The sequence below is a fragment of the Mesoplodon densirostris genome, chromosome 4, assembly GCF_025265405.1.
Source record: "Mesoplodon densirostris isolate mMesDen1 chromosome 4, mMesDen1 primary haplotype, whole genome shotgun sequence".
Classification (NCBI taxonomy): Eukaryota; Metazoa; Chordata; class Mammalia; order Artiodactyla; family Ziphiidae; genus Mesoplodon; species Mesoplodon densirostris.
The window spans coordinates 122285042-123438474 of record NC_082664.1 but is presented as its reverse complement, the minus strand read 5'-3'; the positions used below and the strand labels follow the sequence as shown (position 1 = coordinate 123438474).

Here is a 1153433-nt window from a genome sequence, read left to right as displayed (position 1 = left end):
ACTGGCTGGCATGGCATGTGATTTGAAGATTCAAAGACACAAAGGGCAGGGAAGAAAATGATGGGAGTTGCGTTATCTTGGGCATTTTGCATTTAAGTTCCTAGAAAATAATAAAGAAAGAAGGAGAGGAAAGAAAGGGTGGGAGGAAGTTCTCCTGCAGACCCAGATGAAAGCCGCTTCAGCACAAGAAGCAAGAACGGAGAGGCCACTTTTCCCTGGGGCTCCTGCAGGTTGAAATGCCCTGGAAGATTCAGGGAGCCTGCGTTTCTGGGAAGGCTGAATTGCTTGGCTTTCGCAAGCGCAGACATAATTAAAGCCGAGGTTGGGATGGGCGCGTCAGATGAGCTTGGAAAGCAGGCTTGAAGCATCAGCTAATGCCTGTGTGCCTGGGGGAAGGCACCCGGGGACCCCCACCACCTGCCCACAGCTCACCCTGACACTGTCAGAGCATCATCCCTTCAGCTTCCAGAAGCAAGGTGGCACTCAAATAGCCCTGAGTCTGAACCCCAGCTGAATATCCTTGACCCAACTTCTCCTCTCTGAGCCTCAGTGTCTTCATCTGCAAAGTGGGTTAATAGTATCTATCTCACAGCATCTTGGTAAGGATGCAGCATGGCATTTGGGCATTGCTGAACCCTGAATCCAGGCACTATTAGGGCAAGTGATACTCCCACCCACGTTCTCAGTATTTTTGATATCCATTGATAATGCCCAGATACTTTTATTTTGAAAGAGAGAGAGTAAAGGAGATGTTGGATTGGGGACTTGGTCTGAGGAGAGAGCAGAGAAAGAGAGATGATATGGGACTTCTCATCCAGCCCCTGGGACTGGGTTGAGTTCTAGGATCTAGAAGCTGGAGAGTCAGAAGTCGAAAGGTCCTGTAAGACTGTGGGCAGAAACAGAGCTGCCCTGGGGCCCATGGAGGTGGAGAGGTGCACCCTCCTCTCCTCTGCCTGGAAGGTCTGTGTACCAGTGTTCAGTGCCCTGGTGGAGGAAGGCGGCCCCCTCACAGACCAGGGGTCATGCTGCGTAGCGGCAGTGGGCACAGACATGGGGATTCAAGCGGGAGAGGAAGGGTGGGGTAGACACCGAGAGTGACGAGGCCCCCAGATACCCAGGGAACACTCAGATTGAGCAGTGGGGGCCAATGCAAGCAAATGCGCCAAGATTTTCTAGGCACAGGCTGGGAGTGCTGGGACACCTGGAATACATCTCTGAAATGCCTGTCATTAGGCCAGGCATACAGTAGGTGTCAATACACGTCAGCTCCCTTCCCACTCCCCTTCGTCCTGTCTTGTGCATTTATCGGGTGTTTATCTTTTCCCTTATCCAGTCTCCAGGGGAGTCAGGAGTTAGGGTTCTGTACTTTAAACCCCAAAGAGAACCAGGACTAATCCTAACACACCGACCAACACTTATGAAAACACCAGCTAACACTGAACTCTGCATATTCCTGTTAGTAGTTGAGTCAGTGTTTTCACTTCTAATTCCCTTGAGCCTCAACAATCACCTTGTAAAGTAATATCCCCACTTTACAGTAAGGGAAACTGAGGCCCAAGGAAAGTGACTTAAGGCCATGCAGCTTGTAAACAAACCACAGAGCGGGGATTTAGCATGTGGTGCTCTGACGGTGTCGAGAGGGTCAGGCTGAGCTAGGGCTAAATCCCAGCCCAAACTCTTAACGGTGGCCATCGCTGGCATGGGGTAAGCCCTTACTGAGTGCTGTGCACTGTGCTAAAAGCTTTGCAAGCATCACCTGTACATCTTCACAAAAGCCCTATCATGGAAACACTCCTGTTATCCCTGCGTGTAGAGAGAACACTGCTTTGGAAAAGCTGTTTCCTTTCCTCTAGTCTAGTGAGTAGAAAGTCAGGATTCCAGCAGCTCAGGCCAGAGGCCATGCCTCTAACTACGAGCCATACTGCCTCTCACTTAACAAATTCTGCTTCCCCATCTGTAGAACAGAACTGATGACACTGAACGTGCAGAGCTGCTGCACGGACCAAAGTGGGCCACAGCGCCCTTAGCACAGAGTGAGCTCTCAAAGGACGCGTGTTCCCCTGCCCAGGCCACATGGCTTCCCAGACCCAAGCTGGGCCCAGAGGATGGAAATGAAAAGACAGACCCAAGATGGGTGACTGAACAAGGAGTCCTCCGCTCCCCGGTGGGACGGGTGCCGGCCTCAGAGTTTGGTACCTGCCCAGGACCTGGGCATCTGCCTCAGCCCTGCCCTGGCTCTCTCTGCCTAGCGAGGGGTAAAAAGCACAGCTGGTCCTTTTTTCAATGATTTCCACTTTTGCTGCAATCAGTTAATGCCCGTATCCCGTTCTCTCTGCCGTGTGCTGTTTATTTTGCTATTTCTACCAGTAAAGGACACGGCTTAGTTGAAAGAATGGTGGCTGTAGCATGCAAACGGCCTGCATTCGAACCCTGTGGGGCCTTGGGCAGGTTACCATGCCTCTGGGCATGCCGGGTTCCTGCCTGGCAATGAACGGCTCCCTTACCCAAGGTTACGGCTAGCTGCGCGTCGGGGCCGTGCCTCATTGCCATGGCATCGCTGCGTCTCCAGTGACTGCCCTGGATGGAGCCTCAAAGGCAGCACAATGGAACAGAAAGGTCCCGTTTGCCGTGGGAATATGTCTAAAAAAAGGGGGGACACCTGCTCCAACTTTTTTTAGTAGTTTATTTTTCTCAGGTATTAGCCTTCCTAATTGCCTTTGAAAACTCTTCCAAATTGCAACACAATAAAAAAAGTTTCTTAAATAAAAATGTAATTAATGTTTATTAAAGACAGTATATTAGTTTAGGTTGAATTTACGATACAGGAGGACATTATATTATCCATCTTTAGATTTTATAGCAAACGGGGGCTCCTCTTGTAATCACAGTATGAAGTCAACATGGATGTCCACTGTATAGGACTTGAAGAATAGTTTTATATTTTATAATACAATAGAAGTTTACAGGTGTTACCTCTTTTATGGCACACTTTTGGTCACTGCTTTGATTTAGCCGTCATTGGGACGTTTGTTGGGGATGTCATCGTCAATGAGTGCATGGCACAGTATAGTTGCTAAGAACAAATTGTTAAGAGAGCAGGGTATTCCTGAATCCCACTTGTTTTGTGTTGGGCTTGGGAGGAAAAATCCCGTTTATTCAGAAATTGCTTTCACCCTGAGTCAAGAATTCCACTTGGAGGACGGGAATAGCTGAGCCACACACTGGCTTCAGTACTGTCCTCTCTTCCTTTCTGGGTCCCCTCTCTGTCCCCAGGTGAGTACCTCTGAGGCCCCTGAAATTGTATGTAAACCAACATGTATCTTTTTCTGAGAAAGTATAAAACAGCAAGAACCAGACTCTTGCTCGTCCTGGCTGTGGCTGTCCTCAGCCCCAAACTCCCACATCATGATCCCGCCCTCAGCCTTCTGGTCCCCTTCCTCCTCTCGGCCCAAGAGCTCAGCTCACGGTTGGGCTGGGAGTCTGGCCAGACCTGATCCCTAGCTCCCCATACCACGGGGCCCTAAGCAAGTCTCCTTGTTTCCTCATCTGTAAGACAGGAATGAGATATCTACCCCTGGGGATGAGGGGACACCGCTATACGATGTTGAAGGTGACAGTGATTTGTCAACTGTAAAGAGCCATTGGTTATTATCATTATTCTGTCTCAACTAGATGGTCAGCAGACACTCATCTAATTGGGTTCATTTCTCCTAAAATAGCCGTAATCTAAATGGAAGGAGGAGCACTTGGGTTTCAAAAGATGAAGTTGTAGGGCTTCCCTGGTGGCGCAGTGGTTGAGTCCGCCTGCTGATGCGGGGGACGCGGGTTCGTGCCCCGGTCCGGGAAGATCCCACATGGCACGGAGCGGCTGGGCCCGTGAGCCATGGCCGCGGAGCCTGCGTGTCCGGAGCCTGTGCTCCGCAACGGGAGAGGCCACAACAGTGAGAGGCCCGTGTACCGCAAAAAAAAAAAATAGATGAAGCTGTAGGGGAAGGAACTTCTCCCCTCCTCCCCATTCCCACCTGCTTGCAGAGAATGGGATGCCTCTCCTCCCCCGCTTAGAGGTGAGCTGGGGAGGGGGCTTCCTGAGGGCATGCTGATCGGAGTGGTGAGCCCACCAGTCCTGGGTTGGATCTTGGCTGGGCAGGGACACAGCAACCATGAGCCATTCCCTGCCTTTCACTTCCTGTGCTCGAGTGTGAGGGCCCCATGCTCCCTGCTCCCAAGGATGCCGGGTGCTCACCTGGCCTGTAACGTGCTGAGACTGGGCCTTCTTGGAACCGTGGCCCAGGGGTGCAAGCCACCCAGGTCAGACCCTGGAAGGAAAAAGGGGCAACGGGCTCCTGAACTCCTAAATGCTTCTTGCTGCGCCTACTATATCTCAAGTAGTAGAATGTCAGACCCTGATTATTTATTTGTTCAATAAACATGTCCTAAGCAGTTACTACAAAGCAGTTTCTCTCACAGTCACTGGGAATAGGGAGATCAGAGGAGGAAGAGAAGGAAAATCTAGACTAATGGTCTCATTTTCTCTCTCACATAAATTCTTCTCTGTTTGTGTCACACTGGGTTTCTGTTTCTCCCCAGCACACACACATTGTCTCTCTCTATACACACACACACATGCACGCACGCACACACATCTCACCCTCTGCTCTCCTGAGAGGCCCCTTGGCTGAGGCTGCTTTCTGGAAGCCAGAGGGAGCTCAGTGGGAAGAATAGGTTCAGCGGGCACAGCATCCTCCCCTTCCCCAGCCCCCTCCCCTCCCCCCCTCCCCCCTCGGGCCTGCTCTGAGTTCCTCCCTGTGCTGGACCAGCCTCAGTGGCTCACCCAAGCCTTGTTCTGCCGCACTTCAGTTTCTGAGATTCAGGAGAAGAAAAAGACAGAAAGGGAAGCGTGGGAAGCCCAGCTTGGGGCTGGGTAGGGGGGGCGGCGGCGGGCAGAGGGGAAGGGGCCCCCCGGCTCGGCTGAGAGCAGAAGTTGCTGATGCGCTGTGGTCGCCTTGCGGTTCAGGCCCAGAGGCTCATGCAGGCGGCTGTGGGGAGCGTGATAACCGGCTAGCTGATTCGCAGAACCTCTCAAGGTTTTGTAATAAAAGGTGAGAGCACAAAGCCAGAGATGGCAAGGTGCAGCAGTGACAGGGGAGGGCAGGCCCGAAACCCGCTGCTCTCTGGCACAGGAGTGCAAGTGGGACCACCTCAGAGCAGAGACCATGGATCCGCTTGGAGGAATTCACTCGTCCTTCGCTGGGGTGAGGCTGTGACAAGAACAGAGATGAGCTCAGGCGGTCCCTTCCTGGAGGTCCACACATGTCTTGGGCCGCAGGGGTCTCCTCCCGTGCTTGCCATCTCAGTGTAGACATGACCCTGGCCTGAGCAGCAGCAGGACTGGTAAACGCACAGGGAATGGATGCCTGGGAGGGAGGGCCCGGCAGGAGGCAAGGCCTGGTGCCTCAAACACCCTCAAAGTGCAGACAGAGCCACTGAGGCAGGGACCCACTGATGCTCCATGGCCGTGGGACCGTGTCCTTGTTCCTTACCATGGCATTCAAGGTTGTCTCACTCTGGGCCAGCCTACCTTTCCAGCACCATCTCCTTCCACTTGCCCCATGGACGTGGTTGTCCTCCCAGACCGTTTGCCTGGCACACCACATACCTAGCTCTTTGATGCCTCAGTGCCTTTGCACCTGCCAGTTCCTTTGCCCATAATGCTCTTCCCTCTCCTTCCTGCCTGGATGATCCCTCAGGAAACTGCTCAAGTGTTTTCTCCCCTGTGAAGACTGTCTTTGCCCCCCAGGGAAGAACTCACCCAGCCCCCCTACCAGGCGTGCCTATGCAGCTGTCTACTTTGCACACCCCTCCACCAAGACCCTGGTAGGGCAAGTACTTCAGAGCCCACTACCTCCAACTGAGGGCCATCCTAGGACCTGTACTCAGGCTAGAGGCCTGGGGTCCTCTTTCTGCCAGAAAGCCCTCTCCTCATACTTGTCACACTCTCATGCCTTGAATCCCAAGTAAGTGCTTGAGCCCTGCAAAGTGGTTTGAATTCCAAAGCCTTAGAGGGCACCCTGGGAACCCAGCTTTCCCCTTGGAAATTCCCCAGAGGATGGCAGGCGCTTCCCCTCGGCATGTCCCAGCCTGCTCTGCGCAACAAAGGAGGACGGGAGGGTTGATCAGCCGCAGGTCGGTGCCATTACTCACCCCCACCCAGGCCTGGCTACTGACTGCTGTGTCCCTCCCTCCCACACCCCTTAGAGTCCCCCTGCCCAGGACTGGAATCCTCAGGGCCCCTCCCATGCCTTTGAGTGACCTCAGTGTCCAGCCCCAGCAAGAGGCTTCACCCCCAGAAGCATGAGCCTCTCAGAACAGACACCAGCCTTGCCCAGAGCAGATGGGCAGGGCCAGGAGGTGGGCAAAGGCCCACTACAACTGGTTTAAACCAGACTTGGCCGGTTTTGCTCGTCTGAGCAGTAGAAGAAGTGAGTGGTTCACACCTGGTGAGTTGGAGCGGCTAGCGGTGTCTGGAAGCATTTTCTACAGCTGGATCTACTGCTGAGCACAGGGGAGACATGGCCTACACCCTGTGGCCCCTCACAGGACAGGGCCCACCACCAGCCCACAAGAGACACTCCAAAAGGCGGCTATGACTTCCTGTCTCCTCAGCCCAGACCTGGACCAACCTTGTTTGACGGGGACCTTCAGAGGAGTGAGGGAGCTCTATCAACTTTCCTGCCCTGGACACACAAGGGTTTCCAGAGAACTCTGTCCACCTCTGTGCCCTTTCTCTCGAGTCCTTCAGAGAACTATTTATGCTCCTGGCTTGTGCACAGCCAGACTTGTGGTGGGTGTCCTCCCTTCTGGAATCTTCCATCTCCACCCTCCTCCATGAGCACCAAAGCCAGGCTGCTGCACCTCCAAGAAGGAGGTGCCCACGGCAGCCGGGGCCATCAAGTCCTTGCCTGGTTTGCTCTGGGAGGCTCACGCTGCAAAGACACAGCCAGGTCTCTGCTGGGCTGCCCACACAGGCCACCTCTCAGCCCTGACTATTTTCCTAGACAGAAACAGGCCTTTCCTGCTCCTCTAACCCCATGAAGCTGAAATGCTCCTCAAAGAAGCAAATGAGGGGCTTCCCTGGTGGCGCAGTGGTTGAGAGTCCGCCTGCCGATGCAGGGTACACGGGTTCATGCCCCGGTCCGGGAAGATCCCACATGCCGCGGAGCGGCTGGGCCTGTGAGCCATGGCTGCTGGGCCTGCGTGTCCAGAGCCTGTGCTCTGCAACTGGAGAGGCTACAACAGTGAGAGGCCCGCGTATCACAAGGAAAAAAAAAAAAAAAGAAGCAAATGAAAGGGGAAACCCACACCAAAGACACCTACAGGGAGCCTCAGCTCTGGGGAGAAGGAGCTCAGCAGTGGACTTGAGTCCTGACCTCCTGTTTCCTGGCTGTGCCGTGTTTGGGCAAGTCCCTTCTCTGAACCTCAGTTCCCTCCCCTGTAAGATGGTCATGAGCACAGAAAGCCTGTGCACACGGTCTTTTGGAAGCCGTTGGTGAGATTTGGATTCTGAGCTTAGGAGGGACGGCACATAGTAGGTGTTCAACAGACAACAGTCCCCTTCCTGTCCCTTCATTGCCCACGTGGGTTTAGGGTCTCCACCGGGAGCACTCAGGCCCTGGGAGCCCACCCAGTGCTGAATCCCGGCTGGTTACGCCTTGGGAACTAACCTAGCCTGTGTGACCCTCCCTCTCCTTTCGGTGATGTCGACCCATTCACAGCTGTCACATTGGAGGGCCATCAGGGAGCTGCACGAGAGGACACAACCAAAGCACTTAGTGCAGTGACTGGTATATAGTAAGTGCTCAACGAACGCTGGCGGCTCTGTGGTAATTTTTTCCCCACACACCCAAACCCAAGCACACGGCTCTCCTCCTTGAGGCTAGAGTCACAGACACCATGGCCCCTGGGGCCCAGGAAGAGCCAGGGGGGTGTGCTGCCCTAGCCCAAGCCCTCAGAAGCTGCTTCATCAACCACCTCTCCCCACTGAATCAACATAACCTGTGGGTCAGGAACATCACCCCTCCGGGGGTCAGGTCAGGAAAGGTGCCAGTGAGTTCCCAGAACTGGAGAACACTTCCCTGCAAGCTCCCCACCTGGGCCCAGGTGCACTGGGAAGTGTGTGGAGAGGCAAGCCTGCTCCGTGCGGCTGGCCCGTGGCCAGCATACCTGGTGGGAAAGCAAAGGCTTGGAGCAGCAGCGGTGGAGCTGGGGGAAACCCAGAGACTGTTTCACAGCAGAAACCCAGGTTCAAGAGGGAAGTGAATGCACCAGTTCACTTGACTGCCAACGCTAGCTCACATCACCTGACTCTTGTCACTGCTTTTGCCACCTTACCACGGGCCAGGACTCCAAGAGATCTTCCTCCATACTCAGACATTGTACAATTTTAATCGCTTTTGAAAAGGCTCGTTTTTATAGCTGACTTCTGACCATTTTGTTCCTCAACTTTCTGTTGTGATCAACTCTTTCGAGGTGAAATTCACACAACATACCATTAGCCATTTTAAAGCGTGCAATTCAGTGGTATTAGGTGCATTCACCATGCTGTGCAGCCACCAGCTCTCTCTACCTTCAAAACTTTTCATCACCCCATAAAACGCCCCGTACCCATTAGATAATCCCTCTCCGTTCCTGCCCTCTCCTCCAATCCCCTGGTAACCTCTCATCTGCTTTGTCTCTCTATGGATCTGCTATTCTGGATACATCATATAAAAGGAATCATACAACATGTGGTCTTTGGTGTCTGGCTTCTTGCACTTAGTATAATGTTTTCCAGGTTCATCCACTTACAATATGCATCAACACTTCATTCCTTTTATGGCTAAATCATATTCCATTGTATAGAGATACTATTCCTCCACGGATGGACCTTTGGATAGGTCCATCATTTCTGAACATACAGGAAGATTGAAAGAATAACTAATGAGCACCCATTTTCCCACATCCCTGACTCAGCAACAGGGTCTGGACTAGGGCGAGGCCAGTGAGGTGTTTTGGCATGACATTGAAGGAGGGGCTTGCTTCCGAGGTCTGCAGCTGAAGGGTGGACACTGAGAGGGATGACTCCCTCAAGGTTGCACCTGAGGCATCTCGCCAGCCTCATCCTAGTCTTGGCCCTGTTGGACCATTTTAATCTGTTGCCATCCTTGCTTTATCCCGCTCTCTAAACAGTGGTTTTTGCTGAAAACTTTGAAGATGGGTTATAGACCACATGACACTTCACCCCTCAGCTGCTCTGCTCACATCTGCTCCCAAGGATGTTGTGGGTAATAACAGATCCACTTCCCGCTGCGATTCCATGTCGCCTCCATCCCCCATCCATAGTCACATTTCCCAACTGCCACAAGTACGTCTTTAACAGATTTTTTGTTTGGTTGGTTGTTCGGTTTGTTTGTAGCAGGATCTGATGAAGCTTCCCACATGGGTGTCTTTCACACTAAAATGGCCTGGGTTTCCCCCTCCACCCCACTGCATTGGCCATTTGAAGAGTCCAAACATTATAGTCTTTTAGATGGCTCCATAGGTGAGGTGTATTCTGCACACCACCTCACATCGGGAGGCCTGTGATGCCAGGTTGTCCTACTACGAATGGATCATGCTAAGTTTGATCAGTTGGATAAACATGTGGCCACCATAGCTCTCTGTTGTAATGGTCATTTTCCCTTTTTAATTACTAAGTAAGCCAGGGGGACTCTTAGCAGCTGCACAAATATCCTGTTCCCCAACAACCCTTCTTCACCCACTGGTTTTTAGCACCTATTAATGGTCCCTGCCCAAATCAAGAATGACACTGGACGTTGTGAAATGGTGACTTTCTAGCTTTATCATTCCTTCTGCAGTTCTCAGCTGGCATTCTTTTGTAAAGAAGAGCTTCCCTCTTCCCCCCACCTTCCCTCTTTCTCTTATACACACATACACACTGGATTCGTGGATTTTTCTATCTGTTTCATGTGAAATTTTAAGCAAATTTTATACTTGTTTAATTAATGATAGCCATTATTCTTTTTGATGCTCAGAAGCCCCAAATTTCACCAAAGGGGTCCCTTCACGTCTACTTCTTCTTTTTGACCCGACCCCACTGGTTTATAAGCACATCCTTGCTTCCTGGAACAATAAGATATTCGAGACTTACCCTGTACTTTCCTTTCCTCAGATCTGGAATCAGCCATTTCTCCAGAAAGGTTGAGTTCCTTTTGGTGGGCAGTGGTCTTAGAAATCAAGACTGGTGGACACTGGGTGGTCTCATTACTCCTGGGGTTCTTGCTTCTATGCTCCTTCAGTGGACAGAGGTGGGAAAACTGAAATCCGTTTATAATATTACCAGTTCAAATTTAACAGTCTTTTTTTTCTTGACTCTTTTGTTGTTAATTTAATATTTGAATCTCTTTTCTCTTACACAGAAAATTTTGGTTTCTACTAGCATTAATATATGTACTTATTTGCTTTATTTTACGAGGTACATAAAACACTTGCAAAATTACCATACCATCGTTACTATTAACAATAAATGTACTAAGTAAACTTAAGACTTCTTTGTAGTTTTATTTGTCCTTAGAATATATCCCACCACAGATGTATGGTCAAGGTGTATTTTTCAAGTTACTTGAAACAATTCTTTTGCTGTATGGTTAGGCTCTCAAATTAATTTACAGTCAGGTTTGTTTATTTATGTTTGTGAACAATTTGGGAGTTTTCTTTTTCTCTGTATTTTAATTTGATTTAATTTTTTGAATATACAAACCATGTACATGGTTAAAAACACAAAACTATATTAAAAACCATGTTTGGAGCAGTTTCACTCCCACACCAATGTTCTCCACGCTGTTCCCACCCCCCCCATTAGTTTCTGGTTTATTCTTCTTGTGTTTTTTTATGTATGTGTGAGTGTACGTGTTCATATATACATATTGTTATTTTCCCTTCTTTCCTACAGAATTTATGTTAGGATGCAGATGAGAGTCCATAGAGTTCTGGGAGAGAAAACAATTTTAAAGGAGACAAATTTGCTTTTGAATCTCAGATCCACTCCCTGCTAGCTGTGTGGCTTGAGCTAGTCACATAACCTCTCTGAGCCTGTCTCCTTGTCTGTGAAATGGAATAACAATCCCTTCCTTGTATGGTTTGGGCTAGGATTAAGATCTTTGTCATATCACATTAAAAATTAAATTCTAGATAGAATAAGGAGTAAAATGTCAAAGACAAACTAAAATAACATTTTACAAGTATATATTTTTTAATATTACACCTTTCTGTGCAGGACACAAGCCCCAGAATACATAGAAGACTGAGGTTGCTTTATAAAGATGCAAAACAACTCAATGGCAAAGAACACCCTAACCAATGTTAAAACACAAGTAACAGACAAGGTGAAAGTGTTTGCAATATATTTAAAACACATCAGGTACAACCACTTTGAAAAACTGCTAGGCAATTTCTAATAGAGCTTAAACATACACCTACCCTGTGACCCAGTTATTCCATTCCTAGGTATTTACCCAAGAGAAATGAGAACATATGTCCACACAAGGACCTGTGTAAAAACATTCACAGCAACTTTATTCATAATCGATCCAAACTGGAGGTGACCCTTATGTCCATCACCAGGACAATGGGTGACCAATGTGACAATGAGACACCACTCAGCAATTAACAGGAACCAACTACAGATACATGTAACAACATGGATGAAGCTCAAAAACAGTATGTGAAGCAAAAGAAGCCAGGCATGAAAGTGTTTATTTGTATGGTTCCATTAGTCAAATCTAACAGCCCATGATAGAAATCAGAACAACAGTTGCCCCTGGGGGTACTGACCAGGAAGGGGCCTGAGGGAACTTTCAGAAGCAAGGAGATGTTCTGCACCATGATGTGGGTGATGACTACATGCATGTGTACCTTTGTCAGAACTCTTCAAAGTCTACCCTTAAAATATACATATTTTACTGTGTGTAAAATATACCTCGATTAAAAAGACAGTAGATTAAATAGAGCATATATAAAGAGCTCCTAAAACTCACTAAGAAAAGGATAAGTACTATAGAAATATGGGCAAAGATTATAAACAAACAGCTCATTATTAAAGAAATATTTATGTTCAGCTGACAAATGAAGAAGAGACACTCAGCTTCGCAAGGAAGCTAGGAAATACATGTTACAACAAGATTATATTTTTGTCCATCAGGCTGACAGAAGTTAAAACGATTAATAATATCAAATGTTGGCAAGAAAAGAAATCAGGGAAACAATCACTCTTATGAACGATGAATTGGTGAAAGTTATTAAAAGACAACTGGGTAGTACCTACCAAAATTTAAAACATACATGCCCTTCAACCTAGCACTACAACTTCTGGAAATCTATACAAAAGAGGAATTATTTTAAATCACAACATTTCTGTACCATGGAGTGAAGTAGTTCTATGCGTACCAATATGAAAGAACATATAACTAAATGAACAAAAGCACAATGCAGAATATAGAGTATAGCATGATCCCATTTATACAAAAAACACCAAAGTGTATTGTATACATGCATATATATATATATATATATATATATATATATATATATATATGTACAGAGAGGGCATAGGAAATATTTGCTTTAAGTGCTGACAGGGTTATTTCTGGGGAAGGGTATCAGGGGTATTTGGTAAAGGAGAAGTTTCCCATATTGCACCAAATGTTTTTAGTACCATTTTTATAATAAAAGTGTATTTCTTTACTCTTGGTGCCATTGTGAAAACAAACATAAACTCTCTGATGCTAACTAAGGACTTATGAAGGAATCAATGAATATATATACTTAGCCCTCTATAGATGTACAGCATCGTCCAAGGGGTGAAAGGACCCCACAGAAACGTATCCCATTCAAATCTCTGTACATTCACCTGTGATGATCACGAGATGCTAATCATGTAAATACAGTCCCTACTGTCATCCAACAGGCACTGGAAAACATCCGACAACTGAAGTGTGTGTGTTCAAATGTATTCTTACAGGGGTGGTGGGAGTGAGGGCAGGGGTAGGGGGAATCCTTTCCCTGAACTTAATCACATAGGTTACCAACGCCTTACAGGACCCCGGCAGCCATGTGTGTTTTGAAGATCAAATGTGACGATTTTAGTCAGTGCTAGTGTACAGAGTCTGCTTGTTGTATAGTACTCCTGGCAGAGTCTGAGGCAGCGCCTTATGGTCAAACGCAAAACATGTCTGCAGCAAAATGCATGAATATTCATACCGAATATGAAGACCAGATAGCCACAGGTCAGTCCAAGTCAGATTATGCTGTCAAATGATTTTGTGCTAACTTGAAAAAATCAACTTGTGGTGTTTGAGATCTGTCTGGATTTTGGAATTGTGGATAAGGGACTGTACTGCAAGTTGATCTCTAACTAAATCTTACTTTTTTTTAAAAATTGAAGTGTAGTTGATTTAGTAAGCCTTTTAAAAGGCTTACTAAAGGCTTACTAAAGGCTTACTTCTGACAACATAATGTCAGTGTGATGCGCCTGTATTTTTTTTTCTTTTTTTGGCCATGCTACGCGGCATGCCGGATCTTAGTTCCCTGACCAGGGATCAAACCCGCGCCCCCTGCATTGGAAGTGTGGGGTCTGAACCACTGGACCTCCAGGGAAGTCCCCCCTTTTTTTTTTTCCACACCTGTATTTTAATATCGTTCGTCCTCTCATAACTCAATGGACACCATCAAGTTAAGGGATTGTTGGCGCCCCTGTGGCTGGCCTTAGTCACACCAAATAATTTCCATGTCTGGCCCAACTGTATTAAGATTAGGGAACCTACTGTTCCTACAGTAGCTTTTGCATTTTTTCATTTTCTACTCACTTCTAGGAAATGATATAGGACAAAATCCTATAGCATAGTCACATTCACACACATGACACAGGGTGGACTGAACAGAAACACTGCTCAAACCACACTCTTCCGTGTCCAGGCTCAGATCTTCATTTGTTAGTTGATGTGGGGAAATCCAAAGTCAGTACATGAATGTCAGCTCCAGCTCAGCTGGGTCTAACACAGAAGATTTCATATTGCCAGTTCTCACGGGAGTCAGGGCTTTGAATCTATGCTACCCATGTGATGCGAGCTCCCAAGCCAGAAAACAGAAGTGGTCCCAGGTTGGTAGTGCCCCCTGGTGGCTGGAAGAAGCAAATACAAATCCTCTCTGGAGTAAAGTGTTCTCACTCAGATTTTCCAGAGAAAAACTACCAAAAAAACGCCTCCGCACTCAAAGCAATGAGTCACCATAAGCAAGAGTCAGCAGAGACAACAAGCGACAGATTTCAACCAGAGTTTCTCAACCTTAGAGCTACTGACATTTGGGACCAGATAATTCTTTTCTGTAAGGTGCTACCCTGTGCATGTTTAGTAGAATACCTAGCCTCTACCCACTAGATGCCAATAGTGTGGGCGCACTCACTCACACACACACACACACACACACACACACACACCTGTTTTGACAACCAAAAACGTCTCCAGACATGTCCAAATATCCCAAGGAAAAAATACTGCCCTCACTTGAAAATCACTGATTTAGATCCTCAAAGGCTTAAAATATTAGAATAATAAGATAGATCATAAAATAACTGTGTCTGACATACTTAAAGACTTAAAAGATGGAACAGAGAAAAATGATCAAGGAATCAGAAACTACCAGAATTTACAGGCAGATGTTTCTAAAGGCTCAAATAGAGCTTCTGGAAATGAAAAAATATAATCTTTGAAATTAAAAAATTCAATATCAGATACAGATAAAGAATTAATGGATTAGAATAGAGATTGAAAGAAATTACCCGAACTGCATCAGAAGAGGAAAAAAGAACTGGAAAATGTGACAGAGAGGATAAAAGATAAGGAAACTATGATACAGAGGTTAAGCTACAACTAGCTGGAACTCACTCCAGAAGGAAAGAATAAAGGGAATGAGAGAGAGGCATTATTTGCAGAGATAAAGCCTGAGATTTTTTTCTGGGTACTTATATGCAGGAAGTCCTGAATATACCAAGCTGGATGAAAACGCAAGTTGTTATGAGCTGGATGTAGGAAAGCTGAGGACTGAGCTTCAAGGGCTCATCGTTGAAACTGGGGTACCACTCAAAGCCAAGGGTCCAGAGGAGGGTCATACTGGCATCAGTGGCATGAATGTGGGAGTCCTGCAAAGGGAGTAATCCTGTGGACAGTGACCTGAGCTTGGCCTTGAAAGATGTTCATCCAATGTTGAATCAAGAGACTTTGATCTGAGCCCTTTATTTTACAGGACAGCCTGGGAGATTAACCGGAGGTGGGATGTAGAAGGGCAGAGAGGCAATAGGAAAGCAGGGGAAAGAGCATAAGCAAAGGTTCAGAGGCAAGACTAAACACTTCATGAGCAAAGGACCAAAAGGAGTACTGTCTGATGGACTGGGGATATTTAAGAGAGGAATTACAAAACTGATTGGACAGACACAGTGAAACTAGCCTGGGGAAGTCCCTTGAGAGCTAAGTATCTGTGTTTAGACTTGAAACTGTAGGCCAGGGGTTGGCCAACTACAGCCTGTGGGCAAAGTCTGGCCCACTGCCTGTTTCTGTAAATAAAGTTTTATTGGAACACAAGCACACCAGTTCATTTACCTATCGTCTCTGGCTGTTTTTGTACTACAACAGCCGACATGAGTAGTTGCCACCCCATATGGCCTGCAAAGGCTAAAATATTTACTCTCTGGCTCTTAACAGAAAAAGTTTGCCGATCCCTGATCTAGGCAGGGGCAGCCAGGCAGTGAGGCCTTTCAGCCAATAACCAAGATTAAGAGGATAAACCTGGAAGTGGCTGAAGGACTATGATTTTGTAAGAAGAGGAGGGAGAAATGTCCCAACTTTTATCGAGTTCCTACTGAATGCCATCCCTCCTCCCACATTATTATTATTGCTTCTCGTAACCACCCTGCCTAGAAGCTGTTACTTTTTTTTTTTTTTTCAGAGATGAGGAAAATGGGACCCAGAGAGGTTAAGTGATTTACCCAAGGTCAGCCGGTCTTTCAGGCAGAGCTGAGATTTAATTTCAGGTTGGTCAGATTCCAAAGCTGATGCCTTTCCTACCACACCTCACTACCTTTCCAGGCACTGTGCAGCCCAGAAGGGAGGGGACGGCCCCAGGCCAATGAACTGGCTACTGTGTGTCATACCCAGCAACAGTTCAAACTTGGATGGTGGTGGTAAATGTTTACCTCCTCTCTTGAAAACAGATCCAGGGGCCTACTCTGACCTGGGGTCGGGGGGTGCCTCTGGCCCAGGGCTCCTCCAACAATTGCTCTCAACTTGTCCAAACATTGGCTCCACCCTGACCCCCTCCATCCCATGCCTCCAGAGCCAATAGGCCAAGAATGCCTGTTGTACAACTTCCCTCCAGCCTCATCTCACAGCACGATGCTAAAGGCAGTTGGGCCCTATGATAGCATCTCCATACCTATGAAAAAGCACGAGGGTTGGCGGCCCTGTGCAGTGCCACCCACAAGAGATGGCCCAGTTGATTTGCAGTGAAATTGCAACACAGCCTCTGCTCCTGCCCCAGCTGGATCCCAGGCCCTGGAGCAGGCCATCGGGGCTTGCTTCCACCCCCAGCCTGGCTCCTGCTTCTCCCATGACTAATTTGGATCCTCATCTGACAGCTACCATGACCATTCTGTCCAGATAGGGCCTAACAGAACTGCTTTTCGGTTTTGCGGTCAAGCTGGTTCTTGAAATTTCCCCAGAGTTCCAGCACGGTTGAGTCTGTCTGTGGGGAACTGTAACTGGCTGCCCCTTGGAGTTGAGCTTGAGGTTGAGGATTTGAGAAGCCAAGAGAAAGAGGTTAGGAAAGTATGAATTCTACCTAAGGCCTTGGCTATCTATATTGTTGTGAGACATAATGGAAGTCCCCGCACTGGATCCCAGTGGATGGGTCCGTTCTTTGTCAGTTATCCCTTGGCCAGATGCCATGCCACATAATCTCAAACCCCCAGTGTGTCCATGAGGAAATGGGTGTAAACATAGTCAGACAACCTCCCCAGAGAACATGGGAGGAACCCTGTGACCCCAGGCCTACTGACAGCCTCCAATGGGCAACTGCTACACCTTCCTACTCTCCTGTCTTGAGAAACAGAGATTTATGTCACCTCCAGGGACACTGGGCCCACACCTGCTTGTATGCTGAATTGCTGGCTGTCCCAGATGCAGAGGGACAGTGGGAAGTGAGAGACACCGGCCCAGGCTTATCCGGCCAGCCTTCCACAAACACGGCCTGTTGACCCCTTTGCTGTTAGCCACAATGTGTGCCCACAGGGGGTGCTAGAAGGAAAGGGATGGGGGAGCCAGGAGAGGACAAGCGAGAAGAGGTTTAATGAGCATTTATTATGTGCCAAGCTCAGCACCGGGCACATCCAGCATCATTACATTTATTCCTTATGTGGTGAAGCAGACATGATTTATTAGACTATACACGTGCACCCCTGAGACATAGCACAGCATAAATGTTAAGGACTGTGGAGGTAGGTCCTCCTGGATCCCAGCTCTGCCACTAACTGCCTGTGTGATCTCAGTTAACTCACCTAAAACATAGGGGTTAAAAAATGTGAATCACTGCGTATGGTTGTTACAGTGATTAAATGAGATAATGTACATAAAGTACTTAGAATAATGCCCAATACACAGACAGTAAAATAGTTGTGTTAATTAACTGTGATGTTTTTTAAAATCATTATTCTTATTTTACTGTTGAGGAAATTGAGGCTCAGAGAGGAGCCGTGACCTGCCCAAGGTCACACAGCTAAAGAATGACAAATGCTGGGGTTCACCTGCAGGTCTATCTGATGCCACTACCCCCCACTCGAAGATTCTGAGTCCATGAGGGTTGAGATATAAAGAGAAACTTGGGCGCCCTTGAGCCTCAGGGCAAGATGGTTACAAAGGCACCTGCCAGGGGCTGTGGCTGTCCTCAGGAAGGGAGTGAGTCAACCTCACAAGGTCATGGGGTGAGGTCCCCTGGGAGGGGCTCAAGGCTGCTCAGCACCCCCGGGGCCCAAAGGGAACCCAGGTGGGGAAATGGCTCTGGGTGACAGGAGTCTGCCCATCCCTGAAGGCCAACGAATGATTATGCAGAAAGAGTGGAGAAGACAGCTCAGCCTACCGGAGGGCGGGGCCGGTGATGGTGAAAGAGCCCCTGGCAACAGATAAACAGGAAGGCCTGTTGCCCACTACCAGACAGATGCACAGATGCACAAGCAGCCCTCACACGTGAATGGTGGTACCGAAGCATCGCACAGCGGCTCAAGAAGAAAGCAGCAAAAGCCCCTTCAGTGGAGCATCCCTCCTCAACCAGTCCACGCCCAGCCACAAAGTGGGCCAGGCTTCTGGAACCTGGAGGTACACAGCCTTCCTGGGCACCCATTTTTCCAGCCATGAAATGCAGGTGATCAGACCCAGCTCCCAGGGCAGTTCTAAGGACTGAGGTTAGATTACAGTGTGAGTAACCTTCCCCAGTACACAGCTCATGACCCCCTGCTCCCCACTGCACCCCTGATGCTCCTGCCCAAACTGTCTCCCACTCTCTCAAAGAGCTGGACTCAGATGGGTTTCTACTGAGCTTCTCAGACCAAGGTTCCTGGAGGGCAGAACTGTGCTTTTTCATATTTAAAGCATCCCCACCCTCTCCCTAGCACTGTGTGTTGGCCCACGCCTGATGGAGAAAAATAGTTCAACTTAAATATCTCTGGACAGGTACAGCCACTAGCCTTGTCCCCAATGTCCCTGGGGCCAATGAATAGTCTGAGCTACCTCAACAGAACATCAATGGGTGCCTCTAAAGGTCCTGCGCTCTGCATCCTCTGTGGTTAGAGAGGCCAGCACCACTTGCAGGGGAGGTTGCAAAAGGGATTCAGTCACTGACTAGGAGGCAGATCTGTGGCCTTTGAAAGCCTCACGGGCCAGCCAGAGCCTCTGATTCTGCGTTGTTGGACTTCTGCCTGCTTTACAGGCAGAGCCCAAAGCCTCCTTAATAAAATGTGCTATCTGCCTAATGAATGTATTTCTAGGGCATTCAAGTTCAAAGCCAGTACAATACTGGCAGGCAGGCAGGAGAAAAGAATGGGGAGACAGGATGGGAGCTGGGGACCCCCTGAGCCCAGCAGATGTTTTTACCAAAAAAGCCTCCTCATCCTGGGATCCCTGAGACCCAGCCCTACTGCCCAAGCAGGCTGGGCTGTGATCACATCCAGCCCCTTCCTGAGGCCCGAGGCACACGGGGTGCGGGGCACAGGGCTACATCACGTGCACTCTTTGGATTCCATAATTGTTGCTCTGAAAATCTGTCAGAGGCTCTGAGGGGCACCAAGGCAGTTCTTTGGAAAACAAGCAGACGGCGGTGAAGGAAACCAAAGCCTCAATTACACTGGGGACAGAATCCTTTGAAAAGAGATGGTTTAATGAAAAGGTGCTGTCAAGGGCTAACCGTGTGGAGGGCAGACTGTCCTCAGCTGCTTTTCTCCCTGTCCCCACCCTCCCCACCTAGTCAGGAGCCAGCACTGCAGGCCCCAGGATTTCAGGGCCTGAGGATTAACCTCTGCAGGGCTGGGAAGGAAGGAGCTGCAGGGCCAGGTGCACAGGCCAGCTTCCTGAGGGCCTGCTTGTTGCCTGGAGTCTGTCCCCTTACCCAGCCCGTGACCTGGGCGCTGGACCTGTGGTCCCCACTGATCAGACTGGGTGGTGACCCGGGCTTGGAGAAGACAATGCAGCCACAGTATTTTTCTACAGCCTCACTCATTGTTTGACCGAGGGGACTTTCAGTATATATTTAATCTTTATTGAGTAGTTACCTTGACAAGTAATTTCTAATTTAATCTTCAGACAATCCTTTGAGTTGCTTACTATATGATTCCCATTTTACAGATGGAGCAACTGAGGCACGGGGAGGGGAAGCAACTTCTCCTCAGTCACACAGCTAGTAAGCAACAGAGCAAGGATTTGAACCAGGCAGTCCGGCTTTAGAGCCACCCTCTCGCACTTTCCTCCTAGTTTAGCCCTCTCTAGTGCTGATACACTGTCTTGATCAGCCTTCCAGACTGATTCCTGACCCCACCTGTCACCCCCAGGTGCAGTCACGCCTGCTCCCGGGCTCTGCCTCTCTGTCTGCAACCCACTCTCCCCAACCAACGCTGATCTTCTTCCTGGATCCGGGACCTGCTGCCACCTACAGGCCTTGTGTGCCAAGACGCTTGAGCTCTTAGAGGATCTCCGGGCAGAAGGGTGGCCTGGGGGCCCCGTGCCCGCTGTGCTCTACCGCGTGGCTAAGCGATGGCAGAGGGCTGAGAGCTTTAGTTCTGGAGAGTTTTGCATCTGGCCCCTTCTGCAATGACAATCTGGACCCCACAAGGAAAAGAAAGGGTGGTGGGCTCTACGGAGAGACATGCACAGTGGTGGGAGATGAGCCCCCAGAGAAGCCTTTACCATCTGGGATGAGTCAGCCTCCTGGTGCAGTCCCGCCTAAAGACAGGAATTAATTGAGCTCAGAAAGAATATTTCCCATTTCTGTACTACCTTCCTTTTCCAGCTTGCTAAAGACTTTAATGACAGCACCATAATCCAGCCGGAGGAAATCCATGAAGCCGTGAATGCCCCTGTGCTTTACAACTATGACGGACTCTTCTTTTCCAAGTAATCGGTAGGGTCTACATGGATTAGGGAGGGATCAAGAGAGCCAAGATCTTTGGGGACAAACAGATTTAGAATCTGCAGCCAAAATTTAGACTGAGCAGCAAAGCCAGGCATTGTCTGCCAAGGGACCGGTCTAGTCCGGGAGGTTTTATTTCTAGACATGCCACTGGCTTGCTGTGCCAGCTGCAGAAGCCACCTCCCTGGGCCTCAGTGCTGATGTTGTATGTGAAGAGAGGAAGTGGGGAGGGGAAAGAGAATGGTGGTCAACTTTGCACCTACTGAGAGGTAGGCACTGTGCAAGGTGCCTTACATCAGATACCTCCCAAGCCCCCAGGTGGCAAATATTATATCCCTGTTTTAAAAAGGAGGAAATGGACTCAGAAAGATAAACCCAATGTCACACAGCTGGACTGCAAAGCAATGACAGCAATGGTAACAATAATACCAGTATGACAATAATAATCAATGTTGGGCCTCCCTGGTGGCGCAAGTGGTTAAGAGTCCGCCTGCCGATGCAGGGGATACGGGTTCGTGCCCCGGTCTGGGAGGATCCCATATGCCGCGGAGCGGCTGGGCCCGTGAGCCATGGCCGCTGGGCCTGCGCATCCGGAGCCTGTGCTCCGCAACGGGAGAGGCCACAACAGTGAGAGGCCCACATACCGCAAAAAGAAAAAAAAAAAAAAAAATAATAATAATAATAATAATCAATGTTTATATAGTGTATGCTGTGTTCTGGGCAATATATTAACTTGTTTAGACCTCACTAAAAACCATTAGGTAGGTATTGTTATCCCCATTTTACAGGTGAGGAAACTGAGAAAAGATCTGTAACTCCCACCAAGTGCCAGCAGCACCACCGTCCTTCCTCTTCGTGTCACAGAACTGCCATGAGGACCAGCGGTATCAGGGAGCAGAAACCATGTTCCTCCAGAAGAAAGGGGTCCCTGGGCCTGCCTTTGCTTCCTTCCTAGAGCGGGTCCCCCTCTGGCCATGACAGTCACTTAACCTCTATTGATGAGTTGAAAGCCCAGGGGCTCACGCATGGTTATTATTATTTTTCCTGTGTCCCCAGAAAGCTGGAGTGGGTGGTCTCAGAGGTACAGAGCACAGCTGGGAAAAATCTTGGAAGAGGGGCATGGAGAATAGATTTTTCCATGAATGAGGAATGGATAAGTGAGTGGGAGAATAAATCTGCGATGGACGGTTGAGAATAGAAGGGTAGGAGAGGGAGGGAAAGACTCCTTAGCCAGGACCCAGGAGCTGGTCAGGGAACCCTCCAGTGCCTGAACACCTGTGCCTACCTCCCCAGGCCATGACCCTTCTCTCTGATCCCCTAAGAACTGGGATCTACAGGCCCGAGGTCAGGTTGGGCATAGCAGACACCTGAGGTGGGAGTAGGCAGACTGAATTTTGAGACCCACCTCTTCTACTCACTGTGTGGCCCTGGATGGTTACATAACCTCTCTGAGCCTTAACCTCTTTCCTCACCTGTAAAAGGGAGATTACATCCTTGCCTTACAGAGATGATGTGTGAATTAAGCACAGTAACGTCCAGACAGTCCTAAGCACAGCAGTGACCAGCTCCCAGCAGAGCTCAGTAAGCTTTGGCTACAATTATAAGCTGTTATAAAAGCACTTGGCATGGAGTAAATACTCCACAAATAAGCATCATACAAGTGTAAATAATTATTAATTATTATGATGACTAATCATCATTATTGTTGATGATGAACGTGAGAACTGCTATCCAAATGCCAGCTCCCTCACTCAATCTGTCTGCAGAGAGTTTTCACTCCTCAACAACAAAGAAATGTTCTTGGACCCAGAACGATTGCCAGTCCCAAGCAGGCTGACAGGGAGCACTGTCCCTTCACAGCCCCTGAGCAGCACAGCAGGGGCCGGTCTCACCCAGGCAGGTGATGTTCATCCAAACGCACCCCATCTGTTAAGGTTGCTTATGATTTGCATCTACTTAGCTCCTCTGCCTCTGGGTTGTTAAATATTTTGGATAGCACCTAAACAGAGGACTCCTTTCTGATTCCTTGAGTCCTGGCTCATGTGCAACTAGGCAGACATGCATACAGAAAGTGACCCGAGGAAGTCCTGGTCAAGTTCCCAGAACTCTGCCTCTGGGACAAGACAGGTAGGCAAGGAGCAGGCTCTCCTGAGCATACAAATCTCACCAGCGTCCTGAAAAATGAATCGGAGCAAGGCCTGCAGAGGTACCGAGGGCCTAAGTCAGCACCCAGCATAGCAGAAACTCAATACATGGATGGTTGGATGGTTAAATGGATGGATGGATAGACAGATGGATGGGTGGATGGATGGATGGATGGATGGATGGATGGATGGATGGATGGGAGGGAGTATATTAATCATGCCTTTTTACTTTCTGTCTTTCTGATGCTTTGACATCTGGGATTTTGCTGATCCTGGAAAGTCTGCAACCCCCAAGGCTAGTCAGTTCTTGGAGATGGTCAACACACCTTCCATATGCAAAACAACCAATCCTGAGGGCTTATCCCACCCCACCCCCCCTTACCCTGCCCCCCAGCCACCTCCTTTATCAGGCTGTCACTCTTTGGGCCACTATCTACCTTCCCTCTTCACCCCCCACCCCCCACCCCGCTCCCGGCCCGGGGCCATGTACCCGATAATTAGGGACAGTCCTTATGCCCCAGAGCACTGTTGAAATCATTCAAACTAACCAATCCTGAACCTGCTTACCTTGCCTCAACTGTTCCTTCCCTTGGAAACCACAGTAAAGACTCTAGCCCACGTTTTTCCCTCACTCCTTCTGCCTCTGGACCAACACGGGTGCTTCCCTATATAGCCCCTTGTGGCATGGCATGCCCCTCCTCTGGGGGACTCTGAGTAATAAACTACCTTACCATACCTGAATAATAATAAAACCTACATTTTAGAACAGGGAGGGGGAAGGATATAAGGAAGGAAGGAAGGAAGGAAGAAATTAACCTGGGCCTCAAGTTTCTGTAGGAACGATCTGATCCATAACTCTGTTCTATGCTTTGAAAGAAGCCGCTTCCCCCAGCAGACTCTGGATGTGTTTGGGAGAATATCCCTCCATAGTGCCATAGGCCAGCAGTTCTGATAACACACTACCTTTGGGGACAGACTTGGATTTGAATCATGACCCTGCCTTCACCGGCTGTGAGACCTTGGATAACTGACTTAACCTCTCTTGACTCATTTCCTCAACTATTACATATACATAAAAATATATACATATTATAACATGCATCATCTCACTCTAGCATCAAAGAATTTGGAAGGCAGGTACCTTGTGGTATCTTCCGGTAGATAGGTGCCTTCCAATACCCAGTACCCAGCTCCGAGCATGCATTCCATAAATAATGAATATTATCACTTGGCTATTCTGCAGTCCTGCACCCCGAGTGCCATCTGATAGCAAGATTGTGTGACTTCTTTACCCAGAAGCCCCTATTTGGGTCTCTTGGTCTCAGCATCCCAGAAGGTGTCTTAACCTCCCTGCCCAGTCCTTGGCCCAGAGTTTGGGTTCATCAGGCAGAAGGCTTGCTGTGCTGTGTGAAGGAACTAGAGGGGCCCTGTACCCCACCACATGCTTGGATTTTCATGACCCTGGACTTATGCTGACCGCCTTCCTGCAGAGATGCTGTTTGGCTTCCCCTGCTGATTTTAAAGTGAGGAGCGGGAGGACCTTTAAACTGGAATAGCATTTCCATTTCCCCATCTCCCCCGTACACCATCACTCAGTAAAGATAGCTAATTTTAAAATGGCTGCTCTTATGATGGACGAGATTAATGGATTTTGAAGAGCAGCCAGCATACCAACTGCTCCTGCAGCCACGATGAAAGCTAATAATGTAGAAAATTCTGCCAATTCCTTTAATTCATGAATATTTAAGCCTGTGAAAAATCTGTCAGATTATATCATTTTTTTCTGGTGATTTTCTGCCTAAGTACATTCGTGGCAGCCTGCCAGTTGCTCAAGAAACTTCAGCGGGAGGAAAATCATTTTTGTTGTTGTTGTTACTAGGGGTTGCGTCTTCCTGCTGAAATTATCCCCCCTCCCCGTCCCAGGATAGAGTCAGGTTCACTTGACCCAGCCAAAGGCAACCCCTGGGATTTTAACTCAGCAGGCATAGATTCTTCTAACCCAAAGGCTGGCAGGGACTTTTGAGATCAGAGCCCATGGTTTTCAAATTGTGTTCCACAGTACCCAAGGGTTACTCCAAGGGTCCCAGGGGATCCCTGGGAGGGGTTGGGCTAGAAATGCTGGGTGGATGGAGCTGTGGGATGCAATCCCCACTTCCATCCAGCACTTCTGCTTTCTGCATTGAGGTTCCATGTAATACTTCCCTGGGAAGAAATGTAAAAGGGGTATGGAAACCACCGTTTAGCCCACCCCACCCCTCAAATAACCGATGTTGAAACTGAACCCTCCACAAGAGTAAGTAGTTTGTCCATGTCACCGAGAACATGAGCCGTGGCACCTGAACTGCAGCCAGGGTCCCCAGCTCCAAGCCAGCTCGCTCTCCTTTCCAGCACCTTCTGGCCGACCTCTTGACTGCCCAGGGCAGCCTATGTGGGGGAAGCAGGAAGCCCTGCTCAGATGGGATGGCCGCAGCTCCCCGGCCACCGTGGATGGGGCTCTCGGAAGCCAAGATGTTTCCTCGCAGAGACCAGAGAAAGACAATGAGCTGGGTTAGCAGCTTGGGAGGGAGGGGCAGGTCACTTCAGAGATGATTATCATTCAGGGACTTGGCTGGAGGAAGGAGCGAGCTGCTTTTTATAGGGACTCCAGTTCCTCGTTTTGTTCCCCTCGGGTGATTCTCCAAAGAAAGCCAGCTCGAGTCAGCTGGCAGCAGGGTGAGGCCAAGGCGGCGGGGCTGCGATGGCCCCGGTTCAGCGCTTGCCCCAGCTGGTCACGTCCTCACCGGGGCAGCCCACACCCTGCCAGAAGCCCAGGTCAGCCTCTATCCAAAATCAACAAGTCTTTTGTGCTTCTCCTTTAGACACGGTGTAATTACAGCAAACATGCATTGGCGGCGAGCAGCGATCATGAGGCAACTTTTGAAGGATCTCAGATGCACTTGGCGGCAGGTCCTGGAGAGCAGCGCGAGGAACCGCAGCCCTACTTGACCTGTGCCGGCCCCCAAAACAAGGGATTTTCAGAAGTCGTGAGTGGTGTGTTGGCACGGCATCCATGCCATGTCGTTCATCAGCTATTTCCTTGATAGCGGGTTGTGTTTTACCACCAAGACAACCGACTGACTCATGAGCCTGTTACTTAAAAAATAAATAAATACTTGAGGCTGGCTGTGCCCGCCGAGCAAAACACGTCAGGCTGCAGACAAAATGGGCCCCTGCTGCTTTCCCTGGTGGTTTCATTTTTTTCCTCTTTTTGTCTTCTTGTTTGAAAACTATGAAAGTGAAACCACACACCTCCCCTTGCGAGCTGCTCTGTTCCCAGGGCGGCCGGAGGAGATGGGTGGGGATGAGGTTTCACTGCAGCATCAGCATTGCCCCTCAGCAGGTCCCTGGGTCCATCCACCGGGCTGGAACCCAGGCCCCGCTGTGCCCGGCTCTGAGCGAGGCCCTGCGCAGGGAGGTGGCCGAAACCTGACGTTAGGTGACCACGGCACGCGGCCCGGAACTCACTCAGGTGTGTCTGGCTTCATCCTCTCAACAGATTTAGGAGGAATATAGCGCTATCCTCAATTTATAGGTGAGGAAATAAAGGCTTCTCAGTTTAAGATCCATGCTCTGGTCTCATACTTAGTAAGGAGCAGAATTGGGGTTCAAACCCAGATTTGTCAGATTCCAATGTTTTTTACCTTCCCAGACTCATCGTATCACGAATATCTAACATTTTGAGGGAGGTCTGTGGGCTTGTTTCTAGTGTGATTAACACTGACATAGCCCTTTGCCCTCTACCAAAGCTGATATTTAAGCTTGGGAGGCACAGAGTCAAGGATGAATTAGACAATTGATGGTTTCACTGCACTTGTGGTTAACACCCTCAAGCAGAAGTATGGGGTGTTTATAGCAGGGGACAGAGGGCCTGGCTTGGCCTAGCCTGAGAGGCCTGAGGGATGAGTAGGAGTTAAGTGGGCAAAGCATTCCTGGCAGAGGGAACGGAAAGAGCAAAGGCCCTGAGGCCAGGATGACAGTGTGCTGGGTGCTGATGGAAGGCCAGGGACCCTGAAGCACACAGAGTATGGAGGCCTTAAGGGTGGAAAACTTAGCAGGGCCCTTGAAGACCAAGGAAATAATTAGAGGCTTTATCCTAACAGCAAGGGGCAGCCATTGATGGGTTAAGTAGCGGCATAAATAGATCTGAGGTTTTTTGAAAGGATCCCCTTTGTTGTTTTATAAACAATAGGCTGAGGGGCAGGAGTGGGTGTGGGGAGAGTTACTGAGAGACCAGAGATGCTGGTGGGTCTGGCCGAGGGCACAGGCTGCTTCTCTCCCCATCACCTCACCTCACTGTGCCTCAAAGATGCTCGTAGGGCTCAATCAGCTAATAAAGGTCATCTCATGATCGGGGACTAATTTTATAGACGTGAAAGTGAGGCTCAAAAGGGCGGAATGACGACCGCGGCCTGGCAGCCAACGAATGGCCCTCTGTTCTCTCAATCCCGTGCTCCTACCCTTCTCAGCACCTCTCTGGCCTGGGAAGAGTCAGCTCCAGCTAGGGTTGGGGTGACTGCAAAAGCAGCACCTCCTTTCCTCTTCTCCCTCCTGTCTCCACACTAAGTCGTTTCTTTTGTTTTCTTTTTTTTTTTTTTTTTATTTGCGGTACGAGGGCCTCTCACCACTGCGGCCTCTCCCGTTGCAGAGCGCAGGCTCAGTGGCCATGGCTCACGGGCCCAGCCGCTCCGCGGCATGTGGGCTCTTCCCAGACTGGAGCACAAACCCACGTCCCCTGCATCGGCAGGCAGACTCTCAACCACTGCGCCAGCAGGGAAGCCCTAAGTCGTTCTTTTGAGCAGTCCCCTGTGTCCTCTTCAATAGGCTTTTGAAATCTGCTTAGTCAGTTTTCATCAGTATTGAAAACTCTACTCTGGTTCAGGCCTCCCTGCCTTAGGCTAGCAGTTCCCTCCTCCAGGAGGGCCTCTCCGGGTCCTGCCTTACCCAGCTGGTGATTTGTTGCCCAGTGGAGACCCAGTTTTGAGGAGGGCTCAGGAATCCTTCCCTACCCTCTGCCTTCCCCTACTCTGCTCACCCCGTCCTCCTTCCCGAGGATGGATGAGTCCAGGGCAAAGGGAGAGCTGCTGGCGCTCCTCCCCCTCCCTTGGTAGCTGGGCCAGACCCTCTGTCCTGGCCTAGAAGGCCTCAGGCTGGCTGGGCCTCTAGGTTTGGGGGCAAGTGCCCTCTCCTGCCCTCTGTCTGGCCCTCCCTCGACTGTTCCCACTCCCCTTACAGGACAGAGTAAGATTCAGATCTGGGCCCTAGTGTGGGTGAAAGGATTCCCAGAGCCCCATACTGTGCCCGGGCACCAAGGTGCCAACTCTGTAACATGTCCCTTTGGCTGTCCTGCTCCTTTGCCATGAAGAGCCCTCGGGGCACTCGTGAGGAAGGGCAACATTTTGACCTAACACCATCCTCAGAGCACCGTAATCCTGCCACAATTTCGAACCCCCATCCTATAGATGGGGAAGTAGAGGTTCAGAGGGGTTAAGTAGCTCATTTGCTGCTAATCGGAAATCAGCAGATGAAACCAAGCCTGTTCCTTACAGGCTTCCTGGCTGGGTGAGGAGGAGGGAGAGAGGAACCCTGAGGGGCTCTGTCCCCATCAGCCGGCCTGTGGTGACCCCTCCAGGACCTTAGCACACACCAGACCTACAGAGGCCTGGCATCACATCCTAACAGCCAGCATGGGGCCAGGGTCTGGAGACTGGAGGGTGCATCATCGAGGTTCCCGCAGAGAGCCACCGTCAAGCCCCAGCAGTGGGTCACGTCCCCCAGCTCAGGGTCCTCAAGTCCCAATACCCCAGAGGGCATCAGTGTGAGAAGATGATGTGTGACTAGCGTTTAGTTACTCCACTCTCCTTGGCAGGGTTTTCAGAATCTTTCCCATCAGCTCCGGACAGGAGCACCCCTGGCCCCCTTCCCTGCGGTCACCCCCTCCCCAGTCTCCCTCCCACCCCGGCACCCGAGCACCACTCAGAGAAGGCCTCTCTCTACCTCCCGATATCTGGGCAAACTTACTTACAAGACCGTGGTGGGAGGGGCCACGAGCGGGATTTATGCACCAGCAGAGCTCTGGCAGGGTAGCTGCCTCGCTCACCGAACACACATCATGAAAACTTATTGCTCAGAAAACATCGTGAGCGCCGCTAACTCATAAATAGGTAATGCCCCCATCGCGGGGCAGCAGGGGTTCCTGCGAGGCAGTTAATTGCCTCCAGTACAAGGAGGCCAGGGTCTCCCTGGGGCCAGGAGGCCTCTCACTCATCCCTGCTTCTCAGCCCACGTCCCCACCCTCACCCAAGCGCTGGGCGGGGGCTTTCACTTCCTGGCTCTGCTGGCTGAGGATGAAGAAGCTTCTAAACGTCTTTAAACGTCACAGCATAGGCCCTATCCTCTCTTCCTACCTTACCTCCCGGACGTCTTCCTTAATTCGTTTTATACTCCAGTCATACTGAGTTAGTTGCCGTTCCCTAAATAGGCCGAGTTCTCTTACCCCGCTTCACCCTTGCACATACAATGTCCTCCATCCCACCCCACTCCCAACCTTGTCGACCAGGGACACTTCTTAAGTGCCAGCTGGAGGGTTCTCTCCATGTCATGCGTGTTTCTAATGAAGCGTGTTTCTAATGATGCACCACATGGGATGGCATCTGTCCACTGACATGATGGCGACCCCCACCAGACCAAGTTCCTTGAGGGCAGAACCATGCCTTTTCGTATTTAGAAGCATCCCAGCTCTCTCTCTCTAGCTCTGTCTGCTGGCCCCAGTGGGTGCCCAGTAAAGATGAAAAGAAGGAAGGAAGCAAATGGAGGAAAAGGGGGCTCACACTCCTCACCTGGAAGACGGAATAAGTGCCTCTTTGTCAAGATTAGGGTAAAACTGAGACAACATATGCAAAGCACAGTGCCTAGGACACAGCAGACACTTTGTAAATATTTGTGGACAAAATTAAGGCACGAAGGAGGCGGTGCATGGTGTCCACAGGAAGAAGAAATTGGAGAGGAGGAAAACTGGAGGCAGAAGGGGAGAAAACAAATTCTTAATGGACACCAATCACATACCAGGCACTGTTCCAGGCCCTAGGTATACTCAGTGGTGAAAAAAAAAAACAAACAACAGCCATATTGCTGTACCCATGAACTTACAATCTAAAGGGAGAGAGAGCACCATCTTAGCCCCAGTGTGGGATGTGGGCGCTGCCATTCTAAGACTTTATTTACTTCCCATGGCCTCCAAGATCCAGGCCAATCCCCTGAGCCTGCATTTGTACAGTCAGGATAGACAGACTACGCTATGTAACAAACAGCTCCCAAAATGTCAGTGGCTTACACAAGTTTATTTGTCATTCACGCAAATCCACGCGGGTCCAGGCACGATCTCGCCCGTGTGGACCTTGTGTTTTGGGCTGCTCTGCCCCAGTAGCACCTCCATGTGTCACTGCCCATTTCTCTTCTGCTCAAGTTGGTAAGGTTGAAACCCCAACCTATACCAGAGCCCTTGACACCCGCTCCCATTCTTGTCCAACTGGCAGATACTGGTGGATCCTGCGATTCTGACATACTGAGCTAAGCTGTGCTGTAACGTTCGGGGAGAGAGGAGGGAAGCAAGGTGCTTGCCAAGTTTCCTTCAGGACTCATCCTCTCCACCTGAAAAATGGACAGAATTGTTCTTGCTGCCTTGGACGGGGAGAAGGATGTCTCTTTCTGCCTCTGGAAAGAATCCACCAGCTAGAATCTTCACTCTCCCTGAAGACCAAGGGCAGCTGTAGGCTGTGAAACAGAGAGTGGGAAGAAATTGGTCTTGAGGTTGGAAGCCCTCAGCCCATGGCCACAACATGTCAGCTGAAGGGGAAGCAAGCCATGGAGTTCAACATAAAAAAGAGGAAACGAAACCAACTCATCTCCCTGGTTCCCCCCATGCCACTGTAAGTGCATTAGAGGATAAATCAGCTTGTGCTCTTCATTTCTTTTCCTCTTGGAGGTAGTGGTAGGGCTGGGAGTGAGTAAGCCATATGGTTCCCCAGTGTGGTCATGGTCAAGGTTACTGGACACTTGGTTCAGCCCCCTCCCTGGCCCGTGAGAATGAGTTCCGCATCCTCTCACACCTACCGCATCCCACCCCTGGCAATCCCCTCTTGGCTTTTGCTTCCCTCTCCCAAATTCAAGTCAAAGCCTGGTCGGCCCCTGCCCCCACCCCGCTGGCCCAGCCAGCCCCTAAGCAGAGCACAGGGTACGGTCCAAAACCACATCTTGCAACGCGATACGCTCCATCTGTGGAAAGACTGATGCAATTGTGGGTGAGAAGTCATTTCTGCTGATGAGAAAACCACAGCCACCCACTGGAGGTGAGAGGGCAATCCGTCAGGGCCCTCAGGACCCACCCTGAGGAAGGGCACAACAGAGAGCCCTCAGGCGTCCCAGAGCAACCCAGCCACACCATGGCCGTGGGCCAGAGAACAGAACCCCAGTGCACGGCTGCCCACTTGCTGAGATGCAGCAGGTCCGGAGCCAGGAGGGAGACAGGGCTGCTGGGAAGGGTGGGGCAGGTTCAAAGACACCAACTCTTCCGGGGACCCCCGGGTGATCCATCTTTCTCCTTGTACAATATAGAGGTGGATGTGTGAAGTTCTTGGAGGAGGCCAGGCAGCCGTGATAGGAAAAGTCTTCTCTGGGTACTGGGTCTGGTGCCTGGACCAAAGATTGGAGCCACCTTGCTTCTCACCACACTGCACTGGAAGCATCTGTGTCTGCCTCTAGTGAATAAGCTCCTCTGAGCAGGTACCCAGAAACATACTGAGCTGAATCTGAAGTCCCAGGGACCAACAGCCTGCACGCTGCCGTCTGGCTCCTCTGGCATGCCTGCTTTGGGTGCCTGACCTACTGCCCATTTCCAAGGGCCACAGTGCCCAGCTCAGCCACCTGCCCCGTGAACTCTGCCTGAGCTTGTCCCCCTGGCTATGAGGGATCAAGCCAGAGACTTCCTCTCTTTGGGCTGTAGCACCCAGTCCATCCTCACAACTTGGTGCTTGCTTCCAGGAGTTGGCAAGGGATCATGCAGTGCCTCGTGACAGTCTCGAACTGGGTTCTTTTCCTATATTTTCATCATGTCTCCACCTTCAACATAAGCCCTTCTAGATAGGGGCTAGAGATGTTAGCCCAGCCCGAAAGCAACACCTCACTTCACCAGATCTTGACATACCCCTGAAAGGGAGGCATTATTACCCCATTCTACTGGAGAAAAAACCGAGGCTCAGAAGACAATATAACCCACAAGGACACTAGTAATTTGGGGGGAGGATGCAAACTCTCTTCAAACTCTCTGCTCAGAATTCTCTCCAGACCCCAGCCTACCTAACTCAACTTCCATCATGGGGTCTCTTGATGAGAACCAAAGAGATGAGGAGCCCTCTAGGAAGTGCCAAGCAAAATGTAAAAGGACAGAGCAGAGCAGTTCACCTTCCAGACCTGCAGGTCACAGACCCACAGTGCCAGGAGCCAAGTAAAACAAGTGCCACTGCCCCATCCTTACTGCCCCTACCCCCCAGGCTGGAGGGCCCCTCCAGCACCATAAAAGGCAGAGCTCAGCCATCAGTATGCAAGCCTGACCCCTGGTGACCATAACCTTGAACTGCATGGCCGGCCAAGAAGGCCCAAGAGATCAAGGGGCTTGGCACTCACAGTCAAGCCACATTGGGCCAAGTGCTGAGCCACAGAGCTTACGGATCTGGCTACACCTCTCAACCCTCTAGTCGGGGTGACTCTGGAGCCCCAGGTGGCAGGGCCTTGGTAACTAAACTCCTCACATGGCCAGCTCTTGGGATGTGCTCATGAGTCATGAATCTCTCAGTGACCTGGGAGGCAGATAGAGTCTTAGCCCCTTTCTACAGATGAATAAACTGAGGCCACAGCAGTAAAAGAAACTCCCTAACTCCAGTCAGGGAACCAATGACAAATCCTACACTTGAACCTAGATTTTCTTTTCTTTCCTTCTTTCTTTCTTTCCTTTTTCTTTCCTTCTTTCTTTCTTTTTCTTTCTTTCTTTTCTTTTTGGCTGTGTTGGGTTTTTGTTGCTGCCCACAGGCTTTCTCTACTTGGGGCGAGCGGGGGCTACTCTTCATTGCAGTGCCCAGGCTTCTCATTGCGGTGGCTTCTCTTGCTGCAGAGCACAGGCTCTAGGCACAAGGTCTTCACACGGACTCAGTAGTTGTGACGCACTGGCTTAGTTGCTCTGCAGCATGTGGGATCTTCCCGGACCAGGGCTCAAACCCGTGTTCCCTGCATTGGCAGGCAGATTCTAAATGACTGCGCCATAAGGGAAGTCCCTGAACCCAGATTTTCTGATTTAAAAGGCCACCCCCTCCAATTTTCCTAAAATCTCCACCCTTTGGGTCACTAAATGCAGGAAAGAGATGGGGGAACATGGCCTCTAGGACACCCACAGACACCAAATAGATTTATTTAAGATAAAATAAATGTATTTAAAATAAATGCCTTTATTCAAAATTAAAGAATTTATTTAAAATAAATGTACTTGAACACATTCATGTAAAATAAAATACCTGCAAGATAGCTTTCCACCTTCTCCTAATAGGCCATGAACTAGGACAGTTGATCTGATAAACTTCGGGTCTAGTGGAGGTGGACAAGACTAGGGTTGCCAGATTTAGCAAGTAAAAATATGGGATGCGTAGTTACATTTGGACTTCAGATAAACAATGAATGCACTATACGGGACATATTTATGCTAAAAAAAGTATTTGTTGTTTATCTGAAATTCAAATTTAACTGTATGTCCTCTATTTTATCTGGCGGTCCTAGACTAGGTGCTATTTGGGGTTGGGAGAGAATGACAACTAGTTTGGGTGTTCCGGGAACAGCCTGGAGGCCTGTTAGCGGGGAAGGGTGAGGAGGGGAGAGAAGGCAGTGAAGCTGGAGACCCGGGCAGGAAGATGGGAGCCGCTCCAGGCTTTGAGCTGGGGAGTGACATGGTGATGCCTTTCTTTTCTTAAGGATTATTCTGACACCCATGTGGCATATAAGAAGGGGGAGCAGTAGGTCAGGGAGGGCTGCCAGGGATGCGGTTCACAGGGGCTTACATGGCAGGTGGAGGCTGTGGTAGTAGTAGGTTCTGGACATATTCTGAAGCTTCAGCCCGCTGGAACCCCACACTCAGACTCTGATCCCTTTGAGTCTGGTTTCTTCTCATCTTAGCTGTTCCCAATTCTGCCCCCTCAACCACGCGCCCCTGACTTTCCAGCCTCAGTCCTGACTTATGCTGTTTTCCTCCCCACGCTGTGTCCTTCTCACCCTGGTGTCACCTGATCGGGGTGTCCCTGCTCCTCGTTGGCAGGCAGGTCCACAGAGGGAAGAGGAAGGGAAGTCACTTTGTTGTTTTTCGTTCCCACTTCAAGGCCTCTGTGCCCCCCAGAGGACCCAGCCAAGTGGCCAATGTCCAGCTTTCCTGAGAGAAGCCTGTCCCTCTGCACACGACCGAGAACCTAAGCAAGAAACGCCCCTGCCAGCCCTCCCCTGGAAGCAGGAGGCCCAAGGACCCCTGAAGAGGCTGTTGTCCACCCCTCATGTCTCAGGCAGGGTGAAGATACCAGCACTCCAGGCCCCCAACACTGCGCCTACCGACCCCACTAAGTGCAGAACAACCCCCAGCTGCACTGCACACCTTTTCCCCTGAATTGAACCTCAGAAGGAGACGGAAGAAGACGGTCTTATGGCTCGAGGCCAGTGGTTTTCAAACTTATTCCCGAATGAGACCTTTGTGGAGGGGAAGGAGGGGCATCTCCAGGAACCGTCCCCCACGTCAGCCACATTCGTTCCATTGATACATGTTTTGTAAACTGGGGCTCCTGGTAAAATTCTTTTTTTAAGGGATCCCCTGATGAAAATATTCACCTATATGCATCTGAAACCCGTGGATGGTTCCACGTGGTGAGGCTTTGTTCTCTTGTATAAAGGCTTCCTGGGTTCAGCTTTCTCAGCACCATATCACCTGAGCCCTGCTCCCTTAGCTTTTATTCCCATCCTGTCATTCTCACTGAGACTTTAAGTCCTGGTACTGCCTGACTCTCTCTCTGTTGGTCTCTGTATCAGAATCCCTACCGCAGTCCCCTAACACCACCTTGGCTGCGGATTACATAGCCCATTTTACAGATGACATCACTGAGGCCCAGAGGCAGCAGAACCTGAACGGCATGCTGGGAGTCTGATTTTGGATGCTGCGGCCCCAACCCCAGCTCCCTGCCAGGATCCCCATCCAGGGCACAAGAGCCCCAAGTCTTTGGATGGCCTGACTTCTGCTGGAAGAGTTTGCCTCGGAGCTGGGAGCTCCCTGGGGGCCATGCTCTAATCAGAGCAGCCCAGACTGGCCCATGGGGAGAAGAATGAGGTTTCTGGGGTCTTGGCCCTGGAGACCAAACATGTGTGACCTCCTCTCTGCAGCACCCAGGGGCCTGTTACATGGCAGGAGAGACATGCTGGGGGCCAGCTTCCAGCTGAGAGGGATGCTCAGTCAATGCCAAGAGGAGACGTAAAGCCCTACGGACAGCAGCCTGTTGAGAACCCATGCACGTGTCCTGTGCTTCAACCACCAGGGACCCCACCCCACCACCCTGTGACCACCTTTCACTGGGCATCAGAATCAAAACCACAGATGCTCAGACGGCACCTGCTGAAGTTCAGTTGACACAGGGTGAGCCCTGGGCCTTGGGATTGTTTGAAAGCTGCCCAGGTGATTTTCTGGACAGCCAGGGTTGAGAACCACCAGCTGGTCCAACTTCTCCCTTGGACCAGAGGGAGACAGAGGAGGAAACGGAGGCCCAGAGGGAAGAGCTGGTGACAACTTAGGACTAGGACCCAGGACCTAGGACTAGAACCCTGGAGCCAGGAGTCTTTGCACCCCCAAACCAGTGTACCCCACAGTATTCAGGCCCGGGTTGTGACATGTGCAAAGGAGCAGGGAGATTGCACATCCTGGTTACTGGCCCCGGCAGGAAACTCTGGCCTTCCCTCCCACCCTCGTGCCAAGTCTTCCCTCTTGGATTCTTCTCTGTGAGTCAGACAGTGGGAAGGTGACCCTGGGTAGGCAAGCACAGCCGTTTCAGCCTCAGTTAGCAGTTTTGAGCACTTACTGTATGCAGACACTCTTGCTAAATACTTTGCTGGCATTCTCATCTAGAACAGAGGTCCCCAACATTTTGGGCCCCAGGAACCTGTTTCATGGAAGGCAATTTTTCCAAGGACCAGCGGGGAGGGGGGATGGTTCAGGTGATAATGCAAGCGATGGGGAGCCACGGGGAGCGACAAATGAAGCTTCGCTGGCTCTCCTGCCACTCACCTCCTACTGTGCGGCCCGGTTCCTAACAGGCCGCGAGACCGGTACTGATCTGTGGCCCAGGGGTTGGGGACCCCTGGTCTAGAAGATCTGCAGGCTTCTGTCCAGAACTGTTCCACTTTCCCCAAGAGAAAAATGCAAGCTAGTGTCCGTTGTTGGATGAATTGGATAAAGAACCTGTGGTTTATGTATATAATGGAATATTATTCAGCCACAAGAAAGGACATCCCGCCATTTGCAATGACATGGATGGATCTTGAGAGCATTACGCTAAGTGAAATAACTCGGATGGAGAAAGACAAATGCTGTATTATCTCGCTTACATGTGAAACCTAAAAACAACAAACTCACAGAAACAGAGAGTAGATTGATGGTTACCAGGGCCTGAAGGGTGGGGTAAATAGGAAGAACTGGTCAACAGGTACAAACTTTCAGTCATAAGATGAATAAGTTCCAGGGTTGTAATGCACAACATGGTGACCACAGTCAATAATACTGTACTGTGTACTTGAAAGTTGCTAAGAGAGCAGATTTTAAATATTCTCACTGTAACAACGACAGTGACAAAATGGTAGTTATGGGAGGGGAAAGATGTGTTAACTAACCTTATTGCGGTAAGCACCTTATAATATATACATGTATCAAATCATCATATTGTACACTTGAAACTTACACAATATTATACGTCAGTTATATCTCAGTAAAGCAAGGGGGGAAAATGTAAGCTGGGTTTGCCCTACTTTAGTAGCCATGTCCTGCTTAACAAAATCCAAAAAGGCCTTGCTTGGAATTTCTGTCTGATCAGCAAAGAGCTTCCGTCCTTACTCAAGGCAGGCAGCTCCTGGTCCTACTCCAAGCCCGGCCCCGCCTGGCCTGAGCTCTGGAAAGCACGAAGCACAGAGCTGAGAGTCAGGACATCTGAACTCTAGACCAAGCTCTGCCATCAAGTGCCCGTAGGGCAAGCCATTCTCCTTCTCTGGGCCTCAGTTTCACCATTCATAAAATGGGCGGGGTATCCATCCAGGATATTCAAATTTGTTTTGTGCAAGCCAACACTTTCTTCATGTAAAACTGCGCGTGGGACACATAGATTATCACGAACCCAGCAAAAGCAGCAACCGGGCTCTCAGAATAGACACATGTAGCCCTCCCTCCCCACTCACTCCCTGAGGAAGCTCTCTGGAACTCCCCAAAGCTTCACTCTGCGTGACCAATAAGGTCGCCTTTGGTTCTGTCACCTGGGATTGATGGGGCACGGGGGTCAGGGGGACATGGGGGTGGTGGTTAGGCATCTGAACAGCAGGGACCTCTGAACAGCGGCGTTCCTCTTTCCCAGAACAACCAGGGAAAGAAGTTTCTTATCCATTTGGCATGACTCTTAGTAGCTAAGGAGGTAGCATGACAGTGCAGGCCAGTGGCACTAGGGTAAGGGGAGGGGACATCAGGGGGCAGGTGGGGCCTGGCAGCACCCTCAATTCACATTCAAAAGATTTCCCTTTCTCTGCAGTATGTGGGCCAGGGTGCCCCGCCCATAGATCCCCATGAATACGTTGGCTGTTTCCTAATCTGTGAAATGGGCACATCAGGGCTGTTAGGAGGATTGTAGAAAGCAGGCAGAGGGCTCAGAGCAGGGCCTAGCACATCTCCAGCAGTTACTACTCGTTGCTGTGGGTTTCCGTGTTGCTATTTTGCTCCCTTGTGGTTTGTATGCTCCTTTGATTGGGTGGCGGCAGGGGAGAGTCATCGAATTCTTAGAGCTGGTGGAAACCTCATTTTAGAGATAAAGAAAGAAAGTGAGGCTCGGTGAAAGAAAAGGCCTTGCCCAAGCTCACGCGGTGAGTTAGAACCAAGCTGGGGCTCGGACCAAGGACTCCAGACTCAGGGGAGCCCTCCCCGCCGGCAGAGCACACACAGCCAGTTTCCTCCTTGGCTCAGCCCAGCTGGCCTGTGTGGACTCGTCCTCCCACAGGCTCTCTGCCCATCAGCCGGTGGTGAAACCGCTGACCCCTGGGGCGGCCTCGGGTTCCCGAGGCCCCATTCGGCCTCCCCCTCGGAGCATATACTCCCTTCCCTGCAGGACCAGGGCCTGTAATTGCACTAACTGCCCCCTGGGGAAGGGGAGCCTGGGCTTCATCCACGCGAGCCAGGTTTCCAGGGCAGAAACCTCAGGCAGAGCCACATCGAACAGCCTCAGCCTCGTCACCGCTCCCCACAAACCACTTCCTGCCCCTTTCCTGGCACCAGCAGCCTGAGGCTCGTGGCAGCTGCACGGCCTTGGTCTCTGCTGCTTCACTGGTCCCAGCCCACTGCAAACCCAGCCAACCTCCCACCCACAGGCAGGGGCAGGAATCTACCTGTCCAGGTGGAGGGGCCATGGGCTGGGTCACGGAGGCAGTGGGAAGTCCCACCGGGATAAGCCAAGCCCTGGCTGGTCATGAATCCTCAGTCACTGTCTGTAATTTGATTGCCCAAGCATCCTCCATGTCTCCCACCACAGAGGGAGGACCAGAGATGCTGGGCTGGCCGCCCCCTGCCCGCTCCAACCAGGGGCCCAGCTATGCCCATTTCTCCACAGGAGGTTGTAGGAAGAACAGAAAGAGCACAGGCTTTGGAGGCGGACAGATCTGAGTTTGAACTCCAGCTTCATCATTGCCTGACTGTGACTTGATCAGGGGCTTCACCTTTCTTAGCCTATGTTTTCCCACCTGTAAAATGGAGAGCCTAGTATCACGTCTTCCAGATGTGTCAGGAGGAGTGACTGAGCTAATACACACAGAAGCCTACAGAGTACCCAGTACATGGTAGATGCTCAATAAATACCGGTGTCCTTCCTCCACCACAGTGGTGCTGGTGAAACGATGACAGGAGGCACGGTGTTAGGAAGAGCCTCCAGTAGGAATCAAGGAACTGGATCCCATCCTGTGCTGCCTCTGACTTGCTGTGTGACCTTAGGCCAGCTGGACAAGCTTTCTGTTCCTCAGTTTTCTTGGGCATAAGTGTGGGGATGGGCCAGATGGTTGCTGAGGTCTCTCCCAGCTCTGACACACTTGGGGGCTTGGTTATGATAGGACAGTGACACAGGGCTGGGGACGCAAGCTCGCTCCGATGGGCACAGGAGGTGGCCCCCCAGGGACACAAGCACTAGGTGGGGAGATCAGCCTGTACTCAGGACAGGTGGGCTCTGAGCACTTCCCTCCACCTGCCGCTCTCTGGAGTCAGACCCAGTGGGTGGGGCACTGAGGATTCCAAGAAAAACTAAGGCTTGTCTCTGCCCTTAGGGAGCTCTGCTGGGCAAGGACAGGCTTCCAGGAGATTTTGCTAGGGAGGACAGACTTCTCGATGCATGATCAATAGCAGTGTTAACAATTCTAAAAAGACATCATGACATTTATTCACTGCTCACCCCAGGTCACGCCCTGTGTTAAGCCCTTAATGGGCATCAGCTCATGTAATCCTCCTGACAACCCCAGTGAGGTCATTATTACCTTTCTTTCTGCTCTGCAGTTGAGGGAAACAAAACGCAAAGAGATTATGCTCCAGGGCTCTGGGCTAAGCCGTGGAATGAGGATTACCAGCAGGCTCAGGGTTAGGGCCTCCCACAGGGCAGAGGTGTGAACAAGGTGCCAAGGGGACCCAGAGGAGAGGAGCCCTCTTTCTGCTGAGGGTTGGGAAACGTGGCCCAGAGGTGGGGCATCTGAGTCGGGTGATATTCCAAGCTCCCCTGTATCAGGCATTTGCCAACATCATGCACTTCTCAGGCTTCAGGTGAGATTCCTATTCAGTCCACACTGCCCACCCATGTGCCAGGTACTACTTTTATTCCTGGTAGACAGAGGCGCAGAGAGCTCAAGGCCTTCCCTAGGGCAGTGGGGAACAGGGGCCAAACAGAGGGAGCCGCTTAGAACAAACATGCTCAGGAAAGAACAGGTGTGGCTAAAGCCTTAGGTGCTGGGAACAGAGGCTAGACAGGTAGGCAAGGCCAGGTCCTAAGCCTCCATCCCCCGCCCCCTCCACACACACCCGGGCAAGAGGGGGCCCAGGTACTCACCTCACACTAGAACTTGATGTTCGAGCTTCGGGGCCTCTGCCTCCTGCCGTTCCCAAGGGGGTGGCCATTACTCATCCTCTCTGTGACTTAACACACATAGACTCTGAGTAAGCAAACAGATCATGGGGCCCCTAATCCCCTCACACCCAGAAAGCTGGGGAGAGGCTGGGGTGAGGGGTCTGGAATCTGTGCCCTCTGGGAAAGATGGGGAAACCTCATTCCACCCTCCTTCCCAAACCAGTAGAGCAAAATGCCAGTGTGATTCATAATTTGAAGACGCAGAGTAAACAAGGCCAGGGAAGAGATTAGGTCTTTGTTCCCTGGGACGAAAGACAGTTGGAAAAGCAGGGCTGAAAATGCTGAAACCCAGGGTTGGCAAACAGAAAATTAGTGGCAGATTAATTTCATTGCCTCACTGGGGAGTGGAATCTTGTACATTAAGTACAAGATTAAAGGGAGATTAATTTCCCATCTCACCAGGCCTGGAGGGAATTCACAGGAGTTCTGTGCCTTTGGGGAGCAGGGAGATCAGTTCCAGTGGAGGAGCAGCCAGTTTTCCCCGGGGGGGTTGCGGGGTAGGGCAGGGCAGGCTGTAGGTCCCAGGCCCCTGACAACCGAGAGGGAAGCACTAACCCTTCAGAAAACTGGAGCCACTACAGTCATGACCCCTCTAGGTACCATTCCAGTCCTGCAAAGTTATGTTCAGATCCATTCCATCCTATTCACAAGCCCTCTGTGTATCCCTTCTGTCCTTCCTTCCCTATAATAATTAATCTTTATAAAGTGATTACTAAGGGCGAGCACTTTGCTTAGAATCAGTTGGTTTATCCTTGCAATAAGCCCAAGGGGAATTGCTATTATTATCATCCCCATTTTACAGATAAGAAAACTGAGGCAGAGAGCTGCAAAGTGGTAGCGCTGGTAAGTAAGCAGAGCCAGGATTTGACTCCAGGCCGTCTGGAAACCAAGTCTGTGCCCTCACTCCTGCCTCTGCAAACAGGGTTTGCTTTAATGGAGCATGCCTGAACTACGTGGTGCTGTCTGGGCTATTCCTGGTCCCTGCCGCAGTGGCCAGTCTCAGAGTGAGCCCCGCCCTGCCCACATCCCTCACTCACACATGCACCACGAGATTCTGGCCAAATTGGAATCATCTCGGGCAAGGAAGGTTGTCGCTGGGCCTGATGCGGTGGCCCTGGGTTGCAGCTGCTACAGGTGGAGAGCAAGCCAGACCCAGCAGAGGGACCCACCCACCCACAGAGTCAAACCTGGCCAGGGGTGGGTGGTGCTGCTGCCCTCGCTGTGGGGTGGGTGGGGTGGGCCAGCCAAACCACAAATGGCAGGCTGCTCCAGCTGCTTCCTAGACCTGCGGTTAGGACATGGACCCAGAGAAGGCTGGTCTAAAGGAAGGAAAGACTACGGCCTGCCAGCTCACTGCAGCCCAAACCACAGTGTGGCGAAGACAGGAAAGGTTTGATAAGGCTCCCAGCTGGGAGCAGGGATGTATGAGTAGGTTCTGGAAGGACCTGTCTCTCAGCAATGGCAAATAGCCTTCAACTTACAAGTCAATGGCAGTCAGTTGGTAGTGGCTGCCTCGAATTCACCCATGATGCCAAAGTCATACCCTGGCTCAGCAAGGAAGAGGTCTGTGATTGATTAGCAATGTCTGCTATGGGTGCAGCATCAGAGAGTGGCAGCATGACTGCAGCATATTAACCATCCTTGTTAGCGCCATCATATGGCACTCAGAACCCTTCCCAAACAGCTTCCTCTCCCATCCTTTTCACCTCTAGCCACTCCCAAGTGGTTAGGGTTGTCTGACCACATCCTTGAAAACAATACATTATTACACACTCAGGCAGCCTTTGTACATCATGTTCCCACCGCCTCCATCCTCACCTGCCTGATGAGCTAATTTTCATCCTTCGAATCTCTGTCCTGGCATTACTGCCCTAATCTCTACATTCAGGGAGTTCATCACTTTCTCTTCTGTACATCACAATCCACAGAACTAACATTGCTGAATGATTCCCAGGTCCAGCATGGGGCCAAATTCATTCCATGCATCATCCTCACAACTCTTTAGACACTCTGCATTATGTCCTAAAACGATCCCATTTTACAGATGAGGATCTGACACTGAATGGTGTTAGGAACTTTCCCCAGGTCCCCCACCTGGGCTGTGATGGAACCAAGATCTGAACCCAGCTTATCCAAATCCGGAGCCCAGGCTTTAATCATCATGCTGTGATCTGGCTATTGCCTTCTCTCACTATATCACACCAAGGTGTAATCTTTTATTCACACATCTGTCTCCCTTTCTAAACAGTTCCTTCTTAGATGGCAGAGGCCATTTCTCTCTCCCATATCCTCGGCAGCTGGCCCAGGGCCCAGCACACAGGAGGCGCTCTATAAATGTTGGTTGAACTGGATCTGACAAAGTGGTGGAGGGCTTACTTATCCTGTCCCCTGCCTTGTGTCTGCCTCAATCTGCCTCCCTGGACTTGCCTCAGCCCTGCCTGTCTGATCCAGGCAGTGGGTGTTTAGTAGAGCCTAAGCGGGGGCAGAGCCGCTGTGGGCTCTGCCAGGCTGGGCAGAAGCCCGAGTCTTTTTGATGTGGGTGATTTATCTCTCCAGAGAGATTATAAGCTCACAGTGGAAAAGGACAATGTATACATCTTCCCTTTTCTTTTCTTTTATTTTCTTCCTATTTTTTGCTTCTTATTTATTGAGTGCTTCCATTGTATCAAGCTGGGGCTGGGTCCAAGGGAACACGTCCCCCTCTGGATGCAGTGTTATCAAAGTGGGCTCTGTGGACAATCCACTGGTTTAAAACACAGATTCCCTGACTCCCCCCAGCCCTCCACATTCTGATTCTATAGGACCGGGGTAAAGCTCTGCACTGCCCAGCTTTGACAAGACATTTCTTTCTTTCTTTTTCTAAAACTAAATTTATTTGTTTATTTATGTTTGGCTGCATTGGGTCTTCGTTGCTGCGTGTGGGCTTTCTCTAGTTGCGGCGAGCGGAGGCTAATCTTCGTTGCCGTGCGCAGGCTTCTCATTGCGGTGGCTTCTCTTGTTGCGGAGCACGGGCTCTAGGTGCGCGGGCTTCAGTAGTTGTGGCACGCGGGCTCAGTAGTTGTGCACGGGCTTAATTGCTCCACGGCATGTGGGATCTTTCCGGACCAGGGCTCGAACCCGTGTCCCCTGCATTGGCAGGCAGATTCTTAACCACTGCGCCACCAGGGAAGTTCTCTACAAGACATTTCTGATGCAGGGCCATCAGCAGCCACCGTGCTGTAGAAATCCCCGAGTTGTCATCCTAGCCATCAATGGTGCTGGCAGCCCAGTGATGAACTGAAGGTCTGGCTGTGCAGGGAAGGAGGTTCATTGGGTATCCTGGTCTCCCCACTGCCTACAAGAGGACTGAGGGTCCTAATTCCAGCTATTCCTCTTTCAGACAATTTAAACATCTCTTCCCTGGGGAATGCTCTCTGGTTCCTCAGGCTGGGTTCAATGCATCCTCACTTCTCCAATCATAGATGTGTCTCACTGTGATTGCCTGGTTATTTGTCTCACCCACCCTAGACTATGAGATTTTTGAGGGGAAAAGATTCTTCTTAACTGATTTTGTCTACCCAGAGTTCGTTGACTCATCACTGGTTTTTCCAGTCTTATGACTGAGAGATGATTCTGACTGGTGATTTAATTAGCAAGCATGCCTACCACCAACCATGTTCAGAACTCCAAGGAATGGTGACAGTGACGCAGGCCTTGGAGCCAGCTACTTCTGGGTTCCCCTCTAGGGTCTTGCTATTAGCGGTGTGACTTGGGATGCATACTATGCCTCTCTGAGCCTCATTGCCCTCACCTGTAAGATGGAAGTAACTACATCTGTACCTCCCAAGGCTGTGGGGAGGAATAAATGATAAAGCAACTCTAGGGGGCCTGGGAATCCTCCTGCCCTGCCCTGCCCTGCCATGACTGAGTCCCACCTCTTTTCCTGGGACCCTCCCAACTGGCCACGTGCCTGCCTGAATGTTCTCTTCCAGCAGGCTGTTCCTTGACGAGGCCAACCTGCCCCTGCCGGGCCCCAGTTAAGGCAGAGATTTTCTGTCCATGCTCTTAGATGAATCATCATTTCCTTAAGGCTGAAACATGTCTTTTCTAAGTTGTGGGCAGCACAGGACATGATTCCCCAAGAGGTCCCAAGCTTGATAGGCAGGCACTGGGCTTAGTGACACCTCTGCAACCTGGTCACATCCCCTCCCAGTGGGCCTCAGGAGAAGGGTGTTCTCTTCTTAGTATTTCCAGGTTCCCCTGGAAGAAGCACAGAGCCTTTATGCTAGGGAGCTTCCCAGGGCAACTGACACCCTGGGGTGTGGAGGCACCTTCCACTGCTGATTCACATGCATTTGATGAGTGGTGTGGGCTCCTCCCAGGCATGGACACAGCAAAGGGAGACCCTGTCCCCCACCAGCAAGGGCAGACGTTCCCCTTCCTTCCACAGAGCTGTGGCGGGCATAGCAGACAGTACAGCAAAGTGAGATGCACAGAATTCAGAGGAGCGTCGCTCTGGACAGAACTTATAGACAGGAACTAACATGTTGTGAGTACCTCCCGTGTGCCAGGCACGGGGCTGAGGCTGTTCATACACACCATTGTCTCCTTGACCCTTGGGCTGATCCTAAAAGGTAGCCTCGTTTTACAAATAAGGACACTGAGGTGTAGAGAATATAAGTGGCTTGAACCTGGCACGTGAAAAGTTAGCAAACATCCAAGATCCAAACCCCTCCAAATTTGACTCCAGAGCCTTCTTCCCCCAAAGCACAGGGAAGGGTCTCAGTTCTCATGGGCTGGAATGTGGTCTTCCAGCTTCTTCCCAGACAAGCTCCATCCCACCCTCCCCTGAGTGGGTCTCACCCAGATCCAAGTGAGGAAAGTCTGAGTCCCCAAGCTAGCAGGCCAGGAGCCAGCATGTTCCAAACCTGACCCTGTCACCCAAAGGCTGTTAGCAACTGCCACTCCTGCAGGAAGCCACGTAACAAGGCACTCACAGCCCAGGCCTTAGTGGCACAGGGACTCAGGTTTGAGTCCCAGCTCCTCCAGCCTCCAGCTGTGTGACTTTAGGTAAGTTACTTTCCCTCTCTGAGCATCAGTTTCCCCACTTGTGAAACTGGGAAAAGAATCTTTAGTTCAGAGGGTTGTACAAATTAAATCAAATAAAGACTATACAAAGTATCTGGCACATAGGTAGGGCTCAATCAATGCTGGTTATTCTCATGAGTTCCTCGGAAGGTAACACGTCCTCAACAGAATGAAGCATCTCCCCCTTCAGCTGCTTCTGTTTTCCTCCAGTACCTTATCTCCCACCAGGAAAAGAGATAACTAAATATCTGCAGGCAGGAGAGAGAAAATAACTAAGTAGGAGCTGGCTGCCTCTGCACAGTAGTTTAAATTTTTATGAAATGAGGAAATTCTCTCACCCAGTTCCAAGTTCCTGGGTTTAATGAGCCCAGTCAGAAGGAAAACATTCACTGCTACCCTCGGGTGGGCACGTGGGCAGGAAAAGCAGGTAGTCCCTGGTGCCCGCCAGTCTCAGGCTCGCCTAAGGAGAAGAGGGCATTTCCTCTGTGATGCCAGGGGTCAGAGGTGAAAATATATTGAATCTTCTTACAACAGGGTTCACACTTAAATGGACTTCTAGGCTCTAGGAACAGTCGGGATTTGAAAAGCCAATGTAGAGAGCAATTCTATCAGGAGATCACACGGTATCAGCAATTCAAGGGCGAGGACCCGAGAGCATGCGTATAAATGCTTGAAAAATCCCTGGAAGTCAGAGGCACCGGCAGCCTGCTTTAAATATCCTTGTGACCATTCGTTAGGCCAGGTCTTGACAATGTGCATCAGAGTGTCTTGAATCTCACAGATCCTGCCTCTGCAGACATGGCTTCTAAGATCAAACAAACGGCCTTTTACAAAAACTTGCGAAAAACAGTTCCTTGTCTGGGGGCAGCAGACGAATAGAGGCACTCGATGCCTGCAACTGAGAGGCTGGCCAGCTCCTGCATTTCAGGCCCTCTTTGCCAAGATCTCACTCCTCCCCTGGTCAGCCAATAAAGTCATCAAAATGACCAGGTGTGTCTAGGGGTTGGGGTGCGGGCAGGTCGAGGAGAAGGAGCCCTGCCCCCTGCTGCTACTTCAAGAGCTCGAGGCTCCCACAGACAAACAGCCCAGAGTTACCCCAAGCCCTCGTAATGGAATCAGACTGACTTCAGATTCGAGCTCTGCCGCAAGCTGTGTGGCCTCAAGCAAGTCACTCAACCTCTCTGAGCCTCTGTTTCCTTCTCAGTGAAAAGAGGAATATACAGCTACCTCACTAGTCATCGACTGGATTAAATAATAATGAATGTGCCTGAGATATTGTTTGAGATCATGATCTGAAATCTATTATTATTTATAATAGCCCTTCTCACCAAGGAGAAGGGGTTGGGCTGCCCATCCACTTCCTCCCCAAAGACCCACAGTTGCTGTCAGTGTACCCTCTAGGGGCTCTTCCCTCGTCACGACAGTCCTGTCCCCAATATCCACCTCAACTGGATGCCACCTGCATCCTCTGTCATCCCTTGGCCTCACCTCACCTTCAGAAAGCAAGTGAAACGTCCCAGCACCAGCTGGGTGTGCGGGAGGGAAGACTCGGACCTCTGTGGAAAAGACCAAAGCGGGCTTTGGGAGGAGTTACAGCTAAGCTGGAAGAGACTCAGGATCTGGGGAAGAGGAGACCTTGGAAGTCAGGGCACAGCTGACTGGGGAGCAGCTGGGAAGTTCCAGTCCCAGCTCTGCCTAGACCCTGGGTAGAGTAAGGAGGAAGCAGTCAGTTAAGCTGCTGAACGAAGGAAGGAAAGAAAAAGCCTCGGAGGTGGGGAGGGCAGGTCAAAAGGAGAAAGAAGAAAAACTGGCAAGCAAGAAGGGGGCGTGTCTAGAACAGGAAAGGAGATGAAAGGAGGGGGTGCAGGTTCCCACGGCGCCCACATGCCGGCCTGCATACCAACTTCGTGGAGGGCTGGCTAACCTGGAGGCCAGGAGGGGCTACTTTCCCTGGCCCGTCGTTCCAGCATCTTCTGCTCTGAATATTTGATGGCCTCACAGGAAGGGTAGTGCTTCCCAGGTCGGAAGCAGGGAGAGGTGGACGCGGAGCCAGTAATGATTCCCCCTGGGTCCTGTCATGCAATAGCCGTGCCTGCATCTGCAAACCAGCTGGGCTCTCCCTCCTCGCCACGGCCCTCTCCATCCAAGCACTGCTGTGAATTCCAACTGAAGCCCACAACATAAGAGCCGTGGGTCTCACACGGCTAATGGCAGAGCTGGGGTGCCCTGCTGGATGGCCTGGCCTCCATCCCACCTGGGCTCCTGCCAGACCCTCAGCCTCCTACTGAGTTCACCCAGCATTTTCCTCTGGGCAGAACAAGCTTCTGGAGAGGTCACAATGCTCACTCGTGCCAGGTGCTGGCATCTGACACCTCCGTCATCTGGGAGACAGGTAGTCAGACCCATTTTACAGGTGAGGAAAATGAGGTTCAGAGATAGCAGCTTGCCCAAATCCACACAGCTACTTGGGGTAGAAGCAACACTTGAGCCCGTGATTCCAAAACCAGTGCTCTTTCCCACAATACCAACCACTTCATATCAGTTGTGTGATATCAGTCTGTCATTTGTTTGCACCACAAGGTGAAGAAAGGAAAAAAAGCCAGAACAAGGAACAGGCTAGCAGTCTGGAAACATGGATCCTCCCAATGTCAAGTCCAAGGAGAGAATGGGCTATTTACTTGTCCCCACTTCCTATCCTTCAGGGTGGGCCACCTATATCCTCAGATGAGGAAACTGAGGCTCAAGGAGGTTAAAGAATTTGCCCCAAGCTTCGACGCAGCAGCCTGTCCACAAGACACGCTCATTAGATTCCCTACCTGTCTCCTAGGCTTCACAGAGCACCACTGGGGATCCCACTGCTGTGCTCTTTGCTGAGAGGACACCAGAGGGAAAGATCTTGAGGCTCCTGACCTTGAAAAGCCGGCGGTATTAAGGAGGGGATAGAATAATGTCACTCCCTGCAGGGAAGTTTCCTGATTCTCCCAGCCTGGGCCAGGACTCAGTTACACACTCTCTTTGTCCCCTGTACTTTCCCTTCATGGCCTGAATCACAGGCCTCATGAGATGTTGGTGGGATTCTCCATTTGAAGTCTCTGTCCCTCTTCTAGAGCGTGCAGGGCCCAGGTCCACCTGGCCCAGAACAGAGCCTGGCACATGGAGCTGCCCATAAACACTTAATCAAGGAATGAGTGCATGGATGGATGGATAGATGGATGGATGGATGGATGGACAGACAAGCGACTGTTGAAGCAGGCAGTGAAACGGGAGGTCAGAGAATAGAGAGAGGGGAGTACAAACTCAGAAGCCCAGGGGAAGGTGTAAAAGAGAAAGGTTTCTTGTATGTGTGGGTAGGGGAAAGCAGCAAAGCAGCAGCCAGTACCTAGAGCAGAGTTTACTGGAAAGAGGCAAGCGCGGGGCCACACGGAGAGAACAGTCAGGAGACCAGGGTCAGTTTCCACTGTGTTTCCAACTTGCTGGCAACCTTGCTCGTGGTCCTGATCCCTCTGGGCCTCAGGCGTTTCTGCTGTAAACCGAGAGGCGGGGGTTGACCTCACTGAGGTTCGAGGTCCCTTCTATTCCCAAAACCCCATGACTAGGCCCAGCAAGCAGCTCTCAGAGCTTTCTCCCTCAGGCCAAAAGCCCCAGCACCCAGGGGCCCTGAAACCCTGCTGGGACTGACCCTGAAGTGGCCACGTGTCTGCAGAAACCTATGATTTCCCCTAAATTACCCCAAGCCTACTTGAGGTCGCCAGGCTCAGCTGTGTCTGACTCACAGCCACAAAGCCTGACTCTTGACTCTGAGACTTTGGGCAAGTCACTGTGCGCCTCGGGGTCCCCATCTGTGACACGGGACAGGAGCTCTGTACCATCTCCCATCACCCACCCCCACGCCCAAGTACGTTGAGCTCGAGGAGAATGAGATTTGTGCAAGAACTTCAGCTCAGTGAAGCTCTGGCTGCAAAGGTCTGACATTAGCATGGAGAAAGTTGTCTGAGCTGTCCTCCCCTCCCCGGGCCTCTCGTGCTCCCCTAAATGTCCTGTGCGCTGGGAGCCCCATCCCCTTCAATGATCCTAGTGTCAGTGATAGCAGGTCCAGTGTTACTTCTTTCCTTGGGTGTGTTAACGGAGGGAAATCCTCTGACAGCCAAATCCGGGCTCTCTAATGGGACAGTTTCCTGCCAGGAATGAAGGGAGCTGGCAGGACAAGAAGCCATTCAGAAACCGTCATTCAGCCGCCCACTGGGCCTGCTCCTGAGAAAGGCCCTGGGTCCAAATGTCCCCCCAGCAGGAGCATCTCCCCAAACACCAGCATCTGAACCTTAGCAGGGCTGTGCTGGGTGGTAGGAGAAGCAGAGCTAAGACGCCCCAGTGTTCCTTGGGACGCCCCTCATCCACCCCTCACCCACCCCTCACCGCACACACAGAGTCTCCCGAGGGGTGGATGAGAGTCAGTCCCGAGCCCCTGACTCTTAACTGCACGTGCTGTCTTCCCAGCTGTTCCCTAGGTCACAGTGACGTGACTGTGGCAGAGGTGAGCAGCCCCGCTGCAGCATGGGGGCATCTGAGGGGCTACGGGGCTAAGAACCTGACCAGGCCCCCAGCCCGCCCTGGGGGGCGGTTCGGGATGCCACGCCTCCATCAGGAGGGCTCAGATTTGGGAGCCCAATTCAAGCTGTCTTCTATCTGGCTGCAGAACACCCCCATCCCTAATGAAGTGTCAGCCCCTTCACTTTCCAGCTCTCAGATTCTCCCCCCAAACCCAGAAACCACCCCCTAGTTTGGCCTTGGATGCCAAAAGAGCACCCCCTGCTGGTGGCCAGCTGTTTGCATCGTCAGGCTCCGACATTCAGACACCTTAGGGCCATCTGGGCAGCAAGATGGGCAGTGGGCACAGACAGAGGAAACTGGATGACCATCTATCCCTCACCCAGGTGGCAAAGTCCCAGAGGGAGACCCCTGGGTCCCAGTCTTCAGGGGCCCTCCGGAAGTCCCCTAGACCTGCCCTCCCCAGAGCACTTTCATCTGCTCTAATGAGGCCTCCAATGCCAAGGGCAGTTCTTTTCCCATCCTTACACTCATGCTCATTGACGTGAAGCTGAGTGATTCTGAAAGGCAGAGACCACTCAGGGCTTCATGAGTAATCTAGGTCTTCACTCTACTTCAATCAAAATCCCCTTCCCGGGCTTCCCTGGTGGCGCAGTGGTTGAGAGTCCGCCTGCTGATGCAGGGGACATGGGTTCGTGCCCTGGTCCGGGAAGATCCCACGTGCTGCGGAGCGGCTGGGCCCGTGAGTCATGGCCGCTGAGCCTGCGCGTCTGGAGCCTGTGCTCTGCAGCGGGAGAGGCCACAAGAGTGAGAGGCCCCCCCTACCGCAAAAAAAAAAAAAAATCCCCTTCCCTTGGGGACGGTAAGGGGGAGAACAATCTGATTAAGTCATGCACACTCAGGTGTGGCTGACTATTAGTACTGCTGAGGGGGTGAGGAGAGGTGGGGAGGATTACTTTTCAGGTATCTTGCCGACCCCAAATAGAGGGAGAAATCTGAGGCAGTTCACCAACCCATGAAACCAGACCGGAAGGCAGTTAAAGGGAAGGGACAGGGGATTTGCAGGAGTTCCCCGACATCCCTGCCAGGGTAAGGACCTCCACAATCCATTACGCATTTGGAAGGTTAATCCTAGAATTACAGACCCTCAGAGTGGGAAGGACCTTACAGGCCAGGGGGACCCTTGGGGTATGTGAATGCACGTACACCGACACGCATTCACCACTTTGGATGCACCCTGCCGAGGGAAATCTGGGGAGCAGGGCTAGGCTGATGGAGAGCCCTGTGTCAGCCAACCATCTCCTTCTGGAAATGCCCAAAGGGGCCTTGGAGAAACTCCAGAGAGTGCAGAGGGGTTGGCCTGCTGGACTCAGCCTTGGTGGGCGAGCTGTTCCATCTCAGCCAACAGAAAAATGTCAGGAGAAGGAAATGGCAGCTGCTGGAGCCCACAAAGAGGTGTGTGTACAGCAGCCCATAGCGGAGTCTGAACCCATGTGTTGTAATAAAGGATGAATCATGAGAAGATGATAAGCACATTACAGGCGCAGAGCCACAAAACAAGTCGCCCTCTCTGCCCACTCCGTAACGGTCCTGCAACTCTGAGGCCAGGCAGAGCGGCTAGTCGGGGGTGAAAGACTGACATTCCGCCACACGCAAATGTCCGCTGCCACCACCCCCCTCGGCCTATTGATGAGCGGCGCTGTGGGCCAGGCACCTGTGCTGGGCATCGCAGGGCACCCAGCTATGACTCAGGTGGGGTCTCCCCCGCAGAAGGGGCTGTCGGAGCCACATGCACAACCCTAAGTCAGCTCAGAACTCAAACGCATGCCTTGGGATGCCAAGGACAGCCAAGGCAATGCAGGTTGGTTATCCTCTAGTGTTTGTGCAGACAGCACGAAGCTACTGCTATCAGACCTCCAGGCAGGGCCCGCCCACGGCGCGGCACTCACGTTGTAAAAACCTGCCTGGCCAGGCTCTGAGAGGTGGATTTGAACAGAGGGGTAGGAGGATTGGTTTTTACTGAACATGTAGCATGAGTCAGGCCCAGTAAATAAGGTATCTCGTTTACTCACAATGGCCTGAGGAGGAAGGTATTAGCATCTCCAATTTACTATTGAAGAACTAAGATTCAGAAAGGTTAAATGACTCACCAAAGCCACACAGCTAGAAACTGGTGTGACCTCAAAGCCCTTGGAGAAGGGAGGGGGCGTGGAGGGAGCTGAGGTTAGAGTGGGTGGTGTCTGGGAGGCGGACTTCTAGCTGCCCCGCCCCCAGCCTCGTGCTGGCCCCTCCCACTCACAGCTTTTGCGCGCTCTCTCACCGCTCCCACCCAGCACACGCGTTTAGGGGCACAGAGCGCAGCCGGGCCCCACCAGGCGTGGGGCACGTTTGAATTCTCCCCCCACCAAGAGGCAAAGGAGGGAGAATCTGGCCCTTGGAGGCGCCTCCCCAACTCCTCCCTCACCTCCCCCAGTCTGCTGCAACTTCCACCTCCCCAGGGTCATAGGCATCAAAGATTCATCAAAGCTGAGGCTCGGCAAAGTGTGTGCTTCACATGTCTAAATGTGCTTCTTCCCAGTGAAAAATTCAGTGGAAGACGCAGGGAGTTAAAGGGAGGGAAACAGGTTCAGGAAGGAAGCAGGGAGGGAAGGAAAAGAAAAGAGAGCTACCTCTGAATTGTGGTTCTGCTGAGTCCACCCACGTTTACTGAGCATCTGCCTCAAGAAGGACCCCGAGCCAGGCACAAAGTCAGGGCTGTGGAATACAGTCGTACAGGCTGTGCACTGCACAGCTCCAGGGGATTCATTCCCAGAGGCAACAGAGGTGGTTCTGAAGAGGAAGCCGGCTGGCTCCTGTCCAGATGGTTTGGGAGTCGGGAGGCCTGGCTTCTGTTCTGCCACTCATTAGTCGTCTAACATTCTCATGTCCAAACGGGGGGTTACAGTACTCACCCTTCCCACCTCCCAGTGTCCCAAGGAAGACATGCACTTTGTAAACTGTTGTGATAAAGAGAGAGAAAGCAGATAACTCATCCTACAGAAAGTCCCAAACAATGGATTCGGGAATAAAGAGGAAGATGGGACCGCTTCCAGTTGGGGAGACTGGAAGAGTTGATATTTCATCCAGGTTGTAAAGAATGAGGAGGGGTTCTATAGGCAAAGCCAGTGGGATAAACCAGCAGCCCCAGCAGGGCCAGGCAGAGGGATGGTGTGGGCCAAGGCCTGGAGGTGGGGACGAACAGCTTGGGCAGAGGAAGGAAAGGTCTGGTTTGGCCTAGGATGAGCTGGCACAGGGAGTAGGGAGGGGGTGGCATGGATTTAGTCTCCAACAAGATGGCCAAAGACCCCAGGGCCACTGCAGGGAAGGCCTTGGGTGGCCCACAAGTGTGGTGAGGCGTCAGGAGCTTGTTCCCCTCTGCCCCTCACCGATTTTATCACCTTAGATGAGTCACAGCCTCCCTCAAGCCTCAGTTTCCTCATCTATAAAATGAGGATTTCAGACAGTGATCTACAAGTTCCCCTTGTGGCTGATTTGGTCTGTACTTCCAGTTCTAAGAAGATGTTTCTGTTGACCACGAGATGTCACAGGAGACTTAGATTGACAAGACATGCGCCTGGCTTTCCCATTTCCCAGAGGGCATCCTTACCCCACACCCCCATTTCAAAATAGTCTCCTGTTACTGTGCTCCATACACATGAGCCTTTCTGGAGTGATGCTATGCCTTCCTCCTCGCTGGAGACCAGGCTCAGCACGATTCCTGCTCCCCGCTGCAGACAAGCCGGGGGTCCCCACAGCCAGAACGGACCCTGAGCCAGCAAACAGCCTTCACAGGCCTGATGTCATTGGCTCAGAACCAGGAACCCCCAGGGAGAGCAGCTGCACCCCACACACCACACACCCTGCACACCAGCATCCCCAGGCAGATCAGACCTAAAGTCTCCACTTCCTGGTCAGGCCTGATGGCCCTCTGTGAAAACCAGAGCAACCCCTATGAAATGGCAGTTCCGTAACAGCTGACACCTGGGCAGGGCTAGTGGGCTTCCTGCTGCCGGGGCAAAACCCTCCCCTCCTCCATGGGGACTATGATGCTTTCTCAGCTCGACCCTGGGGGCAACACAGAGAAGTAGTGGCTTGTGGCTTGGGCTTTGGGGTCAGTGGTGTGAGTTGAGATTCTCAGTTCCACTCCTGGCTAGCTGGATGATCTTGACCTTGAGCGACTTCCCTATCCTTTCTAAGTCTCCGTTTGCTCCCTCCCATAAAATAGGAATAATATCGATAACATCTCTCTTCTAGGGTGATTGTGAAGATGAAATGTAATCATCTTTTTTTTTTTTTTTTTTTTTTTTTTTTTTTGCGGTACGGGGGCCTCTTACTGTTGTGACCTCTCCCTTTGCGGAGCACAGGCTCCGGACACGCAGGCTCAGCGGCCATGGCTCACGGGCCCAGCCGCTCCACGGCACGTGGGATCTTCCCAGACCGGGATGCGAACCCGCTCCCCCTGCATCAGCAGGCGGACTCTCAACCACTGCGCCACCAGGGAAGCCCGTAATCATCTTTTTAAGGTACCCTACCCAGGTGCCTTAAGGCCCTGAACATAATAAGGGTTGAATGGTAGAAGATGGTGGAATTTGCTGGTGGGGTGTTCTTGGACCAAGTGGAGGGTTTGCAACATACCAAGTGGATCTCCAAGGTGAATCCTTCAAGGTGTGACTGGCGGGGGCCGGAAGTTACAGTGCTCTGTGCTTGGCTCCACAGCGCCCTCTTCCTACCAAGCAAGGCCACTACCACGGCCAGTGCAGCCCACAGACTTGAGCGCCCCCCAGTGGCCGCTCCTCTGCCCTCCTGGCACTGCAGCTTAGTTCCTGCAGCGCTCTGAAGACTTCGGACAGCAGCAGGTGCCCTTTGTCCGGCCACAGAAAGATACAGCAGCCCAATTGCAATACCTCTCAGGCTTCTCAAGATTATAGTCCCCCCAAATTAAAAGAGATCAGTTTTCTACCATGGGCATATGAATTATGTTAGAAAATATGAAGAAACCAGATAAATGATTTTTTTAAAAAAACCCACAATGGAGATGGAGGGTGGGGGAAGTTTGGGTGGAGAAAGAAAAAAGTAAAGTCTATTTTCCACAAGCTGCATTGCAGGAATGAAGTGAAGTGGAGAACAGGGAAATTTCAGTTCCTAGATCCACTCCTGCAGACTTTGTCTAAAGAAAGAAGAAAGTCCTGCTGGGACAGGGAACTTCAAGCCATGGGGGGAATGCAGCCTGGCTGGCATGTTTGTGAGCAGAGGGGGCCCCAGGGAGGAATGCAGCTCATCCAGCCCTTCCTCTCAGGGATGGGCACCCACACCATCCCCCGCCCCTGGGATCTTAGCTGCCCTTTGTCACTTGGCTGAAACTGGCTCAGGGCACTCCCTTTAGCAATGTCAGCAAGTGCCTTTAAAGTCAGGATTTTAGAGCAACCCCCAAATGCTCGGGTGAGAATGACTGAGTGTTCCCTGAATTGAGGACAGGCAGATGCCCACTCTATCTAAGTGTTCCGACAAGTAACCCATATGCTTCCATCCTCCAGATTTCTAGGGTCATCTTTCCTTTAATAACCCCATAGCAGCAGTCCAAGCATCCATCTCCTGTGGCAGCGGGGGGCGCTGGGGGGTGGGAGACAGTATTTCCTGGGATTCTTCTCCATGGATTTCTAAGCCTCCCCGTGGAATACGAACATGTTCCTAGGACACTCTGGTTGTTTCTTATTATTTGACCTCCCTGCCCCAGACACAGCTCCACTACAAGGGGGTCACTGCCTACCATCTCATAATTTGATTCTCCAGGCCACTGCACCCGCCATTCCCCTTGCTGTGTCCTCTCAGTCCTGGACACAATCCAGCATCTCCACCCTTGAATTCACCTAAGACGGAGCTGATATTTTAACACAATTTTACTGAAGGCTTAGGAGTAAGATCTGTACAACATGGAGACTAATTACAGCTGCTACCAGAAGTTGTTAATCTTAAAGCTCATAATCAAAACCTGGCCTACAGTCTGCCAGGCTCCTAGCAGGATTCCATGCAGAGGGGAACAGCCCTGTCTCCAGAAGCCCCGGGAATCTCCAGGAGTCTGCAGACCTCGCAGTCCACTCGTTTTGGCCACAGAGAGAGGAGAAAATCCTTCCCTCCCCAGTGCGAGGCCTGTGTCCTTTGCTGCCCCAGGACATTCCTTTCCTCCTAGAGAGATCCCAGGCCCTGCAGGTGTGGTCTGAACACCAGGGTCCAGACGTGACAATCAAAATGACTCCCGGTTTTCGGTGTCACCCTGTTTGGTGAGGGAAGTACACGGCAGCTCAAGTCCAGTTCCACACACAGTCACCCCTACCCCACCCCGATCTGCGGGCAAGAGGGTATGCGGCTCCCACATCCATCTTGGCCTGATTCTTGGCTCCAGATATCTCAGGAGAAAATGTAAGAAGAGAGGACATGAACCCACTGTGAGACTATTGTAAATCTAGGTGTTGGATGGGGGAGTGGGGTGCAGGTAGGACCCTAACTCCACGGGACCAGACTCTCCTAACATTCCAGGTACATGCTAAACAAAACACTGCACATCTCAGCCTGCAGACTCTGCCTCTGTTGCACTTCCCTCATGTTTCAGAGATTCCCCAAGGAAAATGGACAGGTACTTGCTGCCCCAAGCAAAAGGCCACAACAAAGAAGTCATTCCCGGAAATGCCCAAGAGATGAATTCCAATCTCCACCTTAGACTGCTTCAAATGTTTACAGGTTCCCAGTACAGCACTCACCCCTTCTCTTCCTATCACTTCCACAGACTTTAGTCAACTTCCGGAACTAGGATGATTTGCTTTCCTTCAAAGTGCACCTTCTGCAAAATGTCGATTTCTTCTTCTTTATTTGCATCACTTTATTAAATTTAGAATTTTTCATTTTTAAAAATTTGAAAAATACAAAAAAAATACTCACTAGAAAAGAATAGTGTCCCATTCCCAACACCCAGAATTAAAAACACTGTTAACTTTTTGGCATAACTATGTTCAGGGTTTTCTACAACAATAAACAGAAGAAAAAATCATTGTATAGTTTTTATTTTTAAAAATATACATATGTTCATTATGAAGAACTTAAGCAATGCAGAAAAGTACAAAGTCAAAGTTAACTATCACCCAGAAATAACCATTATTAACATTAGGTAAACATCATTGCAGATAACTTTCTCTGCATTATATAAAGAGAAAGCCAAATAATTGGATATATATGTAGAGAGAAAGTCAGAAATACTTTAATTAAAATGGGATAATACCATATATGCTATTTTAATTAAAAGTATTAAATTTAATTTTACATGAATTTATCAGCAGAAAAAGAAACTGAAATGAAACAGAAGAAATTGTTGAGCTTCGAATAAATGTTCTTTATCACAAAAAAATTTTTTTTAAGATTCCTGTAAGGTTAACTAAAGAGATTACGAAAAAAGCATTATATATTGTAATCAATATTTTCTTAAACTACATGTTTGTATGGTAAACAATATCAACCAATTCCCCACTCTGTATTTTTATATCTCCTTTGATTTTTCTATTTTTATTATATTATTTTAATAAGGTTTATGATTTCATGTTTGATAACCATAACTCCCATAGTTGGTTGAAATTTTATTTTTAAATACACTTCTGGTCACCATCAGTCTTTCTTAATTCCTGAATCCTTTGCTTTTATTCATAACTTATTTGGCTGGATTTCCTTATCAAGTAGAGCCCACTAAGGGCTCACATCTGTTATGCTCACAAGTTCTCTTACGTTTGAGAACGTGTGTCTGCCTGGTCTTTGTACTTAAATGATAGCATACCTGTGTATTATATTCTTAGATGACTCTCTATTCCTCCCAGAGTGTTAGAGACATTATTTTATGGTCTTCGGGGATTGATGATTACGTTGCAGAGAGCTCACAGTCAGCCTGATTTCCTCACCCCCCACCTCCCCCCATCATCTCACAACCCTTGTAGGTGATTTGCTTTTGCTTTCCTGATATCCAAAGATACTGTTTTCTTTATCCTGGAAGTTCAACAGCCCACCTAAGCTATGTTCAGCAATGAGTATTTATAATCACATCTTCCTGGAACATCCTATGCTGTTTTGATCTGCAGGATTATTCCTTTCTTTATCACAGGGACGTTGTCTGGGCCATCTTTTTTTTTTTTTTTTTTTTTTTTGCGGTACGCCGGACTCTCGCTGTTGTGGCCTCCCCCATTGTGGAGCACAGGCTCCGGACGCACAGGCTCAGCGGCCATGGCTCACGGGCCTAGCCGCTCCGCGGCATGTGGGATCTTCCTGGACCGGGGCACGAACCCGTGTCCCCTGCATCAGCAGGCAGACTCTCAACCACTGCGCCACCAGGGAAGCCCTGTCTGGTCCATCTTTGAGGACATTCTCTTTATCCTTCATTGGGTTCTTGAATTCAGGCAACACCTGTTAAGTTCATATTGGAGCATCTCCCATCTCAGTTGATATCTAGTAACTCCACTCTAATTGCTATAATCTCTTTCTCTTTTTCTTCTACCTCATTAAGCCCATTCTCTGTGTCAGTTATCTCAATTTTGTCTATGTTCAACTGTGTCAGTTCCTTGCTGGCTCTTTTTATCTTATTTAGTATATGTGAAGATTTGGGTCCTCTATTTATTTCTGTAGCTTTGCAATCTCTATCCCATTCTGTTATGCTCTCTTGTACCTTAGAGTTAGAATTTATGGATTTACGAAGCTGTTCTATATATGAAGCATTAGTGGAGAATCCCCTTCTGTTTCATGAGTATCTTTTCCCCTAAGTTGGGTACTTTCCTCTCTTGGCTATAGCACGTTTGTGTAGTTGCTGTGTTTTCTGTTTATTTTCTTTCCTTTGGAGAGTCCTGGACTTCTTGTTTGCACTGATATAGTGACGGTGCTTCTCAGCACTTTTTGCCACACCTGAGACCCGTTGGTTTGGTCTCCTGACTGAGGCTTGGTAAAAGCATTTCTGGCTACTTTTCGGAATCCTGAGGGATGGTGGAGGGTGCGAGGTGAGGGGGAGCTGAACTCTGGCAAGACACACTCTTGGTTAGAGTAGCTGGGTTCTGCTTTCTCTTCCAAAGTTTGCTAAGTGGCCTGGTCCAGGGTTTTCTCCATCTGCTTTGAGGATGTGCTCCATCACCATGGGGAAGAGCCTGAGACATGGATCTCCCCTGTAATTAGGAACGTAGCCCTGAAGCCTTCATTTCTGTTGGAGGTGGGTCACCTCCCTCTCTACTGTCTCCCATTTCACATCCCTGAAGCTTTCCCACTATTCCCAAGATGGAAAAGGAAAAGGGGAAGGAAGCCCAGTCAATTTGCATCTCCCCAGATTGGGGGTCTTCTTGGGGAAAAAAAATCTAGATTTTTATCTACTTTAAGAGGAGCCCCACTGTGCTGCATCTCTCCATCCCACTCCAGAATCTTCTTTTCTTAGCCATCAATATTAACATTCATGAGACCGGGACATGTCTTTCCTCATGTAGTTGCTGTCAATGATTGCTTGCTTATTGGAGTTTACAATTTTTAATTCATTTTTTAAGTATTGCTGGAGGGAAATTCTGAGATTTGGCTTGCATTTCCCATATTCCCCAATCCCTCTAACAGTTTTTGTAGCTTTCCTAGTTTTTAATAATAATAATTAACATGCACCAAGTGTCTGTCATGTTCTAGACCCTAGACTAAGCTCTTTGTTATTCACTACCTCACCAAATTCTCCCAACAGTGCTTTAAGGAAAATATCATCAATTAGTCCCATTTTAAAGATGAGAAAACTAAGCCTTAAAAAGTTTAAATAATTTACCCAAAGTCACCAGCTAGTAGGTAAAGGCTGGACTAGCTAGCCATCAAACAGCAGGGAGGTTAAAAGAATCCCCTTTATTTTGATCTCTCTATGTCTGCACTGGGATGGCAAGAGACATTGCAGGAAGCCCGGGCTTTTATGTAAGAAAAAGAATAACGTTCAGGCTGATTATGACCTGGAATGACCCCCACCTTTTTTCTGAGTGACAGGAGAGCCTGTGATTCCTTGACACTTCCTGTGTCACAGTAAAATGTCCCCTGGGATGTAGCAGCTGGAGGGTTACTGAATCATGGCCTCAGGCTGCGTGTATGTCTCCTCCTTCTTGATTTTTCTGGCTGGAATTTGGAAGCTTAGAGGCACAGCAATAGCTCAGCTTTGTCCTGAGAGCGGTTCCAAGTTTCAGAAGAGAAATTGGAATCTAAAAGTCTATAGCTGGGGTTATATCCCAGTGGTCCCACATCTAACCCAGAGTTACCTGGACTTTTCCACGAAAGTCAGTCTTGGGTGGAAATGAGTGGGTACTTTCAGAGGCTGCAGTATAACTGAAGGTTATATATATATATATATATATATATATATATACATATATATATATATATATAACTGCAGTATTCCTTCTAACTGTGAAAAACTCCCAGATTTTCATCTAAAAAAATTCATGGGGGGCTTCCCTGGTGGCGCATTGGTTGAGAGTCTGCCTGCCGATGCAAGGGACACGGGTTCGTGCCCCGGTCCGGGAAGATCCCACATGCCATGGAGCAGCTGGGCCCATGAGCCATGGCTACTGAGCCTGCATGTGCGGAGCCTGTGCTCCGCAACGGGAGAGGCCACAACAGTGAGAGGCCCACGTACCGCAAAAAAAAAAAAAAAAAAAAAAAAAGGGAGAGATAGATTAAATAGATTAAAAAGGGAGATACAAGGGGATGGCTGGGACAGAGGGAAGATTCACCAGCTGGAGGCTGCAGGTCACAGGAGCAGCCTGGCTCTGCCCTCCTCAAGCAACTCGCCTCTGACTTCTGGAATGCCCCAGGTGTCTTCCAATGAAGTTTCTCATTTTGCTTCAGTCCACTAAAATTGGTTTCTGTTGCTTGCAATAAAAATAACCACAGTTGATACAGAGGGGAGGTGGGCAATTTTCTCATTGAGCATCCACGAATGCGAGGAAAATTAACCACATCATCTGTCTTCATCCTCTCAATAACCACGTGTGGGTAGGTACTATTATTCCTATTTTACAGATGAAGAAACAGGCTGGGCTCCCAAAGCCACTGTATAACGTGCCCAGGTGCAGCCTGGGAAGGAGTGCAGTTGATGACAACCCAACCCTGGTCTCTCTGATTGCAAAGGCTATTCTCTTTCCATTCTTCCACACTTCCTCGTGTATCCCCACATCCATAAACCCAGGCCTGATGTTGATATTATCTTGAGGTCAAACCCAGCTCCCTTTGGAGAAACCAATATCTTTTTTATTGTTATATTGGGGTAAAATATGCATAAAATTGATCATTATTGTTACGTAGCACATTCACACTGTGGTACAACCACCATCAGTCTCTAGTTCCAGAACATTTTCATCATGCCAAAAGGAAACTCTATACCCACTGAGTAGTCACTCCCCATGCCTCCCTTCCCCCACCCCACCCTGGTAACCACTCATCTACTTTCTGTCTCTAAGGATTTGCTGACTCTGGACATTTCATGTAAATGGAATCATACAATACGTGGCATTTGTGTCTGGCTTTTTTTTTTTTTTTTTTTTTTTAGTATTTATCTATTTATTTTGGCTGTACCGGGTCTCAGTTTTGGCACTTGGGATCTTCATCGCAGCATGTGGGCTCTTAGTTGTGGCATGTGAGCTTCTTAGTTGTGGTATTCGGACTCTTAGTTGTGGCATGCATGTGGGATCTAGTTCCCCAACCAGGGATTGAACCCAGACCCCCATGTTGGGAGCACAGAGTCTTACCCACTGGACCACCAGGGAAGTCCCTTGTGTCTGGCTTTTTTTGCTTAGAATTAGGTTTTCAAGGTTTATCCACATTGTAGTGTGTTTCATTACTTCATTCCTTTTCATGGCTGAATAATATTCCATTTCCTAGATATACCTCATGTTATTTATCCATTCATCAGGTGATGGACATTTGGGCTGTCTCCACCTGTTGGCTATTGTGAATAATGCTGCTCTGAACATTCACTTATCGGTTTTTGTTCGAACATCTGTTTTCGATTCTTTGGAGTCTATACCAGAAGTGGAATTGCTGGGTCCTATGGTAATTCTATGTTTAACTTAATGGGAAACCAATATAGTTTTATGTCTTTCTTCTCTTGAAAACTTCCACAGCTTTCTCCCCAACATCAAGGCACCATGGCAAAGGACAAATAAAAGCAATATTCAGAGACAAGAAAGAAGCTTCCTGTAAAATTTTGAAAAACAAAGAACCATTTCTATGACTGGCTGAAGGTTTACCAAGGGAAGGCACAACGCTGAGTACTTTATGCAACTTTCTTGAATGCCCAGGACCTACAGGAGGAGAGTAAACTGTGTTATCCCAACCTGGGACCTGGAAGGGGCTGGGAGGGTCCTCTGGCCAGGGACACACAGCATCAATATTCATCTGGGTTCTCACCACCCTAGCAGAGCAGGAGCAGGAGGGGAGTGAGGGTAACGGCAAATTTGCATTTCAATTCCCAAATACAAATTAAACCCAAAGTTGTCATCAAAGAAAAGATGAAGATGAGGATCAAAGTAATTCCACACTCCCGGAAACGGAGAGATTACAGAAAGTGAATTGAACACAATTTTAAAGAGGTTTTGAAAGGTGTTAATGTAGGCTAATGCAGTTAATGAAGGTTAAAAAAATAAGTGTGGCTCAATTAGCATTTTCAGCTAGAAAAAGGAGAGCTTTTTGCACCTTCCCTTATATCAAAGTCTGGATTCTTCCTCTTATGAAAAGACAGCCTCCATTATTTTAAAAGGAAGAAGAGATTAAAAATAGATTTATGATAATTGCTTCATCTATAATAGTAACAATTTATTTTTCTACTTCTAAACTCAGCCTCATAACATATGGTATATTCGGCTGCCCCCAAGCAGTCTTTGAAACAGCATTGTGAGAGGGTGAGGGTGAGCTTTGTAGAGCCGATGATTAAGATCAAGTTTCCAACTTTCAGCTGGACTCTCCTCTTCTCTGGACATGATGGGAAGAAAAACGACCACAGACAGACCCAGAAAGTCCTGGGTTTGATATTTTGTCCAGTTTCCACTGCTGAATATCAATGTATGTGTAATAAATAAGAACCAAGCAATCGGCCCTCCAGCATCACTGGTGGTCAGGGAGTCTGCAAGGTGGTTTCCAGGGAGAGGCAAGGGCTGTAAGGACATGGGTGGTCTCCTGGCAGTTTCTCTGAAGACAAAATAAAGTCTGAGGAAGTAAAAGGCAGCAGCATGCACCAAGTGGGTGGTTTTTTCCTGGAAGGGAGAGATGGGGGCATGGAGGTATGGTCACCCAGGAATACCAGGTGCTTAGGGGTGGAACCGGATGCCGGTAACAAAGGGCAGTGGGCCAGGCAGGAGGCAGAGGCCGGATCACACACAGTGGAGTCAGGGAGGTGCCCAAGCGGTGTTCCAGTGTTATCAAAAGTGGGTCCAGCTGCTCGCTGCTCTAAAGCCAATAAAGAGCAAGATTGGAAGAAAGGAAAGTTTGCTTTATTTTGGAGGTCAGCAACTGGGGGTTGCGGGGGGGAGGAGGGCAGATTCATGTATTTATATTAATTTGTCCCATTCTTTCCCATCCAGAAACTTCCACCTGTAGGACAAAATTATGTTTTTCACTTTTTCTGTTTCATATTCTTTTTTAAAATTGAAGTTATAGTTGATTTACAATATTATATTAGTTTCACGTGTACAGCATAGTGATTCAGTATTTTTACAGATTATGCTCCATTACAAGTTATTAAAAGATAATGGCTATAATTCTCTGTACTGTACAATATATTCTTGTTGCTTATCTATTTTATGTATAGTAGTTTGTATCTGCTAATCCCATACTCCTAATTTGTCCCTCTCCACTTCCCTCTCTTCATTTGCAGCCACTAGTTTTCTATGTCTGTGAGTCTGTTTCAGTTTCACATATACATTCATTTGTATTATTTTTTAAATTTCATCTATAAGGGATATCATACAGAATTTGTCTTTCTCTATCTGACTTATTTCACTAAACAAAATATTCTCTAGGCCCATCCACTTTTCTACAAATGGCAGAATTTCATTCTTTTTATGGCTGAGTAATATTCCATATATATCACATCTTCTTTATCCACTTGTGTAGGAAAAAATTATTACCATCATTTTTTCTCAACAAAAATATCTCCATTCTTTATACTTTCTCTCACTGACAACACATATCCTACTTGCTTTACTTACTGAAATGCTTTCCTTATCATTGTTACATATTACAATGTTTAACCCCTAAAAGCCTTAACAAAACCAAGAAACTGAACTATTACATCAGCATTTTCTGATTGGCAAACTTAAGAACATAATCCATAACCTCTAAAAACATACATTTTTTATAGCATAATTTCTCTTTAATGTGGTACAAGATGTGTGTTTAAATAAATCCAAGCCCTCTTTCATCTTTTTTCCCCCCTTGGGTTGAAATTTTACTAATTAACCCAAGGCTGAAGTCTCAGGCAAAGTGGGCTGTGTCTGTATTTCAAGGACATGATAAGAGTTAACTTCAAGCTTTCTCCTAGTCATATTTTTATTTTCTCAGGGTCAGAATTCTGAAGAAAGTATTTTATCAAGCCCACTTTCTCTAACTACACATACAAAAAGAGCCAGTTTTGGAGTTTCAAATGAGTTTCATCTTAACCAATTTTTTCCAGAGTCTAAAGAATACTGTTGCCATACAGTGTTTTAAAAAAATCATCTTTATTTTTCTTTAGTCATGGTTTCATAGTTTAAATTTTTCTAATGCAATGAACCTGAGTTGCCCATTTTACAAAAGGCAACAAGAATACCAATCATACAAATGGAATATGCACTCATACACCAGAAGACAGAACTGCCACAAATCCTCATAGAGGATGATCGGTAGAGTCCCAAACAAACACTTCCCCAACATAAATGGTCCTCAATGGCAGATAGAATCAGTTGGCAAAATGCCCAAGAAGCATTGCTCAAAAGAGAAGTTTGCCCAGGTGCACACTGGTGGACTTAATCTTGGAGCTCATCAGCTCATCCAGGTGCATCTTTCCATTCCACCAAGGGAAAGTGGAAGTTGGCAATCAGTGCTGAGCAGGAGAGAAACAGGGAGGAACCCCGAAACAAATGGTTTCTGCAGCTGCTAGGAACATCCCCCCAAATCCCCTTCTCGGGGCCAACTAGCCACGAGCAGCGGGCTCATCGCAGCCATCCCGGCCTGTTGTCATGGCCAGTGGCTCTACTCTCTAAAACCCAGGCGAACCGGATGCCGTAAGAGCGCAGCAGTCCCATGTTGGGCGCAAAAACTTGTTATCGAAAGTGGGGTTCTAGCTGCTCACCGCTCAAAGACAATAAAGAGGAACGGTTGGTGGAAAGGAAAATTTGCTTTATTCTGGAGGTCGGCAACTGGGGAGGACGGCAGACACATGTCCAAAGACTGACTTCCCCCCACTGACAATCAGTGGGCAAGAGCTTTTATAGACAGAGGGAGGGGGTCACATGCAGAGCACAGTCAGCTCTGACAGTCATCTTGAAACCGGTCATTCAGTGGTCTGATCAGCATCATCTTGCTTGTTCTAAGTACAGTTAATCTTCAGTTCCAGAGTCGGTTTGTTTCCATGTTTTTGAGGCCATTTCTCAGAATTGTGGCAGCTGATGTGATGACTACAGTCTGGTCATCATGTAGTTAACTTCTTCCACCTGGTGGCGGTTTCAGTATCTACAAAACAGCTCAAAGGACATGGCTCAGAATATTACCTGTAGCCCTTGAGGAGGAACTAAAGGCCCTTGATTTTAATGACTAAACTATTATCATTTTGTCCTCTTTGACTGTTTTTCTTTGTTTCTGTTTTTTTTTTTTTTTTTTTTTTTTTTACTTCTCTGATTGAACTTATTCTTTGACTAAAGTTTTTCCACAGACAAAAGACAGGTGGGGGACATGGTGGGGAGGGGAGGATCATAGGGTCCTGCTCCATTTCACCAGCAGACAGGGACACCAGGGGCAGGTAGCATGCTGAGATCCCAGGAGACAGCACAGAGGAAGTGAAATAGCAGGTGATGGGGCCCCAGGCAGGGTACCAGTCCCTGCAGGTGAGAGCCCAGGAGCCAGGCAGGTCCTGGTCTCAGGGGAGCTCAGATACCAAGCAGGCAGCCCAAGGGAGTGACACGGAGTCCTTTTCTTCATCATCGTTATCTCTTTCATCATAAACATTATCATTATTGTCATCATCATCGGAGTAGCTAACACTGAACACACCTCACCATCATATGTGCACCCATGAGGCTATGAGCCACTCAAGGGCAGGCCTGGTCCCAACTGTCTTTGTTCCCCCAGCACCTAACACATCAAGGTGCCACGGGAATGTGTTTGTTGAATGGATACATGCATCAATATTTAGTGGATTACAAATGAAAATAACACTTACCTTACCCCTCCACTGTGGTTTGACTGTGAAGAAAACTGAAGGCCAGAGAGGGTAAGTGACTTGCACAAGGCCAAACGGTCCCTGGATCCCTTACTCCTGGTCCAGAGTTGTTCTGCAAAGCATCAAGTCTGATACCTAGACTACAGGATAAACTCAATCCATTCTAATCTCCCCACCTGTGCCCCTTTGCCTGTGTGGTTTGGCAACAGAGTTGAGGCTAATTCCCTCTTTTGCTGGTACTCCTACACTTGAGGAGTTTACGTCAAGAACCTGTCTCTTAGGGCATCTGTCCCATCTGCAAACAGAAGTCAGCACTCAGGCCTTCTATTTTGTTATCACGAGTGGATGGCCGAGCTATGCTTAAGGCATCAGTGGCTGAAGGAAATCAGTGAATGCAGGAGCATGTTCCCGTACACCTCCAGTGGTGGGAAACTCCGTTCCATTTTTGGATAAGGCTAATGTTGACCTTTCTCCAACTCGTTCTGCATATCCCCTCATCTCATGGGTCCTGGTGGAGCCTCTGCAACCTCAGAGAACCCACGAGATCCCCCTGCCCACATGGCTCCCCCCAGTTTGAAGACCACCACTTTCACTGCAGCCAGAGTCCTGCAGAAGACCGTATTCTTTCTGTTATTATCAGAGGCACTCTGGCTGGAAATGCTTTGGATGGTGGAGGGAAGACATGTTTATGTTCTTTATTCATCTCCCAGGTTGGACTCGGAGCCCTCACTTTACGTCAAGGCCAAGTCTCTTTTCGGTTTCGGGTTCCCTGGGGCTGAGGGCTCTGCCTTCCCCTTAATGAAGTCCATAGAGCATCCAGGCCTCCATGGGGCCTGGCGCAGAGCTGGCCCCAGGCCCAGGGCGCAGGCAGGGCAGCAGAGGAGTGTCTCAGGTTGGGGGCAGGCCGCCTCCCCCTGTGCCATCCAGACTTTGCAAATCACCCAAATAACTCTCTGCATCCAGGAGCCATGTCTTCGCTGGGGGAAGGGAGGTTTAAATTGGTAGCTTCCGAACATAAACTCAAGACCAGACAAAGGCTGCGGAACAGCCCCCGTGGGAACCAGCGGTTTTACTATTATCCAATGAGTCATCGGCAACGTGTTTTCATTTTGAGGCTGCTGGACAAATAGGCTCTCATTGGAGCCACTCTTAATCCATTATTTATGCCCACTCTTTGTCCTCTCCAGCACAGCTCTGCAGACAGGAGCCTCACTCTCCACCAGACGCGTTTGCTGGCCTAATGCATATCCTTCATTTCAAGTGAAGCCTGTGGCGCTTAGAAATAGCAAACTAGGCAAACACTCCGATTATGAAATTTCTAGCTGATATTTCCCTTGCCTTTCATTAGGGAGAAAACTAGCATTAAGCGAACCCACAAGTCCAATGGGTAGAAATTGAGAACGCTGTGTTTATGACTTCTGCTCAGAACTGTTTCCCAGGAAGCTTATGTTGGTACTGGAACAACTGGGATCGACTATTTGAATCTATCTGTTGTGCCTAAAAATTGCTTTGCTAAAGCCCAGGAAGGAGGAACAGTTAGCTAATTAGTAAATCATCCTCAGGTTTGCACTTATATTGTAAGAACAAATCACTTCGGAGTTTTCAGAATTGGCCTATATGTTTTGTGCTATGGGAAATAAAATATAATGTTTATGAAATTTAAAGTGACTCATTGAATCAAAATTTGCTTTATGTTATTGGCCACTAATGACCCGTCATCTTGGCTAAACAAGGAAATGCTTTATTTTCTAAGCAGGAGGACAACTGGTGTCTAATTGTTCTGCTGCTGCTTGTGTGGCCACTCAGAGGGCTGTGTCACCTGGATCAGGCAGAAGTCTGGCACCCTGGGGGAGGCAACTTGGAAACCCCTTGTCAGGTAACTACACAGGCCTGGAGGGGGATTGAGTGATGGGTGGAAATGTGAGTGGCCGGCTGGTAACAAGAAAAGGTTCAGGAGGCAGGGCAGCGGATGGCGAAAAGGAAGCACATTCTAGGTCCAGTTGGATTCTCCCTGGAGTTTGAAGCTGGACTAGAGCAACAAAAAGACTAAAAGTCATTGGCTCTCATTTGCACCAGCAGTAGTAGCAGCAATGGCAGCCTTTCAAGAACTGTCCTTTTATCAGTTCCTCCTGTTTCTGAGACCCATATGCCACCCCGTACATTGTCCTGGTTCCAGGCCCTCTGGGCTGGCTCTCCAGCCCTCCCTTCAATTCCATGAGCTCAACCACATCTTTCCAATAAACTTCTTATGCTGACATTAGCCAAAGTGCTTTCTGTTGCTTGCACCCAAAACTCCCTGACAGATAAGAGCTAAAAAATGAAAGCAAGAGAAGAACAAATACCAAGATCAAAGGCCCAATGATCCAGGGGGAGAGTTGAATCAGAGAAAGAGACACCAACCCAGGGCCCAGGGCATGTGAAATCAGAGGGAGCACTCAAAGGACGGGTTACTGCATGCCTAGAAGCCCAGACATCATTCTGTCAGGCAGATGATACTGTTGCCAACATCTCAGACCCATGGATGGTAAACTGTGTGTCACTCCCAACCTTGAGTCTGAAAGGTGCCACATACAGAGTGACAGCTCTTAATCCACAAAGTGCTTATTCTAATTTTGACCAATGGTGGGAGGTCAGGTTAGAAAGATAAATATGCTTTCTGCCTAGGATGATTTGAGTGTCATTGGAAGACAACAGGGTGTTGGATTTGAATTATGTATTTATTCATTAAACAAACATTTATTGAGCTCCAATTCCCTGCAAATATCTGCTCTGGACACTGGGGACACCAAGGCGACTAAGTCACAGGTCCTGCTTATGAGCTTGAGGAAGAACAGTGTACACACAGCACTATACAGTAGTGTGTGATACGTGCCAAGAGAACAGAACACACACGGAGTTCAGAAGAGACGGATCCTTTGAGTTGAGAGGAGTGAGGAAAATGACGGGAGAAGCTGGCATTGAAGCTGCTCCTTGAAGGAGAAGGAAGGTCTTGCTAACAGCAATTCCAGACACAGGGGCATGCACAAAAATGACAAGTGGGCTAATTTGGCTGGTGCACCTTCAGTCCTGCCTGGCAGGATGGGGAAAGTAGGCTGACATCAGATTGTGGAAGGCCAGGCTGGGAAGTCTGGATTTTACCTATACTCCACAGGGAGCCAATAAGGGCTTAGAGCCAGAGAGGAACATGATCAAAGCAGTGATCTGCAGAGAATCTCCCGGCAACAACCTGCAGAGCAGACAGGAGATGGGGAGAATCTGAGCATAGCTCAACCTGCTTGGGGACTATTACAGTAGTCCAAGCAGGACCCTTCACCTGAGACTAACAGCGGGAATAGAGAGGAAGACAGAGATGAAAACCCCTGACAATGGAAGGGTTCGAGAGGCCTGGCATTGGAGAGCAGGCGGGTGTGGAGGGAGAGGTTGAGCCAAGGGGACCCACAGGGTTCTGACCAAGATAGCTGCCCAGTTCCATTCAAAACCCATACATTTCCTGAGCACCTGCTATGTGCACAGCCTGGATTGGGGGTAGGAAGGGATGGTGAGGCATTAGTGTGGGAAAGGAAATGATGGGAAGGCCCAGGTCCTGGAGGGCCTGTGATACCATGCTAAGGAGCTGGGGCTGCTTCCTTAAGACCAGGGATTAACAAACTGTGCTCTGTGCATCCGAATCTCCCCTTTAGCAGCAGTGAGGGGACACTGTGCCTCTCAGTCCCCCCACTGCCAGTTTGCTTGAGTGAAGCCTTGGGGGTAAGAGAAGGGAATGGCAGCCAGAGGAAAATGTATGACTGTTACTAGAAGTGGCTACGCCTGAAACCCTTAAGCCTTAAAAAGACAGTTCTTAAGCAGTGTAAACCCAACAGTTGACAGTGCCAAGCTATATTTGCTTCAGAGCAAAATGTGCACCCTAACAGGTTTTACTCCAGATAAGACATTCATAAGTGTGTACAGTCCAAGGTCCCAAATCACACCCAGGTAACACCGCTCACGAGGGGCCAGCAACCCAGTCAAGGCTGGGTTGTCCCTTTCACCATCTGCAGTGTGAAGGGTCAAAGCCAGGCCCACGTGTCCCTTTGGCGGTCTTCACTTCCTGACTCCTGGGAGCAAAAGCTCAGACAAGAACAGACAGACACACAGACACACACAAGCACCACCAAACACATCCCTAGGAGAAATAATAATATACAAGTGGGGAACACAGTCTCTCCAAATTTAGAGGGAGCAGTTTTCTTTAACTCCATAGGGAAGCAGTTGGGTCCCTTATAGCCAAGCAGAGTACAAAACAGAACATTTAATACCAGCTTGAAACATCCTGTGATCGGGGCTTCCAGCAGAATGCTGAGTGCCAGTGCTCTTGGCTTTCAGCAGCCTCTCCCAGACTCCGCCGTAGGAGACAACCACTGAGAGCCTGTAGAGTGGTGGTTCTTCTAGCTTGGAAGAGTTTCCATGCACTTCCCATTGGTCACCTTGTAATAGAAGGTAAAGGTATTGAGTCTCAAAAAACGTGGAATAACCAAAACATCAAACACCAAAAGCAGGGCTGCGATTCAAACTCATTCTCTCAACCAGTGGGCATTCGGCCTTCCTGGTGAAGTGCTGACTGGCACACGGTGAGTTGTTGAACATTGAAGATGACCTTGATCTTGGGCGAGCGAGACATGTCTAATGTGAGATGCTCAATCAGTAATGAGATTACACAGGTAGAAACATGTTTCTGCCTAATACTTGGGACTTGGTGTCTAAGTCTTTCAGATTCAGTATGTGGTCAACATTGGGTCTTGCAGCAGCTGGGCCTGGCTCCCTTGACCTTGTATGAGCCAGCCCAAATGAAACAGGCAAGCTTATTCAGGGTTGAGTGCCAACTCCAGTGTGATGACCAGCATCAGAGATCCATATTAGCTCTCTCAAGCATATTTCCCTTGGCTTTATGTTGGAGGGAAATTCAGAACTGAGATCTTGAGTAGAAATGTGATTCCCCCTCACCATCTCAAAAAAAAAATTGTGGGAGAAAAGAGAAGCAATCGTTTTTCATTTCATTTTCTCTGGTTATGGAGAAAGTGGGAGGGGAGGAGTCTGTGGACAAGAAAGGCCGGTTGATTGGCAGGATAGTTTGTTTCATTTCCAGGCTATAAACTCACTGAGGCCCAGATAGGTCAAGTGACTTGTCCAAGGTCACACAATTTGTGGGACCAGAATCCGGACCAGAATCCTGCTGCCTGACACTCAATAAATGATTCTTGCCTCCTTTCCACTTCCTGCATTATTATCTTGAAGACCACACATGCACACGCACATGCGCACACACACACACACACACAGCCTCCAAGAACAAATTAAGTAGACTCTGGGGTGACTTGTCATAGCATCAGTCACATCATCACAGGTGGGGTGTTCTTGAAAGGTTGTTAGCAAACTAATGAATTCTATAATGGCTGCTCAATAATTCCCAGGGTTAAGGTGAGCTCCTGGAACACACATTTTTCGCTTGAAGAAGATTGAATTAAAACCATGTGTGTGGTGCCCTTGACAAGCTGTGAGCACTGCCCTTTTTTCTGAGAACATTTTCATTAGGAAGAACTCATTGAGATGGAAGGCCAAGGTTACGTGGGGAAGCAGACCTGGGGAAAACACCTGAATCAGGTGATTAAAGGGTGAGCGCCATCTCCAATTTGGCACTAAGTCCCCACCATCGCCAGGCCCACCACCATGGTCCTAGGCAGTCAATAACAAGCTCTGAGTATCCACTGTGTGCAGGGCTCAGTCTTGCATACTGAGAGAGGAAACAAAATTAGAAATATGGTGCCTGGACACAAGAAGCTCTTGCTTTGGTTGGGTGACACGGTCCCTGTTTTGGGACACCTCCCGGGGAAGACAACGTTCCCTACCTTGGGAAGCTCTCAAATTCATTGAAGACACATGAACTTTTGAAGCTCCTGGTTGGGTGGAGAAGACAAGGACTGTGCCCTTGGGAAGACCAACCCATGTGTTTGGAATGGAGGGAAAGGAAAAAGACAGCGCTTGCCCTTGGGGACCCTTCAGACTGATGGGAAGGATAGAGTTTCTGCTCTGATCAGGGAGAGGAGTGGCCCTTGGTCTCAGGGGGAGATAACATCACTGGGGTCCCCTTCTCTAATAGGGAGCTGGGTCTTAGAAAGTGATGCCCACACGTGTGCATCTGCCTGGTAGCATCTTGCCTGGAATAATCTCTTATATGGATGGCTATTACTATTAACAATTTTCTTCAAAATTCATAACCCAACTCAGAATACCACATTTAGCCTGGTCCCCACCGGTACTTGGCACCTGATTTATCCCAGCCCCATGAAGACTTCATCCATCAGTCCATGGAGAAACCAGCCTCTGGAGGGCAGGATGCTGGGGCCTCATTCTCAGACATGCCACAAACTCTTTCATCCCAGGCAAGTGGCCCTAGTGCCTGGCAAGTCCAGGAGAGGATGGGCCATGATGAATTTTTCAGAGGCAGCAATGGAGATGGCTGTCCAGCCCTAGTCTCAAGAGGCCCAGAGCAGACAGGGGGAGAAGTCAAGGGGACTGTTAAAATTCACTTCTGTATTTTCACACTTTTTCTCTTGTGACTCTTGCTTCCCAGGTCCTATCAGCCTTGGGGACCAGCGGTGATTTGAGTGAGAATCGTAGAGGTTTCTGGATTTGAGCTCCACCCAGTTCCCTTCCTGGGTTCCAGGTCCCAGGTCCTGCCTTCCCCATAGGCCCAGGGGCCTGTTGCCACCCATGACGTGACACATTTCTGTTTCTCCAGCTCACAGCTCCTCTGCTACTGCCCTCACAAGTAGATGTGCCTCTTTCCACCAACCTTGACTAGTTGCTTCTACTGACTACAGCTCATTTCCAGGGCCCATGCTCAGCTTCCCAGGCCACTTTCCCTAGGAACTTAGAACAAGGCCCTCAAGGAGACTCAAAGGGCCCTTTGAGAAACACACTCACTGGCCAGTGTCAAACCTGAACTGGGCACCGACCCAGGGTGTCATGGACTTTGATTTTCTCCTATTTCAAGTTCAAGTCCCAGCTTTCAGGGGACCTGGTAACCTCCTCCTGGCCCCCAGGACATAGTGGAAAATTTCCCTTTTGTTTGAAAGTCTCAGTTCCATGTAGACACAGCTGCTCCTGTGTTCCAGCATTTCTGAGAGGAGGTTTGCCAATTATACCCCGCATCATGACCACACTAGTTTATTTACTTTATTAAGAAATTTACTTTATTAAGAACTACCACCTGGAAAAAAAAATCAATAAACAATTCAATAAGTCAGACAACGTAGCCTAACCACTGTGAGTTAAGGTTTATTGGGGGAAGAAAGTCGTTCTGACTTGTTGGATAATCTAAATTCTGGAACAGTTTTAAGTAAATACTGATTGGTAGCTCATGAGCAAATCCCACCCATCTCCGCTAACACAACAACACACCAGGGTCTTCCTGGGCCAGCTTCCGTGGAGAGCACACAGTTTCATTTTGCCCTTTTGGACTCAAATGCACAGCGACCACTGATTTGAACTGGACTTTCTGAGTAGTGGGAGCAGGTTAAAGGTCTCTGGGATTTCAGAAAGATGGAAGAGGAAAAAAAGACTGAACTGGGAGTCGGAGGATTTGATGTCAAGCTGTGCATCTCCAAGGAAGTCATTTAATCTCTCAGTTTCTTCATCGATAAAACGAGGGAAATGATAATCATCTTGTGGATTATTCTAAGGTTTGTGAAAAGAGACATAAAAGGGTCAAACCAAAAGAGATGTCAGATGGAGCATAGCCACGTCTTTCTCCTCCTGACAAAGTGTCTGTGATCACTGAAGTGATACATTTGGGGGAAGAAGAAGGAGGAGAAGGAATGGAAGAGGAGATAAAGAGGAGGCAGAGGGGGCTTCCCTGGTGGCGCAGTGGTTGAGAGTCCACCTGCTGATGCAGGGGACATGGGTTCGTGCCCCAGTCCGGGAAGATCCCACATGCCGTGGAGCGGCTAGGCCCGTGAGCCACAGCTGCTGAACCTGCACGTCTGGAGCCTGTGCTCCGCAACGGGAGAGGCCACAACAGTGAGAGGCCCGCGTACCGCAAAAAAAAAAAAAAAAAAAAAGAGGAGGCAGAGGAGGTCTATCTCTACCAACACTGAAAATATGACGGAAGGAGAGGAGGGAGGGAGAGAAGGAAGGAAGGAAGGAGGGAGGGAGGGAGGGTGGGTGGAGCTGGCAGACCAGAAATGTTGAGGAATTCCTGGAAAAGAGTAAGCAGAAGGGACTAAGTTAACAGAGGAACGAGTGCAGAGAAAAATCACAGTCCAAGAGATGAGGAGTCTCTTAAGAAACAAATAGAGATTCTTACGTGCAAATGTGAAGAGACAGCCAAGAACCACTGAACATCTGAGGAAAACCCACACTATAAAATAGAGGCCCTGAGCTCACAAAGAGGAATTGCATCTATAGAAGAAACAGAAGACAAATTTAGAATAATAACTAATATGTTCAGAAAGAGTCAAGATGATGACACTCATATACAGAATAAAAAGTTAAAAAAAAAAATCCTTCCATTAGGGGCTTCCCTGGTGGCGCAGTGGTTGAGAGTCCGCCTGCCGATGCAGGGGACACAGGTTCGTGCCCCGGTCCAGGAAGATCCCACATGCTGCGGAGCGGCTGGGCCTGTGAGCCATGGCCGCTGAGCCTGTGCGCTCGGAGCCTGTGCTCCGCAACGGGAGAGGCCACAACAGTGAGAGGCCCGTGTACAGGAAAAAAAAAAAAAAAAAAAGTTGCAATGAAAAGCAGCAATTCTTGAACATGAAAAACATGAATATAAAAATTAAAATCAATTAATAATTCCAATTAATAAGTTGGATGGTGGAGTTGGAGAAGTCTCCCAGACACAAAGGGAATGGCCTGAGATGACTGGGGGCAGTGGGGTCCTTGGGGAGGGGTGTTCTGTCAATGCTGGGGGAACCTGAGAGGTGTTGTGGGAGGGGCACCCTGGCATTATGGAAATGATTCTTCCATCATCACACCAACACTACTTGTGAGAAGTCAAGCCCATTTCTGTGTGAATTATGCAAGTGTAGCCTTCAGCCTAGTCCAAGTCAAAAAAATTACATGTTCAGAGTCAATGGGATCTGAGTTAACCACGTCTGAGTGCACAGAGCTCTCCAAGGACACACACACACACACACACACACACACACACACACACACACACTTACTTGGCCAAACTCCTGAGCTTGCTGAGTGGAAGGCTTTCCTTCTGTGGATCCTAGAGCCCAATGCTCTCTTTGCACAGATGAGGAAACTGAGGCTCAGAGGGGCAGAACTGGCCTCTCTTGGCTCCCTCTCCACCCTCATACCTCAGTCCGTCCTTTCAGAAGGCTCCTTGGAGTCCAAGTTCACAGGGCTGTGCGCGTGCATCTCCCTGGAGTCTGCCCTGCCACAGCTTCTCCTTCCCTTTGGGTTGGGGCAAGCCCTGGGACCTCAGGCAGCAGTCTGGCCCAGTCGGCAGCTCTGGAGAGGAGGAGTCCTGAGAGCTGCCTTTACGTTTGGGCAGCAAAGGAAGATGGAGACCAGCTGCTCCTCGTGTCAGCTCTTCTCACGGGCCCCAGATAAGGGCTCTGCTTGTCTGTCAGGTGGCATCTGGACCCAGCTGGCTCTTTTCATCCCTGACCCTGACTTCTTCAGTAGGTACACTTGCCCTTCAGATTCTAGTCCCCCTAGAGCATCATCCAAGGCCCACTGTCTGATTGCTCCTCCCTTATTCTGTGGGTTCTTCCAAAGGAAGGAAGGAATCTAACATCTATAAACCCCTCCTATGTGCCAGACCCTCTGCGGGGCATTTGACATACACCTTTTATTTTCTTCTTCTTTTTATTGTGGTAAAATATATATAACAAAAGTTACCATCCTAACCATTTTTAAGTGCACCACTCATTGGTATTAAATATACTCACATTGTTAGGCAGCCATCACCACCATCCATCCCCATGACTCTTCATCTTGTAAAACTGAAACTCTAGACCTATGAAACAGTAACTCCCCATTCTCTACTTCCCTCAGCCCCTGGCAACCACCATGACACTTTCCGTCTTTTTTATTTTAGCTGCTTTACATACCTCATGCAACTGGAATCATACGGTATTTGTCTTTTTATGATCTGCTTATTTCACTTAATATAATGTCCTCAAGGTTCATCCATGTTGTAGCATATTGCAGAATTTCCTTCCTTTTTAAGACTGAATAATATTCCATTGCATGGATGTAACACATTTTGTTTATCCATTCATCCATTGTTGGACAATGAGATTGTTTCCACCTTTTGCCTATTGTGGATAATGCTGCTATGAACATGGGTGTACAAATATCTCTGAGACTCTGCTTCCAGTTCCTTTAGGTATATATCTAGAAGTGGAATTGCTGAATCATAGGGTAATTTTATCTTTAATTTTTCGGAGGAAACATCATACTCTTTTCCACAGTGGCTGTACAATTTTACAATCCCATCAACAGTTCACAAGGGTTTCCTTTTCTCTACATCCTCACCAGCACTTGTTTTCTGGGTTTTGATCATACTCAGAGCAACTATGTGATATAAGCATTCTTCCTCATTTTTATACATGAGAGAATGAGTTCAGAGAGGTTAAGTAAGAGATAGAAAGCCACACAGCCAACAGATGGGGAAGCCAGGATTAAAACCATGCCTCTCTGACTCCTTGTTCCTCCTGTCCTCAGGCCAGGGGTCTTCCAGTGAACTTTGAGTCTCATATGACTTTTCTGGGAAAGAGCATTTTAATTGGGGTGACAAGTCACACAAATTTGGGACTTGGATTATCTAACTCCAGGTAGCAGGTAACTAATGGCCAAGTGGGGGCCTTGCCATGAGATTCAAAGCCACTTGATCAGGGAAGCTTCATGGAGAAGGCAGACTCAGCTTATTCCTAAAGGGCAGGCAGGCAGAATTTGGAGAGCCAGAGAGAAGGAAGGAAGACTATTCCAGGCTTCCCAGGCAAGATTTTAAATTGCTTTAAAAAGTAAAAGACGGTATCTCCATCTGCCTTTAAAGAGGGCCAGGGGTGTAGAATAATTTGTATCAGGGAAAGATTACATCGTGGCCTGGATCCCTTTACTGACGGAGTCTGGTGGTGGAGCGGGAGCCACATGGAAAAACTGATCACGGTGAAGGGAAACTGACATGTGAGAGCTTCTGCTGGTTCCTGCTGATGCTTTTGATTTACAGAAATGGGTCCCAGCTCAAGTAGAGGGTGGAGGGTCGAACACTGCTCTTCTTAATAGAGGAAAGGAATCCTGAACTTCTGGGGGCAGCCCAAGGGAGAGGAGTGGAAAGGGGAAGAGAACAAAAAGAGGGAGAGATGTGGGGAGGTCCCAAGGGAGTGAGCAGCCGGGAATCCAGGGGCAGATGGAGGGCCTGGGGGAGGGGACGGTGGGGGAGGAGCGGCCTCGGACCTTCAGAGCAGCCATGAGCGACATCCAAGTTGAAGTTCACTGTGCTATGTGGCGACACAAATACACACCCATGATCCACAATGGAACAGGCAACAGCCTAAAGTTGGATTGCTGTAGGGATTCCAGGTGGAAGGGACCACACCACAGTTCTCCCATTATTCATGAAATGGGGACCTGCAGCAGTGTAATCTAAATAGCAAAAGCAGACCCCATACATGGGGGAGTTTGGGGACAGTCAAATGGCTCACATACAGATTACAAAAGCAGAGAGAACAGTGGAGACAAACGGTATGAATGAGGTTGATGGCTTTCATTCACAGGCAGAGCCTTACCCTCATCCAGCCGTGGTGGCTATTTTCATCTAATTTTCTTCAGTAGGTCTGCGGCACCATTCCTGTGGCCTGGCAGCTGTCACAGTCGCTTTTGAATAGCAGCTGAAGCTTGTACATTGACAGTGCTGTCTGGCAGCACTGTTCTGAGCACTTCAAGCATCAGCTTAATCCTTGCCACCTCCCAATGACATAGCTTACTATGCTTTTCCCCATTGTGCAGAGGAAGAAACTGAGGCACAGAGAGGTTGAGTTACCTGCCGTGATTACGTAATAAGGGGCATAGTTGAGATTCCACCCTTGATGGTCTGGCTCCAGCGACTCACTCTTAATCACTTCATTATCTGCTTCTCTGCAGCTCTCCAGCTCCAGCCGTTGCCGCCTCTTTCCTTTGCTACTAGATGGAGGGTCTAACTACTTGGAGAGTAACAGTGGAAAACCCACAGACCCTCGTGATCCATAAAGATTTAAATGTGCCATCAATCCAAAGGATAATATCAGGATAAGTGAGTGCAAGAACCAAGGAAAAAGGTTCCAGCTCAGTAGAAGGATGACCTTGCTAGCATCCTGAGCCATCCAAATGAATGCACAGTCTCAAGAGGTAGTAAGCTCCCTGTCATCAGAGGGATGCAGGTGAGACTTCCCAACAGCTTGATGTGGATGCACACTTAGCTATGGGAGCTGTTCAGTTTCTCTCCAACTTGAGATTCTATGACTGCAGGAAATTTTCCTGATCTAGAAGAAATCTCTCAAAAGGGTCAGATGCCAGGGATCACAAGAATCCACAGGCTTCGAGTTACCCAGGGTTTGTTTTATTGTCCATTCCTGAAATCTCCTTCCTCTCTCCTTATCTGCTTGGTTAACTCCTACTCATCCTTTAGGTCCCAACGTGAATGACACCTCCTCCAGGAAGCCTTCCCTCCTCATTCCATTCCTACTAGGCATAGGGGTCACCCAGGCTCTCGCCACTCTCTGCTTCTTCAATTACCACGTCTTTCTGATTATAGGTCAGTCTCCCCCTGTAGACAATGAGCACCCAAGGGCAGAAACCAACCCCTATTTATGTCTCTAAATCCACAGCTCTCATCTTGGGGAATGTGGTCAGCAGGATCAAGCCAATTCAGCAAATATGTCTTTACTACCAGTCTATTCTGTTCCACTCTGCTTATCTGTGTTTACAGACAAGCCATCTCCCTAGCACCGCCTCACTTCCCCCTTGAACACCAAGCTCCACTTTCTCCTGCTATCTGACCTGTGCACATTCTGTAAATGATTCATGGATGGATAATGTCAGGGGCTCCCTCTTGGCTTAATTCTCCTGGGTCCACACGAGGTGAGAGGTGGCCAGATTCCCAACATTGGAGCTCTTCAGCATCCCACAACCGTGAGGGCCAGGAGCACCTTACTCATCTCATGCCTGTGGTGGATGCTACTCATCTCATGCCTGTGGTGGATGCTTGGATGCAGATTCCCCCTTAATGAAGGTCTTGCTGGGAGGGCTGTGGCAGGCAGGCTTCGGCAGCCAGAGGACAGCTGCACCAAGGTCACACCTCTTCCCCGGAGGACCATATCTGATGACTGATTTAAGTGGAGAAATGTGCATTAAAGAGTTATCGTAAACACCTCTGGCTGCCCTCCTTCAAAGGCCTGCTGGCAAGGCAGGCCCTGGGCTGGTATCTAGGAACTTGGGTTTTGGAGGGTCCCCACCAATCCCTGATAAGAGTGGCTCCAAAACAATATGCTTCATGCTGAACACCCGTCTTCCTCCTGCGAGTTGGGAATCTGGTACGGGGCAGGCAGAGAGGCCTGTGCGGCCGGCCCTCCCCCCTCCTCCTGACAAAAGCCGTGGGCACTGAGTCTCCAATGAGCCTGCCTGGTTGGCAACACGTCACACGTGTTGTCACAGTTTGCCGCTGGAGGAATTAGTGCATCCTGTGCGACTCCACCAGGAGAGGGCTCTCAGAAGCTTGTGCCCGGTTTCCTCTGGACTTCCTCTGTATGCTGTTCCGGGCTGGTTTTGCTTTGCATCCTTTCGCTGTAATAAATCATTGCTGTGAGTACCACTGTATGCTGAGTCCTGGGAGTCCTCCCTGTGAGTCATCGAATGTGGGCACCTCCAGCACAGGGTGTAAAAGGCCATTTTGGTTTCAGAGCTCTGTGAGAGTTGGACACACTCTCCCTCTGCTGCTTCTATCCCTCTCCTTCCAAGGATGTTAATCCCCAGGGCACTCCTAATTAATATCCTGACTGCTAAACTCTGTCTCAGAGCTTGCTTCCCTGGGAACCCAATCTTCAACAGATACAAATGCAGCATTTCAGGGCCTACAAGTCACCAGGAATTTTGTTGTGTGTTAATTTCATCATCCCAACAACCCTATCAGGTTTTTCCAGAGGAGGAAATGGGAGCTGAGAGACGTAAGTGACTTGTCCAAGGTCACACAGCCAGTGAGCATTAGAGCTGGGATGGATCCCGGTCAGGATGTTTCTGAAGTCTGTGGCCTCTCCTGAACTAGGCTGCCTTTTACCTGTGGCTCTGAAGGTCCAGGATTCTTCCAGGCTCAAGGACCAGTGAGCAAGCATTCTCCAGTAAGATACTCCAAGAGGCATCTGGGAACCAGATCTGGGCAGTCCTGAGTGGGAGAGAATTCCAGTCCCAGGAAAGGGAGCAGAATGCTTTCTCTCTCCCAGAAGGACTGAGGAAAGGATGAGTAAACAGAACTCCTGAAAGAGGGATAACTGGAATGCTCACACCCACCTGCCCGCACACCTGCACCCTCTGGCCAGGACCTCAGACCTCCTGGGCCTCAGAGCCTAGCCCTGGAGTCTGTGCAGAGGACACGAGTCACACGGGGTCTCATCACCCATCGCAGCAGCCACGGGAACAGCCCAGAGAGTGACAGCGCTGAGAGGAACTTGGCTTCAGGCAGTAGAGGGGCTGCCACTCCGCAGAGGCAGCCAGGCCAGCTGTCGACTCCAGAGAAGATGAGGCTGCAGGGAGACGTGACAGACGGAGTCCCGGGGAGCTCGTGAACCCCATCTGTCCACGGCGGGTGGGGGCGAGCCGCCCCCCCCAAGTGAGACATGGGTTACAAAACCAACCCTTCTCAAGCCACACAGGGGCTCTGATGCCCAACTCCATTCCACAGAGGTCGGAGGCCCGAGGAGGCGTTTTGGGGTGCCACCCTCCTCCCTCTTCCCTACACAGAGAGCGGCTCCATCTCTGTGCCTCGTGCTCTGTGTTACCGACAGGCCTGCCGGATGGTGGGGATTTCTCAGTCCCCCGGTGGAACAGCACATGGAGCCAGGAGCTGCCCCAGGTCTGAGAAAGCTTTCACCCCCAGGGTCTTCCCTGCGCCGGCCTCCTGCTTTCAGGCCTCCATCCCCATTTCACACTGAGTCAACGGGAACACCACAGGTAGCCCCTTTCCCCTGTTCCACAAAATACATAAGTACATAAGCAAACATGCTTGCCCAGTTAGTCAGATGCCCAGTTGAATTTACTGAAGACCCTGGGGGAGTCCCACATCGCAGGCCTTACTGTCAGCAACTTAAAAAGCCCTCCTCCCTTTCCTGTCTCCTGGGATCCTGAAATTCACATGCAAATGTAAGGGACCCAGAAAAGCCAAGACTATCTTAAAAAAGAAGAAACAAAGTGAAGGACTTAACACTTTTTTAGATCTGATTTCAAAACTTATAGGGTGAAGGAAATGGGGAGATATGAGTCAAAGGACAAACTTCCAGTTATAAGATGAACAAGTTCTGGGCATCTAATGTACAGTATAGTTAACAATACTGGATTGTATAACTGAAAGTTGCTGAAAGATTAGATCTCAAATGTTTTCACCACACACACACTCACAAAAAGGTGATGGAGGCGTTAACTAAGCCCTACTGTGGTAATCATTTCACTATATATATATATATATATATATATATATATATATATATATATATATATATGTATCAAATCATCACGTTGTACACCTTAAACTTACACAAAGTTATATGTTGATTGTGTATCAATAAAGCTGGAAACAATTATTTTAATTTTTAAGAAACTTATTACAAACCCACAGTAATCAGGACAGTTAGGTACCAGCATAAGGATAGACATATAGATCAATGGAACAGAATTGAGAGTCCAAAAATAAACCCATACATCTATGGCCCATTAATTTCAACTAGGAAGCCAAGATGCGTCTATGAAGAAAGAAAAGTCATTTCCACACATGATGCTGGAATACCTGTATACCCACGTGCAAAAGAATGAATTTGGACCTTTACACCATATGCGAAAGTTAACTCAAAGATCTAAATGTAAGAGCTAAAAACTATAAAATTCATGGGTATAATCTTTGTGATCTTGAATTAAGAGACAGTTTCTTAGATGTGATAACTGAAGTACAAACAACAAAAGAAAAAACAGATAAATTGGACTTCCTCAAAATTAAAACCTTTTTTTGTGTCAAAGGACAGTATTAAAAGTGAAAAGACAATCCACAGAGTGGGAAGAAATATTTGCAAATTATATATCTGATAAGGATTTCCTCTCCAGTATATACAAAGAACTCTTATAACTCAACAATAAAAGACAACCCAATTAAAAATGGGCTAAGAATATGAATAGACATTTCTCTAGAGAAGATATACAGACGATCATTAAGCACAGGAAAAGATGCTCAAGATCATTAGTCATAAGAGAAATGCAAACTAAAACCACAATGAGATACCACCTCACAGCCACCAGCATGGCCATTTTCAAAAAGATGGATAGTGCTGATGAGGATGTGGAGAAATTAGAACCCTTACACATTGTTGCTGGGGATCTAAAATGGTACAGCCCCTGTGGAAAAGAGTTTGGCACTTCCTCAAAATGTTAAATATAGAGTTATCACATTTAATATTTCTTCATAAGCAGGAATGTTCTTGGGATCAATAACTGGGGATGTGATTGGGATGAAGCAGAAGTCATAGGAAGAAGTAAAGCTGTGATGCTGGCCAGTGACAGGCCCTGGGCTGACCCTGTGGGAGCTCTGGAGCCGAAAGGACCCATCAGAGTTGTCCTGCGTTGGACCAAAATAACCGATCCTTATACTCCCTCATTGATCAGTCATCAGATGGGGCATCCCCTCCAGAAGGGCATGACTGTGGGCGAGGCAGCCCTCCACAGCTAAGACAGCCCCCAAAGGTGGCCTGCCTACCACCCTCCCAGCAGCCGAGGTAAAGCCTTCGTTGATGGGGGTCTGGGTGGCATGTCTCCCTGACCACCCTGCTGGGGGTGGAGGGATCCGTTGTTGTGGAACAGAAGCACCCAAAGCCCAGTGGAAGGGTGTGGGGTTTGGGAGGTGAGGGGGTCGGTGCGGGGGAAAGGTATAAGCAGTAAGGGAACGAAGACACAGCAATGACAGATGCCTGGAGACCTGCCCTGTGGAGGTGGTGCTGGGACACAGGGATGGAAGGCAAGCTGCTAACCTTGCTCCCACCTCCTCTCTGGGAGGCCTAAAGGGCCTCTGCTGTGAGTGGGTCAGCTGGTGCAGGGTTGGCACCTAAAAAAGGCTGGTGGGAGCTCTGGCTGGCGGGGGCTGGAGCTTCTGTGGTCACAGCATTGTGCACTCAGTGATCCCCAGTGCCGCAGTGAGGCTGCCAGGTGTGCTGCTTGGGAGTGTGTTGGGGGAGAGGGGAGTGGGTCCTGCCTCTTTGGATGGAGTTGGTTAATCCATTCAGGGATGATCTGAGCTATTTCCTGAGTAAATAACTCTTGGGCACTTATGTACCTAAAAGCAGGCCAAGTACGGGAGTGAACACAGTTTCAGAGGCGCTGTAGCAGCACGTCTCCCAGGGAATGCTGGCAAAGCAAGGAGAAGCCCAGAGCACCGCAGGTGGGAAATGAATGCTTGGGCTGCAGCCCAGGTGGTGCCAGTGATTAACTGTGTGACTTGGGGCAAGTTCCCTGACTTATTTGGCCTTAGTCCTACCCACGGTTTAATGAGAAGGAAAAACCTAGATAGCCTCTCAGGTACATCCAGAGTTAATCCACAGGACTCATCACCCAGGACTCATCACCCAGCAGGAAACCAATCAGGAAGGTTCTAAGGCTTGTGCTCCCCTCCACCCAAAGGCCCCAAAGGGCAATCCAGGGCTGCCCAGGGTGCTCACCATGCCTGGGCCCTCACACACCACTGTGCCCACTCTCTCGGGCTCTAGCTGCAAATTGGTTCACATGAGGAACACGAGCCGCCCAAATCACTCATAGGATGGCTCGAGAAAAAGCAATTAAATGCTTTCTTAATTGCAGGATGGCAAGAGGTTAATGAGTTACTATAAAAACCAGTCCCCGCCATCTGGTGGCTGTCACCAAAGCCCACATGCAGGGAGCGATCCCAATTTGTAAGACAGGACGACGGGATCACTCCAAGTCAGGAGAAGGGGTGGAACCGTGGGTGCCAAGGCTGGGGGCCCTGAGCTGCAGAGCCCAACGCGGCCCAGCCGGCCTCCAGCCGTCCCAGGGCTGCACAGAGCTTCAAAATCATGCTGGAGGGAAATCAGACGGGGAGCCAAAATCACTCATCAGCTCCTGCACTGGTTTTCTCTGGGATTCGGCTCTAGCGAGGGACGGCCGACAGCCACTTGCTCAGCGCTAGCCAGGAGAGGAGAGAAAAGCGACAGCTGAGAGAGAAGCCGGCCAAGGCGGAGGGAGGGACAGACAGAGGCAGGGATGCAGACCCTGCAAAGACAAAGAGATGCAAACAAGCCTGGACAGACGGAGAGACAAAAGAGAAAGGATGAGCGCTGAGATGCCAGGAGGTGGAAAATGACAGTGACACAGACAGGCCGTGAATGTGAGAAGTGGATGAAAGGGCAGGTAATTTTCTAGAATCAGAGATAGGAAAGAACCTTTGAAGGTTTTGCTTTGTTCTGGGCAAACGTGTTCTCTCCAATATTCTGCAGCTCCCAGGAGTCAAGGAGAATGGCCCTTCTCCCTTGGAGGATGTGAGGAGGAGGCATTCAGGGGGACCAGCCTCCACTCTGCCCCTGACTAAAACACACACACACATTTATATATGTGCACGCACGCGCGCACACACACACACACACACACACACACTGATACACACCATTCCAGGCACAGCCAGTTCTCACTGGTCAGGAGCCACTTCTCCCCGTGTTGAGGAGGCCACGGGTCTCAGGCTGTCTCTCCTCTTAGCTCTGGTCACAGAGGTTCCATTTGCAGCCCCAAGCCTGGCGGAAGCAGGTCTGGTTTTCTGGTACAAAGAAGAAGGAAGCCAGAGAGCCTACGTATCCCAAAGGCTGCAAAGCCTGTGATTTCCACGAGGCTAAGCTCACTGCTGGCCCTCTCTGTCATCTTCTAGAAGTTGGCTGAGAAATAGAGAGATCACCCGTCACCTGTTCTTCTAGGGTCAGACTATTCTTCCAGGATGAGACCTTGAGACACTCACTTCCCAGGATTTTAGAAGTTTCCCCTCCCAGAGCGGGTTCTAACTGGCCACAGTAACAATATAGCAACCTGCTTGCAGTGAGAGGGTGGGACTCCTCTTCTGGATGTCACCCACTCCACCATCACTGCCCCCCGCTTTTGAGGACCACAGGAGCTTGCTCCTGAAGGCCAAGGTCTCAGCTTAAAACAAAGCCCCATAGCCCAAAGCAAAAACAAACAAATGGGGATCTACAGCTGGAAAATTCCAGTATCTCCATTTTTCACAGTATCTTTTGTCCTTGATTTTCCCTTCTCCTCTCTCCCACTCCAGTGCCATTTGGCCGACACATTTTCCAGAAGACTCTGTACCCAATGAACTAGAGACCCAAGGAAGGTCTCGCTAATCCATCCATCTTACTAGAGGTTAGAGATTGCCCTAACATCTCTGGGGGAATCTAGGGAAGGGATTGTTGGTGTTCCAGGGTAAAATTAGAGTTTGAAATTCCTTGTCTACACATGGCATCCAACCAGCACAAGGGTTGACCATCATTGTCTCTTTTATTTCAGCCATAAACCAGAATCCCAAAGCTGTCTCTAGCTGACCCCACCTAGCCAGCTGGTGGGTCCTTTGAGGACTCATGTCACCCCTAAGTCTCCCTGCAGCGGTCTGCCAGGTCTATGAATCAGGTCTCCCTGATTCTGGTCTGGGCAGCAACCTGGGTCCACCAGCTGTACGGCCGCAGTGCCACTGGGTGACACCCAGGAGCCAGCAGGGCATCAGCAGTAGTTCTGGGGAGTGATTTTGCTTGTGGTTCTTCCTTTTGTCCCTGTGCCTTTAGAAGGTCCAAGTGTTCTTCTTCCTCGGGATTCTGTGAGCCACTCAATTGCTTTCCTGTTTCCAAAGGAAAAGAGTGGTCAGGCAGACACACGAGAGAGACAGAGACACAAAGACAGTGACACAGAGACAAAGAGACAGAAAGAAACAAAGAATGAAAATACTCTAATCCTTGGAACTGCCATTAAACCACAGGCACTGGTCTCTGTCCCTCTTCTGCTCCCTCTGGACTGAGCTTTCTGTCCTCAGCCACGCTCCTGGAGGCCCCATGAGTTCAGAGCCCAGTTTTGTCCCGTGGCTTCAAACCTTACCCCTCAGGCTGGAACAAATACGCAGTCCCTGCTCTTTATCAAGCCACCCTCCTTCTATCCGCTGCTCCCCTGACACAGAGAAACGTACACACACGTGTACACACCCCACACCCACCTCACACACAACTACTTTGGCTCGTGTTCCACTCTGCATTTTCCAAAAGGCATTGCTAGAAGGGGACACATTCCATCCTCCAGCTTCTGGTCTGCTCGTGTTCAGCCCCCCTCAGGACTGCAGGGCCTCGGGCAGGGGAGCCAGGAGGGAGCAGAGGTGGTCGGCATCCAGAGTCTGGGCTGTTACATGGAGACAAATCGAATGCAGCTCACGTCTATTCCATGATCTTAAACTATGGAAAATCAGCACCCCAAACATTGGACCCAAAGGTTTTTCTTTAACTTGCTACTCTGGAGGGGTAATTTTCACCCAGGTGTGGCATGTGAACAGCCAGGGAGCACCTGCCAAGTCATCTGATGCCCCTGAATTCCTTTTGAGCCAACACCTAACTTTCTTCTTCTGGGCAAGCTGGGGTTGCTTAGTTAAGAAGGGTAACTCAATGTCACTTTGAATGAATGAATGAATGATTCAGAGGAAAGAGCTCAGGTTAGAGGACTGATGGTGAACATTTCAGGGAATTTTAATAAGCTCAGCCCTGTGAGAAAACAAACAACCAACCACCAGAGGATAACTGTAAAACAAAATACAAGCAAATATAAGGTTGAGGGAACATTCTGTGCACACTCAGAATGTCAAGGAGCTCAGAGGAAAGGACAGACTGCTGTTGGAAGGTGACATCGAGATGTGTGTGTCCCCCAGGGCCGACCGCTATGGTGACTTGCTCTGGGTAGCGGCCACTCCCTCCCTTACAACATCGTCCCAATCAGCCGATCACAACTGCCTGGTCCATCTTAAAGCCTGTCAGCTATCCAGCACTGGCTGCTATTGACATGACTCACTCCCTGAGATTCTCTGGGGTAGTAGTTGAGAACTTGGGCCCTGGAGGAAAGAGCCTTGCGGTTTGAATCCTGGCTTCACTGCTTGCTGGCACTGCTTGCCTTCTCTGGGCTCCAGTTTAAAATGGGAATAACAACAATAAACTCTAACAGTGCTCTTGCGAGGATTAGATAAATTGATCCATATGAAGGTGTATTAGTCCGGCTTCAGCCAAAGAAATAAAACCAGTAGGAGATATACACTAAGCAGTTTGTTGCAAGGAATTGGCTTATGTGATTGTGGGGCTGGCTGGGTGAGTCTGAAATCCACTTGGAGGCCGTCAGGAAGGGCCGGCTGGAACTGAGACACCGGCTGAAGCTGCAGGTCCCAGGCGGAATTCCTTCTCCTTCAGGGAAGCCTCAGCTCTGCTCTTAAGACCTTTGAACTGATTGAATCAGGCCCACCCAGCTTGCCTAGGATCATCCCCTTTACTTAAAGTCGCTGGTTTGGGACTTTAAGGACATCTACCTTCACAGCAACACCTAAGTTAGCATTTGGTTGAATAGCTGGAAACTCAGGCCTAGGCAAAGTGACATATAAAACTGCCCATCACAGGGCTTCCCTGGTGGCACAGCGGTTGAGAGTCCGCCTGCCGATACAGGGGACACGGGTTCGTGCTCCGCTCCAGGAAGATCCCACATGCCGCAGAGCGGCTGGGCCTGTGAGCCACGGCCGCTAAGCCTGCGCATCCGGAGCCTGTGCTCCGCATGGCCTCTCCACAACGGGAGAGGCCACAGCAGTGAGAGGCCCGCGTACCGCAAAAAAAAAAAAAAAACCTGCCCATCGCAGAAGGGTGAGCTCCGTGGCTGGCTCCTGGTAACCCATCACTCAATAACATTCAGCTATTATTTTTTTTAGGATTCAAAAGCATCTACTATGAAGTTGACATAGTGAGTCAAGCTTCCCCCTCCATCTTACCTGACCCATCGCTTTCTCTTCCTCACTTCCAAATCTTCTTCCAAAGAGGGCTGAAGACTCACCCCAAGGAGTCAAAAGGAAGGTGACCCTCTTTCATTCATCCTCTCGGCAAACACTGCCTGGGCACGCTCTGTGCCAGCTCAGGTCCAGGAGCTATACATGCAGATGCGGGTACGAGTTAGTCCCTGCCCTCTTGAAGGCCTGGACGCAGCGACCCACCCTCCGTGGTTCCTCTTGTCTGGTCACACACGCCCTGCCCGGCCTGTGGACCTCCTCTACAGCTGTCCTCCATCAGCACCTGACTAAAGGGGTAGACATCAAGCCCAAGCTCTGAACTATGCACCCACCCAGAGGGGCACTTTTTCTAAATTACTCAAAGGAGCCAAGAAGCTAGTGCATTAAACCACAGACATCAACAGAAGGGAGATGCTCCCCAGGGAGTCACATGCTGTTTAACACAGGACACCCCATTTCCCCGTCACAGGGCACACACGTGATGCAGTGAAGAGCACCTCTCAGCCCCTCAGGGTATTTTCACTCCTATTCGGGTCTGCAGGCCCTTCTAAGCACCCACCTTGGTGGCCTCTGCCCTCTGTTGATCATTTCCAGTTCCCCGCACCCTACCTCCTCCAATTCCCAGAGAGGCCATGCTCTGTCCAGTGGCCACTGTGATCCCACTCCTTCATCCCAGCCTGAAGCTGCCCTGCTCCATGGCATGGTGATGGTGTCCACTAATCCAGGACAAACCTGTCCCAGGGCCATGGTTCTCCTGCCAGTCTACACTTGTCCAGTTCTCATCCGCCCTTGCAGAACCCATGATGGCCCAGAGAGCTCCCCCCACTCTTTCCAGGAGCTCAGCTTTCTAGTTACATGAGCTTGGCGGAGTTAATTAACCTCTCTGAGCTTGAATTCCTCCTCTAAAAAATAGATATGATCATAAAACCCATTTCAAGGGGTTATCATGAGAAGCAAGTGAAATAACATATGTGAAGTGCCTGACACATGGAACCCTGTCCATCTCCCGAATGCCCAGCCTCCCTGGCCAGCCCTTGCTGCCCACCCTCCCTCCAAGCTTATATGATGTGGATCGGGTACAGGAAGCCCACACTTAACCCACCTGATGTCATGGCATCCTAGCTCCAGCTCACCAGTCTCCAGGATACCACAGCATGGGGAGTAAGAATTGGAGTAAAAATGGACAGATACATGTAAAACAATGAAATTAGATCACTCCCTAACACCATACACAAAAATTAGCTCAAAATGGATTAAAGACCTAAATGTAAGGCCAGACACTATCAAACTCCTAGAGGAAAACATAGGCAGAACACTCTATGACATAAATCACAGCAAGATCCTTTTTGACCCATCTCCTAGAGAAATGGAAATAAAGACAAAAATAAACACATGGGACCTAATGAAACTTCAAAGCTTTTGCACAGCAAAGGAAACCATAAACAAGACCAAAAGACAACCCTCAGAATGGGAGAAAATATTTGCAAATGAAGCAACTGACAAAGGATTAATCTCCAAAATTTATAAGCAGCTCATGCAGCTCAATAGCAAAAAAACAAACAACCCAATCCAAAAATGGGCAGAAGACCTAAATAGACATTTCTCCACAGAAGATATACAGACAGCCAACAAACACATGAAAGGATGCTCAACATCTTTACTCATTAGAGAAATGCAAATCAAAACTACAATGAGATATCATCTCACACCAGTCAGAATGGCCATCATCAAAAAATCTAGAAACAATAAATGCTGGAGAGGGTGTGGAAAAACAGGGAACACTCTTGCACTGCTGGTGGGAATGTGAATTGGTACAGCCACTATGGAGAACAGTATGGAGGTTCCTTAAAAAACTACAAATAGAACTACCATATGACCCAGCAATCCCACTACTGGGCATATACCCTGAGAAAACCATAATTCAAACAGAGACATGTACCAAAATGTTCATAGCAGCCCTATTTACGATAGCCCGGAGATGGAAACAACCTAAGTGTCCATCATCGGATGAATGGATAAAGAAGATGTGGCACATATATACAATGGAATATTACTCAGCCATAAAAAGAAATGAAATTGAGCTATTTGTAATGAGGTGGATGGACCTAGAGTCTGTCATACAGAGTGAAGTAAGTCAGAAAGAGAAAGACAAATACTGTATGCTGACACATATATATGGAATTAAAAAAAAAATGTCATCAAGAACATAGGGGTAAGACAGGAATAAAGACACAGACCTACTAGAGCATGGACTTGAGGATATGGGGAGGGGGAAGGGTAAGCTGTGACAAAGTGAAAGAGCGGCATGGACATATATACACTACCAAACATAAGGTAGATAGCTAGTGGGAAGCAGCCGCATAGCACAGGGAGATCAGCTCGGTTCTTTGTGACCGCCTGGAGGGGTGGGATAGGGAGGGTGGGAGGGAGACGCAAAAGGGAGGGGATATGGGAACATATGTATATGTATAACTGATTAAATTTGTAAAATAAAAAAAATAAAAAAAATAAAAAAATAAAAAAATTTTTAGGTGGTCCAATACACCAAATTTTTCTTTTTTGACTTCTGGATTTGGTGCCAGACTTAGAAAGGCCTTCCCCACCCCAAGACATAGAGATATAAGGATCGAGATTGAGATATATGACATATGCCTTCTACCTGGACTTATAAGACTATATACGTGAGATTATCTGTAAAACTATATTAGAAAAGGATGACAGCTCAGATTATAGGTAAAACTAAACAATCTTACATATACATAGTCCTATATTGCCTTTTAATTTCTTCGTACTGTATATTTAATGCACAAATCTTTAATCCATCTGGAATTTTTTACTGTAGTATGACGTAGGTACCTAATTTTATCCTCTTGCAAATGACTAGTGATTTGTGCTATGGTTCAAAGTGTCTTTGCCCTCCAAGTGGCTCACCAGAAGGACTAAGGGTCTCTGAACCTGAGTCAGTCTGGCCTGGAAGAAAAGGGGCTGGGAAAGGAGTGGTCTTCCCTCCCCTCTGCCCGTCCTCCCTCTACATATATCACCTCGCTCGGCAACAGCAGGTGTCACTGAGGCTCTTGCACTCAGAGAGCAGGGCCAGGCAGGAGGGCTGCCAAGGGGGCCATGAACACTCCATCACTGAACACGGCATTAAGGGAATAGTCAGAGCCTGAGCTATGGTTACCCCGGGACCCTAGTAACTTATGTGCCCAGAGAAATCATTTTCCTGGATGTTGCATTTTAGGCAGCAAGGAGGCTCCAGTGACCCTTATATCATCTGTTCCCAGGTTTCTGTGAATTTACACAGGCTGGCTCCCCACAGTAGAAAGAAATCTAATTACTGGTGGAATAACTTACAGGTAAGGGGACCTCCAGTGTGTGCCCACCCTGGCTGTAAATCCTCAGAGCTAGATTCCAAGGAAAGTGAACTGGTGCTCAGACCAGGATGCCTCGCAGGGCAGGCATCCTTCCTAACCTGGGTGTGGGCAGGAAAGCAGGTGGGCTTTAGAAGAACGGCGGGTTACCAGGGCCCAGCGAATGGAAGGAACACTAAAATGCCTGGGTTCTTCCTTCTACTAACCACCAGGATGACTTCAGCCTCTTGTTTAACGTCTTTCTTCCGTTTCGCTGTCCAAAAACATGGGTTAACATGTATTAAGCCACATCCAAGGGACCGTGCTATGAGTTTTAAATACAAGCCTCCAGTTTTCACAACAAGGCTGAAAAGTGAGAATGAGTGTTCCCATCTTACACATGTTGAAACAAGATCAAAGAGGTTCAGGAAATTTGCCCTTCTGGAGTTCCCTCTCCAGAAGATGGCAGAGCTAAAACTGAAACCCCTCGCCAGGCCCGCAGCTTGAGTGCCTTCCCAGCATCCATGCTCCCAGCTCAGTAGACACCGGAGGGTGTGCATAGCAAAAGCTTTTCCAGGTCTCCCACGGGGGCCATCTGGGGAGGTTCCCGGGGCTCTTCCCTCCCTTGGCTTTGGTGTGACCTTGGTCCTGGGGACACTCACACACTGAGTCAACTGTGGCCTGGTCCACACAGCTGCTGGGCACTCACTGCACACCAGAACCCAGGTCCTTCTAGCGCTGTGTGTAAAGAAAGGAGGAAGCAGGCCTGCCCGAACCTGAGGGCTACACGTCACGTGTCTACATGGGCAAAAGTTAAATCACAAGCCAAATGTTACATCAGATATGATGCTCTATGCCCTCTCTACCTCAACAAAAATATCCTCAGCATAACAAGACATAAAAAGTTAATGAAGTTGTGGCTTCTATATGACTGAAAGTCTTCCACCGAAGACAAATGAACTTAATTATCACTGTGTGCATCTGGCTGTTCCATTAATGGGCTGGTGATATTTGGATAAGTATGAAAATAAGGAGAGAATACAAATATTTTAACCAAAGGTACTCAAATAAAGCTGAAACTTTTTAATTTCTTGAGAATTTAGATACTAAATATTTTTTTAAAATCATCATTCAGTAAATGCTATTACACTGTGAAATATTACGTTTTAATCTCTTTTTCAATAGAAAGGTTTTCTAAGGAAATGACTTGGAGCCTTCCACATTTATCAGACGCCTTTTCATTATTCTTTTCCATTTTTGCAATTCTGGATCCAAATTGCATGGCCCGTTTCGGCAGAAGAGCAGAGGTTGTTAGACCAAGTTCCACTGCCGCAAGACGCAAAATTAGTTTTTCACCAATTCCACGGGATAAAGTCAAGTTTGCCTTTTCCCAAACCGGTAGGGAATTTAGAAAGGAGACAACATTTTCATCCCGGAAAGGAAATCTTGCTTCTTTTCCATGATCACCAATAACTCTGTCATCACGACCAAGATTTCTAGAAGAAATTCGACCCAGTTCCATCGCGATTTCCTTATTCAGTCCTTCCAGCCCGTGTGTCTGGAAGCGGACACGATCACGAGAATAACCTGCGAGCTGCTCATCTGCACCAATTCCAGTAAGAACTACCTTTGCACTACTCTGGTATGGTTTTGCTTCATCTTGGGTCACTAACCAACCAGCTCCTCCAGAAGCAAACCAGACTGCACAGCCAATGCTGTCATCCAACACTGTATCCAAGGGCTGAATTAAGTGGGATATTCGAGTTCGTCTTAATCTTTGCAGTTCTTCCAGAGAAACATTAATTTCCACAAAATTCCAAATCCGGGAAGGGTTGGCAGCTTGTAGTTCCTTTAGCCCTGCTCTTCCTGTGATTCGATCTGGTACATTGAATTGTTCACCAGGATTAGTGGCAGCAGCAGCAGTGACATTTTTAGAGGATTCTTCAGAGCGTTTTTCACAATTATTTTTCTCTTTTCTCCCTTTTTTGTTAAAACCAGCTGGTATGGTCTTTTCTTTAGTCATGAAAGCCACATTAAGAAGATCAATTGGTTCATCTAAAGGAATATGACGGTCAGCAAGTGCTGTGATAACCATGGAATCAATTCCCCCAGAAAATAGGATTGCAACATTTGCTTTCCTGTTACTAGTATTCAAAACTTCACTTTGTGTCAGGTTTTCAGCCCTAGGTAAACACAAGACACGTCTCTTGACTGCGATACTCAGGACATCAATGAACTGCTGGACTACTTCCTTCATGTGTCCATCAGTAAGAAAGACCTGAAGGGTCTCTCTTGACGGTGGGATGCTGGAAATGCTACTGCAATGGATCTCAAATGCGGCTTCTGGCAAAATCATATTTAAAGGGACAACAGGTTCTTTCAGATTCAGTTTGGCTTCATTTGCTGCCACTGATACAAATGTTGGCAAATCTGCTGAAATTTGAGTTAGGCTATTAACACATTCTTTGATAACATCCTCCCTAGAGTTGTATTTCCAAGGATACCATTTTAAAACAACAGCTTTGGAAATGGAAGCAGACTTGAGATCAATTCTGAAAATTCCAGATGCTGGAACTTCTTGCCACTGATTGGCCACTCCAGATGTTTGGGCGCCAATCGAAGAGAGGCAGAAACTCTTGCCCAAACTACTAAAATGCCAAAGCAAGCTACGACGACCAAAAAAATCCCTACCAAACCACAAAGAATGACTAGATGCTTGATAATATATAAAAGACCAAGGACCTTGGACTTCTGAGAAGAGTGACAAAATATCAGATTCATTCTTACAAGAGGAAAGATAATTAAACATTATTTGGGTATCATTCTCTTCAGCTTCAACCTTTATTCCACTAAAGACTTCTCCATTCCACAGGAATACATTGCCTCTTTCATCTTCAACAGGCTGGGCAGTCAACACACCTCTTAAGTGAAGGACATGACCAGAAAATAAACACTGGTAGTTAACATTAGACTTTAACAACTGTTTACTACTGTTGGGTCCCCGCCGTTTAAGATTACACAGTAAATCCTCTTTCAAATCTTTGTTGAAATGCTCAACAGAAAAGCTTACTGCACAACAAATGCCACACATTGCTGTGTAAAATCAAGTTGACTATTTCTTGATTTTGGTCTTCTCTGAGTTTTCTATTTCTTGGTATTCTTTCCTCAGCTCATCCAATGTATTTTTGCTTTCAGAAAGCATTTCTGTTCGGTCTGCAAGAAAGAATATGTCGCTGTTCTGCTGCTGCCTATATACTTTCCTGTTCTTCTTCAGGTTAGAAAGTTCATCCACAACAATTTTTTGTTCTTTAATCTTGCTGCTGAGATCTTCCTTGTGCTGGGTCGAGTTGTCGGTAGGGACCAGCCCGGAGCCGTCCTCGGGTCGCGCACCTCGGCTGGGCATCTCCACGGAGCGTCAAATATGCAGGATGCGCAGCCCGGAGAGCGTTCTAGCGGCTTCCAGTCCACAGCCCCAGAATGTCTGAGCTCCCAGCGGCTCCATCCCCCACCCTTTCCCTTTTCCGTGAGTCCTGATATTAAATATTTTTATAAAAATAGAACAATTTGCAATTCTATGATTCAGTGTCCAGCTAGTTATCAGTGTAAGGACCTAATGTCATGCTTCACACATACTATGTCTGGAACTGCATATATATACAAATTTAAGAGTCATATGAATTGCTTACTGTAGTAAAATATGCTTCAGTATCCATGTGCAAATGTTGTGAACACTGTGTTAATTCTTATCTACAGAACCAGGAATTGGAACATGAAGAGAAACTAGAAAATGAATGTTTGGCATGCCGAGAAAAAATAATTTTTTATACAAGAATCTACTACATTCAAGCTGAGAGGAAGGATTTGACAAGTTAATTAATTTGCCTTTCTCTTACCCAAGCACTTCTCCTGCTCAGATTCTCCTGCTCTCTGAGGTGGTGCCTGCCTCTGACATTGTTGGAAGTGTATGGCACACCACCTTCATGGGATTTGATGCGTTTTCCAGGACATAAGGCAAGAGATGTGCAGAAGGATTTCCCGTGGGCCTGAATGGTGATAGTTATAAGGGCTGGTCTTTTAGGGTTACAGATTGCTGGGCCAGCCCTGAGCTCCAGATTCCAAGTATCAGAGGTGTGTGTGTATGTGTGTGTGTGTGAGAGAGAGAGAGAGAGAAAGAGAGATTCAGTGGCCTCCAACGTATAAAGCCAGAGCCAAGGCCCCTCTATTCAGGTTTCAGGGTGGTGCAGGAAAAAAAAAGGTTTGGAGGAGTCTCAGGATCCCAAAGACCTGTCCCAGGAAGACTCACAGGACTCAACACTCAGTCATATTCATGGCTATGATTTATACCTGCAAAAAGATACAATGAAAAATCAGCAAAGACAAAGGTGCATGGGGCAACATCCAGATGCAAAGCAGGCCCAGCTTCCAACAGTCTTCCCCCAGTGAAGTCACACAGGACACACTTCACTCCCCAGCAATGAGCTGTCATGACACATGTGAAATGCTGTTTCCTAGGGAAGCTCATCAGAGACTCAGTGCCCGTGATTTTTATTGGGGGAAGGAGGGAGGGAGTGCTGCCCACATAGGCACGTCTGTCTGCCATGTACCAAAATTCTGACTCCCGGGAGGAAGGCAGGCGTTCAGCATGAATCATACTGTTTGGACAGTTTAGGCCGAGTGAGCTACTCTTCCCAGGGAATGGTGAGAACCCTTCCCTAACTCAAGTTTCCCATTGCCGGCCAAGGGACAACTTTGCAAGCAGGCCTTCTAAGGACAGCAGCCTCCGGCAGCTCTAACTCTTTTCTCCACAGGAAGTAATTGAGGTGTGAAAGGTGGAGGAAGGGGAATCCTTTTCATTTCACCCACCCTTAAATTCCACTTAACGTGAAAGCTGGGACTGGCCTGAGCAGAGTGAGAGTTACTTCACAAGGTTAATCCAAGTAGCCACATGCAGTCTGAACGTGCTCATTTTCACTTGAAATAACACCCCCTTGCATACGCACACCATAATTGATTATCCAGTCTCCCTAGAAGATACTGACAGTATGACAGCATTTTTAAAAAGCTCATATTCAAGCATATCTAAATAATATAATGTTCAGGAAATTCACAGGTGGTTAAACTATTTTTAAATGTAAAGGAATTCAAGACAATTTTTACCCGAGGAGGGGAGGAGAGGGAGGCAGGGATGGGAATCAGAGAGGAAGGCACACTCATTAGTAATGTTCTTAAGATGGGAGTAGGTTCATTTTATAATTATGGTTCATAATGTCACATGAAATAAGTGACGAATACATATATTCTTTCACAGGTACCAAAAAATACATATGAAAACATTTTAATTTTTCAGATTTACCATCTGGGGACTTCCCTGGTGGCGCAGTGGTTAAGAATCCGCCTGCCAATGCAGGGGACACAGGTTCGAGCCCTGGTCTGGGAAGATCCCACATGATGCGGAGCAACTAAGCCCGTGAGCCACAACTACTGAGACTGCACTCTAGAGCCTGTGAGCCACAAATGCTGCAACTCACGCACCTAGAGCCCGTGCTCCGCAACAAGAGAAGCCACTGCAACAAGAGAAGCCCGCGCACCGCAACGAAGAGTAGCCCCCGCTCGCCACAACTAGAGAAAGTCCGCCTGCAGCAACGAAGATCCAACGCAGCCAAAAATAAATAAAAATTCTATCTTTAAAATTTACCATCTAGGCAATGGTAAGGTCTCCTTTCTGACCATGGACGACGCATGTGAGGTGGAATTTTTAGTGCTGATCACTCTCAAAACTAAAAGACATTGTAATTTAACTGACATAGAAGCACATGATCATATTAAATCAAATGACGTTACGCTTAATATTCTCTTATTACTGACTGGTCGTAAGCCATTCTGTTTTTCTCACTGAGGATCTTGTTTTTGTGAATCAGCTAGATTTTGTGAATCAATTTGATTTTTATTACTCTGCATTTCCTTGTTTATTTCCATTTTGGGGTAAATAATTGTTTGGTTTTCAGTATATTTATTTTTACAGTTACATTCTATTTATGATACATGATATTGGTTTTCTATTTATGGTAATGATGCAGTGTTTCCTTTTAAAATAAGTTTATACAAGCTAACATTTGAGATAAATTAAATACAAATGTTAATCAAATGACAGAATGAGTGGTATAGGGGTGTAACAAAGGTCATCTAAGAGGTGAGTGAATGACACAGCTTGGAAAGCATGGTACAGTTAATCGATATCCAAGTATCTATCACCCAAGTTCTACTTTGTTAGGTTCTATGGGAGGCCAGAGAGTTACAAGGATGTGTGTGTGTGTGTGTGTGTGTGTGTGTGTGTGTGTGTGTGTGTGTGATGATGATCTTTATTCTTAGATTCTTTTCCACCTGGAAAAGCAACACACACTGCAGTAGCTAAGGAAACAGTTATCGGTGAGGTTTTTTTTGTTTTTTTTTTTTGCGGTACGAGGGCCTCTCACTGCTGCGGCCTATCTCATTGTGGAGCACAGGCTCCGGACGTGCAGGCTCAGCGGCCATGGCTTACAGGCCCAGCGGCTCTGTGGCACGTGGGATCCTCCCGGACCGGGGCACGAACCCATGTCCCCTGCATCAGCAGGTGGACTCTCAACCACTGAGCCACCAGGGAAGCCCATCGGTGAGGTTTTAATGCCAGTGCCTGCGGGGGCCACAGAGAAAACTGAAATGGGGAAGGCCCAAGGTTTTAAGACAGTAAGTGTGAAGTTATGAGTCACACTGCCTTTTAAAATGCTTTCTAGACATTAGGCTACAACCATGCCCCTTACTTCCAAGGGCTGTGTACAAATCCATGGGCCTCCAGTTGGCACCACTGGTTTATTGCCCTAGATACACTTTTGCTTTCCTAAGGCAGGGAAATAGGGATCAACTTTAAAATCAGAAACCAACAGTACAAGGCAGTACCTAATAGGGTCTGTCCCACTTCTATATTATGTCAGGACTTGTGGAAAAAGGCCCTACCGAGAGGATTTGTCTCACCTGCCAATGGAAGCAGAGAGTACTGTTTTACCAGATCTGAACTGATTGTGCTGTCCTACCGGAGGTAGTAGATGTAGACGGGCCATGCTTGGATGACACCAAGAAGAAACACCCTCAGGAAATGTGACCCACGAGTGATGCAGACCGCAGTCTTCTAACGTTCTCACTTCCCCTATCCCACATCCCCCTCAAAGCCAATGGGCAGTAGAAATGACTGATGGAAAGCATTAAATAAATAACTGTATATAACACTGCTGGGGACCAGGCAAAGAGAATGATAGATGCCCTCAGCAGCTACATCCCATCACCCAGACCCAAGGAGATGACCACCGAGAAGGTCAGACCCTAAACACAGAATTCTGAGGCAGACTGTATTATTGGAGCCATCTTAGTATCCAAGCAAATTAGAAATATATTTAGGAAGAATGAAGGGAAGCAATAAGAGACTTGTTCATTGATTTAACCAACCTTCACCGAGTCCCATCTAGCCCTAAATACCGGTATAAGTAAGTTAGCTTCAACTTAAGGGGCTCATAGAAATGGAAGAGGACAGGTATATAACAGTTACCAGTGTGATACAATGTGATGATCGCGCTATGTAATAATACCACATTCCAGGAGGGAAAGAGCCCAGATAAGGGTAGTTCACCCTGCAGGAGAATGGGTCTGAAAAGGATCATTAGTCTTAATGACTCTTGTTGCCTAGAACAGAATCCAGCACATAATAGATGCTCAATAAATATTTGTTGAAGTGTTGACTAGATAAGAAGCCTGTGATAGGCTAGATAATGGGCTCCCAAAATATCCACATCCTAATCCCTGGAACCCGTGAATATCACCTTACTTGGTAAAAGGGATTTTGCAGAGATGATAAAGTTAAGGATTTTGAGGTGGGGAGATTATTCTGGATTATCCAGATGTGCCCTAAGTAAATCACAAGTGTCCCTGTAAGGGGGAGATCTGACACACAGACAGACCTGGGGAAGACAATGTGACCACAGAGGCAAAAAGATTGATCACAGAGGCAGAGGAGTGATATGGCCACAGGCTAAGAATGTCAGCAGCCACCAGGAGCTGGAAGAGGCAAGGAAAAGAATTCTCCCCTGGAGTCTCCCAAGGAAGCACAGTCCCACTGACACTTTGATTTAGGCCCATAAGACTCAATTCAGATTTCTGGTCTCCAAAACTGTAAGAGGACAACTTTCTGTGGTTTTAAACCACCAACTTTGTGGTAATTTGTTACAGCAGCCACAGGTAACTAATACAGCCACTGCTCCAAGAAGAAATTAAGGCAGAGGGAGCTGCAAAACTGTCTGGGCAATGCCAAGTACTTTGGAGAGCCTGGGGAATTTGAGCTGAGGCATCCTAAGATGCAAAAGGAGCTGGAGAAAGATGAGTCTGGCTTGGCTGTGCAGGATGGATGGAAGACGGAGAGACCAGAGGCAGGGAACTCTGCCAAGAGGTTCTGGAGGCAGCTCAGCGTGCAAAGGAGATGAGAGCCAGGCCTCGGAGATTAGCAGTGGGGACGAGAGAAGGGGCGGGTACAAAAGAAATTTCAAAGGCAAAATTGATGGAGCTTAGTGAAAGACTGAATATAGCAGATGAAGGAGAAATTTCTTCCAGCTGTTAGAGCCAAGACTGGCAGAGAGGAGGAAATTGGAGCATAGGGGAGACATTTCTAAATGTTTCTAACAATAGCCAGTTCATCTCAAAACTATCCCAGTGCCATGATTTGAGCTACTCGTCCAGTCAAAGAAACAGCTAGGGGATCAACGCTCTTCATGGCTGGCCACCAGTGGCTGGAGGAGCATGCTATTGCCAGAGCTGCTTGTTATAAAATATGGAAGAATTCCTTCCAGCCGACCTCCTGATCTCCCCTCAACCTAATGCCTCCCAACCCTAGATTTTCAGAGTGGGGATGGGCAGGGGAACGGGATGGAAGGGAAGGAGGGAGGAGGAGAGAAGTGGAGGTGGAAGGGAGAAGTAGAGGAGATGACAAGAGCTCAGGTCAAGCACACCACAGACATAATCCAGCTGCTGTCTTGCCAGGGGCACTGACTAGGGTCCAAACAAGCCATCAGAATGAGTTTTAAGCCCTCACAGCTCCATCAACAGGGCCCTGGTTCTCACTTGCTGCTCCTTCCATCCCTGAGGACCCTTGAAGTAAAAAACCTTTTCACCAGAAATACAAGTGGATTCTGACACACTGGGAGGCTGCAGAGTATGGAGAAGCTGGTGGAGGGAGCCGGCCCTGGCTGGAGGAGAACATCTGATAGAGAAGGTCCTCTCAAACCGGAACTACCCAGAGCAGCGAGCGGGGCTCAGAAAAGGCAGTGAACCCAAGAAGCTCATCTCCAGAGATCGTGACTACAGCCAGGGAGGATATGAATAATAGCAGAGCTATTATAATAATGGCAGTGCCCCAAGCACTCAGAACCCACTCCCACCCTGTGATCCCCTGACTCCCACTGGGCAATTCTGCAGGTGCATCAGCTACCTGTCTGGGTCAATTCTCCACGCAAGAAGGCCACGGCTCTCAAGTACCACTTTGTACAGAAGCCGTCAAGGCTCAGTGTTCATCTTGGCTTTGGGGGTGGGGATGGGGGAGGTGGAGAGAGAAAAGAGAGAGAGATTCCTGCATTTACTTCTATCTTAATTATTGAGCATCTCCTGTGTGTCAGACACCTGTTAGATGCTTAGAATATTCAGTGAATAAAACAGGCCAAGGCCCTGTCCCCATGATGCTTATAAATATTACCAAAAACCCTTTGAAAATAAGCCTGAGCAGAAACTTGAATCAGAACCAAATCTCCATATTTTCCAAAAGGATTGAACCGGCGAACGTGCATATGTTCTCTGGACCAAACCAAGATTTCTTTCCATTTGAGTCTTTCTTCTCTTTGGGGGCTCAAGCAACCTACTGGATCACAGAAACTCACATGGCATGTCTCTTCCGACAAAGTCCCCAGAGGAAGTGCTGCCATTACCGGGAAGCCGATTTAAGCACACCACTCTCCAGCAGTATTACTTTTTCCTTGCCCAAGCCTCTTCACGGGTTCATTCACTCATTCGACAATGATTTATCGAGGGCCCAGCACGTGCCAGGCGTGGACAAAGGGCTGGTAGTCCAGCAGGTGCACACCATCCATTAGCTCTCACTCCCTGCCTTGGCCACTGGGCAGGGCAGGAATGGCAGCCCTGGTCAGACAGACAGAAAGCTGAAGGTCAGCCCACAGTAGGAACTGGCTCCAAAACCCAGGCTTGGCAAGCGGCAGAGCTGGAAAATAGCCCCAGACCCCTGGTTCCTATTCTAACAGCTTCTCCCAGTTCCATCACTGAGAACCTGCCCATCAGGCTTTTTCACTCCCATTTTACAGACAAAAAATGGAGGCATAAGAAATCTCAGGGTTTCCCTGGTGGTGCAGTGGTTGAGAGTACACCTGCCGATGCAGGGGACACGGGTTCGTGCCCCGGTCCGGGAAGATCCCACATGCCGCGGAGCAGCTGGGCCCAAGAAATGTCAGAATTTGTCCCAAGCTACACAGCTTGCCAGATCGAGGCATGCGTCCTGATCTCATGACTCCAACATTTTCTTTTCTCTTAATGTTGAACTGCTTCTCTTTGTTCCTGGTATCTTGTCCCCCGCCTCCAAAAAAATCACACACACACACAGACACACACACACACAACCAAAAAATAATAATAATTAAGTTAAATTAAAAACAGAAATGTCTTTTCTGCTCTCTGGAATCGGGCAGCAGGCAACAGCCAAGCCTCCCGAGAACACTTAGTGATTTCCAGGGGAAATCTGACCATCAATAACATCCAAAGATACTGCAATGTTTTCAATTAGGGGGCTGAGTGCTCTGGCTTCGGGGGCGAGGGAACAATGCAGAGTGCTCCGGGAGAGGAGGACTGACCTCTCTCAGAACCCGCTCTGTTCCCGGCTAATATGTCAATAGCCTCTTAAATGGAACGTTATGTGTCTGGGATTTTACTGTCAGACTCATCCTTTTTGGGTAGGGTTCAGGGTGGTTTTTTTTTTTTTTAATCTAAAGTTGATTGCCTCTCTCATTATCAAAGCCACCATCCATCTGTTTCCACTTTCTTAAGGGCTGCAGCAAGGAATTGAGCTGGAAATGTGTTTTTACTTGAGGTTTTAGGATTCCCCTCCTCCCGCCTTGTTGAGGGTTGTTCAAGTTTTAATGTTGTCACTGCAATATGATCTTCCAGTAGTGGGTGGCCCGGCTGCGCCATTTGAAACTAATTTACAGCTTCATCTGGGACTATCGTCACTTTAAATTAATTAACCAAAAAGTACCAAAAAATTATATGATGGGGGGAGGAGGGAAGGAAGGAGATGGGGGAGAGTTGAAAACAGTGAGAAAGGGCTCCTAAGCTTGGCTGGATACTGCCCTTGGGTACAAAGGGCAATCTTTACTTTCCTTCCAGCCCACCTTCTGAAACTAAAACACACACATACACCATAAAAAATCCAGTGTGTTGTCTTTTGAAAGGTTTCTTTGGGAAGATAAGAACTCTGTGTTGGTTTCCACAAAGCCAACACAAGGCTGTTACGAGGAAGAAAGGTAGGTAGGCCCGCCACCAGCTGATGGAAACTTCTGCAGCACACAAGGAACGCTGGAGATGAAATGATGGTGGGAGTTGTGGACATGGGGTGGGGAGGGGTAGTCTTCAGGGGAAGGGGACAGGGCAGGGAGGGGGCATTCACCTCACCGCTCCCCAGGAGCAGTTCCTTCCCCTTCTGTAGGAGAAGGTCAGTCGTTCCTCTCACATTTGATAAGTCTGTATTAACCCCTTATTATGTGGCAAGCACTGTGGGGAAGGAAGAGACTTCAAAAGGCTTATAGGATTCATTAAAGTGACAGCCAACATCTGTACGGCTCCTAGAAGTCTCACACGTTCTCACTTCATCCTCACCACAGCCCCGTGAAGCACGCAGCATTATCAGTCCCTTTGATAAGGGAAAGAACCAAGGCTCAGAGAGGTCAAGAGGCTCGCCCCTGACCACACAGCTATGATGTGACAGAGCAAGAATCCAAACCAAGGTCTGTCGCGAACACCTATGGTTGGGGATCATAAACGCAAAACAACGAGGACAGAAGGGACATTACATCTTTGGGTGCCTCCATACGAATAGGATCTGGAGTCAACGGGCTCCTTATTTTTCTGCAGTCAAGCGTTCTGGCCCCCCTGCCATCTTGAGACTTGAGCTGATGATGTGTCCAAACAAGGCGGCTCTTTGACCAGCTCTAGGGAGTTCTGTGCCCTCAACACCGCGTGAATCTGTTGATGACAAAACCAAGCACTTCATCTCTGGGCTCCATTTGACTTTCCAAAGCTGTGTTTGAGTGTTTGAGCAGCAACAGATTATAATCTATCTGCTCTTCCAGGGCAACAAGTATCTGAAAGCAATTTGAGAGCCATTAACTGATGCTTGCATAATGCCTGGCTCACACCAAATACCCAAGAAAACACTGGCTAGGATTGCTACTCCCCACATCCTCCCTCTTCCCCACCTCGAATCTCAGAGTTGGACAGACGAGACCTAAGATACAAAGGTTAGTCCTCAATCCCAACAAAAGTATGGATAGCCATTACAGAATTAAGTAACCTATAGAAACACTTAGCACTTAGTGTATAGTAAGGGCTGTTGCAGTACTTTAAGTGAAGGAAGTCTCAACACAGCCCTGTGAGGTTTTTGATTACCCCATTTGATGGACAGGGAATCTGAAGTAAGGATGGGGGAGACATCCTTTTGCCCAAGCAATATCCAAACCCAGGCAGCTTGCCTCGCAGCAAGGCCTCTTAGCCATGATGCTATTTATCCTGCCCAAGTCCTCCCTACCTTCCCGAGCAAGTGGTTAACTAGCCTTTCCTTGAACACCTCTGTGATGGGGTGCTCACTACCTCCAGAGACAGCCTCTTGTTGCCTTTGAGGACAGTTCTGTTGGATAGAAATTACATCCTGATGTTGAGATGAAATTTCACTTCCTGCCATTTCTACCCATTGTTCCTGATTCTGACCAGATCCCCCCCAGAATAACTTTAAACTCTCTCCTCAAACTTCATAGGCACAGGGGACTTATTAAAATGCAGATCTGTGGCTTCCCCGGTGGCGCAGTGGTTGAGAGTCCGCCTGCCAATGCAGGGGACACGGGTTCGTGCCCCGGTCCGGGAGGATCCCACATGCCGTGGCGTGGCTGGGCCCGTGAACCATGGCCGCTGAGCCTGCGCGTCCGGAGCCTGGGCTCCACGACGGGAGAGGCCACAACAGTGAGAGGCCTGCGTATCATAAAAAAAAATAAAGTAAAATAAAAAATAAAATGCAGATCTGTCTCTAGAGATCTGGGGTGGGGCCTGAGGTTCTGTGTTACTCACAAGGTCCCAAGTGATGGTGATACTGCTAGTCCAAGGATCCTACTTTGAGGATACAGGTCCTAGATGAAGAGCAGGGTCAAAACCAGCCTGCCACCTTTCTCTATAAACAACATTTGACTGCAGTACATCCACGCCCATCTGTTTACATATTGTCTCCAGCTGCCTCTGTGCTACAGCAGAGCTGAGCAATTGCGACAGAAACCGTAAGGCCCACAAAGCCTAAAATAGTTAGCCCTTTACATAAAAAGTGTGCCCGTCCCTGCTCTAGATGACCACCCTGCAAACCTGGAGGAGCACTGCCCTGCCCTCTTCCCAGCTCATCTCGGGCCTCAAGTCCCCTCAGCATCCTGGTGTCTAACTCCCGAGCACACTCAGGTTTGTCGGAAGCCCACTTAAAGGAGAAACATCACCCCAAATGCTGATTGGCAGGAGTGGGCCGGGACCATTCACTCCCCGTTCCTGAGGTTCTATTCTCTGTGTGGGAGGGACAGCACTCGAACCTTCTGCCCAGTGCCCACGCCACTGCCATCCCCTCTTCCTCCCCAGCACTGTCTCCCTCCCCCTCCCCTTCCACACTCTCCACTGCTCCACAGACTCTCCTTGGGCTTTCTGCTTAATAATTGATACCAATTGCTGCAGAATGTCGACTCTCCAGTGCATTAGGAATTCTGCACCCGGGCCGATGCAGATGCAGAACAGGCCTCCCCTTCCTGCGGGCAGTGGAGGGTAGCTGTGAGTGGCCAGAGATATCTGGCCATCCAGAGATGCATCTCAGAGCCAGAGGGCAGGGACCCAGGCCTGGGAGGTGACCAGGGGCCTGTTCATTACCCCCAGGACCACTGCTCCCGTGACCTCAAGGCCTGTGCTCACTGCAGGGGCATCTCTGGTGACTGGGAATGGCTCAGAGGGGTCTCCTTTCAGCTCAACAAGGAAGCCTTAAAGACATGGCTCTTAGCAAGAACCCCTAAACGGGGCTGATTCAGGACTGAAGAAAGTTCCCGCTATACCTCACACCTGCTTTTTAAAAATGCCTTTCCTTCTCTCAGCATTGTCCAAGAGAACTTTCTGTGATGATGGAAATCTATCCATGCAGGCCAGTATAGTCACTGTTAGCCACGCGTGAAATATGGCTACTATAACTGAGGAACTATATTTTAATTTTAATTAATTTAAATAGCCACACACAGCTAGTGCCTACTGTACTGGACAGTACAGGGTCCAGTTCATGTATCAAATTCCTTAGAATTTTGTCCTTTCAACTCTCTAGGGCCTAGTCAAAAATTTCCCTAGGGAGAAATTACATTTTGGAACCAGTAACTGGTTCCTCTGTATGAATCCGGGCACTGAGAATACTGGCTAATTTGGGGAAGCCGGAGAAAGGGGAGCTGGAGGTCACCAGGACCCAGAGAGGGAAGAGAAAGGGCAAGATCAGGCCAGTTAGAGACCAAAAAATACCCCAACTTTGCCAACTTGGGGCCCAGCTGGGACCTTGAAGGTGACCAAGTTTCTACTGACAAACGTTATACTTGATAAATGGAAGAAAGGAAGGAAAGATGAGAAGGAAAGAAGAAGAGATGGTGGACAGAGAACTGATTCATCGTGTCCTTAGCTGTCCTGGAAGCTAGTTTAAGAAATAAAATCATAGGGACTCCCCTGGTGGCACAGTGGTTAAGAATCCGCCTGCCAATGCAGGGGACACGGGTTCAAGCCCTGGTCCGGGAAGATCCCACATGCCGTGGAGCAACTAAGTCTGTGGGTCACAACTACTGAGCCTGCGCTCTAGCGCTCGCGAGCCACAACTACTGAGCCCGTGTGCCTAGAGCCCGTGCTCCGCAACAAGAGAAGCCACCGCAATGAGAAGCCTGCGCACCTCAACGAAGAGTAGCTGCCGCTCACTGCAACTAGAGAAAGCCTGCACACAGCAATGAAGACCCAATGCAGCCAAAAATAAATGAATAAATAAAAAAATTTTTAAAAATGGAAAGAAATATAATCATAACAGCTGAGACAACTGGAAAGCAATGAGGTCTTCATTTATGGCCGTGCTGTTTTTGTTTTTTTTTTTTTCCTTTTGTGCCGTGCTGCTTGCGGGATCTTAGTCCCCAGACCACGGATTGAACCCGGGCCATGGCGGTGAAAGTGCCAAGTCCTAACCACTGAACCACCAGGGAACTCCTCAGTGCTTCTGAATAAAACATAAATTCCAGTGGGGGGCTGAAGAAATCTTGGGAGGAGTGAGAGTCGGCTCAGGCCAGGCAACGGGTAGATTTAGTTTTGACTAAAGGAAAAGAAAAGGCACCCTGGGCAGGAGGATGACTTGAGCAGATGGGCAAAAGCAGGCTTTGAAAGCAGCCTGGTTAAGCGGGCAACAGACCCCAGCCACCTGGGCAGGGTGACGGGCCAGCGGCAGGGAAAGGACTAAGGAGGGATGGCGGCCGTGGAGCCAGACTTGGGGGCCTGGACAGCTCCAAGGCAGGAGTTTGGGCTTCCGTCGTTTTCTTGCTTTCTGAGAAAGGAGGAGGAGTGGTCCAGGGTTCCTGCAGAGGTGTCTGAAAAGGCCACAGAAGCAATGCCAAGGGTCAAGGGTGGGAAGGAGCCAGTAGCTGGGCACAGTAGGTACTGGTACCATTCATGCAGGATGCGGGCTGTAACCGGCAAATGACACCTTCTCAGAGCTGCCCTGCGGTCTGAGACACTTCCTGTCCAATCCCTGGTCCTGCCCTCTCTCCTTTCACAGGTGTCACACCCCTGCCTACTCCTCGTCCCTCATCCTCCACAGGTGTTTCCCCCAGTAAACTGTTTGCACATCTAATTCTATCTTGGGGTCTGCTTCTCGTAGGACCTGAAACAACAGAGTAAGAGATAGAGAATCCTATTCTCTCCTAAGAGACTATACTCGCCTTGAAGGTTGAAGCATCCCGCTAACCAAACAGCCCCTGACAATGTGTCTGGGACATAGGAAGTGCTCAGGACACACTTACAGCATGAATATGCACAGGCCGCGGGGAAGGGGTCAGGCTGCCAGAAGCTGGGGCACGGGAGAGCACGTCACAGCGCCCAATGTCCGCCCCATCCCGTTCTCATCCCGCTCCCTTCTGGTAGTGACCCCCAAAGTTATGAGCAGTGTGAACACTCCTACATCAGAGTCCCTGGGGGAAGTGAGCCAAGCATGCTCACATCTGAGACCCAGCCGATTCACTTTTCTCAAATATGGGCACCAAATGTTTCAAACTTTTGATCCTGGAGCAATAACAGAACTGTGAGGAATGGGGAGAAGGGGAGGGAAACCGCAGAGAGGGGCCGAGTCCCTGGTAATGTTTTCCAGGGTTGGGGAAAGAGTGGGGGAGTAGAAAGGGCATCTGTCACCTCTAGTCCCTCCCCTGCCACAGCCTGCGTTGTTAGGAGTCAAGGCCGGCACAGGAGGCACGTCCACACACGTCATTTACTCCCCGGGTTCACCCATTGCATCATTTAAATCTGGGCTTTTCAGCCTTGGCACTAACAACGTTTGGGGCCTGTTCATTTCTTGTTGGGGTTGGTGGGGCTGTCTTGTGCACGGTAGGGTGTTTAGCAGCATCCCTGGTCTCTCCCCACCAGGTGCCAGGACCGCTCCCCACCCCCCAGCTGTGAGAGCCAAAAATGTCCCCAGATATTGTCAAATATCCCTTGAGGATCAAAATTATCCTGGTTGAGAACCACCGATTTAAATCATCAGCAGAAATCCCACTTTAGACAGAATAAAATAAATTCGAGTCCTATGGACTGTTTTTCTCCCCGTCAATCTCCCCACAGTAAGTGCTGTTTTCAGATCTTATCGGGTCTCTGCTAACCTGAAACTCCCAAAACGGCCCTTTCCCTTTCCCGGTCCAGGAAGTCCCCAGCCCCTACCCCAGACTCCAGGACCGTCTCTGTGTGTCCAGCCCCATCTTATCAAATCCCATTGGCCTGGCAGCCCAGCCGAGCCCAGCAGACAGCCACAGTGGGGCTGCCTGGCTACAGAGTCTTCAGATTGTCTTAGTTACGTACGCCAGTGCTTTCTGGTGTGACTCAATAATGTAGCTGTGCTTCCCCTCACTGCATTTAAAGGGAACTAATCCTAGCAGAGATTATGTTTGCTGCCCATCGCCAAACATCTCTTGATTTATTTATTCATTCAACAAATAGTTATTGAGTTCCTTCTAGATGGCAGGCACTGCGTTAGGAGCTAGGGATATAATCGTGAATCAGACAGATACAGCCCTGCCCTTCCCAGTGCGGGGAGGTGTGGGCTCTGAATTCAGACCTCTGGGGTGTGAGTCCTGGCTCCACCATCTACTAACTGGCCGACTGTGGCACATTTTTGATGTAGGGCTCAATTCCTCCTCCAAGATGGAGATAATGATGGTTCCCACCTCAAAGGGAGGTGAAAATTAGATGGTGGGAGGCACAGAAAATGCTTAGCATGGCGCCTGTGTTAAGGTAAGAAAGAGCTCACTCTGTTGTAGGCGTTGTCATTGTGATTATTCAAGACATTATATTCATGACATTAGAGTCTGGTGGGAGAGACAGACAAATTTAAGCTACAATTACACAGAGTGTGAGAAGCGGCCTGAGAGAAAGATGCAGAGAACTCAGGTGGGAGGGTCAGGTTCAGGGATGCTTCTGCCAGGAAGAAGTGCTGCCTAAGTTAAGACCTCAAGCTTAAGTAGAAATGAGTCAGGGAGAATGAGGAAGCATTGGCTGGAGGAGTGACCGCAGGAATGGGAGGAGGTGGATGGGTTCCAAGTCCACAGAGCAGCACACTTTGTGATTAGTACAGCTCCAAGCACATGGTAGATGACCCATAAATACGTGAAGGACAAGTGAGTGAACAGGGTGCAATAATCAGGTCTTTGGGGGATCATGCTGAGCCCAGAAGGGCCCCCAGAAATTCCTGTAACATACAGCCCAGGGGCAGCTTCAGGAAGCAGATTAGAAACAAAACTGAAAACGCCTTCCTCCCTGCCTAGTCCTCTCCCACTGGCAGCCACGAACTGTGCCGATGAAGAGAGAAGGGGCAGAGACAGAGAGAGAAAGGGAATGATTGTCAGGGCAGCCAGAGAAGAACAACAAAACACGGCCCGGCTACAGGGGCTGCCATCTGTGGAGACGCTGAAGAAATTAGGTCCAGAGTCTGGAAGGGCAGGAGCTGAGAGGAACCAGATCAAAGGCTCCAGAGATCGGGCTGCAGGCACCCAGGGCTGGCTGATGACACATGAGCTCACACAGGTAAAGCGCCTGGTATGCAAGGTGTTCTGCACGTGTTTGGGTTTCCAGGATGGAAAGCCCACAAGCCCGCTCCCCGCGGTGCAAAATGCCAGCTGGGAGCTTAAAACAGGTAGTCTGCAGCCACCACCAGAGAGAGCAAAGTTTTTTAACTATTTTATTTTTATTTATTTTTTTTTATTTTTTTTTTTTTTGGTATGTGGGCCTCTCACTGCTGTGGCCTCTCCCGTTGCGGAGCACAGGCTCCGGACGCGCAGGCTCAGCAGCCATGGCTCACGGGCCCAGCCGCTCCGCGGCATGTGGGATCCCCTCCCGGACCGGGGCACGAACCCGTGTCCCCTGCATCGGCAGGCGGACTCTCAACCACTGCGCCACCAGGGAAGCCCTAAATATCAATTTTTAATTAGACAACTAATTCTCATAAAACTTTAAAACATTACAGATAAGGCCAAAGTCCCTGTGCACCAACCTCCGTTCTACCTCCTCCCTCCCCTCTCCCCAAAGACACCACCCCTCATCTTCCTGAGAATGCATCCTAGCCTCTTTCTATTTATTTACACGTCCACATAATGTGCCCAAAACAAGCTCATAATATTGCTTTGGAGGGAGTTTTATTTCCTTGCTTACTGTTGTGGCTGTGAGTAGCTGTATCCTCCACGTACAATTTGCTTTTCTCATTCACAACATGTCTGGAGACCTGCCCAGGTGGGTCCCCGGAATCTGCCTCACCCTTCCTAATGGGAGCACTGTATGTATTATATATTATACTTGGTGGATTTGGCCTGTGGACACTTTAAACAAGGGTAGAAAATCCAAAATACCTCATCTTTTAAGGATAGTATGGGCTAAAACCAAGAATATCTGTTTTTTAGGACCTACTGTATAGCACAGAGAACTATAGTCCATATGTTATAATAACCTATAATGGAAAACAATATGAAAAATATATATATATATACATATAAAACTGAATCACTTTGCTGTATACCTGAAACTAACACAACACTGTAAATTAACTACACTTCAATTTTTTAATTATTAAAAAAAAAAGTAGTATTAATAGCGCCTGTGACTAGCACCAATAGAAATCAGATTATTTTCATGTCATGTGATAGTTGTTAGAAATATCTCAAAACATAGTTTATATTCGTATCTAAAATTTACCATAGTTATTAGCCTGTCATGAAAGCTTGTTATTTAATTTAATAAACATACATTTTTATATAATTTTTTTAAAAGATTAAATCCCAAACAAACTATCTTCAAAAAACTCAGGTCAAGACCCAGAATAGTAGAGTCAGGAGGGGTCTTGAAGCTTAGAAGGAGCTGGGGCAAGTGTCCACCCTCCACAGTGAGAACCACATTTGGGGAACAGTTCAAATGGATGATTGAAAAGAGTTGCCATGGGTGAGAAGCTGGGCAGAGAAATTGCTTCCAGCCTTGTGTATGCTCGGCTTAACTGATACCACACCCAGCTGAGGTCTTAAAAGAAGATTCTCTCAGCCTTTCCTTGGGGTGGAATTCCAACCCTACACTGGGGCCCAACCTGATTTCTGAGCTCAAGCACAGGGACCTCCTTCTAACGCGCTGGCAGTAGGGAAGATGAGGTGACCAGAAGTCAGTCGTTTCTGCAAATGTCTTCATCAGGCCACGCTGACCTGGCTTCTCACCCACAAGCACACATCCCACTCGCTTCTTGGAGAGGGAGGGGTCTTAGATTATTGTGGCTTCTATACTGGGTCCCTTCAGATCACACCTGAGTTTGGAGGACAGCCCAGGCTAGATTCCGTAAGACACGTCAGGTCAGAGGGTAAAACCAATGCAAGGCCATGGATGCTGAGGTGAAGCCGCAGGGGCTCTTGATTGGCCCTACACACAGACAGCGTGGATAGTCGGCGCACTCTCACCTTGATGATGCCTGACGTTCCACACTACAGTTCCAGGGCTTGCTAGAGGCTCTCTCCTTCATCTTCTTTTTCAAAACTAAACTGTCCTCCAACCCCACTAGCCTGAAATTCAACCACCTGGGTTGAACACCCAACACACCCATGTGGATGAGCTGGGCAGGATGAAGACCCACAGAGAGAGACCCAAGGAGATGCCGGGCCTGGGCTGCCACCTTGGCTTCAGGTCACTGACTTTGATACCTACAGTGGGTTGCAGGCTCACAGGTGCACACTTTTCCCATTACATAAACGGGAGCCCAACAGTGCCCTGCCGACTTCCCAGGGCTACTGCCAGCTCAACATGAGCTCTAGGTGTGCTGTCCAGATGCACATGGGATGGGGGAGCTGGTAACATAACTCTGCACTAAGCCTGTTTTCTTATCCACAAAATGGAATAACAAGAGCCTCTACCTACCTCATAGATGGTTATGAAGACTGATGTAGATGCTGCAGGAAGCACCCAATAAAAGGGAGGTGCTACTAATCATAATTGAAATAATAATGATGTATAATGAAGATTATGAGCATCAGAGTCTGAGGATTTAGCCTCCAAGCAGACAGAAGCTCACTGCCCCTGAAGATGCCAGGTTCTTGAGCTCTTCTGATAAGAGGGAAGCCCCACCCTGCTGCCGGCCCTCCAAGCCTCCACTGTCCCAACTTTATCTCAGTCCTCCCGAAGTCTCCTGACCTTGTGTGACCTGGGCGCTGCCATGACCAAGCTCAGCTCTAACTCACTGGACCTCAGGGTGGGCAAGAAACTGCAGAGTGTGAGTGATAGGATGGCCCCTCCCACCTGGTTAGTGCTCAGCATTTACTACAACAATGGGGTGACTGTCCCAAGGAGGCTCAGGGGCTTGCAGCTGGGGGTCCCCCAGAAACCTCAGGATGGTGGGCCAAGCAAGAGGGTAGAGCCTTTACGGCCCCTCCTTCGGTTGTTTTTAATTCTGTTGGTCCCCAGCCAGCACCCACCATGCCATATTCCCCTTTCCTCCTCCCTGAGGTCCCGCACCGCACCAGATGTCTGAATTTTATCTTGTCCCCGCTAAATCCTGACATTGGAGCCTCTCTACCGCCCTTATGCTAAACTGGAATAACTTCCAGAAAAACTCACAAGTGACCCCAATCTCCTGCTGAAACGAGTGGCCTGATCTCAATTGTGTGGCGAAGGTGGGGTTGTGAACAAGTCGCCCCCAGAAGTTCAGAAGGTTGGAGCTCAAAGGCCAAGCCCTAGCCCTTCACTTACCAGATGAGAAAGCTGAGTCCCTAGAGAGCTAGCGAGGGACCACGTGTCTTTTGACCCTCACCCCCCCCCCCCCCCGAGCAAAATAAACTCCATCTGGATACCTGCAGCATGCTTTTCAGCAAAACATGGCTATAAACCCGTTCGCAAGTCTTTCTTAGGTGGTATCCCTTGTGGCTGTGGCCTTTGATGAGAGTCATCTGGGCAGATTCCGCGTGAAACGTGGCCTTGGGGGGTCGGGTCAGCGGGAGGTGGCGCCTGGCAGAGCCCTGCGCTCCCCACCACACACCCGGAAAAGCGGGTGGGGGGGCGGTGGTCCGGGATGGAGGGGCGGGAGCTCCACGCGCCCACAGACCCCAGCGGCCCCCTCTTCCTGCCGAGGTGCCCAGGTCTGCACTTCCGGCCATGAACGCGCTCGCCGGTCCTCGCTGCTCTGGAAATTCTGGGAAATTCCTTTGAAGTCTGGGAGCCCTTTCATTCCGGCGCCCTCTCCTCTAATTCCTGCCTAAGCGCTGCGGTTGGCCGAGCGGCTCTCCGGCCGAGGAGAGAGTCCCACCCCCAGGCCCCGCAGGCCGCGCTGCGTCTTTGCTCGGGTGCGCAGCGCCACCTGCGGACAGATCGCCGGTCCCTTTCTAGCCGAGGGTCCGGTCGATCAGCGGGCATCAGAGGCCCAACCGGCTTGGTGAGGACTCAAGACAGCAGCTGGTCTCACAAGCACAGGGTTCAAGGGGTTCTGGGTTCGAGGCCAGCTGGACAACTTGAACTTAGGTCACCTGTGAGCGCCACTCCGTGCACAGATGAAGGACTCACCCAACCTCCTGAGCTGCTGGGAGGACCACAAGCAATTGAGGTTAGGTCTTTGGCAGTGCCTCGCTTCCTCTCCCCCAGTCTCGCCACACCCCTCTTCCATGCCCACCACTCCCCCTCCCGAGACACCTCTGCTTCCCTGCAACCTCCCTCAGCCCTTACCAGTGCAGCCAAATCTAATTGCTGCTAAGCCTCAAAGCCCCCTCGGCAATCCTGAATGCCATCTCCCCAGGACAAGGACTCCCCTTCCTTCTAAGGTGACAGTCAAGCCAACACGACGGACAGAAAGGCACAGTCCGTGAGCTGAGCGAGCACTGACGTAGGAGTCAGGAAACTGGAGTTCAGTAAACAGTCCTGTCACCTTGGATAATTCACTTACCCCTCTCAGGGCAATTTCCTCAACTTTGAAAAAGGGGAGGTTCTGTTTATATCTAAGCATCTTGATTAAAGTTCTCTTTCCAGGGGCTTCCCTGGTGGCACAGTGGGTAAGAATCCCCCTGCCAATGCAGGTGACACGGGTTCAAGCCCTAGTCTGGGGAGATTCCACATGCCGCAGAGCAACTAAGCCCACGTGCCACAACTATTGAGCCCGCGAGCCACAACTACTGAGCCCGCGTGCCACAACTACTGAAGCCCACGCGCCTAGAGCCGGTGTTCCGCAACAAGAGAAGCCACCGCAATGAGAAGCCCGCACACCGCAACAAAGAGTAGCCCCGAGTCATCGGGGTAGGCTCGGCGGCGCCGGCAGGGCTTCGTGGAGCGGTCGGCGGTGGCCCTAGGGAGGCCGCGGCGCCATGGCGGGGCGGTAGACGTGCTCAGGCCGGCGAGGCGAGAGGCGGCGGTGTTCATCCGGTCCGCAGCACCCTTCGGCAGGGGCCTGGGGTGGGGAGGACCGGGGCGGGGGTCGTCGCGGGCAACGCGGGGCCGCGGGGCGGGGCTCGCAGGCCGTCGGGGTGCAGGAGGCCTGGGCCGCCGCGAGGAGCCGCCGCAGGCCGCTGGGCTCCGCCGCCGGGCCGCTTGACGACGACGCTCCCGCGGGGGCCCCGCCTGAGCAGGACGCGGCCGCGGCGGCTGCGAGGCCACGGGAGGCCGCGGAGGATGGAGGAGCGGAAGGAGGAGGGCGAGGCCGAGATCCAGGAGCACGGGCCCGAGCACTGGTTCTCGAAGTGGGAGCGGCAGTGCCTGGCCGAGGCCGAGCAGGACGAGCAGTTGCCCCCTGAGCTGCAGGAGGAGGCGGCGGCGGCCGCGCAGCCCGAGCACAAGCAGCAGAAGCTGTGGCACCTCTTCCAGAACTCGGCCACCGCCGTGGCCCAGCTCTACAAAGACCGAGTGTGTCAGCAGCCAGGACTTTCTCTCTGGGTTCCCTTCCAAAATGCAGCCACTGCCGTCACCAACCTTTACAAAGAAAGCGTGGATACCCATCAGCGAAGTTTTGATATTGGAATTCAAATTGGCTATCAGCGACGCAATAAGGATGTGTTGGCTTGGGTTAAAAAGCGCAGAAGAACTATTCGTAGAGAAGATTTGATCAGCTTCCTGTGTGGAAAAGTTCCTCCACCGCGAAACTCTAGAGCTCCCCCAAGACTGACTGTAGTGTCCCCTAACCGAGCTACTTCAACGGAAACTAGCTCATCTGTAGAGACTGATTTGCAACCCTTCCGGGAAGCCATAGCTCTGCATGGTCTTAGTGGTGCAATGGCTAGTATAAGCGTGCGTTCGAGTACCCCAGGCTCTCCTACACATGTAAGCAGTGGATCGAATGCTAGTCGAAGGAGAAATGGACTCCATGATGTCGATTTGAACACTTTCATATCAGAAGAAATGGCACTCCACTTGGACAATGGTGGAACTAGAAAGCGTACCTCAGCCCAGTGTGGCGATGTCATTACAGACTCACCAACCCATAAACGCAACAGAATGATCTAAACTGCAAACATTTTCACACCCACCATGCTGCTTGAAAGCCACTTGATCCTCAACATATACTATTATTGCAAAGGAAACATGAGGCCATCTTCCCTTGTTCACTGTTTTAAGACAAGTGAATTCTATAGTGGTTGCCATAAAAGGAAGTTCTAGGTATTAACAGTAGATGACTCTTGTAACTATGGCTTTCTTAAAACTATAGTCCTAGCAGAGGACATCAGATATCGTGTAGTCGTTAGCAAGATCATCATAGGCAAACATATATCCGTTTCAAGGCTAAAAGTGACCTTAACTGTATTTATTCTCAAAGGGAAAGGAAGTATCAGAAAAAAAAAAAAAAAAAAAAAGAGTAGCCCCATCCCACTCCCTGACCCTCCTCCTGGGTTGGATTAGTACAGGGCACCACCACAAACTCATCCCCCGGACAACAGACCTGGGGAGGGGCAGCATGGGCTCTACCCCTACATCTGAGAGTTTTCAGAGACCACCTCTACTCTCCATCCCTCCCACTGCACAGCCCTCCTTTCCCCCTTCATCCTGCCTACTTCTCTGCCTTCTGCTTGAGCAACCTGCCCGCCACAATGTGGCTGCTAGAATGGTCATCCAAAACACAGTTCTGACCAGGTCACTGCCCTGTGCAACACTCCAGTAGCTTCCAAGAGCCTTGAGGATGCGGGCAAAGATCCACACCCTAGCAGAGAGAGCCCTTGACGGTCTGATCCTGCTGCCGTCTCCAATTTCAGTCCTGTCCCTTCCCACCTTAGACTTGAGAGTCCCCTATATGAACCTGCCTGTGACTCCCCCCACCACCAGGACTCCGCATCCCTCCGCTTCACTTACAGGGACCCCTTTGCCAAAGAGGCCCCTTCCCTCTCCATAGCCATGTGACTAACTTCTGCTCTGGGCCTTCTCCCCCTCCCCAGCTAAGCTATCTTGTCTCTGTGCTCAGAGCCCCCTGTGCTCACTTCTACCACCTCCCCTAACCATGTGATGTTAAAATGTCATTCAGTGTTCTTGTTGTTCCAGTTAGGTGTCTATCTTCCTCCTCTAAATCGTGAACTCCTCAAAGGCTGTCTTATTCATCTCCAAATAATCTAGGTGGCTCCTGGGATCTCCCAGCCCATTTAGCTCTAGTTTAGATGAGCCTTGTGGGGGACACAGCTAATTGCCTACCCAATAGCCATTTTCTGAGCCCTCCTTAATGACAAAACCCTGATTTTGTTCAGGGAGGCAATATGCCCCACTGAAATAGTCTCCTTCCCAGACTCTCTTGCAGCTAAGCGTGACCATGTGACACACCCCAGGCAGAAGTCACTGGATGGGGCTTCTAGGACAGCTTTTCAAAAGAGGACAGATTCATGCATCTGACCTTTTTTCCTTCCCTTTTTCCTTTCCTGGAACATGGGCAAGATGTCTGCAGGAGATCAGCTACCACGCAACCATGAGGACCGAAGCCACACAAGTAGAGCAGTAAGATAGAAGGAACCTGGGTCCTCCATGATAACCTTGAGACACTGTACCAACACCTTGTTTAAACCCCTCTTTGGAGGGTTTTCTCTAACTTGCAGCTGAATGCAATCATGACTGATACAAACAATTTCCTCACCCAAGAGAATGGGCTCACATTCTCATCATCACCACTGAAATTCAGCTCCTACTCATTTTTCTTTTTCATTCTGGAGCCTGAAGTGACAAGCCACAGCCTTCCATTTTCACAATTTCACAGTGGGAATTAGGTTAAGTGAAAATATTTTCAGTAAAGACACAGACATGATACATTGTAGCATCTCACATTTATTCAGACTAAAGAGTAGCAAGCCTCATTCTTAGAAATCCTTCAGCCACTCCGCACCCCTAGGGAACATATTCTGATCACATCCATTCGTGTAGTCCCCAGCTTCACACCCTCTTGCCTCCTCTCCCCTCTTTCCCTCTCCTCTGATCTTCTCTCCCCAGCCCTCAAATGAGCAAAACCCGAATTCTCCCACGTTCTCACTCACAGCAACTTAACTGTCACCTCTGTGGCTTGGACTCCTATGAGCACCCTCACCTTCTTTCCCAGTGGCTTACCAAGCTATTATTCCAAAGCTATTATTCCTCTCTAAGCTGAATTCTGTTAGTAGAGGTTAAGAGCACTAATTTTTCACTCTCACTACATTTATTTTTCAATCATGTTTCACACCATGTAGGGGCTCCATAGTGGGTTGAATTGATTGAAGGGAACCCTGAGATACACACGCTGCAATACTCAACCACCTATTTTAAGAGGTGCCATGGCCTCTAACTCAAAGGAATAATTCTCCTGTGAAAAACGTCAGGCCACATAAAAGAAAAGATTGGTGCTAAGATCAGACAGGTAAAAGGCAGATGGCAGAGAGGCCCATCAACTCTCTGTCCCTGTGCAAGTCACACTCAGTCTCTGGGCTCAGGTTTCCCATGAAGAACTTAGAATGAAGTTAGAAGGAACTTTAAATCTCATCTTTAAAAAACTAAGAATGATATGAGACCCCTTTAAATATTGGGGATATTTTTCCATTCCTTAGACTGTGCCCTTTTTTCTTGATGGATCTTGACAAATGTTTATTAATCTTTTCAAAACACTTATTTGGGGGATTTAAAAAAATTACCTCCAGTTTATGTTTCTTTTCTCTTTCTTTGCTTATCTTTATTATCACTTTCCTATACTTTCTGCGTTTATTCTAACTTCTTAAGTTTGATGCTTGCCTCATTAATTTTTAGGCTTTCTTCATTTCTAGTATAAGTATTTTTAAGGCTATAATCTTCCCTATACATATTGCTTTGGCTGCATCATCATGTTTTGATATGTAATATTTTCATTAGTGTTCAATTTTAAGTATTTTCTAATTTATGATTTCTTTAACCCATGAGTTATGGAGAAGGGTTTCTTTTTTTTTTTTTTTTTTTCGGTACGCGGGCCTCTCACTGTTGTGGCCTCTCCCGTTGCGGAGCACAGGCTCCGGACGCGCAGGCTCAGCGGCCATGGCTCACAGGCCCAGCCGCTCCGCGGCATGTGGGATCTTCCCAGACTGGGGCACGAACCCGCGTCCCCTGCATCGTCAGGCGGACTCTCAACCACTGCGCCACCAGGGAAGCCCAGGGTTTCTTTTTTCAACTTCCAAAATAATGGGGGGGGGTTGTAGTTTCTTGCCATTATGATTGTTGATTTAATACTTAATTACATTGTGATTAGATAATGTAGTTTGTATGACAATAATCCTTTTGAAATTTATGAGGCTTACTCCATGGCCTTTCTTATAATTAATTTTCATAAATGTTCTATGTGTATTTGAAAAGAATGTGTGCTCTCTTTTTGTGTGCAAAAGTCAGTACTTTTCTATTAGGTCAAAATTTGTGTTGTTCAAATATTCTATATCTTTGTTAATTTTTTATCTACTAGAAAAATCAGTTAATAATAGAGGGATGTTAAAATCTACTTTGGTCATAGATTTGTGGATTTATCCTTACAGTTCTGTCAATTTTTGCCTTATATATTTTAAGCCTATTTTTTTGGGTGGGGGGTGGTTCATGTCACTTGGAATTGTTACATGTTTCTGGTGAAGAATGTTCTATCATTATGTGATACTCTGCTTCTGTGAGTTACACTGTTTTCCTTAAATACTATTTTGTCTGACAGTAATATCACCACACCCTTTCTTTTCTTTGGTTTAGTATTTTCCATGCTTTTACATTCAGCTTCTGTGTATCCTTATGTTTTAGGTATGTCTCTTGTAGATGGCACATAAACTGAATTTTGCATATTTAAGAAATAACTCTAAAAATCTTTGTCTTTTACCAAGAGATTTTAAGCTACTTTATATTTATTGTGATATTTGACATATTTAAATTCATTTTACCTATCTTATTTTGTACTCTACAAATGTACCACTCTGGTGTGGGCTATTGATTGTGGGGGAAGCTATGTGTGTGCTGGGGGTAGGTGTAGAGGATATCTGGGAACTATCTGTACTTTCTGCTCAGTTTTACTGTGACTCCAAAACTTCTCTAAAAATTAAAGTCTATTTTTTAAAAGAAAAGGAAGGGAAAGAAAATGACAGGCCCAGATCAGTTAGCAATCAACTCAAGGTTCACTGTGAAAGTCACTGTGAGGGTCTCTGTGGAGACCCTCATCTCTTTTACCCACAAGGAAGGACTCCTGGGCTAAAACTCAAGTCCCAGATCTAATGGTAAATGTGGCAATGCTACCAAGAGGACAATTTTCCCATATCAAAGTCAAAGCCTTCATAGCAAGAGTGGGACCCTGAGATATGGAAGAGATGACATTGGGTGAACAAGCCTGAGAATGTTGAACCCCAGATGCCCTAAGTCCTCAGGGCAGAAGAAGCTCCCTTCTCTTTGCTAGAGAAGAGTGGCCTCCCCAGGCCTGAAGACCATGGATAAACCTTACCTGAGACAGACATCTCCCAAAATGATTCTTGGCTTTCTCAAGATCTTCCCGTACCATTACTTGTTGCCTCAGGCCAATAACCAGGGTCAGGATTCAGCACAGCCCAAGAAGAGAAACAGTCCCTCCTCTGGGAGGAAACTGCTTACGCATTGGAGGATTGGCAGCACCTGGCTGCTGAACACCTGAAAGAATCATGAGACCATGTGTGGGAGTGGATCTTGAGAGTTTGGGCTCCCTGTGGTTAGCTAAAGATAAGGTTGAATATCTTTTCTATTTATTGACATGGGAACATGTCATAACTCAGAGTGAGTGTCTTGGCAAGAGCTTTGGAGCCAGCCCTAAGATACTGCTGAGGCCTTATTCAAGGCTGGACTCATTGATGGCCTATGGCCCAGGAGGTGGAGATGCTGGAATGTTTGGCGTGATATTGAGGAAGGGGTAGAATTCTCAGGAAGGTGGGCATGTTAGAATGGATGTATTATAGGAAAGCACAGAGTTCACTTTGTTTCCTCGAAGCAACCAGAACCTCCCCTCATTATAAGGCAATAAAGATGGCACTGGAAAGGGGTTCTCCAGCATCTTTTAGAAGCTCGGTGGTGGTGGGGGCAATTCTCTGCAGGACAGGGTTGAAAGTAGCAGATGCTGCCATGGACCTGGGATCCCTAGAATCCTTGTGGAGATGACAGGATTCCAGACAGGCTGATGCTAAGGAGAGCATTCAATCAGCAGCAGCAAGGTGGATATAATTACTATAATAGGCAGCAAGGCTGGAGTGGCAATCAAGCCACCTTGACCTGTGGGGATCTTGGTGACTGCTAATTGGTCATGCTGTTCTGAGGGGCACGATAGATAGACAGTGAACTAGGGTGTTATTTGACATGTATAACAACAACAACAAAAAAACCCTGAAAAACAAAATACTAAGAGCTAGCAAGCAGAAGCTGCCACACTGGAATGCAGTGGTTCTGCATACAGTTTCCAGATCTAAGTCAGCTCACAGACCTGCGGCCCATGGATTGAAGAGGAGGCCAGATCTCCTTGAGAAAGGACCCAGTCCTATGATCCCAAATATATATGATAAACCATTTTCTGATCCCTTCCCAAAGAGTCCTGCAGTCAGTTCCTATGGTAACTGTGCAGGGAAAAGACTTTTCAAGGAATCTTGGACACAGGATCCGAGCTGACACTGAGACTAGGGGAGCTGAAGTGCCTCTGTGGTCGCCCAGGTAGAGTGGGGACTTATGTAAGGCAGGAACCACAGGATGGTGGTAGGGGTGGACCCTCTCAGATCACATCCTTGGTCTCTTCTACAAAGTGGTGATCATGACAGCACCGGCCGTAGAACTGGGAGATCTAAATGACACGCTCACAAGTCCACATAATCATCTTGGACAGTGATAACTGCCCATTTATTTTACAGCTTAATAATAAGAAAACTGGTCCCTAAACCAATCACGGAAAAGCAGAAAAATTAAAATTTAAAAATTTATAAAAAATAAACACAGTCTTCTCACCTGACCAGTCTTGGGTACTCCCCGATACTGCAAGTTCCCCATGGAAAGGGGCCGTGCCTTCTCCTCAACCTTTCCCAGTTTCTCCCAGTATCTCTGCTCTCCAGTTTAAGAGATTATTTTCCCATGGCATCAATGTGGAATGGAGCACACTTGACTAGGAATTAGGAGCCAGGGTCCTAACCCTGGTTCTTCCCCAGCCAGCAATGCGACCTTGGGAAAGTCCCTCACCCCATTCAAGCTCCCAGTGTAAAACAAGCAGGTGAATTGGATGCCCACCAAGGCCTTTTGTTCATCTCCAGGACCCATAGACTTATCAAGACCAAATTCCAATGCATACATCTTTGGGGCCTCAGCAGTTCAAGGAAACTAAATTTAGTTACAATGGTCTCCTCACAGAGACCTTCGAGTGGCTACCTAACACAAATGACCAACTTGTTTCTGCTGGTAGGTACCCTTCCAAGTTCCCAGGTACACTCAGCACAGAGCTAAGGGGCCAATGTGACTTTTGCCTTGTGACAATCCATGAAGAATCTGTTTCCCACTCTCACCCGCACCCTCGGGCATGCCACTCTTCTGCCATCCAGTCTCTGCTTTCTGCCATCTTTGAATTCTTCGTGACCCCGAACCTGCCATTTGTATCCTCTTTGTGATGCTGTTTGCTGCCCAGGCAGGAGAGGAGATGGGAGGGAAGCAGGAAGCAGGATGGAGGCCCCGCGAGTCAGGCTCTCAATCGAGCCCGTGGGCTCCCTTTAATCAGAGACAGGCCAAAGCCTGTTAGCCCAACAATGCATACCTTAGGCAGATGTCTGCCTGCTGCTTCTAGAAAACTTTTACAGCAGCACTTTCTCCTCTCAGACTTTTGGCAGAGCTCTCACCATTTCTTCATATTAATAATGAAAAAAGAAAAACCCTCAACGAATGTGCAGTGAAATGAATCTGCAATTAATTTTAAATAAGCTTAAAATTCCATTGAAATGCCCTCCCTTAGTATTTTTATGGGAAATGGTTTTTGCTAGATATGCACACCATAAAGATCCTGAAACATACGATAGACAAAATCCTCTTAGGCATGCTAAAGGATAATTTGGTTTTTCTCAAAGCAACATTAAAAAAATAATAAATAAGGGATAGAAATAATCCAGCTTTTAAGGAAATATTAACCACTAAACTATAAACTATCCCAAAAAGCAATCTCTCTACTCAGGAAATTTAGCATATGGTTCTCTCCCAGTTTAACCCTTTTGCTTTTTCACATCTTTATGCATCTCTCACTTAAGCCAAATCACGTAAAATTCCTCATCTCAAGAGGCCTAAGAAGGTCTTTTCTCGTGCATCCAAAATCAGCAACGACCCTAAGGCCAGAGGCTCCATCTTTCGGCAGGTTGGTCTGGCTGCAGGTCAGCCCCACCCCAGCCAGGAGGGACAGCCGCTCCAAGGCTCTGGGAAGCTTTCTTTTCCCCGGCCTCCGGGACATTTTCCAGATCCATTTCCCAGACCCCTCACGCCTATCTGATCCCAGGCCAAAACTTGGCTCCAGTAATAACAAAGAGGCCCAGAAGATGAAAAGCTGAAGTCCTTTTCCCCTCCAGTTGAAACCAGGTGTGATGTTGGCAGGGAGAGGTTCCAAGCTCCAGAGAGCCAGATGAAGGCGCGCTAAGGCAATAACCTGAAAACGAGCCCCATGTGGGGCAAGATGCCCAGACCTTTCACTTATTTTGCTATAAATGAGTTTCCTGGGGCAAAACAATTTCTTCCTTCAAAGAAAATCATAGTCAAAGGCCGAAGAAAAGGATGGGGAGAGTGGGGAAAGTGAAAGGGGAGGAGAGAGAGGCAGGAGGGAGGAGCCTCTGGGTGGATGGCCCAGGTCTTCCCAGAGAGCTCAACCAGGCCCCTACGAATTCTCTGGCTTGTAAACTCCCCCCTTGATATTTGCCACGGGAGCCGCTCTAGGAGCTTTGTCCAGCCTTTGGGCTGATTCTGTGTCCCTCAGCAGGGAGACAAGCCATTGTGGTGGTTTGCCAGCCTCCCAGAGGGCTGAACCTCCTAGTGCAGGCTCCCAAGGGAGGTGTCAAAATCCCAGAGTAAGGCCTGGGGGTGTGTGCAGACCGCAGGCTGAATTAGAAGGCTGCTCTCACCTTCTGCCTTAGTGGTCACTCAGATGCAGGGACTTAAGAAGGCAGCCTTCAGGCCTGCCTGCCAGGAAACCTTTGATCTTCTTTTATAATCTCAGGGTCACATATATTTGGAGCTTTTGGACTTGACCACAAAATGAAAGCCAGAGAGCATGCCAAGCTGCTTCCACCAGATCATTTAGAGTGGACAGCATTACAGGTTGAGCCGGAGCTGGTAGCCATCAGCCCAGGAAGGGATGTCTTGTGCAGTGACCAGAAATGGAGACACGGAGGATGGCAAAGGATCTTTACTGCCTTTGGTAACAGCTCATTCAGGTAGGGAAATATGGTCTGGCTGGAGGCTGCCACACTTCCCAAGATCTCAGCAGTCTCCTGGATCTTGAACCACCATGTGGAACCCAGCACACTCAATGCCAGACCAACCACCATATCCCTCTGGTCAGTTTTCCCTTTAATTGCAACTTGGAGAAGGCTGAATCCTCACTCCATCACATCTGTCCTACCAAGATGAAGGGAGGGGTTGAGGGATTCATTTGTCAACAGGTATTTATTGAGCACCTACTGTGTACCTAGTATTGTTGCAAGCACTGGGGATATAACTGAGAAAGAAAAGATTCTTTTCTCCAAGGAGTTGCTGCTTGGGGTACCAGAGTATGAATCCGCAGGCTTCAGAAATCATCCAACCTAACAACTCCCTTTGCCAAGGGGCTCCAAAGCCCAGAGAGTGGCAGGGTCTGCTTAGAGCTACCCAAAGCATGAACTGGGTCTCCTGCTCTCTAGAACAGTGTTCATTCTGCCACCCCACACTCTTACTCATGAATCTCACAAATCTTTATGGATCATCTACTGTGAGCCCAACCTGAGGACCCAGAAGATCCAAAGGTAAGGCAGGAAGTGGGCTTCAGGACTTGAATCTCATATCTGTCATTTAATATGTGACCCTGTGTGAGTCATTTAACTTCCTGGGCCTCCTCTATCAAGTGGGATCTGACAGCAACTAGCTTGTACTAGTGAAATTGTTATAAGACTTAGGGAGAAGGTTTGTCTACCTCCCATGGCTCAAGAACAGCTATGTAAATGCTGGACGCTATTACTAGGTCGTGGCGACTGCCCTGCCCTCAAGGAGTAGAGAGTCTAGATGAAAAGATAGAACATGGGCAACGTGGTTAGAATGCTGACACCCAGATGCGTGCCATGTGTCAAATGACTGGCGCAGAGGAGGGAAAGAGAATCCCATCCTTGACTTCCTGAAGGTGATAGGGCTTGGCCTGAGCACTAATGAATGGGTAAGATTTGGATCATTCTGAGCAGGCTGACTATTTGAGACTGGAAGGGGCCTTCGTGATCATGTCCTCATTCATTTATTCTTTCACTTGTTCATCTGACAAATTTTTATTGAGCAAGAATTATGCGCCAGGCCCTGCTCTAAACATTAGACGGATAATGGGAAATAACATAGGTGATGTCCCTGCCTCCATGAAGTTTATATTCTAGAAGGGGAAACAGTCAACAAATTAGTAAACATATAAATTAAAAAGAGAATTTAAGGGCTTCCCTGGTGGCGCAGTGGTTGAGAGTCCACCTGCCGATGCAGGGGACACGGCTTCATGTCCCAGTCTGGGAAGATCCCACATGCCGCGGAGCGGCTAGGCCCGTGAGCCATGGCCACTGAGCCTGCGCGTCTGGAGCCTGTGCTCCGCAACAGGAGAGGCCACAACAGTGAGAGGCCCACGTACCGCAAAAAAAAAAAAAAAGAGAGGGACAATTTAAGGAGTAGGTTGATATAACAGAGAAAAATGGGTAGGGAGGAGGCTTCTTTAGATAGGGAAGCCAGGGAAAGTCTCTGGGATGCAGTGGGGTTTTTTTGGAGGATGCAGTGACATCACTTGCTCAGGATCTACCACGGAGAGGAAAAGAAAACAAGGTATCCAGATGTCTCCTGGGTTTTTGGTTAAAGCAGTAGGATGATGATACTGTGTTTTACTGAGATCCTGGGTTCTGTTTGGAGCATGCTCTGTTTGATATGCTTCTTATATATTCAGGTCAAGAAGGACACAGGGCTGGAGACACACAAATGGGACTCATCAAAATGGGAGATTAAAAGTTATGGGGCTGGGGGGCTTCCCTGGTGGTGCAGTAGTTGAGAATCTGCCTGCCAATGCAGGGGACACGGGTTCGAGCCCTGATCTGGGAAGATCCCACATGCCACGGAGCAACTAGGCCCGTGAGCCACAACTACTGAGCCTGTGCGTCTGGAGCTCATGCTCTGCAACAGGAGAGGCCACGACAGTGAGAGGCCCGCGCATCGTGATGAAGAGTGGCCCCCGCCCGCCGCAACCAGAGAAAGCCCTCGCACAGAAACGAAGACCCAACACAGCCAAAAATAAATAATCAATCAATTATTTTTTTAAAAAAAAAAACTATGGGGCTTGGAGAGATCACTAGGGAGAGGATAGAGAAAGAGCAGAGGACCCAGAATCAAGCTCTGAAGCCCTTTGATATATAGAGGTCAGTTGAACAGAGAGACTGAGAAATATTGGACTCTGTGGAAGGATGAAAATTAGAAGAAGGTGGTATCAGAGAAGCTGTAGCTCATTCAGTTTCATTCCCACAGAGAAGCTGTGGCTCATTCAGTTTCATTCCCACCTCCTTGCAATGAGCCTTCCTGCCCACGAAGAGGATGGGAAGCCAAAGAATATCATACCCATGGCTCCCCTCCAGCTCGGATCTGCATGTGACCTAGCTTTCTCCAAGCAGGTACACTAACTCACAGTTTGGAATATGGGACATAGCATGTATCTGTTGCACCTCCTGGCAAGCATGGCTATGGGGGCATTTGGTTTTTTGGAACAGTTGTAGCAGAGCGTCCTGGGAGTCCCTAACTTTGTGAGTGTTGAGAGGCAGGTATGGAGCATTCCTTCAGTTGGCATGGACTACAGCAGGGGCAAAATGGACTAGTTGCAGCATCCCAGCCATGGCAGAGGCAGCAGCTCCTGTGACAGGCCAGTTCTTCAGTGTCCTTCTCAGAGATGTTTCTGCTGGATCAGATGTGGAGGGTGACAGTCTCCAGCTGCCTCTCCAACCTTTCCAATGCTTTTATAAGCACTGGACTCTCCCTATTAAATCTCTTTCTGCCTAAGCTAGCTAGGGTGGATTCTGTCATCTGCAGTTGACCCTCAGATGAGTCAGAAGTAAAGGGAAAAAGTATTTAATAAAGAAGGGAGTAGTCCACTATGCCAAACACTGCAGGGAGTTTAAGGTGAGAGTAGGAAAGCTTTTGGATTTGTTGGCATGAAAGTTATTGGTGACCTTGATGTGAACAATTTCAGTAGGAGGCAGAAGAATGAATGGGAAGTGTTGCATTGGAAAACACTCTTTTGAGAAGTCTGGCTGATAAGAGGAGCAGAGATATGATGCAATCACTGGAGGGAAATGCAGGCTCAAGGAGGAGTTTTTAAAGACCGGAGACCTTAGAGCATTTCACCTGCTGAAGAGATACTGTAGAAAGAGAGGAGATTAATCACACAGGGAAAAGAAAGGATAGTCCTTGAAGGTAAGGAAATAGGATCCAGAGTGTGTGGAAAGGCTGGCCTTGGAAAAGATGAAAGAATCTTCCTCGATTATAACAACCTCTTGGCATTCAAAAGATGGAGGGCAGACCAACTTGGCCCCAGAGTTTGTGCAGGGATCTGAAAGGGATAAAATAAGAGGAAGCTAAATTGTATAGAGCCTTGAATGCCAACCCTTGAATTTAGACTTCCTCCTGCAGACACTGGGTTTTGGGGCCAAATACTTCCAGCCAGAGAAAATATCCGAGGAAGACCCAAATCAAGTCCACTGAAAGGAAAACCATTATCAGCCTAACTAACTGGGTACATTGCCAGTTGTTGGGCTGGCATCAGAACTGAGGTAGTGTTTTGAGCTAAGAGCAGTATGATGGATAGAGCACCGATTTTAGGTTCAGATGGATCTGGGTTAGAATCCTACCCCTTAATAGATGTGACTTTGGGGAAGCTATTCAACTTTTCTGAGCTGCCTCTGTAAAATCGGAAGAATAATCATCCCCCTTGGAATGGATACTGTAAAGATTAGATGCTATTACATACCTTGCCTAGTACCTAGAAAGTGCTTAATGAATAGTAGCTGCTGAATCAGAATTCCTGGAAGAGGGGCCTGGAATCTGCATTTTTAATAAGTTCTGGGAGGTTATTCAAGTGTTGGTTCCTGGGGTCTTCAAAAAAGCTTGTCTTGGGCTTTTCCTATGACCTGGAAGATAGTAGGAGCTCAATAAGTATTTTTTTGAATGATTAGATAGATAGATAGGGGAGAAGGAAAAGAAGGAGAAGAAAGATGATGTCTTAGTCTGTTTAGGCTGCTATAACAAAATACCACTTATAAACAACAGAAATTTATTTCTCACAGTTTTGGAGGCTGCAAAGTCCAAGATCAAGGCACCAACATGGTCTGGTGAGGGCCCTTTCCTGGTTCATAGCCGGTGCCATTTTACTGTTTGAAAGGTGGAAGGAGCTAGGGATGTCTCTGGACCCTCTTTTATGGAGCACTAATCCCATTCATGAGGGCTCCACCCTCAAGACTTAAGCCCCTCCCAAAGGCCCCACCTCCTAATATCATCATCCTTGGAGGTTAGGATTTCAAAATATGAATGTGGTGGTGACACAAACATTTAGACCATGATAGGTAAGTAGTTGAGTAAGTAGATAGATAGATAGATAGATAGATAGATAGATAGATAGATAGATAGACAGATAGGGATGACAGAACAAACATAGATAGGTAAATAGAACTGGCTGCAAAAATTTACCATCTCAGTTTGAAACATTAACATTTAGAACCTTCTTTATGAGATCTTGCCACTCTCCTGTAAATAACGAGGCCACAGTACATGAGTCATTTCCCTCTTTAGAGAAAAAACCCAAGGGAGGACCCCATAATCACACAAAGTCCAACACCAGGCAAAGCCAAATGAGCCACAGACTAACTGCACACAGACTTGTTATCTCCTAATAGGACAGTCGGGGTTTTCAGTGACATCCTTGCAAAGCTGATCTGTTTGAAACAAACATTTCATCTGGAAGCAGAAAAGTTCTGTTGGACCTAATTACATTGAATCCACTTCAGGATGGGATTTCACCTCTCCATCCCCAAATATGCCAGAATGCAGAGCATACTCCCATGACCCGAGAGATTCTCTACCATGATCCCAGACCCCACCAAAGCCAGTGCTGACTCAGGCAGGAAGAATCACTTTAAAATTGGCCCCTTTGCAGGTTTTCACCAATGCCTTATCATTCACCTAATTTATTAGTGTCTGAAAACCAAGGCTTTGGAACTGTCCTAATTTCACTTCTTCCAGCCTGGCTGGCAACTCTCCTGAAGTTTAAATAAGCCAAAATTTAAGTGTGTGTGGGTGGATTGTGGGAGGGGGGCCGGAGATGATGAGGAAAGAAAGTCCAAGAAAAAAAACCTGCCTGTCTGACATTTTCTTTCAGGAGAATCGTTTGTTATTCCATTAAAGCTCCCTCCCTCATCATTCTTGGTGAATGTCAGTTTGAATATTCAGCTTTTCATCAACCTTGATCTCTCGTTGATGCCTCTTCCTCCCTGCAGAGCAGGAATTTTGAAAGGTTAGAGGCAAAGAGCCCCAAAATCGTAGCCTATTAAAGGTTTGGAAGCCAGACTGCATTTCCTCCAGCTTCATTTCTTCAGGCTATTGGTAAGTGTCCCTGGCAGCTGAGCCTCGCTCTGTAAGAGCTCCAGTGGCTACAATGGACTGTTTTGGGGTTTTTTTTCTATTTTTCAGTGAACATGACATTTTGAACCTGAAGCTGCGGTATTAATAAAGTCTGCATATGGAATGGAGATCTGAATGACCTGAAATTTACAGATTCAATTTGGGGCAGTAATTGCTCCTGCAGCTATTTTCTGCTGACTGCGTCAGAATGCCAAAGCATCTTAAGAAGGGTGGGGGACATCTTTAGGACAAGCTCAGACAAACTAGCTGGAGCCCTGTTGAGGCCTGGTATAAAGCTTCAGAATATTTTTCAGTTTTTGTTTGAGCGTGGCAGCCCAGTGTGGTAGGAATTCCACCTGGGGTTGGAATCCTGGCATGCTCATGAAATGCCTGTGTGACCTCGGGCCAGCTGCTTTAATCCCTCTGGACCTCAGTGTTTTTATCTGTAAGCTGGGTGGGAACGATGCCTGCTTCATGAGGGGAAGTGTGAGAAATACAAACCAGACCTCATAGAATGCCTAGCCCAGGGCCCTGACACGTGGTTTCAGCTCAGTCCAAGTTCACTTCTCCCTCTCACCCTGGCCTAGGTCTCAGGGGGACGGGGCGGGGGGTGGGGGGGACGGGAACTGGAACCGGTTTTTCTCAGACATGCTCACTGCTCAGAGAGTTCTCTTCCCAAGGTTTTGTCCCGGCATAAATTCAACAAGCAAAGACTCCTTTGATGCTAGACAGAGGATACTCTGCGTCCTCACCCTTGGTTATAGCAAGTTCAATATCAGTCCCTTACTTTACATCAAGAGAGACAAAGGCATTGGAATTTAAATTCCTTTGAGTGCTACAAGATAACAATCAACACCTGCAAAAAGAACTGATACATTAATCTTTTAAAACTTGAGGGATTTTTTTTTTCTACACAGTAAATGAACACTGATCTATTTTTCTTCCCTGAAAAGACCTTCACATACACTGCTAAGACCTTGCTAGCATCCATCTAAACAGTGGGTATTTATTTTTAGGACATCATTATACATTTTGCTTAAGAAAAAGAAGCTCTAGAATTTCTGAAAATCTTTTTTAGGCCATGCATAAAATTTCATGTGTGCTGCACCATGGGTTTCCCACTACCATCATACAAAAATATCCCCCCATTAGACTGTCCTCTGCCTAAAATTCCACCACTATGGATCCAGTCCTTTGGGGTTAAGCATTATCTTTCCATTTGGCTCCTGGGGAGTTAGGGAACCTAACAGCTGCTAATGACAGTATAGCAGGAGTAAAGCTCTGCTCATAAACTTAAACATGCAAAAATATAATTACATTTATTTTCCTCAACTCAAACTAATTCCAGACCCCTGAGTCCTGAATCTTCCCACAGGATCCCCTGCCACCTGCCCATTCTCCTGTTTCTGGCCCCTCTCTCCAGGTCTTTCAGAAGTTCTGGCTTCTGATTCTAATAGGGCTTGGGTAGGAAGTGGACCCCGACTAGTAGGTGTCTACCTCATTTGCCTGATCCAATCCCCTGGGGATAGGCCCTAGGTGGCTTCACATCCTCCCTAAGATAAGCAATGCTATGGTGACCATCTCAGTCCCAGTGAGGTTCTCTGGCATTTGAGAGCAGGTGGCTAGATGCTAGGGTACACGTATGCCCAGTTTCGTTCTGCACTGCCAGCTTGCCCTTTAAGACCTCTAGACTATAGAGATCATGGTTTCTGGTTCCCCACGGCCTCCTCAACATTTGGCATAACCTGGCTTTCTTATTTTTGTCAACTTGATGTGTGTAATGTGTATCTCATTTTGGCTTTATTTTTTCCTTTCTGTGATTACCAATGATTCAGACGCTTCAATAAATATTTCAGTGTAAATCTCCTACGAACAAGGACATTCTCCTACATAAGCCATAATAAAGTTCCCCCACTCAATAAATTTAACATTTATACACTACTAATGTCTGATTTAGGGTTCATATTCAACATTCCCCATTTGTCCCAATAATTTTTGACATCATAAAAAACACCTCCCAATCTGTCATCTATTTATTAACATCACCTATGAAGATCATTTAACAAAATCTTTAATATTGATATCATCAAATGCGTTAATTGTTCTCCCTAAGAAGAAACGTTTGGAGGGTTCCATTTAAGAAGTTTTCGGCTATCAAGTTGCAAAGATGTGTTTCAACAATTTCTCCTGTTAACTTTATAGCTTCACCTTTCAAATGTAGCTCTTAAATCTAAGTGGGGTTTACCTTCGTATAGGACAAGAAATAGGCATTCAACTTTTCTTTTTCATAGAGTGAGTAAGTTTTTCCCATGCCATCTAAAAAACAGTCTTTTCTTCCCCCAGGTGTTTGGGGCACTCTGTTGCACACCAGGCTCCCATGTCCAGGGGTCTGCTCCCAGGGTCCCTCTTCTTTCCATATATATCTATTTGCCCATTCCTGCACAGGAACTACCCATGGCTTTGCCATATGTTATCATATCTTTCTGTCTGATAAATTGTGTTCTCTCTTTTTGCTCTTATTTTTCAAACTTGACAGCTATTTGGGGACTTTTATTCTTCTACATCAATCTTAGATTATATTTTGTAAGTTCCACAAACATTCTGCCCATAGCCAGCCACTGTAAAAACCTTGATACACAGCTGCCCTGATACTGAGTGGCAAAGTTACAAATGAAGGTTCTATCTCTGAAAAGTCATTTCATGTCATACCACAAAATGCCAACATGTATCTTGAAAGTAGACAAATAAAAGCAAATGTTTGTGAAGTGTTTGTGAATCCCAATTCACAAGTACGAATGTACAAGGAAGGACACTTTTTCTAACATTCTCAAAACTGGCCTGAATTTCTCTTTGGAGCTCTGCTGGGGTAGTATAAACTTAATTTCAGTTAATTAATTTCATCCCACTTTCTCTGGGGTGGTATTTGAGTTCCAAAGGACTTACAGAGAACCAAGGCTTCAAAGAGCGGGGAGATCTATTACATCATCAATATCATTAAGTCAGGGAAGCATCATTAAATGTCTATTGTCCCTCTACTCCTCAGTCAATGGTCTCCAAACGTCCCTCTCTCCTCCTCTCTCGAGCTCCTGGCAGTCATCCTGTGGTTGCACGATCCCACAAATCTATCTGTTAGGGTCTCAGCAAGGTTCATTCTCCTCTCCCTGGGACTGCCAACAGTTGCTTTTGTATTAGGATTCTCCAGAGAAATAGAACCAACAGGATGTGTGTATGTATATAAAGAAAAATTTATTATAAGGAATTGGCTCACATAATTTTGGAGGCTGGCAAGTCCAAAATCTGCAGGCTGGGCTGGCAGGCTGGAGACCCAGGAGGGCAGATATTCTAGTTCAGGTCTGAAGGCTGTCTGCTGTAGAACTGGGAAGAGATTGGCAGATGAAGTCCAAAGGCAGTGTGCTGGAGAATTCTCTCTTGCTTGGGGAAGACTTGTCTTTTTATTCTGCGCAGGCCTTCACCCGACTGGTTGAGCCTACCCACATTTTGGTGGGCAACCTATTTTACTCCAAGTCCACCGATTTAAATGTTAATCTCATCCAAAACACCTCTACAGAATCACTCAGAATAACGCTTGACCACAGATCTGGGTACTGTGGCCCAGCCAAGTTGACACATAAAATTAGACACCACACTCTCCTTGATTAATGCTATATTGATCAGTTTCCAGTCAGGTAATTCAACATAAAGAATTTATAATATTAATGAGGTATAATTCACATATCATAAAATTCCCCCTTTTAAAGTGTACAATTCAGTGGTTTTTAGTATATTCACAAGGTTGTGCAACCATCACCACTATCTAATTCCAGAAAATTTTCATCCCCCCAAAGAGAAAACCCATACGTATTAGCAGCCAATGAGAGGATTTAATATAGGGAATTGGCTGGACGGCTATCGAAGGACTGAAAAGGCAGAAAAAGAACACTGATGTCATGCAAACATGTAACTGCAGGAAACAGCTACCACTCTTAGGACTGGGAGAACAAAGGGAAGAGATCAGAACCCAGCACCCTGGAAGAGGGGTCTCACAGAGCTGGGACTCAAATCTCTGAGGAGGGGGCATGAACTAATGCCACTGAACCACAAGAGCCCAGAGGGAAGGTCTAAGTTACCTCTGATGGGGTGTGATGGGTCGATCGTGGGATCATAGAGAAACACTGGAAACTGGACCCAACTCTGCTGCCAGGGTAATGCTGACGGTAACAGCAAAACCACAGGGGTATGACCCTTCTCCATCCTCCTGTCTTCTGGTCTCTCTTTAGTGTTCCTTATTAGCAGGACCTGGCAGGGAGCTGTTGGCAACAAGGAAACTGAGTTGCAAAGTTACACCTTCACCGTCATAAAGCAGAGTATAGAAGAGCTTTTAGGAGTGGAGAGATGACAGCTTATAACACCACATCTCTCAACTCTGCATAACCCCAGCCTAGGGAGGGGAAAGAAGGCTTATCTGGAGTTTGGAGGACAGGGATGGCAGAAGTCTTGCTCTTGCCCATGATATTTTCTTCCTGTTGCAATGACTTTGGCACTATGTCCTCTCCCTGGTCCTAGGGCTTGTTAGCATGATTCCCAGAGACACCTGGGCATGGAGACTGGGCTGTTGTGATGTGGGGAGGTGAAGGATGGCAAAAGAGAGCACATTTGTGCCCAAGTGGACTGGATTATACCATATTCCTTTGAGCCACATAGCACATAGTGCCACCTGAGACTGAAGAGAGCTTCTGGGTCAGGTGATGTGGTCCTGGCACATAATCACACTCACCCATATGCAGAACTGCACAAGTTTTAAACCTGGCATTACCTTCCTCGATGAAGTAGAGAAAGACAACAGCACCAGTCTTAGTAGATAGAACTGCACTTCTCTTCAGTACACAAAGCTGGCACAAATGGGGGCAGTCAAGCTTCAAAAAGGTCTGCTGTGACCCTCGCTCAGACATTATACACAAGTGTGAGCCTATTGCGTGGTAACCTCTGCCTGTCCCAAATAATGTTGCTGGTCTCTCCACTCTGTGTCCTGACTTCATGGCCTCCATCTGTTTACTTTAGATAAATAAACACTGTTTGATTTACCCACGTAATGCCTGTGTCTGGGTTTTCCTTTAATCCAAGTCCACTATTGACATTTGTCTATACAGTATAGTGGTTGTGCAATTTTCCATTACCTGAAGAGCTTAAGTTTTGAAATGCAAAATGTCAGGGGGAAAAGTCTATTTTTTCTTTGCATTTTCACTATCATCTCCTCTCCAGAAAGAATCAACACAGAATGGCCTAGTTGCTTCAAAGTAGGTGGTAGAGTGGGAAACAGACGTGTCACAGTTGCTTTTTTTTTAAAATTTGATTTTGTAATATTACATACATTCAGTTCACAAAACAAAAATGTACAGCTACAGAGTGAGCATCCATGTAGCCATAACCCAGGGCAAGAAATGTCACAAGCCCCCCAGAAGTCCCCATGTGCCCCCTCGATGACACTAGCATCAACCTGCCCTGCAGGTCATTGCTCTGCTGATTTCAGGGTTTGGAACGTGCCAGCTCAGCTAAACCGAAATTAGGCTTCCCAGAATCCCTGAGTTACCTGTAGAATAAGACAGTTACAGTTGTCCGCCTCTCCTAACCCCCAATTTTTTCTTATATAGATTTGGAAGGTAGAAGTGAAACAGCAGCTATGACTTTCTGAAGGTCATCATGGTTAGATATGGTGGCAGACATATGCAGGGGTCCCTCTGGACCCCAGCTTGTCCTCACTTTTCCCTGCCTGCTGAACCAAGAGCGACCCCTGCTGCAAACTCTCAGACCTGGCAGCCACACAGGGGCACTAGACTTCTGGATTCAATTTGCTAAAATTTTGTTAAGAACTTTTGTATCTACGTTCATAAGGTGTATTTATCTAATTTTATTTTACTTTATTTTTGCAATACCTTGCATAGATTTTTGGTATTAGGGTTATGCTTACTTCAAAAATTTAGTCAGATAGTGGTCCCACATTCTTTATTTTCTAAGAGATTTCATATAATATTGGTATTATTTTATTTCATCCTTAATTTTTTTATGGAATTTACCAGTAAAGACATTAGAGTCCAGAGTTTTATTTCTGGGAAGTTTTGTTGTTGTTGTTGTTGTTGTGTTAACAACAAATCAATTTTATCTAATAGATACAGGGCTATTCTGAGTTTCTGTTTCATTTTGTGACATTTCCTGTCAACTGTATTTTTCAAGTTATGTGTCCATTTCATCTATGGCATTGAATTTTTTTGGTATAAAGTTATTTATAACACCCCCTTACTAACTTTTTAATGTCTATGGTAATAATGCTTTATTTATTCTTGATATTAGTCATTCGTCTTCTCTCTGTATTTTCATGATCACCGTAGCTAGGGATTGATTTACCAATTTTGTTAATTTTTTCAAGGAAACAACTTTTGACCTTGTTAATTTTTTGTGTTATTTGATCTTTTCTATATTAATCTGTGCATTTATCTTTTTTTAATTCTAATTACTTTGGGTTTACTTTGCCTCTCTTTTTTTGTTTCCCCTTAGCTTTTAAAGGATAAACTTGGGCATTTGTTTTGGACCTTTCATCTTTTCTAATATAAGCATTTAAAGCTATACATTTCCCTCTAAACACTGGTTTAACTAAATCCACAAATTTAGTTATTGTATTTTCATTTTCATGCAGTTGGAAACACTTTTTAATTTCCTTGGGATTTCTTCTTTGACCCAGGGATTATATAGAACCACATTGTTTAATTTTGAATACATAGGTGTTTTTCTAGATATCTTATTATTATTGATTTCTCATTTAATTCAATGTTGGTCAGAGAACATACTCTGAGAGCCCCAAATTCTGAATTTAGCTCTCATAAATTCTGTTCTTCCTTAATACTCTTCACCATTATGTTAGCTGACTCAAGTCTTTGAGCAGATTTTTAAAAATAATATTGTGTCTGGCTTTTCTTACTGTGCTAAGTGGGAGAGCTAATCCAAATTACCTAGTCCTTCATTACCAGGCATCACCATAGTTGCTTTTACAGACATGTATCATTCAGACTAAGTCAATCATTTAGCGTCAAACCTATGCCATAAATGCTTTTTGGTGGAATTTTTCTGCATGGAATAGACCAGCTCTTGAAATATGAGTCAAATAAAGTTTGGGCCAAAGGTATTTTCTCCCTCTCCTAGTACAGCCTTCAGAATCAAACTGGGGCGATCTTTTTATTAGGACTTCCAACAGGTGTCCCAAATTGGGGTCCTCTGTCTCAACCAACTTTCACTGCCTATTCAGTTTACAAGAATGTCTCTGACATTTATTAGGTGGTAATTTCTAAGGAGGAAGAAATTTCATTTCCCCTCTTCTTCTTCTATGCCTTGATCCCTGTTTAATCAACCTAAAAGTCTCATTCTGGACTGCTCTCCACATCGACAATTAAAAACAATATTTTCTAGAAAATTCTACAATGTTCTAGCTAGTCTTCCGTTTTCCTCAAACTCCAATGTCATTGTTTGGCGGCGAGGGTGGGAGGTGCAGGGGGGAGCTTATTCACCCCTCATGTCTCATTCTGCATGGAGGGGCACCATCCTTTGTAACACTTTTGGCCTCACTCAGATTGGAGCATTAGAAGAAAGAAAGTGGGCATGTGCAGTCCAGCCTCTTCTGCACTTTCTCTTGGGCACAGGTTGCCCTAAGGAAGCACATCTTCTGTTATACTCCTCCAAGAGCGAAAATTCCCAAGCCAATATTTCAGGTGGGTACATCTATCCAAATACGAGGTTAGAAAGCCCAAATATCAAGTTCAATCATAAAGGAGCTATTTTGGTGTTTATATGCCTTATTCTCTTGCTGTATTTCTCAGGACATTCGGAAACTAGTGTAGGGTAGGAAGGTGCTACTTCCGAGGCTCTCCTGAACTCAGTAGATATGCTAACCAGTTCTCTTCCTAAAGTGATCAGCCCATCCTTTGTTTAAAAAAGACAACATTCTCATGTTCTCAAACCTTCCATAGAGAGACTGTGGCTCTCCTGAAATGGTTCCTTGGTGCAGAGGCACTTGGATGTAACACATCCATGGGAAAGTTTTTCCACCTCGTGAATCATCTCATCATATTGGTTTGTCACCACAGATTGTCTGGACTATCAAAAACTTCACATGGCCCTTGAATCCATCAGAGAGTTTTAACTAAAGGAGTCTTCATTGTAACAGAGAAGAAAGGTCAAAAGTGGGGAGGGACGGCGGTGAAAATATGGGTAAGTTTCTCTAATGAAAGAAAAACAGTGCTCTTGAGTCTCCAGTGTGATGTGATGGAACAGAACTGAGCTCAAATTCCCGTTCTGTGACTTTGAGCAGATACTTGGCCTCTCTGAGTCCCAGTCCCCTCCCTTAGGAAAACAGACAAATAATGTCCATTTAGAGGGCTGTTAAATGAGGTAACATATTGGAAAGCTTGAAATGGAATGAGTACTCAATAATGGCAGTTGCTTTTTCCTTCCAAAAAAACCAACTGGATCAAATTTTCTTGATTATCTTAGAATGTCTTGGGGAAGATTCACAATAATACTGAAAACCAGAGGAATAGGAAGATGGGTAAAAGCAAAACAGACAAAACAAAACAACAGAGTTCAGAGAAGAAATGATTCAGTAAGGCAGCTTACATTTGTACAACTTAATACTTTGCCAAAGGGCTCCCCTAACTGTTATTTGATTTGAGCCTCACAATAGCTCTATGAAATTGATGGGGCAAATACTACTGGGTCCATTTGAAACATGAGGATCTAAAGTTAAGAAATCATATGTGATTGCTCATGGCTCTTCAATGTCCAATCTAGCATGTCTCTCCCATGGTACCCTCTACGTGTCATGGTTACTCTGAAATAAAGACCATATGATGCCACCCGTCTGCACATATGCACCTCTCAGAGTGCAAATCTCACATTCATTTTCTCATTTTTTCCTCACAACAAGGATTTCTGGATGTTTCACAGATGAGGAGCCCCAAGCTTCAGAGAAGCCAAGAAGCCAGCCCCAAGTCACACAGCTAACGCAGAGGCTGAACTCAGGCCTTCTGACATGGCCAGGGCTTCTGTGCTCATGGATTTTAATCACACGAGGGATATCAAGGGCAATGGAGAGGTGGATTCATGTCTGGGGTGAAAGCAGAGCAAGTGTTCTTCAGTCCGGGAGGAGGATCTTGCACAAGTGGCCCTGGCCCTCATGGTCACAGAGACTGGCACAGCCAGCATTCTGCCCAGGTCGTTTAATATAATCTGCAGCAATGTTGTGATTTATTGATGGCTTTCATTTCCCACTGGGACGGCATGAAAATAATCAGATGAATAATGAGCTCGTGAAGATGGATGCAGTCTGAGCCAGCTCCCACAGAAGGGAAATATATGCTGGGGTTCTGCCTGGAGCAGCGCAGGACGATGAATGTTTCTGCACAAAGCTGGGTCTCATTTGCTCCTTTGGCAGTGAGGCACTGCTCTCTACAGACACAGAGAAGCTTAAGAGGTAATAACACTGGCATTTCCCTGTTCCAGGAGTGGAGATGAGATGAGCAGTGATGGGCTCCAGGATGACAAAACAGCCTGAGCCTCATCCTTGGGGGATAAAAGCTGCATTTAACCCTGTGGTAGCTGGCAGGCAGGCCAGTCCCTCCGAGGTTTTCTAATGCATGGGTGCCTGCCCTACTTGATCATGAGCCATGGGCCTTTCCTGCTGGTGCAGCCATGCAGCTTTACTCATCTGTTGCTGATCACAAGCCACCCCAAAACTTAGGGGCTTCACGTAACAATCATTTTATTACTCACAATTCTGTGAGTCAGAATTTGGGTGGCTCGGGGGAACGCTTACCTCTGCTCCCTGTTGTGTTGGCTGGAGTGGCCCACCTGGGGCTAGAGGATCCAAGGTGAGCCCACTCACATGTCTGGGGTCATGCTGTCTGCTGTCGGCTGGGGGCCTCAGTTCTCCTCCGCACAGCCTTCCTCCAACAGGACAGCCTGGACTTTTTACGTGGCAGCTGGGTTCCAAAAGCAAAAGTGAAACTTGCAAGTCCACTTGAGCCTGGACTTTGGAGTCCCAGAAAGTCACTTCTACACATTCTCCTTGTCAAAGCAAGACAAGACTTGAGGCCAGCTCAGATTCAAGGGGTGGAGAAATAGACTTCATCTCTGTATGTCACTGCAAAGGGGTGTGGACACAAGAGGTATGATTCCTTGGGGGTCATTGGGAACCAGACTCTGAGTTGGAGTTTAGTAAGTGAGAAGGATATTTAGGGCCTCTCCTCCAAGGAGAGCCCTTGGGATGGTCACCTGTGGAAGGGAGGGGAAAGGACCTGGAGGGGGCAGAGGGAGATGCTGACCAGCAATCAGGTCCAAAGGGAGCCCCAGCCTATGCCACAGAAGCACTGAAGGTAAAATGGCCCTTCAGAGCTGTCCTGAGGTGGGAACGGTGGCCAGGAGTTCATACACCAAAATCAAAGGATGTGGGTGCCTTGGAAAGGGGCATGACCTTGGGCAAGGCAGTCCCTAAAGGAGCTGACCCCTGGAGGCTGCCTGCCCACAGCACTCCCTGTATCTGGGAACAGGCCCTACACTGAAGGGGCACCAGGACAGCCTTCGCGGTGCCCACTGACGTTCCACCAGGCTTGCCTTCCCCAAGAATCTATTTTCCTCCCAGCTTCCCACCACCCAAAGGACAAGGCAAGACACCTTGGACTCCCCTGGACCTCCCTCTCCCAATCTACCACCTCAGCCTTCCCCTCCCCATTGTCCAGCATCTCCCTCCCTGCCCTACATGGTGCCACTCTTACCTGGATGACTGAGACAACCTCCTACCAGGTTTCCTCCCTTCTGCCCTCTCCCCTTCAAAACCAATGTTTCTGCAGCAGCCAGAGTTGTCTTTCTAAGACAGAAATCGATCCCTAAGACTCTCCTGCTTAAAGCTCTTCCGAGATCCACACAACCTCAAGACCAAACCCTGGCTTCTCGACATGGCTTCCCAAGCCCAGCACATGGTCTGGCCATGGCTCCGGCCACTTCTCCCTTCACATTCCCCTGGACCCTCAGGAGCCCTGAGCCCTCTCTTGTCTCTCTTCCATCTGCCTGTACACTCAGTCCTGTGTATCCCCCTTTCCTGCCTCCCTCATTCCCCCTCAGCCCACCCTTGGCTCACTCTTCAGCTAGCCATTTGGGCTGGCAGCCTTCCCAAGGTCCCAAGCCCACCCCAAGTGTGTCAGGCGGCCTTCCTCACATTTCTGTGGCACTTCCGCTTCCCCATTTCAGCACTCTGCACACGGGTGCAGGTGTAGGTGCCCGTGAAGTCTGCCTGTCTACCCCTAGATGGTGAGCCCACCAGGGTCAGCCCCGTGTTCACTGCACCCCAATGAGGAGAGCATGTCATCATGCCGAGCTATATGCTCAGCACATCACAGGGGCTCAGTCACGTGTTCTCTGGGTTACTTGTGATCTGATAGCTGGAGGGGTGACAAGAGGAAGGAAAAAGAAGGCTGCACCTGAGGTCCTGAATTAGACCAACCTCAGGAGATGAATGCCCTCGGGGGAGGAGGGAGACCTGTTCTGGAAAACGAGCCCGACCTACATCCTGTGCCTGGCCAGCCTCAGCCTGGCATGGTGAGAGCCCCATCTGAGATGCGAGGTTGACCCAGGGCCATGGGAGCCTGAAGGATGCCAGAGGGCACCACTTCCCTTTAAGACAATCTCCACATCTCTACTCCCAACTGGGCTTTTCCACACTGGCAAAGCCCTCAACATTTCCTCACAGTCTATCTTCCTCCCGCCCCAGAGAAATGCTGCCAACCCAGTGCAAGAGAACTGTCCATCATTTCTTGAGCTCTTACACTGTCCAGTACACTCTACAGGGATTACTATCCTTGTTTTTCAGGTTAGGTAACGGAGGCTCAGAGAACTTAAGTGACTCACCCAAAGTCCCTGCAATTAGTACATGGCAAATCTGGGATTTGAAACCAAGTCCTGTGTCCTCTGAACACCTGAGATTTTGCATGAGGCCCACAACCTGGAAGACACAGAGCTAACACCTCAGCAGGTACCCACAACCAAAGAGGGATGGGGCCTTGGCAAACAGATCACAAAGTTCATAGTTCTAACTTCTGTGACCCACACTACCGTTCACAAACACAGGACTGGAAGGGACCTTGAAGACTATCTTGCCTAACTACTCCATTTGTATTTAATGTTATTTTGTGAGCCCTCAGGGCTACGGTTTTAAGATCCATCCATGTTTCTAAGTGAACATCTGGCCCGTTGCTTTTAAGTGCTTCCAATGCTGCATCAACGCTGGTTTACTGCCCACCACTGCGGGGATGGACAGTCAGATTACAGCTCACTCCACAGATTCCGCCACCCTCACCCACAGTCATGGCTCTGTCTTAAAGGAGAGAAATCCAGGGCCACGGAATGGGGAGCGGCTGGCAGACATATTCACCTGTCACAGTCATGTCTAGTTAGCCCCCTGGCAACCCCCAGGGGAAAGGCATTTTTCTCTCCTAATTTGTGCACGTCCATTCTGGAAAGGGCTCTGAGTGACCTTGCTTGCATGTTCATACACATGAGAATCCTGGGGCTGGGGCATTCTGATAGGCTGAGCCTGGTCATGAGACCATCCTGGTTTGGGGTGGGTGAAGCCATTCCTTACCTCCCAACAGGGGACATATATGATGGGGAAGGGACACTTAATTCTTCAAAGAGAAGAGCCGTCTTGGCAGAGAAAAACAGCAAGCGTCCACATAGGGCCTCACGGTCCCTGCCAGGCTAGGACACCAGTGCTGGTCAGAGGGGCAGGGTCCTCTGTGAGGGTGGGGCACAGTGCACTTCTCCTAAGACACAGGGGTGAGTGCATGGCCCTAGGCTGCCCACTGAGAGGGGTGCATCTCCTGTGGTGTGCTGCCACACAGGGCAAAGAAGCCCGATCCAATGCCCCTGAGGTCCCTCTGAGGTGCTGAGCAGGGAGAAGCAGGACCCCCTGTTTACCACACACCCCTCTCCCCACCTTGGTCCCAGCCAGAGCATGGAGATGGCGAACCTTGGCTGACACCCTCACCGAATTTGCACAGCAGCAGGCTCGGGGTGAAGAGAATCTCCAGACCCATAACGGAGATCCATTCTCCACTAAATGTGGAGTTCAGGCCCTGTTGACAATGTAATCTCTCAGAACACAGAGGAAGGAGAGCGACTCCTTAATTCTGGTCCCCCAGAGACTGGCTGTTGAAATGGACAAGAAAGGAAATTGAGGACATATGGTCAACCCAGAACATGGCTGAAGACTAGGTCTGTGCCCACATCCCACAGTCTTTCCTGTGACCTGGGAGCACCTGAGTCTTGGCATGAAGCACAGGCAGGGCAAGCCACAGAGACAGAGCTAATGCCTCGGAAAGTGCCCACAAACACCGAGGATGGGGATTTGGCGAATCGACCGCCAGCCTCCTTTCCCTTCTGTGGGGCAGCTCTGAGGCCGCTCTCCTGGGCCTCCCAGGGCTCCCACTGGGATTAAGCTTTCCTTGCCCACAGTGGAAACGCGGGCATAACACACATTCCATGAGCTCCCTTCCTTTCTTGCCTCACTTCTCCACTCCCTTGACCATGTCTCCTGGGATCACTTTTCAAAAACTGACCTACACCCAAATCCTTCTCGCAGGTCTGTATCTAGAGGGGCTCAAACTAAGATAATGTAATAACCGGGAAAGTAAATATGGAAACCTGGAGATGTAGTAGTAATAGAGTGGATAATCCTACTCTGGGTTTGGAGTCATATGTTCTGTGTTTAATCTGTCTCTACCAGTATATAAATATTTAATATTAAAATGAGTGTTTATAGACTTTAGGAAGGAGATTTCAGGACAAGCAGAGCTGGAAACTCTAGAAACAGGAAGATGACTCAAGAAAGATGGGAGCCTTTTACAAATTCTGAGAATACACAAATAATTCATTCCTCAGAGGCAAAAAGGGCAAAGGGCAAAAGAAGCACCGTGGCAGGCAGCAAAGGAGGCTCCACCCCCAGCCTGTAAACTGGGTGTTGGGAGAATGTGCTTAGGCTTGCGAATATCCCCAGGACAATAGAAGGGGCTTTGGTTAAGTAGTTTCACATGCATACGAAGAGGAAGGGACAAGCAGGTGCTTGTGGCAGAGTGGGCGGTTCACAGGTGACAGTGAGAAAGCAGAACTGCCAAACTCCCATTTTACTCCTGTCTTTCCTACCAAGGCAAAGGTTTTGGAACTTAAAAGGTGAAGACAGACTGAGTTCAGAGAAATCAACACACAACTAAAGTCCAGGCAGGCGCTGGGGCTTGACAGGGTTCCAGGGCTGGTAGACCTGGTGAGGCTGAGCTTGGACTCCCCAGCCGACCAATCTCCATTCCGAGGGCAGCTGGCAAGTGGTAACTGCGGGTGGGCTGCAGGGCTCTCTCCTTAGTCCCAGCATGTTTTCCACAAACATAATGATGCTCCTAGCACAGTGCTTGTCACAGAGAAGGCTCTAAACCAGCGGTTCTCTCCCCAGGACATTTGCAAGGTCTAGAGACCCCATTAGGTTGTCACAACTGGGTGTGTGTGGTGCTACTGACATGCAGTGGTCAGAGGCCAGGGATGAGGGTAAGCCAGGGTCAGAGGCTTAACTTCCTACAATGTGCAGGGCAGCCCTCACCACAAAGAATTATCTGTTCCAACATGGCAATGGTGCCAAGGTTGGGAAACCCAGCTCCAGATGGATGATTGTTGAATGAATGAGGAGCTAGTGAGCACCCACTTCATGCCCTGTGGATGTACAGATGACTAAGACACAGTCTCTCCCCTCAAGAGTTTATACTCCAGTACAAGAGACAGAGGCAGGTGGCTGTATAACACAGTGAAATGTGCTTTAATGGAGGGGATGGGAGAATAGAGATAAAAGAATCACCAATCCCACTAAGCAAAGGTGCCATGTGAGCTGGGCTTTGAAAGATGAAGCTTGGTCAGGACACAAGGTGGAGATAAAGGGTGAACAGAGGCATTACACGTGCCTGGTGTGTTGGGGACACCACAAGTAATCCAGTGTGACTGGAGTGCATGGTTCTTAGGGAGGAACACTGGAGACCGGTGCCATGGGAGGGTGCCGATGCCATGGTGAGGTCCCTTGACTCTGTGTTACAGGCACAGGGTTAAGAAAGTTTTTAGGCAGATGGTAACATGGTCAGAACGATCTCGTTAAAATAAGAATATATTCATTATCTCTATGGTTAAAAAAATCTTCTCTCATGTAAAGAATTAGTATAACGTTAATCTCATTCATAAAGCCACTTGGATGATCTCACAAAAACCACAGTGGAATATTTTGGATCCTTCTAGAGGACACCAGAACCCTCTGTCCCGTCCACCCTCATGAATCCCTCCCTTTGCCCTGCACATGTGCCAGATTTTTTTAAGTGTACAATTCAATAATTCTCAGTAAATTTACAGAGTTGTGTAACCATTACCGTAATCCAGTTTTAGGACATTTGTTACCTCAAAGAGTCCCACGTGGGCATTTGTAGTCAATCCCCATTCTTAACCCTGGCCCCAGGCAACCACTAATCTGCTTTATGTCTCTATACGTTTGCTATTTCTAGATACTTCATATAAATGGAATCACACAATGTGCGGTCTTTTGCCTCTGGTTCCATTCGCTCAGCATCATGTTTCCAGGTTCATCACATGGCAGCATGAATCAGCAGTGTGTTCTTTTTTATTGCTGAATGATACTCCAGTTGGACGCCTGTTTCAAAGACGATGGTTCTAGAATGTAAGATGGGTAGGAGGAGGAAGAAAGAGAAGCCAGGGGACCAGCTAGGAGACCATGGTGGTTGTTCAGGCTGGAGACAAAGGAGGCCTGAGGTGGTGGAGTGGCAGTGGGCATGGAGAGAGGAAGGGATGGAGGTTACAGGGCCTGAAGACAATCTGCTCACAGGGGGCTGGATGGGGAACATGAGAAGCCTGGGGGAGGTCTGGATTCCCACAGGGCTAAGGAAGGGGCAAGGGAGCCGACAGCACCTCTGGGCAGATCCCTACCTGGCTGATGGGGCGGAGTGTTCACAGACCCAGTCAGCCCCGAGGACCCTCCTGGTGGCCTGCTGAGAGGCTGCCTCCTTGGGCCACTGGGATGAAGACATTGAGAACATGTCTGTCACTGTGCTGATGACACAAAGCTGTGAGAAACAGCAAATTTGGGATGACTCAATTCAAAAAAATCTTGGCAGGCTCAAATGATGGGCCATGGCAGAATCTGGGCAGCTCTATGGTGGTTAAGACCTAAAACTACCAGTGGACTATGGTTTTCTGGATACATATCTGTCTTCCTGGCATGCTGTGAGCTTTGTAAGAACAAAGACAGTGCCTGGGGGTACAAGGAGGATCACGTGAAAATGACCCCAGTAGCCGGCTATGGGGCTATGGTTTTTGGGGCCTCCTCTTCTCAGCTTCCTATGGGACCAGAAGCTCCTTTGCTCCAGCAAGAGGGCCTGTCCTGCCTGAAACTCCCACAGGTCCCCAGGTCCCCATGTGAAAGGTGATTGCTTTCTTGGACCACTCCTCTAGTGTCCCTCCATCGGACTAACAAGCCCAGCATGCCTCTCCATGGGATGTTGAAAAGATGGGGACGTCATGTCTCTTCTTGCTCATCTTTACTTTGTGTGTTTCTCCCAATAAAGTGTGCTCCTTAACCCCTACTGTGTATTGTGCAAGAATTTATGATACTATTTATCATAATTGCAACTAACAACACAATAGGGGTTTCTTCACCTTTGTATCCATGCATGCCAACAGAGTGGCTGGCCCACGCTAAGTGTTTGGTAAATAGCTAATGGATACCTGCCTTAAGAGCAATAGGTTCAGAATTCCAGGTGTTAAGCAAGGATCCTATCACTGTACTCTACTCATTGTGCCCCAATTCTTGGAAACCGGAGATTCTGATAACATTTACTGTAATTTCTAATTTAAAAAGTAGCATATGCTCTCTGAGGCAGATTTTGAAACTATAAGCAATGTTAACTTTTTGACTGACTTCTGTCTCTCGATACAGAAGGAATGTTCAGAATATTTATTCATTCATACATATATATAGGATACATACACACACACCACAGATCTTTACTACATAATTGGTATCCACAGGAGGATTTAAGCTTCAACTGAAAAACATCTTTCTGCCATTAAAACTCTTTGGAAACACCCTTTTTAATCAGGGCAGAATATTCCGTCACATGTGGGTTACATGATTTATTTGCCCATTTCCCTCTCGCTGCCCCTTTTGGTTGTTGTTGTGTCTGGGGGCCGGCTTTGGTGATCCCTAAGTCTGCATGTCCCGCATGGGGCTCAGGAGTCCTTCTGCAGGCACATGATTCTGCTTCCCCCCTTTAGCCCACCTCTCTCAGTACCTGCAAACTCTCCTCTTCTGGTTAACTTGCTCTGGGTTTACGTGCATCCTCACCCCTCCCCCTGCTCCTCACCCCAGGGGCCAGTTCTGCCCCAGTTCCCCATTTGCCCCCCACCAGCTAGCGTCTAGGCCTCCACAGCCTCACGGTCCTGGAGGCCGCAGTGGTGGTCGTTCCTGGCTCTCTCCTGCCATCTCCTGCCCACTTGCAACATCTCTGGTACTCTAGCTTAATTCCTACAATGCTGGGCCAATGGGGAAAGGCCAGGCCTAAACCAACATGACAACATTTAATAGGTTTAATTGTAAAGTTCCTTACTTATTTGTTCTCAGTTATCTGCATAATAACACTATGAGGCCTGATTTAATTGTATCTGAAAATAGTCCTAGAGGCTTTACTTGGTAATAAGCCTCACAAGAATCAGTAATGGAATGTGGCTGTCAAAAAAAAAAAGAAAGGTAATGCCATTTTCTAGTCACCTTTATAGACTGTTTTTAGGCTCAGGATCACTAGGGGGATGTCTTGGGAAGGCAGATTTCGTTAAAATAAGGAAAAGCTTTTGTAACAGGAGCTGTCCTCCAATGAAATGAACTGGCAGTGACTGTTCATGTTCAAGAAAAGATGGGATCCCTTATGCCTCCAAGACTTCATTGCTACCCGCACAAACTCATTACGCACTCTTCTTAAGTGACTGTGGAGAGACTGAACACCCACACCAGCAGTAGGAGGTGTGAGCTCTGGGTTTACACGTGAACCTTCATTGTGCACCTTGCTCCGTGGAGTTACTGAGAGGCCTTCAAAGGCTATGTGAGGTGTGTGGTAGCTCCCTGAGGTGGGTCCTGGCCAGGCCCCAAGGCCAGCTTTTCACTGCTGCTGGGCCATGGCACAGCGAGGCAGCATCCGGTCTCATGAAGTGGGGGGAGGAAGTGTCCTCCACTCTCCCTGACCACAGGCCCCATCCTGCCTTCCCATTGGCCCTGGGACGCTCTGCTGCTGTCACTGCACTGTCTGCACTCAAATAAGCCAGGGCAGCTCCAACAGACACTTGCCTGATACTCATTCAACTCACGTTTCCGTCCTCTAGGCCTGTTGGGTAGATGGGTCTGCAGGGGTGGGTGCTTAACGATCCATTTCCCCTGGGGAGAGGGAGCAAGAGAGGAAAGTCTTAAAGGGCCAACGCAGAGGACACATGAAAGGATGTGTCTGGCGGACAAGAGCAAGTGCAAAAGCAGGGGAGGCAGAGCGGCTTGGGATGGGGGTTGGAGACGAAAGCATTCAACACGGCAAGTAACTTAGCCTGGCTGGGGCTGAGGTGCTGCAAAAAAGGGTGGGTGAGATGTGAAGCTAGAGAGGTAGGCGAGGCTCCAAATAAGAACGACCATACTAAGGAATCTGGATTTCAAACTGAAGGCCATGGGAAGCCATCATCAGAGAACAGTACGAAAAGCCTGAGAATTCAAGGACTATGGGGTGGGCGGTTCCTTCCAAGAGCAATGACCAGCTGAAAGAAAGACTGAAAAGCTCGGATCCCTAAGTTCTTGATCTCACGGGCTCAGCTGGCCAGTAGTGACTGACCTAGGCTTCATACAGCACTCTGTGGAGAGGGTGGTGCTTTGTCCTTACTGAAACACATTTGGATTTGTTTAGCACGCCCATCACACTTCTGCCAGCACAACCGTCTGTGGACCCACCTTCTACACAGACTTGGTATCAAAGACCACCTTGCTCCTAAGGAACCCATTTTTCTGCAAAATTAGGAAGTTGGTTGATAGACCTTATTCAAAGTTTTTACCATGTACCAAATCACTCAGGGGCAACTGGCTTTATAGAAGGGTGTAATCACCTATGGAAAACTCAAGTTATAGCGCCACTGGAGAGACAACATCTTTGAGGTTAGTACATTGATCTACAGTACATGATATATTCCTTGAACCAGCAACCAGTACCCAGGGCCAGGAACCAAACAGCGGATGTGGAGGTGCTTGCTTGTCACTTTCAGAACTAATGACTCACAAAATTTCTGCTTCCCATCCCTATAATTCTGTGCTCTGTTGGTTTACAGATTCTAATCTTGAGAGAAGAATGTTTCAGTCAGGAGACAAAAACAAAGGTTTCAAAGACTTGGCTAATTTACCTCCTCATACTACTGTGATATTGTAACATAGCTACTACATAATTCAGGAAGAGAAAAGAATAGATGCACCCTAGAAGATCCCCTGGGACTTCTCTTGACACTGCAGTGACCAGTGGTAAAAATGAATGAAAACTATAATCGGTGACACTGAATTGTAGTGTTTGCCAATTTCCTTAAAAACTCCTACTGTGGCCAATTTCAAGCTATCAATGTGACATTACTACATTATGAACATGCAGTTAGGATAAAATGAACAGTAGCACACCATTATATGGTTTTTCTACCATACATACAAAAGACAGAAATAATCGCAAAAGGATGGATAATAGCAAAATAATTAGAAAGTGATGAGTTTGGAGTATTTATCACATTGTTTTTAATATAATTTATTTAATCGTGAGTTTATATAATTTAATTTTTAATAATGGCTTCTGTTTAACAAGTGGCCCAAAACATTGCTGAAAGTTTATTAACCTCCTCTCAGGAGCCAGTACAAGATAGATCTAGCACACCACTGAGACGCGACTCCCTAGAAAAAGTGTCATCAAGGGCTCAGATCCCTCAGAAATGAAGGTTTGGGTCACCTTTCCTGGTTAAATAATCCAGTTGAGGTTCTGGCTGAAGGCAAAGGGAACCTTAAATATTGCAGGCGAGGGAAGTCACAAACACCAATTCTGGCCTTGGGCCTACTTGCAAAAACTAAGACCTGAGCATCTATCCATATTTTCTTCCATTCCATTTATACATTTTTGAGTTTTCAATCATTTTTCTTGTCTTTCCTATCATCACCCCAATTGGTGACTGCTTCAGTCCTCTGCCCAGCTCTGTTCTCAAAAAGAGGCAGGCTTAATTTGTTATTTTCTACTTCTGCAGCAGGAGTGAGGAATATGGAAGGAGGATGAAGCTAAGCAGGAAAACAGCAGGCAACCATGTACAGTAAAGTAGAGAGATGGACAGTGTACTCCTACATCACTGGTTTTCTCCCCAGGTCAGGACAATTAGATGAGAACCAACTAAGTAGGAGAGTTTCAGAATCACTGTAACTGTTCTGGAATCCCTGCCTGATGCAGAATCCAGAATCATTCTCTTGATACTTAAGCTGGAGCTGACAGCTGCCCCAAACGGTACCATATGGCAGCTGGGACTTGGCCCTAATTGAATCAAGCAGTGGGACTCTCAGAACTGCCATCCAGCTGGTTCTGCTGTCTCACCCAGTTATTTAGTTTATTTCACATTAACACATTCCACATTTTACAAGAGTTGAATTTTGGGGGAATTTACTCATAACTTTGCAACAGTGTTTTACAGTATTGGACACCAGAGGGAAGTTAGTGGATATTTGTATTTTGTTGGTTTGATTTTTGGCTTCCCAGAATTTGAAACCATTTCTATAACTGGGAAACTCCCCCTGCATGCGTCTTAGTATGACGTGGTGCTGATGATGCCCCAAACTCACTTACCCAGCCCCCCTCACAATTAGCACAATTAGGGGCAGCTAGGATGCAGACCTGCCTCGGATCTGGCTCTGAGGAATAGTAACAGTGGCTTCTCCACTGAACCAATTCTGCAACATGGTTTGGCTGCATAGCCTTCAAATTTTGTCTTTCCATCTTTCCAGTGATTCCATGAGCTTCCTAACACTTTTTTCAGTAAATTACCTTTCTTCTTAAACCAGACAACTGTTCTTGTAACTAAAACCCTTGGTTGACATAATATAAATAATTTCTAAGGGGAAGTAGCAGAGTCTCATTCTAACTTTTGGACTAATGACACAGGAAGTAGGGCCACTCGCTAACAGAGTTCTGTGCACGTGGTGGGTTGAAATGAAATGATGAGCCACTTTGAGCAATTCTGGAATCCTTTTTGAATGAGTCTACTTCCAGCATCAACTTGCTACTTCTTTGGTGAGCTCTTTGAATTCTCTGCCTTTAATCTCTCCTTTCATACGGCTTGTCTTCTAGTCACCACTGTAGAGGCTGGAGGGGAGCTCTTATAACCAAAGTGGCTTGATTCTCCCCTGTATTATTTTCTCTCTGTTAATATACATAAGCAAGGACTGACTCCTTAACACCAGTGGTGAGGGGTTTGTAGACATGCATGCAAGCACACATACATCACAACCAAAATTAGTGTCAGAAAAAACAACTCTGAAGTTCATAATTCAGAGAAAGCAGTAAGAACATAATTTGGTCCAAGTGCCAAGACAAACCAACAATCATCCTAGAAGTAGAATTTTATAAAACTTTTGTGCCAAGAAGTACTTCTGTAATAATCAAAGCACCCCTCTTTCAATTCAGGTCTAGATACTAAGGTTAAGTTACTGATCTGCAGTCACAGCCAATAATCAAGGGCATACTCAGGACCCAGAACGAAATTTTGCTCACATCTGTACATTTCACAAAACTTCATAAATTCTCATCATTAAATACATCCCGGGAGGGCCCACATATAATATCTAATGTGATTATATACATACACATACAGAGTATCCAGTAAGACGAAAAGACTTTCTATAGAAAGGCAAGTCCCAACTTCCAGCTGAGCCCACTAATTTCTAAAAAACACCCCTCACTTGATTTAAAGCTAATTTCTCTCCTCAAGACATTAACCTCTTCTACACAGTGCCATTTTAGAAGGATCTCAGCAGACTTTGCACTTTGGAAATTCTACTGTGCTCGTTTTTCCATCATGCACCCTGGCTTTTCCTGCTGACCATCACAGCCAAGGCGTAAATTGGGCAGACCAAGCTCTAGAATACACCCCCATCCAAATGCAGAAGAGAAAGGATATGGGCTGCTGCTCAATGTTTTCATTGTAACACAAAACAACAGAAAAACTCTTTGATTCACTCAGGTTCTAAAGGTGCTGTCCTCTAGATTAGAGAAGGTGTAGCTCAAGGGAAAACACAGAAAACCCTAACAGATCGACGTTTTTCTTTGGACTTTAGGAAGCTCATGAGCCGATTTTGCAGCCCAAGTTTAATTGTGATATGAGGACATTACCCCCACCTTTTGCTTAACCCTCAATTTCCTAATGTAACTACTTTTACTTTGCCATATAAATTTCTTATTTTTCTGAGGAACAAGGTGAATTTATTTTTACCATTTTAAAATTTTAAATAATTATAGAGTCACTGAAAATGTTAAAGATATTAGAGAGCTCTTGCTTTTCATTTACCTAGTTTCCTCCAATGGTTACACTTCACATAAATATAGTAAAGCATCAAAACGAGGAATTTGATATCAGTGCAATATGTGTGTAAAATTCTAGGTCATGTTCACATGTTCATCACATTTGTGTAACTCTGTAACCTTCACTGCAGTCAAGATACAGAAGCATTCCATCACCAAAGATCTCCTTTGTCTATCCCTTTATAGCCACATTCACTCCCCTCCCTCCACTAGCCCTAACCCCTGGCGACCACTAATGTGTTCTCCATCGCTATAATATTGTCATTTTGAAAATGTTATATAATCCACTATGCCCAACGCCTGGAAACCACTGATTTGTTCCCATTGCTATAATTTTGTCATTTTGGAAATGTTATATAAATGGGTTATGTAGTAAGCAAAGGCGAATATATTTTTGAAGTACAGTTATTTGTTCACTCATCTCTTTTTCTCTAGGTTATTTTAATTTTCTATTTTATTCATACATTCACTTATTCAAGTGGAAGACTCTGGGCTGGGGCAGCCACCGCTGGAGAGAGTTTTTTGAGCACCTCTACTGTCCAGTAGCTTATGAATGGTTTAGGAGATAAAAACCAATAAAACTGATTTTGAACTTCTGGCTTCCAGAACTGTGAGAGGATAAATTCCTGTTGTTTTAAGCCACTGCTTATGGTAACTTGTTACAGCAGCCCTAGGAAACTAATATACTCCCCAACACTAGGGCAGTGCCTTTCTGGCAAGTACTCAAGAAATGTTTGATGAACTTCTCTGAGTTCAGAATAAAAGGAAAAACTCTTCCAAAAGGTGATTCCTGGAAGCCTTCATGGAAGTAGGATTTGAGTTATTCCTTGAAGAACTCGGTGAATTATAATGGGAAGAAATGGAGTGAGAGATCATTTTAAGAGGTGGGAATAAGATGGGCAAAGCAAGGAGGCAGGCAAGCCTAGGACCATGAGGGCAATGACATTGGCCCAGTATGGCTGGGATAGAAGAAGGCCCTTATGGGGAAAGCTGGGGAAGCACTGCAGTACAAATGCCCTGGTTCCCTCATTTATCAGTCTATGCGTGGGTTTTCATTGGCTTTCCTCCAATACAACCAATCTTAAAAATGTGGGGAACTTTTACAGATTATCCTTCTAAGACCTGAGCATAAGAAGTGGTATTCTGTGGTGTGCTGTCAAAATCCAAATGGGTTCTCTTGGATCCCCTGCCAGAAAGCTATTTGGAGCCTAGTAGGATAGAAAGAACATTTTCCCTCCCCTGGGAAATGGCTCCATGGATTACTGACCAACTGTTTACCATTGTCTTAGTTACCATTTTGTAATAGTTCTAGCTCACAAAGTCCATTCATCAGCTTAGTATAGATGTGGTAACTCACATAGCAAACTGATGGGCTTGCCATCTGTCTCCAAGGACCCTAACACTCACTTCACTCCCAGCATTCCGAAAGCAAATACAGTCAGCTCTGCTGTATCCAGTATTCTGATCAGGCTCTGTTAATGAGCACATCAGCGCATCTGGAGCATAATGATAATTAGTATTTGTGGTGTTGCTGATGATCCTGAGATACAATCAGGTGTTAACAGGCCCTATGAATTCTCAAAGGCCAGCCAAATTACTTCAATACACTTGCTTCTTTACCAAAATTCTATATTAACCAGAGCATTCCATTCCCTGCCCACATTAAAGAACAGAGTTTTCCATAATGGCATTCCTAATTAATAGGTTCCCCTAAATCCCTGCCTATCTATCCAATATTATCTTTTATTTTTTGAAGAGTAATTGCAGGAAGATTTGGAACTTGAGAGAATATACAGACTTTTGAAGTGGAGGTAAGAGATAGGTAGGCCAATGGAACATAATGAAGATTTAAAAAATAGACCCAAATAGGAATTTAATACATTTTTGAGTGGAAAAAAATGTTATTGCATTGAAGAAAAAAAGATAATTGAATTAATTAGACAAACTGGATAGAAATATGGATAATACTTAAAGTGAATCTGTACCTCATGTGATAGCATTAAAAAAGTTCCAAATGGATTATGTAATACAAACAATATAATTAAAGAACTAGATAAAATATAGATCCATATGTTCAGAAAGAATGTTTAAGGTATGATATATCAATGCCAGAAACCACAAAAGATTGACAAATTTGAATACAAAATTTAAACTGGTGAATGAGAGAAAAAAACAAAGTTAAAGGGAAAAATAAAATGAGAAGGAAAAAAACTGCAACCAATTTGGCAAAGAATTAACATCCTTTTGTAGGTGATTCTTAAATTTAATTGTAATTTAAATGTAATCTTAAATTAAAGGATTAAAAGAAATTCTTGTCCACAAAGTCCAATTCAATCAACCACTCTTAACCTCAGGCTCTTAAAACAAGGGTAGGAAGCCTATTTGTTGGATTCCCTGGACAGAGAAGGAAGTAGCCCCCAAATTCTGTACTGTTATTGCTTTACAGGATAGTCTTCTTTGGAATGGACACATACAAGAGTACTGAAAAAGACACAACAAAGCATTAACTATGGTTATATTTAGGTTTGGAGGGGGTTGGAGGGGTGAATTATTTTTTTCTTTTTTCTGTCTGTATTTTCTAAAAGTTTTCAAATTGAATATACTTTGCTTTGGAAATAAGGGGAAATTTTTTTTTAAAATCAGCCCTGGGGCCTCCCTGGTGGCGCAAGTGGTTGAGAGTCCGCCTGCCGATGCAGGGGATACGGGTTCGTGCCCCGGTCTGGGAGGATCCCATATGCCGCGGAGCGGCTGGGCCCGTGAGCCATGGCCGCTGAGCCTGCGCGTCCGGAGCCTGCGCGTCCGGAGCCTGTGCTCCGCAACGGGGGAGGCCACAACAGTGAGAGGCCCGCATACCGCAAAAAAAAAAAAAAAAAAAAAAAAAAAAAAAAAAAAAAAATCAGCCCTGGTTCTTAATTGCAAGCAATAAAACCCAATTCTGGCTGTTTTAAGTAAATAGGGGACTTATTAAGAATGCACTGGATTAAATTTTTTTAAAATAATAATAAAACAATGCACTGGGTATAGTTCAATGAATTATAGAGAAGGTGAAAAACCAGGCTCAGGCCTGAGTGGACAGAAAAATCTTCCAAATCACACTCCAAAGTCTGTCTGAGGAGAAAACAGCAGTTGTCCCATCAAGCATTAGATGCTAATCTTTGGGCCACTTCTACCTCTGCACCAGGAACTTGATCTGGGAGCAAACCCAACTGTCCCTGCAACCAGAAAGAGAGACCAGTGCCACCTCTGCCTCTTACTGTCACTTAGTCCCCTAGTCAAAGTCAAGGGCACAGTTGGCAAAATGACCTGCCCTGGGTCATGTGCCTGCATCCCAGGACACCAGGGAAAAGCAAACACTTGACATTTTCAGCCTCTGTAGTGGGTGGGTGTCTCTTCATCTCATGAAGACTCATAAGGCAGAGAATCCCCTAGACATAGAAAAGTGGTTCATATGCTGGTGGTCAAGAGAACAGTAATTGGCTACTACATAATACCTTTTAGAGATTTTCATCAAAAATATAGAGGGAGGTAGGAATCTGAAAAGCAGAAGTAGTTTAAAGGGAATTGTGATGGGGTGAGCATAACTCAGGCAGCCGTGATGCCTCCACATGTGGCAAATTATCTTCCTCTTCCTTAAAATAGGACTTTTCCCCTTAATTTTATTATTATCTCTAAGATTATCTGCTAATTAATACATTATTGGGGGTTAAGCATATCTTTTCATAGTAAAAATTCACTTACAGTAGTTAACATGTTATCAGTAATTTACAAATGAATTCATTTGGTCATACTGCTTTTATAATCCCTGCCTCAGAAAGCTCCGCCATTTCCTATCTTGGAATAGAGGTGAGGGAGATTAAGGAAAATAGGAGTCTATGGTAGGCCTGTATAAGGGGGTGCAAAAGTGGAGGATTTAGGGTGAGTGCATAGGAGGCCTGAAGGGACACAGGTAATGAATGCACAAAGAGAGCAGAAAGGAAGGCAAAAAATACCAGAGACAGACATCTACTTTAGAAATTTGTTTGAAATATCTGTTAACCAAGAATAAGGTGAGAGCCACCTGCCAGAATGGCCATCATCAAAGATTGTACAAATAACAAATGTTAGAGAGGGTGTGGAGAAAAGGGCACCCTCCTACATTGTTGGTGGGAATGTAAATTGGTGCAGCCCCTATGGAAAACATTACAGAGATCCCTTAAAAAACTAAAAATAGAACTACCATATGATCCAGCAATCCCACTCCTGGGCATATATCAAGAAAAGATAAAAACTCTAATTCAAAAAGATACATGCACCCCAATGTTCATAATAGCACTATTTACAATAGTCAAGACATGGAAGGAACCCAAGTGCCCAACAGATGATTGGATTACTTTAAGATGTGGTATATATATATATACGTGTGTGTGTGTGTGTGTGTGTGTGTATATATATGTATATACATGTATATACATATATATACACACACACACACACATATACAGTATGCTTAATGAAATAGGTCAAACAGAGAAAGACAAATATTCGATATCACTTGTACATGGAATCTAGAAAATAATACAAATGAAGCTATATACAAAAGAGAAACAGACTTACAGACACAGAAAACAAACTTGTGGTTACCAAAAGGGGGGAAAAATTAGGGGCGTGGGATTAACAGATACAAACTACTATGTATTAAATAGATAAGCAACAAGGATTTACTGTATAGCACAGGGAATTATACCCAATATCACATAATAATCTATAAAGGAATATAATCTGCAAAAATACTGAATCACTATGTTATTCACCTGAAACTAACAAAAGACTGTAAATCAACTGTACTACAATAAAAAAAAATAAGGTGAAAGAAAAAAGTGAATTCTTCCTCATGGACCCAAATAGACCCAAAATGTGGACTATTCTTACTCTTAGTCACTGCATATTAGTCACTGCATTATTCCAAAATTTAAAAGTTATTTACAAAATAGCTTATGTTTCTTACCATCAAGTCCGATGGAAGCACTTAGGAAGATGCACCCTGTTTATCTCATGGCATGTGCCCCAACGGGAGTTTTTACTCCGGTTTGAAATGATGTGCTGGACCCATGGGGGAAAGGCTGGCCGGCTTCAGAACCAGGAATAACTGTGTTCTTCCTAATGGATGCTGTGCCTCACATATGTGATGTTCACTTCTTTGCATTGGCTGGTAGAAAGTTGAGTCAAATTGAGGCCAGTTTCAGAAAAGTAAGCAGAATATTACAGTATTCATGGCATGTTTTCTGGATCCCAAGCTGTTGCTTGCTTTTCCTATCTTTTTAGTATTTACCATTCCCCTTTCCCTCACCCATATTAAGAAGAAAATTGCGAGCCACCTTAAAATCTTTTTTGTAATGAGGTAGGGCAAAAATAATAAATATGCATATTGACATCTCCTTGGGAACCTAAAATGGAAATTCAAGGCACTAGCTCCTTATTCTGGTTAGACACCAGATCACAATTAAATCTTTCTCAAATTCTCTGTTGTCCTGGTAACTGCTCTCCACTTAGAGAACACAGAGGGTGAGATTGCCCAAAAGGGTCTGGAAGGAGAGCAAGAGCATATTAAGGAATTCTCTCTGATGTTCATAACCACACAACAAGCTGTGCCAGAATGGGAGCACAGAGCTGGAGACAAGCCCTCCTCAGGTTACTCCAGTTGCTGTGATGTATTCAGGCTTTGCTGCAGTTAAGTGGCTATGCACATTATAATAACAAGATTGGCTATGGCACACCAAAAATATTGACAATGAGTAGTATTTTGGATAATCACAGATTGCAAATCCTCTTAAATGCATTCGACTCTAACAGTTATATTTAGACTTAGATGAACAGTAGCTGGGGGAATTTCTTAAAGTGTCAATTGGTGTGAATGAATAAAGATGGCTTTAAAGGAGCTATACTGCTTAGGGATTAAGGCCAACTGGAAAAATTCACTTTCACAAAACAAGCCTCCAAGCTCAAGAGAGCAGCCCCTCTTTATTTGATTGAGGCGTATACACTTCAATCCTTAGGACTTGTGCTGGCAACCCTGTGATTGTTCATCTCTCTCCATTTGTACAAAGAAGAGTTTTTAATTGTGCATAAGTGGGAACTTGCAACTCCTGTGAGACAATCTTTGTAGCAACAACAAAGAGGGGAAAAATTTTAAGTAGCAGTCATTTTTATTTTGGCTTAACAGATTTTAGCAGGAAGACTCTGAATATGAATCGGCTTCATTTTTAAACCCTAAAGAGAATTTCTGAAACAGCCCATAAGGTGCCACTTTAGTTGAAGGCAATTAAAAAAATCCTAGAATAGCAAGAAAGAAAATCACAAAATTTGTTTGGACATTGTAGGGGAAAAAGTTACAAATTACATTAACTCCTTTCCTCCATCCTCCCTGAGTCTATTTGTTCTTAAACTCCTACATATAATTCTTCCCCAGTTTTTGGAGGTGGGAATGGGACAGAAGGTACGATGCAAATAGTAAGAAAAGTTTATATTATTTAAGATATCGCTTGTCATGATTTAACTGCAACAATGTCAAGTGTTATACGCACTTAATAAAAGGGATGGTGCAGACTTTTGGATGGTGCAGAATTTCTCCCCCTAGGTGAGTGGTTCTTCTCAAGAGTCAAATTCCAGTCCTTGTTTGACAATGTGGCATCACTAGAAAAAGGTAGACGCTTATTAGAAGTCACTTCTCTCTAGGTCTTTTGTTTTCATAGTCCTTAAGGACCACTGCAGAAGGCACTTTCAAACTTAAATTCTTTACAATGTTGAGCTACCTGGAAACTATTAGAAATGTGGTTCCTCAAAGTGAAATGTCAACAGAGGGTACCCAGCTACTTGGATTTCCTGCAGGCACCACTTTTAAAGTGGCCTTCACCGTATTCTTCCAGCCTGTAAGAAAGCTACTTAATGATGCATAAAACTAATTATTATAAAAAAAGATTGAATCTGAATGGTAGGTGTTCACAATGTGGAAAATCACACTTTTTCATGGCCTATTTTCTTTTAAAATGTATGCCCTTTTCCCATCCTTAGTGTGTTCTGTACATGTAAAAATAAATACTCTTCACAGCAGGACCTGGGCTCGGAGGCCTTAAAACCCAATAAAAGTGTCCTGTAGTTTAATGGTCCTTAAATGCTCGACATCTTTTTCACTTAATGGAAAATCCATCTGATCTAATAGCCATGACTGAATTACAGATATATAATTTTTTTCTATTAAATGTTAATCTTCTGACTTGGCAGAGCAATAGCAGCTCTAAATTATTAAGAAGGCAATAACCTCTCTAAACTCTTTCCTGAATTCAGAATATTCTGTTATCTTGAAAAAAAAATTGCAAACCTGTTTAAAATATAAAATAAAAATTGGGCTCATTAAGTACAATTTGATGCCAAATGTCAATTATAAGGGGCATTGTTTTTATCAATGTCTCTTCTATTATTTCACTATATATATATGCATGTGTATATATGTGTATATACACACACACTTATAACTGGAGAAGCAACCCTCACAAATCTTGGCTTTTTAAAATTTACATATGACATTTTTGTAACCTTCTCTTTTTGGTTGAATTCATTCATCATCAATGTTTGCTCATGCAGGCACAGATAATGAAAATGCCCTCTAATGCATAAATGATGCCACATGCTCTATTATGCTAAATACAAGCACTCTCACTGCCCAGGGAGTCTTATTGGAATGCCATCTTTGCTGCAGTTTCTTCTTTATTTTTTTCTTTAAATCTCTACATTCATGACTCTCGTGAGCCAAAGGTCCATATATACTGTAAGAAACAGAAGCCACATTAAGAAGCAGGTTAGTATTTACCTGGAGAGGCTAGTATAGACCGTCTTGTTTCAAACAGCCAAGACCAAAACACAGGGAAGAATTTAATTTCCAACAACAAAGTCTTAAATCCAGTTTAGTTAGAGACATCACTGAATGAAATGGGAGCTGAAATATGTATTTTCCATTTTCCATTTTGTGCACGATATATTTTATGGCGCCATTTGTTTTTCTCTTTCTGAAAATTACTCATAATAATTGTTTCTTTCCTCTCCGAAATTTATTCACAACATTTAGCAGCCAGGAATAAGGTCCAGGTTCTTCTTTCCCTGCCAGACATGTGCAACCACATTTTGCATGATTATCACAGGCAATTCTCTTTTAATCCTTATTTTGGCACCAGAGGTACTGCCATTACTTTGATGCACAGAACTTGTAAGATGAAAAAGGATCACCACAAGGTTGCAGAATCCAGTGATGAAGAAAATAAAGAGGCATCAAGAAATAGTTTTCTTCCATCGTGGTGAAGCAGATGTCAAAAGCAGCTTGTAACCACTACTATTTCCCACTTGGCATTAGTGTAAGCAGGCACTGATGTATCTAGTCATCATGGACACCAAAAATTAATTTGAAACTCTTCCCTTTTCTTCTTTGAAACAAGTGGACTGAAAACATGAACCACGTTCTCAGTAGATAAGAAGCTCGTGTATGAGAACAATATTTAGGTCCTTGTTAGAAGAAAACTGGTTAACACTGGGGGGAAAAAGTGCTCATGTTCTAAAGCTACAAGATTTTTAAAGCAGCAATTATCCAATGCATTTAGAATAATAGAAAAATTTAAACTGTATAATGTTGGTTAGGGTCAAGAGGAAAGGTTTAAATAAAAAACAAGCTATAAGAAAGATTAAGCTAAATTCATCCAGAATTTTAGAATAGCACAGGTGTAGCGAGTGATTAGAGTCACTGTATTATTAAATTTTAAGATGTTCATTGCATGAATATTTTATTTTATTTTTTTATTTTTATTTTTTTTAATTTTATTCATTCATTCATTCATTCATTTATTCATGGCTGTGTTGGGTCTTCGTTTCTGTGCGTGGGCTTTCTCCAGTTGCGGCGAGCGGGGGCCACTCTTCATCGCGGTGCGCGGGCCTCTCACTATCGCGGCCTCTCTTGTTGCGGAGCACAAGCTCCAGACGCGCAGGTTCAGTAGTTGTGGCACACGGCCCTAGTTGCTCCAAGGCATGTGGGATCTTCCCAGACCAGGGCACGAACCCATGTCCCCTGCATTGGCAGGCAGACTCTCAACCACTGCGCCACCAGGGAAGCCCTGATTTTATTTTAATAGTTCTTTATAACACTGACCCTCTCTCAAAAGGAATGAGATTTTCTGATGAAGCGGAAGTGATAAGAAAAAAAAAAACCAGCAACGAATAGTAATAAAGCTTTCAACAAAGGACTGCGCTCCAAAAGGAATTCAGTGATTCTTTCAGACAGCACTCACAGCTTAGACAACTGATTTTCCTCTTGGCCTAAGTTCAGACTTCATAGTCTTCCTGAATACAGAATAGCAAAGAGGGCTTCCTTGGTGGCGCAGTGGTTGAGAGTCTGCCTGCCAATGCAGTGGACAGGGGTTCGAGCCCTGGTCTGGGAGGATCCCACATGCCGCGGAGCAACTGGGCCCGTGAGCCACAATTACTGAGCCTGCGCGTCTGGAGCCTGTGCTCCGCAACAAGAGAGGCCGCGATAGTGAGAGGCCCGCGCACCGCGATGAAGAGTGGCCCCCGCTTGCCACAACTAGAGAAAGCTCTCGCACAGAAACGAAGACCCAACACAGCAAAAAGAAATTAATTAATTAATAAACTAAAAAAAAAAAAAAAAAAGAATAGCAAAGAGACCAGCATCACCCATTGTGCATGTTCCACTTGTTAACTATCTAAGAAGCTTTCGCCTTCAGTGTTGTACATGAAAGCTCTGCCTTTGACCCAAAGGTGAGTGAATGAGAAAATGGGATTAATTCAAGGTTACTTGATATTGCATTCTACATAGCTAACTGAAAATGGGTGTCATCATCTATACTTTGCATTCTATCATTCTCTCCCCCAAATTCTCCAAAAATAGCAAATGGACTGGTTTACAGTGTTAAATCTCTTACAAGATGTTCAAAACAATATTTCACAGAAAACATTTTATTGATGGTTGAAGACAAAATAAAACATATATAAACCCATATAAGGGTTCCCTTACCTCCCCTAATAAGGAAAATATAACACTGAAATATAAGTATTCAGTTAAGAACTTCTCTACTCTAGAGCTTCGATAGGTGACCTAAAACTCATGACACAGAACTCATGCTGAAGGACAACATTAAATATAAAAACTAAAGAATCCAAATATTGCTTATTGTATATACCTACCTAAAGAATTCAAAATAAATCCGTTTCTGACTTTTCACTTTTGTTTCCATACTGAAGAAACACAATGGCTTATTCTTTGGTGGAGTAAGTTATTGATATTTTGATGGTCCTTTGTCCTTGTTATTACACAAAAATGGGATCAAAAATCTGGTTCAGGATGCTCAAAGATTATTGCTAAGGCACATTTTGCAATTTAAAAAGCTTGGCTGCAATGATCCATTTGTTTAGTTTATTTGCTAACAGTCAAATTAGTCATTTTCAATCTGAATTGTAAATAAAATATTAATAAAATAACAAAACATATAAACTTTCCTTATTGAGATGTAGTTAATAAAAATGGTTGGTTATAATATTTACTATAAACATGTCCAATTTCATTATTTTCTTGTTATCTATATTCTTACAGTTTAAAATGTTATTGCACTTTTGTCTAAAACCTTAAAGACCTGTCTTCTAAAATCAATTTTCTAATGCTAATTTTGCAAAAAAACTGCATTTCACATTATTAATCTCATTAGTGCAATTTTCCTATAAATAAGTACAAAACATTTGGAGGACGCATATATAATGAGTGCTTTGTTACTACAGTAGGAAATGTCAGAGTAATTACTAAAAAAAGTCTAACATTTTTGACACTTTGAAACATCTAGTATACCATTTATCATAGTTCTCTTCATACTGTAAAAAGAAAAGTCATTACAAGTGAAAATTAAGATACCGTTGCGGAGATATGAGGAAATTTTATTATAAATTCCTGATATATTCCACCCTTGCCTGTTCTTAGTCTAAATGTAATTTAGCACTGCAAACCATTTGTGAAAAGAAATTTATTTTAAAAGGCATAAAACTTACTAGTGTAAAAAGAAAAAAAATCTGTACCTCCAAAAGAAGTCAAAAGCACTCATTAGGTTACTTCAATAAAAATGGAACTTGGCCAGCCAAGTTACTATGCATTCCTTGAAACTGCCTTAGGTCTCATGGCTTGACTGAACATCTGAATGATCTCTTGATCCACTTAAAAGTGGCTACCAACCCAATTAATTTCTCTGGAAGAAAACTTTAATAATTATTTCAGCCTAATCCCTCTTCAAATGGACCCACTCAGATGACTCATGTTTTATTAAGTACTCAATCAATTAAAAATAAGTAGCCAATCCAAGGCAAAGTGTTACGTTGTTTGTCTAATTGTAAAATTAACATATAAAGAATATAAGCTTTGAACTGATATTGAAAAACTCAGTAACATATTTGTCTAATTTAAAAACCTACAGATGGATCAAAATATACTTTATTTTAATTATACTAGCACAGTGAGGCCCAGAAAGGCCATGGAGTTGCACACAGAACGCTCAGCACCAGCAGGGAAAGCCACCATCGGCTGGTGGATGCTGATGCTAGCACACAAGCCCTTGCCGCATCTGTATGATCTGGAGTAAGGCCGCCTGCACATCTTCATCCATGTGACCCTTGGGAGAAAGAAGAAAGGGGAGATATATTTTATGTCATCTTCATTTACACACAAATTCTAAAGACAAGGGCTTTATAATAGAACCTCGTTGGTTGTGATTCACCAAATGCTAAATCCTCACCATTGTGGTGATATGCTAAAGGTTTTATTGGAAAACAGAGTAGAGCTCTATCATAGAAATAAAGAAAATCAATTTAAAAGTAGTGCACACCAGTTGCTCTTAACATCTATTATCAGAGAAGAGGTGGACAAACCTCTTTCTTTTTTTTACATAATGGCTCAGATGATAGGGGTAGCATAAGTTACAGATGAGCAAAGTAAACTACAAGGAAAATTTTTTTTGCCTCTGCTGAGCTGTTTTTTTTTTTAATTAGAAAAGTAGCTAATGAAAAATCCCCATATTTATCTTTTTTACATAAATAGGATCATATATATTATTTTGCAACTTGCCTTTTCACCTAGTTATTGCCTTAATTATTTTATTGATTGATTGGACACACTGCGCAGCTTGTGGGATCCTAGTTCCCCAACCAGGGATCGAACCCAGGTCCACGGCAGTGAAAGCTTGAGTCTTAACCACTGGACAGCCAGGGAATTCCCTGCCTTAATTATTTTAAATTACTGTGTAATATTCCACTGTATGGATGTATCATAATTTCTTTATTCATTCTCCTAATGATGGGCACTTATGGGGTTTCCAATCTTTATGGGCAGATTCCTAGGGAAGAAATTGCTAGGTAAAAAAAGCAGGCTCAATTTTTAAATTTTGCTAAGTACTACAAATATCCCTCTATAGAGATAATAACAATTTACACTCCCACCAGCAAGGTATAAATGCCCATTTCCCACAATGCCCTGGCCAATGCTACAGACTATTATCTTGTTTAAAATTTGCCCATCCCAGAATTGAAAAATGGTACCTCCTTGTTTATTTGCATTTTCCCCTTTACTGGTTAGGTTGAGACCTTTTTACGTGAATGTTATCCACTTAAGTTTAGAAAGAGACACTTTAAAGTTAAAAAGATGGCAAGAGGTTGATTAAATGCAAGTCAGTATGGTGGGCTTAAAACACTCCCCCTTCCCTTTTTCTTTACTTGAGCACTTGAATGGGCTTCAGCATAACACTTCCTATTAATATAAAAAGTTTTGCTTCCAAAATCTGTTTCTATAACAGCAGGATGTTTAAATTCCAAACATTAGCCATAGTTGACTAAACTGAATTTCTTAGTTAACTTTATGATGCCAGAAGGCAAGACTATTTCAGATGCCAATTGCTTTTGTTATGTTTCATTAGGAGTCAGTGGAAAATAATTTTGAATTTCAGAAGCATACATGAAAAAAAGTTGAAAGGCTTGTCAGTTTGCGGTCTTTCAGCACGAGTATGCTGTTCCCCCTTTGGCCAGTATCAGAGCCAAGTGAGTTCCTCACCCTCACTAACACAGATCTTCTACACTTTTCTACTGTTTTCCCTCCAAAGAACTCCCCATCCTGCTGCCCGTCAATAGTCTCGAATAATTGCAATAATAATATATTTTCAAACCGCAGCTTATTGTCTATCTACTAAAAAGAAAGTAGCCAAAGATGCTTTATCATATCATTCATTCTTTTACATTGGTTTCCCCCTCATCTCCCATAGAAAAGGCAGGCTTTTTTATTTCAAGAATTTGATATCGCAAAATCTTTTCCTTTTTATTATTTAACCTAGTTTTTTCTTTTTTTTTTTTTAATGATATTCTCTGAAGCTTTCTCTCAACACCTTCTTTTTTTTCAGTGTGGACACTTCAAATCCTAGACAATTTCTATTACATCTCACTTGCCATTCTAACATTGCCTCGACTGTCTTCCCCCCAGAATCCGAGAATTTTGGAGATGCTGATCACAGGGTTTCTACAGAGCATTAAGTATAAAATCCTTCATATGTTAAACATGTTTCTTAGTGTGATTTTTTTAAAATAGCTTTCTCATTACACCCCCCAAAGAAGGCAATTCGTAGTCTTCTGCTTCACTGAGATTAAGGCTCAACAAATAAATATTATTGATATTCTAACAGAACCACTTTTTTCTTAAATTATTAAAATTCTGTGCACATTTTACTTGTCATTTTTGCACTTTTTTGGTATTCTCTACCTTTCAAAGAAACACTCCTGAGCTACCAAGAAACAGTGAAGTCCTTCCCATTCTCCTCTTTTAGCTAACAGACATGTGTGGATGTCAAGGCATTATCTCCAGCTAGCAATACCATTAACGTGTGCTGCCATCACATGTTGCCAAACTGTCTATAAAATGAATGACAAGCAGATGGAGACAACACTAAATTTAAGATGCTGTGTTGCCATACAGCTTTGTAACTTTCTCTGGGAGATAATGCAAGCCATGATTAAAAGAAACAATTTTAAAATAAGCATATGGGGGTTCAACTACTTTAAACATCAATGACTTTCACATAAATTTACTGGAAAATAAAAAATTATTTTCTCTGAAACAATATCCTAGCCAAAAGAGTAGTTCTTCTTTACCTGTGCAGCACTAAGAAGGTGTGTCCGATAAATTGCAATTACTTCTTGGTGCTGTCTGTCAGCATCCTACAAGTGTGGAAAGATGGACAGATCAGAATATCAGCATTCACATTTTCAAACACATGGAGGCTTGTGACAATGCTGTCCTCAGGCTTGATGCTTCTACACGGTAGTATTTTTTTTTTTTTTTTTTTTTTGCGGTATGCGGGCCTCTCACTGTTGTGGCCTCTCCCATTGCAGAGCACAGGCTCCGGACGTGCAGGCTCAGCGGTCATGGCTCATGGGCCTAGCTGCTCCGTGGCATGTGGGATCTTCCCGGATCGGGGCACGAACCCATGTCCCCTGCAACGGCAGGCGGACTCTCAACCACTGCGCCACCAGGGAAGCCCTACACAGTAGTATTATTAAAGTGCTCCTGCTATTTCTTATAACAAACCACCTTGGACCCACCAGATGCAAAATTCCATTGCATAATAATAGTATAAACTTTTCTAAAGAATGTGTGGGAACATTCACAGTGAAAGCAATGCACTTACCCTAGGTAACATGAAATTATTGCCTGAGTTCATATCTAATGCCAGGAAATTACCCAGACACTTATCAACTTATGCTTTGGATTATTGCAAAAACTTCCCATCTCATCCCCTGTCTCTAGACTTTATTCCTCTTCATGCTTCCAAGACTGAGGTAGCTCTTTCCTCACATCACTTTTGACTCAAAAACCTTGGGTGACACCTCATTAGATATAAGAGAGAAATCAAACTCATCAGCTTGATTCTCAACAGTCTCTACAACTTGACCTCAAATACAGCTCCCATGCCTAGCCAGGCTGAGCAGCCTTTTACTACCCCTGGGGCATGCATGCCACTTGATTCCACCTCCATGCCTTCCTTCACACTATTTCCTTTGCCAGGGAGAGTCTCTATTTTCCTTCCACCTACCCGAATACCATCTATCTACAAGTTCCGGCCATGTACTCCACTCCCTTCTTCTTTGAAACCAGCTCCCACCACATCAGTAATCTTTCCTTCCTGGGAATTCATATCACTTAGAATCTGGGACCATATTCTTAGTTCTATATTTGATATTTTTTGTCTCATTATTTTAATTTTCATGGATCTATATTTTGCCTAACTACCCAGAACTCCTTGGGGACAGGAACTGTACACTCTCTTTATCCCTGACAGTACTTAGCATAGTGCCATGAACATAAAAAACATATTTCTGAATACTGAAGAGACTACCATATCCTTTTGATAAGATCCAAATCAGTAATACATCATCATTAATCTGTAGGGCAACGGTGTCATAAAATGAACACTTTAAAAAATAACTTTCTTCTATTCAAAAACAACTCATGACAAATTCCTATAGAATAGGAAAATATTACCCAAAATTTACATTTGATTGGGCTATGTTTTACTTAGCCCCATAGCTCATCCAATTAAAAAAGGAAACAAACAAACAATCAGTTCATATTATCCTATTTTTATGGATGAGGAAGCCAAGGGTTAAGGGGAATGTTCCATGTCACTCTCTTTTAAGTGGCAAGGCTTAGAACTGAGATCCCAACTTCAGCTTCTTAATCCAGATGCTTTCTTTTAATATATAAAGGAGATACATATCCATATAGGTATCTATATGAATATACACAGATGTTTTCTTTTAATATGTAAGGATATAATGTATAAAACCATAGGAATGCCTACCTTCATTCATAAGGATAAAAGACTATTAAAAAAACTTCCTTCAGTTTAGTGGACCAATATTTTAGAGAGTGTGCTACAGCTGGAAAGCTATCAGATTTGGAGTCAGCAAGTCCCAGGATTAAATCCTAGCTGTATGACCCCAGGCATATTTTCATCTTTGTTTCCTTAAGAATTAAATAGGGGGGATAAAACCTTGTAGGATTGTGAAGAAGATCAAGTTTAAAGATCAAGTATGTAAAATGTTTAGTGTAGTGCCTGGTATACAGTGAGCACACAAAAAATGATATTATATCATTAGTATAAGTAACTTTTAGCAAAAATGATTACATTTTTGGATCTGAACATAGCCAAAGATCAATCTGGTTTCTAAATGAGATTTTACCAACAAACAAACGAGACCCTGCACAGATCAGCACGAAGCCCTGCAGGCCCTGGTTACTCACCACCAGCTGCTGCTGCAGGGACTTGACCTGGTGCTGCAGACTGCCAATCAGCTGACTCTGCCTCTTACTGGGACTCCCGCTCATGCAGGTAAGCTGGGAAAGGCCACTGAGTGCTTGTTTTAGTCTTTCCACATCGCTGAGCAGTTCAGTTATCTTATAAAAACAAAGGAGTTGTGGGAGAAACATGTATTAGTCACTTATTCACTTACAATGAACATCTTTACACAGAACTCATTCCTTGAGACACAAAATTTATCTTTATATACCAGAAAGTTGAGGAATGAACGCTGTCAAGATCGTTATCAACAGTATGTGCAACATATAATTTCCTCTCAGTAAGGGGAAAACCTTTCATAGTTAAGAAAATTAAATGAAATCATAAACACATGTTTGGTATGTAGTATATGCTTAATAAATAGCGACAATTGTAAGTAGATATTGATAACTTGCTATAATAATTATACATTATATTCATAACTGACTTCCAAACAAGCTGAGAGCACTAAAATTCTGGGTCATATGAGCAGACATGTCAGAAAGTCAGTACTTGTATCTGTCCACTGAGGAGGGCTGGGGCTGTGTCTGCTTTCACTTGTCTCTATATCCCCAGCATTAAGCATAGTACTTTGCAGGTAGAAGGCACTTAATAATTATTTGTTGAATGGGTAAAACTGAACTCAATCTCCCTGATTTCTCATCTTCATAGTACATACTTTATTCAACTACCAGTTTTGAAAATATTATTGAGCACCTATTCTGTAAATTGTACCATGAGAATGAATGCTAAGATGGAAACATAAGTTATGAACCTGCTCTTAAAAACTAGTTGGAAAGGGCTTCCCTGGTGGTGCAGTGGTTGAGAGTCCGCCTGCCAATGCAGAGGACACAGGTTCATGTCCCGGTCCGGGAAGATCCCACATGCTGCGGAGCAGCTGGGCCCATGAGCCATGGCTGCTGAGCCTGTGTGTCCGGAGCCTGTGCTCCACAGTGGGAGAGGCCACAACAGTGAGAGGCCCGTGTACCGCAAAAAAAAAAAAAAAAAAAAAAAAAAAAAAAACCTAGTTGGAAAGACTAACCACATCCTTCTTTCTTTTTTTTTTTTTTTAATATTTATTTATTTGGCAGTGCCGAGTCTTAGTTGCGGCACACAGGTGGGATCTTTAGTTGTGGCATGTGGGATCTAGTTCTCTGATAAGGGACTGAACCCGGGCCCCTTGCATTGGGAGCGTGGAGTGTTAACCACTGGACCACCAGGGAAGTCCCAACCACATCATTCTAACACGGTAATATATATGTTGTAAATGGATGGCAAAACCAAAATACAACATGCATTTTGGAAGAGGAACAGTTTACTGTAGGATAGATTGGCCAATGAAGGCCTTAGGAAGGTGGGTTAAGTGATGAAGTGGGCATTAAGGAATGTAGAGGATTTAAGTAGGTAGAAAGGAGGGGCAAGATATTCTGTCTGTAGGAAGATATGGGGAAAGAATGTACAATGAGTTGGAGGGCTCAATTTACTGGTATGGGTGAGTGCCAAGATCAAGTCTGGTGAGCTCTGCAGCATCCTTAGTTTCTCATAGCCCAGAAACACAGTATTTTTTCCTCCTCTCCCTCACCATTCTTTAGGTACCTTAAAACCCACTGGGTTTTGACCATTCATTTTTGAGGCAAGTGAATCTTGAGTTTCCCCATCTTACCTCAATTCTTGGCTGTACCAGCTGAGGAAACAAAAGGAAAACTGCTTTTGATTTTTGTTTGTGTGACTTTACCTTTTTCTCAACTCCAATCTTTTTTTTTTTTTTTTTTTGCGTACTTGTAGTCAAACTAAAAAGGTGGCATTTAATGGTCACTTTGTTAATGCTTTTGTAAATTTGTCTTGTGGAGTGCTAAGGTAAAGAGTCCTATTCTACTCTGGCAGTTCTGCTCTGGGGTTTCCAATACCAAGCCATGCTTACCTAAAGTATTATTATTACCTTATTATCTTTAGCTTCGATTTGTTTGGCAGATTCCTGTATTCTTCTCTGTAACTCTGTGATTGTTGTTAAGGACTTATCACATCGTTCCTGCTGATCCTTGATTTCTTGCTCAATGCTGAAATGGAGCAATTCCTTCTCATCTTTTGAAGACAGTTCCTTCTTTTTGGCATGCAAAACCTCCTCACATACTTCCTCATACTTCCTGTTCAGATTGGCCAATTTTTCATTTAAGTTGGAAATCTGTGTCTCCAAATCACTTTTCGTTGCTTTATATTTAGACAAATCAACCACCTCCCTAGTCTCTAATTTTTTTAATGCTTGTTTAGTATTCTGAATCTCAGACTGGAGTTTGGAGACCTCTTTGGTTTTGTTTTGGCTTTCTTCTTCCTTTTCTCTCAAGCTAGCTTTTATGATTCCAACTTCTTTCTCAAATGCTTCCTTAATCTGCAAATGCTCTGCCAGGGGCACAGAGGAGTTCTTTTGATTCTCCAGCATCTGCCGCAGTTGGGTCACTGTCTGCTCCTCTTTCTCATAACACCTTTGCTTACTCTTCAGTTCTTCCTTAAGCATCTCAATTGTGCCATTAAGAGACTTTTTCAGGGCCTCAACCTGTTCCAGTGGAACATGCTGTTTCTGCAAAAGAGTTTGTGCTGCAAGGATCTCAGAAGTCTGTTTGGCATTTTCCTCCACCAGCTTCTCTTTCTCGTTTTTTACCTCCATGTATTTCTGCAACAGGTCTTTTAACTGTCTGTTCAGCTCCTCTGTTTTTCTGCTTAATGCTCCGTCCATTTCATGAGAATTCTCAACAAGAACATTTTTATCCTTTAGATCCTTCTGAAGAGTGAGGATCTCCTTCTTTAACTTGTCATTTTCTTGCTTGCACTTCTTGGCCTCTTCTTCGCTGATGTGATACTTCTGTGTCTGCTCGGATAACTGTTCTTTTAGTTCTTTCTCGGTAGCTTTAAATTTTCTCTCACACTCTTCAAAGCTGATAATTGGAGCATATTTTAGCTTGATGCATTCTTGTATTGTGTCAAGTTCCCTTTTCTGGGCCTCGATCTCGGCATGCAGTGTTACAATCTCCTCCTGGCCTTTTTTGTAGTTAGCCAGTATTTCGGCACTGTTGTCCTGGACCTTCTTCATGCTCTTCCTTACAGCACTCATCTTTTCCTCATGCTCTCTTAGGCTTATGTACTCAGCTTTTATTTGGTTCTGAGTGTTCTCCAGGTTTCTTTTTAATATTTCATTCTCATCTTTTATTTTCACAAATTCTTGATTTGTATCTTCACACTTCTTCTTCATGTCTACTAATTCTCTGCTGGTTTTATCCAATGTGCTACTCAAGGCAGTTTTAATCTCTTCGTGGGTTTTCACTGGCACATACTGATTACTCATTATCTTTTTCAAGTCAGTGTTTTCAGATGTGAGCGAATATATTTTCTCTTGGTCGTCACCACATTTTTTATTAAGTTCAGATAGCTGCTTCTTAAGTTCAACGATATTGGATTTCAGAGCCATTATCTCTTTTTCGTGTTTCTCTGGAGGTATGAACACAGTTTCCAGGCGGCTAACGTTCTTACTTAAACTGGCGTTTTCCATCAGCAATTTCTCCATTTCCAACTTCTTTTCTGTATATTTGTGTGTCATATCTGAAAGCTTTTTATTCAAATCATCAACAATTACATCACGTGACTTTTTCATTTCTTCACTTACTTTTAAAGGGACGTAATGATTTTTCATTTCAGTTGTTAAGTTATGTACTTGTTGGTTGAGGAGCTTATTATCCAGATAGACCTTTTCGATTTCCTTTTGTAATGTCTGATTTTTCGATGTTAACTCACTGATTCTCTTCCCAAGTTCTCCTGACTTTTGCTCTAATCTGCTCTTGAGCTGCTCATGTTCTTCTGGTTTGACCTGCTGAGCCAGTTTGGCCTTCAAATTCTCAAGTTCTCTCTTTAACGGTCTAATTTCGCTAAGTGATCTTTCATATTCTCTTTCCATCTCTATTAATTTTTTTGCCTTCTCGTTTACTTCATTTGACAACAAGCCCTTCATGTTTTCAAATTTCTCTGCCGGAATGGAAAGGGCCAGCTTGGATGACAAGTCCTTTAACTGGCCTTCCATCTCGGTGACCTTTCTCCCTCTCTTCTCTCGTTCCAGTTCACACATGCTCAATTCCTTCTGCAGTCGCTTATTCTCTTCCATTAGCTTGCCTTCATCCCTCTTAAACTCTTCGACTAACATCTCATTTTGTTTGATTTGGTTTCTTAATTTCCCCACTTCTGCAGACGCGCCTTCATATTTCACTTTCATGTCTTTCAACTGATCCTTCAGTTCCTCTGTCAGTCTGTGGTTCCCAGTAGCTGCGTCGCTTGTTAGGTGCTCTTTCAGGGCAAGAAAATGTGTCTGCATTTGTTTCACTTTACCTTCTGACTCATACATTCTCTTCTGAACATCTTTCAAGGCGTCTTCTAGTTGCTTTATCTGCTCATCTGAATCCTCTTTGACCCTTTCACATTCCAATGCTAAGGCTTTGCACTCTGCCACCTTGTGAGCCAGTTCATTTTGGAGCTTGAGTCTGTCTTGTTTTGCAGAATCACAGAAAGTTCTCATTGCTTCTAATTCTTTCTTTAAAATTTCATTTTCTGAATATGAGGTTTGATTAGGTAAGGCCAGCTCTAGTGGTCTTAACATAGATCTGCTTTGCATATGGGCTGGCATACCTGTGGAAGTACACTGCAAAAATAATAATAATAAAATAAAACATCAATTCCAAAAGCCTAAAGAAGACAATTACTTATTTACCAAACTTATTTACCAAACTTACCATTGGTAATACCTACCCACACATGAATATCAACTTTATCAACATATATTTGCTATTTCTATGTTTTATGGCACATAATGTGCTTAGAACTTCAAATTCTGAAGAAAGTCATCAGAACCCTTGAGTAAAAACAAGGCTTTCACAATTTTAAATCTGCAAATAATTCCATAGAATATTATTTTCTAATAACATATATTGACTTCTAAGTTCCCTCAATGTTAACTCCAGTGTAATGTTGTTTAAATTATAAAAATACTACCAAAATAAACCTAGCTAGTATAAGAATTGTCAAGAGAATGATGTTAAGCAACTCACAAAATAGAAACACATTTTCTTCCCTCAAAAAGAAAGATAAATTAGAACTTAGCATACGATCTTACTACAAAACTGGATTGACATCTTGTTTCCTCTATTAAATGCTAACAACAAGAAGTACAATTTAAGTTCTCATTGAAATATTTCATAAGTATCAGAACATATAACCATGAAAGATTAACTATTTCTGTTTTTCCCCATCCATGCTATTACAATAAGGGCTCTTTTAAAGTCATGTGCTATGAGTAAAAAAGCCATGTGCTATGAGTACAACCCACTATTTTAATATGCAGGTTTTACTGTTGTTTATTTCAATCCATGCTGCCTTCCCATGGATGAAGAAGAAAATTAACAACATGGAATAATTTCTCAGCCTCAGTCTGCTTCTAATTATCTTTCAACTTACCAGTTATCTTTAGACTAAGACTACTATCATCTACCAACAAACTACTTACACAGCTTCACAATTTCCATACTTATTTTATTACAATCAAATATTTATCTTATGTTCTTAAATATTATTCAGTTGATTGACAACCAGTCTCTCAACTTAGAATCTTAGAAGTTTCCAGCTTAGAGTGACCTTAGACATCATATAGGCTAATTCACTCTTCTACAGACGAAAGTATGTAAAAAAACCTTTAAAAGCCCAAATATTTATCAGTTCTGCAGTTCATAGAAGGTACTAAAAATGCAAACCTTGTATTTACTGGAAACTAAAAGTGAGAAGCAGTTAAACAAGTAAGAAAATCAGATAACACTCCGTATTGGAAGCTTTATTTTGTGGTGAATTTCTAAAATATAGAATATATATTTGAATGCAAGGAACAATACATTTAAAAGTCAAGACAAATGCCTTTTGAATTATTCATACCTGTCTCCCCCTTTAATGGGCAAATATGAAGAGGTGACCAACTGCTGTTAAAGAATAGAGGGCTACTGTCAAAAACAATGAAATTGTAATTCAAATCTCTTATTTAAGTCACTGTCACCAAAAATACTCTGGAGGGCACTAGACACAGCAATATCTGCTTTTATTAAACTCAAGACCACAAGGCCAACTTTTCTTTGATAATGCAAACCTTATTCAATGTGCATATAGATGATAAATATACAATGCTCTTTCCCTCTTTTTAAAAAGGCACAATTAGTTTTATAAATATATTTTAAAATAAAATATTACCTGTGAGTCTGTCATGTACACTTGACCTTGTTTAAGAAGCATATCTTCTTTTCCTAAATAAGTCCAAATAAATGGTATCTTAAATATCCATATCAAAGAAGACTAAGCATTAATTTGGTGTTATCTCCCTTATTATTCAAATAAAAAAGAAGCATGAGTTACAACATAAAATTATCCTTGTTCTAAAATATCCATATTTTCCCTTATTATTCCTATATACATAAGGAAAGGATGAATATTCTTTTGAATAGATACTAAGTTGGTTTTTATATTTTATTTATTTATTTTTGGCTGTGTCAGGTCTTAGTTGCAGCACGCGGGCTCTTCACTGCAGTGCACGGGCCCAGTAGTTGCGGCGCACGGGCTCCAGAGCGTGGGGGCTCTGTAGTTTGCAGCATGCAAGCTCTCTAGTTGAGGCGCGTGGGCTCAGTAGTTGCAGTGCATGGACTTAGTTGCCTCACGGCGTGTGGGATCTTAGTTCCCCAACCAGGGATCGAACCCACATCCCCTGCATTAGAAGGCGGATTCTTAACCACTGGACCACCAGGGAAGTCCCACTAAGTTAGTTTTTTGAATTATGCAAAATTGTTAGACTAAATAAGTTAAATGATTATTATGAAATATGTATATTACAGTCAAAATAAAAATGGTATTCTTTGCAACTTATAGGATAAATATTATGACTGTACTTAGCTAACGGATAATTTAATATTCAACAGGAAGTAAAAAATTAGATTTTTCTAGAGAAATTGTTTAAAATTGGAGAATAAACCAAAGTGAAAATTATGTATAGTCTTAAAATAATATATATTTATGGAACATCTAATTTTAAAATGCTTACCTGCATTGAGACTATATCCAAAGATTTCTCCAAATCAGAAAACTATGTTTACGTCTCTTTCCATAAAAAGCAGGCACCAAATATCACAAGATAAATGTCTAACATGCGACAAGGCAAATTTGGTAATGCGTACAATATACAATTTAAAAATCTAGGTCCTAAGGAAAATCAGAGCCTCAGTAATTACCAGATTTTACATTAAGAGACTACAGGAGTCATTTTAATCTCTTCCTAGTTCCATGTTGAGGTATAACACACAAGTAGTTGGATGAAGTTTTGCAGCAGGAATATCATATACAGTTAGACAAAATAAAGAGGCATAAACATTCTTTTTTTTGCTTGAACTGTGTGAACTGTAATGATAATCTATACTTTTATACTTACTGTTACTGAAATGACTTGCCGATCCTAAATGATTGCTCTGAAATCAGAAAGATACATTAAAACATTTTAGGTGAATACTGCTTCATTTTGTTAAATTCTGTATCTATTTTAGCACTAAATGATCCAGTCATTAAAACCACATTTTCAACATTCCTTGTTTCTCCTGGGTATTATTCTACTCGAACTCACAGAAAGGCAGAACACAGAGAGATCGGTTGGGAATAAACTACTTCACTCAGCATTTTAATAAAAGCAGCCAAGTATTTCAAGGAAAAACTTGACTGCTCAAAAGAAGACGAAAAATAAACAAGCTCCAAATGAAATGAAACAACCTTGAATGCATACTCTCTGCTGTTTCTTTACTTCAAAAGGAAGGAAATGCCACATTCGCCTCTATAAATCAATTTACTTTACCACCGTTGGGGAGCACGAACCCTGTTTCGCCTGTGAAACATTAGCCTAACCCCCTCTTTCAGAATTTATGGAACACCAATTACCTTTGAAGGTAAAAGGAGACAGAGAGCAGGAAATGAAACTGAGGCAAAGAGCTACATATAGTTCCTAATAAATCCATCAATACATCAGTTAGGAAAAGGAGAATAATAGAGAAATTTTAGATACTCTGAGTTAAAATATATTTGGATTGCTCCTTATCCCAAGTAAGCCAGACACAAAGAACGTAACATAAATTAAAATACTATACTTTTGAGAGTAAAGATATGCAGATGTACTTCATGTTTGTGTATCTGTCTATATTAGTACTAATAGCTATGTGTCAGACTCTGATAGGTGACCATGATAAAAATGGCCCACAGTTCCGTAACTAAACTAATGTTCCATTAATACTTATTGCCCCAAGGGTATGGAAAAATATCTGTAAACTTAGGTAAGCTCTTTGTTCTAAGTAATATTTAATACTAGAGCCTGTAATAGGTAGTAAATGGGCTTATACATGAATGGGTAAGGGGAGGCCAAGGCACATAAGGAGTTCAAAAAACTTAGTTTGGTTTATTACCTTGACTTGATGACTCAAATGAAAACAAATGCATGAGTTACAACATAAAATTAGCCTTGTTCTAAAATATCCATGTTTTCCCAAACCTGCTCTATAAGGAAAATGCCTACATATTAAGTATTACACGTAACACAGCAATTCTGTTGGCAGTTTATGAAGAGTTTTAAGTATGTGAGATGATATAGTAGTGGATATTCAACATTTATAAATTATGATTCCTTAGTTTTTAAGGACTGCTTTCATAAATACTGGGTCACATGTAAAATGGACCTTGTAATTCTCTTTTTGAAGGTTATAAATCATTTCTTGTATAAAAATTCATCTGACTGGGGAAAATGCCCCCATTATATTGAGTGCAAAAACTTACAAAACAGGATGAATAATAAGACTACCTGTTGAATTATGTATATAACACAAGCTATGTACAAAGAAAGGTCTGAAAGGATGTCAGGTGCTAAGAGTGCTGGGCTTATAGGTGTGTTTATTTTCTACTTTTAGTTTAACTATATTTTTAAATTTTTCTGAAATAAATATATGTTGTTTTATAAGAAACAGTAAGTATTTTCCTATAGTTTATATTAACCTCATTCAAAGTTATAGACTTGTCTGAAGCTACAGAAAACCATCTATTCTTAAGACATGGGAGTCTACTCTTAGGAGAAAAATAACACAAAAATAGTACCCAATTATAGGTGTCAAACTTTGATGAATACTTCAAAGGCCCACATACACTTCTGTATTTTCTCCAGCTGAGTGTAAAACTAGTATTGTAGTTAGGGGCACAAACTGCCTGAGCTCAGGTTCTGGCTCTGACACTTACTATTATTTATAAAACCCCGCATGGGTAAACTGCTCTTTGCCTCAGTCTCTTCACTTATGAAGTGGAGATAAAAAGAAAACATACCATACCAAGTTGATGTGTTTACTAAATGCATGTAAAGTGCACAAAGCAATTTCTGGCACATGGTTGGGGTCATGAACTTGTTAGCTATCACTAGTTTCACTACTAACCTTAAAAAGTCTTCAAATGTGAAAAGAGATAGAAGGCCCTATACTAGACTGTTCTTTAGCTTATAAAACTGTTTCTAAATAATTTCAGAATTCAGTCTATAAATATAAACACAGGCTCTTGGTTTTATTTTTTTAATGTATCAAGGCATAACTCACCTGCAATAAAGTACACAAGTATACAGTGCAATGAATTTTTGCCTATGTATATACTTTGTGTAATTACAACTCAGATCAAGACATAGAACCTGTCTAGCATGCCCAGAAGTTTCTTCATGCCCTGTCCTGGTCAGTAACCGGCCACCAAAGGGTGGCCTCTATTCTGACCTGTATTAGCATAGATTAGCTTTGTCTAGTTCTGCACTTCACAAAAAAGGAGTCAGGCAGTATGTGCTCTTTATGTCTGATTTCTTTCATGCAACATTATGTTTTGAGATTCATCCATGTCTTTACATTCTTTTTCATAGCTACACCCATATTTTTAAATTTACACACCAAAAATTTACTTTTGTTATGTGCTTTGGAGTTATATTCCACAATAAAGATAAAAGACCCACATTGAATCAGCCACTCTCTTCAGTGACCCCCAATGATGAACAACATTTATAAAATATATATTTTGGTCTTGCAGAACAAATCTATGCAGGTAAAAGTCTGGAGAGTGGTCACCTTTGGTGCAGGGAGCAAGCGTGAGGAGGCTTCTGGGTACTAGTTATGTGCGGTTTCCTGATCTGGGATGTCAGATTTGTGAAAATTCTTCAACTTATTCACTTTAACATGTTCTTTTTAACGTGTATTGTATTCTGATTAAAAGTTTTTAAAAAACATAGTCTTGGAAAAACTAAGAGCTAATTGAGCCAACAAAAGATAGGTATATGATCTGAGCCTTATTAACACACTACTCTACCAAACAAATCCATATATGCACAAGGTCCTTTCTGAGATAATCCTGGGATTACCGCTTTTCACTTAAATGATGCTTTTTATTAACACAATCATAATCATTGTAATTTTACAGGTAAAAGTATAATGTCTTGAAAAGGTAAAGATGACAAAGAGGAAGGCTGGGGAAGAGAAACTGGAACTGAATTAAATGTCAGTTTAGTCAATTTCAATGATCTCATTTAACCTTTAAAACAACTCTGTGGAAAAAAAGGACAATCACCCCAATTTTGCCAAAGCAGCCCAAAGCTCAGAGACTTTAAATAAATTGCCCGAGGTCACACTATAAAGAAGAGAGTGATAATTCAAATTCAAGCCTGACTTCAAGCCCTTTTCCACTGCCCACTATGAGTTACATGAAATAATTTATTTAAGCTTTCTATACCTCAAAATACTTGAATCTATTTTTCAGAGCCTCAATAGTTCTTAGGCTTTCTTCATGTTGCTTTTCTTTAGCTGCCAAAAGGGACTTCAGCTTTTCTTTCTGAAATGGAAAGGAATAAATACAGAGCAAAATCACCCTGTGCTTGAAATTGTGTTAAAAATGTGTTTTAGAAAATGTGAATTAGAATTACTTTGAGGACTATAGTTAATGAATTCTCTAACCTGGTCAATTTTTTTTTTTTAATGGAACTTTTTTTTTTTTTTTTGGCTGTGTTGGGTCTTTGTTGCTGTGCGTGAGCTTTCTCTAGCTGTGGTGAGCGGGGGCTACTCTTCCTTGCGGTGTGCAGGCTTCTCATTGTAGTGGTTTCTCTTGTTGCGGAGCATGGGCTCTAGGTGCACAGGCTTCAGTAGTTGTGGCTCGCGGGCTCTAGAGCGCAGGCTCAGTAGTTGTGGCGCACGGGCTTAGTTGCTCCGTGGCACATGGGATCTTCCCAGGCCAGGGATTGAACCCGTGTCCCCTGCATTGGCAGGCCGATTCTTAACCACTGTGCCACCAGGGAAGCCCTAACCTGGTCAATTTTTAACTATTAGTAGAGTTCAAAATTTGTAGAACTATACTAATAATATACAATATACACAAACAATATTATGAAAAATTCAAATTTCTGTGGTTTGTTTGAAATCTTATTATTTTCAGACATTTTCTCTATAATGCTTAGAATTTTATATCTTTTCATGAAAAGTTTCATAGAAAATGAGCCATTCAGAGGCTCATTTCAGTAACAAGAAAATGCCTACAATAACCCACGCCACTATACTCAAAACATAATTTTACAGTCACACATAGGTTTTGTTTTTTCCTTTGAGCAATAACCAAAAAGAGAATTCTGTCTCCATGTCAGTTCAGGACTTAAACCTCTACTGCAGTGTTATCTTCAATTTACACAACAATTAACAGCTTTAAAGTAAAACTTATCATCTTACCTCACTTTCCAGATCATCAGCAACCATTACTTCCTAAATTTAAAAAGAAGAAGAAATGTATTTTCACTCTTGAAAGTTTATTTTAAAAAGCATGAGCTTGGCAAGTATCTTTTAAAAAGACTGGCACATGTCATTAAGATTGGGGATGAGGCTCTGAGAAGAAAATGCCTATGTGCTACTACTTCTGTGCTCCGCGCTGTCATTCATGCTTCTCACTAACCAGGTTCAGAAGCACTTTCGATTCTTCTGAGACCCCATCGGTTACTTACAACTCTTACCTGCTCTTCCTCCTCACGTGTTCTGTCTACTTCTTCCTCTCTAATCCCACAACTCCAATCACATTCAGTCCTTTGTCATCACCACAGACCAACAGTGTTCTCTGTTCTTAGATCCGACCTTGTTTCATGTAAAGGTCCTAATAAGATATGACTTTCCACAGGGCAATGACCTGATTTTACCTCCTTTAGCACCTGGCACCATGACTTGCTGTGATGGGCCGTCATTAACAATTTGTTACCGATGATAATGACTCGTAGTAAAACAGTTCTGGATTTTTCTGGTATGATGCAGATTAGTTACCTCATTCAGCTGAAGTTGTAAACCATTGACTTTGTCCAATAATATTCTCTGTTCCTGCTGAATTTTTCTCAACCTCTCTTTCAGATCTTCATTTTCAATCTCCAGATCCTTAAATAGCAAAGATAACAGGTGCTAGACCAACTTTAAAGGAGCAATTCTTATGGAAGATTTTTCTAAAAGCAGTTCACTATCATAAACAGATATATACATATATAAAACAGCTTTAAGTATAAAGATATAATAATTTCAATGACATTCAAATAATTTAAAATCTATACATGAGAAATAATGCAGAAAATTATAGTCCTATGATAACTAATAAATACAACTATATACAAAGACAGCAAACCATCATGATTCTAATAAATAAGAAATAAAAGCATCATCTGGAAATAGAAAATAGCAGAAGAATATGTCATTTTAACTTTTGCCAAACACCTCTCAAATTTATGAGTTTAACAAAGCATAAGAATATCAATACTTCAGTGCTCTGATAAAACATTTAAGCCTCCAATTGAAGGCTACAGTTCACTTTCTTAACACTACATAGTAAACTACAAAAACCCAAATAAAATGCTTTTGTTTTATCATATGGAAAAGGCTATTCAATTTATATTTTAATGGTATTTCAGTCATAAAATAAACCATTTAATTATGGCTCTTCTTCCAATGCAATCCAAATAATAATTATTTTTTGAACACTTTGACGAACATAAAAGGTAAAAAGTGCTGTGTGGTTAATGAAATTATTTTCTTAATCAAAATAAAAAATACTTTAAGAAAAAGTTCAGATTTTGTTTATTTACATTGATAACCATCATTTTTATCATTATAATTAATTTTCTAAAAGGAATACAAATTTATGATTTATGGCCCAAAACAGATATATTTAAATGAACAAAAACTTACAGAAAGTTATTAAATAATTTACTTCCTAATATATATTAAAACAATACTTCCTGTAAGATAATACTGACCCAAACATTCATATCAAAAGTTAATTCTTTTAGAAGGAATTGGGCCAGAAAGTAGAATCACAAAACATAACAAGCTGCCCTTCCATCCCCTACTCAGTTCCCCCGCATTTTTGCTTCCTTTCTTTTCCCCAACCCCACTACAAACAATGCTGGAATTCTTTGCAAAGGAAGATACCAATTTTTTTTTCTTTTTACCTGAATGTTTTGATGCTCCCTCTGATCTGATTTCATATTTACTTCATCTAGCATATGCGTCAAATTTCGCTTTGGTAAAACATAAGAAAACACAGGTTAGCAAGCATGAGAATATAGAAAAGTGCATTTTCCTCAATAGGCAATACACCCAATTAGTGATTTTCAATTTATCCAAGTTTAAATTTTGCTGTACAAAACACAAGGTGGCAGTGTTTCCACTTAAAACTCCAAATGGAAAGAATCTTTAAGGATATAGGTTTTAAATAAATCAAGTATAATCTAGTTTTTAAATACTAAAAAAATAACAGAATTTAAAACCCCTACTGCTAAGTATTTATCTTAACCAAAGTCACCAAATTTTAAAAAGGAGAATTTGTACTAGAGGCAAAACTCACGTTGTACTATAAAGCATCAGCTACCATTCCCAAAAGAAGAATTTGGTGTTTAAAAAGAGGAGGCGGGGGGAGTTACATTAATGTTGAGAGAAAATATGGAAATTACTTCTTTGAGTACTGATGAAATAAAATATCAAAGGGTGTGATAAGAAAGAAATAGACAATCCACTGACTAAAGCTATATAAAAGATTTCTAAATGACTTGGTTGGGTACATGATCTGTTTTTGTACACTTACTGCTTTGAAACTTTATTCCAGCTTAGAGATTTGCTTTAATAAAAACACAATACAATCATTAAACAAGAGATAAAATAATCTTTTTTTTGACCAAATTGATCTTTAAATCTACACAATAATTTAGAAAGCTATTTCTTTCTTCCTTTTTGAGAGCTAAAAAACCAAACAAACAAAACGTGAATGCTTTAATTTTCCAAGATAATTTTATGTTCCACATTATTTGTTGACTCATGTGTTTAAACTATCGTCCTAATGAGCTTGGATTTAGAATTAGAGGAACAAGTTCCCATTAAGACAATGCTCTGTATCCACGATTTGGCCCAAACTACATGTCTAGCCTCATTCCTTCTACCAAAGGGCCATTCTTCACGTGGAATCTGACCAGTCTCATCATACCACTTTCAGACCCCGTATTCCCTTCTGGTCTCTGGTTCCTGTCACTCTGCCCCTCTACTGCCCCACGGGCATGTTAAACATGCTCCTTCATCAGGGGCTTGGTACTTGCCCTTCCCTCTGCCCTTGAGGCTTCACCTACAGAGCCGCTGGCTCCCTCCTCACTTCCTTCAGACCTCTGCTCGAATGTCAGTCACTTCCTGACCACACCATCTAAAATAGCTTCCCGCCCTCTCCCTCTTCATTCCCTAACCCTGTTCTGTTTGTTTTCAAAGCAACTGCCATGGTACTAAATACCCATGTGCTTACTGTTCATCTCTCTCACTGGGCTGGGAGCTCCATGAGGGCAAGGAACTTGAACGCTGATATCCCCAGCACTTAGAACAGTAATGGGCATATAGTAAGTAACTGAATACATCTTATTTTTAAAACTATACTGTAGGCTTCTTGATAACAAGGATTATATGTCCCTTAGTATACAAACAAATCCTATTTACAGCAGGTATTTTAAAATGTATTTAATTAACAACTGAAACAATGAGTTTTACTGTCCTTAGCAGAATATTAACTCCATGAATTCATTTAGATAATTCCTATTCATTTAGATACCATACCCATATTAACATTCAATAATTCTTTCTTTTAAATACATGTATATTTCAGAAATAGTTTTTCTCTTAATATGTGTGAGATGGCTGGTATTGATATAAGAGGGCACATTTTATTTCCCTCTACACCCATTTAGCTTATCTGAGGAATGGGAGAAAAGGCTGAAACAGCTGATCCAGATGGGAAAGAAAAGTGACAGCAGATATGACCCATGGAGGGACGAATTACTTAACTGTGATGGACTGAAAGGGAAGCATGCTTTCATACAGCTTTCAAATTTAGGTACGAGCTACAGAAATGATATAGAATGATAACAGGATGGCTCAGAAAGTACCTGATTACCTCTCTTCAGGGTTTGGAAGTGCTCAGGTCCCTCTCACTAGAGAAAAGCTGAAAGCCTGGAAGGGGACAGTCAGCAGAAGAGGAGAGCTGCCTACACTAGCTTTGGGTGAGATGGTTTAAGAGTGCACAAAGCAACCCCACTCACTTTAACTCAAAGAGATTAGGGGAAATGATTAGACATCTACTGAGACTGAGACACAAAACCAGGGTTAAATAGTGATTTGATAATAAACTTAGTGCAAGGTATGAATTATTTCACGTAGTGTGTTTTTTTAAAGTCAAGTCCTCATTAAATTAAATACACACAGCAAAAAAAGAAAAAGAAAAAGAAAAAGAAATAAAAATGTTAACAGTGGCATTGAAATCACATATATAATCAGTTTTGAATTCTGTTTTCTTCATTTCTTATTGCTTGGAAGAATTTTCCCACATCAGGGGATATTCGACTCTGTTACTAAGGGAGAATAGGAGAAAAAGTCTACCAAGCTAATATTCATCATCAAAGAAACTCAACAGGGTGCAATATTCCACACTTGAAAAGGCTGGATGTTCAAGCCCAGCAATCAGGGGTCTACTTATTTCCCACTGGATACATTCATTGTAATTAAGACCCACTGTCTCAAGCTGAGTGACAGTATCTGGGTAAAGCCTCAGGATCTCATGACCTAGGTTCTACCTGGGCATGATTAACTGGGAAGAGAGAACAGCATGCAGTTAAACTCAAAACAGTTATATATAACCATTACCCAGGTTTACTCAACACTTTACTTAAACTGCACAATATACATAATTTTTTAACCTGTTGTAAAGATGGTCCTTTCTTCCAAAGTTCTCTCCCTGAAGATTTAAAGAGAGAGAAAGGGAGGAGAAAGAGGAACAGTGAAACAGCAGGTTAACTTGGGTAGATTTGCATTCCCCAATTATATAATTAAGTCAATATTAAAGAAATAAATTTTTAAGTTTTTTTTGAAGTTTACCACCTTACAGTTAAAACAACAATGAAATATCACTTTTGCCTATCTAATCGGCAAAGTATTTTTTTTTTGCTATGACAACATCCCTGTAGATGATATTCAATGCCAGGGAGGGGAGGCAGGTGAAAAATACAAAATTTAAAACATCCTAAATTAGAAGGCAACTTGTCGATATATATTAAAAGCTTAAAAAAATGTGCATAACCTGAAACCTCTTAATTCAATTTCTAGGAAGTGATCCTAAGGGTATAATAAAAATATGCTAAAATATTTATGCATAAGGACAGTCACTAAATGGTTATTTATATTAGTAAAAACTGTATAAACAACTTAAATGACACCTATAGAAAATTGCTTAATTAAATTAAACTGAGATGGAATTTTATGCATCAATAAAAATCATACTGTAGAAAAAATATTTATTTATGAGGGAAAAGTCTTCGAACTATATTACACAAAAAGTAATCTACAGCTCACTACAGGTGACCTCAATTTTATGCACAGAGAGAAGACTGGAAGGATATTTCTCAAAATGTTAGTAGAGGCTCCTCAGTGGTAGAATGAGTGGTTGATTTTACTTGCTGTGCTTTTCTGTGCTTTCCAATTTCTCTTTAATAAGCATAGGAAAATACTTGGCACAAGTATTCAATAAATCTTAGTTGAATATTTTAAATACATGTTTAAACAATGATTCTTTCTTTAAAACTTTTTAAGTACAAGAGCTTAAGCACTTCACCCTTCCTCATCAAAAAATATATATTAGGGCCTCCCTGGTGGCGCAAGTGGTTGAGAGTCCGCCTGCCGATGCAGGGGATACGGGTTCGTGCCCCGGTCTGGGAGGATCCCATATGCCGTGGAGCGGCTGGGCCCGTGAGCCATGGCCGCTGAGCCTGCGCGTCCGGAGCCTGCGCATCCGGAGCCTGTGCTCCGCAACGGGGGAGGCCACAACAGTGAGAGGCCCGCATACCGCAAAAAAAAAAAATATATATATATATATATATTAGTAAAACACTTTATTTGGCTCTTTCTTTTCAGTTCTTAAATTACTCCACAGTAGAGTAGGGCTGACTGGATAAACTGGACAATAAATGTAACACACACTGCCTCGAAACAAGTGACTATAATGAAAATGCCCCCCGCACAGCTGGGGCAGAGAGGGAGATGAAACAATACTGCTTACTGTAAGGAGCGTTTTGCCTCTTACAAACTGTAGCTCTACCATCTAAATCTTTAAAACTTGCTCTTTATTAACTAGCACTTCTCTAGTGACAGAAAACTGCTGGTACCTTTGTTGGTATTTTCTGATGCAGTCTTCAGTAAGGTTAGAATGTCCAGATTGTCACCAATTCTTGCATAGTAAGAACTATCATGGCCAAGGGCATCCAGCAAGGTTACATCAGCACCATTTCTGATTAAGACTTCTACTGCATCTTTGCAACCATACTCGCAACCTAGCATGAGAGCAGTCCTAGAAGGTAAGACGGAAGAATAAGACCTTGAGAAGGATCCAAAAAAATATTTCAGAAATCTCTTTCAGAGGTCCCCTTCTTAAAGAACAGATATTACTTTAAAAAGCCACGTTGTTATAGACACAGATTTGACTTCATATTTTCATCTTACATTTGAACTCCATTGCATTTATAAAAACATTTGTTTTGTGTCTTAGTTTGCGGAGCTAACATTTTACATCTACCTACACACATTTGTTACTTCTACTACCAAATTAACCTCCTTTATTCCAGTCCTTCTATGTACTACAAGTTAATTGCCACAAAGATCTTCCACAACTGATACTGTCACCTTATCTGTGCAAAACCTACAACGATAAACCCAAGCTATTTAAATCACTTTGCAGGCCTTTCCACGTCCCTCGCGGCGGACGGCGGGACAGAGTGGCACAGTCCTTTCCGAGGGTTCTCGGCCAAGGGCTTCATCACGGGCGCTGCTGCCGCCAACCCCACTCCTCGTTGGAGAGAAGATGGAGGGCCGAACAGTGCCAACTCCGCTGGTGGGTGCGGGGCCCTTTTCATCGGGTACTGCATTTACTTTGACCCCAAGAGACGGAGTGACCCTAACTTCAAGAACAGGCTGAGAGAACGAAGAAAGAAACAGAAGCTTGCCAAGGAGAGAATTGGACTTTCCAAGTTACCTGACCTTAAAGATGCTGAAGCCGTTCAGAAATTCTTCCTCAAAGAAATACAGCTTGCAAGAGTTACTAACTCAAGGTGAATATGAGAAGGGTGTTGACCATCTGAAAAATGCAACTGCTGTGTGTGGACGGCCACAGCAGTTACTGCAAGTGTTGCAGCAAACTCTTCCACCACCAGTGTTCCAGATGCTTCTGACTAAGCTCCCAACAACTAGAGAACTGTAAGTGCCCAGAGCTTGGCTGAAGATGATGTGGAATGAGAAACAAATGTCAACATAATAATCTCAATTAAAAAATATTTTAAAAATCTTAACTTGGAAGATGATCAGCTCTGGGGGAATAAGGGCAAATAAGCTTGTTATAGACTGTCCTACACTGAAATCTACCAAAGTTAATTTTTACTTTGTGTAGATCCATTTGTCCATTTTATTTATTTTCCCAGTGAAAAGTGTATTTTGTTAGAGAGGTTTTCATTTTATAAATACACTATCAGTTACTGAAAAAAATAAATCACTTCGTGAACTGAACCACATCATGCAAACGTCACCAGTGAACCCCTTCTATTCCAAAACAAGAATCAGATTCCTGTTCCTGATTTCTCTCTTTAGAAGAGCCTTTCTTCTCCTACACATCTCCTTCACATTTTCACACTTAATGTTAAAATTTGCCTTCTCAAATAAACCTTCTTTGATTAACCCCATTATCATGGACCACTGGTTTATTCTGCCATGATAGAATCGTCAGCACTTAAACATTTAACAGTATAATTAGCAGATCATAATAATGCAACAATTAAATCATCATGGAAATTTATAAGTACTCTAGAAATTCTCTATTTTTACTGCTGAGGCAACCAACACTTAATGAAATGAAGTGACTTATCCTATATATGATTCTGTCTTCAATTGTGAATATTGAATTTCATACGGAAACTGATTTTTGCCTTTATTTGATGTCTGTTCTATTCCTCTTTTATACTCCCCGGTAGTTGCTGGAATGCAGTTTTACATAAAACAGGCATTAACAAATTTTTTGTTATAAGGGAAAAAATGTTATAGGTAAGACAGGAAGAAAGAAAAGAAACTTGAATACAGAGTGTCACAAACAGATTTTAATTTGCCTTTAAAACCATTTGCTGTGTAGTCTAAATATAATACACATTGCCCTATCGCATTGGTTTTTTTTGTGAAGTTCCAATGAAAAAACACAGACAGACAAACATACTTGGAAAAATATAAGAGAAAGCATTGTATACGTGGATCAGCCAGATCACCCCTTTCTGGTCCTAAAATTTATTTTTCAATCAAATTTTCTTAAACATGCTTGGAGCCAGATCATAGTATCACAAAAACAAAGTAATATAAAAAAAGCCACTTTCTTAAAAATCACATTAATGATTTAATTGCTTAAGAATTTCCTCCTTTGAGATGCCTGAACAATGAAAACAATCAGAGCTATAAAATCTGACATCCAAAGACTATTTATACTTATCTACTTCCAGTGAAGTACAAACAACAGAATATGTGTTTAGAAGAATAAAAGTAACTGAAAAGAAACCAACAATTTTACCAGTAATCATCTATAAAATCTCAGAAACTTGTCATAAGTTACTGTAATGCTTCAACTGGTGGAAGGGATGTATTTCAGATACTTTGTTGTCAGAAACTCCGTGACTATAAACATCAGAATTATAATATAGCAAGCAGCATGATACACTAGACCCAGAAAAGAGGACAGAGAGAATTACAGATAGAAATTGTTAGTGCACACCAGCTAAAATAACATCAAATACAGGTGCAGAAATAAATTAATGAAATCTGTATTGGGGTATGGAAATGAACTCAGTTTCAGAGAAGGAGGTGGCATTGTGCCCAGCAGAAAGGAGAGAAAACACCTTGAGAAAATCTACACTGAAACATGTCAAGCTCCAGGACACGCAAGAACTCCTTTACTCTCAAAAGATTCACTAATGAAGAAGTAGAGACTGTAAATGTAATTTTTTATTCTTCTTCCTTATTTGAGCCCATTTCATTAAAGATTATTTTATAAGCTCAAAATAACTAGGATATAATTACTCTTTTCTTCAGGTCTTTGACCTGAACACAGGCCATAATCACTGCCTGTATTTCGAGTTTACCCAGTCATCATCCCCTATTTCCCTCTCCCTCCTTCTTCAGCCAACTCTGAAGAGTAATAAGAAGTGAGTGCTAATTCCAAGGAAGGGAGAACCACAGAGGATAGAAAGGCCAAGTCACAGCAGCAGAGCTTCAGGATCACTGTGTATCGAGCTGGTGTCTGGGGAGCCGTGATAAAAGAATTACCTGTTTTGTTTGTCTCTGGAATTAATATCCGCTCCTCTATCTATCAGCAGTTGACATATTGCTGGCCTACACATCTGAGTAGCCAGAACAAGTGGCGTCCGCCCATCCTAAGCAACAAGAAAAATAAGACAGCATTCAGACAACAAGTCTCCCAAAACATGAAAGTCAGAATACATGAGTTGAAATGAGAATAAACATAAACTGACTTACTACATCTTTGGTATTCACTGAGGCCCCATGGTCGCAGAGCAGCTGTATGCTAGAAGGACAGTCTGCCATAGCTTTGAGGAACAAAGGAAAATGATAAATGGTGAACATCTGTTGGTAACACGTGGTGTTTTGCTAGACCCGTATAAGGCCTAAATTCTTCAGTCTCTAAAGTACTAAGCTTCACATCCTTCACTCTCAGTTTAGCATTATAAGCATTGATTTTTCTATCTGAAAATGGATTAGACAAGATCATTTTGTAAATTTTGTATAATTTATTAGGACCAAGGAACAGTGTCACTCTTGCAGAGGACAAGAATATACTGCTGTTCTAAGGGTAAACACTGATAATGAAAATCACACTTAAACTTTCTATTTATAGTATATTTTAAAATATGGCTATAACTTACTGAATCCTTGAAGTGTTAGTGCAGTTTTTTAAAAAGAATCATATACTTTTTTCTTTATAGAAGACCCACAGTAAATGAAGTATGATTCATACAATTCATATTTCCTTTTCAAAGCAGAAACTGCAATGTCTGCCCTTGATGCAAAAGCAGGGTCATTTTGCTAAAAATTATATTATAAAATCACATGATGCCTCTTCTCTGATCAACACTAGAGTTCATATTTGTATCAGGAAAAAAGTGGTCAAATTCATAAAGTACGATTGTGTTTATACTTCCCACGAGTTTTTATAAAAGTTTTATAAGTTGATACTAGTTTATTTGCACAAAAAAGTACTAAGTCAGCATTCTTTTTTTTTTTGGTGCAATTCAATAAAGTAAAACCAAACATACATTAAAAAATCAAGTAAATTTTTCATTTCTGACATCTTTAATCCAGCAAATCTTTTATATAAAATATATAATCAATCTTAAAAAAAAGATAAATTGAAACTGAATACATTAATTCAGGAATTATAAAATAACAACCATTCGGGCCCAATTAAAAATAAGAATGAAAAAATGTAAAGCATAAAAAATTCCAGAGTTATACTATACTGAACAAATCAAGTCAGTATTAAAGGTGCAATGATGCAGAATGCCAGCTGTTCATCCTTGTTCCATGGTAATAAAACTGTGTTGGGCACAGGGTGGCTCACCTAGACCACAGTTTCCAGTCTCCTTTGCATGCAGGCATGACCACATGAGTTAGATCATGCCAATGGAGTCTGACATGAGGGACATGTGCTACCTTCTGAGTCTAGGGCTTTAAAAAGTGGTTATACATTCTTCCATAATCTTTCTCCTTCCTGCTAGCAGGATAACAGGTACCTATTATCAGCTTCAGCTTTAAAGATGAGGACAACACCCCAGGCAATGGTAGAACTGCAAAACAGAAGAAATCTGGGTCCCTGAATGACTATATGAAGCAGAGGTACAAGCCAGTCTGATCATTAGGGCTGTGACATGAAAGAAATAAATTCTGTGTGTGTGTGTGTGTTTGTGTTTTTTAAAGCAAATTTTATTTTATTTTGTCACAGCAGTATAATCTTATCCCTAACCAAGACAAAAATTGCTATCAGGAGTCAGGTGCTGTTGTAACAGATACCTAAATTATACAGCACTGGTTTAGTGGTTGGGTACTAGGTGGTCAGTAAACATATTTCAGGCTAGAAACCTTGTGATTTTTCTCATACTGTGGCAAAACATTTGATAGATCTATCATCTGTGCTAATTTACAAGGTACACTGTGTGACTATGGAGCCTTTCTAGGTGAAGCAATAGAGAAGAGCCAAAATTTTAGGGCATATTGGCAGCTGCTTACTGCTTTTAGTAAGAAAGAGATGAGGTCAACAAGAAAGAGATGAGGTCAAGCAAGAATTAGTTATGAACACAGATGGAAGGGAATAGAGTTTCTAGATATTTGGGACCTCACAGGTATAGAGAAGCCAATTGTTTCTCTATACCAAACAGCAAGATATAAAACTATTGTTGGTCACAACTTTTCTCAAAGACAGCCCAATAAGGAAAAATGAAAAAAAAACAAAAACAAAAAAACCAGATCCAGTCCTGGAATAAAGATCAGATTGAAGATACTATATTCCCATCCAAGACTATTATTTCAGATGACTTTGAGGTGGCAGTATTAAAATGAACAAATGAACTTATTTACAAAACAGAAGTAGAGTCATGGAAGTAGAAGTAGAAAACAAACTTATGGTTACCAGGGGATAGGGTTGGGGGGGATAAATTGGGGGATTGGGATTGACATACACACACTACTATATATAAACTAGATAACTAATAAGGACCTACTGTATAGCACAGGGAACTCTATTCAATACTCTGTAATGGCATATATGGAAAAAGAATCTAAAAAAGGAGTAGGTATATGTATATGTATAAGTGATTCACTTCATTGTACACCTGAAACTAATGCAACATTGTAAATCAACTATATTCCAATAAAATTTTAAAAAAACCTCTGTAAATTAACCTAATGTTCTACACAGTACTGAACATTTTATAAATAAATTTTCTAAATTTTGGTTAAAAAATAAAATAAAATGAGGTAGAGAATCATGAGTCCAGAAATAAAAACAAGAAATAAAGGAGGGTTAAGAACTTTATGTCCAGAAAATAAATGGTTCCTGACATATGGAAGTGGCTGGCAACAAATAGGCCAGAAACCTACCAAGGTTTTGAGGGAATGCACTACCCCAAAATCCAAAAGCCCAGTCAGCTAAAACTAATAACTCTTCCTGTGCTTAAGCTGCCTATATAGAGGGCATACTTTCCAACATCCAGTTTACCTGTGATCTTGGAGGATAATGGACAAGAACCTCCCAGAAGGCAGAGCTAGGGCCCACAGAGGACAATAAGGGATTTCTCCTAGGAAACAAACCAGGGGGCACCTGAAGGAGCTAACCAAGAAATTTACTCCAAGATCTCAGTTGAAAGCCTTTGCAAGTTTTGCTCATCAGTATTTGATACCTGCTGTTGACTAGTGACTGCTGTGTATTTCCCAGTTCTCCTGTTTCCAAAAGGGAGTCTTTATTTTACTTATCCTGTTCTTGCTGCATCACTATATTGTAAGGAGCAGATCTCTTTTCTTTGAGTTTACAAACTGTTGGACCATGAAGAGCCATTTCAGAGCCAAAAATACACAAGTGCACATCACACAGAAATCCCACTTTGAGGTGGCTTCAGTGACTGAATTGGTTATGTATCCTCTCCCTTGGGGTGGGGATAATGTTCTATGTGTGGGAAGTAGGGGCTGCAGGAATATCTGGAAGGTCAGAGGGCTGGACTGTGGCAATTGTTACCAAAATTTGTTCTCCCCTTCTTCTACAGTGTAGCAACTCGGCCATGACTAGTTATCTTGAGATTACATTTCTGGGCCTCCTTTACAGATAAATACAACCAACTGACTTTGCTCTTGTTGATGGATTATGAGTAGAGGGCTATTTACCACTTCCAAATCTGGGCCTTAGACTGTGGGCATGCGCTCCTCCTATTCTCCTTCCCTTTCCTGCCAGCTGGAATGCAGATATGGCTACAACCCTGCTGCAATGACATTGCTGAGGAAGATACCAGAGGAAAGTGGAGCAACAAGATGGAAAGAATTCAGTTCATGAATGACCTCAAGCCACCTGCCAACCTATACCACTCCATTTTTTTTTATAAGCAACTGATATTGGAGTTCTTTTACTACATCGACTTGGTCTTCATTTAACTTCACCTGTATACCTACTGAACAAATATTAAAATTTCACTCTGTTAAGTTGTACCAGTTTAAAAAACAGGGATAATAAAATCTATAATATACAAAAAAATTACACATATTTACTGTACATATTTTGATGAGTTTGGACAAATGCATACACTGTAATACCCTCACCACAATCAAGGTACTAAACATATGGATCACCTCCACAAATTTCCTGTGTCCTTTTGTGTGTCTGTGTGTTTTGGGGGGTTTGTTTTTTGGGGTTTTTTTTGGTAAGAATACTAAGTACTCTATCCTCTTAATATATTTTAAAGTACACAATACCATATTATTAATTATGTGCAATATATTATATTACATTATACAATCAATATATACAATTTTTGTATAATAATTATACCTCAATTAAGCAGTAAAAAAAATAAAAACAACGAGGAAAAGTTGAAGATTGAGTAAATGATATTAAAAACATTTTCAAAGGCATTAGGTGTAATAATGGTATTACACTTAGGTTACAAAATAAAATCATTATCTTTCAGAGATAAAAACTGAATTGTTTATGGATAAAATTATATGATGTCTTGGATTTGATTTAAAATATGCCAAGTAGAGGAGAATAATGGGTGGTGGTATAAATGAATCAAGATTAGCCATATGATGACAACTGTCTAAGCTGGATGAAGGGTATAAGGTATTTTAATATGATAGTCTAACTTTATGTTTGAAATTTTCCATAATAAAACATTTTTAATAATTTTTAAAACATGATTATTAATAAGGTTGGATGGATTAAAAAACAACTACTAGAAGGTGGTAGGAGAATAGAAATATCATGTGACACATATTTATACTTCACTAAGCAGCAAAATCATTTTAAAATTTCCATCAAATACAATAAATTAATGCTACAGAAATGAATTATATTTTCTTATGATTTTAAGTTTAATTTATAAATTTGTTTTGATGATTCCATAACTACACAAGCTTGGTAAGTATATCACATACAAATCTAGGTCTATGTTTTTATTTATTTTTAAATTATTTAATTATTTTTATTTACTTAAGTAGTAATACAAAATTATCATAAAAATATAAAATATAAAATAAAACTATAGAAACTCACAGGAGTCATTGTGAGGCTTAAATGATAATGTATGTAAAAATGTTCTGCAAGGCTTCCCTGGTGGCGCAGTGGTTGAGAGTCCACCTGCTGATGCAGGGGACACGGGTTTGTGCCCCGGTCCGGGAAGATCCCATATCCGCGGCTAAGCCCGTGAGCCATGGCCGCTGAGCCTGTGCGTCTGAAGACTGTGCTCCGCAATGGGAGAGGCCACAACAGTGAGAGGGCCGCGTACCGCACACACACACACACACACAAAAAAAGTTCTGCAAATAATAGTACTCTATACCAAAATTTAAAAAAATGCATTGTGTGAGAGATTAAACTATCATAAAAATACATAAAATATTTTTAAAAAGGAAGAAAATCAAAAGTATAAAAGTTTGAAGGAAAATTGAAGTATAATACATTTTTAACAGAGACTACTCTAATCCTCTAATCTACCAAGGATATTCCATATACATGAAAGGAAACAGTAGGGTTTTTTTTGTTTTGTTTTGTTTTTCCTTTGAACGCCTAGTTAACTAGGAATTTCAGTCTTAGAGGAGTCTGCCCAGGGGTCAGACTATCTTACATTCCAAAAATCCTTAAATATTTAACTTTTTTCTAATCACTTTCTTTAAGACACCTAAAGAATAATGCAGATAAATTTTGATATACAGTATGGTTAATAAAATCTTTGAAATTACTAATATAAATCTCTTTTAAAATACAGCAAATTACAATGATATGTAATTCAGCACTGACACCTCTAAATCAAAACAAGCACCATCACCATTAATTAAGAAGTTACTACATGCCAGGCACTATTCATGATTCAGTTATAACCACTACTGCAGTAGTATTAGTAACTTCATTTTGCAGATGAGGAAAATGAGGTTCAGACATGTTAATGAGGTAAATACAGTTTTTAAGAAAGAGAAAAGTCTTCCTCATTCCCATTTCTCCTACCAGTTCCCAAGCAAACACATGGTACTTACAGCTCCTTGAGAGCAGGATTATGGTTTATTCATCTTTGGACTTTCAGTATCTAGCAACCTGGCCTGTAAATATTGGCTGAATGATTCTTTTTAAGCCGTACAATCCAATAAATTTCAAATCTGAATAAATAAAAAATTCATAACATTCTGTTTCTCCATGAATTATACAAATATATTCATGTTAAAACTTTGAAATTAATTTAAATGCCCAGCCATTTTAACAAAGATTTGTTTATGTCCAAGTGAAACCTTTGCTTATTACCTGCATCGTGAAGTGCGGTTCTTCCCTGCAGGTCTACACGTTCAGTGGGGCAACTGTACTGTTAAAACACAGAAATTTAGTAATCTAAGAAAGTTTTATTTTCAAGATAAATATCAAGACTCAAATGAACAGCTGTTATTTAATCTTAAAAATATTGCATTTATCAAAAACTCTAAAGAGTACTAGACATGCCATAAATATTTTGACATGCGACAAATATAATAACATTATACTGTAAATTTAACAGTATTCCAGTAAACAGGAAAACATATGGTACATTACAATAGCATGAAATATAGAAACTGTTATTGCTTGGGTTTTTTTCCAGCAAGAATTAAAACTTGAACAATTGAATCAGTAAAAACAAATGAGTTCTGCTGTGAAACTTAGTGGCAAACATGTTTAAGGAAATGTGTGACTAGACCTTTCAACTGAAAACGTAATTTAGCCCACTAGTTCACAGAATTTTGTGGTTGCCTGATTATAAGCTTAACTAATGATGTTATTATATAGTCTGAGTTATTGATGTTTATACAGAAATATATAGATCCTATGCTGTATCACTTCATCTCAAGTCATATACCAGATGACAGAAAATTCCTATCTCCAGCTAATGTCAACAGGAAGGTCAAGTCTTTGTTGTTTATTTTTAATACACTGAGTTATGCAATTCACTTCCCTCAGAGTTTTTGCTCTTTATTGTTCACATTCTTTCACAAATGATGGAAAAAATATTATGTAAGCTAATAGTCAAAGCTAGCCTACTATTTTCTTTGATCTCAAGTTCCAAAAACACATCTGTTATTTGCAGTCAAAATAATAAAGTCAAAGTATTAACCACTTTTACTACCTGTAGAAGTTTTTGTAGACACAGTGCATGTCCATACTTTGCAGCCAGATGAAGAGCATTCCTCCCTAGAAAAGAAATAATTTTAAATATATGATAAGGGTTATTTTCTTCACATGTGAATTCTCCTTAGAAATGTGCTTCAGTTTTCCAAAATCAGTTGACAGACTACTTCATTTGTAGGCATGCTTTAAGTTTCTAAGATGTCTCACCCAGTTTCATATTTTAATTAGAGATAATGTACACACCAAAACAATGAAGGTGGGAAGAAAAAATAAACACACAAACTCATTACAGAGCAAGAATTTTGTCTTATTCACCACTGTATCTCCAATACCTGGAGCAGTTCCTGAAACAGAGTAAGTAATTAAATATTGCCATAGGAGAGAAGGAGAGAAAGAGAAAGAGAAAAAAAAAAGGAATGGGGATAGGAGGGAGAGAAAGATAACTAGATTTCACATAACATTTCTCAATAGGCAGTGTGGATACTAAAATGGAGAAAGGTTAAGAGATGTGAGTCAAAGAAAGGGTATTCTCTAACTAATTTTTATGCTTCAACTAAAATTCAAAGTTTACAAAGAGATTCTGTCTTTAAAAATCAGAAAATTTGTTCAAATATGTGATTAAAATGTACAAATTTAAAAGAAATGATGAGGGGAGCAGGGAAGAGGTCACCAGATAATCTGGAAGGTTAACTCTGAATACTGAAAAAGGTAATTTGCAGAGAACATTCTACCTCCAAACACTATTTCTCCTAATTGTACTTCTTTACACAAATATCCTTCTTGGATGGTGAAAACTACAAGGGTTTCACCAGACTATTCCATCTTCCAATCTTTAATGCTCTTAATTTCCCTCTAACTTCACAAACTTCTCCAAACATAATTGTACTTCACAAGTAGACCTTTCTGCTAGAAAGGTAATGTGTGCTCTGTTCATCCTGGCTGAAGGAATAAATTGACTTTCAACTCTCATTCACTTTTATATGCATGTAGATAGGTGAATAAGTTTTGCTGGGTCTGATCATTTCTGTGTAGCTAACAGGTTCTAGAGCAAAAGGCAGTGAGTCCAGACCTTTAACAGATAACATATTCAACCACTCCTAAACATCCTCTACAATTAAGTCAGATGTAACAATTTCAAATTTCAATTTGCTACTGGTCATGGACAAACTTTCTAGAAACATTTCACATCCTGAAAAGTGACTAGAATAACTGGCACTTACATGAGAAGTAAGAGAGAGAATGGAGTGGATAGTGAGGATAGACACAGTGGCAACTGTCCCTGGTGTTTACCAAAACGCCACAGAAACTTGGTCACATTAAAATGTCAGGTCAGGGCTAAGGGAATACCAAATCCAGCCACTTGAGATAGTACAGCAAAAAATCATGGAAATATGACATCTAAAGCATATCACCCTGAATTACACCAAAGGCGCGTACCTGGCAAGACCTGGGTCACAAATACCTCAAAACCACACTAACTTGAAATCTGGTTATTTTCAATCTACTTTTATATTGCTAGCAAATAAAGGAGTTAAGATAAAATACATAAAGATTGTTTAATCAAATTTTTATCAAATATCCACATCTGGATTATAACAGACAATATAACAGCAAATGAGACAAGGTCCTTGTTCTCAGGAAAGGACAACTCCTCTAAAGACAAACATAATTAAACCCATCAATAAAAACATGACTAAACAACAGCAAAAACAAAAGATAAAATGGGTAAAGCAAGGTATGCCGGAATGCAGTATATGAAAAGACGTCATCTGCTGAGCTTGGGAAAGCATTTGAGCTTCATCTGCACTGAAGGAGGGAGGGCAAAAGTCACTTAGATTGGCCATTAGGCCGAAATGTCCAGAGCAGAAAGAACACAGACAAAAACAAGAAAGACACGTGTTTGAATTGGAATCAGCACAATAAATAAAGTCTTATGAATTCTGAAATGGTATGGTTAATCCAAAATTTCTAAAAATAAATATTCTTCTGCATCAGTGGAAAACATATATATAAGTAATAACAGTTTTCTGTTCATTCAAAGGTGGCAAATAAATTGAGTTTAGTCTTCAATTAAGGTAACTTTAGGTAAAGATTTTCCTCACTAACTCATTTGTGATCTCTCCCTCTCTCCCTCTCCCCCCTTGTCTTCCATTTCCAAACACAATGCTGGTTAACAGTAATGTATTTATTTTTCCATACATGGAGTCATAGGATAAAACATTAAAGTTGTTAAGGACATTCTCTGCTCTAGGTCAGCTCCCGTATTTAACTGAATAATAAAGTAGAAGTGCAGAGAAATAAGGTGCCACAGGTCTCAGAGAACTGAGAATGATTGTCCGGATGAACAGAAAACTAAAACACTGAAGAAAAGCAATAGCTATACTCAAATACTTAAAATGTATCTTGTGATGTGCAGACAAACTTATGCTGTAATATTTTTAAAGATAGACATAGCATGACTAAGTTTAAGCAGAAGGCCTGATAAGAGACAGACAAACTATTAGAAATAATTTTTATAAATATAGCTAGCTAAACACAGACCAGGTCTCCTCATGAGGCATAATGGTTAAAAACACAAACTCTGACTGCGACTCATCCACTGAAAGACCCTGGGCAAGTCACTTAACAGCGCAGTGCCTTGCAGCCTCATTGGCTTGATGTGAGGATAAAATGAGTTAGTACATGTAAAGCGCTTAGCAGAGTAGCTAAATCTATGTTAAATAAGTGTCACCTCTTCTTGTTATGATCACTACTGGTGATGTTGTTATTATGAGACAGTTAGTTCCTTAACACAAGAAATGTCCAACCAAAAACCAAATGACCTCAGGACAGCGAGAATTCATATACTGAATAATATATGAGTATAAACTAAATGGCCCCTAAAGGTTCTTCAAAGTCTGATATTTTAGAATCCTGTAGCACTACCAAGACCAGCCCTAGACCTCAGGTCTCCAGCTGCTCATCCGTTCGGTCATCCTTTCTGCTACATCCCCAGTACTTGCCCTCTCCCCCAGAGCAATACCTCAGCTAATTAGAAACAGAAAGTTAAGGACTTCTCTTTGTAAATCACATTTAGGTCTGATTTAGAGCATTGGCAGTGGACGATGCTTGTCTTCTCTGTTTGTAACTGACTATGGAGGCAAACGTACCTGCGGTGTCACTGGTTGTAATATCAACTCCATGTATGAGGATGGCATTCAAACACTCAAGATTCCCCTTTGAGGCTACAACATGAAAGCTAAACAAAAAGAAAATACTTGTTATGCCATGGAAACTACTCAAGGTCAACTTAAATGTTACATAAATGTCACCTTATATTCAATACTCACACATACACACACACACGTGTGAACATGCATTTTAAAGGCTACATTGGAACACCTATATATTTAATACAAGAAAAAAGAAACCTATCTCATATTACTGAAAAACTCATTTTAATCCAAATTTACATTATTACCTCTATAGTTTATCATTTCAATAACAAAGGCACTGGTGTTTGGACCTTAATAAATGCACTGAAAAGTTTCTATCAGATTATTTTGCTTAGTTTCAAATATACTGAAACCACCAAAACAAATGAAGTTACCACGGAATGCTAAGGCCAAAGACAGATCAAAACACTTATCCATCTCTTTAGAATTATCATATTAAACCTGGCATAGAAAAGTCTTCAAAACAAGCTAAGCTACACTTGAAAGCCACAAAAGATCTGGCATCATCTTCTTCCTGAAGTACTACCACATTATTCTTCCTTTTACTCAGAGACCTGTATGACTGGTTCAAATTTCACACAAACAGACAGAGTTGAACACGAAATAACTTTAAGCCATCAAGTACTCAAGGTACATGATAAAATATCCCATTGTTTCTTTGATCATCTAATACTTTCTTAATCAATAAACATTTACAGAAATATTTTGTGTGCATTAAGAACTGACACTGTAAGTAAATACTGTAGGACTTGTTGGCAAAGGACATTGAACTCAGGTCCTAAACGAGTACCGTGCCCATGGTGAAGATGCCAGGAGGTAAAGGCTCAGCAAGGTGCCTGGATACAGACACACTTGGCACCACACTCCCTGTCGGGGTCTTCCCTAACCATACCATTTGAAATGTTTACATTTCCCCATCCGCTGCAACCTTAGTACTCCTAGCTCCCCCATCCTGGCCTTCATTATTCTAAATAGAATTACACATTTTCTAATACTATACATAAATTCAAGATTTATTTTCTTTATGGTCTATTAATCTTTTCCTACTCAACTAACTAGATGAAAGCGGGAATTCTTGTCTGTTCTGCTTCCTATTATATTCCCAGAACCAATGAAAGTACCAGACAGATGATGCACCCTCAAATATCTGAATAACTGAATGCTTAGAGACAAAATCTGGAGATAGCTAGCAAATTCATCTCCAGATATTACAACACTAGTTATGCCTCTATTAGTATTACAAGGGATATAAATGCAAACTAGAGACTGAGCACTACTAAGTAAAGTAAACCAGGTTTGTGTAAAGTTTGAATTAGAGAGAAAGAGATGTTTCTGATAAAAGGAATATAGTGTTCTTAAAAGTCAGATAAGTTCTCCTTAAATTGCTATAAGGCTGAGGGTATCAATCTCTTTGCAACACTGAAGTGGGGGATTATACTATGCAATGCACCATGAGAACCTTTTGAGGAATGGTAATTTCCGTCAAGCAAAGGTTTTTAGTCTTCCAACAATCTTGGGGATCTCATTTTTTGTCTGCTTGTTTTCATTTCTTAGCTCACAGAATCTGAAAGGCTTCTTTCTTCAAAATAACTCAACATTATACTGATGATGCACTTAAAAGGGCAGAAATCACAGCAAATCTACAATGCATTATTAATACTGTTGTGCTATAAATAGTAGATGTGCTTCAGAAAGAAGATATATCAATCATTAAATTGTATACAGAGTTGCAAAGGAAATTTGGAAAACTGCTTTATAGAAATACTCTTTTTCAATTAAAAAAAATCAACTTTAAGTTTTCGTTTTTAAACAAGACAAGTACTTTTACTTCTATAATAGGAGATCCAGGTAATATGGACAGTCCCCACCTCTGAGGACAACTAGAAGAGCTTCATAAAAGATAATACATCTGCTTGAAGGTATCAGTAGGCTAACAAGATAGTGAAAAATTACTAGGCCAGTATGCAGGGAAGGACAGAGGCCCAGAGAGGTGAGCTTGGTATTTGGGGCTACTTTTTGTCTAGGAGCATTTGCTGATTCCAGAGAAAACAGCTGGGAGGCTGAACAGTACTTTTGACAGCCTGAGGGGATGGGGAGACAGGAATTGGAATCCATGGCTCTCCAAGTGGCAGTGAAGCTTCTTGGTGAACCTGCCCCATTTTGCCTGGGCAAAGGGCTACACCCTAGGAAAGAGGCGAACAGGAAGAAAACAGATCCTTGCAGTGACTATGGCTAGGCCTCAAATATTTCATTTTTGAAATTGGATAGAGGTCAAGAAGGACATGTTACTTTTGTCTTAAATTTCAAAAATTAAAAACAAAAAAACTCATTCAAAATAACATTATTTTTATAATTACAGAAAATATATTTGTAATATGTCCTATACTTGACTAAACATAAAATGCTTTAATTAAGAAAGAATATAGTTTGTGTGTGAATAACAAAAGGAAAATATTTTATCCTATGAATCCCAGAAAGAATTCTACTTCCTACAGTGAAAACCTCAGAAACTAATACTACTCAAATATTTCACAAACTAAAGTTTACAGTTAATCAAATTACACCAGATTTTCATAATTCTGACCATTAATACAAATAATTTCCCTCAAAATTGAACCCTAGATCAAAAAAATCTGAACAAAAACTCAAGTAATCATTCATTTAAAACATTCAAAGCATGGACGGACAGAACTGAAGAAATTAGGTTTCACTGAAGATTTTCATCCCAAAGAAGATCCTTTTATCTTTTAACATCTTGGCATTTTGGGAAAAAAAAAAGAAAAACAGTCAGTTTTAGATATTAAATTTTCACTATTTATACTGTGAGCCCTATAAATGGTTTAAAAATTAGCAAAAATAGAAGCAGGACTCAAAAATAACCAGTTTCTGTAGCTATCAAATTGCCTACTTGATAAAACTGAAACAGTATAAAAAAATTGGAACTTCTCAAACTTTATTGCTCTTATGAACAACTTAAAGTCGCGCTTTGCTATTTTTCACTATACTTAAATATCTAAGCATTCTAAGGTAGTGACCTACATCAAACATTAACTATCCACTTCCTAATATTCATTTCTATATTTAGTATCTGGTTTCCAGTTATAATAGTCTAAAAAAAACCTTACACAAGTATAAGGCGGAGAGGAATTTTAGGAAACGAGACTTTTCACCTCTAACTTTGGAAGGTTTCCCAGATAAGGTTTTAACTGCTATATTTATAGAGGGTAGTAACAGAAGCTAGATCTACCCTTTAACCCAACTGCTCCCCATCCTCAACAGGAAGAGAAATGATAAAGACTGGGGAGGGGTGAGAGAAAAGATGCCTGGTTCATAAGCATGTAAAGTGCTCAGTAACACAAAAGAGAAAGGGTAGGATCACTACCTGTATCTCCCTAAGTCACACTAGTCATTCTGCCTCCCTACTGCCTTAAACATTCTCATTTAAATTAATTACCCAAATATAAAAATGGATTGGGGGGTAAGAGGAAAAGGCAGTGTAATTTACAGAACTCTTCCAAGACAGAAAACTTGGGTTTACATCACAGACCTGTGACATTTTTTTTTTTTTTTTTTTGGCTGCATTGGGTCTTCCTTGCTGCATGTGGGCTCTCTCTAGTTGTGGTGAGCAGGCTTCTCATTGCAGTGGCTTCTCTTGTTGTGGAGCATGGGCTCTAGGTGCGCAGGCTTCAGTAGTTATAGCACGCGGGCTCAGTAGTTGTGGCTCGCGGGCTCTAGAGCTCAGGCTCAGTAGTTGTGGCTCACGGGCTTAGTTGCTCCGCGGCATATGGGATCTTCCCGGACCAGGGCTTGAACCCGTGTCCCCTGCTTTGGCAGGTGGATTCTTAACCACTGCACCATGAGGGAAGCCCAGACCTGTGACTTTTAATGAGACTAGACCAAGTTATTTAACCTCTGTAAACTTTTTCCTACTTTTTTCAAAGGGCCACTGCGAGGATCAAATATGATAAGGAGTATGAAAAAGCTTATAAACAAAATTGCACCAAATAAAAATGCACCAAATAACCCAGGCTATGGTTTGCCACTGCATCCAAACAACTAGACCACTGGGTAGTATTTTAGTATTCTTTCTCTCACTTGAAAATCGTTCATATTGAGAACAATTATTAGTCAAAATTGTTTGAAAGTGATGTTGAAAGGTTTTATAGTGTGGGTTTTGATAAAGGTTTTTTTAAATTAAATGTTGATAACCATAATTCACAAATTTCATTTGTATCCCAAGGGTCTACCCAAATTCCCTTCAGGGAATTATCGTCAGTAATACTCACGCAGATCTGCCTTCCACATCTAGTTTGCCTGGATTGACCCCCTTTTTAGCAAGGATTGAGGACACTTTTTCTACATCTCCCCTTTCTGCTGCTTTCATCAATCGGTCATCATATTTGTTCCAATCTGCTGCTTGCTACAAAAAAGAAAAAAAGAATGTAAACATGGCATACTATATATATTAGTAAGACTTTCCAAAGAAGGGGAGAAAAAAAAGAGAAGGGAAAGCAGTAATGTATAATACATCACTCAGTTACCAGCTGCACCCCAAATTTCCTTGTCCCTGTTGTTCCAACATCACAAAAAGAACCTTTCCAAAACACCTGATGTACAAGAAATATTTTAATTATACTTTTGAGAAAAAGGATGTCTCTCCTGTTTTCTGCCCTGTTTTCTTTGCCTTCAGAGCAGAGAAAGGAGATGAGTAACTGTTGAACACCTACCCTGTTCCAGGCATGAATGACTTGAACAACCCTAGTAAACTAGAATTATCATCCCCAATTAACAGATGAGAAAAATCAAGGCTCCAGGGACATTAAATGACTCAAGCAGCCAAGCCCAATCAAGATTTCTCATGACTTCCAAAATCAGTGTGCTCTTTTTTTTCCTATTCTGTAACTCATGCTTTCAGATTTGGCTCTGATTATCTCCCAAGACCCTTAGATACAGTGGAATTCTGCACATCTTTTAAGAACCCCACCACCACTACTCGTTTAAAAGGCACTGTTCGAAATATAATTATGGAGACAAATTACACACACATACACTCAAGAGAAAAAGCAATCCATTGTGCTTATATATTAGGATAAAAAGAAACTTCTACATAGAATAAAATGAAAAATAAAAGACTCTAAGTATTAACTACTTAAAAATCCTAAAATTATAGGATCACAGATGACTTTCATTTTCTTCCTTCTTTACATTCAACATATATTGTTTTTGTTAAAAAAGATTTTTTATTTCAACGAAACTTAGTGCATGTGTATTTAAAAGGAAGCTCAAAGGCAATGTTTTAAAATAGGAGAATGTATCACATGATGTATATTTTAATTATATCAAGGTTATCTTTAGCTTTGATTGGAGAAAATATATTCAAGACATTCTGAAGCCAATAACTTCAACCTTTTCTTAGTAAGTAGAAATGTAGAACCCAGCACTAAAATATACATTATTTAAACAAGTAAGGTTTTAGCCTTTTAAAATTCTATACAGTAAACTTGTTGCTAAATTCTTTTCTAAGTCCAGCATCACTTCTAGAACAAAAAAAGATGTACATATTTTTCACTTAACTTACAAAGCAATTCCTATATCCACAAATACCATAACAAATTTCTGGGGGTGGGGGGTAATGAATCACTTAAATGAAGCATATCCTCTAAATGTTTGATCAGTATGATTATTTTATATCTACTATCCCCTCTAAACCAGAAAAAATAAAGCAACTGATTTTCTAGCTAAATAAGCAATGTATTCATTAAATACTTGAAGTGAAAAATATAAAAACTGAATATGAAAAAAGATAAATACATTAAAATTTTAACCCACCTCTGAAATCTGATTCAGGTACCTACACAGACTTCAGAATTGTTGGCTCTAGTCAAATTTGGAGATGAATTCACTTCTTTCTAACCTGAAAAGTTCAGACTACCAACTATGAGTAGTGGCTAAGCCCTACTCACTGGCTGAAAGTCTAAACTACATTTTAGGCATCCCCTTTCTTTAGCTTTAAAACAAAACAATCAGTTTCTGACTCTAAACTGGGGAGTGGTAGTAGACGTAGGCTTTGTGTTTTCAAATGCCTAAGGGATTAAGTCATGTTTAGCACACAAACACTTGCTCTAAATTGATCAGTTTATCCTTGCAGTTAGAACAACTCAACTTTATTTCCAGGTAAAGTCCTGGTGGAGAAAAGAGCTATTTAAAACACTAAAACAATTGTAAAATCCAAAAGTAAGGCTCTTTAAAAGATAATTAAATGAGATTAAGGTCTCATATTATCCTGTGATTCTCAATTCTACTCCACTAAGCATTGTTTTCCATTTTGGTCCACTGTCAGTTAACAGAAATACTGCTCAATTATTAAGATTCTATTATATGCTTTTTAAACACAGAAAAAGAAACAAGAACTTTTGTTTTCTATCACTAACCCCAATCTGCTAATCAAATAAAGCAGAGAGAATATAATAAGACAAAGAAACCAAAATTAATAAAACAGTACATTTTAAAAGAATACAGTTCAAAAAGCCTAGCCAAGACTCTTGTTACACTGGACTACAGGGATACCTACTCCGTTTTTAGGAGCACAAGAAAACCAACAGTTCATCATAGACAGGATTTAGTTTCTTGTTGCTAACAGCAAACTACTTCGCATTAAGTTACAAATCTCTGTAGCTCACAAAGCAAGCCCTCAGAGAAACGCCTAACAAGTGACTCGGTCCTTCTCGTTACAACTCTTCCTGTTCTGCAGTCTTCATGCTGGGCTACACTTAGCTTGGATCTCTAACGATATTTTCTTCGTCTTCAGAATCCTTCTCCGCCTTCATAACGCTTGAAAATTATCTTCCCTGCTGTGCAGCACTTGAGTAAGAGCAGCCCCAAATCAGGTACTGTAACTCCTCCTATTTGTTATTCTTTAGAAGCTGTCTTTCAAAGCTGTCCCTTTTCAGGGACTCCACTGGAAAACTTCAACTCTGCATCCTGCCGCCTGAACACTGCAACACAGACCAGCGTCTGTGCACGATAAAGCTGTCCACATCCGAATCATCCCGTAAGCAGTGTGTAGGCTGTCTCCCATTGGTCAGGATCTATTTTAGATTCCATAGGCCTTGACAGCTGAGTGATAGATAGAGAAGGGCAGCTAAGAATATACTGTAAATTCATGCTTCTCCTCTGAGTAATAAACTTGAGGTCTGCTAGGGAAAAATGACTCAAACACATTGTAAAACATGCTTATTATATCAAAGCAACTCGCGTGACACCACGACAAAATTGTTAAGAGACAAATTTGGTTATTCCACAAAACAATATTTAAAACGAATCTCAGTCTCAGGATCCTCTATCATGAAGTTATAATAACCTTGATAAACAGAATATAAAATTCTATTTTAAGCAAATGTGTCACACTTTAATTTAAGGAAACACACACACACAGAAACATTTTCAGATTTTCTCCATTTTCCTTGTACCCCTATCAGTCTCGTTCTGCATACAACCAGGTTTCAGCTTACAACTGCTGCCAGTCTGTCTCCTAACACGTTAAATGAGAAGAGCCAGAGGCACTGCCAAGACATTAAATAGTCTGCATTATGATGAATACTTTTCAACAGATTTTAAATTTAACTCAGTACTCTTAATTTCCAAGTTTAGCACCCTGCCTAATATAACAAGTAAATATTTTATCAGTGGAATCAAATTATCTAGATTCAGGGATTTTAACAAACAAATAAAATGACTGAATACTAGAGGAGACAAATGCATAAATCACTGAGCAAGACTGTAAATAAAATTGCATTTGGGGACAAAGCAAACAACCTCTCCACATTCTCCATGATGCTTAACATGCTTGTACCACAACATTCCTTACATTATCAAGGATGGTGACAAACGTCTACAAGCTCCAGGGTGTTCTGTACCTTCTAGTTCCCACAGGAGCACGAGAGTAATTTACACTTCCTCCAAAAAGGCAGATTTGGGAAATCATTTCACGGGAATGCTAAACATCCTAACACAACTGTTTATAGGAAGGAGGTAACTCTATACTATAGATCATGCTGCCAGTTAAAAGTTCTGTTACGGATTTCATCAAGAAATCTATTTCCTACTATTTAAATTTAAAATATTAGGTACATATTCTAATTATAAAATATATAAGATCATATACCATAATGTTTTATGTTTGAAACAATGATTTTTTTTTCCCCCAAATCACATTAGACATCACAATGGATTCTTGGCTGGACCCAGTGACTCCACCCACTCCATTTCAGCCCTCTTCAGAGGAAATCTGGGTGGGATAGAACTCAGGCCCTGTCCTTTGGTTAACAAAGCAAGCACATTCTTTCTATACATAGGACAGCAAAGGCAAAGGAAATAAAAAGACAGGGGGAGATCTGTAATGAGTAATAAAAGCCATATATGGAGCTGTCTGTGCTAATAACTAAGGCTCAGGAGATGGGATTTATATGCCCTCCTATTCTGCGGATATCCAGAACCTCCCCAGCCTCTGTGACTTACTCTCTTGTTCCTACTCTCGTTCCCCCCTTCCAGGTATTTCCCAAGAGCTCTAAGCAAATTCCCACCTCTGCTGTCCCCTGTGCCTGTAAGGTTCTTCCCTCACCTTCATTCTGGTTCTTCTTAAATATCACTGCGTTAGAGGGCTTCTCAAACCTCTGTATCTAACCAGTACCAGCTCCATCCTACCCTTGCCACTCTTTATCTTTCTGCCCTGTTTCACTTATCTTCATAATAGTTATCAGTATCTGCCCTTATTTCATATGTTTACCTGTTTATCAGCTTAATGCCTGTTTCTGGTATTTACTTCAAAAGTAATCAGAATAATCAGGGGGACAGATTGAATTCAACAGCACATTAAAAGGATTATACACCATGGTTAAGTGGGATTTATTCTTGGAAAGCAAGGACGGTTTATCACATGAAAATTGATCAATGTAATACACCACATTAACTGACTTAAGGACAAAAGTCCATGATCATCTCAACTAATGTAGAAATATCATTAAATAAGATTTTTAATCTTTCATGATAAAAACACTCAAAAAACTGGAAATAGAAGGAAATTACCTCAACATAATAATGGTAATATATGGGGGCTTCCTTGTAGCACAGTGGTTGAGAATCTGCCTGCTAATGCAGGGGACATGGGTTCGAGCCCTGGTCTGGGAGGATCCCACATGCCGTGGAGCAATTAGGCCCGTGAGCCACAACTACTGAGCCTGCGCGTCTGGAGCCTGTGCTCCACAACAAGAGAGGTCGCGATAGTGAGAGGCCCGCGCACCACAATGAAGAGTGGCCCCCACTTGCCACAACTAGAGAAAGCCCTTGCACAGAAACGAAGACCCAACACAGCAAAAATTAATTAATTAATTAATAAACTCCTACCCCCAACATCTTCTTTTAAAAAGAAGAATAATAATAATGGTAATATATGAAAAGCACATAGCCAACATCATATTCAATGGTGAAACACTTATCCTCTAAGACCAGGAACAAGATAAGGATTCTCACTCTCACCATTTTTATTCAACTTAGTATTAGAAGTCCTACCCAGAACAATTAGACAAGAAAATGAAATAAAAGGTATCCAAATTGGAAAGGAAGAGGTACAATTATCTCTGTTTGCAGATGCCATGATGTTATACATAGAAAACCCTAAAAATTCCACAAGAAAAAGAAACTGTTAGAACTAATAAATGAATTCAGCACAGTTACAGGATACAAAATCAACACACAATAATCAATTGTGCTTCTATATATACTAACAATGAGCAATCCAGAAATAAAATTAAGAAAACAATTCCACTTACAATAGCATCAAAAATAATACAATGGGGATATATGTATACTTGTAGCTGATTCACTTTGTTATACAGCAGAAACTAACACAACATTATAAAGCAATTATACTCCAATAAAGATGTTAAAAACAAAACAAAAACACTAACTTGAAAATAATAATAATAATACAATAACTAGGAATAAACCTAACCAAGGAAGTGAAAGACCTGTATACCAAAAACTATAAAACATTACTGAAAGAAATTAGAGAAGACACAAATAATAGAAAGACAGTTTGTGTTCAGCTTGGAAGACTTACTATTGTTAAATGTCAATACTACTTGAAGCAATCCATAGATTCAATACAATCTCTATCAAAATTCCAAAGGCATTTTTTTCAGAAATAGAAAAATCCAGCCTAAAATTCATACTGACTTTCAGGGGAAACCAAATAGCCAAATGATCTTGAAAAAGAAAAACAAAGTTGGAGGTCTCACACTTCCTGATTTCAAAACATATTACAAAGCTACAGTAATCAAAACAGTATTGGGGGGGTGCTTCCCTGGTGGCACAGTGGTTGACAGTCTGCCTGCCGATGCAGGGGACACGGGTTCATGCCCTGGTCTGGGAGGATGCCACATGCCACAGAGCGGCTGGGCCCGTGAGCCATGGTCGCTTAGCCTGCGTGTCCAGAGCCTGTGCTCCACAACGGGAGAAGCCACAACAGTGAGAGGCCCACGTACCGCAAAAAAAAAAAAAAAAAAAAAAAAAAAGGTTAAGATGGTAAACTGCGTTTCTTTACCACAATTAAAAGTAAAAATAATAAAACAAAAGAAATGCAATCTCTCACAATATCATTAGCATGATTCATATCAATTAATAAACTTTTTAAAAACAAAATTAAGAGGGTGAGGATATACATGAAACAAGATTGGCCATAGGTTAATAATAGTTAAAGCTGAGTTATAGGTTCATTGGGGTTCATTATACTAAACTATTCTCTCAAGTTCTGTATATTTCATGCACTTTTGATACATGGTCCAATAAATCTGATGTATAAACTTTTAAACTATATTACATGCTTATTACCAAGACCCTTCACTGATTCATTAATATGGCAGGAAACGCAGTATATATCCTTTCCACTCAGTCTTCTCTGGATTACAATGAAGCTATTGTCATTCACAGCCATATGCTTACAAGATGAGCCCTGTGCCATCGAATGAAAGCATTCTAAAAAGAAGCAGTAAGTTTTTTAAAAAAGCATTAATGTTTACCACATATTATAATAAATATATTTCTATACTTCAGTACTGTACTGGTTTGAAAAGAAGATATTCATCAAACTCAGAATGCAGCAAGCCAACACATCTATGGTAAAAGTCAAAATACAGCTATTTCTAGACAATAAATATAACATTCTAACACACAGCAGTTATTTCACTAGGTAGATCTAAATGGATGATAGTGTTAAACTCTAGATCACCATAAAGGAAATCACTTAAAAGTCCTGACAGTGACTCCCTCATATTAGCATCAACTGCAAATTTGTAACTTTTTCAGAAATTAAATGATATTTAAAAATTTTTTAAGTAATTCATCTTCAATGTAGAAAATATATATTTAATTTTACATATAGAAATGACCTATAATTCCACCATGCAGAAAAAAATTACTAAAAATTTTGTATATTAAGCTCAAATTTCTTCTCTGTTAAAAGGTTTAATCAATTATTTTTAAACTTAAATAAGTCCAACAGTTGTTTCATTTATGCAATATTTAGGATAGAAGGTCTCCTGAGAAGAACTTTAAGGATGCAAATAAACAAGTAGACTTTAAAATATATGCAAATTCATATAAAGTACTTACATATTTAAGGGATGGACTCAACAGACCACAGCTAATATGATTTGAAGAACAGTTTTAGACTCAGGGCAATTTTGGGTACATTATCCAAAAGAGAAATATACAGGATTACCACAAAACTTTCATAGAAAACTGCTTAAAACCAAGAAAAGTCATGCTAAAGAAAAGTATCTAATTCACAGATCTTCATCATTCTGGTGTCATAGACCCCATTAAGATCTGATTAAAGCAATGGACCCTCTTTTAAAAATTATACATAAGCACAGAATCAGAAAAATTTACATTTATTTTCAGGGGGTTCATTGACCCCCTCTCTACAAATATGGAGTCCATGAGCCCCAAGATCAAAAACCCCTAGTATAGATAAGGAGAAGCAGCAAAAGGGTTTTGTCTTTTATATAATGTTTATAAAATAAGTACTGAATAACTGCCAAAAGATGTAATATTTGTTCAGTAAAAATTTACTGAGCATCTATGTGTAAAGGGATATGAATACTTGACTCAACATTCAAATATACATGATCATTCGATATGTGCTACACCACACGTTAGGTGCTGGATATACCACAGGGAACAAAACACACATGAGACCTGGCCTCAGGCAATTCACAGGAATAAAACCCAGTCACTTTCTTTAACTGATCTCACAATATGAAAAAGACACAGATATATATGTAAACATGCACATAATCATAATACACTGCTATAATACCACATTAATTACATGTAAGCTATAGAAGTAGTTCAAAAGAGGTAAATCAGAAAAAAATTTGTAGAAAAAAATGACTAAACTATCTACTAAAAGATGAGTAGGGAGACGAGACCAGAGGCTGAACTCTGGATCTGACAAGATGGCTGGGCTACCCCTCAGGATTATCAAGGAAACCCAGCGTTTGCTGTCAGAACCAGTTCCCGGCATTAAAGCAGAACCAGATGAGAGCAACACCCGTTATTTTCATGTGGTCATTGCTGAGCCTCAGGATTCCCCTTTTGAGGAAGGGACTTTTAAACTTGAACTATTCCTTCCAGAAGAATACCCAATGGCAGCCTCTAAAGTAGGTTTCATGACCAAAATTCATCATCCTAATGTAGACAATTTGGGAAGAATATGTTTAGATATTTTGAAAGATAAGTGGTCCCCAGCACTGTAGATCTGTACAGATCCAGGCTTTGTTAAGTGCTCCCAATCCAGATGATCCATTAGCAAATGATGTAGCGAAGCAGTGGAAGACCAATGAAGCCCAAGCCATAGAAACAGCTAGAGCATGGACTAGGCTATATGCCATGAATAATATTTAAATCAATCCGATCGTCAAGTGTGCATCACTTCTCCAGTTCTGCCAAGACTTCTTCCTTTTTTGTTTGCATTTAATGGACCCAGTTTTAGAAACATTACAGAATAAAAGCCCAGACATCTTCAGTCCTTTGATGATTAAATGCCCATTAGCAAATATGTCTTGTCCTGGTTCGCTGTTGTAAAGCATGAGCAGAGGTTAGAAGTATCATCTGGATTGCTGCGAAACATTTAAAAGCAATGGCTCCTTTCTGCTTTTACTCATTTCCCCCATCATGGTTTAAGTAGAAAGCACTGTGAATGAAGGTAGTTGTCAGGGTTAGCTGCCGGGGGATAGGTGTTTTTCTTTATTTTCTTTATTTTTTTTGGTGAGGGGGAGGAAGTTAGTTTTATTTTAATATTATGGGCTCCTTTCCCCCTTTTTTTGATGATCTAATTGCAGTGGTTAAAAGCAGCTAGCCAGTTCTTTAGAATATGCTCTCTAGCCAAGTCTAGCTTTATTTAGATGCTGTAGATGGACAAGCTTGATTGTTTGAACCAAAATGGGAACATTAAACAAACATCACAACCCTCATTAATAACACTGTGACTTTGCTGTCAAGTGTAGAGTCCTCCCTTCAAGAAAAAGCTTGTAACCATTTTGTATGGCTTGTCTGGAAACTTCTGTAAATCTTATGTTTTAGTAAAATATTTTGCGTTATTCTAAAAATAAAAAATAAATCAAAAATAGTATAAAAATAAAAGATGAGTAGAGAAATCACCAGGTTTGAAATAGCACCACAAATTAGGAAACTAAACACAACTGTAGCCCTTTATGGTTTATGAAGCACTTCATATTCATGATATATCAATTTAAAAATCTATTCACATATGACTCCCATACACATTTGCAACCCAGGCTTCCTATCTCCAGGCCCATGTATTCAAATATCTTCTTGACAATTCTTCTTCAGTGTCTTAAAAGTGCCTCCATGTCCCAAACTATAAACATGTTCTTCCTCCCAAAATCTGATCCTATTCCAAGTTTCACTAACACAGTAAATGATACCATGATCCATCTAGTTGTACAAGACAGAAACCTAGAAATGAGTCTTGACACCTGACTCACCAAATCCCGGTGAGTTTACCTCCCCATTATTACTCAAATCCACCAGCTCATCTCCAGGTCCATCGACATTACCCTACTTCAAGTTAGCACCATTCCTTACCAGGATGACTGCATTAATCTCCTAAACAGTCTGTCTATATTCATTCCAGCCCCTTCCCTTGTATTCTCCACACTGTAGCCAGAGTGATTTTCAAAATGAAAACCTAATCATACCACCACCACTACACCACTCCCTTCCAAATACCCTCTCCCACCTCACTTAAAATCCTTCAGTAGTTTTCTGTTCTTGTAGAAGACAGACAAATTCCTTTATGATGTCTACAAATCCCTGAATGGTGTTACCCCTACTACCTCCCTCAGCCCCATCATATGAAATACTAACAGTGTTTCTCATATTATACATGCAGAAATTGAGTCACTAGGAGATTACGGGATTTCGTATAAGGCAATTGCAGTTAGTTGCAGGATGATTAGAGATCCTATTGTTATGACTTGTTGTCCAGTCCTTTCCACTAATTAAGCTATTTCCATTTTTCAAATCATCTGAAAATAAATCTTTGATGTAAAAATGCAAGTATCTTTAAAAATTTAAACATCATAAAACTTAGATGTCCTTTACAGCAAAAAAAAAGGACAAAAATTTCCACATTTGCATATGCAAACTTTAATGACGCACCTACTACATGTCATGCATGGCACTAGGGATATAGAAGTGAGTAAAACAGCCAAAGTCTCTCTCCTTTTTTAAACTACTTTATTAAAGTATAATTGACATGTAAAAAGCAGTACACATTTAATGTATACAACTCAATGAATTTGAGAATAAGTCTATTCCAGTGAAACCACCACCACCATCAAGGCCATAAACATATCAAAGTCTCTCTTCTAATGGAATTTGATGTTCTAAAGGAACAAAATAGGGTTAAACAACTAAGAAAAAAAAAACTATCAGATGAGAATTGGGAAGGAGATGCGTTGGAATGCTGGGGATAGATTATCGGGTTGGGTAACCCAGAAACTTCTGAGAAGGCGATATTGAAGATGGGATCTGAGTGAAAAGGAAGAGCCAGCCTGAGAGAATTTACATTTCAGAAGAGAACAAGCAATGAAGTGAGTTTGGCATGGTTGAAAGAAGGCCAGTTTAGCTGACTAATAAAGAGTAAGAGGGATCACGGGATGAGGAGGGGGAGGGGGGCAGGCACTACCAGATCTAAAATGTGCGTTTCCCCAGTTTTGTCATCAAAATTTTTCAAAAGGGACTTCTTCAGGAACTAAAGCAACTCTTCTTCATAAGGTTCTTTTGGCCACCTTAGAATCAAGTCTAAAAAAATAATTCATCCTAAAGTGCTACTTTTTTTCACTTCCAAGCATTTATATTGAACAATATACAGCTAAGTCTTAACTTGCCTTGAAATGTTTTTAAGATTAATCAATTATCTTAATATAATAAATATCATAGTGTACCTCACCCACCTCAGACCTGGAAACCTAAACAAACTTTGCAATGAACTACACTAAAAAAAACACCATAAAAGAGAAATAGCACCCCAGAAAACAGAATTTCACAATCACATCCTCAAGATAAGGCTCTTCAAGAAAAAGAACATAGAGGCAACTAAATAAAGTCTTCTCCGAGGGGAAAAAAATCCTAAATAAAAGCTAAACAACACATACATTTAGGCAACCCCCTAAATATCTAATTGAAACAAAGTACAACAGGCTTCCACAGTATCCCACAATTACCACCATTCCTGTTACTAAACCCAAGACAAGCTCTGCCACAACTGAAAATGGAGCAAACAGCAGAAAGCAAAGCTCATGAAGCATAAACATTCCTTGAAGATTAGGCTGCACAATTAAAAGTTGTTCTACAGTTCACTGGATTGATGACAGAAATATTTCCCCCATTCCATTTAGTCCAAAGATTATTTACTCTTCTTTCTTATATAACAGCAAATTAGAGCTTACATAATAGAAAAAGGAAAAAAAGAATGTTAAAATAAACCAGGAAAACAAAAGCTGCGCATCCACTGTCTTCTTCCCAGACCCCGGACTCTCTTCCCTTTCTGATTTTTCCTTATCCTTATTTAATTAGGCCCCATCTTATCCTCTCAAGCCTTCCACTGTGTGATCTGAAAGTACTATATAGTCAAGGCTCAATGGAACAAATAGAGGAAAGGGAAAATTATACCCCATCAATCATTTTTCTGATTAAGATGTTAACAGGCTTAATCCTGCTTTACTGGATTTCTCTACATAAAAATGTCAAGCACAAAAAAGACAACAATAATAATAACTATTATTATTACTTAATAAATCTAACATCTTAAGGACTGAAGGTGTTATGAAATCTAAAAAAACTTTCAACAACTGGAGTCAAAAATACTCAGTACTGCTTTGATAAGATTTCCTAACCACCCGGTTTGATTCTATTCTAGTCTGTTGTATAAATACCAGACTGTCTACCCCTAACTATTGCAGGTATTTGTTCCTTTATTAGAACTGTCTAGGGACCCAAAAGAGGTTATTTAAAATAGACAGGAAATTGCCTCTCCAATTTTAATAAGCATCATTTGTTTCATAATATTACTTATTTCACCCTTCCTCACCAGAAGAAGCATTAAATTCTAAAGTAAATATATATATAGATCTTAAACACAAAAAATTATAAATGTATATCATACAAGAATATAGCTCTCAGGCTGGATAAATAAGATTTTGTTTAAGATTCCCTTTAAAATGTTAAGCAATTGGTTATTTGGGAGAAATAAATATAAACTTTTTCCCTAGAAAATTTTAGAAAAAGTGTATTCAAATTAGAATTCTTTAAATGCCTAAATGTCATGATTGAAATTTTTTCAATATTAAAGGTAAAAACAGAGAAGGGTCTATTATGCCTCTTACCCCACCTTACATACACCAATGAACAGAGTAATACCTCTGACTAGTTTTAACAAACATTTTGGCTAATGTTTGATATATATATCTCAAAACAGGAGGAAGCATTCTATGTTTATTCTTGATAAAGTAAAAAGTAGAACAGATACACTTAAAAAAAAGCCTCTGATGGGGTTTGACCACAGTGAAAAATAAGAGATATTTTTGTTTCTTTGGCTTTCTATTTTTTCTTGGCTTTGCAAAGAAACATTAGCTAAACAAAAATATGTTTGCTAGAACTCAAAAGACCCTTCAAGAATTGAACTAATAATAAATCTTACCCTACTAACCAGTATTTTTAAAATTAAAAGTGGGAAATATAAAGATACATACAAACCCTTCCCACACAGCTTTTTAAGCAGGATTTCCTTCCAGTGAGTCTTAATATATTTCTCCCATATTAAAAATATATGACCAAATTAATAATGAGAAAGAATGAATACTCTCATGATATTTAGGTATATAACAAGAAAACACAGCATTTAAAATAAAGATTCAGTTTCAAAATTCTTTAAGAAATACTTGTTACACTATAAGAAGAACTCTCTAAGTCATATTGTTATTTCTACTTTCCAAATGGGGCATAAAGAAACTAAGCAATTTACAGTGTTGGACTGTGCAGCTACTATTAATTCCTTTCACTCCTGTAAGCCCACCCTTTGCTCTATGACTTTGCCATGATTCCCATCAAAAGATGGCATTTATTTCCTCATCCCATAAATCTGGGCTGGACTTGTAACTTATTTTGACAAATAGAATGTGGCAGAAGTGACCCTGTAGAACTTTGAATCTAAGTCTCAAGAGACCTTACAGCTTCCCCTCTTGGGATGCTGCTGACACAGCGTAAACAAGTTAGTGACCCAGATCATGAGAGAGCTTAAGAGAGAAAGAGCCCAGCCACCCAGTCATGCAATCTAGCATAAAGTGCCAGACACATCAGCGTGGCCAATTTAGACCACCCAGCACTACAAGCGCTACCAGATGACTTGGCAACCACATGAGTGACCCCAGACAAGACCAGTGGAACAACCATGCAGCAGAGCCCAGCCCAAATTGCTGACCTATGAAGTCAGCAGCAAGTAAAATAGCTGTTGTTTTAAAACACTACATTTAAACCTAGGACTGTCTGAATCCAGGGCCTAGACTCTCTCTACTAACAAAAGCTACAATTTACTATTTGGTTGGGAAACAAATACATCTTGTACTCTAACTCAATTTTACAGATACAAGAGCAATCAAATTAAAAAATAATAGTTTACTTTTTTTTAACCCATTACCTAAAAAAAGGGGATGAGCTGGGCACAGAAATATCTTTTTAACCATCTTAAAAGAAGGAAAATAGATACATACAATGAATTCTGCAATTGTAATAATATGAAGTTGATCAAATTTTATAGAAAAAATACTTTCTCTTCATTCCCAAAGATACACAAATATTCATTTAAAAACTAACAGCATTCATATATATTTTATCCATAAAAACTGAAATCAGCATGTGATCTAAAAAATCTGAATGGCTGTGCAATGAAACAATTAAGAAAGTATTAAATTTTATGAATCTAGTAAAATATGTGGCTTTCAACAATAAAACATTGCTACTGTAATGTTTAATAAGTATACATTCCTACTTGAATGGAAATACTGAACTAGGAGTGGACCATAACAGAGCAAGGACCGCAAGCACCATTTCTATGTATTCTTTAAGGGTTGGCAAACATTTTCTGTAAAGGGCTAGATGGTAAGTATTTTAGGACTTGCAAGCCATGCAGTCTCTGTTGTAACTATTCAACTCTGCCACTGTAGAATGAAAACAGCCACAGATAATATACAAAAAAAAAAACAAAAAAACAAAACCCAGCATTGCTGTGTTACAATAAAGCTTTATTTATTAAAAAAAACAAAACAAAACAGGCAGCGGGCCACAGTTTGCCAACCCCTGTTTTAGATGCTCAAATATCTTCAGCCAAAATACATCTAGTTTATTAGTTGTGATCAAGCTAGTTTGTTTGCTGCCTTACCACGAGACCTATTAGAAAGTACTCTCTGTATTCATACTCTACTCTCTGCAAAATACCATTAGGTACATATGAGGGTAAATTTTATATGACAACTTGGCTCTGCTATGATGACCAGTTGTTTGGTCAAACAGGAGTCTAGATGCTGCTATGAAGGTATTTTGTAGATGTGATTAATAACTGAAATCAGCAGACCTGAAGTAAAGGAGATAACCCTTGATAATTTGGGGTAGGCCTCATCCAATTACTTGAAGACCTAAAGAGCAAAATCTAAAAATTCCCAGAGAAGAAGCAATCCTGCCTCATGACTGTAACACAGAAATCCTCCCTGAGTTCCTAGCCTGCTGGCCTGCCTTACACATTTCAGATTTTTCAGCCCCAGGCTCATGTAAGCCAATTCCTTAAAGTAAATAAATCTCTCTCTTAGATATAGATATCTATGAGATACAAATATATAGATATCTCCTATTAGTTCTATTTCTCTGGAGAACCCTGATTGATACAATATATTAAGGTAATATGACCTTAAATTTTGAAAAGGATATACTCTGATTTTTGTGCATTATCCAAAACTACGTGAGAAAGTTGTGGTAGACAGTATTATTATTTGAGATTATTCAATCCCCTACTTCCTTGCAAGATGATTATATAATACATCCACATGTAGATGTGTGACTTGTGCATATCTCATAGGGAAAGAATAGACATCCCTGGGTTATTGATTTGGGGACTGCCCATGTCATATGTTTTGGCCAACAGAATGTGAACAGATGTGATGTACATCACATCTAAGCAAAAACTTGAAGCAGCAACACGAATTTGGGCCAGCCTTCTTGCTTCAGTACTTTGTCAAGAGATTTCATATAACAGTTGCTCCTTCAGCCTTGGTTCTGGAGGGGAGTCACAGGCTATTTCTACAGAGCTGACTCACAGTCTACAACATAAAGTCAGTAGGAAATATAAGTTTGTTATTTTGAGAAACCACTGAAATGCGGAGGTAATTACTACAACAAAGCTGAACACTGTAGAAATTGGTACCAGAAGTAGGGTGCTACTTTCATCACCACCACCACCAAAAATAATAAAAGTATGTGATGTAGGCGTTGAGGCCAGGCGGCAGACAGCAAGGAAACTGTAATGGCAAACCACATAGTGTAGTGGTAAATAAAACTGTTAGGTATAAAATATTAGACAACTTGGTGAAATGATTGGACTTGTGATTGGCATCTAAAGTGGGAGAGAGGCAGTCTTGCAGGACTGAGCCCTTAACCTGTAAGGTCTGAGTTAAGTCTGGGTAGTGGCAGAATTGAGTTACCTTATAGGACACCCAGTCGGTGCCCACAGAGGATTGGAGAATTGCTTGGTGTGGAAAAACCCACACATACTTGGGAGTGCAAAAGTATTCAGTGAGTTGTGAGTAAAGGAAACAAATGTTTTCCTTTCACCCAGTAAACCCTTTCAGTGGAACAAAATGGCTTGGAGGGGAACTCCCCACAGGAAGAGACAAAGGATGTGGTCCCACAGAAGCCTGATCAGTTCAAGATAATTGTATTGATGTCTAGAGAAAAATGCATATCTCAAAGAATTGAGGATATAGCTAGCGCATGGCACATGGATCTGACTAAAATCAAATAGATAAAGAAGACAAAAGACAACTTCCAAAACAATCCACAGACTGAGTTAAGAGTCTTTTACTCTTCTAGACCATCTTTGGGTCCCCAAATTTCTGTAGACAAGAATCAGGCCAGGAAAGCTGCTCAACACTTACCTCAGTCACCAGCTAAGAAGGGTATACCCTCCAATACTCTGTTCCAATATGGATGAACATGGTATATTAAAGGAAATACCTCACAGAGGGCATAGCCAATGGCCACGGAAAACAGCGGACTAGAGCGCCTCACACAGGACCAAAACCAGGGCCTAATCAAGGAACATCCCCTGGTGCCAAGAAAAGGAGGCCTCACTATATTTACCCAAGAAAAATTCTTACAATTGCCAAGGACAATTGTAGTGTGATTGCTCTGTGCCTCCATTCTTCCCCTTTCTTAACAGGAGGGTTTACTGTGGATAGCCTAGCCCTGCTCCAACATTGTATGTTGGAGAGATGGAGGGTGGAAGATAACTGGTCTCTGAGTCAAGAAAATCTACATACAGAAATGATGTAGAAATTCTAACGACTGAAAGAAATTCTTGGGGTATTTTTCTCGAGGAAGGGATAAATAAATCTAATATGTAGAAGGGAAGAAAGTTAATATTTGTAATCAAGAGGACAGATTGTGGTAGATTATATTATTGTTCACGCTTTACCATGCCCATCCTTGGAAGAGGCTATACAGCCCTGCCCATTGATTTATAACTTGTCTATACCTCCAATGGGAACAATATTTGTCCCTGTGCCTCACTGACTTTGAGCCTAGCCACGTGACATGCTTTGGCAGTCATGAAGCACTCCACACCTGAACAAAAGCTTTAAGAGGTATCACAAGTTTCAGCCAGCCCTCTGAGTTCTCAGGACCACGTAAATGGCAGGTCCAGACAGAGGCTGCTCCTTCAGTCTGGGTGTTAGAATGAAAACATGTGGAGTAGAGCCACTCTGCACAGGCAGCCCGGAGTCTATGTGTAATGTAATGTGGGTATAAGCCACCAAAATTGGGAGGTTATTTCTTGCTGTAGCAAAGTTGATTAATACAGAAATCAAATGAAGCAAAAGGTAAAAGGGGGAGGGGGCTTCCCTGGTGGCGCAGTGGTTGAGAGTCCGCCTGCCGATGCAGGGGACACGGGCTCGTGCCCCGATCCGGCGAGATCCCACATGCTGTGGAGCGGCTGGGCCCGTGAGCCATGGCCGCTGAGCCTGCGCGTCCGGAGCCTGTGCTCCACAACGGGAGAGCCCACAACAGTGAGAGGCCCGTGTACCGGAAAAAAAAAAAAAAAGGTGGGGGAGGGATTCTGCGATGCATAGCTATTATTTTGGTAGCTGAATATAGTGCAAGATGCCTGTGGTTACAGACTAGTACAGTTACTGAAGGATCTATATTTCTGTAGTAGCTAGGGGTATGAGTAAATACAGATTACTAAAAGGATAAATAAGTTTAGTTTAGTTGTTGGAAGTGAGGTTGTGGCAAAAATAAAAATAAGGTTGCAAACCTGATAAATTAACATTTATTATTAATAATAAGCACTTCATATACACTTTACACAGTCCTCAACTATAAGCAAAAAAGACTGTTATTACCATCTTCATTTTCCGTATAAAGAGAAACTTAGAGAAATTTACTGACTTGCCAACGCTAAACGGCTACCAAGTGACACAGTAAAAATTCAAATTCAAGACTATCTAATTCTAAACTTCAATTTTTTTCTATACCATGCTGGCACAAAAAAGGGTACAGATTATTTAATAATCGTTCCATAGAAGGGTTACCTTGGTTTTATACTTTTTACCAATTCTATAAAATGGATGCAAGAGAAAGCCGATACCATGAACTCAGTTCTAAGTCTGAATCCTATTAAATAAATATATTATTCATATGCATTTCTTCTTTTATACTCTAAGATGTTCTTATTAATGTGACAACCAAGATTCCAAAATAATACATCTTTTATTTCTACTGAATACATTTTCTTAAATTCAGACTACAGTAATTCAGAAATTTGAAGATTCAGCTTAAGTGATGGCCTAAATTTACCTTGCTGATATGAAAAGGATTTCTCAAGCAAATCAATAATGCATTAAAATGATCGGTGATGCATTTTAGATTAAAGGAATATTTTAAACACTTCATAAACCATTTAATAGCCCTTACCTCACCCATATAAACAAAAAATAAGAGTTTTTAAATTATATAACACAAACTCATGGTAGAAAAATTATACAAGACTAATACATATTCAAAACAAAAGCAGCAAAGACAACCTAGCAAAACCATCATTAAGGGATAATAACAACTTTATATTTTGTTACACATGCTTCCTCATTTTCAATACCTAGATATATATTTACTTTTAAATCAAAATACACACATTTCATTTAAATGGTTATTCTTAATATGCGTTCAATAGAATTGCTTACGAATGAATATTCCTAACTTGGAGAATTCCAAAGTGTATTCAAATAACAGTCTTTCTGGCTCCCCCTGCTGGACACTAAGAGAAGCTTTTTATTATTATTATTCAATTCGTTTAAACACTCAATCTCAGAGAAGCACTAATTTATCATTATTAAAAACATCTTTGGGAACTTGTCTGAACGTACAGTTTGGCCAGAAAGAGTACAATGGTCTATTGTTGAGGGCACTCGCTCCTACTAGCCAACAGGGATTTGGCATCAGAAAATCCGGGACTAAGTTCCCAGTGAGTTCCCAGCTTGATTACTTATTTGCTAACGACCTTGGTCAAATTATTTATTCCTTCGGAGCTTCAGTTTCCTCATCTGTCAAATGAAGGTAATATCAACCTCCTCATTAGTCGTAAGGATTAGAGTTAACAGAACAAGTGCAAAATAAGTGGCAGTTAAGTATTACTGCCGCCGCCACCACCACCAAGGAGCTGAGTTGTGGTTACACAGCATAACTCCTTAAGAATCACTACACAGCAATCAAATGCAAAGGGATTAACTTTTACAATGTAAACTTACTGTACTTACACTCTTTTAATAACTTCCCGTTGCTCTCAAAACCAAATCCTTAACATGACCTCTAAGATTCTTCACGGTCTGGTCCCTACTGACCTCCGAAGTGTAATCTTGAAGCTAGATACTCTTCTCCCAGCCCTCTAATCTCTTTTCATAGTGAAGTTCTTCACAAGTACCAGGTTCCCTCACAGGGTACCTGATAACAGCATTTCCTTCCTCTATGCTACTTAACAATAACTCATTTTTTTAGATCTCAGCTCAGCTTTTGCAGAGACACTTTCTCTGACTTCCCAGACCAAGTCAGACCTTCACTATTATGTATATTATGGTATACCTCTCCTTCACAGAGCTTATTACGCAGTGCTGTAGCTTTATATTTAAATGTGTTAGCACTGTAATACTGTCTCCCCCCCTTGTCTGTCTACAAGTTCCTCAAGATCAGGGAGTAGCACTCCGTATCCTCACAACCTAGCCACTTGACTGCATAGAGCAGGCACTTAAGTATCTGTTGAGTGACTGAATAAACTTAAATTAACAGATAACTGAAATCAAAGAATTCTTTCTAAACCTGACTACTTCACATACAAAGGTAGCCATATAAATATTAAGCAACATTATGAATATTTTCCTTTGTATTACTTCTCAGGCAAGCTGCTCATAAAGTCTGTTCATAAAATCTGATAGACAATAATACACAGAAATATCTTTAACACATATACTCAAAGAAAATGTTGTGCCTTTCAAAGAGAAGAATTTTTAAGAGCACAGAAACCTAAACATATGATAGTCCTTTAACACTATTTGATTTAAATTTTTTTAAAAAATTAATGTCTGTGACTTGCTTTTGTAACAAATATTCAGCTGAAAATCTGTCTGAAACTGAGTGTTTTACACTGTACTACAGAGTTTTACTTTTCAAGGGAATCTGTGGTTGCAAAATAGTAGAGCTAGCAATAACCAGCTAAAAGGTGTGCTTCGTGGCTTCTTTCACAAGTATGCATACTGTACTATTTTAAACCAACACATACCTCCAATTGCCTTAAAGAGTGAGAACTTTTTATAGATTTAACTCCTTCCTTACATAGTAAGCATTCCCAAGTATATAGTAAATTTTGGCCCCAAATGGCTTTTCCTCTATTCATTTATACCAAAGCCAGAAAACAAGGAAAGCTCCAACCAAAAAAAGCAACAAGGTTTGCAACACATCTCCTAGACTCAAATCTTATTTGATAGAATATTTGATAAATTTATTTGATAGATGTATTAGATAGATTTTTGTCTTTATTTGATGATTTTAGCAAATCCTATGACTGCAAAATAGCAATTGTTATTTTTATCCCCACAAACCTTTTCAAAATGCTGGTACATCTAAGATGTGGGGGTGAGGGGAATGAAAAATATAAAGGATGATAAAAACTATACTTTGTTATAAATCCTATAAACCATGGTTTCTCAACCTTGGCACTATTCAAATTTTGCACCAGGTAAGTTTTTGTTGTGGAGGGTGTGTCCTATGCATTGCAGGACGTTTAGCAGCATCCCTGGCATCTACCCACTAGATGCCAGTAGTACGCCCCCAAGTTGTAGCAACAAAAAGGCCTCCAGATATTGCCAAATGTCTCTCAGGGAACAAAAGTCACTTGTAGTTGCGAACCACTGCTACAAAGGAATGACTTAAGGTAAAGACAACTTGGTCTTATTCTTGCCAATATAACCTAATTTTACTTTAAAAGGCCATTCAAATGATTCTAAAATGCAAACTTTACGTACGGACATGTAAGATGTATACCAAATTCTTAACAGTTTACATATTAAAAATTCAAAACTTCATTGACAATACTTAGATTCCTGCTAATTTAACCAAAAATATTACCAGATTTTTGAAGTCAATATGAAAGACATTAATTGTCAGAAGTTCAACTAAACTAACAGTACTGGCTCTAGGATTTGGCGTGGTACATAAATAAACCCCAGACTGGTCTATTATTTCTATTTTTATAACAAATAAAAATAGAAATAAAAGAAATGGTGGTGTTTCTCTCCCAACCTCCAAATATAAAACTCTGTCTCAAAACTACAGTTCATGTCCAATCCTCCTCTCTTCCCATTTCAAGGCAATGGCAATATACCTCCCAATTCCACCTCTGACTCTAGCACCGATTACAAATGTGAAACACGCCAAGAAAATCTGCGTAATAAATTACAGGAGTAGAAAGTCTCAATAAAAGAAGGAAGAAAACAACAAATCAGAACATTCCCTGGGCATATTGAAAACCTAGTAGTCATAGTCATGAAATATTTATTTATTGATCTAAACTGTTTTCACAATACATATGTTCATAAAATGCTATATACAAACCAAACTGCCTCAGATGCATAAACTAAATATTCTCTAACTTACATTCATGTACAAATCTGTGATAGCTCTGGCCATGTGAAGTCATATATACAAGAACCAATTTAAAGACACTTTCTGGATTCTCTGGGTGAAAAAATAATAGTCTCTCCTTCAGAGAAAAGAAAAGAAAATGGGATAACTTGCTAACCCAGTGATGCACCAATGAGCAGGGCTGGGACCAGGGTAAGGGGAGTGAAGTGCTTAGGGCACCAAATTTAAGGAAGGGCTCACTGTAAGGGGCAGGCAATGAGCCAAAACATGAGGCAAGCACCTGCTGTTTTACTCTCACCTCCAGTCCATCAGGAATTGCACTTAACAGCAGAAACAGCACCCTGATTTCTGCATCCCCAAGGTCTGTCCTATACTAAACCTTGGCACTTACACCTTACTCATCATCTCTGTGACCCCTCAAAGAACCACAGGGCCTGCCTAACCTGCTAGTCTGATGGTACCAAACAAGGAACCGGGGAACCCAGCAGAAAGAGTCACCCACACGTATACAATTGGAACACTTAAGTTTTGAAATTATGAAGGCTGGAAAAAAGAGGCATTCCAGGAGCTCCAAGACTCTGCTCTTTATAAAGTTGGCCTTGCGTTTAAAAGTGGTTTATAATTTTTAAGTATGCGTATTCACACTTTCAATGGAAATGTTATCATTTTCAACATCTTTTCCCAATTATTGCTATTTAACTGAATCAATGTCATCACCCAGGAACGCTGAAAAGCAATAGTATACCTTGTGGTTAACAATGTTGGTTTTAATAAAGCAGTCTCATACAAAAAATAACTATAGGATAGGGTTTCATCTCCATGATGCAATGCTGTTCTTTTCCTACTTATGGTCCTCTTCAATGCTACCGAAGAGCAGACACAGGAAGTTTATCTTATAAGTTAGAATCAACAATAACCCTACATGATCACCTCACTGCATAAAACGAGACACTTCATTTGTCTTAGGAGTACACCCAAACACACCACCACACCCAGCAGTGTTTGTCAAGGGTCCTAAGTGGAGTTCCTTCCTCTTGTGACTCACCCTTTCCCACACTATGGAAACAGTTCAACAGCAGGAATGCAATTAGATCTAAGCAATGAGGAAAACTGCTGCCCATCTCCTCAATTGTGCATAGAAAGAGCTCTGATTAGTAGAGCTTAACTTGTACGACCCCTTGCAATAAAGCTCCTTATTAAGGCTAAATCACTTCAAGTGGCTTGAAGACAAGTAATATTTGGAACAAGGCCTTTCACATCTTTATTTTAAAAGCCATAAATAAGCAATTTAAATCTACCTTTCCAATGGCCACGTCTTGACCTCTACAAGGAATCTCTTTTCCCAAACTGTGCAGGCCTGTGCGTTCCTATCAACACAAGACAGCAAAAGCTATTTCCTCAGCAAATCAGTGATGTGGTGAATGTTAAGGAACATAGGGTTTTAAGTTTATTACCAACAGGTTCTTTCTACCAATGATCTTAATTACATATATTTAATAATTAAGCCAAGGGAAAACACTAAGAAGCTTTTCACGTGTAACACTTGCTGGTAAGGGCCTTTCAGGGCTATGAACTTGCATGTTTTCAGTAATAAATTTCCAAATAAAATTAAGTTCATAGCTTTACATAAATAAGTATATTAAAATTATATTAATATAAATATGTTTTAATTATAAAAATTAAAATCATAAGCAAGAAATGGAAAATAAAAATTTCATAATCGATAACGATGATCATCTTTGTATATCCCCCGCTGGTCTTTTCCCATGTGAATTTTTACATGACTATTATCAGGTTGTACCTATATTTTTTATTCTGATTTTTTTCACTTATAAGATTTTCATTTCTTCCATAGAATTTCTTCATATAGCAGTACAGACTATGGCAAAACAGTCCTGCATTTTCTACTGCCGTGTAAAAATTACTACAAACTTAGAGGCTTAAAAACACTTATTTATGAGTTCACAGGTCAGAAGTTCAAGTGGGGTTGACCGGGTTCTTTGCTTAGGGTCTCTCAAGGCCAAAATCAAGGTGCCAGCCAGGCTGGTTTCTCATCTGGGAATAATTCGCTTCCAGGCTCATTCAGGTTATTGGTAGAATTCCGTTCCCTGCAGCTATAGGTCTGAGGTCCCTGTTTCCTTCGTGGCTGTCAGCCCAGAGCCTCTCTCTCAGCTCCTCAAGGCCTCTCGCATTCCTTCTCACATGGCCCCATCCATCCTCAAGCCAGCAACAACATAGCAAGTCCCTCCTGTCCTTCAAATCTCTCTGCCTTCCAATTCTGCTGCAACCCAGAGAAAAGTCTGTTTTTTAATTCTCATATGATTAGAATAGGTCCACCTGGATAATTTCCCTTTTGTCTAACTTGAATTCCAGTGGTTAGTAACCTTAAATTACATCTGCAAAATCTCATTTACCATGTAATATAACATAACCATGGGCACCGGATCTCATCAAATTCGAAGTCCTGGAGATTAAGGTGGGAAATCAGGGAAGGCCATTTTTAGAATTCTGCCTACCATATCTCTGTCACAATAGAAAATGTATTTCTAACTGTGGATTATATAGTCAAAAGCTTAAAGGTTATCTAGCCACTGGGCTAGAAAACTTTAACATCCTTTCGAATCCTAAAATGCTAAAAAATCTAATATTTAAACATGTTAAAGAAATAAAGTGTAAGGTTATTTTAGTAAAGAAAATAAAATTATATGAATTTAAAAATTAGTTAAATTGAAAAAGGAGCTGAATTTTCCCCTAGTTTAAAAAAAAAGACATATTTTTGCTAAATTGTCACCTTTTGGAGCCAATTTTCTAGTTATACCAAAAGGCGAAGCATGAATGTGGAAACAAAGGTTAGCACCAAATCATAATGCCTGGGTGAACCAGAAGCAAAGAACTCTGAAACCAGTGACAATTTCTATAGTACAAAACTCTAGGTTGATTCTTGCTATAAAGAATAGAGGAGGGGACTTCCTGGTGGCACACTAGTTAAGAATCTGCGTGCCAAGGCAGGGGACACGGGTTTGAGCCTTGGTCTGGGAAGACCCCACATGTCGCGGAGCAATTAAGCCTGTGCGCCAGAACTACTGAGCCCACGTGCCACAACTACTGAAGCCCACATGCCTAGAGCCTGTGCTCCTCAACAAGAGAAGCCATCGCAATGAGAAGCCTGGGCACCACCACAAAGAGTAGCCCCCGCTCACTGCAACTAGTGAAAGCCCGCGGGCAGCAACGAAGACCCAACGCAGCCAAAAATAAAAATTAATTAATTAATTAAAAAGAAAAAAAAGAGCAGAGGAAGTAAATGGGCCAAATGAAAACCTAGCTCATAGACTGGCTATTCTACCCAAGGTTCATTATGAAAAACTAAGACTAAGGATACAACCCTGGGATCAGGCTGGCAAGGCATTTCAGAGTGATTCGGCCAGCTGAGTTTGGTATGAGATAGTCCCCATGCCCACCACATAAATCTAGCTTAAGAAAAGGGGGGAGGGAAGGGGAGGGAAAGGAAGGAAGGAAGGAAGGAAGGAAGGAAGGAAGGAAGGAAGGAAGGAAGGAACCAAACCAAACTGAACCAAATCTGGCATATAGAAGGTGTTAAATCAATTTCTGTTGAATGAAAGTAGAATGTAATAGACCATAAATGTTTGTTAGCCTTCAGGAACTGGCCCCTCTGGACAGAAAAGAGAACTCTTTCTAAATCTCAGCTACTAATGGGCTAAACACTACTAATAGCCTGCCAATAGGCTGACACTGGGTCCAAGGTGGGGCAATCTTCAAGGGGACTGGATAGCAGTTCCTGGGAGCGAAAGAAGAAAATGAGGGCAGACAATAAAAGTGTTAAGACCAAAAATAAAGTCTGAGAAATATGAGTGGAAGTGAAATTTTTAGTCTCAGAGTAACTGTAATTTATACAATGGCAAATATACAAGTAGATAGAATGTCCCTCAGCAGAATTCCAAAGACTTGTTCCCAGCAAAATAAGTGAGATTCTGCTTATTTGTATTAACCAGTGGAAAGAGTATATTGATAGCTATGAATGATACCACAGAATGAGAAGCTCATACAGTTGTAAATATAAAACACTAACTATAGCTCCAACTCTATCAAATGCACACATAACATCTTCCTCAGGTGGCAAAACACTCTAAATCGAGGGTTCTTATTCACCTGTGCTTATCATGATTATTAGCATAGCAAGTTAAGCTTTCAAAAGTATTTTTCAAACAACATCATCAGAACTTTGAGCTATTCATCCAAATTGACTATGAATCAGTGTACTTTAAAACGAGGCTAAGTTGCTACCATAGGAAGATGGAGACAGTGTTCTCCCCGTGCCCCTTGTGAGTTATTACCTCCAGTCTGGGACTGTACCTTCCCCACGCTGCATCAGGTGCAGGGGACTTAGTGGGACTTGCTCAAGGCTAGCAGGTAAGGGCTCTGACCACTTGTCTGTTGACTGTGTGGCTGGCAAGTCACAACTTCTCTGGGTCTCAGGTGACCTATGTTACTCTAATGTATGCCTCTTCTCCATCCCTTCCAGCATTGTTATGAGTCAGGCCCTCACTAATCCTTGCCTATACTACGGTAGCACACTCATAAACAATCTGCCCACCTCAAATCCATCCTGAACAGAGCTACCACAGTAATCCATCTAATAAAACACTTTTGATCATATGATTCGCCACTTCGGCATACACAGGACAAAGTCGAACACTTACAGTGTGACATATTTTAAGCCATTCCAAGATTTAACCCCAACCTCCCCTCCTGCCTACCTCCCCTTCAATCCCCTTGCCTATTATTTTGGTGGCAAAAAGGTAAGCTGACGATCCAATTGCCCCTTTCCCCAACTCTGACATTTCTCCTCTCCATGCCTCTGCTCTTGCTGTTCCCTCTGAAAGGAATTTCTTCCTTTCCTGGATCACTCCTACCCACTTCTTTTAAGTTTCAGATTAAGAGCCTCATCCTGCAGACTGGTGGTTGCCAGGGGGCAGGGGAGTTGGGAAGCAACTGCTTAATGCATACAGGGTTTTCTTCTGGAGTAATAAAAAAGTTTTGGAACCAGACAGAGATGGTGCTTACACAATACTGTTAATATACTATATGCCACTGAATTGTTCACTTTAAAATGATTACTTTTATGTTATATGAATCTCACCTCAATTTAAAAAAAAAAAAAAAAGCTGCAGCAGCAGTTCCCCCTGCAAAAAAACCTTCACCAACTCCTCAGCCCCAGATTGGATCAGCACATTGTACATTCCTCTATCACAGCAGTTATTACTTTATATTATCCATTTATAGAGCTCCCATATAGTATTTTGAGCCTCTTTATCTTCCTCATCTTCTCATCCCCCAGTGCTTAGCCTAGGCCCTCAAGAAATATTTATTTTAATAAATAAAAAAATAGAGATACCATTTACCTCCCTTGGGGTAAAAGGCTAGGGCAGATGATCTTTTGAAGATCTAGGTTATATAAAAGCCTATGAGAGGGCTTCCCTGGTGGCGAAGTGGTTAAGAATCCGCCTGCTCATGAAGGGGACACAGGTTTGAGCCCTGCTCTGGGAAGATCCCACATGCTGCGGAGCAACTAAGCCCATGCACCACAACTACTGAGCCTGCGCTCTAGAGCCCGCGAAGCCCGCGCACCACAACAAAGAGTAGCCCCTGCTCGCCACAATTAGAGAAAAGCCCACTTGCAGCAACGAAGACCCAACACAGCCAAAAACAAAATAAATAAAATAAATTTTTTTAAAAAGCCTATGAGAGCATGTATTGATTGGAAAGAAAAAGATCAGGAAAGACTGCTATTCATCTGGTTATAAAGGATAAAAATGGAATGACCTCTGGTGAGATTTTTTCAGTGAGTAATAGTAAGAACTAACATTTATTGAGCTAACTGCAATTATTAACCCCATTTTCCAAATAAGGAAACATATATTTAAGTAACTTGCCCAAGGTCATAAAGCTGGTTACTGGGAGCAGCAAGATTCAAGTCCAAGTCGTCCAGACTGCAGACCTTGACCCTTTAACAGTAACACACCAACCTGCCCCTTCACACTGCTTCAGGCATAGTTTCAAGAGCTATGAACGGACAGTCTTTGGCCCACAGTGTGCCTTTTCTAAGGCTGAGAAAACACTCCATTTTCCATTTATCTACTTATCCATTGCCATGAATGTTGTTTATATTTCATAGTGTTTTTAAAATACAAAATGTTAATTTTTTAAAAGAATCCAACAGTCAAAAAAAATATAGGTAAATCATAAAGTAGATCTCCCATTAAAAAGACCTCTCAGGGCTTCCCTAGTGGCGCAGTGGTTGAGAGTCCGCCTGCCGATGCAGGGGACACGGGTTCGTGTCCCGGTCCGGGAGGATCCCACACGACGCGGAGCGGCTGGGCCCGTGAGCCATGGCCACTGAGCCTGCGCGTCCGGAACCTGTGCTCCGCAACGGGAGAGGCCACAACAGTGAGAGGCCCGCGTACCGCAAAAAAAAAAAAAAAAAAAAAAAAAAGACCTCTCACGTGTCAATCAGCAAGTGTTTATGGGCTATTCCTCATGTACACAGCAGAAAAGATCAGAGTATGCCAGCCTAACTAGAACCACACACACAAAGACTTCCCCACTGGAGACTCATTTTCATGGTACCCCAACCTCTGCACAGGGTAAGTATCTTGTGGATAAGAAAACCATGGGATAACAAAAAACAGCTAGAAGAAAAATTACACGTTCACTTTTTTAGTTGAGAAAGCATGATTGTTTTATGTCCTTCCCCCCCACCTTTAATAATGCCACAATCTGGTAAGAAAAAAATTAACCAAAAGTCAATGAGATTTAAAAATATATATTTGTGCATCTGAAAGGGAAAACTTTACTACGGAAAACTTTACTACAGAGGTAATGTCAAGCCTTGACAACATATCAATAAGGTCAATATTAAAAATATATCATTTCCCCCACCCCTTTTAGACACACATGTATACACGCACACACACACGCGCACGCACACACACACCCCTCTCCAGAGAGTAAGCCAACAATTTTTAGTTCTACTGGATTCTCAGGACTTACTTTACCCATACATTCTCCATCTAATGCTAAAACCAAGGATGATAGGATAATATACTGGGTGAACATACAAATATACACAACAACAAAAGGCGAAAGGGATACAATATGACAGTATTAATATCAAACAATGTAGAATTCAAGACAAAAGTTATAATGGGACAAATTACAGATTTTTAAAATCACTAGTTATACTTTAAAAGAATATAAAGTAGCCAGGAAACTTAATGTATCAATTATCACAAAATTAAGTACATAAAGGAAAAACTGAAATATACAGGTGAGAGGACAGAAACACAACTATAGTGAAAGACATACTACTCTCATAGCTACAATAGGCCAAAAAATAGCAAAAATAAAGATATAAAGCTCTTAAAGATCAATATGAACAAGGCATCAACAGAAAAAATGGTCAAATAACACGAATAGACAATTCTTAAAACAAGAAGTGAAAGTGCCAATAAGCATAAAAATATCACACTCCCTAGAAATTAAAAACACAGATTAAAGCAATAAATTTTTGGTTCATAAATATGTTTTAAATAATAGCATCCATTACTGGAAGAGTATGTGGAATGCAACAATTTTATACACTGCTGGATGGAACACAAATTGGTTTTGAGACTTACCAGAAAAGGCCTTCCTTTTGCCCAAACACCTCACCGCACAATTTTTTTGGTCTTTGGCTTAAGGTACAAATCCCATAGCTTTAAATTTTAAATCATATCAGTTCACAATGGTTAAGGACACGGGTTCCAGAGTCAAGCCACCTGGCTCTCCACTTATTAGCGATAGCACCTTGGGCAAGTCAATTATTTAACTGCCATCTATAAAATGATGGCAATAGTACCCACTTCTTAGGGTTGCTGTGAGGATTATGTGAGTTCATGTAGAGCACTTAGAACAATGCCTGGGACATACATGCTCAAAAAATATTGGCTATTGGCACTTGGACTTCTTATAAGTTATTTCTATTTAAGTAAATTCACTAGCATTTACTGAGTTCTCCTAATGGGACATTTGTATCTGCTCAAGTCATTTCAAGTTACTTGTAATTTTAAGTACAAAGTTTCTTAGAATCAAATATGATTCAAAAAGACATACGTATCATTACTGCAGCATTAAGGTAATTAAATGCTGACTAAATAACAAAGAGGCACTATGAAATCTTTAAAAATAGCCTAACCTGTGGTTTATAATCTGGCAAATAGAATTACAATTGACTTGTTTTGTTCTTTATCTTCAACTATATTTTGTTTTCTACAATGAGCATGTATGACTTTTATGGGGGAAAAATATTTTTAAAAACAACAGATAGCCATTTATCCTCATTGGTTCAGTCAGGCATCTACTCTCTCTCAAGGGCACTTGCCAGTCTGATTCAATTATATAAACACAGTTCATCAAATCCCATCCTTGGTCAGAGCTTTAGTCACTCAACTGTATCGGTTCGTGTTTTACACTTCATTTTGGAGACTATATTATGTGGAAATAAATTAGTCCACATCGATAATATTCAGGATTCCTGAGAATAAAAAAAGTCCAACAGACAAAACTGTTTTTATAACTATAAACAAGTGAGTTTATTCTTGTGTTTTTGTGCTATATTTTTAAACCTGGAAGAGCTATTACTCTTTCTAACTATATAAAAGCTATATAAAGCTTTTAATTGTTTTATGATTTAGGAAAAGGCAATATGCATGTAATAGCCTATCATTCTGCTTATAATTTCAGGAAGTACATTTCAACTATCTATTTTTAGGCAAATTGCCTACAGAAATCAATTTGACTTCTCTTGCATAGATAATCTCATGCAGGTGGAAATTTTCAACAATCTGTTATATCCCTTATGTGAGGTTAGACAAATGCTTGCATAATCTGTAACAGGACAGTAAAGGTTTCCATATGATAGAGATGAAACAGAGAATACGTGAGTTATGTTTAAATCTAATATTCTGGGATCTAGATTTCTTCACCAAGGCTACAACCATAAGTTAAACAGAGTTAATGAGAACAAAATTTTGCTGGCTAATTTAGCTAATTCTAGGGGGGGAGGGAAAATGAACTTGTTAAGTTATTAACAGGATAATTTCTGAAGATGAAACTTTACTAACGCCAGTCAGAGATCTCTCTAAATGACAGTTTAAATTTGTCAAGGAATTCAAAGTTTTAATTCAAGGTAAAAAACAAAAAGGAAAGAAAAATCTTCCTTTGACTATCCCCCCAAGCTGTCACCCTATAATTCCTTACTTTCACTGAAATTCTTGTCAATAACTCATCTGCACCATTCCTTACAAGAACACCAAAGTTTGTTTTCAAACCCGATGCTCCCACAATAGGCAATATCATTTCACAGCTCCACATCACTGTGCTCACTTCTCTTTTGCCTGCAATACCCTTCGAACTGTCTGTCTGGCCCAGGTTCAAGCTTCTCCTTTCTACCTTTATCCCTGACCCTACCCTACACATCTGTGCTCTCACAGCAATTTATACACACCTATTGATATATTATGGCTCTTAACATACTGTAGTATTGTTATTTTATGTCTAGCTCTCTAAAATTCATGAAGGCCATGACTTGATCTTTCTTATTATAGAAACTTTAGAACATATACAAAATAATATCACAAAAGTAAATACAGTAGTATCATTACCCAACCAGCTACAATAATTATTAACTCACAACTAATCCTATTTCAACTATACCCCCCACTTACTTCTCCCACCTACCCACAGATTATTTTGAAGCAAATTCCAGACTTCACATCATTTCACCTGTAAATAGTATACTTTTAAATGTTTCCCTGAAAGACAGACCTCTTTATAAACATAACCCCATTACTACCATTGTCACACTTACATCTTTTAAAATAATAATCCCATAATATCAACACAAATCCAGCTGGCATTTACATTTCCTCAATTGTCTTATAAACTTTTATTTTTACAATTATTTAATCAGGGTCAAATGAAGTCTACCATTGTGATTAGTTAATATGTCTCCTAAATCTCTCTTAATATCTAGATTTTTCCTCCATTTTTTTCTTCTTCTTAAAATATATTTTTGAAAAAACTAGGCCATTTGTTCTAGAGTTTCCCATGATTAGAATTTTGCTCATTGCATCCCCATGTTTCTCTGTCCTCTGTATTTTCTGTAAAATGGTGGTTAGCTCTACAGGCCTATCATATTCAGGTTTGGCTTTTTTGGCAAGACTATTACTTAGTAGAAATGAATATTTCCATCAGGAGATAAATTATGTCCAACTGTCTTTTTTTTGAGACATTAGTAGCTACTCATAAATGACTGTCTGGATTCTATAGCCATTAATTCATGGGGAGCTGTAAAATTGTGATATACTAATTCTATTGTCCCTTCTTCATCTATTAGCTGGGGTAAAATACCTGTTATAAAAAAGAAACTTCCCCTTATTGAGTATTTGGTTACCCTGAGAAAAAGCCCACATTTCATTCTTTCTCTTTATTTTCTGGATCTTAAAAGCACACATCAGTTCTTTATTATGAACTCAAAGATTTATTAAAGAATTCAGTCCACTGCCATATTATCCTTATTGATGATCAAACAGTCCCCATCACTGGTCACCTCTTCAAGTTGGCTCCCTCTTGAGTCCTGATCTTTGATAACTTCTTTGCCTTCTAGTGTGACAAAGGATGCCATGCTCATCTTGCACATTTTCTGCTCCCAACTTGGAATTATCCATTTCTTCAAAGATGACCTAATTATTAATTCAGTCTTGAGCATAGTTCATGTGTGCCATAAATGTTTCCCAAACTAAACAAGGCTACTGCCTTATTATGAAACTAATGATTTTAAATTTGAAAAATGTGTATGATGCACAATAAATAAATGCATAATCATTACTCCACTCTTATTAAAAGAAGTAATTAAAATGCTTAACTACTCATCATTTAAGTTTTTGGACTCAATATGTACTAAAAGACATACCAAAGCAACTCAACCCTTCTGCTTTGGTATTATAATAAAGTTCAGCAATTAAAGTCAGCGTGATGACCTGGGCAAAACTGCTGCTGGGCTGAAATCCAGAAGTATAAAAAGAGGGCTTCTTTATTGTGATCTTCCTTCAAGAACCACAAGAAATACAACGCAGGGGTAACCCTAGGAAACTGAATAAAGCTTTAATTAAGGTAAACATTTTTAATTAAAGGTTGGCATCTTTAACGAAAATGAGTAAACACTGCTTAATTAAGTATCATGAGTTTAAACTAAACATAACTATTTGTGATCTTAATTTTCACATTACCACAAAATCATCAATATAAGAATAACATTAACATCCTTTCAAACACGCCCATATCCCTGAGTAGAAAACACAAATGCTTCATTCTCGAAATCACAACTAAAACAAATTCATATTTAATCCTTTAATGCTTTCTAAATAATCTCAAACTTCTACTCTTGGTGGGAACCAAAAGAAGTTTTTTAAAGATTCTTCAGTTGCTATATTTGTAACTCTAAATTCTTTTAGAAATGCCGAAATGTTTTCAGGGTACTGAGACATTACAAAGATGAATTAGAACATATTTGGTTGCTGATTTATAAAATTCATTGCCCCATCTTAACAGAAGCCTAAAGAAAGGGCAGCAAAAATAATCACTGCAGAACCTCCCAGGTCAGAGATTACCAGTATAGGTACAATTTAAAGTGGAACCCCCCTTCCAAAATGTCTCCTTGCAATACTGCTTTGCAGTTTAATTACTACTCAAATTTCCTAATCTGAACTAGGTGAAAATGAAACAAGTCTATTCTCACTGTACATATAACTGTACACATAACTGACTGTATATATAATTGACTATATCTGAAATAGCACTTTCAGTCATTTTTTTTTAAATTACCACTCTTACTTTTTTTTTTTTTTTTTTTTTTTGGCTGTGTTTGGGTCTCCGTTGCTGTGCACGGGCTTCCTCTAGTTGTGGCGAGTGGGGGCTACTCTTCATTGCGGTGTGCGGGCTTCTCATTGCAGTAGCTTCTCTTGTTGCAGAGCACGGGTTCTAGGCACACAGACTTCAGTATGTGCAGTATGCGGGCTCAGTAGCTGCAGCTCACAGGCTCTAGAGCACAGGCTCAGTAGTTGTGGCGCTCAGGCTTAGTTGCTCTGCGGCATGTGGGATTTTCACGGACCAGGGATCGAACCCGTGACCCCTGCATTGGCAGGAGGATTCTCAACCACTGCGCCACCAAGGAAGTCCCTACAGTCATTTAATTATCCCTCTCAGAAACCCGAAGCTCCAATTTAGTAATTAAAAATAAATCTAACAACAAAAATTGTCTTATTTTATGATCAAAAGCTGCAGCTATCTCCAGATTTAGCTAGTAAAGGACTCTCAAATGTATTCTATGCACAACTTATAATTGTGAACTATATTTATTTATATGTGTATAAACACACTCCCATTTAGTGAACTCTAAACTCACTGACGTATTTATAACCGTGGTACTACTCAGAATATTTGAAATGCCTTATATAACATATAATTATAATTTAGCATGTTAAGCTAATATGCTATATTTCACATATGATAATATCATAAAATATTTACATACCTCAGTCTATTTCTAATGTGTCTCCAGATAAGCTTAAATAAATACATGAAGAAAACTATTTATGAAATACACATTTTAAAATTTTTTCTCAAAGTTGTACAAATCGGGGCTTCCCTGGTGGCGCAGTGGTTGAGAGTCCGCCTGCCGATGCAGGGGACACGAGTTCGTGCCCCGGTCCGGGAGGATCCCACATGCCGCGGAGCGGCTGGGCCCGTGAGCCATGGCCGCTGAGCCTGCGCGTCCGGAGCCTGTGCTCCGCAACGGGAGAGGCCACAACAGTGAGAGGCCCGCGTACAGCAAAAAAAAAAAAAAAAAAAAGTTGTACAAATCGTAATCATTTCCCTGATGATTAAATGAATGCTTTAAGATTCAAAATAGGTAGCCATGAGAGGAAAGTGGAAGAGAAAGAAGAAAGCAAGATGTATACTTCTTACCTTACACCAGAATAAATTCTATATGGATTAGAGAGTTAAATGTAAAAATGAAACAACGAACAAAAAACTAGATGAAACCAGGGAGATTTTTCTTTTTTTTTTTTTTGCTTAATATTGCAGAGTGGAAAGGCCAAGATATAACATAAACTTAAAAAGTCACAAAATAAAAGGTTGATAAATTTAATTGTACAAAAATAACTACACTCTGCATAGCAAAAGCCACCATAAACAAAGTCATACGACAAACAACCAATTAAGAAAAAACATTCATATTAAAAAGGCTAGGGCTTCCCTCGTGGCACAGTAGTTAAGAATCTGCCTGCCAATGCAGGGGACACGGGTTCGAGCCCTGGTCCAGAAAGATCCCATATGCCGCGGAGCAACTAAGCCTGTGCACAACTACTGAGCTTGCGCTATGGAGCCCATACGCCACACAACTACTGAGCTCGCATGCCTAGAGCCTGTACTCTGCAACATGAGAAGCCCACGCACTGCAACAAAGAGTAGCTCCCGCTCACCACAACTAGAGAAAGCTCGTGTGCAGCAACAAAGACCCAATGCAGCCAAAAATAAATTAATTAATTAAAAAAATAAAATAAAAGGTTAATTTCCGATATAAAGTACATACAAATGAATAGGAAAGAAATCAACAACCAAATAGAAAAATGGAAAGGGTAAACTGTTCACAGAAAAGAACATGGAAGGAGCTTTTAAAAATATGAAAAGATACTCAACTTCACCCATAATAAAAGAAATACAAATTCAAACTATCCTGAGATACTGTATTTACCTATCAGGCTGGCAAAACTTAAAAATCTGAGCAAAGTGATAATTGCTCACACATTGGGTACATGATGCACAGAGGAAATTTAACAACATTCTTTAAAATTACATATGCACATATCCTTTAACCCACCAATCCCACTTTTAGGAACTGATCCTACAAGTATATATACACACACACACACACACTTGAAATATATACAGGTTTATTCATCATAGCATTTTTTATTATAGGAAAAGGTTCAAATGGGGATGCTCTGAAAGGGCCTAAATACTGGAGTTTAAAAAAATATATGGAACAGCGGGTACAATGTGTTACCATTTCTATAAAGGGTGAATACTTGTATTAATATTTGCTTGTATATGCTAAACTCTCTCTGGAGGGATATGCAAGCAATTGATAACACCATTGGCCTCTGAGGAATGGTGGGGGGCAGGCAGAAAATCTGAAGGACACAGGTGGGAGAGGGGCTTTTTGCTGTAAATTATTTTGTTCCTTTTAAATATTAAGCCATGTGCTATGTTACCTATTCAAAAGCAAATAAATAAAATTTAAATATTTTTGAAGGCACAAAGATTTAAAAAACGATGCTCAGTCATAACAATACATACACATGTGACCAAACAGGACATTAGAGATTATGGTTTATAGACTGAAAAGCAGAAGGAATCTATTTCCCTTGTACATGTATTGTACTCTATCAATGCTTGGTTTGGTTTTATTAGTCATCACACTCATTTATTTTCATTTGAATATTTTACAAGATTTATTTGAATATTTAACTAATACTGAGAGATGTTCATTTTTTTAAGCAGGTAGATTCTATTTTTTTTATATACCATATATTTCTCTTTATTTTTATGCTGTTATTTTAAGAAAAATAACAGAATGCTCAGTGTAACAAATGCTGAAGATTTAAGCTCAGAGAGATGCGCTTCACGTGCCAAATGTATAAAGTGCAAACTGGCATGCTGATAATACCAATAACAACTAAATACTCTGCATTTCTAGAAGAGAAAACAGGCTAAAATTAAGGTGTACAAACCTAGAAATGGGATGTGGATCGTTGTGCAAACCAAATGGGTATAATACTGTGAATAATCCTAGCAAAGTGTATCTTTAAAGCTGAAAACAACCTGCACTACAAAGAAGTTGAATCTTTAACTCAACTACCTATAGTGACCTCTGATATCACTAAATGACGTTTCTGCCAATTATTTTATTTTAAAAAATAACGTGAAAGTAATCATTCCTTCTATGGGCTAATTAAACAATTTCATGCTTTATTAAACAATATCAAATCATCAAATATCATGCCATCTGAAGCTATTCCTTTTTGTTTGTTTTTTTCAGTTGGGAATTAGAGTCAAGTTTCGCCACAATTTCCTTTAAGTCCAAGTAAAATCATCCTAGAAATAGTCAGGTGGGGAGAAAGGCACAGTTCTGAATTCACTCAAAGGCCAAAGCAGGTTAATTAGTATTCTCATAAAAAGTATATAATCATTGGGTAAAACCTATGTAAACTTATTAAGGTCCGTTTTAATTACTCCAAATGGGCAACCAGGCATTTTGAGCATTACATCTCGTTTACGTGTCTGACTCTTCCAAGACTTTTAAAATAACGTTTATTCTAATAATACAGAATGTTGGTGATATGGCCAACTCTTCTAACTTGCCAAATTATCTAAATCCCAACATCTGCAGTCAGGCTGTTTCTCAAGATTTCTGTTCTCCTGCCAACTTAAAGAGAGGCCTTGAGAACTTCTTAGCGTGCACACTGAGGCCGGGCTGCAGATCTGCGCCGAATGGAGGTCTACACGGGTCTGTCCCACAGGTGAGACTTACACGGTCCCACAGGACAACCACCTTCACTTCCAGGGTCACCACCCATTGGGGGCGTTGTCTTTACAACTACGCCCGATTCCATCTGCCTCACTCAGAAATCAAACTTTCCCAGGGACCTCGCGACAGCGTCCAGAACACGACTTCCACCCAGCCCGGCAGCGCTCACCCACGGAAGGTCCGGAGTCCGGGCGGGGCGGCGCCAGGTCCACTGCCCTGCCCACCTGGACGGCGGGGCGCCAAGCCCCCGCCCGGCCCGCAGCTCCGGGGACAGAGGGGCGCCCGCCTGGGCCCCGCGGAATCACGCCGAGTCAGAGCGCGCGTGGGATGCGGGGGCCAGCCCGGGATAAGGGAGGGGCTGGGGTCGCCGGGGAAGGGCCGGGGTGGGGGACAACCCCGAAAACCGAATTGAGGAGGAGGGTGCGATCCAATCCCGAAGACCAGGAGCTGGGAGACCCCGGGATGAGGGGCGGGAAAGGGATCCGTCGAGGCCCGGGGGCGGCGGTGGGCAGGGTCCCCCGGGTCTCCGGGCCGACGCGGAGCCCTGGACAGAAGAGGGAGGAGGAGGCGCCGGGGCCGACCCAGCGGGACTCTCTGAGGCAAAGCCGAGCAGAGGAGGACTCCGCGGCTCGCGGGAGGGCAGCTCCGGGAGTCTGGGGCGCCCACGGGCCGCGGGACTCACCGCGCTGGCGGCAGCGGTGGCGCCGGACGACGCGGGGCCGGACGCGTCCTGCCTCCTCAGGCGGGACTTGAGGCTCTTCATGGCCAAGTCGGGGCAGTCCCTCTCCCGCTGAGCGCGGCGCGTCTGATCCTCGCGGGAACCTTAGAGTCTGAGGGCTGCAAGCGCGCAGAGGAGACGGCAGCGCTGGCGGTCCGGGCCCCACCTGCCTGCCACCTGGGGGCCCCCGGCAGCTGTCGGCCCCTGGCGGCGGTCGGCCCAGAGCCTGCGGCGCGGCTCCCCTCCCACAGCCAATCCGCCTGCGACCCTGGCGGGATGGGGCCGGCCCCGACCAGTAGGAATCCGGGAAGGGGGAGGGACTTCCCTTTCAAACTTAATAACACCCTTCCTCTCCCTGCTGGAGAAAAAGTTTGGAACTTCTGATGGAGGAGTGGCAGGGGTGGGCGGCCAGCGGTCTGGAGAGACGCAAGAGGCAGCCTCCAGACCATCGGCGCCCGCCTACCTGGGTGATGGAGCCTCAGGTCTAGAGAGAGCATGGGGTCCAGACTACACCAGCTCTCATCTTCCCAGACTCCCTTCCTCTTCCCAGCCACGTGCTCTTTCCCAAGTAGAGTTCCCTTCCTTCCCTCTGATCCCAGAAAGCACTCCTGGTCACCTGCACGCACACCGGCTTTCAAGAGCAACTTCCCTTACATCTGCTGATGTTTTACTACACAGTTCCCAGTATCTGGAAACAACCACGCACATCAGAAACTACAGAAAAAAAAAAAACAGCTTCTAAAGAATAAGGTGCTGGTTGTACAGAAATACAAATAGTTAAGAACAGACTTTGAAAGATGTTATAGAAAAATCAAAGCACATGTCAGGTGCTCAATAATTATTTGTGGAGTCCATAAACCACTACTTTGGAGCGAAAGAGATGGAAAATGGAGGGGGAGAGCTTTAATTAAACAATGGCCAAAGTGATATAAAAAGCTGTAAAAGAAAAAAATACTGTTCTTTCTTCAAAAAAAAATTTTGTTTCCTGTAGAAACACATTACTGGTAAAAGCATACAGTGAAATTAATTCATCCTACCCAGTAATCTGGATTATTGAGAATTATTTAAGGGAAGGATGGGTAAACAGGCAAGTGAGCAACACCCAATAATTTGTTGTTACAGTGACATCTTCAAAAGTCTTCCTTGGAGTCAGTTTTTCCCAGCAAAATGTTTATTCTAGCATTCACCAATTTGAAAAGACAAACAATCCACATTTCCGACTAGCAAAGTACTCTTTTTGTCTGAAAGGTCAGTTGCTTCTTTGGAGTTTCCTTAGAATAACTCAAGGTTTTATTCAAATAGTGTAAGAAAGTTTTCAGAACTCTTTTGGAGAGACAGTATTTAAAGACCGTGTTAACCCTTAACAAAATAGTAAGTAACAATGCAGTACTTGAGAAAATTAATAAATTTTCTCTTGATTAGTTCTATGGAAGGAAATTTTCTTTGACTCCTCCTCCTTCCTCAAGATCCACAGCCGTTCAGTTTTGTTGGCTCTTCATAGTATCTGTGGATGGCTAGTTCCTCTGTCCTCAGCTGCCACTGCAGATCCAAAATTATCTCATACCTGGGTATTATAGAAGCTTTCCAACCGGTCACCCGATATCTAGTCTCACCTCTCCTGTTACCAATAAACTACCAACCATCATCAAAAAATCTTACAAAATATTCCTCTCTTGCTAAAAAATCTTCATCAGCTAATGAATAAAATTTACCTCCTTTACTTGGCATTTAAGGCTCAACAACATGAACCCAACCCTGTTCTCCAGCTGACACTCCAAGCAAATAACTCTTCAGCCCATTCCTCAAACATGGGTCTTGCCTTTTAATTTCCATACCTTTATGCATGTTGATCCCTCCTCCAGTAACTTTCTCTCTGTCTACATTCATCTAACAAAATCCTATTCCCCACCCCAAGAATGATGGAAGAGAGCACAAAGGGAGCTTCTAGAGTATTGCACTACTCTATCTGATTATATAACTAGTGTGCTGGCTACATAACTAATGTGTTCAGTTTGTGAAAATTCAGTTAGCCTGTAGTCTTTATGATATGTACACTTTTGTGTGTGTTATACTTTAATAAAAAAGTTTTTTAAAATCATACATCCATTCCAAGTGCCCACCTCTCTAGTAGAGCCTTCTCTGATCACTCAACTGAAAGTGATCTCTCCATCCTCAGAATGATTACTTTGAACTTCTCAGATGATACTAATACATATGTTCTGAACAAGCATTATTTCACTACTAGACTTCAAACTTCTTAAAACTAGGGAATAACTGATATATGTTTGAATTCCCTAGAGTACTCAGCATGTACTAGGTGCTCAAGAAATATTTCTGAATAGATTGATGCATTCTTTTTGGTTATTAGAGTGAATTATAATTTGTTGTGTGTATTCATGTAACACAGGATTGGTACTTTCCCTGTGGTGAATACTGGGTATCTCCTGTAGCATCCAAGTTCTCATAGTCCTGGCCTCTTTTCATTGTTACTGGATAAAGCAAAGGAAGCAGACAGAGCCACAGTACAGCTTGCATCAGTTTCCAAAAATGTTTGGGCAAGTTATTTTTATGAACTGTCTGCACAATGTCCCCATGGTGTCTTGTGTTCAGTGGCCTTTGTGGATTTTTTCCAGGCTAGAAACTTGATAGCTGATGTCTGCTTATTCCCATTTGAGAGCTGCTAAGTAAATAGCACTGGTTTGTATGTGCAGTACCTCTTTTTTATATTGATCTGGAAGCTCCCCACATGAAGTAAAGTCACTATTATTAGCATTCAGCCAGACAGGTTTTGTTTTTTAACTATTACCACTATTATTTATTTTTATCTTCCCTTCAGAGCAAAAGGCACTTATCAAATCTGGAAGGAATGTATTTGGTATCATGCTGAATCTATATGGATATTTTTGTTAGTTTTGCTTCTTGTGTTTTATAAGATATGAAACCTGGAAGGGAAATGCATCTTTAAAAATTATTTTAATAGGTTACACATGCACAAGGTAAAGATTCTCAAATAATACAGAAGGGGAAAAGTGGGTCTCCTCACCGCCTCTATTCTTTGTCCCTGGCTGTCAAGGAACTTGTGTTCTAGACTGGGGGACAAAGCTAACATACACCGCTTAACTGGAAAGCAACTACTTACTGAGCTGTATGGTAGATTGCAGATGTGGGTGGTATTCAGGGAAGGAAAGATCAGGAAATTAGTCTGCGTGAAGGGAGGGTACCCAAGGTTGGGAGGAGCTTCAGTGAGTGCACTGAGAAGGGACACCAAGATGACAAAGGATTCCCGGGGGACCGGCCCTAGCAGATAAGAAAGCACCGTTGGGAGCTGCTCACTGATAATGATGTGCTGATAATGGCAACAAGACGACAAAGACAAGATGAATTAGACACACAGAATCAAAAATTTACACTTAAAACGATCCCCTTTCAAGCAGGAAGATCTCCTTCAGACAATCTTCAGTTATGAATTTTATATCCAACGACTTCCCTCTTCATTTTCAGAGCTTCCTGTCAGTCCTGGTAGCCCCAGGGAACCCAGCCAACAAAGTCAGTCAGTAATTCCATGGAGGATCCCAGAACATCAGTCATTCTCTGCCAGATACCAAAGCAGATAGGTGGCAGAACCACATGTGGCCACGGGGTCCTGAGGAAAGACACCTCCACCTACAACTCATATGGCAGCCCCAGGAATGAAAGAGCTGAGGCTGTTCTCACACCTTCTTCTGTTGCCACAGTCAAAACTAAAACACAGTGCAGGGCTTCCCTGGTGGCGCAGTGGTTGAGAGTCCGCCTGTCAATGCCGGGGAAACAGGTTCGTGCCCTGGTCTGGGAAGATCCCACATGCCGCAGAGCGGCTGGGCCGTGAGCCGTGGCCACTGAGCCTGTGTGTCCAGAACCTGTGCCCCACAATGGGAGAGGCCACAACAGTGAGAGGCCTGCCTACCGTAAAAAAAAAAAAAAAAAAAAAAAAAAACAATGCATAAGAGAGTTTTAAAAAAATAAATAGGTGATCTTTGGCACTAATTTTAAAACCATCTGCATTTCTAGTAAGCTCTCCAATGACTGCATCCTGGAAAACTAGGGTGGGAGGAAGAAAAGTGGGAAGAAGAGATAGCTGCTTCCCTCTTACAGAAACTTCTTTAATCTCCCCTGCTGACGGTTGTTTTGTGCTCTGCTATAGCAATCTTGAGCCTACCAATTACCTCCTGAAGAGGGCTGCTTTCCATCTAACTCTCTGTCCTCCTTGGCATTTACAGACTGTCATTCACCTATGACACATCAAGTGTGTCATTAGCTTCAGTACTGAAAGAGGGAGAAGAAAAGCAGGGAGGGGCATGGCCAGGAACAAAACCAGATTTCCCTGACATAATTGAGCTTACACCTAAAAGCTGCCGAGATACCCACAATTATTTCTCTGAATTCAGTTTTAATGTCAGAGAATCCAACCCATTTCATTTCGTGAAAATTAATCTTTGTTGTCAAGTCTTGATTACACAAAGTTCCAGAAATACCGTTGGCCTCACTTTATGAGATTGACGGCCCTCAGTGCTCATGGCAGAAGCTCTTGATTGCTCCTTTTAAAACAGGCTACTCATCCTGGAACCCAGATAAATGCACAGCATTTGCTTCAGGAATCAGTAACCATCTGACTTCCATAATGAACTTTCCAGGATTTCAGACCTTGGATTTTTCTTATCTTGGCCAGCACACCAGGATATGCACAAACAATGAGGCAAAAGACTTTCGAGCCTTCAGCACTGTCGAAGTGGAATAGAAAAGTTTCTTGCTTTTGAATTGAAAATATGGCAAATAAAGACTATCTCTATGGATTTTAAATGATAGTTTATGTGTCCTCTTTATAATTTTTCCCGTCCAAATCTCCAGGGTTCTTTTAAAATTCTGGCAAGGTATTATTAATACTCCTGAATGAATAATTACTAGTAAATTATGTGACTGGTATACCTTCAGTTGCTCCATACCGATCTTTGCTACTCATCCTAATGAAAGGACATTCCAGACAGAATAAGTCAATCTCACTTTCAAATATGCTTGGTAAATGCCCCAAACTTTATGATACATATTTAACAGTGATCTTACGGTAGCTTAAATTAAAATTACCATTGACTATAGTGGTTTAAGTTATGCTGAAAAGAAGATCATAGGCAAAATATTAGATAAATAGATGTTCTAATAAAGTTATATGTAAACACAGCTTATTATATATATTAGATATTATATTATTATATTTTACATCATACAAGATTATATTATATTATTATTTATAAGTACTATTTATACTTATATTATTACTTATAAGTACTATGGAATTCTTTCATAAAATATCTTCACAAATTAATCTTCACAAATTAATAAATCTTTATGTAAGTCCTAATTTTCATATAAAAAAAATTGAACCCACATTAGTGTGGGTAAACCTGTATTGCAACAGATTAATCTTAAAAATCAATGTCGTACAGGATTTATGTATGTATGTATGTACGCTTGGATTTGGTTACCAAAAGACTCAAACTTTTGCTTCCTGGATGAGAATAGCTTGCAAAAAATTTTCCTCTATGCCCCTTCTTCAAAATTATTTGTACCAGGGCTTCCCTGGTGGCACAGTGGTTGAGAGTCCGCCTGCCGATGCAGGGGACGGGGGTTCGTGCCCCGGTCCGGGAGGATCCCACATGCCGCGGAGCGGCTGGGCCCGTGAGCCATGGCCGCTGAGCCTGCGCGTCCGGAGCCTGTGCTCCGCAACGGGAGAGGCCACAACAGTGAGAGGCCCGTGTACCACAAAAAAAAAAAAAAATTATTTGTACCAATGTTTAAATTACTATCAAAAATTAAAATTTAATTTTGTATCAAATTTCTCAGTAATACTTAATTACAATGCTTATTTGAGAGAAAATTTTAAATTAAGGTACAATTCTTGTATACAGTGGCATTATTCCACACTGCATATAAGCCATGAGGGCTGTTTTAAAAGCATACTTTAACTATTCAAAGAGATTTGTCCACTATGATGTCCTCATGAATTAGCCATGTATATATTCTTTACACCATCAACATCGATTTAATACAAGCATCAAGACATTCAATAATAATGGATTGATGTATGCTTTCCCTGTTGCTATTTTATGAATGCTATTGCTACAAGCAAAATATATAAAATAACTAATCAATTAAAATACCAACACATTCTGGACTTCAAAAGAGTTACATTTTAATTTTGTCATATTAGGGAGAAGCATTACCTATTATGCTCCATAAACTTCAGAACCATCCCCAGACCGAAACAACAATTAAGAACAGTTCCTCTGAAACTTGGGAGGGTGTGGTTCATGAATTAGCCTAAGATCAAGGCATAGCATTTTAAGCCTAAACTAAAAGGCATCTTTCTTCCGCTCCTGAGACAGGAAGAGAATAACAAACTCTCAAGATGCAGCAGCTTTTCGGCTCATAACTCGGAAGTGACACTTGTCAAATCAACAAATACAAATAAGTCTGACAATCCAGAGGGTTGGGCTCTGATAGCCAAGTAAGTCCTAATTAAAGTAACCTTAGGGAATCCACAAATATGAATCACAGCAAACCCCTAACGACACAAAGCTCACACTACCACATGAACCCTTATGGCCAGAAAGCCCCCATCCAATATCACATTGCTCCAAGTCAACACTAGATGTCAACCCTTTCAATGTTTTCATTTAAATCATACTTCTCTCCAAAAAGAAACGGAGGTGACATAACAAATCTCACTACCATACTTCCCATAACAAAAGTAGGAAATAAACTGGAGGAAGGGACTGTTAGAACAACTACTATTGCTGTCCTGGGTTTGAAATTTGGCTTTCCACTTCCTAACAGCCAAGGCAAATCAAAAATGGAAACCATTAGTGACAGCTCTAATATGGGGAAAGGAAGAGGCACAGCAGGTTCTCCAGAGAAGTAAGTTTTCCTGATGCTGCATTCTAGAATACATTTCTCATATGGGTGTGGCATTACATACAGGACAGTGAGCAGTGTAGCAGTCAATTTCTCACCTACATTTACCCTTGTAGTATTTAGAAATACCTTGTTCAGTGTCCAGAATGGTCATGCATTCACTCAGCAATTGTTGGTTAGTCACAGGTGATGTGTGAGGCAGTGCAGGGGAAACAAGGGAACAAGGTAGATGAGGGGCTTTGCTGTCATGGAGCTTAATTCTCACAAGCATGGTGGAAGGGAGGAGAAAATGTAAACACACAAATAAGTGACCAAGATAAATTCAAATAGTGGTATGTGAGGAAAACAGAAAGAGTCACGTGTTAGAGAACAAGAGAGGAGAGGCTACTGTAGAATGGGTGGTCAAGGAAGTTCTCTTGGAGAAGTGACTTTGAACTCAAGTCTGGAGGACTGAAAGGAGCCTGCCAAGTGTCTATGTGGAGACAGAACACTACAGGCAGAGGAAACAGCAAATGCAAAGGCCCTAAGTGGAGGTCCAACCTAGCAAGTTGAAGGAGCACATTGAAGACCAGCGTCACTGCAGCGTAATGGCAGAAGTATAGGAGCAAGATGAGTTTGGAGAGGCAGGCTGGGGCCAACACAGTCTTGTGGGTCAAAGTAAGGATTTTGGATTGTTTTCTAACAGGAAGCTAGTTAAGGTTCTAATAGGAAGCTAATTAAGCAGGGGATGTTGGGATCTTATTTATATACCCCAAAGAAATTTCTGTTTCTGTGGAAAAAACTGATCATAAATGACCAAGAGGGAAAGCAGAAGGGTACAAAGAGGATTGGGTTATAGCCTAGGGATAGAACTGACTTACTAGTAGATTGGATACAGAGAGGATAATACCTTAGACAACTAGGTGGATCGTGGTGCCATTTACTGAGTGGGAATGACTACAGGAGCTGTGTTTCAAAGGGGAAGTTAAGAGTTTTATTTTGATCATGCTGGTTTGAACTTCCCACTGGGCGTCCAAGTGGGGATATATTAAGTAGACAGCCTAAACAGCAACAGTGAAACTCATTGGAGAGGTGGGGCTGGAGACACAGATTTGGGAATCAAGGGCAAAGAAATGGATTTTAAGGCCATGGGACTAGATGAGCTCTGTTATGGAAGAAGAGGGCCAAAGGCCAAGACATGGATACTGCAACATTTAGAAAACAAGCAGAGGAGAGGCAAGGAGGAGGAGACTAAGAAGGAATGGCTAGAGAGCAGGCAGAAAACCAGAGGGTGGTGATGCAGCAGCCAAGAGAGGATGGTTTTTCAAAGTTCAGCCCTGCCAAGTAGCACTGAAAGTTGGAGAAGCATGAAGACAGATGAGAGACCACTGGGTTTGGCATCATGGATGGTACTAATAGCCTTGACAAACAGTTTCCATCAGTTTTGGCTAAAGTAGGTTAAAGACAGAATGGAAGGTAATGGGGTGGAGACTATAATCAATGTGGTGTGAAGGGGAGCAGAGAAATGGGGATAGTAGCTGGAGGGTGACAAGAGGTCAGTAGAAGTCTTTGTAAGGTGGGAGCTACTAAAACATTTTTGTAAGCTGGGAGGAGAAGGATCCAGTAGAGGGGGAAGGACTGACGAAACAGAGAAGGGGGGTATTCGTACAGATTAAGTCCTTGAGAAAGTGAAAAAGGGGTCTGATTCCTCACATAGAAACTTGAACCCATCACCTGTAGTAACAGGAAGGAAGGCAGAAAATACAGGTACAGATATGTATAGGTTGGTATATTTAGCAGAAAGAAAAGAAGAAGGTCTTAACTGGGTTGCTTCTATTTTCTCATGAATCATGATCATCAGTTAAAGGAAAGATGGGCAGTGAGGAAACAGGGCTTTCGGAAGTTTGAGGAGAAAGGAGAAAGTATGAAATAGCCAATATCTTTCAGTCTTACAACTCCAAAATATCAACTTGATCTTCCTGATCTAAGAGATTCTCAATGCTATTCTGGGAGTATGAAGATAACTACTCAACTAATCTCTTTCTACCAGCAAAGGGCTCCACTCAGACAGGGACCACCAATATCTAAACTATCAAGCAGCAAATATTGGTTAATTTGTGTTCCTGAGCTGTATAGGGATTGGTCAAAATACTTGTCCACCAAAATACCACATCTCACCTTTTTGTGTGTACGTACCTCACAGCACAAAGTGCTACTACTACTGTTACTACATGATAACTAAAATTTACTGAGATACTACCATGTACCAAGCACTGTGCTAAGTTCTTTACATGTGTTATTTCTTTAATACTCCCAACAACTAAGTGAGCAGCATGTACTATTATTATCTCCGTTTTATAAGTGATGAATCTGAAGTTTACAAAGGCTAAATTATGTCAGTATGAGAGACCATGAAGTTGTCCATGAGGTGGGAAGGACAGAGAGTCAGCAATTATTAATCATGCCATGTAATTAGAAAAAAAGTTTGTAAATAAATGTAAAACCAAATCCTAATCAGTTATTCATGCTTGTTAATAATTTGCCCATAGAGAAAAAAAAATCTATAAAACCCAAACTGAAATCAAAGACCTATACCTGTAGATGGATAGGATTCACTATAGAAAGTTAAAATACTTCAGAAAGTCCAACACTGAAAAATGGGAATTTAGAAACCCCTGTTGACTCAGCAAAGTCTGTCAAAGAGACTGAAAGACTGAACCAGTGGTGTAGTATTGGTAATTTAACAGCTGACATTTTTTTTGGCGGGGGGAATCCTGGTTGGCAGTAATTGCCAGTCTCCATGGTATAAATACTCCCATCTTGGAGTTCAAGCTAACATAGAGTTCAACCAGCTCATAAAAATTCCTTAAAATTTACAAATCAGCTGTTATAGGTTAGCTCCAGCACATCACTGGAAAAAACTAGTATGAGCCCTTCTGGCACCACCAGACCTCATGCTTCCTTGGGTATGTCTAGCAATGATAATTTTGAGATCTCAGAATTTCAATTGGTCTGACATTATAGGCCCTCTTCTATGGGCCAAATGAATGAATTAAAAAGAAAACTCTAGCCATGAAGAATACTGATTCTAATGTATTTTTGATATTATGGTTAGGAATGGGTGCAAGAGACCATCTTGTTCCAGTGTTTGTCTTTTGTTCATATTTTCTCTCTTTTTTCCAAAATATTGAAATAATGAAGTGAATAAGATATAATCACATATAGAGATTCAGAGTGGTCACTTCCTGTGTTTCAACATCCCTGTGTAGTTCCAGGCCTAGGTTCTTAAAGCAGTAGTTATACGGCTTCCTCAAGTAAGTGCTGAGAAGTTGGTGTTGACTTACTGGATAATGTAAATGACTGAGTTTTCTGTATGAAAACAATTCACACACAGAGATTTAGCTTAATATCACCTTAAACAAAGGATTCATTGACCTTCTAGTTTCAGGTTTAAGACTATGAATATTCACCAGAGTGGTGCATTTATAAAGTCATGGGTGATTGTTATGTGAACTTTCAAAAGTATGTCTTCCCAGTTTCATTCCTAGTTCATGTCAGAACAAGTATGGTTTACACTCCAGGGCTGAAACAAGACTCTAGGGTGGAATCAAGTTTTCTTTCAGACATGTTCCCCAGATTTTTTTTTTTTTTTTGCCAATGTTCCTGATTTTGTAGGAGCACTGCATTCTCTTGTCCACTTTAAACAAAAATCTAGTCAACGCTGTCCAAAATTGAGATGCTAAATACATATTTCAAAAAAATATTGAAATAGCAAATAGCATCATTAAAAACAGGAAAAATTAAGCAACATGAGAATTTGTGATTGAGAAAATTAATTAATTAATTCAATACTACCTTTTTTAAAAGATTTTTTTGATGTGGACTATTGCTTTTTTACAAATTTATTTATTTGGCTGCATTGGGTCTTCATTCTGCTCGTGGACTTTCTCTAGCTGTGGGGAGTGGGGGCTACACTTTGTCACGGAGCTCAGGCTTCTCCTTGCGGTGGCTTCTCTTTGTGGAGCTTGGGCTCTAGGCACATGGGCTTCAGTAGGTGTGGCTCACAGGCTTAGTTGCTCCGCGGCATGTGGGATCTTCCTGGACCAGGGCTCGAACCCGTGTCCCCTGCATTGGAGGTGAATTCTTAACCACTGCACCACCAGGGAAGTCCTTGATGTGGACCTTTTTTTTTTTTTTTTTTCTTTTTGCGGTATGCGGGCCTCTCACTGTTGTGGCCTCTCCCGTTGCGGAGCACAGGCTCCGGACGCACAGGCCCAGCGGCCATGGCTCACGGGCCCAGCCGCTCCGCGGCATATGGGATCCTCCCAGACCGGGGCACGAACCCGTATCCCCTGCATCAGCAGGCGGACTCTTAACCACTGCGCCACCAGGGAGGCCCCGATGTGGACCATTTTTAAAGTCTTTATTGAATTTGTTACAATATCGCTTCTGTTTTATGTTTTGGTTTTTTGGCTGCGAGTCACATGGGATCTTATCTCCCTGACCAAGGATCGTAACTGCACCCCCGGCATTTGGAAGGTGAAGTCTTAACCACTGGACTGCCAGGGAAGTCCCTTATTGAGTACCTTTCAAGTGCCAGGCACTGTTCAGACTCCTTGAGATTAATCATTGTTCCTGAAGGACAAAGAACAGAAAGTGAGCAGTGCCCATGTGGCTGGAACAGAATGAAAAAGGGCAAGAGATGGATATGAACTGAGAGATGTAAGGTGGAGTGGAAAACTACATCATGTTGTTCCCAGTAGGATATTATAAAGGCTCCAGACTTTTCTCTGAGGGACATGGGAAACCACATCGGGGCTTTGCAGTAATCCAAGTGAGAGGCAGTAGTGACCAGACCAGGGTAGTAGCAGTAGAGAAGTGATCAGATTCTGGATATACTTTGAAGATTAAGCTGATAAAAATTTCTGATGAATTGATAGGAAAGATGAGAGAGAGCCAATTAGGAATTGGAGCACCTAGAAGTTGTCATCCCTAAGGTGAGGAAGGCTGTGGGTGGGCCAGGTTGTGGCACAGGGACTAGAGTGGGGTGAAAGCCAGGAGGTGGATTTAAGAGATTTTGGAGAAAGAATTAATAGCCTTTGAGGACTGACTTGGATGTAGTGGGTGGAAGAGTGGAAAGTTAATGATGACTTCCTGGTTGTTAACTTGCACACCTGGGTGAAATAATGTTACATTTTATTTTATTTATTTATTTGTTTGTTTGTTTGTTTTGCGGTACGCAGGCCTCTCACTGTTGTGGCCTCCCCTGTTGCAGAGCACAGGCACCAGGCACGCAGGCTCAGCGGCCATGGCTTACGGGCCTAGCCGCGGATACGGGATCTTCCTAGACCGGGGCACGAACCCATGTCCCCTGCATCGGCAGGCAGACTCTCAACCACTGCGCCACCAGGGAAGCCCTGTTACATTTTATTGAAAGGGCACAGCAGGAGCAGCAACAAGTTTGTGGGGTAAGACAGTTTGCTCAGCTTGGGATATGTTGAGCTAGAGTTGCCTGTACCGCATCCTTATCTAGTAGCACGGAGGCTATTCGGGTCTGGAGCTAAAGATAAAATCTCAGATGTTGTCAGCAAATATAAATGGTAATCTGAGCCATAGGAATAGATAAGAAGTCCCAGGAAGGGTGTAGAGTAAGCCAAGCCTAGGACAGAGCCTAAGGAATGGCAGCTTTTAGAGGATGGATGGAGAAACCTAGACCAGCAAACTCTAGGGTCACAGAGGCCAAATGTCAGTAAATATTAAGTGCAAGTGATATAGACAGAAGCCAATAGCCACTTTCCTTCTGACATCCTCACACAGAGCACAGCTTGTCGAACACTCAGAACACTTCTGAGCCACACCTCTGCCCAATCTTCACTCAGGAGAGAGCAAATAAACCTGAGGGGCCGGACACAGCAAGGCTGCTTGCACCATTGATCACAATTATTTGGGACATTTATTTGCTTTTATATCTTGGTATTTCAATGAAACGAGGTGCAGAGAAGTTGATTATTATAGCAGTAAATCCTCTATACTAGCAAATGCTCAACCCACTGATATGAGAACCATGGGTTTAGCTACATGATGGGGAAGGTCTGTATAATGATGTTTCCACAAAGAGCTCACATGAGATCCAGTGACTCTTAGAGGTCCTGCATGCTGATCTCCATGGCGTCTGTACTACATGCATGACATATCTGTTGGCAACCGAATGGCTCAGTTCAAAGCTGAGGCTAGCAAATTTGGGGTCTAGGGATCATTAGTCTGCTTCTCATCTGTAGCCACATCTTGGACTATTCCCTTTGCACTTAATGTACAACTTCTGTCCATGGTTCAACACTCTTCTCAAATCTGGCTGCCATCACAAATCCTTCCTTCCTTGACCGTTTCAGCCTATGGATCTTTTTCCTTCCTATGAACTTTTATCACAGTTTCTTTGTTCATCTGGTTCTTGATGATATCTGGTTTGAGATTAACTTTACTCTTGATCTTATTTCACCTCTGAGTTATTTGCTGTCATTAGGAAGAATATGGAAGGCCTTGACATCTTCTATTCATTCCCCGGGAAGCTCACATCCACCTCTGTCCTTGGCATAGGTAATAACTAATTACCCATTATATATATAATATAGACATATATCTAATCATATATAAATATGATTGTGTCATGTTTATAGTGTTAAGGTCAAAAGTCATCCTACTCAGGACCAGTTACAGTCTGAAGCAATTCGTTAATTATTGAGGAAGGCATTGAAAAATAAGCTAAGGGCTTCCCTGGTGACGCAGTGGTTGAGAGTCTGCCTGCCGATGCAGGGGACATGGGTTTGTGCCCCAGTCCAGGAAGATCCCACGTGCCGCGGAGCGGTTAGGCCCATGAGCCATGGCCGCTGAGCCTGCGCGTCCAGAGCCTGTGCTCTGCAACGGGAGAGGCCACAACAGTGAGAGGCCTGCGTACCGCAAAAAAAAAAAAAGCTAAGATCATGTCTAGGCTAGGTACAATACAACTGATTCATTTATTTCTTACATTTTAATGTAAAAATTCAACAAATCAAAGAATCACACATTACATAATGATGTTGCGCCAGTTATTGATTTATTGCTTCTCATCTCCAAATCTACCCTTCATTGCCCAGCAAACCAGACGCTGTAAACATTTCTCTTTACCTGATGGCATGATGTTAAGCTTTGTCAGTAGAGGGTTCTGGAGGGATACTGCAAAAAAGCAGGAGAAAGGGACTTCCTTTCCTGGTTCTGGTGTGCTTTCTTTTCTTCTTACTCTTGTGGCTTTCCTGTGGCAGGGGAAGAGGGGCACAGTTGGTGGAGGCATTCTCACCTCAAGCCAGTTTCCGTGGCACCCTACAGGCACTTCTGTGGAGTTCCACGAGCACCTTAGCTGACTTTCCAGTGAGACCTGCAGCACTCCCATGGGCAGCTCCTCAACAAGTTTTTCAAGTGCTGCCAGCCCCAGCCTATAATACCTCAATGAATTTCTGTGCCATTCACTGGGTTACAGCTATAAGGTCTTTATCTCAGCCTTGGGAGTGGGGACTCTCCAAATCTGTCCCTTCCTTGGGTACTCTGCCTCAGCCCTGGAGTAGGTCCTAGGCTGCTCCCTGTATCTGCTGTTCCAGTATTCTTCAAAGTTTGCTCTACCCCTGCGTTGCTAGTTCTCTGTTATGAGTTAATAGTTCTTTATATTAAACCTCCCCTGTTCCTAGTACCATGTGGTTTCTGTCTCCTACCCTGAATGACAAAGGTAGAAAGAGAGAGGGTCCTTTCACACAACTCCCTCACTTTATAGGTAAGGAGATTAGACCAGAGGGACCAGAAAAGTAAATGCCTTGCCCAAGTCACACAGCTAGTGAGCACTCGAGTCAGAGGAAGTGACATCACCTAATAGTCCTTCACTCGACTAAACAGGCATAATGGATACATTGAGTGAGTGGATTAATGAATTAAGGCTCTGAGAACAAGGCTTTGTTGGGGCAGATCAGGAAAGAGAAAGTATAAAGGCCCAGGAGTCTTTGATAGTAATGAAGAAAATTATCACTGAAACAAGAAAAGTACACAGTTAAGAGAGGCCAAGACCTCTTAGCAAAGAATTTGCTAATTGCTTCACAATGGAACAGGCTAAACCAATAGCTTGACTTCAGGCCACAGATGGCCAGGGGGTTGGCGGCAGTTTCTTTTTTTTTTTCACATCTTTATTTGAGTATAATTGCTTTATAATGCTGTGTTAGTTTCTGCTGTACAACAAAGTGAATCAGCTATACGTATACATATATCCCCATATCCCCTCCCTCTTGAGCCTCCCTCCCACCCTCCGTATCCCATCCCTCTAGGTCGTCACAAAGCATGAGTTGATCTCCTTGTGCTATGCAGCAGCTTCCCACTAGCCATCCATTTTACATTTGGTAGGGTGTATATGTCCATGCCACTCTCTCACTTCGTCCCAGCTTCCCCTTCCCCCTCCCCGCCCCCTGTGCCCTCAAGTGGGTTCTCTGCCTGCGTCTTTATTCCTGCCCTGCCACTAGGTTCATCAGTACCACTTTTTAAAATTCCATATATATGCATTAGCATACAGTATTTGTTTTTCTCTTTCTGGCTTACTTTACTTTGTATGACAGATTCTAGGTCCATCCACCTCACTACAAATAACTCAGTTTCGTTCCTTTTTATGTGAGTAATATTCCATTGTATATATATGCCACATATTCCTTATCCATTCATCTGTAGATGGACATTTAGGTTGCTTCCATGTCCTGGCTATTGTAAATAGTGCTGCAATGAACATTGTGGTACATGTGTCTTTTTTTTTTTTTTTTTTTTTTTTGCGGTACACGGGCCTCTCACTGTTGTGGCCTCTCCCGTTGCGGAGCACAGGCTCCAGACGTGCAGGCTCAGCGGCCATGGCTCACGGGCCCAGCCGCTCCGCAGCATGTGGGATCTTCCCGGACCGGGGCACGAACCCGTGTCCCCTGCATCAGCAGGCGGACTCTTAACCACTGCGCCACCAGGGAAACCCCATGTGTCTTTTTGAATTATGGTTTTCTCAAGTTATATGCCCAGTAGTGGGATTGCTGGGTCATATGGTACTTCTATTTTCAGTTTTTTGGAACTTCCATACCATTCTCCATAGTAACTGTATCAATTTACATTCCAACCAACAGTGCAGGAGGGTTCCCTTTTCACCACACCCTCTCCAGCATTTATTGTTTCTAGATTTTTTGATGATGGCCATTCTGACTGGGGTGAGGTGATACCTCATTGTGGTTTTGACTTGCATTTCTCTAATGATTAGTGATGTTGAGCACCTTTTCACGTATTTGTTGGCCATCTGTATGTGTTCTTTGGAGAAGTGTCTATTTAGGTCTTCTGCCCATTTTGGGATTGGGTTGTTTGTTTTTTTGATATTGAGCTGCATGAGCTGCTTGTATATTTTGGAGGTTAATCCTTTGTCAGTTGCTTCGTTTGCAAATATTTTCTCCCATTCTGAGGGTTGTCTTTTCATCTTGTTTATGGTTTCCTTTGCTGTGCAAAAGCTTTTAAGTTTCATTAGGTCCCATTTGTTTATTTTTGTTTTTATTTCCCTTACTCTAGGAGGTGGGTCAAAAAGGATCTTGCTGTGATTTATGTCATAGAGTGTTCTGCCTATGTTTTCCTCTAAGAGTTTTATAGTGTCTGGCATTACATGTAGGTCTTTAATCCATTTTGAGTTTAATTTTGTGTATGGTGTTAGGGTGTGTTCTAATTTCATTGTTTTACATGTATCTGTCCATTTTTCCCAACACCACTTATTGAAGAGGCTGTCTTTTCTCAATTGTATATTCTTGCCTCCTTTATCAAAGGTAAGGTGACCATATTGTGTGGGTTTATCTCTGGGCTTTCTATCCTGTTCCATTGATCTATATTTCTGTTTTTGTGCCAATACCGTATTGTCTTGATTACTGTTGCTTTGTAATCTAGTCTGAAGTCGGGGACCTTGATTCCTCCAGCTCCATTTTCTTTCTTAAGTTTGTTTTGGATATTTGGGATATTTTGTGTTACCATACAAATTGTAACATTTCTTGTTCCAATTCTGTGAAAAATGCCATTGGTAATTTGATAGGGATTGCACTGAACCTGTAGATTGCTTTGGGTAGTATAGTCATTTTCACAATATTGATTCTTCCAATCCAGGAGCATGGTATATATCTCCATTTGTTTATGTTATCTTTGATTTCTTTCATCAGTGTTTTATAGTTTTTTGAGTATAGGTTTTTTGCCTCCTTAGGTAGGTTTATTCCTAGGTATTTTGTTCTTTTTGTTGTGGTGGTAAATGGGATTATTTCCTTAATTTTTCTTTCTGATCTTTCATTGTTAGTGTGTGTATAGGAATGCAAGAGATTTCTGTGCATTAGTTTTGTATCCTGCAACCTTACCAAATTCATTGATTAGTTCTAGTAGTTTTCTGGTGGCATCATTAAGATTTTCTACGTATAGTATCATGTCATTGGCAAACAGTGACAGTTTTACTTCTTCTTTTCCACTTTGTATTCTTTTTCTTTCTTTTTCTTCTCTGATTTCTGTGGCTAGGACTTCCAATACTATGCTGAATAATAGTGGTGAGGGTGGACATCCTTGTCTTATTGCTGATCTTAGAGGAAATGCATTCAGTTTTTCACCATTGAGAATGATGTTTGTTGTGGGTTTGTCATATATGGCTTTTATTATGTTGAGGTAGGTTCCCTCTATGCCCACTTTCTGGAGAGCTATTATCATAAATGGGTGTTGAATTTTGTCAAAAACTTTTTCTGCATCTCTTGAGATGATCATATGGGTTTTATTCTTTAATTTGTTAATATGGTGTATCACATTGATTGTTTTGCTTATATTGAAGAATCCTTGCATCCCTGGGATAATCCCACTTGATCATGGTGTGTGATCTTTTTAATCTGTTGTTGGATTCTTTTTGCTAGTATTTTGTTGAGGATTTTTAGGTCTATGTTCATCAGTGATATTGGTCTATAATTTTTTGTGTGTGATATCTTTGTCTGGTTTTGGTATCAGGGTGATGGTGGTCTCATAGAACGAGCTTGGGAATGTTCCTCCCTTTGCAATTTTTTGGAAGAATTTGAGAATAATAGGTGTTAGCTCTTCTCCAAATGTTTGATAGAATTCACCTGTGAAGCCATCTGGCCCTGGACTTTTGTTTGTTGGAAGATTTTAATTACAGTTTCAATTTCATTACCTGTGATTGGTCTGTTTATATTATCTAATTCTTCCTGGTTCAATCTTGGAAAGTTGCACTTTCCAAGAATTTGTCCATTTCTTCCAGGTTGTCCATTTTATTGGCATAGAGTTGCCTGTAGTAGTCTCTTATGATCTTTTTTATTTCTGTGGTTTCAGTTGTAATCTCTCCTTTTGCATTTCTAATTTTATTAATTTGAGTCCTCTCTCTTTATTTCATGGTGAGTCTGGCTAAAGGTTTATCAATTTTGTTTATCTTCTCAAAGAACCAGCTTTTAGTTTTATTGATCTTTGCTACTGTTTTCTTCATTTCTATTTCTTTTATTTCTGCTCTGATCTTTATGATTTCTTTCCTTCTACTAACTTTGGGTTTTCTTCGTTCTTCTTTTTCTAGTTGCTTTAGGTGTAAGGTTAGATTGTTTAGTTGATATTTTTCTTGTTTCTTGAGGTGTGCTTGAATTGCTATGAACTTCCCTCCTAGAACTGCTTTTGCTGTGTCCCATAGGTTTTGGATCATTGTGCTTTCATTGTCATTTGTTTCTAGGTATATTTTAATTTCTTCTTTGATTTCTTCAGTGATCTCTTGGTTATTTAGCAATGCACTGTTTAGCCGCCATGTATTTGTGTTTTTTACATTTGTTTTCCTGTAATTGATTTCTAATCTCATAGCGTTGTGGTCAGAAAAGATGCTTGATGTGATTTTAATTTTCTTAAATTTTCCAAGGCTTGATCTGTGACCCAAGATGTGATCTATTCTGGAGAACATTCTGTGTGCACTTGAGAAGAAAGTGTATCCTTCTGCTTTTGGGTGGCATGTCCTAAAAATATCTATTAAGTGTATATGGTCTATTGTGTCATTTAAAGCTTGTGTTTCCTTATTTATTTTCTGTCTGGATGATCTGGCTATTGGTGTAGGTGTGATGTTAAAGTCCCCCACTATTATTATGTTACTGGATGGTTGTTAGCATTTGCCTTATGTATTGAGGTGCTCCTCTGTTGGATGCATAAATATTTATAATTGTTATGTTTTCTTCTTGGATTGATCCCTTGATCATTACGTAGTGTCCTTCCTTATCTTTTGTAACAGTCTTTATTTTAAAATCTATTTGATCTCGGGCCTCCCTGGTGGCGCAAGTGGTTGAGAGTCCGCCTGCCGATGCAGGGGATACGGGTTCGTGCCCCGGTCTGGGAGGATCCCATATGCCGCGGAGCAGCTGGGCCCGTGAGCCATGGCCGCTGAGCCTGCGCGTCCGGAGCCTGCGCGTCCGGAGCCTGTGCTCCGCAACGGGGGAGGCCACAGCAGTGAGAGGCCCGCATACCGAAAAAAAAAAAAAAAAAAAATCTATTTGATCTTATATGAGTATTGCTCCTCCAGTTTTCTTGTGATTTCCATTTGCATGGAATATCTTTTTCCATCCCCTCCCTTTCAGTCTGTGTGTGTCCCTAAGTCTGAAGTGGGTTTCTTGTAGACAGCATATATAAGGGTCCTGTTTTTGTATCCATTTAGCCAGTCTGTATCCTTTGGTTGGAGAATTTAATCCATTTACCTTCAAGGTGATTTTTGATATATATGTTCCTATTATCATTTTCTTAATTGATTTGGGTTTGTTTTTGTGGGTCTTTTTTGTCACTTGTGTTTCTCACTTAGAGAAGTTCCTTTACCATTTGTTGTAAAGTTGGTTTGGTGGTGTGAGTTCTCGTACCTTTTGCTTGTCTGTAAAGCTTTTGATTTCTCTGTTGAATCTGAATGAGATTCTTCCTGGGTAGAGTAATCTTGGTTGTACGTTTTTTCCCTTTCTTCACTTTAAATATGTCCTGCCACTCCCTTCTGGCTTGCAGGGTTTCTGCTGAAAGATCAGCTGTTAACCTTATGGGGATTCCCTTGTATGTTATTTGTTGCTTTTCCCTTGATGCTTTTAATATTTTTCTTTGTATTTAATTTTTGATAGTTTGTTTAATATATGTCTCGGCATGTTTCTCTTTGGGTTTACCCTATATGGCACTCTCTGAGCTTCCTGAACTTGATTGACTATTTCCTTTCCCATGTTAGGGAAGTTTTCGACTATAATCTCTTCAAATATTTTCTCAGATCCTTTCTTTTTCTCTTCTTCTCCTGAGATTGCTATAATTCAAATGTTGGTGCATTTAACATTGTCCCAGAAGTCTCTGAGACTGTCCTCAATTCTTTTCAGTGTTTTTTCTTAATTCTGCTCCCCAGCAGTTATTTCCACCATTTTATCTTCCAGTTCACTTATCTGTTCTTCTGCCTCAGTTATTCTGCTATTGATTCCTTCTAGAGTATTTTTAATTTCATTATTGTGTTGTTCATCACTGTTTGTTTGCTCTTTAGTTCTTTGAGATCCTTGTTAAACATTTCTTGTATTTTCTCCATTCTGTTGCTGAGATTTTGGATCATCTTTACTCTCATTACTCTGAATTCTTTTTCAGGTAGGTTACCTATTTCATCTTCATTTATTTGGTCTTGCTCCTTCATCTGTAACATATTTTTTGTTGTTTCAATTTTTTTTTGATGGGTGGGGCTGTATTCCTGTCTTACTGGTTGTTTAGCCTGAGGCATCCAGCACTGGAGTTTACAGGCAGTTGGGTGGAGCCAGGTCTTTGTGCTGAGATGAGGACCTCCAGGAGGCCTCACACAGATTAATAATCCCTGGGGTCTGAGGTTCTCTGTTAGTCCAGCACTTTGGACTCGGGGGTCCCACCACAGGAGCTTGGGCCCGACCTCTGGCCTAGGAACCAAATCCCAGAAGCCAAGTGGTGTGGTAGAAAAAAAAGAAAAAGAAAAAAGAAAAGAAACGAAAAGAAAAGAAACAAAGGAGCAGTACAATAACATAGAATACAAAATAAAATAAAATTAAAATTAGAAAGATAAAAAATATATTATGAAAAATAAAAATATAACTGAAACAACTGCAATAAGGTAAAACAAAACCACAACAGAATAAAGAGAAAAATAAAGGAGGGGGAGAAAGCCAAAAGGAGCAGAACAAGAACAAAGTATAAAGAATAAAATAAAATTAGAAAAATAAAAGATTTATTAGAAAAAAATAAAAATATAAATGAATCAACAACAACAAGGTAAAACAGAACCCCAACCTAAAAGAAAAAAAAAAAAAAGTGCTGGGGCTATGGTGGGCGGAGTTTAGGTGGGGGGTGGGACTTAGGCAGGGGTGGGGTTTGGAGTGGGGTGGGACCTATGTGGGGCTGGGGTGGTGGGGTGTGGTAGGGTGATGTTTAACTGTGGGGCGGGGCCTCTGCTTAGGACCTGCATCTAAGGGGAGAGGCAGCACATGCAAAGGGGTGCTTCCGGAGTGTGGAGTTCCGGAGTTTGGCGGTAGGGCTCTGGGTGAGGGTGTGTGGGTGGGGTTCAGGCCAGCGCAGTTGGAGGGAGGGGGTCTCCGAGTGTAGAGGTGGGGCCCTGGGTGGGGGTGTAGGGGCTGGGCTTGGGGTCTGCATGGCAGGAGGGAGGCTCCGAGGGCCCGGGAGCCTGTTGGGACCTAAGTGGACAGGGAAAGTGCTGGCTGCATTCCCTTCCGTTCCTCTGCCCACCTCCCCCAGGGTCTCCCGCGACGCCAATGGACCCCTATCCGTGGGTGGGTCCTCCTGGATGTAGGAATTCCTCCCCTCCCCCAGCTGCCCCTTAGGGGTGCCGGTCCTGTAGGTCTGGCATTTACTTTTGCTCCCCCTTCCCTCCCTCCCACTCCCTCAGGATCCAGGTGGCTGGAGGGGGGTCTCAGTGGGCAGAGGATCAGGCCCGGGATCTCAGCAGGCTCCCCGGGGGCCCAGGTGGGCAGGGGAAATGGTGGCCATGCTCCCTTTTGATCCTCTGCCCTCCCAATGGTGCCCCCCTTCCCCCTATGGGAGTAGCATCCCTTCCCCTCCCCCAGCCTCCCCTCAGGGGCGACAGTCCTGTTCTGCCTCCACTTCTCCTCCCCCCTCACTTTCCCCCATGCCCCATGTCCTACCCAGTTGCTGGGGGTTCCTCCCGTCCCCTTAGGTGTCCATGGTCCCCCAACGGTGCATGGTAGGTGCCCCAGTTGTGCAGAGACGCGAATTTCGTGTCCGCCTAGTCTGCCATCTTGACTCTGCCCCTGGAGGTAATTTCTTAAGGGCATTTACCTTCCAGGTTCCTGAGCCTGGAGCATCCTTGGCCAAAAGTCATGTCTCTGTATCCCATTGCCCACCCACTGTCTTTTCAGATCACCCAGGCTGTCTGAATATTCACCCGATGGTGACAGCTTCCTGGAAGGGTCCCAACCTAATTGGTTTGTGGTATCCTAGAGAAGGCAGCTCTCTATTGTGGGTGAAACCTAATGGTACTGGAGAGGGGCCCTCCAGAACCACTCCCATCTCCCACTGACACTCATGAGATCCCCACAATCCACAAAGCAATGGTTTGGATTTTGTAATTAATAGTTTGTCTTTTATAAGATGGTTTTGGCATAGGGGGTACCAATACACAGTCTCTTTGAAGCATTGGCCGGGGTCCAGGAGTTGCTTCTAGTTTCTAATTAGGGCATGTTTGGATAGCAAGAAAAGAAAGGCCTGTCTAGCATTGTGATTGGAATAAGAAGGCGGTAGGAAGGATTAGCCTCAGGGAAACTTATTTTATACAAGTTGTTTTGGCAAGTTCAGTAAAAGGGAGGGAATTCCAGGGGTAACAGGATAGAGTGGAAAGTACACTAGCCTTGAAGTCCAGCTCCCACATGCCAAGTCCTGGCTCTGCTACTAACTGGTTGTATGATCCTGAGCAAGTCACTTCACCATGGGAGCCTCAATATTCTCCACTATGAAAGGTTGAACAAAATGATTTCTGGACCCCAGCAACAACGTTCTACGAGACTATGGGATTCAGAGGCTCCTGGAAGGAAATAGGAAAGACCCCCTCCTCTTCATCCACTGCTCCTTTCAAGAAGTTGACTACTGTGTGTTGCAGAGTGAATGTTATTCTTTAAAAGAATGAGGGTTTCACTTGTATCTATCTAGGAACAAATGGCCCAAAATGCTTTTTGTGCCCATTCATTCATTAAATTATTCTCTGAGCACCTTCCGGGGCTGAGGGAAGCCGGCAAGTCCAAATCATCTTTCAGGTTCACACTCAAAGCTCTCCTCTACAAAGCTTTCCTGCTCACTGGCACACTTTCCTTCTTTTCTGTAGTCATAGCATTTAGCATCTGTTCAACTCATTTCATAATTCATCCTATAACCCATACAGTTTACCAATTAAATTGTTACTTTATGTATCTCAAGCCTTGCTCTCACAACCTTATTTCATTAATTCATTCATCCATTTATAGAGACATTTGTCATGTCTCTATAACTAGACTGTGAGAGCTCAAGGGTAGGAACTGGATCTTATGCTTTGTATCTCCCACAGAGTCAAGTTTAGTGTCCTGTACACTGTTGATGCTCAATTAATGATCCTTAACTGATTGGTTCATTAGCACTGTGGATGTACAAAGGCATGTAAGAGGAAGCTCTTGTCCTCAGGAAGGATTCAGTCTAAATGAAGGATACAGTCCGACCTGAAGAGTTACATGACAATGCAAGCAATATCCCTTAGCCTGTGATTCATTGTAAATAAATGCAATAGGCCAGTGATTCCCAAACTTTGGACCTTGAATCCCTTATAATTTATGGGTTGAACTGAGCATCAAAAATCCATATAAGATGGGCTTCCCTGGTGGCACAGTGGTTGAGAGTCCGCCTGCTGATGCAGGGGACACGGGTTCATGCCCTGGTCTGGGAAGATCCCACATCCCACGAAGCGGCTAGGCCCGTGAGCTATGGCCGCTGAGCCTGCGCGTCCAGAGCCTGTGCTCCGCAACGGGAGAGGCCACAACAGTGAGAGGCCCACGTACCGCCAAAACAAAAAAAAAATCCATATAAGATGACTCAGACACATCTCAGAAGGTCCATATATTTGCTGTTCAAATATATATTATGATTGGCGAAATATATAGCTACTTAAAAGCCTGGGATTCTATGCTATCCTTTAGTCATCATGAATTTTAAAATAGGTTCTAAAAGAACAATTATTGTCATGTGGGTTATGAGAACATTTTGTTGAAGTTAAAAAAGAGAAATTATCATACCCAAATAGGGTTGTTCAAACCACTGGCCTAGACAGCCAAAAATTAGAAAAGAAAATGAACACATTAGCCTAGGTGGGTCAAAGGATGTTTTTGTCTTTTTCCTGAAAGGGATGGGATTTGAATTGATCCTTGAATAATGATTAAGTTTTTAACAGCAAGGGCATATCTGAGGTTCAACTCATTTCACGTGTCCCAATGTATGTAAAAGAAGAAAGGCCACAAGACTCATACCTACATGCTACAGTTCTCTCCATGACAGGTCATGATACTTCAAGAGCAGAAAGTACAGAGATGAATTGGAGCATAGGTGGATGTAGACCTCACGTTAATTAACTTAAAGAACATCCAGAAAATTAGCAAAGACACGAGAAACCATTCACCTTAGCAATGTATGCCAATCAGACTTTAAAACTTACTTGTTTCCGTTATTTTTTAAGTGCATCTTCTAAGCACTGTAGACAACTGTGCACATCCTCAAAAGTCAATGAGGCAAACGTGTACAAGGAATTATGTATACAGGATTGTACTGAAGTACAATGGCTTTTATTTGTCATCAAAAGTGGATGGAGAAATGGGTATTAGTCCAAGATTTTCCAACAAACTAGCTGTGAATCACTTCTTGGGCACAAGTCACATCATTTTTCTAGGCTTTGATCTGACATAACGAGGGGTTGGACCAAAGAATCTTTCAGGTCTCTTCCTTTTGGCACGCTTCTGCCTTTTGGATGGTGACTGTGGTAGGAAGAACCATCTGTCTGCAGGGGAGATGGCTGGTGCCACTGCTCAGGCCTCTGTCCTAGGAGAAGTGGACAAGGGAGTTACCCAAAATGGTGAGCAGAGGAAAAGCAGATGACTTTCCCAACACATCTGCAAAAAGTCCCGAGAGGCTCTCATTCCTACAGTAACCCTTTTGTGAAAGTTGTTCTCTTTGCAAGAGGTAACACTTCACACTCTCCCTTTCTGACTTTTTCCTTTAGGTTAAAATTTGCCAGGGAGCCCGATTTCTTTCTTTCTTTCTTTGAACTTGGTTTCACTCACATCAAAATGCTGCTTGTTCACTCCCCTGCACTCTGGGAGGAGATCACATAAATTGACCTAGGTCTTTTGGAAAACTTTTCTGCATGAAGGATCACAAGCTTGAAAATATTCATAGCCCTTTATCTTATAATCCTAAGATAGCAATCTTAAGGAAGTAATTCTATAATAAATGTCATTAAACATTCAGGCATAAAGATGTTCATCATCAAGTTGTATAATTTATAATTGTAAAATATTAGAAGCAACCTCAGAAGAGGGGGATGATTAAGTAGTAGATTATTGAAGCAATGAAATATGTGTTGACAAATGGTCTTAAAGAGTTTGAAATAAAAACTTGGAGACTGCTTATTTTCCAAAGTGATAAGTGGAGAGAGTGGGAGACAAAATTGATTGTATGCTATGATTTTAACTCTGTAAACCAAAAAAATGAATAAAAAATATCCACAAAAAAATCAAAATGTTAGCAGTGGTATTTCTGGAGGCTGGGATTCTTTCTGGCTCATATTCATCTATTTTTTTTATCAATAAGCTTTTATTATTATCAGAATAAAAATATGATTCAAATATAAAGAAACAAAACTGGACAAAATATTAACAATGAAACCTCCTAGTGAAGGGAATACAATTGTTATTTATTTTCTTCTTAATAGTTTTCTGCATTTTCCCAGTTATATATTATTTATATAATCACAGAAAAAAAATTTAAGACAGCCCATGGTGCAGGAGACCCTCCCAGGATGATTCTCATGGGCCTCCCACACCAATTCCCCACCTCCACGGTGGCCCTGATGAGATGGTGGAGTACAGCTCATCAGCAGCTCAATGGCCTGCCAAAGCGACCCAGGCCAGAAGGTGCTCCACTGTGCTTGTCTCTAAATTTAGACTACAGGTGGCAGGAAGGACACAGGAGGAAGTATAAAGATCCAAGGGGGTGGCTGCTTAGCAAGTCTCAGAAACTTAAATCTGGGCTGTGCTGTTGAATGGAATCGGCACTTCCAAACATCTTGGCCAACCAGTGCTGCTTGTTTATCCTGAGAACTGGAGGTGGACTCACCAGTCCACATGAATGCCCAGCCCATGTACCACCAGCAAGAGTCAGCCGAGGCCAGTTGCCAGCTGGACAGGTGACTCCATTAGGGATGTAGGAGTGTGCTCTGCCCCTTCCCTCTGCTGCTCTAAAGACAGGCAGACTCCAGCTGCTGGGACGTCAGATTCCCAGCCGATTCCAGGCTGGACAAAACCCGGGAAACACCCAGGAGCTCTGCCCTTCGTCGCAAACATCTGGCTCTGCAGTGGGAGTCACATTTGTCTTCCAGCTCCTCCACTAACTAGCTGGGGTACCTTGGACAAGTGGCATGATTTGTGCCTCCGTTTCCCCAGTTAACCTCGAGATGGGATCTGGCATATAGCTGATGCTTGATAAATGATGATAAAGGGTAAGATAGGGTGGGTCTCATCAAGCAGGCCCCTGGGGAAGGCTCACGTCGGCTTCTCCTCCTTGAGAAGAGACATATGGTACGGCATTCCCTTGCCCTACCACACCCATACCCCACTTACCTCAGACCAGTTCTCTTCTGTGCAAGGAGGCACTTTTCTGGCTTTCCTCTTGGTAGGCAGGCACAAAATGGACAACCCAGCCTACAATTAGGCATTACTCAGTCTTGTCTCCAGTGTCACCAGCCTAACTTCATTCAATACCTGTTCAAACACATGTTAAAGAAATAGACAATAAGCAGAGCTGGAAACGTATATGAAAGACCCAGTACTTGCCCTTACCAAGCTCACTGCTCAGCCAGAGGAGAGAGAACTAGTTATGATTGAAAGTGCTACGTATAAAGCAGAAGCCTGTACCAAGAGCTCCCTGGGGGCCTCGGATTGAGGGGGGGGGGGATGGGAAGGGTGAGACAAATCTTCACCTTTATTTTTTATTTATTTATTTTTTTTGCGGTACGAGGGCGTCTCACTGTTGTGGCCTCTCCCGTTGCAGAGCACAGGCTCCGGACGCGCAGGCTCAGCGGCCATGGCTCACGGGCCCAGCCGCTCCGCGGCATGTGGGATCTTCCCGGACCGGGGCACGAACCCGCATCCCCTGCATCGGCAGGCGGACTCTCAACTACTGCGCCACCAGGGAAGCCCCAAATCTTCACCTTTGAACGGATGCTGGAGGAGGAGCAATCTGCCTGACAAATGGTTCACAGTTGAATGAGAACTAAAGGAAGAGGACCTGGTGCCGAGAAAGGGAAAATTTGCCTGTTCCAGGGATAGAGTGAAGAAAGCCGGGAGCAGGGAGTGGAGACCCTAAATGTCAGCAAGAGAGTGTGTGCTGTCGGGGAGAGGGGCTGGAGCACCTGTCCGGGGGGCCAGGCATGGGAGATGGTGCAGAGATGCTGTTAGGAAACCAGTGGAGGCTGAGGTGAGCCTCTGAGTTGTCATGGGGTTAAACAGACACACTGCAAGAAAGGTGCAGGGAGCAGAGGAATCCTGGGAAATAAGCCCCAGGACTCTTAAGGAATCCCAGGGAGAGCTTTGTTGTCACAGGTCGGGGGCTGGGGGGCTGGTCAAGAGCTAAGCTGGCAGGAGCACGCCTAATGGCAGGGTTGGGGACAGCAGAGCTTCCACCACTGGTGGGCAGGGTAGCGGGAGCTGCTTTTCTCCATCTGGCTCACAATCTTGCTTCCTCTAACATATTTCTGTCCGCCTCGTAAGCGTGATGTTATTACATTATATTTAAAGATCTGGAAAGGCCCCCACCCCCATTTCCCACCAGCCCTACCCTGCTACACTGCCTCTGGTCACACACAGTGGAGTCCAGGCTTGAGCCAAGTGTAACCAGCCCACAACAGCCAAGGGGACCCCAGGGGATCTTAAACATAAAAGGAAAAATGACAGCACATCAAGGCATTCCCAAGGGGCCAGCCAAGTGAATGTTGAACCCATGCACATTTCTCAAAGCATGCCAAGAAGGATAGGAGAGCTCCCCTTGGGTGGGCCTGAGGGAAAAGATAAACAGAAAAGACAATCAGCATTCAGGCGAGACAAATGCAGGGAAAATGTCAGAGCGCCCTGTGAGATGGAATAGTGTACCCACAGCTCTCTGTCACTCTGGATCCAAGGCTACAAGTGTCCCTGGTACCACAGGGGCTTCCTTTCAACCAGTGGAGTAGAGACGGGGGCATGTCAGGAGCCAGACCTGGTGACCAGTCCACCCTGGGAATTCAAGCAGAGGAGGGCGCATGTCGTCAACTGATGCCTGGGTTTTGTGGATGCAGAGGGCGAGTGTGTGTGTGTGTGTGTGTGTGTGTGTGTGTTTAAAATGGAGTTTGCCCACCTGCTGATCAGACCCACCAGTAACAACTGCTCCAGCAGTTGGGGATTTGGGGGCTTCCTCTGAGCCCTGTGTAGCTTATTTAAGTCATCTGTCTGCTGGAACCTAGTTACAATGAAGGTTTAGTAGGATTCTTCCTGTGGCTGCTGTGGTTAAACAGAGATTCCTTTTAAATGAAATCTGAAGAGTAAGTCAAAATAAGGCCGGAAAACTAGGGATGAGTAACTCCAGGATGGAGCATGAGCTGGGCGGAGAGGATATCTATGTGGAGCACACAGGCCAGAGTCAAGGAGGTGGTGGCTTCCTCAGCCGGGAGCCAGGGTGTGGCATCCTGCCCTCTCCCCATCCCACCACTGTTCTATAGGGAGTGTGTCTTCTTTACAGAATTCTTGAGCATGATTGAACTTCAGTAATCATAGTCAAGCCCCCTTTTTTGTCAAAATACAATTTTTTTATTGCTTTCTTTTTCAAAACACCACTGCTCATTAGAGAAAAGTTAGAAAATATAGACAAGTGAAAAGAAGAAATGGTAAAATATCCATAATCTCACCTACTTTTAACAATCACCAATAACACCATGTTAGATAAGTAAAATATCCCCCAGATAAATAAAGATTTTTTTTTACAATTTGTATAACATTTTACACCATTAACACCATGTTTGATAATTAGAATACCCTCCTCAGGAAATATATATATGTATATATGTTATTATAAGAAATATATATTGTACTATATATAATATATAAGGTACTATATATATTATGTATAATATAATTATATATACACACACAAATGTACCTTTTTAAAGCAAAAATGGGTTCATCCTCTCTATACTGTTTTTGTGATTTTTTTCCCCCGTCTTTTACCTAACATTTTCTGTGGCTGTAGATACATTTCTCAACATCATTTTAATGCCTGCATACATTTCTATTACCTGAAGTACTAAGTTTATTTAACCAGTCCCCCGTTGCTAAACACTTAGGTTATTCCAACTTTTTCTCTATTAATAACAGTGTTGTAACGAACATTCATGCAGCTAAATATTTGCATAAATTCTTAATGCTTTTTTGGAATCCATTCCCAGAAGTCAAATTGCTTGCAGCTTCTTGATTTCCATATGTTAGGAAAATGAAATCCAGAGACTGGCCAGAAGTACTACAGAAAGAATAAAAGGTGGTGGGGTGGCAGAACAGACAGCCCAGGACCAGAGCCCAGGCCTACCAGCTCTTTGCACTGTATGAGATGAGGAAGGGACTCACCAGATTCCTCTGACAGTTGGTGTCAGAGGATGGGGGCCAACTGTGCAAATGGGGGACACAAATGTACTACAACTTCTTGTAAAAGCAAAGGCTCTGAATTCAGAGTCATCTATGGGAGTTACTCATCTCCTAGAGACCCAGGTCTGGGGTACTCTTGGGATGTGTACTACATGTATCAGCCCTGTCAGTATTTACCTCCTTGGATGTTGCATCTCCATACCTTCTTTCTCTCATGCTGGCCACCGGCAGGATGAATTGGGATATAAATGTTTTTTGAAGTTTTATAGGAATTTCCTTGCCTATTACACAGTGGCTACTTCTCACTTAACGTCTCTGCCCTGAAGGTATGTGGAGGACAATTCAAAGGCCTCAGAACAGAAAAACAAATTATCATATTTGTTAGAAAGCAGGGTAAGATTCCTCCCATCCATCCCCCCACCCCACCTTCCTAGTACAATTTAAACTGAGCCACCTAGTGACTAAATCTGTAAACGAATGATCTTCCCCACTGAGGAAGGAAGTGGCTGGGTAGGGAAGGGGTGCTGGGTCAGGCAATAGAGGAATACATGGGGGGCGTGTAGAAGAAAGGAGAGGGCATGCAGTGAGTCACAGAGGGTTAGCCTGGGAGCGAGCAGACTGGGCTCCAGCTCTGCCAGTGCTGTGTGGCTTTGAAGAAGTTGCTTTCCTACTCTGGTCCTGTTTCCTCATCAATTAACCAGGGGCACCAGACCAGATGAGTTCTAGTGTCCCTTTCTGCTTTAGCTGCTCTGCTGTTTCCCTCCCTCATTTGATAAAATGTGTTTAGTAACATGGTTTAGAGCATTCCTTTTGTGACTTCTGACAATCTTTTGTGTTTTCTGAATCTTATAGATTAGTATTGATCCTGCACTAATGCCATGGAAAGACTCCAAGGCAAACTTTGATGTTCTGATGCCGGTGTCAAAGTCCTTCAGGCACCTCTCCTGTAGCAACAAGCTCTCGTTTCTAGTTGGCCATGCCCCCTGTATTTAAAACCTAGCACGTGGGGGCCCCTAGGAGCGAGGAATGTTTGCCTCACACATACTTGGATACGTCCCCACTTCTTCCTCCTTTCTGCAATGCCTTTGGGTCACCGGGGACTACAGAGTTGGCAGGGAGATTTCATCCAGCATGGCAGCCTAATCAAGGGTTATACTGAAAAGAGCTCTAAGCCCCTCCCATTCTCAACCAGAAAGATCACCATGTCCTCTCTGAGGAAGGAATGTGGGAAGCCGTGGCACCACCATTTCTCACCCTCCCCGACCTTCTCTATGAAAGTCAGCATGTTTGCTCCAGTTCCAGCTTTCTGAAGGGTTCCTGTGCTCCACGATGGAGACACAGAAAACCAGCTCTCTCAAGGAAGATGAGCTGAGGGGGAAGGAGGGGTTGTAAAAGCAGGGCTGCATGGCACCCGAAGCCTGCTCACAGCTTGGAGGCAAGTTGTCTCCTATCACCTGTACACTTGACTTCCTCAAATTGTTTTCTCCTCTTAGGTGGTGGCTTATCCTCTCCAAGCCTTCTCTTGATGTTCATTTAAAATTTTCTCCTGTATCACATTTTGCTTTGAGGAGGTAGGGTGGGTACTCACAGAGCAATTGGCTCCAGGCCTCTGTTTTTCCATCAGGAGGATGCTGGCTGGATCATTTATGGCCCGGAAATTGGAACTTCAAAGAGAATCCACTATCTTCTGGCAACAAAAGATTTAGAAGCTGGCACACAGGGAAATGTTTGATATTTCCCCTCATTCTTTCCATGGGAATGCAAAGTAAAGCAAGTTTAAAATGGCTATTAGTGGAACTGTAAGATGTGGAGTAGAAAACCCCAGCAGGGTTTTAAAGCAGACTTCCGAGACCTGGAAGGAGCATGCAGCTCAGGTCGTGGCTGTGTGAGTATCGGACACGCCAAGATCTAGAATTGGGAAGCTGGAGCTATACTTTCAGCCTTGTCACTCACTGAGAAAGTCACTTGCCCTCTCTGGGCCTCAGCTTCCCCATCTGTTATCTGCCCTGCCCACCTCAAAGGGTCTTGGGGATGATCTAATGAGAGAAAGGATGTGAACATGCATTGGAAAGAAGGCTCAAGAGCTATATAAACGGAGGGAATGATTGTTTGTTTTCGTAAGCGCAGTTGTCTCTTTGCCATCACCGCTGGAGAGCTGTTTGGACCATAAGTATTTGGCCTCTGAACTTTCCCTCTAGACCGGAGCAGCTGTGGGTGGCAGGAATGTGGGGAGGGAGGAAGTATCAGAGTTAGCAAGCATGGGCCTCAGTCTAAGACTTGGCCAGGTTTCTAGGGGAAAAAAAAAAGTCTCAAGTAGCTCTTTGTGGTCATGAAGAACACACTTATGTGATTGTTTTGAATGTTTTAGAGTCTGAAGAAAATCTTTAAGGGACATATCATAATGGACAACAATAAAGTTACTCATCCAACCAAGGCTGCACAAAACCACACAAGATGGGGAATAGAAGAAATTATCTAAACAATTCAACCCTCCTCATCCTTCTAACATGTACACACACGCAGGTGCAGAGATTATTTCATCCACCATGATTCAAATAGCCGTTTGAATTCTTCCCTCTTTGCACCTACTCAGAGCCTTTCCAGTCTTCAAAGTTCTTCCCAATTTCTTTGTCACTTTATACTCTGTGCCAAGCACAGTATCTGGCACTCAGTAAGTTTCTGATCAATGAAGTACCAACCAGTCTGGCGTATATGGTTACAGAAATGGCCCCCAATGAATCATGCCTCTCTGAATCCATGTCCTTGTGTAGGCTCTTCTACATTGACTCTGGGCTTGGCCACATGATTTACTTTGGCACCGACAGGACCTTAGCAAACATGATACAAACAGGGGCTTGAAAAACACATCAGAACACGCACACCATATGAAGTAGCCTGTGCCAGGCTGCTGGAGACGCATGGCCAGTCAACAGCCAGCTCCAACTACCATTCATGTGAATGAGGCCGTTTTAGACCCTCCGTTCCCTAACATGCCACCAGATGGCTGCAGCCAAAGTCAGCAGAATGCTTGCCCAGGTGAGCTCAGCCCAAGTTGCTGACCCATAGAATCATAAGAAAATATAACTGTAGTTTTAAGCCACTGAATTTTAGTGTTGGCATGTTATACAGTAACAGATAATTGAGATACTACTTCTTTGTAAAAAAAACATATAGACACGGGCTTCCCTGGTGGCACAGTGGTTGAGAGTCCGCCTGCCGATGCAGGGGACACGGGTTCGTGCCCCAGTCCAGGAAGATCCCACATGCCGCAGAGCGGCTGGGTCTGTGAGCCCTGGCTGCTGAGCCTGTGCGTCCGGAGCCTGTGCTCCGCAACGGGAGAGGCCACAACAGTGAGAGGCCCGTGTACCGCAAAAAAAGTAAATAAATAAATAAATATATATATATATAGAGAGAGAGAGAGAGAGAGAGAGAGACCTTTAGATTAGGAATGATAAATAGGTTACATCTCATCTATTAACTTTCTTGATTCGTAGTGTTTCCTGGAAGGCTGTGTTGAGAAGAATTTGAGGACAACTTAACGGAAAAGAAAGCCAAGATTCCAGTAACGTGTACAGAGAACATGGGCGGGAATAGTGGCAATACATCTGGTTAGATTTGCCATCCTTGTTCCATATTATCAATCAGAGATCAATGAATAACGAAAGCAGGATAACCAAAGTTAAATGTTAAGTTTAACTTGGAAAGGGGATTTTCCAATGAATTAGGTAACATCTCCCTGGAACAGTGATGAACTCAACCAGATATTATTGACATCACCAGCGAACACAGTTCTGTGACTAAGGAACCCCACAACGTGGGACTCCAGCTGGTGACCCAGGTTTCCCTGGGGCAGTCACAAGTGGCTTTATTATGGCCACAGATCTCTTCAGCAGCTTCATAGGCCCAGAAACTCAGTCTTGCTAGTGCATCTGGAGCTGACTGGGCTCTTGGGAAGAGATCTACAAGAACCACATTCATGGGATACTGACAGCAAAATAAAATGTGAGGACATTCCAAGGGTACAACAAAGCTTATCTGCTCCCCAGACTAAATTAGTCATCAAAAAGGCTCAGTCCCATGAAGAGGATGGAATGAGAGGAAAGGAAGTGGGAAGGTTCAGAGCTAATATTTCACATGAGTCAGGAAAGGCGGATAAAATATCTCTGTCTGACAACAGTGCCCTCTCCCCAGCAGTGGGAAAACCTCAGACCCTCAGGTCCAGTGCCTGTCTCCCTTGAGAATAACTGGAGGCACACTGGCCACTTGTAGACATTGATTTCCTCTTGCAACATCTCTGCAGATCCCATTCCTTCTGAGAGACATGCTTCCCCAGACAAGTTAATATAATTGACTAAGCCATTGCTCCTTTTCTATTCAGAAGCACCTTCTGGGGATTCAACCTTAATTAGAGTTTGTTTTCCCAAGTTCCTAACTATCCATGGCCAACTTGATTTATAAGGCAGCTTGCCCCTTCAAAGATTTCTATGTAATGCATTGATTTTGTCTGTCCATCCAACCATCCATCCATCCATCCATCCATCCATCCAACCAACCATCCATCCATCGTTTCACCGATTAATTCTGTAAATACTTAATATACACTCAGGTGCTGGGAGACACAAAGAGGAACAAGGCATGGGCCCTTCAAGGAGTCACAAAGGTGAGAAAGGAGACAGGAATCCAGGTGGGAGACCAGTCTTAGACAAGTCCAGGGAAGACATGAAGATACTCTGACCAAGGCTGAGCGGAGGTGATAGGGAAGATGGGGCAGATATCAGAGGAAGAGAGTGTTAAAGAGAGAAAGTGGTGGGTGACTGCCTAGTGGGCAGGTAGTGAGGAGACCAGGGTAATAAAAATGATGGTTAACTACTAAGTATTATTAGTGTCATCATTATTATTATTAATGGCCGTTGTTTATTGAGCACAGGAACCATGCCAGGTACTATTCTAAGCCCTTTATATTCACGAATTCACTTAATACTCACAATCCAGAAAGACAGGAGCTGTCATGATGTCCATATTTCAGGTGAGGAGGTGGAGGCACAGAAAAATAAGTAACTTGTCCAAGGTGACACAGCTAGTAAGTGTCAGGGGTAGGATGACCCTCAGGCGACCAGTTCAGTGTCCACAAAGATAGGAAATATCGGAGGAAGATACACAGAAAAGTTTTAGAAATGTGCAATTTAGGAGGCCTGGGACCATCCCAGTGGAGGCTCCCGTAGGGAGGTGTGTGTACAGGACAGAGGCCAAGGAGAGCGTCTGTGCTGGAAACATGAACTTAGACACCATCAGCGTCCACAAGCAGTGGTGGAAGCCATAGGTGTGTTGTGGAATGTCAAGGACAGGGCTGAGGTCAGTACCTGGGAGAGGCCCCAAGAGTGAGGGGGCATTTGGAGAAAGACGAGCCTGGTGGGGAGTATGGGAAAAAATGATTAAAGAGTTAGGATATGAACCAGGAACAGGGGGCATCATAGAGCGTGAGGGAGTGAAGAGTTTCATAAAAGAGGCAATGCTCCCCTGAGTCCCAAGCCAGCAGGGAGCATATGAAGAGGCCTGAAAGCAGCCAGTAGATCGGACATTCAGGAGGTGTGACAACTAGCGACCTTGACAAGCACAGTTTCAGTGGCATGAACTCCAGCTCCCAAAGCACCCGGGTCAGTGGTTCTCAAACGCTGGTGCAAAAAAAACCTCCCGGTAGTTTATTAAAATGCAGATTCCTGGGAAATACCCCCAGAGAGTTGGATTCAAAAAGCTTGAATTTGGGCTCCAGAGTCTGAATATTTAACAAGTCCCATCTCCCGACCTCTTTTCCCAGGTGATTCTGATATGGTTGATTCACAAGCTCTGTTTTGATAAGCACTGCCCTGAAGACACAAGCATTTCTTTTCCCACCTGCCCCAGGTTCTGGCTTCCCATTCAATGGGCCACAGTCTCCTGTGAGAGATCAACGTTGTGAGTGACCAACCTTTTCAGTTCACACCTTCCCACAGGGGCCTTGCCCCACAGGCCCTTTGGCATAAATCATATTTCAACACTATAATTAGCAAAACGTTCATACATACTACAGACACACACACACACACACACACATTCATGTGCACACACAGAATAGGAGAAAGAGTAATGTTTATCTCAGAGACTTATAAGCAAATAAATACACAGGACTAATTCAATGAAGGAGAGGAGGAAACTAGAACAATAGAAAAAGGCAATGCTCAAATGAATCAAATACCACCAAAGAGAGCATATAAATGAAGTTGTGGAAATTTATATTTACTCTTATAATACATTTATACTTACTCTTAGGAAAAAAGAGCCAAAGGAACACAGAGGAAGGGGTAACAAATTCAGCTTGGAGGACTTGGTTAAGGCAGCCTTGAGAAAGTGACATTTGAGTTAGGCTTTGAAGGGTGAATAAGAGTTCCCAAGGAAGAAAGGGAACAGATTCCAGGCAGAGGAACAGCAGGTGTGAAAGTAGGGAGGTAGGAAGGAGCACTGTGTTTCCAGGAAAGATAAGAAGATTAGCGTGGTTGGAATAGAGGAAATAGGGTGGAGGGAAGGAAAAGCTGATGGAGTAACAGTGAACTAGGGTGGAAAGCTACCCTGGGCCACCCACCCTTTGGAGGCTCTCTGATGCATGCTAAGGAATTTGTACTTGATCTTGGAAGAAATGGAGAGTCCGTGTGGTTTTGAAGCAGGGGCTCTGTCTTTTGTTTCCTGGAGCTGCGAATATCACAGTGGGGAAGCTGGCAGATCTCGTCCCTTCTGCCTACTACAGCGTCCAATAGAGGGGAGATCTCTGGTAGAGACAGAATCCTGAATTCACATGGTACTTGCAGACAGAGCTTTTGAAGTTGCGTCTCCTGAACTGTGGAACCTGAAGACTATCATTTGGGAAATAAACCATGGGGAATGAGGAGGGAGAAACAGAGTGGGGAGAAAGTACCCTCGACTCCAATTCCCCAAATGGAAAAAAAAGAGAAGTATAACATCTCCTTGGCTAAACATGGATTTAAAATAATCACAGAAAATAAAGTTTCATTTTTGCAGGATGGGCTAGGGGAGGAGAACTAAAAATGATCAAAGAACAACAAAGTAGAAAAAACAAGCAGAGGAGGAAAGAATATAAAAACAGGAAGTCAGCAGGCAGTAGTCCTCCATGAGGTCATTAGCACAGGCCCCAGGGGCTGATTCTCTGGAGGTCATGGGGTGGGGTGGGGGGAGAGAAAGCTGGGGTACAGCCCTTTTCTCATAGCTGTGGGCACTAGAACAGGCCAGACATGGGATCAACGCCAGACACACCTGGGAAATTCCACAAAAGAATTATTTCTAAGTGGGCTAGGGGAGGAGTAATCTCAAAGCTGCCCACTGGGCCTTGGGGTGAAGTAGGAGGCAGCAGCTGAATTCAGGTTGGAAACTGAGCCCCATGTCTGGGCCTCTGTGACTCTGGGCAAGGGCCTCTGCCTCTGTAGGCCTGTTTCCTCATCTGGGATTTAATGTGATTGGCCAAGCCTCCATGCATGGTGGCTAAAAGGCACATTAAAATCCAGCTGTACACTTTGGGGTGAGCTGCGACCAGGAAAAGAGTGTTTTACTTTTCTAATTTACACTCAGACGTCGTTCTGCCAGCCAAAGCCAGAGCCATAGGGCTGTGACCACCCAGAGTGGTACCATTTTCTCATTCATATGTAGGTGCATCATGGGCTGATGGTGGCCCTGAACAGGGGTGTGAATGGAGGTGCAGTGGGCTAGCTTGGAAAAATCGGCTAAGGCCTCCCCGTGGAGGGTCTTGGATGCCATGCTAAGGAACCTGGACTTAGTATTAAAGGAAATGGAAAGCGAATGTGCTTGAGCCCACTGGCCTCCCACCAAGCTCTTTTCCTGGCCCTGCTCAATGGAGAGGCTCTACTGAGGCTGCCACCCACCTCCTAACAGAGCAGGCTGCCTCAGCCACCGTGGAGTGAGACCTGGGTTTGGGCATGACCTTTATTATGTCCCCTGTGATGGGAGGAGCTGAAACAGCCCCCGGACCCATGTCCACCCTGACCTGGACCCACTGAATTTGGCCCCATAGCTGCCCAGAGGGCCCAGCTACACAACCCGTAAGTACAAGAGAGTTAATGCCCCACAGGGTGAATTTTGACCAGAGAGAGACCCACAACAGGGAGGAAGCAACCGAGAGACTCCTAACTCTTCTCCCCAACAGACCGTTCCACAGGGCCGTGGTTTCACGTGGTCTCCTGGAAACGTCCAGCGTGGCTGAACCATCCTCTTCATTCCTGTGGTGCCATAGCCAGATCAATAATGGACCACTTTGCATTTATTCTGCTCTTTGTCTGCCCCACTTCCTCTTTCTCTCAGTCTCAGCCGTGGGATTAACTCCCCTCCCCATAGAGCTTTACAACATAAGCTTTGCCTCTTGTTTTTTTAGAGAAAATGGGCTAAGACCAGGGCTGGTATCGGCCCTCTTGCTGACCCTGGCCAGTGAGACCTTGCCAATTAGCATATGACTCTTCTTGCCCCTGAGTTGTTGGAACAAACTCATACTTGTTACAGCCATTTGGGCCGTAGAATCAAGAGGGCATGGAGTCAAACAGACTGGGGCTCAAATTCTGGCTTCATCGCTCACTAGTTCCGTACATAAACTTGGGTGATGACTTCTTTAAGTCTTAGTGTCCTCTTGTGTGAGATGGAGATAATACAACTTCATGGAGTTGGGGATAATTAAATGAACTGAGATAAGGTATGCAGAATATTTAGCATATTGCTGGGCACATAGGATGAGCTCAGACAATGCTGTTTTTGTTGTAATGATTGGGACAATTGAAGAGTCGGCCACCAGGAGGCCTTTGAGTCAGCGCTCAGCAACAGCATCTGCAAGAGAGGGACATACTCAGCCCGAGGGAGGGGCGTGACTGTGACACGGAGGCCTGTCTGGAAGACTTCCCAGACTGGACTCTGAGCATGGGGGTTCTCTGCTCTTTGAACGTGGAGGGTGACATGAACATTAGTCCAAGTACCCCCTTGCAATGTTTCCTCCACAGGCTGCACGTGCCCATTGGCTGCCCACTCTGACCTCGGCCCGGAGCATGTCCACTCCTCAGTGCTATTTCTGCTGCCGCTCCTGCCTCCATCTGATCCTCAGACAGGACAGGCTTCTTGCCTGGCTTGTGTCCACTCTGGCCGTGGTCTTGGAGACAGATGGCACGATTTGGAGGGAGGTGAGGCCCAGGGCAACCTAGGACAGGGCCTCACTGCGCATGGTCCCGGCAGCCTGCAGAAGCTTCTGATGCCAGCTCGGATGTCAGCAGCTGAGCCTCAAGGTCACTGCCACTTTTGCACAGCAGGGCTGCTGCTGGGGTCCTGCGTCTACTTTCACTGCTCCACTGCTGAGTGGTAACAGACCACTGGTAGGGTGGGGAGAAGAGGGGAAGGGGCTTCCCCTCCTCGCTCACCCGGCTGTGTCTCTACACCTGCCCCATGTCTGAAGCTGAGCACTTAGGTGTGAGGGAATGGAGACTGGCTGGAGGATGGGCTACTACAGGTTTGGTTTTGTTCTGTTTCATTTTTTGATGATGGGGGAGCTTGAACATGGAAAGAGCCAGAAAGACAGAGAGACATGAAAGTTGGTGGAGCAAAGACCCAGAGAACGGGAGGGGTCGAAGGCTCTGGAATCAGGACACAGGTGAAGAGATTCTGGTCTCCATACGAGTGGGACACCTCTGCTCTCCGACGTCGGTGGGGGGATGTAGGTGTGCAGACATAAACACATCTGTAGGACGGAAGCTGGAAGTTGAGGAATTTCATGCTGCACGATCTCAATTTTCTCTGGGAACCAGGAGGCAAAGCCATCTACTGACAGGGGAGTTGAAGTAAGGGTGGAATTAGAGAGTAGTGGTGAAGGTCTGGAATAGCCATCGCAGGGAAGGGACAGGATACTTTCTAGAGACATGTCAAAGGATGGCCCCAATGCCCTGAAGACTGTGCATTTACCATTTCCTCTTCAGCAGTATCCAGCAGTAGAGGCCATCCAGCAGTACAAAGATTTTAGTGGTCAGCAGGCCATCCCCGTGTGCTGTCTGCCTCCTCTCCCCTCCAGGGTCAAGTGACTGGCTTTATGGACAGCGTGGGTACTGCCGGAGCAGATGGCCAGGTAGGGAGCCCTGCCTCTCTGGCAGTGATTGATTGCCTGGAGCCCAGTGTCCCAGGAGGCAGCACACAGCCAAGGCAGGGTGGAGCCACCCGTCTCCTGGAGTATACCTGCTCTTTAAACACTAGGACCTAGATCTCAGCCTGTCAATCAAACACTGCTCATGAGATGCCACTCCACTGCCTCTCCGAGGACCAGCACGTAGACAAGAAATCCCACCAACCTTCCCTGGTGCCAAGGCCAGCTTGATTAAAAGGCGCTTGTCCAGAGGTTGTATTAATTGATGTATAACTGATTGTATCTGTTTCCGCAGATTAGTTGTTTCCCTGAAACTCCCCAGGTGGGTGGGTGAGGAGAGCTAGGGACAAGGGTGACTTAGAAACATGTTTCCTGGAAAAGGATTTATTGGCAGAGCAACCGAACTGGGGCCACTTACTGACCTTATACATAAAGTAGCTTAGTGCTCAGCCCTGGCCTACCCTCCCGAGATGCCACGAGCACACAGATGTCAAGCAAGGAGTTCAGCCTCTTAGGAGAGAGATGAGTCCTGTGAATTCATTGCGTTCTCACCTTTTTTAAACCACCTTGAATTTTGTTGATCCGCTTACCTAAAAGGATAAAGAACCAAAAACAAAAGCCACCGCCCCCCTCCCTCCCACACACCCATATACCCACACCTATGCTCCGTTTTTTATCTCTAGGTTCTGCTATTCATCCCTTTCTGTTTTGGCAGAGTTGAAACATTGTTCTACAGTGATCTTTCGTAGGTCGCCATCTCGTGGTAGAAGAGGGTAACTGCCCATTTATGCTCTGTTGAAATAACGAGTTATTTCAACAAGTACTGTATTTGTTGAGAGTCCACTCTCTATGAGGCGCTGTATGGTAACTGCAGTCATCTCTTTACATTAAAAATAAGAGTCTGCATATGTGGTGGGAAACTTCCACTGGGGTGGATGATAACAGTCATTCCAGACCCTCCGTAACAGCTGCATCGTAGGAACCCGGTATCTCACTCGCCACTCTATTTGAAATTTCACTGAGAATCTTGGATGCCGAAAGGAGCCTGATGGAACAAGGCTGCCTGGGGCTGCAGAATTCATTTCAGGCACAACAAAACGTGACCTTTTCCAGCTGTGATAATTTCCCATCCCTACACATCAGTGGTTCTCAGCCCTGCTGCACATCAGAATCACCTACAGGCTTTGACAAACAGTGATACCCGGATCTCATTCCCAGAGATGCTGATTTAATAGCTCAGAGGTGAGGCATTGGTATTTTTAAAGCTCTCCAGGTGATTCTAATGTGCAGTCAGGATTGAGAGATGCTATAAAAATTGGTAAGCACGGGTCAGGCATCACCCTTTTTATTGCTATTATAACTGGGAGAATTTCTCCCTTACATACACATGCCTTCCTCATTGCCCCCAGCTCAGAGAGGAATTGGGAGCAGCAGGGCTCCATCATCTAAGAGTTTCATCTGTCTCTCATGTTACAAGGAATATTTCCCAAGTTTCTAGGGGCAATCTTTGAGAAGCTCCACAAGCTACTATTAAAAGGTGTATGACCAATAGGCCCCTTTTCTTATTCTTGGCCAGACTAAGGGAGTACAATTTGAAAGAAGAATGGGTGGGGGAAGAGTTGAGCATAGAAGCATATTCTGGTCCCCAAAAGAATGTAAAGTAAAATTTCAAGGGGGCAGCCTTGCAAAGTACAGGAAGTTAGGGGAAAACAAGTTTTTCTTTTCTCCTTATGGGTCTAAAGTTACTCTGTGCTATCCTGTGAATTAATGTTTGTCATTGGGAGGGGTGTGTGTGTGCACCAACTCTTAGTCCACGGGTATTTGAAAAATAAAGAGGTCCATTTTCTTTTTTCTTCTCTTTTTAATTTTTAAAAATTTATTAAAAAAATAAAACATAATGGTACAAAAAGGTTGAAAGTAAAAGAATTTGAAAAAATATACTGTGCAAATATAAACCCAAAGGAAATTATATAATAACAGATACAGTAGACTTGAAAGCAAAAGCATTACTGGAAATAAACAAGGGCACTTCATATCAACAAGTCCAATTTACCAGGAAGTTTTAAATTTGTATGCACTTAACTTCAACTTACATAGAGCAACAGAGCTACGAGGAAAAAATAGACAAATTCACTCTCATAATAGGAGATTTAACGTACTGCTGTCGTTCACTGATGGAGGGTAAGGAGGTCCATTTTCAGGCCACGTTTTGGTGGAAGACCTTACATAGGACCAGGTATGGGGTTCCCACATACCCCACAGCTTACCTGGCTCTGGAGGACTTGCAGAGCCCACGTACAGCTTGGACGATTTGGCTGAGCCATTCTGGATGGAATAACTAAGTCTTGGCTTAAATGAACTCCTGGGGAGTTGGTTTGGGGTGGATATCCTTGTGTGACAGACCAGTCCCTACAGGTGGGAGGTGGTATTTCTTAAACATGGGAAGGGATGCACACCCCAGCGTGGGGAGGTTTGCAGAGGGAGGCTGTCTCTTCGAAAGGAAGGCAGACATAAGATCAGGGGAGCAAACTTGGGTTCTGGAGAGCCCGCATGGAGAGAGTTTCCTCCTATGAGACATTTAATTTCTTGGATTCTTTTCCAAGAAAAGTGGTATTGATGGCTGCTTAAAATTGTCTCTCTTATTTGTTGTAACTTTAGTATTTCCAACCTTTAGGAAAGCCTGAAACACTTATTTATTCCTGTTTGTGTGATAACATTGTGAAGAGAAAAGAGACGCATTCATCTGCCTTCCCCTGCACGTAGGCCGTTATTCAGGAAGCAGCAGGATGCGGGGGGCGCCTGCCCAGTGTTGACCTGAGTTGTGACCCACACAGAACTCAGAGTCACCAGGAAGAGAGCCAGACTCAGAGGGACAGAGGCCAGGGAAACTCAGATGTGGGAGAAGGGAGACAACCCTTACTTCTCTCCCAAATATAGAGGGAGGAAGGGGATGCTTAAGAAGGAAACCTATCATTTAGGTTGTACCATAAATTCCTTCATCACTGAGATAAAGGGGGAGAGAAGGATGGTTGACTGAGAGGGCTGATCCAGAGATGTGATTTTAACTTAATTGGTTTGGGGTAATAGCAGGACATTCCAGTAGAGACTTCCCACAGACATGAGGACATATATGGTAAATAGAAGGTGAAAAATTTAAGACCAAAAATAAAAATTGGACAGTTTAAGAAGTATGGAAATGTTCCAGGTATAAGAGGTTTTGGAGATATAGACCAAGTCGTAGACCTTTATTTTCCACCTGAGGAAACTGAGACCCCAGGAGGGGCAAGGCTCACTGACATCTCCAAAGCTACAGTTATTTGACCTGAGATCCATGCCATGGACCCACCTCTCCTGACTCCCAGTTCACATCTTGTTTTTGTTTGTTATTTTCCCAGGTGTCATCTTGGTCCTGGTCATTTTAACATCGATGCTGATGAACACATGAAAGGCAATGCGTTGGATGCTCTGGGGAACTCACTGACCAATTCTCCTTCATTGGGTCTTCTGGTGTTAATTAAAGGAAATTTTTATTTTCAGTTTTTTTAGTCTATTTTTGCCTTGTTTTGTTTTTAGTAATTACCAATGTTTGTGTAGGCAGAGAATTAAATCCCTTAGTCAGAGTCTCCCCTTTGTTTTCAGTATACACAAAGACTAGGATTGCGTGGGCAAAGTGTATCCAATGGTCCCATTTAAAAGGGAATTTGGAATTGAGCCACAGAGCTTGGCTGTGGTCCTCATGCTAAGTGATTTCAAGAGGAGACATTCGCCTGTGACCAAGGTGACCAGGGCTTTGAAGAGGAGAATGAAGGCAGGAAAGAGGTGCAGAAACAACCCAGGAAACAGATGAAATGCCTCCTTTGAATAGGAATTGGCTACCTTGGGGTGGCAGAAAGGGAGTCAGTGATTCTCAGAGCTCAGGCTTAAACCTCTCTCTCACACACAGGATTAAGGTCTGTATAGCCATTTTGTTGGCATTTGGGTTGGCATTTCTGCTGCCAGCCAGAGTCCAGCGAATAGACACCTCTGTTGGTGCTCAAGTATCATCTCTTTTCTGTGTTAAAAGAGAAGGCATTTCAAGTAGTGACTCATGGGCCTCAGTAGCCTCATTTTCCAGTGTTTTCTGAGGCCAGAGGTGCTAGCCCTTCCCGTGATGCACTGTGCTCCATGGTTGAGCCTCACTTGTCCATGAAGAGTCGAGATGGCATGAAAACAAGTTCCAGGAGGTGTTCAAACTTGCCCCGAGTGGTGTGTTTATAGCAACAGGACCCAAGCGGTAAGCTGGCCATAAAGCTTCTGTGGTCTGGATCGGGTCACCCTGTACCTGGGACCCTCAAGAAAGCTTGGAGACACCATGTTTGTTTATTCTGAGGCAGAAAGCCAAGAAAACACATTGGAAGGAGCCCTGACCCTTTGTCATCAGAGTTAGTCAGACATGGAAATTCTCTCTAACCACAGGAAAAAACCACATTTTAAAATGCAAACTGTTTTCTTGTCCCACCCAGTCCTCAGTCTCAGTTCAATGTTCCAATTATTTGGAACTCTCTTCTCAAAGAATGATTACTTTCCTCTTTAATTAATCTTCCTTTTTTTAAAAATGAAAAATCCCTTTTTCCATTATTCACTGTTACAGATCCATTTTCCACCTAGCAGCCAGAACAGATTCCTTTCCAACTCTTTCTATGGCTCTACATGGGCTGGCCCTGTCCTTCTCTCTGACTTCACTGTATCTCCTCCCAGCCCTTAGCTCCAGCCACACTGGCCTTTGTTTATTTACTAAGCACTTCAGGTTTGTGGGACTCATAAGGATGGATTAGTTGGCATAGACACCTGAAACCATGCATCATTTTCATTACTTTTTTAAAACTTACATACAGTAAACTCCATTTTTGCTGTTGTTTAGTCCTATGAGGTTTTACACATACACAGATTTTTGTAATCACCACCACAAACAGGATACCAAGCAATGCCTACACCCAAAAGAATTCCCTCATGCTGCCCCCTTGTAGTCAGTTTCTGTCCCCACCCCATGGCAACCACTCATCCGTTCTTATACTTTTGCCTTTTCCAGACTGTGACATGAAGTGCATCATGCAGTATATTATCTTTTTTTTTTTTTTTTTTTTCTGTACGCGGGCCTCTCACCGTTGCGGCCCCTGCCACTGCAGAGCACAGGCTCCAGACGCACAGGCTCAATGGCCATAGCCCCAGTATATTATCTTTTGAGGCTGGCCTCTTTCACCTAGCGTGATGCATTTGAGAGTCATGCACGTTGTTGTGTTGTAGCAATAGCCCATTCCTTTTTTTTTTTTTTTTTTTTGTGAGTAGCATTCCATTCATGGATGTATCACAGTTTTTTTTTTAATCCATTTACTCATTGGAGAATATCTGAGTAGTTTCCAGTTTGGGGCAATTATGAATAATGTTGCTATTAATGCTGCTATTAAAAATTAATGTACAGGGCTTCCCTGATGGCGCAGTGGTTGAGAGTCAGCCTGCCGATGCAGGGGACACGGGTTCGTGCCCTGGTTCAGGAAGATCCCACATGCCGCGGAGCGGCTGGGCCCCTGAGCCATGGTTGCTGAGCCTGCGCGTCCGGAGCCTGTGCTCCGCAATGGGAGAGGCCACAGCAGTGAGAGGCCCGCGTACAGCAAAAATAAATAAATAAATAAATAAATAAATAAAAATTAATGTACAGGTTTTTGTGTGCATATAAGTTTTCACTTCTCTATAAAAAATAAATACCTACAGAGGAGATTGCTCAGTCAAAAGGTAAATATGTTTAATTTTTAAAGTATATTTTTAACTTTGTAAGAACATATCAAACTGTTATCTAGAGTGTCTGTCCTGTATCATATTGCATTCTCATCAGCCATGTATGAGAGTTCCATTTGCTCCATATCCTTGTCAGCATTTTGTATTATCAGACTTTTTATATTAGCCATTCTAATAGGTATGTAATGGTATTTCACTGTGGTTTTTAATTTACATTTCCCTGATGACTACTGATGTGAATAGCTGTTCATATATTTATTTGCCATCTGTATATCTTCTTTGGTGAGGTACATGTTCATCCTTTTGTCTGTTTTAAAAAATTGGGTTGTTTGCTTTCTGACTGTTGAGTTTTGAGAGTTCTTTGTATACTGTGGATACCAGTCCCTCTTAATGTGATGCACAAGGGATGAACAATCAGTTATGAAGTATTCTTGACAAAAAATTGAACCTGAGACTGACCAAGCCTCTAGCCGGAGCTGATACTAGAGGATGCCAAAAAAGTCAATGATCAAGATAAACATTTTAATGCAATGTTTTTAAAAATAGAAATTAATGCAAAACATTTATGAACAAAATATCAAAAATTTACATAAAGACAGAATCAGAATTACTGGTTTTTCCTTTGCCCCAGGTTCCATTACGGCTCAGCTGTATTACTGATCTTGACCCTGGTCTAGAGGGTGGATCTAATGACCGTCTTACAGAAAACATGGGAATAGAAGAAAGGTTGAATGAATTTGGTATGTGGGAAACAATAGGATGATGATAAGTTTATTCAATAAATAAACTGCAAAACAAACAAACAAAACTCCTGGAGTGCCAGAGTGGTAGTTACACAGATGTGTTCACTTGAGGACACTTCAGCAAACTATAACCTTATGATATGTGTACTTTTCAACAGTCTGTTATATTACAGTAAAAATCTTTTTTAAAAGATGGAAGAAAAAGCACCTAAATTCAAACAGTTACTAAGTTTGGGTGATTAGATGATGGTTATTTATATATATATATATATATATATATATATATATATATATATATATATATATATATTTAATTCAAGTATAGTTAATTTACAATGTTGTGTTAGTTTCAGGTGCACAGCAAAGTGAATCAGTTATACATATACATATATCTATTCTTTTTTAGATGCTTTTCCCATATAGATTATTACAGAGTATTGAGCAGAGTTCCCTGTGCTATACAGTAGGTCCTTATTAGTTATCTATATAATTTTATTTTTAATGTTGTTTTATAATGTTTAGTAATTGTTTTATAATAGTATGTTATATAATTTATATAACTATAATTACTATTAAAATATCAGGTTATGTTGTCATCTCATATATTTATAATTTTATAATTTACACAATTTTTATGAATTATAACTTTACTTCAACAAAAGTTTAAAAAACCTTACCTAGCTCTGAATTACTAGAGATGCATCCTGAAGTATGTAGGGGTGAAGTGAATGAAATCTGGAATTTGTTTTAAAATATTTCAGAAAAAAAAGAGAAGAAAGGAAAAGGGCCAAATGAAATAAATGTGGGAAAAAGTGATAATTGTTGAATCTGGGGAATGTATTAGAATCATTACACTCTACTTTTGTATTTGCTTGAAATGTTTTCATTATAAAAAAAAATAACCTTGCTTTTCACCCTTAGTTGTTGTCATTTTCTACTCCATTACATTGTTTTATTTTTTCTAAACTATTACCTGAAAGTATCTTGTTTATTGGTGTATTGTCTCCCTCTACCGAGAAGAATACAAGCACCATGAAAACAAGATGTACCTGAGCCATGTTCACTCCTTTACTCCCAGCAACTAAAACAGTTAAAAACAATGAACTTTACCAGCATCTTACTTCTAATATCATTTCTCAAATTGGTGATGCATTGTAGTTGATGGGTATTTTATTTTTGATATTATTTAAAGAATAAGATCTCAGGATAGCCTCATTTTTTGTCTCAAAGGGATCCCAGCTCTTCACATACATGTCCCAGCTCTTTTCTCCTTGGATAGCGGGCAAGATTTTGATGATGCAGAGACTACATCCCCTCCAGGAGTTCTTCACAATAATTTCATGGCCCCCAAATCTGGTTATTTGCCAATATGTAAAGGCTACAAACCCCAGCACTTTAATTTCACCTACTGTTACATTCCCTTGTGAAGTTGTTAAGATAAAAAATGTTGGGGTTTTATAGGTTCCATCTTCCTTACATTATTTTAAGGCTATAAACGAAGAACAGATGGTACACTCTATAACTCTTGCAATTACCAGCTTCTAATCAGTTCTCAAGGTCAAAGTCAGCTTCCCCATCTTGTGAAGGGGCTATGCAACTCAGAAAAAGTATGTTTCTCTTCCAAAATTTAGGTCCTTAAAAGTGAAAACACAGTTGACGTTTCTCTCATACTTTTTGTGCTTAAGACTAATCTATTTGTTGGTCTCATTTGTTTTCTCTTCTGGGTTGTGTGTTTGTGGACTTGCGGTATTAGAAGAATCACTTTTGGATAAAGAAAATATGCATGTTCCTAACAGTTACTGTCTGTTCTCTCTGAAGTCTGCCCAAGATGACATTTAAAGATGCAAGTACATTTGTATAATTGAATTCATCTGGGTGCTTTTAATTGGGTTGGCCCTTCAGAGTGTACTCCAGGTCATTCAGGGTAGGACCATCACCCTCATTTTACATTCAAGGGAGGCAGCTTGGGTAGTCTCTTTGTCCTGACTTCCAAAATCTCTACTCCATCATTCCTAAATTTTTCCACATTCGTCCTAGGTACTCCTGCTCCTTTTCAGATTCCTTGGTGGTTCAGAGCTCAGAAGTCCCCATTCTAGACTTAATCTTGCAAAATATGCTTTTCCATACTTTATGATGGGACGTATGGACACTCCAAGGTGGATTCCAGGGCCAGAGAATTTCAGGACAAGGTGAAGTTGTCAAACAGTGCTGAATTATAGAGCCCTTAGAATCTATATGGCCTACTTGGATATTTGGAAACACTAAATTTATATTACAATGTACACTATTTTTAAGACTGAGGAAAATAAGTTTTTATTCAGTATCCATTCAACAATTATTTCCTGAGTTCCAGCCATGGGCAGATGCTATAAGAAGTGTTGAGATAGTAGTTCTTACCTCCTGGTTCATAATCCAGCAAAGAAATGGTGCATAAACAATCACTATAATGCAAACTGATTAGTACTATAAATAAGCCTTTCCCATCCTTCTTTGAATGAGTTTATGGCCGGGAGTTATAATGACGATGTATTTTGGGGAGCTATTTCCTTATGCTGGAGTACCTTCCATGTATTACAGTGTCCCCTTTAATCCTCACAAGAACACTGATGTTGTAGGTATTATCATTCTCATTTTACAGGTGAGGAAACTGAAGCTTAGAGAGATGAGACAGGCCTCACAGTCTGACAGGTGGCAAGTCTGGTATTTAGGGTCGTTCTTAATATTTCCCAACCATGGGAACATAAGCTGGACTCTGCAGGTACCAGGTTATGTTCCCTTTAGACAGGGCTGTGCCCCAATTTGGACACTAGGGGGCACTAAGAGAGTAAAGTAAGGAGAAGAATTTGCCTCTGGGCAACCTCTCTGAAGAGCCACAACAAACTGACCTCCCCAAATTCATCTTTGAAGGTGGATTAACTATAATTGCAATGGTGAGAAGGCAGATCTGAACCTACTGCACATTCCAGTTACAGAAAAGGGCAAGGATCACTTTGTAGTCATCTTTCATCCAAAGCCTTTCAGCCCGCTGCTCCTTTTACCCATAATGGGGAACGTCTGTGGAATTTATTGATGTCTGTGTACAGTCACAACACACAACTCACTTGCTTCTGCTCATCCTATAGCTGATTCCAAACCAGGGCTGCTGTGCAAACAGCCGCTCAACTAGAAACTGGTCCAAGGGAAAGTAGCACGGTTCACCAGTCGGCTGCATACACACTCCTGACCCCCCCCCCCCCACGACCCCGTTTATTCCAGCTCCCAGAGCGGTGAGTGGCTGGTATATGGCCCTCACTCCACTGGCTCCACTGGCAGCAATGCAAAGGACTGACCCATCTGCATGACCATCCTCCTGAAAGATGCTTCATGAGGAGGAAGTTCTCAGGCTGTCACGGACAGGACTACCTCTTCACCAAGGGAAGGAGCACTCAGCAGCATCAGATGGCTTTGGAAACAAGAAGTCAACACCCCCTGCTGTTTCAATCCTTTCCTCCTTAGAGTTCTGCCATTAGTTTCTAGGTAGTTTTCCAGCATGTTTTACAACTCATAGGGAATAGAATATGTCGCTGAAAACTACTGGAAAAAACCAATTCACATTTTAGGGAAAGTATTTAAAAATAATCACTGACCTATGTGTCTTCAAAAAGTACTTTCTCATGTAGTTCAGTCCCACATGAGACTAACCATGTTTGGTTAAACCCAAACAGAGCCTTTTCCACCCGGCCACACCCTGGGGTGATGCAATAGTAAACAAGATACAGGCACGGACAGGCTTCTGGACGTGAAACTGGCCTGAAGCTCAGGCCACCCTACGGTCCAACAGACGGTGGATCAACCGAGCTCATGTTCAGAGAGACTTCCCTCCAAGGTGCACTGCACGGCAGGAATTTGAGGCAGCTTGGCCCTTATTCTGTGTTTAGGAAAGGGGCAGCCAGCAATTTTTTTTTAAAGTTAGGGAAGTTATGCAAACAGAACTCTGCTTTAGTAAGATGGGTTTGGTGGCATGATGGGGGATAGATTAAAGACGAGGATTGAAGACAGGGAGGAGGGTGTATGGACGTAAGTAAGCACGTGGGGAGGAAAAGAACATGTAAGGAACATTTCAGGGCTGGAACTAACAGCTCTGAGTTGTTGATTGAATGTGGGGAAAAAAGGAAGAAGGTATAAATATGACAACCTCACATTCTTTGAGCTAAATTTACTATCTTCAGGTTAGCAAGCAGCTTACAAAAATTAACTCATTTAACTCTGACAAATTGGGGGTAGGAATTATCATCATCCACCTTTCCTGGGACAGGAAACTGAGGCACAGAGAGGCTAAGTCACTTGTCAGAGGTCACTAGGATATGAACCCAGAGGGTCAAAGTCTAGAACCTCCATTCGTCACATATGCTACAAGGTCTCTCCTCCAGTCCGGGGGACGTGGAGGACGGTGACGTCACTGGCTGAGATGGGAAGTCAGGAGCAGCAGGTGTGTGTTTGGGGGGGGTCGGTGGGGGTGGGGGGGCAGACAAGGTGGTGTTTTGGATGTGTGTGGAATGTGGATGTTCTACCAGCACCACAAGTGGAGATGTACAGCAGGCTTCCGGTCCCCACATGGAGAGGGAGTTGGTTTTCATTAAAAATAATGAAACATCTGTAAAAAGGCTGTTGGCTAACTTTCCCCATCAAACTATTCTAGAAAGTCCTGCTATGCTCACGAACAGGAATCCCATGCCCCAGCTAAAGGTTTGGCCAGAGATTTAGGAAGATCAGGTTCATCAGCAAGGTGCTCAGGGTCTCTGGGCCGCACCGAGGTCTACAAAGGAGACCACACCCCAGCCTTGAATAAGGAGGAGGGATTGGTGTCTCTGAGACTCCCTCAATTTATCCCAAGTGCCCTCCTCATTCCAAGGAATCAGTGCTTCTCAACACTGCCCACTCATCAGAATCACCCAAGGAGCTTCAAAAACCACCAATGCCCAGGCCACACCCCAGAACCAATTAAATCAGACTATGTCAGGGTGAGCATAGGCAGTTTTGAAAAGCTCTCTAGGTGACTCCCATGTGAGGCCCTAGTTAAGCACCAGAGCACAGAAGGAGGATTTGTCTTTGGAGATGATCAGAGAGCAGGGTAATGACTAACATCTATAGAGTACTTTTCATTTTATAAGGCACTTTCACATACATGGCCTTATGGCCTTATTTAAGGAGCATCTTACCATTATTCACTGGTTGGAAGGGGAAACCATGACTCACAAAGAGAAATGACTTGCTCAAGGCCAAACAGTTACTTACCAGAAAAGCCACAACTAGAATCCGGATCTGCTGACCTCAAGTTCAGGGTTCTTTCATAAGGTCACATGGGGCAGTGCCACGGACGGAAGGCCAAGCTCATCTGTATTCACATAGAAAGGTGAGAGTGTAGGTACTTTTTAAAGTAATTATGATCCACAGGAGAGGATCTTAAAATAGAGCTTCAGCTGTGTGCCAGGGTGTAAAGGAGTGGAACACCTGGAATGTAGCCAGGCCAGTAAGAGCTGGTGAAGCCCAGGTGTCCCATTGGCAGGTGGCTGTGGGAGGGACCAGGCAGGGGGTGAGTGGGACTGAGGGTAAGAGAGGGAGGCCCAGGGCAGGACCTCGAGTGGCACTGCCCAGGGTCAGAAGGCCTGGGCTCCAGATATAAGCCTTTGGGTCACCTACAGTTGTAGTGGTGGAAACAGCAAATCTGAGTAATTCCTGAAGGCTTTTACCAGTTAATAGGAATTCTTCAGGGACTTTAGGGACACACTATCTTACTAACCAGATAACAATCTCCTGCTAATTTGTACAGAGCTGTATGATTAAAAATACACTCTCTTCACAGGGAGATCAGCTCGGTGCTTTGTGACCGCCTGGAGGGGTGGGAGGGAGGGAGATGCATGAGGGAAGGGATGTGGAAACAGATGTATATGTATGACTGATTCACTTTGTTATAAAGCAGAAACTAATAAAAAAATTACAAAAAAAAGAGAATTATTAGTGATTTTAACATTTCAACCATTATCCTTTATAACTTCATAATCTTAATAAACATAATCTTAAACAACAACAACAACAAAAAATACACTCTCTTTTCCCGTTTTCACAATGGCCTGAGGTATTATCCTACCTCAGCAGCTTCATGAGTAAAACTGGTACAATAATACCTCACAGGGACACTAAGAGGATAAATGAAAGGATGTGTCTAGCCAAATGCCTAGCACATAGAAGGTGCTGAATAAATATTAATGCCATTTGGGGTTTCTTCTTTTTGGAATGTGGATGGTGAGGTTCCACATTCTGAGACCCATCTGGTGTTCAGAGTGTGGGATCCAGAGTCAGACTGCTAGGTTCAAGCTCCACCAATCATGTAGCTCGTAAACCTTGGACAACTTAGTTACCCACACAAAGCTTCTGTTTCTTCCAGTGTGAAACAGAAATAAGATGTGAACCTTTCTTATGTGGTGGTTGGGAGGATTAAATGAGATAATGCATGGAAAACTCTTAGCATAGTCCCTGGCATCCAATCACTGTTCAATAGTTATTAACGAATCCCATTAAACGTGATTTGCCTAAAATCCCCCAAGGTTCAAGTGGATAAGTGAACCCTGGAATCTAGGCCAGTACCCCTTCTGCTCCACCCAGGCAGCTTCCACTGAAAAGGAGCTAACAACACTGATGGAGGGCCAGCTGCATCTAAGAAACAGATGTCAAGGCAAAGCATTTCACAGGGATACGACGAGGCCAAGGGGGTGCGGGTAACTCTCTTAAGGTCACAGAACTAGTAAGATGGGGATATGGGAGTCAAACTGTCTGACCTCAAGTCCCACAACCATTGTCCATACCAGTGGCTCTCAGATTCTAGAGTGCATCAGAATCACCTGGAGGGCTTGCTAAAATCCAGATTCCAGGCCCTTCTCCCATAGTTTTTGACTCAGTCAGCTGATGTAGGGCCTGAGAATTTGCATTCCTAACAAGTTCCCAGATGGTGTCAATGCTGCTGGTCCGGGGACCACATCTAGAGAACTTGGTCTATACTAAGCTGCCTTTGTTTGGTACAATTCATTGTGATGAAAGACTGTGGTGCTCTAACATCTGCACAAGCTCTGCTGACCTCTCAGGCTGCCAGGAGCCCCAAGGAGAGCCCTGGGGCACACTCAAGAAATGTGTCCCTGTTAAGCTCCTCAGAGCCTCATGACACCACCCACAGCCTTGTCAGATGCACAGAGATTTTGTCAGGCACAGTCTATGGGTTCAGAGCCAGCACTCCCAGTTAGGTGTTTTATTATTTATTCACTTGACAGGAAACATACATTTGGTCATATAAAACACCATGCTACTGGCTTAACTAGTTGCTGTCATACAACAGAACTCCTCTGGGCTTTCAAGAAGCCCGTGCATGGCCAACTGAGGATGGCTCGGTCACTGGAGAGAAGAACCCTGCCACGAAGAACAGACCCACTGCCAGGCCCTCTCTGGGCAGCCTCTGTCCCACAGCCCTCCAGAGCCATTCACACACGTTGGGCATCATCAAAATAATGGTCATGCTGGGAGGAATGGGTGCTCTGAACTAGAAGAGGGTCTTAAAACCAGAGCATACCAGGCAATTCATATATATTACAAACATATAAATTAAGAGGTCTACACGTATACAAAATCTTTCAATGGGACTTAATTTCACTCTATGTCATGCCAGGTATTTGTCAGAACCTTGAAAACAGAGGTTTTCAATGGAGCTGGTATTAAAAATAGAAGGTATTTATACACAGGCCCTGCTCCTCTCGTGTCCACTGTGGAATCCTCTGGTGTTGTCAGGGCCTCTGGGCAACCTCAGCACCCCCACAGGTAGCCTATCTGCAGTCTGCATCTTCCGAGAGAGCAGGGGACTCGCTCTGGGGCTCTTCTCCTGCGTCCCCATCTCAGCCTGGCGGCGCCTCCGAACCCAGGGGCTGCCAGAGGGAGTGACGCTGCTGTCCGAGGAATAATCCATGCACTTGCGAAAGGTCTCAGGACTGGCGCTGGAGTTCGGCCTACCTTCTTCGGCCAGTGGGGATTTTCTGGAAACGCCTTTTCGTTGAGCCAAGGGGCTGCTCCAAGGACTTGAGCACGGGGAGGCATTCGGGCTCAGAAAGAGATTCTGGTGGCCAGAAGGGCTGAGCTTGTTGGTGACTGCATGGCGCCGGCCAGCCATAGGGGACGTGGGATTGCTCTCGGGGTCGGAGGAGCTGTTGGCGGAAGACTCATCCCCCACGTACTGAAGCTCCTCAACTCTCCTGTTTAGGGACTTGTTCAGGTGGATGCTCGAAGTGGGTTCTTCTTCCTGGTTCTTCTCTTTGGATGGTTTCTTTTTGGGTGGCTTCATACCAATCAGGACAGCTTTCATGCTCTCCCGGCCCTGAGATTCTGTGCTCATGAACTCATGGGCTTTGATGGCCGCTTCCACCTCCTCGAACTCCACAATGGCGCACTCTTGGGTCCCCACCTGGCTGTACCGGTTGCTGATCCTCCGGATATCAGGGGGCAGCTCTCTCCCGGGTTTGAGGATTCGCACTGATGAGATGACTCCAAAGGTCCCGAAGAGCTTGAGCAGGTGTTCCATCACCTTCTCCTGCACCCTTCCATTCTTCTGGGGGGTGGCCAGGGCCCAGAGCTTGGGGGACAGGTAGAGGTCATAGACCAGGAGCATCTTGCTGGGGAGGTTCTCGCTGGGGAAGAGTGGGACAGGGGTGGTCCTCCTCACCTTCCGGTGGTCCTCATTCAACTCGAGGGTCACAGAGTACTTCAAGGCATGTGCTGTGGTTCTCCAGTCCCGTGTAAGGTGTTTCACCTGAAGAACACAGAGCAAATCAGAGATGGTTACCTATTGTCCTTGTCCTCCTGGCGTCCTCTACAATCTCCCTCCCTCCTTTCCTTACCCCTGGAACATCAGTAACTAGAATTGTACCTGGTGTGTGCAGGCACTCAGAAACCTAGTGAGTGAACGAATACACTTTCTACAGTTACAAACAAGGCAGCACGGTTTAGAACAGTGCTGTCCAACAGATCTTTCCGAGGTATGGAAATATTCTATTCTGTGCAAGTTTAAAGGTTAAACCTGCAGGTTCTGGAACAAGGCTGTTGGAAACACAAATCCAGAGGCCACCTCTAACTGACAGTAAGACCTGAAGAGTTATTCAGTCCCTCAGTCCCTCAGCTTCCTCATCTGTAAAATGAAGACATTAATAGTGTCTACCTCATAGAACTATCATGAGGACTAAATGAATAAAGAAATACATACATATCTACCCCCAGACACACATTTTACATATATAAAACTTAGGACAGTGTCCAGCTCACAGTGAGTACTCAACAAATACTATGTGCTATCATTATTTCAAATATTACATGCTACCATTTTGACAGGATCTGGAGATTTTAACATTCAAATCCTTCTCTGAAGTGGTGCTTCCACCTTTCTGCATTCAAGACACAGAAGGTGCCAAAAGATCTTTCAATATCTCCTGAAGATGATGCGGGCTGTTTCAACTTGGAATTAAATGTAACTTGGGTGTCAAGGAGAATGATCAAACGGTCCCTCACTCCTCCTCCTTTAGTGGAAATTGTGCGTATCAATGTTGCAGCGCATGGAAGCTATATTTATACCGTAAAACAGTAATTTTCAAGAGGCCCACTTCTGGTGAAGGGAATGCCATGGAGAATGAGTCATCCCGAAGAAATGGTGGACGTGGGTGGGTGCGTAACCTGAGCCAGGAATGGCGAGATTACCCGGAGCCAGTGCAGCTGCTCTGCAGAGGCACCCTGACCCAAACAGGAACTTGCTGGAACTCAGAAGGGAGGGCTCCCAAACAGGGCGGGGTGGGGGGAGCCCTGGCAGAGCTCTGAGTAGTACCAGCAGGCTCCTGGAGAGAGGGCACTCTCCACTCTAGCCTGTGGCCTCTGGGTGAAACAGCCCAGACTGGGGCTTAGGGTATGGGAATCACAAGTCACCTACACACAGAATCAATGGGCTGATTGCCGTGGCATGAGCCAAGGGCAGAGAGAAGCAGGTCCAGGCAAAGAGTTGGACTGCAGGCGGACAGGGTCAATGAGAGATCCAGAAAGGGTGAAGAAGATGACCACAGGACAATGGCTCTGTGGGGGTGAAACATGGGGGGGTCTTCTCCATTGCCAGTCAGGGAGGGAGCACTCAGGAGAGGAGGGGAAGACTGGGCAAGGAGTGCTTGGGGGAAGGCCAGGGCGGCCTTACTCAGAGGGCCAGAGAAGCTGCTGGAAGGCCATGGCCAATCCAGAGAGAAGCAGGACCCAGTACCCCCCGCCCAGAGCCAGGAGTCAGGGCTACTGGGAATCTCTGTTAGGTCTGAGCATCCCAGGCCTGGGTCTGTGAGCCTGGGGAAGGAGTGTCCAGGCACCACCAAGGAATAGGAACCAGAGAGCTGCCATCTTTGTGCAATTACTAGAACTTGGTAAGATTTTCCAAAACTTTGTGATGGCCCTGGTCATATATGTTTCCTATTATGATTAGCAGGAAACGCTTTAGAATGACAAGGGTCTTTGCTGTCATTTTGGAGGTGTTGGGGAGTCTGCATCTACTCTGCAGCCAGTTTTCAATAGAGAACTCTCCTAAATAGATCCCGTAAGTGGCAACTTAAAAAGGGAAGAATATTAGGCTCACTTTTAGGGGCCCTGGGGAGGAATAAAGGAATGTACAGGATGATTGCACTGGCTGCTCCGTTTTGGGTTCCCCCACCAGCACTTTCATGTGAGGGCTTGCTCACTGTTCTCTGGACATGTGTGATACTGTGATTTATACTAAGAAATATATATATTTGGTCTTCATCCCGGTTACTGGCACTGAGTTCCTAAAATGTTTGTAAGTTCCTGAGCGACAGAGCACAAGGAGCATCTTCTGCTCTAATGAGGCGACTCTGGGTGGGGCTCCTGGATGGGACCAGCCATGATTTGAAGCTTGGAACTTTTAGCCCTGACATTCTCCAGAAAGGGGAGAGGGGCAGGAAAGGGATATAACAGTATCCATATATATTTTTTTTTTTTTTTTTTTTTGCGGTACACGGGCCTCTCACTGCTGTCCGCTCCAGACGCGCAGGCTCAGCGGCCATGGCTCACGGGCCCAGCCGCTCCACGGCATGTGGGATCTTCCCGGACCGGGGCACGAACCCGCGTCCCCTGCATCGGCAGGCAGACTCTCAACCACTGCGCCACCAGGGAAGCCCCATATTTTTATTATAATATAATAAGATAATTATTATAATAATTATTATAACAATAATTGATCATTCTACATGACAAAGACTCCATAAAAATCCCAAAAGTTCAGGGTTCGAAGAGCTTCTAGGTTGGTGAACACATCCTAAGGAAGGTGTCACACCCCAACTTCATGGGGACAGAAGCTCCCGCACTTGGGACTCTCCCAGACCTTGCCCTGTGCATCTCTGCATCTGGTGGTTCCTCTGTACCCTTTATCATATCCTTTAATAAACTGGTAAATCTAATTAAGTCTTTTCCTGAGTTCTGTGAACAGCTGTAGCAAATAATCTAATCCAAGGGGGCGGAGGTCATGGGAACCTCTGATTTGTAGCCAAGTCAGACAGAAGCTGTGGATCCCTGGGGACGTACTACTTGTGATTGGCATCTAAAGTGTGGTGCAGAACCCTTAACCTGTAGGGATCTGATGCTATCCCCAGGTAGACAGTGTCAGAATTGGGTTAAACTGTAGGACACCCAGCTGAGTGTCACAGAATTGCTTGGTATGGGCAAAAACCTCCCTCACATCTGGTGGCAGAAGTATTGTGAGGAAGAAGAGTAGGTTTTTCCTCTACAACATGAAATGCCCTTCTCCTGTACCTTGAAAACTCCTACTCATCCTTCCAGATCCTATTTCAATGTCACTGCTTCTGGGAAGACTTCTCAATTCTCCAGGCAGGGTTAGTTGCTCTGATCAATTAGCTCCAAACAGTACTTTGTTCTTTCTATTGCAGTACTGTTGATGGTCATATTGTGATCCTTCACTGGTCTGTGTCCCTTACTGGACTTTGCCAGGGCAGGGCGGAATGCCATGTTCATTTTGTATATCCTGTGCCTAACACAGCACTCAGCATATGTTTGATGAACGAATAAAGGAAAGAAATCAAGAGAAGAGGGCAGAGTATTCCAGCGGGCGAGGCAGAGAAGAGCTCCGGGAGGAAAGTTCTCCTCCAGCGCTCTCTGACAAAGCACACAGGCAACTTGGCTGGGACCCACTCGTTACACATCCTGTTATGCAACAGGCCACGTGGGCCTTTCCATTCTAGTAAATACACTTTCCCCAAGGGAGACACAGAGTTCTTATTCCAACCGTCCTGTTAACTCTTCAAGAAGCAGGCAATTCACAACCCAGTTGCTGGATCTATACAGCAGAGACATGCGGTAGATATCCTACATCTCCATCCTATGGATGAGGATGTTGGCATTACACAGCAAAGGCGGCTGGTGTCTTGGAGGAGGCTCATCTCCCAGAGCTCCTTCCTCCTCTTATTTATTCAAGTTGGCAAATGAAAAGCTTAGATTTCAGATAATTCTAGGCCGGGTAGGTGTCTCTCAAGGTCACTCAGCCCCCTGTCCTGGCACAGCATCCTCCTGGCCACCCACTTGTCCGGCAAGAGTGCCTGAACTTTGCTAAGAAAAAGTAATGTCATTTCATAACTGCCACCAGCTGAGACTTGTCCCAACACCCAGGACCCTTTTAATAGAGTGGGAGGATATTCTTAATAATGATCCTAAATCCCTTCTCTTGATCATTTTTCCCCTTTTTCAGGGCTTGGAGGAAATAAAAAGTTGTTAGTCATCAGGTTTCAAGGGGGTAAAAAATATTGAGAACCACAACCCAAAGCACCTCTGAAATCCTCAAAGCGGCTTCTGAGAACGAAGCCTCACCTTTTTGAAGGATGTGAGTAGCTTGACACTCACATACCCCAGCTTGTTCCTCCTCACGTGCTTTAGCAGGAAGGCGTCCTTCTCCAGGTTTTCATCAGAAAAGTAGAATTCGATCTGATCCACCAGTTTCTTGATTAACTCCTCGTCCGGGGGCTGCCACTCCTGCTCCAGGTCCTCATGCTCGTTCTCGCCCCCACTTGTCGTGGTGCCACTGAGACCAGAAGGGGACACGAGGTGTTAGGGGTTGAACCGTAGCCCCCAAGTTTCATATGTTGAAGTCCCGCCCCGCCTCCCATATGTCAGAGTGTGATGGTATTTGGAAAAAAGGTCTTGCAAATGTCATTAGTTAAAGTATTTGGAAAAAAGGTCTTGCAAATGTCATTAGTTAAAGATGAAGTCACCCCAGAGTAGGGTGGGCCCTAATCCATGAGCACACAGGGAGAACACCATGTGAAGATGAAGGCAGAGGTCGGGGTGATGCAGCAGAGGTCAAGGAATGTCTAAGATTGCCAGCCGGCAAACCATCAGAAGTTAGGGGACAGGTCTGGAACAGACCCTTCCCTAGCACCTCAAGAGGGTGCAAGCCCCTGCTGACATCCTGATCTTGGACTTCCAGCCTCCAGAACTGTGAAGCAATAAATTTCTGTTGTTCTAAGCCACCCAGTTTGTGGCACTTTGTTACAGCAGCCCTAGGAAACTGTAATGGGTCACAACTGAACTGGGCTCCTCAGAAGTGAGAATCACATGGCCACAAGGGGAGAGATTTTTGCCCCCAACTAGCTAAGAAATCAAGTTTTCATTTTTTAAAATTTATTTATTTTTTTATACAGTAGGTTCTTATTAGTCATCCATTTTATACACATCAGTGTATACATGTCAATCCCAATCTCCCAATTCATCACACCACCACCACCACCCCCCGCCGCTGCTTTCCCCCCTTGGTGTCCATATGTTTGTTCTCTTCATCTGTGTCTCTATTTCTGCCCTGCAAACCAGATCATCTGTACCATTTTTCTAGGCTCCACATATATGCATTAATATACGATATTTGTTTTTCTCTTTCTGACTTACTTCACTCTGTATGACAGTCTCTAGATCTATCCGTGTCTCTACAAATGACCCAATTTCGTTTCTTTTTATGGCTGAGTAATATTCCATTGTATATATGTACCACTTCTTCTTTGTCCATTCGTCTGTCAATGGGTCAAGCTTTCATTTTTAACAAGAACAGAAGATCATTAAAAAAGAAAAACAACACCCTCTATTAACATTTATGTTGCTCTGCCATTGACAAGATGCTTTTCACACATACTCCTATTCTCCCCTCCCCACAAATCCCGGTTTCTAGAAGATAGTTTAGCAGAGTAACTAAGAGTCCTGGTTCTAGAGTTAGGCTGCCTGGGTTTGAATCCTGACACCACCATTTATTAGCTCAGTCAACTTAGGCAAGGAACTTCACTGCCATACTTCAGTTCCATTAGCTATCAATTGGGACTCATGATAGTCACTTTCTTGATAGACTTGTGTGAAGATTAGTTAATTCATGGAAATATCTAGAAGAGTACCTGACATACCCTCAGGGCTCAGTAAGTGATAGACACACTCATTTGTTCAGTCATAAGGGGCAGATATAGGTTTCAAACTCAAATTTTCTGTCTCCAAAGTCAGCACACATGATACCTTCCACATTTTGTTGGGACACTGCCGGAAATCTGGAAACAATCTCATTCACTGGGGCCTTTCTAAATGAACCCCCCTGCCCCCCAGCAGGACATACTTCCTCTCCCTCTCTCCGAGAATATTAGGACATGAGAACAATGCAAAGAAATCCTGGGCAAAGCTTCTTTAGGAAGGTCAATCTTTCATGAAGAGATTATAAAATCGTCAAAACCACAAATATTTAAGGAATTTGTGATTATCCACATCATAGTTGACACCATTATTAGAAGTTATCAAAGGTGAGTTCCCTTTTGTATATTTAATTACCAAATTATGTATTATATAAATACTATATTTATTATTCAATAAAAAGTATTGGTTAAAAATTACTTCCAGAGAAAAGAAAAAGAACTACTTTCCTTGTGGCAGTTTGATGTCTAATAACATTGACTATCAGACCCAGAGCCTCCATCAACATGTTCCAAGCAGAAAGAGCATCTCTTGGGACAGATGCAAAAACCTAATCCCCCTAAAGCATCCTAGTCTTCCTAAAGCATCCAAGGTACTTCCACTGTGTTGGGAGAACTTGCCAGGCTTCCAAAAGGGCTCAGAGAGTTCATATAAATAACCAATTAAAAAAAAAAAGGGCTCATAAAGTCAAATAACCTATGAATGTGACAGTTTAAAGCCGGAAAAGGCACATACATTTACGTTCTTCAACTCCAGCAAAATTTTCACTGGCTCACAACCTTAAAAAAAAAAAAAAGAAAGCAATTGTATAAGAGTCCAAATGAGAAAAAAAAACCCGAATATTCTGGCAGGAGAAAAAAAACCTAAATCTATCTCACAATTTTTCAATTTCAGAAATTATATTTAGCATAAAATACAGGCACTTGTAGATTTTTAAAATGAAGAGTTTTAGTTATTTGCCTGTAGAGAGTATGGAAATGGTTTTTAAAATACCTTACTGATGTCACAAGACAAATGTGTATGTACTAAAGGAAAAAAAAAACAGTCTGAGAGACTAACTTTAAAAGTATGTTTCTTCAAAAGGCTTTTTAAAAATGGGATGATAAACTAAGGGAATATGTTAAGGCAGCTCATTAGATATAACAGGTCAAGTGCAACTTAAATAGTAGATAAGCTGAATATTTTAAAAGTCCCTAAAAGGTAGCTGTGGCAGACACCAGTCTGACTCACCCAACATCTAATAGCAAACTCTTTCTCACTTGCCCTCCTTTACTATGGAGGTTATAAAAACTAAATGCTCACTTTCCCAGTCTCTCTTAGAGGTGGTAGCCATTTGTCGTGTTATGGCCAATAACATACAAGTGAAAATCTCTTGGCCTTGGCCTTAACTCCTTCCCCTTTTATCTGTTTTGAGTGTGGATGTAATGGTTGGAGCTGTAGCAGCTATTTTACTACCACAAGGAAAAGGTCAGGAGAATCAGCTTGGCCTAATTTATTGACATTATTGGTTCTGATATTACTGAGTTGCTGAACCAACTACTATAACTACATACTTGCATAATTATGATTATTACATGAGAAAGATAAAATCCTAATTGTTTAATTCACTGTTAGTTGGGTTTTCTACTACTTACAGTCAAATACTAGGATAGTAACACTACACTGAGAAGAGAGGTGCTCAAAACACGCCGAAGGAAAAGTGTCAGTGGGAAAATCAATGAAATGAAAAAGAAAATGCCAGATGGAAAGTACAAATTTTCACTTTATTACAGAAAGTGTACACCCTAGATAGTAGTTAAAATGGATAGGTTGAATATACCAGATGAAACAACTAAGAATGCATAGGAAGTTCTGGGCCCAGCTGACAAGGATGACAATAAATAGCAGGGGATGGGGTGAGGTGTGTGATAACGACCAGTGAAGAGTTTTGGGTGGACTCAGAGGCATAAGCAAAATGGCCCAACTTACTACAAATGGCTAGTGTATCACAGGTGACCAGACCATTAAAGGGACCCACAGGCCAATAAGTCCTATTTCCTAACCAGAGCAGTTGATGCCATCACTAAAAGTAAACTTACACACAAATAAAACATAATGGAAGGAAGATGATGCAATTTCTCACTTTCTCCAGTGCCTATATTAGACCCTCCCATTCTTCCCAAGGTCAGCCACAGGAAGACTTTACTCCCTGCAGATGATTCTACCTCAGACTTGATTAAGAAAATCAAGTTCATCCAATCAGACTTGCCCAGACCTTCCTCAGACTTGTTCTGTGTGTCTGGACATCCACCAGAGAATTCATTTGCTGTATCTGGGTGCCTTTTCTCCATCTTGGTCTCTTGCCCCTGGCTGCAGGATGGGACACAGTTGATCACCTTCTTCTTGATATTCTCCCCCTGGGCTTACATGAGTTGTTCTTTTCTGGGTTTTCTTCCCATCTGACTGCCCTTTCAGGATCTTCGTCCTCCTCCCATTTTGAAATGTAGGTATTTGCCAAGGATCTTTCCTTGGTTCTTTATCCCCTGGCAACCTCTACACTTCAGCCACTGGTTGGCTCATCTGATTCAAGTCTGCCTCTCCTCCTACCCCTCCATCCTGCTCTCACTCCTGAGTCCAGTCCTCAATTCCTAACTGCCTGCCTGATGTTTCCAAGTGGATAGCCTGATACTGCTTCAATATGTCCAGAATCAAGCTGTCACCTTCTGCAGAACTCAGCCTCAGGTAGGACCAAAGCCTGGGCCTGTTTACCAACAGACATTCTACCTGGGAAGCTCATCTCCTTTTCACACAATTGCTCAGTAAATAATCCATAATATGTTGGGAGGTGACTCTGTGTCAGTATTTGCACCTGGTGAGCAAATAACCAGAAATTCCAGAACAGGTGGGTAGTACTGGGAGGTGATAGAAAACCTCTGTGTGAGTGCAGAGGTGAGCTTCTTGCACCCAGAGGACCCCTCCCTCTGCATGGGTGCTGTCAGCAGCAACTGTGCATCTCCCAAGGGGAATCTTGGAAGATCAGGAAAGCCTGTTTTATAGAGGGGAGACTGCTGCACTGTTTCCTGGTTCTTGTAACAGCCTTTGAACACAAAAGACCATGTATCCTTCACAAACATTAAAGAAGTTTATATTCTTTATATATGAACATTGACAACTTTTTGTCAATTACAACTATCCTATAATAACCACATTATCTTCCCTCCCATACTGTCCGACAAATGACTTTCCCTACACTCTCTTTGTGCTTAGACTCAAAACCTAAGATGCATTTTTCAGCCTTCTCTTTGCCCCCACATTGCGTCAGTTATCAAGTGCTGATTTTATTCTGCAGTGTCTCCCATCTGTTCTCTCGTTTCCATTCCAACTGTTCTCATTACTTCTCCCTCGGACCCTATTAATAGCTCATCAAAAAATAATGCTTAAAAATTAAAGTAATACATATACATAGAACCAACGGAAATTAAATAGTAGAAAACTTATAAAGAGAGCAACAATCCCCCTCTCCACTCCTCTTTCTTAGATGCAACCTCTATTCAACCATTTAATTCCTATGAGAGTTGCTGTATAGGTCTATAAAATAAGTTCATAGCTCTATGCATCACTTGCCAATTTCTGAAATTCTTTGTTGATGTCCTATTATACAAAAGAAGGATTTGGGGTCACTGAAAAGCCTCTTCTTTCAACTTTTAAATTTTTATATTATTTTTGGTTTTTCTATTAGCCTTCTCTATGTGTTTTAAATAACATACTTAAAATTCTTTCTTATTCCACCAACATTAAAAAATATTTCCCAATTCCTCACAACATATGATGTGCATATTATTACCCCTCCTTTTCCTTCATCTCTCCTTACATTTTCAACTTCCCAAATTTTTTCAGATGTGCCTTTATTTCATTTTGTCATGGTTCATAATATTTACAGTCTATTCTGGAACTACTATTTCATGCTTTGTCTATAGATAGATACTAAACTCTGAAAGTCAATCAGTTGTAGGTCATTATTATTACTATATAAACATTGGTCACTGCAGGGAGAAGGCATTTGCTAATTTTGCAGTTCTCTTCTTAAAATACTGTCAGTTGACTGACCACTTGGACTGATCCTCTATGTCTATCATTTTCTATCACATTGTCTGTCTGTGCCTTTGTCTTTGATTTATATGCGAAGAGATTTCCTTGACATTATCTTCCAACCTTTTCCAGTGAGTTTTAAAAATTTCAGTAATTATTTAGTCTTTAAACATTCTTTTATGTCTTCAGATCGTTCTTTTTTTTTTTTTTCTGTACGCGGGCCTCTCACTGCTGTGGCCTCTCCCGTTGCGGAGCACAGGCTCCGGACGCGCAGGCTCAGCGGCCATGGCTCACGGGCCCAGCCGCTCTGCGGCACGCGGCATGTGGGATCTTCCCGGACTGGGGCACGAACCTGCGTCCTCTGCATCTGCAGGCAGACTCTCAACCACTGCGCCACCAGGGAAGCCCCAGATCGTTCCTTTTTAAGAGCATCCTGTTCTTATTTTGTGGATACACTATCTTAAATTCTCTCAGGGTACTAACTGGAGTATATATAATTTTTAACAGTCTCTTCTGTTTCCAACAGTGTTGCCTTTGTATCCTCTGGGGTCAGTTTTTCCATTTAATTTTCATGTCACTGATTTTCTTCATGTGGCTGGTAAACAGTTGTCTTTTTCTTTTTAAAAATATTTTTTAAATAAACTTATTTTATAATAGTTTTAGATTTACAGAAAAAATGTGAAAATAGCATAGAGTTCCCATATATCCCACACCAGAATTCTTCTATTATTAATAGCTTGCATTAGTATGGCACACTTAATGAACTAGTATTAATACATTATTATTAGCTAAAGTCCATACTTTATTCAAATTTCCTTAGCTTTTACCTGATAGCCTTTTTCTGTTTCAGGATCCCATCCCACGTTATATTTATTCATTGTGTCTCTTTAGGTTCCTCTTTTCTCTCGGCTATGACACTTTCTCAGACTTTCCTTGTTTTTGATGACCTTGACAATGTTGAGGAGTACTGGTCAGGTATATTGTAGAATGTCCTTCAATTGGGATTTGTCTGATATTTTTTTCATGATTAGACTGGGGATATGAGTTTTTGGGAAGAGGACCACTGATGTAAATTTCCATTCTCATCACATCATATAAAGGGCCCATACTATCCAATGACTGATAATTGTGGATGTTGACCCTGATCACCTGACTGAGGTAGTGTTTGTCATACGACTCCACTGTAAAGTGACTCCTTTTTCCCCCTTTCCATTCGGGACCCTTGGAAGGAAGCCCACACATTAGGAGTAGGGAACTATGGCTCCATAGTTATTCATTCTGAAGAATGAAGTCTGGGTTGCTTTTTCTTGGTGGTTTGTGAGGGCTCCCTAGGAATATGTACACTCCTATTGTTCTTCTTCCTTAGGTGGCTCTATATACATGGGTGGGGCATGCCAATTGGCAGGCTTCACTTCAGAGTGAACTGGAAGGGAACCATTAAGTAGGAGCCCTATATCAGGTACCAGCTCTACCTTAGCAGCCCTAGATCACCACTTAGTTCACTCAATTCCTTTAGGAAATAATCTTGTTTCTTTTTTCCCCTGGGAAGTAAAGGGTATATTGTCTACTACCTTTCATTGGCAGGTAGAGAGGTTGGGCAATTGTTCTAAAGGAAGAATTTAAATTACCTCTCAGATATTAGCATCCCTTTTCACTCTTGCCTCCTTTGCATATTTCCCAACCACAGCCTTTCTAGGGTTCTTTCTTCCCACCTCCTGTCACTTCCTGTTGTATTTTGGGCTACAGTCTCTTCCGTTCTGTGCCTTATTACACGTTTTCAGGAACAGCTATAAAATGCCACTGCTCTGCTTTGATACTAATAATGTTTCCTATTTCTTATTAAATAAAATCCAAAATCCTCAGCTCTTTATCCAGATTCACTTAGAATCTGGCTGTAATCAGCTTCCAAATGCATTTCTATTTCCTTGCAGATCCTTTGCTCCAAGCAAATAAAAGACATATAGTTCCCCATATCACAAGGTTTCTGGACTCTATGCCTTTGTGCATGCTGTTCCCATCTCCTTGAATGCCTTGCCCCTCTCTCTCAGGTCCGAATCCTAGTCACACATCAAGGCCCATCTCAAACGTAACTCTCCCAGGAAGGAAATCATTTCAACTTCTCCTAATACTTGCCTCTATTTGTATCAGAGCTACTTGTGTGCATATCTTATTAGTGTCCTGAACTCTAAGTTCTGGGAGGGTAGGATTCATATTGGTTTCTTTCATTCTACCCAGAGCCTTGCATGTAGTAGGAATTTAAAAAGCATCACCAAGGTAAAGTGAATTGTTTCTGTATGGGCAAATCACACCTATCAGAATTATTTTAGGGAGAAAGTATGGTTCCTGGTGTATATGTTGCTAGTGGCCTTTCAAGAGGACTGTGAAAAAGTTTTACATTTGCGTTACTGTTTTGCTTTAAATAAAGTATTATAAATTGGGAGTGATGATGAGTTCTTTTGTTATGACTGTAAACTTGCTAGAAATGGAAACAAAGCATAGAAATAAGGGGTACATTTCGAAACAGCTAATTGGGCTCCACAGACCAGTGTTGAAATATCTATTATATTTGTAAATGATTTGGAGAAATAAGGGCAGGATAAGATCTCCAAGGCTGCTTTTCTCATAAAATTTCAAGCTACTTTGGCTGTTAATTGAGTGGTTAATCAGATGATACCTTATGAAGGAAAATACCCAAACTAAAATGGTGGAGTAATGAGCTCCTCACTAAGACTTTCAGTACAGAAAAATTTTTGGACTCATCATCTATCCTTGCCAATGGTCTAATATATGTTGGTTGGGTCACCAAGGCCAGGAAAATGATGGACAGCAACATGGAGGATAGTGAACACAAAGGAGAAAATAACATTTATGAAAAACACTAGGGTCCAGTACCATTGTGTGAAGTTCCTTTTGACTCGTCTCTAGAAAAAGATAATGAATCTGAAAAGGTTCAGAAAGGCAACCAAATTGATAATGCAATATAAAAACATGAGAGAAGATTCAAAAAATAAAGGTTCAGGAGGACAGGTCGAAAACACATATAGGTATGTACCAACTCTGGAAAAGGTATCACGGGAACAACTACATTTTGGATGCTACTAGCAGAGGCCTATGCTATGTTTGGTTGGTCCATGGCTTCCTACATATTTATTACAGAGATCATGACCTTCCTCTCTAATCCTGTCTTCTGCCATACTGTTCTGGCATATTTCCTAGGGCCTAGGAAAAGTACAACTAGTGGATGTCTCTCCAGGTCTATATAATGGTTTGTGGTGTGGAGCAGAGATAATATATACAAGGTACTTAGTTCCACATACGGCACATAAATGGCATTAGTAAATGACAGCTTACATTATCATCATCCAGAACAGGGAAAAGATAGCCTTGGGCAATGGCTCTGTAAAATCACGAAGAGAAAGAAACCTAGATGTTTTTGTTTGTTAAATGAAGAGGAGATGTGCTCAGTGGTTTTATCATTCATACTAATATTTAGTATTATAGTTTTAAATCATTTTTACACACTGTAAGACAAAGCAAATAAGTAAATGTGTTATTGTTATTAGGAATCAAGATTTTCAGTATAAAAATAAAAGAAATAAGGCAAAACCCCTGAAATGTTAAATCTGAATTGGAATTATCAACATAAACTTATTTTTAAAAAATATATTTCTTAGTTCTGTCTATTGAAAGGGCCTGAAGAAATGATGCCCCAGCAGAAATTAGCACTTTTAATTCCAGGTCTTGGTTTCTAAATACCTTCCACCTAGCATTTGAAAAATCAGGGATTCCTGTGGGAATGGAGGGATTCCATGACAAAAGTACAAATTAAGCCTAGAATATCTAGTATCAGAAAGCAAAGAAGACATACAGATGGCCAACAGGCACATGAAAAGATGCTCAACATCTCTAATCAGCAGGGAAATGCAAATCAAAACCACAGTAAGATATTACCTAACAGCTGTCATTACAGCTATTGTCAAAAAGACAACACAGGGCTTGCCTGGTGGTGCAGTGGTTGAGAGTCCGCCTGCCGATGCAGGGGACACGGGTTCGTGTCCCGGTCCGGGAGGATTCCACATGCTGCGGAGCGGCTGGGCTCGTGAGCCATGGCCGCTGAGCCTGTGCGTCCGGAGCCTGTGCTCCACAACGGGAGAGGCCACAACAGTAAGAGGCCCGAGTATCGCAAAAAAAAAAAAAACAACCAACAACACATAACAAGTGTTGGCAAAGATGTGGAGTAAAGGGAACCCCCATGCACCACTGATGGGAATGTGAGTTGGTGCAGCCACTATGGAAAACAGTATAGAGATTCCTTAAAAATTAAAAATAGAACTACCATATAATCTAGCAATTCTCTCCTGGGTATTTATTCAAAGAAAATGAAAATATTAATTAGAAAAGATGTATCCACCCCTATGTTCACCACAGCATAATTTACAGCAGCCAAGATGTGGAAGCAACCTAAGTATCCATAAACAGATGGATGAATGGATAAAGAAGCTGTGGTGTGTGTGCGTGTATGTATATATATATATATATATATATATATATATATATATATATATATATACACGCACACACATACATATACACACAATGGAATATTACTCAGCCATAAAAAAGAATGAAATCTTCTCATCTGCAACAACATGAATGGACCTAGAGGGTATTACGCTAAATGAAATAAGTCAGACAGAGAATGACATATACTGTATGATTTCACTTATATGTGGAATCTAAAAAACAAATGAACAAACATAATAAAACAGCAACAGAGAACAAACTGGTGGTTGCAGGGAAGTAGAGGGAGGAGACAAATGGATGAGGGAGATTAAGAGGCACAAACTTCCAGCTGCAAAATAAATGAGTCATGGGTATGAAATGTCCAGTGTGGGGAATAAAGTCAATAATTATGTAATATCTTTGTATGGTGAGAGATGGTAACTGGACTTATCGTGGTGATCATTTTGAAGTGTATAGAAGTATCGAATCACTATGTTGTGTAACAGGAACTAACATAGTGTTGGAGGTTAATTATACTTCAAAAACAAACAAACAAAGTCAGAAAAAGAAATCAGATTTGTGGTTACCAGAGGTGGAGGATGGGGGAGAGGAGGACGAATTGGATGAAGGCGGTCAAAAGGTACAAACTTCCAGTTATAAGATAAATAAGTACTAGGGAAATAATGTGCAACATGATAAATATAATTAATACTGCTGTATGTTATATGAAAGATGTTAAGAGAGTAAAGCCTTAGAGTTCTCATCACAAGGAAAAAAACTTGTTTTCTATTTCTTTAATTTTGTGTCTATATGAGATGATGGATGTTCACCAAACATACTGCGATAATCATTTCATGATGCATGTAAGTCAAATCATTATTTTGTCCAACTTACACTTATATAGTGCTGTAGTCAATTATATCTCAATAAAACTGGAAGAAAATAAAAATAAACTGAGGGGGAAAAATAAACTGAGGGGGAGAAGGCAAGGAAGTGCTCATTTCTGTTTGCCTCTTTATGAGGGACTCTTGTTCCATCCCAGATGATCAGGGAAAGCTCTATTTTACATACGAATGTCAGCTAATAAATGTACAAAGAATGATAAAATGAGAAAATCACCAATATGTAATCCCCAATGAACTGACTCAAGCAAAGATCATCAGTGGATGCTAACACCGTTAGGTGAAACATCGTTGGTGAAAGAATATTCACAAGAAGACCAGATGTTACTTGTTAATCACAATGGAGGGTTCACCTTAACCAAGAAGTCAAGTTTAGCATCACTAATGGTGGATGCTGCCTGACGTGATGCAATAAGTTTATGGTACTGCCCAAAGAGTCTTCTTGCCAAAATGTTTAACTGAATCTAATCAAGCCTTCTGCGCTAACTTGAGTTTACGGGAAACACATGGTACAAAGGAGCAAGTTAAGCTAGACGATGAGAACATAACCAGACCAGTTCAAACTGTGAAACATTCAACAAGACATCTGGGCTCTTATCTAAAACAGGAAAGCATTAAAAAAAAAAAGTGGGGATGCTCTAGATTAAAAGATTCTAAAGAGATATAATAGACAACTGTCTTGATCTGCGGTTCTGGTTTGAGGTGAAAAAGAAACAGCTGTAAAATACAGTGTGGGACAATTGGGGGAAACATGAATGTGGAACTTGACTATTAGATGATTTTAGGGATTATATTAGGGAATTATTGTTAATTTTCTTAGTTGCAGTAGTAGTATTATGATTTTATAGGAGAATGTCATTATTAAGAGCTACAAAATGAAGTACTTAGGGTATAAGTCTTGTGTACAACATACTTTCAAATAGTTCAGGGGAAACCACACACATTATATATCCATCAAACAAATATGGCAAAATACTAACAATTGTTTAGTCTAGATGGCAGGTATACAAATGCTCAGGTTACTACTCTTTCACATTTTATGTCTGAAATTTTTATGTTAAAAAGGTGAGAATAAAAGAAAAGACATCTTTTTAGTGAGCAAGATGGAGGTAAGACTAGAGAGATGGTGCTAGGTATTGGAGATATGGAGAAGATTAAGACAAGGTCTCTGCCTTCAAAGATCTCACTGTCTAGAAGAGGAGAAACACACAAATATTTCAACCTGATGGAGTGAGTGCTATGATAGAGACACACATTCATTCAACACATATTTATAGAACACCCACTACGTGGCAGGTGCCATGCTGGGCACTGAGGATGCAATGAAAACAAGGTAAGCACGGTCCCTGAAGTCATGGAGCTCATATTCTTATGAGGGAGACAAAACTATAGAATTACATTTGTGGTGTGTACAGAGTACTACAGCAACACGAAGAAGAGAAAACAAACTTGGCTTTGGGGTAGGGACTGAGGATGGTGGGGAAGAGGCAGCAAAGTTTTAAGGCTACTAGAAATTAATCAGAGGGATCTGAGGTGGGAGCACAAAGACATGTGGACACAAAACAGCACCCTGTGTTCAGGGACCTAGTGGGGGTCAGCACTGGGGGAGCACGAATTGTTAAAACAGGCAGGGAAGGAAGCAATGGGCTGAGGGATGATGCGGGTGGATACCCATCTCAACCAGTGGGTTTGGGAACCTGGGCTTTCTCCTGCAGGCTCTGGGAGCCCAGAAGTGTCCACACAGGGTGGTGGCCGCTGCTGTGCCAGGCTGGCTCAAGCAGGGGACGGCGTGGTTCCTGTTCTTGGCTGCACTCTCCTTGTGCTCTGGATGTTTGCCCGCTGGGCTCTGTCAGCTCCACCACCCTGAAGAACCCCAGGGATTTTTCTGGGGTCAACTCTATGCCAGTGGGCAGCAGGAAAGGCTTCAGACTGAACGCTCCATGAGACTCCAGCCCTTGGAGCTGGGAGAGAAGGGTGGCTCTGGGGTAAGAACCACCCCACACCTGAAGAAAGGATCGTGTTCTTCTAGATCTCCATAGGGGTTCCCAAGAAATAAGTAGGGCTTTAATCCCTGCTAATGGTACAATCTCAAAATGTAGTCCCCGGGATAGGGGACAGCTCTTTGCCACAGTTACAGGCAAATAAATTCAGCAGAATAAGCCACTCTGGACTATTTTACATGACCTCTGAAATGATTTGACTAAGCAGCTGCCTTCTCAAGATTGTGAGATGTCAGTGACTCATTATTTTTATACTTTCAATACTCAGCACACAGGTGAGTGAATGAATGAATCAGACTTTACAGTAAAGTGCTGATATTATGTCCTAATCTCTCATGTCATCTGCTGTGGCCCAGCTTTCCTGCACTAAACCACTGGGCTGGACTTTCCTGCTCGAATACCTCTATCTGAATGCCCTGAAACTCTGGGTCCTTAAATCTAGACCTCTTCCACTGGGGAAGGGTCAGGCAGTGAAGGGGAATGGCTCTAGCCCCAGGATCCTCATGCCCTTGAGTTGAGTGTTCTCCTGATGAAATAAATATACGCCTGCCAGGGAATAATCCTGCAGAGCTCTGGCAGCTCAAAGCATGTGCCAAGAGGACTCTTAATAGATGCCTCTTGGGATCTCCCATTATTTGCAAGTTCTGTCACTGCCCTACTCTTATTGCTATGGATGCTCCATACTGCATCTCCTTTCAACAGCAGGAAAAAAATCACAGTCCTGAAAGGCCTGGGTGTTAGTGGACACAAGAGTAAGGTCTCTCTCTGGCTGATAATAAAGCTCAGGACCCAGAGGTGAGGTTAGACAGGTGGTTTCTTGTGCTAGACTACCCATTACCCAGGAACTCAACGCCAAGGCAGCAAGATGATGATGCAAGCTTAGAAGTCAGATGGAGAAGAAGCATGAAAATGGGAATCCCCCAGTAGGGGAGGATGAAGCAGCAAGCCCTGAACTGATCCCAAATGGGGCAAATGAACTCTCTACACGGTGAAATCACTCCTCCTTGGATCCCCCAGCAGCAAGTGTCAGCTGTGCCTGGCCGGCCCCCCAACCCCACTTGGACTGATAAGCAGACAGGGAAATGATGGCAGTGAAGGCTAGGTGGGCCTGCTTCGGAAGTGAAGACTGGGCTGGGCTAGGCTTTTTGGAGGGTCTTTGGGTGAGCTCAGACAAGGAGAGTCTCCCTCTGGGAAGGAGATGGCGAGGATGGTCCAGGAAGGACTTCCCCCTGGGTCCCAGAGCATGCCCACGTCCAGGCCCCTCAGATCCCCGCCGCCAGTTCCGAGAGCCTTGGTGGGGTTAAAGGCTACGGACCCGGGCACCAGCAACCGCCAAAAGCCAGTTCTGACTCCGTGGGACGGCCCAGAGCAGCGTCCTGGGGCGGGTGGGTGTGTGTGTGACGACCCGCTGTGCCCGCGGAGTTGTGCTCCCCCAACTCGGGTTCGGCCGGGACTCGGGGTCGGCGGCTCCCACCTGGGCCAGGGCCCTGCCGCCGCGCTTACCTGTGCCCGCGGCTCGGCTCCTCCTCGCTGGCGCTGCCCCAGCCTGGGCTGAGGTACCGAGAGGGGTCCCCCGAACCCCGCGCCTCCGCCCCCTCCTCCTCCTCGTCCTCCAGCTCCTCCACGTCCTCGGCCTCCTGGATGGCGACGCGGATCTGCACCGCGGTCTCGAGCCCGGACAGCGCCTCCTCGCCGGGCTGGGCCATGGCTCGCGGGCCGGCCGGGTCTGCGGCGCCGCCGGCTCCCCGCGCCGCGAAGCCGAGCCAGCCGGGCGAGGACTACGGCGACGAGGGGGCGGAGGCGACGCGAGCGGCTCTGCCCCGGAAGGACGGGGATCGCGGCGCCCCGCCCCGCGCCGCCGTCGCCACCAGCCAGACCGCCTACCGAGCACCAGCGCAGACGGGGTCGCGTAGGGGGAAGGTGCCTTCCTCTGCTCTCCTCCCGCAGAGGCCTGTCCGGGACTGATTCCCCGAACCCCCGGTCCTAACAGTGCGCGCCCGCTGCTCACACGGCCCAAGCCCGAGTGATGTGCCAGGGCTCCCTCCTCCCGCCTGCTCCTTTCCAGGCGACCCCGAGGAGAGGAGGGGCGCGGCACATCTGACTTCACAGTTTGTGGATGACTCTGGGGGTGGCAGGCACAGACAGCAGCGTAAGGGGCTTCTGTGCCCCCTGCGCGTCTCCCCTTCTGACTTGCACAGACGACCGAAATCTCCACCGTAGGTCTCTATGGCATGAGCACCCTACACTGTGCGTCTAGTGACGTCAGGGACTTAGCTCTTGCCGTGCCTCATTCTAGTGGTTCCCAGAGTGTGGTCCCCAGACCAACAGCACCAGCTTTACCTGCGAACTTGTTAGAATTGCACATTCTCAGGGCCCACCCAGACCTCCTGATTAAGAAGCTATGATTCAGAACTTTGTGCTTTACCAAGCCCTCCAAGCAATGCTGAAGTTCACTAAAGTTTGAAATCCACTGCCCTCTATGCCTCTTAGAATATGCCCTGCACATAGTAAGCATCCAAATATTTGTTGAATGAATAAAGGGAGCTACTGAAATGCCAGTCTGTTTGAAACCCTGCCACCTTTTCACATTTAGCTTTATACTGAGTTCCATGTCAGCCCTTCAAATGTGACCCAGAAACTAGTGACAGGGGCATAGAAATGAATAAAACTTCCATCTGCTTTCATGAAGCTCTTGATTTAGCGCCTTACACGTAATCTGTTGTGTTAATTTGCCACAGTAGGGCTTCAAAAGAATGGAAACCTGGACCAACACCTTTTGGCTCAAGAAATGGGGTCTTGGAAATCAGCATTCTTGTAAAAGAACACCATGCACAGGGCTCTGGGCACCTGAGCTGGGCCAAGAGAGACCCAAGGGGGCAGTAAGGACAGCCCCTCTTTTTTTTTTTTTTTTTTTTTTTGCAGTACATGGGCCTCTCATTGTTGTGGCCTCTCCCGTTGCGGAGCACAGGCTCCAGACGCGCAGGCTCAGCAGCCATGGCTCCCGGGCCCAGCCACTCCGCGGCATGTGGGATCTTCCCGGACCGGGGCACGAACCTGTGTCCCCTGCATCGAGAGGCAGACTCTCAACCAGTGCTCCACCAGGGAAGCCCCACAGCCCCTCTTTTTAAGGTTTGACTGGAATCTGCATCCCTTTCTTTTTCAGATCTCTCTTTTGAAAGAAGAGGTCCTAGAATGAGTAAGGGAAGGAAGAGGCAGACCCTTGGTGTTCTGCCCTAGAACAGCTCACAGCCTGGAGTCTGAGCTACTAGGAGGAATAGGCAAGAAGTCAAGAGGATCTGTGCCTCCCTCCAGGGTTACAGTGGTTATAGGACCTCTACACACCTGGTCCACCACTGCAATGAAGATCAAGAGGAGAGAGATTTGTAAGCCCCTCCACGCCTCCTGATCTGGTAACTTTAGTCCCTAAATTCACAAAACAATATGCGTCATCTCATTTAAACTGTTCTGTGTGGCAAAAACTACAGGGATTATTATCCCTACCCAGGACAATGGCTCCATTGGTACCAGGTTTTAATTTACGTAGAATTCATGCATACCTTATATCAGGGTTTCCAACTGCCTGACCTTAAGAGTCCCCTGGGGACTGTTCTGAAAATATAGATTCCTAGTCCCCTATAGTTTGAAAACTGGCAGTTGGTGGGTGAATCTGATCTGCAGAGGTGTTTTATTTGGTTGGAGTTTTGAAAAAATAAATTCAATTTGTATGCCCTTAGATCCAAATATTTCTACCTATGCTGATTCTGGTATTATTTATTTCTGACTCTGTATAAAGGAATTTTGGATCTAGAAAGGATGTTATACAGCACCCAGCCCTGAGTTCCTCCTGTTCTGGATTGGGTACCCTCAAGAGTACAAACCTTTCTGCCAGGGCCCCACTGAGAGAATCAAATGCAAAATGTTCATGAAATTTTTAAGGCAACTTCACATTTGATTTGATTAGTTCTACCCACACACCTCATCATTTGTGTCACTGATGAAGGAACCAGGCCTTTTAAAGGGCCCCTTCTGGTTTCCAGCTCCTTCCTACACTGCGCTGTGGCCAGGGAATGAGGCCGCTTCCACCCAGGCCTGTGTTTAGCATCATTGCAGGGAGTTTGCATCAGTATGGAGATAATTAGCAAAGCCTCTTTCAACAGAATCATGACCTCAGCCCACAGTTGGCCTCGTTTGCTTTCCCTGGAATCTTGAGAGCTCATTTTTATAGTAAACTCAAACTGGGACATGGCTTTTTTTCCATAGTTTCTGAGTATAAAACAAAAGGAAAAACATTGACAAGGCATCAGGATGGCCTACGGTTAAGTTAAAGCAAAAACTCAACCCTGGAGACCGCTCCAATAACTGTAGGTGAAGGAGGCATTTTATTTACTCATTTAATCATTTGTTTAAGTACGTAACAAATACCAGGCCCTGTGCTGGCCTCAGTTTTGTAAAGTGACTAAGACATGATCCATGAATAGCAGGAGATGGAGGGAGCCTGGAAAAGAGCGGCTTCAATAATGAGAATGTGTCCACTGCAATAAATGTTGTAGCAGAAATCTGAACAAAGAGGCACAGCCTGTAAAAACATCACCAAGGATGTCTTGACACTTATTAGAATAGCTTCCACCTAAGTAGCAGAGTATAGCAGAAAAAGCACCTGCTCTGGTATCAGATAGACCTGGAGTCACACACCAGCCTTGCCACATCTTAGCTCCATAACCTCCTGCTGTTGTTTTCTTACCTGTAAAATGGTCTGAATGATCCTTACCTCATCAAGCTGGAGACGTGGATCAAATTAGATAGTTTGTGGAAAATGTCTAGTACAGCACTTGGCCTAGATTAGATGCTTGGTGTATGCTGGTATACACTGTGATGTGGACTTCTAAGTACTTTCATACCAGGAAAGGCTTAGCCTGTGTGGGGAACACAAACACTCTAGCTGCTGCATATGTATCTTCCTCCATCGTAAATCAAGAAATTGGTTTTTTTTTTTTTTGCCTAAATGCAAAAAACTTTATAAATTGAGGTAGCCTTTCAGAGCCAGCTTAATTCTGCATGCACTGACAAAACAGAACCTCTCTGGGCAGGAAATCAGCATCTTTCTACAGTTCATTTTTAGCTTCAATAAGAATCAAGATATCCATCCATAGATATGAGGTGTTTTATGAGGTTGTCCATTAATATACATTCTCCCTTGTTGAATAATATCAATCCCCAATAGCCACCTAACCAGAAACACATTTCCCAGAATGCTTTGCATATTGTTCTAATCGTGTGACTACATTCTGGCCAATAAGATGGGAGCAAAATGTTTTCTCCCACTTCTGGGTTGTGCTTCTAGAGATGCAGATGTGCTTCCCTGGACTTTTTCCTTTGCCCATTCGCAGGAGCAACCATGTTGGCCCCAAAGATGGAAGCCACATGTTAAAGATAGCAGAGAGAAACCCTGGACTTGTTTAGTGAACCATAATCTGGATCATCATTTGAGAAAAAAAGAAACTCACACCTTGCTTAACCCTCTATTTTGAGATATCTTCGTTACAGCAGCTTAGCCTGTATCCTAACCAATACGTGAGGATTTACTAATATTGGATGAAATAATGTATGGAAGCAACTAGCTCAGGGCTCAGGACACAGTAGCCACTCAATAAATTGGTGCTAAGTTTTAACTTAAAAAATTTGGTAGTATATATAAGTCCATGCCACTCTCTCACTTTGTTCCAGCTTACCCCAAATGTAAAACAGATAGCTAGTGGGAAGCAGCCGCACAGCACAGGGAGATCAGCTCGGTGATTTGTGACCATCTAGACGGGTGGGATAGGGAGGATGGGAGGGAGACACAAGAGGGAAGAGATATGGGTATAAATGTATATGTGTAGCTGATTCACTTTGTTATAAAGCAGAAACAAACACACCATTGTAAAGCAATTATACTCCGATAAAGTTGTTTAAAAAAAATCTGGCAACTCAATAACATTTATTGCATGACAAAAGTATACAAATTATGTGGTAAGAATGAAGCAGAATTCAAAAAGGGATAGAATATGGTCTCTCTTTCTAGGAACTCACCTTCTAATGGGGGACTTGAATCCTTTATTCCTTCTCCTAAGCCCTTTGCAAGAATAGCATCACCAGCATTAGTAGTGGAAGTCCAGCCATTTTTGCAAGTGGCAAAAACAGTGGGGGCTTCCAAAAGGCTCTCAGCTACTGTCTCCTGCTCCCTTAAGTATGAGGTTCCCTCTCTCCAAAAAAGCAACATCCCAAGTTTGGGTCCCACCATTTAAAAATAACACCTTGCTGTTCTAACATTAATTTCTTTGTGGCATATTATCAAATTGTTTTGGCACATATTTCAGAGAGTGTTTAAGCTTTGCCTGCCATTTATGCCTTGTAGAAGACTAGTTTATCAAACTGATGGGGAGTGCAACACATTAAAAATCGATGGATTTTACTTGGGGGGAGGGAAGTGAGAGGAGGGCTAGTTCTAGGAGAGTGTTCAGAAATTTCAGGGGTAAAGGTGATTGGCAGAAGTGCCAAGAAGCATAAGTAGAGGCACTCATTGAAGGAAAGCGTGAAGAACTTGCACAATGCTGGACCACACAGAGCAAGAGAGCCAGTTGCATTCTCTGGTCAGAGAGGTGAGAGCACCCCTGGTCCTCCAATTCTTAGGAAGACATACAGCAGCCAAAGCTTCAACCTGGTCGGGGTGGGAGTTCTATTAGGTCTGAGATTCTGTACACTAGTCTCACCTAGGGAGCTCTTAAAAAGTCTGATGTCCAGGCTGCACCCCCCTCAATTAAGTTCTGGGGGTGAGACCCAGGCATCAAAATCTTCCAAAGCTCCCACTGATTCTGATATGTGGCAAAGGATAAGAACCTCTGTGTTAGATCTTTCAGGTTCATGTTCCCCAGACCCCCTCTGGAGACTGGCTACTGGCTCACCTTATCTCCAGGTGCAAGTAAAGAGCCCAATTCAATCCCAGCAGTTTCCTAGAGTTAACTGAAAGACTAGGTGACACGAAGGTGAATTTCTCAAGTGATTTCTCAGCAAAAGCAGACTTCTGACCAGGTTGCTGCAAACAGTTGTGCAGGTTGTACATAGTACAAGGTTGCTTGGTAAAAGGGAGGAGGGGACTGAAACAACAGCCTAAACTCTGCTCACCAAGCTGTCACCCTGGCCTTGAACTTGATGCAAACTGAAGGAGAAGAGGTGCCTATTTCTAATTCTCACGAAGGAGCTAAAGGGCTAATAGTGTCTCTGTTTCAGGCCTGCTTGAGGTGGAGACAAAGGGAGATTTAAGAACCATCTGCATTGGAATTACCTTGGATCCTACTAAAACACAGGTTCCTGGACCCTCATTCCAGATCTAATGAATTAGATCTCTGGGAAGGGGCTTAGAAATCTGTCTTTTAACAATATTCCAAGTGGTTTCTGTCAAGCTAAAGTTGGTGACCACTGGCCTAGTGTATGGGATGGTCTTTCAATAAAAATAAATTGAGCACCTCCTACATGCCAAGGATACAAGTGCAAATAAGATCCCGTCCCCTCCTCAAGCATCCTGATCCTGTGGGAGACACAAAGTGTGGGTCCCAGGAGGAGCCCAAGCTATGAGCTCTGCTGGGGTTCAGATAGGTCTGGCACATTCAGAGAACCAGTGAGCAGACCCAGAAATCTCTATGAGAGGAAGCTCCTCCCAGGAGAATAGTCATCCCAGGGACAGAGGAGCCAGGCACCACAAGCCTGACCCACTAACAAAGCCTCCACTGTCCAAAAGGAGGAGTGATTTGGAGGACCACTTAGTGTCTGATGTATGTTTGCTCATGGCCCAAGGCCCTGTTACCCAACCCCTGTTTCCGCCCTGTGGTTATATATCTGAGTTCCATGGAAAGCTGGGAACCTGTGCATTAAAACTGAAAGAGCTGTTTTTCTATAACCAATATAAACCATTTGGACAGAAGGAAAATGACTTTGGGACCCTAGTGATTGAACATACTCACAAAGGGGGAGGTGTTCTTTGCCACTGAGCAGAACAACATCTCACAGCTTTGGCAGCTCCTGTGCCCATCCTCAGCTGCAGGACGGAGACTGTGGTGCCTGGTGTACACAGCTGGGCCCAAGGGAGAGGGCACTGTCTAGCTGAGAAGTGCTGGGGCAGCAGAGAAGGGATGACCTACAGACACCAGGTGATGACTGACTAGCTAGACTTGTCTGTGAACACATGTGAGACCTCTCTGCCTAGAGAGTTCCCACAGATACTTGGGGAGTCTTTGGGGGGGTGGGTGTGAGGATCATGTATTAATGGCATTAGTGGGCAAGAAGGGACAGGTGGCAGGAGATTCAAAAGATTGGCCTTTCCTTCATTATCATCCCCTTTGCAGAAGGAGCTTAGTGTCCAGTCAGAGTGACTTCTAATCTGTAGCCCAAACCAAGCACTCCAAGGACCCTGAGGCATGGGCGCTGGCATGGGGCAGGGGTGTTGAGAGAGAAGGACGGGCCCTGGGGTTCTGGAGGTGGGGAAGGTGTGCGTCATTTCCTTTGCCCAGTTTGGAAGGTCTACCACATCCTGGCCCCTGCCCACTTTCCTACCCTTATCTCATGTCACCCTGGCCCTAGGTCTCTGCTCCAACCATGTGGAACTTCTCTCAGTTGATTCCAAGGCACCAACACACTCTTTAGCTTCTGGTGCTTGAAGTACTAATTCTCACCTCTTTCACAGGCCAACTCCTACTAATCTGTCAGCCAAAATGTCACTCACTCAGGTGGACCTTTCTGGAGTCACCAGTTTAGTGTCTAGGGCATTCAATGCAGCCCACAGACTCAGATGTGGAGAATATGTAGCTCTTTGGGGTGATGGAAATTGAATCTCAGTTTTAGTTTGCACTCTTCCCATAGAAGACTTTTCGATCAAAATTCCACACTGTCAACTGGTCACCAGTCATCTGTTTTCCCAGGAATCTATCTACCAAAATGTCTATATCATCAGTCAGGGGCTCTCTTGGCTGTCTCAGTGCCAAGCTTGCTGCTTCAAGGCCAAGACTAGAGCATGGGCAACTTTGCTGGGATGGTCTGCATTAGATCTTGCCATGATACTGTGGGCCTAGAATCAACACCACTGACACACAACCATTTTCCTCCTTTTTCCTCTTGCTTCCATTCTAGAGGAATCCTTTTCTGGTTCCCGGAGAAGCTACTCCCATCTCAAACCTTATTCTGCTCAATGGTTGTTAACTTCTTTCCCAAAACTTTTTATTATTTTCATAGATACAGAAAGGTTGAAAGAATAATAAAATGATCATCCTCATAAATTCTACTGGATTAAAAGATTGTTAATATTTTGCCATCATTGCTTCCTCACCTCTAAGTACTCCAGACTGTGTCTTCTAAAAATAAAGGCATACGCCTACATAACCACAACACCTTGGTCACACCTAACAAAATTATCAGTATTTCCACAAAATCATCTAAAATCTAGCTCATATTCGATTCCCCCCAAATGTTCCATTCCAATCATTTTTTATGCTTAAAAACAAAAACCAGCATCCAATTGAGTCACACATTGCATTTTCTCTTCATACCCTTCTAGAATATAGTTTAAATCTAGAATACTTTCTCTGCCTTTCTATGTTGTTGCTGTTGTTGCTTCATGAAATTGACTTTTTTAAAGGATTCACGTCAGTTAACCTGAAAGACTAAGGCTTTTGTAAACAAAAGTCAAAGAACTCAGCTCCAAACTTTCCCTAAGGCAAGAAGTGAAAACAACCGTCCTGGTTTGCTCAGGATTGAGGGTTTTCTCTGACCATGGAATTTTGTGCCAAACCAAGAAAGTCCTGGACAAACCAGGATGAGCTGATCACCCTAGAGGCAAGGAGGCACAGAATTGGATATGTTTTAATGGTTGCAAGGTGCAGGATAAAACACTAAAAATAATAATAACCCAATGTTATGCAGCCACACTTGATTGATAAAGGGTTTCATAAGCATCCTATGGTTATACTTTTGCAACACTCATCATATGTTTGACTCTGTTTCATGTCTAATCTTTCAGTAGATAGTAAACTCCATGAAGGCAGGGACATGTATGTCTTTCTCATTACTCTAATCTCATTGTATCCCCATAGTCCTGATACATAACAAGTGTTTATTAACTATTTGTTGAATGAGGAAATAATTTAATGATGTCAAGGTACTTCACAATTGAATATATAAAGTAGAATTTAGCATATATTTTATGAATGCCCAGTGAAGACAACTTTAAAGAGTAAGATTGCAGCCCCGGTTGGTAATCTCCATACCCCTAATCACCTAATAGTGTCAGGTTATGTTGCCTGGTGGAGATCTTAACAAGCATCCTGTGCAATTCCGGGTAAGACTCTGGAAGTTTAAATAATCTTCAACATCAGATTCAGACCTTAGCTTCTAAGTCCTCAGAGGCTTCATGCAGTGAGGGTACAGATAAAAGTAGGGGGTATCTGGGAATCTGGAGATACTTAACCCAATAATAAGCAGCACTGGCCCAAGTACTAGGGTCCTAAGGAAATCAATTACACTGCAAGACAATTAAGTTAAATCAAGTAGAAATTAAAATAATAGTTCTACTCAGTCTTCGTCCCTTTCTCCAGAGTTGAACCCCTCAGGACCATTAAATGATTGGTCTCTGAGAGACCAAGAAGGAGGGGTTAGGGTTGGGAGGGCAGTTGAAATACAGTATAATTCTGGACCTGGCCTGAACTTCTGGTGGACTCAAGGTCATGTCTGGCCTTTGGGGAGTCTTCTGGCCTGGAGATTTGGTGACAGACTTGAAGTAGCACTGGATCAGTTGGAGGCTGATCTGAAGTAGAATCTTGAAGGCCCAGCACCCTTGGACTGGCAAGTCCAAACGGAAGACACCACAGCTCAATGCATGCTCTCTCACTCCTTTCTCCCTCTCCAGAGGAAGGTCTGGTTGGGACCCAGGCTAACTCATAAAGGGATGACTTAGTGGCAAGAATCCTTAGTTTAGATGCTCACCAGAGAAAGAGGTGTGAGGGATGCTATGAAGTATCAACTAAAGACTGACAGACAAGAGTACTTAGAAAAGAACTTCCTAACTGTGAAGGAACTGTGAAGTGCATGATGAGATTTGTTTTTTTAAGCACCAGCAGAGTACTTTTCATGTGTCCCTCACACTAAAGTGGGGGACAGAAGTACTGAGAAGACACCAAAGTACAGTAAGGGAAATAAAGGGAATGACCATTTAAGGAGCAAATACTGTGTACTGTGCACATGACCTCCCTTACTCCTGGTAGCGATCCCAATGAGGTGCTTCTCAGGGAAACTGAGGTTTAGCAAACTTAAGTGACTTTCTAAAGGTTACATGGCTGCGATGTGGCAGACGTCAGGAGTTATACCTGTACTGCCTGACTTCAAATCTACACCTTCCCCACTGTACTACCCTGCATTCTTCTGGAGATGCAATGGGACTAAGGCCTAAACAGTCTTAGAAATGGGGGAATTACTAAATCTGGGTGAAGAACACTCCCTACGGGGTATGCATCCAAACACGTGTAATAATGAGTTATTACACTGTTATAGCTTACATTTCAAGGTGAACATTTTTCTATATCGTTTAGCCCAAATGTGACACTGGAGGGAAGTTTTAAGCTAAGTTACCCCAGATGCCATATTCTATTTGAAGGGCACTGGAAAGACTTTTTCCCCCGCAACTTTCTCTACCACTCTTACCACACTGCCTGAAATCTTGGCATGCATTGTTTTGAGATGAATACTGGGGTCATGGTGCTCAAAGACATTCTAAATGAACTAGTCTGATCCATAGGTCATAGCGCAAGGTGCTCTGTATTCCTCCTCTCTGTCACCTCTATTCTGATACGTTCCAGATGCTCCAGCAGCTCCATTTCTCAATATTAGCTGTGAACTTGAGAGCACTGTGTTCTCCCTTCTCTTTGGTGTGATTGTCCTTCGCCCTTCGGGGAGGGGGAGGGGTGCTAATAGCCTGGAGGGTGGCCAGATTATTCCATTTTGCAATCTCCAGCCACAGCTGCTAGAGAAAACTTATATTGTGTTTTCATTCAGTGGGGAAAACATGTTTTGTTTTGCACTCTTGCGTAACCATGAAACATCGGGGGTAACTTAGCTAAAAACTTCCCTCCAGTGTCATGTTTGGGCTAAATGATATGGAAAAATGTTCACCTTGAAATGTAAGCTATAACAGTGTAATAAGGTGACTGGACCTGAATAGACACTTGACCCAAGGTGAACCTGTCAGAGGCTCCAACACAGAACTGGACTACCAAACCCAGAAACTGTGGTTAGGTAGCTGAGGGATATATATATGTTAACTTAGGACTGGTGACCATCTCAGGTTGTGTGCAGGTAGAAGAGGCTGGTGCAGAGCTGTAGCTCTATTGTTTATTACCATCTAAAAGTTCAGAAGCTAAGCAGCACATGCACGCACACACAAATCCTCTTTAAAAAGCATGGGTGGGGAAAAGTTGTAAATATTAAACTGTAACACTTTTGTCCCTGTTACATTTCCAACAATTTCCCTTTTTTGCCTTGAGCTAATCAGATAGGGTCTTAAATTAACAGGTGACTTTTGTTCATTCATGCGTATTTGTTTTTCTTCATCTCCACACTCAATGTATTGTTGCTTTTATTAACAGGAAACTATTATTAAAATTAAAACACTGAGCTGCAGCTGGAAAAAAATTATTTACTGGAATGTTTCCTAGTTGAGTACTCGCCCTCACCCCTAAACCTTCCTATTTTTGACATGCTGAGCTTCAGAAACAGAGAGGCTTTCTTTGGTTTCTTTCACTTTGGTTCAAAATCCAGGGGACAGTTTAAGTTTGGAATGTGTCCATGCAAAATTCTTGTCCTGTGCAGAGCGAAGCCCTGTCATTTCCCCCAGCAACTCTCTGAGGATTCCAACAGCAAAGAGTGATGCTGAATCAAAGATGCAGAGCATGGTTTCCCCCAATGATTTATAGACTCAAAGAATGGAAGGGGTGAGTCATCGGCCAATTGAATTGGGAGGCATTGTTGCAGAGCAGCCCACACTTTGTCATAAAAATCCTGCTTCAATATCACCCTAGCTCCACTGTGGTTTTTCATTTTTAGAAATATGAGTGAATGCCATATAGTTAGTTACCGCTTTTTCATGACACGCCAGATTCATGTGAAGTTGCATCAACCCCAAAGGGTAAAACAGTTGAGGACAGAACTATTTGGAATAAGCCTATTAGGTAATTCTTATCCCTCTCAAGGTCATCATCTCATCCTCTTCCCCACTGGAAATCAAATTCTAACTAAAACATGATTGGAATTGGTTTTAAGAATTTTTAGATTGCCATAAAGTCTTTAAGGGGAGGACTACTTCTGTCATGTTTGATTTTATCCTCAATTTGTTGTAATGAGTGAAAAAACATTCATATAGTGCTAGGAGATGAACCTAGGGGATGAGTACTCAGAAGTAACTTCCTGAGTGGTCTGGTTTGGGGATCTAGAATTGTGGTTTAGAAGCCTGGGAAGACGCTGGGGATCAAGTTGTGATACAATTTAGGGTTTCCCAAAGTGTGTATATTCTACAAGGATGAGAAAATTTTCAAGAAGGAGAAAACTATTGCCACTTTAATAAAAGAGGAAATTTAGACCAGAGAAGTTCCATAAGCAGAATCCAAGAAAGATGTTGTGTTCATGAGGAGAGTAATTCTGATCTGAAACCATGGAGTGGATCTATGCTTAGAGAGAAAGGGGACCTTATTTCCCAAGAGATTCCAAGGCCTGAGAGAGAAACAACTCTTAACGATGGATTGCCAAGAAGAGGTAACCTAAGTCTAAACCTGCAGTTGACCCAATTTTAATACCAACTGCACTCGCTATTCCCTCACTTGAACCTTCCCTGTACGTGAGGTTAAACATCATGTACAGTCAAAATAGCTAACTAAACCTATGATGATAGAATAGGAGGATGAGGGTTAAGATGAGGAGGAAGAAGAAAATACTGATAGCCTTTTCCTTAGGGAACCTTTACCAGGATATATACATCAGGTTGTGTTTGTTGTGTAACATACTACCCCACAATGTAATGACTTAAAAATACAACCAATAATTTAGCTCACAATTCCATGGGTTGGCTGGGAAGTGCTTCTGTTGGGACAGTCTTGACTGATTCTACTGGACTTACTCAAGCTTCTCCAGTCAGCTGTCATGTTGGCAGTGGCTGGATGATCTAGGGTGGCCTCACTCAGGTGTTTGGCATTTACAAGGCTCTTGGTAAGGGTCTGGTTTCTCCCGCACATGGCCTCTCATCCTATAGCAGGCTAGCCTGGGCTCATTCACACAGTAATGTTAAGGTTCCAAGCACAGCAAGAGGACACGCCCAATACTCAAGTGCTTTCAAAGCCTCAGCTTGCAACACTTTTGCTAATGTCCCATTGGTGAAAGTGAGGCATATGGCCAAGCCAGATTCAAGGAGTGGACAAATACATTTTACCTCTTGATGAGAGTAGAAGAATTTATGGTCACTTAAAAAAATCTACCACAACTAGGGAGTAGGGTTGGTAAAGAAATAAAACAATCAGCCCTTAGAACTTATAGAGAAAGTGTTGGGATATCAAGGAAAGAGTTATTGGATATAGAAAATTTTCCATTTCCTGGGTGGTATTAGTAAAACAGTACCTGAATGTCATTTAGTCCAGCTAGGGAACACTCCGTTTAGGGATTACCCTGGGTTATGTCATCACAGAGCCCAACATAACTTTTGCGGCTCTGAATAGAACTACAAAACACCATCTTAGAACAGCCCTGGAGGTGTCCTAGATGTCTGCAATCTGTCTGTTCTGAAACTAACGAGGCAGGGACAACCTCCTTGGAATATCTGAAGACCCATCCCTACTCATTCAGGTGCGAAAGAGGACCTACTGTTTCTTTGCAAGGGCAGGGATTAAGAGCTAGGAGGTGCAAAGGGTAGATGGGTGAGTAGCAATGATAGGGTAGGTTAGTCGTTTGAATGGAATCAGGAAAAGAAAGGATATGAATGGCAAGCCTGCTCCCAGAGGGAAGCAATCAAAAAAATTTTTTTTCAAAATTAATAATAAGCTGGAGTCTATGACCTAGAGGAAAGGTGAAGGAACATTTAAAGAACAGGTGCAAGAAATCTGATAGTCTCTTGAAGCAGCTGAATTTTTTTTAAGATGATGAGTTAGGTAAGATTCTAATCTCAGCTTTGCCACTAACCAGTTAGTTATATGACCATGGACAAATCACCTTATTTGGTTTTCTCATTGACAAAATGAGTGATTTTGGCTGGATAATTTTTCCAAAGTTCTTTCCAGCTCTAACATCTTCATGGAAGCTAGACAAAGAAGGAATGACATATATGTCAAGGGAATGAGGCTGTGTCGGAGGAATCCGCTTCAGAGAGTATTGGAACAGGTATTGAGGAAGATCTGAGATCTCTAGAGCTTTAAAAACAGGATAGATTCCTATCATTCATTCAACAAATATGAACTGAGGATCTACTATATGCCAGACAGAGCAGTCAGTGAATGACAGCAGCTTGGTCCCACCCCTGTGGGAGCTTACAGAATCACTTGGGCTTGATCAAATTATTTAAGAGAAAAAGTAGGATTTGTAAACACATCCAGCTTCATTATTCAATCATTTCTGATGAAGAATGGGATGGGGTTTGCCAGAAATGGGGAGACTGGATTGCTGAGACAATTGCAGGCAGGGATTACATCAGATAACTACTCTGATCTTTAATTTCTTCATCTGCAAAATAGAAAGGGCAGACTGGATCATCCCTAAGGTCTCATTCAGCTCCAAAATTCTGATTTGGCTGCCCAGCCATTCTTAGGTGCTTTAGCTCAGCAACCCCACCTAGTGTCACTGTGTGGAGTTAGTAGAAAACCTCCAATAGTCCTATTGACTGATGAGAGGCCACTAAAGAGACTGGACATAACTGAAGACGGGCTTGAGAATCAAGATGTAAGAGTAAAGGGTTGATGGTGATTACAAGTCGTTGCCTATGACTGGGGCAGGGAGGACACTACCCGCAAAGGGGCAGAAGGAAGTTTGTGGGCTATGCAAGCGTTATATATCCTGATGTGATGAAAGTTACATTGGTACACACAGCTGTAGTTGTGTAAATCATACCTTTGTAAAGTTGACGAAAGAAAAAGGCAATACAGCTAATTACCAAATGACTAACACAAGCAATAAATTCTGTAGTTGTTGTTGTTTTTGTTTTTGTTTTTTGTGGTACGCGGGCCTCTCACTGTTGTGGCCCCTCCCGTTGCGGAGCACAGGCTCTGGACGCGCAGGCTCAGCGGCCATGGCTCACGGGCCCAGCCGCTCCGTGGCATGTGGGATCTTCCCGGACCGGGACACGAACCCATGTCCCCTGCATCGGCAGGCAGACTCTCAACCACTGCGCCACTAGGGAAGCCCCAGACAGGCCTTTTCTGATTACCCTCCCTAAAAGAGCACACGCTCTCCCCCCCACCCCAATTATGCTCTAACATCTTACTCTGCTTATTTTGTTCAAAAGAATCACTATCTGAGATTATTCATTCATTTCCTTATTTTTTGTCTGGCTCCCCACTAAAAGGTAAGCACCAAGAGGGCAGAATCTTTGTCTGTCTTGTTCACCAATGTATCCTTAGTGCCTAGGACAGTTGTCTGGCACAGAGTATGTTTAGTAAGTATCTATTAAATAAATAAATGAAGAATAACATGGGAGACCCCACCACCACTAAACTCATCTGGCAACAAAAGAAATTCAGATAAACAAAAATATGTATGCAAAAAGTAAACAGTAATGTATAAACTATAAGTTCCCTATATTCAATTTAAAATTACCACAGCTTTGGCACAGCAAAGGAAACTATCAACAAAACTAAAAGGCTGCCTACTTAATGGGAGAAGAGACTGGCAAATGATATATCTGATACGGGGTTAATATCTAAAATATAAAAAGAACACATATAACTCAGCAACATCAAAAAATAAACAACCTGATTGAAAAATGGGCCAAGGATCTGAACAGACATTTTTCCAAAGACATATAGATGGCCAATAGGCACATGAAAAGATACTCAACATCACTAATCAACAGGGAAATGCATATCAAAACTACAATGAGATATCACCTCACACCTGTCATCATGGTTATTACCAAAAAGACAACAAATAACAAATATTGGTGAGGATGTGGAGAAAAGGGAACCTTCATGCACTGTTGATGGGAATGTAAATTGGTGCAGCCACTATGGAAAACAATATGGGGATTCCTCAAAAGATTAAAAATAGAACTAGCATATGATCCAGCAATTCTACTCCTGGCTATTTATCTGAAGAAAACAAAAACACTAATTACAAAAGATATATGCACGCCTACATTCATCGCAGCACTATCCATTAATAGATGAATGGATGAAGAAAATGTGGTATACACACACACACACACACACACACACACACAATGGATATGCTCAGCCATAAAGAAGAATGAAATCTTGCCATTTTCAGCAACATGGATAGACCTAGAGGGTATTATGCTAAGTGCAATAAATTAAACAGAGAAAGACAAATACTGTATGATTTCACTTATATGTGGAATCTAAAAATAAAACAAATGAACAAACGTAACAAAACAGAAACAGAATTATAGATACAGAGAACAAACAGGTGGTTGCCAGAGGGGAGAATGTGGTGGGGGAAGGAGAGAATTGGGTGAGGGAGATTAAGAGGAACAAACTCCCAGTTGCAAAATAAGTCAAGGGTATGAAATGTATGGTGTGGGGAATATAGTCAATAATTACGTAATATCTTCGTTTGGTGAGAGATGGTAACTAGACTTATCCTGGTGATCATTTTGAAATACAGCAAAGTATGGAATCACTATGTTGTGTAATAGGAACTAACATAGTGTTGGGAGGTCAATTATACTTCAACAACAAACAAAAAACACAGAAGAGACCAGATTTGTGGTTATTGGAGGAGCCGGGCCAGGGGAGGGGGAATTGGATGCAGGTGGTCAAAAGGTACAAACTTTCACTTACCAGATAAATAAGTACTAGGGATACAGTGTACAACATGATAAATATAATTAGCACTGCTGTATGTTATATATGAAAGTTGTTAAGAGAGTAAATCCTAAGAATTCTCATCACAAGGAAAAAATTTTTTCTATTTCTTTAATTTTATATCTATATGAGCTGATGGATAGTCACTAAACTTACTGTGGTAAACATTTCATGATATATATGTCAAACATTATGCTTTACACCTTAAACTTATACAGTGCTATATGCCAATTATATCTCAATAAAACTGGGAAAAAAGCATTGACATGTTAAAAAAATAGATAAAATGAAATAAAGCCAGTATTTCATTTTACTTTAGGGCAGTGAAACATTACACAATTCATTATAAAATCATCTGAATCAACCAACCAAATATAAATTTTCAGTTGATAGGAAAAATAAAATTAACTTATTAGTAAAAAAAGAACACAAATTGCTGTTATGGCTGTCAAAGTTGTTTAACATATAGAAATGAAGTAAACCCATGGCAGTGAAATTTGGGGATGAATGGGCACATAACATTCATTATGATTTGAATTAAGGAGATACACTGTTTCAAAGCTCAAGGGAAAACAGGTACCCCCCCCCACCCCGCCAATAATATTTAGTTCCAGAAGATTTATATGCTTAATTTTAAAATATAACATTCTCTTAAAACATCAAATAGTTATCTTAAATTCAAGCCAAACCAGCAATAATAATAATAATAACAATAATAATGCTATGTGTTTACATAATCATTGTTCAGGCTTACAATTTCTATTAATACTTTATTTTATTGTTTTTTTAATTAAAATTATACTGTTCAAATTAAGTCAGACATGAAATTAGCTTTGCAAGAAAATCACTTTGGTGTATTATTTAAACCTTTGAGGATAAAATGCATGTAAGTTCTTCCAATCATGCAGAACTAACAGGACATCTGAGATGTAAAAGGGACATTTATTTTTATTATTTTCAATACAAGATCAGAGTTACAATAAGTTTCTCAGAAACTATTGTAATAAATTACTTCATGGTACAAAACTGCCATAGAAATTTTCCTGGTGAATGGCAGATGGGGCAGCTAAGTTTCACATGCTTATTTCCCAAAGTGGTATTGGTAGAGGAAAACCTAATTTCTAAAATGGGGATATGTTAGAAATGTAATACTTCTTTTTGCATGATGTTAATCATTTCTATTAACCAAACTAATTAATTTGATGTAATAGGAACTGATGCAAACGGATTTCATTATCAAGGTAATCTAAGTATATGAAATTCTATCTCTATTTAAATTGATTCCCTTTGAAATTTTTCTGTAAATAACACAGCTTCACCAGAAATGTTCACAGGGACTGATTCATAGATGTAATAGTATTACAACTGGACAGACTAAAAAATAAATAACATAGAAAAAAATAATCAAGGGTAAATGTCCTGGCTCTACCCTCAAATCATTTAGTAGTATCAGAACTAGCTGTGCTCACTGTTATGCTCTTCACCTTCAAATTATTTAGAACAGTGACATTCTAATTCGTGAGTGTCAAGTAAGTCCCATATGAGCGTTGCTTCTGAACTAAGCTTAAATATTCAATGCTTAATCTTGATCTGGCAATGCTGCTACTGTGGTTGTTTTATGACTTGATCTGCACCAAAAGTATAAAAAGAAAAAAGGTGAAAGTGGGGGGTGCGGAGGCGTGGGCGGGACTACCTTTATTATCTTGGCAGACAGGCAAATTTTTCCCTTAGAGCTAAACAAATTCTGCATACTCAACTGTCAAGTTATCTTGAGGTGAAAGATTTACAGGAGCGAAGAGACAATTATGTGAGCAAAGATTTGAAAACCTAGAGCACATGAAATCATTTGATGTCGCGTTATCAGGTCTCTTCTTTTACCTGTACAGCTATGTAAGACAAATCACTCTGTTCACTCTTGATATCCCAGTCCTCATCTGTTTCTGAGTCACTGGAGTAAGTGTCAAAGAGAGAGGACGCTCTAGACCACAATTCATCAGTCTGAGTAGTTGCATTACATAGTCGTGTTCCAAACACTTTCACTTTGGCCTGAATACCTGAAGGAGAATAAACACAATTACCTATGAGTTAGAATTTGCTTTTCATATACAAAAGACCAATTCAATTCATCAATCAACTGAAAAGTCAAAACTTACCCACACTGTAGTGAGGGGGTCTCTTCAGAGATATTTGTGTACTTTTGTGCACTGGGCCTTCCTCACAGTGAGTAGGTACTGAAGTGACATCATTAGATAGATTATCAGCATGGACTTGTGTTTGTAAAACTTGATTTTCATGTGCAATCTAAAAATATAAATCAGAGGAGAATTATACTGAAGGTAAGGCCTTCTTTATATGGTTTTATCTCCTAAAAGTTACAAACAGTGGGCCTCCCTGGTGGCGCAAGTGGTTGAGAGTCCGCCTGCCGATGCAGGGGATGCGGGTTCGTGCCCCGGTCTGGGAGGATCCCATATGCCGCGGAGCGGCTGGGCCCGTGAGCCATGGCCGCGGAGCCTGCGCGTCCGGAGCCTGTGCTCCGCAACGGGGGAGGCCACAACCGTGAGAGGCCCGCATACCGCAAAAAAAAAAAAAAAAAAAAGTTACAAACAGTGAAAGAGTATAGATAATACTTTTCAAGGTCACATATTAGGAAGGCTGGAATTTGAACCCAGGCAAGCTGGCTCCATAGTCCAAGTTCATAAGAAGTCTGCCATACTGTCCTTTACTATTTCTAAGTCTATTTCTAAGCATTGTGGTCAAGCAGAAATCTATATGCTATTAAGCTATTTGCTGACAACCCATTAAATTTTCCCTAAACCAACAGCTGGAAGAGATAATACTAGTAGTATTAAATGATTATAATAGTATTAGGTATATCATCACAAAGCAGTAGCATCGTTCTAGAAAACCTAATCATCAGTCCTTTATACATGACAGAGAAATAATTTAAGATAATATGCTTTAATGTTTTTATGCTTTCCTGAGAAAAGTTACAATGTGAAATGGAAATTTTGATTTATGGGAGAAGTAAGAGGTAGAAAGGAGGAGAATTTGGATATTCAGAAGGTAATGTAAGACTGAGTACCTGGAAATTATGTGGAAGAGGCTAAGAAAAGATATCTGGAAAACGTAAGAGGGCCTGTGGGAAGAAAAAAATAAGTGATAGAGAAATGAAAAAAAGTACTTTGTAATTTTACCTAGACCATTGAAAAAAAATTTTAGCAAGCATCCTTTGTTGCTGTAACACAGGCTATGAATGCCCAAGTTAAAGAAACTTTATGAAGAAACTTTTGTGAAGAGTCCCTTTGTAACATGAAGAATTACACCTAATATTTTTGAGGATTTAAATAAAAATTGAAGTCTTTATCTTTGTGTTTATAGTTATGGCTAATTTGACAGCTAATCTACTTCTACTTTTAAGCCAAGCATTATAAAGGTCTAGAATAAGTATATATTTCTTTACAAAACAGATGTACTCCTGATAAAATGGAGTTTTAGGAATTTATTCAGGCTTTAAAAAATAACTTTTGTTCCCTTTATAACAGTAATACATTGTATCACTGAGGAAAATTTGCACCATACAGAGAAGCAAAAAGAAAAAAAAATTAGTCATAATCCCATCATTCATAGCTAACAACTTCATATTTTGGTATTATTTTTGTCTTTTTCTATGTATTTTTTAAAATTGGGAACATATGTTTTATAATCTTGTTTTCCTCTTTAATACATCATGTTTCTATGTTATTAAATATTCTACATATAATTTTTATGGCTGCATACAATCTATTGTACAGATATACTGTAATTTATTAAAACAATCCATAATATTAGAAACCTTTGAACAAAAATTTTTGTGTACATACACAATTACTTCTTTATATTAAAAATTTAAGAAACAGAATTTCCAGATATGTATTAATCAACTGGAACAAGAAAATTTTAGAATGAGGCAGAGAAAGACAAAAGGATGAAGGCTATAGAAAAGGTCATAAGAGATAAAGCAGAAAAGATGAAAAAGCATAATGTATAATATCAGTTGTAGTCCCAAAGGAAAAGAAAGAAAATGGGACAGAAACAATATTTGAACAAATAACATCTGAGAATTTACCAAAATGAATACAAGGCATTAAGACATGGTTTCACAAAAGTACTAAATGTATTCACTAAAATAAAAACAAAGGAAACCATATCTTTGCATATTACAGTAAAACTGGAAAACAAAGAGAAAAACTTAGGAGCCAGAGGAAAAAACATACATTGTCTTCAAAGGGGCAACCATAAGACACAGTAAGGCTTAAACTCTTAAGGATACACAGAGACTGAAATAAAAGGGTGTAAAAAAGATCTAATATGCTAACACTAACCTACAGAAAGCTGGTGCTGCTATATTGGTGCTATATAATAACACAGCTTCAAAATATATAACACAAAAATTGTTAGAAGACTAAATATGTAAATTAAAAACCGAGGTGGAAGATTTTTAACACACCTCTCTCAGTAACTAATAGGCAGGCAAAGATTCCATAGGGATATAAGAAATTTAAACAACATGATTAATAGACATATATGGAGAATTGTACCCAACTGCAGAACACACATTCACCTCAAGTACATATGGAACATTTATAAAAACTAACCTACGTTAGGCCTAATACAGTTTCAATAAATTTCAAAAGATTAAATCCATATGCTGTATATTCTCTGGCCACAGTGTAACTGACCTAGAAGTCTATAACAAAAATATAACTACAAAGTACCTGCATGTTTGGAAATTTTTAAATATACTTCTAAGTAACCCATGATAAAATTACAGTGGAAATTAGAAGATATTTTACACTAAATAATAATAAAAATATTCAAAGTCTAAAATGTGTGGGATTCAGTTAATGTCACACTTAGAAGGGCATTTATAGTCTTAATGTACATAATAGTATAGAAAAAATTAATTAGTCTTAATTTAGACTGCAATATTAACACCATTCAAAAAATTATTTCACAAAATATTTCTAACGTATCTTCAATTCAGGAGTTTTCCCTCAAACAGTAAACTCTACTGAATTCTACATTTGGGAAATAAGCGTCAAACTTAGCTGTCCCATCTGCCATTCACTATGAAAATTCTGGAAATCAATGATCCAATTTAATGCTCAAGAAGTTAAAGAAAGAATGGTAAATAAAAATTGAAAAAGTACAGAGATGAGAGAGTGAACTGTAATGTAAATGATGGACTTCGAGTTATATAATGGTGTGTCAGTGTAGGCTCATCAACTGTAACAAATGTACACTCTGGTGGGGGATGTTGATAATGGAGAAGGCTATGAATGTGGGGGGGCAGGGGGTAACTGGGTAATCCATCTTCCCCTCAATTTCTCTGCAAACCTAAAACTTTTCTAAAAAAATAAAGCCTTAAAAAAATTAAAGAAAAATACTGGAAATCTTTTAATATGCAGCTCAATGTTCACAGCAGCATTATTTAAAATAGCTAAGACATGGAAGCAACCTAAGGGTCCATCAACGGATAAGGAAGATGTGGCATATAAATATATAACATTACTCAGCCATAAAAAAGAATGAAATCTTGCTATTTGCAACAACATGCATGACCCTGAGGGTATTATTCTTAGGGAAATAAGTTAGAGAGAGAAAGACAAACACTGCATATTTTCATTTATATGTGGAACCTAAAAAATAAAACAAATGAAGGAATATAACAAAACTGAAACAGACTTGCAGATACAGAGAGCAGACTAGCAGTTACCAATGGGGAGAGAGGTGGAGGGAGGGGCAAAATAGGGAAAGAGGATTAAGAGGTACAAACTATTGGGAACAAAATAAATAAGATAAAGAGGGCAGACAGCAGAAGCAAGAAGAACTACAATCCTGCAGACTGTGGAACAAAAACCACATTCACAGAAAGACAGACAAGATGAAAAGGCAGAGGGCTATGTACCAGATGAAGGAACAAGATAAAACCCCAGAAAAACAACTAATGAAGTGGAGATGGGCAACCTTCCAGAAAAAGAATTCAGAATAATGATAGTAAAGATGATCCAGGACCTCAGAAAAAGAATTGAGGCAAAGATCGAGAAGGTGCAAGAAATATTTAACAAAGATCTAGAAGAATTAAAGAACAAACAAACAGAGATGAACAACACAATAACTGAAATGAAAACTACACTAGAAGGAATCAATAGCAGAATAAGTGAGGCAGAAGAACGGATAAGTGACCTGGAAGACAGAATGGTGGAATTCACTGCTGTGAAACAGAATAAAGAAAAAAGAATGAAAAGAAATGAAGACAGCCTAAGAGACCTCTGGGACAACATTAAATGCAACAACATTCACATTATAGGGGTCCCAGAAGGAGAAGAGAGAGAGAATGGACCCGAGAAAATATTTGAAGAGATTATAGTCAAAAACTTCCCTAACACGGGAAAGGAAATAGCCACCCAAGTCCAGGAAGCACAGCGAGTCCCATACAGGATAAACCCAAGCAGAAACACACTGAGACACATAGTAATCAAATTGGCAAAAATTAAAGACAAAGAAAACTTATTGAAAGCAGCAAGGGAAAAATGACAAATAACATACAAGGGAACTCCCATAAGGTTAACAGCTGATTTCTCAGCAGAAACTCTACAAGCCAGAAGAGAGTGGCATGACATATTTAAAGTGATGAAAGGGAAGAACCTACAACCAAGATTACTCTACCCGGCAAGGATCTCATTCAGATTCGATGGAGAAACCAAAAGCTTTACAGACAAGCAAAAGCTAAGAGATTTCAGCACCACCAAACCAGCTCTACAACAAATACTAAAGGAATTTCTCTAAGTGGGAAACACAAGAGAAGAAAAGGACCTACAAAAACAAACCCCAAACAATTAAGAAAATGGTAATAAGAACATACATGTCGATAATTACCTTGAACGTGAATGGATTAAACGCTCCAACCAAAAGACACAGGCTTGCTGAATGGATACAAAAACAAAACCCATATATATGTTGTCTACAAGAGACCCACTACAGACCTAGGGACACATAAAGACTGAAAGTGAGGGGATGGAAAAAGATGTTCCATGCAAATGGAAACCAAAAGAAAGCTGGAGTAGCTATACTCATATCAGATAAAATAGACTTTAAAATAAAGAGTGTTGGGCCTCCCTGGTGGCGCAAGTGGTTGAGAGTCCGCCTGCCGATGCAGGGGATGCGGGTTCGTGCCCCGGTCTGGGAGGATCCCATGTGCCGTGGAGCGGCTGGGCCCGTGGGCCATGGCCGCTGAGCCTGCGCGTCCGGAGCCTGCGCGTCCGGAGCCTGTGCTCCGCAACGGGGGAGGCCGCAACAGTGAGAGGCCCGCATACCGCAAAAAAATAAAAAAAAATAAAAAAAAATAAAAAAGAGTGTTACAAGAGACAAGGAAGGACACTACATAATGATCAACGGATCAATCCAAGAAAAGATATAACAATTATAAATATTTATGCACCCAACATAGGAGCACCTCAATACATAAGGCACCTGCTAACAACTATAAAAGAGGAAATCAACGGTAACACAGTAATAGTGGGAGACTTTAACACCTCACTTACACCAGTGGACAGATCATCCAAACAGAAAATTAATAAGGAAACACAGCATTAAATGACACAATAGACCAGATGGATTTAATTGATATTTATAGGACATTCCATCCAAAAACAGCGGATTACACTTTCGTCTCAAGTGCGCATGGAACATTCTCCAGGACAGATCACAACCTGGGTCACAAATCAAGCCTCACTAAATTTAAGAAAAGTGAAATCATATCAAGCACCTTTTCTGACTGCAACACTATGGGATTAGAAATCAATTACAGGGGAAAAAACGTAAAAAACACAAACACATGGAGGCTAAACAATACGGTACTAAATAAACAAGACATCACTGAAGAAATCAAAGAGGAAATCAAAAAATACCTAGAGACAAATGACAATGAAAACACGATGTTCCAAAATCCATGGGATGTGGCAAAAGCAGTTCGAAGAGGCAAGTTTAGAGCTATACAAGCCTACCTCAAGAAATAAGAAAAATCTCAAATAAACAATCTAATCTTACACCTGAAGGAACTAGAGAAAGAAGAACAAACAAAACCCAAAGTTAGCAGAAGGAAAGAAATCATAAAGATCAGAGCCGGAATAAATGAAATAGAAACAAAGAAAACAATAGCAAAGATCAATAAAACTAAAAGCTGGTTCTTTGAGAAGATAAACAAAAGTGATAAACCACTAGCCAGACGCATCACGAAAAAGAGGGAGAGGACTCAAATCAATAAAATTAGAAATGAAACAGTTGAAGTTAAAACAGACACCGCAGAAATACAAAGCATCCTAAGAGACTACTACAAGCAACTCTATGCCAATAAAGTGGACAACCTGGAAGAAATGGACAAATTTTAGAAAGTTATTACCTTCCAAGACTGAACCAGGAAGAAATAGAAAATATGAACAGACCAATCACAAGTAGTGAAATTGAAACTGTGATTAAAAATCTTCCAACAAACAAAGTCCAGGACCAGATGGCTTCAAAGGTGAATTCTATCAAACACTTAGAGAAGAGCTAACACCCATCCTTCTCAAATGCTTCCAAAAAATTGCAGAGGAAGGAACACTCCCAAACTCATTCTATGAGGCCACCATCACCCTGATACCAAAACCAGACAAAGATACTACAAAAAAAGAAAATTACAGACCAATATCACTGATGACTATAGATGCAAAAATCCTCAACAAAATACTAGCAAACAGAATCCAACAACACATTAAAAGGATCATACACCATGATCAAGTGGGATTTATCCCAGGGATGCAAGGATTCTTCAATATATGCAATTCAATCAATGTGATATACCATATTAACAAATTGAAGAAGAAAAACCACATGATCATCTCAATAGAAGCAGAAAAAGCTTTTGACAAAATTCAACACTCATTTATGATAAAAACTCTCCAGAAAGTGGGCATAGAGGGAACCTACCTCAACATAATAAAGGCCATATACGACAAACCCGCAGAAAACATCATTCTCAATGGTGAAAACCTGAAAGCATTTCCTCTAAAATCAGGAACAAGACAAGGATGTCCACTTTCACCACTATTATTCAACATAGTTTTGGAAGTCCTAGCCATGGCAATCAGAGAAGAAAAAGAAATAAAAGGAATACAAATTGGAAAAGAAGAACTAAAACTGTCACTGTTTGCAGATGACATGACACTATACATAGAGAATCCTAGAGATGCCACCAGAAAACTACTAGAGCTAATCAATGAATTTGGTAAAGTTGCAGGATACAAAATTAATGCACAGAAATCTCTTGCATTCCTATACACTAATGATGAAACATCTGAAAGAGAAATTAAGGAAACACTCCCATTTACCACTGCAACAAAAAGAATAAAATACCTAGGAATAAACCTACCTCGGGAGACAAAAGACCTGTATGCAGAAAACTATAAGACCCTGATGAAAGAAATGAAAGATGATACCAACAGATGGAGAGATATACCATGTTCTTGGATTGGAAGAATCAATATTGTGAAAATGACTATACCACCCAAATCAATCTACAGATTCAATGCAATCCCTATTAAATTACCAATGGCATTTTTTTTTATAGAACTAGAACAAAAAATCTTAAAATTTGTATGGAGACACAAAAGACCCCAAATAGCCAAAGCAGTCTTGAGGGAAAGAAACTGAGCTGGAGGAATCAGACTCCCTGACTTCAGACTATTCTACAAAGCTACAGTAATCAAGACAATATGGTATTGGCACAAAAACAGAAATATAGATGAGTGGAACATGATAGAAAGCCCAGAGATAAACCCACGCACCTATGGTCAACTAATCTATGACTGAGGAGGCAAGGATATACAATGGAGAAAAGACATTCTCTTCAGTAAGTGGTGCTGGGAAAACTGGACAGCTACATGTAAAAGAATGAAATTAGAACACACCCTAACACCATACACAAAAATAAACTCCAAATGGATTAAAGACCTAAACTATAAAATCTTAGAGGAAAACATGGGACAAACACTCTTTGACATAAATCACAGCAAGATCTTTTTTGATCCACCTCCTTAAGTAATGGAAATAAAAACAAAAATAAGCAAATGGGACCTAATAAAACTTTTGCTTTTGCACGGCAAAGCAAACTATAAACAAGACGAAAAGACAACCCTCAGAATGGGAGAAAATATTTGCAAACGAATCACGGATAAAGAATTAATCTCAAAAATATATAAACATGGGCTTCCCTGGTGGCGCAGTGGTTGAGAGTCCACCTGCCGATGCAGGGGACACGGGTTCGTACCCTGGTCCGGGAAGATCCCACATGCCGCGGAGCAGCTAGGCCCACGAGCCATGGCCGCTGAGCCTGCGCGTCCGGAGCCTGGGATCCGCGACGGGAGAGGCCACAACAGTGAGAGGCCCGCGTACTGCCAAAATATATATATATATATATATATATATATATATATATATATATATATATAGGTGTATATATATGTGTGTGTGTGTATATATATATATATATATATATATATATATAAACAGCTCATGCAGCTCAATATTAAAAAAACAAACAATCCAATGAAAAAATGGACAGAAGACCTAAATAGAGATTTCTCCAAAGAAGACCTACAGATGGCCAAGAGGCACATGAAAAGCTGCTCAATTTCACTAATTATTAGAGAAATGTAAATCAAAACTGCAATGAGGTATCACCTTACACCAGTTAGAATGGGCATCATCAGAAAATCTACAAACAATAAATGCTGGAGAGGGTGTGGGGAAAAGTGAACCCTCTTGTACTGTTGGTGGGAATGTAAATTGATACAGCCACTATGGAGAACAGTATGGAGGTTCCTTAAAAAACTAAAAATAGAATTAACATATGACCCAGCAATCCCACTACTGGGCATAAACCCAGAGAAAACTATAATTCAAAAAAACATATGCAGGCCAATATTCACTGCAGCACTATTTACAATAGCCAGGTTATGGAAACAACCTAAATGCCCATCAAATGGATAAAGAAGATGTGGTACATATATACAATGGAATATTACTCAGCCATAAAAAGGAAAAAAATTGGGTCATTTGTAGAGACGTGGATGGATCTAGAGACTGTCATACAGGGTGAAGTAAGTCAGAAAGAGAAAAACAAATATATGTGGATATATGTGGAACAGATAAACCAGTTTGCAGGGCAGAAATAGAGACACAGATGTAGAGAACAAATGTATGGACACCAAGCGGGGAAAGCCGTGGTGGGGGGTGGTGGTGGTGTGATGAATTGGGAGATTGGGATTGACGTGTATAAAATGGATGACTAATAAGAACCTGCTGTAAAAAAACCCAAATAAAATAAAATTCAAAAATAAATAAATAAATAAGATACAAGGATGTAATGTACAGCACAGGCAATGCAGCCAATACTTCATAATAACTTTGTATGGAGTCTCATCTATAAAAATATCGACTATGTTGTACACCTAAAACTAATATAATATTGTAAGTCAACTGTACTTCAATTAAAAAGAATACTAGAAGTCTGTTAAGAAATGTAAGCAGTTGGGAAAAATTTGAAATATTTGGTAATTGAATATCTTGTCTTCACAAAAGCAAGTTAGTTATCCTTAAGGTCTCCTTTGTTTGAAATACTACATCTGAATATGTAAAGATATCCTAGTGTTTAAGTGAAGTTTTCACATTTTAGCAAGTTTGTTTAATGTTAAAACATATAGGAAAAGGTCTATGTTAATCATTTTAGCTCAGTAATGTATAAATCTAGTGTATCAATTAAAAATCAAAGCTGAACAAAATAATTTGAGGGGAAGAAGTAATAATAGAAATAAAAAGAAAACAATATCAGAGAGAAGATCAAAAGGCAGAGTTCACTCTTTGAAAAGACTAATAAAAATCAATAAAAAGAATGAAAAAGCAAAAATTACTAACAGATCATAAAGAATTTTAAAAGATAGAGTATCATGAACACTTTTGTGTCAATATGTTTAAAAATTTAGATTAAACTGACAAATTTTTCGAAAAATACAACTTATCAAAATGGATATAGAAACAGAAAAACTCTGAATAGCCCCATAACTATTAAAGAAATTGAATCCATCATTTAAAAATCTTCTCATAAGGAAAACTCCAGGACTAGTTATCTTTTTCAGTGAATGCCACAAAATATTAATATCAAATTTATTAGTGGACATATAATGCCAATTTATATAAACTTTTCCAGAGAATGATGAAAGAGGGGACAACTCCAAACTGGTCAGCATAATCTTGAAACCAAAACCTGAAAAAGGCATTTCAAGAAAGAACAGGTATAGACCAGTTTTGCCTATGAACACATATGCAAAAATTCTAAATAGAATGTTAACAAATCAAATTAAACAATACCTAAAAGAATAATACACCTTGGCCAAATTGGGTTTGCTTCAGCCATGCAAGTTTGACTCTATATTTCAAAACCAGCCAATAAAGTTCACCACATTAACAGAATAATAAGCAAAATATGTGATCATTAATAGGTTCAGAAAAAGCAACTGAAAAAATTCAACATCATTTATGATTTAAGTCTGCACCCAAAACTTGGAATAGAGGGGAACATTTCTTTTTATGGTAAGAGCAGTTACCAAAAGAACTATAGCAAAAATCATATCAAATGGTGAAATATTAATGCTTTTCCTTTGGAAATAGGAATGAGAAAAGGATTCCCCATCACTTCTTCTGTTTCCCATGCTGTACTGGAAGTTCTAGCTAGTGCAATAGGAAGAATAAGAAATAAAAGCATAAACATCAAAAACTATATGCATATATTTTTTATACATGTAGAAAATCCAAAAGTATCTGCAAATTACCAGAATAAATGAGTTTAACAAGGTTTCTGGTTACAAGGTCAAGAAAAATCAATCTATCCACATACATTTATAGAAAATAAAATTTTAGATAATACTATTTATAATAGCAAAATCAAATAGGAACAAATCTAATGAAATATGTACAAGACCTCTATATAGAATGCCTTAATGTTTTTAAGAGAAATGTAAAAACCCAAATAAATGGAGGGATACATTATGTTCATGGACTGGAAGAATCAGTATTGTCAATATGCTCTTTCTCCCTACATTCATTTAAAAATTCAATGCACCCTCAGTCAAAATCCCAACAGATAATTTGTGGAAATTGATGAACTAATCCTAAAATATATATGGAAATTTAAAGAGCCCAAAATAGCCAAGACATCCATGAAGATGAACAAGGTAAGAGGAATTAATCAACTGGATATTAATTTTTGGGGGGGGGGGCGTACAATGACCATTTGCTTTATTTCTTCTGCTCTGTGATTTTTAATTTCCATAGTAACTTCCATATAAAGTAAAACGACTTGATTACCTCAACTTTGGTTTAGATTAAGGTCTCATAAAGAATTTTAGCAAGTACATTTAAACGAATACCATAAAACACAATCATTATTGAAAATAAGCATTTGTCAGAAACATATGCCAACTGGATATTAATTCTTAACATAAGCTACAGTACTGTGATAATGGTGTAAGGACAGGTAAACATAAATGGAACAGAATTTTAAAGTGTCCAAACAGACTAATGTGTATATGAAAACTTGATTTATGACAAAGCTGACGCTGCAGGACAATGAGGAAACGCTAGCCTTTTCAATAAAAGATGCTGAGTCAACTGGGTATCTATATGAGGAAAAAATGAAACAAACTCCACTTCATACACAAAAATCAATTCTGAATGGGTTGTAGATATGAATGTAAAGACTAAAAACAGTAAGTTTATGGGAAACAGCAAAGTAGCATGCTTTAAGCATTAAGCATACAGAAAAAGATGGTTAGGTTGGCCTACATTGAAATTAAGAACTAAGTACACAGGAAAAAAAAAAAAAAAAAGCTCAGTACATCAAAAGACACGATTAAGAGTGAAGAGGAGAAGGTAGTTAAAGCATATTTAACTGATAAAGGACTTGAAGACAGAATTTATTAAGAACTCTATATCAACAAGAAAAAGACAATCCAACAGAAAAATCGGCATATCGCCAAAGAGGCTATCCGAATGTTCAATTAACATTTGAAAAGTTGTTCCCTTCCTAATGTCATTTATGAAATGAGAAAGCAAAGTAAACCACGATTACACACCCTTCAAAAAGACTCAATGTGAAAGACCGACAATCCAAGTGTAGGCAAGAATGTGAAACAACATAAACTCTCATTACGCTTCTAGTAGTGTAGATTAGTACAACTATTTTAGAAAATTATCTGGTATTATTTACTGAAGTTTAATATAATATTATGTCCCAGAAATTCTAGGTATACAGCATCAGAAACGTGTGCACATATGAAAAAGACATGTAGAAGGATGTTTACAGTAGGATTACTTCTAATAGCCCCAAAATGATAACAACCCAAATGTCCAACAACAGAAGAGACAAAAAAATTTTTTGGTATATTCGTACAATAAACTGCTATATAGTAATGCAAACATATTACTGCTATATGCAACAATATGGATGAATCTTACAAATATAATGTTGAACAAAAAAGCCAGGTGCAAGAAATGACTACAGTACGATTCTACTTACATCAAATTCAAAAGAAAGCAAACTTGGTTGCTTTGAGGATGGAGGAGGAGCTAGTCTTGGGCTCTTGAGTTGCTAGTAATGTTCTAATTCTTTGACCTATAGTAGTTACACATGTTCAGTTTCTGATAATTTAATGATTTAATAAGCACTTTCCTGTATTTTGCTATATTTGAATTAAAGTTTAAAAAATACAGTTGGGTTAGAAGAACAAGGATACAAAATTAACAGTTAAGGAGAGACAATAATTCTAGCTATATGAAGCAAAATATCAGTGTATGGTGCTCATCAGAGAACCCCCTTTCTTCCTTGGAGGTGGCCCCTAATCTTTCCTCCAACTCCCTAAAGATAGGCTACATTCATACTTCTATTTATCTACATACAGCACAAAACACCCAAAACAGTGTTTACAATAGCTCCTCAATAAATATTGCAGAGTGACTGGAAATTTGCTGTTTAGTCAGTTGGTCTTGGACAGAAAAACAGTGATTTGGGGAAGGAGTTAAAGGTGGACCAAGTAAACTTTCTTAGAGATGCTATTGGGGTTCTCAATCCAGACCGGCTAAAAATTTATTGCTATCAAGTCTAAATAAACTTTTTAAACTTTATATAAAGTACTATTATTAAAACCTACACATAGTTTCCTAATAACTCAGCATGTATATTAATGTAATATGGATTGTTAGAAGTGTTGGCTGGATATATTTACTAATTGGAAAACAGAGTTGGTTATCTATTCTAGATTTCTCAATAGTTAGCCTTTGTTGTATTATAAGATCTTTGGTTGTTTTATTAGCCTGGCTTTTCTTCTAGCAATTTTTGATTAGATGGTAGAATTATGAGTAAGAAAAATGGTGTAAGGGTGTGTGTGGCACATGTTTAATATTTACCTCTTTTACTAAATATTTATATATATCTATATATAGATGTACATATATGGGCTTGGGGAAAGGTTAGCTAGGCATGGTGGATAGATGGTTCAAGGAAGAGGCAGATGTCTTGACTGGTATACAGCTTGGTGAGAAGGGAAACTGGCAGAGAACTGAAATTCTATTGTACTAAAAAAACTGTTCTCATAGTCACATAATCATTCCACAAATATTTATTGAATTCCTTAAATTTGCAAAATATTGTTCTAGGTGCTGGCAATACAATAGTGAATAAATCAGTTAAGATCCCTACTCTCACAGAGCTTACATTCTAATGTGAGGACAAACATTAAGCAAATTATACAATTATTTCATGACAACTGTGATGAGTGCAACTGAAGTATATGTGCTAATGAAGTGTATGAAGAATGAGAATATATAATTAGGGAAGCAAAAGGGAAGGATGTTTGAGCAGATTTCTAAAGTAAAAGGACTCAATTGATGATGATGGGAAATGGCAAGGGCATAATTCCAGGGCAGTACATGAAATAATGGAGAAAAGGCTTATTGGTAGCAAAGAATACAGTATGTTCAAAAATTGAAAAGATCAGCATGACTGGTACACAGCGAGCAACAAGGATGGTGGACTGGGATAGGATTGGTGTGGTAGGCAGGGGCAAATAGTATGCGGAGACTTGTAGATTGTGTTAATGTTATTCTTCATCCTAACAATTGCAGGGTGTCATTAAAGGGTCTTAACCATCCACCCCAATGTAGGAAGCAGGTTGGTATGGCAGAAGAGTTTCTGTCTGGCAATTAGACCTAGAGAAAAGGCTCTTGAGGAAATTAACCTCCTGGACTGGCTTTCTTGTGAATATTGAGTCTGAACTAGATGAGCACTTAGGTTTCCTTCAGCTCTAAAATTCAACGAATACCTCTATATATTCAAAGCCAAAATGTCAGTTACAAGTCACCTGACTTCTTGGTGAATTCTTCCTATCTCTAAAACTGAACACATTTTAGATCCAATTAAGAGTCATAATTTAATCTATGTTATGGTGATACGGCTGAAGTTTCACTAACTCAAAGAAGACTAAGTCTTCTTTAAGATGGGAAGTGGGCAAGAAGGCAGTAGTGACCAGATGCAAAATAAGTGTAATCGATGCTTATGAGTATCGAGGAAGTAGGCAGAAGAGAGCAAGATAGGAAAATTCAGCTCATTGGAACGATTTAATTTAAAGGCAGTCAGTCAAGAGGTAGTTTAGGAGTGGGAAGGGATCGTTTATCAGCAAGCCCCATCTTCATCAGCATCTCGTATCCCCCTTCCCCCGCCATTTTGACAGAATAGTTGATAATTCCTCAAGCTTATGTAATACGGTATGCAGAAACAGTTTCAAGCACCCCATTCCTTGAGATTTGCTCAAATTAAACACTTTCTATTTAAAAACTCAGGAGCGGAGAGTGAAGGCGACTATAATCTGAAGAACGAGAGAGAGAGACAGAGAGACAAGAGAGAGACAGAGAGAGACAGAGAGAGAGAATGAGTGTGTTTTGGGGAAGAGGAGGTAGAAGAAACTATAATTCCAGAGTGTTAATGCTAAATAGGCTCTTGGAGATCACTGAGTAAACAGAAACCTTCGAGGTGAGGTGACTTTCCCAAGACGACACTAAGTGGAGGAGCCTAGCCACAGACCCGGGGTCCTCCAACGACCCTTGGGGGACTCCTGGGTGGTCCTTTACCTGTGAAGCCGCAGCCCTCTTCCTGGCCCGGAGGAGTGTACAGCAGGCTGGCCCCGGGGCAGCCTCGGGCTGCCTGACTGCCTGGGGCTCTCCTCCCTTCTCGGGGCCGCCCGCTCCGTCTCCCTCTTCTTGCCCCTTAGATGCCGGGGAGGACACCCGGTGCAGGGTGGGCACGGCGACCGCCACGAGCCTCAGGCGCAGGTTCTTCTGGATAACCGAAGAGACGTCAAAACAGGCGGGAGCAAAGTGGTCGGAGCAGATGACCGACCTGTCATTGCTCTCGTACCAGTCGGCGCGGCGGCCCCGCACGAAGCGGTCCCACAGCAGCCGCACGGCCCGGTCCTTGGGAAAGCGGAACAGCGACTTCCCGGACGTGGTGGTGTTGCCGCAGTGCGCGGCCACGCAGCGGGCAGGCATGGCAGCTGACTCCGGGTTGGGAAATGAGGGCCCTCCGCACGGCCGCGCACTCCCTGAGAACTCACCTGCCGGATTCCGCGTACGCCTTGTCTCCTTCCCCCACCTCCGGCCGGCGGAAGTGCCGAACTGCGGCCCCACCTGGGAAAGTAACCGGCTCTCGGAGATCCTCCTCATCTCTGCAGCTTCCCCTGAGAGCAGGTGGCCACCGGCAGTGGGATACAAATTTCGCGCGGGCCCAGCTGAGGTGGGCCGTAAAGAGGGACGGACCGGAAGTGCTGGTTGTCATAGCTACCGAGGTGGCCGGCCTCTTCCCCGTCTTATCCTCCTCTCCACACTCCCGCTCTGTTTTTATGAGGCCAGGAAAATAGAACTAGGAAGTGCTGACGTTTTGGGACCCCCAAATATAACCAGAGGCTCTAACGAGGGCATCGGCCAGTGATTTGGTGGAGGACCAGACCGGAAATGGTAGTTTCCATGGTAACTCCTGAGCGGGTTGCCTGGGAGATGACCCCTTTCGCTCTCTCTGAATCTGTGCTGTAGCGTCACTTCTAAGGCAGATCTAACTGATCTTCTTGGACTGTCTCCTGCCATGATTCCCGGGAAATACCGCTCTGTTTCTGGCCGGGCTGCGAGCAACGTAGGTTGGGTCTCCTACTATTTCTTCCCATTAGTAGCGTCCTTTCTGACTGGCGTCTTTGTCCTAGGTGATGGGCTGTATTATTGGGACCAGCACCCCTGAATCTACGCAAGCTATTGTTTGACCGAGCCTTGAGATTCCTGGACTGGACCAAGGCACTTGGAGGGTATTTAATATTGTGTGATGGGTATTCAAAGTCTTGTCCAGGATCTGGGCTTCCCAGAAGGTGGAGCTGGTCTGCTGTGAAAGGCTAAGCTTCATTTAAATTCCTTTAACCGGTCAATTCCTTTTTTTTTTTTTTTTTAATTAAGAAAATATTAACTGGCACCGCCACCTCCTTCACCTGTCTCACTGAGCTATTTACTTAGACCTGAAATAGCAAGTGTCCAAAGCTTTAGGTGCTAAGTAGAGGGTTAAATTGCTGCAGACATTTTGGAAGATAAATCACAGTGAAACCTTTTAATTCTTAGTTGTGATTTTATTGTTTTCAGCAGATCCCCAGAACACGATAATTTACCAGAAACAAGCAAAAAGCGAACATTCTGTTTTTATTCTATTTTTTTGTTATATCTTTGTGTACTATTTTGGGGAGGTATGTGTGTGTGTATAAGTTAAGAGCATATTTTATGGTTTAATTTTTACATTGTAGGTGAACTGTGGGCTTCATCTGGTAATTCAAACATCATCGCTTCCTGAAAAAAACAAAGTAAGATTTAAGCAGATTTGTATTTAAATTGAATATAACTTGTTTTATATTCTGCAAAATAGCATGATTTAAAGAGCAGAGTCTAAATTGGAAAATTTAAGTATATTTACTTTGGTCACTAATCTAAAGGTAATTTTTATTTTCTGCCTACACATAGCCAACTAGTGGTTACCAAAGAAGAGAAGGAAGGGGGAGGGGGAAATTAGGGGTATAGGATTAAAAGATACAAACTACTATGTATAAAATAGATAAGCAAGAAGGATATATTGTATACCTCAGGGAATTATAACCACTGTTTTGTTATAACTTTTAATGGAGTATAATCTGTAAAAACACTGAATTGCAATGTCGTACACTTGAAACTAATATAATATTGTAAATCAACTATACATCAATTAAAAAAATCAAACAAACAAAGCCAAAAAAAAACCCCACCTCTTTTAAAAACTGAATCTTATTTAATCCATTAAGAGGTAAGGTGGGGGGTTTTTTTGACATCTAAACATTTCTTAAATCACGACCCTTCTTAAAACTGATGGCACATCATTGTTTAATTGGGAAAGTTTTTCCTTCTTAGTAGGGGGTAAAATGATGGCATGTCTTACTACTGATGGAATCTTATAATAGATAAAATGTAATAATTTGGGGGCACATATCTAACATTCCTGAAAAAAAACTGATTAGCAGTGGAAATATATTAGGCCAAATGCTATTTAGAAGTTAAGATTTGAACATGAGGTTCTTTTCCCCAGTTTGCCCATATTCTCCCTGGCATTTCCATAACTTCTGGCTTTTGACTTGATCTCTGAGATACTCATGTTCTCCCCCCAGCCCCAACCTCAGCTCTCAGATACACTCACCCACCTCCCACACAACTGTGTTTCAAGACACAACACAAATTTTCCTTCTTTGACCAATTTGGACACCTCCAACTGGCACAACTCAGGTTTTTCCCAAAAAGTTGTTAAATAGGTGTCACTGAAGGAACTCTAAAGTGAAGGGCAGAATTTACAGATAAAAACCTGAGAAGGCTAAGGAGGGGCATGAGGAAGGTGGATGGAAGGACGCCATTGGTCAAGGAGGCAGCTGTGGATTACATTATGTATCTGGAAATAAACACTTGGAAAATAGGCCATTTGATTATCTTGAATAAATAGTAGTTAGTTAGATTAATTGAAAATATTCTTTATTGTAATTGGACCTAATGGATTTCTTCCAAAGCTTTGCTGATTGATTTCACTGGACAAATCTTATTCCACTATTATACATAGTATGTTTCTGGGAACTATGTGCCTCATCCTGATTCTTTCCAAACCATTCATTTTCTCTTGTGTGGACATGTATTCTGAGAAAATACCTTAGCTCATATAATGTATAAGGATATAATGTAAATGCTATTAGAATTTTTATAGTAGCATGAGAAACATCATAATTCTTTTATGATATGTATTTAGGGGTTTTGGTAGCTAATCATGAGAGGTTGTTTTGGTTTTGTTTTTCTCAGTCCTCCTATCAAATAATTTAAAATAAATTTAGAGAAAACCCTTCTTAGAAGGTTTAGATATATAATTTTATTATGTTATAATTGGACTGTTAAAGAGTTCTAATGATAAGAACATTGTGATATTTTTTAACAGAATTTAGTTTCTATTGTATGATTTTTGCTTTTCCTTTTGAGAAAATGATTCTTGTAATCACTGAATTGTGGTGAGAGTATGGAGGAATTGCAAGTGGCTCAGACTGGAGCCTGGTTTCATCTGACCTCATGAGGACTGACTCCGATTTGTGTGTGTGTGTGTGTGTGTGTGTGTGAGTGTGTGTGTGGTAAAATACACATCACATAAAATTTACCACTGTAACCATTTTAAATTGTACAAATCAGTGGTATTAAATACATTCACAATGTTGTGCAACCATCACCACTCTCTAGTTTCAGTTTTTATCACCCAAAAGGGAGTCCCTATACCATTAAGCAGTCTCTCCCCATTCCGCCTTCCCAACCCTCTTGGAAGCCACAAATCTGCCTTCTGTCTCTATAGACTTTTCTATTCACAATATTTCATAAATGGAATCATATAATATGTAACATTTTGTGCCTGGCTTTCTTCGCTTAGCATGATGTTTTCAAGGTTCATCTATGTTGTAACATATATTGGTTATTTTATGTTATTTTATAATTATATTCATTACTTACTCCAAAAAAATTTTTTTTCTTAAATAATGTTTTTTAGGTTGAATTCAAGCTAAATAAAGAAACGCCATCATTCCCTGGTCGACTCTTACAACATGATCTTGAAAGAAACTACTCAAGTAGGCAAGGTATTGTCAGAGAGTAGAGATCAGATATGGTTTATCTTCTTTAAGTAATATTGTTTAATAATGTTGAATTTCTAGATCCAAAGAGACTTGAATTAAAAATGACATCATTCATTGGTTACCAAATTGATTGGGAATTTGTTTAAATCAGAATTGATTTTATATACACAGCATAGTAGATTATTTCTAATACAGGAAAAGCTGTTGTGTTTTAGTTTGGGGTGGGCTCTGCACAAGAGAATGGGAAGGAATCTTCCAAATAATGTCTTAGAACTAGGAAAATAGCTAATTAGTGAGGGTAAGAGTATGGGAACACAGATCTTTAGGGAATAAGGAAACAGTGGAAAGAATGGAAAGTCAGGAGTAGAAAAGAAGCTATCTCTTTCCCTTACTAGCACATATAATTGTAGATATTTTATATCAAAGGCCTTAAACTTTTGTGTGCATTCCCCAAGATCTTGTTAGAAATGCAGATTCTTAGTGCTTCCCTTCCCTTGTGCCCGTCCCCAGTCTGATTTTGTAGGCCTTGGGTGGGATTTGGAAATGTGCGTTTTAGTAATGCCTCAAGTGATTCTGATGGATGTGGTTCATGGACCACCTTTTGAAACACAGCCTCATATGATCTGGTTATATTTCTGAAATGTATTTTTCAATTCAAGGAGAAATTTTCTTTGGAACATTTGAGGTGTTACTTGGTTGCCAACAACTGTTAGCTATCTGTAATGTGCTAGTGTTAAGCACTACAGAATCCTTACATACAGCACTGTCCCCATCTCCTAGGAGTTTATATGAGAGGGCTGATCAGTATAGGCCTCTCTAGATTGTTTATCTCGCTACTGCATGAACATGTGGCGATTTTGAATATTTTATTAGTTTTCTTTTTTTTTTTTTTTGGAACTTCTGGACTTTCCTCTTGGGCCCATCTAATCTGACATGACTTTTCTCTTTCCTATATCCTACACTCTTGTCTTGGTCAATTGCTGGACATGACATCAACCTAACTGCTGTTCCACAGTGTAGGAAGCATGTGTCTTGCCTTTTTTGGTTCAATTCAGTACGTATCTACTGAGTGTGTACTGTGTGCCAGACACTGTATTAGGCACAGAGCTATAGATGTGAACCTGAAAATTCTCAAGTAGGAATTTTTTTAATGTTTGCATTGTGAATTTCCTTCACATTTTTGATAATAAATCTTGAATTTGTTTTCTAAAACTTAAATACTTTTCCCAAGGTATTCTTGAGTTAGAGGAGGAAGTTGGTAGACAGATTTGTGTATGTCTGGCTAGGTAAGTTTATTTAAGTGTTAAAGTATTGCTAGATATTTGCTAATGAGGAAATAGTATGGCGGCACTGAATTTTGTGAACCTGAAAGATAAATAAACTCTTGTACATAAGTAATGACCCATAAAATACAGATTAATTCTTTAGGGAAAAATAAACCTATTCTTTACATTAAAAGATTTTATTCAAACTCTTTCTCTGTGACATTTGTACCTGATTGTTTCCAAATGTGCCTCCTTCATAGTTCCAGTCAGTTTCATGCAAGGAAGGCCACACAGTGTGTAGCTGTTTTCTTGACTTTTGTACTCACTGTTCTTCTTCCAAAGGCACAAAACTTTGGAAAAATTATAAGTAGCAGTTTATCAGGAAAAGTTGAGGAATCTCTATCTAATAGACTGCATCCTGATACCCAATTATTATAATTAATTTCACCTCATTCTTATTTTTTCTATTTTTCAAAATTAATTGGACATATATAATCGCCTGTCACCATAAATTAACCAGTGGTACTCTCAGTCCAAAGTAAAGAAACTCTATGTTTTAGTTAGGCTACTTAGTCTAAAACTTGGTATGTGATTTTTTTAGGATTTTTATATTAATGTTAAGAGTTAACACCTGTATCCTTGAGATTTTGTAAGAGCCAGGGACTGCTATACAGTAAAATCTCAGTTAACCAGAACTTAGTTGATTAAATCCCTTAATTAAAAATTCTAAAATATGTATATAGAGAGGAAGAGGCAGTGCTTGACTCTTAAGGTCATGATAAATCATGAAAAATACAGACACAGGATTTTGGTTACTAAAACAATCTCAAAGGTAAGGCTGAGTGGACACATATATGACTGTGTACTGTATGATCCATCCAGCCAGCCAGCCATCTGTCCATCCCACTGCCCATCTCTCCATCCATCTTTCCGTCCATCCACTCACCCATCCATCCATCCATGCATCTAGGGTGCCGTGCAGTGAAGACTCTTACCAAACATAGACCATAATGCCTCTAAACACTTTGAGATCCTAATTATGAAAGAATTCATTCAGCATTTTTATACTAAAATGCAAGAATATATGATTTTCTTTTTTAACAGAAATAATATATGTAAAATGGATTTCTGATGTACTCTTAATATGGAAAATCAGTTAGTTAATTTAGTGATTGCCTAGTGAATTTAGATTCTACAAAGAATATAAAGAATGTAAAATGAGCTCCATTTCTCAAGGAGCTTATAAATTTAATTGGGAAGACAAAAGCTACATATCTGGTGAATTAAATAGTGATATATGAAATCACCAATAACAGGAAATGCTTCAATTAAAATTTTGCCACATAGTAGTGCTGTTTATATGCAGGATGAAACATTCCACATATAATGTGGGTGTTTGATACACACATATTTGTATATATATGTGGGTGTTTATATATCCACATAAATATGTGAATGTTTCAATTGCAGGTCACTCTGGTTCCCAGTCATTTAGAGCAGCGCTCCCTAACCTTTTTGGCACCAGGGACCAGTTTTGTGGAAGACAGTTTTTCCACAGCCGGGGTCAGGGGTGGGGGCATGATTCAGGTGGTAACGGAAGCAGTGGTTCACATGGTAATGCAAGCTTTGCTCTCTTGCCCACTGCTCACCTCCTGCTGTGCGGCCCAGTTCCTAACAGTTGAGGGGTGGGGACCCCTGATTTAGAGTATCTTGTTTGTGGATTTTAAGGCCTTTCTATCTGATCATTCTCATATCCTGCTATTTATTGTATGATGTATGTCATACTGATCGTGACTGTAAGCTCATCATGCAGATAGTGATTTTGACTTCTGTGTATGATAAGAGCTGAAAAGTGTGAGGATGAAATTCCTTTATTCACTGAAGTAAGTGAAATTTACTCCTTGATTATTGCCTCTATATCCCAAGTCTTATTAAATTTAAATCTGCCTGCTAAATTGAGGAATGGCTTGAAGCCTTAACAAAATAATTTTAAAAACCTAATTCTGATGCTAACAAGGGAAATCAAGGTTGTCTATTGTTTGAAGTTTTTCCTTTATCATACTTAGCTGACCAGTTAATCCGTAACCAGTTAATCCTTACACTGGTTTTTGTTCTTTTAACCATCCAATTTTTGATTTCCAAATCCGTTTACTGACTCCTGGTTGCTTGGGTACCTTGCTAGCAACTGGTCATGTCACAAGACCAGTTCATTTATGAACATGATCTCAATTCTGAATGCTTGTACTCTAGAACATCATTATTAGTTACCTGATATTTCATGATATTCAGAAAAGTGGGATGTGAGCACTGATTATTTTGTTCAAGAAGTGAGGTATGTGATACTTTGGTTTATATCTTGCATACCTGGAGAAGTTAGCAAATACCACTGCTTTACAGTTCTTTAGTATGATATATATGGAACTTGATTTTAAGATGGCTTCCCAAAGAATATGTTAGCTTCCTATATTTGGGTTCATCTTTTTGCTTTATTGGTCAGTTTAAGCAGTAGAATTCTGTGGTACCTTAAGTTCTATTTTATTGCTTATTACTCCCATCAGCATCGATTGCTGCTTTTAGGAAATTTTCTCTTTGTAGAAGGAAATAGAGTTGATTTCTTCTGGTGTTCAAACTGGTACCTTTGACCCATTGCTCAAGTCTTACTTCATTTCTGGAACTTCCCAGCATCTTTTATTAACTATTCTACATTCTTCTAGGTCTTTAGAATATATCTTAATATCCACCTCCCCCAAAACTCATCTGTGACCATCTTCTTTAAGTAAAAAATAACCAGACACATTTATGTGTGAAATTATAAATTGATATTTTTTTATTCTGCATTTTGTGTATGTTGTTCTGTACAGTTTATTAATTTCGTATGTGTTTATCCACTAGATTGAAAGCTACTTAATGGCAGGGACAACATCTATCCAACAACCTATAAACCTCATAGGGGTGTCACATACCTTGTGGGCCCTAACTACAAGCCTAACTACAAGTGTACAAGATTTATTGACGTCCACTTTGGTCTCTGCAATATTCTCTACCAATAGTAGCTGAACATACAAAGAAAAACGGATGATGCGAGGTTTCCATTTGTTATCCAAAACTACTTTCTCTGTATTTCCTGTAGCAAAGTCATGTATTGTATAGCTTTGTGATAAATTTTTTGATATTTTGAAGGAGATGGAAGAGTAATAAGCCCTTCACCTCGTAATAAATCATCCTGCATCTCATCCACAACAAATGTGACAGAATTATGTGGGCTGGAAGTGAAAACTACCATGAGCTCCTTATCAGCATTTGGAAATTCTTCCACTAAGACACCTTCAAAGTCCAGAATCCGGCCGGGCTCTCATAGTGCTGGCCCAAACGTATCTGGTAATGAGGGACTATCATCTCAGTTATAAGAGAGTTAAAATTTATTATTAGGAGTCAGGATTATAAAGGGATAAAGGTAGCACTAGCGTAGTTCTATACTTTCAACCAATCTATAAGGCAAGGGAAAAATTATTTGGTATACACAGAACACATAGTTTTCGTTTAAAGAGGAAAGAAACGAGCTCAAGTTTAGTAACTAATTTCAAATATGGAGAGCTATGGAGGCTATATTTTCTAGAAAGGATATTTGTAGGTGCCAGAGTTCTCCAAATATGAGGTGACTTTAGTTTCAAGATTTTAAAGGTTTTTCTTAATCAAGTAATTTGTATATCATTTTCAATAGGTGATCATATTAATTTGGTGAGCTCATCAATGCCATCATTTCCCATTCTCCAACGTTCTTCTGAAGAGAAAATTCTTTACTCAGACAGGTTGACCCTAGAAAGGTGAGGACAACTTACTTTTTTGACTAGATAATTTATAGACACGGTACAAGATTTGAAAGGTACAAAAGTCTCTCTCCCTCCTCTTATTTTCCTGCTATTTATTTCTCCTACCTAGGTATAATCACTGTTACCAGTTTTTAAATTTATCCTTCCAAGGGTATGTGGAGAAATTTTATATCTATATAACGTAAAAGAGCTTGACTATACTCTAAAACAGTACTATAGATAAAACGTCAAAATATAGTCCTCACATGGGCTCTTCTGCCCTGTCCAGTTGAGTTCCCTTTTACCTCATTGGCTCACAGCCTCCTAATCTCTCCTCCGCTCACCCTGCTACAGCCATACCTGCCTCCTTGTTGCTCCTTGAATACACCAAGCATGCTTAAACCTCAGACCTTTTGCATTTGCTGTTCTCTCTGCCTGGAATGCTGTTCCACCACATATCTGTAGACTCACTGTCTTTACCTCCTTCAGATCTTTACTCAAGTGTCATCACCTAGGGATAGCCTTCCCTGGCCACACTCTCCAAAGCTGTAACTCCTTCGACCCTGACTGTCCCCAGCCCCTTTCTCTGCTTTATTTTTCTTCTTACCACTTATCACCTTCTAACATATTAAATATTTAACTTATTAAGTTTATTGTTTGTCTCCTCCCACTAGAATATAAGCTCCACAGACACTGGGAGTTTTGTTTAGTTCTGTATTTCAGGCACCTAGAACAGAACCTGGGACAAAATAAACTCTCAAAAAATTCTGAATGCAGGGCTTCCATGGTGGCGCAGTGGTTGAGAGTCCGCCTGCCGATGCAGGGGACACGGGTTCGTGCCCCGATCCCGGAAGATCCCACATGCCGCGGAGCGGCTGGGCCCGCGAGCCATGGCCGCGGAGCCTGTGTGTCCGGAGCCTGTGCTCCGCAACGGGAGAGGCCACAGCAGTGAGAGGCCCGCGTACAGCAAAAAAAAAAAAAAAAAAAAAAAAAAAATTCTGAATGCATAAGTATGTTTAGGACTTGATCCCCATCTTTAAATCTAGGAAAGTATCAGCAGTAGAATGGTGGATGAAGGATTTCAACCTTACCTTAGCACTATAACCAGCAGGGAAACTACCTCTGCTGTGCACACCTTTAGCTTAGCAGTGTATATCTAACAGCAAATGGTTAAGCAAACTTCCTAGCTTAGCAATGCCTGAGCAGTGGATTGATGGCAAATGCACTTCTCTGGTTATGTGACATGGTTCTTTGAATTATCTCAACCTCTATTGCAGAAGGCAATTACATTGAGTATTTTATGATGTTAAGTTAATTTTATGTGAAATAATTAATGTTGGAGTTTTTTAAAATGCAATTAGAGCTAGACTTAATTTTAATAATTACCCTGGCCAAAGTATATTGGCTTTTATATGAGTGAATTACACTTAGATCTAGAATGCTTAGTTCATGGAGGCAAGAAGTAGTTCTATTTATCTTTTTCTCCTCACAGCATGGGAGCATGAAGATACTACTATTAATATTTGTAAAAGGAGGCGGAGCACTAAATCAGAACCTTATTAACTTTAAAAAATGTTTTCTAGGCAAAAGCTGACTGTATGTCCTATCATCGATGGGGAAGAACACCTTCGTCTGTTGAACTTTCAACACAATTTTATAACTCGGATCCAAAATATTTCTAATCTGCAGAGGCTAATATTCTTGGATTTATATGATAACCAGATTGAAGAAATTAGTGGGCTTTCTACTCTGAGATCCCTCCGTGTCCTTCTGTTGGGGAAAAACAGGTAATCTTTGCAGATCAGTTTTTGTTTGTTATACTTAGGACTAACGTTGAATCCTATGGTGTTTAGATGGCAACTCAAAATTGAATAATACTTAAGAAACTAATAGACTAAAATTTTTGAAAGATTATTTAAATGGATTAAGATTCAGTCATAATTTGTTTTATGAGATTCAGTCTGACAATTATTCAAACCAAGTAACATTTTTTAAGTGCATATTTTATTATTTCTGTTGCTTTCCAGTGCCATATCTTATGCGGAAGTAAATAGCAGACTTTGGCCTTTATGTTTTTTTAAATTAATTATTTTATTTATTTATTATTTTTGGCTGCGTGGGGTCTTTTGTTGCTGCGCATGGGCTTTCTCTAGTTGTGGTGAGCGGGGGCTGCTCTTCACTGCAGTGCGTGGGCTTCTCATTGCAGTGGCTTCTCTTGTTGCAGAGCACGGGCTCTACAGGCTTCAGAAGTTAGTGGCACGGGCCTTTATGTTATATTAGGTTATATTTTAAACGTGTATTCACATTAGGATTATGTGTTTCATTTGTGATTCTTCTCAGTGCTTGACTGAGGGTAGACATTTGATACTTTGTGATTGTCGAATTATAGTCAGTCATCTGTATCCAGTTTCTCATCCACGGATTCAACCGAGGATCGAAAATACTTGAAAAAAATATTCCAGAAAGTTCCAAAAAGCAAAGCTTGAATTTGCCACGCTCCTGGAAACTACTTATATAGCATTTACACTGTAGTACATATTATGAGTAGTCTAGAGATAATTTAAAGCCTGCATATACTCTGACATTTCACATAGGGGACTTGAGCATCTGCAGATTTTGATATCCATGGGGATACAAGACCCAATACCCTGCTGATACCCAGTGACAACTATACTGATTGATTGTTGTTCAGATGATATTCTCAGTATGTATTTGATATTACATCCTATATCAACTTCCTCAGTTCCTTTTATAAGGCTCTATTGTGTAGTGCAGCTACGTAACTCCTCACTAATTTCTTTGGGATTTGTTCAAGACTTTTCTTTCCATTCTTTTTTACTAGATAGCTTTTGCAATGCCTACAAAGAAAAGCTGTTTAGCAAAATCCAAGAATGATTTTTATATTATCATGAAGTTTAGATATAGCATTATACCTAAACTTGGTTCTTTTCCTCCCTATTTCCCCTGCAACAGCATGGACCTTGAAATACCTCTTTATTATTGCTGGCCAATGGTAATATAAGATACTTTTTCCAAGATCATGTCCCAGCGTTCTAGGCTCTTGTCTCTTTTCTGCAGCTTCCTGAAAGTTCCCATCAGTGTAGTTTATCATCTATAGTTGGTTCAAGTGTTAAACTAAGCATTATGGTAGCATGAGGGAATTTAGAGTAATTTTAGGATCATTGAGTATTAGAGTTTGGAGTGACCTCAGAGATCAGCTCTCTTATTTACTGCTGAAGAAATGGAGATGTAAATTGACTTTTGCGAGGTTAGATATGTCCAAACTATACACACTAGGAATATGCCACCAGAGCATTCACTCAGTAAAGTGAGGAGTAAACTTTTCATACAATTAAGGCATTTCCTTCTAGGTGCTCCCGCTCATCTCTCCCGGAGACTTCTTTACTAGTTTCTGATCCTTGGAGTTTCTGATTTGTTTGTCTAGCTTCCATTCATTCTTTAGTATCATGGCTTTTAGGTCCTTCTTTTAGTCCTTGAGTAAGTAGTTTTTTGTTTGTTTTTGTCTTCTTCCAGTTTTCTTGAGATATAATTGACATATAGCACTGTATAAGTTTAAAGTATACAGCATAATTATTTGACTTACATACATCATGAAATGATTATCACAATAAGTTTAGTTGAATATCACCATCTCATATAGTTACAAAATTAAACAGAGAAAAAAAATTTTTTTTCTTGTGATGAGAACTCTTAGGATTTACTTTCTTAAGAACTTTCATATATAACATACAGCAGTGTTCATTATATATATCATGTTGTACATTACATCCCTAGGATTTATTTATCTCATAACTGGAGTTTTGTATCTTTTGACTGCCTTCATCCAATTCCCCTTCCTCTCACCCATCCCCTGCCTCTGGTAGCCACAAATTTGATTTCTTTCTCTGACTTTGTTTTTGAAGTATAATCAACCTCCAACACTATGTTAGTTCCTGTTATACAACATAGTGATTCGATACTTCTGTACGTTTCAAAGTGATCACCATGATGATAAGTCTAGTTACCATCTCTCATCATACAAAGATATTACATAATTATTGACTATATTCCTCACGCTGTATATTTCATATCCATGACTCATTTATTTTGCAACTGGAAGTTTTTGCCTCTTAATCTCCCTCATCTATTGCTTTCCTCCCTACCCCCGTCCCCTCTGCCAACCACCTGTTTGTTCTCTATATCTATAAATGTTTCTGTTTTGTTGTGTTTTTTATTTTCCACATACAAGTGAAATCATACAGTATTTCGTCTTTCTCTGTCTGATGTATTTCACTTAGCATAATACCCTCTAGGTCCATCCATGGTGTTGCAAATGGTAAGATTTCACTCTTTATTATGGCTGAGTAATATTTATATGTATACAACAACATCTTTATCCATTCATCTATTGATGGTCACTTGGGTTGCTCCATATTGTGGCTGTTGTAAATAATGCTGCAATAAACATAGGGGTGCACATATCTTTTCTAATTAGTGTTTTTCTTTTCTTCAGATATATACCCAGGAATGGAACTGCTAGATCATATGGTAGTTCCATTTTTAATTTTTTGAGGAGTTTCCATAATGTTTTCCATAGTGGCTGCACTAATTTACAGTCCCATCAACAGTGCATGAGGGTTCCCTTTTCTCCCCATTCCTGCTTCTTCTTTTCAGCTTCTCTGTCTTCTTGGAAATAATGTTTTAAGTTTGTTTTTGTTTTGTTTTGTTTTTTAGTAATGTGTGCCTTGAAGACACCAGTCTTCCTTTTTCTACTCCTCCATCTTTTTTAAAATTTAATTTAATTTAATTTTTAATTTTTATTTATTTATTTATTTTTGTGGCTATGTCACACAGCTTGTGGGATCTTAGTTCCCCAGCCAGGGATTGAACCCGGGTCCTCAGCAGTGAAAGCACAGAGTCCTAATCACTGGACTGCCAGGGAATTCCCCTCTTTTTGTTTGTTTGCTTTTCACTCACATTTTATTTTATTTTTTACATGAAGAAAATAGCTTTTATTTTTTACATGAAGAAAATAGCTGTTTTATTTTATTTTTTACATAAAGAAAATAGAACTGTTAGTGTTCTTGAATAAAAAAGAAAATTAGTCAGAAGACTACTTTCCACACTGTCCCAAATTGCATATTTCTGAAGTATCAGTACAATACAAATCTGATCCCTAAAACATGTGCCTACTGCTCTCTAGCCAGCTGACTTTGTCACAGCAAGGGGCCTGTGAGTCTTGAAGATGCAAATCTATAGTAAGGCAGTACTTTAGTGAATATTAGGCAAACCTGGCTGAGGAATGCTAGAGGAATGCTAGAATGTTTGTCTTGGATGACTTGTTGCCCCTGACTGGTTAAATCCAGAAAGCACTGTAGTCTTTTAGTCCAAGGCAATGGAACCACATATGAAAATCCAATGCAACAATATGCCTTTAAATTCAAGCAGATCCAACAAAGATTTCTTCTCAGAAGCTAGAAAGATCCTGCTCAGATTCCGTATGTGAAGTTTACATTGCTAACAAAGAACTCCCAACCCCTCTGTACCACTTTGCTGTTGAAGTTCTTACCATCTAACTCTTCTGTTTTCTGTATCCCCTGTTTATCCTTGTGAGATCTTCTGGTACCCTGATCATCACAGGCTAATGAATAGAACTTCTCTGGATTTTCTTCTGATCACCCGGGACTATAGATAACAGAATTCTCCACCAGACTCTGGGATTCCATATTCCCTTCCTTTTGATTTCTTGAAGGTTCCCACTTAAGGATTTGTCTTTGACACCTGAAAAGCCAGGCCCTGTATAGATCCTGTAGTGGGGTCCTTATTCTGGCATCAATCACATAATGTGGCCTGCAGAGACAAGCTGTGATATACCCCTAGATGTCTGTATCTGCTGAGTGATGAGTGAGACTTGTCTTTTTCTAGTTCAGTTCTGTTTAATGGGGGAACTTTTAAAATTTAAAACCTTTCAGGTCACATTGGTATCAATGTAAAAATCTTAAGCTATTTAGGAACTGACTAGGATTCTGCAAATTCCTCACATCAATAATTAATCTGACCAGTAACCTCCTAGGTCAACTGATGCCTTCATCTGCCTCTGAATTCCTTAGAATTAGGTTTGTTTTTATATTACCTCAGGTACTGGGGGGTAGGGAGAGAATCTATGGCAAAGGCAGTTCATGAGAACAAGAGAGCAAGGTATTTGGCTGGTCTTGGGTTTAACCGACTGAGCAACTTGTCTATTTTTCTTCCTATTCACCTGGGCAATCAGAATCAAAAGTGAGAGTCATAAAGCCACTATGTGTCAAAGCTAAGAGAATGCTTGAAGTCACAACAGATAGTGACTGTTTTACTGGATAGCTTAACAGTATGTGTGGCCCTGGTGGAATGCTTTGAGAAGACATATTACACATGAAGTTTTCTGTGATTGAAGTGCCTTAAATGTGCCCAGAGTTTCTGATAAATAAACAGATTACATTCATCCTCCAAATCAGAGAAACTTGGACTGAGACAATCTCCATATCTTATGTATAATTTTCAAAATATTAAAACTATAGTTCTCAGACCAGTAGCTGGTAACTACAGGCCAAAGTTTTAATTAACTCAATAGTGAGGGAGCCAGTGGGATGACAAAGCTGGTTCAGAGGAGGATACGAGACACTGATATACAGTCAATGAAAAATAAATAATGCTGGGATAAGATTAAGTTATTGAACAGGTTAATATCCTACAAAGCACTAAACTCATAACACTATGGGTTATCTTTTCTATTAGACAGAGCACCTACATTCCTACTTGGCAAAAATTATCATTACATCTTATTAGTTTTCCACAATTTAGTATGTAATGTTACAGAGTTTGGGCTCTAGTTAGTTGTGAACACTCAGATGATCCTTAGGTAGGTTTGTTGACAGTGCATTGAAAGGACATGCAGTCATCCCTTTGCCTTATTTCCAAGTTTTGGTTATCAACACTTGAGTACACCCTTCATTCTATAATCACGTATCACAGTTTTACAAAACTGGTTTTTATACTATGTGTTTTTTACTTGAATATATTTTATTATTTACTTCTCATGTCATTAAGGGTTCTTTGAAAATATAATTTTTTTTTTTTTTTTTTTTTTTTGCGGTACGTGGGCCTCTCACTGTTGTGGCCTCTCCCGTTGAGGAGCACAGGCTCCGGACGCGCAGGCTCAGCGGCCATGGCTCACGGGCCCAGCCGCTCCGCGGCATGTGGGATCTTCCCAGACCTGGGCACGAACCTGGGTCCCCTGCATCGGCAGGCAGACTCTCAACCACTGCGCCACCAGGGAAGCCCTGAAAATATAATTTTTAAGAGCTACATAATATATATGGATATATATAATAATTTACTTAATAGTTCCCTTTTGTTAGACTTACATTGTGTCCTTTGTGTATGTGTGTGTGTATGTGTGTTGTGATGAATATCCTTGTCTATAAATCTTTGTCTGCACCTCTGATTGTTTCCCTAAGGAATTCTAAGATAGGCTTTAGTAGATGAGTTCACCCTCATAAAGCTTATATGAGGGGGGAATTGAGATTTGATGAGGAAAAAAGTCTATATTTTAGGGTAAAAATCTATATTTTAGGGTGTGGCTCACAGTGTGATTCCAGGACCAGCAGCATCAACACCACCCAAGAACCTGTTAGAAATGCAAATTTTTAGATGCTATCCCAGAAACTCTGGAGGTAGGACTCAGCAATTTGTGTTTTTAGCAAGCCCTCCAGATGATTCTGATACACATAAAAGTTTGAGAACCACTGTTTTAGGGAACGTGAGCTTGGGAGTATAAAAGAATTGAATAAAAGTCTTCTCTAATAATACCTGTGAGGTCAAATTACTGTTAGAAAGCATCACTCTGTCCTAAGCCACATTTTTAGGGTACTGTAATTTTCTCCAGCCATTCTAGGTATTTCAAGAGCAAAGCAGACAGAGGAATAATTTTGTTCAAAGTTTTGTCTGTTTTCCCATCTGGTTTAGCTGCTGTTATTATTATTATTATTATTATTATTATTATTATTATTCACTATTATTATTAGATTTAAGTGTAAGGTGAGATAATCTTAAATGCCTGAACGCCTGACTCTGGATGAAGGTTAATGAAGGATTCCCATGAGTCCAGAAGGATATTAATGGTTTGGATGAACTGACGTAGGGGTGTTCAGGGGTAGAGTGCTTTCTGGGAAAGGAGCAGATTCTGCCAGTGTTGTGGTGTGAGAAAGGGGACTGATGAAGGGGTTGTGGTCATAAGGGAGTGTGGGGTGTGTGTGTGTGTGTGTGTGTGTGTGTGTGTGTGTGTATGAATTAGAGAGAGAGAGAGAGATAAGGGAGAGAGGAAGAACTATAGTCGCTCTGTGATAGAACATAATAGGTGTAGATAAATATTTTTATGAATTAAATTGGATTGGATTGGTTGTGGTAATATAAGTCTGGATTTGGCTATGATATAAGATGCTGAGGTTAAATGGAGATAGAAATTCATGACGTTTAAGTGTGCATTATCTTTACATAGTGATCAGCATATATGAAGCTTCAAGGTATGATCCAGGTTCTGGAAATATTTAAGAAGGTAGAAACGGTTCTTTGAGGCAATAAACAATGACAACAGAAATAAATAGTGATAGACAGATGATGATAAAGATGGATTGTATGACCTTCATTTTACCCTTTCTTTGCCATTGCTCCTTTCCCTCTACTGAATAATGGTAGTAGAAAGTAGGATCTGTAGGAGGGAGAACAATAAAAGGGAAGTGGTTTTTGCTTTGTTTTTTTGTTAGAGGAGAGTCCAGTTGGAGGCAGTTGGACAGGTAAGGTAGCCATCGAAGATAGGAATGAGGGAGACAGTGGGTAGGCCCTAACCATTAGGGAACTTAAGAGTGGGTGTTTTATTTTATTTTATTATTTTTTCAATATTTATTTATTTGGTTGCACTGAGTCTTAGTTTCATCTGGTGGGCTCCTTAGTTGCAGCCCCAGGGCTCCTTAATTGCAGCTCGTGGGCTTCTTAGTTGCGGCTTGTGTGATCCTTAGTTGTGGCATGCAGACTACTAGTTGTGGCATGCATGTGGGATCTAGTTCCCTGACCAGGGATTGAAAACGGTCCCCCTGCATTGGGAGTGCAGAGTCTTATCCACTGCACCACCAGGGAAATCCCAAGGGGACATTTTAGAGATAAAAATTCTGGGTTTTTAAATATATAGCAACACTTCAGCTTTCACAAGATGGCCAATCAAAAATTCCAAATAAATATTCACAAATGGAGCAAGTCTAGTAGAAAGCATTTAGGTGGTATCCAATTTTTCTCAGTGATAAATAACCCTGTCATGAATGCCCTTGTACATAAAACTCATCTATTTAGTCAGTATGGGCATTCATTGATTAAAAGAATATTTATTGGGTGCCTACTCAGTGCCAGGCATTATCATGAGTGCTGAGGATACAGCAGAGGGCATATCAAAGTTTCTGTCCTCTTGAAGATCACATTTTGGTTTGAGGAAGGAGATATAAAAATGTGTACAATACATAATATAATTTTAGGCAAGGATAAATGCAATGAAGTCCATTAAAACAGGGAAAGGAGAGAATGATGGAGACAGGAAGGGAGAGCTCTTTTTTTTTTTAACATCTTTGTTGGAGTATAACTACTTTACAATTGTGTGTTAGTTTCTGCTTTATAACACAGTGAATCAGCTATACATATACATATATCCCATATCCCCTCCCTCTTGCGTCTCCCTCCCACCCTCCCTATCCCACCCCTCTAGGTGGTCACAAAGCACGGAGCTGATCTCCCTGTGCTATGTGGCTGCTTCCCACTATCTATCTATTTTACATTTGGTATTGTATATATGTCCGTGCCACTTTCTCACTTCATCCCAGCTTACCCTTCCCCCTCCCCGTGTGCTCAAGTCCATTCTCTGTGTCTGCATCTTTATTCCTGTCCTGCCCCTAGGTTTTTCAGAACCATTTTTTTTCTTTAGATTCCATATATATGTGTTAGCATACGGTATTTGTTTTTCTCTTTCTGACTTACTTAACTCTGTACGACAAACTCTAGGTCCATCCACCTCACTACAAATAACTCAATTTCGTTTCTTTTTATGGCTGAGTAATATTCCATTTATATATGTGCCACATCTTCTTTATCCATTCATCTGTCAGTGGACACTTACATTGCTTCCATGTCCTGGCTATTGTAAATAGAGCTGCAATGAACATTGTGGTACATGACTCTTTTTGAAATATGGTTTTCTCAGGGTATATGCCCAGTAGTGGGATTGCTGGGTTGTATGGTAGTTCTATTTTTAGTTTTTAAAGGACCACCCATACTGTTCTCCATAGAGAACTGTGGCTGTATCAATTTACATTCCCACCAACAGTGCAAGAGGATGCCCTTTCCTCCACACCCTCTCTGGCATTTATTGTTTGTAGATTTTTTTGATGATGGCCATTCTGACTGGTGTGAGTTGACCTCATTTTAGTTTTGATTTGTATTTCTCTAATGATTGGTGATGTTGAACATCCTTTCATGTGTTTGTTGGCAATCTTCTTTGGAGAAATGTCTATTTAGGTCTTGCACCCATTTTTGGATTGGGTTGTTTGTTTTTTTGATATTGAGCTGCAGGAGCTGTTCGTAAATATTAGAGATTAATCCTTTGTCAGTTGCTTCATTTGCAAATATTTTCTCCTATTCTGAGGGTTATCTTTTCGTCTTGTTTATGTTCTCCTTTGCTGCGCAAAAGCTTTTAAGTTTCATTAGGTCCCATTTGTTTATTTTTGCTTTTATTTCCATTTCTCTAGGAGGTGGGTCAAAAAGGATCTTGCTGTGATGTATGTCATAGAGTGTTCTGCCTATGTTTTCCTCTAAGAGTTTTATAGTATCTGGCCTTACATTTAGGTCTTCAATTGTATGGTGTTAGGGAGTGTTCTAATTTCATTCTTTTACATGTAGCTGTCCAGTTTTCCCAGCACCACTTATTGAAGAGGCTGTCTTTTCTCCATTGTATATTCTTGCCTCCTTTATCAAAGATAGGGTGACCATATGTGCTAGGGTTTATCTCTGGGCTTTCTATCCTGTTCCATTGATCTATATTTCTGTTTTTGTGCCAGTACCATACTGTCTTGATTACTGCAGCTTTGTAGTATAGTCTGAAGTCTGGTAGCCTGATTCCTCCAGCTCCATTTTTCTTTCTCAAGATTGCTTTGGCTATTCGGGGTATTTTGTTTTTCCATACAAATTGTGAAATTTCTTGTTCTAGTTCTGTGAGAAATGCCACTGATAGTTTGATAGGGATTGCATTGAATCTGTAGATTGCTTTGGGTAGTATAGTCATTTTCACAATGTTGATTCTTCCAATCCAAGAACATGGCATATCTCTCCATCTGTTGGTATCATCTTTAATTTCTTTCATCAGTGTCTTATAGTTTTCTGCATACAGGTCTTTTGTCTCCCTAAGTAGGTTTATTCCTAGGTATTTTATTCCTTTTGTTGCAGTGGTAAATGGGAGTGTTTCCTTAATTTCTCTTTAAGATGTTTCATCATTAGTGTATAGGAATGCAAGAGATTTCTGTGCATTACTTTTGTATGCTGCTACTTTACCAGATTCATTGATTAGCTCTAGTAGTTTTCTGGTAGCATCTTTAGGATTCTCTATGTATAGTGTCATGTCATCTGCAAACAGTGACAGTTTTACTTCTTCTTTTCTGATTTGGATTCCATTTATTTCTTTTTCTTCTCTGATTGCTGTGGCTAAAGCTTCCAAAACTATGTTGAATAATAGTGCTGAGACTGGACAACCTTGTCTTGTCCCTGATCTTAGTGGAAATGGTTTCAGTTTTTCACCATTGAGAACGATGTTGGCTGTGGGTTTGTCCTATATGGCCTTTATTATGTTGACGTAAGTACCCTCTATGCCTACTTTCTGGAGGGTTTTTGTCATAAATGGGTGTTGAATTTTGTCAAAAGCTTCCTCTGCATCTATTGAGATGGTCATATGGTTTTTCTCTTTCAATTTGTTAATATGGTGTATCACATTGATTGATTTGCATATATTGAAGAATCCTTGCATTCCTGGGATAAACCCCACTTGATCATGCTGTATGATCCTCTTAATGTGCTGTTGGATTCTGTTTGCTAGTGTTTTGTTGAGGATTTTTGCATCTATGTTCATCAGTGATATTGGCCTGTAGTTTTCTTTGAGACATCTTTGTCTGGTTTTGGAATCAGGGTGATGGTGGCCTTGTAGAGTGAATTTGGGAGTGTTCGTCCCTCTGCTGTATTTTGGAAGAGTTTGAGAAGCATAGGTGTTAGCTCTTCTCTAAATGTTTGATAGAATTTGCCTGTGAAGCCATCTGGCCCTGGGCTTTTGTTTGTTGGAAGATTATTAATCACAGTCTCAATTTCAGTTCTTGTGATTGGTATGTTCATATTTTCTATTTCTTCCTGGTTCAATCTCGGAAGGTTGTGCTTTTCTAAGAATTTGTCCATTTCTTCCAGGTTGTCCACTTTATTAGCATATAGTTGCTTGTAGTACTCTCTCATGATCCTTTGTTTTTCTGCAGTGTCTGTTGTTACTTCTCCTTTTTCATTTCTTATTCTATTGATTTGAGTCATCTCACTTTTTTTCTTGATGAGTCTGGCTAATGTTTTATAAGTTTTGTTTATCTTCTCAAAGAACAAGCTTTTAGTTTTATTGATCTTTGCTATTGTTTCCTTCATTTCTTTTTCATTTATTTCTGATCTGATCTTTATGATTTCCTTTCTTCTGCTAACTTTGGAGTTATTTTGTTCTTCTTTCTCTAATTGTTTTAAGTGTAAGGTTAGGTTGTTTATTTGAGATGTTTCTTGTTTCTTGAGGTAGGATTGTGTTGCTATAAACTTCCCTCTTAGAACTGCTTTTACTCCATCCCATAGGTTTTAGGTCATCGTGTTTTCATTGTCATTTGTTTCCAGATATTTTTTGATTTCCTGCTTGATTTCTTCAGTGATCTCTTGGTTATTTAGTAGTATATTGTTTAGCCTCCGTGTGTTTGTATTTTTTACAGATTTTTTCCTGTAATTGATATCTAGTCTCATAGCATTGTGGTCAGAAGAGATACTTGATGTGATTTCAATTTTCTTAAATTTACCAAGGCTTGATTTGTGACCCATGATATGATCTATCCTGGAGAATGTTCCATGAGCAGTTGAGAAGAAAGTGTATTCTGTTGTTTTTGGATGGAATGTCCTATAAATGTCGATTAAGTCCATCTTGTTTAATGTGTCATTTTAAAGCTTTTGTTTCCTTATTTATTTTTGTTTTGGTTGATCTGTCCATTGGTGAAAGTGGAGTGTTAAAGTCCCCTACTATGATTGTGTTACTGTCGACTTCCCCTTTTATGGCTGTCAACATTTGCCTTACATATTGAGGTGCTCCTATGTTGGGTGCATAAACATTTACAATTGTTATATCTTCTTCTTGGATAGATCCCTTGATCATTATGTAGTGTCCTTCTTTGTCTCTTCTAATAGTCTTTATTTTAAAGTCTATTTTGTCTGATATGAGAATTGCTACTCCAGCTATCTTTTGATTTCCATTTGCATGGAATATCTTTTTCCATCCCCTCACTTTCAGTCTGTATGTGTCCCTAGGTCTGAAGTGGGTCTCTTGTAGACAGCATATATACGGGTCTTGGTTTTGTATCCATGCAACCAATCGGTGTCTCGGTGGGACCATTTAATCCATTTACATTTAAGGTAATTAACGATATGTATGTTCCTATTCCCATTTTCTTAATTGTTTTGGGTTTGTTATTGTAGGTCTTTTCCTTCTCTTGTGTTTCCTGCCTATAGCAGTTCCTTTAGCATTTGTTGTAAAGCTGCTTTAGTGGTGCTGAATTCTCTTAGCTTTTGCTTATCTGTAAAGCTTTTAATTTTCTGCTGAATCTGAATGAGATTCTTGCTGGGTAGAGGAATCTTGTTTGTAGGTTTTTCCCTTTCATCAAATATGTCCTGCCACTCCCTTTTGGCTTGCAGAGTTTCTGCTGAAAGTTCAGCTGTTAACCTTATGGGGATTCCCTTGTATGTTATTTGTTGTTTTTCCCTTGCTGCTTTTAATATTTTTTCTTTGTATTTAATTTTTGATAGTTTGATTAATATGTGTTTTGGCGTGTTTCTCCTTGGATTTATCCTGTATGGGACTCTCTGCACTGCCTGGAGTTGATTGACTATTTCCTTTCCCATATTAGGGAAATTTTCAACTCTCATCTCTTCAATTATTTTCTCAGTCCCTTTCTTTTTCTCATCTTCTTCTGGGACCTCTATAATTCATATGTTGGTGCGTTTAATGTTGTCCCAGAGGTCTCTGAGACTGTCCTCAATTCTTTTCATTCTTTTTTCTTTATTTTGCTCTGCAGCAGTTATTTCCACTATTTTATCTTCCAAGTCACTTATCCGTTCTTCTGCCTCAGTTATTCTGCTACTGATTTCTTCTAAAGAATTTTTAATTTAATTTATTGTGTTGTTCATCATTGTTTGTTTGCTCTTTAGTTCTTCTAGGTCCTTGTTAAACGTTTCTTGTATTTTCTCCATTCTGTTTCCAAGATTTTGGATCATCTTTACTATCATTACTCTGATTTCCTTTTCAGGTAGACTGCCTCCTTCCTCTTCATTTGTTTGGTCTGGTGGGTTTTTACCTTGCTCCTTCATCTGCTGTGTGTTTCTCTGTCTTCTCATTTTGCTTTACCCACTGTGTTTGGGAGCTCCTTTTCCCAGGTTGCATGTTCGTAGTTCCCGTTGTTTTTGTTGTCTGCCCCCAGTGGCTAAGGTTGGTTCAGTGGGTGATGTAGGCTGCCTGGTGGAGGGGACTGGTGCCTGTGTTCTGGTGGATGAAGCTGGATATTGTCTTTCTGGTGGGCAGGACCACGTCTGGTACTGTGTTTCGGGGTGTCTGTGACCTTATTATGATTTTAGGCAGCCCCTGTGCTAATGGGTGGGTTTGTGTTCCTGTCTTGCTAGTTGTTTGGCATAGGGTGTCCAGCACTGTAGCTTGCTGGTCGTTGAGTGGAGCTGGGTCTTAGCGTTGAGATGGAGATCTCTGGGAGAGCTTTTGCCATTTGATATTACATGGAACTGGGAGGTCTCTGGTGGACCAGTGTCGTGAACTCGGCTCTCCCATCTCAGAGTCACAGGCCTGACACCCGGCCAGAGCACCAAGACCCTGTAAGAAAGAAAGAAAGAAAGACAGAGAGAGAGGGAGGGAGGGAGGTAAGGAGGGAGGAAGGAAGGAAGCAAGGAAGAAAGAAAGGAAGGAAGGAAGGAAGAAAGAAGGAAGGAAGGAAATAAAGTTATTAAAATAAAAAAATAATTTTAAAATTATTACAAATTAAAAAATTAAAGTAATAATAAAAAGAAAGAAAGAAGAGGGCAACCAAACCAAGAAACATATCCACCAATGATAACCAGTGCTAAAAACTATACTAATAAAAAAAAAAATGGACTGACAGAACCCTAGGACAAATGGTAAAGCAAAGCTATACATATAAAATCTCAAAAAGAAGTATACTCATACACACTCACAAAAAGAGAAAAAGGAAAAAATATATATATCAATATATAAAAATAAAAGGAAGAGAGCAACCAAATCAATAAACAAGTCTACCAATGATAATAAACTGTAAATACTAAACTAAGATAAATGTAAAACCAGAAACAAATTAGATGCAGAAAGCAAACCCCAAGTCTACAGTTGCTCCCATTGTCCACAGCCTTAATTTTAGGATGATTCGTTGTCTATTCAGGTATTCCAGAGATGCAAGGTACATCAAGTTGATTGTGTAGATTTAATCCACTGTTCCTGAGGCTGCTGGGAGAGATTTCCCTTTCTCTTCTTTGTTCGCACAGCTCCTGGGGTTCAGCTTTGGACTTGGACCTACCTTTGCGTGTAGGTCGCCTGAGGCCATCTGCTCTTTGCTCAGACAGCATGGAGTTAACGTAGCGGCTGATTAGGGGGCTCTGGTTCACTCAGGCCATGGGGAGGGAGGGGTATGGAATGCGGGGTGAGCCTGTGGTGGCAGAGGCCAATGTGGCGTTGCAACAGCCTGAGGCGTGCTGTGTGTTCTCCCGGGGAAGTTGTCCCTGGATCACGGGACCCTGGCCATGGTAGGCTGCACAAGCTCCCAGGAGGGGAGGTTGCCTAGTGACCTGTGCTTGCACCCAGGCTCATTGGTGGCTGCAGCAGCAGCCTTAGTGTTTCATGCCCGTCTCTGGTGTCCGAGCTGATAGCTGCGCCTTGTGCCCGTCTCTGGAGTTCGTCTAGGCGGTGCTCTGAATCCCCTCTCCTCGTGCACACAGAAACAATGGTCTCTTGCCTCTTAGGCAGTTCCAGACTTTTTCTCGGACTCCCTCCCACCTAGCTGTGGGCACTAGATCCCCTTCTGGGATCTGACCTCTGAAGCCCAAGCCTCAACTCCCATCCCCACCTGTCCCGGCGGGTGAGCAGACAAGCCTCTCTGGCTGGTGAGTGCTGGTTGGCACCAATCCACTGTGTGGGAATCTCTCTGCTTTGCCCTCTGCACCCCTGTTGCTGTGCTCTCCTCCATGGCTCCGAGGCTTCCCCCCACCACCCCCCATCTCCACCAGTGAAGGGGCTTCCTAGTGTGTGGAAACTTTTCCTCCTTCACAGCTCCCTCCCACTGGTGCAGGTCCCGTCCCTATTCTTTTGTCTCTGTTTATTCTTTTTCCTTTTGCCCTACCCAGGTACATGGGGATTTTCTTGCATTTTGGGAAGTCTGAGGTCTTCTGCCAGCATTCAGTAGGTGTTCTGTAGGAGTTGTTCCACATGTAGATATATTTCTGATGTATTTGTGGGGAGGAAGGTGATCTCTACATCTTACTCCTCCACCATCTTGAAGGTCTCCTCAAGAGCTCTTTTTGATAGGGTCATCTGAAAAGGCTGCTCTGAGAAGATATTTGAGCCAAGACTTGAATAACATGAAGGAGTGAACCAACCATGTGAAGTTCTGGGGGAAGAACATTAAGGAAGAAGGAACAGCAAGGGTAAACACCCCAGGCAGAAATGAATTTGTCAAGTTAGAGATGGCAAGAAAGCTCCTGTGGCTGGAGCAGAGTGACTGGGTGCACTGGAGTCTTGGTAGGAGATAAGCTGGAGGAAGAGTCAGTAGTCAGAGAATTTAGGGCCTTGAGGACTGAGGTAAGGAATTTAGGCTGTATTCTCAGGTGAAAGGAATTGCCTTGAATAAGTGCTAAAGTTCCTAGAAGTAGAATTGTTCTTTCCTAAAGATAGGACTTTCAAGCTGACTTTGGGACATTTCCCCAATGGGACTGCATCTTTAACATTATAATTAAAATCAATGAAAAAAAGGTTTTAGTATACAATTTTATATAATTTCTCTCTATATATATTTCTATGTCTGTCTGTCTGTCTATCTGCCTGCCTATCTACCTATCTAGAGAGAATAAATGAAAATGAGTTATGCCTTAGAGTTTTTGATTTACAATAGATGTGGTACATCTGTATTTCTACTCTACTTACTCTGATTTTCAGAATCAAGAAAATCTCAAATCTGGAGAATCTAAAAAGCTTAGATGTCTTGGACCTTCATGGAAATCAGGTATTGTTAAAGCCCTTTCATTTCTTTCTTATTTGAAAAAGGTCTAGGAAATTTCATATAAAAGTTTTAAGAATTATACTTGTGTGGAATTTTTCCAGAGTTACTTTATTGATTCACTGAAATTAGCTATGGTATTAAGGTATTAAGCTCATTTATATAAGGTTTGGTAATTCCTCAGTGGTAAGTGACAGATTAAACTTATAAAACATTTAGAATTCTTATAGTTATGACAATTTTGATTCTTATTTAGTCTTTTATTAACTTATAGCCAACCCCAACCCAAGAACTAGAATATTACTAATGATTTTCTTCTACTTAAGTGTTCCTTCTTTATTCCAAGACAACACTATTCTGGATTGCACATTTATCATTCTTTTACTGGTGTTTTTAGTTGGTTTTATCACATATATGTGTTTAAATAATATATTGTTTAGTAGTATTGTCTTTTAATTTTAAAAAAAGGTGTCAAACTATATATTGTCATCCACTGTTTGCTTTTTGGATACAACATTATGTTACTGAGGTTCACCTATTTTGACTACATAGCTGTAGTTTATCTTTATTGTTGTATGTTCCATGGTTTGATTACACAAAAACCTTTTTCTCCGTTTTATTATTGATAGACATTTGGGTTGATTCCTTTTTGTTTGTTTGGTTTTTTTTTGTTTCCTATTAGGATAGTACTTCTAAGAACATTCTTGTACATGTTTCTTCCATACATCATATGTACTCTAGGGTATATATCTAGGAGTGAAACTGATGGGTCACAGGTTATTTAAATGTGTAACTTTAAACGTTAATGCCAAATTGTCTTCCAAAGTGATTGTACCAGTTTATACTCCCACCAGTAACACATAATAGATCCTGTTGCTTCACATCCTTTTCAACATTTGGAATTTTCAGACTTCTTAATTTTTGCCAATTGAATTGGTATAAAGTGGTGTCCCCTTATGATTTTGATTTATAATTCCCTGATTACTATATAACCTGGGATCATTATTCCATTCGATTAGTTTGTCTACCCATACATTTGTCTGTCTTAATTTCTCTGTCTGGTTTGTTATGTTCCCTCTCCTTATTCTTCTCTTGCAGAGCATCTTGGCTGTTTTTTAACCCTTTGCTCTTACATTTAAATTTTAGTCTTTGCAATATGAGTACTTATTTATAAATAGCTACATGAGCTACATACTCATGCAGAAGGTAAAACCTCTCCTGAGGTGGTAAGTGTACATGGTGGGGTGATCTGGGAGTCCCTGCCTGTTGAGAACAAATCTCCCACTTGCAGTTGGTCAGGTGTAAACCTCAGTGTGATCTCTTTAGGCCTTCTAATAGCTGTTATTCCTAATCATTTTGTTGAAAAGCTAATATAATTAATAAAACCTTGATAGATGTATTAGATAGGCCACATCTGCTAGGTTCTAATCTCATCCCAGCCCCATCTATATGTCTGCCTGTGTGTGCACTCAGAGGGAGGAATGTTGATGCCTGGGAATTATCCAGCTCTGCAGGCTGGTTAGTATCACTTTAGTAGAGGGAAAGTTACCCAGTTAGTTAGATGGTGGTGGAAGAGGAAGAAGAATTAGAGTCTTGTCAGTAAGAGAGCATCATATATAAAGGCACTGAGACTAAAAACAACATGATAAGTATGTTTTACTGCTGGAGAATTTAGCACATGTTGAGGGATGGTGAGAGATGAGGCAAGAGAGATAGGTTTAAGGCCAGACTGTGGAAGGCTTTATATGCCATAATAAGGAATTGCTATTTTATCTTTCTGTAACCCACTATTTTAAATGCTATTCATCAGTATAAGTGAAACATTTTATGGTAGCAATATTTTTATTAAGTTTATTTTAAAGTGTATATATGAAAAATAAGCATTTATGCGGTTTTTATATTATAATATATATATACCTTTAAGAATTCACAGGCATTACCCAAGATCTATAAGAGCAACTGGTAAATGGATAATGTATCACTTGGTCTAAATATTAGACCAAGTCACCTTGTTACCTTGTTAGCTGACCTGTGTTATGTGTTATGTGTTAAATGAAAATCTGAGTCTTGTTTCAAATATTTAAATCCAATAAACAAAAATTTGGAGTATTTCAAAGCAAAGACAGTCTTGGTGACTAAAAAGTCAGGAGATACACTATTCAAGTTGAAACAACGTGCAACTCTAAAAAAATAGCATCAGGTAGTTAAAAAACTAAAAGAAAATTAAATGACTACTCTTTGTGTTTTGAATTTACTTCCATTGGAAATAAGAATGATACGTGATGTACATTGTGAAATGAAATATAATTGGTTTATGGATGTGAAAACATTGATAGGAATAGTGATAGTGTTCAAGAAACAGATTGGGGAATGTAAAGAGCTGAGGGGAGGTGAAACTGGAAACAGAGAACAGCTGAGAGACTAATTCAGTAATCTTGGTGAGAAGTGATGGCAACTTAAAGTTGTAGCGATAGGGCTATAACAAGGGGGCAGATTGGATAAATATTTAAAAAGTAAAAGCATTAAGATTTAACAATTGATTGTATGTGAGTAGTAAAGAATACAGAGGAATATGAGAGGTTGACTCTCAGTTTATGACCTAGATTTTTTTTTGTCTACCAGAAAATGTTCTCTTGGTAAACGCTTGCTTTAACATGGACACAAATGTGCTTCAAAAAGAATCTTTTCTTTCAGTGACATCTTTTCCTTCAGGGAGAGCTGGCTCTTTCTGTGGTTGCTTGCCTGAAAGCAGATGTCTTTCCTATTGCTGAGTAGGAAGGTTGTCTTTATCCAGATAGAGCAGTCTGGGTTACTAGTAAACACATACATAAGACTGGAGTATCCAGCTTTCCTAGACGTACTAAAAAGCTCTGCTGTCTACCTTGAGACTCTCTCTTATCAGTGTGACCCAAGATTAGGCTTTTGAACATTCCTATCATCTCTTCTTCTGGCTGTGAAATTTATTAACTGATCAAGAACTCTGCTCTCACCCTACACCACCTTTTTTCTGAAATTTCTGTCATTTTCTCTATGCCTGTGACTTTGTCCATGGCTGCAACACGTAACAGACTATTCCATCAGAGATGCTGCACAAAATTCTGACCTGATTGCAAACCAAGAAGCTGAACAATATCCCCAGTGACTTTTTTAAAATTACAGATTGATACCTATATATAAGAGTTAACAACGTTTCTTTTCAGAGTGACCAAACTAAAATGTAGGCATTCTAATTATATGTCCCACCAGGACCAAATAGCATTGGAGAAAGGTCGTTTTCTAAAAGAAATGTCCCAGAATTATTAGCAGAAGGAAGACTATACCATATACAGGTTATGTACCCTTTCATTCTGTATATTTATCTTTCTTGAGTTCAGAAAACTTTATGTATATGTATAAATTTATGTATATATTTACATATTGCTTTTCCATATACCTATCTCTATTTTTTTAGTATTTTAGTAGAATTTCTCAAGCTTATGCTGTTATTATTGATTTTCTACAGTGTCTATTTTACTTTTTGCTGATTCTATACAATTTAAATTCTATCACCTATTTAGTTTTGAAATGTTTTTGTCTATGTCTTACTGTCCAGTTCTGTAATCTGCAAATACTGATAAACTTGTTTCTTCTTTTACAGATTTTATTTTCATTTTACATTAGTTACACCAAAAATCTCAGGACAAATTTTAAAGCATGGTCATATATTATCTTTATATATTATTGAATTTGCGATAAATATACTTAGGTTTCTCCTCTTGAATGTAGGTGAAATCTAGATGGTATTTCTTGACTATAAGAGAAGGTCCAAACAATATCATAGAAAACTGGATTATAAATCTTAAAAAAAGGCTATTTTAGCCAATATCTGCTTTGAAGTGTTAAATAGAAAATTTCAAATAATATTGTGATGGCAATACAGATGAGAAAATTAATCTTCAGTGATTGTGAAATTTGTTTTAATGTTCAGAAGAAAAGTGTTGTATATAACTCATTGTTATTACTCATTGTAATGTACTTAAGTACATTACATTAAAAGGTTGAAGGCCTCTGCAAGAAGCCCTATTTCTGGGTCATGTAGAAACTCATCCCCTTGTGCTACGCTTGCTGTATTACAGTAGTGGGGCTGAAAATCATGTTGAGCTCTCATCATTTCATAGGCTATACCCTTTAACTTATCCTTACTTGTGCAACTCAAATTCCTCTGCTGCAGTTCAGTGCTTATATGCATGTGTATATTCCATAATTCAAGTCCACCATATTGTACCCTGCCTAAACATTATCTATCTCCTCTCTTAAGCAGTTTCACTAATAAAGAATATCCATCCTCACCCTCTACTGGGGATCCTAGTTCCTTGAATCTTTTCCATTCAGTCTCTTGATTGCTCTCAGGATCCTGCAGTATAAATGGACAATTAACAAGGGGAACTTGGTATCATTCCTTTTCCTTGCCTTTTCTCTCAAAAGGTAGTCTTGTTTTATCAAAACATTGTGAGCTTATGCCTTGGGCTCACAGTTTCTATTTCACAGCTAGTACGTATATTTCTCTTCACCTTCATGGGACCTGGCACAGTGTTAGGCACTTAGAGATGCCCAAGCAATGGACTTACTGATTATTTGGTAAAATATACTTACCATGGTCAAATTATAAAACATGTTCTGTTAGTTAATCTTCACAAGTTAAGTAACTTCATAATATCTACAACAGAGGAAACTGGAAATAGATTTTGAAATGTCTTCATATAAACTTGTCACTGAATTCAATGACTATGTCTTTTATTTTTATAACATGCACATCTGAGATTTATGCCTGCTAATCATCCCTTCCTCATTTTTTAACAGATTACCAAAATTGAAAATGTCAATCATTTGTGTGATTTGAGAGTTTTAAATCTTGCCAGGAACCTTTTAAGTCATGTTGATAATCTTAACGGGCTGGATTCACTAACTGAGCTTAACCTGCGACACAATCAAATCACTTTTGTGGTGAGTATTAAAATGGAATCAATATGTGATTTCTGGCTTTTCTTTCTTTTTTTTTTTTTTTTTTGCGGTATGCGGGCCTCTCACTGTTGTGGCCTCTCCTGTTGTGGAGCACAGGCTCTGCACGCGCAGGCTCAGTGGCCATGGCTCATGGGCCTAGCCGCTCCGCGGCATGTGGGATCTTCCCGGACCGGGGCACGAACCCGTGTCCCCTGCATCGTGAGGCAGACTCTCAACCACTGTGCCACCAGGGAAGCCCTCTGGCTTTTCTTTTAAGGGAATGAAATAAATGTTATAGCATCGCTTTCTGCAAAGTAAGAATCTAAAGTAATTTAGTTTTTTTCTGAATTTAAATTGCGTATATAATTGTTAAGCTTTATAATATTTTGATTTGGGAAATGTGGTGTTTTCCATTCTAAAAGATAAATGTAAAATTAGGAGCACAAGTGTTATCAGTAAATGAATACTGAATCCTTTCCTGTGTTGTTATAGGAATAGAATTAATAAGAAAGAAGGTTATTGTTGACTGAAAGTTGATAACTTGTTGCACCGAGAGGGAAAAGGCACAGAGAGAAGTGGTTGAGGGCTTTGAAGGCAAGCATAAATGTCATATTCTTTGCAGTTTTTCAAAGGCAGCTTGGTATGGTGGAAAAAGCATTGTTACATAGGACATGAGAGGCCAAGTGCAGGTCTGCTTCAGCTCTCATTATCTGTGTGACCTTGGGTAAATCACTTTAACTCTGTAAACCTCAGTTTACTTTTCTCCAAAATGAGGACATTGGGCTAGATCACCTCTAGTGTCCTTTTTGGCTTGCTGGCTCTGAAAAAAGATATAAATATGGTAGAAAGCTGGCATGTGAGCAGGAGGAAGAGCTGGCATTGTGGGGACAAAACTATAGAAAGGCTACTCTGGAACTCTGAGGATGAACTTCATTAGATTTATAGTTTTATTCAAGTTTAGCAACTAAATAACAGCTTGATGCTCGGGTATTTTGAACTTGTGCATATATGAAGAGCTCTAGAAATACGACTTTCAGCTGTATGACATGACACAGGCCAAGAAGACATCTGAGGATTTATAAAAACATTTGTTCTTTTAACAAGTTTCCTTTGTTTACATGCAATAGAAAAACTACATTAGGTTTTCTTTAGGTATTATTTAAGCACTTTTAAAGGTGAGATCTGATTTTTAACTTTTTCAAGACATTGAGTTCCTTAGTAAATAGTTAAATGTACTGTAAGTGATACACTGGAAAAAGCTGGGAGACAGATGATGCCTTATCTCTAGACCTCATTTTACAGATTGGTTTCATTTTGAAATTTTCCCAGAAAGTCTGAGCCAAGTAATGGTCATATCTTCTAGGAGGTTGGGATAATTTCAGAACCTTCTCTAAGACATGGATTTATCCCAGAACCTCTAAATTCTGCCAGCTCTTCCCCCAGATTGGATTTAAATATTGGAAACGGCTTGTTTATTTTAAATGACACCCATATTAATCTGTTACATTGCTGTCTCTAGAACTGTTCAGACTGGACTTAATCTGTCCTAGGGACATTGGGTATGATAAGAATCCAAAAAGCTTTGGTAGAGTGGAGTACAGAAATCTATTGGCCTTAGCATATTCCTGTCTCTGTTTTGTCTTTCATTTGGAAAATGTATAATACACATCCAGGAATTTGCTTACTGAATTTCCTATTGAGTATTATGTCTAATCATTACTGTTTATAGATTAGGCAGCAGTAAAAATCTTATGGAAAAGGAAATTGTCTTAGTTTCTAAAAGTGAAAAAGATTTATTAAGTATTATGCATATGGTATAATTATCATGATAATAAGTATCATGCATATTAATTGATTGGATATTGTTAATATATGTGTAAGAAAAGATCAGAAACTTTTCCAGCTCTATTTCTTTTTCTTTTTTTTCTTTTTTTTTTTTTTTTTTTTTGCGGTACGAGGGCCTCTCACTGTTGTGGCCTCTCCCGTTGAGGAGCACAGGCTCCAGACGCGCAGGCTCAGCGGCCATGGCTCACGGGCCTAGCCGCTCTGCGGCATGTGAGATCTTCCCGGACCGGGGCACAAACCCGTGTCCCCTGCATCGGCAGGTGGACTCTGAACCACTGCACCACCAGGGAAGCCCTCTATTTCTTTTTTGACGCATCCTTTTCCTAAAAGAGCCAAGAGACTTTTAAATTTGAGGATTCTTTTTTTTTTTTAACTGTCTCTTTTTTTTTTCCAGGATCAATTATCATACTAATTCTTTTTGCTTTTTTTTCTCTTATGGTTTTGATTTTCCTCAATAGCTGGTAATCCTTAAATGAAGTACTATGTTAAGGAGTGGCTGGCTCTCCTGTGCAGCTGAATAGGTCTTTTTAACCATAAAATCTCTCCCTAGAATGATCACTAGATTTGTGTAAGTTGTTGAATCCCACACATTGGCAGACTTCCCTTTAGCGTGAGTGGAAGGGAATAGGCAGCCTCACTGTGTAACTGCCAAAATAAGAAAAACTACTTTGTGTATGTGTGTGGGTGTGGGTAAGAAGGACTTCAGTAACTTTTGTGCCAGCTGAAATTGCCATTCCTTTTCCCCCTCTGGTTCTACTGTAGCAGTTATTAACCATCTCCATAGATAAAATACCCATGCTGTCCATCCCTCCTTGATACTGTTTTGTTAGAGAACAGATCCTGAGGCTCTAGCTGAGGTTTTCTTCAGCCAGCTGCTCTGTACCCGGTTGCGTGTGTGCATGGCAGGGGTGGGAGTGGGCTGGGGGTGGGTTGGGTTTGCTGGTGTTCCAGGAATGACTGTTGAGTAGATAGATCTTTAATAACACATCTACTTGATTAGCCACAGTTACCCATAGTCCACGCCTGTTCTTTGTATGTACTGACTTTGAGTGTGGAAGATGGCATTCTTTTGGAAGGAATTGCTGCATTTGCAGTGCAGCATCTCTCCTGCCAGTTCTGAGCTGCAGTTTTCTCTGTTCAGGGTTATCTCCAATAAGATCCTATCTGCTTTCCACCTTCCTGAAATTCATCAAAAATGTTGATCTATTAATAGCTCTCTTGTTATTATCATTTCCATGGATTCACTCATTTTGTGTATTTTTTGTTTGTTTCACCCACTGAATCTTGGGAAGGAGATGAAACAAAGACATTACCTACTTTACCATCTTATCAGAAACCTTCTTCACTGGTATTTTCGATATAAAAAAGTCATTGCTTATTGTATTAAATTCACTAATCTTTTTCTTGGAAATTTTATAAATTTCTAACCAAATGTCTTTTAAGTTTATATGGTATCTTTCCTTTTTAAAAAACTATGAAACATTTCAGACATTCCCAAAGAATAGGAAATAATATTACAAACATTTGTATGTCCACCAATGAATTTAATAAATAAAAACCTTTTAAATATAGTTGAGGCCTACTATGTAACCCTCCTCCAGCACATTCCCTCCCTCCATTGCAGAGGTAACCACAGTTATGAATTTGGTGTTTATTCCTATGCATGTCTTTCTCCTTTTCCTGTATATATCCCTAAACAATCCCATATATGTACCCCTAAACAATGAAGTAATTATTTTGCATGCTTTTAAGTGTTCTGTAAATGATATCATCAAACTGTACATATCTTCTGTAAGTTACTTTTATTATGCTTTGAGATTTATCTATGTTGATACCTGTAGCTCCAGTTCACTAACTTCCATTGTTATATAGTATCCCACTGGGTGATTGTAACTAAATATTTATTCTTCTCTTCATGGACATTATTTCTAATTTTTTGTCATTAAGAAGAAATAACATTTTTGTACATGTCTTTTTGTGCATAATTATAACAATTTCTCCAGGACAGTGGCTTTCAGACATTTTTTAGCCATAATCTATGGTAATAAATAAAATTTACATTGAAACCCAGTAATTAAATACATATTTATATTAGTGCATTATAAATAATGGAAACAAGGATTTCATGACTATACCTACCCTTACTGCAATCCATTCTGGTATATCCTAGTCTATTCTATCTCATTAAAAAATGTTGGTCTCAAAAAAAGTTAGTCTCAATCTACTGAATTGATTTCTTGACGAATGAAAAATTGGTTGCAACCTGCATTTGAAAAATAATGCTCAGTGGTGGATACTTGGGAGAAGCATTGCTGGGTGCCAGGATTATGCACATCATTTCATTTTATCAGCTAGCACCACGTTTTTCTCAAAGTGGTTGTACCAAATTACATTCCCATCAGCATTACCCGAGGGTTCCTTTAACCTCACAACCTTAGTGACACTTGATGTTGTCAGACCTTTTCATTTCTGCCAGTCTTGTAACTATGAAATTGTATATATTATATTGAGATTTTAATTTTAATTTCCAGTGAGATTGAATGCCTTTCATCTTTTTTTCATTTTTGATATTGAGATTGCCTCTTCTGCAAATAGCCTTATCCTTTGCCCACTGTAATAACATTTTTTTTCTTTTTCATATTGATCTGTAGTATTTCTTTTGTTTCTGCTGTCTTTTCAGAAACAGAAGTAAAAAATCATCAATAGTTTCCTTTATTGTTTCTTCTTTTTGTTTGAAAAATCCTTTCTTATGGGCTGAGGACATAAAGATATTTTTCTGTGTTGTCTAACAAGAGTTTTAAAGTTATTCTTCACATAGAGGTGTTTCATCTATTTGGAATTGACTTTTGCTTGTGATGTGCAGTTGAAATCCAGTTTCTTTTTTTTCTTTTCTCATGGATTACCAATTGTCCCAGCACGTTTTATTGAAAAGTGAATTCTTTTTGTTCTTCCCTCTCCCCTTGGCAGTATCTTCCTTTAGCAAATTAAATATCCACACATGCATGGGTCTGTGCCTGGCCTCTCTGGTCTGTTTATTTGGTCTCTATCCATGTTCCAATATAACACTGTCGTAATAACTATAACTTTCTATTATGTTCTAAGAGCTAGTAGAATGAGGTCCCCAATCTTCCTTTCCCTTTCCTTCCTTTCCCAGCCTTCCTTCCTTTTAAAAAAAAAAATTATCTTGGTCTTTTCTTTTTCTGTATACATTCTAAAAATAGCATGTTAAGTTTCACGAATAACCTTACTGGTCTGTTTGATTGGACTATCTTTTAAATTGAAGACAGCTGACGTTTTTATGACATTGCAGGCTCAATATCATAATGTGAACATGGTATATTAATATGAATGGCGTAGTATGACTAGAGCACATTTCTCAATTCATATGTCTCATTTGATGATTTTTATGCTTTTCTCCATAGATCACTTATTTGTTTTTGTTAGATATCTTCCATATATCTTATACTTTTTTGTTGTCATTGTAAGTTTTTTTGGTCAGAAATAGATTTCTTACTGTTATTAGTATATGGAACCACAGTTGATTTTGGTTCATTGACCTTAAATCCAGAAACCTTGCTCAGACACTTAACAATTCTAATAACGTGTCTGTAGATTATCTTAGATTTTCTGGTTAGACAATTATAATTTTTTTCCAACAATGATAGTTTTTCTTTAATCATTATATATTTGGTTTCTACTTATTTGCCTGAGCTAGACTGAAGTTTTATTTAACCTCTAGTACAAAGTTGAATAAAGAAACAAAAGTGGTCATCCTTGCCTTATTCCTGATTTTAAAGGAAATGCATCACTGTCTATGTTTGCTAAATGCCATTTATCAGTCTGAAGAAATTATCCTCTATTTTTAGTTTGCTTAGAGTTTATATTATGAGTGGTTGTTGGATTTTATTCAATAATTTTTCTACAATCCTTAGACTGATCATATGGATTCTTCTTTAATCTTAATTTTGAAAATTATATTACAAGATATTTGTAATAATAAGTCATTCTAGCATTTTGGGTTGTTATGTATGTTATGGGCTATATATCATACACATTCCTTTTTTGTTTGCTAATATTTGATTCACAATATTCACAACTATAATGTGAATAAATGATAATAATGATAATAAATGATAATAAATGATATTGGCCTGTAATTTCTTTTTATTGTTCTTTTCTGCTATCAAGGTCATACTAGCCTCATAAAATAAGTTGAAGAGTGCTTCCTATTTTAATATTCTGTGATTCCCTATTTTGATTTCCTGTTTGGTATAAATCTCAGCTTATATGAGATAAAGATGATCTGTTCCTTGAATATTTTGGTAGAATTTTTCTTGTAAAATAGTCTGCATAGTTTTAAACTGTTGACTCAGTGTAATAGTGGACCTCAGTTTTGATACATTGTAGTTTCTTTTCATCTAAATTCTTTTTTTATTTCATTTTTTGGCTGCTCTATCTATAATCTTGTTCCTCTTGTCACTTCTTTTTTTTTTTTTTTTTTTGCGGTACGCGGGCTTCTCACTGCTGTGGCCTCTCCCGTTGCGGAGCACAGGCTCTGGATGCGCAGGCTCAGCGGCCATGGCGCACGGACCCAGCCGCTCCGTGGCATGTGGGATCTTCCCAGACCGGGGAACGAACCCGTGTCCCCTACATCGGCAGGCGGACTCTCAACCACTGCGCCACCAGGGAAGGGAAGCCCCCTCTTGTCACTTCTAATAATGCTTATTTATACTTTCTTTTTTCTTGATCAGTATTGTCTGAGGTTTGTTTATCTTATTAGTAGTTTCAAAGAACCAGCTTTTAGCTTTCTTGAACCCCTCTTACAGCTTTTAAAAATATTATTTTATTGACTTTTGTTCTTATCTTTCTTATTTCCTCTATTTAAAAATTTTTCTCTCTAAAGTTTTGTGTTAGGTATTTGATACATTGGTTTTCAGTCTTTTTTATTTTTTGATGTAAGCATATAAGGCTATAAATTTCCCTCTAGCTGCCACTTCAGCTTCTTCAAAGTTGTTTTGAAATTTAGTATTTTTATTATTATTTAGTTCTAAATATTTTCTAAGTTCCATTATTTCTTCTTTGATCCAGGTGCATATTTAAAAGTGTATTTAAACTTTTTGATATGTATGGATTTATTACTCGTTTTTTGTCATTCTTTTCTAATTTAATTGCATTGTGGCCAGTGAATGTTGATTATATGTAATTGGTTTGTTAAGGTTTGCTTTATTGCCTAGTGTGCAGTTACTATTTATAGTCAATACTTACTATCAATATATTTGCCTAGTATGTGGTCAATATTGAAAGCTATGTTTCTAGGTGCTTACAAGATTTAAATTGATGTATCTTCCTGGTAAATTGTTTCTTTTATAATTATGTATTAACTGCCTTTACTACTAACTCCTTCATTTTGTAAGTATTTTATCAGCGTGGGCTACATGCCAAGCACTGTTCTAAGTATGTAGTTATATATCATGAAGCTAACAATACTTCTTGCCTTAACATTTATTTAGTCTAATGTTAATATCAGCTTTCTTTTGGTTGTTTTTTATAATTATCAAAATCAAGAAATTAACATTGATCTGATACTAATATCTAATCTATAGTTCCCATTCAGATTTTCCCAATTATCTCAGTAGTGTCCTTTATAGCAAAAGAAAATCCAAGATCATACATTGCATTCAGTTTTTCTGTTGTTGTTGTTGTTTTTGCGGTACGCAGGCCTCTCACTGTTGTGGCCTTTCCCGTTGTGGAGCACAGCCTATGGACGCGCAGGCTCAGCAGCCATGGCTCATGGGCCCAGCTGCTCTGTGGCATGTGGGATTTTCCCGGACTGAGGCACGAACCCGTGTCCTCTGCATTGGCAGGCAGACTCCCAACAGCTGCACCACCAGGGAAGCCCCTGCATTCAGTTTTTATGTCTCCCTAGTCATCTTTTTTTTTTTTTTTCCTTTTTGCGGTATGTGGGCCTCTCACTGTTGTGGCCTCTCCCGTTGCGGAGCACAGGCTCCGGATGCGCAGGCCCAGCGGCCATGGCTCACGGGCCCAGCCGCTCCGCGGCATATGGGATCTTCCCAGACCGGGGCACAAACCCGTATCCCCTGCATCGGCAGGCAGACTCTCAACCACTGCGCCACCAGGGAGGCCCTCCCTAGTCATCTTTAATCTGGGATGATACCTGAGTCTTTCTTTGTATTTCCTGACATTGACATTTTTGAAGAATATCAGTTTATTATTTTGTAGAATGTTACTCAGTTTGGACTTGTCTAATTGTTTCCTAATGATTAGATTCATGTTATGTACTTTGGGCAGGAATATTAACAGTAGTGTTGTTGAGTTCTTCTCAGTGAATCATATTAAGTGTTCTTTAACTTTCAGCCTTTTTCTTATAAAGAGTGCACACTCCTTTTTTTGTGTGTGTGGTACGCGGGCCTCTCACTGTTGTGGCCTCTCCCGTTGCGGAACACAGGCTCCGGACGCGCAGACTCAGCGGCCATGGCTCACGGGCCTAGCCGCTCTGCGGCATGTGGGATCTTCCCGGACTGGGGCACAAACCCGTGTCCCCTGCATCGGCAGGCGGACTCTCAACCACTGCGCCACCAGGGAAGCCCCTGCACACTCCTTTTTAAATTTACAATCTGAGGATCTGTCTTCTGACCAGAGACTTTTGTCTGTTACTAATTGTGATTACTGATATATTTACATTTATCACTTTGATGTTATTTCACACTTTCTATTTGTCCTGCTTTTCCTGTGCTGTTTTTTTTTTCTTCTGTCTTATTTCGAGTTGATGGAATTTTCTCTATTCTTCTTCACTTTAATGGTTAGTCTTACCATTTTAAAATACACACTTGTCTTAAGTTATAGTGTTAATACACATCCCTACCCTCTTCTCAAATAAGGACCTTAGAATCATTTAATCCAGTAAAGTCCTCCCATGTGGCATGCTTTTGTTGTCTAGTATTTCCTTTTTATTTTTTTACTACCCAATTTAGGTATTTTAATTCCTATGTTTTCAGTCAATGATTATTTGGATTCATCCACATGCTTGTTTGGGTTCACTACTCCTCCCCAAATACATAATTTAGATAAAGTTCCTATGGCTCTGGTGGTAGTAAGCTCTCTCAGTTTGTTTGTCTAATAATTTATTTCATTTTTACTCATGACTGTTTGATTTGGTTGAATCAAACCAAATTGTTTGGTGTTTTTGTTGTTGTTTTTCTCCCAGATGTTTGAAGCTCATATTCCATTGTCTTTGGCTTTCTATTATTATAATTAAACTGTCTACTATTATTTTTTGTAGGCAGTCTTTTTCTTCCTCTATTTTAAGATTATAAGATTTCTTTTTGAAGTCCTTCAGACTCACTATGATGTGTTTAGATGTGGAACTACCATATTTGACCAATTTGAGACATGCATTTTTCTGTATGTCAGCAACTCTCAAATCTGAATATGTCTTACAATCTACATATGGCATCTTAAAATCACTATTGGACAGGCTGCAGCAATTTCACTGCTATATATATGTGAACTTGGTTATAACTGTTTATATTATTGTCATTTCAATTGTTGGTATTACATGTGTTGAGTTTACTCTTCAAAATGTATTTTAAAAGATTATACAATGATTTGGAATTGAAGTGAAATATTACTCTATTCAAAAAGGCATGGAAATAGAACAGCAAAGACCTAAATTTAGTATTAGTGAAACATACATTGGAGGAATGACTGCAATTCCACATTTTTTGCTAATTAACAATCAAATACTTTAACAGGAAGATAACCACATTTGACAAAGCTGTGTTACATTTTGCTACTGAGATAGGTTCAGAGAAGTTGCTTATCACATGCCAAACAATATAACTGAAGGCAGGAGAAATTGAGCAAACTCCTTGGAATAGGTGAAAGAAACTTCAAATCAACAGGAAGCTGCATGGATAATTAATGCTTGTGTCTTAGTCCATTTGGGCTGCTATAACAAGATAGCCCAGACTGGGTAGCTTATAAGCAACACAAATTTATTTCTCACGGTTCTGGAGTCTAGAAAATCCAAGATCAAGGTGCCAGCATGGTTACATTCTGGTGAGAGCTTTCTTCCTGGTCCATAGCTGTCACTTTCTCTCTGTGTCCTCACATGATGGAAGAGGCTAGAGCTCTCTGTGGGGTCTCTTTTATAAGGCACTAATCCTATTCATGAGGGCTCCACCCTCATGACTTCAACACCTCACAAAGGTTGTACCTCCTAATACCACCATTCTTGGTGGTTAGGATTTCAACATGTGAATTTAGAGGAGACACAAACATTCAGACCATAGCACTAGTGTTTCTTTACCTTAACAATATCAAAACATAAGAATGGTTGTCAGCAGCTTGGAAGAAGATCCTGTAGATGATAATAGAGCACACTTTAGGATATATTGCATCACCAATGTTCTTGATGGCACAGAAGACAATATTGTGTGAAAAGCATGGACATTATTAGTTACATAGGGATTCAGAAGTTGAACTCTAAATATGAAAACTTTCCCTCCATACTTTATTGAAGTATAATTAGATACAGTAAAATACACAAATCTTAACTGTACAGTTAAAAAAATAATTTTTTTATATAAGTGTACTTTCATTTGCCTACCACCCAGGTTAAGAGAGAAAACATTTCTATCACTCCAGAAAGTTCCTTTTGCCCCTTTCCAATCAATGCCTTTCCCTGCCCCAGAGGTTTCCTGACTTTTATCCCTATGGATTAATTTTGCTTGTTTTTGAAATTTTTATTTTATATATATATATATATATATATATAAAGTATGTACACTTTTGTGTACTAAACATAATGTTTTGATATTCCTCCATTTTGCTGTGTGTATCAGTAGTTCTTTTTACTTGTTGAGTGTAATTATTGTGTAAATACAGTTTGCATTTTCATTCTTCTGCTCACAAGCATCTTTGGTATCTCCAATTTGGGGCTCTTACAAATAAAGCTGCTATGAATATTCTTGTGGTCTTTTATTTATATACTTACTTTGGTGGACATATACTCTTATTTCTCTTACATAAATATGTAGGTGTATCATTACTGAGCCATGAGGTAGGTGGGTGTCGAAATTTATTAGAGACTGCTAAACAGTTTTATAAGGTGATTATACCATTTTACACTCCCACCAGCAATAAGTGAGAATTCTAATTGCTTCACATCCTTGCCAACATTTGACATTGACAGTCTTTATAAGTTTATTGATACTATGATTTTCATTGTAGTTTTAATTTGCAGTTACTTAGTGACTAATGATATTGAGCATCTCTCCAATTACTTATTGGCCATCCTGGCATATCCCTTTGTGAAGTATCAGTTCAAATCTTTTGCCCATTTATCATTAGTGCCTTTTTTGTCTTGTCTAAAAGGTCTTTGCTTATCCCAATATCGTAAATATGTTGTCCTCTGTTTTTTTCCAGAAGACATATAGTTTTACCTTCATTTTATGTCTGTCATCCACCTTTAATTATATTTTGTGTATGGTGTGAGATGTAGAGGTCATGATTCATTTTTCTCAAATAGGGATGTCTATTTGCTCCATTGCCTTTTATTCAAAAGACCTTGCTTTCCCCATCGAATTAAATTGGTTTCTTTTTCAAAATTGAGTTATAATCAAATGTCTTTTTTCTGAACCTTCTATTCTATTACATCTATTTGTCTACCATTATGCCAAGACTATACTGTCTAATAACTCTAGCTTTATAATACATGGAGATATTTGGGGAGATCATTAATTTAATGAATTTAATTTGCTTAGATTTTATGTGTGAATAAGAATGATATTTGGTTAAAAGTATGGTTAAGTAAATCTAAAAGAGCTCTTTCAGTAATAATGAAATAAAAATTCAAAGTGATATTTTATTATTGGTTAATCATAAGTTTATTTTCACCAGTGTTACATAAAATAATTGTGAGATGGTATCTTAGATTTGATTAAATATGGTAATTTTATTAGCATACCTGATATTTGTGTTTTATGAATCTTCAGATTCATTTCTTTCACTAATTATGGGAACATTCTGAGCCTTTATATTTTCAGATATTGCCTTCTCCCACTTTCTCTTTTTCTACTTCTTACACACCTGCTAGACATGGTATGGACCTTCTTGTTCTAGTTTTGTTTCTTAAAATTTCCATCATTCTTATTTTTCTCTGCTACATTTCTGCATGAGTTTTACTTCTTTAATGCTATCTTTCAGTTCACTAACTTTCTCCTCAGTTTTGTCTAATCTGATTTTCAGTCCATCCTTGAGTTTTTAATAATGACCATAATTTTTTGTTTCTAGAAGTTCTGCATGGATTTAAAAAAAATAAATGCCCAGATACCTTTATTTATAGCATCTTTTTTCCCTCATGATTTGATTCATTTATTTCTCTAATAATTTTAAACATAGATATTCCATAGTCTTTATCAAGTTATTATATTTTCTTAAGTTTTTGGTAATTCTACATTTGTTGCCTAAAATTTATGCTTACTCTTGCTCACAGTAATTTTTTTCCCATAACTTGATCATTTGGGATCGTCCAAATGCCATAAAGTCTGAATTGAGTTTGTGTCTTTCCAGTGAGTTTTGCCAGGAGTGGTGGGGGCAAGAATGCTGGGGACCCTTTTTATGAGGAGTCTTGTTAGATCATGCATGTGATGTAAATTTGAACTACAAATTCAGATGTGGAAAGGCCTATGATTTTGAAATTGAGACTTTTTCTATTTTTCCTCATAGCTGTTATATCTAGCTCTCTTAGATTATAAAGACTGGAAATCTCTTAGAGCATCAGTGCGTGTTTATTAATCTGGTTTTTATTTCCTTTTTATATGGGGGGAATTACAACAGTGTATAGAAGAAAATCAGACTGAAAGAGTAGCTTGCAGCTAGATTGACTGATATCCATTGTCATGTAATGAGTAGTAAATAAATATAAAAAGTAGATACACATATTAATGCCTTTGGATAATAGAGGCAGATAATGGACTTTTTTCATGGCAAATAAAAGTATGATGAGTAGGGCTTCCCTGGTGGCGTAGTGGTTGAGAGTCCGCCTGCTGATGCAGGGGACACGGGTTCGTGCCCTGGTCTGGGAAGATCCCACATGCCGTGGAGCGGCTGGGCCTGTGAGCCATGGCCGCGGAGCCTGTGTGTCCGGAGCCTGTACTCCGCAACGGGAGAGGCCACAACAGTGAGAGGCCCGCGTACCGCAAAAAAAAAAAAAAAAAAGTATGATGAGTTGTTGATATGACGGCTTACACATATTATTCCTCATATAATATGTGTCTGTGTTACAAAGTGATGGCTATAGCAAGTAGTTATTTTGGAATTAATTTTATAAAGCTTTTTATAGAAAAGAATACTTTTTTCTTTGTTTTTTTTCAAACTTATTCAGTGCTTTGTTAATAAATCTGTTTTTACTTCTCAAAATTAAAATAATTACCCATACATATTTTAACTCTGACTTTTTGGTATAACAGAATAGATAACAAAATGAGAGTAGCCGTGGTTTTATTATAGTCATCTTTGTGCTCCTTGATGCATGCCAAAGCCTCTATCTCTTCACCCTTCTTCTTCCTTATTCCTCTTCAGGAGGCTGCTCTAAAAATAGCTCCAGTAATAGATGTTCTACAAATAGTCAGATTGCTGAATCATTTAGTTCTTTTGTGAAGTTTAGGAATATGGAAAACTCTCTGAGTTGAGTAGGACAAGCATGTTTCTAAAACAGCAGGTCATTATTCTTTTGAAAAATAAAGAATTATAATCCTCTCATAATCTTGTAGTAAGTAATTTTTAAGGTCTATTTTTAAAAGATTATATTTTTTAAATATATAAAATGGTTTTGAGTCTTACTTTAAAACATTTTGAATGTGATTCTGGAATCGTGTTTTGTTAAATATAATAAATTTGACACTAAGAGAAGGTTAACAGAGGAGCTATAAATATTCCCCTATATGTAAATATTTTATTTCATCTTCTTTTTCTTATCTTAGGTATGTTATTGCCTCTTTGCAATAGTTTCACTGCCTGTGAAATAGTTACCTCCAGCAAAGAATTTCTGGTAGTGTTTGACACTTGACAGTGAAATAAATGTGCTGACTTTTTCTCAAAGTTATGAGGATTTAGCTTTCTTAACTTATCTTTAACCCCTTATTTCTCCTTTCCCCATTATTCCAAAATAATTGTATATATTTTTGATAAGCAGATTGTTGAGTGCTGGCTTCCCCAAAGTGGCACCAGAATAACCTGCTGATAAAGAAAAACTGAGATTATTACTTATTGGCAAGAAGAGCACATTTCCCTGACATAGTCTTAGTCATGTCTTTAAGGGCTAAGGCAAGATATTTATTTTTGAGATTTCTTGGGGGTCTGGTTTAAGGTGGGTCTTTCAGTGCAGTGGCTTCAAATTGATGAATTTATGATATAATAGATTAGGATTGTCTGGCACAGCAAGATGAGCTTTTCAAAGTGAATATTGGACCATTATGTTGAACTTTTGTTTTCTCTGGCATTAATAACTGTCTCACTTCTCCCATTAATTGAAGGTTCTATTTAAGTACCATTAATTAATGTCCAAACTCCCCAAGAGAACTCTAAAATTCTTCTCTGTATTGGCAAAGATCTCAAGTAATCTATGTTTCAATTTCTGTCTTCAAAGATACCCCTTCTGGAGTCTTCTGTCCTCTGTCTCTAATGTAGACTGGTTGCCCTTAGGCCTACTATGGAGATGACATCCTTGGATTTCTCTTGCCTCCCTCCAATAGTGAATCAAATTCCTGGATCTTATGCTTCTACATCTTTGGTTTACTCTCATATTAGAGCAACCATCTTCTAGTAGCTTTCAGCAATCTTTTTTTTTTTCTGTAAATAACTCATGCATAGATAATTGATACGATAAATAGGATGCTCTCTTTTTGTCTATTGTAATGCTAGAAATTCATTACAAAGTATATCTTAGAATTGCTAGAAAAATTAAAGTTACAGTTTTCTTATAGGAATGAAATTTGGAACAACAAAACTTACTGTGGGTAATTATTTTGCTTTTTAAAGTTCTGGAAAGGCCATCTACTAAAATGATTTTTGGGGTATGTGTAGTTGAATTCTGATTTTTAGTTTTTCAACTTGTGAATATTTTTTATAGCTCTATCAGGTAATGAGAGTTAATAATTTTGAAAATTTGATAAAAATTTCTGGTAAAATTTTGTTTCTTAAATGAAGATAAGTACAAAACACTATAATCAAATAAACTTAAAAACCCTTTTCTCACAATTTATACCTGATGTAATTTGAGTTTATATTTTAATAGCAAAAAAATTATGTCTTGAAAGGTATCTGTGTGTCTGTAGTCTTTGAAAGTGGTAGGCTGGGGCTCAAAGAGACAAGTGTATTTTTTTTTAAGGTGCCTTGATTCAAAGGAGATTCCAGCTACTGCTTCTCAGTTTCAACCAGTTAGATGTCAGCAAACAATGTTTATGCCCAGAAATATCTCACGTAGGTTCCAGGAAGAATTTAGGAGAAGAGGGATTCCTCAAACAGAGAAGGCTTTCAATCTGGCTGTGACTCTAAATTTCTAGAGACCAGATAGGAAGCAAGCTACCCTTTCCTTTGGAAATTAGGGCCCTGGAACAAAAAGAGGTAATCCAGCTCTCCTCCCCTCCCCCACTCTACTCTCATTTCTGGGAATATCAGAGAGAGGTAGCTGGTGGAGATGATTCAAGAAGTTTGCCAATATAGAGAGCCTATCACCCAGTGAGACAAATTTGATTGTCTTTCTGTTTTCTGAAGACTTATTCTTTGACCATGGTTGGAAAACTCTCAAAATCACTAACTCATATCTGTGGAACAGGCTTTTCAGGGGTGGGCCTGAGAATGGTAATGCCAAGTGAATGGTATACATAGCCAGTGTTTTGATCACTGGTAGTTGTATTCCTTTTACATGGATTAGGGTCTAAGGGGTTGAGAAAAGGTTGAAGAATGGTACACAAGGGAAGCTATGTGGGAGAATGTCTTAAGCCAGATTCATTTCTCCTATGTCCTCTCAAAAATCAGTGAGACGTGGCTCTGCCACAATTCTATCACTATTATGTTTTCTTGGTATAACAAGCTTTTAAAAATAAATCAATGAACTGTTTTTGGAAAAGCTAATCTTGTCTGTAATTTTAATGCATTGCCTAAATTTTTACTGGGTCTTGGAAATAATGGTAGTTTTAAAAGGGAGGAAGAAAAGGAGGGAGGAAAAAAGATGATGACTTATGCAAACAGTAAAACAAGTTTTGATTGGGTTTAAATATTGGTCACAATAATATTTAAAATGTACATACTTTTATTAGCACCATTCAATCTCATATAACTAGGAATTATTTTAAACAATATTGCCCTTAAAAATGAAAAACATTTAATATGAAAGTAGCACTGTGTGTAGTATTTTAAAGAGCAGAGCATTGGAAGTCAGGATAACTGGAATCTTATCCTTTCTTGGCTTCTGTATGTATGACAGTATGTGTCCTGGGTCACCTTTCCACCCCTCTCCCACGCTGTCCCTGCGACAACCTCAACTGTTTACTTTTTCTCATGTGAATAATATAGGTAATTACTAAGCTTCCTCTAAAGATTCTGGTATTCCAGAATATGTCATACTTTTCAGAAGGTTTGTGTCTTTTTGCTTAATAAAATTAGTAAGAAATCATTTGAGCCCAAACATTTCAATATTTGCTAAAGGTAACTATGTTTAAACAGCAGTGTTTTGCTCAGGGGTGCTGAACCTAAACAGAACAGCATAGATTTCCAATTGTAAGAGTCTCTGATTCTTGCTTAGATTGGAATTTGTCCTTAATGATGCCCTCTGTTGTCACTTATTATGATCTACTTTTAGTGTTACAGGGGAATTGTCAGTGTACTGGTTCATTTGTAACTGAGTGGTATATTTCTGTGGGTTTGAGAATAGTCAGGTAAGTAGCTTTGAAATTCTCAGTACTGTTTGGAAAGCTGATTGCATAAATCTAAAATTTAAAGCATTTGAGCAGCTTCTTTTTAGAAGTGATGCTTAACAAATGTTTGATCATATTGTATTTGTGCTACAGTTGAAATGCTGAAGTAGCATTTTGGCTCCTTTCCCAAAAGCATGCTTGAAGAGGCTAGCAGCAGCAGCATCTCCCTCTGTTCTCTTCAGTGCTTTTTACCTTGTGAGTGGTGCAGCTTGTTCTGCGGATGTACTGAAACCCTCCCATTTAATCTGCAGTGTAGAAGAATGGAGCTCCATCTCCAGTAGAAATCAGTGGTCTAGCAAGGTTGCAGTAAATAGAAATGACTATATATTTCAACAGCTAAGCAAGAAGACATTTTTTAATATTTTTCTTCTTTCAGCTGGTAAATTTTTACTTTCTGTTTCCTTCTAGAGAGATGTGGATAATTTGCCCTGCCTCCAACGTCTGTTTCTCAGCTTCAACAATATATCTACGTAAGTGGAAACTCCCAACTTGTCATTTGTTAATAACTTGATTGTGTGGGTTCTAGTGCTTTAAATTAAGATTGTAAATACCTTGGAGTAATTTATTGGCATGTAAGATTTTAAGTTGGAAAATGATAGGGCTGTCTGTGACAGAGTTCTTTGTGGAAAAACAAAGCTCTTGTGTATATTAGTGACTCTGATGCTAAAATGATGAAATTAGTATAACATGTGTTTTTTATAATTATACTTTAGAGTTGTTCCTTTGTAAAACATGTACGTGGAAATTTCAACATGTATTTTGCTGTCCTTTGTTTGACGCTTAACTGCACTAGTCAGTTGAATTAGAATTTCTTTCATAAATTATCATCTACAATCTGTGTAGCTACAATTTTGACATAGCAATTTTGACATAGCAGGCTATGTTTGTCACTAAGCCACTTGCATATTAGGCCATAACTTCTAACTTGGTATCCCTACTTAGAGAACTAATGCAGCTAGAAGACTGTATATTAGAATATATAAAGGTATACGTTTTGTTTTCTAAAGATTTGAAGCATATCATCCTTTCTATTGTGATGACACATCATTCAGTGTCAATATGGAAGATTTCAGAACTGGAGCTGAGATGGGCAGTCAGACTTTTCAGTGCAGAAGGAGTAGCTACCCTTCCCTAATTCTCTCCTTCTTCTCCTTCCCCTTTGCCCCTCAGTTCTTTAGTTGCACTTCAAGACTGTTCTCTGAACCTACTTTTATAGGAGGGTCAGAACTAAGTATAAAAGTGTTGAGAGCACATCTTTTCCTGAGATCTAGGTCTATGTTTCTGATTACGAAAAACCAGTTGAGCTTTTGCACATTTTCTGTTTGCATCTTTTTCCTATGTTAACCCCACATCCCTGTACTATATCTCTAAAAGGTAGAGATTAAGTATGGATGGTGAATTTTGCATATAGGCGTTGTTTCAAAGGAAATACCCATAATTATTCTCTTATTACTCTTCTAAAGTTTTCTGAAAAACTTTTAATATTCTCTTCAGTTTAGGTTGAAGGCTGTTCCAGGGCTTTCATTTTCTTACTGATTGCTTTCTTTGTGTTTCTACATAGGCTTAGCCCTTTACCCTCCTGTAGTGCTTCCAGGTGATCTGCTTCTGAGGTCAAGTACACTTTCTGCTCTGTTCCTGTTGATGCCTATGGCCCAGGAGATGGTATAGAGAATATATTGGATCTGGGAGGAGAGTGCAAGCCTTGAAAACATTTCCATGAGCTTTAACTTAAGGCATAAATATCTCAGATAGCTGGGAAAGTAGATGATTTGTAGTGATAATTATGGTATCCTCATGTCCCGAGTGTCCTGCTATAGTCCTGGCAGGATACAGCTGCCTAATTTTACAGTTCAGTGACCCAGGAATAACATACAAGAAGAGTAGAAATAGCAGTATATAAAGGTAAAAGTACCTTTTAGGACTTTCTCTGGATAACTCTCAAATATCATCCAGCAAATGAAAATATCCAACAGTATATCCATTTTGGGGGAGACAAAAATGTATTGACTGTTACATAGTAGGGCTTTTTTGGTTTTGACCAAGTTGTTGGATTCTTAGAGGTCCATTTGCATAAACTATTACCTGGTGGAAATTCAGAAAGTTCCAAAATGTGATGGCACCCTACTGCATTCAGAGAGCTTCAACTTGGGATAAATAGGTACCTATATTTAATGGTACGTTGACCATGGCCTTGGTGGAGAGAACCATTTTTGTATGTTTTCCTGCAGATATTAGAACAGTGCATTTAGTTCTGCTAGTAGGCATGCAAGATATATTTAGAGAATGAATGACACATATCCACGTCTATGTATCTGAATAGAACCAGTGCCTCTGGTCAAAATATCCCTCAGAACGTGAGGAAGACAGAGACATGAATAGGTAATTATAATACAGTGAGTTAAACTTAGTCGTGGTAATACGCAGAGATACTAGAAAATGTAAATCACTGTGGGGAAGGGAAGTAAAGGAAGCTTTCCTAGAAGGAGATGGTCCCTGGGCTGAGCTCTAAAGCTCACTTTACCTTTAGTAAAGTGAAGGGCACTTGGACATTCCAGGTAAGGGCACAACCTGGGCAAAGTAGATGCAGAAGGCTCAGAGTGGACTCACTAGGTCCACCCTCTGGGCACCTGCAGTGAGATGCTTGCCCTTCTGCTCCCCTACCCCTGTACTAGCCTCAGGTCTTCCTCTAGCTCATGGAATGCTGGAGGGACCTGCCAAAGTACATTTTATAATGACTACCCTGAGAGAAATATTCTGTGGCTAATCAAGAGGATTGGTTATATCTAATTCATTCTTCAGATATGTTCATTTCATTATTCAGCTCTTCTGAGGTGCTGTTGTCTGCTTGATTTGTTTTGTTTTTCTTGGCTCTCATGATCTTAATTTCCAAGTAGTCTGCATTTTTTTCTCTAACGGCTTATTCTTGTTTTATGAATGAGATAAAGTTTTTTTTTTTAATTTCTAGAATTTATTTTTTTCCCCTGTTACCTGTATTTGTTCTTTAAACTAAACAAAACAAAAATGCTTTCTTTCTTTTGTTCATTTGTTCTATGTTTATTTGGATGGCAGTTCTTATTTATAAATGAGAATCTGGATGAATTTGTTTCCTCAACATAGGTGAGAAATATCACTGTGAATGCAAATTATAAGGTCTCTGTCTGCAGAGGATATAGGAGGGAGGAGGAAGGATATACACCCAGTTGGACTTTCCTTTATGATGTCCACAAGAAACTTGCCTTCTGGGAATGGGTGCTCCTTTTATGTCTCGGCCCAGATGCACTTACCCAAACCACTGCCCTTCTTCTCTCACCATTTTCAACCTGGAGACAATTCAGGAGTCAGCTGCTTTGAGGGTGAGAGGCTGGCAAATTGTTACCAAACCCTCCGATAATTACTGGACAACTGACCCATATCTGCTGGCAACATTTTCTGCCTCTGGTCCTAGGGAATATTCTGAGGTTCTGCTGGCAACATTTACTTAACAATGATCCTGTTCATTTCAGGTTTTACTGATTCCATCTGCTTTATATCTTCCAGAAATTCCTTAGTGTTCTGGTCTCCTGATGGAACTCTTCCTGGTTTTCTAGTATTGCTAAGGATATTTTCATACTTTTATGTTCAGTCATTTCAAAGAGATTTTGAGAGGGTGGAGAAAGGTAAGAGCATGTGCTCAGGCAGCCATTCTCATAACTGTCCTTACTTTGGTGATTTCCCCAAAAAGGCTACACATAAAAATATCCTTGGAAGCTTTAAAAGCAGATAGTCCTTGGTTCACTGCTGGGTAACCTGCTCCAGTAGATTTGGAGTGGGGCCAGAGAGCTGTATTTTTTTAAGGCTTCTCAGAGAATTCTGATGTGCAGCTTGATGCTAGATTTGGGAACCACTGAGTTATGGCACCCCAAAATAAGAATATTTGTTAACTTAAAGATTACTATTTTATGTAAAATTTCCTTTCACAAGGAAAAGTTTTTAGACAAAAATATTTTTCAGGGATAAATATGTACTACCCTCAGGAGGTAGTTTATGATCTGTAGCCAAAACCCAGGGTTTTTCATCTCTTTTCCACAGAGGCAATGCAGAGTTCTGGTCTTCATTACTAGGTTAAGTTGTAATTGATTCTTCTTTCCTGTCTCTCTTTTCTTTCATTCTCCAACGCAGAAAGTTTTTATGAGCTTTTTTTAAAAAAAACAAAGGAAGATGCATTTATAATTCTAGTGCCTTCCTTGCCTAAAAGGGAATGGTTACTATTGCTTCCAGAACTGAGGGGATGTTAGTATCATTGGGAAAGGAGTCAAATACTAGCCAAGGTCAAGTATCAGCTCAGGACTCTTAGTCTCATATATTCTTTTTTTGAATTGTGGTAAAATACTCATAAAAGTACCATCTTAACCATTTAAAAGTATACAGTGCGGTGGTTTTAAATACATTTACATCCTTGTGCAGCCAATCTTCTGTTGTGCAGAACTCTTTTCATCTTGCAAAACTGAAATGTAATACCCATTAAACAATAATTCTCCATCCCTCCCTCCCCAAGCCCCTGGCAACCACCATTCTACATTCTGTCTCTATGAATTTGACTACTCTAGGTACCTCACATAAGTGGAATCATGCAGTATTTGTCTTTTTGTGACTGGCTCATGCCACTTAGCATGATGTCCTCAAAGTTCATCCATGTTATAGCATGTGTAAAAATTTCCTTCCTTTTTAAGGATGAATACTCATGTATGATCCTTGAGGTGGCATGGAACTAACTAGAAGAGGGAGCTGGCAGGATGAACCATGACTACCTCTTCATCCTCATTGTCTTCCCATAGTGCCCTATGAACTTGCCCTGTTCCACTGAACTTCCTTAAACATCATGCTCCCCCTTGCCCACTCAGTCTTTGCATCTACTGTGGCTTCTGACAATAACATTTTTTCTATCCTCTGTCTGTCTGAATAACACCTGAGGATCCTTTATTTTTTATTATTATTATTTTTTTGCGGTATGTGGGCCTCTCACTGTTGTGGCCTCTCCCGCTGCGAAGCACAGGCTCCGGACTCGCAGGCCCAGCAGCCACAGCTCACGGGCCCAGCCGCTCTGCGGCATGTGGGATCCTCCCAGACCGGGGCACAAACCCGTGTCCCCCGCATCAGCAGGCGGACTCTCAACCACTGCGCCACCAGGGAAGCCCCTGAGGATCCTTTAGATCTCAGGTTAAATGGCACCAAGGGTTCTCAAGCTTTAATATGCCTAAGGATCATCTGGAGAGCCTGCTAAAATGCCGTGCTCAGGAACCCATCTTCCATGGATTCTAATTCAGTAGTTTTAGATGGGGCTCAGGAATTTGTATCTTTAGCAAGTCGTGCAGCTGACTTAAAAATACCGTTGGTCTGTGTTTTTCAGACTTTGAGTCAGAACCCATACAAGGATCCTAAAGTCAATTTTAGTTCAAGACCAGAAAAATAAAAACAGAATAGAGAATATAAGTTTGTTACGCATTGTAAGGGTGAACACTGTCTCATGAAAAAGTTACAGTTTTAATATACGTGGGTGTATCTCTGCATGCATGTGTGTATGTGTGTGTGTGTGTGTGTGTGCGTGCATTATTTTACTGTAGATATTTGGGAACTGGGTTACATTGTAAATATATTTCTCACTATAGATTTGGTTTAAAAAGTTTAAAAAATACTGTGGGGTCTTGCTACATGCTTTCATAGCTTCCTATATTTCTACTACTATTGCAGTGTTCATAATTAATTGTACCATTATTTTAAATTATTCACCCTGCTAGATTGTAAACTTGACGAAGGCAGAGGAATGTCTGCTTTGCTCACTACAGTCTCTCCAGCATCTAGCACGTATGTGCTCTTAGTTGAAAATTTGTAACAAGAATTTAATCCCTCAAATAGAAAGATTTTTCTGTGTGGTTTTGTTTTGGAGGGCCCTCTTTCTTATCATTACTAAGTCTTTTGGACTGCTTAATGTCTGGGCATGTGAGGTTTAAAGGCTTAAGCAGTCAAAATTATTTTGGTAGTTGTTTCTGGCTTCCAGGTCAATATACTGATTTGCCAGTAAGGATCTTGCCAAGAACTTCTAGATACGAGACAAATCTATAGAAACTAAACCTTCCTGTTAGACAGTGGTGTATTAAGAGTAGGGTTGTTGATATGGTTTGTCCCAGGGTACGGGCAATATGGAGGTGCAGCATCTGCAGCAGTAGAGCATTTATATGGTCATTTATACTTCAAAGACAAATAGACAAACAAACCCATAGGAAAAGAGATCAGATTGGTGCTTAGCAGAGGCAGGGGGTAGAAGGAGGAGGAATTGGAGGAAGGCAGTCAAAGGTACAAACTTCCAGTTATGAGATAAATAAGTACTAGGGATGTAATGTACAACAGTCTAATGAACACTGCTGTATGTTATATATGAAAGTTGTCAAGAGAGTAAATCCTAAGGGTTCTCATCACAAGGAAAATGTATATATATATTTCTATTTCTTTATTTTTGTATCAATATGAGATGATGGAAGTTCACTAAACATCATTGCTTCTTCTTACCACTATGCGCTGGAAATTTTAAACAGTACTCCTTCCTGCCAGTGTAGACCTCTCATACGTCCTTCTTCCCCTAGTAAGACAATGGTATTTGGACTCTGCTTTTTTTTTTTTTTTTTTTTTTTTTTTTTTTTTTGCTGTACGCGGGCCTCTCACTGCTGTGGCCCCTCCCGTTGCGGAGCACAGGCTCCGGACACACAGGCTCCGCGGCCATGGCTCGCGGGCCCAGCCGCTCCGCGGCATGTGGGATCCTCCGGGATCGGGGCACGAACCCGTGTCCCCTGCATCGGCAGGCGGACTCTCAACCACTGCGCCACCAGGGAGGCCCCTGGACTCTGCTTTTTGAAGAGGTTTATTGAAGTTATAGGGCATGGGTGGTAGATAGTAAAAAGGAAAGAAAGGGGGGAATAGGTACGAGGCTATGGGGAAACTGGGGATCCTCTATCATATTTGTTTTATTCCTTTTATGTTATCTTTGAAGGAAAGAAAGGCAGGAAAAATCTATTGGGTAGCAGTTACTTTTTATTGTTATTACAAGCCTATTTTATTATCTTTCTATCAGTATCTGTCGTCATGTAAAACATTAATTCTGTAGGTACAATAATTCATACAAGTGCTGTTATGGATTTTATTTATATCATTATGAAGGAACTTCACAGGAAGTTTTCTGGATATTCTTATTATAATCATAAAGTTTCCTTTTCATTTATGTAAGGGTAATTTATTTGTGTGTGTATGTGTGAGGTTTTCTAAAAGGGAGGATTCTTGAACTAAAATTAAACTAAGACCCTGTGAGCAGGCTGTTTGCACACATAGGCTCATATTGGGTTCACACATACATAGTTGAGAGGCTGATAGCTATTCATGGCAGTAAATTAACATTTTAAGGCACTGATGTGTCACAGTCCCTTTTGGGTTTTACTAATGTGAAGGTTCTAGAAGTTGCAGATATTTTTGGTACATATTACTAAGGGGGAATTTTGAGTCTTAAAATTACTCATGATTATATGTTATATTGGGAGATTGTTTCTAGGTGTTCAGAAACACAATTATGGTAAATTGAGACCAATGTGTGTTTTATGATTTCCTTTTTGTTTTGTTCTACAAATTCAAGGTATAAGTAGATTAAATCCAAAATGCATTTAGAAATAAACTTAACGTATATAGGTAACTTCCACTGGTGCTCTTCCTTGTACTTGTAGAAAATACTTCCAAAAGGGGTTTGAAGTATTTTGCAATAAAAGTCTCAAATACAGTGAACATAAACATTTAAAACAAAGGTAAGTGACTGTAATATTCCCTTCTTGTCTTTGTCTTGTTATGTTATGTTTTGTTTTCATTGCAGTATAGTTGATTTACAATGTTAGTTTCAGGTATACAGCAAAGTGATTCGGTTCTCATGAAAATAGAAATTCTAAAAAAAAATGTCTACATATCTATTATGGGTTAATTTACATCCATTCCACTTCCCAACTCCCCCACCCCAACCCAAATTCCTGTGTTGATCTCTTAACCCCCAGTACCTCAGAATGTGACCTTATTTGAAGATATGGTCTTTACAGAGGTAATCAAGTTAATAGGAAGACATTAGGGTGGACCCTAATCTAATAAGACTGATATCCTTATAAAAAGGGGAAATTTGGAGACAAGTATACAGGAAGAGTGCCATGTGAACATAAAAATGGCTATCTACAAGTCAAAGAGAAAGGCCTAGAATAGATCCTTCCCTCACAGCCCTCAGAGAGAAGCAATCCTGCCAAAACCTTGATTTCAGACTTCTAGCCTATAGAACTGTGAGATAATAAATTTCTGTTGTTTAAAAAAATAAAAATAAAAAATAAAACAAAGATAAGTGAACAGATACTGAAAGGACTGAATAAACTGGTTAGTTAATTTCAGGAAATAAACAAGGTTAAAATCAATCACGCCAAAACCCCAAGTATGTACTGCTAACCACAAAACTTTCAAATTTGATCTACTGGAGAAACTTTTGTTCATCCTTTATAAATCAGTTCAAACACTAAACAAGGAGAATTATTTTCTTTTTCTATTATCTCTACCATACCTCTTAGAGTACTATATATAATATCTGTTTTGATGTATATCCAGTTACAACTTAATCATAGTATCTGTCATATTTGGCACATAGTAGGCATGTAATTATTATTCTTTTAATTAATGAATAAATAAGACCAAAGTTTAAAGCTGATGTTTTTCAATATTTATAGATAATTTTTAATAGCCCTTTTCAGCATGTTATCTTATTTAATTGTCTGAGGATTCAGTTTGCAGCTAATTCAGCATGGCTGTCCCCTAGGATATAAAATGCTAAGAAGTAAATAAAACAAGGAAGCTAAATTAAAATGATTTTATGGTAGAGTTGGGTTATTAGAAACAACTGTCACAAGATCTTCCAGACTGAAAGCTTTCCTCAGTGATTTAAGATTTCATTGGGTTACTTTTTGAATATTTGAGTAGATTCAACGTTGTTCTTGGAGAAGAGCTGAGACTGTGCTTCAGGTAGTTTCTAAATTATCTGATGCAAAGATAAGATAGCCCTCTTATATATAAATATAAATATATGCCATTTTAAAGTCCTTGTCTACTAATTCCAACATTCCAACATCTGTCATATCTGAGACTTTTATAGTGACCTGTTTTTCCTCTTTGATATATGTATTAAGTTTTCTTGCTTTCTCATGTGTCTGGCAATTTTTTATTACATTCTTGGCATTGTGGATATTATGTTGTTGAGACTCTGTGTTTTGTTGTCTTAATTTAAAGATTGTTGAGTTTTGTTCTGTAAAGTATTTAAACTACTGGAGAATCAGGTTGATGCTGTTGAGGTTTATTTTTAGGGCAGGTCTAAAGTAATCTTATTCTACAAGTAGAGAAATAAGCTTTATATCTATGTTTATTTTTTCCTAACAGTAAACACAAGGTTTCTACATCAAAGGCAGACTGATTAACACCTGCAGAATATCTTTTCACTGGTTTCCCATGCTCCTTTTTTCCCCAAAGGGTTATGTGATGGGGCAGATGTCACATATATGTACAGAGTGAGGAGTTTCTAGCACATCAGAGGAACCCAAAATTATTAGTTTTGGAGCTTATATAGGAGATGCTGGCACAGCTTCACCTCCTCCCCTCTGGAGAAGGAGAGAGAGACAGAGACACACAGAGAGAGAGATGGGGAAGGCTTCTTGGTCAAATACCCTTTAGAATGTAACTGCTTAGTTCTGGGAGATAAAGTTCTATGTCATTCCAGAGGTCTCTACCTATGCAATCACTTTTAACCCAGGTGCCAATTTTCTTTGCTCAGAAAGCCCTGCCCATGCAGAAATATGAACATCTTAACATTGCCCAATATAGAGCAGCCCAACAGCTAAGGCATAGCATTTCTGGGACCTCAACTGTATTCACTGTGTGTTCACTGTGGTCTCTTTACTGTGTCTGGTTGGAACTCCAGTGTCTCCCAGCTCTGTGTGGCCTATAGGTACACTTTTCATTTCATGGCCCCTTAATAGTTGTATTTTGGTAGGCTTCCCGGAGCCACCCTGTGTTAGTACATCTTAATATTCAGCCAAATACTTGAAAGACTTCTATGCAGATTTCTGGAGTTTCTTCTCTACACAACTCCTTATTCTCCACTACCCCCACCTCAAATTCCAGCAGCCCCAGCGGACCCAAACTCTGACCTCTGTTTCATCCACCCAGTGAGACCTCTGTTCCTTTTTGACTCCCCATCTCTGTGCTGTGATATGGAAAGTACCTCCAGGCAGAAAGCAAGACTAAAGTGGCCTTCATGTGTTTCTCTTCTCCACTGATCACAGCTCTAACCTGTTGTTCAATGCTTGCGTCTAATATTTTGTCCAGTTTCATAGTTGTTTACATTAGAAAATTGAGTCTGATACCATCATAGCCAAAACTGCAAGTTCCTTCTACTATATTTTCAAATTATCATGTTGTATACCATCTTTGCAATCTACCTGTCTGGTATTTAAAGGATATGAATTCCCTTTAAATTAACAATACTGTATTCCTGTATCTAAGAACCAGTGACTTAATCTAATCCTGAATTGGTAAATGTTCAGTTTCTGTCAAAAGCTTTCCTGATATTTAAAATAAACAATTAAGAAATGAGCTAAAAATCTATTGTAAAAATCTACTCCAATATCATGTTATTTGTCCAGAAACCTCCATGCTCTGTCTTTATTACTTTATCTCCCTATAGAAATTCCTTCAAAATTTAACATATTCTAATATTTTTAAAAGAGATTGAGGAAAGAACTAGTTAAACTAGAAAATTCTGGCTAGTGAAAGATACTACAATGGAGCACCAATTTTGTTATGGGTTAAAGTGAAAAGGGAACACTATGAATGTATGATTAAATTATTGGGATACTTTTTCATATGCCCACTCATTAAATATGTCTACATATAGTCATTCCTGAGTCCATGTCTGAGATTACAGGATCATGTCATTCTCAAAAGAAAAATACTTTTTCCTATTTGTGATAGAAAAATACATGTTATCTAAAAGCTGTGTTAAATTATTTAGGAATACATTTATAAGAATTGTATGTTTCTATAAAACCTGCTGACTTTTGATGTTTGAAGGGTGATAATCATACCCTTTCTCTTCTGCTCTAAGTTTTGAATCAATTGAAAGATATAGGAATCAGACAAATGGAGTATGAAATAGCAGAATGCAGTTTAGATATGCACCTACAATCAGGCTTCCTAATATATCTCTCCTGGATTGGATCTTCAACTCACTGGCAGAGGAATTGGAAAACTGAGATCTCCCTCTCTGGGAGGAGTAGAGCTAAAGAGAACACTCCCATCCTGGAGACTGGGTGGCCTGAAAGAAAAATAAGAGAATACTATTATGGTATTCTGGTACTATGTATGCACTTCTCCTTTTGAGAGTTTACCTCCTAGGAATTGTGTGTGTGTGTGTGTGTGTGTGTGTGTGTGTGTGTGTGTGTGTGTGTGTGTGTGAATAGGTTATCAGATGGGGTAAATTAGTTGCTTTCTCCATATTAGTTTTTAATATTAAAGATGACTTTTATGAAGGGCTGAAACTTAGCTTGGTCAGGAAGGTAAATTATTGCCTGATCTTGATAGTCACTGAACTTGCAGTCAGTCCTTGGTTAAAGAACAGGGCATTTTCCCCTTTAAAAAAATTTTTGCTTATATCCAAGTAAGGGAGTTGGGGTTCTCTATAAATAGGGAGGATATTTCTGGATTCTTGCCTTGAAGGGAGGTGAGTCAGTTAGGCTTGTTTTTCCTGGGCACCTAAAAAGATATCACAGTGGCTTAATTATATACTCCAAGATACCTTAATGGGTAGTTCAGAACTGTTGACTAGCATCTGGGAATTGTTTTTTGACAAAACGTCCTTCTTATGGTTTAAAAAGAAGTTGACAATGTCATTTGTAGACCCCGTGTTAGAGACCATAGTTTTTAGTTTAGGAATCTCCTGGGAAGCACTGAATAATGTAAGCCAAATTAATAATATTTTTCTGCTAGTTCCTTTCGTCTTGTCTTTGGGGTTTGCTTTTTTTCACTTCTGGGGTATTGGCTTGTGATTCTCCAAAATAACCCACTTGAGGGATTATGAGAGTGTTTTTCATAGCTGCATGGGATTAGGATGTAGGACTACCTTAGAGATATCAAGAGGATGGTAGCTAATAATTGATCCTCATCCTTCACATCCTCTACCATTTCATTAAAATGGCTTCATCTCTTTCATTTAAAGAATTCAAAATTTCTTCCCAGTTGGTTTCTGAAGAACGTTGTTGATACATTTCTCTACGTAAAACACCAAATAAGGCATTGTGGGGAGTGACAGAGGATAAATATACGGCTTCTTTTTTCTATGAGTGTATAATCTAATGACAGAGAACACACAAAGACACAAACGTAGAACAAACCACCACTGCTGCCTATAGAAAAGCCAACAGCCCCAGAATCATAGTCTATCAGCTTAGAAGCTCTGATGTAAAGAGCACTTCTTCCCTGATAACTCTGGCAAAAAGGTTTTTTGGGGGGGTTTGTTTTTTTATTGAAATATAGTGTTATTGAAGTATGTCGTGTTAGTTTCTGGTGTACAGCAAAGTGATTCAGTTATACATATTTTTTTTTCATATGCTTTTCCATTATGATTTATTACAGGATATGGAATATAGTTCCCTGTGCCATACAGTAAGACCCTGCTGTTAATCTATTTTATATATAGTAATTTGTATCTGCTAATCCCAAACTCCTACTTTATCCCTCCCCCACTCCCTTTCCCCTTTGGTAACCATAAGTATGTTTTCTATGTCTGTGAGTCTTTTTCTGTTTTGTAAATAAGTTCATTTATATCATATTTTAGATTCTACATATAAGTGATATCATATGTTATTTGTCTTTCTCTGTCTGACTTACTTCACTTAGTATGATGATCTCTGGGTCCATCCATGTTGCTGCAAATGGCATTATTTCATTCTTTTTTATGACTGAGTAATATTCCATCATATATATATATATATATATATATATATATATGTATATATATATATATATGTATATATATCACATCTTCTTTATTCATTCATCATCAGTGGACATTTATGTTGCTTCCATGTCTTGGACATTGTAAATAGTGCTACTATGAACATTGGGGTGCATGTATCTTTTTGAATTAGAGTTTTCTCCATATACATGGCAAAAAGTTTTTGAAGAGCCCTAAAGTTCAAAAATGTGGTCCTGGACCAGTAGTATCAGCATCACTGGGAGCTTATGAGGAATCCAGAATCTCAAGTCCTACCCTAGACCTACTAGATCAGAATCATCATTTTTAAAAGATCCCTGGGTAATTCAAATGTGCATTATAGTCTGGGAAGCAATGTTACAGAGGATTCTGATTGTGCTTGTTTGTTATTTAGGTCAAGTGCTCAGTTGGAACTAATCACTGTGGCCACAGGCATATAGGACATACTGAATGCTCAAGGCTGGGACATATGTTCTCTATTCCCTAGCACAATATGCGTGGGATCAGTTTGTGGATTGGGTTTGCTACAGAAAAGAAGTGTTCTGTTACCAGGGGAAGCAGGGAGATAAGAGATATCCGACAAACTTATTTCCTCTTTCAGATCTTAGCTTACATTAATGTTAGGGCCATCTGTTTACTAGCCTGTTCACTTTGGGTCATTTCATCCCATTTCCTCTGTGTGTGTGTGTGCGTGCATGCGTGCGCGTGTGCGTGCATGCACAGGCACGTGTGCTACTTCCAATCTCCCTCACCTCACAGTACCATCTGTCTGGCTGACCTAGATATCACAGATTCTTGCTTCTTCCACAGCATGGTTCTTCTATCACCTCTCACCGTCATATTTATCAAATACATATGAATACTTTAGGATAAGCACACGTAGACCTGTGCCTAAGTCTGAATTCACTTCCTTGTAGTCTTGGTAAGCATGTATCCCTCACTTACTGTCTTTCATCTTGCCACTAAGGAATTAAACCTTGGAGTCATGTCTTTGCAAGCTATGAATTTTTAAAATGCATTTATATTTACTAGAGGGAGTCATACTTTTACCCCTCAGGAATTATAACACCTAGTGACTAACTTACAGAAAGTTTTATAACAGGGAAAGAGAAGGTTTGAGATGATAGAAAGGAAGGTAAAGGAGGTCTTTGGAAATTGGATGGTGAAGGTGAAAATGGGCAAAGGGGCAAAAAGGGAAAATGTAGAGGCTTACTATTGTTATTTACAGTTGACCCTTGAACAATGCAGGGGTTAATCTGCTGATAATTTATAGTCAGCTCTCCTTATCTGAGGTTCCTCTATATCCTCGGATTCAATCAACTACACAGTACTACTGTGTAGTACTGAAGTATTTACTACTGAAAAATATCTGCTTATAAGTGCACAGTTCAAACTCACATTGTTCAAAGATCAACTATATTTTGATGTTCATATTTTCTTGGATTTGTTAAGCTGTCTCTTATTATCTTTTGATATGTCCTCATTCTTTGAGCACTTTCTTACTTTCTGGCACAACTAGATGTTACAGGCTCATCTTTTACAGGGGTTCTGATTCCTTTTAGTGGAAAACGGTATTTAGACATCAAGATTTGAGTGCCAGGTATGTTCATGGTTACTGGGATATCATTGCTTCTAGGCCTCCTCAGTGGATAGAATTAGGAAATATGTGTGTGTGTGTGTGTTTCTGTGAGTTATATACGTTTATCTATTTGTCTATCTGTATACATTTAAAACTATGGCTTTATAGTGATACCTTCATGAACTCAATAATGAAACTTTCAATTACAATTCAATTCCACAGGGCTTATGTTAGCTTATGTTAAGTTTTTCTATACCTTGATACTTGAAGGACAGTTTGTCTAAATATAAAATTCTTGGTTCATTCATTCTTTCTGTGAGTTTTTAAAAAAATATATTGCTGTTGTTACTTTGCATTGTAAGTTGTGTTTAGGGCATCTGGTGCCAGTCTGATTTTAATTGTCATCTTTATGCTTAGAGGTCTTGAGGATTAAAAAAAGTTTTTTTTTAAGTCTAACAGTTTTATTAGGATATGTTTTCAAATTGATCATCCTGGTTCAGTTTTCCCAGGTACCTGTTCAATATGTACATTTTGGTCTTTTCTTATTTCCAGAAAGTTTCCTTGGGTTATACTTTTAAGTATTAGTTCTGTTCAACTGTTTTGTTTTTATCTTCAGGATCTCCTATGACACATACTTGTTTTCTTCTTTGGTTTTCTTCTGTTTCAACCACTTTACTTCTAATTCATTTTATTTCTTTGCCTTGTTTTCATTCTCTTGGTTGTTTTTTCTGGCTTTCTTCAATGTCCCTTAGTAAAATTTTATTTGGATCCAGTCTCCCCTGGGGACTTTGTAATTTAATCTTTGATTCTGCAATGATTTTGTCTTTTCCTTTCATTTCTTTCCTAAATTCAATCAACTCTATTTTTATTTCTTCCTGTTATTGTCCATTTCTGCTTTTAATTTTTGAATTTTATATTCAAGGTGGTTTTTCATACCTCCAAATGCTTATTTGAGGATAATTAATTCAGTGTGGAATATCATATTATAGCTTTCTTGTTCTGCATATTTCTTTTCGAGGTGGGAGGGAACTTTCATCAGCTTAAGTGGGTTTGATTTTGTATTCTTAAAATACTTGGTATAGATTTAGTCTGTTTTTGCCAGCTTATTTTGTGAGTTTGGGTGATTTATAAGAATCTTAAGTCAAGGGTATCTTCTCTCAGTGTAGCAAAAGTACAGTGTGTGTGTGTGTGTGTGCACATTGGGGAGAAGGGGTTGTGTATCTTCTTTCTAATCTTTATTTTTGGGGTTCTCTTTTGTCTTGCAAGCCTCTACATTTTCCCCTTTTGCCCCTTTGCCCATTTTCACCTTCACCATCCAATTTCCAAAGACCTCCTTTACCTTTCTTTCTATCATCTCAAGAGCAATGAATTTTTGAAGACTGCCACAGCTAATCATGTACTCTTAAAAGTCCATTCCATGTAGTACATGCTCTGATCTAATGGCACTCTCCAATATTTTTGCACCTAGTGTGGACTTTCTCTTTCTTGGGTGATTGTAAATTAGTCTTAGTCCCACTACTAGTTCCCCTTTTCTCTCTTGGACAGAGTTTTTTTCCAAAGTGTCCTTCTATATTACCTACTTATAGGTAATTTGATACTTGGGCATTCTCTGTCTTTTTGTTATGTTATGGGCATTGGTTTTATGTGATTTGTCTGTTGTTCTTGTAGTTCTTATATTGTTTTTTGGAAGATGGACTGGGACATTCAGTTTATGCCCCTGCATTTACCTCACATATATGTGTATACATGCATGTAGGCGTGTATATACTTATCTCTCCTATCAGAATGTAATTTCCTTAAGAGTAGAAATTCAATTTTACTCATCCTTCTGTCCTTAGCAATAATCCCAGTGCCTATCATACACAATGCCCTTTAAACCTTTCTTTTCCATATTAACAATTAAAACAAAATTGTAGTACAATGTGTTACTCTGTTAATAAATTATCTATCCCTTTCCCAAAGGCTGCAGATAGCTAAAGGTTTGTAATATGAAGTGAAAACTCTTCTAACTATGCAACTATGCCCATGTGGGCTAGGAAACCAGCACTGGGAGTTATTATTTGAGAACCTGAATATATAGAAATTGTCATATTCCTCATGAGTGAAGGAATATGATTTATATAGTACTATTAAGATGATTCTATTCAGTTTAGAGGAGAGCCCCATGGTTCCTGAATGAATACATTATTGTTATTATTCTTGTGACTTGACTATAAAATGAAATGAGAGATTTCAGGAATCTTTTGTTCAAATGAAGAGATAAGTAGCAGTGTTACATTATGCTACTGTAGTTTAAATTGGTTGGGAAAGTGAAAAGTGCTACAATGAATATTTAATGTTCTGATGAAATCTTAAGGGAAATGGTGCCGTATTCACAAATACCAGTTTCACACTGAACTCTTCCTTACAGTCATTCTGTCTGGATCATGTAGCAAATGAAATTTAATGTAACTGCCATTTGAATAAAAGATAGATACTTTTGGCAGTTCATGATTCAGAAAGAGAAGTAAGTGATGGATGGGGATATAGGGATCAAACCTAAGAATATGCATAAAGACTTATATATATGAGTGCTATGGGCTGAAGCGTGTTCTCCCCCACCACCACCACCACCATGCATATGTTGAAGTCCTAATCCCTGGTAACTCAGAATATGACCTTATTTGGAGACAGGACATTTAAAGAAGTAATTAAGGTAAAATGAGGTCATATGGGTGGGTCCTAATTCTGATAAGAATAGGACACCTCTACACACACACACACACACTGAAGAAAACCCATGTGTGTGAAGACGGAGATAAGATATGGCCATCTACAAGCCAAAGAGAGAGGCCTCAGAAAAAATAAACCCAGCTGACACCTTGATCTTGGACTTCTATCCTCCAGAACTATGAGAAAATGAATTTCTATTGTTTAAGCTACCCAGTTTGTGGTACTTTGTTGCTAACCCTACCAAACTAGTGCTACAAGGATACTCATTACAGAATTTTTTAATAGCAGTTCAAAATGGAAACAACATAGGTATCCAAGAGTGGAGGCACAGATCTATTCTTATCCAAGTTTACCTATCCTACCCCCTCTGGCAGTCTCTTTGATGGCAGCAAAAGACAGTAAGAAAAGTCAAGGATGCAGGCTGCCACCATCATAAGTAACCCAAGCCAACTCATGAGAATTACCAGTAGAATGAGCACCACTATCTTTCAGTCTATGGTTTCCTCTATGCAGTGGATAGTGTAGCAAGGCCCCATGGATTAAAACATTAGTTTTATTTATGCTGATCATGAACATGCCAGAGAGAAAAAGAAGACAGGTACCATGCCTGGAAATTCTAAGCACACAGGCTCAGTATATCACTTTTTGTGTGTGTGTGTGTGTGTTATGCAGGCCTCTCATTGTTGTGGCCTCTCCCGTTGCGGAGCACAGGCTCCGGACGCGCAGACTTAGCAGCCATGGCTCACGGGCCAAGCCGCTCCGCGGCATGTGGGATCTTCCCAGACCGGGGCATGAACCCGTGTCCCCTGCATCGGCAGGCGGACTCTCAACCACTGTGCCACCAGGGAAGCCCAGTGTATCACTTTTTACCAAAATGATTTCATTATTTGTTTTCTATACACATTTCTTCCAGAACCTCCACCGAATTAAGATTTAAACTGCTCAGTTTATTCTTGTTTATTATCCCTAATCTCAAATTACTATGCCAAGACCAAAATATATTTGCTTATATCTGATTAAATATTTCTGTTTTTTGCCAACTAAACCTTACAATATAGTCCCCAAGATTCATTACCACAAACAAAAATCTTTCAAGGTTTATTTCTCGTATATATTATTTCTTGTAATTTCTCTCCATTTTAATATAGCAGATTTGTTCCATAGATGACTAGAATTCAGCAGGCTAAAAAAATTATGATATTCTAAAAACATTGAAATACTATGCATTCATTAAAATAATAATTTTAAAATAATGAGATGCAAAAGTGTTAGTAGAATATTAAGGAAGCAGTATACAAAGCTATTTCATATAAAATGCTCTACATTTTGTATATCTATCTATCTATCTATCTATCTATCTATCTATCTTTATATATATATCTCTAGGAGGAAAGATTTCACATGGTTTTGTTTTTTTTCCAAATTTTGTTTTTATACTTTTCCAAATTTACTCACAGATTATGTATTACTTTTATAAGCAGAATAAAAGGAAGGCAGAAAGGAACAGATATGGAGAAGACTGCTGATTTAATCTCATTCCACACTTTAGATTTTTTGTTGCATAACTATGGAGTGAAGTGAGGTTTTTAAAACAAATTTTTTTTAATGCATGGACACTGATTCGGTCAGAATAGGTGCTAAACTGGATCTTGAGGCCCCTGCTATGTCAAAGGTTAATCTTTTTGCTGCCAAAATAATAGGAGGTACAAGGGCACCTCAGGGCTGAGAGTGGAGCAGTGAGGAGGGGCATTTAGGTATTTTGAGAGCAGTGGTCTTTATCACCTGGCATGGAAGTATTTCAGAATTTTAACTAAGGCAGTTAGTTATACAAAGTGTATATCAGCCCTGCATGTACATCTCATTCTCTTTAACGGCTATATTTAATTTCATTGAATGGATTAATCTTAATTTATTTAATGAGTCCCTTATTGATGGTCATTTAGATAGTTTGCCATTTTTTGACATATTATATTTGTGAACATGGGCCAGTATATCACAGTGTGACTTTGGAGAAGTCATCTTTCTCCTTAGAATTGTGAATCCTTTCTTAATATTAGCAAGGAATTGTGAAGTTCACATTAGAAATCTGTAGTTTTAAGGGGAAATTGAAGTTTACCTCAGTGGTCTCAAACTTTGACTTTGCATTAGAATCACCTATAGAACTATTAGGAATTATTCATCTATGACCCTACTCCTAGAGATTCTGATTTAGATCTGGATGGGTTCTAAGTATTTGGATTTTTCAATAAGCTGCTCCACAAATGATTCTGTTGCCCAGCCAGTATTAGCAGCTACTGAAATATAGACAAATTAATATTTTAAAAGAAGACAAGATTGTACGATTTGTCAATGTCTAATGTATTATAAGAAGCATTGGCGAAGATGTGGAGCTACTGAAGCTCTCATACCTGCTAGTGGGAGTGTAAATAGGTAGAATCATTTTGTAAAACTCTGGCAGTATCTATTAAGTTGAACTTAATAGGATACTTTATACTCAGCAGTTCTACTCCTAGGTTTATAATCCAGAGAAAAGCTTAATATTCTTAGTTTCACTATTTATAATAACACCAGACTGCAAACAATTGTCCACTAATAGTAGAATAGAGGAAGTAAATTGAATGCTTTTTTTATGTAATGGAATACTACCCAGCAATGTGAAATCATCAAACTACAGCTACATACAATACGGATGAATCTCAAAAAAACAAAACATGTAGCAAGAGAAGCCAGATTCAAACAAATGCATCTATACAATTTTATCTAAAACAGGCAAATCTGTATCTATAGTGTTAGAATTGGGAGAGTGGTTACCTTTGGGAGGTGTAATGGCTGTAAGGGGACACAGAGGGAGGCATCAGGGTGTGGGTAATATTTTGATATGGGTACTAGTTACATGGGTATGTTCAGTTTGCGCAGAATCATCAAGTTGTGTACTTGTGAGTTGTAGTCTTTCTATGTATTACATGTTGATAAAAAGTTCAAAAATATTGTAAAACCAACATTAGGAGGAAGTTCCTCCAAATAACAAAATTTTTTCATGATAGAATAATAGCTGTCCTTCCATTAACTGTAAAAGAGGAATTGGGTCTGCATTGGTGTGCTGAGGCCAGCTTGTACTGGCTCACTAGGCCAATTTAGGTGCATCTCCTCACCTCAGCAACATCATCTTCATAGCTTAAAACTGGCCATGTTGGAAATATTTACACCATGGAATTGGCAAATGCTACATCAGGTTGTTGTTTTCCCAGAGAGCTGCTTACCTACTCAGTACTGAGTTTACATCTCTTTGTATGTGGGGATATTATTTAACCTGCTTTATAGCTCATGGAATTAGTAAACAATATAAAGGTCTAAAGTGGCTAAAATGATCATGCCTTTTAGAATTATCATTATCATATTTGAGACTGCAAAGAATCCTTTTTTTCTTCTGTAATTCACATATCAATCCAGTAAGAGGAAATATGTCATTAAGAACTTCCTTTGTCATTTTAAATTTGGTTTCAGTGTCACAAATTAGCATTACAAGAACATTATCAGGTCCTGAAATCTACCCTCAGTAATCAGAGTCATTGTGAATCACCTGAGACTGAAGCTATGTTGGTTTTTTTTCCATCTTACTGCTAGAAAATGATCATTGTAGCCTGGAGAAAGCTAATAGAATTGTCATCTGCAATTGAGACACTCAACTCTGTGCTGGTGACTTCTGTCAACCAGATGCATGCAGACATAATAGATATTCTCCTTATTGAATTGTTGTCATGGCATTGTTGTAACAAAAGATATGTAAAGAGAGAGTTTAACATTTTTCTCTATTACTTCTGTTCAGCTCTTTAGGTCTCCTTTTCACTTTCTTTTTGATTCTATCTATATCCACAGTCTTCTCTTTATTTCTCTCTGTTGTCACTTTAGCTTCTCAAATATTAAAATCTTTTAAATATTGTGATGAATGGGTTAAACTACTAATAGTTTCCCCAAGGGAAATTTGGAGTTCTTTTTCATACAGTGTGAAAATTTTTTTCCAGCATATTTTTGCTTTGTGACAAAAACGTAATGACTTATTATTAGAAGGTATCTTGAGATTCTTTAGAACCATTCATTTCTAAGAACCCCCTACTACCATCATGTACTAAAAAGAATTCTAGTGACTAATATTAATTAACATGTATCAAACACAGATGGTTACTTGTTATGGAGCGCCAAAAGAAACAGGAAAGTGAAAGAAAATGTATATGGAGAAAAAATATATATATGTATATACCTATACATATATATTGGGTTGGGCAAAAAGTTCGTTTGGCCAACCCAATACATACATATATATATATGAAAAAATGCATGTTATTTTTGCTTACTATAATGCTAAAACTGATTATGGGGTTCAACAGTTGTTAGCCTATTCCATTTTTAATAAAGTTCCCCATCATCTTTTCACCTAAGTATTTTAGTAGTTACTGATGATTGTTGTCTGAATCCATTACTTATTTGGGGGTTACAAATGGTGATATTCTATCATTCTTCATTTTTTAAGCTATATTTCTTCTATAAAGAAAACTTTAACTAGCTTTTTGGTTTGTGCAAGGAAAATAGGGTAAGTGCTTGATTCCCTTTATCTCCATCCACGGCCTTTGACTTTTTTACTTTAATTAAAAATTTTTTTTTTGATCTCTAGAAGTTCTGTGCCTTTTCAGATCTTCTTGGAGTTTACTCACATTTTTAAACCTGTTTTTATTTCTTGGAATATATTATAATTTTTATATTCTGTTTGATGATCCCATTATGTGAAGAAGTCATAGCCAGTTTGACAGTGTCACCTGTTGTTTCTGCTGGCTGTTAGAGTGTTTTATTTCCTTTTGAACTGTGAACTGTGTATTTATCTTGGTACCTATCTTTGGGAATTCTTGGGGTCTTGTATAAAGGTAGGTTTCTCCATGGAGGGGTTTCATTTGTTTCTGTCAGATGCCTATGGACGTAAGAAGCCTTCGACCTCTTCAAAATATCAATTCTCCTCTTGAAACATTTTAGACCACCCATTTAGTGTGGATTCAGGTTGCAAATTGTGGTTTGTGGTTACAAGTAACCAGGGAAGAATTTTCCTCCAGTTCTTAGCCCCAGGTTTTGAGATAGGCAATATTCCTGGGGTAGTAGGTAGAAAAGTTTATAACTCACCCTATATTGAGACCCTAGCCCTTGGGGTCGCAGGGTTATGGACAGGTCTCCAGTAGGCTCTCCAACTTGGCTGGCCACTGGGATTTGTCTTCTGTCCTCCAGCTTTGAAGATCATGTAAACCAGAGCTCAGGTTCATTGGGTTCAATAAGTACCCTCACAACAAAAAGGTCAGTTTCAACATTCTGCTTACCTCTCTGGCTTCCCACCTTTACTTTTATTTTTGGCTTGCATATTTCTTTTTTTTTTTTTTTTTTTTTTTCCGGTACGCGGGCCTCTCACAGCTGTGGCCTCTCCCGTTGCGGAGCACAGGCTCCGGACGCGCAGGCCCAGTGGCCATGGCTCATGGGCCCAGCCGCTTCACGGCATGGGGGATCTTCCCGGACTGGGGCACGAACCCTTGCCTCCTGCATTGGCTGGCAGACTCCCAACCACTGTGCCACCAGGGAAGCCCTTTTTTTTTTTTTTTTTTTTTAACAGGTTATGGATGCATTTGAGAGGATTTTTAAAATATATTTTATGCAGCATTTTTAGTTGTTTTTAGCAAGAGCCTCAGTCCACAAACTTAGTTCATCATTTTATCAGAAATACAAACACTGTCATTATATGCTCTTTTCTTTAACTGTGATTCATTCTTTAAGACTTAGATATTATCTTATTGATCTTTCTAGTTATTTTATGTTTATTAATTGTATATATTTCAGTCCTTGTGAGCACACTTGATTTATTTTACTGTTCCATTTCAGTTTAGCCTACTAGACACATAGTAACTATTCAGTAAAATTCTCACTTACCAGTATAAAATAAGTGAGCTTTTCATTAAGATTATTCTAGAGTACTTGATACTTCATTGGTATGAAAGAGTAAAACCCTTTTTACTTGAGTACCTATCTTACTTTTGGGGAGAACTTTCTAATTGGAGAAATTTGACTGGTATTTGGGAATTCTTAATTAAATATCTATGTGGTATACATGCATATATGGGAATTTTATATTTTCTCAGTATTTTATTAAGTAAGCATAAAACGGACTGAAATAGTTCATTTTCCTTTTGAGATGAAAGTTTTGATCAGTAGGGACAGATTGTTCCTCTATAGGTTCTTTAGCAGATAGGAAGCAGATGTGGCATTGGAAGGAGACTGCTAGGGGAAGAACAAAAGTATGAGTAATCTGGAAAACGATTAAAGTCAAATTATGAGTTAAATGTCAGCCTTTGGACCAAAACTTTTCCATGCTCGGAACTTTGAAGAGACAAGCAACTGAGTGTTCTTAATAAAGGAGAGACTGTATTTAAAAGCCAGTACTACCCCACTATATTTAGTGTTGTATTTACAAGTGTTTTTGTTTTTTAACAATCTGATTTAGACTTTCTTTGGTTAGGTAGGATATAACCCTTCATTAGCCTGTATTTGTACTTAAGGAGTCTGGTTTTATTTGATTAGAGAATGTCTTTAAAATCATATGCACTTTGTACATTTCTAGGAATGTCTGGCATGTTTACTGGTCACATGCCTTGCAGATGGAAATGAAATTTTGTGAGGAATCTTCTGGATCAAATACGAATCTATTTTTACTTTAATAAAACTATTCAAAGCATAAAGACTTCAGTCTGGGTGTAAATGCTAGCTGCTGATCTGGAAAGGGTTGCCAGGAAAGTACCTGCTAAGGATTGAAATGATTTTCCCATTCCTAGTGCCTCTTTTTTGGTTGTGCTTGAATTACAGACATAAACCAGATGGGCGTGAACAGGTCTTCTAGATCTCTGAAGTGCTTCATGATGAGTACATTCACTAGGCATAATGTTTTCTCCTATATTCACTAATGTGCTTTACAGTATTTGAATTCAGTGAAGATACTGTTTAGTTTTGTGTTTAACAGCACCCATTTAGAAATTATTAGACTAATTCCATTCTCCAGGGGAATACTTGAGAGGTAGAGCTGGGGACAGTTATAATCATTTCAATTTAAAATTATACCGGCAATAAGAAATAAATCATAGGCTCTCTGCAGTCCAGTTTGTAAAAAAATAGTAAATAACAATAAAATTAGAATATATCTACAATGAATGAAGTTTTCCAGCTTCTCTGTGCTTCTGGACATATTTTTCCACTTTTTATTGCATCTACCTAATTAGTGACAGATATCAGGTCATAGTGGTCTTACCTGGTCATAGCTTACAGTTTAATTCTGTTCAGATGTGTTGGGCCACTGAAGAAAAATGCTCTTCAACATAGAAGAGCTATGTTGCCTCTGCTTCTCACATTAGTTAATATCTTAATGTTGAAATTAAGTTATCCCATCCTGTGGTAGTTGGAGGAAAACGTAATGAAAGCCTTTTGGAAACATGTGCTAATAGCCACTGGCCACCAGTGTAGCATAGTGTTCCTCATAAAGGAGAGCTGATAGAGGAAAAGGTGATCTGTCAAACATGTATTTTTTAATACTTTAAGTTTCTTTGTAAATCAATTTATTGAGATATAATTTACATGTAATAAAATGCACCCATTTTATGTGTAAAGCTCAGTGAATCTTGACAAACTATACACCCTTGTAATCACCACCTCAATCATTAACCCGAGAGAGAAACCTGAATGTTTTTCCAGACTCCTCTCTTCCTCACACCCAAATAATGACTAATTTCTGTTCATACTACTCTCTGAATTTCTGTAGAACCTATTCCCTCCTCTTTACTCTCATAGCTACTACCGTAGATATGCTTGACCCTTACTTTTTTCACCTCTGTTACTTACTGCAATCTACTTTGTAACTGTTTTTTTACTCTGTAACTCTTTTTTTTTCCTTTATGCCTTCCGTAATGTTACTAAGTTATGATTATTCTAATCACATTAGCCCCCACCTTGCTTAAAATCCCGTGATGACCCTTCACAGTTCCCATTCTCAGTCATCAATTTCTAAGTAAGAGACTGGCTCATAGTGGCAACTGCCTTGATGACTTAATCAGTTATGGAATGTGCATGGAGAAGCAGATTTGTGAAGGGAAGGTGATGAGTTAGTTCACTTAACAATGTGAAGGAGTAAAAGTTTGCCTTGTGTCTCAGTTTTAAAGTTATCAGAAGCATTTTATTTTATTCTAGCTTTACATAAAAAACTATGAGGGAAGGAGAGAAGCATCTTTCAAACGTTCATCTAAAACACCATAAGCTGTTCTGAGATATTTTATATTGATGAAAAAAAGAATTTTATCAGTGCTAAGTAGGAAAAATTGCCATGTTTGTTCTCGTTTATTTATACTCAAAGCGATTATTAAGTCTAAATGCATGAACACTCATTTTATTTGCATATACTAGCCTTTTAAATAGTGCCTTCCCTAATTCTCAACCACGTCTCAAAAACCATAATGTGTATATGAATTATGAGGTTTACCTTTTAGATTGGTAAAGATAAGCTCTGAGGTAAAATAATTGATAGCAGAGTATCTCTACCTTGAATGGGAGGAAAACATAGAAGAAATACTTAAATATGACAATAAAAAAGCATAATGAACTTTATTTTTGCTACAGATATCATCTCAACCTTAATTGTCAAGCATATAGGTTATTTTCTATACCATAAATATTCTATATCCTCTAGTTTTTCTTAACACAGAAAGATATTTAGTATAGTTCCTAAATATAAGTAAAGTAGTCCTAAAGTACTTTTAGGCCTGTTTACATTAGTTATTTGAATAGTCATTAAAGAGAGTGATTCTAATTTAAATGAGTTGTATCAGTCTGCTCTGGGGTATTATTTAGAAAAGTGATTATTCCCTTCTTTAAAAAATGAAAGTCCTTAAAAATTAAAAATAAAACTACCATGTGATCCAGCAGTTCTTCTTCTGGGTATTTATCTGGAGCAAATGAAAACAGTAACTCAAAAAGATACAGGCACCCCCATGTTCATTGCAGCATTATTTATAGTAGCCAAGATATGGAAACAACCTAAGTGTCCATTGATGGATAAATGGATAAAGAGAATGTGACACACACACACACACACACACACATGCACAATGGAGTAATATTCAGCCATAAGAAAGAATGAGATCTTGCCATTTGCAACTGCATGGATGGACCTTGAGGGCATTATGCTAAGTGAAATAAGTCAGAGAAAGACAAATACCATATGATCTCACTTATATGTGAAATCTAAAATAAATAAATAAAATGAAATACCAAGCTCATATATATATAAAACAGATTAGGTAAGGGGTGGGTTAAATGGGTGAAGGGTGTTAAAAGTACAAACTTCCACTTATAGAATAAATAAGTCATGGGGATGTAATGTACAGCGTGTCAACTGTAGTTAATACTGTATTTCATATTTGAAGATTGCTAAGAGAATAGATCTTAAAAGTTCTCATCACAAGAAAAAATATTCTGTAACTATGTATGGTAATGGATGTTAACTGACTTAATCATGGTGAACATTTTGCAGTATATACCTATATTGAATCATGTGTATACCTGAAATTAATACAGTGTTGTATGTCACCTGTACCTCAATAAAGAAATGAAAGTCCTGATCAAAATCCCAGCAAGCAAATATTGACAAATGGATTCTAAAGTTTATATGGAAAAGCTAAGACCTAGAATAGCAACATGATACTGAAGGAGAACAAAGTTGGAGGACTGACACTAACCTATTTCAAGACTTACTATAAAGGTTCAGTAATCAAGGCAGCATGGTATTGGTGAAAGGATGGACACATATATCAACGGAGAAGAATAGAGGGTCCCAAAATAGACCTACACAAATATAGTCAAGTGATCTTTGACAAAGGAGCAAAGGCAATTCAATAGAGAAAGAATAGTCTTTTCAATAAATGGCACTGTAACAATTGGATATTCATATAAAATTGAATCTAGGCATAGACCTTATACCTGTTGCAAAATTAACTCAAAATGGATCATACCTAAATATAAGACACAAAACTATAGAACTTCTAGAAGAAAACTTAAGAGAAAATCTAGGCAATGTTGGGTTTGGCAAGTTTTTAGATACAACACCAAAAGCATGATCCATGAAAAAGAAAATTGATAAGCTGGACATAGTTAAAATAAAAAACTTCTGCCCTGTGAAGGATGCAATTAAGAAAATGAAAAGGCAAGTCAGACTGGGAGAAATATTTGCAAAACATATATCTGATAAAAGACATATTCATGATATGACAAAAAAAACTCTTAAAACTCAACAATAAAGAAACAAAGAACCCAATTAAAAATGGCCCCAAGAGCTGAAAATGCAGAGAAGGTATACCAGTAGCAAATATGCATATGAAAAAATGCTCAACATCTTTGTCATTTGGGAGTTGCCTATTAAAACAATGAGACCACTACAGACCTATTGGAATGAATAAAATTTTTTTAAAAACTGACAAATATGAGATGCTGATAAGAATGTAGAGCCAGTAGGAATGCAAGATGGCACAGCCACTTTGGAAGACAGTTTGGTGTTTTCTTAGAAAGCTAAACATAGTCTTACTGTACAATCCAGCAATTGCACTACTGAGTGCAATTCAATACCCAACTGAGATGAAAATTTATGTTCACACAAAAACCTGCATATGAATATTTAAGCCACTTTATTCATATCACTGAAAACCGGAAGCAACCAAGATGTCTTCAATAGGTGAATGGACAAACTGTGGTACATACAGACAATGGAATATTATTACTCAGTGATTTTTTTAAAAATAGAAGCTATGAAGCCACGGAAAGGTACAGATGAACCTTAACTGCATACTGCTAAGTGAAAGAAGTCAATCTGAGAAGGCTACAAGCTATAATATATGATTCCAACTATATGAAGTTCTGGAAAAAACAAAGCTATATCGACAGTGAAAAGATCAGTGGCTGCCAGAGATTCAGGGAGAGAGGAGGATGGTTAAATAGGGGATTTTTTAAGGCAATGAAACTATTTTGTATGATACTTTCTTGGTGGATACATGACATTATGCATTTGTCAAAACCCATAGTACTTTACAGCACAAAGAGTGAACTTTAATGTATGCGTATTAAAAAAATAATTTAGGAGGTTGGAGGATCCCAGGAAGAAATGAATATAGACTATGACAGGAGATTGTAACTGTATTTCAATTGTATGGAACAACCTTCTTGAAGGTATGATGAGCAGGGAAGAGTGGGAGGGGAAGGTGCTGACCTAAGTAACTTTGGAAATGAGTCTGTAAGACTAGATGCAAAAGGAATTACACATTATCATTATGCTTTTGTTAATAAAGTTATTTCCCATGGGGGTACAAATTGAAAATTCTGATACCACTATACATATATCCTGGAATTAATAATTAACTAAATGGATGAGAGATGGTGGGAGCCAGATTTCTCCTTGTTGGAGTAGGAATTTACAGATAAGTAAGGGAAAGAAGCTAGAATGATCCCTTTGGTAATAGATTAGAGTTGGAGACATCAGTTTGAACTCGTGGTTAGCTTAATGTAGGCACAGATGGTTTCATAGAGAAATATCGATATACGTATACACACAGGTTGGTATACACACATATATTTCCTTGCTCTGTCATCAGAGGGCCTAAAAGAAATGACACCTAGTAGTAAATAGTACACCTAGCCACTAGATCTTTGTTTCTAATGCCATTCCCCAATAAAGGGAATCATGGCTTCTTGAAGAAATGGCTGATTCTAGGACTGGGGTAGGAAATATATGAGTCTAGAGTATCTTATAATGCTAGAAAGTAAGGAAGTGCCTACAAAAACAAAAAATCCATGTATTTAATAGGGGTATGTCAAATGGACATAGGAGCCAGCTGAAAGAGGTCCAATGGCCAAAGCTGGAACAATTTGAACAATAAAATAAGTAAACTAGTACTGGATTATAACCCAAAGAATGAAATGAAATGTCCATGAATCAAAACTGATATAAATAAATACACAGGGAAAAGACAAACTCCCTGGGAAGAAGAATTCCAAATAAATTATGTAGATACTGTGCCCTCAATGAGAGGAAACTGAACTTCCACTCCTTAAGTATGGGCTGCACATAATGACCACCTTCCAAAGAATTCAGTATGGAAAGAAGGGGAGGGAAGAATAACTTTACGTTGGAGAAACCTGACAAACACTGTTTCAGTTAGGTAATCAAGGTCAACTTCAACAGTGATAAATCATATTAGTTAATGGTATGTACCATAACCCTAATCTCATCATGAAAAAAAAATCAGACAAATTTCAGTAGAGGGGCAGCCTGCAGAATAACTGATCAGTACTCCTCAAAACTGTCAAGATGATCAAAAATAAGGAAAGTCTAAGAAAATGTCACAGCCAAGAGGAGCCTAAGGAGACATCACAACTAAATGTAATGTGGTATCCTGGATGGGATCTTGGAACAGAAAAAGGACATTGTGTAAAACTAAAGAAATCTGGATAAAATATTGACTTGAGTTAGTAAGAATATATCAATATTAGTTCATTAATTGTAAAAAATGTACTATACTAATACAAGATGTTAATAATCGGGGAAACTTGGTGTGGAGCATGTGGGAAGTCTGTACTATCTTCTCAATTTTACTGTAAATCTAAAACTGTTCTAAAAAAAATGTGTATGAAACAAAACAAAGTACTCTCTGAAGGTCTCACAGTAATCCAGTGGTTTCTGTCTTTCCTGCAGTTTTGAGAGTGTTTGCTGCCTTGCTGATTCTACTTCTCTCTCAGACATCACTTTTGATGGCAATCCAATAGCTCAAGAGTCATGGTACAAGCACACTGTCCTTCAGAATATGATGCAGCTGCGCCAGCTAGATATGAAGAGAATCACGGTGAGTGAGAACTCTTCTAAACTGCTCACCATATTGTTTTAGTTAGCATGGGTTAGAACATTGGGTTGCATATTCTTTGCTTGAAATGCTTCTTATTTTTAATGAACTATGGATTATCATGACTATATACTTCATAATTATAATGACAAGTTTTTTACCTCCTATCTGTATTCCCAATTTCATTGAATTAAATTCCTAGCCTTCTTTTAAAGTTAGACATCATGCTTGTTTTTCATTCTTGCTTAATATCCAGCTAATAATTTACTTTGAAATAAATGAATAAGAATTTCGTTGATAAGTTATATAGTGTAATGGTTAAGAACAGGGATGCTGGAGCCAGACTGCTTGAGTCTGCATCCTGGCTTGACCATTTTCTAGTCATATGACCTTCGACAATTTACTTAACCTTTCTATCTAATTTTCCTCAAGGTAAAATGGGGATCATAATTATATTATGTCATAGGGTTGTTGTCAAGATAAAATGAAGCACTAAACCTTAGAACAATGTGAGGCTCCCAGGAAGCATAATAGGGAGCTATCATTATTATTATTATTATTATTATTATTATTACTATTGATGCTATACCTCTCAAAGTAGCTATCTCTTTTTTTATTCATTCTGTCTCCATGGTAGACATTTTCTACACTTAGAAGTTTCGATATGGCTCCTGATCTAAGTGAAATGCCGCATGTAATAATACCCCTCCTTTTAGGTGTACAATGCACATTAGCATACTTTAGGGTCCAAGAAGTTCTGTAATAAACAAACTTGCCTTAATTTGTTTCATTGCATCCCAAATTTATTTGAACATTTTATTATCTCAGAAAATATCTGTTAATGATCTCATTTTGATAATCTCTGACCTAGAAAAATATCCTAAACCTCCACTGTTTTCTTACTTCTAGACTCTGCTAATTTTGATGTGGATTCTTTTTTTTTTTTTTTGGCACACCTCACGGCTTGTGGGATCTTAGCTCCCCGACCAGGGACTGAGCTTGTACCCTTGGCAGTGAAAGCTCGTAGTCCTAACTACTGCCAGGGAATTCCCTGATATGGATTCTGAGTGATCAGCTAGGTTTATTCAATTGCCAGTTGACTCATTGCCTGTCCACTGGTTTCACACTGTGGGCCATTCACATTTCTACCTCAGCAATATTATGGACATCTAAGGTGTCTAACAGACAAAGTGTCGGTGAATTTGTAAATACCAGCAGTCTTCTGGGGTTCTACCTCTCTCTGTTCCAGTGTAGAGGAAAGGTTCTTTGTCCTCTCAGTTTGTTTGGATCTATACTGGCAACTCTTTCTTGTACTTTTACCCTTATTTCCAGGTCTTTCTTAATTAAGCATCTTTGGTACTTCTAATTGATCTCCTGATGAGGTTGCAAGGAACAGGGTGAGAAAAGAAGCTAACCAATTAAATAAATTAGTAATTATATAGTATGTTTCTCATGTGAATTTATGCCAGTCTTGTCTACTCAACTAATGTACATCGTCCTTGAGGGCAGAAGCCATTCTTTGTCTTCCTAGCTTGATACATGCAGATGTTCTATACATGTTTATTTCCTTTCCTTCTCTATCACACAATGCTGAGAATGTAGTAAAGTTCAGTAAAGCCTTGTTTGTTGAGTAAAGTTTACCTACTTCCATGCCTTAAATAAAGGAGAACAATACTGTCTATAATTACTGTCCTTGTACATTCCCTAGGATGTGTTTGCTTGGTAAGGAAATGAGGAAAATCACCTGGGATGGGAACAGGGCCAGCTCTTCTGCTAATACAGAGCAGTAATCCTTGCACATCTGCTCTTCCACTGTTTAATTTTAGAAATTAAAAAAAATTTTAATGGAAATAATCTCAAAGTTACAGAAAAGTTATAAGTACAGGACAAAGGACTTTTGTTTCTGAACCATTTGAGAGTAAGCTGCTGACTCAATTCCCCAACCACCCTGAACACTTCAGTATGTATTTCTTGCGAGCAAAGACATTCTCTCATGTAAACACAATATAACCAACAAAATCAGGAAATAAACATTGAATAATTGCTCATGTCTAATCCTTACACCACATTCAAATTTTACCAGTTATATTAATAATGTTCTGTGGGGCAAAATGATCCAGTTTGGAATTATACGTTGCACAGAGGTACATTTTATTGTCATGTATCTATTGTCACCATTTTTCAGGAACAGTTCCCTAGTCTTTCCTTGACTTTCATGACTTTGACATTTATGAAGATTATAGGTCAGTTATTTTGTAGAATTACCCTTAATTCGGGTTTTATTTGATGTTTCCCTACTGTTAATTATTTGTTATAGATTTCTGGCATAAATATCACAAGTGATTTTGCATTCCTCTCACTGCATCCTGTCGAGTGATACGTAATTTATATTTATCTCTTTATTGATGTTGTTCACTTTAAGATGTTGTCTGCCAGGCTTCTGCACGTGCAGTTATTCTTGTTCCCTTTTCTTTTGGTGTTCTGAGACTCAATTTCCAACGGGGTGGAGGCAGGGTTCCCCACAGCTCCAGTGAGAAATTCTCAGAACACCATCTCAGTGTCTAAGAATTCAATTCAATTCTGACACTGTCTACCTGGGAGATAGCACCAGATTCCACAGGTTGAGGACTCAGTCCTATAAGACTACACACACACCCTTCTCCACCCACCTCCCCACCACCAGACGCCAGTAACAAGTCCAGGTTGTTAACTGTACTTCCGACCCCCTGGCTATAAATCAGATGTTCCCCAAACCCCCCTCCTCAGGTTCGATTAATTTGCAAGAGAGGCTTACAGAACTCAGAAACATTTTACTTACTAGGTCACCAGTTTATTGTAAAAGGATATAACTCAGGAACAGCCAGATGGAAAAGATGCATAGGGCAAGGTATGTGGGAAGGGACACGGAGCTTCTAAGCACACCACTCTCCCCAAATCTCTAGGTTTCACCAGCCCCAAAGCTCTCTGAACCTGTCCCTTTGGAGTTTTTGTGGAGGCTTCATTACATAGTCATGATTGATTATATCATCGGTCATTGGCAATGTCTTTTTTTAATATAAATTTATTTATTTATTTTTGGCTGCATTGGGTCTTTGTTGCTGTGCGTGGGCTTTCTCTAGTTGTGGCGAGCAGAGGCTACTCTTCATTGCGGTGCGTGGGCTTCTCATTGCGGCAGCTTCTCTTGTTGCGGAGCACGGGCTCTAGGCACGCGGGCTTCAGTAGTTGTGGCACGTGGGCTCAGTAGTTGTGGCTCACGGGCTCTAGAGTTGTGGTGCATGGGCTTAGTTGTTCCGTGGCACGTGGGATCTTCCCAGACCAGGGCTCGAACCCATATCCCCTGCATTGGCAGGCGGATTCTTAACCACTGCGCCACCAGGGAAGCCCAGCCATTGGCAGTCGATTCAACCTCCAACTCCTCTTCTCTCCGTGGAGGTCTGGGAGTGGGATGGAAAGTTCCAACCCTCTAATTGCCTGGTTGGTTCTCCTGGCAACCAGCCTCCATCCTTAGATGGGGTCCAAAGTCACCTCGTTAACAAAACAAAAGACACCTTTATCACTCTCCACACTTAGGAAATTCCTAGGGTTTTGGGAGCTGTGAACCAGAAACTGGGATGAAGACCAAATATATATTTCTTATAATAAGTCACAAAATTCCATACCTCATAAAAATTTCAATTTATTAACTTATTCATATTGGTATAGACTCATGGTGTTCTGTCTCACCTTTTGTTTATACCTTTTTAGAAACTTTAGTTTGGAAAGAATATACCTTTTAAAAGACTTTCTATTAATTTGCCAACATGGGCTAGTGTTGACAAACACTAGCCCATGAGCAGGCCACCTGTTTTTGTAAATAAAGTTGTGTTAGAACACAGTCATATCGATACATTTATATATTATTTATATCTGCTTTGATGCTACAGTGGCAGAATTGAACAGTTGTTAAAGAAACTATATGGCCTACAACCCTAAAATATTTACCACCTGGCTGGCAAATTTTGCTGATACCAGTTCTATAACTATTTTCTCTTTAAAGATATCTTTTGATTAAGTTTTATGTAATTTACCATATGGACATTCTAGCTGGGGTGGATTACACAAATATTTAATGAACTTCTATGCACTGGGGCTATGGTTCCCCAAACGGCATGCCAAGGATACTGCAATGAACTCAGAGGGGCACTGTGGAATATTTATAATTTTCAAGCAAAACACAATGATATTTTATATCTGTGAGACACTGAGAAAATTACTAGCTTAAGGTAGTTTACCATTTCAACATTAGGTCACAGTATATTTCTCTCTATGGCATTATATCCTGGCAAAGCTGACCTTCCAGTGGTTGCGATAAAAGCAAATACCATGCCAAAATCAGTATAGAGCAGGAAATGAAGGTGACAGTGTCCAATCTAATTCTAGTGTTTGAGAACTTGTGTAATGCCTTACAGACACACACATTTCATTAGTAAGTAATTGTGGTTATTCAAGAATGGTATTTTTTTCTTTAATTTAAAAGTATTATTTTTTCAAATGGCTACTAAGTTGCTAGAACATGAATACTTATTAAGTTGTTTACTAACTACTTAGTAAACAGAGCTGTAACATATTTCTTTTGACCTAAAGTCACCATGAAAAAATTCCTGAGACATTCTTAGGCACCTTGAACTGAAGTTTCTGCACTGGGATATGTATTAGACTCTAGAGATGACAAGATCAGAATCATAATTCAGACCCTCAAGTTACTTACAGTCAAGTACAGAGGCAGGCATGCAGCCAGATTATAATGCAAAATGACAAGCTAGTTAGATGAGCTCGATCAATAGATATGTATATGTTTATACACACACACACACACACACACGCACACACGGCACGATGATATCAAAGAGCAAAGCCCACCTATGTCTACTGGAGAAACAGGAAAAGTTCCAAAGGAGAAAATACTTGACCTGAGACTTGACGAGGGGCAAAGAAGAAGGAGGATGTATCAGTGGAAAGTGTTCCAGGGAGAGAGAAGGCGAGCAAAATGCAGACGGGTGTGAGAATACAGCAACTGATAGCAGTTCAACATGGCTGAGCACTGACTGTACATGGGGGAGAAGAGCAAGAGGAAAAGGATGTATGACCAGCAAGGGCTGAGTCATGAAGGGCATTTTATGCCATAGGAAAGAGTTTAGATTTTTGTGTTGAACATAGGAAATCCTTAAAGAGTTTTAAGATACTTAAATTGGATTAGTCTATTGAAAAGTTTATCTGAGTAGCAACCCAGAGGATGAATCGTGGAGGATAGGATGGGTGATAAAGTGAGAAGCAGGGAGGTTAGTCAGGGTAAGAGCTTCTGGGGGTCTGATCCAGAGGAATGGCAAGAGATAATATGGTATCAAAAGATAATGTGGCTTCCTGGCCTCAATTCCTATTTTGCTTTTGTTATCTCTGTTAAGAAGAATGGCTTTTAGTCAGTAAAGAGAAGAAATAAATATTAATAAAGTGAAAGTAAAGCCTAGGATAGGTGAATAAAAAGTTTGAGTCCAGACCCATTTAGATCAGGGGCTGGCAAACTTTATCTGTAAAGGGCCTGTTAGTAAATATTTTAGGGTTTTGGGGCTATACAGTCTCTGTTGAAAACTATTCAACTCTCTCATTGTGATGTGAAAGCAGGCATGGCCAATACATAAATGAGTGAGCATGGATCTGTTCCAATAAAACTTTTTTTACAAAAAAAAAAGGTGGCATACTGGATTTGGCCTGTGGGGTAGAATTTGCCAATCTTCGATCTAGAGCAATGGATAAGTGTAGTGAATAAATTGCTGGGCCTTTGAAAGTTATATCTGGGAAGCGGTATAGGATAGTAGAGTAGCTGAAAGATAAGATGAACTCATCTGTCTTTTTATCATGGAAAGAAAAAATATTGTGACGGTAAACTTAAATGTAGATTATGAAAGAAATCTAAATTGGATTATTAGAAGATGGGTTGTGAGTACTTAAGGAATTGATCAGCAGGAGGCAGCATTAGTTCACAAAACACAATTTGTGCCGGTTACTATTTTAAATATTATAAACAGAACCTCTCAGAAGAGTGCTGTAGAGAGACAGTGTTTTGTTATTTAAGCAAAACATTGGACAGAGTCTTTTATGATAGTGCGTTGAGTAAGTTGTATGACAACATGGTTAATTGGATTTGCGATTCAGGTATACCTACGGAACAGAAAGTAATGGATTAACGCCAGCCTGCAGAGAAATCTGTACTGGCGTGCTGTGAGGCTTCTTCCTCAAGCTTATTCTCTTCAACATTTTTGAATGTTGACTAGTTGAGAACATTTATATTATTCTGATAAAATACGTAAATGACAACCTGGAAAAGGTAGAGATCCTGATGTACTGGTTGATCAAATCAGAATCCAAAAGTAGCTCAATAATCTAAATCAAGGTTTGGCAAACTACAGTCTGTGGGCCAAATCCATCCCACAGCCTGTTTTTTTCTTTTTACAGCCCTCAAGCTATGAATGGTTTTTATATTTGTGAAGCATTGTGAAAAAAGGAAAAGAGTATGCAATGGGGATTTTATATGGATCACAAAGCTTAAAATATTTACCATCTGGCCCTTTACAGAAAAAGTTTGCCGACTTCTAGTCTATAAATATAAGCAGAATTTAGCAAGATAAAAAGAGAGAAATAGAAAATTCTGGGCTTTACTTCACAACAACAAACATAACAATTCTCAGCCAAATGCAGTATTTTGGGAAATGAGACTTAGCATATTTGAAAAAGACTTGCATTGGAATCGATACGTTCAAATTGAGTTAATTATGAGATATGATTGTTAGAAGTTAATATGGTTTTAAACAATATTCATTTATAGAAATGGAGAATTCAGAAAACTGGACAATAGTCCCCTTTTTTTCTTTAATGGTCAAATTACACCTGAACTATTAGTTTTAGAAGGGTGATCACAAACTGGAGGTATTTCCAGAGAACCTGGCACAATTCGTTGACAAAGGAGAAGATATTACAGTAGTCTTCAAATATTTTTACAACTGTCCAGAAAAGGAGAGAATAGACACATTTGGAGGGGCTAGAAGAAGGACCATTGTATAGAAAATTCCGCCTCCCAGAATTTTTTATTTCCAAGGCAGTATTTTGTGAATGCAGGTGCTATTCTCACAGTTCTGAAATGGACACAGTGTCTAAAGTTTTCACCTCAAACTCACATTTAGTTGGCTTCATATGAACTTGTTTACAATTTGCCCTCCAAAAAATGCAGTAGCCTATCTGAGATAGAGGTGAGTTTCCTGTTGTGGTAGCCATTACTAAGGCTCACCGATGCGTTCTGGTTCTCCTCCTCTTTTTAACAGGTGGAAAGATGATATTTCCCATTCCCTTGGAGTTAAACGTGGTCATGCAGCTTGCTTTGGCCAATGAAATGTGAGCAGAAGCAAGGTACATAATTTTCAGACAGAAGCATTTAAAAGCTAAAGTGAGATTTTCCATGCTTTTCTCCCATGCAGTGGTCATTGTGGAATCATACATTGAGTCGAACATGCCATCAGGTCATAGTACCCAGGAATACTTAGCCACTACATAGAGAACAGTTGCAATGTTCTTTGCATGATCGAGAAATAACATTTTCTTATTGTAAGCTAGTATGAGTTTTAAAGTTGTTATGACAGTATAACCTAGCCTGTTCTGGCTCCCCTCCCCACCAAAGTATAATATAGCTATTATCCATGGGCCAGGAGAACTCAGGTGACATGTCTTCTAATCTTCACTCTGACATTAACTATGACCCTGGGAAATCAGTTTTCTCTGTAAAAAAAAAAAAAGATTGAATGAAAAATATGGGCCATTCTCTTCTAGACAAAACTCTGTAATTTTAGATGTTTTAATATTTAGTGTAGTCAAGGAAAACAATGTTTTGTATAACTATTCTAAAGTATATGGTTAAGACCTCACATTGCCATTGTTTTTAAAATTCCACATAATAAATTGCTGCCTATATTAGGACTGCTACTATTTATTTGCAGCAAAATGTCTTCTCATATAATATATGCATTGTTTTAGAGCCTCAATAAGCTGCTAACAATATATTCTAAGTTATTAAACACCTATTAAATCACTGCACTTCCTAATTAATTAGAAATCATTTCTGTATTGGGTCTTCACGACAAACTGAAGTAAGGAAAAAAGTGTATGTATATTTTTAGTCCCAGATAGATCCGTTTCTTTTGTTACATAAAGGATATGGCTTTTGTCCCAGAAGTTGGACTAATTATCATGAAGATGCCAGAATTTTACAATTTTTTTCCTTCTTACCAACAGATTTATAGCTTATCTTTACAATTAGAGGTTTATTTTTGTTTCTAAGTTTAGTTACTCTATAATTATTTGGGCTGAAATATAGTCATCAGATATATAAGTTTTTTAAAACACTCAATATTTGAATAGATTTGGCATATATACAGTTTTCCTAGGTTTAGCTTTTCTTTTAAAGTCGTACTGCCTTTAATAGAAGCTCAAATTCTTTTTGAAAATCTGATGAAATTGTCTCTTAAGTATGTTTAGTACGTGATCCATACAGTTTCTAGTACTGTTTAAAATTGCTCTTTGAATAACCAATCTGTTTCTAGTTCACATTCAATACATGAGTCAACAATTGAACATCAATATATTTTGTTCTTTTAAAAAGTTTTTTTCTGAAACAGGTTATACTTAATAGGTACTAAATCAACATCGACTGAGCAAGAGTTTAATAGGCTTATTAATCCAGCTATTTTATAAAGCTAGTAATCAAGGTTCTGAATTTCATTTTTAGTTTATTTTTCCACATGACCTCTATTCAGCCTTTAAATATTAAGAATAACTATTTTCCAGATTGTAAAATATACTTTATTTATTTAGTTAAAATCTTTAGTGCAGTATAATTACTTTACAATGGTGTGTTCATTTCTGCTTTATAATAAAGTGAATCAGCTATACATATACATATATCCCCATATCTCCTCCCTCTTGCATCTCCCTCCCACCCTCCCTATCCCACCCCTCTAGGTGGTCACAAAGCACCAAGCTGATCTCCCTGTGCTATGTGGCTGCTTCCCACTAGCTATCTATTTTACATTTCGTAGTATTTATAAGTCTATGCCACTCTCTCACTTTGTCCCAGCGTACCCTTACACCCCCCCATTGTCCTGAAGTCCATTCTCTACATCTGCATCTTTATTCCTGTCCTACCCCAAGTTTCTTCAGAACCTTTTTTTTTTTTTTACATTCCATATATATGTGTTAGCATACGGTACTGGTTTTTCTCTTTCTGGCTTACTTCACTCTGTATGACAGACTCTAGGTCCATCCACCTCACTACAAATAACTCAATTTCATTTCATTTTATGGCTGAGTAATATTCTTGTATATAGGTGCCACATCTTCTTTATCCATTCATCTGTCGATGGACACTTAGGTTGCTTCCATATCCTGGCTATTGTAACTAGAGCTGCAATGAACATTGTAGTACATGACTCTTTTTGAATTATGGTTTTCTCAGGGTATATGCCCAGTAGTGGGATTGCTGGGTCATATGGTAGTTCTATTTGTAGTTTTTTAAGGAACCTCCATACTTTTCTCCATAGTGGCTGTACCAGTTCACATTCCCACCAGCAGTGCAAGAGTGTTCCCTTTTCTCCACACCCTCTCCAGCATTTATTGTTTGTAAATTTTTTGATGGCCATTCTGACTGGTGTGAGATGATATCTCATTGTAGTTTTGATTTGCATTTCTCTAATGATTAAAGATGTTGAGCATTCTTTCATGTGTTTGTTGGCAGTCTGTATATCTTCTGTGGAGAACTGTCTATTTAGATCTCCTGCCCATTTTTGGATTGGGTTATTTGTTTTTTTGTTATTGAGCTGCATGAGCTGCTTATAAATTTTGGAGATTAATCCTTTGTCAGTTGCTTCATTTGCAAATATTTTCTCCCATTCTGAGGGTTGTCTTTTGGTCTTGTTTATGGTTTCCTTTGCTGTGCAAAAGCTTTGAAGTTTCATTAGGTCCCATGTGTTTATTTTTGTCTCTATTTCCATTTCTCTAGGAGGTGGGTCAAAAAGGATCTTGCTGTGATTTATGTCATAGAGTGTTCTGCCTATGTTTTCCTCTAAGAGTTTGATGGTTTCTGGGCTTACATTTAGGTCTTTAATCCATTTTGAGCTTATTTTTGTGTATGGTGTTAGGGAGTGATCTAATCTCATACTTTTACATGTCCCTGTCCAGTTTTCCCAGCACCACTTATTGAAGAGGCTGTCTTTTCTCCACTGTACATTCCTGCCTCCTTTATCAAAGATAAGGTGATCATATGTGTGTGGGTTTATCTCTGGGCTTTCTATCCTGTTCCATTGATCTATCTTTCTGTTTTTGTGCCAGTACCATACTGTCTTGATTACTGTAGCTTTGTAGTATAGTCTGAAGTCAGGGAGCCTGATTCCCCCAGCTCCATTTTTCGTTCTCAAGATTGCTTTGGCTATTCAGGGTCTTTTGTGTTTCCATACAAATTGTGCACTTTCTTGTTCTAGTTCTGTGAGAAATGCCACTGGTAGTTTGATAGGGATTGCATTGAATCTGTAGATTGCTTTGGGTAGTGTAGTCATTTTCACAATGTTGATTCTTCCAATCCAAGAACATGGTATATCTCTCCATCTGTTTGTATCATCTTTAATTTCTTTCATCAGTGTCTTGTAGTTTTCTGCATACAGGTCTTTTGTCTCCCTAGGTAGGTTTATTCCTAGGTATTTTATTCTTTTTGTTGCAATGGTAAATGGGAGTGTTTCCTTAATTTCTCTTTAAGATTTTTCATTGTTAGTGTATAGGAATGCTAGAGATTTCTGTGCATTACTTTTGTATCTTGCTACTTTACCAGATTCATTGATTAGCTCTAGTAGTTTTCTGGTAGCATCTTTAGGATTCTCTATGTATAGTGTCATGTCATCTGCTAACAGTGACAACTTTACTTCTTTTTTTCCGATTTGGATTCCTTTTATTTCTTTTTCTTCTCTGATTGCTGTGGCTAAAACTTCCAAAACTATGTTGAATAATAGTGCTGAGACTGGACAGCCTTGTTTGTTCCTGATCTTAGAGGAAATGGTTTCAGTTTTTCACCACTGAGTACTATGTTGGCTGTGGGGTTGTCCCACATGGCCTTTATTATGTTGAGGTAAGTTCCCTCTATGCCTACTTTCTGCAGAGTTTTTATCATAAATGGGTGTTGAATTTTGTTGAAAGCTTTCTCTGCATCTATTGAGATCATGATACGATTTTTCTCCTTCAGTTTGTTAATATGGTGTATCACATTGATTAATATGTGTATATTGAAGAATCCTTGCATTCCTAGGATAAACGCCACTTGATCATGGTGTATGATCCTTTTAATGTGCTGTTGGATTCTCTTTGCTAGTATTTAGTTGAGGATTTTGCATATATGTTCATCAGTAATATTGGCCTGTAGTTTTCTTTTGAGACATCTTTGTCTGGTTTTGGTATCAAGGTGATGGTGGCCTCATAGAATGAATTTGGGAGTTTTTCTCCCTCTGCTATATTTTGGAAGAGGTTGAGAAGCATAGGTGTGAGCTCGTCTCTAAATGTTTGATAGAATTCACCTGTGAAGCCATCTGGCCCTGGGCTTTTGTTTGTTGGAAGATTATTAATCACCGTCTCAATTTCAGTGCTTGTGATTGGTCTGTTTATATTTTCTCTTTCTTCCTGGTTCAGTCTCGGAAGGTTGTGCTTCTCTGAGAATTTGTTCATTTCTTCCAGGTTGTCCACTTTATTAGCATATAGTTGCTTGTAGTCATCTCTCATGATCCTTTGTTTTTCTGCAGTGTCTGTTGTTACTTCTCCTTTTTCATTTCTACTTCTATTGATTTGAGTCTTCTCCCTTTTTTTCCTGATGAGTCTGGCTAATGCTTTATCAATTTTGTTTATCTTCTCAAAGAACAAGCTTTTAGTTTTATTGATCTTTGTTATTGTTTCCTTCATTTCTTTTTCATTTATTTCTGATGTGATCTTTATTATTTCCTTCCTTCTGCTAACTTTGGGGTTATTTTGTTCTCCTTTCTCTAATTGCTTTAGGTGTAAGTTTAGGTTGTTTATTTGAGATGTTTCTTGTATCCTGAGGTAGGATTGTATTGCTATAAACTTCCCTCTTAGAACTGCTTTTGCTGCATCCCATAGGTTTTGGGTCGTCGTGTTGTCATTGTCAATTTTTTCCAGATATGTTTTGATTTCCTCTTTGATTTCTTCAGTGATCTCTTGGTTATTTAGTAGTGTATTGTTTAGCCTACATGTGTTTATATTTTTTTGATTTTTTCCTGTAATGGATATCTACTCTCATAGTGTTGTGGTTGGAAAAGATGCTTGATACGATTTCAATTTTCTTAAATTTCCCAAGGCTTGGTTTGTGACCCAAGATATGATCTATCCTGGAGAACGTTCCATGAGCACTTGAGAAGAAAGTGTATTCTGTTGTTTTTGGATGGAATGTCCTATAAATATCGATTAAGTTCATCTTGTTTAATGTATCATTTAAAGCTTGTGTTTCCTTATTTATTTTCATTTTGGATGATCTGTCCATTGGTGAAAGTGGGGTGTTAAAATCCCCTACTATGATTGTGTTACTGTCGACTTCCTCTCTTATGGCTGTCAACATTTGCCTTACATATTGAGGTGCTCCTATGTTGGGTGCATAAACATTTACAATTGTTATATCTTCTTCTTGGATTGACCCCTTGATCATTATGTAGTGTTCTTCTTTGTCTCTTGGAATAGTCTTTATTTTAAAGTCTGTTTTTGTCTGACATGAGAATTGCTACTCCAGCTATCTTTTGATTTCCATTTGCATGGAACATCTTTTTCCATCCCCTACTTTCAGTCTGTATGTGTCACTAGGTCTGAAGTGGGTCGTGTGTAGACAGCATATATACGGGTCTTCTTTCTGTATCCATTCAGTCAGTCTATGTCTTGGTGGGAGCATTTAATCCATTTACATTTAAGGTAATTATCGATATGTATGTTCCTATTACCATTTTGTTAATTGTTTTGGATTTGTTATTGTAGGTCTTTTCCTTCTTTTGTGTTTCCTGCCTAGAGAAGTTACTTTAGCATTTGTTGTAAAGCTGCTTTAGTGGTGCTGAATTCTCTTAGCTTTTGCTTGTCTGTAAAGCTTTTAATTTTCTGCCGAATCTAAATGAGATTCTTGCTGGGTAGAGGAATCTTGGTTGTAGGTTTTTCCCTTTCATCAAATATGTCCTGCCACTCCCTTTTGGCTTGCAGAGTTTCTGCTGAAAGATCAGCTGTTAACCTTATGGGGATTCCCTTGTATGTTATTTGTTGTCTTTCCCTTGCTGCTTTTAATATTTTTCTTTGTATTTAATTTTTGATAGTTTGATTAATATGTGTCTTGGCATGTTTCTCCCTGGATTTTTCCTGTATGGGACTCTCTGCACTGCCTGGAGTTGATCGACTATTTCCTTTCCCATATTAGGGATGTTTTCGACTCTAATCTCTTCAGTTATTTTCTCAGTCCCTTTCTTTTTCTCCTCTTCTTCTGGGACCTCTATAATTCATATGTTGGTGCGTTTAATGTTGTCCCAGAGGTCTCTGAGACTCTTCTCAGTTCTTTTCTTTCTTTTTTTCTTTATTCTGCTCTGTGGTAATTATTTCCAGTTTTTTATCTTCCAGGTCACTTATCTGTTCTTCTGCCTCAGTTATTCTGCTATTGATTCCTTCTTGAGAATTTTTAATTTCATTTATTGTGTTGTTCATCATTGTTTGTTTGCTCTTTAGTTGTTATAGGTCCTTGTTACATGTTTCTTTTATTTTCTCCATTTTATTTCCAAGATTTTGGATCATCTTTACTATTATTACTCTGAATTCTTTTTCAGGTAGACTGCCTATTTCCTCTTCATTTGTGTGATCTGTTGGGTTTTTACCTTGCTCCTTCATCTGCTGTGTGTTTCTCTGTCTTCTCATTTTGCTTAACTTACTGTGTTTGGTGTCTCCTTGTTGCAGGCTGCATGTTCATAGTTCCCATCGTTTTTGGTGTCTACCCCCAGTGGCTAAGGTTGGTTCAGTGGTTTGTGTGGGCTTCCTGGTGGAGGGGACTGGTGCCTATGTTCTGGTGGATGAGGCTGGATTTTGTCTTTCTGGTGAGCAGGACTACGTCCGGTGCTGTGTTTTGGGGTGTCTGTGACTTTATTTTTATTTTAGGCAGCCTCTGTGCTAATGGGTGGGGTTGTGTTCCTGTCTTGCCAGTTGTTTGGCACAGGGTGTCCAGCACTGTAACTTGCTGGTTGTTGAGTGGAGCTGGGTCTTAGCATTGAGATGGAGATCTCTGTGAGAGCAGTCGCCATTTGATATTTTGTGGAGCCAGGAGGTCTCTGGTGGACCAATGACCTGAACTCGGCTCTCCCACTTCAGAGGCACAGGCCTGACACCCAGCTGGAGCCCCAAAACCCTGTCAGCCACACAGCTCAGAAAAGAAGGGAGAAAATAAGAAAGAAAGAAAGAAAAAATAAAATAAAGTTATTAAAATAAAAAGTAATTATTAAAAATAAAAGAAAAATTAAAAAGTAATAAAAAAGAGAAAAGAAAGAAGGAAAGAAGAGAGCAACCAAAGCAGAAAACAAAAGCAAATCCACCAGTGATAGCAAGCACTAACAAGTATACTAATAAAAAAAAGAAGAAAAAAAAATGGACAGATAGAACCCTAGGACAAATGGTAAAAGCAGAGCTATACAGACAAAAATCACACAAAGAAGCATATACATACACACTGACAAAAAGAGAAAAAGCAAATATATATATATATGTACATATATATATTTAAAAAAGAGGAAGAGAGCAACCAAATCAATAAACAAATATACCAGTGATAATAAACTCTATATACTAAACTAAGAAAAACATAAAACCAAAAACAAATTAGATATAGAAGGCAAACCCCAAGTCTACAGTTGCTCCCAACATCCACCCCCTCAATTATAGGATGATTCGTTTTCTATTCAGGTATTCCACAGATTCAGGGTACATCAAGTTGATTGTGGAGATTTAATCTGCTGCTCCTGAGGCTGTTGGGAGAAATTTCCCTTTCTCTTTGTTTGCACAGCTCCTGGGGTTCAGCTTTGGTTTTGACCCCGCCTCTGTGTGTAGGTCACCTGAGGGCATCTGTTCTTCTTTCAGACAGGATGGGGTTAAAGTAGCAGCTGATGAGGGGCTCTGGCTCACTCAGGCCAGGGGGTGGTCGGGGAACGGAATGCGGGGCGAGCCTGTTGTGGCGGAGGCCGGCGTGACATTGCAACAGCCTGAGGCATGCCATGTGTTCTCCCGCGGAGGCTGTCCCTGGATCACAGGACCCTGGCAGTGGCAGGCTGCACCGGCTCCCGGGAGGGGAGGTGTGGATAGTGACCTGTGCTTGCACACAGGCTTCTTGGTGGCTGCAGCAGCAGCCTTAGCATTTCATGCCCGTCTCTGGTGTCCGCGCTGATAGCCACGCCTTGCTCCCATCTCCGGAGCTCGTTTAGGTGGTGCTCTGAATCCCCTCTCCTAGCGCACCCTGAAACAATCGTCTCTTGACTCTTGGGCAGTTCCAGACTTTTTCCCGGAGTCCCTCTTGGCTAGCTGTCATGCACTAGCACCCTTCAGGCTGTGTTCATGCAGGCAACCCCTGTCCTCTCCCTAGGATCTGACCTCCGAAGCTGTAGCCTCAGCTCCCAGCCCCCACCCACCCCAGCGGGTGAGCAGACAAGCCCCTGAGGCTGGTGAGTGCTGGTTGGCACCGATCCTCTGTGCGGGAATCTCTCCGCTTTGCCCTCCGCACCCCTGTTGCTGTGCTCTACTCCATGGCTCCAAAGCTTCCCCTCAGCCACCCCCGGTCTCCGCCAGTGAAGGGGCTTTCCAGTGTGTGGAAACTTTTCCTCCTTCACAGCTCCCTCCCAGAGGTGCAGGTCTTGTCCCTATTCTTTTGTCTCTGTTTTTTCTTTGTTCTTTTGCCCTACCCAGGTACTTGGGGAGTTTCTTGCCTTTTGGGAAGTCTGAGGTCTTCTGCCAGCATCAGTAAGTGTTCTGTAGGAGTTGTTCCACATGTAGTTGTATTTCTGATGTATCTGTGGGAAGGAAGGTGATCTCCATGTCTTACTCCTCCACCATCTTGAAGGTCTCCGTCCATAAAATATACTTTAAATTCATCAAAAATCACATAAATTTTCATTCCCTTTAAAGCAACTAAATCATATGACAGATTGCTACTAAATTTTGACCTCACTTTTTCCATCTCTGTAAAATCAGTAAGACACATTTAAATATATCCTTATTATAAAAATACAAACTGCATTTCTCACAAATCATTTCTTGTCCTGATCCTGGCTTTGTCACTAGCTGTGTGACCTTGTATAATTTACTAAACTTCTCAGAGTATTCATTTCCTCATTTCTAAAATTAGAGTTTTACAGGAGATGCATTCTACTTTCCTTTTTAAGTCCATGATAGTTTCTCTTTATGCATTTTTTATTTACTTCTTTAGTCTAGGTCCTTCCTTTGTTTTCAGAAGCATTTGTAATGGCTCACACCCTAGAATAGATATTTGTGATCTCTTTGACCTTCCTTAATTCTAATATAATGTATATACTGTATATACTGTATATACTGATCAGAATAGGCTAGATTATATTACAGTAACAACTTCTCTAACCTCAGTGGATTAAATCCACAAAATTTATTTCATGCTCATACTGTCAGTCTGCCCATAGTATGTGATCTGGGAACTTTACTCTGTGTTGTCCTCATTCCAGGACCAAGGCCTTCAAAGTACCCAACCTCTGGAGCTTTGCAAATTCTACAGTAGAGGTGAGAGAGAGAATAGCTATGTCATCATTGTCTGAAATGTTCCACCCAAAAGTAAACACATGTCACTTTTGTTCATATGACATTGGCCAAAGCAAGTCACATGACCTCACCTAACTTCAAAAGGGCATGAAGTGCTATCTCACAATGTGGCCAGGATGTGGGAAGACACAGGAATATTTGGCGAACAACTCTTATGACTATCCATTATATTTTAATCAAATGTTAGCTTCTGGTAGAAGTGTCAATTAGTACTACATGTATGGAGGGCAATTTGCAAACATATCAAAAGGCCTAGAAATATGTCTACCACTTGATTTAGTAGTTTCAGTTTTAGGAAATTATTGAATAGATGTATAGAGATGTACATTCAATAATTCATTCCTTGAATATATGTTTATTGAATATCTACAGTGTAATGGGGAGCTGACATGGTCCATACCTTCATGGAGCTATTTGCAGGAAAGGGGAGAGATAGTACCAGAAATAATTTAAATGAAACAGGTTAAGTGCTGTGATTGGCAAGTATAGGCTAGTATGAAAGCATACAGGAAAATTTCTTCTGACCTGTTTTCCAGTTGACTGATTCTCTCTTCAGCTGTGTAAAATCTGCTCTTCAACCCACCTCCATTAAATTTTTCATATCAGTTTTTGTAATTTTTTATTTCTTAAAAAGTTCTCCTTCAAATGTACTGAATTACTTTTTAAATTTTCTATCACTGAAGATATTTTCAAGTTTGTCTTTTTTGAAGAAATTGTTTTCTCAAATTGTGACATCATTTTGAATGCCTACAAATCTTTTGGTAATAAAAATTAAAACTTACATGGTTATAATTTACTTTATTAAAATTTGCCAATCTTCAGAGGGAAAAAAACATGATCCAGATTGTGTATACAGATTGCCACATTTAAAAATTTGCTCATAGCGAGTATTGTAAGGTGATACAGAAATGATAATATTTGAGTTAGGGTGTTAGGATTATGACTGATTTAAAATTTTTTTTTCTAAACTGTAATGTTATTACAGTAATATTATTTCATAGTTTTTAGAATGGAAGAAATTAGACTGGCCAAATCAACTTTAAAACAAAGTAAAAGTAATGATATTAATGGAGAATAATTTATTAATATCAATGGAGAGTTTTTAAAAGCTTTCACAGCTGTTTTGTCATTTAAAAAACCCTCTGATTTGCAACCATAAATTAAATAAAGATTGTTAGGAGTATAATTTTTATCCTTTTTATCTTCATGTTAGCAAGTTTGTTAAGTCTCTCCATGTGGAACTACAGTACAAAGAAAATTATACAAACCTGCTTCCCCTTTCTTTTTTCTCTTCTCATTCTTTTTTCTTTCTTGTATTAGTTAGGTTTATCTCACATCAAGAGTGCGGAGCAGAGTTAAGAATGTACAGGTTTCTTTTAGAATTAAGACGGAAGAAGAAAATAAAGAGGAACATACTAACTTTTTCTTTGAGGGCATATTTTCTATTAGCAAGTAGTATGTCTCTCACAAAGAAAATCAGACTTGGAGAACTGAAGATATTTAGCATAAAAAAGGTTAAAAACTTAATAGTACTTTTTTACATTTTTCTTTTAGGAAGAAGAAAGGCGTATGGCATCTGTTGTAGCCAAAAAAGAGGAAGAGAAGAAGCGAGAAAGTCAAAAGCAATCTTTGCTTAAGGTATTTTCTGTGATGTCTACATTCATATATGTGCACATGCACTCACACACACTGAAGCTAGCTAGCTAATCAGCTAGAAAAGTAGTTTCCAAACTGTAAATTTTTCATTCCTATCAATAGTGTTTTTAATAAACAAACACCCTTAAAACTTTTATAAGTTACTACCTATAAACAAACTTGTACTTCTGAAATACAATATAATGTACATTATAAAACACATGCAAAAGATAGAAATTGTAAGGCTTCCCTGGTGGCGCAGTGGTTGAGAGTCCGCCTGCCGATGCAGGGGACACGGATTCGTGCCCCGGTCCGGGAGGATCCCACATGCCGTGGAGCGGCTGGGCCCGTGAAGCCATGGCCGCTGAGCCTGCGCATCCGGAGCCTGTGCTCCACAGCGGGAGAGGCCACAGCAGCGAGAGGCCCGTGTACCACAAAAAAAAAAAAAAAAAAAAAAGATAGAAATTGTAAAAGAGATTTAAAATAAATATAACAAGTTATAATTTTTTCCACACCAGTACATCACCATGTGTATCCTCATGGCATGTGCATTTCGTTTTGGAAACCGCTGTAGTAGACTGTCATCTTTAATGATATATTTTAATGAGCTCTGCTACATGGGTTTTTTTTTAATGATGGCTTTTTGCATTTAAAAAATTTCTCCATTAGCTTTTCTGATATAGAGGTGGTAAAGGTGTTTAGGAGTATAGGAATTAAAGGTTTTTTTAAACTGGTTTTAAATTATTTAACATATCAGATGTTAATTACCTTAAAATGTTTTCTTTAAAAATATTTTATATTAACATAAGTATAATAAATAAAGACAGCTTAAAGTTTATAGTTCTTATTATGATTCTACTATGTTCTGAAACTAAGGATATCACCCCGATTACCATTACTCATTCTTGTCTTGTGTAGGTGCTTTTCTTTTTAAAATTAAAATGGCATTCAGAATTTTAAAAAATGACTAATAGGGATACAAAGTTGTATCTTAGGGAACTTACTGGGGTGATGGAAATGTTATGAGTTAACAGATATACCCATTTGTCAAAACTGATCAAAGAGTACGCTTGAACCTGTGTGTTTTACTCTATGAAAACTACTCCAAAATTAACAAACAAAACAAAACAAAACAAACTTGGTCCCAAGCCCTCTCAGCTCCAGGCTGCTACTTCAAAAGTAATTAGAACTGTTACTCAGTATGCTAAAATTTTCTCACTTGCTGTTACTGGTGACTTAACTCTAAGGCTTCCAGTGTAAGTAGAACCTAGTATAGGCAACAAATCGCACTTGACTCCATCTTTGAACTGAACATTTTTTGTTTTATACCCAATTCAGCTGCTTGTAACCATCAGTATTTTTGGAAATATGCCATTAAATTTTTAGCTAACATGTTTTTTAGATGTTTGGAAAATTTTTATGAAAACTTCAAAAAATACCTAATGCTTCTATTGAAGTTGCTAAATAGGACTCTTTAATTATGAGGGTTATTTAGTTTTAAAATTTTTTAGTAAGAGGAAAAGTATAGGAAATCAGGAATTCTAGCTCTAGCTCAGATTCAGGGTCATGATATCAAAGACCCTCAGCATTTACTGGAGATTGTTTCATGTGACAACACATATTGATCATTAAGAAAATGGGATGGGTGGTTATAGAGGGACAGGAAGAGTGTATGTACCTATATCTTCAGCCTTATCGCTTTTCTTTCTTGCTATTTTTTTTTCAAACTTGGAAATGAATGGAAGTGATAATTATGGGATATACTGGTGTGGTATTGCTTGGACTATAAAGACTAGACTCAAGTGGCAGAAACTGAAAGTTGGCATCTTCTAAAATAATTGTCACTTTAACACAGACTTGGCAAATTGCCGTCTAACTATAGTCATGATTGTACTAATATATGCCAAATGCATCCATGATCTTTGAGCATGAAATTTTTGGGGTGTACCCCCGTTTTCCTTACAGAATCTCTAGGCTTTCTTTTGCTCCTCTTCTTTTTGCTCCACAGACACCTAGAGCCCTTGTTTGGCCCCTGGCCAACCAGCAATCCCCACCTGACCCCAGACTGCACTCTTGTTTTAAAATATGACTTCCCTTTTCTTGGCCTCAATGAAAATATCCATTTTCTTAGTCAACCTGGTGTTGATCTGATTTTAATAACCCAATTAAAGAAAGCTTAACTTTGGGATTGGTGTAGGAAAGTGTTTGCATTTTCAGAGTTTCTTGTTATAAATTCGTTAGCATACTCAATGGTGTAAACTTTTGTGCCTTTTTTCTAAGCATCGCTATATCTACCTCATTTAGAATATTTATTTTTGCCGACTCTAAGTCAGCCAGAAAACCAAATGCATGGAGCCAGAATGATAGCCATCCTCCATTTACTCACTGCCCCTGCCTCTTTCAAAGTAGCCTTAGTACTGAGTAAAAATAGTGGTATTGCTTAGATTAAGAATTGGTTTGTCCCAGTCATCTGCAAATAACTGAAATAGAATTCTTTAAGGTAAGGTGCCTTTTTATCATAGATTTGGGGGAGAAATTTATAGTAGAATGGCAGATTCCTACTTGCTTTAGATAAGAAGGACATACATAAAATGTCAAAAAGGTTCAGAAGTATATACATATTAAGTATAACCCATTTAATTATATAAACAAATTTGAAATTCCAAGCAATAGAAAAAAGAACCCATGCTAAAAACATTTTTAAATGCAGAAATAGAACTTTTAAAATGTTTAGTTTTAATTAAGCTTTGTCACCACTTTTCATTCCTATCCAATGCCATTTCTACATCTAAAATTTTAGACAGGCAAAGAGGTGGAACTAAACATAAGTATTCTGCATGTGTGGATGCACTGAGGGAATGGGCAAAGAATCTTCCTAACAGCCTTCACTGGCTCCAAAGAGAGCAGGTGAATCAGTATCCACAGATGATTTTTCACTGGATGATTGTTCTCTTAGTAAAGAGAAAAGGGTAAGTGTCCATTTTTAGCACTCTGATTTAATCAATATGCCATTTAAAAATGTTAGCTTTTGATAATGGATAATCTAGGATGCTACTAGTTATCTAGAAATATTTCAACCTAGTACAATTTCATTTAATAGTCTATGTATGATTATTAATTTTCAGACATTGTAATTTATGCTGTGAAGCTTGGAACATTGATCAGTCTCTCTCCTTCCTCCCTTCCCCCCCAATGTATTCCATAATATTTGCCATAATTATTGAGTAGGAAAATTAAAATATCATTAGTTTTTTTCTTGCTGTGTTTAAACGAAAAGGCATAATTTTCTGTCTAATTAAAACTTCACATATTGCTTGAATATATAAATTTCTGTGGAATTAAACGTTCAAATAGTGAATTTTCTTATCTCCAATGGAAGTAATTATTGTTTGTATATAATTTGTTAAGGATGATAGAGCATCGTTAAGATGGTTGATTGCATAGGTTAAATAAAGGCCACTTATACTGTGTTTTAGAATACATATTTGGTAGCTACTTTTAAGTAACAGACTCCTTTTAAAGGTGTGATAAGTAGTACAAACAATATGCTCCTTGGACTCTCCTGCTACAAAAATTGCATCATGTAATTCTTGTCCCAATGAACTTTTTCATAGGAGAAGAAAAGGTTAACAATTAACAACGTAGCTCGGAAGTGGGACTTGCAACAACATCGAATTACCAATGCTGCTACAAACCAAGATAGAAAAGATTCAGACTCTCAGGACCACTGTCAGAACGATGGAAGCACCATCTCTGCATTTCCAGAGGAAACAGGGTATGCAATGGTATTCTTTCCAGATACTAGTATCTCTGGAGAACTGAATCTGGAGCAGAAACAGGAAAACATTTGACATATAGTTATTTTAAGATAGTTTTCTTAAAAAAACCTACTGAAATTAGCAGTAGGTTTTAAAAGTTAAGATGGAAATATTGAAAATATAAGCTGACCCCTAATTTAAAAACCCTTCAGTAGTTTCTTATTCTTCATAGGAATAAATCTAGATTACTTAATATAGCCTATGAGACCCTCTACTCACCTCACCTATTGTATCCCACACCATCAGCCACTTTATTCTTGTGCTGCAGCCTCAGTGGTTTCAAGTTCAGTTACTTCCTGCTTCAGAACGCTTCTCTTACAAACAGTTGTATTCTCCCCTGCCCTACTTCCCTCACCCTACCCTGGCTAACTACAACTCAGCCTGGAGGTCTTAAATTTAAACCTCACTTCCCCTGAAAAGCCTTCCCTAACGAGTTCCCGGAGACTAGGCTAGATCAGATACCTTTTTTTCTCCCAGTACTCTGCTCTTGCCCTTGTTAGCACTTATCATGACCATAATTAAATAAATAGTGGGTAATTCATTGTTTCATAACTGTCTTCCCCACTAGAATGTAAGCTTCTCAAGGAAAAGAATCTTCTGTTGTTTCCCCAGTAGCTATCACAAATCCTTACTCCTTAACTAGTAGTATTAAGCAATTCGGCATAAAATCTGAATAGTTACTCCAGTTGTGTTCTATAATATCTGTCTATTCCAGTGGCTCACAGCCTCTTTCTTCTATGACACATTGGTCAGATAACACATATCCCTTGATTTATGAGCAAATCTGAGGACGCTTTCTAGACTTCACATGTTTCTTTTCCTCTCAAGAAGGCATACTAGAATCAAGTAAATAAGAGGAATATAAAGCATATATATCTTCATATTTTATTTATAATTTAAAAACACATATATATAATTTAAAAATAAAACCTAAAAATCAAAGGTAGAATGCACTGCAATTTTGTTTCACTTGATGCACAGGTATCTAATGACCAAACCAAATTCTGAAACACATTTCAAACTAAATATAATATAGCTTTTATTTCAAGTTTTCAGCCAGTATTCTTTAAGCTTTCCATATGTGAAGAATGCAATAAAGTCATTTAAGAGGAATTAGAATAATATGTTGGAAGTTTACTGGAGTTAAAGAGTTTGACATATATTTTAAAGACAAATATACTTTTACAATTTTAGTTATAAGATTAATTTATATTGATCAATGTACCTCCTTCAGCTCGCTTGGGTATCCACATGGTAGAGTTTCTCAGATCTTTTAGCTAGAAAAATAAGGAAACAGGAATTAAAATTCTAATTAAGTGATGATTTGTATAACAGATATATCACTTATATTGCCCTGAAGCTTTATTTAATATTATTTAAATGTCAAAATATAATTTTACTTGGCTAGAACTATATAAAATTAAAACTATATCATTGGGCTTTAGATTTATGGCTTTCTCCCTTCAGTTCTGTCAGTTTTTACTTCATATATTTTAGGTGTTAAGTGCATATATGTGTATAATTTTTATGTGTTCTTGATGAATTGACCCTTTTATCAATATAAAATGTCCTTCTATGTCTCTTGCATGTCTCCTGTGACAATTTCTTGTATAACATCTCTTTTGGTTACCATTTGCTTTGAATATCTTTTTCCTTCCTTTCAATTTCAATCTATTTATATCTTTTAATTTTGTAGAAAACATATAGTTGAATCATTTTCTTAAAATCCATTCTGCTAATATCTGCCTTTTAGTTGGAGAATTTAATCTATCAGATCCTAATGAGAAAGGTCTTACTTTGGTCATTTTGCTATTTTTTTTCTACTTGTATATCTTCTTTGTTCCTCAGTTCCTCCATTACTTTCTTCTTTTGTGTTTGATTTTTTAGTGTAACATTTTAATTCCCTTCTCATTCCTTTTACTGTGTATTTTGTATTTTTTTTCTTAGTTGTTACCCTGAGGATTACAATTAACATCTTAATGTATAACATTTTAGTTTGCATTAATACCAACTTAGTTGCAATAATATACACACACTTTGTTCTTATATAGCTCCACACCCCTCTATGTTGCTGTTATCACAGATTTCATCCTTATACATTGTGTGGACATTAGCATAGATTTATAGTTATTATTTTATGCATTTGTCTATTAAATCATTTAGGAAAAAAGAGGAGTTACCAACCAAAAATACAGTAACACCGGCTTCTATATTTATCTGTGTAATTACTTTTTCCAGTATTCTTTATTTCTTCATGTGACTGGGTTATTGTCTAGGGTCCTTTCATTTCAATCTAAAGGACTTTTAGCATTTCTTAAAGGGCAGGTGTACTAGCAATGAACTCTCACAGTTTTTGTTTATCTAGAAATGTCTTAATTTTTCCCTGAGTTTTGAAGTACAGTTTTGCTGGATATAGAATTCTTGGTTAACAGTTTTTTTCTTTTCTTTCAGCACTTTAGGTGTGTCATCCCACTGCCTTCTGCCTTGCTTGGTTTCTGATGAGAAGTTGGCTATTACTCTTATTGAGAATTCCTTTTACAAGACTAGTCATTTCTCTCTTGTTGCTTTCAGGAATCTCTCTTTGTCTTTCCACAGTTGGAGGTGATTGTTTAGGGTCCTCTCAGGTCTTTTCTGAACATAAATGTGGACATAAATGTTGCCCTCTAGATTCCCTGGAATACACAGGAGCTTCTCAAAGTCCCTCTTTCCCTAAGTATCTTCTTCCCCAGACTCTTGTTTCTCAGTCTTTTTGGTCTGTCTATGTTTGCCCATGTGGCAGCAGCTAAATATGTTTTTGCCTTTAAATACTTTTGAGGGCTTCCCTGGTGGTGCAGTGTTTAAGAATCCACCTGCCAATGAAGGGGACAAGAGTTCGAGCCCTGAGCCCAGAAGATCCCACATGCCACGGAGCAACTAAGCCCGTACGCCACAACTAAAGACCCAATGCAGCCAAAAAATAATAAATAAATACATTTGTTTAAGAAAAGAAAAAAAACTTTTGAAAAATGCTACCCGGGAAGCCACCTCAGCCATGAGGAAGCTCTGAGTCAGGAAAACAAAGGCAATCCCTTGAGCTGATCCTTTGGGGAGCTATTAGACGTGTCAAAACACATAACAACAATTTTTTTGGTAATAAGGTATGTATGGCTTCCTCTGGTACCAGCAACCTACACAAGGAATGTGGACTGTCATCTTCAAGGCTGCCACTGAGCTGGGGAGTGGGGAATGGTAGCAGGGTAAGTTAAAATGCCACAGAACTTTCTTAGTAAAATTCAGCACTTTTTTTCTTCATTAATCATTCTCCTGGTTGTTGTAATTTTTTTTAGACTCCAGAATTCTGAAAAAGTTGATTTTGACAGTTTGTGCTATTGTATTTGTTGCCTTCTGTAGGGATGGAGTTTCTCTCCTTTGATATGCTAATTTTGCTGTATTCTATGAGCTATTCTTTTACATTTCAAGATCAGTATCATTTTTATCTGTTCTGTAACCAAAACATTTGTCAATTGGTAGCATCTAAAGTTTGAAAACTGGTAAAGTGTTTAAATTTCTGTGATTATATAACTATCATGTAACTATTTTTTACTTGAAAGTTAAGTAGTATACTATGATTATATCTCATTTTCTGCTTCCTAAACCATTCAAGGAGACTAGTCCTAGCATCAGATTCCAAGATTACACTTCAAAGTTTGTTCAAAACCATGCCACACTTCAGTTTGCTTCGTATTTGAGCCGTGCCTTTCTTACATAGTTTCTTTTTATCTGGGGTTTCTGATGGCCTGTTTTGTTGTGTTGTTTTTGTTTCTTTGTTTAACAAAGAAATTTATGCTGCCTTTACCACATTCCAATTTCTTTGAATTTCTGTTTTTATCTTTTGAATAGAATTCACTCTTATTGAAGCTTTCTATGTCCCTGACCTAATTTAGTCTCATTATTTCCTTTTGGACCATTGTTTACAGTTTATTATTTTACATCATATTACTAGTAGCCTTTGCTTTTTACTTGGATTATGTGTCTTTTTCATATCCTCAAGTAATTCTATCCTCTCAACCTCTAGATGGTAGAATTCCTCTGAGTTTGGTCCTGGGCCCTCTTTCCACTCTCTGCTTCCCCCCTAAGCAATATCATATATTTCTTTGACTTTAAATGTCATTTATATTTTGAAGATACCAATATGTATTATCTCTTCTTTTATGGTTTACCCATTTGGATTGTGTTTAAGGGGAAAAATCTTTTACTACATTGAGATTATAAAAATATTCTCCATTTTGTCTTCCTAAAGGTTTAAAATTTTGCCTATCATATTTTATTTTTTATTACACTTGGAATTGGTTTTTAAGTTTGAGGCTGATGTCAAATTTGTTTTTCCCCTTAGGAATAACCAGTTGCCCCAGTGTTATTTATTGAGTATTTTTTCCTTTTTCCACTGAACTGCAATGCCCCTCTGACTGTTTTATTGGCAGTGGGAGAAGTAGGTAGTAGGGTCCTTTTGCAGATCTTCAATTAATGCCCCTCCCTCACTTCTCATTCCCATCTTCCATCATATCTCTGTTCTTTCCTTTCCAAAGTTCTACTGGGCAGCTTGGCTACCATCTTTGTTCTTGTCTCCAGTTCATATTCAAAGCTATGGCTTCCTTTGTCCTTCTTCCTCACTCAAAATTCTTCACTTTCCAGCTTCCAGAAATTTGTTGAAACTTCTTGCTGAAGATTGTCTCCCCCTTTCCTTTTTACTTGTTATTGTGTTTGTATAACATTTCAGTTACTTTAATGGGGCCTTAGAGGGAGAGGTTTCAAACACATGTGCTCATTCTGTCTACTTTTTTATCTGAAAGCACAAAGTGAAACATTTTAAATATTAGTAGTTATATTACTACATTCTCTGTAAGTCTTTAAAAATATAATTAAATTTCATCTCTTGGGAATGATATAAGCCTGGCTCTCTCTGAAGGCAGAAAGCTAGTCAGAGGGCCACAAAGTCTCTTCCTTAGGGTTCCAATTTGTTTTTTAATGCTTCATAAGATTTTCCATTTTCACCAATCCCATTTATAGTCTTTAGTATTTCATAATGCCAAAAAAGTGGCTAATTCTTGTGTTACAATGTCTGTGACCTTTGGCTTGTGGGTGTGTAACTAAACGCCTGGAAATAAGTATCCATGAAAAAATTACAGGCACATAAACAGAAGAAATTCTGTAAAACTTTGGTATATCCCATTTAATGATTTCACTGTTCACTGTACTTGGAACATATCTGTAGTAAAGTGACATACTACAGGTTTCTTTCCCTTGCCAGAAATGGGAAAGTACTTGGTGTAATGTTTTCTTTGCTTACATTGGATGCATGCAGTGAAGCTGGGTTATTTTTGGTCATTTCCTGTCTATGAACACTGTGGTATTTTAGCCAACACTACTATAATAAAATATAATGCATAAAATGAATTTCCACACCTATGAATGTTGTAATAGAAATTCATAAAATATGTTATTATAGGAATCAGCACCACTTATTCACTGGGAAAAGAAACTTCTGAAATATTTTAAGTCTTTCTGTTCTAGCCTGTTATAGAATGCATAAAGATTTTTTTAAAAACCTGTAGTCCTCTGAAATATTGTCTTTTTTTTCCATATAGGCATTTAAGAGTATATTCTTCATTTAGCCTGACTTTCAGGGACTCATTACTGGGTTGCATTAAGTTAATCACCCTGTCTTAGTGTCCTCTACTAATCAAGAAGGCATGGAATAGTTTTCTGATTAATTCTTATATAAAGATCGAGTTTGATAAATGAACATTTGGACTTGGAATTAACCAGTAAAGATCTTGAAGAGAATTCCTATTTGATGGCAAACTGCCTACTGTTATATAAATAATACTTGAGTAGGGAAATACACATGGAAATGTATTGGGCTTCATGGAGAAACAAATTTTAAAGCATAGATCCTCCATAGAGGAATACCACATTTCTTAGAGCATAAATTTAAACCAGACAGAGGTAAAACCTAGACCAGGTGACTCCATCACCTAGTCTAAAACATTTGAATAACACTTGAATCCTCCCTCTCCTTCCTTCTCAACAATCACTAAGTCCTACTTTTATGATCTCTTAAATATCTGGTATATCTGTGTTCTCTTCTTTTATTAATAATTATCACTAAAATGTATTGAACTAAACATGGAGTATGGTTTAGAATATGATTTCTAGTCTTAATAACAACTCTGAAAAAATATGTATTATGATCACCATTTTACATACAAGGAAACTGAAACTGCAAAGAAATTAAATAACTTGCTCCAAAAGTCATCTATTTATCACTGGCAGATCTGGGATTTGAACTAAGCTCTATCTGTTTTTCTTGCCAATGCCTTTTCTACTGCATGATACCCTCTTTTTTGTTATGCCCTTATGTGGTCTAGTTGACACTATTGCACTGGTCTTCCTACTAATCTCTCTCCATTCAGTCTCTCCCTGCTGCATCCTCCACAAAGTTCACCAATTTATTATCTGTCTCAGGTAGGTCCTTGAGGGCAGGGAGCATATCTTATTCATCTTTTTATCCCCAGCACCAGAACCTAGCTCCATGCATGGCACATTGGAGATGCTTAAAAACTTGCATTGAATATTGTTCTGTTACTTTTTTATTTAGAAATCTTTTTCTGCTCCTCAACCTTATGGGATAAAATCTGACTTTTCAGCTTCATCTTCAGCTACTACTCCCCCATATGTTTAAGTGTTTAATTTCTATGTTTCAGTGTACCACACATATTGAAATTGTTCTTAACTGAATGTGTTATATATAATTAGGCTTCTGTGCCTTTATTCATTCTATTTTTCTTACCTAAAGTGTGCTTCCTCCTTCTACTTCTGATGAAGTTCTACTGTTCATCTTTCAAGGACCAGCTCAAATACTACCTCCTTTTGAAACCTAACTTCTCGCCACTAGAAGAATTAATTGTTCTTCCTCTGCATTTCCATAGCATATTGCTTAAATATTCATTATATGACAATAAACATAAATATTATATTAGGATTAATGTATACATTTATCTTGCTTTCCACCCTCCATCCAGATTGGGAGCTCTTTAAGGACAAATAAGTATTAATTTATCTTTATATCCCCAATGCCTACCACAATATCTGACACACAATAGACTCTCCAGATTAACCTATTTGTTTAATGAGGTTGAGGTCATTTCAGTTTAGAAATTATACCCATGTGTTTATTAATTTAACTGCAGAGTATAATTAGAGCAGTTATATTTCTGGAAACATAGCCCAATAAAAGAGAGTTTTGATATATTTAAAAACTTGCACATGATTTCTATACTGATTGTCCTTATCAATTCAGATGAGTTGGTTGCCTGTGACAGAATTCTTAGGACAGTGCCCTGTGGGCTTTTAGCAAATGTTTGATGAATAAGTGAATGAGGGAGCAAATGAAATAATATGTATGTATGTTTGACTAAAAAGATGTGGACCTATCTATTAAGCACACAGGGAAAACCGGAAGGACAATCCCCAACATATAAACACAGGGAACAAACTTCCTAAGTTATTTTTTATGGAAATCAGAGCACACCTTCCCTGAGGAACAGACTCCTCTATTCCATATTGGCCAGAGTTTGAGGCTAACCTCAAGCCTCATTCAGAAAATAACTGAAATGGGTTTGGTCTTGTATTACCTATTTAACAGATGCTTTGTTTCCTATCTACAGCCCAGCAAACTTGCCATTTGTTGTTACTGAATGTCCATGTGAGGTCTATAAAAGTTAGAAATTACTTCTGCTTTGTTTTATAACTATACAACTGTTTTGCTTAGGCTAGGTTTGTTTATTTCACTTATTTTCCTAACAGTTTGCTTGACAAACCTTTAAAGAAAATAAATAATCCTTTTCTAATAATAGACATTTTGTTTTGTAGTTTATATTCTTAAACTTTTAATCATATGGAAAAAAGGTAAACAATACACTTCCAAATAGATGATATAAAACAACACAACTCCTCAAAGGATTTATCCATGTTTTTGGCACATAGCTGTGATTCAACTTCTTTTGTTGCATGTCATGACCATCAGGCATCACTACATCAACTAGCAAACCTTTTTCTTGCCTTGACTTTACTTCTTCATTACTGGTCTTTGCCTCACCTGCAGAAACCTTCTTACTAACCCTTAGCCCATGACTATGTCACTGACTTGTCCCTTTGCTCAAACCACAGTTTATGATTGGAACACCCTTCTTAAGAGTCAATAGATACTCATAAGAAACGTCATAATTGTCTCATTTCATTAATTCTTTGAAGAAATATTTATTGAGCACAACATGTGCTAGGGAACTGTGCTAGGTGCTGGATCTACTATAGTGAATGTGACAGGTTTGAGCCTTCAAGGATCGCAATGTTTAGTAAGAGAGACAGACAAGGAAACAGGTAATTGCAGTGCAGTGTGGTTAAGTGCTGTAATAGTGGTATATATTCTTTTCATTAAGCCCTATTTATTTCAGTGGCATTGAAATGTAACTCCTATCCTTTATCCTATTCTAGAAATGATTATATGCTTTACATAGCTGAACACAAAGTTATCACACAAAGCACAATCTAAGGAACTCTTAATTCTCATCTTATTTTTGTTCCATATTATCAGCCATTACATTTATAGGATTATCATCTAAGATTATTCACACACCACTGCTCATTGAATGTTTGATTATTGTCATATAATAATCATTGTCTTGAGTACTAGTCTGGCAGAAATCAGTCCTTTTATACTTTTTCAGTTGCATATTCACTTAGAGTTGATTGATGTCATTACCCAGCTTCTTATTGTGTCAACAAATGTGTTACATGTTAACTGGTACCTATGAAATAAGTACAGTAAGTCTAGTAAAGCATGATAAACCAACAGGGTGATGGTTTGTCAGTCTTATTCCCAGCATCAGCATTATAAAGCTTTTGAAGGCCTTTAATAATGCAGTCATTTACATTGTGAAAGGCCCATTGTGAAAAGCTCATAGATTCCAGAGCCCCAAAGCTGAAAAAATATAATCAAAATTGTAAACACATAATTATGCTTGAGTATGAGAAGTGATGTATTGGAAGAGTGTACAAAATTCCACAGGAGCACAAAGGAGAGCAAAGCACTAATATATTTAGTAAGGGCAAATAAATACTGTCTGAGAGCAGAATTCCAGAACGAAAACCCATAGAACAAAAACCAAGCATCGATTGAGTTTTGAGATTGGGTAAAACAAATAGTTATGTCTCTATTCACAAAGCAGAAAATTTGAATTGGATCAAGCTATTTCTTCTTCAAAGAGCTATCATTTAGGAAACCTTTTACAAAACATGTGGCTCTAACTGAAAATAATAACAATGATCATATTCAGTAGGTATGTGAAGTTATTTTGTATCTGTATGTGTGTGTGTGTGTGTGTGTAATATATATATATATATATATATATACTACACACACACACACAGTCAGTAGTGGATTTCTTTATCATTTCTTATTTCAAAATAGGGAGGAAATCTTCATTGATTTTACTACTTATAACTGTAATATATATACGCTTGCAAAATTTCAAACAACATTGAAATATTCAAAAATAGAAAGTCAAAGTTACCCTTTAATCCAGCTTCTGAGAGAGAAACTATTCTTAGCAGTTATTATATAAATTCCCAAGTGTTTTATAAACATAGTTTTATATTACATGGTTCTTACTATAGAAATATTATTTTGTAAAATACAGTTTTTTTCAGCCAGACAGTGGAATTCTTTATAGATTAGGAAAACCTATTTGTTTTCACATGCAAAGATATCTATGATATATTAAATGGATTGTTTTAAAACTAAATAGAATATCAATTATCTTTCATATAAATAATTTGGGTTTAAAAGTGGTATTTTTTTGTTCACATGTGCCTCTTTTTGAATTAAAGTACATGACTAGAAGAATACAAAACTTGTAGATATTCTATTGAAAATTAGTCTTTGGTGCTCTGGGTTTAATTACTGAAATGAAAAAAAGTGAATATACAATTTCAAATACCTTTCCAACAGGTCCTTATAATCTGTTATTTACTTGCATGATAAGACTTTCATTTAAAAGTATATGTTGGGTTTTCCAGGTCTCTGGACTCAGGACTCACCAGTGCTTTACAAGATCTATCTGTCACAGACACACACCTTGTCGAAGTGGATGGAGACACACTTTCCTTGTATGGCTCAGGAGCGCTGGAATGTCTGGATCGGAATTGGAGCGTGCAAACAGCAGGAATGGTGACAACAGTGTCCTTCACTTTCATAGAATTTGATGAAATCGTCCAAGTGCTTCCCAAATTGAAGATTAAGTTTCCTAATTCTTTGGTAAACATTTCCTTTTAGTTGTATGTTTGAATTCTTCTCAGTCATGACTTGTATATTGAGGCCAAAGACCTGTTTTGTTTTTTTGCGGTACGCGGGCCTCTCACCACCGTGGCCTCTCCCGTCGCGGAGCACAGGCTCCGGACGCGCAGGCTCAGCGGCCATGGCTCACGGGCCCAGCTGCTCCGAGGCATGTGGGATCCCCCTGGACCGGGTCACGAACCCGCGTCCCCTGCATCGGCAGGCGGACGCTCAACCACTGCGCCACCAGGGAAGCCCCAAAGACCTGTTTTAACTTTTATTTCTGCAGTTTCTATCTGGCAGGGAGACTAAGTTCTTGTGTTGATTTTCTGAATCTGGGATTTAAATTAGTATTCATAAATGACCTTGCAGTCTTCTGTAAATATTGGAAATTATCTCTCTAGAAAATGCTTCTTTATGGAGTATAACGGACTAATATAATTTTATTCAAATTATATATTTCTACTTTGTAAAACTTTCAACAGGACCTCACCCAACTATATATTATATATTCATTTATTGTACCTGGTATTAATGGGACATATATAATTTTTACAGTAGTCCCCTAACAACACTTAAAATAACTTTAATAGCTCATTAAAGTTACTTTGAGAAATTAGCCCTTTCCAATTATGGTATTATTGTACTACTTATTAGTATGAATTTGCAGAAACTGTGATTTCCATGAATTCTTTCCTGAGTTTTTATTATCATTGTGTTTTTCTCTGTCAGCCAAGTGATTTCCCTCACCTACCCTTTATTAAGTGTTTTTTTTTTCCTTTTGTTATATCATCCTCCCTAAAGAAGATAGAAGTAGAGACAGTATGTTTAGAAAAAATAATCCAAATTCACAGACAGAACACTTATATTAGCATTTCGGTTTTAGTGATTTTATTTTCTGGTAGCCAGTTTAAGTAGCCTACATAGTAATTAGCAAGATAAAAGTAATAATGGGTAACTAGTTCTTCTCAGAAGGGCTGTGTGAGCCCTGCATTTATAAAGTTCTGAAAATTTTACTTCTGATCTTTCCTTTGTAGATTTCATCTCAGGGTAAAGCATATAAAATCATTGTAATGCCTGGAAGAGTCTGAATTATTGTATATTTATATAGTTTTTAAGACTCTTAGGTTGTTAATAAATAGGGGGATGTCCTTTGCAGAAAGAAATCACTTTGAATCCAATATTGGATGGATTAATATATTCCATCAGTAATTTTGCATTAGGTGGATTAAAGTTTATGTAAGTTTAATACATTCAGTTGGTTTAATGTAATTGAAAACATATTAGCTAAGCATAAAGTTTACATTTATTGGGGGAATGATCAGTGAAGCTTTAATGTTAATGTTTTAAGATGGTTAAACTCAATATTCACCTCTTTTTTTGTTTTATTATTGTAGCACCTTAAATTCAAGGAAACAAATCTTGTAATGCTGCAGCAATTTAATGCACTAGCACAACTCCGTCGAGTTGACCAGCTGACAGTTGATCCTCAAGGAAATCCAGTTGTCAATTCAACACTCTGGAAATATTATGTTCTGTTTAGACTGAGCCATTTTAATTTGCAGAAAATAAATGGAACAGAGGTAAGCTAAACACGAAGTCAACTGTAGAATTAAAATATTCCTTTTTAGGGGAAGTAGTCATAAAAAGGTCCAGGAATTTATGTATAAAACCATGATAGAACTTTTGAGAAATAATGTTTTTTTAAAAAAAATCTTGACATTTAAAATGTTGAAAAGCTAAAACTATTTATCTAAAAACTTCTAAGGTACTAGACAAATTTTGAAAATAAAATAGCAACCAGATCATGGTGAATAGTAAATACTTTTTTGATAGTTTGTAAGTATTCAGAGAAGTAAAGTGTTGGTAGAATAATAGTTTAAAATAAAAAAAAAAAACCACTTCTGTAAGTAATGTGATCTTTGTATTTTTCAGAGTGCTTTACAGACTGTTTGACATGCAAAATGGTATGGGGAAGTGATACTAAATGTCAATTAATAAAGATTGTGGTAGGGGAAGGGAAGAATAACATGGAAAAAAAGAATGTACATAGGGAAAGAAGAGTGATTTTAAAAAGAAGAGATGAGAAGGAGAAATAAGCAAGGAGGAAAGATAAAAGAAGATAAAGTAAAGATGAGTGAAAAAGGAAGTAAAACAACCATAAGTCCGTAAACATCTGGACTGCTTTGTTAATAGTTTGTAGCAAATGCTTTTGGAATATCTGCATTGTGCCTGGAGCCTGAATAACTGGAAAATTATTAGTAAAGAGTTATTTTTCACATTGATTCTGCTAAGCTTGTCACAGGGTTAATCCCCCAGCTATCCAAAGATCATGTTCTCTTTAAATATTACTTTGGAAGAAAAGAGAAAAACTATGCTTCTTCCTCTACTGTGGAATTCCAGAACTGAATTTAAATAATCCTCTAAAGGAAAAAATCTTTAATATGCTGTTAGTATTATTGTGATTATCTCTTAAAATTCAGACCTCCTTATTGTAAGATGAACTATAATCAACTTTGCTAGCATGGTGGTAATAGCAACTGTATTTCCCTGCAGCTGATACACTGTAAGTAACTCTAGCCTAAAACTCCAAAACTACAGCATACCATTAGGAGACTGGAGGTCTCTGGGTCATTGTACAAAAGCCATATGAAATTAGCATCAACCATGATAGGCCCATGACCACAATATCAGCCATCTGTTGAAGATGTAGGGCAAACCTGGGACCTTCAGATGACTATTAATTTCTCCAGCTAGTTCTCAAGAGATTTGTTTCAGCTTTACGTACCCTATTGGTACTTCCCCAGAGAGGCTGTGAGTCACTGGTCAGATCTAATAATTAGTTCCAAAAGTTTCCAAACCTAGCCTACACTGGAAGTAGAATAGTTATTTTTGCTATGGGTGAGTAATTCTCCCTCATTAATGGCCAAATCGTCATCTCAATTAACCCTAAATAGTGTATTTACCCAAATGTGGATCACTACTGGAGATGTAATAATTATTATAAAACCTTGAGATAGGAAGTAATAGTATAATATAATTGTATAAAGTAGAGAAGAATGAGAAAGAACCAATGTAATTTATTCTGATTTAAAGTTCCGAAAATGTCAATGCCAGGGATATTTGACCCTTTAATAAAAGACCTAAACTAAAACTGCTTATCTCATCCTTGACAATATATAATAATGTTATACTATATTTCTACTTCTCTTTGTAAAAGAGAGAATGATATTGCTTGAGGAGACTTAAATTGAATTATGAGCATCAAGAGGAAAAGATGGAGTAGTGCCCGGCACTGGCCACTAGGTGACTATATTAGACCAAACAACTTAGTTGTCAGCTGAAGGACGGATTCCAGGGAGCAGCAGCCTCATTAACTATGAAAGTCTAGGGAAGGGAAGGGAAAGAGTCAGTCTGCACTGATTCATGTGTATAAGATGCTTGTGAATTATGGATTTATTTTCCAGAAATTCCTGTGTAGTGTATTATAGCTAGTGTAAAGAATAAAGTTTTTAAAAATGCAAAATTTAACTATACCAGGGTTTCTCAACCTCAAATGCTCTGTTGAGATTTTGGATCAGGTAATTCTTTATACTGGGAACTGTCCTGTGCATTGTAGGACATTTAACGGCATCCCTGTCTTCAACCCACTAGATGCCAGTAGCACCCCTCCACCAGTTATGATAAATCAAAATCATCTCCAGACATTGCCAAATGTTCCCTAGGGGACAAAAGGGCCCCTGATTGGGAACCACTGCATTATATTGACAATCTAATAGTATTTAAAATGCAAGCAACCTAATTTTATATTTAAAAATATGCCCAGATATTAATACAAGCCCTGCTTTTAGTAGTTTCTTGGTTAACATAGGAATGAGCCCTCATGGGGAATATATCTGTGACAGATTATTCCTTGTGGGGAGAAAGACGGACAAAATTTCAGAATGAATAGGAGCGCCTTTCCTAATCCAGTGTTCATTCCCTCAGAAAGGGACAAAACTATCCTTTTAGGAACAAGGTATGAACAACACCTTGTCTTACATTTGACACATTATTAAAGTCAATCTATTCCATTGACACTTGAGATTTTCCCCCTAAATCATTCTACTCAAAGAAGCTATAGGATTTTTGAAAAAATTCATTAAGAATTTAAGGTGTCTCAAGTATAATCCTTAGGAACCATGGCTTCTAAGTCAGAGCTAACTCCTCACTTCCCAGCCATCATCCATCACCATGGGCCACATTTGTATCAATACATCTTCATTTTAATCAAGTGCAAGGAAGAAAGAGAAATATCAATGAGAATTCACTCTCCTCCTACAGCCCAGGAGAATGTATTTTTCTGGACTAAAAGAAAATATTTACTCTGGAAATTTCTTTGGAATTATGTTAGTTATATCAAGCTAAGAGGCAATGTCATTTTTGACCCTTCTCCTTCATATCTCTTCAGGTGACGCAAAATGATATGATAATGGCTGAAAGGCTCTTTGGAATCCTAGCACATGTAGCATCTTCTGAATTACCCCAGTACCATCTGATTTCAATTCTGGGTGATGCCAGGTAACCTTTAATATCTATAGTTTTTATAGAAGTACAGTTGCACTAGAAAAAGAAATATATTCCACACACCTCTTAATTGTGCTATTTATTCATCCCACAAGCATCCTAAATTTGTTTTGTGTCTGGCCCTCTCCAAAGTGTTGAAGGTATAAAGATGAATAAGACAAAATTCTTGCTCTTGTGTGGCTTATAAGCTAATAAATTAACTTACTAACTTATGAGCTAGTAAGTTAAAGACATTTCAGATGCTATAAGAGAGGGCTCTAGGAGCATAGGAGACACTACATTTTGGAAAAACATTGGTGAAGGCTTCACAAAGGAGGTAACATTTTTCTAGTTCTTCAGGAATACATAGGAGTTTTTTCAGGTACAGGGTATGAGGGAAAGAGATCTGCAAAGGCATAAGGAATCATGAATAGTTCAATATAATTGGAGCATAGGATGATTGCAAATTGTGATAGGAGATGAAGGTAGAAAGACTGATTGTGATCTGATTTTGAAGAGCCCAGAAATCCATGAAAAACAAAACTGAATACTGTGCTTTGTAATTGAGCACAACAATCTGTGATTAGATTCATGTTCTAGAAAGGCTGCCATTTAAGAGGACAGAGATGGAAGGAATGGAGAGCAATCAATAGGCTAGTCTGTAGTCCACGAGAGAGATTATAAGGGTCTGAACTAAGACAGTGAGAATGGAGAAGAGGATAATTTGAAAAATACTTAGAAGGCGTGTACCTGACAGAAAACACCGACTGACGGGATGTGGCATAGATAGAAGGAGAAAAGTCAAAGATGGTGTGTTAGTCATGGTTCAGTTATAGATAATTCATTCTGGCTAAAGTAAGGAGAGAACAATTGATATATAAGAAATTAGTTATCTACAGAATCATTGGAAGGAATAGAGAAGCAGTCTCTAGACTGGGCCTGGAAAGGATCTCAGAATGATACCACGGAACCAGTCCACCAAGGAAACTGCTACCTTTGCCATAGTCTGGGAGCTGGGTGATCAGGAGGCTTGTCCTGACCTCGACCTCCAGGATCATACCACTTTTTACTTTGAGGATCAGGAAATTCCCCATTCCCCTCCCCAAAACTTGGCTCCAGAGCCATGCTACCCTACTATAATCTATACCAACAAAATGGGTATCTTGTGTGCTTACTTCCCCACTTAGTTCAGTTCTGATTGCATTGGTGTGAGGAGAAAAGGGGCAGAGTTGTCTCTAAGAAATTATAACCAAAGCCAATCTTCAGGTAAATTTTCAGCCTGAGTTTATAATACATGCATAGTTTAAAATAATTTCAAAATTTAAACATTACTATCTCTAGATACCTGGTAAAAACAAATGCATCTTGTGTCTGGAGGAAGTTACTATCATCCTATCTCAGATAATCCCCACGGATAATTTTTAAGGACAATGACCAGCGCACAATGAAAAGAATTTTTTTTTAGTAGCCAAGCACACAAGGAAATAAGGCACCATGTATAAGAACTAGCAGGAAAAAAATAGACCACAGAAACAGACCCACAAATACTTTAGATTGGGCATTATCACTTATAGATTATAAAATGACTATGCCTAATATATCAATATTTCATGTTATCAAAAACAAGGTTGAAAATATCTGGAGAAAACAGGAAATTTTAAAAAAGTGATCCATCAGATTTGAAGGGAAACTAAAGGAACTTCTATAAATGAAAAATATAATAAGCATAATTATTAAAGCTTAATTAAGAGGTTTAACAGCCAATTAGACACACCTGAAAAGAGAATCAGTAAACTGGGAAATAAACTAGAGAAGATTTTGTAAAATGCAGAACAAAGGAAAAAGAACAATATATGGAAAAATGGTTAAGAAATTTGAAGATGGAGTGACTTAGAAGATTTAACGTATGTTTGGAGTTTCAAAAAGACACAATAGAGAGCATGGGATAGAGATAACAGCAAAGAATTTTTTCAGAATTGATGAAATACACTAATCTACACATTAAATAAACTCATCCATTCCAAGTTTGTTAAATTAAAAGAAATCTACACCTAGTCACATCATAGAACACTGACTATAAAGTAAAAAATTTTCAATACCCAGGAAAAGAGAGGTTACCTTCAAAGGAGTGCACATCAACAGTTGACTATATAACAGCAACAGTGGAAGCCAGAAGACAGGGTAATGAATGTGTTCAATATACTGAAGTAAATAAATTGCCAAGCTAGAATTCCATACAGGCAAAAAAGTCTTTTAAGAATGAAGGTGAGGGCCTCCCTGGTGGCGCAGTGGTTAGGAGTCCGCCTGCCGATGCAGGGGATACGGGTTCGTGCCCCGGTCTGGGAGGATCCCATATGCCGCGGAGCGGCTGGGCCCGTGAGCCATGGCCGCTGGGCCTACGCATCCGGAGCCTGTGCTCCGCAACGGGAGAGGCCACAACAGTGAGAGGCCCACATACCGCAAAAAGAAAAAAAAAAAAAAAAAAAAAAAGAATGAAGATGAAAGGGACTCCCCTGGTGGCACAGTGGTTAAGAATCCATCTGCCAATGCAGGAGACACGGGTTCGAGCCCTGGTCTGGGAAGATCCCACATGCCGCGGAGCAACTAAGCCCATGCACCACAACTACTGAGTCTGCTCTCTAGAGCCCACGAGCCACAACTACTGAGCCCTTGTGCCACAACTACTGAAGCCTGCACTCCTAGCGACTGTGCTCCGCAACAAGAGAACACACCGCAACGAAGAGTAGCCCCTGCTCACGGCAAGTAGAGAAAGCCCACGCACAGCAACGAAGATCCAACACAGCCAAAAAAAAAATTTTTTAATAAGTAAATTAAAATAAAAACCTTAAAAAATGAATGAAGGTGAAATAAAGACATTTTAAAACAAAATAATAAAAACAGAACTTAAGAGATTTCCCATCATTATTCCTTCAGTAAATGATAACGCCTATAATCAAGGCAGAAAGAAACTGATCCCAGATAGAAATTCTGAGGTACAGGAAGAGCTGAAGAGCAAGGCAAGTATTAAATTTGTGGGATAAAACTAAATGAACATTGACTATATAAAACAACAATAATAATATTGTGAGATTTTAAAATGTAGAATTAAAATACACTACAACAGTAGTATATATATTGGGAGGGGTAGATGGAATTATAGTTTTCTAGGTCCTTGTATTATCTAGGATGAAGATATAGTAATTGAGTTTAAATGTTAATAAGTTAAGAGTGCATGTTGTAATTTCTTTGGTAACCAAAGAATAAAAGAGTATATAGCTTCCAAACAAGTAAGGTCAGGGCAGGGGTGAGAAGTGGGGAGAAGAAAAAAGGGAAAAGAAACATAGAATATTTGGTCAAATTGAAAGAAAATAAAATGTTAGATTTAACCTAAATACTAGTATATCAGCAATTATACTTGTACCAAGACTCAGTGACTTAAAACAAGAAACATTTTCCCACTGAGTCTATAGGTCAGCTGGGTGCTTCTTCTGCTCTCAGCTCGGGACCTCATGCATCTGCAGTCACCTGAGGGTTGGATAGGCAGCTCTGCAGATCTTTCCTAAGCTCTCTCACTTTTGGGGGGTCTGAGAGGTTGTAAGCTGGTCTAGAAAGACCTTACTTAGGACAACTTGTCTCTGCTCCACATGGTCTTTCATATACCAGAAATCTTCCTGGGCTTGTTTTCATGGCAAAGGCAGGGTTTGAAGAGAGCGCAGAAACACGCGAGGCCCCTTGAGGCCTAGGCTAAGAACTGGTACACCATGATTTCCCACATTCTGTTGGTCACAGTCACAGGGCAAGATTTAAGAGGCTCAGAGGTATACTTACCTAACTGTGAAATAATATTGTAAAGGGCATGGATTCAAGGGAGCCATTAATTATGACCAAATCTACCTCAATGATAAAATACAAATGTACTAATTGTTCTGGTTAAAAGTCAAAGATTGTCAGACTCAATTTTTTTAAAAAAGTTCAACTGTATGTTGTTGAAAAGAGACACATCTGAAACATAAGGTTACATAAAGTTTGAAAGTAGAAAAGTGGTAAAAGATAAACAACATCAATACTAACCAAATAAAAACAAAGTAGCCATTGAGGACTAAATAAACTAAGGTTAAAAGCAATACTAGAAATAAAGAGGATCATTTCAAATGATAACAGGTTCAATTCACCAGAAATATCAATTTGCTAAGTTAATTTGTCTGCAACCTATAAGCTTAGCCTTAAAAACTTATAAACCAAAAATTGACATTACCGCAAGCCCACAGCTGCAGTGGGAAGTTTTAATATACCTCTGATTAATTAATAGAAAAAGGATGTAAAATACTTGAACAATATGATTAACAAACTTGACTTAGCCATTTAGAGAACATTACCCCAAACAACTGCAGAACACAAATTATTTTCAAGCATACATGGGATATTTATAATAATTGATCAAATACTATCCAGAAAGCAGATGTTAACAGATTCCAAAGGATTTACATGGACTATGCTCTCCGTTCAAAATGCAATTAAACTTTAACTCAGTTACAAATGTTAACTAGGAAATCCTCATGTATTTGGAAATTAATGCATTTCTAAATAACCTACAAGTTAAAGATAATTTTATAATGTAATTTTGAAACGACCTTGAACTGAAATGTAATAAAAATACCACATTTCAAAACTTGTGAGATCAAGTTACAGGGGTGCTAAATGGAAATATTTTAGCCCTGAAATGGGTACATTAGGAAAGAAAAAAGACTGAAAATGAATGAGCTAAACATTTATCTAAAGAAGTTAGGAAAACAATAGCAAAATAATCCTGAAGCAAGTTAAAGAAAAGAAATAATGACATTAAAAACATAATTAGGGCTTCCCTGGTGGCGCAGTGGTTGAGAGTCCGCCTGCCGATGCAGGGGACACGGGTTCGTGCCCCGGTCCGGGAAGATCCCACATGCCGTGGAGCGGCTGGGCCCGTGAGCCATGGCCGCTGAGCCTGTGCGTCCGGAGCCTGTGCTCCGCAACGGGAGAGGCCACAACAGTGAGAGGCCCGCGTAATGCGCAAAAAACAAAACAAACAAACAAAAAAAACATAATTAATGAAAATTGATTATTTGAAAAGACTAATAAAAGTGATGGATAATTTATATATTGCTTTTGTAGTTAAAAATCAATAAAATAAATGCAGATAAATACCTATATGTTACTTTCTTCTTTATAAGAATGAGAAAATTATGCTACTGAAATACCCAGTAAAAGGGACCGATTATGTAAATTGATATACATGACAATTGAATTTTATTCATTCATTAAAATATTAATTTTAATAACATAGAAAATGTTTATTATATACCATTAAGCAAAAACAGTATACAAAACTGGATGTTTAATATGATCTTTTTTTTTACATCTTTATTGGAGTATAATTGCTTTACAATTATGATCTTAACTTTTTACAAAAATTTATAGAAGAAGTCTGCAAAGAAATAAGTCTAATGTGAACAATGTTAATGATTTACATAGATTTATATGCTATAGACTTATGGGTGATTTTACTCTATTTTTTTATACTTTTCAAAATGCGTACCCCTTATAATTTCTAAAACAGTTGTGTTATACTCTTAAATTGGGGAAAGGAAGACATTTTTAAAAGATATATTCCTTTTCTGCTCCCAATCTTCAGTTCACAGTTCATAGTAAAGTATTTATATCACTTCCCTGAGAGACATGCTAAGCGGTAGAAACCAGAAAGTGACCTTCATGAAGGATGAGTTGCAGTCCTCTGGAATTCTAGGCTTATGGGTCTGCAAGTGATGCTATGAGCACTGTTTCTGTTCTTCATAATCAAACGAAGCTTCCTGTTAAATTATTTACCTCCTAATAAGATCTTACCCTGATATGATAACATTTAGAGGTTTTTGTGTTTTTTGTGTTTTGTTTTTACCCAAACTTAAACCAGTATTCCATTCCATTTCTTTTTTTATATATATAAATTTATTTATTTATTCATTTTTGGCTGCATTGGGTCTTCTTTGCTGCACGCAGGCTTTCTCTAGTTGTGGTGAGCGGGGGCTACTCTTCATTGCCGTGCGTGTGCTTCTCATTGTGGTGGCTTCTCTTTTTGTGGAGCATGGGCTCTAAGCACATGGGCTTCAGTAGTTGTGGTGCACAGGCTCAGTAGTTGTGACCCGCGGGCTCTAGAGCTCAGGCTCAGTAGTTATGGCGCACGGGCTTTGTTGCTCCGCAGCATATGGGATCTTCCCAGACCAGACATTGAACCCATGTCCCCTGCATTGGCAGGCGGATTCTTAACCACTGCGCCACCAGGGGAGTCCCTCCATTCCATTTCTAGCTATGGGTAATACTACTGAGCTGCATAATAGAATCATGAACTATTTGTGTGATTTATAAGATGTGTAACTAACATATGTTTTATGGGATATAAAGACTTTGAAAGTTTGGTCTACTACATGTGTAATTAGGGTTGGTCCTCTGTGATTCTTTAAGTTTTATATTGGTTTTTTTTAGAGTTTTTTCACTTTAAAAATGCTTGAGACATGTTTATGTTGATGATTGGTAGTTGTGAAACAAAAGAATTTGAGTTGTATAGCTTAATTAGTAGAGAGATTGGGGTAGTGAACTGACTTAAAAAAACTCAAACTCATAAAACAGATATTCAAAAAAGCATATGCTACCCTCTAAAGTCAACAAAAACTAGACATATTTTCACAAATCACATAAGTAACTCTCTAAATCTCTTTACTGTCTTTCTACAGGAAGAAGCAATTCCAGTATCTTCTAGAAACGAAAGGGAAAAAACCTGGTATTGTCAATGAAGAAAATAACGATAGTAAGAGACTTGTGGGAGAAAGCACAAATCGTGCTACACTAAATTATACCACAAGAGACTTTTATAATGAAAAACTAGAGGTAAAACTATCATCTTTGGAACCTATTGTCTGGATAAATCCCAAATGGCTTGAGACTTGGGAGTTGTACGTTTCTCTCGTAATCAGTTAGGATAACCTTTTTTTGTTCTGGAATGTTAGCCAGCCTTATATACAGAGCTGGGGACAGTAGGCACCAAGGCATTAGGGAGAAGTAGAAGCCATAGTTTCAATATATTTAAGCAGAAAAAAAAATGTTCAAAAGAAGTAGGTACCAAAAATCTAGACCAAAGTAGGTCCAGATCTCTCTGAATTAAGAAAACTGATATAGGCTTGCTCTGAGTACTTAACTAGCCTGTGCCAGACTGGCAGAGGACACAGCAGAACCTCCATTTCTGTTCTTTTTGCCTAGGTCCTTGATGTTTTAATTCACTATTTTATTCTCCTACACCATTACCTTCTGTGTTCTTAGTCACATGATTTTAACCTATTCTGTTTCCACTGTAGCTATTTAGACAGAAAAGCTGGAACCAATTCTTTATTCCTTTATGTATTCAGAATTTTACTGAGGGAATATTGTGTTAGGGTACTGCAGAACTACACAGAAGAAAACCATGCAGTGCCTGCCTTGATGGAACTCAGAGAAAGCTGAAGAAATAAGTCATCTAAATAACAATAGAAAGTTAAAATTCTACAAGAGATTTTGAGGGGACTAAGTGGTGTGTGTGTGTGTGTGTGTATATATATATATATATATATATATATATATATATATATATATATATATATATATGTATATGGTGTGGGTATATATACATATACATAAAATGGCCAAACATTTTTCAAATATTTTATAACAGCTGTGAGATTCTTTATTCGAACCATATTGTAGCTGGAAAACTCAGCATTTCAAAAGAAAGCAAAACAGCAGAGCTGTTCTTGTTGTATATGGAGTTCAGAGCTTTATTTGATTGGATCTTCTATTCTTTTCCTTTCCCTCACCTCACCCCCAGTCCTGAAGCATCTTTTTGGAACCCATAGGGCTCTCAGGATTATAGCTTGAAAAATACTTGAGAACTCAGTGCAACAATATTTTTATAGCATCCTGAAAAATGTTCAGATTCTGCTTTAAATCCTTCTGGTGCAAGAAAGGTTACTGCTTCATGAGGTAGCTGTATATCACTGAACAACTCTAACAGTGAGGAAATTCTTACCCATGTTAAGCTGAAATCTGCCTCCTAATAACTTTCAGTTAGTGATCCTAGTATTATTGCCTTATGTAGAAAAGAGAACAAGTCTTTCTTATGAAAACTCTTCAAATACTTGAAGTCAGTTCCTTGAAGTCCTCTCTACAGTCATACTTTCATTCATTCAAAAATCATTTGTTGAGCACCGATCGCACATAATACTTGGGCTGTAAGAAGTCACTGTGCTTATCCTCATGGATCTCACATTCTAACGGGGGAGATAGACATGTGCAGGGATAAATGTAAATCACTACGTCAAGAGAGTAGAAGAGGGATAGCTTATCCTGGTCAAGAGAGACTTTCTAGAGAAGAAGCTTCCTGAAATCTTAAAGGATAAAATATAGCTATATGATAAAGGGAAAAGGGCATTTCTAGGAAATAGCACAGTATGAATAAAAGACATGGAAGCATAAATTAGATGAGGAGAGGGCCAGGAACTTTAAGCAGTTCACTGTTGTTGAAGCACAGAGACTGAGGTAGATGGTGTTAAAAGATGAGACTGGGAAGGTAGTAAGAGGGGAAAGAGATTGAATTTAATCCCTTGGCAAATAGGAGCTTCCTGATGTTGCGAAAAGGGAAAATGAAAGCCAAGCAGGCAGAATTATGAATCCTTGTCTTCCTGAAAGCAGTCAGTTCTAGGAGTCAAAAATTAATACTGATTTCAATAAAGGACATTTAGAAAAATATCAAAGAGCTGCTTGCAAAACAAGAACAGTTTCATAGAGAAATCTACCAACTCTTTAAGGAACAGACAATTCCAATAATTCTTGAATTGTTCAAGAGTATTAAGAAAAAGGAAAACTTTTTCACTTTTTAAAGTCAGACAGTGTAACATTGAATCCAAACCTTCCAGGACTGCACAGAAAAAGAAAAGCCAGACCAAATACCTAAGAATATTGATGATGCAAAAATCCTTAAAAAATTATATCAAGTAAAATACAGCAGAACATTAAATGAATAATGAAACATTACAGCCAAGTACGGTTTAGTCTAGGAATGTGAGAAATATTTGATATCAGTAAATTATTAATAGATCTAAGGTAAAAATTTGTGTTTATTTCTATAGATATTCAAAAGGCACTTCATACAATTCAACATCTGTCACTAATTTTTTCAACTCAATAAATAGGATAATTAGAAATTGGATAGATAGCTGTAGTAATTAAGGCAGTACAGGAATAGATACATAGACCCATGGACAAAATAGCCAGAACTATCCCATGTATATAGGAAAACTTTATACAGATAGCAGGTATTGCAGACTAGTACAGACAGACTATCTAACAAATGCTACTGAGGAAATGGAATATCAAATCAGAAATAAATACAGACCCCCTACTTCACACCACACAAGAAAAATTAACTCCATATCAAATAACCCAAGTATGAAAAGCAAAACTTTAAAGTTCTCATTTAAAAAACAGATGAGGGCTTCCCTGGTGGCGCAGTGGTTGAGAGTCCGCCTGCCGATGCAGGGGACACGGGTTCGTGCCCCGGTCCGGGAAGATCCCACATGCCACGGAGCGGCTGGGCCTGTGAGCCATGGCCGCTGAACCTGCGCGTCCGGAGCCTGTGCTCTGCAACGGGAGAGGCCACAACAGTGAGAGGCCCGTGTACCGCAAAAAAAAAAAAAAAAAAAAAAAAAAAACAGATGAAACTATGACCTTGATTGGGTAGGCTATGATTTTCTAAAATCCCAAAGGCACAAACTAGAGGGGAAAAATTTGATAAATTTGGCAGTAGAAGTTATTTTTATTCAAAACAGGGGTAGTTTCAGTGGAGTCATATAAGCAGAGTCCTGATGTGAGCAGTAAATAAGCAATCAAGAAGTAAAGACAGCGAATGTTGACTACTGTTCTGAGAAATATCAAAGGGAAAAGAAAAAACCTGAAGCCACATAACATTCTAGAAAGAATACTACACCATTAGGAGACTTGGATTTGAGCCCATGATTCTACCACTTATTTATTGCCTGAAAGACCTTGCCCATGTCCCTTAATCACTTTCTCTTGACTCACAACCTAGCATTCACCACTTCTTAAAAAATATTTAAATCACTGCAACACAAAGTGCTCGTTCTCTCTCCTCTGTATATCCTGAGTTGTTAAAGGAATTACTTGAAGTAAGTTTCTCACAAATCAGGGTAAGCAGACCCTTTCATTATACATATGACATGTATAATTCTGTTGCTTGGTAGTTGTTCATTCAACCTCCTGACTCATTCTAAAAAAGATTTAAGGGGCTTCCCTGGTGACGCAGTGGTTGAGAATCTGCCTGCTAATGCAGGGGACACGGGTTCGAGCCCTGTCCTGGGAGGATCCCACATGCCGTGGAGTAACTAGGCCCGTGAGCCACAACTACTGAGCCTGCGCGTCTGGAGCCTGTGCCCTGCAACAAGAGAGGCCGCGATAGTGAGAGGCCCGCGTACTGCGATGAAGAGTGGCCCCCGCTTGCCACAACTAGAGAAAGCCCTCGCACAGAAAGGAAGACCCAACACAGCAAAAATAAATTAATTAATTAATAAACTCCTACCACCAACATCTTAAAAAAAAAAAAAAAGATTTAAGATGGACGGAGAGCTGAAAGGGACTTTAAAGAATCTAGTCATGTTCTTAGACAGGTAAGGAAAACTGGAAACTTAGGTGAACTACTGAGGCTCACATGGTGAGATCCTGACTGAACTGCCTCTAGAACTCAGACCTTCTGACTCCTGACCTTAGCTTCTTTCACAGTATATCATGCTGTTTCCTGAAGTCTTCTTGACCACCCCAGCACAAAGGGCTCTCGCTTCTTTGAACAATGATTGTATTTGCCGTCTAAACATCTCATTCAGTACTTATTTACTGTTTCATTTCTTTCAGTTAAGCTTTTAACATGTGTAGGCCATCTCTCCAACTAGACTGCAGGTTCTACAAGGACTAGACTAGAGTTTTCTCTAGGTTAATATTAGTAGATGATGTCTAATCCTGAGCAAGTCTCTCAACCTCTGTTGACCTTAGTTTCCCATTTATAAAATGGAGATATGGATTAAATTCCTATAAAGTACCATTATAGTTAGCGTAACTCTATAACAAATCTACCTTTGACCTACTTTTTTTTCTGTCTTCATGACAACAAAATTTTAGTTCAATGAAATAATATAAACAATATTGTGTAGAGTTCACCTCATCAGGATTGAACTTGTAAAATACTTGATTTATAACTCTGCACAGGGATACTGTGGGCTAGAAAAAAAATAAGTATATGAAAGCATTTGAGAATGGAAAAAGCATTATTCAAAGAGCAACAACTTCTTGACAGGTCAGGGCAAGAGAGGTATCTCTAATGTGCTCTTAACAGGATCATTCTGGACATGCAGAGTGAGCCGCCCTGGCAGACACCTGATGAGTTTTAGAGTATACTGTATGGAGAGACAGGGTAATTGGCTTAGAGGAGAGAAGAAATGATGAAGTAAAGATGCTTTCAAACACATTTACTAAGTTAAGGGTTATTATAATAGATAAAATTCTGTATCAGCATGTTTATAAATAAGTCATGGAAGAAACTATAGCAGGAAATTTTAAACGACCAAAAATTGCACTATGCCAATTATGAAAAGTTTAATTTGTATTATGTATAAATTATTTAACAAAATTCATCATTTAAAAATTCTTTAAATTTTTGTTATCCCTTATTAGTATAAAATTTTTCCAGCCCCTGTGGCTAGAACTTTTTTTAAAATTAAAAACCAATTTTTCAGAAGCTTAGAAATCTGTAAGAGAGGTCTTCTACTTGTGTAAATACATTTCCCATTGTAAAATATTGCTCCTTTTAGTTATTGGTATCTGGATTCACATTTGTCTTTCTTCCTGGTAGTCCCTTTGTAGCCCAGATTTACTGAGTGTTAAAAGGGAGCAGCTAAATGCTGTTCTCATCAACAAGCTAACTTAGTGCAGGTGACTAAGTCCCAGACTATATTTCAGAGTTAGTGAAGTTAGGTTCACCAGAGAAGTCGCCAGCTGGAACCATTTGTTATTTATTGCCCATCAAAATCTGTACATATTTTTATGATAGGTCAATTCATGACCTATTGTTTTTAGCACATGAACTAAATCAGATCAGCTTGTTGATCCCTGAATGGTGAGTGATTACTTAGAGAAATCTTATATGTCATAGGAAAATTTCCAAAATATGCCTCTGTTAGAGGAAGTTAGTGACACTTGGGACTCACCGTTAATTTATATTAATTAATCAAGAATCTAAAACATTTATTTTGTTGTTTTATAAACTGTAAAAATTTGGAAAAGGAAGAGAAATAGAAAAAAGGAGCAAAAAATACTCATTGTCTCAATACCCAAAGACAATTTTAATGACACTTCAGTATATTTTTAAATTAATTTTCTATATATTTTTGTAACTTTTAAATGAAAATTTCAAACATACAACAAATTTGAAAGAATTTTACAGTAAACACCCAATACCCAAACCTAAATTCTACTCTTAGTATTGTACTGTACAGTGTACTTGCTTTGTCACTTATCTATGCATTTACCCATCCTCTATCCATCAACAATCCACCTTATTTTTTAAATTTATTTTAAAGTAATTGCACACAGTACCACACCTCTCCCTAAATGATTCATTAGTTCATTCATTAGATCATTAGTGTTCAGTATTTCATATAGTTTCTTATTTTGAGGTAAAATTTATATACAATGAAATGTAAATCTTAGGAGTACAGTTGCTAAGTTTTGACAAATACATACACTTATGTAACCCAACCTCTATCAAAACTTCATCTTGTATTTTTCTTTTTCCACTTAACATTATAATGTAAGCATATTCCTTGTGATTACAAATCTCTGTAGTGTGATTTTAAAGGCAATATTTGTTGATATTTTAAATTTAACTATTTTTAAATTATTTTGGTGTTTTGATTTGAGTTGGAGGTTTCAGTATATCCTTTTCCAAGTAGTTAAACCTATTGACTCATTGACATTTATTATTTCTTTCTTCCTCCATTTATGTGAATTACTTCTTCTATAATTCTGATTATCTGATCTATTCAATTGATTTTTTTCCATATATATTATGGCACTTTCCATCATCATGCCTAGATACTCTAAAAGTATCAACAGCCGAAATAAATGTTGAATTCTTGCATTAATCAAAATGGCTTTGTTTCAGCCTCTAGGATGATATTGAGGCCCAGTGCCCCAGTAGCCTCGGGCCCAAAACTTCCTCTGTTGTGTTTTGAACCCAGGTTTTTCATTTGCAGACTGCCAGACCCAGAAGTTGAGTGGGAACACTATCTCTTCTGAAGGCCAAGTTCTGGGTCCCAGGCTTGTATATATGTCCTCTTCCTCCTTGTATACTTTTCCCCTACTTTGTCCAAATGGTCTTGGCCACATAAGTCAGTGTAATGCATCACTACATGCTTTCCTAAAATACAGAGTGAATTCAGAGTATGGATATTTCAAATATGTATATGGATATTAACTGAACTCATACTAATTAAGAGTGTCAGCCTCAGTGCCCTGATATATTTACTACTAGAAGTCATGAATCTATGCATTCAGTTAATTTGTGCAAAGTAAACTACTTTCACTGAGAAAGGAGAAAGTCTATCAATGAAGAAATAGTTGTTATGATCCAGTGATTCCAATAAAGAAACACTTTTCTTAACTGTAGTTTAAAAGCTTTATTTCCCCCCACAATTAGCAAATGGGTTTCATATTAGTTCACCTGGAAGTTTTCTTCCTACAGCTGCCAAGAAATACATTTTTAACAGAGCTGTCCCACGGAGGTGGGAGTGGACTGGAAAGAAGTGAGCTCCCAGCTGCTGTCTTTACTCAAGCAGAGCTCTGTGTCCAGAGTGTCTAGGAAAGTCTTCCTGCTATGAGGGGTGGGGGTCAGAATAGATTATTTCAAGTTTCTCTGGTTCAGCTAATTGTTGCTTTGGTTTGGAGATTACTTATGATTGACTGCAAAATGCTCTTTTTTTTAACAGGAAAGAAAGGAAAGAAAGAAATTCTGCAAGATGTATATCGAGGATCTTGTGAAGGAAGCCACAGAAATCAACATGAAAAATGAGGCTTTGCAGAAGCTTTGGCCACAGATGTTCATTGAGCTTGTTAGGGATGCAGTCATGGAGATCCGCAATAAAAATTCCTATATGAAGCTTTGCCTACAGCAGATAACTGACCAAAAATAAAAATGGCTTTTAGCTACAGTTGATTTTTGCAGTTTTATGTTTTTGAAGGTTGAAAATATGCAGGTTAAACATGTTAAAACAACAACAACGCTATCCTACAAACTAGAAAGACTAGCGTCAAAGCATTATTGCCTACTCTTCTTGTAGTTAAAGGTTAGGAAGGAAAGAGAGGGAAAGGGAGGAGTCATTTCCTATGTATGTTGACCAAGCAATCTTTGGGAACTAAGCAGTCTTTAGAGATAGCCTGGGCCTTGAATGGGCCCCGCATCTTCAGTTCTTGCTTTGACTGGTGCCCCTGCTATAGCCCAAAGCACATAGTGTTTGCTCATGGTTCAGCATGAGTTGCTTCTATCTACTTTCAGCTGATAATTTTTAGTTACTTGCCTCTTTATTTTATGTCATTATTTCAAAGCCAAAAATATGTTCTTTTTTATGAGTGAAGAATAAACTTATTAATAAATTAGTTTAAAAGAAAATGTGTTTGCCTCCTTAATCCGGTCAGAACTGTCATATTTATTATATGTTTCTCTTTAGCTGAGTGGGAGCCCTTCTCTTCACTTGTATAGGAAGAGGCCTCATTATTCTAAGGATGCATCCTCAGGGCACCAAAGGGGGTCCTGGTGGGTCACTATAGGCAGAAGATATGAAAATGAGTCAAAACTGGGACAGGAAGAAAATGCTTTTTCTTAGGAGATCCTGAGTGTATGTAAAATGTGGTGACTAATCATTAAGTCTGCTTCTCTGAATGGTGTTTCTTTCTGTTGTTAGCTATTCTAAGGCTCTTTTTTTAGGTAGGCATGTATACCTGTACCTCAAAATTATTAGGGATTTATGAGTGAAAGTTTCTAATTTTTCTAATTCCAGTTGAAGGTCAAACAGGTAAATAAGATGTAAGCCAGGTGTTGTCTTACTTCCTGCTGGTGAGGAGGGTGTTTGGAGCCCATTACCATAGCCAGAAGTGATACAACTTTAGAAACACAGCCTTACAGACCAATAAATAGGAATTCTCCAATTTGCTCAGATTTTACCAGGCAACTCTATCACAGCAGGACCACCAGGATGTGGGAAAATGAGAACAGAAATTACGGGACAACAAAGTCCTACGGAAATGCTCGGAAGGAAGTGAGGTAAGCTGTCTTTGCAGTTCTAAGAAAGGCCTACATCCTTAAGAGCTCGTGGTCACCCTCCCCCGAGAAGGAGTGCTCAAGTTTAGGAGGTTAGCATCATGTTTCAGAACATAGCCTTTTAAGTCTCACTGTCCTGGGTTTGCATCTCAGCACTTCAGCTCCCAGTTTAGCGACCCATCTGCACCTCAATTTCCTCATAATAGTACCTACCTCATAAGATTGTTCTGAGGATCAAATGAGATAATGCATTTAAAGCACTTATCATAATGCCTGGCACACAGCGACAACCCAGTAAAAGAATCTGTTCTTTGTCTTCTTCTAGAAACAGGTTGAACCACAGAGTTGGTGCTGCAGGACAGGAAGAACTCAGTGTCTCCTGATAATCCTCTGTCTCTAAATTGAAACATATGGACCATCTCTCATCTGTCCGGTAAAGGGTGATCTCTCCCGGGGTCTCTGTCTTATTTGGTATAGAAATGAGACCTACCTTGAGGGTGATGTTGAGATGAGAAATAAGAATATCTTGTTTGTGGGCTTCTAGGAAATAGGAGAGGCAAGAACATGTGACTCCTCAGGCATGTGGGGAATGGTTGCTCGCTCAAGGCCAGGCAGGTGAATGCCTGACTGTTTCAGAAATGACCTGTCCAGCTTCCTGAATGCTGCCTCTCCTCCCCTAACCCTGCCACCCCTCATGCTAAAGAGACTTGACCCTCACATTCACATGAATTCTTGGCCCTCCGCAATCCTCCTGGGTATTTAAGGAACCAAAGGTCAGCACACACTGACTTGGCAGAAAGCCTACACACACTGCTGCCTCTGCCCAGACCACCTGCTTCTGGCCTTCTCGTTCCTGAAACCAAACCTCCTTAATGCCCCAGCTTTAGTCACTTGGTCTCTCATCCCTTTGTACCTGAGCCCCCTCTTGACTACCCCCACTGTCTCATACCAATTGATTTCTATTACTTGAATCCTTATTTTACCTGGTCCCAAACTCCCACTGGCTGTGTCCTCCCATATAATTCTTGTCCCCTGCAGCTAAGCTTCCTCCCAACCCATGCTTGCTGGAGTTGCTGGGTGAGAATTACACACTGATGAAAGGACAAGGGGACCTGGGTCTACTGTGGCTGGAATCAACTGAGGGCCCTATGTTGCAACTGGTGATCCCTGGAACAAGTTGTCATCTCTACTTGGGACTTTCCAGGATCTTTGGGAAGGGAGAAGAGATGCACAGCCCACAGTCTGAGACTCTCAAGGCTAGTATGTTCTGAAGGATTGCTTTTTTCCAAAAGGGGTCTTGAGCAGAAACAGAATATTGCCTCAAAAACAGAAAAGTCCAGTATCTGCCATCTGGCGAGATACTGTCCCCCATGTTCTGGTTCAGCAGTTAGGTTGTTACGTGTGCTGTTACATCTGGGGATGGCTGCTAAGTGTGCTGTTGGATCTGAGGCTAGCTAACTGTGCTACTGTTTGAGGATGGGGCTGGTATCGGCTCCCCACTTCCAGAACTTCACTCCACTAAAGGCCTGGCACGTGAGACAGTGAAACCTTACCCTGCTCCTGATCTACTCTTGATGAGGGCAGGGACTACAGTGGATTCATAGTCTCCTCCACTGACTAATACTAATCATAACAACAACTAAGATTTATTGGGTGGCGTCTTGCATTATTCTAAGCTCTTTACATGCATTGTCTCATTTAATCTCCCCACACTGCGATATACATGTGCTATTACCCCTATTTGAACATTAGAAAACTGAGGCAGAGAGGTTAAAAACCTCACCCAAGGGTATTTCAGCCAGTATAGAATAGATAGGACCTGCATTCATAACCACTGTTAGTCTTAAGCATCTGGCATCTGAGTAAAATAAATGAAAGAATGAAAAGAAAGGAAGGAAAGGAAAGGAAGAGGAAGGACAGGAGAGAAGGACAAAAGAAGTGAAAAGAAGAACCTGGCTAGTTAGCAAGGCAAAAATGCAAAATAGAATACAGAGATATTGCTCAGCAGAGTATTAAGTTAAATCTTGAAGAACAAAGGTTAGTTTTCCTAACCTGCTTTTATGGGTCAGCTGGAGATGGAATGGTTACTGTTGCCAAGAAGTTCAGAGCCAAGTTGGAAACTTGATCACGGTGACTGTGGTTAACCAGTATTGGTGGAATATTTGTTATCTTTGATCCTGATTTTCTACTTAGGTTTATGTTTTCCTGGCTCATTGTATGTATCTTTTGTTATGAGCTACCTCAAATCCTTTCTGGAAAGAGGATAAGGATAAATAAATGAGCTAAAGTATACCCCAACTCCAAAGAATAAACTACTCCTATATTTTCGGGCAATGAAATACTTTACAGTTTCTCTTCAGGAGACAATGAAACTATTAATTCCTTACACCAGTCTCTCTAAGCTTGAGTTATCAGAGAGTTGACTTCTTTCTCCTCTTTGTTTATATTGAAATATATCAACATGCAGAAATGCAGGTAGAATAGTATGTCAAATAAATACCCTGTATCCACCACCAAGCATAACAGATATTAATATTTTTCCACATTTGCTTCAAATTTTAAAAATAAAACATCACAAGTAGAAATGGACCCTCTGTGTACCTCTTTCCCTAGAGGTACCACTATCCTGAATTTGATGCTTATCATTCATTCATGTTTTCATACGATTCCTATTTATGCATACATGCATAGGGAGTTCATTGAATTGACTTATATTTTCATATTTTATACAAATAGTATGCAGTATGTATTTTTTGCATATTTTTTTCCATTCAGTATTCTGTTTCTGAGTAGCTCTACCCAGAAACAACTGATGGGAGTAATTCTACTTTCTTTTTTACTGCTGTTTGATATTTGGCTGTATGACCAATGCATGATTTATATATCCATTTTCTTGTTGGGGGGTATTGAGTGATTTCTGGTTTATAACTATTACACACAATGCTGCTTTGAATATATGTGCTCACATGTCTTGAGTTTTGGGGATACACAATTGGCAGTGGAGTTTCTGGGTCATATGCACACATTCAACTGCATTAAATATTGTCAAATTGCTTTCTGAAGTCATTATCAGTTTACACTCTCACAAGCAGAGAATACAGTTCAGTTGTTTCACATACTCAATGACAATTAGATTTTTCTTTTTAAGTCTTTATTGAATTTGTTACAGTATTGCTTCTATTTTATGTTTTGGGTTTTTTTTTTTTTTTTTTTTGGCTGCAAGGCATGTGGGATTTTAGCTCCTCGATCAGGGATCGAACCCGCACCCCCTGCATTGGACGGTGAAGTCTTAACCACTGGACCACCAGGGAAGTCCCGACAATTAGATTTTAATTTTTGCCATCTGATGTGTTAATGTGAAGTATGTGTGTGTACTTGAGGGTGGCTTTTGTGCAGAGAAGAGATTGTTCAAGACCTTTTTTATTTTTTAACATCTTTATTGGAGTATAAGTGCTTTACAATGGTGTGTTAGTTTCTGCTGTATCACAAAGTGAATCAGCTATACGGATATATATATCCCCATATCCCCTCCTTCTTGTGTCTCCCTCCAATTCTCCCTATCCCACCCCTCTAGGTGGTCACAAAACACTAAGCTGATCTCCCTGTGCTATGCAGCTGCTTTCCACTAGCTAGCTATTTTACATTTGGTAGTGTATATATGTCCATGCCACTCTCTCACTTCGTCCCAGCTTACCCTTCCCCCTCCCCATGTCCTCAAGTCCATTCTCTACATCTACATATTTATTCCTGTCCTGCCCCTAGGTTCTTCAGAACCACTTTTTTTTTTTTTTTTAGATTCCATATATATGTGTTAGCATACAATATTTGCTTTTCTCTTTCTGACTTACTTCACTCTGTATGAAAGACTCTAGGGTCATCCACCTCACCACAAATAACTCAATTTTGTTTCTTTTTATGGCTGAGTAATATTCCATTGTATATATGTGCCACATCTTCTTTATCCATTCATCTGTCGATGGACACTTAGGTTGCTTCCATGCAAGACCTTTTTTTAAAGGTGAAATTTATATGCAGTGAAATGCACTTAAGTGTAAAATCTGATTAATTTTGAAAATATCATCAACATCCCAATTAAGATATAAAACATTTCAATCGGGCTTCCCTGGTGGCGCAGTGGTTGAGAGTCCGCCTGCCGATGCAGGGGACACAGGTTCGTGCCCCGGTCCAGGAAGATCCCACATGCCACGGAGTGCTGGTCCCGTGAGCCATGGCCGCTGGGCCTGTGCATCCAGAGCCTGTGCTCCGCAACGGGAGAGGCCGCAACAGTGAGAGGCCTGCGTACCGAAAAAAAAAAAAAAAAAAAAAAAAAACATTTCAATCACTTGAGAAAAGTTCTTCTAGTCTATGCTTGCCCTTCCCTATGAGCAACTATTTTTCTAATTTCATTCACCATTGATTGATTAATTTTGTCTCTTCTAGAATTTCCAGTAAATGGAACAATACAGTATGTACTCTTGTGTCAGGCTTCTTTTACCCAACATATGTTTTTGAGAATCACTCATGTTGTTTCATGTATCAGAAATTGATAATTTTTTATTGCATAGTGTGAAGATACCACAATTTGTTTATCCATTCTATTGGGTTGTTTCTAACTTTGGGGCTATTATGAATAAAGACATTTTGTACAAGTCTTTTGTTCAGTGGAACTACTGGGTCAAAGAATAGTTTTAATTTGGACTTTATAAGGAATTGCCATACATTTTTTCAAAGTGTTTGTATAATTTTACACTCCCTCCAGCAACGTATAGAGAGTTCTAACTGCCCCACATATTTGCCAACATTTGTTGTTGTGAGCCTTTGTTATTTTTAACAATTCTAGTGTGGCTTTTTGAGCCATCTCATTGTTGCTTTAATTTTATTTTCTCTGATGTCTAATGATTTTTTTAAAAATTTTATTTATTTATTTATTTATTTTTGGCTGTGTTGTGTCTTTGTTTCTGTGCATGGGCTTTCTCTATTTGCGGTGATCAGGGTTCACTCTTCATCGCGGTGCACGGGCCTCTCACTGTCGTGGACTCTCTTGTTGTGGAGCACAAGCTCCAGATGCGCAGGTTCAGTAGTTGTGGCTCACGGGCCTAGTTGCTCCGCGGCATGTGGGATCTTCCCAGACCAGGGCTCGAACCTGTGTCCCCTGCATTGGCAGGCAGATTCTCAACCACTGCACCACCAGGAAAGCCCCTCTAATGATGTTAATCATGTTTTTATGTGCTTTTTAGTGATTTTTTATTTCTTCTTTTGTGAAGTAAATGTTCAGGTGTATTGCCCATTTTTAAAATTTGAATTGTCTTTTTATTATTGATTTGTATGTGTTCTATATATGTTCTAGGTAAAATACTTCTGTTTTGAATTATGATAAAGTCAATTCATTGATTTTTCTTTTATGGCAAGTGCTTTTTGATGTTCTCTCTAAAATGGTTTGCCTGCCCAAAGTTTGCAAAGATATTCTCCTCTGTTTTCTTCTGGAGGCTTTATAGTTTTAACTATTACATTCAGGACTATTATCTTCCTGGAATTAATTTTTGTGAATACTGTGAAGTAGGGGTCAAACTTCATTTTCTTTTCCATATGGAAACCCAGTTGTTCCTGTATAACTTGGTGCAGAAAAGATCCTTTCTCCCATTGAATTGTCTTAGCAATTTATTGGAAAATCGATTGACTTGTATATGTGTGGGTCTCTTTCTAGACTTACTATTCTTTTCTATTTAAAAATTTTTACATGAATACCATACTGTCATGATTACTGTAGCTTTGTAGTAAGTCTTCAAGTCACGTAATGTAGTTCTTTCAACTTTATTTTTATTTTACAAAATTATTTTAGCTAGTCTAGGTCTTTGCATTTCCATATAAATTTTAAAATCAGCTTGATAATTTCTACAAAGAAAAAGATTTGGGGCATTTTTATTGGGATTATAGTGGCTCTATAGATGAATTGGGGAAGATAGATATCTTAATATATTGAATTTTCCACTGCATGAATATGAGATATCTCTTCATTTATTTAGATCATTTTTTCAGAAAAATTTTGTAAGTTTAAGTTTAAATTTTATTCTGAAATAAATTTATTTATGACTTTTTAATATTTTAAAGTATTTTAAAGTTTCACTTCCAATTGTTTTTGCTAGTATATAGTAATACAATTTATTTTTATATATAGCTGATCCTCATTATTTGTAGATTCTGTATTTGCAAATTCACCTATTTGCTAAAGGATATTTGTAACCCCAAAGTCAATACTCACAGTGCTTTCATGTTCATTCACAGACATGAACAGGGTGATGAAAAATTTAAGTCAACCAACACACACCTCCCAGCTGAGGTCACAGAAGGCAACATTCTGCCTTCTTATTTTAATTGTCATAATGTAAACAAGTGTCCTTTTCATGGTATATTTAGTGTCACATTTGTTGCATTTTTATCTTTTCTGTTGGTGATGTTGCTGTTTAAAATGTCCCCTAAGGTAGTGCTGAACTGCTCTCTGGTGTTCCTAAGCACAAGATGGTTGTGATGTGCCTAACAAGAAAAATACATGTGTTAGATAAGCTTTGTTTAGGCATGAGTTATAATGCTGTTGGCCATGAGTTCAATGTTATTGAATCAACAATATATATTTTAAAAGATGTCTTTAAACAAAAGCACACATTAAAAAAAGGTTCCTATTGATTGACTGTCAAAAGTGTTGTACTCAGGTGCACGAGAACATAACCCTGTATTTTTCCTAGGAGCAAATGTTAGTATTTGCTAATTCAGTGTTCACAACATCTTTATAGGATAAAACTTCAGCAAATAATGAGAATCTACTATATTGACCTTGTATCCTGTAACCATGCTCTCCTAATTTTGATAGATTCTTTTGTGGATTTCTTAGGATTTTCCAAAAATCATTTTGTCTTCAAATACAATGTTACATCTTCCTTTCCAGTTATTATACCCTTTATTTCTTTTTCTTTCTTTATTGCACAGGCTAGGACTGCCAGCTCAATGTCTAAAAGAAATGGTAAGAGTGGTCATCATTGTTTTATTCCTAATCTTACAGTAAAAGTTCGATATTTCACTATTATAAGTTTAGCTGTAGGTTTACATAGATAGGCTTTGTCAGACAGGGGAAATTCCCTTTTATTCCTAGTTTGTGGGAAGTTTTTTATCGTAAATGAATATTGACTTTCGTAAAATATTTTTCTACATCTGTTGAAATAATCATATGACCCTTTTCCTTCATGCTGTTAATGTTATTGATTACACTGATTGATTCCCAAAGGTTAAATGAGCTTTGCATTATTTTTTTTTCTTTTTTTTTTTTTTTTTTTGCGGTATGTGGGCCTCTCACTGTTGTGGCCTCTCCCGTTGCGGAGCACAGGCTCCGGACGCGCAGGCCCAGCGGCCATGGCTCACGGGCCCAGCCGCTCCGCGGCATATGGGATCCTCCCAGACCGGGGCACGAACCCGTATCCCCTGCATCGGCAGGCGGACTCTTAACCACTGCGCCACCAGGGAGGCCCGAGCTTTGCATTATTACTAGGATAATATAATGATATCCTTTAACATATTACTAGATTTTATTTGCTAAAATTTGTTTAAAGGTGTCTGTGTCTATGTTTATTAGGAATATTGGTCTGTAATATTTTTCCTGTTGCATCTTTTTTAGGTTTGGTATCAAGGTTAAGTTGGCCTCATAAAACTAGTGGGAAAGTGTTCCCATCTACTGTGTTTTCTGAAAAAAACAGAAGAAGAGCTATACCCTTTAAAATATATGCTAAATTTCCTTGTGATTTATTCTTTGACTTGGAGGTTAGTTAGAAGTGTGTTGTTCAATTTCCAAGTATTTGGCCCATTATTTGAATAATAAAACTTTTCATGTCCTGTTGATATGTGTGTGGTATCACCAGTATCAACATCTGAACCAAAGTTTGATTGAGAAGTCTATCTCAGTTCTGAAAGGTGACTATAACATCTGTATATCAATTTAGGTCAAAATTCTTAAGTATGTTGTTCAAATCATTTATCTTTTTTTTCCTGCTTACTCTATTGATTATTGAAAGACTCAAAATCTCTGACTAGGATTTCGGATTTATCCATTTCTCTTTGTATTCTATTATTTTTTGCTTTATGCATTTAAGGGCATGTTATTAAGTGTATACAAATTAAAAACTTACATATATTACTAGTGAGATGATGTTTTTGACATTATGAGATAACTCTTTTATCTCTAGAAATTCTTTGGCCTTAAAGTCTATTTTGTTCAATATTAATATAGCTACAACAACTTTCATTTTTTACAATTTGAATGAGATATTTTTGTATACTTTAATTTCAACCTTTCTATATCCTTATGTTTTAAGTGTGTTTCTTTTATTTATTTATTTATTTTATTTTTCTTTTTTGTGGTACGCGGGCCTCTCACTGTTGTGGCCTCTCCCATTGTGGAGCACAGGCTCCAGACGCGCAGGCTCAGTGGCCATGGCTCACGGGCCTAGCCTCTCTGCGGCATGTGGGATCTTCCCGGACCAGGGTACGAACCCGTGTCCCCTGCATCGGCAGGCGGACTCTCAACAGCTGTGCCACCAGGGAAGCCCAGGTGTATTTCTTTTAAACAGCATATAATTTATATTTTTATCCAGTCTAACAATCCAGCCTTTTAAATGTGAACTTAGTTCATTTGCATTTACTGTAATATAAAATTAACTGGATTTAAATTAACCATCTCAATTTGTGCTTTTACTTATCCCACCTCTTCCATGTTTTATTTCATTCTGTTTTTTCATCCTTAATTGCTTCCTTTTGAATTATTGTGTATTATTGGATATTAAATTATGGGTATTTTTTAACCATAATTTTCTCTATATGGATTTAGAAGTTATACACTCTTTCTATTTTTTGAATGACTTCCCTAGAACATATATATATGATAGTTTTATAATGAACAATGAATTGAGAGTTAGAGGTAAAAGCACCACCAGTTCAATAAAACCCAAATTTTATATAGACTTAATAATGTACATTTGTCCTCATATTCACACTTTTATATTTCATCTGTTCATGTCAACTCATCATTTTACACAGTTCCTTATGCCCAGCACATTCATTTTCTCATTCTTTATTTACACTGGAATCAGCTCACTATTTAAATTTATATAATTTGCATTAATTTAATATGTACATCATTACTCTTGACCAATAAACCATTTTTGTGAACTAAATACATTATAATAGAAATGAGAAATAGGCAAATTAAGGAAACATTCATTCAACAAATATTTATTTGAGTACTTATGAGTATATTGAGTATATGCCAGGCATTGTGAATATAAAAGTGAGCAATAATAGATGTGGCCTCATAAAACTCATAGTCAAGTAGACAGTACAGTGTGAATGGTGGGAAGCTACGTTAACCCAGAGGAACTCTATTGACTGATTTTCAGCAGAAAACAACTGTTTGGAAGATGGATAATCTTTAAGAATAAAAATATAGGAATATGTCTATACTTCTGTGAAAATAATTTTATGCTCCAAATTTGTGGAATATATATATATAGATAGATAGATAAACAATTTTTAAAGTATTTTTGACCTCTCTGAAACTACCAGATTATCTGCAGCCCACTCATTTAAACTGCTGAGGTCCAGCAATGGTCTAGAGAAGGTGATTTGAAAAATGTACATATAGATGTGTTTTTTAAATATCCCCCTCCAGCAGTGCAGCAGAATTTTGGTTGGTGGGATTAACTTCACTTCCTTGCTCCAGGGTTGAGCCTTGATTGACAAAAGCTGGTTAACATAGTCTCTTATCTCTTGCTACAGTCATTGTGCAGTGAATCAGATTTAAGCCAATCAACATATGGAATTTCTCTAGCATCAGTAATTGGTTCAGTAGGGCCAATCAGAGAGAAGTACAGTTTTGTTTTGTTTTGTTTTGCTTTATGCTTTGAATGGTTGGGAATAAGAGAGTTGTCTCTCTCTTGCTCTCAATACAAGATGTACACATCTGAAGTCTGGAATTCCTGCAGCTCTTTAATATCATAAAAGAAATCACCCACACCCAAAAGGGATTGCTGATAAATTAAAGAGAACTGGAAGAGTCCTGTTGGAACTATGCTTGAAGCCCTCTCTACTGCTGAACTTTTTCTCTGCTGACTGATGTCTGGGGCCTCAGGAAGGAAGAGGCATAGGCTGGCATCTGGAACAATCTGAAGGATTATTGACTCATATGTCTGGTGATTGATGCTAGACTGGGACTTGCCCTGGGGCTGTCACCCACAACACCCACACATGGCTTCTTCAAGTAGCTGATTAGGATTCCTCATAGCATGGCAGCTGGGTTCCAAGAGAAATCATCCCAAGCTCTATCATCTTTTATGACTTAGCCTCAGAAGTTGCATAGCATCACTCTGAGATCAGAAATCACTTTGATCCAGCTCTAATCTGGTGGAACATCAAAGTCACATTGTCAAGAAAAGCATGTGGAATGGGAAATAATGTTACATCCATTTTGAAAACTACAATTTGCCACAATACCATGCTGTTTCTTGCTTCTAAGGCCTTAGATATTTTGCAACATTTTTTTCTACCTTTTTTACTGGCTAAACCATACTCAGCCTCCTCTGCGTGAGAGGGCTCCCTATGAATGTACACACAGCACCCTGTATTTCTTTTATAGAGTTTACTTGTAATTTACCTCTCTGTCTCCTCCACCAGTCTGTAAGGTCCTTGTCTTCAAGTCTTCATTGCTGTAATCCAGCATATTTAGCAAAATATATGGATGAGTAATAAAGCTTTATCTTGCACTTTGTATAGCAAACCAGTTTCATTTAAACTGGTTTCTCATTTTTGAGACAGCCCTCAACTTCAGACTTTTAATATCCTTATATCCTGCATTTTTAAGCCCTTTGCACTGACACCTCTATGCACCTTCCAGATACAAAGTTCAGACTTTTATAAGCCAGGCAAAGAACGTTCTAAGCTACCTCATGGTGGCCATGCCTGGCAACCAATTGTTCGGTCTTAGAAAAATCACTACGTGTGCACAGCAGAGCGAGTGGAAAAAGGAAAAAATATGTAACTCTGATACTAGTGATAAGAAGTAAAATCTCACAGGTACTATGATAGAGTCAAAGATGGAAATGATTAAAAATGATTAAAGTGCAATAAAGGACAAGAAAAGAACAAAATGGAAAGAACATGTACAAGATGCTGGAAATATCATCAAAGATGGAATCTAAAATGTAGGATATTACTATGAATTTTATCATTTTTTTAGCTCTCTGAGACTGAAAGCCCCTCATAATATATAAATTCTTCTGTTGAACTTTTGATTTTCTAGCAGATTTATAGGAATATACTGTACACTGAAAGAGTAGACTGCCTATCCTAAAAAAGATGTGACGCTCATAATTAGTTTACATCAACTCTGCAAGTCAAGTTTAACAGTGTATCCAGGCTGTGAACTTATGTTGAAGATGGCAACAATAGGATATATGGTCTAGAAAGAAGATTTGAAGACTTAGATATACCTGTGCCTGACACAAGCAGAGGGTCATACTGGGTTCAGGATTGGCAAGACACCTTCTAAAATGTAAGCAAAGACCTACTGTCATTACTCTGGGCAATATTTCTCAAGGAATGGCATAGGGAGGCCCATATCAGAATCACATTAGGGGGTCTTATAATTCAGATGCCTGCCCCCATCCCCTTTCCTCAGATCAAATCCCTGCAAGTGGATCCCTGCCTTTTTAACAGGCTCCCAGATAACTCTTGTACATACCGAATTTTGGGACCAGTGCTTGGTAGATGCTGACGTTGGAGCCATGAGTCACTTGGCCTATCCCTGCAGGCTGGAAAGGAATCCACTTTAGTCTCACCACAATGAGTAAGTCAACCTGGGCATACCCCAGACCCCAGGTGATATAAGCCCATATTAACAAGAAGAAAGGGTTTGCAACAAGAGAATGAGAAGAAGAATCCAAGGAAAGTTTGGGCCATCAGCTTTTAAAATGCTAACTTGATGCATTTTCAAATGTCTAAGGTCTCTGCCTTTCTCCCCTGGCTGACATTGGAATAGCAGAACTGAGTAGCCATTCTTCCAACAAATTTCTGTGAAGTGCTGGTCACGTGGTCTAGAGAATATTAAACTGGACTATGGGAAGAGACAAGTGGCTAGTGATGGAGCATTTTGTGAGATTGTGATGCAGAGACTGAAGGCTTTAAGTATTTGTAAGAATAATAACACTTCTGGCTTCTGCGCTGTGGTATAGCCAGCTGACAATGATGAAAATGGTGACAGGATAGGACTGATCAACCATGCGTGGGGCAAGTGAGACCTTTGACTTTCAGCTAATCCCAGCACTGAATGTAAGAACACAGAGATCTTCCAACTCATGAATTATGGGAAGTTAAATCTAGTAGCTGAGCTTACAAAGCCTAAGATGGCCAACAAGATGAACATGAAGATGCTGTAGGCAAACAATAAGTAGCCTAATGACCAATGCCCAAGCAAAACTGAGAATGGAAATATGTAGCTCCCCCCATAGAGCTTACTTCTTAATATGAGTTCAGCTAAAACCATTCAAATTCTGCTGGCTTTTTCCATCAGTGAGTCCGTGGCTTGTATTTATGGTCTGGGAAAGAAATAGTATGAGCGAGCTTCTCTCTACTTTCCTTTCTCATCCTGACCATTTTTCTTTCCTTTACTGTCCTCATGTCTCTCCCTGCTTCTCATATCTTGCTGTAAATCTTCTCTCAAAATTAATCATTTTTTCTATATGTCATTTATTTTTCTCCCTTTATTTTTTGTCTCAAATATTGCTGTAATCCTCTTGCTATCTTTCCTGCTCCATTCTCTCAGTACTCTCTCTTTCCCACACTTCTCATCACAAAAACACATCTCCCTCCCTCTCATTCCATTCATCTCTTCCTGTCTTTGTTTCTGAGTGTCTCCAGCCACTTGTCTGTGTATCTCAGTCTTCCAAGACCTCTATGGCTATTTTTAAAATCTCTGTGTTGATCTCAATCTCCATCAAGTTATTCTCAGGAGTATTATGTGCCAAGGGAAGTGAGATATTCTGACAAGCAATGTCTAAGATCCTATGGCAAGAAGAATAGAGACATGTTACAACCAGCTTATCTCCTACTAGACTGTGAATTCCTCAAAGCAGGGATAGTGCTTAGACCATGTTAGGAGCACGTATATTTATAGAACTGTTGTTACTGGGGAGAAAGTCTTGGTATCAGGTGATACCAATTACTATAAGAAAAGTAGGGTACATCAATATAACACCATTAGCAAGAGCGAGGAGCTGTGGGGATGTATGTATATGTATAGCTGATTCAATTTGTTATACAGCAGAAACTAACACACCATTGTAGAGAAATTATACTCCAATAAAGATGTTAAATATATATATATATAAAACACCATTAAATTTGAAAAATCACTGGAAACCATAGCTTATTTTTTAAAGTTGCATTTTCCAGTGCAAGTGGCTCAACAACAGTGTTGAAACTTTTGCCCATCTTTCATATGTGTCCTCCCATGCCCACTATTCTAATACTTTTTCAATTAAAAAAATAAAACAGGACTGCCCAGAGAATAGATGACTCTTTGTGCTGGGAAAGGGAAAAGAACGATCAGAATGAGACTGGAATACCCTGTTGCCACCAGAAAGCAAGAATTTGATTTTTTTTTAATGTTAGGGGCAATATGAGAATGCCAAAGGACCCAAATTAAGGGTTTCCATTGACCAAGCTGTAACAATTTGAGCACAAAATATTATTGTTATTATGGTTACTTGGAGCAAGTTGAGTCTATGAAAGACCATGGATTCATAATATTTCTCAAAAGAGAAAAGTTAAAATAATGAGTACAAAAATATAGCTGTAAACAAAAAATGGATAACTAATTATGGATTTGCTTCTTGTTAATGGATTTTAACAAGCAGCTATTATTTATATATGGATATTTCATTAATTATTGTTTTGTATAGAAATGCATAAATATATATATGCATATTTGTTTCTGAGGCAAAACAAAGCTATGGAAATGAGCAAACCAATAATCTAGGAAAAAAACAGGAACTCTATCAAGAGGAGAACAGACTGGTTTTGTTGGTATGAGATTAACATACAATTTAGATGGAAAGAAAGTCCAACACTTAATCAGGATCAGTGATCACACAAAATTACCAAGTAGAAGAAAGCGTCAACAGGGTCTTCCAAAAAGATGAATTAGTCAAATGTCCCAAAGAGGAAGAAACTACAACCCAGACCCAATGCCTCATCTTACAGGAAGTGAAACCACTAGATGGTCCTACTCATTTTAATAAAACACCAATAAGGAATACATATTTCTTTAAAAAGGTAACAGACCAAGTCAATATATCATACTGATAGGATATTGGGTTCTGTAACTCTGGTAAAGTGAGACTTTAAAAGTATGTTATTTCCTGAAAGACATCAGGTTGTAAAAAAATAAAACCCAAGTGAAGGTGTGACCTTAAAAATCATGTTGCAGTAAGGCCAGAAGTTATTGCAGCCTGATGATGTGTCCTGTACCCAGACCAAAAATGGATCAGCCAGTAATCCAGATTCTGCTGCCTTGGCTGGGCTGAGCACGTATACTTTTTCTTTGGGGTCTAGTAATATTACTCCACCCCTGGGAAGGAATAAAAATATATTACTAAAACCCTAGGAAGATATTAAAATAAGTATACTAATATCCCCTCAGAAGGTATAAAACAAGCACATAAATTATCAAAGAAATGAATAAGTCCATTGTTCTGAGGCTTTAGAATACATTCAAGTGTAAGTATAATAATAAGCTTTGTAGTCACTGTATTTGTGAAAGTTTTATATATTTGAAGTGTTCAAAAAATTAGCCATAATAAATCTGCAAATGCATTTAAAAAGATATAGTAGAAATTAATCAAATTATAGTCAGTTTAAAATTTCAAGATACTTTGTTTTAAAAATATTTTTTATTAGGTATATGAGTTCAGTAATTTGAACATTAAACAAAATACAAGTTTTTTGCTCCTGACAGGAAAATTAAGAAACCTGGGCTGTGAGGTCCCTTCCCCTAAATCATCCCAGAGGAAATTAGAAACCTTTCTTGCACATTAGAATTACCCAGGAAGCTTTAAAAACTTGATAATCAGGGGCCCTCCTTGGACCATTTGTATCAGAATCTTCAGAAGCAGAATCTGGGCACTAGGGTTTTTTAAATACTCCTCAGTTCCAGCTAATATGCAGCCAGAGTTAAGGAATGAATAGGGGAGTTGAGAAGGCAGAGTCTGCAGAACTAATGTCAAAACTTTGAAAAGCCCACGAGGAGACCAAAGACAGTTGTGAGTTGGTGTAGAAGCTCATGGCAGTCTGGGATGGGGACATAGTGGAGCAGTAGGTGTAGCTATGGCGGGTGAATTTTGCTCTTACTTATCCCCTACGTTGCTTTGGCAGGATGTTTTTCTGGCCCCATCGCTTCCATAGACTGGAAATTAGCAAGAGCGGCCCAGTTATGAATATGGGGGAAATGGAAGGGTTGGGGAGATGGGGAGAATATCAGGGTAGCTTCAAGACCCTCCCAAGTTGAGAATCCAGTGAGAACACGTGTATAACATCTAGCTGCCCTATGGCATTTGCTTCCTCATTCCCTTCCTCTCCATACCCTCAATGACAGTGGATTGCAACCTAAGAAGTTTATCTCCTCTTGGAGATAACCTCCTTTTTTCCAGATTCTCTGAATGGAGGCATGCCTGGTGAAGGAACTGGGAATGCAGTTGGTCTGCAGGTTCTGTGATGTGTGATGCTCTCATTCCTAGACTTCCCCAGCCTCCACAAATAGTCCCAAGGATCAATACTGCACAGACTATATTCTCTGACCACAATGCAATTATGTTAGAAATAAATTACAAAAGAATAGTTATTGGGAGATGATTCTCCATAGGTCTCTTGTGTTTCTGTATGTCTTCTGAGCAGAGGCATTGTCAGCTTTTCAAGCATGTTTATGTAGCAAACAGCCTTGGAAAATAAAGATAGGATCTCCCTCCATGGCAGAGGGCAGGTGTGTTTGCTCTCGAGTAAAATGAAGGTAATGTCTCGCTGTGGGGCAAAGATTGGGTAGGTTGGCTTATACCCCCTTATGAAAGATTGGAGTTTCCTAATCTCAGGGTCCTTCAACTGTGACTGAAACCTACTACAGGTGCAGCATCCTCCTGGACCCATATATGCATCACTCTTGTAGGACTTAGGAGGCAAGGGGAACCAATGAGAAAATGAAGTCATTTGTCTTTGATCCAGGAGTCTCATGTCTTCCGCCATTGGTTTTGAAACTGACTGGCTACCTCGGTACCTTACAAGCAGGTAAAATCCAAGATTCTTCACAGTTGTTGATAATAACTTTTTAAAATCCTTTAAGTCTAGAAATGAAATTGCATACAACTAAAAAATCTTTAGATTAAAAAGGAATTCATAGGGGCTTTCCTGGTGGCGCAGTGGTTGACAGTACGCCTGCCAATGCAGGGGACACATCGTGCCCTGGTCCGGGACGGAGCGGCTAGGCCCGTGAGCCATGGCCGCTGAGCCTGCGCGTCCGGAGCCTGCGCGTCCGGAGCCTGTGCTCCGCAACGGGAGAGGCCACAACAGTGAGAGGACCGCGCACCGCAAAAAAAAAGGAATTCATGAATATAATATAGAAAACAGAATAAACTGAAAGTATTTTAAGCCAAAATTTATGGACATAGCTAAAGCAATATTTGGAGGGAAATTTATAAATTTAAATAAATGTATCAGGAATCAAGAGAGACTGAAAACTAATGAGCTAACTGTTTAGTTCAAGAAGAAAGAAAAAGGAAATTAGAGCAAAACTAAAGAAATCAGAAAGGAAGAAATATTAGGGGCAGAAATCAAAGTAAAGAATAAGAAAACACTAATAATACAAGATATAATAATAGTAACAACAAACGATACTGAAGATCAGTAAAATTAAAAGCTGATATTTAAATTTTTTTGAAAAGATAAGATGGTCTTCTGGGAAGAAAGAAAGAAAAAGATTGTATAAAGCAAAATGCAGAATGATAAAAAGGGAATAACTGCAGATACATAAGACATTTAAAAATAATAAAAGAATATTGTGAAAACTATAGCCTAGGGCCTCCCTGGTGGCGCAGTGGTTGAGAGTCCGCCTGCCGATGCAGGGGATACGGGTTCGTGCCCCGGTCTGGGAGGATCCCATATGCCGCGGAGCGGCTGGGCCCGTGAGCCATGGCCGCTGGGCCTGCGCATCCGGAGCCTGTGCTCCGCAACGGGAGAGGCCACAACAGTGAGAGGCCCACATACCGAAAAAAAAAAAAAAAACAAAAAACTGTAGCCTAATATATTTGAAATTGTAGATGAAATAGATTTTGCTCTACACTATAGTATTTAAATAGCTCAGCAACAAGTAAAGCTTGGTGCTGGCTAATCAGGGTGGGCACGTGCCAATCAGAAAGCATTCTGCCTGGTTGCCAGGCTGGTGTGTCCTGCCTGAATAACAGCTCTGTATTTCTGAGATGAAAATTAAATTCCCAATTGGCCCAAGGAGAAATATAAATATCAAACAGGCCAGTAAGCATTAAAGAAGCAAAATGGTAATCAAAGATTTCCTTTTCCAAAAAGCTGCAGCCCAGAAAGCTTTTTAGATGAAAGCTTTACAAACTTGTAAGGAACAGGTAATTCCCTACATCATGTATTCTCAATGGGATCAAAATCCACTGGTTTTGGGAGAAGGGGAAAAACCTTAGGTATTAAAATACTGTGGTCCTCCAAAGGGTCACGGTACATAAACAGATATACAGTGTTTCTATGGTATTAAAATTTCAAGGTGGGGGATTAGAAAAAAAACATATCTAAAGAGGCTCCAGGGAGAGGGGGAGACTAATGAAAAAAAAAAAAGAAATTGAGAAACATTCCCTAATTTTAGTCAAGAAAATAGAGAAAGAGCAAAAACTTCCGAAAGGCTAGTATAACTGAATACAAAACTGGATAAGAAACGCACACACACACATAGACACATATATATTTATATACACATATGTATGTATTTATATTCATAAGTGAAATGTCCCTCTGTGGATATACAGTCATGTTCAATCATGAAAATGCGTGCAAAAATCCTCCATATTCGTTAAATTAATCCAACAATATTAAAAATATATCTCAGAACCAGATTTACCCTCCTGCCTTAAACAATGAGAAAAACTGGACAGAATATGTGGAGCAACTGTTTTAAGATATAGGATGATATGAAGCTGAAGCCTGTGATCCCAGAGAGAAGAGAAACCAATGAGGTGAGTCCTACCATCACTGTAGCTTTCTGCCTGGAGGTACATTCTGGAGAGCAGAGTGTGTAGGGCATTCCCAAGCGGAACACAGTGTTCTCTCTGAGTTGAGGAGCAGAGATTGGAGTTCTGGGAGTCTGAGGGAGCTAGAAGCTGTGGAGGCAGAGTTCCATAGAGGAGAGAACTACAGAAAACCAGCTCAGTTTTAGGTTAATACTAGGATGTGTAGACACAGAATGAAACTCTTCTATATACATTTATGTACATCTATATACATTTATGTACATCTATACATTTATGTGCATATATGTAACCAGAATATTACTATTTTAAGGTAGATTGTGATAATTAGAGCTGTTTACTATACATGTTAAAACAACTACTGTATACAAAACTAAGAGTTATAACTAATGTCCCCAAAGGAGAAGAAAATGGGTTCATAAGAATATTCAATTAATCCAAAAGAAGTCAATAAAATAGGAAAAAATTCCCAAATAACAGATGGAACAAATAGAAATCAAATAGTGAGGTAGAAGCATATGACTTATTGCATAAAGTACAAATTGTATAAGCACCAAATTAAAAGGCAGAGATTGTCGGATTGGATAAAAAAACAACACCTAACTATATGCTGCCTACAAGCAATCCACTTTAAATATAAAGACACAATAGATTAAAAATAAAAGAATGGAAAAGAATACCAAGGTAACCCTGATCAAAATAAAGCTGGAGTGGCTATACTAATATCAAACAAAGTAGAAGTCATTGAAAATAATCTTAGCAGGGATAAAGAAGATTATCATTTAATAATGATAAAAGGGTCATTTCATCAAAGGACATAACAATGTTTTTTGCACCAAGTAACAGAGGATCAAGATACATCAAGTAAAAAGCTAATGGACTTGAAAGGAGAAATTGGCAAATTTACAGTTACAACCAGAGACTTCAACATCCTCTTTTAATAATTAATAGAACAAGTAGAAAATCTGTTTGGACATAGAAGACTTGAATAACACCATAAACCAAACCATAAAGGTAAACCATATTTATAGAACACTCCACCCAACAGCTACATAATACACATTCTTTTCAAGTGCTCAAGGAATATTGACTAAGACAGTATTCTGGGATGTAAAACAAACCTCAATAAATTGAAAACAATTCAACTCATGCAAAATATGTTCTCTGACTACAATGCAATTAAATTAGAAAACAAGAAAAAAATACCTGAAAAACCTCCAAGTATTTAGAAACTAATATACTTCTAAATATCCCATGGATCAAAGAAGACATCAAAAGTGAAATCAGGAAGCATTTTGAACTGAATGAAAATGGAAATGCAACATATCAAATATTGTAAGATGCTAGTAAATTAGTGCTTAGAATTTGTCAGAAAGGTATCAAATTAATGACCTGAGTTTCCACATTAAAAAAGTAGTAAAAATAGAGCAATTCAAGCTCAAAGAGAAAACCAATGTAACACTTGTTTTTTTAAAAAAGTCAATAGGGGCTTCCCTGGTGGCGCAGTGGTTGAGAGTCCACCTGCCGATGCAGGGGACACGGGTTCGTGCCCCAGTCCGGGAGGAGCCCACATGCCGCGGAGCGGCTGGGCCCATAAGCCATGGCCACTGAGCCTGCGCGTCCGGAGCCTGTGCTCCACAACGGGAGAGGCCACAACAGGGAGAGGCCCGTGTACAGCAAAAAAAATAAATAAATAAAAAATTAAAAAGTCAATAAAATTGATGAATCTCTAGTCATATTGATTAAGACAAAAAGAAGACACTAGGAGAAGGAAGTGATGTAATCACAGTTTCAACAGACATTTAAAGGATAAAAGGGAATATGATGAACAACTCTACAGACATAAATTTGGCAACTTAAATGAAATGGACCAATTCTTTGAAAGACCCAGACAACGAAAGCTTATTCAAGAAGAAATAGATAACCCATATAGCCCTGTATCCATTAAAGAAACTGAATTTTTACTTCAAAGTCTTCCCACCAAAAAAACTTCATGCTCAGATGACATCACTAGTGAATTCTATCAAATATTTAAGAAAGAAAACTAATTTTAAATAAACTCTTCCAGAAAATTGAAAACACTTCCCAACTCAGTCTTTAAGTTAACATTACTCTGATCCCCAAACCAAACAGACATTATAAGAAAGAAAATTACAATCCCAAATCCCTCAGGAACATAGATATCAAAATTCGTAACAATATTTTAGCAAATCACATCCACTGATATATGAAAAAATAATACATCATGACCAAGAGGATTTCATTCCATGAATGTAAGGTTGGTTTAACATTTGGAAAATTAAACAATGCAAATCACTATATTAAGGACTACAAGAGAAAAATGAGATGATTATCTGAGTAGATACAGAAAAAGTACTTTGTGCCATCATTCACAGCCTCCCCTGTGGCCCACGCACAAGGGCAGGAGAACATCAGGATAGAGGATCTGTAACATCTTTGCGAGTGACGAGAGTCACCCCTCCATACAGACATCCAGATTGCTCCTAAAGCATTCTTGCCTCTGGGCTGGTCTCAGGAGTGGACAGAGAGGCCTTCCCTTTGCCTAGTGATCAACAATTCCCAGACCTGCCTACGTGATGGCCCCCAACTACTGCCTGATCCATCAGAGTTTTAACCCCCATCTTAGACTACTGGTTTCATCCTATGATCTTAGGGTATTAGGTGGCCAGGTGCTTCACCCAATCCCCTCTCTACCAGTAACGGACACTGACATGCCCACCACCCCTGAGGTACTGACCCCACCCCATTCTCTTGACGATGGTTAAGTGGTCAGTTTAGGACTTTGCTACCGCAGATGAATATTGTTTACCATTCAACCCACCCTACCATTTTGTCATCCCGGTTGGATGATAAAAGTGGGTTTATATTTTCTTTTCTTTTTTTTCTATAAAACTCTTTGTTTCTATTCTTAGAATATTAAGTTGAAATTTTAAAATCGTGTTTATTCATTCTTTAAATATTTATTGAGTGACTATGTGGATAAGTTCTCCATGAATGTAATGTAAATATAGCCTCGAGGGATATTTTTTGTTTGTTTTGATTTGTTTTGTTGCCTTTTGGCCCTCTTTACCTATTTCTCCTAACCCTCACCCCTCACCTCTGACAATCTCCAATCTGTTCTGCATATCTGTGAGCTTGGTTTTTTGTTTTTGTTTTCATTTCTGTTTAGATTCCGCATATGAGAAGATCATATGGTATTTGTTTTTCTCTGTCTGACTTATTTCACTTAGCATAATACCTTTGGGGTCCATCCATGCTGTCCCAAATGGCAAGACTTTATAATTTTTTATGATTGAATAATACTTCCTTTTCTATCTATCTATCTATTTATCTATATCATTTTCTTTATCTCTTCATCCATCAATGGACATTTAAGTTGTTTCCATATCTTGGCTATTGTAAATAATGCTGCAATGAACACATGGGTACATACATCTTCTCAAGTTAGGGTTTTCCTTTTCTTTGGATAAATAACCAAAAGTGGAGTTCCTGGATCTTATGGTAGTTCTATTTTTAATTTTTTGAGGAACCTCCATACTGTTTTCTATAGTGACTGCACCAATTTATATCCCCACCAACAATGCACAAGAGTTCTCTTTTCTCCATATCCTCACCAACTACTTATTTCTTATTTTTTATAATAGCTATTCTAACAGGTGTGAAGTGATATCTCATTGTTTTGATTTGCATTTCCCTTTGATTAGTGATATTGAGCATTGTTTCATGTACCCATTGGCCATCTGTATGTCTTCTTTGGAAAAATGTCTATTTAAATCTTTTACCTATTTTTCAATCAGATTGTTTTTTTTACTACTGAGTTGTATGAGTTCTTTATATATTTTGGATATTATCTTCTTATCAGGTATATGATTTGCAAATATTTTCTCCCATTCAGTAGATTGTCTTCTCATTGTGTTAGTTTCCTTTACTATGCAGAAGCTTTTTAGTTCGATATAGCTCCACTTGTTTATTTTTGCTTTTGTTTCTTCTGCATTTGGTGTCAGATTCAAAAAATCATTGCCAAGACCTATGTCAGGGAGCTTACTGCCTTATATTTTATTTCCTATGTACTCTAAATAGGGCCAATAGCTTCTTGCTTTTACTCTCAAATCACTCATAATTTTTCTCATAATAATCTCCATACTTTAATATTTCCAGAGTCCCCTCTAACCCAAGTTTATTGTTAAGATAGTTTCTTCAATGAGGAGAGGGAGCCTGCTGGCAAGACTGTGGGAAGAGGACTGCTGTTTTACATTATAAACCTTGGAAGCACTATTTGACTTTTAAAACTGTATATATGTAATTCTTATATAAAATTAAATCAAAAAAGAAAAAGAAAAGGTCTAGAATGCTTGCTGTTCTTCTTCATCCTGGGCCTAATGAAGGCATCACTAACCTATAACAGTGCTCCTTTCTACTATCTCACAGCCTCACAGCCCTTCTCAACACAGTACTTCAGGCAGGTACTACCAACCAGAGTTGACATGAAACCAGTTCTCCATTCCTGATCTTTTTCATTGGCTCTGCTTAGAGATTTTGATTTTGCTTTTCTACCTCTGAACTTTGTGCCTTTTCCAGAATGAATCCAAGCTTCAGCTCTCCGGTGTCATACACCACAGCCTATGATGTATACTGCTTCTAAACCAAGTAATGCCTCACTGCCAGGGAACCTTCTGTGGTCTCCCTGCTCAATGGGGAGGGGGATTTAATAGCTATAGTGTACCAGAGGAGATTCATTTAAAGAGGTCCAAACAGCCAGAACCCCTAAGAGAAACCCCCTTTGTGAATAGTGGGTGCAGCTGACTGGACATCTTATTGCTTCAGAGGTCTGCAGTCCCTTCTGTCAACCTGAATCACCCTCGGGACAGAGAGTGACTTCCTACCTTTCAATATTTTCCTCTTTAAGAAGAGTAGCAGCTTCCTACAACCCTTCCAACTGTGGTTGGCTTACACCAGGTAGAGAGATCTTGTATTATATCCTCAGAGGGTGTGGTACAGGAAAATTACAGCAGTGAGAGCTGTTACTCCATGCTACCCCCCATTAGGAAGAGCACTGACTTTTTTTTAACATTTTCCCTTGCAAATCTTCAGTCTCAGAAGCAGAACAATCAATCATATTGTCAACACAAATAGGCCTCATAAAATTCAAAGTTAAAGTCACCTCTGACAGTTTCCTCACCCATAAAACGAATGGGGTAGACCAGATAATCTCTCAGGGTCTTTCCAGCTCTCATATCTAGTGACTTTATGGCTTCAGTCAACAATATAAAATAAGAGTGGAAAGCAAAGGACTCCCTTTAAAAGTTAACACAGGTTCTGGAGAAAAAGAGGATTGATTTGAAAGGTAAGAAGCCAGAATAAATTCTGAAATGAAGTAGAACAATGAGAACGTGCTTGTAAAATGTATCACCACCCAAGTGCCTTCCAATGGGCTCTGGATAACTTCCAGACTGGGTGGTTACCAACTGATAAGAATCGTTCTTCATTAATGTAACCGTGATTTGTTGTGTTTGCCAAAGGTTCGAAGAAAACTGAGCCAAGAGCTGGAGGCCAGAAGTCCCCACTCCTGCCCTACACATCTAGACATTGCATTTTTACATTTTCTACTACATTTCAAGGCAAGTAACTTTAATTTTGCTTCTCTGTCCTCTGTCACTGTGAAATACCACATCTACATGGGAATAGAGGATGCCTTTAGCTTCAGCAAACCTGCTAAAATCCTTCTAGAATGTGATGTAGCAGGATCTGCCTTTCTGTTGGTGGAGGTTTGGGCCTGTACGAGAAGAGTTGCTTGTTTCCAGAATGCAAACTCTCCAAATCCAGAGATATAGGAGATCTCTCATGGAGGAAGCAGTGGCTGCAAAAATTAAAATGGAAAATCCTTAGGCAAGAAAAGCTTGTCTTAAGTTTGGCACAGAATTTGGGACCATTGCTTTGGGAGTCAATGACACCCAGATGGAAATGGAAGCCTCCGGGATGGGTGAGGCAGCTCAGGGAGAACAAGTGTGTGCAGGGGGAAGGGATGACTTGGGAGAGAAGGCTGTGCGATGGGTACTATCTTGGGTCTGTTCCTAAGAGGCATGTTTTTCCAGCCTCTTCATGCCATCACACACCTCCACTTAGTAGAGTGTTGCATTTCTTTATTCACTTATTGAATCATACATTCTTTCAGTTACTCACTTGCTCATTTATTCAAAAAGCATTTATTCAGCACCTACCATGTGCCAAATATTGTCTGAGTTCACGTGGAGGGATAGGACATTGTCCCTGCCCACCAGGGCTCACAGCCCAGGTTGGGGAGGTAGATGCCACTCAGCATGGTCCATGCCATGGTGGGGTGAGCAGATGAGGTGGTGGGAGCATAGGAAAGGGGCAGCTAAGCCACCTTTGGGAGGGAGCTCAGCAAGCTTTTCAAAGGAGAGCCTACCTTATGGGTCCTGAAGGGCATGGTGTTATTTGAAGGGTCCTGAAGTGGTGAAGGTGTATTCTAGGCTCAGGGGGTAGCTTGCAGGATGGCTCCGAGACAGGGAAGAGCACATGGGGCTTGGAGGTCTACAAGTGGTTCAGAGAGCTCGGATGATGAACTGACCACACACTTGGTGGGGAGCTGGAGCCCTCTTCTTCACTGGAGGGTTTCCTGAGCCCCTCCTGCTAAGAAATCACCTTGTTTGTGCTCGCCGCGTGAATTCATGTGGTTTGATTGTAATTGACTCTGTGCGGTTGGGTTCAATGAAAGGTTCCCTCTTCGGAAGGAACATGTGGATTTTTGAACCGGAGGATAACTGAAGAAATTGTGCAGTAGTGGACAAGATGATTGCTCGGTGAAGGGACTGAAGGGAGAGGCCCTCAGGAGAATCTGGCCACCATCAGAGGCATTCAGAACGGCGCACACACAGTAGGGAAGGGAAGCAGTGTTAACTTTTGTATCAGGCACCGGGAGAAAATCTATCGACAGGTTACCTCAGCTCCCCACAACCACCTAATGGAAAGGGGTGTGACTACACCCACTTTACAAAGGAGGAAGCAGAGGCCTGAAGTTTGTCAAAGCCACTTGCCCTGCACCACTTTGAGAGGTTTGTCATGGTTTTCTGACTTAAGCAGAGACTGAATTAAGTCAGCAGAAGTAAGATTCATGTTGGGGGAAGAATCAGCACAACTGAGTGCCTGGTTAGGTGTGAGCATCTCAGGAGACCTCCCATGAGCTGGAGGATGTGACAAGTAGTGGTGTCACATATACAGCAGGGAACTCAGGAGAGATGGTGGATTTTTAGCACACAGTTTCATCATTCTTCATTATAACGATTCAATGAAAGATTTCACTAGAGATGCAGCAGCAAAAGCAAAGAAAAAGAGACAAAGGTCTGTGCTATTATGGACCTTACATTCTAGTGGGGAGGCAGATAAACAAGATAAATACATTTACACTAGAGTAGGGTAAATGGTGACATGCACTAAGGAGAGAAATAAAGGAAAGAAAGGAACACAGAAATGTCAGGGTGGTTATATTTTTTTGAAGGAGTGACCAAGAAAGTAGCATGTGAGTTAAGACCTGAAGAAATTGAAAGGTGAATGATGAGGATCTCTGGGGTAAAGCGTTTCTGGCAGAGAGACTAGCAAGTGCAGTCCCAATACTGGCTTTGAAGTCTGTTTAGTTTCATGGTCACTCCAGGGATCTCTTGGAAACCGGTGGGAGGGTGCCCTGTCCCCTGTATGGTATTTTTATGAGGCATTTATTTTTCCTGCTAAAAATATCCTGTGCCTTTCTGAAGGTGGGGGAGCGGGGAGGGAAGTGGAACGGAAAAATTATTTCAGCATCTTGCTTGCAAATCTGCTCAGTGGACTGGAGTTTTTACCTACTGTGGGTTTGAGCACTAGCTTTCCACGCCCATTTCTGGATGTCCTCACTAACATATTCCAGCCCAGGCCCTTCCTGTTTTAATGAAAGGAAAGCAGTACAATCCCACCCACTCATCTTAGATACTCCCTCTGGATGGCCTGGCCAGTTTCCATTCCAGTAGATGGCATGAAGCTGAGTTCATGGAGCACAGAAAGTCTGAACATCTGTTTCTATGGGTCTAAATGATGTCATTTGTCCTGAAACACCCCCAGCCCCACACACAGACAGCCCAGATTCTAAATTTGGAGGAAGAAAAAAACAGAAGGGGAATTCCTACCGGGCTAATGTTCTGGATGTGGAAAGGCACCCAAATCTGGCTTCCATGAATGGACTGATTGAGCTAGGTAGACTCAAGAGGGTTAATCTCCCCTCACTGCTTCCCCAAACGCTGTCCTTTGAAAAAAGAAAAGAAAAATAAACTGGGAAAAGTCATTACTGTGTGAAATGGGGCTGGGGATTAGGATTTCCACGGGTCTAAGAGCAACTGAGTCATTACCATTGCACAGATTCAAGGTTGATTTCGGGGTGGCTGAGTTCATATATCTGAGAAACTGTCTCAAAAAAATTTCACTGTGACCCAGCCTGAGCCAGAGTAACAGCTTGCTTCAGAAAAGTGAAAATAAGTAAATAAAGTCCCAACTGTAGAAAGAGGTAGGGTAGAGACTGAAACATGGAGAAAGGAGGAAGCCATGTGAAGGGAGCTTTATGTGCCTCAGAGGGAATGGCTCCTCCGAGCTTCCGGAAAGTCCCTGAAACAGTTCTTCAGGGTGAGGGCTGTGACCCTTCCAGGTCTCAGAACCAGGACTTGGGACCCCCATGCTGGTCAGTTTGGGTTTGGGGAAGGATGAGAAAGGGATATTCTGTGGACAGTATTTAGCATTCCAGGTCAGGTGGGCTGCTTTAAAGTCCAATTCGGGAGAGGGTCACAGTGCACAGTGCTGGTAGAAGGCCAGGGCGGGAATGGGTGGGGTATAGCTTAGGTTCTGTTTTGCCAACTTGGGGCGCTAGATTCTCGATGGCAGCAGCACATGGGGTCCTCCTGGTAGAAAACTATATCCACAGCATTATCTGGAGAAGTGCTGTATCTTAGCACTTTAAGAAGATAGCAAAACATATGTTTGAACCTATACTTTTGAATGAGAACTTTATGTTGTTACAGTATAGATAATGTAAGTTTAATTATATACACCTGTGCAGAAGGGTTACCATAACAAGCATGAGATTGCTGTCCTTAGAAAGGCCCACTTGTCATGTTGGCCCTTGGCTGGTGTGTGGGAACTTGGCCAGTAAACAGTTCCCGAGACTGATACAAAACTCACCCTAAATGATAAGGGTAGCTCACTGTGCCTATCCTGTTTGTATAATGTGGTTTATGCTGAGCACCTGGTTTCCTTCTGGGATTCTGGAATGTTGATAAAATAGGGTGTTTGTATGACCAGCCCCCAAAAAAACCTTGGACGCTGAGTTTCTAATGAGCTTCCCTGATAGACAACACTTCACATGTGTTATTACAACCTGTTGCTGGAGGAATTAAGCTTGTCCCATGTGACTCCACTGGGAGAGGACTCTTGGAAGCTTGCACCTGGTTTCCTCTGGACTTCTCATATGCCTTTTCCCTTTGCTGACTTGGCTCTGTATCCTTTCACTATAATAAATCATAGCCATGAGTGCGACCATATGCTGACTTCTGTGCATCCTCACAAATCACTGAACCTGGAGGTGGTCTTGGGGACCCCCGCACAACACTAAACCATACATACTATAGGGCTGAGTTCTAAAATTAATGATCAAACAGCTGCATCACACAGGGAGATCAACTTGGTGCTGTGTGACCACCTAGAAGGGTGGGACGGGGAGGGTGGGAGGGAGGCACAAGAGGGAGGGGATATGGGGATGTATGTATACATATAGCTGAGTCAATTTGTTACACAGCAGAAACTAAACTAACACAACACTGGAAAGCAATTATGCTCCAATAAAGATGTTAAAAAAAAATAATGACCAGCTTCCTCTGCACTAAAGAATTTGAAAAATTCTTCAGTTAGGTAGGGTCAAAGAAAGGTGTTGATTCCAGCCTGGATAATTCTGTTGACCTATTCTTGGTGACCCCTTGGGACTGTTCCTGTCCCGTGCCCTGTCTCACAGAGTAATTGCTTCCCTGTACCAGGACCCTACCCCCACGTGCATGCTATTCTCAGTCTCTACTTACCTATCATGGAGCAGAGGCAGATCAGAGACAAGGAAGGAGTATTGGGATCTATCAGTGATTGCTGCTCAGAACTCCATGGGTGTTTGCAGTTCAACTCTTAAGCCAGCAGGAGAGTGACGATGATGTGCTGGCCTACAGGTCCAGTTCAGGACAGACCCCTTCAGCAGGGCGTAGTTGGGTTTGTCCCAAGTGTGCCTTTCTGACTGAGGTTTTTCTAGATTCCAAGCTGACCTACTTTTACCTGGTTTCCACACACTTTTTCTTTAGAAATGCTGATGCAATCAATTAATTAACACAGAGTCATGCACTGGCCTGTGGGCCTCACCTTTTGTAAGGTGGCTTTTTCTGTCCATAACCCCATGTGTTGATTGGCTCTGAATGACCAAACTCATCCAAGCTTGGGGGCATTCCTCACTCATGGTTCCTTCCTCCAGCTGCAGTTACCACCTTGTATGAAGAATTGCTTAGAAGCCTGCAGTCATTTCTGGACCATCCCACAGAGAAAAGCAAGTTTTCAGCTTGTATGTGCTGTTCAAGGTCTTAGAAAGCAACTTGCCATGTACCGCATTGTGGTTCCCAGAGAGCCACTCATATGTGGGGGCTTTCTTGGCAGGACGAGCCTATTTCTCCAGCATCATTCCCTTCTGCAGACATAGCCTACATCCGTGAGGATATGAGAAGGGGCCTTGGGAAGTACACAGGAGGCATACTGAGAGGAGGTCATTCTCAGAAGTCTGGAAGATGTGTTTATCTTATAGACTTTTGACTCCAAGGGCTGTTTTTCTACACTTCCTAGTCCTGATCTGCTTTGGAAGAAAACAGTCCATGGTTCTGACAGGCCCCATAGAAGGCCAAAGAAAAGTGGGGCTCCTGGGTGTGGAGGTGAAGGGAATAAAGGAACAGAAGTGTCTCAATGGTCACAGGACCCAAGGGAGTGGTAGGAGAAGGAAAGAGAGATGTCCATGCATGAGGGGCCAGGAAGCCCTAAGAGCTTTTTTCTGATAGAAGTCTTATCATCCCCCCTGAACAGTGGAATAGGATTGAGGGACCACTCATGATTGTTGACCCAGTGTGGACCTTCATGGGTTGCTATAGGTGGGTTCTTACAAGTAGCTTCAGATCCAAAAAGAGAAACCACTCAACGTGTTCTGCCTCTGCATGATGGATAGGCTGAGAGTAAGACTTTTGGCTAATGTGCCCCCCATCCTTCCAACATTACAAGCTTAGTAGGAAAATCAGAAAATCTCATAATTACCACTACAGGAAGTGCTAGATGATCAGAGGAGTATATTAGAACTCCCGACTTTCCTATCTGGCAGCTTTTCCTCATTGTTAACTTCAAAAGTCTCTTTATCTGAGGTATTTGGGGTCAGAAGCCTTTAAGAAACCATGATGTGAAGGTCTCCTTTCATATCTAGAGGATCTGCTCCCCATCTCCAATGACTGTGAGAAGAGACCCCATCATTTGCACTGACACACACTGGCTGTGCACCTGGGGTGGTTGGGAGAAGCCATAGACTACTGACTAAGATACAACCTCTTCCTTCAGGGAGCTTGCCATCTAACATGATAAGATCAGTAAGTGGGACTAAGAAGATGGCATATTATTGAACAGAGGACAAGTCGATGGACGAATCCCAGCCCACATTGGTGGAGGGTTCTATCCTTACACGTTTCCCATCTGCAGACAGATTTGCTCAGTAGACTGTGGGAGCCATATTCATTCCCCAGAATTAATGGCTTTCTGTACCATCTGTAAATATCGTTTAAGGAGGTCTTCAACAAGTGTATTTTAGTTTCTCGTAACTCAAGCCAATCCAACATTTATTAAGGCCTACAAGAATGGAAAAGAATGTGGTCTGTAACCTCAGGTCCCCTGGTTTTGCTTTCTTGAGATTGCCTATGAACCCCAAATCACTGCTTGGCAGGCAGCACAAAACCTCCAGCCCCAGCTGAGCCACTGAATAGGTGCTTAAGTTGAAATCTCAGAAACTTTCCAGAGGAAAAAAAAGCAATTTCCCTAAGCATACAGAAATATTTCATGTAGCTGTATTTGTATACTCTGCATTTCTTCCTGTTGCAAAGGATGACCTGTCTCTGCCTCTGCCTCTGTCCAGGGCAACCCACCACCTGTTGACTGGGTCCTATCCCTTCTTTCCTTTCAAGGACTTTGCATCTTTCTCTGGTATCATTGACTTTCCCATTTCTAGCGGTTTATCCCATTGGCATATCAATATGTTGTAATGTCCCTTAAGATATTAAAAAATAAATAAATCTCTTCTCGACTTCCAGTTCTTTATCTATTCTTTCTTTATTTTGCTTTCTTTATAGGAAAACTCCTCAACACAGCTGTTGCTCCTTTCTCTACTTCCCCTCTTCTTATTCTTTCTTTTTTTTTTTTTTGCGGTACGCGGGCCTCTCACTGTTGTGGCCTCTCCCGTTGCGGAGCACAGCCTCCGGACGTGCAGGCTCAGTGGCCAGGGCTCACGGGCCCAGCCGCTCCGCGGCATGTGGGATCTTCCCAGACCGGGGCACGAACCCGCGTCCCCTGCATCGGCAGGCGGATTCTCAACCACTGAGCCACCAGGGAAGCCCCCTATTCTTTCTTTGACCCATTTCAGTCAGGCTCTAGTCTGCACAGTAATAATGAAGCCAGAATTCTCACAGACCCCAACAACTCTCATCTTGCTAAATGCACTGGTCAATTCTTATCTTCATATCAGTTGACCTCTCATTAGCATTTAATGCAGGAGGTCACTTCCTTCTTCTGGAAACCCTTTCTTTTCTTGAATTTGAGGTAGCCCATTCTCCTGGCTTACTTATACACTAATTACTCCTCCATGCCCCTTACTGGCTTCTCCTCCTCTCTCTTCCCTCTAAATGTCGGGGTGTTCTTGCGCTCAGTCATCAGACTTGTTCTCTATCTCACCTCACTCTTAGGTGATCTTACCCAGTCTCGTGATTTTAAATACTGTTCATACTCTAATGACCCCCAAACATGTTTCCAGCCCTGACCTCTTCCCTAAGCCAAATACCTTCTTACCATGCCCACTTGGACACCTGCTGGGCAGTTCATAGTTTGTATGTCCAAAATAGAACTCTGAATTTCCCACCAGAACCCCTCCTCATGCCTGTGTCTTTTCCAATTCGCCCCCTCTCAGTCAAGGGCACCACCATTTACCTAGATGCTCAAGCTCCAAGCCTATGAGTTGTAATTGAGTTTTCTCTTTACCCTACATTCCACATCTAAACCATCAGTGAGCTTGGTTGGTTCCATCTGCATGATACATCCCCGGATTCAACCACTTCTCACCACTCTTACTGATGTCACCTGTCTGAGCCACGGCCATCACTCTCTGGAGCCACGCCAATAGCCTCATAACTCATCTCTCTGCTTCCTCTCTTGCCATCCCTCCCCCAGTCTATTCTCTTCATGGCCACCCAAGTGGATATTTTTAAAATGCAAATCAAATCATGTCAACCCCTGCTCAAAACTTAGAATGAAACCCAATTCCTTACCATGGCTTCCTCTCACTCTCACTTCTCTCTCTTGCCCTCCTATTCTCACTACACCAACCTTCTTGCTTTTTCTCAACCCACTAACTTTATTCTCACCTCATGGCTTTCATATTTTCTATACCTACTGCCTAGAATGCTGCCCAGGATCTTTTGCATTCTTACTTCTTCACATTACATAGCTCTCAAGCACTTATTATTACCTGATATTATAATGTTTATTAATTTGTTTACTTGCTTATTGTCTGCCTCTAAATTTCATGGCGAGAATTGAGTCTGTCTTGTTCACCAGTGTGTCACTAGTACCTGAAACAGGGCCTGACGCATGGAAGAGGCTCAAGAAATGTTTGTTAAATGAGTGAGAAATAATGATAGCTAGAACTTATTGAGCATTTACTATGTACCAGATACTGTGATAAGGGCTTTACATACTCATTTAACTCTCACAGCAACCCTTTGAGACTTTACTGGTATTTTACCCAGTTTTACAGATGAGGAAACTTCCATGTAAAAAGATGAAGAAAACTTGCCTAAGGTTACACAACTACAAAGGGATGGAACTGGACCTTGAACCCAGCCTGGTCTCACTCCAAAGCTCCTGCTCCTAACCACTAGATTATACTGCCCCCAAGGAAAGCAGCTTCCCTACCAGTTAAACTCCCAATGAAATCAATTTAAGGTCCCCTGCTTAAGAATTCTGCATGTGGGCACCATCAAGTGCTCCTTCCATCGTCTAATGGGGCTGAAAAGAGCCATCATTGCTTAGGAAAGAGTTGTGAGGACTCTCGGCCTCCAATTCTCCTGCCCTGCCCCTATAAATGGATTCATATTTCAAATGCGGGGTAGAGGGTGGGGAAGGGGAGGAGTACAAGTGGGATGAGAGAGAAGCACTGTACTCCTGGAGGCCCAGGTTTCCAATCTTTCGAATCTAGGCTTTGACATGGGGCAAACTCCATGTGTTCTCCTGCTGTCCTAATTCTCCAGCTTCACTTTTGCTGCTCTCCCTTTCTCCTTCTCTGGACGAGAGGGTGGGACTCTCTTTAGGAGATGCTCTAGGTCCCCCAACCACAGCCCCTGGGTCTGCCCTAGAGTTCATTTATAGACATTTCCTCACAAGGAATGTTTTCCCAGGTCTCTGCCTAAGGACAATTTCCAGCCCAAGAATGTGCTTCCTTACCAGTAGGGGACAGGCCAGAGGTGCCAGGTGAATTATGTTCCACAGTTTCCCAGAGGGTCCCCAGCAGGACTGAGCCCCAGTTGCCCACAGTGGTAACACACTCATGAACACACCCTTCATCAGCTTTCCTTCCTTCCCTGTCTCACCTCCTCTCTCCCTCACATGCTTCCTGAGCTCACCCCCCAATTAAGTTATAAGTGCTGGAATCCTCATCTCAGTGTCTACCTGACTCATGACAGACCACCTCTCCTAAAACTCTTGAGCAGAACAACATCCAGGAATCATCGGAAGAGTCAGCCCACCTCCCTCCAAATTTAAGTTAAACTACATTTCAGTGAGCTATACATTTCACAGCTTCTGCCATGATTTCATTTAATGTTTTCAATCATCCTGCAGTGGACACTGGTTGGGGAGCATCAGCCCATTCCACACGTGTGAAAACCAAGGCTCAGAGAGGTGAATTAAATACCTGACTAAAGAGACTCCAGGTCAACTGCCGCTTCCCCTTGGAGGTTTGTGTAAAGATCCAATAAACTCCACTCTATACCATACCCAGCAGAGAGCCTAGCCCTCAGTGTGTGTTCAACCCATGCAAGTTCTCTGTCCTCTTTTAACTTTTATTTTTCCAATACAAGGTCTTAAACCATTTTGTCAATGGAGTTTGGCCCATATTTCATAGTCAGAAAAAAAAAAAAAGAAAATAGACGTACCTCAAGCACTTCCTTCTCCTAGGTGAATATGAGCTCATGTTTCAGAAATTCCCCACTGGAGTTCATCCCCTTCTTTCCACAGGCGAGGTTTCTGAATCAGCCCAAACTTGACTCTGGACAAGCTGCCCATTTCCAGGCTGGCATGTCAGCCTCTGCTGACCGCCACCTCTGACCTGACTCCAAGCTTCTTCTCAGGCTCCCAAAGGAGGAAAACACCTCAATTCTCTCAAGGGCTTAGGTTGGAGCAAATTAGCCTAGAGTGGGAGCTCGGGGCTCAAGCCGAAATGTGGGCTGGTTCCTAATCCTGGCGTGGAACATGTCTCTCCTTCCAGCATGTCTTTGCTGTGGGTCTGGAGCCTGAGAAGTTGGTGTCTTTAATGAGCACACTCTGTCAGCTATCTGATTACAGCTTCCTTAGAGGTGGAGCGTGCGCCCTGCCCGCTCATGTGTTTCCCCCGTGACTCTTCTTTGCTATTCCACAATAAGGCCCATCTGCCGTAGCAATGCCTACAGCTAGTGACACCTTGCAGGGTGTTCCTTCTCAGCAGCGCAATGTTTCCTTAAAGAAACACACACCTTGAAGTGGAATTTCTGGAACGATTCTTGGATGGATGTTTTCCAGAGGAACCCTAGCAACATGTGCAAATACCCTTTTATTTTCCAACATGGTGACAAATATTACCCATCTTTCTTTTTAGTGTGGGGACTGGGCTCAATAAGTACTCAGGTGACACGTTTCTGGGTGGCAGAGGTGGATGAAGCCAAAACAACACCTGTCGGTTCTGGGTCATTTCCAGCAGCACCAAGTGGATTATTATTTTAATATCCCAGTGGAGATTACAAACTGAATCCCAGGGAAAAAAAAGATGGAGATGAAAATTCTGGAGAGAGGGAATTTTAGGCTATAAGAATGGATGCAATCTCTGCAGAAGAGAAAATAGAAAGGGGTAGAGAGTCGTAGGCAGGAGGAGATAGGGCCTCAGGTAGCTTGATCATATAATTTGTTGCCCAAACTGGAACAACTTAGGGAGAGATAGGAGCCACTATTAATAATGGCATTGGGAACTCAGATGTAAACCAGAATTGTCTTCGGCATGTGAGGACATATGGTCACCCTAACACGAGGGTCGCCTCTACTGAAAGGCTGGTGATGATTGCCTTTGCCACAGCCCTGACACTTTCTTACATGACAGCAGGAAGTGGTGAAGAGGTGATCATCTGCTACAAGTCCAGAACATGAGTCCTTTCAGTAGGGTCTCCTGAGGGGGCCATTGTGAACTCTGGCAACTTGTCTTCTCTTGGGGTCTCTAGCCCTTCTCCTGTCCTCACATCCTTCCTTGGGGACAAGTGTGGTATGATGACGATAGGACACAGATGTGAGTGTGCCCTTCAAATGCCTCAAGGGGGAAAACTGTAGCTATTAGGAGATTGATAGAATTGTCAAAAGAATATAATCAGCTACATAAATCGTTTAACCAAAGTCACAGTGCTGTGATAAAAATTAAAATTGTCTTCATATGCTATTAAAACTGATACCAGGGCTTCCCTGGTGGTGCAGTGGTTGAGAGTCTGCCTGCCGATGCAGGGGACGTGGGTTCGCGCCCCGGTCTGGGAGGATCCCACGTGCCGCGGAGTGGCTGGGCCCGTGAGCCATGGCCGCTGGGCCTGTGCGTCCGGAGCCTGTGCTCCGCAATGGGAGAGGCCACAACAGTGAGAGGCCCACATACCACAAAAAAAAAAAAAAAAAAAAAAAAAAACAAACAAAAAAAACTTATACCACATCCATATAATTCCCGTCTCCCTCCAATCTAATTGCAGCATACCTTTGTCCCTACTTGGTTTCTGACCCAGTCTCTTTATTCTAGGCCCTCCTACCTCTTCTGGGACCTTGATCCATATTTTAAAAAATCATCTCTTGACCCTGAGTCTCCCATTTTAACCTATATCTATAAGAGTATAGATGCAATATCTTCCATTCTCTCCCCCACTCTTTTTACTCCCTAACCTATAGGATTTTTCATCTCCATTTTTTTTTTCAGTGTTTCAGATTAGACTGAAGATTTCTGACTTCATCTGAATAAGTGTGGTTCACAGTAGGCTCTGACTAGCTGAGCCATTTCTGAATGTCAGATTTCTAACAGAAACCAACTTGTTCTCAGCAATAACCAAAGTAGCAAACAGATTCCAAATTGGTCAAAATCAGTTTTTAACTGGTTCTAACCAGGTCAAAACCAATATTCCTGGCTCAAATTGGATAAAGCCAGGTCAAGCAGGATAAAACATTCCAATTTAGGACAAATCAGATTCAGAGCAATTCATGATGATTGAGACCAGATGAGCCCAGTTCTAACTTGTCCTTACTGGGTCAGACCAACATGAATTGAGTCACAATGGTTCAGAAGGAGGAAACTGGATTCAGCCAGGTGACACTGCTTCGTATTAGGGAAAAAATAAATAAAAAAATGATTTTTAGCAGAGCAAACAGATTCTAATTAAATTAAACCAGTTTAAAATCACACTTGTTGGAAGAAAATCTAAAAAAGAGGGGATATATGTATATGTATAACTGATTCAGTTTGCTGTACAGCAGAAACTAACACAACATTGTAAAGCAACTATACTCCAATAAAAATTAAAAGATAAAATCACATATGTCAAAGTAGCTTGATTCAAGTTGCATCAAATCAGCTCTAATTTCAATAGTGTTACCCTTGCTGATTAAAACCAGCTTTAGCCAGTTTAAACCAGATCTGGCACCATTGCTTAAAAAATATATTATTAACTATTTATGGAGGAAAAAAAGAGATGGATAGGTTATAGATGTCATTATACATTATATCTTATAATTTACATTTTGCTTTCATAGATCATTAAGAGGTATATAAAATCCAAAGCAAGCTCTTTACCGATTCAGCAATCTGTAATGTCCATTCATCTACAGATTTCTCTCAGCATTAAAATTACTTCTTACACTGTTGAGTTTCCCAAGTTTTAATCAAGTTGAGCCAGGTTGTCTGCAAAAAAAAAATTCCCCACTCATCTAGAGAAGAGATTCCCTCAGTGGAAGTGAACTACATGACCAGGCTCTGACCTTCTCACTGGTCTTTTGGGAGAACATCTTTTTTCATGGGGACATTACCCAGATTTGAATTGCTTCATCAAAAGTAATTAATGAGGAGCTAGACCTAAAATAGCAGACATTTTCAAAGAGAAATGATTTCTCCAGATCTGTGGGGACTCTTTCCCAAGGTGGTGCTGCTTTTATGGAAAATATGTTGACTCATGAACTGTTGAACCATCTTTCCATGATCTGAATATAGCTCTCTAATAAAAACCTTTTCATATTTTTTTCAAATAATTTCTGGATTAAATCATAATTTGACACTGATAGACAGTGCAAAAATGAATAAATCAGAACTATGTTGGTGACCTAGGAGCCACCTGAACGGATACCTAATCATACTTATTTATCCAAATGGCAAACTAGTACAGAAGGAGAACAAAAAGGTGTAGAAACTGAATGAGAATACAAGTTATAATACAATTAATAGTAAAACTGAAGTGGAATGGTAATTTATATGAACATTTTAAAAATGTATTTCAGAGACTGAAAGTAAATACTGGATTTTGTGTTTCAAAACCAGACACCTACAAACCTGCAGCCCTGATCTGATCAGATCAAACTTGTTTCAACAATTCTATGCAAATGAATTTGTGCTTGATTCTTTAAGCTGCTTGCAATCGGATTAAAATGAGAACTGCCTTTTCATTTCAAAGTTTGCACTGCCCATGGTCCCACAGTGTCCTCTGGGAGGCTAGATTGTGAAGTTAGAAAATTCCTCTCTGCTGCTATACTCTCACCATCCATCACATCTCCATTTGTTCCCTTGGGGAAGAGTTGTTTTGTACAAAGGAGTCCCCAAATGATCCATGTGTACTTGAAAGGAATGTGCATTCTGCTGGTGGGTGGAGGGGTCTACAAATACCAATTAGATTCCATTGGTTGATGACGTTGCTCAGTTCTTCTGTCTCTGCTGATTTTCTTTCTACTTATACTATCAATTACAGAGAGAGGAGTTTTGAGGTCTTCAGCTTTAATTGTGGATTTGTCATTTCTCCATTTGGTTCTATCAGTTTTTGTTTTTTGTATTCTGAAATTCTGTTGTGGGTACATATGCATTTGGGATTGCTATGTCTTCTTTGTGAATTGGCTCTTTTATCATTATGCAATGTAGTTTTCCTTGTAAAGTAAGTCCTATGTATGTGGCTGCATCCCACTGGCTTTCTATTTTACATTTGGTAGTGTATATATAAGTCCATGCCACTCTCTCCCGTCGTCCCAGCTTACCCTTCCCCCTCCCTGTGACCTCAAGTCCATTCTCTATGTCTGCGTCTTTATTCCTGTCCTGCCCCTAAGTTCTTCAGAACCTGTTTTTTTTACTTTAGATTCCATATATATGTTTTAGCATATGGTATTTGTCTTTCTCTTTCTGACTTACTTCACTCTGTATGACAGACTCTAGGTCCATCCACCTCACTACAAATAACTCAATTTCGTTTCTTTTTATGGCTGAATAATATTCCACTGTATATATGTGCCACATCTTCTTTATCCATTCATCTGTCGATGGACACTTAGGTTGCTTCCATGTTCTGGCTATTGTAAATAGAGCTGCAATGAACATTGTGGTACATGACTCTTTTTGAATCATGCTTTCTCAGGGTATATGCCCAGTAGTGGGATTGCTGGCTCGTATGGTAGCTCTATTTTTAGTTTTTTAAGGAACCTCCATACTGTTCTCCACAGTGGCTGTATCAATTTACATTCCCACCAACAGTGCAAGAGGGTTCCCTTTTCTCAACACCCACTCCAGCATTTACGGTTTGTAGATTTTTTGATGATGGCCATTCTGACCAGTGTGAGGTGATACCTCATTGTACTTTTGATTTGCATTTCTCTAATGATTAGCGATGTTGAGCATCCTTTCATATGTTTGTTGGAAATCTGTATATCTTCTTTGGAGAAATGTCTATTTAGGTCTTCTGCCTATTTTTGGATAGGGTTGTGTGTTTGTTTTTTTGATATCGAGCTGTTGTAAATTTTGGAGACTAATCCTTTTTCAGTTGCTTCATTTGCAAATATTTTCTCCCATCCTGAGGATTGTCTTTTCATCCTGTTTATGGTTTCCTTTGCTGTGCAAAAGCTTTTAAGTTTCATTAGGTCTCATTTGTTATTTTTGTTTTACTTCCATTTCTCTAGGAGGTGGGTCAAAAAGGATCTTGCTGTGATTTATGCCATAGAATGTTCTGCCTATGTTTTCCTCTAAGAGTTTTACAGTGTCTGGCCTTAGATTTAGGTCTTTAATCCATTTTGAGTTTATTTTTGTGTACAGTGTTAGGGAATGTTCTAATTTCATTCTTTTACATGTAGCTGTCCAGTTTTCCCAGCACCACTTATTGAAGAGGCTGTCTTTTCTCCATTGTATATTCTTGCCTCCTTTATCAAAAACAAGGGGACCATGTGTATGTGGATTTATCTCTGGGCTTTCTATCCTGTTCCATTGATCTATATTTCTGTTTTTGTGCCAATACCATATTGTCTTGATTACTGTAGCTTTGTAATCTAATCTGAAGTCAGGGACCTTGATTCCTCCAGCTCCATTTTTCTTTCTCAAGATTGCTTTGGCTATTCGGAGTCTTTTGTGTTTCCATACAAATTGTGCAATTTCTTGTTCTAGTTCTGTGAAAAATGCCAGTGATAGTTTGATATGGATTGCATTGAAACTGTAGATTGCTTTGGGTAATATAGTCATTTTCACAATGTTGATCCTTCCAATCCAAGAACATGGTAAATCTCTCCATCTGTTTATGTAATCATTAATTTCTTTTGTCAGTTTTCTGCATACAGGTCTTTTGTCTCCTTAGGTAGGTTTATTCCTAGGTATTTTATTCTTTTTGTTGCAATGGTAAACGGGAGTGTTTCCTTAATTTCTCTTTCAGATTTTTCATCATTAGTGTATACGAATGCAAGAGATTTCTGTGCATTACTTTTGTATCCGGCTACTTTACCAAATTCATTGATTAGCTCTAGTAGTTTTCTGGTAGCATCTTTAGGATTCTTTATGTATAGTATCATGTCACCTGCAAACAGTGACAGCTTTACTCCTTCTTTTCTGATTTTGATTCCTTTTATTTCTTTTCCATCTCTGATTGCTCTGGCTAAAACTTCCAAAACTATGTTGAATAATAGTGGTGAGAGTGGACAACCTTGTCTTGTTCCTGATCTTAGAGGAAATGGTTTCAGTTTTTCACAACAGAGAATGATGTTTGCTGTGGGTTTGTCATATATGGCCTTTATTATGTTGAGGTAAGTTCCCTCTATACCTACTTTCTGAAGGGTTTTTTTTTTTTAATCACAAATGGGTGTTGAATTTTGTCAAAAGCTTTTTCTGCATCTATTGAGATGATCACATGGTTTTTCTCCTTCAGTTTGTTAATGTGGTTTATCACACTGATTGATTTGAGTATATTGAAGAATCCTTGCTTTTCTGGGATATACCCCACTTGATCACCATGCATGATCCTTTTAATGTGCTGTTGGATTCTGTTTGCTAGTATTTTGTTGAGGATTTTTGCATCTATGTTCATCAGCGAAATTGGCCTGTAGTTTTCTTTCTTTGTGACATCTTTGTCTGGTTTTGGTATCAGGGTGATGGTGGCCTCATAGAATGAGTTTAGGAGTGTTCGTCCCTCTGCTGTATTTTGGAAGAGTTTGAGAAGGATGGGTGTTAGCTCTTCTCTAAATATTTGATATAATTCGCCTGTGAAGCCATCTGGGTCTGGGCTTTTGTTTGTTGCAAGAGTTTTAATCACAGTCTCAATTTCAGTGCTTGTGATTGGTCTGTTTATATTTTCTATTTCTTCCTGGTTCAGTCTCAGAAGGATGTGCTTTTCTAAGAATGTGTCCATTTCTTCCAGGCTGTCCAATTTATTGGCATATTGTTGCTTGTAATAATCTCTCATGATCCTTTGTATTTCTGCAGTGTCAGTTGTTACTTCTGCTTTTTCATTTCTAATTCTACTGATTTGAGTCCTCTCCCTCTTTTTCGTGATGAGTCTGGCTAGTGGTTTATCAATTTTGTTTATCTTCTCAAAGAACTAGCTTTTAGTTTTATTGATCTTTGCTATTGTTTCCTTCATTTCTTTTTCATTTATTTCTGATCTGATATTTATGATTTCTTTCCTTCTGCTAACTTTGGGGGTTTTTTTGTTCTTCTTTCTCTAATTGCTTTCAGTGTAAGTTTAGGTTGTTTATTTGAGATGTTTCTGGTTTCTTGAGGTAGGACTGTATTGCTATAAACTTCCCTCTTAGAACTGCTTTTGCTGCATCCCATAGGTTTTAGGTCATCGTGTTTTCATTGTCATTTGTTTCTAGGTATTTTTTGATTTCCTCTTTGATTTATTCAGTGATCTCTTGGTTATTTAGTAGTGTATTGTTTAGCCTACATGTGTTTGTATTTTTTAGATTTTTTCCTGTAATTGATATCTACTCTCATAGTGTTGTGGTTGGAAAAGATACTTAATACGATTTCAATTTTCTTAAATTTCCCAAGGCTTGGTTTGTGACCCAAGATATGATCTATCCTGGAGAATGTTCCATGAGCACTTGAGAAGAAAGTGTATTCTGTTGTTTTTGGATGGAATGTCCTATAAATATTGATTAAGTTCATCTTGTTTAATGTATCATTTAAAGCTTGTGTTTCCTTATTTATTTTCATTTTGGATGATCTGTCCATTGGTGAAAGTGGAGTGTTAAAGTCCCCTACTATGATTGTGTTACTGTTGATTTCCCCTTTTATGGCTGTTAGCATTTGCCTTATGTATTGAGGTGCTCCTATGTTGGGTGCATAAATATTTACAATTGTTATATCTTTTCTTGGATTGATCCCTTGATTATTATGTAGTGTCCTTTTTTGTCTCTCGTAGTAGTCTTTATTTAGTCTATTTTGTCTGATATGAGAATTGCTACTCCAGCTTTCTTTTCATTTCCATTTGCATGGAATATCTTTTTCCATCCCCTCACTTTCAGTCTGTATGTGTCCCTAGGTCTGAAGTGGGTCCCTTGTATACAGCATATATACAGGTATTGTTTTTGTATCCACTTAGCCAGTCTATGTCATTTGGTTGGAGCATTTAATCCATTTACATTTAAGGTAATTATCGATATGTATGTTCCTATTAACCATTTTCTTAATTGTTTTGGGTTTGTTATTGTAGGTCTTTTCCTTCTCTTGTGTTTCCTGCCTCGAGAAGTTCCTTTAGGATTTGTTGTAAAGCTGGTTTGGTGGTGCTGAATTCTCTTAGCTTTTGCTTGTCTATAAAGTTTTTAATTTCTCCGTCGAATCTGAATGTGATTCTTGCTGGGTAGAGTAATCTTGGTCGTAGGTTTTTCCCTTTCAACACTTTAAATATGTCCTGCCACTCCCTTCTGGCCTGCAGAGTTTCTGCTGAAAGATCAGCTGTTAACCTTATGGGGATTCCCTTGTATGTTATTTGTTGTTTTTCCTTGCTGCTTTTAATATTTTTTCTTTGTATTTAATTTTTGATAGTTTGGTTAATATGTGTCTTGATGTGTTTCTCCTTGGATTTATCCTGTATTGGACTCTCTGTGCTTCCTGGAGTTGGTTGACTATTTCCTTTCCCATATTAGGGAAGTTTTCAACTATAATCTCTTCAAATATTTTCTTAGTCCCTTTCTTTTTCTCTTATTCTTCTGGGAGCCCTATAATTCGAATGTTGGTGTGTTTAATGTTGTCCCAGAGGTCTCTGAGACTGTCCTCAATTCTTTTCATTCTTTTTTCTTTATTCTGCTCTGCATTAGTTATTTCCACTATTTTATCTTCCAGGTCACTTTCCTGTCTTCTGCCTCAGTTATTCTGCTACTGATTCCTTCTAGAGAATGTTTAATTTCATTTTTTGTGTTGTTCTTCCTTGTCTGTTTGCTCTTTAGTTCTTTAGGTCCTTGTTAAACGTTCTTTGTATTTTCTCCATTCTGTTTCCAAGATTTTGGATCATCTTTACTATCATTACTCTGAATTCTTTTTCAGGTAGACTGCCTATTTCCTCTTCATTTGTTTGGTCTGGTGGGGCTTTGCCTTGCTCCTTCATCTGCTGTGTGTTTCTCTGTCTTCTCCTTTTGCTTAACTTACTGTGTTTGGGGTCTCCTTTTCGCAGCCTGCAGGTTTGTACTTCCCATTGTTTTTGGTGTCTGCCTCCAATGGCTAAGGTTGGTTCAGTGGGTTGTGTAGGCTTCCTGGTGGAGTGGACTGGTGCCTGTGTTCTGGTGGATGAGTCTGTATATTGTCTTTCTGGTTCAGCCCAATTTTTTAATGAAACAAACATGAACCCATGCATTTTGTGAAAATGTGGCTCCTTTCTTTTCCATATAATTGATGTAATGTGTGACTGAAGTTCGCACTCTCAGTATAATTGGGAAGTAAACTGGTCCACTAACGTTACTCCTTTTCTTCTTGTTGTAATACACAATTCCAGGGTACCATGTTAACTTCTGGCTAAGCAAGGCCTCTTTGGGGTAATGGCAGATTGTTAAAGGCTTCTCTCCCCTCCTGTTGTCCCAGATGGTGATGCTGCAGGCCGCATCTCGCACGCTATCTCCAGGCCTGGGTCTCTGTCCTAGGGAATGTACTGAGGATATGCTGGGCTCACCCAGCATTTGTACCCAACCGGGGTCTCCCAGGAGTAAGGGGTAACTTCTAGGGTTTCTTTTAACCCGTTGTGATGGCCCCGTACTCCTAGGCTCTGGTTTTAAGGGCTCTTGGGTTCTCTGAATGATAAACTAAGTGAGGCTTCACCTTCATATCACTGGAAGTATTGCCATCAAACAACAGAGTTAGCCTATCCTCTGCTGCTTTATAGCCTGGCATCAACTTTTCCTCCTTACTGATGTAACTTCGGTCTGGCATCCTCTTCCAGTGCAGTCCTGTCTCATCCACATTAAAAACCTGCTCTGGTAAATACGTGCCTTCATCAATAATTTCTTGAAGCATTTCAGGAAATTCCCGGGCAGTTATGGTATCTGCACTCACTGCCTTGCCACTTACTTTTATGTTGTGATTGTTGGCTCTAGCCTTGAACTGATGAAACCAGCCACGGCTGGCATTAAACGATGCACCCTCTGATTCTTCGCCGTGTTTCTTCAAGTCTTCATAAAGGCTTTTAACTTTCTTTTGAATTGGCATTAAGCTGAGCAGGACTCGACGCTGATGCTGATTCTGCATCCACACACTGAGAATTTTCTCCATCTCCTCCATCACTTTTCCATGCTTCTTTGATATTATTGTTGACATCATTGACACAGCAGACTTCACATGTTCCATGATCTTGTCCGTGTTCTTCAGAATCGTGCTGATGGTTGAACAATTCATGTTATAAGAACAAGTGATGTCTACCATCTTTTTGCCTTGCTCCACTCTCTCAATTATTTTCACTTTTGTTTCCATTGTTATCTCTTGGCACTTCTTAGCAATACCAGCTACATCACCACTGCTTTTACACTTGCTTCTGGATACCCTGGGCTTGAACTAAAGATACTGTACTACTGTACTCTATACAGTACTGTACAGTAAAGTACACAAAAGTACAACCACTTGTAGAGGATGTACTCATGTAACAATGTACACCAGACACATGAACTAACTTACGTGACTGGACATGCAAATACCCGTTTGTATCTTTGAAAGCTCGCAACTTGAAGGTTCATATGTATGGGACTTACTGTACTAAATCAACACTTTAATTATTGTACTTTTCAGTTCCAAAATTTCCATTTCATTTGTTTTTATATCTTCCTTTTTTCCCAGAGACCTTCTGTTTTTCTTTTGTTTCAGGAGTGCTTACCCTTCTTTGAGCATAGTTACAATCACTGCTTTAAAAATCTTTGATTATTCTAACATCTGCATCTTCTCAGGGTTGATATCTATTGATTTTCTCTTTCCTTGTTAGTTGAGACTTTCATGATTCTTCATATGCTGAGAAATTTTGGCCTATATCCTTGATATTTTGAAATATTATGAGACTCTGAGTCTGGTTTAAATCTGGTTTAAAGAAACATTGTGTTTTTTGTTTGCTTGTTTTTTTGAAGCAGGCAATTAACCATGTTATGTTCTGGCTGTAAATTCCAACCTGCCTCTGTGAGCTATGGTTCCAATACCAGTTCTGTTTTCAAAGTGCAGCATTATTCACATCAGTTCTGTGTGTGTGCCACCCAGTGGGCAGTCTTGGGGCAGAATCTTGGTCTAACCTGTAGTTCAGTTCTCAAAACCTGTGGTATGCTTTTTAAAGTCAGATCCATACATGTTCAGCTTGGAGGTGAACCCAGGAGTTAATACATTCAGTTCATGGATTTCTTTCTTAATATCCCTACTCTCCATGATCTTGCCAACACCTTTTGGCTCCTTGGAGCCTTCTTCCTAGTCCTTTAGCCAGCAGACTTGGTCTATAGTTTTCTAGCTCTGCCACATACTTCCTGTGACTGTTATTGTGTCTGGAGTCGAGTGGCAGGAGGACAGAGAGAGGAAAAAAAGGAATGGAGACGTGCTCACCTTCTTCTGATCACTGCTCCTCTGGTCAAACAGAATGGTTCTCCTTCCTCCCTCAGGGCTTTAGATACCTGCCCATCACCGCTGCCACCACCCCCGCTCCCATCCCCACCACCACTGCTGCCTGTGGGAGAGGCTGAAAAGAAGGAAAAAAAGAAACAAAAACCAGAGGATTTCCCTTCTCTTTCTCTCTGACTCTTAGGAGTCCCCTTTCTTAGTTCTTGGACCAGAAACAGAGGACTCTCTTGGAGCTATTTCTGTCGGCCCCTGGGGCACACTTCTGAGTTTCTGGCTGCCTTTGAGTCCAGACTGGGCAACACTAGAGGAAAAAAATGGCAAACTCACTGCTGGCTTAGTGGAACTCTGAATCCTGGTCTCCTTCCCCAATCTGCCTGCTACAATTTATGTTTCAGGGCCCTCAGAGAGCTACTCCCTCCATTCTGTCCAGGATTTATAGTTGCATTTAGTGTGCCCTTCCTTATTCCATCTTTTGTGGAATCAGCATCTCATTTAAATCATTGGTCTTCCGCTATGTGGAAAATGGTATATATATATATATATAAGGGGACAGTGAAGTTAAATCCTCTCTTGCCCCTAAAGGGGAAATAGTAATGACTGCCCAAACCGTGCCCTCAAGAATCGTTATCTTCTCTTTAGAGTTGAAAAATTCAGCCTCTATTAGGGCACTTTTCCAAAGTCACACCGTTAGTAAGTGAGCAGAGCAAGGACCCAGGTGCACACTTGTTTAGCTCAGATGTCTCCTCTTCAGGAAGTCATTTTATAGAAGGTGCTTCTTATTATCTTCAAGGGAACTTCAGATGCTGACAAGTAAAAAGCTTGACCCCCAATTTCACAAAGTTAATTTTTCTTTTTTGAAAAAGAATGAAAGAATGAAAAAACAAAAGAACAAAAGAAAGAAATAGAAAAAGAAAGAAATTGAAAAGAGAACAAAAAGTAAAAAACAACCAGGGCTCTTGTCCACCTGCACCAATATCTGATTGCATGTCAGGGTGATTTGGTTTCTTTCCCTCTGTGTGGTATTTTCCATTTTTAGGACTGGGTCAGAAGTTTGTATATTAGTCTACATGCTTGCTCTTGCTTACGTTTGTTCTCTGCTTGATCCCATACCCTTCATTCATCCTTGGAGTATTCCAGTGACAATGGAAAAACAGCAATATAGCTAGTCAGACAGAAGGGACTGACCATGGACACAGCCCACCTTCTCTCAGAATTCTAAGAGGAAAGGTAGAGGGCATGAGAGTGTGCTCTACACATTTCCCCACTTGAGAGAAGTCAGCTGTGAGTATTTAGTCTCATTCTGCAGATGAGAAAACTGAGGCTCAGAGAGGTGAAGACAATGTTCAAGGTCACATGGCTAGAACCAGATTAAAACAAGCTGCTACTATTTTTCTGAATCGTAGCTTCAGACCACCCCACTCTGCAGCCTTCCATCTACTCTCATACTCATGGTACACCTGCCCTGAAATATATTATGCCAGCTGATGCAGGGGTAGCTCTGCCTTGTCTAAAGACTTCCACCTTCACACAGCTTGCTCTTTGAAGGGCACAAGAGCAGGTGCAATCCTTTCCCTTGGAGAAGTAGAGGTGAGGCAGCGACCCCACTGCTCAGGCTGCCGGCTCTGGAGGTGGTAGTCCTCCCAACACTTTAGAAGAAATGCTCCCCGCGCCTCCGGACTCTTCCTGAACAAACTTGAGATCCATAGGTGAGTTCTAGAAAGAGGCAAGGCATGGGGAGTAGTAGAAATTTGTGTCCATACTGCAGGGCCGAGCCTCCAAACAAGCCCATGAGGGAGATCCAGCAGTGTTTTTGTTTTAACCCCAAAGAAGGAAAAACACCACTTGATTAGATTAAGTATGCTTTGAGTAGGGCCCGAAGCCCTCAGCTTTAATGTGTATGAGATCTGAAACTCAAGATGTTTTTAGTGGCTTTGAGAGCTGTTTCTGACAGCATGAGACCCCAGTTGTCTCCATGCATGAACTTACAAGGGGAAGGACGGCTCCCTGAAATAGCTCAAGGCCTGGCCCCCGTGCGGTAATGGAAAGGGCACCAGCCCAGCACTTATCAGGGGTTCTTGTTCTCAATCAAACACACACATACTCATAGGATGAATGTTTGCCACTCGCTTATCTGCATAAGAAGAAATGCCCTCTTCAGCCTCTAGAACTTCATGATTTGAAATAGGGAAAGGTGACCTTAGGAAGAAGCTGGCCACGGACATGGATCCTATAGCCTTTGGACTGACAGCTACTTCAAGGGGAACATTGGAGCCATTCCAGGGCTCACACACACAGCAGGCCTTCTCTCATCCCTCCCAAACAAATGAGCACCGCAGCTAAGTCAGTGAGTCTTAAAGCCTCAAGACACAGGCTGTGGGGAGTTTTCTCTTGAAGCCATAATGTGGCACTAGAGTTGTGTGGTAATTCTCTACATTGCAGGAATAAAAGAAGGCATTCCAAATGCAACTTGAAATTTTTACAAAAGAAGTCACATGCTTCTTTGTGTATGTCATCTTTTCCCAGATGGATCCAAAATGAGCCACAGAATTTCCCTGTGGCAGAGTTTCTGAGAGAATAATAGATCTGAGAGCTGGAAGGGGCTTCAGCAGTTGGTGTGAGCCCCTTTTCTTCCAACATGTATAAATATGTTCTTTCTATTTTCTAAATGAGGGGACTGCAGTTCTGAGGTTGGTGATTTTGATATTGACATGGCCAGCGAGTGATGCTGGCGTGGAGGTTGGGGGATACCTGCCTCCTTCTACTACGCTCAACTGCTTCTCACAAGGAGAAGACGCCACCATCACACAGAGAGTAGGAAACAGGAAACAGGAAAGAAAAGAAAAAAGGAATGCAGGACCCATAGAAATCTTGGCAGCAAAGTCTGGCCAGATGTCACAAGTGGCACACAGTAGGTCTCTATATATTGACAATAGAGGCAAGACAAAGATGACTGGCAAAGTAGAGCAATGAACCTAGAGACTGTTTGACTTTGTGGTCTGTAGTGCCTGGGATTATGTACAAACCATATCTGGCCCGTGTTCATTGGATATGTGGTATCTCTGAGACTTTATAAAAATCAGTTCATTCAACAAGAAAGCCAGTTTGATAAAAGAGGGAAAATTGCCAATGAGGCTAAGGTGACAGCAATTTCAGGCACCGTGTAAGCTGATTAGCCTCAAACAGAGACACTGCTCTCTGTGCTGAGACCTCTAACCCTGCGGCCAGTCTTGGAGACTTGTGGTGCCCGTCACGAGGGCAGCATGGGCAATGAGTGAAGGCCAAGATCTTATTAGGAGAGTCTCCCAGGAAGCAGGGTAAGGCAAACACAGGGCATTCCTTTAGAATGATGGATTTGTTTTATTTTGCATTTATTTTTGCATTACAAAAGAATTGTGAAATTGTTTTTACATTACCTTTTTTTTTCTTTCATTTTTTAATTAACCAAAGGATTTTTTTTTTTCTCTCTCCCTTGGGATAAACACAGATCTGGTCAGGTCAGCCCCTGCTTAAAACACTTCAGAGGCTTCCTCTTGCTCATTTGAAAATAACCCAGCTCACGAAAACGACGCTAAACATCACTGACCTTTAGCAGGTTTGCACAGGACAGCTTTCCCTATCGATCATGAAATGATATGTTTTTGGATTGATTGATTAATAGCCACTACACTTGAGCTGCCCCCAGCACTTCTTCCCCTCTGGGATCCCTGGACCTTCCCGAAATCCAGCATCTAGGGCAGCAGGGGGGCCCCAGGACCCTGCCCCAGCCTGTGGCTTGTGTCTGTTCTGATGGGACATGCCTGTGCCTTTGTGGTTGTCAAAGGCTCATTAACCCTTCCTGGAAGACTCAGCACAGTCAAACGTATCCCCCTGCCCCACTTCCCCCCTTTCTCTCCCTGAGCCCTGGCCACACAGCCCTTCTTTATGTTCCCCAGGTGCATCACGCTTCCCTCGGGGCCTTTGCAAGTGTGCTTCCTTCTGTCTAGAACAATCTCTCCCGCCCTGTCCCCTTTTGACTTTGGTTAACATTTCTCATCCTCCCTTCGATCATTCATAGTCAGCTTCAATAAATATAGGCTGGATGGATGAATGAAAGAATGACCAATCGTGTGTGAGAGGAGCAGGCGCTAGCAAACGGACTTCTTCCATTGCTCTCCATTGTCTTTGCCTAGTTAATCATCGCCAGAAGGAGAAAGGGAGCCTGTGGATCCGGAGGCTGTGATGTCCGCCTTCTACTTTGCTCCGCATTGCTGCTCCTGGAGAGAAGCGGCTTCACCCTGGGTGATGCCTCTTAGCTGTGAGTATTACCGCTTGCAAAGAGGGAAAAGAGAAATAATCTGAATATTTGGGATTCCAAAAGTTGTCTTGTACCAGGTAACTTGAGGCTTCCTATCTCCTTTTTCTGGCCATGAGACAAGAAAGGGAATGAGAGTGAAGTAAGAGAGGTAAGGGGAATTAGATAACCTGAACACAGCCTGAAGACTCCCCGACACTTCATCGGAAACCGACGTTCCATTGAGAAGTCATTTTACTTCTGTCCTCTGAGCTTGTGGTACAGCTATTCTCTTACAGGCCAAGTGGGGGCCAGCCCCAGGCAGGCCCTCGGGAGGAACCCGGTTTTTAGGTCCATACCCCAGATGTCCTGGAGGAGGAAGAGAAAGAAGTAAGTTAAGGAGGCAAGCAGGGTGGGGGAAGGCTTCTTAACACTCACCAAAAGGTTCTCAGAAGCAGCTTAAAACTACATGTTTACCAGCTCGCGAGGGACTGTGTTGTGTTGTGGTGTTCTGTTTTATTTTGTTTGGTTTAAATCACGCTTCCCTTATTTCCTTATTATTCACTGGGCACAAGCTTGCCTTGACTTTACAGTCTACAAACGTTCACAACCAAGAAAATGAAGAGGACAATTTTGCATTGTTCCCAGTACCTGGTGTCTCGCCGGAGCCTGAAATTAGGGGTTGAACTACATGTCTGCTTCCCTTCCACCTCCAAGTGTTAACAAAGAAGGGATAATGGAGGGGTTTTCTTCCCTGCTGGGACACAACCCCCAGAAATGCCATTAGGATGAAAACATTCGTGTTTGTAAAGAGTAGAGAGCAGTATTTTTTCAAAGCGTAACTTCTGGAACTCTAGCCCCAAGAAATATTCTGCTGGTAAAAGGATTCCTGGTCAGTACTTATTAGTGAAGTGCAGAAGCTGTGTTACTCATATGTCCCCCACAAAAGGTCCGGTTGTCCCAAGCTGCCTTCCTGCAGTCTGTTCACATTTGGCTCTTATTCCAGTCCCACATGCTCTGACATCCCAGGAAGCTGCTCTCAGCAGTATGCCATCCGTCCCCCAACATTAGGAAGGCCTCACCAGTGCCGATGTTATGCTCCAGGCTGAGGACCACCAGGAGGAATGGTGGGATGCTGGGCATGTGGTGCTGGGCAGGGGGCAGGCTTAGTGGGGCGGGGTGGTGGCAGTCTTGTGCAGGATGACCAGGTCGTCTATCATAGCAACCTGGACAGTGGAGTGAAGGGAGCACTAATTATTCCTAATTATACATGGCAGCAGGTGGAAACTAGGGCCGCCCTATATATGTGGAGCTGACAGAGGGGTTACGATTTTTGTTTCTCATCTTAGGAGCCACTTCTAAGGCCAATGGGCAGTGGTCACAGGAAAAAGATTTCAGTTAACAATTAGAGGGGGCTTTGTAACAGAAAGCCTCCAACAACAGTACGGGCTATTTTATGAGTAGTGAGCATCTTGACACTGCAGATATGCACGAGGGTAACTGACAACCTGCCCTCCAAGATGTTGTGTACAGAAGACGCTGACATGCCAGGGAGCTGGACGACCGCGGGGTGGCCTGTGACTGTGATCTGAGGCACCCACTCTGCTTTGTCCTCTCTGCTAGAGAGGGTTAGTTGTTTATACATGAGGACCAAATTCTGCCAATCTGATGCATGCACACACATACGCTTGGGTAAAAGTAGAAATGGACTGAAAGATTTAAAACTTGCTGATTTTGTATAATTAATATTCTCTTGTGTCTGTACATAATGTAAATATCTCGTTTAAAATGAGACTAGATTTCACAGTCTTGACTTTAAAAAAGAGAACACTCTGTGACATGTAAGCAAAATGCGGTCACAGCTATTTGAGCAAGTTTGAAGTGGATCAGAATCAGTTCTGAAAAGCCAGCTTAGGTCACTTGGATTAAGTTTGGTCAATAAAAATTGCACTCTGGTTATGTAAGATGTTCACATCAAGGGAAGAAGGGTGGGAATATAAGGGAATTCTTTGTACTATTTTTGAAACTTGTCTGTATGTCTAAAATTAGTTTTTAAAAAACTCCATATCCTTGGCTCCTAAGCCCTGCTCATACCATGGCCTGCCTGATGAACTTCCCTCATCCTTTAAGGCTCAGCTCAGGCAGAACATCCCAGATTTCCGATCCCCTCCCACAAGCTGGGGATCTGCAGATGCCCCAATTATACCTACCTCCTACCAGTATGATTTTCTATTCTGCACCTTTCTCGCCTTACTCTGAGCTTCTTTTGGACTGGAATGTTTTCTTCATTTTATCTTTACCTCTGAGTACCAAGGCCCTACTCAGCACTCTGTACATATCTCTTCAAAAAATTAATAAATCAATCCATTTTGAACAAGTTTTATTAGTTATTTTTTCTTTTTAAAAATTGTGGTTAAATATACACTACATAATTTTAACCATTTGAAGTGTCCAATTCATTGGGACATTAAGTATATCCCAATGTTTTATAATTTTTCTATCATTTTAAATGGTTTAAACTGGTCAGAGCTGTTCGAGCCACTTAATCTGGACCCAAGGGACTCATGACACTCAGAATTCATTTAATCCCACTGTGCCTCCAATCAAAATCTGTGTGAGCGAGTATGGAATTATTTCATCCTATTTGAACTAGCTTGAATCAGGGAGAACTGGCTCTGCCCAGGCTCCAGGCCAGTAGTCGGCACTCAAAGTTGGTGATTTTCTTTGGCCTAATCTCTTGCGTAGTCACTTTCTCTTTTGTTAAATTTTTTCCCTTGGAGCTATCTGCCCTGCTGCTCTCCTTTCTCCTCCCACATACCACACCCATCCCTGGTTCGCCTGGATCTGGGGCAGGGAGCTTACATTCTACTGCCACCTTCATTGTCCCACCCGTGCACCTGCACTTTCAAAACAACTCCTGCAGGCAGGCTTTGGAGGCAGTCATAATCAAACAGGCTGACTCATTTAGGGAGTCTACCTGTATCTGAACAACCTCTTCAAATATTTAAGGTCACCCTTACCCCCTCCTGGGAGAGGAGGGACATTTTCTCACAGTCATTCTATTTCCTACCTCACTAGCTCTAAACGCCTCCATTTGAATTGAAAGAATGTAGCACTGCATTGGGAACCAAGAAACTGGGCTCTAGTAATTTTCCGCCTATTAGCTAGCTGGGTAATTTTGGTCATGCCCTCTCTGGGACAATATTTGCCAGTTAGTAAGAAGAAGGGCTTGGATATACAGATCAAAGTTTGATTTTTATTATTACTGTTTTGCAGCAGGTTTTTTTCTGTGTGTGGGGATACAGTATTACCCTAAAACAAGAAAAATGCCGAATCCCTCTGGCTGTCAGAAGCGTGTTTTCTCTCTCCCCCATGCTGTCTAACCCTAGTTAGAATGTGGAGGGCTCTTGTCCTTTGTCCCTTGCCTTTAGAAGGAGCCCAGTGGGTCTCATCTTGTGTGTAAGTGTGCGCGTGTGACTGTGTGCCCTTTACGGGAGGGCTCTTCTTTCGCTGCCCTTATAGTCACTGCCTTCTTCTCCACTCTTGTTTACAGCAAAAATTTTCTTGCTGGCTCCCTGCTTCAGCCTCATCCTCATCCTCTTGTAGCCAGAATGGTTGTCCCAAAACGCAAGGATGCCCCCATCCCTCCTGTGCCTCGGTCCTTCAATTGCCCCCACAAACCTCAGGATAAGATTAGCGCGGAATTCAAGGCCTTCCACCATCTGGCCCTAGTTTAATTACCTCCCGGTCTCACCCCCTTTTCCTCTTACTTGGCCAGCCCGGACCGCTCTTCCTTCCAATCTCGCCACCCTCCTCGCTCACTTCCTCGGTCTAGACTGTCCTCCCCTCTACGGGATGATGTCTGTCCTCTCTCACCCAGGGATCCGTGGCGTTCGTCCTTGTTAAGGGGCCCCTCCGGGGAGTGAGGGTGGGTTGGGGGCCCGTGCTTCCCGAGACGGCCGCCAGGGGGCGTCAGGAGCGGATCCAGATGACAGCAGGAGGCCGAGAGTGGGGGAGGGAGGAGGGACCGAGGGAGCGCGGATCCCGGCTCTCAGGACCGCAAACTCAAGAGCAAGAGCTCTCCGCGCGCACCCGAGCCTCTGGCCGCCCGCGCAGCCCGACGCGGAACCCGGGCGCAGCGGGAGCCCGTGCAGGACGGGCGCGGGGCGGCGGCGGCGGCCGTCCATGCGGCGCGCTCGGGGCTGCCCGGCGCCGGGGACCACGCGGGGGCGAGGCGAGGCGGCCGCCGGCCGCTCCGGGACACGGACCGCCAGGTGAGCCGAGCTGCCCGCGCCGCGCGCCCCCTGCGCCCAGCCCGCGGGGTCACGACCCGGCCCGGCCGCTGCCAGCCTCTCGGGCCCCCTCTGGACCGCCGGGCGGGCTGGCGCGGGTGGCGGGGCGCAGTGGGTGTGTCGGGGGCGCCGGGGGGCTGCGTCCGAACCAGGCTGGGGGAGCCAGCGCGCGCCTAGCTCGTGCCGACGGCTGCGCCTCCTTCTGTCCTCTTCTTTTCCTGGGGGATTTACTCTGTCCCAGCGCCAGCACTCACCCCTCCACCCTCCTACTTGGAAACTCTAGGGAGAGTCAACCTTGGCCGTCCTGGAGTCGGGGCCCTGAGCTCTCTTGGTTGCGGCAGCTGGGGACTGACGAGTGAACACCCAGCCCGCGCGACCCCACGCTAGCCTCGCCAACCTCCTGCCGGGGGCCGGAGAAGCTGGTCGAGTCTCGGTCGGCGCGCGTCGAGACCCAGCCTGGGGCCTCGGCCACATCATTTTCTAGAAAGCCTCACATCTCTGTGTGTGTGTCTCAGCTAAACCTAGCGCCTCTGGGAGCCGGAGTGGATGGGCGGTTTCCGCCAACTCCGGACACTTCCTCAAGTGTAGCCCAAGTACCTGCAGTCCCTTGGCGCGCTTGTAGAATTAGCTTTTACAGAACTAGCCCACACTGGAGCTTTAGCGATCTGGAAGTTAATATTTTTTTCTTTGAAATAACATCAGCCCTAAGTTGGGAAGAGGCTTTCACGTCGTTCTCAGGCCCACTTAGCATCGGGAATTTGTGGGGTCTGGGGTCTCCTTAATCAGTCCACAGCCAGCCCCGCGCCCCACCCCACTGCCCGTGCCTCCACTACTGCCTGGCGAGTGTGCGTGTCTGCCTCTCTTCCTGTCTCCTCTGTGACCCCCACCACGCAGCCCTTTGTCCCTTGGCAGGCAGTAAGTGAATCTGAAATCTTGGTCCTGGGTAGCCAAAGCGATCATGGGATGCCTGTTGGAATTTGTTAAAAGAGACATAGAGACCTGAGAGAGGTCTACGGAATCATTTCCTCCAACTGCCCTTTCGCAGCTGAAGGCACCCAGGTACAAAAGAGTCTAAAGATTTTTCAAAGATCACACAGCTCTTAAAACCTGTATAACCTGCGTATGTCTTCTACTTCATTGATAACAGTGATGAAGTGGTTGGGCTTAATAGGACTTTACTGGGTCTCAAAATACAAAGAAGCAAACATTTTAAAAAGGTGATTTAAATACAGTGTTACTCAATTCCTATGGATTTTTGTTGGCACCATAGTTGAATTCCTTTAGAAAACAAAATCCTAGCCCTGAAATTAATGCAAGGAAGCAGACAGGAGTCCTGGGACTTTCCTATAAACCTCTGCAGGGCTGTAACAGGGATTTCCCAGAGGTCCCGGAAACAAGTTTGGGTGATCAGAATACTGGAGGCCCTAGTGAACAAGCAACTCGGGTGGCCTCTTGTGGGGAGGGCTGGCCAGATGAGCTTGTGTGGTCTCCTCCATGCCCAGCACCCAGCAGGGTGCCAGCTTGGTCTTATCTTCATTTCAGTCTTCCCTGCCATGTAGAAGTGGTTCCAGTTGGCTGTTAGGAAAAAATAAATAAAATACAGCCTAGAGTTTGGGCATAAGATCAGGATTGGATATTTTGACTTGGAGGGTTGTTGTTGACCTAGAAATGCTTATTGTGATTGTAATCAGTTATCCTAAAGAGAGTCTGGGTACTGATTGCCTATCCTTTTCCATCCCCCAACGCTTCTCTCCATGGTACCACCTTTCTCCCAGTTGGCTGGGAGTCTCTATGTTTGAGGGCACCAGACTCCGCATCCCAGTCCCCTCATTTATAGCTAATTTGTTACCAAGTCCCATCCACGTTCTTTTGTGGTATCCAGGAAATTATTTTCCTGTCTCCATTCCCTCTGCTCCCTCCTTAAACCATGTCCCCGTTACAGTAAGAGTCTCCCCTCTTGACTTCTGGCCACGAGTCCCTTTCTTCATTTTAATCCATCGTCTTTCATGCTGACAGATTAATATTCCTAAAATTCTGATTGCACCACATCACTTCTTTCAAAAAATCACAATGGCTCCCCAGTACTCACTTCTATTTAAATCTTCTCCAGCCAATATTTTTGGGGGTCTGCTGTGTCAGGGAGTGTTACTACATGCTGAGGCTTAAACCAAGAACAAGACAATATCCTTGCCCTTGATTTGTTGACAGGCTAGCAGATGATGTATAGCCACCTGGGAGAGAAAGAGATGTAAAGAAAGAACCACAAAACAAGGCAAAACATTGGGGGTTGCAAAGCATCAGGGAGACACAGATGAGGGAGAAATATTTTCCTGCATGGGAAGAGCTAGGAAAATTTCTGCTGGGTTTTGAAACATGGGGAGGAGTTCAAGGAGATGGGAAAGGCTGGAAGGGGGGGAAGCATGGCAGGCAAAGGGAAGAGCTTGAGCAAAGACCTAGAGATGGGAACGTGTTGGTATGGACATGGTGGCGTCAAGGCCATTCTTCATCTGGATGTTTCAAACTTGCCTTAATTTGAGTCTACTTTATTGATCCAAGAGCAGCCCAACTCTTCCCTGCCTGAAATCCTTCACTCCATTTACCTGATCTTTTTATCGTGGTCTTGTATGTCCCCTACCCCCAGCTCAGAAATGCAGATTTCCCCTCTGCTGGTCTAAATTTTGCCAGGAAGTGGATCCCAGCCCTTCTTGCACATGCCCATCCCTCTCTTCCATGAACCCATACTATGTGTCCCCCTGCATTCTTCGCACGGTCTCTGTATTCAGCCTGGACATGTCGTAGTGGGCAAGCTGCATCTCCCCAGCCACCCCAAAGTATCTCCAGAGCAGCTTCTGGGTTTCTGTTCCTAGGGCCTCTCCCAGGCCGTGGGGCACAGTTCCAGCACGTTGCCAGCACCAGCGAACTTGAAAATGTGACTGGCTTTGACCTTCCATCCTACTTTTCCCTCCTTTCTCTTCTTCTCTCCACTTGTCCCACCTTTTATCTTTCTCTGTGTGTGTGTGTGCAGAATTGTGATATTTATTTACATAAGTGCAGATCTAAAGGTTGCACGTGTGTTTATTGACTGCCTTCTCTTTGAAGGTAATGGTTTAGAAATGCTGTGCCAATTGCTAACGCAGGGCCCAGGCTGCCACTGGGAGGGGAGCTTCAGTGTGAGGCTCTGCCTTGAGGCTGCTTTGCAGACTCTTGCCCTCTTTCAGGATCCCCCCCTCTTCACTCCCCTCTGCTTGACCTGTGTGCTGATGCTGGGCCACCCCTCATCTAGGGCCTGATTTGCCTTCTTTTCTTTCTCCAACCCATCAAAACTGACTTCTCCGGTTTCTAGAGCCTTGCTGGCCTGATGAACTCTTTCAGGTCATGTTTAATGAGCCCTGTGTGTGCTGGGCTTGATGCTTTCATCCTTCCAGCAACCTGTGACAGAGACAGTATCATCTGCATTTCATGAGGAAGGAAACTCTGCTTACTTGCCTGAGGTCAACAGCTCAGGTTTTGAATCTAAGTCTTAGAACCCAGCTTCCTAAGTCTGGTGCTCTTTCCACTATATCACTGTTTCCTGAAAGGGTTGTTTTCAGAACACCTGAATCAGAATTAGGATCTGGTGGGGGGAAAAAAAACAGATTCCAGGGTGGAGGCAGGGCCTGGGAATGAGCATTTTAAAGACAGCCTCAGGTAATTCTGCACGGCTCAGGTTTGAGGACCACTGCCCGAGGCTGCCTTTACAGTGAGGTTCTAATGACAGGTGGTGAGTTAATGAGCCACTGGATCCCAGGTAGCAGGGTCCTTTTTAACAGAGGCCTTGACCTTGACTCTTAAGGAGTGAGCCATGGAACAGAGCCCTCTTTTGGTCAAAAGGGTCTTCAGTTCAGTCCTGAAAGCATGCTTCCCACCTCTCCCCATCAGGCTCACTGTGAATGCATTTCTGGGCCTGAGCATGTGCTGAGGGAGAGGGACCAGGGTGGATTGGTTTGGAGACCCAAGTTGCCTGAGGTGACAGTGGACTGGGACTCCCCAAAGAGGGCTAAGCGTGTGGGCGTGGTGAGCCCCACCTCCTTCCCCAGAGTGGGGTCTGGTCATTGACACATCTCCTTCATTCTACAGGCCTTTATTTTGCACCCTCCCACCTCTAGGCTTGGTTTCCCCATCTGTAACAAAGGATGGCCACATCCTGGAGGGCTGGTGTAAGGACTGGTTCATGGCACATGGGGCATTAAGCAAAGGGCTGGCACCTAGTGGGTGCCCGGTGTCAGTTTTCATCCCATTTAACTGCTCTGTACCCAGTCAGCACTTGGCAGGCAGTTGGTGCTCAATATATGAGCTCTAGAAAAAATACATCATCTCAGGCCCCCTCAGGTCCAGGAGGTTTGTGTCTGAAGGGCTGAATATTGCAACCTTATATTCAAACCCAGGAGATGAACACCCCCAGCTGTGCAGTAATAATAGTGATGATGATGATGATGATGAAGAATTATCCATTCAACATCCTCTTCCCTCTCCATTTCCTTCCTCCCATTTCCCTTTAGTTTCCTCCAAGAAGGACCTAAGAAACAGGTAGGCAGCAGTTTGCTTTTATTGATGGTTACCTGTCCTGGGAGAGTGGTCCCTTTCTGCTTATCTCTTTTTCTTTTTCCCTAATCCTTTCCCTGAACGTACTGTGCATGCTGTCTTCTCCCATGAGCCTTACTCAAGCGGATCACTGGGCAGTACCCCAGCAGCGTTCTCCCTTAACCCCTCTCCTCTCGGGCATGGTCCGGAGAGCCTGCCTACACTGCACTTATCCCAGAAGGATGGCATCAGGCAGCCCACAACCTGGGCTGGGCAACCCTCCCAGACAGCTGGCCGTCAGCCCTAGGGCTGGCCAGCAGCAAGGACCCAAATAATGAGTGATTAATGGGCGCCCCATCTAATCTCCTGCCAGGGGAAATGAAGGGCCAGCCGTGGGCTGGGGCTCGTCATGACCTGCTCCAGGTGGGCTTGGAATGCACCCAGCTCAGGATGGGGATTAAGGCTTGAAAGATGAGAGGAAATGAGATGTTAACCCTTTAGGTTGTGGCCCTCTGAGCCCCAGCAGGGAAATCGCAAGGGAATTATCTGTAGGCATCTGATGAAAGGGGAGCTTGGCCTTTGATTTACGGCAGGGATGCAGTCACATGACTGAGGGGAGAGCAGCAGGGTGAGACAAGTGACATCTTGGACTTAACCATTTTTCTTGGAGGCTCAGGTTAATTTCTTATGCAAATGGATACGCGGACTGCAGGGAGGCTGCTCTACCTGCTTCCTTCTTGGAAACCTTCTGATCATATCAGCACGTTACAAATTTGTAGTTGCCAAACAGACTTTTCCTTCTGTAACACGGTGCCTCTGATCCCTTGTCATTTCGAGGAGGATGGAGAAGGGAGTCTGGCACTGGCTGGACACCATCTTCGGCAGTGGGTCCACCTCCTTCCCCGGTTCAGGCAGCTGAGGGTGGGAGCCCTCCCGAGCCAGCTGCCTGAGTTCAGGCCTTGACTCAGCCATGCTGGGGGGCCCTGAACAGTTCCTTAACCTCTTGTGCTGTAAGTCTTCCCATCTGTAAAATGGGCATAATAATACATACATACATACTGTGGGTGAGAGTCATGAGAATGTAAAAAGCTTAAAACAGCCTCAGGCATGTGGATGTGCCATGTGAAGGTTAGCCATCACTATTTTCTCGCTTCTCTGCAAAGGATGTGAGCAGCTTCTCTTCCACACCTCTCACATTTGCTTAGGGTGATTGATCTCGATTGTTTGACCTCTAACCCTCACATGCCTTGAATTCTGGTCCCTCTCGCCCCTCCCTTTGCTACTGGCTCCCTGGCCTTCAGCTGCCCTTTTGATTCCACTCCTTGCCTCCCACCCCTGCCTCCATGCTTGGAGGCCAGAGCTGGTGGACTGGGAAGTGACACCTGCCTGGTCCTGTGGTGGCATGGCCCTTCCACACCAGCGCTGCCCACAGCCAGCCTTGCTGTGACCTGACAGCCCGGAGAAAAGTGGCTGAGAGTAGGGAGGGCAGCTGCCTTGAAAGCAAAATTAGGAGCCGTGGAGACAGTCTGACCTGGGTGCAGATCACAGCTCTGCCCCTCCTTCTGGTTTCTTTGAGCTCTGGTTGCTTCATCCTTGATTGGTGCTAAGAATAGCAACACTTATCTAATGGTCGAGAGGGTCCCACCCGACAGTGGACATGAGGCTCTTTGAGACTGTCGGTGGAGGCGGAGCGTTTATTGCTGGTTATAAGGTTAGCCTTGGGAGTGGAGCTGTGTGTCTTCGAGTTTTGAAGTCTTGTTACAGGGTATGCACTGACATTCTAGCCTCTAGCTCTATTTAGTGTCTTTTCCAGAACAGACAAGTACTCAGGTCCTGCTTGACTTTAGTGATGTTTTAGTCAAGGCCCAGGGTTTCATTCTTTTTTTTTTTTTTTTTGATTAATTTTTATTGGGGTATAGTTGATTTCCAATGTTGTGTTAGTTTCTGCTGTACAGCAATGTGAATCAGTTATACATATACATATATCCACTCTTGTTTAGATTTTTTTTTCCCATATAGGTCATTACAGAGTATTGAGTAGAGTTCCTGTGCTATACAGTAGGTTCTTATTAGTCCAGGGTTTCATTCTGCTTGAAGTTCAAAGGATCTTCTGGCCAGCTAAGGGAGAGGGAACTGCTGTTTATGGAGCTCTGTGTCAGGTGCTGGGATTTACCTGCATGAACTTATTTAATCCTATCAACAATCCATGTAAGCTAGACAATATTCTTCTCGTTGTACAGCCTAGAAAACTGAGGCTCAGAGAGGTTAAGGAAATTACGTGGGCTCACACAGCAAGTGGATGTCAGAGTGATATTTGAATTCCAACTCATCTGCCTCCAAAATATGTGCTCTGGGGGAACTACTGGGCCAGTTAGTGCCTCATTATAATTATAACCCACTGAGAAGTCTAATTGTAACCACTTAAAAGTCTAATTGTAACCCACTTGAAAATTTTAAAAATTGAGATCCACCATTTTAAAGTACACAATTCAGTGGTTTTTACTTTATTCACAAAGTTGTGCCACCATCACCATGATCTAATTCCAGAATATTTTCAGCACCCCTAAAAGAAATTCTGTACCCATTAGAAGTCATTCCCCACTCCTTCCTCTCCCAGCCTGTGGAAACCATGACTCTACCTTCTGTCTCTATGGATTCTGGACATTTTATATAAATGGAATCATATAATACATGGTCTTTTGTGACTGACTTTTTTCACTAAGAATAACGTTTCCAGGGTTTGTCCATGTTGAAGCGTGTATCAGTGCTTCATTCCTTTTTATTGCTGTGTAACCCACTTAAACTAAAAAGTAAGGCTGACTATTTTGCTTAGAGAAGGGGTGGAATTACAATCGCAAAACCGATGTAGCACAAAGGGGGGCTCATTTTTTACTGTGGGCAGGTGTGAAAGAACCGTGAATATGGGGGCAAGTGGAGTGAGTACGGCTGCCTGAATGTGTGGAGGAGGCGGGAGGGAGGTTGGCTGGGTTCCCACGTCTCGGAGTAGCAGGGATGCCCAGCTTCTCTCCTCCAGGCACTCGTGCTGCCCTTGGCTTGTGCCACTGGCAAAGCCTATTGAGATGTGCCCTGGGTGCCATGGACCCCTGCCTGGGAGAGGTGGGCTGGAGGGTTTTGGAGCTGTCTTTGCCACAGTCTGCCTAGTTTCGGTACAGTATAGACAGTTTAGCCCCTGCACAGTTTGCTGCATAGGTTTTAACTCCACGTGGACCCCGGTGTCAGATGCTGTGTGCTGATGACAGCCCTGATGATTTGCTTTTTAAGTTTCTAGATATAACACTTTATTTTTTTCTGATTACAAAGGTGAGATATATTTATTGCAGAAAACTTAGAAAATACAGAAAACACAAAGCAGAAAAATAAAAATCACCCATAATTTCCCAACCAATGATGACCATTATTTTCAATGTGTATCTTCCTGGTGTCTCTCTCTCTCTCTCTCTCACCCTGCCCACACACACTTTTATAAAATTGGTATTATGTTAAACATATTGTTTTGTTCACTAATTTTTACACTTAATAATTCATCATAAACATTTTCCTTCTGTACTGAATATTCGATATTCTTCGAAGACATGATTTATTATTTATTTTTTATTATTTTTTATTTTTTTACATCTTTATTGGAGTATAATTGCTTTACAATGGTGTGTTAGTTTCTGCTTTATAACAAAGTGAATCAGTTATACATATACATATGTTCCCATATCTCTTCCCTCTTGTGTCTCCCTCACTCCCACCCTCCCTATCCCACCCCTCTAGGTGGTCACAAAGCACCGAGCTGATCTCCCTGTGCTATGCGGCTGCTTCCCACTAGCTATCTATCGAAGACATGATATTTTAAATGGCTGCAGTGTTTTTTTTAAAAAATATTAATGTTTGACTTATGATAAAAACCCTCTAGAAAGTAGGCATAGAGGGAACTTACCTCAACATAATAAAGGCCATATATGACAAACCCACAGCCAACATCATTCTCAGTGGTGAAAAACTGAAACCACTTCCACTAAGATCAGGAACAAGACAAGGTTGCCCACTCTCACCACTATTATTCAACATAGTTTTGGAAGTTTTAGCCACAGCACTCAGAAGAAAAAGAAATAAAAGGAATCCAAATTGGAAAAGAAGAAATAAAGCTATCACTGTTTGCAGATGACATGATACTATACATAGAGAATCCTAAAGATGCTACCAGAAAACTACTAGAGTTAATCAATGAATTTGGTAAAGTAGCAGGATACAAAAGTAACGCACAGAAGTCTTTTGCCTTCCTATATGCTAATGATGAAAAATCTGATAGAGAAATTAAGGAAACACTCCCATTTACCATTGCAACAAAAAGACTAAAATACCTAGGAATAATCCTACCTAAGGAGACAAAAGACCTGTATGCAGAAAACTATAAGACACTGATGAAAGAAATTAAAGATGATACAAACAGATGGAGAGATATACTATGTTCTTGGATTGGAAGAATCAACATTGTGAAAATGACTATACTACCCAAAGCAATCTACAGATTCAATGCAATCCCTATCAAACTACGAATGGCATTTTTCACAGAACTAGAACAAGAAATTGCACAATTTGTATGGAAACACAAAAGACTCCGAATAGCCAAAGCAATCTTGAGAAAGAAAAACGGAGCTGGAGGAATCAAGCTCCTGGACTTCACATAATACTACAAAGCTACAGTAATCAAGACAGTATGGTGCTGGCACAAAAACAGAAATATAGATCAATGGAACAGGATAGAAAGCCCAGAGATAAACCCACATACACATGGTCACCTTGTTTTTGATAAAGGAGGCAAGAATATACAATGGAGAAAGGACAGCCTCTTCAATAAGTGGTGCTGGGAAAACTGGACAGCTACATGTAAAAGAATGAAATTAGAACATTCCCTAACACTGTACACAAAAATAAACTCAACATGGATTAAGGACCAAAATCTAAGGCCAGACACTGTAAAACTCTTAGAGGAAAACATAGGCAGAACATTCTATGACATAAATCACAGCAAGATCCTTTTTGACCCACCTCCTAGAGAAATGGAAGTAAAACAAAAATAACAAATGAGACCTAATCAAACTTAAAAGCTTTTGCACAGCAAAGGAAACCATAAGCAAGATGAAAAGACAACCCTCAGAATGGGAGAAAATATTTGCAAATGAAGCAACTGACAAGGGACTAATCTCCAAAATTTACAAGCAGCTCATGCAGCTCAATATCAAAAATCAAACAACCCAATCCAAAAATGGGTGCAAGACCTAAATAGACATTTCTCCAAAGAAGATATACAGATTGCCAACAACACATGAAAGGATGCTCAACATCGCTAATCATTAGAGAAATGCAAATCAAAACTACAATGAGATATCACCTCACACCATTCAGACTGGCCACCATCAAAAAATCTACAAACAATAAATTCTGGAGAGGGTGTGTAGGGAAGGGAACCCTCTTGCGCTGTTGGTGGGAATGTAAACTGATACAGCCACTATGGAGAACAGTATGGAGGTTCCTTAAAAAACTAAAAATAAAACTACCATACGACCCAGCAATCCCACTAGTGGGCATATACCCTGAGAAAACCATAATTCAAAAAGAGTCATGTACTACAATGTTCATTGCAACTCTATTTACAATAGCCAGGTCATGGAAGCAACCTAAGTGTCCATCGACAGATGAATGGATAAAGAAGGTGTGGCACATATATACAATGGAATATTACTCAGCCATAAAAAGAAATGAAATTGAGTTATTTGTAGTGAGGTGGATGGACCTAGAGTCTGTCATACAGAGTGAAGTAAGTCAGAATGGACCTAGAGTCTGTCATACAGAGTGAAGTAAGTCGGAAAGAGAAAAACAAATACTGTATGCTAACACATATATATGGAATCTAAAGAAAAAAAACAGGTTCTGAAGAACCTAGGGGCAGGACAGGAATAAAGACGCAGATGCAGAGAATGGACTTGAGGACACGGGGAGGGGGAAGGGTAAGCTGGGACGAAGTGAGAGAGTGGCATGGACATATATACACTACCAAATGTAAAATAGATAGCTAGTGGGAAGCAGCCCCATAGCACAGGGAGATCAGCTCGGTGCTTTGTGACCACCTAGAGGGGTGGGATAGGGAGGGTGGGAGGGAGACGCAAGAGGTAGGAGATATGGGGATATATGTATATGTATAGCTGATTCACTTTGTTATACAGCAGAAACTAACACACCATTGTAAAGCAATTATACTCCAATAAAGATGTTAAAAAAATATTAATGTTTGCTTAAACAGTCCCCTATTTTGGACATGTTGGTTTTTTTCAGTTTTTCGATATTATTTATAAATAAAACTGCTTCTTTTGTGCATTTTTTGTACATCTATTAATGCATAGTGCTCCTTCTGGGACAAAAGATATAAATACTCTTAAGGTATTTGATACATATTATCAAATTGGCCTTCCAGAAAACTATATAATTCCACAATTGTGCTATATTTTAACTTGAGTTTTACTGTATATGTTACTTTGCCGAAGTACTCGTCCATTCCCCTCTCCCTCCCTCCTTCCCTTCCTTCTCTGTACCCCCTGGCTCACCCCACATGTCAGCATAGTACCCTAATTGCTCATATTGTTTTCTCCTTGATATTTGCCTATATTTTAATTTAAGCATGTCTTTTTCACACAGTATAATTTTTATATTAAGATTTCTCTTGACATAGTCGGGGTTCCCATTTTTAAGCTTAATGACCATTTCCATCATTTTGCCCCATCATGGGTTCCTTAGCTATTCCCCATCCTCTGTTAGAGATCTAGGTGGTTTCTAGTTTCTTCCTCATCAAAAAATTAGTACTACCAACTTGAATGTTCAGTTTGCTCTTTTGTTTTGTGTTTTTCTGATCTCATGTTCCACTTCGGAAATTCAGTTCCTGGTCATGTAATTACTAGGTCCAAAGCAGGAGCTGTTCTAATAACATCAATGCTGCTGAGGGGCCTTCAGAGAAAAGGCACCTGGGAGGCCCAGGTGAGAGAACCCAGAAACAGAATGGATTCTTGTTTTGGCCTCCCTTTTCCCTTCCTTATTAGGTACTGTTCTTTCCTCGGGGAAACATGGGAGGAACTCAACACCTCACTCCTACAAGGGATATAAGAGGTGCTGCGAGTTGGGGCTTACCAAGTGCCATGCAGAGAAATCATGTCAGTGTTCGTACGGTGTCCCCATATACATGGCATCATACGATAGGTGGTCTTTTGTGACTAGCTTCTTTCACTAAGCACAGTGAAGGGGAAGATCTTGGCGGCTTCTGAGATTGTGCAAATATGCTTTCGTGGTTCTGCGTGGACCTCGCCTTGTGTCCATTCACCCCGCTTCCAGTACTTTCTGAGCCCCGGCCACACATGGCAGCAGGACCCTCCATCGTAAATGGTGTGAATTCCAGTCCTGACTTTGTCACTTAGTGCCTGTGAATAGCTTAACCTGTTCCAGCTTCAGTTTCCTCATTTGTGAAAAGGACTAATGATCACTGTACCTGCCTTCAGAGTGAGAGGAGACAGCGTTTGTTCATTCCTCTCTTGAAACGAAGGGCCTTCATGGGTGCTGGGACATCTGTCCGCCTTCAAGAGAAAGGAGCTGGCATTCCTGCCTTGGGGGGCACTTACTGCCTCGGAGGGGCCAGGCGGGGAGATGATGCGTGTGATAAAGGGAAGGCAGGGGCCCAGGAGAAGAGCATCAGACGGACGGTGGTGGGAAGTCACAGCGACTTCAGAAGGGCTGCACGCTGACATGGAAAAGGGAGGGAGGACGCAGAAGCCTGTTTTACGGGAGGGTTGCGTTCTCGAAGACCTCACAGAATTCAGATCTCTCATCATTCAGACTGTGGTTTTCCCCAGAGGATAAATGTACAGAGCGTGCATGGGTGCGTGGTGCATTCTCAGAATGCTTAAGTGTGCTCGAAGTTGGCTTTTCATGCTGTCACTGTTATCACCAACACCGCACAAAGGGCTCACTCATAAACGGCCCACTTGGTATCTCAGGACGGTTGTTTGGCTTCCTCGATAGCCAAGTTGCCAATGGTGGTTGTCCCTGTGATCATCACAGTGTGTTTTCAATCCAGCACCACCATTTGACAGACCATCTAGATCAGAGGTCAGCAAACTTTTTTTGTAAAGGGCCAGTGAGTTAATATTTCAGCTTTGTAGGGTCTTTGTTGCAACTAATCAGCTCTGCCTTTTGAGCACGAAAGCAACCATAGACGATACAGAAAAGAATGGGCAGTAAAAACCTTATTTACATGCGCTGCAATTTGTATTTCATATAATTGTCATGTCGTGAAATGGCATTCTTTCGGTATTTGTTCAGCCATTTGAAAATGTGGCAAGCAGGCCTTGGGACAGGTCTGGCCCACTGGCCAGGGTTTGCTGACCCCTGGTCTAGATGACTATAAAATTTGAAAATTGTTTTCAATTGAGTGAATGTTAAAAAAGAAATAAAAAGAGTGAATGTTAAAATAGCCCTGCAGTCAACAAAATCACTCACAGAAGTTCCAGTGATCATAAGAGCACAGCTAAGTTCACAAGTTCTATCAAAAGATTGTGGATATTGGACTTCCCTGGTGGCGCAGTGGTTGAGAGTCTGCCTGCCGATGCAGGGGACACGGGTTCGTGCCCCGGTCCGGGAAGATCCCACATGTCACGGAGCGGCTGGGCCCGTGAGCCATGGCCGCTGAGCCTGTGCGTCCGGAGCCTGTGCTCCACAACGGGAGAGGCCACAACAGTGAGAGGCCCGTGTACCGCAAAAAAAAAAAAAAAAAAAGATTGTGGGTATTTATCTGGGTGATACCGATGTAAGCAAATTATTCTAACAAATTTTAAAATTTAAATCATATTGTTTTGAAATGTAGGCATCAAATGACTTTATTAATAGTTATATCATTCTATTTCGTGGTTCAAATTGTATCCCATAACTTTGTTCATTGCTGTGTACCATCCTGGAATCTAACAACTCTGCCTGCCTCTAGACAGTCTGATGACCTATGGTAAGGGGTTTGGAGCTTAATTCTGGCTGGAATTGTTGTTGTAGAAGCATGGGAAGGAGCACCAAGGCGTATGTCTGGCACATGGTGAACGTGGGATAAACTTTGTTCTCTCTTTTCCCTTTCTTTTCCTCCCCACCCAAATGTTCTGTATATTTGGTCAGCTCCAAATCATGTGGAGCCTCTTTGAAATTGTTGCTTTGGTTCTTTCCACATGCAGTAAAGTCACTAACCTTTTTAAATGGAAACAAAAACAAAGGCTGTTAGAAAGCAGTTTCCCCTCCTGGGTCACCAGCTTTCCCTTGTTGGAGAATAAGCAGTGCTGTGCTGAGACCGTGGCCAGGGCCAGAAGAGAGGCCCCAGGTCCAAAGCAGGCGCCTCCAGCTGGGTGCAGACCCAGCTCTCCAGCCAGGAGGGGGGCGTCTGGTCTGCTGGCTGCTCTGAGGTCCACAGCTCCTGGGTGTATCTTGGTTTCAGAGATTCCAACGGTAGGAAAGCCAGGATCCTCTCCAGATGGGAGACCACCAGCCCCGAAGGTGACTGTGATGCTGTGGTTCTTGGCTCTCGAGTGTGCTTTTGCTGTGTGTGTTGGATGGAAGGCCCGTCTTGAGTAGACATGTGTTTGTGTTGTTCAGGGGGCTGATGTGCATAACCACATGTGCTTTCTGGCCTGGGGTCTGGCAGGATGGGAAGAGAGGCAGCCACCATCCTTTGGCTGGTGAGATTTTGCACTGTTATGTTGGGGAGGGGGCTGGCATTCTTCCTGTGCTTTTGGAGCTCTTTGGTTTATAGACGAGTGGTCTTGGAGCCGAGGGCATGGACGTTGAGTCCTGACTTTGCCACCGCTTTGCCATTTGATCTCCAGTAACCCATCCTGCTCTGTCTCTGGGGTCACTAATTCCTCACTCCTGAATGCATGATGATAGCCATTTCTGGGGGCCCATTTCTCAGCTGAGACATGTGGGGAGCCTGGACTTTCACTCCCACCCACAGCAGTAAGGCGTCCTTGCCCCTCCCCGCTGGGTGGTCAGAGGAGGCCTAGTGGAGAGTCAGGACTCTTACCACCACCCAGTAGTAACAAGGCCATGCATCCCCTCCCACTCTCTGCCTTCCCCCAGTGGTGCCAGTGGAGGCCTTGTGAGGCGCAGTGATGTGGCCCTCCTACCCCTCCCAGCCAGGGAAGTATCAGTGGAGACTTGTTGGGGAGCTGTAACCCCCTCCTCTGTCAGCAGTAATGATGAGTCCTCCTCCCCACTCAGGAGGCCAAGTGGGGAACCTGGACTTCTATCCCCACCTGGCTGTGATGAGGTAGGATTCCCTTTCCTCAGCTGGGGCAGTGTCAGAGGAAGCCAGCTAAAATGGAAGGTTTAAGTAAGTTCTAGAGCCTCATAACGTAATACCTAAAATGTCCAGGTTTTAATTGAAAACGACTCGTCACACCAAGATGCATGGAGATTTCAAGCTTAATGAGAAGAGACAACACTGAGGTGACAGGGAAGTGGCAATTATCTGACGAAGATTTTGAAGCAGTCATCATAAACATGCTTCAGTGAGCAATTACGAACATGCTTGACACAAACGGGGAAAAAAATAGAAAGTCTCAGCAAAGAAACAAAAGGCATAAAGAAGAAGCAAATGAAAATTTTAGAATGGAAAAAGACAGTAGCCGAAACAAAATCACACTGGGTGGGCTCGACAGCAGAATGGAGATGACAGAGGAAAGAATCAGTGAATTTGAAGACATAACCATAAACATTCCCCAATCTGAACGACAGAGAGAAAATAGACGAGAGGAAGAGAAAAAAAAGAGCAGATCCTCAGGGGACCTGACATTGGGGTCTTTGAAATCCCAGTAGAGGGGAAAGAGGGTAAGACTGAAAAAGTTCTCAGTAGACTAATGGCTGAACACTTCACAAGGTTAGGATGAGACACAAGCCTCCAGATTCAAGAGCTTAGTAAGTTCCGAAGAGGATAAACCCAAAGAAATCCATACTGAGATATGTCATGCTCAAACTTCCAAAAATAATTTTGAAAAAGAACAAAGTAGGAGGAGTCAGTCTCCCAGGTTTCAAGACTTATAGCCACAGTAATCAAGACTGTGTGGTGTTGGCACAGGGACAGAAGAGAGAACCTAGAGGTGTGCCCATCTGATTTTTGGCAAAGTTGCTTAGGGAAATCAGAGAAACACTTACTGCAGTGATCTGGATGGTGATTTGGAAGAGACTGGTAGTAGATGGAGAGGAGAGGGGAGGGTTTACCTGAGAGACAGTTACAAGCAAAGAATTGACAGCTAGCAAGAGATGGGGTCTAGGACTCATGGGAGGGGGAAATCACAGAAGCCCAGGCAGGCTTTGAGCTTTGTTCATTGGAAGAATAGTGATACCACCATCAAAGTAGGAAAGCTCAGCAGGAAGAGGACTTTGTGTGGAGCTGGTGACCAGGTCCTTTTATCATTCAGCATGTGTGGGCCATCAGCAGGAGGAAACCAGAAGTACAGGAAAACAGTCTGAATGAGAGGGTAGGCCTTGAGACGTTGGTTTTTTTTTTTTTTTTTTTTTTTTTTTTTTTTTTTTTGCGGTACGCAGGCCTCTCACTGTTGTGGCCTCTCCCGTTGCGGAGCACAGGCTCCAGACGCGCAGGCTCAGTGGCCATGGCTCACGGGCCCAGCCGCTCCGCAGCATATGGGATCTTCCCAGACCGGGGCACGAACCCGCGTCCTCTGCATTGGCAGGTGGACTCTCAACCACTGCGCCACCAGGGAAGCACGAGACGTTGGGTTTTTGAGACCTCTGCATGAGATAATAATCAAAGAGGTCAGAGTGTAAGAGTGCTTACCCAGTGTACAGAGCTCGTTAGCGGGGAATGGGTTGTGGTTGATATTTTTCTAGTCCTGGTTTGGGTTACATGGGGAGCAGACAGAGGAGACCGGCAGGGAACAGATGCAAATGGCTGCTGACGATTGGGTTTAAGAAAAAGGGTACGGTAACGGTTTTATTCTTGCTAAACCCAATTGTCTTTTACTGTCCCCCTTGACCTTTGGGTGACCTTTGACTCCAGCGACTTGCCTCTCTTGGTTTCCTTGAAAATATTTCCTAATTCGCAAGATGGCTGTCTGTTTTTCATTATCATAATCTTTTAATCATGGCACCCGATTTCAGCTTTATCTAATACCAGCCCATCACAGAGTTGTGTCAAGGAAATAAGACTAATTTGCTGGGGTTTTGCTTCCCTCTGTAAGGATATATGAGCCTTTCAGCCTACACTGCACAGCAGTGATTGCTACAAATCGTTGACTAGATTTCTATCGCTTAAAAAAATAATGACATAACTCAAATGTCAATGCAGAAGCCCCAAGAGCTGAGCAGGGAAAGGCAAATCCTTCTCTCTGATGTTCAGAAGCGCCAAGGGCAGAGTGTGTGGCCGGCTGATTTATGGTGGCCGAGGCACACGGAGCTGGGATGTGTTCTGGACGGGGAAGTGCATGGGGGCACTGAGACGATAAGCTGGACTCAAGGCCAAAGCTGCCGTGGAGTGAACGGGGCAGAGCACAACCTCATACACAGCAGCTCCCCTGGCTGGGCCCAGGCTGCAGCCTGCATTGTGCACCCGGTAAATGTGGACTCAAGCAGCTCTCCAGGAAATGTGTATCTGATGCAGTGTGTCAGGGGACCTGAGAGGCAGCTGAATGGAGTGCTGACACAAGCCAGGACTCGACAGCAGGTGGGCTCGGGTTCCATCCTGCTGCTGCCCTTTACTAGGGGCATATTGCTTCTGGTGACCTCGGACACAGTGCTTCACTGCTCGCGGCCTCAGTTTCCTTCTGTGTAAAATGGATATATCAGTAGCACCTACCTCGTAAAGTAATGTTTGAAAAATGTTCAGTGCAGTCTGTCAGGTATTATACACAATAAAAATTAAAAATCTGTAGTCTGATGTGGACATGGTGGGAGGAAGAGGAGGTTGGGACGAATTGGGAGATTAGGATTGACATATATACACTACCATGTATAAAATAGATAGCTAGTGGGAACCTGCTGTAAAGCACAGGGAGCTCAGCTCGGTGCTCTGTGATGACCTAGATGGGTGGGATGGGAGGGTGGGGTGGGATGGAGGTCCAAGAGGGAGGGGATATATGTATACATATAGCTGATTCACTTCGTTGTACAGCAGAAACTAACACACCATTGTAAAGCAATTATACTGCAATAAAAAAAATCTCTAGTCAGAGCTTTGCCTCTAATTAGCTGCGATACTTTGCACCAGTCAGCTTATTTCATTGAGCAATCAGTTTATTCATCTGTGAATCATACTTACAAAATAATAGATTTGGAGAGTTGGGTTGGAATCTCCCAGTTTTTGTGTGCTTTGTGATTCTGTGATGAGATGTCAATCAGAAAAGTCACAAAGGAAATAATGGATAGATTTAAAGACAAAATGAAAACTTATTTGCATAAAAGTTACAAGCAAAATTAAAAGACAAAAATCAAACTGAAAGAACTTGACAAAATAAGGGTCAATGTCCTTAATATAGAAACAGCTTCTTAAAAATCAACTGAAAACATTATGAGCTCTACTGAAAAACTGGTAAAAGAGGTAAAAAATGCACAGAAGAGGTAGTACACATGACTAATAAAAATGAAGAATGATTCCAACTTTACTGGTAATTGAAGGAATACAGTTAAAATGATTTACTTTTTTTTTTTTTTTTTTTGGCCTATTGTGACTAACACACTGAATGCCTACCCTGTACCAAGCAAAGTTATTACTCAAAGGTTTCCTGGGAGTATGGACAGACCACATTTTCCACACGCTCTTGCAGTTAGGTATGGCCATATGACTAATAGAATATGAGTGGCAGTGATTTGTTAACGGCTTCTCAAAGCTGTTAGCTCAATCCCCCATGCTTTCTCTTTTCCCTTGTTTGTTCACGGGCTGGAAAGTAGAAAAAAACCAGCTGAGGATTCCGAGGCTCTAGACAATGGTGGAGCCAAGCCGCTAGATGAAAAGAAGCTGGGTCCCTGGATGCCTGCATGCCTGTGTGGAGCAGTGTGCCCCTTCCAAGCCACATCAGACAATGAGTTGAGCAAAACCTTTTTGTTGTGTTAAGGCTTTGAAACTCTGGGATGGTTTGTTGCAGCTCTTAGCCCACCCTAACTAATTATGGATCAAATTTAAAAAGATTATAATGCTAACATTATTGGCACGTATGTTTATTTCATCCACGACAGTGGGATTTTAGGTGGGTGTGCTCTTTCGAAAAGAACCCATATGTAAGGAGGACCTTAAATAGTCATACCTTTTGGCTTAGTGATTCTGGTTTTAGGAATCTACCATAAGGATCTAAGCAGAGAAACAGATAAAGAATTTCCTATAAAGATACTCATCACAAATTCCAACAATAAGGGAACTACTTAGATATGTTATCCAGCTTCCATGGGGTGAACTATTATACAGTGATTAAATGAGATGTTTATGATTTAAAGTCAAAAATAGAATGCAAAACTGTATAAGTGGTTTTGTATATGTAGCTTAGACAGATAATATAGCTAAGCATTAAGCATAGAAAAAAGACCAGAAGGAAGAACACCAAAAGCATTCAGAGTGGTTAACCTGGAATGTGAGGCTGTGAGTAATTATAGCTTTCCTCTTTATGTTTTCCTGTAGTTTTCAATTTTTCCTCAATAAACATGTGCAATTGTATAGACAGTTTTTTTCTAAAAGACTGTATCATATTAGCTATGTTCCACCCAGCCTTGAAGTCTCACCTAGACCTATCTTGTGGATGAATTTGATGCTTGCTGTCTGTGAGTTTGTCTTTTAGTGTTAGTGCACGTGGCATACCCACTTCCCTGACGTGTGTGTTTGTACGTGTGTGTGGTGCGTACATAGATGTACACAGATGTTTGCCAGAGTGCCAAGAGGCCATCTGTAGATGCCAGGACCTTATATCAAAAGGAGGGGAAGGTGGACCAGGAGGGGAGCTCAGCCTGAGCCAAAGCTGCCATTAGTCTTATGGCCACCTGCCTTTGACCAAAGGTGGCTGCAGAATATATTGCTTTTTGAAATGAGTTGCATCATCACCTTGGAGAAGGCCTGGGTAGCACATCAGAAAATCTGTGTTTCCTGTGCAGAGCTCAGGCTGTGGAAGTCTGATCTTGTTTCCTTTGATGACTACAATCCAGGGATTACAAATCACTCTTGGCAGAGGATGCTGGGGAGAGGTTGAGTCTGAGTGGGGAAGAAGGCTGGAGTGTGTCTCTAGGTATCTTCGATTCCTAGGTAGGGTGGCCTGCATCACATCACAGCTGTTTATTCGTGTGTCCAAGTAGGGCAGAGAAGGTCACTGATGGTGTTAATTTCAGAAACAATTAGCAGTCACTACAAAACAGGAAAGTCTCTATTCAGATTGTGGGCTGGGCATCAGTAGTTAGAAATGTAGTATGGTCATGCTTGAAGAGAATGTCCTCCGAGTGAGATTGAATGTTAAGTTCTCTCTGTCATCACAGAACACCTGTTGGGCCCCCAGCTGCTGTTCTAGGCACCAGGAATATAAAAAATAAGTCTTTGAGAAAAGTCTTTACTCTTCCGTAGTGTCCTGTTATGGGGATTTCCTCCCCATAAAAAAAAAGTACAGATCATGATGATACACTGTGGCAGTTGCTAGGTTGGAGTTTTGCATATGCGACTTACACAGAAGTAAAGAAATTTAACCAAGTTGATCAAGTGCTGTAAATCAAGTGACTAAGTAATATTTGGAGAAGAGAAAGCACTCTTACTCCAAATGCATTTCTCCCTTCGATCTGCAGTATCATGTCATCCGAAATAGAAAAAGCAACTCTATACAGAAGCAGGAACAAATGGCTCATTTATTGAAAATATCTTGCCCGCCTGATATTTCTACCCTTGACTGTTTTCCTTAGTTACCTGGGAAGCGTTTTTTAGGACTGAAAACAAATATACACCACATCAATGTTGATGACCATGAAAATGATGTAGTTTGCACTGAAATCCTTGACTCATCTGTGCAGATTACCTAGTTTCTCCAGGGAAGAAAGGAGAAGTAAGGTGTTTCCTTTAATGAGTTAGCAAAACCCCCTGTAATGTGTTTGCTTAATAGTATCCAGGGAGGTTTAAGATCTTCTTAACATTTTTACCTAATTCAGATTCTCTGGGTTTTCAGGAAGCTCTGGGAAGGCCAGTCAGTTTGCAGAATGGAGGTTCTAATGGGAAGAAATGAGTTCTGTGGCTGGGTTTGAATGTGATGGGAAAAAAGGATGGACTTTGCAAGGGGTAGGAGAAAAGACCAAATATTGAGAGTAGAGGGAGTGTCAGGAGAACACGCCTCTGGCCTCAGGTCAGTAGGGGGAGACTGGAAAGTTGACCGGGGGGTTGGGGCTCCAAGGTCAGCTTTCCTGAATACCCTGCTGCCTGAGGCAGGATTTCCTGAAAGGGCTGTGGCGAGTGATGATGGCCAGCAGAGGGCTTGGGAGGGTCGGACCCTCTGCGGAGGCAGCACACATCTGTGGTGGGCCGGTGCCTTCGTTCTTTCTCTAGGGCAGTCTGTAGCCATTTACTGAGCACCAGCAATAGCACCTAGAGAGAAATCAGACATGGGCCCGCTTCCTAAGAAGTAAAAGTCTATTGGAGACACGTGCTGTTCATCCTTCATTCATTCATCAAACTTTTATTGCAGGGCCACTCTGTACCAGGCAAAGAGGAGTAAAGATGAAAAGATGAATAACGTATCCCTGGCCTTGAGAAGCTCCCCAACCAGTGAGGGACAAGCGTAAACAGAACATAAGAGAGCATGCCTGGTATCTGTTAAAAGAGATGATAATCCCTTCTCTTTTAAGCTTCTAGACCCTGTCCTGTACCTCCCATTGTTGTCTGGCAAATTTGCCCACTGTATTGTTAATGGTGACTCTTTTGAGAAAGGATATTTCTTTCTCAAAAGAATAAAGTAACTGCTAATAATAAAAGTCCACTGGGGCCTCCCTGGTGGCGCAAGTGGTTGAGAGTCCGCCTGCCGATGCAGGGGATACGGGTTCGTGCCCCGGTCTGGGAGGATCCCATATGCCGCGGAGCGGCTGGGCCCGTGAGCCGTGGCCGCTGAGCCTGCGCGTCCGGAGCCTGTGCTCCGCAACGGGGGAGCCCACAACAGTGAGAGGCCCGCATACCGCAAAAAAAAAAAAAAAAAAAAAAAAAAAAAAAAAAAAAAAAAAAAAGTCCACTGTGCTGGGCTTCCCTGGTGGCACAGTGGTTGAAAGTCCGCCTGCCGATGCAGGGGACGCGGGTTCGTGCCCCGGTCCGGGAAGATCCCACATGCCGCGGAGCGGCTGGGCCCGTGAGCCATGGCCACTGAGCCTGCGCGTCCGGAGCCTGTGCTCCACAACGGGACAGGCCACAGCAGTGAGAGGCCCACGTACCACAAAAAAAAAAAAAAAAAAAGTCCACTGTGCTATTTACTTCCTTGGACTGTTGGCATTCCTTTTGCCTATACCAGCCATTGGGCACTCAGTCTATCGTTGTGAAAGAAATATTCATTTATGTATTTTTGTATTTATTCGTCTGCCTCAGTAACAGTGTAAGCTTCTCAAGGGCAGGGGTCCCCCCCTTGTCATATGTAGTATCTGGCATGAAGCTTCCTAACTCAATAGGTATTGAAAGCTCATTAGCTGGTAACCTGATTGCCCCACATACAAATGTTCAAGGACTTCAGGATCACTGGTCCCAGCTCTATAAGAGACATGGGACCACTCTGATGTGTTGCGACTTGAGGAATCCATTCAACGTATCCATTGAGACCTAGAGTGTTCCTTTATCTCTAAACTAGTACTCGAGGTGACACCTGGGAAAAGATGTGGACCAGCAGCAGACACAGACTCTGTTTTGATCCTTTAAGCCAGCCCTGTTCGTGTATGGGTAGAAGGCAGTATCAAATGATGGTTAAGTGCATAAACTCTGGGCTCAGGCTGTCTGGGTTTGCATTGTGACTTTCCCACCTACTAGCTGGGTGACTTTGGAAAAGTTATTTAACTTCTCTGTACCTCCATTTCTCAATGGTATCTCCTTCATGGGGTTGTTGTGAGAATAAAATGAGTTAATATAAAGCACTTAGAAAACCATCTGACACATGGTAAACACTCAGTAGATGTTTGCTCGAGTCCCCAGCTACATTATTATTATTCTTATCTGAAATAATAGGTTATTAAATTGCTCATCTTGGCTCACTTTGCTGTAGGTGATGTTCATGGCACAGTCAAGTCATGTCCTGAAATGTTTCATCTCCCAGCAAAGAGGTGAGGTACACCCAGTCCCCTTGGGGTAGCATCCATCCATCCATTCATTCATTTGTTGAGTGTCTAGCTATGATTCTCTACCAGGTGGGAGGTAGTGAGTCTAATAAAGTGAAAAGAGGAGAAGCCCTGTGGTTGGTGGTCTGTATTCAAGTCCAAGCCCTACCCTCCACCCGTCGTGTGGCCTAAGTTTTGCTATGAGAATTAAATAACATGCTTATATCGCATATCAGGTGTGTAGTGTAGTAAAAGTTGATTCGTGACTTTCTTGACTTTTCTTCCACTTTCCTGTTAATGGAAGACAAAGGTAGGTTGGACACACTGATGTTGGGAGCTGACATCCTGGTACTTTGGTCCACAGACAACTGGACCAGTCAGGTGGGGACGCTGCACACAGTGGGCTGGGGTCCTGAGAGATGATATGTCTGGGGGAGAAGCCTGTGCGTGACGGTGGGGAGGGCAGGAGGGGGATCTGGGGTCTGTGGTTGGGATGTGGCCGCGAGGTGGTCTTTCTGAACCCAGACCTGAGAGGCTGATCAGACCCTTCTCTTTAGGGTACACTGAAATCAGGGGGCATCTTCCAGGGGTTCTGGCCAGGCCAAGAGGAGAAGGGGCAGGAAGGATACTCAGAGGTGGCCTGTGGGAAAGGGGCAGCACAACAGCGCCAATGTCCAGGGCACGGTGGCCTCTTTTGGGGTCAGGGAAGCCAGCTCCTGCCCTGGGTTACATCTGTTGTGGCCCCTCTTTCCGTCCCCTCCATCCCAAGCCTTCATGCCTCCTGTCACATCCTTCCTGTTCCCCAGGTGTGTGGGGACTGTGACTTTGGCCTGAACCAAATCAGGTGACTTGTCCAGCCTTCCTGCAGGGTCTTTGTGGAAAGGAGAGCCGGTGGGGCCTCCATTGGCCAGGGAACATATGTTTTAACAGAAACTAGATCGTTCGATTTTTTTGTTCACTGTCAAGAAAGGTTATAAATCAACAGGAGCAAACCCCCAAAGGTGACTCGCTCCACAGATAGCATGTTTACTCAATCCCCGGCACTGTTGCCAAATGGATTTTCGGGAAACCTCACTTTCATCAGGCCCCTCCCTTCTCCAGAACCTACAAGGGCTCTTTCTTCCCCATCTCGTCAAAATTCTCCTGGTGCTTGCCAGGGCTTGGATAACGTGTCTTCGCCACATCTTCACAGTTTTACTCCTTCATCACGATGAGAATCCTGCACTGCCTTCTGATCCTCCAGAACCAGGGCTTTTAAACTTTTCTGACCGGTAGCCACAGTGAGACATACTTACTTAGCCTTACTGTGTGTGATAAATGCTGGCATTTTCTTTTTTTGTTCTTTTCTATTTCATTATAAAAAGTGCAGGTCATGACTCACGCAGTTGATTTCATGACAGACTAATGAGTTGTGACCCACAGTTTGAAAAGCAGAGCTGATTTAGCACATAGTAATCATGTTAGCAAGTCCAAGCTCGTACTGTTCACTGCAGGACAGGCCAATCAATCGAGAGATGAGCTGTTGGGGCAAGGAATAGTGACTTTATTCCAAAAGCCAGCAGACGAGAAGATGGTGGACTCGTGTCCCAAAGAACCATCTTACCCAGGTTTGGATGCTAGTTCCTTTTACAGAATAAAGAAGGGGAGGTGAGGAGGTAATGTAAAAAAGGTGATAAGTTGTTAGCAATATTTCCTGGTTCCGGCCAGAGTCCAGAGGGGATGTGTTAATTTCTTTCTTCCTGCAGCCATTCACAGGTAGCCTGGTCAGGAAGTTTCCTGTGAGCTAAACAAAGGTATTTTAACTTAACACTCAGGCATGGGAGGCAGGGTTCCTGGAGAATGGGCCATTATGTATACTTTAAGCTCTAGGCAACATCCCTTGAGTGATTAATTTGTAGAAAAAGCAATAGAATACAAAAGTTAAAGAAACAGATCCAACATGGAGTCAGATTTGTTCTTCCCTATTACAATCATAGAGACCCAAGTGAGTATCAGGAGATGGCAGAGCTGCTACCAGCTCTTCCAGGACACGCTCATCAACCATTTCATAAGATAAAAGTGACCAGTCAAATCTGACAAGAAGTTGGTCAAAAAAACATTCAAGAGTAATGGCCTCCACAAATTTTTTTTGATTGCACACCCCATCAGTAAAAAATGTTTGAGCATACAATGCTAATCTATGTTTGGTTATTTTTTTAACCTATCAATGTATGATGTGACCACATAAAACATACACTCAAAATATAAATTGTAAAAGGGTGACATAAAGATGGAAGGAACCATATTTTAAAGCGACATGCTAATTGTGATGGCTTCATTCTATCATCAGCAAATATCTGAAGGCAAAATACACAGAACGAGGTTCATGTTTATCAGCAGCAGTTGTAAATCTATTTTCAAACTGTTCTGATAATTTAAGATGTTTTTCTGGTTGACATCTTGTCAGATTTGGAAACCACTGCTTTATAGCACACCCTCTTCCCTCAGCGTTGCCCTTCCTTTCCTGACAAAACTAAAAAAGCTCAGTTAGCACCTCCTTTTGCCACCTCAGTCCACCAGAAATCTGGAGTGGGTGGAGGGGGTCCCCTTTGAGACCTCTTTCCCTTGCCCCCCTCACCCATTCATTTTCCACATTCTGGGGATTTTACCTCTCAGTAGGGGGTCAGCTCTTCCTGGGATTTCCTTTGATTGCTACGTTCCCACCACACTACTTCCTTCCTTCTTCCTCCCAGTTCCTCACGTGCCTTTACATGTGCGATTCCCCCTCCCTGGGATGCCCCCCTCCCTCTTCACCTGCCTGACTCCTGCTCACCCCTCAAGGCCCAGCATAAAGGTCTTCCTCAGAGGGACCTTCTCTGACTACTGCCCAGTATACTTTCTGAGGCACCTTGCACTTTCTTCTTGGCTTCCATGGGTCTTATCACAATTTATTTTTATACTTATTTATGTTTCAGTTTCTTTAACATGTGTAGCCCTCTAGCATCTAGATTGTAGATTGTAATTTCCTTGAAGGCAGGGACCATGCCTGGCATGTGTGTGTGTGTGTGTGTGTGTGTGTGTGTGTGTGTGTGTGTGTGTGTGTGTATCTAGCACCTAGGTCCTGGAGTCTCAATAAATATCTGATATGCACAACAACCCTATGAGGTAGTTATAGACAGTATCCCCATTTTACAGATGAGGAAACTGAAAGCCAAAAGGGTTAATTGCCTAAGATCACCTGCTTAATAAATGGAGGTATTAGTCTTAGATCCAGGTCTTTCAGATTACAATATGTACACTCTTACCAAACACTTTGGATTGTTCTTTTGTAACCCACATAGGCTAAGGGCTGATTTTCAGACCCATCTTCCTTGCTGATACCTGACCAGCCCTCTCTAGTGATTCTCCTTCTCTTGAACTAGCTTGATTTATGCTCAAGGTCTCTGTATAACACTATTTACCCTGTGTTGTTCTGGATAACACCAACCTTTCCCCACACAATTCCATGTCCCTAAATCTTATCCATGTAAGCTAGGTTGTAAAGCAAGACTCTGCATTGCCTCATCTCTTGAATTCCATAGCACCTTGGAGAGGACCTGAGCACCCCACATGAGTAAATAATTACTGATTAGTTGATCATTATCAGGAGCTTGGCAAAGATCTCATCTGACTCCCAAGTTAAATCCCGTCTTTGTGCATATCCGCTTCCCAGCCAAGAGCAAGAAGACCGTGCCTCGGATTCAGAGGAGTTTTAACTGTTCCAATTTGCACTTGTTGGCCTTCTTCCTGGTGGATCTCAGTGTAACTTTTGGCTGAGACCCAAGAATTTAAGGGTCTTCAATACCATGAGTAATTTCATGAGTTGCTGATGGCTAATTAGGGGTGATTATATTCAAGAGGCTTGATTTTCTTAATAACCCCCAGAAAGGGCTGGTGGTAACTTGAAAAATCTTATTTCCCCCTGCAAATGGAATTTTCTGATTCTCCTGACTGTCTTTTCGTAAGTCCTTGTAATTTATCCCCCATCTCCTGTTTCTAGTGAGAAGGAAATTTGCAGTCCTGAGAAGAATTTGGAAACCATGATTTTGGAAAACTCTGGGGTTCAAGCCAGGGATTGAACCCGGGCCACCGCAGTGAAAGCGTGTAGTTCTAACCACGGACCACCAGGGAATTCTGCAGAGCTACTTTTAATTGAGCGTCCTCTGTTCCAGGCACTGAGCTAAGCATATGACATGTGTCCATTCATTTAATCTTCATAATCTGCCACAGTTCTTTAGGCCATATTTTTTTAACAGTTTTATTGAGATGTAATTCACATACCATACACTTCGCCAATTTAATATGTACAATTAAACTTTCTTTAGTGTATTCACAGGGTTGTGCAATCATCATCACAATCTAATTTTAGAACATTTTTGTCACCCCAGGAGGAAACCTCAGACCCTCGAATTAGCCCCTCCCCACCCTCCAGACCTTGGTAACCACTAATGTATTTTTTTGTCTCTATGGATTTGCCTATTCTGGACATTTCCTGTAAATGGAATCATATAATAAGTGGCCTTTTGTATCTGGCTTCTTTCACTTGTGTAATGTTTTCATGGTTCGTCTGTCTTGTAGCATGTATCCAGACATCATTTCTTTTTATTGTTAGGCTGTATTTTTACCCCTACTGTACAGTTGGAGAAACCAAGACATAGAGGTGAAATGACTTTCCTGTGGTCAAGTAGCCTTTAATGGATGGCGCAAGATTTCCAACGCGCATTTGCCTAATGCCAACTCTGCTCTTAGCTTAGAATCTGAGGTAGTCATACTGATGGGAGTTTATTAAACATTTTCTATGGGTCAGTCACTGTGCTGAATGTCCTGTAAATTTGTTACCTCATGTTCATACATAATCTGCTTTCATTTGGGCAATCTGGTAACCATAATTGGGCATAACTGGGCAATGGTATTTTTGTCCTAATGTCTTCCATTTGCTCACTTCCGGTTTAATTGGCCAACTTAAGCTGCAGAATCTTAGGCTCTAGAATCTTCCTAAGCAAACCATGCTAAAAATAGCATTGTTATTCTTCTGTAGGAGTTGAGTGCCACCCCCATCTGCAGAAAATTGGCAACATCTCTGAGGAGCCCTTGCTTTTCCTGGGATACCCAGCATCATGGTTTCCGGTTTCCTGGAGTCTCTCAGGTAAGTGGAGAATCTTTTAAAAAGAGAACAGGGAAATAAGAAATTTGATATTTGAATTTTACTATATATTTCTTATAATAACTAGCCTTGAGGGCCTGAATCTCACAGATATTTTTTATATGCTGTGTACATATGTGTAGTAAGTTTTTTATTCACAAAGGCTGCTGAGGCCTGGGGAACTGTGTGCTGTGGTGAGAGGTATTTGGACTGAGATTCGAGTGACTTAAGTTCGATGCTGTGCTCTGCTATTTGCTAGGAAACATCTAGGACTCAGATTTTTGTTTGTTTGTTTGTTTTTTTGTTTTTGTTTTGCGGTACACGGGCCTCTCACTGTTGTGGCCTCTCTCGTTGCGGAGCACAGGCTCCGGACGTGCAGGCTCAGTGGCCATGGCTCACGGGCCCAGCTGCTCCGCGGCATGTGGACTCCTCCTGGACTGGGGCACGAACCCGTGTCCCCTGCATCGGCAGGCGGACTCTCAATCACTGCGCCACCAGGGAAGCCCAGATTTTTTTTTTTTTTTTTTAAGTAAAGATGTCACTGGATTGGTGTGTATTTATCATGGTTGCACAATAGAATCACCTGAAAAACTTGAGAAAATATTGTCCTCTGGCTGTATCCCCACAGACTGTGACTTAATTGATCCAGTGTATTTAGAAGGTGACCTCTCTTGTCCCTTCTGTTCAAAACCTCTATGACACACCTGTATGTTATATTTGATACAGATATCAACCATGCAAAGTAAGTAGAACAAGTAGTATCATCTCTATATGCAAATCAGAAAATCAGTGCTTAACTCCTGGTGCTCATTTCCCTCAGTGCAGAGTCAGGGAAAGGGCTTGGTGCTCTAGAATCGAGGCTGTTTTCAAACTTTCCTTAAGATGATAGACCCCTTTAAAAATTCTTCAATCGGGCCTCCCTGGTGGCGCAAGTGGTTGAGAGTCCGCCTGCCGATGCAGGGGATACAGGTTCGTGCCCCGGTCTGGGAGGATCCCATATGCCGCGGAGCGGCTGGGCCCGTGGGCCATGGCCGCTGAGCCTGCGCGTCCGGAGCCTGCGCGTCCGGAGCCTGTGCTCCGCAACGGGGGAGGCCACAGCAGTGAGAGGCCCGCATACCGCAAAAAAAAAAAAAAAAAAAAAAAAAAAAAAAATTCTTCAATCAAAATCCTATGTAAAAATCTCAACATATAAATAGCCATCGGCAGCATTTTATTAAGAGAAATTTATTTTAGATGTTTGAGTTTGTAATATTTACACACTATGAGATTAATGAGTCTGTTTGGATAAACATCAAAATTTGAAATCAGATTTATGGATGATGGCTTGTACATTAGTCTCAGCATCTAGTTTATTTTGCGACTGGTTTTAGCTGCATAGTATTAAGAAAATCTTGATCCATACAGGTAAGTAATGGCAATTGGTAATAGTTCTTCAATGCAGCTCATTTTGCAATCTCAGGATACTCTTTAAAGAAATTGATTCAGAATCTAGAAAGGGAAAGGAGGAACTTTTTGTTTCAAAGTTGAGTCACTAAGGATATCTTGTAGTTGTTTTTTCCCCCCTTAACTATATGTTAGTCCCAAATGCCCAGAACTTACACTGAAAAGTAAAATGGTCTGTAATATGTTATTATGACGGTGCCACATGTGATGGCCCAACCAGGGCTAGAGCATTTGCCAGGCAGATGCTCTTAGACCCATGCCTAGCATTTCACTGAGTGTAGTGTGTGTGTGGGTGAGCTTAGTCTGTAACTGCCTGTATAATTTTACACGAATTGACATGTGCAGGCCTGCAGTCCAAAGACCCATGCAGAGCTATAAGCTTCTTCATCAATGACATAAACAAGTGTGTCAAAAAGAGTCAGAGAAGGCAGGAAAAGCTCCATCCTGAGGCTTCTGCAGAATCCAGCCATGAACAGAGCAGCCCAAGTCTCTTCAGGGTTAGTCTTTGGTATCTAATCTAAATTAGCATGGGTGCATTTTTTTTAGCCATAGTTTAAAACATAGTTTAAAAGATATTTCAAGACATAAAATATGTATCCAGTTTGTGGAAGCTCCAACATACTGCTGTAAAACCACAGGGGAATGAGAAATGCAGTTGGACCACTGGGTCACTTTAGGACCACAGCATATTTGAACACCAGGACCCAATGGGAGACACAGAAGTGGAGGTCACAGTCATATATTGAACTGGATTGAAAAGAGCAGCAGATAAAACCTAAGTTTCCCCATGTGGTAAGCAAGTGTAAATCTAGCTGCCATCAGAAGGGCCCCTACGAGTACTGAAGACCCTCAAAATTGTGGCCACCCAGGCTGTACAAGAAGGGCTTCATTTGAGAGAAGTCCCTTTTGCAAAGTTTTTTTTTCTTAATGTTTGGAATTTTAATTGATGCCCCTGCAGTTAATCTCTGTAATGATCTGTGATACGGAGGCCATCTCCCTTCAAGGGAGGCTTGGCGGGCTCACCTCCAAGCTGTGCATTATTTCAGAGAAATTGCCCACATATTAGAAATTAGCAAGGTGGGAGTCATTGAAAGCTAGATGTGGCCTTGGTACCCTCCGGGCAGAACTCTGGAAGTCTTGACAGGCCTCCAGGATTATGGTCTTGCTGAAGGGATTGTTTGAACAGAGCTACTCAGCAGGACGTTTCTCCAACAGTCCTGCTGTAAGGACTGGGGAAAGAAAATGTGAGTTATGAGGATGGGAGAGTCTTTGGGAGAGCTCAGCTGAAGATTTCCATCAAGTCTCCTTCTTCATAAGCCAGGTACTCATAAACCATTTTGCATTCTGTTTCTAGGGCCACGTAAAAACTAGAGTATCTTTTGTTTAAATGCTTTTCAAAATGTTCTGGGGGAAAGAGCTATGGTTACTTTAAGAGTGAGAGGTCTTTGATAAAATCGGTAGATGAGAAGCACACAGAGAAACACAAATATTAAGGGCTTTTTAATACTTATCAAGGCAACCAAATACATAAAGATCAACAGGAAAAGCTGGAGGATTTCTCTACCTATAGAGAAAACACCAGAGAAAAATTGGGAGTTAGCTGCCAAGAAAATCCCTGAGAGGAAAAAGCATTTAAGGGGATTCACAATTCTGATATGCAGAGATTTCGTTTAAAAATCCCTCCCCAGTTCTTGCCAAGCCACAGGGAAACAGAAAGCCAGCCTCCCCGTCATTGAAAGAGATGGAGAAGCCCTGAGTATTAACATAGCAAGTGTCTCTGCCCTGCTCAGAATCTGTAGTAATCAAAAGAACCACGGTTAAACCCAGTAGCAGAAGAGACACTAAGATTTTAACTCTAGGTGGAGCTGGTTAGCGAGTTGCCATTGAACCTTGGACAAGACTTGGATGCCGTGCAAAACTCAGAGCAGGTGAAATCCATTTGGACCAAAGGATTGGTCAAGGTTAGATTAAGTTTTGTCACCTGTTACAAGTTAGAGAGGAAAAGGCACTAAGTAATACAGAAGTATATATATTTCTTAAAGACTTGCTCCAAATTATTCACCTTTTTTTTTTTTTGTATGCACAGTTACATCTATGTGTGTTTTTTCAGTGCTTGAGTGGAAGGAAACTCAGTTTTCTCCCTAGAAGCAGTGTAATAAGTGAAGATGGCCACCTACCATGGCCAGCCAACAAAGTCTCTTTAGAGCCAGTCTGCTTGGTCAGGGGCTCTTTCTTTACCTCATGGAGTGCTTTTGTATAGTTGATACAAGTTATCTTTGAGATGAAAACACAGAGGAAAACAAAACTATTGAAAATGCCAAACAAGTGGTTAAAGTTGATTGGGGGGGGATTCTTATTTTGAATAGTAGTTTTTGAAGAAATGCAGATGTAATTAGAGGGATTATGGGGTTAGATGGTGATTTTTATGGCTCTTACGAAGGAGAGTTCTGGATCATTTTACAGGTTGGTGGCCCTAGGTCAAGTGTCTGGTTTTAGTCTTCTGAAAAGTAAGGCTTTTCTTTTCCTTGATACACACAGTAATATTACTGTAATGCCTGTCAGCTACTTTGCTGAGAAATACAACCAGAAGGGATTGAGGAAATGAGAAAGAGAAAGGCGGCTGTTCTTGGGGAACTGAAAAAGATCCTGAATACAAACAACAAGAAGGAAGGGGGTTGAGAAAGTTTACTTGTAAGTGTGAGAAAGAGAATGCCCAAAGTAGTGATAGCTGAGGAATGAAAACTGAGACTCCCCTCAGAGTAGAGAAATATGTGATAATTGGGAAGGGTCATGGGATCAATTAGAGTCCCTATGCCAGGGATCAAGAAATGGGATGAAGGAGAAGGAGAAATGTGGCCAGGAAGAAAACAGGAAAGAGGAGGGGTAGGAGTGGGAGTGGGAGGGGCAAGAGGAGGAGGGGCAGGAGTGGGAGTGGGAGGGGCAAGAGGAGGAAGGGCAGGAGTGGGAGTGGGAGGGGCAAGAGGAGGAGGGGCAGGAGTGGGAGTGGGAGGGGCAGGAGTGGGATGGGGAGGGGCAAGAGGAGGAGAGGGAAGAGAAGAGGCCAGGCTGGGACCCTAAGTATTGAACTTCAGGTGTCAATAAGGCAGGGCTGAGTTGGTGTAGCCCACATCTAAACCACTATCCAGTTGATGCTTAATAAATATTTGTTGAATATTGAATGAATAAGTTAATAATTATCCTTCATGTGAGAGAAAAAAAGGAGGAGATTCTTCTTTCCTGATTAGAATCTTCAGTTAACTATAAAAGTAGGTTAAAGCAGAAGATCATACAAATGATACAGACACAAACCTTTAACAGTTTATTTTTAACTTAAAACACATGTACATTCACTCACCAAGTTTTTGATATGGGGGCCAAGGACTTTTCTTTGAGCGTGAACCCCTGATTGTCTTTCTTGCACAAACCACACCCGTAAGCATTATCTGAGGTTTCCATCTGGGTTTCTTTAAAGTGGAATGGGAATCTAAAGACATTTGCAAAGCAATCTGAGTATAGAATGATTCTGGATTTTTATTATTTTTGCCCCTAATCATTTACAGTTGTCTCATCCACACCTAATTTGCCAGTTTTTTTTTTGGTTTTTTTGGCAACTTGCCTTTATTGAGTCTTTCCAAAGCATTCAGCTTCATTTGTGTAGAAACAACTACCAACTATTTCTTTTTGCATTCTGCTTCATGGGCCTGTATACTATTTGAATATTTTATGTAATTACAAAGCCCTGGCATCGTCAATTTTGGGACCATGGTTAAACTCCATATAAACACAACTCATCTGGTGGATGCAGAAGAGTACAAGTGTACCAAGGAAGAACCTGCTGGAATCTTTTGTGGGAAGCCCGGTAGGAGCCATCTGAATGGTAGGCATAGAGGCTAGCAGGAAATAAAACAGTTTTTTGGAGGACTGCTCTGGCAAACCCACCCCTATAAAATGATGGCAGGCTTTCAGACAGTATTGATTTTTCTTTATGCCTGGCACAGTCCTGCACCTGGCTCTCATCCTCATCACTCAGAACTTGACTGTGGGATTTGCTAGAACCTTCTGTACCAAAAAGCATTCAATGGAGTCAAGGTGTGATCATTGAGCTGCCAACTACCTGTTCCTTGTATACTCAAGTGAATTTATATGACTCAGGTTAACATTGACACCCCTCCCACCCCGGGATCAGAATCAATGTCTCCAACTTGTAGAAACCCACCTTTTAGGATTGTCTTTTTCCTTCCCCAAGTTCTGTTTTTCCAACAGAGAATTCTGGGATGTACTTAGAAAACACTTTCCTGATGAAAGTGTCGGTCACAGCAGCACTTTGTATTTCTTGGTGACCGGCATTTCCTCTCTCTCATTTTTCTTTCTCCCCTCACTTCATTCTCTCCTTCCATTCTTTTATTCACTTGCTATTGATTAGCCCTGAGTTTGGACCAAGACGGCGCTGGTCATTCTGCTTGCTGCAAAGATGTGTCAGAACTGTTTCCTCAAGAAGCCTACCATGGAGCAGGGGAATTTATCAAAGGGTCTTGTGTCTTAAAAAGCTGTGCTGTGGGGCTTCCCTGATGGTGCAGTGGTTGAGAATCTGCCTGCCATTGTAGGGGACATGGGTTCGAGCCCTGGTCTGGGAAGATCCCACATGCTGCGGAGCAACTAAGCCCATGTGCCACAACTACTGAGCCTGTGCATCTGGAGCCTGTGCCCCGCAACAAGAGAGGCCGTGATAGTGAAAGGCCCGCGCACCACGATGAAGAGTGGCCCCCACTTGCCGCAACTAGAGAAAGCCCTCGCACAGAAACGAAGACCCAACACAGCCAAAAATAAATTAAAAAAAAAAAAAAAAGCTGTGCTGTGACAGAACACCTCACTTTTCCAGAGACCCCAGTCCAGAAAATGCAAATGGCTGTGAGAATTGAGAACCTGGAAATAAGCAATAAAAACCAATATGCAATTAGAATAGGTGTCCGTAAGTCCATGCTCTAAAATGGAAACATTTACTCCACGAAAGCCAGGCAGGCCTTTTCCCTGAGCCTGTTTGATCTTGGTTTGGCTGCAGCTTGGTTGTCTAACGGTTTCTGAGGCCAAGGTGGACCCGAAGGAAGCCGAGTTAAGAGGCGCAGGCTCATCTGTAGGAAGGTAAGCGAAGCCTGCCTGACGGTAGAGAGGAGACGGCCAAGGGCCGACTGGATTCAGAAAGCCCCAGGCTTCCACGGTGCTCTCAGGCTGCTTTGCTCCAAGGCCGCCACCTTACATGCACAAATTGATTAATACTCACTCTGGGGACTCTGAGCCATCTAAACAAGGTTGCTTAAGCGCAGCATACTCTGTATGAGAAAGCAGGGCAAAGAAACAGAATGTATTTTTTTTTAAGTTTGGGATTTCAATGGTAAGCTTCAAGTATTTTAAAATTTAGACTGTTGTCTAGTGAGAGTGGATGCATGAAGTTTTACTGTATCCACTTATTTTCTGATTATTTTTTGCAAGCAGTGACAGAAAGTGAAACAGACGTGTGAAGCCACAGCCTTATACAGACTGCGGAAGAAAAGTGATGTAATAAAATGGCAAATGCTTGGTTTCAAGGTGTGTTGTGTCCTAGGAGGCCCCAGAGCACAGTGGTTAAGGGTCCAGGCCAAGAATCTGACTTCTGTCATTGAAATCAGGCTTTGTCACTCATTAGGTGTGTGTGCCCTTCAATAAGACTCTTAGCCTTTCTGTGCCTCAAATTCCTCACCTGAAAAATGGGTATAATCAAAGTGTCTGATAGGATGGTTTTGACAATTAAATGAAATAATACTTGTAAGCGTTGAGATCAGTGGTAACGACGTAGTCTTCTGGCTAATGTCATTTGTAACCCATCTCCTTCTCTTGCTGCCTTTTAACTCTTTAACTGCTGTCAGAGGAAGGCAGAGGGTTGAGTTGAACACAGTAAAATGCACACGTAGCAAAAATTTTTGATCCTCAGAATGCAGGTGGAGATTTCACTTCGATGCTAAGATTTTGGCTCTCTTTTGTGAAGGTCAGTATAATTTTATTCATGATCAGGTTGCTCCCCAAATATCTCTCGGGTTGTATTAACTGAAAAGGAAAAAAGTAAGGTTTTTTTTCTTTTTGCTCTTTTGCTTGTTTTGTGACTTGATATGCTCAAGTGGCATTGAGTTCATTGAGATAATCCGAGGTACACAGAGGCTGTGACATGATCCACCCTCACTGGAGTCAAGGATGATTGGGGGAGGTGGGTGGGAAGGGGTTGACCCAGGCGAATACACAAGGGCAGAGTCCCAGTTCCGTGATGTCAATCTTGTACCAAATTTCAGCGGGCGTTATTTTCTACAGGAAATGAAATGTTGGAGTGTTTAAAATCTAGAACAGGGATGGGTAAACGGCATAACTTTTGTTGTTGTTTTTGTTCTGATTGGTGTGAAATGTTGGGCTGCTTCTCGTGCAAGGTGAATCGGAAAGTCTCGCTAGAAATGTGGCTTCCGGCACCGCTTGGAGGGGAGAGTGTGATTTGTTTGCCAAAGGCCCTGGTAGCCTTCAATCTGTCAAAACGTTGCAAGCTGGGAGCAGTTTGCCAAAGCAAACTATCAAAGTGGAATAACACACGAGTCACACACACACAGACACACACATGCTCTCCCATTCCCCAAACATTAATTTCGAATTGGGTCAGGAAGAACAAGACTTTGGGCCAGATTGTCAGTGTTTTAAAGAGGTGTGGGCACAGCTATGGACTAGCAATTAGACAGGTATGTGTGAGCAGGCTGAGGTGTCCTAAAACGGAGTCTACAGAGTAGGGGTGGGAACCTTACAGCCCTTGGCCAAGTTTCATCTGGCCCCTGGGGTTATATATTGCTCTGGCTGCTGTGATCACAGCCCAAAGAATAATTTCCCCTCTGGGGGAATTTATTCTATTCCATTCAGAGCAGAGCCCATTTACTAACTAAGGTTTTATTCCAGCAAGAATTTTATTGGGTATCCCTATGCATTTTAGCCTCACTGGGGCCCAGCTTGATGAAGAAAAGAAGCATCTGAACATCTAAACATAACTTGCATAGTATTTTTGCAACAAAAGCACCAACAGACATTCTGCTGCCAGACCTTGTGTAAATCCTATGAGAATGAATTTTTGGAAAGTCACGTAGAGACTCAAAAGCACACTGATTTTTATAAATCCCTCATAAAAGAGCTTTGCAAAGCTCCCAAAGTTACTTTGGACATTTTGAAATCCATTAATCCACACTATTTCTACTTATCTTGAAATTTCACAGGTCATAAGAGGATGAAGCCTCATTCATTAATTCAATGAATTAAGCTCTTCCTATATAGCAGACACTTTCCGAGGTGCTGGGAGATAAAGTAGTAACAAAACAGACTCCCTGATCTCATGGACCTTATATCCTAGTGGGCAGAGGAAGAAATTTAAGTGAATAAAGACATACTATGTGAAATGGAAAGTGCTATGGAGAAAGAGAGATAGGCTGGGCTGGGAGAGGGAGTCCTGTTTTATGTAGGGTCAGGGAAGCCTTATGGAGAAGAGACACCTTTGGGCAGACACCTGACGTGGGGAGGGAAGGAGCTGTAACCATATCTGGGAGTAGAGTTGACCAGGCAACCCTGGAATGCAGTCCCTCCAAGATAACAGGAAACCTAGAATTTTCCCTTCTCCCATCTTTCACTCCCTCTCTCACTCCAAGTCCCCCGACTGTTATGGAAGTGTAGCCTGGGATGAGTGGTTATGCAAAATGGCTCGTGATTGCATTACAAATATGTGGCTTAGGTGTGTGCCAAGAACTTTGAGGGGCTGAGGTGTAACGCATTTCTGGAGCTGCTGTTTGTTTTCTTAACAAAACCACACCAATCTGGTTTTCTTTTTAAATGAGTAAACAGTGCCAGAATGTGTTACAAATGATTCAGATTTGTAGGCACGGCCTCATAAGGTGCTTTCTTGCACATGAACTCATTTGAGGTAGGCAGGGCATGTTCTATTATTCCCATGTTACAGATGAAGAAACTGAGGTGCAGAGGTGCTTTGCCCAAGGTCATGTAACCAAGGAGCATAAGGTTGTATCCAGTAAGGAAACAACTAGAAAAATAACTGTTCTTTTCCCATCACTGTGTCCACACCCACTCCTTTAGATACCCCTGCCCCGTGCCTGGAAGACAGCTTAGGCAGTTTTCTGGTCCATTGCAGGTTTAATGAGCAGTCTCTCTTTCAAGTATCAAAAGGCCCCAAAAGATGTGTGTATGTGAGGGAGGGGGTAGCTTTAATGGTTGAATGCCCATCCTTCTAGAAGTTTTAGTTTTCCTTCAGTAGCTTTAGTTTTTGTTTTCCTTGAGTACTTTTTGGGTAAATCTAAGGCATCAGCAACTTCACCATCCAGGCGTGCACCCTTAGCCCCCTGTGTGCTGAGCAGCACAGGTCCATGTGCCTGTGCATTGGACAGTACAGAGAGAGAACATTTCCATTGTTGTAGAAAGTTCTCTTGGACAGCACTGGCCTAGAGCCTCAGCAAGTTATAAATCAACTCTTTGATTCTTTTCACCACTGATTTTATATTTTTCTGAATAGATTCCTTACTTGGAAGGATTTCATGTACAGATATGCTACATTAAAAGAAAGTCTAGTCAGATATAAAATTTTCAGTCTCTCATCCAATTTAAAGCTTCTTTCTTCCCCCCATCCTGGGCCTGGTCTGGCCTCAGACCCCTGTAGTGGGAAGAGAGGGCTTGGCTGTTTCTTCACACTCCTAGTTCCCCTCTGTGCCCCCCTCCCTCTGGTCCTCATTAGTTCCTCCAGGACAGAGCAGGGGAGGGGACAGATAGCTGGGCAAAGAGGATCTCAATAGCATCGGTGCCCGCTGTCACCTGGTGTTGCTGTCTGATGTCTATGTTGTGGATTCTCCTCTCAGGGCCCTTTGGTTGGTCCTTTGGAGAACCTCCCCCTCACTGGGATCTCCTGCTGTGCATCCCCTGGTTCAGGCTGTGCAAGTACTGGCTGCCTCTTTATCCCGCCTCCCCCAGCTCCTGGGCCCCGTGGGTATGCACCACACATCACCTGTCTTTTGGTGAGCAATCTGCTTTGATGAGGTCCTTGCCAGAGGACCTAAGTCCTGATTTCCATGGGAGAACCCCAGCTTTTCTTGCCCCTGTAAGCTCCAGGTACGTAGGCTGCTCCCACCCCAGCCCTCTCGCACCGCTCCGCCCTCCTAGACACTCCAGCCAGGTTTTGTCCTTTAACTACGTTTCAGGGGAAAATCAAGCACTGCTCCTTATACCCCAAACCCAGGGGGTCCAGATCAAGCTCTCGAATGGTAGCCCTCCTTGTTTGGCTGGGAGGAGCTCCAACTTTTCCTCCCCTAAGGGGGGTGGAGGGGCTGTGCTCAGCATTTCTGCATCCCTAGCAAACTTCTCTCATTCTCCAGCCCACACCCCACTCCTTGCTCAGCCTGAAGGTTTAGGGTGAGGGGCTGCGGGGCAGGATGGGTGGGGGCAGAGGGAGGCGCCTCCGTTTCTGGTCCTGAGTACACGGTGCAGCCCTTCTCTTTGGAACGTGTGTGTATGTCATCCCATTGGTTCTTAGCTTTGGGACCTCAGTGCAACTCTAAGACAGCAACAAAAAGGATGCATGGAACACCTTGGTACATATCCCTTCCCCATGCTTCTTGTCCCACCACACGGCCTCTAACCAGTCCGGCCACATCCATTCTGTGTGGTCTGCTAGACCAGTCTCATTTTCAGGCACAGTGAGGGTTAGGGTTAGGGTGGAATTTAGGGTTCTCAGAGATGGTGGGAGCTTTTCTAGCTCCACAGACCTTACCCCCCAGATTCAGACAGGTAGTCCTCATGCCCGCCTCTACACAGTGAGTTTTCCTTGGACAAGGGCATGTTTCACATCTCTCAGTTATGTTAGAGGCCTCAAGAAGGTTGAGAAGCACTGGGTTACCTAACTGCCCTCAGGGCTAAACCCTTAAAAAAAGAATTCAAAAGACAACTAAGTAGGACCAGTGGCCTTTTTCCTGGGATGCTTCAAACAGTGCTGTTGATGATGTGACATCAGGAAACTTCAGGCATTTAATTAATTGGCAGTACTTGTTTCTCCTCTGACTAACTAGCTGTGCCGGGCGTGTCCATCTCTGTTATCTTCAGTGATCCTTACAGAAGATGAAAACATTGAAGCTCAGAGACATTGGCTCACCCAGGCTCACCCAGATGGGAATGGCGTAGCTGGGATTCTGGCCTCGATGTGTTTGAATCCAAAGCTTCACGCTCTCCCAGCACACCCTGCTGTCTTGGGGCCAGCTGGCTCCTATTTCTACACCTTCTCTTTATTTGATGACAAGCCCTAATCAGGGCTGGTGACAGTGGGGCTTAACACAGCTAATCTCACCCATGGAGAACATATGGGACACTAAAAGCCCAAGGACGGGCAGAGGAATGGTTCCGAGGAAAGCCTGGAATGTGGGAGAGGAACTTCCCTGGGAGAAGCAGCCCCCCTTCTGGCCTGACCTTACCACCTCCACGAGTACCAAGCATGCACGAGCACTTACTCTGTGCCAGGCACGGTGTGTTATCTTATACAGGCCTCCCCAGACCTCCAGCCAGCTTCTGTGGTGTCCCCATCTTACAAGGGAGGAGACTGAGGCTCAAAGAGGTTAAAGTCCTGACTTGGAAACCTTGCTGGTAAGCAGTAAAGTGGGGTTTGATCCCAGGTTTGATCCCAGGTCTGCCTCATGCCACAGCCCTGCCCGCAGCTCTCTCCTCTCCTGTGGGGCCCTTTGCATCTTCACTGGGTCACATCCAGGGCCTGGGTTGGACTGTGCTCTCCCTTCCAGTGATGAGACGGGGATGCGCCTTCTGCTGGATGCTGCTGCCTGGAACATACTCACAGCCCTGCCTGTTGCTGTTTTTCTTTCTCAGTGTCCTGGGTTCCCTCCTGCTGCTTGGATTCCAGCTCGTCTGCCCACAGCCCTTCACTGAACACAGAAAGGTAAGCCATGGCCGTTCAGAGGCTTTCCTTCTCTGCCCAAGGGCCTGGGGTTGAACCAGTCATCACCACCTTGAGCTTTGTTCTATTTGGAGGTTGAGTCACTGCTGATTCTCAGAGGAAGCACCATTTATAGGATGTTCACCAGTCTTCCTATCCTTCCGAAGTTTCTGATCTTCAAAATGAAGCTGGTGCCCAGAGTCAGTCTCTGATCCGAAAGCAGTGCTGGCTTTGTATCCTGTGTCCATTAGAGTGGGGCGGTTAAGGAGAGATGAGTGAGCAGACTCTACCTCCCCTAGGGGTGGAGGAGCACCAGCACGGAGCCTTTACCCCTGCTAGGGGCACCTTCAGGGGGATGCGTGTGGATGGTTAGAGAGAGAGCTGCAGCTAAAGCTGAGGCTGTAGCCATGTAAGAGCACCCCTCGGAGGGAGCCATCCATGATCTTCGGTTAGAAGGACACTGCAGCCAGTGGCCAGGCAGGGAGGGAGCAGGGAAATAAGGACCCGGCCCTCTTTTTCCTCCTTCCCTCCACCTCCTGCTGGTGACTCCCTAAACCTGAATCCAATCAAAGGACAGAAGACAGAAAAATCCCTTAATGCAGTGCTCAAAGGCCAGCCTCCTGGGCAACAGGGCTGGGTGGAGAAGGGTGGACAGAGCATCTGGAGGGACAAACGGACAGTAGCAAGCATGCTTCCCTTCAGGCTCTGTGTGTTTCATAGTAAAGGAATTATTCACTGTTGCCTAAACAAGCCCAATGCTGTCCTGCAACAGAGCAGTTGTGTGATTAATATTTCCTGAGAAACAGATGCATGATATGACTTTGGGAGGCTCCCTAAAATCCCTTTCTCCTATCTAGGAACTCCTTATGTCTACAAGTAATGAAATGCAGATACTTCTGAGAGGACTGATAGGTCAGTCATATGTATCTAACTGTGACTGAGTTGGTTGGAACCTTTCCTAGAGGGGCTTTTCATAGGTGAAGTCCAGGAGAGAAGGGGGGCAAGAAAAGAGTATGTGTACAGGTTTGCCTAGATATGCACCTTCTTGGGAGAAGTTCTTTTTTTTTTTTTTTTTTTTGCGGTACACGGCCCTCTCAGTGTCGTGGCCTCTCCCGTTGCGGAGCACAGGCTCCAGACACACAGGCTCAGCAGCCATGGCTCACGGGCCCAGCCGCTCCGCGGCATGTGAGATCTTCCTGGACTGGGGCACGAACCCATGTCCCCTGCGTCGGCAGGCGGACTCTCAACCATTGCGCCACCAGGGAAGCCCTTGGGAGAAGTTCTTGATGTTCTTGGCTGATTAGTCTAATTTATCTTAGGTCTGTGGATTATGTTCTGACTTGGTCTTTCTGGGCCAGATGTGAACCTATATTGTGTTGTGTCCCCCATTAGGGTGTCAGCTCCATGAAGGTGGCATCTTACCTGTCTTGTTCACTCCCCAATTTCCACCTCCTGGAATACAGCATGGCCTGTTGTAGGTGCTCAATAAAATGCTTGTTGAAAGACTGACTGAATGAATGGAAAACCTGGCCAAGATCTAAACATCATTTTGTTGGAGTCACTTGGCAATTTATAACCCTTTTACTCTACTACATCATCCCCATTCATGATTTCAAGAGCCAGAGAGGACAACTATGATAGATTGAATGTTTGTGTCCTCCCTGCCCTCCAGGTTGGTGTGTTGAAACCTAAACCCCTATGTGATGGTATTTGGAGGTGGGACCTTTGGGAGGTGATTAGGTGATGGAGTGGGGTCCTCATGAATAGGATTAGTGCCCTTGTAAGCGTTATGGGAGAGCTTGCTGCCCCACCATGTGAGGATACAAGGAGAATTCTGCACCCCAGAGGTCGGCACTGTGCTGGCACTCTGACCTTGGACATCTAGCCTTCAGAACGGTGAGAAATCAATTTCTGTTGTTTATAAGCCACTCAGTCTATGATATTCTGTTTTAGCAGCTCAAACGGACTAAGACAAAAATCGGCACTGAGAAGTGGTGGTGCTGCTATAACAAATACCTAAAACGTGGAAGTGGCATTGGAACTGGGTAATGGGTAGAGGCTGGAGGAGTTTTGAAGTGCATGCTAGAAAAAGCCTATGCTGCCATGAATGGACTTTTAAAGGCGATTCGGGTGAGAGCTGAGAAAGAAAAGAGGGGAGCTCAATCTTCCTAGGGAATACCTAAGTAATCCCGAATGAAATATTGGTAGAAATATGGAGGTTAAAGGCCATTCTGATGGGGTCTTAGATGGAAATGAGGAACATGTTATTGGAAACTGGAGGAAAGGCTGTGCTTGTTAGAAAGTGGCAAAGAACTTGGCTTGTTCCTGTTCTGGTGTTTTGTGGCAGGTAGAACTTGCAAGCGATGAAATTAGATATTTAGCCAAAGCAATTTCTAAGCAAAGTGTTGAAGGAGTGGCCTGGTTTCTCTTGACTGCTCATAGTAAAAAGTGAGAAGAGAAAAATGACTTAAAGATGGAACTGTTAACTGGAAAGGAAGCAGAACACAGAACTTAAAGATTTGGAAAATCTTCAGTGGATCCGTATTGAAAAGAATGAGAAAGTCTGTCCAGGAAAGGATACTACGGGTGTGGTCGAGAGACCATTTGATAAGGCGATTAGTCAGTTATCTTGACAGACGCCAGGAGCTATTGTCCAGGACAGTGGAAGAATGCAAAGGGGGCTGCGGTGCCTTCCAGATCTGGCTCATCTCCGCATCACCTCTCTTGGCGGTTTCCACTCCCCACACTCACTCTGAGCTCCTCAGCTGCGCCAGGAGCTGCTCCAGTGGCCCAGGGGAGGGTGTGGGCTGTGCCCAGCAGAGCCTTGGGGGCATGACTGGCTCCACCCAGATTTCAAAGGACAAGGCTTGAGCCCAGGTCCCAGGACCCCAACCTTGGAGAACCAGAGTCGGGGCAGGGCAGCCTGGAGCTTTGAGGCCCCAACCTGTGCAGGTAGGACCATGGGCCCAGTGGGCCTGGAAGGCAGAGCATGGAGCCAAAGAGGATTATTCTTAAGCCTTTATGGAATTTCCCCAATTTGGACTTTCTTCTTTCCTCTTTCTCCCATTTGGAATGGGAATGTCTCTCCTGTGCCTGTCTTACCATTGTATTTTGGAAGCACATAACATGTTTGATGTTAACATATTCACAGCTGGAGAGCAATTTGCTTCAGGATGAATCATACCTTGAGTCTCACCTATATCTGATTTAGATGACATTTAGATGAGACTCTGGGCCTAGAGTTTAATAATGATGCTGGAACCAGTTAAGACTTTCAGGGTTATTGGGATGGAATGAATGTATTTTGCTTGCAAGAAGGGTGTGAATTATGGGGGCCCAGGGATGGAATGCTATAGACCAAATGTGTCCCCGCAAATTCATTTGTTGAAACTTAATCCCCAGTGTGATGATATTTGGAGGTGGAGCCTTTGGGAGGTTATTAGGTCATGAGGGGATAAATGCCCTTATAAAAAGGGTCCCAGAGGGATCTCTAACCTCCTCTGCTATGTGAGGACACAGGGAGAACATTGCTGTCGGTGAACCAGGAAACAGGTTCTCCCCAGACACCAAATCCACAGGCCCCTTAATCTTGGACATCCCAGACTCCAAAACTGTGGAAAATAAATTTAAGTTTTCCATAAACCACACAGTGTATAGTATTTTTGTTACAGCAGCTGGATCAGACTAAGACAACTGTCTATTTTCATTATTATGTTGTATTATTTATTAGTGTTCAGAGTTAATCAGGGTTGTTAATCCTAATAGTTGAATCAATCTACCAGTGTTCTTTTTTTTTTTGCTGTTATTCAAATAGACCATCATACCTGAAAATGTTTTATAAATGGTCAACTTACTTTGCTGTTTCTCTTAATTTTTCAAGTTAGCCTGAATGATATAAATATAGCCTGAACAAAAGGTTCACAAAAAGGTATTGCCTCCATATTTCTTTTTCTTTTTTTTTTTTTTTAATGATGTTTATTCTCTTTACCAAGCTGTACCATAATGTGCTTGGTAAGCCTCCATATTTCTTAAAGAAAGTATTTGTTCTGAGAAATTTTAAAAAATGATTTATGAATTACTTTAGAATGTTGAATTTAAAATTTGAGCAAAAAGTTTCACATCTTGGTGTATGGTTCCTCCTTGTCAAAATATGAAAAACTTTGCAGTAGAAAGTTAGATTTAAAAAATTATTTTTTCACAATAACGTATAGATTCCTTTACTTGGAAAACATGCATTTTAGGACAGTTCTTCAATATAATTATATACATTTTAGCTGCCAGGATCATTGTCATTGTCATTCACCCCAGAGAAGAAAAGACTCAGTGCTTTCTTGGTTGGTGAATTTCTTCTTGACGTTTTATTGGAGCTCTGTGGAGCTGTGACTGTCATCCTGCCTGGCTATATCCCCAAAATCCTGGAGCACAAGCAGTACTGGCAGTAGTAACATCCATTTATTTCTGCAACATAAGAAATAAGGAGATACTTATTAAAACAGGGGTTGGAAATGTTTTTCTATAAATGGCCAGTTGTGACTATTTTAGGCTTTCTGGGCTACAAAGTCTCTGTCACAACTAGTCAGCTCTGCTTTTGTAGCACAAAAGCAGCAATAGATAACATGTAAATAAATGTACATGGCTGTGTTCCAATGAAACTTTATTTACAAAAAACTGGATTTGCCCCATGGCCCGCCATTTGCTAGCCACTGCTCTAAAGTCGGGTAGAGAGAGGTTAACTGTAATTACTGTATATGTGTTTTGAAGTTGGGACTTTAAGGAACACAAAGGATTTGAGAAAAAAAAGTATATTTTTTCATTAAAACATAAGAATTATGATTGCTATCCAATTGTTTTCATTACTTAGATAAATCATAATTGAATTCCTCCTGACTGTTTTGTGGCAAGATCCACTCTCAATCTGTAGTAGAGAGCAGCAGCAAGAATTAGAAAACCATTTATGGTAAATTCTTAAGGGACAGCATTACTGATTTGTGCATACTGTAGTTTAGTATGCGTATGAAAACTACCCTCTAAAAGACATCTCTTTTTCTTTCTCATTTATTATAGTGTGTCCAACTTTAGCATATGGAAGCATTTCTACAGTGTAAGTTATTCTGAGGAAAAGACATAATTTGTGAATGCTGTCAAGTAAACTATGCATTTCTAAATGCTGCTTGGGTGACTGGATACATCTCTGTAAAAACTGTCCCATAATAGTGCAGGAAAGGGGGACTCGGGTGCAGAGTATAAGTAGCTCGTTTGAGAGATTTCTATCCAGAAGTCTTTCTCTCACTTCTGCAACATGGATGGCATCAGAAAGGATTGCTCAACCTCTGTTCTTGGTAGTTATTTAATGACACGTGGCAAATGATTTCATTTTAAAAACTCCCTGTGGCTTCATTTGCTGATAAGGTAAGACCAAGAGCAAAAAAAACTTGACCAAGAATTTAATAAAAACCATGTGTTGGGCTTCCCTGGTGGCGCAGTGGTTGGGAGTCCGCCTGCCGATGCAGGGGACACGGGTTCGTGCCCTGGTCCCGGAGGATCCCACGTGCCGCGGGGCGGCTGGGCCCGCGAGCCATGGCCGCGGGGCCTGTGTGTCCGGAGCCTGTGCTCCGCAACGGGAGAGGCCACAGCAGTGAGAGGCCCGCGTACAGCAAAAAAAAAAAAAAAAAAAAAAAAAAAACCATGTGTTATTAGTACGGGAAAATATGCAGATTGCAGAAAGCTTTTAACTTAATGAAAGTGTTCTGTCTGCTCCACAGACATTCACTGAGCAAGTTGCTTTATAAGTCATAATGTGTATGGTCAACATAATCTATTTAGGAAAGAATCGTGAAACATCGTATTTTATTCCTACATATGGAAAAACATACATATACTTTAATCACAACTGCTTAACTTGTTTTTTTTTAAAGTTTACTTTTTAATTAAAAGTATGCATGTTTATTACAGAGAATTTAGAAAACAATGCAAAACAATGAAGAAGGAAATAAAAACTCACTCCTAGGGCCACCAGCCAAAGAGAAGTGCTCTTCAATCTGTTATTTATAGAAACTTTAAAACAAGCAAACAAACTAAAAAAAACCCAGACACACTACAGAATGAAGAAAGGCTGAAGTAAAATATTTGTTTTTCTAACTGATTAGCAAGCCACAGTGTGAATAGCAGGGGACCTTGTAATGGGTTTAGAGCCTACAATTACTGTGTGCAGCTATTGACTTCAAATTGCCTCTTGACAATGTCCTACAACTGGATATTGAACAGAAAGCCTATAGAAGGACAAAAAGAAGTTTTAGGTAACATAAAATTACTCATATTATTATTATTATTATTATTATTTTTTGCGGTACGCAGGCCTCTCACTGCTGTGGCCTCTCCCGTTGCAGAGCACAGGCTCCGGACGCGCAGGCTCAGTGGCCATGGCTCACGGGCCCAGCCGCTCTGCAGCATGCGGGATCCTCCCGGACCGGGGCACGAACCCGCGTCCCCTGCATTGGCAGGCGGACTCTCAACCACTGCGCCACCAGGGAAGCCCATAAAATTGCTCATATTATTGCTCCTGTATTCAAGAAGGGAGAAAACAGTAATGTTTCCAGAAGAAAATATATGAAAATATCCTAATGATTTGAGGTAGGCAAGGATTTCTTAAACAACACACCAAAAGAACTAACCATAAAAGAACTGGACTTCATTGGAATTGAGGACTTTTGTTTATCGAAATACACCATAAAGAGTGAAAAGATAAGCCATAGACAGGGTGAAGATATTCACAATTATATATTTGACAAAAGATTCATACTCAGATTGTATGAAGAAACTACTAATCATTAAGAAAAAGTTAAGCAATTCAATTTTAAAATGGGCAAAAGACTTGGAAAGACACTTCATGTAAGAGGGTATTCTAATGGTCAGTAAGCATGTGAAAAGATGCTCAATCAAAATCATTAAGTAAATCATTAGTCCCTAGGGAAATACAAGTTAAAATGAGACACCACCAGAATGGCTAAAATGAACAACACTGACAGTACCAAGTGCTGATGAAGATGAGGAGCAACAGGAACTTTCATATACTGCTGGTGGGAGGTTAAATAGTAAACCCCTTTGGCAGCATATCTTAAAACTGTTTGTTTGGCAGCATATCTTAAAGCTTTTTTTTTTAACAACCTGGCTATTCTACTTCTAAGTATTAATATTAACCCAAGAGTGATGAGTGCATGCCTCACCAAAAAATACACATTAAAAATGTTCATAGAAGTTTATTTATAATAACTTAAAATTAGAAATAATCCAAAAGTCTATCAGCAAGAGAATGGATAAATAAATTATAATATGTCCATACAAGATAACATTAAACAACAATTAAAAATTAGACATCTGTTTCCAGCCAAGATGGACCAACAGCGATCAGATTTACTCTCCCATCTAGAATAAGAGCAAAATGGCCAAGATAGAGCAACAGGGACCAGATTTCCCCTAATCCTCTGACCTGAAACAACCAAAAGAAAATAAAACCAAACAACATATATAAAACAGTGTTTTTCAAAACACTGGACATCAGGCAACAAAAGACAGTGATCCCTCAGAGATGAGAAACAAATGAGTTGAATGTGAAAATTTCCCCAGCTAACTGCTGGGGAAATGGGAATACAGGCAGAAACTTCTGACCTCCTTGAGTTAAGGAGATGGACTTGACAGTCCAGCTAGATCAAGGTGGAGAGAGTCTGCAGGGCAGAGTACCAGAGAGGAGAGAACTACACAAAGGGAAGACTGCAAGAGATCTGCAGGACTTTCTCCTCAAGGATACAGTGCTGCACTGACCAACACATGTGTGAGGAAACAGCCTGAGGCCAGAAGAGAATTGTCAGACAGGATTAAAGGGAACAATTTCTGGTACTCAGGCAGGAACAGGAACAGTGACTCTTCCCAGCAGCCAGGCTTTATAAACTCATAATCCAGGAGGCATTGGAGAGAATACTCAGGAAGCTCTTGCCTTGGTACTGCATTGCTCTGGACATGACAAACAAGTCATAAAAGCACTACTGAAAGGGTCAAACTGTTTCTAAATAACTTAGCTATCCTAGCACAAGTCTCAAGAATATAGGAATATGAAAATATCCAGCACCCAACAAGGTAAAATTCAAGATGCCTGGCATTTAGTCAAAGATTACGAGGCATGCACAGAAGCAGAAAAACATTAGCATTATTCTCCATAATGAGAATAGTCAGTCAATTGAAACCAACTCAGAATGACACAGATGTTAGAATTTGAAAACAAGGATATTAAAAGTTATTAAAACTGTATTCCATATATTCAAAAAGTTAAGTAGAGGTTTGGAAAATATAAAAAACACCCATGTCAAACTTCTCGAGATGAAAATGAAAATTACACTGGATGGGATTAATGGAAAGTTAGACAGTGCAGAAGAAAAGAGAACTTGAAGATATAGCAATAGAACCTTTCCAAAAAGAATCTAAAAAAGATGAGGAGTATCAGTGACCTCCGGAACAACTTCAGGTGAGCTTTTATATGTACAATTGGAGTACCAAAAGGAGAAGAGGTGGGGGGGGGCGGTGACAGAAAAATATTTTTTAAAATATTAGGAAATGTTCCAAATTTGACTAAAAGACTATGAACCCAAGAATATCAATGAACTCCAAGCACTAGAAACATGAAGAAAATGGCACCCTTACACCATTATCAAACTGCTTAAAATTAATGATAAAGATAAAAATTTTAAAGCCCTTAGGGGAAAAAACATTACATCCACAGAAACAAAGATAAAGATGATAACAGATTCCTTGTCTGCTGTCACTCATGCAAATGAAGCAATATCTTTAAAGTACTGAAAGAATACAACAGTCAACCTAGAATTCTATACCCAGAAAAAACAACTTTCAAAAAATGAAAGTAAAGATGTGTTCAAACATAAATGCTGTACCACACCTGTACCACAAAAATTGTTAAAGGAAATTCTTTAGGCAGAAGGATAATGATTTCAGAAAGAAATATAGACCTATACACACAATGAGATGAACCAGAAATAATAACTGCATGGATTAATATATAAGGTTTTGAAAAATTATTTAAATCTCTTTTAAAGATTGACTCCTTAAATGAAAACAATATAATGTGTTGTGGAGTTTATAACATATGTATAAGTAAAATGTATGGCAACAATAGTGTAAATGCCAGAAGAGGATAAATGGAAGTATAGTATTGTAACGTTCTTATAATATATGTAAAACTGTGTCATATTACTTGAAGGTAGACTGTGATAAGTTAATGACGTATACTATAAACCTTGAAGTAACAATTCAAGAAACACAACAAAGAATTTTAGCTCAGAAGGAAATAAAATAGCATCATAAAAATACCCCAATAATTCAAAAAAAGGCAGAAATAGAAGGAAAAGAGATGGGACAACTAGAAAACAAATAGCAAGATGTTAGACTTAAATATAATTATATTAATAATCACAGAAGCACCTCAACTACAAGGCAGAGTTTGACAGGTTGGGTATAAAAAAACAAGACACTCAACTGTATGCTGTTTATAGGAAACACACTTCAACATAAAGACACAAATTAGGTTAAAAGTAAAAGGATGGAAAAAGATATACCATGTTAACACTAGTCAAAAGAAAGCTGGAGAGACTCTATTAATATCAGATACAGTAGATTTCAGAGCAAAGAGTATTACCAAGGATAAAAAAAGTCATTTCATAGTGGTAAAGGAGTCAATTCATCAGAGGCCATAACAATCCTAAACATTTATGTACCTCATAATAGAGCTTCAAATTACTGAAGCAAAATCTGATATAGCTGCAAGGAGAAACAGAAAAGTCCACAATTACTGTCTGAGACTGTAATACCACTTTCCTAATACTGGTAGAGCACATAGACAGAAAAATCAGTAAGAATGGAGAAGATTTGACTATGACCATCAATCAACTTGACCAAATGGACGTTTGTAGGACATTCCCCCAGACAAAATCTGATATGTATTCTTTTCAGGTGCGTGAAGAACACTTACTAAGATAAATCATATTTGGGGCCATAAAGCAAGTCTAAATAGACAGGATTCAAGTCACTGACAGTTTATTCTCTGATCACTGTGGAATTAATTTAGCAATCAGTAAAAAAGATACCTGGAGAATTCCTAAATATTTGGAAATGAAATAAAACACTTCTAAATAATCCATGGGTCAAAGAAGAGATGAAAGAGAAATTAGAAAGTACTTTGACATGAATGAAATTGAAAACACAAAATATCAGAAACTGTGGGATGCTGCTAAAACAGCACGCAGGGGGAAATTTATATAACTAAATACCCATAAAGACAAAAAAGGTCTCTAATCAGTGACCTCAGTTTCCACTGAGGAAGCAACTAGAGAAAGAATGATTAAACTCAAAGTAAGAAGAAAGGAAATAATAAAGATCAAAGCAGAAATCTATAAGGTAGAAACAGAAAAACCATAAAGGAAACCATTTATTCCAAAAGTTGGTTCTTTGAAAAGATCAATAAAATGGATAAATCTTGAACCAGAATCATCAGGGATAAAAAAATGAAGACACAAATTGTCATTATCAGGAGACAGGCTGGTAGCATCACCATAGATTCTGTAGATATTATTAACAGGATAATAAGGGAATATTATTAATACTTTATTCTTATAAATTCAACAACTTAAATGAAAAAGACAAATCATTTGAGAGATACAGACTATCAAAGCTCACTCAAAAAGAAATAGATAACCTGAATATTCCTATATTTATTAAAGAAATGGAATTTGTAGTTTAAAATCTTCCTGCAAAGAAAACTCCAGGTCCTGATGGCTTTACTAATGAATTCTTACAAGCATTTAAGGAAGAAATAATACTAACTTTACAGAAGCTCTTCCAGAAAATGGAAGAGAAAGAAAACTTCCCAACTCATTCTATGAGAACAGCACTACATACCAAAGCCAAATAAAGATGTTACAAGGTAAGAAAACTGTAGGCGATTATTCATCATGAACAGAGATACAAAAGCTCTAAATAAAATTTTCGCAAATTAAATCCAACATTATAAGAAATGATAATACATCATGAATAAGTGGGCTTCATTCCAGTCATAAGAGTTTGGTTCAACATTTAAAAATGAATTGATATATTTCATCATATTAACAAACTAAAAAAGAAAAACCATATGGCTACTTCATTAAATGCAGAAAAGTTCTGACAAAATCTGACATCCATTCCTGATAAAAGCTCTCAGCAAACTAGGAATAAAAAGAAACTTGCTATAACCCGATAAAGGACATCTACTAAAAACCTATAGCTAACCATACTTAATGATGAAAGACTGAATGCTTTCCTTCTAAGATGGAGAAAAAGACAGCAGTGTTTTCTCTCACCACTTCTACATTGTACTGGAAGTTCTAACCAATGCTGTCAGGCAATGAAAAGAAATAAAATGTATCTGAATTGGAAAGGAAGAAGTAAAATTGTCTTTATTTTCAGACAACAAAATTGTCTGTAGAAAATCTGATGAAATCTAAAAAAGACTATTAGAATAAGTGAGTTTAAGTTATTGGATATAAGGTCAATAAGCAAAGAGTCAATTGTGTTTCTGTCAACTGCCAATGAGTAATAGAAAATTAAGTCAAAAATGATATCATTTACAACAGCATGAAAAATATGAAATACCTAGGGGTAAATTTGACAAAAGATGTGAAAGACCTATACACTTATAACTATAAAACATTATTGAGAGAAATTAAAGAAGACGTAAATAAATGGAGAAATATACTATGTTTATGAGTAAGAAACTCAATATTATTAAGATAACCATTCTCTCTAAATTGATATATAGATTTAACACAATACCAATAAAATTCCCAGCAGACTTTTTGCAAAAATTAACAAACTCATTAAAAAACCTTTATGAAATGCAGGGGACCTAGAATAGCCAAAAAAAATTTCAAAAAAAAGAACAAAATTCCAGGAGTTATACTACCTAATATTTGCATTATTATGAAACTACAGTAATAAAGATATCATGTTATTGGCATCAAGGTAGATAAATAGTGGAACAGAATATAGATCCACAAATATATGGACAACTGAATTGTGGAAAAAGTGCGATGGTAATTCAGTGGACAAAGGGTAATCTTTCAATAAATAATCCTGGGACAGTTGGATATCCACATGCAAAATAGTGAACTTCAATCCATACCGTGTACAATATGCAAAAATTAACTTGAAATTGATCATAAATCTAAATGTAAAACCTAAATCCTTAAACCTTCTAGAAGGAAACAAAGGGGAAAATACTTGTGACTGGACTAGACAGAGATTTTATTTTTTAGATACAACATCAAACTCATGACCTATAAAAGAAAGAGTTGATTGATTAAATTTTATCAAAACTCCTAACTCTTAAGAGAATGAAAAGGCAAGCCACAGACTGAGAGAAAATATTTACAAGCCACATATTGATAAAGGACTTGTATCCAGAATATATAAAGAACACTCAAAACCCAATAATAAGGAAAAACTACCTGATACAAGAGTAAGCAAAAGATTTGAAATGATGCTTCACCAAAGGTACATGGTTGGCAAATAAGCTCAGAAAAAGCTTTCAACATCATTAGTCATTAGGGATATACAAATTAAAACTACGATGAGATATGGCTACACACCTACTAGAGTAGCTTAAATTTAAAAGACTGATTGAAAAAATAAAATAAAATAAAATAATATAATATAAAATAAAATAAAATAAAAGACTGATTGTACCAAGTGCTGATGGCGACGTGGAGGAGACTGCCTCCCTCGCAGGCTGTTGGTGGGACTATAAAAATGGTAAACTATTCTGGAAAACATTTTGGCAGTTAAAAAAATTACACATATACCTATCATATGATCCAGCATTTACCCAAGAGAAAAGGAAATATATATCCACACACAGACCTGTACATGAATATTCATAGCAGCTTTATTTGCCATAAACTGGAAACAACCCAAATGTCCATCAACAGGTGAATGGATGAACAAATTGTTGTCTATCCACACAAAGAAATACTACTCAGCAATAAAAACAAAGAAACTATTGATACCTGCTACAACATGGATGAATCTCAAAATAATTATGCTGAGTGGGAGAATCTATACAAAAAAGTGGACTGTATTAATCCATTTATATAAACTTCTAGGAAATGTAAAGTAATCTATAATGATGGAAAGAATATCTGTGTTTGTGGGGGATGGAGAAGGGGAGGAAGGGGAGATGACCAAGGGGTACAAAGACACCTTTGGGGCGATGGATATGTGCATTATCTTGATGATGGTGCTGGTTTCATGGGCGAATAGGTATGAGCAATCTTATCCAATTGTACACTTCAAATATGTATAATTTATTTTGTGTCAGTTATACCTCAATAAAGTTGTTAAAGATAAACTACTCGTATAAGCAACAACTGAATAAATTTCACATGAATTCATTCAGTGAATTCACTGAATACATTTTTCTTATTGACTCTAAGAAACTAGACACAAAATACCTACAGTATGAGTCCATTTGTATTTAGTTCAAGAACAGACAAAGCTAATACGTGGTGAAAATAAAATCAGAATAATTGATACCTACGAGGGGTGGGGGTGGGATTGACTAGTAAGAGGCATGAGGAAACCTTCCAGGATGTTGGAAATACTCTTGATCTTGACCTAGGTGCTGGTTTTTTAGGTCTTAAAAGTGTAAGGAGTCATACATTTAGAATGAGAATACTTTATGCACTTCATGTGTGTTGTACCTCAGTAAAGAAAAGGAGAAAGAAGACCATGCAGTGCATTAAATGCCATTACTGAAATGGCAATGAAAGTCTTTGGAGCAGTGTGGGATTGTCCTTTCAGAGTTACCAGGAAACAAAGATGCTCTTCAAAGAACAGCATAAGGCGCATTCTCATTAGTGAATGTCCAGCCACAGAACCCTTGCAGAACTGGAAGCTGACTCTAAAGCAGGCACTGTGTCTTTTCCAGCTGGTATTTGTCAGACCTTCTGTTTCTAATGGCATAAATATAACTGAGTGCTTCTGAAAAATTAAGAGTATTTCTACTTATGAGAAATGAAGAAATTAAAGTAAAAGGACCTTATTAAGGACTGGGAAAAATGTTAATGTTCATTAATTCATGCTGTGCCTAATCTCTTGGTTTCAAATCCAGCAGCCGAGAAGTCAAATTTGCTTCTGTTACTAATGGAGCAGCAAGCTTTGGACCGTATGTTTGGGAAAGCCCTTGACAATGTAGCAGAAAGAGAACACCTTCAGCTTTTATTTGGGACATAATGGGGAATTCCTGGCCTCTTAGCCTTTTTCTGGTTTAGGGCTAGGATTCCCTACCAGATCTCTAATTTTTTTCTGAGTGTGCTATTTGCCCATGGGTAGATGGCACAAAGTGTAACACAGAATAAACCACTTTGCCTGGAGCCCAGTTTTCACATTGGCCAGTGCTTGCTGACTTCCTCAACAGCAGACTGGGTCTGCCTTCCCAGCCCCTTAGGACTTCTTTGCCTTCTCCAACCTTGGCTGACTTAACTTGCATTGGGTTTTCATCCTCCCAGCCTTGTGGTATCTACCAGGTCTCTCCTGTGGAGAAGGAGTCTTGGTCCCATTTATGTTGATGTCCACTGCCCGTGGCCGGTGCCAGGAAAACAGGAAGGAAGTCACAGCCATCCGCTTCCCAACATGGAGGCTCTGCCTTTGTTAATCCTCTGCTCTGCTTCAGATCCCTCCTTCTCTAGATTATGAAAGGAGTTCTTATCTTGTGGGAAAGCTCTAAATCAAGAAATGAAACATGAAAGACCTAGGTAAACTTGGGTCACATATTCTATTTGTAGAAGTCTGTGAAGATGCTGAGGGACCATCAGAGGAAGCAGACACTGGGGTAATGTAAGCTGGGAAAACTGAGGCAACCAGCCCACATTTTTAATGGCAAAAATGATATCCATTGAGGTTTTTTTTTTTTTTAAGATTTACTTATTTATTTTATTTATTTTTGGCTGTGTCAGGTCTTAGTTGTGGGCCTCAAGATCTTTGTTGTGGTACATGGGCTTCTCTCTAGTTGTGGTGTGCTGGTTTTCTCTTCTCTAGTTGTGGCGTGCAGGCTACAGGGCACATGGGCTCTGAAGTTGTGGCGTGCGGGTTCCAGAGTGCGTGGGGCTCTGTAGTTTGCGGCATGTGGGCTAGAGTTGAGGCACGCAAGCTCAGTAGTTGTGGCGCACGAGCTCAGTAGTTGTAGCGTGCGGGCTTAGTTGCCCCGCGGCATGTGGGATCTTAGTTCCCTGACCAGTAATCGAACCTGCGTCCCCTGCATTGTAAGGTGGACTCTTTACCACTGGACCACCAGGGAAGTCCCTCTGTTGAGTTTTGAGTGTTCCTTCCCTATGACACCCTCTGCCCTGATTTCCTTAAAAAACTATTTTGGTATTTAATTCGTACTAAGTTCAAGGGCAAAAAAACCCTTTATTTTTCTACATCGTGAATATTTCTTTTGTTCTAAGTGATTTTCCTGCTTCACAGAAACACACACAACCCAGTTTATAAATTCCTTCCTTTGGAAGTTTGTAGTTCCATTTGTAACAGTATTTAAAAATAAATACATTGTAAATTTGTTATTATTGTCTGAACAAACTCAGCACCCGTATCTCACATGTGATCTTACTACAAACAAGCAGAGTCCTACAGAATAGATGTTTTGTGTGTGTTTTGACCCTAACAAAGTGACTTTGAGACTATAAATAGTTATAAGAAAAAAATGACTATTTTATGTACTTCAATTTTTTTCTTGAGATTTCCATTCCCTCCCACACTTATACACACAAAACTCAAACCATAAAAAGGTGTGTTTAAAATAACTTCTAAATTCCCCACTATGTTATGTTTCCAGGCCAGATTACAGTTAAAACAAACTTTTGACAGACAGAATAACTTATCACTTAGGCCACAAATCTTGGTCTTTGGAAAAGAAAATGAATAGTACAGTCTTAAGGCCACTGTCCTTGTGTGTATGTTAGTGGCCCCCCTTCTCCTCCAAATGATGATGTTACCCGATTCTTGATGATGGAGGAATTTGGCAAGTGGAGTCTTCACATGCCAGCCGGCTTCCATCCCCTCCACAGGATGCTCACTTCTTGGGTAGTTTGGAGAAGTAGAGAAGTCAATGTCCTTTTGTTCCTAATTTTATTCTGTTTGTATTGCTTCTCATATCTTTAATGCATGTTTTTACTTATGGCCGAGTTCATCTTTTTTCCATTAACTCATCATACACTTACCAAGTGCCTACGATGTGAATTTGGACTCTGAAGCCAAACTGCTGAGTTGATACCTGGCTCTGCTGCTTACTAACTCTGGACCTTGGGCAAGGTCCTGTGCCTCAGTTTTGTCATCTGTAAAATGCGGATGATAATAGTCCTTATCGTATAGGTTGTTCTGAGGATTGCGTGAGTTGTATATAAAGGGTGGAGGATGTTGTTGGACCCAGTAAGTTGTATGTAAGTGTCGCTGTCATTGTTTGCTGTTGTTGTGATGGCAGATGCCAGCTTTGAGCTACATGCTGTGTACCCAAACAGGCTGCTTCTCAAGGAGCTTCCCTTCTAATGTCACAGGCAGGATTTCTACCCAAGTCTGATGTATCTAGACCAGAGTTTCTCAGCCTTGGCACTACTGGTATTTTGGGCTGGATAATTCTTTGCTGTGGGACTGTTCTGTGCACTGTTAAAAGTTTAGCAGCATCTCTGGTCTCTACTTACTAGATGCCAGTAAGACGCTCCTTCAGTTGTGACCGTGAAAAATATCTCCAGACGTTGCCAGATGTTCCCTGGGAGACAAAATTGCCTGCAGTTGAGGACCACCTATTTAGCTGGGTAAACCCACCTGCAGAGGCAGCACTGTGGTTCCCCCTTCTTTCTAGGGAGACCCTGGTTACCTGTGGTCATCTTCCCTCTGAGCTTGTTGTTGAAGATCCATGTTACGTTTTACAGGTGTCTCTTAACCACATGTTTGGAACCATAGGGACATTCCTGCTGTGACCACTGTGGCCTCCTTAGTAGGAGGGACTCCTTTTTAAAATAGTCTCCTCCTGGGCTTCCCTGGTGGCGCAGTGGTTGAGAGTTCACCTGCCGATGCAGGGGACACGGGTTCGTGCCCCGGTCCGGGAAGATCCCACGTGCCGCGGAGCGGCTGGGCCCGTGAGCCATGGCCGCTGAGCCTGTGCGTCCGGAGCCTGTGCTCCGCAACGGGAGAGGCCACAACAGTGAGAGGTCCGCGTACCGCAAAAAAACAAAAACAAAAACAAAAACAAAAAAAAAATAAAAATAAAATAGTCTCCTCCTTCTCAATTTCTTGGGCTTCTTTAGAAAGAGGAAGGAGAGGGACTCCCCTGGTGTCCAGTGGTTAAGACTCCATGCTTTCACTGCAGGGGGCACCGGTTCGATCCCTGGTCGGGGAACTAAGGTCCCACATGCCATGCAGCCAAAAAATAAAAATAAAAAGAGGAAAGGGCTTCCGTGGTGGTGCAGTGGTTGAGAGTCCGCTTGCCGATACAGAGGACACGGGTTCGTGCCCCGGTCCGGGAAGATCCCACATGCCACGGAGCGGCTGGGTCCGTGAGCCATGGCTGCTGAGCCTGCGCGTCCGGAGCCTGTGCTCCGCAACGGGAGAGGCCGCAACAGTGAGAGGCCTGCATACCGCAAAAAAAAAAAAAAAAAAAAAAGAGGAAAGAGAGAGACATAATCTTCCTAGCATTTCAGTTCAGGACTCCCCGTGAAAGCAAGCCCCCTGGCCCTTTATAGCTTAAGGAATTTACTGCTTACCAGTATGGGGAACAAGCAGGGATCGCAGGACCGCACATGGGGAATCTCACTCTGGGAGTTTGTGTGGCCATAGTCCTTGGTCCTTGCTGATGGTTAACACTGAGAGAATGCTCACCATGCACCAGGCTCTGTGCTAAGCACATGATGAGGATTGTTCACATTTATCCTCGAAGGCAGATATTTTTATCCCCGTTTTATAGGTGGGGAAACCTCAGCTTAGAGATATTAAGACCGCAGCTACCAAGTGGCAGAAGCAGGATGCAAACCCGGGCAACTGAATGCAAAGTGCTTAACCCCAGCGATGCTTATCCTCAGCAGCATCTCCCTCTGGTCTCTAGAAAGCAGCAACTCACTTCTTGGGATGCCCCTGTCTGTGCCCTAGTTAGATTTCGTTTCCTAGAACCCATCCTGGTCGTATACAGCTGTCCATCAGTAACTTCAGGCTGACCTGAGATGTGATGAGAGTGATTTTATTTTGTTTTGTTGGCGTGGTGATAATGCACAGCTGAGACCCCACCCGTCCCCCGCCCCTATTTCTTGGCTCTGCCTATGCTAAAAACCAGACCATTTTCTTCCCTGTGTTTAGGTTCACTGTGCGCTTCTGCTAAATGACAAGGGTTGCTGTGGTGTAAACCAACCTTGTAAATTAGATTAGAACTTTTGAGCTAAGCCCTTCGGTCACAGAACTTACCCTGTTGGCACCAGGTGTCCTAACATCTAAATTTCCCTAAGACGAACCTCTTTAAAACTGTCAATACTAATTCTATAAGCAAAAAGTGATCACTTTTAATATAACTCCAGTTCTGCCCCAGACACAGAACCTCATATAAGCCCCAAATAAGAACTTAGTATTGAAAGAGAGTTATACCTAATTTCAAGGGCCTTTACTAGAATTGTATTGTATTGAATATTGTTCAAAATATGTTGCCCATTGAAGGTATGGTGTTTTTTCCCCCCTAGTTTATGCTAACAGGTTATGGTTTGGACCATAAATCCATCTATTACCTGATTTCTCTTTGGCCTACCTTGGTTTCCTTTTGCTGAGGCCACGTGGATCTGCTTTACTTTTCCACTTTGTATTAAAACCCTTGGCTTTAAGATCACTGTCCTTATAGTTTTAGTAAAAGCATCAGCATCTGTAGAAAGCAGTCAGAGAAAATGAAGGTCATAAAATGTCAGAGTACAAAAGAATTACGTAGAATCTTTGCCTTAGAATAATTCTGAGGAGCAGCAAGAACATCTTGTTCTCTTTCTTTGTTCTCCTCCCACGCCTTTTACAGGGACACTCCATGTCCATGCACAGAACCACAGGAGGAGGGCATAGAGTTCAGTCTGGAATTAATCATCGATGCAAAAAAATGCAGGAGGTTTATTGAGCACTTGCTGTGTGTCAGGCACTATACAAGGTCCTGGGGATATGATGGTGAGGTACTGGCCTCTCCTTGGAGGAGCTCAGGGCCTAATGGAGGCGACAAAAATAAATGATCACGGTGCAGTTGGGGAGATGCTATGATGGTGTCTGACCATTGAGTTTGGGATCACAGAGGAGAATGGTGATGCTGATAGTGACACCTAACATTTACTGAGCACTTTTTACATGCTTGGCACTGTACTTTCTACACATTATCTATTTTTTTAATCCTCACAACAACTGTGTGAGGTAGAAGCTACTCTTATTCCCATTTTACAGACGGGGAAATTGAGGCTCAAAGAGAAATTCCCTAAGCTGAGTCTTAAAAGCCAAGTAGGAATTATCCAGGGGGAAGAAATGAGGAGGTGGAGATTCTGGAATGCAGGAAAAGCAAGTACAAAAACACAGAGACGAATGGATGGGATGACCTCTGTGTATCAAGAGAGCATTGGGAGCTGGGTACACCATGTGGTTCTGCCCATGGTTAAGTGATTTCAACCTTTTGACTTGTTTTTTCATTGAAGAGCAACCTACTCTTCCTCAAGTAATGGGCCGCTTAATTATGTAATGCACCCACGTGATGGGGGTGAACTCCTCAACCTTGAAGTGGTTGTTCAAGTGACTCTGATTTTAGGCTTGGGGGAAATAACAGCTGGGCCTCTCTGGGAAAGTCGTAGGGCTGGCAGGATCCCCGGGGGTATTGGGTTCTCAGGCTCCCAAGCTGGACTTCAAGTGGACTTAGGCAACTCAACCTCTGTGACATTTGCTTTGTCCCTCAGATGCTCAAGTCTGTATCCCCAAAACCTACTGCAGCTGTATAATCCATAAAATGGGGATACCAGTGAAGGCAAGGCATTTCAGGTGATTAATTATAGCTCAGATGAAAGCCTTTAAACCATTTGGTGAAAGGTGAAGAATAAATAATCCCACTTCACAAGATTCCTTCATTAACTAGTCACCAGTGATCTGAGTCCTTATATGTAGAGCTGGCAGATGTTAGATGTACTAGGAAAACTGTCTTGGCCTCTGCTTCGTGCAATTTTAGTTCACAGCGGGTGGGTACAAATAAGAGCAAACCAGAGGTGGAATTTTTTTCCATACAAAGAGCATGCCTAGTGGAAAAGCAGCCTTTTCAGCAGGGGAAGGCAGGTCGAGCAGGACAGCCCCTGATTGTGCCTTGTCTCATGGCTTCTCCTTTGCAAGGGCTGCTCCTTGACATTGAGTTGGGGGAGGGTGATGATCGCATTGAAATATCTGCTCATAGGCAAGGCCCTGCCTTCCTCCACACCCTCTCTCCTCCTCTAAAGACTTTCTGGAAAACAGAGCAAAAACAATGAAGCAACCCCAAGGCTTGATGAGAAGTGCATTCTCCGTGCAGCCCCGATTACCCTACGCCTTTGTCCCCGTGGACTCTGTGAAGGGTATGGCTGTCAGGTGTCGCTCCTCCCTGTGTAGGGTAATCTGCACTGATTGACTTGTCCATTGTCCTTCCCCTGGAGCTAAAAACAAAACAGGAAAGGCTGCTTGGTGGGGATAGAGGGGAGATTGGTGGCCAAATGCTGTTGCTTTCCTGGCGTTGGACACAGGCTCATTCTCTCTGAGAAACTTACATCCAAAGGCAGTGACTTTGAAAGGACCGTGGCTGTGGAATTAGAGACAGATGCTTAGCTGGCCATGAGTAGATATTAAATTGTATTAAACTATGCAAACCGCATTTCTCATGCAAGGCCTGTTTCAACCTTACATCAGCCCTTGGGCTGCATTTGCATCTCTATAGAGAAGGAAATAAAAGCAGCATGTCACTTACTCATTTCTATTCATAACTGTGAGCTGTTATTATTCTAGCTCATCTCCCCTACACAGCACGGGCCAGATTAATCTCTCTAAACCTCCATCAAGAGCTAGCTGCCAGCATTTCACTTTATCAACTCCTGTTTATAAGGCCCAGGAGCTGAGAAGGATATAAGGAGACGTAAGATGGGACTAATTTTAAGGTCACCAGACATCCTGCTTCATCTGGGACAGTCCTTGTTTATGCCTGTTATTCTGATATAATAAGTATTAAGACCCCCTTCCACTCTCAGAAGTGATCCAGTTTTAACGATGAATTACATGGTCACCCTACTCATGCCTTTCAAGTGCTCATAAGCTAGAAGGGGCAGAAAGTATGAAGCGAAATAATTGCAGAACAAGGTAGACACTGGAGGAAGAGGGTCAGAGGAGGAAGGGAGCCACCCCAGGCCTGAGATTGACAGGGCAGCCTACTCAAGCCTAGGCTTCAAAGGATGAGGAAGACCCAGACAAAGGGGGAAGGAGGCCTTGATGAAGATAGGGGAGCAGCATGGGGAACGGTACGTGTTCAGGGTTCTCAAGGGGCCACATAGATGGAGGTTTCTCCCGAGGAGAGGACAGAGTGGACCGGAGAGGTGGGAGGGATGCATCTGGAGGGCTTGAAAGGTAACGGGGATCTTGTGCTTTACCTTGGAGCCTGCAGGAAGCCACGGGTAAGGGCATGAAAGACTCAAGGTGAACAGGAGGATTAAACTGCTCCCGGTCTAGGACTGGTCACCCAAGTACTAGCTGCAGACACAGGATTTGAATGGTGGAGGCTGTGCTCTCCGCCGTCATGCCATTCTGCCTACCTGTCTCCCATGTCCCTCACGATTAACTAGGCAAATTAAAATTTTCCACACATGACAGCGTGAGGCAAATGGATGTTCTGGTGTCTTTGGTTTCCTCTAAGCAGAAGTCTCCAGCCAAGAGTCGACATGAGCTTGCTGTTTTAACATCATTTAAAATAACGATTTCAGCATGATTTTTGACAGGAAAATGACCCAAAGCCTGCATTTACAGGAGCAGGCTGTGCAGTTAGGACAGGTAGGACCCTTCAGGGGGCCATCAGAGAATGACTGGCCTTGGGGTGTTTCTGTGTTCCGTGGCGGTAATCATCTTCGTAATTCTGCTTGACTGTAGTCAGAGGTAAGTTTCCACATGTGCAGCGAAGCTGTTTGTTTCATCTGTGTCACTTCTATCTCGTCTCTTCATTCCTTTTTTTTTCTTTCTTTCAACTAAAACCGTTTACCGGGTGCCCCAAACATGGCCAGACTCTAAGCTGGATGCCCTCGCTTCACTATCACAGCAACCATCCGATCCTCTGAGATCAGAGCCTGCCCATTTTACAGTTGAAGAAAGTGAGATTCGCAGAGGTTAAGAGAGCTCCTCACAAGCCAAACCTATTTTCGTTTGCTAAGCTAGAGAGCCTGTCACTTCCCAAATCAATAATTTAAAAAGTCTCTTTGTTTGTGGAACGTGTGCCCTATGTGTTCATTAGAGGAAACCCCTTGGGGAGTAAGTGATTAACCTTGGTTGCCCAGCAGAATCACCAAGGAAGTTAAAAAAAAAAAACCCACAAAAACTACTGAGGCTGGGCTCCGTCCCCCACTCCTCAGCGTGTCTGGAGGTGGGTCCTGCTCTTGGTAGCTTTGTGAGCATTACCCCCGGTGCAGGCTGGGCGGGGAGAGGGTGGCCAGAGGCATCAGCGCTGTGCAGGCGCCTACTTAACCAGATGCCATGAGGGCTTCTGACACCTCTCTGCAGATTCCCTTGCAGGGCACCCCTTCTCTCCCTGCACCTCTTCCACGTACCTCTTTATTTTTCTGCCAAACAAAATAGAAGGGAAAGCAGTCAAAGGCCTGCTGACACCCATCACCATCCTGGAGGTTCCCTGACAGGAGGCTGAAACAGGTGACAGCTGGTGACACTGTCCCAGAACAGCAAGAAGGAGGCTGTGTTTCCGGAGCAGCGCCAAAGGATCTGAACTCTGGCAACAGAGTGTCTCTGCTGACTTTTGTGAATGTTGGGATGCACAGGGTGCCCCCAAGAGGAAACACGTCTGCGCGGGGACTCCCCAGCTCTCAGCCCTCTCCACTCAGTGCCAGGTTCCTAGTGCCACCTTCACCAAGACTTACTCCATCATAGCTGCCCGCTCATGCTTCACAAAAATTGCTTTTGCTTGAAGTCACCAGGGCCTCCTAAGCGGCACTTCTCATTCTCTCTGCTCTCCCTGAATCACCCGATGCGGTTGGCCACCCTCTCCTCTCCCAGCATCCTAATAGTCCTGCCTCCTTTCTGTTCCTTCTCTATTTCCTTTACTGACATCTTGGCCTTCTCTCGCCCGTCAATGGGAGCTTCTCCCCAATGCCGCCATCTTTGTCCCTCAGCACTTCTTCCCACACTTTCTTTCTCTTGGGATTCTTTCCCCAGATCCAAGGCACTGGCCTGACATACGCTGAGTCCCAGTCTCCCCATAGCATCTATTCACGGAACTTCCTCTCGTGTTCACCAAATTGGCCCTGTCTCTGGAACCCTCTATTTTTATTTCAGGCACCACTGTCTCTTCTGATTTCCCAGGCATGGGAGCTGAGCTGCGTTAAGCTCCATTATCCGGTCAATACCCGTGTCTGGTCCACGTTTCCTTCCTGATGCCTCTCACGACGGCTGTTCTTGCCTGTGCCCCTGCTACCTTGCGCTGGGTTGTTGTGAGAACCTTCCAGGGAGCCAGCCACTTTCCAGTCTCACTCTACCCCCATCTACATGTCGCTCTCAGCGTCCTCCTTCTAATGTGCTTTTACTCCTCTCCCAGCAAACATCTGTGGATCTCGCGCCGAGTGCTTGGCATACTGCTAAGCGTGGTACATCTGTTATCAACCCGACGACGAGCTTATGAATCAGTAAACACTCTTATTTTTCCTCTTTTACCTGTGAGGAGGCAGATTTGGAGATGGTTGGGAACCATCCATCCATCCAAGGCTCTTAACCAAGGACAAGGGGTGGAACAGAAATTCAGACTCGCTCTGGGCCTCTGAACCAGACTCCGTTGCCTCTCCCTTTGCCCGCGGCCCTCAGCAGTTGCCCAGCGCATGTAGAATAAACACCAAGCTCCTAGGACTGGCACACAGGCTTCTCCAGATCTGCCCTAGCTCGCCTTTGCAATCTTCTCTTCTTTCATCCTTCCATGTAGGAGTTATAGCTCCACGGGAACCGGTTTACCCCTGGGTCCCCGAGTCTCATCAATCTGTCCCTCTTCTAGGTTTTTGCCCAAACCCAGGGGCAATGCCATTCCTGGAGCTTGGTCTTTTTGGACTCTTCAAACCTTCTGAATTTCAAAAGCCTTTTTTTGGTGTACTCCCTTGTGTTTTACATTCCTTTTGTTCGTTTTCATGTGAAACTGCTGTGGACTCCTTTTCAGGTATTTCAGTGTTATTTTCCTGGATGGGTTATAAACCCTGGCGGATAGGACTGTGTCATAAACTTAGTTCCGTGTCCTGAGCTCCCAGCGCTGCCTCCTTGGATGCAGTGGTCCCTCAAGTCCGAGTTGATTATTTTGACTTCTGCTCTTGTTCATTGCAGCGTCTTGTGCTGCACCATGTAAATGAGGCTGTGAGAGGCCGTCCCACCTCCAGGAGCTGTTCTGCTAAGGTGCCCTGGTCCGCCTCTGGTCCTCTGCACAACCGGAATCGCTTGTTAGATTAGTTTTCCATCCTTCGTGGGAATCATTTTTCTTCATACGTTTTTATCTTCAGAGTTTGAGTAAAATGGAGACTTGGCTGGACACCAGGGAAATTTAGGAGAGAAATGAGCGGTGGGACCTCCCCAGCCAAACCTGGCTGCAAACCGCTGACTGCACAGGAATACAAATGACTTCTAGCGGAATGGGCGGGACTCCTGGGGGACATACTGCCGGTCGTGCTTTTGATCAGGGGCTGGGCTGGTGTTGGGAATCTGAGCACAGTTGTCCTTTGGTATCTTCGGTATCTGGTATCCACGGGGGGTTGGTTCCAGAACCCCCTCGGATACCAAAACCCACGGATGCTCAAGTCCCTTATATAAAATGGCATAGTGCTTGCATATAACCTATGCACATCCTCCTGGATACTTTAAATCATCTCTAGATTACTTATAACTAATACAATGTAAATGCTATATAAATAGTTGTAAATACAATGTAAATGCTACGTAAATAGTTTCTGGCAGGTGGCAAGTTCAAGTTTTGCTTTTTGGAAATTTCTTGAATTTTTTTTCGGATATATATATATTTTTTTTTTCGGTATGTGGGCCTCTCACTGTTGTGGCCTCTCCCGTTGCGGAGCACAGGCTCCGGACGCGCAGGCTCAGCGGCCATGGCTCATGGGCCCAGCCGCTCCGCGGCATGTGGGATCCTCCTGGACCGGGGCACGAACCCGTGTCCCCTGCATTGGCAGGCGGACTCTCAACCACTGCACCACCAGGGAAGCCCTTTTTCGGATATTTTTGATTCGAGGTTGGTTGAGGCTGTAGTTGAGCTCATGATACAGAGGGCTGGCTGTATTAGTGCAGCCCTCCAATGGCCTCCCTACTCTGTACCTTCTGGGGTGAACTGGGTGTCCACAGTCAGAAAGGGTCACTACTGCTTCGAATCTGCCTCTTGCCAATGGGCACAAGTCGGTGTTTGGGTCGGCAGCTCATGACATGCCTTATACAGCATTATGCGAATAATAGTAGCACGCTGTGAAACAGAATGACTTATAGCACGAAAGTGAAATAAACAACTAGGTACGATTGGTACAATTCTGATGATTCATAACTTCTAGAATTTCTAGGTTCTTCCGCTGCCTGGATTATGGTTCTAGGCCAGTGTCAGAGAGTCAGGGTTACCTAAAGGAATAGCTACTGGTGTTGGTAAGAACCCTGAAGTACTATGAAGGTATCTATGAAAGACATATGAGGTCTATGTCCTATTTCTTTCTTCCCTTTAATGGATGATGAAAAGTGATGCCCACATCCCTTTTCCACAAGCTCAAGTTGCTTTTCTTGCCGCTGAGTAGCAGTCGCCTCCTCTGGTTTAGCCCCAGCCAGCTTCCAGCAGTAGCAGCCACCTGCCACTGAGAAGCACAGCCCACCCATGGCCTCAGCACTAAGAACCACATGGAAGGGTCTGGAAACAGTCTGCTTCTTCCACACTCCGGGCCTGGGGGATAAATTTAGGGAACATAGGGTACAGTTTCCCTATGACTCCATGCCGGGTGGCCTGTTGCCTTACTGGGCCCCATTCCTGTTTGTCACTCATTTTCTCGCTGAAACCAAGGCTTGACCCTGAAGGTAGGCCCTGTTTGGAGAGGCCCCACAAACCCAGTTCGATCCTACCAGTCCAAGGCTGCATCTGCTTTTTAGTATCCTTTAAGTGTCTCAAAACGTGTGCATGCCTCTGCTTCCTGGACACCAGCCATTCCTGGTCTTCTGTGGCATCCACTTCAGGGTGCTCACATTTGCACTGTGAGATCCTAAGACCCACTGCAGTGGCTTCACTGCAGAGGCATGGAAACCGCGGCTAGTCGTCGCCTGATGGGCTGTTACACCTGGATTCCCAATTGGAGACGCTGCTCTGGGGAGAGCTAGAGGCTTCCAGGGGCGCAAGAAGAGGAACGAAACAGCCTGGCATGCAGGAGCCCAGGAGGGGGCTGGAACCCTGTCTATCCTCCTTCACCATGTGGGATGTGTCCTCCATGCTCTCACGGGGCACTGCTTTCTTCAATCAGTAAATATTTATTGACTGGTTTTATGTGCAAGGCATTGCATTAATTCATTGTAGAAGGTGGAAAAGCAATAATGTTTGTGAATGTACCTAACAGTACTCAGTCCATGGGAGATGCCAAGAAATGTTAAGATCTTTAGGTATGCATATTCTACTGCAAACGATAAAAAGACAGCTGAGCATTATGGAGTTCAGTGAAGGGCGGTGTCTCTGCTGGGATCCAGAGGGTTTGGGAAGACAGAATTGGGAAGAGTTCAATAGATGGAGGCAGGTAGGGAGGACGTGTCTCTTGTCAACTGGAGTGTGTGTAGGGTGGAGGGGGATGGGGAAACACTGGTGGCGGGGAAGCCATCTGGTGGTAATAATAATAATAACAACCAGTCATTGAGCATCCCCTAGGTACTAGGCTCTGTACACATATGATTTCTATCTTACTCAACAACCTGACAGAGTGAGTACACTTAACTAATGAGGGAACTAAGACTTATCCATGTTGAAGAGCCCACCCAGAGTCACAGAGTTTGTACACGGCAGAACCAGCATTTGAACTCAGGACTGCCTTTCAAAGCCCAGGCTGGAGTAGGTGAGGCGCTTTTATTATGAAGTTGGGATTCAAATTAGGGGAGTTTTAATCAAATTGAAAAGAAGGGTCAGATGAAAGACGTGACTGCAAGAGTTAAGAAGACTTGATAACTGACCAGGTTTGAAGGGCAAAGGAGACTCAGGGAAAAAGAGTGGCTCCATTTTGTAGCCTCGGATATTGGGACAGAGGCAGTACAGCCACCCGACACCAAGGGTCATGAGGAAGAGGCGATCTTGAGCAGGGGAGGCGAGAAGGTATTGTGATGAGTTTCAGAAATGTGACAATTGATGATATCACTTATGTGTGGAATCTAAAATACAACGTAAATGAACGTATACGCAAAAAAGAAACAGACTCGCAGAGACATAGAAAACAAACTGGTGATTACGAAAGGGGAGAGGGAAGGGGGGAGGGGCAAATCAGGAGTAGGATATATTGTATAACTATAGCCATTATCTTGTAATAACTTTTAAAGGAGTATAATCTGTGAAAATACGGAATCATAATGCTGTACACCTGAAATGAATATTGTAAATCAATTGTACTTTAACTTAAAAAAAAGAAAGAAATGTGACAATCAAGGTAGCGGCAGACATGCCAGGTAGCAAGTCAGTCATCTTCTCTGACTCATGTTGTAGACAAACTGGGAACATGAATGAATAGGAACATGGAAAGGAGAAAGCCTCCTATGTTAGGGGTAGATTCTGGAGGAAATTAGAATGAGGAATGGCAGTGGAAGTAGCTGTCAGAGAAGCAGGAAGAGGAACAAGGATGGCATCATGGTGTGCATGGCAGAAACCAGCTACAGAGGTGGTCCCAAGTAAGTTGTCAAGGTGTCATACATGTCCGAGAAGGCAAGATGCATGCTGCTGCCTGAACTCGGGAGGGCTCAGTTCAACTCACCATGCACTCAGTAAGTGGCTTCCATAGGCCTGGCCTTGTATTTGGTGCAGAGAATAGAAAAAGGCAAGACCCTGCGCTTGACCGGCTCAGGAAACCTTGAAACGGACCTGAGTTGCAATGTGGCTCTTCCGCTTAGCAAGATTGCTATTCTCTGAACTTCTGCTTCCTTGTCTATAGAATGAGCATACCCCCGAGCAAGTATTGCTGCTCTGGGAATTGTTCTGGGATTCAGAACTGATGCAGGTACAACACTCACCCAGTACCTGGAGCTTAATGGTGTGCTTGCTTGATCATGCTTGGAACTCATAATGACAAATAGGAGAATGAAGGGCCGTTTCTGAGGGTCTGCCTGCCAGACTCAGGGAAGCCTGCCTTCCTTGGGAAGACGTCCTCTCTTCAGTGGTTCGTGCTGTTCAGTCAATCAGGCCTGATTTCTGCTGCCTCATGTGGCTTTTCAGGACTGAAAAGAATCTCCTATTTCTAGAACTTCCCGTCCTTTAATGTGTTTTTTGGCCCAGATGTTCCAACAGAGCTCCCTTTCATTCTTCTTCCCCAAGTTCAGACAGAGACAGAGCCCCCTTCTGTTGGCTGGTGGTGTTCTCACTGGCCACGCCCCGGGAAACATATGGAGAGCTCCGTGGCAGATGAGAGGATCCCCAAGGGCTCTGAACGTTGACAGCACAGATGAGCTGGATGTACCATGGGCCCAGTGGACTGGCCCTTTGTCCTCTGGGGGCTTGAGGGCTGCAGGTCTCTGTGTTTATCTGCTTGAGGGCCTTGCTGCCCCCAGCACAGCCTCGCTGGGGACTGGGAAGTGGGGAGGGGGTTAGGGGAATGGCTCTACGTGTGTTTGGTACCGTTGGGACACTGGGGTGTAGAGGCTGGAGGCGGGGGATTGATGCCACAAAGATAAGTGCTCCCGGAGGAATCCATGTGTGACCTAGAAGTTGGAGGATGTTGGGGGAGGGGGAGATCAAAGAGGGACAGGAAAGGCCAACAAGGTGCCCTGTGAGGCTGGCACAGGAAGGCTGCACTGCCCAAACGCTGCTTCCTTCACCAGCTCTTCTGGTAGGCAGCTCTGTCCCATTTCTTTGCTGTCCGTCACCCCGGGCCTATATCCAGGGCATGGAGATTTTTGCGTGTCAGGCTGGGAGGGCCTTCGGGGGTCACCCATCCCTTCTCCTCCCTCCTCCCCCGCAGTTGACTGTTGCCTCAGTTTCCCAGATGGTTGGAGGAATGTAAATCACAGGTGGCTCAGGGTCACAGCTGGAGCTTTGGGCTTGGAGGGCAGAATGGGTCAGAAGGTTGCTCACATCCAGGGTAAGAAACTTGCTAACCTTGCATAGTCTCCCTCTTCTACCTGGCCAGGTATGCCCGGCACCGGAGAAGGCCAGCTGGGATGTGTGGGCTCTAGGTTGAGTTAAATCTCTCGGCAATGCAGGTAGGGGCCCCCCACCATCCACCGATACGGATGACCCAGGTGCCTTTAAGTAAAAATTCACTTACAGCCCGATCGTTCCAAGGGCCCTGCCTTAAACTATTTAATGAGTCAGAGCAGCATTCCTTTTCATTCCGATTGACCGATTCCAGTCTGGGTATTTTCCCTATTTAACCTCAGTAGTATCAACTTTAATCAACTGGCATAAGCAGTTCCCCTATTAGTAGATTCACTGGAAATCCCCTGATGTGTCATTTTATTTGTGACCTTATTTAAAATTAGTGCATACCAACATCCACTTGCCAGGCACCAAGAACCAAACTGACCTACCCAGGCTCTTTGCACGGGTGCCACGAGATATTAGAGGCAGGGCCAGGGATACATCTCGGGGTCCCTCACATGTGCACTCCCACATCCCCATTCCCTTTGGACCTTTTCTTTTTGGACCTTTGCTCCCTCTCACTTTGTATCCCACCCCCTTCCTCCTCTCAGTCACGATGCTGATGCTCTGGGGTCCAGATTCTTTTGCTCTACACAGGCCAGAGATGGAACTCTGCAGAGAGGAAGGCTGAGTCGTGTCAGGGTATCCCTGGCTTACTCCAGAGCAGGGTTTTTCATCCTCAGCACCATTGACATTTTGGGCCAGATAACTGTGAAGGTGCCTGGGGAGCAGAGGGTGGAGGTGACTGTCTCATGGACTGTAGCATGCTAGCAGCATCCCTGGCCTCCACCCACTAGATACAAGTAGTGTCCCCCACACCCTCAAATGTGACAACCAAAAAAGTGTCCAGGTACTCTCTAATGTCCCCCTGGTGGGCAGAATTGCCCCTGATTGAGAACCATTGTTCTAGAGACCACAGCAGCCGTGAGTATTTCAGAGGCCTCTGGAGCTTTCCCCACGTTTCTCCTTCAGTCGGGAATTTCGGAGGCATCTCCGGCTGCGGGGAACAAAGGGCATGTCCCAGCTCCCTCCACATTCCTGGGCCCAGCGCGCTCCTCCTTCATTTCCGTGGCTGTTCTTTCAACCAGAACCCCATCACTCTTCACATTGGTCTGTGGTTTGCTGAGTCCCTGTTGTCCCAGACAGGCTGGTCTGCGGAGTCTCTGACCTTGCATGGCAGGTTGACTGGGGGCAGGGGTGGTGGAGAGAGCATGAGAAATCCTGGACTGGTGTCCTGGCTGTGCCTCTCGCTGGCCGTGTGACTTAGATCACCTTGTGTGGAATGTCAGCACTGGGTCCTGGCGAGCTTGTCATGTCATCCAACGGTATTATGGCCAGAGATGCTGAAAGGCCTGACTCCTGCCTGTGGGAGTCCCATGGGAGAGAGACCCCGACAACAGTAGAGCATGGTGTGTCCTGTCCTGATGCCTTAGTTATCTCCCTGAGGGGTTTTGTGCTAAACATCAAGTCATCAAAGCCATGCTTCGAAGGAACAAAAGGGTTAAGTGTTTGAGAGTTTCATACTTGCAAGAATAATTTTTTTTCTGTAAGAATTAATAAAGGGTTATTAGTGGTTGCAGAGCATATTTTGGTAAAATGTGTAGGCCATTGTCATCATGATCCATTGTTATAATCAATAAAGTACAAAATTGAAATAAGATGTTGGGGGTAGGGGGCACCATATCCAAACACAGTGCAGCTCCCTTCACAGCCGACTCCCTCAGAGGGAGAAGACGCCATGTTGTTGGCAAACCTCAAGCAGAGCCGTGCCCACCTGGGGCGGCGGTGGCTTCTCCCGCGCCCCTGGCTGGCTTCCCTCGGGAATCTCACATGGCCACCATCCTTGTGATGGTGGCTGTGCTCATTTTTAATCATCCCCGTTATATCCAATTTACAGTAAGAGTTATTTTGTGAGTAAAATGCCAGAAAACACTTTACCTGGGTCAGTGCCTAATGGCTCCCAGTGCAGAGTTCTGACAAAGCATAAGTGGATTATATAGCTTAGATTTGAGGCCTGCACAGGACCTTCTGTGTCTGTGAGCCCAAAGCAGTGACAGCACTCTCAAGAGCTTGTAAAGAAAGAGGTGGAGGACCCCATGCTGTGGAAGAAAGAGCCAGAGGATGGAGGCTTTCAAAGTGGTACCTCTGCTTGCCAATAAATGTGGTCCAGGCAGCATAAGGGATTCTAACCAATTAGATTAATGACTCTCCTATGGATAAAAGGTTGATGCTGATCTCCCAGGATTGGGGTGTGGATTAAATGAATTTATACTAATGTAGTATTCTTACCATCAAACACGTCGGGTCTCAAGCCTCAGACAGCTTGACAATCCAAAGGTGCCTCTGATTTCCCCACACTGGAACTGCCCCGAACGTGGCAGGATCCGCCTGCCCTCCCAGTGCTTCCTACGGCACCTTTGGTCTCCCACATAATTGACTGTGAGCATTCTAAATAGCTGTGGCTTTTAATACAGTGATATTTCCTCTTCAGGGACTCTAGCCCCTGGTCTGATTTCAACAACAGCTAGCATGGTCCCAAAACGTGGTTCTTGTTTCTTCCTTGTCTAATGGAGAGAGTGTTTGCATTTGCACAGGGTTTTTAATGGGCTGTACGCTGTTGGCTCTGAGAGGGATTCTTGGTTCAGAGCCAGGGAGAGTTTAAATGTTTGGGGAAGCCTACACGAGTGCTGCAGAAGAGGCCCTTCCGGGGCTGTCCACATGACCCACATCCACAGGGTCAAGGAGACATCCTGGTTCCCCCAGCACACGGGAGGAGCCCACCTCCATGGGATGGGCACTGCTGGAGGGCTCTGTTCCTCACCCGAGCAAGGACTCTGCACCAGGTGACCTTTTCTATGAATGTCTGTGGCAGAAGTTTCAGATCAAGCCAGAGACTGTTAAGAGGGGCCCTTTTTTGTTGTTTTTTTTTTTTTTACCATTCCAGAAACAGTGGTGGGAGCTTCCAATTTGACTGCCGCTGGTGGTCTAGACCATAGCGTTCTCGGGATGGAAATAATTTCCTGAGATTTTCTCTTTCAGGCAAGACCACACCTACGCCATCCCAGAAAGACAAGTCTGTTTTATTTTGAACTGCTCTGCGAAGGAGGCTTTGCAACCACCCTTGGACTCCCTTGGGGTCTCTTTTTGTCTCTTTTGTCTGTGCTTTTGCCTTGTCACCTAAACCACTTTAGCTGAGGTCTGTTGACCTTTCTGTCTCTAGCACCATCCTTCGTGACCTTGAAGATCATTGTTTAGGACAGTTATCCCTCGGTTACTTTTCTCTTTGCTAAATCATTTCAACTCCAGTACATTTGGGTGGTGGCCAGTACAGTTTGGGGCTTCTCAAATGTCTCCCTCAAAATGTCCCACTAGAAGAGTGTGAATATTTGCACACACACACACACGCAGGTTCACAATCATGCACAATACAGCCTTTGGAGTAGCCCGAAGTAGCCTACTAAAGGCTTAACATTTCCTTGAAGTCCACTTTTTTCTTTAAACATTCTTGGAAATGTGACATTATGTCCCAAAATACAACTGATTGTTTTAATTTTAAAGCAATCCTTTAAATTACTTAACATCAGGAAAAAATTTACATACACATACACCTGTTTTTTTTAAACTCTGAGAAAATTGGCTGTTGGGGAAGATGCCACATCTTTTTTTTCTGGGATGTCTGGGGCACGGCTAACAAGCCCAGTTAGAGAAGGTTGGGGAGTGGGCATCTTGGCTCCTGGAGCAGGTAGATCTGAGTTTCAATTCTGACTATATCACTTTCTAGAGCCTAAACTTAAGCAGAATATATTAGCTTCTCAGTTATAACAGACGGATGATATTTCCTACCTAGAAGGGTGTATTCATTCAGCAACCATTCAGCCCCTACTATGTATGAGGCTCTGCTCTAGGGCCTGGGAATAGAGGTGAAAAAGAGACACAAGATCCTCACATATAAGGAGGCATATCTATTCCAGATGGGAGCAACAGACAATAAACAAACAAGCAAATAATAGCATTTCAGACTGTATGAGGGAAGTGAAACAGGGCAATGTGATAGTGACTCTGTGTGTGTGTTTGTGTGTGTGTACATGTGTGCCCATATACACTTGCTACTTTAGACGATGTGGCCAGGGAAACCTCTTTGAGGAGATGACATTTGAATTAAGATCTGATTGGTGAGGTGGAGCCAGCTTTGAGAATTCAGTGAAGTAAATTAGTAAAGTGCCTGGCACATGGTAGGGCCTTAGTAGACATTAATTGCCTCTTTTTCTAGAAGAATCAAAGAAATGCTATTTAAACACAAAGAAACAGATTTTTAAAAAAATAATATTCTTTTTTTTTTTAAACCCCACGTTTGTTTATTTATCTTTGGCTGTGTTGTGTCTTCGTTTCTGTGCGAGGGCTTTCTCTAGTTGTGGCAAGTGGGGGCCACTCACTATCATCATCGCAGTGCGCGGGCCTCTCACTATCGCAGCCTCTCTTGTTGTGGAGCACAGGCTCCAGACACGCAGGCTCAGTAGTTGTGGCTCACGGGCCCAGCCGCTCCGCGGCATGTGGGATCCTCCCAGACCAGGGCCCGAACCCATGTCCCCTGCATTGGCAGGCAGACTCTCAACCACTGTGCCACCAGGGAAGCCTAAGAAACAGATTTTTACAGGTCATTGGATGTGATTGGAAGGATCTCAAAAGGGTAACCAAGGAATTCCACTGGACTTTGGAAATGATATGGTCAGAAAATTTGTTTGCGTCCCATATTATTGCACCTCTTTCAGGGATGGCTGCCCATGGGTGTTCCTGAGTAAACAGGAGTTTTCTAATTGCATTTGCACATGGGCCCCTGATAATCAGCATCTTTTCCTTTGTTGAGAGGTTCCGATTTTCTGCTCACCTGCTCCCATGGAGCATGTAATAATATCTTTCCCCCTTTAATCAAATAATATCAGGTTTGAGTTGTAACCTGTTAACTATATGGAGAGAACTGATATAAATATTATCTCCTTAAAGAGGCATTGTATTGTGCAAGATAGGACATTTCCTAAAATGTGCCAGTTCCTTCTCTAAAGTATTTTCCTTTGACCTATATAAATAAAAATAACCTAAACTAACCATTGTATAGGACTTTATGGCCTATAAAGCTCTTTGGTACCCAGTATTTGGGCCTCATAGCATTCTTGAGAATTAAGCAGCAGGGGCAGAGAGAGGAGTCTGAACTTTGGAATCAGCCCAGCCTGGGGTCAAATCCTGGCTCTAAGCGTCATCGTTTTTCTTTAAAATTAAAACAGTGTTTTATAAGCCAAGGACCCATAGCTCCTTGGAATCCTGGGTATATTCTTGGTGAACTGCAACTTAAATTAGATTTTTTTAGTTGAGAATTTTCATTTTGATGAGAACCTAAAAATATGTCTATTCTGGATAATCTGAATGACAGTTTATACCTACATTTTAGTGAGAAAAGATTTTTACATTTTTGAATCCATAAAAGGGTGGGGATATTGAGATACCATCTGGGGTGCCAATCTCCAGAGACCCTGTCCTGTAGAGATTCAGAACCATGTCCACCTTCAGCTGTATACACAAGTTCTGCCTTTTGTGACCCAGATCACACTAGCTCACTCATAGTAAATACAGTGGTAAATAATAGTGAATTTTTTTTGTTAAGCAGCATTTAAATTTTTTTTCAGCCTTATAGATTGGCCCTTCTAAATGATGGATTGGTGGTGTAAACAAGTTCATTTTTCAAAAGGAAAAAATAACAACTCAAATGATGGTCCATCCTGCTCAAATTTAAAAGAATCTAGTCAATAAATGAAACTTCAAAGACTTAAATATGTCCTACATCACACCCTACAATGTCTATTTAGTTTCATTAACTATCTATCACATTAAATTAATATTGTTAATTTGATTTTGTTGGTTGGTTTCAGTTTTGTACTTATTCCATTTGTAAGTAAGCATAAGAAATTTATACTTGGTTTTGTTTCACAACTTGGGGTATGAGACACATCAAAAAAGTTATAATGGAATATAGTGAAGTGTGCGCAAAGTTCTGTGGATGCCTAAAGGACAGAGCAGCTATCCTTGCCTGGAGAGTTGGGGTTGTCTCTAAAGAGGGTGTACTTCTTTCCAATAGGGTCTTGACGAATGAGCAGGACTTGATCAGGTGAAGTAAGGGTGGGAGGTGAAGGAGGGCTTTTTTTTTTTTTTTTTTTTTTTTTTTTTTTTTTTTTTGCGGTACGCGGGCCTCTCACTGTTGTGGGCTCTCCCGTTGTGGAGCACAGGCTCCGGACGCGCAGGCTCAGCGGCCATGGCTCACAGGCCCAGCCGCTCCGCGGCACACAGGATCCTCCCGGACCGGGGCACGAACCCGTGTCCTCTGCATCGGCAAGCGGAATCTCAAGCACTGCGCCACCAGGGAAGCCCGAGGGAGGGTTTTTGAGCCCAGTGGCATGTCATATAGAGGCACAGAGTGGTGTAAAGACTTGGGGTGGTTGAGTCAGAAGTTAAGAATAGGGAAGTGCTGGCAGGGGAGGCTGCAGGTCCGGGGAGAGGCCAAAGAGTGAAGGGCCTTGTGAGCCAGGCTGGGGGGACTAGATGTAGTTCGGGGGGCAGAGGGGAGCTCCAGGAGGTCTGTAAACATGGGTCTTGGATGATGTGATTTTTAGGAATGTAATTCTGGAAGTGGGGGAAGGGGAGATTGAATGGATAGAGACAAGGTAAGAGCAAATGGGAGTGAGACCATGACCCAACCACGGGCCGTGGGGATGGAGGAAATGGGACAGAGTCCAGGGATATTTTTGAAGTCAGACTAGTAGGATTTTATGTCCAGTTGAATGGACAACTGAATGGACAATGGATGAATCAGAAGATGGAGCAGGCATTCAGGTCCTGGTTAGGTGACATATTGAGTATGAGAAGCCCATGCGTCATCCTGGCAACTATGTCGAGTTGGTGATTTGGAATGTAAATATGGTACCTGGGAGAGAGTTTGGGGCTACCCATTAATAAGGGTGATATCAACATGAAAGATCATTGCTGATGCTACAGTATTTCCCTGTAAGAAGGGCTGGATGAGATTGGAAAACCAAGAATGGAGCCCTAATATTTGAAGGGCAGGTAGAAGGGGAGAAGCCAGCAGATAGAAGAAGAACTACATAACAGAAGAGGAGAAGAGAGCTACAAACTTAGGAGGAAAACCAGGGCAATATGGTGTCCTGGAATCAAGGAGAGAGAAAGTTTCAACAGGCAGGAGAGAGCCAGGAGATCAAATACTGAGGGTATTACTTTCAAGAGATAGAACCGTCATTTAGGCACATGCAGCAAGGAAAACAATAGGGGCATCTTAGATGACCACCCAAGTGGCTGAACAGCTATGGCACATGCTGCTCTAGGGAGAGGAGGTGTTTGATGTTTCACAGAGCAAGAAACCAAGCAGTTGGTACATTCGTCATTCATTCATCCATGTGCTCATTCATCCATACATCAAATACTCTCTGAGGGCCTTGCCAGGTGACAGACTCTGTAAGAGGTGCTGTTAGAGTAGATGGAAGGCAAAGATAAATAAGCATAACCCCTGCCTTGGAGGGCTCACGGTGTTATTGGGGAGATGGTTGTGTACACAGATAATTATAGTGCCAGGTGGTGAGTGCTATGCAGAGCGATGGGGGTAATGGCCCTGCAGCATGGGAGAGAGACCATTTGACCTGATTGGGAGAGGTCTTTGGAGCTGAGTAGGAGTTCCCAGGCAGAGGAAGAAGGGAGAGATATTGGAAGCTATTTGAGCTTCAGCAGGGTGAAGGCAGGAGGGGAGAAAGGGCGTGTCCTGCTTCCCCACTTCATGCACGCTGTGAGCACTGGGGGTGGGGCAGAGGGCAGCGGAGGAGTTGAAGCTGGAAAGGAAGGGTGAGGCCAGTTTATGAAAGGCTTAGAATGTCATGGCACGGAATAAGTTTGGATCTCATCTTCTGGAGAGTGAGAACTCAAGAGACATTGGTAAGCAAGAGAGTAACGCAATAGGGCTAGATTTCAAGAAAATAACTGTGGTGGCCCCAGGAAGCCTGAGTGGACAAGGGAAAGACTGAAGATGGGAATCCAGGTAGGGTTCCATCTCAGCCCATCTGCAGGCTCCTTCATTCAGCAGAGTGTTTCCAGAGCATCTACTGTGTGTTCTGCTCTGCGCTGGATGCCGCCAAGTTTCAGGGAGTGCTTTCCAATTGCCTTCCTTATAGGGGCCTGCGGATCCCAGCTGCTTCCTGGGGAGTGTTGGATATTGACTCAGATGCAGTTGGCCAAATCACCAGGCAGAATTCTCTGCTGGAAGGTTGCTGTTCCCCAAGTCAACCTCTGGGTCCAGAAGCCGGCACCCTTTATTGTGTGAATTACTCACTATTTTGACTGTCCTGGTTGGCTTGGGTTGAAGGTAGGGGATTGCTGTTGAGAGCATGAGGCCAAATGGACTAGCCACTGAACAAAAGAACACACCCAGGCACTGTGCACAGAGACATCTGCTTCTGTTTCCTGAGTAACTGCGCAGCAACACAGGGCGGCCTCGGTACCCAGGCACATGCTCTGCGTTATTTTCTAGTTATAGCCGAGGATGATTTCCATGTGGCTGGTGATGAAAGAGTCAGGTCCATTTCAGAAGGGGGAGTGTTTCCGATTATGTAGATCACATTCAAATATTTACCTCATTCCATCCTTTTGGCTGGGCCCTGCCTTTGAATATTGTGGAAAGGCATCCAGGCCTCCTTTGCACCGCCTTTAGGGAAGATCTTCTGTGCTTAAAGCCTGCTCTTTGCTGGCAGTGGGGACCCCTGGGCACAACCTGTGGGATTGCTTCTCAGTTGTGGTACTTGAAGCGAATCAATACGTGGCAAGGAATGTCAGTGCTCTTCCAGGAAAAATCCGAGCCTGTTAGCACTGGAAGGGACCCCAGCCCTCATCAATCCCAACCGGCTCACTTTACTGATATGGAAACTGAGGTCCAGAGCCACAGACTGACTTGCCCCAAATCAGAAAGTGAGTAACAGCAGACTTGGGACCAGAACACAGGGGCCAGTCCAGGGTTTCCCACGAGCCTTCCCTTCCCTCTTCTTTCATCTTTCTACAGTTCCTATTGCTGTTATACTTCTTTTCTTAGAAGTACATTTCAAATGGAGTCTTCTTAGCATGGATCCCATGTTAGGTAGGTATCGTTCTGTGAATGTTTTCCTGTCTCATATGATAAGCTCCAGGTTGGCCTCAACTTGAATGGCAGAAGTGGCAGGGGTAGGCCAAAAAGCAGGGAATTCGAGGGTGATAAAATCATGTGGCTAGAGCATTTGGGGATTAAGGAAGTAGCAGTATATAGTAAAGGTCCAAAGTCCAGAGGGTAAGCTCAGTTGAGTGCTTTCCTCTGAGTTTCACCTAGAGGTATTCGGGGGCCAGTGATTCTCAAACCAGAGGATGCATTCAAATCACTGGGGAAGCTTGTTTAAAATACATATTCCTGGGCCCCACCCCAGAGCTTTTTATTCACTAGGTTTGGTGTGGGATCCAGGAACTGCGTGTCTCAAATAGACGTGAGGTTGATTATGTGGTGGGTACCTTGTGGGTCACACATGGAGAAACAACACAGGACTAGAACTAGGAGGACGAGGGTACCTCTGTGTTCGTCTCCAGTGTTTGGGTCAGAGTATATACTCAGTACCATAGTGAGCGGATAGAATAGAGTTTGATGTATTTGAGATGATTTACTGTCAGGGTTCACCAACTTGGAGGACACAGGTATTGAGAGAGGGCCTGAGGGCCTGGCAGACAGAGCTGGAATTGGCAGGGCAACCAGACTCACACTTGCTTAGCTTTTGGGTGGCTGTATGTCAGTGGATTTTCCTCTATATGGCACATGCTTTAGCTCAGGCTTGATATTTCTCTTTCCACACATCTCTCTCTCTCTACCTTAACCTCCACTCACTCCTCCCCCTGTTATGGCTTTGTGCAAGTGCATCCTTTTAACTGTTCCTGAAATGCATTGGTGAACTCCCTTATATGTAAACTACGTTGTGGGAGATTCTGACACAATGGTCAAGGCTGAGCATGTTTTACTCCAGTCCAGTCTCCCATGTTTGTGAGATTCTCATATTCATTTTGCAGCTGCCGGCCTTGACATTATGCTGAGAGGAAAGATTAGGTACATGGTTAAGATGTAAGGTTGAATTTGTGTCTCTGAGAAACCATCGTGGAGGTCCTTAATTTAGATCTGGTTTGAGTTTGGAGCTTCTTTATCAAGATGCACCACCTCCCCATGTTCCTGCACAGGTAACAAATGTCCTAGCTGAGCTGCCACTTCTATGTGCTTGCTTTCATGTGCTGTTGGAGTTCCAAAACTTTGCTCTCTGGGCTCAAACTCCAAGGAGTATTTTTGTAATGTTTGCTTTAAGGTGTTGACTTGTTATGTGGCTAAAACAAAACCTCCTTTTCCCATTCTCTTCTAGAATGAGACTTCAGAATGTCAGACTTTGCATGTGACTCGCTTTCTATGAAGAACAGATGGTGGGTTTAATTTTGTAGAAAGAAAATGAGAAATCAGTGAAATCTTACATGATGTCACATTAGTACCAAAACCAAATACATTGAAAACATTTAGAGCTGTTCCTAGCTAGTTACGGATTTACTGATGGCGATGAGAAATTCCCAGAGCTTTCTGTGAGGAGGACTACCACCAACTCTTGGTCTATTCTGTGCCTCCCCCAACCCCCAGCAGTCTGTTCTGAATCTTTCTCCACTTAATCTATTTATTTTTATTTATTGAGCAAGCAATATCGTAACCATGACTGAACTTTTTTAAATTACAAGAAAACTTACCCTGGGTCCAGCTTCAGTAACAGATCGTATGTTTTCATTTTTCCACGTTCCCTTCCAGGCTTTGTTCACGTGCTACAGAATCTTTACATTATTATAATCATGGTATAGTTACAAGTTTGTATTTGGCATTTTTCACTTAGTATTATATTACAGGACTCTTTCCGCATTGCTCTGTATTATTCATGATTATGCTATTTCATTGAGTCATGAAGCTCCAGTTTATTTGACCACCCTTCTATTTTAGTCACATGTGTTCATCTTCCTTAAAAAGATGCTGATGGAATAAAACACAGCCACAATAGCTCAGATTGTTGCTTTTCCAACTCCTCTAAGCCCATTTGCTGTCTGTCCCTGTGATCCTCCTATTCACTTAGCCCATCATGTTTCATGGAGACCTTGGTTCTCTCATTATGCTGACTGTGGTCAACTGTTGTCTCCATATGAATCCTCCAGCCCTGGACCCCCTTAATCCCAAGGCTTCTGCCAAGTCAGGACCACCTTTGGTCATTCCAGTCATTGCTTCCTCTCCAAGTCCTGTGCCAAAGGCAGACCCAGCTTATTTCACACTGTCTTTGTTACCACACTTTATCCATATATCCATATATTTTAATATTTGCACTCATTTAGATACCATTTAGGGTTCTTTACTGCAAGCCACAGAAACTAACATAAGCAATGGGAAATTTATTGGAACCAGCCCAGGAAGCATGTGGGCATTGAGACACTCCAGAGAGCAGCAGGAATGGTCTCAGAGCATAAGCAGTGAGGTCAGAACGAAGGACCCAAAGCCATTTGCAGTCTCTCAGCCACTTTACTGGCGATTCAAATTCCAGGGAGTGTTCAGTTGGCTCACATTGCTTACCTTGGCTTCAGCTGACAGGGTCCCTGAATACATTCCTATCACACTTCATCCAGTGTGGAGGGGTGATTTCCTAGAGGACCCAGGGAAAGGGGAATGATTGCCAGGCTGCCCTACACACACATCCTACCATCAGTATACATTTACAAAAACATCCCTGCCTAACAGTAACTTCCATACAACAGGTCCCACAGTGTTGTTAGTTACAGCATCCCTCTCCCAACCCAAAATCTTAGGGGGATTTTAATCCCCCCTCCAGTTCTACTACAACCTCTTCTTTTGCATGGCCCGAGTTAAATAGGGATGTGACTAGCGTGATTCTCCTACTTCTTTGAATACCTTCCTTTTTTTCTGTCCCCTGACTCATGCCCCACAGTGACTATTTAGAAAAGCATAATATCAAGCAGTCATTTTTCTATGAGGAAGGGGGCTGTTAGAAGGTTTGGAGGATTTTATCCAAAGTACACATTTCCCTTGATCCTAGGCAAGACATATTATAACATCTGGGGAAAAGGCATGGCATGGTATGTGTACTTTGAAAAGTCTTCTCTTTTTAATTCTGTTATCTTGCCTCTACATCCACCCTGCCTCTGTTCTTTAAAACCTCCAGTGGAATGGAGAGAACACCAATTTTATTTGAGGGCTGGATCTGCTTCTTACACATTATAAAACTTCTGATGGGTGATGTAAGTTCTTCCAGTGAAGGGACAAAATTAGAGGTCTTCTATGCTCCTTCTTGGTGACTGGTAGTGTGTTTGACGCTTTACTTCATTATTTCATTTCATTTACCCAACAACACCATCAGAGCTGCATTACAGTCAGTCCTTGGATACGTGGGGGATTGGTTCCAGGACCCCCAGGGATACCAAAACCTGCAGATGCTCAAGTCCTTTATATAAAATGGCATGGTATTTGTGTATAACCTATGTGCATCCTCCCATATACTTTAAATCATGTCTGGATTACTCATAATACCTAATACAATGTAAATGCTATATAAATAGTTCTAAACACAATGTAAATGTTATGTAAATAGTTGCCAAGTCAAGGCAAAATCAAGTTTCGCTTTTTGAAACTCTGGTATTTTTTTTTCTTAATATTTTCAATCCAAGGTTGGTTGAATCTACAGATGTGGAACCCGCAGATATGGAGGGCCAACTGTATTTTCTTTCTTATGTGTATTTTCAAAACCCATGCTTCATCCACTAGGGCACTCTGAACCTCAGTGACCATATCTGCAAAATGGAAGTAAAAATCCTTGAAATGAATCTTGTGAATATCAGATGTAGAGCTTACGTTAAACCAGTTCAGGCAAAGAAAGGAAATTTTTGCTCATCCTAATTACACCTTCTTTCTGTAATCTTCTAGTTTGTCTCTCTCCTTCTTTCAGTGGCAGTTCTTACCTCTTTCCTAGAAGGCTGAAGCCATCCAATGTGAACTTCATCACCCACTCCTTTCCTTACAGCAGAATATTGCTTTTCATAACAGAAGATCAAATATCAATAATTATTTGTTTCAACCTAGTGATATCTGTAAATAGGTCTATTCTCTAATACTGTTCTACTTCTTGGTATTTTTTTCACTAATGAATATATTATGGAGAGGAGTCCAATTTAACAGGTATAAATCTACCAATACCTCATTCTAACAGGTAAGTTGTAATCCATTGCTTGGCTGGATTAGATTTGGGAGGATTGAACCAAGCTCCTATTCATGGACATTTAGGTTGTTTCCAGATATTTTTGGTTTTGTTCTTACAAAAAGTAATGCAATAAAAGTTTTTCTATATACAGCTTTATGCACCAGTTTTGAGTGTATCTATAGGGTGAACTACTGAAAGTAGAGCTGCTGGGCTAAAGGGTATGTACATTTCAAATTTGGTAGGTATTGCAAAGTTCCCTCCAAAGAAGTGCCCCAGTTTAGACTCCCATCAGCAGGGAACATTCTTGCCATATCAGTATTGTCAAACTTTATAATCTTTGCTAATCTAATAGAGATAAAATGGAACTCTGTTGTTATAGTTTGCATTTATTTGATTATATGTGATGTTATACAGTTTTCATATATGTATTGTATTTATTTTCCTGCTGTACTAGTCAGCCTGGGCTGCTATAACAAAATACCATTGACGGGGTGGCTTAAACCACAGGAATTATTTCTCACCATTCTGGAGGCTGGGAAAAGTCCAAGATCCAGGTGCTGGCAGCTTTGATTCCACAGTGGGGACTCTTTTCTTGGATTGAAGATGGCTGGCTTTTCACTATGTCCTCACATGGTGGAGAAAGAGAGAGAGAGTTCTGGTCTTTCTTCCTCTTCTTATAAGGATACGAATCCCATCAGGGGGTCCCATCCACCCGACATCATCTAAACCTAATTAACTCCCAAATGCCCTACCTCTAAATACTATCACATTGGGGTTAGGGCTTCAAGACGTGAACCTTGAGGGGACACAGACATTCAGTCCATAACAACTGTAAACTCCCCATTCAAAGTAGGTTCCCTTTGAACCTACTTCCATTGGGTTGTTTGTCTTTTTCTTACTGATTTGTTAGAACTCTTTAAAAATGAAAGAAATCAGCAGTTTGGGGGTCATTTGAGAAGCGCTTCGTGTTTTCTGCTTCAGTCTTTACATGTCGTGTGTGTCTTGGGGAAGGGATAACAGGCTGGCAGTTGACACGGCTTTGAGTTTCTATTATTTGTTGGTTTTTGTCTCTCAGCATGATTTATTCTTTGGTTTTGCTGTTTGTCACTGACTAACTGAGGTCCTGTGAGTTAGTCCTAATTTTAGGAATATTATGTCCAGAACACTTGGAATTTTTCCCATCCTGCCGCCCAGAAAACTCCGTGACCATCAGAAAGGAAGGAGGGAAGAGGGTCATTAGGAGGACTGGGAAGGCATAGAGGGCGGATGGGAGGTTGGTGGAACTGGGAGGCTGACACGCAAAGCTGTCCTCCCTTTATTTTTTCTTTGATATTTCTTCCTTTCTTTCTCTGCATTTCCCTCCTTCCTTCCTTTCTGTTTCTCTTTTTTTCCCCTGGCTATGTACTATAAAAATACAATTCTGGAACATGGGGTTGGATTCCCACCATGGGGACTGATATGGAATTTCAAGTCACTCACCATAATTCAACTTTATAAATTAGAGGATTCTTATGAATAGAATAGGATGGAATGTGGTTTCATGTTTTCCTTCCCTAGGGACCCTGCCCAGTTTGGCAATAGGAAACTAAATTAAGGGTGGGATTAGTTCTAGGAAGTGGATTTTTAGTCTAGCTGCAGGTCTAAGCCAAATATTATAGACAGTGCCTTAGTTATCTATGTTCATGTGCAATCAGGAAGTGGTGGGTAACTGAAGTCCCCAAATGTGCCAGAAACATACTTCTGCCTTTGTTTGTTTATTCTGATTATCCTCCTACTAGACTAACAAAGTGGATTTATTACTACTCATTTTACTCTTCTGTTTTCCATCAACAACATAGGCAGGGAGGCAACATGCTGCATGAAAAAAAAATGCTAGAGTAGGTGTTAGGAGACCTCAATTTTAGTCCTGTCGGTGCCCCTCACTAGACTGAGACATGGGCAAGTTATACAGCTTCTCAGGGCCCCAGTTTCTTCCTGTAAAAGGGACAAAATAACCAACCTTCCAGGGTGGCTCAGGGGCCCTGTAAAGTGTGACCTGGAGCTCGTGGTGCCTATGTCATAGAGCCCGTCCCCACGCATGTGAGCTGTTTGCACAGTACCCGGCACAGAGAAGGAGCCCAACAAATGCCTGTCTGCTTTTCTTCCTTGTCCTGGAAGTACCAACAGATTGTATTAGTTTCCTAGGACTGTCGTAACAAATAACCACAAACTTGGTGGCTTAAAGCAACAGAAATTTATTCCCTCACAATTCTGGAGGCCTGAAGTTCAAAATCATGGTGTTGGGCTTCCCTGGTGGCGCAGTGGTTGAGAGTCCGCCTGCCGATGCAGGGGACACGGGCTCGTGCCCCGGTCCAGGAAGATCCCACATGGCCGCAGAGCGGCTAGGCCCGTGAGCCTGCGCGTCCGGAGCCTGTGCTCCGCAACGGGAGAGGGCACAACGGTGAGAGGCCCACATACAGAAAAAAAAAAAAAAAAAAAAAAAAAAATCACGGTGTTGCCAGGGCTATGCTCCTTCCAGTAAGTAGGGGAGAATCCTCCTTGCTTCTTTCAGCTTGTGGTGGCTCCCAGCCTGTGGCTGCAGCACCCCCGTCTCTGCCTCTCTGGTCACATGGCCTTCTCCTCTGTGTCTTCTAAGGACACTTGTCATTGGATTTAAGGGCCACCCAGAAAAATGTTCTCATCTCAAGACGCTTAACCTAATTACATCGACATTGACTCTTTTTCCAAATAAGGCCACATTTACAAGTTCTGGGGGTTAGGGTGTGGACATATACCTTTTGGGGAAGGCGACCATTCAGCCCACCACACACACTCTAGGGATTACTCTATATATCAAGACTATGGCCTGATTCGGCACATTTTTTTTTACAGTCACCCAGCGAATCCACCATCGGTTTGATATTAATAAATCAGGGTATGTCAGGGAGGAGAAAAAAGAACAAAAGCTTGGTTTTTGTTTGCTGTGTTTTGTTTTATATTTATAACCCTTCTCTCCTGGGTTCCCAATTTAGCAGTGATGAGTGGAGTGTATTTGCTATTTGTGCGCCCATCTTCCTGCCTGCTGCTCACATACTGGTGGTCAGGAAACTGCAGCCCTCCTGTCACAGAACCTTCTGTCCTGCCCTCGCTCCACTGCATCTCCCGCTGGCTCCACTCACATGACCCCTGACCACTCGCCGTGGCTCTCTGAACATGGCGCCCACAGACTGGCGGGCTGACATCCAGCTCTGGGTTTAAACCTCTGATTAGATGCTTGTTTGCTTCCTGGACTCCTCAGCTCTCTCACTCATCCTTCCAGTAGTCACTCCCTGAACCTTCAGGAACCCAGCTTAAGCTATCAAGGTCATGCAGAGACCCCTCTGTGCCCTGGAATGTATTGAAGGAAGGTGGCCCCAATTAAACAAGCCCCATGGCTTCAGGGTAACTGAGTACCTGGGGGCAAGGACTCTACCCTGGAGCTGAGCCTTGCAAGGCTTTTAGTGACTATAGTCACTAAAAGTCACCATTACAGTGGTGGCTTACTCTTTCTGAGCTCTCACCTCAGGTTCCTGGGGGGGGGTCTCCTCATCCACACCACCCTCTGAAGTAATCTTAGCTCCATGTCTCATTCCCATGTGCTGTGAAGGAGTTCAGCCTTATTGGGTTTGTTCCACACAAAGGGGAAGACAATCCCTGTACCTTCTCACCTCTCAGGGGTATCATGGGGACAGAGGAGTGTAACTGTGAAAGGTCTTCAAGCTCTTGGACCAAACAATGCTGATGAATCCCAATATCTAAAAAAAAAAAAAAAAAAGCCAAGGTAATCTGGAGGCAATTACGCATGTCAGATGGAAGCCTGAGGTTCACTGAAAAACCCACATTTTTTTTTGAATTTTATTTTATTTTTATACAGCAGGTTCTTATTAGTTATCTATTTTATACATATTGGTGTATATATGTCAATCCCAATCTCCCAATTCGTCCCATCACCACCCCCCCTCCACCCCCTGCCACTTTCCCCCCTTGGTGTCCATACCTTTGTTCTCTACATCTCTGTCTCTATTTCTGCCTTGCAAACCGGTTCATCTGTACCATTTTTCTAGATTCCACATATATGCGTTAATATACGATATTTGGAAAAACCCACATTTTTTAAGGAAAGTCATAGTGTTACTCGGTGTCCCAAGGGTAGGAAGGACATTCCAGGGGAAGGATCCAAGAGCAGCTGTCTGCTGGGGGGAGAGCAGGCAGTGCTGGAGCTGCAGGTATTGGAGGCTGGGGAGACTTGAGTCCAAACTCTGCTGCAGCCACATGACTAGGGTAGGTCACAGGTCTGTGAAGCTCAGGTGGGAAACCTCATCTCTGAAAGGTGAGAATGGTTGTAACCAGGGCTGCTGTGAGGACTAGAAATTACACGCGTTATCTGGCACCAAGTGGGTGCCTGAATAATTACAGCTCTTTTACCATGATTCCTTCTCTGAGGACTTCTCAAGCCCCACCCCACGGAGACAGGCAGCCAGTTCCCCCGGGGGAGCCTCCCTAGGCTTGTCCTAGCTACGTAAAGCTCTTTGCTGCTGGGCCAGGCTATTCGTGCAACCTGGGGTGCTTTTCTCCTTGTCCTCAGGACCTAGCTCAACAATGGTATATACCTGGTGCTCAGAGCCTGTCTGCACCATGAAGGAACACAGTGTACCCACGCTTAGCAACCTGCTTGGCATGGTAGATCTCTGTGAAATGACCAGTTAAGTGAATGGGGGTGTAGAGTCACCCTTGGGATAGAACTTTAAAACTTTCTGACGTTTTTAATCTCCTGATTCATCTTGGAAGCAGGAAAGGTTATCATTATGGGTTTAACAAGTATGTGTTTAGTGCCAGCTGTCTGCTTTGCACGTGGACATCCTGACTTAAATCTCCTTACAGCCCTGTGAAATAGGTAGGTACCATCCCTCTTTAGAACACAGAGCGCTTCAGAAACCTCCCAGTCACACTAATAGAAGAGGTGGCAGGGGTGTGACTTCAGGCATCTGGTTCTAGAGCAGGGACTCTAAACCCTGGAGTTGTGTTGCCTTTACTGCATGGAGACACTGGGACATGGCCTCCTCAGAGGCTTAAGGGAAGCCCTGTCCTTCTAGCCTGGACCCTAAGGACCAGAGGGGTAAGCCTCAGGAGGTGAGGGCACCACACTGAGCTCTCCAAGGCCATGGCCCCCAAAGCCAGGACCACATACAATTTTGCTGAGCCCTATGCACTCCGGCCTTTGTGTGTCCCTTCCTTTATTAAAATACATGTATATGTGTGTGTATATATGTATATACACACACGCACACATATATATGTATCTATATGTATACACATACGCTATATATACTCATTCATTCTATTTTATGACTGCGTCTGCGTCTGTATGAAGACGAGTATAACCCAGGCTGGATTCTATTTTGTTTCTCAGATTTTAACACAGGCCCTGTGCCAACTTGTGCCTAATGGATAAGCCTTTCGGGTTATCCAGAGCCTCTGCGAATGAAGCAGGAGCGGATATTGCGGTCCCCTAACCGGCCGCTTGTCTCCACAGGTCCCGCAGCGGATGGCGGTGGCCGAGGACGCTCCCGAGGACGGCGGTGGCGGCGCCCCGGGCGTGTGGGGCGCCTGGGGCCCCTGGTCCGCCTGCTCGCGCAGCTGCAGCGGCGGCGTGATGGAGCAGACGCGACCCTGCCTGCCCGGCTCGTATCACGCACGCGGCGCACCGCCGCCCGCAGCCCCCGCGCGCGCCTTCGCAGGCCACGTGGTGTCAGCCGTGCGTACGTCGGTGCCGCTGCACCGGAGCCGCGAGGAGCCACGCGCCCCCGCCAGCCTCAACTCCAGCCGCCAGGGTCCGGCGCAGCGAGGCAGCCGGCACCCGCAGGCCCGGGGCCGCGAACCCACAGCGGAGAGAAGGTACAGGCCCTCCCGGCCCCCGCCCGCCCGCCCGCCACCATCCCTGTCCCTGACCCTGCCCGGATGTGCCGCGCGCGCGCGCGCTGCTCTTCATCCTAGATTGCGCGGTTAATGCCTTGCTTCTGCCAGAGGGGGAGGAATTCTCGGCTCCACAGATCTCCTTCCATCCTTTGATTTATTTTGCAGCCGTTTAAAGCGTTGAGGCCACTCCCACCCCCTCTGTGATTCTGAATTGCCTTCAAAGTGAAGCTGAGTTTCAGAATGCCCTTAGGCTCAACCTTAGGGAGGCCCCGCGGAGGGTTGAAAGAAAGAGCTACCTGGAGCCGGGAGACATCTGTCCTTGTGCTCCCCTAGTGCTGGGGGACAGGGAGATTCCTGGCCGCAGGATGTGTGGATTTGAGCTGAGGACACAAAACAAGGGGCCTTTTAACCCAAGAGCTGACATGAGTTTGGAATCCTTGAACAAGTTAAGTGTCTGGAGTCTAACTTGCTCCCAGGCTGTAGGTTTCAGGATTCTATGAACTTTTCTACAAAGTTTCTCCAAAGTATTTTGAGTGAACACACAACTTTGAGGATGTGTCTAATTAAAGACCTGGACATTTTTTGTAGTCTTAATAAAATATGAACTCCAGAAATGGCATACTGGCATCAGAATAGTTGTTTAGCTCTCAAAAGCCTCGGGTGGCTAGGTTAGCATAAATATGCCAAAGTAGACAGTGCCCATGGAAAGGTAGGAATATAGAGGCTGGGAAGAGCTTGTCAGTGAATTAATCAACCAACATTGACAGATTATTCAGCATCCATTCAGCAGTATTTGTTGTGCGCCCGAAGTCCATGATAGATTCTGAGAGAATATTCATATGAAAGCAGTAACAATAACAACAAACATTTACAGGAAGAACAAAAAGTGTAAGCTGTGCTCGCTGTGCTTAAGAAATACATAATTTAGTGGCTAAGCCAAGTTAATGCCCATCCCAAGCAGGGCACGAACATATCCGGTGGGCGGCCTTGCAGTTCAGACATTAGCACCGATGGCCCCCCTTCCCCACTGTGGCTAACGCTGCCTGAATCCTTCTCAGCTGCCAGCCACCTGGAGGTGGAGAGGAGGTGCAACCCATCCACCCTTGCCAGCCACACACACTCTCTTGACCTGGTCATTGGGAGTTTGGAGAGAGAGGATCATTTCACAGAGAAAGTGCTTTGGCCGAATTCTGAATGATAAATCAAATCTGAGTTGATAGAAGGGAGAGTTCTGAGGACTGGCATGGCATGTCAGTGGAAGAATAAAAGAGAGACCACCTGGGAGAGGATGATTCCTTCGTTCTCTCTTCCTGCGTATAGACCCGAGGACCCCCCAACGTCACTCTGGGACTGAGGGGCTGCTACTTTTAAAGCCAAGGGTTTGACATGTGTTTTCTCTCTTCATCCTGACCACAACCCCATAATAACATAGCTCCCCAGTCCCTTATCTGAAATGCGTATGGCCAGTGCATTTTAGAATTCAGAACTGTTCAGAGTTTAGAAAGGTATTGTTAGGGCATATTTCACATGTTAATGACATTCCTTCCGTGGCATGGGCAGCATCCCATCATCAAACACATTATTACTGCTGCAGTGAAACATACGAATGTTCACATCAGCTAGGATAAAATAAAAGACCATAAAAAGCTTTGTGTCTGTTAAGGTCAGGTTTGCTGCCCAATTAGTTTTGCCACCAAACTGAGAAAAATGTAACAAGAAAAGGAAAGACAAGGGACGTCCCTGGTGGTCCAGTGGTAAAGAATCCGCCTTCTAATGCAGGGGACGCGGGTTTGATCTCTGGTCAGGGCTCTAAGATCCCACATGCTGCGGGCAACTAAGCCCACGCGCCACAACTATTGAGCTCCTGTGCCTCAACTAGAGAGCCTGTGTGTTGCAAACTACAGAGCCCACACGCCCTGGAGCCGGTGCGCCACAACTAGAGAGAGAAAGCCTGCACGCTGCAACTAGAGAGAAGCCCGAATCTGCAACGAAGAGACCGCATGCTGTAAGGAAAGATCCTGCATGCCTCAACGAGGACCCCGTGTGCCGCAACTAAGACCTGACACAGCCAAAAAGATAAGGAAAATAAATAAATTAAAAAAAATAAATATTAAGGAAAGGAAAGACAAAAACTTGGTTTTCAAAACTTTTGGTTTCAGAACTGCAGATTTATAACAGCTAAAGTTTATTGAATGCCTGTTCTGTACCAGGCACTGTTCTTGTCCCTTTGCACTGACAGCCCTGTGAGATAGATGCTAATATCATCCACATTGTAGAGGTGAGGAAACAGAGGCCCAGAGAAGGGGAGTAACTTGCCCAAGGCCACACAGCTAGTCTGCGAAGAGTTAGGATTGGAACCCAGGCAGTCCTGGCTCTAAGGACCTAATGAAGTATTGTTACACATGAGGCTCTAAGGCCCTAGGAGGTTAAATGACTGCTCAGATTCCTAGAGCCATGGGAAAGCTGAGATTTGAAGGTGCTGCTGATTCCCAGATCCCTGGAGTACGAGGGACTTCTCTTCCAGCCTCTGTGGTTGAGAGCCAACCTAGGAGAGCTGCCTAGGGAACAGGCTCAAGTTGGCTGCAGGCCTGGGCTGCAGACATTCCAGCCCATGTGTTTTGGCAGCAGGAATTTTTTTTTCTTTTAATTTATTGACAAGGGGCCAGTTACTGTTTACTATGAAGTTCTTACAAGTTTCTATCATGCTCTTGTAATTTGACAGTTTTAGATGAAACACTCCAAATATTAGCCTGGAAGACCTGCACTGCTGACAAATGTCGAGCTCTTCCTGGCTGATGAAAATCACATTTGCTTATATTTATTAGTCATTAGGAACATGCATAGTTTATGTGACCCCAGAAGAAATGTCAGTGTGTTCTCTGGATGGCTGTCTGCCCCACTGTCTGTTTCAGGTTTGAGATTTGAGGCGAAGGCTATCGGGAGCTTATATGTTTAAGAAACTGTTACGTTGTTATACTAGGCAACTGAAAACCTAATTGGAGCCAGATAACAAATAAAACAAAATAATTCAACCTTCTAACAAATATTTATTAAGCATCTACTATGTTGTAAGGCCCTGGACAGACACAAAGGTATAAAAACCAGGTGAGGGATCCTCCAGGCTCTTACTGACAGGCTAGAGCAACTGTTGGCAAACTTAACTATTTTTTGAAGCATAAGAGTCCTTTCTGCAAAATCAGCCTTAGGTAGAGGCTCAGTCTGTCACACAGACAAAAGCTGAGCTGCTCTGGTGGAAGCCTCAGAGGCATTGCTATGGAAACCCAGGATCTAGATCCAAATGCAGCAATGGTTTTCAACCTTGGTTGACCATCAGAATCCTTTGCCCATCTTTTAGAAGTCTTGACACCCTGGTCACATCCCAAGTGAACATCTGGTTCTCTAAGGGTTGTGCTTGAAGATTTATGTAATTCCAGTCCAGCCAAGGTTGGGAGCCATTGATCTGGAAGTATCTCTTTGGAACTTCAAGGTTCTGTGGAAAGTAATTTGGGAATCAGTCTTGTCCAGCAGAATTTTCCAAGTTTGGCAAGAATGTATCAGAATTACTTGCAGTGGGGTGGGGAGGCTTGTTAAAAGTAGAGTTGCCCAGTCTCCACTATCTCCCCTGCCTGATGGGGATTCTGTTCTGTAGATTTGTACTGTGACCTCGGTAGCTTTATTTTAAATGATTCTGATATGCTCCAGAGTTTGAGAACCACTGCTCTAGGAGGTTGGAAAAGGCATGTGTGTAAATGCCTTCCAGATAAGGCAGTGGGCTGAAATAGTAATCGTAATGATAATGGCTACCATTTTGGATCATTCTCATATACAGGCACTATGTCAAATGCACTGTAACATTTACAGTTCACACAGCCCTATGAGGCCGATGCGGATATTCACATTTTACAGATGAGGAAGCAGACTCGGAGGAATGAAGTGACTCACTCAAGATCACCCACTTCAGAAGCAACAGAACCAGGGTTTGAAGTAGGTCTGTCAGAATCCAGCACTAAAGTTCTTTTCTCTGAAATGAGTATTTTTGAAGTGGGTATTTTGAAAGTGAGGCTGCTCGCTTCCAGCAGGTGTGGTCCAGAAAAGCTGCTCGGAGGTTGGATAGCTTGAGACACGTCTTGAAAAGTGTATGGGATTTGGTAGTCAAGGTTTAAAATGAACTGCATCTCTTCCTTGCATTGTTCAGCTCTCTTACCCAGGGAAATCTTTGCATCTAGTCTTGGGTACCAGGGCAGTTCAAAAAAAAATTGGAAGCCATGGTCCTTGTCCTTGACAATGAGGTAGTGGATAAGTGGCAAACTCACAAAACACTGCAAGGGCCAGAAAACAGTAGACATGTGGCCAGAGTTCAGGAAGATGGGAAATCTTTGTGGGATGGAACAGTCAGGGAATACTGCACAGAACAGGTAGGATTTGAACCTAACCTTGATGAATAAATAGAATTTACTTGGCTGGAATAGATCTGGAAACTTCTTGAGTCCACTTGCTCCCACATCAGACTTTTGTCTCATTAAAACACGCACATTAACACTCTAAAAAACCTTAGAAGTCATGTCAGTACTGATTGGAGCTCTCCCAAGGATCCTAAAGTTATTTAAGCTCTCTGAACCTCAGGGGCTTCATCTTTCAAATAGGATAATAATACTATCTATCATATAGGATTGTTGAGTAATTAAATGAAATAATATATTGTCTGGTCCATAGTAGGTGCTCAATAAATTGTAGCTTTAATGCCATTATAAATTTAGAGGCTGAGCGGTAGCGCGTTGGAGAGTTCCCGTTAGAACTTATTCTGCAGGGAGGATCAGGTGGAGAACTAGGACCACAGAGGAAGACAGGGAGTCGGGAACTGAGGACTAGTCCAGGAGGGCAGGACTCTGGGCAGCACAGCCTGGGTGCAGCCAGGATCCCAGGGCCTGGGCACCCTTCCCTGTGCCCTTTCCTGATGTAGCCTGCTTGGAAAAGGCCTCCACAACGGTGGCCTTCCCTGGGATTTCGTCAGAGCAGTGGCAGCCTGGGGAGGCTCAGGCCTGGGGGACTGCAGCCTGCAGGTCTTAGCCAGCAGATTCCAGAAAGATTGCACCAAGTCCTACCTCTCTCCATGTCCAAGGCTGTGTCCCTGGGATGGCTAAAGGGAGAGGGGTGGGCGGGGGAGGCATTTAGGTGAGTCGGGCAGCAGTGCAGCAACTCACACCTGTGATATTAAAGACACTCCTCAGTAGGAGAGGCTTCCCCCTCGATTTCTGGAAAAGGGTACCCGCAGACTGGAGGGAGGCCCAAGGAGCCCCTGCTATGGTAGGACCTTCCCTTTTGTAATTCCTGAAATGTCTAGTGACAGCAGCACCCAAAGAGAGGTCCTGCTGTCCGGAGTTCAAGTATGTAAGCTTACAGAACCTGTTGTAAATACCTGCTGGCCAGTTTCATTCAGCTTCCACAAAGACAGGAGATGAGAGCAGCGTCCACTACTCTTTGAGGACCACTTCAGGTACCTTTGTCAGCGCTTTCGTTGCCAAAGAGCCCGCTAACAGGCAGACATTCCTCCCCGTGGGCTTCCTCGTGAGCCAGTTTTCCTGATCATGATGCGTGTGAACCAGCTGGGGAATCTGGGGAATGGGATGCTTGATGGCTTTAATTCAGAGATGTTCCAGATGGGGAACGCCCTCCCCCAGTGGGCATTGCCAAGTCGAAAACTGTCATCTGCTGGAGACCATTGTAGGAGCCTGGGGCTGAGAATTCACAGCTGTGAAAATCATGGTCATTGTTTCCATTGGGTGGAGTGTGTCATATCCCTCAGGTGTGAGAAAGAGGTTGTAGAGGGTAGGCTTCCCAGAGCCTCCGAGCAAGTAGAGTGAAGTTTCCTTTGGGAGGTAGTCTGGCTGGATCAGCCATTCTGTTGCCCAGGCTGTGCAGACTGCGCTCAGCAGCAGTTTGTGGTCAGTTCTCAGTTATTTTTTTTTTCTTTAAAATATTGGTCTTTATTTGTTGTCGGTCTTTTAACCAGACCTTCTGATGACAGGGGGCAACGGGAGCTAACCCATCCTGAGAGGCTGCAGATTGCATGCCGGTGAAGAGCTCAGCTCTGCTGTTGACGGGTCTGGGTTCTCTGCCCAATTCTGCCCCTTGCTTGCTGTGTGTCCTGCTGACACCGCTTAACTTTTCCCTGATGATGATAATAACACACCTGCTTTGTTGGGTTGCTGTGAATTGGATAATTCATACAGAGTGTTTAGCATAGTGCAGGGGCTACTCATAAGCCCTCAGTAAAGGTGTCAGAATGCCTTCCACATGCCAGGCACATTGGCAGGCGTTTTATATGTGGCATTTTATCATATCTTCATCCCAGTTTTGTGTGGCAGACTTATATTGTTCCATTTGTGGTAGACAAACTCGAGGGTCGAAGAGAAAATGTCAAGTTCAGGGTCACACAGAAGGAAGGCAAGAGAATCAGGGTTTAAACCCATCTGTACTTACCATGTTCATCTCAGACTTGCCCTTCTAGAGAGCCGTTTTCAAAGTTAAAGGTAACACTCACGAATTAAGCTAAGTTCGGTAAACTAATACTTCTCTGTTTGAGATGAAAAACAAAAATTTTCTCCAATATTTACCCCATATATAACATGGACATAGATATAGATGATATAGATATAGATATAGATGTAGTAACACTGAAACCATCTTCACCATGAACTCCAAAGTCTGTGTGGGATCCCAGGAGAAATAGCAACTAGGCACAGTCAACAGCTGGCCATGCAAAACTTTCACATGAAGGTATTTGCTTTTAAAGGCTGCCTCTGGATCCCAGGGCTTAATTAATAGAGATGACCTGGGCATTACGTTGTTGTGTTTAGTTTTCATTTTAATTCAGTCACCGTTCCTTGTGTATTTGCTGTGACCCAGGCCCTGTGCTAAACACAGAAGGGATAGACAGGTGAAGGAGGTGTGGTTTTCAAGGACCTCCACGCCTAATAAGGAAACAGCTCAGGGGTAACCACCAGAATGCAGTGTAGTGAGTATTCTACCTGTGGGGTGAGCAGAGGGCTGTGGGAACACAGAGGTGGAGCTAATTCTTGGGGAATTCAGATGACTTGGTTGGTGGAAGTCCTTCCTTGCAGGGTGAGTTCGTATTACTCAGGGGGGAAAGAGCTGGGGAGTACTTGGTGTGGATGGGAGATGGCAGCGGTTTGGTGACACAAGAGGAACAAGAAAGTCTCCTTGTCCTCAAGGAGTGCATGCTGGCGGGGTGGGAGAGGAAGACAAGCAAACAGACATTTACAAGACCAAGTGCTCTCCTAAGAGAGATGCTCAGGGTGTGAGGAAGGAAGGGAGGGGAAGGAGGAGGGAGCCAGAGAAGGCTTCACAGAAGCAGTGATGACTGAGCTGAGCTCTGAAGAAGAAGGATTTTAGCAGAGAGGAGGGCATTCCCCAAAAAATCAAACTGCGAGGGCTGACCCCTGGAGGCATGGTGAGCCTGTCATGTTCTGGAAGTTCTAAATGGTCTGATGGGGCTGGAGCACAGGCTGTATATGAAAGCGTGTGCAAGCGAGACCAGGAAAGTCCACAGGCTCCTTTCCAAGGAGGGATTATTAAGCAGTCCTAAGGGGATTGAAATAGAATTTCTTCGAGAGAGGCAGACCCCGTAAACATGGATAACCAACACTTTTTCATCTTAAAGCAAGATGATGTCTCCATTGTATAGTTGGTCTAAATCTCTTCTTAATGCCCTTGTGATTTTACAAGTATTTGGCTCTGCTACCCTCCTCCCCCAGCCCCGTCTCAGTAAAGCTCATGAAGCTGGGGTTTACTGCCTGGGAGCTTGGACTTGATCCTCTAGTTTTGCAGTAGGTGTTTTAGTTTCCTATTGATGCTGTAACACTGACCACAAATTTGGTGGCTTAAAACAGCCCAGATTTATTCTCTTACAGTCTGGAAGTCTAAAATCACAGTGTCGGTAGGGCTATGTTCCTTCTCGGGGCTTCAGGGGAGGATTTGTTTCCTTCCCTTTTCCAGCTTGTGGAGTCGGCCTGCCTTCCCTGGCCCGAGGGCTTTTCCTCCCATCACTCCACCCTCGTGCCTCTGTCATCTCACCTTCTCTAACTCTTATCCACCCGATCTCCTCCTTATAAGGACCCTTGTGATTACATGGCACCCACTCAGATAATCCAGGATAATCTCCTCATTTCAAAATCCTTAATCACATCTGCAAAATCCCTTTGCTACTTAAGGTAACATTCACGGGGTTCCAGGGATTAGGATGTGGGCATCTTGGGGTTGGGGAGGGGGGAGCATTATCCAGCCTACCATAATGTACTTGTGTTTGGGGGGGTCTTAAGAATACCGTAGTAATAGGACAGTTTCTGTGCTAGCAGGACCACCAGCCATTTCCCCACATCATGTCTGGTAATCGTCTATGGGAAATTCAGCAGTGCCATTTCCCAGTAAAAAGAAGAGGGAAAACCACGCATTCCCCATTGCACTCTTCTGTGCTCTGCTTTGGACATGCAGTGCTAATCAAGGACAGTGATAATGAAGTTAAAGATAATAGACGCCCAAGGCAGCTGGCGTAGAATAAAGAACTCTGTATTCCATTCCAGAGTCCAGGGTCCAGTCCCCAGCTCTCACGAACACTTTGATCTTGGGGAAGTCACCTCATTTCTCTGAGCCTTAGTTTACATGTTTGTAAAACAAAGGGATTTTATCCATTCATTAAGGTCTCTTGCCTGATTTTTTTTTTTACATCTTTATTGGAGTATAATTGCTTTACAATGGTGTGTTAGTTTCTGCTTTATAGCAAAGTGAATCAATTATACATAAACATATGTTCCCATATCTCTTCCCTCTTGCGTCTCCCTCCCTCCCACCCTTCCTATCCCACCCCTCTAGGTGGTCACAAAGCACCGAGCTGATCTCCCCGTGCTATGCGGCTGCTTCCCACTAGCTATCTATTTTACGTTTGGTAGTGTATATATGTCCATGCCACTCTCTCACTTTGTCACAGCTTACCCTTCCCCCTCCCCATATCCTCAAGTCCATTCTCTAGTAGGTCTGTGCCTTTATTCCTGTCTCACCCCTAGCTTCTTCATGACATTTTTTTTTCTTAAATTCATATATATGTGTGAGCATACGGTATTTGTCTTTCTCTTTCTGACTTACTTCACTCTGTATGACAGACTCTAGGTCCATCCACCTCATTACAAATAGCTCAATTTCGTTTCTTTTTATGGCTGAGTAATATTCCATTGTATATATGTGCCACATCTTCTTTATCCATTCATCCGATGTTGGACACTTAGGTTGTTTCCATCTCCGGGCTATTGTAAATAGAGCTGCAATGAACATTTTGGTACATGACTCTTTTTGAGTTATGGTTTTCTCAGGGTATATGCCCAGTAGTGGGATTGCTGGGTCATATGGTAGTTCTATTTGTAGTTTTTTAAGGAACCTCCATACTGTTCTCCATAGTGGCTGTACCAGTTCACATTCCCACCAGCAGTGCAAGAGTGTTCCCTTTTCTCCACACCCTCTCCAGCATTTATTGTTTCTAGATTTTTTGATGATGGCCATTCTGACTGGTGTGAGATGATATCTCATTGTAGTTTTGATTTGCATTTCTCTAATCATTAGTGATGTTGAGCATCCTTTCATGTGTTTGTTGGCAATCTGTATATCTTCTTTGGAGAAATGTCTGTTTAGGTCTTCTGCCCATTTTTGGATTGGGTTGTTTGTTGCCTGATATTGATGTGTTAGTGAGGTCCGATTGCTCTTTTAAATGCTCCCACCACCCTTCTGCCATCCCGAGTGATGGAAAGACGGTGGCTGGGAGACACAGCTCTCAGACCTGTTTTCCAACACGCTCTGGAATGCGACGGCTTTTTTCCTCTCTAGATGCATCCACATCGTAACCCTCTGTTCAGACTTCTGCCCCATCACATGAGCTTTTCTTAAAAGTGCTGTCCATATGTCTGACCTCCTCTTCTTGGTCTCCCCCTGGGCTTTGGCCCTTTTCTGTTGGAAGCACTGGCAGTTCTTACCTTGGAAAAGCCCTGGGCTGGGAGTCATTAGACCCCACTTCCTGTCTCATGGCCATGATTTGCTAGCTGGATGACCTTTGGGAATCAATCTAATGTATAAAATCTGGATAATTATTTGTCCTCTGTCTTCCATAGAGGCCTGCTGAGAGGGTCAGATGAGGTAACAGCTGTAAAAGTACTTTTAAAATATAAGACACTGTTCAAAACCAACATGGCTTGATTATTTTATTATCATTGACCAGATCACCTTTGGGTTTTAGAGCCTTGAGTCTTTTTCTGTAATTTCTAGCCTATGCGTGTACATGCGTGTGTGTGTGTATGCATGTAGTGTATGTATGTGTGTGCGTGTGTGTGTGTTTGCTTGAAAGGTCCTTTCATTTTGAAACAGGACAGACAGGATCAGGCCTAGGTCACAGGCTGTCCCATCCTTCCCCACCTCCCCAGGGAACCGTCTCTGGCTTGTGGGTAAGAATCATTTGTTTTTTTAGCTCCTCCTTTCCTGCCCACTTTCTTGGAGGCCATTTCCATTTCATCATTAATAACTCTGGAGCAATATGTTATTTCTGTCCTGAGGGGCCCTGGAGCCAAGTGGACCCCTTCATGATGTTGGATAGCAAATTTTGCTGTTAATTAAACTTCACGAGGCCACATGCCATTTTCTTGACCCTCCGTCGAAACCTAGGGAGTCTTGTTACATACAGGCAAGAAACCACAGGGCAAGAGAAGGGAAAGCTTTGGCATTGTCTGTGTTTCTCCTTGGACAACCTCCCTGGTGATCCTGGGCAGTTAGCAGAGAAAGCAGGTACATCTGTTTGAAATGCATACTCTGTGTTTTTGTTGTTTGTTTTCTGCCTGCAAGGAAAGTTTTGTTTCTTTACCTTCTTTTGAAGCAGGATTTCTACTTAGTCCCTGAATTGTTTGACAAGAAGTTACCTGTTGACGCTAACCAGATAAATGGTGATTTAATATGCTTCGGTTTCTAAATCTGAAACCTTAGCATTTGCAGCAGCGCCGGGCTCACTGGTGTGTACACTTCTGCCTATAGGTTAGGAAAGGTTGGAGCCAGATTTTAAGCTTGAGCGACTCTGCTTGCAGACAAGACTCCAAAGAGCCCTTGTTCCTTTCTTGTGGCATTTCATGAAGTGTCAGAAGTGTTTCATTAGTTATCAGAACAAAGATCACATTTGCCATAAGAATGCTGCATTGAACCTCCTCCAAGTCATTCATAACTCCGGGTTCCAGAAGAGAGACGATGGGCTCTGGAAAAAGCCAGACAACAATATGTGTGTCCCCAAAAGGGGATCTCCACCTTGCATCTCGGACCCCTAGGGCTTCTCCTTGGATGCATGCCTGGTGGCAGTCAGAGATGCCTTCGTCTAAGGATGGTGGGGGGACACATCCTGTATGTGTGGGGTTACTGTCATTTCCTTTACTCACCCCCTCCCTGCACACGTTGCTAATTAAGTAGTAGTGAAGACAACCTTTTTTTTTTTTTTTTTCAGTACGTAGGCCTCTCACTGCCGTGGCCCCTCCCGTTGCGGAGCACAGGCTCCGGACGTGCAGGCCCAGCGGCCATGGCTCACGGGCCCAGCCGCTCCGTGGCATGTGGGATCTTCCCGGACCGGGGCAGGAACCCGTGTCCCCTGCATCGGCAGGCGGACTCTCAACCACTGCGCCACCAGGGAAGCCCAAGACAACCATTTTTATAGCACCTGCTCTGTGCCACATCAGTCGCATGTGTATCTGAGCCTTAAGCAGCCCATCTTGCAGTTGAGAACACTGAGCTGAGGTAGAAAAATCCCCAGCATCCTTCCTGCTCCTGTGAGGGGTGGAGTGGATCTGAGTGCAGTGTCGCCTGACCCCAGCCTCCCCACTCTTCCTACTCCGAGCCTATAATGTGGATCCAGGTAATTTACCTGTGAGAGAGTTTGGGGTACAAAAGCTGTGGCCTCACTGTTGGTTTTCATGACAAAGTACTAGCAGCACCTCAAGGGCTTTTTGAGTCCTCACTTTCTCACCCATCCATAGACCCTTTCCTGGGCATATCATTCTTTTAGCTCATCTCTGTTAATAGTAACAAGGGCAGCCACAACGGATGTTTATTGAGGGTTTACTGTGTGTAACAGGCTGAGTGACAACCCCCCCACCCCCCACCCAAAGGTATCAGGTCCTGTTCCCTGGAGCCTGAAAATGTTAACTTACCTAAAAAAAAAAAAAAAAAAAAAAAAAAGACTTTGCAGATGTAATGAAGGATCTTGAGATGGGGAGATTATCCTACATTATACAGGTGTAGGCCCTAAATGCAACCATGAGTGTCATTATAAGAGACAGGCAGACGGCTTCCCTGGTGGCACAGTGGTTGAGAGTCCGCCTGCCGATGCAGGGGACGCGGATTCGTGCCCCGGTCCGGGAAGATCCCACATGCCGTGGAGCGGCTGGGCCCGTGAGCCATGGCCGCTGAGCCTGCGTGTCCGGAGCCTGTGCTCCGCAACGGGAGAGGCCACAACAGTGAGAGGCCTGTGTACTGCAAAAAAAAAAAAAAAAGAGAGACAGGCAGAGAGAGATTTGACATCCAGACACACAGAGGAGAAGGGGATATGAAGACAGAAGAGAGAGAGATTTGAAGGAGCTGTTCTTGAAAATTGGAGTGACGGGGCCACAAGCCAAGGAATGCTGGCAGCCACCAGAAGCTGGAAGAGGCAAGAAAATAAGAGTCTCCCCTAGAGCCTCCTGAGGGAGCACAGCCCTGACAACAACTTCATTTCAGTCCATTGATACTGATTTTGAACTTCTGGCCTTCAGAACTATGAGAGAATAAATTTCTGCTGTTTTAAGCCACCAAGTTGGTGGTAGTCTGTACGGCAGCTACAGGAAACTAATGCACCATGTTGAAGGCTTTGAGCTAAACCTCTAAGAACTCTTCACGCGTAAAGTAATCCATATTATCCTTTTTTTTTTTTTTTAATACGAGAAGAACTCTGCACTTAGATGAAGTGATGAGCCTTGGGGCCCAGAGCTAGTAGGTTGTAGAACAGGGATTTGAACCAGAGTTTGGCTCTAAGCCTCTGCTTTTAAATACTGTGTTGTTCTCTCTTCCTGTCCCCTAGACTTATTTCTTGGCTTAATGCCTCCTACATCAGGCCTAGGTCAAGATCAGACCTTGCCCCAGGGACTTCCTTTTCCTCTTTACAGTCTGACTTCCAGGCATGTATTATTTTCTTTTTTCCCTCATGAATCTTTTTCCTAGAGAAGCATTTAGTCCTCCGTGGGCCTTGTGGATCCAGCAGCAGTTAGCTAAGATTTCCTTTTCCTTGGTGATTAGAACACATGGGCTAGTGCTGAAAATGTTTTCTTTCTGGATTTGGAGGGAAACAGTAATTTCCCCCACCCTGTTTTCCAATAAATGCTTATTCCAAACAGTCCTTCCCTGTAATCCTTTGTGAGTGGCATTTGTTATTTATAAGCTGTGCTCCACTGCAGCTGTTTAAGCTCCTTAAGAGCTTACCATTCATTCATTCAGTAATATTTGTTAATATCTCAGTTATATCCATTCACACAGACTTTCTAGCTTGGAAAGTTGTTTAATATTTTTTAGACTCAGTTTCCTTAGGTATAAAATAGGAATAATGACCCACTTCACTGTTTGCAGGGTTAAATGGATAACATGCATAAAACATTTGGCAGGTGTTCAATAAATTACTGTGATCTGAATACTGAATTTATTTAAGTACACAGTGCCATTTTTGGGGATGGAGTAACATCTAGGACAAATCCCTTTTTCCTTGAATTAACTGAGGGTGACAGACTTGTACCTAAAAAACTTCCTCTAACACAAAGAAGAAAGTTATGCATCATTTTTCACACCCGACCGTTATAATTGAAATATTTCCTATTTATAATAAAGAAAAAATGAAGTGATATATGGCAAGTGGGTACACAGAAAGTGGTATGTGTAAAAGCTCAGATGGGGGAGACATTCAGAATATGAGAGAAATACCATTGCTTCCTCCATGGGCCTTTCACATAACAGATGCTCAAGAAATGTAAGTTGCATTATCATCATTATTACTGTTCCGTTAATAAATTCATCAGAACTTACAGAAAATAGTTCTTCAGTTTGCTTCAACCTGCTGGGAGGTCAGCCTCTGGGGCAGAGAGCACTGTTTGAGAGTCCCCAGGGGAGAGGGGTTAGGAGCTCACATTTGCTTGGCACCTGCCTGGCCAGGCACCATGCCCCACTCCAATCTCATTTGGTTTCCCCTAAGCCCCTGAGTCACGCAGGGCCGCTCAGGTTCAGATCACAACACACACCAGCAACAGGTTTGATTCCCAAGAGGGCTCCTCTCAGTTACGCTGGAGAAATGAATGCATTTACTGTTCTTTCATGCAAAGCCAGCGCTGTACCTCTCAACCCCCATTTGGCTGTCTGCCTCTGCAGTGACCTTCGTGTGTCAAGGTTGCAGGCTGTGTGTCTCTCTCCTTGGGGACAGTGCAGCTGTCATGGTAACCACAGTTTATGGAGCATCCACAAAGGCTAGACCCTTTACCTTCATTATTTCATCAACACCCCCTCAATGGCCCTTATTCCACCCCTTGGGGCCCACACTGCACAAGGCACCTGAAGATCAGTCCTGGAAACCCAGGATCACTCAGATGCACAGTGGCACCCGTGAGCACTGTGGTGACTTGTTCTCAGGGATACTTGGCTGGCTTTCAAACTCCATCCTTTAGACAAGGGGAAGGAGCCTGATGGCAAGATCTACGTCAAAGTCTAATTCATCTCCTGGGATCCTTGCCCCAGAAGAACTGGGTCCGTTCTGAAGGCTGTTGTGTAGTTGGGGGTGTGTGCGGGGACAGCGCTGTGGTCCTTGCCTTCTGGGAGGCCAGCAGTTGGGTTGGGTCACTGAGGATAGGGTCTTGAGGCTTGGCTTCCTGGTGCAAAGAGGGCCTTTTAAACTCAGAGTCTCTCCTTTCTGCTTTCTTTGCTAGATTGCTTGCCTCTTGAATCATTCGTCACTTGCCCCTGTGTCCTTCCTCCCTCTCTCCCTCCTGCCTCTCCCCCCCACCATAACCATGTATAAGCCTTTGAGATCCTTCTTCCCTGAAGGTTCAGAGCAAACCTATCAGCTGATTCTTACACTGGTCTTTAGATCCAGACCTTGAATACTTTCCGGGGAGCAGATGTGGTTAAACCAGCTAATGCGTGTGACAGTGTGTACCGCCCAGTAGACAGACAATCAGGAAAGCTTTTGTTTTCCTCATCTTAATTTTTATTTCCCTAAGTGGTCAGATTTTTGCCTCTTATCTTCTGGAGACACCAGAGAATTTATTGCCTGGAACAGCTCTGGCAGGACTTTCAGTCTTCTGAACTTCTAAGAAGACATATGCACTCAACCTAAACCATTTGCTCACAGCCTCTTTGAACTTAGCACATTCTATCCTTTCTCCCTTTGGCAGGTGATCACAATGGAACAGGGCGAGTTTTAGGAACACAGGGCTCTCTTTCCAGCTTTGAGCTGCAGACTCCTTTCCCTCCAGCTTGCCTTGGATCACGAGGCCCCCTGGTGAACGCATGTTTCTGCTCTTCAGCTGCCGTTCCCTTCCATTCTTCCTCCCCTCGAATTTGAGCATTAAGGTCTCTCTAGGTGGCCACTGGCTACTGATTTTTAATTTCACCAGCTCCCTTTACTTCCCACCCAGAAGTGTGGGGTTGCCTTGACTTCTTGCTTATTGGAACTTAGAGCCTTTATATCTCTACTAATTGATCCATAGAGGTAACCTTTACTGACCCACTGGTAAGAAATGCTGAGCAATTAAGCCATGGTCTCTAACAGGTGCTATTTCAACAAACATTCCCAGAGTGCCTCTGGGTCAGACCCGCTGCTAGTTTCACGGATTACACACACAGGAATAAGAAGCTGACAGGCCTTGCCCCCAAAGACTAGAAGACTTGTGGGGAAGCCAGACCTTTTACTTAACAATGTTACCAAGATACAGTGTTAATGCCATGGCAGAGGGGTGTGCAGACAGCAGAGAGCACTAACTGTGTGGGGACCACTTGGGGGAAGCATACAGGCGCTGATGTTTATTTTGGGCCTGGAAGGCTGTACCAGTTCAGAAGTCGGTAGGTAGAGTAGAATTCCAGGCTGGCCCTTAGAGGCACAAGAGCTCAGTGTGTTTGGCAAATGATGAGTGATCCTTTATGCCTGGGAAGTGTAGGGTTGGCGGCAGGAGACGGGGGAGAGGATGAAGACTGGAGTTGAATTTGGGAAGAGAGACTGAGACCAGATGATGAAGGACTTGACATGGCATCAAACCAAATGTGCCTTAAAACCATCTATGTTTGAACTTTATTTTCTAGGCAGAGATGAGCCATGAGTGTTTTTTGAAACAGAGGGTAATGACCAAGGGCTGTGTTTATGAAAACAAATCTGGTGGAAAGAGAAGTCAAAAGTGCCTGAGGTTCCTGACCCTGACTTGGGTACCTCATGGATGGGATGCTGTAGACAACCTGGGAATATGCACTGGGTGTTTGTCATCACTATAAATACTGGATTGGATGTCACAGAGCCAGTGCTATTCCTTACCTAGGCTATGTTGCCCAAGCACAGCCAGACTCCAAAGAAGCTGGGCACAAGGCTGGTGATGGCCTTTGTTGATGTAAAATCTTCTGGGAGTATATGACTTTTCAGTTATTGACAGTGACATTTCAGAAGAAAATTTTCTCCCCTAACTATTTCTGTCCCTTCAGTCTTTGGGGATTACAGCTTCTTTATAAGTGGGTATTTTGTGTCCAATTGAAATGTCTGCGTATTTAAGTATTAAGTTTGCTGACTTGTATTCTCTTTGTGATGTTGTGTATACAGCAGACAAAACCTTTAAGGAGAGTTCTGACTGGGGATTTCTGCGTTTGTTTCTTATGATCTTCCCCACATCCGTAAACAGCTAAATCCGTAAATTTTTTAAAAATTCAGTGGAAAACAGTTTAGTGTTATTCTTTTTGACATCACTTTCATACATAGAAAATGTGCAGAAGACAAAAAATACATATATATATTTTTTACGATAGTAGGAAAGGATAAGAAATGACAAAAGAATCTGCTTCAACTCCACCCTGTTGAGTCTGCTTCCCAGAGGAAATCATTGCCTAAAATTTCGTTTGTATCAGTTCAGAAATGTATCCAGCATATCTATGATATATTGTATACATTTTTTTCTCCTTTCTTTTTAAACACAAATGGGGAGCATGAATGCTTAGTGTCTTCTGTGTCTTGTTCTTTTTCATTTCCCTGTACTTTGGAGACCATCCTGCATCAGTATATATGCATCTGCCTCATTCTTTTAAATAGCTTCATTGAACTCCAGTATGTACTCTGACATTTACCTTATTTGCCTAGCTCATTATTCTCCTGTTTAAGGATGTTTAGGTTGAGTGTCAGATTTACAGTCACAACTCAGATATGCAAAATGCAATTTATTTTTCTACAACTAGGTTTGGTTCATGAGTCTCTGTTTCTGCTGTTGCAGGAAAACTGCCAACTCCAGGACACTCAGATGATTTGACATGTAATGTTAAACATGATCAGTTTGGGAGTTTATACTCAGTTCATTCAGAATTCTCCCCCTTCCTCAAATGCTACCGTTTTCCCTGGGGGCGACCTGGGTCCCCAGATGAGAGACTTCTCTGCAGTCTTTGTTGCTGCTCCACTTCCCTGACTGCCTCCCATCCTCTGCAGTAACTGTTGCTGAGGTCTCCACATGTGCTGTAGTCAGTGAGGGCCATGTGCTCTGGGTCCTTCCTAGGACCACAAAGACCCCTCTGGGATGACCTACCAGTGCTCAGGTGGGCCCTTCCCTCCCAAGTCCTCCCACATCAGGCGCCATGTTGGACACCGGCTTCCCCACAAAACTTGCAGGTTCCTTCTGTTCTCGGGCTCCTAAACAAATCTGGAGCTTCTATTACTCCCCACACCAGGCAGAGTATTCTGGCCTAACCTTTGGTTACTGCCTCTCAGTTGCTCCTTCCTCTGTCTGCTAGCCAAACTCTTCATTTCCTTAGGTTTGAGAAGGTAATTCCAAAGTCATAGCATCTTCTTCATATTCTGTGGTATATACTACACCTCTGCTTTCTATGCCTCAGACTTTGGTTCTTGCCAGACAAAGTTCAGCTTTTCAAATTCTAAAGAAACTTCTTTTCTCCTTCTGACCTTTAGGTCTTCTCTTCTCTGGTGCTATAATCATCAAGGTCATTCTAGAAGCACTGAGAGGAGAGAGAAGGGACTGCTGAGAGGGAGAAATGTACTGGCGAATTTCTCAAAACGTTGTCCTGTGAGGGTTGTTTCAGATGTCCTGCCAGTTCAAGAGGGCTGCACTGAGGACTCCTGAGCTCACATCTCTTTGTATCTCTATAACCACCTGAAAAGATAATTCCTAGTTATGATTGCTGCTGCCCAGTATCTTTGAAAATGTCTATTAAAACCTCTTTAAAAATGCATTTGGGGATAAATTAGGAGTTTGGGATTAACAGATATGCACTACTATATATAAAACATATAAACAACAAGGACCTTGTATAGCACAGGGAACTATATTCTATATTTTATAATAACCTATAGTGGAAAAGAATATATGTATACATATCTATCTATATCTATTTCTATATCTGAATCACTTTGCTGCACACCAGAAACTAAGACAACATTGTAAATCAACTATCCTTCAATAAAAAAAAAATGCTGGGACTTCCCTGGTGACGCAGTGGTTAAGAATCCGCCTGCCAACGCAGGGGACACGAGTTTGAGCCCTGGCCCGGGAAGATCCCACATGCCGCGGAGCAACTGAGCCCATGCACCACAACTACTGAGCCTGTGCCCTAGAGCCCGCAAGTCATAACTACTGAGCCTGCGCGCATAGAGCAACAAAGAGAAAGCCCCACTTGCCGCAACTAGAGAAAGCCCGCGTGCAGCAATGAAGACCCAACGCAGCCAAAAATAATAAATAAATAAATAAATAAACCTTAAAAAATGCTTTTGGTCATACTAATGGATTTTGGGAAATGCATTTCACTTGATAGTAATTGCAAATCACATCTTCCTCCCCTCTCTCCAAGCTTAGAGTGCTGAGTGGAAATGCCTTGTTTTCTCAGTGAGAAGAGAAAGGGAGGAAGAATGTGCACATTTTGGAGGCTGGTGTAGAGGCAACCCTCAGATGCAGCATCCCTGCATCTGTAACTAGGAAACTGTGATTTTAGCTTCTCATTTCCTAAGACCTGTCTTCGATGCTAAGACTGGCCAGGTAAATTTGCCCCCAGGGCTTCCCTGGTGGCGCAGTGGTTGAGAGTCCGCCTGCCGATGCAGGGGATACGGGTTCGTGCCCCGGTCTGGGAAGATCCCACATGCCGCGGAGCGGCTGGGCCCGTGAGCCATGGCCGCTGGGCCTGTGCGTCCGGAGCCTGTGCTCCGCAATGGGGGAGGCCACAACAGTGAGAGGCCCGCGTACAGCAAAAAAAAACCAACCAAACAAACAAACAAAAAAAAAAATTTGCCCCCAAACATTGGCTTGGGAAGAGTTTAGTTGTGATATGTAAGAACAGTGCAAGGTGCAAATGTGGAGTAAAGGATCCCTTTAAATCATATGGAGATTTGTTTTCTACATCTGTGACTCTATTTCTGCTTTGCAAATAAGTTCATCTGTACCATTTTTCTAGATTCCACATATAAGCAATATTATACGATATTTGTCTTTCTCTTTCTGACTTACTTCACTCTGTATGACAATCTCTAGGCCCATCCATGTCACTGCAAATGGCATTATTTCGTTCCTTTTTATGGCTGAGTAATATCCCACTGTATATATGTAGAACATCTTTATCCATTCCTCTGTCGAAGGACATTTAGGTTGCTTCCATGTCCTGGCTATTGTAAATAGTGTGGATATATGTATATGTATAACTGATTCACTTTGCCCTACAGCAGAAACTAACACAACATTGTAAAGCAACTATACTCCAATAAAAATTAATAAAAAATAAATCATATGGGGATTATTCATTAGATATAGTAAGATTCAACAGGATCTTAGATTTTCTCAACAGCATCTAGTACAGGAACTTCCACCCACCCCTGGTTCTGTGAGCCATCTCCAGTAACCAGTAATATTCCATCTCACAAACCTCCTTCCCATCTTCCCTATGGAAGGATTGACTTCTTTTTACCTAAAATTCAACTCAGGTAGCTCGAGCTTGCTGCAAGGGATGCGCCTCTCTAAATGCTGTAAAACCTGGAACCTCCGAGATAAAGCAATGCAAGGAGACTTTCCACTTGAGCAGGGGCGCCTGACCTCACTGCCCAGCCCCTGGCTGTCAGGCTTAGGCTCCTAGGGGTCCTTGCAGGCTGGTAGGGGCTGCTGCTCCATTGGATGCTGGGGCCCATGTGTGGTTCATGTTAGCACAGCTGAGAGAGGCTGGACTTCTCAACGGAGACCTGACTGAGCTTGAAGGGAAGACACAAGGGAAATCAACATAAAGAGTACAAAGAAATATAATCAGCCTGGCTTCCAGAGGCAGGGTTCTCTCTCTGCCCATTCTACTCCGTACTGGAAACTAAGACAAGAGATGGGAAGCCATCCTGTAGTCGCCAGCAGCTGACAGACAGCCTTTCCTGGTGGCTGTCCAGCTCTGACAGGTATGCATGGAGCACCTTGACCTCTTAATTCTTCCCGCCTTTTGAGAATAAAGCTGAGTCCCAGCCTCTGTTGGATTCTCCTTTCTATTCCAAGGACCCATGTCTTCTCCAGGTGTTTGATATCAGGAATGGTCTCACCCGATAGATGAGACTTTTATTGCTACATAGAGGGATAATGCATGTACCGGAAATTAAACACAGATAGTAAGGGGAAGGGGAGATTTTCCTTCCTTTGGCAATCATGGTTTGAGCCATTCCTTCATTTGTTATTTCAGTTTTTCAACAGTTATTGAACACCTACTCTATGCCGGCCATTGTACTAGGTTCTAAGGATATAAGACAAAAAAGACATACTCCCTGCTCTGAAGGAGCCTACAGTCTGGTAAACTAAGGCAGACTAAAGAAATCGGCATAATAAAAGGTTATTGTGCTGTGACAATTACATGGGGTCCAGTGGAAGGACAAAAGAGAAGGACATTGATGCTATGGAGTGAAGGGTTGGGCTGGGGTTTGGACCAGGAAAAGCTTCATGGGGGAATTAATGCTTCAGCTAAGTGCTAAAGGGCGAACAGATAGTTGTTGTAGAAAATGGTGGGGAAGGCAGCCTGGAGGAGGAAACAGCATAGCCAGAGCATATGGAGAAATAAATTGGGTTGTTCTGTTGGGAAACTCCAAGAAGTGTAGTGTGGATGGTCCACGCAGTACCCAGGGTGTGACGAGCCATGTGGTGCAGGCTGGTTGACTGAGCCAAGAAATTTGAACTTAATATACAGGGGTGAGGAGAACAGAAGAGCCAGCCGACTTCAGGGTATGGTGTGGTGCTTGGGAGTGAAACAGAGCAGTGTGGCCCACAGACCAACAGCATCCCTTGGGATCTTTTAAGAAATGCAGATTCTCAGACCCTACCCCAAATCTCCTGAATCAGACTCTTTGCAGGTGGGGTTCAATGGTCTGTTTAGATAAGACTTCCGGGTGATTCTGATGCTTGTTCAAGCTTGAGAACTACTGAGAAGGAAAGTATAGGAAGAACTAGAAAGAGAACCCTTTTGTGTCGTGGGGTGAAGATGATGAATTTGGGCTTGTTGAGCTTGAGATGTCTGGGGGGATGTCTAGGTAGAGCAATTAAAGTGTAGTCCGAGGACCCACAGCATCAGTGTCATCTGGGAGATGGTTACAAATGCAGAATCAGACCCCCACCCCCCAACCTCCTGAATCAGAAGCTGTAGTTTGACAAGATCCCCAGGTGACTTGCATGCACCTCACAGATGAGAAGCAGTGCTAGTCTACAGGTTAGTTGGGTCTATGGGATTGATGCTCAAAAGAGGGGTCTGGGCAGGCAGTAGACATGTGGGTGTTGTCAGTTTCAGGTGGTAGTTGTAGGTGACACACTTCAGGGTTCGTGTATAGAGCTGGGAAGAGGGAGGCTAGATGTGGTGTCTTTGCTTGAATCGTCACACTGACTGGTCAGGATTAACATCACCAAGCTGTACAACATCACACATAATGAGCCCCTGGATGGTAGCCAGCCTGTTGTAAGAAAAGTGTTTTATGTGCTTATTACCCTTTCCAAAATGCTATTTGCAGCTATTTTCTCAAGAAACAATTTCCCCAGACATCCATAGTAGGTCATTGGAAGAACTGGGACCAGAACCTGCTGTCAGAACACTTACTGCCTTGTTCTTGTCATTGTGGGGGAGGGAGGCTCTGCACTTACTAATGTCGTCAGGCTTGGGAATGTGAACGAGCAGAAGAAAATATCACACATGATATGCTCGTAGATCAATAAAAGTTTGTTAAAGGTTGTTGAAACAAATAATGGAAAATGAATGATAAAAACTGCTTTCAGATTTGAAAAATGCATTCCTGTTGGTAACCTCAATTTGACCTTTACAACATCACTGTAAGTAGATAAGATGGGAATTATTCATGCTCCCATTTTAAAAAAATAAAAGCTTTATTGGTATAATTAATGTACCATAAAATTCACCATCTAGAGTGTATAAAATTCAGTGGTTTTTAGCATATTCACAAGGTTGTGCAACCATCACCACTATCTAATTACAGAACATTTCCATCACCCCAAAAAGAAACCCGTACCCTTTAGCAGTCACTGCCTATTCTCCCCTCCCCCCCAGCCCCTGGTAAGCGCTAATCTGCTTTCTGTCTCTATGAATTTGCTGTTTCTGGACATTTCATATAAATGGAATCATGCAATACGTGGCCTTTTGTGTCTGGCTCTTTTCACGTAGAATAGTGTTGAGGTTCATCAGTATTGTAATATATATCAGTACTTCATCTCTTTTACGGCTGAGTAATAATCCAGTGTATGGATATGCTCTGTTTTGTTTATCCAATCATCAGGTGATAGGCATTTGGGTGGTTTCCATCTCGCGGCTATTATGAACAAAGCTGTTATGAACGTTCATGTACAAGTCTTTGCTTGGACATATGTTTCCACTTCTCTTGGGTATACACCTAGGATTGGAATTGCTGGGTCACACGGAAATACTGCATGTAACTTTTTGAGCAACTTCCAGATAGTTTTCCAAAGTGACTGCACTATTTTACTTTCCCACCAGGGATGCATGAGGGTTCCAGTTTCTCTGCATCCTCTCCCAACACTTGTTATTATTTGTTCCTTTTATTATAGCCATCCTAGTGGGTGTAACTCAGTTAATAGGTAAGAAAATTGAGGGTGCATTTTTTTTTGCCAGAGTTTGTGGAGCTAGTAAATGGCCAAGCTTGAACTTTTTTTTAAAAGAGCAAATACGTATATGAAGTGTGCTCTGTGCAAGGCATTATTTAAGTCCTTTGCTCTTAAGTCATTTATGTTTTACAACAACCTGGAAGGAAGGCACTATTATCATCTTTATTTATAAATGCATGCAGGGCCAGGACTGGACCTGAGATGCAACATTTAAGGAGACATCGCAACCCTGAGAGTGAGTGTCTCCTTAAATGTTGCATCCTAAGTGCTTCAAAAAGCCTAGTGACTGGGGCTTCCCTGGTGGCGCAGTGGTTGAGAGTCCACCTGCTGATGCAGGGGATGCGGGTTTGTGCTCTGGTCCAGGAGGATCCCACATGCCACGGAGTGGCTGGGCCCGTGAGCCATGACCGCTGAGCCTGCGCATCCGGAGCCTGTGCTCCGCAACGGGAGAGGCCACAACAGTGAGAGGCCCGCGTACCGCAAAAAAAAAAAAAAAAAAAAAAAGCCTAGTGACTGACCCAAATTTCATAATTACCAGGTGGCAGAGCTGGGATTCAAACTTAGGAAACCTGGTTTCAGAGTCCAAGTCTAACCACTATGCTTTACTAACATCCATGTCCTTGACTTCCAACTCAGGCTTTTTCCATTTCTTTCTCAAGACCTAACTTTCCAAAATTAGCTAGAACTTTGACAAATGGGATATCCCAAGTAAAATCCCAGAGATGGGTTATGGGGAGACCAAGCAGAACTAATCAACCTAACAGCCCCCAGGGCACCTACCGCGAGCACCCCTGGAAGGGTTAACTGGCTACACAGATCCTCGGCCACATCTGTGCTTATAATCTCAACTCCGCATAAATCTACCCAGTTCATGTCGGCTCCTTTGCAAGTGGCCAGATGGACTCTGTCCTGGTGGGGAAGAGGCCATTCTGAACCATCAGGATGATTAGCTCTGACCAGCCGGCTGTAAGGAAAACACACATTCTCCTGGCCAAGTGGGGATGAATCTGTGGCTTATCCAAGTGTTCTGAGTCAAGGATTCAGAAATCATCTCTCTCGCAAGCACACCCTAACTGGCTGCTCCTCCTCTGTAGTCCGTTTATCAGAATTAACTGGCCGTTCGTTTCTGAATCATCCTCTTTCCGATGGTGCTGCTGTTTGGGTGGGTTTTGAATGGTTCTCTGGTTTAGGCAGAGCCTCCCACAAGGCAGTGTGAGTACGAAAATACACATGTGCACATGTATCCGTTACCCCCTCAGGGGTGATGGACAGCCTTTGGAAAGATGCTTATAGAAGTCATCAGCCAACTGTAGTAGGCTGTCACTCTGCTTCCTCTACTTTCCAAGAGCAAGGTCAAGTCAGACTGGGTTCAGCACCTCTCACTGAGCTATAGCAGTGCAGCCCGGCCCAGACCAGCAGATGTTTGTATATGTCACAAACTCAGAGGTTTTTAAAACAATTTTATAGCTGTCTTTCTTCATTAAGCATAATAAATTTTATTGTTGAATTCTCACTCTTTTGTTTGGAATGTCAATTCTGTTCTTTGACTTCGTTCCTCAAGTCATGCTGGTGATACTGGTCCAAAGTTGTTGGTCTATGGACCAGCATCACCAGCATCACCTGGGAGCTTGTTGGAAATGCAGCATCCTGAGCCCCACCCCAGACCTTCTGAATCAGAATCTGACACTCTCAACAAGATCCCTAGGCTATTCCTGTGCACATTCAAATTTGAGAAGCATCACTCCATGTGTGTTTATTTCTGTATTACCTTCAGCTGGGATCTCCACCCAGTACTTACTGTGAAGCTAGAATTTTTGTTAGGCTTTCAGATCTTTAAAAAAAAAAAAAAGACAAACACACACACAGAAATTCTTTCCTTCACTTTTTCATGATGTCATTCATTCATATTACCTGGCCTGCCACAAGAAGCAAATTACATCCAACATATATATATCTCTATATATCTATATCTATAGATAGATAGATATTTGTTTCTTTTAAGACTAACTTCTTCTTTTGTTGTTGATTTTTAATCTAATTTATTTCGAGATTGTTATCTTTCTGCATGAATCTTTGCTAGCATTTCTTTTTTTTTGACATCTTTATTGAACTATAATTGCTTTACAATGGTGTGTTAGTTTCTGCTTTATAACAAAGTGAATCAGTTACACATATACATATATCCCCATATCTCTTCCAACTTGCATCTCCCTCCCACCCTCCCTATCCCACCACTCCAGGCAGTCACAAAGCACCGAGCTGATCTCCCTGTGCTATGCGGCTGCTTCCCACTATCTATCTACCTTACGTTTGGTACTGTATATATGTCCATGCCTCTCTTTCGCTTTGTCACAGCTTACCCTTCCCCCTCCCCATATCCTCAAGTCCATTCTCAAGTAGGTCTGTGTCTTTATTCCTGTTTTACCCCTAGGTTCTTCATGACATTTTTTTTTAATTCCATATATATGTGTTAGCATACGGTATTTGTCTTTCTCTTTCTGACTTACTTCACTCTGTATGACAGACTCTAGGTCTATCCACCTCATTACAAATAGCTCAGTTTCGTTTCTTTTTATGGCTGAGTAATATTCCATTGTATATATGTGCCACATCTTCTTTATCCATTCATCCGATGATGGACACTCAGATTGTTTCCATCTCCGGGCTATTGTGAATAGAGCTGCAATGAACATTTTGGTACATGTCTCTTTTTGAATTATGGTTTTCTCAGGGTATATGCCTAGTAGTGTGATTGCTGGGTCATATGGTAGTTCTATTTTTAGTTTTTTAAAGAACCTCCATACTGTTCTCCATAGTGGCTGTACCAATTCACATTCCCACCAGCAGTGCAAGAGTGTTCCCGGGGCTTCCCTGGTGGCGCAGTGGTTGAGAGTCCGCCTGCCGATGCAGGGGACACGGGTTCGTGCCCCGATCCCGGAAGATCCCACATGCCGCGGAGCGGCTGGGCCCGCGAGCCATGGCCGCGGACCCTGTGTGTCCGGAGCCTGTGCTCCGCAACGGGAGAGGCCACAGCAGTGAGAGGCCCGCGTACAGCAAAAAAAAAAAAAAAAAAAAAAAAAAAGAGTGTTCCCTTTTCTCCACACCCTCTCCAGCATTTATTGTTTCTAGATTTCTTGATGCTGGCCATTCTGACTGGTGTGAGATGATATCTCATTGTAGTTTTGATTTGCATTTCTCTAATGATTAATGATGTTGAGCATTCTTTCATGTGTTTGTTGGCAGTCTGTATATCTTCTTTGGAGAAATGCCTATTTAAGTCTTCTGCCCATTTTTGGATTGGGTTGTTTGTTTTTTTGCTATTGAGCTGCATGAGCTGCTTATAAATTTTGGAGATTAATCCTTTGTCAGTTGCTTCATTTGCAAATATTTTCTCCCATTCTGAGGGTTGTCTTTTGGTCTTGTTTATGGTCTCCTTTGCTGTGCAAAAGCTTTGAAGTTTCATTAGGTCCCATTTGTTTATCTTTGTTTTTATTTCCATTTCTCTAGGAGGTGGGTCCAAAAGGATCTTGCTGTGATTTATGTCATAGAGTGTTCTGCCTATGTTTTCCTCTAAGAGTTTGATAGTTTCTGGCCTTACATTTAGGTCTTTAATCCATTTTGAGCTTATTTTTGTGTATGGTGTTAGGGAATGATCTATTCTCATACTTTTACATGTCCCTGTCCAGTTTTCCCAGCACCACTTATTGAAGAGGCTGTCCTTTCTCCACTGTACATTCCTGCCTCCTTTATCAAAGATAATTCGACCATATGTGCGTGGGTTTATCTCTGGGCTTTCTATCCTGTTCCACTGATCTATCTTTCTGTTTTTGTGCCAGTACCACACTGTCTTGATTACTGTAGCTTTGTAGTATAGTCTGAAGTCAGGGAGCCTGATTCCTCCAGCTCCCTTTTTCGTTCTCAAGATTGCTTTGGCTATTTGGGGTCTTTTGTTTTTCCAAACAAATTTTGAAATTTTTTGTTCTAGTTCTGTGAAAAATGCCAGTGGTAGTTGGATAGGGATTGCATTGAATCTGTAGATTGCTTTGCGTAGTAGAGTCACTTTCACAATATTGATTCTTCCAATCCAGGAGCATGGTATATCTCTCCATCTATTTGTATCATCTTTAATTTCTTTCATCAGTGTCTTATAATTTGCTGCATACAGGTCTTTTGTCTCCTTAGGTAGGTTTATTCCTGGATATTTTATTCTTTTCGTTGCAATGGTAAATGGGAGTGTTTTCTTGATTTCACTTTCAGATTTTTCGTCATTAGTGTACAGGAATGCCAGAGATTTCTGTGCATTAATTTTGTATCCTGCTACTTTGCCACATTCATTGATTAGCTCTAGTAGTTTTCTGGTAACATCTTTAGGATTCTCTATGTATAGTATCATGTCATCTGCAAACAGTGATAGCTTTACTTCTCTTCCGATTTGGATTCCTTTTATTTCTTTTTCTTCTCTGATTGCTGTGGCTAAAACTCCCAAAACTATGTTAAATAATAGTGCTGAGAGTGGACAACCTTGTCTTGTTCCTGATCTTAGTGGAAATGTTTTCAGTTTTTCACCATTGAGGACGATGTTGGCTGTGGGTTTGTCATATATGGACTTTATTATGTTGAGCTAAGTCCCCTCTATGCCTACTTTCTGGAGGGTTTTTTATCATAAATGGGTGTTGAATTTTGTCAAAAGCTTTCTCTGCATCTATTGAGATGATCATATGGTTTTTCCCCTTCAATTTGTTAATATGGTGTTTCATGTTGATTGATTTGCGTATATTGAAGAATCCTTGCATTTCTGGGATAAACCCCACTTGATCATGGTGTTTGACCCTTTTAATGTGCTGTTGGATTCTGTTTGCTAGTATTTTGTTGAGGATTTTTGCATCTATGTTCATCAGTGATATTGGCCTGTAGTTTTCTTTCTTTGTGACATCTTTGTCTGGTTTTGATATCAGGGTGATTGTGACCTCGTAGAATGAGTTTGTGAGTGTTCATCCCTCTGCTATATTTTGGAAGAGTTTGAGAAGGATAGGTGTTAGCTCTTCTCTAAATGTTTGATAGAATTTGCCTGTGAAGCCATCTGGTCCTGGGCTTTTGTTTGTTGGAAGATTTTTAATCACAGTTTCAATTTCAGTGCTTGGTCTGTTCATATTTTCTGTTTCTTTCTCATTCAGTCTCAGAAGGTTGTGCATTTCTAAGAATTGGTCTATTTCTTCCTGGTTGTCCATTTTATTGGCATAGAGTTGCTTGTAGTAATCTCTCATGATCCTTTGTATTTCCGCAGTGTCAGTTCTTACTTCTCCTTTTTCATTTCTAATTCTATTGATTTGAGTCTTTTCTCTTTTTTTCTTGATGAGTCTGGCTGGTGGTTTATCAATATTTTTTATCTTCTCAAAGAACCAGCTTTTAGTTTTATTGATCTTTGCTATTGTTTCCTTCATTTCTTTTTCATTTATTTCTTATCTGATCTTTATGATTTCTTTCCTTCTGCTAACTTTGGGGTTTTTTTGTTCTTCTTTCTCTAATTGCTTTAGGTGTACGGTTATGTTGTTTATTTGACATGTTTCTTGTTTCTTGAGGTAGGATTGTATTGCTATAAACTTCCCTCTTAGAACTGCTTTTGCTGCATCCCATAGGTTTTGGGTCGTCGTGTGTTCATTGTCATTTGTTTCTAGGTATTTTTTGATTTCCTCTTTGATTTCTTCAGTGATCTCTTGGTTATTAAGTAGTGTATTGCTTAGCCTCCATGTGTTTGTATTTTTTACAGATTTTTTCCTGTAATTGATATCTAGTCTCATAGTGTTGTGGTTAGAAAAGATATTTGATATGATTTCAATTTTCTTTAATTTACCAAGGCTTGATTTGTGACCCAGAATGTGATCTATCCTGTAGAATATTCCATGAGCACTTGAGAAGAAAGTGTATTCTGTTGTTTTTGGATGGAATGTCCTATAAATATCAATTAAGTCTATCTTGTTTAATTTATCATTTAAAGCTTGTGTTTCCTTATTTATTTTCATTTTGGATGATCTGTCCATTGGTGAAAGTGGGGTGTTAACGTCCCCTACTATGATTGGGTTACTGTTGATTTCCCCTTTTATGGCTGTTAGCATTTACCTTATGTATTGAGGTGCTCCTATGTTGAGTGCATAAATATTTACAATTGTTATATCTTCTTGGGTTGATCGCTTGATCATTATGTAGTGTCCTTCTTTGTCTCTTGTAATAGTCTTTATTTTAAAGTCTGTTTTGTCTGATATGACAATTGCTACTCCATCTTTCTTTTGATTTCCACTTGCATGGAATATCTTTTTCCATCCCCTCACTTTCAGTCTGTATGTGTCCCTAGGTCTGAAGTGGGTCTCTTGTAGGCAGGATAATATGGGTCTTGTTTTTGTATCCATTCAGCCAATCTGTGTCTTTTGGTTGGAGCATTTAATCCATTTACATTTAAGGTAATTATCGACATGTATGCTCCTATTACCATTTTCTTAATTTTTGGGGGTTTGTTATTGTAGGTCTTTTCCTTCCCTTGTGTTTCCTGCCTAGAGAAGTTCCTTTAGCATTTGTTGTAAAGCTGGTTTGGTGGTGCTGAATCCTCTTGGCTTTTGCTTGTCTGTAAAGGTTTTTGTTTCTCCTTCAAATCTGAATGAGATCCTTGCTGGGTAGAGTAATCTTGGTTGTAAGTTCTTCCCTTTCCTCACTTTAAATATGTCCTGCCACACCGTCTGGCTTGCAGAGTTTCTGCTGAAAGATCAGCTGTTAACCTTATGGGGATTCCCTTGTATGTTATTTGTTGTTTTTCCCTTTCTGCTTTTAATATTTTTTCTTTGTATTTAATTTTTGATAGCTTGATTAATATGTGTCTGGCGTGTTTCTCTTTGGATTTATCCTGTATGGCACTCTCTGTGCTTCTTGGACTTGTTTAACTATTTCCTTTCCCATATTAGGGAAGTTTTCAATTATAATCTCTTCAAATATTTTCTCAGTCCCTTTCTTTTTCTCTTCTTCTTCTGGTACCTCTATAATTCAAATATTGGTGCATTTAATGTTATCCCAGAGGTCTCTGAGACTGTCCTCAATTCTTTTCATTCTTTTTTCTTTATTCTGCTCTGAGGTAGTTATTTCCACTATTTTATCTTCCAGGTCACTTATCCGTTCTTCTGCCTCTGTTATTCTGCTATTGATCCCTTTTAGAGAATTTTTAATTTCATTTATTGTTTTGTTCATCACTGTTTGTTTGCTCTTTAGTTCTTCTAGGTCCTTGTTAAACATTTCTGCTATTTTCTCCACTCTATTTCCAAGATTTTGGATCATCTTTACTATCATTATTCTGAATTCTTCTTCAGGTAGACTGCCTATTTCCTCTTCATTTGTTAGGTCTGGTGGGTTTTTACCTTGCTCCTTCATCTGCTGTGTGTTTCTCTGTCTTCCTATTTTTCTTAACTTACTGTGTTTGGGGCCTCCTTTTTGCAGGCTGCAGGTTCGTAGTTCCCATTGTTTTTGGTGTCTGCCCCCAGTGCTAAGGTTGGTTCAGTGGGTTGTGTAAGCTTTCTGGTGGAGGGGACTAGTGCCTGTGTTCTGGTGGATGAGGCTGGATTTTGTCTTTCTGGTGGGCAGGTTCATGTCTGATGGTGTGTTTTGGGGTGTCTGTGACCTTATGATTTTAGGCAGCCTCTCTGCTAATGGGTGGGTTTGTGTTCCTGTCTTGCTACTTGTTTGGCATAGGGTGTCCAGCACTGTAGCTTGCTGGTCGTTGAGTGGAGCTGGGTCTTGGCGTTGAGATGGAGATCTCTGGGAGATTTTTGCCATTTGATATTATGTGGAGCTGGGAGGTCTCTGGTGGACCAATGTCCTGAACTTGGCTCTCCCACCGCAGAGGCACAGCCCTGACTCCTGGCTAGAGCACCAAGAGCCTTTTGGGACATCTGAGGTCTTCTGTCAATGTTCAGTAGGTGTTCTGTAGGAGTTGTTCCACATGTAGATATATTTCTGATGTATTTGTGTGGAGGCAGGTGATCTCCATGTCTTACTCTTCTGCCATCTTGAAGCTCCTCCTAAGACCAACTTCTTTTTTTTTTTTTTTTTTTCGCAGTACGTGAGCCTCCCACTGCTGTGGCCTCCCCTGCCACAGAGCACAGTCTCCGGACGCGCAGGCCCAGCAGCCATGGCTCATGGGCCCAGCTGCTCTGCAGCATGTGGTATCCCCCCAGACCAGGGCATGAATCCGCGTCGCCCGCATCAGCAGGCGGACCCCCAACCACTGCGCCACCAGGGCAGCCCGACCAACTTCTTAATTGCATCTCTCAAAGCAACATTCTGGATCCTCCCATCATTCATAGAGTCCTAAGTGTTGCCAAGATTAATTGAGAAATGCCTAAAGGAAAATAAACACTAGCACAGTTTAATTCAAAACCATATCAGCTAAGAATGAAGGTTCCATTAGTGATAAAGATGTTAATAATTAGTTGTGGTCTGTTAAATGTTACGTTCAGTGGTTATGTAGAGTGAAGCAAGAATTTCCTCGTGAGGGCAGAAATTAATGTTTCACCTTGATTGCTATTTTAATGTGCTTATTTTAATGGGGCCATCCTGTAGAAAGTCTTGGGCACATTTCCAATTTTACATAAATGTAGTATTAAATACTCTGGGAGCATAAAATTTTAGAGTTGGAATGACCTTCGTGGTCATTTAATCCAGTTCAGTCATTTTACAAATAAGTAAGAGTTATATGTCTTACTTAAATCCTTCCACAGTGTTGGAACCTTGCTTCCCAACTCTCAGACCAGTGATGGTGAAACCTTCTCAGATCCCCACAGACAGAAGGGGGAGGAATTCTGAGGCATTCTCTTGCCTCAGAATTCCTGACGCATTGCTTGTTGTATTGCTCCCAAGGCTGTTACCCCACCTTGTGTTATGTTCTAGTTACTTTCAGTTGTATGGTTGGGATCTTGGGAATCCTCTCTGATTCACTTTTATATTTGTTCATCATTCCTAACTCTGTATTTTGCAAACAGTATTTTCACAGTACATTTGTATGCAGTGGTATGCTGGAGTTTTTTTTCCCTGCTTGTTAGAGATGATTGTGTCTTCACATTGATAGCTTGAAATTGGCCATGGTGGGAGTACTTACACGGTGGAAATGGACAAATGGCACAAATCAGGGCTTTTTCCCCCCTGGAAAGCCAGTTGTTGGAAATTTACATGCACACTTCTGTTTACATGATTGTCATAAGACCTCACAAGGCAGCTGGTCTTGACAAAACCTAAAGATCCATACCAATGTGAAGATGACCATTTACTCATTGTTCTGCATGGGTTCCGCATTGTTCAGCCTCCTCTCATTTCATCAGGGATTGAGTTTGACCCAGAGCAAGTCACGTCTCAGGACTGCATTAGTCTTTGGTTGCGTAGCTAAGTTCCATTTACCTGGAAAAGCTATTTGGGCATGAATGGTTATGGAAACAGAGTCTGAAATATCAGGTACAATTAAGTGAGAAAAAAAAAAATCCCACAAACTATAATCTGAAAAAGAGTGAACAGGACGTTACTCTGGCTGAAATTACAATTCTATCTTTATTCTTCTCAAAAAACCTTCAGTGGCTCCCTACAACCTACAAAAGCACCCAAACTCCCTGACATAAATCACCTACTGGCCGCAGCTTACCGTTCTAACCTCATTTTCCACCAGTCACATCACCCACTGTTGATTCCTACCTTCATTCTACATGGCAGCCTCTGTAGAGCCTCTGTTCCAGCCTCCAGAATCTCCCCTTCTCCTGGAAAGCCCTCTTTTACCTCCTTGTTCTACTATAGGCTCTCTCCCAGGCTTCTGTTCCTACCCAGTTCCCTCTCCCATGGATCAGAGCTTCTGGGTTAACATGAAAATCCTCTCTTGTGTGTCTCTCTTTAGGAGCAGGACCCGAGGTCCCATCGGCCCTGGCATGTATGGCTATGGTAAGGCCCCATACATCTTACCACTGCAGACGGACTCTGCACACCTGCCACAGAGGCTTCGGAGGCAGAGGCCCTCATCCCGGAATTCCAGGTCCCAGGGGGCATCTGGTTCTAGCCATGGCTACAACCTTCCAGCCCATCGGGCCCCCCGACATGGACCTCTGTACCAGAGTGACAGTAGCCCTCGTCCTGGACTGCAAGTCTCAGAGAGCTCCATCTACCAGCTGCCTTTGACCCATGACCAAGGCTTCCCTGAAGCCTCACATCTCTTCCACAACCCAGAAACAAGCAGCAGCCCTGGCCTGGGGGCCCACAGGGCAGCTCAGAGCTTCTCCCAGCCTGCCCGATCTACAGCAATCTCCTGCATTGGGGCCTATCGGCAGTACAAGCTGTGCAACACAAATGTGAGTATACACCGCCTGAGACTGGCCCTGGAAACAGCTGCTACTCTTATCTTTCTGCTGGTTGGCAGTAAACATGGTGGAAGACAGAGAGGGCATGGTTTTTTAGGCCACGTGAATGCACCTTTTGGCTTCCCTCCCTTTCATTTCTCTTCATGTGTTCTTCCCATATACTTTTCTTTTTTATAAGGTTATTACTTTAGTAACTTATGGATAACTTCTTGAATCACTTATTGACAATCACTATTGCTGCATATAGCAAACAACTCTCACATTCTCAGTGGCTTTATATCAACAATATTTTTTCTTTGCTCGTGGGTCTGTGAGTCAAGTGCAGTTTGGCTAATTTAGGGCAACCAGTGGTGGTGTCAAAGATGTGGGAGTTTTGGGAGGTTTGACCAGCATGCGTATCATCCAGTAAGTTTCCTGGAGGCTCCCTGCTCTTCAAGGCATAAAGACTTTGGATATTGTACTGTGAAAAAGTCTGATAGTGAAAAATTGCTGAAGATTCTACAGCTAATAATTCCATAGCAAAGCGAATTATAAATGGAAACTACATAAGATGACCAAACGTGTTTTTAAGAATAAATATCAGTTGAAAGACTTTATATAAAAGAGAAAGGAATGAGAATGTTTAAAGGTTAAACTTCCAAGTTACTATATTTTTCATTAATAATTTAATCTGCCTTAATAGTCTGTTACTGGGTAACAGGACAGCTGTTATATATTAGCTTCAATTTCCTCATTAAAAATATATTTCCTGCTGTAGAGTCCATAGAAATGACTTAATTTGTGATTTTAATAATTCCTCTGAATGCCTGGATTGCTTTTCAGCTTGTTCTTCCACTGACAGACTTCAGGAATTATTGATTTTTGTAAAGCAGAAATTTTCCTAAAGCCTAAAGTAATTTTTCTAAAGCCATCAGTCAGCTAGTAAGTCTTAATTGAGCATCATTGCTTGTCTTGTAACGGACCAGGCTCCATGGAAGATAGAAGTCATATTATCTACCTCATGGAGTTGTTACGAGGGTCAAATGAGGTGATGTTAAGAAAGTGCTTTATAAATAAAAAAAAATATTTGTGTCCATGATAAGATACAGTCCCTGTTCTGGAATATCCATTGCAATTTTTAAAAAATGAAATGAATTCATTTCTAATGTAGAACATATTCTCCCATTGACTAGTATGTGTCAGTTTTAAGGACCAAGTAATCCATAAAGAGAAGGGAAAAGAGAGAAGGCATTTGACATATATGTGGACCTGATATCTACTTAGCATTTCTTTCATTTAACCTATGTTTTTGAAGCATGCACTTTTTTCCAGACCTATGCTGCCAACAGCAGGTCTGTCTCTTCCCATATAAAAGCTGTGGCTTCTCTGGGTGCTGGATAACTCCACTACCGAGGAGATTGAATTGCAAAGAATATTTAAAAATTCTTGTGAATTCATGTCTGCATCATTTTGGACGTAGGTAAAACAATGTCTCACACATTTTCTTAGACAAAGAAGTAAATGTTGACAGAGGATTGTACAGGTTTAACTCCCTTCTTTTCACTGTAATGTTTTGCATGCCATCACCCCAAGTCACATCCTACTTACCATTATTGAGAGATAGCTTTCCTTAAAGGTCCCATTACTACATATCTTCTTTTTATAAGCCCATGGCTTCTTGTGACTTGGGCCATGCCCCATGGACACTTTAAAACTCCCTGTGTTAGTGGTCCCCCAAACCACTCCTAGGTTTAATGATTTGCTAGGAAGACTCACAGGACTCAACATATAGTTGTATGCACAGTTACGATTTATTACAGTGAAAGGATACAGAGAAAAATCAGCACAAAGAAAGGTGCATGGGGCCAAGTCCAGAGGAAAGCAGGCACAGTCTTCCAAGAGTCCTGTCCCTGTGGAGTTGCACAGGATGTACTTTGTTCCCTCAGCAATGAGTTGTTGCACATGTGAAGTGTTGTCTACCAGGGAAGCTCATTACAGATTCCATGGCCAAAGTTTATATCGGTGGCTAGTCACATAGGCACCCTTTGCCTGCTACATACTAAAGTTCCAGGTTCCCAAAAGGAAAGCAGGTGCTTAGCATAAAATATATTGCTTGTCCATTCATCCGATGATGGACACTTAAGTTGTTTCCATCTCCTGGCTATTGTAAATAGAACTGCAATGAACATTTTGGTACATGACTCTTTTTGAATTATGGTTTTCTCAGGGTATATGAATTGATACAGAAGATGTGGCACATATATACAATGGAATATTACTCAGCCATAAAAAGAAACGAAATTGAGCTATATGTAATGAGGTGGATGGACCTAGAGTCTGTCATACAGAGTGAAGTAAGTCAGAAAGAGAAAGACAAATACCATATGCTAACACATATATATGGAATTTAAGGGAAAAAAATGTCAAGAAGAACCTAGGGGTAAGACAGGAATAAAGACACAGACCTACTAGAGAATGGACTTGAGGATATGGGGAGGGGGAAGGGTAAGCTGGGACAAAGTGAGAGAGTGGCATGGACATATATACACTACCAAATGTAAAATAGATAGCTAGTGGGAAGCAGCCAAATAGCACAGGGAGATCAGCTCAGTGCTTTGTGACCGCCTAGAGGGGTGGGATAGGGAGGGTGGGAGGGAGGGAGAGGCAAGAGGGAAGAGATATGGGGATATATGTATATGTGTAGCTGATTCACTTTGTTATAAGCAGAAACTAACACACCATTGTAAAGCAATTATACTCCAATAAAGATGTAAAAATATATATATATATATATATATTGCTTGTACATATAGTTGGAGCATAGTGAGTCACTCTTATCACTTAGGGAGTGGTGGGAACCCTTTTGAAATCCAAGTTCCCAGACATCAGCCAAGGACCAACCTTGCAATCAGGCCTTTCTAAGGAGAGTAATCTCAGTCTTCTGTGTTGTCTTATTTGCACATCCTCCACCTGGACCCATGTGCTCCAGCATCTTAGCATCAATGACCTTATGTAGACATGTACGTATCCTCCTCAATGTCCAAGTGAGGGGATGGCGTGAGTCCCCCAGTTATGTAAGTCTTCCTACTCAAAAAGGAAAGAGGTGAAGGGTAATACTGTGAACAAGGAATGAAAGTTATCACTTATGTCCTCTTCAAAAAATTAGAAAATAATGCATACATTTCGAGTTCTCACCCAGTTATTATCTGGGAGAAGAAAAAGAAGGGAAAGTAACCCAGGGTAGGTTGGAAATATCCACTGATTTCAGAACTTCATCCCTTTAACTAAGTGCCCAGTGTACCCCACCCTAGTTCTTGATGGAATGCCCCCTTTCTAAAACTACCCCACAGTAAAGGGCTCAGTTCTGAGCTGTGAGGTCATGCTTATGACAGGTGGTCTGAATTAGGGGAAATGTTTTTGCAGCCTTCCAAATCTCATCACTGGTCACAATCCCTCCCTCAACACAACAGAGAAGGTGCTAAATGCAGCTACTTGTAGGTCGTAGCACTTGGTGCTGGAGCACTTAGTGAGGGGGAAGGAGCTCTGAGAGCACAGGGCGGGAGTCCACAGGGTTGGGGAAGGGAACAATTGAGCTGGGCTTTCAAGGATGGCCAGAAAAGGGATAAGAGCATTTGGGGCCAAGGAAGCAGCTTAGTCAAGGACAAAAAGGCAGGGTTGTTTCAGGATCTTGGGTGCTGCAGTGCCTGCCAGGTGGTAGGGACCCTCCTTCCTTTCCCTCCCGCCTCTTTCTATCCACTTTAAATAATCACGGTCTTAATGGGAAACTTATGCTTTAACATCTCAGAATACAGAATTATCACGTGGTCTTGCTGGACTTTCATACATGAGATTGATGGGTGAGAAACCTTTTAAACACAGTGAAAAATCAGAAAGCAATTCTAATCAACCGGTTTAATTGGACAGTGTGGGACAGTGAGTTTGGGGGTTAAGTTGAGCTGGATACAAACCCCAGCTCCAACACTGGGAGCTGAGTTTCCTTGGACAAGTTACTTAACTCTTTGAGGATCATCTGTGAAGTGGGGAGAATAATAGTACCTTCTCCATAGGGTTGATGTGAGGTTCAGATAAGGTCATGTGTAAAAGGAGCTTGGCATGTGCTGACACATTGTTAGTAAATAAACCATTTGGACCTGGATAAGTGAACGTGCCTGAAGATAAGAATGGAGTAAGATGTCTGCATATCTGAACAGCTCTCAATTCCTAAGGGCTGAGTCATGGAACTGGGGATGAAATGGTCAGACTTGCTCAGAGTCCCCTTTTGTCCTTTGGGTTAGCTGTGGTTGAGAGTCCTTCCCCTTTGCACAAGAATAAAACAAGATTGCTGAGAGACCCAGCATTTCGCTGTGATGTGGCTTTCAATGTAATCACCCTTGGGTCATGTTTAAAGTGATAGAAGTCAGCCTATAGATAACTTCATGCCAGTGAAGCCTTTATACCCTCAAATGTGCATATTTAATATTAAGCCCTACCTTGTGATGTCATCTGGGAATTTTAAGCATGCTAGTTTGTCTTTAGGATGTTCGGTTCATATAAGATGTCCTCTATGAAATAGTACTTCAGTATCAGTAATCAGTGCAGCACTAATGATCCCTGAATATAGACTTTAAAAATAAGGAAGGTTTTCTTTTTCCTTGCCTACAATGTATATGAGGAAGTGAAGGTGATACACTCCAGTAAAAATAAAGAATCTGTGGTCTTTTAGAGCAGGCATCATCTTAGACGTCTACTAGTACAACAGTCCAGGTCACTCACTATTGCGGGTTTTTGCTTGGAGTCCATAAGCACGGCACTGACATTGACTGAGTGGAGTCAGGGACGCTGAAAGTAGAGCAAGCTCTGAGCCTAAGCTCAAAGTCGAGCGGGAGAGAGAGACTCATAAATAGGTAATAACAAGCGCAGGGCACAGGCACCACTCTACACACTGTGTAGGCACTTTGAAATCTCCAGGTAGTGGAAATGAACCTGGCTTGGGTGGAGGCAGCAAAGGCCTCCTGCAGGCGATCCAGTGGAAGGGAGAATTTTCTAGGAAGAGGGAGTGACAGGGATCCGAGAGCCCCTTTGCGCTCCTGTAGGGGCTGAGGATCAAGAAAGGGTGCTTGGAGGACCTCTCAGTGGAATGAGATGCTTTTGCCATGAGCGGTGGCTTCACCTGCAAGTATGTCTTCAGCAGTGAAGGGGCAACACAGGGGTGTCCATGGTTTATCCACAGCCCTGCACTTCCTCAGCTATGGCTAAAAATTATAAGTATTCAAGCAATCGAGGAAATAGATAAGTTTCTTCTTCATGGACTTTCATTGAAGGTTAAGACCTGGGAGCAAAAGAACTAGAGTCTTTATAAGGGTGACACAGGGGAAGGAGAAAACCAAACCACAATCCCTCCTGGTGCCCATGGAGATGTAGTAAAAATACAGTTCTTTTCTACTAGCTGTTTCTGGGGTTTTGTATTATTTTTTGCAAAATACATGAACCAACCAAGACACCTTATGTATGCCCTTTGTCCTGGAGACGTAGGTGTCTCTCTCCTGCCTCCTTCTCTTAAGCACTGTGAGTTCAGTGCTTCCTCCCTGGAGAGGGGACTGACACACAGGCTCCTTCTGGATCAGGGAGGCTGGAGGGAGTCACCAGGTGCAAGGCGAGGGCAAGCTTTCGAGTTTTTAAAGGGCTTTGCTGCCAAAGGAAAAATGATCCTGAACTTAGACTGAGTGCACTTAACGTTTCAAGGGGAAAAACCTCTGGGGCTAAAAAGCAGCTTTTAGCAAACAATGGCTGTGATGAGTTCTGGTATCAATGACTCTCCAGTAAATTTCCCTGGGGTGGGACTGACTTCTGACAATGGAGATATCCATGGGGACTTGTTTCTGGCTCAAGGTAAGTGAAAATGAAGGGAAGATGTTGGACAAATCTCAAATATAGCTAAGGTCTCTTTAGGCAGATTCTAATTCTATCCCATTCCTAGTCTCATATGAAATGAGAGGAACTGACAAACAACTTCCTGCGTGCAGTTTAAGGAGAAGCTTAGCAAATGGACCACGTCAAGAAGCCAGTGCAGTTCTGTAAGGTGTAAAACATGACAGGAACTGTGGGACCAGTTAGCGGATGGACAGGTCATCTAACTAGAGGGCTCAGCTTAGGTTTCTCCTATCGTGAGCTTGTCACCAACCTCCTTATCTGGGAAATATATGCTAGTGTCAGTGCTTTTTGCATTATTCTGCTTTCCATCTTCTCAGACCACTGGGAATTTTCCATACAAAGTTCTCTTATTGACTTTCATATGTATATGAAAAGTGGCCTTACATATATATATATGAAATATGTATATGAATATTATGTGAACATATACATATTAAATATATTAAACATGTAAATATTATATATAAATATTCAAATAAATTTCACATAGATATATTTCATATGTATGAAATATAGATGTATGAATCATACACATATATATGAATTGTTCACAACTGTCACTTTTCATGATTATAAAAAGTAGTACAAACAGGAAGAAATATCACAGTGGTAGAGAGAGGTATATCCTAGTGCCTCTCCCAAGGTGTAATCACAGTCAATCATTTAAAAGTTTTACTCTTGGGCTTCCCTGGTGGCGCAGTGGTTGAGAGTCCGCCTGCTGATGCAGGGGACACGGGTTCGTGCCCCGGTCCAGGAAGATCCCACATGCCGCGGAGCGGCTGGGCCCGTGAGCCATGGCCGCTGAGCCTGCGCGTCCGGAGCCTGTGCTCCGCAACGGGAGAGGCCACAACGGTGAGAGGCCCGTGTACCGCAAAAAAAAAAGTTTTACTCTCATTCTCTCCATAAGTCTAAATAGTGTACGAACATCTCTGCTTCTTGATATATCAACTTCAAATTTTCTCTGACTGCTTACTCTGAAAGATGAAGAAATGATTCTCTTTCCTCCCACTCTGCTGATCTCTGCTAGCCACATTTTATTTTCAGTTATATTTTTATTATATATAGTATATTAACCATTTTTATTGTCTTGATTTATCAATATTAGGAAGGATCAGTCCCCTCCTTATTTTGCAAGGTTAGAAATGTAGTGCCCAAACAGTTCACCAAATTCTTCTCATTGCATTATGTGTTTTGGTTTATGTTTTATTTGTTGTTGGGCTTTTTCTTTTTCTTTTTTTTTTCCCTTGGCCTGTGAAATCCCTGTGAGAGACTATATGAGGGATTTTTCTCTGTAGCCTCAATGCTTGCAACCCCTGACACATAGTAGGGGCACAGTGACTATTTGCCTTTGAAGGAATTTCACATCCTGTCTCAGCAGATAGCAGAGGGGAAGAAACCAGTCTTATTAATGTGATCCCCAAAGTAGCCACTGAGAAATGTATGCTCCCTGAGGGAGTAGGAGCTTTGAATTTAAGTTTACATTTTGCCACATACTTCCTGGTTAGTTAGAAAAAAAGATATTCTCTTTCAGACCTTCTTACAGGCATAGAGATACATTCATAATCTAAAGAGAGAGAAATAAACAAGCATTCCTGGGGTAAGCCTAGGTTTGTATAGACATGTGTACAGAGTACTTATTTATTTATTTTTTTATAAATTTATTTATTTAATTTATTTATTTTTGGCTGCTTTGGGTCTTCATTGCTGCACGTGGGCTTTCTCTGGTTGTGGTGAGCGGGGGCTACTCTTTGTTGCGGTGCATGGGCTTCTTATTGCGGTGGCTTCTCTTGTTGCCGAGCACAGGCTCTAGGCATACGGGCTTCAGTAGTTGTGGCACGCGGGCTCCAGAGTGCAGGCTCAGTAGTTGTGGCGCACGGGCTTAGTTGCTCCGCGGCATGTGGGATCTTCCTGGACCAAGGCTCGAACCCCTGTCCCTGCACTGGCAGGCGGGTTCTTAACCACTGCGCCACCTGGGAAGCCCTGTACAGAGTATCTAAAAAATAGGGTTCTCGCGGGTGAACGGATGGGCTTAGTTATAGTAATATCCTTTGGGTTTTTGATGTATTTATTGAATAAGAGAGAAACTCCTTTCTCTAGGAGAACAGTATGAACTTGGATAGGAAAAAAAAAAGTGTTTGAGATAGGAAAAAAAAAAAAGTGTTTGAGAACTAAGAAAACCTCAGTTATTTGTTTTTTGTTTTTTAAATCCAAAGCCTTTACCCAGCTCTTTTGGACAAACCAATTCACTGACTGTCTAGAGGGCCCTGGAAGTGGTAGGAGGTGGCAGAAGAGTTTTTGTGAGGTTGAGTTTGTTCCAAGTGACTTGAGAAAGCAGATATTAAACATATTTGAAAACTGTGCTGGATAACTTGTAAGAAATTTTGGTCCATGGTTATATGATTCTATATCATATAACAAGATGATGGGAAACAAAGCCCATCTTCCATCTGTAGAAGAGAAAAGAAGGGAATGTTTGCTCAGAACACCTACCTGTCGGGCACTTAACAGCTTCTGGAACTGCTGGATTCATCTTTGATGTCTTCTTAGATTCCAATTCAGCTAACATTTATTGAGCATTACTATGAGCTAGAAACTTTAATATATTACTAGTTTACTCCTCACAGAATTCCCGGGTTAGGGGGTGAGGGGAGTGGCGCAGGGCTTGTTATTGAAATGCAGTCATTTAGGTTTAGAAGAGCAAACTGCTTTGCCCAAGGTCACATAGCCACTTTCTCATAGCAGTTCAGGGACATTTTCTAGATTTTTTTCTTTAGATTTTTTTTTCACTGTGGCGATGTTAAATACATCATGTGTTGCTATGGTAGCCGGTCTTTTGATTGAATCCAGAGCAATGCAAAGGGTAAAAACAAAAATGCATATTGGACCCAGGCAGACCCCAAGGTCATGTTCCTTGGTGTCATCTTCATCGGGGATGATACTCTTCAGTCTCCTGGGGAACTGAAAGTAATTAATTACTGAAAGTTAATTGTGTGATCACTGACAGCGGCCTCTTGAGCAGTGAAGTTACGTACGGGCAGTTGTCATCTCAGATTAACCAGGGTCACTAGAAACATAGTCAGAGTTTCCATAATACTCTTTATGACTCATAGCAACTCCAGGCAATTGTCTAGATGGAACTTTGGATAGGGCCTGAAGTGCTTTATCAGGATTCAGCTCATTATATTAAAGTAAATCTTTATTCTTCTTCCCATAAGAGACCAGTGGGAATATCCCTCCCTCTTTGTGGTGGAAAGGAGTCATTTGAAGGGAGGTTATCTCCCAGGGCCATTCCTTGGCTATAAAGCTCCGGTCTTAGCTGGCCCCATCCTGAATGAGCCTGATCTCTATCTACATGGCTTTTCCCTTGTTTCTGTTTTCTGGTCTGAAGGTTATAAGAATCCGTGCCCATAGAAAGGATCAGCTGTCTGCAGGAAATCTGCCCAAAGCCAACTCACAGTGTAATGTAGAGACAGTTACTGATAAGGTGAGGGTGACTCAGTCTATGGCATCAGGAAACAACCCACTTAAAGTATAACAAATGTAAAATGATCTGTAACCTGGAAGTTTTAACTTCAGAGAGTCTGTTAAAATGAGAGGAGATCTTATACTGATAATAGTATAAGTACAAACAGATGTAATCTACAAGAGAGACACACGAAACAGAAATTCCCCAGCCCTCCTTGGTTTTCATCCTCAATCCACGGCTCCCTGGTCCTTGTTGCTGGAGCCACTTCAGTAGGCCTCAGAGGCTGAATCTGAACTTGTTCTCCAGGACGTCTCCTGACAGTAGGCAAGAAGAAGTTTACGGCCCTCTTGTCTGAGGACCGATTGCAAATTAACTTTGCTATCCACACATTCTTGAGGGGCACTGTGGCATAGTGGTTACTGTCGTGGGTTCTAGGTTCAAATGCTGACTCCCCCGTGGCCTTGGGCAGCTCATTTAACTTTTCTTTGCCTTGGCTTCCTCATCTGTAAAATGGATATAACAGTGGTTGTGTGGATTAAATGAGGAAATATACATAAATCAGATGGTGGAGTGGCTGACGTTTAGTAAGTGTCAATAAAAGTTAGCTATTCTTGGGGCTTCCCTGGTGGTGCAGTGGTTGAGAGTCCACCTGCCGATGCAGGGGACATGGGTTCATGCCCTGGTCCGGGAAGATCCCACATGCCGCGGAGCGGCTGGGCCAGTGAACCATGGCCGCTGGGCCTGCGCGTCCGGAGCCTGTGCTCCGCAATGAGAGAGGCTACAACAGTGGGAGGCCCGTGTACCACAAAAAAAAAAAAAAAAAAAAGTTAGCTATTCTTAACACCATCTTCATCATTATCACCCCAGGCATCTGTGTTCCTCACCTGTACCATAATTCTGTCTCAGTAACCCACTTCCATATCTGGACTCTGTGAGGCTTGCATTTCTCTGGCCAGGTCTCTCTCCTCCCCAGGAAGTAGTGTCTTGCCTTTAACTGGCAGCTCACCTGGCATCTTGTGGGGGTCCCTGCTCAGGGTCATGCACAGGGAAACCCCCATCTTCCAGAGCACCTTGCTACCTCCTGCTGCACCTTCCCATGCTAGGTGCTCACTGGATACCATAGTCAACCTCTGGGCTCAGCTGCCTCCTGGCAACTGTAGGTGGATTTGCTGCTTCAGCACCTGATCCCTCACTGTGGATCTGATGCCACGTTAAGCCCTCTGGCCTTAGGAGGTAACTGGGCCAGACTCAAATATAAAGAACTTGTTGATGACCAGGGACAGGGTATCCTGAATGACGCATCACAGGTAGCTAGTTGATTCGGCAGATGCTTATGGATATAATAAGAGCACCAGTCATTAGCATTAAAAACACTGATAAAAATGGTATCAGTGTTGAGCCCTTCCAGCTTTGCGTGGCTGTGTGTCTGGAAGGGCTCAATACGGATATATTTTTATTACATAAATGTCATATTTATTGTAGAGAAATTAGACAGTACAAATAAACCGAAAGTTAATTGTAAAAAGAAAACTTCTATAACCCACCTTCCAGAGATAACACTTTTAGTCTCTCTCTCTACACACACACACCCCACACACATAATCACTTTTTTCACTTAATGGATTGTGGACTGCTTTCCATGGCATGAAATATGCATTTATATCATCAAATATCAAGCAATTCAAAGTGATTCCGAAGGTGTGTTGTTTCGTGGTCCAGCCCATTGCCACTATGTTACTGATGGGTAGAAAGAGGTTAAACAGACTGGCTAAGTTTTTGTGGTCTACAGCTTCTAATTCTGGTAATTGCCGCTAGGTTAATTAGGGTGGCTTCTGGCTGGAGCCTCATTCAGAGCAGCTTGACTTTACGTAGTTATTTGAGGAACGAGACATTTGGCCCACTGGTTCTGGTCTCTTTCCATTACAAAAACCTGCCACCCACCCAGCAGCGGATCTCGAGTTTCTAGTGATGGCGAGGGTGGGTGGTCAGCATTCTAGGCTCTGTCTCTATGTCACCGTGGGACCTCTGGTAAGGTACCCCCCTTCGCCACACCTCTGTTTCCTCATCTTTAAATGAAAGGGGTTGGATTTGCTTTTCTTCTGCTCTCACACTGTGATTTCGTGTTAAGTAATTTGGCGTGTGATTGAGGCTTGGGAGTGGCTCTTTTTTTTTTTTTTTTTTTTTGCTGTACGCGGGCCTCTCACTGCTGTGGCCTCTCCCGTTGCGGAGCACAGGCTCCGGACACACAGGCTCCGCGGCCATGGCTCGCGGGCCCAGCCGCTCCGCGGCATGTGGGATCTTCCGGGATCGGGGCACGAACCCGTGTCCCCTGCATCGGCAGGCAGACTCTCAACCACTGCGCCACCAGGGAAGCCCCGGGAGTGGCTCTTAATTGCGGCTGCCCAGTCTGGTGCCAGGCTGGCTGCACTAGAGGGAGCACTTCGAGTGTATATTCCTGGCCCTCTTGCCCACCCTCCATTGGGGCGAAGCCCGAGAATCTGTATTTTTAACACACCCCTTAGTGATTCTTTCTCATCGCAAGGATGGTACTTACTCCCAAGCTGCCAAGCTGATCCCATCCTAGTAGAACTTTGGATCTGGCCAAAGGTTGTAACAAGCATCTTAACTCCAAATCCTTCATGGAGGCAGCTGGTATTGCTGGAAGCCTACATGGTTCCGGCTTCAGGACCACCAGCAGCGTGGCTTCCAGAGCCCTTGGAGACAGCCTTCCCCAGCCTGTCAGCTTCTCACCCATTGTCAGAGCCCAGCCGGCCCTGCTCATCCTGCCGGCCCTTTTCCCCCACCAATTACCATCACGTTCTGCTTCACATGGTTTCTTGCTCCATATGGTTTGGCTCAGGCCGCAGCAGGGTTATGACCACCCTGAGTGTTTGTCCCAGCAGCCTCCCCAAGTGCCCTTGATCAAGCAGGGGATGTTTTTCCTTCCACCTGTTTTCATTTCTCCCTCTGTTCCCTCATCTTCCACGAGACCTCATGTTTCTGATACATACAGTAGATTTCTTTCTAAATCCTTCAGGACTTGAGCTATCATATTAGCAGTTTATTCCAGAGACTTCTATACAGAGCTTTTAATATTTAAGGGGCCAGATGCCTTTCCCACCTGATTATTAAAACACCCCTTCACCACACACACACCTTACACTTAAGCAGAGTGTTGCTAGTTTTAAAAAGCTAGATCCTAGCTTTAAATGAGAGATTGTGATCTTATTTCACATTTATGTCACATTTCGCTCATATTTATCATTTATAAATGGGACTTCCCTGGTGGCGCAGTGGTTAAGAATCCACCTGCCAATGAAGGGGACACGGGTTCGAGCCCTGGTCCAGGAAGATCCCACATGCCTCAGAGCAACTAAGCCCGTGAGCCACAACTACTGAAGCCTGTGTGCCACGATTACTGAAGCCCGCGCGCCTAGAGCCCATGCTGTGCAACAAGAGAAGCCACTGCAGTGAGAAGCCCGTGCACCGCAAGGAAGAGTAGCGCCTACTCGCCGCAACTAGAGAAAGCCCACGCACAGCAACGAAGACCTAACACAGCCAAAAATAAATGAATTAATTTAAAAAAAGAGATATTTGTTTAAAAAAAAAAAAAGAAAGAAAGAAACCAGAGGGAGCTGGTTGTTTTCTTTGAGTAGTCTAGTGTATCAGAATCATCTGGATAGTTTGACAAAATACAGATTATGGGGCCTCATGCCAGATTTACTGAATAATAATCCTTGGAGGAGGGATCCAGGAGTTTGCATCTCCCAGGAGCTCTCTGGGTGGTTCTTTTGCATGCCGAAGGCTAGGAGCTCTTGCTTTAGATGGTGGAGAGAATTTAGACCAGAATTTAGACAAGATGGGAGGACACTGAGAGAGAGCCTGGTGGGCACCAGACCTCTTGGGGTTCAATGCAGCCTCTGTCCTCACTGGCTGTGTGGCTGCTTCATGCCTCAGTTTGCTCACCTGTAAAAAAAATCTAAAAATACCATATCAATCACATTGGTCATCTTGAAGATTAAGTTAGTTAATATGTGAAATATGCTTAAAATAGTGCCTGCACCTGGTAAGAGCGCTGTACATGTTTGCTGTGAATATTGTCCCACGCACAGGAATGGCATGAACAAAGTCAAACAGATGGAAATGGATGGCCTCTTTGAGGGAGGCGAGCAGACCTCTTTGTCAGGAGCAGGTTTGGGTCAGTGGTTCTCAAATTATGGTATGGAAAAACTTAACACGGGGAGCGTGTTAAAACTTTAGTGTCCTTCCAAAGTTTCTGATTTAGTAAACTTGGAATGAAGCCTTGGGATCTGCATTTAAAATTTTCGATATAGGTGATCAGCACATTTGTAGAACCCCAGGTTTCGGTGGAGGAGGACTGACATTTAACATTGGAGAGGTCTCCTGGGATTTGGCTGGGGCCATGAAGAGATATGGACGCTAATTGCATGTTTAATATCTGCTTTATTAGGTGTGTCCAGAAAGCAGTAGAAGTATCTGGGAGGTACAATGTGCATCCTACAACAACAAGCCATTCATGGGCCGGTTTTATGAATGGGAACCGTTTGCAGAAGGTAAGAATAGCCCTCGCCCTGTCCACAGCAATTATTTTCTGTCTGTTCTCCAACCCTGTTGCCCTTTGGTTATTGCTGGAGGAATTAGTGTGATCCTGGCTAGAGTGACAATGAGGGAGAAAGTGTGACCCCCAGGGCAAGGGGGAGCTGGTCTTTACCAGAGGTAGTGTAGCTCAGGTGACACCTGGACCATCAGTCAGATGGATGAGGCATTGACTGAAACAAGCAGTGTCTGAGGCTGGCAGGATGAGTGAGACAGGGTTTGAGGAATGGGTTAGAGTGAGAGTTTCAAACTAAGGTTGTGAGGAGTGAGCAGGGATGGAGTTTCCCTTTCCCTTGGTTCTTGCTGCAAGCGCTGGTGTGGTGGCTTAAGAGAGCATGTAGAGTTGTAGGGTTGACACTTGCTTGGCTTTTGTGTTGGGGGAGCCTTGAATGCTTTTTCCAAAGATGAAGTGTGGTAGGTAGCCATTGCCCTTGGGACCAAGGTTCCTGCCTTTTCAAAATGATGGAAGATCTGATATTGGTAGAGCTTGTCAGTGCTGTTCTAGATCTTGGAGTCACTTTCCTATGTTGAAACGCAGATGATGACATGGCTTTTGGGCTGAGAAGTGTTAAATTCTGAGATATATCTTCCCATCACAGAGAAAGTAGTCTCCAAAGTGGTGATGGGTCAAGCAAAACTTGTGGGGTTCAATACCGACAGCCATGCTGGCCAGAGGAGAGAGTGCAGCTGCCCTCAGTGTCCAGCTGAAGGGCTCTGCTCAACGTCAGCCCAAGGCAGTGACTGGGGCAGCTGGGCTGGGCCACAACCCAGTGTGTGGAGCACTGCTGTTATGTCCAAGCTCTGGAGAAATTGTCCTGGGGAGGGCTTGATAATGAGTTGTGCGGCTTCTATTACAGAATCAGTGTCCAAATGTGGAAGGTTGTGCCTAGGTGTAAGCCCTTGAGGAGGAGAAGGCAGGATTGATGTCTGCTCTGAAATTGGATGCAGAATTATTCTTGTCTGTGCATTTTTCTCAGAGAAGAGTCTGTAGCCTTGTTTGGATTCTCAAAGTGGTCTCATGACCACTGCCCACTAGGATCACTGAAGAGCCTTCTAGAAATACTGATGCCTGGGCACCACTCCCAGGGATTGTGATTTAATTGGTTTGGGGTGCAGCCTGGGCATGAGGATTTTTTAAAGATCCCAAGTAATTCTAATGAGCAGCTGGGGTGGAGAACCTCTAATCCAAGAGGAAGGCAGGATTTCAGAAGAGCTGGTGACTCTGGCTTAAATTAAAGGCACAGAATCATGGGTGTTTCATAACCTGTGAAATATATTCTTGTGTCAGAACAACAGTACTTGTCAGTGAGCATTTAGAGCATTTTGTCTGAGCTGCACCCTTGCTTTATTGCTGGCTGTGGATAATAATAGCTGCTTTGCCATGATTCACTGGGAAGAAAGGCAAATTCCTCCAACTGTGCACTGTGCTCCCCATTGTTTCCCCTGGAGCTGGAGCCCCATTGCCCAACCCTCTATGCTTAGTTCAGGGAGGTCATCTGCCAGCCACCTGATCTTGTCAAGCCTGGTAGACTCAGATCTAATATCAAAAGCCCTTTGCATCCCGCAAAGAAAACTTGTGCTAATATTTTCACCTATTATCAATATTCCCTGTGGATGCCTGCTATTGTCTGGTTTATGTATGATTCTACCTTTTCTGTTCTTTTGTTTGCCCTGATTTGTGCTGGACTTTAATTGTGAGTCCTGGCAGGGGGAGGGGAGGAGGCTTTTTTAACATTTGATTTAACTTTTTATTTTGGAAAATTTCAAACGTACGTAAAAATAGAGAGAATAGTATAATCATATAATAATAACCTTCTATTTACCCGTCACTTAGTTTCAACAGTTAACAACTCATGGCTAATCTTTTTTCATATATAACCCACCTGCTCTTCCCCATCCAGATATGGGGAGCTATTTGGATTCACATTATATAGCATAATTCACTGGTGCATATATTAATTAGAACTCTCGGTTGTTAGTGACCGAAATCCAACCTACCTATATAAAAATAAGAAAGATATTTTGTTGATCATGTTACTGGGAAGTCCAAGAGGTGGGCTGGGATTCAGATATGGCTGCATTCCAGGGATTCAGTAATATTAGGACCCTGCTTTTCTCTATCTTTCTCCATCTCTTGGGTCTGTTTACTTACTTCTCAGGTGGATGGGCAGGTTTACATGGCTTTGAACTTGCAATCATAGTGAGAAAGACTCTGTCTTATCTAGTGCTGTGGATTGAATTGTGTCCCCCCAAAAAAGGTATGTTTAAGTCCTATCCCTGGTACCTATGAATTTGCTTATTTGGAAATAGGGTCTTTGCATGGTAATTAAGGTGCAAGTTAAGAAGAGGTCATACTGGATTAGGGTGGGCCCTTATCCAATATGACTGGTGCCCTTATAAAAAGAGAAGAGGCACAGAGACACACATACAGGGAACACTTGGGCACAGAGACAGAGGGAAGATGGCCACGTGACGACCAAGGTGGAGATAAGAATGATGCAGCTACAAGTCAAGGAACACCAAGGATTTCGGGAAAGCACCCGAAACCAGGAGAAGGAACAGAAAGGTTCTTCCCCAGAGATTGCAGAGGGAACATGGCCCTGCCAACACCTTGATTTTGAATTTTCAGCCTCCAGGACTATGAGAGAATAAATTTATGTTGTTTTAAACCACCCAGTTTGTGGTAATTTGCTACGGCAGCCTAGGAAACTAGCATGCCTAGTGATGGTTTCAATCTCAGAAAAACCACACTGTGATCTTCTTTGGATCATATCCCCATCCCTGGACCTGAGTTCAGGGCCTGAGGGGGTCGTTGGGCTAACTCAGGTCATGTGACCAACCCTCTGGTGGGAAACACACATCCCAGCAAGTGGAGGTGGGGAAGAGGGGATTGTGACAGACAGAAAAACAGAATCTTCTCCAGAAATTATTATCTACTTTTTGGCCATAAGCCCTGAAAGTTTGAAGAAGGCAATTTGAATCCTGGTATTTTACAAAGAAAAGAAAAATGCAGACTAGCAGCAGACTAAAGAAATCAGCTATTTTCTACACTGTGTTTGTTACTTTGCCTAGAAAATTCAGCATTCTTTAAAAATATTTATTGACGTTAATATGTCTCACATGCCTAGAAGAGGATCCCATAGTCACCGAAGCTGCATTTACTTTGGCTTTCTTTAAACAATTCTTCTTGCTGCTAAGATTGTTTTCTTGATTTTGTCCTCTTTCCTCTTAAATGACTCCCAGGCTGACCAGTGGGAGGAAGACGCTGTTAATGTTTCTGCAGGGTGTTCATACTTTACGGCTGGATTTTGCATTGGGCTCTTGGTTTTGTTTGGAAGTCTACTGCTACTTGCACATGCCTACTTAGGGAAACAGCTGCACTCATTCAGTCCAATGCCACACAGAATAGTAAAAGCAGAGTACACTCTCTGATAAACACATTAATTTCTCCACATGCTTCTTCTTAGGCTTTTAAATGCATTTCCTGGATATGGTGATCTGTCCTAAGATAATGCCTCTAGGAATTTTTCTCATAGACCTAATACCGTAAAGACGATAGAAGTAGAATTCCAGTGCCTCTGCGTCCCTGTTTACTCAGGATAGTGATAGTTCATGCCTGTCACCCTAGTCCCCCTTCATTCAAAACCACTTTGGACAATAACTTATATGGTCAACTTGGCTATAATGGGAAAGTCTTCTTTAATAGAAAGACTTTTTTTAGGTGCATTGGGGGAAATTGTACCTGTTTTCACGACTAGAGTGTTGGGGCTGGGCAGCACTAGAATCTAGAGTTTTTCTGGGTCGCTGTGGGCTATTCAGCAGCAAGCATCAGTCTTAGTCCATAAACCAGGGACAGCTTTTTATTGGAGTACCATAAGTGCACTGTGTGTCCTCGATAGCTGAACTAAATAGAGTGCAAATCTACAAGCCAAAAGTGAGGCTGAGTCAGAAATTGGAGGTTGCTAAGTGGTCATGTGACCAGGGCCACTGTATCTGTCAGGCCTTAGTAGCTTATGCTGCAGGAACAAAGAGCCCCCAAATCCTGATGAACAAAGAGCCTCCAAATCCCTAATGACATGAACAAAAGTTTGTCTTACGCTCATGCTACCTGTGTAATGTAGTAAGTATTCTGCTCGTTCGGGGACCCAGGCTGATAGAAGCTGCACCTCAACTTCTGCTTCCACTGAGGCAGGGAAAGGGAGCAAGTGAATCACACATGGGTTCTTTAAGCTTCTACTGGAAGCGATCCCTGTTGTTTCTGCTCACATCTCATTGGCCACAGCAAGTTGCATGTCACACTTAACTTCAAGGGCAGCAGGGAGGTACCCATCCCACTGTGTGCTTGAAGAAGGAGAAATTGAATATCTGTGACCAGCCCTAATGACTAGCACAGGCAGGAAGCTCCAACAGTGCCTTCCTTCTAAGTCCAGGAGACTTTTATTAGGCTGCTTGCAAGGAGAGTAGATTTTGCTCCAGGAAATATTAAAGGTGCCACATAGTCTCTAATAGCCACAGAGCCCTGAGCCACTGAGACCATTTCTTCTCCTTGACTAAAGCTCTGAGGGGCAGAGGTGGAATGTTGGCACCCAGGTGCCCAGGTGTGCTGCTGAGTCCCCCACCAGTCTGCCCTGGCACAGATACTCCACTGGTGCATGGGGCAAGGGCTGCCATAAACATGGACAGTATTATCCAAACTGTATGACGTGAGGAAGGAAGGCTTAGGACCAAGTGCTGGTGAACCTGGGATTAGGATGTTCATGTTTTAATGAAGCACCTTCATTCATTCCTAGGTACCTGCAATTCTCCATCCTCCAGCCCACCCCTCCTGCACAGACAGTTCATAGTCATCAGGGACCTTTCAGAGTGGACAGGGAAGGCCTAAGGGTAACGAGAGGAGTTTTCCAGTAATACCCACCTCAAGATCCATTCTCAAGCTCTCTTATCCATGCCTAGGAATACCTGGCAAGACTAGGCCATGGCTGCTTACATATGAGTGTATTATTGAGGACAAAGCAAAATCCTGAGGGCAACCTCTTGTGAAAACAAAACGGTGATTTGGGTTTTATATATGTTGAGTTTGAATGAATGGTAGTGAGATGCCCAGCAGGAAGTTGGGGATGTTTAAGGGAGTTACCTTAGGGTTGTAGACCTGTATTTGAAGTCATTGGTTTTGGTGTGATAATTAAAGCCACCGTGATGGATACGACCTTCAAGAGAGCGTAGAATCATGAGGACAAGGGATCCAGGAAGGAGCTTTGGATTATGCCCACTTTAAAGAAGCAGGGGAAAGAGAGTCAACCATGAAAGGAGCCTGAGAAGAGGTGGCACCAAAGCATTATAATGCCTTATATCATCTCTTACAGTAATATAGTCTATTATGGTTTATAAAGTTCTCTTATTACATACACCACAGTGAGGAACAAATGAGATAATAGAAATTGCTTGTGTTTATTGAGCACTTACTACGTACCAGGCATAGCTCTAAATGCTACTCATTTACTCCTCACAACAACCCTGTGAGGTGGGTACTATTATCAGCCTCATTTTACAGAAGAAACAAAGTATATAATAGTTAACTAACTTGCCCAGGGTTATCCAGCTAGTAAGTGATAGAGCCAGGTTCTAAACTCAGAATCTGGCTACAGGATCTGTACTCTCAATGTGTATGGAAGCCAGGAGAAAGATGTGTACAGTTGTGAGCATTTAAGACTAGTCTTTGGGTACCTGTTTTCCTCGTAAAAACTGTCTGAGTAATTAACGTTTAAATTTTCTTAAAAAAAATGAAAGAAGGGGCTGTGGGGGAGAAGCAGTCATAACAGCTTAACACAGCAAGAGGTCAAGGAGAGAATGAGAACTGAGAAAATAAGACTAGGATAGACGGTTGGGAAAACCACTGGAAAGAAATTAAAGAGGGTAGCTGGTGAATAGAGCTAGCTCTTTCTTTTAAAAATTGCTGTGAAGAAGGCATATGGAGAGTGTTTGCTAGTTTAAGGGGAAAGAGAAAGGTTTGTTTGGAATGGTAGAGAAATGAGGATTCTGTGGATTGAGAGAATGAAACTTATAAAGAAGAGTAAAGGGTTAATAGAATGGTGCCTATGAACCTACTCTATCCTAGAAGAAAAGGTGGAAAATAGGCACTTTTTTTCCTCTTGGAAAAGGTATGTTATTGTTTCTCTGCATTCTGTTATAGAAAGCTTTTTCACCATTAAATAAAAATGCATTTATTCAAGAGAAATGAAAGCAATCATAGGTCCATAAAAAATATTTGTTTAAGAATGTTCACAACAGCTTTTTTCATAAAAGCTCCAAACTGGAAACAACCCAACTATCCATAAAGAGGAGACAATAAACAAACTATGGTACCTTCATACAATGGAGTATTACTCAGCAATAAAATAGACTGCTCTACTGATGCATATAGCAATCTGGATGAACCTCAGAAATATTATGTTGAGCAAAATAAGCCAGATGTAAGAGTACATACTGTCTGATTCCTTTTATATTATGTTCTAAAGTAGGAGAAATTAGGCTATGGTGATGAACGTCAGAACAGTGTTTGCCTGTTTGGGTGTGGGGAAGGATTAGCTGGAAAGCGGCATGATAGAACTTTGTGGAGCAATGGTAATGATCCAAATCGTGATTTGCATGGTTGTTACACAGGTGAATATAGTTGTCAAAACCCATCAACTGAATTCTTGTGATCTAGGCATTTTCTTGTATATAAATGAGCCTTTAAAAAGTCCATTAGATTCTCTTTCCTCTTCTCTGTCTTCATCTCTGTGTTTCTAAAAGTGAAATTTAGAGCCAGTATAAATTTCACCATTATAGAACTATTCTAAGGCTTGCTAGTTTGCCTCTTTCTCTCTCATTCTATTTTAAATACTCTTTACTACTGACCATGGAGAAACAAGAGGATTTTAGGGAGAATGGACTCAGATGCAGAGTATCATTTTTGGAATCATTTAGGATCCATCATAGGGCTTTGTTGGGCCTGGAAATCCTCAGGTAGGTCCGGAATCTGAGGAAGCAAGCTGCACATCTGTATAAGTTAGCATTCTTTTTTTTTTTTTTTTTTTTTCCTTGTAAGCAACAGACACCAATTTTGGCTAAGTCAAACACAAAAGGATTTTATTGGAAGGATATACAGTAGCTCTGAGAATCAACAGGAAGTGTGCAGGACCAAGCTGGGTGAAGGACAGAAACTGAGGAAGCTCTGGGGATCCAGGTGGACAGAACTGACAGTCTTACTTGTCTGCTGCTGCTGCAGTGGATAAATTCCAACAGGTTTCTCCATCCAAGAGTCAAAGCCCTGGAAATAAGAGCCCTATTGGCTTGCTCCAGGCCACATGCCCACTCCTCGGCCGGGGGTAAAAGGGTGGGGGGGAGTCCTGACTGACTCGGCCGGGGGTAAAAGGGTAGGGGGAGTCTTGACTGACAGTCCCAGCAAGACTACACACAGAGGGGGAGAATTAATTTCCAAAAAGGAAATCCTGGTGCTGAACCAAAAGAAGGAAGAATGGGTCTTGAAGGGCCCCAAACAACCCATGTCCATGACAGAAACTCACAGGTCAGGGTGCCCATCTGGTTTGTCAACTGTCCTTTCAGCAGTAGGCTCACAGGGCCTCTTGACACCTTTGAGGGATTATTGGAATTAGGATATTACGTTTGAGTATCACTCGTTTGTTCTCCTTGTGTTTCTGTTTCTGCAGATTTCTACAGATAAGCCTCCTTATGCATGTATGGCATGTGACTGTGTGGGTCCCCTTTGCTTCCACACATTATCAGGCATAATTCAGGTTGACCAGTGTGCATTTACACAGGGGCACGGGAGAGAGGCTGGTGTTCTGTGGTAACCTTTACCATCCCACTGCATCCTGTGTTGAGGGTGATGACCTCAGGGGGAAGGGAAGGGGGGTTAGTAATGGTTCTGTTCCTTCCCCCTGATTTCCGTAATCCTGGTCACCCTCCTGCTCCCCAGTGGGACTATCTATGTGAAGTACACCTAGAACACGTCTAGTTCTTGCATCCACACTGTGTTTCTCTCTGTATCTGAAGAGTATGAAAGATGTAGGGTGGAGCACACGGTGTCACATCTCTGTGAGTCTCTTTTCCCTGGGACATTTAGGATTTAGAAAGGGAAAGATTGTTTGAGGGAGAGTATCGCCCCTGCTCTAAAGTCTTCTGGAAGGTATAAATGATTCGTGTAAAAGCGATTTCTTTCCTGGTGCTTGAACCAGCGTCATTCTAAGTAATAGTAAAGAAAAGCCTCAGGGTACATTTCAACATCTAGTAAGCAGATTAGTCTAAATGTGAGTAATTTTGAGGATTGAAAACCAAGGGTAGAGCTTAAACCCATTACAAAATATTAAATAATGAGACCCAATCCTGTCATTTCTGTCTTCTAAGAAGCTCAGCTTTCTTCAAAGACTGCCTCATCTTCGTGGTGTCAGGATGGGCAAGGTCAGATGTCACTACAGTGTTCCTGTTCTACAGACGCAGGAACTGAGACTTCAGGTTGGATGGTTTGCTCCAAGTCGCAGGATAAAATAGAAGGATCAGAGTAAACAAGAAGTTACATAACCACAGCCTGCTGATTACAGAGCAGTCATTTGCCTCAGGGGCTACCAAAGAATTTCTCTCTCTGTGTAACCAAGCTGTGACCAATTCGGTACCTTTAAAAACAAACAAATGTGTGTGTGTGTTTTTTTTAACATCTTTATTGGAGTATAATTGCTTTACAATGGTGTGGTAGTTTCTGCTTTATAACAAAGTGAATCAGTTATACATATACATATGTTCCCATATCTCCTCCCTCTTGCGTCTCCCTCCCTCCCACCCTCCCTATCCCACCCCTCTAGGTGGTCACAAAGCACCAAGCTGATCTCCCTGTGCTATGTGGCTGCTTCCCACTAGCTATCTATTTTACGTTTGGTAGTGTATATATGTCCATGCCACTCTCTCACTTTGTACATTGACTAAGACTTTTCCAGGAAATCCTGGGACTCTGTCTTAATCCCTTGTAGCACAGCTCTGTCACCCTCTGAGCAGAGGCCTCTGACTGTAAATTGGTAGAGTTGGGTCCCAAAGGAGTGGTCAGGACATTTGGTTGCACCTTGCATGAACATCGAGACATTAGTATGGGGCCAACATCAAGAGGTTTTTAGAGTTAGAGGCCTTAGGGCTAGAAAGTAATCAATGAAAATGCAATTTCTGTTTAAACTGTAAATCCAGCCCATCCTTTTGCATATTTACCAAAGAGAGTCTCCCTCATCTGCATAGTCACTCCCCAAAAGCTATTAAATAGCAACCATACCTGTCTGTATCTGCTTCTTAGAAATTCCATGAGTGAGAACATTCCATGAGTCAGTGGAACTTGTTTACAAAGGATTAAAGGAAAAATCTGATGTGTATCTGTGGTTGGGTTGGAAGAAGGGAGAGAGCATGTTCAGCATTCCCAGGCAGTCTGCTTCACCTTCCTCCTCACATTGCCTACACTTTGCAATAATGGCATTCTTATAATGCCACTATAATTCACTCTGGGATGATTATTTGTTGCCTGGCTACCCTTTGGAGCCACATTTAATGAAACCTCCAGGTTCCCCCTTCAGATACTTGAAAGCAGCTGTCTTGTCACCCTAAATCTTATTTCACCAGCCTGCTGAATGTTTATTTCCTTCAGTTGATTCCTTATGGATTGGAGCATGCAACTTGTTTATCATCTTGGCTATTCTCTTTAGAATCAATACATGAGTCATAACAAGCAGCTCTGGTTGAGTGTGGCTCTGATGTGCTGGGCTCAGGAGCAAGGAGTGTCACTGGGATTGATTAGTGATGTCTTGCGCAGGTATGGGAAGGGAAATGGCAGCACATACACTGCCTCTTTTCTGCCTTTACAGTTTTTTTATATATATTTTAATCTTATTGGAGTAGAGTTGATTTACAGTGTTGTGTTAGTTTCAGGTGTTCAGCAAAGTGATTCGGTTATACCTATGCATATATTCATTCCTTTTAAGATTCCTTTCTCATATAGGTTATCACAGAGTATTGAATAGAGTTCCCAGTGCTATACAGTAGGTCCTTGTTGGTTACTCGTAGCATGTGTATGTTCACCCCAAGCTCCTGGTTTATCCACCCCCACCCCACCCTACCCCACCATGTTTCCCCTTCGCTAACCTTAAGTTTGCTTTTGATATCTGTAAGTCTGTTTCTGTCTTTCACATTGTGATGATATAGGTGCCAACTAACCCTGTTAGTTGTTTGAAAATTTGGGATGAGTTCCTATGTATTGAACAGAGATGAGACTCTTAAATGATTCACAAAGTTTGCCAAGCAGTACATAGGTCTTGCTTCAAATGCAAGTATAAAGCTTCTGATTTTAGAATACAGTAATCAAGGAAATGATGCAAATAAATATAATGAACACATCATTGTACTAGCTCTGTCTAAAATGTGTTCACATTTAGAATGTAAGTAAAAACCAAATAATGTATAACTGTTTGTAATTTTCCAAGAGAGGCCTTTTAGGATGGCTGAAATAGTCAGGGGAAGGCCTGCTTTCCCAGAGTGATCCTTTAAATTAAGGGTTCTTTCAGGGGCCCAGTGTATCTAGAGGTGGAGGGACTAACTCAAGGACAATTTCTAAAAACTGGATTGTCTGATACTGAAGTGTGCAATAGGTTTCTTTCTACCTTTGGAATTGTATTTCCTGTCTGCATCTGAGGCTGTGTCTACTGCAGCAAAACAAAATGAAGTAGTGGAGGGGACTTCCCCGGTGGTTCAGTGGGTAAGACTCCGTGCTCCCGATGCAGGGGGCCTGGGTTCGATCCCTGGTCAGGGAACTAGATCCTGCGTGCATGCTGCAGCTAAGAAATCCACATGCCGCAGCTAAATATCCTGCATGCTGCAACTAAAACCCGGTGCAGCCGAGAAAAAAAAGAAAAAGAAAAGAAGTACAAGGCAAAATTTTTTAAAAATGAAGTAGTGGCAATGATTTATATTTGAATTATCCTGCTTCCAAACCCAGCTATTTTCAGCCTGAACTACGGAGAGCACTTGTCATCATGTCTTGAGTTCACATACATCATTATCACACCTCTTTCCTGCAAACCTAGGTGACATGAACAGCTAACTATTTGAGGTCCTTTGAACCCAAATACTTAGCAACTGAGTATATATTGAGATGTATGGTTTTCTTTAAGATTACTAATTGTGATACATAGCCTGATATATTAGGCTTTAGTTCCCAACCATTTCTGTTCATATGGGAGAAATTTCTGGATTGTTGCATTTCTCCTCTCTTTCTTGTTCTGTGACTGTCACTGCTCCATTCTCACCCATGATGGAAACTGGTGATCTTTGGATGGCCCACCAAAGGAGACGTACATTTCTGGCCCTTTCTGTGCTGGAACTAACATGGTACAGATTCTGTAGCTCCCCCGGGGCAAAGCAGAAGTACTCTATTATATGATTCGTACTGTTCAGCTCACCCTTCTCTGGTTAGTGCTTAGTGTTTTTGCTGGATTTTTCCATTCTCTCTTTTTGGGTTACCACATACACACATACACATACCACCACCACCACCAAAACCCCCTGTGAGGAAATCACTGTATAACTTTGTTGACAAACACGTGTGTGGATATGTTTAAATAGTTCAGAAGTAAAACAAGGAAAAGCCCCGTATAAATTCTACTTTTGAACTAAAGACTAGATAGTGGTTTTGCAAATGTAAGTGATCGATAATTGATTAGCAGCTTTGGAGCTGGTCAACAGACTTTACAACTCAGGACTGTTATTTAGTAATTAATGACAAGAAAAGTTTAGGAAAACAAAATTCTATGTTGTACTCAGTTAATATTTTTCTTTTCAACCTTGCTACAAACGGTTTTCATCGTGGAGGCATGGAGGAGAATGGTGAGTAGACCTCGTTTGGGAAGGGATTACAATTGGGAGAGGCTGAAATAGAGCAGGTTATGGGGGTGGAGAGCCAGGCATTTCATGGGTCAGAACCGCCAGGCAGACAAACCTTGTCATGAGCTTAGTGAGGCCAGAAGTCACCAATAGATAGGGCAAGAGACTGGCAGGGCAAACCATAGATTTCACATGGTTACCCAATTAATTTTTGCTTTAAGATTTTATCAAGTGAGCCATAGTTTATTGGGCTGAGTTAAGTTTTGTTCAGGGGAACGATTAAAGTTTGGGTTAATCCCTGGAAACAGCTTTCGTCTAAAGTCATGTTCCAGCAAACGATGTTTTTAAAAAAAATATTGAGCAGCACATTAAAAATAGGTCAGATTTAAACAGGACAGTGGAGCTTTTGGTTTGGGGAAAAACTTGCAGTCACTATTAAGAGATGTGTCTGTTGTGAGCATTAGGCCTGCCGGTCTTTAGGAAAGGGAGAAAGTGGAGGGGAGAGCTGTGACCCTCCATTCAGTTCATGTAACCTCTTGATGCCAAAAATTAGAAAGGAGAAGCGTATCTGATACATACAGCCCAAATTCCATTTGTACTTAAGGTTACGTAACTGCTCATCATGTAATAGCTTTGGCCCTCGCCCAACGAGCATGTAGATATTGGCAGCTTTGCATGCCTAATAGATCCCCATCAATCAGTCACGATGCCTTGTCCCACACCCAGTTGCCTTGTTTGTTTAAGCTGGCTTTGGAGGTTGTATAAATAGCTTTAGCAACCTGCTGTCCCACTCCCAGTGATCAGTGGCACCTTCAAAAAAATCCCTTGGCATGTTGTTAGGATTCGAAGGAGTAGAACTTGACCCACTGATATTTACCATGGTTATCAGTCTTCTTCCCTGTATGTTCTCGTGCATTACAGGCAGGGAGCATGGAGGGGCCCCTGGGGTAACTGCTCCCACCCTGGCTCGCTGGACCTGCCAGGCCTCTGCCTTTCAGAATCAGCTAGTGTACTGTCCCACCTGATGGAGCCTGGCAAGGGCTGCACAGGGACTGCCAAATGAAACTGTGCTTCAGGACTGGACAGGTGAGTTCAAGTTCACACAGAATAGAAAGGTGCACTTTTTCTCCTTAAAAAGTGAAGATAAAAAAAGATTGCTACAACATGTTGGCATTGATTCAGGCAGCCACCTTTTGGTCTGTGTGAGGGATAGCCTTGGGGTAGCAGGAAGGACAGTGGACAGAGGACACAACCCCAGAGGTACCAGCCACAGCTTCCTTGGACCACAGTAAGAAATAGCTTCCTCCCGTTGCGAAGATCCAGTGAGATGATGTGTATGTAGCATGTGTATAAAGGTTGTAAGTTCCACTGTTGATGACCAGGTGCCTGCATCCTCCAGGTGGAATCTGGAATGGTGAATAGTATGGGGCATATGCAGATGTCGGGAAAGGCATTCCAGGCAGAGGGAACAGCACAAGCCAAGGTGCAAGGGTGGAAAATACAGAATGTATTAGGAGAAATCAGGGAGTGTCCTTTGGTTGGAACAACGGGTGTTTAAAGGAAAGAAATGCGGGATAAGGTTGGGCTGGAAGTTTGGGGCCAGATTATGGAGGGCCTCAAATAGGAGGCTAAGGAAATTGGACTTCATTTTACAGGCAGTGAGGAGGTATTGGGGTTTTTTAAAGCAGGGAAGTAACATGATCAGAGCTGAGCTTCAGGAAAATTAATCTGGCAGCAAAATACTGCAAAACCTCTCTGGAACAAGAAGGGATATAAATAAATAAATAATTCGAAAATTTGGCAGGAGTGTTTTCAAATACGTTCTGAAATGTACATGCTATATATTTTGAAATGATAATATCTTTCTTGTTCTTTTTTTTTCCCTCACAACAGCCAAATTCCTTTTTCATTCCCTCTCTTTTCTTTCTTTTCTGCGTTCCCTCCCTCTCTCCCTCTTCCTTTGTTTCTTTCTCTCGCTCATTCACTCTGTCACTCCTTCTCTCCTGTCTGCCTTTCATGGTGGGTGTTGCTTTGGCGAGGGTGAAAACCGAGCCAGAGGTTGAGGCTTCCAGCACAGTGCTTCCAGGAGGTCCAGCCTTCTGGGGCCTCTGCGCCTGCTGTGACGGGGTCCCACTACTGAAGGCAGCTCAAACATCCAACCTTGATTGTCACCAACCCTGACCATACAAAATCTAGGTATTTTGAATGAGCAGGCAAATTCCTGTAATTCATGTGGACAGTGTTTCTATAATCCAGTTTTCTGGACTCATCACCAAAAGGTTCAGTCGACTTCTGTAACGCTTGGGTTAGCAATAACAATGGCATTTCTATGGGTTTTATCAGTATGGCCCTTGTCCTTTGCTCAAGCAAATTGGATAAATGTGTTTAGACCCTAGGTGTTTCTGCATTTCACTTGCAAGTTTGTGACACTGTGTGAGATCCCCTGACTGAGATAGGAATCTGAAAAGTCTGCTTTGCAAGATGTGTGTCCGGAAAAGAGTCACTTAGCTTTATTTTTCTTCACTTATTTGTGCATTTGCAACAATGCTCATTAATTAGTTAGAAAACTTTTGCTTGTTTCTGTGAAAAATGGCAATCAAGTGAGATATAAACCTATCATGAGATGTGAAAGTATGGTTAACTTGTAGTGTGTAGTGTAAGGCTATAAACAGGAAACTCTCCATGGATATTTGATTCCTGAAAAAGCTGGGAGCCTCTATAAATATTTTTCTGTTTGTGAATCTGGGAACTCAAGAAGGTTCCAGATATGTGCCTCAGGAATGTCAAGAGTCTGCTGTAAATTCAAATTCACAAAACAGATAAATTATTGGATGACTATTCAGATTGCAAAACAAATTTTCATTTTATTAAATATTTACTCTGCATATTTACCCTAGAGAAGTTCTTTAAGGAAATATAGTTAGTATTTTATTTACAGACATTCAATATATACAACTGTTTCTTTTTTTTTCTTTTTAGCATCTTTATTGGAGTATAATTGCTTTACAATGGTGTCTTAGTTTCTGCTTTATAACAAAGTGAATCAGCTATACGTATACATATATCCCCATATCTCCTCCCTCTTGCATCTCCCTCCCACCCTCCCTATCCCACCCCTCTAGGTGGTCACAAAGCACCGAGCTGATCTCCCTGTGCTACGTGGCTGCTTCCCACTAGTTATCTGTTTTACATTTCGTAATGTATATAAGTCCATGCCACTCTCTCACTTCGTCCCAGCTTACCCTTCCCCCTCCCCCTATCCTCGGTCAATTCTCTATGTCTGCGCCTTTATTCCTGTCCTGCCCCTAGGTTCTTCAGAACCTTTCTTTTTTAGATTCCATATATATATATGTATTAGAATGTGGTATTTGTTTTTCTCTTTCTGACTTACTTCACTCTGTATGACAGACTCTAGGTCCATCCACCTCACTACAAATAACTCAATTTCATTTCTTTTTAAGGCTGAGTAATATTCCATTGTATATATGTGCCACATCTTCTTTATCCATTCATCTGTCGATAGACACTTCGGTTGATTCCATGTCCTGGCTATTGTAACTAGACCTGCAGTGAACATTGTGGTACATGACCCTTTTTGAATTATGGTTTTCTCAGGGTATATGCCCAGTAGTGGGATTGCAGGGTCGTATGGTAGTTCCATTTTTAGTTTTTTAAGGAACCTCTATACTGTTCTCCATAGTGGCTGTATCAATTTACATTCCCAGCAAGAGTGCAAGAGGGTTCCCTTTTCTTCACACCCTCTCCAGCATTTATTGTTTGTATATTTTTTGATGATGGCCATTTTGACTGGTGTGAAGTGATACCTCATTGTAGTTTTGATTTGTATTTCTCTAATGATTAGTGGTGTTGAGCACCGTTCATGTGTTTGTTGGCTATCTGTATATCTTCTTGGGGAGAAATGTCTATTTAGATCTTCTGCCTATTTTTGGATTGGGTTGTTTTTTTTGACATTGAGTTGCTTGTACATTTTGGAGATTAATCCTTTGTCAGTTGCTTCATTTGCAAATATTTTCTCCCATTCTGGAGGATATCTTTCATCTTGTTTATGGTTTCCTTTACTGTGCAAAAGCTTTTACATTTCATTAGGTCCCATTTGTTTATTTTTGCTCTTATTTCCATTGCTCTAGGAGGTGGGTCAAAAAGGATGTTGCTGTGACTTATGTCATAGAGTGTTCTGCCTATGTTTTCCTCTGAGGGTTTTACAGTGTCTGGCCTTACATTTAGGTCTTTAATCCATGTTGAGTTTATTTTTGTGTATGGAGCTAGGGAGTGTTCTAATTTCATTCTTTTACATGTAGCTGTCCAGTTTTCCCCGCACCACTTATTGAAGAGGCTGTCTTTTCTCCATTGTATCTTCTTGCCTCCTTTATCAAAAATAAGGTGACCATATGTGCATGGGTTTATCTCAGGGCTTTCTATCCTGTTCCATTGATCTATATTTCTGTTTTTGTGCCAGTATCATACTGTCTTGATTACTGTTGATTTGCAGTATAGTCTGAAGTCAGGAAGCCTGATTCCTCCATCTCCGTTTTTCTTTCTCAAGATTGATTTGGCTATTTGGGGTTTTTTTTTGTTTGTTTCCATACAAATTGTGCAATTTCTTGGTCTAGTTCTGTGAAAAACTACCAATGGGTAGTTTGATAGGGATTGCACTGAATCTGTAGATTGCTTTGGGTAGTAGAGTCATTTTCACAATGTTGATTCTTCCAATCCATGAACATGGTATATCTCTCCATCTGTTTATATCATCTTTAATTTCTTTCATCAGTGTCTTACAGTTTTCTGCATACAGGTCTTTTGTCTCCTTAGGTAGGTTTATTCCTAGGTATTTTATTCTTTTTGTTGCAGTGATAAATGGGAGTGTTTCCTTAATTTCTCTTTCAGATTTTTCATCATTAGTGTATAGGAATGCAAGAGATTTCTGTGCATTACTTTTGTATCCTGCTACTTTACCAAATTCATTGATTAGCTCTAGTTATTTTCTGGTAGCATCTTTAGGATTCTCTATGTATAGTATCATGTCATCTGCAAACAGTGACAGCTTAACTTTTTCTTTTCTGATTTAGATTCCTTTTCTTTTTCTTCTCTGATTGCTGTGGCTAAAGCTTCCAAAACTATGTTGAATAATAGTGGTGAGAGTGGACAACCTTGTCTTGTTTCTGATCTTAGAGGAAATGGTGTCAGTTTTTCACCACTGAGAATGATGTTGGCTGTAGGTTTGTCATATATGGCCTTTATTATGTTGAGGTAAGTTCCCTCTATGCCTACTTTCTGGAGGGTTTTTATCATAAATGGGTGTTGAATTTTGTCAAAAGCATTTTCTGCATCTATTGAGATGATCATATGGTTTTTCTCCAATTTGTTAGTATGGTTTATCACATTGATTGATTTGCATATATTGAAGAATCCTTGCATTCCTGGGATAAACCCCACTTGATCATGGTGTATGATCCTTTTAATGTGCTGTTGGATGCTGTTTGCTAGTGTTTTGTTGAGGATTTTTGCATCTATGTTCATCAGTGATATTGACCTGTAGTTTTCTTTCTTTGTGACATCTTTGTCTGGTTTTGGTATTAGGGTGATGGTGGCCTCCTAGAATGAGTTTGGTAGTGTTCGCCCCTCTGCTATATTTTGGAAGAGTTTGAGAAGGATAGGTGTTAGCACTTCTCTAAATGTTTCATAGAATTCGCCTGTGAAGCCATCTGGTCCTGAGCTTTTGTTTGTTGGAAGATTTTTAATCACAGTTTCAATTTCAGTGCTTGTGATTGGTCTGTTTATATTTTTTGTTTCTTCCTGGTTCAGTCTCGGAAAGTTGTGCATTTCTAAGGATGTGTCCATTTCTTCCAGATTGTCCATTTTATTGGCATAGAGTTGCTTGTAGTAATCTCTCATGATCCTTTGTATTTCTGCAGTGTCAGTTGTTACTTCTCCTTTTTCATTTCTAATTCTATTGATTTGAGTCTTCTCCCTCTTTTTCTTGATGCGTCTGGCTAATGGTTTATCAATTTTATCTTCTCAAAGAACCAGCTTTAAGTTTTATTGATCTTTGCTATTGTTTCCTTCATTTCTTTTTCATTTATTTCTGATCTGCTCTTTATGATTTCTTTCCTCTGCTAACTTTGGGGGTTTTTTGTTCTTTCTCTAATTGCTTTAGATGTAAGGTTAGGTTGTTTATTTGCGATGTTTCTTCTTTCTTGAGGAAGGATTGTATTGCTATAAACTTCCCTCTTAGAACTGCTTTTGCTGCATCCCATAGGTTTTGGGTCGTCGTGTGTTCATTGTCATTTGTTTCTAGGTCTTTTTTGATTCCCTCTTTGATTTCTTCAGTGATCTCTTGGTTATTTAGTAGTGTATTGTTTAGCCTCCATGTGTTTGTATTTTTTACAATTTTTTTCCTGTAATTGATATCCAGTCTCATAGCGTTGTGGTCAGAAAAGATACTTGATATGATTTCAATTTTCTTTAATTTACCAAGGCTTGATTTGTGACCCAAGATATGATCTATCCTGCAGAATGTTCCATGAGCACTTGAGAAGAAAGTGTATTCTGTTGTTTTTGGTTGCAATGTCCTGTAATATCAATTAAGTTCATCTTGTTTAATGTATTATTTAAAGCTTGTGTTTCCTTATTTATTTTCATTTTGGATGATCTGTCCAGTGGTGAAAGTGGGGTGTTAACGTCCCCTACTATGATTGTGTTACTGTTGATTTCCCCTTTTATGGCTGTTAGCATTTACCTTATGTATTGAGGTGCTCCTATGTTGGGTGCATAAATATTTACAATTGTTATAGCTTCTTCTTGGATTGATCCCTTGATCATTATGTAGTGTCCTTCTTTGTCTCTTGTAATAATCTTTATTTTAAAGTCCATTTTGTCTGATACGAGAATTGCTATTCCATCTTTCTTTTTATTTCCGTTTGCATGGAATATCTTTTTCAATCCCCTCACTTTCAGTCCGTTTGTGTCCCTAGATCTGAAGTGGGTGTCTTGTAGACAGCATATATACTGGTCTTGTTTGTATCCATTCAGCCAGTCTGTGTCTTTTGGTTGTTGGATTTAATCCATTTACATTTAAGGTAGTTATCAATATGTATGTTCCTGTTACCATTTTCTTAATTGTTTTGGGTTATTGTAGGTCTTTTCCTTCCCTTGTGTTTCCTGCCTAGAGAAGTTCCTTTAGCATTTGTTGTAAAGCTGGTTTTGTGGTGCTGAATTCTCTTGGCTTTCTTGTCTGTAAAGGTTTTAATTTCTCTGCGGAATCTGAATGAGATCCTTGCTGGGTAGAGGAATCTTGGTTGTAGGTTTTTCCCTTTCATCACTTTACCTATGTGCTGCCATTCCTTTCTGGCTTGCAGAGTTTCTGCTGAAAGATCAGCTGTTAACCTTATGGGTTTTCCCTTGTATGTTATTTGTTGTTTTTCCCTTTCTGCTTTTTTTTTTTTTTTTTTTTTTGCTGTACGCGGGCCTCTCACTGCTGTGGCCTCTCCCGTTGCGGAGCACAGGCTCCGGACACACAGGCTCCGCGGCCATGGCTCGCGGGCCCAGCCGCTCCGCGGCATGTGGGATCTTCCGGGATCGGGGCACGAACCCGTGTCCCCTGCATCGGCAGGCGGACTCTCAACCACTGCGCCACCAGGGAAGCCCCCTTTCTGCTTTTAATATTTTTTCTTTGTATTTACTTTTTGATAGTTTGATTAATATGTGTCTTGGCGTGTTTCTCCTTGGATTTGTCCTGTATGGGATTCTCTGAGTTTCCTGGACTTGATTGACTATTTCCTTTCCCATATTAGGGAAGTTTTCAACTATGAGCTGTTCAAATATTTTCTCAGTCGTTTTCTTTTTCTCTTCTTCTGCTGGGACTCCTATAATTCGAATGTTGGTGTGTTTAATGTTGTCCCAGAGGTCTCTGTGACTGTTCTCAATTCTTTTCATTCCTTTTTCTTTATTCTGCTCTGAGGTAGTTATTTCCACTATGTTATCTTCCAGGTCACTTATCCGTTCTTCTGCCCCAGTTATTCTGCTATTGATTCCTTCTAGAGAATGTTTAATTTCATTTATTGTGTTGTTCATCATTTTTTGTTTGCTCTTTAGTTCTTCTAGGTCCTTGTTAAACGTTTCTTGTATTTACTCCATTCTATTTCCAAGATTTTGGATAATCTTTACTATCATTACTCTGAATTCTTTTTCAGGTAGACTGCCTATTTCCTCTTCAGTTGTTTGGTCTGGTGGGTTTTACCTTGCTCCTTCATCTGCTGCGTAGTTCTCTGTCTTCTCATTTTGCTTAACTTACTGTGTTTGGGGCCTCCTTTTCGCAGGCTGCAGGATCATAGTTCCTGTTGTTTTTGGTATCTGCCCCCAGTGGCTGATATTGGTTCAGTGTGTTGTGTAGGCTTCCTGGTGGAGGGGACTGGTGCTTGTGTTCTGGTGGATGAGGCTGGATCTTCTCTTGCTGGTGGGGTGGACCACGTCTGGTGGTGTGTTTTTGGGGTGTCTTTGACCTTATGATTTGGGGCAGCCTCTCTGCTAATGGGTGGGGTTGTGTTCCTGTCTTGTTAGTTGTTTGGCATAGTGTTTCCAGCACAGTGTCTTGCTGGTTGTTGAGTGGAGCTGGGTCTTGGCATTGAGATGGAGATCTCTGGGAGATTTTTGCCATTTGATATTACGTGGAGCCAGGAGTTCTCTCATGGACCAATGTCCTGAATTCGGCTCTCCCACCTCAGAGGCACAGGTCTGACATCTGGCCGGAGCACCAAGACCCTGTCAGCCACACGGCTCAGAGGAAAAGGGAGAAAAAAAGAAAGAAAGAAAAAAATAATGTTATTAAAATTAAAAATTATTAAATAGTAATTATAAAAAGAAAAAAAAGAAAGAAAGGAGAGCAACCAAACCAAAAAAGAAAGCCACCAATGATAACAAGCACTAAAAACTGTACAAAGAAAAGAAAAATGGACAGACAGGACCCTAGGACAAATGGTAAAAGCAAAGCTTTACAGTCAAAATCACACAAAGAAGCATACACCTACACACCCACAGAAAGAGAAAAAGGAAAATAAATAAATATATATATATATATATATATATATATATAAAAGGAAGAGAACAACGAAATCAATAAACAAATCTACCAATGATGATAATCTCTAAATATTAAACTAAGATAAACATAAAACCAGGAACAAATTAGATGTAGAAAGCAAACCCCAAGTTTACAGTTGCTCCCAAAGTCCACCACCTGAATTTTAGGATGATTTGTTGTCTATTCACGTATTCCACAGATGCAGGGTACATCAAGTTGATTGTGGAGACTTAATCCGCTGCTCCTGAGGCTGCTGGAAGAAATTTCCGTTTCTCTTCTTTGTTCGCACAACTCCCGGGGTTCAGCTTTGGATTGGCCCCACCTCTGCGTCTAGGTCGCCTGAGTGCGTCTGTTTTCTCTCAGACAGGATGGGGTTAAAGGAGTAGCTGATTAAGGGGCTCTGGCTCACTCAGGCCAGGGGGAGGGAGGGGTACACAATGCAGGGCGAGCCTGCGGCGGCAAAGGCCGGCGTGACATTGCACCAGCCTGAGGCACGCCGCGTGTTCTCCCGGGGAAGTTGTCCCTGGATCACGCGACCCTGGCAGTGGCGGGCTGCACAGGCTCCAGGGAGGGGAGGTGTGGATAGTGACCTGTGCTTGCACACAGGCTTCTTGGTGGCTGCAGCAGCAGCCTTAGCGTCTCATGCCCGTCTCTGGGGTCAGTGCTGGTAGCCGCTGGAACTCCTTTAGGCGGCGCTCTGAATCCCCTCTCCTCGCAACCTGAAACACTGGTCTCTTGCCTCTTAGGCAGGTCCAGACTTTTACCCGGACTCCCTCCCAGCTAGCTGTGGCGCACTAGCCCCCTTCAGGCTGTGTTCACACAGCCAACCCTAGTCCTCTCCCTGGGATCTGACCTCCGAAGCCTGAGCCTCAGCTCCCAGCCCCCACCTGTCCCAGTGGGTGAGCAGATGAGCCTCTCGGGCTGGTGAGTGCTGGTCGGCACCGATCCTCTGTGTGGGAATCTCTGCTTTGCCCTCTGCACCCCTGTAGCTGTGCTCTCCTCCATGGCTCTGAAGCTTCCCCCCCCCGCCACCCCCCATCTCTGCCAGTGAAGGGGCTTCCTAGTGTGTGGAAACTTTTCCTCCTTTACGGCTCCCTCCCAGAGTCACAGGTCCCCTCCCTATTCTTTTGCCTCTGTTTTTTCTTTTGCTCTGCCCAGCTACGTGGGGAGTTTCTTGCCTTTTGGGGTCTGAGGTCTTCTGCCAGTGTTCAGTGGGTGTTCTGTAGGAGTTGTTCCATATGTAGATGTATTTCTGATGTATTTGTGGGGAGGAAGGTGATCTCCATGTCTTACTCCTCTGCCATCTTGAAGGTCTCTCCTATACAACTGTTTCTGATTACATGTATTATGTTAACTGGAATCCCCTTTTCATGGCATTAGGAAATTTTAAGATAATCATTTCTCCACTTGAAAAATTAATTTACATATATGAAAGGTACTCATTCAGTAATCATCAATTTGTTTTTTAACCCCAAAGAATTTTGCATTATGAACGATTCTAATTTTCAAAGCTGCTTCATAATAAAGGTTCTTATTTGTTATGCTCAGTCATCATTGTATTCAATAACCTTTGGTTTACGCCCATATAAAATAGCCTTTAAAACTCTGATGTGTACCTGACTCTGCTGACCATAGGCCTCAGATTCTATATCAATCAAATGGGGATAATAGTAGTATCCCCTCAAAGGTATTTGAAGAACATTAAATGAAGTAATTCATACACCTTGTGCCTAGTAAGTGCTCAATAAATGTAAGCTATTATGTTATTACTATTTTTCCAGTCCCCAAAACAAGATCAGTTAACTCCCGCTAAGCAGTATTTTATTTACAAATGAATGTTTTTTATTCAATTTTATTCAGTATCTAAACTGTTATACATTTTACAAAATGAGAAAATGTGGGCTTCCCTGGTGGCGCAGTGGTTGGGAGTCCACCTGCCGATGCAGGACACGTGGGTTCATGCTCCGGTCCGGGAGGATCCCACATGCCGCGGAGCGGCTGGGCCTGTGAGCCATGGCCGCTGAGCCTGCGTGTCTGGATCCTGTGCTCCGCAACGAGGGAGTCCATAGCAGTGGGAGGCCCGCGTACCACAAAAAAAAAAAAAAGAAGTTTGGCATCTAACTTAAACTACTGGTGTTTAGCAGTATCAGGAGACCCTACCTTATCTGGTGCTTGGATTAAAGTGTTTTAACAGTTCATCAATTTATGATATCCCTACCCAACTGTACCATAGCCTAAGAGAGAAGTGAAAGGGGAAAAAAGAGGAAGAGGGAAAAGGATGGGGGAGGGAGAGGGAGAGGTGTCACTTTTATGTGCATGTTTTGTTGATCCCAGTTATTGTCATGGTCTTATTTCTAGCACTATCCCCTTGCTTGTGCAGTGGTGCCTTGCTTCCAACATGGCCAATCTAATATCTGTGCCTTGGCTTGGAGGATCCACATAGTCAAACACCCACAGTAACCCACGTTTGCTTCCCTACCATTTCAGTTCACACACTTTCCATTCTAACCAGGCACATCCCCATGAACTTGCTCATGTATTGACTCTGCCTAGGATCTCCTCCACTTCCCTTTTGTTTATCCAAATCCCAGCTAGTCTCTGGGACCCACTCAGTGCTTATCAGATCCATGAAGGCTTCCATGACTGCCTTACTCGTCACTGATTTCGTCCTCATTCAACTTGTGTATCCTTTTCAGCCTTGACCCTATCCCATATCTGCGGTTCCACATCCACAGATTCAACCAACCGCAGATCCTGTAGCACTGTAGTATTTACTCTTGAAAAAAAAAAAAATCTCTGTATAAGTGGACCCGCCCAGTTCAAACCCATGTTGTTCAAGGGTCAACTGTAATGGAAATCACAGTAATAATTAAAAACCCTCGTAAAATTCTCTAGCCCCCAGAACCTTTTCACTTTCATTATTTCTGTAACTTCCTAACACCCCTATGAGATAGGCAGATGGGATATTTTTAACCCTTACTGTACATGGTTACTTGGTCAAACTCATACAGCCAGTGAGACCAATAACTTGAACTCACTAAGTCTACCAGCCCTATTTCCCAAATATGGTTTTATACCACTTATTTCTTGTATCATCTCCTTAAGTAGTCCGTAAAATCTTGATGTTGGGAGGAAATGTCTTTTACTCCTGAGCTTCTCAATAGCACTTGGCACTGTATCCAGCACTTACTAAAGACTTGGTGCCTAATAAGAGTCATATTTAGCAATTGCTTCCTGTGTGGTAGGCATTATGCTGAGCTTCTTTACAGGAAATATCTCACTTAATCCTCAGAATGCTTCTATAATATGGGTGCCATTATTACGTTTAGTTTCAATCTAGGTTCAGAGAGGTTTAGCAATTTGCTAAGATCCGAAAGATCAAAAAAGTAGTAAATAGGGCTTCCCTGGTGGCGCAGTGGTTGAGAGTCCACCTGCCGATGCAGGGGACACAGGTTCGTGCCCCAGTCCGGGAAGATCCCACATGCCGCGGAGCGGCTGGGCCCGTGAGCCATGGCCGCTGAGCCTGCGCGTCCGGAGCCTGTGCTCCGCAACGGGAGAGGCCACAACAGTGAGAGGCCCGCGTACCGCAAAAAAAAAAAAAAAAAAAAAAAGGAGTAAATAGCTTTAACTCATTACAAAGATTGCTGTTACCATGGGAGATTTTTTGTGTTGTTTCTTTCTTTTTTTATGAATTTTTTTGGAGTATAGTTGCTTTACAATGTTGTGTTAGTTTCTGCTGTACAGCAAAGTGAATCAGCTATACGTATACATATATCCCCTCTTTTTTGGATTTCCTTCCCATTTAGGTCACCACAGAGCATTGAGTAGAGTTCCCTGTGCTATACAATAGGTTCTCATTAGTTATCTATTTTAGTGTTGTTTCTTTTTAAATTGAGACTTCTAAATGGAGACTTCAGGAGAAAAAGACCTTCCTGTCCTGTTCGGATCTTTTGTCTTAGAAAAGAGCAGCCCATTGGTCACTTACCAGAATTTCACATTTTAGTTGGATTGAATTATGTCAGTACCATAATATTCTACTTAAACCAGAGGTACAGTGCTTCTGATGCCTTTTCTCTCAAGTGCATTTAATCCCAGAGCAGATAAGTGAGAACCCTGGGTATGTGGCCTCAAGTAACACAAAGAAAGGCTAGGAATGTCTGTACATTCTTACAAATGCACGAGGTTTTTCATTGTACGTTATAACATATACATATTTGTCTTAGTAGAAAAATTAATTTATATTGCTTACCATTGAGGGAAAATGTGAGATGCTGTTGTTTGGTTATTTTTAAAAATTGGGTTGGTAAAAGAGTACTAGTGCAACATAATAATACATTCTAGGTCCAGACAGCTTCTCCCTCTTTCCTGGTGTTATAATATTTTGAAAACATAAACTCATACAAATAAGTGTTGGGGCATTGTATGTGAGAAGATGCCCAGAATGTTGCCAAAGAAGTGGTTTCATGCTGTATTTTCAGGCTCCTGAAAATTTCCTAAGTATTTCTTCCTCTGAGAGACCAAGTTACTCCTATAATATGATGGACCCAAAGCATTTTTGATTTCAGTAATGAAAAAAACTGGTGTTCTTTGTTTTGGCCATTAATATAAATAAACTGTCTCAAAGACATATAGTTCCTGGGGTCTGTGCTCTTCATATAAGTCAAACTTTTTTATTGCAGCAGTCAGTTCTGCCTTGCAGTGGTGGGTTGAGGGATTTCAGCGGTGAAAAAAAAACTTTCCCAAGGAAGTCAACTTGTGAGTATCAAAATAATTCAGTGTATCCAGGTCTTTACCCTTTATTTTGAGAACAGTTTCTCCTCCATTAATAAAAACAACAATTCAGTAGTCAGTTTAAGAACATTAGCTGAGATCTAGTCTTTCCTCCAGCAACAGCCAGTATTCAAGGAGGTAATAGAGCAAGCTTTTGGAGGCACTTTTTATTACAATGTGTTTAAAGAGTTTAGTAGTCAGACACTGTCCTATCCTTTTAAGGTGTGTTCTCTGTTGAAGCTACAGCAGTTTTGAGTGCACTCACCAGCCTCCATCCAGGCTGTCATTCTCAATTTTAGCCACTGTCTGTACGTTTTCAGAGATGTGAGCACCATTATGATTATGAGTGGAATGGAATGGAATAATCATACCTTACTACAAATTACTTCATCAGACATTTCACAGCTAAACATTTGGCACATTAACAAGCCTTTACAACAATATTATAAACAGAAGCAGCAAAGACCATAAGTGGACTAATAGCTAATACTTCTCAACTTTCTGGAAAGTTCCTTAGATGCTCCTTTACTTGTGTCTGTTGAATAGTTTAAAGTGTGTTGTTTGGTAGTAGTATTGATTTTTTTAGCCTATCTCTTTTTGATCCAAACCAGAAAAATTCATGTATACATATCAGGGCTTCACCAGATGTTCTCTTGACTGAACTTTATCTCCTAAGGTGTTTCTGAAACTAACCCTGAACAAACCTACAAGCAACTTAGGGCTTCACTAACTGTGTTTTCCAATGGATTGTTCCAAATCCCAACTTTTCTCGTACATTGAAAAAGGTCCTAGTGGTTTTTCTTCAAAAGTTTGCATAATTTATTTATTAATAAATATCATTGCAGGAAACTTTTTTCATGCAGCTAATCCTCAGATTTTTTTTCCACCATAATAAAAAAAGTCAGGTTTAGGTTCATTTGTATATCTACAATGGTAAACTCTTTCTTTGATGTATACATAGAATGCATTTTTAAAAATTGACATTTACATATAAATGCATCCTATGCATTTTAGACAGATTGTGACCAGTTTGCTATAAGTTGGGTTTGGGGTAATCCTATTATTATTGTTGTTGTTTTGCTGTTGTTATCATTACTTGTTGTCAGTTTTATAGTGAGGAAATTTCAAAACTTGGGCTGATTTCAAATTATTTTGACTTTTGCCTATTATTGTCCACATTTTTGATTGTTTAAAGTTTATACTTCAAACTTCCACTTTTTAACAAATGGTTACCATTCCTAGCAGTATGCTGACTCCTGTTTGGGAAGGATCATACTTGAGTTAAACTCATAGTCACAAATAAATTAACACTAAAAATTGTGTCTACCTGGAAAATATACCAGAGAAAATGAAATACTTAGGAAGCAAAGGGAAAGTACAAGAGTAGCCTTTTGGGTGGTTGAATACAGCAGTGTCAGATGCTTGTATTTACAGAAGGAAATGGAAGAAAGTTCATCATCTTACAGAATACTGTGTTAATATTTAATATTTAGAAAAGTGTAATAGCATCCAAGAAAAACTGAAAATAATATGCTTATTATCCCATAGTGTTTTTATATAAGCCTACAGACCTAGATTTTTACCCATTGCATTATCTGTAATAAGCATTATGGGATAATATTAATGTCCTTACATTCTTCTTTGATATGCATGAGAATATTTTTAAATTTATATGTTTTATATCCAGAGCAGTTCCAGACATTACCCGAAAAAACAATCAAACTTCACGTGGTGAAGAGAAATAGGAATATGTTCCTGGGAAACTGATAGATGTAGACTTTAAAGACAGCTTTGAGTGAGGCAACATAATATGTTCCACAAACATATTTTGTGGAAAATAATCTTGCACGATTTTGAAACTAGGACAAGCCTCCTGCCACACAGGAGTCAAGGACCACCATGGGGTCAAATGCCAAGAGGATGAACTTGCATATTTCACATGCTTCATATTTTGCTTTTGATATTCTGAGCCGCTGGAGTCGGGTACAGTTCTTCTTGGGTTGATAAACTGTGTTAGGAGACTTCAAGTTCAAGAAGGAATTTTTAACCCTTCTTCATTTAAAAATGAATGACTTCTGTGGCTAAGGGCTAATACAGTTCCTATGATACTTGGGGGAAAATTTGAGGAAGAAAACAATTCCTTTTCACATTTGTGCAATTTTATACAATATGTGCAGCGTGCCCTGTTAGTACAGAGAGGCAACCTGCAGAGGATTCTGGGTGATACTTCCTGCAGCAAATGCCCTAGTTTATGCCCAATGAGACATATAAAATGCTTAGAAAAAAATGAATCTTACAGTCCCACATAACTGTTTGCTTGTTATTTACTGAATTCAAGCCTGCGTTTAGATGGTAAAAAGGAAGCAGTCCTCAGTGAACATTTAATGTGAAAAGAGATAAAGACAAAACAAAAACTTTCTTACCCTGTCGTTTTGATCTCTTTTTGAAAGAAGGCATTCTGACCTCAGCGAGGAAATATCAGCTTGGAATGAATACCTATTTGATTTGGCCGATGTGAATAACAATTCTTTCTGAGGCTCCAAGAAGTAAAAACATGGGACAGCCACTGAAATACACCTCAGAGTCATTCTCCCATTGTACAGATGGGGAAACTGAGGTCTGGAGGTGTCTAATGACCTTCTTGGGTCAAAGGGCAGGTGACGGTTGGAATGGAGAGTCAAAATAAATACCTGGACTCCTCTCATCATCCCATCTCCTCCTGGTCAAGTCCAGTTGGAAGTCAAAGGGCAAGGACTCCCTCCTGAGACACAGAGCAGGTCAAAGAAAGGCAGAGAATGGGTCAAGGAAGGCAGGCAGAGAATGACACATTGATCACATCCATGATGAAGAATGTCCTTATGAATGCTGATTCAGCTCATTCAGTAAATCACAGTATCTTACTCATCACAACAGCATCCACATACATTTGAAATGACGCCTATGCACATGTGTGAGACTTATTATTTACACAATCTGCTGACAATACTTGGTGCAGTTTCTGTCTTCAGGCTCCCCTCACAGTTACACCAGGACCTTCCAGGGATCTGTGGTCTTCTGCATGGGGGATTTCTGCATAAAGAAACATAGAAAACACTTCTGGTGGGCAAACCCCCAACTGGTGGAGTTTTCTATTTATTAGTACTGCTTTTTTTTTTTTTTTTTTACATCTTTATTGGAGTATAATTGCTTTACAATGGTGTGTTAGTTTCTGCTTTATAACAAAGTGAATCAGTTATACATATACATATGTTCCCATATCTCCTCCCTCTTTTGTCTCCCTCCCTCCCACCCTCCCTATCCCATCCCTCTAGGTGGTCACAAAGCACCGAGCTGATCTCCCTGTGCTATGCGGCTACTTCCCACAAGCTATCTATTTTACGTTTGGTAGTGTATATATGTCCATGCCACTTTTTGAAAATGGGAGATGGGTCCTTCCCTGCCTCACGCCCCATACGGTTCCTCCTGAATAGAATAGTAGCTCTGCTTCCATTAGACTAAGATAGATAGCAAGGCCCTGCCTTTGTGGGTTCCCTCTTGAGGTCCAATTTTCAAAGGAACTAGTTAGGCAACTGTTAAGTTAGTATGGAGGACATTAAGTGGACCAATCAGTAATCTAATTATTATGGATAGAGTGTTAAACTGCCTGATATTGCCTTAGCCTGACACCTTCTCAGCTCTTGTTTGGGGCTCATCATTTATCACAGGACATGGCTTTGGCTTCCTCCTGACAGGGGAGAAATGACTGGAATTCACATTCCTATTTTCCTAGCTGGATGATCCCTCCCTGCTGAATAATCCAGAATGAAACGATGGTGCCAGAGCATTGGGGGAGCACCCACACATACTAAACACCTCCTCACCCACCTTTTCCTAAAGCAGATATGCATCAAACACCAAAGAATTTTTACCAGTTCTTTCTTTCCCGCAATAGATGGGATAGGGAGAAGGGTGTTGGAAGTTTTGCTCTGGCAATGCCTCGATCCCTGTACCACGTCCTCTTGGTAGTACTGATAGTGCAAGCTGTCGGTCACGGTGACCATGTGGTCTGTAGCCTTAGGGGCAGGTGCTGGTTCAGCATGTCCTCTGTTCCTGGCTGAGTAGCTTCCAAGCTGGCTCTCATGGAGATTGTGAGCTGCCTAATGTCCTTTAAATATATTTTCTGTTTAATCCAGCTAAGGTGGGTTTGGTGTTTGCGATAGCACAAGAGAGCACTTTTAAAATCCATGAACGATACTGTCATTGGAAATTTTATTCTAAATCCCAGCTTTCATTTGTATGTTGTTTAGATTTTCTTCCCTTTTGTCCTATTAGTGTCTCTTTGGGACCTCCACAACTATCCACTTACTAGGTTGCTTTCAAAAATGAGCTTGTTTACAATAACATCCAACACTTGGAAAAGTTCTTTGCTTCCAGGAAGCTGAATGCATGGTAATTAGATTTATTTCAGGCTTTGATTACTAAGAAGAGCAGAGATACATCATTCACTAGTACTTAATTTAAAAAATATTTTGATTGTATAGATATCTCTTTTGGTCATATTATATAAATTAGTTACCTTTGAATCTTGTTTATAAAAGCCATGAAACACTCAACTGCATAAAAAGCTGTTGATTACAAATAAGTAACCTTGTCATCATGTGTTACAGGTGGCAGGAAGGTTTGTCTCTACTGCCAATTCCAATTAAGTTACTTTTAACATGTATAATCACACCCTAATTGATCTATCTTGAAAATCTGGTTTCCTTTCTTTTTCCTTTTTTAAATTAACTTTTATTTATGAACATATGCATATAATTTAAAAATCAGATAGTCCTTAAAGGCTTATAATGAAAAACAGTATTCCCCCCAAATCCTATCCATTCCCCAGAGGCAACTGTCTTCAACTTCTTGAGCTGTTTCTTTTGGCATTTACCTCCATTTTTCTAGACAATGAGAGTTATCCATTTTGAATATTCCTTCTTGACTTCTTGTAAGGTAACTGGATTTAGCATTCTTAAACCAATCACTCCCAGCCCTACGACTGCCCCCTCCCTCCGCCTCCCCCCGCTCCCCCCTCCTCCAGCCTTCCCCGTGTAGTTGTAACTGAACTTTTAAATGGTCGTTGTTCATATGATTATGACCATGGAAATACTGTTCACTGCAGTTCTTTCATATGTTACCATTATTTCTTTCTAAATAGTTCAATACATCTGTATTTGTCAGAATTCTCCAGAGAAACAGAAGCAATAGGATGTATGTATGTGTGTATATATGTATATATTTACTTATTTATTTGTTATAAGGAATTGGTTCATATGCTTTTTGGAGGCTGGCAAGTCCCAAGATCTGCAGTTGGCAAGCTGGAGACCCAGAAGAGCCAATGGTGTAGTTCCAGTCTGAAAGGCAATAGGCTTGAGGCCCAAGAAAAGCTGATATTTCCATTTGACTCCAAAGGCAGGAAAAACCTGATGTCCCAGCTTAAGGCAGTCACACAGGAGGAATTCCTTCTTATCACGGGAGGGTTAGCCTTTTTGTTCTATTCAGGCCTTCAACTGGTTGGATGAGGCCCACCCACATTAGGGAGGACAATCTGCTTTACTCAGTTTATTGATTCAAATGTTAGTCTCATCCAGAAACATCCTTACAGATACACCCAGAATAACGTTTGACCAAATGTCTGGGCACCCTGTGACCCACTGAGCTGATGCATAAAATTAACTATAACAATGTCTTTCTGACATCTCTCGATTTTTCCAAGTGCTCAAATACATAAAATAACCTACCATTTATATTTTGTTTTCTCTTGGAGATCTTCCCTCCTTATCTCTCCACCCTCCTGCTCTGTCCGATCTGGACTGGTTGGTTGTGTTCTAGGCTGAGGGCATAGCTAGCATCCTCTCTTGTGTTGGCCCTTGTCTACTGTGTTCTATATCTTCTGCTTTCTTGGTTTATTCTTTTGCTTGGCTGAAGCATATCCTCTAACAGCTTCCTAAGGAAGGGTGCAAGGGAAATATTTTAGTTTTAGTTTTTGCATATGTAAGAAAATGTGTTTATTCCACCCCATGCTTGACTTATAATTAAACTAGCTTTAGAAATCAATATTGGAAATCCTTTGTCTCTGAGAATTCTGAAGGTTTTTCACCATTGTCTTCCAGCATTCTGCTTGAGAGAAGACTTTCATGCCATTCTGATGCTCCTTGCTTTGCAAGGGGTGTGAATTTTGCCTCTGGAAGCTTTTAGGGTCTTCTCTTAATCTCTGGTGTCTCCATACTTCACAATGAGTTGCCTTGGGGAGGACCTTTGTGTGTGTCCATTGCATCATATGCATACCTTATGATGGACCTTTCAAGCTGGAAATGCATTCCTGGGTAGTTTCTTTTAATATTTCTTTGATAAGTTTTATTGTATTTTCTCTTAATTTCTGGAACTCCTTTTTGGATTGAGTCTCAAATGTTCTTATCTTTCCTCTCCTATTTTCCATTGTTTTGCTTTTTTTGTTCTACTTTTTGGGGAGTTTGCTTGACTGTCTTCTAGATTCTCTGTTGAACTTTAAAATTTTATGACCATGTAATTTCTAAGAGCTCTTTCTTGTTTTCTGATTACTTCTTTAACATAGCATCCTGTTCTTGTTTCATGAATGTGATATCTTAATGTATTCACTTTCTAAGAATATAATAGGATTTTTCAAAGTTCTTTTTATTTGCTCTGCATCTCCCCTCACCTCCAAGTTATTTTTCTGTTTGTTTTGACTCTGCCTTTCCTGTTAGATCTGCTGACCTTTAGTGAGTTGTTTTTTTTTTTTTTTTTTTTTTTTTTTGCGGTACACGGGTCTCTCACTGTTGTGGCCTCTCCCGTTGTGCAGCACAGGCTCCAGACGCACAGGCTCAGTGGCCATGGCTCACAGGCCTAGCCGCTCTGCAGCATGTGGGATCTTCCCAGACCGGGGCACGAACCCGTGTCCCCTGCATTGGCAGGCGGACTCTCAACCACTGCGCCACCAGGGAAGCCCTTTAGTGAGTTTTTATATTTGACAGTAAGTCACTAAGAACTATGTGAAAGTTCTGCCTACACAGGTTGGGTAGTTGGCTGATGAGCTTTCTCTGGGGAGAACAGATTTTTGAGCTGGCCTTCTTGTTGGAACCTCACACACACATGTCAGTATATGGATGTCTTTCCTCTGAGGTTATTCATTTTCTCCAGGGAAGAATTCTTTAATCTCCTGCCCAGGGAGGTGGACGTGTGACTGGTGTTCTGCGAGTCCCTCATCCCTCTCTTCTGTTCTCCACCATGTCTGCTTCCTGAGTCTGCAGCCCCTCCTCAGTTTCTCCCGAGAATAAACCTCTTGCCTGCTCAGAGCAGGAGATGGAGAATACAAAGTGGTCTGGCCTCATAAAGTCACAGTAATGCTGTTTTTTTCATTTCCCTGATGCCCATCTTTCATGGAACTTATGCCTCCAAGGCCAGAGCTGCTGGGGTTGTCAGGCTGGTTGGCTTTGATCTCAGCAGATCCTTCACGGCGGATTCTGAGTTTAAAACGTGCACTCTATTACCAACTTTGCTGAAACCTTTGATTCGCTGATGTTTTCTTTCTGTTGCCTTTATCCTTGTGGGTTACAGTACTTTTAATTGCTTTACTGACACTTTAGTAGGATTTTGGGAGGGAGAGGAAGTGAAGGCTGATAGTCACTCCTCCATGTTTAACTGGATGTGAAAATCTTGGCTTTTTCTTCAGACCTGAGAAGTGCCGGCGGAGCCCAGTTCCTCCCAGTGGCTGCCTGGGGACTGCATGGGGGATTCTGGGGCCACCATGCATCCTGGGGTGGGGGCATTTGCAGCCCCTGTGCTAAGTGTTTGCCATCCCCATTTTAGATGTTTGTCATCCTACCCTTTGCTTTTCTTCCTGTTTATCCTGCCTTAGTCCTCGCCCTCTTCTAGCCTCTCCTGTGCACGTTTATGTTCTGCTGCTACTGCTGCTTACATTTTCAACAAGTCTTTCACACCTCTGTGAGCTAAATGCTCTCAGGTTAGGCTTTCTTTCTCCCGGCCTGAGCCTGCTCTGCTGTGGTAAGTGGGGAGCTGCTGTTTCTTTTGTCTTCTTGTCTGTCCTGAATGACGTTTTACAAAGAATGCCTGTTAATCTCTGTCTAGTTCAGTTACCAGGAGCCAACTAGTCAGTGACACAAGCAGTTTCCTCCAAGAAGTCAGATTCCTCTTAGAGCTAATAAAGCAAAGAAAATGTGGCCTAAGCAAGCCAAGTTGAAGGGGTCCCTTCTCACCTTCGCCTCTGCCACATCAACGTTCCTGTCTGATTGTCTGATCTCATAGGCTGAGAGCTCAGAATCCACTGAGATGGGTTCAGTTCAGGAGGTACTAGGGTTTACATTTTTCCTTCTCAGAAAGCATCTTGACCTAAATGTTCCCCATCCTGACACAGGCTTCCCGTCTCTCCCTAAGCGTCAAAGCTGCCGTGACCATCTCGGTCCCTTACTATTCTTGGTCTGCGATGTCTATATTCACATCAGGGCTCTATGATTATCCATAATGTAAACGGCTGGCCCCAAAATGTATGGCCTGAGTTTATCCAAGGCCCAAACAATTACCAAACATTCCTTTTAGATAGAAGACAGATTTCTTTCCCTTGGCAAAGATTTTCTACTGAGATATATTACAGGATGTTTTACATTCTCTTGGTCTTGTAATAACACCACACCCAATCCAGTATTGATGCATTGGTGGCCACTCGGAAGGTTGTTATTTTTTAAATATATATTGTTCTCAGTCTGGGGCTGTCACATCTGTAAAGAAATACAATCCTGTTTCCCCCTTTCCAGAGTTTTATGACACCTGGTGACTTGGATTAAGTCAGGATAAGACCAAGATCAGGGTGGGTTTGTGGTGCCTGCATCAGAGAACTTGAAAGGGCCTGTGAGTGCCCTATAGGCTGGAAGGGATGCTCTAGTTGTGGCATTTAGATAAGCAGATTGAGCTGGACATCTGTGGTTTCAGTTAGGCAGGAAAGGAAATCATCTGGAGTCATCTCTTTCCTGGATTATTCAATGTCTTCCCTACTGGGGTCATGGTGATCCTGGGAGCGTGATGTTACCAGCTCCGTTTACAGATGGATGAACCCCATGAGACTCAGGGAGGTGGGATGACCTGCCCAGGGTCACCATTAACTCTCAGGGCCAGGATTTGAACTCAAGCCTCCTGACTCCAAGTCTATGCCCTCCAGCTGCTTCCTGAGCCCCTTTCCTGGATCATTCAAGCAAAACAAGCCAGCTTCCTGCTCTTTGAGGGGGAAAAGGGTTTAGTGGGGACTGAATCATTAAGGTTGTATGTTCCCTTTGGTTCATTTCACCAGGTCATCCCCGGCTCTCTGTTTCCTTTTCCGTAGTCACAGATCAGAGGCATTCTGACTCTGTATAAATTCACTTTGTGACACTGGGTGAATCATTTCCCTCTCTGGGTTTCAGTTTCCATCGTAAGATAAGTATATTGGAATTCAGTGGTTCTCAAATCTGCTGGTGCTTCAAAGTCATCCAGAGAGGGTTTTTGTTTTTGTTTTTGTTTTTTTTAAGAAACAACTCTATTAAGGCATATTTTATGTATCATAAAACATAAAATTTACCTATTTCAAGTGTAAAAATTCAATGATTTTTAGTAAATTTACCTGATTGTGCAACCATCACCATAAATCAGTCTTAGAACATAGAATACATGCACTTTCTATCTCTGTAGATTTATCTTTTCTGAACATTTCATATGAATAGAATCATGCAACATGTGGTCTCTTGCACTTGACCTCTTTTACTTAACATGTCTTTGCGGTTCATTAATGTATTAGGTATCAACAGTTTGTTCCTTTTTGTTGTTCAATATTATTCCATTGTCCAGATATACCACATTTACTCTATCTGTTCGTCAGTTTATGGACACTTGGTCCAGGTGATAGACTTAGCAGGTAGTGAATAATGCTGCTAAGAACATTCATGTAGAAGTTTTTGTGGGAATGTATGTTTTCATTTTTCTTGGGTACATACCTAGAAGTGGAATTGCTGGGTCATATGGTAATTCTGTTTAACTTTTTAGAAAACTGCCAAATTGTTTTCTAAAGTGACTGTTCCATTTTACATTCCCATCAACAATGTATAAGGGTTCCCCTGGGGAGTTTTTAAAAAATTCTAATTTCTGGGCCTAACTCCCAAGGGATCTGGAGTGGGGCCCAGGAATTTGCATTTAACAAGCTTCCCAGGTGATCTAGATACATCTGGTGAGTGGATGTGTGTTTGGACCCACTAAGACCAGGTGGTCTCCAAAGCCTCCCTGAGGCCAGTTGTTTCTATTAGTTTGTGCCTCTAGGGCAAGATGCATATTCCTGCCAACTATTTCTTGGTGTTTGTCTTTGGATCAGAGAAGCAGTTATGTAGGGCGGGGTTGAGGGAGTTGGCCAAGTTGTATTCATAAATCTGTGCAGCACCTGTCCTTCATTATCCTCAACACAGGCCAAGGCTTTGTGTCCCTGGCTTCATAGACATAAAATTTTATCACAGCTTTTCATGTGTTATCACACTGTAAAAGTGCCATAAAATCAAGGGTCCAGTTTTCAGTGCCTCTGAAAGCATCCTCTTTCTTTAAGTTATAATCTTGGTTGCTGCCATTTTAGTAACTTATTGAGAAGCTTCATCCCAACCTTGCCATTTATTAACTGTGACTGGTTTCTTAATGGCTCTGAGCCTCTGTTTCCTTGTCTGCAGAATGGGACTAATAACATTAACATCATGGAGTCTCTTGTGAGGATTAAATGAGATAATATGAAATGTAACTAGGATGGGCCTTAGTCCTCTTTTCTCCCTCTTTCTTGCCCTCTGCCCTGTTTCATTATTATACATATTTTCATGTGCTTGTTGGCCACTTGTATATCTCCCATTATTTCTTTAAACTTTTATTTTACTGTAGTCAAAACACAACATGAGATCTACCCTCTTAACAAAATTTTATGTATACAATATACTATTGTTAATTACAGAGACAGTGTTGTACAGCAGATCTCTAGGACTTATTCATCTTGCATAATTGAGACTTTATGCCCATTGATTAGTAACTCCCCATCTCCACTCCCCCAACCCCTGGAAACCACCATTCTACTCTCTGATTCTATGAGTTTGACTAGTTTAGGTACCTCATATAAGCACAAACACTCAGTATTTGTCCTTCTGTGACTGGTTTATCTTACTTAGCATAATGTCCTCAATGTTCATCCATGTTACCGCATATTGCAGGATTCTTTCTTTTTTTTTTTTTTTGCGGTACACGGGCCCCTCACCGCCGTGGCCTCTCCCGTCGCGGAGCGCAGGCTCCAGACGCGCAGGCTCAGCGGCCATGGCTCACAGGCCCAGCCGCTCCGCGGCATGTGGCATCTTCCCGGACAGGGGCACGAACCCACGTCCCCTGAATCGACAGGCGGACTCTCAACCACTGTGCCACCAGGGAAGCCCTCCTTCTTTTTTTTAAAAGACTGAGTACGATTCCATGATTTACCACATTTTCTTTATCTGTTCGTCCATCAGTGGGCATTTAGGTTGTTTCTACATTTTGGCTATTGTGAATGGTGCTCCAAGAACATGGGATTGCTAATATCTTTTCAAGATCCTGATCTCAGTTCTTTTGAATACATTCCTAGAAGTAGGATTGCTGGATCATATGGTAGTTCTATCTTAATTTTTGTGGAATCTCCATATTGTTTTCCATAGCGGCTACACTATTTTGCATTCACTCCAACAGTATGCAAGGGTTCCAGTTTCTTCACATTCTTGCCAACATTTGTTGTCTTTTGGGTTTTTTTTGAAAATACCTATTCTAATTTTGTAATAACCTGTAAGGGAAAATAATCTGGAAAAAATAGATATATATGTATGTCTAACTGAATCACTTTGCTGTACACCTGAAACTAACACAACATTGTAAATCAATTATACTTCAATAAATTTTTTAAATTAATCAATTAATTAATTTATTTTTGGCTGTCTTGGGTCTTCGTTGCTGCATCTGGGCTTTCTCTAGTTGTGGTGAGCAGGTGCTACTCTTCGTTGCAGTGCATGGGCTTCTCATTGCAGTGGCTTCTCTTGTGGAGCATGGGCTCTAGGCACGTGGGCTTCAGTAGTTGCGGCACACAGGCTCAGTAGTTGTGGCTCGTGGGCTCTAGAGTGCAGGCTCAGTAGTTGTGGTGCATGGGCTTAGTTGCTCTGCAGCATGTGGGATCTTCCTGGATCAGGGCTCGAACCCGTGTCCCCTGCATTGGCAGGCGGATTCTTTTTTTTTTTTTTTTTTTTTTTTGCGTTAGGCGGGCCTCTCACTGTTGTGGCCTCTCCCCTTGCGGAGCACAGGCTCCGGACGCACAGGCTCAGCGGCCATGGCTCACGGGCCTAGCCGCTCCGCGGCATGTGGGATCCTCCCGGACCGGGGCACGAACCCGTGTCCCCTGCATCTGCAGGTGGACTCTCAACCACTGCGCCACCAGGGAAGCCCTGGCAGGCGGATTCTTAACCACTGCACCACCAGGGAAGTCCAAATACTTCAATAAAATTAAAAAAAAAAAAAAAAAAGAAAATGACTATTCTAACAGCTGTGAAGTGATATCTCATTGTGGTTTTAATTGCATTTCCCTGATGATTAGTGGTGTTAAGCATATTTTCATGTACCTGTTGGCTATCTGTATTGTCTTCTTTGTAGAAGTGTCAATTCATGTCTTTAGCCCATTTTTAAATTGGGTTATTAGGTTTTTTGCTATTGAGTTGTAAGAATTTCTTACATATTTTGGAAAGCAGTCCTTTATGTGGTACAAGACTAGTGAATATGTTTCTCCCATTCTGTAGGTTGCCTTTTCACTCTATTGTTTCCATTGCTGTACATAAGCTTTTTCATTCGATGTAGTCCCACTCTATTTTTGCTTTCATTGTCTGTGCTTTTGATATCATATCCATGAAATCATTGCCAGGACCAATGTCATGAAGCTTTCCTCCTGTTTTCTTCTAGGAGTTTTATAGTTTCAGTTCTTCCATTTAACTTTTTAATTCACTTTGAGTTGATTTTTGTGTATGGTGTAAGATTAGGGTCCAATTTCATTTTTTGAATGTGGATATTCAGTTTTCCCAATACTGTTGAAGAGACTATCTTTTCCCTACTATGTATTTTTGGCACCCTTGTTGAAGATCAGTTGACTATATATGTGTGGTTTGATTTCCAGATTCTCTATTTTGTTCCTTTAGTCTATATTTCTATCTTTAAGTCTGTATCCTACTATTTTGATTACAGTAGCTTTGTAATATATTTTGAAATCAGGAGTGTGATGCCTCCAGTTTGTTCTTTCTCAAAACCATTTTGGCTATTGAGGTCTTTTGTGGTTTCATATGAATTTTAGTACTTTTAAAAAATTCCTGTAAAAAATGCCATTGGGATTTTCATAGGGATTGCATTGAATCTGTAGATTTCTTAGAGTAGTGTGGACATTTTAATGATATTAAGTGTTCTAACCCATGAACACAGAATTTCTCTCCATTTGTTTTCTTTAATTTATTTCATGAATGTTTTGTAGTTTTCAGTGTATAAGTTTTTCACTTCCTTAGTTAAATTTATTCCTAAGTATTTTATTTATTTCTTTATTTATTGTGCACTTGTAAATGAGATTGTTTTCCAATTTCCTTTTCAGATAGTTCGTTGTTAGTGTATGGAAATACAACTGATTTTTGTATATTGATTTTGTATCTTGAAATTTTATAAAATTTATTTATTAGTTCTAACAGTATTTTGTGGGACCTTTAGGGTTTTCTATATGTAAGATTATGTCATTTGCTAACAGAGACAATTTTACTTCTTCCTTTCCAATTAAGGTGCTTTTTATTTCTTTTTCTTGCCTAATTGCTCTGGCTAGGACTTCTAGCACTATGTTGAATAGAAGTGGTGAGAGTGAGCATCCTTACCTTGTTCCTGATCTTAGAGGAAAAGCTTTCAGTTTTTTTACCATTGAGTATGATATTGGCTGTGCACTTTCCAAAGACGGCCTTTATTATGTTGAGGTGAGTTCCTTCTATTACTAGTTTGTTAAGAGTTTTTATCATGAAAGGGTGTTGAATTTTGTCAAATGTTTTTTCTGCATCTATTGAGATGAACATGTGATTTTTATCCTTCATTTTGTTAATGTGGTATATCACATTATTTGATTTTCATATATTGAACCATCCTTGCATCCCAAGGATAAATCTCACTTGGTCATGGTGTATGATCCTTTTAATACTGCTACTATTTGGTGAGGATTTTTGCATCTATATTCATCAGAGTTATTGGCCTATAATTTTCTATTCTTGTAGTATCTTTTTCTGGATTTCAGGGTAATCTTGGCCTCATAAAATATTTGGACATGTTCTTTTCTCTTCAGGTTGTTGGAAGAGTTTGAGAAGGATTAGTGTTAATTCTTCCTTAAATGTTTGGTAGAATTCACCAGTGAAGCCATCTGGTCCTGGGCTTTTCTTTGTTGGAAGGTTTTTGATTCTGATTCAATCTCCTTGCTAGTTGTAGGTCTATTAGGACTTTCTATTTCCTCATGACTCAATCTTGATTTATGATTTTGGTGTCATATCTAGGAATCCATTGCCAAATCCAGGGACATAAAGATTTATCCCTATGTTTTCTTTTAAGCGTTTTATAATTTGCTCTTAAATTTCAGGTCTTTGATCCATTTTGAATTAATTTTTGTATATAGTATGAGGTAGAGGTCAAACTTCATTTTCTTGTGTATGGCTATTCAGTTGTCCAAGCATCATTTATTCAGTCAGTCTATTCTTTCCTCTTTGAATGATCTTGGTACTCTTGTCCAAAAATCAATTGACAGTCGATCCATAAAGGTTTATTTTTGGACTCTCAATTTTAGTCCATTGATCTATATGTCAATAATACCACACTGTCTTTGTTATCGTAGCTTTGTAGCAAGTTTTAAAATTGGGAAGTTTGAGTGCTCCAATTTTGTTCTTTTTCAAGACCCTCTTCCGTTATGAACTGGCCATCCTACTGTTCTGCACTACCCACTTAAAACACATTCATTATTTTGCTACTGGACCAGGGTATCAGCTAAGTATACTGTAAAATCACCTATACATGTCTGACCTCACTGTTTTTTTTTCACTTGATGAGGCTTCATTTCTTCTCTTCTAGGCTTACCTAGATATTCCCTCCTTCAATGTGGCTAGCACTACCTCTATCTTCAATCTGGAGTTTTATGGCTAATTTCTCTTTAAGCCCCTGGTCCAATGCTGACCTTTTATTTTAATCCCCTCCATGGTTGGAGAAGCAGAATTTTTGTTGTTGGGTCCCCCGGATGCCCTTCAGACCTCAGCTCTCTTCTTGTGACCATCCAGCTCAGCTCAGGAGCCCTCTTGGTGTGTCTGAGACCCAGCTTGGCAGCTTCTGCCTTCCTCACCTGCCCTGATATTGGTGCTCTTTGCCCAGAGTGGGCACCTCTGCATCAGATCTCAATGAGCCTCTTGGGTTTTATTATAATAGGGATTGTCATTTTTACTGTCATCGCTCTTGCACCCTCCCATTTCATCAGCATGCATATCGTCTCCCCCAAAGAGATTAGGTGCCTTGTCCCAATTGGGAAGAGTTAAAACCCAGGATAGAACACTTGTCTCTTGATGTCAAGTCCAGTGACGCTGTCTTCTTCCTAGGTGGCTGTGTTTTCTGTCTGTCTCTTGAGAAGAGCATGGATATTGAATTCAGACAAATGTAGATTTGATTCTAGCTCAGGCCCTTGCTATAATGATGTGAAGTTGGGCACACTTCTTAAACCCTTTGAGCCTCAGCTTATTCATCTGTGAAGTGGGGATAGCAGTTCTGACTTTACAGAATTAGTACTCAGATCAAATGAAATAAGGAATGAAAACCACCTAGCACAGTACCTGACACAGGTGCTGGATATCTTTCGAAGCCTCCAATGTCCTTTACAATGATGTTTCCCATTGTGTGCAGTTTCCAAATTCCCACAGATTATTGCATTCCTTCTCAGATGGCTTTCAACTTGGGGACCACCCGGTCTGGTGCCAGACATCTCCATTGTCCCTTCCTTCTTCACCAGCCTGGTGCACTCAGATTCTGCCCTGGCTTTTGTGAGTCTCTGGTCTGAGTTGTACTTCATCCTGCTGAGCTGGACAGCGCAATTGAGAAACACAGAGCAGAACGATAATTAAAAAGAGGAGAGCTAGAGTTGGGTGACTTTTATGGAACTGTTTGAAATGTTTTACCATATTTTGAGGTTTTTAAAACTTAGGTCATCTTGTAGTTTTTGTTTTCAAATGCTTGGCTTCTTGATAGGGGCAAGCTAAGCATTGTGGATGCTTTGATATTCTTGAAATATTTGTTCCACTATTTAGAGAAGCTGTGCAGGGTGATGGGGAGAAGGAGGACCACTGGGGCAGCAGCTCCTTTGTTGTCCTGGGCATTTCACCTCTGGCCCCAAACTTGCATGCATCACTGAGCAAAATAAAAACAATGTGCTTAACAGGAATCACCTACCTGAGAAAGCATTTTGGTAACCGCCTACTGTCACTCAAGCATACATACCCCTTACGGTTGTCATGACTACCACAGGCCCCTTCATCAGAGGACTTTCAACCGTTTACAGAGCCCTCTTTTTTTTTTTTTTTTTTTTTTTTGCAGTACATGGGCCTCTCACTGTTGTGGCCTCTCCTGTTGCGGAGCACAGGCTCCGGACACGCAGGCTCAGCGGCCATGGCTCACGGGCCCAGCTGCTCCGCGGCACGTGGGATCTTCCCGGACCGGGGCACAAACCCGTGTCCCCTGCATCGGCAGGCAGACTCTCAACCACTGCGCCACCAGGGAAGCCCCAGAGCCCTCTTTGAAAGGAGTTCTGGCAAATCCTATTTTCTTTCTCTAGTTAGGTTTTCCTTGTATTTTGGCATCTTGGCAGTTTCCCTGCTGGCCTGCCCCTTAATCTGGAACTGGAAGAGACCCTGACCTCTTAGAAAGCAAGTTCTGAAAAACACTGTAGCTGAGGACCCTGGGTAGGGGTGGGGGAATTGTATAGTAAGAGAAAATTGCTGAGCATACATACTCTCTAGACCCAGAAAGCCCTAAACTAATGGTCAACTCTCACACTACTAGGGATAAGGAATGGAATTTTCATAAATGTGCCTTTTGAAGGTTATTAAAACTTGTGTGGAATATATTCTTACACTGCCTCAGTCTGGAACATCCTCATAAATTAGCATCCCTATTGTAAAATGAGGGCCAAGCTTTCATATAAAGAACAGTTTTCTATCTACAGATGTGTTCCCTCTGAATACCTAAAAACAGCTTTTTCTCAAATATTATTTTTTTTACACTGTCCTCAAGGATACACCACTCCTATATGTTTTATTTATTTATTTTTTCAAAAACTACCTGAGTTAACAGAAGGACATAAACAGTACCTTTAACTGGGAATCAGAGGAGCATCTCTCCGAGATAGGGACCTTTGTCTAGAAGAGGCTTTCAGAGCTGCACAGGGATGGCTGGAAACTTGGGATGGTTTGATTAATGCTGATTATTAGGGATTGGTTTAGTTGTTATTTCTGGACCAGGTGCTGTATTCATAGAAGTTTCTTATCACTTTTCCTACTAAATCACTGAGTCCTATCCTAGGGAGAGTTTGACTTTTTAAAGCCCTAACACTTATCAATTTGCCAAAATTATCCATGAAGATACTAGTCTATGAGTTTAAAAGTACCAGTAAATATCTAGAGAGTATAATGTGTTCTTTTTGATTGCTTTGTCTGCTTTAAACTCTTCATGTAATGTCTGGCAGTAGAACAGTATATGAGAACTTAAGTTTCAAATTAAGAAATTACAAGCTATATAATAAAATAAACAGATTGTGTTGGCAAGTTCTAAGGGAGCATCAAAGTGCCTTGATAAACATCTTCTTCCCAAAGAACCAACTCCCAGCTTCTGAAACCACAGCCAGAGGACTCTTTTGCTCTGAGATTTTACCATTGTCCAAAACAATATCTGTTTAATTGGAAAAATCCCTTTTAGGACATAAGAATTTGCTAAAGGAGAAGATAAAATCTGGACAGTGCTTGTTTTATTTAAAATAATCTGTGCCTTTCCTGCAAGAAAAGGGAAACTTCTCTACCCGAAGGGCATTTTCCTCTAATTACCTAAAACTTGCTTCATTAAAGGCTGGGAGTTTTTGTTGTTTTTGTTTGTACATTCTTAAACAGAAATAAAGACCGAAGGCAAAAGAGAAAAACATCAGCTCTGATTCCATCACTCAGAAATAACTATTAATTTGTTCTATATGTTATTTAGCTTTTTAACAAAAGCTGAGATCATACTGTACATAATATTGCTTAGCCTGTCTTTCTGCACTTAAAAATGTATTGTAAACAGCTTTTTAGGCCAACAAAGAGAGGCTTAGATCATGATTTTTAGTGGCTTCAAGTATCCTATGTAATGGATGGATCATAATATATTTTATTAACCACCTATTGATTGCCATCCACGTTGTTTGTAGGATACTACTATTTGAAACAATGCTTTAGTAAATATCTTTGAACACATACCTTGGTGTATTGGGGATAATCATTCTTTTCCATCTTTGCTGTTCTAAAAAAAATGATATCTCTTAAGTTCTTTCTGAGTACTTTTCCAGGTCTTCTGGCCATTTATATTTCTACTTTTATGAATTGTTTCTTGATGTTTTTTGCTAATGACAACTTCTCTTTAGATTTCTAGAAAACTTTTATTTGCCCTCATTTATAGGGGATAAAAGAAAAGCCTGGTTCTCTTTGGACTCTTTTACCTGGCTCTGAACTCTAGACCAGAGGTTCCTAAACATGATGGAACACTGGAATCAATTTCCTGGGGATCTTTAAAAACTGTTGGAGCCTGGTTCCCAGTTCCAGACATAGATTTGGTTGGGATGGGGTGGGACCACTGCTCTAGCCTAGATCAATCATCAAGCTTGCTTCCATAGATATATATTTCCTTCCAATTTGTCCCATATATATATTTATTTCACTCAGAGTGTCTGTACATCTTTTATTCTGCATTTTAAAAAGTTTCATATTACATCACAAGCAGTTTTCCAGACTCCTTCTTTATTTAATAACCATCATTTTAGGCCCACACAATACTATTTTGAGTTAATTGACAATAACCTATTTTAAATGTATCCTACAAAGAACATTTCAGTTGATTTTGCTAAAGAAGCCCCTGAGTATAATGGATGCAAACACTGACTCTGGTTTTAGACTGTCTGGATTTGACTTATTAACTCTATGACTGTATGACCTTGAGCAAGTTGCTTAACTTCTCTTGACCTCAGTTTCCCCATCTATAAATGGGGATGATAAAATAGTACCTACTGCATATGATTGTTGTGATGATTAAATGAGTGACTGTATATAAATCATTTAGACAATATTTATCTGTTAGTAAGTAATCAATAAGGGCCATAAAACATCTCTGAGAATAGCTCTTACAGCACCTTATAAGATATATATATATTTTTAATTTTATATTTATATTTTATAAGATATATTTTTAAGCTGTCTATTATATCCTACTAATATGATTCCATTTTAACTCCTTTGTAATATGTGTTCATATCCAGAAGGCCTGATTCCCCTTTATTTACTCTGCTTTTTTCCAAGATTCTCTTTGCTGTTCTGGGCTGTCCTTTTTCCAGATGAACATTAGAGTGATTCTTGTGCTTTCTTTTGAGAAGTAGTTTAGTATCTTTTTTATAATGATTTTCTCTGGGGTATCTGAAGATCTTCTCCAGTAATTTGAGTTTCAATTTACAACTCCGAGTTTCTAATTTGAGTGTGTGCATCAAGGTAGTTGAACTTGTGCTCTGCTTGGATACTTGCCAGGTAACTATCCTCTCTTCTACTAGCCAGTGGAACTTGTTGGGAGGGAAGGAAAAATCACTCAGTCTTTTCAGTACATGACATTAGAAAGATGGGGTGCTTTTCGATTCCTCCTGCCAGAGGATCTCGTTGGGGTCTGACCTCAGCTGCTTGATGCCCATGCTGGTGCCACAGCCAACTACAGGACATTTTGATTTTGTGCTCAGACAAGGACTGGAGGGTCTCTCCATGGGAGCAAGGTTAGGGTTGGTTTATTTGGGGACATATTTCTGAAGACCGAGGTTTAAAGTAGTAGGTTCAAACCCAGAAAATCTTTCTGCACGTAAGAGGTGAGCTGCCAAGTATTGCTGTCGGAGTCTCCTTTCCCTGGCAGGGCTTTCAGTCCTTGTTTAGTGGGATTTCATGGGCCTGGGGCTCCACAGAGATTCTCTTCCCCAGGTTGGAGAGAACACCAGAAGTGGCAGAGGGTGAGGGCTGGCAGAGCAGACCTGAGACCCAAATAGAGAAGCCAAACTCTGATGACCCCAAGAGGGAAGGCCAGTAGGTCACCAGAACCACAGGGGCCGCAAACAGGCACTGCAGCCAGAACACACAACTGGGAAGGCCATAGTCAGGGAGATGGGAAGAGCAGGGCCAGCAGATCCCATCCGACAGAGAGGCTCTGGTCTGCTCCAGAGAGCGGGTCCCATCTCCGGCATGGTGCACACCACCTGCAAAAGGGCCTGCTCACATCCAAGATCCAAGTGGGATGGTTTGGGGGTGTCCATGGGGAGTAAGTAAGGCAGCAGGTAATGAAGATTTGGGGCTCCTGTCTGCAAACACACTCCTACCCACACTTAGCCCAGTGGACACATCCCTTCTTTGGGCCAGCAGCAAGTCTGCTTGGCTGCTGCAGAGGGGCATGTAATGATGTCAGTCACTTCCCCTCATCTGGGGAGATAGTACCCGTTTTCACTCCTTCCAGCACCATGGCCCCTCAAGCTCTATGCCTTCTGGTTTCTCATTCAGCCCTTCTCCCCCTACCACTCTGCAGGGTGCAGGGGCTCAGGGGGCCTGCCCGTCCCTGTGAAGCCTTGGTTTGGCCCCTAGAAATGGCAGCCTGCATCCAGAGAACACTACATGCAGCTCTAGGTCTCCCAGCTTCTGATGTAACATCTGCACTTGTGCATTGCGTGCCTCTCAAAACCCTTCGCCACTCTCATTCCAAAACTCCCTCGCCCAGGAGGAGACTCTGATTTGCCATGTCTGGGAGAAACCCTGGAATCTGTGTTTATAAAAGCTCCCCACGTGATTCCGGCAGTCAGTACATCTAGCTTCGGGTACCCATACGTTCCCTGTGCCAGCTGGGATGGTGGCCAAACCTCCAGGCAAGGCCCACATAGACTCCAGTTAGGGAGCTGTAGGGCAGGAAGCGGGCAGTCAGCATGGGCTGAGTTCTTACAGATCTCTGGCAGATGCTGATGTCTGCTCTGGCTGAAGAGGCAATGGGGAGACAAGTGATAAATGGGCTCTAAAGTTGTAAAGGATAATGTGATATGTGTTTGCTTATACATGTGGACCTCACACAAGCCACTTCTGTGAGTAAAGCAGTACATTTGAGATGAGGTTTCTGTTTATTTGTTTTTGATTTTGTAGGAAGGACCAAGGTGGTGGGCCTGATAGAAATGGGTAGTGGGTCTCAAATGTGTCGCCTCTTCCAGAATCTTCCCTTTCAGGTTTTCCCATATTACTAATTATACCCCTTCTCTGGAGTCTTGCATTTAGTGCCGTTCGTCTGGGTGATACTTCCTCCTAACTGGGTGCTGTGCTGGCCTTTGGGGGTCCTTGAGGAGGACGTTTTACTGGTGTTCTAGGTTAGTCCTAGCCTGACATTGTGCCTGGTGTGGTTACTCCAGGTAAAGTTTACCTAGAGAACACCACCAGGCATACGTAGGTCCTTTAACTCTCTGGGTGTTAAAGACGCCTTTAAGTCGCTCCTCATGCCAGAAACCCCAGGCTGCTCCACTTTGGTTCACAAGGACCACTTTGCCTGGACCCAGAGCAGGCCCCTTTGGCTCCCTTTCCCTGGTTGGCCCTAGTTGTGACCTTCAGGATCAGAGGGCAAAAGTGGAGAAGGACATGTCCCCAAGGAAGGGCACTAAGGGTTGAAGAGCAGAGTGGGCCCAAGCTGCCCGTTGGATTTATTCCAGCTGTGGGTAGGGGGCCTCCCAAGGTGGCGGCAGCCCGTCCCAGAAACCACCCAGGATGTTGCACTTGCCCTGGGAGGAAAACTGAAAGGACTGAATCATGCAAAGGCCGGGACCTCTCACTCTTCGTGAAATGTGAGAAAGCCCGTCCCATCTGGCTGTGACCTGCAAGGCCTTTGGTGGGGACTGTCCGGGTCTCCCCTCACCAGGTGAGCTGTGAAGGGGAAGTGGGGAGCCTTGTGCTTCCTTCAGAGGTTGAATGGTACTTTGACAGTTGTTACTTCAGACCCTAAATCCTCTGGTTGGAGTTCAGGGGAGACATCACTTATTCTGAAGTTTGCCACATAGAACATAGCACTTCTATTCCAGTGTATCCCAATTAATTATATTTCCAGTATAGTTACAATGTACGGTATTATCCTGCATATTTAAAAATATGTTTGACAGTAAAATTTTCAGTCGTATCACTAAAATTTTGGCCCAAGTTCTCTTTCCTCCTTTCTGTCTCTTGCCCAATCTGAGGATTCTATCAAAGTTTCCCCTCGGGATAACAGAAGAGCATTACCTAAGAACCTTGAAATTATTTTCCAAGAACTCAGGTTCACCTAATTTGGAAGATGCCTAAAGGGCTTTCCAATGTTCTCCAACCTTGTCCATGGGAAAAGGTATTCCATGTAAGAGATCCCTGATAAAAAGAAGTAACCAAAATGCATATTTGCCCCATATCAGATAATTAATCTCCCTAACAGACTTGTCGATTTATGCAAAAAGAGTGGTAGAATATAAAAGATCATTAGTCATCCTGGCATCATGGTCTCATGTTGTTATGAAATAAATATGCTTACTAAATGGATCCAGATGCTATCAAATACATGCGTCCAGTAAAGACTATTTTCTCTCCTTGGCCTGGGCAATAAACGCACGAGGCTTGTTTGAAACACTTCTCTTCCATCAGTCAGCAGTGGTCCTACACATATTCTTTTAACCTCTTTCCCTAACCGCTCTGCTGCTGGTGAAAGGTAGGCAAGTGTTTTCTGATAAGAATTCTTGGGGAAAACCCTAAGGTGCTAGTAGACTTTTCCCCATGACCCAGAGCTGATAGATGAAGGAAATGAAAATCATATAGCCAGTCATCTACCAATCCGGGACAAAACATTTTTCTCTATTCATCAAAGCACAAATTCCTCCCCAAGACTGTACCAGTCCCCAGAGGACAGACTTGAGTCTTCGAGGACTCCCTGCAATCTGCCGTGTCAGGACGGAATGACAGAAAGATGGAGACAAATTCAATTACCATTAAACACCAGGTTCTTGACATGGTGAGCTGTCTTCCCAAGACCACCCCCAGGGGTTGACTGCAAGGCTGGAAAGCAGAGGGGGCCCATCATTGTGAGAGAGGATGGTGTTCATAGTTGAGGGCAGTGGTTAACAGGGTTTTGGAGCCAGACACATATAGGTTCCAATCTTGTGACCCTCAAAGGTACTCTACCTCTCTGAGTTCATTTTCTTTATTTGTTAACTCTGAGTTGCTGGGAGGATTAATGAGGCTGTTATTATAAACTGCCCAATAGCTAGGATGAGCCTAAGATGTGGTAGCTATCACGACCTTTATAACGACATTACCGCGGATGGAGACTCTGGTCATCCAGGAGAAGTATATGAGTATCAGAAAAGCTATTGACTCTAATAGCAGTGATGCTTATATGTGCTACTAACCACAGGGCCTGTCCTGCTAGGAAAGACTTCTCCTCACAGCTTAGGCTTGAAAACTCCATGAGAGCTGTGACTTCCTCCGTCTTGCTCACTGTGTATCTTCACTTACTAGAACAGTGCCTGGTGCATAGTGGGGCTCAATAAATATTCACTAGAACGGATGAGTAGATGTAGGTTAAAATTAGTTTTAATATATGGATAATTTCAAAATTTAAAAAAATACTGCTTTAAGGGGAAGAGAGCATTTACCTTCTGGAGAAGCGTTTCTCAGGAGAAGCAAGTCATTTTTGACTTTTGATTTATTGTGGTTACCCCTGCCCCCATGCAGCTGAGGTCTTGGCTGTCATCTGTCTACACAAGACTCCCTTCATTTCAGAAGATTGGTACTGACACCAGGTCGCTGTGGCTTTCATGCCATTATTAGTATCATTTTTCTACATGATCATCTCTTTAGCCGAATTTTCTCTATTAGAACTAGGACTCAGGTTGTCAGAAAAAGCACAGTCCAGGCTTCTACTAACAAAAGCAAATGAAAGCTGTCCTTTAAATGAGCTCTTATGTCTTAATACGGATGACTAGATGTATGGAGGGTTTTCCTGCGGGATTCTTCTGTCAGGAGGGGCTTTGAGTACAAAGCTGCTGAAAGTCCTACAGCTTTTCCCAGTCTTTAGAGAACATTGACCCTAAGAAAGTTTCTGGGTGAGTTAGAAAGGATCATTTTAGTCATACGATCATTGCTCTTTTGAAAGGTTTGGTAAGAGTCAAGTTTATCGAGAAAGAGACTGAATGTCTGCCTTTGGGTAGGGAGCAAGGAGGACTTATTTGTGTGTTTATTTGTTTTCAAAAGGTGGGTTTAGCTTTAAATGTACTTAATTGGAAATAAAGTTGGGATATTAAGGGAGAGCCATTCAGCAGAAGTTAGAAAAGTGAGAATGAAGAGCAAGATCGAGGCCAGGAATGGCAATAGAGATAAATCACTGCAGTAGGAGAATCAGGTGGTGTGCGACTTTAGTTATGGCCGGGGCCCTGTCTTGGAAGCAGATTCTCATACAGGCTGACTTTTAGACTTGAGAATTTTAGCAATGTACTGGTAAGATTTACCAATGAATACTTATGTTTGTTATTTTTTGCTGTGTACCACCAAGGGTGATTTCTGCCTGGTGTGGAATACTGTTGGTTGTCCCCAGAGAGTTTTGTCCCCATTTCCAGACTATTCCCTGCTCGAAAATGGCCCATGAGTCTGCAGAAAGAAACATGAACTCAACACAAAAGTTACATTTTCACTGTTTTTTTGTTTTGTTTTGTTTTGTTTTTTAATTTATGGCTGCGTTAGGTCTTCATTGCTGCATGAGGGCTTTTCTCTAGTTGCGGCGAGCAGGGGCTGCTCTTCGTTGCCGTGCACGGGCTTCTCATTGTGATGGCTTCTCTTGTTGCGGAGCGCGGGCTCAGTCGTTGTGGCTCACGGGTTCAGTAGTTGTGGCTCGCAGGCTCTAGAGCGCAGGCTCAGTAGTTGTGGCGCACAGGCTTAGTTGCTCTGCGGCATGTGGGATCTTCCTGGACCAGGGCTCGAACCCATGTCCCTTGCATTGACAGGCAGATTCTTAACCACTGCGCTACTTTAATCATGAGGTCTTGGAAGAGTCCTTCATGTTTTAAAAATGTTTGACAACACTTATGAACATGGCTGTAGTTAAAGGAATCCAACCTTTATCCAGGGCTGAAACATTGTGGGATGTGTTCAAAACAACTTTCATTTCGAACGTTCACTTCTAAGTTTCATTCTTAAGTTGGATTCCTCTCTACTTTCCCAGCGCCACATTTCTGTTCTGTGGGGGAATTTAGGCCACTGCATCCTTATGAAAAACGTTTAGAGCAGGAATTGTATGATACCTGTGCATTACCTTTTACGATTTCAATGTGGCGCCATATTTTTGGTGATCATGTTGTAGCCCTTGTTATCTCTGAATGAGTTTTCCAAGAAAGGATTTTATTGAAATACATGATTAAATATTTCCATGATTGGCCCTGATTGATTGGCTGATATGTATATACTACAAAGCTTATAGGGCATCTTGGGACACATATTTACTTTGTTTTTTGAACATCTAGTGTTTAAAGATTCTCTTTTTTTGTAATAACTCCAGAGTTTGTATTATAGCTTTTAAATAGATTTTTAAGAATAAAGGGCCATAGGAAGGAGAGAGATTTTTGAGAGCCCACTGAAAATTTCTGGGCTTAATTATCTTTTTCTTATGGTACCAGGGTAAAGAATAAGTAGAAGTGAGCTCATGAAAAAGTCTTTGTTTAACACCTTGGCTGGTAGAAATTGCCTGTGTCAGAACTGGACCTTTCTACTTTTACTCTATCAATAGCTATCCTGTGAAGTTGTTGAAGGAGAAATAAGAGGTGCCTCTTAATACTTGTGCCAAGTAATTTGTGCCAGCATCTCTTTGGTTTGCTGAGTCAGGCTTCTGCCAGGCTTGCAAGTGTAATCCAGAAGTGTTTAAGGGCGTGTCACATGCTTTACTGGGCTGAATAATAGTATTGTATAATGATCAGTCATACTCCCTCCTGAGACCAGCGTCTTCTGCGTAAACCGTGTTCTTTCTCCCGTTGCCTTAATTTTGTAATAAGTATGCTGAAATTGAACAGAGAAACAATAGCAATGTCAAAATAGGAACGGAAACGGGTAGCCATTCTGGCAGCTCCCTTAAAGATGGGATGCTTGTCTGAACCCTACATTATAGTCTGGTTCTCCCCTGCAGAATCAGACATTAGGTGTTAGGGATTTGAATTACATGAGCTTCAAATTATTAAGAGTAATAAATGCAACTACCAGGTGATGTAGAGACATGTTAGCTGGTTCTCACATTCTTCTCCCTAGAGGAATATGTATAGGGGAAGCCATTTATTATTCCAGATGAAGAGCAGTTATCATGATGTAACGTAATGAACATGAGCTGTCAGGCTGGACAAGGGTGACTTGAACATATGTTGCTAACTCAGCCCTCTGGCTTACAGTGTGTGACTTTGTGTAATCTGACTAAGTTTGTGGAACCCTAGTTTTCTTACTTGTGAAATAGAATAATAATCATTTATTCTACTGAATTGTGAGGATCACACGATGTAACGTGTAAGTGCCAAGCACCGTGGTAATTACTGATATTATAGTATTTTTATTTAAAGATCACTTGACCATTGAATTTGAGCAGAGGAAGTCTAAGAGGGCTTAAAGTCTTGGAGTCTGATGCTTCCTTTTTCATGATCAGAAAGCATGTGTCCAAACAATAAAACACTCTTCTGATTTGTCCAGGCCAAGCTGTCCCTGGGATATAGCTGGAGATATTTCATGCTCCAGGGACTTACCCTCTTGAGAATCCAGACGGACAACCCCCTTCTAATAAGTGGTCCTTCTTCATATTATGAATTGCTTTTCAGAGACCACCTTAAAAAATAAAGCTAGCCAAGTCTTTCTTACCTGTTTTGACAAACTTTCTGCCTTTTAAGGTGACTAATGATTAATGTGGATCTTACTTTTTGTATTGGTTCTACCAATTTATGCTCAGGACTGTACTTATAATAATAAAAATAGTACTGTACTATACTTATAATAATAAAAATAGTAATTATAATATCTATCATTTATTGAACAATTATGTGTTTGCATTATGCAAAATGCTTTGCATGGAGTATCTCATTTAATTCTTATAAAGAAATCTATGAGATAGATACTATCTTTATTCTTAGAGTGAGGAAAAGGAGACTCTTAGAGAGTCGAAATGACAGCTATTAACTGGCAGAGCTGGTGTTATTACAAAGTGGCACTGCCCCCAAGTTTTGGGGACACACCTGTTTTTGCCTTGTACTTTGGTAGCTATACTTAGAAGGCATATCCAGTAGTAGTAATCAGGAGCTTTTTATGCTTTTATTTTATATTATTGTTATTTAAATTAGAAAATTTCAAATGTAGAGAAAGATGTAGAAAGTAATAAAACATGGTGTATTCACTACTAGTATTGAATACATGCCACCATTTTGCCATATTTGATACAAATTTTTAAAGATACAGAAATAACTAAAACACATCTCATCATTTCTTCTTATTCCTTAATCTCCTTAGCAGAAGCTAATATACCGAAGGCAATGAATATCCTTCTCTGCGTGTTTTTATGATTTGTGACTTATGTACGAACCTAAACAAAATATGTAATATTTCTTAAGTGTGTTTTTAAAATGGTACCATGTTGTATCTTACCTTTTGCAAGTTTTAGCTGAAATTTATTTTTGTTGATACATGCAGATCTAATTCACTCCTGCTGTATAATATTCTAGTGAGTAAGTACTTCACAATTTTTTAATCTATTCTCACATCGATGGACATTTAGGCTGTTTTCATTTCTTAACCCCTGCAGACAATGCCTCCTTATACACATGAGTGAAATGAGCGTGCGCTAACCTTTTGTCGGCTATGTGTATTGCAATTACTTTCTTCTAAGCCAGGTATCAGCAAACTCTTTCTGCATAGGGCCAGTTAGTAAATGCTTTAGTCGTTGTGGCCCACTGAGTCTCTGTGGCAACTACTCAACTCTGTCATTCCAGCGTGAAAGCAGCTGTAGACATAAACAAATGGGCAAGGCTGTATTCCAATAAAACTTTATTCACAAAAAAACAGGCAGAGGGCCAGATGATGGCCCATGGGTCATGGTTTGCTGACCCCTGTTCTAGATTATTGCAACTTTATGAAAGCTACTGAATTTTTATTTGAATACAGTCGTTTTTTCCCAATCTTTTCCTATTTGTTTCTGTTTTGGGGTTCTTTTCAAGATACTCTTCTCTTCTCTTTGTATTAAATACTTTGTCCTATTTGTACCTCTGAAAGCTTTAAAGTTTTGCATTTTATATTTAAGTTTTCAATTGGCCTGGAATTTATTTTCGTGTGATGTGAACGATGAATCTAATTTTAATTTTCTTTCTATGGAGGGGTTATCCTAGCCATTTGTTGAATAGGCCATCTTTCCTTCACTGATTTGTCAAGCTGCCTCTGTCATATACCAATTTGTTTAAAAATAACCCTTGTTAAATTCTGCAGAAGCAACAGTAAGCTGCTATGTATTGATTGCTACCCCTGTGAAGAATTAAGCTCAGCTTGAGACCTTCTAGTTGGGCAAAATTTAAATATTCCTGGGAGAAGTACCTTCTTAGGATTCTTGCCAGAGAAACACGATGTAATTAGTCAATCTCATGCCTGAGTCTTGGTCAGGGTAGGCTCACTGCTATAGCAAGCAACCCCCAAATCTCAGTGACTTAACATAATTAGGATGTATTTCTTGCTCACATCACACACCAGTGTGAGTGGGTAGATGGGAGTGCTTGGTTCCACAAAGTTATTTAGGGACTTTAGCTCCTTCCACCTTATGGATCAATGTCCCTTGTTGGCCTTGGGGACCTTCAGTGGGTCCTCTGCCACAGAATTGTGTGTAATGGAAGAGAGAAAGCATGTGGAGTTTTATGGGAGGTAGTGTACATGGCTTCTACCCATACTCCATTGGCCAGAGCTCAGTCAAGTCACGTGGCTGCATCTGACTACGAGAGGTCCTGGGAGATGCTGCCTAGCTATGTGTTTAGGAAGAAGAAGAAATAAATTAGGTGGACATGGATAAATATAGGAGCCTGCCTTCATTCAGATCCAGAAATGATTCATTAAGAGAGCAGGACCGGGCCTCCCTGGTGGCGCAAGTGGTTGAGAGTCCGCCTGCCGATGCAGGGGATACGGGTTCGTGCCCCGGTCTGGGAGGATCCCATATGCCGCGGAGCGGCTGGGCCCGTCGGCCGTGGCCGCTGAGCCTGCGCGTCCGGAGCCTGCGCGTCCGGAGCCTGTGCTCCGCAACGGGGGAGGCCGCAACAGTGAGAGGCCCGCATACCGCAAAAAAAAAAAAAAAAAAAAAAAAAAAAAGAGAGCAGGACCATGTTTATTGCACTCCCCTGTCTCCCTAGCACCTAGCACAGTGCCTGGCTTATGGAAAGGGTTCAATGAAAACAAGAAAGGGAGAAAGGGAGAAAGGGAGGAAGGGAGGAAGGGAGGAAGGGAGAAAAGAAGAAAGGAAGGAAGGGAGAAAGGAAGAAAGAAAGGGGACTGAAAGAAGGAGGAAGGGGAGGGAAGGAAGGAAGGAAGGAGGAATGGAAAAAAGGAGAGTAGGTTGACAAGAGAGTGAATGAATGAATGGGGAAGCCCAAGGCGTTACTGAGGTGATTGTCCCAGGCCTTTGTGGAATCTATAGGTCAAACACAGGTCTACCTTTATTGAGGGTGAGTGATACAGAACTGTGACTCTGCAGCGACCTGGATATCATTTGGCTCTTTAAATGCAGTAGACCCCAATCTAAGCCCATTGCTGGTAGGGATGGGGACACAGCATGCTTCTGAGCTTGGCTCCTAGAGGCCAAAGGACTGAGTAGAACCAATTCTGCAGATGAACTTCTTCAGTGCAGCTGCTGAGCAGAGCAGGGCTCCCTGGGCCTAGGGCATGCGGGGCCCCCAGGGAGCAGCAGGAGATGGCTGGAAGATTTATGTTCCCAGCATCTCAGTGCAGTTCTCAGAAGACAGTGTAATGGGTGTCAGGGCCAAAATCTGGAGACCCTCATATAAGACTATTTTTCCTGCCTGTTCTGGGAAAGCCCATGTCGGAAAAGTACGCAAAGCATTGTACTTTGTAGTTATCAGTGAGACCTAATAAACCATTGCCAATTCTAACATTTATATTTTCATGCAACACAAAATGAGCCATGGGAACTGCCATCCAAGGTCCCTCAGAAAGTGTTGACAGAACCCGAAGTTTAAAAAGGATTGGGTGAGATGTAAATGTTTAGACAGATTAGATTGCTTAAGTGTTTGCTTTGTGTAAGAATAGTCTGAATATATATATATATATATGTATAGCTGATTCACTTTGTTATAAAGCAGAAACTAACACACCATTGTAAAGCAATTATACTCCAATAAAGATGTTAAAAAGAAAAGAAAAGAAAAGAATAGTTTGAATAAACTGCCGAGGGATTATTTTCAGGGTTGGATTTCGGTGTCTAAAATAGTAGATATGAAAGTGACTAACTCTCTATTCCCTTTACCTGTGAAACAGATTTGTGATTGAGAGAATTAAAAGTGAGGAGTAGCCACAAAAGGAAAAAGGGTGTTTGTCTCCCGTGAACCCATCTCTGTGTACGTCAGGTGGAGTTCTTTGGAAGATGGTAAAGTGTTCCCATTGGGGAAATTTGTTTTTCCTTAAGATTCCCAGGGTGAGGTTGCCTGTGAAGGAGGGTAGCAGAATAGTTAAGGATTAGGGATGGCCTGGTTTCAAATCCTGGATCCACCACTTAAAACTGATATCTGGGGCTTCCCTGGTGGCTCAGTGGTTGAGAGTCCGCCTGCCGATGCAGGGGACACGAGTTCGTGCCCCGGTCCGGGAAGATCCCACATGCTGCGGAGTGGCTAGGCCCGTGAGCCATGGCCGCTGAGACTGCGAGTCCGGAGCCTGTGCTCCACAACGGGAGAGGCCACAACAGTGAGAGGCCCGCGTACTGCAAAAACAAAGCAAACAAACAAAAAAAACTGATATCTGACAAATTACTCAACCTCTTTGAACTTTTCCTCATCAGACAGCATGAGGGTAACCACAGTACCTATCTTCATTGGGTTCTTATGGTGTTAGACGAGACAAGCCACCTAAAGTGCTTGATTAGCAAAATGCCTGGTATTTGGTCAGTGCTCAGTAGATGTTAGTGTCCCTCACTATTGTTATTTTCAAGAGAGGAAACAGTGGAGCTTAGAACATATATACCCAGGAGTAGGGTACTTCTTGCACCCACATGCACCTGCCAGTGGCTTTTAGGGGGGTGTAGAGGGAGGAAAGTTTCAGGAAGCGTGGAGTTATGTGTTCCTAATCTGCTTGGGCCTCCCATGGGGGAAGTTGTTACAGAGGCCCTTCACAGGAGGCATGCCATGAGCCAGAGACAAGGCAGTGAATTTGGAAAGGCAAGGACTTGAAACAGCCAAGCCTCCTGGTCAACATAGAGTAGGACAATCACCGTGAATGGCCACCAGCATGAAGACTGAGGAGATCAGGTGTGCAGACAGACGGGGGAGTCAGGGAGTGGTGGGAGGGATGGAGGCAGGGTGGTTGGAAGCAGGGCTAGTTCAGTGTCCTCTGCACCTGGGCCTTTTGTTCCTGAGCCACAATGAGAGATGGAATCTTAATAAAGAGTTGGAATCCTGGTCCAAGATGAAGGCTCTTGGAATAATCATCCTGATGGGAAAGGCCAAAGCTCTTGGGAGGCACTCAGGGTTTGGCCACAGAGTCACTGATGGGGCCAGAGTCGTTAAGGTCATTCAGACCAACACAAACACAGAGTCAAGGGCCCGTAGCTGAGGCTGGGGCTCAGCCCATCAGTATCAGAAGGACCCCAGAGACGGCAGAACCACACAGAATCATTTCATTCCGGGGTAGAAGCCACTAAGGTCAAGATACTAGGGGCAGTGAACTAAGACTTAAGGCAGAAGGAAGACAGACATCCAGGTTAACTGGAAAAAGGTCAGATGATGTCAGGTGTGAACCTGGGAAGCAGGAGGAAGCAGGAGGCAGAGGGGCCTAAGTGTAGCCCCCTTTCAGGAGAGAGTGCTGACCTGGGAGCTGGTACCCTACATGCCAGTGGAATTATCCTAACTTGGTGTATGGCCTCGGACAAGCTGCTTTGTTTCTCAGCCTCAGTTTCCTCATCTGCAAAACGGGCGTGGCCACGCCCTGGGTCATAATGTCAGTTAGTGGCAGAATCCGAATTAGAGCCAGACCTTTGGGGGATCACAGTTAGCACTTGTGCCTGACCTTGGTGCTTGCAAAACCCTCTCTTAAGTGATCATATTTGTTGATATTTGGTCCAAGTCTGTTTTCAGCACACCATGGTCCTAACTGGTCTCTTTAGGACACTCTTGCTATGTCTGATCAAGGAAACAAGGAACACTAAAATACTGACATGAAACAAGGATTCCAAAATCTCTAAAATATCCCAAAGTCCTTAAAATTTCTGGGAAATACTCTTTTACATTAATTCCAGAGTGAAAACACTCTTCCTTAAAGCATTCAAGAAAACAGAACACTATTTCTTCCTCAACATTTTTCTTTGTCCTGGTCCCAGAGTGCCCTGTCGGTGGCACCCTGGTAGAAATCAGTTAGGGTGGCCCTGAACATGCATTCTGCTAAGCTATTAATGAAAGCTTATTTGGCGAACAAGTAACAGACTTGTGCTTAAACAAAGGTAAGCAAATTATTATAGGACTTCTCAAAGCTTTGACTCTACTTATGGGAATTATAAATTTTCAAAAGGAAGTTGCAGTAACCAGGCTTTACCAAAGGGTAAAGGGTCACAGCAGTTTTTTTTTAATTGGGCTTTTTTTTTAAACAGAAATCTCTCGACACTAACATTCTTAAGAAAGTGCTTTGGGAAATGCTGACTTAAGGATTCATGTTTGCTGAGCTCAGAGTTTGCTGAGTCACCCCTAGTGAACCCCAGTTCCCCCAAGCTGGCCTTTTAATGAGTCACCGTCCCAAATCAGGGTAAACTGGGTGAGGTCATTCTGTTGTCACCCATAATAACCACATCACAGTCTAATGGGATAATTCCATAATGCCTTACATTTGGTATAAGACTGAAGTTCATAAAACACTTTTGTATATTTGGAAGGTACTGAGGACCACCAGCTAACCCAGACTGAAACAACCTCAAAATTGTTTGCTGAGTGTCTCTGTATTACAGCAACTCCCCTTCTCCCATGCTCTTTCCTTTACTTCTTTTCGTGGGGATACCGCCTTCTAGAAAAAGGGACTCTCCTTTATATCACAAATTATTCCCCTTCTCAAAGGTCCCTGATATTACTAAGATTTAAAATAGGTCAACTCACATTTCTGGCCTTTTAATACAATGCAATCCATCTTAGATTAGTAAAGAGACAGACAACACGTAAAAGAGAAGATCTGAATAGCCACGGAAACCTATTCCTGGAATATCATTGAATGTTTTGCTCCACCACGTATCTTTCGTCAGCTTTTCAGAAAGTGTGAGACTCACACTGCTGGTGGTAGCGCATCCCTTGACTTTAGGTGGAACCAAGAAACCCAATTACCCAACATTGAATCATAGAATGAGAAAGTCATCCTTTTTTAGTTCTTTTTCAACCCCACGATACATCTTTTTTTTTTTTCTTTAACATTGAGAAAAATGTCTCAGTTGGGTGTTAGTTATCTCCAGCAATTCTCAAACTGAGCTAGCCTTTGACAGTATTCACCCAAAATTTAATAACATCTTTTGGCTTTCTTTTGTATTTATTTTCTTGCGACCTTTCATGGATGGAAATTGATGTGGATTTTCCACTTACAGGGTAAGATGAAATTTCTTTTGAAAATTAATTTTTTAAAAATTTGAAATTTTAGTCCATGAGATGGCAAAAATTGTGAAGGAACTGCTGTCATAACAGTTGCCAGACCACCTTCCGAAGTTGACCCCACTTGATGAATTGACCCTCATCATTTTACAGATGAGTAAACTGAGACTTGGAGAGGTGAGATGACTTTGACTCAGTTATTTGCCTGGACAGCCAGAGCTGGGACCAAGATCTTCGGTGGAACTCACCTCATCAGAACTTTTGTATCAGCTCTTTGTATTAAAACATAAGGTTAAAATAGTCTCTTAAAATAATTTTTCCTCTCCCCACAATATTTTGAAATCATATTCCAAGAATAGGCTAGAACTAAATAAGGTCTTAAAATATTAAAAGTAGTTACGAATATAAAAGCACTGAAATAAATGTAATTGCATTCTTAAAATGCTGTAACATCAGATGATAATTTTAAGTTAAACTTTTTTTTTTTTTCCTGTATGTGGGCGTCTCACTGTTGTGGCTTCTCCCGTTGCGGAGCACAGGCTCCGGACACGCAGGCTCAGCGGCCGTGGGTCACGGGCCTAGCCGCTCCGCAACATGTGGGATCCTCCTGGACCGGGGCACGAACCCGCGTCCCCTGCATCGGCAGGCAGACTCTCAACCACTGCACCACCAGGGAAGCCCTAAGTTAAACTATTTAACCAAAAACAGCTGAAACAACTTAAGACCTGTTAAAACAACAAATGGGCTAATGTGAGCAAAGTTGAAAAGAATCTTAAAATATTATAGTCAATTTAATAGGGGCCCCAAAATATTTCTTAAAACCTTGAAAAGCAGCTAAAACAAATAAAAGCCAGAGTCAACAATTGCAAATGTTAATAACAATCAAAATCCGTGAGAACTGAAGGGCAAATTTAGAACTGAGTAAAATGATAACATAGATTTCTTTTGGGGGTTTTAATATGGGTCAAATTAAGTTGAAATCAATCTCGGAGTATATTGAAATGCACCTACTAATAGTTTTAAAAAATTATTAATAGTTTTAAAAAATCCATTGCAGACCAAACATTGTTGTGGAATTCTGCCTGGAAGGGATAGGTGACTCTTTAGGAACTTTGAAGAAATGTTCCCCTAGTCTGCCTGATTTATACCTACTGGCTCACTTGCTGGAAAAGAGCATTTTCATGAGGTAAAGAGACCGGGAGGCTGAGATTATAGGTAGGCTGACTGGACAAACTCAGCCCTTGCTAGAGGATATTTGGTTATCAGAACCATCTGGGAAAAAGGGTCAGAAAAAAGTGAGGAAATTTAATCCAAGGAGAAGATCAGAATAACTTAATGAGTTTGTTGAATCATTGTGATTTCCTCCTATTTTAAAATTTTCAACCCTGTCTATTTCACACAGTATTGGCTGGGGGGGGGAGGTGGTAGTAGAATTCTAAAAACACAAATGTATTAGCTGCCTATTGCTGCATAACAAAGTATCCCCAAACTGAGTGGCTTAAAAACAATGATAAATATTTATTATCTTACAAAATTTCTGTGGGTCAGGGATTCAGAAGTGGCTTGGTTGGGTGGTTGTGTTTGGTTTGCTCATGAGGTGTCTGGGGCTAAAGTCATCTAAAGGCTTGACTGGGGTGGGAGCATAAATGTCCAAAGCAGCTCACTTGCAGGGCTAGCGATTTGGCCCTGGCTGTTGGCAGGAGGCCTCGGTTCCTCTCCACCTGGGCCTTTCCACAGGGATGCTGAGAATCTTCCTGACATGGTTGCTGGCTTTCTTCACAGCAGGCAATCAAAGAGGCAAAGTGTAAAGTACCACATCCTTAATGACCTAGTAATGGAAGTCATAGACTGTTTACCTTTGTCATCCTCGGTTGATTACACAGGCTGGTCCTGATCCATGTGTGGGGAGACTACACAGAGTGGTGAATCACAGAAGGCATTGATCATTTGGGGGCCCTTTTGGAGGCTGACTACCACAGCAAAGGATTAAAGATCATGAAGAGAGTAGAGAAACCCCTGTTGTCCTGTGACCAGCATTGCAGGAGCAGGAGGCCTAAGAGATGGACAGATGGTGGCAGCTTAAAAGGAGAAAGAGTCAGCTAAACCCCAGTGAGGCCCGTTGGAAAGAAGATGAGATTGTTCAGACAGCCAGTGAGGAATTGAGGGGGACCATAGCAGGAGAGGGGTGGGGAGTGGAGCCCATTCAATTTTCTCAGATTTCCTGAATACTGGCTATAGAGCTTCTGACTGGTTTGGGTTCCAAGAAGGTCATCCTGAGCTGAAAGCTTTAGGCGCTGTAGCAGTTCCTTACAGTTAAGTTGCATGAGTGTCCCAAGGTTGCAAGAGAAAAGTTGGTTGATAGGAAGAAAGATAAAAGATGAAGCAGCTGGACTTCCCCGGTGGCACAGTGTTTAAGAATCCACCTGCTAATGCAGGGGACACGGGTTCCATCCCTGGTCCAGGGAGATCCAACATGCCACAGAGCAACTAAGCCCACGAACCACAACTACTGAGACCACTTGCTGCAACTACTGAAGCCTGCGCACCTAGAGGCCGTGCTCCACAACAAGAGAAGCCACCAAAATGAGAAGCCCATGCACAGCAACGAAGAGTAGCCCCTGCTCGCCACAACTAGAGAAAGCCCACGCGCAGCAACAAAAACCCAATGCAGCCAAAAAAAAAAAAAAAAAGAAAAGAAAAAGGATGAAGTAGCAAAAATCAAGGGCTGCCTATGTGGCTCTGCTGCTCCCTTTGGTTTAGCACAAGCTTAATACAAGAATCTGACTCTTAGAAACACACACACAGAGCCCTTTTCCTCATAAAGAATATATTGATGATAGGAACTTTAGAAAATGCAGGTAAGCAAGAAGAAAATTAAAATAATCTGTAACCCCACTACTCCAAGAATACTACTGAAATTATGACTTTTGTTTTTTCCAGTGATAGTGAATTTCTCACTCTATCAGTGAGTATATGTTTTACCAAAGCAGTGTCACGCCACTGTTACCTGCTTTTCTCATGTAGCATCTTTAGTGTCAACCGCTGTCGTGAATGATTCTTCTACAGCAGTGTTTCTTGGCCTTCTTTGCATTACTGCTTCACTGAGGAGTCCTTTTAATACCACCATGAAAATTTAATACCACAGATATACTGTATATCTGATTATATATTATGGTTCTTGGGAGGGCTGCAAATAATTGCAATATCTGAGGTTTTTTTTTTACCTCCCAAGAACAAACGTTTGCCCCCTGTGACACTGCATGTACTATAGCAACATTTTATATAGCTTTATGTTATTTCATTATATGAGTGTACAACAATTTATATAACCATCCGCCATGACTGAAAATGTGGGGATTATTTCCAGGTTTTACTTGTTATACACAATGTTGTAACAAACTCCTCACACATGTCCAGGAATCGTTTCTCTCATCCATATAGGAGTCAGACTCTTATCTGTAATCTCCAGGACGATTGCCTCCTTTCCCTTTGATTTCACGACCATGAATTTTCTCTCCATTCCTCAGGGCAATAGTCCCTGAGTACCAGGCTGTTGCCAGCCCATCCTGAGTCTGGTACTGGAGAGAGACAGATGACTGAGAACCCATTTCTGTATGTGAAAGGAAGGAGGCAAATGTGAGGATGAAAAGGTGGCAGGGAGCTTTGATACCAAAAGAGGTCCTCAGTATGGTCTAAGGGGGATCAAATGTAGGATATGTCATAGCCCCCATCTTCCTTGGTACTCAGGTCAGAGTACAAGATCACATGATTTGTGATTGTTGCAAACCTTGGTTTCCACATCTGTACAGGGAGCTAGCAACACTGACTGCACAGGTATTTTTCCCCCAAACCTGTGCATTTGGGGCTCAGCTTCTGAAATGCCAAGCCCAGATCAGAGAGGAGTCCAAGGAAGTGCTAAATTAGAGCCCATTTGACTTCTGAGTATGACGTAAACTAAACAAAAGAATCTCCCCTGGATAGTTTGTCCAGGGGGCCACTGTGGGTTTTTGATGACATCAAAGTCAGAAAGAAATAAAATTTTTTACTGGGAACTTTTTTCCTCTCACCCCTGAGTAATTCTAATGACATGCATGTAAAATACATTATGGCAAATCCTCTAACAATTTCCGCCTCAGTAATAAATGTTGCATTCTAGTAGAGCAAGAACATCTGCTTAATAATTTCATGGAACTGCTCTGCAAAGCTGCCGGGGTAGAATTTAGTCAGTTGGGTATAGCATGAAGCAGATGGCGTGGGAGAAAGGAAAGATGCATTTTGAACCCAGATTCAGCCACTGATGTGACCTGGGGCAGGTGATTTAACTTCTTCAAGCCTCAGTTTCCTCATCCACCAAGTGGAGATAATAGATGACATATACCATACAGGGTTGTTGTGAGGATTCTGTGAGTGAATGTGTGTCAAGGGCTTAATGTTAATACCCGATCCAGAGCCGATATCTGGTCCAGTGTGAACACTCAATAAATGGCAGGTGATGATAATGGTGGTGATGATAATGGTGATGGTCATGATGGTGATGGTGGTGGTGGTGATGGTGGTGGTGGTGGTGACGATAGTGGTGATGGTGATGTTGATGGTGATGGTGGTGGTGGTGATGATGTTGATGGTGGTACTTTTGGTGATAGTGATAATGACAATGGTGATGGTGGTGGTGGTGGTGGTGATGATGGGAAAGTGAAAAAATGTATTGCTAACATGAATCAGGAGTGATTTTCTGGTTGTATTGCAGCTATAGCTGAGGTGCAGAGTCAGGAAAAGAGAATAGTAATTTGGAGGAGGGGTGGGGTGGACAGAATGAAACTATTTCAGAAGAGAGAAAGGGTAGAAAGAACAGAGGTGTGGGAGGCCAACAGACCAAGCAGCATTTTACCTCTAATCTTCTATAGGCTCTGTGACATTCAGTCTCGGTAATTCTCGATTGTCCACCTGTGAAATGGGAACAGGACCTTCCCTTCAGGTTGTAGTGATGACCAAAGGAGACAGTATGTGTGAAAGCAGCTGGTGGTGGGCAGGCCCAGTAAATGGTAGTTGTGTTCATGAAAAGGATATTCAATTAACAATTCGAACTCTCCAGTGGACCACACGTTTTATTCCATTTCCTCTTTTTAATTGTTTTATGGTTGCCTTTTTTCCTCCTATGAAATGCATAAATTCCCATGCTTGTGGAGGGGCTCACACTGTCCTGCCACCCACATTTGTTTCAAACAGCTCCTGCCAGCCTAAATCTTAGCCTCCATCTACCACATTGTTGTCACCTCCCTCAGGAAGCCCTCCCTAACTGACCTGACCTGCCTAGAGCTTCCTTGCTTGGGACTTCTGGATCATGCATTTTATAAAACAGTTCACTAATGCTTTACTATGCTAAGTATGTATATTTATTTTATATATGTGTTTGTTTTGTCTCCCTAACAAATTAAAACTCTATGAAGTCAGGAACTCTGTTATATTTATTTTTTGAATATCATCTGCTTTCTTTTATCCAGATTCCCTCCCCCTAAAAATTCATTATGATTCAGAGCTGAACAGATAATGGGCATTCGATAAATAAAGCTGTATTTGGATCTCTTTTTGTAAATCCTGCTTCTTCTCTTGTCCTTTTTCTTCACTTCACTCTCCGTATCGTGTGCCTTCAAATATACACAAATGCAACCTTTTATGTTTATATATTTAGTGACCCGCTTGTGAAAATAAACCTGTTACCATGTGGGGCCTGGGACACCTGATACCATCTGAGCCTCAGAATATATTAATTAATTCAGTCGTGTTGGTGAGAGAATGGTAATTTCTTTTTTTTTTTTTTTTGCGGTACGCGGGCCTCTCACTGTTGTGGCCTCTCCCGTTGCGGAGCACAGGCTACGGACGCGCAGGCCCAGTGGCCATGGCTCACGGGCCCAGCCGCTCCGCGGCATGTGGGATCTTCCCGGACCGGGGCACGAACCCGTGTCCCCTGCATCGGCAGGCGGACTCTCAACCACTGTGCCACCAGGGAAGCCCGAGAATGGTAATTTCTTAATTTAAGTAAGTGTACTGTAGCGAAGGCCAGTATCTTTCCCCACAAAGGTACTGAAGTGAGGAATAGGATGAAAAAGAAAGCTACTCTCTTCACTGCCTTGCTGATTGGGCTGTGTGTCCCCTGTTCCCAAACCCCGAGGTGATCTGACTCTAAAAGTATTAAAAACCCTGACTCAGAGGAGAGGCCTCTGGACTAACGTTGCATCCGGCTGTGGGATCCACTGTGACCCCTCTTATTAGCAGTCTGTGTCACTGTATTTTTGTCCTTGTCTTTATTTCTCCTCTTTCTATTTCTTTCTCTTCTTTTTTAAAATTGAAGTATAGTTGATTTTCAAAATTGTGTTAGTTTCAGGAGTATAACAAAGTGATTCAGTGATATATATATATGTATATGTATATATATATATTTTTTCAGATTTTCCATTACAAGATATTGCTATAGTTTCCTGTGCTGTATAGTAAATCCTTGTTGCTTATCTATTTTATTTTTTATTTATTTTTTTTTTGCGGTATGCGGGCCTCTCACTGTTGTGGCCTCCCCCGTTGCGGAGCACAGGCTCCGGACGCGCAGGCTCAGCGGCCATGGCTCACGGGCCCAGCCGCTCCGCGGCATATGGGATCCTCCCAGACCGGGGCACGAACCCGTATCCCCTGCATCGGCAGGCGGACTCTCAACCACTTGCGCCACCAGGGAGGCCCGCTTATCTATTTTATATATAGTAGTATGTATCTGTTAATCCCATACTCCTAATTTATCCCTCCCCCTTTCCTTTCTCCTTTGGTAACCGTAAGTTTGTTTTCTATGTCTGTGAGTCTGTTTCCGTTTTGTAAATAAATTCATTTGTATTTTCTTTTTAGATTCCACATGTACGTGATATTATATGACATTTGTCTTTCTCTGTCTGACTTACTTCAGTTAGTATGATAATCTCTAGGTCCATCCATGTTGTTGCAAATGGCAATATTTCATTCTTTTTTATTGCCGAGTAATATTCCCTTGTATATATACATATACCACATCTTCTTTATCCTTTCACCTGTCAATGGACATTTAGGTTGCTTCCATGTCTTGGCTCTTGTGAATAGTGCTGCTATGAACATTGGGGTGCCTGTATCTTTTCGATGTAGGGTTTTCATCTTTTCCGGATATTTGCCCAGGAGTGGGATTGCTGGATCATATGGTAGCTCTATTTTTAGTTTTTTAAGGAACCTCCATACTGTTTATTTCTTTTTCTTCTTAATTCAATCTTCAATCATATAATCTAGCCAGCTGTGTGGATGATAGTGACCATTTGGGTGTTTCAATCTGCCTTTTATTGAAAGACGATGCAAGAACTTTTCATCTAATCCTCCTAAAAGTTATCAGTGGCTGTATACCTTGGTGGCAGGAAGGGAAAAGGGTAATTTCACGTTATTTCACTTGTGGCTTTGCTCTCCCCTTCCTACCAAGAGTCAGTTTGGCCTGATGATTCTCTTCCTTATATTTACTCATTTGTTCATTCATTCAGCCAGTCTGCCTTTTAATAAATATTTAACCTTTGTCCACCAAGTGCCGGGTGCTATTCTGGGCTTTGGAAGTAGAACAGTGAATTACACTGATAATGCCCTGCTCTCCAGAAGCCAGCATTTTAGCAAGGGAGAGAAAACAATGTGTGGCACGGACATTTTTTGATTGGAATTTTTTAGAAACCCTGACCCTTGGAAAAAGTCCACTTTCCATGGGCTCATTAAATATGCTGAACCAGACAGTCAGTGCTGCTGACTAGAGATCAGGGTTCAACAGACTTCAGTTCCATGACACAGAGCATTTGATTTTATGATTTATAAAATAAAAAAGTATGGCCCTTGGGGATGTCACATCTGGTTTGTTCACTGTGTTCCCTAGAGGCAATGCTCTGTCACAGAAAAAAAGCAAGACCAAGCTTTGTGGCTCTAGTCACTCAGGCTCACTGGGCCTCAGGTTCCCCATCTGTTAAACGGGAGGGAGTGTTGGAGAGTATCTATGGTTCCCTTCCCATCTGCAGTCTGATGACTCTAGTCCTACAAGATCAAGATCTTTTTCCTAAAGAGCCGTTTGCCATCTTAGCTTCAGGCCCAGCCAGGGCATCTGAGAAATACCGAGCCTTCGTTATGATGTGTCACCATGAAAACGCTGGCTGCCCTCTGGACCAAACTCTGCTGATGCTGTGGCCCAAAGTTAAATTTAGATAAAAATCAGTTAGGAGCTTAAAATATTCCCAGCTTTCCTGACAGGTCATATCCATCATCATGGGAGGAAAAACAAGGAGCTGGCTGCCTGGCGATAGGGAGGGGGCCAGACGAGTATGAGCTCAGGCCTCAGCTGGAATCTCGCTGACTTGAAAGGCCAGAGCCGTGTCCTGGGAAGTCAGAGGCAGACCTCGGAGGCTCGGGCCGGAGGAAAGTTCAATGGGAGAGAAAAGTGGCCAGTTGTCCAGGTGACCCACCCTGCCCATAACTTCTAGAAGGTTCTTTTAGGGTCAGGATGAAACCCCGAAACTTCCTTTGCTGATTCCTTAACAACTTGCTTTAAAGGGATTCTTCAGCCAAAAAGCATATTTTAACTCAGTGGAAAGGTGATGATTGCGTTGATGTGTCTCCTGGAAGACGCCATGCCAGCAGGCAGTATTGTGGGTCTGAGTTAGAACTGCAGCTCTGATCCCAGTACTTGTGCAGCCCTGCCTGTCTGAGCGTTGGATTGTGAAATCGAGGTCCTGCCACTTACCTGGCAGGGCTGTGGTTACAATCACATGAAGTTAATATGTGCAAAGTCCTTGGTTTAGTAGTGAGCCCATTGTTAATGCTCAGTCAGTGTTCAGGATCATTGCTAGCATAATACTGCCCTCCTGGGCCGTGTGAATAGTGGCTGTGGCTGCCCCTGGGTGCCCCTGGGAAGGACTTAGGGTGTATGGAGCCAGTCAGACTCAGTTCCAACCTGTGCCCCACCCCACCTATGTGACTATAGCTATATGACTTTTACTAAATTCATCTTTCTGAGTCTTTGTTCTCACTTCTCAGAAGTGGGTAAGACAAGGACTTTGTAAGGTTACTGTAAGGATTCCATGAGGTCGTGTAATTAAAACACCAGGTACACAGTAGGTATTCAGAAAACACAGGGAATCATGCATTGTTTTGCGGGGTAGAGTAAGCTCCGACGATAGACTGACGTTAAAACCCAGGCCTGACCGATTATTATCTGGGAGGCTTTGAGCACATTGCTTCACCACTCTGAACTTCAGTTTCTTCTTCTGTAAAGTAGAAATAATGATAGTACTGACTGTCTAGAGTTACTGTGAGGATTAGATGACATAATGCACGTAAATCGGTTAGCACAGTGTGTGGCACTCAGCAAAGCCCTCAATAACCGTTAACCCTTTCCTTCCTGCCCTAAGTTCTTCTGGGACCCAATTGAAGGTAGTGCTCAGGCACTGTGTTCCTTCTGACCTAACATACTGTTTTATAAACCTGCTCACTTTTTCTCACTTTTTCTCTCTGTCTCTGCTGTGGCTGACCCTGGTCCACTGCCCTGTTGGCTGCCAAGAGTAAGAGAGAGGCTAGTTCCGTGAGTAACTTAAAACAGACATCATCAGTTGACACATCAGGGGTGTGAATGGCATGGACACTAATTAGCCTGTTTACCAGCTGTCCCTGCAAGCTGGCCTTGGCGAGAGGGGAGGAGGGCCGTGCTCATTTGCTCTCCCACCTGTGAGTCTCCCGGGGCGTAGACAGAGAATTGAGCTCCCTTCTGCACTCCCCTCAGTGGCCTTTGGCTGGCAAAGCTGTTTGTCTCGCCTTCCAGTCTTCTGCTACAGTCATCGAGACAGCGTTGATTGGTTTTCCTGTGGTGGTGTTTGGGCGCCTCCCCCAGCCACCTAGGTGTTTGGCCTGCAGTGGTGACGGAGAGGTGGCTGCCCTTCCTCAGGCTCCTCCTGGCGTTGGAGAAGCAGCTTTGAAACCTCCAACTGGGGCAGGCCGAGGATATTTGGATGCGGACACATGAGCCCCTGGTTTCATCTGAAGACGGTCAGGTCTCAGGTGGCCAGATCACTGGGACGAAATGTGGCTTTGCATCTGAACTCCATGTCTGGGGAGACTTGGAGTTATCAGTCTCAGCTGGCTCCGACTCAGAGCCGATCAACTTTTATGAAATGATTGTCTCCAAACACACTTACTAAATGCAAAAACCTGCTGTGGCTCCACGGGGCGGGGTGAACGGCAGAGGCGCGTTCTCTCTGGGATGGCTCTGATGCGGTCTGACTCTGGAGCACGGCGGGGCAGGAGGCGGGATCCCAGATTCAGATGCTGAAAACCTAGGCTTTGGTCTTGGCCCACCGCTACTCAGTTGTGGGACTTGGGGTAAAGGCATCCAGCTTTGCAGAAAACACCTTAGACCCTGTCTCTGGGGCTCTTTGTGGAGGGTTGGGTGGTGTCTGTGTCATTTGGATTCCCAAATAGCTAATATCGAATTGCAGCTCTTTTCTCATCCCTTTTGTGACACTGGGCCAGTGCTTGTTTCTTGAACTTCAGCCTCCCCATCTGTAATACAGAGATAATGAGATTCTGTTTGTCAGGATCTTACAAGAAGCAGACACCAAGACAGGATTAAATGGGCAAAGGTTTTATTAGGGGAAACGTGTGGGCTAGGAGGATGGTCAGACAGCAATGCAAGTCTGTCCTCGATTGAAGGAGACGGGGAGGGAAGGTTGTGGGGAAGGATCCTAGATTTCCAAGGAAGACCATATCGGGGAGCCCGGGAGTCAAAGTTGGCTATCAGAGGATCCATGTCTCCCAGGAACAGACTTGCCTCTGTACCCCTGCTGGGTTCAGCCATTGCCTCTAGGAAGCACAGCTCATTGCAGAGCCAGTGCTGCTGCAATGATGCATTTCAGAGCCCAGCATCTGGGGCCCTTGGTCTGTTACACTCCCTGTAGATGAAGGTCTGCAAAGGACATCGTTCTCAGAGGCGCCACAGATACCTACACTGCAGGTGGCTGGGAGGATAAGAGATCAAAGATGTAGAGAATGGGACATCTTATTTTAAGGATGATGTATCTGTATGCATGGGTCCATGTGTGTGTGGCAATTCTTGGCTGTAGGATATGGAGGGAAGAATGTCAGGCTTGGAATCAGGAGACCAGGGGCGGTGGGGAGGCAAGGACTCTACTTTAGGTCCTTCAAATTCCTGCCTTGGGCCTCCCTGGTGGCGCAAGTGGTTGAGAGTCCGCCTGCCGATGCAGGGGATACGGGTTCGTGCCCCGGTCTGGGAGGATCCCATATGCCGCGGAGCGGCTGGGCCCGTGAGCCATGGCCGCTGAGCCTGCGCGTCCGGAGCCTGTGCTCTGCAACGGGAGAGGCCACAACAGTGAGAGGCCCGCATACCGCAAATTCCTGCCTTAATTTAATCATCCCCACAAACCCAGGGAAGCTGGGTGCCTGAGGTTGCAAAGGTAGAATGCAGCACGCCTGGGATTTGAACCCCAGTCCAAGTCTTGCGAGGTTAACATTTTATGACCCAGGGGCTGTCACAAGGTTAAGGCAGGGTTCGTTATCCCTGAAGGCAGCTATGTCTGTCTGTTTTGTCCGTGCTGTGTAATCAATACCTGGAATCGTGCTTGGTACACAGAAGGCTCTCAAGTAAATATTTGAGTGATGAATCCATTGGTTGCAGACTGTTAGTTTGGTGTCCAATCTAGCTCATCCAGATTCCATTTGAGCACCCCACCCCCATTAGGCCTCCCTAACTGTGGTGCTTCTATGGGAAGACTGGGATGCTGGGCTGAGAAGGACATCTTCCCTCTCTGCTGGCTGCAAGGTCATGGTGGAGAGAGCCGCTGTGCATTGTGCTTTCTGCTTTCTGCTTGAAGAAGAGGGGTATAATGCAATCTTTAACAACTCAACCCAAGAGAGTGGGCTTCCTTCCTTTGGAATCTCCAGGCTGAAATTGTGTCAGGAGGAGTTTACGAAGGTTCAGCTTTCAGATCAGGCATGCGTTCTATGGAGTGGGTCCCAGCCCACCTAAAGCCCCCTCGTTGCTGCCCTTGTGACCGTTAATGTATCGTGGAAGTGGAGAATTGCCCATCAGGACTCCAAACAGCTGCCTATTTTATTTCCCATTTCTGATGTGTGGGCCTCTCAGATTTGAGCTTTCTCACCCTCAACATGCTCTAATTAGGTTGAGCCTTTGTTTTTTCTTGGCCAGGAGCCTTGTTGTTTTGGCATCTACAATTTTGGACAGGAAAAGTATGGATTTGAGTGGCTGGCAACTGGTACACTGAGAAGGGCAGTGATATTAGAGGACAATCCCAGGCCATCAGGTGGGCCTTTTAATTCTCTCAAGAATCCACCAGACTAGGATACTAGGGGCTGTGCTTGTCATTAGAGACACATATGAAGTCTTTACTTAATACTTGACTTAATGCTATTTCCCTCTCATTAGAGGTAACATTTTTGTCAAACATCTGATCTTTAGGGCAGTACCAAGTATGAACAAACCTCTCTCTGTTGCAGGGCTTGGTAGATACTTGTGGACAAAGTCTGAACTTTAGTTGACAAGATAATTCTACCGAAGGTCGTGGTTTCCTTCCCTCTCCTACCCTCCAGTCCTTTATCCTCAAGTCACATTTCTAGCCTGACTCTTTTTTTTTTTTTTTTTTTTTTGCGGTACGCGGGCCTCTCACTGTTGTGTCCTCTCCCGTTGCGGAGCACAGGCTCCGGATGCGCAGGCTCAGCGGCCATGGCTCACGGGGCCAGCCGTTCCGCGGCCTGTGGGATCTTCCCGGACCGGGACACAAACCCGTGTCCCCTGCATCGGCAGGCGGACTCTCAACCACTGCGCCACCAGGGAAGCCCTAGCCTGACTCTTTTATGCCAGATATGTGGAACTCAGAGATGAGTAAGACACAATCTCTGCCCTCGAGAAACTCACAACCTCCCCCCCCGCCTGCTGTTTTTGGTGCTGGTTTGGTTAATGAAAGTATTTAAAGAATGACCACTTTTAAGATTTAGAATTCACATTATGGAGGACTGTGTGATGAGATACATCCATCAAACAGGGAGCCAGAGCAGTATATCAACAACCAGAACAGTCATAAACAGAGAACTTAGCTCCTTTCCACAAAATCATCCAAAGCATGTTCACGTGGATCATTTTTCTTCAGCATATATAATATGTGAAAAACAAAGAGAATTCTCTCCTTCTTGCAAATGGGCAGACAGAGTTAAAGGCCCTCTTCAAAATCCTAGCTTTGAAACCAATCCATGGTTTCTCTAGAACCGTTTCTCCAAGAGATAAACATTAGCAGCCTTTCTACATGGATAGGTCATAGGAGAGAGTTGGGGCATTAAACATGAGAGTGTATATGTGAAGCATTTGGTACGTTGCAAGGGTGCTTACTGAACATCCAGTAAAATTGGTAGCTCTCATTTTTTACTATTACTTTCATCATCATTCTTATCTTCTCACTCTACAGCTCTGGGAGCAGCTGGTGCAAGGCTGTCACCCAGGATCCAAGTCTGTGGCCAAATGCCATCCTATCAGGGCAAATGACTCAGCAGGCCAGGGTCTGACCCAAGCCCAAGAGAAGAAACACAACAGCTTTCCTGTCTCCAGTTCTTTGAAATGAAGCCTTTGACATCATCTGATTGCTGGATAGGTTTGTCAGCCTCACAGCTCTCAGAAATGTCATCAGATATGGTAGGTGGAGGAAGGAAAATGTATGTTCTCCATGGAAGCTGTGCTGTTCATCTGGGGCAAAGGTGGACTGTGTTAGAAAGTGTGCTGCTTTCTGAAGCTGCTTATTCAGAAATATAATGTGACTAAGTGACAGACTGGAACAGATGCGCCAGGGCTGCGCTGGATTTTAGAAAGGCCCTCCTCCTTGAGCAGAATTAATGGAGCTTAGGTCCTGGGAGGCTGAGAGCACTCTTGGCATGCAGCTGTCCTGTGTGACTTGTGCTACACTCATCTGTGAAACATGTTGGATCTGAGAAATGAGTCTTGGATCCTGGGTCATGTTAGCGTCAGAATCATCTTTTATTAATTAAATGAGACAGTACATGTGAGGTGCTCAGCACACACATGCCTGGCACACAGCTCACGTTCAGTAAATGCAAACACATCAGCACCAGCATCTTTTAGCTGAAGGCTCTTTGCTTAAATCAGCATTGTTGGGTTCGGAGATGGTACTTCAACGAAACAGAACAAATTGAACAAAGTTTAGGAATTGAACGAAGTACCCCCTTCCTCATGAGGATTTTTGTATAATCCTCACCCTTTCGAACCTAGACTCCAGGATGGCAAATAGAATTAATCTGGTACCGTGGATTCTGGCTGTACTCCGTTTTGAGAAGAATTCTGGGGTTGATTTCAGGTTCAGAGGAAAAGGATATAGGGATTGATTAGTGATGTCTGTCATGAGTGTGGGAGAGGGGTGGAAGGGCATATGTGCCATGCTTTTACCATCTCTAACCAAACAAAGGAACCTCAAGCCCTGACCTCCTCCATCAAGATGAGTATGAGGCTCATTTCTGAAGATGTTGCCATTCTGGCAAACAGCTGAGACCTGAACAGCTGTTTGTCTTCCCGGTCATGTTTCTGGTTTCTGGCTGTTTGTCTTTTAACAAGAGGTCAGTTATTGAGGGCTCCTCCACATCTGCAGGGAGTTTCCCGCAGAATTAGGATGTGTAAAATAAACCTACAAAATCAAAGCCCCAAGCAGATGCTGGAGACTGTTTCCCACTTGAGGTCATCCTTCTTCTTGGAAGGGCACGGGGGTGGGTTGTAAAGGAATGATGTGGAAGGCCAAACTTGAGGGGCTGGACTGCAGCAAAGCACAATGAATTTTTAAAAATTCTCAAACTGGGGAGAAATCACCTCAGTGGATGGCTTTTCAATTTTAATTCATTAGGGAGGGGCACTATAGTGACGGCTGCCATACCCCTATGTGTGAGACATGCAGGCACTCTCTCTTTCTCTCTCCCACAAATGCTCACACTTCTAGAACCTATTTAAACAGTTAAATGATTTAGGGCAATAGTTTTTCAACTTTTAATATTACAGCCTTGGTCTGAGTGGTGTATCTCTCCATGATGCATGGAAAGAAGAGGCCTCTAATAAATATATGAATACCCTTTTATTAGAAGTTTGTAATATTTTGTTGAATCTGAAATTCATTTAAACATAAAACAAATTCAAATTCAAGTTACTAAAAAGTTAAAATTTCTATTAGCAATATTTGAAGCAAGGAATTCTTTACTTCGTCATTTTAACATGTAAGGAAGAAAGTAAAGTGGTCATTCGGGTGTGATTGCTTTTCTTAAGGTTGATGATCAGTACGTGGAACAGTTGGTGTTACCACTAATCATTAATTAAATTCCACATAGAACCATGTCTCCGTTTGTTTTAAAGTACCATATGTGCAAAGAAACAATAGATCTCACAGAATTAGACTTTTTTAAAAGGCATAAAATATTAAATTTCTGTAAGACATGTGTTCAAAACCCTAATCTAGCAACTCATCATTTCTCTTCCTCAAAAGATTTTTTTAAATGCATAACAGGGCTTCCCTGGTGGCGCAGTGGTTGAGAGTCCGCCTGCCGATGCAGGGGACACGGGTTCGTGCCCCGGTCCAGGAAGATCCCACATGCCGCGGAGTGGCTAGGCCCGTGAGCCATGGCTGCTGAGCCTGCGCGTCTGGAGCCCGTGCTGTGCAACGGGAGAGGCCACAACAGTGAGGGGCCCGTGTACCGCAAAAAAAAAAAAAAATTCATAACATATTTTCTCTTATTTGGTCATTCAGGTTCAGTTTCTGAAGCAGCAAACAGATTGAACCGCAATCTAATTTTTCTGTAGGAAGTGGGTGAAATTCTAAGAATGATGCACAAACCTGTCAAACCTGTCAAACCTGTCAAAATGAGCGAGGTGTTCACACCATCAGGGAAAATGCTATTTATTAAGGTGACTTTGGTCCTATTTAAGCATATGCCTTAGGGAAGCAAGGGTGTTATTTACATGGGTACCATTTGCTTGAGGGCCTTTTGTTATCTGCCCAGCCCTTCCAGATCTTAGGACAGATCAGATTGTGTGTGCATACGTGTCTGTCTGGTGGGGAGGGGAAAGAGGGGAAGAAGGAGAAGGGCTGGAATGACCACCTAGTCCTGGGCTAGGCAGAGGACATCTGTGGATACGGACGTGGCTCGACTGGATACAGCACTCAGTTGCTCTCTAGTTGCACCCATAAGAACTGCTCCAAAGCTGAGTGGCCATTTCCCAACCCAAGAGAGAACTGTAGGGGGTGGTCGTCCCTGAAGCTACCAAGCCTGAGGAATGGACGGTGGACCCAGCCTGGAGGCCCAGAGAACCTGGCGGCTGTGTTAGGGTCCAGGTGGACGAGTAGAGCCAGGCCCCATGGCCCCTGGTGGCCCTAAGAGGGAGGAGCCAGCTGAGCCCAAGGGAGCTGGGAGGAAACCTGGCCCTGGAGGGCCTGGCCCCAGTTATTCAGTGTCTGTTGCCCCAGGAACAAAACCACAAATACTTGCCATGTGAGCAAAACCTTACAAGAATCAACTAGTTAACGGGTAAAGAGTCATCCTAAATAGGAACTGGATAAACTGGTCTGGCCTGATAAATAGCAAAAGGGTCTCCCAGCCAGGAATGGGGTGAGAGAGCCCTCGGACATTCTGCCCAGGCAGGCCATCCATGCAGCAAGTCTCTGTTCAACCCTGGAGGTCTCGGAAGCCTGGGCCCCAGGCCAGAGAGGCCCCAGCCAGGCTGGAAGATAAGGCTGTGCATGTTGGATGCCCCACATGGACCTGATGGAGGGCTGAGGCACCTGGAGACATGCCTGGAAGGCTTGAGGGTTAGTAAAGTGACTCCTGGATGTGGTGTGATGTAGGCAGAATGCTCATTTGAAGGTCAGACTGAGTTCTAATCTGGACTCTCATTCACTAACTGACTGTGGTCCAGTCTCTGTGCCTTTCTCAACCTCAGCTCCCTCCCTGGATAAATAAATGGGGGCACTGACGACCTCCTTGAAGGATTGTGAGGATTAACAGAACTGTGGTAAACACAGTTTATCACCCAGCGGTACCCAGCAAAGGCTGCTGTCCACATTTCCCTTCCCAGTGCTGCTCTTAAACTGCCCCATCCTCTTCTCCTCAAATGCTATCATCACCTTATTTCCCCAAGAACTGGGTTCAAAGTATGGTTTTTAACACTGAAGCATCAGAAGTTTGAATCCTAGCTTCCCTCCTTGGCTGAGCAACCTTAAGACAGTCCTGCAATCTTGGTGTGCTTTGACATGTCAGGATTCCTTGGTGGTGTCTCCGGCCCTCCTGCCCTGACCTCTCCGAGCTCTCTGCAGTAGCGCGGGAGACTCCAAAAGTCATCTGCTCACACGCTGCACGGTCAGTGTTCTTTGGACCTGTGTCTAAGCCAGACTTGCACATCAGGGAGCTTCATGCCGCTCCAGTTCCTACTCACACGTGGAACCTAGAATCAGGCCGTGAGGTAATGCCAAGAGTATGCGGACTGTATAAATTAATATGCTGATCTCCTCCACAGTGAGGTTCTTTCGGCTCTGATTTCTCCTTTTATGGTGTCTCTTTAGAGAAAGGCAGGGAGGTTAGGAGGCCGTTGACTGAGGAGTTACACAGGCACGTGCCTTTGGCTCGAAAGGGCTGGAGTTCAGCTTTTTGTTTCTGAGCAAATTCTATTGTTCGGGTTTGCTTAATCGGTGATGGAAAACTGAGATTATTAGAAGGAAAAGGCACTCATAACCAGCCTCTTGCAGTAACCGACACTTCTTGGGAGGTAAGAGAAGAGATAAATGGGACAAAATAGAAAAGTACGTCCAACCTGAACCACCAGAGTGGGCCTGGCGAAGACTGCAGTCTCCAGTTTGGTGTGGCCAGAGCTGAGGCCAGAGTCCAGCAACTGTCTAGAAACCAGGATCAGGGTTCTGGGGCTACCCGTCTGTCCTAGGGGTCACCCCTAGGCCTGTGTGGCCAGTGTTTATAGGATAAGCTTCTTGCAGGGCGGTCACCCTGTGTCGCTCCAGCCGCTGGCCGTCTCTGAGGCTTGCCTCCTTCCAGGCCATCTTGTCCTGATGTCATCCTGGATCCTGGATCTTTTTGTCAGCCTTGTTTTCAGCCCTTGAGATATCACTCCCTCTGTGCACTGTGCCCTGCTCTTCGTAGCATTTTAGCATTCTTAGCATGTTTCATCTCCTTAAACTTTTTCAGTGTTCTGTGCTGTTTCTTGCTTTTTTTTTTTCTTTTTTTCTTTTGTCTCTGCCTATCCAAACTCTTGCTTCTGCCTCCTTTTGATTTCTTTATTTTTTAACCCAGAAAATCTTCCATTCATCCTTCAAAACCCAGATTGAGTTTCATCACTCTTAGGAAATCTTCCTTGACCTTCTCAGATATTTTATTATTTCCCCCCTGGGTTAGCACACATGTCCTGTTAAACTGATCACGGTGCATTATTTTATATTTAAGTGCCTTGTCCCTATCTAAAAATGTAACCTCATTAAAAATGAGAGCCATATATTATTTATTATCAAGTAGGCATAAGGTATAGTGTGTAAGAGATGGATTACTTAGATTAAAATCCCAGCACTACCGTTTGCAAGCTTTGTGGCTTGAGGCGTGTTCTTAACTTCCCTGTGCCTCAACTTTCTAACTTATAAAATGGGAACAATTAACGAACCCACCTCCTAGGCATGTTGTGAGGATTAAATGGCAAAGATGTATAAAGCACATAATTGCTCAGTGTTGTGGTTTCTCTGTCTATTATTGTTGACGTTGATCTGATCTCTAGGCTCCATTACAGCTGCGGAGCTTAGCATGGTCTCAGTAGATGTGTGCTGATCTGCTTTGTGTTATGAGTCCTGACCAGCGTGGGTTTGCTGAGGAAGGGCAGCGTGACCTGCTTGCTAAGGTACATGGTGGATTTGGCCCTTTGCTAGGATGGGTCTCCTATCCCTGCTTCATAGATGAGGAACCTGAGGCTCCAAGAAGTTAAGGGACTTGTGGAAGGACACTTTGAAGTCCAAGATATGGTAGAAGTCCTGGAACCCTAAGTGAGAGCTTGAACCAGAGAGTCTAAAATGTCAGCCACCCTGAAGTTGAAAGGTTCTGGACTCTCAAACTAAATCCTCAAGGGGATGAGCTAGAGGAACCAGGACGTGTGGCCCTTTCCACGCGGCATGGGAAGCTCACCGTGCTGCCCGCCCTCTGGCTGGCCTTGGTTGTGGCGGCCTCCCGTTACCCTACCACCCAGTCTTTCCTTTGCAGGAGAGGTGGCCGGTGTTTGGGCCTTAATGAGCCTGCAGAGACTCTTCCATAAGCTTTCCAAGGGGGTTCACTTGTGAAAATGGGACAGGAGGGCCTACACTGGGACCCGGGCTTCTAAGGTGTGGGTATCTAGATAATGACGTCACCATTTCTTCTGAGTGGGTCTCATTCTGTCTCCAGTTTCTTTTCATTTCTTTTCTTTTTTCTTTCTTTCCTTTCTTTTTTTATCCTCTCTCCTCTTTCCTCTCCTTCCCTCCTTTCTTTCTTTCTATTTATTTCCACTTATGGGAATTTTATTATATTTCTTTTAAAATAATGACCTGAGTGCCTTAATTTTTTTTTCTAAAAGTAACGTGTCCTATGTAAAGAATTCAAACAATACAGATGAAAGCCAAGAAGAAAGTAAACAAATCACTCCAGATTACACCACTGAGAGTTAATTCTTGTTAACAGTAGGTAAACATAACTCCAGGCATCACTGATGCATCACACACACACATACACACACACACACAGAAGCATGGGTGAGTGGGTTGGTTGATGGATATCCTGATAGAGAAACCAATACATCGATTGACTGAAATGCTTTTTATAAAAATGGGACAGCAGATGTTATTTAGCAACATCTGCTCAGTTCCATTTTCTTCCTAGAGTTTAAAAATAATGCAGCTGATGAAGATTTTTTTGTTTTTTATAAATTTAGTTAGTTAGTTAGTTAGTTGTTTGTTTATTTTTGGCTGCATTGAGTCTTCACTGCTGTGCTCAGGGGCTACCCTTTGTTGCGGTGTGCGGGCTTCTCATTGCAGTGGCTTCTCTTGTAGAGGAGCACGGGCTCTAGGCGCGCCGGCTTCAGTAGTTGTGGCACGTGGGCTCAGTAGTTGTGGCTCGCGGGCTTTAGAGCACAGGCTCAGTAGCTATGGTGCACAGGCTTAGTTGTTCCGCAGCATGTGGGATCTTCCCGGACCAGGGCATGAACCCGTGTCCCCTGCATTGGCAGGCGGATTCTTAACCACTGTGCCACCAGGGAAGTCCCTGATGCCTGATGAGGTTTTAAAGTATGCTTTGGGAAGTTGGAATGGAGAAGCCGTTTGTGTTACAGAGACTGTTGTAGGAAGGGTGAACTATGCATCATGTACACGATGAATCTGATAAAGAAGTGGGGGTGTGTCCTGGGCTCAGGCCTGTGGTCCTCTCGCTGCAGACACTCTGGAGGACCCTGAGTCAGGGGGCGGCCTGAGAACAGGAGAGAAGAGACAACGGAAGTGCAGTCTCAGCATCAGTGTCTCTCCTTCTCCGACCTCCCATTGAACTGACCTCCACATGGTACAACCTCTTCCACTCTCTAGACTCCCTCACCTGGCTCCCCATGTCCCTTCTGCCCCTGACCTGAGATGCTGGCAGGGACAGACCCTGCAGGGCTGCAGAGTGACCCCTGGGTGCAGCCCACAGTTGCAGCCTCTTTGGCTGACTCTCACGTACTTTTCCCTGCTCTCAACACATGAGCGCTGTGCCAGGTCCTTGTGTTGGAGGGAGCCCAGCCCCAGTCGTAAGCGGCACCTGAAGTGGCCTTCCCCACCCAGCATCACAGATGGGGGCCCAGGACACCAACTAGATGCCCCTTTCCTCATGGTGAATTTAACTCCTGGGATCTTTGATGTCAGGCCCACCTAGACCCTCTGAGAAAGTCTGGTGCTGAGTCTCAGAAGGTGTTTGCCATCCTAGTTTGTTTGAGGCTCTCTGCTATCTCACCATCTACTTCTGCACCCAAAAGAATCTTCAGAGAAGTAACCTTTGCCACACCCTAAAAAGCTCCATTTCATTCGTATGCCAGAGGCTTTGTGCCTGCTGTTCTTATCTTACCATAACTAGGAGCGAAAATGATTTCTCCTCTGGACAGAGCCCACCCCTAAATGCCCACCCCTAAATGCCCTGCCTTGCACACTGTATGAGTGTCCTAGGGCTGCTATAACAAACGACCACAGACTTGATGGTTTGAAACAAGAGAAATTTATTCTCTCATGGTTTCAGAGGGCAGAGTCTGAAATCAAGGTGTTGATAGGGTTGGTTCCTTCTGGAGGCCCTGCGGGAGAATTGTTCCATGCCCCTCTCCTAGCTTCTGGTGGCTGCTGATAATCCGTGGCTCTCCTTACCCTGTAGATGCATCCCTCTAATCTCTGCCTCTTTCTTCATATGGCATTCTTTTTGGTGTGTCTGTGACTCTGATCTACCTCTACCTCTCTCTTACAAGGACACCTGCCTTTGGATTTAGGGTTACCCTAAATCCAGGCTGGTCTTATTTCAGGATCCTTACTTTCATCTGTAACGACCCTTTTTCCAAATAAAATCACATTCACAATTTCCCGTGTTAGGATTTGGATCTATTTTTTGGGGGTGGGGGGCAGTCACTCTCTACTATTTAACACTCTACTCCCTCCTGATTATCAGGAAGCATTGGCCGTGTCTCCAAAACACGCGTGAGCTGCCTCTCCAAGCACACCTGCGAGGTGCTAGCTAGCTGGGTGTCTGCTTAAAAAACCTCACCTCCTTTATCCTTTGTGGTGTCCTCCTTGACACCTAGCATTGTGCTGTAAGCTTATCTTTAGTTTCTTGCCAGACATGATAATTTAGGAAAAATAGTAAACAGTGTGAAAGTTTCTCTGGGCTTAGGGTACGGGCATTATTTTCACAGTCAAAAAAAAAGAAAAAAAGCCATGGAAATACTGGGTTGTATCGCAAGGATTCAACAGGATTTCTCATGCTTGCCTCTGTGGATTCTGTGTTCATATATACGAGGTCAACCCAACAAATTGACCTTGCTCACCAGAATCTGCAGGGTCATGGGAAGGATTTGAAAATGGTGTGGTATCAACGTCTATTTCTTAGTTCCAACCAGTGAGAGCTACCCAGGTGGGAGATGCCCTTTAGGTGTGGTGGCAGGAGAGAGAGCCAAGAATTCTGAGTATGGATGTAGTCATAAGGGAAAAGTGTGGAAAGAGAGGTGCAGATTGCACTAGGCGAAATATTCAAGGGGGAGAGCATGAGGCTTAAGTCCAAAAGAAGACCGTTGTCAGGTTGCTTCATCTTTATTCTTGACCTTCCTTAGTCTAGGCGGGGTCTGTGACATTGGCTATAAATATATATGTGACTTCTCATTTCTGTAAGGTACATTTTTGTTCTGTTTCAGTGGGCCGTTTTATCTGTGTATGTGTGTGTGTGTGTGTGTGTGTGTGTGTGTGTGTGTAGGGTGAAGGGAGGGACTGACTTCCAGTAAGGAGGAGTTGTACCCTAGCAACCTGCCAATAGGAAGCGTATTTCATATGTTAGCAACTCCAGTCTCAGGCCAGAGGAGGTGGAGGATGGGAAGCTGAAATACAGAAGGCAATAATGCAGGGCCAAAGGTAGCTGAGCGGCCTATAGAAGAAGAGAGTCCTGAACTCTTTGATGGACTGCTTTCTTCAAACAGGAGAGCTAATGCTACCTAATGGTAGATTTTTTTTAACTTAAACAATTTTGAATTTGATAATCACACGTAAGAAATCTGGAGGTAGCTAGTTTGTGGGCTTGCTAATTTAGCAGCTCAACAGCATCAGTCTCTGGGATGGTTTCTCTGAGTTTCTAGTGGCTTTTCCCTATTTGCAGGGTGACTGCCACAGCTCCAGGCATCAGCATCAACACATAAATGTCTCCCTTAGGTGGAAGGGAAGAGATTTCCTGCACACTGTTCTGTCTTTTTGCTAGAGAAGAACATCTTTCTGATGAGATGTCTCCAAAGAGTTCTCATTACAGTCCATGGACTCCAAATAGATAAACATGGTTTATTTTTATTTTTTATGTTGAAACAGTCTCAAATTTACAGAAAAGATGCAAATCCTGTACCCAGAATTATTTTTTTCCTGAACTATTTGAAAGTAAGTTGCCAGCGGGATGCACCATTACCCCTGCATGCTGTATTTCCTATAAACAGAGACATTCTCAGACATAATCACAGTAAATCCATCAAAATCAGCAAAGTGATATTGATATATTACTGCCATCAAACATCATTCACATTTCATCAGTTGTCCCAAGAATATTCTCATAGCGAAAGCATCTAGTTCAGAATCACATGTTATATTTAGTTGTTTTATCTCTTTGGTCTCCTTCAATCTGGAATAATTTCTCAGTCTTCCTTGGACTTTCAGGGCCTTGATATATTTGAAGAGTGCAGGCCATTTATTATGTAGGATGGCCCTCGGTTTGGGTTCGTCTCATGATTAGATTAGATTAGATTTCTCATGATTAGATTCAGGCTGTACATTTTTAGCAGGAAAATCACAGAAGGGATGGTGTGTTCTTATTGTATCCTAGCAAGTGGTACATGATGTCCATTTGTTCCTTTATTCAGTCATTTATTTATATCAGTATGGACACATGGATTTCTCTAAAAGAGAAATAGTTTATGATTTGTTACTATCATTCCTTATTTTTAGGCTCAAATCGTCCTAAGTTAGCCAGTGGGAGTCCTGTCAACTTGTGTCTTTTTTGACATGCCCCCGTCATTCTTTGAGCACTTCCTCACTTTCTGGCACAGTAAGATATTCAAAGCTTATGCTGTGTTTTTCCAATCTATGCCTGGGAATCAGCCATTTTTCCAAGGAGACTGTGGGGAATGGAAGTTAGAAGCCAAGATCTGGAAAATGGGTGTTCCTATTGTTACTGGGGCATTGCTGCTCCCAGGCCCTCAAGGTGGACAAAGCTAGGCAATATGTATGTATATACATACATATTTATATCCATATCAATCTATATTAACTTCTGTGTCCATATATATATATATATAAAATTGTGAGTTCACACTCATATCTCAAGTTTCAATCCAACATAAGGTTCATTCCAGTGTTCTCTCTTTCCATATTTGTAAGTGTTTTCTCTGATGATGAGAAATCCAGCTCCCATTATGCTTTATATGTTTATTTGCTCAAGCACCTTACATGTAATTAATTTTCCGTTGCTACCATTACCCCTGTCCTATGTAGATGTCCACTCAGTGCCAGACCACCCTCCCACATGAATGCCATCTTTCTCCCACTAGGGCTCTGGCACCTTGCTCAGGCCACCACCAGATGGACATCTCCCTTGCTCAGCCCCCTAAACACACACTTTTTTTTTTTTTTTTTTAAAGAAGATGTTGGGAGTAAGAGTTTATTAATTAATTTATTTATTTTTGCTGTGTTGGGTCTTCATTTCTGTGCGAGGGCTTTCTCTAGTTGTGGCAAGCGGGGACCACTCTTCATCGCGGTACGCGGGCCTCTCACTATCGCGGCCTCTCTTGTTGCGGAGCACAGGCTCCAGACGCACAGGCTCAGCAGTTGTGGCTCATGGGCCTAGTTGCTCTGCGGCATGTGGGATCTTCCCAGACCAGGGCTCGAACCCGTGTCCCCTGCATTAGCAGGCAGATTCTCAACCACTGCGCCACCAGGGAAGCCCTAAACACACACTTTTAAAGGCAAAGAGTTTGACTTTATCAGGATCTACATTTTCTGTATGTCTAAATCTACTCATTGAATCCTTTCTCCTTCCCTGATTGGTACCTTTCGTGCCCCACTAATGACCCTTCCCTAAGTGGGGATGCTGCTGGTCCTCTTTGGGCCCGAGGCAGGCCCAGGGGCTGGTTTCCTATCCATAGTGTTTAAATATACCTGTGCTGTCCAGTATGGTGGCCAATAGTCACATGTAACTTTTAAGTTTAAATTAATTAAAATTAAATAAAATTTAAAATTCAGGCTTCTTAGTTGTGCTAGCTATTTTCTAAGTGATCAGTAGCCACATGTGACTAGCAGTTACCATATTGGACAGTGTCGATATAGAACACTGCCATTGTCACAGAAAGTTCTATCGGACAGCTCTGTTACATACTGCATAAACCCACTCTTTTTCCCTCCTAATTTGACGTTGATCCTTCCCTGACTGCTCTTCATCCCAACTCCAGCTTAATTTTTCATTTTCAGATGATCAGGTTGATCATCCAAACACTTGGCAGTCCTCCACGCTAACTAGCCTGGCTCCATACCCACATGGTAACAGTTTCACTAATCTCACCCCTAAGTACTCATTCACAGTACCCATCAGTCCATCCATTGTCCCAGACTGTCCATAATATGTGGTCTGCAAATGGAACAGAGTATTTGAAACTGAGACTGTCTTGGAAACTCTTGGGCTTATAGTTACAGTAGTTATAAAATGAGTGGAATCAAATTCCTGCTTGTCTGAGCTTTTGAAAAGCATGCTTTTTAGGTTATCTGTGTTGTGGGAACCTTGATTCCATGTTGTCTTTTCAGTTCCTCAGTACCCAACCTTTGGCATAGGGTCTCCTCCTCCAGATCAGTGCTTCTCAAACTTTAATATGCAGCAGAACCACATGGAAATGTAAAAATGCAGATGCTCTGACTCAGGAGGTCTGGAATGGGCCTGAGATTCTGCCTTTTAATGAGCCCCAGTGGGTGCTGGTGTTGCTGGCCTGAGGACCACAGCAGCAGGTCCTGGATGTCTGAGATGCTTCATCCCAGAAATGTTAACTCTCTTCTCTATTTTTCCTTTGTCTTCTCTCAGAACACCTGCTCAGCAAAACTTGATATCTAGGTGAATGTTGTCTTTCAACAGAGATACCTCAAGAGTCTACACCCCAGTGAGACCACCATTTCAGAAAACAGCTCAGAGCTTAGCTCTTGCTTGTGTTCAGAGACAGGCAGGGCCATAGAAGATGTAGTATCTCTGTTTTATAGTCACACCAATTTATAATGGCTGTTTTTGCCTTTAATTAAAATTTACACTTTCCCATACAACTTTTTGCTTCAGATTTGTTTCCAAAAGATGAACACCTGTAACCACCAAGCTATTTAAAGGAATGCGCCACATGTTCTATAACTCCATGTAAATAAGGAGTCATATAAGCATTTTGAGTAACGGTATCATCTTTGGAATAAGTGCCAAGTCTCCAGGGTGAGTCCCTTGAAAAGGGGGCAGTGCTCTTAGTTGGAGAGGTGGGTTTTCACCTTTTAATTATGAAATTCACTTTCCCTTACAAATGCATCATGTACTGCAATCTCTATAGCTATCCGTTCTGGATTTCAGACATATATTCTCTTTTTCTGGATGATCCTCCTACCTGTGGCCTCAGATCTAGCTCATCCTCCAGGGCTGTGCTGCATGGAGCATGGGGGAAACTGGGATAGCAAAGTCAAGCTAACCCGGGTTCAAATCCCATGTCAGTTCTTCTTAGCAGCAAGATCATAGACAAATTATTTAACTTCTCTGAATTTCAGTGTTTTAATTTCAAATGAGGCTTCTCTGATACTTGGGGGTTGAATTATACATAGTGTATATGGAAGATAAAATGGATACAGAAGTGCCCAGCCCAGAAAAGCACCCAAAAATGTTGTTTCCCTTTTTCAGTTGTTTCTCTCTTTTGTTTTGACCCCTCTCTTGCCCAGTTCTTTCCTTCTTCATGCAGTCGTGCACATGTCTGCTATCGGGAAAGCAGTGACATGAACCTGCTCCTTTCTCTACATGCTATTCCATGTCCTGTCCTCCCTCCACCAACAGGTTCCTTGAAGACATGGCCACTGGCTGTTCTCATCACTTCCCTGTCTGTCTGGCCCCGAGAGCACGTGGCCTCGGCCTGGACAGTCCTGTATGTTCTCTGACCCACTCCCTCTAGGAGCCAGCATCTCCATCTTTTCTTCACTTGATGGTACTTTCACAGGTAAAAGTGGTCCACACCCAGCACTGGTCAAAAATCACGGCGGCAAGAGGAGGATTGCTGAGTGATTAATCAAAGGATTCGTTTTTCTTTTTGTTTTGCTTTCACGTGTTTTGGAGAAACGGGATGAGGCTGTTGTGTGCGTACATTGGTGTTTGAAATAGGATGGGATCCTTACTCTTAGAGGTTTCGGGGGCTTTGTAATTGAGTGGGAGATGGAATGTGGGCCCAGCCAGGGTAGCTGATAAGCAGCTGGTCTCAGGAGGGAGGTTAGAGCAGGAAGGAGCGACGTGGTATGTTTCTCCAGGAGCAGAGGTTTACAGCCCATTAATTTTAACGTAATGCAAATCGGTTTATGGAAGTGCTGACACACTGTTATTTAAAAAGTGTGAGTAGCATGATAATTAAATCTCCATCTATACTTTATTCTAGCACATTTATAGTGTATCCTTGCCCAGCTGGTGTGATAGATTTCCAGTCTTAGAACTGTATAAACTGCAAAGTACCGAAAAAAGAAAAAATGGTGAATTGCCATGCCAAAACCACGGAGGAGGGGTGTATTAACTTGAGCTTCATTATTTTAAGCTGAACTTTGTTTTGTTCCTGAGTTTGATGACATTTACTCACTAAAAATATCCCAGAGTTATGCTTTCCAGTGTCTAACATGAGGGGATATTGGGGTCTGTTCAGTGTTTCTTTTCGGCACCTTCATTTTGAAGCGTGCATTCTTGATGGGGAGCCGAGTGCCCCAGAATTCACACAGTCATTCCTGCCGAGTGGAGGAGTGGAACAGGAGCAAGTTTTTTGCTGGGAATCAAGAGCCCTGAGCTCTGCTATGGGGCTGCCACTGACTCGTGAAATGACTACCCTTCTGGGAGCCGAGGTGCTGTAACTTCTAGAGCGAACATTTTGTGACTCGAATTTTTCTTTTTCCTTCTTCCTCTCTTAAAATAAAAATCTCCCAACACTGCCGTTAACACAACTCTGAAGTCAAATTTCTTCAGTTCCAAAATATCCAAGTAGAAAGAATGGCCAAAAAGCTTGAGATGTCTATGGACAATTAGGAGGAAGGTGGGGAGGAGAGCCGGGGAGATAAGCTGAGACCTTAGGGAAAGGGCAAACGGGAAAAAGAACAGAGTTGGTGACAAGGGTGTGCCACCCCCAGGTTTGGGAGTCTCCTCTTTATAAGTTGCAGGCAAAGCATGTAGACACACCTCTAACCTCTTCATTGCATGAAGCCTGTCAGTAATTCTAAGAAACACTGCTGGGAGGATGGGTGGGGTTTGTTTTTGTTTTTGTTTTTGTTTTTTTTGCAGTACGCAGGCCTCTCACTGCTGTGGCCTCTGCCGTTGCAGAGCACAGGCTCCGGACGCGCAGGCTCAGCGGCCATGGCTCACGGGCCCAGCCGCTCCGCGGCATGTGGGATCTTCCCGGACTGGGGCACGAACCCGTGTCCCCTGCATCGGCAGGCAGACTCTCAACCACTGCGCCACCAGGGAAGCCCGGATGGGTGGTTTTTATTACCTTTAAGCTGAGCTGATACGTGAGGCCACTCGGGTCCCTGTGTTCAAGGAGCATAATCCAACAAGTCTGACCACAGGCTGCGGTTGGAGCAGCTTTGCTTGTGCTCCAGCTGGGGTACCAATTACCTCTGTTTGGGAAATGCTTTCCAGGGCCAGCTATGGTCCTGGGGTATCAGGTGAGTGGTTGGGGAGCCACTGGGGAGTAGTAGAAGCCCACGTATACTCTGTAGGAAAAAGGCCCTGCATCACAATTAAATGTTGCATGGTAAATCGATCATGGGACGTGAGCACTGCGAGAGGCATTAGAGAGCATCTGGCCCAAGCCTAGAGGCCCAGACTCAGCTAGTAAGGGGCAGGGCCAATCGGCTACCTGATGCTGAGCTGAGCTTTCTGCGTTTCCCACTGTAACACATTATATGTATGTCATTATTACAAAAAAAAAAAAAAAACTTTCTTTATGAAAGGTATGCATAAGTAATACAGACACATACAATAATAGATCCTTAAACTATATTGCTTCTGTTGATTGATTTTACCCTCTAAATACTGTTTCTTCTCCCAACTTACAGATTTCATGAGACTTCTAAGCTCGTTCCTTCTCCCAGCTGTTTGCTCTTAAATTCCTCCCTGGACCAAACCTAAACAACCTTTTATAACTTCAAAATAAGATCTAAATGTTCTCACATGTGCTCTTGCTCTCGTTATCTGGCTCGAGACTGCAGGCTCTTGGCCACAGCTATTTCTAGGTTCTCACCGGAGAGTGGAGACAGCACTTGCCTGGTCCCTCTCCTGGGCTGGTGATGGTGTTCTCTGTGGCCAAGTTGGCCTGGAAACAACATGGAAACCCGTTTCCCTTCTGCACCGTGTCTCCCAGCTTGGCCCACGCCTTTGCTGCTGTCTCCTTACTCCCTTCCAGGAGCCATATTGGTTAAGAGGTCAATTACCAACGCATGGTAACTTGCTGACTCTGGTCTGCATTTAGGAAACCCATTGCTTTCTGCCATTTAGCTTTTCCACCCACAGTTTGCCAGCCTTTGGTTCTTTTTAAAACTTCTCAGTACCTGTGTGCAGCTACCTGATAAAAGCCCCCTTTGAAGAATCATGACAGCCCTGTACTTCTCACTTTGGCATCCAAAGTGGGCCTATTACTTAAACAAAAGAAAAGATTACAGTGTTCCTTTATTTCTGGCAAGTTGGTGATTTGAATTCGTTGATACCTTCCTGGTCCTTTTTCTTTCTCTTTTTCTTTTTTTTTTAAGCATCCTTTTCCAACCAGGAACATGTTGAATATTCATTTGGAAAGATAGAAACTTCCAGGATGGTCACTCCTGGTGTTACTGCTTCTATTACGTTCAGTCCTCAGCCAGGTTAAGGTTTGATGATCGGTCCACAAGGTAAACTTCTGACTGAAGACACATGGCCTGAGTTTATCCGAAGCCCTGATGGTTGCCAGCCATTCTTTCTGAGAAGCAGATGTGTTTCTTTCCCTTGGCGATGGCTTCCTATGGAGAAAAATTACAGGATGTTTCACATAGTCATGGCTCCATAACAGGGTAGCAGGCATTACTGTGTCTGCTGTGTCGGTTATTAATGGGGTTGAAAGGTATGGGTCTTTAAAAACCAGGTAAATTGGAACATACTTGAACTTTACTAAAGCTTCTAGACACCCTGGGACTTAGAGAGAGTTTGAGAGGATTTGCTAGTGTAGTTGAGGTCATTCCAAAGAGTATTTCTTGAGAACTTCTGTGGTCTGCTAGGGATACAAATGTTAAAGACATGGGTCCTTTCCTCAGGAGTTCCGGGGAGTTCGAGATACCAGGAGAAAGAAGAGAATACTTGTAACCCAGTATCATATGTGCTATGATAGAAGCTTAGCAGCTATCATAGCACTTTATGAGCCCCGCCCCCGAAAAGAAAAGGAATTCCAACCAGAGTTTGGGTGGGGGAGGGATAATGGAAAGCTTAACTTTTAAGCTGGATCTTTTTTAAAAATGGAGATAGAATTGACATATAACATTATATAAGTTTCAGGTGTACAGCATAATGATTTGATATTTGTGAATAGTGCAAAATGAGCACCACAATAAGTCTAGTTCACATCCATCACCAGACACAGTTACAATTTTTTTTCCTTGTGATGAGAACTTTTAAGCTGGATCTTGGTGGAATTCTCCATGTGGACACATCGATGGAAGGGCAGTCTAGGAGGAGGGAACAGCATGAGTGAAGGTCCAGAAGCCTGAAAACTCTGGGAAATACTGTTTTCGTCTATGTGGCTTGTCTAGATGTGGAGGAGGTAGGAGATCAGGAGATGAGGCTATAAAGGCAGCTGTGGCCAGCTCTCCAAGGACCTTGCAGGCAATAACTCCCATTTGTTCAATACCATCTCCTGTACCAGACACTTTGCTGAACACTCTGTGTTTGGTGCTTCATTTACTTATCACAGTATATCCATCAGACCCTTCTGATATCAACAGACACATGCCACATGAAGCAGAAGCAAGGTTTCTCTGTTTCCATCCAGGGATGTCACACCTAGAAGAGCAGTGGAGGATGAGGAAAACAAAATCTTCATGGGACACAACATCTTTAATTCGTTTGGGCCTGGTGCAATTTTTGACAATAAATAATCCATGTCAATAAAGTGTCCAATTATTCATTAGAAAGCACTTAATCTGTTTGCAAAACAATCCATGATTTGATACAGTTTTCAGTTTGCTTTCCAGAGGCAATTCAGAGCAGACGAGAAAGAACACCTAAACCATGGTTTTATTTAAAATACTTCAAAGATGTTTTCTCTGTCTTTACAGGATACATTTTTAAATTTGAGGTTTCTGACCCAGACGGAGTTACTGATGAGCTTCAGGGAGATCCAGGACACCCTTTAAATTGCATACAAACGTTTTCTCTACCAATACATAGCTATGTCCCATGGAGAAAGTCCATGCTTTTATACAATTCTAAAAAGGGTCTGTTAGTCCCCCAAATAATAGGAGCCGCTAATGTATAGGTTATCTACAGAATGCAATGTTCCCAACACTTCTTCAAAGCCTGGATGATAAAATCTCAGCTTCTTTGCATTGAAGGCATAGATTTGAGCATCAGACAGGCCTGAATTCAAATCCTGTCCCAATCCTTCGCTGCTGGTGTGACTCAGCTTTCATTTCCTCCTTTGTGGACATGGAAAGTTATATGGGAACAGATAATGAGATTCACACATGTGTAATAGGGAGAGCAAATGAGATTGCCAGGTGATTGAGGAGGGAAGGGGCTGAGGATGGAACCCTGGGGAGCACCAGGATCCAAGGGGCTGTTGAGAAAGGGGAGCCGATGAAGCAGGCTGAGAAGGAGAGGCCAGGGAGCCAGGACAGAAGTCAGAGAGGAAGAGGCTCCAGCAGGGAGGCATCAGAGTGGCCTTAGACTGATCCAGTTAGGTAAGGACTGAGGAGACACCTTTGTATTTTTTTTTTAAAGGTATCTTTTTAAAAAAATTATTTCCAATTTGTTTATTTATTTACTTTTGGCTGTGTTGGGTCTTCATTGCTGCTCGCGGGGTTTCTCTAGTTGCGGCGAGCGAGGGCTACTCTTTGTTGCGGTGCATGGGCTTCTCATTGCAGTGACTCTTCTCGTTTCGGACCATGGGCTCTAGGCACCCAGGCTTCAGTAGTTGTGGCACGCGGCTCAGTAGTTGTGGCACACGGGCTCTAGAGCGCAGGCTTAGTAGTTGTGGCGCATGGGCTTAGTTGCCTTGCAGCATGTGGGATCTTCCCGGACCAGGGCTCGAACCCATTGGCACCGGATTCTTAACCACTGCGCCACCAGGTAAGTCCCGAGAAGACACCTTTGGTTCTTCATTTTAATCCCAGATTATACTTCTCAAAAGTGTGGCTCAGAGAGTACCTGATGAACTCCAGACTCCTCTATTATTAACGTAGCGTCAGTTTACGGCATGCCTGTTATGTGCTACTGGTGTCATGGAGCTTGCTTCATGCGGTCTCACCTTTAGAAACTTCAGGCTGACATGATTTCCACCCCTGCAGTTGCTAACGAGCATTGGATGAGATGACCAGACAACATATTGGTCCACTGAGTGGCCATGGGCAGGCCACTCCAGGCCTAAGGGATGGGGACTAGATTATCTGTCAAGTGTCTCCAATCTACAGTGAATCCTATATCACTGCCCAGTCAAGATGGGAGCAGGAGGTGGTAATCCAGGAATGCCTTTCACATATAGAACTCTGGTTATACCCAGAGCACATCATCGTGTAGGATGTCCCTCTGTCAACTTCATGGCCCTCTTGTTCTTCCTTGTGACTCCTGGGCCTGTGTGGTGTCTCTGCCCATGTTTGGTGGGTGGATAAAGTATTGCAGGTGAGGGGTTTTTCCTCCCAGGGAATCCTGTTGTTTTCACACGAAACCAGTACAGATGTTTTATAAAACAAAAATAACATTGCTGAACGCCAACCATGAGCTAGGCCCTGTGCTAGATTTTTTCATGTACATGACCTTGTTTGGCGTGAGAGCCTCTTTATGGAGATTTCAATGCACTGCAGATCAATTAGTGTCTCAAATAAAGGTTTTCCTGGAGCAAAACCGCAAGCAATAAAAGAGTGATATAACGTGCTAACTACATAAGGTGAGGGTTAATCCTGGCCTCCTTACACCCAACTCACCAAGGACCTCTTCTTTATTTGAAATTGCCTTCCAAACCTGATGCCTTTCGGAGCAAGACATGCTTTCCTCCAGCTGGTTTGAAATTTGCCTCTTGTGTGTGTGCACACACGTGTACACACACAAAATAGAGGCTCTAAATGGTGTCTCGCAGTTGATTGCCCTAACTTCCCAGAGGTTTGTTTCTTGTTTTTGTTGCAAGTGTGGACCGGAAGCTCAAGTACCAGATTGTGTTGTTCAGTGGTGCCCTGAGAGGAGAGGGGTATCACCAGGTGAAGGGGACTGTGCTGGGCTGGTTGGCAGTTGGGGGAGGAAGGAAGTTGCTGGCCCAGCCCCTGCCCAGCTGGGAATGTGCTCTTGGGCAACCAGGTCTGGGCCTCGGGGAGCTGAGCTAGTGGACGGCAGGGCCCATGGAGGATGCTGGTGCACGACTGAGTTTCCATCACTAGGACCCAGTGGCGAGTAGTAAGGCATGATGTAGTATTTTCCTCATGTGTCAAAACGGAGTGTTCGCCTTTTCCAAGTTGTCTGTCAGCTTCTTCCACTTAGCTCTAATTAGCTTTTTCCCCAGAACATTCTGTTCAGTTTCTTCTTCCAATGAGGTTGATGACTAGTCTCCACACATGGTTATTTCTGGGGCCCCAAGACCTTCCGTGAGCACCCAGAGCAAAGTGGCCATGCAGTCAGTCCCTACCTGCTCCCCCACTCTGGTTCTCCCCATCACACTTTCAATCCAAAAAGGAGTCGGGGGAGCTCTTTGTTTGCTCATTTATTTATTGTCTCTCACCCCCTGGCCCCCACAGTAGAATGTAACTTGGTGAGAGTGGAGAGCTAGCAACCTCATTGCCTACTGTGTCCCCAGAGGCTAGAAAACGTACTTGGTGCATAGTAGGTGCTTAATGAAAATGTGTTGAATGAATGAACAGAAAGCAAAGGGAAGGAAAGGAAGAGAGGGAGGGAAGGAAGGAAAAAGGGATGGAGGAAAGAAGGAAGGAAACTTCAGCGGGGATACTAACTCTTTTTGTATTAAGCAAGCTGGGGTGGAGGAGGCCAAGGTCATCAAAGCTCACGAGGGGTACCCTGCTCCCGGAGTGCGGCTCACCTACCCCCTTGGAGCTCACAGCGCTCGCTGTCTTAAGCCAGAGAGGAGTCTGCCGTGGCTATTCCAGCACCAAGGGGGCCTGGAATGCCCTCACAGCCCCTTTAAGGGGAGTTCTTTCCCCAGGACATTAGCAGCACTGTGCACCCAAAGACACCAAGGGACAGGGCCCAGAGAGGCAGTCAGGTCTAGCCTGGGGGAGAGCAGAGAGGGACAGGGGCTGCCCAGCTCAGCCTCTGCTTCTCCCCATCCTACAAGTGTGAAGGATATTTTCTCTGTGCATTTGAGGTAAGAAGGGAACATCCATGTCTGTGCTTCCAGAGCTTAGTAGGTGCACAGGCCATGATGGCTGCCCCATCTGTGTCCTGCAGCATCTGGGCCAAGGACCACTCCTTCCCAGATGCTCATGCTCATTACTGTGTAGCTGGTGGAGAGAAAGCAAAGGAATGTCCCCTCCTCCTCTCTTCCCACCTCCCACCCAAGCGCTTCCTGCTCTCAGTCCCTTGATTTGGTGGCTGCCGTGCTTGGGACAGGCAGTGTGTGGTGGCACATCTTTGCTGCCCTGAGGACCCTGTTGCTGTCCCTGAGATTCCTCAGCTGGGAGGCTTGCGTTTCCTTGGCTACCACTCCTGGCCCGGGTGGGAGACGACATGCTCTTCAGTGTGATTTTCAGCAAGTCGACCCCGTGGGACCCTGTGCAGGATGACTTCTCCGAGAGGACGTGAGCTGTACTGCCAAGTGCGGTGAGGGCGGCAGCCAGGTTTTGAGAAAGTATTTGAGGCATGGAGGCCGTGCAGGGCCCCATGCCCTTGCTCCCTCTCCCCTCCTGGCTCTTGGCCTGCAGTTTTAACATGGGCGGGGGCTGGATTAAGTGTCTTGGCAGAATCTAGCAACCGGAGTCCTTTCTGGCCGAGGATGGAGAGTGCACTTCAGGATCACATTCCAGATGCAGGGACGGAGATTTGGGAAGGATAAAGGAAAGAGAGTGACAAAATTAAATGTGGCGAGAAATGGATTTTCCCTTTCTGCCGCCTAAAAATAATTGAGTTATGTTATTTTGCAAAATTATCTATTTGGGGTTTTTTCCTGGTCCCCGTCATACTACCAGTTGCCTTACTGATTTGAAGAGGGGAGAAAAAAGCATTCATTTTGGCCCTGTGCTGTGGTTCCTACCAAATGCCTCAAACTTGGGCCACATTCTAAGATGTGGCTCTGCTGTCTGTTAATACTGTGGAAACGAGAACCCAAGGCCTGGCCTTTTAGGGGAGGGGTGGCCGGATCCCCTTTGACTTCTCCCACTTATCCAGACAAGTGCCCATAGCACAGACTTCCCCCGGGCCTTTCCCTTCTCTGGGCTTTGAAGGGCTTAGTCACCTTTGGCTGGAGACCCTTAAAGGTGTCTGTCTCACCTCGTGACGTCCTGGCAGAGTATTCCTCCCCTCGTTCCCAGCTGTTCCTTGAATTCTGCTCCTTGCCTCTCTTGGTGGTGGCTTAAGGGAGAGTTCCCACATCAGGGTTGCCCTGACAGTGAAAGCTCTTCATTATCAGTCCAGGGAATATTTAGTAACTGTACTTTAATTGTAGAGTGTGATCAGGTGGAACTTCAGGAATCTCTCCGGCTGAAATCCCGATAGATAGGTATCCATTTAGAAGCAGCCACACTGGGTGACAAGAACAGGCATGGGGCTTCCAAGAGCTTCAACTCTGGAGCCAGATTTCATAAATTCATATCCTTCCTTAGCCACTCATCAATGGGATGGCCTTGGACAAAGACGTAACTTCACCGTGCCTCAGTTTCCCCAGCTGTGAAATGGATGCAAAAATAGTATTTACCTCTGGTTGCTGGGAGGATTCAATGAAATCATGAACATAAAGTGCTGAGAACAGTGCCTGCTACTGCTCAGCTCATATTACTTAGTGTCAATGCCATTGTCATCATCATCTTTACTTACTCTCTGGTGGCCTTTTGTAAGTTACTTTGATTCTCTGAGCCTTGGCTTCCTTATGTGTAAAATGGCTATAACACTAATAGGATTGTCAAGAAGATTAAGAGAGAATGTTTGTAAAGACATTAGCCCAGGGCTTTCCTGGTGGCGCAGTGGTTGAGAGTCCGCCTGCCGATGCGGGGGACGCAGGTTCGTGCCCCGGTCCGGGAAGATCCCACATGCGGCAGAGCGGCTGGGCCCGTGAGCCGTGGCCACTGAGCCTGCACGTCCGGAGACTGTGCTCCGCAACAGGAGAGGCCACAGCAGTGAGAGGCCCGCGTACCCCAAAAAAAAAAAAAAAAAAAAAAAAAAAAAAAAGACATTAGCCCAGGGATTGACACCTAGTGAAAACTTGGCAAAAATGAGTTCCCTTGTCCCTCTCCAGCACAGCCTGCCTCTGTGTAGCCTGCCAGCTATTTGGATGGAAGGATCCATTTTATTATAGTGTGGCTGGCTGTGTATGGCAAGTATAGTCCTTGTCACTTGTTTTAATATGGTAGAAGTTAACATCATCTTCAGTCTAAAAGTCAACTCCTTTTCCCATCCTCCAGTTCTCTCCTTTGCATCTTCTCTTCTGCTGTGCATCAGTCAGGCAATTAGTTTTGAGGGCCTTGTACATATCTAGGATAGTGGCAGGAGGCCCAGAGCTCACTGAAGGTGTGGAAGGATTTCCCCTTGGATGTCAAACTCAACATGCCTAATACTCTTTCCTGACCCCCATTGCATCATTCATATCACCATTCTCCCATTAATCTTGAGTTACCTTTGATTCTTCCTCTGTTGTTATAATACCTTCCATTCAGTAAAGGCCTACAGTCACCGTACTATGTGTCTTTACTTTGTCATCTCATTGATTTTCACAGTAACCCTAGGTGGTAGGAGCTATAATCATCCCATTTTACAGATGAACAAACTGAGGCTTAGTGAGATTAAGAATTTTGCCAAAGGCCACTCAGTAGTAAATTAAGCTGGGATTGAAACCCAGGTAGGTATGTGAGAATCCATCTTCTGCATTTCCCACTCTGTTATTTTGTATCTGCTGGATCCTTTATGTTTTGGCTATCTATTTCTATGTAACAAACCACTGGGCGGCTTAAAGCAACAGCTTATTATTTTTTATTATTACCTCTCATTATTCTGAGTGACTGCACTCGGCTGGGTGATTCTTGCTTGTTCTCTCCTGTACTTCCACTCAAATGGTGACCAAAGCAGGGGTCATCTAAATGTTCCTTTACTCAGATATTTGACACCTGGGCTGGGAAGAGCTAGGGGCTGATCAGGCATCTCTTTCTCCCTGTGTGATCCCTCCATGTGGCTAGCTTGCACTTTCTCACAGCATGGTGGTCTTAGAGCAGTCAGATTTCCTACATGGCAGCTGACTTTCCCTAGAGCAAGCATTCTAAAAAATCCACTGGAAGCTGCAAGGCTTCTTATGACCTAGCTTTAGAAGTCCCAGACCTTCACTGCCACCACATTTTATTGGTCAAGAAAGTTATAAGGCCAGTCCAGATTCAGTGGAATGAGTTATTAGGCTTGATCTCTTGTTATGAGAAGAGACATGTGTGTGTAGTGAAGGAAGGAATTGATGGTCACCATCTTTATCTGATCAGCCACCAAGACCCATCAATGTTTTTGCTTTAAAAAAGTCCCTCTTAGCTGTTCTATTCTTTAAACAAAAATTTTTTTTATTGGAGAATAGTTGCTTTACAATATTGTGTTTCAATTCACAGCAAAGTGAATCAGCTATACATATACACATATCCCCTCTTTTTTGGATTTTCTTCCCATTTAGGTCACCGCAGAGCATTGAGAAGAGTTCCCTGTGCTATACAGTAGGTTCTCATTAGTTACCTATTTTATACGTAGTATCGATAGTGTATATATGTCAATCCCCATCTCCCAGTTCATCCCACCCCTCTTCCCCCCTTGGCGTCCATACATTTGTTCTCTACGTCTTTGTCTCTATTTCTAGAAAAATGGTATAGATGATCTTATTAGCTGTTCTATTCTACTGCTATCACCTTTGTAGAGTTCTGTTTTGTTGTGCTTCATTTTTGGTTCACTACAACCCTCTCCTAGCTGGGTTTTGACACTCTCCCCAGCTCCTAATTGACTGTGTACTTCAATAGCATACAAATCCTCATGAGATGCCTCTTTCAACCATCGGTTCACATATTCATGGATCTAATGAGGACCTAGAGTCATCCAGTCTCACCCTCTCATTTTACAGAGGAAGAAACCAAGACCTCAACAGAGCATATTCAAAATCATATGGTTAATTTTTTATAGAGCTTCAGGTCGGTCAGCACTTACAAACTGTCCTCCTTAGGCTAGAAGAACAAAGAGGGAGAAGACCCAGTTCCTGCCCTTGAAGAGACTATAGTTTAATAGAGGTGATGGGTACCTTAGAGATAATTTTAATGGAAGTTGGCACATGGTCCCATATGAGTACAGAGGAGAGGCATGTAACACAGTTTGGGCTTCAGGGAAGATTTCTTCCCTGAAGAATTTCCTTGAACTGAATCTCCAAGTTTATAGAAAGAGTTATCTGAGCAAAGTAATGTGGGAGGATATTGGGACAGAGGGAATGGCCTGAGAGACAAAGGTAAGAGGTGGGAACTAGGGCAGGGTAGGTGGTAGCACAAGGTATTTGGTGTTTCTAGAGCATGAAGGGCCCTGGATGTCATACTAAGAGGCCTGGACTTGATTCTATAGGTAATGGGGAGCCACTGATGGGTAAGACCTACACGTGGTCCTTTAACATGTTCCACTTATCTGGAAAAGAGTTTAAAAGCTTACTTACTGCCTTACTTCTCTGTCCCCTGACTCCATCATGGCCATACTTGGATGGATTGTAAAGGGTCAGTTCCCTCCCCCTTAAAAAGACCAATAGCCCAAAAGAAAATGAACCAAAAATATTTGAACATACAGTTCTTAGAGATGCAAATACAAATGACTTAACTATATGAAAAGATGCGCAGCTTCATTCATAATAAGGAAAGTGCAATTTTAAGCTACACTGAGATACTATTTGTCATGTCTTAGAGCAGCAAAGGTGAAAAAGACTAATAGCACCTGGTTTGGTGAGGATATGGGCTTCCTCATACCTTGCTGGTAGAAGTATAATTTTGGTCCCCTCTCCATGGAAAATGACTTGGTGATATCTATCAAAATTATAAATGCCTATATTATTTGACCTAGCAATTCTACTTCTCAATGTACAGTTATTCTTAGGTTTAGAGGAAGCAACAAATGCACGTGATTATTGTAGCATTGTTTGTAATTGCAGAGGATTGGAAATAACCTACATGTCATGGAAAGAAAACTGGTCACATAAATTATAATCCATCCATATGAAGGAATGCTATGAAATATTGAAAAAAGAGAATGAGAATTTCTGTATGTGCTGATCTGGATGGCTTGTCAAAACAAAGTATTGGGTGAAGAGAAAAAAATTGTAAAAAGAAAGTGGAAAAATAAATATACATACATATTTGCTCAAATATACATGAAATATCTCTGGAAGGAAACATAAGAAACTTTCGATATTGTTTATAATAATGAGTAACTGGGGAACAGAAGTAGAAGGAAAATATTTCATTGGTTACTTTTTTGTATCTGTTGAATTTTGAACCATATGAATCTCATTTTTTTTAATGGAAAGGAGACAAAAGAAAAGCAAGAATTTCAAACAAGTAAACCATTAATACTGGGACCTTCTTCAGATCTAGAGTAGACTAAATACTCCATGGATCTCCTTCATTATACGGTCAATTAATGAGAGAGGAAACTTGGCCTAATCTTCCCAACTTAAAGACTATGAAAATAAAATCTTAAGCAAAGCAAATATGACAAAATAGTAAAGTGAGTTGCGTTGAGCACACAAGTATTTCATACTGCCTTTCCTTATGCTTAGGTTTATTTTGCAGTAACAAAGAACAATTGTGACAAGTAAATAAGTAGACAAATTAATAATTTGCATGGCATGGTTTTGGTGTTCTACTGTGAGATTACTGAAGTTCGTTAGCCATTTTCAGCCATACTCAGCACTCCCGTCTATGTTTCATTTCTCCCCTAACCACTCCCATCCATGGAGGCTCACTTTATTTTATTGTCATTTTTGTATTTTCATCTATGTATACTCATTACTTCCCTTCACGAGATTCTGAACTCTGTAGAGGGTAAAGATTGTGTCTAATTGAGAAGTCAGCAAACTTTTTCTGTAAAAGGCCAGATAGTAACTATTTCAGGCTTTGCGGACCAGATAGTCTCCATCGTAACTACTCAATGCTGCTGTTAGTTATATCACAAAAGCAGCCATAGTTAACGCACAAATGAATGCATTCCAGTAAGATTTTATGTACAAAAGCAGGTGGTTAAGTCAGATTTAGCCTGAGGGCCATAGTTTGCTATTACCTAATTCCTAGTTTGCTATCATCGGATTTTGCTCTCTCCCTTTCCCTTGTCCCCCTGGCAAAGGGCTGAAATTCCTGGTCTGTGTGCATGTGTGTTTGTGTACATATATGTGTGCATTTGTGGTCCCTGGGAGGGAGGAACTGAAAAAGAAAGGAGAAAACTTACTGTATTTCTAAATTAGTGAGGAATTCAGCCCAAGTATCTCAGGCAACAGTGTTAAGGAATAGTTTTTTAGGAAAAGGTACAATCATGACACGCTTTCAAATATAAAATGAACATGTGTCGAAGATTTTATTTAACTCATTAACTAATGAGGGAACCAGCACGTTGTTACAGCTGGTTCGAAGGAGAGAGCAAGCACACATAACGGCCAACCAGCGTGCTGAAAGGAATTGGCTGTAGATGAAAAACTAGCCTCTGGGGAAGCAAGGGGGCTTATAATTTGTGTCTCCACAAATGACCAAAATCATTTGCATTACGATCAGTTTTCTACCATTTATAGAGTTGTAAAAGAGCTCAGCTAAAGACTCTGAAAGGCACTGACCTATAAAATTAGGTCATCCAGAAAAGGTTATTAAACAATGCCTAATTTTACCGGAAAACATACTCAAAAACCTTTTTTTGTTCTTTCAAAGTTTTCCCCAGTTTTGTGTGATAGAAATCACATTCAGTAAAGTCATGGTACGCTAGATTATAGAAGATCTTGCAATCTAGGCATGCGGTTTTCAAACTCAGACAGTGATGGGCAGCTGCGGCAGATGCTTGAGCCTGTAGCATAGCAGGTACAGGAGGGAGATACATTTACCAGCAGTACTCTAGGTGAAGACTGATGTTTGACCAGTGAAAGTGAGTGAAGTGGACAATCCCAGGGACCATTTCAGAAGAGGCAGCATGGTGACATGGAATTGCACAGTACTGGAGTTAGAAAACCCACATTTGAGTCCAAGCACTTCACACCCTTCCCTCTGACATGGAGCAAGACTGGGCCAGTTTGCTCATAGCTGGTTAGGGGGTAATAACAACTGCCTCACAGACCATTGTATCAAACGAGAAAGCACATACTTCATACTTAGCACTTTGCCTGGCCCCAGCAGTTTGGTATACTGTTATGGTATAATGTTAATTTCCTACCTTCCATCTGAGGTGCTTGCTAGATACTTAACTTGTGTGCCCTGGGCAAGTAGCTTCAGCAACCTGAGCTTTGGTTTCTTTATCTGTTCAAAGGCAGAAAATGATACCTACCTCTCAGATTCGCTAAAAGAACTGGCAGGTAGTGGTTCCAGAAAATACTAGTTTCCCTTTGGGGGTTCAGGAGGTTCTAACAGAGATGACCACTAAGTCAAGTCTTGATGGATGAGTAGATGTTTTTGCATGTCAGCATTTCCAGATTTTGTAACATTTCCCAGAACAATAGTTAGTGTTTTTGCAACTCAGTTTTATTTATTTTCATCACATCATTTTGGACCATTTGTGTTTTCTTTTTGGCCATCACATGGCACCGCATTTTAAGGCGTGTTATGGTAGGGGCTTGTGTTTTGGTTGTAGCAAGTACAAAACAGTATGAAATTGCTTGCAGCTTATTTGGGGATGGATTATAAATGGAACATATATTGTACATGTGAATTAATGGTTATGTAAAGCCCTGTTAAATTGCACTTTGGGGGGACAGCCCTAATCACAAATATTTTCACCCATGGCTTCCACCTAAACAATAAAATATCTTAGGAATTCTGTTATTTTGGCACCTAAACTACATATCCTAGAAAAAAAAAACCCAAAAAATATCAGATCGTTGGAAATGAAGCTCACTTAACTTCATTCGTAAAATTGTGTTTGTTTCTCTCCCTACCCGTGTGTGTGTCTGTGTGTGTGTGTAGGGGTCTGTGTGTGTGTGTGTGTGTGTAGAGAGAGAGAGAGAGAGAGCAAGCCCACCAGCCATGACCCACTTGATTGGGTGGGTGCTGCTTAAGGAATTTGCATGAGGATTTCCAGGGGAAGCAGAGAACGCTCTAGCTCTGACTTTCCCGGCTTGCCTTCTGGTTGTCAATCTTCTATACTTCACATCACTGTTGCTGATGTAACAGTAACAAAGGCCGCCAAAGTGGTGGTTCGGGCAGGACTCCAGAGGAGGAGCCTTAACCCCAAGGGCATTGTCTCCACTCCATCAAGCTCTCTTTCTGTCTGCCTGGGATTCCTACGCTATCTTCCTTGAGCTGTGGTTGCCCTAACTCTCCCCTTCTAGTAAAAAGCCTCCTTCGATCCTTTTCCTATCTCTCAGAATCCCTCTATCATGTATTTCCCTTTCTCAGTGATAGCCTTCAACGCACAATCTGCTGAAACTTCAGCGATATATGGGGCGGGGGGGGACAAGGAAGAGATTTTATAAACTGAAAGGAGGTTTTGGGCTGCCTTTGGAGCCCTTGGTATCCCAGCATCCTGAATGGAGATGGGTGGAATGGAGATATAACTTGTAAGTGCAGCCAGTAAATTGAACAAGAAATTCATGGGATGTAATTACAAGCAACTTTTCTTTTTCTCTCACTGCCCTTTTAAAAGTATTTCAGTAGAAGTTCTTCCACTGCCGTTGATTGAAAACTCAGGCAGTCTCATGACTTTTCTCATCACTCTCAGGTAATATAAATTCCTTGGACCACTGGAAGTTGACAACACAGTCTCAATTTAGTTTTTAAGTGACCAGTCTATGTAATAATTTCCAACTTGTTTTAAAGTTAGATCTGCTCCCCTTTCTAAATTAGAAGCTGATGCAGGTGAGAAGAGGATGAGTTGCCTTTTTGCTCTGCTTTCACACATCCTCGCTCATAACTGTGACCAGCATTGCTGGCTCTGCTGGGTATATGGACTGGGAAGAAGAAAAGGCAGGAAAGCTCTGACTTGACAAGTCCTGCTGTAAGGTATCCTCACTGGATGGGCCTGGAAGGTCTATGGAGCCAACTATTTCCCTCATGGATTTTTCTGTGGGCTCTTTTGAGACGCTTACTGGAAACATTGACCTATATGTTCCCTGACACATGTGTTGCATTTTCCTCCAGTTACCTCTCCTTTCCTCAGCTTTCAGACCCATTTGGTTGGGCTTCTGTCACTTTCCCATGGAATCCTCTTAGTGGGATTTAAATAGATCCAGACTCACTGTCTCCCCACTATACCTTCCGGTCCACAAGAAGCTCTTACAGAGCATCTGCCCTGACGCTCTCTAGGAGAACAGTGCTCAACAGACACTTCTCCTTTGCTGGTACCAATAGAGCATCTAATCTTTTAGATTTTCCAGGCAGCAATTAGACCCACTGCTCTGTGTCCCAGTAATTGTAAGGAGACCAAATCAAACCCTCCAGTGATCTCACTGAAGTTCCTTTCTCTCAACCTGAAGAAGAGCCCCACCCTTTTCCCTGGGGAGGGAGAAATGCCGGCACAACTCTCTCCAAAGATATCCTCTCTTAAGCTCCATTTTCTCAAAACTATTCTATGCTCACTGTGAGTAAGGGATTCAAGTCATGTATTTGCCCTTCAACTTTGAAATTTTGTGTTGTGTTCCCTTCAAAATGTAGCATCCACTGTCTTCCTATTTTAGCTGAAAAGGGGACAGAACAGGCCCGTTTTAACATCCAGTTACACAAGCTTGGCCTTAGAGCCGGCATCGCATTTGTTGTCTATGCTAGACCCCTTTTCATATTATCTCTTTTAATCCTTGTCACAAACTCTTTCTTGAGAGAAGGAAATTGAGTGATTATATGATTTGTCCAAGAGTGTTCAGATAGTGTTAGGGCTAGGCTTGGAAACAATTCTTCGAAATAGTTAATAATTTTGGTTTTGATTGCCTCTTTAATCAAGGGTTATTTCAAGGAATGTCCGTAACTTACAAGTGGATAGATTAAAAATAAGTCTTCTAGAATCAGTTTCTAGTTTTATGCTTTGTTTCTTTTGGGAGCAGAAATATAGCCCTGAGTTCTAACTTTTAGACTGTAGTGAGGTTTGTATGGTGGCCTAATACATCGGCAGTTTTTGTAACTGTTCCATGGATGTTTGAAGATTATGTATTTGCTTTTTCGTTGCTGGATAGAGTTCTGTGGCTTTCTCTTAACTTGGCTTCTAGTTCAGGATCTTACACACAGGAGATCCCAGAGACTGAAACGAAGCCATTTTGGAGTACTGATGACCAACACAGCAAATTTTCATTGAAAACATTAGCATACCCGAGACTCAACTACATTTTTGTTATCTCATTCTCAAGAAAGCAGGAGGTCTCTTCTAGATCCATAAGATCTGGTGGGGAGGCATTCTCCACTTCTAAAACAACTTTGGATGGTGAGGTAGGACATGTGAGTTTTTGGCCCGACTCTGCCACTAACTTGCCCCTGGGTGAATTGCCTCCCCATGAAACATGGCGGTCAGGGAAGATGTTCTCATGGTCAATTCTGCTTCTCAAAGTCTCAGACCCTGCACAGTGGACCTCTGGCTTTCCATCCTCAGGGTCATAGGCAGTTCATGAAGCAGGGTGTTCCCATCGCAGATGAGTGTTTCTTGGAGAAAGCATTTTGCACAGGCAAGTGCTACACACTGGTCCCTGGGAATTGCAAAATCATTATTTAAAAAGTGCTGGAACTGCTGGTCTGCAATCAGTTGTAAAATCACTGGGGTAACTCTTTCCTCAGTTTGTTATATGAACGCTGGACCAAGTTCCATGACAAACTAGGTCAGAGGGCAGACCTGGAATGATGTGCACAATCCTGGCTTGTGTTTTCTTTGTCTAGAACAGCTGTACATGGCCTGGGTGATGTGTGTACTCCCTGAAGGGGATGCAAACACATGTTTCCAGTGCTCACTGCTGTACTGTTTCTTCCCGGATGCCCTTGACTGTGGGGTAGGTGAAGCTCTCAAAAGGGGGAAGTGGAGGGCGTGTAACTGTCTATGCAAAACACGTGGGTCGTTTTCTTCATTTCAAATGTCCCCTTGAAACTGTATCTTAATTATTTCATTCATTTTCCATCTGTTGAGCATTTAATATGTGTCAGGTTGTGCTATCTTCTGCAGAGACAGAGATGGAGTAGAGACCAGAAGAGTTTAATGGATATCTGTCACTTCTTATCCCACCTAAAGTAAGACTTGAGCTAACCACATTCTAAATAAGAATAAACGGGAGTGGTGAGATAGGGGATGTGGTAAGAAAATATCCATCTAACTTTCCAAATCAGAAAGGGACAGTTTGGGGGAGAAGGTGGCAGCGTCTACTCATTCAATGTCAGAAAAAGCTGCCTTGACCTCATCAGAGCACTGGGGCCTCCCTCCAGCTTCCTCAGAGGCTGCTTTGGGGAATGAAGCTTGCAGGTGAGCAATGGCCCTGACCCTCAAACTTTGAATTCTAATAATGAGGTTGTTTGCAGGAATGAGCTCAGCCTAATCACTTGAAATTAAGACAGCAGAGGAAAACGCCCCATCTCTGTTTATAAAAGTGGAAAACAATTTTCGAGACAGCTATTACTCAAGCAAGAGACTGTTCACAGATGGTGGCTTGGGCTGGGAGTGGACACAAAGGCTAGGACGATGGGCCATTAATCACCGTCTGCAGATATGCTGCCAGTTGTAAGCGGCATACCGGGCTGAGGCAGGGTTTAGTAGGGCTTGGTGTTGAGGCCCCTGTCCTGCAGGTAATTAGAGAAATACTCACAGCCACAGAAAGCACCAAATCGCAGGGGGGATTTCAGCCAAACCCGCATGTCCTCACAGTCCCCGCTCCTCCTCTCCCGTGCCTTCCCAAATACAGAACAACTCCAGCCTGTTGCAAAAGTATGCATTCCATCAATGAATAAAAACGTCCATGTCTGCTAGAGCCCAGCATCCTAAGGAATGCCTGGGTGGATTAAAGATCAGCTCTTCATCCAGGTTGGTTACTGTCTAGACGTGGAGATAAGGTGGAGTGTGTGTGTATGTGTGTGTGTGCAAAAGGTAAACAACCCCAGGCAATATATAAGTTTCTTCCTCCCCTTCCAGTCTACCTTCTCATCCTTCAGGTCCAGCTCAGGTTCACGTTCCCCTGAGCAGCCTTCTCTGATCTTCTAAGACTGGGTGAGGTGCTCTGTGTGTTTCCACCGCTGCCTGTGCTTTCCCTGTCACAGGACCTCTCACACTGAATTGTAATTGACTATAAAATCCTTTGTGACTTATGGGAACAGGGACTTAGCCTGTCTCTGTTACTCCCAGCATGATACATGTTTGTTGATAGATCGTATACACAGTGTTGATAATGTTCTCTAAAAGTGGAGATGGACGAGGTCATTTTAAGCCCAGGAGAAAGGACTCCAGCTGGCCCCGAGAGATAAGAACAAGATGAGAGATGGTATGGTTTTACCTAGTGCAGTGGTTCTCAAACTGAGGTCCCTGGACCAGCAACATTAGCATCATCTGGGAACTTGTTAGAAATGCAAATTTCTGTCCTCACCCCACACCTACAAAACTAGAGACCCTGGAGGTGGGACCTGGCAATCTGGGTTTTCATAAACCCTCCAGGTGATTATGATGCACATCAAAGTTAGACAACCACTGACCTAGCTCCCTGCAACTCTGTCTCCGTGTTATTTACAGCTGAGCCAGTGAACTCTCACATACACATTTGGCCCTACCTGTGACTTTGGGACCAGGCATGACAAATAGAATGTATCTCATGTGCTACTTTCGATTGATTGACAGTGGCTGTTTGGAGATCTTGTATGCAGGATTCTGAAGTTATTTCTGGGCCCAGAGGGAAAACGTGCCATAATCAATTATTGACCTCTGCCACGTGTGCAGGAGTAAGGAGTACTCAGGTCCCTTGTGTCTGCCATTGTTGATCTGGAGCCAATCCTGAGTTTATGCAGGACAAGATGACGACCATGCTTAGGGCTGACAGTCTGGCTGCAGGTTCTGTTCTGAGCTTCATGCTCTAGTATTCTAGGATGCACCCTCCTTTCTCGTGCCCCTGCTTGGGAGTCCTGCCCCATGGCACTAGTCTTGCCATAATTGGGTCTTCAGTACAGGCCACTGGACCTCCCCCATACTGATCACCACTCCTCTGGGTCTTGGTTGATGGCCTGCCCTGTCACTGTTTGACCAGCCCCTCAACCCCTTGTTCTGCATTGGGACCTTTCTCTAGCTGCCCTCGTGACCTCCTTCTGTGGCTGGGTCAGATCATTTTGGATCTACCCTTGAACATACATAATTTTGATGTGCCCTGAGAAAAACAAATCTTTTCCTCCTTGTTCCCATTTGCAAACACTTCTCCCAATCAAGGCCAGCTAATCTTCACACACCCCTAGTCCTGGCTGTCTCCTCAGCCCGCCCCACTTATCAACAAAACAAATATCATGTATTAACACATGCATGTGGAATCTAGAAAAATGGTACAGGTGAACAGGTTTACAAGGCATAAATAGAGACACAGATGTAGAGAACAAATGTATGGACGCCAAGGAAGGAAAGCAGGGTCGGGGTGGGGGGCAGTGGTGGTGTGATGAATTGGGAGATTGGGATTGACATGTATACACTAATATGTATAAAATGGATGACTAATAAGAACCTGCTGTATAAAAAAATTAAATTAAAAAAAAAGAAAAAAAAAGAAAGGGATTCCAGGTGGTAGCACCAAGTACAAATAAAGGCACAGAGGTCAGAATGTGACAAATGATTGGATCCCCTTAGAAGACCAGTCTGGCTTGGCTAAGAACCCATGTCAGAGTTTGGGATTGACATAAACACACTATTATTATTATTTTATTTATTTTATTTTATTTTTTTTGCGGTACGCAGGCTTCTCACTGTTGTGGCCTCTCCCGTTGCGGAGCACAGGCTCCGGACATGCAAGCTCAGCGGCCATGGTTCACAGGCCCAGCCACTCCGTGGCATGTGGGATCTTCCCGGACCGGGGCACGAACCTGTGTCCCCTGCATCGGCAGGCTGACTCTCAACCACTGTGCCACCAGGGAAGCCCCACACTATTATATTTAAAATAGATAACCAACAAGGACCTACTGTATAGCACAGGGAACTCTCCTCAATATTCTGTAATAACCTAAATGGGAAAATAATTTGAAAAAGAATAAATATATGTATATGTATAACTAAATCACTTTGCTGTACACCTGAAACTAACACAACATTGTAAATCAACTATAGTCCAACATAAAATAAAAATTAAAAAGTAAAAGAACCCATTCCAAGGCACATTGGGTTGAAACACTGGCAAACAATTGGTAAGATCAGATTATGGAAGGTCTTAATCCCCCAGCTCTGGAGTTTGGACTTTGCGCTGTAGGAGGGAGCCATCAGTGGCTCTGAGTTGGAAAAGGTGGTGACACTTGAAAGGGGTTCTGTAGAGTTGTGACGTAGCAAGTGTGCTCAGGGTGATGAGCAGGGCAGGGACCAAGAGGAGACTGCCACAGTTACCCAGGCTTGATGTGGCCCTGGGTGCAGGAGTGGAAAGAAACTGACATGTGAACGAAACACTGGAGACATTCCCAAGGGGGAATGAGTTAGGCTGGATGGGTGACTTCATGCAGGAGCTAAGGGCCAGAAAAGAGTCAAAGATGACACTGGGTTTTTTTTGTTTTTTTTTTGTTTTTTTGGTGGGGGGTACACGGGCCTCTCACTGTTGTGGCCTCTCCCGTTGCGAAGCACAGGCTCCAGACGCGCAGCCTCAGCGACCATGGCTCACGGGCCTAGCCGCTCCGCAGCATGAGGGATCTTCCCGGACCGGGGCACGAACCCATGTCCCTGCATTGGCAGGCGGACTCTCAACCACTGCACCACCAGGGAAGCCCGATGACACTGTTTTGTAGCTATGTGACTGGAATAACGGCAACCCTGACACGAAACAGGCAGTCCAGTGGGGAAGAACAGAAGTGGGAGGAAGTTGAGAGCTTGAGTTTAGCTATGAAGTGAGTTTGCGGTGAAGTCAAGATGTCCCAGTGGGAATGCTGTGCAGGCATATGGAGAGCCAGGGCCACAGGTTGTGTGCAGATTGGGATGAACAGGCATGTGGGTGCTCTCCATCCCGGGAAACAGATGAAAAGGGGATAGTGGAGAAGGAGATTCAGACTCTGAGACATGACCTTCGGAGAATGCCTATCCGGGGTGGAGGAAGAAGAACCTTTCGAGGAACAGCCCAGGAGGAGGGCAACCTGGAGACTGCAGTGCTAGGGATGCAATGGGACAGGAGAGCACTGAGGGAGGGCTGCTGGTCTGCAGTGTAAATCTGCAGAGAGAACAAGGAAAGAGAGCAGACCTGATGAGTATACCTGTGGGTTGCTGGACAACACCCAGAGTGCTGTGGGCCATTCCATGTCAGGACAGCTATTTGGTACCTAAACTAACAGTGTATTGCCAGGGAAATCCTTTTGTGGACAAGTTTACAGCTCAAACCTGCTGGGCCTGAGCACTTTGTAATGGAGAGAAGTCATTCTTTAGATTCCTTGTGATCTAACTTGTGATCACTGCTTGCCTCCTTCCCAATTCCCTAACACACACACAAACACACACAATCCCGCCTCTTTCTGTCAGTGACTCTTCTGAAGCCAACATGAAAGTAGCAGAACATAAATAGTTCTACCATTTGCCACCACCTCATAGGCTCGGTTTTTCAAGGCTAGTCCCATAGATGCCTGAAAGAAATCATCTGCCTTGCACAGTTGTTCAGGCTGTACACTGAACAGGTTACTGTATCTCTAGGGTCAGTGTTTACATTGTAGGTATCTTTTCTTTTTGAATTTTATTTTATTTATTTTTTTATACAGCAGGTTCTTGTTAGTCAGCAATTTTATACACATCAGTGTATACATGTCAATCCCAATCTCCCAATTCATCACGCCACCCCCCTGACCCCCACTTTCCCCCCTTGGTGTCCATATGTTTGTTCTCTACATCTGTGTCTCAATTTCTGCCCTGCAAACCGGTTCATCTGTACCATTTTTCTAGTTTCCACATATATGCGTTAATATAAGATATTTGTTTTCCTCTTTCTGATTTACTTCACTCTGTATGACAGTTTCTAGATCCATCCACGTCTCTACAAATGACCCAATTTCGTTCCTTTTTATGGATGAGTAATATTCCATTGTATATATGTACCACATCTTCTTTATCCATTCGTCTGTCCATGGGCATTTAGGTCACTTCCATGACCTGGCTATTGTAAATAGTGCTGCAGTGAACATTGGGGTGCATGTGTCTTTTTGAATTATGGTTTTCTCTGGGTATATGCCCAGGACTGGGATTGATGGGTCATATGGTAATTCTATTTTTAGTTACTTAAGGAACCTCCATACTGATCTCCATAGTGACTGTATCAATTTACATTCCCACCAACAGTGCAAGAGGGTTCCCTTTTCTCCACATCCTCTCCAGCATTTGTTGTTTGTAGATTTTCTGATGATGCCCATTCTAACTGGTGTGAGGTGATAACCTCATTGTAGTTTTGATTTGCATTTCTCTAATAATTAGTGATGTTGAGCAGCTTTTCATGTGCTTCTTGGCCATTTGTATGTCTTCTTTGGAGAAATGTCTATTTAGGTCTTCTGCTCATTTTTGGATTGGGTTGTTTGTTTTTTTAATATTGAGCTGCATGAGCTGTTTATATATTTTGGAGATTAATCCTTTGTCCGTTGATTCATTTGCAAATATTTTCTCCCATTCTGAGGCTTGTCTTTTCGTCTTGTTTGTAGTTTCCTTTGCTGTGCAAAAACTTTTAAGTTGCGTTAGGTCCCATTTGTTTATTTTTGTTTTTATTTCCATTACTCTAGGAGGTGGATCAAAAAAGGTCTTGCTGTGATTTATGTCAAATAGTGTTCTTCCTATGTTTTTCTTTAAGAGTTTTATAGTGTCAGGTCTCACATTTAGGTTTCTAATCCATTATGAGTTTATTTTTGTGTATGGTGTTAGGGAGTGTTCTAATTTCATTCTTTTACATGTAGCTGTCCAGTTTTCCCAGCACCACTTATTGAAGAGACTTTCATTTCTCCATTGTATATCCTTGCCTCCTTTGTCATAGATTAGTTGACCATAGGTGCATGGGTTTATCTCTGGGCTTTCTATCTTTTTCCACTGATCTATATTTCTGTTTTTGTGCCAGTACCATATTGTCTTGATTACTGTAGCTTTGTAGTATAGTCTGAAGTCCAGGAATCTGATTCTTCCTGCTCCATGTTTTCCCCTCAAGACCGCTTTGGCTATTTGAGGTCTTTTGTGTCTTCATACAAATTTTAAGAGTTTTTGTTCTAGTTCTGTAAAAAATGCCATTGGTAATTTGATAGGGATTGCATTGAATCTGTAGATTGCTTTGTGTAGTATAGTCATTTTCACAATATTGATTCTTCCAATCCAAGAACATGGTGTATCTCTCCATCTGTTTGTATCATCTTTAATTTCTTTCATAAGTGTCTTATAGTTTTCTGCATACAGGTCTTTTGTTTCCCTAGGTAGGTTTATTCCTAGGTATTTTATTCTTTTTTTGCAGTGGCAAATGGGAGTGTTTCCTTAATTTCACTTTCAGATTTTTCATCATTAGTGTATAGGAATGCAAGAGATTTCTGTGCATTAATTTTGTATCCTGCAACTTTACCAAATTCATTGATTAGCTCTAGTAGTTCTCTGGTGGCATCTTTAGGGTTCTCTATGTATAGTATCATGTCATCTGCAAACAGTGACAGTTTTACTTCTTCTTTTGCAATTTTGATTCTTTTATTTCTTTTTCTTCTCTGATTGCTGTGGCTAGGACTTCCAGAACTCTGTTGAATAATAGTGGTGAGAGTGGACATCCTTGTCTTGTTCCTGATCTTAGAGGAAATGCTTTCAGTTTTTCACCATTGAGGTGTGCTGTGGGTTTGTCGTATATGCCTTTATTATGTTGAGGTAGGTTCCCTCTATGCCCACTTTCTGCAGAGTTTTTGTCATAAATGAGTGTTGAATTTGGTCAAAGGCTTTTTCTACATCTATTGAGATGATTATATGGTTCTTCTTCTTCAGTTTGTTAATATGGTGTATCACATTGATTGATTTGTGTATATTGAAGAATCCTTGAATCCCTGGGATAAATCCCACTTGATCATGGTGTATGATCCTTTTAATGTGTTGTTGGATTCTGTTTCCTAGTATTTTGTTGAGGATTTTTGCATCTATATTCATCAGTGATATTGGTCTGTAATTTTCTTTTTTTGTAGTATTGTTGTCTGGTTTTGGTATCAGGGTGATGGTGGCCTCATGGAATGAATTTGGGAGTGTTCCTTCCTCTGCAATTTTTTGGAAGAGTTTGAGAAGGATGGGTGTTAGCTCTTCTCTAAATGTTTGATAGAATTCACCTGTGAATCCATCTGGCTCTGCACTTTTGTTTGTTGGAAGATTTATTTATTTATTTATTTATTTATTTATTTATTTGGCTGCATTGGGTCTTCATTGCTGCACACGGGCTTTCTCTAGCTGCGGCGAGCAAGGGCTACTCTTCGTTGCGGTGTGCGGGCTTCTCATAGCAGTGGATTCTCTTGTTGTGGAGCACGGGCTCTAGGCACGTGGGCTTCAGTAGTTGTGGCACTCAGGCTCAGTAGTTGTGGCTCGTGGGCTCTAGAGTGCAGGCTCAGTAGTTGTGGTGCACGGGCTTAGGTGCTCCGTGGCATGTGGGATCTTCCCAGACCAGGGCTCACACCCGCGTCCCCTGCACTGGCAGGCGGATTCTTAACCATTGCACCACCAGCGAAGTCCCTGTTGGAAGATTTTTAATCACAGCTTCAATTTCATTACTTGTGAGTGGTCTGTTCATATTTTCTGTTTCTTCCTGGGTCAGTCTTGGAAACTTATACCTTTGTAAGAATTTGTCCATTTCTTCCAGGTTGTCCATTTTATTGGCATAGAGTTGCTTGTAGTAGTCTCTTAGGATGCTTTGTATTTCTGCAGTGTCTGTTGTAACTACTCCTTTTTCATTTCGAATTCTATTGATTTGAGTCCTCTCCCTCTTTTTCTTGATGAGTCTGGCTAATGGTTTATCAATTTTGCTTATCTTCTCAAAGAACCAGCTTTTAGTTTTATTGATCTTTGCAATTGTTTTCTTTTTTTCTATTTCATTTATTCCTGCTCTGATCTTTATGGTTTCTTTCCTTCTACTAACTTTGGGTTTTGTTTGTTTTTCTTTCTGTAGTTCCTTTAGGTGTAAGGTTAGATTGTTAATTTGAGATGTTTGTTGTTTCTTGAGGTAGGATTGTATTGCTATAAACTTCCCTCTTAGAACTGCTTTTGCTGCATCCCATAGGTTTTGGATCGTCGTGTTTTCATTGTCATTTGTCTCTAGGTATTTTTTGATTTCCTCTTTGATTTCTTCAGTGATCTCTTGGTTATTTAGTAACATTGTTTAGCTTCCACGTGTTTGTGTTTTTTACATTTTTTTCCCTGTAATTGATTTCAAATCTCATAGCATTGTGGTCAGAAAAGATGCTTGATATGATTTCCATTTTCCTAACTTTACTGAGGCTTGATTTGTGACCCAAGATGTGATCTATCCTGGAGAATGTACCATGTGCACTTTAGAAAAAAGTGTAATCTGCTGTTTTGGGATGGAATGTCCTATAAATATCAATTAAATCTATCTGGTGTATTGTGTCATTTAAAGCTTCTGTTTCCTTATTTATTTTCATTTTAGATGATCCGTCCATTGGGGTAAGTGAGGAGTTATTGTGTTACTGTCGATTTCCTGTTTTATAGCTGTTAGCAGTTGCCTTATGTATTGAAGTACTCCTATGTTGGGTGCATATATATTTATAATTGTTCTACCTTCTTCTTGGATTGATCCCTTGATCATTATGTAGTGTCCTTCCTTTTCTCTTGTAACATTCTTTATTTTAAAGTCTATTTTATCTGATATGAGTATTGCAACTCCAGCTTTCTTATGATTTCTATTTGCATGCAATATCTTTTTCCATCCCCTCACTTTCAGTCTGTATGGGTCGCTAGGTCTGAAGTGGGTCTCTTGTAGACAGCATATATATGTGTCTTGGTTTTGTATCCATTCAGCGAGCCTGTGTCCTTTGGTTGGAGCATTTAATCCTTTCATGTTTAAGGTAGTTATCGATATGTATGTTCCTATTACCATTTTCTTAATTGTTTTGGGGTTTTTTTGGTAGGTCCTTTCCTTCTCTTATGTTTCCCACTTAGAGAAGTTCCTTTAGCATTTGTTATAGAGCTTGTTTGGTGGTGCTGAATTCTCTTAGCTTTTGCTTGTCTGTAAAGCTTTTGATTTCTCCATCAAATCTGAATGAGATCCTTGCCAAGTAGAGTAATCTTGGTTGTAGCTTCTTCCCTTTCATCACTTTAAATATGTCATGCCACTCTCTTCTGGCTTGTAGAGTTTCTGCTGAGAAATCAGCCATTAACCTTATGGGAGTTCCCTTGTATGTTATTTGTCATTTTTCCCTTGTTGCTTTCAATAATTTTTCTTTGCCTTTAATTTTTGCCAATTTGATTACTATGTGTCTCGGCATGTTTCTCCTTCGGTTTATCCTGCCTCGGACTCTCTGCGCTTCCTGGACTTGGGTGGCTATTTCCTTTCCCAGGTTAGGGAAGTTTTCAACTATAACCTCTTCAAGTATTTTCTCGGGTCCTTTTTCTCTCTCTTCTCCTTCTGGTACCCCTATAATGCGAATATTGTTGCGTTTAATGTTGTCCCAGAGGTCTCTTAGGCTGTCTTCATTTCTTTTCATTCTTTTTTCTTTATTCTGTTTCACAGCAGTGAATTCCACCATTCTGTATTCCAGGTCGCTTATCCATTCTTCTCCCTCAGTTATTCTGCTATTGGTTCCTTCTAGTGTATTTTTCATTTCAGTTATTGTATTGTTCCTCTCTGTTTGTTTGTTCTTTAATTCTTCTAGGTCTTTGTTAAACATTTCTTGCATCTTCTTGATCTTTGCCTCCATTCTTTTTCTGAGGTCCTGGATCATCTTCACTGTCATTATTCTGAATTCTTTTTCTGGAAGGTTGCCTACCTCCACTTCATTTAGTTGTTTTTCTGGGGTTTTATCTTGTTCTTTCATCTGGTACATAGCCCTCTGCCCTTTCATCTTGTCTATCTTTCTGTGAATGTGGTTTTTGTTCCACAGGCTGCAGGATTGTAGTTCTTCTTGCTTCTGCTGTCTGCCCTCTGGTGGATGAGGCTATCTAAGAGGCTTGTGCAAGTTTCCTCTGTAGGTATCTTTATTGTTTTGATTTTCTTCATATTTTTATTATGACTCTGTTGACTCAAAAGATGCATGATTTGCATATTTACTGTGACAACTTTCCAGCAGATGGCAAAAAGTGGCTTTTTCTAATGGTATCAACACATTATGACAATTTTCTATCAGGAGGAAGTAAAGTGTGTTGAGGAAGGGACACATATTCTAATTCTTGTAAAGGCACCATGAAGGAGACCTGGAGAGCTCACATCAGATGAACAAGGGGCCAGCACTTTGGCAAGTAGATCATCAGCCATCTGCTCTCCATATGTGGAGGGTCCATTAGAATGGGCTGTGGTTGGTCCATTTCAATTTGACAAGCATTTATTGAATACCTGTTGTGTGAGAGGACCTCTGTCTAGGCTACTAGGTTGAGAAGACCAGGTTCCATCGTCTTCAAGGAACTCCTAATCTAAGTGCGGGCGTGAGTAGGAAAGCAACATAGTGCAATAATCATATGTATAAAGTGCTGGGGGCCGGAACTCAGTCCTGTCACATCCACTGTTCCACTCCATTATGCTCTTGCTTTTAATGGAATAAGCTTACATATTAGCCATTAATTAAAGCATCAGTTTTATGGATCTTTTATTGTGGCAAGTCACTGCTCAATAAACCTAATTCTTTCTTCTAGGCAAAAGAAAATAACATGTTTTAAACCAGTTGTTGAGATTGAAATTATTTAGGCCCTCTACCCCCTGGATTAGGCAACTGTGGAGAGAGAGACAGAGAAAGAGAGAGAAGGCGTTTTTCTTTAGCTTTTCTGATTTTCTCCTTCTCAGGTACATTTTAGCAGATGGTCTTGGAGGACAAGGAAAGGCCTGCCTTTCTGTTCAGCTCTACAGTTCTAAGTTCTCTTTAGGTAGACGGAGGAGGGTTGGGTCCTCTTGGGCTTATCTGACTCCCTGTTTTTTTTTTATAATCAGGTATTCTCATAGCTAGCTTGTCTTTCACCAGCTCTCCTAAGAGAAGGACAAGATCAGCCTAGCTTTTATTTCCTTGCCAACCTCTGACTCTCAAGTTTATCGTCTTTGAGAGGCTACTGAAGCAGGTGGCTTCTTTACTTGCCGGGCCTCTTTTTCCTCTGACCATCATAAATAGCATGGACTTAAGGGATCAGTCCCACTTCCTTACTGTACAAATAAAGAGATGGAAGCCCAGAAAGCTGCTCAGGTTCGGGCTGGGAGTTTAATACCAGGAAGCAATAATTTATAAATAGAATTGCACGTTGTTTACTTTAAAGAAAGGAATGGCAGAATGGAGACTAAACTAAAGGCATGGAGGAATTGATTCTGAAAAATGATGCTAATGATGAAACAGAAAGGACAGAGAAGTAGTCATGTACACAGGCAACGTGCACTTGTATTTCCTGGGGCTAATCACTGAGTGGGTGCCTGGCCAAGGTGGAATCCACACAAACGTACAGAAAAGCAAGAGACTTGAAGGCACCAGAAACAAGAGAGGGGCAACCACAGCCTTGTCCTCACGGCCCAAATGTTTGTGTGTTTATTTATTTTAAAAAATCAAAGACAAAACAGGCAGTTATTGAACAGTTTTGCCCAGGCAAATAAAGGAGCTCATGCTGTGAAAAGCTAAGATCATAGTTCAAAGGAATGCCAGCCCGGGGCGGGGGGTGGCGGGGGAGGGTTGTACGGGAACGACTGACCTCCAGGTAAACAATATCCAGCTTCAGAGAAGGGTTTCTGGACTAACCTAAGGATGTACAGTTCTAAAGAAAGACTGATGGGGACCTGCCCAAACCGTGGGGAGGGGAGTGAGCAGGGGTTAGGAGAGGTCCTGCAAATGCCACAGGGATGAAGACCACTGGGGGCCTCGGAAATAAGGAAAAAAAGCCAGATGTTTCAAATAAAATGGCAAGGCTTATGAATCAGAAAGTGGGAATGTAAATTTGACCTAGATTTATAGGACAGTAAAACTAACATTATCTGCCTTTAATGCAGACATCTAACTTTCCAGCAGATGGAGATGTTACCATGTGAAAGAGAAGTTTGACAGGTGGGCACGGCCCCAGCCTTTCTACTTTCCAGAACGGGATGGCTTGTTTCTTAGCAGAGAGACACAGAGAGTCTGAAATATGTAGACTCCAGATCACTAAGTAAATAACACTTTTTAAGAGAAAATGTGGGCGTTACCTAGGTTCCAAATTCAGAGGTCAGCTTTTAAAATGACGAAAGTCTTCCCCAGTTATTTCCTTCTCTATTTGGAAGAACTTGGAGAAAATCAATTGGCTTCCAAGCTTTGTGTTTGGAAACCATAGGCTGAAAAGGATTCTATTTGCCTTCTAATCAACATACATTTGCATTATAGTACTTGCTACTTTAGGAGTCAAGGTTTCAGGGTTTTCTGTTTTTGTTGTCTTTTCTTTTTTTCCTGGGCCCTGGAGATTCCCTTGCAGCCGTGGGCATGGGGGTCAAGTTGTTTTCACAGCTTGCTTGCGTTTTGTTTTAGGCTTCTGAGGACTTGGGCAGGATGCTTTTATCACCCGTTTGAAGAATTGAATAGCTGTGCACTGCAAGCTAGCTGCTAGGCATAACTCATTAACATTAAAAAAAAAAAAACCTGTCTGAGTGCCTATAGAATGGAATCTTTTTGACGGACAGTGTTGTCTGGGTGATCTCAGGTGTTAGAGAAGCATTTTCAGATCTGCTCAGGATGCTGTGGTTGGTGATTGTCTCCAAATCAAGGAAGTGGTACTCATGAATCAGGGCTTATATAGGGGTTAATATGGCGTTAGGTGTAATGGGGATAATGTTTTATCTCCCCCAAAGTCTTTTTCCTAGTGAATTTTTAAAAAAGAACTCAAAATTCATTCAAATACATTTTCAGGAAAACTGTAATGTCTTCTCTTCTTTTAGATTTTAGTCTTTGAATAAATTCCAGGAGGGGGATGAATAGATCAGCGGGTATGAATTATGTCACCTGATATCTGCCTTATTTTCCCAAAAGTATTGGACCAATTATACAAAGATACCACTTTCACCCGGAACTTGCTTTATGTGCCATCATTTTTAAAAAAAGAAAACAAGACATCTTTTTTGTTAATTATAGGTATATGCGGCCAAGGCTTAGAAGTAAATATTATGGTCAGGTCAGGGAATTTCAGGCATGTAGCTCAGAATTCTGGTCTGAACAGCTTAGGAGAAGCATCTTACAGATTTTCTTCTCAGCCCAGAACCCCTTTTCCACATTCCTCTAAGTTCAAGCAAAGGTTACCCTCCCTTGGCCAGGGGACCTCTTGCTGCCTGCCAGCCGGGAAGTCTGGATCTTCTTTTGATCTTCTATTTTTTTTCTCAACCCAGAGCTATTTAATCTCTCTGGGGAGAGGCAGAGACATTTGTTATTTGGGCATCAACAGTTAACTGCTTTTGTGGTTTACACACATAAACAGAAAACAAATCAAAACTGCGCTCAGGATATCACACATTCCCAGTAAAATCTGAGACTTTAACAAGAACCTACTTTACCTTGTTTCACATAAATCATCCCTCGGATTTGTCCACAAAGAGCAATCAATTTGTGTTTTTAACACTCTCGAGGGGTTCTCACAGTTCTGTCATATAGCTGCTTGGTTCATTCCCCTTTAACCTTTTAGTGACTCATTAATTTGCTCACCAAACCCATATGGAGTACCCAGTATGTGCCAGGCCCTTTAAGGAGGAGAATGCGGGTGAAAGCGATGGAAATGTATCCCAAGTAATGGGGAATGAAGCAGCCTTCACCCATGCTTTGCTGGTTTGGAGTCAGTAATGCCATCTTTGTTTGCAAAGGACAGCTGATGCCTACTTCACTTGACGAGAGCAGACAGCAGGTCTCTGTGGGGCAGCGTGGTCTGGTGGATCATCCCAGCGATTGGAATTTGACCACCAATTTTAAGTATTGTTTCATTAGAGTGTTGATTTGAGCCTTGGAATATAATGGAGGGAGGGGCAGACTTTTGAATGTAAAGACTCTAGTTCCATTTTTTCAAATTTGTAGCAAAAGACACATAACAAAATTGACCATCTAAACTGTTTTTAAGTATACAGTTCAGTAGTGTTAAGTACATTCACACTGCTGTGCATCCAATCTCCAGAACTCTTTTATTCTTGCAGAACTGAAACTCTGTACCCATTAAATAATGGCTCCTCATTTTACCCTCCCCCTAACTCTGGCCACCACCATTTTACTTTCTGTCTCTAAGAATTTGACTACTCCAGGTGCCTCAGTAAGTGGTACCATACAGTGTCTTCCTGTAAGTGGCTTATTTCATGCAGCATAATGTCTGAAGATACATCCATGTTGTAGCATGTGTCAGAATTCCCTTCCTTTTTAGTGCCGAATAGTACTCCATTGTAAGTATATACCACATTTTGTTTGTTCATTCATCTGTCGATGGATACTTGGGTTACTTCCACTTTTTTGGCTCTTGTAAACATTGCTGTTATTGTTGTAGGAAAAAAATGAGGTGTGAGAGGATGGGCCCAATGGAATCTAGGCCAAAGGTTTAAAAGAGCTTATATTACATTCCCTCTCTGTTTATGTTATCTAGTTTGATTTTATGGGACTATCTGTTTTTGGTGAAATCTTTGTATGGCTTTAACTGGACAAGGAAAACAGTGGGGGAAGAGTAGAGAGCACTTGGAAATATGGTTAGAACTATTGGAAGATTTCTGGATTGCAGAGAGAGCTATGGAAACTTTGACTTTCATAGGTCTACAGGGTTGAATCCAGCTTTGCATCTCACATCTCCCTCTGTCTACTCTGTCACATAACCTTCCCCTGACCTCCAGCACTCTGAACCCACAGAAGGACCTTGAGTGTCCTTGATCTAAACATGTGCTTGCCCGTTTGTCACAGTGCCCTGCGTTTACTATGTTGGATGATCCAGGAAGTTTTCCTGGAGCCTGATCTGCCTAATACAGTGAAGAGGAGAGTAGAGGATAAGCTGGATTACTCAGTCAAAAAGATCACATCCGGGCTTCCCTGGTGGCGCAGTTGTTGAGAGTCCGCCTGCCGATGCAGGGGAGACGGGTTCGTGCCCTGGTCTGGGAAGATCCCACATGCCGCGGAGCGGCTGGGCCCGTGAGCCATGGCCGCTGAGCCTGCACGTCCGGAGCCTGTGCTCCACAACGGGAGAGGCCACAACAGTGAGAGGCCCGCATACCGGAAAAAAAAAAAAAAAAAAAAAAAAAGATCACATCCTTTTATCTCAAATCTATTGGGCATTTAAAGAGAATTCTCTTTTTCTGGCCCCCTCCCCCAATTTTTTAGGTAATTATGGCTGGCTAAATCATTCCAAAGGAATCCAGAGCATCGGGCTATGGCTACATAGTCCAGGTGAAGTAGGGGACTGGCCCTAGGAAAAGAACCAATAACCTCACAAAGGTGTACTGGCTGTGACTAGGTACTGTTGGGAGTATGGGGAGAGGTGCCTTCTTTCCAGGCATCCCGGTCTTTCATTGAGTCAGGGTATGCTTGTCGATGGGAACTTCTGCTGAAGGAAAAGAATAGCGAGTCCCTCACTAAGACCTATATTTGTCAGTGGCTGAGGGTTGAACTGCAGGAGATGCTGGCCCTTCAGAACACAGCAGACTCTCAGAAGAAGGATTAAAACCGTTTCTCTATACAGATCCAATAACGAAATGAAACTTGCAGGTGGCTATTTGCAAGAACCATAAAGAGAAAGAAAATAGAATAATGAGATCTTAAACAGCGTTCCCAAGGTTTGGCTACTGAGCAGCTGGAGTCCTGAAGTGCAGCCAAAACACCATGGGACCGCTCTCCCTACTCGTCTTCCAGGCTTATTTTAACTTGGCCACACTGCTTCGGCAATTATTAAAGAATATGCAAAGAACAGGCAGCTCCGCAGAGCTTTGAAGACAGCCTAACGTCAATTAACTACTTACTGACAAGGGAATACTTTTAATAAAATAAAGCCTTGAAACTAGGGGGGGGACTACCACCCAGCGCATCTTTTTACCTCCAGCCTCCAAGGGTTGCCACATTTCAATAAAGTCAGATATTTCCATGTCTGCAGTTCTTAATAAAGCTTCCAAACACTGACTTCATCACTTCCCTGGGCATCTAGTTTCAGGGGAGAAGAAAGGAAGTGAACAAATATTTGCACCTGTGCTTTTACAAGCATTCTCTTATTTGATTCTCAGACAAGACTGTGAGATAAGCATTAGCATACCCATTTTAACAGTTAAGGAAAGCAAGGTTCATAGACATAATTAGTCCAATGACACAAGCTTAGTTAAGTGGCAGAACTCAGATTCAAACCTAGGAAAGGACAGAACAGAGCCACGCTTTCTCTTTCCCTTTTATGCCTTTCAGTGGATTCATGAATGCTAGGTGGTTTGTCTAAAGGTCTAACCAGTATCTTTTCTGCTGCATTTCTTTAGATACAATTTTTTTTTTTTCGGTACGCAGGCCTCTCACTGTCTTGGCCTCTTCCGTTGTGGAGCACAGGCTCCGGACGTGCAGGCTCGGCGGCCACAGCTCACGGGCCCAGCCTCTCCGCAGCATGTGGAATCTTCCCGGACCGGGGCACAAACCCACGTCCCCTGCATCGGCAGGCGGACTCTCAACCACTGTGCCACCAGGGAAGCCCTAGATACAATTTTTAAATTGTACTTTGAAGGTGCTAATGGACCCTGAAGACCTTGGCTAGGGAGCCACAATGCTGGCAGCAGCTAGTTCTGCAAAACGGCTTTGGGTCTCTGAGATTGAAAGGAAGGCTGCATCTCATTTAACTCAATGGCCACCATCCAAATCGTCCCAACAGTCAAGAAGTGGGCTGCTTTTCATGCCTCTTCTGTACACATCCTTTGTTTTTCCTTTTTGTCTTTGCCTATCCTTTCCCCCAGATATCACAAAACACTGTTTCAGCCTGAGGTTTCAATTAGGTTCTGGCGTGATGAGCTCATGCCACGCTTTGTGTGGCCACGGCAAGAACATCCTTCCCGGTGCTTTCTTAGAGAGGGAGCCGCCGGGGCTGCTGAATTCCCTTTTCATGCCTCCACAAGGGAGCCTCCGTTTCTCATTTGTCCAAATCCTTGTTTGTCTTTGGGAAGTGAAATGCTTGCATTTGATTGTGATTGGGATGGATTGACGTCTTTTCAAGTCCTGTGGAGGAATGAAAGCCAAGCTTGCTCAGAGGGATTATTCCCCTGCTTTCAGTCGGGTTGAATGTTGCATTCGTTTGGTAAATAGTGGTGGAGGGTCCCACCCCTGCCTTTTTCTCTGGGTGGTTGTGCATATTTGGACAGAACGTGCTCTGCCTGCAGAGAAGGCCCGAAAAAAAGTCTCTTAGCAAATAACTAGGACCTGAAAGGGACAAACGAGGCTGGCTAGTGAGGCCTTTCAGTGTCACAGTTCCCATCTTAAGGTAAAAACGATCCCTCTCCACACTTGTCATGTCAATTCCATGGGCCACCATGCAAGAGTAAATTCACCAAGCCAGCAAGGAGGAGAGCCTTCTTGGTTCCTGGCTCTTATAGAGCCTCCGGAAAAAGGCAGGAGTCTAGCTGGTCAAAGCAGCCGCTGGCTGGGGTTCTTTGTGTCTGTCCCGTGTTTGTGCATGTGCAAGTGGCCTCTGCTCTGTCTGTCTGGCTGTTTATTTTGTTTGGAAAGCTCCTGGCTGTCTGGGATTGTATCTATTCATCCCCCTCTGTACAGAGGCATGTAAATGAGCTTGTTAATTCAATCAAACAATTGATTAGGCTGTTGTTTTAATGTGCTCAGCGCTGTCCTAGGCACAGCAGGAGGGCATGAAAGATGCCTCAGTGGGGTCTTTATCTGTGACCTTGAGCAGCTCCAGAGCCTTTCTGAGCCTCCTGTTCTTATCTGTGGAGCTAGAAGGTCAGACTACCTGATTTCTAGGACTCTTCCTGCTCTGAGGTTCTCTGATTGAGGTCCTGAGAGATGGAAAGAACTGAAGCCAGCTAAAAAATAAGACCTGTTGTGGTAGAGAATACAAATGAGTTATGTAGAAGAATATGTCCTTTGGTTGTATCCAGCGTAAGGTTGCTAGCAAATAAAAATAAAGAACGTCCAGTTAAATTTGAATTTCAGATAAACAAATAATTTTTTAATGTATTTAGCCTAAGTATGTCGCATACAACATATCTTATGCATCTGAAAATTTTAACTGGGCATTCTGCACTTTATCTGGCAACCCCGATCCAGAGAGATCATGAGAACTGTGGACTTAAAGAAGGGTCACCTCTCCAGGCTCACTCCTCTCCAGGCTGTCTCTCCAGCCACACTGGCCTTCTTTCCACTCCTGCTACCACAGGGCCTTTGCACAGGCTGGTACCACTGCTTGAGATGGCTTCCTCTCCATCCCCTCTCTCATAAAACTAATTCATTCTTCAGATTTCAATTCAAAAGTCACTTCCTCGGTAAAGCCTTTCCTGATACCGTAGACACAGTGCATTTCTCTGTTCTATATTCCCTGGGAGACTCTGCCTTCACGGCACTTGTCACAGTTTTTATGTTTGTGTATTTCACAATCATATGCTAGAGGTAGGGTTTGTGTTGGTAAATTGGAATGTCAAGGACATTCTAGAGAGGTGAACAAAAGAAATAGAGCCACAGAGGTGAGAATGCCCATGGTGTGTTTCCAGAACAATGAAGAGAGTAGTTGAGTCGTTAGTTAGTGAAAGACCCACTTGTAGAGAATGAAGTCCTCGAACCCCATCTTAGGGGCTGGACATAGATGTTCTGAGGAGAGTGACGAACTCAGGATGGCTGCAAGAGGAGTGGTAATGCAATGAAAGTCATTCTTCAGCGGGTTTTATGAAGCCCCAGAAGGGAAAGCTGAGTCCAAGGTTAGCTGGGACTCCTTGAAGTTCTCCCCTGAATTCTGAGAATTTGTCATACTAAGCCATCAAATGGCTTTTGATGGCCTGAAGCCATCAAAACTTTCTTCCTGCTGAAACCTTCTTTTTCTAGTGTCTTACCATGTCTGCTCTTAAATGTTTACAAGAGAGAGCCTTTGTTAGAACCACTGCTTGGTATGTGGATTTGCTACATCTGCCCACACATTCATGCAATTAGTTTTACTACCTTATGGATCAGCTCATATTGTGTTGTTATCACTGTTGATTGCTTTGGCCTGGCGCCAACAGACTCTGGAAGATACATGTGTGCATGCACACTTATTTACATGAACACACTTATACACATAATGCACACATAAATAAGTACACATATACACACAAATATATGCACACAGGCATTCCTACACCCAGATATATGCAACATATATACATACTACACACATGTAAACATACCCACACACACACATATACATGCATACCTATACATATATATATATTTTTTACTATGATAATGGCAGGAGATGGGAAGTCAAGCCACCCTCCTCTGGGTATTGCCTGCAGAGATGGTGTCATTTCCTCTGCCTCTGAGTTTCTCTGGCCTCTGAGACTTTTACATGGCAGTTTGTACCAGAGTTCCCTTCCCCAGCTTCCTTCTCGGAGCTCTCAACAGCCTCAGTCCTTAACAAGAAAAACCCCAGCCACATCGTTTTGCTGGAAGCTATGTATATATGCCGTATTTTAATATATCCACATCCACTCAGATAGATATATATTTTTCCATAAGAAACTGGTATGACCTCCCACTTCTATTGAAGCTGTCAAGCTGCTTTCCTGACAGTTGGCCAAACTGGCTTTCTACTGACAGAACCCCTTTCACACTTTCATTTTTTTATTAAATGTAACATTTTAAGATGTAGCACTACATGTCACACAGCTTGAAGAGTTTTGAACAGCATGATATTTTTCCACAATGGTATTTGTTTTCAGTCACTTTTTCCAGCTTTGGATTTACTATGACATGAGAGAAAAAGAACACATTTCAGAAAAAAGGTTGGGTAACTTGGACAAAGTTGGCTTAACCAATTCCTGTGAAATTACGTGTCTAGGAACTTTCTCCAAATGGGAAGCTACTGCTGCTCCACGTTCTGCTATCTGGAAAAGTTCAAGGAATGCTAGCCGTGGTGCTTCGTAGAACTCAAGACAAGTGTGTTCATTCTTTCTACGAGAATGATGGTCTTGCATGCCCTGGGCTGCCGATCTGCCTCTGCAGCCTCATCTCAGCTCATCTTCCCTCACTCTCTACTTCCACCATGGAGGATGTCTCTCACCCCTCGAATGGGCCATGTGCAGTGATGAGCTTGCCTGAGCCTCAGGGCCCTCATCCTCCAGGGGCGAGGATTAGCTGAGTCAATGTACATAAAGAGTCTGGCACATAGTAGGTGCTCAGTAAGCAGTAGACATAAAAATTGTAAAAGGCAGGAAGAGGTTAGGTAGCCAGAGGCAAATGCAGATGCTAAAGAAAGAGAAGTTCCTTTTCCCTCTCCGTTTCCTGCATAGTATATGGACCGTACCTGCCAGCTCAGAAGGGAACTTCCTCCTTGAATGGCCTCTTGATTACAGTCTCGACTGGCTGGCTTGCATGTATAAAACTGTAACCTTTGATTTAGTTAGCTGAACATCATTTTATGTGTCAGCTTTGGCAGTGCATTCCCAAAGTGTCAACTAGTGGTCTGGTTGCTGGGTGGGTCTCCTTTCCCCATTCTGGTTCAATAGCACCAATTAGAACAATGGTTCTCAAAGTATGGTTCCTGGGCCAGCAGCATTAGCATCACCTGGGAACCTGTTAGAAAGGCAGATGCTGGGTTTGCCAAGAATCAGAAACCTAATGAATCAGAAACTCTGGGGCTAGAGTCCATCAGTCTGTGTTTTAATGAAACCTCAAAGTGATTCTGAGTACACTAAAGTTTGAGAACCACCATTAAAGTGTTACCTACTAGAAGTGTGTGTAAGTGTGAGCAGTGCTAAGAGGAATTTAACATCTATGCAACATTGAGCCAGTGATTTTTCAGGATTTAAAAAAGGCATTTTGTGTACTGTTTTTCATCCAGATCTCCGAGTCTGTTAAGACTGTCAATTAAATAAGATTCAAAGTTTAAATTATATAGTTGCAGTGTGGGATAGAAGGTTAGGGGTATTATTGTCCATAATTGATAAGCTGTATGCTTTTGTATTTAAGTTTTTATAATGGAATGCACGCCCAAACAATTTCCTTTTCAGAACAGGAAAAGCTAAGAATTAATCTTGCCCCTCTTCTCTACTTTTTCAAACAGTTTTCTAATTCCGGAGAAGAGTCTGGGCTCTTAGAAGCATTCTCCTCATCTTATTTTCCATAACTTTGTACTGGAAAATACAGTCTGGGGGAAAGCAGTTTATGTAGTAATCATCTGCGTCTAGTGCAGAATTTGGAGACCAAGGGCAGGCAGATCCTTCGTCATAAACAGGAGGATTAGCACGTAGATAATGTAGTTGGCAGAGGTCAAGCCTGGCATGGCTATGGCTATGGCTCTGGCTGCCCTGGATTGTTCACCCCCTAGCAAATGCTGCAAACTCCGTGCCCATTGCTAGGACTTTGGGCAAACACCTTTTTATTTTATATAAATGTTGCATACACAGTTAAGACAGTGTATCCACATGTTTCTAATTCGTTTACACTTCACTCATCAGCATGTGCTGGGTGAGCACCCTGCCACGTCTGAGTTTTATGAGCTGCATTTACGAGGCTGCTTTTCTTGAACAGGGATATCACATATTCTACCAAAAAAATGGAACTTGAGCCTGGGAAATGAGAGCTTCAGTGTTAAACTTGGAGTGAACTTGTGAAGTTTGAATGGATCTGAAACTAAGCACAGATGTTATTATCCATTCTCCAAGAATAGCCTCATGTGTTTATTCACAGAATGTCTCTCCTCTTTTCTTACCTGAAATTTTCTCTCTAATTAAGGGAAGGCGAAAGAATGTGCATTTGTGGGGAAAGCTTGAACCTCATTTCCTGCCATTTTGAGGAGTCTCCCTCTTGCTTACTAAGAGATAATGCAAGCCTTGGTAGTAGCAAAGCTGGCTGAAATCTAGAACCTTCAGCAACGTGTTGCTTTCTTGGAAAGCAACATTTTTGCTCTCCCACTTATGCTGAGTTCCTAAAAAGACAGCAAGGAGTTTTATAGTTTTGTGTTAATTTTGAATAGAGATGGAAGGGACCCACCACTGATAGAAACTGTACAGGATTCCATTTCTCAGAACCCAAATTGTTGGAGTTATTTTTTAAATTCTTTTTTAAATTAATTTTTATTGTTTAATCTAAGTTACCCATGCATGTATCTTACAGAGTCAAATAATTCTACAAACTTTGCCCCCTCCAGTATTTCTCCTCCCCAATAATTTTAGCTGTTCTTTTGATATTTACCTTCTTATCTCTGAATAATGCTTATATCATTACTTCTGGATTTCTCAGTTTCAGGTATTGTCTGTTGAAGGTGATGATGTCGCCCTCTTTCATCATCCTCTCCCTCCACCTCACCATACTTACACACTTCCCATCCCACACACTCTCAATGTAATTATGTTGTAATTTTGGTTAGATTAATAACCATTGCTTACAGTATGACTATGTGCATGCGCTTCACAGCTGAGCCATAATTGTGTACTAGGTCAGGTCTCCAGGATGCTAATCCTGAGGCAGAGATTTGTGCCCAGTGTTTATTAGGCAGTGATTCTGGAACTATGCCTGTGAGGGGTGTGAGATGCAGGAATGAACAGCTCTGAGCCGGGAATTACCCCAAACTGAGACGGGATGGGCCATTGTACAACCACATGAACCCGTCCTTGGACAGGGGCTATCCCCAGGAAGGAGGTTGGTGAGGCAGCTCCCTTAGGCTGGGGGCAAGTTCCAGAAAGACACAGCTGTGAGCTAACAGCAGGCAAAACTCCCCGCTGCTGGGGGAATCCTGACTTGGATTGGGATGGTAATGGTAGATAATCTGAGCACCCTAACACCCTGGTCCTGGGCACCTGGTGGGCTCCTTCAATCTGGAAACAGAAATTTTCTTGTTATTTATGTGATGATTTCTTGGGGATCTAGGAAGCTAACTGCTGCTGCTGCTTTTTTTTGTGTGTGTGTGGTACGCGGGCCTCTCATTGTTGTGGCCTCTCCCGTTGTGGAGCACAGGCTCCGGACGCGCAGGCTCAGCGGCCATGGCTCACGGGCCCAGCTGCTCCGCGGCATGTGGGATCTTCCCAGACCGGGGCACGAACCCGTGTCCCCTGCATCGGCAGGCAGACTCTCAACCACTGCGCCACCAGGGAAGCCCTGCTGCTTCTTTTTTAAAAAATAACAGCTTTATTGAGATAAAATTCACATACCATAAAAGCCACCAATTTAAATAGTACAATTTAGCAGCTTTTAGTATAGAGTCATGCAACCATCACCATTATATAATTTCAGAACATTTTCATCACCCCAGGAAGAAAGTCCATACCCATTAGTAGTCACTCCACATTCTCGCCTCCCTCCAGCCCCCGGCAACCACTAATCTACTTTCTACCTCTATATGTTTGCCTATTCTGAATATTTGATATAAATGTAATTATACAATATGTGACTTTTTGTGATTGGCTTTTTTCTCTTAGCATAGTGTTTTCAAGGTGCATCCATGCTGTAGCATATATCAGTGCTTCATTCCTTTCTTTTGTCACGTAATATTTCCTGTATGGATATACCACATTATGTTTATCCATTAATCACTTGGACACTTGGATTGTTTCTACTTTTTAGCTATTATGAATAATGCTGCTATGAATTTCCATATACAAGTTTTTGTGAAGATGTATGTTTTCATTTCTCATTGGTATATTCCTAGAAGTGGAATTGCTGGCTCGTATGGTAACTCTACATTTAACATTCTGAGGAACTGCCAAATGTATTCCAAGGAAGCTGTTTCATTTTACAATCCTATCAGCATTGTGAGAGGGTTCTGATCTCCCTACATCCTTGCCAGTGCTTCTTATTGTCTTTTTTTTTGGGGGGGGGGCCATCCTGTGTGTGAAGTGATATCTCATTGTGGTTTCAATTTGTATTTCCCTAATGACTAATGATATTGAGCATCTTTTCATGTGCTTATTAGCCATTTGTATATCTTCCTCAGAGAAATGTCTGTTTAAGTCCTTTGTCCATTTTTAATTGGAATCTCTTTTTATCTTTTAGTTATAAAAGTTCTTCATAGATTCTGGATACAAGTCCCTTATCTGGTATATGATGTGCAAAAGTTTTGTCTCATTCAATGGGTTGCCATTTCATTTTCTCAATAGACTTCTGTGATAAAGTCCAATTTATCTTGTTTTTTCTTTTGTCACTTGTCCCTTTGATGTCATATCATCTAAGAAACCATTGTTAATCCAAAATCATGAAGATTTGTGACTATGCTTCCTTCTAGAAATTTTATAGTTTTAGCTTTTACATTTAGGTTGATGATCCATTTTGAGTTAATTGTTATATATGGTGTGAGATAGGGGTCCAGCTTCATTCTTTTGCATGTAGATATGCAAAGTTGTCCCAACACCATTTGTTGCAAAGACTATTCTTTCCTCATTGAATTATCTTGGCACCCTTGTCAAAAATCAATTGACCATAAATATAAGGGCTTATTTCTGGACTCTCAGGTCTCTTCCATTGATCTATGATCTAGCCTGTGATAATATCACACTGTCTTCATTACTGTAGTTTTGTAGTAAGTTTCAAAATCAGGAAGTATGAGTCCTCCAACTTTGTTTTTCTTTTTCAAGGTTATTTTGGCTATTCTTGGTTCCTTGTATTTTCATATAAATTTTAGGATCAGCTTGTCAATTTCTGCAAAAAAGACAGCTGATATTTTGATTAGGATTGCACTGAATCTGTAGATCAATTTTGGGGAGTATTGCCATCTTAACAATATTGTCTTTCGATCCATGAACATGGAATTTCTTTCCATTTATTTAGATCTTCCTTAACTTCTTTCAACAGTGTTTTGTATTTTTCAATGTGTAAGTCTTACACTTCTTTTGTTAAATTTGTTCCTAAGTGTTTTCTTCTTTTTGATGCTATTGTAAATGCTATTTTTACAATAAAAAATAATGCTATTATTTTAAGGTTGTTTTATTGATAGTGTATAGAAATATAATTGATTTTTGCATATTGATCTTATATCCTGTAACTTTGATGAACTTGTTTATTGGTGCACTTAAAATTTTTTCTATACACAAGGTCATGTCATCTGTGAATACAGATAGATACTTCTTTCTTTTCAATCTGGATGCCTTTTCTTTTTCTTGTCTATTTTGCCCTGGCTAGAAGATTGTTTTGTTTTTTTGTTTGTTTTTTGTTTCTCTAAAATCAGTAGTAATGTCGCCTCTCTGTTCCTAATTTTAGTATTTTGAGTCTTCTCTCTTTTATTCTTGGTTAGTCTATCTAAAGTTTGTCAATTTTCTCCCTTTAAAAAAAGCCAACTTCAGTTTCATTGATTTTTCTCTGTTGTCTCTCCCTTCTGTGTTTAATTTATTTCCATTCTAGGTTCCTTCTTCCTGTTGGCTTTGAGTTTAGTTTGTTCTTCTTTTTTCAATACTTAAGGTGGGAGATTAAGTTATTGATTTGAGATCTTTTTTAACATAGGTGTTTATAGCTATAAATTTCCCTCTAAGCACAACTATAACTGCATCGCATAAGTTTTGGTATGATGTGTTTTAATTTTTATTAATCTCAAAGTTTTTTCTAATTTTCCCTGAGTTTTTTTTCTTAATCAGTTATTTAGAAGTATGTTGTTTAATTTCCACATATTTTTGAAATTCCTAAATTTCTTTCTGCTATTGATGCCTAATTTCATTCCATTGTGATCAGTAAGCATGGTTTGTATGATTTCACTCCTCTTAAATTTATTAAAGCTTGTTTTGTGATCTAACATTTGTTCCCTTCTGGAGAATGTTTCATGTGTACCTGAGAGGAATGTGTATTCTGCTCTTCTTGGGTGGAAGGTTCTATAGATATCTACTGGCTCTAGTTGTTCTAGCCATTATTGAAAGTGGAGTATCAACGTTTCAAACTATTATTGTTGAATTGTCTGTTTCTCCTTTCAATTCTGTCAGTTTTTGCCTCGTGTATTTTGGGGCTTCATTGTTTGTCTTCCTGATGGATTTTATCATTGTAAAATGCTCTTATTTTTCTTTGGTAAAAATGTTTGTCTGAAAGTCTGTTTGGTCTGATATTAGTATAAGCCACTCCAGCTTTTTCCAATGTTCTCATTGCTTTTATGAAGGAGCTGATTTTCAAAGGCTTTTAGCTAACCATTCTGGAAAGTAGAACCTCTGACTAATTCTTAAATATGCTTATAGATAATTTTTCTGTTTTTAGGCCTGCTTTCTCCCCTATTTCCAAAGTTGCCTTCTGGAGATGGTACAATACTAAGTAGCTTCATTGCTTCAATTCCTGCTTAAGATCCATTTGCTTGGGTCTGTCTGCTAAGTCATTTCCATGGATCCTTCTGCTTCCCACCTTCCAAAATTTTATAACTGTTAGCTCTTTTTCTATATTCTTTGCCCTTTATCACTTAAAAATGTCTTCACTCTTAGATCAATGGATTTTCCAATTAAAGAGTTCAATGAGTGATTTAAACATTTAACCTGTATTTGAGGGTAAACCCTTTAGCTGTTAGTCACTTTATTCAAAGCAACCTGAATTTTCTTGTATATTCTCCAGAATTTTAAAAAATGATCAGAGGGCTGTTTTACTATCAGGGATCCAGGCAATATCCTAAATTAAAAATAGTGCTTGTATTAACTTTTAAATTTAGGCATGGAATTTGAACATCTTTGATTCAATGTAAGAATAATCAGCTGCTTCCAGGTCTATTCACTACTTGATTTTTCATAGAGCAGTTGTTCCCAAACTTGACCATGCACTAGAATCATCCAGAGGGCCTGTCAAAATACAGGTTTCCAGGCTCCATCCCCAGGGTTTCTGATTTAGGAGTTGGAAGTGAGGCCCAAGAATTTGCATTTTCAGCAAGTTCCCAGGTGATGCTGATGCTTCTGGTCCTGGGACCACACTGAGAGTCACTACCTCTGTGGTGTGTGGAATGTAAAGGTATTCCTTGTGGGGTTGGGGAGGACTTTTAGGAAGCAGATGAGAGCAGAGAGGGAGAGCAGTAAGAGGGAGATAAGCACAGAGGAGAAGGATGTGCCCCCTTGCTCTTATCCTGTTGTTCTATCTTGTGCTCTCCTGTTTTGTCCCCTCTCTCTGCAAGGAGGAAACCATAACAAAATCTGCTTAGAGAAGAGGCTCTTGACATCAGAATTGTAATTCTATTCAAGGGGAGAAGAAAGGAGTGAAGTGACCATCCATGAAAAAACATTAAACTGTAGCCCTGCAGATGTATTTTTATGTGGCATTTTAAAGTGGTTGAGGAGTATGAGCAGGGTCTGGAGAAGTCAGGGCTAATGTAATTTTATGAGATGCTCTACATGCAATATTGCTAAGGCAGCAGGATTCTGGGCAATTTTGTCAGGTAGTCACTTGTCCTCAGGTTTCAGTTACCTTCTATGATCCCCCTTTTTCTTGTTGCAAGTCTGAGAAGGCAGGGACACTGCCTAAGCCACATAGGCAGAGGGTCAGACCTAGTAGCTGATTTGGGCCACAGGTGGGAGAAACCCAGACCTAAGGCCATTCCTCTGGGTTATTCTCATGTAGCCATTTGCTGTCATTGTCTCATGTTTAGCCATCTTTTTTTTGTTCTCAGAATGTTCTTCCATAGTATGATTGCAAATATTGAGGGTTAAAGCTGTGGCTGCCAAAGATAGTATTCCAAAGGAGAGAGGTAATTGGGAGGAAGCCCAGAGAAGTGAGAACTCAAAACACTTGCCCTCTGTGAGGCTGCCTTTCAGACACTTTCATTACAAAATACAATGCACCTGGATAGTTCCTGCTATTACTTCCCAAAGTAAGGAGCTGGGAGAGAGGAAACGGGGTCTGGATACATAGATGACATGAGAAAGCAGGTTGTAGGAGACTAGTTTTCCCTCTAACTTGTCACTTCCTTTCTTAGGCCTGGTGTGTGTGTGTGGAGTGTGTGTGTGTGTGTGTGTGTGTGTGTGTGTGTGTGTGTGTTTAATCCATAAAATGCCAGTTTGGTTTCAGACATTCCCAAAGGTGCTTCGTCTCTGGTAACCTTTGACTTTTCCAAGATCACCTCATATCTTTTGGGCAGCCAGCGTAGGAAATCAAGTCTCCTGACTTCTCCAGTAGAGCTCAGAGTACACAGAAGATTCAATCTTCCCTAAACCATGTGGTCCCAGAGGTTGCCTGTGATTTCCTGTTAGCGGTTTTCAATGGCTTTGGAGTAGAAGGAAGTTCGTTGCTATGACAGTCAGGCAGCCACACTGGGGAAAGTATGATGTATTGTGTTGTGTAGGAAAAAGTTAGTATTATCCAATGCAGTAATCAGATTTTCAGATAAAGGCATGACCCTGGAGCATGCTGTTTATGGCTGAACATAGCATTAGTCTTGTCTCCAAAAACAGTTAAACAAAATCAGTGTGTACTTGGCATGTCTTTCTCCCTTGGATATGGAAATATATCTCACCTGAACATTTTTCTCATTCTTATTTTGGAGGCAACTAGATTGCTCTGAAAATATTAGTTGTAGCAGTAATTAATGTAGCATTTATTGAGCACCAGGCTTTGGGCTGGTGAAGTACTTTTTGTGAATTAACAAAAATATAAAGAAACACCCCGAGGTAGGGGAATCTGTCTAGTGGGGAGAGAGGAGAGAAAGGCAAAAACAAAAACAAAACAAAAAAACCCCAAAGGCCAATATTCATTTATCTATCCCTCCTTTTATTCCTCAGGGATTTATTGAGCATTAGCTACGTGCCCAGCTCTCTACTGAGTGTTGGGGATATAAAAGTGAATAAGATAGACACATCTCTGTGGTCCCTCAAAGCCATGCTTCAAATGAAGTTTGTTTAACCTTATAGTAGAGGAGGCTGGGTCAGCCTGCGATGGATGGACGTATAGAGTAGATCAGGATCTGTGGAGGGCTTCCCAGAGGGGGTGACCTGGGAAGTAAAGCAAAGTAGAAACAGGTGCTAGCCAGAGGAGCAGTGAAACAATGGCTGGACAGAGGAAGTGCTTAGTTGGGGATAGAATGCAGATTTAAGGAGGAACAGGAGGAAATGAAACTATAAACGTAGGCAAGGTACAGCTCCTGAAAGATGTTTTATCCCTTGCTGAGGACTTTGGACTCCACACTAAGGTGATAGGGAAACCACTTAAATATCTGGTAATGGAGGAATTATTACAGGAAATTCAGCCATTTAAAAGAACATAAAATGATATAATTGTTTAGATTTTAAATAATAAAAAGTAGAACATAAACATTGTGTGCTCACTGTGATTGCTGATTTATACGATATAATTTTGACTATGTTAAAGCATGGGAGGATGTCTAAAAGTGGAGTCTATTATTTGCATTGTGAGATTCTTTAAGAATTCCTTTACAGTATTCACTCAGCATCGAATCTCTACTATGTGCCTGTAGATCAAGATACAACCCCTTCTCTCTACCATCAAGTAGAGAGAGATCTAATAACTTTCACGCATTTTAAAAGGTGTGTGACTATGAGATGTCCAGAATAGGCAAATCCATAGAGACAAAAAATAGATTTGGTGGTTGCCAAGGTCTTGAAGGGAGGAGAGAATTGGGAGTGACAGCTAACAGGTCCAGTGTTTCCTTTTTGGGGTGATAGAAATGTTCTGGAATTAGTTCACGGGGATGGTTGTACAACACTGTGAATATGCTAAAAACCACTGAAATGCACACTTTGGTTAAAATGGTTAATTTTATGTTATGTGAATTTTATCTCAATAAAAAATATAGGGGAAAAAAGATGCTTATTGATTTTGGGGTTGTGCTTTTCTTTTTCGGTAGCCAAGGGCAATCGGAAGTGTGAGCTGAACTGCCAGGCAATGGGCTACCGCTTCTATGTACGACAGGCTGAGAAGGTCATTGATGGTACCCCCTGTGACCAGAACGGCACGGCCATCTGCGTATCTGGGCAGTGCAAGGTAAGTGCCCCTGGACTGGCGTATCTGGAGTGGGTCTCGGGTGTTTGATCTGTGCCTGCTGACTGCACTGTTTGCCAGGCTGTGGCGTGCTTCCTCCCCACAACTTTTGGTCCCCTCCACTCCAAACCATAAGCTCTGGGAGAAGTGCGTAAGACAGGGCAGCTTGTTTTGCTCCGTGTTTTCGATCTTTGAGAGTTGCCAAGTCTCACTCTGGCATTTCAGTTATTAAGTGACTTATGCACGTTTATATCACATGCGTCGTAAGAAACTCAGCGATCTTTCCTTGTTGGATCCAAAGCTTCTTCCTTCCCTCTGCAGTGGAGGTTATGAAAAGGATACTGCTGGATCAGTCAAGAAGCAGTTGAAGTCATCAGGGTGGCATTTTAAGGGCATGGCGTATTTTATCTTGCCTCCCACCAGCTGGGGCCAGCTTCCAAATGAAAGTTGTCTGGTGCCTTTATAGCTGAAGTTGTACTTTCAACAGGAAGTTTTTAGCCTCCTTGTATTTCTGAAGTCTGTTCCAGGAACTCCCTGCCCTGCATTCTGCAAACATTCTGGTCTGTAGAGAATCCCTGTGGGATGCTACCCTTTGACAGAAAGCACCATGTGGTTAAAAATAGGTGCCCCAAAGGAGATGGCACCAATTCCACAGCCACATTAATTGGAGCCTGGATGTCGACCCTCCTTTCATCTATAAATGTAAGAGTGGAGGTCTGACTCTAGCAGGTAAATGACTCTTTGGAGCCCAGACTAAGATTCTATCTTAATTAACAGTTGCTGGCAGGACTGAGTTTCATCAAAGGAAGAGCTCTTTGGCTATCATGTCTGAAAGTTCCTGTTCTACTTTGAACGTAAATTGCCACTGTGTTTAGTATTAGAGCTATTTGAGTATAATTTATACGCACCCCGCCTTCCCCTTCCAGCCTTTTTCTTAATGAGGTTTTAAATAGGATACAAAATAATTTATCAAAGCAGTATGGATATTCTCGGATTGTGAATAAAGGAAGGAAAAAGTGGTCATTTGATATCTGATGCATGTGAGGTTGTCTTCGGATGAGCAAGAAACCCCCAGAGCATTGATGCAGTACAAAAGAGGTAGGGAGTATGATGGGAAGCACGCTGAAGGCTGGGACCTATCTAGCCTCCAATTTCTTCTTGTTTGGAAAAAACTGGGTTTCACGCATCCCCTCTATCCTTACTGTCCTCAGATAATACCCAAAGGAGTTCTGTTAGTGTTTTGTGGTTTCCGGCTCAACTAGTCCCTGCTTCTAAATGCTACTGAACCTGAAATAATGCACCTTATAGCAGCCTAGGTTTTTCTTTCAGATCCTGAATCAGCTGTTCTATTTCCTGAATACAGGTGCACACTGCTGGGAGATGGTGTAGTTTAGTGGTTAAAAACATGCCCTCTGAAGTCAGACTGCTTGGGTTCAAATCCTACCTCTTCCATGATTGACTGTGTGACCTTGTACAAGTTCCGTAAGCTCTCTGTGCCTGTACATCATTTACAACAGGAGGAGGATGGTACCTACTTCCTGCGTTGTAGTGAGGAGTCACGAGCCAATACACATAAGGTCCTCATAACAGGTCTGGCACTTAGTAAAGCATGCTGGCTTTTCTTAGTATTATGTTTGCTTATGCCCACATATGTCCTGTTGTGTATGAATTTTCTATGCGAAAGTATTTGCTTTTTTTTTTTCAGATTGTAGATTTGTGAGATTCACATTATCTTTTGAGGCAGTGTTCTTACACTGTAGTGTGAATCACAGGTGGATGGCAGATTCTACATTGGTAGGTCTAGGGAAGGGCCTGAGTAGTCTATTTTTTAAACTTTAATACTGTATCTTATTTGACCTAGTAGATCCAAATTATTATCATTTCAACATGTAATCAATATAAAACTTATTAGTGACACATTTTTACATTCTTTTTCATATTAATTCTTCAAAATCTGGTGTGTATTTTATTCACTTCTTTCAGTGCAACTCAGACTAGCCACGTTTCAAATGCTCAGTAGGCACATGGGAAAAGGTGCTACATCTCACATGTAATCAGGGAAACTCACCATATTGCCCAAAATGTAAAGGTCTGACAATGACAAGTATTGGCAAGGATATGGAGGACTCTTTTTTTTTTAACTTTTTATTTTATTTTGGAGTAGAGTTGAGTAGTCTGTTTTTCCATCAGGCTCCCTTGTGATGCTTATACTGCTGGTCCATAGATCATACTTTGAATAGCAAAATCTTAAGAGACACAGTGATTAAAATATAGTTCACAAAGAACCAGAAGTGTAAATATACAGTAGTGAGATGTGTTGGAAGGAAGAGGAAATGTGGTCTCTTTCCACTGGGGGAGCTTGTTTTCTTAGTGTTGCATTAAGTGCCTCTAAGCTGATGATATGAAAGGAAAACAAACACTTATAAGGACATGGGTATGGATTCTTACTAATTGATGAAAACCAGTGGTGTAGACAACACAGTTTGAAGATGATAATTGCTGAAAGACTGAGACAGACATTCCCCAGGATGTGAGTAGATGAATAGGAATTTGATGTTACAAGGACAACTTTGATATTACTTCGTAGTTGTTCTCTGTGCTGTTTGCCTGAAATTCACTCACTGATGTTGTTGGAACCACTGACTGTCACCTCCTCTTTAGAACTTCAGTTTAAATAATCAGAATTACATTTGCTTCCCAGGCTGAAGTTCTGTTTAGTTTGCAACTTTCAAAGGGTAAAGTGCCCTTTTCTGAATATTTGATCGGAAGCCCAGAATGCAAGTTGCTATCTCTGCCTCGCTGACCTGTGGCTGAGAGAGCTGTCACTCTCTGACAGGAGCGTCTACATCTGAAATAGCTCCAGAAAAACTCTGCTGGACACAGAGAGTTGAAAGCAAACCCGGGCCTGCCACAAAAGTTAATGAAAAGTGACAAGCATTAAATAAGAATACGAGCTAAACCTACGCAAGAGTAGCTGAGGGAGAAGGGCGTCCTCCTGACACCAAGCCACTTCCAAGGCACCCCAGGCCCACCCAGAGCAAGCTGGAATGCTCTGTTCCAGCTCCTGGCAGAGCGCTCCCTGGCCAGCCTGTGTTTACCCTGTTGCTGGAGCTCCACTGGGGTTTTAGATCCAAGAGTTGGAAGAGAGGCTGTAAGAATGCAGAAACCCTTGAGCTCGGGGCTGGAGAACATGGGAATTCCTCGCCAGTCCCTCAGAACTGGGTAACACTTCCTTTCTTTTTTTTTTTTTTTTTTTTGGTACGCGGGCCTCTCACTGTTGTGGCCTCTCCCGTCGCGGAGCACAGGCTCCGGACACGCAGGCCCAGTGGCCATGGCTCACGGGCCCAGCCGCTCCGTGGCATGTGGGATCTTCCCGGACCGGGGCACGAACCCGTGTCCCCTGCATCGGCAGGCGGACTCCCAACCACTGCGCCACCAAGGAAGCCCCAACACTTCCTTTTTTGACAGGGAATGAAGGATCCTAAATGTTGGCCTCAGACTAAGGACTGCATATCGATAGCCAGGCTTTGAAGGGAAAGAACTCTAGCCCTGACTTGTCCTAAATCAAGAGGGTATATCTGAAGCCCACAGAGATTCGGCCGTCCTCACCTTAAACTCATCCCTCTAGACGTCAGATAGGAACATCTGGCCCGTCTTCAGAGAAGTCTCTGCCCTACCCAGTCATGATTGTCATTGATGGGAATGGAATAGTATTTATGTCTAATGAACAGAGAGCACAGTAACAATTTCTATCATTAAGCATCACATTAAGTGTGCTATGAGGTTTTTTTTCCTTGATCTCAGTTTCGAGCTCTGCAAAATTCTGGATTTTCATAGTTTGATAATGTACATATTATTTTTGCTGACAACTTAATGCAAATAGATGGAACTTTGCCTTCAAAGGTATAGCAGCCATTTGAAAGAACAGGGTCCCTTGGATAAAAACTAAAAAAAAAAAAAAAAAAGCACAAAAAACAAACTTAGCTCCCTGGAGACCAGCCTTTCAGAAACCTCAGGCTTTCAAACTTGAATGATCCTGAAAGAGTCAGACTCACTCCAAGACCTACCCTCCCTCCCACCAGAAAAAAAGCCCTGATGGTGGAGAAACAGTCCTTGAATAAGTGCCTTGAAATAATAGGCTGATGCAAAACCTCCATGCAGGAAGGTGTTGAAGCTAATGCACACAGCAAGGCGTTGCTTCTGAGCGTTTACCCTGTGCCAGACACTGTGATGTGTGCTGTTCATACAGAAGGATGCCTTAAGCCATTTATCTTCACGATAACTCAGTCAATATGCATTATTAGTCTCCATTTTACAGAGAACTGTTACGAAGACAAAATGAGTTGGATAATATTGGCTTTTTAGGGTGAATTGTTAATCAGAACAGAAAGAGTCATTTAAATGTGATAGGCGGAAACTCTCGTGCTTTAGGTGTCTCCCCTATTCTGATTTTATTTTCCTCACTGTGGCTTTCCAAAACAAACTGTCTTTCTAAAACACACATTAGGATATGCCTCTCTTTTGCTTAAACTCCACCTGTGGCTCCCCATTGCCTGTGGAATAAAGTCCAGGCCCTTCATCGTCTGTCTCCTGCCAGGCCTCCTGGGGCCCTGGTGCTGGCTGGGCTGGGATGTGCTGCTCCCTGAGCCAGGGGGCCTGCAGGGTTGTGCCTCCACAAGAATGAACACACTGTCTGGCAGCCTGGAGAGCCGTTCCACGTCCACTCTTGGGCCACCCAGTGGACTCGGCTCAAAAGCCACTGGCTGACCCCATTGAGCCCTGTTTCTGTTCTTCTGTTCCCACTTCTTGTGATTATTTGTTCCCATCACCACTGCCTACCACCCATCCAGGCCAGGAGCAATTCCAGGCACTTTGCTTTTGAATAGGTACTTAAAATAAATGTGTAAATGAATTGAGGTACTTGGTGACTCAGTCTGTTGGATTTCAGCAAATGAAATTAGTCTTGAATCCAACACAGAGCTTTCTCTTTTGGCTGGGACGGGTAGTTGAGGGCTGATAACACAAGGACATGAAGCCCCCTTGGCTAAATCCCCAGAACCCAAGGCTTTGAAGGTCAGGGAGAATTCCTGGCACCTCCCCAGGCTCCTGTCTTGTTTTTAATTTTATTCACACTGAATTTCTTGAGTCCGGACCGAGCTAATGACAGGAAGAAGCTAAGCAAGGGTGAGAGCGCAGTCTCCCATGGTGCCTTCTGTTGAGGGAAAAGACCCTCTTCTGCCACCCACCTGCCCTCTTCATCCCTGGTCAGCCAGCACCTTCCATGCGGGGCCCACCATCCACACCCCTCCCCGCTCGACGGGGGCTTTCATACCTCCTCTCCCAGCTGGGTCACCGCTCAGCTTCCACCAGGACACATCAGCAGACATTTTCGTATCTATTCAGTAAATTAAAGCAAGGTAACTCTTTCCACATGTTCAGAGATAAGCTCTGGACCAGCACGTTGCCGTGACTGGGAAGGGTGACCTGATGGGCATGTGCATCTATGTGCGCCTGTGAGTTCAGGCGCCAGATTTCCTCCATCCTCTATAAACTGCTCTTGTGCTCTCCTGAACCAAACAGCCCTGTTCATTTCTCTGCCCATTTGCCCTAAGTTGCTTTTTTTTTTCTCTTTTGGTTACTGGCTTTATTGTGTGGGCTTTGCTCAGAGTTCTGTTGTTACTTGAATGAAACCAAGAGAATCATTGCTTTGAGTAAAGTGTTCTTGTCTGTGCCAGACTTGTGCATGAGTCAAGCCTTGAAATAGGGTGGAGAGCTTTTACTTGGCTTGAATTCTGAGCTTATGTGACACTTGGTGGGCTCCCTGTTCCATCCCCACCCCAAACAAACCGTGTTCTAAAAGTACTTTCTGCTTGTATTAAAATGCTTATCATGTTATGTTACAGTTATTTTGACATGTGTCTGAGCTCCTAAAGCAGAGGGAGTGTTATACATATTTGGATCCTCAGTGCTTAAGGTATTAAGATTATTCAGTAAATTGAATCAGTTTTAAAAATGTGTAAATTAACGAACCGAAGAACAAGTTAGAAATTGGCTTTCCTAACCCCCTTTCCTAAAAATGATCAAGAATAGGATTAACTAAGCATTAAAATTTTAGAGCCCAAGCCCTGCCTGATCGTTCTCAGGGCCTCTTGAAATCTTAAACAGAAACCTAAAGTGAACTTGATGAAATTTGCCTGATTCTATGTACTTCTTTTCCATGATCTATGCTTTTTCTCATTTTCAAACATTGGGACCACTACCTAACAAAACTCAGTTTGGATTTCTTAATAGGTACTTATGAATTATTAACTAATCATTAATCAATAACCCAAGCAATACACATAATTAACTCAACAAATAGTCTTAACTGCTCCCAGCCATACACTGGGCTAGGCATTGGAGATAAAAAATGGGAAAGATTAACAAGGTTCCTACCCACACTGAGCTTAGTTTAATGGAGAAAGTAATAAAGAGAAAAAGTCGGTTAACAAACAAAAGAATGACAAATTTTGATGAGCACTTTGAAGTTAATAGGGAACTGAAATAGTGAACAGTGGTGAGAGCACATGTTAGATGGGGTGTCAGGGGAAGGTCTCCGAGGTGAGCAGGGGTCGGGAGAACAAGTGGAGGCTGCACTACCGGCCATGCAGGTCCAGGGACTGGAGAAAATGTGTGCCAGGTCTCCAGGCAGGACCCAGTACATATGCGGTGCTCAGGAGCTGATAGGTACCAAGGTGATCATTTTGCGTTTTCTTCTGCTCTCTGCCCTTGGGTGAGTCTGGTCTCCCCCTGATGGTGCCATTCTTCTTTCCTCCAAGATACTCACACATCTTCCTGGGTGCATGCTGGCTTTAGCAGTAGAAAGCCCTCCATTGGGTCATTCTCTAAGCCGAGAAAGATTGCCCTGGAAACTGGATGATATAATGGGTCGAGAGCAGGTTTGGAGGTCAGCCAGGATCTCTAATATCAAAACAGATGAGAGAGGGTTTGCTTAGGTAAGATTGGGGTAGGATGTCCGGAACCTCCAACCTGCCCTTCCTGGTGGTCTGTCCTATACCACAGTGTCAGAAGAGAGAGAATTTTAGGGTTCCTTTCCCCTGGTCTTCTGAAGGAAGGGGCAGCCTTCCGCCAAAGGGGACTTAAAGAGCTGTTCTATCCAAATTGGCAGGAGTGCTGACAGGCACTTGTAACTGAGAAATGAGAGGAAGCTTCAGCAAAGTCCCCTGGGCCAGACAAATAGTCCACCTTTGCCCCAGACCACCTCTATTCCTGCCCTGAACCAAACACAGGCTAGGAGCACTGGCCTGAGTATGACCTGTTATGATACAGACGCTACAGAGTTATACAACGCTCATTGTATATAAGCTCATCTGCAGATACTTTTCCACAAGGCATGTAATAAAAATTTTAGGGATGCAGAAAACTGTATTGCATATGGAAACCCCAAGGCAGTGTCTGTTCAGACTAACAAAGCCAAGGAGGGCAGTCCCCCCGCCCCTTTCCCTTTGGCCCCTGTGCACATTCTTGCTGAGTCAGCTCATGTTCTTAACTGATGATATTGACAGAGGATCAGACTTCAAAAAAAACAAAAAACGGGGCTTCCCTGGTGGCGCAGTGGTTGAGAGTCCGCCTGCCGATGCAGGGGACACGGGTTCGTGCCCCGGTCCGGGAAGATCCCACACGCCATGGAGCGGCTGGGCCCGTGAGCCATGGTCGCTGAGCCTGCGCATCCAGAGCCTGTGCTCCGCAACGAGAGGCCACAACAGTGAGAGGCCCGCGTACCGCAAAAAAAAAAACACAAAAAAACAAAAAACCAAGTAGGCTGCTTAGCCTGACGATGAATTTGGTAGAGTCTGAAAGCCCACCACCCTGACACCAAGTTTGGGCATCTTTTTATAAGTCAGGTCAAACCAAGTAGTGAGTAGCACTGCTAGTGTGTTAGAAAAGCTTCAGAAAAGTATCCTGGGGTGTTGTGCATCCAGGTAGAAATAGATATTTGAGGGCAACAGTGCCAGAGGAAACACATTTTTTATTTTGTATTTGTAATAGATAATAATATATTACATGACTCCAGTATCAAAAAATGTGATCCCCTGTCTCCATCCACCCAGTTTCCCATTCCCCAACAGGAAGTAACCACTCTCTGATAGTTCCTTTTTTAAGGCAGATGCTTTCATGCACTTACCAGCCCATTCGTATTATATTATTTTCCCTTCTTCTTGGCAAATATGGTCTGGATCTTGCTTTTCTTTTTTCTTTTAAAAATTATTTATTTATTTGTTATTTTATTGAAGTATAGTTGATTTACAGTGTTGTGTTAGTTTCTACGGTACAGCAAAGCGATTCGGTTATACATATATATATTCTTTTTTAAATTGGAGTGTAATTGCTTTACAGTGCTGTGTTAGTTTCTGCTGTACAACGAAGTGAACCAGCTATATGTATACATATGTCCCCTCCCTCTTGGACCTCCCTCCCACCCCACGCCCCCATCCCACCCATCTAGGTCATCACAGAGCACCGAGCTGAGCTCCCTGTGCTACACCGCAGGTTCCCACTAGCTATATCCGTTATGGTTTATCACAGGATATGAATATAATTCCCTGTGCTCTACAGTAGGACTTGTTGTTTATCCTTTCTCTATATAGTAGTTTGCATCTGCTAATCCCAAACTCCCAATCCATCCCTCCCTCACCCCCCTCCCCCTCGGCTACCACATGGACCTTGCTTTTCTTACTTAACATATGTTGGAGAACTTTCCGTTTTAATATCTAAAGCACAGCCCCCTTCATTCGACAGTGGCATGGTACTGCACTATATGAACTAACCGTAATTTATTTAACCGTGATGCATGTTCAGGTCGTATCCAATCTTTCACCGTTACCAGCAGTGCTGCAATGAATACTCCCGTGAGTGATTCATTTTATGTTTGCCTGTATCTGTAGGATAAAGTCTTAGAAGTGAGTCAAGAGTCCATATGTATTTGTGATTTTAATGCCCAGGGGGTGGCAAATTGCTCTCCAGAGTGGTTGAAACAACTAACCCTTGGACCAGCAATGTCTGAGGGTAGTGTGTTGTCCAACATTTGGATTTTTGCCAATCTGAGAAGTGAAAAATTGTATCTCAGGTAGTTTTCATTTGCTTCTATTTTGAGTGAGGTTGTGCATCTTTTCATATGTTTAAGATCCCTTCAGGGCTTGGAGTAGGATGCGTGAGGTGCCTTGGATGCAGAATTTAAGGAGGCGCTGAATAAAATGAAATTCTCAGGGTCTCCTTAAATGTTGTCCCTTAGGCACCTCACCTGTCCCACTCCAGTCCCAGCCCTGCACTGCACCTTGATCTCCTGACCTGGGAACCATTTATATTCCTCTCCTGTGGTCTGTTTTTCTATTGGGTTATTGATCATTCTCTTCATTTGTAGGATCTTTTCATACATGAAAGAATTTTTTATGATGTAAATTGCAAGGCTTTTTCCTTCGAATAGCCTTTTGACTTATGCCTTTGTTCATGCAGTTTTATTTATTTTTTTGCCAGGCAGAAGTTTTACATTTTTTAAATGGTGAATTTAGTAACTTTCTCTTGTCTGATTCTAGATTTTGTGTCATGGAAAGTCTTTCTACACTTTGAAGTTAAAAAATTTCTTCTGTGTCTTCTTTCAGTAATTTATAACTGTATGCTTTTACATTTTTACATTTCATATTAATCCATTTGGAATTTATTCTAGTGTATCATATGAGGTATGGATTCAATTTTACTTTGTTTCAGATGGCTACACAGTTATGCCTTTATCATGATTAAATAAATCTTTCCCCCACTATTTTGGAGTTCCCTCTTTATTACCGTATGTATGTATGCATGCATGCATGTATATATGTAGATACGTATTTTGGGCTTTCTGGTGTATTCCATTAGTCTGTTATGTCTATTCATAAATGAATACCAGAATGTACACTTTGAAAGAGAAATAAAATGGACTGGCATTTAAACTTATGAAAGGTAAGTTTGCTGTTTGCTTGGAGCTAATGCACTCATGGCCTTCAAATGGAAACATTTGTTTATCACTTGGAAAAGCCATCTGCATTTAGGGGCCTTAGTAAGCCTTCATATTTACAATACATTTTTACTTGATTGAAAAACGTATGTTCCGTGACTTTTAGTACTGGAATAGCAGAAGTTACAATCATGAAAAGTACTCCAGATGGCAAAACCATGGCCAAAAAAAAAAAAAAAAAAAGGAATTAGATTTATTAAGATTCATTGAAAAGCATAGAATAAAAGTTCTAGCAGCTACTTGCTTTTAAAATAAACTGGATTTGACAGGGAAAAAATGCTGTCCCTAAGAGCAACTCAGCTCTTGGGGTCCCATCTTCTGTCATTCAATAAATAGGAATATCTTCTACAAATTTTATTTAATATGTTTATGGATCCTATCAATTTCTGAAAGTTTAACAACTCATCTCCTGATGGTTAGAAATTTACTATTTTTCCTGTGTTTTATTTTCAGCATAATGCTAGTAGTTGTAGCAATTAATACCTGGTCTCCTAACCAAATCCTGAGAGGGTGCCAGGAGAAAAGATTCTTTCTTGCCCTACCGCCAAAATCACTCAAATTGGACTAAGGAAGGAAGATTAGTAGTGGCCCATGATTGTCAAGGGACTGGATATAATCATGTGAGTTAAAAGACCTTGGATTCAAATTTTGGTTTCCAGATACCAGCCTTGTTTTCTCAAAACTGTACTCGACAAAACCTCAAAGTATGTTTGTCTCCCTTATGAGAGCTATGATGAGCTTTTCCTGGGTGAAAGATTTTTGTATGCTTTGGGTTTCAAATCACTTTCTAAAAGCCCAATCTAAAGACCTCACACATGCAATGGGAGGTTTCAATTCCTGGTCTTCCAGTGGTGCCTGATACGATTTTATTATTATTTCTCACTTGGGGAAAAATAGGCTTTTTTTTTTAAGCCCCTCAAAGTGAGCCTAGAGAACATGCAGTATTGTTAATGAAAGTCTGTCTTATTGCTGTGTTCCAGTTTTTTTTTTTTTTTTTTTTTTTTTTTTTAGTTCTTTTTTTTTTTTTTTTGAATATATTTTTTTTTATTAGTTTCTGCTTTATAACAAAGTGAATCAGTCATACATATACATCTGTTCCCACATCCCCTCCCTCATGCATCTCCCTCCCTCCCACCCTCCCTATCCCTCCCCTCCAGGCAGTCACAAAGCACCGAGCTGATCTCCCTGTGCTCTGCGGCTGCTTCCCACTGTCTATCTAGCCTACGTTTGGTAGTGTATATATGTCCATGCCTCTCTTTCGCTTTGTCACAGCTTACCCTTCCCCCTCCCCATATCCTCAAGTCCATTCTCAAGTAGGTCTGTGTCTTTATTCCCGTTTTACCCCTAGGTTCTTCATGACATTTTTTTTTCTTATATTCCATATATATGTGTTAGCATACGGTATTTGTCTTTCTCTTTCTGACTTACTTCACTCTGTATGACAGACTCTAGGTCTATCCACCTCATTACAAATAGCTCAGTTTCGTTTCTTTTTATGGCTGAGTAATATTCCATTGTATATATGTGCCACATCTTCTTTGTCCATTCATCCGATGATGGACACTTAGGTTGTTTCCAGCTCCTGTGTTCCAGTTTTTATAGATTAAGTAGCACAATACCACGTAAATGTGACTTTAATAATTCTTGGTGATGACTTTTTCCCTGGTACTACTTTATGAAGGGTGGTTGTGTAGAACCGGTTAACAGTGACATCTAGTGTCCGGTGTTGAAATTACATGTCTTTTTGGGAAGCGTGGAATTTGTAGCAACATGGATGGATTTAGAGATTAGCATGCTAAATGAAGTAAATCAGAAAGAGAAAGACAAATACCATGTGATATCATTCATATGTGGAATATAAAATATGAAACAAATGAACCTATTTAGGAAACAGAAACAGACTCACAGACATAGAGAACAGACTTGTGGTTGGCAAGGCGGGGTGGGTGGGAGAGAGATGGATTGGGAGCTTGGGGTTAACAGATGCAAATTATTATGTATGGAAAGGATGGGCAACAAGGTACTACTATATAGCACACTGTATAGCATTCAGTGTCCTGCGATGCACCATAATGGAAAAGAATATAAAAAAGAATGTGTATGTGTGTATATATATATATATATATATATATATATATATATATATATATGACTGAATCACTTTGCTGTGCAGTATAAATTAACACAACATTGTAAATCAACTATACTTCAATAAAAAAAGGAATTTTGATGGAATTGATGAACAGGAGAGGGAGAGGAGAGAAGCGGAACACAAGTGTAGCAACTTGGTCACTGAATCTAGGGGAAGGGCGTGTGGATGTTAATGGAACTCTTCTTGCAACTTTTTCTTTAGGTTTGTAATCCTTCAAAATACAAAATGGAGGAGGGAAAAATGAAAGATTTGCCCTGTTTTCATTTTTGCATTCAAAGCATTTCTTTTGGGGGAGATAGGACCCATCTGCTGTGTGTTTCCCCCTTCCTCACCTGGCCTCCCTGGGCTGCTCTGGCTGCTCATAAATACTTTTCGTGTCCGAAGGGAAAAGCTGTCCTCTGCCCACAAGTCTCTACCTGACTTGGCTCTGCTCAACCGGGGTTCCACCTGTAATTAAGAGAAAAACAGGTTCCTCTCTTTTTAGATATAAACACTTAATGTTGCTTGGAAGCCACAACATATTTCGGAATTGGGGATGAGGAGGAATAACGTTAAATTTTGCAAAGAGGAAGCGTTGAAACAACCCCCTAAAAATGCTTGTTCATTTCAGAAGCAAGCAAACAACAAAACTGTACGTTTTCACTTCTGGCTCCCCCTGCTGGGCATTTGCAGAACTGCGGCATCCCAGATCACTGGTAAATTCCTTGTGCCGTACTTTTGAAAGGCATGAAAGGTGCCACGTTCAAAGCTATATCCCATCCCATTCCCTTCTGCAGCAAACATTGCTTGAATCTTTAAGCTCTGTACTGAATTAAAGCAGAATGGGCAAATCTCATTTCAAAACGAAAACCGCATAGCAAACGCTCAAGTGCTTTTTTTAAAAATATAAATTTATTTATTTATTTTTGGCTGCATTGGGTCTGTTGTTGGGTCTTCGTTGCTGCGCGCAGGCTTTCCCCAGTTGCGGCGAGTGGGGTCTACTCTTCATTGCAGTGTGCGGGCCTCTCATTGCGGTGGACTCTCTTGTTGCAGAGCTTGGGCTCTAAGTGCGTGGGCTCCAGTAGTTGTGGCACTCAGGCTCAGTAGTTGTGGCTCACGGGCTCTAGAGCGCAGGTTCAGTAATTGTGGCGCACGGGCTTAGTTGCTCCGCAGCATGTGGGATCTTCCCGGACTAGGGCTCAAACCCATTTCCCCTGCATTGGCAGGCAGATTCTCAACCACTGCGCCACCAGGGAAGTCCCTCTTCAAGTGCTTCTATTTTATTTTTTAGAAGAAAGGGCCTGAGGCCAATCCTAGAAGTAAAGACTGTCACACATCCCTTCTGTTACGTGGGTTGCTTGAAGAAGATCAGATGCTTTTTCTTAATTGAAAATCTGCCTCTCCTAAGGCTGAGAGTACTTTCTGAGATAACAGACCTTTAGTCAACAATTTTTTTAAATTCCTAAGAAATAGAATTTTCCAGCAATGGCGTGGCCCTTTTCATGTGGTACACTGCCTTCCGCATCAAAAATGATGTGAATGCCTGTTAAATGTTTGGTAAACGGGGCAGGGGGGTGGGCAGGCAGGCACATAGAAAGATGCACAGGCAGAGCATGGACCAACTGATGCACTGGTGCTGGAGAACGGATGTCTAAATTGAGTGCAGACTTTCCATCTAAGATACTGCAAATCCACCATTCTAAAGTTTAAATGGAGAGTTTAAAGCACTGAATCAATCTGAAGTGTCTTAGACTGATACCACCTCTTCTGTGACCACAAGTGACGTTCCTAACTTGTCTAGTCTTACCAATTTAATTGTTGGTCAGAAGACAGAAATTTACCAAGAGAATCAATGTGTCCTCTGTAGCTAGGCCTCTTTTTGGAGCTCCAGACTCATACTAATTCACTATTAATGCATTTCCACCTGGAAATGTTCAACTTGATCAAATCTGAACTCATTATGTTTCCCTCCCTCCTTGTTCATGTTCATGTTTCTGATTTTGGCAAGTGGCGCCTCCATTCTACTGGTTTCCCAAGCCAGACCAGCCGGATGCCTTCCTCATTCTTGCCTCCCACTTGGTCACCAAGTTCTGTCCATTCTACATCCTTGAAGTCTCCTGTGTCTGCCCCTTTCTTGCCTTCTTGAAGCCATTGCTTCATTTCAGGTCTTCAATCATTTGGACCATTGCAGGGGTCTCCGAACTGGTCTTCCTGCCTCTTTTCTTGTTTTCTTTCATGGAAGTTGAGCTTTCACTTTGCTGCCAGAGGGATTTTAAAATGTAAATAAGAGTAAATTTACTCTCTTTCTTCTGTGCCCATGATCCCCACCCCTATTGTCCACAGACAAAGTCCAGACTCCTAGCATGGCATTCAGTATGCACCATGATGTAGTCCCCGCCTACCTCTCCACTCAGAAAGCACTTACCCCAGCCATACGAAACCAGGTACAGCTCTCTGAATAGGCCATGCCTCTGTTTTATGCTTTGCCCCTCCTTCTTCTGCCTGGAGTGTCTCTTCTTCCGCCTGGAGTGTCTCTTCTTCCCTATACAAATGGCAAATAGCCGTAGACCAGACGAGACTCAGTTTAAGAGTCATTACCTCTATAACACTGTTACTCTTGGTCCCAGGAGAGGATGGATGCCTCTCCCAGTTGTGCTCCAAATAGACTTCTATCAAGACACCTGTAATTCACTGTTGCCTTTTTGACTTACACATCTGCCTCTCCATGGATGCCCAGAAACACCTTGAACCAGCGACCAACCTTGCCTTTCTCATCTTTAATCCTCCATTGACTAGCACAGTGAGTCAGCACATGGTACTTACTTTGTTCAACCAGCCATGAGATTTTTCAACACTGTTCATTTAGAGATACTGGATTATATGATCTATGCATTCTTCACTGGGTCTTACCTGGGTATCTCCTGACCTCACAATCACATTTACAGCAGGACCCGCAGTGTCCATGTTCCACTTGATCAGCAGGGGGTACTCTCTTTTCTCAGATGATCCTCCCAGTCATTTCAATGGTGCTGTCCAGTAGGCAGCTGGATATCCAAGCCTGAGGTTCAAGGATTGGTCGGGATCCTGGTTCTGGCTGACTGGAAAGAAGTGATGGTTTAGTTTTCGGACTAAAAGCCTCAGAAAGTTCTTTTCAAGGTTACAGGATTCAAATGTTACCCATGAAAGTGCATGGGCTCTTTATGATTTTGTGCTTTTCTTGTACATAACAACATGAAGCATGGGGGAAGTTTGGCTGAGTTCAGTCTTGGAAACGAGTCCCTACTTTACCCCCTTTAGCAACTACATTCAGGATGGCTCCACCTAGATGCCCAACAAGGACCTCAAACCTCAGGATAATTAAAATGGAATGTTTCTTATCTTTCCCCCCAAAGGAAATAACCTTACCATCATAGATGCTCTCTCCTGTATCTCCATGAGTAGCATCCAACTAGTTATCCAGGCCAGAAATATGAATGTCATCCTCAATTCCTTTTTCCTTCCCCCCACCACGTCCAGTGGTGATTCAGGTCCCAAGAAAACTGCCCCAGTAAGTTTCTGTATTTTGCTCCCTTTCTTCAAGTCTTCATCATCGCTGGTGTAGGTAAGTGAAGCAACCACTGTCATGATCTTCCCATCTCTGGCATTGCCTCTCCTTATACAGAATTACCAGTGTCATCTGCTGAAAAATTTCAGTAGTTCTTTCAGGGTCTTTAGGTCTCTGCTTAATTGTGCAGTGTCATTTCATCACACTACTCTTTCACCTTAGACGTGGGTAATACTAATACTTCTAGATCTTAAAACAGGTCATCTTCTGTCATATCTCTCGTTTCTTTAGTACACGCTGCTGCTTCTGTCTAGAATGCCTTCGTAGCAGGATGTTTTTGGCTGCAGGTAGCAAAAAATCCAGTCCAAAAGACTTAAACACTAAGAGGATCTATTAACTCACATAGCATAGACCTGGGTACCTGGTGGTTCTAGGCTTGATTAAGATGGCTAGTCGGTAATGCCACTGAGAACAAGGTTCCCTTCATCTTTCCACTCTGCCAAACTCTGTGTGGCCTCCTCAGGGTTACTTCCCTCATTTTCAGGACATCTGCCATGCATCTAAGCATCGCGGGCAGACATGAGGTCCAGCAGAAGAAAGAAGAGTCCATTCTTTCTTCTTCTTCGAAGAGTGAATAAAGCTTTTCTAGACACCCTCACAGCAGAATTTGCCTCCTGTCTCATTAGAACCGAGAGTGTCATGCCCCTCCTAAACCAATCACCAGCAAAGGGATTTAACAAAGTCACAAACGGGAGAGAAAGGGAGGGAGGGAGGGAGAGAGGGAGAGAGGGAAAGACATTGGAATGAAAGCCAAGGCATGTCAGCATGGAGGAAGGGAAAACACCTGTTGGGTTGGCAAACAACTGTGTCTGCTGTAGCCCTCTTTCCCCTTCTTTAGCAGGTTAATTTTACCAGGCTAATTCTGAATACCCAACTAAGGAGTCTCCTTGCGGGGACATTTCTCTGACCACCTCCCTTCCTTCCAGTGCCTTCTGATGAGCTACACTGCCATAGAACCTATCCCACCAGACCACAAGTGCCTCGTGGTTAATTAGTACCTGGCATAGTTACTGTTACGTGGTTACAGGCATGTGCTCTCATATTTGTTGCGTAAGAAAATGAATGGCAAAACCTGAGTTGTTGTGTCAGGTAGGAATGACTTTCTGCTTATAACAGAAATCCAACAATAGTGATTTAACCAAAGAAAGGTGTGTTTTTCCCACGGAACAACAACTCCAGAGGAAGAGGCCCTAGGCCAGTGAAGATGCTCTTGTCAAGGACCGAGACACCTTCTGGCGCCTTAGCGTGTGACCACATGCCCTCACGAGCACCAGGTGACCATTCTGCCCCACTGAGTTCCACGTTCCAGGCAAGAAGAAGGGCTGAGGGTGCTTGGCAGCCAAGTCTGTGTCTTTTCCTCAAACAATAGCTTTCTCAGCAGCAACATCTAGTTGACTTCTGGTTACATCCCATTAGCTAAACCTGGATCTGGTCTTCCGGGGACATTGCCAACATTGTCAACCCATTGTCAGGGGTCTGTTAGGACGACGGGGAGGTGGGAGAATGTGCTTGTGCTTAGGTAGTGCCTGCCTTAGTCACCTCCAAAGGGTCTCAAGATAATTTATTCTTTACTTATTGTCCCACCTGCCAGCTTGAAACAAAATAGCAGCCATTCAAAGCAGTCACACGGAAGTACCGTGTTATATCCTGGAACTGGGCCTTGTAAGAATGGTTTATATCACACTATTCAACAGCCTCATTGAGAATATTGAGAAGATAATGTGGAGAGAACCGAGGCCCAGAAAGATGTCGTTTGCCCAAGTTTGATGAGAAATTAGGTGGTAGAGGTTGTTTGGGAGTAACCTATCCTTATCTCCCTTAACGTGCTGGGCATGTAGTGATTTCAGCGCATATGATCCTGTGGTAATGGAAATTAAATTTATTAACTTCTTTTTCCAGTCTTACATGACAAAGTCTTCAAAAGCAGAAAGTGTATCTGTATGATTTTCTAGGTATCATGCCCAGTATCGAGTCATGTAATGAGGATCTTCATGTAGTCCTTGCTTCCTGCTCTCTCTGCAAGGGCTCCTAGAAAGATCTATGAAAGAACAGTGCAGGACCGACTGTGGCCTGCAGTTACCTCCATTCACACCTAGGTGGCACTCAGACATTGATCGGGAAACGGATGACTGATACTAGTAACCGCCTGGTAGGAACTGACAGACTCTTGGATCAAAGTGGTGAAAAGTTAAATGTAGGTGGCTTTCAGGCACGGCTGGGTGAATGGACTGGCTAGAGGAGAGGTGGTGAAAACTGGGGCCTGGCTGTAAACACGTTTGATGATTACATAGAACTCTCCTTGCCTTCTGTTCATTCTCCTTCAAATCCCAGGTCCCTCCTGGGCCAGCCACAGCAGGCAAGCCCAGAAACGGGCGGCCGGTCTCCCCTGTGTGTGCCTACCTGACCAGGGGCAGCCTCAGCGCTGCCCCAGAGGATGCAAGGGAGCCTATTCGCTTCGGTCCCAGACTCTTAAGGTGGTCATCACAGAGGAGACTAGGTGGCCAGGCCCTGTCTTCACTATTCAAATGGAGAAGGCTTATATGTTGGGTTGAGTTAGCCACTAGGCGATTGGCTTTTAAACTACGCTTGTAGACGTAAACACACATGTCCTTATTCAGTACCACTGGTGTCAAACTCTTGTGCTACTGGCTTAACTAAATTATCTGGAGGTATATTGGACACTGTTTCTATGTGGTAGCACAGTAGCGTGGTGAAGAACATGGGCTTTAGAGTTAGAAGGAGCTGGGTGCTAGTCTAGGTTCTATCACCTACTCCTCTGTGGCCTTGGGTAAGATTAATTAGCCTCTCCTCTCAGAGCAATGGAGGTAATACTAGAATCTACTTCCCAGAGTCACTGTGAGGCTTGAGTGAGATAATTCTGTGTGAACCACCTAGCACAGTACCTGCTACACTGTGAGCTCAACAAAATTAGCTACTAGTGTTCATGAAAGTCACAAGGGACAGCGACGTCTCTTCTGTTTTCCCATTCTATACAGGCATTTTATAATCAGTTTAACTTGAGTTGTAAAAAGTGCTGAGAGCAAAATCAATCGTATTTGCCTGTAAAATCTATTACTAGGTTCAAGTTAAACTAGCATTTTGGAAATAAGTAGATTTAATTAGGGGGAAATTGATTTGCAACATAAATTCAGACCCCAAGCTACTAGAAAACAAAAAGCAGGTATAACCTACTTTTAACCAGTTTATCCCCAACTGGTATCTGTAAGGTTTGCCGGCCAAAGTTAATGCCTAGTTCTCTGGGTAGCTTTCACTACAGATGTATAGTAGGGTTTGAGACACTTAGGGAAAAAAATTTCACTTTCAACGTAGGACAAGAAACTATTCTCCATATTAAAGCAACATGGCAATGCAAAGGGGTGGATCAGGGCTCTGATGTAGAATGACCATCCAGGGTGGACACGGATGGCCCTAAGGGAGGTGTGAGGTGCAAATCTGGATGGAATCAAAAGAAGGGACAGAGGAAGGAAGGTGTTGGTGTTGGACAGATGTTTCAGTCCAGCGATGTGTGTTTGAACACTTGAAGGGGATGGCAGACCTGTCTCTAAACCAGGTCAGATCGGGTCCTTGTAGCTAATGACTTGGGTAGCTGCCTGTCCCTCTGGTCTCATATGTTCCACTAACTGGTTGGTGTTTCTGCCTGGAGGAGACATGGGCTCAGGAGAAAAGTGTAGACTCACCCCGTTGGTGCCCTGTGACTGTGGGCCAGAGTGAAGGTAATGCAGGCAGCTGAGGATCTCTTGTCTTGCCTTCTTGTCACCCAGGAGAGCTGAGCCTGCAAAGAGAGGGTTGGAAGAGGGAGAACAGGGAACAAACCCAAAGCACATTGAACTTAGGCTCAGAAAATTCAAGTTCACACGCAGCTTCCCTCTCTTACAAGCTGTGTGCCCATCGACAAGTTACTCCCACTCTCTGATCTTCCATTTTCTCATCTGCAAAATGGAAATAGCAAAGCTTACAGCACCCAAGATAATGAGACACGTATAAAGTAAACAGCCACAAAGGGGAGCTTGTGGAGGTGTGACTTTGTTCATAACCGAGTTCACCTTGTTCACAAGGCCCCGTTTCCACTAAGTAGACAGAGTTGCTGGGGCTGGGGAGGGGGTGGCATTTAATCTTGTCAGTTAAAATCAGTCATTTCGGGCCTCCCTGGTGGCGCAGTGGTTGAGAGTCCGCCTGCCGATGCAGGGGATACGGGTTCGTGCCCCGGTCTGGGAGGATCCCATATGCCGCGGAGCGGCTGGGCCCGTGAGCCATGGCCGCTGAGCCTGCGCGTCCGGAGCCTGTGCTCCGCAACGGGAGAGGCCACAACAGTGAGAGGCCCGCGTACAGCAAAAAAAAAAAAAAAAAAAAAAAAATCAGTCATTTCTGCTTTAGAAATCTCTTCTGGACTAACTCAGTGTCTTTGGGAAAAATCCTCTATCTCTCAGAGTTCCTCCCCCTTTCTCGAGGGTTCCTTCTCTAACCCTGTTCTCCTAGGGAGGGTCAAGGTGAAAGAGGACGTGTACAAATCCTGGTGGTGCTGGGGGCCGAGGCTTTGGCTCCCTGTGGGCCTTCCTGCTAGCTCCTGCTGGCTGGTTGGCTGGAGTCCATATTGTCTGGTCTTCGGGTGTCCCCTCCATCCTCGCTGTATCTGCTCCAATAGCAGTGGATGGAACTGCAGCACAGTTGAGGGCTGGTGGACTCCAGTCCTCCCTCATGCCCCATTTTGGCCACTGATGCTCCCAGGCCCCCCTGCCTGCCCCTGAGGCTCCCAGTTCTGGGCCGTCCACCTCATGCCTCAACTCCTCATGCAGCCACGTGCTGGCCTGGGTGAGGAGCGGGGTGCATCTCAGCTCCTTTCTCTGCCTAGACCCACCACACCACTGTTTCTTCTCTCCTGCAGCTTTCCCGTGTTGCTGGGGACACAGGGAGGGAGTCTCCCAGTTCCCACTTTCCCATGTGGGAAGGTCGACACACATCCCCTTGGCTTTGGGTTCCCAACTATTTCTGGAGGTTTCTATTCCCACCTCCAGTGTTTCTACCCTGGGCTGGATGGGGGGGTGCTGCATGTGGTGAAGGAACAGGTCCCACACTTGAAACTTTAGCCCCCCGCCCACCGCCCTTCTCCCAGCTTTCAAGGGCATTTATGCCTGTTCTAGACTGAATTTTTGTCCCCTTTCCCTAACATGCATATGTTGAAGCCCTAACCCTAATGCGATGGTATTTGGAGGTGGGTCCTTTGGGAGGTAATTAAGTTTAGGTGAGGTCATGAGGGTGGAGCCCCCATAGTGGGATTAGTGCCTTTATAAGACGAGACCCCAGAGAGCCCTCCCTCTCTCTCTCTCTTTCTCTCTTTCACTTTCCCCTTCTTCCTCTCTCTTTACGCAAACACATGGAGGAAAGGCCATGTGAGGTCATAGCAAGAAGTTGGCATCTGCAAGCCACGAAGAGTCCTCACCAGAAATCAACTCCGTGGGACCTTGATCTGGGATTTCTACCCTCCAGAACTGTGAGAAAATACATGTCTGTTGTTTAAGCCACCTGGTGTGTGGTGTTTTGCTGTGGCAGGGGGAGCTAAGACAGCCCCTGCCCCCCGCCCATGCAAGAGCTGGCCCTGTCATTTCCAGTCACAGCCTGTGCTCAGACCCAGCTTGGGGTGATCTTGCAGGCCAAGCCCTTTCAAAATTCAAAACTAAACTCTTCCGCACCGAAGCTTCTAGCTCTTGCAAGTCAAAGGCCTCCTGTCTGACATGGGCTTCAGGAACTGACCTATGGTCTCCATTGTGCCTCAATGGATGGAGGGCCGTGGAACAACTTGCTGTTACCGACCACAAGTGAGCAATACATTGGATAATGATTGTAAATAATATTGGGGGATATGAGCAGATGTGAAATTGTTTAGTGCTATGCCTGGTAAACAGTTGGTGCCCAGTGAATGTTTCCTAAATTTTGACATTGAGTAACAGCTGTGAACTTGAGTATCCTAAAAAATAAAGCTGAACTACATTAAAACGATGGTTGTCTGCTTGTTAGCAGCTTTTTCCCCTGGAGGCATGATATTCAGACCTGGCGGGATGTGGTTGTGTGCAGTTGTGAAGATGCTCTGATGAGCATCTAATGGGTAGTACATCAGAAAATCCAGTGTGGTGGTCATTGCCTTCTTGTGTCAAGACCATCATGGCCACCTACTGGCAGCCCCCAGAGGTGAGGAACCCCAGGCTCGGGAGCGTGGTTTTATTTGTTGCAAATGAACCTTGATGTCCATGGTGGGTGAAATGTACATTTAAAACCACTCTTCTGGGCTTCCCTGGTGGCACAGTGGTTGAGAGTCCACCTGCCGATGCACGGTACACAGGTTCGTGCCCCGGTGCGGGAAGGAAGATCCCACATGCCGCGGAGCGGCTGGGCCCGTGAGCCATGGCCGCTGGGCCTGCACGTCCGGAGCCTGTGCTCTGCAACAGGAGAGGCCACAACAGTGAGAAGCCCGCGTACCACAAAAAAAATAAAAAAATAAAAAATAAATAAAACCACTCTTCCCTCTCTTGCTCTTCTAGGAAAGAAATGGGGTGGGGGGAGGGAGGAATAAAACTTCATGTTTAAGTCAAACAAGGCTGTTCCTGTACATTGATGTAACTGGAGAGCTTTGAAAAGGAGGGTGGGATCATCCCTGGCCTGGGTCTTGGAGCCTGGCTGCCAAAGAAAGAGGCAGCCTGGCCCCTCTCCCAGCTGTGGGGCTCCGGGGCTGTGGAGCCCGAGGCCCCATGTGTGACACCTCGTTCTTAAGATACTCTAATTTATAGTTAACGCCTTTTAAGCAAACAAGAGGGAGAAAAAAAAATCTGGTTCATATTATGGCAACTTGCAATGAAGAGAAGTCTGGGAGTTCAAAGAAAAATGTCCCAGGAAAAGCACAGCCCGTTAAAATTCATTCTAAGTGGTCCAGACGGTAATTGGAAAGAAGCCTTTCTCAGTGTGAGGTTGGCAGCCTGGTCCCCCTCCCTCCAATCATTTCTCCCTGACACGAGGTCATTCCAAAGAGGAACAAAATTAACAAGGATCGGTTACTAAGACAGGCTAAATTGACTGAAGAAATAAAAACTCCAGAGCTCAGTTGAAAGGATCAAGACGGGAGGAGAAAGTACAATCTCCTTCCAAAGCCAGAATCCACTTTGGTTTGACTTGAGGGTCACAGAAGCTCCCTCTCCCTTCCCACACTCACCTTTGCCATCCAGAAAAATCCCTCTCACCTGCTGATCCTCTGGGGCTTGATTTTCTACCAGCAGTAAGTTCCTAACTGGATTCTCTGAGCCAAGGCATCTTTTGTGGCTCTAAGTGCTTGTTGGAGGTCTGCGGGGCAGGAGGGATGAGAGCCAGAAGAAAGCAGAACTTTGCTTCACCCGCCTCTCCCCACCTCTGCCCTACGTTGAAGCCTTGGGCTTCTCCAGGCTGGAAGGTTTTCATATTTGATGTAGCGGTGGCACCAGGATGACTAAATCAGAAGGGCTTGGGGTGGCAGAATGGCTGGAAGCCAGTGTTAGGGGGCTCATCTATAGCTGTGCTTACTGAGAAGCCTACCGTTTGGACTCGGACTGTCTGCTGAGTTGGTGGTTTGGTGGTGGGCGGGGTTTGAAGGAGAGCATGGCAGAGGTAACATCGTTCATCCCCGCCAGCTCTCCCATTGGCCCTGATACTTCATGAAAGGGGGCGGCCCACCTCTTAATAAACAGCCATCATTCAACCCTCCGGGGCAGCCTGTCCCTTCTGGCGAGTCCATATGCCGTCAGCCCCATGCCCAGCATTGGCTTTCGTCCCTTTGACCTAAGGAATTGGCCTGTAATCAAATGCTCTTATCCCTCCCCGGCCTGACACCCCTGCCTAGTGGGAAAGTGAATTGATGGATGTAATCCGTTCCAGATGAACCCCAATTTGGTTGAGAGGTAGGGGGCAGGAATTAGGAGCACTGGGGAAGGGGGCAGAAATTTGACACAGTCGATGCTGAAAGGGAGGTGGGAGGTGTCAGAGACAAAATTGCCCTTTTCATCTCGGGGTGGCCCTGGATTGCAGCAAGAAGGAGCACCCTTCTTTGTGCTTGACCCCACAGTTCTCATGGGTCCTACTGTTTTTCTTGAGCAACAGAGGCCACTGATGCCTGCCTGTTTCATCCAGGTCAGTTTCCTCTCTTTCTGAGCCTGCCGGAGAGTCAAGGGTCAAGCTCAGCCCAGTTTGACCCGCTGACTTTTTAGACTGAGCCCCTTTTGTAAACAAAGTCAGGCTTTTCTTCCCTTAATTAGAATCCCCTCGTATGAATGGCAGTGTTATTTGGTGGTATTTGGTTTGGGTATGAGGAAAGAACTTTTCTCTTCCTTTCTTTTCCTCTTGTGGTTTGCTTTTAGATTACTTAAAAAATAGAAGAAAATGTCCCCAGGTAAGCATTCAAGGAGTGCCAAGGCAGCATGCCATGTTTATTCATATATTTTCCACCCTGTGTATTCCTCTTCACCTCGGATTCTAAGGCAGTCTTATGCCTTTCTTCTTCCTGCGTGATTTCTTCCATTTCCAGAAAACATTTTTGCCAGTAGCTAAAAGGAGGTGCCTTTAAGTATCAGTGAGATAGTGGAAATGCTGGCATGCTCATGCTTGCTGAAATAAAAATAGCATTGTTTCATGCATTGTGGAGATGAGGGAAGCTCTCTGCTAAGCACAGTACCTGCCCATCTCAACCAATCCCCAAGCAATGTTACTAGGTAGGTTCTGTCACAATCCTCAGTTTACCCATGGAGACCTGATGCACACAACAGTGTGACCGAGGTCTTATACCCGGTTGGTGGCTGAGTCAGGAGTCACCCCTCATCTGAGGGGCTTCTGAGTCCGAGAACCCCATCCGGGGGCTGCACTGCTTCCTTCTCAACAAGGCCTTGTTAGAATTTGAAAGAGTTGGGGCAGAATGGGGAGGTGAAGCAGATGAGGAGCTTCCATGAGCATCCTTTAGACAAGGATGAAGGCCCCATGGGTGTAGAATTCCATCCCAGCCTGTGAAGGAGCTGGCCTCGGAATGATGGTGGTGCTGGTGTTTCCAACCTGTACATTCAGCCTGAGGTTAAGAAGCAGAGGTTCATCACCTGAAATAAAATCCATACTCCTTGCTGTGGACCACAGGTTCTCTATACTCTGGCCCCTTCCCACGGCTCTACTTTTCTCTCTGCTACTCTCACTTAGCATCTGCCACCTCACCCTTCTTGTTCTTGGGTCTTGCCAAACTCATCCCAGCTCAGGGGCTTGACACTTGCCGTGACATCTGCCTGGAGCGCTCGACCCTGGGGTCTTTGCAGGGCTCATTCCTTCGCTTCTTTCACATTCCTCTGGAAGGATCCTCCTCTAGCCAGGCTAGCTCCACCCTGTCTCTACCACCATACTCTCCTCCCTTGAATGGCTTATTTTCTCCATAGCACCATTGCCGGAGACGACCGTATTTATTTAGTTATAGGTTCATGGCCTGCCATCCCCACCGGAATGTGAGCCCCACAAATGCAGGGTCTTTGTCCACCTTGCTCACCACTGGATTCCCTGCAGCATGACAGTGCCTGGCACATATGTGTTGAATGAGCAGATGAATTCACGGAGTCTGTGGCATCTGCCATTATCAGAATCTCTATCAGCTGATTTCTGGGCTTTTCCAGTTCTAGGATAAATTATTAAAAATGACACAATCCTGTGAAAATGTAATCTTGTTATAATAGATCTCTTTTACATATGCATTAGTTTAGTTCTTTAATGGCCATAGGTAAATTGTTCTAATTGATATCAATATTTCTGTTTCATGGATGGTAAAACTGAAGCTCAGAGAAATGCATTGACTTGCCAAAAAACATATAAGCTTTGAACAAGAATTTTATCATATAAATATATGTGGAAATTTGATTTGTGTATCTATTGTTTTAGAGTAGAAAGAGCCTAGGATTTGGAGTCAGAAGTTTTATATTTTATATTTTGTATTAGTTTGCATTTTAGCATGTTTATCACAATACTATCCCAGACAACAGACTTCCCTTTCTAAGCATCAGTGTTCTTATTGTAAATGAGGATAATAAATTTTTAAAAATACGACTTCATTCACAAGACTACCTGTGATAGCATATTTAGTATTTAGTAGAGTCCAGCATATCTGTTAGGCACACAGTAAATGTTGGTTGACTTATACACACCTATTTCCTCACCTGTAAAATACTATGCCCACCTCTCGGGGTTGTTATTAAGCTCAAATAAAGTAAGGTGTCAAAAGTACTTCATGAACTATAAAAAGCATATTGCAAATGTTAACTGATTATATTATTGTCATGTTTCAAAACACTGGACATCCTAGAACTTTCTAAAAGAGAATTAAGTGTAATGAAAATATTCTTTTCATCCTTAGACATAATTGGAAAATCCATTCAAGGCATTTATGTTACCGAGAGAGAGTCCTTCTTATCCTGTGAGGTTTCCACAACTTTACGGTTTACTCTTTTTTAAAAAAACAATTTAATTAATTAATTTATTTTTGGCCGCATTGGCTCTTCGTTGCTGCACGCGGGCTTTCTCTAGTTGCGGCGAGCGGAGGCTACTCTTTGTTGCGGTGCGCGGGCTTCTCACTGCGGTGGCTTCCCTTGTTGCGGAGTACGGGCTCTAGGCGCATGGGCTTCAGTAGTTGTGGTGCACGGGCTTACTTGCTCCACGGCATGTGGGATCTTCCCGGACCAGGGCTCGAACCCGTGTCCCCTGCATTGGCAGGCGATTCTCTCTTTTTTTTTTAATTAATTAATTTTAATTATTTATTTTTGACTGCGTTGGGTTTTCGTTGCTGCGCGCAGGCTTCTCATTAGGGTGGCTTCTCTTGTTGCGGAGCACGAGCTCTAGGGGCACAGGCTTCAGTAGTTGTGGCACGTAGGCTCAGTAGTTGTGGCTTGCGGGCTCTAGAGCGCAGGCTCAGCGGTTGTGGCGCATGGGCTTAGTTACTCCGCGGCATGTGGAATCTTCCTGGACCAGAGGACCAGGGCTTAAACCTGTGTCCCCTGCATTGACAGGCGGATTCTTAACCACTGTGCCACCAGGGAAGTCCCATTTATGGTTTACTCTTATGCACAGAATTTTTAAAAGAAGCTTCAAAAAACTTGACTCTGTTATTCCTTTACAGTGGTACTAAGTGTAGATAGTGCTTTCACAAGTTTTGTTATTTGCTGGACGCATGGGAACTTCTCTGCTTGAATCCTTGCCTATGCTGCCATTAATGTTTTACACGTTATTTGAAAAGAGTTGGAACTTATCTTTGAGGGAACCGGAAGGGGTACTTAAGACAGCTTTCTCATGAATCCCTAACTGTAACTTTGTCAATTCTCTTTGAGTCTTCGGTACTAGTCAGCCTTTACATTTCTTCTTGTTTTCTGTCTGTTTAACATGCTTCTGAGCTAGTCACTCAGCAAAGCACACCAGTGCTGTCACAGGTGGGAGTTTTACTCTACTCACCTTGCTTGGTTCAAGGTAGACGGAAACATTTCTCCTGCAAGTTTTCTTCAAAAACTGTATCTCTGGGCTTCCCTGGTGGTGCAGTGGTTGAGAGTCCGCCTGCCGATGCAGGGGACACGGGTTCGTGTCCCGGTCCGGGAGGATCCCACATGCCGCGGAGCAGCTGGGCCCGTGAGCCATGGCCGCTGAGCCTGCGCATCCGGAGCCTGTGCTCCGCAACGGGAGAGGCCACAGCAGTGAGAGGCCCGCGTACCGCAAAAAAAAAAAAAAAAAAAAGGGGTATCTCTTACCGTAAAATAGAATATACGAAGCAAGGGTTATTTAGATTCCTTTTTAATTTGAAAATTTCAAAAAGATACACATATACCTTCCAAGTAACACTCACACATAATCCTTGAACTGCAGCAAAATATAAATAAAATAAGAAGTGAATACATGTAAACTGAGTTATATCATAACTAATGTTATTTCAGAATAACATTTCAGCTTTGTGAAGGATTAGCCCATTGTGAGTAACTCTGAACTAGAGAGTAGCAAATGAATTGATAAATCCTAGGGAGGTATTATTAGGGCAGTAAGCTTTACACTTTTTAATCTTCTGCATTATGTTCCCTCTTACAGCCTCGATAGTGAGTCTTCCACAGACTGGGTCTACATCTTGTCCCCTGCCACACTCAGCAATACCTTTCGTGGCCTTGGAGGGACCAACACTCTTACCTCTGGCCCCGTCTCCAAGTTTCTACCCATGAGAAGTGCCATGGTCCCTTTTCATGCTTCTCTGGAGCTGTCCCCTCTCTCCCCCTTGATTCAATACTGATGGTAATTTTCTTTCTCAAGCACATTCCCTGAGGATCCCCTAAGGGAATGGCTAAGAGGTTGAAACCTAGGCCAGTTGTTCAGAGCCAATGCATGCTAATAAAAGAAATGAATCACCTGCCAGCAATCAAAAATATATAGGTAGATAAGCAAGAGGAGAAGAAATACAAGCCGCCTGTTTTTTTAAAGCATGCCTTTGGTCCCAGATAACTCCAGGAGTAGATTAAATGGTATATTAAAAGGCACCTACATATCATGCCTGCTCTCGCAGAATTAATGGATCGGAGTACATTCCACACGGAGTTTATTATGCCTGCCAGCAGGGCTGGATGGCATGTGGACATATTTGCACATTGTGGAAACAGTAGCTTGGTTTATGACAACTCAAGTCCTGAGTTCACATCAGAATCTGACAGTTATGCCCATGACTCTATGGGAGATGATTTATCCTGGACCATTTAAAGTCAGCAGATACTTTTTGCTATCTGAGTCCTGCCCTTTCTGTCCCTGAGCTGGTGGCTGTCTCCTTAGCGAAAATAGAAAAGGGCTACCTTGTGACAATGATGAATGATCCCTGTTTGAACACAGTTCAGCCACCTTTAGTGTTTAAGGCCAAGGTCATTTTTTTTTTTTTCATGATGGTGTCTAGTCATTGCCACCCAGCTAGATGGGACTGGAAGTTACCAGATCACAGTTTGCTTAACTAATCATTCATTGCCCAGGGCAGTCAGTCCTGGGAAGACCAAATAAAATCTGTGTCTTCTCTATAGTTTCCTACATCCTCATTTTATACATGTTGGCCCCCTAAGTGAGGTCCCTGCTATTTAACCACTAAAAAGAAAAATGGAGATTTACTAATTATAGCTCAGTATTAACTCTCCTGTGTTAGTTATCTCTTGCTGTGTAACAAATTACTCCAAAACTTAGTGAGTGACCTAAAAATAATAATCAACATCTATTTTCCCACAAAGTTTCTGTGCGTCAGGAATTCAGGAGCAGCTTAACTGGATGGTTCTGATTCAGGGGCTCTCATGAGGTGACAGTCAAGATGTTAGCTGGGTCGTCCTGATGCCATCTAAAGTCTTGACTTGGGCTAGAAGATCTGCTTCCAAGATGGCTTATGCACATGACTAGTAAGTTGGTACTGGCTATTGGTAGGAGGCCTCAGTTCCTCATGGATGAGTCTCTGCAGGGCTGCTTGAGTGTCTTTACAGTATGGGGGCTGGCTTCCCCAGATGATCCAAGAAAGCACAAAGTAGAAGCCCCAGTGCATTTTATGACCTAGCCTCAGAAGCCACACTTCATCATTTCTCTAATATCTTATTGCTTACACAGATTAGCCTCATTCAGTATGCAAGGGAACTACAAAAAGGCATGAATACCAGTTGGCCAGGATTATTGGAGGCCATCTTAATGGGGGCTACCACACTCTCTATAGCCCTTCAGAATTTGAATCCCCTCTAGTAGAAAATTCTAATAGTGTTATTTCAAATAAAGAACCAGAGGTGCTCTTGGGATCTGTAGGTTCCTTCAGTATTAAATATGGCTACCAAACATTGTCAATATTATATGTAGTCCTGTTAAAAGAAAGATTCAATTCCAAACATCTGACTTGATGTTTGTTAAGAAACAAAACAGTCCAGAAAAGTCAGGGTTAGAGTCCACTTTTGATCACACTTTCCAAACAGGATTTTCTTCTACCATGATGAAGCCATATGGGCACTATCAGTTTTCTTTTCTTCCCCAGTGTTTGCATTGAGGAAAGTTAAACAAACAAATCAGAACTGAACCCTTTCACAAAGTTACCATTGTCATGGATTGCCATCCTGGAGTGCAGGCCAGTTTCTTTTGTTAGCTGCTGCTTTGAAATCCATAGCCAAGATTGCCTGGCACAAAGTTTTGCGTGTTGGCAAGCCATCCCCAGTGAATTGGAAGTGAATTCAGAGCTAAAGGAATAAGATCAGAGCTAAAGGAAGTGTTGTAGAATCATATCTCTGATAGCCTCATGGTTGGACAGAATCTACAAGACCCTCCAGGCCAAACTTCCAATGTATGCAGGTATATATTCTGAAATACTAAAGATGTGTAGATGATCATCCTGCTTCCGCTTTAATATCTTAAGTAAGAAAAAGCTTAAGCTACCACTCCCTTTAATTGTCAAAGAGTTCTAATTTGCTGCTTAAGCCACATTTTTATCTCTGTGTATCTTCTGACCATTGACCTTCCCCCGCACCAACCCCTGGAAAAAAACCAAATGTGAAATTACTTCAGATATTTGAAAACCACTCTCATGTGGGTCTCCTTAGTCTTTTCCAGGTTAAATATTCCATGTTTGTTTAGCCTCCAAATCCCTTGCCATCTTAGTTTCAAGGTCCATCTGAAAACCTGGTGTCCATTCATTTGTGCGACCAAGAATTTGTTGAATGCTGTCTGTTGGCAAGGCACTGTGTCAATCCAGATGTCTGAAAAAGACAGAGTTGAGTGGAGCTGTTTCTTCCAGTTAACTTAGATGTTATGTTTCTGTTGATGTCACCAAAGATTACATTAGTTTTTTTGTAGCCATATCAAACTATTGGATTATTTTGGGCTGTGATCAACTAAAATGATCAGTTTTTGTTGAAGGGAACTCTTCTCATTTCTTGTCTTCCCAACTCTGTAATTGATTTTTTAATTTTTTGAATCTAAATGAAAGACTTCACGTTTATCTCTATCCAATTACATCTCATTGGTCCAGCTCATCATTCCAGTCCATCAAAGTCGTGTTTATATTTGCTGACTCTTAGATCTTGACTTCATTGTATTAGTATTTCTTGCAGCTTTGTGTATTCATCTGCAGTTTTGATCAGCATTTCTTCTCTCTTTGCATTCAAGTCACTCCTAGTAATGGGGAGTAGAATAGGACCAGTGACAGAGTCATTTGGTGGGTCATTAGACCCCTCCCTTCCCCCTTCCATCCCCTCTTTGTGAACAGATTTTCAGCCAACTATGAGTTGCCCAAATTATACTGTCATCTGGTCTGCATTTCTCCATCTTGTCCACAAGAATTTCCTGAGAGACTTTGCCAAATGCCTTGATTAATCAACACATGCTGGGTCTCTGACATTCCCAGTTGTCAGTTGTAGTGACCTGCTTCTTGCTCCAGAGGCAGAAAGGGAATGGGGCAAGCTGGGAACGGTTCTGTCTTCTACTCCAACTCCCTAACCACCAAAGTCCTGGCTCAAGCTAGGGGACTGCCAACTTCATGAAGATGTATCTATTGACTGACCCCTTGACCTGACCCTCTAGAACCAAGACATACCTTGTTGCTTAAAAGTATTATAACCTTGATTAGAACCCAAGTCTCTTCATTCCTGATCAGCTGTTCTTTCTAGCTCTCTTGGGTTCACGTCACTCTCCCCTTTTGCCCTCATTTGTCTGTTCTCTACCTTGCTTTGATCCTCAGGTTCATGGGTTTTCATAATTCAAATCACCAAATATTATGAGTACTTAGTGTACGTCCCTGTACAAGATATGGCCATGCCATGTCAATACTCTTTAATGCATCCTACACAACTTCCCAAACAACAGTCCATAACAAGCCACCCTGGTCAGCGCTGCTCCACCTTAGGAAGTCCCGCAGACTCACACCTGTCCCCACCATCCTAGGTGTCCAGCCTTATGTGTTAGGATCTGTGATTTCTCCATTATTTTTGGCTTCATGCCCTGCCATGCCCACTGTCTTTGGGTCTTAGATTTGGTAACTAGGTTCAGACAGTCTACTCTGGCTCAGACCTTTTTTCCCACCAGTGTATGACTTCTATTGGATCAAGCACTGTAGGTAGGATGCATATTGCCCTGCCCCACCCTGGAACCTCCATCACAGAACTTGCCCTTCTCCTGTCAGAAAGATTGGAAAGACAGTGGGCAGAAAAATAGATGGAAAGACTGGGTTCCAGTTCCCAGTCCAGTACTGATAATCCAGTACAGTTTATTGCTTGTTAATTTTAGATAAAGCATACTTTTGCAGGGGAGGGGTGCTGATTTGTAGTAATGAGACCCAACCATCATTCTTGGTGATAAGAATGAAAAGGTACCCACCGTCAAGGGTCACAATTCAAGTAACTGTGTTACCCACAGTCTGTCTCTTCTAAAGTCTGTAGGACCTTTAAGTTGTGAGCAACATACTCAATAAGTTTGCCCTAATTTTTTCGTGGAAAATACAGAGCTTTGGTGCTTTTTTCTGGGACACACTCATTATCTTAGTATAGAGTCATAGTCTCATCTGGACATTTTCCTCTCTAAAGCTTAAGCTTTTAACCCTCTAGATCAGAAATTCCTCTGCCATCTTTTCTCCAGTTTGGGGAGATATACATTGTTGCTTTTTATTTCTTTATTTTAGAGTTTTTGTTTTTCCTAATTTTATTGAGATATAATTGACATTTAACATATTTTTAAGATGTACAACATGATTTGATATATGTATGTATTGTGAAATGATCACAATAAGTTAACATCCATCACATCACATACTTACAAATATTTTCCTTGTGATGTATATATTTTTAAGATATAATCTCTTAGAAACTTTCAAATATACAATACAGTATTGTTAATTATATTCAACATGCTGTACATTACATCCCCAGAACTTATTAATCTTATAACTGGAAGTTTGTACTTTCTGATCACCTTCACCCATTTCCCCCATCCCCTACCCCCTGCCTCTGCCAACTACCAATCTGTTCTCTGTTTCTATGAGTTCAGTGCTTTTTAGATTCCACATATAAGTGAGATCATACAGTATTTGTCTTTCTTTGTCTGATTAATTTCATTTATCATAATGCCCTCAAGGTCTATCCATGTTGTCTCAGTGGCAGGATTTTCTTCTTTTTATTTATATATAGCTGAATAATATTCCCTTTTATACATATGCCACATTTTCTTTGTCAATTCATCCATTGATAGACACTTAGGTTGTTTCCATGTCTTGGCTATTGTAAGTAGTGCTGCAGTGAACATGGGGGGGTGCAGATATCTCTTTGAGGTAGTGATTTCATTTACTTCGGGGTTATACCCAGAAGTGGAATTGCTGGATCATATGGTACTTCTATTTTTAATTTTTTGAGGAACCTCTATACTGTTTTCCTTAGTTGCTGCACCAACCTACATTCCCACCAACAGTTCATAAGAGTTCTCTTTAATTTACATTCTCATCAAGACTTGTTTTCTCTTGTCTTTTGGATGTTAGCCATTCTAATAGGTGTGAGATGATATCTCACTGTGGTTTGGATTTGCATTTTCCTGATGACGAGTGATGTTGAACATCTGTTCACGTACCTGTTGGCCACTGGTATGTCTTCTTTGAAAAAATGTCTATTCAGTTTCTCTGCTTGTTTTTTAATTGGAGTGTTTGGTTTTTTTGCTATTGAGTTGTATTATTTCTTTTTATATTTTGGATATTAACCCATTATCAGATATATGATTTGAAAATATTTTCTCCCATTCTGTAGGTTCCCTTTTCATTTTGTTGATCGTTTGCTTTGCTGTGCAGAAGCTTTTTAGTTTGGTGTAGCCCCACTTGTTTAGCAAGCCCCAACTTGCTTTTGTTGCCTTTATTTTTGGGTCAAATCTAAAAAATCATTACGAACATGGATGTTAAGGAGCTTACTCCCTATATTTTTTCCTAGGAGTGAGATGTACACTGTTTCTGCCCAAGAAGTCATAGAATCCCTATTTGTAAACCCTGCCTAGGTAGCCAGCTACCAATTTCCCATGTATTCCATGATCTTCCAAATCTACGGCCTTCAGTTGGAGTAAGAGATCACCTCTTTCCTTAAATCAGAGGTCCCCAACCTTTTTGGCACCAGGGACCCATTTAATGGAAGACAGTTTTCCCACGGATTCGGGGGCTGGGGGGGTGGGATGTGTCTCAGGTGGTAATGTGAGCGATGGGACGTGGCAGGCAGATGAAGCTTTTCTCACTGGCCCGCCGCTCACCTCCTGCTATGTGACCCTGTTTCTAACAGGCTGCGGACTGGTACAGGTCCACGGCCCGGGACCCCTGCAAATCTTTAATTCCCTACTTAGGAAAGTGAATATATGCATTTTTAACATCAATTTTTATCCCCTAAATGATAAGTGAAAATGAATGTTTAAAACTTTCCAGATTAAGTAAAATTTGTACTTGTGTGTGGCCCTTACCTGGGTTATTTATTCCCTGGTGGGTGAGTGACAATAGAACTCAAGCCCCTGGCTCTCCCACTAAACACTAGAAAATCGGAGCTTTTAGCCTCTGAAATTCTTTAATAAATGAGCCTGTTTCTACTCATTTTCAAGCGTATTAATCTACTTTAACATTTCACTGTGAAGAAAACAAGGTTTTTATTAATTGAAGTGGGATCTCCCACCGGATGTTCGGTGTGATTGGCTGCATCATGGCATAATAGTAATAAACGAATGAGCCCCCTTTGAACTCAGCAGTTCAGGCTCCTACTGTATCTTGGCTGTGGTTCCATAGTTTGACACTTGTGCTGCAGTTAATTAGGGTGACTGTTGAGAGGTAGACAGGGGCAGAGAAAACGCAGGATTTAAAAGCTGTTCCTGCTACCTTTTGGGGAGTTTTAAGTCCTTTCTACATTATAAAGCTAAATGATAGATTTATGCTTCATTTTCTCCCTGGCCTCCCTCTTTGGCTTCAGATTTAATGAGCCCAAAGGAAAGGGGATTCATTATTTAAAATCGGGGTGACGCATTTAAATTTAAGATTTGTATTTGCCTAGACTTTTTATTCCTGCAACCCAAGTTACCTACATATAAATCAAACTTCATCAGTTACATGGTCGGTATTCATCTCCCCAGTTGGGAAAAGCTTAATCTAATAGGTTATTTCCCAAAACTTGCTTTGTTGCTTTCTTATTTGTGACGCATTTAGTATCAGCTGGAGGAGGGAGGAAACGAAAGAATGCTTCGGTCACTTTACATGAGTTTTTAAATAGGGGCAAATAAGGGAATGCCTATTCACAGTGCTTATTGGCAATTCCTTGGGGGGGTCGGTGCTAACGTTTCCTGTGACAACAGAGTGAGAAGTCTAGAAAGCAGGGCCCAGGATGAAATTGATGCAGGGAAGAGGGCCTGACCTACCCTTCCTTGAGAATTCTGAAGGATATTTCTTCTTCCTCTTCCAGCTTTTCTGCTCCTTTTCTACTTTAAACACAGGGAATAGAGGCCTGAGGAGGAGAAGCTGGACCAGGGAAACAAGGTCAGACTGGATATGCCATAGACCCTCACTGCTTGCCTGCTCCCCAGGCCCCCCAGTCCGAGGCCCTATCATGCTTTAAAAGGTCCTTTCCTTTATCTGCCAGACCTCCTTCTCTGGCCCCGTGGAAGAAGCCTCTAGGTAGCCTCTCCCTAAATTCCATTCTTCATCCTCAAGTGTTTGTTCCACTATCTGGATCTCTCTCAAATGCTGTTCTCCTCCCTCCCCTGGTAGAGGCCATCATTACCTCCTGCTTAGATTGCTGCAGTGACTTGGAAATTGCTCCCCTGCATCATGCTGACTCGTCCCTGACCCTCTTTCTACGTTGCAGCCAGGACTGTCTTTCCAGAAGGCAATGCCAATCTCGAGCTCCTCTGGTTAAATCTGGAGGGACTTCATCCCTGTGGCCCTGAAGATGAAATCTCCACCCCCTAACAAATTTCCGAAGCGGTTCATGACCTGACCTCTGCTATCTCCCGTTCCTCCCCTCTTGCCCTGCTAAGCTCTATTCCAGCTACACTGGACTGGACCTGAGCTCTCGTGCCTCTGGGCCTAGTGCCTCAAGGTCCTCTGGTCTCAGCTGAGACAGACTTCCTTACCCAGACCCTTAATCAAGTGTCCCCTCTCAGGTATTGCTTCACATTTATAACCAGAGCCCCAAGTTTCCCCTCCAAGAAACCCTATTAAATTCTAGGAAAGGCCTAGAAGCTCCAAAGCATTTCTCATGATTTCCAGAGACTTCCCGGGCTTGCTTTTTCATGCTTCTCTCTGCCTCTTCACTTCAATAGCTTCATGTGCTACCTTGGTTTCTGTCCTCATTAGTCAAGCCCCCAAATCCATTTCCTGCAGAAATCCACATGGTATGAGTTTACTTTCATGAATTGACTATCTTTGCTGAAGATTGAGGTGATCATGAGAGGTGACTTTAACAAGTGATTGGTCATATGTCCCTTCACTGGCTCAACCCTCATTCCACTGTCTTTTTCTTATTCCCCTTTACATTAAGTTCAACTCTAATAGAAATAATAATAATAATTGCAGTGATCTAAAGGAGTTTATTTCCATCTCACATTGAAGAAGTCGGAGAGTGGCAGGGCAGTTTTTTTGTCCTCAGTATGAGTCCTTCTTTCATTTTATTTCTTCATACTTGGCTTCTATTCCTGAGGTCATCTCACTATCTAAAATGACTGCTGCAGCTCCAGCCATTACTCATACATTCCAGCCAGCAAGAAGGGCATGCACTCTCCTTTTAAGAATATTTCCCAGAAGTTGCACAGACCACTTCTGCCTCCACCCTATTGGCCAGAAGTTAGTCATATGGCCACACCTCATTACAAAGTAAGTTGGGAAATGTAGTCTTTATCTGGGCAGACATGTGTCCCGTTAAAACCTAGGGGTTCTATTACTATGGAAGAAAGGGAGAATTAAATATTGTGGGGGCATCCCATAAACCTATAACACCTATAACAATAAACACCCACCCACTCTTCTTGCCTTGCCTAGTTTGATGTATGGCCAGGTTTCCTCCAAGCTTCACATTTGACCCAGGAACTTGTTTGGGTGTATTTCCCAAACACCTACAGCTTACTTCCAAAGAGGGTGCTGCTGAAAAAAAAATTTTCTCCATCTTATAAACCATGCTGACTTCTCTGTGTCCTGCATTGCTCAGACCCCCTGTGGTTGTCATGGGTCTATACCAGTGGGGTTCCTTGGGTTTCACACATAGGCCTGGTCTGCACACACACGTAACAGTTTCAGTCGACTCAGGTCACAGTTTCAGATTTACCAGTTCTCAGAATGCAACAGCAAATTCACAGGTCAACAGCCATGGTGAACAGTAAAAGAACAATGTGAGAATGTCCTTGGTATGGTTCCCTCATAGCCACCAGGCCCATGGACACACACTAATGTCTGGGCTCAAGGCTGAGAAGCTACCCACCAACTTCTTCTGATAGCTCACTTCTGGTGAGGCGAGGCACAGGTGATATTTATCTACTAAACAGCACCCATATGAATACATTTAGCTGGATATGTATTCAACGTATGCTCAACACATCTGCATCAAATATATCTTTGGAAGACTGCCCTTTTTGGGGAGGAAAGCAGGAAATTCATAATCTGGTTATCTCCCTCCCCATGTTCTCCACTACACTGGTCTTGCTCACTCTTGACTCCTTTTTCAGTGTTTCATGTGGAGCCTGACATAGAATAGGCTTTCAATAAGTATTTGTTTAAAGAATAGATGAAAGAACACCATATGCTAAATGATGAAGATGCAAAGATAACTGAAACATGGTCTTTATCCTCAGAGCTCAAAATCTAGTGGGGGAAGCCAAACATAAGCAATCATATTATAGAGAAAAGTATACAGTATAAATACATGCACAGTGTTGAAGTAGCACAGAGGAAATGTCTGAGCTGGATTTCATTGTATGAATACGAGTTTGCTAGGCCCATGGAGGTAGAGAAACCAACTTGTACAAGGGTCTAAAGGGACAAAACAACCTTACATGTTCAGGCAATAAGTATAAGAGGTCCCCTAACTTAAAGACCTTATAGTTTTTAAAGTAGCTTTTTGCAAAACTAAACTTTTCCTCTTTTTTTCTAGAAGTGATTCATAATTACTAGTGATTTATCAAAGTTCAGAGCTTTGATTTAGAATGATGATTCGCATCCAAATGTTATAGAACAGGATCTGGTCATTTGTTAGAGTTCTATCCACTCCCCACCTGGGAGCACCAGTAAAACTGAAAATTTTGCTTTCTTTCCTGAATGTTGAGTACTTGGAGCCATGTGAATGCTACACTTCAGTAATTTCAATATAAAGGTCTTTTAAAACCCCATCAATAACCACAACTAGAAAACAGCAACAACAATTGCTAATATTTACATGGCAGAGTGCCAGGTGCCGTTCTGAGCATTTTATATGTATTGACTCTTTTAATTTTTATAATAACCTTATAAGGTAGGTGCTAGTATTATCCCCATTTCATTGATGAGGAAACCAAGTCACCAAGATTTAGTGACTTGCTCAAGGTCACAAAGCTCAAGGTCACTCAAGCGACTGAGTTAGGATGTGAAACTCTTACACAGTTCAAAAGTTTTACAGTGTATTTAAAGTTATCAGGCTGTCTCTTTTCTTATTTTACTTTTTGAGCTTTTCTGCTAGGCAAATACGTTTTTTTTTATGAGGAAAACCAGAAAGAACTTGCTGGGTTTTAGATAACCCCTTGGGCCCTGACATCTCGGGAGCATTCCCTCACCTCCCTGTGCTGTGGGCCCCTCTCCAGCATGGCTTCCCTCTCTGGCAACTCCCTCTGTGGCTGGTCCCCACCTCTGCTCCCCATGCCAGCTACCCTGAACATGAGCACCGGCCCTCTGCATGGGAAGATTCAGAACTGATCACTAGAGCAAGCAGGTGGAGGTATCCAAAAATCAGATCCATGGAGCAGTTTCTAGAATGTTCTTCCAGGAGGCCCTGCCTCCCTCTGAGACTGTGAATGTACTTAATCCTTTCTGTTTCATCCCTTGAGAGCAGGGTATACCACTCTCACCTCTTCAGTGGCCCTTCTTGCACACCCAGGCAGTTCTGAGGTAGAACACCGGGTCTGCAGTGTGCAGTGTGCCCCTCTGAGGCCGTCTGGCCCACTGCCCCCCCATTCCCCACCTCTGGCCTGGCCCATGCCCCTTTGTATCACCTCAGTCAGATGTTTGCCTTTTGCAGCATAAGGGAGAAGTATAGTCAAGTGGCCAGGAGCAAGGATGGTCTGCTCAGACACGCCTGGGTTCAAATCCTGGCTCAGGCATCATACTAAGTATGTCACCTTAGGCAAGTCCCCCAAACTTGTTATTCCTCGATTTCCTAATCTATAAAATGAGAGTGATAATACCTTCCTGGCAGTGTTGTAATGAGGATTCAAGTAAGATGATCCCTAGTGCTCAGTAGCAACGGCTCTCAGAGGTTGTCCGTACAGTGTCAGAGCCTGGGCTCTGGAGTCCCACAGTGGGTTTGAATCCCAGCTTGGCCACTGTCTAACTGTGTGACCAGTGACTTTGTGACTTCTCCTCCTCTGTAACATGGGGCTAATAGTAGTATCCACTTTATTAGATTGTTGTAAAGATATCATGCTTATCATATGGTGAAGTGCTCAGTGGGCTGTCTGGCACATATTGGGTGTTCAGTAAATACTAACTGGGGCTTCCCTGGTGGCGCAGTGGTTGAGAGTCCGTCTGCCAATGCAGGGGACACGGGTTCGTGCCCCGGTCCAGGAGGATCCCACATGCTGCGGAGCAGCTGGGCCCGTGAGCCATGGCCGCTGAGCCTGCGCGTCCGGAGTCTGTGCTCCACAATGGGAGAGGCCACAACAGTGAGAGGCCCGTGTACCGCAAAAAAAAAAACAAAAAAAAAACTAACTACTACTGTTTGCCATTTATCATCATCATTACCACCAGTTGAAGTTAACCCATTCTGGATGAATGATCCGTAGTGGCTGCGAAAAGGCTCATCTGAGTGTGGGGATCCTTTCCAGCATAGCTCAGACTGTCCCTGTAAGCCTTACTCCTGCTCTCCCTCCAAGTTCCCAGTTAGAATCTCCCCAGCTGAAGGTTTCTTTGCTTTTCTTAGTGGACAGCGGCTTGCCTACCCTAATGGGCAGGGTTCCACAGCAGACAAACTAGGAATTTCTCCCTGAGGAGTCTTCATTCCAAGATGATTGTTCCAGTACACTCATCTTTCTCTCAATGCATCTTTGGAAGTCCCGCTCACTGACCTGCTTGGAAACTGGAATCTTGATTTTAAGAGAGGTTGATTTCACAGGAGGTTGGCTGTATGTTATTCTCATAAAGCACATGTCATCTTAATTGAAACTGTGTGAGTGGTAACGTTGCATTCTAAATTTAGAAAAACGGCATTGGAGGGAATGTAACCTTTGAAACAGTGGAGGAGACAGTGTGAGTTGTTTTATGTAACTCTGGTGGGAAGAATACCTGGGTCGTGCAGCCTGACAGCTGTTATTGGTGAGGTCTTTCTGAATAGCGCGTTTTTAGGGGTTTTTTTTGGGGGGGGGGCGTGTTTCTGATGTTACCCAGTTTTTTTGCAATTTTTATTGACCATATGCAGCTTTGTGAATCTTAACCTGTTTTACTTCATTCAGTACTATTTTAAGAGCCACCACCTTTTTTCTGGGCCATGTCCCAACTAGGACTCTACAGACTAGATCGCTCAGAGTTGTTACTGTTTCTGAGTCTTCAAATCCACAAATTATTATTCTCTCTAATAATAGTAATAGCCTCAGCACTAATCCTTGGCATGCTCATGTCGTTGTAACAAGGTGGTCTCACCCCTCTCTTCTCAGCCCTACATACAGAAGAGAGGCAGGGAGCATTCCCTTCCCATTGCCACTGCTCCTGGTGGGCGGGGGAGTGGTGTCAAGGACCCTGCCCCCTGTTTTGGGAGGCTGTTGCACCACAGTTGTTTTTTTTTTTTTTTTTTTTTTGTGGTACGCGGGCCTTTCACTGTTGTGGCCTCTCCCGTTGCGGAGCACAGGCTCCGGACGCGCAGGCTCAGCAGCCATGGCTCACGGGCCCAGCCGCTCCGTGGCATGTGGGATTTTCCCAGACCGGGGCACGAACCCGTGTCCCCGGCATCAGCAGGCGGATTCTCAACCACTGCGCCACCAGGGAAGCCCTGGGAGGCTGTTGACAGTGAGGGACTTGGAGCCTAGAGGAGTCTGAATGGGGCCAGCAAAATCCCCATGCATGTGCATGCTGCAGGATGCACAGAGATGTGCAGGTCGCCACCAGTGGAGGGCGCTCATCAGAAAGCAACCAGCCCAGTGCAGCATCACCTGGGACTTTCTTACTTAGCAGCCCAGGCTCTTCCAGACCAGTTCTGTTGGAACTTCTAGGGCCGGGGCCTGTGTGGTAGTTTTCAAAGCTTCCCAGGTGGTTCAGGTGTGCATCCAGGCTGAGACCCACCCTACCGAGGTCCCTCTGGTGATGTACCTTGCTGGGCAGTCTCTTCATGCTGACTCCTTCTCATGAGGTTCTCTGGTTAGGCTCACCCGCTGCCCCTCTGACCTCCTCTGGGGTCAGGCTTTGCCCACTCAAGGAATCCTCGTGCCCCAGGGGCAGAAGTAGCCACAGTTCATAGCCTCTTGTGCCCTTACGGAGATATTCTGCAGTATTTGTACACAAAGGGCAGCATCACAGTACACACTGTTCGACATTGGCTGCTTTATTCTTGTTCCTGACAGCAGAGTTCTCCATGGCTTCATGCAACCAGTCTGCTGTTGTGCCAGATACTTTCCTCTTGCCCCTCCAGACCCTTTGGCTGCCCTTTCCATCCCACTGTCTGCCTGCAGGAGGCTCTATATGGATTGTATCATCAGGCCTCCCTCCTCCTGGTTTCCCATTGGATTCAGCCAGGGGGAAGCTCAACATGAGACAGGAAGGCGAGAGGAGAGTGAGGTTGGGGTATTTATTCCCTTGCCTCACTTCTTACCTCTTAGGGGCTTTTTCTACATGACCGTTTCCTTTCGGGTTTCAGCAATCTCTCCCTCCTCTTGTCCCGTTGGGCCAAGGGGCCTCTCCTTCACCCTTATGTCCTAAGTTAGTACACTACACAAGTGATCCTCAAAGTGTGACTGCTCGACCAGCAGAATCAGCATCACCTGGAAACTTAGAAATGTAGATTCCCAGGCCAGCCCCGGACCTAGTGATTCAGAAACTCTGGGGCTGGGGGTCCAACAGTGTGTGCTTTAACAAGTCCTCTGGGTGATTCTGATACACAGTTAAGTTTGAGAACCACTGCCCTAAGTCTTCTTGTTTTGCCTTACCCACAACTTTGCTAATAATCCCTTTATTAAGCCCTCCTCAAATTGTCATAATTTGAACCTGCCATCTGTTTCCCTGCCTGATGTACCTGTTGACACACATTTAGGTTTGCCGTTCCACACAGTTGTGATCTTTATTTGTAGATCTCTGCATATATATATGAGCTTATAAGTAGAATAAATTCCTTCAAATAGCATACAATGTGTATTTTAAATTTCAATAGCTATTGCCAAATTTGTTCCCCAAAAAGGTTGTCCCAGTTGGCTATTTTCTAAACTGGTCTCTAGTTATTTCACATTGTAGTACCTCTTCCAGTGTCTATTCATTGACCAGATAGTGGCAGTGTGTCAGGGTCATACTTCTCAGACTTGGGTACACACAGATCACCTGCGGATCTCGTTAAATGCAGATTCTGATTTGGGAGGTCTGGGGTGGGGCCTGAGAGTCTGCATTTTTAGCAAGTTCCCAGGTGATCCAGGTCTGTGCTGGTCCTGAATAACAAGGAGTTAGAGAGTAAGCATAAAGTAATGGCTAAGAAATAGTCTTTGGGTTTAAATCCCCAATCAACCCATACTGTGACTTTGGGCAAGTTTCTTAATCTCCTCGAGCCTCAGTTTCCTCATCAATAAAATGGGGATTGGATCATAGGTTTTATGATGATCAAATAAGGTAACACCTGTAGATAAAGTACTTAGCAAAGGGCTTGACGCATCACTGACATTCCACAAATGGGAGCTCAGATTCTTCTTTGCCCCACCCCTGCCTATTCCTGATGGTTATTTGCCCCACGTTCTGTCTGTTGCTGATACTTAGCTGCCCTTAACTCCCCTCAAACAGCTTCCAGTGTCCCAGACTGGCAGCTTCTCCAGAAGGTTCTGCTTATTTTCAAGTCAGCCTCCGGATCCTAAGCGATAGCTGGAACCCAATACTATTCTGCTTTAGCATCTTTAGAGGGGAGCTTGTGGCCAAGTCACTGCCAAGCCCTCTGCTGAGCCATTGTTCCACTAGTTCAAGAAACGTTGGAGACGTTCGCTTTTAGTAAAGTGAGCCTTAGCGAGCACCAGCTGCCCCAGCAGTCTCCCAGGCAGACATCTAATCCATCTTTTTCTTTAGAATGATCTTAATCCTAATGAAAACCTTTAAGAAAGTCTCTAATCCTTCTTTTCTTTTGGCTGAGCTTAAGGGAACCCCCCAGTGGCATCCTCCCATTTGGAGCAGAAGGTAGAGCCCCTGAATTACTCCCAGCGATATCTAAACGCAGCTTTCTAGGGAACTTGGCCATATGCAATCTTGCCTACAGATACCACTCATAGCCCGTGGGGATATATATGCAAATTGTCCCCTAAAATAGCGCAGTTCACCCAGCTAAACATGTAAATCATTTGTAATACAGATCCTGGTTTACAAACATTTCAAAAACCAGAGCCATGAGTTCGTGGCATTGAGAAGAGGGCTCAGACCTGCACGGGGCCAGCCAGAGCCAGCTGCCCGAGCGTGTGTCCCTGACGGGCTTGCCTCATTCTGTGTAATGTGGAGTTGGAGTAAGAGCATGAACAGACAGCCAGGAAAACTGTGAGCATGTGTGGAAATGGCTTTGAAGTTGCCCAGAGGAGTCCAGAAGTGGAGGAAGTGGATGTGCTGCACCACAGGCCCCGGGTCTTGAATTCATTTTCCCCACACTGCCCACAGCTCTTGTGCCAGGAGGATGAACGGACAGGCGGATAGCAAGAGACACTTGAAAGTTCCGGGAGGGATATGGAGGCCACATTGGGAGTCTCACGCTGCAAGTGACAGAAAAAGAAATAAAAGCTGCTGCTTCCGTTACTTCTTGAGCAGCTCTCCTATCTGTGGGTTCTCGGCCCCTTCCGTTTTCGCCCCCTTAGCTGGGTCCGCTCATCCTCCACTGTCGTGCTGGTGATTCTCCAGTCTTCATCACTAGCCCAGATCTCCCTCCCAATCTCCTGCCCTGCGTCTCCAGCTGAACGTTCCTCCAGAGCCCCGCCATCAGCATCCCTAAGGCCGCTCTCCAAACCTGCTCCTCTTTCTCTGTTCCCCACTCCCAAGTAAGGCTTCATGGGAAGCCAGTGTTCTGCAGCTTAAAAAATGATTACAAACAGTCACTCTGCTTGCTTCCAAATCTGTCCCTGGATCAGGGGCAGTGAAGCAGAGTTGTGTGACCAGATCAAATTGCTCTGGTCCCCAAGGGAGAGGGCTTACACTCTCAGCCTGCTTTGAGGGCTGTTGTGAAAAACGGCCCCACGAAACTGCTAGCTGGCTTTATGCAGTGTTTTCTTGAAGATGTTCATCCCATTCCACAGCAGCCTCTTAATGAGGACCCAAGGAAGAGATTTCCCTCAGGTTTAGCTGAAGCAGAATTAGCTGTCTTTGTACTGAGCAATCAGCCTACTCTGGTCCTGTGAATCCTGTGTCATATTGCTGATCACAGCAAAAAGTTCAGAGCTTACACCTAGCAAGTACATGAGAATGTATATTGTGTGTTGTGTGCTAACTCCATTCCTGGCTTTGTTATGTCTTCATCTACTCATTTTAATTTAGGTGATTTTGTATTATAACATATGTTTATTTAAGATTGGATATGAAATATAAAGGATTATACCTTACATTCTCATATTTTTATAAATGAACATGCACATATGGTGTCTATAGAGAGATATTTATTAAGTAGAAAGATGTAGCTTTTTTTAGTGGAGAACGTGATTTGGTGGATTCTTTCCAAACGATGTACTGAATAGTAACAAAATCAAAGTAACAGCATTTTTAGTAACCTGTTATAAAATAGTGCAGCATTGTGAGGAGAGAGTTAGATCTTGGACTTCAATTGGAGAGAATGTCAGTTGTAGGTAGCAACCAAAATTCAAGTCCCTTTTATGTGGCTTAAAGCACACACACTCACTCTAATTATGTAACATGTAACAAAAATATTGGGGACCATTTTCTGATAATGGGAGGTCCCTGGCAACCAAATGAGTGTTTGCAAGGGATATGAACCATATGGACTTTCTTCCAGACACTGGGCAGTGTGGCAAAGTGCTCCAAGACCTGTCCTTCCCGTGCTTCCCTAACGGGCCATTAGAGAAAGGGACTATTTACTGGTTAACAGAGATGAAAGTTTCTGTCATTTTCCTGCAAGTGAACAGGTCTTTAATATTTCCTGAAACCACAGGTCTGCTTCATGTCTTGTAACTGAAACAACTATAATCCTTAACACCAGAGAGCAGTGGGCCCCCAGTAGTACAATGGCAGTCCAAGGGAGCAGAAACACCTGCAGAAAAATTAGGCAGGACATTTTTTGCAAGCCATGTCTGGGATCTGTAAATGCTAGCTGATCACTGGCAGGTTTTTTTGTTTTTTTCTTTTGTTTTAGTCAAATGTTTGCAATGACTCTGCTGTACCTGAGTGAGGTATTTGATGGAGATATTGCACACGAATTCCCAGGAGATTTAAATACCATTCTCCACATCCATTTGTCAGTGTTATTTATCATATTCACAGCTTCTGTTTCTGATGCCAAATCTTAGTCCTTTTAATTGGGTGAGCTTTCTTTTTCCCTGACACTAATGAACTTACTTTTATTAGAGTCTGCCCTTTCCCAATCATTGCTTCAGGATTTGGGGTTTTACGGACAGATCAAGGGCAAATCATCAAGTTAGAGGTGGAAGAGAAGGTCACCCTTACCTTTGGGAGACCGTATGAAGACTAATTTACAGATAAGCTACTCAGAATCTGAAGCAAAGGCTTTTTATCAGTTGAGGTAGGAGATGGACAAATTTGAGGAACAACAGGTTGGGCTGTTTTTAGTACTTTGATGGGAATTTGGTTTAATTTTTGAAGCACATTTCAAACTTTAGTTGCCAGATTTTTAAAAAACATATAAAACATAAAAACATTTTTTAAAAACATATATTTTTAAAAAACATAAAAAAGAAAACTTTTTTCCTCTGGAAGGCCAATAATAGCTGACAAATTATATCCAGAATTCTGTACAAGCTTTAATTGATTTTCTAAACAAAATAACTTTATTGTTTTAATTCCGACTTAAAATTGCTATAAGCTTATTTTTGATACAAAAAATCAGATGTTCATAAAAATGAAAGTGAAAATATTTATATTCTTACCACTCAGAGAGAAACACTGCTAACATTTGGTATATTTCTTTTCAGGCTCTTTCCTATACATGTAAACACATATATGTATATATATTTTGTATAAGAAAGGATTCATGCTATACATAAAATGTTTATAACTTGCTTTTTTCTTACTATGTTTTAGATACTTTCCATGTCAATATGTACATAGGTCACTATCATTAATAATAATGACTACCGGGACTTCCCTGGCAATCCAGTGGTTAAGACTCAAGGGGGCACGGGTTTGATCCCTGGTCGGGGAACTAAGATCCTGCATGCCGTGTGGCGCAGCCAAATAATAATAATAATAATAATAATAATGATAATAATAATAATAATGACTGTTGAATGCTCCATTATATGTGTCGCAATTTATTAAATTCCTTAGTTTTTGATATTTAGGTTGTGTATCAGTCACCTATGGTCATAATAATGTTGTGTAACAGACAACCACAAAATCTCAATGCCCTGTAGAAATAAGCATTACTTCTTACTCATGAGTTTACAGACTGCCTGCGGTGGCACTGGTGGTACATAATGAGGTAGATGGGGAGGCTCTGATCCATGAGTCTGTCATTCCCCCTCCTGGGATCTTCTCACACTGATGCCAGCTAGTGTTGTATGTTTTCTCATAGTGATGACAAACGTACAAGGGTGAAAACCCAATTGCACAAATGCTTGTCAAGCCTTGGGTTGCATCCTGGTCATGAATATTTCATTCGCCCAAGAAAATCACTGGTCCAGCCTGAATTCAGGGGGCAGGAAGTACACTGGGTCCACAGAGAGGGACATAGGAAGAGTATGTATTTCCAAACCTGAATCTAATATACCACATTACCTTCATTTTTCATTATTGGAAGCACTGCTCTGAACACTCCTATGCTTACAGTTTGCACACATGATTGATTATTTTTAGGATAAATTCATAGAAGTGAAAATTGGTCAGGGGTCAAAGTATATATAAAGTTTAGATTTTTCTTTTTTTTTTTTTTTTTTTTTTTTGCGGTACACGGGCTTCTCACCGCTGTGGCCTCTCCCGCTGCGGAGCACAGGCTCCAGACACGCAGGCCCAGCAGCCATGGCTCACGGGCCCAGCCGCTCCGCGGAACGTGGGATCCCCCCAGACCGGGGCACAAACCCGCGTCCCCTGCATCAGCAGGCAGACTCTCAACCACTGCGCCACCAGGGAAACCCTAAAGTTTTGATTTTTATACATGTGACCAGACTGCCTTCATTAGACTTGTTTAAAAACAAAACTGTTGTCTAGGAATGATTTTTTTTACTGATGTTTGTGAGATTGTTTTGGGAGAGGAGAAAGGAGGATATTCACTAAGCCAAAAAACAACAACAGAATACCTGTACACTGAGAGAAAAAAAGCTCCAATGATGACAAATTTAAATATAACCTTTAAATATAACCTTTAGACTTTGTGAAATAAGAAGCCCCAGTTAGATCCAGGGCAAGGTGATCTGATGACTTCGGAATATCATATTGTTAAACTCATATAGAAAGTACTGAAAGATATCTATAACTTCTAAGTATATTATAGAATTTGAGTTATTCCTTTATATATATATATATATGTATGTGTATATATATATATATATATATATATATATATATATATATATATGTACTTTTTTTTTTCTTGGCGTTTCTAGGGATTCTTTGAAAATGCATCCTTTTAGCTTTTAACACCAGAAAAGTGGCCCAGAACCATGGGTGCCCTTCCCAAAGTCCAACATTAACATGGGGTTTAAAGAAAATGATCCCATAGCCAGGAGATGGAAGTAACTTAACTGTCCATCATTGGATGAATGGATAAAGAAGATGTGGCACATATATACAATGGAATATTAGTCAGCCATAAAAAGAAACAAAATTGAGTTATTTGTAGTCAGGTGGATAGACCTAGAGTCTGTCATACAGAGTGAAGTAAGTCAGAAGGAGAAAGACAAATACCGTATGCTAACACATATATATGGAATCTAAGAAAAAAAAAGTCATGAAGAACCTAGGGGTAAGACAGGAATAAAGACACAGACCTACTAGAGAATGGACTTGAGGATATGGGGAGGGGGAAGGGTAAGCTGTGACAAAGTGAGAGAGTGGCATGGACATGTATTACTACCAAACGTAAAATAGATAGCTAGTGGGAAGCAGCCACATAGCACAGGGAGTTCAGCTCGGTGCTTTGTGACCACCTAGAGGGGTGGGATAGGGAGTGTGGGAGGGAGGGAGACACAAGAGGGAAGGGATGTGGGGATATATGTATATGTATCACTGATTCACTTTGTTATAAAGCAGAGACTAACACACCACTGCAAAGCAGTTATACTCCAATAAAGATGTTAAAAAAAAAATGATCCCTACTCCTTCTGACCGTACTCTGATCACAAAAGGGCCTAAGATAACAGCCATATCAATTAGTAATGTGTTTGGCTTCACGTAATAGTAACAAACAGAGTCGCTTAAACCAAGAGGGATTTGTTTTCCTCTCATAACAAAAAGTCTAAAGTTAGGCACTAACCAAAGTTGTTGTCCAGTACTTTAACAGCCATATCATCTCTACTGATTCCCTTGGCCTTTCTCCCATGGTCAGGGATGGCCAACTGTCATCTCTGAGCTCAAGGCGGAAAGAAGGATAGAAAGGGCAGTGCTGTCACTTTTCACAGGAAAGCAAAACTCTCCCATTACCGCTGCCTCCAGCTAATCTCAACTTAGACGTCATTGGCCAGAACTCTTGGCATGCCCATCCCTCGCTATGAGGGAGACTGGGAAAGTGAATATTTCTGATGAAGACATCAAAAAAAGAAGGGGGTTGAGAATAGGTATTGGATTGCCAATAAAAAATGTCTTACACAACAAGGAATACAAAATATTAAAGAGCTCTAAAAGCGCCATCCAGGGATAGAGAGGGAGCCAAGGGAGAAGGTACACGGGCCAAGTTGGGCTGACTGAAGTCTTGAGTCCTTCAGCCTTCTTCCAAGGTATCAGATACCTCAATTCTTCTTGAATACCTTCTTCTTAAACTTCCCCAAAACTTTATATGTTTGAATAAATGTAAATATATGGTTTATATCTTATTTGATATATTGGTATCAAAATGGATAAAAAAATTACTAATTACTAATGCTAATTACTGATATTTGGCTTTTGACTGGACATTTAAGTGAGAGTGATGTTCTTAAACTTGGTCAAGTAGAGTGAGAGGCAGCGCCTGTGTCCTGAGAAGAGCATTTGATTGTTGGCAATTTGCTTAGGAAAGTAACTTGAACTTTCACAGCCTCAGTTTCTTCTTCTGGGGAATGGAGACTGCAGCCTCTTTGCCTACCTGATTGTGTTGTGAGCAAAATGTAACAAATGAGAAAGTTCACGGTAAACAATTATGGGCCCTTCCAGTGTGTCCCTGTCTATTTCTCAGTGGGCCCATCAAACAGCTCTTCCCTGAGCCTGGACTTCCTCAAGATTTGAAACTGTGATGGAGACCAGACTACTCCCCAAAGGGAGCTTTTGAAGTATTTTCCTGCAAAATTCCTAAAGCTCTGACCACCAGGGAAATCCTGCGGATCTCACTGGTCCCACCGGCATAGCTGAATTGTGAAGAGCATCCCTGGAGAATGGTTCTACTTTTCTAAATTAGCTCTCAGAAAGGCCCACATGCTCTTGTTTCCATGAGTAACATCAGAATAAACTGGCCGTGGATCTCTTCCTAAATTGTTTTTCCGATGAAATAGGTACTATTATTATTCCAAATTTAAATCCAAGGAAACCAAGGCTCAGAAAGATTATGTGTTTTGACCAAGATCTGGCTTTTAAACCAGATGTGCCTTATCCGAAGGCAGAGCTCTTAGCCTCAGCTCCTATCAGGGGTCAGAGGTAACGTCATCAACATCAAAATTCTTCCTCCTCCTTCTCGTTATCCTTTAAGCACACCACTTATCTTGATTACCCCCATTTCTCACCTCTGAGGTTGGTTGAACTGTGAGTTTATTAGCCCCAGTTTACAGGTGAGGAAACTGAGGCTTAGAGACATGAAGTGATCCATCTATGATGCTACAGGGAATTCATGATTGAGGGAGACCTTGCGATGGAGTAAGACCTGGAGTCAAGATTCTCCTTCCCAGACAGTTGGAAGCATTCTAATTTAAGAGAGGTCGTGGCGCAGAGAACAGACTGGTGGTTGCCAAGGGGGAGGGGGTTAGGGGAGGGATGGAGTGGGAGCTTGGGGTTAGCAGATATAAGCTTTTATATATAAAATGAATAAACAATAAAATCCTACGGTATAGCACAGAGAACTCTATTCAATATCCTATTATAAACCATAATGGAAAAGAATATTAAAAAAGAATGTATGTATATGTATAACTGAATCACTCTGCTCTACATAGGAATTAACACAACACTTGTAAATCAACTATACTTCAATTTAAAAAATTGAATAAATAAATAAATAAAAGAGGTCATGGGTTTCTGACAAAAGGTTTGGTCTTGGTTGATAAAATATGCAATCTGTTTGAATTCACTTAAGATTTCCCATCTTCTCTGAAACGGATGTCTGGCCAGTGGCCTCTGCTCTCCTGACTCCTGCTGACCTGCTCAATGACATTCACCAAACGTTTAAAGCAACCTGTGCTTTCACGTATGCCATTTCTCCACTGTTTTCCTGAGCTCCACTAGAAGCTAGTGTTTCCAGATTTGGAAGAAAGAGGGCAGGGCTGGGGAAGGGTGTTTTATGAGTAACCACCGCTGCCCCTCCTGCTATTCTCATTAATGTTAATGGCTTTTTCTAGGCCTCATTGGCTCAACATATATATATTTTTTTTCTGCCATTATTCAGCTGACCTGATTCTCATCAGCACAGTGTGGAGCCCTAGATGAGGAACCGGAAGACACAGGTTCTAGGCCAAGGTCTCCATCTCTGGACCTCAGATCCTTTTCCCTAAGCTGACATGGTTGAACTGGAAACCCTCTAAGGGATTTCTCTGTGAGTCATTTCCCTCCTTGGGCAGAGTTACAGTTCACCATCGTTGACTATTTTTGGCTCAAAATTATTGTGGTTCAGTGGTAGGAGAGGAACTTATTGCAAATTCATCTTTAAAGTGTTTTGAGATCATTAACAGAAAATTGAGTTCACCGTTGCTTCTAGAGCATTTGATTTTACCAACCTTGCCAGGCAGAGGGAGTCCTGAGTAAAGTGGAATTTGGAGTCAGAAGTGCCTGGACATCCCAGACTCCTCCTCTTCCCACCTTCTATGAAGGGGAGACCACAGCCCAGGTCCAAGGTCGCCCCGCTTTTAAGAACAAAACAGAGCATACAACTGTGTTTTCTATATTATTTTATGATTACTTTCATAGAATGGCAAATCTTTATTACTATATATTTTAGTGTTATTCCTGTAAAATTAGTGACCATGTGTATCAGCAATGCATACCATTTTCTTTGTGGTCGAGCTCAGTTACTACTACAGTTCAGTGACAAGTTCTTTTTTCAGCCTGTGGAAATAATTACATTGTCAAGGACCACTTCATGATTAAAAACTTTTCTAACCAGGAATAGCTTCCCTTTCACAGTAATTACTTGTGGCAAGTATCCTTTTTTTTAGAAAATAAACGCTGAACAAACTGAAGTCAGATCATTTTTTCCTCTCCTGCTAAAATAATTGCATGAGTAAGAGGTGATTCCAGTTTGGGGGATGTTTGTAGTTTTATATATTGCATGGCATTCAGTCTTCAGCATCCTTAGACACCCTCCTCTGCAGCTTGAAATGTTTCTCTTTCTCAGAGTCAGGGCTGAAATGGATACATCTTCCTTTAAAATCAGCTCTCTTTAATTCTTCCTTCCTGGGCGATATTAAGCCCTCGATTTTACACATTTTTCTTTAGCAGCTGTAGCTTCTCCCCCTTTACTATTTTGAGGTTCCAAATCCAGTTCCATTTATGCGACCTTGGGGAAGTTAAACTCAGGCTCAGTTTAAAAAACTAGGAATAATGATTTTACCCCACAGGCTAGTTGTGGGAATTATATGAGAAATTTACATTTTAGGAGAGTGGCTGGTACATAATAAGCTCAGTCAGTGTTCATTCTCCCACTTACCCATTGTTTTTCTATTTTGGCTTATGGCATACAGGTGGTGCTCACATCCTACCGTGAGCATTGGAGCCAGTTGCCTACCTCCCTGATACAAACCTTCCTTTCTAGTTTTTGTTTTTATTTTTTCCTATTCTTTCCTCTATTTCTATATTTAGAAAGAGTTTTTAAAAGTCTCTTTCAGACTGGCCTCTTGTCCGCTTTTCCTGGGTGTGAATTCCCTTGTTTATTTTGAGTGCTAATGCCAGTTCATGGTTGGATATTTCTCCCATGCTTTGCAATTTTGGAGTCGAGCTGGTTCAGCAGGAATTGTTTTCCCTGAACAACCCATTTGTCCTGTGTTCAAGAGCAGTACCTATGGGAAGATTTTGAATTTACCTTTCTGGGGTGCTACAGGTTTCTCCATGGGCCATGTTTTATGTTAACTTCTGTTTTTCAAGACAACACCAATTGAGTGGTTCCCCGCTGGTTCATAAAACTTCCAGTTTATGCTGAGAAAACCCCTCAGGTCCAGCTTCTTTTCTGCCTAGGAGGAGGTTGGCTATAGTCTCAGTTGTGGACAGTTTTAAAATTGTATTCGTATCTCATCCCTGCAGGGTTTATTAGGGTCTGGTACCACTGCAAAACTTTCAGCTTTATGCCAGCATGACATCCTGACTTTGTGTTTCCTCTTTATTTCTTTTTTCTTTTTTTTTTTTACATCTTTATTGGAGTATAATTGCTTTACAATGGTGTGTTAGTTTCTGCTTTATAACAAAGTGAATCAGTTATACATATACACATGTTCCCATATCTCTTCCCTCTTGCGTCTCCCTCCCTCCCACCGTCCCTATCCCACCCCTCTAGGTGGTCACAAAGCACTGAGCTGATCTCCCTGAGTTATGAGGCTGCTTCCCACTAGCTACCGATTTTACATTTGGTAGTGTATGTATGTCCATGCCACTCTCTCACTTTGTCACAGCTTACCCTTCCCCCTCCCCATAACCTCAAGTCCATTCTCTGCTAGGTCTGTGTCTTTATGCCCTTCTCACCCCTAGGTTCTTCATGACATTTTTTTTTCTTAAATTCCATATATATGTGTTAGCATACGGTATTTGTCTTTCTCTTTCTGACTTACTTCACTCTGTATGGCAGACTCTAGGTCCATCCACCTCACTACAAATAACTCAATTTCGTTTCTTTTTATGGCTGAGTAATATTCCATTGTATATATGTGCCACATCTTCTTTATCCATTCATCCAATGATGGACACTTAGGTTGCTTCCATGTCCTGGCTATTGTAAATAGAGCTGCAATGAACATTTTGGTACATGACTCTTTTTGAATTATGGTTTTCTCAGGGTATATGCCCAGTAGTGGGATGCAATCCTCTTTATTTCTGATGCCTCAGGATTCCCCTTTCTTATTCTGAATGTGACTGTGTGGGATTTTGTGTATATATGTATTTTATCCAATTTAACAGTGTGTTTGGAGCAGGAAGATCTGCTTTTTGCATCAGTTCAGCTCCCTGTAATCAGGTGAGAAGTTCTGTGCCTCTCTTTGGGCACTGAAATGAGTGGCTTTTGGTAACAGTTGCTAACTGGTTTTCAGACTCACTATTCTATGGAAACTTCTTTCTTGAAGGTCAGCAGTAACCTCTTTGTTGCTAAATCTACTTGCCTTTTCTGAGTCTCAGTATACGTAGATTTTGGGGAGTATTTTTATAGTAATTGCAAGAAATTGTCAACCAGAATATGAGGTCACAAGTAATGTGGCAAAGAACAATTCTTGTTTGACTTATGGTTGCAATCCTCCTGAAGCACAGAATCTTGTACGTAGATATCTGTCTAGTTCCAAGGAGGTAAAACCATTGATACTTATATTAAGATCATGTTAAATGTACACAATCCAAGAACACGGCATGACTTTACATTGTTCAAGTGTTCTCTTGGAACCTTCGGAAATATTTTAAATATTTTTATAAGTAACTTTTACACTTCTTAATTTATGTGTATTTTAATCTTTTTATTGCTGTTATAAATGAAAGCTTTTTTCCCCATTATATCTTCAGTCTGGTTATTATTTATAAATATGAAAGTTATTTAATTCTGTATAATTTTTCTACTTTATTATCTTCCTAAATTATTTTATTATTTCAGTAGTTTTAATTTTTTTTCCTTTTGGATGTTCAAAGTATGTAGCCGTATCACCTGCAAGTAGTGGTAATTTTGCCTCCTTCTAATCAATATTTTTAGCCCTAATTTTAGCCCTAATTTCTTTTTCTTGTCTAATTATATAGGCTACTACTTCTGGTACAGTTAAATAGGAGTTAAATCTTTGTGTCTTTGTCATGTTCTTGACTTTACTGAAGATGCTTCTTGTATTTCTTTTTTTTTTTTTTTTTTTTTTTTGCGGTACGCAGGCCTCTCACTATTGTGGCTTCTCCGGTTGCGGAGCACAGGCTCCAGACGCGGAGGCTCAGCGGCCATGGCTTACGGGCCCAGCCGCTCCGCGGCATGTGGGATCTTCCCAGACCAGGGCACGAACCCGTGTCCCCTGCATCGGCAGGCGGACTCTCAACCACTGTGCCACCAGGGAAGCCCGCTTCTTGTATTTCTTTCTTTAGCATGATGCAGGCTCTTGGGCAGGGGTAGATTTACTGATAAGGGAGCATTCTTATACCATTGAGTATACCATTGAGTATATTATTCTTATACCATTGAGTAAATAGATGTTGAATTATGCTTTTTCTTCTTAAACGTATTAATATGTAAATTGTATTAACATGTCTCCTAATATTAACTTGTCTCTATTCCTGGCATAAACCCCACCTGGTTAGGATGCATTGTTCTTTGAATATTCTGGATTCTGTTTGTGTTGTGACTTCTTTAAATTTGTTAAGTGGAGCACAGGGTGCTGGATGGTGAGCACCATTCAACAACAGATCACAAGAGAAATCGAAATAGAGAAGTTAATTACTCACAGGTCCTGGAGGAAGTACACAGCATACCTTGAGGGGCCACATGGGAAGGTCAATGCACAGTGCAGACAGTGAGAGGCAGGACCTGGGGCACATGCCTTTATTAGGATCTGTGGGTAGAGTGCTTTGGGGTTCCCAGGCTGGGGCCTGATTTGTTGATTCAGACCAGAGGAGTGGGTTTTTGGTAAGCCCCACAAGGGTCTTATCTAAGGGCCTCAAAAGGCATACAGGCCCTGGGAGATTGTTGATCACAGGGGCTATTGGGGAAGTCATATCAGGAACTTATATTTGTGTGTGACTGCAGCTGCTGTCTAGGGCATGTGCTTGCATTAGGAGGCTAGTGTCAGTTTAAGGTCCATGAAAGCTGCTTAGCAGAACAAAATAGATGCTGAAGCAGTAATATCACAGAGTAGCTTAGCTAACCTCTCAACACTTTGTTAACATTTTATTTAGGATTTATGCATCAGTATTCATAAGAGATGGTCTGTGACTTTATTTGTGAAATCTTTGTTGCATTTAGTTGTTGCTCACAGCAGAAAATTTGGAAGTATTCATTCTATTTCTGAATCGAATAGTTTAAATTACATTGGAACTATCTATTCTTTGAAATTTGGTGGAAATCCTATATGAAACCAGCTGGATCTGGTACTTTTTAGGAGATGAGGCTCTTTGTCAACTCTCCTCATTTTTTTCCCCCATGGAAACTTGTCTGTTTAGATTATCTCTTTTTCTGCAGTCAGTTTATGTAAATTATGTTATCTTCAAAAATTGTTCATTCGTCTAGGTTTTCAAATGTATTTATTTTGAGTTTAGCAAACTAGTCTTTTATGGTTCTTTTAGTTTGCTTAGATTTTTTTTTTTTTTTTTTTTTTTTTTTTTTTTGCGATACGCAGGCCTCTCACTGTTGTGGCCTCTCCAGTTGCGGAGCACAGGCTCTGGAGGCACAGGCTCAGCGGCCATGGCTTACAGGCCCAGCCGCTCCGGGGCATGTGGGATCTTCCCAGACTGGGGCACGAACCCGTGTCCCCTGCATCGGCAGGCGGACTCTCAACCACTGCACCACCAGGGAAGCCCTGCTTAGATTTTGTAGTTATTTCCTTCTGACATTTCTTACTTATATATTTACTATTTCCTCCCTTTTCCTGATTAAGTTTTAGCTAGCAGATTAACTGTCTTTCTCACCAAAAAAGCTTTTAGTTCTATTTATTCTGCTATTTTCTATTTTCTAACTCACTAATATCTGCTTTTATTTCTATTAATCTCTTTCTTCTGCTTCTCTTCAGTTTATTTTCCCTTTTCTCACTTATAATGCTCAAATTTGTTGTTATCTTAGATGTATAGTTAAGTGTATTCAGAGTGCCCTACCAGTTCTTTTGCTGCAGTTTCCCCAGTCATCTTTTGGTGGGCTGTAGTGCATCTTCTAGAAATTTCCACAGAAAACTCATGGGGTCAGTGTTCCCTGAGTTCTTGCATATTAAAAATTATTGTCCTATGAAGACGTGATCAAGGACTATGCAATCAAAAGATATAGGGAAAGAAGATATTTAGAGGTGGGGCATTATAGAAGAGGGGTTTTATAGAGGTGGATCAAGCAGATAGTTGCAGTTTTTAGAAACATTATTTTTCTGGATTTTGGTGGTGTGAGTGGAATTTATCAGCTGAAAAATTTACATGTATTACCCTATCTTTGCTCATTCTAAATAAATACGTTTGTGCATAATTCTGTATTTAAAACATATTGTTTATCTTTAAAAGGGGCCCCAAAATTGTATAAGCTTCAAGCCCACAGCACTGGATCTACTTCTGACTGCTGCCCAGCTCACCCCCATCTGCAAACCCTCTCTTACAGATGACGTCTCTGCCTTAGTCCCCTGAGTGTGTCCATCACCCTCCAGAAGTGCATTATTTTTAGGGCTCTGTGAGCTCTGCTGTGCCTAAACTGTCTCTCCTGCTCTTCTTTATACTTCCTCCTCTGGAGCTCCAGCGAAAATTTGTTTGCCTTTTGTATCCCTTTAGAAAGTTGATGTATGTTTCTTGGTTCTGCCAGAAATGGAAGATGGTATGTTTTTTCCTTTTATCCTCATTTTTGGACTATTTCCACAAGCAGGAGGGGGAGAATGCTGACTTATGCAACTATATTCACACGAGAAGTCCATTTCTGTCATTTTAAACATTTCTTTCTATTTTAAAAATAAAATACATATATGTTATAGAAAATTCAGATCCTGAGAAGTATAAAAAAGAAAATTAAAACCATCACTGTTAAAATCCTTGTGTATTTCTTTCTAATCCTTTTTCCATGCTTACATATTTTCTTTCTCTTAAAAAACTGGGCTTATTCTAAACCTGCATGATAAAAAAATCTTGTTTTTTTCTTCACATAAGCATTTTCCCAAATCACTAAAAGGAAAAAAAGGGTTGTAAAAGCTGCATAAAATAAATTATATTATCATTTCCATGTTGTAAGCATTAGCTGATTCTATATTTTTTATTATTATAAATTGTACTATACAGGTTGGAAAACTATGGTTCATGGGCCAAATCCAGCCTGTGGCTACCTGTTTTTATAAATAAAGTTTTTCTGGAACACAGCCATGTCCATTCCACTATGTATTGTTTGTGACTGGTTTCTCCCTGCAGTGGTAGAGTTGAGTAGCCACAGAGACTGACTGGCCTGTGAAGCCTAAAATATATGCTATCTGACCCTTTATAGAAAGTTCCCTACCCTGTTGTACTGCAGTGAACATCTTGCCATGTTCATTTTTTATATACATGTCTATGTATATACATGTTTATTTTCTCAACATAAATTCCTAGAAAGGGAGCTATTTTGATCAAAGGGGTATGAACATCTTTATGACACTTGACAAACTGTCCACCAGAGAAGTTTCACTTTTCTGTAAGATCCACGCTTACATAACTAGAAGATGAAAGTTTGCCCTTATCCCCACACCCTTGAACAACACTGGGCTTGAACAACACTATTTTGTAACAAATTTTGTAAGTTGATGAAAGGTGTCTTATTTTCATTTGCCTACCTTTGGTTACTAGTGAGGTGGAACATTGCTTCATAACTGTCACTACCGTTTCATTTCTGAACTGCCTGTTCACCTCCTTTGCACATTTTCCTGTTGGAGTGTTTGCTCTTTCTTCGTGACCTGTTAGACGTATTTAAACGTTACTGATATTATACATGTGATGCTTTGGATGTTGGCAGCTTTGCTTTTTCTCAAAATAATGTGCTCTCAGTATCCATAGCAAGAATGGATGGTGTACCATGAGTCTGAAGTCATATGTCAGTTCTATCCAGCTTAAGTTTTGTTTAGAAGGAAAGTACATGTGTGTGGGAAAGCTAAGGACCTGGCTTCTTCTCCCTGAACCTAAGAGAAAGAAAGCTTCCAGAAAAGAAACCTAGCAGTTTAGGAAGCAAACACCTTTTTCCTCTCTTTTCTCAGGCCCGGAGTTAACCCAGGGTCTTCTTCAAAGCAGAAAAGCGCCCCCCTGCCATTGTTCCTGTATAAGCCTCTAAATCAATTCCATACTCACGGAGCCTGGTAGAAGGAATGGATGTGTGTGTGGCAGTCATTACTGCTGAAGCATGCCACATTTAAACCCTTTGCCCTCCATGAAATATCTTTTTTATGTTTTTCAGAAACCGTTTAATGAACTGTTGAAAAAGGGTTAATCGCTGTAGTGTGGAAAGTAGCCCCTTGAAAAGCCACACCAGCCATCACACTTTCCAAATAAAATTTTGTGAATTCAGGTGGGCGTCTTGGCTGGGAGAAGGCAGCAAGAAGATACTTCAGAACCACATGGTTGTCCCTCATGTCTTAAAATAAACAAACCTGCTTGGGTTACTCAGAGTAAAATGGTTTGGGAAGACCTTCTCAGGTTGGCATGAAAGCACGCACACTGAGCCAGCTTGCCCCTCATTGCCCTCTCTGTGCTCTGGGATAATGAGGTGATAGCAGGTTTTTTGAGCCAGCTGGAGGGTCTAATGTTTAACTGTGGGACTGCCTGTGGCCTCCTCTGAAGTTTGGCTGGCAAATCAGTGCCCCATCCCTGTACCTCTCACTCTTATATTTCTTTGATTGTTTATACTATTTTATAATTTCCCCTGAGTTAGGACTGGAGTCATCTCAAACTTAATAATAATGTATATTTTTGTATAGCACCCCACAGGTTCAATGAGCTTCCTTTGTGTGATCTTTATCATCTGTGAGGAAAATGTAGCTGACCATTCTCCCCATTTTACAGCTGAGTAAACTGAGGCTCCAAAAAGCTTGATGGGTTCTTGTGTGTGAGTCAAACGACTAATGTGCATCAACATTCGTGTATGAACCTGGGCTTTATTATTACTCTAGGAACTCCATACACTTCAGTGTGGACAAAAAACACAATTGGATTGCCCTGAAAGTGCCGGCTCAAACTCTCTTTGTCTTGGGGATAGCAGCTTCTTTCACCCAGAAGGGAAATATTTATCCCGCTCACACTATGTACCGTCCGTTCTGGGTGGTGTTTTACATACAGTATATTGAATCGGCCATAGGTACCCTGTGAAGGAAGGGCTATTGCCATCGTCAGAGCTGGGGAAAGGGAGGCTCAGAGTGGTTACCTTGCCCAAGAGCACATCAGAGGTTGCGTCGGGTGTGAACCCCGCCCCGTGCAGCCCGGCTACTAGGTGTTGTGCTGGCCTGCGTGAGGCTCAGGTTGTGAGTGGTGGCGAGGGCACAGCTGTACCTGGCAGCCTCAACCCAGCCCTTCCTAGTTCCCAGCACTGCTCTTGGGTAGCATCTGAGTGATGGAACACCCAGGTGTAATCCAACTTTAATTTGATTCAAGACTGCAAAGGTCAATTTCATAAGGACATTACGCATACCAGTATGGGGAGGGGTTTTGTGTTTTTTTTTTTTGCAGTACGCGGGCCTCTCACTGTTGTGGCCTCTCCCGTTGCAGAGCACAGGCTCCAGACACACAGGCTCAGCGGCCATGGCTCACGGGCCCAGCCGCTCCGCAGCATGTGGGATCTTCCCGGACCGGGGCATGAACCCGTGTCCCCCGCATCAGCAGGCGGACTCTCAACCACTGCGCCACCAGGGAAGCCCCTTTGGTTTTTTTACTTAATTTATTTATTTTTGGCTGTGTTGGGTCTTTGTTGCTGAGCGCGGGCTTTCTCTAGTTGCGGCGAGCAGGGGCCACTCTTTGCTGCGGTGCGCGGGCCTCTCATTGTGGTGGCTTCTGTTGTTGTGGAGCACGGGCTGTAGGCACTCAGGCTTCAGTAGTTGTAGCACATAGGGTCAGTAGTTGTGGCGCACGGGCTCAGCTGCTCCGCGGCATGTGGGATCCTCCTGGACCAGGGCTCGAACCTGTGTCCTCTGCATTGGCAGGCGGATTCCCAACCACTGCGCCACAGGGAAGCCCTATGGGGAGGTTTGTAAATTACACATGAACCTTTGTAAATGAAAAAATTTAGGTAAAACTTTTTTCAGTTTACACCTACTGTTTTTATTTGCAAACTAAACTTGTTGGGAGGAGGATTTTTTTTTTTTAATTACAGTGAAATAAATGAACACCAACATAAAAAGAAAGGATTGGGTTCCTCTCTGTCCCCATTTTTTCCTTTCTAACACCACCTTCCAAGCTGGGAAACCTTGTGCCCTAAATGCATCAGAGGGCCCAAGTCATGATCAGCCCTAGAGTCTCGAGAATTCCAAAGGCTGGCACAAAGCACAGGCAGCTTCCAGATCCAACAGGACACGGATTTTTAATTAAATATTTTCAAAAGCTTTCAAACAGGGCTTCCCTGGTGGCGCAGTGGTTGAGAGTCCGCCTGCCGATGCAGGGGACACAGGTTCGTGCCCCGGTCCGGGAAGATCCCACATGCCACGGAGTGGCTAGGCCCGTGAGCCATGGCTGCTAAGCCTGCATGTCCGGAGCCTGTGCTCCACAACGGGAGAGGCCACAACAGTGAGAGGCCCACGTACCGCAAAAAAAAAAAAAAAAAAAAAGCTTTCGAGCAGCCTAAGTATGTATTATACAAAGTTTCCTCTTTACTCTTCCATATTCTGACCCCCTCCCCCATCACCACCACATCATGGATCCCCAAAGAAATACTGTCTGGATCCTTGCCCATTAGAAAATTCACTATTTTTCTTTTAAGTTCTGTTTCAGTTCAGGAAGAAGAGTGGCTTTATAAACCATTACCAAATCAAAGCCCCATCAGAGGAGGACAGAAGCCCCCATACATTGGGATGAATTATTTTTGGTTCTTGATTTTATGCCAGTGCTAGTGAAATTTCACAGCTGGTTATTAAAAAATCCTGGGGTCCGGGTTTTGTGCTATTTATGTCACAAGAAGCAGGAGAAATAAAATACCCTAAAGATATGAAAATATTTTGTAAATTGACATATTTGGGGCATATGTTTCTCTTTCAGGGCCTAGGAAGTGATTTATGTGCTCTGATGAAGTGCTGGTAGAAAGACCTCCACTGAATCCCCGCTTAATGGTCCACGCACCTTCCAAACTATTGATACAGCTGACCTGACTAAGGCCCGTGGCGGGTGAGAGGAGGGAGACTGAGGAAATGGGGACGATTTATTGCCTTTCAGAAAGAAATGGTGCGAGTGACCTAAGTCACAGTTTCCTCTAAAGGTGGAAACTGCTAACAATTCAAGTTGACAACTGCCAATGGCAATCCAGCTCTGCTTTTCTCCCTACAAACTTGAATCGTTGGGTTATTTGAGAGAATGCAAAAATGGAGTGCCCCCCTCGTACTGCTTGGATCACTTCCAGCCCTACCCTCAAATGCAAAGATCCGGACACCAAAGTCCCTTTTCTAGACATGAAGATGGCCCACAAGCCAGCCCCTCCCAGAGCAGATGTATGCCTCCATAGAGGACTGGGCTTCACATGTCTTATTGTGATTACCTAATGGTTCTCAATATCCAGTCCTCTGAGAATAACACTCTAAACTAAACTAAAATACGAAAAGTGTAGTTTCTCTTTGTCAGTTAGAAATATGCTATAGGAGAAAAGGAATCATTTTTTTCTTTGCTCAGGAGATCTGACACCCAACAAATCAAACAGGACATGCGCAAGCTGCTGGGTCAAGAAAACTGAAGACTGCAGAGGTTGGGAAGGATTAAAATGAGAGTCAATATTATTATCATTGTAATGAAAAGGATTTGGGTTTAGAAACTTCCCATGTGGGCTGTAAAGGAGGAAGTCTAAAGCTATATTTCACAGACACATCTCACTGCCCCCACCAGGGACACTCCCAAGCACCCAGTCCATCTTATTTTTAGCTTCTCCATGAGGCTTCATGTCAGGAAAAGAGCGTGCATCTCATTTAAGCCCGTGGTAGAGTCACTAGAGGGGCTGATTACAGCTTCAGGCTTTGGAAGCATTCAGGACAGGGCCTCCTCCGTTTGCCTCAGGACAGTCAGCTGGGGCTCACACTCATTTCTTTCCTATGCAGTAAAGCACCAGCTCAGGTGCTGGCCCACCTTGGAGCAGAGGCTTCTTTCTTGGAGGGAATGGTGGATCACAGCTAAGTACCATTCTTTGGTTTCTTAAGTTACAGATCAGTTTGGAACCTCACTTGTCCCGCATGAATCTATTCCTTGATTAAGCTGAACTGAGATCATTTAACGATGTTAGTGAGATCCATCTGTAACTTATATGAACTACAGCTTTTGCATCCTAATGTTACCTCATGGTATAAAAAAGATAAGTTTTTGATATTAAAATTGACTTAGTGTACAATAGAAAGCTGTCGGTTTGAAGCATTACATTAATTAGGATTAGAATCTGCTGCACAAACAGAAGACTCAGAATAACCATGGTAGAGTCCCAAAGGGGGTTTTCTTTTTCTTTCACTTGAAAGAAGTCTGTACGCAGGCAGTGAGGATCCTAAATTCCTCTGCTGTTTTGTTCTTTGCCCTCAGTATGCAGCTTTCATCCAGGTTGCCTCAGGGTCCAAGAGGCTGCAGGAGCTCCTGTCAACAGAAACGCATTCCAGGCAACAAGATGAAGGAAGGAGAGAGACAAAAAGTGTACTACTGCTTGTTCCCGTTAGGGAACTTTTCCAGAAACTCACCCTGCAACTTCCAGTGACATCTCATTGTACACCCCTGGCAACAAGAGAGGGTAGAAACTATAATCATTTAGTTGGGCTCCCTGATGCATGGACTAAAACCAGGGTCTGTCCTAAGGAAAAATGAGAGAACGAGTAAGTGACTCAGCGTCTCTGCCACAAGCAGTACTAGAGAAAGGAGAGGATTGTGGCACAGCCCCTGCCCCCTTTCCTCTTGGGGTGGCAGCAGCTGAAAATGAGAGAAACCACTCTGGGAGCATTTTCTAGAAGCTTTGTGCCCTGAGCAAAGTGATGAATTAGTTACCAAACAGAGAAGGAAATACATGAGCACTGGGCATACTCTAGACTTTTCCATCCAAGAAATTTAAATGCCAGTACTGCCGTGGCTCTCTAGCCCCCAAAGAGTATTTTGCAAAAGGAAGGATGTTTTACAGATTCTGAAGTTGTTGTACCCCAAAGTAGATCTTTCTGCAGTAAAGATGTAATTATACAAATTTGAATATTTTTCAAATGCTCTGTTAATAAGGAGAAGAGAAAGGGAGTATGGCCATGTGTATGAAGGCATATATGTGCATGAGATAATATATATGCATATAAGAAATATATAAAAAATACATTTAATTAAATTCATCTTATAGTGCTTACTACATTGTGTTCTTGTTCAAGGGGTCTCGTCTACAGACGTAAAGTTTAATCTCTTAAGACTGAAATTCCCTGGGGAAAAACATGACTTGCCAAGCAATCCTCACTGGGTTATAAGGTTCCCAGGTTACTGCAGTCTTTGCAATTGTTTTTTCTCTGTTAATCAACATACGATTGTCCATCTTTGAATACAACTACAGAACTGTAAAGATTTCTCTTTGTTGAATAGGCAGAACGGGCTTTTAATGCCATGGTCTAATAAAAAAAAAAAATGGTTTCAGTGCCCTGAAAAGTAGAATATTGCTTCAGGATCATCAACGCAATGCACTTGGTGGATAGAATGTCTGGTACATGCCAATGGAATTTTCAAACCGAGGAATTAAACATGTTTGGGTTAAAATTATATTTAAAGGAAACTGAATTCTTTGCAAGGGAAGAGTCGAGTGTAGGTTGATTCTTCTAATGATTTAGGCACTTGTCCTAACTGGGGGTGGCATGAAGCCAACATGAGTTGGTGATAGAAATCTAACACTTGAATTTAATGATTGAGTAACTTTTAACTAATAGAAACCCTGCTGTTGGATTATGTTACTCAAAACAATATTAAGTTTTGTAACACTGTCTAATCAGAAAGAATCCATGGAAATAATCCATATACTATCGTCATTTATCATGCTTTATGGGGGAAACTACTCATTCTTCTGGAGAAAGCTGATTATTTCTCATCTAATTAAAACACTAACATTTTAGGAGCCACTGCAAGTTGACACCCACAAAACTTTCCTGCTGTGTGCAAGTACCTTAAATGTATTTTAAAATATTTAAAATTTTTTCACCCCAGTTGTGCTTGTTATTAATATCTTACTGATACATAAGAGTTGGCAGAAAGTATTTTATTGTTTCTCGTTCTCTCTTTTATTTTTAATCCCATGGCTGCCTCTCCTAACGTCCCTCATCCTTAGGGTTTCTGTAGAATCATTCCTTCCTCTCACTGCCATGACCACCTCCTCAGTCCAGGCTTCACTGCTGGTTTTCTAGATGTGGAAGTAGCCACCATGGCTGCTCCCTCTGCCTCTGTTTCTACCTTTTCCATTGATCCTGTACAGAGCAGCTGGATTCATCTTCTGATGACATGACTTAGGTCATCTAATCACCAAGCTCAAGAACATCTATTAGTATGGAGTTGATGCCAGATGAAGTGCTGTAGCTTGGCATTGATCAAGCGCATCCTACTTGTCCCACCCTGTCCTTCATTATTTTCAGACATAAACCCTTCACCTTGGTCTAATTGGTCCCATTCCTGGTGCTCAGAGTTGCTGTTCCCTCTTTGCAATTTTGCTCCACACTATCTTCTCCACCGAGGATGTGTCTCTTTACTGAGTCTGATCCTTCCCTCAAGGCCCAGGAGGAAGCCCATCCTTTGCTTTGACTACCCATGGGGCAGTGGTCTCTCCAACACCAAGTTTTCAAAGCACATATTGTCCCTGATACTATGTCACGTAAGATACCATGTACTATGTTTTCCTTACATTTATGCTCTAAGCAACTTCAAAGCCAGGCTTATATATCTTAGAGGCTTAGCACAATTCTTTATGTATAATAATAAGATTGTTGTTGATGATGAAAGGGTATGAAAATATCACCAAAGCTAGGGGTTTTTCTTTCTTTCTTTTTTCTTTTGGAGGAGGCAGGAAGAATGAAAGAAAGCAATTAACACATATTTGGCACTTTCACTCTATCAAACACTTTCTACATATGATTATTCTTAGTACGACCTCATGAGGTAAGTGTTGGTCTCCTTATTTTGCAAAGAAAGAAACTGAGACTCACATTTAATAACTTCGGTTATTAAAGGTTCATGCAGTGAGTCCATGGCAGAGTCTGGGTTTGCCCAGAGTGGACTTGTCTGACTTCCAAACCTGTGTTTTGTTTATTCTCATTCTCATCTTCAGTCTCTTCTCCATTTCTCCCCTCGCTTTGTCTCTCTTCCTCTCCATGATGGTGTTTTCCAACTCTGCTAATGTGAGCTGTTGACTGCCTTCATACCAGGGCTAGGTAATGCCAAGGTCAGTATTAGCCATCCTTTGGCAAGTGTATTTCGTTATGGCAAGGGAATTTCATGGCTGAACTGATGGAATAATTCAGTGTGCTCTGGCTTAATTCAGTAACCTTGTGAGTTTCTTTTGATCAGCTAACAGTTGAAGGGAGATATGAATTTAAAGATGCAAATAACTCTTTCCATTCTGACAACCTTGTGAAACTCCAGGACCATTTTCGTTTTGGTGTCATTGAGTTATCTTTGTGCCTTCCCTTTCCTATCCCTGCCTCCTCTGTTTAGTACATGTTACATAATTTCTGCCACCAAAAAGAGAGCAAATCACGCAGAGAACACACCTATTTAACTATGCTTAAGATCTGCCCAGGAATGTGGAACATGTTTAAATATAAAGCTGAGAATGAGGGCTTTGACATTGATTGATTTTAGAAATAAAGTAGGACTAATCCACAATACCGATCTCATAGAGAACTATTTTCACAAAATTCCAGAACATTTGTGGGAACTGGACCTTAATTAGAGCCCCATTGTACAGGGATAAATAGCATGATGCTTAGAGTTGATATCGCTACTGAAAGGAATGGCACATAATCAGGGCAAGCTGGTACATTTAGATATTACAGATGTTTAGAACTGCTTGTATATAATATATGGTCAGTCCAGAAAGCATTGAAAAATACATCTCAACACTTTTTATGGGCTATTGAAATTAACTAGGAGTACAAAAGTTCAGCAAAATTAGGGTGGGGAAGTGAATGAAAACAATGGGATATGCTTCTTTGTGAACTTCTGTGGAAAACAATTTAGAGTTCACCATGGATCACAGATGAACAGGAACACAATATGTTATCCAAAAGCAAGCACAAAGGATGTTTGAACAATTATAGAATCTATTAAAAATCTTCCAACTTAACATTAACTGTGTACAACAATAATGTATCAAGTTTTATGCTTCACAAGTTAGAGAAATGAAACTCAAAGGAGTTCAAATATGATTAAAGCAATGGAAAGTAAAATGTAAGAAGAGTTGAAACAGTTGACTTGAAAAATAATAGATTGGATCATCATATATTACATATTATATACTGAATAGAGGCAAGGGGTTCTACAGAAGATAATTTCAGGCTCCTGTCCATCTTTAGATAGAAAAAGGCTAGAAAACGTTGTAAGTGAGAGTTGGAGAAAGAAAACAAATCATTTAAATGAGGTCTTTGTGGCATATGGTCAAATACTGGATCCTCACTACTGACCCTACACATGCTGTTGCTTCAGTCCTCATGTGTGCCAGGTGCCACATCAGAGGCTGTCATCTGACTCAGGGAATTTGCAGTCAAGTGTACTTACATACTGTTGAACTTGTATAGTATATACTGTATATCCATATATATCCATATGGGTATAGATATATAGTATATACTATATATATATATATATATATACATATACATATACACAGTATATATACTAACATGTATAGTATATATAAGTGAACTGATATAGTGTAAGAATAGCACAGGGTACCAAATACTATAGGAGATGTAAACAAAACCCCACCCAACCTGCTAGGGGAGAGCCTTCCAATAAGGGTGCTTTTCTTTTTCTTTTTTTCTAGTTTTTATTGCAGTATAGTTGATTTACAATGTTATGTTAGTTTCAGGTGTACAGCAAAGTGAATCAGTTATACATATTCATATATCCACTCTTTTTTAGATTCTTTTCCCATACAGGCCGTTACAGAGTATTGAGTAGAGTTCCCTGTGCTATACAGCAGGTCCTTATTAGTTATCTATTTTATATATAGTACTGTGTATATGTCAATCCCAATCTTCCAATTTATCCCTCCCCACCTCTTTTCCTCCCTGGTAACCATAAGTTTGTTTTCTACATTTGTGACTCTATTTCTGTTTTGTAAATAAGTTCATTTGTACCATATTTTTAGATTCCACATATAAGCGATATCATATTTGTCTTTCTTTTCAAGTGTTACTGAAAATCAGGCAAAACAGAGCCCCAGAACCAGTTCTCTTGTAGGATCCACTGTTACAGCATTGGTGTGAACACACCAGGTTTATGGAGGGCCTGGCTTCTGTCTTTTCACATGAAACCTTATCCTTGAACCTGGCCTTTCCATGGAGCTGTTCTGCCTGGGGATCCTGAACCCACCCATTAGGAGCTTGTCTGGTCCATAAGTGAAAACAAAACAAGGCAAACCCCCAGCTTGGCTGGGACCCATACACTCTAGGAGCTGCTGCAGCAAAGGGGGTCTGGGCAACACCTCTCTGCTGACCTCCCGACTCCCCACCCCACCGCCACCAGAGTGCCACCCTCCAGGGTTGTGGCCTAATTTGTTTGCTCTTGAGCCCTGAATTGAGAGTTTTGATGGACAGTCAGCACAGTAAAGCCAAAAGAAGCACCAATTTCACTCCTGGAGCCAACCCTCCCATCTTTTTCAATAGATGAAAATCATGCACAAAACAGGAAAATGGAACCATTGTCTGTGCTGTAATTTTCTAACTCAAGTGACCATGAAGAACCAGTTCATACTGGCACTTATTATGCAGACAGCCTTCGGAACCCAGTTACTCAGTAAATTATGACCTTAGAGGGTATATAGCATGGTGGGAGGAGAGAGGTGGAAAAGAATGGTGGAAAATTAAGGCTTTTCAAATAGCAGGGCAAATCATACCTTTCAGATTCAGCAAGGCCCCTGGGACATGCCCTTGTTCTATGATGAGCAAGTAATGAATTTCATCTTTCTTTATCTTGATGACTTGAGGGCTGGGACTCTAAGTCAACAGGGAATCTTGAGGGGTAGCTCAGAGCCTGGCTTATTATAAGACCTTCAATATATGTGTGTTGAATGAATGCACAAGGGAATGAATGAATATATGCATGCAAGGTTATGGAAGTTGAGACAATTAAAGGTGAGGATGGTCACCTCTGTGATTTACACAGAAGAACTGATGAAAGATGAAAGGACTTCTTAATTAAATCAGATGACTTCAGAAGAAACAATTTTAGAAGCATTAAAAACTAAAGCCACATACTCCTCTCACAAAGTATGCAAATAACTATAGAAGGTGGAAAAAAGAAAAGATATAAAACGGAGCCAGTGGCTAAAGCCCTAGCTACAAGGAATTTGAGAATAACATATTCTTTGGATTAATTTTTTAAATAAAGTTTTTATTTTGGAATAAATTTAAATTTACCTAAAAATTGCAAAGATAGTTCAGAGAATTCCTGTGTACTGCTTTAGCCAGTTTCATTTTTGCCTAATGTTAACATGATAAATTACCAAGGTACATTTGTCAAAACTAAGAAGCCAACGCTGTTCAGACACAGTGTCAGGAGTTGGTCCCTGCCCACTGGGACATCGCTATTAACTAAACTCTAGACTCTATTCAGATCACCAGTTTTTCCATTATCGTCCTTCTGTTCCAGGGTCCAAGCCAGGATCCCACATCACGTTAGATCATCACATCTCCTTAGTCTCCTTTGGTCTGTGACAATTTCTCAGTCCTTTCTGGTTTTCATGCGCTTGATATTTTTTGACAATTTTGAGGTGTGTGGTCAGGTATGTTGTAGAACATCCCTCAAAAATGGGTTTGTCTGAGGTTTTCTCATGGTTAGACTGGGGTTACGGATTTGGGAATACCCCAGTAGTCCACAAGCTGACTACCACAAAGGTGAAGTGCCCTTCTGGACATGTCATATCAGGGGGCACATGACATCACTAGGGATATTAATCTTGATTAATTTTTTGGACCACAGTTCTTGCCTTTACCCCAACATGGTCCCATCCTGTGGCCAACCTCCCACCCTTCCAGGCTCACATTAAGTAGCATGGAGTCTCCTTTCAGACATCCTCAGAATCCTGTTCCTTTGTACTGTAACTGAGACCCTGTTCCCACATATACTCTCTTTTGCTTTAGCAGCAATGAACTCTCCCTTTATGGATGTTTGTTGAGTATCTGTTTTAACATTATCAAAGAGAGTGAATGAAACAGACATGCACATAAAGACGTTCTTAGGGCTTGAGGAAGGAGATGAAAGCACTGAAATGCAAAATGAGATATAAACAAAGAACAAGACAGGAGAAAGATGGCAGCCAAAAGTAGACAGCCAAATCAAACAAGAGCAAAATTTGTGATGAAAATAGCAAATGCAAAATGGAATAGTGGTCAAAAGCAAAGTTAAAAAAAATCAAAAGTTACCAACTTTAAAATTTTGCAGGACTTCCTTGGTGGTCCAGTGGCTAAGACTCTGTGCTCCTGATGCAGGGGGCCCTGGTTCGATCCTTGGTCAGGGAACTAGATCCCACATGTGTGCCGCAACTAAGAAGTCCGCGTGCCGCAACTAAGAAATCCGCATGCCGCAACTAAGACCCGGTGCAGCCAAAATAAATAAATAAATAAATATTTTTAAAATTTTGCAAAAGTAGAGGAAATTTAAGTCGTTCGGGTTTCTAGGGACCAAAACATAGACAAAAAATGTTTCAAATAGGTAAGGCAAATTTTAATGAAAAGCAAAATAATATAGTTATCTGATCTTACAAAAGGAAAATACTGCAATCTGGAGAGTGCAAGAACCTTTTGGCAACACTCAAGTGATAGTAGCTATCAGCTTGAGCTTAATGAAAGGGTTTGAGGAGGACAAAGGTTTAAATTTGGGCCTGTTTTCTTTGTATAAACAGAGTCATTTTGTTTTGAGAGGCAAACAACAAGGGAATTTTAAATCCTTTTTAAAAAATTTAGCTTGGTAAATAGTTTTTGTTTGTTTGTTTATTTTTGAGGAAAAAATGCATGAACATGTTTTCTAAATGTGGCTCATGCCCATGATGTCATATTAAATGTTTTCTTTCACTTAGGGATTTATTGTGCATAGTCTCTGTTCAGACACAGTGTCAGGAGTTGGTTCCTGCTCCCAGGGACTTGTGGTCTAGTTAGTATATGCTCATTTTATTCCTTACCTCTCATTTGCATTTTTGCTGGTTTCGAGCTTAGGAGTCAAATCTCTTTTGCAGGCAGGGTTTTGGTTTTGCTTTTTCCTTCTGTAGCCCAGGCTATGTACCATGTCATTTAGGAAAGTGTATTACACATCAGGATGAGTGACCTGTTTCAGCACCTCTCTCCTACCCCCTGCCCAGGTTAAGTACTGGATTGTTGATGCTCTCACTCTTACTTCCCCATGTGCTTGCAAGAGGATCAACCCATGAACATGGTAAAGACAGTAAATTTGTCTCCATAGGTTGGCTCTACTTTGTATATTCCCTTGCCAACCAAGCCCAGGTTTTTTGCAAGTGACCTGCCTTGTCCAGCCTTTCGTATCATCCAGCACAAGTGCCACACACCAGGCATTCCGTCCCAGATAAGAATGTCAACACAAGGTTATGAAAATCCGTGTAATCCACACAAAACTATGTAACACATTAAACCTTCAGGTTGCATATAGGAAACAAAGATCCTACTATATTCCACAAGCCCAATTATTTTTTAGTTTTTTCAATTGCATCCCTTATGGTTGCTTGAAAAGCAAGTTGTCTTTCTCAGCCTGAACTGGCCCAAGGCCTCTGCCATGGCTGGACCTTTCCGCCAGCTTTATAGGGTTTGTGTTCTAGGCTCATCTGTCAGGTGCTGTTCTGTTCTAACTTCTGTTCATGTCACATTGCTTAGTTCACAAATGCCTGGTAAAAGGAGGAATGCTATCCATATACCATGTAAGTTAAGTTGATTCATCTGTGATTTTCTAAGGTAGAATAACAGAAGTAGAATTACAAACTTCAACAGCTTCAACAGGACAACAAAACAAAGCAAAACAAAACAATACCTCAGTAGGGTGCTGCATAGACTAGAGCCTTTACAGATGTATCTTAAGCAAATTAAAAATGAGTGCTGTCAGGGAGATCAGCTCGGTGCTTTGTGACAACCTAGAGGGGTGGGATAGGGAGGGTGGGAGGGAGATGCAAGAGGGAGGAGATATGGGGATATATGTATATCTATAGCTGATTCACTTTGTTATAAAGCAGAAAACAACACACCATTGTAAAGCAATTACACTCCAATAAAGATGTTAAAAAAAAAACGAGTGCAGGAACTTCCCTGGTGGTCCCATGGTTAAAACTCTGCACTTCCAATGCAGGGGGTGTGGGTTCGATCCCTGGTCAGGGAACTAAGATCCCACATGCTGCATGGCGTGGCCAAAAAGTTAAAAAAAAAAAAAAAATGAGTGTCTACCGAGGGCTCCAGCCTCCAGACGAAGCACACCTCCTGCCTTTTGGGGCTGTAGGGCTGCAGTTAGTTGTGCTTCCTGCTGTGCCTTTAATGGCTACCCTGTGGATCGGAGCTCTGCTTCATCATCTTGACTCAGCACCTGCAAGCCAGTGCTGCCACTCTTTTGTCTTTGTACATTTTTAATATTCCCTGAGGTCGACTCCAGAACTCTAAACTTCCTGCTTGGGGTGTTAAATTATATCCCAGGAACCAATTATTGTTTTTGCCTGGCTTCTGGTTACAAAGTTGCACAGGTTTTAAATGGTTGGCCCTTAGTTTTCCTAAAAACTCTACATTTTTAGGGCACTATTTCGCAGAACACAAGATTTTTCAGGGGTCCATATTGAAAGGCCTATACTCATCTTTGTTTTTCTTTCAACCACACTCAGATCTTTTCCCTTTGATATGTTCTTAGCTGGGGACACTGCTCCTTCCATAGTCCCAAAGTTTGAAAGGTGGGGACTGAGGAGAAGAGGGGTGGAGTCACATAGTTCCCAGGAGTTGCCTCAATGTATTGCCACTGCAAACTCCATTCCCTCTAGACCCCAAACTCCATGAAGACAAAAACCAAATCTTTGGTCTCCACATCCCCTCATGCCTGCAGAAAAGCCTAGACTCAGAGTTGGAATGTTAACTCGAATTGTCTGTAACAGGTGTCAGAAAGCCAGATGCCCTCCCCAAATACACTCCCCATGGAAGCAGGGCCAGAATTATACTGCAAGATTTTTAGGGATAAACCCCATGATGCTCCAAGGGGCCCACTCTAATTCAACTAAGCAAATTGACCAATACCTCAATTAGATCTTCTAATAATTTGTATTGGGCTTTTCTTCTGAAACAGGGAAGGGCAAAGTCATTGCTACCAAAAAGTAAAATAAAAAGTACAATGGTGCAATAATGTCATTCGAAAATAATAGTGGGAGAAGAGAGAGATAAGTATATGACTGAGAAAGACGTGTTACATGAGTTGTGAACATGGCTAAGGGAGTGGGAGGACCCCTTAATTATCTAGTGAATTGGGAACTGTCTAGACAAGTAATTCAGATAGCTCAGGCTGAAGCCAACCCTTTAGGAGTTTGTGCCAAAGCCCAACCTCAGTCCTGCCTACTGGAGTCCCAGGGTTTTGTTTTGCCCTGGATTAAGCCGCATCACAGTTGGCTGCCAACTATTAACAATGAGTGACTTACCATAAGAAGCTCATGCCTAAGGGAATTCTTCTCCCTCCTGTCCACTGTAGTAAGGGGCCAGTGAACTAAAATGCAAAGAACTACTTACCCCAAGTTCAGAGGGTCATGGTTACCTTGGCCAGACCCTCCATACCCCGCCTTGCCCTGCTACCCCTTGCAGATCCCTAGAGGAGAAGGCATAAGACATAACGCTGGAAATCAGAGGGCTTGCATTCCAGCTCTGCCGAGGACCTGCTGGGAATCTCAGGGAGGTCATTTAACCTGTCTGCTTCTTAGTTCCTCATCTGTGAAGTGAAGGGGCTGAATGAGAACATTGTATTTTTTTCTAAGTAGAGAAGTGATAAAGCACATTTTCATTGTTGTAAAACATGGAAAAATATCATGCATATATAAAGCATTTTAAGAGATTATAAATACAATTTGGGATCCTGTTTCTTCCCCTAATGTTATATGAAGCACTTCTCCATTCATTAAAATAATTACATGTCATTATTAAAATTTCACAACCATTGGGTTTCCAAAATGCCTTGCAGCTCAGCCATTTTAGGGTTCTTTGAGTGATGATACAAAAAAAAAAGATGAAACTTTATTTAAAAGAATGCCTTGGGAGGACATTCAAGATGGTAGAGGAGTAAGACATGGAGATCACCTTCCTCCCCACAGATACATCAAAAATACATCTATCTACATGTGGAAAAACTCCTACAAAACAGCTACTGACTGCTGGCAGAAGACCTCAGACTTTCCAAAAGCCGTGTGGCTTACAGGGTCTTGGTGCTCCAGCCAGGTGTCCGGCCTGAGCCTCCAAGGTAAGAGAGTCAAGTTCAGGACTTTGGACCACCAGAGACCTCCCAGCCCCATGTAATAGCAATTGGCGAGAGCTCTCCCAGAGATCTCCATCTCAACGCTAAGACCCAGCACCACTCAACAACCAGCAAGCTCCAGTGCTGAACACCCCATGCCAAACAACTACCAAGACAGGAACACAACTCCACCCGTTAGCAGAGAGGCTGCCTAAAATCATAATAAGTTCACAGACACCCCAAAACACACCAATGGATGCGGTCCTGCCCACCAGAAAGACAAAATCCAGCCTCATCCACCAGAATACGTGCACCAGTCCCCTCCACCAGGGAGCATGAAGAACCCACTGAACCAACCTTAGCCACTGGCAGCAGACACAAAAAACAACGGGAACCTGCAGCCTGCAAAAAGGAGACCCCAACACAGTAAGTTAAGCAAAATGAGAAGACAGAGAACTACACAGCAGATGAATGAGCAAGGTAAAAACCCACCAGACCAAACAAATGAAGAGGAAATAGGCAGTCTACCTGAAAAAGAATTCAGAGTAATGATAGTAAACATGATCCAAAATCTTGGAAATAGAATGGAGAAAATACAAGAAACGTTTAACAAGGACCTATAAGAACTAAAGAGCAAACAGACAATGATGAACAACACAAAAAATGAAATTAAAAATTCTCTAGAAGGAATCAATAGCAGAATAACTGAGGCAGAAGAACAGATAAGTGACCTGGAAGACAAAATAGTGGAAATAACTACTGCACAGCAGAATAAAGAGAAAAGAATGAAACGAATTGAGGACACTCTCAGAGACCTCTGGAACAACATTAAATGCACCAACATTCAAATTAAAGTGGTCCCAGAAGAAGAGAAAAAGAAAGGGACTGAGAAAATATTTGAAGAGATTATAGTTGAAAACTTCCATAATATGGGAAACGAAATAGTCAATCAAGTCCAGGAAGCACAGAGTCCCATACAGGATAAATCCAAGGAGAAACACGCCAAGACACATATTAATCAAACTATCAAAAATTAAATACAAAGAAAAAATATTAAAAGCAGAAAGGGAAAAACAACAAATAACATACAAGGGAATCCCCATAAGGTTAACAGCTGATCTTTCAGCAGAAACTCTGCAAGCCAGAAGGGAGCGACAAGACATATTTAAAGTGAGGAAAGGGAAAAACCTACAACCAAGATTCCTCTACCCAGCAAGGATCTCATTCAGATTCGACAGAGAAATTAAAACCTTTACAGACAAGCAAAAGTTAAGAGAATTCAGCACCACCAAACCAGCTTTACAACAAATGCTAAAGGAACTTCTCTAGGCAGGAAACACAAGAGAAGGAAAAGACCTACAATAACAAACCCAAAACAATTAAGAAAGTGGTAATAGGAACATACATATCGATAACTACCTTAAACGTAAATGGATTAAATGCTCCAACCAAAACACATAGACTAGCTGAATGGATACAAAAACAAGACCCATATATATGCTGTCTACAAGAGAACCACTTCAGACCTAAGGACACATACAGACTGAAAGTGAGGGGATGGAAAAAGATATTCCATGCAAATGGAAATCAAAAGAAAGCTGGAGTAGCAATTCTCATATCAGACAAAATATATTTTAAAATAAAGACTATTATAAAAGACAAAGAAGGACACTACGTAATGATCAAGGGATCAATCCAAGAAGAAGATATAACAATTGTATATATTTATGCACCCATTATAGGAGCACCACAATAAGGCAAATGCTAACAGCCATAAAAGGAGAAATCGACAGTAACACAATCATAGTAGGGGACGTTAACACCCCACTTTCACCAATGGACAGATCATCCAAAATGAAAATAAATAAGGAAACACAAGCTTTAAATGACACATTAAACAAGATGGACTTAATCGATATTTATAGGACATTCCATCCAAAAGCAACAGAATACACTTTCTTATCAAGTGCTCTTGGAACATTCTCCAGGATAGATCATATCTTGGGTCACAAATCAACCCTTGGTAAATTTAAGAAAATTGACATCGTATCAAGTATCTTTCCAGACCACAACGCTATGAGACTAGATATCAGTTACAGGAAAAAAAAACTGTAAAAAATTACAAACACATAGAGGCTAAACAATACACTAATAAATAACCAAGAGATCACTGAACAAATCAAAGAGGAAATCAAAAAATACCTAGAAACAAATGACAATGAAAACATGATGACCCCAAACCTATGGGATGCAACAAAAGCAGTTCTAAGAGGGACGTTTATAGCAATACAATCCTACTGCAAGAAATAAGAAAAATCTCAAATAAACCTAACCTTACACCTAAAGCAATTAGAGAAAGAAGAACAAAATAACCCCAAATTTAGCAGAAGGAAAGAAATCATAAAGAACAGATGAGAAATAAGTGAAAAAGAAATGAAGGAAACGATAGCAAAGATAATAAAACTGAAAGCTCGTTCTTTGAGAAGATAAACAAAATTGATAAACCGTTAGCCAGACTCATCAAGAAAAAAGGGGAGAAGACTCAAATCAACAGAATTAGAAATGAAAAAGGAGAAGTAACAACTGACACTGCAGAAATACAAAGGATCATGAGAGATTACTGCAAGCAACTATATGCCGATAATATGGACAACCTGGAAGAAAAAGCAGGCATAGAGGGAACTTACCTCAACATAATAAAGACCATATATGACAAACCCACAGCCAACATCGTTCTCAATGTGAAAAACTGAAACCATTTCCACTAAGATCAGGAACAAGACAAGGTTGCCCATTCTCACCACTATTATTCAACATAGTTTTGGAAGTATTAGCTACAGCAATCAGTGAAGAAAAATAAATTAAAGGAATCCAAATTGGAAAAGAAGAAGTAAAACTGTCACTCTTTGCAGTTGACATAATACTATACATAGAGAATCCTAAAGATGCTACCAGAAAACTACTAGCACTAATCAATGAATTTGGTAAAGTAGCAGGATACAAAATTAATGCACAGAAATCTCCTGCATTCCTATAGACTAATGAGGAAATATCTGAAAGAGAAATTAAGGAAACACTCCCATTTACCATTGCAACAAAAAGAATAAAATACCTAGGAATAAACCTACCTAAGGAGACAAAAGTCTTCTGTATGCAGGAAACTATAAGACACTGATGAAAGAAATTATAGATGATACAAACAGATGGAGAGATATACCATGTTCTTGGATTGGAAGACTCAACATTGTGAAAATGACTATACTACCCAAAGCAATCTACAGATTCAATGCAGTCCCTATCCAACTACCAATGGCATTGTTCACAGAACTACAACAAAAAATTTCACAATTTGTATGGAAACACAAAAGACCCTGAATAGCCAAAGCAATCTTGAGAAAGAAAAACAGAGCAGGAGGAATCAGGCTCCCTGACTTCAGACTATACTACAAAGCTACAGTAATCAAGACAGTATGGTACTGGCACAGAAACAGAAATATAGATCAAGGGAATAGGATAAAAAGCCCAGAGATAAACCCACGCACATATGGTCACCTTATCTTTGCTAAAGGAGGCAAAAATAAACAATGGAGAAAAGACAGCCGGTTCAATAAGTGGTGCTGGGAAAACTGGACAGCTACATGTAAAAGAATGAAATTAGAACACTCCCTAACAACCATACACAAAAATAAACTCAAAATGGATTAAAGACCTAAAGGTAAGGCTACACACTATAAAACTCTTAGAGGAAAACACAGGCAGAACACTCTATGACATAAATCACAGCAAGATCCTTTTTGAGCCACCTCCTAGAGAAATGGAAATAAAAACAAAAATAAACAAGTGGAACCTAATGAAACTTAAAAGCTTTTGCACAGCAAAGGAAACCATAAACAAGATGAAAAGACAACCCTTAGAGTGGGAGAAAATATTTGCAAACGAAGCAACTAACAAAGGATTAATCTCCAAAATATACAAGCAGCTCAAGCGGCTCAATATCAAAAAAACAAACAGCCCAGTCCAAAAATGGGTGGAAGACTTAAATAGACATTTCTCCAAAGAAGATATACAGATGGCCAACAAACACATGAAAGGATGTTCAACATCACTAATCATTAGAGAAATGCAAATCAAAACTACAATGACGTATCACCTCACACCAGTCAGAGTGGCCATCATCAAAAAATCTACAAGCAATAAATGCTGGAGAGGGTGTGGAGAAAACAGAACCCTCTTGTACAGTTGGTGGGAATGTAAAATGATACAGCCACTGTGGAGAACATTATGGAGGTTCCTTCAAAAACTAAAAATAGAACTACCATATGACCCAGCAATTCCACTACTGGGTATATCCCCTGAGAAAACCATAATTCATGAAGAGTCATGTACCACAATGTTCATTGCAGCACTATTTACAATAGCCAGGACATGGAAGCAACCTAAGTGTCTATAGGCAGATGAATGGATAAAGAAGATCCATTGTATATATATGTGGCACATATATAGAATGGAATATTACTCAACCATAAAAAGAAACGAAATTGAGTTATTTCGAAAGAGAAAGAGAAAAACAAATACTGTATGCTAACACATATATATGGAATCTAAAAAAAAAAAGTGGTTCTGGAAAACCTAGGGGCAGTACAGGAATAAAGACGCAGACGTAGAGAATGGACTTGAGGACACGGGGAGGGAGAAGGGTAAGCTGGGACGAAGTGAGAGAGTGGCATGGACCTATATACACTGCCAAATGTAAAATAGATAGCTAGTGGGAAGCAGCCACACAGCACAGGGAGATCAGCTTGGTGCTTTGTGACCACCTAGAGGGGTGGGAAAGGGAGGGTGGGAGGGAGACGCAAGAGGGAGGGGATATGGGGATATATGTATACATATAGCTGATTCACTTTGTGATACAGCAGAAACTAACACACCATTGTAAAGCAATTATACTGCAATAAAGATGTTAAAAATAAATAAATAAACAAATAAAAGAGTGCTTTCTAAGAGAGATCATATCATCTTTGGCTACCATGTTGTAGGCACTGTGGAGCATAATCTAATCATGTTACTCTTGGGACACAGTCCTCTATGGGTCTCTTGTGCTCTCACATGTCTTCCTGAGTATGCCAAGAATATGAGGCCATGACTGCTCTTTACCTGAGCCATTTTTCAGAGTTGTGTTTTCGGCAAGCAACCCTGAGAACTGAGCTAAGATCTACCTCCAGAACGAAGAGGAGGCTTGCTTATTCCTGGCTGTAAAAGCAGTGCATCCCCCAAGCTCAGTGTTCCTCAGCTGCAGTGCAAACCCACTACATGTGCAACATCTATCTGGACCCCTCTGCATTGGCCTCAGGACTTGGGGGAAAAGGTAGCTGATCTAAATACTGATGTCCATGCTGCTTGCTGTGCTGTGACTAATGAAGTCTTTAGTCTCTGACCCAGGGGGTCTCATATCTTCTGCCAGCAATAGATTAACTCATTAACTTATAAGTGGGGTTAAATCAACCCTCAGAGAAAACAATAATTACATGTTAGTTAAACGATGACAGTTGAGCAGCAAGGACATTTAGACTCCAAGAAGGAAGGCATCTTGCTTAACTTTACACAGCTGATGATTGCAGAGCTAGAAATCAAACCTGAGTCTATCGGATTCCAAACCCCATATATTTTATTGGTTGCTTTCACCATATCAGACACCATACTGAATCCTGTAGTCAGTAGAAACCGTTTCATATGAAATTAACTGAGAACTTCAAATGGATTCTTCATTAAGAAAAATAGCTGATCCTACTTAGATGTTAAGTCTGAAGTGACTTTCCCTGGAAAAGCTTACCAAATGTTACCTCTTTGGAGGGTTCGTCTACCAAGCTACACCACTGGTTTATTTAGATTAAATGAAAGCATTTAAATCTGGTTGTTGTGGTGTTCTATTGGTTTTAAAAAGAATTTTTTATCCAGCAGGCTCCAGTTCATAAATATTATGGATATTCCTGCAAATGAAATAAACACAGTAGGAATCATTCTAATACCCATGTTGGCAGAAGTTATAAGCTTTCCATACTGGAGTGAAAAAAAGGTAATGAGTAACCCTAGTGACGTGTGTCACTGCTATGCTGGGGCAAGAGACCTGTTTTTTGGGGTTTGGGGTTTTTTTTTGATTAATTAATTAATTAATGGCTGCATTGGGTCTTAGTTGCTGCACGCAGGCTTTTCTCTAGTTGGGGCGAGTGGGGGCTACTCTTTGTTGCAGTGCACGGGCTTCTCATTGCAGTGGCTTCTCTTGTTGTGGAGCATGGACTCTAGGTGCACGGACTTCAGTAGTTGTGGCACGCAAGCTCAGTAGTTGTGGCGCCCGGGCTTAGTTGCTCTGCAGCATGTGGGATCTTCCCGGACCAGGGCTCAAACCCATGTCCCCTGCATTGGCAGGTGGATTCTCAACCACTGTGCCACCAGGGAAGCACCAAGAGACCTGTTTTTAAGCCTTTTTTTTTTTTTTTTTTTGCGGTACACGGGCCTCTCACTGTTGTGGCCTCTCCCGTTGCGGAGCACAGGCTCCGGACGCGCAGGCTCAGCGGCCATGGCTCACGGGCCCAGCAGCTCTGCAGCACGTGGGATCTTCCCGGACCGGGCCACGAACCCGTGTTCCCTGCATCGGCAGGCGGACTCTCAACCACTGCACCACCAGGGAAGCCCAAGACTTATTTTTTTAAAAAGCAGATTTAGGCTCCCAGAAACATTGAGAGGAAGGAACAGAGATTTCTCACATCCCCCTGCCCCTACACATGCATGGCCTCCCCCTTTAACAACATCCCCTACCAAAGTAGTACGTTTGTCACAACTGATGAACCTACAATGACATGCCATTATCACCCAAAGTCCATAGTTTATGTTAGGGTTTGCTGCAAGAGACTTTTTATTGATTAAAAACAGAATATCGCCTGTTGACAGAAAATCCTTATGTTGCTAGAACACCCAGTGAGCTTGCTAAAAGTACTCTCTGCAGTATCTGGTATCTAGGAAACACTCAGTAATTGGTAGATATTGTGATTAGATGCTTGGTAAATGCCTTCTCAATGAATGACAGTTATTTGTTCATCCAGCTGAGACGGTGATGCTAGTGCTGGGGAGCGGCTGCAAATACAGATTATCATGAGCAGACAGGTTTGACTGCACAGAGACCATAATAAGTCAATTGCTTGCAGACTCATATTAAAACCCTATGAGTGAGTGGCAAGTGAAAACAAGCTCAGGACTCCCACTGATTCTGCATTATGGTGAGTTGTATAATTATTTCATTACATATTACAGTGTAATAATAGTAGAAATAAAGTGCACAATAAATGTAATGTGTTTGAATCATCCCGAAACCATCCCCTCCCCACCCCCCACCCCCAGTCCATGGAAAAATTGTCTTCCACGAAACCAGTCCCTGGTGCCAAAAAGGTTGGGGACTGCTATTCTAGAGGGAAGACTGATAATGAACAGATACACAAATCTAGAATGTCAGTGATGATAACGGCTCTGAAAAACGTTAAATGGGAAGAAGAGGCTAGAGAGACATAGTGTGGATGGGGCTCTTTTAGATTATGTGGTCAGGGGAGGTCTTTGCACGGAGATGATATTTGAGTAGAAACCTGAGTAAGATATGGGAGCAACAGCAGGAAGATGTGGGTAATGCTACCTGGATTATGAATAGACATGAGAGTCACATAAAAAGGTTCCTTCACAGCCCAGCCTCATTTCCTGTTTTGGACTATGGCTTCTCTGTGGCACTCAACTCACCGGTAGCCTGTGGATAATCCTTATGCATAGAGACAGCAAACAGAGCCTTTGGCATTGTGAATGGATGATCAGAGTGCTCATCATTTACTGCAGGTGGCCATCATAGAAGTAGAAATTTTTATTTTTATTTAAACTTAACAAACATTGGTGTTTCTCACAGGCCAGGCTCTGATCCCAGAGGCTAAGTGTGATTGTGCTTGGTGGTGTGACTGAGCTGTGTTTCGTTATCAGGATTGTGGGCAGAGCAGTGTTAATGGGGATAAGGAGAAATAAAAAACATGGCTTCTGTTTCCAGTGGAGCCAATCAGATGGATAAGATGCCAGACCATGGGAAGCAGGGAAACAACGAGGAAAGGGAAAGAGAGTTGTTCTGGTTATGGGCTGTTTATGGACCTGGTGTCCAGGTTGGTCTCAGTGGGCATTTTTGTGGACATTTGGTATTGGTCCAAGGCAGGGGTTGGAGACACCAGCCTCTTTCTCTCAGCTTTTGGCTTAAAAGGACTTGAAGAATAGATTCTCTTCCCTTCTTAGCTAAAGTGGGGCATAAAGGTGGGAGGATTAAGAGACTTTTTGAAGACGTGGGTCTTCTCATTGAGTTGAATAACATAAATTTTATTGTCATTTTTTCTTCCTCCCCGGAAAAAGAAAAAAGATTTACTTCCATTGCAAATATTTAAGCATTTGTAGGGCTCATTTTCACAAAAGAGTTAAAACGTGGGAAAACCAAACATTCCCCCCTTCACTGCTTTCATTTTGGCTTTTGCTTAATTTTGTAACATTAATTCTTTGATCCTTCCAACCATAAATCATTTAAGTGACTTTGATTAAATAACTGCTTAACTTCCAAAATTCTTTGGATAATGACTGTGTTTCTTGTCATATTCCGTACAATTATAATGAGGTTTTCCATAGCAGGTTCAAATGCCAACGCACCTGGACTCCTCCTGGCATGCCATGATTTAAGGCAAGTTATTTCACCTCTCAAAGCTTAGCTGTAGCATTGGTAAGAAAAGTTTGGTATTTAATATACATCCCCCCATGGAGAAGGTGTCGGAAATTTTATTCAGTTAGTGTTTATAAAGGATCTTTATCGGAGACCCCAGGGAGGGCGATGCTTTAATATGCAATAGGAAATCTGCTCTTTGGGCCATCTAACCGATGTTATATAATGGCTTGCTTTTTGGCTCCACATTTCCTACTGAGACTTTCTTCTGGCTTCTCTGGAGACTGAGTTTTGCTGTTTTCCCAGTGGCTAAGAAATCAGGGATGTGGCTGCAAGTTGAACACATGCCCAGCATGGTCTTCCTTTGGTGTGGACGCCCTGATTATGTCTGCATAGGATCAGTAGCAACTGCCAGTGTCTCTAGAGGGTATATGCAGATCTGTGAAATGCAGGACCCCTAGATCAGCTCACAAGGTTTTATCCAAAATTCTAGCAAATTACTCTTAATTTTGGTCACCTTACAGCTTTATGAACGATACTGGTTGACTCCCACTGACATTTATGGGTTGCTGTGTTACAGAGGTTGAGCCATTTCAGTCTGTTGAGGTTTTCCTGTGACCCCTGCGTTTACCATAAGTATTAAAGACGACAGTAAAACGTATATAATGGACATGGTTCAAATATTTCCCACTGCTTCTGCAATGATTCTCTCCAAGAACAGGAGACTAGTGAAATGTGGGCTTAAGGAGAGACAGCAACAAAAACCATGGGTTTTCAAGTTTAAGCTAATATTTAACATAGGATAAAGACTACTGGTAAATATTGATTTATCTTCCCTCCTATTCCCCTAGGGGCTTAATCTCACAGCACAGAACATTAAACAATTGTTTATTATTCCAGCAGTATTATAAAAATGATATTGGAATTCTTTTCCTTCTTTCTTTCATTCCTTTTTTTTTTTTTTTTTTTTTTTTTTTTAAAGAAATAAAAAGCATCCAGTATCCCCACAGGGCAGAGCAACTGCATATGAGACAAACGACACACCCATATAGGCATAGACCTCGCTGGGCTCTGTCCTTCACAGGCCTCTGCTTTTCTTCCTGGCCTGGATTCTTACCCACAACAATACTTGAAAGAGTTCTTTTAACTCTAGGCTTTAAAGAGAGCAGAAAAGATTGGTGGTAAATGATTGACCTCCCGGGAGCCAGGTGAGTCATCCAGAGCAGCGCTGTCTGATAGGAACTCTTGGAGATGATGGATATGTTCTGTATCTGTCGTCACTGTGTGGTTACCATGGACCACACGTGGCTACTGAACACTTGAAATGGGGCTGGTGCAACTGAGGAACTGAATTTTCAATTTTGTTTCTTTTTGAATAATTTCAGTAGCCACACGTGGCTAGTGACTACCACATTAAACAGCACAGATTTATAGGTTCTCAAGAGGTAACTTAATAGTACATATACTCCCGCATACATACAACAAAAGTAGAACTGAAATGCAGGAGTGGTTCAGATGTTACCTTGAACCCCACTTGACCTGGAGAATGGGACAGTCTGGCCCCCCCTTTGTGGTTGAACTTTGTCCCTGCCTCTCTTCTGTATTCCACCTTGCCTGCTCTTTTTTGAATATTTAACAACTTGATTGAGATATAAGTCACGTACCATATAACTCATGTTTTGAAAGTGTACAGTTCAGTAGTTTGTCCTATATTCACGAGGCTGTGCAACCATCACCCCTATCAATTTCATAACGTTTTCATTACCCCAAATAGAAAGCATGTACCCATTAGCAATCACTCCCCATTTCTCCCCAAACTCTCACCACCCAACCCCTGGAAACCACCCATCTACTTTCTGTCTCTATAGATTTTCCTACTTTGGAAATTTCCTATAAATAGCATACAATATATGCTCTTTTGTGTCTGGCTTCTTTCACCTAGCATAATGTTTCCAAAGTTCATCCATGTTGTAGCATGTGTCAGTACTTCATCCCTTTTTGTTGCTGAAAAATATTCCATTGTGTGGATGTGCCAATTTGTTTATCCATTCACCAGTTGATGGCCATTGGGTTGTTTTTGCTTTTTGGTCATTATGAACATGGATGCTATGAATATTCGGGTATAGGTTTTTGTGTGAATGTATGTTTTCATTCCTCTTAGGTATATACCCACGAATGAAATTGCTGGTTTCACATGGTAACTCTATGTTTAGCCTTTCGTGGAACTGTCGGACTGTTTTCCAAAACAAGTGCACCATTTAACATTCCCATCAGCAATGTGTGAGTGTTCCAGTTTCTCTACATCCTTGCTAACACTTGCTATTATCTGTCTTCTTTATTATAGCCATCCTGCAGGTGTGTGAGGGTATCTCATTGGATTTTTATCTGCATTTCCTGATAGTCGGCAACTCTTTGCCCCCATCCATTCACAATTATGTAGGTCCTTGCCACAGGTAGGTTTGCCCTGGGAATGCAGGTTTGCAAGAAAAGAGCAAGTTCCATTGGTGTTTCTTTGGAAATAACAGAAGTTACTTCTGTGACACAGTTACAGACTGAAACCAGGGGTGATCGTGTCCAACCGTTTCATGCCCAACTAGATGTTGAATATATTTATACTTTTTTTTGGTCAGATTCCTGGGCAAGACTTCTTCCCCTCAAAACAGTCTCTGTAAGTAAAAGTGACTTGAGCCAATCCTAGGGGAATGTTTTTTAAAATTTCCTATTACAAAAGAATTTCCCCAAAAGTCCTTTCTCAAACAGGCACAGAATATTCTAAGATCACTTTCAAATTGTCATGGTTTAAATGATGCAGAGCAAGAATCAAAATGCTGACACAGACTGGAAATGTAAAGATAGAAGTCCAGGTGTGGAAGGCCTTGACAGGCAGGGTGAGTGGTCTGCCTGCAGAAGCCACACTGCCCTCTGCTGCCTTGCATTCAGGGTGTCATGCATCCATTTCTTTACCAAATATTGAGTGCTTCCATGTGCCAGGCACAGCTCTTGGGAAGAAACAGTTAGCAGAATGGGCCTGGTCTTTGTTTTCACGAGGTCAGGCTGATATTAGTCAAACAGTCAAACCAGCCAGAGTTAGGAAGGCACAGTACAGGGCACTCTGTGACTGAGACCATCTATTGCTTGCTTGTTTGATTTCTTTCCATGTACTCAAGATAGTACCTCAGTGGGAGATTTGCCATCCAGGCATGACTTACCTAGGTGTCGTTTCTTTTTTTTATGGTTAAGTAGTTGATACTTTATTTCTTTCCATTCACTTTCTCTCTCTCTTTTTATTTTTTATTTTTTTTTATTTTTTATTTTTTTTGCAGTATGCGGGCCTCTCACTGTTGTGGCCTCCCCCGTTGCGGAGCACAGGCTCCGGACGCGCAGGCTCCGGACGCACAGGCTCAGCGGCCATGGCTCACGGGCCCAGCCGCTCCGCGGCATATGGGATCCTCCCAGACCGGGGCACGAACCCGTATCCCCTGCATCAGCAGGCGGACTCTCAACCACTTGCGCCACCAGGGAAGCCCCTCTCTCTCTCTTTTTAAAACATTCTTTTTAGCTAATGTAATTTCTCTAACTGAGTTTTTTAGCATCTTGAGAGGTTAAAAGTTTGGAGAAATAAATTTCTGTTGATACTCTTCCCTGTCTTTCTGTCATATTTCTACTTATCCTTCAATGCACTGCTTGAATACTACCTTTTCTGTGAAATATCACCATCACTGTCAGTCCTGATGGCCTCCAGGGATAAGTATTCCATTTCTCCCCTGAACTTCTGTAGCACCTTGTACCTGCAGTATAACGCTTGCCATGTTGTGGAAGGAAAGTTCTTTACCTGTTGGCTTTCCTCACCACTCAGTGAGCATCTCAGAGTAAGGTTTTGTGTATGAGTCTTGTTTATATTTTCAGCTACAAGCACAGCAACTTACATCTAGCAGGTGATCTGTAAATGCTGAATAATGAATGAATGAATGAATGAACGAACATATAGAAGAGTCAAAGAATCACATGAATCTGGATTCTTTCTTCTAGCTAGGAATAATCTGTCACTGAAACAGCAAAGAATTGTCAAATCTTGTGATCCCTGCTTATTATTTTCTATTGATCTTTTAAATTAATAGGGAAAAATATAAGTACATTTTCATATTGGAAAATTTATTTTTAAAACAACAAAAATGGGGCTTCCCTGGTGGCGCAGTGGTTGGGAATCTGCCTGCTAATGCAGGGGACACAGGTTCGAACCTTGGTCTGGGAGGATCCCACATGCCGCAGAGCAACTAGGCCTGTGAGCCACAGCTACTGAGCCTGCGCATCTGGAGCCTGTGCTCCGCAACAAGAGAGGCCGTGATCGTGAGAGGCCCGCACACCGCGATGAAGAGTGGTCCCCGCTTGCCACAACTAGAGAAAGCCCTCGCACAGGAACGAAGACCCAACACAGCAAAAATAAATAAATTAATTAATAAACTCCTACCCCCACCATCTTCTTAAAAGAAAAAAAACCAACAAAAACTGGATGGGGAAAGATGATAAGGAGTCAGCTGTTGAAGACTTTTAATGCTAAAGCAAATGCACATATTTTATTCTGGGAAACAGAATCCACCTCTTACCACACAGAGCATCCTGGCAATATTATTTCTCGGGTAAGGAATGAGGAACCAAGTCTAGCAGACCATGGGCACCCCCAGATATGCAGGGAATAAAGTAAGCTGGACCCAGGACAGAACCGAGGGCCTGAAGCCACATAAACAAGCCAGAGTACAAGCACCTTTTGACCCTTGGAATCAAAGCAAGACCACAAGTCAGAGCCAGGAGGGCAGGCAGGAAGTTGGGCTAGGGACAGGATTCAGGAAAAGCAACAAGTCACACAAGAAAATAAAAACATAAATCTTAGTTGCAGGAAGCTCAAAACCCCGTATTTCAGGAAAAAGAAAGGCAATTTGAGATCAGAGCAAATAAATTGATCCAAAATCTAAGCAGAGTCTAGGGAATAATAATGGTGACACAAGCTGATGCGGAAGCAGTGTGAAGGAAGACAGAGAATCAAGAGGAATGGGGGTAAAGTATACATCCTTCCAACACTGCCAGAGGCTTCCCAAGGTGCTGAGTCAGAGCTAAGAGCTTCCTGCCATCTCTGTACCTGAGGATGTACCATCCTCACAACGCTTTTAGCTCCAGTTATCCTGTTCCTTACAAAGAGAAGAATTGTGACTTCCATTAAGAAAGGCTATCCTTAATTATAGCCTGTCACAGCATTGTCTAATTTGCTCTTTACCTTGAATGTCTGAGGTAGGTAGGAATGTACTTTTTTTTTTTTTTTGCGGTACGCAGGCCTCTCACTGTTGTGGCCTTCGCCACCAGGGAAGCCCAGAATGTACTTTTTAAACCATTTTACATGACAATGGACTTGTATCCAGAATACATAAAGAACTCAATCCTAATAAGACTAACAACCTATTAAAATGGACAAAAGGTTTAAACTGACACTTAGCAAAAGACGATACATGCATGGCCAATAATTACATCAAGATGCTCAACATTATTAGTTGTTAGGAACTTGCAAGTTAAATCTCCCGTGCACTACCACGAATACCACTTCACTGGCAATACCTCATATTGGTGAGGATGAAAGACAAATCTTCATCCGTTGCTGAGGGGCACAACCACTTGGGAGAACTGATCCAGCAATTCCATGCCTAGGTATTTACTAAAGAGAAATCAAAATGTGTGTACACACACGCACACACACACATCTGCACACACATAGGACTTGAATAGGAGTGTTAATATCACCTCTATTCATAACAGCCAGCCCAAACTGGAAACAACCCAAACATCCATCAATAAGTGAACGGATAGGGCTTCCCTGGTGGCACAGTGGTTGAGAGTCCGCCTGCCGATGCAGGGGACACGGGTTCGTGCCCTGGTCTGGGAAGATCCCGCATGCCGCGGAGCGGCTGGGCCCGTGAGCCATGGCCGCTGGGCCTGTGCGTCCGGAGCCTGTGCTCCGCAACGGGAGAGGCCACAACAGTGAGAGGCCCACATACTGCAAAAAAAAAAAAAAAAAAAAAAAAAGTGAACGGATAAACAAATTGAGGTATATTCATGCAATGGATATATTACAATGGATATATTCAACAATAAAAAGAAACAAACTACGGATGCTCACACCAGATGGATGTATTTCAGAAACATTACGTTGATCAAAATAAACCAGACACAATCTGCAAGATTCCATTCTATGTGGTTCCAGGACATGTGGGACTAGGCTGTGGTAATGGAAATCGGAAAGTAGATGCTTCAGTTTAGAGACGGGACAGGAAGGAACTTTCAGGGGTAATGGAAATGTTCTATATTTTGACTAAAGTGGTGGATACATGAGTGTAAATATCTGTACTATGTGTAAATGTTTGTCAAAACTCAGTGAACTGTACATCTAAGAGACATGCATTTTGTAATGTGTAAATTGTACCTTTACAAAAGAGGAAAGTCGGGTTCAGAGAGAAGATACTTGCTTAAAGTGGGGCAGCAAATAAATGGCAGAGTCAATGCTTGAACTCAGGCTAAGTGATGTCAGAGTGAAGGCCCCTTTGGCTACATCATTCTCTCAGCCTAGAAGGAAGGTGAGGAAGAGCAGAAGGGAGGCTCCCTTGTACCAGGGGAAGGAGGAACAGTAGTCACAGAGGTCACATTTCTGTCTTAGGCATAAGGCTCATAATAGTGCCTGTGATGGAAAGAGGCAATTCCATCTGGCCACCTGCAAGAGTAATTAGGAGGGCTTGAAAGACATTGGCGCAGAGATAAGCATCATCATCTGATTCATGGAACCTGCCAGTAGAGAAAGTATTAAGGTTATTCTTTTGCTGGTATCCACCTTCAGTAGTAAATAATAAATGTGTTTCATTTTTAAGACCTTTCTAAAACTCTTCATGAATTAATCAATACATTTCCATTGCAAAAAGTAGAAAAATAGAAAAAATTAAAACTTCCTAGGGCCTGTTGTCCAATGATAGTCTCAGATATTTTTTTATTGTTTGCTAATAAATAAAAAGACTTCAGCTTAACAAAAACAGGATCATACTAAATGTGCTGTTTTACAATGTGCTTTTTAAACAACATATCATGAACATTTCTCTCTGTTAGAGGATATAAATAGATATCCTTTCTGTTGAATACATAACATTCCATGGATGGCTATATCCAAATTTGTTTAACCAAGCCTTGCTGTTACATATTCAAGTTGTTTCCAGTTTTTTGCTACTACCTACTAACGTCCTGCAAGAGAAAATCTTGTAAGTGATGTTTGCTTACTTTCTTAGTTATTTCTTCAGGGAAACTTCCTAGAAGTGGAAATTCTGGGTCAAAATTGAGGTTTGGACATGTTTAAGACATTTAATTCATATTGTCCCTTTTTACTTTTATTTTTTTGGCTGCGTTGGGTCTTCACTGCACGCGGGCTTTCTCTAGTTACGGCGAGTGGAGGCTACTCTTCGTTGCAGTGGGCGGGCTTCTGACTACAGTGGCTTCTCTTGTTGCGGAGCACAGGCTCGAGGCATGCAGGCTTCAGTAGTTGCAGCATATGGGTTTAGTAGTTGTGACTTGCGGGCTCTAGAGTGCAGGCTCAGTAGTTGTGGCACCTGGGCTCAGTAGCTGTGGCTCGCAGGCTCTAGAGCGCAGGCTCAGTAGTTGTGGTGCACGGGCTTAGTTGCTCCGCGGCATGTGGGATCTTCCTGGACCAGGGATCGAACCTGCATCCCCTGCATTGGCAGGTGGATTCTTAACCACTGTGCCACCAGGGATGTCCCCATTTTTTCTTCTTAGAATTCACCAGCAATGAATGAATGAGTCACCCTGTGTCACCCTAATGCATAGACTGTAACTTTGGTCCCCACCTTAGGTACCACCTCTTCATGGGTTAGAAATTAACCGTTGATGTTGTCTAGCTCCATATCCCAAGCAATGCCTGAATCCTCTTTTGGACTCTTCTAGTTTGAAATGAAAAATATTTCTTTTAAAATATTAATTTGAGAATATGATTGGTATTTCAATGTAGTAGAAAAATTGGGAGAGTTAGAAGGAGAAGTGATCCTGGGGTCAGAGTACCTTGGTTTCAGGGTTGGCTGTATCATCATCTGTTGCTGTGTGTTACATCTGGCATGTCACTTGCTTACTCTGCCTGGGCCTCAGTGGCCCCATCTCTAAGATACAGAGTTGAGGAGGATCCCATCTTTACTTTGCCTTCAGTTATGACATTCTGTAAATCTTTGCCTATTTAAAGCATTCCTCTCTAAGGCTGGGCTTGTAAATTGAGAGTGTCAGGCCTTTAAAATGCAGCTAGTGTGGGAAAGGAAAAAGCCCAGCAGCTAGTTTGCTGCTGGATCAGAATTCTATGTTCTTTGTGAAGTAATAAATTGTGTCTTGGCTCCCGGATTATTCCGAGTTGCCTTGGGTTTTGCGGAAGTGGCTTTTTCAGGAATTGTTCCCATTGCCGGAGAGTGGGTGTTAATTCGTGCCTTGGCTGTTTTTCAGGGCACAGTCTGGCAAAACCCTGGCAGCTTTTTCAGAGGATCAGCAGATGCCATGACCTGGTTGTTGCTCTTCCGGCAGGATGACACATACTCTACATGAATAACCCAAAACAGACACATATAAGAGACCTAGGCTTTATCATGGAGCACTTATCCTGGCTTCTGAAGTGTTTTCTAGACCAAGTGGAAACATTCTGATCAACATACCACAGGAAACAGGATAGCCAAAAGCATAGTATTGGTCAGGATTCCTTAATAAAGATCTGCATCTGTGATCCATGAAATGGGGTCCAGGTGGTGTCCTGGAAGAGGAGATGAAGCTAAGGATAGTGAGGAAGGAATAACATTGAGTAACATTTGTATTTGGTTCTCTACAGTTTGCAGCCTATGCTGACCAACTGTATTTTTTTAATGAAAATTTATTTTTTAATAGACTTTAAAAAAATAGTCTTATTGAGATATAATTCGTATACCATACAATCCACCCAATTAAAGTATACAATTCAATGCTTTTTAGTGTATTCGCAGATCTGTATAACCACAGTCAATTTAAAAAAAAATTTTCATCACCTAAAAAAAAACCTTCTATACCCTTAGCTGTCATCTCCTTATCCTCCCCACCTACCCATCTCCCAGCCCTAAGCAACCACAAATCTATTTTCTCTATAGATTTCCATTCCCTGGGAATGGAATCATATAATATGTGGTCTTTTTTTTTAACATCTTTATTGGTGTATAATTGCTTTACAATGTTGTATTAGTTTCTGCTGTATAACAAAGTGAATCAGCTATATGTATACATATATCCCCATATCCCCTTCCTCTTGTGCCTCTCTCCCACCCTCCCTATCCCACCTCTCTAGGTGGTCACAAAGCACCAAGCTGATCTCCCTGTGCTATGCAGCTGCATCCCACTAGCTATCTATTTTACATTTGGTAGTGTATATATGTCAAGGCTACTCTCTCACTTCGTCCCACCTTATCCTTACCCCTCCCCGTGTCCTCAAGTCTATTCTCTACATCTGCATCTTTACTCCTGTCCTGCCCCTAGGTTCATCAGAACCATTTTTTTTAGATTCCATATATATGTGTTAGCATACGGTATTTGCTTTTCTCTTTCTGACTTGACACTGATGAAAGAAATTAAAGATGATACAAACAGATGGAGAGATATACCATGTTCTTGGATTGGAAAAATCAACATTGTGAAAATGACTGTACTACGCAAAGCAATCTACAGATTCAGTGCAATCCCTATCAAACTACCCATGGCATTGTTCACAGAACTAGAACAAAAAATTTCACAATTTGTATGGAAACACAAAAGACCCTGAATAGCCAAAGCAATCATGAGAAAGAAAAACAGAGCAGGAGGAATCAGGCTCCCTGACTTCAGACTATACTACAAAGCTAAAGTAATCAAGACAGTATGGTACTGGCACAAAGACAGAAATATAGATCAGTGGAACAGGATAGAAGCCCAGAGGTAAACCCAGGCACATATGGTCACCTTATCTTGGATAAAGGAGGCAAGAAAAGCAGTGGAGAAAAGACAGCCTGTTCAATAAGTGGTGCTGGGAAAACTGGACAGCTACATGTAAAAGAATGAAATTAGAACACTCCCTAACACCATACACAAAAATAAACTCAAAATGTATTAAAGACCTAAAGGTAAGGCCAGACACTATAAGACTCTTAGAGGAAAACATAGGCAGAACACCCTATGACATAAATCACAGCAAGATCCTTTTTGACCCACATCCTAAAGAAGTGGAAATAAAAACAAAAATAAACAAATGGGACCTAATGAAACTTAGCTTTTGCACAGCGAAGGAAACCATAAACAAGATGAAAAGACAACCCTCAGAATGGAAGAAGATATTTGCAAACAAAGCAACTGACAAAGGATTAATCTCCAAAATATACAAGCACCTCATGCAGCTCAATATCAAAAAAACAAACAACCCAATCCAAAAATGGGTGCAAGACCTAAAAAGACATTTCTCCAAAGAAGATATACAGGTGGACAGCAAACACATGAAAGGATGCCCAACATCACTAATCATTAGAGAAATGCAAATCAAAACCACAATGAGGTATCACCTCACACCGGTCAGAATAGCCGTTATCAAAAAATCTGCAAACAATAAATGCTGGAGAGGGTGTGGAGAAAAGGGAATCCTCTTGTACAGTTGGTGGGAATGTAAAATGATACAGCCACTGTGGAGAACATTATGGAGGTTCCTTAAAAAACTAAAAATAGAATTACCATACAACCCAGAAATCTTACTACTGGGCATATGCCCTGAGAAAACCGTAATTCAAAAAGAGACATGTACCACAGTGTTCCTTGCAGCACTATTTACAATAGCCAGGACATGGAAGCAACCTAAGTGTCCATCGACAGATGAATGGATAAAGAAGATCCATTATATATATATATATGGCACATATATACAATGGAATATTACTCAGCCATAAAAAGGAATGAAACTGAGTTATTTGTAGTGAGGTGGATTGACCTAGAGTCTGACCTACCTTATTTATTCCACATGGCGTCTCTGGTATCTCTTCATTGCCATTTTGCCCTGATTCACCCAGCAAGCAAATGCAAGAGCTGGCGTAGTGGTGGCCAGTGGCCCAGTTGCTTCTACAAGCAGAGAGCTTGGCTTGAAGTCCCCCAAGTCTCTGCTTCTTGGCAGATTTTTGAGGTCACACTCCTTCCTCTTCTATCTTACTCTTCCATGACAATAGCTGAAAAACAACTCTTCTTTCTTGCTCTGTGAGTCCACAGGAACAAATCGAAGTCGACTGCCCATCTTATTAGTATGATGTGCTTAGAAGACACTGTCTAGTCTACTATTTCCCAGACTTTAGTCATTTAGCCTTCATTTATGCCATGTTCATGTACCTCGTGTACTATTATTTACTTAATACTCGTCTTCAAATAAATACGCTATTTCATTTTTTCTTATTCTAAGCAATACGATATCTGTGAAATCATCATTTGGACATACCGGTTATAGTTTTCTAATATACCTTAAAAATTACATAGCTATTAAATATTTTAAATAGTCATTTGTGTACTGTGTAATGTATTTCACTTTTACCCCCTTTGTTATACACACCATACTCTGAGAAATTCATTAAAATTAAATAAAATTTAAAATTCATTTCCTTGGTTGAATTAGCCACATTTTAAATGCACAGTAGCCACTGTGGCTACCATGTTGAACAAGGCAGAGAGCAGCCCTATCATCCCAGAAAGTTGTACTAAATGGCTCTGCTTAAGGTTTGCCCAGGGCATGTTGACTGCTTTCATTGGCTAGAGCTAAACCAATATATGGTAAGATTACCAAAAGAATTGTGAATAATGATTAATTTAGGAAATGCTAGTTAGTTTACAATGTTATGTCAGTTTCAAGTGTACAGCAGAGTGATTCAGTTATACATATTTTTTTTCAGATTTTTTTCCATTATATGTATTACAAGATATTGAATATAGTTCACTGTGCTATATAGTAAGACCTTGTTGCTTACCTATTTTATATATAGTAGTGCATATATATTAATCCCAAACTCCTAATTTCCCTCTCCCCCACCCCTCCCTGCTCTCCTCTTTGGTAACCCTAAGTTTGTCTTCTATGTCTGTGAGTCTATCTCTGTTTTGTAAATAAGTTCATTTGTATCATTGTTTTAAATTACACATATAAGTGATGTCATATGATATTTGTCTTTGACTTACTTTGCTTAATATGATCATCTCTAGGTCCATCCATATTGCTGCAAATGGCATTATTTCATTCTTTTTTATAGCTGAGTAGTATTCCATCTTCTTTATCCATCTTCTTTATCCATTCATCTGTCAATGGACATTTACGTTGCTTCCATGTCTTGACTGTTATAAATAGTGTGGCTGTGAATATTCCTAGCTCACTTTCATTCTTGCCCTTAGTCCTTTCTCTCCCTTTCTAGCTATGTTCCTTTTACCTTCTCACCCAAAAATCTCCCTAATTCAAAATGCGAAGGTATTTGGATTCTGTTTTTTAAATTATTCTTCAACTACAATAATTTCAGGCCAGAGGACATTCTCAGTTGTAACTTGTGTAAGGGATACCTTCTAGCAGAATTCCTTAGGAACGTGGTCAGTGGCACACTGGACATCTCTACTTGGAAGTCCCCCTGACATCTCAAGGTCAGGATGCCTAAGACTGAGCCGTTTCCCACTCAAACCCTTGCCTGCCCCTCGCTGATGTAACCATACCAACCTACTTGCTTTACCTACTCCTCATCCTAAGCCACCTTTAAAAGAACAAGAGATTTTTTTTTTTTTTTTTGCGGTATGCGGGCCTCTCACTGTTGTGGCCTCTCCCGTTGCGGAGCACAGGCTCTGGACGCGCAGGCTCAGCGGCCATGGCTCACGGAACCAGCCACTCTGTGGCTGGGATCTTCCCGGACCAGAGCACGAACCCGTGTCCCCTGCATCGGCAGGCAGACTCTCAACCACTGCGCCACCAGGGAAGCCCCCAGAACAAGAGAATTTTTGATCATGCTTCTCTTCAGGCCCATGGAAGAGGGGCCCAAAGCTCCCTCTTTGGCACTGGTTACCTTTATTGAGCAGGCAAAAAACCAGGGATTGCCTAGAAGACTTGATGCAACTTCTTTTGAAATAAAAAATGACCCTGCTAGTGCTTAGAAAGCCTCTGGAGGATCCCCAGAAGGAGGAAACTGCTGTATAGACATATGTATGCTTTGTCTGTTGGCCATGAACGTTGAGGAGTAGAACAGACCAGACCGACCACTCTCTCCTTACTTTAATTAACCAGAGACCCCAGACAAGAAAGTAGAGGAGACGTTGGATCCAGGAGCTCTCAGAAGAGCAGGATGCACTAGGGAACATATATGCATTGTTTGCATGAACTAGACCCTTCCTTAGGAGAACAAAGTTGAAAGTTTCCCATACTCCTTGCAGGAAAATGTGTTCTTTTTTTTTTCCATTCTAAATGCATTCAATTAGGTTATGGAAAATTTAGTTCCTCTTGCTAATTTATACAAGGAGTTATGATACCTTGGGATCTTCATCTGTCAGCTTTAAAACCTTAAATATGGCATTGATTAGTCTCAGGAAAGTGATGTGATGCTCTGCTCTCTTTCTCAGACAAAGAGAGGCAGTTGTCCAAAATGGGAAGTCCCTACCTGGGTGGGAATGATAGAACCTTCCTTCTGGCTGGGTTCTGTTCTACTCCACTCTGAAAAAGAGGAAGAGATCCAAGTTTAACTAACCTTAATCTTACTAAGGTTTAGGGTCTGTGTTGTCCTCTGGATAATAATAACTATAACAAATATTTGTTGAGTCCTTGGAATTTTCCCAGCAGTGTGTTAAGTGCTGTAGACGCAATCTCATTAATCCTCATCACAACCGTGATGGTGGGGACCACCACTACCATCCCCCCCATATTTTAGTTTGAGGAATTTGAGTTTGGGAGAGGTAAATAATTTGTCAAAGATCATACAGCCAATACGTGGCAGAGCTCAAATACAAGCCTGGGTCTGTCCAATGCCAGAGCTCTGTTTTCTTTGGACCCTGTAGTTTTGTGTCTGTTTTTTTCGTGAAGTGTTTATTGATGGTTACTATGGGCCAGGCACTATTCTGGGCTCAAAGAGAGATCTCTGATCATATGCATCTTATATCCTAGAGAGAAAAGATAGGAAAAGAATAAGTTAAAAAAGAATCTAGGGGCCTCCCTGGTGGCGCAAGTGGTTGAGAGTCCGCCTGCCGATGCAGGGGATACGGGTTCGTGCCCCGGTCTGGGAGGATCCCATATGCCGCGGAGCGGCTGGGCCCGTGAGCCATGGCCGCTGAGCCTGCGCGTCCGGAGCCTGCGCGTCCGGAGCCTGTGCTCCGCAACGGGGGAGGCCACAACAGTGAGAGGCCCGCATACCGCAAAAAAAAAAAAAAAAAAAAAAGAAATAGAAAAAAGAATCTAGATCATTTCAGATGCTGGTAATGCCATAAAAACAATAGATGGAGTAAAGTGATAGTGAATGTGGATTGAAGGATTTTCTGAGTTGGCCTTTGAACTCAGACCTGAATAATATGAAGGATTAGGCAGGTATTGAGGGCAATGGAAACAGCAAGTGCAAAGGCCCAGGGGTGAGAGTGAGTGCCCTGTGTTTCAGGAACAACAAAAAAGCCCATTTTGGGGGCTTCGCTGGTGGCGCAGTGGTTGAGAGTCCGCCTGCCGATGCAGGGTACACGGGTTTGTGCCCCGGTCTAGGAAGATCCCACATGCCGCAGAGCGGCTAGGCCCATGAGCCATGGCCGCTGAGCCTGCGCGTCCGCCTGTGCTCCTCAACGGGAGAGGCCACAACAGTGAGAGGCCTGCGTACCGCAAAAAAAAAAAAAAAAAAAAAAGCCCATTTTTCTATGTGGCCATTGTGGGTGAGTGATACAAGGTCAGACATGTAGGCAGGTTTTGCGTTTTGTTCCAGGTATAACAGGAAGCCACAGAAGGGTTCTAAGCAGAAGAGGCATATGATCTGAATTAAGGTTTTGAAAGATCCCTCTGGTTTCTGTGTGGAGAATAGTAGGTACAGGAGTAAGACAGGGAGTAGGGGAAATGGTTAAAAGAACATGAACTTCAAGGGGGCTGGAGGTTTTTGAAGAAGATGCAGCCCTGGCTTTGGAAACTGCCAAGGGGGTGAGGGCAAGAGAGTACTTACCATCATCTAGGTCCCGAGATACTTGAGATGTGAGGAGGGAGCCTCAGGGGCCAGCCAGGTCCAGTTAGTGGGCAAAAGGGAAGTTTAGAAAAGAAAATGAAGGGAATTCCCTGGCGGTCCGGTCGGTAGGACTCCACACTTCTGCTGCAGGGGACATGGGTTTGATCCTTGGTTGGGGAACTAAGATCCTACAAGCCGCACAGAGCGTTCCAAAAAATAAATAAATAAATAAATAAATAAATAAATATTTTTAAATGGGAAAAAAAGATGAAGCTATAGGGAGTCTGCTTCAGTGTCAGTGCTGGTAAATCATAGTAATAACAGCTAGTTTTCTTGAGCATGGACTGTGTGTCTAGGGGTATTCTGAGTGCTTTTCTTGAAATAACTTCTTTAGTCCTCTCAATCATCTTAAACCCCAGGTGCTTTTTTTTTTTTTTTTTTTTTTTGTCTGCGTTGGGTCTTTGTTGCTGAGCGCGGGCTTTTCTCTAGTTGCCACGAGCCGGGGCTACTCTTCGTCACGGTGCGCGGGCTTCTCATTGCGGTGGCTTCTCTTGTTGCAGAGCACAGGCTTTAGGCACGCAGGCTTCAGTAGTTTTGGCACGTGGGCTCAGTAGTTGTGGCGCACGGGCTCTAGAGCGCAGGCTTAGTAGTTGTGGCGCACGGGCTTATTTGCTCCGTGGCATGTGGTATCTTCCCGGACCAGGGCTCGAACCCGTGTCCCCTGCATTGGCAGGCGGATTCTTAACCACTCTGCCACCAGGGAAGCCCCCCCCCCAGATGCTATTATTAGCCCCATTTTACACAGGAAACTGAGACACAGAATAGTTAAGAAACTTGTAGCTACTATGTGATATGGGTGCTACTAAGTAGGTTGACAGAGTCTTAACTTTAGAAGTCAGAGTGGTAAGGTTTGGGACTGTCAGAGAGAGTTGGAAAGTGACCTAACTAAGGGTGGGGTCTGGAGATGAGACCCAGATGACAAAGGGGATCTGGGAGGGAGTGATGAAGCTAAACAAGTTTGTCCCATGATGCCACTCATCCTGACTGACTCTAGAAGGAGGTTCCTGATCAGAGCAAACTGGAAACGTAGAGCCCTGAGTGATGCTCTTTGCTGCAGCTTCCTGTGGGTGGGGTGAGCCAGGGCCCCCTCCCTGGGAATGCTTTCTTAGGCAGCTTGTGGGAGAAGAGCAGTGTCATCTAAACAAGACAATGTCTTGACTTCTTTTATCCCACTGCTCTTGGGTGGGAGAATGCTCACATTTACCCATTTCTGAGATGTTTTACGGTGACTCTCATTTGGAGATAATAATCACTTAGTTTGATTAATTAGGCACTTACTATGTTTTAAAGTTCTGTGCTAAGCACTTGATGTATATTATTCCTTCAGTAAACACAAGAATCTTGTGATATAGCTACTAGCCTTGCTCTCCTTTTTCTGATGGACTAACTGAGCTCTAGATGGGTTACATAACTTGCCCAAAGTCACAGTGAGTGATGGACCTGAGATTTGAACCCTAATGATCTGGTACCAGAGGTTAATCCTTAATCACTCTGGTACAAGTGAGGAACGTATGTATGCTGGGTTGAGGGGTAGTGCTTCCTGAGAAGTCTTTGTAAACCCCCCAAAAATGAGTGAATGTAGCAAAACAAAGTTGGAAGAGAGGTCTTGGGGGTGAACAGCCAAGATGTTCCTTGACCACATTGATTTTGAAATGTCAGTAGACCAACTATCAAGATCAGGAAGCAACCTGAAGGTGGTGGACTTGAGGGAAACATGGGTTGGAAGGGGGAAATTGATATGCATAGAGAGAAAGAAATTATTGCTTTACTTACTTGTCTTCCACCACTAAGTATAAAAGTGACACTACTCAAATAGTACTTCCCCCCCTTTTTTAAAATAAATTTATCTACTTTAATTTTTATTTATTTTTGGCTGCATTGGGTCTTTGTTGCTGCACGCAGGCTTTCTCTAGTTGCAGTGAGCGGGGGCTACTCTTCGTTGCAGTGAGCGGGCTTCTCATTGCGGTGGCTTCTCTTGTTGCGGAGCATGGGCTCTAGGCACGCGGGCTTCAGTAGTTGTGGCTCCCAGGCTCTAGAGCGAAGGCTCAGTAGTTGTGGTGCATGGGCGTAGTTGCTCCACAGCATGTGGGATCTTCCCAGACCAAGGCTCGAACCCGTGTCCCCTGCATTGGCAGGTGGATTCTTAACCACTGCGCCACCAGGGAAGCCCTTTTCCCCCCTTTTAATTCCACTAAATGAACACCTAAAAAGCTGTCTACTTCCCCACCCTCCCCACAAGACAAGTGGTGGGATTATGAATACAGTTTGGTAAGGTATTTTAGTTTTCCATGATATTTTAAAGAAAATAAATATGCCGGGTATTTTAAGAGGAAATTATTTAAATAAATGAAATAAGATTCTTTAGGCATCATATGTAATTGATTCCATTTCATCATTTAAAAAAATATATTTTCTTTGACTTTCATCTATTCCTATCCAAAAACATGGGTGGATAATCTGATCTCAGTTTTCTTAGGCTCCGTGATCTTGGCAAAGTCATTTTTAGTCATATGTCTGACTTCCTCTAACTTGAAAATACCTAGACTCACAGGACGACTGAACTTCTGTGGAAGGGCCATGAACTTCTCTGCCAAAAGGCCATGAGTAAGGAGATGGCCTCTTAGATAGATCTCAGTCCTTCATCTGTATTCTAAAAGAGTTTATTAACCTGTAAATCAATTTGTTTTCTTTTGACTCACCTGGTGGACAAGCAAACCCAGAATCTTTATTTCCTTTCTGTGTGCCTCCTGGAATATATAATTTAACAACTGTGTATCTCTGAGTGGAACCAAAAGGTTTGAGTGGCAGAGTTTATGGATGCCTCTCTTCAAATGCTGTTTAGTGAGAGAGCAGGCATTATGGTGGTAAAAAAAAAAAAAAAAAAAAAAGATCTAGTAAGTTCCAAAGCTGGAGATTTCAGAGCCAGCAACTTAATGAGACTCCTGTCTGTAACCTGGAGCAGGGGCAGCCAAGCCTTCAAGAAGGCTCCCTTGCACGGCAACTGCACACATGGAAGCACCACCACGGGACAACCACACTTTGTTGTCTGACCACGTGATGGGAACAGAAGAGTCAACACTTTGGGGTAAATTGGCTCAGGTTGCTTCGTTTTTGGAGATGAGTATAAAGATGTCATGACTATTCATTTCCTATGACTGCTATAACAAATTACCACACACTTCTTGGCTTAAACCAACAGAAATTTGATCTCTCACAGTTCTGGAGACCAGACATCCAAAATCAAGGTGTCATCAGGGCTGCACCCCTTTTAAAGGCTCTAGGGGAGAATTAATCCTCCCCTCTTCCAGCCCCTGGTGATTCCTTGGCTTGTGGCTGCATCACTCCAATCTCTGCCTCTGTTTTCACATGGCCTTCTCCTCTTCTCTCTGCATCTTTCCTCTGTGTGTCTCTTATAGGACACTTGTCATTGTATTTAGGGCCCACCCAGATAATCCAAAATGATTTCATCTTGAGATCCTTAATTTAATTACATCTGCAAAAACCTTTTTTCCAAATAACGTCATATAAGGGAGGAAAAATATCTTTTCCTTCTAAGTTCTTGGCTGGGATCCCGTAACAAAAGACAGATTAACAAGAGAGAATCATTCACATTTATTTAATATAAGTTTTACATGACACGGCAGCCTTTAATGAAACGAAGACCCAAAGAAACAGTTAAACCTGAGTGTCTGTATACTAGGTTTAGTGACGAATGGAGAGTTGTGGGAAAATGTAATCGGACAAAAACGGGTCTGAGCTGAGAGTAGTAAACTGTGGGAAACTTAGCAGCCCTGTTCATTTAGATTCTTCTTGGCGTCTCTCCATCTTTAAGATAAAGGTGCATCTTACCTCCAGGTATAGGGAGGGCACCTCTCACACGAGGGTCTTGTGACCTGCCTCAGGGAAGATCAGAGAGTCCTTCCTGCACTTGCCATTTCTCAGATCCCTTTAGCCTAAAATATGCCAAGGTGCTATATTTAGGGGTAGCATGTCCTGAACTCCATTATCCGCAGTCACAGTTTCTGGGGATTAGGACGTGGACATGTCTGTTGGGGGAAACACAATTCAACCCATTACACAGACTTCGATGTATTAAGAAGATAGTCTGACAAGGAGAGTAGGAAGGTGAGGGTGGGTGAAACACTAGCCTCCCTGGCTGTTCTGGCCTTAGTCCAGGACTGAGGAAATGAGGAACTGGATGGGGGCGGGGGCACAGGAATAAAGCAGAGGAGGTGGAATCAGGAGACATTTGATGAAAGGATTAGCCAGGACTAGGTCACTGCATGTGTGGTGAATAGGGAAAGGGAAAGCTTTAATTCGGCACTAAAGCATGTTTCCCAAAAACGTGCGCTGTAGAATATACTGGATCTTGGAATGTCAGTAGGTATTATGTGCGGGAAGTGGTTCTATAGACAGACGCCTCTGGGAAACACTGGATCAAACAGGGTTGAACTAGCTTCTCTGCAGTGCTTCTCTAAGCCTTTGGCGTGCTTATGTGCACTGTGGTTCCCTACAGGGAGCTTCTGGGGGACAGCCTTTCCCAAACTTATTGACTGTGGACCTGTTTTACCTAGATTATCTTGAAGAACAAATGATCCACACACCTCTAGAAAGTATTGCTCTTAGGCTCCCCATCCACTGAGACAGGGATGAGGGAGAAAAAAAAATGTGAAGGTTAGGAGGATGGAATGAAGAAAAATTGAGTCAGGTGGTCTGTGGAGGGCCATGTTTGTTTCCCAAGACCCCTGCCAGCGATAAGAATAGCTACAGAGACTGACAGCAGTTGGCAGAAGCCACTTGAAAGCTTGCACAGCCCTCTTTGACTTGAATAGTCTGTGGGACTGTCCTGTGGTTTGGGTTCTTCTTTGTCTGGTACCTTCTTCTCCATAGAAGAAGCTTTCACTTTAAGAGGAGGTGTGGCACATCAGTTTCAACCATTGTGACAACACTGATCCATTGGATGGCAGTGCTCATGCTGCCTGGAGTAGGATGCCTGGAAGAGTGCTGCAAATGATTAGTGATGTCTGCCATGAGCACAGGAGGAGGGTGGGGATGAGATTTGAACCCCTCTTGCTTTATACCCTGAAGAACTGACTTTCCCACCCTCCCCCACCCTCCCTCTCTATGCGTGAAAGGGGCCATCCAAGAGCGCAGCTGAAGCTCCCACTGCCACAGTAATCCTGGACCCTCCTATCTTTAGCACTCCCTGCCCCATGTAGAGAAGAATGGTTGGTACCAATGACAGAAATATAGACATCAATTTTGCAATGAATAGTAAAAAAAAAAAAAGTGAATGTTTACTGAGCTCTTCATATGCATCAGACACCACATTAGGTGTTTTACATGCAATATCTCATTTAATTCTCATGACAGCCCTAAGGGATAGGTACCATCAATGATCAGATTTTATATACGAGAACACGAGGCACATAGAAATTGTTACTTGCCCAAGGATGTGTAGCTGGTGTGTCGTACAGCCAGAATTTGACTCCAAGCAGTCTAATGTTAAAACTAACGCTCATAACCACTAGATTTGAATTTAATTGTAGATGTTTTAGAGTTCAAATGTTGGTAAGACTTGCAGATGGAAATATGCAGAAGGCAGTGGAGGATATAGAATTGGATAAAGTCAGGCCTGGGCTCAGAGCCATCCGGGCAGATGGTGGTTGAAAATTGCCCATGGATACATTTATTCAAACTATGAGGTCAAGAGTTGGTTATAAGATTTACAATGCAGAAGGAACTCCATGCAAAGATTTTATGTATTAAAATGTTTTTAATTTTCCCAAGCAATGAGTTAGAAATAACTGGCTACTGTTATCAAATCCATGGACAGAACGTTCCAACTGTGAGGAAACAGGACCCAGACACAGAAGTCTATATCCTAAATCATGCTGAAAAGTCAGAATCAGTTGGGAGTTTTGAGAAGCAGAGAAATCTCACTGGTCCCATAAGTGCAGTAGAAAACCATGGTCGTCAGTGAAAGCCAGTGAGGAGATCTGATAGACCACGGCTCTGCTATGACATCTCACCACAGACTCAGTACCCTCCCCATTCCCTGGAGCCCCTGGGGCACGGGACTGCATCTCATTTGTCTAGAAGCTCCTAACACCAGGCACAATGCAGACACCCAGGATATAGTCGCTGAGCCGAGGAAATGAGAACCAACCCTGTTCGGCTACATTCTGCTCCTGGACACATTATCCAATATTAAAGTGTTTTCACTGATCCGTCACTACGCCTGAATTTGTCCACATATACTGGGGACAAAGCCGCGATAAATTGCTACCTACTTGCACTGAGTTTCATTTTGTTCTGATTCATTGCCTACTTCAGAGACCTGCTAAAATCACAGTTTATGGACTCTACATCCTGGTGGTTCCCAGAGAGAAATGAACCTAGATTCCAGGGAATGCAGATGTCTTCAAATTTGCAGCGAGCTTCCAGGCTCCCTGCAAAGGTCTCTTAAGCCCCCAAGTATTTCCTCTCTTAAATCACACATCACTGGCACAGGCAGAATATTTGTTAGGAGACAGTCGCTTAAAGGTCTACGGAGTAGACAGAAATGCTGTCATTCTTGGCAATTTTATTGTATTGTTCTTAGGTTTAATTTAGTGATTCTTTATTTAAAGTTGTGTTTGGTTTTTTCTGTTCCTGAAAGAAACTCCTTCTTCAGTGCTGCATTTGAAACATGATGTTGAATCTCTCTTGGCATGTTTATGGGCTGGGTGAAGGACTGTATATGTGAAAGGGAGCTTAATATTTCACTTGTGCAAATGTCGTGACTTTTATTTGACACATTTCTAATTAGGTGATGTGAATCCCTACAGCCAGTGATATGGGTTACTGCATCGCTGTGGCATCCAAGGTACTGCCAAATTTTGATTTGGATGTAATGGATTTATTTTTGCTTCAACCTAGAATAGATTCTCTTATAGCGTCTGGCAGGTGGTGTGTTGAAGTAAACAGGTTATGGGATGTGGTGCAGAGTGAGGCACAGTTTTCTGTACCACATCAAGTTAGCACATACGGAAAATGGCCATTTATTGAAATATGCAAACGCGTCTCGTGAATATAAAAAAGCCTGTAGGGCTTCCCTGGTGGCGCAGTGGTTGACAGTCTGTCTGCCAATGCAGGGGACACGGGTTTGTGCCCCGGTCCAGGAAGATCCCATATGCCGTGGAGCAGCTGGGCCCGTGAGCCATGGCCACTGAGCCTGCACGTCCGGAGCCTGTGCTCCGCAACGGGAGAGGCCACAGCAGTGAGAGGCCCGCGTACCGCAAAAAAAAAAAAAAAAAAGCATGTGGTCAGGGCAGCAAACAGTTTTTCTCAAATGGGGGGGCGACGAAAGTGAATAATGTTACACAACTGTGGGAAGTTTTTGGAACTTCCTGAAGGCTTTTTTTTTTTATAACCATTGTTCACCTTTAAAGTCCTTCAAGTGTACAGCCCAAAATTTGAGTGTCTGAAATTGTGCTATAGGCACACACAAAAACGTTACAGACCACCGATCTATTCCCAATGACATCAGTTAGGCTCTGATACACACACTCACACTCACACACACACATACACACTTCAGTTCACATTTATGATTCTTCTTTTGAATGTTATTCAAATTTTGCTGTATTTCTGCATGGACATTATGCCGATTTTGTTGATTTCCACCCATGTTTCTGTGTATACTATCATATTTTGCCTGAGATATCCTAGGTCCAAGCCTAGGAAAATTGCCTTAAGTAAGAATGAAGAATACCTTGAAATCTCTTGCTCTCAGATATTTACCCAACTTTCCAAAGTGATTATTACTGGAAACCACAAAAGTTGAAAATGGAGCACAGCTAACTTGGAAAATCCCCTCATCCCTCCACCTTTGCCATTGTCAGGGTCAGTGATTAGGATTCAAGGCAAGTGCTCTCGCCCATGTGTCGTGCGTGTCGTTGTGGTAGACAGGGCTCCTTGACTCTGAGAGTCGTGGCCCTTAAGAACGTCAGGAGCTGCCACAGAGAGTGATTGTCAGGAACTTCCCATTCCGGGCACCCCCTAGAGTCACCTAAGAGTGCTTGGCTCTGTGGGAAGCAGTGATATGAAGGAAAGTATTTGGACTCAGCACCCAAACTGGGGTCCACTTCTTACTACTACTGTGACCTTGGCAGAGCTGTCTACTCTTGTGAGCCTCAGCCTTCTCATCTGGAAAGTGGAAATAAAACTCCTTTCTCTAGACAAATACTTGTATGTTACCACTTATAACTGGAATCTAAAAAATAAACCAAACAAATGAACAGAACAGAACAGAAACAGACTGACAGAGAACAAACTAGTGGTTACCAGCGGGGAGAGGGAAGAAGAGAAGGGCAAGATAGGGGTAGGGGATTAAGAGGTACAAACTACTATGTACAAAGACTATACAAGGATATATTGTACAGCACAGGGAATATAGCCAGTATTTTATTATGACTTTAAAGGGAGTATTATCTATAAAAATATTGACTCACTATGTTGTACACCTGAAACTAATATAATATTGTAAATCAACTATATTTCAACAAAAAAAGTCTTCTCCACAAATATTAGTAAAAAGCTTTAGCCATGTGAGTGGGTAACCTTAACTCGTTCTGTCTGCCAGGGACACAATTTGGATTCAACTGCTATTTATAAACCAGTGAGTTTGTATTATTGTACCTGATTCATGGCTAAAATTTTGGAACAAAAGCTATAGGGTGTCTGTGTCTGTCTGTATGTTTATGCATGTCTATGGATATGTTATGTATATGTGATTTTTTTACCTCCACAGGGTATTGCCAAAATTATATGTAAAGAGCTCTACCTAATTGGCTTGAAGAAAAATAAGCTTTAATATCAATAGTATATTTATGTAAAACTCAAACAATTCTCTTTCATCTGCTAAAATGAGAAGATGAAACTTCACCTTGGAATATTGGTCTCTCCTACATGAGATTGTGAAAGGTTTTTCTTTACCTTCTAAGTAATCAGCCAAGAAAGATTCTGTGTTTTATCAAAATGGTTTCCTGTGCCTCATGTCTTCTTTAAGAGGTCTTCGATTATTTAAGAAAACTGAGTCTCCACTATTAAAAGAGCGAAGATTTTCACAACTAAGTAGCTTTCAAAAAATTCCTTTATCCATTGTTATTAAAAGTAAATAACATCATATCTGTCAAGTGCCAGCATAGAGTCGGCAATTGATAAATGTTCGTTTCCTCACCTCCCTGCACCTCATAATTTAAGCCATAACTCCCTCTGCAGCTTCTGCTTCTGAAACTGAAATATCTGAGCATTAACCCGTGGGATGATGAGACATGCTTCTTCAGTGAATTCCTCAGATTTCCGGGCTGGACTGAGATGAAGCAAAGGCAGGGGGAAACCTAGATATAAAACAGACATTTAGGCCTCATAGATAGCATGAAAGAAGTCTGGGCTATCCAGGGTCACCTTACTACAAATATACATCACACGTTTTTACAACACGGGTAACGGTGATGAACCCTCCCCTTCAGAAGATCCTGACTACTATGCCAGACCTGTGATTCTTCTCTCCTGGGCCAACAGCCAGGTCATATTTCCTAGCCTTCCTGCAGTTGGATGTGGCCAGTGGAAGGTGAGAATCCTCCACTTTCTCCCCTCCTCGTCTGCCAGGTGGATGTCGATGTCCAGGGTGACCCTGAACAGCATGTGCTGAAGCAGGCAGAGCCTCGGGCAGCCTGGATCTCTTAAGTGGCCACGTAGAGCAGAGCGCCGCCTGCCCTACCATCTGTCCCACCATCTGGACTTTATCCAAATAAGAAATAAACTCTTAATGAAGCCATGAAAACCTCAAGGTTTATCTGTTACAGCAGCTACCACTACCTTAACTAATGAACTTGGTGAAACACGAGGTGAATTTTTAAAACTTTCTCCTTGTGATGGCACTTGACACTTTTCTGAATGTGACAGCGCCATTTTATATTTTGTGACTATGGGAAAACAAATTTCATAATTGCTTAAAAACTAACTATGTGGTCTATCTATTCAAAAATACGCTGTGTATATTGATCATAAGAAGTATGGCACAGGGTTCTCTGTCAGCAAGAAGACCATTTGATTTTTTTGCCTAACAGTTCCGCTGAAAGCCAGGGTTAGTGATTAACTACTTTTATTGTGTTTTAAATTAGATTAAACATTCCTGATGCCAGGTGCTGGGCTGACAAGGGAGAGCTCAGTAAAACAGGAGAAACAGAAGTGATTATTAGAAATTCAGAAATTAGAAAACTAAAAGCATTTCTCAGGTAGTCTATATACTTGTATGTTTTCTTAAACAAACTATACTGAAAATAATTTTACCTTTCCCAGTCTTCAGCTTCATCAACCATAAAATGAGGGATACTTAATCCATAGGATTTGAGGATTAAATGTGGCTCATGTCTACCTCCCCGCCTAATGCCTGGCACAATAAATATTAAATAATGCACACAATAACTGTTGAAACCTTGACCTCTTTCTTAATGATTTGGTTTATTGGATTTTGCTTTGGAATTATGCTTAAGAACATGAGTTACACCCTCAGAGGCTTGTAAACTATCTGGCTGCTTACCTCAACATCAGTTGGTGCTAAATAGCAGTGGTTTTAGTTACTGTATCTACTTTTACAATTTATATTGGCTTTTTACTGGTAGCTACAGCCTTGAAGTTATCTTCATCAAATCCTTTTTATGGGAAGAAGAAAATAAAACACCCCAGTAGAAATTATTACTAAAAAATGAACAAGCTCTATATCCAAGCTGGGGGAAATACCCCAGGCAGAGCCAATTACCAGCCTTCAGAGGGCTGTTTCAACGGCTTGGGGGTCCATTACATTCAATGCCAAGATTGTTGCTGTTTCCAGCAAGTTGAGGTTAACAGAAGTCAGAACTCCCTGCCTAGGTATGGCCTTGCTGCACTTTCAGCTTTTATGTCGGGAGGAAGGAGAGAGGAAAGAGAGGTAAAATGTAAAATAAGATTGGGGATTGAAGGTGGAAAGCTGGTTGAGGGTAAGAAGTAACTTTGGTTGCTCTTCTGTGTACACATCAAAAGTTTGAGAAACCCAGCTCTTAAAGCACCTGTTCTGATTTACATTCTCACCAGCCTTATGTCGGACTACTCGCTTTTCTGAACTCTTGCCAATAGTGGGTATTACCATTCACAAAAACTCTTTTCCGGTGTATCAGGTGAACATGGTATGATGTTATTTGGTTTTGTAATTCTTTGGTCACCACTGATGTTAAATTGCTTTTCATCTTCCATTTTCGTATTGCATTTGTATATCTTCATTTGTGAATTTACTATTTCATGGTCTTTCCCATTTTTATTGTTATAGTCACCATTTTTTTTCCAAATGAAGATAATTTTGTTTTTCTTACTACATTTATTCCTCTGCTGCTCATTGTAGGAAAAAAATAACTAAAATTTTAAAAACAAGAATGTGATTCATCTTTTATGTTTGCCCCAAACAGAATTAAGGATGCCATATTATGGTCTACTTTTTAAAAACAGCTTTATTAACAGTAATGCACGTATACTAGTCACTCATTTAAAGTATATAATGCCATATTTTTAGTATATTCAGAGTTGTACAACCATCACCACAATCTAGTTTTTAGAAATTTTCATCACCCCAAAAAGAAATACTACCCATTTCTTCTCACCCTCCTCAGGCCTAAGAAACTACTAATATACTTTCTGTCTCTATAAATTTGCCTATCCTGAACATTTTCTATTAATGGAATCAGTTAATAAGTGGACTTTTGTGACTGGGTTCTTTTACTTAATATATTCGAGGGCCATCATGTTGTAGCATGTATTAGCACTTCATCTCTTTACTGCCAGATACTATGATATTGTTTGGGTATTTTTATTCATTCATCAGGTGATAAACATTTGAGTTGTTTCCACACTTTGGCTATTATGAATAGTGCTGCTATGAGCATCCATCCAATGAAAGCATTGTGTGGACATATGTTTTCACTTTTCTTAGGTGTATAACTAGGATTGGAATTGCTGGATCATGTGGTAATTCTACATTTAACTTTATAGTGCAGCTGCCAGATTGTTTTCCAAAGCAGCTGCACCATTTTTCATTTTACCTCCAGTAGTGTATGAGGGTTTTGATTTCTCCACATCCTCACCAACATTTGTCATTACCTGTATTTCTGATTGCCGGTAGGAAGTGGTGTCTTATTGTAGTTTTGATTTACATTTCCCTGATGACTAATGACGTTGACCATCTTTTCATGTGCTTATTGGCCATTTGTATATTTTGGGGGGGGGAAATGTCTGTTCAAGTCCTTTGCCTACTTTATAATTGGGTTGTTTTTTTTTTGTTGTTATTAAGTTTAGGAATTTTTTATATATTCTGGATATAAGTCCCTTATCAGATATATGATTTGTAAACATTTTCACCCAACCTGTGGCTTGTGTTTATCGTTAGCAGCACAAAAGTCTTTAATTTCAATGAAGTCCCACTTATTTCTTCCTTTGTCACTTGTGTTTTTGGTGTCTTATCTAAGAAACTGTCACCTAACCCAAGGTCCTGAAGTTACTCCTATGTTTCTTCTAGGACTTTTACAGTTTTAGCTCTTACATTTAGATCTATATATTAGTGTCTATGGCTGCTGTAAACTAACACAAACAGTAGCTTAAAGTAACACAAATTGAGTTTCATACGGTTCTGGAGGCCAGAAGTCTGAAATGGGTCTCACTAGGCTAAAATCAAGGTGTCAGCAGGCTGCATTCCTTGTGGAGGTGCTAGAGAAGAATTCCTATTTTGTTGCCTTTTCCAGCTTCTAGAGACTGTCCACATTCGTTGGCTCATGGCTCCCTTTTATCTTCAAAGCCAGCAATGGCAAGTTGAGTTCTTCTCACACCAAATTACAGTCAGCCCTCAGTATCCACTGGTTCTGCATCTGTGAATTCAACCAACTGAAGATAGAAAATATTTGGGAAAAAAAATTCCAGAAAGTTCCAAAAAAGCAAAACTTGAATTTGCCACATGCCAGTAACTATTTACATAGCATTTACATTGTATTAGGTGTTATAAGTAATCTAGAGATGATTTAAAGTATACAGGAGGATGTGCATAGGTTATATGCAAATACTATGCCATTTTATATGAGGGACTTGTGCATCCACAGATTTTGGTATCCATGGGGTTCTGGAACCAATCCTCCCAGGATACCGAGGGAAGGACAGCTGTACTCTTGATTTCCTCTTCTGCCTCACTTTTCCACATTTAAGGAACTTTATGATTACACTGGGCCCACCTGGATAGTCAAGATACTATTCCTATTTTAAAGTAATCTGATTAGCCACCTTAATTCCATTTGTTATCTTAATTACCCTCTGCCATGTAATGCAACGTATTCGAAGATTCTGAGGATTAGAGCATGGACATCTTTGAGGGACTATCATTCTGCCCGTCATAGACTGTAATCCATCTTGGGTAAATTTTTGTGTGTGGTGTGAGGTAGAGGTCCAGCTTCAATCTTCTGCCTGTGGACATCCAGTTATCCCAGCACTATTTGTTGAGAAGACTCTTCTTCCATTTAAGTGGCCTACTTTTGTCTTAAAACAATATAATATCAAAATGTACCCATATCAATAAATATATATGACATAGTCTCTTTAAATGATTGGATGCGATTTCACTTTTTGGATACACCATACTTTATTTAGCAACTTCGCTATTGGACATTGCTTTTAGCCTTTCCCTATTAAAATAGACATTATCTGATTTATGGGTTTTTAAAAATATATTATGGACACAAACCCTTTTCCTTTATAGATGTTGTAAATTACCTTTGAAATTGGTCACTTCTTTTCACCATCCTGGTTTAAGCTCTTATCCCTTTCAGCTGGACTCCAGCCAGAATCTTCTCACTCGTCTCCCAGCCTCCACTGTTGCCTCTCTTCAGCCCTTTCTCTATAAACAGAGTAGCCTTTGCAAAATGCAATTCTAGTCATGTAACTGCTGCCTCTGCTTTTAAAACAGATTCTCCTTAGGAAAAGGATGGAACTCTTTATCTTGGCTCCTCCCTTTGTCTTCAGCCTAATCTGATGCTGTGCTCCCACTCTCCCACTCTCTCTGCATCCACACCTGCTTCCTCTCAGGTCCTTGTGAAACCCATTGTTGCTCCTGTCACAAGCCAATCTCCCTAATGAGGACAAGCCTCTTATATCACCACATATCTTTTCTTTGCAGACCTTTTCATGTTGCAATTTTTAATTTACTTATTGGGTTTCATTAATGTTGGCCTCCTGCACCAGACAGCAAGCTCCACAAAGATAGGAACTGAGTCTCTTTTGCTGATCCCTGTCTCTCCAAGTCCCAGCACATGATAAGTATTGATATTTTAAGTTATTTACTAGTGAAATACATTTTCTACTGTGTATTTGACTTTAAATTATGTTAATGGTATGTACATTTTTGATTTACAAAATCTTAAAAGTACATATAAATCTTTCTTCTATGATTTCTGCCTTTGTTAGAACTATGCTTAAAAGTCCTCCCCCACTCCAAGAATACGGAAATATTGACCTTTTTTTTTTTTTTACTGCTTTCACACTTCTATTGTTTGCATTAAAATCTTCAATCTACCTGCAGTTTATTTTTAGCATATGGTATAATTTATGGAAATAACTTTATTTACTTCCCAAATAGCCATTTTCCTAACACTTTTCCACCCTTTCCTTGCAGATCTGTAGTGATTCATTGCTTGCACCCTAAATCCTTTTCCATGTTTACTTATGTAAATAATGTCTATTCTTACACTGGTAGTATTTGCCACTGTTTTCATTATTATAGCTTTATGCTATGTTTTAGTATCTGACAGTCAAATTTTCTAAGAAAATATGTTTTTAATAAAATAATACTTCCAAGTTATACAATTTGAATTCAGGTTACTAGACAGAGAACTGTTGGGTAGAGCAACACAAATCCTTGAGCCCACCCCCAGAGTTTCTGAGTCAGTAGGTCTGGAGTGGGGCCCAAGTATTTACATCTCTAGCAAGTTTCCTGATGATAGTGATGCTGCTGGTCCAGGGACCACAATTTGAGAACCTCTGCCTTAGGGTAAATAATTGAAATAAAGAATGTGGTCAACATGAGAATGGTCCTGATGTCTGCATTCATTCCCTGGTGTCCTCTCAGACGTAGGATGAGCCTACCTACCCCCTGTACTTTGTGTAAGCATCTCCCTGACCGTGTCTCTGGCCCTGCTCCTGGCTCAAATTCAAAGGCGAGCCAAGAAGCATAGCCCTCCTTTCAGTGACCCTGCAACGTGCTCAGCCGAATAGCACAGGTGCCCTACTGGTTACAAGAGTCAGGCTTTGGCCCCTCATAAGCAGAAACTAGAGAAAGGGAAGGACCTGTGACTCCCTTTGCTGGAGCTTCTCATGATTTTCCTTATGTTTAAGGGGAATAGAGCTGAGAACTCCCCTTTGCTTTCTGCATTCCCACTTCCTTGGCTATTTAATGGCTCCATGGTCCGCACAAAGGGAGAGTTAATTACTAACACCTGCTCCCAGACCAATAGCCAACTTCTTGACAAAGATTTTTTTTCCACCTATTCCATACAATGTAAGCATATTTAAGGAAATAAAAGTAGTTTGACCTGTTTAGCCATATAGTATATATTTCTGTGGAGAAAGTGGCATCTTACTTCTTCCTTCCTAAAGGGATGGACATTCTTTGCAGGAAATAAAATGGCCTTAAAGGTGCTATTTGCATTTGTTTTCCCTGTTTTTTGTTACTCATATTTCTCCCACTCACTTATATTTTCTCTATCTAGGCCACACAAAAGTTAGGTTGGAAATTGTCTGCATTTCCTGGAGGGATTCAGTTTCTGGAAATTTCTCCTTTTCATTTTTCAGTTCGCAGTATCTAAAATGTGCCATTAGAAGACCTCTCCTCCCATCACAAGCAGACGAGAGTTTCCTATAGGACGCTTTCTTGCATTCATTCCCTAATTCAATGCACACTGAATGAGGCAACGTGTGGAGCCATGGGAACACAGAATGATACATCTCCTGTCATCAAGGCCTCACTCTCTACTGATGAAGGCAGATACATTAGCTAACAATTACAATAAATATTGCACTGGAGGAAATCAGAGGATGCCTGGGGACAAAGGCCAGGGGCAGTGCCCTCGGCTTGGTGGGGAGCCTGTCAAGGCATAACTCCCAGGAAGGGTGACATTTAAGTGAATCATTGATGGAGGGGGTTTGTGTATGTATTTATTTCTTTCTATTATTAACTGTTATTATTACCTCATTTTTATTTACTTTTGGAATAGCAATACACTCACATGTTTGACAATTCAGTTAATATGAAAGGGATATAGAAGTGCTGCCCCATAGAAATACGTGATTTAAAATTTTTCTAATAGCTGCATTTTAAAAAGTAAAACAAAACAAGTTGTGTAATACCATACTTTATTTAAACCAACATATATAAAACTATCATTCCAATATCTAATCAGCAAAAAAGCATACTAGTGAGATATTTTACATTCTTTTTTCATACCAGGTCTTCCCACTGGACAAAGTATATTTTACATTTATAACACATCACAATTTGGAAAAGCCACATTTCAAGGGCTCAATAACCACACGTGACTAAGTGGCTACATTGTCATAAGTTTCAACCCCATTTCTGCCCTGAAGCTACTGAGTTCCCCTCCCTAGAAGCAGGCACTGTTGGTAGCCTCAGGTGTGTTCTTCTGCAGATAGTTATGTATACCAGCAATTATAAACACATATTCACAAATAATAGGATAATAATTACACTGTTGTGCATCCTACTTTTTTTCACTGAATAAATCTTGAAGATGTTTCATTATATGGGAAGCAAGCTCAATCTTTACTGCTGCCGAGTATCCTATTTTATGGATGTCACAAGTTGTTCATTTAATCCTTATCGATGGGCATGTAGGTGGTTTCCAGTATTTGGTGCTTATTTGAGCTGGATTTTCAAAGAGGCAGAGGGCAACAGGTGCTAACCCACTGAGGATGAGGGAATGATATTCTAGAGAGACTAGCATGAAGGGAGGCACGGGGCACAAGGACACATGGCATTTAGGGATAATTTCTTGTGGCGCAAGACGTCTGGACAGTGGAGTGTGTGTGAACAGAAAAGAGGATGAGGAGGCTGGAAGGGCAGGAAGAGACCAGATTATAAACAGCCTCGCCAGTGTCACATTAAGGAGTTTGGACTTCATCCATAATGGAGAGTAATCAAAAGGTTTTCAGAAGCAGGGAAGAATTAATAGATGATTGAATTAATAAATAAATGGGGCAGGAGGGACAAATCTTCCATACGGATGAATTCTGATTAATAGATGTAGATGGGAAACAGAAAATAGCCATTTAGAGGACTACAGTAATAACTGCTGCAGGCAAGATCTACCTATGAATATTCAAATTAGTGGATGAAACTTTGAGAAACAGAATATTTGCATAACCTCAAAGTATCTCCCCCAAAATATGTATTAATTATTGTAATGGTTTTAACATATGTCCAAATATTCTTTGATACTCCCTCTCCAGGAAGTGGAGCTTAATTCCACTGGACTTGCTCACTCACTTCTAATGAATAAGGTATGGAAAAGGAAAAATAGTAACTTTACAGTGGACAAACCTGGCAGACACCACCTCAACCAAGTGATCAAGGTCCACATCACCAGGAATGTTGATATAGGGTGCCCCTGACAAATGTGTTGAGAAGGGCACTTCACCTCTGTGGTATACTTCCTCAAAACCCATAACCAGGTCTAATTATGAGAAAACATCAGATAAACCCAAATTGAGGGACATTCTACAAAAAAGCTAATCAATACTCTTCAAAAGTGTCAAGGTCATAAAAAAATCAAAGACTGAGAAACTGTCACACACCAGAAAAGACCAAAGAGATGTGGAATCCTGGGATGGGCTCCTGGAACAGTAAAAGGACATTGGGGAAAAACTGGGGAAATATGACTGAAGTCTTTATTTTAGTTAATATCATTGTACCAATGTTAATGTCTTAGTTTTCTTAAAGGTACCATAGCTATTTAAGATGTTAACGTTAGAAGGAGCTGGGTGAAGATATACCATGATACTCTGTGCTATCTTTGCAAACGTTCTGTAAATATAAAATTATTTCAAAATAAAAGTTTAAAAAAAAAGGATCAGGGGAGTGACATGATTAGATTCACATTTTAGAAGAATTCCAGTGGTTGCAGTGGGGAAAGAAGTTTGGAAGGGGAAAGACCAGAGTAGGGAGGTTACAAGGTCTTGCTACAAAAAGTCAGGAAGGGTTAGTGGAGGCCCAAATGGGGGCAGAGGCAGCAGGAATCTGGGGCAATGGACAGATTGGAGAGAGCTCTAGAAGGAAACTCAGTCAGATCTGGTGATGGTTTGGTAAGGAAGTACGAGAACTCAAGATAACACCTAATGGTTTTCAACCATTAGATGGGCAATGATGTCATTCATTGAGATGGAGAAAACAGCAAGAACAGGTTTCAGGGAAACGTTAGTTCAGTTTTAGACCCGTTGAGTTTGGAGTACATTTAATATATCCAAGTGTCCATCAACAGATGAATGGATAAATAACATGTGGTATATCCAGCGGTCCCCAACCTTTCGGCATCAGGGACCGGTTTCGTGGAAGACAGTTTTTGCTTGGGCGAGGGTGGATTGTTCAGGCAATAATGCGATGGGGAGCGATGGGGAGCAGCAGATGAAGCTTCTCCCGCTAGCCCGCTGCTCATCTCCTGCTGGGCGGCCCGGGTCCTAACAGGCCACGGACCACAACTGGTCCGCGGCCTGGGGGTTGGGGACCCCTGATCTATACAGTGGAATATTATTATTTTTTATTTTATTTATTTTTTTTTTTGCGGTACGCGGGCCTCTCACTGTTGTGGCCTCTCCGTTGCGGAGCACAAGCTCCGGACGCACAGGCTCAGCAGCCATGGCTCACGGGCCCAGCCGCTCCACGGCGTGTGGGATCCTCCCAGACTGTGGCACGAACCCGCGTCCCCTGCATCGGCAGGCGGACTCTCAACCACTGCGCCACCAGGGAAGCCCCAGTGGAATATTATTCAACCTTAAAAAGGAATGAAGTTCTGACGTATCCTACAACACGGATGAAACTTGAAAATATCATGCTAAGTAAAATGTCAGATACGAAAGGACAAATATATGATTCCACTTAGTTGAGCAACCGAGAGCAGGCCAATTCATAAAGACAGGAAGGTGAATAAAGGTTACCTGGAGTCGGGAGGAGGGGGAATTGAGGAGTTATTATTTAATGAATACAGAGTTTCTGTTTGGGATGATGAAAAAGTTCTGGAAATGGATAGTGGTGATGGTGGTACAACATTGTGAATATACTAAAATGCCTCTGAATTATACACTTAAAAATGGTTAGGGCTTCCCTGGTGGCGCAGTGGTTGAGGGTCCGCCTGCCGATGCAGGGGACACGGGTTCGTGCCCCGGTCCGGGAAGATCCCACATGCCATGGAGCGGCTGGGCCCGTGAGCCATGGCCGCTGAGCCTGCACGTCCAGAGCCTGTGCTCCACAACGGGAGAGGCCACAACAGTGAGAGGCCCGCGTACCACAAAAAAAAAAAAAAAAAAAAAAAAAAAAAAATGGTTAAAGTGGTAAAATTTTATGCTGTGTATATTTTACCACAATATGAAAAAAAAAAAAAAGGCCATGGTTAATGCTGCAAAGAAGCCAAATAAGATAAGCTCTGAAAAATTATCCTTTGCAGTCTGTGCCATGGAGGCCATTGGTGATATTTCCAGAGCCCTTGCAGTGGAGAAAAGGTGTTAAAAATCAGATTGCAGTGGGTTGAAGGATGATTGGGAAGCGTGTGGACCAGGCGTTGGCAAACTCTGGCCGAATCTGGCCCGCGACCTGTTTCTGTAAATTAAGTTGTACCGGAACACAGCCCACCCCTTCCTGTATGTATTGCCTTCGGTTGCTCTTGTGCTACCCCAGCAGAGCTGAGTAGCTGCCACAGAAAGCATGTGATCTGCAAAGCTACAAATATTTATTATCTGGCCCCTTACAGAAAGTTTCCCAACCCCCGGACTAGACAAGACCCCTGGTCTTTCAAGAAGTTTGGTTTTCTTAGACAATTCCTGCGTTTCTGGTGAGGTTATTGAGTAGATGACAGTGCCCCTTCAGTCACCTAGCATAACAGACCCCATGCTAGGCAATAATAATAATGAATGAGAAAGAGAAAGCAGAAGAGGAAGGGGAAGAGAAGAAGTTCATTCCTTCCTTTCTCTAACGAGATATTATCTTCACCATTACCTTCTGTCTCTTACAGCCCTGGAAAAAGGGATTGAAAGTCCCTTCACCCAACCACCAAGAAAACTCCCACTAGTAAATTGTCACATGACTGGTGATAATAAACATTCTGAAGTGGCTACAAACTGCAGTTTGGTTTAAAGTTTCCTCATTAATGCAGGAAAATGCCCACAACCTGAGGCTTTTCAAGTGTTTATTAATTTACTTTCTGGGACTGAGTGCCAATACTTGTTCAGATCAAAGAGAAAGCCGATGTCTTTAGCACTTACTGTGTATCAGGAACTATGCCAAGTTTTGTGCCTAGGTGACCTCACTGATAATCACCAAAACCCAGCAGATGGCCTTTCCCCATTTGACCGGTGGAACGGCTGGGGCTCACTGTAGGCTTTAGCAAGACCTGCTCCCCAGCCTGCTCCTGGGCTCCCTCTGTCCATAAGCCCCACTTTGATGGTCAGTGTGATTCTGCCCAGAGGTATGGCTCTAAAACCATCCTGCTTTCATGCACTATGCCAGTGTCATCTAATACCTGGGTTTCACTTGTTCCCACCTTACCATTTATTTTTACATCGCCTGCAATAACTCCTCAAGCTCTTGGTTAGACACAGACCCCGTGAGGCAGCAGGAGGAGGTTATAGTGGCTTCCTCACTTCCCATCCATTCCTGTCCTGGTGATCGGCACAGAAACGCATAGCAGTCAAACGCATAGTGTGACTTCTCTCCTCTTCGAGGCTGCCCTTGATAGCACAGCCTTTGACTGCCTAGATTTCTGCAGCCATCAAATCAGAACTAAAAGGGAGCTCAGAGGTCATCGACCCAACCCTTGCCTGTACCACTGAGAAAACCAGTCGAGGAGCAGAGAGGGTTGGCAACTTATCCAGGCACACACAGCTTGTCAGTAGCAGATCCTGGACTAAGAAGGCCCCAGTTGTTCCAGCTCCCAGCCTAGGGCTTATCCTGCTGCAGTTCACTGCCTCCTGCCTGCCTCAGTTGATGAAGCAGGGGCCGTCTGCCTGCCTGTGGAGTGCTTACCTTGGAGCCCTTTTCATGAATGAGACCAGATGCGGAACTCCACATTGATCATTTCTGTCCCTCCCCTTTCTGCTTTCGGTTAAAGGCAGCCCCCCAGCTCCCAGCTGGCTCCTGTCCCCTCCCCCAGCTGGGAGAAGTTATTACATGAAGAGATCAGCTTACCAGTTTTCTTCCGAGCAGAGGCTGAGCTCGGAGCTCCGGGTAGTACAGTGAGGGAGAGCCGAGGGAAGCAGCGCGGTGCCTAGCGGAACTCCAGGGCTGGAATCCCGAGACACAAGTGCATCTGCTAGCTGTTAGCACTTGGCAGACGGACTTCTCCTCTAGGGTAGTTCTAACGTTGGGTAATAATGTTTGTCAGCTACCTGATATTAACATTGCTCCACGTTCAAACAGCAGTGTTAGCAAGACCTGGGGGAGAGGTAAGCCAAATAAAATATCTTGTCAGAAGTTGTATTTTCGTCAGCATTATATTTCCTCTTCTATCTACCAAGAGGGATCAAGGAAGGGGTTTTTATGGTGTGTAAAGAGTCATGCTTGATTTTGCTTTTTTAGGCTTGCCTTGCCTTTTCTTACAGGAAGACTTCTTTTCTTCTTGAAAAATCCTGTAATTTCTAAAATCTTCTTCTGGTACAGCTGCCACACCAGGGCATTGGCATGGTCTTGGTGACAGATGCCTGGAGCATGTACGTTTCTAGTTCTGTTGTTGAAAAAAAAAAATGTACATGTCAGATTCCAATAGAGACTATTACCTGTTGTGAATTTTTCTCCAGTATTGCATATGCATGCTAGAGGGTGCATACTAGAGGAATTGCTTTTCTTTGCTGCCTTTGCATTACATTTTCCTCCTTTTTTGCTTTGATGTGCTTGGAAAAAATCTGTGTTTAACTTTGTATCATAGGTTTGAAGAAGGGTAGTGATACATAACAGGGCTCAGAGTGTCCCAGCTCTACTGATCTACCATAGAAGGGAGGCATGTTTAAGACCCATGAGGATGATTTATTCTTATTGGTTTAGCTCATATGTTTGCTGGATACATTTTTGAACATCATAAATGCCTGTAGGAGCCAGTTTTTGACACAGCAATTGGAAGGGATGATCATATGGGCTGGAGAGGGAAGCACATAGGTGTATCCACCCTCACCTGCAAATAAGCCTGCAACAAATTTACCTCGTCCACTGCTTTTACTCCTTATTCTGATGAAAAGTCTTGGAGACTGATGGCTGAGTAATGAAAGGACAGCCTTTTTTCCTGAATCCATCTTCCTCTTTGAAAAGCCAAGTGAAAAGTGTATCTCCTAGAAAGGCCACTGGGCCACTTCACAGCTCTGCCTTTTGTTAGCATTGTGGGGACGGAGCAGGCTCTGAAAGCCTCCTGTAATGACTTTCCCTTTTCTAAGAGGAGTGGAAGTGAGCTGCTCCCAAATCCACGCTGCAAGGCAAGCTATGGTTGCAGCAGGCTCTTTACTCTGTTCAAAGCAGACATGGTACAGAGGCGTGCAGCAATGGGTCATTTGTTCTAGGCTTTTAGCCTATTAGTTACCCATGTCTTCTGCTCTGCAGATATTTTCTGGGCCTGTGGGGTGGGGGGAGGCGGGGTCTTGAATGGGAGCTGGAGGAACTGAATGGGTTAGTGATGCGGAGGCGGAAAGCAGACCATTACCCTCTAGTTGCAGTTGAAGTTCGCAACTTCCCTGTTGATTTTTTAGTGGAGTAAATGACAAATGGGCCAGCCTGACTCAGCCTGGAGCACTTAAGCATGTGAGAGGAGAGCTCATATGGAAAATATTTCTATCACCGCTGCATACGCATATGGTCTGGGGAGACCCCCATACAGAGCAAATCACAGCGCTCCAACAGCCCCTCAGTGGCGTGCCAATTACTCTTATTAACAGCGGGGCCAAGGGCAGGCTCCAGTTACCTGCACACAGCTGGCTCCCGGGGAAGCCACTCTGCAATGTGTGTGCTTCAAGCCTTGTGCCACATGCGGAGAGGCCAGTGGCTCTGTTTCACTTTACAGTCAGCACAGCAGATGAAAAATTCAAGGGGATTACACGGGCTCATCCAAATCTTGACTGTTCAGGCGGCACTTAGCACTCAGGAGAGGAAGGCAGAACTTCTGTCTTTTGAATTAAAGTGTGTGTGTGTGTGCGTGTGCTTAATACTCAGAAAAGCCAATCAGAGGTGATGAATGCCTGCTGTCTCTTCCTTTGTTCTACCCTGCTATGCTAAATAAAGACCCTCCTGTGCCTTTTCCTCTTTTCTTTCTAGTTTACCTTCCTTCCGTGTGTGTGTGTGTGCGCGCGTGCACGCGCGTGTGTGTGTGTGCCGCTGCAAAGCCTTGGCTCCATAACTACTGTGCTCCTAGAAAACTGTACAATTAAGATTCCTTTCCCCTTGTTGGAAATGAAATGATGAGGAAGAACATGAGTATGAACTGCTCCCCCCCCACCCCCCGCTCCTTAAAAAGAATGTCGTTTATATGGAGCTTTGGGGAATGGGGCATTTCTTTATAAGAGCCTCTTTTTTTATAACCATGTTACTTACAAAACGCACCCGTAAACATGTGGTGTCATCCCCAAGTCACCCAGATTTTCAGTTTCTCGGCCAGCGGGTTTTCTTGCAGGTTTTAATTACCTTCCCTTTCGATGTTTATAAAAACACGTGAGGAAAAAGAAGGAAGGGGAAGAGGGTGTCATACACCTCATGGTGTTTGGCTGGCTGTGTTCTCAGTGTGCATGGACGCCAAGCAGCAAACCCCGACCAGGAGCTCACAGACTCAGTTTTCTAGGGTGTGAGGTCCTTCCAGATAACCAGGGGCTGGCAGGTGGTGGGAAGAGGGGGTGAGATTCAAAGCAAGTCTTATTTGGCGTCCTGTTGCTGGCACTGTTGCGTTGGTGACTGTCAACCAAGGACAGTCAACTGACTGTCAACCCAGTATGGGGTCGGTGCATGGGTTGGAGAACAAACACAGAGAAGGACTGTTCCCTCTTTCATTTTCTGGTTGCAGGAGCATTAAACTAAGAACACTGAGGCCCCTAGAATGCCTTTGCCTTTGTCACAGTAGGACAGCATTGGTGTTCACTTGTACAGACTGTGTGCATCCCTTGAAAGAAGGTAAAGGACCGTGAATCAGGCTGGACCTTGGGTGCATTTTTCAGTGTGGGAAGTGTGCCAGGATCCAGTTAATTTGCAGGATGCAAGAGAATGCTGTGTGAGGATGTGTGTGTACATTTCCTGAACTTGGACTTAACCTTCTCAGATAAGGCCAATGCGATACAGTTATATATGCAGAGGGGGTGGCAGAGGCAACTGGAAACCTGTATAGTTGGTACACTGTGGTGAGACAGATTCCTAGAAGTGAGCCAAAAAGACGTTTATTTTAATTTTGATGAAGCAATTTGGCAAAACATATCAAAATTAAAAATAAATATCTCAGCTGCTAACAGGTACGGGCTATCTTTTGTGGTGATGAAAATGTTTCCGAGTTAGTGGTAATGGTTGCACAATCTTGTGATTGTACTGAATCGTACCTTTTAAAAGAGCAAATTTTATGGCATGTGACTAATATCTCAATGTATTTAATTAAAAATAAATAATAAGTATCTCTTTGACGCAACTTTTCCATTTCTAATACTTTATCAAATAGATCTACTCTGAATGTGCAAAATGCCCTTTAAACCATTTTCCACTATGTAGCTGTTACAACAACCTAAATGTCCGTCAGTAGGGGACAAATGCACCCAAAGTCCAGCCCGACTCACAGTCCTTTACATTCTTTCAGGGGATGCACACAGCCTGTGCAAGTGGACACCAATGCTGTCCTATTGGGACAAGGGCAAGGGTATTCTAGGGACCTAGAGTGGACCTAGCATTAAACCTCTTAGTTTAATGCTCCTGCAGCCAGAAAATGAAAGAAGGAATAGTCCTTCTCTGTTTGTTTTCAAACCCGTGCACCGACCCCATACTGGGTTGTTCTGTTCTTGGTTGACAATCATCACCAAGGTTTTCAGAAAGAATGGGGTAGCTCTACACGCACAGATACGAAATGACCACCAGGATATGTTGTTAGGTAAGAAAAGAGCAACGTGTATAAAATGGTAGCCTTTTTGTGAAATGTGTTAACGTATTTGTCCATCCTCTCTCTGGAAGGATATATGAGAAAATGAGGGGAAAAATAGAGTGGCTGGGGAAGGAGAGCCGGTGAGACTTATGATTTACTATATACCTTTGGTACCTTTTGAATTGTGTGCAGTGAGCATGTCTTTTTAGTTAAAAAAAATAATAATATGCATGATGTAATAATAAATCACTTAGTAATAAAATATGTGATAGATAACATCCTCAACAGTTGCTCATAGCAGCTGTCAAGGTGAAGTGTTCACGACTTAATAGGCCTAACACAAGTTCAGCTCAATGAAGTGATTCCTTAAGGGCTAAAATGATGTTCTTTAGGTGGCTCATTCATTCAGTGAACACCTACTTAAAACCCCTCTGTTTTCTCATTTTCCAATGAGGATAACAACAGTAGCTATTTTAAGGGTGGTTGGAAGGATTACCACCAACCAACAGACTCACAGATATGGAGGACAGACTAGTGGTTACCAGTGGGGAGAAAGAACGGAGAGGGGCAAGATAGAGGCATAGGATTAAGAGGTACAAACTACTATGCCTAAAATGAATAAGCTATAGGGATATATTGTAGAGCACAGGGAATATAGCCTATAACTATAAATGGAGTATAACCTTAAAAAATTGTGAATTACTGTGTTGTACACCTGAAATTTATATAATATTGTAAATCAACTATACCTCAATTTAAAAAAAATATTTTTAAAATGTGATAAAATGTGTAGAGCTCTTAGCTTGGTGTGTCAGGCACAGAGTAAGCAGCACTTATTGGCTATTACTACAATTACTATTGCAAATGCTACCAGAGTGTGCCACCTCAGTGCTGAAAAAAGGAAGGTAAAAAAATAAGGTCTTTGTCTTTGATGAGCTTATACTTTAAAAGGGGCACAGAGTGCAAACAATTAATGATTATGCAATAAGAAGCTCTCTTTAATTGCAAAAGCAGAGGCAAAGAAGCAGTGAAATCTGCCTAAGAAAGTGAAGAAAGATTGACAGACAATGTCAATTTGAAAAACTCAGTGTTTTGCGTTGGGGCTCTTCAAGACAACCCCCAGGTTCAGTGATTCACAGTGATTCTATACATCAGCATATAGTTGCACTTAACAGCTGTAAATTATCACAGTGACAGGATACAAGAAAACCAGCAAAGAAGAAGGTGCATGGGGTGAAGCTGGGGGGGAACCAGAGGAAAGTTCCAATGAAGTGGAGTCACACAGGGCCCACTTCATTCCCCCAGCAATGTGTTGTGACAACACGTGTGAAGTATTGCCAACCAGGGAAGCTGTAGACACTCAGCACCTCAGGTCTTTGTTGGGGGCTGGCCACGCAGGCACTCTCTGCCTGCCATGTACCAACATTACAGACTCCCAAAGGGAAACAGCTGTTCAGCATAAACCAAATTGTTCATACAGTACATGCAAGTGAGCCACTCTTACCAGTTCTGGGAATGGTGAGCACCCTCCCAAAATCCAAGTTCCCAGACACCAGCCTATGGCCAACATCATAAGCAGGTGTTTTTTTTTTTGGCTGTGTTGGGTCTTCGTTGCTGCGCACGGACTTTCTCTAGCTGCGGTGAGCAGGGGCTACTCTTCAATGCGGTGTGCGGGCTTCTCATTGCGGTGGTTTCTCTTGTTGCGGAGCACGGGCTCTAGGTGCGTGGGCTTCAGTAGTTGTGGCACCTGGGCTCAGTAGTTGTGGCTCGTGGGCTCTAGAGCCCAGGCTTAGTAGTTGTGGTGCACGGGCTTAGTTGCTCCGTGGCACGTGACATCTTCCCAGACCAGGGCTCGAGCCCATGTCCCCTGCATTGGCAGGCGGATTCTTAACCACTGCACCACGAGGGAAGCCCCATAAGCAGGTATTTTTAAAGGAGAGTAGTCAGGTCTGCTATGTTAACTCCTCTGCACAGATGGGTAGGCAACTTAAGGGGAAAAATAGGGAGGACATTCCAGGCAGAAGGAAAAGATATGTAGAGACCCAGAAATAAGAAAGAACATGGCGTACTCTGGAAGCAGTTCAGATTACACAATCATATTGTAAGGGATGTGTCAGGAGAAGGTTTGTCAGTCACCTGGATCCCGAGGGTTGGAGTTTTTTTCTGTGCCTTTGGAAGTTCCAGAAATTCTATATCTACAGTCTTAAGATTATATTTTTATGACATCATTTAGATTACCTTTGTGGAACATTTTCTTGGTCATAGATTATTGAAATTATTTCCTAAGGGTTAAAGTAAGTGAAATAGTGAAGGTAGGGTTGTTTTGTAAGCGGTGACAAACTTTATAAGTAGCTAGCCATCATTATTAGTCCCTGGAGTGTCATTTGTGGCAAATAGGAATGAAGGATCAGTGTAATGCCCTGAGTGACTGATTCTTTGTGCACAATTCTCAGTGGCTCCACCTTTCTTTCACCTTCTTATGAATACAATTTTCAAAACCAACTGTGTGGAACTACCTTGATAATATAAGACCTGAGTTTGAGCCTTGGGTCTACCATGTTTAGCCATATGACTTTTGACATTTTTAATTGTTTTTTTCTTTAATTATGAAAGCTGTTGTTATTGTAAAACAAGTTCAAGCAATAAAGAAATGCAAAGAATAAAAAATTAAAGGTTCCTTTTTACCCTCACTTCCTACCCTATCCCTCTTCCCTCCCTGGATGAAACCATCAGTAACAATTTGGCATTTGTCCTTCTAGAACCATTCCTACATATTTACAAGCATAAAGGTATGTGTATGTGTGGATGTGTGTGTCTATGAGTATATGTGTGTATATATGCCTAAGACTTGCAAATAATGACAGTTTTGCTTCTTTTCTGATACCTGGTGCCTCTTGTTTCTACCTCTTATCTAATGCAATTGCTAGGATTCCCAGGATACAATGTTGAATTAGCACAATGAAAATGAACATTCTTGTCTTCTTCTAGACTTAAATGGGAAAGCTTCTAATATTTCATCACTAAGTGTGATGCCTGCCAATTGTTTTAGGTAGATAAATTTTATCTAGTTACAATTTCCCTTCTATGTTTCTGTTGAATTTTATCAAACCCTGTTTGCCTTCATGAAATGCTGATATGGAATTCTCCTTTAATCTACTTAGATAAGGAACTCTATTAATAGATTTCTTAACGTTGGGTTCTCTTTGGATTCCTGGAACTTAACTTTCTTAATCATAGTGATTTATTCATTAAATTTGCTGATGGATTTGATTTGTGAATATTTTATTTTGAAATTTGTCTTTTTTTATAAAAATGAGTACTATTGGTTCATGGCTCTCTTTTATTGGGCTAGGCTGGGGTTTTGCTAGTTTTGTAAAGTAAATTCAAAAGTTTCTCATACTTTAGCGTGCTTTGAAATAGTTTAAACAACAGAGGAATTAGCCTTTTCTTGAAGGTCTGTTGAACTCAGTCATGAAACCAGCCCTTTTGTGGAGTGGTAGTCTCTGAGTACCTTTTTTACCTTCTCTTTTATTTCTAAAAAATGTGCAATATGTAATATATATGATAATATATATAATATATAAGCAAGTTATAAAGCAAAATAATAAAACAAACACCTATGAGCCCACCACCCAACAAAAGAAATAAAACATTTTCAATACTGTATGCTGCTCCTAGTTTTGTCCCCCTCACTTCTCTCCCTCAGAGAGAAACATCCTGAATTTTATGATTATCGTTTCTTTGCTTTTTTAAAAATAATTTTATCACATATGTATGTATCTTTAAAGAATATATTGTTTGAGTTTGTTTGGCTTTGAATTACATAGACATGGTATCTTGATTTTTTTTATTCAACTTGATCTTTTATTCAACAGGCGGATGCATATAGCTATATTTCATTTATTTGCACTGATACGAAGCATCCTTCTATGTGAATATACCATATTTTTTACTGTTGATGGATATTTAGGTTCTTTCCATGTTTCTTTTTCTTTTTAATTTTTATTATAAATGATACTGATGTGAACATTTTGGAACATATCTCTTCACATGTATGTGCAAGGATTCCTTTAGGATGTATACCTAGGAGTTGAGTTACTGGGTCATAGAGTATGTGTTTGTTTAACTCTACAGTATAACGTCAAATTCATTTCTAAAGCGTTCCATCAATTTTCACTCTCACTAGCAGTGTTTAAGGGTTCTCAATTATCTATCTCCTTGTCAGTGTTTGGCACTATCAGACAGGCTAATTTTTGCTGATACATTAGGTATAAAACATTATTAGTATATGTTCGTTGACACTTCTCTTTTCACTAACTCTTGCAATATAGTATAATTTTTACATGTGTACAAGTTATTCACATTTTGTCTTCCATGAAATGCCAGTTCATGACTATTTTCTTATTTTAAATTTGGTGCTTCTTTTTTTCACCACTGACGTAAGAGTTCTTTATGTATTTTGAATATGAATCCTCTGCTTATTATTCCTTACACTATTTCCTCCAGTTTGTGCCTTGTATTTTTTTTTATTTTTTTATTTTTTGGCTGCACCGCTCGGCATGAGGGATCCTAGTTCCCCAATCAGGGATGGAACCCACACCCTCTGCACCGGGAGTGCAGAGTCTTAACCACTAGACCACCAGGGTAGTCCCTGTGCCTTGTATTTAAATGTTTATAGTCTTTTGATAAACAGAAGCCTTCAGTTTTAGTGTATTTGAATTTACCAGTTTTCTTTCTTTGTGTTAACACTTTCTATGTCTTGTTTAAGAAATTATTGAGCCCGAGGTTATGGAGTTATTATCCTATGTTCTTTTCTAAAATTGTTGAAGTTTTGCATTTCACATTTATGTCTTTAATACATTTAGAGTTGATTTGCCTGCTTAGTGTGAAGAAGGGATCTAATTTTTTTTTCTCATATTGGTAATCAATTGTTGCAGGACCATTTATTGAAATCTCTCTACCTTATTCTTACTTTGGGGGAGTCTCAGTTATACTTAGACATTCTTTATGAAATTTGAAGTTAGCTCATCAATTTTCCTTGAAAAATCCTTTAGAAAATTTTATCAGAACTGTATTGAATCTATAGATCAATATAAGAGCACTAACATCATCCCAATATTGAGCCCTTATATCCAGGAACATACTCTAAACCTTAAACCTTACATTTATTTAAGTCATCTTTGACCTTTTTCAATAAGGTTTTATAATTTTCTACATAAAGGTCTGGTACACTTTTTTTTTAAAATTAGTTTCTGCTTTATAACAAAGTGAATCAGTTATACATCTGTTCCCATATCCCTTCCCTCTTGAGTCTCCCTCCCTCTCACCCTCCCTATCCCACCCCATGGTCTGGTACACTTTTAATTTTAGATTTATTCCTACCTACCTTGTTATATTTTTGTTATTGTAAATTATGTTTATTTTTTAAATTATTTTTTAAATTTTGCTAATGCCTAGAAATGCAACCAGGCAACTTTCTAAACTCTCTTATTTATTTAAATCAATTGTCTGTAGGAACCTTTGTGATTTCTTTTTTTTTTTTAACATCTTTATTGGAGTATAATTGCTTTACAATGGTGTGTTAGTTTCTGCTATATAACAAAGTGAATCAGCTATACATATACATACATCCCCATATCTCCTCCCTCTTGCGTCTCCCTCCCATCCTCCCTATCCCACCTCTCTAGGTGGACACAAAGCACTGAGCTGATGTCCCCATGCTATGTGGCTGCTTCCCACTAGCTATCTATTTTACATTTGGTGGTGTATATATGTCCATGCCACTCTCTCACTTCGTCCCAACTTACCCTTCCCCCTCCCCATGTCCTCAAGTCCATTCTCTATGTCTGCGTCTTTAACCTTTGTGATTTCTAAGTACATAATCATGTCATCTGTGAATAATGACTTTGAATAATGACCATTTGGGTTTTTTTTTTTTCCTTTTTCAATTCTTTTACCTTTTGTTTCTTCTTATTTGTATTGCACTGGCTGGACCCTCCAATAAAATGTTGAATAGAGGCAGTGCTATTTTGTTTCTGATTTAAAGGGAATGCTTCTAACATTTTGCCATTAAAAATGAAGTTTGTTGAAAGTGTTTGGTTGCATTGGGTTGATAAATTCTATTGTATTTGTTGAGAGATTTATTCTTTAATCATGAATAGGTATTGAATTTTATCTAAGGCATTGCCTCTGTCTATTGAGATGATCATGTAGTTTTCTTTAATCTGTCTAATTGCAGAAATAGACATTATAATGTTAAACCATCCTTGCGTTTCAGGGGTAAATCTGACTTGGTTATGATATATTTTGATTTTTATTAAATTAATTCTACATGTGACTATTTTGTCTAGATGATTTTTAAAAATCTGTATTCAAGAGTATTGAATTGTATTAAATGGTTGTAGGAAAATTAAACCTTCCTATTTCTTCTTGGATAATGTTTGAAAGTTATATATGTCTAGGAATTTGTCCATTTCATTTAAGTTATCCAGTTTTTTAACATAAACATGTTCATTATATCCTCTAATTATCTTTTCAGATGCTACAGATGTCCTTAGTTTTTTCCTAACATTGTTCCTTTATGACTTCTATTTTATTGACCATTCTCACCAGAGGTCTATCAATTTTATTAATCTTTACGAAAAAAAGCAACTTTTGGCTTTGTTGACCCTCTGTACTGAAGCTTTGTTTTCTATTCTTTTTAGTCCTGCTCTTCTTTTTACTTCTACTTTCTTTGAATTTATTCATTTGATTTTTTTCTTTATTTCTTTATCTCCTTAAATTTATGTTTAACTCATTAATTTTCAGCCTTTAATCTGTTCTAATATAAGCATTAAAGATGGTATTTTTTTCCTTGAAATATCACTTTTGTTGCATCCTTAAGTTTTGACATATAGTATTTTTATTATTCAGTTTTAGTGGTTTTTAAAATTGTCATTATGATATTTTTGACCCATACCTTATTTAATTATATTTTCACAAGTATGACCCATGCTCATTTATAACTTGATTGCATGGTGGTCAGAGAATGTGGTATCTGTAATACTTATTCTTTTAAATTAGCTGAAACGTGCTTTATGGCCTCATATGTGGACAGTCTTTTTAAACATTCTAAGTGTGCTTGAGGAAAATGTTCATTCTTGATAACTGGGTACAGGGACTATTTATATATGTATTCAATCAAGATTGCAGATTGAATTTTTCAAGTCTGTATCTTTGCTAATGTTTGCCTGCTTCATCTATCAATATTTGAAAGAGACATGTTGAAATCTCTCACCAACTGCTCTGTTGGCCTGTGGAGGGGATGGGGCATGACTGACCTCACTGTTCTTCAGGGAGTCCTGTCCTTGATATTAGTGACCACTCTTGCTCAATGGCCCCTCCTGCTCATTGTACCTGTGGTTTCTGTGTTTAGAATTTTTCCAACTCAGCAATAGTCTGCTTTAGTAGTTTTTTTCTGCTGTGGTTTTTTGCCAACATAAACTTTCTAATACTCAGAAATTCCTCAAAAATTGTTTATCTGCTGATTGTATCCTTACTTCTTTTGTAGTTGTTTTTACAACATGTGTATCTTTTCTGCCATCTGAATGGAATTTTGGAAAGAAAATAGAAAAACAAATACTTTTGCTCAGTCTACCATCTTGACCTTTGTAAGATACATTTTTATCCTTTCTTCTTTTCTTCCTTTTCCTTTTTCTCCCAACATGTGTTTATTGGGCAAAAAATTTTTCTAGACCTCTGTTTCCTCATCTATAAAATGGGGATAATAGTAATATTCATCTCAATGCCATATAAGGAACATTAATAAGATAATGTCCATGTAGGTGCTTTGCAAACTGTAAAGATCTATACAAATGCAAACTATGACCTTTAGCACCTTTCCTTAACTTTCCTTTCCTTTCCTTTTGTATAGCTAATGTTATAAAGCAGCTCAGCTACATTAGAGGAAAGTGATTCATTGTGGTTGGCATATCATGAGAGCCTCAAACAAAATTTTATTTGCCACTTTTTGAGAAAATTACTCACCAAGAAACTATTGGGTGCCTTAATAGAAAGTCACAAGTTTGATAAATGGAAGTATTTATTCAGTCTAAAAACGAATGCCATAGTGGGTGTCCTTTTCCCCTATTTTCTTGTACTGTGTTGTTGGCATGCATATTCAAATTAGGCATTTCTTCTTTAAAAATATTTTTTTTTACTTAAAATACTTATTTGCTGATTCAACATATTATATAAATTTATTTACTTTAGCTTAGAAAGTTAATATGAACTGACAGAAAGAATGCTAAAATTTCAGCCCAGGCATATTTAAAAGACAGAATGAGTAATTGATGTAAAAGACCAAGTGGTTTGTATTAGAATGTACTGAAATCTGCCTATCTACAATTATTTTTTTCCACATTCCTATGTTGCACCATGGCAAAAGTAAACAACTCTCAATTAAATTCAACAGCTCTGTATTGAGTGCTATTTCGTGTATGAGGTTTGTGCTAAGTGCTCTGGGATTCATAAGGAAGTGAGAACCACCTCTACCTCCACTGTCCTCTAAAGGTGGGCATGAAAAATTAGGTTAGTTAAAGCTAACATGTAAACTACTCTAATAAACATATTACACCCTATTGTGAGGATCAGGACCAGCCTTATGGAAAAAGTAGTATTTGAGATGAGATTGAAGAATGCTTAAGCATTCTATAGACAGATAGTGGAGGAAGCCATTCCCAGCCTCAGGAACGATATGAATAAAGAAAGGTCTTAAATTGGGACAGGTAAGGGCATATTTAGACAATGGCAAATAATTCTTTTTTTTTTTTTTTTTTTGGTTCCCTTTGGCTAGAATGTCAAGTACACGCACGTAGTGGGAGACAATGAATGCAAGACAGCCTGGGGACATATTGTACACAATACAATTCCAGCCTTAAAGAAAGGATTGAGGCTTTCTTTGTGGTCAAATATTAAAATTTTTGTAAATGTTCCATGGCAGCTTGTAAAGATATACTTTACATTTTTATTATAAATATAGATGTATATAATACGTGTGCATTCTTCCATGTAATTATATCATTCCTTCCCTCTGTGTGGGTATGTTCTTATATTTCTTAAGTTCTACTAGAAGTAACTAAAACTAAATGATTTATTAAATATGTTCCAACTTTAAAATTCTCTGAATCTAGAAGTGACCACTAAACTACAAATGCATATTGTGAACCCCTGAATAGCATTACTGTCTTTAGTAGAATGGAGAAGACCCATGGGCTTTGAGGCACGTGAGCCTGAGCTTGAATCTCCAGTCTTGCACATTCTTAACTGGGCAGGGTCAGTGACTTCCCTAAGCATCTTTTCTCTCATCTTTAAAACGGGGAGGATTGTGTCAACGTCATAGTTTTAGTGAAGATTAAGGAGGTAATTTCCATAGAGTGTTTGGTACACAGCCGATGCTTGATGGATAGCAGTTATCCTGGTTGCAAACATATTTGATCTCTCAAGCCTAATGGAAAAGGATTCTTCAGTAAAGCTTCAAGGAGATATTTGTCAAAGTAAAGCAGAATATAAAGTGAGAGGAAGGAGAGGGAGTGAACGTGGATTTGGGGGGAGCGTCCATGGGAATAAAAAGAGAAGATCCTAGAGAGGGGAGGTTTATGGTCAAGACACCACAACGTGGCTCCAAATTTCTCAACCAAATATTATGGAGGCAAAGGCTCTGACTGAGAGAGAAAGGAGAAGAAAGTTTCTAGGATGCTTTAAGATGGGAAGGTAGAGATGGCCCATTGAAAGGCGAGAAAGAGCAAAACTAGGATTCTTAAAGCTGGAACAAGTCAGCCACACCTGCCCTGTGGGTGAAGGAGGGGGCTAGGAGGTCACTGTGGTTTTCCCAGCAAAAGGGTGGATAAAAAACACTCTGTCTTCCCTAGAGCCAAAAAGTGGTGTTAAACACCAAATTCCAATCTCTTAAATCATTATTTGAGAAGGAATCTTAGAGATAATCCAGTCCAACCCATTAATTTTGCATAGGAGGAAAATAAATCTTTTAGAGGTGATGTGGCTTTCCCAAGACCATACAGTTGCTCAGCCCAGAGCTGGAGGGTGAATGGTCTAGAAGCAACATAATCACTATGGGCCTAGTTGTAGCATCTGAAACCTTTGGGCGAGTAAAAGCTTGGGGGTAACTTGAAAGACAGTGGTTGTGGCTTTAAATCTTTTTGGCTGCACCAGTTAAACCAGATGCATTAAATGTGTTCAGAGCTATTTGTAAGAGACCTCAGCTGTATACAGTTTGTTCCCCAAGTATGCTGACCCGTGGGATGGTTAGATTTGTGCATCAACCATCTGAGTCTGTTGGAAGGTGGTGGGGAGGGAGGAGAAAGGGTGGAATCCAGGTCTCCACTGCATTCAGCAACACATTATTTTTGGAGGGCCTGCTATGTGCCAGGCACTGTTCTAAGTGGTTGGCATACATCAGTGAATCAACCAGACAAAGGTGCTGACCTCACATTCTAGCTTTCTCGCTCCGGAAGTGTAGCAGAAAAGCAGGGCATGGATATGGTGCAGCTTCCATTTCTTCACACCTCCCGTTCCCTGCTCATTCCCAGTCTCACACTCCCATGACACCCCTAGCATACCATCTCTGGTCCTAGAGCGCCCTCTGCTTTGACACATAACGTAACATCAAGCCTTGTATCTGGTTTGACCTCCATTGCTCTCTTACTAGTTTCCCCCATGAGCAGCTGGTCTCAGGGTGAGCCTGCAAGCACCGGAGGCTGGAAAACCACCCCTACCTCCCGCATCATCCTGTGGTACACAGTGCTGGACCCCAGGTGCATGCAGGTGGCATACATTTATAGAGCCTTCACGTAAGACTGGAGCAGAAAAGCTGTGTCATGACTGATGAGGACACCCTTCAAAGACGAGAAGTCAGCAGAGTCTTGCTGGGGGACCCACTCGCAAGACTACTCCAGGAATCTTCCCTGTGAGGTACAGGTAGTGAAGACCCAGTTAGTGCCCTGGGAGCAGCTTCTTTGGAACCATATCCTCTAAATGCTCTGGAAAACCCATTCAAAGGGAATTGAAATCCCAAATGCCACTGAAAACATCTAAGAACTATGAGTAAGCACTGTGGGATTGTCAGATGAAGGGGGGCCTCTAATCATGAAGCATTTTGATGATTAACAGAATTCTAAGCCAAGACTTGAAGCCAGATACATACCATAATGGTTAAGCCAAATAACATTTTGGCTGTTATTCCTGAGAAACAAAGCACACTGAAATAGAAAGGTAGTACATTTTTTTAAAGGTCCACTTATTTTTACTGGGTTCAAATAACCTAATTCTAAGGACTTACATGGCCTCTGATTTCCATGTTTCATAGCATGTCTGTCAGTAACCTCAATAGAGGTGGCTTTGTCTGGTGGCTTTGTCTCAAAGTAGGTTGTTATCCAACCAGGACCCCCTACTTCCCGGTTACTGTTTCCATCTCCCATAAATGTATCCAGCTGATGAGTAAAGTCTTAAGCCCAAGTGGCAAATGTGTATCAAGGCCCCCACCATTCACCAGCTCCCAGGGCTATAGTTTGACGTGCAGGTCTAAGGCAGCCCTGACTTGTTAGTGATGGGCCACGCTGGAAGTGATGGGAGAGATCTTATCACTCTAGTTTCTGCTCCAGGACTCTCTTGCAAGTTTAATTGTAAACAAGCATTGAATTTGAAGAGGAAGCAACAGACAGATTTTCCTGGACCCGAATGAACCTCTGAGACCACAGGACATAAATTACTGGGGTACAGTAACAAGAGGGAAGACATCCTCCTGTAATTTATTGACAAGGGAAGAAAAGCAAAGGAGTCATTAAGGTTTAGATGTTCTCAGACAGCTTCTGAGCTACTCGGGACACAAGTGTGACGATGGCAGACAGAAGTAACTCTTTATGGCCACACAAAGGACTCAGTCCTCTGCTTTCCCAGGGGCCCTAGAATGGAAACAGACCAAAGACCCAAAAAGGCTCTTCAAGTGCATTTGGCCCAGTGCCCCTCGATTTTTAGTTATGGGAAATCTGAGGTTCAGGGAGCGGAATAACTTGATAAGGTCACAGCTAGTATTTAAAGAAAAGTAATGAGTAAACCATTTCATTTGGTTTTGTTTTAGACATTTTTTTGCTGAAATTTAATAGTGAATTCAAGTACCCTTCAGGCATTGTTATTCTGTAACAGTGCACCATTTGAATGTTGTGTGCGTTTTCTCTTTATATGAATTTAATCAAATAAAAATGCAAACTAGCTTTGAAATAGCCATGAGTAAAAGTACCCACTTTCTGAGTCAAAATACCCACTTTCTGAGGGTTGAGAAGTTTGTGGTCAGAGGTGTCCATGCATTTCTTTAATTCAGGGTCGGCCAACGTTCCCACACCAGTATTTAGGGAGCATCTACTTCGTGCTCAGGTGCTCAGGCCAGCAGAGCTCTCTGTGATAGGGATTATTATCCCATTTTTAGATGAGAAAACTGAGCTAGACAGATAAGGAACACTCTGACTGTAACTTGTTAAAGGCTGTAGGACTTCTCTTAGTTCCTCAGCCATGCTGGGTGGTACACCCCACCCTGAGTTTCTGTAGTACAGACCCTGATCTCTCGGACCGTTTTGCCACATAATTCCCCATTCCTTCCCACACTGCAACCAAATTTTGTGGGTTATAATTGCCTCACTGTGCCTCCAGAGAGCCCTGTCATTTCCTCTCTTGGTCTCTAAACTGTCCTCTTAGCTCTTGGGCCTCCCTTTCTCCCTCCTCATGCCCTTCCCACTTCCTTGGTCATCACATGGACAGATGTGATGGCTGCTCCAGACACTAGCTCTTCTCTCATCAGGGCCACCTCCCCATCTCCAACCCTGAAGGCTTCTGCTGAACAGACTGGGATGCTCTGAAAAACACCTCAGCAGAGAGCACTGTGATTTTCTTTCTCCCTAAAAGCTTAAACTCATGTAGGTATGGCATATTTTACGTCAAGGAGCCTTAGAACCGGAGGGGACCAATAGACCAGCCCTTTCTTGTTAGAGATTAGGAATCTGCAGGCCAGATAAAGTTATTGGTTCCACTTTATTGGCTCCAATGCTAAAAGTTAGTTCTATCAAGTGGACCCCTCACCCCAAGCAGTGAGCAGGTGGCCATGGCATTGATTATGTGAAACTGTCCGTGGCTGTGCTGGACGTCCTTATACGAGGCAGCAAGTGGCAATCATCATTGTGTTTACTACGTTTCACTAGATCTCACAGCATCTAGGTCTTGGTTTGGGTTCCCCCAGACACAGACTCTGAGCCAGAGATCCTAGTGCAAGTGATTCATTTGGCAGGTGGTCACAGGATACCCCAGTAGAGAGTGGGGAGGTAAGGCACAGAGGGAGGCACTCAGTACAGGTGTGTTGTCAAGCCAGCGACCATGTGGACATCTGGGCCTCCATCTGGATGGGGGTCTCTGAGAGTCATTGTAGCACATACCTCAGAATTATTCAACAGAGGAGCAAGGAAGCTGGCATATTTGCCCACTTACTTGGCCTCATCTTTTTAAGGACCTACAAGAGGAGGTACATCAGCCATCAAAGCAGGAACACCAGGACACCTGATCTGTGTGTGTGTGTGTGCGTGTGTGTGTGTTTGACTTACAAACACTGATTTTGATGACTCATCATGCTTGCTTCTCAGTCTTTGCAATTTGGAAGCTCAGAACCAATTTATAACCCACCTCTAGCTATTGGATAAGACCTTATGGAAATACAACCCTTGTACCAACCTTACCTTTTTATTTCCCTTCTCTCATTTCTTTTCTTTCTGCCCCAGTTTCTTTGTATATTTATTCTTACCCTATTTGTGCATGCCTTTAAAAGGCTCCTGGAATCTCTGTGTTGGTATAAGTTGGGTACAAATAAATACAAAACCAGGTTATGCAGTTGAAAGAGACAAATCTGGGACTGCCAGACTGCTGGCTGGTCTCTAGCTTTACCTAAAGATTTTTTATCTGGGGCTTCCTGGTCTTCACACAAAGGTCTTGACTGCATGGGAACCACAGAATTCTTACACATGCATCAAGTTTGTAGTGAGTCACCAGAGAACTGCAGATAAAGGAAAATGCATGTGTTCTTCAAAGTGGCTGCAGAAACAGTGCTATAAAATAGGAGACTCCTGCATCACATGGGTAATATGACCAGGATTCCTGAAGACCAAATCAGAGCCCACGAGTCTCAGTTTTGCTGAATCAGGATTCAGGACCCTTTTGATAACATGGAAAATAGAAAAATAAATGAAGGCAAGTACTAGCAGAAGCGCCCTCCAGAACTTTAATAGCTGTGATCTTACCTCTCTTTTTTTAGGCTAATATTTAAAACATTTCCTCCCATGCATGATTTTTTGCTTAATATTTTTTACTACTTGTCTGTACGGTATACAGCAAATTTCCTTTAATGAGTATGTATTACTCCTAAATGGAGAGAAGATGAAGAGATACTTCCTCTCATAAGAATATATTTTAATCATGACATCCCCTTAAATATCTTGGTTTTCTAAAAATACATGTTTTGCTAAAAGCATCCAAGGCAAAATGTGGCCTGCTGGTCAGATATCCAAGGTTTGGGTTGTGTTCTTTGCTGGTCAGAAGCCCTGAAGAAATGAAGATTCTGCCCTCTGATATTCATGGATATGAGTACAGACCCATGCTAATCTTTCTTTGTCATTTGGTTTCACGTTTCAGGGAAAATATTAAGCCCGATGTCGCAGTTAAAAGGAGCGGGGAAGAGGGACAGAGGGGAAGGAAGGAAGGAAGGAAGGAAGGGAGGGAGGGAGGTTGCAAACCTGGACTCCACTCTTGTTTCTTTCTCTTTCTTTTGTTCAGCAGTCAAGAATGTGAATTGAGCATCTCTCAAAAGTTATTTACTTATGACTCCTTTATTCTAAAAAGTGTTGAAAACAACCATAAAAAGTTTAGTGAATGTAACATACACGGTAACAAGTAAGGGAGGAAGATGGAGCAAAGGGAAAACTTAACATAAGAAAACTAAGAGAAGGATAAAAACTAGTGTCTAAAATCCATGCCATTAAGTCCTGCTGAGTATGGGTCAGAAATTTTACTCTGCGCTTCATAGTAGCCAAAGCAAAGACGGAAACACAATCAAATATGTAACTCATAGGTCGGGGGAGAAAAACGTAATTCATTTTGGATGGGGTACTGAGCTAAGTATTTTGGAGAACATATACAAAGGGGATAAGAGGTATTAGCCCTTGGACTCAAGGAGTCAGTGCCACTACTTACGAGGACAAATAATAATACTAGCTACCATCAACTGAGTGCTTCTTATATGCCAAGCACAATCCCAGCCAAGGTACTCATGGCACAAGAATACCATGCATTAAGTACAGCTGCTTATATTTGTAAAAGTAGAATTTGTGGTTTATAAAAGGCTTTCCCATTTGTATTTGCTTAATTACTCAAAATAACCCTTTGAGATATTGGCCAGGAAGACATTGTTTTTCCACAAGGAAGGCAAGGTCATATAGCTAATAATTGGTGGACCTGGCATGCAAATCCAGATTTTTCTGATAGACCGTTTCCACTACCTTGTGATCTAGGAGGCAAAACTGTGGTGATGGAAATAGGATAGTTGGCTCTAGGATCTTAAGCTGAGTTTGTGTGTCTACTCCCAGGCCCGCCATGAACAGGCTGTAGGGTATTGAGAAAGTCCCTTTTCTTCTGGGAGCAGCAGTGTCTTCAACTGGAAAATTAGAAGGTTGATGACTGTCCAGGCGGATTCATTCCAGCTGCAACAGCCTGTTCATCTCTGGGTTTCTATGGCTCCAGGCGGTTTCCCAGACTACACTCCAGGGTGTTCCTAGTCATTTTCGCGTTAGCAGTTGCTCTGTGGTACAGCTTGGCTGTGCCTCTGTGGGCCGTTTAACCTTCATCATTGTCCCCGCCTGCTTGGGGGCCGAGCTGGGCTTGCAAGCTGCATGTTAAAGGCTGAGAGAAGCCAGAGCTCCCTTTAAGCCTGAGGTGTCCCACGGGGTGTTTCCACGGCATCACCAGGACAGGTTTTGTTGTTGCTGATTGATGCTTCATCTTCCATGCATCTTCTGGGAAGATTCAAGGTGGAAAGTTCCTGAAGTTGAATCCAGACCTAGTAAAGAACTCACTTCCCCCCCCCCCCGCCACCCTTTCCTGTTTAAGCCTCTTCGGAGCCCAAAGATCCCATGTACACATCTTGGATTCTTACAAGTTAGCAGTGTCTCCATGGAGGGCTTCCCTGGGGGCTAGAATGTTGTGTGTTAGTTTCCTGTGCCCAAATAAATAAACCCTGTCCTAAGCTGTAGGCTCCAGGTTTGCTTCTGGCATCCCTTTGCCTCAAAGTTTCTGTATTGAATAAAACAGAAATGTTTAGCAAATCCCAAGAAATTCCTTGTTTAATGGAAAAAAGAGATCCCTGAGTTTATATTTCAAAATGTGATTTCCATGTTCCTACCATATTAAGGCAAGTTCACCTCACCAAATCCCCAGATGTCTGGTATGCTTTTCTAAAAATGCCTGTATTTAGCCCCTAGAATGCATTTCGAGTACCTATTGTGGACAGGATTCTCCTCTGAGCCCTGTAGGAAATAGAGTTCCCAAGTGAGACTCAAACCCCAACATATAATTTAGTTGTAAAGACTGCATTAGAATCTATAGGAAGTGTCAGCTCTAGCCTGCAGACCAGCTTTCTCCCTACATGTTGATCGTCTATACTATGCAATATAGCATCTTCATGTGGCCACCATCCTCCTTCCTGATGGTGGTAAGTTTAGCTCTGGGACTGGCCACAATTAGCTTATCTCACTAGCTAAGATGCCATCTAGCAACTGCCTTGGCAATTTCTCTATGAGTTGTATTTTCTTTCTTCCAGCCTCTTTGAAGAGTGGGTTTTTTTCATCTGCTTCTTGTTTCTGCCAACCCTAAACTGCCCTCCCTCCTAAAATGTTTGTCTTTTTTCCTAAAAGTAATTTATATTTATTGTTGAAAGAGAAAGAGAGACAGAAACAGAAAGAGACACCATGCAGAGAGAAACTTAGGAAAAGATAATAAAGAAAATATAATCCCATCATAGCAGATTTACTGCTGTTAATATTTTGGATTTCCAAAAGTATGATTGCCTGTGGTTACTTATCCTCAACCCTTGCCAATTATGTGAATTTCGAGTTGGGGGATAATAACTATATTATATAGTGAGCAGTTTTCCTCTATCATTAAATCGTCTTCAAAACCTTATTTGTTAATAGCTGCACAACATTCAGTTGTACAGGTGAAGCTGTCATTTTACCCATTTCCTTTGTGCTGGACTTGTAGATGGTTTCCACCTTTTAACTTCAAACCCACCGATAAGGTGGTAGCTGTAGCTTGGTAGCCACTTACAGAGTGTATAGCTCACGTCTGACACTGGGCTAGCTCTGGGGATAAAGGAAGAAAAGGCACTGGCTTCGCCCCCAGGGAGAGGGGTTGTGAGCACTGTTTCTGGGCGTGTATCGTGTCTACTAACATGATACTTAATATCAGGGGCCCTCCCTTGTAGCATAGCAGAGTCTGAAAGGGCTTGCTGAGTCATCTAATGCTATGATATTCAGTATACTCTCAGAGTTATGTATATTTCATTATTTTCTAAGTCTGAAAAGTGATTTTCGGGGTGGCGGTGGGGAGAAAGCTCCCTAAGAGAAGTTGACCCTTGAGCTACTTCTTGAAGGACAAAGTGACAAGGAGGAAGGAGGGAAGGTTTGGGGGTGAGGGTGGGAGAGGTCATTCCAGGAAAGGCAAACAAGGCCAAGAAAGGGAGCTTGGGCAGGGTTGAATGTGTGCCAGGGCTTTGTTCTGGCCTGAATTTAGGATGCATGACAGGGGCTGCCACTGGCGAGGTTTGCAGGGGACATGTGCTGAGAGGCTTTCGATGCCCCACAAGGGGAGCACTTCAACCAAAAGCTTGGTGAACCGCTAAGTGTAACAGATAGAGGTCTGAGCTCGGCGGACGTGCAAGACGTACAGAATGTCTAGGAGAGTCACTGTAGCATCCGTAGCGGGGACAGGAGACATGGGGGTTTCTGGGGAGAGGTAGCAGGTGAGGACTCTGAGCCTCCTAGGCACAGGAATTGTGACTTTTCTTTACCGCTGCCTGGCACATGATGGGTGCTCAGTATTTGTTACATCTGAAAGAGGCCGTTACAAGATTCCAGGAGGAATGCTGAAGGTGGTGGCATTGAGAAGGGTAGGGTGGGGTTCCATTAGAAAGACATTTAGGAAGGGACGTGGATGAGATTTACTGACCGTAAAGCCAAGGATCCCAACAGACTTTATTTTTCAGCCCTGACCAAAAACTAGAATGTGGCTTTTGAAAAGGTATTTGACTTCAGGAACCAATAGGCCAATGGAATGTTTCTAGACCTTTTGAAACTCTAATCTCTGCTTTGTGAATTACATAGTTTGGTTCTATTCAGTGGGTCCCTTTTCCCCCAAAAATGCCACCTGTGAAATAAGTTAAACACCACACTGTCTTAATATAAAAATATTTCCTCAAACCCACCGTATAAATTAATTACTCTTTAGGGAATAGAATAATCTAATTTTCCTTATACAAGGTACTCCATTCACACGTTCTACACTGCTGTTGGGGTAGGTGATGAATCAACTGTTTCTGAAGGATTGTGAGCGACAATAAATGTCAGTCGGAGCTCTGATTTCCTGCAGTCTCACTAGTTGTGACTTCATTTGGTAACTTAATACTAATTGTGCCACTTTGATTACCTTTGATTTTCACTGTATTCCCAGCACGTGCTAGAGTACGTGGAAAAAGCAGGGTGCCTAGTAAATGTCTTCTGAGTGGAAGAGGACTCTGAGTCCTTTAAAAATGCTCCTCTGGGGCTTCCCTGGTGGCGCAGTGGTTGAGAGTCCACCTGCCGATGCGGGGGACACAGGTTCGTGCCCTAGTCCGGGAAGATCCCACATGCCGCGGAGCGGCTGGGCCCGTGAGCCATGGCCGCTGAGCCTGCATGTCCGGAGCCTGTGCTCCGCAACAGGAGAGGCCACAGCAGTGAGAGGCCCGCGTACCGCAAAAAAAAAAAAAAAAAAAAAGCTCCTCTGGGGAATTTTAGAGACATCAGAGAGAACTGCAGTTCAGGGGGAACTTAAGAGGTGAAAACAGAATTTGGTCCTTGATACAGTGACACAGACTTGCTCTAACCCCTTGATCCCACTACTTTGGAGGCACTCAGTGAATATTAGCTCCCTGATCAACACTGCCGGAGCAATGTCTGGTGCTGAGCCACAGCCATCAGTTCAAGCTTGTGCCTCAGGCAATAATGCAACTTTTCTTGCATGCATTCAGCTTTTATTGAGCACCTGCAGTGTGCCAACACAATAGCAGACATTCATGGTGTTCCTTGGATTCCAAAGAGATTTCTCCTTTTGAACCTTGCGACCACCCTGGTAGATATTATCGTCCCCTTTTGCAGATAAGCAAAATGAGGTTGGAAACTCTAAAGTTACTCATCCCAGGTGGTATAATCAAAGGGGAAGCTGGCTGTTTCACCTCCCTCTTCATGGTACCAGAAACTGGTTTCTGGCTCTCCTTTTACCAGCTAAGTAAGCAGTGGGGGCTATGAAGTAGGGTGTCAGGATGTCAGAGGGTTTGAAGGCTCCTTGCCTTTCTGCTTTGTGACCCTGAGCAGTTCCTTCCTCTCTCTGGCCCTCAGTTTATAGTGCCCAGGTGAGAGGTGATGAACTGAGGGGCACCAGAACAGATGGAGAGGAGCAGCTGGACACAAGAATGTTAACGGGAAAATCACCTGGACATGATGATCGATGCAATGTAAGGCAGGAAAGAGTGGCTTAAAATAACAGCCATTTATTATTGTTCCTGAGTCTGCAGGTCAGTTGGGGTGTTTCTGCCAATGTGGGCCATGCATGGCTGACCTTGGCTGGGCTGCATCTGTGGTTGGTCAGGAGCTGGCTGATCTAAGAGAGCCTCACACACATGTCCGACAGTTGCCTGGCTATCCACCAGGGTGACAAGGGTGAATGGAGCATGCATCTCTCATTCTCTACAGGCTAAGCCAAGCTTGTTCATGTGTCAGTGTTGGAATTCCAAGAGTATGAGCAGAAACATGCAAGACCTTCAAGGGGATAAGGAGATAGACTCCATCTCTTCATGGGGAGGAGCTGCAAAATCACATTGCCACGGGCTTGGCTACAGAGAAATGTGAACAAGTACAGCCATAGTGATTGCCTGAAGCTGATATAATCGATCCATTTCCCTAGAGGCTCCAGAATAGCTTCAGACTAAGCCAGACTGGCAGAAGCTGCATAGCTGAACCATAGCATTATAGCCCTCAGTAGAATTTACCTGTACTAACAGGGCTTTAGTGATGCATCGGTCTGTACACAAGGGAAGTTACAGGAAACTGGACTCTTCAGCTCATTGTCATATTTACTCCCAGTTTGTTGTTGAAGACATTGTGCATTTTAGTACACGGTGGAGAGGTTCCTGACTTGTCTCCATACTAGGCACGCCTGGGTTTCTCTAGAGCTGGGCTGTTTTTTAATCTTACAAATTTGTGACTCATGAAGTGAATGGATTTCTCTCTCCAGATGTCTACTAGAAAGTTTAGAGCTGAATAGTGACCCGCTACTAACAAACATGGAGACCCTGTGACATATATTTTGGTACTGATTTCACTTTCAGCTCCCTTATATTGTTCCTTTTAACAGGTCTCCTTCCTACTTACTTTAAATCTTATTTTGTTTGATTGCATTGTATATTTTTGTAAGTGGTTAAGTTTTTTTTTTTTTTTTTTTTTAAGTGGAATCACAATTTTTTTTCTAGTTTTATTGAGAAATAATTGACATGAATCACTGTGTAAGTTTAAAGTGTACAGCATGATGGTTTGATTCACATATATTGTGAAATGATTACCACAATAGGTTTAGCTAACATCCATCATCTCATATAAATACAATAAAAAGAAAGAAGAAAAAAGAAAATAACTTTTCTCCTTGTGATGAGAATTCTTAGGATTTACTCTTTCTACAATTTTCCTATATATAAGTGTTAACTATAGTCATCATATTGTACATCCTATCCCTAGTACTTATTTACGTTATTACTGGAAGTTTGTACCTTTTGACCACCTTCCTCTGATTCCCCCTCCCCATACCCTCTGACTCTGGTAACCACAAGTCTGATCTCTTTTTTCTATGAGTTTGTTTTAGAGTCCACATATAATTGAGATCATACAGTATTTCTCTTTCTCTGTCCACAATTTTATTTATTTATTTATTTAATTTTTGGCTGCGTTGGGTCTTCGTTGCTGTGCGCGGGCTTTCTCTAGTTGCGGTGCGTGGGCTTCTCGTTGCGGCGGCTTCTCTTGTTGTGGAGCACGGGCTCTAGTGGTTAAGTTTTGAATAAAGTAGACGATAAAAAAAATGACTGAATGAATAAGCAAGCAGAATGCCTTCATATACCCAACAATGTACTGAAAATTAGTGTGTTTTTTATTATTTTTTGTTTATTTTCAATAAGTTGTTTTTGAAGTCCCACCTTGAGGACTGAAATTTCATACTTTGAAACTTTACAGCTTCTAAATTTTATTTTGGAAAGACTGCAGTTACCCTTCTCACCACTAGGTGACACTCTGTCATTATCTAGGTGGATAATAGTTGTACGGACTCTGCTGTAAGGACTGTGGGATATTTATGCGCGACCACTCTAAGGCATAAAACCTATGTCTCTTTTATATAAGGTTGGGTGTACAAATATTTGGCAATGGAATGGAAAAGGTTGAGGGCATGGTACCCTGTGTATGTGGGCTAGCCCCTGCCTGCAAGACGCTTACAGTCAAGGCCAGAGTTTTCCTAACCCTCCTAAACGCAGTTTTCAGTGGCCCTGAGCAAAATGTAAATGAAAAAGTAGTGTAGAGAACCTTACATGAAGCTAAATATATTCTTTTGTTTTTAATTTATTTATTTTTGGCTGTGTTGGGTCTTCGTTGCTGCGTGCGGGCTTTCTCTAGTTACAGAGAGCGGGGGCTACTCTTCGTTGCGGTGTGCAGGCTTCTTATTGCGGTGGCTTCTCTTGTTGCGGAGCGTGAGCTCTAGGCACGCAGGCTTCAGTAGTTGTGGCACACGGGCTCAGTAGTTGTGGTGCACGGGCTTAGTTGCTCTGCGGCATATGGGATCTTCCTGGACCAGGGCTCAAACCTGTGTCCCCTGTGTTGGCAGGCGGATTCTTAACCACTGTGCCACCAGGGAGTTCCTAAATATAATCATTTTTAAAAGTTCTCTTTTCTCTGAAATTTTGCTTTTCTACTTTTTTGGTATTAAAATGTCTTTTCTTTTATGAAATGATAGTAAGAATAGATGGAAGACAGTTTTTTTTTTCTTTTTGTAAAAAACTTTCTACTTGACAATAAAAGGGGAACAAATCCATAGAGACGTCAGAGTACTTTGGGGGAATTTAAAAATTTGGGCCCACAAAATCCAAAATTCCGGAAAATGTGCAGTTATATAAGAAAGGAAACCAATACCGAAATAGTTAATATAATCCTTCTCAATACATTTGTATATATCAGGCCCTTCACAGAAAATATGATCTCATATCACTTACAGTCCAGCTCCTATTATAAACCACGTTTTTTTAAAAAGGTGGTATTTAGGAAACAGTCTAAGGAATATTCTCCTTCCTCCCCTCCAGCTGGGAATTCTAAATCTACCCTTTAAGCATGTTAGAATACTTGGCCTCAATAATTACATTCCACTGTCATGTTCTTAGCTTTTATAGAGATCAAAAGATGAAACAACCTATTAAAACTCTGTTTCTGCCTTTGTTTTATTTTAAAGCTATTATTAAGGACACCATCGCTTATATTACACAGTAGACTTTAAAGTTCCATATAAGGAAGTTTTAGGGTCCTTTCTAATGTTCTGTGGATCTATCTTTTCTTCTCCTTTTGATAACAAGATAGCATGTTACCTTTTTGCCTTCGCTGAGTGGCCCTGGTTCAGTTTTTATGCTCAACCAGAACAACTTTGTTTACCCTTAAGAGTGATAACATTTTCTGTTTCCTGGTTTCTTCTTCTATTTTTTTTTTTTTTTGAGTTTTATGGAGTTTATTTTATTTTATTTTATTTTTTTTATTTTACAAATTTAATCAGTTATACATATACATATGTTCCCATATCCCCTCCCTTTTGCGTCTCCCTCCCACCCTCCCTATCCCACCCCTCCAGGCAGTCACAAAGAACCGAGCTGATCTCCCTGTGCTATGCGGCTGCTTCCCACTAGCTATCTACCTTACGTTTGGTAGTGTATATATGTCCATGCCGCTCTTTCACTTTGTCACAACTTACCCTTCCCCCTCCCCATATCCTCAAGTCCATGCTCTAGTAGGTCTGTGTCTTTATTCCTGTCTTACTCCTAGGTTCTTGATGACATTTTTTTTCTTAAATTCCATATATATGTGTCAGCATACAGTATTTGTCTTTCTCTTTCTGACTTACTTCACTCTGTATGACAGACTCTAGGTCCATCCACCTCATTACAAATAGCTCAATTTCATTTCTTTTTATGGCTGAGTAATATTCCATTGTATATATGTGCCACATCTTCTTTACCCATTCATCCGATGATGGACACTTAGGTTGTTTCCATCTCTGGGCTATTGTAAATAGGGCTGCTATGAACATTTTGGTACATGTCTCTTTTTGAATTATGGTTTTCTCAGGGTATATGCCCAGTAGTGGGATTGCTGGGTCATATGGTAGTTCTATTTGTAGTTTTTTAAGGAACCTCCATACCGTTCTCCATAGTGGCTGTACCAATTCACATTCCCACCAGCAGTGCAAGAGTGTTCCCTTTTTTCCACACCCTCTCCAGCATTTATTGTTTCTAGATTTTTTGATGATGGCCATTCTGACTGGTGTGAGATGATATCTCATTGTAGTTTTGATTTGCATTTCTCTAATGAGTAAAGATGTTGAGCATCCTTTCATGTGTTTGTTGGCTGTCTGTATATCTTCTGTGGAGAAATGTCTATTTAGGTCTTCTGCCCATTTTTGGATTGGGTTGTTTGTTTTTTTGCTATTGAGCTGCATGAGCTGCTTATAAATTTTGGAGATTAATCCTTTGTCAGTTGCTTCATTTGCAAATATTTTCTCCCATTCTGAGGGTTGTCTTTTGGTCTTGTTTATGGTTTCCTTTGCGGTGCAAAAGCTTTTAAGTTTCATTAGGTCCCATGTGTTTATTTTTGTCTTTATTTCCATTTCTCTAGGAGGTGGGTCAAAAAGGATCTTGCTGTGATTTATGTCATAGAGTGTTCTGCCTATGTTTTCCTCTAGGAGTTTGATAGTGTCTGGCCTTACATTTAGGTCTTTAATCCATTTTGAGCTTATTTTTGTGTATGGTGTTAGGGAGTGATCTAATCTCATACTTTTACATGTCCCTGTCCAGTTTTCCCAGCACCACTTATTGAAGAGACTGTCCTTTCTCCACTGTACATTCCTGCCTCCTTTATCAAAGATAAGGTGACCATATGTCCGTGGGTTTATCTCTGGGCTTTCTATCCTGTTCCATTGATCTATCTTTCTGTTTTTGTGCCAGTACCATACTGTCTTGATTACTGTAGCTTTGTAGTATAGTCTGAAGTCAGGGAGCCTGATTCCTCCAGCTCCATTTTTCGTTCTCAAGATTGCTTTGGCTATTCGGGGTCTTTTGTGTTTCCATACAAATTGTGAAATTTTTTGTTCTAGTTCTGTGAAAAATGCCAGTGGTAGTTTGATAGGGATTGCATTGAATCTGTAGATTGCTTTGGGTAGTAGAGTCATTTTCACAACGTTGATTCTTCCAATCCAAGAACATGGTACATCTCTCCATCTATTTGTATCATCTTTAATTTCTTTCATCAGTGTCTTATAATTTTCTGCATACAGGTCTTTTGTCTCCTTAGGTAGGTTTATTCCTAGATATTTTATTCTTTTTGTTGCAATGGTAAATGGGAGTGTTTCCTTGATTTCACTTTCAGATTTTTCATCATTAGTATATAGGAATGCCAGAGATTTCTGTGCATTAATTTTGTATCCTGCAACTTTACCAAATTCATTGATTAGCTCTAGTAGTTTTCTGGTAGCATCTTTAGGATTCTCTATGTATAGTATCATGTCATCTGCAAACAGTGACAGCTTTACTTCTTCTTTTCCAATTTGGATTCCTTTTATTTCCTTTTCTTCTCTGATTGCTGTGGCTAAAACTTCCAAAACTATGTTGAGTAAGAGTGGTGAGAGTGGGCAACCTTGTCTTGTTCCTGATCTTAGTGGAAATGGTTTCAATTTTTCACCATTGAGGATGATGCTGGCTGTGGGTTTGTCATATATGGCCTTTATTATGTTGAGGAAAGTTCCCTCTATGCCTACTTTCTGCAGGGTTTTTATCATAAATGGGTGTTGAATTTTGTTGAAAGCTTTCTCTGCATCTATTGAGATGATCATATGGTTTTTCTCCTTCTGTTTGTTAATATGGTGTATCACGTTGATTGATTTGCGTATATTGAAGAATCCTTGCATTCCTGGAATAAACCCCACTTGATCATGGTGTATGATCCTTTTAATGTGCTGTTGGATTCTGTTTGCTAGTATTTTGTTGAGGATTTTTGCATCTATGTTCATCAGTGATATTGGCCTGTAGTTTTCTTTCTTTGTGACATCCTTGCCTGGTTTTGGTATCAAGGTGATGGTGGCCTCGTAGAATGAGTTTGGGAGTGTTCCTCCCTCTGCTATATTTTGGAAGAGTTTGAGAAGGATAGGTGTTAGCTCTTCTCTAAATGCTTGATAGAATTCGCCTGTGAAGCCATCTGGTCCTGGGCTTTTGTTTGTCGGAAGATTTTTTATCACAGTTTCAATTTCAGTGCTTGTAATTGGTCTGTTCATATTTTCTATTTCTTCCTGATTCAGTCTTGGCAGGTTGTGCATTTCTAAGAATTTGTCCATTTCTTCCAGGTTGTCCATTTTATTGGCATAGAGTTGCTTATAGTAATCTCTCATGATCTTTTGTATTTCTGCAGTGTCAGTTGTTACTTCTCCTTTTTCATTTCTAATTCTATTGATTTGAGTCTTCTCCCTTTTTTTCTTGATGAGTCTGGCTAATGGTTTATCAATTTTGTTTATCTTCTCAAAGAACCAGCTTTTAGTTTTATTGATCTTTGCTATCGTTTCCTTCATTTCTTTTTCATTTATTTCTGATCTGATTTTTATGATTTCTTTCCTTCTGCTAACTTTGGGATGTTTTTGTTCTTCTTTCTCTAATTGCTTTAGGTGCAAGGTTAGGTTGTTTATTTGAGATGTTTCCTGTTTCTTAAGGTGGGATTGTATTGCCATAAACTTCCCTCTTAGAACTGCTTTTGCTGCATCCCATAGGTTTTGGGTCGTCGTGTCTCCATTGTCATTTGTTTCTAGGTATTTTTTAATTTCCTCTTTGATTTCTTCAGTGATCACTTCGTTATTAAGTAGTGTATTGTTTAGCCTCCATGTGTTTGTATGTTTTACAGCTCTTTTCCTGTAATTGATATCTAGTCTCATAGCATTGTGGTCGGAAAAGATACTTGATACAATTTCAATTTTCTTAAATTTACCAAGGCTTGATTTGTGACCCAAGATAGGATCTATCCTGGAGAATGTTCCATGAGCACTTGAGAAAAATGTGTATTCTGTTGTTTTTGGATGGAATGTCCTATAAATATCAATTAAGTCCATCTTGTTTAATGTATCATTTAAAGCTTGTGTTTCCTTATTTATTTTCATTTTGGATGACCTGTCCATTGGTGAAAGTGGGGTGTTAAAGTCCCCTACTATGATTGTGTTACTGTCGATTTCTCCTTTTATGGCTGTTAATATTTCCCTTATGTATTGAGGTGCTCCTATGTTTGGTGCATAAATATTTACAATTGTTATATCTTCTTCTTGGATTGATCCCTTGATCATTATGTAGTGTCCTTCTTTGTCTCTTCTAGTAGTCTTTATTTTAAAGTCTATTTTGTCTGATATGAGAATTGCTACTCCAGCTTTCTTTTGGTTTCCATTTGCATGGAATATCTTTTTCCATCCCCTTACTTTCAGTCTGTATGTGTCTCTAGGTCTGAAGTGGGTCTCTTGTAGACAGCATATATATGGGTCTTGTTTTTGTATCCATTCAGCCAGTCTGTGTCTTTTGGTGGGAGCATTTAGTCCATTTACATTTAAGGTAATTATTGATATGTATGTTCCTATTCCCATTTTCTTAATTGTTTTGGGTTCGTTATTGTAGTTCTTTTCCTTCTGTTGTGTTTCTTGCCTAGAGAAGTTCCTTTAGCATTTGTTGTAAAGCTGGTTTGGTGGTGCTGAACTCTCTCAGCTTTTGCTTGTCTGTAAACGTTTTAATTTCTCCATCAAATCTGAATGAGATCCTTGCTGGGTAGAGTAATCTTGGTTGCAGGTTTTTCTCCTTCATCACTTTAAGTATGTCCTGCCACTCCCTTCTGGCTTGTAGAGTTTCTGCTGAGAGATCAGCTGTTATCCTGATGGGGATTCCCTTGTGTGTTATTTGTTGTTTTTGCCTTGCTGCTTTTAATATGATTTCTTTGTGTTTAATTTTTGACAGTTTGATTAATATGTGTCTTGGCGTATTTCTCCTTGGATTTATTCTGTATGGGACTCTCTGTGCCTCCTGGACTTGATTAACTATTTCCTTTCCCATATTAGGGAAGTTTTCAACTATAATCTCTTCAAATATTTTCTCAGTCCCTTTCTTTTTCTCTTCTTCTTCTGGAACCCCTATAATTCGAATGTTGGTGCGTTTAATGTTGTCCCAGAGGTCTCTGAGACTGTCCTCTGTTCTTTTCATTCTTTTTTCTTTATTTTGCTCTGCAGCAGTTATTTCCACTATTTTATCTTCCACCTCACTTATCCGTTCTTCTGCCTCAGTTATTCTGCTATTGATCCCATCTAGAGTATTTTTTATTTCATTTATTGTGTTTTTAATCGATGCTTGATTCATCTTTAGTTCTTCTAGGTCCTTGTTAAATGTTTCTTGCATTTTGTCTATTCTATTTCCAAGATTTTGGATCATCTTTACCATCATTATTCTGAATTCTTTTTCAGGTAGACTGCCTATTACCTCTTCATTTGTTAGGTCTGGTGGGTTTTTATCTTGCTCCTTCTCCTGCTGTGTGTTTTTCTGTCTTCTCATTTTGCTTATGTTACTGTGTTTGGGGTCTCCTTTTTGCAGGCTGCAGGTTCGTAGTTCCCCTTGTTTTTGGTGTCTGTCCCCAGTGGCTAAGGTTGGTTTAGTGGGTTGTGTAGGCTTCTTGGTGGAGGGGACTACTGCCTGTGTTCTGGTGGATGAGGCTGGATCTTGTCTTTCTGGTGGGCAGGTCCACGTCTGGTGGTGTGTTTTGGGGTGTCTGCAGACTTTTTATGATTTTAGCCCACCTCTCTGCTAATGGGTGGCGTTGTGTTCCTGTCTTGCTAGTTGTTTGGCATAGGGTGTCCAGCACTATAGCTTGCTGGTCGTTGAGTGAAGCTGGGTGCTGCTGTTGAGATGGAGATCTCTGGAAGATTTTCGCCGTTTGATATTGTGTGGAGCTGGGAGGTCTCTTGTGGACCAGTGTCCTGAAGTTGGCTCTCCCACCTCAGAGGCACAGCACTGACTCCTGGCTCCTCAATTTGGGATGATTTGTTGTCTGTTCATGTATTCCACAGATGCAGGGTACATCAAGTTGATTGTGGAGCTTTAATCCGCTGCTTCTGAGGCTGCTGGGAGAGGTTTCCCTTTCTCTTCTTTATTCTCACAGCTCCTGGGTCTCAGCTTTGGATTTGGCCCCGCCTCTGCGTGTAGGTCGCCGGAGGGCGTCTGTTCTTCGCTCAGACAGGACAGGGTTAAAGGAGCAGCCTCTTCGGGGACTCTGGCTCACTCAGGCCGGGCGGGAGGGAGGGGCACGGAGTGCGGGGCGAGCCTGCAGCGGCAGAGGTCGGCGTGACGTTGCACCAGCCCGAGGCGCGCCGTGCGTTCTCCCAGGGAAGCCGCCCCTGGATCCCGGGACCCCGGAAGTGGCAGGCTGCACAGGCTCCCGGAAGGGCGGTGTGGACAGTGACCTGCGCTCGCACACAGGCTTCTTGGCGGCGGCAGCAGCAGCCCCAGCGTCCCACGCCCGTCTCTGGGCTCCGCGCTTTCAGCCGCGACTCGCGCCCGTCTCTGGAGCTCCTTTACGCGGCGCTCTTAATCCCCTCTCCTCGCGCACCCGGAAACCAAGACGGAAGAAAAAGTCTCCTGCCTCTTCGGCAGCTCCAGAGTTTTCCCGGATTCCCTCCCGGCTAGCTGTGGCACATTAGCCCCCTTCAGGCTGAGTTCTCGCCGCCAGCCCCAGTCCTCTCCCTGTGCTCTGACCAAAGCCCGAGCCTCAGCTCCAGCGCCGCCCGCCCCGGCGGGGGAGCAGACAATCCTCTCGGGCTGGTGAGTGCCGCTCGGCACCGCTCCTCTGTGTGGGGATCTCTCCGCTTTGCCCTACCCAGGTATGTGGGGAGTTTCTTGCCTTTTGGGAGGTCTGGGGTCTTCTGCCAGCGTTCAGTAGGTGTTCTGTAGGAGTTGTTCCACGTGTAGCTGTATTTCTGGTGTATCCGTGGGGAGGAAGGTGATCTCCGCGCCTTACTCTTCCGCCATCTTACCCGGAAGTCTTCTTCTTCTATTTTTAACAACCTTGTAATGTCTTTTATTATAAACCCTCCAAAACCTATGTTGGAGTGATATACAAATACTTCCAAAATAGAAATAGATTTCTTTATATAATAAATGGTATATTTTGGAAAGTACTGAGTTCTTCAATATAAACTGTGAATGCCTCCAGAGTATGTTCCAGGACTGTCCTAACAAAAAACCTTTAGTATTCTCTTATTCAAAATCATTTCACATATTTAAACCTTCTTTCCTGGACTAGAATAGAATCCCTGTTGTGGGAAGAAACTTTGTTTTGAATCCCTCATAGTTTCTAGATCAATGCCACGACATAAGAAGTACTCAGTGAATACTTGCTGACTGACTAATCCACTGATCTGTGTGTTCTGGGAGAATCAGAAAAGCTTTCCTAGAAGGGGTGCAAGGAAATGCACAGAAGGCATGACATTCATCTCCCTATCCTTGGCTACTGTAATGTTAAACGTGATGGCTAAGGTCTCTTTTTTTCTTTTTCTTTTTTTTAACATCTTTATTGGAGTATAATTGCTTTACAATGGTGTGTTAGTTTCTGCTTTATAACAAAGTGAATCAGTTATACATATACATATATCCCCATATCTCTTCCCTCTTGCATCTCCCTCCCTCCCACCCTCATGGCTAAGGTTTCTAACGTTCTGAGACTTTACAGTTGTTAAGTAGGACAGGAGACTGTGGAATGTGGTGAATGACAGTTTTCAGATTCATGGGGGCAGAAGTAAATGTGGTATTGTGGAGACACTTTCAGGATGGAGGAACGTTTTGTAAACTGTAAAGTGCGGTGAAATTACGCCTCTTTGGTTTACAACCATTTGGCTTTACTACAGCTTTCACTGCGTGCCCCTGATTTAGCTCTGAGAGGGCTGTCCTGGTATTCATGAAAACCGGTTTGGACTGGTGCCCCTTGTGAGCAGCAGGGTGGCCTCCAGGTGGCCATCTGGGCCGTAGTGCAGGTCACACCAACAGCTGGCTGGGCGCACTCCTTTCAGATGACTCGTGGTTTGCTGGTTGTAGCAGGGATGCTGTTTCATTAGGATGGCAACTTGTTGGATGAGTATGGTGTCATCTGCACTGTGTTCATTGATTCTTTTTGACTTTACTATTTTTTTAATTAAAGGTTGAATTATTTAAACTTTCAGTATCAAATACATGTTTTGGTTTTTTAGTATAAAGTATACAGGGGGTCATAGCCTAAGGAGAACAGGTAAATGGCTATTAGATAGACTAACTAATAAAGAGAAAACACTTGGTTGGGTTTTATCACCATACCGATGTTGTCTAGTAAAGTAGTTAAGACCATTTTAGTGATATTTGGTGTTGTCTTTACATACATTGATTTAATTTGGGGTTCTGGATTGCACTAACTTTTTTCTTATGAAATTAGTGGTAATTATATTTTCAGTTTAAGGTAATTTGCCTTCATAAAGTGGGGATAAACTGAATTAGGTAAGGGGATATTCTGTTATTCCTTTTGTATTCTCCTTCAGATCTGGTTCTTTGCAGATGTCCAATACCTGTTATTGTTAAGTTGCTAGAGGCTGGCTGGAATTTCAGAGAGTATTACCTAGAGCTAGCATGTCCTTCGGAAGAGGGACCCACGCCCGTTCTCATGATAATCTGACTATTGCAAATCTATGGAGTTTCTGATGAGGAAAGGAATTAGAAATACCTCTGGGTAAACAAGTCCCCAAAAGAAGGAAAGCACACATGTGAAAAGTAATAATAATTCAACTATCAGACTTAACATGGTTCAGGAGGTTTGTTATTTTAGCAAAGTAGCTTCACCCAGAAAAGATTGCTGCTACACTCTTAAAGGATGATTCCAATCTACTCTGCAGTAATTGGTAGATACCTCTCAAATTACTTCCTTTATCTCTCCCTACCCTCAACCTTGGTTTTTTTTTTTTTTTTTTTTTTTTTTTTTTTTTTTTTTTTTTCTTTTTGCGGTATGCGGGCCTCTCACCGCTGTGGCCTCTCCCGTTGCGGAGCACAGGCTCCGGATGCGCAGGCCCAGCGGCCATGGCTCACGGGCCCAGCCGCTCCGCGGCACATGGGATCCTCCCAGACCGGGGCACGAACCCGTATCCCCTGCATCGGCAGGCGGACTCTCAACCACCGCGCCACCAGGGAGGCCCTCAACCTTGGCTTTTATTTTCCATTCATAACATTTAAAGGATCTGAGCCACCATAATTTGCAAGGTAAAACAACAGCAACAAGCGACACCAATTTCACAGACAGAGAAATAAATAGAAAACCTAGCTAGTAACTAAATCTGCCGAATTCTATGTATAACTAGTTTTCTATTGCTTTGTAACAAAATACCACAAACTTAGTGGCTTAAAACAACACAGATGTATTATTTCATAGTTTCTATATTATATACGGGATGCATACATTATATTAATTCATATATATCATCATCATCATTTCTGTAGGTATGAAGTCTGGGCACAGCATGGCTAGGTTTTTTGTTCAGGGTCTCCCTGGGCTGAGATCAAGGTGTTCCCAGGTGTTCCTCACCTGGATGGAGTCTGGAGTGATGTTCCAAGCTCCCTGCTTGTTGGCAGAATTCATTCCTGAGGTCCCTGTTTCCTTGTGGCTATCAGCTGAGCTCTGGGAGGCTGCCTACTTTTCCTCGCCATGTGATCTCTCCATCTTCAAGCCAGAAACAGCACGACAAATACTTGTGTTTCAAATCTGCAACCAACCAGTTTAAAAACTTTCTGCCTTTAAAAGGCTCGTGTGATTAAACCAGGCCACGCAGATAACCTCCCTATCTTAAGGTCAACTGTGCCATTTAACATAACGTAATCATGGGCGTGAATCCCATCACACTGGCAGTCCTGGAGAGCATCCAGGGCATGAGGCTCATCTCAGAATTCTGCTTAGCCCTGAGGAAAACTGCTTATCAGAACCAACAAGTATCATGCCTGCTGTGGAGGATATAAAATGCCTATAAGTCCTTTTCTGCCCCTTCACAGTTTGCAAAGTACTTCCACAGCTGTGATCTCATTGCCTCTTAAAAAAAAAAAAGAAGAAGAAGCTCTACCACCTTTTCATTTTATATGCAAGGAAACTGGAGCTCAGAGAGGTTATAAGATTAGCCCAAGGTAAAAAACCCAGTGACTTGCAGCTGGGACTTCTGAGTCACGGATGAGATACTCTGCTCTAAGATGGGAACTTTCACTGTGACATATTTCCACCCTCAAGAATTTTGTCATTTGGAAGACGATGGGAGCCAATGCAGAAAGCAGTTGCAGATTAAGGAGTAAACATCCTAGTGGTGTTTTTAACACAGCTGAAGTTGAAGGGCAGTGTGAGACTGGGGTAGCTTTTGATACTTGATGGGGAGATGGGCACAGGTATGCAGAGGGCAGGAAGAAAGGGGCAGGCAGGGGGCACAGTCTGAGTAAAGGCAGGAACAAGCAGGCGGAGGGGGAAAACCTGTCAAAGTGTTAATGACCTGTCAGAGACCCAGGAATTTGCGGTAAGGTGCGTTAGATGTTAGGGAACTGTTGTGTTTGTTTAGCTGGAGAGTGATTTAAAAGAGCAGTCTTTTAATGGGGAGTTGAAGGTTCACATAGCCTTCCGTCCACTCAGCAATTCCACACCTGGGTATATACCCTAGACCCATATATGGATCATGAAATCAGTTTGGTGGGTTTTGAACAGCATTTAAAATATAGAATAGGGTGGAATGAAATATACTAAAGGACAGAGGATGCAATAAGGGTAATAAGTATTGTTTCTTGAAGCAGTTCCATTATATGTAAGTATGTGGACATATTTTGTGCTTTGTGTAGCATACTGTGATATAAAATATATTTCTTACTGTGGGTTGCAGTCAAAACAGTTCAAAAAAGACTACCCAGAGAAACTCTTGCAGATGTGTACATAAGTACAATAATGTTGGTAGCAGCACTGTTTATAATCGCCAATAATAGGAAACCCCCTTGATGTTCATCCTCAGGAGAATAGATAAGTTGTGGATTATGTGTATAATGAGGTACAGAGTAACACTTAAAAAGAAAGAAACTAGAGACACATCATCATAGACAAAAAACATCAAAGCTGGGCTTCCCTGGTGGCACAGTGGTTGAGAGTCCGCCTGCTGATGCAGGGGACGTGGGTTCGTGCCCCGGTCCGGGAGGATCCCACATGCCGCGGAGCGGCTAGGCCCGTGAGCCATGGCCGCTGAGCCTGCGCGTCCGGAGCCTGTGCTCCGCAATGGGAGAGGCCACAACAGTGAGAGGCCCGTGTACCGCAAAAAAAAAAAAAAAAAAAAAAAATCAAAGCTGAAAGAGAGAAAAAAGGTCTCTGAATTATAAATGTATTATATCATTATATAGACCTTAAAAACATACAAAACAATGAAATACATTATTTATGGAGGAGTAGAAACATGCCTGAGTATGATAACAGCAAATTTGAGGGTAGCGGTTATGGCTGATGAAGGAGAGAGGGGAATGGCATGAGAGAGACGGACTTTCCCCTGCATCTGTTTGTGTTAAATTGGGTGATGGGAACTCAAGTGTCTGTGATAACATTCCATATGTCTGTCTGCAGGCTCGAATATTCTGTAGTACATTTGCTTAGAACAGAACCGTAGGATAATTCATGAGCCAGCGCTGGGCAGAGACTGACTTGGAGACTTGCAATAGTATAGCTTTAAAGGCAATGGTCCTGGACTAGGGCCATGACAAGAATAAGCTGTTCTCATACAGTAGTATGTGTGATAGTGGTGATAATAATACCCTATATTTTTGGATTGGCTTTCAAAATAGAAAAACACTTCTACAGACATCTTCTCATGTTATGGTCACCAGATAGGCAGGTGACCTCAGAAAACTGAAATTTAGAGAAATGAAATGACTTGGCTGAGACAAGACAGTAAGGAGTAGTGAAGCGTGGAATTGAATCCAGTCTGCCCATGTTTTTTTGGTCTTTCAAGACATATATACACTAATATGTATAAAATAGATAACTAATAAGAACCTGCTGTATAAAAAATGAATAAAATTAAATTTAAAAAAAGATTAGCATATTAGGTCCATCTTTGACTAAAGTCCAAGTGTTGTTCTTTAAGTCTCTGGTTTTCACTTATACGTGTCACAAACATATGATATAAAGACTGTGATTGTGGAGACATCGTCAGCTCTCATGAAGCAAGAGCATTGCTGTAACTCACTGACGTCTTCAAGATGCAGGAGCAGATCCTCACCTGGGCTTCCCTGTTGGTCATGGGGCACATTCCCTGTGTGACACATGACACTGAAAGGGAGAATTCAAGGGCAAATACCTGGTAGATTCTTGCTGGCCGAGCTTCAGAGGATGTCAGAGGGCAGCTGATAGGGGAATGAGGCCTGGTACCACCTTCTGCAGGAATGTTTGCAACCAGCCTATGTGTGGCTAGAGATGCTTAGACTGGAGCTGGACATTCTCCCTAGCAAAAAAAGAGAGAGAGAAAAAAAAAAAAGGCAACAAACCCAGACATCTTCCATAGACTAGGAACTAACAAACAAAAACGTGGGTGTGTAACAAAGGCAGCAGGTAACTGTGAATAACGTTGTTCAGATGTGGTTTCACTCCATAAATAACAGAAGAAAGGACAAAAACAAATGTTTCTGGGTCTAAAGTGTAGGTTCCATGTCAGGTTTTGATGAACACATTATTCTCAGGTAATTTCCCAACAACCCTCTGAGGCAGGTGATAATATCCTTCAATTTAAAGACTGGGAAACAAGAGCTAAGGCATTAGCTGGTCTGCCCAGGGTCACTGGCTAGTAAGTGATGTAGCCAGGATTTGAAGTCGGGTTTTGCCCCATAGCTCACAGTGTTTGCTCTATATCATGCAGTAATAAAATTGATAGGGAAAAGAAAACACGTTTATAAGCCAACATGTGGTGACCATGGAAAGAAGTAGATTTGGGGGTGGGGCTGGAATACTGGAAGAGGAAATTTAGACCTTTGGGCTGGGAAACTAGTCTAGGTTCTTGAGCAGATGACTGTCTAGGTGAATGCTCTGTTCTGGCATGTTCCATCCAGCAGTGAAGTGCACGGTGGGCAGGAGCTACAAGCAGCAGGGGCAGAGAGCAGAGGAGGGCTGCTGGCAGTCCCCCAGTGCCCCACTGGCCCTACTGAGCATGCCCTGCTACCCCAGGAGTTGAGCAGATACCTCCCTGTAGAGGTGCAGTGAGATGTCTGTCTGGGATCACAAGTCGGAATGCAGAACACATTTTCCCATGGAAAGCACGTCCTCCTTGGTATTGGGTTCTGGCCTGCAGAACAGTGACAGAATCCATTGTGGACTAGATTGGCTTTTATGGGCAGGTCTGGGAGCCCAGTCGCCACATATCACATACATTCGGTAGGAAAATGTGTTCGTAGTTCAGCTTTCAAATGGACATTTGGAACATAGCCTGCCTTAAGCTGAGGATGGCCTGCCTTGGAAGAATGCTGAGATTTGAGGTGTTAAGCGTCTGGGTTCCAGTGTTGCCTGAGGGAGGGGACGGGGAGTGACACTTAGTGGGCACTCACAGGTACCCAGGGCTGTGCTGGGGATTCTATGTAACCTCTTGTCTCGTTCCAACTCTAGTTCTGGGAAGTCAGTAGGAGCATCTTCATTTTTGTGCAGGGGATTGGACTCTCAGAAAGATTAATTAACTTTTCCAAGGGTTTACAGCTAGGGAGAATTGTGAGGTCTATAGTTCAAGTTCTTTCCAGAAAGAGATCAAATCACTTAATTGGAGGTTCTCTTCCTGCCCCAGCTTTGCCCCTTACCATCATTGTGATAAAAAGAACCCATACGAAAGCCTCATGGGGGCCTTGTAAAAACACACTAAGTTGCTGGAGACTGTGTGACGTGGGCAGGATGGTAACACCCCTCATAGCTGCTCCTGCCCTTTCCCGGACCCACTGTCTCATCTCCCTTTCTCTTCTCTGTGTCTGGCTGGAAATTCTTGCTGTCAAATCAGTGGCTGTTTATAGTCACTAAGAGAGGAGGCCAATGGGAAAGGGGGCAGAGGGGAGGGCGCCCAAGGACAGGAGGGAGCTGGGGAGGTGGGAGGTGTAGGGGGTTCCATGGGGGGCTAAGCACATAGTATGGGGTGTCTTTTCCTGCCAGGTGCCTCCCTCTGCACCTTTTGCCTCACAGCCCAGGCACCCACTGGATTGCTGGCACCATTTGCTCCAGTCCATTCCCAAGCCTGCATGGATCTCTTTCAAGCTAGGACTTCTGCTTTGCTGTGAGCCAGCTTCTGCCCTAGCCCAGGAGGATCCAACCTGACTCAGGTGTGACCAGGTGATTCAGACTTCCCGAATCCAGAAGTTCCCCACACTGCCTTCGGTGGAGACCTTGGGCTTCCCGCTTGGCACTGAGAGCAGACACGTGAAGGCAATGCTCCAGGTCACTCGTACTCTTGCCTCTATTTACACAGCAAGCATTAACTCACCGCCTACAATGTGTCAGGCTTCGTGATATGCTGGGGCATAAAGGAAAATAAGATATAGTCTTGGTCTGGAGGAATTAACAGTCGAGAGAGAGAGAAGTAAACGAAGTATGTTGTATGCCTGAAGAAGGCACAAAAAGCTTGGGAGCAGAGATAAGTTAGTATCTGAGTGTCCCTGGGATTAGGGAATTGGGGACGCCTTCTCTGAGATGGTGACATCTGAGCTGGGTATTCAAGAAGGAGGAAGCATTAACCAGGTATGTAGGGGGCTGGGCAGTCCCAATGGTGCAAATTGAGTGGCAGAGCATGGAGGCCAGGGAGGAGCTGAGTTTGGAAAGTCAAGTGATGTTGTTACTAAACTAAAAGTATGAGCTTCTTCTCTCTTTATTTTATTTATTTTTTATTTTTTGCGGTACGTGGGCCTCTCACTGCCATGGCCTCTCCCGCTGCGGAGCACAGGCTCCGGACGCACAGGCTCAGCGGCCATGGCTCACGGGCCCAGCCGCTCCGCGGCATGTGGGATCTTCCCGGACCGGGGCACGAACCCACGTCCCCTGCATCAGCAGGCGGACTCTCAACCACTGCGCCACCAGGGAAGCCCCCACTTCTTCTCTCTTTAATCAGACTGGGATTGGAAGCTGTGCGGTGGTACTTCTATGTAGATACTGGGTGATGCTGGAAAGCCACTATGGGCAGGAAGCCTTGGAAGTCAGACACTGTGAATACTAAAAATTTGTTTTAATAAGCAATTTAGTTAGAGCTTGGGAAATTCAACAGGCCTAAAATTGCATGTATGTATATGCCAATCCAAAGGAAGAAGCTAGCATCCTTTACCAGTTATTGTATTCCCAGAGCCCTGTTAATAATTAATTAAAGAACATCCTCCCCTGAATTATTAGAGCAGAAGAATCCCCTCACCCCATCATCGCAAGGTCTGCTAGTTCAACACCATTCATTTAAAGATGGTAGGTACTGTTATACCCATTCTACAGATAAGGAAACCAAGACCCAAAGAGGCTAAGGTCATCCTGAGTGGCAGAGAAGGGTTTCTGTCTGTGTTTGCATAACTGCATATTTTGGTTTCACTGAGAGATGGCACAGCTTTCTGGCGTGACTGTTTCAGCATCTCCTAACCTTAATGTCAGGACGTGAGTCCTTCTGTGCAACCTCATCATTACTTTTCTTTCCCAGCAAAGGTTCTGTTTTGGTTTTTTTGTTTTTCAATCACAACCAGAATGTTCTTGAGGTATTCCTTGTTTGTATTTTTGTTTCTTATGAGTATTCATTCCATCCTTTATTAAAAACATGTCTTTAGAGAAATCACTGAGTAAAAGGCGACGTTCTATTTTGCCGACTGGTTTGAAGGGACAGTGGCCTTCCACAAATGACATGGTGTGTGCCACCCCTCTGTGGGTAGAGATGTAGTCAAAATCATGACATCATTGTGGCTTTCTCCCTTTCTCTTTTTTCCAAGTACAAACACAAGGTAATTATCTAAAGACTCTTTTATGAAAAAAGGAACATCTTCTACCCAGTTCCAGAAGTAGCCATCTGTTTCTCTAACCCAATAAATGCAGCAAGCATCCACTTCCCAGGAGGTGCTGTAAAAGCTTATTGCTGAGAGTTTTGTATTTTGTGAACAGTGAGTTACCACTCAGATTGTCCTTAGCAACCCAAGACTGGTTCCATGGGAACAAACTAAGATACTTAGTTTTATTTAGTTACTCCAGATCAAGACACTTGTTGGGCCTCTTTGAATTCTAAAGTTTCCTGGTATTGAAGAGGCCCAGGTTGATCCTTGCATGGACAGTGCTCTTCAGGCTCAATTTGGCCGACCTGTTCATGATGGGACCATTGTCTGCTTGTTTCCTGTTGTGCATGGTGGGATGAGAACCCTGGAGACTTCCTACCTGGGGAATGATGTCCTGTTTTGGGAGCGCAGAAGCAGAGCGAGGTGGAAGGGTGATGGTGGTTTGCTGGGCCTTGGGTTGACCCTGGCCCTCCTGGCTTGGAATGCCATTGTTTAAGAGCTGCAGCCAGAGATGGGGTGGGGACGAAGGAAAGCAGCCAAGAGACACTGAAGCCGTAAGCTTTAGGGAACGAAGCTGGGTGAGGCAAAGAGGAACTATTGCTAAACCAAAATATTTGACTAGATTTCACTTTTTTCCTTCAGTCCAAATTCTTTGCTTGAAAGTTTAGCTTTGAAGTTGTTTCTTTTCTTAATGTTCCAACAATATTGTTCTTTTAATCTTGTTTTTTTGGGTGGAATGTAGACTCTTTAGATTATTTCTAAATCATAGCATCAAATTTCTCAAATTCCTGGGTATGCTTTCAGTCATAGGCCTTCTTCGGTGCGACCCAGAATCTTCTTTCTCAAACAGGCAAGAATGTGTAAAAACAGCCTGGCTAAAACCGACAGTGGATCTTTAGTGTCTGGTATTTTGCAGATTTTCAGAGAGATGCTAAATGGACTATATATTCTTATAATCTATGCAGCTCTTTCTGACGTCTTGATACAGAATACTTATGCCAGTTCTTCCGATAGACAAAACACACTGTAAAGAGCATCATAATACAAGTAATTAGAATGATAATAAGATTTATAGAGAAAAAGTTTTTCACCAAAAAATACGTTTACAAGAGAACACAACCTTTTTATTTTACTTGGAAAAACAAAATGAGACGTTCCCTAGTCAAATCACTGAGCTTTGATGGATTCATTTCCCTTGCATACTGTACCCACTTCTCTTCCAAGTCACTGGATAGCACTTACGGGTTTTTAACAAGCTTAACATCCCATGTGAGAAAAGCCTCTTCCATCCACGGCCTCCTGGGATTGGAAAGTAGATCCCACCACCCAACCCCCAAGCACAGCTTCTGAGCCCCCAGGGTTGTACAGTGCATCTCATCAGGGTAGCGCCTGTGTCAGCCCCAAAGGAAGTGAGTTCAGGCACCCTCTTGAATTGCTTTTCATTTCTCCCTCATACATTTAGCGAGTGCCTGCTCTGAGCCAGATCCTGTGCTGGACCCCAGGATCGCCCAGATGAATTAACCATGATTCAAGATGCTCCCAGGGGAGAGAGAAGTGCTCATTGGTACAGGCTAAGCTGAGTAAGGAGGACAGCAACAGAGAGAGAGATAAGAAGGGTTGTATCGGAGGGTAGAGTCACCAGGGTTGGCAAAGGTTCACAGAGCCAGTCACTTTTAGCTTAGACCTTGGAAGACTGGTGAGCATTGGTCAGGTAGATGAACGAGAGGGGCCTTCCAGGCCAGGGGAACAAGAACAAAAATCAAGGGCAGAAAGTATTCAACCCATGATATGTTTGGAAAATGCCAGTGTGGCTGATGTGGCTACATCAGGAGACTTGAGAAGTCAGCCAGGATAAACCCCGAAGCCAAGAGTTTGACCTTTAATCTGAAGGCATTGATAGGAATTGAGAAGAGGAGGGCCTGCATGTATACATGGTATCAAGTATAAACACACTAGAGGACTCCTTGGAAAGACCAGGATTTGACAAAAGGCTGGGGAGAAGGCTCATTATCTTGCTGAGTCTATTTTCCCCCTGCCCTACTGCACTCCTCCTCCTCTCCCCCAGGCTTTGTGCTGGAGTCTTCTACGCACAGCCAAGGACTCAGGGCTGTTAACAGTAACTAAGATAGTCTTTTTTTTTTTTTTTGCGGTACGTGGGCCTCTCACTGCTGTGGCCTCTCCCGTTGAGGAGCACAGGCTCCGGACGCGCAGGCTCAGCGGCCATGGCTCACAGGCCCAGCCGCTCCGCAGCATGTGGGATCTTCCCGGACTGGGGCACGAACCCGAGTCCCCTGCATCAGCAGGCGGACTCTCAACCACTGCGCCACCAGAAAAGCCCCTAAGATAGTCTTTTGAGGCAGAAACCAGCAGGCCTCACAGGTTTGTGTCTGAAAGAACCCCACCGCATGCCTGAGGAGCTCATGTTTTCCCACCAAGCCTTCTCTGTAATCCATGTCATTACTAATTGAATTGTTCATATTCTTCAAGGCAGCGGATGCCCCAGGCTAATGCCAAGAACGGCATTTCCATAATTAAACTCCCAGGTGGGAGAACGAATCTCCTTCCTAGGTTCTTAATTTAGTACCACTGCACAATAGATTAGTCCTATTGAAGGCTGCTTTTCATTCTCAATACCTCCCAGCCACATAATGCATGCATGATCCAGAAAAACCATACTATTCTGAATATGCTTCTGAAAGAACTGTTTTATTTTATAATATTTAAAATTAGAAGAGGGCTTAGGCAAGTTCCACCATACTTGTGTTAGCTGTGGGAGGTTCAAGAACAGAGCTGGGTTCGAATCCCTCCCCACCTCTGACAAACCAGATAACCTAAGATGACAATTATCTCACAAGATTGCTTAGTATTTAAAGAGATCTAATAAAGAATGCTCTTTCAGTTTCTCTGAAAAGTTGTTTTCTACAGACTGATGAAGGTATGTGTCACCTATGTTAGGAGCAACCCAGGGAAAGTTCCACCTACTTTGTGACTCCTTTTTTAACTACTCATACTTGCTCTGACCTTTTTATATTCTCTGAACCCCACTTGCACTCACAGTCAATATTTACAGTTGGGACCACTTGAAAACCTTAGTAAAACCCTAAATGATGTTGGGTACAAGTATTTATTTCATGTGGCTTAGTTTTGTCTCCCAAACTAAATGGTAAACCTTTGAGATCAGGGGACATGTATTATATTTCTTTGAATCCAGCCCTCTGACTCTAGTATGGTGCAATGCTGGTTACACGGTATGTACGAGGTAAATACTTGATTGATGGATTTGCTGTGGCTTTTTCCATCCAAGTGGAAATATGGATGTTTGTCGCCTGAGGAGGTCCAAGTCCTCTGAGCTGACGTCACACACGGAACTCACTTTCCATCAATATATTCATTCACACTGTCACATTCCAACCGGACACAGACTGAGCCCCTGCTATGCCAGACCCTTTCCATACACATTATAACGTCTTCTCTTAGTGCCAAAATTTGAGGCTCAGACTTACGCAAGCTGTTCACTGTTCTGACCAGAGCTTGGTCACCTGCGAGGTCATGGAAATGCTGTGGAGTATCTCAAGGGTGGAAAGGACCTAAAACCAGGAACCCTGCCCAACGCAAGGTAATTAGACTCCATCAATCCGGTGGCATGCACCACCTCTCCCCGCCCGCTCAAGGTCCCACTCCATTTGCTTCGTAAAACCTGATGAGGAGCACTTTTTTTTTTTTTTAAGTAAGAACTCTTCCATTCTGCCACTCAGCTGCTATGGTGGCTGCTGGCTGCGGCCCTGAGGAATGTGTGTGCACTCAAGGGCAAATGTCATCTCCCTGCATTGTGTGGAGAGCTCGCTTTGTGCCTAAAGACCGGGAGCTGCATAAAGCCCCAATGTCTTCCCCACAATGCACCCCAGTATGCAAAGTTCCTTTTCAGCGGCAGAGCCACAGATCTCACTGAGATGCACTTTGACTCTCTGTCTTCCTGTAAGCTCTCACGTCTCAAATTCTGAACCATCCAGGCTTGGTTAGTGTCATCTTTCTGTTATGACTCCATCTGGTGAAAACCTATTTAATTTCCCTTCCAAAGTGACTGATATGAGCACCAAAAGCTTTTTTTCTTCTTTAAAGATTGAAACATCAATTAAGGTTTTATAACAGTGTGACCTTGGGAAAATACCACTAATTAGCTACAGTCAATTCTGTGGATTCGAGAATATTCTGTGCAAGACTGCCACTCACACAGAAAGTTCTGTCTGGATTTCCCAGCCTTGTCCTCTTCCTGGAATGCCTGTCTCCTAGTCTTCCAATGGTCAAATCACTTCACTATCATCACTTCTCTAGCTCAGGTATCACCTCCTCCAGGAAGCCTTCCCTGATTTCACTCTTCTTCTGAATTCCCATAGGGCTTTGTTTCCTCTTCTCTTGAAACTCTTTTCATTTTTTTCTTTGTCTCATCTTAATAAGAGCATATGTTACTTGTATTCTTCTCTAAGATCCTTGAGGAAAGAATCTGTGTCTTCTTAATCATTATTCTTCCCTTAATACTTAATAAAGTGCCTTACACATACATGACACTTTCTAAATATTTGGTGTGTGGGCATAGAAAAGGAATTATTGGAAATTATTTGAATGAATTGTAGTTAACCATTTTTTGTTTTGTGTTTTTACAGTTTTATTCAGATAAAATTGACATATAACATTGTATTAGTTGAAGATATACAGCATAAAGATTTGTTATGTGTGTGTACTGCAAAATGATTACCAGTCAGTTTAGTTAGCATCCATCGCAGTTGTTTTTTTTTTCTTGTGATGAAGAACTTTTAGGATCTACTCTCTTAGCAACTTTCAAGTATACAATACAGTATTGTTAAGTGCATGACATCCCCAGGACTTATTTATCTTATAACTGGAAGTTTGTTCCCATACTCAACCATTTTTAATGACCTCCACAATCAGTTCCTAAGAATGTTGTCTGATGAGGATGATAGTGATGATGGTGATGATAACTAAAATAGTAAGAGTGGCCATCATACATTGAACAGTTGCTGCATTCTACATGCGACAAAGTAACAGCACTTTACATGTTACTATACTCATCTTAATAATGAGGAAATGTGGTTTTAGAGAGAGCAAATAACATGCCCAAAGCCAGGATGAATAAATGATAGAAGTGAGATTTGAAACCAGCTCCATTTGACAACAGAGCAGAGCCATGAACTGTTGTGTTATCCTAAAGAATATCATTAAACGGCGATTTCTGCTGCGTGTAACAGCAGTCTCTTTCCCTTTATTCCCTCAAGGCTTGGGCTAGGGCAGTGGGGAGAACTGATGCATTTGTGAAATCAAGCTAGAATGAAAGCATTTCGCAGCTTAGAAAGAGCATTACAGGTCATCTACGCTTATCCCAGCTCCAGCGATTGCCCCCCTGGTCTCCACAGTGCTTCCAGAACAAGGGAAAACTGGGTGAGAATCCCCAGGCGGCCAGACTTTGGGAGGCATTGTCACGGACCTGCCAAGCCTCTTTTCATGTTGACTACTTTATAAATGACTATAATTGCACCAGGCTTTGGTGGAAGACTTTGAGCCTAATAAAAATGTCAAACTCATTAAGAAGGTTTCCAAGACCAAATAAACTCTGAAGAGGCTGTAATCTTTGATGGCTGTAAATTTGCAAATCACAAGAATGTGGAAAAATATAACTGCCATGTACAGAGCTACTGAAATGTCACTGTTTATTGCTTCAACATCATCTCGTAATGGCGATTTGGTTGCAAGATCAGAAATCTCTCCTGAAAAAACTGTAGCACTCTTTTTCTTTATTGTAACAAAGCAGCTGTGTGTATGAGCTGTCCTGGATGTGTCACAAAGCAAAATCTAGAATAAACACAAGTTTGATTAGCCTGGAGTCATGGCCCAAATCTCATTATGTGGAAATGTTTAAAGTCAGTCCGAAGGGCTTTTTTTTCTGTCTTCAGGGTAGCTTAGGAAAACCATGGGAAAAACAGAAGTTACACTGGAGAAGGTTTCACAAGTAGGGGTAGAATTTCAGCTGGATCTTCAATGTTGGGTTTGGAGAGGCAGTGATCTAGGAGACAGACATGAGCTGAGGGGCAAGAACAGAATGTAAGGTGAGGATGGTGATAAAGATGATGGGTTGACTGGAGCTAAGGGTTTCATACTGGGGACTCTGAAGGGTTTAGCAATTTATTAAAGTCCTCTTAGATGCCAACACTGAGCTAGAGGCTTAGCAATCCTCACATTAGTCCTATAAGGTAAGTGTTATATTCAGCTTAGAGTTAATTAAAACTGAGGCTAATGCAAATCCATAGAGGGCAGAAAGCAGATTGGTGGTTGTCAGGGGCTGGGAGAGGGGAAAATAGGAAGTGACTATTAATGGATACAGGGTTTCTTTTGGGGTGATGAGTGTTCTGGAATTGGATCATTGTGATGTTTGTACAACTTTGTGAATATACTACTAAATTATCTACTTTAAAAAGGGTGAACTATATGGTATCTGAGCTGTATCTCAAAAATAATAATAATGGGGGGAAAAAAACTGAGGAACAGAGATCAAGTGACATTCCCAGGGTCATGAAGCTGGTGGTCAACCGGCAAACCAGGATTGAAGCCCGTGCTTCCTGGCTCCAAAGCTTGTGATCTTCCCCCTAGACCATGCTGTCTTCTGTCCTTTTAGGACCTGTGAAGGCTTAGCCATGAAGTTGGTCACAGAGTTTGATCAATGAGTAAAATGTATTTTTACAAATGCAGTGATGCTGTCTGACAGATACAATGTAAAACCTAGTGGGTCATGTGACACATAGTAACGTTTCTAGTAGGAAGTAACACACCAGATACTGCCTTTGAAGAGAGCAAGACCAATTCTGGACTCCACCTGAGGTCTGGACGGGGGATGCTGGGGTGCTGGCTCCCAGGGTTCATTGACCAACTGAGCCTCGTGATGGAATATTTTTGTGCACACAGCTTGTGGGCTGTGACAGGTAAGGTCTGCAGGAGGGGATCATATTATGAAAGACTTGAAATGCCCTCCCCTCTGGTGGGGAAATTTTAATTCGGGGCAGTGGACAGTGGTACATTAGGGATATTATTGTTTTTGGAAGGTTCTTCTGGCACTGTACAAAGGGTGGGTTAGTGTGAAGACAGAGTGGGTCAGGGAGGCCAACTGTAATCATCCAGGCGTGAGTTAAGGAGAGTTTAGTTCAAGGTTTTGGTAGTAGAAATGGAGAGGAGGAACGAATCGGGGTAAGATTTAGAAAAAATAAATAATAGCCTCAGCCACAGATGGAGAAGGAACAGTTATAGAACCATCCTAAGTTTCTCTTCTTTTTAACTCTAGGTTTTGCACCTGGAAGGCTGGAAACGTGAAGGTGCTAGGGATAGAAACGACATAGAAAGGAGGCTTAGCTTGAGGAGAAGATAATGAAGTAAGTTGGCAGCCTATTGAGTTTGGGGTAATGACACTGAAACATTGGCACCAGAGTTGTGCTAACTCCCTGCCCAGGCCCTCATCCCAGACAGATGCAGCCTTTTCCTTCCTTGCACTTTAGGAAAGTAAGGTCTGATTGATGTGCCAATGAGAAGTATGAAAGAGTAATAACACTGGCAATCCAGTGCATTTTCATAATGCTTTGTAATCTACAGACTATTTTGGCATCTTTTTTTCTACTTAATGTGATACAGTTTTATCGTAATTCTTCCACAATGGAGAATTTGCCCTGCACAAAACTACAGTTGGATTTATTATGGCCTTCCATTCAGCAGTTTGAGTGACAGAGGGAGTTCAAGAGGAAGAATCAGAAAGGCCCTGAATATTTGGATGGAAGACGAGACACTCCCACCAGTGCCTGGTGAAATGTGTGTTATCTGCATCAAATGAAACAAATAGCCCATTCAAACTTAGGGGAGCTCCAGGAGCTCCACTGCAAACAAGTGCTGGGAAAATGTATGTGTATTAACTGGTGTCAATTATTTACCGTTTCAAGGTATATAAATGTCCATTGTAATAGAAAAAGACAGTGGAATGGTGTCTTCAAGTGCTGAAAGAAAAAACACTAACCTAGAATTCTATGTCCAGTGAAAATATTCTGTAGAAATGATGGAAAAAAGAAATGCTATGGAGAAGAATAAAACAAGAAATGTCAGTAAGAAGTGCAGGAGTGGGGTCTTAGTTTTAAGTAGAATGGTCAAGGAGGACCTTTCTGGGAATGTGACAGTTGTTCAGAGACCAGAAGGTGAGGGGGTGAGCCATGTAAACAAATGGGAGAAGAAGTTATAACAAGCAGAAAGCCCCTGAGAAGATGCATGTCTGACATGTTTAAATAATAGCAAGGAGACCAGTGTGGCTGAGGAGATCAAGGAAGAAAAGAGAAGGGGATGACTTCACAAAGCTGACAGGGACCAGACAGTGTAGAGGATTATGGGAAGGATAAATATATATCTTGTTGGCCTGGGACAATCCAAATATATACTTATTGTCCTGATATTATTTTATTAAAAACATATCCTGGTTTGGATGAGAAACTTTATGGTAACCCTAAGTATAGGTCATTTAAAAACTTTGGCCTTTATGCATATTGAGATTGGAACCTCTGGAGGTTTTGACCAGTGATCTGGCTGTAACATGAGTGTCAGACTATCATGTGGAGAATAGATGCTAAGCGGGCAAAACTGAAAAGAGGACACCAATTAGTTAACTATTGAACAATCCCAGGTGAGAGGTGAGGGTGTCTTAGGTCACAGGGCGGTAGAGGTGATGAGAAGTGTCTGGATCCTGGAAGTATTTTGAAGGGAGAGTGGCATACCTCTTGCAGGGTGTGAGAGGAAAAGGGTAGTTAGAGGGTGACATCAAAGATTTTGGCCTAAACAATGGGAAGGATGGAGTAGCCCACAGCCGAGATGGGGAACAGATTTGGGAGAGGAGATCAGGAACTAGATTTTGGATTGTGAAGTTTGTGGTGCCTTTTGGACAGCTAAGTGGAGATGTTGGAGCCATGGGTATAAAAGTCAGAGGTTCGGGGAGAGCTTCAGACTGGAATAGAAATGTGATATTTAATACCAAGAGACTAGATGACCTTGGCAAGTATAGAGGAGAGAAGATGGTCAAAGAACTGAGCCCTAGGATGCTACAATGTTTGTAGTCTGTGAAATTGGGAGGACAGCAAATAAGACCGAGAAGCAGCAACCAGGAAGTTCGGAATAAAACTAAGAGAGAGTGCAGTGCCAGAAGCCAACTGAGGACAGTGTTCTAGGGAGGAAGGGGTAAATCATTTGGGTCAAACGTTCCTGTTGGGTACGGTAAGATGAGGACTCAGAATTAGTATCAGGGCAGTCACTGGTAACCTTGACGATGGAAATGTCTGTACCTAGTGAGGGCAGAAGCCTGACTGCAGCAAGTTCAAGAGAAAATGCTGTCTCTGTTTTTGTGGGGGGTTTTTTTCCTTTCATTTTGTTTTTTGTTGTTTTCTTTTCCACACTCTCCTTGGTTGGTCTTTGTGAAAAGCAAAAGACAAAGGAAGTTTCTCCAAGAGACCTCTTCTAATATACTTTGCACAGTGGCTGGGCAGAGAGACCACAGAAGCTATATGGTTTTCTGTTGCCATCATCTGGCTCCTTTTGGGGTTGGGGGCATTTTGCAGCAGCACGTTAGCTCATTTTATGTTCCTTGTCACTTAAGCTTCTGCAGCAAAGGGAATGCAATTTGGGAGCTGCACACTCCAGCAAGGAGACGGGATCAACAGCTCAAAGGAACAAGACCTCCCAGAAATAACATATTTCTAGGGGCAATTGTAATGTGGTTGTCCTTAAAATTGGGAGATGAAATCTGAAAACATTTCTGAGGGGAAAAAAGGCAGGGCTGGATGACAGCTTGGCTTTGGGGGATGAATTAGGGGAGAAGAAAAAATTTGTCAAACCTTTTGGGTGAGCCAAAAGCTTAGCAGTGCTGAGCAGAAATGTGTTAGTAGGAAAAGAGGGGCCAGCTGGGGGCAACGCAGTACTTTCAGTTTGGGACTTTGCAGGAGATACAAATGGAGATGATCTAGCACTGGCTAGAAACTGACACCAGAGAGTCAGAATGGCTAAATGTGGATCCAAGGGTCCCTGAATGGGAAGTGGCAGAGGAAGTCCTGTTTCATAGGAGAGTTGGGATTTAGGAGACATTGCAAAGGTTGGAGAAAGGCAGGTGGACCGTCTTGGGAAGAAGTGGTAATGGGGAAGGTCACAGGCAGATGGTCCAGCGGGCAAGACAGCTCAAAGGTGAGGAAGGATGGCATTTTGGCAGTTGTAAATGACAAGGACCTTGAGAGGTGACTTGTGAGTTAAGGTGCTGGAATAAGAGTCTCTCACTTCTGTGCTCGTTGACTCACTGCTAAGACCCAGGCATCATGCCCAGCACTGACAATTCAGAGGTGAGCAAGGTACAGTGTCTGTACTTGCTGTAGTCACCCTCTCTGTTGTGGTGAAACAGCAGTGTGTGCTCAACACAGCACAAAGCATAAGAGTTGTAATCAAGGCATGAGGAGGTGGAACCTTACGCACCCCGAGTCTCAGTGCAGGTGTGCAGATAGAGTCATACTGAATAGTGTTTAACTAGGTCTGAGGAGGAGAGACCTGTAACTTTTTCCAACACGGACAAACACTAGGGTGTGTGGAAAAGCATGAAAGGTCCTGGGAGGTACAGGGAGTTCAGAAGTATGGAAGGGCCTGGAATCCAGAGGAAAGCAGGAAATGAGGTAGGAAATTGACGAGGGCAGGTCAGCAGCCACTTAGTAAACATGCTAAGGGGCTGGAGGTGGGGAGGGGACTCACACTTAAGTACCTATTGTACAGCAGGCCCTTTGTTAAGGCTTTCATATTTTTAAGTTTGGTTGTGATCTTTCAATTTTTTTTTAAAAATATGCTCGTTGTAGAAAAATTGTAAAACACAAAAAGAAAGAAGACAATAACCCATCCTGATATACTTCTTCCTGGCATTTTTATGTAATGTCTCTTCCATCCTTTTATCACTTAGCATTTTAAAGGGTATCTCCCACATTATTAAAAATTCTTTATAAAAATCATCTTAGGGCTTCCCTGGTGGTGCAGTGGTTGAGAATCTGCCTGCTAATGCAGGGGACACGGGTTCGAGCCTTGGTCTGGGAAGATCCCACATGCCACGGAGCAGCTGAGCCCGTGAGCCACAACTACTGAGCCTGCGCGTCTGGAGCCTGTGCTCTGCAACAAGAGGCCGCCATAGTGAGAGGCCTGCGCACCGCGATGAAGAGTGGCCCCTGCTTGCCACAACTAGAGAAAGCCCTCGCACAGAAACGAAGATGCAACACAGCAAAAATAAATAAATTAAATTAATAAACTCCTACCCCCAACATCTAAAAAAAAAAAAAAACATCTTAAGCAATATCTAATATTCCATCCTGTGAATGCACAGTAATTTATTTAATCATTCTCCTAGCACTGTGTATTTGGGTTGTTTCCAGTTTTACATAAATATAAATAAAGCTGTGATCAGCATCCTTGTATGTCAGTCTTTGACCTTGTTTTTGATTATGCCTTCACAGTTAGTTCCCATAACTGGAATGATGGGGTCAAAGGGCATGAGCATTTTCAGCCTCTTGATCCCTGTTGCCAAATGGCTTTCCAAAAACTCCTTCCAATCTGTGTTTCAACTGGCAGCATTTCACTGCATACTCTCCAAAAATGAACACTGTAATTTAAAATTTGATATCACTTAATCCTTATGATATTCTCATGACATGAGTATTATCCCCAATTTACAGATAAGAAACTGAGGTCGACAGGTTACTTCACCAGCTCCGAGTCACATAGCTAGGAAGGCACAGAGACAGACCCAACCCGGGTTTTGGCTCAGAATTCGAGAGCTGCATTGCTGTCTCCCTGGACAGCTAAAGGATCCCACTGGAGGGTTTTAAATCCAGAGAGTGACATGAAGGACAAGGTCCTCTTGGCCTGCTCTTCTTAGCCCTGGCTTGTACATTGGTGATGGACCTAAAGAAGATTAACTACCAGCTGACACGAGAGAACCCTTTCTTGTTCTTTGGGATTTATGAGCTGAAGACTGATTATATGGAGAGGGGCGAAAAAAACAGAAAATGTAATGTAGGTTATTAATGTTAATAGGTAACATATATATGAGTTCATACAAATTAGTTAACAAATGTGACCCACTGCAGTAATTTCTAAACAGTGTTGTCTAGTTAATAATTGTGGAAGGGGTCATTTCACTAGGAATTAAGTTGAGCTGTTCTCAGCTCAGCCATGTCTCTGAAAACTCCCACATCTCTTCAGCTTTTCAGACCTGAAGGTCAGAGGCATGACATCCAGGTCCAGGGTCACCTCAGGGTTTAACTCAGGCTCTGGCCAGATTAGCCACATGGGTTAGATTTGCTCTCTTGAAAGATCCAAATTGGCCAATAATCTCTCTTGGCCACACATAGGGAGTGTAAGAAAAATAACAATCAGAACTACCATTTATTGAGTGCTTACTGTATGCCAGACATATAGAGAAAATGAACTCCCTTGGGCACATTTGGGACCCAATAAGCAAACCAGATTAAAGACAGACTCCCTGGCATGGAATCCAAGACTGTCATCAGCAATAAAGAAGTGAAAACTGTTTGCAAAAGGGATTTAGATAATCTGTTTTAGAGCACATTGAATCATGCATATTCCTTCCCTAACTTAAAGAAGAATACACTGGTATTAAATAGGAGAAAGCGGGACTTCCCTGGTGGTCCAGTGCGTAAGACTCTGCGCTCCCAATGCAAGGGGCCCAGGTTCGATCCTGGTCTGGGAACTAGATCCTACATGCCGCAACTAAAAAAAAAAAGATCCTGCGTGCTGCTACGAAGACCCAGTGCAGCCAAAACAAATAAATAAGTATTAAAAAAATATATAGGAGAAAGCATCAGATTGACAAGCAATCGATAGTGGCAGCCACTCACGTGTCCCGAAGGAAATGAATGCTGCAGAGAGGAAGGAACCGTGTGGCACTCTGCCTGTTGGGATGTGTCACCCCCGCTGCAGGGCCCCTCCATCCACCTTCTGCCCTGTCCTATCTTCCAGCCCTTCGTTTTCTGTCCATTGCTCCTGTTAGTAAGAGAAACGCCACATTTCATAAGCATGTGTGAACTGCGGAGATCCACTATCATCCAGAAAATGACACCTTTAGGAAGGCAATGGGTCAGACTGAAGGGAATGCTAATTTTTTCACAACAGAACTCCTGTGAGAACAGGGCTCAAATCAGCAAGGACTGCCCTTGTAGAAACAGTCTATCTCGACACAAGAGGGAGATTACAGTGGGGGCGGGGTTCCACTTAGTAGGGACGGATGTGTGGGACATTCCTGGTTCCAGTCATTTACTCTCTGTGCTCAAGTGTAAACTCAGGTGATTTATATACATTCATTTACATATTTACTGGAAGATGGTCATGCATTAATACACTCTCTTTCCCCAGACTGAATAAAATGCGGTCTTTATACTTCTTTGCTTATGTAAGAGAGGGTAACACTCTGACAGTCATTCCTCAAATATAAGTTGGAGGCAAACAGAGCACAGAGCAGACAGGGCAGTCATATGATGGCAGTGGGGGACTAGAGGGGTGCCCCTCGGTGAGTTGGCATGTACGTATACTTACATCCACATGTGTATGTATGTGTATGTATGTATGCATTTGTGTGTATGTGTGTGTGTAGAAGGAGAAAGACAGGCTGGGATGTGGAGAGGGTTACATGAATGAACACCATGCTGACCTCTATTCTTAGCATACAACTATTTGCGGAGGCCTTGGCAGTTTTTAATGTGCATTTAGATGCCTTAATAGAAAAAGCATTGCACTTATGGCTGCTTGGGCCCAAACCTCAGTTATGCCACCTTACCAGCTGCGCAATCAGTAAATATGAGAAGTGTCAGCGGTAGCCAGTTCCAGTCAGTAGATTACACATCTCCCTTCTGTATCCCTGACCCTTTCAGTGTCCTAATATTGCTGTACTGATCTCCTGTTTCCTGTATCTGGCATTTGGAGAGTCCTGGGGTTTTCATTGGAATATTAAAGTATCGCCGTTTCCTCCTAGACATAGATTGAGGGTGGTCCCAGGCTAGCCTTTTCCATTTCGTGCTGCCTGTTTCCCACTGCCAGTGTTTCCTATGGAAGCTACCTCCCCTCAGAAGCCCTGTGCCCATGCGCAGCGGAAGCTCAGCACACCTCCTCTTTTCTCAGTGGGCACCCTGCGGACACCTGCTCTGTGCTGGGGACCCTCAGGAGGTCACAGTCTAGACATAGAAGAGACGATCAATAACAACTAACCATTGTATAATATGACAGGTGAGCAATTAATGTTATGTGCAGAGGAGAGAGAAGGAATAACCCAGCTTGGGGAGGTCAGAGAAGGCTTCAGAGGAAATGACGTTTCAGTTGGAACTTGAGGGATAATTTTTGTTTGGCAGGCCAATGAGGACAATTAAGGCAGAGCCTACAGCATGATAGGATTAAGGGACAGGGAATAGTCTGGAATACCTGGATCGGGGCGTGGGGGGTGTGCTGGTTGAGCATGTAAGTTGTGGAATGGGAAATGGCTATAAAGTTGGAAAATTAGGCAGGGGTCAGGTCTTGCAAACTTGGAGCTGAGCAGAATTTGAGTGAGTGCTTTTTGCCCCAAGAACTGCTGCTGTATAGAGGCATTTAAGTCAGTGCGTGTACCATTCGTAGCTAAGGCATGTGGGGGCCCAGAGTACTGGGTCACTTGAAAGACATCCCCTGTTAGCCAGTTCTGTGGAAATGGACAACCCTCAAAGACTAGGGAAACACTAGTTGTGTGGTCAGGGAGGGGCCGGGAGGCCTGGGAGACCTTTGGAATAGGGTCATGAATGACCAGTATCTTTGTGCTTTTGTCAGTTTAATCACTAAAGGGGAATTAAAGCCTTCTGTAGAAGAGGTAATGAGGCTTTCTAAGGTTGGATGAGCTCACGGTTTCAACTAATCACCCCTCAGTGGGGCTGATGCCAGACTTCTTCTGCAAACTTCTTTGTAAGATGGCTCCTTGAATTGAAGGATTTCTGAAAACAGATAATTCATAGAGGAAATGGTTTCACAGAGGTGGAGGATCTGAAATTCAAAGGGCAGACAGCAGGAAGGCGGAATGGCATCCCAGGCTCTGTGAGGTTACTTGGATTGTTAGTGTATGAACCATACAAGGTTGTCCATAGCTGTTTTCACCCGTGAAAAGGAGTAGGTTCCATGGCTGCAGCTGTTGACAGAGACAAGAGGGATATGCGGCTGCTCAAACTTTTGACACATTGCTGTGGGACTAGAATGGGAGGCCATTCAGCTTCCTCTCATGTCTTCTTTGCCTTCTGAATTCTGCAATTGAAAGGATCACACTCAGACGGGAGGCCCCAGCTGTGAAATTAATTCCCGACAGAGTCAATGCATTGCTAAGTTTCAAAGGCTCAATCCAGGGTACTCCAATGAGCTTAGAGCAAGGTGGATGATTGTCTGTGCTTTCCTGAAATTTCTGATTGTTGCTAAATGTGACTGAAGTCAGAATGCTAGTGCCATCAGTAGGAAAGAGTTAGCAAATTCACAAATTGTGCTTTTGATAATAATTCTATCTTGAAGGGTATTGTTTATTTAATAAGAGCCTTTGTCACTTGGTCGCATGAATAACCAAGGTAAAGCCTTTGCGGAGTCTGCTTCCTTAATGAAAAAGCATCGTGAAATTCACCTTGACTTAAAGAAAAGCAAATGCATTTTCATTTGCTAATGGCCAGTCACAGGCATAGTGTTTGCATAAGCAGAGCTGATGAAGAACAACCTTTCCCAAAGTGTGTTCCAATACCTTTAGTCCTTTGAAAGTCATGCGCAGGAAAGGGTTAAATGCGAGTAAATCCAAGAAATGCTGTGTGTTATATGCTCCTCTTGGAGATTCACAAGGCCCACTGGCATGGTAAAGACACTGAGGAAACCTGGTTGACTTTGTACAATTTAGCATTTCCCAAACTTGTTTTCCATGGAGCCATTGTTTTGCGGTGGTGTTTTTTTTTTTTTTTTTCTATTTTTAACATCCTTTAAAATCCTGCATATTCAGAACGACTTTAGGAAATTCTGCTTTGGATAACTAAGACATAAATAGGCGTAGGATTTATTGATTTATATTGTCTTTGCTCACTTTTGACAATGTTGAGCCTGTTAATCGTTAGCCTGGAGATATTTATCGAGCCACATATATAAAATGAGTCACAGTCTCTCTCTCCAACCCCTCTTCCTTATCTGGATCCTCTCATGTTCATAACTCCCCACATCCACCCAAGCAAAACTGGCCTGACCATGTCAATTTTCCTCTACACCCTGTTTATGAAGCTATATCCATACCAACTGTTGTGCTCGGAAGGGTTCTTCTATCCACATATGGAATCATATCCCATGTAAACCACTAAATCCATGCAGAACCTCTGTACTCTAATAAACCAGTCCTGCTTAGGTGGAATGTAGTATCACATTTGGGCCAAATTCCCAGCTGACCAATATGCCTCCTTTTTTGTGGAGTGTAAGTATAACTCATTTAAGCTTGGAGTATGTGTAACCGATATCCACCTATGGTCTGAAAGGAGATTTGCTGCCTATTGACCAGACTGTAAACTCACTGAATAAATAGACCCTTTTCCCTGCCCTCCCCTCACTACAGGGTATGTTTATTTTTTTTTATTTTTTATTTTTGCGGTATGCGGGCCTCTCACTGTTGTGGCCTCTCCCGTTGCGGAGCACAGGCTCCGGATGCGCAGGCTCAGCGGCCATGGCTCACGGGCCCAGCCGCTCCGCGGCATATGGGATCCTCCCGGACCGGGGCACGAACCCGTACCCCCTGCATCGGCAGGCGGACTCTCAACCACTGCGCCACCAGGGAGGCCCCTGGGGTATGTTTATTAATTCAACTTTTAACTGCAGAAGCCAGCTCTAGACATGGAGGCTTTATGGTTAGAGCTGGGTCATCAGAATGGTAGCAGAGCGACGCTCGCTCCCTAAAGGGCCATATTTTCTTTAAAAAACTCAGCTACTCTGTTTTGGCTAAATATTTATCTGTCTTCCCCAAATAAATATTTGCCAGTGTTTGAGACAACTCTACCCACTTCTTGCATTTCCTTGCCACCATTTACTTTGTGCTGTTGCCCATCCCAGTCTGGATTCAGCCACCTTTACTCCTGAGGACACTGGTAACTGCCTAATTATCATGTCCACTTGGCATTGTCACAGCTTTATTTTTTCCACCTCCTCAAAGTCTTCTTGAGGACCTATTCTCCTGACTTATAGGATGCTGAATTCTCCTTGTTCTCACATGCCCTTGAAGTCAGCCCTTCGAGTCTCTGTCTTCTGCACGGAATGCTTCCATCCATTTAACTCATTTATCTCCAACCACCTAAGGTTGCTGCCCCACCTCTGATTCTTTTGGAATACTGCAGGGAATAAACAAGTAAACTGTTGCTTCCTCCAAATATTTCTGTTTCTCTAAATGAAATCATAAATTTCCCAGGTCAATTGAATTTAAAACATCAGGATTATCTTTGACTTCCCTGTCTCCCTGACCTCCTGTGACATTTGTGACCATGTCATAAATTTGGAGGCATGAGGGCAGGTCTGTGAAAGATATTTATTTCTTCTGTTTCCTGCTCAAATAAACAGAATTTCTTTAATCCATTTTATTTTATGCTGGGAAGTTGTCCTGCTCTCTAACTTCCTCATACATTAGTTCAAAATGCTCCCTGGCTTCGTTCCTATGTATGTTATTGTCATCTAAAAGTTGTATGTGTTTTATCAGAGCCCTCTATTTATTTACAATTCTGGTGGCTGCCTTCTGGTGAATAGTCATGGCTGTTAATGATTTTGTAAGCCTAGATCAGAGGTTTTACTCACTGCCTGGCTCAACCTTGTATGGGATTTTTGGAAATAAGGGGAAGAGTGAAATTTCATTCCTTTTTCATAAAGCATCCTCTCGCTGGACAGGAAAGCCATAAATCTGAAAGGTTTAAATAACAGTTTCTGAAAATATTTAATTAAACCAGAAATGCTTAGCTGGAAGACATACTTCAAGTATAGGAAGAGAGGGAGAGGTTTAGTGTTGGTGAGAGTCAGTGTGGAACATTTCAAAAAAAGATAAGACTTTGAGTGGAGATGAAGAATATGTAATATTTGAAGAGAGCAGTAACTGAAGACAAGGAACTCAGGGACTATTTCTTCCTCCTTTTAAAATGGAGAGAGACGGGCTTCCCTGGTGGCGCAGTGCTTGAGAGTCCGCCTGCCGATGCAGGGGACACGGGTTCGTGCCCCGGCCTGGGAAGATCCCACATGCCACGGAGCGGCAGGGCCCATGAGCCATGGCCACTGAGCCTGCGCATCCGGAGCCTGTGCTCCACAATGGGAGAAGCCACAACAGTGAGAGGCCCGCATACCGCAAATAAATAAATAAATAAATAAATAAAATAAAATGGAGAGAGACAACGAGCTAGACCTGGCAGGGGAAGAAGCAGGCCACGTGCGCGTAGGTGAACCCCCTACCCCAGCAGGTCACATTTACTGAGACTGACTCTAGGCTGGGTGCTTTTACAACCAGAAGATGAGGCCTGCATGTGAGGAGTCTCCACCAGCTCGGGATGGGAAGATGCCACCCTTCCTACCAAACCACTGCCCTCAATTCAAAAACAGGACCCGAGAAAGGACTGGCCTTTGGAGCAATTCTTAGATTACACTACCTTCGATGTAAATCAACTTGTACAGATTTGCTTTTGCAAGTGAAAACAGTGGGCCGGTGTTTTATAGCTCTCTACTTCTGCCCTCAGCCTTGTTCACTTTTCCCTTTTAAATGTAAATGGAAAAATGGAAATGAGGTTTCCACGATGCACAGAATCTCTGTTTTCAGAAAAGATAAACAGGTTCTCCTGGTCAGAGACTCCAAAGAGAAATGTGGCTCCCAAAGGGATGGAGGACAAAATAAATGAAAATGTTGCTACATAGGTAAGTGAATTAATAAAACGAGACAACCAAACAAAACCTCTAAACTCAGTTCACGTTACCATTGAAAGAAACACCACTGAAAGAAAATGAGCACCAGGGAAAGGAGGGAAACTTCCAAAGAAACCCATGAAGCTGTCTCTAGAGATCTCACGAGCCGGGGTTTCCAAAAGTTTGGTCATGTGGGCGGAAGGGGATCACGCACCCAGATGAACACACACAGCAGTGAAACGTAGGAAAACAGGGTCAGGAAGGCCAAGGCTGGAATCAACCAGGACTCTTGAAAAAAGGACCTCTAGATCATTTGGATGTCTTGTTGGCCTGTAGGTAAGCAAGGCCTCAGAAACAGTGGTCAGGGTAATATATGCATTTAAGGTACAGGAATCCTGGGTTTGGGGCCCAGCGAGCAGCCTCATTTTCACAGGGGTCCGGTCAGTAGTTCACTGCTGAGCTACTGACGGGTGCGCTCATTTCCTAATAATGTGACACCGGGCATGTTACTGGGCCTGTTTTCCCAGCTGTAAATGAGGATAAAAATACCTCATTAGATTGCTATGAGGGTTAGAAAGGGCTGAGGGAGTGTATATGAGATATATATAACATGTACTTTATACCGAGTGAATGTTCAATAAAAACGGAACTGTTGGGGCTTCCCTGGTGGCACAGTGGTTGAGAGTCCGCCTGCTGATGCAGGGGATGCGGGTTCATGCCCCAGTCCGGGAAGATCCCACATGCCGCGGAGCGGCTGGGCCCGTGAGCCATGGCCACTGAGCCTGCGCGTCCGGAGCCTGTGCTCCGCAACGGGAGAGGCCACAACAGTGAGAGGCCCGCGTACCGCAAAAAAAAAAAAAAAAGGAAGCTGCTCCTTCTCTTTGTCATCATCACCATCCTTTAGAGCAAGTAGGAACAGAGTGCAGGGTCAGGCCTACTCCTTAGGGTCCCAAGAATAATTTATTAAATAGCAAAGAGAAACAAGGGCTGTTCCTACGTGGATTCTGTGTTTTCCTGGGTGGACATTGCTCTTTATGTAAGAAAAGAGAAACAGGCTAAAGAGGCACCTGCATTCCAGGGTAAGTGAGGAGGTGAATTATCATGGAGCTCTTGAGATGAATTTGGGCTTCTGGCCAATCCTAATTGTTTGTGGATTGACCCCAGAACCCCAGGGAGAGATACTCCTTCAGTGTGGATGAATGTGTGTTCCCATGGCAACTTGCTCCTGGGCTATTGTAACCTTCTCATCACTTACGTGACTCTCCCCTCTGGATAGAGGCTCCGCAAGGGCAGAGATTGTGTCTCATTCACTGCCATTCCCAGCTCCCAGTACAGCATCTGGCCCAGAAGAGACACACAATACAAATGTGCCATTTAAATGTGCCAAGACTAGAGATAGACAAATGTCTGCATTTTCAAAATGAAGAAGGGTAAAATTTGGGAACTACAAATATCTAAGCTTGATGGTAGTTCCCCCCCACAAAAAAAAATCTGGAAATAACTGGTTTGAAAATCTGCAGTTCATCTAGAAATGATCTGGAAATTTGAGCTGACTTTCTTTAAAAACCACTAGTGCAATGAAAAGATGTTAAAAGCGAAATCTAATTATATATTGCATTACTAGAAATATAGGGTCCTGAGTAATCATAGTCCTCTTGTGAATTGCTGGTCAGACCACGTTATGTTCTGTTCCGAGCAGCTCACTTTCAGAAGGGCTCTGATAATCTGTAGATTATCAGAGGGAGGGTGTCCAGGACCAGTCGTTAGAGTCCCTATCAAATAAGTACAGTTGAGACAGCTGGCGTGGTTTAACCTGGAGAATATTGGTGGAGGTAAGCAGGAAGAGGCAGCAATGCCATCTTCAAAGCTCTGGAAAACAGGTGTAGATCTCCTTTGTTCTGCTTACAAAGGCAGAACTGGGACCAATGGGTAGAAGTAATAAGGGGCCTGTATTTAATCCACCATAAAGAAGAATTTCCTAGAAAATAGAATTGTGCTGCCCCCAGACACAAAGAGCAAATGTTCCACAGAAGTGCCTGGATAACCTGTTCAGGGAAGGTGTACATGGGATTCCTGCATTGAGCAAGAGGTTTGAACTGGGTGGTCTTCAACACCAGGAATTCATGATGGTGAATTAATCATGAATAGGATTGGCTCTCTACAAGGAACCTTTCCAGATGAGGGCCACTGTGCAGCAAAGCCCCTTGGAGGCTCCATTCACATTATTTTCCAGGTCAGCTGTTCACAGTAACCCATATCTGTCATACGGATTCAAAAGAGTTTAGCAATTAGTTTAAAGCAACTTCCTACCTGTCACCAGGGAGCGGCCAATCTATAATTAATTCTAGCTTTTAAAAGATAATTTGTAAGTTAGAACATTGATTCACATCACATCATGTGATATCATGGCAAATGTCAGCAGAAGTTTCTAGTGATAAATCAACTAACATGAACTCCAATCTGAGAGTTCTTGAATTCCTCAAATTCCCTATCTCAAATTCCTTTCCTCCAGTTGTTTTTAGAACATTTAATAGCAATCTTCTACTTTTAAAATAAAATCACATAAAAGCCAGAAATAAATTAATGGAAAAAATTAAACTATAAATTATAAATTAGACTATAATCTTCTTCTTTTTTTTTTTTTTTTTTTTTTTTTTTTTTGCGGTACACGGGCCTCTCACTGTTGTGGCCTCTCCCGTTGCAGAGCACAGGCTCTGGACGCGCAGGCTCAGCGGCCATGGCTCACGGGCCCAGCCGCTCCGCGGCATGTGGGATCTTCCCGGACCGGGGCACGAACCCGCGTCCCCTGCATCGGCAGGCGGACTCCCAACCACTGCGCCACCAGGGAGGCCCTATAATCTTCTTCTTAAATTATTTTAGTTTAAATTTTTTCCACCATCATTTAGGTTTCACTTCTACTTTTATTAGTAATTTCTTATTGTCTGCCCCTTTTCTTCTTCTTCCTGCCTTTCATTTCCTTTCATCTTCTTTTCCTCTAAAAATTTATATATATATATTTTGAATTTTATTTTATTTTATTTGTTTATACAGAAGGTTCTTATTAGTCATCCATTTTATACACATCAGGGTATACATGTCAATCCCAATCACCCAATTCATCACACCACCACCCCCCAGCCACTTTCCCCCCTTGGTGTCCATAAGTTTGTTCTCTACATCTGTGTTTCAATTTCTGCCCTGCAAACTGGTTCATCTGTACCATTTTTCTAGGTTCCACATACATGTGTTAACATATGATATTTGTTTTTCTCTTTCTGACTCACTTCACTCTCTATGACAGTCTCTAGATCCATCCACATCTCTACAAATGACCCAATTTCTTTCCTTTTATGGCTGAGTAATATTCCATTGTATATATGTACCACCTCTTCTTTATCCATTTGTCTGTCCATGGACATTTAGGTTGCTTCCATGACCTGGCTATTGTAAATAGTGCTGCAATGAACATTGGGGTGCATGTGTCTTTTTGAATTATGGTCTTCTCTGGGTATATGCCCAGTAGTGGGATTGCTGGGTCATATGGTAGTTCTATTTTTAGTTTTTTAAGGAACCTCCATACTGTTCTCCATAGTGCCTGTATCAATTTACATTCCCACCAACAGTGCAAGACGGTTCCCTTTTCTCCACACCCTCTCCAGCATTTGTTGTTTGTAGATTTTCTGATGATGCCCATTCTAACTGGTGTGAGGTGATACCTCATTGTAGTTTTGATTTGCATTTCTCTAATAATTAGTGATGTTGAGCAGCTTTTCATGTGCTTCTTGGCCATCTGTATGTATTCTTTGGAGAAATGTCTATTTAAGTCTTCTGCCCATTTTTGGATTGGGTTGTTTGTTTTTTAAATATTGAGCTGCATGAGCTGTTTATATATTTTGGAGATTAATCCTTTGTCCGTTGATTCGTTTGCAAATATTTTCTCCCATTTTGAGGGTTGTCTTTTCGTCTTGTTTATGGCTTCCTTTGCTGTGCAAAAGCTTTTAGGTTTCATTAGGTCCCATTTGTTTATTTTTGTCTTTATTTCCATTACTCTAAGAGGTGGATCAAAAAAGATCTTGCTGTGATTTATGTCAAAGAGTATTCTTCCTATGTTTTCCTCTAAGAGTTTTATAGTGTCCAGTCTTACATTTAGGTCTCTAATCCATTTTGAGTTTATTTTTGTGTATGGTGTTAGGGAGTGTTCTAATTTCATTCTTTAACATGTAGCTGTCCAGTTTTCCCAGCACCACTTATTGAAGAGACTGTCTTTTCTCCATTGTATATCCTTGCCTCCTTTGTCATGGATTAGTTGACCATAGGTGCATGGGTTTATCTCTGGGCTTTCTATCTTTTTCCATTGACCTATATTTCTGTTTTTGTGCCAGTACCATATTGTCTTGATTACTGTAGCTTTGTAGTACAGTTTGAAGTCAGAGAGTCTGATTCCTGCAGCTCCATTTTTCTTCCCTCAAGACTGCTTTGGCTATTCACAGTTTTTGTGTCTCCATACAAATTTTAAGATTTTTGTTCTAGTTCCATAAAAAATGCTATTGGTAACTTGATAGGGATTGCATTGAATCTGTAGATTGCTTTGGGTAGTATAGTCATTTTCACAATATTGATTCTTCCAGTCTAAGAACATGGTATATCTCTCCATCTGTTCGTATCATCCTTAGTTTCTTTCATCGGTGTCTTATAGTTTTCTGCATGTAGGTCTTTTGTCTCCCTTGGTAGGTTTATTCCTAGGTATTTTATTCTTTTTGTTGCAGGGGTGTATGAGAGTGTTTCCTTATTTTCTCTTTCAGATTTTTCATCATTAGTGTATAGGAATGCAAGAGATTTCTGTGCATTAATTTGTATCCTGCAACTTTACCAAATTCGTTGATTGCCTCTAGTAGTTTTCTGGTGGCATCTTTAGGATAATCTATGTATAGTATCATGTCATGTGCAAACAGTGACAGTTTTACTTCTTCTTTTCCAATTTCTATTCATTTTATTTCTTTTTCTTCTCTGATTGCCATGGCTAGGACTTCCAAAACTATGTTGAATAACAGTGGTGAGAATGGACATCCTTGCCTCGTTCCTGATCTTAGAGGAAATGCTTTCAGTTTTCCACCGTTGAGAATGATGTTTGCTGTGGGTTTGTCGTATATGGCCTTTATTATGTTGAGGTAGGTTCCCTCTATGACCACTTTATGGAGATTTTTTATCATAAATTGGTGTTGAACTTTGTCAAAAGCTTTTTCTGCATCTATTGAGATGATGATATGGTTTTTATTCTTCAATTTGTTAATATGGTGTATCACATTGATTGATTTGCATATATTGAAGAATCCTTGCATCCCTGGGATAATCCCACTTGATCATGGTGTATGATCCTTTTAATGTGTTGTTGGATTCTGTTTGCTAGTATTTTGTTGAGGAATTTTGCATCTATATTCATTAGTGATATTGGTCTGTAATTTTCTTTCTTTTTTTTTTTTTTGTAGTATCTTTGTCTGGTTTTGGTATCGGTGATGGTGGCCTCATAGAATGAGTTTGGGAGTGTTCCTTCCTCTGCAATTTTTTGGAACAGTTTGAGAAGGATGGATGTTAGCTCTTTTCTAGACTTTTGATAAAATTCACCTGTGAAGCCATCTGGTCCTGGACTTTTGTTTGTTGGAAGATTTTTAACCACAGTTTCAATTTCATTACTTGTGATTGGTCTGTTCATATTTTCTATTTCTTCCTGGTTCAGTCTTGGAAGGTTATACCTTTCTAAGAATTTGTCCATTTCTTCCAGGTTGTCCATTTTATTGGCATAGAGTTGCTTGTAGTAGTCTCTTAGGATGCTTTGTATTTCTGTGGTGTCTGTCGTAACTTCTCCTTTTTCATTTCTAATTTTATTGATTTGAGTCCTCTCCCTCTTTTTCTTGATGAGTCTGGCTAATGGTTTATCAATTTTGTTTATCTTCTGAAAGAAACAGCTTTTAGTTTTATTGATCTTTGCTATTGTTTTCTTTGTTTCTATTTCATTTATTTCTGCTCTGATCTTTATGATTTCTTTCCTTTTGCCTACTTTGGGTTTTGTTTTTTCTTCTTTCTCTAGTTCCTTTAGGTGTAAGTTTAGATTCTTTATTTGAGATTTTTCTTGTTTCTTGAGGTAGGCTCGTATAGCTATAAACTTGCCTCTTCGAACTGCTTTTGCCGCATCCCATAGGTTTTGGATCATAGTGTTTTCATTGTCATTTGTCTCTAGGTATTTTTTGATTTCCTCTTTGGTTTCTTCAGTGATCTCTTGGTTATTTAGTAACGTATTGTTTAGCCTCCATGTTTGTGTTTCTTACATTTTTTTCCCTGTAATTGATTTCTAATCTCATAGCATTGTGGTCAGAAAAGATGCTTGATATGATATCAGTTTTCTTAAATTTACTGAGGCTTGATTTGTGACCCAAGATGTGATACATCCTAGAGAATGTTCCGTGTGCACTTGAGAAGAAAGTGTAATCTGCTGTTTGGGGATGGAATGTCCTATAAACATCAATTAAATCTATCAGGTCTATTGTGTCTTTTATAGTTTGTGTTTCCTTATTAATTTTCTGTTTGTATGATCTGTCCACTGGTGTAAGTGAGGTGTTAAAGTCCCCCACTATGATTGTGTTACTGTCGATTTCCTCTTGTATAGCTGTTATCAGTTGCCTTATGTATTGAGGTGCTCCTATGTTGGGTGCATATATGTTTATAATTGTTATATCTTCTTCTTGGATTGACCCCTTGATCATTATGTAGTGTCCTTCGTTGTCTCTTGTAACATTCTTTATTTTAAAGTGTATTTTATCTGATATGAGTATTGCTACTCCAGTTTTCTTTTGATTTCCATTTGCATGGAATATCTTTTTCCATCCCCTTACTTTCAGTCTGTATGTGTCCCTAGGTCTGAAGTGGGTGTCTTGTAGACAGCATATATATGGGTCTTGTTTTTGTATCCATTCAGCGAGCCTGTGTCTTTTGGTTGGAACATTTAATCCATTCACGTTTAAGGTAATTATTGATATGTATGTTCTTATGACCATTTTCTTAATTGTTTTGGGTTTGTTTTTGTAGGTCCTTTTCTTCTCTTGTGTTTCCCACTTAGAGAAGTTCCTTTAGCATTTGTTGTAGAGCTGGTTTGGTGGTGCTGAATTCTCTTAGCTTTTACTCGTCTGTAAAGCTTTTGATTTCTCCATCGAATCTGAATGAGATCCTTGTCAGGTAGAGTAATCTTGGTTGTAGGTTCTTCCCTTTCATCACTTTAAGTATATCATGCCACTCCCTTCTGGCTTGTAGAGTTTCTGCTGAGAAATCAGCTGTTAACCTATGGGAGTTCCCTTGTGTGTTATTTGTTGTTTTTCCCTTGCTGCTTTCAATAATTTTTCTTTGTCTTTAATTTTTGCCAATTTGATTACTATGTGTCTCAGCGTGTCTCTCCTTGGGTTTATCCTGTATGGGACTCTCTGCGCTTCCTGGACTTGGGTGGCTATTTCTTTTCCCACATTAGGGAAGTTTTCGACTATAATCTCTTCAAATATTTTCTCGTGTCCTTTCTCTCTCTCTTCTCCTTCTGGGACCCCTATAATGCGAATGTTGTTGCATTTAATGTTGTCCCAGAGGTCTCTTAGGCTGTCTTCATTTCTTTTCATTCTTTTTTCTTTATTCTGTTCCATAGCAGTGAATTCCACCATTCTGTCTTCCAGGTCACTTATCTGTTCTTCTGCCTTAGTTATTCTGCTATTGATTCCCTCAAGTGTATTTTTCATTTCAGTTATCTCTATTTTTTGTTCTTTAATTCTTCTAGATCTTTGTTAAACATTTCTTGCATCTTCTCAGTCTTTGCCTCCATTCTTTTTCCAATTTCCTGGATCATCTTTACTATCATTCTGAATTCTTTTTGTGGAAGGTTGCCTATCTCCATTTCATTTAGTTGTTTTTCTGGGGTTTTATCTTGTTCCTTGATCGGATATGTAGCCCTCTGCTTTTCATCTTGTCTATCTTTCTATGAATGTGGTGTTTGTGGAAGTGGGTTCTTCAAATACCAGAAAATCAGAGCTGCTCTGGAGCTGCTGGGAGAGCACTGCAGGAGCCTGAAGACTCTGGGGTTTGCAAAGGATCTTGCTGTTACCTTGTTTTACTTGTTCATCACTCTTGGAGATGTTGGCTGTATTACGGTAACTTTATTTCTTGGTTTATGACAGCCACTTTTAAGACTATTTCCAACTGAGGGAGAGGACTCATTTGGTCTGGTAATATCAAGCCAACTGGTGAATACAGCTCTCAGTCTGAATCAGACGGAATTTAGCATCTTTATCTTTTCTGTTTCTCTTGAGATGATTTGGAACAGCAACAGCTTCTTAATTAAATGATAAAGATCCTCAGAAAGATCAGGAGCAAGTCCTTTGGACTTAAGAATTCTCAAGATTTTATTGCCTGTCACAAAATGTACTTGTGCAACACCATGTGAGTCCCTCAGGATCACACTGATTTGCGAGGGAGTCAGGCCCTTCTTGGCCAGTTTGTAGATCTTCTCCTTCACGTCGTCAGATGTCAGCTTCAGCCAGGTGGGGACGCTGTGGCGGTAGGGCAGAGCTGACTGGGACAGGCCCTTCCTGGGAGCATGCATGCGACCAAATTTATATTTTTTAAACTTTCCCAGGACTCAATTAATATCACTTAAGAAAATTTTTGTGGGACCAGTGAAGTCTTGGGGCTGCTGCATTTAATACTCAGCCGAACCCTGGAAACCCAATCTGTAGCCAAACATTTGGCTTTGGTTTAGAGGCAGAAGTCGAAAAGGGGAATTGATATGCAGGTGTGGTACAAAGCTGGTCTTAAAAATACAGATGTTATTACCTCTGGGCCCTAGGGACCTGGAACAAAATGCAGCGAGCCACCCCCAGAGGTGAAACAATGGTCATAAAATGGTTTCTCAATTCATGAGTTTTGCTGAGCTGTCTCTTTGCAACATTTAGTGACTATTCAATAACACTAACAGCTCTTTGAGCTAAATTGCTAACATTTGGGGAGCAAGGTTATGTAAAACAAAATTGAATTATGAAAACAATTTTCCAGTTAGCTCTGGCATTTCTGTTTATCTTTGTCCTCAAAGGAGCCATTTACCAGTTCCTACCCGGCAGGCATGAGCTGATGTCCACAGACCCCAAACAATCAGCACACACCTCTGAACAACAAGCGTTCTTATTTTCCATCTCTGGTCCTAGCCCAAAGTTTGGAAGTACATTCAGTCATGGAAAGCTCTAAAACCAAAGAAGTACCCAAAGTAGTCTTTTGAAGAAAATTACAATGCCTATTTAACTTCACTTAAATTTCCTAAGATTCTCTTAGCCTAGTACTGTTGGAGGTTGTCTTACTTAGATGTAGAAACGGTGTGTATTGATACCTGAAACTTAAAAACAGAGGCACTTTCTAGTAAAACTGAAAGCACGCACACCATAAAAGCAAGCAGTTCCACTTTTAGGTATATACTTCAGGGCAACTCTTCCACATGTGCCCTCTTAGCAGCAGTTAAAATGAATAAACCAGATGCACATGTGCCCACGTGGATAGCTCTCAAGAACACAGAGTGAAGAAAGCAAATTACTAAAGATACATTACCATTATGCAAATATTTGAATTAAAAACACAAAACAGACACTAAAGAGCATGGATGTACCCCAGCTTCAGAGACTGCCTCTGGGGAGAGGATGAAAGTAGGGAGGGATACCAAAGCCTCCTCAACATTATCAGTAATGTTGTGTTTCCCTAAGAAAGAAAATATCTAAAGCAAATTTAACACAAAATTAATTTACTGAGTACTTGGTATTATTTTCTATGCCTTTCTGCATCTTTACACATTTTTTTGATTTTTTTTAATTGAATGAACAATTCTTTACGTTCTGTAGTGATTTACAGTTTTCAAGGGTTTCACACATGCATTGTTATACATTTTACAAATTAAACATAAAGCCCAAACCAGGATTTAAACAAAAAGAGTGGATGCACTATGTAGCACCCAGGAGGGTTTCTCTCCAAACCCAGCAAAGCAAGGACAGTTGGCATCTGGTAAAACAAGCTGAGGCCCCGATCTTCAGGAAGACAGAAGTACCAGCAAGTTGTGTTCAAACTAATTCATTCTTTCTCTTTCAGCAGCCTGCTCTTAAGACTCCATAAAAGCTTGTTGTTTAATGACTTAACTTCCTGGTCACATTCTTCTTGCCTGGCACAAATTTTTAATCCCACCTGGTGATACTATAAACCGAAATTTCCATTGCTGCTATTCATTCTATTCCTTTGTGGTTCAAGTTTCTCTTCTCTCTGTTCGTTATATTCAAATGCGTACACCCAAACAGGACCTATAGGTGGATGGCACAGCTTGCTCTCTATTCCACATAGAACTTTATTTAATAAATGGAAATAAATATCTACAGGTGGAGGGAGGTCTGATTGACAGTAACAATTCATTTTTCCAACTAATTCAGTTAACACCTGATTGGAAATCCTGACCAAGGTTTGAAGTTCTTTCAATGTTACTTAATATCACTTCTGTTCAGCCAGTATCTATGCAACATCTTCTCTGTCAAGGGTGACCAGCCTATAAGACTGGAACTACGTGCAGCTCTTTAGAAAATCATTTGCAGTCCCAGAAGGCAGTTTGAAGAAAAATATGCAATGCACTGTCCGTTGCATTGATGCTGTGATTAAAGAGGCCTTTGAGAGTCCTGAGAGGGAGGCATGGAGGAACCAGTGCAGTGTTTGAGGTCAGATAAGTGGAGCTCTGGATGGCAGCTCTGCCGTGATACCCCTGGTGAGCCCTTGGAAAAGTTACTTAACATCTCTGATCTTCTATTTTCTCATCCAAAACATGAGGTTAGTAATACCTACCTTCTGGGATGGCTAAGAACTGAGTGAGGACTTCCCTGGTGGCGTGGTGTTTAAGAACCCACCTGCCAATGCAGGGGACATGGGTTCGAGCCCTGGTCTGGGAGGATCCCACATGCCATGGAGCAACAAAACCCTTGCACCACAACTACTGAGCCTGTGTTCTAGAGCCCACGAGCCACAACTGTTGAGCCCGCGTGCCACAACTACTGAAGCCCGCATGCCTAGAGTCTGTGCTCCGCAACAAGAGAAGCCACCGCAATGAGAAGCCCGTGCACCACAACGAAGGGTAGCCCCCACTCACTGCAACTAGAGAAAGCCCATGTGCAGCAATGAAGACCCAATGCAGCCCCCCAAAATTAATTAAATAAATAAATAAAAAAGAACTGAGTGAGATAAGTAATGTACAATGCTTCATACAGTGCCTGACATATTGTAGGTATTTGAAAGCATAGTTGTAGTTTCCTCTTCCTTATTCCTGACGCAAGACACAGGGAGAGACATGTAAATGCTGCACATTATCTATGAAGATATGATTTGCATGTAACACATCAACATGGGAAAAATATTGGTCCAGCTTTGGTCAGATTGCCATAGCAAGGTTTTGCCTAGGGGATTGTAACCATCCATATGCCCTTTACCAAACAGAGGTCATCTTCTCGCATGATAATTTGTCATCAGGAGGGCATCAGGATTAACTCATTGTGAAGCAACCCTACTGATAATTGTGGTATCAAATGATACAATTAGATTTTTGAATTCTGTGTGTAACCTTGCATAAGCTTGAAGTGAAACCTTGGGTGGATAAAGGTGATGTAAATGAATGTTGCACAAACTGTGTTTGTGATACTTTTTGTAGTACTTTAGGAAACATGACATGTTCTCAGAAGCTCTTGATATCGCTCTAATTAGGAGGGAAAATGCTGTTAATGAGAACAGTCAAATTTTTAGCATATAATTACAAGAGCAGCCTATTGATATAATCACTTAAATAACTTTGTGGTGATTTGTGCCACTGCATTTTATTTTTAAAAATTTCATTAAAGTAAATGCATTTTTCTAAAAAAAATTTAAAGTGGCTGTGTATATCCCATGTCATCCCTCCAGCCTGGACTCACTGCCCTAGTGACCACTGTTACTAGGGTGAGGGTTGAAAAGGTTAACAACCAGCAGGTCAGTTTCAGGCTGAGAGTCCAACCTATTTTCCATTCTCCCTATCAGCTACCCCCTATTATGTCATCTTGAGCAAATAACTTCCTAGCTCTGAATCTCTTGGTCTTTAAAAATGGGGATGTAGGGCTTCCCTGGTGGCGCAGTGGTTGAGAGTCTGCCTGCCGATGCAGGGGACACGGGTTCGTGCCCCGGTCTGGGAAGATCCCACATGCCGCGGAGCGGCTGGGCCCATGAGCCATGGCCGCAGAGCCTGCGCGTCGGGAGCCTGTGCTCCGCAACGGGAGAGGCCACAACAGTGAGAGGCCTGCATACTGAAAAAAAAAAAAAAAAAAAAAATGGTGATGTAGGATGTTAGATGAAATGATTTCTGGATTCCTTTGCTTCAGAATTCTGCATGTTCATGACTTCTTGTTCTTTGCATGTATGATTGCACACTAAAATGACCATGTGTTTTCAGTTGTAAAATGCACTTTTTTTTCACATTTTAACATCCAAAAAATTACAACTGATGGTAATTTAGATTGCTGTGAAATACAGTGTTAAATACAGGAGAAATACTCATAATAAGTACTATTTTATCAAGAGTTTCTACAGGAAGATGGAAAATTACTGTCAAAATACTGACTGAAAATGAGAATGTACAATTCTTGTAACTTAATGGAGATTTTTAACATAAAAGCAACCCAGAAGCTGTAAGGACAATTGTCCCAGGGGAGGGATTGGTTTGGGTGTCCCTGAAGGTCCCTTTCGGCCCAGAGATGCTCTGACACACTAACTTTGTTTCACTTATTTGGTTATTTTGTGCACTCATTAAGTATAGAGCATTTTGGAAAAAATAGAAGATGGTTTATGGGAATGACATAGTAATATTGTACCTATTAAATAATTACATGTAAATTTCCATTGAAGTGTTAAATTACTGATATTCTGATCAGCTGGTTTTTCCTATAGCTGTCACACATTGATTATCTTCAAGTAAATATGTTTGGACACTGAAACTGCAGTGAAAATAATTTCATATTTGTTGATGGCTTCAAAGGTTCTTTGGATTCTTGTAGAAACTCAAGAGTTAATTGCTATGAGCACAGTGCTGTATAACAAAAAATATGTTTTACTTGTGCTCTAGATAAATGGAACTTCCATGTTAATTCTTACCCTAGTAATAGAGGAAATATTACTTTATTATAACTGCTAATGATTTTGGTTGCTGTTGAGCTTATATGTATAAAAGGAAGCGATTATTACTTATGGATGACTTGTTTCTTGATTTATCAAGACCGTAATAATTACAATGCATGTTGTTATAGTCAGTCTCACTGTGGCTCTTAGCATGAATTCATGAGAATTGAAGCAATTTTGAACCTGACTATAGCAGGAACAAAGCCCAGAGCTGTGGTGCAGTTGATCTTGGAGGAGCTGCTTAGAAAGTGGTTCCAACGCCAAAATCTGGGATCAGTTATCCAAAGAGCCGTATTTGAGGGCTGGGTTTGATTTCTGGGTTTCCCTAATTGACAGTAGAAATCTCAATTTATCACATGTGCCATGAATTTGTTAGTCTGAAGGAATTAATCAAAATCCTGTTTCTGTAAACATTTTTATTGATTCATCATTTCTGAAATCATGCAGTTTATGAGTTGGTCCTATTTTGGGTAATAGCAATTACTTATGAAAGCTTCTAGATAGTTTCTGTCAAGCTTAATTAAAACTTTTCTGCTGGGAGACAGACTTTTTAAAGAATTTGTGAACTGCCGACTGTTGATACCATGTCCCAAATATTACTAATAAAATGGAATCTCTACCAGTAAAAATAAGTTGGAGGCATCAAACCTCCAAATCTGGAAGCCACTTGACTTCTTTTAGACAAATTCCATATGTCTCATTACCTCATCGTGGCTCAGCATTTGGTCTTGTGTTATTTGTGGGTGGGAGTCACTTTTTTTTAAACCTTTTTTTCTTTTTTGAGATGTCCACTCTATTTTTTAGTACTATCCTTTTGTAAATTTTAATGATGTAAAAAGCACCTAAGGACTGATGGAGATGCTCAGAATAGCAACCTTTGTAGTCTGTCCTGATGACAAGCTTATCAAGGGAGATTTTTTGACTCATTTATGAAATCGGAGGAAAATGTAGAACTTTAAGGCTGCCTTTGACTATACAGTATTAGAAACGTGGGAGGATGTTAGACTCAGGACAGAGGTAGCTATTGACTTAGATAGAGAGGAATTTTAATTGATAGGGTCCACTTTGATCTGGGCAGGTTTGGATTGATTAAAAAAAAAAAAGGGAAAGTAATTCAGACTGAGCAATGGTTCAAAGACAATGAAGAAGAGTTTTCTCCATTGGAAAAATGGTTGGATGACTACAGAAGAGCCAGTTTTTAAAGGTCTTGGTAATCAGGAGTCCCTGAAGAATTTTGAGTGGAGAAGTGATATAATGAAAGCAATGTTAAAAGAAAGTAATTCAGTGGCATTGGATAAAATTGGAGGGAAGGAGTAAGGTGAAGGAAAACTAAGAGGCAGGAAGACCAGTTTCTATTATAACAATCAAGGAGTAAAGTGATGATTAAAGTAATAATAACTAAGGTCACCAGAGTGGTGCCAGTGTTATGCCATTCATAACAACAAAGCTACCATTAATTGCATGCTTATTATGTGCCAGGCATAGTGCTAAGTACTTTACATAGAGTATATCATTTAATCATCATCACAGCAACATTATGAGATAAGTACTATTATTAATCCCATTTTGCAGATGAAGAAACTGAGACTTAGAAAAGTTAAATGATTTCCCCTAATTGGTAGAGTGAAGATCTCAGCCTAAGTTATCTGACAGCTGAACCCATGTTATAAAAGAGAAACGTTAGAAGTATTTGAAAGGTAGAAATGAAAAATAGCCAATATATATTTTGCTTAGCACTGTACTTGGTATTATAGCATCTTAAAGTAGTTAAGACCAAATATTTTATCATAAGCGTTTAAAATCTAACCAGAAAATCAAGTTGTAACATGAACCAAACAGATGTCATAGGTTGGATTCCCCAGGAAATAGACTTTGAGATTTGTGTGCAGAAGGTTTATCAGGGAGAGTGCTTGGGAAAAATATCCCATGAAAGGTGAGGGGTGCAGGAATGGGCAGATGCCACAGAGACCTCAACTGATCTTATAGGGAGTTCTGGAGCCGGAATGGCCCTTCAGAGTTGTCCCAATAAAGGCAAGGAGGCCAGGCCTTTGTACCCCTCCATCAAGCAATCAGTGGATGCTGGCTGCCCCCAGGAAGGGAGGGTAGCCTTTGAACAAAGCAGCTTCCTTCTCCTGAAGACAGGTCCTGGGGAGGGACTCAGCTGTGTCCTCAGTCCTGAAGGGAATCTGGACAACATACTACAGCATCCACTACAACAAAATATAAGAACATACTTATATTTTTAAAACTATCTACTCTTTAATATAAATACCTTAAGTCACATTTGGGGGGAATACTTTCCTTTCAAAGTACTATTTTGGTGGGGAGGAGACACATAATAAATCTATCAGTGCATTTCTTTGCTATAGAGTGGTAGCTTTAGTTCTTTATGAAAATAATCAATATGGAAGGCATTTGCTGTGTGGCTTAATTGAAACACTGTGTTTTGGACCCATTTGGTGTTAATGTGTAAATCCAATACTGTTTTCACACCTGTCCTCGTTTTATGATTCCTTTTTCAAGTGGAAGTCTCGTATGGATTTCTTGCTTCAGACTAAGGAAAGGGCATGGACTGTCATCACTGTCCGGGAATCCAAATCATATGGTGCCATGAAGTCATCCTTCACGTCCATCAAAAAGACCCTGCCAGGCTTGCCTGCAGAGAGGAGCTGTGTGAATAATGTCTTGGGCCAAAGTCACCCAGGGGACACTCCATTATACCGCACCTGATCTTGACAAATATTAGGCACAAACACACAAAATACATACATACCTGGACTTCACCTCCCAGAGAATCTAATTCCTGGTGGCTGGAGTGGGATCCAGGAATACTTATTTTGTAACAGCCTCTAAGATTCACCAGAGTTCAAGAACCCCTTTCCAGTGAGCCAGTGGAGGCCTTTGATAAACAGTCTATTCTATGGGAGTCTTTGAGGATGATGTCACCAATTGGGTACGTTGGGGCTTTCCAAAAGGCTGAATCTCAGAAAGAAAGATCTTCTTAAAGGAAGTGGGGAGTACCACCTAGAAGAAAGAAAGAAGTTGAAAAACTCTGCACTCAAAAGAGCAAGAGAACACAGGACAGAATTGGGAACTAGAAAGTAGAGATAGGGATGAAGAAAAATCTCTAAGATTCATAGATCTTTTTGAAGTTCCTCTTGTTTATTTTTATTATCTTATCCATTGCTCTTAAATGAAGATGATCCTTGTGTTTATCTTGAGGGATAGCAAATAAGCGGGAGCATATAAGCAGGGATCTGTCTTTTATTTATTCACGCAATAAACCTTAGTTGAGCAGTTACTATATTCCAAGCACTGTGCAAATGTCAGCAGTGCAAAGACAGGAAGATTCAACCTCTGCCTTCAGGAGCTCACAGCCTGTGGGAGCGGGCTGAGACTGACAGATAATAGAGCACAAACACAGAGAGGCACAGGAACTGGGAGAGCACAGACAGGTGGTCCCTAAACTCTCCTCTGAGAGTCAGGGAGAGCTCCCTGGAGGAGGTCTAGAGCACTCTCCAGGATGGGAAATGCATAAGTCAAATGTGATTTTTCCATCCATAATTGTGTCACATATTTCCACCTACTTAGATCTTTTTTATCCTTTAAGAGGATTTTTATACATTTTCCATAAAGATCTTTTATTTGTCTTTGAACTTAATTCCTAAATAATTCATCATCTTTGATGCTATTGTGAAGAGTATGTTATTTTATATTCTTTTTTTGGTGGTTCATTGTTGGTTATAGAGAAGTACAATTGACCTTGACATAGTATCTTGTATCATGCAACCTCACAGTACCCTGTGACTAATTCTAAGAGTGTTTGGATTTTCTTGGGTTTTCTATGTAGATAAACATACCGTCTGCAGACAAAGGCAGTCTTGTCTCATCTTTTCCAGTCTTTATATTTCTTATTTCCTTTCTCTGTGTTACTGCACTGGCCAGGACATCCATAAAGAAAGAGCAGCAGTAATTTGGGCATCTCTGTCTTCTCCCAGACCCTAAAAGGAATATGTCTTACTTTTCTCCTTTGAGAGTGATGTTTTCTGTGGGTAGGTTTTGGTAGATACCATTTTCAGGCTTAGGAAACACCCTTCTACTTCTAAGTTTTTCTAAGAATGCTTTATCTTAAATACGAATTGGACTTTAACAAATGCTTTATTTAAATAGCATCTTTTGAGATGCCCATATGATTTTTATTCTTTAGTACCAATGATGGAATGAATTACATTGGTATATTTATCAGATTGTACCATCCTTACATTCTGAGATAAAATCACTTGAATATAATTATTACCATTTTAATACACTACTGGATTACATTAGCTAACATTTAATTCAAGATTGTGGTATGTTAAAGTAGGGAACATTGGCTTCTTGTTTTCTTTTCTTTCACCGTTCTTATCCAGTTTTGGAATCAAAGCTATTCTAATGTCATTAAATAAAATGGGAAGCTTTTCTTCTTTTTCTGTACTCAGGAACAACTTGTAAAGTGGGGATTATCTGTTCCTGGAACATTTGATAGAACTTACAAAATCATCTAGGCCCAGTGCTCTGGGGGAGGAAGGTGAAGCATAAGAAGATTCTTTATTACTATATCAATGACCATGAGGGCTGGCAGATGTGAAGGAGCCACCATGGGTCCCAGAACCAACCATTGCCAGTCACAGCAGGCTGGCTATCCTGGGAACCAGACGAACCAAACTCCTGTGAGCTGGGGCTGCAATCGACATATCTCGAAGGAGGAACGTGTACAGAAAGCTGCTTGAGCAGCTGCCTACAGGATGGATTTTATTGGGGATGGGGACAGGGGACATAAATAAACAAAGAGAAACTTCCAGGGAGGCTGATGCAACAGTCTAGGCGTGGGATGTGGGGTGGCATGGGGCCCGGATGAGGAAAAGGCAAGTCTATGAATATCGCAAAGGAGTAACTGGGAAGCTCTGAGCATCTTCTTATGGATCATATCCTCTAGAGCTGAGCTTCTCAAACTGTCCTCACACACAAGTAAGAAATGATGGTACAACGAGGGAGGTGATAAGAGTTAAGAAGAAGTGAAAACATGGACATGTGATGGGGAGTGCTGGGGACATGCGATGGGGTGGATGCTTTCACTTAGATCAGGGAGGGTGACAATAGCGTGGCCTGAACGACAGGTGTCATCCCTTGAGGACTATGGAGGGAGCACAGAGGCAGAGGGACATCCGGGGAAGGCCCTCAGGTCCCTCGCACCCTCTGTCTTGAAGCAGGACCTGTAACACTTCCAGCGCGTTCAACAGTGCTTGATGTGACGTGTTCAGGTCTCCTCCCCTGTCTGGCCACTCTCCCTGGACGAGGCCCCGTTTGTCACAGTTCCCGCTGAGACAGGGCCTGGAGATCTGAAGCCAGTTGTCCAGCTGCAGGCTGACTGGGCAGAGAGAGCTGGTTTAGGACACTTCTATTTATGCAGATGGAGCCTCCATTCGTTTTCTGGCAGTTCCACAACATTGTTTATTCATATCGAGCCAACCTGGTGACAGACTGGACATAGAGGCTGACAGAGCAAGAAAAGTCAGGGTATTTCAAGGGTTTGGGGCAGGAAAACTGTAAGTTAGACACGTAACCAAACCCCATGATAACTGTTTTGGTTTAGGCTCACTCCACCGGATTATAAAAGTGACTTGTTTATCTTTCCATCTCAAGTGCCTAGAACAGTCTCCAGGTCTCTGTGGGCACCCCATAAATATTAGTTGAACCACTGGATGACTAACCCTATTTCCCTCACTGCCAGCCCCATTCTTGTTTCCCAGAGAAGCCTGTCTGATGCCTCAGTAGGACAAGCAGTGGCTGTGAGTCAAAGTAGAGACATCCCAAATGTGCATGGACATCAGGGGACATCTCTTTTTCTCAATTTTCTCATCTGAGAAATATAGTCATCAAATTCATTTATAATCAAGGACATCAGGATCATCTATCCTCTCAAAACAGGCAGACCTCATTTTATTGCACTTTGCTTTATTTTGCTTCACAGATATTGCTTGTTTCTTTGTTTATTTATTTTACAGATTGAAGGTTGTGGCAGCCCTGTGTTGTCAGGTGATGATTTTCAGTTTTTAGCAATCACGTATTTTTATTTAAAAAATAACGCTATTGTACACTTAATAGACTACAGTACAGTGTAAATGTAACTTTTATATGCTCTGGAAAACCAAAAAATTAGTGTGACTCGCTTTATTGTGATATTTACTTTATTTCCGTGGTTGTGAACTAATCCCACTGTATCTCCAAGGTATACCCACAGAGACCTGGAGACTGTTCTAGGCACTTGAAATGGAAGGATAAACAAGTCACTTTTATAATCCGGTGGAGTGAGCCTAAACCAAAACAGTTATCATGGGGTTTGGTTACGTGTCTAACTTACAGTTTTCCTGCCCCAAACCCTTGAAATACCCTGACTTTTCTTGCTCTGTCAGCCTCTATGTCCAGTCTGTCACCAGGTTGGCTCGATATAAGTAAACAATGTTGTGGAACTGCCAGAAAACGAATGGAGGCTCCATCTGCATAAATAGAAGTGTCCTAAACCAGCTCTCTCTGCCCAGTCAGCCTGCAGCTGGACAACTGGCTTCAGATCTCCAGGCCCTGTCTCAGCGGGAACTGTGACAAACGGGGCCTCGTCCAGGGAGAGTGGCCAGACAGGAGGAGACCTGAACACGTCACATCAAGCACTGTTGAACGCGCTGGAAGTGTTACAGGTCCTGCTTCAAGACAGAGGGTGCGAGGGACCTGAGGGCCTTCCCCGGATGTCCCTCTGCCTCTGTGCTCCCTCCATAGTCCTCAAGGGATGACACCTGTCGTTCAGGCCACGCTATTGTCACCCTCCCTGATCTAAGTGAAAGCATCTTCCCCATCGCATGTCCCCAGCACTCCCCATCACATGTCCATGTTTTCACTTCTTCTTAACTCTTATCACCTCCCTCGTTGTACCATCATTTCTTACTTGTGTGTGAGGACAGTTTGAGAAGCTCAGCTCTAGAGGATATGATCCATAAGAAGATGCTCAGAGCTTCCCAGTTACTCCTTTGCGATATTCATAGACTTGCCTTTTCCTCATCCGGGCCCCACGCCATCCTACATCCCACGCCTAGACTGTTGCATCAGCCTCCCTGGAAGTTTCTCTTTGTTTATTTATGTCCCCTGTCCCCATCCCCAATAAAATCCATCCTGTAGGCAGCTGCTCAAGCAGCCTTTCTGTACACGTTCCTCCTTCGAGATATGTCGATTGCAGCCCCAGCTCACAGGAGTTTGGTTCGTCTGGTTCCCAGGATAGCCAGCCCGCTGTGACTGGCGATGGCTGGTTCTGGGACCCATGGTGGCTCCTTCACACCCGCCAGCCCTCATGGTCATGCCCGCTGTTTGCTCCGAGAGGGGCCCTCATCCCTCTTAGCCAGCTTTCCTTCTTCTGCCTCAAGTTGAAATCGCTCAATAAAAAGGGAAACAGTTTCCAAGCATCAAGCTTATGTCCATGTAAGCTGACTCTCGAGCACTTTCTTTTTTTTCTTAAAAGTTGTTCCTATCTAACCACGTTCTAAAATTCCCCCAATAAAAAAGAAAACAAACAGACAAAAAAAAAAAACACCCTCCTTTAATCAATGCTTGCTTAAATAGTGCTTCAGACAAGCACTTTTTAGGCGAATGGATGACCACAAGGATTTTCCAGGGAGGGGCAGGGAGATGTGAAATTGGCACAGAGCTCTGTTCTGTCTCCTTTGATCTTTAATTCGAGCCATTCCAGGCAGAGCTCAGTACACTCTGAAAACACACTTTGTGATTAAAAAATGGGTGGTACATCAGCCAAAACATTTGTTTATATTTTACCTCCCATTTCAGTGTTCTTGTTTCTTGTCTTGCTTTCCTTGAGAATTTTCTTCATGTAATTAAAGAGGTGTGAGCGTTCTGAGCATGACTGTGAATAGGATACAAAGTGCAGTTTCCTCCCCTGAAGACAGAGCAGGGTTTCTCCCCACCTTCTCAGGCACAGCGTCCATAAGGATATGGCAAAAACAACCTTCGCTGTAACGTTTCCAGAACGGTAATAACAGGCAGGCTGTCCAGGAAAGAAGGAGCCTCACAAAGACTGAGGCCTTCCAAATAGGGCCTCTCACAGCCCCGGGGAGCCCCTCACAGGTGTGAGGGTGTTTGAATGCACCAGTGTGTGTCTCTAGTTCCGTTATAGAGGGGTTTCTCAACAGTGGCACTATTCACATTTTGGACCAATAATTATTGGCTGTGGGGCTGTCCTGTGCATTGTAGGATGTCTAGCAGCATCCCTGGCCTCCATCCACCAGGTGTCAGTAGCACATTCCCCCTGCCTCCATCGATTGTACAATCAAAAATGTCTCCAGGGCTTCCCTGGTGGTGCAGTGGTAGAGAATCCGCCTGCTGATGCAGGGGACATGGGTTCGTGCCTCGGTCCGGGAAGATCCCACATGCCGCGGAGCGGCTGGGCCCATGAGCCATGGCCACTGAGCCTGCACGTCCAGAGCCTGTGCTCCGCAACGGGAGAGGCCACAACAGTGAGAGGCCCGCGTACCGCAAAAAAAAAAAAAAAAAAAAAAAATGTCTCCAGACATTTCTAAATGTTCCCTGAGGGAAGGAAAAACCTCCCCCAAACCCCCATTTGAGAACTGTTGCTTTGGATGGACTTGGAAAGGGATCCTTGTAAGAGGCAGCGTTTATGGGACCCAGAGTAGTGAGTCACCTGAGACAGTTCAACAAATGACCATGGCCAGGCCTGTGCCAGACCAAGTCAGAGTCTTGGGGGAAAGACCCAGGCATCAATGGCTTTAAAAGACCCCCAGGTGATTCTAGTATACACTCAGTGTTGAGAAAGAGAGAACTTTGAAAAGAAGGACTGTTTCATGACCTCCATCAAAGGACTAAGAAGAACATGGACCTTAGAACATCGCCATTTCATTAATAATGGGAGTCAGAAAGGAAAGACCAAGAAGGACAGATGACCAGCTGAAGCTCTTGTGTTTGCTCTTTTTTCTTCCTTAGTGGTTAGAAGAACCTTGAAATGAAGAAGCCCTGTGCTGGGAAGGGTCAGGGAGACCCAGTTACACCTCACAGCCAGGCTGTGAGAGAGGAGGAATCTTAAAGGGGTAGAATGTGTCTTGGAGATACTAAAAAGAAAAGTCAGCTGAGCCTCTGAGGCCTCAGGGAAAAGGGAAAGAGGGAGAGACAGACCAGGAGGGGAAGCAGCCCTGAGGCAGAGAAGTCATTCCTTCTTGGCCACTTGGTTCCAATTAACCTAGGGTTAGGAAATGGCTTCAGCAGTGTTGGCTTAGGGGTCTTGTGATGTTCCTCCATTTTCCTCTGTGGTAACATAAGTCCTATACTAAAGGGATAAGAAAAACAGTGGGATGCTTTAGTGTCAGACTTCTGGGTTTCAGTTCAGGATGCTACCATCCCATCTCATATCCTAAGCTAGAAATCCTCCTGTCGTTTTGCACTCAGATTTCTACTACGGCAGAGAGATTAAGAGCATGGAGTCACTAGAGTTGTGTTCAGTTCTTGAGTCCATGTCTTACTAGTGGAGAGATCTTAGAGAAGTAGGCTGCTTGACCTACCTGGGCCTCAGTTTTCCATCTGTAAAATGAGGATAATCATCATGCCTATCTCATAAAGCTGGTAGAAGAATTGAATGAGATAATCCATGAAAAGTATTAAGTACAGTGCTCGCTAAATATTAGCTACTATCATTATTTATTCTTTGGCCACAACATCCAGTGGGTCAAGAAGTTCTGTTACCTGTTCCATGGAAATGTCTTTTGAAAATATGGCCCCCAGCTTCCCATCTTTGTTGGTATTACCTGAGTTCTGTGTCACCAGTCACACCCCCTGTAAGTCTACCTTGCTGTGTCATGAAGCTGACATCTCTCCAGGTGTTACTAGGGTCATGTGACTCCTGATTAAAATTTCCAGAGGTTCTCTGGAACCAACAGGGTGAAATCCAGAAGCCATATGGCCAGAATCTACTTCTTTGGACCCCCTGTGGTCTCCCAGTGTGTCAGAATTGTTAGTTTTGGTTCCCACCACCAGAGAGCCTGGACTGGCTTACTTTGCTTGGGTTTTAAATGTCTGTATGTTTTCAAGTCACTCTAAGTGTTGGTTGAATGAACTCCCCATCCACAGTTTATATGTCTTGGACTGAAGTGTTGCACACTTTTTTCCTGTTATGTTTTAAATATAAAGTTTTGTTTTCCCAGCAAGTGCTGTCAGTGATTTGGAAATATTGCCTGGTCCTGGTTAATTTCTTTTTTGCATCTCACGTAGGGTCTTGTTTACTTACATTAATAAAAAGACTATACAAACAGCTTACATGTGAAATTTTCTCCTGGGGGCACAGAGGCCAATGATAGGGGCTAATTCATGAGTGAGGAGAAGTTGAACTCTAGGTCCTTTCAGCTCTTGTCTGACCTATTGCTGCAACAAATCTCCTAATTACTACGACAGACTTTGTCTAAGGCAGTTATTTTATTACAGGTCTCCCCAGTTTGGCACCTTAGCTAACAATTTGTCCTTTTTTTCGGGGATCAAGGTGAGACAGGAAAGAAAAGAGTTCCTAAAGGAAAAAAGCAACTAAAAGACAAACTGCTCCAAAATCAAACTCTTTGGAATTCCTAGGCATTGGTTGACGCTCAACAGGAAAATTGCTTCCAGGAATATTTTGTCACATTGCCCCCAAATTTAGTTTCTTCAGATTCTTATTCTAGGTTAGCCCCCATCTATTGGGTGTACAAATAAGCATCCCCACTTGTGAGAATGACTCCACTGTGTGAAGACAGGGGTAACTGTGGAAAGATGGTGACTTGAAATCAAGAGCAGTATTTCTCTTGAAGGGATAAATTTTGATTCCTTGAAGATGCAGCTCCCCTGGGTGTTGGTATAGATTATTAATATGTCCTCCTATTAGTTCTTTTTCCTGCTGGGTTATAATTATCAATGATGTTATAATTATCAATGATCAGTGATTGTGAACTTCTTTGTCTATTTCCCTCCACTAAACTGGGAAGCAGATGACCAGAAAGGAAAGTCAACATAGCATAAGGGATTAGGGCATGAGATCTGACAACGGAAAGCCTATTCTAGTCCAAATTCTGCTGCTTACTGGCTCCCTAACTTGGGGAAAGTTATCTGATTGCCCTCCCACTCAAAATTCAGTTTTGTCCTCTGTCAAATGAAATAATAATAGTAGCCACTTCACTGGGTTGTTCTGAGGGATACGTGAGATCGTGTAAGTGGAGCACCTGGCAGAGTGCTTGGTATACCCAGCCCATGTCAGTTGCTGCAGTGACAAGGAGGAGGGTTTTTATAAGTTCCTTGAGAACACGGAGTGTTCTGTGTGCATCGCCAGCTTCTAGATCTGTATCTGGAAATGCAAGTGTCTGAAATGAATGAATGAATGTCATACTCACATGTTCAGGTCTCTGCTGTCTTCAATATAAGTATTTAGGGAAGCGTGAGAACATCCACAACCCAATGACACACCCGGTACTTTGGCCACAGCTGGACAAGTGACATTTTTAAATCCTTATGTAATTTGGGAGGAGTCTCCCCCAGGGTGATCAGTCACATGGCAGATGTGGACAGAGAAGAAGAATTGTAGCTTGGGGACTAACTCATTGAGGAGATGAGAGGAGCAAGTTGGAGATAGGTTGATCTGAAAGGAGAGGGAAAAACTGGCCTCAGAGGTGAAGGGAAGAGTTTCTTTTTTTTTTTTTTTTTTTGCGGTACGCGGGCCTCTCACCGCTGTGGCCTCTCCCGTTGCGGAGCACAGGCTCCGGACGCGCAGGCTCAGCGGCCATGGCTCACGGGCCTATACGCTCCGCGGCATGTGGGATCTTCCCAGACCGGGGCACGAACCCGTGTCCCCTCTATCAGCAGGCGGACGGACTCTCAACCACTGTGCCACCAAGGAAGCCCGGGAAGAGTTTCTTTTTTTTTTTTTTTTTTTTTTTTTTTTTTTTTTTTTTTTGCGGTATGCGGGCCTCTCACTGTTGCGGCCTCCCCCGTTGCGGAGCACAGGCTCCGGACGCGCAGGCTCCGGACGCGCAGGCTCAGCGGCCATGGCTCACGGGCCCAGCCGCTCCGCGGCATATGGGATCCTCCCAGACCGGGGCACGAACCCGTATCCCCTGCATCGGCAGGCGGACTCTCAACCACTTGCGCCACCAGGGAGACCCGCGGGAAGAGTTTCTTGAAGGCAGTGATGCTCCTCTGTGCCCAGGGTGGCAGCAAGGTCAAAGGGAAGCCCAGTCCACGTAAACTGTACTAACACTCATTTGGGCACCCAGTTTTGTTACAGTTGCATGACCCCACAATTTCATTGTTTTGTTCTGATGAGCAGTGAAGAGCCTTTCCACACTGCCACAAATGGAAGCTATTCTAATGGCTCTCAGCTGGGCTGTGGTTTTGCTCACCATTGTTTGCACACAAAAGCCTGATCCCATTAAGATGGTCAGATATTTCCTGCCATTGCATGGCCTTCTGCTCACAAACATTTGATGCTATTTAAAGCCTCTTCTCTGCAAATATGCTTTGGTCACATTTGTGTACTGCCCATTAATTAAGGCCAGATTTGAAGCTCTCACAGCTGTCACTGCTATTAACTGGCTTCAGGGAATGTAGGACTTCATTTTTCCAGGAGATAATTTGGACATCAGAGAAAAGCCAAGAGATCCTCGAATCCCTGTGGCACTTACCTTAACTTCCAGGCTTCTAATGAAAAAGCTTCTTAGACAAAAAGGGACACAAAGACCCTTTCACAGAAACCATCAACACTCCCTGCCAAGTGGGAGATTTATTGGGTGGGAACACACACACACACACATACACACACACGCACACACACACAGGCTTTATTTGAGGCACCCTGGAAAATGAAAAGCTATCTGGCAAAAGTAATCATGTGAGAAGATGGTCTTGAAGATAGCAGTTGGGTTTTCTGTGAAAGTAAAAATGGACCAATTGACAACGGTGAGTGTGCTGGAAGGCTGAAAGAATGGTCTGTTTTCTCCTATATCTATCTTTCTCTAAAGGAAACACATCGTGGATTGGTTGGAACACGTGATCTTCTGGTTACCAAATGCTTTAATTAATAGGGAGTCAAAAACAGACTGTACAAAGATTGCCAATTATCAAAGAAAGAAAATACTATTCTTTCCCAGCAGCATGATTTGGAACAGGAACATGTGGCAGAGGTGATACTAAAAAAAAAAAAAAAACACAATCATAATAAAAAGGGAGTTTATGTTTATTAGGTCCTTAGTCTGTGGCACTTTCAATGTATGCATTTTCATGAATTATCTCATTTGACCCTTGAAAATCTATGAGGTAGGCACTATTATGCATCCGTTTCATAGATGAGGAAATTACTGTTTCACAAGCTTAAGAAACTTACCAAGGTCATCCAGCTGGGAAATGGCAGAGTCAGAACTCAGATCTCAGTGAGGTCTGTCTGTCTGTCCTGAAGCTCTTGCTCATCACCTTCTGTTATCCTGGTTCAGTGGAAAGTACGTGGGCTTTGGAGGCAGACCAGAGTTTTGTCCAGGTCTGTCATGTGATCATCAACAAATTGATTAACTTTTCTGAAACTGTCCTTCAACTCAGGTAAAATGGGAAAAAATAATAGCTGCCTCGTAGTTAGTATAAAAATTAAATGAAATAAGGATAAATGAAGTACAGAGATAGTCAACAGATGTCAGTACCTCCTCCTCCTCCTCCATTTTATTTCATTCCAGTTATTTCTTATTTCCATCCCTGGACTGAAGCTCCCACCATCTTCTGCTACATTGTCCCTGCATTCTTAGCTTCTTGACTCTCTATCATGGGTGGGGACCAGCACAAAGAAATCTTTCTTTGCTTAGCTCTTCCTAGCAATCCTGCAGCTGTGCCTTCAACTCCCCTGACCCCCACCGGTCCCCCAGGAGTCATAGGCTCCCACCTCTCTCCTCAATTCCCATGACATCCCAGAACCACAGGAGGACCTGTGAGGTGAGAGACCTGCAAGTTTGATTACTGGCCCAGCATTCCCTTCTATTCAGGAATTTCTCACATTTAAGCAGGTTCCTAAGAGAAGAGCTTTGAATGACATCTGTTTTCACCCTCAAAACTGCTTTCTAGATTCAGATTTTATTTCTTCGAGAAACTTGGGCATTCCTGCCTTAGTATCGTTTCTGAATTTCCTGGAGGATGAGTAAAAAAAGAGAAAAGACAATAATTAGCAGAATGCTTTTCATATATAATCCATGGACTTTAGCTGGAAAACACAGACACCTAAAGAACTAGTTAAGATTGTGGTCTTTTGTATTAGAAATTCAGGTGAGAATAAGTAGATGAATTTACTGATGGCAACAGAATAAATAGAAAACAGAGAGTGAACAATTAGCTTGAGAGAACACCCACTGTTAGGAGGTAGTAGGGAATCAGTGATCAGTGCTAGTTTCAAGTCTGATTAACTCTTTTTAAGCATTGTTTACAGATCTTTAACTTCTTGTTTACTTTCAGGACACTTGTTTTTGAAGTTTTAGATGAAAGTTCCTTTACTAACAAATTCTTTACAAGATTGGCTTTCACACTATGGAGCACAGTATGGAGGTTCCTTAAAAAACTAAAAATAGAATTACCATATGATCCAGCAATCCCACTACTGGGCATATACCCAGAGAAAACCACAATTCAAAAAGACACATGCACCCCAATGTTCATTGCAACACTATTTACAATAGCCAGGTCATGGAAGCAACCTAAATGCCCATCGACAGACGAATGGATAAAGATAATGTGGTACATATATACAGTGGAATATTACTCAGCCATAAAAAGGAATGAAATTGGGTCATTTGTTGAGATGTGGATGGATCTAGAGACTGTCATACAGAGTGAAGTAAGTCAGAAAGAGAAAAACAAATATCGTATATTAACGCGTATATGTGGAACCTAGAAAAATGGTACAGATGAACCGGTTTGCAGGGCAGAAATTGAGACACAGATGTAGAGAACAAACGTATGGACACCAAGGGGGGAAAGCTGTGGGGGGGTGGGGATGGTGGTGTGATGAATTGGGCGATTGGGATTGACATGTATACACTGATGTGTATAAAATTGATGACTAATAAGAAAAAAAAAAGAGATTGGCTTTCAGAAGACATCCTGGGCTGTATAGATTGAGAAAGTACAGTCAAGAACTGAGCCTTTGGCCCTTCTCCCTGCCATCCCATGTTAAATATTTGCAAACACGAATCTAAAGAGTATTAAGAATCGAACTGAGACTTTGGAAGCCCACAGTTAGGAAACAAGTAGAGGAAAGGAAGAAAGGAGAGCATGGAGGGCCAAGGTGGGTGCAAAGGCAGAGAACAATTCAGGAGGTGAGGCATGAGCAGTGCTCTTGGGAATGAATGAGAAGACCCCATTTGATACAGGGTAAAATGAAGTCATTAGCATCTTCAAGGGAGAAAATCTCAGTAACTAGCAAGGGTGGGAGTCCGTGGCTAAAGGTTAAGAGACATGGTTGTTTGAAAGTTGGTGCTTCTTTGAGATATTTAGTAGTGAGAGGATAATAGCCAAAAGTGGGGGCAGCACCGTACTTGGGGCAGCAGTGAAGGTCAGGATTGTCAATGTGTAATTTCTAGTTTTTTGCAGGACATGGTTATTCTTGTGTAGTATCATGTTGAGCTGATAGTATGCAGTGGGGACAAATGAATGCAGGATTCTCCAGGTTGTATTTTTAGAAGGCTGAAGGCCATTTGGTTACTTGTGGACTTCTGTTTTATTCTGGCTTTGTGTGATACATAGAAGTTGTGATGAAATGTCTTGTAGGTTCCTTACAGGGACCTGCATGGAGCTTTCCAAACTATGTCTCATAACCCAGAAACGCGAAGTTAAAGTCTGAACCCTAGGAGACTAAAAGTATACATGAAAATCATGAACTGCACGTGGAATTGTCAAGTAGCATTCTGTGTCTATTAACAGTTTGTCTTTTCTATATAATAAAGAAAAAGTCTTTTTAAGCAATTTCAACTACTCCATTTCAAACTTTATTATTCTAATAGTCATAGTAATTTTAATTTATGATATAGCAATGCAATAGCACACTCTCTATCAGGCATTAGAAAGAAAGAATTCAGAACATAGTTTGACCTACCAGATATTAGAAATTAGTATGATCTAGTCTTTGTCACCTAGCATGAAATTCTACATAATTTTTTGGCTGTAGGTTTAAAAATTTAACCAGAAGTTCTGTATCAAGAAAAATAGTCTGTGTTATGCTTGAGTGACAAATAAGGACAAAATATCAGTGACTTAAAACAAAGATTTCTTTTTCATTCCAGTCCTTCAAGGACCAACAAGACCTCTGTTTATCATAGTCCTTCAGGGTCCCAGGTTGGTGGAGGCTCCACCACCTTAGGCAGCTGCCATCTCACCCAAAGTCTGCAAGATTTGCTCTGGCAGAGGAAGAAAAGTTTGGAGAGTTGAGCACCAGCAATTAAATCTTTCAACCTGGAAGTGATTCATGCCACTCCCACATACATCCCATTGGCCAGAACTAGGCACATGGTCACAGCTAACTTCAGAGGGGTGGGAAATTATAATCCACCATTTACCTAGAAGAACCACATACAGAGGAATGTCCGTAATGTTGAACAGAAGTTCATCCTACCATTCCCTTTGCCTAAGAAGAAAAGATGAGTACTTTCATCACCTTTGTAAACTGTAATTTTGAAGTAAATCCTGGTGACTTGCATGGGGGATGGGAGAGAGTTCCAGTAAGCCAGATATAACTCAGGAGTGACATCCACTGAAGCTAAGAAAGTATCTCTTTGACATAAACACCTCATTTGCAATACAGAAGCAAAAATGCACTAAACCACAAAATTTCACTCCATGTGGACCTAGGCTCTAATTTCTTCGATGTCCAAATGAGACATTCTGTAAACTGAAAAGGAAGCCCAGTTGCAGCCATAAAATTTTACTTAATTCAAGAATTATTATCACTTAGTGTGTGCTAGTTCTGAAAGGCATACAGAGCTAAATTTTGTATGTTCTTTGCTCAAGACACTTAGATGTAACTTGAACACAAGGTCGATAATAATGTTGGGATTTAAATATTTTAAAAGACTTCCAGTTAAATTAAAATGTTAATCAACAAAGAATTATGATCTTTATCTTGTGGCTTTATGTAATCCTGACCTACTGCCAATATATCCCTGGGGATTCTCATCTGCTAATTCTTATAAGATGGTCTAGGTCAATTACAAGTAACCCATTTAGCAAAAAGAGCAAGCCAGAAAGCATTAAAATATATTCAGGTATATTTTTTCTTATTCAAAATAAAGTTTACTTTAGTGTCATGAAGAATAATACATCTCACAATGTATATTACTGGCCTTTTTCAGCAGAGACAGGTCAAGAAAAAAAAAATGGTACTCTTTTTTAGCCACCAAATAGTAATATTTGGGGAAGATTTGAAAAGCAGTAAAAAAAAGCAACTTTCTAGTCCAGGGACCAGTAATGTGATAGGTCTTTCTGTACAATCCCCCTGTTGGTCCCTGTCCAGCCTCTTGTGACCACGAAGAGGACATCTTTCTTCCATGTGACAAAGCCTCCAATATTTAGAGCCATCTAGCATGTCTTTTCTTCCTGTTAAACACTCCAGATCTTTATACTGTAATTGTTAACAACAATCGCAAACTCTTATTCCAAGTACTGTGAGAAATGCTTTCCTCTTGTGGCTTAAATTACTATAATTTTTTTAATTTAAGCACCTTGCCTAAGGTCACACAGCCAGAGTGGCCAACAGGATTGGAACCCCAGGAAAGCATGATTCCAAAGACAGAGTTTCCAGTTATTACTCAGTGTCATTGCTATTTAATAGTAATTTTATCTTTTTTCACAGTATAAAATTTCTTATGTCATCTTTTTAATAGAAGAGTGAAAAAGGCAAATACTTTGTCATAGAAAGAAGATTCATGAAAGGGGTATTTTCAAGCCCCTGTTTTCTCTGGAAAACCAAATGCTAGAAAAGGTCCAATACTGAAAATATATTTTTGATACTGTACATCAGTAAAGTTATTCTAGATCATTCATCTTTGGAGCTGGAAATCTAGGGCTTTCCTTGCACCAGAGTCTCATCCCATAGTCCTGACAAAGAGGGGATAATGTTGAGGAAAAGGACTGTTTTAGGCAAAAACGTCAAACCAAATGGAAAATATTAGAAAGGAAGTGGGACAGCCCAGTGTCCAAAGGTCTCCAGAGATCAGAGTTTGGAGCACTGGTGGAGGGTGGAGGGTACACAGAGAGTGGTTTCCAAAGGGAGGGTTTGTTACAAGTCAGAGTCTTTCAGGGATGAATGGCCTCTTCAGCAGGTGGGGAGCTCCCTGACAGTGAAAGAGGGTCAAACAAACAGATAGACAGGGTTCTTGCCAAGAAGGGAAATGTCTTACAAAGTTAGGGTCACCAGGCACCCATGAGGTCATCAGGAGATGTAGTGAGAGTTGGAGTTAACAGTCCATGTTCTGGGACCAGACTGCCCAGGTTACATTCTAGCTCAATAGCTTGCTAATCTAGGACAATTTTCTCAACCTCCCTGTGCCTCAGTTTTCTCATCTCTAAAATGGCATTAATATAATCTACCTCTTGGGGTGTTGGGAAAATTCAATGAGTTAATTTATGTAAGGCATTTTATTTTAAAAAGTGCTATGCTTGTGCTAAATTATCTAATCTTATCGTCTTCACTTTTTAGCAGCAATGCTCTTTTTTCCAAACAAAGTGGTATGAGAGATCCTAATCATAAAATAAATTTTTAAAAACTCGATGTGTTGTGTTAGTATTAATTAATTTTAATTAAAACATTAGCATCTAACTGTTATAATAGCAATTAGTAAGCACATGGCTATTTTGTTGAGTAGAAATTTTAGCGCATAAAATATGGAAAATGATTTTAGATGCCTGACCATCCAATTTATTTCTGAATATTATTTTAGCTTACAGTTCTTGAGGCGTTCCTGATTAAGACAGACAACAAATTGCAAATTGTAGACAGGCAATCTCATTGATTAAAAATGGGAGCAGTTTGTCCTGAGGACTGCATAAGAATGAGTTAATACAGCAGTGTCCAGTGTGCTATAATTAGGCATATACAATGGTTAAAAGGATGTTTATCAAGTTCTTCATATTTTACAAACATGTTTTAAAGATTATGAAAACATTAAAATAGAACCGTAGAATAGCTTGAAAGCCTATTTAGTCTAGCACACACATTTTATCAGTTTAATTAGCCCCAGTGACCTGTCCAGGGTCTCAGCAGGGAACAGTAGTTCCTAGGCTGACACCAGTATGGATCTTGGCCCCTTACATTACCTCCTGTGACCTTGGTTAGACCAGATGACTTCTATGGTTTCTTCCGCTCTAAGTCTGTGATTCTAGCATTCTTTATTTAGTGGGAATACTTGGTAATAAGACTGATTTTACTATGATAAGCCTCCTCCTCCTCCTATGGGTTGGACCATTTCGTTCCTCTCTATATTACAAAAATCTGTTAGGAAAAGAAATTCAAGGTTATATTTTTTGAAAAGGACATCCTTTGATGAAAATCCATTTTATTATTGTTCCTACCCACTTTAGTGATGTTTGTATAAAATAGAGAATTGTGGTTTTCTACAGCAAGGAGAGATAGTGGGGTATTTGCTAACACTCACTGGCAACTGCAAGGTCCAAATTTACAAAGAAATTCAAATTTGCTTTTCATGGCCAGCTAGGTCAATGCCCTATGCCACCCTTGTTTGTGTTCTGTTCCCTGACATTTTAGCTTTTATTAAAAAAAGAAAAAAAAAAAAAACCTGGTTCAATTTGTCCATGACTTTGAACGACAGCAGAGAGGTAGACAAACATCCTCGTCTACGCTGATGATATGGTTTTCCAGCCATCCTAAGAAGCAGATAAGTCATTCTGCTCGTTACCATCTGAATGGCTTTGTGTCAACAATGTCACCATTCCCAACTTATTTGAGGCAAAGATTTTTCCGGTGTTCAAGTAGACACTTCCAATAACTCTGGAGCACTCCAGTTCACTCCTCATCTCAGGGGTAAAATCTTAGTTAACAACTCAAAATCAATGTTCTAACAAAGCACCTATTAAGTTATAGGTTTATAGCCTTCCTCCGCTCAAGATCTCTAGAAGTTTCTGTACCTTAAAAAGAGCAGGCTGTTTCCTATCATTACTTAAAATACAAGCTGAGCAAATTGAATCTACAGGGATTTCTTTGTAGCCCTCAAACATAAAGAATACAGTCTCAAAGAGGGTGACCTTAGGTCTCAAAAGGGAAGCCCCAGAATTGCTAGGATGACTCAAATACACTCAGAGAAAAGGTGGTCTTGGAGAAATCCTGGTCTATAAGCTCGTGATGCCATGATTTTAGCTTCCCTTTCCACTCACTAGTCAAAAGAGAACATTCTGGAGGCTTAAGGCAGAGTGAGTCTAATAGGAAATAGAGGCTGTCCAAAAGATTTAAAGACCCTTGGGTCTGTACTGGAGAGAAAGCCTCCGTCAGATCCTTTTGTTACAATAGGAAAAAGTGGTTGGGAAAATTTTTCGTGCCAGGGCTTCAGGCAACACATGGAGACAATGGATAAGAGAGAACCCAAAGATTCTGAGAAATTGGAGCTTTCCCATGAGTATAAAAAGGAAGCCCAACACAATATTAAGAGACTCCCTTCCGTGAGCTATATCAGGGAAGAGCAGGCAGTCAGAAGCCATTTTTCTCTCCGTCACTGTCCACCCCAGGCTGCATGTCCTCATCCAGAGGACACTTGCCTTTGTGGGCACTGCATTCACCCATTTCCAGAGCTGTTCTCACTCCCTCTCTTGTAGCTCCTGCTTCTCCCCCTTAGTGTGTGCTGTTCACCACTGTGTTCACTGTCTCAGTCACTATTCACCTCGCCTGTTTGGCTTCCACCCTATCATTCTGTTTCTAAGAGTTTGAGCTAGATAGCTGTGTGTTCATAGCCTGACTCTTAGCTACGTGACCTCTTTCCTTCTCTATTAAAATGGTAGTAAATATTGTCACCTTACTAGATCCTCAACAAGTACCAGTTTCCTTTCTTTCTGTTGCTTTTCTTGGCATCCATCAGCACCTCTAGGGACTCCTTTGAATAATGAGAACCTGCCTTTCTTATAGGGTCCAGAGAGTCCATCAATTGTCAAAACTGAATTTTTGACTCTTTTTGCTTTGGCTCTGGCTCTCTTTTAACTAGGGTTTCTTTTACTCTGCCAGAGAAATGCTTTTCTTTTTACTTCCATATTTGCTGCCATTCCACATTCCTTGAAGTATACGCAGTCCGGCTGTTCTCTAGCTAAGTAACATTCCAAGGCAGCTATTGTTTAAGCTAGCAATGAATATCATTTGTTTGTATTTCTTTGAATTTGCCCTCTATGTTATCTTTAACTTGACTTTAAATAAAACATAATATGTATTGAGTTCCTCCCCTGTGTCAGATGCCTTTTACAAACTTTGTCTCCGTTTATTATCACAAAACCAACCCAACAAATTAGAGCAGAATTAATAATTAGCATTGCTAATTAATAGGTACTGTCACTTTAACAAAGTATTTTTGCTGTCAAAGTGTAATGATGCTGGATCATTTTCAAAATTTCTACTTTCACTCAGTTATCACACCTGGGGTAAAGCTCACTCTTGAGATCCTGTAGCCCCAGGCACTCCTTTCCACCTGGAATCAGGAACTTAAATATAGGCATAATGCCTAGGAGAAAATAATCAGCTTGTTTAAGTGACAACTGACATCAGGAAGCCTTTTGAACCAGAGGACTGACATGATGACAACAGTATTTTGGGAAGATAAATTTCACAGCCACATGCAGGATAGATTACCTGAAATCACAACATTAGCCTTTCTTATGCTTATACATCTGGGGGGCATGACTTAAAAGCTCATAAATATGATCTGTTTAAAGAAGGGACTGGTGAAAATTAAGAATTTCAGGGTTCCACCAAAGATGGTGAAGAATCAATGTTTATCCAACTGGTTTGCATGCCCTAAATATTTATGTACACAAGTGCATATAGGTAATGCAGTCACTTGGAGGCCATGTGTGGGTATCCTATCTGCCATTGCCCTACCTTAAAGTTGGTTTAAAGTTGCAGAAGAAGGTTTAAAGTTGCAGAAGAAGGGAAATTTTCTGCAAGCGTGAGAATTATTCATCTGGCTGCCACCTGAATTATTGTTATGGAACACATTGAGTTTGACAGATAACCCTGTTCTTAGACATCCTTCAAAAGAAGCGTGAAGGAGCCTTCGTGTTTAAATATTTCAGCCAAATTTCTTCCTTCTGAGCATGCATGCAACACAATGTCTTTCTTTTTTTTTTAATTTTATTTATTTATTTTTGGCTGTGTTGGGTCTTCCTTGCTGTGTGCAGGCTTTCTCTAGTTGCAGCGAGCGGGGACTACTCTTTGTTGTGGTGTGCGGGCTTCTCATTGTGGTGGCTTCTTTTGTTGTGGAGCACGGGCTCTAGGCGTGCGGGCTTCAGTAGTTGTGGCACGCGGGCTCTAGAGCACAGGCTCAGTAGTTATGGCGCATGGGCTTTGTTGCTCCATGGCATGTGGGATCTTCCCGGACCAGGGCTCGAACCTGTGTCCCCTGCATTGGCAAGCAGGGGGATTCTTAACCACTGCGCCACCAGGGAAGCCCCTTTATTTCTTAATGAAATAAATATTCACATTGGATGCACCTATGGTTAGGAGAGAGAATAAGAAGGAATTATCTTTATTTGATTTCTTGGTCAGTCTAGCCCTAAAGAGCAAGCTCTTGGATTGGGTAATGATATCTCCCATGGAATGATGTTTTTCCTTGAGTCATAAATATTTCCCAGCTTGGTGCACAACAGTTTCCATTCCCAGCAAGACAAATGAGAAAGCTCTAGTTACTATTTCAATAAATAAGTTTGGACCTATGAATTTGTTATGAAAGAAAGGATGGTGTTGTAGATGTCCCCTCCCTTAGGGGAATGAGCGCTGCATGAGGGGAAAGAGACAGCATGGGACTTTGGGGGGAACAAGAAACAAAGAGAAGCTATAGGAAGGAGATGCAGAAACAGTTCAGTCAGCCCTTGTGGGAGTCCTCAGACCATAAGTAGCACCCCGTGAAAGGGCCTTGGGAAAAGCCAGAGAGCAGCCCTAGAGATAGAACAATAAGAGGGAATTAGCCTTATTTTATTTCTTGGACATTCTAGCCCTCGGTATATGTAGCCCTTGGTCGGCCATCTACCAGGCTCTGTTCTTAAGGTAAAGAAAGATTTCCACTGGGCTAAGGGACTATGCCAGTAGCAAAGGAGAAAGAGCCAGAAGTCCCTTCATTCAAACCCACCATCACCACCTCTGTGTTACACATTACTTATCTTCTGTGAGCTTCGATAAAGTAGGGATAGTCAAGATAATTAAACAGGATAACATGTGAGGTGCCTAGCACGTGGCCAGTACTCTACCCAGGACAGCTATCAAATATATATGTGGGGCTTCCTACTGCCTGAATCCCTGGGAGTTGCTTGAATCCCTATTTGCATCTGTTTTCCACCTACAGTCCATCTAAGACAGCGCTTCAACATGCCTGAGCTGTGAGCTCCACCCACAGCTTCCCTTGCTCTGTTTCTGAAATGAACATAACCTCTTTACAACCTCTGAGGCTTTCCATAACTGGTCTCTAAGACAAACCAGGAAAGACTAACAAAACAAGCAAACCCACACATTTTTAAAAAAAATAGAGAGGTAACAAAGTTATAAGAAAATCTCTGGAATTCTTGATCCCCATTGTCCCAGAATGGTATTGAAATGCAAATAGATCATAGCAGTTTGCCATTACAACCCTGGCTTGGAACACCACTTGAGAATCGTGTGTAAATAGAAGTGGGGTTTCTGTGGACAGTGCAAACAGAACAACCTCCTCTGTTAGAGTAGAAATGTGTGTGCCTGGTGTGAGAGTAAGGATTCCCATGGCCATGCCCAGGGACAGGTCATTGAAGGGAGGCACGTGCAGCCTCAAGGAGAAGGAAAGCATGCCAACATTTTTCCAGCCCCAAGTCCAAGCCAGTTCTGAACTAGGTGCCTTCATCTGCATGTTTTCAATCTTCACAACAGATTTGAGAAACTATATTTTAATATCCTTGCTTTACACGGAAGGAAACTAAGGCTCAGAAAGATGATGTCACCTGCAGGAATACACTAGGGATGCTCTTAGGTGGGCATCCCTGTGTCTAGAAGAAAAACTTATGAAGATGTGGGAACATAGAAGAGAAATTTTTATTTCCAATTATGGAAATGAAGAGGGGTTAAAGGAACCTAAACCAGGAACTTTAAAGGCAGGAAAATAGGCATAACGTAGATGTTATGTTAAGTCTTCAGTGAAGACTTGGGAAGTCTGAGAACAAAGAGAGGTTTAAATCACAGCAAGCACACTTCAGATTCAAGGTCAATGTTAACAGTGCTCCCAGCCACTCAGGGCTTCTCATTGACCCTCCACAATCTCATAACTTCTCTCCTCCTTCTCTTTTCTGTCCCTTTGTTCTGTCTCCAGCTCTGGAAGCAAAACCAGACTCTTCTCCTATTTAGCTATATCTCAGTTTAGCCATTATCTCTTGTTGCCTTGATTTTTGCTCACCCCCAGGCCTCAGGGTCCCACCTCCCAGCCCATGCAGTTTATCCAAGTATTTTCACAGAGACAGTTTGCTTTCCAAAAGGAGTTGCTATGCTAGCTGGTAGACAAAACCTTTTTCACATGGTTACAGGGACGTAAGAAGAAGAAAGAAAGGAACATAGACCATTTAAGTGAGGAAACATTAAAACCCTGCCTCAGAAGGAGCAGGGGGACATCATAGTATCATGAAAAGGAGTCTCTAGCCTGTAGTCTCTAGAGAGAGGAAGTCCTCTCTCTGCCACCCTGGAGAAATCACTTCCCCTCCTGAGACTTTGTTCTTCATCCCTGGAGCAAGGGGCTGGTCTCCCAGAGCCCTTCCTGCTGTCCAGTACTGGGATTCTCAAGAGACTGTGTTTAGGAATGTGTGTCTTGCCTCCATCCCATCCCTATTAAAAATATCACAGAGAAAAGCTTCCCAAAGGCATTATTTCTTTTTAATTTTTAACCTAGAGGGTGATGGTGTTGTGTTGTCTTTGTTTTGACCGGGTGGGAGAATTGGTTGGGCAACTTGGGAAAAGTAGAAAGAACTTGGAGCAAACAAAAAGTGATCCAGAAAGTCAGATAATCTCAGATAGCACAGGAGTCACCTGAGGACGCTACTCAAATGTAGACTGCGATTCATTAAGCCTGCAGTGGGCCCCAGGGTTTCTAACGAGCTCTCAGATGATGCCTATGCTTCTGGTCCATGGACCACACTTTGGGTAGCAGTGAGGCTAGAGAAGGTCAAATAGTGCTTATTATTCTTGATTTTTAAAAACGAAAATCAAAACAAAGGAGTGAAAAATATAGTTTGGAAGGATTCCTATCCAAAAAGCTAAAATTAAAAAAATGTTTAGTGTTGTAGAGGAAAGTTCCAGTGAAAGAGGAAGAGAGAATTAATATGACTAAATTTAATGAATTAGTGATAATCAAGATGTACACTCAGACCCTCGCTCTAAGATGACTCCATCAAAGGCCTACTTCCCTAGGAAAGCTTCTGCCTGAAACAGGCAACACTACTAATCTTCCAGATTCCAAAGCCACGGACCTCCAGGTCTTCCTTACTTCACGTTCAGTAGACCATCCTTCATCACTCCATTGGTCATTCCTCTAGCCTAACGTTGGTGTGCCCTTGCCCTCTGTTCTAATTCCATCTCTCTGGTCCAGGCCACCATCCCTCTGTGCCCATTTTAATGTAGTTGTCTGTGTGCTTCTCAATCTCTAGTCTCTTCCATCTCTGGAACCCACTGCCTGTGTCTGCCTAGCGTCTTGCGACAACAGCATTTCAGTGTGCCCTTCTCCCACTCAAGAGTCTTGGGATTCGAGCCCTCGTGCTTTGGTAGCCAGCTTTTCTTCTCATCTCCTGCCCCTCACCCACTAACCCACCCACCCAGCCAGCCTTCTCAACCATCCCTGAAGAGATCACCCAGTGACATCGAAAAAGCCCATGTAGCCCCCAAAGTTTAACTCACACAGCTTTTTAAGCACTTTCTTGAACATTCTGGATATAAAAGGCCTGAATATCCCACCCACGTTTTGAAATGCTCCACAAAAACATTTTGAGAAATGAACATCACACCTTAACAACATGGCAGCAACTTGCACATAAGAGCACAATAAATATAGTCACCCTGAATTTCTGAGTCTACCCTTCTTATGTTTCTCGACTATCATTCCTTTTAATGTTTAACCACTGTTTCATGTCCCTAAACTAGTTGCTTATGTGAGTACCCTTTTACAAAGGCTTATAGGTGCCATCTTGTGGAGAAAAATGCAAACAGGCAGGTCTAGAGATAGGCTGTGAGGCAAGGAAATGTCAAGGACAAGCATGAGCCTCCCTCTTTGCTGGTCCCTGGATTCACCCACAGTCCTCCAAGGGCCTTTTGATTGGACCTGTGGATCCCGGTCTGCACCCAGGAGGCTGTGTAAATTGGGCCAGTGTGCAAGCAGCCTCCATCCTAGAGCACAGTTCATCCGCCCAACTCGCTATTGCCTTTTTGCTAGTAATCTAGCTTCCAGAACTTTGCCCTGTAGAGTGTAGACAAGTATCTCTCTGCTCCTTTCTGCAAGAAACTTCCTAATCCTGACCCCTTGGCTGCCCAGACCACAGCTCCTCACAGACCCATCCCTCCTGAGGCCCTACAGAGTGAAGATACAATCTGATCAAATACTTTAAACAGAATTCTGTTTAAACAGAGAATTTACCAGTCAGCCTTACATTTTAAAAGTAAAGTGGAAGTCCAGAGGTTTCTACTATTCTCTACAGAAATATGGACACCTTACTTTTATAATAGAGCAGTTGTCATTGTTGTAATTCATTCATGCCCCCCCCCCCCGCCATTTCAGTCCATCAGGGAGGAAGATCATGAAAGTGAAGCACTGAAATTTTAGAGTTTGGAATACCCCTACTCTCCAGGGAAAGACAACCCTAGTGGGAATAGGGCTGGTAATTCTCTCACTGCATATCAAATGTTTCCCTCTCAGGACTACTTCCCTCAGGTCTGTAAACACTCATGTAGTTGATTCTCACCCAGTTTTATCCTAGGAGAGCACCAACATTTTCTTCCAGTGGAGTCACTTGATAAGGTGCTATTCTCTAATGAAATAAGATGAGGTACTGAAAAGGGACAGCCATAAGCTTGATTAAAACCAGATTGCCAGTTTACAATTACCTTCTTTAAGGAAGCCAAAATACCTTTTATCTCATGGACCATTTCTTCCCTCCAAATGAATGACATTGTCAGTTTGTTTCCCATTGATTCCTGTTTCCAATTTAATTTTGTCTACATGAAGCAAATTCCTCTGACTTTAGACATGGCAGGATTCTTCACATCAGGGCTGTATCTTTTTTTTTTTCCCCAGAAACAATTTAGCACCAGAAGAGACTTAGAGATGATCCAGTTCAAGAAGCAAGTTGGTTCCTATAATTTTGATCTCTTGATTCCTCAACCAGCTGCTACTTCATTCAGCACTTACTATGCACCTACCATATGTCAGGCACTGTGCTCTTCCCAGTACATAACCCTGCTCATGTTGAAGTTCAGCCAAAAGGCAAGATTCAAGAGCTCTAGAAGGCTACTGGCTAGCCTGATAACAGTGGGGAAGTGTTTTTTAAAACTGGATAATTAAGTATTCTGTGCTCATTAGCTTCTGACACTTACAGATGACTGTTTTTGCACTTCTAGGAAATTGCCATTGTTTTAAAGCTTTTTTCCAGGAGATCTGTGCTCCTAGGTGTTCCGTGAGCTGTGGAATAAACTAGAGCAGTGCTTCTTAACCAGGGGTGGTTTTTTTCCCAAAGGGACATTTGGCGATGTCTGTAGACATTTCTGTTTGTCATACTGAGGAGGAGGGTTGCTACTGGCATCCAGTGGGTAGAAGCCAGGGGTGCTGCTAACCATCCTACAATGCAGAAGACAATCCCCACAACCAAGAACTATCTAGGCCAAATTGGCACTAGAGCCGCAGTTGAGAAACCGTGGCCATGAGGAAGAAGAGCCAGCAGGAAGGTGAGACATGGGCTTCCAACCCTGCCAGCCCCTCTTCAACCAGAACAGTTCTGCTTTTCTCATTTTACGTATTGGAGTTCTCTCTGTTTCTTCATGAGGTTTTGTTTGAAAAGTATGTGCTTTCTGCTTAAGGAAAAGAAGAAAACGACTGAGGTAGAAGGTAACTCTTTGCCTTCCGTATTATAGTTGAGACACATTGGGACGAATCAAGTGGGCAGTGGGATGAGGGCCAGTCAGGGGCAGACTGGAGCCTTCAACCTGAGCCTCGGCCTTGTCTGTGCAGGGCTCTGCATGCCTCCCTCTGAACATACACATGCCATATTGAAAGATGGCATCGTGTCTGCCTTTTTTTTTTTTTTTTTAACATCTTTATTGGAGTATAATTGCTTTACGATGGTGTGTTCGTTTCTGCTTTATAACAAAGTGAATCAATTATACATAGACGTATGTTCCCATATCTCTTCCCTCTTGCGTCTCCCTCCCTCCCACCCTCCCTATCCCACCCCTCTAGGTGGTCACAAAGCACTGAGCTGATCTCCCTGTGCTATGCGGCTGCTAGTGTCTGCCTTTTGATTTAAACCAGGGGTTGGCTTTTTTTTTTTTTCTGTAAATCACCAAATCATAAGTATTTTAGGCTTTGTGGGCCATACTGTCTCTGTTGCAACTACTCAACTCTGCTGTTATAACACAAAAGCAGCTCTGGACAGTAAGTAAACTGTAAGTAATGGACATGTTTGTGTTCCAATAAATCTTTATTTATAAAAACAGGTGATGGGCCAGATATGGCCTGTGGGCAGTAGTTTGCTGACCCCTGATTTAGACCATAAGTAGGAACCGTGTTGGTTTTACCTTCATGTCTCCCCTGCCTAACACCGTACTGGCACATAGTACAGGCTCCTCAGGAAACATTTACCAAACTATATTGAGGGTCAATCGTGCTGGCACAAGTGCTAGAAGATTTTCATGAGAAAAACAACTGGAAAAAGACCCCTCCAGTGTTTCCCAGAGGATTTCTGTATATTGTTTAACTATTTCCCTATGTTGGACATTTAGGATGTTTCCATTTTTTCATTAATAATAATACTGTGATGAGCTCCTTCATAGAGAAATTGTTGGCCTCATTTCTTATAATTTCCTTAGTGTAAATTCCTAGAAGGATTCCTGGGTCAGACAGTATATATAGCTAAATAGCTTTCCAGGAAGGTGGTATTGATCTACATTCCTGACCGTAATAAGAGGGAGATATTTATCATAGGCAAAAGATTTCTTTCAACAGGGTGTCATGAGTAAAAGTTTTGGCATCCATATGTATTTCCACGAATTAGCTCACCGTAAATGTAAGTAAATTGGTGTTAGCAACTGATCATTTTAATAATAACGTTCTCCCACACTGTTGGGAAAGCATGGTTATTAAGGCACGTTGTTTTACCTGTCAGTGTCATCAAGCCAACCAGTTGAGTTTACCCTATCTGATGTGTTTACTGAGCACACACAGAAACATCTGCTTCCCATTAGGGAATCAGAAGCTCCACTATCTGCACGCCTGGCACCAGCCTACCCTGCCACGATGTACAGAGGTCTCCTCCCTGTGAACTTCACCACCAAATATGTCATCCAGCTTGCTCATTTCCCACAGGAAATTTCATTTAGGTTAATTTTGGCATACAATTGGAGGCAATTCTTGAGCAATTTCTCCTGTGATGGCTTACAACATATAAAATTTTCCTACAACATGTTGCAAAAGTCACTGGAAGAGTATAAGAATATATGATAGTTGTCCAATTGCCTTTGTAACAACAAGAAATATCTCTTTTGAACGACAGTACATGGTGAGCGAAAAAAAAAGAGAGAGAGATGAAATACAGATCGGGGGCCAGGGACCAGATGTTTGTTCTGTCCTTTTTCACTCAATGCTATTGGAGCAGTCAGGGTGCAAAGGAGCCATGTCAGCTGTCTTACCTTTATGGAGAACTTGGCCTTTTCTTAGCCTTTCACACTTTTCTGAATTTCTCCAAATGAAGAAGAGAATATCTGCAACTGAGAAGTAATAGAAAGTGCTATAGAAATAAGAGTGAGTCTGAACACTTATATAAGGGTGGGATTTACTTTAAAATGGATAGATTCCAGCTGAAACCAAGTCTATGAAGACAATGATAAACCCAGAGTTGCCTGAGAAGCCACCCTATCCAGCATCCTGCTAAATGCCTTCCGTGTTTACCTCATCTGATGCTCCCAATAGTGCTATGAGGTACCGCCCCAGCCACAGATCAACTGAGGCTCAGAATGGCTGATTGACGACAGGTCCAAAGATGCAGCACTCCTAAGTGGCAGAGCCAGCACGTGACCCAGGCCAGCAGTGTCACCTTAAGGGCCCACTGATGGCACTTTGGTGGTGCCTCTGAAAGAGCTTAGAGACACAGACCAGCACTATTAAGTCAACTCCATCAGAGACCAATTGACCAGACTTCTGATATGCAAACCAGAATTCAGGTCAGATTCATTTCTGAGCACTGTCCCCTGAAAGATCTGGATGGTGGTGGAAATGTTTTCAGCACCAAGCCCAGAGAGAAGCAAGCCACCCAGCATCACACATAAGTCAGGGACTGAGCCAGGACTATGCTCCAGGTTTCCTGATTCCCAGTGCAACATTCTTTCCCTCATGCCGAACTGCTTTTCCTGCTAAATGACGTCAACTCCACTTATCAACTTATACCTCCATGTTTTAGAGGAGAATACCAGCTGCATTAAAGAAAGCAACAAAGCACATGAATCTATATATGTGATAAAATTGTGTAGACCTATACACCAAGAAAAAGTGCAGGTAAAAAATGGCAAAATCCAAATAAGGTTTATCCTTGAGTTAATATGTTATACTGATGTCCATGATATGCATGGTTTTGACAACATGCTGTGCTAATGTGAGATACTGTCATTGGAGGAGCCTGGGTGATGGGTCACTGAAATGCTCTGTACTGTTTTTGTAACTTCTTGTGAGTCTTAAACTATCTCAAAATTAAAAGTTACAACAGTAAGAAAGTTATGTGGCAGTAACGTGATGGGAAGATGAGCTAAAATATGTATTCACTTACTGTGTGTATAATGGTAAAACAGTCAACGTGAGAGAGATACAAAATGTGCTTGGTGCTTCAAAATGCTGGAAAAGGAGAATGCCAGAGTCACTTCTGGACCAAGCTCTCACAGTCACTATAGTCACAGTGCCTTGAACGTGCTCCTCTGCACGTAGGTCACAGCCACCATCCACTCCTTCGACAAAGCTAGAACCCTCAGTGTGACCTCTGATCCTTTGGAGGGGGTCAGTTTTTGCATAATGGTTACAAGCATGGGATTTGTGTTCAAATCCAGCCCCACCTCTTATTAGCAGCATAGCCTTGAGCCAGTTACCTAACCTCTCTCTTAAGTCTTAGTTTCCTAGTTTTTCAGCAGTAGCACAGATCGCTTTTAAGATTAAATGAGAAAACTACATATTCAGAGGACCTGGAATATGACAAAGACTGTAAATGTTAGGTTTGATGATGCTGAGGCGGGGGAGGAGGAAGACAATGATTTGAGTTCCCTTCTACCTCCCAAAGGCCTGTCCATTTTGCTTCCTAAGCATCTTTCAAATCCTCTTCATGCCATCACCATTCCCCTAGTTCAGACTGGGATCTTGCCACATTCTCCAGACTTATGCACCCCATTGTCAATTATCAGCTTTCTAAAAGAGAATTGATCTGGCCCAGCATGACATAGGGAATGCAGGGACTCCTCGTTGCCTAATAGCAAGTGATTTTCTGCATGTGTGTCTAATCGCCCCACTTAGATTCAAATTCCCATAATCAGGACCCATGTCAGAGTCAGCCTGGGATTTCCCAGATTTCGCCCAGTGCAGTCACTCAACAACAGTAGTGATAAAATGTGTGTTTACATGTTTGGATCTTGCCATGGTTGATCCTTCCTGTGCTTCAGATTCTAGCCCAAAGGTCACTTCCTTAGCCATGCCCTGCCTGGACTCCAAGTCCAGATTTTCCCTCATTATATCATCTGATCTTCATAATAGCCCCATGCAAGAGAAGGGACAGTTGTCAGATATGTAATGTACCTGTGCCCTCAGTGCTAAAAATAAAGGCCTTGAAAGCACGTCATCTGCCCAGTTCGCGTTATGGGGTTGTCCCTCCTGCTTTGCGAACTGCATGTGGGACATTTAGCAACTCCATAGCAACTGAGCCTCTCGAAGACCCTGGCTAGGCACTAGAACACTAGAAGGGTGCTCTGTTAGCCTCTTGTCACCCCTCAAGGAAGGTTCACACACTCCTCGTTCTGACTTCTCTCTTAAGGAGTGAACCCTGGGTGCTCAGAGTCCACAGAGATGGGCTTTGAGGAGGCAGGATGTTACCTTCAGTTCTTGGCATCACTTGTGCTGAAGCCAACCTCCAGGCTCTTAGACATCTACCAGGAAAAACTGCTGCAGCCCTCCCTCCCCATTGTCTAGATTCATCCTGAGTGCAGGAAATCTGGTGTGGGATCCATTGGAATGTGCAGCGCATTTTAATATAGTGTCTACTTCCAAGATAAAATGGTGTTTTGTCTGCGTGTGTGGTTGTCTGAAGCAATCCACGTCTGTGTAATTCCCTTGTGATCATCCCATACTAACTGGGCTGTGGGCTGAGGATACATGCAAAGTCAGTCCCTGTCTTCGGAGGTTCTTTTTTTTTTTTTTTTTTTTTTTTACATCTTTATTGGAGTATAATTGCTTTACAGTGGTGTGTTAGTTTCTGCTTTATAACAAAGTGAATCAGTTATACATATACATATGTTCCCATATCTCTTCCCTCTTGCGTCTCCCTCCCTCCCACCCTCCCTATCCCACCCCTCCAGGCGGTCACAAAGCACTGAGCTGATCTCCCTGTGCTATGCAGCTGCTTCCCACTAGCTATCTACCTTAACGTTTGGTAGTGTCTATTTGTCCATGCCTCTCTCTCGCTTTGTCACAGCTTACCCTTCCCCCTCCTCATATCCTCAAGTCCATTCTCTAGTAGGTCATCCCATACACCCCCTTAACAAGAGAAAGACTCACTGGACTGCCTGCTCTCCCCTCTCTAAGACCCACTCCTCACTGCAGCTAAAGTTATTACCTGAAAAATAAATCTGAGGATGGCCCCCACCTTCTTCAGTGGTTGTTGATATGATAGAATAAAATTCCGCTTCTTCACCCTGGCAAACAAGATCCTTAATGGATTCAGCTAAATTCTCCAGCCTCCTTTCATCCTTAGCAACAAACCTATACTTCAACCATGTCTGGCTATGAGCATGCTCTCCTACTTCCTCAGTGTTCTTTCCTACTTCTGTGCCTCGGTACACATTGTTGCCTTTACCGGGAGTGCCCCAAGGGAATGAGCTCCATCTGGGTTAAGTTGAGGCCAGGGGTAGCAAGAACGGATCATGCAGCGGGGGAGGGAAGAAGTTAAGATTTTGCTAGACAGGCCAGTGTGTCAGTGCTGCTAGCTTTTCTGTTCATCTTCCCTTTCAGTGAGAATCAGAGGCATCTCCATTCAGTTAGAATCTTTCTTTAGCAACGTGGGATCTACTTTCCCAAACTTCTGCTGAGGGTGGCCTTTTTGTTTGTTTGTTTCAAAGCAAAGGAGAACCCGGAGCAGGGGTGCGGGCTAGAAACTATGCACAGAAAGCGTTTTCCTTATTTTTCTGCTAAAACGTGCACAGGGCAAGGGCAAGGGCAAGAAATATTTGAGGGAGGAGAAATTCATAGCAAACATGGCACTTTGAAAGGCTAATTGGATGTGGAGGAACATGTTGAGATGATGTTCTGTTATTGTCAGAAATAATGTTTTACAGAGAAGCTATTTGTGAAGAGAGACCACTTATTGTTGATGGACTCATGTGCACTCAGGAATATGGAAATAATAATGCAGATGTACAGTGCCTGCAGAAAGATGTCAGTCAAACATGAAGTGGGAGGGGAAAGAATGAACACCTTTTGATCTGACTCTGCCTGTAGGATTTGGCCTGTAGGACCCACGTGAAAAGACCCAGGATTGTTTGACACAATCAAAAGTGAACTTCGAATGGTTTGCTGAACACTTTGCCCCTGAGGTGGGGTCTGACGATTGCTCTTACAATTCCAGAACCAACACAAACCTCTGATTCAGCAGACATGTGTCTCAAGTTGTAAAACTGATTTCAAGTATCATTTCCTATCCCCGTAACCCAGTGAAATAATCCTGTCATCCCGATATTTCATTGTCCGAACTATAATCAGCTCACTTCTCTCTGCCAACAGAAGTGGGACAGAATCTTCTCTGTTCAGACCATACGTCCCAACTTTAAATTCAGGATACACGAATGTGAGTCCTATGGACTCAGCTGCAGACGTGGAAAAGGATTCTGTGAAGACCATTCCATTCGGTCCTGAGGTTAAATTGCCTAAGAAACACATGAATAGGGAGGGGGAAGATAAAGCAAAAAGATCTTGGGATGAATAATGAGAAGATTCATTGGGGAGGAAACGCAGGAAGGTCAGAGTTCCTTTAAACTCTGATGTATCCCGTTATTTAGATGCATATCATCCAGTTTGCTGATGTTTCTGGTCCTTGCTTCCCTGTACCCTTCTGCCCTGGGAAAAATGCTTTAGACGAACCAAGCAAAAGTCCCAACTGCTCAGCTTTTCAGAGTCACAGTGACCAGTGGGGACCCAGATCTCAACCAATTTGATTTAATTTCCTAAGAAACAGGGCCTGAGAACACTACTGTTGGGGGTACTTGGCTAAGTGTTTGTATCATCTGTCATTTAGGACAGAAGACTTGAAGACAAACCCCAGTTTTATGTCCCAAAAGACTTCCAACAGGGGGATGAATTTTCAGGACAACTTCACTGTCCAACCTGTTTAATAAATGTCCAGTCCCCACACCCTCCTTATGTATTTTCTCTGTGTTATTTTTCTCCTGATTACCAAGTGTGCTTGTTTTACTTACTTGTTTACTGATGTGGCTTCCACCTCGCCCCTAGAACGTACATTTCACACCTAACCTAGGAAAGAAGTTCCTTGCCCAGAGTAGGTGCTCAGTGGAAATCTGTTGAGCGAAGGGAAGAATGAACTTGCTTATCTACAGGATCTGGATGGGGACAGGAGGAAGTTCAGGTCGAGACCCACCAACGGATCTTCAGTCGTCCCCTCTCCCCTTCCTCCCTGGGATGCTCCTGACATATGCTACAAGAGTCTCTTGTTTTCCACCTCTTTGCAGAGCATTGGCTGTGATGACTACCTAGGCTCCGACAAAGTCGTGGACAAATGCGGGGTGTGCGGAGGCGATAACACGGGCTGTCAGGTTGTGTCGGGTGTGTTTAAGCATGCCCTCACCAGCCTGGGCTACCACCGAGTTGTTGAGATTCCTCAAGGAGCCACAAAAATCAACATCACCGAGATGTACAAGAGCAACAACTATTTGGGTAAGCTTGATCTTTTTCCAGAGGAAACCAGCTGTCCCTACAAGATGATTTATTCCTTCCACGACTGTGACACGGCAGTGTCCAGAGGTCCTTGGACCTGTAGAAGGTGCCACTGGGGAATGCCAAAGCACTACCTGGCCTCCCCTTGAAATGATATGGAGAAAGTAAAAAAGTCCTTCTTGCAAGGAAATGTTTAATATCTACATATTTAAACCAGTCTTTCTTCCTTCCAAGAGAAACAAGGCTATGAAATCAGGAATGGCCTAAATGTTTCTCTGAAATAGGGGAGGCTCTTTGAAATGGCAAGAGATCTGCCAGTCTTTTTTCTGTTGGAATTTAAGGGGGACAGGGGCAGTTGATGATCCTGTCTGGACTCTCACTCTGCGGAGGTCTAAAGCAAAAGCCATTTTTCTCTTCTTTCTGCTTCATCAGCCTGGGGCAACAGTATGTGTGTGTCTTTGGAACAGCTGCAGAACCCGTCAGCGATCATTTTGGGCAATATCATCAATATTGGGAGACCATTTTTAACCCATTTTCCCACAAAAGGAGATCTTTGTTGATTCTTCCTTCTCTGTTTCTGGCTGATTTTATGCAAAGCAAATCAGATCCTGCAAGTTAACTTTTAGCAGTTCTAATTCATGTAAACATGGACAAATCAGTTAACAAATAGCATAAGGAAAGCAATTTCTTAAAAACATTTAACGAACAGCAATATACATGTTTATTTTTTTGATCATTTATTTAACAGAAATTTAAGTAGCACAGACTATATACTAGGCACTGTTCTTGGTGCTTTACAGGTATTAAATCATTGAACCCTCCCAACAACCCTAGGAGATGGGAGCTATTCCCCTCACCATTTCATACATAAGGAGACAGGCACAGGGCGATTATGTAACTTGACAAGGTCACACAGCAAGGAAGAGGTGGAGCTGGGATTCAAAGCCAGGCAGTCTATCTCCAAGCATGGTAGTCTACCAAGACGTAACATCCATGAGCAGTTCTGGTACACCATTGGCCATGCAGCAGTCAATGGTTGCAGTAGCTGAAGAGATCATTAATTTTATAAATTCGAGTACCAGGATCATCCCAGAAGATAACCCAAGAACTCTAGATTCTGAAGCTCTTCCATCTTTGTCTGGGCAAATGCATCCAAAATTAGCTTCACTTGGTTTTATTGGTGGGAGGAGGAAGGGATGGCAGATGGGACTCTGAAACAAACCCAATTAAAGTGGAAAGCTATTACATTTGCTCTGGAAAACCCAGGAGCCACCAAAGTGGCAATAAGGCTAGTTTCCCCCGAGTTGTTTGTGTGTTATTTTTATTTGCATAAAAAAAGGTCTTTTCGCTTCCTTCCTTTTGTAGTATTAAAAGAGCAAATCTTCATAAACATCCTGTTCCTAGAATGGAAAATGTTCTTTGAGGGATTGCTTTATGTATGATTGTGTTCAAATGCACCAGCAAACAATGCCACTTTTTGTGAGCTTTGCGTAGTTTTTAGTAATTTCCCTGGCTCGAAATAGTTCTATTCAGTAAGTGGCTTTTAAGCTGTGCCTTCCGAAGGTAAAATAGATAATCTGGGTGATTACCCACCAGACGTCTGAGTGGAAACTGCTCTCAGAGCCTCAGTGTTTTCATCTAGAATATGGGAATAAGAATCTGGACCTTATAAGTATTCATGAGAATCCATAGGATAACAGATATTCAGGACCCCACCGAGCCCCTGGCACTTATTAGCAGTTGACAAATGTTCAGTCTCTTTCTTTTGTCTCAGAGAGCTTGTCAGTATTTCAAAGCTTCATGGAATACAAATTCCCTAATTCCCTGAAATTCCCTAAAAGAGATGAAGAGGAGGCAGAGGAGAATGGAAGTACCCAGAATCAATGGAAGGGTGATTCAGAAAATCATGTTCAACTTCTTATGCCCAGTGACCAGTGGGGTGCATGAGAAATCCAGAGTCCATGGCAGTATGACGTGATGCCATGCGGCCAGAGTGGGGAGAGTAGAGATAGAAGAACAGGCGAGAGTGAAAGGAGTTTCCAGAGGTGATGAACAGGGCCTCCTGTTTAGGGCACTTAAGCATCACTTGGGATGTAGCATCACCCAGAAGGCTCTTTTTTTTTCCCTTTCTTTCCTTCTATTATTGAGATTTAATTCGCCTACCATAAAATTCATTCTTTTAAAGCGCACGGTGGATGGGATGGTCTTTTTCTCATCACAGGTGTTCTCTTCCCCTATTCCACTTAATCCTATGAAATTTCCTGTTCTGGGAAATCTATATATGTTCAAAGTTAAACTGCATGCAATTGTTTGAGATTATGTGTAAGCTATTAGAGCACAGGTCTATCAAGCTATTTTTGAACTTTCCAATGACTGTATTTCACATTATACATTTTCAAACATTGAAACATTTTTCTTTCTTTTTTTTCTTTTCTTGAAACATTTTTCAAAGAGGTATGTAATAGGGTTCTCCACAATCTTCCAGGTCATGATAAAAGTTTTGGTTTTCTTACCTTGTGATTTCTGGCTATGTAAACTGTATTTTGTACAAAAATTTGACTTGATGCACAAAACTGATTTGGCTGTCTGTGTACATTTTGTTCTGCATAATACACAATGTAGAGGAAATGAATAGTTCAAATGTGTATCATTGCTTTTAAAAAATGCACACCTTTAACAAGTTTTTTCAGTTGCCCTATTGTTTTCCTGAATGACCTGTGGGTTATTAGTAATAAAAATCAAATTTGCCTTGTGAAATACTTGGAATTGTTAAAATGACTGACTCTCCAAACTTGATAGAGATAGAAAGTAGATTTCTATGAAAACAGAAGGACTTATATTATTAGTGCTGGAGAAGGTGGTTTAATCACCTCATTTTTAAAGGTTTTTTTAAAACCCACAATATTTAAATGACTTATTCTAGGCTATTCACTTAGTTAATAATAATAGTCATGCTACATGTGTAGTACTTTAGTCTCCAAATGTTTTTACATGCATGGTCTTCTGACTTTTAAAAATGGACATTCTTTACTTTGCTTGGTTCAAAAAAGATCTGGAGTTATTTACTAAAGATGCAATTATTGAGTTAGTATGTGAAAATTGAAATTTAAAAATCAAAAACTTTGGAAAAATATCTGTTCAGGCCTTTTGCCTATTTTTAATTGGGTTGTTTGGTTTTTCTGATATTGAGTTGTATGAGCTATTTATATATTTTGGATATTAACCCCTTATTGGTCATATCATTTGCAAATATTTTCTCCCATTCAATAGGTTGTCATTTTGTTTTGTTGATGGTTTCCTTTCCTGTGCAAAAACTTTTAAGTTTAATTAGGTCCCATTTGTTTATTTTTGCTTTTTTTTTCCTTTGCCTTAGGAGACAGATTCAAAAATATATTGCTACAATATGTGTCAAAGAGTGTTCTGCCTATGTTTTCTTCTAGGAAACATTTAGGTCCTACATTTAGGTCTTTAATCCATTTTGACTTTACTTTTGTATATGGTGAGAAAATGTTCTAGTTTCATTCTTTTACATAGCTGCCCAGTTTTTCCAGCACCATTTATTGAAGAGACTATCTTTTTCCCATTGTATATTCTTGTCTCCTTTGTCATAGATTAATTGACCATAAGTGTATGGGTTTATTTCTCTGCTCTCTTTTCTGTTCCATTGATCTATGTGTCTGTTCTTGTGCCAGTACCAAACTGTTTTGATGACTGTAGTTTTATAGTATAATCTGAAGTCAAAGAGTGTGATGCCTCCAGCTTTTTTTTTTTTTCCTCAAGATTGGTTTGGCTATTCTTGGTCTTTTGTGGTTCTACATAAATTTTAGGAGTATTTGTTCTAGTTCTGTGAAAAATGTCATGGAGAAGACATAGAGATGGCCAAAAGACACATGAAAAGATACTCAACATTACTAATCATCAGAGAAATGCAAATCAAAACCACAATGAGTTATCACCTCACACCTGTCAAAATGGTTATCATCAAAAAGACCACAAATAACAAATTTTTGCAAAGATATGAAGAAAAAGGAATCCTCCTACACTGTTGATGGGAATGTAAATTGATGCAGCCACTGTGGAAAACAGTATGGAGGGTCCTCAAAAAACTAAAAATAGAGTTACCATATGATCCAGCAATCCTACTCCTGGGTATATATCGGAAGAAGAGGAAAACACTAATACTAAAAGTTATATGCACCCTAATGTTCACAGCAGCATTACTTACAGTAGCCAAGATATGGAAGCAACCTAAATGTCCATCAGCAGATGAATGGATAAAGAACATGTGGTACAAAAAATTAGATATTACTCAGCCATAAAAAAAAGAATAAAATCTTGCAATTTGCAACAACATGGAATGGGAGGGTATTATGCTTAGTGAAATAAGTCAGACAGAGAAAGACAAAGACTGTGTGTTATCACTTATAGGTGGAACCTAAAAAATGAAACAAATATATGTGGAATCTAGAAAAGTGGTTCAGATGAACCTATTTGCAGGGCAGGAATAGAAACGCAGACGTAGAGAACGGACATGTGGGCACAGGGGTGATGGGGAGGGTGGGATGAAATGGAAGATTAGGTTTGACATAAATACACTACCATGTGTAAAATAGATAGCTAGTGGGAACCTGCTATATAGCGCAGGGAGCTCAGTTTGATGTTCTGTGATTATCTAGATGGGTGGGATGGTGGGGGAGGGAGGTCCAAGAGGCAGGGGATATATGTATACATATAGCTGATTCACTTTATTGTACAGCAGAAACTAACACAACATTGTAAAGCAATTATACGCCAATTTAAAAAAATGAATGAATGTAACAAAACAGAAACAGACTTACAGATATAGAGAACAAACTAGTGGTTACCAATGGGGAGAGGGAAGGGGGAGGGGCAAGATAGGGGTATGGGATCAAGAGATACAAACTACTATGTATAAAATAAAAAAGCAACAAAGATATATTGTACAGCACAGGGAATATAGCCAATATTTTATAATAACTTTAAATGGAGTATAATCTATAAAAATATTGAATCAGTATGTTGAACATGTGAAACATATAATATTGTAAATCAACTATATTTCAATTTAAAAAAATCAAAACCTTCACAGAAGAAAGAGGCATATATACCAAAAGCCTTGGCTAATATGTAAATAGCGATGGAGCATTCGACCTGACTCTTGAGTTTATGGCTTTCTTGGGTTTGGCCATCAAGAACTGGACCTGCTGGACTCAGATTCTAAAAGCCTGAGTTCTGGCCCTGGCCCTGCCATAACTCACAAGAGGTTCTGGCCCATGCGTAGCTGGGAAGACAGGCCAGCTCAGCACCTCGTGATGCTTACTATTTCTCTGAGCAAAGCTGAAGAAATCACGACATTTAATGATACACAGATTTCAGGAGATAAGATGTTTATCTGTCTCATTTTAGGTTGGAAACCAATGAAGTTCTGCAGAAATGAGCTCCACTTTTCAGTGTTTATTTGAATTTTTCACATGCTCCAAAATATAGACTAGCTGGTAGATTATAGATTCCTAGATCTTTTTTTTTCATGGAAAATACTTTGGAACCAGTGTATCTATTGTAAACTATGTAGTCTCCTTTTCCACTTGAATTATTCTGAACGCTGCTCTTTGGAAATAAAAAGTTAAATCTAATTTTATTAAAATGATTGACATTTTATATTACTTGCCTCTTCCTTAATAAGATGTTGTGAAATTATTTTAGCTGAAATATCAAAGTTTGGCATAGTTCAGCCAGCTCAATTTACTAATGTCATTATATAACAGTTAAGAAATCAGACATAAAAGCATACCAAGCAAAAATTGATTCTACAGGACATGTTCTACCTGCCAACATGTTTACACTGTCATAGAGCTTTAGACTTAGAAGGGATTTTTTTTGTTTTTGAAGATTTATAAACTTTTAAAAATAAACTGGCAGACTTCCCTAGTGGCGCAATGGTTAAGAATCCGCCTGCCAATGCAGGGGACATGGGTTCAAGCCCTGGTCCAGGAAGATCTCACGTGCTGCGGAGCAACTGAGCCCGTGAGCCGCAATTACTGAGCCTGCGCTCTAGAGTCCGAGAGCCACAGCTACGGACCCCGCATGCCACAACTACTGAAGCCCGCATGCTCAGAGCCCGTGCTCCACAACAGGAGAAGGCACCACAATGAGAAGCCCGCACACCGCAACGAAGAGTAGCCCCCGCTCGCCACAACTAGAGAAAGCCCACGTGCAGCAACAAAGACCCAACACAGCCAAAAATAAATAAATAAATATTTTTTAAAAAAAAATTAAAATAAACTGGCAATACCTTTACTTTTAAGCACGTTTTCTTAAAAGTTTTAAACAATGAAAGTAGTGGTCAGCATTTTAAAAATCAAGTATCATGGATCATCTGTAATTTGCAAGCCTTTAATTTGTTAGTTGAGCAGCTTTCTATGTGGGAAAGACTAGAGTATTTAAATAATATGATGCCTCACATTTGTATGATGATTAATTCCAAAGATTTAGTCACATGCATTGTAAAAAATTTGAACAATACAGGTGATATAGAGCAAAAAAGATGAAATTCTTTTTCCATGCCAACCTCACACGTGATCCACCGGTTTCAAGTGTAAAGATGGATATAAAGGACCGCTCTTAACACATCAGTGTATACCCTCCAGTCCTTTGTGGAAATACAAATAAATATATATTTTCTAAAATCCATGTTACTATATACACTTTCTGCAATGTGCTCCTTTATTTTAATGTTATATCATGATAACTTTTCATAGCAATGCATATAATAAGCTAATTCATTATTTTTGAATAAAGAATATTCCATACAACAGATGTAACTTAATTTATTTAAGCATTTTCCTACTGAGGAATATTGAGACTGGCTCCAGTTTTCTAATATTGCAAATAATACTTTCGATTTGTCGTTCAAGATGGCAGACTGCATACATGAGTTTTTCTTCCCTTCCTCCCAAGGTTCCATCAAAATGACACTAAAGGAATAAGAGAAGGTATAACCTACAACCACCAAAAAAATGGGGGGGGGCATCTATTACATGATTTTAACAAATTTCTGGAACAAATTCTCAAGAGTAGGTGAAAGAAATTTCACTAATAGAGCAAAGGAAATCACAGCCTAGGTAGCAGAGGGGACTGTGATAAAGGGGGATTGACCTGCATGCAGAGCCCCATGAGCCTGTGAGTCTGGGGGACAGCAGGTAAAATGGAAGGTGGGAGGGGAGAATGGAGCTGAAAAACAGGGAAACAGTGAACAAACGTGTATGTGAGCAGGCAGCCCACACACACACATTCAGAATGCTGGCACTGACTTCCTCATTCAAAAGGGTGTGGGTGAGAGGATTGGTGCTCCAAGACCTCAGTATTCATTCTGGAATTGGAAGAAGGAGCTGCTGAGTGACTGGTACCCCATCTCCTAGAACTTGGCCTGTTAATAAGCTCAGCCAATGTGTACGGAGTTCTCAAGCAGCCTTCCCACCACGTTTGTCTTAAATATCAATGGATGATTGAAAATAACATGAATGTACAACCAAGGATCACTAGATATTTTTTAAAAGACTGAAAGAGAAAACCCAAGATAAATAACTGAAAAAGATGTTTCTAGAAGAAACAGCAAATTCTTGGAGAAGAAAACTTGAAGAATGGTTCTTTAACAAGTAGTGCTTCCATGAATATCCTAATACATGTATCCTTTCATACTTACATAAATATTTCTATAGGATAGACTCCTAGAAATAGAAATTATAGGTCAAATGGAATGAACACTTAAAATTCTGAAAGATAAAGCAAAATTCCTCTCCACATTTGGTTGTACCCATTTATACCCCCACCAAAAGTTCATGAAAGAACCATTTCTCCACACCTTTACCAACACTAAATATTATGAATGTACCTAATTTTTAGTATAGCTTTTTAATTTACATTTCCCTGACCACTCATTTTTGTTATTTGTACTCCTTCTATGAATTTGCTATGAATTGTGTTTGTAGTTTTCTTGCTGATTTTAAGAACTTATATATGTTATGAATAATAACCGTTCTCTTTGTGTATGTTTATTCGTCTTTATCTTGTGTTTCAACTCTGCTTATGATATCTATTGTTCTGTGGAGAAAATTTTAGTCTTTTTTTAGTCAAATCTATCAATCATCTTTTTATGGCTAGTGGATTTTGTCTTACATAGGAAGAGCTACCCACCTCCAACATTATAAAATTATTCTCTAATATTTTCTCCTATTACTTTTATAATCTCTTTTTATATTTAAACATTTAATCCATCTGGAATTAATTTTTGTGTGCAGTGTGAGGTAGGGATCTGTCTTTTTCCTAATAGATAGACATTATTGTCCCAATACTGCTTATTAAATTTCCCTCACTAATTTGAAATGACACCTCTACCATATATTAAATTTAAATATCTGTAGATATACCTGTGAATTCTCAGTTCAGGTCTGTTGATCTATCTGTCTCTTCTTCCTTTAGTACCATTTTTTTCATTACTGTAATTTCATATGTTTTAAGTTTTTGTAGGTCAACTCTCTGACTCCTCCCAAATGCTTTGTTTTTCCTAAATTTTCTTGGGTCTTCTTGTACATTTGTTCTACATACACTTTACAAATCAATTTGTCAAAATCTATAAAACTTCTGTTGAGATTTTAATTGAAAGTGTAATAAACTTACGGACTAATTTGAAGAAGAAAAAATTGTCTTCACAATATTGACTTATTTGAATCCAGAGCATAGTATATCTCCTTGTTTTATGTTCTTTAATAAAATGTCTTTACCTAGACTTTACTTATGTTTTATTAGGTTTATGCTATAGTTTTTCCTAATATGGGATAAGATTTTTATTCCATTATATTTCCAATTACTCGTGCTAATGCATATTAAATCAGTTTACTTATTTATTTTGTACCTGTACACCTTGCTAGACGCTTTTAACAATTCTAATAGAATTGTTTTTCAGTTATTTAATGTGGATTTTCTAGGTGGAAAATCATGATATCTGTAGATAATATTAATGTTATCTTCCCTTGAAGTATTCTACCTCCTATTTCTTTTATATGGTGTTGCACTTAAAGACTCAGACCTCTAAAAATTTTTGGAATAATCATACTGATAGTGGACTTCTTTATCATGTTTCTGACAATGGGAATGCTTCTTATAGATGTTTGCTGAAGATTCTGATAGATACCTCTTATCAAAGTAAGGAATTTTCTTTACATAACTAACTTTTAAGAATTTTTATTGTAATTTGCCCTTGTTTTTGTTTTTGCTCCAGTGACTGATTATCCTTAGTTGTCAATTTACATTTATAAAGTTAATGAATATTTGTTTATTATAGGTATATTAAGTGGTTTCCTTCAGTTACTACAGTAGACTGAATACTCACATCCTTCCCAGATTCATTTGTTGAAACCTCCAAGGTGGTGGTGTTGGGAGGTAAGGCCTTTGGGAGATGATTAGGTCATGAGGGCAGAACCTTCATGAATGGAATTAGTGCCCTTATAAAAGAGTCCCCAGAGAGATCCCTGACCCCTTTCTGCCATGTGAGGTTACAGGGGAAAGAATCATCTAGGAAGTAGGCTCTCATCAGTCACTGAACCTACCAACACCTTTATCTTATACTTCCCAGCCCCCAAAACTGTGAGAGATAAATTTCTATTGTTTACAAGCCACCCAGTCAGTGATATATTGCTCTAGTGACCCAAACAGACTAAGACACTTACCTTTCCTTAAAATGGAACAGACCTCAGTATGCTGTCAGTCTGCTGTCTTAGAAGTTTCCTCTGAGTGTGTATGGGCAAGTGGCAACACGGAGTAGATACAAAACCACTACCTCCTAGAGGTATGCAAGGATTCAATAGGATAATAAACATAAAGCTTCTAGCATGGCAAGGGCTTAATTCATAGTTTCCCTTTCTTATCTCAAGGTTCCAATATTTATCAATGACTGCTTAACAAAACTCTACTTTTCCTTGTAATGGCTAAATAGAAAACAGCCTTCTCTTCCACCCATTGCCAGAAGCCTCTAGGATTATGCTGGCTCAAGTGTAAAAATTTGTACCTTTTGGACTTCCCTGGTGGCGCAGTGGTTGAGAGTCCGCCTGCCGATGCAGGGGACACGGGTTTGTGCCCCGGTCCAGGAAGATCCCACATGCTGCGGAGCGGCTGGGCCCGTGAGCCATGGCCGCTGGGCCTGCGCGTCCGGAGCCTGTGCTCCTTAACGGGAGAGGCCACAACAGTGAGAGGCCCGCGTACCGCAAAAAAAAAAAAAAAAAAAAAAAAAAAAATTTGTACCTTCCTTCTTAGACATCAAAAGCCTACCTGATTTAACTTAATTGCTCTAGTTATGTGTCCTTATGCCCCACCACCCACCAACTGTCTCTCTAGGAGTAATTCCTTCTTCCCAGCAGAACAAAGAAAGAAACACAAGTGAACACATGTGTTCAGCATCTCCCCTGTGATGACCTCATTCTAATCAGAAAATGGTTTCTTTTAAACCCACAGGCATAGAAAACAAACTTACGGTTACCAAAGGGGAAAGGTGGGGGGAGGGATAAAGTAAGAGTTTGGGATTAACAGATACACACTACTGTATCTAAAATAGATAAACAACAAGGACTTATTGTTTAGCACAGAGAACTTTACTCAATATTCTTGATAACCTATAAGGGAAAAGAATCTGAAAATGAATAGATATATACCTGAATCACTGTGCTGTACACCTGAAACTAACACGACATTGTAAATCAACTATACTCCAATAAAAAGAGAAGAAAATGGCTTCTTTGTGGTACACACTTATAATCACGTATTTACTCCTTCCACCTCCACCTCAGACTGCATCCAGTGCTTCGAGTGACATTTCTCTGCTCTGGTTCCTATGTCACCTCCACTTCTTGATTTGTCTTCCATTCAGTCCAGCATTGCCCATTGAAATCGCCCTTTGCAAAACTACCATTTCTGACTGGGATGCTTTTGGACAAGTTTGTTAATGTTTCTGAGATTCCGTTTCCTCATAGGTAAAAGAGAGAAATAGTTCTAATTTCATTGAGCCTTTGACTTCAAATGAGATGTATGTAAAATACCCAGCATCTTAGAGGTACTCAGTAACTGTTAGTTCCTTAATCTCCCTGGGTTACTGGTTCTCACCCTGGCTGCACAATGGAATCACAGGAGGTATAATATTTGAGGTCTATTTGAAATATGCCCATGCCTTCTCCCGCCTGCAGTTTTAATAGATCTGGGGCACGGTTTGGGTATCAGGATTTTTTAAGCTCCTAGGTGATTCCAGTGTCCTTTCAGGGTAAAAGGCCATTTCATTATACAGTGGGTCTCAACTGGGGACTATTTTGCCCCCCACCCTGATACCCATTCATGTGGCAATATCTGGAGACATCTTTGATTGTTACAACTTGGGTAAGGTTAGGGGTTGCTACTGACATCTGGTGAGTAGAGGCCAGGGCTGGTGCTAAGCATCCTACAATGCACAGGATAGCCCCGCAGCAAAGAATTATCCAGCCCCAAGTGTCATTAGTACTGAGATGAGAAACCCTGGCCAATGCGATCACTAAGATCTTTTTTGGTGCTAAAGTTTCATGGGTCACTTATTTCAGAGTGGTGTCTTAATGATAATAATAAATGTCTAAGGTGCTATTGGAATGACTGTTCTATCTACCATTAAGTTTGTGTTTGTCAGCTCACTCTGAATTCTTAGTTCCCAAATCCAAGCCCTCTCCTTTATTTTACCTTCAATCTTTCACTCGGTCTGTTGGTTGTGGGCCCCTGGGTTACAGCCCCGTCAACAGAAGTTCCAGCTTAGAACACCTTCCTACACCTTAAAACAGCTGCCTTTCTGGAATCTGTAGTCCTTGCTTGCTTTCTTAATACATGGCAGAACAATAAAAGACAGAAGATAAAAGGAAAAGCAAAGAGAGATTTTTCCTTTGGACTCCCATAGGACTTTGATCATATCTCCAGTTTGGCACTCACCATATTTTATTTTATTGTAATTTATCTATTGTAATTTGTCTGTGTACTCCTTGAAGACAAACAGTCCAGACTTAGACATTCCTTCCCTCGAGTACCCTCCAGGTGCCAGCAACTGGGATGAGTAGTGGGGATACAGAAATCAAGGCAGGCCTTGGCTCTCCTGAAGCCATTTTGGGGGTCTATGCTCAGGCATCCTTAGCCCACCTTGATCACGAGGCCTCACTTATGGTACTGGGGTCGTGTGTTACTCGTAGACTGTAGGAATCCTGGGTCTGCCTGCTTCATGTAATGCAGCAGTCTCACAGTGGTAGTGGGCTGGTAGGGTCCTATCAGCATCTGCATTTAGAGCTGAGGATACTGAGCTCAGCCTGGTTGAGGGACCTGCTGAGGGGAACAATTCATGAGTGGTGGAGTCAGGTCTCAGATCCAGGCTCTGTCCTTGTTCATGACCTACGTATATGCCCGTGGCCATTGGCAGGAAAAACGTAGCTGGGGCGTGGAGGAGGACCTGTGCCTTCTCTGCCCCCCTCCCTACCGCCATGAGAAGAAAAATATGTTCTAATTCCTCACAGCCTTTTGTCCCCTCCACACTGTTCCATCCCTACCCCGACTATTACTTCAAACTTGCTGACAATCATTTGGCCTACCCTCATGTTGGAAATCCTTGGGCTAGCTTGCCAGAGTTATGTCTTAGTCACTAGACTTTCACCATCTGCCTCAACAGCGTTCTTCTGAAGCTAGCCTCTTAAAGAATGTTCAGCTCTTAAAAAGTGTGGAGCATTTTGGAGAAATGAAACACCATGTGGTTTTGTTTTTTTTTTTTGCGGTATGCGGGCCTCTCACTGTTGTGGCCTCTCCCGTTGCGGAGCACAGGCTCCGGACGCGCAGGCCCAGCGGCTATGGCCCACGGGCCCAGCCGCCCCGCGGCATATGGGATCCTCCCAGACCGGGGCACGAACCCGCATCCCCTGCACCGGAAGGCGGACTCTCAACCACTTGCGCCACCAGGGAGGCCCCACCATGTGGTTTTTTTTCTCCTTTTTAAAAAATTGTGGTAAAATATCTATAAACATAAAATTTATGGTTTTAACAGTTTTAACTGTATTCTTCAGTGGCATTAAATACATTCATATGTTGTCCAACTACCACCACTATCGGACTTTTTTTATCATCCCCAAAACTGTACCTAATAAACAATAATTCTTCATTTTCCCCTATTTCAAACCCCTGGTAACCTCTATTGTCTCATGAATTTGCCTATTCTAGGTACCTCATACAAGTGGAATCACACAGTATTTGTCCTTTTGTGTCTGGATTATTTCACTTAGGATAATGTTGTCAAGACTCATCCATGTTGTAGCATGTGTCAGAAATTAATTCCTTTTTATATATCTACCACATTTTTGTATCCACTCATCTGTTGATGGACATTTGGGTCGTTTCCACCTTTTGTCTATAGTGAATAATGCTGCTGTATAGGTATCTGTTTAGTCCCTGCTTTCATCTCTTTTGGGTATATACCTAGGAGTGGAATTGCTGGGTCATGTGATAATTCTGTGTTTACCTTTCTGAGGAATTGCACAACTGTTTTCCACAGTGGCTGCACCATTTTCTATCCCCACTAGCTACGCATGAGGGTTCCAGGTTCTCCACATCCAACACTTCAAGCATGTTTTTAAAAGGGTATTTAAGCAGGTGATATGACATGGCCTGCTTTCAAGCATCAGGAAAGGCTGCTGAGATGGACTTTGTGACCCTGCTCGGTTACCTGTTACAGGTAGTGGCAGCCCCAGGACACATCTCAGAGTGATATCCTGATTCGCGGCTGGAGGTTCCTCATCAATGCTGGCACATGAGAGAGGGTGATCCTTGAGCATTTGGTTTTTTACTTGGATTCAGTTCTTGCCTTCTCTTCAGCAAGAGGCTTTTATGATTCCTGTCTAAAACCAAATATTTGCCAAAGATCCCATGCCAGAGAGACAGTGGAAAGATGCTGTTATTTGTTTGAGCACCCCTAGACTTAATTTTGCATTACATACTCTCCACCTGGTGTCTGACAGCCCTCTTCCCTTTGATTTAGGAAAGCTCTGATGTCCTTGCGTCTGTTTACATGGGCTTTCTTTTTACTTTTACAGTCGCTCTGCCTTGAAGAGCTTTCAGAGACGCTGGAACCAATTCTGCCCCACCTGCTTATGCTCCTTGTGTTTTCACATTTTCTACTTTTTAGTTAGCGCCTAGTTGCCTGGAAATGTAAGACTGAGTTTTGCCTCTTTGTACTTGGATTTGCCTTTTGTTTTGTGGGGAGGAGTTAAGCTGAGATTTGCCTTTGTTTTTAATTATATCATCTGTCTCAGACATATGCAAAGCACCCACACCTGCTTTTTTTGCACCTAATGGGATGCTTTCCTCAAACGCAGGAAACAGCTGTCGGGCAGGCTGGGTCTTAGATTTTTATGGAAGTGGTTTGACAGCCTTGTCCCTTCAGGGAGAATAACATTATCTCCCAGCAGCACCTGCAGACAGCATCTTCAGCAGGGCTGCTAATCGCTCCCAGGTCTCCTACCTGGATTAGGGTAATAGCTCAGAACCCATTATCTGTGCGTCCAGCATCAATAAAGCTGTCCTCAAGACATCCACTCCCTAACCCACTTGGAAGTGCCTCTAAGCCTTCCCTCTTTGAAGCGAAGTTTGGCTTTTTGCGGTGTGTTAGATCACTGAGCTTCCACATTAGGGAATTAATACAAGTTAAGCCTCAAGAAGAGATCTCTAAGGTTTAAACGACATTTAGTAAATATAGTTGACTTACGGAAAGAAGCAACAGCCGAGAAAAACCATAACTTCCAGACTTTCTTAACCAGCAGCTGAGGTTGCCCATGCTTTGCTGCTCCATTGTCAGTGCTGTCTTCAGAAGGCCCCCTACTTTCTCTCAAGAGTTAAAGCTTCAGAAATGGGAAACCTGCATTCTAGGATGGTCCCCCTCTTCCCTCCAGGAGAAACTGAGCACGCTTTTCCCTTCTCGCATTAAGCAGAGCTCCAGTCAGATTCTGCTCTTCCTTTAAACATTTAATTCTTGCTAATAAATCCCTGAAGGGGTGAGCTTTGACGATAAAGTTCTTTTCTGCTGCTAGTTGTGGGCTGCTAGTTGTTACTATTATACAAACTAGTCCAGAATTATATGGTTATATATTTGCGCTTTGAGATTTTTCTGGACAAGAAATACCCTTCCACAAGCAAAGACTTTTTTTCTAACCATACCAAGCCAAGAGTGATGCCAAAGTTTTATGGCACATGCTTTTATAATTGACAGTGAACTAGATCTTAAGGGCTGTTTGGATTATATCCAGCCCATGTGATGTCCCTCATGGAGCTCATTGGCTTGAGGTGTTACTAAGATGTTCATAGAAGCAATCAGAAGTTGATCAATACTTATATAGGCAGAACACTCTATGACATAAATCACAGCAAGATCCTTTTTGATCCACCTCCTAGAGAAATGGAAATAAAAACAAAAATAAACAAATGGGACCTAATGAAACTTAAAAGCTTTTGCACAGCAAAGGAAACCATAAACAAAACAAAAAGACAACCCTCAGAATGGGAGAAATTATTTGCAAATGAAGCAACTGACAAAGCATTAATCTTCAAAATATACAAGCAGCTCATGCAGCTCAATATCAAAAAAACAAACAACCCAATCCAAAAATGGGCAGAAGATCTAAATAGACGTTTCTCCAAAGAAGACATACAGATGGCCAAGAGGCACATGATGAGCTGCTCAACATCACTAATTATTAGTGAAATGCAAATCAAAACTACAATGAGGTATCACCTCACACCAGTTAGAATGACCATCATCAAAAAATCTACAAACAATAAATGCTGGAGAGGGTGTGGAGAAAAGGGAACACTCTTGCACTGCTGGTGGGAATGTGAATTGGTACAGCCACTATGGAGAACGGTATGGAGGTTCCTTAAAAGACTACAAATAGAACTACCATATGACCCAGCAATCCCACTACTGGGCATATACCCTGAGAAAACCATAATTCAAAAAGAGTCATGTACCAAAATGTTCATTGCAGCTCTATTTACAATAGCCCAGAGATGGAAACAACCTAAGTGTCCATCATCCGATGAATGGATAAAGAAGATGTGGCACGTATATACAATGGAATATTACTCAGCCATAAAAAGAAACGAAATTGAGCTATTTGTAATGAGGTGGATGGACCTAGAGTCTGTCATACAGAGTGAAGTAAGTCAGAAAGAGAAAGACAAATACCGTATGCTAACACATATATATGGAATTTAAGAAAAAAATGTCATGAAGAACCTAGGGGTAAGACAGGAATAAAGACACAGACCTACTAGAGAATGGACTTGAGGATATGGGGAGGGGGAAGGGTAAGCTGTGACAAAGTGAGAGAGTGGCATGGACATATATACACTACCAAACGTAAAATAGATAGCTAGTGGGAAGCAGCCGCATAGCACAGGGAGATCAGCTCAGTGCTTTGTGACCACCTAGAGGGGTGGGATAGGGAGGGTGGGAGGGAGGGAGATGCAAGAGGGAAGAGATATGGGAACATATGTATAGGTATAACTGATTCACTTTGTTATAAAGCAGAAAGTAACACACCATTGTAAAGCAATTATCCTCCAATAAAGATGTAAAAAAATTATTTATTTATTTATTTTATTATTTATTTTTGGCTGCGTTGGGTCTTCGTTGCTGTACATGGGCTTTCTCTAGTTGTGGTGAGCGGGGGCTGCTCTTCCTTGCGGTGTGTGGGCTTCTCATTGCAGTGGCTTCTCGACGCGGAACACGGGCTCTAGGCGTGCGGGCTTCAGTAGCTGTGGAACGTGGGCTCAGTAGTTGTGGTGCACAGGCTTAGTTCCCGGACCAGGGCTCAAACCGTGTCCCCTGCATTGGCAGGCGGATTCTTAACCACTGTGCCAGCAGGGAAGTCCCAAGGATTGGGCTTTTAGATGTTCTGCTTTTAGTATGAATACTGACTTTCTATTTTGTTATGTGTTTTTTAAAATGTTCAACCATGTCTCAGAGACCCACAGAACATTGAAATGTCTGCTGTGAGCATAGGGAACTCTCATAGAAACATAAACCCTCAGTGCTGGTCAGCATGGGGAATCTCAGAGCCGCTGTGACACAGATCCCTGGTGGAGGGATGCAGACGTGTTTCAACCCAAGGTCCTTATGGACCTGATTAATTGATTACAATGAAATAAGTTTAGCTTTTCACCACAGACCTTTATTCCCTCTTCTCAAACACAAATGGAGAAGAAATGCATGTTTAAGGATGGAAAGCCTGACCTCTGGCCAGAACCATCAGCTGGCCTAATACTTATTTTTTGTTAAATAAGCTTTTTATTGAAGTATTAAGTGTAAATATATAGGAAAAGTCCTCAGTTCAGATTTGTACAGCTTTGATGAATTTTCACAAAGTGAACACACACTCGTGTAACTAGTACCCAGATCAAGAAATAGAACTTTATTGGCGTCCCAGGAGCACCCTGCCCCCAGTCACCTCCAAAGGAACCACTACCTTTACTGTTATCACCATAGATTAGTTTTGTCTGTTTTTTTTAAAGCCTTATATAAATATGGAATAATACAGCATATATATACTCTTTTATGTCTGGCTTGGGGGCATAGGGGTCTAAACAGTTTTACACTTAACTTGGAGAACAGTATAAAATGTGATTATAGATTTTTCCCCTAATATTTAGCCAATTTTCCAACCCAACATGTTGGATAATTTATTTATTTAACATTGGAATGTTTGGAATGTGCTACATCCTCATATTTATCCTAGGTCTATTTCATGGCTGCTTGCTCTGTTACATTTATCTTTCAAATAAACTCCATACCACATTTTGACTGTTGCAGCTTTAAAATGTTTTAATATTTAGCATGGCAAGTCTCCCCTCTTTTGCTTCTTTTTTAACACCATTTAAGATAATCTGGGGTGTTTGTATTCCAGGTGAATTTTGGAACCATTTTGTCACATTCAAAAAAAAATACTATTGGTGTTTTCTTGTGATTGTGTTAAATCCACTTGATAAACATGTATTGAGCACTTACTGTGTGCCAGGCTCTGTTCTAGGCGCTGGGAATACTGCAGAGAAAAAGGGCACACCCCTGCCCTGATGACAGTTACTTTCTAGTGGGGGAGATGGGAGACAAAAAAGCAAAAAGATCATTTCAGATGGAGATATGTGCTATAAAAAAAGAAAACGGGAAGTGGAGAATGAGTGGCTGGCTAGAGGAGCAGAGGAGTGGCTGGCTCTCTGAGTTCAGTGGTCAGAAAAGATCTCTCAAAGGAGGTGACACTTGAATTGGAACCTGCATCCTGTCTAGAATGTACCAGATCTATACATCAATTTGAGAGTAATAGACATAATTAAAACATCCAGCCTAAGAACGTAGCATTTATTTCCATTTATTCCAATAGTTTACATCTGCCAGTAAAATTTTGATATTTCTCATGTAGATTCTCTGCATTTCTTGTGAAGATTGGTCTTAGGTGTTTAACTGTATTTTGCTGTGGTATGATGATGATGATGACGATGATGGAGAATGAAATCTGTCCCTATCTTATCTTCAAATTGTTATTATCAGTATATAGGAAAGCTATGGATTTCTTACATTTACTGGCCACTTTGTGAACTTCTATTAATTCTGAGTATTTGCACTTGGTCCTCATGATTTTCTAATGATATAATCATATAAGATAGAAATAATGATGATGTTGCCTTCTTCTTTCCAACAGTCATACCTTGATTTCTTTTTCATGATATATTACCAAAAGTTTACCAAAACTTCTAAAACAACTGTTAGTGAGTGATAGCAGACATCCTTCACCTATCTCTGACTTTCATGCGAATGCCTCTAATTTTCACTATCATGAAAGATAAATGTATGCTCAATAAATATTTTAAATTAATGTATGATTACATGCTTATTATCAGGTTGAGAAAGTCTGTTTCTAATTTTATAAATGTTTTTTTACCAGGATGAGTTTTAGATGTCATTTTTGGCAGCTATTTAAATTATTTTTTCCTAAAAATTTCCTATATTAAATCATTCTTGCATTCCTGGCATACAACCTTCTTCATCTTGCTCAGGGATTCTTTTACTCTTCTGTTGAATTCAGTTTGCTGGTACCTTACTTAGGACTTTTAAAATCTATAATTCATCAGTGAGATTGGGCTATTGCTTTCATTTTGTGCCACTTCTCTGAAGCTTAGGTTAGGTTAGCTTTCCAATTTTTATATTCTCTGGAAAGGTTTATAACATTACCTAGTCCTTTAGGTTTTGATGGAAACGCACCAATAAAAAACATCTGGCTCTGGAATCTTTCTAAAAGAAATTATTTTTGGTAACCCTTAAACATTCATTTACGGTTACTAGTCTGTCATGAGTTTCTTTTGTTCATCTTAAGTCAATTTGGTAATTTTTTCATATAGCTTTTTCATGGAGAGCTTCGAATGTCGTAGTATAGAATTACATATAGAATTCACTCATTATTTAAATGTCCTCTGACGTATTGTCTATTTTTAGTTGTGATACAGTTTGAGTGGCTTTATGGCTTTTTTCTTTATTAAGGTTGCTTATTTAAAAACTACAAAGTCGTGAGGAGGTAATGTACAGCATGGTGGCTGTAATACCTGGTACATCTGAAAAGTGGCTTACTCTTTACCCGCTGACCATGTTAAAGGAAAATTCTACCAGCACACAGATGAACAGTAATCAAGACAATGAATAGTCACATACTGTGCCTATTAACAGGTACCAAAGCTGGACTCATTTCTCATTCCAAAATTTAGTTGAGAAAAGTTTCATAGTCAATTATGAGCATAGTGCTAGATGGTGGCTAGTAAGCCTTAGGGAATAAAAATTAAGCTACCAACTTCTTACTAGGTGTTCATTTTCTATAATTGCTTGTTCTTTAGAACTATTTAGTCCACCTCTTAATGTTTGTTATGGTCTGCTATTTTAAATAAGAATTTTATTTTATATGAAAATTTATGCTGATATGCTTTAATTTTTCAAATTGTGGGATCTTGGCTGTTTGGGCCAGGAGGCCATAAGCAGGGCATCATTGCTTCCTTCTGAAAGCACTTTCTGTTTAGGAAAAGCCCATCAGAGGACAATGAGCTAGCAAACTAACCTTAAAAACTAACATCTCAGAAACTGATCTGTGTCAATCATCAATCGGTGAAAAATATTGGAGTGCTTATATACAAGTTACACTTATTCATTCACTTTTCTTTCATTTATTCACCATTCAACAGACGTTTATTGAGAGTCTGTTACAAGCCAAGTCTGTTTTAGGCTACAGTTATGACTTCAGTTACAGCTTCTTGTAAATGTTTGTTTTGTTTCACATGTGCTCATAAGTATTCTATATAATTATTTCTTCTACCTTCCCTTTTGATAATAAAAGCTACTTGAGTGAAAATCTGGATTTTCCCTTTTCTTCATAATGCTCCACAGTTCCCAACTGGATACTCCACATGGAAAAAAGTGCTTAGCTCATGACTTTGATTTACTGACTGGTGGGAAGCCTTTATAATCCAGTCTTCTGTCTTAAGGCCTATCCAGAATTCCTCCCTTAATTTTCCTATCATTCCCGAAGGTTGCAAAGAACATTTTCCTTTCTGCCTTTAAGGGTTTGTGTAGAATTACCAGGACCCAGACTTCACCCTAAAGATGAGTGTATTTGCATACTCAAATGAAGTGATCCTGAGGTAATATTCTGAATTGCGTCCTAATTTTTAAAGAGGCTCCATATTGCATTTGATTCATAAAACTGAAAAGTAAAATGTTAATGTCTAAAAGTGTTATTCCAGGTAATAAAACCTGTTCCCAGCCTTTCATAATCACTTCCAGCCCAGTCGACAAGCTTATTAGCAGAAATAATGGAGGGGAAAGGGAAATTAAAACTTTTATAATTAAAAAGAATAACGCTTTTATTAAGTTACCTGTTTATTACCCACAGTTGTTGGGTTTTTTTTTTTCTTTTCGTGAGCTGCCTATAATTTTTAAAAACCTACTTTTGAGGGCAAAAAGTTAACATCTTGGAATAATCATTCCCCATCCATTATTATTTATTTATTTTTAGTCATTCACTTTGACATTTCCATTCCCAGTTGTGATGTTCCAGAACCCCGTGCATCTGACTATTCTTGGGAGCAGGACCGTTTACCTGCTTCCTATCCATCTCCACCCACGAGATAACGCACATGAGAGTCTTTTGTCCACCGTTGGGTGTCGTCAGGCAAGTGCCAGGGATCCTCTGCTCTGAAGCTCTGCCCATTAGGACCTGCAGGGATCTTCAGTTTACTTCTTCCTCACTGAGATTCTGATAGATAAACAGTAGGTCTAAAATGTGACCCCAAAATAACAATCTTCCTGCTGGAAGTTTCTACAAAGCGTTTTTAACCCTCAAAAAACATTTTATCCTCTTGGTATCCTCATGTGGGTGTGTGTAGTCAGAGCAAGGATGGATTTCGGAGCTGGTGTGCCCTTCCAGCTCTGGAAGCCACCACCTGGTTCCTCAGGGTGCTCGGCACCTCTGGGCTTCTGGAAGCAGCATCCAGGAAGGGGCAGTGGAGAGAGTCCCGGGCTCGGAGTCTCAGTCAATCTGTGAATTCCGTGCCCACCACTGGGCAGCTCTGTGATCTTGGGCATATACTGTGAACTCTGTGAATCTCCTTCTCCTGACATATAAAGTAGGGATGACAGAAATGAGATAGTTGTATAAAGCTGCCTACAGATACGAAGTAAGCTTCGTTTTCTCGCCTCTGCTCTCAGAATTATCATAAAGTCACTGACTTCCTGAGCCAGGAAGGAGAGCCAAGAGCATCCAGGCTTCCCAGTGAGAGAGTTACGTGGCCTGCGCACCAGGAGCCTGGGCTGTCCTCCAACCCCTGCCTTGGGCAAGCTCTGTTACCTGGGGTGAGTCTCTGTGACTCACCTGTTTTCTGATCCATAAAGTGGAGCTAATACTGTCATCCTCGTTGAGGTTGTGAGTGTCTATAAAAGGACTAGCATCTCATCTGGACCAGGGAAGGGATTCTCCAGCTGTTATTTCCCTCCAGGTTGGGTTCAGAGTCCAGAATCCTATCTGGAGCTCTCTGGACCACTCTCCCCAGCTTCCCTGAACACAGACAGAGGCAGAGTGACTTCCTCGCGGGGCAGGCTCTTCCACCCCAAACAGTTCTGATTGCTCAAAAGTACTTTCTATTTAACCCAAATCTGCTTCTTCAAACTTCCCACCCGTAATCCATAAAATGGAATAAATGCCCCCAAGCCTTTCTCCAATTAAGGTGCTTTTTTTTAAATCCCAATGGAATCAGGTTCAATTAAACATCGAAGTCAATCTTAAAAGGAAAAAGTTAAAAGCCAGCCAGAGGGATCTTTACAGAAGACCATCCTTGCCCTTCATCTTGGCCCTGGTGGTGTAAATGGTTTTGTGATGGATGGGCAGTTACTTCTGTGTGTTCTCTGAGCCTCCCATTTTCAAGACTACTTGGTGGAACTGTCCTCTTCGGATTCCCTCTCTGGAATTGCTGAGCATCAGTTCAGAATCCTTGCTGAGAAGCTGGGGTCCCAGAGGAGCTGTAGCTCCCACTCCCCCTCTCTTAGGATGGTGCTAGAGTCTATATTTCTAGATTTTCACAAAGTTGCTTAGCAGGGTGGGAGCCAGGGGTCAGCACACATGTCAGAGGGGGACATGGGGACTTGAGTGCCACCATCAGCCAGCTTCAAGTAAAATTGTGAGGAGGCAGAGTGGTGTTGATACTCCCTGTGGTAAGCAGAATAATGCTCTCCCCCAAAGAATGTTCACATCCTATTCCCTGGAACCTGTAAACATGTTAAGTTACATGGCAAAGGAGAATTATGGTTGCAGATGGAATTAAAGTTTCTAATTAAAATCTTGTGATGGGGAGATTATCCAGGTAGGTCCGATGTAATCACAAGCGTTCTTGTAAGTGGAAGGGGAAGAAAGAAAAGTTGTAGTCAGAGAGAAATTTGAAGATGCTTCACGGCTGGTTTTGATGATGGAGGTAGGGCCACGAGCCAAGGAGTGCAACGAAGACAGCTCTAGGAAATGGCAAAAGAAAATGTAATCTCCCCTAGAATTTCTATAAAGGGACATCTGCCAACACCTTGATTTTAGTCCAGTGAAACCCATTTCAGACTTCTGACCTCCAGAACTGCAAGAGAATAAATGTGTGATGCATTAAGCCACCAAGTTTATAGTAATTTGTTACAGCAGCAGTAGGGAACTAATACATCCCCCTTCTTTCATTATCCTGCTTTCTGCTGTGGGTGTATCGTTCTTCACTGTCACCTGCCTGGAGACCGTGACTGCTAAGGTGTTAACTCATCATTAAGAGGCAACTTGCCTGGAGAGGAAAGAGCACAGACTCTGGATCCAGGCAGGACTGGATTGAGTTCCAGTGCCATCACTTCCTGGTTGCACAGCCTCAAATTACTTCATGGCCTTTATTATCCTCATCTATGAAATGGGCATCACGAAAGGATTAAACTGCAGAAGGTTCTCCTTGTGGAGTACCTGGCACCTAGTGGACTCTCAGCATATGGCCTCTTTTACTAATGACTCTGGGAAGCATTTCTCTTTATTTAGAGTGTAGGAGATCAATGTTCTTTCCTCTGTACAGCACTGGGGAGCCTGGCTCCAGGGATTCGTAGTGACACCACTGGAGGTAGTTGGACTCTCACACCTGGGCACTCTCTTCTCCAAGGACAGCTAGTACGTGAAGACTTGGCACAGCACATCTCTTTGAATGTCAAAACCAACCGGCCATCAAGATTCCCAAAGATCACGCCAGCCAGGTGAAAGCCTTGAGTAACCAAAAACGGCAGTGTGGTTGGGCTAGAAAGTTTAACCTCTCCACGAGGGACCACAAAATTCCATCTGGGACGTTCACCAAAAGTAACAAGAAATCACACGGGCGTGTTCTCTATTTGAGTGACCAGAGCCTCTGTAGGGCCAATTTCTCATATAATTTTAAGAGTGAAAAAATACCAGGACATTGATATATACAAATGAGGGTTCCAGAACATTCAGGCACAAACAGATAAAAGACACACGGGGATAGATGCACATGGAAGAGAACATTTGAGTCTAATTTTGATTTTTCCATTATTCTAAACTGAATCGCTGTTACAGGTTTCAAGAATTATAGAGATTATGAGGTCATCTTACTGGAATTTTACTCCCAGGCCATCCTTCAAGACAGTTCAGGACTATTTTTTTCCCCTTTTTACTTTGCTGGATGCCAAGGGGATTTAGCTAGACAAAAGCTGTATTTTATGGCAGGACACATATTCTTCCACTGGAGATTTTTTTTCATTCACTGGGTTGTAAGATTTAGCTCTGCAGTATGCTGGGAGCTACCAGTGAGCTGGAGGTCACGAGCCAGCCATGGTGAACTCAGCTCAGCTATCAGAGCCAGTCTTTCCAGCTGGCCACCCCTCAGTCTCCTGGTCTCCTCTTCTGTGCTTGGGGGATTGGACAGGGACATCCCTGAGTTCACGTGTTGCTCTGACATCTGAGGGTGTCTTAGAGAAGCAGCAGGAGAAAGTGGGAAGGGGAGGAATGGCACCGAGGTGCCTGCATGTAAGAGTCACCGGCTCTATTACTGGCAGTAAGAAATCCTGCTCCAGCACCCTGGTATCCGGTGGAACTCATGTTCCAGTGAAGACATTTTGGCAAATGCTGACCTGGGTGATATTTAATATTTAAAAGGATCTTTGAAGTCATTGAGTCAACTTTATTTACAAGTCACTATCCTGGAATTACAATTCCATAAAACTTCCGACTGGGCCAAGAATATAAACATCAGGAAGAGAGAGCAGTGTCCTAAACGGGTAATGAGAGTGAATCCAAAACTGGTTTTGAGGGCTTCCCTGGTGGCGCAGTGGTCAAGAGTCTGCCTGCCGATGCAGGGGACACGGGTTCGTGCCCCGGTCCGGGAAGATCCCACGTGCCACAGAGCAGCTGGGCCCGTGAGCCATGGCCGCTGGGCCTGCGCATCCGGAGCCTGGGCTCCGCAATGGGAGAGGCCACAACAGTGAGAGGCCTGTGTACCGCAAAAAAAAAAAAAAAAAACAAAAAACTGGGGTTTTGAAGAGACACAAAAATATCTCAAATTTCTGGCTGTGGTTCTAGATGTTTAGGTTTGTTTGTAGACTGAATCAACCATGATGTTAACTCACTATTACTTTCAGGATATGAGGATGGTGGAGGGAAGTCCAGCCTATGGAAAAGGAAAATCAGGAAAACCTCTTAGTGGATAGATATTTCTCATTGCTACCAAAGGATTGGAAGGCGAAAAACATCCCTCAGCAGGAAGTATTTGTGGGGTGGTCCAGACGTGTCCTCTGGTGGGGCATCAGGGCAAGGAAATCCGTCTTCCAAGATCTGTCTCCTTGTGTCCACTGGCAACAAAAGATCTTGAACTGGAGGGAGAGGTGGAGGAACAAAGCTTGGGTTGAATGTGGGACTCTGAGAAGAGGGCAATGGGAAGAGCTTTCACATGAAGCTCGATCCTTGGTGAAGAATCTGAGAAGGACTCTTGAAAAGCCGTCAGCCATTGAATGGATTTTCACTTATGTTCTAGTGACTCTATCCTTCTTGTATTATCACAAGCAATTCATCTCTGAATGTTTAGATCTCTCCTCTGTCTGTTTTTTCTTTGTATTTTATTTTTCCCCACAACAGAGATTTCCATCTGGTTAGCTTTTCATCAGTTGCCTCCAGATCACTGTTTCTGATGACTTTTAATAAAAGTCTGATGTCCTTTAAGCATGACTTCAGGTCATCACATTTTCTTTTTTTTTTTTTTTTTTTTTTGTGATACGTGGGCCTCTCACTGTTGTGGCCTCTCCCGTTGCGGAGCACAGGCTTCGGATGCACCGGCTCAGTGGCCATGGCTCACAGGCCCAGCCATTCCGCGGCATGTGGGATCTTCCTGGACCGGGGCACGAACCCGTGTCCCCTGCATCGGCAGGCGGACTCTCAACCACTGCACCACCAGGGAAGCCCATCACATTTTCTTTTAACATGGTTAAGCTTTTCAAGAATTATGCGTTTTCCTTCAACTTGTTCAACATGTTTCCTAGTGGCTTATTTTTCCCTTCCTCTCTATGGTTTAACCGAAATTTTTATTGAAACAATTGTGGATTCACATGCAGTTGTAAGAAATAATACAAATATTATTTCAGGTTTTAACTAAGTGAAAACTTCTGCTCCCAAACAAAGGAGCCATTAAAAACTTTTTTAAAAGTCTAATGACAGCTGCCCATATTATTGTGTCCCAAGAAAAAGTGCAGATATCCTGAATTTAGGTTTTCAGGATGTGCTACCATAACTGTGTATGACTTCATCAGGAGAAGCCTGAAGCACAAATCTGAGGACGTCCATAGCCCCGTCCTCGTGCCAAGGACCACCCCAGTAGACCCCGCAGGACCACAGCAAACCACACAGAGCACCCACGGCATCCACCTGGGGCCCAGGTGCACCTGGCAGCCAGGAAAGCCCATAAGTGGAGCCAGTCAAGAGAGGCAGAAAGATACAATATAAAACAAGCATGTGCGTAGAAATGGCCAGGTACCCTTGTCTCTTAATTTAAACTTTTCCTTTGGTGCCTCTTGAGTTCATATCCCATTCACTATCCTCATATCTCCCTTCTTCCAAAATCCCATGGAACACATGTATATCTTTTTTTTTTTAACATCTTTGTTGGAGTATAATTGCTTTACAGTGTTGTGTTAGTTTCTGCTGTATAGCAAAGTGAATCAGCTATATGCATATGTATATCCCTGTATCTTAATGAGTTATTACAAAGTAAAGAACTGGAAATCAGCCAGTCACTAGAAGCCCCTCCACACGCCCTGTCCCAAGCTCTGCTCCCTCCCTCCCCCTCCTAACTTGTAGAGAAATCACTTCCTTGCATTTATTTATAATTTTATTGCCCAAGTGGTCATCCTTGGACCTCATGGTTCAGTCTTGCCCACTTTCAATTAGGTCCTTTTAAACCTCTCTTCACCTACAGATTCTCTCTTCTCTTCTTTTCTTTATGAGTTACCTGTTGAGGATGCAGTGTCATTGATTGTCATGTAACCCGTGGTGGTGAGTTTTGCTGATTGCAGAGTCAGTGCAGTTTAGTAGGTTCCTCTGTCCTCTCTATTTTCTGCCAATTGGCCGTTGGATCAGAGGCTAGATGAGAGTCAGGTACAGTCCCCCAAGTGAGGCATTAGTCCATATGTTGATATCTCTAGAGTAGATCAAGGTCAGTAAAGAGGTTGGAAGACTGCAGCTTCTCGCCTTCAGAGACCCCCTCCAACCCAACTCCTGAGTCTGCTGTCCACCCTTGTCATTCCAGGAGAGGGGCCCGCCTAGACATGGAATGTCCTTGCCCCAAAAGAAGGCAGACCCACAGCTCTGTGAAGGCAGGGGACAATCTCACAAAAGGAAGATCGGGCCTCTGCTATCCCTCCTGCCATCCCGGGGCCCCCTCATGAAGGGAGAGGTAGTGGCAACCACAACAGAAGCAGTGAGAAGGTGGCCTGACCCCCACCCTGCCCTAGGGTCACAGCCCCAAGTCTGGGAACAGCTTCAGCCCCTCACACTCAGGAGCCAGCACACATGCTACCTTCCTCTTCCTTCACAAGGGAGAAGAATAGCTTTGGAACCAAGTTCGAATCCCTGCTTTGCACCTTGGTAGCTCTGTGACCTTGGGCAAGTTACTTGGCCTGTCTGAGCCTCTGCTTCTTCATCTGTACAGTGCAGCTAATAATGCCTCCCTGGAGGCTTTATGAAGAGTATACATGATAATTTGTGCATATTGTGCAAGTTACTTAACTTCTCTATAAAATCTGAGTAATACAGGTACCTACCTGATAAGGTGGTTATGGTAATTAAATGAGTCATTACAGATAGAGCATTTATCATACAAGGTGCATAGTAAGTCTGCACTAAATGTTAGCTCGTTTTACTGTTATTATGTAAGGTATAATATATGGTCTATTGAAAAGTTCTATTATGGTAGCAATGATCATTTAAAAGAAGAACACAGGGGCTTCCAGGTAGCTGAAAATAAGGACAGCAGCTGGGTGCCCATCTCCCAATATTTCTTCTACAAACAAGCTAGAACATCAAGAAAGGGGAAAAGAAAGTGCACAAAAATCACACCCTTGACATAACTTGAGGCCAGAGAATGCCCAAACGTTAAAGTAACTGCAATTAAAAAGAAAAAGAACACCACGTCCCAGCACACAAAGGTGCACACGTCCTCCCACCTCACCTGCATCCCCACTGCATGGCCAGGGGAAGCAGAGACATACAGAGAATCTGGAGGGGAGAGAGAAGAAGGCTTCAGATTGATCTAAAACAGCTCCTGACAGAATTAAGTCTGCTCTAAGCCTGAAAATACTAACCCAGGTGTCCAGGGAGATCAGAGCACAGACTCTGGGGGAGTCACAAGTACAAGTGTCTTGAACGGGCAGTCTGTGCAACACACAGCTTCCAAGGGAGGAGAACAGGTGAGGAAGGGAGAAGTGTGATGGGGTGGAAAAGAGGGAGGGAAATAAAGGGGGAAAATAGGGTGGCCACTGTTAAGGGCAAACAGATACCAATTATTACGTGGAAAGGGGATGTATGAGAAGAGCTGTGTCCAGGAGAATTCCAGAAGGAATCTTAAGTTGGAGAGCTTCAAAAGGGGAAATGGGAAAGTAAAGTGGAGGAGCTGTCCCAGAGTGTGGGATGGTAGAGCAGAAGGGGGGGTGTGGAGGACAGTGACATGAAATGAAGAAGAGGTGCATGACATCAGGAAGCCGGGAGCCAGCCAGTGGGAGGTGGAATGTGCTGGAATGCCAGCTTCGTTAAGCAAACTTGGAATTCATTTCAGGAAAATGAGGAGAAACACCTGCTCAAGGGAAGTGGGCACAGAGACACAAAGACATAAACACACCTGTTCTGCAAGCTGCCTGGGCCAGAGGATCCCAGGGCCCACAGGCAGGGGAAATGGGGGTGTGGAGCACCTCCGAGGGCTCTGCCATAAAGAAAGAGTATGGTTTTGGACCCAGATGAAAGGAGAGAGGGAGAAAGTGATGATTCTGGCACCATAGACCAGGAATGCTGTAGAATTCAGGTCACCGAGTCTAAAATGTACCATATAAAGTGAAAAAAGGAAGATAGCACCACCTTCATAGCACCTGATTAACACTTAGGGTTTTGCAAATCATGGTGTTCGCAAAATCTACATTTGTGTTCTGTATGTGTTGGGGGAGATATTATTGGATATTTGTAAAACGTCACATCTTTCCAGTTACAAAATGTGAACTCATTTTTATGGCACAAGACGTGGGGGTCTCCTCTTTGAAGTTTTAAAAAAGCTAGATAGCTAGTATTTTCTCTAGAATATGTACAGAACAGGGCCTTGGGTGGAAATGTGAGTTTTTCTTATTTTTATGGCAGTTAAACTTTTATAGATGAAATTTTGCACAGAACCCCCAATTCAGTATGTGAATAAGACACAGGGCATTTCTCTCACAGAATAGGGGGTTGAGGACCTGTAGCTTCATCAGCTCAGCCCCTCCCTCACTCTGCAGAGTCCTTCATATTCGACTCAGGACCTTAGGGCTCTGTGACACACACTTTGAAAACTATCGGATGCAGCCACTTCCTGCATACACTGTGGTAGATATGGGAGACATACAGTTAAATAAGTATCGTACCCTGCCCTTGGAGAACTCAGAGTCTAGAGGGGAGACAGAAGATTAAACAGCTCTCTGGAACACAGTGCTGAGGTAGAATCAGAGAGAGAACAATCAACTCTTCCCAGAGGGTGTGCAGAGGAGAGAAAGAAGGCTTATAGAAGGCCTTCAGAGGAGCTGCCTCTGAGCTGGATCGTGAAGAATAAATCAAATTCTCCAGCTGAGACTAGAGAAAGAGCTTTGAAGGCAAAGAGAACAAACTGTAAATCTATGAAAGTATAAATGTGCATAGAATGTTCTGGAAATGTTATTCTAGAACACAGGATGATGTAAAGGGTAATGGGAAATGAGACTGGAAAGGCTGGGTAAAGTGAATTAGGAAGGACAGGAGCAAAAAGGGAGGAAGGGGACCTTGCCAACAAGATTTGCCAAATTGACTTGAATGATCCATGAGGTGGCAGGATTACAGACTGGTCATCCTCACAGGATTCAAGATGACATTTGGAATCATAATCTCTTGTGAGACCTTCCCTAAACTCCAGGGTTATGAAATGTTTCCTTTGGGAACAGCAAAGCTAGATACATAGATAGTTTTTGTAGCTAAGAATGTATATACTGTACCTTGTCTGTCTTCTGATCTGTTATTTTTCTCCAGCTTTCAAAGCAAAGTTTCTGCCAATATTTTATTCCAGTATTTAGTAATGTTATTAGCTGTTAGTGTCTATTATCTTCTCTCTTCTTGAAAATAACATTGTCATTCCCTTTGTTTCTCTGTTTTGGACATTTCACATTTCACTTGATAGGTTCAGCCTAGGGTTTGCCAAAATCACCTTCAAACTGGGTCTATGCCCAAGTCTTACAGCTAGACATACCGCACCTTCATCGGGGCCTTCCAGGCCTGAAAGCACCAAACAGATCAGGAATTGGTTAAGAGGTGGCAGGTCCAGCATTCTGGAGGGTTTTCCATGTTAATATAACAATCTTTGTTGTTTCTAATGGAAAATCCCATTAGAAAGGCATGTTGGGGAGGGGATTGTCACTTAATTTCAAAAACCCAAATAATTCTGGGAATAAAAAAGACAGCTAATATTAGGAAATCTGTTACTACACCAATATATTAAATGAAAAAGTATTTTATTAGATGCTAAAAAGTCACTTGATGACATTTGCCACCCAATTTGTATTTGAATTCATTCATTCATTCCCTCTTAATAAGCTAGGGATCCCTTAATAAAGAATGTCTATTGGGGGCTTCCCTGGTGGCACAGTGGTTGGGAGTCCACCTACTGATGCAGAGGACATGGGTTCGTGCCCCGGTCCGGGAGGATCCCATGTGCCGTGGAGCGGCTGGGCCCGTGAGCCATGGCCGCTGGGCCTGCGTGTCCGGAGCCTGTGCTCCACAACGGGAGAGGCCACAACAGTGAAAGGCCCGCATACGGGGAAAAAAAAAAAAAAAAAAAAGAATGTTTATTGGAATCCAATAGTATTCATTGTACTTAATGGTGAAACTTGAAAAGCAATCCTATTTCAGAGAATCACTGTGAAGATTCTAACCAATGAATTAAGATGAGAAAAATAAACAAGGTATAAATATTGGGGGAAAAGAGATAAAACTCTCCTTACTTGCATATTACATTACTTTTTACAAACTAAACTATTGACAATTCATGTAAAGTTCATTAGACCTAATCGTATGTTCATTACAGGTAAATTCAAAAATCACTAGCTTTTCTATACATAAGCAATAACCATAGAGAACATATAATTTTTTTTTTTTTTTGGCACGTGGGCTCAGTAGTTGTGGCTCTCAAGCTCTAGAGCACAGGCTCAGTAGTTGTGGCACATGGGCTTAGTTGCTCTGCAGCATGTGGGATCCTCCCAGACCAGGGCTCGAACCCATGTCCCCTGCATTGGCAGGCAGACTCCCAACCACTGGGCCACCAGGGAAGTCCCGAGAACATGTAATTTTTAAAAGACGCCATTCAATAAAGCAACAAAAATTTTAAATATTTAGGAATAAATGAAGCAATAACACACAAGAGACATATGAAGAAAACTGTGAAACTTTACTAAAGGATATGTAAGTAAACTTAAATAAATTTAAGAATATACCATATTTATGTCTGACAACTCCATATGAAAGTCATCAATTTCCCCCAAATTAATCCACAAATTCAATTTTTTAAAAACCTCAACATTCCAGTAGAATTTTAATGATCATCACCTAACTGATTCACCTGGAAGAACAAATGTGCAAGAATAACCAAAAATTTTTGAATAAAGATGAAGTGAGAACATGTCCTACCAGATATCAAAATACTGTAAGCCTACAGCACTTAAAACAGTGTGGAACAGACACAGGGATACCAAAGAGATTGCAATGAAATGAAATAGTCTAGAAAAAGACTGTGTATATAAAAACATAGTACATGATAAAAGATGCATTTAGGGCCTCCCTGGTGGCGCAGTGGTTGAGAGTCCGCCTGCCGATGCAGGGGATACGGGTTCGTGCCCCGATCTGGGAGGATCCCATATGCCGCGGAGCGGCTGGGCCCGTGAGCCATGGCCGCTGGGCCTGCGCATCCGGAGCCTGTGCTCCGCAACGGGAGAGGCCACAACAGTGAGAGGCCCGCATACCGCAAAAAGAAAAAAAAAAAAGATGCATTTATTTTTTTTGAATTTTATTTTATTTATATTTTTATACAGCAGGTTCTTATTAGTCATCAGTTTTATACACATCAGTGTATACATGTCAATCCCAATCGCCCAATTCATCACACCACCAGCCCCAACTCCCCACGGCTTACCCCCCTTGGTGTCCATACATTTGTTCTCTACATCTGTGTCTCAACTTCTGCCCTGTAAGCCAGTTCCTCTGTACCATTTTTCTAGGTTCCACATACATGCATTAATATACAATATTTGTTTTTCTCGTTCTGACTTACTTCACTCTGTACGACAGTCTCTAGACCATCCACATCTCAACAAATGACCCAATTTCATTCCTTTTTATGGCTGAGTAATATTCCATTGTATATATGTACCACATCTTCTTTTTTTTTTTAAAGAAGATGTTGGGGGTAGGAGTTTATTAATTAATTTATTTATTTTTGCTGTGTTAGGTCTTCGTTTCTGTGCAAGGGCTTTCTCTAGTTGTGGCAAGCAGGGGCCACTCTTCATCACAGTGCGCGGGCCGCTCACTATCGCAGTCTCTCTTGTTGCGGAGCACAGGCTCCAGATGCGGAGGCTCAGTAGTTGTAGCTCACGGGCCTAGTTGCTCCGCGGCATGTGGGATCCTCCCAGACCAGGGCTCAAACCCATGTCCCCTGCATTAGCAGGCAGATTCTCATCCACTGTGCCACCAGGGAAGCCCGTACCACATCTTCTTTATCCATTCGTCTGTCCATGGGCATTTAGGTTACTTCCATGACCTGGCTATTGTGAATAGTGCTGCAATGAACATTGGGGTGCATGTGTCTTTTTGAATTATGCTTTTCTCTGGGTATATGCCCAGTAGTGGGATTGCTGGATCATATGGTAATTCTATTTTTAGTTTTTTAAGGAACCTCCATACTGTTCTCCATAGTGGCTGTATCAATTTACATTCCCACCAACAGTGCAAGAGGGTTCCCTTTTCTCCACACCCTCTCCGTCATTTCTTGTTTGTAGATTTTCGGATGACACCCATTGTAACTGGTGTGAGGTGATACCTCATTGTAGTTTTGATTTGCATTTCTCTAATAATTAGTGATGTTGAGCAGCTTTTCATGTGCTTCTTGGCCATCTGTATGTCTTCTTTGGAGAAATGTCTATTTAGGTTTTCTGCCCATTTTTAGATTGGGTTGTTTGTTTCTTTAATATTGAGCTGCATGAGCTGTTTATATATTTTGGAGATTAATCCTTTGTCCGTTGATTCATTTCCAAATATTTTCTCCCATTCTGAGGGTTGTCTTTTCGTCTTGTTTATGGTTTCCTTTGCTGTGCAAAAGCTTTTAAGTTTCATTAGGTCCCATTTGTTTATTTTTGTTTTTATTTCCATTACCCTAGGAGGTGGATCCAAAAAAATCTTGCTGTGATTTATGTCAAAGAGTGTTCTTCCTATGTTTTCCTCTAAGAGTTTTATAGTGTCCAGTCTTACATTTAGGTCTCTAGTCCATTTTGAGTTTATTTTTGTGTATGGTGTTAGGGAGTGTTCTAATTTCATTCTTTTACATGTAGCTGTCCAGTTTTCCCAGCACCACTTATTGAAGAGACTGTCTTTTCTCCATTGTATATCCTTGCCTCCTTTGTCATAGATTAGTTGACCATAGGTGTGTGGGTTTATCTCTGGGCTTTCTATCTTGTTCCATTGATCTATGTTTCTGTTTTTGTGCCAGTACCATATTTTCTTGATTACTGTAGCTTTGTAGTATAGTCTGAAGTAAGGGAGTCTGATTCCTCCAGCTCCGTTTTTTTTCCATAAAGACTGCTTTGGCTATTCGGGGTCTTTTGTGTCTCCATACAAATTTTAAGATTTTTTTGGTTCTAGTTCCATAAAAAATGCCAATGGTAATTTGCTAGGGATTGCATTGAATCTGTAGATTGCTTTGGGTAGTATAGTCATTTTCACAATATTGATTCTTCCAATCCAAGAACATGGTATATCTCTCCATCTGTCCGTTTAATCCCTCATTGTGCATATGAGGACACAGACCAGGCTGGTAGGAGCAGGTCTGGAAACTGAGCCATTACAAATGCAGCGTCTGTCCACACAGTGCCCTCCTCACCCAGCACACAGTGCGGGCCCGTGCCTGGAGCCGTGGAAGTTCTGACTGGATGGTGGAATGGGGATCACAGTTTTCTTGGAAAATAGGATTTTATAACTGATTAGACACCAGGGGTAAAGAAAGAGCTGGGGAAGAGCAGAGGTTTCCAGCCCGATGACTGGGAGGACACCTGGGCCAGTGAACAGGCGAAGCAGGGCTGGGAGAGATCATGGGGTGTTTGCTTTGGGACATGTTGAACTTGGGGGGCATGGGGCATATTTATGAAAGGTACAGAGTAAAGTTCTGGCAGGCCTTGGAAACCTGGTGCTGGAGTGCAGGAAGGAGACAGGACCAAAGATATAAATTGCAGGTCATCTCTTCAAAGTGGAGAACTGGAGTTGTCGCAGGGGTGGGAGGAAGGCAATAGAATGGAAGGGAAATAGAAGCCAACCAAAGAGGGCTCCCCTGGTGGCGCTGTGGTTAAGAATCTGCCTGCCAATGCATGGGACATGGGTTCGATCCCTGGTCCGGGAAGATCCCACATGCTGCAGAGCAGCTAAGCCCGTGCACCACAACTACTGAGCCTGAGCTCTAGAGCCCATGAGCCACAACTACTGAGCCCATGCACCACAACTACTGAAGCCCGCACGCCTAGAGCCCGTGCTCCGCAACAAGAGAAGCCACCACAGTGAGAAGCCTGCGCACCACCACGAAGAGTAGCCTCCACTCACCGCAACTAGAGAAAGCCCACATGCAGCAATGAAGATCCAACTCAGCCAAAAATAAATAAATAAATAAATAAAATTTATTTAAAAAAAAAAGCCAACCAAAGACTGCAGCCACAGCTCCCTTTGGACAGGAGAAGGTAGAGGAGAAGCAGGGGTGCACAGAGATAGGCAGGAGTCAGGGAATGCAGCAGCCTGGAGGTGAGGGATGAGAGAGATGCACTGGGGAGCAGTCTACGTCCCAGTAAAAAAGGGTTAACATTCCATAGCAGGAGGCCTGAGCAGAGAGGCAGCTGAATCTAGCCACTAGACCGTTGCTCCTGACCTTTGCAGGTGCAAGTCAGCCAGAGTAAATGTTATTTAGGAAGTTTGACAGTGCAGAGGAGGAGGGAGATTAAGGGGTGCCAGGGCTGAGGCCAGATGTGGTGTTTCTTTTCTTCTTGAAGGCTAGGGTAGACTTAAACATGTTTCTTGGAAAATGGAGAGGAGCTGGCAGAGACAGAGGGAGATAAGAGTTGGAGGGGAGAAGGAATGCTTGCTGGCGGGTGATCTTGAAGGAGGCAGGAGGGATTAAGGTCAAGGACATGGCCCGTTGACAGTTGGAATGGAAGTCTCTGAGCTGAGGTGGGAGGGCCGGGCTGGGGTGAGCACTGAATCTCCTGGATGGAGTGAGTCACGCAGGAAGAAGAAAACCAAAGGGCCAAGGCTTGAACATTGGGAGAAACCCAAAGGTCAAGGTCAGATAGGCACCAAGAAGAGGACAGCTGGAAAACACAGTCATGATGTCCAGAGGCCCAGACAAGTCAGTCCATGGTACCCAGCCCCTAATATGGGGCTAAAGGAAGAGGACCAACAAGGATAACGTTTGCTTTGGAGACAGGTTAGAATGATAAAGCTCAAGTCCATTAAGCCACATAAACACATGCAAGATTTCTCTGCTTGCACTGGACTTCAACTTCCAAATATTTTAATTAAACCAATATGTGAGTATTGAAGATATCAAAAGAACAAGGGCATTATTAATGTGAGAATCAGGCAACTAACCACTTGATCCTTTTAAGTCATTTCCTCATTTAGGTCTAATCTGAGTAACAAACATTCCTATAGCTCCACGATAATGTTCCTGGATTTAAAATCACAGCTTGGTTTTTTACCCCCTCAGGGACTTATTTCTTATCTCATGGGTCTTTTTGAAATAAGCAGTTATCAGATCAACCTTTAGCTCACTGACCTTGGGTTGAATAGGTAATTTTTCCCCTGAATCATAGGCTCGTAAGAATTCAAGCCAAAATTCCAAGCTGGCTTTAAGCAATAAATACTGTAATTAACTTCTAACCAGGCAAGCTAACATTTTGCTTGGAGAAAGCATCGTTTTTGCAAACAAATGCCTCTTAAATAAAAACAATTTCATGCCCTCTTTTTCCAGCGTGATACTCTACAGGGCTTGGGAATAACCAGTGCTTCAAGTGAGAGCATGTTCTTAGAGATTTTTCAAATCCAGCTTTCTCTGGTTATCTGTCCAGCCAAGGAAGATGCACTATCTTTTAGGGGTCTGTTGTCCCTAACAGAGTTCTTTTCCATCTGAACTGTTGGGCAAGTTCTATGGAAGCCCTACCGAGCCTGGTCAGATGTGACTTCCATCCTGCCCAAAAGACAGGGCAGAAATGGAGCCCAGGGCTGTAGCAGGTTGGGATGGACATTTGTGACTGAATGTTACCAAGGGGAGGGGGAAGGGGGCAGTGGGAGGAGGATTTTATCATGGTGATAATAAAAAGCATCGACTGCTAGACAGTCATTACGATTTTTAAATCCTCTACAATGTACCTCCTTATTCCCTGCACTCAGGACAGACCTCGCCCACTGCCCAGGCAATGAATATCACACTGTCTTTAGTTCAGTCAGTGAAATAGGTGAAATTAAGACCCAAAGTAGTGTCAGCAATGGGAGTCTGAAATCAGCAAGTCCCGAGAGTATTCCAAACGTGCAGCCAGAAAACCAAAGCCCAGGGTCAGAGCTGAGCTGGAAACTAAAAGGGTATATAATTAAGGTGTCAGTTGTTAGAAGGGATTTTTTTAAGTCCTAGGGCAAACACAAGCCAGGAACCAAAAGGAGAATAAAGCATCCCATGTATGGGAATAAAGCATCCCATATATGCAGGAAGGGATCCATCGTGAGATGAATTATGAATTTTTGCTAAACAGGTTGCCACTGTCTGACCTGGTTTTTGTGATTTGGTTCAGCCATGCACATGGCGGCCTTTCTCCAAGGAGGTTTTAAAGTAACCACATAATTTCTGTCAGCATTCAGAGTGAGGGGCGTGTAATGTGGCCTGAAACCTGGCCTTATTTTCTCAACACTGTGGCAGAGACTCCTGTCCTGTGGTTATGGTGCTGCGCACACACAGCGCAGAGAGCTTGGGTGGCCCTGGAACACCGCCACATAGAGCAGCAGCAACAACCAGAGGTCTGTATTCCATGAGGTCCTGTCCCCGGCCTGCCATGGACATTCAGTTATGTGGGAGGTGGTGTGACATAGTGTAGGAATTTAAATATGGAAGCAGGAGCCTTACATTGCACCCCCAGCTCTGCTACTTGCTAACCTCGTGGTTTGGGGCACAATTCTTTATTTTAAAACCAGCTTCCTCACCTAAATAATGTGATTGGAATAAGAACAGCTGAGGAGGAGGAGTAATTGAAATAAGGTGTGTGAATTTACTTTGCAAACTGTAAAATGTTAAGGGATGTAAGAGTGAATTGTCTCCAGGCTCTGCTGATTGGTTTTCTGGTTGTCATTAGGCCTTAGCCAGTAATTTTTAATTCGTATCCAAATTCAAAGGGGGAAAGGAATTGATGGAAATCATCAATTCCATCCCAGCACAGTGCACTCACTCCAGGGGAGGTACCTCACTTTCAGAAAAATACAGGCCAGCCTGATGACATGCTGCTGGAGGAGACATCCAGGGAGCGCTGGGATTTTCATTGGAAGGGGAAAACTCTGCGAGGAAAGTGAAAGCTGTCTCTGGATTGTAAACATAAAGGTACTTATGTGGAAGACAGATTTGGATTGTTATACGTGTCTTCAACAGGAGTAAGAGCACTAGGTAACACTTCTTAGGTACAGATTTCAGCTCATGTAAGGCTACGGTTCCCAAACTTTGCTGCAAATTAGAATCACTCGGGAAACTGTGAAATCACCCATAGCCCCGGCTGCACCCCAAACCCATTATATCAGAATCTCTAGGGGTGGGGCCCAGGCATCAGTATTTTTTAAACCTTTCCAGGTGATTTCAGTGGGGAGCCAAGTTAGAGAAGCACTGATCTACAGAAAGGCTGATGGCATCAGAACTAAGCAAAAAAGTGAACTGCTAGAGACATGGAGATTCCCTGCCATTGAAGCTGCTCAGACCCAGTCTGGGTGTCACGTAGTTGTGATGAATGCAAGCCTTCCGTGGACGGTTAGACTGAAGTTCACCGACCTCAAGTTCCCACCCATCCTGAGAGGCTGAGTCAATGCTCTGAGGTGGAGGTTTTCAAATTTCTTCAATAGTTCCAAGGAACTATTTGTTCAAATAAAATATCTAAAACAAAAGAAGAAGGAGTTGGCTTCCTCCCCACCTCACCCCTACACACACCAAGTCCATTCTACCCCCTTCTCCATGATGACCCGTGAGGACACTGTGGAAATCTAGAAAGTTAATGAAAAGCTCTAGGACTCCAGGGAACACAGTTTTTAAAACCACTAATTTTAGGGAAGGGAAATAGGATTTCCACAGAAATGAATTTTGTATTCAGCCATCTGTAGTTGGAATCCTGATTGTTTTGATGAATAGAAGTAGCAAATCCCAAATGGAGAAGAGCCAACATAAATGGCCATGGACTGAAACTATTTGTTAGTTGGGAACATGAACAGCATCAGCCAGTCTGTGGTTCATCCAGTGCCTTAAAAATGAGACCCAGGTCTATTTCTGCTTATTATCTTGGTGCCACATGTAGGATATAAGAGCCACTTCCTCCAGGTCACCATGGTGTTTCCAAAGGGAAGAATGCTTACATATTATTTATTGACACTTCCCTGGCTTTGCAGTCACATATTGAGTGTTCTCCCTGAATGAGCTCTGTCGTTATGTCCTGCAATATGCAAAGCATGTCTTGAACCCAGGTGTTGTCATTTCCAATATTTGTTTGCAATTTCATGGCACCTTCTGTGCCACACAGACTCTAGCTTCTGTACCAAAGCCATAACTTACATATATGGCAGCCTAGTAACAGAGAAAGGAATAGGAAGTGAGAACAAATAAGTCGAGTCCTAGTTCTGCTGTTAGCCAGCTGTGTGAATACAGACAAGTCACCTAACTTAGCAGTTTTCTCTCCTCAAAAATGGAAATCATAATACCTGCTACCTATTTCATAGGATTATCGTGAGGTTAAAAAAAGCCAAGGTCATCCTCTTAAGTTATATGAACTATGCGTGATTATTGAAAGCAAAAATAACACTGGGAGGATTTCAATGTATGTAGATGTAATACATATGGCAAATATATCAATAATATAAATAGGGGAGTGTAAAAGGACCTATATGTTTTCAAGACTTTATGTTTTATTTGAAGTGGTAAATATTAACATTAAACTGTGACAGATGAGGTTTGTGTATTATAATCCTTAGGTAACAACTAAAAAAAGTACAAGAGCTATGAACAAAAAGCCAATAGATAAATTATATGGAATACTAAAAATTATTCAAATCCAAAAGAAGGAAGGGAAAGAGAGAACAGAGGAACAGAAGACAGAGGAGACAAACAGAACACTAAGAAAATGGTAGACCTAAATCTAATCAATAATTATGCTAAATGTAGATATTGTCCAGTTGGTTTTTTTTTTAAGACCCAATGATATGCTCTCTGTGAGAAACCTACTCTAAATTTAATGATAAAAGTAGATTAAAACTAATAGGATAAAAAAAAGATATGCATGGAAATACTAAACAAAAGAAAGCTATGTTATAATTACACAAAGTAAACTTCAGAACAAGGAAAAATTACCAGGGACAAAGAGAGAACTTATATAATAATAAAGAGGAAATTAGCAAGAAAACATAGCAGTCATAAATGTGTATATATCTAAACAGCAAAGTCCCAAAATACATAAAGCTAAAACCAATAGCACTGAAAGGAAAAATAGACAAATCCACAATTATACTTGGAGACTTTAGTGTTACTGTCAAGATAATTAATAGAACAAGAAGACAACTTGATCTAATCAACATTTATACAACAGTCCACCCAGCAGCAGCAGAAATATACACTCTTTCCAAGTGCACATGGAACAGTCAGCCAGATAAACTGTATTCTGAGCCATAAGGTAGACCTTAACAAATTTAATATAGTGATAATCATATAAAATAAGCTTTTTATTCGACCATGACGGGAATTTAACTAGAAATCAGTAATCAAAGGAGATCTGGAAATTTCCCAAATATTTGAAGTTTAACAAAACATGGAAATAAAATGACAAAAATTTCATGTGAACTTAGAAAATATTTTGAACTGAATAAAAGTGAAAATACAACATGTTGAAACTTGTGGGATGTAGCTAAAGCAATACTTAGAGGAAATTTATAGTGTTAAATGCTTATATTGGAAAAGAAGAAAGATTCCAAATCAGTAATTTAATCTTAAAACTTGAGAAAGTAGGAAAAGAAGAGCAAATGAAAGCCAAAGCAAGCAGAAGGGAGAAAATAATCAAGATAAGAGCAGAAATCAGTGAAACTGAAAATAGGAAAACAACTGAGGAAATCAATGTGCCACCCATTTCTGGGCCCCACTTCCACGGATTCAAGTTCAGGAGGTCTGATATGGGGCCTGGGAGTTTGCATTTCTAACCAGTTCTCCGATGCTGCTGCCGTTGACTCAGGATTCACACTTTGAGAACCATGGCTGTAGCTCTGTGCTGCCCTAACTGGACCCCATCATCACTTGGTGCTCAATACCCCAAGTGCAGGAACAGTGCCCAAATGGGGTTGATTCCATTCTGAGCTCCACCTTGCATTCCTTAACCCAATTTGGAAAGGGAATTAAATCAGAGAAGTAAAAAAAAGATAAATCTGCTATATTCTTGAAATGTGAATTGAGTGAATACTTCCAGGGAAAAGAACAAGTCTATCTCCCCTAAGAAGGGGTTGAAAAGCAAAAAAGGTAAGGAAGCAATTAGAGAGGTATAATGAAGAATGGCTGAACGTTGATAATTCCTGAAGCTTGATGATAGGTACATGAGAATTTATTATACTGCTTTGTTTACTCTTAATATTATGTGTTTGACATTTTCCATTTTTAAAAAAGTTCTTTTTAAGTAAACTGAGATTATAAAATAGAGGAGCCTAGCAGAAGATGGATGTGTGTTAGAGGAAATTTAAATGCTATTCTCAAATTCTCAAGATGATTTAGAGATAAATCCACTTCACCGGTGCTTCTTAGATTTTCCTTTAAGCCCCTAGTACTGAGGAAAGTTAATACTTACCTGACACTAACAAGGTAGCCCAAGGTTGTTCTACTGCAAGTCCAAATTTCTTTAAAATTTTGTGTTTTCTCTCCCAAATGTGGTTTTGCATCCTAGTTAGTATCCATTTGGTTTCATCTAAAAATGTTTTAAATTATTATCATGGGAAAATGTTTCCTACCTGTTCACCTAATAGATGGACAAGCTGCCATCATTAGCTGTATAAACCTTATAACTCCAAAGACGTAAGTGGTTCAGTCTCAGGGGAGTATCAAGTGCAAGAACCATAGCTCAACAAAGTAATTCAATAGGAATTTCTTTCCTTGTGTTTGCTTTCAGAAGACATTGAAATTGATATGCATTTATCGCTCAGTGTTCTCATACTCAGACAACAAAAGGGTTTGGGTTCATTTGTGTCTCTGCAATAAAACTCTTATATTACATTACATATAAGTACATCCTATGCTTTTTAGATTAACTTCTGCCATTACCAGTTCACTAGTAAGGATTGAATTAGTACCATCATCTTGGAACCCTCAGCAAAAAAGTAGTGTGTATGTGTTAATCCCAAACTCCTAATTTATCTCTCTCCCCCACCGGAAGAATCTGAAAAAGAATGTGTCTGTATGTGTATACATATATAATTATATACACATAACTGTATCACTTTGCTATACACTTGAAACTAACACAACATTGTTTTTTAGTTTTTTTGGTTTGGCCACACTGCGCAGCATGCAGAACTTCCCCAACCAGGGACCTAGCCGGTGCCCCCTGCAGTGGAAGCATAGAGTCTTAACCACTGGACCGCCATGGAAGTCCAACAACAATGTAAATTAACTATATTTCAGCAAAAAGGCTTTAAAAAAGAAAAGAATAAAAGGGGTGAAAATGCTATTAGACTGGTTGTTTGGAATTTCCCACAAGATCTTGCATCTTTTCATTGGATTCAAGTTTATGCTTGAATCTTAAAAACAGGTTTGTTGGAAAAAGAGTAACATATGTATTATACACACACATAAGTATCACATTAGTGTAGGTGCTGGTTAGGACAGGCAGGGGGAGATGTCAGTGAGAATCCAGTGTGAAGGGGAAAATAAAATAAGAGACGTAGGCCTTGTAGAGCAAAAATGTCCTGAGCTGACAAGACTGATTAATTCAACTTTCTGCTCCTGAGGTTAAAAAAAAATCTTGGGAGCTTAGATACAACATTTAAAATAGTAAAACAATCAAGACAGCCATTGATTGAGCCTCAAAAAAAACAGGTCATGGACCCTAAGATTAGGGTTAAGAGGTTAGAAGCAAGAGAGAGCAGCTCTTGACTAGGACCCTCGGGATGAGAAGGGGATGCTAGCTTTATTCAGCAACATCTACTGAGTGTCCTTTTGTCACATACTAAATAAGACAGGGCTCCTGCCCTATGAAAAATCACAGTAGGATTTTTTTAAATCTCAGGTACAAATTACCAACATTTTCCATACTTGATTGAAGAAGCCAAGGGGGCTGTGCAAGATGCTTGAAGGCAGGGTCAAATCACACAAGACATTGATTGTGAATCAGGGGAGGGTGGGCTTTATCCTTTAGGCATGGGGGTATTTTACAAAGATCAATCTAGGGTAGCATGCAAGGACATCCATGATCAAACTTCTGCCATGGTCCAGGGGTGAGGCAAACCGAACTTGAATGTGGGGAGGGGACTAGGCAGGAGGAGAAAGGAGAGAGGAAAACAGGGAAAACCCAAAGATGATGGCCAAAACTTGAATCTGAGTAGTGGGAGAATAATTCTTTTTTAAAAGGAGGAGGAGTTAGGAAGCAAGTTCATTTAGGGTGAGAAAGATACCGGGTTTATCTCTAGATGAACTGAGCTACAATGAGACCTGTTAGAGTAACTAGGCTCCTGGAGTTCCTTCTAAAGGGCAGGGAGTTCCCCCCTGCTCGTGGGGCGTAGACAGTTCAGCCTAGAGAAGAGAGGTGGCCCCAGATGGCTGCAGTGGCAGAGCTGGAGCTGCCCATGAGGCATGGTGGACGCTCAGAAACTGTGGTGATCATGAACTTTGAGGCCCCTCCTATTCAGCAGCCAGTGTTCTCTCCTAGAACCAGATCTCAGCTGTCCCTCTCCTGATCAAAAACCTTTCATGGCTCCCCAGTGCCCACCATCCAGCCCTCACAGTCCGCCCACAACATTCACTTCCCACCTCACCTCCAGGGGCTCTCACTCCACACCCCCGCCCTGCTCTACACCAGCCCCCACCACCCTATGATGCCCCTCCTCTAACCGCACCAGACTGTCCCCCACCCCTCCAAGGTCAGGCCTCTTCTGGCCTCTGCCTTTGTCCATGTCCTTCTCTGTTCTCCCCTGAATTCCTCCCCCTACCCCGCCACCCTCTGCCTGGTGAACTGCTTCTCACCCTGCAAATTCCTGCTCAGACACCACCAACACCCTCTGCTGTGATCCGCTGCACCCCATGGAAATTTTACCAGTCTTTCTATTCACGTCATATTAGTATGTGTCTAAGCTCCCAAAGTTGTGGGCTGTGTCTTACCTTGACAGCCCCGCAATACCTCTTTGCTTAGCTTATTGTCTTAAACAGTAGATGGGATCTATTTCATGCAACATTATTTGGGGCTTAAAAATACACAAACTTTCTTTATAGTTAGTAAGCACTCCAAAGGAAATTTGGAGTCAAAATAAATCAAATGTTAATATTGTGAAGAATGAGAATTAGCTGTACTTAGCCATAATTTAGCAATTAAATAACAGACTTGGCAGTTCCCTTTATTCAAACCCCTCACAACCTGTAATCACACAGTGCCAAAGAGAAAGCCAACCTTCTTTCTCTGTTACTCTGATTTTCAGTCCAAATGTGTTACATCATGTTGTAGAAAATCACACATGTTCAATTCTTTCCAGACTCAAAATGCCAAAGTAATCTGAACTGAAAAATCAGTGTGATATGTGTGTATATTTGTTTAACAGAAACCATAATCTGGACATTTTAACAGACTGGACCTGGATCTACCCAAAGAGAGATGTTGCGCTTTTTTTGTCACTTTTTTTTTCAACAGAATTTTTAGGCATCACTGCATGCATTTACCATTTTGACCAGGAGGAATGGAGGACATTTTTGAGATTGAAATTCTTAAACAGGAGCATCTAGATGAAAGCAGGACTTTAAGGAGTTTTCAAGATCCTCTTATCTGAACTCCAAAGTTAAAATAAGATAGATCGGAACAATACAAGGACTTCCCTGGTGGTCCAGTGGTTAAGAATCCGTCTTCCTGGGCCTCCCTGGTGGCGCAAGTGGTTGAGAGTCCGCCTGCCGATGCAGGGGATACGGGTTCGTGCCCCGGTCTGGGAGGATCCCATATGCCGCGGAGCGGCTGGGCCCGTGAGCCATGGCCGCTGGGCCTGCGCGTCCGGAGCCTGTGCTCCGCAACGGGGGAGGCCACAACAGTGAGAGGCACGCATACCGCAAAAAAAAAAAAAAAAAAAAAAAAAAAAAGAATCCGTCTTCCAATGCAGGGGATGCGGATTCGATCTCTGGTCGGGGAACTAAGATCCCACATGCCACAGGGCAGCTAAGCTCATGCACCACAACTACAGAGCCGGTGTGCCACAACTACAGATCCAACATGCTCTGGAGCCCACGCGCCACAACTACAGAGGAGCCCGTGTGCCCCAACAAAGAGCCCGCATGCCACAACAAAAGTTCCCACATGCCGCAACAAAAAGACCCGACGCAGCCAAAAAAAAAAAAAAAAAGAACAATACACCTCATAATTTACTTCTATTCAATAAGCATTTATTAAGTGCCAAGCAAGAGCTAAGTAGTGGGGCAAACATGTACATGTCACAGTATCTGCTTTTAAAGCACTCACCTTCTATCAAGGGAAGCAGGTATATACCCGTATAGTTCAGGGAAATAAAGTTAATAATAGAAACCAGCCATAACATATATTTATGTATAGATGCTACTTCTTTCAAAGTTGCATCGACGTTGCACTCTAAGCCTTCTTCATACTCAGATCCTAAAACGTCTTTTGCAGCACTTTTGGTCTTTGGCAGTTCTGTAGAGCATCACAGTGACAGAATGTTTTGTGTGATCTGTGCATATGGTCTCCCTACAGCATGTTTTTTTAATTAATTTTTATTGGAATATCATTGATTTACAATGTTGTGTTAGTTTCAGGTGTACAGCAAAGTGAATCAGTTATACATATACATATATCCACTCTTTTTTAGATTCTTTTCCCATATAGGTCATTACAGAGTATCAAGTAGAGTTCCCTGTGCTATACAGTAGGTCCTTATTAGTTATCTATTTTATATATAGTGGTGTGTACATGTCAATCCCAATCTCCCAGTTGATCCCTTTCCCCCCAGTAACCATAAGTTTGTTTTCTACTGATACATCTGTGACTCTATTTCTGTTTTCTAAATAAGTGCATTTGTACCATTTTTTGAGATTCCACAGATAAGTGATATCATATGATATGTGGCTTCCTCTGTCTGATTTACTTCACTCAGTATGACAATCTCTTAGCTATCAGTAGATGTTCAAAGCACATTAGAGAATACCGGGGCTTTGTCTGAACTTCTTGTTTGATTATACACGTTGTTTCCCCCTCATCATATTATGTATTTCTAGAAGTTATCCACTGAAAGTTAGCTCAAAGCTTTAGAAAAATAGATGGGGAGCAACACACTTGTGATTCAGGATGCAGGAAACAGTGGCACCTACTTCTGCTTTGGAAATTCTGTTATCTAATCCAGTCCTGGCTGTACATTAGTATCACCTGGGAGCTTTTTTTTTTTTTTTTTTTCCTTTTTCTCTGCGGTACGTGGGCCTCTTACTGCTGTGACCTCTCCCGTTGCGGAGCACAGGCTCCGGACGCACAGGCTCAGCGGCCATGGCTCACGGGCCCAGCCGCTCCGCGGCATGTGGGATCCTCCCGGACCGGGACACGAACCCGTGTCCCCTGCATCGGCAGGCAGACTCTCAACCACTGCGCCACCAGGGAAGCCCACCTGGGAGCTTTTAAATCACTCGCTGTGCAAGCTGTACCTCAACCAATTAAATCCAAATCAATGGGGAGATGCAACCCAGGTGTGAGTATCTGGGGGAGAAGGCGTCATCTTGTGTTTTTAAAAGAAGTTTTTATGTGGAAATAATTTGAATTCAAATTATTGAATAAATGTTGAAAAAGTTAAAATAGTACAGAGAACCCCTGTATTTACTTATTCAGAGTCACCTATATTTTTTCCCTCTGAACCATTTGAGGGTAAGTTACGTGTACCACAGCCCTTTATCCACAAATACACCAGTTTCAGTGAGTATTTGCTAAGAATGGGAATACTCTCTTACGTAACCACGGGATAGCCTGCAACTTCACACATCTACATTGACACAACATTTACAAGTATTTAATTTACCGTCCATACTCCAGTTTTGTCAGTTGATCTAATAATGTCCTTTATAGCACTTTTCTTCCTCCAGTTCAGGAGCAAATCTAGGCTAGGTACTACATTCATTTGACATTTCTCCCTCTCCTCATTTAATCTCTAATGTTTCCACAGACTTTGTCTTTTATCATATTGACATTTTTTAAGAATACAGTCCCCCACCCTTAAAAAAATTAAAATGTTCCTCCCTGTCTGATGTTTCTTGTAACTAGATTAAAGTTATACACTCTCAGCTGAACCCTGGGTTAGGGGTGGTGCGCCCTTTGCAAGGTACCATGTCAGGAGATACACAGTGTCTACTTTTTCTCACTGGTGCTGTTAATTTTGATCACCTGGTAAAGTGTTGCCCAGTTTCTTCACTGGGTAATTACTCTTTCTTTTTCTCCCTGGCAACTAATAAGCAGTCTGAGGGGCTGACAAGACCACTGGAATATATTGCTCCACATCAAAATTTCCCCCCAAGGTTTAGTGTGTGTTGATGATTTCTGGCTGATCCAATCTTTACCATGACGATTGCAAAATGATTTTCCAACTCCAGCACTCTCTCTATATTTACCAGTCTGCCCTTGAAATTTTTCACAAGCAAGAGCCCTCCCTTCTCTCCCATGTATTTATTTATCTACTTATTATTGGTATGAGCTCATGAATTTCCTTTTCTTTCAGTAATTTGTAATTTGTTACCATACTTATTTGGGTGCTCAAACTGTCTCAGATGTGGCCAATAGGAGCTTCTTCAAGGTGACTCCTATGTCCTTGTGACATGTCCCCATCATCTTTGTGAACACTTCCTTACTCCCAGGCTTATCTTATACCTACCCTGCCCCATCCCTGGAACTAGTCATTTCTCCAAATAAGGGTGCCTTTTCATGGGGACTGGTATTAGAGACCAAGATTAAGGTGCAGGGTATGCTTATTGCTAGTGGGGTGTCTCTGCTTCTTAGCCCTCTTAGCAGACAAAGCTAGGAAATATATGCATGTATGTATACATATGCAAACACATAACAAAAATACACATACTCACATATGTATACATATATACGGTGTACATATAAACATGTACATATACCTACATATATATGATTTCAAAATTATGAATTCACACTGATATCTTAAATTTAAATCCATACCCCACAGTGTTCCCCCATTCCATATTTGTATGGCTCCTTTTCCACAGTGAGACCCCTGGCTCCCAACAACAAGTCCAGCCACTTTGGAAAAATGTTTGGCAGTGCCTACTGCAACTAAGCATACATATGCCTTTAACACAGCAATTCTACTTCTGGGTATATTCCCAACAGAAATGAGAACTTATGTCCACCAAAAACATACAAGAATGTTTTATAGCAGCTTTACCCAAAGGAGCCAAAAACTGGAAACACCCAAAAGTCAATCAACAATAGAAAAGTAAATCGTGGCATATTTACATGATACTAAATTGCTATGAAAAAGAATGAACTACTGATAAATGCAACAAAGTGGGTGAGTCTCATGGGCATCAAGTTAAGTAAAATATGTCCAATGCAAAAGGATATGTATGTTATTATTCCATTTATATGAAATTCAAAAACAGGGAAACTGTGGCTCTAGACAGCAGAGTAGTGGCAACATTCGAGACTTGTGAGGATGAGGTAAGGACTCTGAGGGGACCAGAAGGAGCCTTGTGGGGGGCTGGAATGTTCTGTGTTTTTTCCAGGTAGTAGTAACACAGGCGTAATACAAATATAAAAAAATCATCAAGCTATAAACTTATCATTTAAATACTTTACTATATGTGAGTTATATCCTATTTTTTTATTTAATACATCTATAAATTGGGCTGCCAATGCAATTAACTCAACTGAAATGACTTAATCGGACCAAATTCACATGTGTTCAGGAAATGACAACTCTATCAGAACTTAATCATCTGCCTGACAACTACTGCTTTTCTGTTGTAATACACATCCAGTGTCAGTAATGGGAAAATGGGAAAAAAACTGTGCATGGAGGGTCTAATAACTATTGTAGTTCTAAAATAGTGATGAGTTATTTAACAATATTTCATAATATCTGTTAACATCCATAATGTCTTGTGAATAGATAAGTGATTTCTATTGGTGACAACGCCACAGTACTGCTAATACTGTTTTGCTTTGTTGCCTACATTTATAATAGAAGGAATGCTAAGTTTCACTTGGAAGCTAGTGAAAATAAAGATGTCATTGACAGACCCCTCCATGGTGGTAATATGAAGTGAATAGTTGTGTTCCATTTTCAGGGTATCTAGATTAGCTAAAATATTCTGAGACTCACTTGGGATCATGCCCATATGTGGGCTTCTGTGGAAGCTCAGAGACCAGACCAAAAATGGCATGACTACAAACCTTCAGCTACATCATGGCAGTGGCCAGTGACGTCTGACCCCTTCACCCTTAAGTTTGTTGTGCCGCTTCCCTAATAGCTTCTAAGAATGGATGAAACATTAAGAAGCTTGGTATTTTGTTAATAGGAGGAACTTAAGCTTCATTTCCAAGGGAAGAAACAGACATCTAGATCACAGCAATCTGTTTGCTGTAAGGAAATCACCTTCTTTATTTGATTGTGGAAGCCAGTGTTTGGGTCATCAACAGTGGGCATTAAGATGGTGGGATAAGGCTTCCCTGGTGGCGCAGTGGTTAAGAATCTGCCTGCCAGTGGAGGGGACACGGGTTCGAGCCCTAGTCCGGGAAGATCCCATATGCCACGGAGCAACTAAGCCCATGCATCACAACTACTGAAGCCCACGCGCCTAGAGCCCGTGCTCCGCAACAAGAGAAGCCACCACAATGAGAAGCCCGCGCACCGCAAGGAAGAGTAACCCCCGCTCACTGCAACTACAGAAAGCCCCCCACGTGCAGCAACAAAGACCCAATGCAGCCAAAAATAAATAAATAAAAATAAAATAAGATGGTGGGATAAGGTATATGAAAAGCAGGGCTTGGACATATTAGCAATTCCTATATGAACCTTGGAGAAAGGCATTATTGGTGCAGATAGTTTAGGCCAAATATATATGCTCAGCGTTGACAACTAAAACTGGAATAAAACCCAAATGTCTAACAAGAATGGAGATTTCCTCTCATTGACATAGTTGTGAAGTTGCCTTTCAAATAGGCTTTGCCAAAGCTTGACCTTCAGTGAACACACTCATTAGCAAGAACCATGAATCACCTGCACCTTTTTGTGGACTAGTTCTGGACACCATTAATAGCTCTGGAGCTGCTTACAGGCACAGAAATTGTAGATGCAGCTGTTTTCAATATACAAGGCCAGGCCAGATGGGGGCTGGTTTTGGAGCTATTTCAGAAGCTAACCCGTGGGCATATGGAATCAGGACCATGTTTACTAAAAATCTGATGTGGCTTTTTTTTTTCAATGCTTTGCTATTATATGATTAAAGATTCATCTAAACCTTTAGAGGGAATGTACAGGTAACAGTAGTGGATGGTAAAAAGATTCAGGATCCCAATGTTTTATTTCCTGGGGGGCCTTTGATGCTCTCCCCCATACAGTACTTCAAATGTTCTTTAATGGACTTTTTGGTTTCCAGATAATAACCTCTTCTACAAGACTGCCATTAAAAGCAATAAAATCTTAGCCAGAACCTACCTTAATTCTGAGCTCTTGATGCTCTGAATGGTCTTTTAAGGAGAAGCTGTAAAAAAAGGGAAAATCTTTATATCCCTTAGTAGTATTTCTGTAGTACCTTGTCCTTTATATTAATTAAAAATTTTAAGCTTTAAAGAAAGTAAGAAAGTAATATATGCATATGGTAAAAAATAATTTTAATGGTAGTAAAAAGATATAAAATGGGAAATAAATGTCTCCCTTCTAATCTCCCATCCCAACCTAAACCACAGCTCCTGTCCCCAAATGTTAACAGTTTTAGAACCATCTTTCCCTGAAACGTTTTCTGTGTGTGTCTACATGTTTTATGTATATATGTTTTTATTTAAAAGCATATCACAGGGACTTCCCTGGCGGTCCAGTGGTTAAGACCCTTCCACTGCAGGGGGCGTGGGTTCGATCCCTGATCAGGGAACTAAGATCCCGCATGCCCACTGTGCGGCCAAAATGAAAAAAAAAAAGTATTCAAGTAAGAAAAACAAAAAAAAATTTTAATGTATCACAGAGTTCTTTTCATACCCACGTACACAGACCTGCCTCATCATTTTTAGGGTCACGTGATATTCCACTGCATGATTATCCAGGGTGACAATTTACTTAAGCAATCCTCTACTAATGGATATTTAGGTTGGTCTTAGTTTTTCTCAAGTTAAAACTGTCTGCAGAGAATATCCTTATTAAAAACACTTTTGTGTACTTAGAAGGACAGCCCTCAAGTAGTTTCCTAGAAGTACAATGCTCAGGTCAAGAGGATGGGCATTTAAACATCCTCTTGACCTGAGAACAGATTGTAACCAAACTGCCCTCCAAGGTTGAATTGGTTTACATTCCCACCAACAATGTCATGGGTGCTTGCTTGTTCACACACATGTCAGTTCTGGCAGTATTAAATTTTTTAAACATTTACTGATCTGGTGGGTCAAGAATATTTCATTGTGGTTTTGACTTGCATTTCTTAAATTATAAGTAAGGTAGAGCATCTTTTCATTTGCTTATGGAATTTGTATTTGGTTTTCTGTGCATTGCCTATTTATCATTCTTTGCCTGTCTTTCTTTTGAGCTGTTGCCTTTTTCTACTAGATATTTTTGCATTCAGTAACTATTAAGTTCCTACTACATGGTGAGCAGTATGCTGGGCTCACCACTGTTGGTGAGGAAACACCACTGTCTTTGCCCTTTGGGAGCTTACAGTACTGGGACACAAACATTAACCAAGTCATGCTCTGAATGGGTGTATGTACAGACTGAGTTAAGTGCCTTGAAGGAAAGGCTCTTGCATCTCTTAGAGCATGTGAGAAGAGAGAGACCTGGACTGAGGGTAGGAGAAAATTACCTGAAGGAGCTGACATCTAAAGAACAAGTAGGATTTGTGGGTAGGGAAAGCATTTCTGGAAGAAGGAACAGCATTTTGGAGGGAATGTGATGTATCAGATGAGCTAAAAGAAGGCCAGGGATCAGAGCACAGAGAGAAGAATAACAGTGACACAAGATGAGGCTGGACTACATTACCTGGGCCCTGACCCCATTGATGATTGAGGGGTTCTTCTCCTAGAGAAATAGAAAGTATTGAAGGATTTTGAGCCACAGTTGGTTATCACATCTGCATTCTGAAAAGATCACTCTGGCTGAAAAGAAGGTAAACAGGAAGACCAGTCAGAAGGTTTTTGAGTTAGTCCATATGAAATCTGATGGTACCTTGGCCCTGGATTATGGCAGTGGACATGAAGAGAAGTAGATGAGTTCAAGAAACATGGAGAAGGGCTTCCCTGGTGGCGCAGTGGTTGAGAGTCGGCCTGCCGATGCAGGGGACGCGGGTTCGTGCCCCGGTCCAGGAAGATCCCACATGCTGTGGAGCGGCTGGGCCCGTGAGCCATGGCCACTGAGCCTGCGCATCCGGAGCCTGTGCTCCGCAACGGGAGAGGCCACAACAGTGAGAGGCCCGCATACTGCAAAAAAAAAAAAAAAAAGAAATATGGAGAAGGTCAAAATTTGATGATGGATTGGATATAAGGGATAAGGAAGGGAGGAAGTGTCCAGGATGATTCCTAGGTTCTTAATTAGATGGATGGTGGTACCATTTACTGAAATAAGAACCACCATATGGGACTTCCGGGTAAGATGGCGGAAGAGTAAGACACGGAGATCACCTTCCTCCCCACAGATACACCAGAAATACAGCTACACGTGGAACAACTCCTACAGAACACCTACTGAACGCTGGCAGAAGACCCCAGACCTCCCAAAAGGCAAGAAACTCCCCACATACCTGGGTAGGGCAAAGCAGAGAGATTCCCGCACAGAGGAGCGGTGCCGAGCGGCACTCACCAGCCCGAGAGGATTGTCTGCTCCCCCGCCGGGGCGGGCGGCGCTGGAGCTGAGGCTCGGGCTTCGGTCAGAGCGCAGGGAGAGGACTGGGGCTGGCGGCGAGAACTCAGCCTGAAGGGGGCTAATGTGCCACAGCTAGCCGGGAGGGAGTCCGGGAAAACTCTGGAGCTGCCGAAGAGGCAGGAGACTTTTTCTTCCCTCTTGGTTTCCTGGTGCGCGAGGAGAGGGGATTAAGAGCGCCGCGTAAAGGAGCTCCAGAGACGGGCGCGAGTCCCGGCTGAAAGCGCGGAGCCCAGAGACGGGCGTGGGACGCTGGGGCTGCTGCTGCCGCCGCCAAGAAGCCTGTGTGCGAGCGCAGGTCACTGTCCACACCGCCCTTCCGGGAGCCTGTGCAGCCTGCCACTGCCGGGGTCCCGGGATCCAGGGGCGGCTTCCCTGGGAGAACGCACGGCGCGCCTCGGGCTGGTGCAACGTCACGCCGACCTCTGCCGCTGCAGGCTCGCCCCGCACTCCGTGCCCCTCCCTCCCGCCCGGCCTGAGTGAGCCAGAGTCCCCGAAGAGGCTGCTCCTTTAACCCTGTCCTGTCTGAGCGAAGAACAGACGCCCTCCGGCGACCTACACGCAGAGGCGGGGCCAAATCCAAAGCTGAGACCCAGGAGCTGTGAGAACAAAGAAGAGAAAGGGAAACCTCTGCCAGCAGCCTCAGAAGCAGCGGATTAAAGCTCCACAATCAACTTCATGTACCCTTTATCTGTGGAATACATGAATAGACAACAAATCATCCCAAATTGAGGAGCCAGGAGTCAGTGCTGTGCCTCTGAGGTGGGAGAGCCAACTTCAGGACACTGGTCCACAAGAGACCTCCCAGCTCCACACAATATCAAACGGCGAAAATCTTCCAGAGATCTCCATCTCAACAGCAGCACCCAGCTTCACTCAACGACCAGCAACCTACAGTGCTGGACACCCTATGCCAAACAACTAGCAAGACAGGAACACAACGCCACCCATTAGCAGAGAGGCTGCCTCAACTCATAAAAAGTCCGCAGACACCCCAAAACACACCACCAGACGTGGACCTGCCCACCAGAAAGACAAGATCCAGCCTCATCCACCAGAACACAGGCAGTAGTCCCCTCCACCAAGAAGCCTACACAACCCACTAAACCAACCTTAGCCACTGGGGACAGACACCAAAAACAACGGGAACTACGAACCTGCAGCCTGCAAAAAGGAGACCCCAAACACAGTAACATAAGCAAAATGAGAAGACAGAAAAACACACAGCAGGAGAAGGAGCAAGATAAAAACCCACCAGACCTAACAAATGAAGAGGTAATAGGCAGTCTATCTGAAAAAGAATTCAGAATAATGATGGTAAAGATGATCCAAAATCTTGGAAATAGAATAGACAAAATGCAAGAAACAGTTAACAAGGACCTAGAAGAACTAAAGACGAATCAAGCATCGATTAAAAACACAATAAATGAAATAAAAAATACTCTAGATGGGATCAATAGCAGAATAACTGAGGCAGAAGAACGGATAAGTGAGGTGGAAGATAAAATAGTGGAAATAACAGCTGCACAGCAAAATAAAGAAAAAAGAATGAAAAGAACAGAGGACAGTCTCAGAGACCTCTGGGACAACATTAAACGCACCAACATTCGAATTATAGGGGTTCCAGAAGAAGAAGAGAAAAAGAAAGGGACTGAGAAAATATTTGAAGAGATTATAGTTGAAAACTTCCCTAATATGGGAAAGGAAATAGTTAATCAAGTCCAGGAGGCACAGAGAGTCCCATACAGAATAAATCCAAGGAGAAATACACCAAGACACATATTAATCAAACTGTCAAAAATTAAACACAAAGAAATCCTATTAAAAGCAGCAAGGCAAAAACAACAAATAACACACAAGGGAATCCCCATCAGGATAACAGCTGATCTCTCAGCAGAAACTCTACAAGCCAGAAGGGAGTGGCAGGACATACTTAAAGTGATGAAGGAGAAAAACCTGCAACCAAGATTACTCTACCCAGCAAGGATCTCATTCAGATTTGATGGAGAAATTAAAACCTTTACAGACAAGCAAAAGCTGAGAGAGTTCAGCACCACCAAACCAGCTTTACAACAAATGCTAAAGGAACTTCTCTAGGCAAGAAACACAACAGAAGGAAAAGAACTACAATAACGAACCCAAAACAATTAAGAAAATGGGAATAGGAACATACATATCAATAATTACCTTAAATGTAAATGGACTAAATGCTCCCACCAAAAGACACAGACTGGCTGAATGGATACAAAAACAAGACCCATATATATGCTGTCTACAAGAGACCCACTTCAGGCCTAGAGACACATACAGACTGAAAGTAAGGGGATGGAAAAAGATATTCCATGCAAATGGAAACCAAAAGAAAGCTGGAGTAGCAATTCTCATATCAGACAAAATAGACTTTAAAATAAAGACTACTAGAAGAGACAAAGAAGGACACTACATAATGATCAAGGGATCAATCCAAGAAGAAGATATAACAATTGTAAATATTTATGCACCAAACATAGGAGCACCTCAATACATAAGGGAAATATTAACAGCCATAAAAGGAGAAATCGACAGTAACACAATCATAGTAGGGGACTTTAACACCCCACTTTCACCAATGGACAGGTCATCCAAAATGAAAATAAATAAGGAAACACAAGCTTTAAATGATACATTAAACAAGATGGACTTAATTGATATTTATAGGACATTCCATCCAAAAACAACAGAATACACATTTTTCTCAAGTGCTCATGGAACATTCTCCAGGATAGATCATATCTTGGGTCACAAATCAAGCCTTGGTAAATTTAATAAAATTGAAATTGTATCAAGTATCTTTTCCGACCACAATGCTATGAGACTAGATATCAATTACAGGAAAAGAGCTGTAAAACATACAAACACATGGAGGCTAAACAATACACTACTTAATAACGAAGTGATCACTGAAGAAATCAAAGAGGAAATTAAAAAATACCTAGAAACAAATGACAATGGAGACACGACGACCCAAAACCTATGGGATGCAGCAAAAGCAGTTCTAAGAGGGAAGTTTATGGCAATACAATCCCACCTTAAGAAACAGGAAATATCTCGAATAAACAACCTAACCTTGCACCTAAAGCAATTAGAGAAAGAAGAACAAAAACATCCCAAAGTTAGCAGAAGGAAAGAAATCATAAAAATCAGATCAGAAATAAATGAAAAAGAAATGAAGGAAACGATAGCAAAGATCAATAAAACTAAAAGCTGGTTCTTTGAGAAGATAAACAAAATTGATAAACCATTAGCCAGACTCATCCAGAAAAAAAGGGAGAAGACTCAAATCAATAGAATTAGAAATGAAAAAGGAGAAGTAACAACTGACACTGCAGAAATACAAAAGATCATGAGAGATTACTATAAGCAACTCTATGCCAATAAAATGGACAACCTGGAAGAAATGGACAAATTCTTAGAAATGCACAACCTGCCAAGACTGAATCAGGAAGAAATAGAAAATATGAACAGACCAATCACAAGCACTGAAATTGAAACTGTGATTAAAAATCTTCCAACAAACAAAAGCCCAGGACCAGATGGCTTCACAGGCGAATTCTATCAAGCATTTAGAGAAGAGTTAACACCTATCCTTCTCAAACTCTTCCAAAATATAGCAGAGGGAGGAACACTCCCAAACTCATTCTACGAGGCCACCATCACCTTGATACCAAAACCAGACAAGGATGTCACAAAGAAAGAAAACTACAGGCCAATATCACTGATGAACATAGATGCAAAAATCCTCAACAAAATACTAGCAAACAGAATCCAACAGCACATTAAAAGGATCATACACCATGATCAAGTGGGGTTTATTCCAGGAATGCAAGGATTCTTCAATATACGCAAATCAATCAACGTGATACACCATATTAACAAACTGAAGGAGAACAACCATATGATCATCTCAATAGATGCAGAGAAAGCTTTTGACAAAATTCAACACCCATTTATGATAAAAACCCTGCAGAAAGTAGGCATAGAGGGAACTTTCCTCAACATAATAAAGGCCATATATGACAAACCCACAGCCAGCATCGTCCTCAATGGTGAAAAACTGAAACCATTTCCACTAAGATCAGGAACAAGACAAGGTTGCCCACTCTCACCACTCTTACTCAACCTAGTTTTGGAAGTTTTAGCCACAGCAATCAGAGAAGAAAAGGAAATAAAAGGAATCCAAATGGGAAAAGAAGAAGTAAAGCTGTCACTGTTTGCAGATGACATGATACTATACATAGAGAATCCTAAAGATGCTACCAGAAAACTACTAGAGCTAATCAATGAATTTGGTAAAGTTGCAGGATACAAAATTAATGCACAGAAATCTCTGGCATTCCTATATACTAATGATGAAAAATCTGAAAGTGAAATCAAGGAAACACTCCCATTTACCATTGCAACAAAAAGAATAAAATATCTAGGAATAAACCTACCTAAGGAGACAAAAGACCTGTATGCAGAAAATTATAAGACACTGATGAAAGAAATTAAAGATGATACAAATAGATGGAGAGATGTACCATGTTCTTGGATTGGAAGAATCAACATTGTGAAAATGACTCTACTACCCAAAGCAATCTACAGATTCAATGCAATCCCTATCAAACTACCACTGGCATTTTTCACAGAACTAGAACAAAAAATTTCACAATTTGTATGGAAACACAAAAGACCCCGAATAGCCAAAGCAATCTTAAGAACCAAAAACGGAGCTGGAGGAATCAGGCTCCCTGACTTCAGACTATACTACAAAGCTACAGTAATCAAGACAGTATGGTACTGGCACAAAAACAGAAAGATAGATCAATGGAACAGGATAGAAAGCCCAGAGATAAACCCACGGACATATGGTCACCTTATCTTTGATAAAGGAGGCAGGAATGTACAGTGGAGAAAGGACAGTCTCTTCAATAAGTGGTGCTGGGAAAACTGGACAGGGACATGTAAAAGTATGAGATTAGATCACTCCCTAACACCATACACAAAAATTAGCTCAAAATGGATTAAAGACCTAAATGTAAGGCCAGACACTATCAAACTCCTAGAGGAAAACATAGGCAGAACACTCTATGACATAAATCACAGCAAGATGCTTTTTGACCCACCTCCTAGAGAAATGGAAATAAAGACAAAAATAAACACATGGGACCTAATGAAACTTCAAAGCTTTTGCACAGCAAAGGAAACCATAAACAAGACCAAAAGACAACCCTCAGAATGGGAGAAAATATTTGCAAAGGAAGCAACTGACAAAGGATTAATCTCCAAAATTTATAAGCAGCTCATGCAGCTCAATAGCAAAAAAACAAACAACCCAATCCAAAAATGGGCAGAAGACCTAAATAGACATTTCTCCACAGAAGATATACAGACAGCCAACAAACACATGAAAGGATGCTCAACATCTTTACTCATCAGAGAAATGCAAATCAAAACTACAATGAGATAGCATCTCACACCAGTCAGAATGGCCATCATCAAAAAATCTAGAAACAATAAATGCTGGAGAGGGTGTGGAAAAAAGGGAACACTCTTGCACTGCTGGTGGGAATGTGAATTGGTACAGCCACTATGGAGAACGGTATGGAGGTTCCTTAAAAGACTACAAATAGAACTACCATATGACCCAGCAATCCCACTACTGGGCATATACCCTGAGAAAACCATAATTCAAAAAGAGTCATGTACCAAAATGTTCATTGCAGCTCTATTTACAATAGCCCAGAGATGGAAACAACCTAAGTGTCCATCATCCGATGAATGGATAAAGAAGATGTGGCACGTATATACAATGGAATATTACTCAGCCATAAAAAGAAATGAAATTGAGCTATTTGTAATGAGGTGGATGGACCTAGAGTCTGTCATACAGAGTGAAGTAAGTCAGAAAGAGAAAGACAAATACTGTATGCTGACACATATATATGGAATTTAAGAAAAAAATGTCATGAAGAACCTAGGGGTAAGACAGGAATAAAGACACAGACCTACTAGAGCATGGACTTGAGGATATGGGGAGGGGGAAGGGTAAGCTGTGACAAAGTGAAAGAGCGGCATGGACATATATACACTACCAAACGTAAGGTAGATAGCTAGTGGGAAGCAGCCGCATAGCACAGGGAGATCAGCTCGGTTCTTTGTGACCGCCTGGAGGGGTGGGATAGGGAGGGCGGGAGGGAGACGCAAAAGGGAGGGGATATGGGAACATATGTATATGTATAACTGATTAAATTTGTAAAATAAAATAAAAAATAAAAAATAAAAAATAAAAAAAAAAGAACAACAACAACAACAAAACAAAACAAAAAAAAAAAGAACCACCATATGATCCAGCAGTTCTACTCCTGGATATACATAAAAAAAAACCTAAAACACTAATTCAAAAAGATGTATGGACATAACAGCACTATTAACAATAGCCAAGATATGGAAGCAAACCAAGTGCCCATCAACACATGAATGGATAAAGAAGATGTGATTATATATATATATATATATATATATATATATATATATATTCCATTACATATATATATATACATAATATTACTCAGCCATAAAAAGAATGAAATTCTTCCATTTGCAGCAACATGAATGGAGTTAGAGAATATTATGCTTAGTGTAATACGTCAGACAGTGAAAAACACTATATGATATCAGTTATATGTGGAGTCTAAAAAAATAATAAAAATGAATGTATATGCAAAACAGAAATGGACTCAGAGACATAGAAAACAAACTAGAGGTTACCAAAGGGGAGAGGAAAGAGAGTATAATATGTAAAAATACTGAATCATTATGCCGTAAACCTGAAATTAATATAATATTGTAAATAAACTATACTTCAATTAAAAAAAGAAATACTGGAAGAGGTCAAGGATGAATTCAGGCTTACACAACACATCTGAGTGAAGCTGTCAAATAGCTAATTAGATATAAAAGTCTGGGACCAGGGAATTCCCTCGTGGTACAGTGGTTAGGACTCCGCACTCTCACTGCTGAGGGCCTGGGTTCAATCTCTGGTCAGGGAACTAAAATCCCATAAGCCTGGGACCAGAGGAGAAGTCTGGACTGGAGACATAAATATGGAAGTCACTGGAATATAGTAATTAAAGCCATGGGCAAAGATGCAATCACCCATGAAAGGAGTACAGCACCCAAATCAGCTCTACTCTGAAGCCTTAAGGAACACTAACATTTAATGGCCGAGTAGAGAAAGATGAGACAACAAAGAAAGAACAGGTGAGCAGCCCGAGAGCAGGAGGAAAACCAGCTGAGTGAGGGGTCCCAGAAACCAGTGAAAGAAGGTTTCAAATAGAATGGAGCAGCCAGGAGTGCCAAATGCTGCTGAGACATCTAATAAGAGGAAGGCTGGAAAATGCCCATTGGAATGGGCAACATGGAGGTCCTGGTGACGTTCATTTGAATTGTTTCAGTGAAATAATGGGGGCAGGAGTCAGACTGGAGATGACTGAGAAATGAATGGGAAGTGAAAACACATAGACACCGTGTGGACCACTCTCAAGAAGTGTGGTTTTGAGAGAAAACAGCCCCAAATCTATTCATCCTCAGTCTCTACTCTTGACCCTTCCTTGCCACTCAGTAAGCTGAAGTGATTTTCTAATTTGGTCTTTGATGTTCCACAGCTGTGGTCTCCCAGGAGCCATGGCAACAAGCCAGACAGGGATAGAGTCTGCAGGGGAGGCCACCTCAACCTTGGGGGCTCTTCCACCTCTCAGAGCAGCTTCTGACTCTGCAGGCCTGGGAAGGCCCATTGTAGAAAACGCTGCTGAAACTGGCTTTAAGAAACAAAGAGTCCTTATATTTTAGAGACACCCACTGAAAAATGTAAGGATAAATAGTGTCTGGGATTTACAAAGTGAAAAATGCTAAGCCAGGAGTTGATCATTTATTGAAGCTGGGTGATGGGATGGGTACATGGAGGTTTATTATACCATTCTCACTACTTTCGTGATGTCACAGGCCCACTGTTGACCATGCCACTTAAAATGGGATCTCCTTTAAATACAATTTGCCATTCGCTTGTGGGTTTCAAGGTACCAAATGTCTAAGGGAGTCAAGTCTGCTCTCAGATGCTGTCCTTTCTTCTCTCAATAACCCTAACACCTTGTTCCTTGCCCCTCTTCTCTGTTCTTACCTCCCTCCTGAGTCCGCTGTTATTGGACTCCAAATAGCAGTTCTGTCACTTGTTCATGAACTTGAACAACTTCCTTCTCAGACTTGAACCCTGTTCTGAAAGATGAGGATGCACATCCGCTTAACAATGTTGTGAAGATGAATTCTGACAGTGTATGTGGGAGTAGGTACATAGCTACATCCTCAAAAGTCCACAGAAGTCAGGTAATACAAATGAATGAAGATGACCAAGTAGGAGAAAGTCCTGTGACCCTTTTAGCCTGTCTTTAGCTTTGCCACTTTTAGTAGACATACCAGTAGGAAGAATTGTAAGAAATTTTCTATTCTATAAGGAAAATATTAATTCAGCATGATCATAAATGGAATAAATAATCTATATTCATAAATAAATGGGTAATAAACTGAGACTTAGCCTCAGTGTTGGGGAGCATTAGGGAGCGGTGGGGAGTAGGGCAAGCCAGAGCACCCAGGCCCCATCTAACAGAGGCAGTCCTCCTCAGCTCCATGACTGCTGCCATGAGAGAATGTGGAGCCAAGGTTAACATGTCTTCTTGTTTTACAAGAGAAGCTAGAACTCTAAAATTTTTATGTGAAATCTCCCAATTCTTAAATTTGGTTTCAATTATTTACAAAAAATGAACACTACAATGGCTAAACTAATTCCATTTGTGGGCCAAAAGCAGCTCATGAGCTGCCAGTGTGCAACCTCTCACCTAGATAATGGGATAGAACACAGTTTCCCTTCCCCGCTCCCTTATCTTCCAACTCTAACTTTCTCCTTTCTCTCATTTTCTACATTCTTCTCTCCTAACCACTCCCACCCTTCCTTTCTAGACTAAGTCCAAGTGGTAGAAGGGATTGAAGTGGGTTGAAGAAGTGATGAAGCCCAAAGGGCTGTGATCTAGATGCCTCATCCTGTTCTGGGGCCTAGGCCAGTGCCCTGCACATAATGGATCATAATGACAAACCTGATGAATGAATAAGCCAGCAAGTAGGGAGCAGTCAGTTTCTTGTGCACACCTAGGCTTACCTGAGGACTCTCATTTTTCTCAACAGCCTTGCGAAGTCGTTCTGGCCGCTCCATCATCAACGGGAACTGGGCAATTGACCGGCCTGGAAAATATGAAGGAGGAGGGACCATGTTCACATACAAGCGACCAAATGAGATTTCGAGCACTGCTGGAGAGTCCTTTTTGGCCGAAGGTCCCACTAATGAGATCTTGGATGTCTATGTGAGTTTGAACTCCTGCCTGGATTTTGTATCTTCTTGCTTCTCAGGACCACACTTAGAACAAATAAACAACAAATATTGCCCTTGCTCAATAAGACCATTTGAGCGGCACCTTTTGGGGTGCCCTTACATGCTTGGCATTCATCTTTGCCCCTCACCTCCGAATGTACCTAGCTCATAGAAACCTTAAACTCTCCCAGATGCTTATTACCCTCAGCGTTTATTGAGCCAGTAAAACCAATTTTACTTGTTGAACCAAATCAGAGGCAAAACATATCCTTTATTTCATGAGCATTGGCTCTCCTCCAGGCACTTTCCTCCTGTGCTAATTTGGCGTGTTTTCTTTTTATGGCAAAAGAAAGCAAATGCCTAAAGCAAGACAAGACCACTCACAGTTCCCAGCCCTCTTCAAATTCTATTAAAGCAAGTGAAGAAACAGGAACTCCAGAGTACTCCAGACGACACAATAAAGCTTGGAGGAACAATATAGAGATTTACTAGTCGTTCCCTGCTTCACAGAAGACAGAACTTTGATTTCTTTGACAAGAAACTAAAGTATTAAGTTGCCCCAGAGTTAAAAATGGTCCTTATTTTTTAAAAGAAACCACTAGAATCCAATCGTCTTAAAAAGATCAGGAAATAGGGCTTCCCTGGTGGCGCAGTGGTTGAGAGTCCGCCTGCCGATGCAGGGGACACGGGTTCGTGCCCCGATCCCAGAAGATCCCACATGCCGCGGAGCGGCTGGGCCCGCGAGCCATGGCCGCGGAGCCTGTGTGTCCGGAGCCTGTGCTCCGCAACGGGAGAGGCCACAGCAGTGAGAGGCCCGCGTACAGCAAAAAAAAAAAAAAAAGATCAGGAAATAAAAGGTGACCGGAAATAAAAGCTCAAAATCACGTTTTGATAAAAAAGAATGCGCTCACCCATAGATATATATTCTCTCACCATCTCCAAAGCCATGCTGGTCTACTTGATATTTGCCAAGTTCGAATTTTATAAATATTACTTGTCCATCTATACAGTTACATGTTCATTCCCTTTGGGCCTAGTGGCTCATGGACTAGAAACTACAAAGGAAGTCTTGTTATAGCTCATTCTGAATATTTTTTTATAGACTGTCCAGCTGGTGTTGGACTCCGGGTAAGTTTCGAATGGCATCAGGGGTAAAAACTCAGGTTGTTAAAGGCCCACTGTGGGTGGTCTGGGATGTGGTGGCCAGTAATAATTTCATAAATGGGACAAGGTTTGCACTGGCAGAATGTTCACACAGAAGAGGCACAGTAGCGGGGGAAAGGCTTTCCGGCCCCAGAATGACTGTTGGCTTGTGTGAAAAGAGAAGTGAGGGGATTAGGAGTAGACAGCAGGGACCTGAGGTCACACCACCATGTCCCTCGGGGGCTCTCTGCTCCCCACCATGGTTCCTGGATGTAGGGGGCCCAGGGGTTCTCATGTCCGCCTTCTGTTGGGTGATTTCTAGACAGGAGGCCACATATCACATGTAAGGAAGGGGTAAAGGCTGATGGTGTAACTGGAGGGAATAGACACCCTCAGGGACCAAACAGGACGCACCCATGCAGGAGTGACTCAGAGAATGCCTGTAGCTAACAGGACCTCAGAGATCAACTGGATTCTCACCTCCTGCTTCTCCAGATGAAGAGATCGAAAACCATGAGATTGAGGGACTTGCTCTAGGTGACCCAGCGGGTAAACAGGAGAACTCCTTCGTAAAGCAGTAGAGATAGAAATATCACAACGTGACCTGTCTCCTTGCCTGGCTCGTATTTTAACTGCAGATTTGCATTCCGAGGCTCCATTTAGCCCACCACCCTGCTTCCCTCCAGGAAAGCCATGAGCACAAAGGATTTTGTGCTCCAAAGCCAATAGGGAGGGATTTATTCTGCTGAGCCATGCTGGTTTGTTTTGTGTTCTTGTCCCAGACAATGTTTAATTGCTGACTTCCACAGCCCTATGCAGCTTTTGTCATGGGTCCCTGAGAGAATAGGACCCAAGGAAACTTATTGCCCTTATACCTGTTTTCCTCACCTCATCTCTCTGTGGTTCTGGAACTTTCCATGGATGAGACGGGATGGGACCCAGAGAGTCAATGAGGGAGAGGGTTGGGTCAGACCCTTCCTGAGCCAGCGTCCCGGGCCAGGTAGAGGACTTGGGAGGAACCTAGGGGATCTCGGGGCGACGCTGCCAGAGGTCTGGCCCTTCCTTACATGACTCTATCTCGCCACCTAGTGTTCAAACTTAAGTGTCTATTTTGGATATTTTGAGGGCCATGAGCAAAACCTAAGCAATGGTAGAAGATGGTTGGGAGCCGACAGAAAGGTTCCCTACCATTGCTCCCATCTTCCTGTTTAAAATTTATAAAATCTTGACTTTCAACCTAGTTTTCTTCTTATTCTCTCAAAGACTACGTTCTTCATTCTTCAAAAGCAGATAGCAAAAAGCCACCTGGAAATAGCTTTCGTTTAGTGGGTCACCAGTCCGCTAATATTATTAGATGTAAATCAGTCCACTCATTTATAGTTAGTGCCACTTACACCATTGAGCCCAAAGCCAGCAGGAAGGGGGCATGCATGTGTGCCAGTGCAGTGACATTGACCTTTGTGTTGTCAGATGATACACCAGCAGCCTAACCCAGGCGTCCACTACGAGTACGTAATCATGGGGAACAATGCCATCAGCCCACAGGCGCTGCCTCACAGGAGACCAGGTAAAATTTCTGGTTTTGCTGCCGGTCACTCCGGATCATTTCCTTTTAACGCCCTTTCTCTATTCTTCTTGTGTATCTGCCCTCTGTCTCTTGGTCAACACAGAGAAAACCCATGGACACATATTTCAGAGTCAATGGGCATTGATATCAGAGGATGCTTCACCATTTGCCTGAGCCTTCACGGACAAGACTGTTTCATTCACTTGATTCAAAAATGAAGTGAACATTCTCAGTCTGTCTTTCTAGTTCAACATTTTGAAATGTCTTTTATATTAGTTTCCTATCGCTGCTATAACAAATGACCTTAAACTCAGGGGCATAAAGCAACACAAATTTACTGTCTTATAGTTCCGGAGGTCAGAAGTCCAAAATGGGTTTTGCTGGGCAGGAATCAAGGTGTTGGCAGGCTGTGCTCCCTGTGCAGGCTCCGGGAAAGAATCAGTTTCCTTGCCTTTTTCAGCAGAGGCCACCTGCGTTTCTTGGTTCATGGCCCCTTCCTCTGTCTTCAAAGTCAGCTGAATAGCACCTTCAAATCTCTCTCTGCCTCTGACCCTCTTCTTCTGTCATCTCTCCTTCTCTGACTCTCGCCTCTTTCTTACAAGGACCCTTCCGATTACATTGAGCTCAGCCAGATAATTCAGGGTAATCTCTCCATCTCAAAATCCAGGATAACTTAATCACATCTGCAAAATCCCTTTTGCAGTATAAAATAACACATCCCAGGTTCCAGATATTAGGACACAGACATCTTCAGAGGGCCATTATTCTGCCTACCACATGCCTTTTCTCTTGGTCCCCTTCTGCTTCTGCTAACACAGCTTTCACCTATAAGAAGAGAATAATGAATTCACACCTAACCATCCACCTCTTCCCTGTGGGCTCTGCTGACAGAGCCAGCAGCTTTGCTTGCCTCTGCTGGGTATAGCGCAGCCCCTGGCTGATATTTCTTTACCAAATGGTGAGGGAGCCCACCACCCAAATGGAGACTGTCTTTTCCATCTTTCAGACAGAAGGGTCTGCAGAAATATTAATAATAATCGCTAATAATCACTCACACGCAGAGTCCTCGCTATGTGCCAGACACTGCTGAGCCCTTCACATAGACTAACTCATCAAATTCTCACAACTATGCTCAGAGGGAGGTACTGTTATTAGTCCCATTTTAAGAGTAAGGAGATGGAAGCTTAGAGAGATTGAGTTACTTGCCCAGGTCCCACAATGACCTCAGGTCAGCCTGGGTCACTAGCCCCTGTGCTTATTACACTGCCTACAGGTGACCTGGTCCAACACCTGTCCTAGAAAGTGAGGGGACAGATGCGAGACCTGGCTGTACATCCTTCTCTGGGCTGCCGATTGGATAACCAGGTTATCTGATTGTTACAGGTTGGGGAGGAGCCACCTGGCACATGGGGTACATGTGTTGTCCAAACTCCAAGTCAGCACACCCAGCCTGAAAGATTTTTTTTTTTTTGCGGTGCGCGGGCCTCTCACTGTTGTGGCCTCTCCTGTTGTGGAGCACAGGCTCCGGACCTGCAGGCCCAGCGGCCATGGCTCATGGGCCCAGCCCCCCCACAGCATGTGGAATCCTCATGGACCGGGGCACGAACCCACGTCCCCTGCATTGGCAGGCGGTCTCTCAACCACTGCACCACCAGGGAAGCCCTGAAAGAATTTTTAAACCATTTCCAGGAGCAATATACAGTCTGAGAAACCAAGTTCAGTTGGGGAAATTTTGAGATTACTGATGCTGATTTATAAGGACAATTGGACAGACTATTTGAAATCATATAGGATGGTGATGAGTGATAACAAGCCTAATGGGTCTCAGCTAATGGGTAGCCTGTGGTTCTGGGATCAGCTATGTGGGACAGGGCAGGCCAGAAGGGGTTAGCTATAAAAAGTTGGTGAGGAGAGGCAATCTGGACCAGGCTTCATCCACCATATCAGTGGAGTCAGGAGGCCAGAGCTTGAATTCAATTCTGCCACTTTCTTGCTGTGCATCCTCAGGCAAGTCAGTAACTTCTCTGAACACATTCCCAGTCTACAAAACAGAGAGGGAAAAACATACACTCAAAGGTTTTATTTGGGAGGGGGAAGGTATTGCATAAATTAGGTGTCCATCCTAGCACAGTGCCCAGTATATATAAGGTACATAAAAGATTTTAAAATGTTTTATCTGATAACATCTTGGACAGTTTCATTTATATTCGTATGCTGGCCTTGATTCTATTAGTTTAATTTGCATATAATATTTTAAACCATGAAGTATTATAAGTAGCCAACTAAATAAGAAAGTGCTGCTGAAAGGGTAGAGAAAGCTCTAAGTTTTAACTGCATTTTATAGTAACCTTAGAATTTGCCTCCTTATTTTATATTAAACTAATGAATGCTTGAACACTATTCAATCAAAATGGAAATATGTAAAGTAAAATGCAACTGCTCCATAACTGCCAAAACTTGGAAGCATCCAAGATGTCTTTCAGTAGGTAAATTTGGATAAAGGAACTGTGGTATATCCAGGCAATGGAATATTATCCAGTGTTAAAAAGAAATGAGCTATCAAGCCATGAAAGGACACGTAGGAATCTTAACTGCATATTACTAAGTGAAAGAAGCCAATCTGAAAAGTCTCCATATTGTATGATTCCAAGTATGTATGTATGGTATTCTGGAGAAGACAAAACTATGGAGACATTAAACAGATCAGTGGTTACCGGGGATTAGAGGGGAGGGAGGGATGAACAGGCAGAGCATAGAGGATTTTAAGGCAGTGAAACTATTCTGTGTGATACTACAATGGTCGATAGATGTCATACATTTGTCAAAACCCACAGAATGTACAACACCAAGAGTGAACCCTAATGTAAAATATGGACTTTGGATGATAAGGATGTGTCAGTGTAGGCTCATCAGTTGTAACAAACGTACCACTCTGGTGTGGGATGTTGATGGTGGAGGCTGTGCATGTGTGGGGCAGGAGAGATACGGGAACTTTCTAGACTTGCCACTTGATTTTGCTGCGAACCTAAACTGCTCTAATTAATATACGTATTTTATATTATATATATGTCTATTTTTTAAAAATGCAGTATTCCCAACCTCAGCCCTCTCCCATCTTCCCAGAGGGAATCTCTCTTTACAATTTGGTGGGACCCTACCCAGCCCTTTCCGTGCATATACAAACATGTATGCGGCCAGTTTGAATATTTGTCTACAATCTAAGTGTGCCAGTCTTTTCCATAAGCCAACATAAATCTAACCTCAGTTTGAAACTTCTCTGAAACTGGTAGAATACTCAATCTCAGTCAATCTGGGGGCTCCCACACACACCCCAGATAGAGGAAAGATACCTGCCTGGCAGGTCTGTGGTGCTCAGGAAACCCAAGACCTCAAACACGTGCCTCTCCTCACTTTGGAGATCTCTCTCTCTCTGTCTCTCTCTCTCTGAGAAAGCGCTCTCTCCACTTTTCCCTCCTCCTTTCCCTGGGCTGGCCCCTCTGGGACCTGAGGCTTTCCCTGTGGGAAGGAAGAGCTGTTAACTTCCTGCACCTTTCACTTTCACTCCTGCAAAAATCTCAGACAAGAAAATCTAAGAACTTGGCCACTTGGAATAGGATAGGAGGAGGAACAGAGATAAAGAACAAAACACAAATTAATCTCTCAAGGACTTCCCTGGTGGTCCAGTGGTTAAAACTCTGCTCTTCTAATGCAGGGAGCCTGGGTTTGATCCCCAGTCAGGGAACGAAGATCCCACATGCTGCACAATGTGGCAAAAAAAAAAAAAAATAGTCTCTCAAAAAGTGTCCGGCCACATCTGTGTATGTGTATACAAACTGAATTCTGCTATGCTCTTTTCTTTCACTAAACAACCTATGGGTCATATCTCCATGTCACAACATGTATTTGCTTCATTCTTTTAAAAAATAGCATAATATTTCATTCTTGGTTGTAGTATAATTTATTTGAACCACTACCACTGGTAGACATTTAAGTTCATTTTACTGTTTTGCTGTTTCAAATTAGTAACCATACTTATAATACCACTTTATATAAAAGAATGAGAATATTTGTATGACTATTGTCCTGGAAACTGAATCCCTAGGTCAAAAGGTGTGTGCATTTAAAATTTAGAGAGATATTGCCAAGTCGCCCTCCAAAACTTTGCGTGTATTTGCAGGCTCACCCAGTGTGCAAAAGTGTGTTTTCCTGCACCTTCAGCGAGGGGTCTAGGGATTTAAGGGTTTCCAGAGTTTCTCATCTTTATTGTTAGGTAAATAGAATTGCTGTTGTTAGTTGCTTTCTCATGTAGTTCTTTAATTAGGAAGGAAGTTGAGCGTTGTTGTGTGACTTTTGACTGTGTGTATTTCTTCTCATGTGAAAAGAAATTGCCTCTCCCTGTCCCTTGCCCACTTTCCCTACTGTGATGTTCATCTTTTTCTTATTCATTTTTAATAATGTTTTTAATATTGGGGAAATTAACATCTGCCTATTTTAAATTTATGTGCTATGAATTAGAAATGATCTCATGCTACCTATTTTCTAATGTTGGAGCCATTGCCTCTTTACAACTCACCATCCAAACCCATCTTCTGTGGTGTGTGCACTTGCCTCTCCTAGGGGAGCCCTTCAACGGCCAGCTGGTAGCAGAAGGGGGGAGCCAGCAGGAGGGAGAAGGGAAAGAGGAGGACGAAGAGAAGGCAGACGTGCACGGCGGGGCATCTGAAATATTCACCTCGGAATCAGCACAGACCTTCCCGGTCAGGCATCCTGATAGATTCTCTCCCCACCGGCCGGACAATGTGGTACCACCAGCACCACAGACCCCACGGCGGAGCCGGGATCACAACTGGAAACAGCTGGGGACGACGGAGTGCTCGACAACCTGCGGGAAAGGTGAGCTCATGTGCGGGCTAGGAGGGTCTCTGCAGATCCCCGAGCAGGAGTTGGGAACATGCAGGTAGGCCCCAGGCACGTGGCAAAGCTTCCCCTCCTTGAGCCTGACTGTGAGATTGCTCGTTAGTGTGAGGCTGTGTTGGGGGGTCCCCAAGACCACCCTCAGGCTCGGTGATCCACCGGAAGGACTTAGAGAACTCAGAAAACCTGCTGTGCTCATGGTTACAATTTATAACAGTGAAAGGCTACAGATTGGCATCAGCAAAGGGAAAAGCACATGTGACAAAGTCCAGGAGACACCAGGTGCCAGCCTCCAGGTGTCCCCTCCCAGTAGAGTGGCACAGGGATGCACTTGGTTCTCTCAACGATATTGTATATGAGCCAAGTATTGCCAACCAGAGAAGCTCACTCCAGCTTTGGTGTCCAGGGGATTTATTGAGCTTCAACCACATAGGCATGTAGTTCCCACATTAGCTACTCAGCCTTTAGCACCCCAGAGGTCAAACTAATACAACATGGCCTAAGGCCTCAGGCAGGCAAAGACAGGCATTCACAGAAATCACATTGTTGGCATAAACTAGCTTGTCAAACTGACAGAGCGCAACCCAAGGTCTCTGGCATAGAAAAACTCTTATCAGCAGAATATTCCAAGGGCTCTGAGGTTATCTCCAGCCCTGGTCAAGGGCCAGTCCTGAATACAGGTCTCTCTTTGGAATATGCAGGGTCTGAGCAACCCAGGCCTGCTGAGTTAACCCTTTCCTGCACAGTGTGTTCATTAATAATCAGAGAATACACTCACCTACTTCAAGATTTACAAGCTGACGTACAAGTCAAGGTTGTGGAACACTTACACAAATGCCATTCAAAAGTCATTCTCAGGGCTTCCCTGGTGGCACAGTGGTTGCGAGTCCGCCTGCCGATGAAGGGGACATGGGTTCGTGCCCCGGTCCGGGAAGATCCCACATGCCACAGAGCGGCTGGGCCCGTGAGCCATGGCCGCTGAGGCTGCACGTCTGGAGCCTGTGCTCCGCAACGGGAGAGGCCACAGCAGTGAGAGGCCCGCGTACCGCCAAAAAAAAAAAAAAAAAAAAAAGAGGCAGAAAGCTAGAGATAATTATGCATTAAGGCCAAAATCAGTTTAGTGAGGATCTGTCCATGACGCCACAGAGGTAAGCAGTGTGAAATGAAATGTACTTGACATAGGAGCCCAGGATCAAAAGGTATTTTGATAGTGCTGAAATAGTCTGCCATTTAGGTAGTGGTGTGATGCCTGCTAACAGAAACAGATACACTCAGAACTAGGTGAAAACTAGGAGAAAGGATAAAGATTGTTGTCATGTGGTTTGATATCAAGGGTGGCATGTGTAGAAGAGTCTCCTCCATTTCATGTCTTTAAAGACAGCCTGGCCCAGCCTTTCCAGTAGGATGAGATGTAGGCCTGTCTGGAGACCATAAGGCATTGCATTGTGGACACAGTGGGACAAGGACAAGAGCATGTGCCCTTTGCCATGCACCCTACGTGCTACTCACCCAGCCTTATGTTCACTGGACTCATCCAGGTGGTCATTCAACGGTCTGTATCTGTGCTGTATCTCTTCTGTACCAGGCATGATGGAAGGACCCCTTTGTCCCTCTAAGGTTTGCTCCCAGCCAGCGATGGCCTCAGAGACATCAGGGCAGGGAGGCAGTGTGGATGCACAAAACATTTAGCTCATCTCATGGCTGTCAGTGGTAGTGACAAGTGTGCCGTGACCAAGAAATTCTGAGCCTGCCACGGCTGTCCATCTCTTTTCTGCACATGCCAAGTCCACTTGCCTCGTGATCTCATCATTTTCCCCACACAAACCCTCTCCCAAACTCTCCTCCAGTCCCTCCTGGCAACACTCACCAGACCACACATTTCTGTGCCTCTCAGATTAAAAATTCCAGCATCATGACAGCATGATCACAGGGGGGAGCCCTGTCACTGGTGTACAAGAGAGGCCCATACTCTGTCCAGTCACTGCCCAGACCTCTGTTTATCTGGTCAAACTCCTGGCTTGGCCCAGTTGATCCCTGACGTTCCAAGACTAGAGTTATTTAATTTTGTCTTTCTTCTTATTTTGTCCATCTCTCCACAATGCCTCACTGACCTCTACACGGTCCCCTGAATTCACCAACTTACCTCATTTAATGTCCACTGATTACCTGTGGTACAGTCCCCCCTCCAACATAACACACTTCTGTTTAGATCAACACGTTGAACATACAGCCCAACCAAACTGATCCCAGATTGTTCCTGCTCCCTGAAGCCCAGCCAGCACCTGACCTCCCCACCCCATTCTTGCTGGCCAGCACTTAGAGGGCTAATTGTGTGGCATGCTTGGACAATGAAGAGGTGGCCAGGTACCATTTTGAGTGATAGCCTCCCTTTCTGCAGAAATATAAACTGACCCAGAGGAAGAAACCTTTTCGGTCATTGGAGTCAAGAACTATAGATCTAGTGTTTTCTCACCATCGGAGACAGAAAGAGTACCTCTGAGTTTATTTCCTGGGCTAAACGCTGGAACTGGACCAGGCGGAAGGCAGGCAGTGGCCAAAGTGCACACAGCCCCAAACAGGACCCATCTTTCCAAGGCACAGAGCTTTCCTAGGGTAACTTGTATCCTTTCAGCTAAAGATACTCAATTTCTCCCTCATTAGTGCCAAGCAGTCGGGGTAGTTACTTTTGCCTTCCAGTCCACAAACGTGTAAGTAGAAAAGTTAAACCCACATGGTCTGATGGGAAAGGGATGGGCTAAATAATAAAATTTTTACTTAATCCCTTAATAACTGCGTCCCAATGAGTATCCTGCAAGCTGTGAACTGAATCTTATTCATCTTTGTAACTCAGCACAATGTCCTTAATGTTCGTTGAATTTCATTAAAAATCTCTTCTTAATGGAAGCAGATATGTTACTGGACAAAATTTAATTCCACAAAAGTTTTTGCTTCCTATTAATTTTATAGCCAGTACTGCTTTTTTTTAACATCTTTATTGGAGTATAATTGCTTTACAATGGTGTGTCAGTTTCTGCTGTATAACAAAGTGACTCAGCTATACATATACATACATCCCCATATCTCCTCCTTCTTGTGTCTCCCTCCCTCCCACCCTCCCTATGCCACCCCTCTAGGTGTTCACAAAGCACCGAGCTGATCTCCCTGTGCTATGCATAGTACTGCTTTTTACTCAGCTAATAATTATGCTTAATTGGAACATTATTTTAAAATAATGGTCTCAAGTTATAGCTGCATTGTAAATGTTTACGCCCGTAGTAGTTTAAACAGACGATTGTTTCTGATTCAAATCTGTCTTACAAACTGTCATGTTTTTTACAAGAACTACCTTCTGGCTCGGTGTGTCCCACAAAATCAGCTTAAAGAAGCATTGGAACACTTCGTGGCTGCTGAAATATTTAGAGACACATTCAAAGTTATCCCTTTAGTTACAATTAAAATTATAGCAAGTTGACGTTGAGAAACTCTAAATGCCTGGCCAATTAGCAACACAACTGAGACAAAGCTGTAGGCTAAATGCCAGTGTTCTGCCTAGCAGGACTCAGCTACTGGCCTAGACTGGGGCCGGGGGTGGGTGGAGTGGGTGCACAGTCATTTATGAAAAAGCATCTTACTCTCCAGACGCTCGGGTTGCACCTTCCCCCAGTTACGGTTCTTTGTAAACACACGGTAGTAATACTTCAGTGCTGCCACCAGGGGGTAGCAGAGAGCCAGAGAGGCAGGCCGAATTGAATCAGTTTTTGTTTTGTTTTTTCCAGTTGAGAGCTAGAAATTTCACTGAACAAACTTTGACTTTTTCTCCAAAATAGATTATGCCTTATTAAGTATGAAACATGAGGCTGTGCATTTAAAACAAAAAAACTTAGGCAGTCAGTATTTTTTTTAGCAAAGTAACAAAAGCAAATATTAGACCTCTGATAAATATTCACTCAACAAACTTTTATGGAGCACTTACTCCCCTGCTGTACTGGGGTTACAGGGTTGAGCAAGCACTACTCCTGTCCCCTAGAAACTCACCATCTCATAGGAGGCAGACATATACTCAAATAACTAAAATTCCACTGGATCAGTACTTTACTGGGGGAATGTGTAAAATGATTTACAAAGGCAAAGCCAGCTGCTTTTCTAACCTCTCTTGAATCTTCTTACTTCTCTGCCCCAACCTGACTGTTGCTTCAACATACCTGGCGCTTGCAGGCCAGTTTGCCATGCACTTTTGTTCCAGTTCCACGGCCTGGACAGAGCCCCCCTCCAAGACGCACGTGTGCACAGCTCCCCAAAACCAACCCTCTCTCTGCAAAACCCTCTCTCTTTCATGTCTGCGGAAAACCTTCAAGAAGTTATTATTTGTGTTCATTTTATAATCATTCCCCTGCCTATTGATCTTTCTTGTTGTCTTGAACTCTTAGGGGAATTGTTTTTATCTGCCTTTGAACATGTTCAAACCATGTCCACAAATAGATTATAAGGCCTTTGAGGGCAGGAACTATTCCTGCTCTTCTTTGCCCCGGACAGTGCCTAGGAAAGCCCTTGTGCAGGAGCTGCGTGTAAACTCAGGAATGGAGGAGTGTGTGTGTGTGAATCGTTCTGTTTCTGAGGCTTTTCTTCATCAGCACCCGGATCTCTGCACATCTGCATTCATAGCCCAGCATTAGAGTGTGTTGTTCTTCTTATCCCTGCAGGATCGCAGTACCCTATTTTTCGCTGTGTGAACAGAAACACTCACGAAGAGGTTCCTGAGAGCTACTGTGACTCGAGCATGAAGCCAACCCCGGAGGAGGAACCCTGCAACATCTTCCCTTGCCCAGCCTTGTAAGAGGGCCTCTCTGTTTCGGTTGCCTGTTTTCAGCTCACTTCTAGTTGCTTGTGCATAGGACCCTAGTAGTAGATGTAATCTAATTTTTAAGTCAGCCTACATCTGATTTAGAAACAGGAGACTTAGTCTATGCATAAAATGCAATCTGTTTAGCAAGCACACCTGTCTTTCAGGATTAACACAGGAGCTCATAGCCTTTAACTGGTCAGCACACTCCCAGGAAGCCTTTGGTGAACTGGAGAAATTAGGTTTTAGCTGGCAAGGAAAACAAAGAGGGAAGCAAAGAGTTACAATCCAGTTCAGTCAGTGCTCAGGTGAGCTATGTACAGAGAGAGACTAATGTAAGTCACAAATACATCTGCTTGGGGAGTGTCTCAGGAGAGGTCTTGGTTTAGTTATTGAATAATAAATAGGACACTTTTAGAAGAACAAGGAGGGAAAGCCCTAAAAGGGGTCAAAACATAATTCTCAAACTAATAAGAACATAATTCTCATCTGAAGACATAGTGCCCATGTGCCGATGTCTTATTTAAGGAAATGACAAAGCAGGATAACAGAGGAGAATATGTGAAACTGATGTGTAAATAGTTCATGAAAAATAACAAAGGTTGGAAGAAGATTTCTAAGTTAGTTCCAAAGTGGGTTAATGTTCTACAGGGTAATAAAACTCATCTTTGGAGTTATTTTTCTGACTAGATAAAAATCTTTTGTACCTTCTTGGTTTTCTATAATTTTACGGAATCTGGGCCCTAATCACTGGTAAAGAGAATATGGAACAGAGCCACATTCTTTATGGAGTCAGACGGCCTTAGGCAGACTGCCAGGCACTGCTCTGGGCTGGGGATCACCCATAACAATTCTGATGCTTCTTTGTAAGTTGGCTTGGCCAACTTCTGTGTAAGATGCTCTCTTCCTGTTGACCGAAGTGACCGGTCCCTCTCGATCTCTCGTTCCTGAGCTAGCTGGGACATCGGGGAGTGGTCTGAGTGCAGCAAAACCTGTGGCCTGGGCATGCAGCACCGCCAGGTTCTGTGTCGCCAGGTGTACGCCAACCGCAGCCTGACGGTGCAGCCCTACCGCTGCCAGCACCTGGAGAAGCCCGAGACCACCAGCACCTGCCAGCTCAAGATCTGCAGTGAGTGGCAGATCCGGACGGACTGGACCTCGGTACGCAGCAGGCCAGCCTGCTCTGGAGCTCCCCCTCCTAGACCTACCGCCACGCTCCTGCCTCCCCCCTCCAAGACCTGACGTGGGAGAACCCTGGGTTCTCCAGGAGGACCCATCCTGTGGGGTTCTGGAAGGACTATTCTGCAAACCATAAGATGTGCTGATAGGGCCATCCTATCATCCTGATAGACTTAAGGGTCAACTTTCAGGGTGAGCCCATGGGAGCCGTGTGTACACAGGTGTCCTCTCTCTCCTGTGTCATGGTGGAGTGAAGGCTGGCAAAGGCTGCTAGAGCCAACTCCTCCTTCCAATCGTGCTCTCCCATTTTATAGATGGCAAAACTGAGGCCCAGAGGATCAAAGTAGGCGAGACATCCAAGCAGATCTTAGAGAGAAGGCATGTGATGTTTTCAGGCTGGGATCCTCCCCAGGTAGCATCGCTTGAGAGGGGACCCGGCAACCCAGGAGTCTCGCCCCACCCCGTCCTCTGCTCAGGTGGCGGGTAACGAGGACAAGGGCACCCTGACCAGAGGGGCCCTCAGAGCGGGCACTGCCCGGTGTGCTGACGTGCGCTTGCTGTGTTTTAGTGCTCGGTGCCCTGCGGAGTGGGGCAGAGGACCCGCGATGTGAAGTGTGTGAGCAACATCGGGGACGTGGTCGATGACGAGGAATGCAACATGAAACTCCGGCCCAACGACATTGAGAACTGCGACATGGGACCCTGCGCCAAGAGCTGGTTCCTGACGGAGTGGAGCGAGAGGGTGAGCGTGCCGGACGGTGGGCGGGTGGGACCAAGTCTGCTGGTCTGATGGGCAGGAGCCGTGCATCACGAGGTGCCCCAAACCACACAGAGACGAATCGCTAGCTTGGAATCCCAAAGGTGATTTCTGACTTTGGGGAAAAACCCAGAGGTGAACTACTGTAGGCTTTCTATCCTTCTATGAAGACTGAGGGCCTCCAAGATCGAGACGTGGGTATGAAAGAATTCATTTAATTCTCTTTAGCACATCACACGAATATTAAGTAATGAAATTCTAAATAAAGCGAGGGATTACATCACCCCTTTCCTACATCTTGGGCGTGCATGGCATAGAACAGGCACTCAGCAAATAGCAGGCCCCCTTCCCTGCTTCTTACAAACTCAAAACCAATCCCACCATTCCCCTCCCCAGTAGCGCAGCCGCCTTAGGGTCCCTGGTGTCAGGTGTCAAGGATGAACTCAAAGGCGTCTATAGTTCATCATTAGACCACCAGTTACCTGTGTACAACGGAAGCCATTAAGAAATTGAATTCATCTATCAAAGACAAAAATAAGAGTTATATCAGAAGAGAGAGGGATTCTGGAGTTGGATGGTGGTGATGGTCGCACAACAATGTGAATGTACTTAATGCCACTGACTCTTAAAAAATGATTCATATGGTAAATTTTATGTTACGCGTATTTTACCACAATTAAAAAAAAATGTTAGGGAAAAATACTAAGCAAAATTCAAGGATGTATGTTGGGGTGAAGGAGCGATCGGGGAAGGAGATAAGGAGTTTTGCCTGCCTTTTCTTGTGGAAGCTGTTGATTGGCTGCCAGTAGGCATATTCTGACCAGGGCAGCTGGACTGCTCATCAGATGAACAGTTTCTGGGTTTCTGGATTCTTCAGAAGACCTTGGAGGTTTAACCGGGATGGAGACATTAGTGGCTGCATCTGTCCTTAGTCCCTCCCTCCCAGTTAGGCCAGGTCTGCACCATTTCCCTTAGCAGAATTCCTCAGGGCGCTTCGAAACTGTAATGTGCCTACAAATCCCTGGAAACCTTGTTCCAGTGCAGACTCTGAGTCATCCTGCCAGGAATGTGTCCCTGTACCAGCTGTCCAGGTGAGCATGGGTCACACAGATAGCAGGGGTATTAACACTGATGTGTCCAGTTCCCAGGCCCAGCTCTCCCTTACTATCAGGCCACCTCCCAATACTCCCATAGCTGTGGCCCTCGGGGACTGGAACCATCTGCCTTAGTATCAGGCAGCAATGTCTTGTGACGGACTTCAGCCGTCCTTTCCCAGACCAGTCCAGACTCAGCTCCTAGCAGGCAGATGGTGTGCCCGAGTTTTTGCGCACTCACTATTCTGCTGCTGAATAGATTTTCGAAATCGAAAGCCCAAACAACAGTCTGACAAGTGTAAGTGTATTAATCACAGCCGTGGGACAGGCTATTTGGAAAGAAGACTGTCCCTGAACATCTAGGACAGGGTGCCATACTGACATTCCGTAATGGAGGAAAGCGTGCCTTAGAAGTGGTCAGAGGTTTCCAGGGGAAAGAGCTGGTAGGGAAACGCGATGTCGTTCGCATCCTTTGAGAGTGGCTCCAGAACCTGCGGGGAGGCCTCCCCTCTAAGGCGCCCCTTGCTGTCTCGCAGTGCTCGGCAGAGTGTGGGGCTGGAGTGCGGACACGCTCAGTGGTGTGCATGACCAACCACGTCAGCAGCCTGCCGCTGGAGGGCTGCGGGAACAACCGGCCAGTGGAGGCCACCCCATGTGACAACGGGCCCTGCACGGGCGAGGTGGAGTGGTTTGCGGGAAGCTGGAGTCAGGTGAGTGGCCAGAACCGGGGTGTCTGTTTCTAGGTCAGGGAATAGGGCTCGGTGTATCCCGGGGGTGCCGGGTGGGTTTGAACCCCAGCTGTGCTACCCATGACCCTGGAGAAGCTACTTATGCTTTTAGAGCCTCATTCGGTCAACAGTAGTTATTCTTGATTAATTTGTGAAGACCCTCTCTCCAAACAAGGTCAGATGCTGAGGTACGGACGTTAGGATTTAAACATATGAACTCTTGGGGGACACAGTTCAACCCATAACTAGTATATAGTTCTATCATTATCGACAAACATTACTGTCATGTAACTACCACCACGATCAAGATATAGAACAGTTCCATTGCCCACCAAAATTCTCCTGTGCCTTTGTGGTCAACTTTTTCCTTCAAACCTGGCACCTGGCATCCACTCATCTGTTTCTGTCCTCATAATTTTTCATTTTCCAAAATTTCATATTACTGTATATAACAGTATGTAGCCTTTTGAGTCAGCTTCCTTTTGCTTATGTGTAATACACATGCATTTGAGATTTATCCATATTGTTCCATATATCAATAGTTCATTCTGTTTGTGGCTGAGTTGTGTTCCATTGTATGGGTATACTACACTTGTTGATTCCCAAGTTGAGGGACACTTCAGTGTTTGGTGATTTTGAATAAAGCCATTTTAACTTTCATGTACAGTTTTTTATGGGTGCATAAGTTTTCATTTCACCTGGGTCAATGCCTAGGAGTGGAATTGCTGAGTTGTGTAGTAAATGGTTTTTGAATTTAATACAGAGCTCCAAGCTCTTCCAGAGTGGCTGTACCCTTTTGTATTCCTGTGAGTAATGTCTAAAAGTTCTAGTTCCTCTGTATCATCAGATCATGGTATTGTCTGAGTTGTTTTTGTTTTTGTTTCTTTTTTGCCATTTTAACAGGTATTAGTGATACCTCAAAAAAAAAACCCAGTAGTTATTGGGCACCTACTATGTGCTCTTCTCTCTAAGCCCTTGGGATACATCACTGAGCAAAACAAATATCCCTGCCCTCAGGAAGCTTATGGTCCAGCATGGTTTCCTTGTCTATAAAATGCCAATAATGAAGCACATTATGAGGTTATTTTTAGAAGAAATGAAGTAATGTGTACAAAGTATGTAGTGCAGTGCCTGACATACAATAAACACACAATAAATTGTAGCTTCTAGTGCTATTATTGTTAATAAAGTCAGTTTTGTCTGTATTTGAGTGTCAAAAGCAGAAATAGATATGATCCAGCAATCCCACTTCTGGGTATATATCCAAAGGAAAGAAAATCATTATCTGGGAGAGATATCTGCACTGCCCAGCCCCCCGCCATGTTCGTAGTATTGTTCACAATAGCCAAGGTATGGAAATAATCTAAGTGTCTGTTGACAGATGAATGGATAAAGAAAATGTGGTATTTGTTTATAATGGAATATTATTCAGCCTTTAAAAAGGAAGGAAATCCTGCCATTAGCAGCAACATGGATGGACTTGGAGGGCATTATGCTAAGTGAAATAAACCAGACACAGAAAGGCAAATACTGTATGGTATCACTTATATGTGAGATCTGAAAAAAAAAGTCAAACTCAGGAAAACAGAGTTGAATGATGGTTGCCAGGGGCTGGGGGTGGGGGATATAGGAAGAGGTTGGTAAAGGGTTCAAACTTTCAGTTATAAGATGAATACGTTCTGGGGATCTAATGTATAACATGGTGACTATAGTAGATAATACTGTATTGTATACTGAAATTTACTAAGAGAGTAGAACTTAAGTGTTGTCACGTATACACACAAAAAAGGTAAATATGTGAAGTGATGGATGTGTTAATTTGACTGTAAGAATCCTTTCGCAATGCACATGTATACCATATCATCATGTGCATACTTTCAATATGTTACAATTTTATTTGTCAATTATATCTCAACAAAGCTGGGGGAACGAAGCAGAAACAGAGAAAGTTAAGTTTGTTCATTATGGAGAACCAATAATACCAAATGCCTCAATAAAGTAACTTAATTGATTAATTAATTTTTCCTTAGGGTTCCAAAATTGAACATGAACCCCCTAAAATCAGTCCCTCTTTGCCCTGTTATGATTACCATCGGTATTTTGAGTTCTTGGGCCATTTAGTATTTGGCTCCCCGGGCTGGCTGGTTCTCCAAAGACTTTTTGGCTGATGATCATGATTTACACATTATCTGGACCTCTGGCTCCATATAGAATTTTATTTCTTTTAAGTAGCTTTAAAAACAGACCCTGAAAAGAAATGGACTGCTTTGTCCTTGTAAATCAACACAACCCCTTTGGAAAGCAATTTGGCAATAAAAGTCAGGAACCATAAAAATGTTCATTTGCCTTCACCCAGTCACCCCACTCCTGGGGATTCATTTTAAGGAAATAATTAGCAGGAGAAAAAAAAGTTTTTTCAACAGAGATGTTCATGACAGCAGGATGGTTAGGGATATTATGGTATACCGTAACTCATTAAGATACGTAACAAGAACAATGATAATTAGGAAGATGTAGAAAGTACATATAATATAAAGGCAAGTGAAAAACAGAATATGAAAGTATATGAACCCTATCTCAACCTCTTCAAAGTATAGTTTTCTATATAAACAACATGGGTAAGTGTTTCCTTCTCAAATTTCCTTAATATTTTTATAATACAAAGTGTAAAATATTTTAAAATTCAGAAAAGAAAGAATTCAAGTACTTCCAATGCTACCCAAGTTGATATCAGAGTTAGACATACTTAATAACAGATCCCAGTTCAGTGTCGCCTTAGTTCTCTGAGTTGGGGCAGGTAATTTAACCTCTCTGAGCCTGTTTCCTCATCCAAATATGAGGATAATGGTACCAACTTTTTAGAGTTGCTCTTGGTTTTCATGAGACACTGTATATAAAAGGGTCATTGCTTAGGACGTGGGGAGTACTTTATAAGTATTAGTTCCCTTTCTCCATGTTTATTATTTTTTCTGCCAATGTTTCTATCTCATTGTTGGCAGCAAAACACCTAGGATCTAAACCCCAAAGATAATTCAGAAGTGGACTGTGTATGGGACACTAATTACACCAAGTATTCATGGAAACTGAGGCAATGGGAAGAGTCCTGTGTGGAATCTTAATACTGGATCATAACAGCCTTCACACAGAGAAGATAAGCAGTGCAGTTCGACTCACATGTCCACCAATGTCTGAGGAAGAAGAAAGGGGAGCAGGATTCAGGTGTTTTGTTTTTTTTTTCTTTTATTTGCGGTACGTGGGCCTCTCACTGTTGTGGCCTCTCCCGCTGCGGAGCACAGGCTCCGGACGCGCAGGCTCAGTGGCCATGGCTCACGGGCCCAGCCTCTCCGCGGCATGTGGGATCCTCCCAGACCGGGGCACGAACCCGTGTCCCCTGCATCGGCAGGCGGACTCTCAACCACTGCGCCACCAGGGAAGCCCGATTCAGGTCTTTTTTACCTGTGGGCATCCTATTGACTCCAGACCTACTCAGAAAACTGAGAGTCGCGTGAATCCTGGTGAAGGCAGCATTTATCTCTGCTAAGATTAGAAACATGGAATTTATTGCCTGTCATCCAAAGGGTCAGGACATGATTGATTGTGGACAAGGTTTTTGTTCTGAATTTATAAGACTATCAGAGCCTGCTGGCACCTCCCTGCCCTGGGAATTTGATATTATCCCAAAAGAAAATGAAATAGAGCATGCTTATTTGTTGAAAGTAGGTCTTAAACATTAACTGACTTCAGGATATAAAAATAAATGTTCCTTCCAGACACGTGGTTTGAATGAGAGTTGGCTTCTTGAACACCCCACTGGCCCAGTCACAGTGATTAGTCCAGGATGGACATGTGACCCAAGCCGAGCCAAATGGAGTCCTTTCCTGGGACTTTTCATGTGGGCTCAGGGGAAGAGACTCCCTGGGAAGTTGTGAGCACAGGTGCTAGCAGTGGTCCTGTTGAGGCTGACGGAGAAGCCAGCCCAAGAGAATGAGACCTGTCAGGCTTAGGGAGTCTTTTTCTACTCTGGAGACAAAGTAGCCCAACTCTTATTCATAAGATATTCCACCAGGTCTATTATTCATGCACAGATGCTTGCTTTCTTCCCTGTCAATTCTGGGTTTACTTCACCCTTAGATTGTCTTAGTTCTTGCGGGGGATTGGGGGGATGGTTCTTTCACAGTCTTTAGCTATTAACAGCAGCCTTCTTGTCTGCCCCTGTGTCTGGATCACATTTACTCTCTAACATCTGAGCAGACAGTCCCAAAACTAAGAAGCCTTGTAGTTTTCTGGATATCTATGAAGATGGCAGAAAAAAAGGCACAAAGTGGAAATTGCTGATGGAGATGTTTATTATGCTCTGTGTGAATAATCCATAGTCTGTTGCCTTGGGTTTGGGGTACTTTTGCTGGGTAGTGACGTGGGTTTTTCCACACTGCTTTTATTTCACCATGTGCCTGCATACAGAAGCAAGGATAATATTGAGTTTCAGCTGTAGACATTTTTACAGGCTATTCATAAAGGCAATAGCTTCTTTAAAGTCTTTAAAAGTATATAGATCACAGCTTGTAAAATTTTCTAATCAAAAGGTATTAAGAGTACACCAAACATGAACAAAAAACATTTTACAAAGTAATAGATACTAAACAGAATAACTTATAGGGGGTTACACGCATCGTATTTCCATAACCTAACGCAACGAACCAAGATGTGTAATTATCTGACTGGCTTCTTCGTGGCCGCAACCCCAGCGAGCTTCAGCTCCAAATAAGAAGCCAGGGGACTGGACTCCGCGGACAAAGGCTTCCTGCTGGCTGCCCTGTTGGGAGCGAGGGCTGACCAGGGGACATTGTCCCAAGTCTGTGGTCTTCCCTGCTTTGTGTGTCCCAAAGAATTTTAATGTAGCCCTTCATCCAGAAGCATGCAGACTCTGGGAAACGAATTCATTCCCAGTTCCCTCCCCTAAAAGACCAGCAGATAAACTAGAATGTTAGTTCATTGTTTTACAGTGAGAGGTGTCAAGAGTCTACCAGACAAAACCAAATTGACTGGCTGGTATGTTCTGTGGGAAAGCCTACAGGACACCATCTCACTCATATTCACCGAGGGTGCCAGGGTCTCAGAGGCCAGCATCCTCAAGCTGTGAGAACTCAGGGTACCCACTCTCCATTCCAGACACAGAAGTGTTAGGAAAATTGGAATCTGTGTGCAACTTTTCCTCCAGAAGTGTTTTCCGGGCACCCTCGGGCTCTTCCTCACTGAATCAGTGATGGTAAGCTCTGGTAAACATCGCTCAGTTGATGGTAGTTCTCGTCCCCTTTCCGTCATATGACACCCATCTTTCTCTGCTTCTTTCTCCAGTGTTCCATCGAGTGTGGGAGTGGGACCCAACAGAGGGAGGTGATTTGTGTTAGGAAGAACGCTGACACCTTTGAAGTGCTGGACCCCTATGAATGTTCCTTCCTGGAGAGACCCCCCAGCCAGCAATCCTGCCACCTCAAGCCCTGCGGAGCCAAATGGTTTAACACAGAATGGAGCATGGTAAGTCCCGGTGCTTTTGGTAGAGGTTGTGTTAGTACATCATTATGCTTCCCCCCTCCCCCCTCACTGTTGGGCCATCTACTGGGTACCAGGCACTGGGCTCAGCCTTGAGTAGATTCCCTGCAGCAATCAGCCCTACTTGGTCACAGCCAGGGTGCCCTGGACTCAGCCTGCTTGGCGGGGAGTGGGGAGCCTGAGACTGGGACAATCTTGATTTCTAAACTATAGAGGCCATAAAATAGTGACTCTCAAATTTTTGTGTGCATAAGAATCAGAGGGGATCTGTTTGAAACGGCCGATTCTGGGTCCAATGTGGCCAAGGAATTTGCTCCTTAGGTGAGTTGGCTACAGGTGTAACCAACATTTTGAGAAATACTGCTGCAGAGGATTGATGGCTGAAAGGATTCAGGGATGCTGTTGAGAATACAACATCATGAAGTGATCTTGTTATAAATCCCACTGGAGGAATTTCTGTCAGGCCTCCATACCTGTGTGTGTGTGTGTGTGTGTGTGTGTTGTACACTTTTTAAAAATCCTATAGACAATATGGATTATGGGACTGATCCTGTTTTTCTCTTTGAATTGGCTACTAGGAAACTCAAAGCCAAAACTGTGGCCCATCTCTAAGAGAGAGTTTATCAGAATACACAAAGTGACTTATAGGTGTTAATGTTCTCTGGCTTCTCTTTCTCTTTCCTACTTTTATCTTCTTTTTACCCCAGTTTCCTCGCCTATTTTTTATCTTGTGGCCCTCTTATGTATCTATTAAGCCATCTCAAATCCTTTTTGTACGGAAGGAGGGTAAATGAAGAAAGACAGAGCTACAGAGAGACAGAGTGAATAGAGAACTAGGTTAGTAAGGAATGAAATGGAAAAGGATGGAAACAGTGATAAAATTCTTTTTTTTTCAAGTGAAAGAGTTTATTGTTAAGAAACTTCCTAGAACAGAAAAATTCCTCAGGTCATCATTCCCAATGACCATTTCATATGACTTGTACACAAGGGGACCAGTGTTCGTTCTGCTTTTTGTTAGGGAAGATCATCAAGCAGTAGCTGTAGGTGAGTCCAGAGTAGAGGCCAGAGCCTTCCTCAAAATCATTCAAAGGTTATCAAAGGGATTTTCTTATAAAATATGTGGATAAAAGCTGAGAATTCTGTTTTCAGACAGTGTATGACAGCCATTTGGGTATGTGGTGAACCACACCTTGGATGCAAATGGGAATAAAGGAGGTGTTGAGTTTCAAAGATGTTTTGCCAACTTCTGGGAAGTACCATTTTATTATTTTGATATTGGCCAAGGCCCTTGAGAAAGCAGGAACAGATCACTATTTTCTTCTGCCATTCTGCTTAGAGAGTCTAGAAAGGACCAAACTCACCAGGCCACGTCAAAGGCCACCAACTCCAAAGACACCTGCCTTGCCTGGGAACAACCCAGACGTCCCTCAGCAGGTCAGTGGATAAACAAAATGCAGTGCGTCCAAACAATGAGGTACCACTCAGCAACAAGAACGAATGAACTGATACCTCCCACGACTTGGAGGAACTTCAGATGCATTTTGCTAATGAAAGAAAGAACCCCCCCCAAAACTGTATGTTGTATGATTACATTTACATAATATTCTGTAAAAGGAAAAACTATAGGCACAGAGACCAGATCAGTGATTGCCAGAGGATGGAGCAGGGTGAATCTCACTACAAAGGGACAACACAAGAGGATTTGTTGTGTGTGATGAAAGTTCTGTCTTGTTTGCAGTGGGAGATACATGACTCTCTGAATTTGTCAAAACTCAGAACTGTGCACCACAAAAAATGAATTTTTCTGCATGTAAATTTTAAAATAAATAAGTGAACTGAAACTAATATGAAATATATAGTTACCATAGTAGCAAAGATGATGGAAGCAAGACACTTTTAAATTTACCTTGTTTTATAAATTTGAGTTTGGAACTAAGTAAATATTTTATATAATTATAAAACAGGGACTTCCCTGGTGGTGCAGTGGTTAAGAATCCTCCTGCCAATGCAGGGGACACAGGTTCGAGCCCTGGTCCAGGAGGATGCCACATGCCGCAGAGCAGCTAAGCCCATGCACCATAACTATTCAGCCTGTGCTCTAAAGCCCACGTGCCACAACTACTGAAGCCCACGTGCCTAGAGCCCGTGCTCCGCAGCAAGAGAAGCCACCGCAATGAGAAGTCCATGCACCGTAACGAAGAGTAGCCCCTGCTCACCACAACTAAAGAAAGCCCACGCACAGCAACGAAGACCCAACGCAGCCAAAAAAAAAATTTTTTTTTAACAAAATTATTCTGCTTAAAAAAGGAATCCCTAAAAATGGAAAATGCAATGAAACAAATTAACCTAAATATGTATGCAGTTGGTGGCAACAGCACTCTTGCATGTGGCTGTAAACCACAGTAATTTGACTGTCCATCCCTAAGGACAAAAAGGACTGCAGAAACACGTTTGTATTGTTTGCAATAATCACATTTTTAGTGACAGCTGGTGTCCTGTGTTCTGAGATGATTGGGTGTATAATGGGTGATAAAGTAAATGAATAATCTACTTTATGGTACTGTGATAATATATGTACCAGTAAATATGATAGTATGATAGTATAGCTCTATTATCCCCAGTATCCTTGAGAAATAGGATTCTCAACTTAGGAGAAAGAAGATACAGACCAAAAGTAGAAGAGAGTTAAGTGAAAATCCTGTTGTCCTGAATTGGACTTAGAAATATCAGTATGAACTCACAAATTAATTTATCTTAAAAAAATTTTTTCCCTGTTTTATCCACTGAAAGAGCCTGGAAACAATGACCAACCCAGTAGCAAACGGCATGCCTATCAGCCAGAATATGGTTTCAACATACCACTCCCCACTAAAAGGAACCAAGAAGTCTGTGACTGTTATAAGTATAAATTAGATTGGGATGTCTTTTCATACAAGGTATCAAGGAGGTTCTCAAAGACGAGTTCATGTCCAAAGGGCTCAAGAACCAACGTTTGGGCTCCTGATAGCCATTGATGGGGCATCAGTGAGCATCAGTAAAAATAATAACTACCATGGATTTAATGAAATACATCACATATGTTTAAATCCATCCATCTATAATAAGTTTGTAATGATAAAAAAAAACTAATTAGAGGTTCCACCATTGGGGGATGTTAGGGGAACCAACTCATTATTCTGAAAACTGATAAATAAAAGAAAATAGTCAAGAATTTACCCTGTCTCTCCTAAACAAGCCATACCACTGGGTAACCAGAGAGTAAATATATGTGAGGAAGGAGTGGGGATTCTTTACATTCTCTGCTTATAAAAGAAGAAGAGGGCTTCCCTGGTGGCGCAGTGGTTGAGAGTCCGCCTGCCGATGCAGGGGACACTCATTCGTGCCCCGGTCCAGGAGGATCCCACATGCCATGGAGCGGCTGGGCCCGTGAGCCATGGCCGCTGAGCCTGCACGTCCAGAGCCTGTGCTCCGCAACAGGAGAGGCCACAACATGTGAGAGGCCCACGTACAAGAAAAAAAAAAAAAAGAAGAAGAGGTGTTAGGATATTATCACCATTTTTCAACCCCAAATGAACTAATGGATCTGCTTATCAGTGGTTGCTGGCCCCCTACAAAGAGAGACAAACATACACATCCTATGAAGCAGTCTCACCACAAAAAATCAAATCTGCACCTGTTAAGACCTCTTCTGGATCCAATTTCCAATTTACAGGAAATGCAGAAGACAGAGGAACATGTCAAACTGTACCATGGGGATGCAGTCAGCAAAATCCTGACTATGGGAAACTCTACAGGACAAATGACTCAGTTCCTCCAACAAATAAAGTATAAGGGAGAAGAAACACAGGGGAGGGGAACCCATGGATTAAGAGTCGTAAAAGGCATGTCAACTAGCTGCAATATACGGACCTGATGTGGATCCTGATCCCCCCCCAAAAAAAGCACTATTTAAAAAATTGAGATTCACAAGGCAAATGGAAATAGGAGCACTGAATATATCTTTGAAGATAAGGAACTATTGTTGATTTCTAGGTGTAATAATGGTATCGTGGTAATTTTTTAAGAGTCTTTGTTGTTTAGAGCTACAGACAGAAATATTATGGAAGAAGTGATATGATATCTAGATTTGCTTCAAAATAATGGACCTGGGTGGGTACAGACGAGACGTGGCTAGCCATGAGTGGATGTGTGTTGAAGCTGGTTGCTAGGTGCAGGGGAGTTTAATACTCTGTCTCCTTTGGTAGATGTCTGAAATTTTCCAATATCTGTCTTCTCCCGTGTGCTGAGCTAATGGGCTGTCAAGAAATCTAACTTTCTTCCTTTCCCCGGGCAGTGTTCCAAGAGCTGCCAGGGCGGCTTCCGCGTCCGGGAAGTGCGCTGTCTGTCTGATGAGATGACCCTAAGTAATCTCTGTGACCCTCAGTTGAAACCAGAAGAGAAAGAATCTTGTAACCCTCAGGACTGCATCCCTGAAGTTGGTAAGTAGGGAGTTCTATCTTGGAGTAAAATATTAATCTTTCTTAAGGTCCGTCCTGTCCTCTGGTATGAAAATGCCAGATTCATCTAGGTCTCTCTGTGACCTTGTGCCTAGTCATGGAGTTGAAGGGGGTCGGCATCCTTTGGGTATATATTTCATAGTTTAAGGTGCCTGTTGATAACACAGATGGCGATCCAAGCCACCCATCAACAGATAAACTTACATGGGAATTGATTAAAATGGCAATGCACTCAGAGATTTGGTTCCAGCATCCTTATGGCCAAAGTAGATAGATTTCAACTGCATGTTTAAAGAAGAAGAAAAAAATAAAAGCTCTCAGCCCACAGTCACACCTCCCATCAATAATAAACAGCAGGACCGGGATGAAGAGCCACACCGGCCGCCCTTTCTCCTTCCCTAAGTCCAGGCTGCCCCTCGTGCTCAGAGAGTCTTTTCTGTTCTCCTCTGCTACAGATGAAAACTGCAAGGACAGGTACTACAACTGCAACGTGGTGGTCCAGGCCAGGCTCTGCGTCTACAACTACTACAAGACTGCCTGCTGCGTCTCCTGCACGCGCGTGGCCAACAGGCACTCGGGCTTCCTGGGGAGCAGATAACACCCCGCTCCGCAACCGTGGGCAGGTCAGGGAGTCTGTGAGCAGTGGGACTGGCTGACTGCTGCCCCTCCTGGGGGCTCCCTGGCCTGTGGAGCTGCCAGCCAACTTAGCACCCCACCTTCATAAAGTGTACACACGGTGCCCAGGAGCAAGGCCACAGTTGTCCTTTGAGCATCACCGTGAACTGCTGACCCCTCCTTCAGAAACCTGGCACCTGCGCTCTCTGCAGACCGAGCGGTGGGGACTGCATGCAGCTCTTGGCCGACTCCCGTCCTGGCACTTTCTAAGTCAGCAGTCAGGCCCTGTCTGGGCACTGCCTAGCCCCAGTGCTGCTGGCCTTTCTAATACCAGCGCCCCTTGGAGAATCAGAGGAGACAGTCCCCCCACCCCAGAGCCCCCTTAAGCCTTGCTAGGGTGCCTGCATCCCTCTGTTACCTCAGCCCGGCTGTGCCTATTTTTACTCTCAAAGACATTAGGCTCTTTTTCAGCCTTGTGACACAAATATCTCATGCCAGTTTAGAGCTTTATTGTTTTGCAGGTGTATTCAGAGATATTAGCTCATTAGCGGCTGTGAGCACAGCGCCCCAGAATGGGAGTCAGGGAATGAATCATTGTCCCCATTTTACTGACAAGGAAACTGAGACTAAACTTAGGTAACCTACCTGCCACGTTATCGGGTAATTGACCCATTCAGTGACAGAGCTGAGTTCTGACCCCAGTCATCTGACCACAAAGCCCTCACCCCGAGGGCTGTCCAGAAGGCTTAGGTCTGCAGGATGTGGCTTCATTTCAGACCTAGAGGCTGAGAAGTTTCCCATTCAGCAAACAAAGCCCAGACCTTTGAATTCTTTCCTCGGGCCAAAAGTCGCCTTTATCTCCTGCCCTCAGTTGTTTCAGGAGTCTGTTTCTTTTTTCCCTTCCCCCACAAAGTCACAGGTCCTGGTGACAGGACTCTGCACAGTTTCTTAAACCCCATCCTTAATGGAACTATGCCATGAGGTAAGAAAGCCACTGGGGTAGAAAGGTGATTGCCTGAAATTCTGATTCCTCTCCCCAGTGGTACATGCCGCCCATGGAATCCTAGATCGTGGATCCTTTGGCCTTTTGTCTCCCAGAGCAGATTTCCAGAGCACACAGCTCTGTCCCCTGGGCTCTCACCCCTTCCTCAGCCATCTCTCCTGGGTCCTTCCCTACACATCGCCCAGTGGAAAGTCTAACCAACCTGTCCCAGCAAAAGCCCTATATTTATATTAGAAAGAGTCTCCCTGAGGTCTTTCTGGTTTGATTTGCAGATGTCTCTCTGTGACTTTGCATCCCTCCCTTCCCCCATGACTCACAACCCATATCCCCCCTCCCAGATGTGAGCACTAAGATCTATATTAAGGCAGCCAGCCTGGGAAAAGGGGCTGTGAACTCCTCCACGATGGCCGCAGCGGCAGGGTCTTCCCTGATTCACTTCACATAACTCTGTAGTTCCCAAGGCCTCTGGCTGGAAGGGGAATGCAGTGCATATGAAAGATAAACTATCTGAAAAATCAGTGAGGATAAAGAAGGGGGGACGTATATATATATATATATATATATATATATATATATATATATATATATATGTATGTATTCTTACACCCACTAAGAAAAATAATCAGGCTGAGCAAATTGGAAGCGTATAGAAAATTTATCTTATTTAGTACTATGGTCCTGGGCGTATTTCCCTTTCAAAGCAAGCATTTGCTTTGAAATTCATAGCAACTGAGTTTCTCCCGTGAGCCCTTTAACCCAAAAATCTGCTAATTTGATGATGATTTGCAGCTTTTGGAAGCAGTATCACCAGCTCAGTCTTGCACACTCCATTAGGTTCCCACTACCCTTGAGCTTTCAGAAGTTCTATTTGGCCTTTTTATGTGACCTTCTCTTTCTGGAGAGCCCCAGCCATCATTTCCCCCAAAGCACCCTATCTCTCCTGATCCTTATGTAACTCATGCAATAAGCAGCAGGACAGAGGCCCAGATTCCTGTGCCCACCAAGCAAAAACAGACCAGAGAGGCCAAGCATATGGCTGGTTTCCATCCAGCACCCACTCTTTCCCTCTCGCCACTTGCCTTTGCTTCTTGTCCCAAGGGAGGGTTTCCTTTATGCAACTACTGTCAGATGTTGCTGTACAAGCCAGTCATTTGAAGGATTCTTTGGAGGAAGCTTTCTTTACCTGCCGGAGGACAGAGCAAGATCAGTGGGTGGAAGAGCAGAAAGGCTGATTTCAGCTCCGATTGCGGGAAAACCTTCTAGCCATCCAGGCTGCCCAGCGCAACAGAGGTATGGTGTCCTAATGAGTGAGCTCTCCAGCCTAAAAGGGATTTCTCCACCAAGTGGCAGGTGAGCATCCTGGGTCCTTCCACCTCAGGATTCTCACGACTGGGCTGGGGCAGTGACGGCTTTGTCTCTGACATCCAGCAGTGTCCTGTGGCTCCTAAATGTCACCCAAAAGTTCTTTAAAGGGACAGTGGTCCTCTCATGAGAACGGCCATCCTGCCTGTTGTGGAATTGGATAGGAGCAAATAAATCAACCCCATGTCTTCAGGGGAAAGAAGTACTGAAATTAGGGGTCTTTTTTCTCTTGCAACAAATAGTTGAGTTAATCCTGGAATTCATTTATGTCTGGAAAGCTTATAAGTTGCTAGATGAGGGGTTTTATCAGCTTGACTTGGAAATCCAATTTTTACTAATCTCCTTGTTTCTTATATCAACGTCTAAATGCCTTTGTTCTTAGCACAACACACATGATAATGTCCTTTAGTATTTTCAGCGACAATGTTCCTTCCTCCCTCCAGAGATGCCTCTTTCTCATTTTCTTGTCCCCTTATCTCACCCTCTCCTTCCCATGACCCACCATCTCCTCCTCAGTCCTCTGCTTCGTCCCTTAACTGACCATGATGCAAAAATGAAATTTACATTTTAATACAGCTTTTTTTTTCTGTGTACCAGATTGCCTCAGTCCCTGCTCTGAATTTTGAAATTAGATAAATTAAAGCTGTTCTGTGTTTTTCTCACAAAAAAATCAACAAAACTGCAAACAGAAATAGTTTGCTTTTTTTACTATCACTTATTGGAAAAGGAAAGTGTGCCCCTTGCAGCCTAGGCAAAAGCCATTCAGTGCAGCCCATCCTCCCCATCCTCACGTGGACTCGCCTTTCTCCCCTTAGAAAAGGAACAGCATAAGAAATAGGGCATTTAAAAAAAAAAAAAAAGCTTGTAAATTCGGCCACTAGATGGCGTCAGTTCATTTCATTAAAGGCGTGTACAGTGCCCCCTGCTTGCGAGCTGGTGGGGAAGCCAGATGAGCAGGGCCAGTCCCCGCCCTAGAGGAGCTGCACTGTGACAGAAGCACTCAGAACTGTCCCCATCTGTCCCGTTGCCTTACTTCTCTGGCCCAAGGCTCTTGGGGTGTGTATCATTTACTCACCCTCAAAGTGTTTTTCAACACTCTTTCCTTTAAAAAGAATGACTTTCCAGAGGGATGAAAATGAGGGACACTGGCTTCATTTCTTTTTGTCAAGCTGTGTGGCAGGGAGAGAAACCCAGATGTTACTAGTAACTTTCTAAACCAGTGGCTCTCTTTTTCTTTAATATAGCCACTTTAGAATTTGAATATCTGCTTTCTAATGTCAAAGACATAAATATAAGTGGTAAAAAGAAACATGACTTCTCTTGAAACAGGCTGAATAGTCAAACCTGAGGGAACCTCTATCAGCCTGGCAGGTGGAGGCCAACATTTGATCCTGCCATATGAAACACTTTTTCTGTGGCTTAGATGGGAAATTAGACACCTTCCTGATGAAATTGGTGGATGCCAAGAAGCTGGAGAGGTAACACTTGAATGACACGTTCTAGTACCAAAAAAGTCTGGGAGACTAGAACAAAACCTGGGATCTTCAAAATTCACCAGGAAGCAACATAAAGTCCCACCTTTGTATTAAAAAAAGAAACACTATACAAGTACAAGGTGGGGGAGATGCAAGAGTTTCAGTGGATGAAGCTCAGTGTGAGTCCAGAAAGTGGGATGGAACTACCCCCAAACACACACACACACACACACACACACACGCACACAACACACGACATTCAGGCTACATAAGGAGAAAATGTTGGTGAACCGTATTTGTGATTGTTGGAAACTTTAAAAAGAATATTGGTAACGTATAACATTCAGATGAGCACACCCAATCCTGATGAGGGGCACAGACTCTGAGAAGCAGTGGAAAGGACTTCATGAGAATGTTTAGCCCGGGGGAGAGCCATCCTAGGACCAGAAGGTAAAAGCTGCAGGGAGACACATTTTACTTCTTGCAGAAGAACCACCTTTCTACAAGTGAGAGCCTTCAGAAGGTAGAGCGCTCTGTGGTTGGTGGTGACTGACCCATCCCTGGAGGTCTCAGCAGAGGTTTAATGGCCATTTGTCATGGATGCTGAAGGGAGGATTCGAGCACCCAGCTGGGGCAACAGGACTTTTAAGATTCTCTCCAATCTGGGTTTTGGTGACTCTGTAAGTAGAACAGCTTCAAGTGATTCACCTGGTCTGGGATGGCAAGTACACAGCACACGTACTTCCCATTTCTACCATTTTGAACCCAGGGGCGCACCCCTCTCCAGGGCTGAATGTGGCCTCATACCTCGGAGAACCACTAGCCAATTGGTCAGAGCTGCCCTGTCTGGTCCTGCTTCATAGATGAGTAACCAGTTGTCCCGATGACTAGTTCCCTGCCCAGGGTCACACACCTTGATGGGGGCAGAACCTCGACTAGACTAGCACCCTTTGAATACTATCTCACTTTCTCAACTCACTTTGCTTTCTTGTGCCTTTGCTGGAGCTACGTCATTCTCTCCCCTCTCAACCACACTCCTGCTTCTTTCTATTCAGTGGGCAACAGTGGGAGACTGCCATCTTGCTGAGGAAAAGTGACCTCCACAGGGTGGGATTCTCTAGCCAGCTTTCTTAGCAGCTTCCAGATGTTGAGCCCCTTGCCTCAGTGAGAGGAAAGCCATTCTGTTACATAATTTCCACCTGCCTTGACCCCCAGATCCCCACCATTCAGTTTGATGGAAGGATATACTTTGTTATAACTTATTATTTTGTCCTTTGTAAATACAAGATGTTTATAGGAAATGTGTATTCTGAACTCTACCAGCAGAATGAGTCACTACACCAAAATAGTTCTATTATTTAGAATATGTTAATTACAAAGGGACCTAATAGGTATTTATTTACATATTCGATCCACATTTGTGTAAAATTATTTGATCCTACTAACCCAGCTTCCCGGAAGGTTGCTGCACGTGATGTCTTATTCCAAGTCCATAGTTACAATTTAGCATACTGATTAGCCAAATTCCTGGGTTTTAAGATCAAATATAAATGACTCGGCTTTTCGACTCATTCAGGGGTTTTTACCCCTCGGATTATACCTGAAACAGGTCTCTCTGGATTGCCACCTTTCCACCTTGAATATCATATTTGCTCATGTAATCTGCCATCTCCTCATCCTCAAACATTTGAAGAAGGAATTAGGAGGGTCTTTTTCATCCCTTCTCTTTGTCTTGCCTCGTTCCTTGGAATCACCAGCAGGAAGTTGTTGGGGAGGCTGGCTTAGAGCTGTGAGGGAGGCAGGGTCCCCTGGCAAGGGCAGGGAGGGGTGTAAGAGAGGTGATGCATTCACTGCTCTGACCACGCCTCCAGGGCCCCCGCTGGACACTGCTGAGTGGGAGCTCTGGGTTGTCAACTGCACAGCCAGGAGCAAGGAACCCACAGAATACCCCATCCACCCCAGGTCACCCGTACGGTGTCAATTATTGCTTAAAGAGGCAGAGGCGCATTATATGAGTAAATAATCAGTTTTCTCTTCAGCAAAAATGACAACTATTTTTGTGTATGACTAATTTATTTTTATTATTGTAAAAATACAATAAACTGGTTTTAAAATGTCAGCTTTGTTAACATGTCTGTGCTTTCTCAGGCCTTATTCCATTTCTACTCACGTCGCTTCGCACAGCCCTCTAAAAAGAAGAGCTGAGCCCTTTAGAGATCGGTTGGTCTGTGGGACTTTGGCTCTGGGGGCGCCTGGACCCCTAAGAGGACAGGGAGTGCAGGACATCAGCCTGCTGGTACCCTGGTCCTCAACCTTGGCTGAGGAGCTTAAGATAAAACATTCAGGCATGTGCACTTCTACAGGATTTCATTTTTGTTTTGTTTTGTTTTACAGGATTGCACTTTTACAGGTATTTCTTTAAACCTCCCCCAGGAGGCAGAAAGTGTTGGGACCCACTGTGCTGATTCGTGCGGCTCCATCTCTCAACTGGAATACAACTTCTTCCAACTCTCCTCGGGCTGACTTTACCTTGGGCTTGAGCTTAGCAGAGTGTTTGACAAAATCTTTCAGGTTATCTTGATGCCTAATAACGTGAAATATGACTTAGGTCATAAAGCCCATTGAAAGTCACCCTGGACGAGAGAGTCTCTAGTAGAGTGCCTACAGGCTCTGTCCTTGACACTGGCTGCCCTGCAGCAGCAGCATCAGTAACTCTCAGAAAATTATTATTGTGCCTCAGATGTGCTTCCCATCCCTCCCATCCACATTTTCTGCCTGAAAAATCACTCTTTTTTTTTTTTTTTTTGCGGTACGCGGGCCTCTCACTGTTGTGGCCTCTCCCGTTGCGGAGCACAGGCTCCAGACACGCAGGCTCAGCGGCCATGGCTCACGGGCCCAGCCGCTCCACGGCATGTGGGATCTTCCCGGACCGGGGCAGGAACCCGTGTCCCCTGCATCAGCAGGCGGACTCTCAAAGACTGCACCACCAGGGAAGCCCTACTCTTTTTTTTATTGCGGTAAAATTCACTTAACAAAATTCACTGTTTTAATCATTTTAGAGTGTGAACCTGCATCAGTCTCTCCGGCTGCCGGGCTCCACCGCTTCTCCGCTGTCCACTTCAGCTTCCTGCCGCCCTCCTGTCTTCTGCATGCCCGGTCCGTCCCCCAGTGGCACTAACGTGGTCTCCTCAGGGCGCTCTGCCAGCAGAGCAGTGGCCGCCGGTGCGGCGAGATCCATGGTCTGGCAGAGGAAAACCGCCAGCTGCGGAGAGGAGCGCAGGCCGCACTACCCGAGCCGGCACGGGGGGGATGTGGCGATTCTAAACAGAGGATTCACCGGGGCTCAAAGTTGGCCCGGTTCCAGTATTGGTTATGAGTCTTCTGTTCGTCGCTTCTGTATTTATGTTGCACATTTGGGGCAAGTACACTCGTTCATAGATTCAGCTACATCCATCTATCTGTCATCTGAAGAAGAAAGGAAAAAACCCCAGCATATCTTGGACCAAAAACATGGTGATTTTCTGTTCATGAGAAAGAAAGTTTTCTGTAAGCTAACTGTTTTACAGGGAACTTAATGAGAATTGATTTTAAGGAATCAATTTTTTTTCTATGGCTCATAAACTTTTTAATTCATAAAAAACGTGTGAAATTCAGTGGTATTTAGTACACTGTTGTGCAACCATTGCCAGAACATTTTATTTATTCTGGCATTTATCCAAATTCCATTTATTCTTCAACACCCAAATCAGAAGTCTACCATGTGCCAGACACTGTGCTGAGAACCCTCACACATGCTGTCTTAAATCTTCACAGCAGACCTAGGGAGTTGGAATGTTGTCCCCTTCTAGAAATGAGAACATTGAGACTCAGAGAGGTTTCGTGTCCAGCTAACACTTGGTGACACTAGGATTCTACTGTCGGCTTCCCCTAGAGGCCAGCCTGTGTCTTTCCCATGTCCATCTCCCCAGGGCCTGGCGTGTCACATGGTCTCAGCGTATATTAGTTCCAGTCTCTCCACATTGATTCCAATCAATGACTAATTGCCCAAGGACTGGATGGGTGCTTGGCTGTTGATAAGAAAGTGCAGTGCTGTTTAGTTTACCCATGCTCAGTATGACAGTGTGAGCAGAGGCTGCATTTGAAGATGTACAGCTGCCCCTGAGAGGGAGGTCAAAAGCCCCTGTTCAGGGGTCAGACCCAAGCTGGACCCCTTGGTCTCCAGTTCTGGGACCGACACGTTGTATTTAGTCAATTGGCCACCAGGAAAGAGCCCAGAGGATCAGGATGGTGACTGGGATGGGGACCGGGATGGGGGAGGGAGGATCTGGAGGGGTAACTGTCTTCAGCCATCTCCAGGCATCTCTAGGGACAGACAACAAGATCTACCTCCAGCAGATCAGAAAGAGAAGGGCCTGTGAGTCAGACTTGGTTCAAAATAACACGTTCCTGTAATAGACTCAGCGACAGTGACCCTCAAAAAAAGAGTGATCACCGATATTGCTTATATGCAGAATGTTAAAAAAATGATACAAATGAACTTATTTACACAACAGAAACAGAGACTTAGAGAATGAATTTATGGTCACCAGGGGGGAAGGGTGGGGGGAGGGATAGTTAGGGAGTTTGGGATTGACATGTACACACTGCTATGTTTAAAATGGATAACCAACAAGGACCTATGTTAAAATTTTTTAAATTAAATAAATGAGTAAATAAATAAGAGTGATCAGGAACATTTGGGCAGAGAGAAAATTTGAACATGGCCTGTACTTAAGATGACACAACTGAATCCACGTAAAACTTCTTGGATGTGAAGGTGGTGTTTGGTCGGGCAGGAGTACACACTGTGGCAGTCCTAGGGATGAAGGTCACAAGGTCTGCAATTTACTTTCACGTGGGTCATCAGTAAAATTGTGTGTGTGTGCACGTGTATGTGGAGAGAGAGAAAGAATACGTGCAAATAAGGTAAAATGCACTTTGCTGAATATTAGTGAAGGGTATGTAGTATTCGTTATATTATTCTTCTCTGAGGTTTGAGATTTTCTAAAGTAAAAAGTTGGAGAGAATAAAGTACAAAAAGAGGACAGGGGAAGGGAAACTAATATTTTTGGCAGCAGCCAGAGCCAGTCCTGGGTGAAGCTTATCGTCACTGAGGCTGGGAAACCCTAACTTATTGAGCACCTACTATGTGCCAGGTGTCCTCTAGGTCCTTTTTTTTTTTTTTTTTTTTCTTTTTGCGGTATGCGGGCCTCTCACTGTTGTGGCCTCTCCCGTTGCGGAGCACAGGCTCCGGATGCGCAGGCCCAGCGGCCATGGCTCACGGGCCCAGCCGCTCCGCGGCATATGGGATCCTCCCAGACCGGGGCACGAACCCGTATCCCCTGCATCGGCAGGCGGACTCTTAACCACTGCACCACCAGGGAGGCCCAAGGTCCTTTTACATCATTTAATCTTCAAGATAACACCTTCGAAGCAAACACTTCATTTTGTGGCCATTTTATGGATAAATAAATTGAGATGCAAAGAGAATATAGCTGGGAAAACCAGGTCTCAGCCAGATGAGGAAATATTTTGATCACACAGGTCCTAAGTGGCTGAGGAAGTCGAACACATATCTGTCTGGTCTCAAAGAGTGTGCTTGTCCCTCTGCGTGGCACTGCCTCTCCCGAAGAACTGCATAAACCCATGTGCAAGACAAAAACTCCCTTGAAAACTAACTTAACCCAGAACTTACTCCTTGAGCACGTAATACACATTACAGCAGATGTTGTTGTTGATTATTGTGGCTTCACAAAGATTCTCATGCTCGGGGTGGAGTGCCCGACAACAGTGGGCAGCACACTTCTATGATATGTACACACACACAGACACACAGACACAGAAACACACACAGACACATACAGACACACACAGAAAGACACACAAAGACACACACACAGACACACACATACAGACAGACACACAGAGACACACAAAGACACACAGACACACACGCAGACACACACACACACCACTGCCTCCAGAGAAAATGCTTCAAGGAGACGCCTCTACTTCTCTGTCCTGTTTTCATATATGGATTCCAAAAATGTGTTCTTCAGAGGCCAGAGTCAACCCTGTTTGGAGGCTGGCCAGGTGGGAGGGGGAACAAGAGCAGTGGGACCCAAAGGATCAAATGTGCTTGAACTTGATACCAGTATCAGCCTCTGCCTCGCTCTACCGGTCAAAGCCAATCACAGGGAAGGGAAATACGCAGATCCCTCCGCCTGCTCCTGCCCTCGGAGCTCTGCTCCTCAGATCCCAGGCATTCTCCCTCGGGATTCACTGTGCATCACCAGGCTTTGAGCCTCCCCAGTTGTGACAACCGTTCACGCACTCGCTCCTGTGCCTGATGCTCTGCTAGCACTGAATACGCAGTAGCGCAGCCGGAAGACTGCCCTCGGAGCTTACATTCTAAACAGGGATGTAGACAACTCGTGTGTGCCCGGCACGTCAGGCGGTGGTGTGTGTTGGGGCAAACAGCCGAGCTGAGAAGGTGGAGGGGCAGCGGTGGAGACAGGCAGGGGTGCGACTTTAAACAGGATGGTTGGGGCGTGGGAGAAGCCGGCCACGTGGATAGCTGGGTAAGGGTGCCGGGCGAGGAAGCTGCCGGAGTCGAGCCTCCATGGCGCACACAGCGTATTCAGGAACACTGGGGGAGCGGGGCAGCACGGGAGGAGATGAGGTCAGACCCTGGGAGCCAGGGACAGGCTGTGCTTTCACCGTGAGAGGAGAGGCCAGCTGGGGATCTGGGCAGAGGGGTGACAGGATCCGAGTAAGGCCAGCAGCCGGACATGAGCTGCCATTTCTGCCCTTGCAGGAGCTGTGCCCCCAGACACGTATTTTCCTCGGTTAAACCATGAACCTTGGAGGCAAGCTGAGAAATACCATCTCAATGAAAATGTTGATTTATGAAACTCCACTCAGTACAATGTAACAAGAGCCATAAGCTCTTCAGCTTTCACTTAATAATTCCATGCCTGGGAATTCATCCTGAGGAGAGAATTTAATAAAACAGTGTTTTCCCAGAGTGTCTTCAATAACAAGTTTTTTCATTTTGTGCTTTCATGTTAATAATAATCTTTTTTAAATTGGCATGAACATGTCATTGTAAGAGCTGTGTGACTGTAATGAGATTGGACATTCACCTATGCTTAGAAATTTTGCTTTATCTTCACCTTTTAAAAATTATAAATAGCACTGCCATTTAAATAATTGTGCATTAAAAATATATAGGCATGGAGCTTCCCTGGTGGTGCAGTGGTTAAGAATCTGCCTGCCAATGCAGGGGACACGGGTTCCAGCCCTGGTCCGGGAAGATCCCACATGCCGCAGAGCCACTAAGCCCGTGCGCCACAACTACTGAGCCTGAGCTCTAGAGCCCATGAGCCATAACTACTGAACCCACGTGCCACAACTACTGAAGCCCACGTGCCTACAGCCCATGCTCCACAACAAAAGAAGCCATTGCAACGAGAAGCCCACACACTGCAGCTAAGAGTAGCCCCCGCTCGCCACAACTAGAGAAGGCCAGTGTGCAGCAAGAAAGACCCAACACAGACCAAAAAAAAAAAAAAATGTATATATATATATATATATATATATATATAGGCATGAACCTATACACCACGTCTAGTTGACCACCTTACGGCCCAACAAGGCCTTTGTTTCCAGCCCTGGAACCAGGTAGTGTTACATTAATTGTCATGGGCGAGCTAATACGTGAAGAATGGAGTTGAATTTAGCAGTAAAAGGTTTATTCATGCCAAGAAAAGGCCAAATTATGTCACAGACTTGCTGTTTGAAGCAAGGATCCACACAGTAGGGTGGGTAGACAAGAGTGGTGAGTTACTTGTCATTAATGCCAAACCCAAAAGAATTTCCACCATGCATTTCCACCATGCATCCATGTTGTGAGTGTCAATTGAGTTTCAACAAAGCATTATCTATCTTATCAGTGATGTTGCCTTTAATTCTGTTTGTTCTGAAATAGTGTTTTTACTTAATTGGCAATTTCATTTTGATTATGTAGTTCTGTGAGAGTTATAATCCCTCTACTTAGATTCATTTTTGTAACATTGTAATTAAGTATTATTTAATTCAGCATCCCATGTGAGTGAAACAATTATTTTCCTTTACAAGTTGTCTGAACGTCACTCAGGCATGAGCAACCCTGGAATAACCAGCAGCTTGAAGCATCAGACAAATGAAAACAGCTGTTCCAATGCTGATCCACTGATCACCTACTCAGGAAGGGCTGGCTGCTCCTTGGCTGCAGGAAGGGCCTGGGAGAGCTATCAAGGTATCATTACCTGCCCCAGCCTATTCATGAAGGTCACCAGGGCTTCTCTACAAGCAGGCCCTGACAGATTGGTCCAGCAAGGATTCAGGAACATTCAGTTCATTTATGCTGGTGGGACCACACTCTGGGGGAAACAACAGGCAGTTCTGGGTCCAGAAAGTTCTCCAGCTTCCAGGCTCAGGGCACCCACCCTTTATCATCACTCAGGCTCTCTCCCAGGTGATCTCAGTCATCATCTTCTAGGCAACCTCCTCCCACCACCTTTCCATCTTCCCTGCTCTCCCAGCAGCAAGAAGTTAACATCCCAGTCTCTTTTGCTCCATCCTGCCTCCATGCCAAATGTCTGCTGAGTGAGACGTCCTCTGGGACCACGTGTGTTTGCCTAAACCTGTTGCTTTCATACTTTCTTTTCCTACCCATAAAGTATAATGTGACAAAGATTCTCAGGTCATAATTCAGTAAATGTCCTTCCAGCTCAATGCTCCCCAAACCCTGGTAATCTGGGGCTTGAGGCAATCACCTCTAAAATACAGAAAAGCTGAATTCTAGCCAAAAACTAGAGACCGCTCTAACCATTTTGACAAATCATGTCAACAGCCCTTACGGGAATAGGAAATCCTCCTCATAGAAGAACATATCTTTTAATGCCAACCTGGCATTCACCGACGCAATTCAACGAATTCAACATCCATTCCATTCAGCATCCATTTCCTGGATATTTATGATATGTCAGGAGCTCCAATATCTCAGAACAAAACCTTGCAGAGACTCTTGTCATGGGGCGAGGGAGACTCCAAAGAGCGATACTCTGATGTTTTGGTAGAAAAACAAAGCTATGAGTTAAACACTGGGTAACTTTGCCAGGATTCATCACTAAAATAGTTTAAATCTTCTGCTTGAATTTGCAAGTACTAATGGACATTTTTTCCTTTTCTGTAATTTCTAAGGAGAAATTCCCAAATCTCTTGTGCTAGAATTTGGGGAGTGAAACAGTCCCTGGAGTAGAAAAAGCTTTGCTCATGGAGTAACATCTCTATCTTGTGGCCATTCTGGGTATTGAGAGTAGATTAAGCTCCCTCTAATTCTGTGACTTCGTACAACCATGGATCTTAGATATGGGAGAGAACCTGAGAGGTCCTGTAATTCAGTCCCCTGCCTTCACACAGGTAAGGTTTCTTGGCTCCATTATTTCTTTACTGTAACAGCCCAGAGAGGTTACGAGGCTCAGCCAAGGTCACACAGCTATTAAGTACCTCACCTGATACTCCTGCAATCCTCTTGTCACTTTTTTGGAAGAGGAAATCTTTCTTCAAACAAAATCCTACCAATTAGAAAACAGACAAACACAGAGGTGTTTTGGTTGAAGTGGAGATGGGCTACCCTTGTCAGCCCCTTTCCTCAGCAAACCTTGAAAACCATTTTCTTATATCAGGGGCTGCTCCCCTGGTAAATCAGTGTGGAAACATTACTGTAGAAACCAGGGAAAGATCCCTAGGAAGCTATCATTCCATCCTGAGGTAGTTTATTACTTGAACAGTTTTCTACTCTGGCCAGATAAAACCCTTTTATTAAAGCACATTCTCTTTCTATCACGATTATCCGCAACTCTTCATTTTTACTTCTCCCCAGAGAATCTCTAGGTTGACTTGTTTTCAACTGCAAGTACATGGTTTAAACCTCCTATGATAGAATCACTGGCAACACTGGCCGTGGGTGTGAGGGCAGCAGGAATGCATGTGGGCTCGCTCCACACCAGGCCCTGGGCCAGGCTCTGGCACGGGAGCAGAGCAGTCTGAAGCAGTGAGATGATTCTATTGGAGGCAAGAGCAGAGGGCAGGGCGAGAGGAAAGAGCAGCAAACTCTGCTGGGGAATGAGGGGAAGCTTTCATTTACCCATTCAGGCTCCTTCTCTGTGTCAAGCCTTTCAACGAGATGGAGATTTCCGATCTCAGCCATCTCCTGGTTGTATTTGGAGACAGGCAATAACAATGAAACAAAGAGGTGAATAAGATAGCTTCTGATCATAACTGGGATGTGGGGAGAAATGATAGCGTTCTGAGCTGAGGGGAGACATTGGGGCCTAGTCTTGAGGTGTGAGGAAGAGCTGGCTAGAGGAGGAGGATCCTGGGGCAATCCTGTTGGTAAGCCAACAGTGGGTATCCCAAGTGAGAGAAATCAGAGAAAGAAAGATACTGCCGGATATCACTTATACGTGGAATCTAAAAAAGCCAAACTTGTAGAAACAGAGAGTAAAATGGTGGTTTCCAGGGGCTTGGGGGTGGAGGAAAAGGGGAGATGTTAGTCAAAGGGTACAAACTTCCAGTTATATGATGAATAAGTTCTGGAGATCTAATGTACGACCTGGTGACTATAGTTAACAACACTGTAGTATATATTTATATGTTGTGATCTTAAATGTTCTCACCACAGAAAAGAAATGATAATTATGTGACATGGTGGAGGTGTCAGCTAATCATACTGGGATGCATAAGTGTATCAAATCAACGCATTGTACACCTTAAACTTGCACGACCACATCTCAGTGAAGCTGGAAAAAATTTTATAACAAATAAATAAATAGATAAATAAATCCTCAAGATAACACCATAAAAAAGAGAGAGAAGAAAGCAAGCCAGGCACTCTTATTCAGAGAGAAAGCTGCAGGGTGCCTCAGCCCCGGCTCTCTGCCTTTCTCTCCTTCCAGGAGGGGGCGCTGATGCACATAACAGCCAACCTAATCCAAAGCCAGCCCCTGGAATTTTCCTCTCCGCTGCACTACCCTTTTCCCCTAAGCTCCTCAAAATTTACACAGCAAGCTAAAAATTGTCATGAAGGCAGATTGAGGGAGGGCTGCAAACAAAGGGAAAAACAAGAAAGACTTGAGAGTATGTCCAAAGTCACCGACAACATTTTTCTGTTTCATTTTTCACGTTGTCTGGTTGTATGAGCATATATTTTTAAATTAACCTTTTATTTAATAAAATTCCAATCATAAACAAAATTGTAGAGATAATCGTTCAGTGAAACCATCTTACCCACCTCCCACAAAAACAACCACCAACCTTAGTTGTTCTCAGTTCATATCCATTTGTTTACTTTTTTTTTTTTTTGCTGGAATCTTTAAAAAGCAAATCCAAGACATTGAATCACTTCTCTGGTAAATGCCTCAGAATATGACTCTAACAGTTATAAAGATTGTCTTTTATTAAACATAACTACAATACCATTGTCAGAACAAACCAAATTAAAAACAATTACTTAATGTATTATAAATGTGTGTATTTGTCTGTAAACATTTTATTTTCAAAATAATTTCAGAATTCCAGAATACTTATTTTGAATTTCAATGTCTTATTTGGGAGTCTCACCTTAAGATTGTGTCTGGGAGTAAAATAATAGATCAACAGACTTAAAAGTTACCATTGAATGGAGATTATTAAATAAATAAGTAAGTAACCAGGTAAATAAATAATAAATAATTGACCATTCTTTTTTTTTTTTTTTTTTTGCTGTACGCGGGCCTCTCACTGCTGTGGCCTCTCCCGTTGCGGAGCACAGGCTCCGGACACACAGGCTCTGCGGCCATGGCTCGCGGGCCCAGCCGCTCCGCGGCATGTGGGATCTTCCGGGATCAGGGCACGAACCCGTGTCCCCTGCATCGGCAGGCGGACTCTCAACCACTGCGCCACCAGGGAAGCCCTTGACCATTCTTTATGCTGAAGAAACAGTAAAGAAACAGAGATCAGTAAAATCATAATGCTAATTTATTGTAAAGACTATTTTTCCATTAAATATATTAAATATATTTTAATAAAAAATTTATAATTTAATAATTCTATTAAATAACATTATTTACTTTTATTAAATAAAAATAATTTCTACTAAGTATATTAAATTTAATTTAATATATAAACCAGAATGCCTCTGACTTAACAGAATTAGTTTTGGTTTTGTATACAAATGCCATAGTGTAACAGAATTAGTTTTGGTTTTGTATACAAATGCCATAGTGTTTGTAGTATTTTGTACCTTGCTATTTCATCAGAACATTTTTCTGCATAATCCCCTTTCCATGGCAGAAAAAATAGCCATCTGGGAAATGTGTCATAATTTATTAACTGAAAAAAATATATTTAGCTATTTCCAATGCCTGGAGACTGAAAACGACATCTCATATCATGGTGTAGTGTCTGTGTAAGAAACTCCATTAAAGAACAGGTCTTCCAAACCCCTTTGAAGATAATAGAGCAGGACCAGCATATGTGAAGCCCGTGTTTTGGGGAGGAGTTTGCTGTACTCAGGGATGCAGGAGACCTTTGTGGCCAGAGCATGGAGCCGGGGCAAGATTGCAGCCCAGGCTGAAAAGATGGGCAGCTGCCAGTCCACCCCGGGACCCTTCCTGTACCATTCACCTTAGGGAGAATTGCTTTGAGCATATGCATTTTCTAAAATGTCATCCTAAAAAACATATCCTCCATCACTGTGGAGAGGCACTGGATTTTTGCTGCCCCAATTTACTGTCTTCACCAAATTAATAAATAGAGCTAGTAAGGAATGTCATTAAACACAGCTAACTTCAATATCAGAAGTCAGGAAGGAAAATATGCTAAATGTGACATGTGGACATTGCTCATCTAAACAGTTCAATTTGGGCAATTTCTTTACACCCATGCAGTTGTCAGGATGTTGTCTGGATCTTCAAGAATAAACTGCAGTAGACACAGGCAGAGCTGGAGTCTTTGTGGCGACATCGCAGTTAGCCCTCCACAGTCATGAGACAGATTCTCACCACACACACACACTCACACCTACACACATGCACACCTACAGGTAATTCCCAGTCATACCTGGTGCAACCCCAGAGCCCTACCCTTAAAAGCAAACATAGAAAACAAAGCTTCCTACGAGTAATCTTTTCACTTTTCTCTATAAGTGATATTGTAGCTTGAGTCTTAGAATCTGCATTTTGTAGAAAAACTGAGAACAGAAGTGCCAACTCAAAGTCACTTTCCACAGCCTAGAATATCTGCTTTATCCTTTTAATCTACCTGGAGACAGAATGTGTCTGGAGGAGATTTCCTTTATTAAATATATGAAGGTGATATTTTAATAAGATATTCCCATTTTTTTTTCGCCCTACCCTTGGGCAGATACATTCTCCTAAAATAACCAGCTTATCTGCCTGGGTTTGAATCCCAGCTCTGTCTCCTACTAGCTGTGTGACTTTGGGGAAGTCACTAAACCTCTCTGTGAAAGGAGGATAATAATGATAATGCCTATCTGATAGTGTTGTGAGGATTAAGAGAATTCACGCATATAAATACATAGAACTGTGTCTGGCATGTAACAGTTTCTTAAGTAAATATTTCCAATTATTATTATCATTCGAGGTCGTATTTATTTCAAATTAGCTAATCTTTTTTTAAAAGACACAAAAAAGCTTTATCTTAATTACAATTATGACACATGCTCATTATTAAACATTCAAACAACACAGAAAAATATAAAGAAAATAAAATAGTAAAATTCTCCTTCAGAGAAAACTGCCGACTTTGAGCATCCTCGCAGACAGTTCCTGAGTCTGTATACACACGACACCGACACGGGAGATAATGTTACATGCCTGATGGCCTGGGGCGCCTCCGGGACATCTGTCATGGGAAGTGCTTCCTGCATCTGTGAAAACAGATTGGTGACCTGTCTCCAGGAAAGCAGGAAATAACATGGCTCAGGCCAGTGGTTCTCCACCAAGGGCGAGTCTGCCCCTCAAGGGGACATTTGTCAATGTCTGGAGACATTTTTGTTGTCACCATTGGAAAAAAGGGGATGCCACTGGCATCTAGTGGGTAGAGGCCAGGGAAGCTGCTAAACATCCTGCAGTGCACAGGACAGCCTCCATGACAAAGAATTATCTGGCTCAAAATGTCAGCTGTATCTGGGAACATATGTATATGTATAACTGATTCACTTTGTTATAAAGCAGAAACTACCACACCATTGTAAAGCAATTATACTCCAATAAAGATGTTAAAAAATAAATTTAAAAAAAATGTCAGCCGTGCCCAAGTTGAAAAACCCTGCTTTTTTTTTTAAACATATTTATTGGAGTATAATTGCTTTACAATGGTGTGTTAATTTCTGCTGTATAACAAAGTGGATCAGCTATATGTGTACATATATCCTCATATCCCCTCCCTCTTGCATCTCCCTCCCACCCTCCCTATCCCACCCCTCTAGGTGGTCACAGAGCACAGAGCTGATCTCCCTGTGCTATGCGGCTGCTTCCCACTCGCTATCTATTTTGCATTTGATAGTGTATATATGTCCATGCCACTCTCTCACTTCGTCCCAGCTTCCCCTTCCCCCTCCCCGTGTCCTCAAGTTCATTCTCATACAGAGTGAAGTAAGTCAGAAAGAGGAAAACCCTGCTTTTAGGTTGTTTCATTTCTAGGACATAAATATTATAACCCGGAGGGTCAGCCAACTAGAATACACTGGTATGGTTGTGCCTGTAGTTGAACTTAACATACCTCATTACTAGTTTTCAAAGAGCTCCCACCCGACCCAGCCCTCACTGCCCCAGCCCCTCCCTGATCTGCAGAGCTTCGCGGGGTCCAGCACTAAAGGGTTGACACCAGGCGCAGCAAAAGGGAGGGGCGTGTCCAGGACCAGGTCTCCATCTCTGAGGCTGCAGCTGTTCTGATCAGCCAAGGCTCGGCCTGAGCCGCTGCTAGAGATTTGGGCCTTCCCCATGGGTAATGTGGGAGAGAAACCCAGAACATGAGAAGCTTTTCATTCTCACACATTGAAACACTGAACCATTTCTTCATAAATATTTCCTCTATTATTATTATTGGTAATATTTACTCCAAATTAGCTCTTTTTTAAAAACTGAAAAGACCTGTGCTTTATCCTGACTATATGGTAACACATGTTCACTATTAAATATTCAAAGGAAACAAAATTTTCTGATTCTGAGTGTGGTGAGAATTTCTGCTGGTCGTAGCTCTGCTAAAGGGTGGAGAAGCCCACCTCTCCAAGCACCGGGGAGAAGGAGAGGTTAAAACAGACGTCGTGGGCTTCCCTGGTGGCGCACTGGTTGAGAGTCCGCCTGCTGATGCAGGGGACGCGGGTTCGTGCCCCGGTCCGGGAAGATCCCACATGCCGTGGAGCGGCTGGGCCCGTGAGCCGTGGCCGCTGAGACTGCGCGTCCGGAGCCTGTGCTCCGCAACGGGAGGGGCCACAGCGGTGAGAGGCCCGCGTACCGCAAAAAAACAAAACAAAACAAAAAAACAGACGTCGTTCACTGTCAGTCATCACGACACGGAGGAGGGGAGTCTCCCCACAGGTCCCCAGCATGCAGCAGCAGATCGGATGTGTCCGGCACGGCCTGCCTTTTGCCTGCTCATCCTCGGATGGGGCTGGGAGCCTCTCCTGTTCCTCTCAGACCTTTGAAACGATTCTAGGAGAGAGACTTCAGCAGCCAAGAGCTGGGAAACTGCGCAGGGAATATCTGATTATTTCTAAGTGTTATCTTGAAGAGGAGATAAAGAGGCTTTGTTGAGCAACTTTCCTGCTAGTGTCGGCCCCTCGGAGTCCTGAACCTTCCGCTCACTGCTCTAGAAAAAGAAACTATTAATTAATTCAGGTCCTGCCGAGGAGAAAAAAGAGTCCCGTGATCTGTGGCCAGAAATTCCACTGAGACACATGAAATCAAACTATGCATGCTGTTTTGCAGCTGGATTGAGGTTGAAATACTGTGGTCGTATTTCCCTGGAAATGAACTTGGGAGCAATGGATGCATAGCATTCCACTGTAGGGATGGAGCATACTTTATTTACCCAGTTGTCTGCAGATGGATGTTTTACTAAAATCGTTACAGAGAACAGCCATATAATTAAATCTTTGTGAGAGAGTTTCCTAGAAGTGGAATTGCTGGGTCCTGAGCTCCAGAGCCCATGCCCTCGCCACTAGCTATCCTTTCTCAGAGATAGCAAAGACCCTCGGATGGGGGAAAAAGAGAGAATTTTAAAGAAATCCCAAAAGACATGTTCCCACATGCTGTGAATGAGGTTTGCCCCAAACCAGAAGCCCATGGCTGCCACAATGGCACCACCCAGCCTAAGCAGGCCGACCGGCAGCTGGGTCATCCCAAGAACCACTGTCTCCCCCCTGATGGTGGAGCCCAGTGCTTCTCTGAGGCCTGTGACCTGATGACACCGGGGATGACAGGCCCCAGACAGGCTGGAGCAGGCGGCTTTACCTGCTAGGGTCTTCAAGGTCCGGAGGGAAGTCAGTTCTGCAGCCTTCATCGTGAACCCATCTCCCCACCAGCCCAGCCCCCCAGCCCCCCTCCACCCAGTCCCAGACTTCCAGGGAGTCAGAAGGAAGTTGCTGACCTGTCCCCTGGGGGAATAATTGTATTAGTGATAAGGTGGCCTCTGGCGGCTTTGTCAGCAGTTTCAAGGCTTTGGGCTGAGTAATCCTTTGGTGTCTGCCCCAGCAGCTGGTGGTCACAGATCGGGAGAGACCCCCCCTGTCCCCCGGCCCGGCTGGGCTGTCATCTTTTCCCCCAGCACGGTCACAGCTCTGGCTGGGCCTGAACTGCCAGAGAACCGAGGGCCAGGATGAGAAAGGAGCTCAGCTGGAGAGCCAACAATGACATAGAGAGCCAACATAATAAAGTCAAAACCAACAGTGTAAGAACAAGCAGGCCAAACACTGCCGGTGTCTTTTATTCTAACGGATTTATTTATTTATTATTCTATACCCACTCTAGAATACCAGGAAAAGAAGGACAAGTTAAAAATAGACTTCCGTCCGTTAAGTGTCTTGTGATCCACATGCCCAGCTGGCCTGAAACTCTGAACCTGACCCTTGGAATCTCCCATCGACTGAGGAGAGAAAGTTGACCTGGCATGAGGTCAACATTAAGGACAATATCTGGCCCTGGAGGTGCTTCTAGAAAGAGAGCAGTCGGGGCAGACTACCTGGAGGAGGTGAGCCCTGAACAGGCCTTGAAGGATGGGGTTAATTGGGCAGGGAGATCAGGAGGGGCAGGGCAGCTCAGATGGAGAACAGCAGAGAAAAGACCCGCCAGGGGAAAGAAGTCCCCTCCTTCTCCGTTTCCTCACTCAGCTCTCCCCTCGCCACCTCCTCCCCATGCCTTGAACTCCTTCCTCGCCATCCTTCCCATGCACTTGCTCAGAGGAACCGAGCCTTGGAGCAATCCTGGTGTCCACTTCCTCCTCCCAGCCTCTGCCACTCTGCTGGGGGCTCCAAGGAAAATCCTATACCTGCGCAGACTGGCACCGTCTTTACTCACAGCTGGGACTCAGAGCTTCCCCCAAAGTCCCTCCCTGAGTCCCTTCCCCAGCGCGGCTGCTTCAGACCTCACCTGTGCAAGGTGTTCCCCCCAACCTCTGCCTTGCGCCCCGGGCTCCCTTCCACACGCCTCCTCCCTCTCACCTTGGACTGTGCTAACCCTGCAGTGTCACCTCCTCTGATCCCACCACAACCCCCCAGGGCACTAGCCTACCCAGTTTAGAAAGGGTGCGACAAAGAGAGAGGCAGAATCATTTGCTCGCACAGCCAGGAAGATGTAAAACCAGGACCCTAGAGGAGGTCCACTGACCCGGAGCCTGCCCTAAGCCCTGGGTTCTCTCATTCCTTCCCGGCGACCCCTCTCCAGGCCAAAGCTGTCCCTCTACCTGTGCCCTGTACCCCCCAGGCTTGCTTCAGGGATCCGGTATTCGATTCACACCCCGTCTCCAGCTTTACTCTCTCTCCCCCTGCCTCTTCCTCCTCTATGTCTCCCATTATAAAAGGAACTCTGGTTCTCAAATATTTTTCTTTTAATATCTCCCTCCACAGGAAAACAAAAAAAAACTTTCTTCAGTGTCACCCTTCCTGCAAACCCCTTAGCTCTGTCTCCTTCTCCTCTCAGCCCAGGGCTCTGCTTCCAGGTCCTCCCCACCAGCACCACCCACCCAGGGCCATCTGCTGTCCCTTCGTGTGGAATGACTGTGGCCAAGGGCGCCAGCTACCTCCTGCTGCTAAAGCCTAGCAGAGCGACTGCTCAGACTCTTCTTGGAGAGCACCGTGGTACAAAGCGGGAGTCTGGGGATGAGACACAAGTTTGAAACCCCCATCTCCATCCCCAACCTCCTCCACCACTCTGTAGCTGTGTGGCCTGAAGGGAATTGCTTAACCTCTCTGAGACTCAATTTCCTGATCTGTGAGTTGAGGGTAATAATGATAACTCTTTATAGGGATGCTGTGAGGCTTGGATATATTGCCAGCATTTGTGGAAGCACTCTTCTTGCTTTCTCATCCTTATTATTGGGGATACAAACGACCTCAAAGGACACTTGACCTGGTGGCTGCCTCCATCCTTGAATCCTCCCCAGCCCTTGCTCCCATGACCCACGCCATCCCGATTTTCCCTCTTAGCTCCTCTGCCAGCGGATCCCCCTTGGCCCAGGCTTCCAGGACTAGAGGCTGTCAGCTCAGCCTTGGGCACTTTCCTACCGCACAGGGTGCCCCAGGCAGTCTCTCAATCCCGGGGCTTCAGGGACCATCTCTTTGCGGACAAGTTGGGGATGGGTTGGTTGGGGGCGTGTGGAGTTGGTCCAGGGGTATCTATGGGTAGAAGCTCAGGGCAGAGACACAGGCAAAAATCTGATGTGAAGTGGTCGTGGAAGCCACGAAGGTGTGCGAGATTACCCAAGCGGAGAGTGGAAAGGTCTGCTGGGGCCCTGGAGGTGCTCAGGAGTTCAGAGGGGGAGGAAGAT

General features: G+C 42.3%; 8 protein-coding genes, 1 non-coding gene and 4 pseudogenes across 14 annotated transcripts; 7 read left to right on the top strand and 6 right to left on the bottom strand.

Moving 5' to 3' along the window:
* Positions 1–93284: 93284 nt before the first annotated feature.
* On the bottom strand, positions 93285–95223 carry LOC132487494 (asparagine synthetase domain-containing protein 1-like). The gene has a single exon (XM_060095197.1). It carries the CDS (start codon positions 95221–95223, stop codon positions 93292–93294), a length of 1932 nt encoding a protein of 643 aa, XP_059951180.1. The 3' UTR covers positions 93285–93291.
* Positions 95224–95244: 21 nt separating this feature from the next.
* LOC132487495 (ASNSD1 upstream open reading frame protein) lies at positions 95245–95639 on the bottom strand. Its single transcript, XM_060095198.1, has one exon. The coding sequence runs from the start codon at positions 95533–95535 to the stop codon at positions 95245–95247; it is 291 nt and encodes a 96-aa protein (XP_059951181.1). The 5' UTR covers positions 95536–95639.
* Positions 95640–115506: 19867 nt separating this feature from the next.
* LOC132487493 (HUWE1-associated protein modifying stress responses 1) lies at positions 115507–117026 on the top strand. The gene has a single exon (XM_060095196.1). It carries the CDS (start codon positions 115878–115880, stop codon positions 116703–116705), a length of 828 nt encoding a protein of 275 aa, XP_059951179.1. The 5' UTR covers positions 115507–115877; the 3' UTR covers positions 116706–117026.
* A 46232-nt stretch (positions 117027–163258) lies between these two features.
* On the bottom strand, positions 163259–243672 carry UACA (uveal autoantigen with coiled-coil domains and ankyrin repeats). Of its 2 annotated transcripts, none has more exons than XM_060097081.1 (19): positions 243398–243672; positions 205256–205389; positions 200904–200992; positions 197753–197817; positions 196903–196960; positions 190869–190939; positions 190659–190765; positions 187475–187656; positions 186014–186051; positions 183239–183307; positions 182067–182174; positions 181488–181520; positions 180505–180603; positions 177155–177191; positions 175930–175982; positions 171602–174340; positions 169629–169781; positions 167477–167542; positions 163259–164958 (listed from the first exon to the last, which is right to left on the bottom strand). In XM_060097081.1, the coding sequence occupies exons 1-19, from the start codon at positions 243476–243478 to the stop codon at positions 164887–164889; spliced, it is 4254 nt and encodes a 1417-aa protein (XP_059953064.1). In that variant the 5' UTR covers positions 243479–243672; the 3' UTR covers positions 163259–164886. The 2 variants fall into 2 exon arrangements, with proteins under 2 accessions (XP_059953064.1, XP_059953065.1); XM_060097082.1 differs by lacking the exon at positions 243398–243672 and adding an exon at positions 207541–207972.
* Positions 187938–188597, top strand: LOC132489215 (mitochondrial import receptor subunit TOM20 homolog; annotated as a pseudogene).
* LOC132487492 (ubiquitin-conjugating enzyme E2 N-like) lies at positions 213485–214039 on the top strand (annotated as a pseudogene).
* Positions 243673–296027: 52355 nt separating the features above from the next.
* LARP6 (La ribonucleoprotein 6, translational regulator) lies at positions 296028–317823 on the bottom strand. The gene is made up of 3 exons (XM_060097080.1): positions 317555–317823; positions 302950–303160; positions 296028–298846 (listed from the first exon to the last, which is right to left on the bottom strand). Exons 1-3 carry the CDS (start codon positions 317755–317757, stop codon positions 297779–297781), a joined length of 1482 nt encoding a protein of 493 aa, XP_059953063.1. The 5' UTR covers positions 317758–317823; the 3' UTR covers positions 296028–297778.
* Positions 317824–334944: 17121 nt separating this feature from the next.
* Positions 334945–351865, bottom strand: THAP10 (THAP domain containing 10). Its single transcript, XM_060095195.1, has 3 exons — positions 351397–351865; positions 336294–336441; positions 334945–336194 (listed from the first exon to the last, which is right to left on the bottom strand). Exons 1-3 carry the CDS (start codon positions 351811–351813, stop codon positions 336001–336003), a joined length of 759 nt encoding a protein of 252 aa, XP_059951178.1. The 5' UTR covers positions 351814–351865; the 3' UTR covers positions 334945–336000.
* A 390-nt stretch (positions 351866–352255) lies between these two features.
* LRRC49 (leucine rich repeat containing 49) lies at positions 352256–482345 on the top strand. 4 transcript variants are annotated; one of them, XM_060095190.1, is made up of 17 exons: positions 352256–352450; positions 353100–353156; positions 355388–355475; positions 359918–360115; positions 360459–360561; positions 362130–362333; positions 378113–378179; positions 383013–383156; positions 400406–400467; positions 430175–430322; positions 448791–448874; positions 452486–452646; positions 462806–463043; positions 464459–464644; positions 467512–467621; positions 474368–474521; positions 481715–482345. In XM_060095190.1, the coding sequence occupies exons 1-17, from the start codon at positions 352403–352405 to the stop codon at positions 481916–481918; spliced, it is 2256 nt and encodes a 751-aa protein (XP_059951173.1). In that variant the 5' UTR covers positions 352256–352402; the 3' UTR covers positions 481919–482345. The 4 variants fall into 4 exon arrangements, with proteins under 4 accessions (XP_059951173.1, XP_059951176.1, XP_059951177.1 ...); XM_060095193.1 differs by lacking the exon at positions 481715–482345 and adding an exon at positions 480983–481080; XM_060095194.1 differs by lacking the exon at positions 359918–360115.
* An 82725-nt stretch (positions 482346–565070) lies between these two features.
* Positions 565071–1136400, top strand: THSD4 (thrombospondin type 1 domain containing 4). 2 transcript variants are annotated; one of them, XM_060097078.1, is made up of 17 exons: positions 565071–565177; positions 577538–577607; positions 626188–626549; positions 659910–660357; positions 674214–674316; positions 810217–810353; positions 1040699–1040903; positions 1103396–1103571; positions 1106193–1106289; positions 1110907–1111182; positions 1115904–1116033; positions 1117000–1117204; positions 1117791–1117964; positions 1119610–1119783; positions 1125157–1125336; positions 1129685–1129829; positions 1130303–1136400. In XM_060097078.1, exons 1-17 carry the CDS (start codon positions 565149–565151, stop codon positions 1130443–1130445), a joined length of 3054 nt encoding a protein of 1017 aa, XP_059953061.1. In that variant the 5' UTR covers positions 565071–565148; the 3' UTR covers positions 1130446–1136400. The 2 variants fall into 2 exon arrangements, with proteins under 2 accessions (XP_059953061.1, XP_059953062.1); XM_060097079.1 differs by lacking the exons at positions 565071–565177; positions 577538–577607; positions 626188–626549; ... (1 more) ...; positions 674214–674316; positions 810217–810353 and adding an exon at positions 930502–930573.
* On the bottom strand, positions 1000191–1000604 carry LOC132487489 (small ribosomal subunit protein uS15-like; annotated as a pseudogene).
* TRNAR-UCU (transfer RNA arginine (anticodon UCU)) lies at positions 1109959–1110031 on the top strand. The gene has a single exon. It is a non-coding gene; the product is annotated as a tRNA-Arg (tRNA).
* Positions 1136401–1137451: 1051 nt separating the features above from the next.
* Positions 1137452–1137793, top strand: LOC132487488 (protein transport protein Sec61 subunit beta-like; annotated as a pseudogene).
* Positions 1137794–1153433: the final 15640 nt, after the last annotated feature.

Bases quoted from the DNA above. Each gene is read 5' to 3' on its own strand.
- LOC132487494 (XM_060095197.1), bottom strand. From the start codon at position 95,223: ATGTGTGGCATTTGTTGTGCAGTAAGCTTTTCTGTTGAGCATTTCAAC.
- LOC132487495 (XM_060095198.1), bottom strand. From the start codon at position 95,535: ATGCCCAGCCGAGGTGCGCGACCCGAGGACGGCTCCGGGCTGGTCCCT.
- LOC132487493 (XM_060095196.1), top strand. From the start codon at position 115,878: ATGGAGGAGCGGAAGGAGGAGGGCGAGGCCGAGATCCAGGAGCACGGG.
- UACA (XM_060097081.1), bottom strand. From the start codon at position 243,478: ATGAAGAGCCTCAAGTCCCGCCTGAGGAGGCAGGACGCGTCCGGCCCC. The intron at 190,940-196,902 runs GTAATAAGCAAA...TGTTCCTCAAAG, and splicing joins AACCGCACTTCACGATGCAG to CTATGGCAGACTGTCCTTCT. The intron at 187,657-190,658 runs GTAATTCTTTTA...CTTACCTTCTAG, and splicing joins TCCAGAGACAAACAAAACAG to GACTGCTCTCATGCTAGGTT.
- LARP6 (XM_060097080.1), bottom strand. From the start codon at position 317,757: ATGGCCCAGCCCGGCGAGGAGGCGCTGTCCGGGCTCGAGACCGCGGTG. The intron at 303,161-317,554 runs GTAAGCGCGGCG...TTCTGGTCTCAG, and splicing joins GAGCCGAGCCGCGGGCACAG to TGGCACCACGACAAGTGGGG. The intron at 298,847-302,949 runs GTGAGGCTTCGT...TGTGTTCTTCAG, and splicing joins TACTCACATCCTTCAAAAAG to GTGAAACACCTTACACGGGA.
- THAP10 (XM_060095195.1), bottom strand. From the start codon at position 351,813: ATGCCTGCCCGCTGCGTGGCCGCGCACTGCGGCAACACCACCACGTCC. The intron at 336,442-351,396 runs GTAAAGGACCAC...TTATATTTTTAG, and splicing joins AGAGGGCTGCGGCTTCACAG to ATTGCACATGAAAATCAAGT. The intron at 336,195-336,293 runs GTAAGTTTTGAC...ATTCTCCTTCAG, and splicing joins ACCCCCTCACTACAGTGTGG to GTATTCAGGCCAAAGTGAAA.
- LRRC49 (XM_060095190.1), top strand. From the start codon at position 352,403: ATGATTCCCGGGAAATACCGCTCTGTTTCTGGCCGGGCTGCGAGCAAC. The intron at 362,334-378,112 runs GTAATCTTTGCA...TCTGATTTTCAG, and splicing joins CTTCTGTTGGGGAAAAACAG to AATCAAGAAAATCTCAAATC. The intron at 378,180-383,012 runs GTATTGTTAAAG...ATTTTTTAACAG, and splicing joins TGGACCTTCATGGAAATCAG to ATTACCAAAATTGAAAATGT.
- THSD4 (XM_060097078.1), top strand. From the start codon at position 565,149: ATGGTTTCCGGTTTCCTGGAGTCTCTCAG. The intron at 1,106,290-1,110,906 runs GTAAAATTTCTG...TGCCTCTCCTAG, and splicing joins GCTGCCTCACAGGAGACCAG to GGGAGCCCTTCAACGGCCAG. The intron at 1,111,183-1,115,903 runs GTGAGCTCATGT...TTATCCCTGCAG, and splicing joins CTCGACAACCTGCGGGAAAG to GATCGCAGTACCCTATTTTT.